Genomic DNA, 837,142 nt, shown 5'->3' with positions numbered 1-837,142 from the left:
TAAGTTAATACAAGTAATACTATGATCTGTGACATCTTAAAAAATGTTACCTAAGCGATTTCTCAACTGTTTTATTGGTATGTATGGTGTATTTACCTTTTCAGATACTGTTGGTCGTCTATTTTTTAAAATTTGTTTATGCGTCAATACAAGACATTATGATTTATGTGTATGCCAGTGTCCAATATTTTATTGCCTGTAGAGTTATATAATACCTTTTTCCAAAAAATGTCTGTAAGTATCAAATTGCTATCATGTTTTTACACCGGGAGTATTTCGCAAGAAAAATTTTTTTTTTTTTTTTCTACGAACGTAGGCTAACAGTTAACTGCATTGTTCGCCATCTTATTTTCACCCTAAAATCCGGCATTGGCAAAACTGAATCGTCGGTTAATCGAATGTCAAAAAAAATTATGCGCTTTATATTTAAGCTTCATTGCTTGTAATAATCGAGTTGTAAGTCCAAAAATTTGATCTATACTGAAAAAACATTAAAATTAATCTCTTATCTGTGTCAGTCTGTCACCTAACCTCCAATGCATGGCAGATACTCCTAATGTGTTAAGCGACAGTATCTTATGCATCCAAGATTTAACACTTGATAAATATTAATAAAGAAAATTTTCGATTTTTTTTCAGTAAATTTTTCATAAATTGTTTCATGGTGAGGACATTCTGACGTTGAAATCTACATTTAATCTTTAAATAAAATAGAATCATAAATAAAATTAATCTAACATCCACGTGAAGAAGGCAATGCTGATAATTAAAATCAGCGTCAAATCCGTAAAAAGAAAAAATTGAGTTTATTTGGATCTAATGTGGAAAGTATCAGAATATTATTGGACAGCAAAAGTACCCATGATATTCTTTTTTAAAAATGCTTGGAATTTTTTAGTTTTTTGTTGAACAGTTGCGAAATTATCTATTTTTTAGGATGCGTACACATGCATTATGTATAGTATATGTAATAATGAACTAATACTTAAGGTTATTATCGTGACCCATCCATTACAAGATTGCCAAGGCAACTCGATTTTTTCAGTTAAAACTACGATTTGTAGAAAAATTGTCATTCGTAGCAATTGAAAAAAAGTGCCACCTTGACCAGGATTTGAACCTGGAACTCTTTTTTTGCCAGGAAAGTGCGTTACCAGTTTTGCCATCGAGGTCTCAGTGACTTTCTTCTCAATTGCTACATTTTTATATTTTCGGCGATTTTTCAGTCTATGCCTTGCTCATATGGTATACAAATATATTAGAAATTAATTTAATTAAATCGATGGGTAAGTATAAATGCAAATAATTGAATTTATCGACATTTCCCATCCGTTACAAAATTGCCAAGGCAACTCGATTTTTTTAGTTGAAACAACGATTTGTAGAAAAATTTTCATACGTAGCAATTACTCGGATTAATACTAACCCATCAATAAAATTAAATTAATTTCTAATATTATTGCAAAGTATAAGTATAACTTTTGTTTTGCTAAATTTTTTTGATAAATAGCTGTCAAAAAATTAAGTCAAAAATTTTGTTAACATTATTACTAGACTCCTTTGATAATTTTACTCTGAAAAGAGTTAATCTAGTTCTTTTCCACATATTGTAAATTATTATTTTTATATAAGATTTTTTTTTTTCAATTTATGACGTAAAATAACTTTCGTATCTGATTTTCTGATTTATAAAAATGTTACATAAAAATTAAAATTAATAAAATGGCCACTCAAAACTATTTTTACTAAATTGCTAAAAAAATTTAGGAAGTTATTACATTTGTGTTTGCCATGCGATAACTGTTGTTGTGCATTTATTTTATAAAAAGTTACGGTTTTACTTAACTTTTATCTTACTTATACATTACTGTTACACTTATACTTACCTATGACTTTGAATATTCGTGCCTTACGTAATATCAGCTTTCACACGTACTTTTACTATCAATACTCTTCTAACTGTAACCTTCAAATGTTCTCAGTAGTTTTAGGATCTCACTTATATCTAATTTACTTTTAACGTGCTTTTCTGAATCATATTTTTTAAATATATTTAGAGTATAAGCTGAATCTATTGATTCATTTAGAATTGAGATCAAGTAAGTAATCTGTCAAAGGAGAGGCTAAAAATCAAATAAATATTTTCTTAATTTTCTTTACACATTTTTGGTATTTTTCTGACTATTTTTGCCAATATTATCGAGCTAATAACAAAGTCATAGTCTTGGAGTTGAATCATGTACAAACGTAAAACTAGAGCATTACAGAAATGATTTTATTTTTATATTGTATACGCAAATCATTCAAAATATATTGCATGTATATGTTAAAACTATTTGTGAGAGTTTGAATTATCTCAATGAAAAATAGCAACGTAAAAACAATTATAGACGATGATATTGTTACTACTATAGTTAACGGAAAATGAATTAAAAACATTTAAATAAAATAAGACTTTCAAGTTTTTCCAATGATAAAAGCTGTACCTGATGTAGTAAAAGTACATCTTTTCCCTTATTTTTACTATTCTTGTCTTAGTCTAAATAGATTGTTTGGGAAATGAGTATTTCGTAATAGACTTGCTCTCCATTAAAGGGTTTTGTGTTAACCCAATTGAATGCATGACTATGATTAAGGCAAGTTATATTTAATGTAAATTTCTGTGACTTGCTTTGTTTTATCTACGTAGGACTTAAAACAGTTTCGCTTTAATAAGAAAAGGAGTAACTTAAATTAGGAATATCCCATTTATACACATTACCCTATTTTGGGCATGAATTCAGTTAGCATCACAGAAAAATCATTGATTGAAAACTAGTTTATAATAAAAGACTAATTTTTAAAAGATTTCATACAAAATCAAACAAGAATAATATTACTAAGATAGAGGATGTACTATTACTGCACAATGTATATTAAACGTTATAAAAAATGTCCAATGCCTCTAATTTATTTTGGTTTTCTATTATCCAAGCAGCAACTTTGTAATCTGTTACTATTATATTATTTTTATTCAGCATGTGACTTAATGCTCTCACAAACCGTTTTTTTTATTCGTAAGTAATATACACATAAAATAACCTTCTTACGTACAGTGAAGAAAATTGAAAATACATTTAGGTATGCACACCTCACCCCAAACGAATTATGTATTGTTTAAACATTCTAAATTTTTTATGCTTCAATTTTAAAGCTAACTTTATGACTCAAAATGTGTTGCTATATCAAATTTAATACAATACATACATACATATTTTTCGTTTTGTAAGTGTAGGTACATTATACGTCATACTAGTCAACCTATCTTTGGTACAGTATAGTAGTATACCGCCAGCACTCGCTCTGCTCACTACTGTAGTACTTCTCCTCTTTAATTAAACTAAATTAAACAGCTAGTGTTGATACCTATTTATTTATCCTTTAACTGCCTCAGTAAGTCTACACATTATAATTTCTCCAACAAATGGTTATGGGCCCAGGCACCAAAAGTGTAGTCATAGAATATTGGTGAAGTCTAGAAGGTTCAACAAAGGAGACTAGTGAGCACAGACAAGATGGCGAACCGAGGTAGCGGCAGTAGTGCTCTTCCTTTTATAGAGCGTCTAACAGGCAGAGACAACTATCATACTTGGTCGATTATGATGGAAGCTTACTTGCAGTGTGAGGACTTATGGGAAACTATAGAGGTTCCTCAGGGGCAGGAACTATCGACAGATGCGAAAAAAATTCAGAAGGCTCGTGCCAAAATTATTCTCGCTGTTGATCTGGTGATACACTCACACATAAGCCAAGAGAAGACGGCAAAAGCGGCCTGGGAAAAGTTACGTAATACTTTTGACTACAAAGGATTGTTGTGCCGTGTAACCTTATTATGTACACTCACAACCACAAAGCTTGAAAGCTGTGCGTCCGTAGGTGAGTATGTGGATAAAGTGATAACAACGTCTCATAAATTACACTCCGTTGGAATGTTAATTCCAGATGAATTGCTTGGAGCAATCTTATGAGCAGGACTTCCAAATAGATACGAGCCAATGATAATGGCATTAGGCAGTTCAGGTCAAAAAATAACGGCCAACTTAGTTAAATAAAAAATTATGCAAGATCTACAATGGGACCAACCCCTTCCGCATGATGATTCAAATACTTTTTTCACGCCGAAAACTTTTCAAAAAAAGGGTCAGAAAAATGACTTCAAAAGTAAGGTTAGGTGTTTCTCGTGCAACAAATATGGCCACGTAGCAAAATTTTGCCCTGAACAAAAGTCATCAAGGCCTAAAGCCTGGAACGTGGAAACTCGAAGCAACATATCAAGTGATGATGAAGATACAGATCAAAGTGAGGTTGTATGTGCCTTTTATGGATTGATTGCCACCGATGACAATAAAAGTAAGTGGATAGTAGATTCTGGTGCCTGAAAGCACATGTGCAATAGTAAAAATAAAATGATTGATTTTAAAACCAGCGAAACAAAAAGTATAGTGGTAGCAAATAAAAACAGGTTAAAAGTTTGTGGACAAGGTGACATTATTTTAATTATTAAAAATATAAAAATCAAACTAATCAATGTGTTTTTTATCCCTGAACTAGCACCAAACTTAATTTCAGTAAGTCGTATTACTAAATCTGGCTGCTCAGTATCTTTTGAAACAAATTTTTGTCGGGTGCTAAACAAAGACAAAAAAGTAATTTTTACAGCACATTCTTTAACAATTGGACGATATAGATTAGATCAAGTCCAAATGTCAAATAGTATCTCTAATACAAGCGTAGTGGCTCTATCGGCGCAAGCAGACGTTTACACTTGGCACCGCCGTTTGGCTCATTTAAATCCAGAGTACATGAGACAACTACAAAATCATGCAGCAACAGGAATTAAAATTACAGGTAATATTGAAATACCACCCTGTGTAAGCTGTGTTAAAGGGAAGATGTCAAAAAGCCCTTTCAAAGCCACTCAAGTTCGTGCATCAAAAAAGTTAGAACTTATACACTCTGATATATGTCAAATGAATTCTCCTTCCATAGGTGGAGCAAAATATTTCCTAACTTTTTTGGATGACTTTAGTCGAAAGATTTTTGTATACTTTTTATCAAGTAAGGATCAAGTGACAAAGTGTTTTTCACAGTTTCTTAAGTATGTTTAAAATGAATCTGATGCAAAAATCAAAATTTTACGTAGTGATAATGGTCGTGAGTTCAAAAACCAGGAAATAAAGAAAATCTTAGATGATGCAGGGATTCAACATCAAACGACTGTTCCATACAATCCTCAACAGAATTGGCGAGCCGAACTTTCAAAATAAAGTACTGTTGGACAAGGCTAGGTCAATGCTTATTGACTCCAATATGGATCAGAAGTTTTGGGCAGAAGCCATTGCAACAGCGGCATATCTATCAAACGTTTTTCCAAAAAGAGCCCCAGGAGGAAAGACCCCATGTGAATTATGGACTGGACATAAACCCAATTTATCACGCCTAAGGATTTTTGGTTGTAAGGCTCTTGACTACGTACCAAATCATAGTCGTCAAAAACTCGACTCTTAGGCCAAAGAATGTCTTATGCTTGGATACGCCAAAAATCAAAAAGGTTACCACTTATGGGACATTCAGTCTAACCAAGCAATTGTCAGCAGTGACGTGAGATTTCTTGAAGACAAACTTGTTAAAGAACAGAAAAGTTTTTTTTCCAGTTGAAGATACTCAAGAAGTTATGGGACAGGATGTTTCTATTCAAGAAAATCAAATGTTAGAAAAACGTACGCAAGAAGAAGATCTGATAGAAAATAGTCAAGATGATGTTAAAAGAAGTAGCAGACAGTGAACACAACCAAACTTTCTTGATGATTACGTACTCTTCACTGAAATTCGAAATGTTAACGAGCCTGCCTCCTACTCAGAAGCTGTTAAAGGACCAGAAGCCCAAGCATGGTTACAAGCCATGAAACAAGAAATTGACTCAATAAATAAGAACAATACGTGGAACTTAGTTGATATACCATCAGATCAAATCCCGATTGGAAGCAAGTGGGTTTAAAAAAAAAACAGAGCAGGATCAAAAAGTTAGATATAAGTCTAGGTTAGTTGCTAAAGGTTATGCTCAACAAAAAGGTGTGAACTATGATGACACCTACTCACCTGTTGTACGTTTCACATCCTCGCGTTTATTATTTGCGATGGCTGTAAAAATCCCACTAAAGATTTCTCATTATGATGTTGAAACAGCGTTCCTTCATGGTGATAGGAAACAGTTTATCTGCAACAACCAGAAGGATTTACACAGGAAGGAAGTGAAAACAAAGTGTATAAACTTAACAAAGCCTTATATGGACTAAAGCAAGAAAGTCGATTATGGAACCAGAAACTAGATGCCTTTCTGAAAAGCATGAAATTTTTTCAGAGTCCAGATGATCCTTGTGTATATATCATCACAAAAGATCAAAAAATTCTGATCTTGGCCATATTTGTGGATGATATCTTCGTTTTTTATAATTGTTCTAAGTTTAAAAGCTATATGGATAAAAAGCTTTCTTCTGCCTTTCCAGTGAAGGATCTTGGAGTTGCCAAAAAGTGTCTTGGTTTAAATATAGTTCATGACCTAAAAAAGGGATTGATAACAATCGATCAGACTGACTATATTATAAACCTTTTGAAAAGGTTTAACATGGAGGATTGTAAAAGTGTTTCATCACCCATGCAAAAATCGCCAGGACATAATATTCCTTCACCCGAAAAGGATGACACACTAAACGGTCCTTACCAAAACGCAATTGGAGCAATACTGTATCTAGCTCAGCTGACCAGACCTGATTTGGCTTACTCAGTCAGCAACTTAAGCAGATTCAACAACAACTTCACCCAAAAACATTGGAAAAGTGTAAAAAGATTGCTGAGATATTTATAAAGGAGTAAAGACTTAAAACTAACATACTACAACAAAGGGAACGAGGACTTAAAGGCGTACTGTGATGCAAGCTATGCGCCTGACCCAGATGATCCACGTCAATTAGTTGTTACATTTTTATGCTTCAGGGAGGATTAGTGAGTTGGCTCAGTAAAAGACAACCAAAGGTTTCATCTTCCAGTACTGAAGCTGAGTATTACTCTCTCTACACTGCTGTTCAAGAAACATGCTGGCTGCGAAGACTCACTCAAACCATTCGCCTCCAAGGATTAAAACCAACTGTAGTCTACTGTGACAACAAAGATGCCATAAGTCTTGGAGTAAATACAAATTACAGTCATGCCACTAAACATATAAGTGTAACAAACTCCATTGTAACAGGAAGAATAGAATCCAAGGATATTCAGATTGAGTACATATCTTCAAGTGATATGTTAGCAGATACTCTCACCAAACCAGCAGCAAGTGATAAGATTAAGAAGTTTATTGAATATATTGGTCTAAAGTGTTGAAAGCAAATTTTTTTTCCTTGTAAAAGTTTATTGTATTTCTTTTGAGAGGGCGTGTTGCTATATCAAATTCAATACAATACATACATATATATATTTTTCGTTTTGTAAGTGTTAGGTACATTATACGTCATACTAGTCAACCTATCTTCGGTACAGTATAGTAGTATACCGCCAGCACTCGCTCTGCTCACTACTGTAGTACTTCTCCTCTTTAATTAAACCGAATTAAACAGCTAGTGTTGATACCTATTTATTTATCCCTTAACTTCCTCAATAAGTCTACACATTATAATTTCTCCAACAGAATGTATAATCTACACTTTTTTTTTGTTCTTACGCAATATGGATTTGGTATCTGACTCATTTGATCCATAATAATTTGTTGATTCTATATTACCGTAACTGAACATTGCCATTATGCTGGAAGAATATTACTATCTTTTTTACCCCTATCTATGTATTAAAATTGTTTTTTGGTATTTTAAGTCCTTTCATGTTATTGTTATGATTAAAATTCATTATACCATGACATATTTTTTATTTTTTTATTTTGCTTTTTCCTTAGATTATTCTTTTTGGTAAATTTTTATCATTATATTCTACTTCTTTGCCATAGTACTTAACCATACAATTCACGATTAGTCTGATATAAATAAGTTTATATTATTATTGATACTTTCATTTGTTAACTTCTGAATTTCTTCATATTATGTAACTCTGTCGTCCAACATCTAGTTACAAAATATACCCGTAGTAATCAGGTTCAATTTGTTTTAGCTTCTGATTTTTCTTTATGTAGTGTTTCCCTCTTCAATTATTACAGTACTTTCTCTTTTTAACTCTCTCTATATTTATTAGTTGCAGTAATGCCGTTTTTTCTATTAGTAAACGACTAAATTTTGCTTTTTTTCTAAATATATATGTAACGTTAGTAGCTCCACTAACAACCATATTCAAACTATTTTTGTTAGTTTAATGAGTACGTAATAAATACGATGCATTATGCTTGTAACATTAAACTACTAAGATCCATTCGTCACTACATATTGACAACATAAACTACAAATTCGCTGAATTTAAAGAATTAAACTGTTGTTTTATCAGTTTAAAGTCAAGGCTACAAAAACGTCTCGTTAATAAGAATGATTATCAAAATATCATTCATTTAGCAATTTCATACGTCTTACAGCTTTTTCATTTCTAAGACCAGTAATGTCGGAAAAAGTGTTTTCTGGTTTTGCATTAAAATAAAAAAGAGGCAAAATTACTGTCACCAGTAAGTGCAATAATAGTAAGCTTTCAAAAACATTTTTTTTCACACATTTATTAAAATGCATGAGATCTAGAAATTTATTTACATTGCGTGCAAACCTTAACTCAAAATTAAAAAACATAAAATAAAACTATGTAAAATTATAGAGAACTGTGTTTTATTTTTTTAACGTTTTTAATATACATTAATTACTTAAGAATGTGTTAGAGAAAATTTTATAAATATAACAAGTTTTCTTACTCAATGCTAATGCTGATTTGTGTCCATCTAAATACTTTTATATGTATATTACACACACACATGTTTTCCCATATTACATAGTGATTTTGAAGGATCATTCCACACATCTTCCCTCAGCTCTCCTCGGCCCCCGTCTAGATGAGGTTAAATTCTATTGATTTTACCCTTTTTATTAAGTTTAATTTTTGGTAAACCCCCTTCTCCCTTTGTCAGTTACCCTGTTCAATATTGAAGAGTTGCCCCAGCCACTTTCATTCAGCCCCCTTTTGAATAAGGTAAAATTATGTCGGTGTTTAGCTTTTCATTAAGTTAAATTTTTGTTTAGTTCTTCTGAGCTCCTTCAGCCTCCCTTAAAATCATATAACCTAATTACCAGAGAACCCAATAATCCCCCCCTCTTGTTTTAAAGAACTTTTTTCACCTACCCTTTAGCTGCATTTCTAAATGAGGTAATGTTAAATCGATTATAATGTTATTTTCAGTTAATTTTTTTTTGCACCCCCCCCCTCACAGCTTTCTTTACACTTTTTTAAGGAACTCCTCAGCCCCCTCAAAATTTCCAAGCACATTGTCTGAGTAACGCTCTAATATTTTTTCTAGCCCTCTTCAGCCAATTTCTACGACTCCCTTAATCATTACTTTATCTGTATGATTTGTAAACACATTTTCTCATCACCTATCATGTAGTGCTATGGCACCCTGGTTGTTTTTTTATCCCTAACTCTTGATAAAAGAATTATTTGTATTATTTCGTATCAACATAACAATTGCTCTAGTTTCTTAATTAAGCTGACGTGGAGATAAGTCTTCACAATTATTGTATACAAATTCAATTAGAAAATTTAATCAAATATCACTATTAGATTTATCAATACCATTGTAAAAAAAAATGATCTATGCAGTAATTTGTTTCTATTTTTTTACATGATTTAGAATTTTATTATTGAAAAAGTAAGTATCTTTATAATAAGTAGTAACTATAACGTTATCTATTGAGAAGTTAATACCTCCACTAAAAATATTGTAACAAACTTCAAACGTTTTTCATTTATTTTGGACTAGCAATAATTTTAATTTTTCCTTCTTTGATATCTATTAGAAATTTAAAACATAGTTTCTCAATAGAACGTCTATTCATATTAAGTTTAAGAATACGAACTAATTACCAAATGATTAATGAGTCAATACTTGTTTGATACTTTCTGTGTAATCATTCTCGTATGACTATTTTTCTAAACTGGAGGTATTCGTCTAAAATCTCGTCCTAAAACAAGTCAATTACTATGAAAACAGATATTTGTACTATATAAATCACGTAATGTTCTTGCAACTATTTCTAAGGCTTTTTTTAAAATTTTTTGGAGTTTTCTTCAAATTTGAAAATTGAATTTCACTGTAAAAAAGCATAATTTTTTTCTTTCTTTTTTGAATTAAAAAAAAAAAAATTGCTTTAAATTTTTCCATAATTTTTTGCTTCAAATACCTTCAAACATTTAAAACCACGTAAAAATTCTATTTATCGGCATGCCAGCATAACGTTAAATGCTTCCTAAAAAATATTACGAATTTAGGAATCGTGTTCCATTAGATCTAAAGCAATAGCAGCATCTTTGAGTCTACTGTAAAGCATTCAGTCAGCTGTTACTAACATTTCAAAAGATTCTGCTCTATTAATGTGATTTAAGATAAATTTAAAAAAAATGCTGAACTCCTTAGAAGACCCTATGTTAAGTCGACCTATTGTTAAATTTTTTGAAACCTTTTCCCGTTTCACCCAAAATTTTTGTTTTTGAATTAAAACAGTAGTATTCCGGAATCTTAACATAGCGAGTTTTGTTGTGCAAAATTTTGGCAAAGTGAAAAACTAAAATTCAATTCTTGTAAAGGTGAAAGATTATTTTCACCTGCTTCAAGTCTATATAATAGTAAGTTAAAGCAACTATTAAAACGATAATGATTTAAGATATGTAATTCAATATTACAAAATTCTTTTCCCTTTTGCGTTTTTAGTGCCGTAAGTAAAAAAAAAAACTATAAATAACTAATAATTCAAAGTCAAGTTTATCAGATGACACCTAAATCTCTTATCATTAATCCTAATGATACTTTTTACAGTCAATTATACATGTATGGTGACTTAACTTCTGTAGAAAAACAAATAAAGTAATTGCATTTTATGGCATACTGTCAAAAAGTTCATTCTTGATCCAAAGTGTGTACAACGTTTCGGTTGTATATTGACAACCCTTTTCAAGCAAACTAAACCAATAGAAAATAAAAAACAACTTACTTACAAATCACATAAATCATACACAAGTCAAGAAAACGATATCAATGGTTGACTCTCAAAACTTACAAGTAACCAACGTCGAATATTTACTTCGAAATAAATATAACAAAAGTTATATTTTGTTAACTTAAAAATTAACGATGTAGCTCTGCTTACTATACAACGTGTACTGATGGTCATATCACATGTGTACAATGACTGCAACGTAATAAAATACATTCCTAGTAACGAACAAGTGTTAAAAAGGAGCAGTATTTAAATAGTGGCAATTAATAATGAAAGTAACAATTAATGAAATGAAATAAATAAAACAAAAATTATATAACATGCAAATAATAAAATGTTGTAAAACGGAAAAATGGTTATCAGCTTATAAAACTATCAATGTATTTTTTAAAAAACGAACTTCAGTTTTGTGTGTCACTGTTTCTATTATTGTTATTTTTTCGTTTTGCAATGTGAATCATTTCTGAAACTAAGCGTTTATTATAGTTATTTTCTTGGTCTAAATTTTTTATTGCATCCCGATCAAAAATAAAAAAATGTCCTGTATTGAGAGTATGGGCAAATCAAGCTGATTATTCACTCTTGTTCTTTTTACAAACATCACAATATTAATCAGGCTTACACGTTTTACATTTTTTATGAATTTTTTTTATGTTTGTTCGTTCTCGTTTCTAAACTTCTACTAATCTGACCTACATTGCCACATGGACCACCTAAACACTGTATCTCATAAACGTTGTGGGGAGAACGTATGAGAGGATGGCTATCTCTGTATTTACTTCAAATGAATTGCTTGAAATCCGTACAAGAACGCTTTACATCAACGTGATGCTAGTATTGAGGTACATACAACTTTTATATGGATTTGACCTACGACACGACGTTCAAGATATGTATTATTGGATGAAAGAACTGTGTATAAACAGAAGATAATGCAAGTTTCCCTTCGTTGTAAATTTCATGATGTACTGCCCCAACATATTGAGCATGGTTTTAACACTTTAGATAATTTATATTGACACAGTAAGTTTTTCAGCAATGGGATTGAAAAATTTTTAAAAACCATGAAACTAATTATTTTCAAGTGCTAAATAACCGATATAAATATTTATCACAAACAAATTAGTCAAAACTTGAAAAAACTTGTAAGAACTATCATTTCAAAGACTGGTATATCGGTATAACATGCAATTGAAAATTATTTTCTTATCAAAACAAAACTGTTTGGTGAAAAATTTGAAAAGAATTTACGATCAAAATTTGCTCATATCTATTATAAAAAATATATAATTCAAAATAACATTGTAAATTTAGATGAATTTTCGAAACCAAAGAACTTAACTCATACATAGGATAAGAATATTGCTGACTTAAAAGGAAAACGGATTAACATCCTTACTGCTCTAAAATTGCCAGATTGTGTCCCTGCCATTTTAAATTTAGGTAGAAATTTTAATTTTACTTATAACACAAAAAATTTTATTCGTTTGCAATAGTTCAAAAGTTTGCATAAGACATTAAAATTGAATGAAAAAGATATCAATACTTTCAAAGATCAGATTTCAAACTGATAATAATATAAATGATAAAAATGATAATTTTAAACAACATAAATAATAATTTTAAAAATCTCAATGTAAATGATGGATTGATTCGCCAATAATTAATAAAGTTTAAAGAGTTTTCGAAAAATAATAACACTATTATTATTGGTAAAGCTAATAAAGGAGGTGCATTTGTAATTTTAGAAAAATCTGATTACGTAAAAAAAGTTACACCGAGTTTCAAAGACACGAAACTGTATAAAATTTGCAAAAAGGATCCTTTAAAACAATTACAAGATAAGATAGATAACATGTTACGTCAATTAAATCATTATGACTTGAATGGCACAGGCAAAAAGCTTTTCCAAATCACCAAAAATTAAACACTGTTGTCTAGATGTTACGGATTAGTTAGAGAACACCAAAAGGACTACCCAGTTAAAATTATCATCTCTGCTTTAAGTTCTCCCACTTATCAGCTATCTGAATGGTTTAGTAATTTTTTAATAAAAAATATCCCTAAATCTGACTGTGTTGTTAAACATAGTTTACAGACAAAAGAAAAATTGGCTTTTTTTAAAGCCCTTAAAGACTATATTATAGTAAGTTTTGATGTTGTAGCTCTGTTTAATAACGTACATTGGGATGCTGTAAAATTAGCCATTAACAGGAAATGGAATTTCTTTGCCACAACAAAAAGTTACCATTTCAAGAATTTTTTAAAGTAATACAGTTCATCTTAGATAATAACTATTTCAATTTTAATAAAAGTTTTTACCGTCAAGTTTTTGGCAGTGCCATGGGTAGCCCGATTAGACCAATTTTAGCAGACTTAGTATTAGGTGATTTGGAAAAAAACAGTATTATAACTAATCCGATAAATGTCCTTTAGTGATATAGATATCTCGATGACGTTTTAACGTGTATCCCGACGGATAAAGTAAGTGTTTTTTAAACCACTAAAATGACTATGATCTAAATATACAATTCACAGTTAAAATACCAGTCAATAATACTGTTGGTTTCTTAGACATTTAAATAAAGAAGCTAAAAGATAGTTCACTGATAACAAAGTGGTTGAAGAAGCCCACACATGCAGGCTTATATGTAAATTTTTACTCTTACTCCCCATTGTCTCAAATAATTTTTATTATTTATGGTCTAGTTGATAGCTCTGTAAAGTTGTCTAATAAACGGTTTCGAAATGACAATTTGTGCTACGTACGCTCTGTATTGATTGCAAATAATTTTCCTCTACATTTTATAAATAAATACGTTGATTTAAGATTAAATAAAATACATAATCAAAATAATAATAACAATCGTTTTTGCAAAAATTTACCTTTCAATGATACAAAAGTGTTTTATTACATAAAATCGATAGAATTAAAAATTAAAAAGACTGCAAATAAACATGAAGTGATAGTAGTTGACAGATCCACCAATAAATACAAATAATTTAACAACTTGTATAAAGATAAAATAAATGAGACTGAAAAATGCAATATCAATTATATGGTACAGTGATTAGGTGGTCCATGTGGCAATGTAGGTCAGATTAGTAGAAGTTTAGAAACGAGAACGAACAAACATAAAAAAAATTCATAAAAAATGTAAAACGTGTAAGCCTGATTAATATTGTGATGTTCGTAAAAAGAAAAAGAGTGAATAATCGGCTTGATTTGCCCATACTCTCAATACAGGACATTTTTTTATTTTTGATCGGGATGCAATAAAAAATTTAGACCAAGAAAATAACTATAATAAACGCTTAGTTTCAGAAATGATTCACATTGCAAAACGAAAAAATAACGATAATAGAAACAGTGACACACAAAACTGAAGTTCGTTTTTTAAAAAATACATTGATAGTTTTATAAGCTGATAACCACTTTTCCGTTTTACAACATTTTGTTATTTGCATGTTATATAATTTTTGTTTTATTTATTTTATTTCATTAATTATTACTTTCATTATTAATTGCCACTATTTAAATACTGCACCTTTTTAACACTTGTTCGTTACTAGGAATGTATTTTATTACGTTGCAGTCATTGTACACATGTGATATGACCATCAGTACACGTTGCATAGTAAGCAGAACTACATCGTTAATTTTTAAGTCAACAAAATATAACTTTTGTTATATTTATTTTGAAGTAAATATTCGACGTTGCTTACTTGTAACTTTTGAGAGTCAACCATTGATATCGTTTTCTTGACTTGTGTATGATTTATGTGATTTGTAAGTAAGTTGTTTTTTATTTCCTATGGTTTTAGTTTGCTTGGAAAGGGTTGTCAATAAACAACCGAAACGTTGTACACACTTTGGATCAAGAATGAACTTTTTGGCAGTATGCCATAAAATTCATTTACTTTATTTGTTTTTCTACAGAAGTTAAGTCACCATACATGTATGATTGACTGTAAAAAGTATCATTAGAATTAATGATAAGAGATTTAGGTGTCATCTGATAAACTTGACCTTGAATTATTAGTTATCTATAGCTTGTTTTCTTTACTTACGGCACTAAATAATGCAAAAGGGAAAAGAATTTTGTAATATTGAATTACATATCTTAAATCATTATCGTTTTAATAGTTGCTTTAACCTACTATTATATAGACTTGAAGCAGGTGAAAATAATCTTTCACCTTTACAAGAATTGAATTTTTGTCTTTCACTTTGCCAAAATTTCGCACAACAAAACTCGCTATGTTAAGATTCCTAGAAATGTTGCTTATTACGTTGTAGCCATTGTATACATGTGATATGACCATCAGTACACGTTGTGTAGTAAGCAGAACTACATCGTTAATTTTTAAGTTGACAAAATATAACTTTTGTTACATTTTTTTTCGAGTAAATATTCGACGTTGCTTACTTGTAAGTTTTGAGAGTCAACCATTGTTATCGTTTTCTTGACTTGTGTATGATTTATGTAATTTATATACAACTAAAACGTTGTAGACAATTTGGATCAAGAATAAACTTTTCGACAGTATGCCATAAAATTTATTTACTTTATATCATAATTTATGTTCATAGTTTTTTTTTTAGTTTTTCAATTCTTAAATATAATTATTACAAAAATATTAATTTCAACCAAAATTTTTAATTGAACTTCTGTTCCAAAAAAAAAAAAAACAAATTAAAAGAAACAGACCAGGGGGTAAAAATGGGTCATAGGACCCACGGTAAGAACAAAGTTCTTTAAACATTACATGAGTTTAAAGACACACTACTTCTTAGGTAACAAGGGATTCGCCAGACCCATAGAAAGAACGAAGCTCTATAGAAATAAGTGCTGCATTCATGTAGTTCACTGAAACAAAAACTTGAAAAACAAATAAAAAATATAAGAAAATTTAGTTCAGTATTCCCGATAGTTGAATTTCACGAGTACGTCATGCATAAATACAGTACTTACGAAGTTTAACTATCGTGAGTACTGAACTAAATTTTCTTATTTTTTTTATTAGTTTTTGTTTCAGTGAACTACATGAATGCAGCACTTATTTCTATAGAGCTTTGTTCTTTCTATGGGTCTGGTGACCCCCTTGTTACCTGAGAAATTGTGTGTCTTTATACTTATGTCATATTTAAAGAACTTCATCCTTACCGTAGGTTCCGTGACCCATTTATACCCCCTGGTTTGTTTCTTTCAATTTGTTTTTTTTTTTTCATTTTTTTTTTTTTTTAATTTCTTGTTTTATTTTTTTTTTTAATTTTATTTGTTTTTTTTTTCATATTTCATATTTTATTTCATAATTTTTGTTTTATTTTTTTATTTTTTTTCATTTCTTGTTTTATTTTTTTTTCATATTTTATTTATTTTTTCTCATTTCATTGTATTTATTCACGTCTGTTTTAATTTTATTTTATTTCATTTTTGTATTTTATTTCATAAATTTTGTTTTTGTTTTTTTTTCTCACTTATTTTGTTGCAATTGTATAGCCAATTAATACAATTTTTGTGTTATCTTTATATAATTACTTTTAGACATTTTGCCATTATTTGTTTATCAAATTTAAAATAAGCGCCCTTAATATCCATTGAAATGATATATAACTCGAAATATCTATATCTAATGATCTTACATAATTTATTTATTAATAATTTAATAATTTACTATATTTATATAATTATGTGACATTGTAACATAATTTGTTTGTTGAATTCCAAATAAGTGACCTTAAAAACCATTTATTTTAATAATTTATTTATTTATTACATAACTTATTTATAACAGTAATTATTAGCATTATTTTAATGCCAAAAAACATCAGGTTTCAAAAAAATCGGTTGGCATTTTATACATCAAATGCATCAAATGCGTAAAATACTAATATTAAATGCGTAAAAACGCGCCTTATTCCATTTAATCCACATAAACTACAAATGTATTATTTAGAAAAATAATTTTTTTTTTTAGAAGCAACAGACTTCTAGTAAGCGACTTCCGTTTTATAGAAATCGGTCGTTTTTAAAATCTCAGCCCCACAAGCACGTGACATAAAGAACTTTGTTTTAAAAAATAATTAAATAAATAATTTATCATTATTTGAATGTATTATCAGTGGATGCATATGAAAATAAAGTTACGAACCACACGATAAGTATAAAAAACCGAATTTCTATAGTCGGCAACGCTCGTAGCAGAATGGGTAAAGTACCCGACTCGTATGCAGGGGACGAGGGTTCAAATCTCTTAATTGGAAAGTGTTCTTTTTTTTTTTTTTTTTTTAGAATTGTGAAAGAAAAAAATTAAAAGTCAAATAAAAATTATTGTAGGAAAATAACATTAAAACTCGTTTAAAAACTAATTGTTTGGAAGTGTGAGGGGGAATGGTGGGCTAAGGTGTGTAGGAGAGTAGGGCGGTATGGTTAGAAGATATAGGGTGGTGTGTAGGGGACTGATGGTGAGGGCGATGGCGTAAGGGGGAAACTTAGGAGGAAGAGACTTCCGGTAAGCCACTTCCGTTTCATCAAATCTGTCGGTTTTAAAATTCGAACCCCCCGAATACGCGACATAAAGAACTTCGTTCTAAAATCTTATTTTTTGTCATGTAAATATTTATATGCAATATACATAACTTTCTAAAGTACGAAATTACAAAACTTATAATTTAAAAGTGAAAATAAAGTAGTTATATTAAACCACACAATTCTTATTTTGAGATAGAGTGTGAAAGGGTTCGTGCGCGAAGCGTGCTGAAAGCAAAGCCTCACTAGTATATAGAATAATTACTTTGCAAGTACTAAATTTGATATAAAAATTATGATGATTGATTTGGTTAATTGATGTATTTATTCTGTTTTGTATGCGTTATCGTGTAGTTATATTTTACGTACAAAAGACAGAAAAATGGCATGCTGGGATTCGAATTTAACATGAGCAAAATTAACAGTTCCTTCGAAAAGTACTTAATAAATGGTTACAGAAGGTTTGAGTTAAGTGTAAGGGAGAAGCTAGAATAACGAAGTAAGATAGGGTCTTTTAGTGAGAATTAATTTAAGCGGTATGATGTGGTGCTGGCAAATAAATATGAAGCTCCCAAGCGCATGCGTGACATAATAGTACCATCTTATTCTCTTGTATGTCTTGATACTACCTAGTCATGACTTATTTCGCTGTTGTCTTTACTCTCGTTTATTCTACATAATTTAGCAGCTATTTTACCATGCGCTCACTCCTGTTCGCACTCTATTTGCCCAGTTTCGTGTTATCTTGGAACTTATATTGATAATTATGATTAGGAGTTTGAAAGTCTTTTAAGTACGTACTATATGAATTCGTGGTACTTATACGAAGGCCCTGAAAAGAACATTTTCAGGATATCAAAAATCGGTAGTACTAACTAAAATTGAGTTAAACCAACCTCTTGATACCGCATGTTAGTTTATTGATGCTTATTTCATGACAAAATTCAAGTTTTTTTATTGGTCTCAAATCAATTTAGTAGTTTCTGCGAAAATTGCAAAGCACTGCTGTTTTGGCCGCTTTGTAAAAAATGTATAACTCTGGTTCCTTTGCATATCAATCTGAAGGATTGAAATTTTGAAACCGTTTTTCTCTAGTAAGACTTAAGGTATGCTGAAAATCTTGGGTTGATTTAATTTTTAGTTTTTCTAAACCATCGTTTTTAGCAAAAAAGGTCTTCTTGAAAAATGGCTAAATTAAAGTTTTGAGACCACACAGGTCAATTATTCAAAAGCGCTTTTATTGCTTGAGAGTTACTGTATCACTTATCTAAATTTTGTACTTCTTACTTTTTAGCAGGCCATGGAAACGTTAATTTAATAAGACAGTTATTGCCGCTAGAGCTCGGCAGTGCGCCAGAGCAGTGGGTGCTCAGCAAGGAAGTAGTTGTGGCCTATTTCGGTGGCTAACACTATCACGCACTGCTGTGGAGCTCTGCTGAGCGTGAACGAAAATATCAATTTTTGTAAATACCACATACAGTAACGCCTTGGGATGCTGAAATTTTACTCTGCATTCATCGTACGAAATGTTTTATTCTGGCTGAAAGTACTTTTCCGCAAAGTAATTAGCGCATACATATTGTGGAAGAAAAATGTTGTTCACAATACAGGAACAAACGCACAGCAGCCGTGACCTTCAACATGTTTGTTATACTTTGCGCCCATACTTTTATAACTACTGCTATTTTAAAATACGTTGAATGTTTACTGTCTACAACGGTTTAAGATGAAAATACATCACATTTAAAAAATGTGTTGGAACGGACGCTCGCACGAGTGTGTGTGTGTGTGTGTGTGTAATCTGTCATAATCTTTGAATCTGTATTCGGTCACACGAGGCTTATAATTTTGATTTATTTGATTATTTATAATTTCAACGATTTGTTTGTATAATTTTGATAAGAAATATTTAATGTCATTGTTGAAATAATACTGCCTCATTTGGCATCGGAAATCTTTTTTTTTTATTCTAAATCGTCGTTATCAATTATTAATTTTTGTATCATCAAAGTACTAACATTTTTCGATGCAATACTGGAATGTTTTTTTTTAACTAATCATATCTTAGTATCCCGTTAACAGATTTTACTAATTTAAGGATTCAAATATTCTTATAAGTTATGGCAGCTAAGAGATGTTAGAGTTTTTGTCGTGGACAAGGATCTTAAAACAACTTTTAAATTTAAAAAATGGTTTTCAGCCTTTTTTGAGTAAAAAATTTTAAACTTGACTTTTGAGACCATTTTATGTCATATAACAAAAAATAGCTTAACTTTGTACTCCAATTTACTTCCGTGGGTAATTTTTTTGTGTTATTATTATTATTATTATTATTATTATTATTATTATTATTATTATTATTATTATTATTATTATTATTATTAGTAGTAGTTGTAGTAGAAGTAGTAGATTTAAAAGTAAATACTTCAAATTAAATTGAAAACTATAAAACTATTTAGTATTTTACATTTTTTGTGTTTTTGCGCAAATATTTATCGTTAATTATGATGTGTGACATTACGCAACGTAAACATTTTTAGTTGCTGTAAGAGCTATTTACTACATGTTATGATTACATGGTTGTGAGAAAAAAGTAATTAGTGTTACAATCATTTCTTCTGGTTTTAAATAAACACGATTCGAATAAAAAGAAAAAAATGTAGTATGGAGTAGAAAAAACAAAAATCTATTTATAAAAAAGAAACAACAGGCAAGTTCGTTGTGCCCACACTTTACTGTTGATTGTTTTATACCCATATAGTTACTTCTCTACTTACGATGTCACAACGTAGTGTTGTATTAAAATATTTTAATCAGTTACAAAATGTACAAATTTTAAGTGTACGGTTTTGTACTAATAAAAAGTTCCAAAAAATAAATTATTACAAGGATCAGAATGGCAAAGACCACGATGCAAAATTTTGAAAATATTTTACGTAAGACTTTACTTCACCCTAACATATAGCATTTATTTTTAATCCAAACGTATATTATAGCTACATTTAAATTGTAGAAAAATCTGTCAACATGGTTATAAACTAGATAGATGTTTCGTACTCACTATAAGATGATAACAATATCTTCAAAAATTGGTGTATTGCTATCAACAATTGCTGTACTTCATCAAAAGTTATGAAAATACTCCTCAAAACCTCAAAAAGTCAAAACACTAACACACAGGCGCAATATACATATCTTCCTATATTCTATAGTGATTTTAGAGGGTCATTTCACACACTTCCCCTCCACTCCTCCGCTGCCTACCCCCAGTCCTCCTCGAAATAAAGTAAAATTCTAATAGTTTTTACGTAATTTTCATTGAGTTGAACTATTGATCAGCCCCCCATCCACCTCTCTTCAACCACCCTCAGCGCCCCGCTTAATTTTAATGACCCCCTTGCAGCTCGTTCTTCACACCCCCTCAGCCGCCCTCTAAGTAAAGTAAAATTCTATATTTAGACTTAATCTTGGTAATTTGGAGCATGACTATTTATTCATAATTAAATTACATAATTCAATATTTCGCTGTCCTTCGGACAACCTCTTCAGGATTAATATTCATTCAGATGCTAAGACAGCACGCATCATCGACACCTATGGCGCTTGTTACTACGTTTACATATTACAACACTTTACTTAGGTCTAATAACAATCACGTTCTTAAAAATTAAGTTAGGAACATAAAATTCTATCTTGGAAAAGACATACTCAGACCGCGCTGACCAGAAGAATACAAAAAAACATTTTTCTACTCCTTGTTTTTTCACATATCCTCAGTATGTGTCTATGGTCCTCTTCTTCTTCCTGACACAGTCTACACATCTTTTCATTCTCTTCTTACCAGTATTCTTTCCCTTTACACTCATTTCCGCATCTAAATCTTGCCACCAGTCTCCTATCTGTATTTGTCACATCCTTTTTTCGGTATTCTGTTTCTTCCTCTGTTTTGATGTATCTATATATCTTGTTCTATCTTGAATTTTCTATCTTCTTCATTCTTTTTTCTTTTTCTTTCTGTTCTTTGCTAGCCACTATTTTTTCTCTTATTTCATCCTTAAATTCTACTCCTTTCATGTATCTTGTTTCATTTACCTTTTCTTCTTTTAGAATTTTTAGTCTCTTCTTTGATCCTCTTCCTATAATCATTCTTACTTTGTTCTTATCATATTCTCTTATACCTTCTTTCACTAATTTTATATTTGATTTTCTGATTTTTTTTTTCAAACATCAGGGCTCTTAATGCTTTTATTTTTAGCTTCTCCATTTTACACTCTTCTTCCATTATGTAATTTGTAGTGTTACTGTCTAATCCTAGTATCTACTTAAGGTATCTTCTTTACACACTTTCCAGCTTTCATCTTCTTTCCATCTTCATTTCTCTGCCCCAAATAGAGCTACACTTTCCACATTTGCTGTAAAAAGTTTCTTCCTCCTGTTATAACTGTTCTTAGATATTTTCTCACCTATACTCTATGCATTCTTCATAGCAATTATTGTTCTTTTCTTCCTCTCTTCCATGTATCTTTCACTGGTGCTATTTTTCTGTAGAATAAATCCAAGATATCTTATTTTGCCTACTTCTTCTAAATCTTTTGCTCCCCACTTCCATCTTTTTCTTCTTTCTTTTTTCAAACACTAGAATTTTAGTTTTTGTATTACTAAAGATCAGTTTCTTCTTTTCAATGTACTTTTTAAATCTTTATAATATTTTCTTTCATTCCTCTTTGCTGTCAGCTATTAGCACAATGTCATCTGCATACAAGAGGCACCACACTTTTTCATTCCCTACACTGCATCCTCCTACTTACCTTTTTCTTAGGTCTCTTTCCAGGTCTGCCAAGTATACATAAAACGAAGTTGGGCTCAAGGAACGTCCCTGCCTCACTACTTCTTTAGTCCAAAATTCTTCTGATACTCCTTCATCTACTTTAATTACATAACTTGATTTTTTATAAATATTCATAGTTCCATTTTTTGAACTTTCACTCACCTCTATCTCTACTAGTCTTTCTTCTAGTACGTCCCTATCAACACGATCAAAAGCTTCTTTCAGATCTATAAAACAAGCAAAAACCTTTCCTTTTAGTTTGCTCAGCCTATCCTTTACTATATGATTTAGCTTGTAAATTGCTTCTATTACTCCTCTCCCTTTTTTAAATCTGAACTAAGTTTCTAGTAACTTCTTTTAATTTTTTTCTTTAACAATCCATTTAGTATTGTAGCGTATATCTTATATGCCGTGAAAGTAAGTGTTACTCCTTTGTAATTATCCGGCTTATTCTTATCTTCTTTTTCATACATTGGACAAATTACTCTAGTTTTTTATTGATCTGGTATTTCTCCTTCTTTCCTTACTTTTTTCATCAAATCTCATACGGCTGTCTCTAGCTCTTGGAGCATATATTTCCAGACCTCATTTTCTAGCTTATCTTCTCCTGGTGATTTCCTCAGTTTCAACTTGTTGATCTGTATTTCAAATTCTCCTTCATTGAATTCTTCTTGCTTTTCTGTGCTTACACTTGAACGCCCCTCTTCTTTTCTTGATTTCCTAGTAACATTACCTTTTCGTTATTACCATCCAACTTTTCTATCAATATCATCTCCAATCCTGCATTTTTATACTCTTATTTATTTCTTCTTTTCTTTTTCTGAATCTGTTTATATGCTTTCACACTTCTCCTTCCGCTGTTGCTTTTCTCAATTTTTCCTCTTCATTTCTTTGCAGACTTATCTTTTTTGTTTCGCACCAATTTGTGTATTCTCTTTTTTTGGTTATGAAGTATGATCTTTTTAACTTCTGTTTTCTCCATAGTTTCATCGTCTTTCTTAACTACTTCTTCTTAGCTTTCCATTTTTCGTCATACCATCTCCTCTCTCCTAATTTCCATGTTTTTATCTGTTTTTTAACCTAAGGCACTGATATTTCCACCATTCCTTTTATTTCACTCCATCTTTCGTTTAATTCTTTTCCGTTTATCTTCCAATCCTCTCATCTTTCTTGAAACTGATCAATTAGTTCTTGAGACCATTCTCTCAGTGCTTCTCTTTTTTCATCCTTTTCCTCTTCTGTAGTTTCTATTTCTTTCACTAAATATACTTTCATCGGTAGGTGATCCAACTCCGTTCTTGATCCGATTCTTATCAGTTCAATTTAATCCGATACCTCTTGATTTACTTAAACATAATTAATTACAGTTTTATCTCTACTGCCAACATATGTGAAATCTCCTTCTTTCCTTTTTTGTTCATCCACTATTTCCCATTCTTCATCTGTAATTTTTTTAATCAACCTTTTTCCTTTCTCATTTATTGTTTCATCCTTGGATTCTTTATTTCTACTTCGTTACTTTTCCAGTCTGTTTCGTTAACCCATTCTCCTTTTCTTCCTATGTCTGCGTTCCAATCTCCTACTAAAAATACTCTTCCATCATCTTGCTTTCTAATATTTTTTTTTAAATTTCCATCGTTTCTACTACCTTTTGACTGTATACTCCAATTCTGGTTCTCTACATTTAATCTCTTGCATTTTTATATTTTTATTCCATACTTCGAATTTCTTGCTCTCCATTTTTTTGTTTAGTCCTATTAATATTCCTTCTTTTACTCTCCTTTTCTTATGTTTTCTTACCGCTCATACAAAATTCTTTTCCAACCACGTTTTTACTAACACTATTATGTCGAAGTCATTTAGTTGATTCCACACCCCACTGTCCTTATTTAATACACCTGCTATACTCCAAACACATACACTTATGTTACATCTACTTTTTCCCTCCACCTGTTTCTTTTTTTGCGCCCATCATTTTTGTGACTTTTTCATTTTATTTTCTTGAATCTTCTTCCTATCGTGCGTAAATTCGCCGCTCCACTTGTTGTATCTTAACCATTGCTCGTTAATCATTATTTTTATGTAACTTTTTTTTGGGATTTTTCCTTTGTTTCTCTTCTCTTTGGATTTATTAAGTATCATTCTTTTGATTTTCCTTTCTTTCCTAGTCAAATCATTTTTAATGTATATCCCTTTTTCCAGCTTCTTCTTTTTTGCCATGCGCCTATCCTTTATTTTCTTGTTTTCTAGTTCTACTATTACTAATTTTCTCTCTCTTCTTCCTTTATTAATAACAGTGTTATTTGCCTTTTCTACCTCTACCTTGGCGTTTATTTTCTGTCCAATATATTTTTCCACTTTCTTTTATTGATTGTCTTATTTAATAGATGCCCCTTTTATCACTATATTCTTCTTTCTTTTAACTCTTTTACATTTTTCTTTTTCCCATTCCAATCTACTAAGGCTGCAGTCACATGGAGTTCAATAGAGTGGGCAGGATAGAATTCTCCCTATAAACGACTGTGTTAAATCTATTGCGCTGCGCAATAGGGCTATCCTGCAGCGCAATAAAATTGACTCATTAGCTTATGGGGACAATTATATGCTGCACGCTCTATTGCGCTTCATGTGACTGCAGCCTAACTCTCTTTTCTAGCGATTTCCTCGTTTTGTCCATTTCTGTTTCTCTTTATCCGATTTGGTTCTATCTCCTCTCCATTCTTCTTCTCTACTTTCTAATCTGACTGATACTTTGAATATGCTTTCTAACCGCTTTTCCATTCTGCTTAACCTGTCATCATTCTCTTTCATGTCACCGTCTTTCTGGAAATTCAGGGTAGTGTGTGCATTACTCTTCGTGTTTACACTTATTCTTGCCTTTGGCGATATTTTTAGGGTTTTTTGTCCTGTTGGTATCACATAAAATCTGTTTCATCGACACTACTGTTGATAAAGCAGGGCCATATCTACCGATCACAGTTAGTTTAGTTATCTTCCTTTCCAACTTATTTCTGAGGTAATCTCTTTCGTTGTATGTTCCTCTTCACTATGTTTTCATTTATCTTCTTAAATTATCCACTGTTGTGCACGTAGAGGTCTCCCGTATTCACTGCGCAGCTTCTTTATCTACCTGTCTTTAAGGCATGATCTCTTTTCTTCTTTCTCTCATTTCTAACCTCATGTTTTCACCTGTTCACTGTTTTTTCGATTTTTTCACTTTTATAGTCACTTTCTAAATTTTGTACTTCTTTTAATTTTTGCTTCTTACTTACTTGCAGCTCTTCAAAGAAGTTTTTTACTATCGTCCACCGCCTCGCTGCACGCGTTTTCACACACTTCTGTTCTAACTTTCAATTACTAATCTCACTCCATCCATTTACTTCACTTTAACTTCTCTTTTATTTCCTCTTACACTATTCATGCTTCCTGTCTACAACTCTGTGCACCATTATTTAATTAATCATCACTTATTTATTCTTTATTTTTCATTTTTCTTCGCCGCTCTTCTTCGACCAAACGAAAATTCCTCATTCTTATGACTTCTTTGAATATTCTTATCTATACCTAATATTAGGCCTAATAAGAATATAAGATGTTAAAGTAAAGTGAAAAAAACCTGTTAGTCTTTTTTTCCGGGAACACTATATAATTAATATAAAATGATTAATGTTTTTGAAATTTTATCTCTTTAGATAGTGACTACGATTCGAAACGAGGCAAAAAAAAGTGTCAAAAAGTAATAAACAACTATTTATTAAATTGACACTAATTTTGTTGTAACTTTTGAATTACTAAACAGAATTTTTTTCTTTTTTTAACTTCAAAAATCAAACTGAAAAGATAAAGTGTTTAAGGGATTCAAAAAGTGGGTGGTTGGTGTGTGAAGTTTGGAGGAGGGCGAAGCCCCACTACTATATAAATTGCTATATTATATAGATGTGAGGCCGGTGTTCTCCATACAACCCCCTTCCCTGCGCCGCCCCGCGGTCCCCCCACAACCCTTCGCAAAATAAGGAAAAATTCGTATACTGTCAATGATATTTTAACCCAACAAAATAATAGCCGAAGATCCACGGAGCCCCCCACGATCCCTTAAAACCCTCCGACCCATTAAATAACTCCTTTAGTTTTCAATGAGCCCCCCCGCCACCCCCTGCACGATTTTAAGACCCCCCGCGCCGTCCCTCCGCAGCCCCCTCCCACTATATGTTATGTAAGCTGTAGCTAACAATCGCAAGCCACAGCTCATACAACTTACGGTAAACGATCTCTTAGCTATATATAATTATCTATTTTTCCACACCGCCCAGGAGGCAAACAGATCGATTTTGTACTTATCAACAAGAAGTTCAAAAAACACTAAGTGTAAGCTGTAGCTAGCAATAGCAAGCCGCAGCTCCTACAACTTACGGTAAACGATCTCTTAGCTATATAAAGTTATCTACTTTTTCCACAACGCCCAGGAGGCAAATAGATCGATTTTGTACTTATCAACAACGAGTTCCAAAAACACCAAGTGTAGTTATTAGTTTATATTAAAATAAATAGGTATAAAATCTGAGGCACGTTGACTTTTTTGTTTGTATTATTTCTTTCTTACATTGAGTTTTGAATACATACGTGCAATCGTCAATGTAACATGATATGATCACACATATTCATTGAAACTCAAGTAGTAAAAAAATTAAAAAAACCGTAGTCATCGCCAGTAGCCCTATAAAACCACAAAGAGACAGAAGTTTCCGATGCTCAATTTACAGAAAAAAAAAAAAAAAACTATTAATAGACATAGCAATTGAATAAAACTCTATTCGCATTTCCATTTATATGCATGCTTCAATTTTTTTTCTTCAAAAATCCGTCTGTTTCAAACTTGTTCTTTTCATGTTTACGAATCAAAAAACAACTGTATAATATGTAAAAATAATTATTTTATACATAATTACAGTTTTTATAAGAAAAAATTGTTAGTACAGAATCTTAAAATTTCATTCTTCTAAATTATTGTTTTTTAATATGTATACGAAAAGATCACAAAAACAAACCAATTTTGCTTGAGAAAATTGTCAGAATGATCTTATTTAAAAAAGTCTTATAAATATCCTGATCGTGAATTAATAAATTAAATAAATTATTTTATAAACTATTTAACTTTAATGATTTTAACAAAATTGTAACACAACAAAATATTAACATACCTACTATACAACATGTCAAATGCTATTACTCAAAAATGTTGTTTTTATTTATGTGATAACTTTTAATTCGTAAATATATTTTTTTTTTTCATAAAATGTACTTTGTGTAATCGAAAATTTCTTCCCAAACAACATTTTCTAATTCCGAATTATTTTAACGTTCCATTTGCATAAATATTCCTTTTCTAGTTTTGTATCTTGATAACGATACGTATAGTTGTCCATAAAAAAATTAAAGGCTTTTTTTAAGTATGTAACGACTTTATCGAAACTTTGCCCTTGAGATTTGTTGATTGCCATAGCGAATGCCAAAACCAAAGGAATTTGCTTTCTGTAAAGCATGAAAGGTAACGACGAGATATTACCTGTATTTAAAGTAATTTTTGGTATGAATACTTTATTTCCAAGTTTTTCTCCAGTTATAATTTCAGCTTCAATTTTATATTTAAATAATTTTCTAATCTTTAATCGTGTGCTGTTGCACAAACGGTCTGCTCTACACAAATCTCTTAGTAACACAACTATTGCTCTAACTTATCAATTCAGCTCATGCGGTGGCAAATCTTCACGAACATTATTTATTATTTCAATAAGGAAATTTATATAAATGTTATCTTCTTATTTATCAACACCTTTTTACATGGCATGATCTATGCTATAATCAGTTGTCGTACTTCCTTTTATCAGATTTAAAATTTTATTACTTGAAAAAATAGTGTATTGATTATAAGAAGTGAAAATAACACTATTTATTAAAGATTTTTATTTTTACTAAATATTTTAAAACATCCATCGTTGACTTTCCATTTTAGAAATAATCAGTGATTTTATTTTTCCCTCTCCAATTTCTAAAAGTAATTTAGAAAAATTTTCATCGACCGAGCGAATGTTTATATTTAATTTTAAAATGTAGAAAGAACTCCAAAGAAATGATGACTTAATAGTTTTAGATATAATCATACTTCTATTACCATTTTTTATAACAGGAAGTGTTTGACGGAAATCTCCTCCTAAAATTATTAATTTATTTCTGAAATGTATGTGTGTACTGCATATATCATACAAAGTTCTGTCTACTATCTCTAAAGCTTTTATCGGAACCGTAGAAGCCTTATCCTCAACTATCATATCGATTTCACGTAATTTTTTTTTTCAGATTCAAATACTAAAAATGCAGTTGTAATATCGTTTAAATCCAAAGGTAAGCGAAAAGTTCTATGACTAGTCATACCTTTTGGTAGTAGTACTAACGCAATGCCAGTCCATGCCCTTGACAAAATTTTTCTTCTTTGTGATATAAAGTAATAAATTAATGTTTTATATAAAAAGGTTTTTTCTGATTATCTTCTTTACGTTTTAAGATACAATTTTAAAAATATTTTTTTGTTCATTGTTTATCTTAGCACACATCGATCAAACATATGTTTACAGAATGCAACTTCCTCTGCGCCATTATTATTTTGTCATTCAATTTTAATCGGTGCAGGTAAATTAAATGATTCACAAGATTTGTCTTCAAGCTTAAAAATTTCCTTGATGTGCTGAAGAGCATAATTTTCTTTATTACAATCGAAATCTTCACCAAAATAGTTTTTATACTTATTCCAAATTTTATATAAGTAATTACTAGTTTATGAAACAAATTTTTTGTTGTCTATGCTTCTTAAACTAAACCTTTTTTTTCAGTACTATTATCATATTTTGTAAATTTTTTTTAAACATTTTTTCACGTTCAAATTTTAACCTTGTTTATTCTCTGATATTAAAAACCATGCAAAATATTTTCTTAATTCATTAGGAAGCATAACAGCACTAGCTTCTTGGAAAATATCAGCAATCTGAAAATCATACTCGATGAAACTCATGAAAATTGCTGAATCTTAAAATGTTGTATACTTCGTATTTTTTAATGTTTTTAAATCTTTAAATGAAGTTGCTCAATTTTTTTTTTAATATTAACTTTAAAAGAATCATTTACGATTTTTTGGTTATACTGTATTCAATCTATCTATTACAGTATTTTTCATTTTTCTTGTTTTTTTTTACCAAAATTTTTAGTTGGTTATTAAAAATACAGTTTTCTGGGATCTTAACATACTTTAAAGATTTTGCAAAATTATCGGTTTTGTTTAACTCAAAACAAGCTGTTAGATGTGTCTGCCATTCCTTTATTATCTTTTCAATTTTATTTTCGTCGGAAATTAATTTTTGTTTATTCTCAGAGTGCACAGCTAGACTTACAACTTTGTGACTCCTACTGGAAATTGGATACTCTTGTAATCTTCATGCTGCTTCCATGAGACTGAACAATCTACCATCAACATAATTTTTTTATTTTATCTAGATGTCCATCATTAGAATTATTTAATCTTTTAATTCCAATAAAAGCTCTATCACCACCTTCATGAATGTAGTCGTATATGTATGTTATACTTTGAATAAATGCACAATATTCAACATTAATGTGTCATCTATATTTCATTAATAAAATTTTATAATACGGTACAACCATTAAATTGTCAACTGTAATCTTATGCATATTTTTAGTCTGATGAATATGATTACTCAAAACATTTTTTTTCTGATATATTCAGAATAACCATTTTTTTAAACAATGTTATATCAGAAAATGGTTTTGGGAAATTTTTGATACAACATAAGTTTGATAGTTTTGTTAAATGAAACCAAATTAAAGTAGAATGATTAACCTCTGAATAAATAAGTGGAAACCAAGCACTTCTAACTAAGCAATTTACTGCTGATGGGGGGTTGGTGCGTTTATCGCGCAGGGGGGCGTCAGTCTCACTAGTATGTATCATTGTAATAAGAAGGTAATTTTACCTCATTTGGAAGGGGGTTGCAGAGGATTAGGGTAAGTGGGGCTGCTGGGGGCGAGGGGAGAAAATGTGGAAAAGCCCTACCTATATATACGCGCGTGCGCGTGTTTGTGTGAGTGTGTATGTGTAATGTCGGAGCTTTTCACATTTTTCCCCCTTAATCCCCGCAGCCGCACCAACCCCAATCCTCCACAACACCCTGCCAAACAAGGTGAAATTATGTGACTGTCAATGTTTTAACCCAATAAAATAATTCCTCTATATATATATATATATATATATATATATATATACATATCATAGTGTATATGTATGTAGGCATTATTTTGTTGGGTTAAGATATTGATAGTAATCTAACTTTACTTTATTATTACTATAATACACACACACTAACACACATACACACACACACACACACATATATATATATATATATATATATATATATATATATATATATATATAGCGGGACTTTCCACACTCCCCCCGCAGTCTACCCACAAAATAAAGAGAAATTGGATTGCTGCCGATGATATTTTAACCCAACAAAATAATAGCCTCAGACCCCCTGAGCCCTCCTTGGTCTCCCGCACGCATTTTAAAGCCTTTCACGACCTCCTTGCAGTCCCCCTGTAGCCTTCTCTTGAAATAAGGGATGATTCCGTTCATTCCACTTTAATTTCGATCTATTAGAAATCTTGCTTATTTTTATGTAAGCCCTTCCTCCTATGCTTCTCTGCAACCTCTCACGTTTTTAAGTACCACCCGCCGCCCCTCCATCGCAGCTCGCAGCCTCCCCACTATATGTTACCGATCTAGCATCCTTTGCAATATAAGGAATAATTTTACAGACTTGTAGCAGCTCAGTCTTCTTTACATCAATAGGCTTTTATCCACGCAAACTGTACATGGGCTGAAATTAGCTGTAATCAATAATCGCAAGCAGCAGCTTCTACAGCTTACAGTAAACGATCTCTTAGCTTTATATAGTTATCTATTTTTTTATATCGCACAGGAGGAAATAAATCGATCTTATACTTATAAATAACGAGTACAAAAAATATCAAATTAAGTTACTACTTCATACAAATATTGATAAGTGTAACATCGGTGTATCCACGTTGATTTTTTTCCCCTTACTTCAAAACTTTCCGTGACGATTTTAGAACACTAAACGCAGGGGCCAATGTGCATCCGAAAAAAGGTGAATCACCTACAAGACTGCTTGTAGCTAAGGCACTACGACCATGCATGACTCACATACATGCACGCTGGCCCATGCTGACCGGAAAAGAAATCAAATGAAATACTTTTCAAAGCGTAAAATAATAAAATAACTTTCAAGAACGTACAGATGCAAAAGGTTAACTAGGGACAGTTGCGGTGGTAGATAAAAACGAAGACAAGTAGACTAAGATAGAATTAATGTATAGTTCATAAGCAACCACAATATAAGTAATAATGTTAACTACTGTAAACCTAAAAAAGCGGCATTATTAGTTTTCGCTCGTTTTTGATACATGAGTTGTTAAGCTACCCTCTTGAACCATAGAATTTTCATACCATTCGCAAAAACCTAATTTTTGTAATCCGGACAAATGTTGCTACTTTTCAATATGTAAAGGAAAGCGGGAAAGTTGAGCCGATAGTCAACAATAGCTCCTTTCCCTTTTCCTGACTCAGATATGTCAACAGAGTGTTTGTGCGACCGAGCCAATGTAAGTAACGGAATTTTCAAATCCCCAGGGCACCAGGTGCCAACATCCTCTCCAAAGAGTAAGCAAAATGAGAATCGATCCCTTTACTAACATTTCAAAATATATTCGTAGCTAACAATAAATTAAAATGACCGACAAGCTTGGTTAAGTTAATAAACAATGGGTCACGACGAACATCTAATTTTGTATTTGGACCACAACTACAGATACTTCAGAGATAAGTGGTTGGACCGCTGTTAACAATTACTCTTTCCGATTATCAACTTGTTCGATTAATGTATCTGGCAACTCTAGCATCTATTATAGTTATTAATGTGTAAAAATTATTATTACAAACCCTACTATTAATATAACAACGCAGTGAACGATTATTCAGTCAACACCTACATAAAATATTGGGCGATTTTCACCTCTCTTGTTGCAATAAATTTGCTTGAATAAACGAACAATGCTTAGTCTAAGTAAATTTTAGCAATATGTCATCCTAATGTTAATATTTAATAACATGGAATATCTGTAAAATCTTGATGTAAAAGAGAAAGGAAGGGTGCAAGTGAGTGAATCACCTTCCCCTCTCTTGATGCTTGTAGGAAAGCTAGCCAGAGGTGGGAAGTGCCAATTTTAAGTGGCTAAACTAGAGCTACTCCAGCCAATTAGATCTTCGGCTATTGTCTTTTCCCCCAAAATTTTCGGTGGCAAGCTTTCCTGCGTCGTTTTTAATACGTTAAAAATGTTATTTTATAAATAACTTCAATTTTCATAAAATAAAATTTTTAGTATAGAATCTTGAAATTTAATTCTATAAAATTATTGTTTTTTAATCCGTATACGAAATAATCACAAAAATAAACCAACTTTGTTAAAGAAAATTGAAAGAAGAGTCTTATTAAAAGCAATGTCATCAATAGTTGTTCTAAATCAAAATTTTAACTTTAATGATTTTTAACAAAAAAGTAACAATAAAATATTGCCATATCATGTCATAAGTTACTACTAAAAAATGTTGTTTTTATTTATGTGATAACTTTCAAGTAGTTAATTTTTTTTCTTTTTAAAAAGTGTACTTTCTTATAATGGAAAACTTTTTGCCAAACAACATTTTCTAATTTCTAATTATTTTCACTTTAAATTTGCATAAATATCCCTTCTTTAGTTATGCATCTTGATAACGATACTTATAGTTGTCCATGAGAAAATAACGGCTTTTTAAAGTATATACCGACTTTATCGAATATTTGCCCTTGAGATTTGTTATTTGTCATAGCAAAAGCCAAGACTAAAAGAATTTATTTTCTGTAAAGAATGAAAGGTAGCAACGAGATATTACCTGTATTTAAAGTAGTTTTCGGTATGAATACTCTATTTCCAAGTTTTTCTCCTGTTATAATTTCGGCTTCAATTTTATATTTAAATCATTTTTCAATCCTCAATCGTGTGCCATTGCACAAACCGTCTGCTGTACACAAATTTCTTATTAACATAACTATTGTTCCAACTTTGAAATTTATTTTTACTGAATATATTCAAACATACATCATTGACTTTTTACTTTTCAGGAATGATTAGTGATTTTATTTTTCCTCTCCAATTTCTCAAAGGAATTTAGAAAAATCTTTACTAACCGAACGAAGTTTGTAATCATTTTCAAATATTAAAAGAACTCCAAAGAAATGATGACTTTGTAGTTTTCGATATAACCATGCTTCTATTACCATTTTTCATAACAGAAAGTGTTTGACAGAAATCTCCCATAATCATTAATTTAATTCTTAAATGTATGTACTGCATATATCATGCAAAGTTCTGACTACTGTGACGTACAGTCTCTAGAACCTTTGTAAGTTCGCGCCCAAGACTCACCTCTCACGGCGCATGAGCAGCGGATACAGAGTATGATGATCACCCTTCGGCAGCGGGCCCGAGCGTTATCAGCTCTCCCGCGCTCTCTCTCTCTCTCTGATCAGCCTCTGAACCCAACGCCACGCACGTGACTGCTCTCGCTTTGAGACTCTAATAAACGAACATATACTTTCTTCCACGTGTATTCAATTCCCTTACACCCCGAAACTCCACAATTCCCACGTAACAGGAGGTTGTAGATAACCCGACCCCTAATTTTTGGCGCTCGACGAGTGGTGAGTTGTGTACGACAAAGTGATAAAAAATTTTTTTTTGGTGTTCTTTCGTCGTCGGGAAGCACCCACAGTGCAGTGTAAGTGGAAATAAAAAGAATTATCGTGAAAAGAAAAGTGAAATAAAAAAAAAAAAATAAACAAAAATAATTTAAAGAAGAAACAGTGAATAGTAACAAAAAAAGAAAAAAATACAGCGTTAAGAAGACACATGCGGCGAGACACGTGAGAAACGAGCAGGTGTCAAGTACCAGTGTGGGCGCACAGCAGCCATCCAGGAGGCCGGCACCGTCAGGAAATAAGACAAGGGAGAGACAAAACACGAAACTACACCACACCACGCACCCTCTGGTAGCAATATTTTTCTTTGGAAACTTTGTTTACGGACACGGAAATGCTTTGGATCGTACTGCTTACAATACTGCCCAGGTAGACAAAATTTGTATAAACGGTAAATAATATTACTGCTGAGCGATAAGTTTTATCAAATAGACCCATAACAAACAAATACAACCAAATAAACAAAAAAAAAACAACCAAGCAAAATAAAACAAAATGCAGTTGGGAAAAATTGATAACGTTGTAGGTGGGGCGGTGGACCGCTTAGCAGACGTGGAGGTCGTAACAGATGACGGTTTATAGTTACAATTTTGCCACGATCCCGAAGCGGTCAAAGAGTTAGAAAAGTCGAACAAAAAAACAAAAGACTTAATGGGAAAAATTTTTAAGGACATGAAAACGGTCGTGCTAAGAGATAAGAAAAAAGAGGGCCCTAAGCAAATAATTGGAGGATACGAAGCCTCAGAATCATATATAGAGCCCCTGCGTAGTGATGATAGTAGAGAGGAAGGGGATGAGTCAGATAGGGGGCCCGCTAGGAATCAGCTTGGCAATCGGAGAAGGGAGACATAGTTTCTCCGGAGATGGCCAGAAAAAGAGGGGGGAGAAAATGAAAGAGAATTCCACAACAGAGATAGAAGGAAAGCTAGACCGATGCGGGAGTTCGAAAATTTTAAAAATAATTAGGAGAGGTGGGAGCAAACAGGTGGATCTACACACAGATCGCCGCATCACCGGGAGTATGAGAGGAATATAAATTACTCAATTAAAGAATTGAGCACAATAATCCCCACAATACAAATATTTACAGGGGATCCAATAAATCTATCGGCGTTCACAAGAGTAGTAAGGGCAATAGGCCGGCAGGTGGACGACAGAGACGTCCTATATTTTTTAGCAACGCTGTCCAGCAGGCTAAAAGGTCGAGCGGCAGCACATTTAAATGATAGAATCACACAGTTTGAGTCTATAAGAGAATTTCTCGAAGAGGTTACGAAAAGGTATGGGACCATCAGTAGCACAGAGACAGTGATGGCAAAAATTAGGTCGGAACGACAAAGGGATAGGGAATCTGTAGAAGAATACTCAGATCGCATGCAAAAGTTGTTTAACAGGGCCATGGGGCTTCAAGAAGCAAACCTTGACGTTTCTGAAATGTTAAGGCAGAAATTCAAGAAAAATATTCAAAAAGAATTAGTGACCCAATATATATTAGGCCTTAATCCCCCGTACAACCACAAAGTTTCAATGCATATGCCCATAACGCTAACAAAAGCCATTACATTGGCATTGAAAGTCGAGGATATGATGGCTATGAAATCACCTCGAATAGACAGCAATAAATATGAGAAATGGGAAAAAGAATTTAATAAAAAGGAAGACGAGGTAAACAAGTGTAACTATTGTGGCCGAATTGGGCACAAAGCAGAAGAGTGTCGTTCATTGTGGCACGACATAGAAAAAGGGCTGCTAGTGAAGAAAGGTCGCGGTAAGGAGACCAGAGCACCGTACTATACAAGGTACCAGGAGAGGGGTGAAGAAAGAAGAAGTGGAAGATCATATAATAATAGTGGAAGAAGACCCGGAGACTACAGACATAATAATATGGCTCAAGCAGAGAATAAATACAACTACGGCAGATATGGGAGAGATTTTCAAAAAGGGTATGCTTATCGCGAAAATTATAACAATAACAATAGTAATAACAGATATTATGAGCCGAATGGCAGAAATTACGGCCAAAGAGGCAGTGGTAGGGACGATAGCCGAAATAATTATGATTGGAAAAGTAACGAGCGTTATGAGCCTAGACACACAAACGGGACACAAGACGCAAGAAAGGCTGAACCTAGACGGGGTGATATCTCTAGTGAACAGAAGCCGAATTTTTAGAACGATGCTCGAAGTACTCCCCCAACATCGAGCATCGGGAAAAAGTGGCTACGTATTGTAAAAGACCAAAAGTAAACGATGTCAAAATTGGAGAGAAAGAAGAAAAACCCATACAGTCGGAGGTGTGGGGAAAGGAGGTAAACGAAAACAAAATTAATACTCGTCAACAAATCGAACCAAATTTAAAAAAAAATCTAAATGATAAAAATATATCGATGGGAAAAGAGGACAAGAAAGAAGTCACGACGGTACTAATTAACTATGCAGCTGTAGGACGCAGACCGCCAACAGTAACGCTGGAGAGTGAAGATTTCCGAAATAAAAGATCAGATTTCTATGCTGACACGGGTGCTGAGATCTCGATACTAAAAGAAGATAATATAAAAGAAAATTTGCCATTGGATGAGAATGTAAAAGTAAAAATAATTGGAGTAACTCATGGAAAACCTGAAACAAAAGGCACGGTGGACACAATGATCCATGGTATGAAGTGCACTTATTATGTAGTCCCGCAGGATCTTCCGATCAAAGTAGTCGGAATCCTTGGATGGGATATGTTTAAAAAATACAATTGCGAGGTGAGCGCAAAAACAAATACACTTAGCCTAGGTGGTGTGGAAACCCCACTGGAGACGGCAGAATATTTCGAGATAGCAGCGAGATCCAGGCAGGTAATATATGCAAGAGTCAAGAAAGAATTTGGAAAGATTCAAGTTGGATTTGTGCCACTTCAAGATGTGGGAGAACATGTGTATTTTGGAGACTTTTACGGCACTAATAATAAAGGTAAAATATATGCGAAATGCGTGAATTTTTCAAACAAAAAAAGGAGAATTACAGTACCGGAAGTGGATCTGATAGAGTGCGAAGAAGTGAAGAAAATGGAAATAACTGGCAACGTGGAGGACGGCGGCAGAGAAGAAGAGACTGCATTTGTAGGCTTGCTCGAGGAAGTCAAATTGGAAGAAAAAGAAATAGAAAAAAAATACAGATTGAGATGTAAAAGCGTAGATAGAGATAAAAAAATCGACACGTACGCGGAAAAAGACTGTGATATAAAAAGTGTCAAAGAAAGAATTGAAAAAATTATGACACTGATCGACACTGAGGGCTATAATGAAGAAGAGTTACAACACGTAAGAAAATTAATATCGATGAATCCGTTTGTGTTTGGGTTGGACGGAGAACCGTTAAAAACAACTCATTTAATTAAACACAAAATAAGGACTACAACAAATAAGCCAGTAGTGGTCAGAAGATATAGATACCCGCCCACGGTAAAGGAAAACATCAGAAGAGAAATTCAAAAATTGATATATTTGGATATAATAGAACCGTCAACGTCCTCATATAACTCAAATATATGGATAGTGCCTAAACCGCCAGGACAAAACGGCGAGTAAAGGTGGCGGCTGGTCACAGATTTCAAACAGCTGAACGAAATAACTGTTGGAAGCTGTTACCCACTACCTTTTCAAAGCGACATATTGGAGAACTTAGCGGCCGCTAAGTACATCACAGTAGTTGATTTGAAGAGTGGATTCCACCAGATTAAAATTCAAGAAGAGGACGCGCATAAAACTGCATTCTCGGGACCCGACGGGCACTATCAATATAAACGTATGCCAATGGGGTGCTCAGAGTCACCAAATACATTCCTGAGGGCGATAACGTTAGCTCTAGCCGATCTACAAGGGCGAGAAATTGAAGTATACATGGATGACATCATGGTGTTCGCAGCAACTCTCGAAGAATATGAAAAACGCTTCAAAAAATTGATAGAAAGACTGGTAAAAGCAAACATGACCATAGAGCCAAAAAAATGTCAATTTTTAAGAAAGATGCAAAAGTCCTTGGTCACGTGGTTGGAAATGGTAAGATAAAGACAGACCTGAAGAATATCGAAGCCGCAAAAGAATATCCAAGACCGACAAATACAAGGAAAATTAAGCAGTTTCTTGTATTCGCGGGATATTACAGGAAATTCATAAAAGATTATGCAAAGATAGCGCGACCACTCTCTACAATGACAAAGAAGAATACGGAGTTTAAATGGGGCGAAAAAGAGGAAGAGGCCTTTAAAAAACTAGTGGATGCGCTATGTTCGGAACCTGTATTAACAGCACCGGACTTAAGTAAACCGTTCATTGTTACAACAGATGCGTCGGATTATGCCATCGGGGCAATCCTTAGTCAGGGAGAGATAGGTAAGGATAGACCATGTGAATATGCGTCACGGTGCCTCAAGGGTAGTGAACTTAGATATCTAACGTATGATAAGGAGTTGCTAGCAGTAGTTTTTGCAAAGGAACAGTTTAGACCTTATCTGTATGGCAGGAAGTTCACGGTGGTTACGGATCACGTGCCGTTGAAACATTTTAACACGTCCAAAAAACCCGAGATTCGGTTCAACAGATTAAAGGCAGAGGTTGCGTGGTTACGATTTCGATATAATTTATCGCCCAGGTATCTCAAACAACGCACCAGATGCTCTTTCAAGAAATCCAGTTGTAAAAGAGGGCGAAAAGAACCCAGAACTACCGCGAATAGAACTGTATCAAATGGCAGATGAACAAGAGAAGGAAGATGGTGTAGTAAGTGATGGTCCACCAGCAAGTATATTCAAAATTAGGGCAAAATCAAAAATACGGATCGACGGTAAGCTAAAGAAGGTAGTATTGAAATCAGATTCAGATTTATCACATAAAAAACCCAGGAGGAAAAAGACTGAAGTAGAATTGTGTTCAAAGGAAGAAGCTGAGGAGAAACATCAAATTAAAGAGAAAATCTTATCCCAGGGGCTACTAAAAAATAAATTGGAGCACCTGAAGAAAGAGAAGGGCTGGATAAAAGGGGTACAAAAAACGAGCTCACCTTATGTCATCATAGACCATTAAACAAGGCAAAAGCAAAGGAAGAAAAAACAAAGGCAGCTCGACACTCTGAACAGAATTAGACAGAATTTTCCTGTTACTCCTGTAAAAAACACACAGACTGAAGAAAATGTAATAGTGAATTGGAAAAAAAGACCAGAAGTTAAACACAATAATTTGGAGGAAATTGAAATAGGCTTGAACGGATCAGAGCATGGGAAAGAGAGAGACGACAGTAGGGAGAGAAGCTTTAAAAGTCGTAGTACTTTGAAGGATCGAACGTCCGGGGAAGAAAAAAAATCAGGAAATCCACGACGAGAAAGGCAAAAAGAGTCTAACTATTTTGCAAAAAAGGATCCAAAAACACTTAACGACCTTACCAGCATCTTACAAGAAAAGACAGATAGACTCAAAAAAAAAGTTTTTGTCGACATCAGAGAAAGAGAGGTAGAGGGAAAACCAGGAGTTAGAATAGATGTATGGGAGGTAGAAGATAGCAGCAGGGATTTAAGTAAAAAAGGTGATCGAAACAAAGAAAAAGTGGGAACAGTAAGTACGGAAGATAAAAGTGAAGAAGAAAGAAGTAAAGGCAAGACCAGCAGCGAAGGAGCAAATCTTTCGTGGGATAATCAGGGAGAAAGGCTATCCTTAAATCATGGTGAGACGTCTGGGGCATTCGATAATTTGAATGATGAAGAATCAAGCAAAAAGAACCAATTGATTTCAAACGATGCACTTAATGAGCAAAAACGTGGACCAGACGGAAATTGTGCAGAGCCATGGAAAGAGTGGGATTCAGTAGATGTAAAGGGCGATGGTAGATGCCTGTTTTATAGTCTTATTGTACTGTTCAATCTGGGCTTGACAGCAAAGTAGCTAAGAAAAATCTTACTGCATTCGGAACATATTAAAAACTGCGTCGACCCGGTAAACACTAAGAGAATTTTGAGGAAGGATTACGAGTTTGGGGATGGAGAGTGCATTTTTGTCTTTTCTCAGGAGTTCAAAAAGAACATATGTGTGCACCACGTAAATGGAGATGGACCTCCAATGTGTCATCACTACACAGGAATAAAAGGAGATGAATATGAGCACATGCGGTATGAGCCGGAGCACTATCAGGCGCTCTGCGAAAAAGGACAAAAACGCTATAAATCAATGGATGAATTATACAAAAATTCAAGTGATGAAGACAGTAAGATAGTACGAGGGGCGAGACGAGCAACATTAAGGAAAAAGAATGAAAACAAGTTCCCATATACGAGACAGAAAATCAAGGGTAAAGTTAATGAGAAAACAAAGGAAGACAACAAAACAGATCACGAGATGAGTGATGAGTCAGATTCTGGATCAAAAGAAAAACGAATACCAAAGAAGTGCGATCTGCCACCACCTCCACCGGAACCACTGGATGAGCCTAGCCCAATAGCGGAACAAGAAACACCAAAAATATCAGATGACGACGTAAACAATGAAAGTCACGAAAAAGAAGTTAGCGATAATGAAAATGGAAAGGAGTTACTTAATGCGAACATGAAGGCAGATGATAATGCCGAAAGCACAGATGATGGCAAAATCAATATAAGTGTACCAGGTTTAGATAGGTACAGAGCTTGCCGGACACGACTACCAGTACAAAAACCACCCTGGAAGCCAGAGGAAGATAAGGATATACCACCATTCCAAAGGCTTAAGAAAATAAACGAACACCTATTTAGATACATCGACAACTTAGCCTTCTGTACAATAACAGAAAACATACCGGACACAGAAGCCATAGACGCGCTTTACGAGAGAGGTTACATAAATCCAACAGCCATGAATAAAGAATATAGGAGGGTTGGAGAGGTCTTCCTATCTAGAGCAAGAAAAGTATCAGTAATGCAGTTATACGTGAAAGAGCACTTTGACAGTGCGGGATTAAAATCGGATATTAAGAAATGCATATCGTCTTTAAAACAGCTCATGTTGTTTAACAAGTTGACGTCAGTAGGTATTATACGAGATCTAGCAATACTAAGCGTATCACAGTGGGACTATTTCGCAGAGCAATTTGAAAACACCTTCGAAAACACAAAAATATCGGCAGTGTTGTACTTGAACAATTTAGTAGTACCACCAGTGGAGCATTGATTTAATGTACTCAAAGAATACCACGAGTCATTAGTAGGAGGCCACAGAGGTATGAACCAGACTTACAAGAAAATTGCGAAAGACTATTACTGGCGAAATATGCGACCGGACGTACGTCAGTTCGTGTTAGGTTGTGAATCATGCCAATCTAAGAAACTTGTTAGAGTAAGAACAAAACAGGCTCTAGTTGTAACAGATACACCAGCTAGGCCATTTGAAAAAATATCAATTGATTTTTATGGCCCGATAAACAAACCATCGGCTCATGGCAATAGTCACATATTGTCAATTCAGGACTGGCTCAAGAAATATATAATTCTCGTACCAGTAAAAAGAGTGACGGCGTTAGAAACAGCAAAAGCACTTTAAAACAGAGTAATTGCATACTTTGGCGCCCCAGAGAAAATGCTGTCAGACAGAGGTGCACATTTCCACAACAAACTGTTGGAAGAGTTCGCAAGAGTATTCAAAATAGACAAAATGGGAACAACAGCCTTCTATCCACAGAGTAACGGCGCAATAGAACGAATGCATCATACATTAACGGAATATTTAAAGGTGTACGTAAATAAAGATGACTTTTGGGACGATCATTTGGGCATGTGCATGTGCGCTTACAATTCGACAAAACACTCAGCAATGGGGATAGCGCCTCAAGAAGTATTGCTGGGCTACCCAGCCAGAATTCCATCTAGCTTTAAGAAAAAAAGGAATGAACAAACGTATGATGAATATGTAGAAGACGCAATAAAAACAATGACGTGGCTAAGGACAATAGCAGCCATGAATCAAGTTTAAGCGAAGTACAGGTCCAAATATTATTACGACAAAAAATTGAACACAGGATTTTTCTTGGAAGGGGAAATGGTCTATGTTCTTAAAGAGCCGAGAAAGGAATATGAGGATCACTACGAAGGACCATACGAAATTGTAGGAATAAATTACCAAAACCACAATATAAAACTGAAACGTGGCAATGAAACAAGAATTACACACGTGGACAAAATCAAGAAAGCATGCGTTATAAAAACCCAATTACTAGATAATAGGGAACTCGGGGAATAAAGCAGGATAACAAAAACAAATCGCATGAGAGTAAGAAGCAATAAAAAAAAAAAAAAAAAAAAAAAAAAAAAACGAGATATCAGAAACAACAAGACCAAAATAGTATACTTCTCTCGTAAGCGTGGCCTTCGGACGACTTACGAGATCAGCAATCAAAACGGTATGAACAAAAAAATACAAATCTTGTGTTTCAGGGCTGAAACCATGCCGGTGACACAGCAACCTGGAGAGATAGAGGAAATTGAAAGAAACCCTGGAATATTGGTGAAGAGTTTGGGCCCAATCCAAGTAGTCGCATCAACTTGGAAAATGATATGGTTTGATAATGATTACAGGCGGACTGGAGAGGAACCGCGGAAACACCAACTGAGTACTACAAGACTTGTCAACCCAGAGGGCCATGGTTGATGCACGAGAGGTACAAGTGCTACTGGGCGAGCGGGTAAAATCAGAAGGCAGAAGACTACCAGCTCAGTTAACAACCAATCCGCGATGATCATTGAGATCGACGATGTAATAAAAAGGGTTATACATAAGATGTGTACAGATTAAAAAAAAAAAAAAATAAAAAAAAAATAAATTAAAAAAAAAAAATACTAAGAATAATTAAATAAATAATAACTATACAAAGAATATAATTATACAAAAATAATGTAAAGAGAGCAGCGCAAACGAGAACAATTATGTATACACAAATAATTCACAGACAACATAACACAAATATACTCGCACACACAAACCAGTATGGCCATCGAGGACGATGACCGCGTGGCCTCGGACGTGTGACGTACAGTTTTTAGAACCTTTGTAAGTTCGCGCCCAAGACTCACCTCTCACGGCGCATGAGCAGCGGATACAGAGTATGATGATCACCTTTCAGCGGCGGGCCCGAGCGTTATCAGCTCTCCCGCGCTCTCTCTCTCTCTCCGATCAGCCTCCGAACCTAACGCCACGCACGCGACTGCTCTTGCTTTGAGACTCTAATAAACGAACATATACTTTCTTCCACGTGTATTCAATCCCCTTACACCCCGAAACTCCACAATTCCCACGTAACCCTACTATCTACACAGCTTTTTCTGGTATTGTAGAAGCCTCATCCCAAGTTATTAAATCGATCGCATGTAATTTTTACTTTTTAAGATTCGAATTCTAAAAACGCCGCCTCAATATTATTTATATCCAATGGTAAGCAAAAAGTTTTATGGCTGATCATACCTCATGATAGTAGTACCGACGCAATGCCAGTCGATGCCATTGACAAAATTTTTCTTCTTTATGATATGAAGTAATAAATTAATGATTTATACAAAAATATTTTTTCTAATTTTTCAGGGTCATCTATAAAACAAATCCCCTTAACGTTTTGAAATACAATTTTAAAAATATTTTTTCGTTTATTGCTTAGCTTGTCATGGATTGAATCGACCATATGTTTACAGAATGCAACTTTCTCTGCGTTATTATTATTTTGTTTGTCAATTCTATTCGGTGCAGGTGAATTAAATGATTCACAAGATTTGTCTTCAAATTCAAAAACTTCGTTGATGTGCTGAGAAGCACAATTTTCTTTATTACAATCGAAATCTTCACCAAAATAGTTTTTATACTTATTCCAAATTTTATATAAGTGATTACTAGTTTATAAAACTAACTTTTTGTTGTCTGTGCTTCTTAAACTAAACTCTTTTTTTATTATTATTTTCATGTTTTGTAAATTTTTTTGAAACTTTTTTTTTTGTCTTTTTTGATAATATATATGTTCAATTTTTCAATTTTTTTTGAATATTAAGATTTTCAAAAGAAATTTTAATATACGATTTTGAATTTATGTATCCAGAAAAAAGTATAGATATTTTCAAAATACTGGAAAAATTTCCAAAACTTAAAATTTCATTCGATTTTTCAAATACATTATTTACTCGTAAATTCCATATTTTGACAGAGCTTCAAATTTCAATGTAAGTCCTATAGGCTTCTTCTATTAACAGTGACTTCTTTCAGTCATTTTTTTTTTACATTAATGTAATAACTATTTCCAACAATGAAATTCTATGATGATTTTGAGCTCTCTATTCTCTTTGTAATTTTTTCACGCTAATGTACGGAAATTAAGCTGATCCCAAATATTTACGCCACGTTTTATTCCATGTGCCTTCACTCTGAAAGTTCCACCCCCTATCAAGTGCAGGATCGTGTCTTTCAGAATCTATCTGGCACATTACGTCCTTCGAGCCAAATCTAACACGGAGAAGCAAACAGAGCCGCGTGCCATCCATCGTTGTGTGCTTCCAGCAGACATAAATCGCTTATGCTAAGGTATACTATCTATTAATTTAACAATATTCTATCCTTTGTTTTGTACACAAAATTTTAATAAATAAGTAAATATATTTAGCTCTTTACATTCACTTATTGCTCTAGAATTTTAGCTAGTAAAAGGTTAGTCCTTTAAAAAAAATGTTTTTAAACTCACCTATGATCTTGTCATTAAGAGTCAGCGCACTTAGCGCGCAGGAGGGTGAAATAGGAAAGCTGTATGATTTTAAATGTGCTTAGCTCATCCTAAGTAAATTTTTCTGTTTTACCAGTTATATTAAACTAAATTAAAATATGCTAACTTACCTCTAAATAAATAAGTAACAACACAAACATTTCTAACTGAGCAATTAACTGGATGTACAGTAGGCAATGCAAATGGACATCAAGAGAGTACAAGAATAAGAGTCCTAGCATACCTTCACAAACTAGTTCAGTCACAATACTGCATTAAACTTGACATGAAAAATAACCGTGGAACGATTTCCACTAACAATCAGAAATAAACTATATTTTATAGTATATTCTGAGAAAACAAAAAATAACAGAGTTGGATTTATTTAATTTGTTTTTTAACTTGATGAATTATCACACTAATTAACTTACTAATAAGAAAGTACTGTGAGGTGAAACTGCGAATACAAAATTGCACCTGTTTGGATGTTACAAAAGACTGAAAGGGTACGTTTTAATTTAATCTTGGAGGCAGCGCGTGGTAATATTATTTTATAGAATCGTCAGGAGTAGTAGAGCTCTGATGCATGGAAGAAGATTTTGGTTTGAACTTGGAATCAGGCTGGAAGCTGGGAGTCAGCTTCCGTTTTGTCGACTCCAACGTATCCCAACGTATCCAGCGTGATGATTTGAGAGGTAATAAATTCACGCAAACGAGCTGGCGTAGGAGGTTCATCACTACCACCCAAGTGTTTGTAACAATCTCTGTTAGCAATGTGATCAAACCTACTGATGTTGAGGGTAATGAGGACGTCTTCACTCCCGTTTTCTCTACCCAAAGTTACGAGAAAATCTTAGTGGCCAAGCATCTATCTGATAGTCGTTTCATTTCCATGCAGGAATTTGACATCATACTAAGGCAATTGAGAATCGTGCTTGTGTATAAGTGATTAGGCATCACTTATTATCATAAGACTTTACGAGAGCTTTCCAAGCCTGAGTACAGTTATCACCTGAAAGGAGAATATTTTTCATAGTTTGGGGCACGTCTCCGTTCATATGAGTTCGCAGGTGCTGGTACTGAATCACAGTCAAAAGTTTGGTTTTTAGATGAACTGAGGCTTTTAAGACGGCGCGAAAAATTTTCCACTCCTCAAATTTTTCCGAAAAAATTGGAATATTAACAGTTGCTAATTAAGACAAATTATGTAGAGTAAAAGTTGAAGCAGAATCCGGGATTGTGGTTGGCGGGGTCATGGGGTTTAAACAGGACGCAAAGCCTTCAAAGTCACCCACCATCAAGCAATAGGTCTCTTCGAATACATAAATCAAACTCTTTTTGAAGTACTCATACTTTGGAGATCCTCATCAAGATTTAGAATTTGATTATGAACCGATAGAATTTGGTCGTATAAATCGTTGACTACTTTTATCCGTGACTTGTGCAGACGCAAAGTCAGTTTTGTTTTGCCTAATTTTTTGAAAGTCTCGAAAGCATTTTTTATCGTCTCGTAAAGCGCTAAGCGTAAAGATTATCCATATCAGAAGTTAAGGGAAATCTGAATAAATAGATACAAGATCGAATTAGTTAGCACGCACAATGCAAAGAGATCAATACTAGCACTCCTACAACACGTAAATTAATCTAATATCTTTCAAATAGTAGTCGGACTGCAACTGACTAAAATTGGCTCTGACTCCTAACGATGAAAGTGCAAAATCAAGACGTGTTTAAAAGCCAGTATGGTATTAAAATAAAATAAAACACTTCGCACAAACGCAATCATGGGTAAAAGGAGAGGACCCGTGGCAGCAGCGGCCAGCAGGCGCATGGTCCTTGTCAGCAGCAAGCGTCGGCATGCAGCATGGACACGCGCAGCTATTGGGTGATCCGTAGAGCTGTGGGATTGGTAACCTTAGCAACGGAAGGGTCAAGGGTGAGCTGGAAGATTGGCAAATCTCGATAATGGTGGTGCGGCCAAGAGCTAGTGGAGCTCGGCAACCTCGGCGGCAGCAACAGCGTGTGCGACGACGATGACCCGCTGCACCGTGTACAGGGCAGGCATGGCGACAACTTTTACTGTGCTGCAGCAACAATAGCGTGTGTGGTGACGTGTGCTGGAAGCACACAACGATGGACGGCACGCGGCTCTGTCTGCTTCTCCATGTTAGATTTGGATCGAAAGAGGTAATGTGCCAGATAGATCCTGAAAGACACGATCCTGCTCTTGATAGGGGGTGGAAGGCACATGGAATAAAACGTGACGAAACTATTTGGGATCAGCTTAATTTCCTTACATTAGCGTAAAAAATTACAAAGAGAATAAAGAGCTCAGCGTGAAATGACTGACTCTCGCTCTCATAGTCAACGGACTTCCCGTGGCTGCGCGAGGCACAGAGCTTAGACCCACACTCTCTGTCTCGCTGTAGGGCGTTTCACGCACTTCTCATACGCGTAGAGCACTCAGTTCAAACCGTTTCCGACATACACACATATACGCATACATGACATGTAGTGTCTGATGTCATTCATACATTTTTCAATAATTTTTGTTAATAAACACATCTTGATGACGACTTGTTCATAAAGAAATTACCTTTACAATAACACTAATAAAAATTCGTTGAATACTTTCTTCTTCAATAAAAAATAATTGTGTTTAGGGTTGAAAAATTTCATTTTGTACTTTAAATATGTGGGGTAAAAATCTGTAACTCTAAGACTTTCAGACAGTGCTGCTCATAATTATCTGAAAATGTTATCATAATTTCTACTACAACCTTTTTCAAGCCTAATGATCGGTTTGCAATACATTATGAAAATCTCCCTCTATAGTGTGTATTCATGGACCTTGATTGGCTAAAGACAGATAAGAGTAAGGTCGTACCGAGTTTTTCCCAAGTCATTCGCTTCAAGATTTCCCGACGCTACGGCTGGTACCCCCACTTTGGTGCCGCAGTATTAAACTTAATTGTTTTTAAGATCAAATGAAATTGATCTCTAATCCATGGGTTAGGATCTTTTTGAAGGAAAAAAGTTTTTTATTTCAAAAGGGTGTTTATTGGTCATTTTTTAACTATTCGTTTTTTAGAGCAGTTTTAAGTAATGGTACCGTGCAATACCTTGATGTTTAAATTAAATAATGGGATTCTTTAAGTCACGTAAAGAAAAGTAATTTAATAAATTTTTAGGAAGACTGTTAGAGCAATTTTATTTAAAAATTTCAGTAGGTTATTTAATAAAATATTTTTTTTAATTTTTGCTCCCATTAAGTTAAAAATTGATTTGTCTAAAATTTTTATTACTATTTTAAATAATTATAAGCATTAATTTCTGGAATTTTTAGGCTTTTAGATATTTTTGTTCTCAAAATGTTTGTTAATGGAAAGGAAATACTTTTTTCTACTTTGGACAAATTTTGTTGGCAAACTAAAATCTTTAGCTACTTGAAACCAGCGCCATTTTGTAGATGATTACATAGAAAGCGAGAAATTATTTGTCAACATCATGTACCACATTATACACGTTTGTTTACTTATGTAAGATAAAGGTGAAGAAGGAAGTCTCTTTGTAAGACCTAATGTTAAATTCGTTGTATTCTAGCTTAATTTTCTTAAATCAATACATTACTACTTTCTGTGAATTTCATCATTGTTATGTGTATTAAAAACTTTAAGTTTACATTCCTAAATATCAAAATCAATATTTCAAACTTCTTGAAGATTTCATATTTAAAGTATTAATTGTCATTGTCAAAAATTACTGCTGCTGTTGGTGGACTTGTCGCAGTTGTGAAGGATAAAAACCGTGAAGCAGAAAATAACGTATGTTTGATAAAAAAAATGTTAAAAGATACTTCGGATCCATTTAATCTTGACGCAGAATACTTCTGTAAACATTATCGGTAAGTGAAAAATTCTGAGATTTTATTATGAGTTCCTAATTAAAACGTAATTCTAAACAATCATTTTTCATAAATAAAAATGATAAAACAAGTATTTATTTACCTTGCTTAAAGTAAGGGGCCATATTTGGAGACGACAAATTAAATTTATATCATGAGAGGAATGTTCAAAATGCAGAATCCTGATAAAAAAGATATATGCTTATTTTGAGCACATAATCAGTGATTAAAAATATTCTTAGATTTCTTATAATATAAATTTTAGGTGAAGCCACCTAGATTGTTAAAAAAATGCATTAAATAATCTTGTTGTCAGAATTAATAAAAAGTATAATCGAAATAAATCGAATTTTTTACAAAATAGAATAGAGAAAAAAAATTTTTGAAGAAAGCTTATGCATTAGGAAATTAGTAATTACCTTGATAGGAAAATCAAACATGCTTGGTCATGTATTAAGTATATCGCAAACAAATTAATTACCAAGGCTTCAGTGGGACATGGCATACAGTGAAGTTATGTCTTTTTGAATTTTTAATTTACTTTTAGTCATGGTATGGTATAAAATCAAGTCATATTTAGCCACTTTTTTAAATAAAATAAACACAATTGAAGTTGTTCTGTGGAATATGTCTCTCAATATGACCCGTTATTTACATACTTTTAAAAACGCATTTCCAACTTTCATTAACTTTGATTTAGACTGACAAAGCCTTTAGTCAGAGAGCTGATTAACTTGCTGCAGAGCCATTTTCCTGTTCATCGTAGTTCTCCCATTCCTGTACATCTGGAAGTTCTTGAAGTTTTGAGATTCTTGGCTGAAGGAGGGTTTCAAAAGGGCGTAGCAAATGGTTAAAGTCATCCAATGTGTCAAGCCTCCATGAGTCGTTATATTGATCTCATAGTAAATGCTATTTTGAAACTGAAAAATCAGTTGATGAAATTCCCTCGAACCAGAGAAGAAAGAGAAGAATTGTCTAACACACAAATAATATAACAAAAATATTCATTTTTACGTTATACATACTTTTTATTGTAGTTTTAGACAACACATATGGATACCTGGGGTCATAAGACTTATTGATTGTTTCTTGGTAACGTATAGACGGCCAGTGGTTAATAAAGAAGCATTCGTCAACTACAATATCGGACATTCGGTTATTGTGCAAGTAGTGAGTGTGATATCGAACTATTACCATAAAAGAGTACAACGGTGATTTATAGGAATTCTTTTTTTATTAATGCTTACATGAATAGTAATCAGGAGTAATTAGAGTATAAATAGTAATTAAATAAAGAATTTTTGCAGCAGTGCTCATGCGCATGTTAAATTGTTTTACAAATACTTATTTCATTGTTTTCAAAAGAAGCTGAAAAGTCTGATAATAATCTATGCAGTTTAAAAGATGGCAACGTTAGCAGTTTATAAAAAAAATTATTTACGGTATGATTATTAAAAAATTTTTGACGCTGTTGTATCTAACTTACGAAAGTAATCATAATAATGTTTATCTTGTTTTGTTACAAAAGTCAAAATATGCTGCTGTAGTCATAACCACAAATTTTATAATTTCAACCAGAATTATAATTTATATTGATTATGATTTATTTGAATATGATTTTTAAGGTTGCAGATACGAATTATATTATACATAATATATGCATCTGCCCTGGACGGAATAACGACAGGTTTGTTTGGAATCATAGTTATATGAAGATCTACATGGAATCGTTGCGAAATAGTATTAAAATAGTGAAGAAGGTCCCTACTACTTTCTTGGTAAAGCTAATTAATTTTGATTCGGACGAATAAATATAACTAAATAAATCAGTAATGTAAAAATAAAAGTAAATTCATTCTCAGGAGACAGTGGATACACTCCATCTTCTATATTACTTACACCTATTATAAACGCTCCTGAAGGATCAGTAGAAGCTGTATACAGTAATGATCACAAAAGTTGTCGTTGTAAAGTAGAGCAATCACTTGGTATTCTGACAAATACATTTTTTGCGATTAGTTTAGTTAGGAAATTGTACTATAATCCTGAAAAGGTGACCAAAATAATCAGTGCTTGTGCAATCTTGCACAATTTTTGACGGTTAAACAAGTAAATAATATAATTAATACCTTCATTTTCAAAATAAAGAAAAGAAATACATTGTTTTTTACTGTTATTTATTATAGTTTTTATGCTATTTATAGAATTATTGAGAATTTAATATACGTTTTACCGTTGTATACAATTTGCTAAATCTAAAAAAATATTTATGAAGACCATAAAAATGACCGTAAATTAACTATACATTGTCACATTTTTACAAAATGAGCGTCGTTTTAATAATAAATTTCTTATACATTTTTTTTTTCATATAATTATTTTATGTACTGGTGCTGTACTAAATTATGTAACTAATCAATCGACGTAATATATTTTTCAGGGTAATTGATGAAAACATCATTATTAACAATGACGTTATCACAAATAATCATAACCAAGGTGGCTGTATTGCAGGTATAGCAGAAAGGAACCGTATAATTAATTACTGACAATAAGGTATTTTCTATGTTTTATGAGGTATTAAGTTGAAGTGATAATTATTCAACAATGAGAATAGTTATGGCTCGCGAAATTTTTATGCAGACTTAAGAATAGTTACAATAAAAAATTCAGTGAAACAAAAAACAAGTATTGTAAATTTACGTGTAGTATGCAACCTTGCAACCTCCTTAAATTATGTTAAGTAATAGTAAAGGAAGCGGTAGCTAAACGTAAACTTAATGGTACATTGTAACTTTGGCATGTAGATTGTCGAAGGCGTTTAAAATTTTAGTCATTGTTAGAGAACGATGACTAAAATACTTCGTTCATTTTATTTTTCTGCTTTCATTTCGTGTATAAAGATTCTTAAAGTGAGCGTATTACTGTTAACGCCGAGCGTATATTGATAACGCTACGCGTAATCGATAAAATATGCGCTAAATTTTATTACTCTTGCGTAATAATGGGATAATGCGCACCTTAAGCATTCGTTACATTTACTGAATAAGGTCCCTGCTAGGATAGCATATTACGTACCTAGTGAGTAAATTTAAGAATGTCTTAGATTTTACGTAAATAAATTCGAAATATAATGCATTTTTTAACCTCCGAACGCGTTGCGTATACTATTTTTCTGAATGTGCTCGTTGAAAGACCGAATTATCTGGTTTGTAGGAGAGTAGGTTACACAGCACTTTCGGTGAGTGTATGCAAAAGAAATGCAGAAAAATCAGAAAATTAACTAATAATAGCTCACTCTCCCTTTTTTTTACCTATTAGTTTCTTAATAACTTCTTAAAAATCTTTCATAACAGTTTTGCAGAAAATCATAGTTATAAATTAAATGTGTAGTTGCTGTTTTGTGTGCGCTCGCTTTGATCCTGTACATTGGCTACACGCTTGACGTACATAATTGCTTAACTGAGGCCTCACCAGGTGCATGTACGCTGCGCTTGTCTTTGAAGTCTTTGTCTCGACCCACCTGCATGTGTTTCGCAGGATTGTCGGTGCCTCAGCAGCTGCTTTGCCCGCATTTTTATATGACCTCATGCTGCATGCCAAAGGTTTGGCCATTTTTGAAGCCACGCGCTGGTCGCTATAACATCAGCCATGTTACCGCTGGAACTTATTTGCTACCTGCACATTTATATCTACCAACGAGCGTACTACGTCACGTACATTTATATAGATTTTTAAGGTAAGGTTAAGCGTTTTGGGTTAATTGTCGAGTAAAAGTTCATTATATAGACTATTACCAGATGGTATTGTTAGGAATAATGAAAGTTAGTGTTGAAAATATAATATACATTAAGAAATAAACTTATTTTCTTGTGATATACATCGTTTAAGAAATAAAGTTATTGTCTTACACATCGTGACCTCAACAGCTACAAAGCGACCACTTGCAAAAAAATCTGGGGCTTGACTCACCGTATCGCTTGGCACTGTGTATACAAATCGTCATTGTCATTTGCATGTTTATGTGCGTTCAAGCTAGACGGTACTAATTTACTTACATTGCAAGAGGTAACTTCCTTCATTTAATAAATTACATAAATCGAGAAAATATTTTTACCACTTCAGTCATATCTGTGGGTTTCTGTATAATAGATATCAGGAATGACAGTCGATTTCCTGTTTTAATTTTGATTAGGTAATTCCTAAACTTTATATCGAAATTTCTGTTTTATTCCCCGTCTCTTTTGCTTCAATTTATATGAATAACAGACTATTAGCTTATTTAGTGGGAACTTGCTGCTACCTTTGTGCGGGGATACTGCCTGATCCTGTTATGGTTACTGCGTTTCTAATATATTTGTTTATTAAATAAACAAAAGAGCAGACAGTGACATGTCTTGGGTACCTACCAATAATTAAATTTGAATTAAACTTAATCAATACATTTAAAAATGTGCAGACTGAGCGTTTTGAGTTACTGGAATTAGCTTTTTATGCACGCATGCTTTTCCATAGTTAATAATTCATGAATAAATAAATACTTTTGTCTAACTAAGTAAGAAAAAAAAGTGACTTTGAGTCTTGAACTCACAACCTTTGGGTCCAAAACAAAATTTGTATCCACTTGAGCTAACACACAACACAACCTGTATTACCAAAACTTACATATATTCAAAGTATGTACCGAAGCTTAACCTTTACTTAGGTGTACTTTTGTTTATTAAATTTTATTTTAAATTAAGCATAAGTTGTATTCACTCGGATCCTTTACTTTTTTTTAATTTACAAAGAAGAGCTCTTAAGTGTGCAGAGTCGTTACGATTCTATAAGCTCAGCCTTCTTTATCTATATTTTTGTATTCAATAAAATCGATTTGATAGCATATCTACATACTGCATAGACGTGCCATGCGGAATAATAAATACAGGTATGTGATCGTTTTGAGTCACTGGAGATTGGATGCTTGAAATTTTGTTTATTTAAGAATTCTACAAAAGTGCAGACTAGCGAGTGCATTGGACCATTGAAGAATAGTTGCTTAGAATTTTATTTATTTAGCAAATAAACTAAAGTGCAGACCAACGAATGCATTGGGTCATTAAGGATTAGTTGCTTGGAATTTCGTTTCAGTTATTAAAAAAACTGCAGACAAGGAAGCGCACTGGGTCATTGAGGATTAGGTGCTTAGAATTTTGTTCACTTAGAAAGTTAACAAAAATAGAAACAAGTGAGCTCATTAGGTCATTAGAGATTAGCTGCTTGAGATTTTGTTAATTTATTAAATAGGTAGAATGTTATTTAAATACAGTCATATTATTGGGTTAACCGAGATTCATTACTTAAGATTAGTTACAGAGCGTATTTTATACTAAATAGCATGAAAAAACCTATAAGCACATTGGGTTTTTAGGGATTCAATTTTTGGGTTTAATATTTTTAGATCTTTCAGCTCTGTGTCTCCATGTTTCTGACGTTTGAACGACGTGTAGATGCTTGGCAAATCAGAAACCTTCTGTGTAGAAGTGTGCGCGACTTCTTAGTTTGATATTGGAGCACGAGATTTATTTAGGCTTTCACGACTAATAATTATTGGCTTAAGGTTTGAAATATATGAAATGTACATATATCATTGATTCGACTTTATCTAAATAATAAGCAAACATATAAATATTAGTTGTTTCATATTTAGTGGTCGATTGCAATAGATTAGTCATGCAAGTTAAATTTTTCTTCTGAAAATTGAATTATTGGGACTTCAACTTTAGAAGAAAAGTTAACGTGAAAATCTCTGTTTAACACTGTAAAAATCTTAGTGTAATCTTTTTCAAGTATTGCAAAACCTTCGTCGATGTACATTGATAGTTGTTCATAAATAAATTTTATTATTTTGCTAATACGTATTGGGTAATACGTAAATAGCTACAATAATGATCTCTTTGGGCCTTCGCACGCAAATGCCTTAAGAATGAGGAAAAAGAAAATAACGATAATAAGAGGAAGAATAGCGGGAATAAGCGAAATAAGTAGAATAAGGTATTGACGGACTATACTTTTCTGTTGCATCAATGACATGGTCTGACGGATCTTTACAAAAAAGTATAGTGTATAAATACATTATTCTCCTTATTTCACATATATTCGCTGTTATTCCTCTTATTCTTGTTCATTTCTCATTTGCGTAAAAAGGCTGTTTGTCTTAAAGCATTGACATTAACGAATTTCTTCTACTAAAACCTCACTTACATTAGCTTTATTATATTTGGAATACGTAAATTCATGTATTTACTGACAATGTTCGAAGTATTATTATTATTATTATTATTATTATTATTATTATTATTATTATTATTATATAGTTCAACTTCATCAGTTATTACATTTGTACGTTTAAATTAAGCTATACAATAAAAAATAGGTATAAAAGAGCGGCGTTAGCTCAGTAGTAAGCGTGCTTGGTACTGATACACTGCAGTTCTAGGGGTCGTGGGTTCGATTCCCGGTGAATGCAGATTTTTTCAAAAACCGTTTTCATCGGGAAAAGTTCCTATGTAATCCCGGCTGTTTCGAAGCGGGTTTTTCCGTGGAATTTTTCTTCAGAGTAATTCCAGAGTTTTTTCCTTGCCCCACAGGTTTTTGGGCCTGGGTAAATGTGAAACAGTGTTAAGGCTATAGGTAGGGATTAGCGGACCCGATGTCAGGCGTCGGGCAGGGATCGCCGGCCTTACTGGCGAGGAGTGGCCCCTGAAACACGGGGCTTCTCTGGGGATGCTAATTATCCTGGATACGATGCTTCGGCAGAGAGTGCCAGCTTAACCGGCGAGAAGTAGACATCTTGAAATAATGGAGTCTTCTCCGGGGAAAGGCTACACAGTGGTGAGTGGACCCGATGCACGATCGGTGCAGAGAGTGTCATCTTAACTGGCAAGGTGTTCCACTGGAGATACTCACACTGTGCCCATGGATTCAGGTAGGATCCGAGGAAAAAGGTTTAGAGATGGGTGTGGCAATACACCCCCACACATAGGCGGTGAGTGGGTGGCCCCCGCGACTAGACCAAGTAGGCTGTCGTGGTAACCCGGTATAAAAAAAAAAGAAAAATAATAATAAAAAAAAAAAAAACAGATATTTCAATGTGGTCAGCATCGCTTAGCCATGTTTCTGTTCGTAATATTTTCTTTGTATATCAATAAAAGTTTATCGCTCGTACTTTTTTTCGGCCCATTTTTCATTTTTTTTTTTTAACTATCATTAGAGTTCTTGGACGTTCTACATTACCAAGAAAATTCTTTTAATTTCTCTTTAAAATTTTTGTGTTATTCGGTAACGTCATGTTTGGACATATTTTTACGATATTTTACTAGCTTATATGTTATCTAAATCAATATCAGTAACTCTGAAAATTTAAATATTACTAGCAAATGAAAAGAAAACTTCGACTCCAAAATCAAACCTTTAAATTATACCTCATGAAAATACCCAGCTTTTTTCCACGCAGAATTATAGTATAAGTTTCATTAGGAAATAGTTTATACAAAGCATTAGGAAATTTAATATACATTTTGTAAACATTTACATTTATTGATGAATTTAACTGAGTTTAATAAATTTTTAGTTGAAATAACATGACGGAAATCCGAAAGGTTTTTAGTTTTTTTTTAGGTTTGTATATTTGTTTGCATTAATATTATGTTACTCTGTACATTCGTATTACAACTAGCATACGTTTCAAAATTGTATACAAAAATATACCTACAAATCTTAAAAAATTATCATTTTCAACAAGCGAATGTGGTAATGGATAAACCTGTGTACGTTTGTGTAAGGGCAATAGATACTTTATCAGTTTGTAAAATATAAATTTGTCTTTTCTCTCACTTTACTAAGGTAAGAAGCCACTATTTACTATTTTTTTCTTCGTATGAAATTCATTAAAATCGTGAAGATAAAAAAACATTCCTTCTTTTATAAGTAGTTTTTTTATTTAAATTTAAACATTTAACTTATTTTAGGTTATATGCACTCTGTAACATTTAATTAATACAGTCCGTACTAGTATATGAACAGTGTTAAGCTTATCTCCCAGTAGACTGTATGTGTGTGAGCAGGCTTGGACTTGGGATTAACTAATGATAAACAGGAAAACTTTAGCAGAAAGCAAGGGAAAGAAAAAAAAACACTCTATTTTGCTGCTGTAAGAGAGCTCCCAAGGTGAACTGACTGCACAGACACTGCTCGTCTTCTTTCTTGCTCTCTTACTCGGACCTTATTGGCCAACTGCGTACCCGCTTGGAAACTTACAATTAGTTTTTTAAAGGAGTATAATTTCATTTGATTGGTGTTAAAATGAAAGCCAGACTTTGTGTCATAGTCCCAGTCCACCACAGACGCTTGCATATTTACAATAAGTGTAAACCTAAACTCAATCTATACATTAATTTAAAACAAACGGAGAATTAGATGACAACTATTAAAAGCGTAATATTCTGGAACATTAACACGTTTAATAATTGTTTTGAAGCCTTTTTTCATTTAACGTATACTGTGTACATACAGAGCTACATCTTTAAAAAATGATATACTAAACAATCATCATAACTTTTTTCATTTTTTTGTGTTGGTATGGGAACTTAGTCCTCTAAATATGTAATAAAGTTACCTTGTTACCCCTGTTATTATAAGTTCTTAAATGTAAAGATGTTAAAAATTATTGAGTTTATAGGGTATTTATCAACTCCACTTCCACATATAATACTATAAGCATGCATGTATATAACACTTTATCGCACATATGTATTACTAGCGGCCCCCCCGTCTCGGCTTCGCCCGAGACTTACGAAATGGAACAACGTAATGTGTTGAAATTCAATGTGAAACGTTTTCAGTTAGAAATTTTATATTTATTTCTAACACTTCTCAGAACAAAAATCTTCTTATTAAAAACATATTTGTTCAGGATCCGTACAGTTTATTTAATCCAGTAAAAAACTGTAAAAAGTACAAAAATATAGTTATGCTGAAAAATACTGTGCTTATGCCATAAAATAATCGTTGGCCTTAAAAGGCCATTAGTTTGCAGTTTCTTCCATGTAATTTTGACAAGGTCTATTTTTTAAAGCTGTTAAGATTTAAAACTCCTAAAAAATCTGTATTAAAAAAAAAAAATTTTACTCTCTTATATTAATACTTTACTACCAGAGCAACAAATTCTTGGAGCCTAATCTCTACTTTTTTTATCGCCACAAAAATACAGATACATTTTCTCCTAATTTAAAAATCTGAAAGATTTAAGAGATTACTGTGAGGGTACATTGGAAATCTGATCTCTCACGTAATAGATTTTTTATTTGTTGATTTTGACGCTGCTGTTCCAATCTCGATAAATTTTCTGCGTCAGTTTCTTGACGCCTAAAATTGTATTCATTAGATGCATTTGAAGTTTTCCTTCCAATTCACCCTCTTGTGACTTTTGGCATGCTTCAGACTTCTAATATATTTTTTGGCAAGGTAGTTTGACGTTCGATGGCCCTAAAAAAGACCGGTGAGCTTCTTAAGTGAATTCTTTCTCCACTGAAGTTTACAGTAATTGTGACTGCCTGGATACCTCAAGGTGATCTTGTCTGCCCTGCTATCAAAGCCCCATACTGATCGGGATGAAAATAACAAAGTCTAAAGCTTTGGAGCTAGTTGTAGAGATCTTTCCCATCGACTCCTGGTATAACGTCAAAGACGTTGGTGTTTAAAGCACCTTTTTTTTTTACAAACTCAGTTGTTTTAGTTATCTAAGATGGGGAGATTGGTTCGTGATGCTTGCCCGTTGGAGACTGTTCCGTTGGCTTAAGTTTTTTTTCCCTTCATAAATGTTCGGTCCGCCCATCGCAGACCTTGGAGAGGATTGATGATTCTTGGTTAAATCCTTAGAGTCAAGAGGGTAAAATAGGGTTCACAGTCACTGGAGTTCCCAATCTTTCGAAGAATAACTCCTCTCGTGACGACTGTCAGTGAATGACTAACTTGGTTGACTAGTGGCCGTCTTTAGTTAACATAGTCTTTTAGTCGACGAATTGCTTTAAGAAATGGTAGTAAAAATGTATTTATAGGCAAAGTAGTTTCAACTTAGGTGGCCCTTAAAAGAACCGATGAGATTGATTGTTAAGTAGGGAACGTAATCACTTACAACGGCCCTGAAAAAGGCCAGTGGTGAAACTTCCAACTATTCCTGATGATTATTCTTGATGATGAAGAACTGGCTGTGGGTAGCTTGACTCTTACCCTTGAAGTCTCTGTGTACGGAGACCGTGATGGAGGCAGGTATGCCAGTGACCAAAGGATATCTCGCCTTCAGGTCGTTCCCCGGATATCAAACCGCACATTGTTAGTCGGGAAAGTGGGCCTAGAGAATACCTTCTCTGTGGGTATGCCATTCGTACAACTCCTTAGCAGGAAGCCGTTGTAGCTGCCTGTGCTCCTTAGGGCTGTCTTCCCTGGCTTAAATTTGTAGTAAAAAATTCTCTGATGGCACCAGGCTGGATGGTAGAACGGCCACATATCTTTAGTGTTAGAGCAGGTTATGCTCTGGCTAGACATATCTCCTGGTATTCCGCCGGAGACGTTATCGGTTTGAATAATTTTTGAATGGTGGCACTCGTCAATCCCGGAGGTTCAGGGTGCAAGGAGACCTAAGTCACTTGCCCGCTGGAGAAGAGAGTCGTCGGTAACCGGGATACCCAGTTGCACGACTATTATCTACATTCTCAATGCAGCTCACTGAACTGCCAATAAACAACTGTAGAAATTTTCGAGATGCTTCGGCAAATTATAACCACACTTATTTACTTATGTTGCAGGTAGCTTCGATTTTGTGTGGACGCCACCTAGCGAATCCTGCTAAACTAAAGTAAGAAACTGACGTGTTTTTGCTAAACTTAGATCTTATTTATGACTATTGTTATTAAAATTTTCAAAATAAAAACTTTACTAAAACCACCTAGGAAAAGTCAAAAATCGGTATGCAAAATTTCAGCAAAATTGGTTTAGTAGTTTTCGTGGTTAGCGATTACGACGGTTTTAGTGACTTTGCTTTTTATATTAGCAAGATAAAATAAGGAAAAAAGAAGGAATTAAAGAAACGGGATTAAATTTGTTTTTTTTCGACTTCTAGCTGAACTCATGAGCAGAGATTAGTAGAGAGATTGTTGACTGTAATGCTACGGCGCGAGTTCACTTTTGGCCACTGTTTCGAGCTCCCTGTCGCGGCCAAGTGGTCGAAACAGGCGCACATATTTTTTTAATTATTTGAGAAGCGTGGAGGGGATATACCAAGTGTGTGTCTACGGATTCGTGTGGAAATGGACATGAAGACACATACTTTGGAGATTCACGCTGAGTGTGCGCGTACCAAGTCATGTGAAAATGGGCATGTAGGCACACATTATGAAGACGCATGGAAGGGGTATGACGATATAGTGAGCCTGTAAAGAGGACAGAAGTGTTTCTTCACTTCTGACTGTTACTACATATAAGTATATTTGTATAATGCAGCTTAGCGAAACGAATGTGAACGATGAGCGAGGTGATCAGTGTATTTTTATGCTAGTATCGTATTCTAGTACATCGATACGCTTTAACCTGATATAATAAATATGGATGCTTTTTTCCTTTTCAGATTTTTATGCTAACACGTCGTAATAACAATTAACTATAGCCTAAGCTTTGGAGGTTCTTTATGAATATATGCCACTTCTAAACTATGGTAGGCATGTTGCATCGATAGCCGAGGTATCTAATGCTCTTGTCCCGACGAGTATCATATTTTGGTCCTCGATTCAATTCCTGGCATTTTTTTTTCCTGCAATTCAACGGATGTTCGTTGCATTATTATTAAATTTTTTTTTACATTCTTTCAATATTTATTAATATAACATACCTCATGCTACTTCATAAAAGGTAAGTACAAAGACAATTTCACCTAGGTAATTTCATTCAATAATCTTAAAATAATCAGCCATACCTTTAGTTTCCATGCAAATTATATAAAGATCGTCCCATACCTTCTCGATCGTTTTAAAACGATTTTACGCCAATCGCTTATGGCGGAAACTCATGTTCAGAGTTCTAGATCGTATAGCTAAAAATCTAGAACGAATACGCTACTGAAAATTATGCATATATTCCAGTAAATAATTCAGAGAGGGTAGAAAAATGGGAAAACACAACTGATTTGAATGGGACCTTTTGCATTGTGTTCCCAGAACCTTCAGTAATATTCCTTATCCTTAACCTATTCTGGCAAATAGAAATTTAAAAAACTAGGGTAGTTTCAACCCCCTGTAGGCACCTCAAAAAAGTGACGTGGTGAAAAATTTTGTAAACTTGATATTCAGCCGCCAAAATGGTCTCTCGGGGTTTTTTTTGAGTTGCTGAACACAATTATGACGACAGCGATAATCTCTGAGGTACCTGGTGCCCAGGGTGGAGAGTATCAACGTCATCTTTTGGACTTTTATGGAAATTTGTAACGTAGACAGTTGAGACTTGTTACTTGGGAGTTATTTGGGTTGCTGAACACAAATGTAAGGTCGAAATAAAAAATTTTCTTGTCCCTGTACCTATCATAGAACAATTGTTTGTTGAAAACTCTTATATTTCGGGGTAAAATTGGATAATTAATGTTTTGCCGCGAAAATGGTATCTAAGAATTTTTTTTTGGATCCTACAGAAAAACATTTTAATCGAAAAAAAATTTTTAATGATTTGAAAAAAAAATTTTTAATAAAAAGTTTAGATGTACATGTTAATAATAGTTTAATTTATTTATTTTGTAAAATCACAATCACAACATTTCAAAATTTTAAAACATTTCAACAATATTAAAGGATAATGAGTGCGTCGTCAGACTTATCGAGAAAATTTATTGCTTTTATATTTATCTGTAAAATGACTCGTTGAAATGAAAAGAAATCTTTGTTTGTTTCGAATTTATTATCTTGAATGCAAAACTAGAAAAGTAAATTTTGAGAATAAATTGACAGCAGTTTAACACATTCTATTTGTTTTCTGTACGAAAATAACGCAAAATATTGTTTGCATACTTAGGTAACAACAATCTTTTACGTTGGACGGCATCTTTATTACGGATCTGCAGGGTTGTGTGCAAATCAATTTTCAAAGGATGATTTCGTACAAAATATCCAAGGACGAATTCGCTTGCGTGCCACCGCTGTTCCAATTAATTGGCAATCGGCAGAACCTCAGATTATTCCACAAATATCGGATTCCACAGCAAACAAGGAACTACAAGAAAGCCATCATCAAGAAAAACCAATTGAAGCCAATGGACCAGATCAACCAATGGAAATTGATTTTGGAGGACAGCAAGAAATCACAGGTAACGATAGCGTACTGGTTAAAACTACCACCGAAAAAAGTAATGAAGCGTCTTACAATGTTCTTGAAAACAATGAATCGTTTAGTGTAACGAAACATTTGAATGATTCATTGTACCTTTCTGGAAAAAATATATTCTTAAATATTAATGAAAGTGAATCAAACTAAGTTTATTTGAATTATAAAATGGTGGATGTCAGTAAAAGTATGGATGATGGCATGCCTAATTTAGTTGTACCTTAAAAAAAATCCTGCGTCTGAGCGAAATAAAAATGAGTAACAAAAAAAAAAAAAAAAAAAAAGAAGAAAATTTTGTTCAGTAAAGTGTGAGCAGTATACCCGATCTCTAAAGAGTCGGATAAAATTATTAGAAGAAAAAGTGAAGTCTTTGAAAAAAATTCAAAAAAATTAAATTAAATATCAAAACTTTCGACTAAAACGGCGCGCATGTGTCAAGCAACAGATGTAAACGATTTGATTAAAGACACAGATTTTAGTGAATCACGGAAAACTTTGATAGTAATGCAATTTAAGCTGAAGAATAGACAAAAGTTCACATGTGAAGAACAAAATTTAAAATCATGTACTATCATTCAGCTGCTGGTTACAACCAGTTAGTAAAATTAGGGATTAGGTTAGCTAGAGAATCCGCTGTAAGAAGTTGGATAGCCCAATTAGATCTTAAGCCTGGTTTAAATGAAAATATTTTGAGTAAAATTGAGCAAAAGTTGAGTAAACTACCAGTAAATGAACAGATGTGTGCATTGAAATTTGATAAGATGAGCATTAAAAGTATGGAAGAATATTCTGCAAAATACGACGAGATTGAGGGTCTTGAAGATTTGAGTGGTAGTTTTAGAAATTCAAACGTTGCTAAAAATGCCCTATTGTTTTGTTTAGATAGCATAAATACCATAAATCCCTGGCGTCAACTTTTATGTTTCGGATTCAATGAAAATGGTGATAGTGCTGAACAACTGCTAGTACTTTTGCGTGATATTAACAGCATTATTCAAAATAGGAGCAATTGTTAAAATCATTGTTTGTGACCATGTTCGAAATAATTAATGAAAGTTAGTATTGATGAACCTTTTTTTGACATGAGGGCAAGAAATTTTTTGCTGCTTTTGATTTGCCGCATCTCATCAAACGTTTGCTGTATCAGTTGAGAGCACATAAATAGATTTTCATACATAAGAAGATTATAATGTCGTATAATGACTTAGTTAAAACTTATGAAATAGACAATTCAAACGTTACTTCGAATTTATTAGCATTTTTAAGTGATACTCATTTCAACCCAAATAACTTTGACTGTATGAAAAAGAGTTTAGGTTTCAACTTTTAAGTAGGCGAATGGCTGCAGCGATAATAACTGCTGGCGAAGCTACCAGGAAAGGCGATGTGAACGGATTGGTGTCTGATACGTGGGAGCAATCGGCTGAGTTCGTGAAAAAAATAGATGTTGTGATTGATAACTGTAATTGCTATAGATTGCGCAATGTTGAAGAGCAAAAGCGACCGCTGTCACATCGTAACCCAGAGATTGAAGAATGTTTGATTAATTTTGTAGAATGGTCTAGATAATGGAAGACACACGCAATTCGTGTGAGTTTACGCGGAAAATCCGAGCGAGTGAGTAGGCCACCTTGTTTTATTGGTTTGTCCTTGACTACCAACTGTTTGTTGCAGCTGTTTAATTATATAAAAAAAGAATTAAACGATCTGGACTTCGAATTAGCGACTGGTCTTTGTAACCAAGATAGCGTAGAACATACTCATTTGAGGTGCCGAGGAAGGGGTGGTTTTAATCCAAATCCAACTTGCCGTATGCATCGCCTTACTTTTAGGTATATTATTTCTACTGATTTTATAGATACTCGTCAACAAAGTAACGTCAAAATTTAAGAAACTCATTCCTTGGTAAATTCGAATCAAAATGGCTTAAGTAATAAAACTGTGGATTCATTGGCAGCTGTTGCAAATAATTTACCTGATCAATTAAAAGTAGCAGAAATGCGAGAAATGGAAGATCTTTTGCAAGCAGCTGAAATTATGGAAACATTTTTGCCTATAGTTTCAGAAGGAATAGTAGACTTTGATACCAAAGGCTTGTATAAAAAAAACGCCATTACTTACTTAAGCGGATGTACAGCCAAAAGTGCTTTAAAAAAAAATAAATGTTTTAATTGTAAGGATATATTTATGAAAAATTCTGAGCAACGAGTTACCGATGACGAGTTTTATACAAAATGTAGAGAATATAAGTATACTGATGAAACACTTCCAGAAATAGCGTATTCGTCGAGACCCTCTGAATTTTTTTCTAAAATCATTTCTTGTCAATTGCAAGGTTTTCAAAAACATTATAAAAGTCTTTGGCATCAAAGAAAACTAATTACTTCTTTAACAAATGTAGTGGAAAAAATAACTAACGAGCACTTTCCTCAGTGGTTTGATAAGAATAATACGTGTTATGAACATCGAATAGAAGCCTTAAAAATTTTGTTGAGAGTGAAAGTTTTCAAAACTACTCGGGAGGACAATCAAAAACGGAAAGCAGAGGCGAAAAAACACATAAAAACTAACAACCGTAAAATGCTTATAGTAACAAACATTAAAATTATTATTTTTTTGGAAGTTATATAAATGTACAGCGTGAAATATATCCCTGGTGATGTTACTTTGGCATAAAGCTATTTTAAGATGTATTAAATGTATATTTATAGGGGTAGATAGTCCTATTATCGAGTCTGTCTCTATTACGACCATTTGAGTTACAATAATATAAGTATTAAAGATGTTGTAGTTTGTGAGCGCCAATTATTTTTAATCATTGATATATCAAAACCCTCAGTAACCCATTTAATGTACCATTAAAATTTCTCAAACTTGAATCGTTATATTCGGTAACTTACGTAGTATTCAAAGAAACATTAATTAGAGCTTTTATTCCTTGTTTTATCAAGAAACAAAATACGTCTTCAATTAACTTGTGATTTACTTAAATACATGAATTTATGAAAAGTGTTATTAATGTTAATAAAGAACTTATGTGAGATTTAGTTTATAAACATATTACTTGCATATTTTTATACCGCACTATTTAAAGTTGTGATGATTGATTAGAAGAAAATTAGTCTCGATAAAGGGATTGTTTATGGCATCAGGTGGCGTTAGTGTACCCATGTAAGATTTCATATTGAATGGATTTCAATTGGATTTCATGCAATATATAGGTATACTCCTATGGAAATCTTACATGAGCACACTAGCGCCACCTAACGCTAGAAACAAGCCCATTACGGTTGAATATACAGACATGTCTTGATAATATGGACTGATCAAAGATTCAGGCCCTTAGAACAAAGTCAAAAAAATTTGTTTTTCTATTTTCAGATAATGATTTATAATTCTTAGCTCTTAAATGTATCAAATTTACTATAGAAATTTCTATTACTAGGCGCTCTTTTCGTTTACCATGTATTACGAGTATATAAGGTAAATTATAAAAAATTTTTTAATATAACTTTCATTATGTAAAAAATGTAAGAAAGTAATTAAGAATCAATGTATATGTATGTATATTATTGTACATATAATGTAAATGTTTTTAATGAATTTAAATTTAAGTTGTATTAGTATTTTAATAAAGTAAGTTTTTTTAAGCCCTTGGCTTTTTTTCTCACGTACATCTTGTTGTTATTTTTTCATAAACCATGTTTTGACCCACGAATTTCTTAAGCAGGCTAATATTTTCATAGTTTTAAAGAAATTTAAAAAACATCAATGAAAAAGAAAAATTGTTGTTTAAATAGCATCATATACACATATTTTCAAAATAATCTCTGACAAATCTTACTATCAAATCAATAGCTTGTTTTGTCCTACATCACTCTCCGACCTCCTGAATTATTTATTCGCTGGTACTGAGCTTATAATATTTTATTTTATTCATTATCTTCTTCATTAATAGTCTTGTAAACTAAAAAGCTCATTCTACGGAGGTGGCACTGTTTATTATTTAATTTTTAATATTTGATATTCTTAACAGTCGCTTGATCTCAATACTATACGTAAATTTCAATTACTAAGCATGTACACACACTGTACATTTATGTAAGTTACTTTATTACATACAATTCTTTATAACTTATAACTTAGTTATTTTTATAACATAACTATTATACTACGCTGTTGTACATTTGTTTATGTGCTGCACTCAGCAACACACTGTTATTTGATTGGTATTGGGCCCACGGCCCATAAATTCTATAAATAAGTAAATAAATAAATCACAGCTTTTGTACCAAGAGTGCTCCGTATGACTGTCATGACTTGGCCTGACATTATTACTTTTAATTTATCGATCACAATATTGGGAGATCAAGTGCTAGTGTACGAGCAAGAGTCACAAAATGTTGCTTAATTATTCTCATCAAGTTTTGTAATGCATTATTGTACCGAATTTCTGAAAAATGACTGCTACTTTGTTACAAGGTCATACTCCTTGTGGATTAGACAAAAAAATATTGCAAAATGAAACGGCTGATATAGCACGCATTAATATTTTATCTATTAATGTTTAGAGAGCCCTTATTTTCATACAACCTAATATTGCGTTGTCTTGAATTCTTATTTCGACCATTTCAAGATCTCGCAATAAACTATAATAAACGTAATGTTTCATCAGCCTTATGAATCATTGAACAAAATCAAAAGGGATGTAAATTTACAGAAAATTGAAATTGTTTGATCCCTCTAGAGTAATTAAAATAGTGAAACCCTTACACACTAGATCATTACATTTGGCTGACGGAAACTAAAGGTATGGCTGATTATTTTAAGATTGTTGAATGAAAATACCTAGGTGAAATTGTCTTTGTACTTACCTTTTAGGAAGTAGCATAAGGTATGTTATAATAATAAATATTGAATGAATGTAAAAAAAAAAAATTTTATTACAATGCAACAAACATCTGTTGAATTACAGGAAAAAAAAAAATGCCAGGAATTGAATCGAGGACCAAAATATGGTACTCGTCGGTACGAGAGCATTAGATACCTCGGCTATCGATGCAACACGCCTACCATAGTTTAGAAGTGGCATATGTTCATAGAGAACCTTCAAAGCTTAGGCTATAGTTAATTGTTATTACGACGTGTTAACATAAAAATCTGAAAAGGAAAAAAGCATCCATATTTATTATATCAGGTTAAAGCGTATCGATGTACTAGAATACGATACTAGCATAAAAATACACTGATCACCTCGCTCATCGTTCACATTCGTTCCACTCAGCTGCATTATACAAATATACTTATATGTAGTAACAGTCAGAAGTGAAGAAACACTTCTGTCCTCTTTACAGGCTCACTATATCGTCATACCCCTTCCATGCGTCTTCATAATGTGTGCCTACATGCCCATTTTCACGTGATTTGGTGAGCGCACACTCAGCGTGAATCTCCGAAGTATTTGCCTACAAACCCATTTCCACACGAATCCGTAGGCACACACTCAATATATCTCCTCCACGCTTCTCAAATTAATAAAAAAATATGTGCGCCTGGTTCGACCACTTGGCCGCGACAGGGAGCTCGAAACAGTGGCCAAAAGTGAACTCGCGCCGTAGCATTACAGTCAGCAATCTTTCTACTTATCTCTGTCATGAGTACGGTGTGCTAGTAATCTTAGCCGTAGATAAACACGACTTATATTTGCTCTTTATGTGCCTACTTATCATACGGCTGCAAGATTAATACAGTGTGTTGGGAGTAGATATAAGAGAAGGAAAATTATTTTTAAAACCTTTGATATTAATTTTATATTTTAGTATTTTCAAATTATATTATCTTTCATTTAAACTTTTAAAAATTAGGAGTAAGAATAAGAAAATTTTTTTTCAATTTTTTCATTACCAATTTGCCCATTTAAAAATGTTTAAAATTAAGTATTTGAAAAATAATTTGTCTTGTTACTTTTTTTTCAATATTAATTTCAATGTTATTTTTCTGTAGGATTTTTTCTCCAGCTTATAAATTTTTTAGGGACATTTCTTTTTTATCTAATATTTTTGTAGATGCTTTATCTTGTATTTTAATATGGATATTTTTTTGCCTGTGATTTAAAATTTGTATTGTATATATATATATATATATGTATATATTTATATATATATATATACATATGCATTTTCATTATTAATATTATTATTATTATTATTATTATTATTATTTTTAACTTTATATTATATAAAGATAGTTATATTATAAATTTAAATTTTTGGTAAATTTCATGCATACCTCATTTAATATAATCTATTCGGAAAAATTTGTAATGTAGTTATGCTATATGTTGCATTAAATTAAACATGAGTCATTATTACTCAGAATTAATTTTTTTATTTTATAAGATTTTTCCGTTTCTCTTGATTCAGTAGTTACACTTAGTGTAATGTTTTCAATTCACCCGACAACATTTCTTTTGATAATGAAAAAAATGTTTTGTTTGTTATTTGTTTACACGACAAAATTTTTGTTTATACTCAACTCCAATTTCAATTTTGTTTTTCAAAAATTCTGAAGAAGTGTACAGTAAATTTAAAATACTAAATTTATTTCTTTTATTACTTGCAGTATTTTGATTATTTTCTTTTTTGGATTAAAGATACTTTATTTTCACGTATAAAAGTGTTAAACGAGTTTTTATTACATAATTATTAATGCAAATTATTTTTTTCCCCCTTTTTTTTTATAAACATAAATTTTATATGGGTATGCCCCTCGTAATAGACACATATAAGGTTGGCCATGAGTAAACAAATTTGGTTTCAAGTATATTTCTTCTTTATCAAAATTTATTAACGGCAGTTGCAAATTCCAATCTACTAGGAAGTTGTTTCCGATATACAAAGAAAAATAAAGATGTGGGTTCTCCCAAATTTATCGTAATTCTTCGTATAAAAACAAAATTTTCTTTTTGATCTCTTTTTATTACTTCCTTTATGATTTTATAATTATGTTATTCTAAAGTTTTTTATCTTATTTCGTTACATAGAACGTTATTTATACTAATACACGGAGGATTATTGTCCAAATAAAAGTCGATTCTTAAAATAGCGTCCTCGTTAATTAATGTGTTGTAACCAAAAAGTACGATGTATAACACAAACATTTCAAGTGCATGCAGCATCATAAAATTAAGGTGTATGTAAACGGTTATATTGCGTGCATACACTGCTAATCTCGATGTCACAATACATACACCAAAGTTTTCAGTGAACGCTCTTGCATTCACTGAAATTTCCAGTGTACGTTGAAGCGTTCACTGAAATTTCCAGTGTACGTTGAAGCGGTCACCCAAGTTGAGATTTTGTATCCATATACCATGATACAATGATACGTCAATAAAGTTATTAATACAAGGGAAGTTTTTAGAAAGGGTTTGACTTTTCAATAAGTTGCAAGGTACAAAGTTTTAATGATGCGTTTGTGTAACCAGGAACGTTTGATACTCACGACCATATGATACGAGCCACATAACCTGTAATGTGTCAACTTATAAATATCCTACACGGCACCTTAAGTTTCACCGAGATTTTGGATGCATCCTGCGTCGTACATCGAAAATCTCGGTGTACGCTGTGTCGTACATCGAGAATTTCGATGTACGATATATTTACACGCAAAGTGACCGTGCACACGCACCTTAATTTTTTGTTATCAGTGTACCTTAAAAATAACGTGTCATACATCATACTTTATTGTTCATACATGCTTATTGATGATGCTCTTTTATTTTCATCGAAGTTTTCAGTGCTTGCATGTGAGAATAGTGATTGTTTAGGACAATAATCCTCCGTGTATTTCTAATTAACATGAGTAGACTTCCAATTTTTAATTTCAATTTATGAATCGAAAATCTGGAATAATTGAGAGAATGTAAGTATCTGATTCGATATAATACTTAAATATCTTCTTGAGATTGATATATTTCTTTTAATTTTGCACAATTAATACTGTAATAAATTTTTTCTTTTGATTTTTATCAGTTGAAAATGGTATTATTATTGTAGCGTACATTTTTATAAAGACTTGATAATTTAATTTTAGCTAAAAAAACATCATTTTCTTGAACACAATCTCCTTAAATATTTTTACAAGCGTCTTATGATTTTTATTGATGATATTTTTTCTATGTTTAACAATAATTTCGAATAACCTTCTTTTGATGGTATGCTTTTACGTAATTACAAAATTTTGAAGTGTTGCCATAAGTACGAATATCTTTTACAATTATTATTAAGTATTGTAGTTCTGTATCCATGTCTAACTTTTGGTAAAATTTGTCGGTAGACTCCACCTAAAATAATTAATTTTCTAGCAAAAGGAATAGAATTCTTATTACAACAATCTTGTAAGGTTTTATCCACGATTTCTAATGTTTTTTTTTCATGAATCATTGAAGCTTTATCCTAAATAACATCGACAGTTTCTGTTAGCTTTTGCTTATCTGATTTTAGTTTCAAAAAAAAGTTTAAATAATCAATGAACCTAATTGTGATCTAAAAGTTTCATGACTTGTCATTCCATTTGGGAATATAATTTTTTTTTTTTTTTCTAAATAATAATGTTTCAACATTTTATCCAAAAACGTTTTCTTCTTACCACCTGGACCATCAATAAAAACTACATAATTATTTGTTGTTGTTATGTAATCAAATATAAATATCTTATGACTATTTAACAAAACTATAATTATTTCAAATTGTGATGGATGACTACTCTTAACAAATTTTTATTCGTATTAAGGTATTCTTTATTTTTATTTTCTGGTAAAACTATTCAAAAATCTTGACATCTATCATTTTCCAAAATTAAAATTTTATTAACTTCTTACGATGCTTTATATTTTTAATTACATTTAAAATCTTTGCAAAAATATGGGTTAAATTTTTACCAAGTTACTACTAAAAAACGGGGATTTTCTGCTGTCAGATAATAAGCAAAAAATTTTCCTAATTCTAAGGACAAATTGATTCTATTGCATTATCAACCTCTTTATGAGTTTTATTAACTACATCATCAAAAGTCCTGAATTCTTCAATAAATTTTACTCTCGTTGTACGATTTAAAATCAGATTAGAGTAAAATTTTTCTATATTTTTGTTCCTGGTCGTAACTTAACTCCCTAATGATTTTGTGAAGACTTTTCATCTTACTCATTTTTTTTTGTTTGAATTAAAAATATAATATTCGGTATGTAAGAATACTTAATTTTTTTGCGTTTTTATCCTGTTGATTTCATTCAAACTATGCTGTTGATGTTGTGTTATTGGTTTTGAGTGAGGCATCAGTTTTTCATTTTCTTCAAAAAGTATCTGTTTTGGTGATTGTCAGTATATACAGCTAATCGAAATAATGTGTGTCATACACCTCATTAATAAAAATTTTAATATCTGCCATGCTGATTTTATAGAACTAAAATATTTTGCATTCATATAATTTGATATTTTACAAAATATTTCTTTTTCTAATGTTTTGTTATCACAGTTATATATGCTTTATCACAAGCTTCATGTAAATATTTATATACATTTTTTTTTTTATGACAGAACTAGATGTTTTAACGTTAATGTGACATTTATATTTTTTCAAGAGATAAGAATTGTAAGGAACTTCCATAAAATTAGCAACATTAATGAATTGATCATTCACTATTTTATTACATTAATAATTCTCTTTTCTATTTCGTCGTTTAAATTTTGAAAATAAATTTTTACTGAAGAAGGTGCTCTCGCAAAAGTCTTAAAGGAATTTTTCAGAACAAGTATTTTGTTGTATAAAATAACGAATTGTATTTTTAGTGTAAGGGCCCTGTAATATATGTTTTTTTACTAATTCTCAGAATCCAATATCACCTTCTGGAATTTTTGTACTAACATATCCATCTATGCTCTTAGGATTTAATAATTTTTCATAGTTTAAAACAAATAATAAATGGACATGTAAAAGTCCTCTTTTCCACAATTTAAATAGTATAAATAAGGATCAAAATGTGTCTAAAAATTTCCTTTTAAAATATTATGAATAATAGCTTCCGACATCTTTATAAAAAACTCTTGCAACAATAGTTGCAATATCAGCGCATGTTGTCCTCGAAGGAAAATTTATTAATATCCTTTCCACTTCTGGCCAGTTTGGATTACATGTCACAGTTATGAAACTGTGTGGCTTAACAGTTTTACAATTAATTGTCATTGCGTCGCTATATAATTGATGCATATATGTCATGGACTTCCAACATACGATGGAGGTTGAACAAATACATTTTTTAACCTTTCTTAATTTTCAAAGTTTATTGAATTGTTAGAAACATTACAACCTATATTGTCGAATAATCCTTGATAAAATTCAGTTCTTAATTTTTTTTATTATGTCTTAAAAAACTAAGTCATATCTTCAATGATGTATGCGTGATTACCAATAAGAATAATATTGAACTGCACTTCATCTCTTCTCACTTGCTGATTTTAAAAAAAATTTGGTTACCCCTCCTCCCCAAACTACAAAATGAAAAAAAATTAGATACATGATTAGATCTGAATGACATAATAGTTTATTAAAAAAATCATATGGCTTACTATGATAAATTGGATGACTTGGGTTATTGGACACATAAATCAAAAGTAGGAACTGATATAGATTTCGAAACTATTAATAATACGCATTCTACCTTTTTCGGTGCATCATACATGTTTTACTGAGTTGCTGTATAATTACCAGAGACATATAATATACCTACTCCAACCTCTTCATTATTTAGTGAGATAATTGTACTGAGGTAAGTGTGATAAACTTGTCCTTGAATTTTTTAATTTTAAATACCACTGTTTTTATCATTTACCACTTTTCCATTGAATCTTGCAAATGCATATTTAATTTTATCATACCGAATTAGTGGTCTGAATTTGATGTTATCACAAGAAGTTATTTCAATTCTACATTATTATTTATCTATTCAGGGGTTGAAATTTAATTTTTTGGTACAACGACAATTATTTTTTGTTGATTCTGTCTTCTAGAAAAAAGCAGAACAATTTGAACGAATAAAGTTTGGTGACTTAGCTTAGCTGTGTAAAAAGAGCTCGAGCAAATCAGGCCACTGTAGACTCGCCTAAGAAGTAAATCAAAGAGAAACATGAAAGATAGGACCGTCGACTTGGGTTCCGACGTTTAAAGCAGCAGCCTAATTATTGTCATCACCAAGAGTAGTCTCGTATAGAATTAGGATCGTCTTTGCGGTCAACCTTGTAAGACCTTGTGACTGCGTACACACAAGCGGTGGCTAACTAACGATCATAGAAGTAATTTAAGTTGTGTTGCGGATTGACTTGTGTGTCAATTAAGTGGACTGTATAATTTAAATTGTAGCCGAACTTGTAGCGAAAGGAGAGAGAAAGATGGAAGTTGCAGGTGCGCAGCACATGGAAGGAACTTCTCGTAATAACAAAACACTACACTTTTAACTATTAAAGAACTATATTATAATAAAGAAAAGAGGAAAACATTAATAATGAATTTAACAAAGAAATGAAAAGTTAATGCGGAGTCCCATCGCATGGGTACTTTACAAAGTCAAATTAACTTTAAGCGTTTTAACTATAAGCGGTTTAACTATTAGCGTTTCAACTATAAGCGGTTCAACTATAAGCAGTGTAACTATTAGCGTTTTAACTGTAAGCGGTGTAACTATTAGCGTTTTAACTATAAGCGGTTTAACTATTAGCGTTTTAACTATAAGCGGTTTAACTATAAGCGGTGTAACTATTAGCGTTTTAACTATAAGCGGTTTAACTATAAGCGTTGCGACTACTTGAGCGGACAGACGTGGACTAGCGGCTCGGCGCTACACAAAGGGCCGGAATAGTCGCACGCACACACGCATACATACTCTCTCTCACTCGTACAGTAGTCAGCAGACAACTGTACAACGCCGGGTTGGCAAGAGCCTTCGAGAATTTTCTCGAATCCTTAACAAGTTGATTAAAACAATACATTGTCAAATCATTGTAAATGCGAATCTGAAACTTTACAACTTATATTACTTGTAAAATAAATTATTTCCGACTTTACAAAAGCTATTCATTATCAGATAGATGAAATTTGGTTGTTAATTGAATTTATTTTCTTTATAAAAACATTCCAATTATTTAATCATATGAAATATTCTAACATTAAAGATTCTAACTGATAGAAACATAATTCTTACTTTGATAAATAAATTAAATATTAAAGAGAATTTAAATAGTTATCGTATGACACAGACTTTCACAAGGAGGTGAGATAAAAAAAGACGAATAAGATACGCTACTACTGTACTACATAAGATATAAATTTAAATAGTAAGTCAACGCCAGCTCGTGTATGACACACTAACACTACTGCACGTATACCATTCGATGAAACCTAACACCTCAACGTCGAGTCAACGATTTAAAAGAAATGTATACTGTGAGAGCAAGTATGGCCTTTGGGCCAACGGCTGGTTCCTAACGAACAAAAATTAGATTGATTTGTTTCTAAAACGAATCTACGAGTTCCACCCTTCACTTATAGAAGTTTGAACTTAACACCTTAATCAGAGTAGACTATTTTAATGAAGCAAACTTTATTTATTTTTTCATTAATTCTTTGTTTTATTACTCTAACTTTCGGTATACATTTAACAATATTTTTCTTCCACTTTTTTTCAAATCTTTCGTAATCCATACTTTCCATGATATTCTTCAGCTTTTTTTCTAATCTTTGTTGATTTCAATTTCTTACTTAATTCAAAGTCCTATTTATTATGTGATTTAATATTATTTAATTTGTTTGTTTGTCTTCTGTTATTGATTTCATTTTTATTTTGTTTGTAACAAATTTTCCTATAATTATTTCTAAAATTTTCTGTAAAAATTGATTTTTATTCTTAAGTACATTATAATGTCCTTTATTTATACTTCCTAATAAAAGTTAGCTGAATTGTTTTTATTTTTTATATTTCCGTACTCTGTTATTGGTTATACTTCATGAGTTTTTTCAAATCAATATTGTAAATTTATTAAACAACATAATTTCGACTTTTTCTTCAAAAACTTCATTCGCTGTCATATAATTTCTATCTGCTTATATTATTATTCTGGGAACTATGAGATTCATCTCCTATAACAAAAGCTTCAAAACATAGCTAATTTTTAACTACATGATTTACTAACTTTAATCTAATTCGTCGATGTTTGTCTTGATTATTATTTGATAAAATAGGAAAAATATTGAAAGAAAGACCTTCTATCTCTTTTAGTTAACACTATGATTCTATCATTTTTTCCATGATAGTTAATATTTGCCTACAAATACTTAAAAATCAATTTAATAAAGTTGATTAAAAAAATTTGTCAGAGATAAAAGAGAAGTCACAAATACATATTTGTATGCCTTTATACATTTTCACTAAAAACGTGTTCATGATTAATAATACCTAATTAATTTTAGCACCAACACATCAAACAGTGATTTCCTGGAACTGCTGTAGTATACTATTTTATAGATAATGAGCTAATCAAGAAAAAATAGTAACGACAAAAAGAAGGAAATTATTTATTATAAGATTGATAAGTGCATTATACGCTTCTATTCTAAAATTCAATCCAATATATCGCACATTCCACGTCAATCTGACCACCTGAATGGCCAAAATTTACCGCAATCTAGAAAATTTGTTTTTAGCTTCAATTGTTCCTATGATTATAGGCTGTTGAATGTTATATGGTCTTTAAAAAAATTCAAAATGGTGAATCCAATGTGGTAGCCAAATTTCGAAAAATTAATGGATTTTATTTTAAAAAACCACTATCGTACACTACTCAATTCTAAGTAAGAAATCTCTTGCAAATTTTTGTTTAGATTTCCCATTTTCCAGAAAAAAATCACGAATATTAAAAAAATTTTTAGCTTGACACAAACGCATGTTTTGGTCCTACATAGAAAGAGATCGCCTTACTGGAGAAGTTTGTGAAATACGTTAATATTAGAGGTCACTGACTACGAATCCAAGGTCAGGAGTACATGAATGGAAAATGGCGGATCCAAATTGGCGTTGAAAAGGATAAAAAAACTCCAAATAATTAAATTGGATTATTGGTAAAGTCATGCTTATCATTCAATAGACGTGTATAATACATTTTAGTAGCATGTAATAAAATTATAAATGTGGAACTTAAATTTTCTGTGACTTAACCTCAAAGATTTTTCTACTAAAAAAAAACACGTATGTTTTAATAACGTAAATCACACTTGTCCCGAAAGTCAGAGTAAAAAGAAAAAAAATCACAAAAAAACTTTTATTTAAATAATATTTTAAAAAAAATGAAGTATTAAAATTAAGAAAAATAATTAAATAAAAAATACTTTTATTTATATAACACATTAAAAAAAAAAATTTTTTTTTAATTTAAAAATAACTGACTTAAATGTTATTTACAAGTACATTAACCTTACAACCTAATGACATTAGTCACACTTGTTTTGTAAATCACGCATGTATCTAATTGTTATTTTCTGCAATTCGTATACACAAGTACCTTTAGTGACTATCGTTATCATCTTGTCTTGCATGTGAAGGTGAAAAAAAGGCAGGACAAAAGAAAAGAGCCCGAAGGCATGTACTACTTACAAAAAGACCACAACATATAAAAGAGCTAAGATGAGAGAGGAGCACCTATTGATTATTTATGCTTGCATGTACTATTAGAGAAGAATTATGGCATTTCTAAGTAATGCACGCTCATATACAATCGCGAAAAATAGAATCTATATTTAAAATGGTTAGAGTTAACTCGTGCATAAACTTACCGAACACTTTTCCAAGGCCTTTTCGATCAGCAATGTGTAATTATCGTCTAAATGGCTTTTAGCAAATATTTCAAAATTTTCTCGATCAGTAACTTTTTATTTACGTCTGATTAATTTTTCTTAAATAATTTTTAATAATCTTACATCATTGAACTCATCGTCATATTCTTTTGTCATTCTTTGAAGAAAATTTATTCTTTCTCTTTTCGAAGACTTTTAAACAAGTAAAACTTATTATTAAAATTTTTAAAATTCAAATGTCAACCATTCACAACAAACCATACCAAATACAAAACAAAATTTTAATAAAAATTTTGCAAGAATTAATTGCTATATAGTTCATTTATACAGCAAACTTCATTACAACATTGATTTCTGTGTTACATAGTCGATTTTGGTATACGGTGGTGGTGGCAAAAAAATAATGTATGTATATTATAGAATAGAAAGACTAATTGTGATCAGTATAAAATATTCCTGAGTGAGGGCCTCACATGTGTGCAATGGAACATTAATAATTTATGAAGTCAAACATTTATAAGGGTGAAGCGGTAAAAGACTATTCGGTTGACTTCGACCAACCTTGGGAATATTCGGATAAGTGTGGGGACGTAAAGGTTCCGTGTGTCTGGCAATCCCCCTTCCCCTTCACCCCAAAAAATTTTACATGGCGGTGGTGGTGTCAGTGGTAAAGGTAAACTAACTTTACAATATATGTAACATGTATAATATATAATATCTAGATATATAACATAGAGATATATAATATAGTCGTAAGGAGAGTAATTAAGACGACTCCAACTAGCCCCCTTACGGCCCCCTTATATTAATTTATGTAAATGTTTTTTACCATTATTTAAGCCCCTCTTGCATTCCTTTGCACCACTTACGATTTCATGTAGCCCCTCGCCACCACTCCCCACTGTTTGAGTCATGAAAACATAATTTAATTACTGTAATAATTGCTCGTAATCGACAAGTAAGTAACTAAACGTGTGTTAAAATTGTAAAGTCAATAATTTTATTTATTATTTTGTAGTTTAATAGGCATTTTAAGAATTTCAGAAAGAAAATACAAGTTAGGATATTTATAACGAAGATACAAAATACATTCATGGTAGACATTCAAGTTTCATAGAAGTTGCATGGGAATTACAAGAATTTTCAGTATGTGATAAAAATGACGAAGTTATTAATCTACCAGTCCATTTTAAAATACTTAACAAGTTACTTTTGGACATAACAAAATTGGATGAATCCATAATTAACTGGAAAACTCCTTTAACAGCTTAGTTTAAATTTATTAAAGTTGAAAATTTACAAAAAAGTATAAATATTTCCGAGTGTTACATTTTTGTAACAAACTAAAAAGATAGAAAAGACAACAAGATAGAAAAACTATGATTGTTTTGTCGAAATTTCTTCCCTACGAATTTATCTCATAATTTATAGTTATACCTCGCAATTATAATTTATTAAATAAATAAAATAATAAGACTATTCTGCGGAATGTGATAATAACAAATAATTAAACGTTGAAGTAAATAATTGGCAACTTTTAACTAAATGTCCAGTAACAAACAAAGTTTATAGTGCATTATCTTAAATACGATTGGCAACAAACAAAGAGATCTTGTATTGTTTCAAAATAAGCATTGCACTGTCTTATCTTATCTTACTGCCCGTAACCACTCTGACCGTGCCATTATTATTTCCTCGATGTACCTCCACTACTTATTTTAACCACGACTGTTTACATGGTTCCATTTTTTCTGCTTCCGCTATTTCGTCAGATATTCGATTTTCTGGTGTTGCCACAAATCCTCTTTTGCTTTCAGATATGTGTTGCCAAGAGGACAGGCAATTACTTGGAGTAAAAAACAAATTATTTTTTGGCAGCACCGTAAGTGGTTAAAAAGTGTGCTGGTGTTAAAGGTGACTCCCAAATTGACATTACTCATTTTAATTGGCAATTTAAAGGTGATCTGTATTTCTAAGTTACATTTTTTATAATGAATTTCGCACTCGTGGCTTTCAGAAGTTACATTTTGGTTTGAATCTTTATCGTTAATTTCTAAAAAATTTCCGACCATCGTTTTTAATTCGTCAAAATCTCTCAAAACCCTGTTTATTTTTTCGTGATTCAGAGTGCCACTGGCTACCACCCATCCAAATTGCGTCTTTTGTAGAATAACCATCTTTTTTTGAATCAATTTAACAGACTGGGAGTAAATATAGTGTTGTTACGGATCCTATTAAGAGATCAACTTCTTGGGGTAAGTGAAATTGAAGATCTGATAATTTTGTTAATATTTTTTTTTCAGAATAGTTAGTGTCTTGCGAGGAAAGCATTTGTTAGGGACTTAATCTGTTGTTTCTAGCATTACTAAAAAAGTGAATTGTCAGTCGTAATTACTATTTATTAAATAAATCGTACTTTTAACTATTTTGTTGAAGTTGTATTTAAATTTTCAAGGACAGTTATTGCAATCGAATAACGACGTGCCTCATGTCCAAGCTTATCGACGAGTTTTTGTATAATAACGTGAACTGTAGCACATGTATCTAGCAAATCATGACAAACAATAAATTCACCTTTTATATTTCTTATTCCAACTAGTTTGGTTAGTATTAATTTGGACTAAATAGTACATGGTGCAAGATCGTTCATTTTTGTTACTACATCTAGTCAAGTGTTTTTAAATCTTAGTATGATTAGTTTCGTCAATTTTTTTTAGGATTGATTAGGTTTCTTATGCAAAAGCGTGAACATTTCTTACATTTCGGAAAAGTATGTTCACCCTTGTGATTATCTAGACAAATTTTTCACAGAGAGGACTTTTAACGATGTTCCAGAGCTACTTAACATTCGATTTGGTTGGTTCTTTGGTCGCTTTTCAATGTTTTGCTCTCTACTGGTAAAAGAGTGCTTATTAAAATTATCTTCATTTTTTGGACACAGTGTATTTTATTTGGTAGTAAACAGCCTGTAAGCTGTATCCGAAATAAATTTATTTAATTTATATAATAGTGGTATGCTATCTTGCGCGAGTGTTTCTTCCCGCTCAGTACCTATTTTGTTTGATAAAGTGCGCTCTAAGACATGTACTAATAAATTTTCTTCCGGAACGATATTTGGATTTGCAAAGCATATTAATATGTTGACACGTTTTGTCCACCAATTTTTTCAAACCAATCTTGTATATAGTTTCTTTTACTCTAGCCATTTCAAAAATTGCAAGAAGTTGTTTTACAATTAAGATTCGTTTCTTATCGTTAGATTCTACCAGTATTTTCCATGCATTTTTGCAATTTTCTTCACTTACAATAAGTATTGAAATTTTTTCAAGTGCGTCGTCGATGAAACAATTTCGTAAATACATGAATTTTTGTAAATCACAAACATCAGTAGTTCCGACCATCGCGTTAAAAGTGTTTTTAAATAGTAGCCATTTTGTTACATGGCTGTCAAACTTCAGCCATTAGAAATTCGGCAACAGGCAATTTTAAGTGGTGTGTATTGTTACTGGAAATAACTAAAGTTATGTCTAAGTTAGCACCATTTGCATGGTAAGGGGGATACAAACTTTGTGATTCACATATACGCACACGTGGGTCACACAACAACAACGCACATACAATCAAAATTATGTTATAGGTTAGCGATGCTGTAGAACTATCTGATTTGCATATTAGAATTTTTTTGAAGTATGTGAACTGACAAAACTACAAATAATAATAACAGGATAAAGCGACAGAAAGTATACTCTATTCACTACTTGACGTCTTGACAATAGGGCGATGGGAACGAGGGTGGTAAGATGACGGGAAATTAATGAGGATGAACGGTCATGGACGATTACTCGTGGCCGAGGCTCTGCTAAATGCGATGTAGTGAAAACGATGAACCAAGCTTTCCTGGTCTCGGCACCTAATTGTTTCATCGAAACTTCTTCTTTGCAAAGTCATTTCGTCATTCATAAATATAACTTGTAATTGTACTTCGTTAAATAAAGATAATATTTATTTAATCAGAAAAACGACTTAAGAAATGCATTTTATTTTAAATCAATTACTTTTAGCAATGAATGCATGGTCAATCGAGAACATGTTGGAACTTCACGTGGGAAATAGTCAATTGAGACTATAAATTTGCTTATTTTTTATGTAACCTTTCATTATCGCAGAGAGCTAGTTCTGCTTTGAGAGCCACTGTTCTTTTTGTTGATAAACCAGCAAGAAATTCCTTCAAGTTCTAGAGATTTAAAAATATATGAAAAAATGTTGCATAAAAATTTGGAAGATACTACTATTAGTATGGGTTCAATAGACTATAGTTTTTAAATTTGTAAAATTTTTGATGAAGCAGTTATTGTTACGAGGCTATTTCAATTACAAAAGTTTTTTGCATGGTTTTTACTTTCGGAAAGTATTGTAGATAATAAAATTTGAAATACATACAAAAACTTCTATTCAGAAGATTTCTTGAGTGATAAATAAAATAATATACTAATTTAGTGAAACAAAAAATTTTACTTATCACTTTTTAGACAAACAAATTTAATTTAATTTGATATATTTTTTCATACAAAGTCATCCTTATTAAGATGCAAAACTAAAGAAGGGATATTTATGCAAATTAATCTCAAAAATCATTTGAACATAGAAAATCTTGTTTGATAAGAAATTTTCAATTGATAGGACGTACACATATTCGAAAGAAAAAAAAATGAATTGGAAGTAATCATGGTAGTTATAACAACGTTATTGAATATAAGTAAATCACATATGTCGATATTTCATTATGTTACAATTCTGTTCAAAATAATTTAGTGTTAAAATGGTATCATATCAATATCATTTTTTCATATTATATCATTCATTCAATTTTTAGTAATATTTGCTTTCATTTGTGATAATTTTGTACATGTATTAAAAACCAACAATTAACCAGAAGAAGATTTTTAAATTTTGTACTGATTATCGTATCTCTTTAAAATTGAAGTTGTGTATAATGTCCACTTTTACATATTCAATAGTTAATTTTTAGTGCGTATACATTAAAATGTAAAGGTTAGAGACAGGTGGATTTAGAAAAAAAAAGCAAATACAACGCAGTTATAATTTAGTGAAATAATTATACGTGAATAAATTATTATATTGATTGATTCTTGTTTTTTTCTCAGAATCAGGTATCGGGATGCTTTGATTATTCGTGGTTGTGGAGAGCCACTGGTGCTGATTCGAGTTTTAATAAATATTTATGATCATATCACGTCTTCCAATTATACGTAAGTAGTAAAACTTGACGAATGAAAAAAAAAATAACTAGAAAAAACTAATGCACCTCAAAATTGATACTTTTTAAAGCTTATGTCAAATAATAAATATAGTAAAATGAATGGATTACGAGACAAAGCTTAAGACGACAGTGGTTTTACACATACTATGGAAGGTGGGATAAAAACATACAAAACAAAGTTGTTTTGTTGAAATAATGGACATATCTATTAAATTATCTCAACAATTGCGGGGGTGCTAGAGCATTGACGTCTGTTTCGAATATAGTCAGGTGGGCTGCAAGTGATGACGGAGAGCACTTAAAAATGATATTTTTATAAGGTTAAAATAACGGTCAAATCTACGGAATTAACGCTTATTTCTTTAGGGGCAGCAGGGAGCCGCGTGTGAGGCTCCGAAAATTGTGTGAGGTGCTGTGGGGAAGGAGGCTTGGCAGGGTCTAGACGTATCAGTTCTTCATAGTACCTGACCTTTTACCTTTTTCCCCACAGGGTCCCCTTGGATCTGTACAAAATAAGAAAAATTCGATGGATGAACCTAATAAAATTCCTAATAATATAGCTTATGATATGTAAAGAACTTATCATTTATAAAAAATATATACGGAATACTAATAAAATTCAATAAAAATAATGAAAAAAAATTTTTTTTTATCAATTTTTTCACACCGCTTGGAAGGCAAATGGATAGGCGTAATGCATACTTATAGGAAAGAAAAAAATTAATAATTATTATAAGGGGTTCTGCTACTTTCTTATTATTTTTTATTACTTGGTGTTTCAGTTGTTTTTAATCGTATTTTGTATTTTATTAGTACGTATTAAGTTCTTGATGTGTTAATCTATTTCTTCCTTAATACTATTATACAATTACGTGAAATTGTAGTATGTTATATGTATTTTCATGATCTAAAAAAATTACATGTATTATTTAAGATTTTACATACTCATGAAATAATAGACATCATGGAAGTGTTACCCTATAAACATGGTTTATGTCTATGAGCCATCTTAAAGAGCCCTAAAAATCAACCAAGAAACACTTCCTTTCTTTTTTTTGTTTTAATTAGAAAAATAATATAAAATTAATTTCTTAAATTGAAAGAACCCAACTGTGTCTTATCTAATTGTTTGCAGTGTATGTACTGTAAAGTAATCATTTACATCCATACGAAGTACAAAATTTCTATTTTTTAAGATTAATTTTAAAGTATGCTACAAAGCATATTTTGAATTAAATGTGTAAACATTTTAATATTATTTTATTACTTGCATAACAAGTAAACGTATTGAAACTAGGTTATTAAAAAAAAGTATTTATTATAAATGTTTAACATTAATTTGTAATTTAAACATTTCTAATAAAATATATTTATCATAAAATAATAACACATCATGTAATGTGTGGTTATTAAAAAATTAATGCACTATGTGACAAGCAAACTTCAAAGAACTGAATCATTTGTAATATAACACAAAAATAAGTTGCAAAACAGATTCAGCAAGCCCTTTACTTTCCAGTGTAGAGTTGAGGACTTCTAGTGATGCGGTCTTTATATCCTTAATGTTTGCAAATCCTTGTTCTTTAATAGGTCTCTTCAGTTTTTATAACAAGTCATATGGGGCCAAATCTCATATATATATAGTGGATAAGGCATGATCGTTGTGTTGTTTTTGGCTAAAACATTTATCACTAGCAAAGATAAGTGAGCAGGAGCATTTTTGTGCTGCAAAAGCTATAAATCATTTTTCCACAATTTCAGACATTTTCTTCGTATCTCTCTTCGCAAGTAGCAAATAACTTTAAGATAATACCCTTCATTAACCCTACGAATATATGGTTAGAACTGCTGATGCACTACGTGACGGTAATCGAAGAAAACAGTGAGAAAAATTTTGACATTGAATTAAATTTGGCCTGTCTTTTTAGTCCTTACTTATCTGGCCTCTTCTATTAGGACAATTAGGCTTCAACGGGTGCCATTAGAGCAGCCTTGGATGTGCATGCACCTATCACAACAAGGCTGTTGCGGCGGAAGCCGGCGCCCTGGTTTAATGCCGAGTTACGGGCCAAATGCCATGAGCGGGACCGGTTGTAAAGGCTTGCGCAGAGAACGGGCTGTTTGTCTATGTTGTCGCGTTACAGGGATCTGAGGTGAGTCGTCAGGATCGAGATCAGACTATCAAAAGAAGTGTACTTACGGGACTCATTGTGGCTCGCTCGCGGACCCTCGGAGACTTGGAGTATTCTTCGTCGGTATGGAATGGTTGGTCATGATAGGTCTGCGCCCATTAGTGCTGATAAGCTCGATGACGTAGCAAAGCTACTTACTGCAAGGCACTTCTCGCAGATATCCAGTGTACACGTGGCCTGTACAGATTTAGATCTGGAAAGCATGATAGTGGAGTCGCCTGCCTGCGCCCAACGCTGTACTCTGTACCCGTGTACAGAAAGTGAAATCAGTGAGGCCTATGTTGCTTGTCTGGAGAGCTCGCGGGGCCGCAGTCTGGATGGGCTTGCACTTCTCTATTTTAAATTCATGCTTAGCGTTATTGTACCGTATTTAACCAAAATTTTTAATTTGTCCCTCAAGAGTGGTATCCATCCGACCGAGTGGAAACAGTCAATTATTATTTCTCTGCCCAAGGTGGCGAACCCTCAGGCACCGGGTGACTTACGGCCGGTCGCTAACATCATTCACTTTGCTAAGGTGTTCGATAAGGTGATAGCAAAAAGAATTGCTGATTATTTGGAAAGCAACAGTTTGCTCTCACCTTTACAGTCCGGATTTAGAAGACATAGAGGGACGCAGTCGACGCTGCTCAAGCTAACGAATAATGTTCGTGGAGGGATTGAGGCAGGAAGGGTAACCATACTTGTTCTTTTCGACTTCCGCAGGGCATTCGATTCCATCAATCACACGGTACTCTTACGAAAGATGAGCTGCTTGGGCTTTGCCGGGAGCACTTTGCGGTGGTTTCATAGTTACCTTACGGGTCGTTCTCAGGCTGTGAGTGGGTCTAACGATGGGCAGTCTGCTTTTCTTCCTGTGACCTCAGGTATACCGCAGGGCTTGTCCACTGGACCACTGCTTTTTTTAATATTTATTGATGGGATACTTTCTGTGTTGCGTGGTGCGTCTGGGGTCTTGTTTGCCAACGACCTGCAGTTGTACCTGTCGTAGAAGCCATCGGAATTGGCAGTTACCATCGGGCGATTTAATGGAGACATCGAAAGAATCGTTCAGCGGGCGGAAACTTGCCGGCTTGAGTTTAATTACGGCAAACTGTACGCAATTCTGATGGGCACTTGCCAGAGGCTAATGCGCCTGGACAAAACAGCTTTTCCTCCACTTGTTACAGGGGGTCGGGTAAATACCATTCGTCGATAGGGTTAAGACGCTCGGTGTCCTGCTCGCTGAAAATCTAAGTTGGAACGCGCATGTAGCAGCCTTATGTTCGAGAGTACACTGGGCGATTCATCGACTGTGTTACCGAGCGAGGCTTTTGTTGTCCTCTTTTAAGGTGATGCTCGCGTTTGCCCTTGTTATTCCTTATATAGACTACGCATGCCTAGTCTACGGGACGTTATCGGGGTACCTGTCAGTCAAACTTGATAGGCTCTGCAACACAGTTGTGAGATTCATATTCAACCTTAGACGCGATACATCGCTTGGAAAATATTACGAGAGACTCGGCTGGTTACGACCTAATGTAAGGTGAATACTTCCTAGGTGTCACAACATACAAAATTTTTACTACGCATAAGCCAGAGTACCTATATGATCTTTTTCCACCTGCAAACCAGGACTTGCGTAGGTCTGAGCGTTTCCCACACTCTGATTTTCGTATGCAGCGTGCCTCTTTGAATGTATACGCACTATCCTTTTCTCAGCGAGCAATGAAACTATGGGACAAAACTCCAGTATTCATCAGAATGAGGGTTTCGCTCGACGCGTATTACTATGATTGTACCTACTGCTTAATACTATTGTGCTATTACTTGTATTTGCGAAAGAAAAGTTTTTTCGAATGCGTTTATGATGTAATAATTTGCGATATCTTATGTATAAGCCATTATTGTATCTCATTTTTATTTTATTTTGTAAAGCAATGTAATTTATGCTTCAGCCATACGGGTGATAAACAACGGCACCTTCTTACTTGCTGAAATTTTGTTGGCTAAACAATATTGTTCCAGTCTCTCGAGCCAGCTTGACCAGTCTTATGTCATCGTAAACTCTGACATGGAGCCTATCGTGCCGTGGGTGACACGCTGTCTTGCCGGGCCCGCAATCGATAGTAGGCTTCTTGCCGCTTCCAGGTCGCTGTTGTCCCGGGTCAGTTACTCCTCTCTGCGCTGGATTTATTCCATTATTTGGAACGTCTAAACGTCTCCTGCGCTTAGTCGCTCGTCTCTTCCTTCGTCAAAGCCTCGAGGGACTTACCTTTGAATATCATTTTACTATTGCTTTTGCGTATAGCCTCTCTTCGTGACTCTTCCCGGCTGCCGTATTGACCCTCGTCGCCAATGTAATGTATATTCAGACAAGGAGTAACACAAGCACTTGTACTACGTTCGGTTACTATCGTTTATTCAGTAATAAGTACACATTGGTAATAAATACACATTGCTTATATAGTACGCTCTCGCTCGTACGAGGCTTCGCTCTTCTCTGGCTCGCTGGCCGTCGTCATGCTCTACCGTCGCGCGTCGGGGCCGCAGTTGCCGCCATCGCACACCACATGCACACACACACATACATCACACCTTCTATGTTGATACTAGTGGACGTATATTAGTTACGAGTGGAACGTACAGCAATTGCAGAGTATTGACTCTTGAGTGTGTGGTTAGTGCTGTGTCGATTTTTTGTTTTTATATTTTATAATTATACTTTGGGTATTTTTCGTTCAATATTTTTAAGAATTACATTAAATAATGATAAAATAAGTATGACTTTGTATAATAAAATTACTAGATGTAAGCAACTAGAAAATAGGCGTGTTATATCCTCAGCATGTAATCAAAGTTGTGAGTCTAGTGATATTTATTGTAATTAATTTTAAAAGGTACATCTTAAACTTCATATTAAAAACAACTAGACATCGTGCATTTTACTTATCACTTATACTATATGAAACTATAACCTCTTATATTACCAACACTGTTTGTCAGTAACAACTTTACCTACATGTATTCAATATATCAACATCCATTTTATACTACGACAAATTATCATAAGTTTTTTCATTGTGTCTGTATTTGTATCATTTTGTACGTCACTATGAATAAATTTTTTCCACCTCACTTCAAACGACCTTATTATTTTCACCTCTCTTAATCTCACCTATTCCCCAAGACTCCCCAGACAAAAATTCCCAGCTAGAGATCCCTATCCCTCTTTTCCTCCGACGTGCACCCCTCCTCCAACTGCATGCCTGACTAAACACTCACCCCGGGCCCCAGCCACCTGCACCGGTTCCAGATAATAACGTCAGAGGTGTCTGGAAATTACTCACCCTTACTACTACCGGCGATTCGAGACCTAACTGCTTTTAAGTATTATTGTTTTTTAGAATCAGCGTTTTTGTGTAACATTTATGAATGAATTTTTTCCTTAGGCGAGCAAACATCAGCGTTAAAAAACCTTTTTATTTTTAGTATCAGTAATTTATAAAATGTGCCCTTAGGCAAGTTAGCATCAGCAATGTAAAATCCATCTGTTTTTTCGTATTACTTATTAATAAATTTTCTTCCTAGACGAAGAAGCATCAATGATTACAAACCCATTAAATTTTCAGTATTATTTATTATTGAGTTTTTTCCTTGGATAAATATGCATCCGTGATTATAAACACGACTGTACTGAAAATTATTTACTGATAGATTTTGGCAACTGTTTATTAGCATTGCTCCCTGATAACATGTGCTCTTAGACAAACAAGCATCGGCGATTAAAAACCCATCTGTTTTTATTAATAAAATGTGTACTAAGGCGAGCAGGTATCAATGATTTAAAACATGATTTTATTTAGTGTTATTAATTGATAAATTTATCGTTAGGCAAACAAGCATCGGCGATAGAAAACTTAACCATTTTTTTGTATTATTGATAAATAAATTTCTCTTAAGGTTTGGCGATCCCAAATGTTTTTAAGTATTACTTATGATTAACATGTCTCCTAAGGCAAGCAAGCATCGATACTTTAGAACCTCACTGTTTGTAAGTTGTGTTAATTAATAAATTTTTTCTTAGGTGAAAAGCATTGGCGATCATAAATTTCACTGTTTTTCAGTATTATTTATCAATAAATTTTTTTCTTCGGCCAATATGCAGTAGAAATGAGAAATCCAACTGATTACAAGTATTAATAGTTAATTAATTTTTCTTTAGGCAAGCCAGCATCGGTGATGAGAAACCAAACCATTTTTTCATTTTATTGATAACTAAATTTTTTTCGTAAGCAAGCAAGCATTGGCGATTACAAATCTAACTTTTTTTAAATATTATTCATCATTAAGTTTCTCTTGATACAAAAAGTCATCGGCGATTACAAACCCTTATATTTTATAGAACGGTTTAGTGATACGATTTCCACTTAGCCGTGCAAGCGTTTGTGACCCGCAATCTAACTGTTTTCAAGTATTATTTATTAATGAAATTGTTCCTAAGCCAAGCAAGCATCGGCGATGAAAAATCTTACTGTTTAATAGTATTATTTTAAAATAAAATGTTCTCTTAGCTGAGCAATCATTAGCAAATAGAAAATTAACGGAGTTTTAGTATTATTTATTAGTAAATTTTTACCTTAGGCCAGAAAACATTGGTGATTAGAAACCTAACTGTATTTCTGTATTGCTTATAGATAAATATTTTTTATGCAAGCAAGCATTGGTGATTATAAACCCAACCGATTATTAGCATTAGTAACGTATGCAATTTGCCCGTAAGCAAGCGAGCTTTCCTGATTACAAATCCTACTGTTGTTTTCATAAGTTTTGAATGAATGTTTTTCTAAGGCGAGCAAGTACAGGTGGTTTTAAACCTTACCGTTTTTTAGTATTATTGATTAATAAATTTTTCCGTAGGTAAGCAAGCATCAGTGTTGAGAAACCTAATTTTTTGGTAATAATTATTTATAAAATGTGCCCTCAAGCGAATACTCATCTTTTTTTGTATAACTAATGAAAAAATTTTTTTTAGGCAAGCAATCATTGACAATTAAAAACCGAACCGTTTTTTGGTGATATTAATTACTAAATTTTACTTCAGATAAGCAAGTATTGGCGAAAAGAAACCCTACCGCTTTTTAGTATCAAAAATTTATAAAATAGGTGATAAAGAATCGGCGATACGAAATCTAACCGTTTTTTAGTATTATTAACTAAACTAGTGGACAGTAGGTGTTTGGGTAACAATTACCAATTCAAAACAATGACCTACTGCCTACGCTGATAACATCTGTAACTGTAACGTCACGCTTACATTCATCACATAGGCTCACACACTTATTCCTAGTCCATATTTAATGTCCAAAATATAATAGTATCTCAAAAATTAAAACAAACCATTCTGTAGTACCGCTTTCTTTAATAGCATATTAGTACATGTCAGTAAATTTCCCTTCAGGACGTTCATCACACATAGGGTTTTTTGACAGATATTATTCAAGCATCAAAAGTATACTCAAAATACCATAAGAAATACTCAAAAAAATTGCACATCCTTCAACTGTACCTTCCTTCACATGTTTAATTTAAAAAATTTGCAATTTAACATGTAACCTTAAGAAAAAATCACCTGAAATTACATTTATAATACCTGTATAAGACCCAAAATTTTTGTTTGTATAAAAGAGTATTTTTAGAGCTACCGGTTTTATTTTTAGATCGATTTATAATTTTTTTTTCTTTTTTTTTTTTTTTTTTAATAACACAAAAAAAAAGGAGTGAAGTATGCGTAAAAGCATGTATGCAAGTTCATTCATGTAAACAAAATAATTTTTAGCGTTGCTGCATATACTTACGCTTCTCCCACCTCTTTCAATTTTGTTCTCATTCTCAAAAGAAAAATTGTGACTGAAGAAAACGCAGTAAAAATCAATCGTTGCATTTATACAGTACGGAAATTTTTTTTTTTTTTTTAATTATGAAAATTCTGAAAAAATGTGAAAAACTGTATAAATAATAATTTATTTATTTGTTTAAAAGTAAGAAATTAATGATACATAAATAAATGTTCCAAATTAAAAAAAAAACACATGTACTAAAAAAATATATTTTACTAAATAACTCATTTATTTAATGTACAATGAAATCAAATAAATAAATATTTACATTGAAAATAAGTTACGAACTGTAAGATAAACTGAAGTAATCGGTTTTCTAATTGGGCCCACTTATAGCAGAGTGGGTACGGGCCGTGGCCAGTATGCAAGAGGTTGGGGGTTTAAATCTCGTTGGAAACTGTTTCTTTTTTTTTTAATTGGTTAAAAGAAATCAAATTTGTAAAATTTAAAATGTGTGGCGTGTGGTGTGGTGATGTAATGAGGCGTCAAGCAGAATCCACTTCCGTCACACTTTTGCTCAAGGTCAAAATCTGAAATCGTTGGTTTACCCTCACGCATAACGTGCCTATAGAAGTATTACTTCAAAAATTGTTTTTCATATAAGCTAGCATCAGCAATGATAAATCTATCTGTTTCTTCGTATTATTGATTATTAAATTTGTTCCTTAGGTGAGCAAGAATCGGTGATTAAAAACTTACTGTTCTTTAGTAGTATTGAGGCAAACAAGCATGCGCGTTGAGAAACCCAACTGTTTTCTAGCATGACTAAGAAGTGAATTTTTCTGTAGGTTAGTAAGCAGTGGTGATGAGAAACCTATTTGTTTTTTTGCATTGTTGATTGTTAAATTTTTTCCCTACGCAATCATGTAATGGAAATTATTTATATAACTATTTCTTAGTATTATTTATTAATCGTTTTTTTTAGGCAAACACGCATAGGCGGAGAGAAACAAAAATAATTTTGAGTATTGATGATAAATTTTTTCTTCCGTGAACAAGCATTATTGATAAAAAACCTCAATGTTAGTTCGTATTTTTTATTAAATAATTTTTTCCTTAGGCAAATAAGCATCGGCAATTAGAAATCCAACCGTTCGTTGGTATTATTAATTGATAAGTTTTTCCTTAAGCAAGCAAGTATAGACGATGGGAAAACCAAATATTATTTTGTATTATTGATTGATAAACTTTTAAAATGAAGTTCTTTATGTCACGTGCTTGGGGGGGCTGGAATTTCAAAAACGATTGATTTACATGAATCGTAAGTGGCTTATCAGAAGTCTCTTCCTCCTAATTTATTTTCCCCCTTACCACGCCACCCTTACCATCAGACCCCTACACATTTCCCCTCACTTTGTCTCTTCCAACCGTGCTGCGCTAGTCTCCTGCACACCTCCTCTCATCACTCCCCGTTTTGCCGCGCCCCGCCATTCCCCTTCACACTACACCATTAAAGCACACACACCAAGCAGTTAATGTTTCATTAAATCAGAATTTTTTTACCTCACAATAATTTTTATTTAACTTGAAATTTTTTTCTTCTACAGTTAAAAAAAAATTTCCAACGAGATTTGAACCATCGATCTTCTGCATGCTGGTTATAGCCCTTACCTACTCTGCTATGAACGTGCCTGACCAAGGAAATAACTTATTTAATAAAATTTATTTTTTAGGTACATGTTTCGAAAATTTTTCAATTAGTATATATTAGCAAAGCAGCTTTCATATTATGTAATGATAAACATTTCTTTACTTATCATTAATTTGTTACTTTTAAAATAAATAAATAATTGTTTACACAATTTTTCATAAAAATTTTCAAAAATTAAAAAAAAAATTTTTTTTCTACTATACAAATACAATAATTAATTTTTATTGTGTTTTATTCTTTTACAATATTTTCATCCACGATTAATGTGATTATTTGATTAAAGGACGTTCTTCACATAGTTAGCGGGGGAAAAGTTCGGAGGAGTAAGAGGAACGCTAATGTGTGCAGTAAAGCTAACAATTGTTTTTCTCATGTGAATATACTTATGTATATGCTTCTACGCACCCCTCATTTAAAAACCAACTTGTGGGTCTTTTGGAAAATTCGATAGGTTTATTTGAAAGATATCTTTTATGCCCAAGAAATTGGGAGATACCTACAAATCATATAAATGCCATTCAACGTTATTTTTTCACAAGGTGACATATTCAATATCGATTTTTTTAAATGTAACATATAGAAAATAATGGCAAAGTCAAACGAGCTGCAATTTTTGTGTATATTTGTAATTTTATTTCAATATACGTTTGCCGTTTGAATAATATTTGTCAAAAAAACACATGTGTGATGAACGTCCTGAAGGGACATTCACTGGCATGTATTACTACTCCATTTAAGAAAACTATACTACAGAATGGTTTTTCTTAATTTTCTGTAGACAATGATTTTTTGGGTGATAAATACAGACGAGGAATAAATGTTGAATCGTATGTGATGGATGTGAGCGTGACTTTGCAGATGTAATCACCGTAGACAGTAGGAAGTATACTCTTTCCAACGATAGTTGCACCATTTCCGTACGCAATATCGTTCCATAGAAAGTAAATTTATATTTATGATAATATTATCTGCCGTCTAATTTTACAGAAGTATATGTTTTTATATGGATATACCTATACATGCCCTTTTATAAATACTTGACCCTTTCTTTCTTATTTTATTTAAAAAATTAAATGAAAAAAATTTAACAGAAAGGAATGATAAACAATTAAAAATAAAGATAAAAAGTAAAGTATTAAAAAAAATTAAAAAACGAAATGAAAAAAAAAGAAATAAATAAATATGAAATGATAAGAAAAATGAAATAGAAAATAATATGAAAAAAAAAAAAAAATTAAATCAAAAAGAGGAAATGAAATCAAAAAAGGTATTAAAAAATAAAATGAAATGATAAAAAAATTGAAAAAAGGATTGAAATAAAGATAAAGGAAGCAAAATTTTTAAAAAATGAAAAAAATTAATGAAATGAAAAAATGGAAATCAATTTAAAAAAAAATTAAAGCACAAGAAGTAATGAAATCAAAAATGAAAAATAATATATCAATGAAATTTAAACAGACATGAAAAAATACAATGGAATGAACAAAAAAATGAATTAAAAAAAGAAATAAAAAAAAAAAATTAAATAAAAAAAACAAAATTTATAAAATGTAGGAAATTGAAAAAAAATGTAAAAAAATGAAAGAAACGAACCAGGGGGTATAAATGGGTCATGGGACCCATGGTAAGAATGAAGTTCTTCAAACATGAGATGAGTGCCGAAAAATAATTAAACATGAAATGTGTGTCGAAAAACATCATAATGTAAAGAAACACAATTTCTCAGGTAACAAGAGGGTCGCAAGACCTATAGGAAGAACAAAGCTCTATGAAGAATAGAATAAGTACTGTATTCATGTAGTTCAGTTAAACAAAAACTTGAAAAACGAATAACGTAAAAAAAACAGTACTCACGAAGTTCAACCATCGTCAGTACTAAACTAATTTTTATTTTTTTATTTTTTTTTATTTTATTCGTTTTTCAAGTTTTTATTTTACTGAATTACATGAATACAGTACTTATTCTTATAGAGCTTCGTTCTTCCTATGGGTCTCGGGACGCCCTTGTTACCTGAGAAATTTTGTTTCTTTATTTTATAATTTTTTTCGACACACATTTCATGTTTAATTATTTTTCGGCACTCATCTCATGTTTGAAGAACTTTGTTCTTACCGTGGGTCCCATGACCCATCTATACCCCCTGGTTTGTTTCTTTTAATTTTTTTCATTTTTTTTGAATTTCCTTTATTTCACTTTTTTTCCTTAGGCAAGCAAGCATTGGTGATTAGAAGTCCGACTGTTTTCAAGTATAACTTATTTATGTCATGTGCCCTTAGGCGAGCAAGCATTGGTGATTTAACACACGACTATATTTAGTATGACTTATTGATAAATTTTTTTCTTAGGTGAACTAGCATCAGCGATTACAAATCCAACAAACTTCTAGTATTATGAATTAAGAAATTTTTTCCCAGGCTAACCAGCATCGGTGATTAGAAATCTTATCCCGTTTTAGTATCACAATTAATAAATTGTTTCCGTATATGAGCAATCATCGGTGATTAGAAACATAACCGCGTTGTAATTTTAGTAAATGATAAAAAGTACCCTTAGTCGAGAAAGTATTGGCGATGAAAAAACTAACCGTTCATTAGTTTTATTAATTTATAAAATGTGCCCTTAAGCGAGTGGGCATTGGCGATGAAACATCCAACTTCTTTTTAGGTTTATTTATTCGTACAATTTTCTCTCAGAAAAATAATAATCACTGACAATAAACCCAATAAATCTATAGTATACTTTATTGGCAATTTTTTTTACTCTAGCAAGCATTGCTGATGAGAAACCTAACGGCTTTTTCGTATTACCTAATGATGAATTTTTTTTAGGCAAGCAGGTAGACCGAATTAAAATGTAGTTGTTTTTTAGTATTATTGATTATTAAACTCCTCCTTAGATGAGCAAGCATCGGCTGTTAGAAACTCAACCGATTGTTAGTATTGTTGATTTATAAAAAGTGCCCTTAGGCAAGAAAGCACTGGCGATGACAAACTTAACCACTTGTAATCATTATTAATAAATAAATTTGTCCTTAGTTAATCATATACGGGCGATTATAAACCTAATTAATTTTAAGAATTTGTTAGTTAATAAATATTTTCCTTAGGCTAGCAAAGGTCAGCAATAAGAAACCTAAGCGTTCTCAAGGTTGTTTTGCCTAGAATTATGACGTTTTGCCTAGTTACAATTTTTGTGCAAGCTATCAAACCTTATAAGCATTTTTCATAGAATATTGCCAAACTGCTTATTTTTACAGTAAACATAAGAAATAATACTTTCGATGTTATCTTCTACGAGACGTTATCTTTTTTATGTTCATTTTCCACGAACCAAAACGTTTCTTAAATAGTTATCATGTTTCTGTACTCACATTTATAGTTTCGCATTTGCAACATGCAATGTTAAATACAATCAAAAATTTCTTTTCCTGATAAGATTCTAATTGTCAATGAGTCTTATTATAGTTTTTTTATTACTTAAAGTATTTAAAACAGTATTGTATTAAAAGTTTCTTTTCTATTGAGTAGCATAGCATTTCAATGTTCATACTACGCTATCAAATATATTAGTATTTTCGTTTATTATACTTCTACTGATTATAAGAAAGTTAAGTGTGTCATACTGTGGGCAAAAGCAAAAATAGAAAAAAAGACATTCTTTACACAATTGTTGTGGACGTAGAGCACAATATAGTTATTTTTTTTTTTTTATATTATAGTGCTCTACGTCCGGCTCCTTTAATAAGGGCACTACTATGGGCTCTTAGCACTTGGGAAAGGGACAAGGAAAGGGATGGGAGGCCTTCCATTACTGGGAAGGGGGTAGGGGGAAATTAGGCAATTATGCTGCGAAGAGGTCGCCTAAACCCTCCTCGAGGAGCATTGCGTGGTGAAAAAGCACATGTGAAAAATCACAGAGGTCTTTGCCCGAAAAAGTCGCATATGGCCGGGAATCGAACCACGGTCTCCGACGTGCCAATCCACGACTTAGCCGACCGAGCCACCGCGCGCTCTGCACAACATAGTTAATACGTTATCAAATGGGATAGACTGACAAATCAAATATTTACCATCGAAATAAGTTTAACTACTCAAAACTCATTTTAACAGTAACTCAATAATATATCATCACATGTGGCATGTAGAGAGCATATAAAAACCTAAGTCATCTTTGTCTGCATCATTTTATGTAACATACTGTTTTTCGGGACCAATCTCAAAAAAAACTAAACGCCTAAAATTTGATGCTTGTGGAATAGAATATGCATTGACAAAAGAAATTTCTATGATTTCATCATAGTAACGTAAAAAAAATTTACCTTCCAATGGGGGTTATACAAAATTCAGACAAGTTTTAGTTTCTTTGTGAGAAGCACGTGTTGAGAAAAAATTTATAATCGACATCTGAGTTTTTATCATTAGTTTCTCCCAGCTTTGAAAATATTGTCTTTTTACTTAACTCAATTCAAGTATCGTTTATAAATTGGGAAGCCCTAAACACTCGTCTAGCGTTCAATCTAATTTTTATATTATTTGTGTGATTTTATAAAATATTGTTTCCTACTCTATAGTACACATTTTTTATTTTTTATGAAGGATAAGGTCAATTCGTTTTATCACAGGTGTTAACAATTTACTGCACAATTATCTATTAAAAATAAAAATAGGAGTCGAATCAAGCCACACACTGAAAGAAGGATTTGTTAGTAATTAACTTCATTTTAATTTTCGTTTGATTACTGTTAACTCTTAACTTACGTATAATACGTATCCCACGTGGTGCCATCTAACGCAGCGCAGGTTCAACGTTATTACGGCATATTAACTATTAACATGCCGTCTGTATCAGTTAAAATTTATGAAGTTATGAAGAGCATGAAAACTAATTTTTTGTCAACATACTTGTACGTTGAAAGTAAATAAATCCTCCTCTCAGTGCATTAATATCTTTAACTAATAAACGTATCATTAGATAAGTTACTACATACTTGTAAATACTATTAATATGACGGATCATTATTACGTTACTTTTTGTACGGTACTTTTTCCTGTCTTATAGTTGTATAAAGTTAGTCTACAACTGTATTGTTATTAATTTTTTTAAGATAAAAAATACTCTAAAACCGTCTAGGATGTGTCAAGAATCAGTGTGCAAAATTTAAGCAAGATTGGTTAAGTAGTATTGGTGGTGCACAACTACAACGGTTTTCACGACATTGCTTTACAAATTTGTAAGATGTACACTTAAACAAGCAGGCATCGGTGATAAAAAACCCAATAGTTTCCTTGTATCATTATGATCAGCTATTAGAGACCCAACATTTTCTTAGTATTATTAATAAATAAAATAAGCTATTAAACGTGCATGCAGCGGCACTGAGAAACAGTTTTTCCTTGTATTTATCTATCAAATACGCTCTTCGGCGAGAAAGCATTGGCGATAAGCGACTTCACTATATTTCAGTACTGTTTATTACGAAAGTTTCGTTTTTAGGTGAGCAAGTATTATTGATAAGAAAGCCAACTGTTTTTTTGTATTATTTAAAAATGAAAAATTTTTTAGTTGATTAGGCTGGTATAACTAGCGCCTTAGAAGGCTGATCTTGGATGAAATTCCTGACAGTATCTCACGTGGCTTATCCAAATTATTGGGTGATAAGGAACACATCTTTAAAAAAGTGCGTATTCAAATTGTGTGTATAATTTTTTTATCAACGATTTTATGCAAAAAAAAAAGCTAAAAAATCGTGTTTTTTAGTTATATCTTTAAGCTAGTCGATAAAAGCTATATTTTGTGATTTGTCATTTGTAGGTATTATTAAAACGAACAGTTTGCGACGGAAATTTTTAAAATCGATTTATAGTTGTTTAAGACAATCGGCACATAACGTTGGAAAAATCGAAAATTTTGTTAATTTTTTACTCCGTCAAAAAATTTTTAGTAGCTCTGGAACTCAGTAAAATGTGTCTTGTATTATCATAAAACTACTCAAAGTTTTCAGTTTCGTTTAGACAGTTTCAATAAATATTTAAATAAGCCAACATTAAGAAAAAAAATACAGGATATGAAAATTCAAGTATTCAACTATCTACCGTCTAAATTTCAAACATCTGTGTTATTAAATAAACAAATGGCGTAAGAAACAATTAAAAAACTTTTGAACATTTTACAACAACAAATTATTTTTGAATTCGTAAAAAAATTCCAGCTTACAAAATATGCCAATATGTTAATTTGTTAATGAGATATTCCAAAAAAACCATTTGTAAGGAAGTCGCACTTTTGTAAAGACCCTTTTGTTAAAGAAAAATTGCAAAAGTCGTTATACCATTAGTAGGCTCTTTAACTAGACGTTGCAAAGAAAAAATTTCGGTCGCGAAACGTCCATTTTAATAAAACCTACAAATGTCATACCACAAAATTTGGCTTTTATTAATTGGCTTAAATATATAATTATAAAACACGATTTTTCATCATTGTTTTGCATAAAATCATTAATGAAAAAATGATGCCCGCATTTTGAATGGGCCCTTTTTAAAGATGTGTTCCTCACCACCCAATACTTCGAATAAACCAGGTGAGATACTGTAAGGAATTCTATCCCGTGAATTTGCTAACTCTATCAGCCTAGATCTACCCTTTCTAAAGTATCAATATTGATTTATTGTTGAAATCAACATTAATTCAATATTAAAATCAACGTTGAATCGACGTTGATCAATATTGAATCAACGTTGATTTTAACATTGAAATCAATGATGAAACGCCACGCTGATCAACGTTGATCAACGTTGATCTGTGGATTACAATCAGTGTTGATTCAACTTTGAAAACTATCCTCATTTAATTATTTATTGCTTAGTGAAAATTATTTTATAAATTATCCGCGTTACGTAATAGAGTAAAATAACATTTGTGGTAAATAATTTGAAACTTTGTAAGTTCAGTAAGTAATTTCATTCACTTTTATTTTTTTCTGATCAAATTCTTATTCAACATCAATAAAGTCAATTTTATAACTCGTTTCACGAATTACTCTTGAGAGAGTTTTTAAAATTATTTTTAATGATATAAATAAATGCAGTTACACGTATACGTTTCCAGACTCTTCTTGATTGTACAACAAAATACAAAACTATACTTATGCGATAAGCAATTACAGATATAATAACTAAAAATACATTTAAAAAAAGGTTAAGAAACATATTAATTTAATTTTTGTTACGTTTTGTCTAACTATTTAATTTTGTAGACAGTTTTTTTTTGGAATAATATTTTATTTTCTTCGGCATCAATGTCATGAATAAAAGTTTCTCTTAAAAGAAATAATAGTTTTTTACGATATAATATGATTAACGTAATTACATACATACTCACAAATTTCTCTTTTTTTCTTTAACACCGAAGTTGTAATCAGCGTTGATCAACGTTGCGTTTTATCATTGATTTTAATATGAAACTCAACGTTGATTCAATGTTGATGCAACGTAGATTTTAACATTGAATTGATGTTGATTTTAACGATGAATCAATATTGATACTTTAGATAGGGTAGTATTATGGGTCAGTGACCTAGTTGATTTTTTACAGATATTTAATACGAAAATCGTGTCTCAAGCAAGTAAGCATTAGTGATTAGCAATCTGAATGTTTTTCAGGGTAGTTTGGTAGTTAATGAAATGTAACTTTCTGCAAGCAAGTATTGGCGATTAGTAACCCATTTATTTTTTAGTATAGTTTATGAATAAATTGATTCCTAGGAAAGCCCTGAGATTTTTTTGTCAGGCTTTTTCGATAAGGTAAGTAGCCAGGATGATAAAACGGCTTATTCGATTTTGAAAACAAATAGTCACTTTTTCTGGTGACGTGTGGACTTCTTCAGGCTTTCTTTATGAAGGAAAGCCAACACCTAGCCTACTTATCGGGAAAAGTCACTGTTGGTTATAAAAAGTTCGGTACAGCAAATTTGATGGTTTACTGGAAAATAGCTCGCCATCAAACTTAATAATATCTGAGGTATGCTTAGGACAATCACTGCGCCCTGTAAACACAGGGTTCCCACAAATCTGGAAAACCTGGAAAACTCAGGGAATACCATTTTATCTCCTGGAATCATGGAAATATCATGGAATTTCATATTGATTCTGGAAATTTTTTTACTTTTAAGATTTGCTTCACGAGCCTATGTGCGGAATCGTGGACGAGCGCGGAGAAGCACTCATTTTAGGTTCATCTATCTGTATAGACTTATGCGTACCGTGTGATATGTATACCTATATATTATTTGCATATAGATATACATATCGTACGGTGTGCACTGCTGTTAAGCTATTTGTATTTTTTTTTAATTCGCCCTTGCCAATCACAAAATTTTGCAGCGACTGCAGACTGGTCTAATTGGCTTGTAGCGATTTCCGTGTATCAAAAGATCGAATTCAGAACTTGGCAGCGCGGGCCATTCTGCAATTGCTGTAATGCCCCAGCGCAGCGCAGGGTCAGAACAGTTGTAAAGTAGCCCTCTGAAGACTGCCCACTAGCACATTATGAGGAAATTAGTGAGAGTGATACTCGATTGCTGATTGAAAAGCAGATACAACGATGGGTGCCAGGTAAAGCAAATGGATAAGCGCGTGTATTAAACCAGGTGTGGGTCTCGGGACCCACGACAGATGTGAAACATTAAAGCATATGTTATTGAACTCGGTAGTATTGGATTGTCTATGATAAAAATAGTAGTTTTCGTTAGGTAAGTAACACTGTCTCCAGGGCTATTTTGCGACCTGAGGGACCTGCGAAACAAGGAGCGAGGGACGTAAGACAGACCCGGAGCAATGTCGCTTATGTGGCGAATCCTATTTTTTCTACCGATCGCAAACCAGCCTCTCAAAAACGCGTGAGGTAGAAAAAGTATTTATTTTTTAACTTTGAATAATCTTAATTTCATATTTTATTTTAAAAAGACAGTTTATTTATAAATATGTATTTTTATCAGTGGATCTTATAGACTAGGAAAAAGTAAATTATGTTTATATTTTTTTGTTCATTAACATAAAAATAACGAGAACAAGAGAGTTGATACGAGAATTTCCCCTTGCCCACATAAAAAAGAGAAAATATCAGACTGGCATCTGGTATACTCTAGATGCAAAACTTTTAAAATTTTTAAAAAATATTTAAATAAAATTTTCTTAATGATTGAGTTAAGTTAATTTTTTATTTTATATCTTGCCTACAATAAAAAAATTTTACGTACCAATTTAGCTTCTCGCACGCGACATCATATAGAAACAAAGAATAGCATTTCTTTTTTTTTTCAATTTTGAATGTGTTTCCAGATGTAGAATATTAGAAGATCTAAGTGAGTAACACTTAAACAGATATAATATGTGTGACTGGTCATCTCCTCACATTTATAGAAAAAAAATTTATTTGAAACCAGAAAGATTATCAGATAGAACAAAATCCATGTAAGTTTGAAAAAATTAAATTATTATTAAGAAAATTTTTCAATTTTATATATATATATATATATATATATATATATATATATATGTGTGTGTGTGTGTGTGTGTATATATATGTATTTACACTAGTGGGGCTCACGCCCCCCTGCAAGCACTGCCCGCCAATCCCTCAACTTTTGAATATCTTATGAGAAAAAAATTTTTAGAATTTTTGTGTATTAATTCTTATTTATTCTTAACTTTTTTATTTTTCAAATTTAAAAAACTTATTTTAAATAAATTACATAAGCCTTTATCGTTTGAAGACGTTAAAAAACATAATGGAATAGCATATAAAAATTTTAGGGATACTGCAATTGCAATGGGTTTAATAGAACATGATTCTGAAACCGACAATATTTTTGAAGAAGCCATAACAATTATGTTTCCATACCAGTTAAGACAATTTTTTGCTTGGTTTTTGATTTCAGAAAACATTCAAGGAGATAAAATATGGAATAAATATAAAAAATATTTTACGGAAGACTTCGATAATGATAATAAAAATTGTGCTGTTCTACATATTAATCCAATTTTGGTATCGGAAGGTAAATCATGTGAGTCTTTTAGTTTACCGACACCAACCAATAGCAACTATATAAATAATTGTAATATTGAGGAAATATCTTTCAGTAAAAAAATGTTTGATATAATGTACACAAATTTAAATGAAGATCAAAGAAAAATTTTTAAAACTATTTGTCAACAAGATGAAAAAGTATATTTCATAGATGGCCTTGGTTGATCCGGAAAAACCTACTTATATAAGACACTCATTTATTATTTTATTTCTAGAGGTAAAAATATTTTGTCAATGGCTTGGACAGAAATTTCATCTGTATTACTACCAAAAGGTATGACCAGTCATAGAACTTTTCATTTACCTCTAGACTTAGATAATATTGACAGTGTATTTTTGGAATTTGAAACTGAAAAAAAAAATAAGGGAAGTTGATTTAATAATATGGGACGAGGCTTCTATGATTCCGAAAAAAGCTCTAGAAATCGTTGATAGAACTTTGAGAGACTTGTGTAATACAAAACTTTGCTTTGGTGATAAATTAATAGTATTAAGAGGAGATTTTTCGACAAATCCTTCCAGTTATAAAAAACGGTTATAGAACTATAATAATAGGAGAAACTATTAAATCATCATTTTTATGGAACTTCTTCAAAACTTTAAGATTACAAAATAATATCCGTTCTAGTAATAACGAATTTTTAAAATTATTGATAAGAATTGGAAAAGGGGACATAGAAACATTTAACATTTCTAAATCCTGGATAACAGATGATGTCTGTACCAAAATATTTGGTAATTACAGCAACTCTTTTGACAATAACGTGATACTAACTTCATATAATGAATATACGTTTTTTTAAACAATTAGATTTTAAGTAAATTACATGGGGAAACTAAAACTTATTACAGCATCGATACTGCAACATATAAAGGTGTTGATAAATCAGATGATTATATTTATATAAATTTTCCCGTAGAAATGTTAAACAACATTCGTGAAGGCTTGCCGCCTCATTAACTTAACTTAAAAATAGGTACAATAGTAATGTTAATTCGAAATTTAAGTATATCAGACGGATTATGTAACGGTACACGATTGTTAATTACTAAATTACTGAAGTATAATGTAGAAGGCGAAATAGTAACGGGAAAAAAAATTGGTAATAAAGTTTTCATTCCAAGAATTACATTAAATACTGGAAATACTTCATCATTACCTTTTATTTTATGTAGAAAACAATTCCCATTAGTTGTAACATTTGGTATGACTATAAATAAGTCTCAAGGTCAAAGTTTTGATAATGTGGGATTATACATTAAAAAATCTTCATTTTCTCATGGTCAATTATACGTGGCTTTATCAAGATGCAAAAATAAAAATGGAATTTTTGTTCAAGTCGATAGAGAAAACAGTTTAGAGATTGAAAATACAGTTAGGAAAGAAATTTTTGAATATAATAATGTATCTAATTTTCGTAACATGATTTAATTATTATTTTTTTACGTATAGGTAAAATTTATTAATTAATAATACATATCATGAATGTATATCGTGTTCATCTATTGTACCAATTTCAGCATTAATTTAAAACAGAATAGAAATGGACGTAAGTCTTCGTGGTTTAATCAGGCCTTAGAAGATGACTTAAAAAATGATGCGAAACTTTCATTGTTTATCAAGTGGCGCGGTAGCGCCACATGCAAGTTTGAGTAGCAGACGGCTTTTCTGATGCTAAACTATGATTTGAAAAAAAAATCCTGACCAGAAAAGCTTTTTTAATTCTTTTGTGATATATACGTTCTTGAAAAGTGCTGATTTCATTTCAAGAATTTTTACGTTCAGACCAAAAAGTTCCGACTCTTAAGTTAGCCGCGGACGAGCTTTAGTAGTATATATCGAGCTAGTGTTCAGTTCGATGTGAAGTTAGTCGCGCTAAGAGTATTTACTTTATTTATATCATTATACATATATATATATGTATATGTGGGTGTGTATATTATGATAATAATAAATTCAAAATACCGAAACAATCAATATATCAGATCTCATCTCATCTCATCTCAGAAAAGTATACAATAATTTCAATGATGAGCATCACATCGATAAATTTTCTTGATGCCCTGGTCATTTTTAAACACACACAGTGGCGCTGTAGTAGCATTTCTTGATTCCCTTGTCACAGTAGGCTGTGGACGCGCAGTACGTTGCGAAGTTCATGTGGTCGTTACGAACGAGTCGTATCGACGCCGGTGTCAGAATCAACACAATCATGTAATTCGTTGCCAAGACTGTGATGGGCAAATAACTACGGAACAGCTTGATTATATTGTCAGGTTACAATTACTTGAATCGACAACAAAATCTTATAGACTACAAAAAATTATAGATGACAATATAGGAGATTGGATGACTTCTACAATTGATTGCGGTAATGGCTGTAAACGGAAAATAATAGAAAAGACTGATATAACTGTAAGCAATAGTGTAATTCTAGTAGAATTAGAACTATTTTCTGTGACCGAATATGGTACTTATGAAGTCAATACTGTCAATGTTCAACCCAATAATGCTATTAATAAAATAGTTGGTCTTAAGATTAATGAAATACCACAATCAAAAATAAAAATAGGGAAAAGAATATATAAGGCTATTAGTGGTATATTTCATCGTGGCACAACTTCTAGTGGGCATTATACTAATACGCTCCGTCAAGGAAATCAATGGATATAAGTGGATAATGAAAACGTTCAGAAAAGACGTTGGCCAAGATGTGCTAAATATCTTTACATTTTGATCTTAAAACAAATCCCTTAAGAAATCGTAAGGAAAGAATTTTATATCAGAAAAGTTATGAAATCTATAAAAAAAATACCTTTAAAAATAAGTATAAAGTTCTGCAAGTTTGAGGTTATTGTCTCTGAAGGTATACTTAATCAAATATATTTATTAATTTTTAGAAAAAATAATTAATTTTAATTGTTCAACAAATCCGTTAAGAAATTCTAAGAAATAAATTTTTTATCAGAAAAATTATGAAATCTATAAAAAAACTACCTTTAAAAAAAAGTATAAAGTTATGCAAGTTTGAGGTTACTGTCTCTGAAGGTAGTCATGTTCAATTATAATAAGGCATTTTTGGGAAAGAAGAATTTTGATCATACCACCAATCTCCTGAGAAATTCTAAGAAATGAATTTTTATCAGAAAAGTTATGAAATCTATAATAAAAACTGCCTTTAGAAAAAAGTATAAAATTATGCAAGTTTGAGGTTATTGTCTCTGAAGGTATTTATAATCAATTATAAAAAATTAATTGCAAAAGAAAACATAATTAATTATAATATTAATTTTAAAAAATCATAACACCTATAAGGCAAGAACGAATTCTGTTTTTTCAATTTAAATAAAGAAATTTTTAATATCATCTTAGGCATGAGAAAGCAGTGAAATCTAAAATTAATAGACAAATTTGAAGATAAATCAAATTAAAATATTTCAGTATGTAACAAAATAACTATCACATAATTGATTTTTTAGTAAAAAAACTTTCTTCACGAAAAAAACTAAAAAGATTAAAGACAGCAAAAAAAATTTTTTAAGTAAATTGTATTTTTTGTTTTTAAACAAAATGATGAAATGGGAGAAACATTTTTTAAACGTATATTTTATATTTTTCTAAGACCGAAAACCATATTATTTGTATACATTCTGTACACTAATAATGCAGTTTTTGGTCTTAGGAAGTAATGAAATCAACAAAAAAATTCAAGTTTTTCTTTTGTAATTAGTAGTAATGTAATTGAATATAATACAATCATAAAAAATTTATTTCCGAGATAAAAAATAATTGATTATAATATATATTTGAAAAATTATAAATCCCATAAATCGAGAATGAATTCAGTTTTTTCAATTGCAATACAGATATTTTTAATAGCATCTTTGGCATTAGAAAGCAGTGAAATCCAAAATTAATAGACAAATTTGAAGATAAATCAAATTCAAATATTTCAGAATATAACAAAATAATATATTTTTTAACAAAAAAAATTTCTTCACGAATAACTGAACAGATTAAAGAAAGCAAAACATTTTTTACGTACATTGTATTTCCGTTTTTAATTGAAATGATGAAATGCGAAAATCTTTTTTTGCATACATACATTCCGTATACTAATAGTACAGTTTTTGGTCTTGGGAAGTAATGAAATCAACAAAAAAATTCAAGTTTTTCTTTTGTAACTAGTAGTAATTTAATTGAATATAATCAACCACTGAAATAACACGGTTACATCTAACATTACTCGTGAAGGATATTATATCGAATAATATAGTACGTATGACATAACTGGCCGGGACTGATTTTTGAGTTTTTTGATGAACAATCAATACTAAGTTCTCACGGATAAAAGAATGTATAAAACAATTTTTTCGTATATTTCTAATTAGTTGATTATAAAGTCAATAGTTAATCACCAACCAAGAAAAAAATATTTTATTTAAATGTTATAATAAGTTATTTCAATTTGCTCCTCAAGCTTGCGTTTCGTTGAATGTACAGAAGAACAAATTCCTTGTAAAAAAACAAATAGAAAAATAAAAATTCAATTTGTACCCTGGTAGACAGTTGACCATTTTGTGAGCATTTATAAAACGTTTTTACTAGCCTTTTTCCAGAATTTTATATTTTGACAAAATAGCTGTAAAATGCTGGAAAAAGATTGGAAAAAACATTGTATAAATTTTGAAAAAATGGTCGATTTCTACCAGGGTACGGACTTTTTTTTTGTTCATTTATTTTACGAATCATTGATTGACTTATAAGCACCATTGAAATGTTATTTAAAATTTCTTTTAAAATTATTATGATTTAGCAAAAAAATTATTAATCAACGATATTATACTAAATGCACACTTAAAGGTACTTTATAAGATTAACAAACTAATTAATGATTAATTGTTATACAAAGAATTATCTATTACTGTTAATATGTAACATCTAGAACTCGAAAATCAGTCCCGGCAAGTTATGTAGCCAAGGAATCCAATTCATTAGTTATGGAAACCAAGGGATCCAATAAATTGAAATACAATTAATTGTATTTAAGTTTAGCTGATCATAGTATTGTGCACTAATCTGTAACTATTTGATTAAATATTAAAACATACAATGTTATTATCTCATGAAGCCATACGTGGTTGAACCCTCTGGCTTGAATAAAGACTTATACTATACTTCTCTACTATACATGTAATATTTTGTGGGGGGTCGGTGGGGGGCCATGAAAAAATGCGTGGGTGTCGGTGGGGGGGCTGTGGGGGGGTTGGTGTGGGGCTGTGTGTGGTCGGTGGGGGGCTGTGGGGGTTTATTAGAAAAACTACGATATGTCAAAATAAGCAAGACAATAACGGATTTTTACCGTATTCTGTGGGGGGTTGGTAAGGGGCGAATGGGGGGCGGTGGGGGATTTGTGTGGAATGCCCCACTGAGTTAACTATACAATATAGGAAGATATATATATATATATATGTATGTATATATTGTGATGTGTCGTGCCTTGCTCACCTTGCAGTCAGCAGCAAGACACGGCACATATAAAATTATTCTTTATTATGACTTACTATAGAGCTAAGTGGATAGGAGAGATAGCTGGCAATCAGTATACATACATGGGTGAGGTTAACATTTAAGCATTTATTTGCACTTATTAATAACTCAAAACTTTTTATTATTTCTATACAATGTTGACTGTGCCCGACTATCCGACTTGGCCTGACTCTATACAACCTTAGCCCTGCAGGTGCAGGTTCGGCAGTTGCTGCTCGGCACAATGCTTGTCTACGGTAGGGACGGGATAAATATGAAATAGGCCTACCGTTCTTTTGTTACAGCAGGGGTCTCTCTGTAGCACTATCCTCGGGCACCGGGAGGTCTGACGAGCAGGGGTTGGCACTCGAACCCAGTAGTCCTTGACAGCGTGTGTGTGAAGGTCGTTGTGGCAGTCCGGGTAGCCAACAGGTAGCCGTTGTTGTGCGCCTCCGGTGGCCGCTCGGTACCGCACACAGTCGTATCTCGCACACACATCCGTAGAACTATATAACGCTGCGAAGCCCTCGGATTATACGTCCCGGCGGGAAACAGACAAGACGGAGAGTGCCTTTCTTGTTGCCCTGACGATTCGTGCTCCCTGATACTGTAGCTACCCGCCTGTGTATGTGTCGGTGCGCACACACACCCGCCGCTGCGCACAGTCAAGGGCTGGCAGTGCTGCCTATAGTAGGGATAAGTGTACTACGACATACGTTCCTACCGTGACGTCGGCTTACCACGTCACAATATATGTAGAGAGCGCACGGTGGCTCAGTTGGCTAGATCGTGGATTGGCACGCGGGAGACTGTGGTTCGATTCCCGGCCAGTGCGACTTTTTAGGCAAGTACCTCTGTGATTTTTCACATGTGCTTTTTCACCATGCAATGCTCCACGAGGAGGGTTTAGGCGACCTTCTTGCAGTAAAGTAGCCTAATTATCCCCCTACCCCCTCGTTTTATGGGAAGCCTCCCCATCCCTCTTACCTTACTTCTCCCAAGTGCTAAGTGCCCTCAGTAGTACCCTTTATAGGAGCCGGACGTAAAGAGCTATATATATATAGCCCCCCCTCAGCCCACCGCTCGATTTTGAATATCCTTCATCAGCCCCTTGCCACCCCCCTCAGCCGCCTTTCTTAGGCTGCGCTTACATGGAGTCTGAAGTACAGTGTAGGCCGTTTAATTCGTTGAGCGGGAAGTATAAAATTGACTAATGAAAGAGGTTATGTGATCGAATCAGCCAATGGGAATTAAATGTTTTAATTTTCCGCTCAACGAAATAAACGGCTTCCACTGTTTATAAGATTGTGGGTAAGCTCTACGGTGGGTAGTTTTGAAATTATTTCTATGAGAATTGCAAGGCAAAGAAAAACTCATGGATATGCGGAATAGTTAGTGATTATTAATAAATAACAAAGTTGAATATCTTCAGATAAAATTGAGTAAAGATCTAGTTTATGATGACGTAAGTCAATACAATCATAGCATAACATAACATAACCTCATTTTTAATGTTTTATAAATGTAATTGTAATGTAACATTTATTTATTTGAGCTTTTGATATGTCGTAATTGTCAAGATTTTATAAATCCCGAGTTCGATGTATGGACTCATGAGTGTTTCAGAGCATATGATGTTAACGAATATGCTGTAGTATCTGATATGAATAATTGCATCTTTGCAGGTAAATATTGTTTATTTGTATGTTTTATACCTCATACTTATCACTGTGTATACAATTTTTCTAGTTCCGAAAAATCAGGTTTCTGCACAGCCCAACTCTGTTTCTAAGCAAAACTGTACGAATTAAAAAGCTAATGCTATTACGAATTTAGTTAATTCAGCAAGTCAAGATAAAAAGCTTGAAGCTTTGATTCTGGCTGTAAAAGACCGTCCAGCACTGTACGACAATAAAAATGTCCCTCCAAAAGCCAGAACTCGTTATAAAAAAAGTTTATTGTGGTTGGAAGTGTGTAAAGAAGTCAACGATTATGATCAGGCATCACTGGTTAAAATTTGGGACTACTTGCGAAACAGATTTTCATGAAAAGAAGTTTTAGCATACAAGCCTAGTGGTTCTGCTGCAAAAAAAAGGATCCATCGACATCCTTCAAATTTTACGAGTCAATGTTATTTCTAAAAGATTCTATTGATCCAGTGACGTTAGTAATTATTGTTTAATAGAACTGGCTAAGTTATAAAAGTGTTGTTGTAATATTTTTGTTTCCTTATCAAAGACCCACTTCTTCTCTGGAAAACCGTGCAGACAAACCATCCTGACAAATCTTACCCGAGATCTCATCTGAGATCTCATTCCAAATTCTCATCTGAGATCTCAGGTGAGATTTCTGAAAGAAAAATAAATAAAAAAAATTTTTTGCAACAATTATAATTTGTACATTAATAGAATGATTACCTAAAATATCAACAGTTATAGGAAAAAAAAAAAAATTCGGCTAATATGGGACACGACTTTGAGCCCCCAGTTAACCAGGCAAGCATCTTACCGCTTGGCCAGAGTGAATGAGATACTAGTCCGACAATTTATGTCTATATGGAGTGTAAGTACCATGTGTTATTGTTTTTCTTATTCACTACTGAATCATACCATCATTAATAGATATAATTTTTCTCAATCTTAATTCTAATAGTTAACTAACTAGATAATTTTCAGGAACATTATTTTCTTCACAAACAATATTTTCTCTCTTGAAGTTACTCTTGAGGGGGCTTTAGATCCAAGTAAGGCATAAGTTTTTAATAATTATTATAAATGTTTATTTAAATGTAATAATAAAGAAAAACTACAATATAAAATAGGGGGACTTGATGTGTTGTGAATAAATTATTTACAAAAAATCTAAATTGCTTGCGTGTATATTATCTTATTTTGAAAAAACACTTATAAAAATTGGAAATCCTTGAAGTTATTCATGTAATTCCAACTTTTTAAACTTAATATACTCCTTGAAGAATGTTAAATAGAATAATTACTATCAATTTTTTGATACAATACATTAAGAGAGAAAATACTGTTTGTGAAGGAAATAATGTTCCTGAATATTATCTAGTTGGTTAACTATCAGAATGAAGACTAGGAAAAATTATATCTTTTAATAATTGTATGATTCAGTTGTGAATAAGAAAAACAATAACACATGGTACTTACACTTTATATAGACGTAAATTGTCGGACTAGTATCTCATTCACTCTGGCCAAGCGGTAAGATGCTTACCTGGTTAACTGGGGGCTCAAGGTCGTGTCCCATATTAGCCGAATTTTTTTTTTTTTTTCCTATAACTGTTGATATTTTAGGTAATCATTCTATTAATGTATAAATTATAGCTGTTGCAAAAAATTTTTTTTATTTATTTTTCTTTGAGAACTCTCGCTTGAGATCTCAGATGAGAATTTGGAATGAGATCTCAGGTGAGATCTCTCGTGAGATTTGTCAGAAGGGAAATAACATATGTCTCTTTCTAGGAGCATGGTTGGGGCTGTATCTGACGAAGAGCCGAGTATGCCAGAATTTTATAGCAAAGATTCGCGTAAGCGTCTGCTTATGCATGCCTATGATTATGCATGTAAAACATAAAACCAATAAATTGTAATACTCATGACGGTATTGTAGGTCAAAAAACTAAGAAATGTGCCGGAGAGTCATTCGATACTTACGTTTTCTAAGCCCTCAAAGAGAAAAACAAGCTATTAGATGGAGTCTTGTTACAGATCGGTGCAATAATGAGAACATTACCAAAAGAATCAAAATTGGCAATCCAAATTGGAGTCTTATCATTTATGTTCGAGAAGAAGAATGAGTTAAATTTATTATAAACTATATACCATGAGAGCTTCCTACGCCACACATCACCAAAACTGTACGTTTAACTACTTAGTTGAATGTACAGGAGATGGAGTGCTGGTAAAGCTTCACTGTATTTCCATTTTTTCTCCGTACAAGTTACCGTCAAGTGTTCTGTCTTGTGATACACTACTAAGATTAATATAAACATTGGTTTTGTGATTACAAGATTAACTTTAAAATAAGATGACAAAGGTACATGTGTACGTATAGATAACTAAAAGTTAATATTTATACCTGACTACTTTGATACTACAAGTGTAACTGGCAATACAAAAATTATTTTTTTTTTGTAATGTGATTCGTTAACGGTTATTTTTAAGTACTTGTTATCTAATTAATTAGACGATACATTCATACAAAACAGACATTAAGTTAATTATGTGTCTTAAGTAGTACATGAACGATATGAAATTACTAAAAATCATTATTCATAGCTTTTCTCCACTGAAAATCGACGGCTCCTTGATTCATAAAATAACCAGAAAAGCCATATTCGCTCTCAACTTGATCTCGTTCTTCATCAATTACTGATTGAAAGTTAGAATCGAAGTAGCCTCTTTGACCACGTTCATGCATAATCAAAAAATATGCAGACAAACTAAAGCTTTAGTTACTTCAATCATTCATGGCAATGATATTTTCATACTATCTTTAAAAACTTGCCATACTGAGGCAAGTCCACCAAATGCTGCCTCTACAATACGTCTCGCTCTTGATTGACAATAATTAAAGACTCTTTGTCTCAGATTTAAGAGTGAACCTCTAGGATAAGGAGTGATAAAAAAATTACTGAGACCAAAGGCTTCATCTCCCAAACATACAAAAGGTAGTCCAGTGCCACCAGGTACCAATGGTTTCGCTAGTGGAATGTGCAGCTGGTTGTTACTGATAGCTTGGCCAGTTTCGCTATTTTAAAAAACTCCACCGTCACTTTGCCTGCCAGCTGCTTCAATTTCTATCAGTATAAATTGTTGATGAGCATCAACGTAGGCTTGCAAATGTATACTGTGATGGCCCTTGTAGTCATAAAAAAAGAGTTGCTGTGAGGTGGTGCCTACAATATCGACGATTATTTTTACAAGACTTATATATGTAATGACAAATGCTTCACAGTTGTACTTTTATTAATAAATAAATAATACCTTCATGGTAATTACTTTTCTATCCACGCACCCAATACAATGTGAAAAGTTCCAGTATTCTTCAAAGTCTGCTGCAACATTTTTCCAGAATTTTTCTGTTAATTTTGTTGGAAACACTTTAAACTTTAGACAGTTCAAAATTTCTTCACAGGTTTCTTCAACGATTTTAAAAATCGTACTGTCACTAACTCTAAACAAGTAAGCTAAAGACTTCAGGTTATCGCCAGTTGCCAAGAATCTCAATGTCACCTGCAACCGTATAGTAGCCGATATGGGTGAGCGCACAGCAACTTGTTTAGCGATTTTTGGACAGAATATTGCCAGAAACTCATCAAATAGCGAAGGTGACATTCTAAAAAAATTGTGGAATGCGCCTGTGTCGTGCCTTCTTAATGAAAGTACCAAGTTATCACTACCCGTAACAAAATTTATGCACGATATCGTGCAAGAAATCCTACACGATATCTTACAAGATATACTACACGAAATCCTTTAGGATATCGTGTAAGACTTCTTGCACGATAGTCTACAAGATATCCTACACGATATTAAGCAAGATTTTCGGCAACTTAAAAATAAAAAAGTATAAGTTGTAACCCATGTAATATTAAATTTTTTCTGCTTAAAAGCTGTTAGAAAAGCTAATATAAGTAGTAAAAAAAAAAGCATCTCTTTGCTCCAGGTAGGGAATTTGAACCTGGTCTGGAGGACTCGTAGTCGAGTGTCTTACCCACTCGGCCAGAATGGATTAGACACTCGAAAAATATTTTACGTTCTTATGAGGTACATCTGAAACTTATGTTTATTATTTCATCATTTCTTGAATACCGTGTACCATCTTGGTTACCTAATTGATAATTAAGATTTTATAAATGTACATTTTATATTGTTTCGTGTCTCTTAACACGTTCGTCAACAATAAATCTAGTAATTGATTTTACAACGACTTTTCATTCACGGATTTTACTTATACTTAACATCATATACTTTTTATTCCAAGGGAAAATTATTCCATATTTAAAAGCGCCCTAACGGAAAAAAATAATGTAAGAAAACTTAACGAACCGTAACTTTCTGTGATATAATGTAAGGTTTCGTTGGATTTTGTACCGCAGTTACAGTTTGTTACGTTTGGTTACATTTACTTACAGTCGACTACAACTTAATATATTACCTCATGACTCGTTACGTTTACTATTATGGTTCTAAAAAGGCACTCGAATCTCATGAAAAAGAAACTGTAATAAACTCTATTAAAACGTAAGGAAATGTTGTCATGTGTAATATTTTATAACAGCTTACGGTTTTTGGCAGTTTATCAAACTGTTTTATGTTTTGTTGTTATTCATAACTTTTAGACACATTTTCTTAAATTTTTTAATAAAAATTAGTTTTAACGAAAAAAAGTTCAGTAATTATTATGAAAAATTATTAGCGTAACAGTATGTGGTAACTCATATCAAAACGTAACGAAAATATAAGAAAACGTAACACAACATAATAAAATGTAAAAAACATTCCAGGAGGATAATAGTTCCTTACATCTTCGTGCGTTTTCTTTCAAGTCACCGCATATTATTACACATGTTTACTTTTGCTTCCATTTTGTTACGATTGCAAATTCCCGCTAGAGTCTAATAAATTTATTGTTGTTATCACAACAAAGTTGTAAATAACCATTTCCTCTTTAACACGTTAATCTGGGTTTCGAATACTAGCAGGAAAGATAATATTTTTCATTTATTTATACTGTACTCAGATAAATTACATAAATTCTTACAACACAAGTTTATACATAAAGCAAAGTTTTTTTAAAAACTACCAGATTCAAACAAAAATTAAGAAAATTTTTTCTCAACTCGAATAGGAGACTGTAAAAAAGCATTATATAGATTTTTTAATTTATTGTATTTTTATAATATTAATAATGATAATAATAATTCATTATTCATCGTTTTGTTTCAGAAAGAAATTGCGAAATATGGTGAAAAAGTACCATATAGGGTTAACTTTGCATTCATATTAATGCATGTTAAATTAAAATAGCAAAACAAAACAGTTAAAAATATTCATGTAAGGTTTATTTAGTTCTATACTTTTGAAAACACAAAACTTATTCTTACGATAAAAAAATCGTCAACAAACAATGCTTCTCAATTATTTATATTATTTAAAAATTGTGTAAGTTGTTTCACTTTAGTATGCTAAAATGTAATGGGATGGAGATCTTTTTAATACTACTACACGAAGTAAATACATACATATTTTTACACATATTTAACAATTTTTAAGGTACTGTTCACGAAGATACAAGACTCATGACAGCGACAACAATAATTTTCAAGAAGCATCGATCAAATACGGTGTTTTTGTTCTCAGACTCAAATTTTTAAATTGTTTTTATTAAAACCATTATAGGTACCTGCTTTATTACTCTCTTTATTTATACCTATATGTATAATCATAAAAATTGATTTTATTAATGAAAACGGTGAATACTTATTTGTAGGAAGCGCAAGCGGTAAAAGTTGCGTAATGTATAATATATTTATTGAAGATAGTTTGCGCATCACTATTCTGCCCTAAAAATGTTGTTAATATACTGCTTGTAATAAGAATCAAAATCAAAATTTCTTATCACATAAATTTTTAGATTCTTAAAGAAAATGGTATTCCTGTTTTATTTTAAATAATCTCACATTCATGAATTTTCCTTGAAAAAGCAGAGAAATGATATTTTCACCTTATGTACACCTTTTTAAGCCATCATACATTAAACAAAAATTTTTCAGTCTATTATAGATGCATAAAATGTTCCAAGAAATAGAATTAAACAATTGAATAAGTCAAATAATTAGAAAAAAAGATTATTGAAATATCTGTGTCTAAAATCCGATAAATCTGGGTCTAAAACTAATGGTCTAGCTGACGGTACTAGAAATTGTGATCTTATAGCGTTAGCATAAAAAGTTCCGTACACTCTTTATATTTTTTAATTATTTGAGGTTGATTATTTAACTTTTATAGTCAATAGTATCATACATTATAAGTGAAATTAACACTTTTGTTTGACACACATAATATAAACGTATTGAAATCTAATCTTTAGTACTAAAGCTGTAAATTATTCGCTTTTTGCAGTGCAGCAAAACTGGAGCACTAAATAAACTTACATAATTATTTAAAAAACTTTTTGTTATGCTGTTAAAACTTAATCTTTATTATTAAAAATGTAAAACAAAATGAATATGATCTTTCTTTACAATTTTAATAATTTAATTTTTATAAACCACGTAAACAGAATTATAATGATTAAATTTATGAAAAATAAAATCATATTTAAATTGAGTTTTACATGAAACAAAATTTAATAAAGTTTCTATGTTCTTGCGAAATAATTTTGAGAGGATTTCTGAATAGTTACAAAAATATCAATTTTCTTGTATAAATGGAACAATTTTTAGAACAAATTTTTAATAAATTCGACAAAACTACAAAAAACAACGTTTGATGATGTTATTATGTCTTGAAGATAATGCTTTTTTACAGTCTCCTATTCGAGTTGAGAAAAAATTTTCCTAATTTTTGTTTGAATCTGGTAGTTTTTAAAAAAACTTTATTTTATGTATAAACTTGTGTTGTAAGAATTTATGTAATTTATCTGAGTACAGTATAAATAAATGAAAAATATTATCTTTCCTGCTAGTATTTGAAACCCAGATTAAAGTATTAAAGAGGTAAAGGTAATCTACAACTTTGTTGTGACAATTACAATAAATTTATTACACTTTTAAATATGATTAATTTTTCCTTGGAATGAAAAGTATATGTAAAGTATAAGTAAAATCTGTGAACGAAAAGCAGTTGTAAAATCAATTACTAGATTCATTGTTGCCGAACGTGTTAAGAGACATGAAACAACATAAAATGTAAATTATCTTCCGAGTGTCTAATCAACCCTGCGCAAGTGGGTAAGACACTCGACTACGAGTCATCCAAACCAGGTTCAAATTCCCTACCTGGAGCAAAGAGATGTTTTTTTTTTTACTACTTACATTAGCTTTTCTAACAGCTTTTTAAGCAGATAAAATTTAATATTACATGGGTTACAACTTATAATTTTTATTTTTTAGTTGCCGAAAATCTTGCTTAATATCGCGTAGGATATCTTGTAGACTATCGTGCAAGAAGTCTTACACGATATCTTATAAGATTTCGTGTAGGATATCTTGTAAAGTATCGTGTAGGATATGTTGCATGGTCTGCTGTAATAAAAGTAATTTACTTAATTATTAAATAGTATTATACATATTTTGCAGAATAATAGAGATCTCTCAAAGCGAGAACTCAGTAGGGTTTGGTTACCGTTGTTTACAAATCTGGCTTCTCTATCTAACGCCACTTCTAATTTATCAAGCAAAAATAATGTGCGATGTTGCCGTTCAGGGCAAGTGACGAGAAAAAATCACATTCACTCAGGTGTACAAGCTAGAGATTATTTTCCACAGAACATTTATCTTTTACATACGAACTGTAAATAGTTACCGAAATTGATGAAAAATGTAGTATCATGGTACTATCTAACCAACGTGAACGGCTAACTTGTGTGCATATACTATACTATTAATAGGTAAAGCTTTATTGGAAAATCATCGATCATAGTCTTTTTTAAACAGTGATGTGGACCAAAACATTGCATAATATTTTTTGCTCCAATTATTTTGTCAAAATCGCTCGATTATCATGCGATTGTTACGTGAGAAATCTGTACAATTTCTCACGCGAGTATCGCGAGTCAATCGCGTAATAATCGCAAGATTATCGTGCGGCAATCGCGCGATGATCGCGTAATTGCTGTAAACAGAGCCCTTTCACGCCCCTCGCAATTTTATAACACAATAACTAGATAACCCAATAAGCCCCCTTCACAATTTTAAAGATCTTCGTTCAGCCACTTTTCAGTCAGATCTCTTAATAAGGTAAAATTATATCAATTATTATGTCACTTTTATTTAAATGACTTTTTGCATCCCCTCCACCTAACTCTTAGCTTTTCTTACACTTTTTAAGAAACCCCCCTCATCCCCATCACGATTTCTAAACACACTGTCTGAGCAATGCTCTAATATTTATTCTACTCCTCTTTAGCCACATTCCACTACTTTTTTTTTTCAATTTTCCAATTTTCGAAAGCTCATCCAGGCATGTCTTGAAAAATTTTGTTTAGAAACTAAATTAAAAAATTTATATAATTATTACTATCGGATTTATCAACACCCGTGTAAGAAGCATGATCTATGCTGTAATGTTTTTAATTCTCCTTTTACGTAATTAAGATCTTATTTCTAAAAAATTAAATATATTTGTTATGAGAAGTGAATAAAATTTCATTTATCAAAAAGTCAATATCTTAACTAAAAATATCGGAACATACATAAGCTGTTTTCTGTTTATTTGGCACGAGAAATGATTTTAATTTTCTTTCTCTGATATCTATTAATAATTTAAAAAAAAGTCAATTAAACGAATATTATAATAAGTTTAAAAATACGAAACAATAACTAAAGATATAATGATTTCAATACTTTTTAGTATAATCGTGCATTTATTACTATTTTTTTTTAACTGAAAGATCTGTTTGAAATATTCTAAAATAATTAATTTATAACCAAAATAGATATTTGTATCACATTAATAATGTGATGTTTTTTAAATTATTTTTAAGGCTTTTTTTGAAATTTTTGGAGTAGCTTTCTTTAAATTTCAAAACTGACTGTAGCTGTAATGAAGAATTATTCTTTTTAGCTTTTTTTTAAAGCTTTAATAAAAAATTATTAAAATTTTTTTCAAAAATTTTTGCCTGAAATATGTGCAGACATAAAATACCATACGAAAAATTTTATTAATTGGTATGTCAGCATAACGTTACATGCTTTCTCAATAATATTTACGAATCTAGGAATTTAGTTCCACTAAACATAATGCAATAGCAGCATCTTCAAACGTACTTTAAAGTATCCCGTCAACTGTTCTTAACATATCAAAAGATTTTGTTGCATTAATGCAATTTGAAGCTAGCATAAAAAAAATTATCTGAGTCCTTAGGAGACACTACTTTAAGTCTACCAATTGTTGAACTATTTAATTATCTTTTCCATTTTACCTAAGTTTTTGTTATTTAATTAAAACAGTAATATTCAGGAATCTTAACATAGCGAATTTTATAGTTCAAAGTTTTGGCAAAGTGAAAGACGAAAATTTAATTGTTATAAAAGTGAAAGAGTTTTTTTACCTGTATCAAGTCTGTATGATAATAAGTTAAAGCAACTGTTTCGTAACGATAATAATTTCAGATATTTTATTCGATATTGCAATAGTCTTTTCTCTTTTGTATGTTAATGTCTTGGGTTATGAGATGTAATTTAAAAATTCAAGGTTTACTTTGTCACATGGCACCTAAATCTCTTATAATTAATTCTAATAGTACTTTTTAAAGTCAATTTCACACACAAATACATAGATGATATTACTTCACTTTTGTAGAAAAACGTTAGCCAAAATACTTTGTTTTTATAAATTTTTGTGTGTAACATTTTGAATTTGTATTTGTTCTATTTGTCGACACACTTTTTATCCATACGATAATTTTTTGATCTTATTTTACTATTTGTGACACCACAATTTTTTTGTTTTTTTTGTCAAAAATTGTAATATTTATATTATCTTCTTTAATTTCTTTATTTAAAACTATAGTTATTTTTAGTATATAAGACTATTAGAAATTAATCTAATTTTATCGATGGGTAAGTATTAGTGCGAGTAATTAAATTTATCGACATTTCCCATCTAGCTCGAGATTGCCAAGGCAACTCGATTTTTTCAGTTACAACTACAGATTTGTAGAAAAATTGTCACATGTAGCAATTGTGAAAAGAGTGCCACCTCGACCAGGATTAGAACCTGGAACTCTTTTCCTGCCGGGAAAGCACGTAACCAATCTCGCCATCGAGGTCTCGACGACTCCTCTCCTCAATTAATACATTTCATAGTTTTTCGGCGATTTTTCTGTCAATGCCTGCTCATATGGTATATAAGAATATTATAAATTAATCTAATTTTATTGATGGGTAAGTATTATTGCGAGTAATTGAATTTATTGACATTTCCCATCCAGTTTGAATTTGCCAAGGCAACTCGATTTTTTCAGTTAAAACTACAGATTTGTAGAAAAGTTGTCATACGTTATTATCAATTGCTACATTTTATAGTTTTTCGGCGACGAGCAGGCGTTGACAGAAAAATCGCCGAAAAACTATAAAATGTAGCAATTAAGGAGAGGAGTCGCCGAGACTTCGATCGCGAAATTGGTAATGCGTTTTCCTGGCAAGAAAAGAGTTCCAGGTTCAAATCCTGGTCGAGATGGCACTTTTTTTTAATTTGAAGATGCTGCCATTAAAAACTTTTTGGCGTTTTCAACAAGCTTATCAAATAAAATTGTAAGTTCCTTAAATAATACAGCATTCTTCAGTTGTAACCCAACATAATTCTCTTTACCTTCTCTAGCTGTACACCAGGATCCACATTTATCGTGCCTATCAAATGCATGATAAGGTATATTTTTAATGGCAGCCATAATTCGGTCCAGATCACCAACATTTTGTGAAACAGCGTAACTGAAATATTTTTTAAAAGTTTTTATTGTGTCGTGCTGCAATTCACGATCTGGATCTTTGTTGACTTTGCAATTGATGTTGTAAAGAGCATTGCTAACTCCTTTTTTGGAATAATTCATGTCTGATTGCTTACTAACAAAGTGACTAGATTTACTTTGTATTGCACTGATACTGCAACTATCATTGTCGGCAATAAATACGCCTATTTCAACATGAGAATTTTTAAAAAGCTCGTTTTCAGTTACCAGCTTACGCGCACCTTCGACCTCCATACCCTTAGCACTACCATAAAAGTTTAAGCGACAATCATGCTCTATAAGAACATTCCTTTTTTCATTAGAGTCGCACTGACGACATTTTCTATTAAAAGTTATATATGCTAGGACCATTCCACTAAGCTCCCCAATCAGAACACCATATCCATTCAGATTGTCGTAGGCGTAACCATTTGCGCGTTGAGTCCATCCAAAATCAAATTTAGCAAACAGTCTCACAAACGTAATTTCTTCACCATTTACACATTTCCTATGGACGAGGAAATCATCTGGGGTCCCTGGAGGCCTAAATTGAAGGAGGAAAGAGGAGGACATGTATAATGTGAAACGATATGTTATTATTTTGATAGAAGGTAAATAACATTGTTCATTGATTTATAATTTGTATATATGTATATATCAATGTGTAATAAAAAAAAATTTACATTCATTAACTGTTGTATAATTTTAATAATGTAATTGACAACATACTGGCAATTACAATCTTACAAAAGTAATTTTTTGGTAATATTTACATAAAAACAACGGTTTTTGTGTATACCTCAAATACAATAACGTTGTAAGAATCAAATTTTTGCATGATTACATTTAAAAATTGCAAGATTAACTCATTGTAAGTGTAAAAATCAGTTCATGTAAACTTTAAATTGATTGAATAAAGTATTTGACTTGAATACTAATACCTTATAATAAACAGCAATCCAGGTAACTGGTCAAGACGAAAAGATCCAGGGCAACGTCCTTAATTGAAAAAATCGAGTTGCCTTGGCAATCTCGAACTGGATGGGAAATGTCGATAAATTTAATTTCTTGTTACAATTATTTTTGTTTATTATTTGCTTCAGTTGTTCGCGGATTCCGATATTATTATGTTCTAATAAGTTAAAATGCCAACTGTCATTATAAGTAGAAGAAAGGTGTTAACTTAAAATTACTTTAGTTATTTTAAATACTGTAAGTAAAATTGAGATTTTTGTACCTTACTATTACAATAATATAATAATTTTTGACAAAACTTCCTAATTTATCTTTTGTTTAAAAAATTGTGTATCTTATCATGGAAATATTTACATACAATATACATTATACTTGAAAATATAAAATAGCTTGACTCAAAATTCAAGACTAAAAATGAAGTAGTCATACTTAATCAAACAACTTTTATTTTGAGATAGAGTATCGGATGGTCCTCCTGTGAAGCTTGCAGGGAGGCGAAGCCTTACTAGTGAAAATCAAAAGACTTATGCAGACAGAAAAATTGAAGGGATCCTTAATGTATTGACAATACTGAAATTTGACTGACATTTCATTATATTTCATTTCCGCAAAGAGTTTTATGGGTACGTAAGAAATACTCCATTTATAATTATACGAATATTGCTGTTACTTTTGTCTACTTAGTTATGTTAGTAAAACCCAACTATCAATTGTAAGTGACGTCACTAGCACTATTGACAAAGAAACCTACTGCTAGACCCATTCCAAAACACACAACTGAAACTACGAGAATTAAAAAACATTAAACAAAGTGAAATTAGAACTTTTTAAATAATTTATTATTTTTAAACATTAGAGATGTTAAATTCACTGTGAAAATAAGTAATTATACGCTAACAAATACGCTTTACTAGATTTCATTACCATTTACGACATACGATAAGGCAGAAATTATGTAAATTTTTTGTTACACGATTGGGCTTCCTCGCAGAACACCTTAGCCGCAGAACATTTTTTTGACTTCTCCTTCAATAAATATAGAAAAAAATTCTTTCGTTCTTTCTTTTTGTGTTATAGTTTTAGTACCTTATTATATTCTTAAAATATTTTTAAAAAATTTCATTCGCTACTTTAATAACCATGTATTTTTTTGGTCTATTGCTATAGGACAACATTGATGTATTGCTATGTAACGATTTTTTTATTTCTGATGGGCTTATCACATGTTTTATAAGACATCAATAAGAAAATTATATGGTAAAATTATACTTAATCAATAAATAAGCTTACGGAATCTTTATACAGTGGAACCTCTAGAATTCCTATTTACCACGTAGAGACAAAAATCCTCTTTCCTTATTTATTGAAACATTATTGTTACGTTATTTAAATTCAACCCTTTGTATTTAATATAAGATTTCTAACCTATCATAAAAAAAGGTAAGACTAACGATCATTGTTTTCCCTACAAAATAAATTGTAATGACGATGCATTTTTGTATTAATGGTCATTTATTATCAAAAAAAATTATGTCATTACTTTTTATTTGTATATAATTTTTAATTAATTGAATAAAATAAACTTGTAAAATTAATCAGTAAAAAAAAAGCTTACTAAAATCATTAAGTAAAATATACGTGATATTTTTTTTTTTTTAATAGTGGTTTGTTTATTTTAGTTATTCAATACCGAACTTTATAGTTATATCTTATCTCAAGGATTAGGATTAATTAATTATTCATATTTTAGCACAATAATTTCTCCAATTTGCTTGCTTTAAAAGCAAATATAAAAATTAAGTTCTAGGATACAAAAATAAAACTAACAAAATGGTTATTTCAAAGTTTCTTTCATGATTTAGCTACGGTTATTCCTTCTTAAAACGAAAAGTATTTAACAAAAAATCCCTTATTAAACTACTTATTGTTTCTTAAGAAAATTTCCATATAAATAGATCACGTGAGACCTTTCTTATACTTTCAATGCTTTTTTTGTGAAATCATACAATCCTATTACATCCAGGGGTGGCTAAAGGGTGGGGCAAACTGGGCACTTGCCCAGGGCGCCAGAATGGCAAGAGCGCCAAGTAAACGACAACGCAGAACACTGTTGCATTGTAAAAACCATTTTTTCGAGGTAAAAATAAAAACTGTTAATATAAAGCTTAAACCATAATAATAAACTAATTCACCACTTACATTTTCAAATTTAGTTTACCATATTTTCCTTGGAATCAGTGATACTTGATTATCAATAATAAACGATTATTAAATGAATATGATTAATATTCTACTGAAGTGTCACACGGTATAACTCAATTCGTCAATTAGTATCTTTCCCAATAAAAATGTGTTGCGCAACAGTTGATTAAGACAAAGACTTTTTCACAACAAAATTTAATTAGATGACTACTTTTTGGAATTCTTTATTTCTACGTAATTACATACACACATATACGTACACAGACATACTTATAAGCAAATTTGTGCGTGGGACATTTCACGTGAACTGAAACAGAAAAAATTTTTTCTTTTAACTTTAGTTGGTAGTACTCCATAAGAACGCTATAATATTATATTTTTAGATTTTTTACCAACTTTTTCATCGTTAGCCATGGTTACTAATGTTAAATTTTTTACTTTGACCGCAACCTTGCAAATTTTAGGGGGAAAATTATGCGGGTCAGAAAAAAAGAAGAAATACGTTTTCGTTAACGTTTTTTTCGTAAAATACGATAAAATTATTTTAAAATTTTGTAGGTTGGATTTTCAGCACATTACGGTAGTTTTTCACATTGTAATCAAAGATTAGGAAAGTATGAAAGCTTTATAATTTATTTTTTCTCGTTTTTTTCAAACGCAAATACTTCAGGCCCCCAGTTTTACTGTTATCATACGGATAATACCAACTGTACTGATCGATATATGTTGAAAAAATATGATTTTAAACTAATTTTTATTTATTATTTGTTAAAAATTTACAGCTGTAGTTTATAGCTATATTTATAGCTGAATTTTATACATTATTATAGCTGTTTTATAGGTAATTATAGCTATCTTTACAGCTATAAATTATTGGCATATTAATAGCTCTAAATTTTTGACTGAGCAAACGTACAACAATTGCACCCTTCGGGCGCGCAAATTCTACTTGCTGCCCTAGGTGAGAAATACACTATTCGATATTTAAAGTCGCTGTTATATGCTGATAACACAACCTAAAAATTTTAAAATAATTTTATTGTATTCTACAGTTTGCACACTGAGAAAAAATGTATTAGAAAAAGTATTACAACTATCATAAGAATTACTGTATTGTATAGGGAAGCTGAGACATACTTGCCATATTACAAAAATAACCATGCCACACAGTAAAACCAGATTATATTAAGACTTATAATTTGACATAGTAATTTTCACTTCGTGCAGAAATTATTTGAATATTAAAGTAACATAAGGAATATATACGTACATATATATGTTTTACACTAAGTGTATATATATATATATAACAGAAGATATACCAGTGTATATGTATATATATATTTCTACTTTCAGAATACATATACCTACTAAAGTGTTTTAAAAATATTTTACTCTAAAAAAGATCTCCACTAACTGGGAATTCAACCTTCGTCGTTTGTAGATTTTCTGTAGACAACACTGTTCATAACGAATAATCAGTTAATTCCAAAGTATTTGTCTGCAGGTATCCATTTTTAACCATTATAAATTGAAAAATATATTTCTTGTCATGATTACATTAATACATCCTTCAATTTGAAAATCAATAGGCGTGTATACCTATAGATGTTGTACAAACTTACTTTCGCTCATAGTAATTTTTACTATACTGAATAGTGTTACGTGGGAAAACCGAAAGGTAAGGAGGTGCTTCGCGAGAACGATCAAAACCTTGGAACCTTAAGGACTTTTATTCAAGATACTTATTTATAAGGCAAAGACGCGTGTGTGTTCCCGATTAATTGCCCGATCTCTCCGAGTGTTCTCTTCGTTCTCCCCGGTCTGTGCGAGTCTTCCCTTCGTTCTGCCTGTCTGCCCGAGTATTCCCTTCGTTCTCTCGATTTTGAAGCTTGCCGGGCCTTATATTACCTCGTTTCCCTCCCGTCGGTACCCTCTTGATAAGGTAGCTTCGTGGTCACCAGAGGGAGTTAGTATGATATGCCTAGCATATCGTACGTAACACGTCCGAGGCCGCGACGTCGTCGCCCTCGACGACGCTGGCTTTCCGATGTTGACGGTACTGAGCCTGTGGATTTGTTGCGAGTGTGCGTGTGTGTGCTGTTTTGTATTCTGTTGTTCGTGTTGTTAATGTAGTTTAGTATCCTACACTCATTCTTCCATTCTTTTAGAGAACCACTGTTCCCTTTACATTAATATTTTTTCTCTCACAATCATTCAGTCTCCTTTCATCGTGTGCTAAGTGTATAACAATATTGTTTTTGTATGCGCTTTGCCTTACATTACAATTATATATGAAATTGCCGCGAAGCGGGCTTTTGTTTACGACTACTTTACATTAAGTGTGGTTTTACAATGTGGTTTTTTTTTTTTTTTTTTTTTTTGTATACTTTTACTTGCGCTTATTTATCAAAAGAGAGAGAAAAAAAATTTCGTACAACCTTATCATCAAAAGAAAAAAAATTTTATTGTCCTACGGACTGTGCCCTTCGGTATAGCCGAGCGACTCCCGGCGCTCATTCTCATTTTTTCATTGTTAAAATGGTATTTGTTGTTATTATACTTATAACATTATTATTATTATTATTATTATTATTATTATTGTTATCGCTACAACTACCAGTTTTTTTTTTTTTTTTTTTTTTGACTTACAGTGATTTTTTCGACACTACATACTTAAAAAAAAAATTCTTTCCTAGTTTAATAGTTTCATCCTTCGGACTGCGCCCTCCGATATAGTCGAGCGACTCCCGGCGCTCATCCCCGAGGCTCACGAATTCTAATTTTGGTCACTGACAATTCTAGTATCCGTCTAGAGGATCGCAGTCACCTTTCTGCTGTGAGTTCTACTGTCAGTGTGGTTTGAATTACTGCCAATTCTCGTGCTTCTTCTTGAACCTTTTGTTTTCCTGTGAACATTCTATAACATACCAGTAGTAGAGCCCCCCCGATGGAGAAGGCACTTGTACATAAGAAAAAGAAGCCCCATGCCGAATTCATTAATCCTGTAATATATAAAGCTGTTAGCTATTAGTTACCAACCCTAATTTCTCTGGTAAATACTTGTCCTAACACTACTTATACTTCATCTATAGGTATTTATTTAAATGTATTACCGTATGTACCTTACCCTTTCTCTTATGTTTCCCCTTTATTTGGTTAGCGTTGAGCTGCGAGTGTGGCTCTCTCCTCACATATGAAGTATATAATAATAAACGTTCATCTTCTAATTCTCTTTCTTTACTTTTTTTGTACAATTATTGTAATTTATTTTAGTGTCTTTGTCAATGTGGGTATTTTTCTCCTAGTTAAAAAAATTCTCCATCGTAAATATGTTTCATGACGTTATCTTTTATTTCGCATCGGCTCTACGTGCGCATATAAGTCGCTTATTGAGTTTGTGAATAGTCGGATATAATATAATGTGCTCCATTTTGCCTGAGGGGTCATATAACATATTCAAGAACACTGTAGAGTCAAATAGTTTGACGATTGGTTGCCTTACATTCCACTAGTATATTTTTTTGGTCGAGACAAGCTTGGAGGTATGAATTAAAAAAAAATCATTTTCTGGCAGTGAAGTTTTGACCCGTATCGTACATATTTCTAATACTTTTCACCCATACATTTTTAATATAATGTTTCCCTCATACTCCTCTAATCTCTTTTCTTATGTGGTCAGATTTAGGAAAGGATTTATAAGGGTATTTTTTTGTCAACAACCACTCTTGACGCCGTAGACGTATTTGCTGAGTTAGTTCGCTGCTTTTTCGATATTCTTTTTTTTTTTTTTTTCTTACAACAACAAAGCTTTCATTTTTTCTCTCTAATGTCTAGAGAAAGTGTACTTTTTAAGATGTTTGCATGGCGACTTAATTCTCAAAGCTGAGCTTCAACTCTACTTGCGTCACAGCGTGATTTTTTTTTTTTTTGTGCCAGTAGAATCTCTGTGTGTAGTCCTTATGGATGCAATTTAATTTTTTTCTTTCTTGCAAAAGCAGGAGCAGCTCGTGTACACTGCTGCGCAATGTCGTTATGTAAGTGACAGCTTATGTGATTGCAAGCGTCTTTTATTTTTTTTCAGTTAAGCATGTGGGTTGTAGATTCGTATGCCTTCTCTCCAATATCGACGACCCTGTTTGAATGAGGTTGGCCAAGTAGCGTTGTCCTTCGATGGCTAAGTTCTCAGAATCACTGCCGCACATTGGGTGTGGTTGATTATTCCTCTCGATCGTCGAGCGGTCATCTGGGTGCATTATTTTTAGTCTCCCTTACATGAACGATTAAGTACTGGTCCATGTAGTTTTTTGCGAAATTATGCTAACTTTGAAGTGGACAGTTTGACGAACGGGCTATTCGTTAATTTAGACATGGTAGTCAATTCTATATCCCGTTACGAATATGTGTGGCGTTTCAGGTGTTGTGGTTATCAGTATATCATGATGGTAGGAGTGGGATTGTTTCTAATGGAGAACGATAGCAGGAAGTAAGAAGAGGAGGTTTAATCTCTCATACTCGACGTAAGTTCGTGGGCCTTTTTAAAGAATAGTTTTATTTTTTCTTAAATTGTTTTATTTAATTTTTTATCATTCCTCCATGCTCCTCTCTACCTAATAATGATTGCTAAAATTTTTTTTTTTTTTTTTTTTTTTTTATATATATATATATTTTTTTTTTTTTTACAATAATGAAGTCAATCGGGTAATCAAGAATAAAATTATTTTAATTTACAAGTACATGTCAGCTTATACGTCTGTTTTTTCCTTTTTATTTGTCTTTACTATGCGTAATTTGTACATTTGGCCTGTGAGTTAATTCTATTCCTATTGAATACGTCTACTCACTAGAGTGCCACACGCGCTCCTCATTCGCTTTGCTTTTTTTCCATTCACATTACATCAAATTACAATTGATTAATATTATTAATGCTTTGTTCATGCGTACCTATCCTATATAGTTGTGGTTTTTTTATTGCAAATCTAAGTCTAACGTATGTGAATATCTAGTTTGCGGCGCGTCCGGGGCCACGAAAAAAGTTTTATCGTAAACCTAATTAATCCCACTCTTTCCCTGAAATATTTTCGCGCCGCATCCGGGGGCCGCGAAAATTTAAGTAAAGTCAAATGTTTAATTCCGAACTTCCGTGTTCTTCACCCTGTTCGCATTTTCTGGCGGTGCCTTTACCATGCATGCTTTTTTGATCTTATCTACATGCGATACTCTTATTTCGTCACCTCTCTGTAATTTTACGTTTTTGTTAATATAATTGATACCTGTAATTTCATACGGGCCCTCGTATAGCGAATCGTATTTGCCTTTCGATGGCTCTTTTAATATGTACGCCATTTCTCCTTCCATAAAAAATTTGGTGTTAAGTTTTCTGTCGTAGTAATATTTGGATCTATACTTGCTTTGTACCTGTTTCAGCGCTGCAATTGTTCGCATTTGTGTGAGGGTATCTGTGATTTGCTCAAAGTATTTGCTATACGTTTGATCTGTTTTTACCCTTTTAAAGCTCGAGGGGATACGTGCTCTCTGTCCGAAGAGTAACTCGTACGGACTGTACCCCGTGCTCTCATGCTCGGATGTATTATATGCGAGCATGCATAAAGGTATTAATTCATCCCATTTTTCGTTTTTGTCGACGTACGCCTTGAAATACTCGCATAGCACATGGTGCATTCTTTCTATTACTCCATTACTCTGTGGGTGGAATGCTGTGCTGCCGATTTTATCGATTTTGAACAATCTTGCGAACTCTTCCATTGTTCTGTTCATAAAGTGTGTCCCCGTGTCTGATAATAATTTTTCTGGGGCTCCAAAATATGCCATAAAGTAGTTTAAGAGAGCTTTTACCGTTTCTTGCGCCGTTGCTCGCTGTACCGGCGCTAATACTATGTATTTTGTCAGCCAGTCCTGGATTGACAATATATGCGTATTACCATGGTTTGAAGGCTTATTTATTGGTCCATAAAAATCTATTGAAATTTTCTCAAATGGTCTGCTCGGTGTGTCAGTAATAACCATCGCCTGTTTGGTTTTTACTCTTACCAGTTTTTTCATTTGGCACGATTCGCATCCCGCCACAAATTGCCTAACTTCGGGTCTCATGTTTCTCCAGTAAAAATCCTTTGCTATCCTATTATAAGTTTTGTTGATCCCTCTATGTCCTCCCACCGTTGACTCATGGTACTCTTTAATAACTTTGAATCGTTAATCTACCGGTGGCACAACAAGCGTGTTTGTGTACAAAGTAATTATAATATTCATTTCCTTGAAAATTTCTTCTAGCTGCTCGATCAAATACAACCATTGGTTTATGTCTAGAATCGCGAGGCCCCTTAGTATTCCAATGTTTTTTAAACTATTGCTTTTCACTAATCTCTGGGGTGCTTTTAAGCATATCTTGATGTCTGTCCGTAGCGCCCTGTCATCGAAGTGTTTTTTCACGTATATGCGTATGACCGATACTTTTATTTTTCTCGAAAGCATGGCGTTTCCGACCGCCCTCACTTCGTGATTCATCATTATTGGATCAATGTATCCCCGCTCGTAGAGCGCGTCAATTGTCTCTGTATCCGGGACGTTTTCCACTACTGTACAGAAGGCTAGATTGTCTAGGTATCTGAAGGGGTGATCTTTTACTTTCTTTACTTTTTGAAATGGAGGGGGGTCTGATCCATCGCCTGGGACCCATGGTGGCTTATCACGCGGTAGTCGGGTTCTGCATACCCTATATTTATCTAGCGCGCTAAAGTTCTTGAGATTACTCCCCTCCTTTTGATCGCTTTTGCTTTCTTCGACTAGAGCTTGGTTGAGTCCCCAGCTCTCTTCTTCGCTTCCCGAGGCTATTGTCGATGTGCTATCGGAATCAGGTGGTGGTGGAGGGTCGGGTGGTGGTGTATCCCTGTCCTCGTGCACCTTCTCTGTTGCGCTCTCTCCCCCTTTGGTGCGAAATTTTCACTGCTCGTCTGTCTCTCTCCTTTTCCTGACTCATCATTGAAGCTCTCCCCGTTGCTCATACGTCTTACATCACTATCTCCTGTTTCGTGTCCTTCTTCGCAATTGCCCTGCTCACTGGTGCTGACTCTAGTATCGTTCAAATCTTTCCCGCCAGCTGAGCCCTTTTCACTATTTTCTCCGTGGTCTGTTGTCAGATGGCTGCCTTCATCGTATTCTATCAAAGCCTGATAATGATCATTCTTGAGGCGTATGTGTTTAAATGTTTCCCCTTTTTTCCCTATAAAATGTTGAAAGATTGTTCTTTCTCTTGATAATTGAAAGTGGATGCATATGTTTACTTTATGTATTTGAGAAAATACAAAGGCGCATTCTTCGTCCCCAAACGCGTGGCTCCCCTTTAAGATATTTTTTGTGCCCTCTGGGTCTTTACATTTATTTATCCATTCCGAGCTAAGGAGCGTTTTTCTCAGTATGTCCTGTGACATTTCCAATCCAAATAAAAGTATGAGGCAATGAAAGAGACAGCTTCCGTCCCGGGGTACGTCGACTAACGTGAGCCTTTTATTCGGCTCTGCGCAAGAATCTCCACATTCACGAGTCTCCCTATCTTCTCCTTCGCTCATTTCGACCGACGTTGCATAATTTTCCCTTAACTCATTTGTTGGTAGCGAATCGTTCCTAATTCTCGTGTTCTCATTTATTTTTTGGTTTTTACTGTCCATTGAACCTTCTAATTTTTCTACTCGGTCATTTTCATCTTTCCATAGGTCTATTCTTAATCCTTGTTTACCTTCAACCGCTCGTTTTTTAACGTCAATTAGGACTTTTGCCCGAAATCCGCCACCAAGGCCGTCTATTAGGTCGTAAAGGTGTGCGTCGTGTCGGATTGCGCCGTTTATACGTTCAGTATTATTATATATGTTGGTGCCGTTGGTGAGCAAGCTATTCATCGTATGCTCATCCCGTGCTAGCTCCTCTTCGCTCTCTTTTTCCTTTGGTTCGCTTCGTGCTTGGTCGGCTTTCTCCATCACTTCGACCTCCTTGCTTTTGAAAACGCCTTTCTCCGTGATCTCGGTCTTTTTTGCTGTTTCGTCTATTTCCGTCAGCTTTCGGATATCGCTTGCTTCTTCTTTGTCTCTCTTTTTCTCCGCCGCTTTGGCTGCTAGGCTTGCTTGTATCAGCTGCCAACCCCAATCATCAAGTTTTGGACTATGGTTTTCTGAATCATCATTTGTTATTATTGCTGTCCCGCAGTTTGCAATTATAATCTCTCTTGACGGACTTTCGTTGTGTTCTGTGATAGAGAATGGTGCTTGCTTCCTCGTAAGTGTGTCTAATTGACGCATACGAGTTTTCCGTTCTTTTGGTCCGATTTCATTTTTCTCGATTGCTGGTGTGCTTGTAGCAGTTATCCCTTTTCGAAAGCCCGGTTCTTTCTTAATGTAGCCTAATTTTCTGTCTGCTGGCTCCTGTGAAATAAATTCCCCTTTTTCTGTAACATCGCGTATTTTCAAATCGTTTTGATTCCGTAGTGCTTGCAGCAGCGGCGAATACCTTTTGCTAGGCTCCTCTGATTCGGAGTCCGCATCGCCGTTTTCTTGACCTTCTGTTCCCATATCTGAATTTTTTTCAATATTTTCACTCTGATATCGTTTCTTTTTCTGTATTACGACGTTCGAGTTTTCTGAGTCGGTGCAGCGGACTTTTATTTTCTTCGAATTACCTTGAATTCTTTTCTTAAGAGTTGCCCGTATTTTATATATGCGCGCCGGTGGTCCGCTGCTATCGGCCAGTTCTTCATTCTCTTGTTCGTCCGCTAGCTGATATAGCTCTTGGCGTGGCCGTTCGGGATTCACTTCCTTTTCTTGTAATATTGGGTTTCGTGATAATGCGTCGGGTGGTCTGTTGTTTATGCCTGGGCGGTATATGACTTTGAACTCATACCCTCTTAATTCCGCTTTGAGCCTATTGAAACGAATGTCTGGTTTTTTAGATGAATGAAAGTGTTTAAGGGGCTCGTGGTCTGTAACTACCGTAAATTTCCGTCCGTATAGGTATGGCCTAAATTGCTCTTTTGCGAATACAATTGCCAAAAGTTCTTTGTCGTACGTCGGGTAGCGGAGTTCGCTCCCTTTGAGACAGCGAGACCCGTACTCACACGGTCTATCTTTTCCAATCTCTCCTTGACTCAAAATTGCTCCAATCGCATAATCCGATGCATCATTCGTAACGATAAAAGATTTTTCTAAATCCGGGGCGATGAGTACAGGTCCGCTGCACAATGTATCCACAAGAGTTTTAAATGCCTGCTCCTGCTGATCGCCCCATTTTAATTTCGTGCCCGTTTTTAGGAGATTTGATAGGGGTTTGGCAATTCGTGCATAATTCTTGATGAATCGTCTGTAATAGCCTACAAATCCTAGAAATTGTTTTATCTTTTTTGCATTTGTTGGTTGAGGGTAATTTCTAGCTGCCTCAAGTTTCTTTGGGTCAGTCATTATCTGTCCATTGCCTACATTATGACCGAGCACTTTCGCCTCTCTTTTTAAGAATTGACATTTCTTGGGCTCTATCGTGAGGTTGGCGGCTGCCAGCCGTTTTAGCAATTTCGTAAATCGTTTCCCGTGTTCCTCAAGGTCAGGGGCAAATACCATTATGTCGTCGAGATAAACTTATATTTCATGGCCTTGTAATCCTGCTAGTGCTAGTGCGATAGCCCTTAGAAATGTGTTTGGTGAGTCCTTGCACCCCATAGGCATCCTTTTGTATTGGTAGTGCCCGTCTGGGCCTGAAAATGCGGTTTTATGTGCATCATCTTCGTGTATTTTTACCTGAAAAAATCCTGATTTGAGGTCCACTGCCGTGATGTAACGTGCTGATGCTAGATTCTCTAAAATGTCACTCTGAAATGGTAGCGGGTAACATGACCCTACTGTGACTTCGTTTAGTAGCCGAAAGTCTGTGACTACTCTTACTCTTTTTTCATTGTTTGGCCCCGCTTGTTTTGCCACTATCCATTTATTTGAGTTATACGGGGAGGTGGAGGGTTCAATTATCCCTTGTTAAAGCATTTTTTTAATTTCGACTTTCATTTGATCCCTTATTGCTGGTGGATATCTGAATCTTTTCGCTACGATTGGTTTATCCGACGTCGTTATAATTCGGTGTTTTATCAGTTGTGTTGCCTTGAGAGGCTCACCGTCGAGGCCAAATACATAAGGGTTTGACTCGATCAGTCTTCTCACATGTTCTATTTCTTCCTTGTTGCAACCAGCTGTGTCTACGAGTTGCATTATTTTGTCTACCCGTTTTTGTTTCTCTAGCTCCCCTTCGTTTTTTGTAAAAATTTCAATTTTTTCCTCGTCATCTCTATTTCCTTTATTAAATAATCTTATCATTGCTTCCCCCAAGCTTTCGACGTCGTCCCCTTTGACGTCTTCTGAGCGCTTCCGGTAAATTTCCCCATATTCTAGCAACTCTACTTTCGAAACAGGCACGTATTTTATTTCGTTACTTGTATAAATGCACTCTGCGACTATTTTACCATTAACATTCCTGGCTATAAAGTTCCCGAACAATATTCCTTCCTCCATTTCTTGGAGGGGTATCCAGCCATTTTCTGAATTATTTTCGCTTTTTCTTATTCACGCATAAATTACTTGCCTCGATCTTGCAGGTATTTTAAAACACTCCGGCCTTACCAGTGGTATCTCTACGCTATCCAATTTAATCGTATTCTCGGCGGCGCTTATTTGGCTCCGGTATCGCTTAAAAATATCCCACCCTATGATTCCTTCCGCGTCAATTGGGAAGTCATGGGGGACTACATGTAATGTGCACTCTGATCCGTGCAACTGGGCCTGTACTGTGCCCAACGTTTTGCGTGCTCCGTGAGTCACGCTGATATTAGCTACTCGATACCTACTATCTATTAGCATGTCTGCGCTTAGAAAATTAACCTTTACAATCGAAATCTCTGCGCCTGTATCCGCATAAAAAGTCGCCTTTCCATTCTTTAACTGTGGTCCCTGTAACTGGACCGATGGTGGCCTATGCCCTGTTCTCGCGAGTTTTATAGTTATCTTGAGAGGCTGCTCTATTTCTTCGTCGCGCTCTTAAAGCTTGGGTACATCATTATCTACATGTGTGTCCGGTGCCTTTGTCCGATTACTTTTCTTGCGGGCTTTCCTGCCTTTTCTTGTGTGTTTTCCGCTCCGTTTTATCGGAGTGGTATCCTGCTGTGCCGTATTACTTTCTATTTTTTCTTGCACTGTGTAAGTACTTGGACTGTCGTTGTGCATCTTCTTCTCTACTATCTCTTTCTCCGTCTTTTGCGGCCTCTCTCTCTCACACATTCTTCCTTACTGGACACACTTTTCTCTATCTCTTTCTCTAGTTAATGCCCGACGTTTGGGGAGCACGCCGAACATCTTGCGAGTTTAAAGCTGCCAGTACGTCCCTCCTATTGTCATGGCCGTATGCGTTGTTTTCTCGATGCTGTGGGCCCCTATCCCGTGGCGGCTCTTGCCTAATTAGGTCTCTATTATAGCCGTCCCTACTGTCTTGATTTTTATAGTCGTTCCCATAACGGTGGAATGATTCCCTGTTGTTGTTATTATACTGGTCACTGTAGCCGCGGTTAGTGTAATAATTGCTCCCTGTAGGGTTGTAGTTATAATACCTGTTATTGTAATAATCTCTGTCACAGTAGTTGTTATTTTTATTATTGTAATCGTTATTTCTATTATTGTAGTTATTATTTCTATGATTGTAATTATTATTCCTATAATTGTAATTATTATTCCTGTTATATTGTTCCGCTGGGCCATTATTATAGCCCCTGTTGTAATTATTGTTATTAAAGTTATCATTTTTTCCCCTATAATCATGGGCATTTCTGTTGGTATGGGTATTATTCACGGGTTGGTTATTTCCCTCGTTTCGCCGTCTTTCCTCTTCCTCTATGTCTTGCATACGTAAACGACAGTCTCTCGCGTAGTGTCCTGGTCTCTGAGAATAACTGCAATTTCCTTTTGACTCTCTTCCGTTGTCTCGCGATGTTTTTCTGTCATTGATTACTGCTAGTAATTTTCGGCATTCCTCGACTGAATGCCCGGTTCGGCCGTCGCAATATATACAGCGTTTTACGTTTGCTGCGGTCCCTTGTGCCCCGTTAGTGATTTCTGTTGTGTTATCCTCTTTACTTGCTAGGTTTACTAGTGGCCCTCGCTCGGTTGTTGCCTTATTGTATGCAGGCAGTGCACTTACTGGTAATGTGTGCCGTAGACTGAGGTTACTCTCTATTTTTAATGCCTCCATGATTGCTTCACAGAGAGTCCTCGGATTTAAGCTTGTGATTTTGCACCTGTAAGTTGGGTGCAACCCATATGTGAATTGTTTGACTGCTTCTGCCTCCACGCCTTCCTTTAGGACCTGCTTTTGAATGGGCAGTAAGCTTGGATTTGAATCGTGCAGCATCGTGAGCCTGTTATATAATCGTTGTACCCTTCCGCCGTAATCTTTTATCGATTCTCGATTTTGCTGCCTGATTATCTTCAATTGTGCCATTAAAGTGTCCGAATTATTTATACTCCCATATCTGTTCGAAAGTTCCCGAAGAAATTCCTGGACCGTGCTGAATAAAGCCAATCTAGGCGCGAAATGCTCAGCTGCTTTTCCCTTTAGTCTACTTGCAATGGTTCCAAGGAAAAATAATTCATATTCTGAACCGATCATTTGAGCAGTCATTCTTACCATTCTTTCGAATAGCGGCAGATTGATTGGGTCGCCGTCGAAAAACGGGATGCTATTTGCCATGTGGCTGAGCGTGGGTAGAATGTTTTATTGTAAATTCTGCGGTCTGCGTGGATGGTTGTGATTACCCGTAGCTTGCATATTTTCTGTATATAGGCCCATGGTTGGTGCTATATTGTTCCTATCCCTATGTTCATTGAAATCGGTCCAGTTTGTGTAATTATTAGTCAACGGTGGTTCTGCTACCATAGATACGAATTCCTTTATTTTTCCAGGTTCTTTGTTCATATCCCTTACATAATCCGTCCTACAGCTGTTGAGCATGTAAGTCTCTTGTCCCGGAGTTTCTTGTGCCTTGATATTCGTAACGGGGTGTAACGTGAATCGGCCGCTCTTGTTTCACTGGCATGCTCCATTGTGTTGATAACCTATTTGTTTTATTTATTCGAGTTCCACGTATTTCTTCAGTTTCTCTTAAGCTTCGCCCGAAGACTCGTTCGCCAGAAAGAGGGTCCATTTCTTAATTTATACGTCCTGTGTTTGCGTTTGTGTCACACAATATGTCCCTTTGATCCCTTATCGTCGGTGACAGATTTCGGCTGGTCTCAGTGTTTGACTCATGTGGCACGTTCACTTCCTCTGCTCTTTTTAGTTTTGCTTTTATCTTTGAAAATAAACTTATGACTATCGCTTTTGTTTCTTCGTCCAGGGCGTCTAGTTTCTCGCACCCCTCGGGTTCCAGCTCCAATTCCAACATTCGTTCCGTCATATTTTCCCTTTTTTGTTTACTATTGGGCTCTGGCCAGTACAAGTCTGCCGTCATATTATTACTTGGGCCTTCGCTATCACTCTCTGACTCATGGATAGTGTCGCGTAGATGAATAATATTTTTTTCTTTTATTTTATTTTTCTTTTTTTTCCTCTTTTATATATGTATTTCTATGTGTTGTATCCTCCTTTTTGGTTCTGATAAGGTGTATTTATTCTCCTAGCAACGGGGCTGCATTAAATTACCTGTGTCACAGCTTAACAATAATCAGGTGGAAAGAGTAGTGACAGGCGAGATAAGAAAATCAAAGAGCAGCGTTCGTCTTTTACTAGCTCTCTTTAATTTTGACCCTTTCTTTGTTTAGTGATAACTAGGAAGAAATGTTATTTTGGGAATATCTGCAATCTGTTTTGTTAATAAGAATTATAATAATGAAATTAGTGGTGTATATGGGTGCCGGTTATTGTTACTATATTATTATTTTCAGATATTTCCTATATCTGTGGAACCCTACTTATAAATTCCCTCTGTTTTATGTTTGATATGCCCAAATTTTCCTAATCTGCTGTTTGTTTAAGTCTGTTGTCTCGCTCGATTTCTCTTTGGGTTCTAAGAGTGAGAAAAAAAAACGCCAAACACGGGGAGCGGACGTGATAATAAGTATAAATCCAGAAACAAAAATTTTCTACGACCTTATTTTCGCCTAATAAGTGCCTTCCCTCTTTTTCCCGGGGAGTAAAGTATAAAATTAATTTTGTTATAAATGGACTTACGTTCTCGTTGATATGCACACCAGTAGAAATAAGATTTTGAAAATCATCTCTTTTCAGCGCTCGCCGCTTGTCTCCTTGATTCTTGATCCTGTGATTATCGGCAATTGGTGTCCTAGTCCTGTTTTCCTGCGGGTTGATGTCACCGTCGCTTGCAGAATATGACTGCTCCTGTCCTTTTTGATCGGCTTCTTGGCTCCTCGATTTTTAATCGTTGTACTCTCGCGACACTGCACTATGTGTGCTTCTCGGCGTGCAAAAAAAAATTTTGACTCTTACCAAACCCCACAATTAGCACCAAAACTGTTACGTGGGAAACCGAAATGTAAGGAGGTGCTTCGCGAGAACGATCAAAACCTTGGAACCTTAAGGACTTTTATTCAAGATACTTATTTATAAGGCAAAGACGCGTGTGTGTTCCCGATTAATTGCCCGATCTCTCCGAGTGTTCTCTTCGTTCTCCCCGGTCTGTGTGAGTCTTCCCTTCGTTCTGCCTGTCTGCCTGAGTATTCCCTTCGTTCTCTCGATTTTGAAGCTTGCCGGGCCTTTTATTACCTCGTTCCCCTCCCGTCGGTACCCTCTTGATAAGGTAGCTTCGTGGTCACCAGGGGGAGTTAGTATGATACGCCTAGCATATCGTACGTAACAATAGCAATGCAGTGTAATGAGATATTTTACTATGTCTATGAAAAACATAGAAATTTTGAGTACAGCTATTATCCTTTTTCAAAACCACTTTCATCAGTGCGGTCAAATTAAAAAATTCTAAATTTGTGACCGTTACTAATGGCGAAGATGATTGTCAAAAAATCAGACAAAATTACTAAATAGTTTTGTCATGGAATACTACTTATCTCCAAAGTTTAAAGGGCCATATAGGGTGCCAAACTGGTCAGTTGCCCAGGGTATCAGAATGTCTTAAGCCGCCCCTGATTACATTCAATAATATCCATTTCTTCTTACTTTTTTTTATATTAATGCTTTTAAAACAGTTTTACTCTTCGTTAAATCTGAATCTGAAAAGAAGTTTTATTGTGGTCACACCTTTCGAAAGTCAAAAAGATCCAATGGTAGTCTAAGCCATGGACATACTTTTTTCTGGAAAAATAAAATGATACTGAAAGGTTTTTATAAAAATAATTTTGCCTGATCATTCAGGACCGTTTATAGTTAAAACTATGACATTTTGTTAACATAATATTTTAAAAATTTGTTTTTGTTATTATTTCATTTAATAAACAATGTACAAGAAATTTATCGGTAGAAAATCACTGTTATGTTGTTTTCTGTTGCTAATAAGGATCTATTTCGGCTATTAATACGTTAAATTTGTGACAAAGTTTATTTTTTAACTAAGCGATTTTATTTGTACAAAAAAGTGTACTATTTTACAATTATCTATATCAAAACCTTCGGAAAATGAAATCCTAATTTTACGAACTAAAAACAGACAAAAAATTATTTTAACTAAAAACAAAATGGTTATGGGACCATTCTCTTCAAAAATATTATCGAACCAAGAAGTTATTTCTTCGAAATCCACAAATATAAAATTTTTTAAGGGTTTTGCAACTTTTATTGTTATGCGTTTTTTAACTTTAAAGTAATGTTGCTCCTCGTACTTAAGATAATATAAATTGGAAAAACAACGATTGAAATTATTTTTGGATAAAATTTTTCTTATTTTTTTTACAAACTTAAAAAAAATGTGTGATGACATATTGAAAAAAAAATTTATTTATTATTCAAAGTGATGATTTTCAACTGCAATTGTGTTTAACTTGTAAGTTTTAAGTGTCACAGTAAAAATTATTTTGTTAATTTTCATTAATATGTAAAACTCGTATGATGTAATAAAGATGCCGTAATTTTAATAAAACATTTTGTAACATACTCAATCATTATTTTATAGTTATTACTTATATTTAATCATTATTTTGTGGTTAGGAATAAGAGCGTGGAGCAGGTAGGGGTGTCAAGTCCCCTTTTTTATATAGATCTACTTTGACTGCACATAGTTGTTTGTGGTAGGCATTCCACACGAACTACTTATAGCCCCTTCTCACGTACCATCATTAGCCCTCAACCACCCCTAACTGACTAAGGTAAAGTCCTATCATTTTTTCCCTTATTTCGGTTTAGTTTACTTCTGATATAGGCCCCCCCTACCGCTTTTCATAGCTTAATGCCCCTCCTGCAATACCCCCAAACGTCACCTTGCAGTACTTTAATTACCACCCACAACCCCCTATACCTTTTTTGTGGAATCTAACAGACACTCTACTAACTTTCACGGACTTTGACACCTGTCCACATACATCCATGAATGCATACAATTCTATCTTAAAATTGAATTTATTAGGAAATCATGATAAGATATGAACTTTACAAATAAATTAATATACATATGCATACATTTAGATGGATATTATTTGCTAGTAACATGTATATCAATAAGATGCTAAATGTATGCGAAATATCGTTTCCATCATTCTACCTTACATTAGTTTTCATTTAGATATGCCACGGCCCTTTACAAATCTCATACATGATAATATACTTTGAAATACATATTTTCAAATATTTTTTCACGTTCCCCAGTGGACAAGTAGATATAGACTTCATATATGTGGATAATGAATAAGACATTTATTTATATAACAAAGAGTAAAATCATTAATGAATTTATATTAATTCTATTTTAATTTATGAGTAAGTATAAAGTTTTTTGCGCGCTAAGCTTCTTTTTTGGTAATATTGGTGATACAATATGTCAATATTCTAATTTTTTATATGTATTTGTATGATATGATACTGATACATACATACATTTTAACGTCACTTATTTATAGAGTAATACAAACCGAGTAAGTATTGCCCTAGAAGGCTCACTGTTATGAATTTACTAACAAAACCAAGTCGGAAGGGAAGTCAGGGGAGCGGGTGGAGCAGAGTTTGATCAACTAAATTTTTATTGAGTTATATTTCACAGGTCAAATAGAGAAAATTTACATCATTAAAGGGAGGGAAGGAGGCAGCTATCCAGATGTGGCCTTCAAACCTCATAACTATATAATATAAGAAGATACACATGTACATATACTAGTGAGGCCTTGCCCCTGTCAGTTTTTCTCGCCAACCTCCTAATTTTAATTGTTTTTTTTTTTTTTTTTTTTTTTGAAGATTATGGCTATTCTCCATTTTTATATTGTACACAACTTTTATTTAGTCTGTAAAATTATACATAAGACTGTAAGAAACGAATATATATAAAAAAACAATACTCTGTTCAGAACGTAAATAAAATGTTTCTATAGATAGATATTTGTCTTCGAAAATATAGTTTAACTACATTTTATTATGTGTCATGCATGTAATACATTTTATTTATGTGTTTACTCACTTATTTTCAACTTTCTTTCAATTAATTGTACTTGATTTTCTGGTAAATTTAAAACAGCTATTCATATTTGAAAATTTCTTATAAATGCATTTTGAAATCAGTCATATATGGGCAACAAATAAAAATTTTAGTATTGAATACCAAGTTATTTAAACTTAAAACCTATATTTCAATTGTATAACCACAATTTTTATTGAAACCTATGGAATTTATTATAAAATTACTAAAATAAACAATTCCCATGGTAAAAAAAACATCATAACATTTATTTGACATTAAATTTTTTACTAATAACAAATAGTACTAAGAAATAAAAATTTCTTTTTACTATTTAAAAACATAATATCAGATTTTAAAAAAATTTTTATTTAACGATTAAAATTAAAATAGGTTTAATAAAATGTCAAAAAAATGAAGTGCCAGTAAATCTAGTTTTCAGACAGTAAAAAAAAAAGTATTTTCTTTACATTTTCTGAATTACTTGAATTCAAATTTAAAAAAGGAGCTATATCTGCGCAAGTTATTCCTGTTTAAATTACGGTTAGAATTGAATGAAAGCTCATTTTTAGAATTTGGGGTAAGATAAAAAGAAATTAAGGCAAGTTGATTTAATATATGGGACAAAGCTTCCATCATTCAGAATCAAGCTTTAAAAATAGTTCATAATACCTTGAGAGATTTATGTAACGATGATACACGTTGCGGAAACAAATCAGTTGTTCAAGGTAGAAATTTCAGTCGAATATTTCCAGTCATTAAAAATAGTAATAGAAGTATTTTAATTATTAAAACGATAAAATCATTATAATTACAGAGATTATTTTAAATTCTTAAATGACTCACTGATATTCGATCAATCGATGAACTTTTTTCTCAAAATTGTTGTTGTTATAAACTTTGAGAATGGAACGAATCGATTGAAAATATTTTTAAACTATTTTCAAACTAATATTAATAGTGTAATATTAACCACTAATCATGAATACACTTTTTTTTTAATAATAAAAACTTAAATTATATGAAAAGAAATATAATAACGTACTACGGTATTTGCAAGGCCACACATAAGGGAATTAACAAATCTGCTAATTAAATTTATATCAATTTTACAATGAATGTTTTAAATAACATCAGAGAGGGTTTTTTTTCCCTCAGGAACTCAATTTAAAAGTGGGCACTATAGTTATGTTGATAGAAAATTATAATATTAGTGATGGATTTTGTAACGATACACGATAAAGATAACAGAACTGTATGAATTCTACACTGAAGTTGAAACTATTACTGGCGATAAAATTAAAACTAAAGATTTCACACCCTGAATCACATTATGTTTTTCAAGTGATTCTTTTTTTTCCTTTAATTTACATAGAAATCAGTTCTCCGTAGTATTAATAATCTCGATGACCGTATGTATGCGTGTGTGTGTCGGAAGTAGTTTTTGAGCCGAGTGCTCCACGCGTGTACCGAGTATAAAGGGTGTATGCGCTACGATAGAGCGAGTCAGAGAGTGTGGGTCTGAACTTCGTTTCTCACTGCTCGCGCAGCTATAAGCAGTCTATCTACGATGAGTGCGAGATCCAGTCTTCCCTCGCTGAGCTCTTCATTATCTCTCTTGTAACTATGTACGCCAAGAAAATAGAGCTAATCCAAAATAGTTACAGTCAAGTTTGTTCATTTGCGTTTATTTTTTAACCCTACGCCTTTATACTATAAGTTCCAGCCTCTATCCAGTGCAGGATCGTGCCAACCAAGACCTATACGGCACTTCATAAATGAACTCAAGGACAATTTTTTGATTGAATTCGTATTTACTGTAATAAGCCTTTATTTTCTCGTGGACAATTATATGTAGTATTGTCCGAATGCAAAAGTTCAAAAAATATACTAATCCAGTTACAGTCAAATTATAAAAATACTATTTAGAACATTATTTAGGAATAAGTTTCGACCGATTATAATTAAATATTCATTTAATTTGATGTAAAATTTTTATTTAGAATATTTAAATCTATATGAAAAAGTGGAGTAAGCCTTTTTTTTTTTTTTATCAATCAAGTACTATGATTTTAGTAAGTTTTGTTATATAAAAACTAAGATTACTTTTAGATAACATATTGCTTATATTACTGAGGCAAAAAAAAAACTACTCGAAGAAAAGTGCTCATTAATTATTACTGCAAGCTGAAGTAAGAAAATCATTAAAAACATTTAACACTAAAACTATGAGTTTTTTGTAAACGTATTGATAAAAAATAAACATCAATAAGAAATTTAAGAATTTAAGGAAGGCTGACTGAAACCTAAGAAATTTTCAAATATATTAGGGGTAGTCAAGAGATGCAGAGGGGGGCATGGAAATTTTAGAAAAATTATTTATTCCGTGGAATTTAAGAAAAACCCATTAAATTTTTGTGGGGTGACGAGGCGGTGGTGCGGAACATAAAAAATTGTGTCCTTACAACTATATATATATATATATATATATATATATATATATATATATATATATATATATATATATATATATATATATATAATAGTGGGGCTCCACCCCCCTGCGCGCTCCGCGCGCCGACCCCCCTTTTGTTGTGTTATAAGTCTAATTTTTTCAAAATATGGTTTGCATTAATATTTTGTAAAGCCTTAAAAAATGATAAAATTTATTGTTAGTATGAAAATTATGTGTTAAAGTATATTTTACAGAATTCGGAAGACTGTTGCATTTTTCGAAAATATTCGGAAATAAATTTTCTACGCTGGGGACTGATTACTGTGCTGCTTTTAAGGAAATACGAAGAACAAGCTGCTAATTTCACATAAAATTCATTGAAGATTGTAAAGATGATTAAAAGAAAGCTCTTTTACATTTAAAAGAAATTTTTAATTCTGAAAATATGTCTTGTAAAGATTTCAGTTTACCAGAGCCAACAGAAACGATAAAAAAAAATCAATACTGACAATGATGAAAGAATATTTTGTAAACATAAATTCCATGAAAGATTTTCACAACTCAGTCACAATCAACATCAAATTTTTCAAGAAATAATGAAATTAAAAAAAAAAAATTTTTTCATCGATGGTCCTGGTGGATCTGGAAAAACTTTTCTATACAAAAAACTAATTTATTATTTCATAGTAATTATAAAAAAATCTAACAATGGCTTTGACAGGTATTGCTTCTATTTTGCTCCCAAAGGGAATGACCACTCACAGAACTTTCAGACTTCCTTGAGACTTAAGCACTATAGAAAGTGCATTCTTTCAGATAGAGTCAGATAGACATAAATTACGTAATGTAAAAGTAATTATTTAGGATGAAGCTTCTATGATACCGAAAAAAGCGTTAGAAATCGTTGATAGGACTTTAAAAGATTTATCTAGTGGAAATAAGCCTTTTGGAAATAAAATAATAATTTTAGGTGGAGACTTTCGTCAAATTCTTCCAGTAGTAAAAAACGGAAGCAAAATTACTATTTTTCAAAAAACCATAAAATTTTTCAATTTTCGGCCTTTATTTTATATTTTTTATTTAAAAAATAATATACGTTCAATTGACAAAAAATGTTCTTCATTACTACTGGATATAAGAGAAGGCAAAATTAAAACTTTTAGAATTTCTCAGATATGGAAAACAAATGATTTTTGTTCTAAAATTTTTAATAATGATGATGATTCTTTTATAAGTAAAGCTATATTAACTTCTCACAATGAATACTCTCATTTTTTTAACAAAAAATTTTAAATAATATGGTAGAAGCATTAGTAGCGTACTATAGTATTTATAAAGCAACTCACAAACGAGTAGATAAATCAGACGATAATATTTATTAATTTCCCTACAGAATATTAAAATAGTATTAAAGAAGGTCTTCCTCCACATGAATTGAATTTAAAAATTAACGCTATTGTTATGTTAATACGAAACTTAAACATACCTGAAGGACTTTGCAATGGTACAAGATTACGAATTACAAAATTATTTAAATACAACATTGAAGCTGAAATAATCACAGGTGAAAAAAAAAGGAAATAAAGTCGTGGAATTCACGAATAACACTACAAACAAACAATTCTTCTTCACTACCATTTATATTGTACAGAAAACAATTTCCATCTATGACTATCAATAAATCTCAAGGTCAAAGTTTTGATTCCTTAAGATAATACCTTAGAAAACCATTGTTTTCTCATGGGCAATTATATGTTGCATTGTCTAGATGTAGAAAACCCAAAAAAAAATTTTATTTAAATTGAATCGGAAACAAATTTGAAATTAAAAATATTGTTTAGAATGAAATTTTAGAGTAATAAAAAAACTATTCCATAGTTCATTACTATTTTTATACTTTCTTGCAAATTTTTTTTTTCTTAAAAAAAGCAAATTTCAGTACGAAGATTTATGTAATTATAAGCAATCCGTTTTTTGTAATATGTTTTTAGATACGTCATCATGGATGCAAAATTTTATGAGTGTGACAAATGTAACTCAAAATTTTCAAATCAAGAGTATCTATTATCGCACGAAAAAATTCACAAAAAAAAATTTTTTGTGTATGTAATTTGTGTAGTATTATAATATTAGAGATTTGCGTCACACAAAGGAATGCCAAAATATTAAAAAAAGTTTTAAGTGTATTTAAATACAAAATGCGAATTTAAATATTTAATGCGAAAAAAGTTTCAAAAGAAATTATTACTTACAGAGACATTTGTAAAGTCATGAAAAAAACGTTCAAAAAAATATTTGTCAAAATTGTGGAAAAGGTTATGTAAGAGTAGAGCACCTAAAAAGACATTTTAGAGTATGTAATCAAAATAAACATCGTACGTAAGATAATTGTAAAAAAATTTTTTGTTATGGTCAAATAAAATTATATGTGAAAATTAGACTATGTGTAACAGTTAATAAATAAGGCTTTACAAATTTATTCACACAATGTATGGGGAAGCGGGGGGGGAGCTGGGGGGGATCGGGAGGGTAGCGGGGGGGTGGGGGGAGAGCTAGCAAAAAAGTAGGATTACTCGAAAAATGCAAGAAAATGGAAGAATACTTATCTTATTTGTGGTGGGGAGCGGGGGGGGGGAGCAAAACCTCGCTCTAACTCTTACGACTATATAATATAGGAAGATATTTATATATATATTGATATCTGCTACCCTGCTCAATTCAGACGCCAAACTCCTTAGATTAGATGAGTGTCAATTGTGTGCAAATGTTAAATTTTATTTTTTTTTTATAATTGTTACCATATTTTTAAGATTAATTCATCTATGTATAACTTTTGTAAATATTATTGCAAAAACAATTCATATTTTTTAGTATTAAAACTTCGATATACATTAATCAACACAAATTTTAAAATCTAAAGTAACCTTTAAAATTATGAGTTGTCCTTTTCTTTAACAAAAATATTTATTAGGATGTATGTAGAGTATATTTTTTACCTAGGGCAGAAAGTACAACTTGTACGCCTGAAGACCGCTGTTGTTGTATGTTTGTGCCTGAGATGAGAACGACATTTTTGTATCGAATGCGGAAAGTGTAACTTAACGCCCGTGGGTACACTTTTAACCAGCCAATTACTTTTTGCCTTAAGGTAGGAACAAACTTTCACCGCGGCAGGGCCATAATATTCCTTACTGCCCGTGGGCGAAAAATTATTAGTGGGCGCAAAGTATGCTCTAGGGCGTAAAACTCGCCTGAGAGACGAAATAGTATATTACGTACGAGTTTGCAAAGGCTTTAATTTACGAACCGAGAGGTTTATGGCACGAGCCGAAGGGGATGGTCGTAACGAGTTTCGTAAAGAAGCCTTTTCGAACGAGTTTTGTATACTATTTTTTCGCCTGAGAACCCAAAATCGAGCGGCGAAGGTGCTATTTTGAGGTTAGAACGCGGAAATAGTAGTTTTTGTCGGATAAGTGCCATCGTCTCTGGGGCTATTTGGGGCTTGAAAGATGTGACGTAGCCACAGAGCGATAGCGCTTATGTGGCGAATACTATTTTTTCTACCGAGGGCACAGCTGACCATCAAAAACGCCCGAGGTCCGAACAACAATTTTTCATATTTTTTTGTTCTTAAAAGTTCTGAAGATTTGAAAAAAAAAAAATTTTATTAATTTTATTTTAGAACGTTTAAAAATACCAAAGTCAGTAGCACATAACTCAGTTAACATTCCCAAAATGTTACACTTATTTTTTCTCCGCAGTGCCTTCCTGTGTTACTCAGATACTACACTCAGACACTCTTTAACACACCAGTTACTGTCTCTGAGACCGTGCACTGATATGCACCCACGGCTCCCGATGTGTTACTAAGCTATTGCAGTCGGAAACTCTTGAATATGTTAGTCGACTTTCTTTAAGCAGCCTACTGAAATTTACCTGCTGTAACCCTTGAAAAACTATAAGTTTTTGCAGAGACCAAAAAAAAAGATAAGCATCCTTTAAGAGGGGTGAGGTAACACTGGAAATAATTAAAGTTTTTTAAGTGGTAGGGGTATGAGGGGCTGGAAAGGGGGTCAGGAGGGAGCACTAAAATTAAAAAAAAAAGTTTTCTTATTTAAATTATACGGTAAGATTATTGGAGTCATCGGTTGAAGGGTCAAAGGTTGGGATTAGAGAGGTCTCAACCAACTACAAATAAGACGAAACCCTCAAAGCTGTAACGAATTCACACTTCAATTAAGGGACGTAGACGTACTGGTAAGGATGGGCTGATAACTCTCTGTTCTCAAAAAGTATCTACCTATGTTATAAATTTGTTTGTGTGGATCATTTACAAAAAACACCCAAAATTCTCAGAGACGGTCGTTAACCACAACCCTCTACCGATTCTAAAGCCCTCCTAATAAATTAAGGTCAGCTTAACTTAGTTTTTGTCCAGATCTGCTCTAACCCCTCGAAACCACCCGCATACTCCCAACCACGACCTGCTTAATTTTTTCTTGACTCCACTGCCTATCACATCCCTCACACCATTTTGGTATAATATAACTGAAACCCTACCTACCACATTACCCTGTTAGCACAATCATACGCACTGGCAGTGCGTAAGTCTGCACCTGGTCTGCTTCCGGGATCTTGTGTAATTCTGATGCATGACAAGTGCATAAGACGCTTTGCGGCAGATTTGCGCAAGATTTGCGTGCATGCAGAGTGCGCAAGACTCTTGCGTAAGAAGTGCACAAATCTGACCATCAGTCGAGTGCGTTATTCGTCTTGACTCGACGCACTTCTGATTGCGGCAGATTTGCGCAAGATTTGCGTGCACGTAAGTGCGCAAAACTCTTGAGTATGAAGTGCACAAATCTGACGATTAGTCGAGTGCGTTATCATTCTGACTTGATGCACTTCCACTTACGGCAGATTTGCGCAAGATTTGCGTGCAGGCAAGTGCGCAAGACTCTTGCGTAAGAAGTGCACAAATCTGACGGTCAATTGAGTGCGTTATTATTTTTATTCAATGCTCTCCTCCTTGTTGCCGAATTTTGCAGAATTCTTGGAAGACAATAATTGACACAAGCTGTTTTAACTTTGGTTTCGACTTATTTTGCTTGTAATAACATATTTCTTACGTTTTTGCTGGTGTATAGAAATTGTGAAGAAATTTCTGAAGTGAGATTTTAACATCAGAAATTTCTTGATATTTTTTAACAGGGTTATGAAAGACATTTATTTTTGTGCACTCACATTTTTTAATGTACAATTGGCACCAAAAGATCACAAATTACCTTTACATAGAAAAAAATTAGGAAAATACTATGAATTTACTAATTTTGCTGACTCATTAAGAAAATTTTATTGTATCGGCGAAAAAAAATTTTTCTGAAATTCAGTTCCCAATGTTTTTTTATATTGTTAAGAATGAAAATAGTTCATAATTTAAAAATGTATGTATATGTGTACTTATGTATGTATGTGTATTTGTATGTGATCTGTCGTGTCTCAGAGCCCTGTGGTCAAATTTTAATAATTTCGGGTTCAAACTTATCATTTTTGCATACTTCTACCGGCTCGAAAAAGAAATTTTAGTTTCGCACCGTATCAAGGTTGATGCTGTTCATTTTTAATTATTGATACGGTTTTTAAAAACATTTGTTTTTGCTTTTAAAATTATTTTTATTTATTGAGTATAGAATCAACACTATTTTATATTTTTAATCCTTTTAAAAGGTTTTTTTTTTACTTCGAATGTATATAATACTTAAATTTCAAGATTTGTTAATGTGTCAGAAAAACAACTATAGATAACATAACAAAAATTTTTACACTTTTCTCTGATAAAATTTGGATCAAAAGGATGGAAATAATAAAGTGGCACGACAAAAATAGATATATTAGATTGTAAACATAAATAAAATATATACTATAATGAAATTACTAGTTAACAAATTGATTTAAATTTATTGCAAATTAAAATATTTAGCAGGTATCATGGCAGAAGTATGAGGTGCAAATATAAATATTTAGGGTGGGGGTATAAGTGCTTCTCATAACGAATACTTCCTATAAAGTTATTGAAAAAAACAAGCAAATTGTTCCTTACTTGGCAGTGTGGTTGGAAAGGTCAAGATATCGTGACAGAGGGGGGTTGAAATAACCAGCCAAGAAAACTGTATCATTAAATAGAGAAACAGATATGCGTGTATACAATGACAGTTACGAGAGCTTAGGATTTTTAATAATTTACCAAAACAAACAGTACATTTTTCACTAAACACTAACAGTATGTTTGTCGCTAACAATTTCTTCTGATTTATATAAGAAAAATTATTATCAATAAAAATTATACCTGTGGCTTTTATCTTTTATAATGATATTGCAAATAAGTGTTAAGCTACAAAGTGCAGAAAAAGAATAGGAAGTCGAAAAATACTGTTATATATTTTTTTATAGGAAAAAAGTACAAACCCATGATTTGTGCACTTCTTACGCAAGGATCTTGGGTTAAAAAGCCTTGGGTTATAGTTTCAAGCAGTCATTATTCAACATACTCCTTATTCATGATAAAAATGACTGGAGTTTTGAATGCAGGTTATCCCCCAGGCTGTAACTGTTTTTACGCCTTTTATTCTTCTTGATTAACTAATCACACATTACATCTATACACTGGATTCACATAAATTTAAACTAATTTATATAAATTTAAACTTATTCATATAAATTTAAACTAATATATGCTACTTGACCATCACTTTCTTTAATTTTGTTTTGGTTTTTCTGTTTTTTTTGTTTATATATAACTTATATTTAATTCTGTTCCTTCAGTTTTAATTCAACTTCTATTTTTTATACATTATTTTTATTTATTAATGAATTTTTCTCTTAATTTCAAATGTAAATATATTTTTGTTAACTAATTTGAAACTTTTGCGCATTTTATGTTATACTCTGTAAAATTAGAATTTGAGACCAAACGTGGTTATACCCCATGGTCTTATAAACGTTACTTACTTACTTACTTACTTACTTACTTACTCACTCACTCACTCACTCACTCACTCACTCACTCACTCACTCACTCACTCACTCACTCACTCACTCACTTACTTACTTACTTACTTACTTACTTACTTACTTACTTACTTACTTACTTACTTTCTTACTTACTTACTTGTGTACTCACCTGCACGAAAATTTTGTTCAAATCTGCCGCAATCAGGAGTGCGTCGAGTCAAGACAAAAAACGCACTCGACTCATCGTCAGATTTGTGCACTTCTTGCGCAAGGATTTTGTGCACTCGCCTGCACGCTAATCTTGCGCAAATCTGCTGCAAGCGGAACTGCCTGAAATCAAAATAATAACGCACTTGACTGACCATCAGATTTGCGCACTTCTTACGCAAGAGTCTTGCGCACTCGCCTGCACCCAAATCTTGCGCAAATTTGCCACAATCAGAAGTGCGTCAAATCAAGATAAATAACGCACTCGACTGATCGTCAGATTTGTCCACTTCTTACGCAAGAGTCTTGCTCACCTGTCGTGCATCAGAATTACGTTAGATCTTGGAAGCAGACTAAAACCCATTCATAAACTCGTAGTTTACTAATAAAATTAATTAAAAAATAGAATAATATGTATACAAACATCTCTATATGTATAAATTTGGTGAATGTATGCTAACATAGTTTGCTTTATTTTGACTTGCACTATTTTGTATCTATTCACCCTCCTGCCGTCTACCAATGTCATTCATATACTTTAATATTAACTTTTTGATACTTATTTCAATCTATTTCCCCAAACCACCCAGGGGACAAAAAGATAAACTCCTTACAACCAAACAATTACTTATCAATTAATTTTTTTAATAATAGTAAGATTACTATTCAATTTGTATCAAGATAGTCTGCATTTATGTAAAACTTTCTTAACATATACATCTCAGTTAAAAATGTATAGCTATAATTATACCTATAAATTATAACTATAATCATAGCTATAACTACCTATAAAACAGCTATAATAATGTATAAAATTCAGCTGTAAATATAGCTATAAATTACAGCTGTGATCTTTTCACAAATTTTAAATAAAAATTAGTTTAAAATCAGATTTTTTTAACATATATTGATCAGTATAGACGGTATCATCCGTATGATAACAGTAAATTTGAAAGCCTAAGATATAAAAATACTCCAGGCCCCCAGTTTTACTGTTATCATACGGATGATACCATCTGTACTGATCGATATATGTTGAAAAAATATGATTTTAAACTAATTTTTATTTATTACTTGTGAAAAATTTACAGCTGTAGTTTATAGCTATATTTATAGCTTAATTGTATACATTATTATAGCTGTTTTATAGGTAGTTATAGCTATAATTATAGCTATAAATTATAGGCATATTAATAGCTATAAATTTTTGACTGAGATACCGCCTGGCGTTAGCCAGCAAAGGCTTTCTTACACAATTGTCGTTACCCAAACGGCGTACCAACTTCGCCCCACCTGTCATCATTGGGTTTCCATCCTTTGATTTTACTCTCCAATATTTGCCAGTACCTCTCACAATTAAGTTTAAAACTAATTTAAATTGGTCAAGTATTAAGTGACGCTGCTATCAATATTTTTAAGTATCAAAAAGCAAAAACGATAATATTCAGTCTAGAAAAATATCTATAAAGATTTTTTTATTGTATATAAATAAGCATATGGTAGCATACCTATATATCTACATTTCAACATGAGTTTCTTCCTCAAAAATTGGCGGCATCTTGAAAGCAGACAAACTCATCAATCATAACAGTAGAGCGTACTTTATTTATACATATATTAACGTATTTAAACTATGAAACCTATTAATTATTAATTTTCTAATTCAAACTGTTCACAGTTATTCAAGAATAACTATATTTTCTACCAAGCGTTTCTCTGTACTCAATGTTGAAATTTTTTACATAAATTTTGTTTTTCACACTCAGCATCTTTGTTCACAAATTTTTAGTACATTCTAACATTGTGATGTATTATGATTTCAGCAGTGCCCAAGAAGGCAAGAACTAATAAATGTATTCCAGGAGAAGCTTTTGTTTTAACCAGGGCAAAAATTCTGCTACCACCGTAATCAACATAAAATGAGTCTTGGTTGTAAAACAATTTCTACATAAGTGTAATTCCAGTTTTATAAATGTACTATCGGCCCTCCTGTCCAGCTTCGCCCAAGACTCACTGAATAGAACACAGAAGTGCCTTGACACGTGATGTAAAACGTTTTCAGTTAAAAAATTTACATCTCTTCCTGACACTTCCCAAACCAAAAATCTTCTTATGAGAAACATATTTATTTGGAACCCATGCAATTTATTTTGTCAAACTATAAATTGTAAAAAGTGAAAAAAATATAATTATGCTGAGAAGTACCGTGCGTTCCTTTTGTCATAAAATAATTGCTGTCCATACAGTGCTGTTGGTTTGCACTTTCCCACGATATAATAAATGAAAAGGGCTATTTGTTAAAAACATAAACATTTGAAACTGACAAAAAATGTGTAGTTAAAAAATTGTTTTTTTCAACCTTATAACTTTGTTAATAGAGCAACAAAGTCCTGGAGCTTAATCTCTCCATTTTTTATTGCCAGAATAAATACGAATACTCATTATTCTACCTATTTAAAAATATGGGAGATATAAATAATTAATGTCAGGTTACAAGAGAAACCTGATCTCTCACGTAATAGATTCTTGGTTTGTCCAATTTGACTCTGCGGTTTTAACGTTGATGAATGTTTTGCATCAGTTTCTTGACGCCAAAAATTTTGAACACTTAAAGTACTTGGAGTTTTTCTCCCAATTTGCCCGCTTGCAACTGTAGGCATAGTTAAAACTTTTGTGAGCTCTAAAGGCTGTTTTTTGTCAACTTTTTTACGTTGTAATGTATTTGTTGGCAAAATAGTTTGAAATCCAATAGCCCTAAAGAGGACTGGTGAGCTAAACTCTTTCTTGACTGAAGTTTCCAGCGACTGCCTGCATTCCTTAGGGTAATCTTCTCTGGCCTGCTGTTGTAGCACCAGACTGATCGTGAGAAAAACTATAAAGTCTGAAGCGTTAGAGATATTTGCAGAGCTCTTTTTTAACGTCTCCTGGTGTTACTCCGGTGACGTTGGTGTCTAAAGCATCTTCATTTTTGCAGAGCTCAGTTGTTTTGTGATCTAAGGTGAGGAGATTGGTTCGTAATGCTTGCTCATTGGAGACTGTCCCGTTTGCTAAAGTTTATTTTTCCTTCATAGCTGTTAGGTTCGCCCAGTGCAGACCTTGGAGAGCATCGGAAATTCCCGGTTAAATGCTTTGAGTGGAGAGGGTAATTTAGGGTTATCGGTTACTGGGGTTCCCAGCCTTGTGACGAACAATTCTGCTCGTAATGTTTGCTAGAGAATGACTGATTTGGTTTAATAGTGGCTGGCTTTACATAGTCTTTTGGTCGACAAATCGTTGCCGGAAGTAGTAGTAAATATGTATTCGTTAGCAAGGTTGTTTAACGTTAGGGAGCCTTAAAAAGAACCGATGTATTGATGGTTAAGTGTAGGAAACGTCAATACTTATGATGGCCCTGAAAAGGACCAGTAGTGATACTTCTAGCCGTCCCTTATTATTATTCTTGACGATGGAGAGCTGCCTGTGCGGTTAGCTTGACTCTAACCCTTGGAGTCCCTGCATATGGAGATCGTGCTGTAGGGAGGTACGCCACTCGCCAAAGAATATCTCGTCTTCGGGTTGTTCCCCAGATAATCAACTGCTCATCAATAGTCGGGAAAGTGGGCCTGGAGAATACCTTCTCTGTGGACATGCCATTCTTACGAACCATTGAGGAGACTGTTGTGGTAGCCCGAACTCAGGGTTGTTCTCCCTTGCTTGCTGTTATAATATAATCTGCTTCGGTAGCAGCACCAGATCGGTTTAAAAAATGGCCATTATACCCAAAATTGCTAAAGCAGAGTGTGCTGTGGCTAGATGTCTCCTGGTATTTTGTCGAAGACATTAGCATTCAGAACGTCTCAGTATAAGTGGTACTCATCAGTTATAGTAAATCAGGATGGAGTTCGACGTAAAATACTTGTCGATTAGAATACAGTGAGGTTGGTAGCTGGGATACCCAGCTGCACGACTCCCAGTTCTAGGCTTCATGCACTGCCGGTGAATGGCTGTGTATTAGATATATTAGTCGGGCCTATCATAATCACATTTATTTGATTCAATTGCAGGTTGTTTTGATTTTTCTCCGACGCCACCTAGCAGATTTAGCTGAACTAAAGCGCAAAGCAAGCGTATTTTTGCAAAACTTTGAGATTATTTATTACTTTTGCTATTAATTTTTTCAAGATAAAAACTATACTAAAACCATTCAGGAAGTGTCAAGAATCGGTAAGCAACGTTTCAGCAAAGTCAGTTGAGTAGTTTTCGCGGGTAGCGATTACAATTATTTTAGTGGCTTTTTATTATATATAAGTAAGATTTAGATTATTTTCTCATAAATAACGTTAGCTCTTTATTGACATCTTTATATTCATTATCAGAAAGAAAAACTAGTTTTTGTCTTATTTTTATTCAATGTAGTATTTATTCATGTTTTTCGCTCTAAAAACGTAACATCTTTTTTTTTAAATGCCTTTGGATAATGTTGGATTGATTCTTAATATACGCATAGTTTTCAAGTTTCCATATTGAAGCAGATAATCTACATTTTTATGTATTCGAAGAAATATTTTCAGACAGTCCATATATTATTAGTAAAATTTTCTTAGTCTTATGTATCTTTTTTTTTCACTGTATGTCTTTAATAAGAAAAAAGCCCAACTTTTCAGATACAAAATATTTATTCTTCTTATTCAAATTTAATTAAAACTCAACTTCTTATTCAACGATTTTCAGAACATCACAGTAGTAAGTACTACAGTAACATTAGACTTTCAACAAATGTTGCTTTTCATCATTTAGATTCACTTTTACATTAGGAATTTAATTTGTTTGCCATTCAAAAACATAATGAGCTTTTTGAAAATGACAATCCATTAGTTATAAGAGCCTTACTTTTAAGACTAATTAAGATAACTAGCTTAAATAAGTATTTGATAAGAAAAAAATTTGAGTAAACTTGAAATGCAATTTACGCTGGATGAAATCCAGAACGTGCATGTTTTATTACTCTGCCAATCATTCGTAGTTTTATTAACAAATATTAATCACATGGTTTTCATGATTCTCTTGAAGAATCTAGTATATATTCTTGACCTTCCGTTTTTTTATACTATTTACTCAATTTGATACAACTATCGTTTTGAAAGCATGAATATAAGAAGTAAGTATTAACAATAAATAAAAATTACTAAGCTGTAGCAATTAAAAACCTAATAGTTTTTTCAGTATTATTTATTATTGAATTTTGTTCTTAGGCAAGTAAGCATCGGTATTTAGAAGCCCAACTATTTCCTGGTATTATTTTTCAATAACATTTTTTCTTAGGCGAACATGCATCGGAAATTACGAACCAAACTAAATTTTAGTATTATTAATAAAGACAACTTTTTTCTGAGGCAAACTAGCATCGGCAATTCAAGACCCATCTGTTTTATAGTATTATTAATAATTAAAATTTTCTTGTAAAAACAGGCATCGGCAAGTAGAAACCTAACTGTTTCAAAGTATAGTTGTTATATTTTCTGCCCTCCATACTAATGCAATTAAGTAATTTTTGGTTGATTTTTAGGGGCAAACTTACAAATAAAAAACCCACGCAACACGTTCTTCATATTGTGACGTTTCGTCGACTCAAGCATCGACTTTTTTAGGCTTTACGAACAAATTTAACAGTATAGCAATACAAAAACTAAAAAATTACAGACATAAGCGCTAGCACTCAGATTAGTTTTTACAATAGTAATCAAAATTAATAGATGTGGTCAGTAACATACATATTAAAAAAAAACTTATATGAGTGAGACTCAATGCGTGTAGGTCCTCTTTCTTATTTATATTATTATCGTCTAACATCATCCCATGAACAATACGATTGTTTTAAATTTGATTTGTAATTATTTTCATGTTCTCGTCTCCTCTCTTTAAGTGCTCTTTTTGTTTTGCCTGTACATTTTTCAGGACAGTTGTTGCATGAAATTTCATATACCACGTTGGTGCTTTCTCACTTATTTGTTTTATGTTTTTGTAATTGTACAATACGATTCAGTTTTTTCGTTATTTTAGAAATAGTGTCGATTTGTAATTTTTCAAAATATTGTTTTGTTTTTGCATGCTTCAAATGTACGGTTTAAAGATTTTTTAGTTTTTATTTTCATAAGTCTTTTCTTTATATATTTATTAATGTAATGTGTCTGATGTTTGTATTCGTGCAACATCTGTCTTATAATCTTCATATTAATACTATGGAACGAACGATCTGACAATTTCATGGCTCTGTCCACTGAGTTATGTATAGTATTTATCTTCTGTTGTTTTGTACAAGCTGACGTAAAATTTTGAAGTTCATTTCCAGATGTTTCTTTGTGGACTTAATTTGTTTTTTTTAACTATTATTTTGTTTAAATTGGTTTTCATTTTATGAGTTAATTTTCAATGTTTGTTATAGTTATTAAAGGTTTGAAAAACAATTTGAGTAGTATCTTTTCTTATGTAAGCTGTTATGTCATCAACAGACGTAAAAAAAAGCGGCTCTACAACGTATTTATTTTTTAAAACTCTCTAACAAAAACCGATACAATCGTCGATCACCAAATTCGCAAAAAGAGAAGAGATCGGTAATCCTATGGGTGCGCCATATGTCTGATAGTAAATTTTATTGTCGAAGGTGAAAAACGTATTTGTAAACAAGAATTTCGTTATGTTGATGATTTTTGTTAAAGAAATTTTTGAGCCTTGAAGAATATGGTGTGCACGTCTTTCAAGATCCTCAGTTACAAGGTCGTACGGAACATTCGTGAATAAGGACACAACATTTAACGACACCAACAAATTATCATCAGAAATTTTAATTATTTTAGTTCTATTAATCAAATCTGCACTTTTGTTTAAATTGTCTTTTGATTTTGGTATACAGTGTTTTAAATTATTGTAAAGTATTCTGGCAAAACATAATGTTGGTCTATTGGTTAAAGTGATAATTCGTCTTAATGAAATCCCCTATTTATGCATTTTTGGATGGCCATAAGCTGAGTCATTTTACAAGTATATTCTTGTCTCTTCATACATACAGAGACCTTACCTGAATCTGCGCTTAATACGATCAATTGTTGGTTATCTTTAAAAAACTGACTTGTCTGTTTTATTTTATTGTTTATAACCTTACTTTTTTTTGTGTATAATTCTTATTACGTACAGGAGACGACAATATTGTAATAACAGTTTTTCTAATAGATTCCGTCAAATTTTCAGTTATTTTTGTATTTTGTAGGTTAAATTTTAAATCTTTCACAAATTTTATAGCATCTTATTGGTAAAAATTTAACATTGTTTCATTAAAGTCTGGTCCGAGTGATAATATTTCAGTAACATCTATTGGTATTCGTGTTTGTGTTAGATTAGCAATGTTCTTTTTTCTTTTGGAGTCATTTGTTTGGCGAGCTTAGTGCACAGTCTTGTGAATTAACTTTTAAATAAATTTTTTACTGTATTTTTAGTCTTGACACATCTTTTATCTATATTTACAAAAAATTCAATTAGTTGAGATTCGTCGATTTTTGAATTCTTTATACATTCTTTTTAGTTCTCAACTGCGTTCTTGAAAAATTTTGTATGCAAAAAAGTTCTTTAATTTCAAGATTAGGAACCCGCACACAAATTCTCTTAAAAATGGTTGATTAGTGTACTGCACAAATTACTTCTAAAAGTTAAGTTAGAAAATTCGCATTCTTTATTCGCGCTGAGACAACTTTCTTTCATTAGTAAATATATTTAAAAAAAAAATTATAAGAATGAAAACTAAAAAATCTTTAAACCGTACATTTGAAACATGCTAAAACAACAATATTATTAGTTTGCTATATTTTCCTAACATTTTCGAAAATATAAAACAATATTTTTACAACAAATAAAACAAAAAAGTTAGAAAGCACCAATGTGGTATATAAAATTTCGTGCAACAACTCTCCTGAAAATATACAGACAAAACAAAATAGCACTTAAAGAGAGGAGGAGAGAACATAAAAATAATTTCACAACTAAATCTGTGGTATTTGTACATAAAATTTTAAACAGTTATGTTTTTAAATAAGATGATATTAGAATATTAGACAATGAGCCAACATTTAAAAAACGACTAATTTATGAAATGCTGCATATAGTGCCAAACGACAATAATATACATAAGAAAGAGGACCTACACGCATTGAGGCTCACTTATACAGGTTTTTTCAAATACATAAGTTACTGACCACATCTATTAATTTTAATACATTGACTTCATGATGTTACTGTGTAAAAATTGTGCCAGAAATGGACAACTTCGTGCAATGTTAATACTTTTGCTTGTTTCACTTGCGCTCGAACGAACGTCGTTACGTTCAATAACTCCCTTCAGCGTTTGTAATAAATTAATCAGAGCACTTGCGTTTATGTCTGTAATTTGACGGTTTTTGTATTGATTTACTCTTAAATTTGTTAATAAAGCGTGAAAAGATTGAAGCTCCAGTTGATGAAACGTCACTGAAAAAATACGTGTCGTGTGGGCTTTTTATTTGAAAGTTTTCCCCAAAAGTTTAACCGAATACAACTAAATTATCTTAGAATTATTATCGATAAATTTTTTTGTTAGGTCAACAAGCATAGGCGACTATAAACCTTACTGTATTAAGTATTGTTTATAAATCAACTGTTTTCAGGCAAACAAACATCATCAATTATACATCCAACTGATTTGTAGTATAATTAATTAATCAATTTTTTCTTGGGCGTTCAAGCTTTAGAGATTGGAATTTGAACTGTTTTTTAGTATTGCTTTAGATTCACACGTTCCCTTAGGCGAGCAAGCATTGGCAATGAAAAACCTAACCCTTTTTTAGTACTATTAATTTATAAAATATAACCTTAGGCGAGCAAGCTTTGGCGATAAGGAATCCAACTGTTTTTCAGTATTATTTGTTATTGAATGATTTCCCAAGGTAAATAATCATGGGTTATTATAAACACCACTGTACTCGGTATTATTTATAGGTGAACTTTTTCTCAGTTGAATAAGCATCGGTGATTGTAAACACGACTGAATTTGGTATTAAATTTTGATTTTTTTTTTCGATGAACAAACATGGGTTATTACAAATCAAACTAATTAATCAATGTTAATTTAGGGGAGGAAGTACTGGCAATTAAGAACCTATTTATATTTCAGTATTATCAATTGATAAGTGTTTCTTCAGGCTAGTGAGCGTAGGTGATTAAAAAAGTAATTGTTATTTGTATAACGTGCAAATAAATTTTTTTCTTAAACAAACAAGCATTGGTGATAAGTAACCCAATTGTTTTTTAATATTATAATTCAATAAATTTTTCCTTAAGCGAAGAAACATCGGTGATAAAAAATCTAACCATTTTTTAGTAAAATTTATTAATAAATTTTTTTGTCAGGCAAGAAAACATCAGCAATAAGAAACTTTACTGTTTTTTCGTATCATTTATTAATAAATTTTCTGTTGAGAATATGTGTTAAATTTATAGTTTGTTAATTTGTATTTTGAAGGCTTCAAGAATATTTGAATTTGAAATTAGTCGGTAACTCGTACTGTTTTTTAACTTAAATTATCATATCGAGATAGCCCTTGAGCTTTTCTACTACAGAAAGAATATTCAACAAAATGACTTAAGACTAATCTCATGTGCATAACTAACAAGTCGCGTTTCTATCCTTTGTAAAATCAAATCTTGATAATCAAAGTTGATATTAAAAGAGTCTTTACTATTCTATAAATTTATTGTGTTATTTAAAATTCCTATCATTATTGAACCTAAGATCCTAATATTTTCTTTTTAGGCGATGAAGTGCCATCGATTAGAATCCTAATTAATTTTTAGTATCATTAATTAACGAATTTTCTCCTTAGGTAAACGAGCATCGACGATTATAAATACAACTGTATTCAACATTATTTATTGATTAATTTTTTTTAGCCAACAAGCATCGGCAATTTCAAACCAACTGATATTTAGTACTATCAATTAACAATTTTTTTTGAACAGGCAAGCATTGGAGATTAAAATTCCAAATATGAGTAAACTTTGGCTATTAATAACGTGTTCTCTTAGGTGAACAGACACCAGCGTTATTTACTTATTAATAACAAGTGATTTGAGGCAAGCAAGCGTATATCAGTGATTAGAAACACGACTGTTTTTAGTATTATTCACTACCAAAGTTTTTCTTACGAAAAAAAAGTAACGGTAATAAGAAAACCAATCGTTTTAGTATTAATAATTATTTAAATTTTTCCTAGATGAACTCGCATTAGTGATTAGAAATCTAACTGTTTTTAAGTACTACTAATTCATAAATTGTTCTCTTAATAGAATAAACTATTTTTTATTATTATTTGTTAATTAATTTATCCTCTAATTGGACACGCTTTGGCGATTTGACTGTATTCAATATTCCTTATTGATGAATTTTTGCATTCGATAAAAAAACACAGGCGATTACAAACCTTACTGATATCAAGTAATTTTAATTTAAAAACTTTTTTTAGGTGAGCAGGCGTCGGTGATACAAATGTTTAAAGTTTTTTAGTTTTATTTATTAATAAATGTTTTCTTAGGCAAATAATCGTCAGCAATAATAGCCTAATTACTCAATATTTTTAGTATTTTTTACCATCTGAATATTGCTTTAGGTGAACAAGCATTGGTGGTTATCAACCCAATTAATTTTTAAGATCATTTGTACTCATATAGTATCAGTATAAGTATTAAAATTCTTTGTATATATATTGACATGTTTCCACGTATCCCGTGTCTCTAATCTTTACCTTTCTTGTTCTTGTTCCGTAATTACTATCTTTTTCCCCAAGTATGCGGGTCTTTTGTGCGGGACCCTTGCCAGGTACCTCTCATGACGACTTGGTCATTCATCCTACTGGGTACGTGGGTACTGTTTCGGGATTCCCACGAATTTTTCATTTTATAATTCCCTGAATTTTCCAGGTGTTCCAGAAGTTATTTTCATGACAAATTTTTTACTATTCTATGTATAAAAACTTGTTATGGTAAGGGATTGTTTGCAAAAAAAATTGAGAGGAACTTGTTTTTCTTTTTTTTTAAAAGTTTTTTAAATAATCAGAAACATTACCAAATCACTACCCATCATATAAGATAGACGTAAAATATTTATAAATAATAAATTTATACATCAAAATGAACATGAGAAAAGGAAAAATTAGTTTTTTGGTATTTGTTTTTGGAAATTAAATACATTTTTGTTCAAGTTTTCGAATATTATTAGTATCACTATTATGAATACTAGTGTATTATTCAACTAATACTTAACAAAAAATTAAAGACACTTTCCCTTTCTGATAAAAATTTTATTTTACATATAATATCAAATTAATTTTCAAACACAATATTGTAGCAGTTATGTTAATATTGTATTGTCAAATATTATCAACTAATATTGTTTCTTTAACAGTAAACTTTCAGTATTTATGATTTCCAATTTGTTCTTGTGATCTGCAAGTAGTTTCCTTTTTTTCTTCTTTAAATAATTAATTTGTTGTAATTTTCGTTTCTTTTTATTTACTTCTGATGCTTCCGATTTTTTTCGTTTTTTTTTTACTTTTTTAGATCTTCTTCATACAGACTTATAAAATTCCAAACAGCTTGGATCATTATTTTTATTTAAATCTATATTTTTTATATCTCCAGAATCGTGAACTGCATGCCACATGTGTCTTATAGCTACAAGAGGTTTTTCTTTCTAATTATCAAATAAACACTCCTTACTTATAGAGAATCCTCTTTTCGCGCTGGTATTACATGAAAGAGTATAAAAATATCATTTGTAAAAAAAAATTTAAGTCTTCAGAATTTTTGTAGTTATTAATAGATTATATCCAAAAAGTATACAGTCGTATTTTATGCCGATCATAGATTTTGCATCGTGCAAAAAGTCGGAATTTTTACGTTTACATACGTTTAATCTCAACTGTTTGTTTCTTATTATCAATTGTGGATCACAAAAAGTTAGATATCGAACAAGTGAATCATTTAGTGGAGATTTTTGTAATATTTTTTTAACTATAGCACTTAAAATTAATTGATAATCTCTTTGGAATTTTTGATGACCGTCCTAAACAATTCTTTAACTGAGATAAGGCATAAATTGTTATATGCCCTAAATTCATTTTTCTAAAAAGCAGAAAACTATACTCTTTTTTAACATCAATTTTACAAAAGTTAGTCTCAGTTTTGATAATATTAGGTTTTATAAACCTTTCTAATAAACTAATAACAACTTTATTAAATTTTTTAAATCATTTTCTGTTTTTTCAGCTACTGCAACATTTTCTACCCATCATGTTGAACAAACTTTTTTTGATACATACTCAGATCCAGTAAATTTAATATAATTGCCTTTTCTGGCAGGGGATTTGTTTAATAAATAATAAATGGCTGAAAAAAATTCATTTAACTCCCAATCACGAGATTTGAACCCACTTTTTTTCACTGTGTGCGAACCGCATGATCCAAATTCAAATAATTTAAAGTCGTCACTGATATTTTCCATAGCATTTCTTTTGAAATCATTAAAAAATTTAATACTAACATTAGGATCGTCCATAGATATTTAAATCATTTTGCTAATATCCAAGCAATTGAGCTGATTTTTAAATTCGAATTATAAATTGCTTGCTCTTGCGTGAGTAAGGAACGTGGAGCCTAAATATTGAGTTTCTGCTTGGCATGTTATAGTATTCCAAAAATGAATATACAAATCCATCTACTCTTTTTTTGAAACTTTGTTAAAAGATTCCTCAAATGAAATACTAAAAGCCTTGCAGTTTGATGCTTTTTCTTGGGTTACAGTTCGAAAATATGGTCCTAAGCCATACGTTACTACATACTCCATTTTAGTTGATCCTAGGTTTATTGTGTTAAACGCAGTATCATTAAAAAGGTTCAACATTAATTTAATGGATTCAGTGCATTTGGCACCAACATTTAGTGATAAGTGATAATATACACTTGTACGAATCTAAATAATTTCTGCTTTTGTTAATTTATCTTTTGTCTAATAAGAAGTAATACTTGAAGAATTTGGTCTGACTAGCTTTTTTTCTGTTTCGGCTTTGAAGAAAGATTTGGATTGGACGGATTCGGTTGTTTTCGACTCAATTTCTTGATTTTCATCATTACGCGAGTAGGTTTCAAAATATGAGGCGACGCTTTTACTACAACTTTTAGCAGCTATGTTTTTTGTATGTTTTGCATCTTTAGCATGACCGGCAACCGCTTGTATACTTAATTAGAGAAAACGTAGAATTACAAGATTCACAGTTTCCACTGTACTTTTATCGTTCGAACATGGTCTAAGCCAAGGCTTGTATTCAGACTTTTCCATCCAACTTGGATTAAACTAAACTCTACAATTTCCTGACATTTTGTTAATTCCTATTATTTTATCACTATGTTATGCGTAATAAGAGTTTTATGGATGAGCTTTGGTTAATCATCTGTGTAGTAAAAGATTTTTGATAGGAATCACATTCTTATTTCTAACGGAAATCCACAACTACCTATAAGAGTGATTTTACTTCTTTTAATTTCAAATGCATATATGTATATATATTTTGAGCGCTGGTGGCTCGTTTGGCTCGGTTGCGGGTCAGCACATGGGAGATCGTGAATTGATTTCCAGCCAGTGCGACTCTTTCGAGCAAGTACCCCTGTCAATTTTCACATGTGCTTCTTTACGACGCAATACTCTTCATGAGGGGGGTGGGCGATCTTCTTGTAGCAAAATTGCCTTTCACATAGATCTTTCGCTCTTGAGGTGGTCTATGTAAAATCATCACCACACTAACGAAGAATAGACTGTATTCAATAATGTACAAATGTGTAACCAGTAATTTAACATTTAATCAACACTTTAAAATGTAACTAAAAATATAACAATGTGCCTTACTAAAACGTGGCTATACGTATATACTCGTTTACAATACTCACTATAATGGCTCAAACGACAGTAGGATTAATAGAATGATTAAATAAATCGAATGGTATACTGTCCGAACAAATTTTGTTTAATGAGTTACGTTTCAACTCTCTATTTAGAGTCCTTTTTAAACTATAACAATTATACATGTACAATTCAATATTACTTGAATAATAATTGCACGCTCAACAAAAAAAAACGCTCTTCTTAAAACTTCACAAGTACAATTCCCATACTAATATTGTAATAACTCAGCAATTATTTAAAAACGAATTTTGTCAAGAGCAAACTTTTTAACACAGTTTGTTTTAATTGATTTAAAACGTTTAACTGACATAAAACAGCAGACAAAAGTATCCACAATACCTGTACAGTTATCGCAATGCAGGCTGAAAGTACGTTTACATTGGTGGAACTTAGCAACAATTAATAGGTGATAATACCCTCATGGTTTAACTTAAAAATTTACTGCTGGTACCTTTTTTTTGTACATCAACAACATTTTTTGAACTATAAGGAGAATACTTCAGATCTCCAAAAATCATGAGATTTTTAAATTTTTATGAGAGGTGAATACTATTTTTGCTTTTCGCAACCTTTGAGCTAAGGAACCCCTTGCTGGCAACGTTAGAAAATAATACTCTATGAAAGTCTCGATACTGTTACTGTGCAAGAGTTCAAGAGATAACGACTGATCGGCTACATTACGTCAAATACTCTTTTTTTAAAAGCAATATTTAGTTACCCTACTTATAATAAGCAGTTACATAGGAATTCGAGAGACTAGTTGTGGAAGATTACATCCGGCATTCGAGTAGCCCCTGGGCTAGTTCCTCTAAGAAACTATTCCTCTCTAAGAAAAAAGACGGTACCTGGCGTATCTGTGGCAACTATCGTGGCCTTATTAGCGTCATAGAACCAGATAAATATCCACTGCCTTATCTCCATGATTTTTCTATCGTTTTTCAGGGAAGATCTCATTTTTTTTAAATGGATCTCTTTAAGGCTATCCACCATATCTCTGTAGTTCCTGAAGATATACCGAAAACTACGTCGTTACCCCGCCAAGAAGAACACCATGAACATCTAAATATTGTACTTGAGCGTCTTTAGCAGTTGGGCCTTCGTCTAAATCCCTCCAAGTGTGAATTTTTATAATCTGAACTGAAATTTCTTCGCAAAAAAAGTTGAAGCGGTACCAGACCTCCCAAAACCCAAAACGGTCGTTCAGCTGCGTCGTTTTTTAGGCTTCGTTAATACTCACTAACGGTACAGGTCTCATGCATGTAGCGTCTACCCAAACTGTTATCCACGAGTTGATTCAGAGAGCAGTGAAAAATGACAAGCACGAGATCATGTGGTCACACGAAACTGAGTCAGCGTTTGTAAAAGTTAAAACTGATCTAGCAAACGCCGCTCTTATCATCTACTCTTCTACAGAAGCGCCAACTTATTTGGTTACCGACGCATCCGATCTCAGAGCAACTTCTGAAGGTCTTTGGAAACCGTTAGGATTCTTTTCACGAAAGTTTTTCCCACGCAAACGAGGTATTGTCCGTACGATCGCGAGCTAACAGCCGTGTTTGAAGTCGTTAAGTACTTCAGCTACTTCTTAGAGGGTTGAGATTTAGTCATCCACACTGATCACAAGCCCTTAATCTACGATTTTCGTTAAAAAACTGAGAAAACTTTTCCCCGACAGGCTCGCTAACCATCGTACATTTCTCAGTTTTCTACCAGAATTGAACACATAGTTGGCATGAAGAACATAGTCGCAAACACACTGTCTTGAGTCGACTTGATCCCCCTATCAAAAACTTCAATGCTGAATCAATGCTGAATCAACGTTGATTTTAGCGTTGAATCAACGCTGAACTAACGTTAAATCAACCTCGATTCAACGTTGATTCCATGAATGACGGAACACTGAAATCAGTCGTAATTTACATTGTAGATTCAACACTGATTCAACGTTGAATCAGCGTTGATTCAGCGTTGATCAAAACGTTAAAATTAAATTTTAAAAAATTACAAAGTAGTATAATAACATTTGGAGCAGATATATTGACGGTTATGGAGGTACTATCCGTATGGTAACACCAAAACAGGGGTTTTTAGTTATTTGATGTTAAACTGTATTGAATACGCATGATATTTTTCTATTATTAAATTAACGTTTATATCAACGCTGATTCAACGCTGATTCAACGTTGAATCAGTGTTCATTCAACGTTGAATCATTGTTGAACCAACAATGTAAATTACGACTGATTTCAGTGTTCCGTCATTCATGGAATCAACGTTGATTCAACGTTGGTTTAGTATTGATTTACCGCTAAAATCAACGTTGATTCAGCATTGAAGTTTTTGATTGGGGCCGCCTCCCAGTGTAGCCTCCTGGACCTGCTTAGAAATCCAGCCTCCCGTCTTGCAGTTAGTTGGAGCCAAAGACAGTTCGGATCACTTCGGCATGCAGCCTAGGTATCGCTTTTCTTCCTATGATCTCCATTTGGCAGCTCTAATAAATCATCCAACTCAGTGTATTGATTTTTTTAACCAATAGTGACCTTTACCCGATGAGCTAGCCAGGTTCTGGATTTCCTTGGGTATGGAAGCCCCTAGAGGTCCAGACATTACCAAAAAAAATTCACTTTCTGCTTTTAACAATTGAATAAGTGAAATTCCGGTATCCTGAGCACTGAGTTCATAGAAAAAAAAGCCCGAGAAACAAATGTTGATAATTTCCAACGGGATTCGAACCCGCGAGCATTCAAGTTTTTTCGGCTAGAAGGCTAGCACGCGAACCACTAAGCCATTCAAACTTGTTCTTATTATTTAAGCAGTCATACTTTTCATGGAATATTATATACGAGCAAGTATTATATTTAATTACCAAACTTTGAGCTCAGCTTTACATTACAACTTTTTTATACCCTTCTAATGTCGGAAAAATTCTACTAAATGGGACTTTTGTCTTTAACAAGAAAAAATTTATAAATTTTTTGAACTGTCTCAGTTTTTTAATGATTTAGTCCTCAGAAAACACATAAAAAGTAGTTAAATTCATAACTTAAGGACACGAATCATATATTTTTCAAACTGTTTTAAACAAAATATTTTATTTCTTGTTCTTACAGATTTTAAATTTTTACTCAACTATACAAAGAAATCATAAAATATGTACTGATCAAACTTATTTAAGTAAAATTTCTTTAAAAATTCTAGAAAATGATGAAATTAGCGCTTCGGTAGGGGCAAAGGAGAAAATAAAAACATTACAACGGTGTATTTTTTTCAGTTTTTACTTAGCAACGTTTCACGTACTGGCTATGTGTACCAGTTTTATTAGGCTCAGTGTCGCACGTTGTTAAATCACATAAATGTGTAAACGTTAATATTTGTAAGTATCGTGCTCACTCGTCAAAGAAAAACAATGAAAAATGATCATTTCACTGTTTGTGTTGGACGAGTGAGCACTTTGTGCGATTGTCACTTTCTGTGTTGGCAATCATACAAAGTCTACGCGATTGAAAGTTTTAAATATTATACTTTAAAAAAGGAAAATGGACCTTAGAAAGAATCAAAATAACCAAAAGAAAAGAATAAAAAATTGTCAATTTAATTAAAATTTCGTTTCAAAGCAATGTTAGGTTTTCAAGAATAGAAAAAAATTTAAAGTTTTATTAAAATAAAACAATGCAATCCTGAAAAAATAGTTTTTTATACATGACTCCCCCACGTACTTTTTTGTTTAATTTATCATACATCAAAACATTATTTCGTAGAAAATTTTATAAAAACAAGGAATCCCTGAGATATGAAAAACTATTAACGTTTTATAATGTTCACTCATGCACACCGGTACATATTTTTGTACACTGTCATTCCATGAATTCTGTTCAGATCATTTTTGCATTTTTGTGTGAGTTTCAACTTTGCGCCAATTTTATCTGACATTGCGCACGATTAAAGCTAGAGCGCGCTACGTAACAGCGATTCGGAATCTTGTTTTACCGTACAAGCGAAAGTGTGAGGCAGAGTGACTCGAGCAGGCATAGCGAGAGCATCTAAGTAGTAGCCTTTGAGACCGGACGTTATTGAATAGTTCAGAAGCAGAGGGTTTGATCGAGTGCCGTCAGTCTTTTTCACGATTGACCAACACAGATTTTCTAGTCAAGAAAGTAGAGATACCTAACATATGAATGAGCATTTCACTGCCGGCACGTGTGTGGGTACACTGGAGACCGTGAACATCTATTGCGAAAATTGTACCGTTCTTTGAGTGAAAAAAAGTGTAGAATATCGTGACTTTATTTTATCTTGGTGACCTTGTGTGAAGGTGCGAGGCATCACGCGCGTGTAGCGAGGTCATCCACCATGGTGTATGTGATTGATTTACTAGGCCTTAACCTAAACCTCCGTTACATCGAGGCTGCGCTCGACGTATTTTTTTTTTTCCTCTTCTCCTCTTCTTATCCTCCTCGCGTAAAGCCGCGTTTTCGTATCAACCTAAGCGACATACACTCACACATATACCAAGTACCGGAGCTAAGGCTTCGTGACACACGTATAAGGAGAGACCGAGTAAGCCAAAGATACAAGAACTAGTCTTCATCTCCCTCCCTCCTTGTGTGTCGACATCGCCTGATAAAACTTGATAATTATTTTCTATCCTTTTCCTCTTTTATGTCTTAACCATTCGTTAATAAGCCGACGCTCGAGCTAGGATATTGATCCACACATCGGGCAGCGTTCATGCAACGAGACTTGACAACAGCATGCTACACTTCTATCACTTTCTTTCCCTAACACTTACAATACCCAGAGACGCCAAGCCAAAAAATAACGTGAACTGTAATACGATCTAATTTCGATAAGCAAACACTGGTACCAGTATCGTTACCATACTATATTTTTTAGCGAGTAAGCGTCACCCCGAAACCGAAACAGCATATGTGAAGGAAGACGGAAAGCATATAGGAAATCTTTCCCTCTTCCTGCCATGAGATGATGCAGACTAATTCTAAGAATATATGTGCGTCTCGTCGTCTCTGGCCATAGTGGCAATGATAAAAAGGCAAGATCTTTGGCTATATAAGCCCATGGCCTCCTTCACGAGCAGCTCAGTCTCAAAAAATTCGTTCAACGGTCAGGCCAGCTTTGGTGTATACCTAGAGCAGTAGCCAGACTAAAGGCATACGATTTGGAGAACCCGATCGATGCATTCAATATGGTCAGGCCAGCTTGGTAAAATACCGAGAGCAGTCGCCAGACTAGTAAACACGACCTGGAGAATCCGGTCGAAGTCTATTCGTGACCTGAAGAATCCGGTCCACCATTTCGATTTAAATTATATCCAGTCCCCCGGATCTTGCCTCGAGAGCCACTTGTACTCCCCTTTTTCTTCTTTTTAATAAAAGTAAGTAATAATACTTTTAAACTTTATTCTTATACATCCCCCAATAGTTGTTTTTCTTTTCGCGTAAGACCCACTCTTGCGTACTGTTCAATTCGGATATTAATGGCCAAGCAGGTGGTGAAAGAAAAATTTTAATTCGCGAAAATATTTTAAAGGAAGCAACGCTAAGTTGTGTGCTGATTAGTGCAAATGCCGATGGCCAAACAACTAGCCTCTATTTAAAAAAAATCAAGTACCTCTAAGTTGTGTGCCGTTTGGTGTAAATGCCGACGGCCAAGCAACTAGCCCCTAAGTAAAAAATCAAGTTGTGTGCCGGTTGGTGTAAATGCCGATGGCCAAACAGCTAGCTCTTAGCTAGCCAACCCAATTTTTAAAAACCATACGTCGTGCGTCGCTAGTAAAATACCGGCAACCAGACGACTATAGACTCCTAAAAAGGAACAAACTTACCATTCCCAAATAAATGACCAATTACGTGCCGTGGGTGTAAATACCGATAGCCAAGTAGCTAGCTAACCCTTCTACAATCATCTACCCTGTTCCTACCCTAGTGCTCCGTCTTTAACCCTTACTGTTGTGTCCCCAGGCTATTGAGCGAAAGCTTAGGCCTAAATACAAAATTTACTCCTACGCAGTCTTTAACGTACACCTCCATCGCTCGGGTTCCATAATCAGCGGCTTGTAGAAGCGACTAGGGCGAAAGGAGATTGTGCTCGTTTTCTACAGCGTGGCAAGCTGATTAGGAAACGACGGTTGGTTGAGTTGATACCTTCCTGCGACGTGTTTAGTTTATCACCGATGACTTGCGAGATTTAAGGTAAGAGAGCTCTCTTGGCGCTAAATAAAAGGATCCTCGCGACGTCACGTGTGCGAAAGATATATGTAATATACATGTAATTTTTATTTCTCCCTCTAAAATCACTATTTCACAATTTGTCTCTTCTTAGAAGCACTTTCTTGTCTGTGTACTATTTCCTTTCCTTGTGAAAATAAATTGCCAGCTTGCCCAGGCTTTCTCTCCAGTTCCGTGAAGTTTTTTATGCTAAGGCAAGTTTAGTCTTTTTTTCCCGTGAATAAGTGTTTTTTTTATTTCATATAACCAAATTTACTCATCCATTCACCTAGTTGTAAATTGTCATCACACGAGTGTAGCGAACTCACTGAACTCATAACCAAATTCTGTATATTTACAGCTCTACTATAATAACTCTTTTCATAAACAATATTATAACGTTAGAAAGTACAAATCAACAGCTATTTTCATGAACAACACCTAATTTATGGCGTAAGGAACGCACATTGCTTTTCAGCATTGTTGTATTTATTTGACTTTTTTACAGCTCATTATTCGACAAAATTATACGGATTCCAAACAAAAAATTTTTTTTTTTAACTTTTTTCAATTTCAAGAAGTGCAAAATTAAAAACTGAAATCGTTCTAAGGTGGTCCCCTCAGTAAATTTCGAACGAAACTAAGACCCACTAGTACTTTAAGATTGAAAATACTTAGTTTTTTTTACATTGAAATTTAATAATTTCTATAATAAACATTATTAGCGTTCAACGAAAATGGTACATGACATCACTACGGCACAAAGTACAGACAGGAGCCCCCGATGGGCGCGATTGTTGTATGTTGGTGTCTGAGTTGCGTATAATGTTTTTCTTACCGAGGGCGCAAAGTGCAATTTTGCGCCCATGGGCACACTTTGCGCCTGATAAATCTCTTGGGGCACTAGAGCAGAAAAGTACTTTGGGTCCGGAGGGCGTAAAAAACTTTTCTGTCCATGGGCCCAAAGTGATTTCAAGGGCGGAAAGTATGGCCCGAGGGCGCAAAGCGGCAGTTGCACTTTGGGCCCATGGTAAGAAATAGTAGTTTTCTTACGAGTTTTAAAAGTCTTTGTTTGCGAACCGAGAGGTTTGCGGCCCGAGCCGAAGGCGAGGTCCGTAACGAGGGTCGTAAAGGGAGACTTTTCGAACGAGTTTCTATTGAGCGAAAGCTTAGGCCTAAATACAAAATTTACTCCTACGCAGTCTTTAACGTACACCTCCATCGCTCGGGTTCCATAATCAGCGGCTTGTAGAAGCGACTAGGGCGAAAGGAGATTGTGCTCGTTTTCTACAGCGTGGCAAGCTGATTGGGAAACGACGGTTGGTTGAGTTGATACCTTCCTGCGACGTGTTTAGTTTATCACCGACGACTTGCGAGATTTAAGGTAAGAGAGCTCTCTTGGCGCTAAATAAAAGGATCCTCGCGACGTCACGTGTGCGAAAGATATATGTAATATACATGTAATTTTTATTTCTCCCTCTAAAATCACTATTTCACAATTTGTCTCTTCTTAGAAGCACTTTCTTGTCTTTGTACTATTTCCTTTCCTTGTGAAAATAAATTGCCAGCTTGCCCAGGCTTTCTCTCCAGTTCCGTGAAGTTTTTTACGCTTAGGCAAGTTTAGTCTTTTTTTCCCGTGAATAAGTGTGTTTTTATTTCATATAACCAAATTTACTCATCCATTCACCTGGTTGTAAATTGTCATCACATGAGTGTAGTGAACTCACTGAACTCATAACCAAATTCTGTATATATACGTATTTTTAGTAGTGACCTCTAAAGTAGCATTGCTTGCTCTCTATGAATTAATGTATGAAATAGTTGCTGTCATTTGTATTTAAATATAGCTATCTGAAAAACTTCAAAGCATTTTTAACAACTTCAGAAAGTATAACACAGCATAATCTGTCATTTTACCCACTTGCTATCTTACTAAAATATAAAGCAGAGTCCCAAAAAACATTATAATCGCTAACCACGATAACTACTCAACTAATGATTTTGATTAGATTTTGCATACTGATTTTTGACACTTTCTAGATGTTTTCCGTATAGTTTTTTTTCTCAAATCAGTTCAGTAGAATTCGCTAGGTGGTGTCAAAGTAAACTCGAAGCCTCCAGCAATCGAAGTCAGTGAATCTGGTTATAATAACCCCGAGAAATCAGCCTAATATTATCGTCGGTCACCATCAGTGAAATAAGAATTGAGTTGTAAGTTGTGCACCTGACCAGAGCACAACTAGCTTCAACGCGTAAGGGTGTCCAGGCCATTTTTTCAACCAAACTGATGTCTCCAAATCACCTCTTGATACAACAGCCAGCCAGGAAGAACAACCTTGAGGATCTTAGGCTACCACGGGGGTAGTGGACGACCTGTAGTGAGTGTGGATAACTCCCCACCTGGCATACCGAGTCGTGTGAAAATTTTACACCGGACAGCAGCTCCTACATTTTAACATTTTATGATTTTGACAAAAATTTTTGTAACTAGTAATTTTAAATCTTGTAAAAAATAAAAATAAATATTGGAGTGCAGGCACGAGATCATTATCACAACATCTATATTATGGGTTTTTGACATTTTTTACTCCATTTACTTTTTTCGAGGCTCACTAGTAGTTGGTTTACTTATTATGTCTGTCGTTCTTTCATTATGATGGTATGTTACATTCGTAGTATATGATGTATACAAGAAATCTCGGAATTCAATTTTAAATTTGAATTTACGCCATGGCTCTTGGCAACTTTAATGGATATCAATTAGGCTAAGAATAAAATTGACAAGTTTTTAGTTGAAAAGTGAGGAGAAGTTGGTGAGAAAATTGGTCGTAAAATAGAACCGTCTACATTTCCTGAAAAACGAGCTAAACATTCAGATGATTCGCTAGAAAAGCGAGTTAAGTAGCCAGATGATTAATCATCATCATGTACGCACTAGCAACAAGTATCAATTCTAACCTCAAAGATCGCAAATAGTGAAAGCGTTTTCCAAAGTATAGAAATATATGTCTCCCAAGTTGTTTTATTAAATGAAAAGTCACTTGCATCTATTACTGAGTAGTGTTTTACTTATTTTTTATGATTTAAATTATGTGTTTATGTTCATTGTAAATTTATTCTTTATGAATTATTTTTTATTTTTTACTTTGAAAGATCTGTCACCTCTAAACGCATTTAAAAATTAAAAACTTAATATACTTGGCTTAAATCGATAAATACAAACAGTAAATGTGAAGACGTAAGTGATGTAGTTAAATTTTATAAAACAAGTTTTTTGGCAGAAAATCTAATTAACGCTCGAGATTCGATTCTAGAGATAGTGTGTCGAAAAGAAAAAAAAGTAGATAATTTGAGTGACACTAGTTGTTTCCTGCGAGAAAAAAAGTGGTATCGAGAAATTGTTGCAGAATATGTTAGATTTGTATGTTTATTATTAACCGCTTAAGCTTCTTCACGCACAAATAAAAGAAGTTTTTCTCTGCTTAAGCGGCTAAAGAGTTGTACTCGTTCTATAGTGCTACAAAATAGATTAAATAATATCGCTATTTTACATATATATAAGTAAGTTGACTATATTGATATTAAAAAACTTACGAACAAATTTATCAGACGCAATTCTAAGCGAATAAATGTATTGGCATTTTCTGATGCAAAAATATAATTTGTAACAATGTTAAATTTTAAAATCATACCAACAATTGACAATATATAATATTATATAATACATAAATACTTGTTTTAATTGTTGCCTTAAACTTATTATTACTAGACTTCTCTTTCTAAGTTTTAGAGATTAGCTACTTGATTAAGATCCCCTAGGGAGCGCTCTCTATTCAAATTTCTATGAAAAATTCACACCTGGTTGTGATCTATTCCATCACCCCTGGGCTGCCACATATATGCTGAAAATATTATTATATTAGCTTCTGACTGAAATCATTACTTAAGGGCCGGTACAATCTTGACGTTTACCATTCACTAACCACCATCAATCTCATTGGTCTTTTTTTAAGGGTATTTAACGTCAATTTGGATTCCATCGCCAACAAACATCTTTGTACAGCTATTTGCAACAAATATTTTAAAGCAAATTTCGACAACATTTGTCCTCTAATAAACTTCATAAAGCCATCCACTTTTAAACCAAATCAGTTTTTCACTGGCAGGCGTCACGAACGGAGTAGTTATTCGTCGAGAGGCTGGGAACTCCAGTCACCTATAACTCTGAATTATCCTCTCAACTCTAAGTATCCAACCAAAAATTACTGATTTTTTCCAAGGTCTGCGCTCGAAGAACCTAATATATAATAGTAAAGCTACACAGGAAAAAGAAATTTAAGCAAACTGATCGTCTTTAATACGCAAGTGTCATGAACCAATATCCGTATCTTGGATCAACAAAACGACTGAACTCTGCGAAAAAAAAGGTTTTTTTTATGTCAACGTCTCCAGCGCCTTACAAAGTTTTGGCTCACAAAAGTTTTATAATGCCTAGAGTTGCAGGAGAGCAACTAGGAAGGAAAACTTTGAATGCTTTCAATGTCTACAATTTTAGGCGTCAAGAAACTGACGTAGAACATTAAATCAAGATTGGAACAGAAGCGTCAAAATCGACGAATAAATAGTCTATAATTGAAAAAAAAAATTTTATCAGTTTTAAATTTAACAACTTCAACAAATAGTTCTTTTCATAAACAATATTATTAAGTTAGAAAGTACAAATCAACAGCTATTTTCATGAACAACACCTAATTTATGGCGTAAGGAACGCACATTGCTTTTCAGCATTGTTGTATTTATTTGACTTTTTTACAGCTCATTATTCGACAAAATTATACGGATTCCAAACAAAAAATTTTTTTTTTTAACTTTTTTCAATTTCAAGAAGTGCAAAATTAAAAACTAAAATCGTTTTAAGGTGGTCCCCTCAGTAAATTTCGAACGAAACTAAGACCCACTAGTACTTTAAGATTGAAAATACTTAGTTTTTTTTACATTGAAATTTAATAATTTCTATAATAAACATTATTAGCGTTCAACGAAAATGGTACATGACATCACTACGGCACAAAGTACAGACAGGAGCCCCCGATGGGCGCGATTGTTGTATGTTGGTGTCTGAGTTGCGTATAATGTTTTTCTTACCGAGGGCGCAAAGTGCAATTTTGCGCCCATGGGCACACTTTGCGCCTGATAAATCTCTTGGGGCACTAGAGCAGAAAAGTACTTTGGGTCCGGAGGGCGTAAAAAACTTTTCTGTCCGTGGGCCCAAAGTGATTTCAAGGGCGAAAAGTATGGCCCGAGGGCGCAAAGCAGCAGTTGCACTTTGGGCCCATGGTAAGAAATAGTAGTTTTCTTACGAGTTTGAAAAGTCTTTGTTTGCGAACCGAGAGGTTTGCGGCCCGAGCCGAAGGCGAGGTCCGTAACGAGGGTCGTAAAGGGAGACTTTTCGAACGAGTTTCGGAAAACTGCTTTTTCGCCCGAGGAAGTACCAGCCTCTCCAAACCACCCGAAGGCGGAAATAGTAGTTTTCGTCGGATAAGTGCCGTCACCGTCGTCTCTGGGGTTATTTTGCAGCCCGAGGGACGTAAGGTAGTCGAGGGGTTGTGGGCTCGAATCCCGTCGAAAATTATCGAGATTTTTTCTCGATCTTTTCCGATGGGATGAGTGTCCAGGATGCCAAATCACTACTTATCCGAATTTTAAAACGAATAATGGATTTTTTCCGGTGATGTCTGGACCTTCAGGGGCTTTATTTGCGAAGGAAAGCCAACACCTGGCCAGCTCATCAGATGAAGTTACTGTTGGTTATAAAAAGGTTGGACAATTCTGCAGTACTAGGACAAGTTGGAAAGCAGTACTTGAACATGACTAATTTAAACGATTTTACAGTTGCATAAATCATGATAAGGCGCAAATACTTATTAAAACTAAAGTATGTATTTAGATAAATACCTTCTAACGAAAAAAGGTTAATGAAGGTGATAAACAATAACAAATTTATTACGTTAAGTGCGTAAATAAAATTTTTAATTTTTTTTCAAAAAACAATTTATTAAATACAAGATAAATCCCTCAGGGTGCATTTTGATTTTCAACATTGATTGTTCTATCAGTGAGATAGTGTAAAATCAATTTTACTGTTTTTTTTAGTTTTGTTATTTAAGATTTATTTTTTATAATTATTAATTATTAGAAATAATTCTTAAATAACAAAACTAAAATGAAAATTGATGATTATAATTTTCCTTACTTTTCTTTTTTGTTTTTGTTGTATGACCTCCACTTTTGTTCTTTTTCATTCTTTTATATTTAAAAAAAAATATTTTTCCTCTTTTCAGAACCCGTTCTTCATCTGTATTTACAGTGAATTGGAGGTTAAGTTTTCAACATGTTAAAAAAACAATTTTCTTAAAGCGGTGCACCCCTTAACAACAAAACTGATTAGTACAGTGTTTTTTTTTCTATCAAGTACTTCACTTTTTATACACTTTTGTTTAAAAAATTCGCGTAAAAGATTAACTACGTTAAAAGGTAAACAACTTTGATTGTATGTCCATGTACTATCTACGACGTTTCTGCTGTCCAAGTATCGGTCTGAATTTCAGTTTTGTCCAAGTATTGGGTGTTTTACCTTACATTTACTTTTAAGGGGGCTCTAGCGGGAGGAGTTAGGAGGTCACAGGTAGCCTCATTGATAGATAAAAACACGCTGATTTCTACAGTGTCCTTATATACCCCTCTAACCCTGGAAAATTTTGAGATATTTGCTCTCAAAGTTCGTACATTATAGGGGTAAACGGTACAGTTGTTGACCCCCCGATAGTGATTGACCGCCACATGCATTTTTAAATGGAGCCTTTATATATAGATATACAAATTATACAGGGGACAATCACTACCTTAAGGTGTCAATAACTGTACCGTTTACCCCTACATAGCCTCTCATGGAGCAACGTGAAAACATCGGTATTTTTTAACAATAATCGAAAAGTTACATATCAGGACTGTAACTGTTTTATAGAAAAACATCTCAGCTTTCAGATGGTACCTTCAAAAATATAGGTCAGCCTGGAAATATTTGAGATATTTCGTAAAGTACAGATCAAGTCATTAAATTAGCAGGGTCATGATGGGATGCCATCTTGTTTTTCGTAAGGCACGCGCTTTTGAATATTTCAGAATTACACTGCAAGTACTTGCATAGGATTCATGTCATTTGTAACTCTTTTTTAATCGTGTTCTCCTATGGATTACTTAAACTTTTTGTTTTTTAATAAAATAGAACATTAAAAATTTTTAACTGCAATTATTTTTTATTTTATCACAAATTGCGTTAATAATTTTAATATTGAAGTAACTCTCACTTTATTATTTACACTCATAGATAATAATAAGGTGATACCATTTGTAGGATCTTTTTTATATGCATCTACTAATACTTCTGTTAATATCTATTCTTTGGCCATTTTATAAATTATCTCATTATAAATAATATTTTTTAATACACTTAATATTTGTTTGTTATCATCAATTACTTTTTTATTTTTTTTTTGCTGTTGCAAAATCATTTCAGCATCCTGCAAGTCTTGATGACTCTTACAGTGATGAATGATTTCTTTCATTTTTTATAACACAAAAAAACTAATTCTAAATAAAACACTCTGTACGTGACAGAAGCTGCTGTTTGTTTACCATAGGTACGGATACATCATATACATAGATTTTTTTTTTATATTATAGTGCTCTACGTCCGGTTCCTTTGATAAGGGCACTACTATGGGCACTTAGCACTTGGGAAAAGGACAATGAAAGGGATGGGAGGCCTCCCATTACAGGAGGGGGGTAGGGGAAAATTAGGCAACTTTGCTGCGAGAAGGTCGCCTAAACCCTCCTCGAGGAGCATAGCGTGGTGAAAAAGCACACGTGAAAAATCATAGAGGTCTTTGCCCGAAAAGTCACACTGGCCGGGAATCGAACCACGGTCTCCCGCTTGCCAATCCACGACCTAGCCGACTGAGCCACCGCGCGCTCTGTCATATATATAGATGATGGTGCTCGCCTGCTCGCATACATATACACGTATGTATAGATATATACTCATAGCAGTGATACCAACTAACCGAATAGTTTTCGGGTTGGTACCAGTGCTCGCTGGAGCCCCCTTAAATTTTCTGCGGGATTTATGACGGTCAAGCTCGATTTCTATTGAGCTATCGAAGAGCTCGATTAGACATACAGGTGGTTCCATGTAAGATGTACGCATAATTTTTGTGAAACATTTGTGCTGTTTCCTTTAAGTTTCAGCAGACAGCGAACGAGAGTAAAATACCACATAAAGTTATACTACTAGTGCCATAGACTTATTAGCGTTTTGGGTTAGGCGTATTCAATATTGGAACTTTTTTCCTAGATCGTATAACTATATATACGTGTTCCGCCAAGCAGACAGCAGGAAAGGGGCATTATCAAAGACGGTACCCACAACGCATAAAAATTAAAAATTGTAATATTTATAACACACGGAGAAGGAATCCATGGGTTTAACTCAGGGAGGTTACCTGGCTTTCAGTGCATGCGGTCTTCCTTGCGTTGAAAACACGAAGCTGTAGCACTGAACGCCAGCAGGTGCTCGCATTTGGGCCATAAGGTATAATATGCGATCAAACCAACGAGCACACGGCTACGAGGCAAGAGCCACGGTAGCCTAAACGCCTAGACTATACCTAAGCTGAAAACGCAAGGAGCGTGACGGGTTTGACGTGCAGAGTCTCTTGCGTTTAGTGCATCAGCTGACGATTAGAGCGAGCGCCTGCTATACATCTTAGTATATGTATATATGTACCTTATTTTCAGCCTTTGTCTTTATTTTTTTTTGATAGTGAGTGCATCAGTTTTTCGTGTACATTGTAGGACGTATAAGTACATTGTAAGTGTGCATCAGCTGAACTCTGCATTCTGTAATTAACTTAGATACATGTGTATAAGTCGAATTTTATTATTGGTTAGGTACACCAAAACATTAAAAAATCCATACGTATACGTATACGTCGACTTACCTAATGTCATTTATACCACAGTGATGAGATTTACTAATTACAGAATGCAGAGTTTAGCTGATGCACACTTACAATGTACTTAAACGTTCCACAATGTACACGAAAAATTGATGCCCTCACTATCCAAAAAAAATAAGGACAAATGCTGAAAATGATGTATATATATATATATATATATATATATATATATATATATATATATATATATATATATATATATATATATATATATATATATATATACTAATATGTATAGCAGGCGCTCGCGCTAATCGTCAACTGATGCACGAAACGCAAGAGACTCTGCACGTCAAACCAGTCACGCTTTTTGCGTTTTCAGCTCAGGTATAGTCTAGGCTTCTATGCTACCGTGGCTCTTGCCTCGCAGCTGTGTGCTCGTTGTTTTGATCCAGCGTTGGGTTAGGCGAATTCAGTATCGGAACTTATTCTCTAAATCGTATACATAGCTATACGATCTAGGAAGAATGTTCCGTCGAGCAGACAGCACAGCAGGAAAGGGCATTGCCAAAGATGCGCGTAAATTTAAAATTGTAATATTATAACACAAGTGCCTATCACCCGATGACCAAGGGTGCTTACTGACCACTCTGTTAAATAATAAAATATTAATTATTAACACAATTAACACAAGCGCCTTTCACCCGATGACCCAGGGCGCTTACTGGCCTCTCTATTAAATAATAAAATATTAATTATTAGCACAAGCGCCTATTACCCAATGACCCAGGGCGCTAACTGGCTACACAATTATATGATAAAATATTAATTATTAACACAAGCGCCTATCACCCGATGACCTGGGGCGCTCACTGGTCGCTTTATTAAACGATATATTATTGATTAAAAACACAAGCGCCTGTCATACAATGGCCCAGGGTGCTTAATTGCTACTGTATAAATTAATAAAAGGTTAATTAATAACCCAAGGGCCTATCACGAAGTGACCCAGGGCACTTGCTAGTCGCTTTATTAAACGATATATATTATTGATTCATAGCACAAGCACCTTTTACCCGATGACCCAGGGCGATTACTGGCCCTTCTACTAGATAATAAAATATTAATTAACAGGGACTTCTGTTGTAGACACGTAGGAGAGTGGACGTGTAAAAGTGAGCTCCTGAATAAAGCAATAAATAGAAGAAAGAGCAAGGGTAGATAGCTGTAATAAAGTCTTTAAAAAGTGGTGAAATACATGAGGACATAATAAAAAGTGATAAAAAGTGAAAAAGAAAGTGAAACAGGAGATTTATAAAGGATTAAAAAACAGGTAGGACAGAGAACGTGAGAGACGAACAAGACGCCGATGCAAGTCGCAAAAGAATAGTGCAATCGGATAAACAAAGAAAAAAGTTGTATACGAAGGAAAAGGGAGAAAAAAAAAAGTGATAATAATTGAGGAAAAGTGAACAGTGAATAGTGAAAAAGTAGACAAACAGGGGTATAAAAAAAAGTGAGGTTAGGAAACCTAGCAAGAAGGAAGGGCACGGGCAGGGAAAGGTGATTTCTTTTTATCGGTTACTGACAGAGAAAGTAGATAAGGAAGATACCAGAATTTTCCAACAGTAGTTACGTGGTCAATAAAGAAGGAACCCTAAAAAAAAAACAAAATTTTTTTTAAAAGAAAAAGGATATTTTTATAGAGACAGTAGATAAAGACATTTTTGACAACCTAGTTACTGGCAGTAGATAAAAAGAATTCCTGAATTACCGGGATTGTCAGAGTCGGTAAGGAAGATATCTGTAGAGTCGGTAAAAAATTTGAAAATGACAGGAAAGAACGCAAATATTAACACGAGAAGTAATACAAACACAAATCCAAAAATCAAAGAACAATCCACCCTGAATGTCCAGAGAGAAAAAGGATGAAAGTCAGGATGTTAAAGAACAAAATGATAAGATGAGTAGGATAGAAAAGAGATTAGATAGTATGTTTGAGTTGATGGAAAGATTAGAAAAAAGATAAGAAGAATGGAGAGGGGAAAGTAGTAGGTGGTTAAAAGAAAGACTAGAGTGGATAGAAAAGAAGAAAGCTATCGAAGAAAGGATCAACAGATTAAAATGGGAATTAGAAAAAAATGAAACGGAGAAGAGAAGACAGAACATTGTCATTAAAGGTGCGATTATAGAAAAAGTAAGTATAAAAAAGAAGGTGGAAGAGTTTGTGGAACAGAAAATCAATGTCAATGTAAAGGTGAAAAATGCTACTGAAATAGTGGTAAAGAAAGGAAAAAGTGATATGAACATGGTAGTAGTCGAATTGGAAAGCAAGGAAATGAAAGACAGTATCATGATGAACAAGAAGAAGCTTGTAAAAGGAATATATATTGAAAATGATTTGACACGAAAAGAAAGAGAAATACAAAGATTGATATTAGATAAATCAAAGGAACAAAGAAACGAAGGAAAAACCACAAAAATTGGCTATATGAAATTGATGATTGATGAGTGGTATAGATACAACGAATGGAAGGGAAATTTCCTAGAAGAAAGAAGAAGGATACAGGGAAAGATAACAGGAAGATCGCAAGAATGAAAAGGACAAGAAGGAAATGAGGAGAGGGAGTTGGAGGAGGAGAAAAAAAAAAGTGTAAATATATGCGTTTGGAACATAGCAGGAGTGTTAAATAAGGACGTGGAAGTATGGGAATGTTTAAATAATTTTGATATTATAATGTTAGTAGAAACATGGTTAGAGAAAAATGAATGGGAAGATATAGAAAGTAAGATGTCAAAAAAGTATGAATGGAAATTTGTTGCAGCAAAAAGAGAACATAAAAAAGGTAGAGCAAAAGGAGGAATAATTACAGAAATTAATAAGAAGTTAGAAATCAAAAATTACGAGGAATTGAGTGGTAACATAGTAAAACAAGAGATTAAATATGGCGAACAAGAGTGGACATTTGTAGGAGTATACTGCCAAGACGTGGCAAAGACAATGGAAATTATGAAAGAAAAAATAGGAACGCAGGAAAAAGGTGGTATTATACTGGCAGGAGATTGGAATGCGAGGACTGGCAGGGAAGGTGGATGGGTCAGTGAGATGGAGATTGGAAGCAAGGAAGTTAGTAACAGTAAATCAAAAGATGAAACAATCAACGAGGAAGGAAGAAGGTTAATTAAGGAAATAACAGAAGAAGGATGGGGTATAGTTAACGAACAAAAAGGAGAAGAAGGAAACTACACGCACATTGGCAGCAGAGGTGAGTCAGTAATAGAGTATGTTATAAGTAATCAAGAAGCGTTAGATCAGATAAAAGAATTAAGAATAGGACAAAGAACAGAGTCAGATCACATGCCATTAGAAATATACTTAGAAAATGAGATAGAGATGAAAGAAGATAGGGGAAAGGAAGAAAAGGAAATTTCAAGAAGAGAATGGACGCAAGAATTGATAGACCAATACCAGGAGAGGTGCGAAGGATGGAATTGGAAAGAGATACAAGTAGAAAGAAGATGGGAAGAAATAAAAGAAGCAATAGAAGCAGTGGTACCAAAAACTAAAAAACAGTCTAAGGTATGGGGGTTGGGAGAAAGAAAGTGGTATGACAAAGAATGGAAAACAAAAAAGGAGCTGAGAAAAATAATGAAGCTATGGAGAAAAAAGAAAGTGGGTAGAAACTATCTAATTAACAAAAAGAGAGAGTATAGGTATCGATGCGAGGCGAAAAGAAAAAGGTATGAAATAACGGAGGAAAGAAATGTAAAGGTCGCAAAATCAGAAAGGGAAATTTGGAATTATATAAATAGATATAGAAAGAAGAAAGCAGGCGTTAATAATAAGACAGAAATTGAAGAATGGAGAAGACATTTTATGAAGAAACTAGGCGGTAAGGATAAAAAAACTATGATGATAGAAAAAGGGGGAAGAAGAGAATGCAAGAATAGAGAAAAGTACACAGAACCAAGAAGAATTAAGCAAAAAAGAGTTCAAGAGGTTAATAAATAGGTTAAAACCGAGGAAGGCACCAGGAGATGACAAACTAGAAAACGAAATATGGAAATATATGCCAAAAGAGGTTGATGCAGCGCTATGGGAATTAATGAAGAAAGTATGGTAAGAAGGAAGGATTCCAGTACAATGGAGAAGAGGAGTGATATGCACAATTTATAAAGGAGGTGATAAAGAGGAGCTGGATAATTTCAGAGGGGTAACTTTGACATGCACGGCATATAAAATATACGCGAGTATGTTAAATGAATTATTAAAAAAAGAGATTGAAAAAAAATAAGCAGAAAGTCAATTTGGATTTAGAGAAGGAAGAGGAGTGATGAAAGCAATTTATACGCTGAAGCACATAGTGGAAGACAAATTAAGTAAACCAAAAGGAAAAATATTCGCATGCTTCATTGATCTAAAAGAGGCATTTGACAGAGTAGATAGAACGGTTTTAAAGGAAAGATTGCAAGATATGAAGGTGAGTAAAATATTGATAAGTAGAATTGTGGATATATACAAAGAAACTATAAATATAGTGAAGGTAGGAGATGAAATATCAGATGAATTTTGGACAGAGAGAGGAGTAAGGCAAGGGTGTCAATTGAGCCCAACATTATTTAATGTGTACCTAGCGGATCTAGAAGAGGAAATGAGAAAAGGGCAAGTAGGAGGATGCAGAATAGGAAATGAAAAAATATGGAGTTTATCCTACGCTGATGACATAGTTTTAATAGCAGACAGAGAAGAAGAGCTAAAAGATATGTTAAAAAGGTTTAAAAAGTACATTGAGAAAAAGAAAGTGATTTTGAGCGAAAGAAAAACAAAAATTTTAGTATTCGAAAAAAGAGCAAGATAGAGTATGGAAATGGGAAGAAAATGAACTAGAAGAAGTGACAGAAATTAGATATCTGGGATATATTTTACAAAAAAATGGTAGTAATGAAAGGCATTTGGAAGAAAGGAAGAGAAAGGCTATAATGGCAATGAAAAGCGCTTGGAGTATAGGTGAGAGGATATTTAAGTATAGTTATCAAAGAAGGAAGAAGTTATTTGTGGCATTAGTGGAGAGTATAGCGTTATTCGGAGCAGAAGTATGGGGCTGGGAAGAAGATGAGAGATTGGAAAGTATACGAAGAAAATATATTAAGTGGTTATTGGGATTAGACAGGAATACACCAAATCATTTAGTGGAAGAAGAATGTTAATTGGAATGCATGAAAATGAAGGCGCTAAGAAGAGCAATAAAATTTGAAGAAAAGATTAGGGACTTAAAAATTAAATTAGCAAAAGAAGGCATAAGAGCAAAAGATAAAGATAAAGAAAGAGAAAACATAGGAAGAGTAGCAAAAAAGAGAATGGAAATATTAATGGAAGAAGAAGTAACAGAAACAAGATACATGAGAGGGACAGAATTCAAAGAGCAAGTAAGATTTAAGATAATACAGAATAGAAGAAGAAAGGAAAAAGAAAAAAGATTAGAAAAGATAAAAAACTCAAGATATAATAAGATATACAAGAACATTATAACAGAGGATGAACCAGAATATCTGAAGATGGAAATACCAATAAAAGATAGAAAATTAATGGCAAGATTTAGATGTGGTAATGAATGTAAAAGCAGAGAACATTGGAAGGAAGAAGAAGAAAGGAAATGTAGATTATGCAAGGAAGAGGAGGAAAATTATACACACATACTGAAGAGATGCGAAAAAACAAGGAGCGAAAAAATAAAAGAAGATATACTTGATAAGAGCGCAAAGGAAATAGAAATATTGAGAAGAGTAGTTAGGAAAAAAAAAGAAGGGGAGAGTTCCTGAGAGTGCCAAGAGAAATAGGATCAAGAAATCAAGAAGGAAGAAGGGAAGGATATGAGAAGAGAGAAGAAAGAAGAGAAAGGATCAAGAAAAACAGTGTAAAGTGTAAAGTGAAGTGTAAAAATACTTTAAAAAAGACTGTAGTACTTAAGATTTAATTTATTTAATTGTAGTGGTTATATGACAGTATATTTTTTTTTTTTTTTTAAAGTTTCTAATATTATATAATAGAAAAAGTGACTAATTGTTTCAGTATTATTAATAGATTTCATTTTATTTCTTTTTTAGTTAAATTTAAACATAAATATTCATATGAATTTTAAATTAGTAGCAAATTATCTTTGAAAAGTTTTTTTTTTAATTTTATTATATGTTTTTGTTTACTTACTAATAAGAATAAGTTATGTAACTTGAAAATCATGAATAAAAATGTAAAACATATGTAAAAGTAATGTGCAAACATAACGATAAGAAATGTTACGGAAGCCCTCCAAACCCGAAAGGGACGGAGTATGAAATGAATATAAATAAAAATATATAAATATTAATTAACAGCACAAGCTTCTATCACCTGATGACCGTTGTGCTATTAATTAATAATATATATCGTTCAATAAAGCGACCAGTAAGCGCTTCAGGTCATCGGGTGATAGGCGCTTTGGTTAATAATTAATACTTTATTATTTAACAGAGGGGCCACTAAGCACCCCGGATCATCGGGTGATAGGCATTTGTGTTAATGATTAATATTTTGTTATTTAATAGAGTGGCCAGTAAGCAACCCGGGTCATCGGGTTATAGGCGCTTGTGCTATTGAATAATAGGAAATTCAAAGTGATCAGTGATCCGTTGGTGGTGAAATGTGAGAAAATAAATAAATACAAGTTAAGTGTATTCAAATTTTCTTGCGTTGATTTATTGATGCGCAACGTTTCGCTGACAATATGCGTCAGCCTCATCAGGCTACAAAATTAAAATTGAAAACACACAATGAGTGATCTGGAAGGCTTAAACACAAAAATACAATAAATTTTTATGTTAATTGTTACCGCAGGTACGCGAGAATTCGTAAGTTTGGTTGACTTACTCGTCACCTGTCGTGCTGTCGACTGACAATAAATTACAACAACAAGCCAGCGCTTATATAGGTAATAAAGAGGCAAGTAAGTGCCCCAGATCATCGAGTGATAGGCAATTGTGTTATAAGTTAATAATTTATTATTCAACACAGTGGCCAGTAAGCGCTTCAGGTCATTAGGTTATAGGCGCTTGTGTTATTGATGTAACGTTTTATTAATAAATAAAGTAGCTAGTAAGCGCCCCGGGGCCTTGGATAATATAGGCGCTTGTGTTAGTAGTTAATAATTTATTATTCCACAGAGTAGCCAGTAAGGGCTTCAGGTGAGCGGGTGATAGGGGCTGGTGTTATTAGTTAATAATTTATTATTTAACAGAGTGGCCAGCTAGCGTCAGATCATCAGGTAGTAGGCGCTTGTATTATTAGCTAATAAATAGTTATTTATTTAATAGAGTGCCCAGTAAGTGCCCCGGGTTATTTAGTGATGGGCGCTAGTGTTGCCTTTGGCAAACAGCACGTTTAAAACGTTTTTAACGCGATACAACTTTTATACAAGATCTAGTACCATCCTTGGAGTGCAGGCTGCAGGCAGGAGTATGCACCACTGCTTATGTTCCACCCTTCTGTCTGTCCTGTAATACCCCACTCCGTAAGTGTGCGAGAGAGACAAACTTACTGCCCTCGTCTTTTCTTTCTTTCTACGCGAGTCTTACTGCCCCAGCTGCTACTAAGCGGTCTATTTTTTATGTGTCTATGGGCAATAGGACCACCTGTATTTCTTACACAGGTAAATGAGCGAATGAAACTATATAACTCAACTGTATGGTCGGTGCATGCGCAGCAATGTGTATTATTGTGATGAATAAAAAAAATCGCACATTCGACGAAAATAATTATTTTACCAGTTATACTTACATAAAAATATGACAATTTACAATTGTTCAACATAAAGGACAATCAAATTGCAAACGACTGATAACAATTTTTTGAGTATTAACACACTTCAAAGGGTGACGGAGATACTTTTCATGTCCATCCCACGACGGCATCAAATTAATTTTTTTCTGTGAAAGTGATTGATACCCTACAGTTTTTTACAAAGCGTTTGCAAACGTTGCTAGCAGTTTTACAGTTTTGGGTATTTTTTCGAGTTGAAATTAGCAAGTTGTTCGCGGAGTCCGCAGAGCTGTTGTAGAGGAAAACGGAAGTACGTCATGGGCGGCGAGGGGAATAGGAAGAATCAAGCAAAATCCACTTCTGCCACGCTTTTTCCGAAGGTAAAAATCTGAAACCGTTGATTTACCCTCGCGTATAACACGTCGATAGAAGTATAACTTCAAAAATCAAGAAAATATAGCATGAACACTATTTATACTTTGATTGTGTAAGTTAAGTCCTGCATAAGACGCATGGATTCATACAGTAACACTGAGTTTAAATGTCGACTGTGTAAGATAAGACAAAGCGAGTATATAATCTTATGCTTGCTTACACAGTATAAGCATCATAGGCGTAGCGCGTGGACCCCGTGCGCAAAATTTTTTATGTGTAACTATGTACTAATACTGACTTTTGGTTCAAGCCATGCAGGTCAGATACAGATTCTTGAGGAATTCTACATGATTCATTGCGTTGGCATTTTTAGTAATCTTGGAAAGAATGTGTTATATATGTAGAATATAAGTAAATTTGCAATTACGCACGCGACGCTAGGGTGCTAAGGCATTGAGCATGCGTAGAAGCTCTCGAGTTCTGTGATTGATACATGTTTGATGACGATACGTATATTGAGTGTATAGATAACCGTTGCTGAAGAAAGATGCCTCATGTAATACACGGAGTATTAATATTAATAAGTTTAAGTCTATTATAGAAGATGTTATCAAGTACTTATTTTTCCAGGCTCATTTATTTGTAACAGTATCTAATTTCATTTTTGGAGTGAAAACATCTTCAGGCGTGTTGGGCATTTTTTGGATGAGTAAAATATTGTCAACCCATGACTCTTGAAAAAAAAAAAAAAAAAAAATTTTTTAATCAATGTTCAAAATTGGAAAAAAATTATAGTACGACTAGAAAATTATTTCACATCTCGAATCTACTTCTAAATCATTTTACTACAATTTAACCTCAAAAAATAAAAAAAACGCGATATTTCGAATGGAAAAAGCAAGGTACGCCAAAAATCACAATTTGTTCGTCGAAGCTACTAAAACGATCACCGATATAATTTTAGAATATTGTGGATTAATACAATCCTTTAAACACAATTAAGTAAATAGTTATATGTAAATTGAAAATAAATATATGAATATAATTATTTATTGAATCAACAAGAAAAATAACAAAAGAATTGAATTAAATTAGAATATAGTTTATTAATGCCAAGAATAAAATATACGAATGGCAAAAGAGAAGGATAAGTAGAGAGAATGAGATCCTGGCATGTAAATGATTAATTATATCAAGCCTACGTACGAGAGGGACTTCGTTTCCAAAGCGACATGTTTATTTCTTATTCTTACCATTATCATTATAATATAGCGCTATAAATCTGTCTCCTTCTAAGAGCAGTGCAAGCCCCCAACGCGTCAAAAGTATTTCCGACAAAAAATATTTCCTTACCATTCAAAAATGTCCACGTTATTGTTAGAGTTTTCACTTCTGTCGGCCCTCTCGCAGTGCCAGTTTTTTTTGTGTAGATTTGAAAAAAATTAATGAAATAAGAAATTTTTGCGAATAATACAAACTATTTACGTCTATAAATTAGAAAAATTAAAAAATTTTTTAAGTTTACCCTAACGTTCATGTAACGAAAGTTTTATTGAAATTGAGAATAAATATTGAGGTAGATTTTTACATTTTATTAAGTCGTCACGAAAGCACCAATGTACATCTTACACGATGCAATGCCATTTTATAAGCTTCAACTTATTAAAGTAACTTCATAAAATTAATTACGGAAGCAACAGAAAAGCAAATTGCTCTTGCAAAGGTATCTAACAGTTTTTTTTGTAAGTAACTTGTCCACTAAATTTATTGCTATTTTAATACGCTTTGACACAGAAGAACTTATAATTAAACTCCTGTAAAAATTTGAGACCAACTGGTACAGTAGGTTTTGAGATATTTGCAAACCAACAAATGTTTTTTTTTTTTTTTTTTAATATTGGTAAAATTATCTTTTATTTTTTTCAACTTTGAATTTCAAAAAACGACAAAAATTAGAAAAAAATTTGTTTCTGAAAAAAAGAAGTTTTTCAAATCAAAGATAGCAAAATTAAAAAAATTTTAATTAATAAAATTACAACTTAAAAAAAAACACTTCTTTTAAACACCTATAAACTTAAAAAAGGTGAAGAGTTGATAAGATCGGTTAAGGGGATCATAAGATATACTTAATTACAAATGTACACTAACGTACACCCATGTATATTTTTATGGATAGTAAAATTAATATTTAAAAAAAAAAATTTAATTTTTTTTTTTAATTATTAGGCATGACATATTCTCAAATAAAAAGAAAAAGCAATCAATCAAATCAAATTAGTTTTTTAAAGAGTTTTAAATTTTTTTAAAACCTATAAATCAAAATAATCCAAAAGTCAAAATAAAAAAATTACCATTTGATTAAAAAAAAAACTATTTTTTCCAGCGACAATAGGTACTTAGAAACAAAAAAGTAGGCTAAGAATCATCAAAACTAGTCGAGAAAAACCTGACACACACACATACACACGCACATTAAAATACGCAGGTACGCACACACAGAAATTCACACAGCGAGAAGAGAGAGAGAGAGAGAGAGAGACATAGACATCACAGCAAAATCAATTTATTCTTGTTTGAAACTTTAAGAAACACATTGACATCACGTTGTTTCAATACGTCGTTATTCGTCCCTTACAAAGATTCCTCTATTACTTAAAAATTCATAAAATAATTACCTTTTTGCTGCAAATTATTTCTGGTAAAACAAGCTAATCAAAATTCTATAAGATAATTTCAAACTAAAAGCAATGAAAGCATTATACATTTTTTTTAACAGTTTTATAAATAATTTTTTTTATTAGACTTTTTTAATGTATGGACGAAGTAACTGTAAAAATATGCTCTCTGTGAACAAAATTTGAATTTATTTCATAGCAACGAACACTTTATTCATTAAGAAATTATGCTTATTTACAACATTACAATTGAAATTATCAAACATATTGTATAGTAATAATTTGGTAAGTGAAGTCTCTAAACATGAGTTACAAAAAATTTTGTACCAAAACTTTGTTGAATAAGAAATTTAAAGATATTGCTAGCAACTGTCTCAATTTACTTGAAAAATACTTTGTATTTTTTTAAGACCTCAATACATGGTGATAATTTGAACATATTGCATCCTAATAGTATATTTTAATTGATTTCAAACAAAGCCATTAATAACTGATCGCAATTCTTGTTGGGCATAATCTTCTGGTAATGGTAATTGTGAAACAAATTGGATAAAAAAATTACTTTTATCTTCTTCACTAGATGACATCAGTAGTCCTTTAGCAAGTTGTAAGGTTCTCTTTGACATTTCTGCTTGGCATAATCTAAAATCCAGTAAGACAATAGAGTAATGACATTAAAATACAGTTGCGAAAAAAGATTTCTTCCAAAAAAAAATATTGCAATGTACAATAAAAATATAATAAATGTTTTTTATTCAAGAATAATCAATGGTATTAATTTTTATCGTTAGAATGCTCTTTTTAAGAGATGTAATTTCTACTTAAAAGAAAGTGTTTGTCGCGCACCTCAACAACAAATTGAAGTGTGCTTTATGAAAGCTAGAAAATTATTTCTTTAGTTTTATTCATAAAAGAAAGTGTAAATACTACGAAAATCAACTGGAAAGGCTTTGCACATCGACTTTATTTCTTTCTCTGTTTGTTGACTGCTAACAAGTTATTGCGTAATAAATTAAGTGCATCATATTACATCACTCATTTCGCACTGTAAGGCATAGTATACCTAGTAATTAATTATGTAACATTATACAGTTTAAATTACGTAAGATTTTCGACTGACAAATAAGGTGGTAGCGTAAGATGTACATGTATATTTGGTATACATAACTTAGTATATCACTGGCACAGAATAAAAAAAGCATCTCTACATTCTGTAAAAAACAAATAACATGTATTACCATTCGTAAACAAAGAAGTAACACTTTCTTATTCTAGAGAAAAGGAACAACACTCAGGCGAAATGAATCAAATCCACACTCGCTAGATTCTCGTCAAAGACATGAATCTTATGTCACTAAATTATACAAAGAAATAATTACTCGAATACAAAAAATATATATATTTTGTAACCAACATTTCTTTATTTACATTAAATTTATTACAGGTTGCTGTCATAGATATCTTTGAGACAGTTTTTGAGTGCCTTTTTATAGATAAATTAAACCATTTCCAGCCAGATATTTAGTCTGTAAATACATTTGTTTTGTCAACATAGACAAAAATGTTTTTCACTCTTTAAATTAAGTCAAACTTAAAGACAAGGAAACCTTTTTTGGACGCCTTCAAAAATCCAGTCTTTCAACTAATTAATTATCTTGCTAGATGAGAACATGACAAACTCCTAGATTCCACAAATCTCCCCTCTATTCTACAAATACTTCCTCAAAATATTGTCTCTGCAAGTACTTTAAACGTATGCCATACCGAGCTTAAATTGTGTTCATAGTCTCTGCTCCTATCTTGATCTCATCTAAACTTTGCACAACATATCTTACTCATAATTAATTTTTTTTTTATTTATTTTTTTTATTGGGTTACCGCGACAGCCTACTGGCCTAGTCACCGGGGCCACCCACTTACGACCTATATGTGGGGGTGTATTGCCACACCCATTTTCCAACCCTTTCACTGATGTTATACTTAATCCATGGGCACAGAGAGAGTATCTCCAGTGATACACCTTGCCAGCTAAGCTGACACTCTCTGCACCAATGGTGCATCGGATCCACTCACCACTGTGTAGCCTTTCCCCGGAGAGCACTCCATATTTCAGGACGTCTACTCCTCACCGGTTAAGCCCGCGCTTTCTACCGAAGCATCGAATCCAGGCTAACTAGCATCCCCAGAGAAGTTTATCATTCGCCCAGGCTTGAAGACTTGTGGGGCAAGGAAAAGACCCTGGAAATTACTGTGATGGAAAATTCCACGGAAAAACTAGCCCCAAAACAGCTGGGGTTACATAGGAACTTTTCCTGATGAAAATATTTTTTGACAAAACCTGCATTCAGCGGGAATCGAACCCACGACCCCTAAAACAGCGTTGTATCAGTAACAAGCACACTTACTAATGAGCCAATGCCGCTCCTATTATTATTATTATTTTTTTATTTTTTTTATAGTTTTGTTAAAACTACTTTTAACTTGCACATTCGATTCTTGTTTTTTTTTTTTAATTGAGATTTTTTATTTTTTTTTGTTTCTTACAATTTTTTTGTAATTTGTATCACAGATAACATGATCAACATGAAATTGTAAGCAAAAATAAGGTCGAAAAGTATCGAGATTATAGCCGAATCCGTCATCAGGCGATGAATGGAGCGCGGTTATAAGAACAGCAGTATGGGAAAAAGGAAACACTTTTGGTTTCATTTTTTCATTATAAGATGACTTTTATAAGCACTGACTACTTAAAAAATTTTGTAAGCTTTTTAAAGTACCACAACAATAATTTATATTTTAATAAGTCAATATTCAGTCAACAACACCAATAATTATATTAAAGCAAATGTACAAGTTCACAGCTGATGATCTATGAACCTCTACAGTTGTATTGTGTATAGTATCGTAATTCATGGTAAGTACATAGTATAAATATATGGTAACCCAAGATTCACATCATTATAAATGGTAAACATACTGTTAAGAATTACGAAAATAGTAAGTAAAATGTGCAACGATGATATGATTTAGGAAATGCTCATATGGTTGATTTGTAAAATAGATTCAGATTTTGTCAAACAACTAATTAGTTAGTGTAAAATTTAATTCGTAATTGTACAGGTATGTAAAACTATTAATTATTAATAAAATTTGTCTGTCTTTTGTTCCTATTTCCAAAGTAGAAGATTTGTGTTGATCTAGGTTACCAGACAATCCCGAAATCGTGATCCCGATGCCATGCTGCTCCAACACTATCGCGACCGCCCACCGTATTTTGCTTTCGGCCTACTCTCAGAATCTCTCTGTGATGTGCAATGCTATGTGTAATATATTAGTATTGGTACTCGTTTGTACTAGTGTTTAAGTATATGTGCATGTGTATGTACGACTGGCGAAGATGAAGCTAAGCGATAAAAACAGCAGAGCTATGTTGGCCATGAACAAGAGCACACGCATATATACGGGCCGCTTTCTGAGTTGTTATCACTGTTGTGCCGTTTTCTACTTACATACACTTTGTATACATTTCCTATAATAATGTTCAATATATATATATAAAGTTATTTATTAATACACACACACACGCGCACACACACACACACACACACACACACATATATATATATATATATATATATATATTAATAAATAACTTTATTGGTGTCATTTAATATATACCTATACATATCACTATGCCATCAATAAAACCCGTTAGCTTAACCCCCAAAGACATTTCAAGGCTCAGAAGTTCATCATAGATAAGATTCTAGAAGTCGGGGCCAAGGGAAAATCCTTAGACAGAGATGCTCCTCGTCTTATAAGAGGGTTTCCATGCCTCCTTAACCGACTCAAAAACCTCAGCCATAACTATGACTATCGAATACCCCTTTCAGAACCCGTACTGATTGTCCGGGAGGCTGACCTCTTCTCTCAAGTGAGTTGTTATCAGCCTCTTGAACATTGTCCCCGAATTGCCTAACATACCTAAGGGTCGGAATAACGCGCAGGCACGCATTGAACATGTCCAACAAAGCATATAGCTTTTCTATAGCTATGATCTTAAGCACTTCGGACGGCACCTCGTTTTTGCTTCCCTGTACGCGGTAACAGCTACCACGCCGTGTTCCGGGACTTGCCAGTCAGAATTCCGCGCTGCCATTTGTAAAGACAACAGTGCAAGATAAATGATAGTTCTCTGGTTAACAGGCCGTTTTAATATTACTGAACCACCAGAATTCATGACGATTAGATCTAGCCTCGCGGCCATCTCCAGCACCACCCACCCTCTGGAGTCGGTTCTCGGCTCCTAAGCGATGACCTTGGAATTGAAGTCGCCGAAAGGGACTACGCAACCACTCTTTCGTGCACGCGAACGGAGTCCTCGAGTTCGGCAAGCTGCTCTCTGAAGATGCCAATCACAATGTTGAGGGATATGTAGTAACTTATGTAGATCACGCGTCCATACCTGATCCATACGAACCCCACTTTGTCTCCGTTGTTGGAAACAGAAAACCTATCGCTGTGGATGAGGATGGCCGCACACCCGATCCTGTTGCTGTACCAGCCACGATCCGGTAACATGCGGGACGAGTATAATATTATTTACGTTGTCTACTTTTTTGATACTTTTTGATTTTTAGTGAGAAATCGTTTGGTGGTAATCATTATTAAGGTAACCTAATATTCTCAAACTCTAAAAAATATCTGAAAGTGGTTCAGCAATGCTTGAGAAGTCAATAATGAATTGACGGTAATAATCTGCTCGTCCTAAAAATTGTCTCATGTATTTTACTATTTGAAGAACACGAAAGTCTTTGACACACCGCCCCTTTTTGGTAAGTTTCGACTTCTCATTGACTTACAACGTGCCTTAAAAAGATAACCTCTTTTAGCAGAAATTTGACCTTATACGGCTGATCTGAATCCATCGAAGAGCAATCTAATTTTGTATACATTGATATCATCTCTCGATATTATTCTGACTCAATCTATTAATCGTTGAAAAGTAGCTGGTGCATTTTTTTAACGTTCTGCTATACGACAATATTGGTGGTATCCATGGGGTTTAGTAAATGCTATTATTTGTTTCACACTGGGTCATAGGATTTCATTAAAATTTAATAACTAGATTAAGAACTAAAAACTACACAGATCCACCTAATTTATTCATAATACTAGCTGTGTTAAGCAATGGGTATACATTAACAAAGGATTTTTTATTAAGATTTTCGAAATCGATATTTACTCTCAGTCCTTGGTTCCCATGCATGATTTTTTAAATTCAATCTGAAGTAGTGAACTATATGGTTATGACAAGTTTTATAATTCTATTACTTTTTTTGTTGTATGTTCTTCGAATCTTGAGTAATTATTGGAATATTTGCTTTTAATCTCTATCGATATTTTGTGTGCCATAAAATTAGTGCATCGTAATTTATCTCCTGTAGTATGATTCAATTAGTTTTTCGACCCTGAAAATTCTGACGGGCTCGAAAAAGAATAAGGTAGTAGTTTCAATGAAGGGTAACAAATGGATGCAGGATTTAACAAGTAGAAATGTTAGCAAAGGCCCCAAAAAATGGCAAAAATGGCCAAAACATGTTTTTCACGTTTAGAAAAAAAAAATAAGAATCGCCTATGTGCCTTGTCAAAAAGATGTGCGATTTTCATGCAAACAAAATTAATTACGTTGGGTTCAAATTGGAACAGGCGTTTTTTCGCAAATCGCAAAAAACTGCTATTTAAAGTCATTTTTTCGAAACTTAATAACTCACATTCTACAAAACATTTTGAGTTAAAATTTAGTCACAAGGTAGATATTATAGTCCTTAATATACATACATAATATCAGCTTCATCGGTTTTAAACTTTCACGAACGGCAGCAAAAACCGAAATAAGGTCTTCTCCGAAAATGGACATAAAAAAACTGTTAGCTAACATAGGTACATTTTTCAAACGCGTTTCTCTTTGTTTATATTTATTCTACAACTACCTTTGACGCCTTAAAAATCGATTGCAAAAAACGGCTTTTTCCTCTCCGGTCAGAGGGAATCAAAGGCTTGGTAAGCCACCGTTGGAAGCCATGCCTACTTCCAGTATGCATGATCCGGAGGTTTTGAGTGAGCGCATTCGAAATGAAAAGGTACTTTTTTTCGTAATCGATTTTCGAGATACTTTAAATCAGTAAAAACAAACGCGTTAAAGGTACTTGTAGAGTAAATATAAACGAAGAGAAATACGTTTGAAAACTGTACCTATGTTGGCTTACAACTTTTTTTAAGTCCATTTTTGCAGAGGACTTTATTTCGGTATTTGCTGCAGTTTGCCAAAAGTTTAAAACCGATAAAGCTAATATTTTGTATGTATATTAAGGACAATAATATCTACTTTGTGACTAAATTTAAACTTTAAATATTGAATAAATTGGGAGTTTTTGGGTCTCGAGAAAATGGCTTAAAATGGCTAATTTTTGCGATTTACAAAAAAAACGGCTTCAACCCATCACAGCTCATTTTGTTTGTATTAGAATTGTGCATATTTATTACTTCACTTTTTTAGGTGTAGTTTTTAGGTTTTCTTTTGAAAGTAAAAAAAATGTTTTGAACTTTCAGAAAATCGATATGATTTTTAGCTAATTCTACTATACTACTAGCAATGAAAAAGTATCTGTAAATTCATTTATAAGTTTAGAGCGCGCGGTGGCTCAGTTGGCTAGGTCGTGGATCGGCACGCGGGAAACCGTGGTTCGATTCCCGGCCAGTGCAACATTTTTGGGTGTAGCAGTACCTCTGTGTATTTGCACATGTGTTTTTTTACCACGCAATGCTCCTCGAGGAGGGTTTTAGGCGACCTCCTCACAGCATAATTGCCTAATTTCCCCCTACCCCCCTCCCAGTAATGGGAGGCCTCCCATCCCTCTTCCCTTCCTTCTCCCAAGTGCCAAGTGCCCTCAGTAGTGCCCTTTACAGGAGCCGGACGTAAAGCACTATAATATGTTACCGTCAGGGGTATTATTTTAATAATTATTATATATTTAAATAACTATTTTCCTTAAATTCGATCGTTTAACATAAATTTGAATTTTGAACTTTCGCGCGCAGCACCGACTTCCAACTAGTACTTGATAGTACCACCTATCGCTCGCCAGGTGGCGACCAAAATCGCAAGTAAGAAAGCGAAGTAAAGTATATAAGAAGGACTGTGCGACGACTGATTGGATCGATCCGAGTTATGCAAATACGTGTAATGCATACCTCTTAAGCCACTCAATTACTTAAAGTGCATATTCAATAAATATCACTGTACCAATACAAAACACTTGTCTACACCCTTTTTTTTTCTTTCCTCTCAAAAAAAAAAAAATAACAACAACAAACACCCACCGGTCAACCTGGCGACCAACCCATCGAGGCCCCTACGCATCACTGCTCAAACGCCACATCTCTACGATGAGTTGGATTCCGAGGAATGAAACGAAACCACTACGCCAACAACATCAGACATAGTACCACCATCGTTGTTTAACCTAAAGGGAAGGCTTGTGACACTTGAGAGTGACTCCAATCTCTTCCAACTACACCCCCCTTGTTCAAAGTCGCCCACCCCCAAAGGCCACTTTTAACAATTTGGCGCTCGACGTGGGGCCTCCTCTAAGGAATTCTCTACTGCTGCAGGGAGGTATCTGCGAGCCTCAGAGTCAATCATCACCGCCGACTGACACACGCCTATCAGCAACCAACAACACTCCTTCTAGGTGGGGAGAAACACCTAGTGGCGCTTGACACATCTAACCTACAAACCCAGCATCAAGCACGGGGAGGATATGGACCCGAAGGACCAACCAACTCAGAAACTAGTGAGCACCAGTTACACAGCAGGTTCTTACGTCTTGCAACGAGCCTCCGTAGAAGATGGAAACGGGTATCAGCCTTTGTAGTAATCGGTGGTAACATTGACACTGAAGTCTCTCGGGCCCAACTTAGGTTGGAAGGCAACTTCTTGACTCAAAAAGCAGAGAGTCGACAGAGGGCATGGTCATCCTTTAAGAAATAGGCAGAGGCCATTATCCGCCCAGGTCAACGAACTTTTCAGACACTTCGGTCCACAAGCCGAACTGACTCAAAACTACACCACCTCTACGTAAGCTTGTCCGAATAGAGGTCGCCGTTTATGCTCGAACACCCGCTTCGACATCACGCCGATGCTTCTCTACGGGCCTCACGCTCCAACACCACCTTGGACGTTCCACCATCCGAGCTCGCCCAAACAGAGGAAACTGATCGTCGTCCACGCTCGAACACCACTATTCGACACACCGGCCTCAGTGCTTCGTATCACACCGAAGCTCCTCTACGAGTCTCTCGCTCCAACTCCACCTCGGATGTTACACTACATAAGCTTGCCCAGAGGAAACTGATCGCCGTTGATGCTCAATCCCCCGCTTCAACACACCGACATCAGTACTTTGCATCACACCGATGCTCCTCTACGAGTCTCTCGCTCCAACTGCACGTCGGATGTGACACCATCCATGCTCACCTTAACGAAGGAGGCTGATCGCCATCCGCGCTCAACATCCGCTTCGACATACCGGCATCAGCGCTTCGCATCACGCCGAAGCTCCTCTTCGGGCCTTACGCTCCATCTCCACCTCGGACGACACACCACCTAGGTGTGCCCGAAACAGAGGAGACTGATCGACGTCCATCCTCGAACAGCTACTTCGACACACCGGCCCCAGTACTACGTATCACGTCGATACTCCTCTTCGGGATTTAAGCTCCAACCACACGTCAGACGCTACACCGCCACGGCAAGCCAGGACTGAAGAGATTGATCGCTGTCCATGCTCGAACCCTGTTTCGACACACTGGCATCAGTACTTCGCATCACGCTGATGCTTCTCTTCGGGCTCCACACCCCAACCGCATGTCGGACGTTACACCATCCACGCTCGATCGAACTGAGAAGACTGACCGCCATCGACGCTTAAACACCTGCCTCGACCCCGGCATCAATACTTCGCATCATGCTGGTGCTCTTCTTCAGGACACATGCTGGAGACCAACACCATCTAAGCTCGCCCACACAGAGGAAACTGATCGCCGTCCACGCTCGAACACCCGCTTCGACTCACCGGCATTAGTGCTTCGCGCCACGTCGATGCTCCTTTTCAGGACTTTCGCAGCAACTCCACGCATATGAGGCACCACCCAAGCTCGCCCGAACAGAGAAGATGGATCGTCGTCTGTGCTCAAACACCCAACTCGTCACACCAGTATCAGTGCTTCGCATCACGCCGATGCTCCTCTTCGAGACACACGTTTCAACTACACGCCAGACGTCATGTCACTTAAGCTTGCCCACTCGGAGGAGACTGATCGCCGTCCGTGCTCGAACACCCGCTTCGACTCACCGGCATCAATGTCTCGCATCACCCCGATGCTCCTCTTCGGGATTCGCACTCCCATTTCACGTTAGATTATAGTACAAAAAAAAAAAAAAAAAAAAAAAAAAATTAGACTAGATTAGAAGATTAAGTCCACCATTACGCAATCATCAGAACGCTGCTACCAGGGTATCTCCGGCTCAACTGCTGTTGGGTCACAATACCTCTCAACCAAGGGAATGGAGAACCCATAGCCGGCAACTCAACTGCTACCGAAGGAATACTTTCAGGTTCTGGATCATCAAGCACGATGCCAGGAACAACACCACTCGACTGGTCAACCCAGCCCTACCTACCTACCAACCTCCACGGGCCGAGGTACCACGAAAACTCTACGTTTCCAAACTCGCCCACGCGGAGGCTATCGATCGCCGCTGACGTCCGAATGCACACTTCGACCTGCCGGCATCGACAACTCCACAGCACACCGCAGGCCCAGAGCCTTCTACAAGGTCCGATCAGAAGATCGTGACAACCGATGCTAGTGAAATAAGCAGAGCGGATAAGTCCACTAGACCATTCCGAAACAATTCAGAAGAATTAGGTGACGTCTTAGTACCACCACCCAGAGGTCCTGATGGGCCAAGCCAATGTTATAATTTGCGACCACGAAATAATAAGTGAAGTGAAGGGAAACATGTGTACAGACATTAAATAAAGTAGTATGAGTGTGAGTGTGCAGGAAACCGCGGACCTTTGTCAATCGAGAATGGATGAATGAATGACCGTGAACATTTATATCGAGAGTGATAACTTCTCCGACTCCTGTAGCTCTGCCACTGCTTTCTCAAATTTATTATAAACTCTTTAAAACGGGGGGGTTTGTTACCGTCAGGGGTATTATTTTAATAATTATTATATATTTAAATAACTATTTTCCTTAAATTCGATCGTTTAACATAAATTTGAATTTTGAACTTTCAAGCGCAGCACCGACTTCCAACTAGTACTTGATAGTACCACCTATCGCTCGCCAGGTGGCGACCAAAATCGCAAGTAAGAAAGCGAAGTAAAGTATACAAGAAGGACTGTGCGACGACTGATTGGATCGATCCGAGTTATGCAAATACGTGTAATGCATACCTCTTAAGCCACTCAATTACTTAGAGTACATATTCAATAAATATCACTGTACCAATACAAAACACTTGTCTACACCCTTTTTTTTTCTTTCCTCTCAAAAAAAAAAAAATAACAACAACAAACACCCACCGGTCAACCTGGCGACCAACCCATCGAGGCCTCTACGCATCACTGCTCAAACGCCACATCTCTACGATGAGTTGGATTCCGAGGAATGAAACGAAACCACTACGCCAACAACATCGGACATAGTATTACCATCGTTGTTTAACCTAGAGGGAAGGCTTGTGACACTTGAGAGTGACTCCAATCTCGTCCAACTACACCCCCCTTGTTCAAAGTCGCTCACCCCCAAAGGCCACTTTTAACAAATATAAAAAAAACATATATAAAAAAAACTTATAAGTTTATACATTTTCCCAAATTTTTGTGATTCAAACAACATGTACGAATTAGTTCCTTTAGTTTATCTATTAACTACAACTTGTTTTGTAGAACTATTAGTATCTATGTCAATCTCAGGTACTATAAATTTGAACATTAAACTTTGTTACCGTTTAGGGTATTATTTATTAATTATAAATTATTAAAATAACTACTTCCGATTAAATTCAATCGTTTTACATAAATTTAATTTTTAAATGTCGCACGCAGCTCTGATTTCAAAACTTTACACCTGATAGTACCACCTACTGCCCGCTAGGTGGCAACTACTAGTTTCTACCAAACATCGTAAGTAAAAAAGTAGTTCATAGTATATAAGAAGAGCTGCGCTACGTCTTTCAATCATCCACCCGGATTACCCGATCTATACCAATCCTAGGTTCTCGCTCACCGAGATCTACGCTACGGCAGTGGCTAGAATACCAATTTATTTGAATAAAATACTTATGTTTAATGACACGTTAAATTTAGTGTTTTGACCCTTATCCTACCCCCTCTCGCCATTATTATCTGCACTACGTGGTACTATTTTCCAACTATTGAGAGAATCACACGAATTATCGAAGCTCTTTGGCGCTAGTAATCGCATCTCATGGATACGGATTCGTCTTGACCACTGTGAGTCACCGCTCAACCATTCACCAGCAACACTAGCTCCAGCGGCGGCATCGAAATCCAGCAGCAGCATTGCCTCTCCACACCTGTAATCTCCAGCATAGGGCGTTTACTGCTGCTCGATACTGACGGCCAAACTACCCATCAGCGACACCAACTTCAGCTGGGGTATTGGAATCTAGTAGAAGCTCTACCTCAGTACACCTAGAGTCTTTAACCCAGGGTTCTCACCGTTGATTCATCTCTACGGCCTATTCGATATCCTCGGAGAGAATTATCACCCACTTCGACTCTCCTTCGCTGTTCTAAGTCATCTACAGCCAAAAGGCCGCTCATAACATTTGGCGCTCGACGTGGGGCAATGTGCACCACCTTTTCACGCATAGAGTCTCTAACTTTTTGGAGGACACGGTGCTTATTGCTGCTCGATCTCGACTGCTGATCGATATCCTCGAAGATGACTCCAGCCACCCTCAACTCTCCCGCTCTGTTTAAAGCCGCCTACCCCCCAAACGGTCGCTTATAACAACTTTCTATTGTGTGTACTTCGAGAGAAAAATTTTTATTTTTGGTATAAATAGCCACGGCATTACGTTTTCCATTTTCATTTTTTACGATTCCTTTTTCTAAATAAGAATCATCGGGTCCTAGATTTATAAGTTTCAAGTATACATAAGCAAACAACTTTAAAAAACATCCTCTTTAAGTAAAAATTAAAAAAATTTAAAAAAACTTATAAAAATTTTGTTATTCAACTTCATCCAAACAATATCTAAATTTTTTGATTGTACTAGAAGTAGTTGCCAGTATTTTATTTTTGAGGGCATGCTTCATAAGGCGTAAAATAGCATGTTTTTTTTGTTTTGTTGATGTTTATCTTCTAACACTGTATTATCGTAATAATGTAATAGTGTAACTCGATTTTTTGTGTAAAACTTTCAGTTAAATTACCCACTATCTTTGATTAAAAATTGATTAGGAACAACAATGTTGTTAACAGAGATTCTAGATTTTTATTTAATAGTTATGTGTATTGTTTTATTCGTAAGGACTAGTTTTATTACTGTTAAATTAGTTGCACTACAGGAATTAACTGAACGTTTTCGATCTTATTAACTTATTTTTATTTCATATGTTGAAGCACTACTACCAAGCACAAAAGTAATATATTTATTTCTACTTTTAGAAACAAATAATTTCTTGATTGTTAGTTCAACATCTATTACAAGTTTTTGACATGCACTAGTGTGAAAGGCATTGATTTTGTCAGAATTTATACTATTTGCACAAATGCATTTAGTAAAGGTCTTGACGGCGAGCCACTTGCGAATTTAAATGACGCGGCGACTGATTGTCTTTCAGCTGTTACTAATTTTAAAAATTTTACTTTTGGTAATGAGATTTAAAATCTTTTCAATTATAATTGCCACAGTTATTGTTTCAAGGCTACCTGTTACAACGTTTTTTTCTGCTATGATAGTTTTGATTGATTCTAGAATAAAAATTAGAGTTGCATTGAGAATAATGGCCATGGGGATTCGAACTACAACAGGTACTTCATATATTTTGCAGATAATTGTTATTTTGTAATTAATTTTGATATTGGCCTCGTTATTCGTTATTTCTATAGTTTTATCAAAAATGATAGTGATGATTTTATCGTCTAACATCATTCGTAGTTCCAAGTATTATTGGCTTGTTTGCCATACTTTTTTCCTATGTGGTGTCCGACTAATGGTTGACAATAATATTGACTTTAACAGTTATTGTTGTTTTTAATTTGGAAACCACTACGAGGTAGTTTTTAATATCGAATGCATGGTATGATATCAGCTTTTATTCGACTATATAGTTTTCAGGCATAATCGAAGGTATCTGCTAAAATACCAAGCTCTTTTTGCATAAGCGTGTGTGCTCATTATGGATGCAAACCATTTTATAAATGTATCTTATGGCATGCCTTTTGTAAGTACTACTACAAAAGCATTATACTCCATACTTTTTCATAAAAGCTTTTTCGATGACCCCAAGCAACAGCTATAGTTGCTATTATCATAATATTTAACTACCGTTTCTCCTAGCCTTTCGCATACTTTTTATAACTCTGCTTAATAATATGTTATAGTTTTTCTTGTCACGTGTATTTTTTTAAAATAAGTAACTAACTCATTGACATTGTTAAAATACTGATCATTGGCGCTAATGCGTTAAGCTTCATGCAGATTTGAAGCACTGTCTATTTCTATTAATATTTTTTATCATCTCAAGCTCAACGTTCGCCATTTCGTATATCTTGTAGAAAATCCTTGTTGGTTGTCATCGAATATGGACATTGATTTAATTGCGTGTTCAAAAGAGAAATTCGCATTAAATTACATTTTTGTAATACTTGAATGCACTTTAAATACTTCAGAATACACACCAAAGAGTCTTTCGTCGCTTAACTTGCTTTTTATTGATTAATATTTAGAGTATTTAATTTTGTTTATGTTAAAATTCGATATTGTTCTTTAATACACTATCGTTAGTCTTTAATATAGAATTCAAATTATTGTAGAAGTTTCAAAGAACGCGATAAGACTACAATCAGTTAACGTAAGAATTAAAAAACATGCCAAAGCATATGCGAGCGCCCCCACACGAACCCACCCACACACTCCTATACACATATATTTCTGGAATCAATATCAAACAAATCAATGTTAAATATGTAAGTGTACTTTTTTTGCTGAAAAAAAAATAAATCATCATAAAATAAAAACTTAATAACATTATTAAAAATGAACAAAATGGATATAGATAAATAAATAGTATTTAATTGGACATAGTATAGTAGTATATACAATGTATAGACATAATAGATATGAATATATATTCTAATATCAACTGATAAATAATAAAATTTTTTTTTCAGTATTGTAATAAAAACTACAGAGTACGTTTGTCACTGTTTAAAGTACTTTGGCTCTTTTTCGATTCGCATTTAGACTGGTTCTAACTATAGTTTAACACTCTTGTATATTTGTATAATCATCTTATTTGAAATATAAAAATAAAGGTTTATGATAACTGAAATATGATATGTATACTTTCGATGTAATGTTATCTTAAAGTCTTGCAAAAACTGCATCAATAGTTATCCCTAATCGAGCTGTAGAAATCTACGGATCTATGATTAATCTTATTTGAAATTTATCAAACTGTGTGAGTGTGCATTGCTCTCACACACACACACACACACACACACACAAGTAAACAATGTACTTGCAACTTGCAGCCACATAAGTATACAGTACGACGTAGTTAAAAGAATATGAAGTCGGTGAGAGATCAGAGAAGGCCTTCGAGACGGCAAAACTTGACCGCTTCCGAGCTCGTACGACGTACAACCAACTCCGAATACTACAGCAGTAGCAGCAGCAGTAGTAGCAGCCATATATATATATATTGTGAGGTGTCGCGTCTTGCTCGCCTTGCAGTCAGCAGCAAGACGCTGTTCACCTTATATTTATTAATAATTATCCTTAAGGGCCGGTAGGATAGGTGGGTAACTGGCATTCAAATACCTACTATTAAAGAAAACACATCTATTTATCTACAAAGATGATATGTTTATTATAGCAATGACTATGTATTACCCACAAAAAAATGTCAGCGTCCAGCCATCCGACAAGACCTATCAACTAACAATTCGGCCCTGTGGGTCCGGCAGTTGCTGTTCGGCACAGTGCTCTCACGGTAGGGACAGGATTAAGGGACACAGGCCTACCGTTAACACTCCTATGGCGAGGTACACCGCAACTTGACCACGGGCACTGGGAGATCCGTCTGGCAGGTATCAGCACTCGGATGGCACGAGTCCCAGCAGAAGCCGCGTGTATACGCCTGCAACCGGTCGGGTCAGCAACAGGTAGCCGTGGCTGCGTCTCCTGTTGTCACCTGATACCGAGCTCGCCTCACTAGCTTACGCAAAACTCAACCGACGTATATCAGAGTACGACTTTACGGTGAGCAGACAAAAGAGAGAGTGTCTCTCCTCCCGGCCCGCTGATCCGTGCTGCCTTGGCACCTCAGCCACTTACACAGGTGTGTGTTGCGTTGTTACACACACACACACACCAGGTGTTACCCACAGTCGGAAATCGGTTGTGTTGCCCATAGTAGGGATGGATACCTATGTATGGGTTTGGGATAAGGTAGGGGTAGTGCGCACTGTACCGCCTCTCCTCCTGTCTGCTATCACAAAACCGGTATTCTGACTGTGACGGTGACTCGTCACGTCACAAATCCCCCTTCGCAAACCCTGGTTTCACCCTGATTTTTATGTCCTATAAGGTGTGCGTTCGAATCTAGCTAATTGCCCTATCCGGACGGATGTGTAGGATGACGTAGAGTATTTGTTTGCGTATAGTGTAGCAGATCGTCTACTTCTTCAGGATTCAGCAGGAAATACTGGTCGGCCTTAATTAACGGCCTTGTTGGTGTGACGAGCGGTGTACTGTCACGGTATTGTGTGTGGTGTCAGTGTAAACACTAGTTATTAGCATTCCCTACTGTCGGATGGCAGGGTGCAGGTGCACTCGCCTGTGCTTACAATTGAACTTAAAAGTAGTTTACGACAACCAGTATCGATATATTCCTGGGTGTCGGATATAAAAACAAATAAAAGAAACTGACTGCAGCAATAGATAACAGTGCCTTAACTCAATCAAATTATAAATCAAACAACACCAAAAAAAAACTTTTTTTTTTTTTTTTTTTTTTGAAACAGGAAATTAAGAATGCAGTGAAAATTGCGCGATATTATAATCAACAAAAAAAACTACGTGCCTATCCGGTGGGGCAGGATTATCTGTTCATCTCATCATGTAGATGTGTCACAAAAATTAAATTAATAAAAACTTTACTTTTTTTATATCCATAACTCAAAAAAAAAATGACTTCGTCCTTTTTGATTGGACAGAGCCGTAAGGGCTCTTTCCTGCTCCCACCGTCAGTGCTCTAGTGCTATTCGCACTTTACAATTTCACTTACCTGCCCTTCGGTACCTCCCCGTGCCCAAACTCAGCCAATACCTTAGCTGGTAACATAAAAAACGGGGAAATAGAGGAAAACAAAAAAATTTTCAACTGGCAGTGGCAGGAAAGTAAAGAAACAGGTAGGCAAACGTAAGGGAACAGAAAGATTTCTTGCTATACTAGGTAAGGAAGCCAATGTTGTATGCCGCTGTCTGTTCCAATCAAAATAATTAGACATAAATTCGTTGCGTGATACCGTGCTACTCAGTGCGCTTAAAAAATAATATTAAAATTTACATAAAATAAAGTTTTATTGTTCGTTCATTTACTTCCGTGTGGATAAATAAATTGTGAAGCCTTTATTTTCAGGTTAAAGGACTATATTTAGAGAAAAAATACAGAATAATACTAATAATAAAAATGATAGCAATTCGTAGAAGTAATATAAAATAAATCCTCCATTTGGGATTGGAATCGAAACAAAAAGAATAAGAAAGAAGAGAAAAAAAAAAAAATATATTCTCTGTAGGGATAATCAATGTACGCTCCTCAGCGTGGCATGTTGGTGCCTGCCTGCCTTGCGAAATAGGCTCGCCTTTCTGCTGCCCAGAGGTCACGACAATGTGGACAGTTTGTGATGCTCACCCCTTTTTTTCCACATTTGTGGCAAAACTTTGTCGCTGGGTCGCGCGTCGTACACTGTGCGTAACGATGCCCCAGATTCCCGCAATTCCAACATCCCAGATTCGGAACAGATATGGCCTCCGGAGTCGGCATCGTCTCCTCTCCCAGGAGGTCCGCTTCTGGGGTGAACGGTGGGGGTCCAGGCATTCCCCTTGGCCAAGTTACCCGCATGTCCATGAGTCGTGGAATCCTTGCCGTTTCCGGAATCACCTGCAGGGATGGTGGTACTGCTCGTCGGGGTGGGCAGGCCGGCGCCGATGCTGTCAGGGGCACGTATCCTCGTTGTGCTAGGTGGATCTGCCTGAGCACCGACTGGATCGTCTCCATGTCCTCTACTGGCCAAGGTCCCTCCGCCGGGGTGTCGGCAATCTCCAAGAGCTGCTCCAGCATCCTGGGGCTCAGTCTGCCTACCGGCTCCGGGTCGGGGCGGATCTGGCGTGCAGTGATTCTGGTGGGCGCCGGAGTCGGGATCGGTGGTGGCAAGTCATACCCTGGGGGGGGAGGAACCACATCTACCTCCCTTGGTGTGGGTGGCCCCTCGGCTCTGGGACCTGGTAACTGGCCGTCGGTCGGGATCGGTGCCCTGGGCTGTGGTCTCCTCTCCGTAGGTGGCCCTGATTGGATGACCAATCGTGTTTGGGGAATGACTCTGCCTGGTTGCCTCATCTTTTCTCCACTTGGCTCGCGGTACAGGTCGTCGAGCCGCGGATCCCGTCCTCGCCTCGATGTGTCTGCCCATGCCTTGCGTCCAGTTGGTTGGCGCCGGATTCGTTGTCCTCTCATGATTGGGGTCTGTAGGGATATAGCTCACTTCAGATTCATTGTCCAATGAATGGCGTGGGGGTGTGTACCGCTTGAGGTCATTAATATAAGTTTTTACTACTTTTCCTGTCGCGGTGTCCCTTACTTCCACTACTACGTCCGAGAGCAATTGAGTTACTATACAGGGACCCACAAATTTGGGTGCGAGTTTCGCGGCAAATCCCTGGGTTCCTGAGGATAGTACGTGATTTCTCCGCATCACACTGTCCCCCAATGCAAATGATTCTGCCCTTCGCCCCCGATTATAATATTTCGCCTGCTTCTCTCGCGCTAACTCAAGGTGCTTCCCTACCAAATCCCTAATCATTTTTAAGTGGCTTACCCTATCGGCCCATAAGGAGGTATTTGTTAGGTCTAATGGTGCAGTTGGTGTGTCGCGTTTCGGAAGAGCTACAGGTGGAGGATTTCGGCCAAAGTTCAGGAACGCCGGGGTGAGTTTCGTGGACGCTTGCTCCATCGTGTTCATTGCAAATGCAAACTCTTGTAGGTGTATATCCCACAGCCGGTGATCCTTATCCAAAAACGAGTTTATCATCGGGTTCAAGGTGCGAATGACACGCTCTGCCGGGTTGGCTTGTGCGTGGTATGGTGGGATGGTTGAGTGTTCAATGCCATAATTTTTACACATTTCTTTCAGTTCCCGGTTGACAAATTCGGTGCCGTTATCTGTTAAGATGTATTTCGGTTTTCCCCACCTGTTCAATACTAGCTCCTCTACCGCTTTCCTGATGCTTTTTCCGTCTGCCTTCCGGAGTGCTTTTAACTCTACATATTTCGTAAATAGGTCCTGGATGATCAAGATATATCGGTGCCCATTCTTCGATGGAGGTTTTGGTCCTGAAATATCCATAGCTATAGCCATCCATGGTTGCTCAGTGATTCTTTCCCCCATGAATCCGACAGGAGCTTTCTGTAGGACTTTTTGCTGTTGACACTCTTGACATTCCCGGACATACTGAACCACATCTTGGAAATAACCCGGCCAATAATAATAGTTGGCGAGACGAGCATAGGTCTTCTCCACTCCTAGGTGACCTGCCTGGGGGGCATCGTGGGCATCGTATAGTGCCTGGACGCGGTGTTCCTTTGGTAGGACGATTTTCCATTCGTCGAGGTCCTCCATCGTTGAACTAACGATAGGGTTTGGTTTGTGGAAGAATAGGGCTCTATTCTCATATTTCCAGTTTGCAAATTTCTGTGGAGCAGCCTGCACCCCCTTGACTCGCTTCAAGAACCATTCATCGCGTACTTGCTCGGCATCGGGAGTAATTACTGCGACTGAATTTTCTTGGGCACGGGATAGGGCATCTGGAACTTGATGTAGTTTACCTTTTCTATGGACAAACTCCAAGTCGTATGCCTGCAACGCAGTGTTCCATCGAGCCAATCTCCCTACTGGGTCCTTCAATCTATTGAGCCATAACAGGCTGCTGTGGTCCGTAATTACTGTTACCCGTTCCCCTTGCAAATATCCCCTTAATCGATCTACAGCCCACAGCACAGCCAAACATTCCTTCTCAGTTACGGTGTAATTACGTTCCGGTTTGCTTAGTGTGCGGCTGACATAAAATATCGGGTGTTCTTCACCTTCAAGGGTTTGGGTTAACACTGCGGCTACAGCATAGTCACTGGCGCCAGTTTGTAGGACGAACGGTTGCGTAAAGTCGGGGCTCGATAGGACAGGGGCTTCGGTTAGAGCTTGTTTGAGGCTCTCAAATGCTGACTGCTGCTCCTCAGCCCATTGCCATTTCATGTCTTTGGACATTAGCTTCGTTAAGGGCGATTTCTTTTCGGCGAGATCGGGGATAAACCTGGAATACCATCCAATCATTCCTATAAATCTCTTAAGTTGTTTGAGGTTGGTAGGTGCGGGATATTCTAAGATTGGCCGGACTTTGTCAACATCTGTCCTAAGTCCCTTCCCGTCCACCACGTATCCAAGGTACTTAACTTCTCCACACCCGAATTCTGATTTTTCTCGGTTAATCACGAGATTCGCCTCCCTTAATGCCTTTAAAACAATTCTCAGCCACTTGACGTGATCTTTGAACGTTTCTGTGACGATGATAATGTCGTCCATGTATGTGTATACGTATGGTTCCCACTCCGGTTTAATAATTTGGTCCATGATGGTCTGGAATGTAGCTGGGGCGTTGGTCAGTCCATAGGGCATGCGCACGTATTGATATAACCCTCTACCGGGTACAGCAAAGGCTGTGTATTCCTTGCTGTTCTCATCCAAGAGGATTTGATGATAGGCCTCACTGAGGTCGATTTTTGATATATACCTCGCCCGGCACAATTTGTCCAGAATATCATCCATAAGTCGCATGGGGTACGCGTTTTTTCGCGTAATTTCATTAAGTTTCCGGTAATCTATACAAAACCGAAACTTTCCGTTGGCTTTTGGCGCCAAAAGCGGACAGCTGCACCACGCGCTTTCCGATTCCTCGATGATATTTTCATGCAACAAACGGTCTATCTCATCGTACGCAATCTGCAGGACTTTAGGCGCATACCGTCGGGGACGTTGTTTAATTGGGGGGTGACCTTGTACGTCAATACTATGTTTAGCTACGGTAGTTATGCCGAGCTTGTCTGGTCGAGGGATTATCAATTCATCTAGGATTTTCTCTAGCTCGTGCTCCTCAGTAGAGGTCATCGTTACCAATCCCCCCGCAGCAGCAATCGCTGCTGAACGTATTTGATCACCATCCTTACCCTTAAATTCTTGCCAGGGACTTGTGGGGGTACGCCATATATCCTTACCATAATCGATGGTAACTTTGAAAGTTCGTAGGAAATCTATCCCAAAAATGGCTTCGTACTCTAATTCGTCAACTAACCCCAACGTTAACGTCTCGGTAGTTCGCCCGATGGTTAACGGAACGCTTACAGTGCCTTGAACAGCCAATACTTTGCCGTTTGCAACAGAAATTGTTGCACGGCAGGGTTGAAAATTTCTCACTCGCCTAGTGATCCCTTTTCCCAGGTAACAGTGCACTGCGCCACTATCCACGAGGGCGTGCATTTTAATACCTGCGACATCAAGCGGTAAATAGTAACGAGGGTCCTCAGCAAGTGCCAAAACTTCTATTGCCCTTTCAGTTCCATATGTCCCCCACCCAAGTCCTCGACTCGTGGCGGACACCTTATCTACGGTCGACGATAGGAAGCTCGGCCATTGCCGCTCCTTCTGTCCTTTGCTTCGGAGATGGGTGTTTTTAAACTCCCAACTTCCTAGGCCCCATTTGTACATACTGTTGGCTATGGAACTGATTCTATTCATTGCTTCGTTTGTCCAGTATATTATCGTTGTTATAACTTTGGCCCCGTAACATATGAAACCCAACAGAGTCATTTGGAGAAATTCTCCCAGTCGATAAACCTGCCGATTACTACACCTCTGTACATCGCCTAGTTTCCCTACTAGCCATGTCATAAATGTCAGTACCGCAAGTCCTATTGCTGAAGAAATTTTCGGAGTCTCCTGTTGGTCTGTATGGTTAGCTGCCTTAATTACTACTATTTCTGGTTCATTTGGAGTCGCGTATTGTTCCGGCGGGGCGGCTCCGACTCCTACTGCCCCCCTCCTCTGGCGTTTCCCGTCCTTTCCGTGTTACATTTGGGGCACTTGTAGCGCTTGTCCCCTATCTTGCCGCATTTGGTACAATATTCTCGGTAGGGGCAATCATTACGCCAGTGTCCCACATTTCGGCAAATGAAGCACGATCGGTCCCTGTTATCTGTAGTGGTATTTTCACCAGGGGTTTTCGCGTTATTGCCAGTTGACTTCTTCTCTTTAAAAGCTGAAGCCTGCGCATTCTGGCGCCGTTCAGCTACCTCTTGTCTTTCTAGCATCATACCTTTCAACGGAGCTAGCATTTCTTCAAGCTGCTGTTGCACAGTTTTATGCTGCTTCTCTGTCTTATCCTCCCCGCTCAGTGGGGTGTTGGTTGTTGGCGTTGACGTTTTTATATCCTCGACGTTAGGGGTGAGGGTACTTGATACTGCCGCTATCTTCTTTGGTGTATTCTGTTTTCGGGGAATGAAAGATGTTGCCGGGAACAAACTATCCTCAGGTAGCGGGGGTGGGCGGTATTCTCTATCCTGTTGCTGGGTTAATTCAACATTTTTGCCCAACAGCAAAAAATCGTTAAAGTTGTTTATCTGTGCCCTTGAAATTCTACCGCGATAATAAGGATGAAGATTCCTGTATGCCCGATTAATTTGTTCGTAGAGCGGCAGGGGTGGGTAAATTTTATCTAATAGGGTTCGCAGATTGGATAGGTAACTTGCTATATCCTCATGCGGCGCCTGTGTGCGTCTTTCAGCTTCTTTATTCACCCTACCCTGTAAATCACATATCCCATATTGTAGTTGGAAAGCGGTTATGAATTCGCCTATAGAACGCCAGTTGTATTTTTCCCGTCGGAACCAGTTGTTTGTTTCTGCGTCAAACACTGCCGGTAACACCCTTAATAATTCCTCTAGTGACAAGTTGTACGTCGTCACGCATTCCCATAGTCGGGTCAAAAAATCCTCAGGATCATCTTTAGCACGTCCGCGAAATTCAACATTCCAGCGGGTCAACAAATCTAGCGTGTACCTTTCGCACCTAATTTGTGATTCGCGCTGTTGTGCTGATATTCCCACGCCTGCCAAAGTTAAATTATGTTGATTATACCCTGCGTTAGTGCTGGGAATATCTCCATAAATGCCTCTGCTTTGTCCACCTTGGTTAGCTGAGGTCGAATTGCAGTGATCTTGAGGCCCTGTGGTAAATCGATGTTCGTGAGGAAAATTATCTGGGCTATGACTTTGTATCTCTACACGTGGATGACTGATGCTGCCAGTTGTTGGTAACTGCATACTCGCGTAATTAAGGAACGAATGTAAAGGTACATTTTGCGTTTGGGCTAAGGGTGTTCGAGTCTGCGGGGGCAGCGAGTGTACCGTTGAGTGCGCTCAGGGCACGTTTGACATATCGTGGGGTACGTGTTGTTGTGTGTGGCTACTCGTTTTACGCCTTGCATCCGTGTACCCAATTTGTGCGCTCGTGTTGTGATTCTGAGATGCCAAGCCTTCATAGTTATGGTCGGTAGGGTGTCCGTCTGACCACTTTACCCGACGGTCGTTTGCAGCACTACCCTCTCTATCCCCCGATGCCAAAGCTGTTTGACGGTTATTACCACTGAGTGCCATAGATGTATGTTCGCCCATGGTTAGACCTGTCCTTTGTTCCTTGTTTACAGTCCCTATGTTTTCTCCGGCAGCTCTATTTGCCCCCAAGTTACGTACAGGACCTGCTGCTAATACTCGTGACGGTCTTCTCGTAGGTTCCTGAAGTATCTCTTGCAGGGGCCACTCATACGACCCTCTGTAGGGTTGTGTTGCTCCGTGTGTATTGGATGGTACGTTTTGTTTATCTCGTACTACCGATTCCATATTTAATTGGTCACTTTGCTCCCTCACATTATTAAGATCGCGACGTACTTGCCCGCTTACAACTTCACGGAATTGTTGATTTGCAGGTGACGATGTGGTGGCTCGATTCTCTCGTGTGACACTTGCGTCTGCCTCCGACGATTCGTCGTATCTGAATTGTGTTTCACGGCGTCCCGGCCTATACTCCATGTCTGAAAAGTCTATAGTCGAACTATTTTTCTCTACTCGAGTGACTTCATCTATTTCCTTAGTCCATATTGCAGCTGTTGGTCCTATATATTTTCTGCTCAAGAAACGTTGTAATCTATCTCTAGCTTCCGGCGTGGTTCCATTACTTTTTAACCCTAGCAATATTAAATACTGGAATATTTCCCCGTCCGTGTATAGTTTAATTGTGTCCTCGATTACTTTATTTATTGTCTCATGGCTCAGCGCTTGGAGTTCGTCCCCCCCTGTTACGCTTGCGCTGAAGGAGAATTCCAAATCCTCTAGTGAGACTGTCATATTTTGTATGTAGAACGCTAGGGGTCACGAAATAAACAAAGCCAAATAGTCGAGTATACACGATAAGGTCTTATTATATCGCTTGTATGGGTTGATGTTATACTGTGTATTTACAAGTAGCTTGAAATTATTAAGCTACTGTAGGGATTATGCCGAACAAATTCTTTACCACATAATATATTGGTGTTGGTACGCTGCTAACTAAATGTAAACACTACCGTCTTCAACTTTCCCTTGTTATTAAATTTTCGATTCGTATTTCATATACAATCTACACTACACAGTAGTTAATCCTGTACAAGGTCGCACTTGAGAAATAAAAGAAAACACCTTGTTTTTATTTCACTACACGCTAGCAAAGGTAAACGGTAGGGAAAAATGAACGATCAACTTTTAATTTGATATATACACAACTTATTATCAAGTAATAAGTACTGTTAAAATTTAAACTTCGTTAAAGGAGTAGCACGCACCAACAGCACAAATAATGCGCCGGCAACTAAGTTACAACATAACCATTATAATGTGCAAAAAAAACAAATTTAGCATGAAAATAATATCCAATACACAGCGTGCACACAAAACGGCCGTAAGAGAGCACCGTGCCGGACAATTGCCTAAACAACTAATCGAGCGCCATGTGAGGTGTCGCGTCTTGCTCGCCTTGCAGTCAGCAGCAAGACGCTGTTCACCTTATATTTATTAATAATTATCCTTAAGGGCCGGTAGGATAGGTGGGTAACTGGCATTCAAATACCTACTATTAAAGAAAACACATCTATTTATCTACAAAGATGATATGTTTATTATAGCAATGACTATGTATTACCCACAAAAAAATGTCAGCGTCCAGCCATCCGACAAGACCTATCAACTAACAATTCGGCCCTGTGGGTCCAGCAGTTGCTGTTCGGCACAGTGCTCTCACGGTAGGGACAGGATTAAGGGACACAGGCCTACCGTTAACACTCCTATGGCGAGGTACACCGCAACTTGACCACGGGCACTGGGAGATCCGTCTGGCAGGTATCAGCACTCGGATGGCACGAGTCCCAGCAGAAGCCGCGTGTATACGCCTGCAACCGGTCGGGTCAGCAACAGGTAGCCGTGGCTGCGTCTCCTGTTGTCACCTGATACCGAGCTCGCCTCACTAGCTTACGCAAAACTCAACCGACGTATATCAGAGTACGACTTTACGGTGAGCAGACAAAAGAGAGAGTGTCTCTCCTCCCGGCCCGCTGATCCGTGCTGCCTTGGCACCTCAGCCACTTACACAGGTGTGTGTTGCGTTGTTACACACACACACACACCAGGTGTTACCCACAGTCGGAAATCGGTTGTGCTGCCCATAGTAGGGATGGATACCTATGTATGGGTTTGGGATAAGGTAGGGGTAGTGCGCACTGTACCGCCTCTCCTCCTGTCTGCTATCGCAAAACCGGTATTCTGACTGTGACGGTGACTCGTCACGTCACAATATATATATATATATATATATATATATATGTTTACACACGTCTCGCTATTGCGGTACTGAGCGGAGTGGGGGAAACATGTCGGTCGTTTTCAATCTGTTACTTTTTTCCAGCTCACTCCCAGCCCCAGAACGCCCCATAAGAAGCTACGCTTCAAAAAAGATTAGGAAATTTACTTGATCTATTGAGACAAATATTTCAGTTCTTACAAAATCCTCTTTTTGCAATACTCGTTTAACTTAAAACAATTACTTTGGTCAATATACACTAAGCTTATAACTCTTTTTCAAAACTGCATTAAATCTTAACAAACACTAACTTCATTTTCAATACCACAATGTAAACAATCAAAACAGGTAAACTACTTGTCTGGTGCATGCGTGGTAGCTATATTATTTAGGGTATTAACACAGTATGTGAGTATATATATATATATATATATATATATATATATATATATGAGTCATTCCAACTGTTTTTTTAAAAAGTGTGCGCAGTGGGTTCACGGACTTGGCTTAAATTGAAGTACGTTATAGTACCTTATAAAGTATGACATTGACCAAAATTTGAGCACTCCAAATATTTACGAAGCTAAGATATCACTCTTTTAAGTCATAAAAATGGTGTTTTTTTCTGGTGTTTTTTTTTGCTATTAAAAAATGTGCTAAAAAACGAGGAATGAAGATACAACTTCTGATTTGGACGTATCTTTGTCGTCTTCATTGAAGCTTTGAAACACGCTAATACATGGTAGGGTTTTCTTGCGATTCTTTCCAGTAGAGCATGTTTTTTTTAGATTTTAGCTTGTTTCGAACGTTCATAATTTTGTTCTCCAAAAAGTTTTAAAACTCTTATAAACTCATCTTTTTCGTTATAATATTTTGGAGAGTTCTTTTTAAGTGCAAATAAAAGCTCAAGAATAATAATCTGATTTCTGAAAATAACTGATCCGACTTAAAGGTTTGGATCTTAAGTTGTTTGGTGACTTAAATTGAGGGTTAAAAGTAAGGGATTTATACAAGAATATACATCGTACCTCAATTTTGGCAATAGTTCAACAAATTAACCATAGTAATTTGGCACTGAATAGAAATACATCTTATTCTTTTAACTAATATATCACGCATACGATTTCAGTTCTCTGTCAAGAACATATTAATTTTTTAGTTATCTCTCTAAACTAATTTTTTTTAATGCACTATGAGTCTGTTATGTTATAATGAACGCTAGTTCTTACGTTTCTGCATCGAAATCATCGTAAGAAGTCAGTAAAAAAACCGAAAGCTCAAAGCAAGCACGGTGGATTATTTAAAAAATTATAAAACCACCACACACTGTGGCAAATTGCAATAAAGCTGGCTAAAATTTAATTTTTTCAGTTTTAATTAAAAAAAATTTAAGCTTATGGTTATTTATTTCTGATATATCACAGCAAATGAATTGATAAAAATGTGCTGAAATCACTTATTTTAAAGCTGCGAAAGATTTAGAAAACTTTTTTTAGTATTGATACCTAACTATTTATTTACTGTTATATATCAAGAATAAATAACTATGACCTTGAACTTTTTTTAATTGAAACAAAGGAAATTAAATTTTGGCTGGTTTTTTTGCAATTCACCCCAGTATAATTTACTGTGCTTGCTTTGTACTTTTAATTTTTGACTTCTTACTTTACTTTCGATGCAGAAACGTAACAACTAGCGTTCATTATAACATAGCAGACTCACAGTGCACTAAAGAAAAACAGTACGCTACAATAAGATTAATTTTAATACGATATTTATAGTGGTCTCATACAGGCTGTATGGTAGGCCAGTAATCATGCTCGAATTTGAACGATCAGTCAATGTTTAAAAAAACGCGTGTCGTATTTTTATCTTCATCTATTTCGCGCTAAAAAAAACATCAGGACTTGTTAAACGTGTGACAATTTCTTCGATTTGACTTTTCAGCGTCTTCTTTATCATCTCTGCAACGTCTTTAGAAAAGATGAAACAAGATTGCTGATTACATTTCTGAATCGTCTCCCTGCGAGACGCCAATTGTTTCCTGGCGATAAAAATGAGGTTCTTCCTGGCAAGCAGACCCGAGAAAGCTAAGCATGTGCTTCTATTAAAGCTCTTCCCCTGTGATTATTTACCAATTTAATGTACTTTTTTTATTTTGGTTCACTACAAAAATATATGTATACTGACAAAGGTGATCACTACATCGATTTTTTGAAAATGGATTGCATCATATTCTTGTAAATTATTGTGAATAAAACAAGTTTTTTTGTCAAAGGCTTTTTTCTAGTACAAGTAATCTTTCATTAATTTAATTTTTGTATTTTAATGACGAACCTTTGCTATTATCATTTGTCTATTTTAATAATTCTTATAACATTAATCTTAAGAACATTTCATCCCTGAGGTCTTGCTGCCTTCACGACGTATGAATTTAATTTCATTAAGTCGTCTTCGTTACAGTGCTTGCACCACAAACCTATTTTTAGTTTTTATAAACTGGTGCATTTTTGAAGTGCATAGAGCGACAAAAATTATAAATGTGTAAATATTTTTTTGCCTAATTGGATCCTTATATAATATCCAAAAACGAATCATAATTACAAGTATCATCAAATAAAGAATTTTGCTACTTGAGGCGTTTTTATCAAACTTTGGATGTTTACTGCATCCTAGGCAAGAGAAATTTCGCACCTAGTGTGGCATCAATCAGGAAACGCTCAAGGATTCCTTAAGCCTGATGCTTTGCTTGGGTTCATGCAGCACCAGGTAAAAAAAATTCTATTTATCAACAATATAAGGATTTTGACAATTTTATACTAATTAAAATAATGCAGAAATTAAAAAATTTTTAAGACATTTTTACACAAATTAATTTTTTTTCTTTGTTGAATGAAAAAAAAAGAAAAGTTAATTCAAGAGCAATCAAGTTTTTGTATTTCATTTTTTTTTATTTATTTCATACTCCGTCCCTTTCAGGTTTGGAGGGCTTTCGTTAAAGTTCTCACAACTTTGCATCTTTTATACTATTAATACTATTCAATGTTCATCTTATCTCTTTAATCTTTTTATAAACAAAATAAAATGTAATAAATTTTTAATTATATACAAGCTTTAATTAAATTAAGCAATCAAAATTCGTAGGGTATCATAAACAAAACTAAAAACACATTTTTTTTTTTTTTCTAAACAAGACTATATTTAATAACACTATTTGAATTGTCTGTTTCAGTCATATTTTTACCACCTTTTCCAACTTTTCACTTTTCACCACTTTTCACTTTCTTCTCTCTCCTCTCTTTTCTTCTTGCTTTTTCTTCTTCTCAATGTTCCAATAATTTTCTGGAGTCTTCTTTTAATTTACTTCATAATCTATCGCTCCTCTTTGGTATTCACCTTTAAATCACCCAACCTTAGAATTTCTTTTTTTAGTCTAACCACACTTCTTAAAACTACTATTTCTTTTGCATCTTGGCTTAAAACTTCTTCTATTTCTTTTCCACTTTTCGTTTCTCCACATATCCTCAGCAAGTGTCTATGGTTCTCTTCTTCCACTTGACACAGTCTACACATTTCTTCTTTCTCTTCTTTGCAGTATTCTTTTCCTTTACATTCATTTCCGCATCTAAATCTTGCCATCAGCCTCCTATCTTTACTTGTCACATCCTTTTTAAGCTACTCTGGTTCTTCCTCTGTTTTGATGTATCTATATAACTTGTTTTTTCCCTTATTTCATCCTTAAATTCTACTCCTTTTGTGTATCTTGTTTTTTTTTACCTCTTCTTTATTCAGAATATTTATTCTCTTCTTTGATCCTCTTCCTAAGTTCATTCTTACCTTGTCTTTGTCTTTTTTTCTTGTACCTTCTTTCACTAATTTAATATTTGAGTCCTTGATTTTTTCTTTAAACTTGAGCGCTTTTCTTAATGCTTTTATTTTTAGCTTCTCTACTTTACACTCTTCTTCCACTATGTAATTTGGGGTATTACTATCTAATCCTAATATCCACTTTACGTATCTTGTTTGCACACTTTCTAGCCTCTCATCTTATTTCCACCCACATATCTCTACTCCAAATAGTGCTACGCTCTTCACAAGTGCTGTAAAAAATTTCTTCCTTCTGTTATAACTGTTATTAAATATTCTCTCACCTTTACTCCATGCACTCTTCATAGCAATTATTGCTTTCCTCTTTCTCTCTTCCATATATCTTTCACTGATGCCATTCTTCTGTAGAATATATCCAAGATATCTTATTTTTTCCACTTTTTTCAAATGTTTTTTTCCTGATTTACATACTCTGTTTTTCTTCTTTCTATTTTTAAAGACCATGATTTTTGTTTTTGTATCACTTAAGATCATTTTCTTCTTTTCAATATACTTTTTAAATCTTTTTAACATATCCTTTAATTCCTCTTCCCTATCCGCTATTATCACAATGTCATCTGCATACGAGAGGCACCACACTTTTTAATTTCCTATACTACATTCTCCTACTTGCCCTTTTCTCAGCTTTTCTGGTCAATCATTTCTTGAGACCGTTTTCTTGAGGCTTCTCTTTCCTCTTTTTTTTTTCCTGTCGTTTCTATTTTTTCCTCTAAATACGCTTTCATCAGTAGGTGGTCTAACTCCGTTTTTTGTCCGATTTTGATCAGTTTAATTTGATCAAAAGCCTCTTGATTCTCTATAACATAATCAATTACGGTTTCGCCTCTACTGCCAACATATGTGAAATCTCCTTCTTCTACTTTTTGTCCATTATTTATTTTCTACCCTTCTTCTGTAGTTTCTTTAATAATTCTTTTTCCTTCCTCATTTATTGTTTCATTCTTGGAATTCCTTATTTCTACTTCTTTACTTTTCTAGTCCGTTTCGTTAATCCATCTTCCTTTTCTTCCTGTTCTCGCGTTTTAGTCTCCTACTAAAAATACACTTCCCGCAGTTTGCTCGTCAGTATTCTCTTTTATACTTTCCATTGTTTTTGTTACATTTTGACTGTATACTCCAATAATTTTCCACTTCTATTCTCTATGTTTATTCTCTTGCATTATTACATTTTCATTCCATACTTTGAATTCTCCCTTTTTAATGTTCTCTTACCGCTGATACAAAATTCCATTCGAACTTTCTCGACATCTTACTTTTTAGATCCAACGATACATTCTTTTCCAGCCACCTTTCTACTAACACTATCACGTCAAAGTCATTTAGATAAGTCCACACCTCACTGTCCTTATTTTATACACCTGCTATATTCCAAATACATACCAACGCCCCGGACGAAGACATGCCCTTTCGACGTCCCGGGCGAAGACTATGCCCTTTTTTCTAGACCGGACGAAAACTATGCCGTGTTTTGATCCCCGACAAAGACTATACCTTTTTTTTGAGTCCGGGCAAAGACTATGCCGTTTTCTCGCGCCCGGACGAAGACTATGCCCTTTTTTCTAGTCCAGACGAAAACTATGCCATTTTTTCTGAGTCTGGGTTGAAAATGTGTCTTTTTTGCGCGTCAACACAAAAATTAAATTAAAAAACACCCCAATATTATTTACTAACCACTTTACTAGCTACTAGTACGCTGTAAGAAGCTCACGAATACGAAGCTTCTGAAAACGACTTAACATTGTCAGATTTCTCGATACTTGTGTATATATTTATGTCGAAATAAGTTTTATCTTTACATTGAGATTTACATGTACGTAAATCTACAGACGCCTTTGTAAAAAAACAACACATAATCATTATTCTTAGCAGGTCTAACGGCTTAAGTATTTGGAGTTTTGGTAAGTGTTTGAAAAAAAAGGGGTTTTTGATCTTTTTTTTTTAGGATTCCGTAAACTGTTTTTAACAATAACTGTAATTAATTAAAACTTGCTAATTTATTCATGTGCTAAAAAATACTTTGTAATTTTAGTATTCATGTCTTAAAAATATTAATTGATAAAAAAAAGTTTACTTTTTTCTCAATTTTCTTATGAATATTATATTTTTTTATTAAATCACGAATTGTATAAATTTTATCAATTTTTCAACTTAAAGTTACAATAATTATACAAGTTACTTATTGTAACCAACAAAAATGTAGAAAAAATAATGAATTTGGAAATAAAACATAAAAGAGTCTTTCATATTCATTAATTACAAATTACCATGCTTATGAAAACATTCCTAAGTTTGTATTATTATTTTATAATAGTATATTATTATTTACAATTATTTATATAAATGTAAACAACAACCACTATATAAGTGTATTTGATTATATATCTAATTACAAACACAAATGTAAGGTAAGCTTAAATGAATTGTACTTTATTCGGGCTCCAAAAAAAGTCAACATCTTCGTGCAGACTCGGAAAAAATATAATAGTCTTCACACGGACTAGAAAAAAAGGGCATAGTTTTCGTCCGGACTCGAGAAAAGGGCATAGTCTTCGTCCGAACTTCGAAAAAAGGCATAGTCTTCGTCCAGGACTCCAAGAGGGCATAGTTTTTATCTAGAACATACAGAAGGGCATAATTTTCGTCCAGACTCCAGAAAAAGGCATAGTCTTCGTCTGGCATCCTACAAGGGCATAGTTTTCGTCTGGAACAGACAAAAGAGCATAGTTTTTGTCCGGACTGCGAAAAAAGGCATAGTCTAAGTCCAGGATTTGAAGCAGGGCATAGTCTTCGCCCGGAGCGTCGACACACTTATACTGCACCTACTCCTTCCCTTCACCTGTTTTTCTTTTTGCACCCATCATTCTTGTGACTTTTTTGTTGTTTTTTCTTGAATCTTTTTTCTATCTTCTGTAAATTCGCTGCTCCACTCGTTACGTCTAAACCATTGCTCGTTGATTATTATTTCTATGCAACCCACTTTTGTGATTTTTCTTTTAATTCTCTCTTCATTGTATTTGTCTAGTATCATTTTCTGAATTTCCCTTTCTTTTTCAGTCAGATTATTTCTAATATATTTATCCTCTTTTTCAGCTTCTTTTTGTTCGCTATGACTCTATCCTTCATTTTTTTGTTTTCTAGTTCTACTTTCACTAATTTTCTCTCTCCTCTCCCGTTATTAATAACTATTTTATTAGCCTCCTTTACCTCTACCATGACACTCATTTTCTGTGCAATATATACTTCCACTTTCTTTTCTAAATTGTCTTTTTCAATCAATGCCCCTTTAATCACTACACTCTTTTTTTTTTCTCTCTCACCTTTTTCTTTTTCCTATTCTAATCTACTGACTCTCTTTTCTAGCGACTACTTCTGTTCCACCTATTCCTGTTTTTCTGTATCTCATTTGTTTCTTTCTTCTGTCCATTCTTCTTTTTTTTTCTCTAATCTGACGAACACTTTAAGTGTGCTTTCTAACCGTTTTTCCATTCTGCTTAACCTGTCATTATTCTCTTTTCCTCTACCGTCTTTCTAAAAATTCAGGGTAGTTTGTGCGTTACTTCTTGTGTTTAAACTTATTCCCACCTCTGTGGACATTTTCAGTGTTTTCTGCTTTGTCGGTAATATGAAATCTTTTTTATCTACAATGCTGTTGGTAAATCACAGCCCCCTTTACCGATCCCAGTTAATTCAAGCATCTTCCTTTTTAACTGTCTAATACAACAAAAATTACTTTATTAGATACCTCTATTTTATAGGTTTATTCCCTTTGCTATACGATCCTCTCCACTATTTTTTATATAGCCTTAAAATATTTACTGTTGTTCACGTAGAGGTTTTCCTTATTCACTGCAAAACTTCTTTATCCACTTATCTACACGACGTGACCTCTTCTTCTCTTTTTTGACGTGACCTTTCACTTCTTTTAGTTTTTGCTTCTTACTTACTTGCACTTCTTCAAAGACAAATCTTCTTAATTTTACTGCCTCCCTGAACGCGTTTTCACATACTCCTGTCTTAACTTTCAATTACTAATCTCACTCCATTTATTTACTTTACTTTAATTTCTCTTCAATTTTCCACTATTTTTCTTCCTTACTATCCACAACTCTATGCAGCTTAAATTAATTCTTTATTATTCACTTTTTTTGCCACTCTAGCACGGACTCGTCTTCTCTCCACGCGTACTATACGGAAGTCCAAGATTTTTTATATTATTTATGTAGCCATTTTCTAAAATTTATAGCAACATAGGATTAATGTTCTTTAATCAGAACATCAAGTGTTGATTATTTTTATCCATTTGTTCCTGAGTGTTATTTTTTTTCTTTCCAGTCATGAAAGTGTTGCTTCTTTTTCATGGACCATATTAGTAAAGTAAGTACTAATTATTCTCTTGGAAGCGTTGTGTTGCTAGTTAGGTTCAGAGTGGTAACAGGGTATTGTTTTTTCTTTCTTGGATGGCAACGTTAGAGGATAGCGAGTGTTGATTTGCTTCTTTTCTCAGACTGAAGAAATTGTTTCTCTTCTTCAGTTGAGATTCAACATAAGGTTTTCAGAATTATTGTAGATAAAAAGGACTACAAAACAGTGTTTATGTACACTAAATGATAAACTATGGAAAAGATAATCAATTTAAAGAGTCGTTAGAAAAAAATTATTCATAAGTAGTTTGAAGAGTATATTTCTTATGATCCAACTATTTGTTGCATTACTAGAACTTATACAGGGACGTGTCAGGAGATCCACACTCATAAAATATACATGACGTATAGCTCTTAAAGAATCCTAGTTAATAGTTAGTAAAAATAAGTATAAACCATAAATTAAAGAATAATGGTAAACAACAGAATCAAGATAAGGTATACCAGAGAGTGAAACAATACCATTGGAAAAAAATACGGAAATTTATTTTAAAAGCTACAAGTGAAGAAAGCAAGTAGAAATATCATGCAGTGAAGATGACAAACAGTTACTCAAGGAAAACGACTGCAAAATAAAGCAATAAAACAAAATAAATAAAACAGAAAAAGGTTAATCGAAAAAAAGAGATCCTAATGTGATGACAGAGAGAACACTAATGATGAAAAATATCCAGTGCATTCAAAATTAATTTGATTGAACGAAAAATGAAAGGAGTGCACTTACTTATGAAAGAATAGAGAAAAAGAGTGACATGCAAGGACCATGATAAGGTGAGTGACAGACCAGAGTAGAGCCGAAACTGTTGTAACAGGAAAAAGTCGTTTTAAGAAAAGCCATCTTGAAAATGTTCTACGGATAACGAGTGTTACATCTTCAATTTAAAGCGAGGTAACAGTAAGAAAAAGAAAAAAATAAATAAAGCGGGTAGTGTAATGACCTTAACAAAGGGTGAGGGAAGAATACAAGCACAATAAGTCGTTAATTTTGAGTTAAGAGTGTAAGGATATGAAAAAAATAATAATTTCCAAAATGAATAATAATCTTTAATGTTATCGTACCGTAAGAAACTGAGGAAAAGAAAAAATAGGTACAAGAACCTAGAAGATCAGGTGGTAAAGAAAGACTTTGCGTTGACGAAGTCAAGAGTTTTTGTAATCAAAAACTTACTTGATTTTTAAACCCCTGACCTGAAAACAGACATTAGGTTAATTAGGTTAGGTTAACAGACATTAATTATTTTAAGTTTTTTAGCTCTATATCTTAAAACTTATTATTAAATGAGCAATTAATATCATTTATTAGAAAATACAGACATTTTTCGGACTTTTTTCTGTCAAACATAACCTTACACTAACAGTAATAAATTTAAAGCAACGTGAAGAAAGCATAAAGAGCTTGCACTTACAAGTTATACACACACAAAACTCTAAGTATACATGTATATACACACATCTACCTATATTACACAGTTGTTTGGGTGGGGCAACCCACATGAAACCTCCACAGCTCCCAGCATCTCCTCCACAACCACTAACCACCCTCACAGCCCCCCACCTATATATAAGGTAAAATTTGACTGCTTTCAACATTAATTTGACATATATGTTGTTTTTGGAAAACCACATACAGCCTTCCACAATCCCTTTACAGCCCCTACGTTATTTATCTTGTTCCTGTACAACCCCCCTCATAATAAGTATAAACAATTTATACTTAACTTAAAAGATAATTTTTTTTATCTATTTATTTACACTGCTAAAAGGGCAAATAGATAGACCTTATACACATTAATGAAATATAAAATTAGTGTTTATTTATGTTATATTATTAGTAAATAACATATTGAAAATCGTAAATTAATTGTTACAAAATTGTATTTAATAATTAATATTTAATAATTACTTAATGTTCTTATTTAAACATGTAATTGTATCGTGTAATAGAAATATATGGGGTAAATAAGGAATGTGACATTGTTTTACAATAATAGTTACGCAAAAAAATTGAATACACTGAGAACTTTATGCTTTTAATGAATCATTCATCCTGATTAAGAGAACCCGTGTGTCTTTTACCTGTTTCCTTAATATTATGTTACAATACAATTTGTTAAAATTTGGAGATTTCTTATTCTAAAAAATTCAGGATCGAAATTTTTTTACCAAGTGTTGACAAAAAAAACACATTATGTTATGCATTATTATTAAATAATGAAGTATTAATAAGGATACTAAGTTTTAATTAAATCCTATAAGTTTCATCGTTTAACTCCAAAATTATTAAGTGAAGTCAATTATTAACGTAAAAATTTCTTTCCTAACAACATTTTTAATTTCCATAATTTTTTTCTTTCTACTTAAATAAGTAAATAATTTCAATTTTTGCGTTTTGATAAAGCCATATATAATTAACCATGAGAAAATAAAGGTTTTCTTGAATATAAACCATGATAATCAAAACTTTGATCTTGAAATTTGTTTATTTTCATAGCAAATGTCACAACGATTCATTACAAAATAAAAGGTAATGTTAAGATGTTTTCTGTGTTAACAGTAACAATTAGAATGAAGACTCTATTTCAAGTTTTTTCTTGAGTCTCGTTAAAAAATTATTTATATCTACTTTGTATTTTTTCACCCTAAAGGTTTCTAACATTAGAAACCAGGCAAAAAATTGTTTTAATTGATATAGAAATATGACAGTAATTGTTTCTTAAAAAATGTCGTTGTTGTAAAATAATGTAGTAATAGTAAGTAAGATAATCAAAAACCAAAAAAAGAAACTATCTGAAACAGTTTTTAACAAGTTACAATCTGTTTAGGTGGAGGTTGGCGCGCGAAGCGCACAGGGGTGCAAAACCCTACTTGTACATATGTATATCTCCCTATATTATATAATTGTATTGACGAAAGTGAGTCTCAGCCCCCCCCCGCTCCCCCTCGCTACCCCTCTACCTCCCACCCTAAGACTACTTATTTATAGAATGTTTTACTATCATAAATGTTAAAAAATATACGTCATTTAATAACCAAGACATACCTCATTTTTAGGGTTTTTTAAGTCAATGATCATAGGTCTCCCTCTGTCTATTCGCTCCACCTTACTTACTATATGTCTCTGAAGGACCATTATTTGTTTAACTTCATTGAATTCTTACGTTTTAAATCTATTTCTGGTCCATGTGTACTTCACCCAAATATAAAATTCTTAATTACCTGAGAACTTTATTAACAAAAAGACAGAATTCAGGAGGATGTATAATTAAATAGACAAACACAACTAAGCTTTTAAAACAATAATTCATTCTGTTAGCTTAATGTTGTGACATTTCATGTGTCGTTTTAACCCATTTGTTCTTTTAAAACCCTTTCCACATTTTCACATATTTGTTTTTCGTGGTTTTTATGAAGACGTATGTCTGTTTAAATGTGACGATCTTTAAAGTTACATATTTTTGAATTACTGAAAAATTTCTTGCTCAACAATATTTTTTAGTTTCTGATTTATTTTCGAATTCAATTTGAATAAAAATTATTTTCGGATTCTTACATCCTAATAAAGCAACGTATAATTAGCGGTAAGAAAATAAAGGTTTTTTAATATACAATCCTAAGGAATCAAAACTTTGTCCATGTAATTTGTTGATAAACATAGAACATGATAATACAAAGGGAAACTGTTTCCTACAGAAGACAAAAGGTAATGATGATTAGGTGCCAGTACTCAATGTTATTCTAGGAATATAAACCTTGCTTTCTTTTTTTTCTCCCGTTATTATTTCTGCTTCTCTGTTGTGAACTAATTATCAGCCTGCATTGTTAAAAACACTAGTAATGTCGTTATTTTGTCTACTCAATCTGTTAGTAGGGGGTTGGCGCGCGGAGCGCGCAGGGGGGCGTTAGCCCCACTAATGTATATATATAAGTGTGTGTGTGTTTACTGAGGGACATTTAGGCAAATCTAACGTACTTTTGAGATGTATGTTATTAACAAGGTAGAGTTATGCAGACATCCGCATCATGCTTTAATTTTTTCGTATAACTACCCCCTCTCTACACACATATAATTGTCCGCATAAGTTACATTTGATGACCATACATTTATATACAAATATTTTTTGACCAGAGGTGACTAATGCAGACAATAATATTTATGGGAAAGTGGGATTAACTTACAAGGATAAAATAGGAGTTATGCTAGTGTCCATGTAAACCCAGTGTCAGCATAAGTCACTTTCACTAAATATCATATGTATAGTAGACATTATGAACGTGTTAGTCTTGTATAAACGTGTCTAGAGCAAGTAGGACTCGTGAACTATACAATAAAGTTGGACCTAAAAAAGTTTTTCCAATGACCTTTAGCTCGATACAACTTTTGATGGAGAGTCACTGCCTGACTTGATAACTTTTTTCAGTTAACAAATTTTATTAACAAATAAGAAAGTTTTATTTTTGGCACATACAAGATTTTTGTTATTGGCTTATTGTAAACAAAAAGTTATACATGAAGTATATTCATAGTGATCAATTTTTTTCCGCACAAAAATTGTAATGTTTTAAAAACGCGTTTCATATTTTTCATAACACAAAGCTCGGCTTATTGATTTGTATCCAAAGCCACTTTTCTTTAGGTACTAGTGGAAACCATCAAACTGCATCCTAATACTTCACTATTACTTAATCAATGTTTTAAAGTCTGTCTTCACTCTAAACAATGTTTTTTTCCAGTATTCATTACACACTACTTCATTGACATTTACTTTTTACATACATAACTTGATAGCGATTTCCTAAACCTCAGAAATAAATAATTTCCACATTTCTGAAGTGCTTTTTAAATTATTCACGATAATTTCCGTGCATTGCATGATGTTCATGAACTGGCTTGTTTTTTTCTGGTTCCACAATAATTGCATTATTTTTTTATAGTTTCTTTTTTTGCCTCTCCCATCATACCTTTTCAACTTTTCGACCTTATTTGATTCGGAGCGTTACTTTTAATTCCAAAATATAATTTTCATTACTTCTATTTAATCTAATAATTAGATTAAGTACAGAGTGACAATTTCTTCTCATAACCGGATTTTGTTACAAAATTACTGTTTTTTTTATAAATTAAAAATTATACCTGATGTTTGAGCTAATTTTGAAAACAAAAATAATGCATTAAGTGTAGTTGTAAAATTTATACTTAACAAAGAAAAAAGAAAAACTCAGTGGGTAGTGGGTGCCTGGGTACTTAAATATGAAGTTATACTCTTATGACATTCTATGGCAAAAAATATACGAACATAAATATAGCTTCTATGAAACGATATTGTGTACGACAGTAGTGCAATTATTGTTAAAATGAGAGTATATCCGTAAGTTAGGCATGGTTTCAATAAATATTTTAATATTGAATAAATAAACAACTATAAGCAATGTATTACGAAGATAAGAAAATTTTGAGTCAAAGCCAGAGTACGATTTGACGCTAGAGTGGCCATTACAAGATAGTGAGCTTTTAACGAATCTTGCAATAATATCAAAAAACTTCCTACCTTCTATGTTAATTACATCTCTAAAGTTACGCTGACATCTGTCGCATACGCCCACACACTTATTTCTAGTCCATATTTAATACCCACAATATATTTATGTCTAAAAGGTTAAAAAAACATCTCGCAGTACCACTTTATCTTCAATAGGGCAGTACTATATCCCAGTACATGTTGCTTTAGCACGTTTGTTTTATACATAGGATTTTTTGATCATAATCATACATTTGATTCAAACATCGAACGTATATTCGAAATAACTTAAAAAAAATACCCACAAAAAATTTCAGATCGTTTAACCGTACTTTTTTTTGAAGTTATACTTTTATAAGCACGTAATGCATGAGAGTAAATCAACAATTTCAGATTGGGAGCCTTGAGAAAATGTTTAACGGAAGTATATTTTGCATGTTACTCTCCCTTCGCCCCACGTCCATTACCATACTGCTTTGCTAAGGTCCCCTCATCACAAAAATAAAAAAAAACTTCTAACTGGATTTGAAGCTCCGGCCTTTTACACCCAAACCGAGTTCTTTACCCACTTTTCTAATCGGTACCGATATTGAAAATTTGATTACATCTTGTTATTATACGGTTCGTAACTTATTTCGAATGTAAGTGTTTGTTTACTGTATATTAAATAATTTGGTTTAATTATAAATTACATTAATAAATAAATTATTTATATAATAAGCTAATTTTTTGAGTAATAAATTTTTATTTTATTACAATTTTTCCATTCGTGTCTAAGGTGATTTTTTGGCTTGAAGATGTTCACTACAGTTTGCCAGGAAAAGTTCAGAGACGTGAGAGGAATACCAATACATACAGTAATGCTGGAAATTGTTTTTCTTATGCTGTACTTACATACATTCACCACATACACTACCCTTCCTTTACTGTGTTATAAAAAAAATTAACGCGTGGATCTATTTAAAAATTTTATAGGTTTATCTAAAACTAATTTCGTTTCGCAAACAAAGACTTTTTAAACTCGTAGGAAAAACTACTATATCGCAAAAGTGTGCGGAAAGTAGGTGTTTTTCGCACTGATATTAGTTTGGAAAATCGATTTTCCCGCATAATGTGTGGCAAAGGTTTTTTCGCACAGTATGCGGAAAAGGTGTGCAACAAAAACCGTTTCCACAAAAACTTATTTCTAATTTTTTTTATAACACAGTAAAAGAAGGGTAGAGTATGCGGAAAAGGTGTGTGACAAAAACTTTTTCCACACACATTTTTACCACACACTATGTGGAAAAATCGATTTTCCACACTAATATTAGTGCGGAAAACACCTATTTTTCGCACACTTATTGTGAAAAAACTTATACGCAACTCATGTGGGACGATTTCCCGCACTCGTGTGACAGACTCACACTCGTGGCCGGTGACGGCAACTCGTGCCGTGCGATCACACTCGTGCGGGAAATCGTCTTTTCTGCACTTGTTACGTAAATAACTATTATGTTGTAATGTGCCGTAATATATTGTTTGAAATGGTTCCTTTAAAAAATACTAAAATATTGTTTGAAATCTTACCAAATGAACGTAGGTATACTTATTCCAACGATAATTGAACCACCTTTGTACTCCATATCGTGTTATAGAAGGTATACTTACTTCATAATTATATTTGTCTGCCATATGATTTTACAGAAGTACAACTGACTACTCGGGTACCTAAGCACTCAACAACTTTTAGTTTTATATGTTTAATTTACAAAAATCTCAATTTAACATGTAACCTTGTGGAAGAATCTCGTAAAGTTGTATTCATATAATGTGTAAAAATCTCTTAATTTTTTTTGTAAGATCGATTAATTTCAGATAATTCTATTTAATTTTAAATAGATTTTAAAGTTTTTCTTTTTAATGAAATAAGAAAGAAGGGGTCAGGTATGTGTTAAAGTGTATATTTAAGTATGGCAGAGTGAATAAGATACGGTTTATGTGTAGAATCACTGGTTTAAATTTTGAGGAAAGTGTTTTTTTGGGGGGGGGAGAGATTAGTGATTAAATAAGGAATAAAATTTAATAAAACTCAAAATGTATGCTGTGCTGTGGGGGTGAGGTGTAAACGTGATCAGCGGGGGGTCAAGGGAGAGTAAAATAAAACAACCACTTCCATAAAATATTCTCTCAAAGCCAGAATCCTGAAAATTTTAATTCACTCTAGCGTAGAACGCACATATGAAAGTAGAAAAAAGAAGGTTTGAACAATGCACTTTTTACTATGTTTTTTTTTATCTTTAATATTAAAAAGCTGGCCTTCACTTTCCTGCGATTTTTTGATCAGGACATACGTGCTTTAAATTTTTAGTCTCGATTTTTTTCTTACAACAAGCCTTTACATCCAGCCTACAAGAACGCGACCTTATTTTCTAGCCACTTGTATTAACGTCTTTTAATGAGACTCTGCAGCTTTCGTGTTGACGAACATCAACGTCTTTTAGAGAGATTCTGCAAACTTTCGTGTTAACGTTGTTTCGTGTTGTTTTTTGTTATTTTCCTGTTTCGTGTTCAAGTTATTTTTGGAACAAGTATATTCAAAGTTCTGATTTTGTACGTAATTTTACAGCAACGATAGTACTCGACATGGTAACCCAATGCAAAAAAACTCTAGAGTTGTACAAGAATGTCTGGCATGTGCAAACAGTGTCTTTGGCACTTACAGTAAATCTAACACTTCGCTAATTATGCTACAGTTCTGCTTCTGTTATACCTGATCTGTGTGTTGTTGAAATTAAATACCCTAAAAATTGGTTAAGCACAGACTGTGAGTGAGGTAGTTCTGAATTTATCTTACACGTGCTTCAATTATACAAGGGATGTTAGGTAAAGAAGAAAATAATAATCATAAAAAAAAGAAAAATAACAAACGTTATTGTCAGGTTTGGCGAGGAATGACTCTGGCTAAATTAGAATACTGTCATTTAGTAATCAACAGCTCGTTTAGTCATACTTGTTTTATTGTTAAGTTCTATTATAATAAAAAAACGGTCCTTGAAGGCTCTTTTATATTTAAAGGAAAGTATTCTTTATATATTTTATACAGATTATGGTTCAAAATAATTTTTAACAGAATATTAATAATAATTGCATTAATAATCCATCTACGAGAGAAAAAAACTAATTTTTGACGTATGAAACAGTAGTTTGAAACGAAGAAAGATGATTAACTACGGTAGTACAATTAGAAAATAACGTTACTTTGTCAGTTTTACAAGTATAAAGGTTAAAATGTGTATTTTAATTATAATGATGAAAGATATTTAAAAATGAAACTGGCACATTATGCACTATTTATTAAAAAACTAAAAAATGTGATAAAGGACAGTAAAAAAAAGTAATAAAAACTATTACTAAAAAAAAAACTCATCACGTTAAATCACTTTTGTGCTACACAATCAACATTTATTTGTAATTGTTTGTGTGCTTAAGAAAAATCGTTACTTTAAATTAAATGTTGATGAATAGAAATACCATTTACAAATTGTATTACTTCATGTATGTATGGCCATATTTTTGGCAAAATTTCATTTTTTAATGTATTGAAAAGTTTTTTTTAGACAGTTTGTTCAATGTATACTCGTCTACAAGCAACTAAAATTGTATTATGTACATCAGCTTTATCAAGCTATATTTTTGGTCAACTTTAAAGACATATATAGGTCAACGTTAGCCAATGCACACTCTTTCTCAATCAAAAGCCTTTCTTTATTCTTTATCCTTTCTTTATTTTTTATCCTTTTTTTATTCTTAATATAGCATCACTAGTGGACCCGAATTTTTTTAAGGTCGTTAGCTATTTAAAAGCTGCCTTAGCAGAGGTATGTCTACCATATGGCTTGCTAATGTACATTATAAAACCTGTAAATGTAACTTCTACGAAAAGAATCTTAGTCTCGAATCTTTTGTTGTAAGAATACATGCAAAGTCTACACCTTGAGTATTGTGGCTTTGATATAGCGATTTCAGTGGAGTCTAAAATATTCCAAATTTTTTTCGAAGTTGTAAAAGCATTTTGACAAACTCTGCAGCGTCTCAGTTTTTCATGGCCAATAGATTGCATGATTGAGAATGTATGACAGAGGGTGAAAAGTTATAAAAAATACGACTGAAAATTTGTGTTGTCAGATGAAACAGAATAGATAAACACTTAAAAGCCAAATTTAATTTTAATTCGATTAAACACAGCAGTATTTTTGTGTTCACTGAACACTTCCATTTTGTGGCTCTAGTCTTGCATTGCATTAAAACCCCACTCAAATTATTAAGCGACGTATAAGTTGTTTTGTTGAATAATTTAAGTGATTATCCGTATTTAGAAAATGCATGATAGATAAATCATTAGTACTAGCACATTTATTTGTTTCCTTAGAGTTATTTTTATGGACACAAATAGTCATTATTATGTCTATTGTGTCAATATATCATTGTCTACGATGAAGTCTTAGAAAAACTTGACTTTCTTAAATCAAGTAATATTTTCGCTTGTTCATTAGTTCATTTCTTTCTTCAGTTCTTTTTTAAAATTTTAAATTTTCTGTTTGTCATTTAACATTGTTACAAGGAAAAAATATGAATTTAACACTACATTATAGCTTCATTTTAACCTAGTTTGCTGTTACTGAGTGTTTACGTATTTTTTACTTCCACTTTATTCTTCCTTTGTCAAATAGCTTCTTTTTGCTTACTGGATAAAATTGTATTCAAAAGTCTCACAGATAAATTAACTACTATTAATAACTTTTTTGTAAAAAACTATCATTGCTGTGTATTTTTTACATTATGCATTCTTACATTGATTGAAATTTTTTTAAATGTTCTCATGTCAGTGAAAAATGACTTTTTCTAAGATAAGCATTGCACTTTTTTCAATTTTTTTAAACATAGCCTTATTCGCAAGCATGTATCTACATATTTTTAATTTTTTCTACGTTTTGGCAATGTATTAAGAGAGATGCTAGCTTTTTGTTTGCACTGAAGAAAACTGTAACAGTATTTATTTTTTCTAAAGTGTTCTCTCTTTTTTTACATCCTTTTTTATTATTTTAAGCACAATGTTTTATTCTACCTGATAATCTCCGTACCAAGCCATAATAGTATCTAGTGTTGAGCTTATTCAGCAAGATGAATTGGGTCTTGATCTACGAAAGTAAGATTTACTAATTCGAACTAAAAAAAATTGCTGGTAAATATCTTTACTAGAACAACTAAAAATTTTATAGAGGATATTTTTGGTACAACTGGAGCGACCAAGTTAATAGAAAAATCCAAATTAATAAAAGGTTGAATTGAAAAATTCGCTAAGTTTTCAGCTACGATCATAAGCTAGTCACATACACCACTGAAAGTGATGTTTCCTTGTTCATTTTTTAAATCCAATAACACAACAAGACCTCTGGGCGCTAATTACCTTCGGAAGCAGGAATGCTATGATTATAATTTTTTGTCTCGAAACATGTAGGCTAGCAGAAACTTACAAAACTAATTGGTAACTAGATCGAACTTGTATTGCGAGTACAGTCTCTTTATTTGCTAAGTATTTTAATCGATAATAAACTCTCTCAATCGACTCATTTTCACCATTATCTCCATGCAACAGTATTACATTTTTCATTACGTACCAAAAAATTATAAAGCGCATTCATAATTGAATTTCATAATTAAATGTTCTTGATAATAACAAGGACGTAATATTCCTGTAGCAGTTAGACGAGACGACAAAGTCAAATGTATATATTTTTTGGATTAAAAGTCATAGGCTTGTTTATCGGTTTATTGGTTTTATTCAGATTTCTTTAAACTCGCTTTTAATATGGAATCAACATAATTTTTTTACTTATCTTTTTTCATTATACTAATAATTTACAAACGTATTTCACATATGAGTATCATTTTCCGAAGTTAACGGAAAATTTTTAATTAAATCAACCACATCTTCTTTTACTTGACTTTACAGAAAAAAAAAAATTCGAGTATTAATGATGAATCAGATTTGTAGTAATTAAATAAGCAAAAAACATTCCTAAAGTTTTTCTAATCAGCAGTGATCCCAGAAAGGCTTTGAGTACTACTGTAATTACGGTTGCGTCTCTATTAACATCCATTCTATTCGCATTTAGCGTTAACGTTGTTTAATTATTTCCAAATTTACCACAGAAAATATAATAACAATTAACATCTCTTGAAAAAAACGCTTTTGTAAAATATTCATATTTATCACTTAGCTTCAAAGTTTAACGTATTGCAGAGTCATTTTCTTTAAACGTACTAAAATTACTATCATTAATTGATTATTATCATTAATTTCATTTTAAATTCTAATCTTAATTTACTCAGTCAGACCTACAAAATTAATCGGATCTCAATTAGATTTTTGTTGGCTTTGCGTATCTTAACTTAAAATTTTAGATGATATTGGTTACTGATAAAACTTATGTTTGTTTTCAGGTTTTCTTAACAGTAGAACTAAAAAGAATATAAACAATGATTTCTTTTTTCTTACGACGTCGACGATGTTGTGCTGTAGTCCTAGATGCTACAAAAATTTTCATGCTCAACGTTATGTACAGCTGAGCAGACTGCGAACTGTTAAGATAAAAATTTTATGTACCTACCTAAACGAAGGCAGAGAGTAGCAAGTTTCACGCAAACGATGCTTTGGGCTTCGTTGATTGTTTCTGATAATTTGACTGAAGTAGATGTAGGTCAACTTTATTACCAATCGATTTTACCGAAAGTCTTCTTGAAACTAGAAAATCCTAAATATTTTGACTGTGTTTGTTACATGAATTGCCTAAATTAAGCAGTTTTTATTTACTAGTAGGGCTTCTCGGTCTAGTGCTTGAGAAGCGCAATAGGATTGCTGTACTTGAAAAAGTTTCTTAAACTATAAAAGCTTACGAGAAAGCTGAGCTTAGTATCAGACTTTATGGTTTGTTCGTAGAACTAGCCAGCAACCAAGTAAGGTTGGATTTTTCTCACATTAAAAAATTGTAGATTCTATGGATAAGAAGGTTATTGCTTTGTTCTTCAAAATCGATAACTGTCATCCAATTTTGTCCAGTTGGCGATCAACAAGAAAATTGTTGTCACGTTTCTGCAAATAAAGTATTGAAAGAGGTTTCCGATTTTTAATCACGTAGAAATATTATTATGCAAAAACAAGATAGAAACGTCTCTATTTTTTGACAAGAAGATTTGACGTTTGTCATGTCTTGACAAGTTAGCGAGCAGCAAAAAAATTATGTTACACCTTGGTAAACGATAGAACGAAGTGGGAATAAGTCTAACTCCCGATTAAGGCTCGAAGGACTTTTAATATTTTTGGACGGACTGCTTGATTTTATAACAGAGAGCCCACCGAAACCATTCATATAAAATGAGAAGGCTTCAGGTAAATCATACTTTTAAGGTTAGTTAATCGAGAATTAAAGAGCAAGAGGTTTTTAATTTTTCGCAAGCAAACGTAAGAAAACTTTAAATTAATTCAGTCTTTTAAATGATAATCTATAGCTTTGCCGACAAATATAATGAAATGTGTTAATTTCAAAATGCTCAAATCAACATTTTTCCAGGCCAAACTTTTTCTATGTATGGTTGCGACAGCCACGTTCTTGAAATCAAACGTTGGTTTTTAAACATTAAGACTTAAGGTCGGTATTAAAGTTGAGGTTATCGATAATCAAATTTATTATCAGCAATACGAGTACAATAAATAATTATGTTTTAACAGTGGAAATCGGTTCGATTATTTCTATGGTCTTTGAAGGTAGTAAAACAATTTTAACTGTAGAAAACATGTAAGTTTGACGACTTCTCAAACTTGGCCGCCTATACGCGTACGTCTTGTGACCGTTAGCGACAGTCAGCTGAGAGCCCGTTAAAGGTGATAGGCTGAGATCAGTTAGTCGCTGTTGGACTATGCTGCGATATAGTCAGATTCACTGTTTATCAGTTTAATATATACACGTTTGTAAATCACTTAATTCCGATAATTTGTGTTGATTCAGGTAGGTTGCTACAAACAACCTACATAGCACTTGTATTAGTTGTACTTATGTTTATCTGATGTTTATCGATATTAATTACAGTTATATTTACTGCAACAACAAGTGTTGGTTGATTTATTGCTTCTCATAACTCAATTTATTAAATCTCTAAATTCGAGATCTACAAACGTTTGATTTTTAATAAGGATAAAGTATAAATAAGTTAGTATGAGCAATCCAAAGGTAATCAAAATTTTCTGTATTTACAATTACATACTTTTTATTATTTAGCTAGTTAATCCAGATTATCAGAAAATTTTTAATTTTAATTTTCAGACCCCCCTTGATAACAATCTGTAGACCCAAATAAACTCAACAACCTAGGTCATTAATCACCATACATAAGTGATTAATAACTTCAGTAGTGGTAATTATTAAGAAACTGTTACATCAAAATACAAGGAACTTGCACACCGCTTCGACGAATTTTGTAAGCAAAAAGTAATAATTGATGTCATAAATTACGTTTAATGATGTACTAAGTAAATAAATTTTATTTGGAATATTTGGACTTTGTTAATAAAAAAAAAAATAACGATGATAAAAGCAGTCAAATGAATAATAAATTGGGGTATTCAAATGAGAACAGTTACATACACTTACTTATTTCTAACAACCAATATAACTTTCTTTAAAGTTAAGTATTACATCTAAACCAAACAATACTTTATTGCAGCATTATAGTAAACGAGAAAATTTTTTCATAAAAAGTACTTATAGTTTGTAAATAAGAGGGGATCAAAAAGAAATCAAGTTTGTAATCCAACTCTCTAGTCTCCAATACACTATTTATACCATAACTATTTAATTTTCTTAAAATTAATATTATTTCTGCAAATTATTGTAATAACGAAAACTCAAAAAATCGTTCTTGTATTATTAGGCCCACAAAAAGAAATCTATCTCAGAAGTCAAGATAAGTATACTACGGAATATTGTGTTTGGTGAATCAAACGTTATGCGGTCCCTTTATTATACACTTATAACACAACTTGACAGGATTTTTTTTAATTTTCATGTAAACTAGTAATTTCAACTTTCGAATGTTCGACACGAAATTAAAAATAGAGCCAGGTAAGTTATGTCATAAGTATATAATAAAGCTACCACATTTCGTTTGATCTACCATACATAATACTTTGCAGTATACTTTTATATTTACTTATCTCTATTGAGTATATTGTACATTTATACCAACGATTATATATGTATAAGTATGAGAGATGGAATAGGGGCGCTATCTCTGGTCGATTGCAGTTGTATGATATTTGCAGATGCTTGGCGCTCAAACGCGGGCGCAAGATAGATCTCGTCTGTTCGTTGAAGCATGGGGTCATGCATGCAAGGAGCCGTTTGTCGTTGGATGTAATGTGTATCGGTCTTATGATTATATTCTTTCTCTATTTAATATTATTAACTATTACAAGGTGTGGTTGCTCATTTCCCGATCCACAGAATAAATCCCTCAATATATTAACATGGTAGCAGCTCGGTGGTTACGTGTGATTAAAGTGTAAATCCAATACTGAAAATCGAGAAAAAGTTCTTGTGAAAGTATACCATTGTTATTCACGTGTTCCGTTCAAGTTTTAAAAATTGAAGAGATTATATGCAAGCGATCACAGATAAAAAAGTGTCAATCCAACACTGATAAGTTTAAGAAATATTTTGGCAAACGTGATCAAAAACATGTTGGTGTTGAAAGAGTATATTTTCAAGGAGAAAAAAGAATCGAAAAAACTAGAAGATTTAAGAGAGGAAATGAGCAATTCCAAAATGGTGGAAATTCCGATACCTGTGTTTGGTGGATAAAGAAATGTGTAACGGTGATAGAAAGAGAAAAAGTATCGACGGACAAAGAAGACGAATGGGCCGAGAACGACTTGAAGGTCACGAATTATATTTACAGTGATATTTTGAATAAGCAGCTGGAATTTTTCAGTGATTTGGACACGGCATTCAAAATCATGAAAAAATTTGATTTTATGTATTTTGTTACGTGGGAAAACCGAAAGGTAAGGAGGTGCTTCGCGAGAACGATCAAAACCTTGGAACCTTAAAGACTTTTATTTAAGATACTTATTTATAAGGCAAAGACGCGTGTGTGTTCCCGATTAATTGCCTGATCTCTCCGAGTGTTCTCTTCGTTCTCCTCCCTGTCCCAGTCTTCTCTTCATTCTCCCGATTTTGAAGCTTGCCGGGCCTTATATTACCTCGTTCCCCTCCCATCGGTACCCTCTTGATAAGGTAGCTTCGTGGTCACCAGGGGGAGTTAGTATGATATGCCTAGCATATCGTACGTAACACGTCCGAGACCGCGACGTCGTCGCCCTCGACGACGCTGGCTTTCTGATGTGTATGGTACTGAGCCTGTGGATTTGTTGCGAGTGTGCGTGTGTGTGCTGTATTGTATTCTGTTGTTTGTGTTGTTGATGTAGTTTAGTATTCTACACTCATTCTTCCATTCTTTTAGAGAACCGCTGTTCCCTTTACATTAATATTTTTGCTCTCACAATCATTCAGTCTCCTCTCATCGTGTGCTGAGTGTATAACAATATTGTTTTTGTATGCGCTTTGCCTTACATTACAATTATATATGAAATTGCCGCGAAGCGGGCTTCTGTTAACGAATACTTTACATTAAGTGTGGTTTTACAATGTGTTTTTTTTTTTTTTTTTTTTTTTTTATACTTTCTCTTGCGCTTATTTATCAAAAAAGAGAGAAAAAAAAATTTAGTGCAACCTTATCATCAAAAGAAAAAAAAATGTTATTGTCCTACGGACTGCGCCCCTCGGTATAGCCGAGCAACTCCCGGCGCTCATTCTCATTTTTTGATTGTTAAAATGGTATTTGTGGTTATTATTATTATTATTATTTTTTTTTATAATATTACTATTACCTTAGTGTCTCTATAATTATACAGTATTATTATTTCATAATTTTAATTATTATTGTTATTATTATTATAACAATGCTTTTTCCTTGTATTTTACTTGTTATTCCGTATCCCTTAATTTTTTTTATTTTCTCTTTTTTTTGTGGTAGTAGGAATCACTGGTCACGTTGTATGTTTTATGTGGGCCCAAGACCCGTGGAGGATGCTCCCGTGATGGTTACCGGGATGTTAGCTAGGTATCTCGGTGTCCTTTTTTGCATTTCGAGGGATGTCGGCTGAGGCGCTGAGGGACTCGTCGCTGCAGTCCCTTCCCTTCCTGCGTTGTCTCTGCGTTGTCTACCTGCGAACATTCTAGCCAGATTTAATATCAAGGGGCCCCCCCATTTTAGGAATCCGAATGACCCTGCCACTAAGCCTAAAGTTATTTCTGCTGCCGCCCACGCGTACTCCTTCCAATCGGATAATTCGCTTTGTGTCTGCAAGAGTTCGCGCACGCGTTGGACTATGTCCATTAATTTTGTGCCAGTTTTTAAGTTTCCCTCAGCCCCGTGCTCTTGATTGCCAAGGTCCTGTAACCCATCCCTTTTTATTATTATACTCATTAGCTCTTGTAACTTGCCCCCTTTTATCCCTTTTATACCCTGTATTATTTTCCCTATATTCAAGTTCGAGTTATTAAACTTCATTATTTGACTCTTGCCCTCTTCTGATCCCGGACTCAGTCTTGTTTCTGATGCTTGAGCCGTGCAATCCTCTGATAAATTTATCACTCCTGCGTCTGTAACTTTTAACGTTTTATGCTCCGTATGCTTGCATTGCACATGTATTTTCTCCTCTTCCGTAGTGCTGAAAGCATGCTGGTTCTTTGCATGTAGGCGTGTCCAATAAGTACCTCTTAATTTGGCCAATATTATTGGGCATTCCTCTGGATATTTTATTGGATAATCCAGGATTAATTTTATTTCGAACGGGTGGTCTTCTTCTATCTCATGTGCCGGTTCCAACAGTGTGCAAATGCGTTTTCGTCCAATTTTTTTGCATTTTTAAACAGTTTCTGGCGACACTGGTGCGAAACTCTTTGCACTTGTGCTGATTGCCACATATTCGTATGTTGGCTGTAAGTGTGCCACGATGTCTGTTGCATTAAACCACTCCTGTTCTACCGGTAACGGAGATATTCTGAGGAGATAGAAATCCCCTTTTGTCACCAAGGGTATCTCTATATAATATATAATTTTTCTATTAAATACTATGGTTGCTGCCTCCACAGTTTCCCCGATTTTTTCCTCTGTTGTAGCGCTTTCCTCCCCCGGAAACTTGAGGTCCGATCTTAACTGTCCCGCCAAAATTTTGGCCTCCGATATAGCTATTAATGTTTCCTCCGGTAGGTGTATTACGCCACGGCTCGCTAAATATACTATATCAGCTGCCTTTCTAAATTTTGTTGCGAGTTCTTTGGCTATTTTTTCAAATTCTTTTACCATATTTGATACTTTGTCCATTCCTGTTATCCAGCCCGCAACTATTGTTAGTCCTTCTTCCTTTATTTTCCCTACTTCTTCTTCGAATTTTCTCATTTTCTGTATTTCTTTTTCGTAATCCCCAAACGTAGAGATCGTTATGTGTTCCGTTAAATATTTATTTGTGTCTATTGTAGTAAGAGGTTTTGAAATTATTAATTCTTGTATTTTCTCCTTTTCCGCACCTGTTAATTGTCCTTGAATTATTTGCACATCTGTGGTGTGACTATATATTCCTTGGCCCACTACTGCTCTGTAGGCTTCTTGCACTTTTTCCCTTGTTTGCAGAACTTCCTCAGTGGCCCGATTTATTTGCTCCGTACATTCGTCCTTCTTTCTTAATGTTACTGTGAATTTCCAGCTCGCCTGCCTCTGCGCTCGTAAAAATTGTCTCGCCTCCTCGATCAGCTGGCTCCAATCTACGTACCATATAACTTTCCACGTTGCTGTGGCCAACTGGACTGGACCCAGGTTTTCCACTATTATTCCTGGATTTTTTAAAATTAATTCTACTTCTCCTATTTGTTTTTTTCCTTGTGCGGCTTCCGCCCTAAAACAAAAAAGGGTGGGTACTTCTCTTTTTTGGTTCTTGTGATTCCCCTTTTTTTTTGGATAACTAAAAAGAGTTTAGTTATGAGTGGCACCCGTATGTGGTTCCTAATTTCCCTTGTGAAGCCTAACGTTTTGTACAGGCAATGACAAAAGCCTAAGCTATAATCTTATTACGTGAGCGAGTTGTATATTGCGGGTCAAGTTGGGAGTATAGCTCTACCTTTACATATCGTGGTGTGTTTGCGCAGCTTAAAAAAAAAAAAAAAAAACACATACTGCATAGCGAAGTAATTATTACATTGTTATACGGTTGGGAACGGTAAACAAGTATTCGTTAATTCGAGTTATATGAGGCTGTTTGTCCCAACATTTTTACAATACTTTTGCTTAAAAAAAAGGGGGAAAAAGGTTTTTTTTTTGGTTCGTTGAAATGTTTTGAACACTTCTTTCTTAATGTTAAATAGCTGCGATTCTTAGTAAACTCATAAAATACAAGCCTAGACGTCCTTTCCTAAAGAAAGTTAACCGTACAACATTACTGCACACGTGTTCGGAGCGAGAGAAAGCATGTATTGACATTTATAGTTGACGCGAGCCGATTATTGTGCCCTGTTCGCTCAGTCGTATTCTATGACTCTGGGTGTTGTTTATAACAGAAAGACGCCCTTATTGCATTGAGTCCTCCGGACTTTTCCTCAGTGCTCTCTGGATCTTTCGCCCGAAAAGTCCTCGTCGTCCGCCGGTTTCAATTTTTGCTTATTTCATTCGACTCATTCTTTCTTACCTATAATGTCATCTTTTTATTGCGATTTGACGGGTTTTATGAGCCGGCTTCGGGATTTTGCGAGTTTGAATCGTGATAGTTTGCGCCAGCCCGGGTTTAAGGCTACCGATGAGAGTTTGTGTGCCATCCTGGATGGGGCCACATTGGAGGAGGCGTTGATGTGCCTCCAGTGTAATCATGTAAGTGTCTCTTTTTATTTCTTTTGGTCCAATGACCTTGTGCGTGACCGTATGTAACTTCCTTGTTTTTATCCTTTAGTCGGTGGTGTTGTATATTTGCCGACGGGTGCCGTCCGTCGGGCGCGTCCGCGGGGCCCAGCTCGTGGTGGTTGAGGGGCAAACGCAGTTGATCTTCCTGATTTTCTCTCATTTTTGTATTGCAGTTGGGGATGCGGCTGGTCGTGGACCCCTTCGAGTTCTTCGGCGTCCCTCGTCCTTTGCGTCAGTCCGGGTAGCCGACCCACGCTGTACCTGTGCCAGTGCAGAGGTACAAGTATCGTGGGGGAGTCGCTGTTGCGACGTATACTGTCCTTCCGGGCAGTTGTTCGTCGCAGTTTTCCAGGACTGTCCCCAGGGTCCACTTTTGCTTATCCCCGGTCGAATAGTCCGTACCCTCTGTGACGTCCTGGAGTCAGGGGCGTCTTATGCCACGGCCTTGGGTTGTACGTGCCATGGGACTTTCCTCGTGTTGGTGATTAATGTGGTGGCGGACGATCCCGGGGGATTTCCCCTGGAAGGGCGGCCCTACATACGCGTGAGTGTTGTCTTCTTGTATGTTATTAATTATTAATTTCTTATCGGCATACAATGACTTTTTTTTTCTTTTTTTTTCTTTTTTTTTTTTTTTATAGGTCCAGCCTGCTGACGGTGGGCTCTTTGTTGTAAGTAGGGAGGCTGTGGCACCCCCTTCATGCGCGAGCTGCCGCAGCATTCTCGGTGCAGTGCCGACGCCGGGACCCGCAAATCCAATAGCTCTACGGCGTCGGTCCCGTGGGCGGGGACGGAGACGGGAGGATGCTTGAATGGTTCCGTAAAAAAAAAATAAAATAGAAATAAAATAAAATAGAAAGTAAGAAAATAAAAGATTTATTAAAACTAATGGCCTCAGAGTTTTATTGTATTGCCAATCTGTTTTTGTTTTTTTTTTTAAGTCGTTCTGTTATACAACTTTTCTTTTAGTTGTGAAAAAAAATTCAGTTTTGTTTTCATTTTTGGTTCGTAATGATTCATACCTTAATTTTAACGAAACACGCACATTAGTTTATTAGCATTCTTCATCATTCATGATGTACAAGTTTTTATATTCACACATCTATATATGTCTTATGCATTCGATTTTCAATAGCGTGCATAGTTGGTAAGAAACAATTCCATTCATTACTTTATTGAAATACTCGCTTTAGTTTAATACAATTTGTTTTTTTTTTTTGCTTCTACATTGTTTTTTTTTTTTTTTTTTTTTTTTTTTTTTTTTTTTTTTTACTCCGTATTTATTACGTTAGTCATCGCTTTTTTCCTTGTGATTAACAAATTATTTTTATGAGGTAGCACCATACGCCCTACTTTTGTTCAGCTTGCGTAATTAGGCACATTGATGCCCTACACTATTTATTTATCGATTCCTCAATGGTGTTGCTTGTATCATTGCCTGTATATTTGTTGATCTAACCCCTGCATTTCCTTTTTTTTTTTTTTTAATACTTCCCTTCTCTTTCCTATTTCCCACTTATATTTTTGGGCGCGTTTAATGGCCGCTAAAGCTTTATCGTAAGCCTACTTAATCCCTTTTTCCCTGAAATATTTTCGCACCACGTCCGGGGGCCGCGAAAATTTAAGCGAAGTCAAATGTTGAATTCCGAACTTCCGTGTTCTTCACCCTGTTCGCATATTTTGGCGGTGCCTTTACCATGCATGCTTTTTTGATCTTATCTACATGCGATACTCTTATTTCGTCACCTTTCCGTAGTTTTACGTTTTTTTTAATATAATTGATACCTGTAATTTCATACGGGCCCTCGTATAGCGAATCGTATTTGCCTTTCGATGGCTCTTTTAATATGTACGCCATTTCTCCTTCCATAAAAAATTTGGTGTTAAGTTTTCTGTCGTAGTAATATTTGGATCTATACTTGCTTTGTACCTGTTTCAGCGCTGCAATTGTTCGCATTTGTGTGAGGGTATCTGTGATTTGCTCAAAGTATTTGCTATACGTTTGATCTGTTTTTACCCTTTTAAAGCTCGAGGGGATACGTGCTCTCTGTCCGAAGAGTAACTCGTACGGAGTGTACCCCGTGCTCTCATGCTCGGATGTATTATATGCGAGCATGCATAAAGGTATTAATTCATCCCATTTTTCGTTTTTGTCGACGTACGCCTTGAGATACTCGCATAGCACATGGTGCATTCTTTCTATTACTCCATTACTCTGTGGGTAGAATGCTGTGCTGCCGATTTTATCGATTTTGAACAATCTTGCGAACTCTTCCATTGTTCTGTTCATAAAGTGTGTCCCCGTGTCTGATAATAATTTTTCTGGGGCTCCAAAATATGCCATAAAGTAGTTTAAGAGAGCTTTTACCGTCTCTTGCGCCGTTGCTCGCTCTACCGGCGCTAATACTATGTATTTTGTCAGCCAGTCCTGGATTGACAATATATGCGTATTACCATGGTCTGAAGGCTTATTTATTGGTCCATAAAAATCTATTGAAATTTTCTCAAATGGTCTGCTCGGTGTGTCAGTAATAAGCATCGCCTGTTTGGTTTTTACTCTTACCAGTTTTTTCGTTTGGCACGATTCGCATCCCGCCACAAATTGCCTCACTTCAGGTCTCATGTTTCTCCAGTAAAAATCCTTTGCTATCCTATTATAAGTTTTGTTGATCCCTCTATGTCCTCCCACCGTTGACTCATGGTACTCTTTAATTACTTTGAATCGTTGATCTACCGGTGGCACAACAAGCGTGTTTGTGTACAAAGTAATTATAATATTCATTTCCTTGAAAATTTCTTCTAGCTGCTCGATCAAATACATCCATTGGTTCATGTCTAGAATCGCGAGGTCCCTTATTATTCCAATGTTTTTTAAACTATTGCTTTTCACTAATCCCTGGAGTGATTTTAAGCATATCTTGATGTCTGTCCATAACGCCCTGTCATCGAAGTGTTTTTTCACGTACATGCGCATGACCGATACTTTCCTTTTTCTAGAAAGCATGGCATTTCCGACCGCCCTCACTTCGTGATTCATCATTATTGGATCAATGTATCCCGGCTCGTAGAGCGCGTCAATTGTCTCTGTATCCGGGACGTTTTCCACCACTGTACAGAAGGCTAGATTGTCTAGGTGTCTGAAGGGGTGATCTTCTACTTTCTTTACTTTTTGAAATGGAGGGGGGTCTGATCCATCGCCTGGGACCCATGGTGGCTTATCACGCGGTAGTCGGGTTCTCCATAACCTATATTTATCTAGCGCGCTGAAGTTCTTGAGATCACTCCCCTCCTTTGATCGCTTTCGCTTTCTTCGATTAGAGCTTAGTTGAGTCCCCTGCTCTCTTCTTCGCTTCCCGAGGCTATTGTCGATGTGCTATCGGAATCAGGTGGTGGTGGAGGGTCGGGTGGTGGTGTATCCCTGTCTTCGTGCACCTTCTCTGTTGCGCTCTCTCCCTCTTTTTGTGCGAAATTTATACTGCTCGTCTGTCTCTCTCCTTTTCTTGACTCATCATTGGAGCTCTCCCCGTTGCTCATACGTCTTACATCACTATCTCCTGTTTTGTGTCCTTCTTCGCTATTGCCCTGCTCACTGGTGCTGACTCTAGTATCGTTTAGATCTTTCCCGCCAGCTGAGCCCTTTTCACTATTTTCTCCGTGGTCTGTTGTCAGATGGCTGCCTCCATCGTATTCTATCAAAGCCTGATAATGATCATTTTTGAGGCGTATGTGTTTAAATGTTTTCCCTTTTTTCCCTATAAAATGTTGAAAGATTGTTCTTTCTCTTGATAATTGAAAGTGGATGCATATGTTTACTTTGTGTATTTAAGAAAATACAAAGGCGCATTCCCCGTCCCCAAACGCGTGGCTCTCCTTTAAGATATTTTTTGTGCCCTCTGGGTCTTTACATTTATTTATCCATTTCGAGCTAAGGAGCGTTTTTCTCAGTCTGTCCTGTGACATTTCCAATCCATATAAAAGTATGAGGCAATGAAAGAGACGACCTTATTTTCGCCTAATAAGTGCCTTCCCTCTTTTTTCCGGGGAGTAAAGTATAAAATTAATTTTATTATAAATGGACTTACGTTCTCGTTGAAATGCACACCAGTAGAAATAAGATTTTGAAAATCATCTCTTTTCAGCGCTCGCCGCTTGTCTCCTTGATCCTTGATCCTGTGATTATCGGCAATTGGTGTCCTAGTCCTGTTTTCCTGCGGGTTGATGTCACCGTCGCTTGCAGAATATGAGTGCCCCTGTCCTTTTTGATCGGCTTCTCGGCTCCTCGATTTTTAATCGTTGTATTCTCACGGCACTGCACTATGTGTGCTTCTCGGCGTGCAAAAAAAATTTTGACTCTTACTAAACCCCACACTTAGCACCAAAACTGTTACGTGGGAAACCGAAAGGTTAGGAGGTGCTTCGCGAGAACGATCAAAACCTTGGAACCTTAAAGACTTTTATTTAAGATACTTATTTATAAGGCAAAGACACGTGTGTGTTTCCGATTAATTGCCCGATCTCTCCGAGTGTTCTCTTCGTTCTCCTCCCTGTCCCAGTCTTCTCTTCGTTCTCCCGATTTTGAAGCTTGCCGGGCCTTATATTACCTCGTTCCCTTTCCGTCGGTACCCTCTTGATAAGGTAGCTTCGTGGTCACCCGGGGGAGTTAGTATGATATGCCTAGAATATCGTACGTAACAATTTAAAGGAATCAACAGCTTTGCAGATAATATACCGGAATAAGCTGGAGGAAATCAGGTTAAAGGATTTTCAAAAATCATCAGTTTTTATTAGTGAATTTGAAAAATCAGTGAACGAGCTGAAAGCAGCTGGTGCTACAGTAAGTGAAAACGAAAAGTTCAATTATTTATTGAGAACATTACCAGAATCACATAGGTATATTGGCGATTTAATAGACATGTTAAAACCGGAGGATGAAACAATTAGTTATGTGGTCGATAAAATAAAAATGTTGGAAATTCAAAATAAAAGTAAAAATGATAGTGTAAGCGTAAAATCGAATGCTTTCGTGTCAAAATCGAAATGTCACGAGAAACAAAAAAGAAAACAAGAAAGAGCCTGTTACGGCTGTGGTAAAATTTGACATTCCAAGAAAGATTGATGAATGTAAGCAATGCTGGCTATGGAGGCCAAGCACAGAGGGGCAGACGCTAACAATTTCGTGGAAACAACATGCAACAAGATGTATCAAGAGGCAGAGGCAGAAGCTACGCGTCGCAACAAGAAATGTGTCAGCAAGGCAACAGCTCGTTCGGCGCCATTTCTGCGAAGATCGTCGAGTCTACTGCGATGCATAGCGAAATGCAAGGTACAATAAGGTTAACGTATTGACTGGCTTTTAGATAGCGGTTGTACTGATCATGTGGTAAATCGAGATGAGGTTTTCGTAAATTGTATTGAATAAAAAAATCCAGTAAACGTAAACATAGGAGACGGTAGAAGTTTAAAAGCGACTAAAATAGAAAAAATTTCAAGTTATTTCAAAGTGTACAATAAATGAGTAAGAATTGAAATGTCTAATGTGTACTATGTTAAAGAAATGAAAGAAAAGTTATTAAGTTTATTAAAAGTTACAGATAGAAATACAGTTGTTGCTCAAAATAATACGACGAAAATTTATAACAGTGAAGGTGCACTTTTAGCTACTGCGCATAAAACATATAAATTGTACAGAATGCAAAGTGAAATTCGAAATGATCATAAAATTACCGTTAGTACTATGAGTACCGAGAATAATGATAAAATTACTTTGAAGGAAAAATGGCATCGTATTTTGGGACATGTAAATTTTAAATATTTGAATGTTTTATGTAAAAATGAATTAGCGGAAGGTCTGCCAAAAGAAATTGAGAGTGATTATATAAAATGCGCTATTTGTAAGGAAAATAAAATGCTCAATTTACTATTTGAAAATAATAGACAAAAGGCTAAGGAAATAAAGTTTTAGAAATAGTACATACTGATTTAAATGGGCCTCATAATACTACCGGATTAAATAGAGAAGAATATTTTTTAACTATTATTCACAACTATTATAAAATAGCCAGAGTATACGCAATTAAATCAAAAGATCAAGTCTATAATTATTTTGTGTCATGTATTAATGAAGTTTGAAAATATTACCGGAAAAAGTATAAAAAAAATTAAGGTGTGATAACGGTAAGGAATATAAGAATAAAAGAATTTTTGATTTAGTAAAAGAAAAAAGAATAAGTCTAGATGCATGTCCACCGTATGTGCACAAATTAAAAGGTACTGTCGAAAGATATAATAGGAGCATTATGGAAATTGCTAGATGTTTGTTATCTGAAGCTAAAATAAATAGAAGATTTTGGCCGGAAGTTGTATGCACGGCAGCATATTTAAATAATAGGACACTTGCAAATACTGCTAATTTAAAAACTCCTTTTGAGTTGTTCTTTGGTGTAAAATCTAATGTTAAACATTCAAAAATGTATGGAAGCAGGGTATTTGTACGTGTGCCTGTACAGAGAAGGCGGTTAAAATGGGATAGAAAAGCAGATTTAGGAATTCTTGTAGGTTATAAAAATGTAGGATATCGAATTCTGATTAATAATAGAGTTATCGTAGCAAGACATGTAGATGTCATTGAAAAAGATGAATATTGTATTGGATTAAGGGATAACGATGATGATGAATTGAAAAATAAAAATGAAATTGTAGATGGCAAATCCGAGTCTAGCGACGAATTTGAAGATGCTGAGTATGAAAGCGACAATGATATTTCTGAGAGAGAGAATAAATGTCAAAATCAAAAAGAGAACAATGTTAACAGTAGACCGAAAAGAAACTTAAAGCGTTCACAAAAATATAATGTTTAATACGTGTGAATTATTGTAGTGCAGAAAATTCGAAAAGTTTTGACGAAGTGAGGGAAAGTTTTGAATCTGATAATTGAAAAAATGCGACGGAAAGAGAAATTGATTGTTTAAATAAAAATTAGACGTAGATATTAGTTAATATGCCAAAAGATAAGTAAGTTTTAGATGTTAAATGGGTTTATTCAAAAAAGGATGAAAACAAATTTAAAGCTAGGTTAGTAGTTAGAGGGTTTCAACAAAAGAAAATTATTGAAGTTATTTTTTCTCCTGTAGCTAAGATGTAAACTTTCAAAATTCTGTTACTGTATTATTGCCAAGAAGGTTTAATTATTGATCAGATGTTAGAACTGCGTTTTTAAATGGGCAAGTGAAAGAGGTATATGTCAAATAACCGCAAGGTTTTGACTTTGACAACAATTCTAATAAAGTATGTAAATTGCAAAAAGCATTGTATAGTTTGAGAGAAAGTCCTAGAGCTTGGTTTGAATGTTTTGATGAATTTATAAAAAACTTAGGATTTAAAAATAGTAAAGTAGACAATTGTTTATATTATTTGAGCAATCGGAAAGATGAAGCTAACATTATTTCATTTGTTGATAATATATCAATTTGTTGTCAAAGTCAAAAGACTATGGATGAGATTAAGGGAAAAACGTAAAAAGATTTTGCATGAAGGATTTGGGAAAAGTAAAGAATTATTTGGGAATAAATATTAATTACAATGTAAAGAAAAATGTAATGTTTTTGAGCCAGATAAGTTATATTGAATCTTTAGCAAACAAGTATAAACTAGAAAATGCTAAATTACATGATACACCAATCGAAATTAATTCAAAGCTAGAACAAGCAAAAGAAGTTAGAAATGATTTGAAGTATAGAAATTTGATTGGCAAACTTTGTACATTAGTTCAGGCACGAAACCTGATATAAGTTATAGTGTTAGTTATTTATTTAAGTCAATTTCAAAATTGTTATAATGAAATGAATTTTAAGTACGCGATGAGGATTTTGAAATACGTGTACCTAACAAGAGTTTTTAACCTAAGGTACAAGAAAAATGATAATGCAGATATAGTCGATTGTTTTGTTGATTCAGACTGGGCAGGTGACAGTCTTGATGGAAAATCTACATCAAGTTATGTAATAAAATGTTTAGGTAATGTGGTTTATTGGAAAACGCGAAAACAAAATAGTGTTACAACGTCTTTGACTTCAGCTGAGTATGTTGTTTTGCAGGAGGCTGTAAGTAAATTAAAGTTAATGAAAGATTTGATAGACATTTTTAAGTTAAAATTGAATGAACCGATAAAAATTTATGAAGATAATTCAGGAGCTTTAAGCATTGCGAAATTTTAAAATTTTGCAAAAAATTTAAAATATATTAGGAAAATATAGAGGTACATTATCATTATATTAATGAAAGTTACTTAGAAGGAATTGTTGTTATAGTAAAAGTAGAATCAGAAAGTAATATTGTAGATATTTTTACGAAGTCTCTTGGAACGTTGAAATTTGAAAAGTTTAGAAGTATGTTAAATTTGGTTAAACGAATAAGTCGTAATGGTATGAATGTACGGAAGCATATTGAGTATATTGTACATTAATACCAATGTTTATATATATATGAGTATGAGAGATGGACTAGGGGCGCCATCTCTGGCAGATTGCAGTTATATGATATTTGCGGACGCTTGGCCTCGAAAGCGGGCGCAAGATAGATCTCGTCTGTCAATCGAAGCATGAGGTGACGCATGCAAACAGCCTGTAATGTGTATCGTTCTTATAATTATATTATTTCTCTATTGAATCTTATGAATTATTAGGTGTGTTTGCTCATTTTTCGATCCACGGAATAAATCCCTCAATATATTAACAATTTCAACTTGTAAGATCGATTTTTCCTTATCAACCTCATAATACGAGAACGATTTTTTGTGTTTGTAATAATCACAATCATTTGCAGAAGTGATGTTTAGTTAAAAAAAATAGTTGTAATCTAATCAATTTGTTAAAAGAGTTATCTGCTATGCATAACCACCTACGCTGATGTTCTCGTAGTCACCTGCAGAAATGACTTAATGCATGTAAACAAAAGCCAAGTCATATTGCAGAGGTAGGAACAAAATCATTTGAATGAAATTATTTATTGTGTATTCATATAAGAGCAATTAAATTGATATAACTATAAAGGAAATTGTATGTTCAATGAAAAAGAAGTGTAATTTTGCTCATTCGTATCTTATTATTAAGATAAAAATGAATGTTCCTGAGATTGTATGCTTTTAGGTCTAAGCTGAACTATATGGAAATGACCTGAATGATGTAAGAAATGCCAAAAAATGACTTTTTGCATCTGCATATAAGCTTTATTAACATCATTATGGTAATCTATATTGTATTCGGCTGATCACTAAAAGTATACAATCAAAAAAAAAAGGAAATTTTTTTTTTTTTATCCTGATTATAAGATACGATTGAGCAGAACTATACTTCTTTTCCATTAAACATGCAAAATTTCCTTTACAGTAATATCAATTAAATCGCTCTTATACAAAAACACAATAATTGATTTTATTTTAATGATTTTGCGTAACCTCTATAATACGACTTGGCTTCGTTTACATACATTCAGTCATTTCTGCAAGTGGCTACGAGGGCGGCAGGACAGGCGGTTATACATAGTGAATAGATTATTCCAAAGGTTTTTGTACATAAAACTATACTATAATATAAAAAACTTGACTTTCCGGTATTACTAACTAATACGAGAAGTTGTGTCTTACTAATAATACTAATATACAAAGTAAAGTCCCAAGAATGTTCCTTAAGGCTCACAAAAGTTTTTAACAATTTCTAGAGTTGCAAAAGGGCCAATTGGAAGAAAAACTTTAAATGCTTAAAATGTATACAATTTTAGACGTCAAAAAACAAACTCATACCATTCATCGAGATTATAATAGCAGCGTCAAAATTGACAATTCAATTAATCATTTAGTGATTGATCAGTTTTCCTTTATAACCCTGACATTGATTGCTCAAATCTTGCAGCTATTTGAATACGTGGAAAAATATGTATTGGTATTTGTTGTGGCACTAAAAAACAAAAAGATGAGGACTTTGTTGTTCTGGTAATGAAGTTTTCTGATTGCAATAAGAATTTTTAATTACATATTTTTCATCAGCTTCGAATCCTTACAGCTTTAACGAATGACCCTTTTCATAAATTAGAACGTGAAAAAACGTAAATAAACAGCTTTTTTTTAGGGTCAACAACTATTTAAGGGCGTAAAGAATGCACTATTCTTTCCAGTATCGTTATATTTTTCACTTTACTTACAGCTTATCATACGATCAAAACTGCAGGTATTCCAAACGAAAATTATTTTACAAAATAAATATGACTCTAGTGGGTATACAAGCAATAGATATGTTTATCGTAGTATCAATTGGTGCAAATGTAGATGGCAGCACTACTTTTTATGTAAGCACTTTCAAAACCGTCCATGCCTTTTTCGATAACAAAATATACTAAAGATTCATAATCTCGGACGAAGTCGAGACGGGAGGCCACTAGTATAAAATGTAAAAAAAAGGACATCGTGATTTGGCATTCAAAATTTGTCAACCATTTGTAATTTATTTAACAATTTATTCTGTACAAAGATTAGATTTGATATATAAGTATAGTTATAATTATTTTTCAAAGGCAACACAAGGATAGACGTATAATTAAAGTAAAAACGTATGTTATTTTTTTTCTGCTTTCACTGTGTAATTGTGCAACGTTACAACGCAATTTCTATTAGTTACCACTAGTTAAAATTAGTAGTGCACGTCATCAATTGTGGCATGTCTACATTGAAGTTAGATTATCTATTTTCATAACTGGCCCAAAAAAAACTTTTAAAAAATGCTTTCAAATCTTTGATGTTGGAAAGGTCTTGCCACTTATATGTGTTGAATATGAAAAAAGATCTATTTGAATTGATACACTTAATATTCAAAAAACAAAATGTAGCTTTATGTTAGAGCCATTGAAAACAGTTCTTGCTTTTAATCTGTATAAAAACACTTAATTGTATAATGTTAAATGTATTGGTTTTTTTTTTTTATTAAATTGCTAAGTCCAAACGATAGTAAAACCAGAAGTCAGTGGGTGCTTGTGTACGCAAAGAAGAAGTTATACTTCTTTGGTAAGCAACATTTAAATGTACATGTATCTTTAATAAAACGACATTTTAAATAAATCACTGCAATGTATTAAAGTAACGCAGTTATCTTTAAAATGTTTAATAATAACAGAGCATACCAATGGAATTGCTAGGTTTACCAGTACGAAACTAATTGCTTTTATTGAACCTTTCGATTATTCTGGTAACATTTCTAACGTCACGCTCGCACCTGTCATATACGCTTTCATTTTCATTCCATGTCACGTGAATATATGATCCTCACAGCATACATCTAAAAAATGGCTTGGAAAAAAAAATTATGTAGGACCGCTTCAGCTTTCATAGGGTTGGATTACATGTCAATAAATGTAGGTTTACTTCGAAAATTAATTTATTAACGAATAAAAACATTTTTAAAGAATAAGACACAATGGAAATCGAATCAGTTGTTTATGGAACCTTGCATGAATACTCTAATAATAAACAAAAGATAAAAATAACGAAGACGTTCATTAAAAAGTTTAAAAAAAACTATACATTCATTTGAACAACTTATTAATGTATCCAATATATTAAAAAAAAGGTATTTACCAAATAGTAATTGAATATTTAAATAAAAAAATTTTTCAACTACAATACTCAAGAAAGTAAGATGTAACCAAATCTTAAAGAGAGCTCGAGGTTTGAAAATATAGAGTTTTTTTACAGGAGTAAATATTAAAAATTGACTTTAGTAACATACTTTTTGGGAGTGATAATAGGTATAACATGCCTATAGAAGTATAACTTTAAAAAGTATCATAAGGAGCAGAATTATTAGCTTCGAGACTTCAGGAAAGAAATTTGCTGCCCAGAGGACAAAAGTTGAACTTTATAATAATAAAAAATACGCTGAATATAATTGCCAAACTCGTGGCAATCTCAAGATCCTTACAACGATTTTGAGACAGTAATCCGAGTTTACAAAATTTCCATACTTTCTATGCTTGTGAGACCATTGAGATCACTGTTATTATTACAAAACAAAAAAAAGTACATTAAGAAGTCATTAAAAACTAATTCTGACAATGTCATGAGTAAGCTCTTGGTTGAACAATCAAAGATTTTACTTTATCCTTGGTACATAAACTCGATTTTATAAAACAACTTGTAAAAGCATTCGATACAGAAGGGCAATATTAAGCTTTTTTAGTCAAATTATTTCTAGCTTTATTTAGTGCAAACGTGATAAAGGGTATCTTTCGTCAGCCTCATTTAACTTTTGAGTTGTAAAAAGACAAATTATTCGTTGATACTAGGAGCAAAAAAAAAACGAATTGCATGGCTCACCTTTATAGTCAGGGTGCTAGAGCAAAAAAATCGATAAAAGTGGTGGTCTTCCATAACAATGCCATATTTAGCTTAAAATCCGAAGAAAAATACGTTGAATAAGACCCTAAATCGTTGACGTCGATGTTAAACCGGGTCATGGTTTTTTATCGCAAAATAACTTAAATGCTATCAAAAGGGTTATTTTCAATTTTTATTAAATGTCTCAAAAAATTTTGGTTTCGAAGCAAAATGATAGGTACAAAAGTTGTTTATCTAATCGTTCTACACAAAAAGTAAATGATAAAAGAAATTAGAAAGTTTTTTTTACTGTTTAAACAAGCAAGAAAACCGGAAAGCGCAAAAAAATTGAGATGCTTGAAAATACATGTTGCAATTTTTAAAATTAAATAAAAATCGAACGTTTTATAGACATAAGTATGTTTTTGTTGTACGTTAAATCCGATCAAGAAATTTCAAAATGGCGGTCTACTGTAAAATTGTTAATTAAAAATTTCGATTGATTACACAATATGTTATAGGCATGTCATCGACATCTAACTTTTTAAAACTAATGAGGAAAAACATTATCTTTATTATTATGAAAACTGAACTTTTTAAATAAACAAATAAAAAAGTAATTAACAAAAAACAAAAAATACAAGGCTGCATTTTCTGTGATTTTCAACTTGCAGAAAAACAACTTAGTGCAATTAATTACGCTTATTTTTACATAAATTAAAAAAAAAAGTTTTTGTAGGACCAGTAGAAGCCGAGATACAACACTTTCAGTTTTTTACGCAATCTGTCCGTTATGTTTGATTTTGAGATTTATAGTACCACTAGCGGCCCCCATCTCGGTTTCGCCCGATACTTAATAAACGAAACACCGTAGTGTGTTGACATGTTATGTAAAATGTTTTTAGTTAGAAATTTTGTACATATTCCTGACACATCTCAGAACACAAATCTTCTTATTAAAAACATATTTTTTCGGAATCCATTTAGTTCATTTGGTCAAATAATAAGCTTTAAAAATAAAAAAATAAATAATTATGCTGAAAACTACCGTGCGTTCTTTATGCCATAAAAAAATCGTTGGCCATAAAGAGCCGTTGATTTGCAGTTTCTCTCATATAATTCACAAAAAGGGCTATTTTTTACAGCTGTTAAAATTTTAAGCTCCAAAAAAATACATATTAAAAAAAAATTCATTTTCTCTTATATAACAACTTTATTACCAGAGCAACAAAGTCCTGGACCTTAAACCCTACATTTTTTATTGCCACAAAAACACAAATACATTTTTTACTTATTTAAAATTCTGAATTTGGATCTTTCAAGATTTCAGAGATTGCTGTGAGGGTACAATGAAAAGCTGATTTCTCACGTAATGGATTCTTTATTCGTCGACTTTGACGCTGCGGATCCAATCTCGATGAATTTTCTGCGTCAGTTTCTTGACGCCTGAAATTGTATTTATTAGATGCATTTGAAGTTTTTCTCCCAATTCTCCCTCTAGCGACTTTTGGGATGCTTAAAATTTTTGTGACCCCTAAAGACTGTTTTCAGTCAACTGTGTTAAGTTCCAATATATTTGTTGGCAAGGTAGTTCGACGTCCGATGGCCCTAAAAAAGACCGGTGAGCTTATTAAGTAAAGTAAACTCTTTCTTGACTTCGAAGTCCGAAGCTTTGGAGCCAGTTGTAAAGATCTGTCCCAACGTCTCCCGGTATAACGTCGAAGACGTTAGTGTCTAAAGCACCTTTTTTATTTGCAGATTCAGTTGTTTTGATGATGCTAGATAGGGAGATTGGTTCATGATGCTTGACCGATGGAGACTGTTTTGTTGGCTCAAATTTTGTTTCCCTTTATAGCTGTTAGGTTCGCCCAGCACAGACCTTGGAGAGGATCGGTGATTCCTGGTTGAATGCTTAGAGTCGAGAGGATAATACAGGGTCGTGGGTCACCGGGATTCCCAGCCTCGCGAAGAACAACTCCGGTTGTGACGACTACCAGTGAATGGCTGACTTGGTTTAACAGTGGCCGTCTTTAGTTAATATAGTCTTTTAGTCGACGAATCGCTTCCGGAAATGATAGTAAAAATGTATTTGTTTGCAAGGTAGTTTACACTTAGGTGGCCCCTAAAAAGAACCGATGAGGTTGTTGGTTAAGTAGGGAACGTAAATACTTATAATGGCCCTAAAAAGCGCCAGTGGTAAAACTTCCAGCTATTCGTCATTCCTGATGATGAAGAGCTGGCTATGGGTAGATTGACTCTTACCCTGAAAGTCTCTATGTACGGAGACTCTGATGGAGGGAGGTACGCCACTGACCAAAGAATATCTCGTCTTCGGGTCGTTCCCCAGATAACCAACCGCTCATCGTCAGACGGTAACATGTGGGTACGCGCGTTGGGGATACGACCACTAAGAAGGTAGCCGTTGTGGCTGCCCGTGCCCTCAGAGCTGTTTTCCCTGGCTTACATTCGTAGCCCAAAATTCTCTGAGTGCACCAGGCGGGATGGTGGGACTGCCATACAACTCTGAAGAGTTAAAGCAGGTTGTGCTCTAGCTAGATATGTCTCCTGTTATTACGTCAGAGACGTCATCGGTTAGAATAATTTTTTATAGGTGGCACTCATCGAGATTCAGGGTGAATGTAGACCTAGGTCCCTTCCTCCTTAGAAAAGAGTGTCGTCCGTAACCAGAATATCCAGCTGCACGACTATTATCTACATTCTCTATGCAGCTTGATGAAATACCAGAGGACGGCTGCATCATTTTTCTGGACGCTCCGGCGTATTATAACAACACTTATTTGATTCTGTTGCAGGTAGCTTTGATTTTATGTCGATACCACCTAGTGGATTGTACTGAACTAAAGTGAAAAGCTGGCGTATCTATGCGAAACTTTGAGCTTATTCATTGCTATTGTTATTAGGTTTTTTAAGATAAAAACTATACTAAAACCATCTAGGAAGTGTCATGAATCAGTGAGCAAAATTTCAGCAAAATCGGTTCAGTAGTTTTCACGGTTAGCGATTACATCGGTTTTAGCAACTTTGCTTTATATATTAGTAAGATACAACATTTGTTCCTGATAGATTTGGTGAATCTTTTTGCATGTAACGATTAATAAAAATAGTGAAAAAAAGTTGTAACCAGCGATGCATCCGGCATGCGCAGTCGCTCGAAAAGCGCTTCAGCAGAGGCTTTCGGCATTGTGCCTGGATTATTAGTTACATAATTAACGCTATTCGAGCTATTGCGCATGTGCGACGCACCACTGGCTACAGCTCCTCAAGTACCGCAGCTCAAGCGCTATTTTTCACTGTTTTAATCACTCAATACATGCAAAAAGATTGGCTAAATCTGTAAGGAAAAAATTTTGCATGGTACAATAAACTTTGGCAAAAAAATCGTACCAGTCTGAAATCTAAAAATCAAATATAACGGCCAGACTGCGTAAAAAACTGAAAGTGTTGTATCTCGGCTTCTATTGGTCCTACAGAAATTTTTTTTTGAAATTTATATAAAAATAAGCGTAATAAATTGCACCAAGTTGTTTTTCTCTAAGTTGAAAATCACAGAAAATGCAGCCTTGTATTTTTTTTTTGTTAATTACTTTTTTATTTGTTTATTTAAAAAGTTCAGTTTTCATAATAATAAAGATAATGTTTTTTCTCATTAGTTTTAAAAAGTTAGATGTCGATGACATGCCTATAACATATTTTTTAATCAATCGAAATTTTTAATTAACAATTTTACACTAGACCGCCATTTTGAAATTTCTTGATCGGATTTAACGTGCAACAAAAACACACTTATGTCTATTAAACGTTCGATTTTTATTTAATTTTAAAAATTGCAACATGTATTTTCATGCATCTCAATTTTTTTGCGCTTTTCAGCTTTCTTGCTTGTTTAAATAATAGAAAAAACTTTCTAATTTTCTAACACTGACTTTTAGTGTAAAATCATCAGATTAACAACTTTTGTATGTAACATTCTGCTTTAAAACCAAAATTTTCAAAGATATTTAATAAAAACTGAAAATAAGCTTTTCTATAAGTCATTTTGTGATATAAAACAATGACGCGTTTCTCCATCGAAGTCAACGATTTAGGGTCTTATTCAACGTATTTTCCTTCGAATTTTAAGATAAATATCGTATTGTTATAATGGACCACCACCTTCGAATGCTCTGGTGCCCTGACTATTATTAGAGTGATTGAAAACTTTTCGAGCAACCACTTGTAGGTCTTTTTATTGGGGGATTTTAAGATTATAAAGTTTGGTGGTTGTGGGACCAAGGAATCACATGATTGTGGAATTATGAGGGTGAGAGATTTACGAACAATAAAAACATGTCGGGAATGTATTTTTTCTGGGACCGTAGCCAACATGCTTTAACTATCATATTAAAGTGTATTGGAAACTTTCCGAAATGATAGAGTTGTCATAAAATTAATGGTAATAACATATGAAGGTAATTAAGTACGCAAAGTGAAAATATTACATTTACTATCATTGATTGATTGTTTCGTGCTAATGTTTAACTTTGAACGAATAATTCTGAGATGAAACATTATACGAAATATATTCAAGATTGAGATTCGATTGTTTAGATGAATACCAGAGTATTTTCCAAATTGGCAAAAGGGAAAATTAAACATGAAGCAGCCAATGTCATTCATTAAATGATCTAAGTAGTTAAAATCTCTAATGTGTGTCCGTTTCTTATGCATACTAAAATGCATAAAAATAATCAACCGATTATTATAACACTCAATTTTTTACTAGAAGGAATTTTTACAAACATAATTGAAATAAACTGTTTAACTGTTCATTTAAACACAACGTTACGTATCTAATTAATCAGTGATAACGTCATAACATTGTTTTACCCCAGTAAAACTTACACTTAGTTCTATGCAATACGAAGATTGTAGAATGCGTACTTAATCTCAAATAATACTTCGCACTCGACTGACCGATTTTATAGGGTTTTATCTGAACAATGGGTGCTTCATAGTCATGCTGTAAAAATAAAAAAAAATAGAAGTAAAACATTCAACCATAAAAAAGTAACCGAACCGTGACAATTTAATACTCTAAATATTTATGTTTTAAATAGTATTATGAAATAATATCTAATTTTACCTATTTTTTGAAGAGTTGCTCGGAAACATTTTGATGTTAGTGCAAAGGGAAATTAATTGTGGACGTAGTAATTCTAAGCTATACATCACATCAAGATTGCTTTTGTTTTTTAATAATTCATTTATTTCTGTTATAATTGTGATGTAATCTAAAATAAGCTGTCCTTGATAAGCCCAACCACTAACAGAAGTGTAGCAGTCAGTCGATATGAATAAACGTAACAAAGTCTTTAAATACTCATGATCTCCTGAAAATAAAAAATAAAAATATCAGTACTACTACAATCAAAAATAACTATTTGTGACATAATTTTCTTCTTTGTAATATACTTGGAAAGTGGTTCAAAGTTTTCTGCTATAAATTATTTATCTAACACTTTTTACAAGAGACAAACATTTGTTAAACACATATTTTTAATCTTATCCAGATATAGATAAAAAAATCAAATAACATATCAACTAGAGTAGCATCTAAAAATAATGAAAAAACCAACAATATTGTGTGGGAGGAAATATTCAAGTAATATGAAATTTCCTTTTATATATTACAAGATCAATAAAATTGAAAACTTTGATATAATTAAAATATAATGTAAGCAATTTTTTGACTGCACAATTAATTCAAACTCTGTTTTTGTATATTATTAGGAATAACATAGCTTTTTATAATAATTAGTGAACATACACAATTTAAAACGTTTTAAATCAAGTTTTTAAAATAAAGGTTGCAGTATAAGGTGCTTTGCACTCGCGCACAGAAAAGAAGTTTGAGTTTCTTTGGGTCCAAAGTATTTTATCATCCTGGGGCGTAAAGGGCTTTTTGGATAAATTCTGGAACAAAAGTACACCAATACATTCTTTGGCCGCTGAAGTTGTGCTTTTCTTTCATGGTACGCGAACTACTATTAATTTAAACTGTGGCTGATATTATTTCTTTAGTCTGCACGAAGTTCTTATTGCGTTAGTTATTTTTTTTCTTAATATTTTAATGAAAATGAGTAAAACTACCAATTTCTTACATGTATTCGCAGGACATAATATTATAACGTATTTTAACTATAACTTAACAAAGCTGTATGAAAATTATTAATATATAATATTATTATAGTTATTATAATACAATAAATACTAATAAGAGCAGAATTATGTATAAAGCTCAAAAACCCGGCTACTTATTAACTGTTTGCATTAGATAAAAAAATTATACAAACGTGCACACGCACATACGCAAGTACGCAACTAAACAATAGTAGGACTGTCCGCTTTTTTTCTACATCTTCCACCCAGAATGATAAAATAATAAACTAAAATATTGAATACAAAATTTTAATGTGAAACGATTTAAAAAAGTAATTGAAAATCATGTACAAAGGGAATTATCAGTTCTAATTTTTTTTTTTTTATAAAAAAAAGTTAATAAAATGCTAAATTCAAACTTTCAATCTTACAGTGCAAGCAAGGCGAACAAATATTGCAAACGTTTTTTGCAATCAATTACGAAAATCTAGAATGTCTTTTATGGGCTGTGAAATATAAAAAAAAATTAACTTTTTTTGTTTGCTGTTGAGAATTCATACTAATTAAGATACTTAAAAATGTCCAAAACAACACAAATAACAATTTAACTTTTAAGTGATTGCAGTGGGAATAAACGGAACCTATTAAGATGAGTATGTAAATTTTTAAGAAACAGTACTGTACCAATTAAGTAAGTGCATAATATTATCTGAGTATAATGTTTTGGTAATTTAAAAAAAAAAAAAAAAAATTTTAAATGTGATGCGTTTGGTACGAACATAATATTACTTTATTTTGCTATGAACCAACACCTATTTAAGGAGAGCTCTTGCGACCTGCTACTACCTATTCTCAAATAATTGGTTCAATCCATTGAAATAATCAAGTAGCAGACAACAGCCTGTTTTTTAAAATTGCATTTACTATAAGGACTCTTGCAGCTACATACTTCTAGTTCAAATATCTTGATTTTTTCCACAACTACCTACAATTTACCAGAAAAAAATCTGAAAGATGAAGAATTTTTCTTCAAAATATTTATTTTATCGTTGTTCAGGGAGTATGCTGTTACTGCTGAATTACAGCCAATGAATAACATCTCGACGCACAGCTCTTTGACATCGAATATCGCGAAATTTTCCACTATGACGGATGAAAATGTTTATGCTGTTAGATTCATCACATTTTTTTCTATAAAAAAAAATCATTTGCAGTTGTGCAAGACCCATACAAGAACCTTCCTCAATATTGTAGGCATATTAAATAAAACTGAAGTAAAGTATAGTAAAAATTCTAAGTATACTCGTTTGTGGGATTTTGACATATTCCAATATCCCTAAACTCTGACATATTGGTTCTATTTTCCCTAGTAACCTTATTTTATCTTAAAAACCGCAAGTATTTCGTGCAGGCCCTTTGCAGGTACCGCTCTTTTTTCTAATAATCTGGTCAAGTATTATAATAAGGAGCCTATAAAGGTTCAGACATCATCAGAAAAATTCGTAAATCGTTTAAAAAATCAGATAAGTAATTTTTCGAATTCTAGGTGCTCATCCCTTCCAAAAAGAGGAAACACTACTTAGCCATTGAAGCTCTTAAATTAAACTATATTTTACATCTTAACAAATTTAATGCCTGAACTTGCTCCTGTCTACCCTATTTTATAAGGATATTCACAGATAAAAAACTATGGTAATATATAAATTTCTGTATTAAAGCAATAAAAGTAGCTGTAGCATAATTATATCTAAATTAAAAAAAAAACATTCGCTACAATTCTTTAAAGTGCATGTGTACTAGGGTGTGTTAGGGCGTATACTGTATACGTGTGTGGACATAGTGTACACTGCCTTATTGGATATAGTGCACAGTGTAAGATATAAAAAGTGGTTTCATTGTCTATATTACCTACAATAAATTTTTGTGAACATTTTGTGTCATTTCAGGTTTCTCGTACCAGGTGTTGCATTAGAAACGAGGACCGAGAAGACGAGCACCTGGAGCCAGTAAAAATTTCAAAGACTGAAAGAAAAATAATAAATAAAATTGTAAAATTATATTTAACTTTGTATTGATTAATTTGAATATAAAACAATTAAAACGGGCAAAAAGTTTTGTGTAAAAGACTAAAAGTGGCTCAACATTGTTTAGTGTGCCAAAAAATGACGAAAGTCTGTGTACATTATACAGCGAGGTTATTTAAGTGGCTTGTGATGTAATTCTAAAAAGAAATAGTTATATTTGAGGTAAAAATTTCCCTGAGAACGACATTTATAATATAAATATCATTAAAACCGTATTTGGTAAAATTACTTTCTAAGGAAAGTAATCATTTAATCCTTTATTGTATTTAAAAATATATTCTTACTGCTAAATTTATATAATTCTGAATTTCCAATGGCAGAAATGATAAACATAAGAAAATCGTGCAGGACTTATACATGTCAATAACAATTTATATGATTTACTGCAAAATACAGTACAGTATTTTGTTGAACACATGAAAAATAGGGTCGGAAAAGGTACAACAAAAGTCGATTTTCGACTTTGAATTCGACTTGAAATTTTTCGACTTTAAAAGCCGACTATTCATATATAAAAGTCGACTTTTTGACTTAAATTGACTTGTAAGAAATTCAAAAACTTATGCATAACAAATGTAAGATAGTTTGCGTATTTATTATTATATTAGGTCCTTATAAATATAAGTACTGTTTTAAACTATTTATAAAAAAATGTTTATTAAGTTATTGTGCCTGGTAAGATATTAAGGATTAAACTCAACTCTAAGAATTTAAATTTTATTTAAACCACATATTTTTATCTACTGACCGTAAAAATATCAACTCATTCAAATGCTGAGGGGACAAGAGGCTCCTCAACTGGTCAGCAATAAGACCAGCATGCGAAAACAACCTTTTACAATGTACAGACGTTGCTACTACGGATAAAAACCTTTTGGAAACACTCCACAAGTGTGGATATTAGTATTTAATAGATTTCCATGATTTGAATGGACTAGGATTTTGTATTCGATTAAGAGCTGGGCGTGATAGATACTGCCGTAATTGTATTGGGAGTCCCCCAGCTTCATCTGAATCTGCTTGAGAGTAACTACTAGCGACAGCTTCATCAATGTAGCACCATATATAATCAGATTTTTCCAAATTTTGACTTTGTATAGTACATGAAAACGTTTCTTTTTGAGTTAATGCTAAGCTTCTTTCTATCCTAACAAGGTCATCTTATCAGGATAAATTAAATGAAAGAAAAAAATTTAGTTTTATAAATATAAAGTAAAATATACAAAGATAATTTATACCTTAAGCACTGGGAGGCGCGAGGGACAAGGGTAGCAAAGCTAAAGGAGACGTCGGTTAGTTTGCAAGAAATTTATTCGTCTTGAACCTATACAACTTGACAAGATAGGAGGGCGGTGCAGACTAACTCTCACAGTCTTAGTCACAACTCACATTTTTAAGGTTTGCAATTAAAGAAATACATTTACCTAAAGTAATACACATTTCCGAGAAAACTTCGAAGGGAACTTGCGAAAGGGGTTTTTAAATTTCAGAAACTTTTATCAAGTCATCAATTTCACCTCCAGTGATCATATTAGGTGGTTTAGCTCTTAAAGATTTGTTTATTTTAACTTTCAGGAGTACCTTACTGATATGGTCAGCAAGGGTGATAAAACGGTAAATCATTTCGAAGCAGGAGTTCCATCTAGTCTTGACCTCTGGAATTAAACCAAGACGAGATTGTTTATGGAGGTCTTGTTGCTAATTACTCAGTTGTTGCTTTTTCACTATGAGAAAAAAAAGAAACGATTTTTTTCACTTTTGATACAAGCTCACGCAACGTTAATAGCTCGCCGGTGGTGAATACATTTAAATCATCAAAATCATCAATGGTATCTTCTTGTTCAAGAGGCAACTCGATTACTTTATCTTCATCAGACTCAGATGCCGGTGGTGTTATATTTATTTCGACAAGTCTCTGTCCGATATTATTAATGATATGTCCAAAACATGAAATGGTTTTTCCAAACCAAATTCTTCTTTTATAGCTCCCTTGATATTAGAGCTTCCATCTGAAACGAATGCTGCAATTTTTATTATCATATATTCCCCATTCATTGCAGATTTCTCTTAACTTAGAGCTCAAGTTCGGGATAGTTTTTCGTTCTTCTATGTGGTAAGCACCCAGCTCTACAGTTTTCATTTCAATTTCTAATAAATATAATAAATATATTAGAGAAAGAAGATATTTAGGTTAAAAGGAAATAAAACATATCATAAATTTTTTTTTTTTTTTATAATCAACGACTAACCTTTCAAATAGTGAACTGTTAGACCAAGATAGCTTTTCATCGTATGGTGACGAACACAGATATCTGTAGTCAGGAAAACTGACTCCGCTTGTTGGAGCTCAACTTTTATAAGATTTGATAATTCCTGGTATTTGCCCGTCGTTGCTGAAGTCACAGTCGGCTCACACGATAAAAGATATAGCGGTTGTATTTTTTTTAACGAAAGTCTTAAATACAGCTCTTTCAGGGGTAGATAGAGGTACATTATCTACTGCAATCATTCAAATAAGGGCAGTTGTTACTTGATCATGTCGATACCCACCAGCTAAAAAATAAAACAAAACATTTTTTTTAATGTAATAGTTTATAAGCTAATCTTTTTAGTTATAACTTTGCTGCAGCACCGTGTTTTGCTTCGCCCAACTTGCCCGAGTAACCGTAAGTTAACCTAACGGTAATTGACTAGTTGAATGGTGCCGATGACACGAGCCTACAAACACCTTTACGTACACTACCTACGTGTTCCAAGTTTCAAATGACGGTGCAGTGTTGACCAGTTCCATAGTCCTATTACAACCAACGGTATTACTTACACTTATGTCGCACGTGACCGTTGACACTAATGAGTTGCATGGTTGCATCAGTCAAAGCACTAACTGTTGCCTAGGTGTATAAATTTAAAAGTAACGACTTATAATAAGTTTCGTCGAGCCGTCATTTAAAAGTACAAGTCGATTCTAGTCGACTGCAAGTGACATCAGCTCAATTTTAAAAAGTCGATTCAATTAGTCGATGACAAGATCAATTAGTCTTTATTCTCACAGCTACATCATGAATTGATAAGAAATCGTACAATTCACTGTCCGAGTTGACAGTCTAACATTAAAAGAAGTTACAAAGCGTTACGGGTTCTTAAGAAAAAAAGGAGCGTTAGGGGGTCCCCGATTTCCAATTTCGTTGAAAAATCCGTATTGTGATGCACCAAATAAAAATTAAACTTCACCCTTGCACTTTTATTGCGTACAAAACAGCTATATTTTAACCTAGCACGTTTCCAATGGATCAACAAACGCTTTGTGAAAATGTACTAGATTCTTTAGTGTTACGGATTTTGTGAAAAAGCAGCGTCACAAGCTTCTATGAATTCGTTGAAAAATCCATATCGTGGCTCACTCAATAAAAGTTAGGCTTTACCACTCCCCTTATGTTATATACCAAACGGCTGTATTTTAATCCACAACTTTTCAAGTGAATAACTAAAACCTTCAAAGTAATACGTAACACTTTTTAATGTTGCGTGCTCTCAGTTTAAATTTTTATGAGACTAAATTTACAAATTTGCGAGCCTATAAAATTGGCTCATTGAAATGGAAAAATCAGAAAAATTTCTGCAGTGTCCTCAACCTCCATCAGGTACAAAACAACTAAATTGAAACGCTAAAATTTAATTGTAGGCATTTTAGAGAGTATTTTTCGTCAAAACCTTAAGTTTGTCAGATTTCGGTCACGCAACATAAATACCAGTGAAGCTTGGATACTATGTTTTGGTTCTGTCAAATAAATGAAAATGCTGCTTATATTAATAGCTTATAAATTATATGTCGTTAAAAAAAAAAAAAATTAATTTTGCTTTCATTTATAATGAAAACTTTAATTTTTGAGTGAAACACGAGCACGTAACGCTAATTCAGCCCCTTTTTTAGATTTTAAACTGAAGGAATGCTAATTGATAACTTGAATTCTGTGAAATCTTCAGCAAAAAATATCCTTTGATTATTTACTTTAAAAACTTTCAGATCGATATCTCCTTACACGATTATGTAATCGCCTGCGACATGAAATATACCATATAACTATACTAAATTAATAAATAAATATACCAAATTAATTTTGAATTTGCCAAAAAAGGTCCACAAATCTCACATGAACCGTAGCCATATACATACATACTAGTGGGCTTTGACACTCTGCGCACTCTGGGTACCAACCCCCCAATTTTCAAATATCAGTTAAATAATTTATTTTTCTAGTTTGCCTTTCAAAGTTGAATGAATACAAAAATCGTACACTCTTAGACATAAATAAAATTTTACAATTAAAAGACAAATCATGAGAAAATTGTAATTCACCTACACTGACAAAAGTTTATGTAAAAGACATCAGTACCATAAAAGAAATTGTTTTTTTTTACTTAATGTTTGATTCAATGTATGATAAATTAAATGAAAATCAAATCACGATTTTAAACTTATATATGATTGAAAAGATAAGTCATTTTTATTGATGGCCCAAGAGGTTCAGGAAAAACATTTCTATATGAAACGTTAATTCATTATTTCATTTCTAGTCGAAAAAATTTTACTTACAACATGGAGTGGTATAGCATCAATATCCTTTCTGAAAAGAATGACCAGTCATAGAACATTTCGTTTAACAATAGACTTAAGCAATATAGAAAGTTTGTTCTTTGAGTCTGAATCAGAAAAAAAAATTTGAGAGAAGTAGATTTGATTCTATGGGACAAGGCTTCTATGATCCCAAAAAAAGCCTTAGAAAAAAATTAAAGAACATTAGCTGATTTATGTAATACAAATATTCATTTTGGTGATAAATGAATGATTTTAGGAGGAGATTTCAGACAGATTATTCCAGTTTTTAAAAATAATTAAAGAAGCATGATTATACAAGAAAGTATTGAATCACCATATCTTTGAACATTATTTTGTATTCTTAAACGTAATACCAATATTCGTTAAATTGACAGAACATTTTCTAACTCATCATGACCTTTTATTTTATACTGAAAACCATTGCCTTTAGTCTTAGCATTTTCCACGACTATAAATAAATCTGAAGGTCAAAGTTTTAATAATATTGGATTATATTTCAGAAAACCACTGTTTTTGCATGGTCAATTTTACGTCGCGTTACTAAGATGCAAAAATGAAAATAGAATTTATATGCAAATACAAGTACAACGAGACAATAATTTGGAAATGAAAAATAGCGTTTACAAAGAAATTTTTGACGCTAACTAATCTGAAGTAGATAAAAAAATTAAATTTTCAGAAATTTGCAAAAGTATAATATTGTTCGTAAAACTATTGCACAGTTTATTTCAATAGTAAATGAATGTGTAAAACTAGTAAAATTGTTATTTAATTTTTATTTTATAACTATTTGTGACGACACATTTCAAGAAATGTAAACAGAGATTCTAAAGCTGCTGTTGATCATGAGAGTGTATGACCGAATTAAAAAAATATTGATTGATGTCACATCCATGAACTAGCCTTCAAACTTACATGTACATTATTAACCTATAGCAAGTAAAATTTCGGCTATACTGGCATTTCTCGATCACAGGCACCAGAAGTTAGGGTTTGTCAATTGAGCAGATCAATTTCTAAGCAAAGCATTATCGCGTCGTTGATGAACTTTTGCAACTTCTAATGTCAAATTTATTGAGACACAGATTTCTCTAAAATTGTTTGATTCTTTTACTGTCTTTTCACATTTTTATATTGATTTTTATTTCTTTCTCAAACAAGCAAGCAAGCACACATATTTTGTTATATTGTAAGGTTTATTTTTATTGTTATCCTTTCTTGTTAATAAATTAGATTCAATCATTTTAAAGTTAGAGTAAACGAGGGCGTGTTTTGTTTTTACTCTCAAGTTTCTTATGAGATTTTGTCAAGCCTTTGTTGAATTGTTTTTAGCGCTGCAAAGATAGAAATTTTGTTGAGGCGGCACAAACGCCTATATTGCGATACACCGTTAGCTATTTATCAAAAAATGTATAGTGGGTATCAATGCGAAAATAAACATGGTAGCAAAGCGTGGTTGCTTTCACTTGTGCAAAACATTGACTCGAGTTTGAGTGTTTAGGAAAAGCTCACAATATTTTCACAGATTTTGTACACCGTCAGTATCGGCTGGACAAATCACACCCTTGAACTAGAGAGATTAAGATGCAGAGGCCTGAGTGATTTAATAAAAAATTGGTCTTCAAATGACATTAAACGCTTTACGTTTAAGCTAATGATTTTTTAAATAAAATTTCAACGTTTCTTAGCACAATTATCCTTGAAAGCGTTTGATCGCAAACGGCAACTCGGGTAGTGTAAGTGATAACTTAGGAAAAAAAGTATAGTTCCGTTGAAAAATAATAAAATTTAAAGGCAGTAGTTTCATGTACCTGATAAAATAAGATAAACGTATATTCCTTTTTCTATAAATATGAATAGAATAGGAGAAATCGAGTTTTGTTGAAGAGGGGGCATTTTAGTCTTTTTATTTTATTTTTTTTTTTTTAATTTAATTTTTTGTATTGCATAAGAAGTTCAATAATGCTACAGTTCAACATTGTTCAATGTTATTCTTCTGCTCTAATGTTGTTTCGTCAACTCTCTGAAAAATTAAATTATTTTTATTTTTTATGAAAAACAAGTATACAAGGGTACATTATTCAATGTCGCTGACACAGGAGTTTTAGAAGGACGTAGCTCAAAGGATCACATACTCTAATTATTTAAGTTGGTAAATGGTTAAAATTATTGAAACTTTTTTCCAAACAACTAATTATTGAAGTGTTATAGAGTTGCGAGTAACAAGAGTCCTTACAGTCACGACTTAGGAACATAAGTACAACAAGCTAAGACGTCTAAAAGAATTTTAAGCTTTTTCTAAATGTGGGGCATCAGAGACAATTTTTTTATATTTTATAAGTTAACTTTAAAGGACAAAATACAGAAAGTATTGGATCATCGTCTTTTTCACTAAGATTTAATAAGTTCTAATTAACAGGGGTCTCTGTAGCGACAACTTTGGTATGGGGGTATTTGCAACTTGGGTTTTATGAGCGTGTCACATGAGATCCGAGTCTTTTTTATCACATCAGTTGACTACATATAACAACATACAGAGAACATCAGATTATCGTCTTTTTTACTAAGATTCCATGAGTTTTAAGCAACAAGGGGCTCTGTAGCGGCAACTTGGGTATAGGGGTCTTAGCGTTCAAAATACATTAATGTTTCGATATTCGTGTGACATGTTAGAAGGATATCTTACGACTCATCAGTTAGCAATCTATAACAAAATAGAGACAAATAATAAGATAACATTTTTTAAGATTAGGTTTGTAGTATGCAACTAGGGTCCCTGAAAAATTAACTTGGGTATAGGGGTATTTGCAATCAGGGTTTTATAACCATGTGACATAAAAGGGTTTTATAAGAGTGTGACATGAGAGACGAGACTTTTCTATTAAATTAGTTAACTATAATCCACAAAATACAGAGAGTATTGGATTACTGTCTTTTTTACTAAGATTTAATTAATTAGAAGCAACTAGGGTCTCTGTTGCGACAACTTAGGTATAAAAGTATTATAACCGTGTGACATGTAAAAATAATTACTAACGTCTTATCAGTAAAATAATTATTACAAAATACGAAGAAAATTCATAAGATAATTTTTTTTTAAAGATTTTAATTGTTACATGCAACAAGGGTCCCTGTCGCATCAACTTGGGTATAGGCGTATCTGCAACTAGGGTTCGAGAAAGATAGAGTTTCAAGGACTTAAGTCTTTAATTCTTTGAGTTCGTTAATGCTTAGAGTTATAAGAACATTTGTCTAAACAAGTAATAATAAAATGTTAGGAAATTGTAAGCAACAAGTGTCCTAACAGCAATAAATAAGAAACATTGATAAAATAGTCTGGAAAATGTCTGAAAAAATAAAACAAAATAGATATACATATTTATCTATACTTATTAAATTATAGCAGAAAAGCTGCAAGTAGTAACGAATCGATCATAGGCATTTGAGTTTTTTTAACTTCTCTTAAGTATTACGTATTATTTAAAAACCATTATATTGCGACGTTCTTGCATCAATAAGAGCACACCTTTTTTGTTAATGTTTTTAATATATAGGCGTTTCAGGAATGCAAGTATTCATGGATTAATAACCATAAGAATACAGGGAAATAGCGTCTGATAATGTTACCACGTAGGTCCTTATCTCTTATTAATGAATATTAAAAAGAAAAGTATTTAGTCAACTATCTAAAAGTGAATATTACGTCAATTAAATGTTATATACATAAGTGATCGGCAATTTCTTATTAAAAAATAAATGTTAACATGCGACAAGGGTTTTACAAGCGTGTCAAATGAGATCGGAGTCCTTCCCATCTTATCAGTTAACTCCAATCTACAAAATACAGAAAAAATTGGATCATCGTCTTTTTCACTAAGATTTAATAAGTTTTAAGCATTAAGTAGTGACAACTTGGGTATGGGGGTTTTAGCGTTCGAAATGAATTATCAGTTTGATATTTGTGTGACATAAGAGAAGAATCTATAACGACTTATCAGTTAGTTATTTGACAAATTACAGGGACAATTTAATAAATAACTTTATTTTCAAGATTTAGTTTGTAGTATGAAACAAGGGTCCCTGTAGTATAAGCTTGGGTATGAGGGTATCTACAACCAGGGTATGATAACCGGGTGACATGAAAAAAAAATTTCTCACGTCTTATCAATTAGCAATCTATCACAAAGAACAAAAAAAATTAATAAAATAATTTTTTCACCAAGATTTAGTTTGTTATATGCAACTGGGGTCCCTGTAGCATTAACTTGGGTATGGGGGTATCTGCAACTAGGGTTTTATAAGCGTGTCACATGAGATCCGAGGCTTTTTTATCACATCAGTTGACTTCAAATTACAACATACAGAGAACATCAAATCATTGTCTTTTTTACTAAGATTCAATAAGTTTTAAGCATTAAGGGGCACTGTAGCGGCAACTTGGTTATAGGGGTTTTAGCGTTTGAAACAAATTAATAATTTGATATCCGTGTGACATGTTAGAAAAATATCTGACGACTCATTAGTTAGCAATCTATTACAAAATACAGAGCCAAATAATTAGATAACAATTTTCAAGATTTAGTTTGTAGTATGCAACTAGGGTCCCTAAAGGATCAACTTGGGTATGGGGGTATTTGCAATCAGGGTTTTATAACCGTGTGACATAAAAGGGTTTTATAAGCGTGTGACATGAGAGACGAGTCTTTTCTATTTATTAAGTTAACTATAAATCACAAAATACAGAGAGTATTGGATTGATGTCTTTTTTCCTGAGATTTAATTAATTATAAGCAACAAGGGTCTCTGTAGCGAGAACTTTGGTATAGGGGTATGATAACCGTGTGACATGTATAAATAATTACTAACGTCTTATCAGTGAGATAATTATTACAAAAAACGAAGAAAATTCATAAAACAATTTTTATTCTAAGATTTTTATTGTTACATGCAACAAGAGTTTCTGTCGCATCAACTTGGGTATAAGCGTATCTGCAACTAGGGTTCAAGAAAGATAGAGCTTAAAGAACTTAAGTCTCTAATTATTCAAGTTGGTAAATGCTCTTAGTTATAAGAACATTTGCCTAAACAAGTAATAATAAAATGTTAGGAGATTGTAAGCAACAAGGGTCCTAACAGCAATAAATAAGAAACATTGATAGAATCGTCTGAAAATTGTCGGAAAAAATTTAACAAAATAGATATACATATATATCTATACTTATTAAATTATAGCAAAGTAGCTGCAAGTAGTAACAAATCGATCAGACGCATTTGAGTTTTTTTTTTTTTCCTTTTAAGTATTACGTATTATTTAAAAACCATTATATTGCGACGTTCTTGCATTAATAAGAGCACACCTTTTTTGTTAATGTTTTTAATATATAGGCGTTTAAGGAATGTAAGTAATAATGGATTATTAACCATGAGAATACAGGGAAATAGCGTCTGATAATGTTACCACGTAGGTCCTTATCTCTTATTAATGAATATTAAAAAGAAAAGTATTTAGTCAACTATCTAAAAGTTAATATTACGTCAATTAAATGTTATATACATAAGTGATCGGCAATTTCTTATTAAAAAATACATGTTAACATGCGACAAGGGTTTTACAAGAGTGTCACATAAGATCTTAATCCATTACATTTTATCAGTTAACTCCAATCTACAAAATACAGAGAAAATTGGATCATCGTTTTTTTCACTAAGATTTAATAAGTTTTGAGCAACAAGTAGCGACAAATTGGGTATTGCGGTGTCTGCAACTAGGGTTTTATAAGCTTCACATGAGATCTGAGTCTTTTTCATCTTATCAGTTGACTCCAAATTACGAAATACAGAGAAAATTGGATTATCGTCTTTTTCACTAAGATTTAATAAGTTTTGAGCATCAAGTAGTGACAACTTGGGTATGGGGTTTTAGCGTTTGAAATGAATTATCAGTTCGATATTTGTGTGACATGAAAGAAGAATTTAGAACGACTTATCAGTTAGTAATTTATAACAAATTACAGAGACAATTAATTGAATAACTTTTTTTTCAAGATTCAGTTTGTAGTGTGCAACTAGGGCCCCTGTAGTATAAGAACGGGTATGAGGGTATCTACAACTAGGGTTTTATAAGCGTGTGACATGCGATCTGAGTCTTTTTTATCTTATAAAATGACTCTAAATTACAAAATACAGAGAAAATTAGATCATTGTCTTTTTGACTAAGATTAAATTAGTTTTAAGCAACAAGGGGCTCTGTAGCGACAACTTGGGTATAGGGGTCTAAGCGTTCGAAATGAATTATCAGTTCGATATTCGTGTGACATAAAAGAAGAATCTAGAACGACTTCTCAGTTAGTAATTTACTACAAATTACAGAGACAATTAATTGAATAACCTTTTTTCCAAGATTTAGTTTGTAGTATGCAACTAGGGTCCTTGTAGTATAAGCTTGGGTATGAGGGTATCTACAACCAGGGTATGATAACCGTGTGACATGAGAAAAAAATTTCTCACGTCTAATCAGTTAGCAATCTATCACAAAAAACAGAGAAAATTAATGAAATAATTTTTTCACCAAGATTCAGTTTGTTATATGCAACTCGGGTCTCTGTAGCATTAACTTGGGTATGGGGGTGTCTGCAACTAGGGTTTTATAAGCGTGTGACATGAAAGACAAGTCTTTTCTATTTAATTAGTCGACTATAAATCACAAAATACAGAGAGTATTAGATTGTAATCTTTTTTACTAAGATTTAATTAGTTATAAGCAACAAGGGTCTTTGTAGCGACAACTCAAGTATGAGGGTATGATGACCGTGTGACATGTAAAAATAAGTACTAACGTCTAATGAGTAAGATAATCATTACGAAAAACGAAGAAACATCTTAAAATAATTTTTTTTCTAAGATTTTAATTGTTGCATGCAACAAGGGTCCCTGTCGCATCAACTTAGGTATAGGCTTATCTGCAGCTAGGGTTCAAGAAAGATAGAGCTTAAAAAACTTAGGTCTCCAATTCTTCAAGTTGGTAAATGCTCTAAGTTATAAGAACATTTGCCTAAACAAGTAATAATAAAATGTTAAAAAATTGTAAGCAACAAGGGTCCTAACAGCAATAAATAAGAAACATTGATAGAATAGTCTGAAAAATGTTAGAAAAAGTAAAACAAAATAGATATACATATTTATCTATACTTATTAAATTATAGCAAAGAAGCTGCAAGTAGTAACAAATCAATCAGAGGCATTTGAGTTTTTTTTTTTTTCTTTCAAGTATTACGTTTTATTTAAAAACCATTATATTGCGACGTTCTTGCATCAATAAGAGCACACCTTTTTTGTTAATGTTTTTAATATATAGGCGTTTAAGGAATGTAAGTATTCATCGATTATTAACCATAAGAATACAAGGAAATAGCGTCTGATAATGTTTCCACGTAGGTCCTTATCTCTTATTAATGAATATAAAAAAAAAAGTATTTAGTCAACTATCCTAAATTAAATATTACGTCAATTAAATATTATAAACATGAGTGATCGGCAATTGCTCATTAAAAAATAAATGTTAACATGCGACAAGGGTTTTACAAGCGTGTCACATGAGATCTGAGTCCTTTTCATCTTATCAGTTAACTCCAATCTACAAAATACAGAGAAAATTGAATTATCGTCTTTTTCACCAAGATTTAATAAGTTTTGAGCATTAAGTAGGGACAACTTGGGTATGGGGGTTTTAGCGTTCGAAATGAATTATCAGTTTGATATTTGTGTGACATAAGAGAAGAATCTATAACGACTTATCAGTTAGTTATTTATAACAAATTACAGGGACAATTTAATAAATAACTTTATTTTTAAGATTTAGTTTGTAGTATGAAACAAGGGTCCCTGTAGTATAAGCTTGGGTATGAGGGTATCTACAACCAGGGTATGATAACCGGGTGACATGAAAAAAAAATTTCTCACGTCTTATCAGTTAGCAATCTATCACAAAGAACAAAAAAAATTAATAAAATAATTTTTTCACCAAGATTTAGTTTGTTATATGCAACTGGGGTCCCTGTAGCATTAACTTGGGTATGGGGGTATCTGCAACTAGGGTTTTATAAGCGTGTCACATGAGATCCGAGGCTTTTTTATCACATCAGTCGACTTCAAATTACAACATACAGAGAACATCAAATCATTGTCTTTTTTACTAAGATTCAATAAGTTTTGAGCATTAAGGGGCACTGTAGCGGCAACTTGGTTATAGGGGTTTTAGCGTTTGAAACAAATTAATAATTTGATATCCGTGTGACATGTTAGAAAAATATCTGACGACTCATTAGTTAGCAATCTATTACAAAATACAGAGCCAAATAATTAGATAACAATTTTCAAGATTTAGTTTGTAGTATGCAACTAGGGTCCCTAAAGGATCAACTTGGGTATGGGGGTATTTGCAATCAGGGTTATATAAGCGTGTGACATGAGATCTGAGTATTTTTTATCTTATTAAATGACTCTAAATTACAAAATAAAGAGAAAATTGAATCATTGTCTTTCTGACTAAGATTCAATAAGTTTTAAGCAACAAGGGGCTCTGTAGCGACAACTTGGGTATAGGGGTCTAAGCGTTCGAAATGAATTATCAGATCAATATTTGTGTAATATGAAAGAAGAATTTGTCACGACTTATCAGTCAGTAATTTACTACAAATTACGAAGACAATTAATTGAATAACCTTTTTTCCAAGATTTAGTTTGTAGTATGCAACTAGGGTCCCTGTAGTATAAGCTTAGGTATGAGAGTATCTACAACCAGGGTATGATAACCGTGTGACATGTAAAAATGATTACTAACGTCTAATCAGTAAGATAATTATTACAAAAAACGAAGAAAATTCATAAAACAATTTTTATTCTAAGATTTTTATTGTTACATGCAACAAGAGTTTCTGTCGCATCAACTTAGGTATAGGCGTATCTGCAACTAGGGTTCAAGAAAGATAGAGTTTAAAGGACTTTAGTCTTTAATTCTTTGAGTTGGTGAATGCTCAAAGTTATAAGAACATTTGTCTAAACAAGGGTTATTGGGTTTTATGAGCGTGTCACATGAGATCCGAGTCTTTTTTATCACATCAGTTGACTACATATAACAACATACAAAGAACATCGGATTATCGTCTTTTTTAAAAAGATTCCATGAGTTTTAAGCAACAAGGGGCTCTGTAGCGGCAATTTGGGTATAGGGGTCTTAGCGTTTAAAATAAATTAATGTTTCGATATTCGTGTGACATGTTAGAAGGATATCTTACGACTCATCAGTTAGCAATTTATTATAAAATACAGAGACAAATAATAAGATAACGTTTTTTAAGATTTTGTTTGTAGTATGCAACTAGGGTCCCTAAAGGATTAACTTGGGTATGGGGGTATTTGCAATCAGGGTTTTATAACAACGTGACATAAAAGAGTTTTATAAGAGTGTGACATGAGAGACGAGTCTTTTCTATTGAATTATTCAACTATAATCCACAAAATACAGAGAGTATTGGATTATTGTCTTTTTCACTAAGATTTAATTAATTAGAAGCAACTAGGGTCTCTGTAGCGACAACTTAGGTATAAACGTATTATAACCGTGTGACATATAAAAATAATAAGTAACGTCTTATCAGTAAGATAATTATTACAAAAAATGAAGAAAATTTATAAAATAATTTTTTTTATAAGATTTTAATTGTTACATGCAATAAGGGTCCCTGTCGCATCAACTTGGGTATAGGCGTATCTGCAACTAGGGTTCAAGAAAGATAGAGCTCAAAGGACTTAAGTCTTCTTATTTTTCGAGTAAGTGAATGCTTCAAGTTATAAGAACATTTGCCTAAACAAGTAATAATTAAAATGTTAGAGAATTGTGAGCAACAAGGGTCCTAACAGCAAAAAATGAGAAACATGGGTAAAATAGTCTGAGAAATGTCTAAAATAATTAAACAAAATAGATGGATATATGAATCTATACTTATTAAATCATAGCAAAGAAGCTGCAAGTAGTAACAAATCAATCAGAGGCATTTGAGTTTTTTTTTTTTCTTTCAAGTATTACGTTTTATTTCAAAACCATTATATTGCGACGTTCTTGCATCAATGAGAGCACACCTTTTTTGTTAATGTTTTTAATATATAGGCGTTTAAGGAATGTAAGTATTCATGGATTATTAACCATGAGAATACAGGGAAATAGCGTCTGATAATGTTTCCACGTAGGTCCTTATCTCTCATTAATGAATATAAAAAAAAAAAGTATTTAGTCAAGCATCTAAAAGTAAGTTATACGTGTAATAAATGTTATATACATGAGTAATCGGCAATTTTTTTTTTTTAAATAAATGTTAACATGCGACAAGGGTCCCCTGCGTTATAACATGGGCAGTAGAATGCGTAGGCCTTAGTGATTTAATAAAAAATTGATCTTCAAACGACATCAAACGCTTCACGTTTAAGCAAATGATTTTTTAAAGAAAATTATCACGTTTTTAAGCACAATTATTTTTGAAAGCGTTTGCTCGCAAATGGCCACTCGGGTAGCGTGAGTAGAGAAATAGTTATCGTCAACAGGCAATAACCAGGCATAGGTGCTCATTATTTCAAGGCTTCCTTGTTCATCGGCTAATACAACTCAGTTTAACCAGCGTATCTTAAGTAGTTTTTGATAAGCTGGAGTTGATGGGAGAGGTCAGTGTTGTTATATGTTGTATCGGCTAAGGTACAGCACCTCTTCGCTCTCTTTCTATCGCTCCTTTTTTTTCAAAAGATTTCGCACTCGTGGTTTTCAAGGCCAAATAAGTCAGCTATCTATTTAGATTCCAAAGGTTTTTGAAGCAAAGCTTCTAATGTAGGGCCCTTACTTGACAAAAATAAGGAAAAGCGCCACACTTTTTGTTGTCCCCTCCATTTCTGTTCGCATCCCCCCCCGTTCTCCACCACTGCATGATCTCTCGACAGCAAGAATAGTATACATACTGGTAGTACACTGGCAGCAGGTGCTTGTTTTCTCTCGGCATCACCAAAAGGTGCGAAAGTTTGGAACTTAAGTTATACAACAAACTCAAAAATGAAACATAAAAAGTACAAATTTTTAAGATAACGTCTGGGCCAGAAACCATCGAAAAACTTCGATCGGAATTCTCTACGTGTTTATCATAAGCTCTCATGATACGGCTGCTGAATTACAATTAAAAACTATGATAGAAACAATGCATGACAACAAAACTTACAGGACTAATAAAAAGCTATTCAAGGAGTAATCGTGCGAGGTTTTAATCCATGTTATAATAGTTTTTACAGATTTAAACATAAAAATGATAAAAATCTTTTTAAAAATCACTCATTAGATTAGTATTCTGCTATGCTTATCTATTTTATTCAAGGCATCGATAATGTAGTTACCTACAAAAACACGTCAACTAAGGACGTTGTGTTGTTTGTGCAAATAATAACAAAACAACTTGCAAATTCAAAGTATAGCAGATTAGACTATGCTGCAGTTAGTTCAAGATGACAAATTTTTGTTTTAGTTTCAATTTGTGATTTTATGTGTTTTTCCATTCGTCATTACACATGGCATGACCAATCCAAAACCCCTTCTGTAAGGCTATTTGTAAAACGACATGAAATGCAAGGAGCGGCGTTGGCTCAGTGGTAAGCGTGCTTGCTACTGATACAATGCTGTTCTAAGGGTCGTGGGTTCGATTCCCGGTGAGTGCAGATTTTTTCAAAAAACTGTTTTCACCGGAAAAAAGTTCCTATGTAACCCCAGCTGTTTCGGGGCGGGTTTTTCCGTGGAATTTTCCTTCAGAGTAATTCCAGGGTTTTTTCCTTGCTCCACAGGTCTTCGGGCCTGGGTGAATGCGAAACAGTGTTAGGGCCTAGTAGGTAGGGATTAGCCGGCCCAATGCCAGGCAGGGATCGCCGGCCTTACCGGCGAGGAGTGGCCCCTGTAACATGGGGCTTCTCCGGGGATGCTAATTAGCCTGGATCCGATGCTTCGGACCCAGGCTACACAGTGGCGAGTTGACCCGATGCACTTCCCCCCGGTGCAGAGAGTGTCAGCTTAACTGACAAGGTGTTTTACACCGGAGATACTTCCACTGTGCCCATGGTATGATTTGTATGGTATCAATTAAAAAAGAGAGGATTTAATGGGTGTGGCAATACACCCCCACACATAGGTGGTGAGTGGGTGGCCCCGGCGACTGGGCCAATAGGCTGTCGCGGTAACCCGATATAAAAAAAAAAAAAAAAAAAAAAAAAAAAAAAAAACTACATGAAATGCAGTTTGACTTTTTCGAACATATTTTACGTGGAATTCTGTCATCTATTTTTCAGGTGGTTAGCCTAATTGAAAATCGGGAATATGTGTAAATGTGACGTTCCCAAACGGCACTGAAATCTGAAAGTAGGTTATATATATAAGACAAGACAACAAAAGTACGTACGATAAAATTATATAAATATAACATAATGAATGAGCATTCATAAATTTTGTAATTCTTAAATGAAATAATGTTCAATCGTCATAAAATTATATAATTGAAAAAAATAGCTTATACGTATTTAAAAATCGAATTGTTAAACGTGTTGAGAATTTAAGAGAAAAAAAAACCGGCGCGGTATAACACTACTTTAAGAGTTATAGTGAGAATGTGTTAACAAATTGTATGGATAAAATAATTAATAAGATAGTGGTGAAAGATGTCTGAAGAGGACTGGAACAACGATTGGAGCGTTGCTTAGACTATGCTATTAAAGAATTATAATGCTTAACATAGGCTTTGAGGTAGGAGGCCAAAGGTTTCTCTTTAAATCCAATACTTTATCTCAAAATAAGAGTTGCTTGATTTAATATAACTACATTATTTTTAGTCCTAAATTATGACTCACGTGATTCCGTACATAAAAAAATAACCTATATTAGATATAAATATTTTCATGAAAAAAAATGGAACTTGCAGATTAGAAGTCCAATTAAAAAATCTAGTTGAAATTTATGAAATTTTTGTTACAATTAAATATAGAAATTTACATTTCACTCATAGTATTGCAAATAATTTGAGTAATTTGAATTTTACATTTTTTTCTAGTAATAATAATAGGAAGCATTATGAATTATTACAACATAATAATGTCTGTATTGAGAAAAAATTAAAGGAAACTATAAAAAAAATAATTATAATTTCAAAAAAAGAACGTTGCAAGATAATTTCAACACTTCAATTTCTAATGAAAGAAAAAAAATTTGTAACGTCACCAATAAAATAAAATCAAAAAATAATATTTCGGGAAAAAAATAAGTCAACAAATGGAACATTATAAATAAAAATGTTGTACACACAAAAAAAACTATGAAAACAAGCTATCATTCCAAACCTCTTTTTACAGCAGTGAAGTCATCATATATATATATATATATATATAAAATTTACGGTCGAAAGGATTTTTAGAATTCTTTATAAGAGATTTAGGTGTCATATGATAAACTTGACCTTGAATTTTAAAGTTATGAAATGTTAAGGCCGTTGCCGTTCAAACGCTAACATCGAGTTAAATGAAAATCTATCAGTATTATGAGTTATCTCCCACACTGGGAGCTGGTTTAAGCCAACAGCCTTTTTGGAGGGTATGACGTGTCTAACACACAGACTTCTTCGGCAGCTTACCTGGATGAGATGACTCCCCCAGAGTGGCTTCGGCCTACCACACAGCGTTTACACTTTACTTCAGTTGTATTCTGGAACATAAATGTATTCTCTTAACTGCGAAGTTCCTCAAACGTAGATCTTGTTGAAATGCTTAAAACTCGTGCAATGCTCTGCTTTTCCGGTACGTGGATGGACGACAAAATCAAATGTCTTCTAGTTTTGTTTTCTAAATTCACCGTTGTTGATCACCCAGCAATGAGGACTTATGCTATAGGCAGAGCTAGCAGGGTCCTGGCGATCTTCAGTAGAAAGGACTCGCATGGTCTCTTCCATCTGCTAGTGGCTTCTGACATGTTCATGGCTATTAGCTGTAACTAGCAGAAATAACTATGTCATAGTCAGTGTATACATGAGGCCAGCAATCTTCGAGACCCTCAAAGCTATTGGTTTGTGTTAAGCGGCTTAAGCTGCGAGGTTCGACTCTCTGCCAGCTGCGAAAAAACGTGATGGAAAACTTTTACTAAGCAAATCTATTCCCAGAGAAACGTTACGTTGGTAAACTTCAACGACTGCTTTTTGAGATCTACTTTTAGATACTAAAATAGATCTCTATGAAGTAAAGAGTGATAATGAACGTAAAAACGAAAATCTTTACCTTCATCCTAGCTAACACACTATCTCGCTGGTGTCACCAATGTGACGTCCTTTCAGAGTGTCAGGTGGGTTTTAGAAAAAACTATTCATGTGACTACAATATTTTTATACGGCAAGATAAAGTTACCAAGCCCTTATCTAGACTAGATGAGGCACTCGAGTGAAGCTAAACTCTGAATCCAAATCAGATAAGATTAAAATCATTGAAATGGATGTGCTGCAAGGGGACACTCTGAGCCCCCCTCTGTTCATACTGCTCCTACATGACATCCTGGACTTTTTAAAGAGGTGGGGCATACACTAATCGATGAAAATTCTGAAATCTCAATATTCGCTAATGATATTATGGTAACAGTAACTAGCCTCTCCGTCCTGTAAAGCAACTTAACAAATTGGCCCTATTTTATCCATATAAAAGTCTTACTGTCAATGCGAAAAAAAAATAGAATACTAATTTTAAAGAACTCAGGCAGAAAGGAGAAGTCATTCGAGTTAATGGAGAAACAGTTGAAAGTGGTCAAGGAATTTACATATTCGGGTGTAACACTCTCATTTTCTGACTACATTGCACCAAATACTCTTGGAATGCTAACCAAAGAAAGGACTGCGCTTAGCTCTGTTTGGCAAATTATGTGCCTAAGACACAACAGCTGAATGGCAAGTAGGAAACTTTGATACTATTGTCACTTCTACTACACTGTACAGATCTGGTACCTGGGGACTATTCCAGGCCAAGGAGGGAGAGCGCACTTATGTGTTATTCCTAAAAAGGATACTGCTGCTCCTAAACATCCAGTCAGGTTACGCCTTGAGCCTGGAAACAGGCAGTATCAGCCTCGAGTAAAAAATAATGAAAAGAGTCTAGACGCTTTGGCCAAAAATTCTCGCATCTGGCCTTACAAGTGTATTTCTAAGAATATGCTAGTTTTTTTTTATTTCACTGCAATTTTTTAATCATTCCTACATATGAAATATACCGTTTTGGGTAAATTGACTCATGTATATATACATACAGATGTCATAAAATACCTGGAAAATCCACGAAAACCACGCTTTTTTTAAGAGAAGTTTTTACGCTGCACCAACTTCTAAATGTAATAATTATTAAATCAATTTTACGAGATAATGATTTAGACACTACGTAGTCGTCACCTTAAAATGCAGAAAGTTTCTAAGAAATACTAAGATTTCTGACTCAAGAAAAACGTTATTATGATGATTTTGTATTTTTGATTGTAATTATAAAAACACTTTCAGCGATTTCTAATTTTTTTATTCTAGAAAATAAAATATGTATATGGAATGGTTTATGTCAAAAACGTTCTATTTAAACAATTTTCATTCTAATAACCAATTTCTAATCAGTGATCTCAAAAAACTCCTCAGAAGACTTGGGGAATTCTACTGTCCAAGGTGTGTATTAATTAGGCAGTTTCTGTAACTGGGGGAAGACTTAGCTTACTTAGCAAATACAAGATCGGATATTTTCTATTGTGAAAAAGTGTATTACGCAGACATTACGTTTTTCCAATGAAAGATGATTAAAAGATGGTAAAAAAAGTGTTTCGTGAACTGAAATACACAAGTAAGTTGGTTCTGGTATTCAGAAGTCTTGAATATGGACTAAAGGGTTTTTTTGATAACGGACTGATTAAGAGGGATAAATAACAATAGTTCAGTAGTATCTTATCATATATTATAGAGAAACAGTCACCGAACAAGACGAGAAAACAAAATTATATGGCAACGTCTAGTTATGAATCAAAGTATGTAGCAATGTGTAACAAGTCCATAGATCTGGAGCACTTTACCAATCTGATATATTCCATACACCGTTTCCTGCGTTTATGTGGCATAATGTGATAACAAAGCTAATGGAGCTAGTACAAAAATAGACGGTCGTAAAAAACTAAGACACATTATTGAAATTCAAGCATACCATGATGAAGAATAACAAACTAAAAAAAAGATAACCATAAAATACTATTTACAAAACTACTGCTATCTGACCTGTATGAGAGACTAATCCAAAAAAATTTTGAATCAGATTGAATGATTAAATATTTGATATTAATCCGTAATACTTCACCAAAAAACATAAGAACTAGACTTTACTAGAAAGAAAATAAAAATAAAAATGAAAATAGTAATGATAACTCAAGAAACTTAAATGGACACAATCAAATCAAAATCTTTTATTTACACAACCCATTATTTTTCAAAAATTATTTTAATTATGTACGAAAGTGATATATATAGGTACATCCTGGTGTACGCAAAAAATTAGTTGATATATTAGTTATAAGTCAAAACGAGATGATTAAACTTGATCAGAAAATGTATTTGGTTCTAGTCTAATAAATGTTCAATAAAAAATTAGCATAAAAATAGTAAAAGTACAGATCTAGTTGTCGATTTACACATGAGAGAATACAATGAAACATTCCATTTTCAAAATTAAAAAGTTTTATATAAGTTCAATATGGAAACTAATATAATAAAAAGGTTTTTTTTAGAAATACTGCACATTTATTCTACGATACCCTTCTGTTTACACGCCAACACACAGGCACGCACACACTCGCGCGCACACATGCACACAATCTATAGAAAAAAAATTATCTGGCTCTCAATAATATTTACAAAGCTCTTAAGGCCGGAGTGACGTAATAAAATTTCTCTTCTATTAAATGTTGCGACGGTGTTTATAGTCGTTTCTCTATATCAACTTCGATACGTATTCATGTCAGTCTTAGTCAAGTGTATACATTGTTTTTATTTTTGTACATTTCAAAAAAGGGAGCCTGACAAGGTTGGCATTTAAATTAACAAAATGTTGCATCGAATTTTAAACATCTTAAGGTTTTTATTATGATCGTTCCTTAGCTTTCAACAGATTGTGTGTCTATGCATCAAAATCAACAACTAATTTAAAGTAACAAGCAAAATGAATAATTCAACCAATAGAAGTAGTAAAATTTTACAGAAAACTAATGTATAAAATCGTGAATTAACAGTTCTTATCACACATCACTCTCACGTTATTCTATTTGCCTTACATATAACGTAAAAGAATAGAAATTGTTTACATTTTCATTTAAAACCTATTTATTTGATGATTAAAAAAATAAATAAATTGTAAAGGTTTTCGAAGAGCTAAGGTAAAATAGAGTATAGTGGGACAACGCGGAAATTACAGGGTATAGTGGGACAGGAGGAGAAAATCATGACTGGTAAATTTATTTGTCAAAAAATTTCTATAAAACAACTTCCTAATATTCCTCCATCTTTTAGCTAGATAAGACTCCCAAAATTGATTGTGGTAAACGTTCAAGGGAGAATCAAAAAAATATTTTATCAAGCTGTCGAAGTACTCGTTTGATGCATACGTCTGAAACGAGAAATTTCGCCCATTTTAGATGTGACACTAAAGTTGACTATCAAGATGATATACCGAAAATAAATTTTTTTTCGTACATTCAAACTATTTGTACGTAATAATATGACACTAAAGAACAAGATTTATTAATTAGATCTTAAAAATAATTACTTCGTCATAAAATATAGCCTGTCCTAGTATACCTTTATTTTCTCCAAACACCATGTAGAAGTGGGACGAGGCTTATCATTGCTGTCCCACTACTGCATCCTTTTTTTTAAAAACTAAGTAGTAGTGGGACAAGTACTTGACAAGACCAAATTCTACTTTTAACGACTGTGATTTCATGCTTTTTACTACAATAATCGTGCGAGTGCTATCAGTCTAATCTTTACTAGTAAAATTAAATTCAAATATATTTGTAGGATTAGTAGTTAAGTGAATGAGAGCATTGTTACCTGGTAAATAGACATAATCTCAAAACTAACCTCAATGCAATCTGTATTAATTCATCCTACCCAATGTAAAAAAATTAACTTTGCAGAAAATGATACATATTTTCAATAATTAATTTTCAGCATACTAATATTAAAAAAAAACTGAAAAAAATCAACACCTCTGAAAATTGTCAACAGAAAAATACAGGTATTAGTTTACTCACATTATATTTTCATTTGGTATTTCAGCCTTTAAAATTTGCTTCTTATCTCCACAGAAGAATCAAATACTTCTCCTTTAAAAAATGTATTTTCTGTAACCAATCTTAATTTTAGGATCAAGAAGGAAGCAGCAAAAGAAAACCAACAAGAAGTTTCAAGAGAGTAAAAAAACTGTTAGTAACAAAAAAAGAAATTAACTTGAAAATTAAACATTAAAAAACAATTTTTAAATAAGAGAAGCAGAATGCGAATAATGACTCAATAGTACAGGAAATAAAAAAATGTTTATGTCAACTAGAAGACAATAAAAAAGCATTAAGTGCGTGTGAAGTTCATTTATTTCAGAGCAAAATAAAAAGAAAAAAAGAAAAATTTTAAGACCTTCGAAATTAATATTTATTTTAAACTTGTGTTCACTATTATTTTCGTAGTTTGTATGATTAATAATTATATTATTTAGTTTATGTTCTATTAGACAATATTTTTTCCTTTATTGTTAACGGACATAGTAAGTAGGGATTTTGTAATATTTTTGAAAAAAATATGTATATAAAAGAGAAATCCCTATTAATCTATTATTTTTAATATTTATATACTCCCAAAAGTGATTATTCACTTCTTATAAATAAAAAATTGTGTTTTTATACATGCAAACAACATTGTCATATACTGTCCCACTACTACCACATACAGTGTCCTACTACTGCCGTAATCCTGAAAGACTACGTCCCACTACTGCATATTTCACGACTTATTTGAAAAATTATTTAATTAAACGGATAATGATAAGCACAGTCAATAAATATTGTTTCCTTAAGTAAAAACCTATATTTTTAATTTAAAAAAAAATTTAAGTGAATTAGCATTGGTGGAACTTCAAAAATAAAGAATAAATATTTTTTGCTTAAAAAAGTGTCCCAGTATACCTCATTTTACCTTATGAGGGACTCTGAAAATAAAATACTCGATACCATCGGAAGGTTAAAACAAAATTTATTATTGGTATTAATCACGGTAAAAAATAAACGATTAATTTTTTACATGGAGGCTGTTTAGCGGTTGTCAAGGGGTGTGGAAGTACTTGGGTACCTATCGGAAAATTGTGGTAAACGTTATCTAAATTACTACACAGTTTAGGAAAAAACGTATGCATATTCTAATCTTATTGTTTTTAGATTAAGTTTTTCTAGACCTCCCCCACTACACCACACTGTAGAGTCACGCAACTACCTAGTGAAAGTATGAAAAATTTTTGTAATTCCTTTTTTCCTTTTATGGGTTGGAAGAAAAATATGAGTCCTACTAAAAAATTTATGGTAAAAATAGTATCATTTGTTCTACTTATAAGAAGTTTATCGTATTACCAAGGCCTTTATCAAGCCTATCAGGCTCTAAAAAGTTTTGGAAGGCCTGTGTATGTTAATATATTTAGTCTCATATAGCTGTTTTGGGACTGATACCTACTAGCATAGGAAATTTGTTTAATTTTATTGTAAATATTAAATGCGAGAATACTTAAAAAACAATCTTTTTTAAAAATAATTAATATACAAGAATAGCAGCGTTATCATAACGACTTGCGCTTGATACTTTTGAAATATTAATACAGTTTGCGATGAAGTCGCAGCATCGAGCACAGGCACGACAGTGCTGCAGCGCCCGGCTGTGGTAGATTTTTTATGTTTTAGGTGTACGTGCCTGTGTGTGTGCTCAGCGGGCTCAGGTAATGTTTCTCAAGCCATGGGTCGTACACGTGCGCTTAATGAGCGGCACTGGCGTGACAGAAACATGAGAGGTGCGGCTTATTGGTCAGTGGTGGGTAGATTGCTTATAAACGGTACAATTTTTTGGTCAAATCATTATGCTGATAAGGGTTAAGAAACGGTCAAATAAAAAAAAGAGGACGCTAGTGCATGACTAGCCAATCAAAAATCGCTGATTGACGGTAGCCGATCGATCAAGGCTTGTACGTAATGATTTTTACAAAGTATTGAGCGAGAAAATGGAGCCAGAGTGGAGAAGTTGAGTTGGATTATTCATTTTGAGTAGGCTTTTCTTTCTGAGCAAACAGGAAATTCTGAACATTATTAAAAACGTTTTGTGTGGCTCGCAATTGTCTAGGTTTTCTCCCGAGGCAGCTGAGTAGGTTGTGAGGAGATACGTGACTAGCGGACTCGGATCGCGATGCGCACTTCTAGCCCTCCTCGAGTGAACCAGATAATAGTTACGGGTACGTGGGTAGTGGCTTTGGAGTACGCAGATTAGTAGCTGTTGAGGGGCACTATTAGTGGCTCCTTGGGGGGTATTATAATGGCTCGTCAGAGGCGAGCCAATAGTAGTAGTGGAAAAATGATTAACTGTTCGGTTTTCCACAAATCTAACATCAGATTTGTAATCAGTGGCTTTAAAAACCTCTATCTACAAATTTTTTGTAAAATCAGGGTACTCGAAACGTGGATTTATTGATTTTTATTTAAGGCATTCTTTAAAAGAAAAAGTTATGATAATGTTGAAACATGTCGACTGGTTTTTGAAACTTCGGATCGAAAATAATTTTTTTTTTTTTTCAATTGTTGTATAATTTTTTCATTAGACAATTATGATAAAAAAAGCAGTTTTTACTCCTAAAACGTAGAAGATGCAATCTCTTCAGGCTAAAATCGCTCGAGATTATGTATTTTTTGTTCGAGGAATTATCTTTAATCTATTTTATTTAAAAAAAAATTTAATTTAAGTCGGGAAATTTAGGAAAAATATTTTTTGAGATATCAACCAAAGAGGTGATTTATAATTTTTAATCTGTCCGCCTAGAAGGTCAAATGACGGATCCATACAGGGTGTGAACCGCTACAGTAAGGGGAGACGTATTTGCATTGATTAAAGCATGTATACGCGTGTTCCAATACATTATTTGATCGTTTAAAATCAAGTTTTGAATATTGGAGTACTATATAACTACAAAGATAGCGTTAGGTGGAGTAAACGTATGTTCTACATTAAACTAAGTTCTCGATTAATGAGTATATGTAATTCGTTTATGAATTCTACTTGCAGTGCATTTTGATAGAAAATTTTGTTGTGACTCTATGTCAGTGTACAAAAATTATTGATTGGGAGTTAATTTATCAAGAAAATAGCATCTTTCAATTTATTTGCTGTAGTACCATTGGTAAGTGAATCTCATAGTTCGTGTTTTATTATCCAAACAGGGTGTATACATACACGCCCATAAGTCATTGCAATAAGAAAATGAAGGGTACATTATTAACAAAACCTATCAAAAACATAAGTGTTTAGATAATAGTTGAGTTCTTAGTAGGAGTGCCATTCTTAAGATTTGCTATAAGTCCATCGTTTACTAATACTTTATTTAACCACTCGTATACGTGATATTGATTACGTTACAGTCCTACAAAGCTCAGATGTACTTAGGGATACGCAGTACTACTTGTCATGATCGAAAGTAAGCGTAACTAATCAAGTTACCGAGTGAACATTGTTCTCGGCCTTGCTTTTCATTAAAAGTGATATTTTAATGCTACTAGCAACTTAAAACTAACGAAATTTTCTGCAGAAACTCACAACTTGTAATGTGAGTTATTTTAAATAAATTTTTCGTTTTCTGTGTCATACCTAAGGTTTGAATTTCCAAATATTAAGACTTAATGTAACATTAATCAAAGTGGACCTACGTTTACAGTTGAAAGCTATTGTGTAGTCAATACAAAATATTTATGATAATTAACTTTTCTTATCTGTCGATCGTCTAATTTCTCTACTTACAACATCAGTACCCTTATCATTATTTGGACGCCAAATGTCCTTACTTAGATGGTTAAATTAATGGTCTAATCCAAAAATTGAACAATCGTCGATTAAATAAGGTCAGTTAGGGCACCTTGCTCTATCCCAACGCACACTACTTTTAAACCACAAAAAGTATTTATTCTTGTGCTTATAGGCTCCAGTTACTATTTGGTATACATCGTAACTCGTGAACTTGCTTAACGTAACTTTAACAAACCTTAATACTGATATAAATTTTGATGGTTATTTTGTTTAAAAAGCTTAAATCATATTTCAATAATTAAGAAATTAAAAAAAGCCTTAATCAAAAGTTCCATCATGATTTAGTTAACTATTAAATATGCATTAACAGGTAGGAACATTTTAACTGCACGACAATAAAAACTAGGGACTTGTACTCGCTAAATAAATAATTTATATTATTGCTTAAGGTGTTTTATTAGTTAATCAAGTTGTAAGATGATAGCTCAACTATCGTACGTGGACAACACGTAGTTTGAACGTACAGGTAAGCTTAGTTAGTTACTCTGGTTACATAAGAAAGTTAAAAATAGGCATCATTTTCTTCACATAATTTTTTAGATAATGTAATGTACAACCAAACTATTTTCATGGTGTAAACAATGGGACACATTTAAGAAGTTAATTTGTAATTTATTTAACGTATTTGCATTATAACGTTATTTTTCGAATTTAAAAAGTCCAACATTTTAAGTAACATTTCTTGAATAATTCCACAACATTGGTTATTACAAATTATGTTACCACTACAGGGCAATAAAAAATCTAACACAACAACAAAACATCTAAAAGCAGCTATCAAGACTTTAAACACGCTAGCAACGCAGAGTATAGGTGAATAGTCTAACTATACCGGGAGATGGTTACTATTACGCTGCAGCTAAGTTTAAGCCAGATTGTTTAATTAGCAGGGCTTAGTGGTAGGATATGCCAAAACAGCAGGACTGTCATGCAATAGCCACAAGATGGCATTGTTAGTTTCTCATTGCAACTATTTCGGTAGTACCGTACGATTGAGAACACTCTACATATTTTAGTGTACAGAAGGTTAAGTATACCGCAACAGGTGTACTAAAGTTTAGTTAAATTAAACTTAACTAGAACTTATATACCGTTTGTAGTTTGCTAGTTAACGTTTATTTCATGACGGGTTTCTATCAACACCAAATCAATCGACTACTAACGTTTTTTTTTCCGTATAACAACTGAATCTTTTCTATTTTTATCTTCTATGCCATGCAATTCAAAAACTTTTTGTAAACTTGATAAATTTTATTGCTTTTTCTTAATTATTTTAAGTAACATTAGTTTCTTAGTTTTTCCTACTTTCTTTTTATTCCCCTATTGTCAGACACTCTGAAAACGCGAGAAATACACATTTTTCAAAGTTGATCTTGACAATTATTACATATAAAATAATTGTCGTAAAGTAACTGCACACGATCACTGACGTTCAAATTAGTATTACAGCTTATGATAAGTTTACTGCAGATTTATTATGGAAGGCCTGATGAAATTTTTAATAATAAAGAAAGAAATGTCATGTAGAAATAAAGTAAAAATAATAGGGATAAATATACAGCTATGTTATTAAACTTAATGGCATCACTGCTGTTATCAAGACTGATATTTTAGTTATTCATCATTGTAGACTATGTACATTCTCACAAAATAACAGACCTGTCTAAATTTTACTGCAGTCTTAAGAGCCGTAAGTTGACCAAAGCCAAGTTTCTTGACATAAGGAAGGTGATGGATAATAAACAATACTGGAAAAATGGGGTGTAAGTAAAGACAATAAATGTATGGTCCTAAATCGAGTTACCCACTTAAGATACTCACGGACTACTAAGAAATCTAGCTAAGTATAGTTTTTAGATAAATCATCAGCTCTGAACTCAAACTTGATCTTCATTTATAATATGAGGGATAACGGGCTCTTGCTTGAGAGCGGATATTAAAATAAATTCTTTGGCTATACTATCGAAATTAATTAACTGATATTTTATACTAATTTTTCACTTCCTACTTTAGCTACGTAACGGTGCTAATAACTGAGATAAAGTGTAGGTAGGTAGAGTTCCGTTGTGCATGCGAGAGAGTGCGGACGTGTTGAGAGAGCGCTCCGTAGGAAAGAGTAATTAAAAAGTAATTAAAGTAAAAATTAAAAGAAATAAAAGTACGAGGAAGTGTAAAAAGTAAAGAAGCAGCAGAGAAAAAAGTGTAAAGTGAATACTTATGAAAGTTTAAAAGGATGAAGTGAGATTAGTGTGGTAGTGTCAGGGTAAAGAGAACACGTGTAAGGCAAGTAAGGAGTGGGTAGTACGAATAGGGGATAATAAAGAAAGGTATTAGTGAGCGGAAAAACGAGAGACAAGAGGACAGGAAAACAGTGTTAACGTGGTGATAGTAAAAGAAAAAGTGCAGTGAAGTTCGAAAGAAAGTGAGGTTAGAAAAGATATTACAGGAAGAAAGAAGCGGCAATTGGAGAAAGAGGTCGATAAAAGGGGTAATCTGAGGGGTAGATAAAAAAGGTCCCTGAAAAAAGCAATAGTGAGGTCGGTAAGGAAGATCACTACTTTGTCGAGTAAGGCTGACAAATAGAATTTCTGACAGATAGTAGTGGTTGTCAGTAAAGTAGAAAACTGCATTACCGGCAAAATTTAAAAATGGCAGGAAAGCCGCCTGCGACAAGTATGAATACAAGAAATAATACAAATACAAAATTAAAGAAACAGACTCTATTGAATTTTACAAAAGAAAATCAGGAGAATAAAGAATTAAACGATAAGATGAGCAGGTTGGAAAGGAAGTTGGACATCATGATTAGTAGTCTAGAAAGAAGAGAAGAAGATTGGAAAGAGAAAAAACAGATGTGGATAAATGAAAGGCAACAGTGGAGAGAAGAAAAGAAGGCGTTAGAAGAAAAAATAAGCAAGATGGAATGGGAAACAGAAAAAGCTGAGAGAGAGAAAAGGAGACCGAACATTGTTATAAAAGGAGCAAATATTGAAGGAAAGAATCTGGAGAAGAAGGTTAAAGAGTATATTGAACAAAAGATAAAAATAAAAGTCAAGATAGAGAAGGCTAAAGTGATAAGTGTAAACGCTGGGCAAAATGTGAGGAAGTTGGTGGTAGTAAGGCTGGCAAGTAAAGAAATGAAAGAAGAAGTAATGAGAAATGAAAAACATCTGGAGAGAGAAGTTTACATAGAAAGCGATCTAACAGAGAGAGAAAGAGAGATCCAAAGATTTATTTTGAACAAGTCGAAAGAGCAGAGGAACAAAGGAAAAAATACAAAAGTTGGATATATGAAGATTTTGATCGATGGTAAATGGCTTAGATTTGATGAAAGGAAAGGAGATTTTACAGAGGAAAGAAGAAGGAGCCAAGAATGAAGAGAACAAGAAGATGTAGAGGAGGAGGGAGTGAGAAGAAGAAATGTTAGTGTTTGTGCGTGGAACATTGCGGGAGTGCTAAATAAGGACAGTGAAGTGTGGAAGTATTTAAGTGAGTTTGATGTGATAATGTTAGTAGAGACATGGTTGGAAAAGGACAAGTGGACTAATGTAGAAAGTGAGTTGCCAAAAAGCTATGAGTGGAAGTGTATAGCAGCGACTAGAGAGCATAAAAAAAGTAGAGCGAAAGGAGGAGTAATATTAGGAATAAGCAAAAAATTGGAGAGTATAAATCCTGAAGTATGGAGCGATAATATAGTAATGCAGTATATTAAACACGGAAATCAGAACTGGTAGATCATAGAAGTATATAGTCAAAATGTAGCAGAGACGATGGGAATTATAAAGGAAAAAGTAAAAACGAAGGAAAGTGGATGCGTACTTATACTAGGAGACTGGAATGCAAGAACTGGGAGAGAAGGAGGTTGGATTAATGAAAGTGATAGTGAGAGTGATAGTGACGACAAGGACGTAAGGTTAAGAAAGTCGAAAGACGATAAGATCAATGAGGAAGGTAGAAGACTAATAAAAGAAATAACAGAAGAAGGATGGTGTAAAGTAAATGGGCAAAAAGGAGAAGAAGGAGAATTCACATACGTTGGTAGCAGAGGAGAGTCGGTAATAGATTACGCAATAGGATGTCAAGAAACGTTAGATCAGATTAAGGAAATGAAGATAGGACAAAGAACGGAATCAGATCATATGCCGCTAGAAGTATACCTAGAAAAGGAAGTAGAGGTAGAAATTGTAGAGAAAGAAGAGAGAACAAAGGCAAGGAGGGATTGGACTCAAGAATTGATTGATCAGTGTGGAGAACGGTGTAAAAACTGGGAGAGAAAGGTAAAAGAGATTGAAGAAAGATGGAGTGAATTGAAAGAAAAAATAGATAGTGCAGTACCTAAGGTGGAAAAACAGTGTAGAGTGTGGAAGATGGGGAATAAAAAATGGCACGATAAAGAATGGAAGGAGAAGAAGAAGGATTTAAGAAGAATAATGAAAAGATGGAGGAAAAAGAAAATAGAAAGAAGTTATTACATAGAAAAAAAAGAGAGTATAGGAACTGGTGTGAGGCAAAAAGAAAAAGGTTTGAAAGATTAGAAGAAGAAGAGATAAAAAATGCAACATCGGAAGGCGAAGTGTGGAAATATATAAGCAAGTACAGGAAAAAACGAAGGAGAGGAATATCTAAAAAGTTCACAGTAGAAGAGTGGAGAAGGTATTTTATGTAAAAGTTAGATGGGAAGAATGAAGAAGGCATTCTGAGGGAAGAGACAAGAAAGGATGAGGCAAGAACAAATGCAGAGGATCAGGAAGAAATGGGCAAGAAAGAGTTCGAGAGGCAGATAGCCAGATGAAAAGTAGGAAAAGCACCAGAAGAAGATAAGCTGGAAAATGAAGTATGGAAGTACATGCCGGGAGAAGTGGATGCAGCTCTGTGGGAATTGCTGAAAAAAGGATGGGAAAAAGAAGAATTACCGGATCAGTGGAGACGAGGTACGATTTGTTTGATTCACAAAAAAGGTGATAAAGATATGTTAGAAAATTATAGAGGAGTTACATTGACATGTACAGCATATAAGATTTATGCGAGCATGTTAAATGAGATGTTAAAAAAGGAAATCGAAGGTAAATTATCAGGAAGTCAGTTTGGTTTTAGAGAAAAGAGAGGAGTAATAGAAGCTATATATACATTGAAACACATTGTTGAGGAAAAATTGAGCAAAGAAAGAGGAAAATTATTTACATGTTTTATTGATTTAAAGGAAGCATTTGATCGAGTGGATAGGAAAGTTTTAAAAGAAAGATTAATAGAAATGGAAGTGAGTGAAAAGCTAAGAAATAGGATTATGGATATTTATAAAGAAACGAGAAATGTAGTTAAAGTTGGAGAAGAGGAATCCAAGGAATTTTGGACAGAGAAAGGTTTAAGGCAAGGCTGCCCACTGAGCCCGACGCTGTTTAACGTGTACTTAGCGGATCTGGAGCAGGAATTAAAGAAAGGGCAGGTGGAAGGATGCAGAGTTGGTAATGAAAAAGTATGGAGTCTATCTTACGCGGATAATATAGTATTATTAGCAGATAGAAAAGAAGAATTGAAAGAGATGTTAAAAAGATTCAAAAAGTACACAAATAAAAAGATGATTTTAAGTGAGGAAAAAACGAAAATTTCAGTGTTCGAAAAAAAAAAGAGGAATGATAGAAGATGGAAGTGGGGGAGTAAGGAATTAGAAGAAGTAAATGAAATAAGATATTTAGGATATATACTACAGAAAAATGGGAGAAACGATAGGCATATAGAAGAAAGGAAAAGAAAAGCAGTGATAGCTATGAAAAATGCATGGAGCATAGGAGAAAGGATATTTAAGAATAGCTATAAAAAAAGAAGAAAATTATTTACAGCCCTAGTAGAAAGTATAGCGCTATTTGGTGCGGAAGTGTGGGGCTGGGAAGAAGAAGAAAGACTAGAAAGTATACAGAGAAGATATATGAAATGGATATTAGGATTAAACAGCAATACACCAAATTATATAGAGGAGGAGGAGTGTAGATTAGAAAGGATGAGTATAAAAGCGTTAAGGAGAGCGTTAAAGTTTGAAGAGAAAATTAGGAAGTCAGACATAAAATTAGTAAATGAATGCATAAGAGAAAAGGACAAGGACAAGGAAAGAGAGAGAATAGGAAAGGATTCAAAAAAGAGAGCTGAATTACTACGGGAAGAGAAAGTAAAAGAAACAAGATTTATGAAAGGAGTAGAATTTAGGGAGGAAGTAAGAGAAAAAATATTAATGAACAAGGAAAGAAAAGAAAAAGAAAAGATAATGGAAAAGATAGAGAATTCACGGTACAACAGAACATATAAAGGTATAAGAACAGAAGCTGAACCAGAATACTTGAAAAAGGATATGCCATTAAAGGATAGAAAGTTAGTAGCAAGGTTTAGATGCGGAAATGAATGCAGAAGTAGAGAATACTGGAAAGGAGAGGAGGATAAGAAGTGTAGATTATGCAAGGAGGAGGAAGAAGATCTTAGACACATATTAAAGATTTGCGGAGATACGAGAAATGAAGAAGAAGACAAAGTAAAATAAGGTATTTTCACTTGTGACGTTATTTCAAGATGGCGCGATCACTGGGTTTTTTCTTCAAATTTGCACCAAATATGCAAAACCAGCTGTGAAATTCACGAGGACGTCCCAACTAATGATAATGCGTTTAAAAACTTCAGGTTTTAATAAGCTATCGAATGAGCACTAAATTTTTTACATCTTCACTTGGTAAGCAATGCAAAAAAATGAATGAAATTATCGCGGGCATAAAGTTGATTAGAAAAACATTTTATTTTTTGTGCTTACCATGATCTAGTTATAACGAATTTGAAATATAGTCAATAGCGATTCCCGATGCATTAGAGGAAATTTTTCGTTTGTTTGCCAAAAGTGTAGTTTTAATGAAAATCAGTACAGAAAAAAAAGTACTGCAATCAAGCGGATTGTACCCGTCTACTATACATATATATATGGTTGCAAGCTTTCTCGCCTCCGCGATCATAACAAAGTCCCATAACCTCTGACGAGCTGTTAAAATTGAAGCAGTGTGTGGCAAAAACATGAATAAAAGTTGTTGTATAAGTGGTTGTCACGATAAATCTGCGAAATCTTTTTTTCGTATTCCATCTGTGATTTCTCCGGACAATAAAAAATACATAAGTATCAGTGCAGAGGAACGAAATGAAATTATTTCTTTATCTATGAAAAGACAACATTATTTCGCAGATTTATCGTGACAACCACTTATACAACAACTTTTATTCATGTTTTTGCCACACACTGCTTCAATTTTAACAGCTCGTCAGAGGTTATGGGACTTTGTTATGATCGCGGAGGCGAGAAAGCTTGCAACCATATATATATGTATAGTAGACGGGTACAATCCGCCTGATTGCAGTACTTTTTTTTCTGTACTGATTTTCATTAAAACTACACTTTTGGCAAACAAACGAAAAATTTCCTCTAATGCATCGGGAATCGCTATTGACTATATTTCAAATTCATTATAACTGGATCATGGTAAGCACAAAAAATAAAATGTTTTTCTAATCAACTTTATGCCCGCGATAATTTCATTCATTTTTTTGCATTGCTTACCAAGTGAAGATGTAAAAAATTTAGTGCTCATTCGATAGCTTATTAAAACCTGAAGTTTTTAAACGCATTATCATTAGTTGGGACGTCCTCGTGAATTTCACAGCTGGTTTTGCACATTTGGTGCAAATTTGAAAAAAAAACCCAGTGATCGCGCCATCTTGGAATGACGTCACAAGTGAAAATACCTTATATTAAGAACAGTTAAAGTAAAAATGAATATATTATATAGCGTAGATTAAGTATATATTAAATGTACAAAATGTTACGGAACCCCTCCAAACCCGTAAGGGACGGAGTATAAAATAAATAAATAAATAAATAAATAAACAAAGTGTAGGTAGAGAAACGACGAGTAAAATTAAGTACAATAATCAATAATTTGTATCGTGATAATGACAATAATAATAATAATAATAATAATAATAATAATAATAATAATAATAATAATAATAGTCAACCTAATAATAACAATAATAATTTTAATAATAACAATAACTATAATAATAATTTTAATAATAATAACTATAATAATAATAGTAATATTAATAATAATATAAAATAATAATAATGTAACAAAGAAGAAACTGTTTTCTAAAGATTTTCTAGCGTTTAAAGTACCATTTATGTAGTCACTTTGCCCATCAGAAAGATTGTGTATTGTATTTAAAGTCGTTTTTCTTACCGTTTAATTTTTTATAATAGTGGTACCATATATATTTAAGTTATTTTATGGGTTTGATGAATGAATGATAATTTTAATATGTTTACAGGAGTTAAACGCCTGTAACAGAAACACACGAAGCAATAGTAAAAGCATAATTTTATTTTGTGCGAGAATAATCAGAGCAAAACTTTGCATGCAAGGTCATAAGGTTTTTGCCTGCTTGCATAAGGTATTCATACTTATTCTTTGTTATTATTGAAAAATTAAATTTTTTTTCCTTTTTTAGTGCCCAAAAAATCATGACCTACTTACACATTTGAGCAAAAGAAAAACAAGGCAAAAATAACGATACTCTATCTAATCTTTAATTATATATTATATTCCATAATAACTTTTAATGTCAGCGCAAGCAAGTAGTAGCACACGCATGAGCTAACACCAAGATCAAGGCCAACAGAAAAGTGGGACATCATACGGTGTTTTCCTTAATACTACTCTAACACGATACCTATTGATCAAAAAGAAATGACATGAGCCACGACCAGGGAACGAAAAAAAAATCCAGGACATGACAGTATATATCTGGAGATCGTTAAGCTTAAATAGAAATATGTAGAGAAGTGTAAGGCAAATTCTAATATACGTAGCATATGACACACTTAATAATTTATCTTAAATAATTTGATTAATTAATCTAAAGCTTTGTTGTGAGTAAAAGCATAAGAAAACTACAACAGATCAGAACACTGATGATAAAAGTCTAATTTATAAGTAACTTTTTTGACTACGCTTTTGATTGTTCATTTTCAACTTTAATTGTTTTGTTTCACTACAATTACGCAATCAAAGTATATAGTAAAAATATGCCTTGCAAGATCATAAAGCTTTATGTGTTCAAAGCAAAAAACAATTGTTTTAAAATGTTTAAGGTTTTAATTTGTCAATTAAATGATTCATAACAATATTAAATATTTCGCGAATAAAACTCTAATGGCATTATATCTTACCATATTACTACTTTATCTTAAAATAAATACTGATAAAACAACACCTGGTAAACAGAACAAGACTTTTCTTACCATGAGCACAAAGTGCAAACTGCTGTTTTGCGCCTTCATGTCACACTTTGCGCCATTGTAATTACTTTAGACCCACGTCCACGGGTAGAAAAGTTTTTTGGGCCCTCCGGGCGCTTAGTGATTTACTAGGCACACAGTGTGCTCTCGGGCGGAACATTGCACCTTGCGCTCTCGGTAAGAAGAACAATATACGTGACATGGGCACAGACATAAAACAACCACAACCTTCGGGCGCTCATGTTTGTACTTTGTGCCCTAGTGACGTATATCCTGTTTCGTATTACAGTTGAATAAGGGTGGTTTATTATTATTTGATATATCATTAATAACGTATGGATATTAGAAAAATACAAAATCTTGACTCATTATTTTATAAGTTCAAATATTTTTTTAATTAACAAAAATTATTATTTGATGCCTTTAACTACATAGAGTACAGATTTCGTGTTAAGGAGAGGTTGAACTAGCTGACGAATTGTAGTTGGATAGTGCACGTTTATATTATATGTATGGATCGTTTGCTAGTGTATCTATGAAAATTCTTGCACTAAATAATTTCCATCTACAAGTATCAGAGTCATTTATGATACTAAAGATAAATAATTTTTTATAAATTTTTAATTATGAGCTTACCATTAATGATGGCATCGATAGCAATGTGTCTTATAATAATTTCATGAGCCTCATTCCATTTTTCTGCAGCAATATAATACCAAGCAGCTTCTTCATACCTAAAAAAAAAACAAAAAAACAACACAAGTACAATAAATAGCTTTCGAATTCATTTAAACTTTTTTTTCAGCTGTGAACAATGAAAAAAAACATTAGATCATTGTTTGAAAATACAAATATGTATGAAGATGTATTATTATGACATTTTAAATGTATAAAATAAGAGACGAAAAGATTGAAATGTTTTTTATCTATTTACAAAGGATGCTATTTCAGATGTGTGTATTTCAAAAGTTATTAAAGTATAATTTAATTGACACAATAAATAAGACAACTATAACAGAACGTAATGCAAAAACACTTACAGTGACAGCCCGCAAAAGCACTGCTAGATGGCAAAGTCTTAAATACAAATTTAAATAACCTCGCAAGCCCGAGCCACTATATAGGTTTGAGCCACTATGAGTACGCACATTTTAGTGTAACTTGTAACGACTGAGAGGTATGTAACGTATTTAATTTCTTAAGTTTATTAAAAAAATTTTCTACTGTTACCATTCAGGGTATTATTTGATTGATTATTAATTATTAGAATAATTATTTTTTTATAAATTCAATCGTTTTACATAAATTTGATTTTCAAACGTCACGCGCAGCTCCGATTTCAAACTTTGCGTTTGATAGTACCTCTAGGTAGAAACTACTAGTATTTATAAATGAGGGGATAAAGCATTGCGTAAAATAACGATAACAAATACGAGCGATAAAAAAAAAAAAATCCAGAAATTTTTTTTGAAATATTAGAGTATATAGATGGCCGCTATTTAAGCCACAAAAATTTTTATTTAAGATCTAAAAGACGATAAGCAAAACATTAATTTTATTACATTTGAATAAAATCTTCAAATTTAAAACATCATCATATAAAGATTATGGATTACCATAACGAAATGAAACAGTAAAATCTTAAAATATTGGAAATTCAAAGTGATCAGTGATCCGTTGGGGGCGAAATGTAAGAAAATAAATAAATACAAGTAAAGTGTATTTAAATTTTCTGCGTTGATTTATTGATGCGCAACGTTTCGCTGACAATATGCGTCAGCCTCATCAGGCTACAAAATTAAAATTAAAAACACACAATGAGTGATCTGGAAGGCTCAAACACAAAAATACAATAAATTTTTTTGTAAATTGTTACCGCAGGTACGCGAAAATTCGTAAGTTTGGTTGACTTACTCGTCACCTGTCGTGCTGTCGACTGACAATAAATTACAACCACAAGCCAGCGCTTACATAGGCGGAGCCACAAAGGTAGACGGTAAAGGGCGATGAACTCGATCGGGACATTTAAACTTTCGTAGTAAAGGAAGGTATGCTCTATTAAAGGAAAGCACATCCTCCTTTCTATTGATGTTGTGTTTGTCGAGTTTTATATAAAGCATTTCGGAAATAATTCTTTTTTTATAATTGGATTCTTTGTCAAGGATTTTAAAGTTATCCCAATCGAATTCATGGTCAAAATTGATTTGGTGTGCACAAACAACGGAATCGGAGTTTTTACTTTTCATATGTTCACTGATGCGGACCTCCGCCGCTCGCTTTGTTTCACCCACATATGACGCAGGAAAATTTTTACAGTAAAACTTATATACTACATTTGTCTGTTTATGTTTATTCGTTGTATCTTTTCCTAAGCGGACGATATGCTGCAGTTTATTGTTAATAAGAGGGTAAGTGTGAATATTGTAGGGTTTTAACATGGTTGAAATTTTTTCAAAATTATTGTCAATATATGGTATGCCAATTTTGCAGAGAGGGTAGGTGTTTGTAGTGCTTCTGTTATGATTACTATATTTGTGTCTTTTTAATCTGACCTTTATGTTTTTATTAATAAAGTTAAAAGGGCAATTGTTTTTTATCAACAGGTTTTTCACCCTAGCAATATTCACACCGTGAAAACGTGTACTGGCAAGTAAGATCGCCCTATCAACCAAATTAAAAACAATATTTCTCTTATAGCTAACTGGATGACCAGAAAAATAATGTAAGATTCGTCCGGAAGAAGTAGGTTTTTCAAACCAGTCAAAATTAAAATAATTAGAATTTCTTATTATCGTCAAGTCTAAAAAGTTGAGTTTCTTGTCAATCTCCATTTCATATGTAAATTGTAGTTTGGGATGATATGAATTAAAAATATTTAAGATTTGGTCAATATGGTCAACATTAATAAAAAGTAATACATCATCCACGTAACGAAAATAAAAAGATGGAATAATATTATCGTTATTTTTTAAGATGGAGAGACAATCATTTTCCAATCATTGAGATAACTTTAAAATCCTTGACAAAAAATCCAATTATAAAAAAAGAATTATTTCCAAAATGCTTTATATAAAACTCGACAAACACAACATCAATAGAAAGGAGGATGTGCTTTCCTTTAATAGAGCATACCATCCTTTACTACGAAAGTTTAAATGTCCCGATCGAGTTCATCGCCCTTTACCGTCTACCTTTGCGGCTCCGCCTATATAAGCGCTGGCTTGTGGTTGTAATTTATTGTCAGTCGACAGCACGACAGGTGACGAGTAAGTCAACCAAACTTACGAATTTTCGCGTACCTGCGGTAACAATTTACAAAAAAATTTATTGTATTTTTGTGTTTGAGCCTTCCAGATCACTCATTGTGTGTTTTTAATTTTAATTTTGTAGCCTGATGAGGCTGACGCATATTGTCAGCGAAACGTTGCGCATCAATAAATCAACGCAGAAAATTTAAATACACTTTACTTGTATTTATTTATTTTCTTACATTTCGCCCCCAACGGATCACTGATCACTTTGAATTTCCAAATTCACCGGAGGGCACTGATATATACTAACAAATCATCTTAAAATATTAATTTAGTAACAAATTGTAAGTATTCACTTGGTAACCTCAATAGTAATCAGAAAATAATTTTCAATGGAATTATTAACAGTGATACAAAACTGTATTTTATCAATAGTCCAGGAGGTTCTGTAATAACATTTTCATACAAAACATTTATTTTGTATTTTTTGTTTAAAAAAAAAAAATGGTTACATCTATGACTGAGACAGGAATTGCTCCAATTTTATTACCTATAGGAATAAAAAGTCATAGAACGTTTTGATTGTCATCAGATTTAAATAACATTGAAAGTTTTTTTTTAAAACACAAACCTAATACAAAAAATTACGAGAAGTAAATGTAATTATTTGGGACGAAGCTTCAATGATCCCTAAAAAAGTTTCGGAAATAGTGGATAAGACTTTAAAGGGCTTATGTGATAATAATATGCTATTTAGTAAAAAACTTTTTATTTTAGGAGGCGATTTCAGACAAATACTTTTAGTGATAAAACATGAGTGTAAGTTTAATAAAGTTTAATAATAAATGTGATGTTTGTAAACAAATTTATGGAGATGGTATAAAAAACTGCCTAAACAAAGTAATTCTAACAACTCATAACGAACTTTTATACGTTTTAAATAATAAAATTTTTAATTTTATTAAGGAAGTATCCCCCTTATATATAATAACGTCAAGATTTTTATAACATTTAAAATGTAGGTAAATAATTGCAAGATAAAGCTCCAGTTTAAATTTCAAGACGGTTCACAGCTTTGGAAGCGAGTAACTCATAAAAATTTATCTTCCAGTTTAACATGGCATCTAATGGGTGTACATATTTTTTGCCCCTTTATCTGTTGATATCTCAATAAATAACGTCAAGATTGAGGTAATATTGTATTATAAGAAGAAGAATATATTTAAGGATCATATTACTGTTCTTTAAATAACCATTCAGTGAATATAAATTTACTAATAAATGAAAAAACCAGCAAAAAACTAGGTTAAAACTCATTTATACATGTAGACAACACATTGAAAATTATGCCAGTACTATAGTTTTCTACAGTGAATCTAGTCACTAAAGGACATACTCATTTAAATGAAAAGATTATACTTACTACAGCACAGGTTAAGCAAAATATTAAGGTAGTGAATGTTTCTAATAGTCCTAGTTTTTTTCAATCAGTAAATCGTCAGGTAAAATTTTTGATAGATTAGGATTTTACTACAAAAGAACTTCATTTTCTCATGGTTAACTATACGTATTAGTATTAAGATATAAAAATCCCGAGAATATATTTATACAAAATAATTTGAAGAACCAAGCGAACATTAAAAACATTGTATGGCAAAAAATTGCTGAACGGTCAACAATTTTATAACTTATTTGTCAAATTTTATTAAGACACTGTTCTTTTAAGTTCTCACATCAAAAAAAAAAATTAAAATGCTCATATTATTATAAAATTTTTCATGCATATTATGACTTCGACATTTATCTTGAAAGTTTTGAATTTTGGTAAAGAATTAATTTTACAAAATTAAAGAACAGGAGAGCCTTTAATTTCATACTAGAAATTTTATAATTACAAAAATCGTCGCACATTTTTAAACGCTGATTTCATAATCGTAAAAATTTAACACTTCCATTTTTCGTATCAAATACCATATCACTGCTATGTAATAATAACATTAAACATTGATCAGTATATATTTTAATTCATACGATTATATTGATAGGTATATCTTTTTTTTACAAAAAAGCCTTAATGATAAAATTTTTATCTCTAAATACTTTAATTCCAAATGTAAGTTGTATTCATCAAATAATAAAATATTGTGATACGAAACAAAATGTTTTATGTATATTTCAAGTATATTGGAATATTAGAAACATTAAGAAAAGTAAAAAAACTTAGTAACAATTAATTATTCATCTAACAAGAGCATCATTTTGAAGATATTCAATTTAAATCATATGTAGCTATTGAATTTTCAAGTTTTAAACATTTTTTGGGGGGTTGGTGCGCGAACTGCGCAGGGGGGCGAAGCCAGTTGTTTTAGCGAATTCTTAATTTACTTGGAGCTTGTGTATTTGGTAACAGCCTTGGTTCCCTTAGAGACGGCGTGTGTAGCCAGCTCACCAGGGAGTAATAGCCTGACTGCAGTTTGGATTTCCCGAGAAGTGATGGTAGATCGCTTGTTGTAATGAGCCAAACGGGAAGCTTTGAAGGCAATGCGTTCGAAGATGCCATTGACGAAGTTGTTCATAATGCTCATCGCTTTGGAAGAGACACCAGTGTTCGGATAGACTTGCTTCAGAACCTTGTAGATGTAAACGGCTTTGCGTGATGCTCAAATTGTATCAGATTCCAATGGTGAAAGTCAGAGACAGTATATATATATATATATATATATATATATATATATATATATATATACATGTATGTAACGGGGATGATGAAGACGAAAGTGTTATTAATATATTTTCTAGAAGCACGTGAAGACTACATAAGTCATTTTCTATGGACGCACATACGCGCGCGCGCGCGGACGCACGCACGCACACATATACACACGGCGATCAAAAAGTACTTTAACAGCGTAATACAACGTATGACGTGAATTTTCCCAAATCTAACGTTATTTTTTTGCATAATTTTTAATGCAGTATTCAATAAACCACAAGCATTACAATTTAGGGGATGTTTACCCCCTTTCGAACGCTATTTATCATGGCGCGGACAATCATGAGAAGCGGCGTTGCCACGCGGTAGAGAAGCTCAGTCGATAAGCAAACTGATTACTACTTATTTTTGCAATGGTAGATGTCACACACGCATGTTTTGTCATGCAGCGTAGCGTCTGTTATAACTCCTATAACTGTGCAGTACCACGACACGGAATAAAACGTGCAAGATGAGGTAATCCCTATAAGTTTATGTATTTAGTATATCCTGCTGCTGCAAGGAATAACTCTAGGACGTTCAGCTGCAAATATTTACTATGACATAACCAAGCGATTACAAGATTACTTATTATCTTGTTTTAACATGGTTATTAGACCTGGAATTAGACCTACTTCTGATACAAAAGGTTCTAAATTTCTGTCCTGATACTTGACGGGCACTTGGCGGAAACTTGCCAGACACGTGGCGGGCACCTGGTAGGCACTTGGCAGGTACTATGCGGGCACTTGGGGGGTACAAAAATTTTTATTTTGACTTACAAATTAAATCAATCAAATTTTATAAATATAAATTTTTTAAGTTATGTCGCTTTATCACGTAGATAGCTAAAATATTATCATATACGAATCATAGATACACTAATCCTATTTTTGGCTTGTGTGGGTGTAACACAATTTCATAAATATTTTAACATTTATACGAACGATATTAGATTCTCTGAAAAAAAAATTATACTCTGATGAGTAACATCACAATTCTTTTACGTTTTTTTTTAATTTTAAATTATTTGATGTTAAATATTTCTCTCCTTGAATTAATTTTCTTGAATTTTGTTTCGACAGCGTTATTGGTATTAATAAAAAAGTTTTAAAAGTTAAATGATAAAAGAAACTTTAAGTTGAGCATTTTAGTTTCCATTTTTACGTACATGTTTTTTTATTAAAAATTATTAAATATTCGATATTTGTCTTATAATATTAATCATTTTAACTGATGTGTTGACAGCTCTCAAAACCATAATTTAAAGTTTTTAAATTTATATTATGTAAATGAACTTTAAGTTGAGCTCTTCAGTTTCATAAACGTTTATAAATCAAATTTTTTTTAGTGTACGTTATGCGCTATCTGGGTTAAAGACAGTGTAGTTAGACAGTAGATTTTTCTTAATACAAATGACAAACGTATTAAAGATTTTAAAAAAATTGATCTAACCCATTGTAGCAAAACCTTAAGGGGAAAAAAATTTGTTAAGATTTGGTATTCATGTAGATTTTTTATGTTATACCCTAGAAAATTCAATACAGTAAAAATATCTTGAAAGTAAATGTAAATTAGGAGACATACACTCACAAATTTATTTTGACAGATACTTAAATAAAGATTTAAATAGTAAATTTTCGGGTGAATTTTGTTTTCTGCGTTTATTTTTCCAGTTACCACCGGATTGGTCGAATTACATAATATAAAGTATGATGAAATTATCATGTTATTTTTTCTAGAAAATGTAAATTAATTTAGTTATAAAAAAACTTTTAAAAAATGAAGGAGTAAGGTGTTGAAAGACTTCAAAATCACTATATCAAGACAAACAAATTCGACCTTATTAGTTTACACGATTATGATACAATTGAATGGGGTAGCAAGGGGGTGTAAAAAATTGCAAGGGCGGTTTGAAGGGGGATTGTCATTCAAAATTTTTTTTTGTTAAAAAAGTTGAGAAGCAAAGCGAATATTTACTTACTGGGGGATGGGGGGAGGGGGTGAGAGAAAAAATTTTGACTGGCAGTGTGAAGGGGGATCGCATGACCCTCCAAAATCACTTTATTACATGGAAAAATGTATTTTCCCATATTATTTAGTTCTTTGGGTGAAGTCACAATTTACCTTTTCCCGTTGCCTCTTGCTTCCACCGCCTAATCTCGCAGCCCCTTTGGCTCCTCATGAAAAAGTAGTTATTTTGTAGTTTTTTCCGTAACTTTAACAAAATTACATTACACTATTTCAACCATCGCCTAATCTCACTCCCTTACGCTTCCCCCCAGCTCTTTCTCAGCTTTGTTTTCACAATTTTCCAGCAATTGTATTAACTTTTCATAATAAACCACCTAATAACGTTAATAAGCACGTATTTACGATACTTTCTCGATCAGAATCTGAAAACGTCTAAAAAATATAATTCGGCCATAAACTGCTGTATGCATAAAATAAAAGACAGTGGTGATGTATTTCCAGTGCTGAGAGTTATATTTTGTCTGAAATTTCCTTATAATGGAACAAATATTTTAAGTTAATCCTAAAATATGGAATTAATTCTAAAGAATCTAAAAGTTAATAGTAAAAAAGGTTTGATTCTGCGGAGCTTAATGGTAATACCTGTCAGTGCTTAAATCACATGAAAAATTTTAAATTTATAAATACATAAGCTAGCTTAACTCATACATTGTGTTAATAAGCTTTAAATAAGCTCTGAACATACAAGATACCATGATAACAGATGCAGCCGCTTTATTTCACTGTTAACGTCAACATTATCTATGTAATAACTATTGTTCAGTTTGCGATAATTATAGTCTTTCTTTCTGATAAAGTACCTACCTAACTTTTACATTGGGTCAAAAGTAATACTTTTATACAAGTAAAAGTTAGTTTTACATAAAGTTAAAATTACTCGAAGATACGCACGTGTGACCAGTTAGCTTAATATGTCGATCATAAGATCTCGCGTTTTTGCTCGTTTCATGATCGGCCATAAATCGGCAGTAGGCTGATCTTTCAGCGACAAATTATCGCGCAAATTTCCTGGAGCTATCTGTTACCTAATCGAAGGTACGCACGTGTGGCCAGCTAGCTTGATATGCTGATCAAAAGAAATCGCGTTTTCGTGCGTTTCAAGATCCACAACATTATCAGCAATAGGCTCATCTTTCAGCGACAAATTAGCGACAATTTATCGCGCAAATCCCGAAATGCTGCCGCATCGCGCATCGCCAAAATCCCGAACTCTTGTGCAAATCGATAGAGAAAACATTTCAGATATTGTAAACATAGTTTGGAAAGACATTTGCGATAATAAGTAATAATGTATCAAACAATAACAACATGATTTTAATATTCTTATTTGAATCGACAAAATTTATTACCTAATAATACATCCTATGGAGTTCCGTTGTGCATGCGAGAGAGTGCGGACGTGTCGAGAGAGCGCTCCGTAGGTAAGAGTAATTAAAAAGTAAGGAAAGTGAAAATTAAAAAAAATAAAAGTACGAGGAAGTGTAAAAAGTGAAGAAGCAGCAGAGAAAAAAGTGTAAAGTGAATAATTATGAAAGTTTGAAAGGATGAAGTGAGATTAGTGTGGTAGTGTCTGGGTAAAGAGAACACGTGTAAGGCAAGTAAGGAGTGGGTAGTAAGAATAGGGGATAATAAAGAAAGGTATTAGTGAGCGGAAAAACGAGAGACAAGAGAACAGGAAAACAGGTGAAAGTGGTGATAGTAAAAGAAAAAGTGCAGTGAAGTTCGAAAGAAAGTGAGGTTAGAAAAGATATTACAGGAAGAAAAAAGCGGCAATTGGAGAAAGAGGTCGTTAGAAGGGGTAATCTGAGAGGTAGATAAGGAAGGTCCCTAAAAAAAAAACAAAAAAACCAATTGTGAGGTCGGTAAGGAAGATCACTACTTTGTCGAGTAAGGCCGGTAAATAGAATTTTTGACAGATAGAAGTGGTTGTCAGTAAAGAAGAAAACTGCATTATCGGCAAAATTTAAAAATGACAGGAAAGCCGCCTGCAGCAAGTATGAATACAAGGAATAATACAAGTACAAAATTAAAGGAACAGACTCTATTGAATTTTACAAAAGAAAATCAGGAGAATAAAGAATTAAACGAGAAGATGAGCAGGTTGGAAAGGAAGTTGGACAGCATGATTAGTAGTCTAGAAAGAAGAGAAGAAGATTGGAAAGAGGAAAAACAGATGTGGATAAAAGAAAGGCAACAGTGGATAGAAGAAAAGAAGGCGTTAGAAGAAAGAATAAGCAAGTTGGAATGGGAAACAGAAAAAGCTGAGAGAGAAAAAAGGAGACCGAACATTGTTATAAAAGGAGCAAATATTGAAGGAGAGAATCTGGAGAAGAAGGTCGAAGAGTATATTGAACAAAAGATAAAAATAAAAGTCAAGATAGAGAAGGCCAAAGTGATAAGTGTAAACGCTGGGCAAAATGTGAGGAAGTTGGTGGTAGTAAGGCTGGCAAGTAAAGAAATGAAAGAAGAAGTAATGAGAAATAAAAAACATCTGGAGAGAGGAGTTTACATAGAAAGCGATTTAACAGAGAGAGAAAGAGAGACCCAAAGATTTATTTTAAACGAGTCAAAAGAGCAGAGGAACAAAGGAAAAAATACAAAAGTTGGATATATGAAGATTTTGATCGATGGTAAATGGCTTAGATTTGATGAAAGGAAAGGAGATTTTACAGAGGAAAGAAGAAGGAGCCAAGAATGAAGAGAACAAGAAGATGTAGAGGAGGAGGAAGTGAAAAGAAGAAATGTTAGTGTTTGTGCGTGGAACATTGCGGGAGTGCTAAATAAGGACAGTGAAGTGTGGAAGTATTTAAGTGAGTTTGATGTGATAATGTTAGTAGAGACATGGTTGGAAAAGGACAAGTGGACTAATGTAGAAAGTGAGTTGCCAAAAAGCTATGAGTGGAAGTGTATAGCAGCGACTAGAGAGCTTAAAAAAGGTAGAGCGAAAGGAGGAGTAATATTAGGAATAAGCAAAAAATTGGAGAGTAGAAATCATGAAGTATGGAGCGATAATATAGTAATGCAGGAGATTAAACACGGAAATCAGAACTGGAAGATCATAGGAGTATATAGTCAAAATGTAGCAGAGACGATGGGAATTATAAAGGAAAAAGTAAAAACGAAGGAAAGTGGATGCGTACTTATACTAGGAGACTGGAATGCAAGAACTGGGAGAGAAGGAGGTTGGTTTAATGAAAGTGATAGTGAGAGTGATAGTGACGACAAGGACGTAAGGTTAAGAAAGTCGAAAGACGAAAAGATCAATAAGGAAGGTAGAAGATTAATAAAAGAAATAACAGAAGAAGGATGGTGTATAGTAAATGGGCAAAAAGGAGAAGAAGGAGAATTCACATACGTTGGTAGCAGAGGAGAGTCGGTAATAGATTACGCAATAGGATGTCAAGAAGCGTTAGATCAGATTAAGGAAATGAAGATAGGACAAAGAACGGAATCAGATCATATGCCGCTAGAAGTATACCTAGAAAAGGAAGTAGAGGTAGGAATTGTAGAGAAAGAAGAGAGAACAAAGGCAAGGAGGGATTGGACTCAAGAATTGATTGATCAGTATGGAGAGCGGTGTTAAGACTGGGAGAGAAAGGGAAAAGAGATTGAAGAAAGATGGAGTGAATTGAAAGAAAAAATAGATAGTGCAGTACCTAAGGTGGAAAAACAGTGTAGAGTGTGGAAGATGGGGGATAAAAAATGGCACGATAAAGAATGGAAGGAGAAGAAGAAGGATTTAAGAAGAATAATGAAAAGGTGGAGGAAAAAGAAAATAGAAAGAAGTTATTACATAGATAAAAAAAGAGAGTATAGAAACTGGTGTGAGGCAAAAAGGAAAAGGTTTGAAAGATTAGAAGAAGAAGAGATAAAAAAGGCAACATCGGAAGGCGAAGTGTGGAAATATATAAACAAGTACAGGAAAAAACGAAGGAGAGAAATATCCAAAAAGTTCACAGTAGAAGAGTGGAGAAGGTATTTTATGGAAAAGTTAGATGGGAAGAATGAAGAAGGAATTGTGAGGAAAGAGACAAGAAAGGATGAGGCAAGAACAAATGCAGAGGATCAGGAAGAAATGAGCAAGGAAGAGTTCGAGAGGCAGATAGCCAGATTAAAAGTAGGAAAAGCACCAGGAGAAGATAAGCTGGAAAATGAAGTATGGAAGTACATGCCAGGAGAAGTGGATGCAGCTCTGTGGGAATTGCTGAAAAAAGTATGGGAAAAAGGAGAATTACCGGATCAGTGGAGACAAGGTACGATTTGTTTGATTCACAAAAAAGGTGATAAAGATATGTTAGAAAATTATAGAGGAGTTACATTGACATGTACAGCTTATAAGATTTATGCGAATATGTTAAATGAGATGTTAAAAAAGGAAATCGAAGGTAAATTATCAGAAAGTCAGTTTGGTTTTAGAGAAAAGAGAGGAGTAATAGAAGCTATATATACATTGAAACACATTGTTGAGGAAAAATTAAGCAAAAAAAGAGGAAAATTATTTACATGTTTTATTGATTTAAAGGAAGCATTTGATCGAGTGGATAGGAAAGTTTTAAAAGAAAGATTAATAGAAATGGAAGTGAGTGAAAAGCTAAGAAATAGGATTATGGATATTTATAAAGAAACGAGAAATCTAGTTAAAGTTGGAGAAGAGGAATCCAAGGAATTTTGGACAGAGAAAGGTGTGAGGCAAGGCTGCCCACTGAGCCCGACGCTGTTTAACGTGTACTTAGCGGATCTGGAGCAGGAATTAAAGAAAGGGCAGGTGGGAGGATGCAGAGTTGGTAATGAAAAAGTATGGAGTCTATCTTACGCGGATGATATAGTATTAATAGCAGATAGAGAAGAAGAATTGAAAGAGATGTTAAAAAGATTCAAAAAGTACACAAATAAAAAGAAGATGATTTTAAGTGAGGAAAAAACGAAAATTTTAGTGTTCGAAAAAAGAAAGAGGAACGATAGAAGATGGAAGTGGGGGAGTAAGGAATTAGAAGAAGTAAATGAAATAAGATATTTAGGATATATACTACAGAAAAATGGGAGAAACGATAGGCATATAGAAGAAAGGAAAAGAAAAGCAGTGATAGCTATGAAAAATGCATGGAGCATAGGAGAAAGAATATTTAAGAATAGCTACAAAAGAAGAAGAAAATTATTTACAGCCCTAGTAGAAAGTATAGCGCTATTTGGTGCGGAAGTGTGGGGCTGGGAAGAAGAAGAAAGACTAGAAAGTATACAGAGAAGATATATGAAATGGATATTAGGATTAGACAGCAATACACCAAATTATATAGTGGAAGAGGAGTGCAGATTAGAAAGGATGAGTATAAAAGCGTTAAGGAGAGCGTTAAAGTTTGAAGAGAAAATTAGGGAGTCAGACATAAAATTAGTAAAAGAATGCATTAGAGAAAAGGACAAGGACAAGGAAAGAGAGAGAATAGGAAAGGATTCAAAAAAGAGAGCTGAATTACTACGGGAAGAGAAAGTAAAAGAAACAAGATTTATGAAAGGAGTAGAATTTAGGGAGGAAGTAAGAGAAAAAATATTAATGAACAAGGAAAGAAAAGAAAAAGAGAAGAGAATGGAAAAGATAGAGAATTCACGGTACAACAGAACATATAAAGGTATAAGAACAGAAGAGGAACCAGAATACTTGAAAAAGGATATGCCATTAAAGGATAGAAAGTTAGTAGCAAGGTTTAGATGCGGAAATGAATGCAGAAGTAGAGAATACTGGAAAGGAGAGGAGGATAAAAAGTGTAGATTATGCAAGGAGGAGGAAGAAGATCTTAAACACATACTAAATATTTGCGGAGATACGAGAAATGAAGAAGAAATGGAAAAAATACTAAGCCACGATGCAAAAGAGATAGAAGTGCTAAGAAAAGTAATCAGAAAAAGGAAGGAGTCAGAAAAGATCTAAAAGATAAAAGAAAGTATGCAGAAAGTTAAGGTAGTAAAGAGAGAAGAAGGATTAGTAGGACAAGAAAGAAGAGAGAAAAAGAAATGCAAGGAAGAATGAAGAATACAAAAAATATATGGACAATTTAAAGAAAAGAGTTGTTAATTTTTGAAATTTTTGATAGTTAAGTAGTATTAGAAAATTTGTTTACTGAATTAAATATAGGAAATTTTGATAATTTTTGATAATGTAAGTTGTAAATTGTTGAATTTTTGATAGGCATGTGTTTAATTTTGAAGTTTGAGAATTGAGTTTTGTAGAATTGGAACTGTAGTGATATTAAATTTGTTTTATTTCAATTTTATTATAAAAAAGACAAAGTAGATATTAAGAACAGTTAAAGTAAAAATGAATGCAGTATACAGCGTAGATTAAGTATATATTAAATGTACAAAATGTTACGGAACCCCTCCAAACCCGTAAGGGACGGAGTATGAAATAAATAAAAAAATAAAAATAAAAAAAATAATACATCCTATGAATGTATATTGTGTTCATCTGTTGTATCGATTTTAACATTAATTTAAAAACAAAATAGGAGTTATATCTAAATCTTCGTGATTTGATAAGGCTTTATAAGTTGATTCATAAAATGATTCATCTTAATGCGAAAATACCACGGTTTGTATTAATAATAAACTAATAACAGTTTTAATTTATGTACGTATTGGTATTATTAACACTGATATTAAATAATATGATACATACACATAAGAATTAACATTTTGCACGTAGTTTATTATACATGCTAACAAAAAAATGCTTAACGCACCAAGAACTTTATACTTATATATATATATATATATATATATATATATATATATATATATATATATATATGTATATGTATATATATATATTTATCTTTATCAATGGTGACTTATGCGGACATTATTGGGTAAAAAAATTTATTACTAGGACAAAATCGTAATAATGCGGACGGTTCACATAACTTTTTAATGTTATTAGTATTTATTCTAAGAACACGTGGTGTCCACATAAGTCACCTTATATGTATATATATATATATATATATATATATATATATATATATGTATAATTACACGAGCTACACGCACACTCGCACACATAAACACACACCTAAACAATAAAAACCACAAAAATGTCTGACTGCGTCAATCTTCCTGTGTAGTCTTGGACTATTTTGACACCCTAACGAAAACAAGAAACATTTGTTTTTCCCCTATGTTAATTCAAAAGTAAAATTCTGATCGCTGCTAGTTTTTGCAGAAGGCGTTGATATGTTTGATATCACCGTAATATAACAGCATTAGGTAGATACGTACTTGACCACATCTTCTTGAAAAGTGAAAAATCCGTGGACTTATATCTTCATTTTAACTAGAGATACGATATTTTGCTGTTTTTGAGCGACAAGAAAGCGTCAAATTTAGCAAATCCCTTGGAGCTATCTGCTTCATAGTCAAAGATGCGCACGTGTGGACAGCTAGCTTGATATGCCGATCGACAGAAATCATGTTTTCGCTTGTTTCAAGATCGGCAACAAAATCAGCAATAGACTGATCTTTCAGCCATAAGTAGCGACAAATTATTGCGTAAACTCCATGGAGCTATCTGCCTCCTAGTCAGAGATACGCACGTGTTGCCAGCTAGCTTGATATGACGATCGTTTTTGCTCTTTTTGAAATCGGCAACAAAATCGGCAATAGGCTGATTTTTCAGCTACAAATTATGTGGGGCCAGCTAGCTTGATATTAAGCTAACGTTTGCATCATTATTTAAAAATGGCAATGAGCGACAAAATCGATTTTGACGTAACAAATCAGCAACAAATTAGCGACGAATTGTAGACCTCATGCCCAGTGTGGCATGAGATTTTGGCCAGCTAGCTTGATGTACCTTAATAACAGTGTGTCTTACGATAGTGCATGCATTGATAAATTGGCTAAAAGATGTGAAAATGGTTACAGTAATTATGAGTAAAGACGTCAAAAAAAAATTAAAAAACAGAAAACACAAGACTAAACGTTCTACTAAAGTACCGATAAAAAAATCAAGAAAATACGATCTTTGTACACCTGATACCAGTGTGGCAAGCAGCGACAGTGAAATTGATGACGCAGATAGTTTTGTTACAAAATCAATTGACGAAAAAAACCAGGGGACCGAGGAATCTAAAGATATTAGTTCGACTGCATTAGACATTCATGCAAGTGAGAAATATTCCAATGGCTTAATAAAAAATTATGAGTATTACTGCAAGTGTTAACGTGTTAACGTAGTAGTAAGCCGCTACTATACTAACAAATCTTTAACCATTAAACAGATTGAGTTGACGGGTATCGAGTTTAGTACTTTGTACAGCACTCGGTGGTTAAATGGATTAGTAATAGATTTTTACATAGCTTTACAGATCATTAATTGGAAAGGTGTATCATTTATACCCACATAAGATACAGTAACCATTCTAGGTAACTTGGCAGCAGAAGAAGCACATCCATCTGGACTGTATAATATTAGCGATCCAATGAAAAATATTCTGATAATGTGCTACTTGTGTCGTTATCACTGGTGATTATTAAAAGTTGATAATAAAAACTGAACCTTGACCATGCTAGATCCGTATGGTGATACTTTGGACGAAGGTCGAGATATCCGAGTATTTTAAAATATCATAAAAAAGTGTACCCCTGGATCAGCGTTTTATTAGCTTCATGAAATAACATGGAAAACTTGTAGAAACGTTAAACGCCCATTACAAAAGCATGACGATTATCACAGCTGCGGACCTATTATATTGCATTATGCAGACTGTATTGGAAGCGAAAAAGATTTCAATTTAGAACTTAATACTTTAGAGTATACAAAACACGTAATACAAGAGTTGCTATTAAAATCTCTGAATGTGAATGACTTATACTTTAACTGTGCAAAACCAGCAGAAAAACCATACACCAAATGCATAACATGTAGTCGAAGGTCCCATAAAAAGTGTGAATTTTATTCAGTTATTGACGACAATATTGTAAAAAACTCAGAGAGATTTACGGAATTACGGAAGATGAAAGTTGTACCTGAAGAATTTAACTGTAAGTTGTGCTAGACACATGATATATCCAAAATTTGTTGAACAACTTAATGAATCTGCAATTTCTATGTGTAAATAAAGGTCATAATAATAATGAGTACAAGATAAAATTATATGCACAATTACGAATTATGGCTACTCATATATTAGCACAAAGCTCATAATACTTATTACTTAATAATCATTAATAACGTGATGGGGTATTGGTATAATGTCCACTCATTGTTTGAGCTGCGTAAATTCATGATTACGCTCATAAAATTAATGTAAAATATTTCATACCGATAAAAAACGGAGAAAACCAAAAGGTACATAGTCGATACCACGGTATATTATGTTAATTCTTTCTGTAAACTGTGTAAATGCATGATTACACTACTAAATGTAATAAACGATGTTTCATACCAGTAAAAATAGCAGTGAAAACCTTAAAAATAATTAAGTTATATCATGCGATATTACGTTTATTTTTTTTGTAAACTGCGTGAATGCATGGTTACGCTCGTAATAGTAATAAATAATGTTTTGTACTGTTAAAAAAAACGGTGGAAACCAAACCAGTACATAGTTTGTATTATGCGATATTACGTTTACTCTTTCTGTAAACTGTGTGAATGCATTATTACGCTATTAAATGTAATAAACAATGTTTCATACCGTTAAAAAAACAGTGGAAACCAAAAAGGCACATAGTGGGTGCCACGCGATATTACGTTTATTTTTTTTGTAAACTGCGTGAATGCATCATTACGCTATTCAATTTAGTAAATAATGCTTTATACCGTTAAAAAAAAAAGTGGAAATCAAAAAGGCACATAGTGGGTATCAAGCGATATTACGTTTATTTTTTTTGTAAACTGCGTAAATTCATACTAACACTCTAAAAATTCGCAAAAGAAGATTCCTACCGGTACAAAGAACAAGAAAGAAAAGTAATAAATGCATTCCGTACAGCAAGATGTGATAAAGATTCTCGTTCAGTGTATACATGCATAAGTACGCACGAAATACTGGAACTAGAAACACTTCAAATATCAATTAATGACAAAATTAAAAAAAAAAATTTCTGAAAAGATTGCGCGTAACAATATGACGACTGATATAAGTGTCAAGTGTACATAGCATAAAAAGTTAAAGTTTTAATTCAAGTACAGAAATTTCGTAAAACAATGATTAACAATGCCTCAATATAACAAACCAGTTACAAAGCTACGTTTTTCAAGTATGTTATAATGCTTAAGCACGATGATAAATAGTAGCTTTTGATGTAGCCGTATCATAGGTACGACGGTCTCAAGCCCAAACGAATGCAGAGAGAATCAATATTAATGGCAATGTTGTAGTACTAAACTGGGTAAAACAGTAAATGTCTCAGATGCGCGAAATAAAAGTCAACGCAAACAGAATATATTTAAAAATGAGAATACATCTCCCATCCTCTTGATTCTATTCTAGTTTCAAGTTTTATTAAAATTATTTGGATATTTGTAAACAATGTCTATTACTATAAGCGGGGCCTTCGGCCTGCACAATGACTTATAAAACATAAAAATTACGTTTTCTATCTCCACAAGATAAGCGTATTAAAAAAAAGACGAGATGCACCCAGCCCCTGAAATTTGTGACAATTTAAAAATTCTTAGTACATTGCTTGTATAATAATAAAGAATGTCTATCAATTTCAGAAAGGTCTTCAGCATATATAAAAACTTATGATTACTAGAAGTCGAAATTTTGGTCCTAGCTTAATAAACGTATGATGGAAAATTTATGATCCTCTGAATTTTATTCTAGTTTTCGATTGTAAGTACATTGTTTATGTGAAAATATACAATATCTATTAATTTCGGGGGGCCTTCGGCCTGTAGAAAAAGTTATGATCAATACAAATCGCTTTTTAGGTTCTTGCTTGATAAGCGTATGCTGGAAAATTGAACGAAAATTGCTTGTCCTCCCAACTTTATTCTAGTTCTTGATTCTGAGTCCATTATATATATGATAATATACGTTGTCTTTAAATTTTACCAGGGCCTTCAGCCTATAAAAAAAGTTATAATCAATAGAAATCACGATTCCGATCTTTGCTTGATAAGCGTATGACGGAAATATGTAGGAAAATTTCTTGTCCTAACACTTTTATTCTAGTTTTCGATGTTAAGTACATTGTTTATGTAAAAATAAACAATGTGTATCAATTTCAGCAGGCATTCGGACTGTATAACATGTTATACTGAATAGAAGTCGCGTTTTCAGTCCTTGCGTGCTAACCGTATGATAGAGGAATCGAGCAAAATTTACTTTTCTCCCAAATTTATTTAAGTTTTCGATTCTGAGTCCATTATTAATGTAAAAATAAACAATGTCTACTAATTTCAGCAAGGCCTTCACCCTGGATGAAAAGTTATAATCAATACGAGTCGCGTTTTCGGTCCTTGCTTGATAAGCGTATATGGAAAATAACTTGTCATCCCAATTTCATTCTAATTTTTGATTTTAAGGTGGTTCTTCACCTAACCCATTTACTTAAACTTACAGGGAAACTTGGAGGGATTGTTATTAAAGTTATAAGGCATCTTCTCTTAAAATTTCAAGTCCCTTCATCAGGCAAATTTTTGAAAACAAGTCAGTCAAAAAGTGCACTTTTAATATGTATTCTTACGTAGGTTACTTTTCCATACTACGATATCATGTAATATCTCGTAAAGTAGACTTAAGATCGTAATAGAAAAAGTTTGTAGTGAAAGAAGAACTTTTCAGCTTTCTAATAAAATAAAAAAAGTATGGGCTAATCAGGGAAATAGTATACGATATTTAATCGTAAACGTAATCAGTTATCGATCATGCAGAAATCGGCGGCAACGTCTGCTTGAGTAGGAGCGTACATGCCATTTTTAGAACCTTGCGTCAAAAAAAATTTTTTTCATAACTCTTACTCTGACTTTATTAGCATGTTTATTTGTATGTAAATGCAATGACATTATAGTCAAGTACTAGTACAACATATTTTATGTTGCAAATAATACGCTAATCGAAAATTAGAAAACCACAGGGTCCCGTGTCGCTTTGATACGGCACCATCGTGAAGAACCACCTTAAGTACATTGTTTCTGTAAAAAATAAACAATGCCTAAGTATTTCAGTTGGAGCCTTCAGCGTGCATAACAAGTTATAATCAATAGAAGCCTTATTTTAGGTACTTACGTTTCAAGCGTAAGATGGAAAATGAAGAAATATTTCTTGTCCTGACAAAGTTATTTCAATTTTCAATTTTCATAATGCTTATGTGAAAATAAATCAACTCTATTATTTTTAGCAGGGCCATCGGTCTGTATAAAAAATTTTGATTAATACAAGACGCGTTTTTAATCCTTGCTTGATAAGCGTATGATGGAGAATTGGAGGACAATTTCTTCACCTCACAATTTTATTCTAGTTTTCGATTTTTTAACTATTGTATGTATAATAGAAAACATTGCATATTAATTTCTTAGTGGTCTTCGGCCTACTGAAAAGTTATAATCAATAGAAATTACGTTTCCAACATTTGCTTGATGAGCGTATGCTAGAAAATGGGAGGAAAATTACTTGTCTTCCCAATTTTATTTTAGTTTTTGATTTCAAGTGCATTGTTTGTGTAAAAATAAACAATGCCCATCAATATCAGCGGGGCCTCAGACCTGTATACAACGTTATACTGATTAGAAGTCGCGTTTTTGATCCTTGCATGATAAGCGTATGATGGAAAATTGGAGAAAAAATGTTTGTCCTCCCAATTATGATTTAGTTTTAGATATTAAGTACATTGTTTATGTAAAAATAAAAAAATTTTAATAATTTCAACGGGGTTTCGGCATATTTAAAAATAATAATCAATAGAAGTCAGAATTTTATTCCTTGCTTAACAGGCGTGTGCTAGAAAATAGGAGGAAAATTACTAGTCCTGCTAATTTTATTCTGATTTTTGATTTCTCGTACATGATTTACGCTAAAATAAATAATGTCTCTTAATTTTAGCGGGAGCTTCGGCCTGTATACACAGTTATAATCAATATAAGTCGCGTTTTCGGTTGTTACGTTTTGAACGTATGCTGGAAATTGGAGGAAAATTACTTGTCCCCCAAATTAAATTCAGTTTTACAATTTTAAGTGCAATATTTATGTAAAAAAAAAAAACCAATTCTATTAAACTTGGCGGGTCTTTAGCCCTGTATAACAAGTCATAATGAATAGAAGTCCAGTTCTCGGTACTTACGTTACAAGGGTTTGACAGAAATTGGAGGAAAATTACTCTTCCTTCCAGTTGCATGCTTATATTTGTTGATTAGTTTATTGTTAATGTAAAAATAATAAATGTCTGTTAATTTTTGTGGGGCCTTTGGCCTGTAGTAAAAGTTATGATTAATACAAATCACATTTCTTGTTCTGGCTTAGTAAGCTTATGATGAAAAATTGGAGGAAAATTTTTTGTTTTTCTAATTTTATTCCAGTTTCCGACTTTAAATACATTGTTTATGTAAAAATAAATAAATCCCTCTACTTTTAGTAAAGTCTTTGGCATGTATAAAAAGTTATAATCAATACAAGTCGCGTTTTTCGTCCTTGCTTGTTAAGCATATGATGGAAAACTGGAGAAAATGTTCTTGTCCTCCCAATTTTTTTATAGTTTTTGATTTTTAGTTCATTGTTTATGTGAATAAAAAAACAATGTTCACTATTTTTAGTGGGGCTTTCGGCCTGTATGACAAGTTATAATCAATAGAAGTCGCGTTTTCGGTACTTAAGCGCATGATAGATATTAGGGGAAAATCACTCATTACCCTAATATTATTCTTGTTTATAATTTTAAGTGAATTTTTTACATAAAAATCAACAGTGTCTATTTATTTTAGCAGGGCCCTCGGTCTGTATTAAAAGTTATAATTAATAGAAGTCGCATTTTCGGCACTTACGTTTTAAGCGTATGATAGAAATTGGAGGAAAATTACGCATCCTCGCAATTGCATTCTACTTTTTGTTGACTAGTTTATTGTTTGTGTAAAAATAAACAACGTCTATCAAATTCAGTGGGTCCTTCGGCCTATAAAAAAAGTTGTAATGAATGGAAATAGCATTTCCGATCTTTGCTTAATAAGTGTACGCTGGAAAGCAGAAGGACAATTACTTGTTCTCTGAATTTATTTTAGTTTTCGATTTTTAGTACATCATTCATGTAAAAGTAAACAATATCTATCAATTTTAGTTGGGCCTACGTCATGTATAAAAAATTATCATCAAGGGAAGCCGCTTTTTCGTCCCTTGCGTTTTAAGCGTATGATGGAAAATCGGAGGAAAATGTCTTGTCCTTTTAATTTTATTGAAGTTTTTGATTTTTAGTACAACATCTATATTACAATAAACAATGTATATTAGTTTCAGTGGGGCCTTTGCAGTATTTTGGCATGTGTTTACCTATACGCGTAGCAGCTCGTACGGTTGTTCTGTTATTTTTCAGATCATTCGGGTTTTAAAATAGCTGCAATATTGTTTTCTAAGCCTTTACTGCAATGTTAGAGATCGTTTACATTGTTTTTACCTGTTTTTTGACATATTTAGTTGCTAAAAAACTGTTTATTTAACTTTCATAATTTTGTTAACGGAACGATTCGAACTTTAGTATCATGACAACGTACGTGCCTTTAGCCAGAAAGCAAATCTTCTTTTAATTCTAATACTTTAACTTTTACCTAAAGAACGTCTCTGTTTACCTGTCTTTATAAATGCTGTTAAAACTATTCTGTTGTGCGATATGTTTACTATTAAATAGAAATCACACACTAAAGGAAATTTTGAGCAGTAGCTCCACTACACGGAATAGCAGCTGTTATGATATGTGTACAAAGTGACTATTATAGTAAGCCGTCTGATAGAAAAACTACTGTGCAAAATTTTTTTTCAATGCACCTCTACTTGAACACTGTAAGTTTTATAATGTGCATGACACTGTAGGAAATGAAATTAATTTTTTTTTTATTTTTCAAAGAAAATAACGTAGAATCTTGAAAAACTTTACATAGTTAATATTTTTCAAGCTTTAGAAATAATTGCTAAAATGTTATGATCAAAGTATATTTTGAAAATAACACACAGGCTCATAAAATTCTTTTAATTCTAAAAATATTTTAGAGTTTAGGATTATCCTGGTGAAACAGTAGCTGAACCGTCCAACGTTTGGTAAGGACAAGTAATAACAAAGATGGCACTGAAACTAAGAAGGGCTTATAAGTCATAATTTATCGTTTTCAAATACACATAATCTATTTTAAATACACATTTCTATTTTCTTAATTGCTATAAAATTCAATCAAGTTGTAAGAATCACTATTGGAGATGTAAAAATAAAAAAAATTATGAGCTCAGAGAAAAAATAATCTGTTGTTTTACATAGAAACAAACCTTTTTATAGTTGATGCTTTGACTGCTTTAGCTTCATTGATCCATTTTGGAGATATTTTCAAACTTTTTATCAAAAAGTTCTCTTTTTCTTCATAGTCTGATGTATTATCTAACTCTACATGTCGGAAAAGTAAATCCATTACTGCTCTTTTTCTTTCATGACAATTTTTATGATTTAAAACTATGAAAATAGACCAGTTCCAAAGATCGTAAGTTTCTAATTGAGCTGCAAAACTCGAATAAACTATTGTAGTCACGTGATCTGGCACATGTGTATATCCCAGGCCAATCAGTGTTTGATGCAACATATAACTAAAAAATTGGATTTATTAATATAAGATTATTGAATGTGATTTGTATAATCATAAAATAAGCGTGGAAATATATACCTCATTCTGTAGTCAAACATATTCCCCGTGTAACTTTCTGGATTCAACAACACTTCAATAGGATAACTTCTAGAACAATACAGTTTTATAAGATGATAACATAGATCAATTGGAGCTCGGGCAGTATACATAGCCGTTTTTGAATCGTTATTGAAATATTCAGGTCGTGGTATAAGATGACTTTTATCGGCTGTTATTGAAGAGTCATAAACATCTAAAACATCCGTTATCGAGGCAGTTGAAGGAGCTAAATACCTGCATAGATTTAACTATTGTTAATATGTATGGATACGAATATACATGTATATATATATATATATATATATATATATATATATATATATATATAACTTTTATACAAAAAGGCAGCGTTTGTTTGTGTGTACGCAAAAATCTCAAAAACTACTAAACCAATCGATCCCAAATTTTGACACAAATTCAATTACAACTTCTAATGTATCATAGGCTATTAATATGAACGATAACTTTAACAAAAATGTGTGTATGCTACTTTGAAAACCAACTGCTAAACAGCTCTGAAAGGGAGTTTTAACCTACGACCTTTACAAGGATGTGATTATTGTTTTTAATGTTACTTTACATTGACTAAGCCACTTGAGTAATCAATTTTGTGAAGTTACTTTAACAAGTGAAAGTTCGTAGTAGCCTACAGTGACGTGTAACACGCACATCAGCACATAGTCGATGTTGAGCGATAAAGCATCTCATGGAATATTGATCGTTCTTGAGCGTATATGAGGTGAAAAAAACCTTTAGTCTTACTTATATATTAAACCAAAAGTCACTAAAACCGTTGTTATCGCTAACGGCGAAAACTACTTAACCGATTGAGCTGAAATTTCGCATACTAATTCTTGAAACTACCTACAGAGATTAGTAGGCAGATCGCTGACTGCCATGCCATGGAGTGTGCCCACTTTTTTCCAGTGGTTCTAGCACCCCACCACGACCAAGCGGCCAAACCAGGTGCACATTTTTTTTTATTTGAGAAGCACGGTAGAGGTATGAGAGTAGATTCGCGTGGAAATGTCCATATAGGCGCACATCTTGAAGACGCATAGAAGGGGTATACCGAATGTGCGCCTACGAGGAGAGGCGTGAAAATGTCGGTTATTTAGCTGTATAGCTGAGCACACAGCCAAAGCAAGCGACGACACGAGTTTTTCTCTTTTGAGTCTGCAATATGAATCTGCAACTGAGAATATGCTATGTGCATTTAACTGACTTGCTCTCGCTCTGGCTTCAATGTTATTTGTAAATCTTATTTAATTGAATCGTGGAACTAAATGCTCATTAATTATATGCACAGACTTTTGATTTCAATACATTATTTCTTAACCCTCCCGTACTCTTAACATTCCCAAATCCATTTATGTTTTTAAAAAATGTATAGCTTCAAGAATTTTTTAAGGTTTTCAGTACAGCTTTAACCACTAATTTATTAATTTTACACATCCTAACTGCTTTGAACTGTAGAACAAGCTCCGGAGGATGTCAATAAAAATATGTGATTTCGAAAGAGATTTCACGTGTTCTTTGGATAGATAAGATGCTTAAGGCTTATACCGCTTCGTGGATTGCTTTGCACTTAAGGGTTTAAATCTACTTCATGATAGAATTTTTTTTTTTCTTCATTCAATTTATCATTTTGTCTTCTTTTTTTTAATTTATATTTCTATGTTTCGTTAAAATATATATACATATGTCGTTAAAATTTTTTTTGATACATTAAAGTAAATATTGTTACATTGATACTTCTTGTGAGCAAGGCAATCTCATAATTTTATAATACTAAAACAACTTCTAAGGATTTTAACATAATGTGTGCATTTTAAAACTCCTAAGAAATTATGAATATCCTATTTATGACAAAATAAGCCGCCCGTCTACTGCTATCCACTTAATGTTGAAGTTTTTATCAGTAAATGAATTTGATGAGCACAATAGAAAATAGTTTTGTAAAAATTTTAAAATTGTTTGCAAATCTCTAATAAGGTGTGCTACTTTTATTCACTTTTTGACTGCCGGAAGAATAATAATGAATGAAATAATTCGACTTAGTCAAAAATTTATAGCTATTAATGTGCCTCTAATTTATAGCTATAATTATAGCTATAATTACCTATAAAACAGCTATAATATTGTATAAAATTCAGCTATAAATATAGCTATAAACTACAGCTGTAAATTTTCAACAAATAATAAATAAAAATTAGTTTAAAATCAGATTTTTTCAACATGTATCGATCATTACAGATAGTATCATCCGTATAATAACAGTTAAACTGGGGGCCTGAAATATTTTTGAATAAGTAGAAAAAAAAACAAGAAATCATATACAATTTCAAGTTTTTTAAAAATTGTTTAAAAATACTTTAGGTCCTCAGTTTTACTGTTATTTTACGGATGATACCGGCTATATTGATCAATATATGTTGAAAAAATCTGATTTTAAACTAATTTTTATTCAAAATTTGTGAAAAAATTACAGCTGTAATTTATAGCTATGTTTATAGCTGAATTTTATACATTATTGTAGCTGTTTTATAGGTAGTTATAGCTATAATTATAGCTATAATTCATAGGTATAATTATAGCTATAAATTTTTAACTGAGGATGAATAAGTAATAAAAATTATTCGGCAAGAGTCTGAGACATAATAATTTTTATAATCCCGCAGTATTTTGTTTAAAAAAAAAAAAATAAAAAAAAATGAATCACCTTTACGGGTAATGATTAAAATACAGATATTTTTAGGATGTAGATTATTAAGGAAGTTTAATCATTCATATTAAATGTAGAAAAAACATCGTAATACTTTAAACAATGATACCATCGGGTAAGTGCAAGAAAGAGTCTATTTAGAGTAAAAGTCAAAAAAGAGCCTTTTTAAATTTTCGGGCAAAAGAAAGTCTTCTAAAAATAAATGAAAAAGCCTTTTTATACAGAGGTACACTCGCACTGAGGTGTATTAGGCCAGCGTCGATTGGTATAATTAAGTCCACCGAAATGTCACTCAAGATTGTTCTTCGACATTTTTGAGTTCTTATTTGCTCCCTACCCAGCTCTCGATTGGTCATGTAACTCTGTACGAATCGACACATTTGTTCTATACCGGACAGAAAAATGAGAAGTTCAACAACAAGATATAAATGCCTTTTAAAACAATTTGTTTACTTCTATTTTGAGGAAGTAATGTATATATTTTTATCGATCAATCATATATACACACATAAATGTAGTACCAACTTAAAATCGAAGAAATAAAAATTAAAGGCTCTTTCTTATATTTAGTTTTCAAAGGCTCTTTTACGCCTATTACTCTAGAAAGACTCTTTATAATGCTAACCTTACAAATTATTTAGAGTCAGGAATTGTAAAAACTAAAAAAATTTTTTAACTCCAAATTTATATATTAATAAAAACCGAGTCTGGGTCTATTTCTGCTAGCAAAAACTTCGATTAAGAGTTAAGGGAGATGTTGTAATATTTTATTGTTTTAAGAAATTTCTGGAAAAATTTGCATAGGTATGTTTCAGTATCATAAATAACATATTAAAATTTCAAAAAGCCTCGATTCACCGTTTTTATCATGAAATAAAATCGCGAAGTTTGCCACTTATGTACATGCTCTTAAGAAGGACTTGCCGGAAAATGCACGTTTTTACTCATAACTCTTGGAACTTTTTTAAGAATCTTTTAAAAAACCAATATGTTAGGGTTTACTAAAGTTTAAATAAGTATGCTAAAATTAGGGAAGCCTGGCGTTACCGTTTTTTAAATACAACAGTTTAAAGTCTAGTTATAACGTTACTAGAATACCTATGAAGTGGTACAGTTCGAGACGAAAGTTAGATTAATTTGTTGTTTTAACGTTTTTGTGTACTTTCCTGGGCATTTTTCTGTTCCATACATCTAATTTTCAAATTATTTACCTGTTTTGTTAAGAATAATTACAACAAAGACATTTTTAATACGAAAGTTCAATGTTGAAATTGACTGTACCACGACAACCTTCTTAAAATAGTATCAACATATACATTTGTAGTGCAAAATCTTTAAAAAATCTACAGTTTTCTAAAAAAATCGACAAATTATTCATCCTAGTTTTCCATTTTTTTTTTAAAATCATGAAGTATTCAAACTATTATTTCCTGTATTTAAGTGCATACTTCTTTATGATAAATTAATTAAGCTATGATTTTCAAAAATTAATATGTAGAACTAAAAAAAGGCATTTTAACGATTTCAAAGTTAAGCTACTCGTCGTGAGAGTTTCGCTAGCTTTTTAATAAAAGTAATCTGTGTCACGCGGTTGAAGATTTCGATCATACGACTATGTTATAACTACAAAAAAAAAAAAGCTGCCATTGCATTGTATGGCTAGAGGTGTTTTTTAATGATCTATCTTATCAACTACAAACAATCGAATAAATTAATGCAAATCATTATGTGTTGCATGAAATGTAAAATTAATTGACCGATTGCGATAATTAGAAGTGCAATTTGAATTGTAATATTATAATATTTTGTATAGTTATTAATCTATAAAAATACATATAGTGCCACCTTCAAAACAGAGGAATAAAAATTTTTGTCAACTGTGTATGATTTACGCACTGTCAAAGAATTTTGGTAACTATTACTGAAAAATTACAATAACAGTTTACTGTAGGTAAAAAGGTTAATTGTTTATACACAACACAACTTTTTTTTTTAAATCCATACTCCAAGTTACAAGTGGTTGAAACTAATATGTCTTGAATTAAAAAAGCTTTGTTCAGTCCCTATGAGACTCTTAAATCTAAAATACACATTATTTATAAAGACTTGAGAATCTGATTTCATGTTTGTACATATGTAGTACGAATTTTGTAAATGCAATAACCACATTAAGGTATTAATAAGGTGTTCAGTTTTGTACCTGAATATTTGCCGACAAACCTTTTCTAAATTTAAATTGCGTCACGTTCGTTATCCTTATATTAAAGTTAAAGTAATTTTCTGATCATACGCCTTTATCATCGCGTACATTTGCAATGCCCAAGAGACCGTTTTACCTTTACTCTTGTACCTTTATTTATCAATGTACTAGAAGTTTCTACTTTAACTTTTATCTCTATAAATATTGCTCTGCGAGCATAGTAAGTTAGTTAGCGCGCTGCGGCGGCAGAGAAAGCTTCTCTCCGCTTGCCTTTACTTGAGCACATTTTCATAATTTAAGCACTGTAAATATATTGTATAAATTTTTATTGCACATTTGCGTTACATTTATTTTTCGCCATAAACCACTTCCACCTCTACACGACTGAACTGGATTGGGAGCAGCATAAAACCCCTTCCCTCGTGAACATTTTAGTAGCAGAGCGTGGTTCCAGGGACCGACGGTCAGTGCAGGAGTGGATATGTGCTAGTGCTCAGTGAAGCCTTGAATTTTGCCTTGACCATTTGATGCCGTGTAGGTGAACGCGCTCTCGCGAAGCTGCAGTAGTGAGTCATTCAAGGAATCAGAGTGTGTGCATGCTCTCCGTGCTTGAATTTGCCAAGGCGAGCGGTCGTTAGCTGCCAACACTCAGCCCTATTATCAAGCGCTTCATCGCGACATCGACTGCTTCATGGCAGACGTCAAGGAACTCAAAATTTTATTTAAGCGTCAACAGGAGTTGTACAAAAGAATCAGCAATGCTTACGAAAACCTCAAGAACCGCGGCAAGGATAAGTTCACTCGTGTAATCATCGAGAGCCGTATACAGCAACTACGAAGAAACTGGGATGACTTCAAGGACACTCATCTCAGGATTCTCAACATTGCTCCAGACAATACTAAGGACATCGGCTATTTCAATGAAAACAGCTACGAAATCGCCGAAGAAGCTTACCTCGATTCGGCAGCTAATTTGGCTGAACAGCTTGAAAAACTTCCTGCATCGCCCGCATCAGACCCAGCTCCTGTTCCACCAGCTAACTCTCGCAACCTGCCGTCCATTGCTGTGCCCACATTTTCCAGACATTTCAACGACTGGCTCGAGTTTAAGGAGCTGTCTTCTGCGATTATAGTCAACGATTCTCGACTTTCCAACGTCGAGAAGCTTCAGCACCTCAAGACGCATGTGCAAGGCGAGGCGGCTGAATTGTTGAGGACGATCCAGGTAATCGACGCCAACTTCGAGGCTGCATGGAAAAGGTTGGAGGATCATTATGCAAACAAGCGGCGCTTGGTTGCCGTGCTAACTCGCGATTTGCTAGCCACGCCGGCTGTAAGCAACGAACTCAAGGCATTGCTCAGTGGTACTGTAAATGCCTTGGCTGGACTTAAACAGCTTAAGCGTCCGACGGACCAGTGGGATGACTTAGTGGTCGCTGTTACAGCTCGGAAACTCAACGCTCGAACTTTCCGAGAATGGGAGTCATCGCTCAGCAGTACCCACGAGCCTCCTGCACTTGAAACGCTCGTTCGTTTCATTGAACAACGCATCTCGATGCTCAAGATCGTCACGTCTTCTACAGAGAAGGCAACACAGAAGAAGGACAAGATGGCGTCTTCTACTTCGCACGCATATGCCGCTTTTACGGAGAAATAACGCTTTTGCCAAGGTGAGCATTTCATACTACGCTGTGCCGATTTTAAAGCAAAATCGCCACACGAACGCAAACAGTTTGTTGAGGCCAAGAACATGTGCTATAATTGCCTTGGTGCTCACAAACTCGCAAGCTGCAAATCAAGCAAACGATGCCTAACTTGCAACGGGCATCACCATACGCTGCTGCACGAAAATCCTGACACTACAGTGCATCTTGCATCTTCTGCATGGCCTGCTACACTTACGAAAGGGAGTCGCGTATCCTGTCATTGGATGGCATCGCCAGACTCTCCAAATACTACGCTGTTGCCTACTGCGCTCGTCCGAACTCAAGGCCCGGACGGACGCACACTCATCGCTCGTGCCATGCTCGACAACGGCTCTCAGCGATCCTTTGTTGCAAAGAGCCTGCTAAGTAAACTTCGCCAGGAATATAAAGAGGCCAGCATGGAGGTCAGTGGCATCGGTGGCATCAAGACTCCGCGAGTTCATGGAAAAACTTACCTTACTCTCGCCTCCATGGTTAGCGAGGGGAAGCTCACGTGCGAAGCTCTAGTGCTCTCGCTCATATCCAGCTACAGGTCAGGAAACTTTAAGCTTCCAGGCGACTGGAAGTATCTACAGGGTTTGGAGCTTGCAAACGACTTTCGAGCCGATCTGACGAAAATCGAGTTGCTGCTAGGAGCTGATGTGCTTCCACGAGTTCTTTAAGAGGGCTTACGCATCGGACTACCTGGGACACCCATGGCCCAGCACACCATATTCGGCTGGACGCTTTCCGGTCCATTACATTATTGACATTTCAAAATACAGACTCTAAGTTTGTTTTACATAAGTGCAGTGCTAATTGTTAATACTCCGTTTACCCCGAACCGAAGTATGGCGGGCGGTATGTTCAGTTTTGTACCTGAATATTTGCCGACAAACCTTTTCTAAATTTAAATTGCGTCACGTTCGTTATCCTTACATTAAAGTTGACGTAATTTTCCAATCATACGCCTTTATCATCGCGTACATTTGCAATGCCCAAGAGACCGTTTTACCTTTACTCTTGTACCTTTATTTATCAATGTACTAGAAGTTTCTACTTTAACTTTTGTCTCTATAAATATTGCTCTGCGAGCATAGTAAGTTAGTTAGCGCGCCGCGGCGGCAGAGAAAGCTTCTCTCCGCTTGCCTTCACTTGAGCACATTTTCATAATTTAAGCACTGTAAATATATTGTATAAATTTTTATTACACATTTGCGTTACATTTATTTTCCGCCGTAAACCACTTCCACCTCTACAAGACTGAACTGGATTGGAAGCAGCATAAAACCCCTTCCCTCGTGAACAGATAAGGAATGTAAATATAAGCAAAACCATACAATAAATGTATGTACATAAAAATTCACGAATAGTTGGATGTAAGTTGTACTTTACTGGTAATAATCATGTTTGATATAATCGTAGTAAAAGTATAAGTTTTTTTCTGCCTTCGGCTTTTTTTTGTCGAAAATAGGATGTTCATAATTTCTTAGAAGTTTTAATATGCAGAAATTATATTAAAATCCTCAGAAGTTGTTTTAGTTTTATAAAATTATGGGATTGCCTTGCTAACTAGAAGTATTAAAGTAACAATATTTACTTTGATGGATCCGAAAAAAATGTTATATATATATATATATATATATATATATATATATATATATATATATATGTATATATATATGTTTCAACGAAACATAGAAACATAAATAAAAAAAGAAAAACAAAATGATAAATTAAATAAAATAAAAAATTCTACCATAAAGAGGATTTAAACCTATGAGTGCAAAACAATCCACGAAGCGGCATAAGCCTTATCCATCTTAGCTATCCGAAGAACACGTTAAGTCTCTTTCGAAATCACATATGTTCATGGATATCCTCCGGAGCTTGTCCTACAGTTCAAAGCAGTTAGGATGTGCAAAATTAATAAATTAGTGGTTAAAGCTGTACTGAAAACCTTAAAAAATTCTTGAAGCTATACATTTTTTAAAAACATAAATGGATTTGGGAATGTTGAGAGTATGGGAGGGTTAAAAAATAATGTATTGAAATCAAAAGTCTGTGCATATAATTAATGAGCATTTAGTTCCACGATTCAATTAAATAAGATTTACAAATAACATTGAAGCCAGAGCGAGAGCAAGTCAGTTAAATGCACATAGCATATTCTCAGTTGCAGATTCATATTGCAGACTCAAAAGAGAAAAACTCGTGTCGTCGCTTGCTTTGGCTGTGTGCTCAGCTATACAGCTAAATAACCGACATTTCCACGCCTCTCCTCGTAGGCGCACATTCGGTATACCCCTTCTATGCGTCTCCAAGATGTGCGCCTATTTGGACATTTCCACGCGAATCTACTCCTCTCATACCTCTACCGTGCTTCTCGAATAAAAAAAAAAATGTGCACCTGGTTTGGCCGCTCGGCCGCGGCAGGGCGCTCGAACCACTGGAAAAAAGTGGGCACACTCCATAGCATGGCAGTCATCGATCTGCCTAATAATTTCTGCAACCTAGATAATTTTAGTAAACTTTTAATCTTAAAATATCATCAACGAAAGCAGTAAATGAGCTCAAAAGTTTGCAAAAACAAGCTACCCACAATAGAAGAGATTACGTAAAAGATTGGCTTTTTAATATAACGCTGATGACAGTAATCGCTTACATTTTCCAGAATTTTGAATAGGTAGGATAATAGGTATTCTTATTCTGTAGGGTAAAAATTGAAAAGTTTGAGCTCCAGAACTTTGTTGCTCTGATCATTGGCAAAGGTAATGGCAAATAAAATGCGTGGATTCTGAACATTAAAAATTTTATCAAGACGTTTTTGTTCTGAAAAGACGATGTAAAAGAAGTAGACGTAAAATTTTTAACTGAAAACGTTTTACATGATATGTCAACACACTACGGTGTTCCATTTGGTGAGTCTCGGGCGAAGCTAAGACGTAAGGGCCACTAGTGTATACGCGCGCGCGTACACACACACACACTCATCCGTATGTATATAGAGTAAATCATGATATTATTAAAGTTTTTGTCGAATGTCGCTGTGTATAAAGCTAAAATCTGCAGCAGTCCTTAATTTTCAAGCTAAATAATTCATTGTCTAATGATTTATAAAAAAAAATGAAAAAATAGTTGCAAGTAACCATGTTTGTAGCAGCCTTAATTGAACGAAATATTTTGCACGTAAAAAAAACAGTATAGAAATTATTTAATATACCATGAAGTTATGTACTACAACAATGTGAGGTTGATTTTTTAAAATACTATTAACTAACGTAAGCTAAATTAATTTTTTTCATCTGCAATCAGTGCTTTGATATCAAACTGGAACTCGCGCACACTTGAGCGAAGGAGGTCCGTCGTTGGCCAAGCACTTGCACGTCGTTTAAACAACTCAAACTTAAAGACCAAGCGCGCAAAGCAAGAAAACGTTAACCCAAACACTTAAAACCCAATGAGCTCGAGTGCTCACCACAAGCGTGCTAGTTTACTTAAACAAATAATAATTCGAGCAGCTTAACCCAATGACCCAGCGGGCTTACTGCCAGCGGACTTGGTTTTTTAATAAATTATCAACTCGGGCAGCAAAACTCAATGACCCAACGCACTAACTGCCAGCGCGCTTGGTTTTTTAAATAAATTAGTAACTCAGGCAGCAAAACTAAATAACCTCACGCACTTACTACTAGCACGCTTAGTTTTTTAAATGAATTATTAAATCGGGCAGCAAAACTCAGTGACCCCAGCACGCTACTTTATTTTAATAATAATTACTCGATCAGCTTAACCCAATGACTCAGCGCGCTTACTGCCAGTGCATTGATATTTTAAACAAATTATTAACTCTAGCAGCAAAACTGGATGACCCAGCGCACTTACTGATGGCGCGCTTGGTTTTTTAAATGAATGAGTAACTCAGGCAGAAAAACTAAATAACTTAGCGCGCTCACTGCCACCGCGCTTGGTTTTTTAGATGAATAATTGACTCATGCAGCAAAACTGTATAACCTCCCGCGCTACTTTAGTTATATGAATAATAACTTAAGCAAATTCACTCAATGGCCCAGCGCGCTCACCGCTTTATTTATATAAATGATAACTCAAGCAGCTTCACCCAATGATCGGTGCGCTTACTGCTAGCGCGCTACTTTATTTAGATGAATAATAACTCCAGCAGCTTAACCTAATAACTCAGTGCGCTTACTGCCAGCTGGCTTGGTTTTTTAAATAAAATATCAACTTGGGCAGCAAAACTTAACGACCTATTGCGCTTACTGCTAGCGCGCTTGGTTTTTGAAATAAATTATAAACTCGGGCAGCAAAACTCACGACCAGATTTCTGAATACCTGGCTAATGGAGGACTTCTTGATCCCCTGCAGACGGGCTTCAGACAACATAACTCTACGCAGACTGCACTCTTGAAGCTGACATATGACGTAAGACTGAATATTGAAAAGAAACACATGACGCTACTGTTACAGTTCGACTTCAGTAGGGCATTTGACACTGTCTCACCCACTTATCTTCTTGAGAGGTTGAGCCGGACGGGATTCTCCAGAGCTGCGCTCTCATGGGTCACGTCATATCTCTCTAATAGACAGCAGCGCGTGAAATCTTGAGCTAATGGTAGCTCGTCGTGGATCGGCACAAATCTTGGTATCCCGCAGGGCTCAGTTCTGGGTCCCTTGTTGTTCTGCCTTCACGTCAACGACATACGATACGTACTTTCTCCGATTGGCGTCAAGTACATCATGTACGCTGACGACCTGCAGGTTTATACCGCGGTGCCCGGGGGGGGGGCACTGGGTGAGGGGGTGGGAAGGCTGGAGCGAGCGGCAAGGGCGGTCGTGTGCTGTGTGAAGGGCATCTGCCTCCGGCTCAATGCTGGAGCGACCCATGCTATCTCATGTAGCAGCAATCGTAACATCAATGAGCTTATAGCTCAAGGTCTCCATAGTGTTGGTCTGGGAGCGGGGGTGTCTGTCCCGCTCTCAGAGACCATCACGAGCCTAGGTGTCATTATTGACTCAAAGCTCACGTGGCAGCCGCATGTCACTGTCGTGACTAAAAAGGTCAACTATGCGCTTTACACCCTCCGATATTTATAGCAGTACACCACTAGGGCGCTGCGTGAGAGGCTCACTTCTGCTTTGATCATTCCACTCCTTAAATATTGCGCGTTCGTGTGCCTTGACGCCTCTCTGGAGCAGAGGAAGAGACTGCAGATGCTACAGAACGCCTGCGTTAGATACGTTGTGGGTGTTGGGAGGGATGAGCACATCACCCCCACACAGGAGAGAGCTGGGCTGGCTCCGGGTAGACACGTGCAGAGACTACTACATGAGTTTGATTATTTATAAAATTTTGCATTTGCGCGACTCGGGCTACCTTGTGCCTCTCTTCAAAAAGTCCACCTACCGAGAACCTGTGAGGGGTGAGAGGGCCCGGGAGCTGAGCCTTCCGTTTGCGAGGACTGAGCGGGGACGGAAATCGTTCGGTGTTGCTGGGGCCAGATTCTGGAACTACCTTCCCCTTGAGATTCGAAATCTCCCTAGCCTGGCATGGTTCAAGCGAGCAGTAAAACAATATCTGTCAAGCTTGGGCTGATCTCATTTAACTAATCTGATCGTGACGTTCCATATACACACGATCGCCAATGTATTTTGTATTCGTCTTTTTATATTGGTGTATGCGTGTAAACGTGTGTATAAGCGTTCATTTTATGCGTTTATTTTATGTGTTATTTTTAAGTATTCATTTGTACATTTTATACATTTTATAATTGACCGATAAATAAGCCTAGCGCGAAACCTTGTATTAAGAACTTGTATCGTTAATGCGGGATATCGCTATAATATATGTAATTGACCTTTGCTGAACTGCTAGCGCGCTTGGTTTTTAAAATAAATTATAAACTCGGACAGCAAAACTCAATCACCCAGCGAGCTACTTTGTTTTAATGAATAATAGCTCGAGCAGCTTCACCCAATAACCCAGCGTAATTACTGCCAGCGGACGTGGTTTTTTAACACATTATTATCTCGGGCAGAAACTCAATGACCCAGTGCACTTACTGACAGCACGCTACTTTATACAAATAAATAATAACTCGAGCAACTTAACCCAATGACCTAGCCCGCTTACTGCCAGCGCGCTACTTCAGTTAAGTAAATAATAACTCGAGCAGCCTTACCCTATGATCCAGCACACTTACTGATAGCACGCTTGATTTTTTAAATAAAGGATTAACTCGGGCAGCAAAACTCAATGATCTGGCGCGCTGACTGCCAGAGCGCTTGGTTTTTTATGTAAATCAATTACTCGAGCAGCAAAACTCAGTGACCCGGCGCGTTTTTTGTTAGCGTGCTTGTTTTTCTTAATAAGTTTACATCTTGAGCAGCTATTTAAATAATTTTGTCAGCTGCTTATTACCAATTTTCTGACTCGCTCTTGAATAGGTATTAATTTACGACACTGTTTCTATTGTCCACGTATACGACTGTATATTTGTTCTACAGAATGTACTGCCATATTCTGTGAGATCGTATTGGTGCGATATTTAACAGGTCATGGATATAAAATTTTTATGCTTTGATTTTAGGGATAAGTACTTTTTTTGTATATTTAAAACATTGCTGCGATTAGACTGTGCTGTTTGTCATTTCTTTTTTTCGTATATTTGTATAATGTGCGCGAAAACAAACAAATGCTCTTGCTCAAACTTAGTGGCGTTAACAGGTTTGCCTAGCAAACAGCTACGTATATCCATGTATCTGTCAACGAAGTCCTTGGGGAACGTGCTGTTTTTTTGTATATCATGGATTTTAATGAGTTACGTAGTTTATTTTTATCTAAAAAAGTGTTTGGCACGTTTGAATCGTGAGTAACTACGTTACATTCTTGTTTTTGTTTGTATTTCAGCGTTAGCCTGAATTATTGTACTGTTGATACATCATTTTGGTATCGGTCGTAGGGAGTGTCAGTGGTTTGTTTACATTTTTTTTGGAGAATTTCAAAAACTGGTCTTGCCCTTAGTTATTTTTCTTGTAATTTGTACCATTTTTCTAACAATCGCATTTTTTTTAGTACACTAATGTCTAACCTTGATAGCTCACCTCAAAACAAGAAACGACCGAACAGTAGTGCAAATCGGAATAAAACAAGAAATCGGTTGGCAGTCTCTTTCCAAGAGGATTGGTTGCGCGATCCGGTGTTGAAAGATTGGCTAGCAAAGCACGTTACTGATAACTGGAAAGCTTATTGTAAGGCGAGCAAAAAAGACTTCAAATTTTTCGGTAAAAGTTATTTAGTATCTTATAGTTCAACTGCTACTCACAATGAAAATTTTAGTGCTACAATCGATTCAAGTTCTCTTGTTATCGTGGTGAATGAGGGTCTGTCATTTCAAAAGAAAAGTCATGTACCTGAAATGCGTACGAGCTTGTTTATCACACAAAACAATGTCAGTATTTAAGTAGTTAATAATTTAGTTCTGTGATTCTAATGCTTGTTGGTAAATTAGAAATTCATACGACCAATGGTTTGCAAGCGAATGTTGATACATCTAAATCATTGTATCAAGAGGTGCATATGCATAGATGGCGGCACTTTCAATCCTTCACACATGCCCTTTTTTTCAATATCCAATATACTTACTTTAAAACTCATAATATCAAACCACATTAATTCTTCTTCAAGAAAATTTTCTTAACAAATAAATAAGAATGAGAAAAATATCCTCCCCAGGTGCGGATCGAACACACTTTACTAGACAGTTGCTCTACCACTTGAGCTACTGAGGAGCCGTAGATTTACTCGCACCGAAAGTTTAGATAAGTCTCTTATTCTTAATTTTCAGAACTATCTTTTCATCGACGCCCGGTAAATTAGTTGTGTGATTCTAATGCTTTTCGGTAAATTAGCTTGTCGGTCGTATGAATTTCTAATTTACTTAAGAAAATTTTCTTGAAGAAGAATTAATGTGGTTTGATAGTATGAGTTTTAAAGTAAGTATATTGGATATTGAAAAAAAGGGCATGTGTGGAAGATATAAAGTGCTTGTGTTGAAAATGCCGCCATCTATGCATATGCACCTCTTGATACAATGATTTAGATGTATCAACATTCGCTTGTATACCATTGGTCGTATGAATTTCTAGTTAATAATGTAGTTCCGTACGTGAAATCAGTCGTCCAAGATGTAGAAGCGGCCAAAAATATGCAAATGAAATCCGATAAATGTTTTGAAGTAATTAAAAACGTTTTATACCCTTACTAGTTTTCAAAGCTTAAAGAAATTTTGAACGGTACATTTTTTTCAGTTGTGGTAGATGTAAGCATAGACATAGGTAACAATAAATTGCTTTTATTTGTGTTCAGTATTATTTGCGTGAAAAAGAGTCTCTTATTTAACATCTTTTGCAATTGTTAGAAATTGATGCAAGATATGATAGTGCTCAGGACTTATTCAACGATTTTAAGACATTTTTTGACGACCACTCAATTAATATGAAGAATATAGTAGCTTCATCTTGCGATAACGCAAGTGTAATGATAAGGAAAAAAAAGCATTTCAAAAATAACGGACTTGAGAAATAAGGCAGGAGAATGTGTTTTTCCCGCGGTAACATCCTTAGTTGAGAGAATTTTTTCTGTACCTCACTCGAAAGCGTTACCAGAAAGAGTTTTTTTCGTGGTAAATGAGCTGAAAGATAAAAAGGCTAATACAACGGGTATTTCGTTATTAAATGCTAGATGTTTTTTGAGATTATACGGTAAAGTATACGATATAAATTGTAGCAACATGGATATTAACAAAGAACATTTGCAAAGCTTTAATAGTAGCATGCACAAAAAATTAACTACTTTTCAAGTATTTAAGTAGTTATTTAATTTTTCACAGCTCTATGTCAGTCAAATTACTCATTGTATTATTATTAAGTAAAAATGATCCTGTAAAAAATTTTTTGAGGTTTTTATGGCTTCAACGCTACTTGGATTAAAAAATTCCTTGCACTTTAAATTCGGATAAGGCATTAGCTACAGCTCTTCGTACAGGAAATTTTACTATTATTACTGTAAAATAAAAAAAAAATTAGCTACAACACCAAGAAGCCTCGTGGCGATGGGTATCTACTAAAAAAACTATTAAAATAAACATAGTGTGAGTAGTTTATAAATAAATATGAAATTATACATGTGGAATTTAACTACGGAGATAACAAACATCATTTTTTGTGGATTAAGAAAACTAAAATTCGATAGTTTAAAAAATCCAATGCAACATGGGCAGTACCTGAGTGGTGGTGTGAAAATTTTCCTACTATATAATAATAATTAGATTTTTATTATTAATGTTACGAACGCGATGGAAGCAAATAAGGATTTAAATATACTAAAAAAACCAAGCGTGCTGGCGCTAGGTCATTAGGTTAAGCTGCTCAAGTTATTATTTATTTTAAAAAAGTAGCACACTGGCAGTAAGTGCGCTGGGTCATTTAGTTTTACTGCCCAAGTTAATAATTTACTTAAATAAAGTAGCGCGCTGGCAGTAAGCACGCTGGGTCATTGAGTTTTGATGCCCAAGTTAACAATTTACTTAAATAAAGTAGCGCGCTGGCAGTAAACACACTATGTCAATAAGTTTTGCTTCCCAAGTTAATAATTTGTTTAAAAAACCGAGAGCGCTGGCAGTAAGTGCACTGGGTCATTGGGTTAAGCTGCTCGAGTTTTTATTCATTTAAATAAAGTAGCGCGCTGGCAGTATGCGCTGGGTCATTAAGTTTTGCTGTCCGAGTTAATAATTTGTTAAAAAAACGAAGCGCACTGGCAGTAAGCGCACTGGGTCATTAAATTTTGCTGCCTTAGTTAATAATTTACTTAAATAAAGTAGCACGCTGGCAGTAAGGGCGGGGTCATTGAGTTTGGCTGCCCGAGATAATAATTTGTTTAAAAAACTGGGAGCGCTGGCAGTAAGCGCACTAGGTCATAGGGTTGAGCTGCTCGAGTTATTATTTAGTTAAATAAAGTAGCACACTGGCAGTAAGCGCGCCGGGTCATTGAGTTTTGCTGCCCAAGATATAAGAACGAAGTTCTTTAAGTCGCGTACTAGGAGGGAGGGGGCTGGAATTTTAAAGCGATAGACTGTATGAAACGAAAGTCGTTTACCGGAAGTCTCTTCCTCCTTAGTTTCCCCCGATACCCCGTTGCCCTCATCATCGGTTCCCTACACACTTCCTCTCACCCTATGTCTTTCAACCGTGCTGCACTAGCCTCTTTCTTCGCACCTCCGCTCACCATTTCTCTTCACACTCCCAAGCGATTAATTTCTGAACAAATTTCAATTTTCTTTTCTCACAATAACTTTTAACTTTGAATGTTTTTTCTTCTAAAAAAAAAAAAAAATAAAAAAAAAAAATAAAAAAAACCACTTTTCAATGAAAACATTGGAACCCTCGATCTCCTGAATACGAGTCGAGTACCTTACCCACTCTGCTACGAGCGCTGCCGACCATGGGATATCGTTTTCTTGTACTTATTGCGTGGTTCGTAACTTATTTCTTATTTTTATATGCTTTCACTGATAATACATTTAATTCATGATAAATTATATATTTAATTTTTAAATAATACATCTCAAAAAAAAAAAAAAAAGGGAATGAAAAATGTAAGATTAAAAATAAAAAAAAAAAAAAATGAAATAAAGGAAATACAAAAGAATGAAAAAAAAAGTAATGAAATTAAATATGAAAAAAAAGAAATGAAACATGAAAAATGAAAAAAAAAAATTATGAAATAAATTGAAATATGAACTAATAAAATGTTATATTAAAAAATAATGAAATAAAATGAAATATGTAAAAAAAACGAGAAATGACAAAAACAAAAAAAAAGAAATAAAAAATACAAGATTAAATAGAAAAATAAACAAAGAAATGAAATAAAGAAAATACCAAAGAATGAAAATAAATAGAAAAAAAAAATCTTTATCTTTATACTCATCTCATGTGTAAAGAACTTTGTTCTTACTATTTGTACCCTCTGGTTTTTTTTAAAAATTTTTTTTTTTTTCTCATTTCTTGTTATATTTTATTTCATATTTCATATTATTATTTTTTCATGTTTTATTTCATAACTATTTTTTTCATTTTTATTTATATAAATCAAGTAGCACGCTGGCAGTAAGCGCGCTGGGTCATTTAGTTTTGCTGCCCGAGTTAATAATTTGTTTAAAAAACCAAGTGCGCTGGAAGTAAACGTGCCGGGTCATTGAGTTTTGCTGCCCAAGTTGATAATTTGTTCAAAAAACCAAGTGCGCTGGCAGTAAGCGCACTGGGTCATTGAGTTTTGCTGCCCGAGTTAATAATTTGTTTTAAAAACCAAGTGCGCTGGCAGTAAGCGCACTGGGTCATTGGGTTAATCTGCTCAAGTTATTATTTATTCAAATAAAGTAGCGCACTGGCAGTAAGCGCGCTATGTCATTGGGTTTATCTGCTCGAATTATTATTTATTTAAATAAACTAGCGAGCTGGCAAAATGCACGCCGGGTCATTGGGTTTTAAGGACTTGGGTTGATGTTTTCGGGCTTTGCGCGCCTGGTCTTTAACTTTGAGGTGTTTAAACAACGCGTAAGTGCTCGGCCAATTAAGAATCTCCTGCGCACAAGTGTGCGCGAGTTCTCAGTTTAATATCGGAGCATTGCCTGCAATAGAAATTTTTTAAGGTATGCTGCAGAATCGAGACATTATTCTAGCAGAAACTGTTCAATAACCATTCCATTTGCTTTGTTTTTGTATTTTAGATATTAATTTTTAGATTTGCTCTAAAAACAAAAGAATTTTAAAATTATTCTTCCAAATTAAAAATAAGAAAGTAACTAAAATTTTTTAAATAAGCTTTATGTATAACGTTAGGTAATTATTTACTAAAATTAACGATTCCCTATACTGAATACAAAGAACAAAATCATGACGTCTATTTTACCTGAAGTTTTTACTAACTACAAATTCTGTCTTAAATCAAAATTATTTTTTACTATTAAATCATACGCTTTTATTTTTTATTCTTAATAAATTAGACAGTGTACACAGAATATCATGAGAACAATAGTTTTTAAACCATAAATTATTACAAATACAAAAAATGAATTTTTATTACTTCTTATTTTTTACAGAAAACAATTTAAATTAGTCTTAGTGTTTTCTAAGCTTTTTAACAAATCTCAAATTCAAAACTAAAAGTTAAACCTAATTAAAGTAACTTTTATATTTAAATAAAAAGGGAAAAAAGATTTTTGTCCTTACGTCGTGAGAAGAGAGACTTGCAAGGTCCACTGCATAAAGATTCTGTAAGATCATTTATTGTTTTTTAACTGAGTAGTATACAACCATATTATTTTATTTATATTTAATAGTACAGTCGATAAACTCATTAAAGATACAGAAAAATCAGCGTTGTATAGCAATACCTGAACGATGGTTTGAAAATTTGCTAAGAAATTATACACGAAATAATTTTGTAATAAATTTTAACCTAAACTAAATTGAAACTAAATAAAATCAAGTAAGAAAAGTATATAATTATTTAATTACTGGAAGTAAAAATAAAGTTTTTTTGATATTATAAAAAAATAAAACGGTCCTTTATTTCTTAAATCAAACGGACTAACAAAAGAATTTTTTTTTGTACTCATCCAAGTAAAAGTCAACAAGAAGTTATGAAACCACGAGGACCAAACAGAAGATTCAACGGAATAAAACAACAAACTAACTGTAATAGTTAAACATTACAGTAAATGTGGCTGAGCGGATCTAAGTAGTTGTTGAAAAGCATTCAACTGTAGGGGTTGAAGTAAACATTTTACTGGATTAAATAACGGATAAACTACAATAGTTAATACCAATATTAAAGGGGTGCTAGCGGGTGCTGAGTGTCGTTACAAAAATGAAAATAAAATGCACAAATCAACAGTAACAAAAATAGTAAGCCCCCACCTACGATTTTGAATAGCTACAATCGACGGTAAATAGCTTTTACCTGTATATATTGTTGGGTACATGGTTAAAAAGCCGTGAAACGTATAAGTTGCCACGCAATCAAAAATGCTGCTATGTATAGTTAAATGTGGTTGTTATAAATAAATAATATTAGTTTAGTAGACAGTATAACCTTGAGCTGATCATTTCTGTTCTTTTCTGTTAAGGTACGAGTACCGGTTAGAATTTCGAAAAAATTAATTTTTTTTAATATATTTTATGGATCCTTTTATCTTTTAAAATTACCTCCAAAAATCTGATGTTCTCCAGTAGTCTTTAAAAAAAAGAAAGATGGTTCTACAAGAGTTTGTGTTGACTTCCAGGAAGTAAATGCAGCAACAATTAAAGATTCATATCCTTTAGCAAGATCTGATGATACACTGAATGAATCATCGGAAAAATCGTGGTTCTTTACACTCAATTCAAAGAGTGGCTACTGGCAAATGAAAATCAAGAACAAATATAGAGAAGTCACAGCTTTCCATGTTAAACAAGGGTTGTGGCAGTTCAAAGTCATGCCATTTGAATTGTGTAACGGACAACCGACTTTTGAACAGCGTATGGAAAAAGTACGTATAGGTGTGTCATACAAAAACTGCTGAGTTTATTCAGATGACATCATAATATTGGCAGATTCGTTTGAAGAAAAGTTAGTGAATCTAAAGAAGGTGTTTTTTAGATTTCGAAAAGCTACTCTTCAAATAAGTAAAAAAAAGTGTCATTTCTTAAAAAAAAAAAAAAAAATACAATTTCTTGGTCACATTGTATTACAAGGAAGAAAGAAGACAGATCTAGAAAAGATTAAGACTGCTTTAAAATAGCCGATTCCAAGAACGAAAAAGAACATGCGTCAGTTTCTAAGATTTTGCTCGTACTGTAGAGGATTTATCAGAGACTTTTCAGATATTGCTGAATCTTTTTATAGATTTACATAAAAAATGAGCACATTAAATGGTCTTCAACAAGTCAGAAAGCATTTCGAAAATTAAAGAGCGTTTTTATATCTCTGCAAATTTTGGATTTTTCCAGGTTAGATTATGTATTCAACTAAGATATCAACGCATCAGATTACGACGTTAGTTCAGTTTTGTCTCAGAATCAAGAAGGTGAGGAAAGGGTTATGGGTTAAAAGTCATAGCTTATTATAGTTGAAATTACAGTCTGTTGGAAAAGAATCATTGTGGAACTCGTCAGAAGTTATAAGCGGCTTTTGAGTCAGTAAAACAATATTGTTGTTACCTATACAGAGAGAAGTTTTGAATTAGAACAAGTCATTCCGGCTTACGTTTATCGTTACCATTCAAATAGTTAGATAAGTAGATGGGTAGGATTATTAAATCAGTACAAGTTTGATATGTCCTATAGAAGTGAAACAATTTACGGAATCATAGACAGATTATCTAGACAACCATTTGAAAATAAATTCTGCAAGTACTGCTATCGATTTAAAAAAAAGTTTAAAGCAGAGAATAAAACTATTGGTCAAATCACTCTTGTTAAAGGAACATGATTATACTGGCAGATACATTAGACGGAACCAGGGGCCATAAGGATGTTGATTGGCAATAAGAGAACTAACAATCAACCAGATTGGCAGAAAATTGCACCAAAGGATGAATTTATCAAAGTATACTGTGGTCAATGAGACTTATTTGTTATTAAAGAAAGAGTTTATATAAAAAATGTATTTCATGGAACCTAAAGACCAAGATTATACATTTAGTCGTTCCAAGAAAGATAATAGTTCAAGTTTTACGAGAAGCACACAGTTCCCTAATGAATGACACTTCGGAATTAACAAGACACTGAACAACATTAGAAAGAGGTTCTACGAGACTACTTGTAAAAAGAATGTTAAGAATTTGTGTCATACGAATATAACTCGTGTTTAAAAAAGAGCTCCTTCACATAAAGGAATGAGTGGAATAAAACGTTATAACCCAGGAGTACCCTATGAGAGACTTAAGATACATATTTAAGGTATATTCTTAACTTTTTTCTAGGCAAGGAATACTTCCTTGTCATGATATATAGTTTTACCAAATAGGTAGAAGCTTTTCTCTTCAAATACAAATACAATTACAAAAATAATAACTCAAATTTTTATTAATGAAGTTGTTTGTCGTCATGGTGTACCCTTAGAAGTGCATACTGATAAGCGTCCGAATTTTAATTTCTGTCTGGTAAAAGAATTAGCAGAAATTTTAGGAATCAGACGGACACGAACTACATCTTTACACCCACAATAAATGGTCAGGTGAAACGGTAACATCAAACGATTCTTAATTATTAATTTTAATTCGTAAGCAAAAATTGAAAAGATTGCAATTTTTGGATCTCACTATTTTTATTAGCTTAAAGGAGAATTACGTATAAAATCTAAGGAAGAAGATGGCAGAAATCCATGACTTGACAAGAACCACCATAGCTGTAACATATGCAAGATTAAGACCCACTACAAAAAACGAGCGAGAAAAGTCAATTCTTCGGAAAAACAAAAAGTTTGGATCCATAATCCGTAAAGAACCAAAAGAAAGAGTCCCACATTGTAGAGTTACTGGGACAGTCCGTTTAATATAGTCAAGAAGATCGACATTGTGAATTCCATTAAAAAATCACTAAAACACAAGATGAAGATAATACATGCGAACAGAATTGCCATTTTATAAGAAAGAAAATCATCTAAATTACTGAGCTTCGGTTTTATTTTGCATGGTTAATTCTTTCAAGGCCATGGGAAAAATGCTAGAGTAGAGACGTAAAATGGGATTCACAAGATGTGATTCCTGTAAAAGAATGGAATTCCAATGTGTAAAAAAAAATCTGGTTGTAGTTGGATTTACAATTGGATGTAATGTACTTAATAACTTGGACAAGGAGTCTAGTAGAGTCATCCTATATCTTAGGGCTATTTTGATATTCTGTAGCTGTAACAAAAAAAAACAAAGGTGATACTTAGAGTACTGTATTGTTTTTGGTTTTGTGATTGTCGGGACGAAAATTTAAAAACGGAGGGGGTAATGCTGGATATACAGTGAAAAAGTCATGAAACGAATGAGTTGCCACGCGTTCAAAAATATTGCTATGCGTTGCTAGGTGTGTTTGTTGTTGATAAAAAATAGTATTTTAGTCAAGGTTTTAACATCAAGCTAATAACTTCTGTTTGTTTATGTTAATAAAGTTTGGTTTCGTTTTTATAAATTAACGTGCTTTAGTTGTCACTTAAAAACGTGAGAATATGTACACAGCTTAGTTATGGACACAACGATTTTTGAAATTACCGTGCCTCTTTGTATCCCACGTAAATGCTTATTCGTGGCCTTTGAGAACAAATTTTTAGAACGAAGTTTTTTATGTCGCGTACTGGGAGGGCAGGAAATTTAAAACCAACAGATTTAATAAAACGGAAGTGGCTTACCAGAAGTCACTTCCTCGTAAGTTTCCCCCTTACCCCGTCGCCCTCACTATCAGTTACCTACACACTTCCCCACACCCCACCATATATCTTTCATATACCGTGCCGCACTGCTCTCCTGCACACCTTTGTCCACCATTCCCTTTCACACTTCCAAGCAATAAAATTTTTAAACAGATTTCATTGTTATTTTTCCACAATAATTGTTATTTAACTTCAAAATTTTTTCTTCCACAATTTAAAAAAAAAAAAAAAAAAAAAAAAACACTTTCCAGCAAAAAGATTTGAACCCTCGACCTCCTACATACGAGTCGGGCACCTTATCGACTCTGCTACGAGCGCTGCTGTCTATGGAAATTCGGTTTCTTGTACTTACCGTGTAGTTCGTAACTTATTTTTCATTTTCATATGCATTCACTGATAATACATTCAACTAATGATACATTATTTATTTGTCTTCTAAATAATAAATTTGAAAAAAACAAAAACTTTCCATATCATGAGTGTGGTTATGTAGATGAAATCGAATAAGGCGCGTTCTTACGCAATAAATATTAGTATTTTATGCATTTGATGCAGAAAATACCGACTAATTTTTTTAAACCTGATTTTTTTGGCATTAAAATAATGGTAATAGTTACTGTTATAAATAAATTATTTTATCAATAAATAAATTATTGAAATAAACATATACAGTAGAGTTGCAAAACATATCAATGGTTTTTGAGGGCGCTTATTTCAGATTTAACAAACAAGTTATGTTACAATGTCACATAATTGTATAAGTATAAAAATGAAAACAAAAAGATTGAATAGAAAAATAAAAAAAAACAAAATAAAGGAAACACAAAAAAATAAAAAAAAAACAATTAAATTAAATATGGAATAACAACAAAATAAAATATGAAAAAACAAGAAATGAAACACAAATAAAGAAAATTAAATGAAAAAAATAGTTATGGAATCAAATATGAAAAAATAGTATTGAAATTAAATATGAAAAAACAACGAAATAAAATATGAAAAAAAATAAAACAAGAAATGAAAACAAAAAATAAAATAAATTTTCAACAAGTCATAAAATGAAATATAAAAAGATAATAATATGAAGTATGAATTATAATAAAACAAAAAATAAAAAAAAAAAAAAAAAATAAAAGAAACAAACCAGGGGGTATAAATGGATCATGGGACCCACGGTAAGAACGAAGTTCTTTAAACATTAGATGAGTATAAAGACACACAATTTCTCAGGTAACAAGGGGGTCACGAGACCCACAGGAAGAACGAAGCTCTATAAAAATGAGTACTGCATTCATGTAGTTCACTACAACAAAAACTTGAAGAACGAAAGAAAAAAAAATTTTTTAAATTGAGTTCAGTACTCACGGTGGTTGAACTTCGTGAGTTCTGTATTTATGAATGACGTACTCACGAAGTTCAACCATCGAGAGTACTAAACTCAATTTTTTAATTTTTTTAATTGTTCTTCAAGTTTTTTATTTAGTGAACTACATGAATGCAGTACTAATTTTTATAGAGCTTCGTTCTTTCTATGGGTCTCGCGACCCCTTTGTTACCGGAGAAATTGTGTGTCTTTATACTGATCTGATGTTTAAAGAACTTCGTTTTTACTGTGGGTCCTATGACCCATTTATACCCCCTGGTTTCTTTCAATTTTTTTTTTTTTTTTTTCATTTAATTATAGCTCATCAACATTAATCGAATAGAAAAACTAAAAAAAAAAATTAAAGCTCAAAAGCTAAGTTCCTAAATACTATCAATCAGAATTATGTAAGCTAGTTAGAGTAAATTTTCTAATCAGTTAAAAATTTATTTTTGTGGTGATTGTGAAGTACATAGGAGTAAATTATCTCACAGAAGTCTAAAGAGATTTTTTCCTTGTAAATTTGTTGTGAGAGGGAAACTATGGATGCTATTAATGCATACTGAACAGAAATCAACCTAAAATACATGCTTATTTTCTAGATATTTACGAGCCCATCTCAGCCGCTGTACCCATTCCATCCAACATTCTTCTTGAAGGTATGTAATCTATAAGAATTTTTGTTGTAAGAACTAAAAATAATGTACGACATAATTGAAATAGATCAACTAAATAACTTACTAATGAATAAATTAAAACGTGTCTCTCAAATCATTGAATTCAAAAATGTTTTATTTGTAAGTAACGGAGTTCACACATAGTGATATCCCAATGAATTACTTGTGGGTAAAAAGCTTAGATAAAATTCTTATTTGTGAGTACCTTTCATATAGTTATAGTAAGTGAGATTTGGGCTTGGTCCAAGCAGGTTGGTTTTGGGCCAGTAAGCTACTAAAAAGAACCAACCTCTACTACCTATTAGTTTTCTCAAGTAAAAATGATTTGTTTTGTTACACATGCACTGCTTTATAACTTTCACTAAACATTTGTATTTCCCGGTTGTGAAACTACTGCTACTCTACTTAAAGTTTCATTTCTTTAGATGTTTAAATCCATGTACTAGCTGAGGCATTGTCTATGTTTAGGCATCAGGAGCTTGCGTAGACAGGTAAGTAAAAAGTAGCTAAGTGTAAGTGACGACCTCTTTCCACATCTTAGAAATGTCTTAAACAAGATGAAACAATTTTTTTTACACCGACAATTGTCAGTTTATTAGTTGTTTTCTCGACTATGGTCACTCTAAATATATATTTCAACTAGATTTCTTAAACTTGGTATTATTTTTTACTTCTATTATTTAATAACTATTTTTTGTCTACGCTTACAATAGTTAAATTAAAGCTATGTAACTTTCCTGTTTTAAGTAAATAATTTTTTCATGTTTTTTACTGACACACTCCGAGCATATTCAAACTTTTTTTTTACTGAACAAAATTCAAACAAGATTTATTTTTAATATTTGATAATTTTATTTTATTTCTTTTTTTTTACTACGCTAACACTAGAAAAATTTTGTCCTTCTTCTTTATTTTACTTTTTTATGAAAAAAGTCCATCGTTATCTTTACTTGACGTAAAATGGATGTAACCGAGCAGCATGGATAAACTTTTTCATACATATTCACTAACATTACCAAAGCGTGGCTATTAATTTTTTCTGCTAACGAAAGCTGCATATTACTGGAAACACATATTCTGCCTAGATCACAGGCAATAAAGAAAGTTTTAAAATAGTTTTAAAATCACACCAGTGTCACACACTAAGTTAATGAATCTAGTTACATTACTACTAACAGTTCATTCATAAGATAATGTCTTAAGTACGTTGCAATTGACATCGTAAAAAAAAGATTATTAATACGCCAAGATGTGCCATGATAGTATGTAAACAAGCACCAAACAAAGAGATCACATTTACATGTGCATGAGAAAGCTCTATAGTCTAGTGAAAGCCTTCCATTTGCAGCGCATGCATACTACCAACCAGTGTTTTTAACAACCAAGAGTTCTAGCGCATGCGCACAACGGTTTTACTCTCTCTCCGACCAGGCTGGCAGTGGAGGGAGAGCTCCCCCTATCTTAACATTTAACCCAAGCTCCCCTCGCTCTAACCCCTTAAATATAATCTTATATCTAAAAGGGGTAAACTCGTCGTTGGTCGAGCGGGCTTCGCCTTTTGCCCGCGTATAGAATCTGACCAATATGCCATCGATTCTTCATCAGTGCATTTTTTTTTTTTTTTTTTTACTTTCATCATTCATTCAAGCGTCTTTTTTTACAATAGTCATTTTATTTATTAAATACTTTTTTGAAAAGCATCACATTTTTTGTTAAAAAATAATCTTTAGGTCCCTTTGAATTTGATTTATAATTTAAATAATGCAATGTTAAACACGAAATATTTTTTAGTATGTTTATAATCATATTTTTGACTTGTTTATAAACTTTCTCTTCAAGTAAAAAAACTTTTTTATCATGTATTTACATGCTTGTGCAGCAAATAATATTTTTTCCATACCACCTTGCGGTAAGTATCTTGGTGAGTTGTTTTTTAAAGAAAAAAATTAAAATTCCGCAACAATACTTAGTTTAAAAAAAAACTAGATAATGTGACATAGAATTTATTAAAATTCAATAAAAAATACCTTTAGCACTGTAATTATCTTTGCTGATTTATTTTTTCTTCAAGTGGTTTCCTACGCCTAATTCCACTCGTAATTATTATTTTATATAATAAATATTTTTGTTACTAAAGGAGACTAGTTGAGAGTTATATTATTTAAAAAGTTTTCAAGTTTACTATGAATGGTAAAAATTGAAAAAAAAGCTACTTTAGTAGTGCTAATCATAACTTTAAAAAAATTTTTACTAAATTCTATGTCACATTATCTAGTTTTTTTTAAAATCAAGTATTGTTGTGAAATTTTAATTTTTTCTTTAAAAAACAACGCACCAAGATACTTACCGCAAGGTGGTATGGAAAAAATATATTTGCTGGACAAGCATGTAAATACATGATAAAAAAGTTTTTTTACTTGAAGAAAAAGTTTATAAAAAAGTTAAAAATATGATTATAAACATACCAAAAAATATTTCGTGTTTAACATTACATTATTTAAATTATAAATCGAATTCAAAGGGACCTAACGATTATTTTTTAACAAAAAATGTAATGCTTTTCGAAAAAGTATTTAATAAATAAAATGACTATTGTAAAAAAAGACGCTTGAATGAATGATAAAAGTAAAAAAAAAAAAAAAAAATGCATTGATGAAGAGTCGATGGCACATTGGTCAGATTCTATACGCGGGCAAAAGGCGAAGCCCGCTCGACCAACGACGAGTATACCCCTCTAAGATATAAGATTGTATTTAAGTGTTAGAGCGAGGGGAGCTTGAGTGAAATGTAAAGGTCGGAGAGGGAGAGTAAAACCGTTGTGTGCATGCGCGAGAACTCTTGGTTGTTAGAAACACTGCTACCAACACTGCTAACAGTGGCAGTAGCTGGCTCCATTAGGTGCTTAATACTTCGCCAGACAAGAATGAAAATATGTGTAAGCTGACGTGTTGTACACAGTAATATGTCTGTCGTGCAGTCAATAATCAAGTGCTACTTGATATTTAGCGAGGTACATCAATCATAACATTGCTGGTCCATTCTTAAAAAATTGTTGGAACAAAGCAAAAAGGATAGTCTCTTTAAATGATTCGTTAAAACTCCAATTATTGTTTCCGTGGAAAACTTTTCTGTCAAAAAAAATTTTTTATCCTATCCAAAAACTAGTAAAGTATTAGTTACATGATAACATGAATACCACAACCGGCATTCTCAAAACTCTTCTTAGAAAGTTTTTCGTATTCCCCATACCCTCTAAAATACTAGAAAAATCGTGTACTTAGACAAAATTTAATGTTATTAAAAAAAATTTTTTTTTTTAATTAGTGGTCTGACAAGAAATCCTTGTAAGGTGCCAACGTCCAATTGTTATGAACTGGGGAAAACATCTTTTTGAAATCACCCCTCAAAAGGAACTTTTAATACCTGTAAAAAAAGAAACTGAATGTTAATATCACTCTAACGCCAAGTTGTTTGTTATAAAATAGCATATCTACGATGATTGTTTGAACCCTTAAGAATTGCAACCCCTAATTTCTTTGAGTACACTTTTTTTTTTTTTTTTTAACACTAAACTTTTAAAACTGTCTTTTTAAAAAAAATTTTTTTGAAGAACATAAGTTTTCTTATATTTAAGAGGGTATGAAGAAGACAAAAAACGTGGTTCCGTGACTGTAAAAATTTTTCATGTCACTTAAGCGGTTTTTTTGTAAAATTGCTTATCCAGACGTCAAGTAAAAGCTGACAAAAATACTAATATACTAATCTCCAAAAAATGTTTTACGTTTTTCTCAATGAGTTAGGATATGAACGGGATATTAAATACTTTTTCTAATAAGACTAAATGTATATTTTCTATCTGGGGTGTTTTTAAGAAGCTGGTGAGCCCCTGGTAGGAAAAATAGGACTCACCACATAAGCAACATTGTACTGGGAGACAATGGCACTTATCCAACGAAAACTATTATTTAAGTCGGTTCATGTAATGTCATTTGTAATATTGACAAGATACCAACCATAGGTGAACAGCAAAAGCTCTTTTCCAATCTAAATCTTCACACACGTTTACAGTTTCACTTTTTTTGGATAATTTCTTGACACCTGCTATAAGCATAATTAGTTTTAATCGACTTAATGAAAAATAATCGTCCGCTTCAGCATCTTGCCATAGTTCAATTTGATGTTCTATCAGTTCACGTACCATGGAGCTTCCGTCTAATTGAGATAAGAGAAGAGCAAGACAATAATCTCCAGATTCTAATGCTATGTTGCAAGCTTCTTCTACTTTGTTAGCTGAAACAAAATTTATTAACGTTTGAATGTACTGTACAACATTAAAAAATTTAGTATAAATTACAAATTTTGTCACAAAAGTGAAAAAAAACTATTTTAAGTAGTTAATTTTCGGCAAAAACGAGGGTTATAGTCTAAATAGTATGATAATTGTTCGGTATGCTATTTTTCAACACTGAGATTGCCAAAACTTTAACCATCATCAACTTTTTAAGCGTTTGTATATGAATATACGAGAGCCAAGTGATAACTTCGCGCAATAGATGCAGGAAGACTACCTCACACACACAATTAGGTATTCAAGACTTTTCGTGTAGAATCAATAATCTAAAAACTGTACTTTAAGTGATATTAAAATTTATAACGCTATGTTTATTTTATAAGTAAAAAATCCTATGAGGGATATATATTAGTGACAGAGATATAATCATACGATTAATGACTAAGCTTTGAGAAAAAAGGATTATGAGTCACACGACAACAAGTACACAAGTCACTAAATTTACAGCTCAGAACACAGAAAAATCCAAAAACTATGGGTCCTGGGACCTATGAAAGGAGTGAAGCTTTATTGAGGTTTTTTTGTAAAGCATCTCGTTATTTAAATTGTATATATTTTTGGCAATTGTTTATTGAGAATATCTTACTTAAAAAATACAAAATTTATTTATGCTTATTTATCATTACATCCTGTTATTGACCCTGAAAACTTATTTTGGCCTTTGGGCTTTCGGTCCGAAAAATATAAAATACAAATCAATGATTCGACTTTATCTAAATAACGAGCAAGGACGGTATCATTGACTGTTTCATATTTAGTGGTCGATTACAATGGGTTAGTCATCATATTTAAGTTATATTTTAATTCTAAAATTTGAATTAATGGTACCACAGCTTCGGAAAAAAGTTAACATTAGAATCTCCGCTTTCCACTATAGAAATCTTACAATCTTTTTTAAATATTGTAGAACCCTCGTCTGTACATATTAGTAGTTGTTTATGAATGCATTCAATTATTTTGTTAACAGAAGTATTAGGTGATGTATAAATAGCTGCAATAATTATTTCTTTGTCACTTTGCACCAGGCATTTACATTGACAAGTTTTTCTTATTAAACTCTCATCAACATTAGCATTTGTTATATTTGAAATGCGTCAATTTTACAACTACTCAAATTTCCGCGTCATTTAGTAACGCATAACACGGTTACATATATTTTTTCGACATTTTATCTTGAAAATTTCTTTTTGACCCGTTTAATTTAAGAGTTTCTTGAGTCTTATTTTACTTTCAAATTTTGAAGCCCATTCAGCGACGTCACTCGATTTATAATAATTTTCCGATTGGAAATTGAAATCAGGGAGTGGTAAGGCCCAAGCCACAGTTTATGCAGTTGGGATACTGAATGCGGAATTATTGTACACCAAAATCACCGCTGGCCCCATACTGTTGATAGGATAACTTTCCGGGATCGTTTTAATAGGTAGCCATGTTCTTGATAGAATGAAGTCCATATGTATGGAGTCGAGAACTTGGTACACGTTTTTAGACAGAGTACCGCAACTGTGTGATTTGTATCCAAGCTTGACTGCCAAGATCTCAATGTGGGTCCACACTAATACAAGAATACGGCTGAGTTAGCGTGGCTGCACTGCGGCTCTAGCCGTAGCAGCCCAAGCAGGTAACTAAAGGCTAGGTCTTCTTGACAGCCAAGCAGTATTTTGCTTGGCACTGCAAAGCTAATGTGACGCGTCACAAACGTAGTGAAATGGGCTTCGTCTAATAAAGATGACAGCAGGTTATAGTGTATTTTTTTAGTGGTCCTGTCTTTATGAATTTCTATACAAAGGATGACATGAAGACAGGGTCACTAAAATGTTGAATAACCAGTTGTTAACTTTATTATACGAAGCCTATTTTACTTCGTTTGTGACGCGTCGCATTAGCTTTATAGCACCAAGCAGAATATGCATGGTAGTCAAGCAAACATAGCCTTTATTTACCTGCTTGGGCCGCTACGGCTAGTGCAGCAGTGCAGTCAAGCTAACTCTGCCGTATTCTTGTATCAGTGCAAGCTTGACAGTGAAACAGCGCCTTGATCAGGGCACGACTTGGCCTGACTGGTCCCAAGTAATTGCCGGAATTCGTTTGTATGTGTATATCATGTGTAGGTATACTCGGAAAAATTATTGCTAGGCATGCGCAGACATTGTTTTCGACATTTTCGTGCAGCATACATATACACATTAAAAACATACGCAGACGAAGATTGGCAATGGCTTGGGAGCAGTCAAGCTAAGTCAGGCCAAGTCAGGCCAAGTCGCGCCCTGACCAGTGCGCATTTTCACAGCCAAGCTTGGACCAATTTTGGTTATAGCCACGGAGCAAGACAGAGAAAGCCTCTATTTTCGCATCAGACGGTGGCCATTGTCGATGCATGTGCGAGTATGTGTCCATACCTTGCACCTATGTGTGTGCTTTACAGGTGCTTTGCATGCAATCATGTGAGTGGCATTGAATCTGGTACAGCAGTGGCAGAGGATGAAGAAAGGGTCCGTAGAACTCTCGGGAGAGCCACCCAAGGTTTTTTCTCGATATCAACTTGTCGCACTAACGCTTTCTCTTCGTTAACACCTTGCATAACAACTCGTATCACGGAGACGTATTCTGCTACCTATGAGACTCTTGATGTTGACCACGCATTTCAGGAGAGTTTGTGGCACGCCAAATTAGGGTCACAATATATATCTCCCTATAATATAGAGTTGTACGGCCAAAAGTGAGTCACAGCTTGGCCCCACTTCCTACACGATTCCTCTCGCACAGCAGCAGCTATCCCTCTATCTCTACTAATCAACCACTTTCTTTATTTCTCATGTATCAACTCAGAAGTCTTTGAGTTTTGCGAGATCCAGCACAATTACCACAACTTATTTGTATGTAAATATCTACCTATAGTTTTTAATTTATTAATTATTAACCAATAGCTAATAGTGATCAAAGAAGACCGTTTCAAATATAATCCACGTATTTCAGCATATTGCTGATTAAAAAAAGGTCTATAATCAGACTAAATTTTTTCCAGACTTTTGAATTCCTAAATATTTATACTGTGCAATGACTGATGAAGATAAATATTCATTCAAAATTTACATAAAAATTTAATGTGATATATTCACTGCAATGAATGTCAGAGAAAAATACAAAATAAACGAAAAAGAACAAAACAATATTCATATAGAAGAACATACTACCTATCAATTATAATTCAAAAGCTAAACACATTTTCATCGACATGTTGTATCTCATAATAATAAAAGGAGCTGTATTTATAAACATAAAAAATCTGTTTTTAAAATATAAAAATAAACTTTTAACAAAGATGTAATAAAATTTACTAGGAAGCAGTTCTCACGATTTGTTCTACTTTGATTACCATGCAAATTTCCTAAAATTACAAACAAAGCCAAAAATCGTTTAAATAAAAGAGGCAAAAACTACCCCTATGAGGAACTTCCGTTGTGGACACGTAGCAGAGTGGACGTGTAAAAGTGAGCTCCTGAATAAAGCAATAAATAGAAGAAAGATCAAGGGTAGATAGCTGTAATAAAGTCTTTAAAAAGTGATGAAATACATGAGGACATAATAAACAGTGACAAAGAGTGAAAAAAAAAGTGAAACAGGAGGATTATAAAGGATTAAAAAACAGGTAGGACAGAGAACGAGAAAGACGAACAAGACGCCGATGCAAGTCGCAAAAGAATAGTGCAATCGGATGAACATAAAAAGAAGTTGTATACGAAGGAAAAGGGAGAAAGAAAGAAGTGATAATAATTAAAGAAAAGTGAACAGTAAATAGTGATAAAGTGGACAAACAGAGGAATAGAAAAAAGTGAGGTTAGGAAACCCAGCAAGAAGGAAGGGCACGGGCAGGGAAAGGTGATTTTTTTTTATCGGTTTCTGACAAAGAAAGTAGATAAGGATGATACCAAAATTTTCCAACAGTAGTTACGTGGTCAATAAAGAAGAAACCTTAAAAAAAAAAAAAAAATTTTTTTAAAAAGAAAAAGGATATTTTTATAGAGACAGTAGATATAGAAATTTTTGACAACCTGGTTACTGGCAGTAGATAAAAAGAATTCCTAAATTATCAGGATTGACAGAGTCGGTAAGAGGAATATCTGTAGAGTCGGTAAAAATTTTAAAAATGACAGGAAAAAACGCAAATATTAACACGAGAAGTAATACAAACACAAATCCAAAAATCAAAGAACAATCCACCCTGAATGTCCGGAGAGAAAAAGAATAAAAGTCAGGATGTTAAAGAACAAAATGATAAGATGAGTAGGATAGAAAAGAGATTAGAAAGTATGTTTGAGTTGATAAAAAGATTAGAAAAAAGAGAAGAAAAATGGAGAGGGGAAAGAAGTAGGTGGTTAAAAGAAAGACTAGAGTGGATAGAAAAGAAGAAAGCTATTGAAGAAAGGATGAACAGATAAGAATGGGAATTAGAAAAAAATGAAAGGGAGAAGAGGAGACAGAACATTGTCATTAAAGGTGCAATTATAGAAAAAGAAAATATAAAAAAGAAGGTAGAAGAGTTTGTGGAACAGAAAATCAATGTCAATGTAAAGGTGAAAAATGCTACTGAAATAGTGGTAAAGACAGAAAAAAGTGATATGAAAATGGTAGTAGTAGAATTGGAAAGCAAGGAAATGAAAGACAGCATCATGATGAACAAGAAGAAGCTTGAAAAACGAATATACATTAAAAATGATTTGACACGAAAAGAAAGAGAAATACAAAGATTCATATTAGATAAATTAAAGGAACAAAGTAACGAAGGAAAAACCACAAAAATTGGCTATATGAAATTTATGATAGATGATAAGTGGTATAGATACAACGAATGGAAGGGAAATTTCCTAGAAGAAAGAAGAAGGATACAGGGGAAGATAACAGGAAAATCGCAAGAATGAAGAGGACAAGAAGGGAATGAGGAGAGGGAGTTGGAGGAGGAGAAAAAAAAAGTGTAAATATATGCGTTTGGAACATAGCAGGAGTGTTAAATAAGGACGTGGAAGTATGGGAATATTTAAATAATTTTGATATTATAATGTTAGTAGAAACATGGTAAGAGAAAAATGAATGGGAAGATATAGAAAGTAAGATGTCAAAAAAGTATGAATGGAAATTTGTTGCAGCAAAAAGAGAACATAAAAAACGTAGAGCGAAAGAAGGAATAATTACAGGAATTGATAAGAAGTTAGAAATTAAAAATTACGAGGAATTGAGTGGTAACATAGTAAAACAAGAGATTAAATATGGCGAACAAGAGTGGACATTTGTAGGAGTATACTGCCAAGACGTGGCAAAGACAATGGAAATTATAAAAGAATAAATAGGAACGCAGGAAAAAGGTGGTATTATACTGGCAGGAGATTGGAATGCGAGGACTGGCAGGGAAGGTGGATGGGTCAGTGAGATGGAGATTGGAAGCAAGGAAGTTAGTAACAGGAAATCAAAAGATGAAACAATTAACGAGGAAGGAAGGAGGTTAATTAAGGAAATAACAGAAGAAGAATGGGGTATAGTTAACGAACAAAAAGGAGAAGAAGAAAACTACACGCACATTGGCAGCAGAGGTAAGTCAGTAATAGAGTATGTTATAAGTAATCAAGAAGCGTTAGATCAGATAAAAGAATTAAAAATAGGACAAAGAACAGAGTCAGATCACATGCCGTTAGAAATATACTTAGAAAATGAAATAGAGATGGTAGAAGATAGGGGAAAGGAAGAAAAGGAAATTTCAAGAAGAGAATGGACGCAAGAATTGGTAGACCAATACCAGGAGAGGTGCGAAGGATGGAATTGGAAAGAGATACAAGTAGAAAGAAGTTGGAAAGAAATAAAAGAAGCAATAGAAGCAGCGGTACCAAAAACTAAAAAACAGTCTAAGGTATGGAGGTTGGGAGAAAGAAAGTGGTATGACAAAGAATGGAAAACAAAAAAGAAGGAGCTGAGAAAAATAATGAAGCTATGGAGAAAAAAGAAAGTGGGTAGAAACTATCTAATTAACAAAAAGAGAGAGTATAGAAATCGATGCGAGGCGAAAAGAAAAAGGTATGAAATAACGGAGGAAAGAAATATAAAGGTCGCAAAATCAGAAAGGGAAATTTGGAATTATATAAATAGATATAGAAAGAAGAAAGCAGGCGTTAATAATAAGACAGAAATTGAAGAATGGAGAAGGCATTTTATGAAGAAACTAGGCGGTAAGGATAAAAAAGCTATGATGATAGAAAAGGTGGAAGAAGAGAATGCAAGAATAGAGAAAAGTACACAGGACCAAGAAGAATTAAGCAAAGAAGAGTTCAAGAGGTTAATAAATAGGTTGAAACCCAGGAAGGCACCAGGAGATGACAAACTAGAAAACGAAATATGGAAATATATGCCAAAAGAGGTTGATGCAGCGCTATGGGAATTGATGAAGAAAGTATGGGAAGAAGGAAGGATTCCAGTACAATGGAGAAGAGGAGTGATATGCACAATTTATAAAGGAGGTGATAAAGAGGAGCTGGATAATTTCAGAGGGGTAACTTTGACATGCACGGCATATAAAATATACGCGAGTATGTTAAATGAATTATTAAAAAAAGAGATTGAACAAAAATAAGCAGAAAGTCAATTTGGATTCAGAGAAGGAAGAGGAGTGATGAAAGCAATCTATACGCTGAAGCACATAGTGGAAGACAAATTAAGTAAACCAAAAGGAAAAATATTAGCATGCTTCATTGATCTAAAAGAGGCATTTGACAGAGTAGATAGAACGGTTTTAAAGGAAAGATTGCAAGATATGAAGGTGAGTAAAATATTGATAAGTAGAATTATGGATATATACAAAGAAACTATAAATATGGTGAAGGTAGGAGATGAAATATCAGATGAATTTTGGACAGAGAGAGGAGTAAGGCAAGGGTGTCGATTGAGCCCAACATTATTTAATGTGTACCTAGCGGATCTAGAAGAGGAAATGAGAAAAGGGCAAGTAGGAGGATGCAGAATAGGAAATGAAAAAATATGGAGTTTATCCTACGCTGATGACATAGTTTTAATAGCAGACAGATAAGAAGAGCTAAAAGATATGTTAAAAAGGTTCAAAAAGTACATTGAGAAAAAGAAAGTGATTTTGAGCGAAAGAAAAACAAAAATTTAAGTGTTCGAAAAAAGAGCAAGATAGAGTATGGAAATGGGGAGAAAATGAACTAGAAGAAGTGACAGAAATTAGATATCTGGGATATATTTTACAAAAAAATGGTAGTAATGAAAGGCATTTGGAAGAAAGGAAGAGAAAGGCTATAATGGCAATGAAAAGCGCTTGGAGTATAGGTGAGAGGATATTTAAGTATATTTATTAAAGAAGGAAAAAGTTATTTGTGGCATTAGTGGAGAGTGTAGCGTTATTCGGAGCAGAAGTATGGGGCTGGGAAGAAGATGAGAGATTGGAAAGTATACAAAGAAAATATATTAAGTGGTTATTAGGATTAGACAGGAATACACCAAATTATTTAGTGGAGGAAGAATGTAAATTGGAAAGCATGAAAATGAAGGCGCTAAGAAGAGCAATTAAATTTGAAGAAAAGATTAGGGACTTAAAAATTAAATTAGCAAAAGGAGGCATAAGAGAGAAAGATAAAGATAAAGAAAGAGAAAACATAGGAAAAGTAGCAAAAAAGAGAATGGAAATATTAAAGGAAAAAGAAGTAACAGAAACAAGATACATGAGAGGGACAGAATTCAAAGAGCAAGTAAGATTTAAGATAATAGAGAGTAGAAGAAGAAAGGAAAAAGAAAAAAGATTAGAAAAGATAAAAAACTCAAGATATAATAAGATATACAAGAACATTATAACAGAGGATGAACCAGAATATCTGAAGATGGAAATACCAATAAAAGATAGAAAATTAATGGCAAGATTTAGATGTGGTAATGAATTTAAAAGCAGAGAACATTGGAAGGAAGAAGAAGAAAGGAAATGTAGATTATGCAAGGAAGAGGAGGAAAATCATACACACATACTGAAGAGATGCGAAAAAACAAGGAGCGAAAAAATAATAGAAGATATACTTGATAAGAGCGCACAGGAAATAGAAATATTGAGAAGAGTAGTTAGGAAAAGAAAAGAAGGGGAGAGTTCCTGAGAGTGCCAAGAGAAATAGGATCAAGAAATCAAGAAGGAAGAAGGGAAGGATATGAGAAGAGAGAAGAAAGAAGAGAAAGGATCAAGAAAAACAGTGTAAAGTGTAAAGTGAAGTGTAAAAATACTTTCAAAAAGACTGTAGTACTTAAGATTTAATTTATTTTATTGTAGTGGTTATATAAACAGTATATTTTTTTGTTTTTTTTTTAAGTTTATAATATTATATAAAAGAAAAAGTGACTAATTGTTTCAGTATCATTAATAGATTTCATTTTATTTCATTTCTAGTTAAATTAAAACATAAATATTAATATGAATTTCAAATAAGTAGCAAATTATCTTTGAAAAGTTTTAGGTTCATAATATTATCTAAAAGAAAAAGTGACTAATTATTTCAGTATTATTATTAGATCTCATTTTATTTCATTTATAGTTAAATTTTGATATAAATTTTAATATGAATTTTAAATTAGATTCAAATTATCTTTGAAAATTTTTTTTTTTAATTTATTATATGTTTTTGTTTACTTACTAATAAGAATAAGTTATGTAACTTGAAAATCATGAATGAAAATGTAAAACATGTGTAAAAGTAATGTGCAAAGATAACAATAAGAAATGTAACGGAAGCCCTCCAAACCTGAAAGGGACGGAGTATGAAATAAATAAAAAAAAAAATAACTACCCCTATGCAAACAAAACACCTGCTAGCCATCATCATTACTACGAGGCTTGGACAAAGTCGTATTCATTATTTGAAAACAAGATATTATTTTACTTAAAAAAAAAAAAGCTGTTATGATAATGAAATAAAATTTTTTTCAAAATTAAGTAACAACTTCTCAAAATTTTAGTTAAAATATTTGGAATTATTTGAATAAATATTAGTAGTGTTTTCACTACAACAATTAAAAATACACTTCACAAAAATTTAAAAATCGAAATACTTTCTTTCATACACAACATTTCAAATAAAATGTTTTAAGTACAAATAACTTGAATTACAATTGTATTTGGTCGATAAATTTCAAATGATATCTTTGAAGTGAAAATGCCTTTAATAGAAGTATTTTAACCGAGTACAATTTTTTTTGATTATTTACTCTATGTACAATTGTATATAACGTAGGTAAACTAAAAATTATTAATAATTTTTTATCTACTCATTCCCTAAGAATGTTGTTGTGAAAGCACTTGAACAAGGCCGACGTTCTTCTGAAAAAAGGTGAATCACCTGCAAGGTACTCGTACCTGCAGTACAATGATGATTCTTGTACATCCACGCAGGCCTATGCTGATCAGAAATGAAAAACAAAATATTTTTCGACAACCGTAGATGCAAAAGTTTGACTGGGAACAGTTACACTGTAATATTAAAGGCAAATATAATTTTAGATTAGGATCAAATAAGATTAAGTTTAATATTAGGATAGCTTAGAGTTAATACATATAAATAAGCGAAAATATTAGTAACAACCAGAATCGTCACAAACAACCAGTACACACTATACCACTAGCAAACAACTACATTACACATTAATCATGACAAGCCTAGTAAATAGCAGTATTAACTTTTAAGGGATTACCTGATTTTCACCATTCAAGTTTTCAAGCTCATGGTTTACAGAGTGACCCTTTTCACATCGCATTAATGATTTCATAAGCACACTGCAATAGTCTAATTTGTAATCTAGTTGATTGCTTCTACTTTTTCCCAAATGTAAAGGAAAACCTTCCTTTAAAGTTAATCCTTCCCCTTTTCTTGACTCCAGGAGAGAGTCTGTACGCCTGCCTCCACTAGGGGTAACAGAGTTTCTGATTCTCTAGGGTACCAAGAGACGACTCTCTCTCCTACGACTGGCAGCAGAAAAACATGTTGACTAAAATTCTACCAAAATTCCGCATTATTCTTGCAACATTATGAACATTTAGAACTACCGATAAACCTAATTATGATAACTTGTGACAGGCAAATCAATATTATTCTTATCATCATTCTAACAACTGCTATTTTTATTATTATTATTATCGTTATTATTATTTTTTTTTATTTTTTATTTTTTTTTTTCCAAGGTCATCCAGAATGCCTATATGCACGATAGAAGGGTGTACGAACCCTCCCCTGTGTGGGACTCAATATAACTATACCAGGAAATTTAGGCCACCGAGGTACAGCCGCTCATCGGCAAGTAGGTGAAATAGCGAAGCGGTCCACAGGAGCCAGCCTGTATTCAAGCACCCACGCAAGCCCCCATACTGCGCACCAACCACTCCACAGCCATACCCTGGAAGCTCAGCTTCGAAAATAGAAAAAAAAAAAAAAAAAAAAAAAAAAAAAAGGGCAAAGCACCTGAGAGCATGGGGCACCAAGCCATAGCCACTTATCGGCAGGAAGATGATAGAGCGAAGCAGTTTAAGGGAGTCTCCACGCGCTTCAGCACCCATGCAGGCCCCCATTCCGCACACCGACCGCTCCGCGGCCACGCCCTGGCGGCCCCACCCACCCCAAGCCCAGCTACCACCCCCCCGAATATCTCGAGCGCCGCAGCAAAAATACTACCCCACGCCCTCACGGTGGCACCGGATCCACGTGAGCACCATCTCCACTCAGTCATCCAGAAAACCGTCCTCCCTTTTGGCCCGGAGAACTGTATGTATGCATTGGGCTACTGCAGTCCATCTTTTTTTGTTGCCACTTGGTGCAGTCAAAGAACGAATATTCTGCGTCATCTTTGTTGTAGCTGCAGTATTTGTAAGCAGCTATCTGTGTGTTCCGCATATTGTTGAGGTACGAGCGGAAATACCCTTGATTTGAGAGGAATTGGGTAAGGTAGTAATCTACTTCCCCGTGTTTTTACTCAGTCCATTCCTTGACATCTTTTATCAGGCGAACCGTCCATCTACCTCTAGTTGCCATCTATGTTGCTAGCGTTCCCAGGTAATTTCCCAGGCGTTTTTCTTGGCCTCCATTTTTCCTAAGTCCTGCTCCGTAAGGTGCTTTAATCGTCTTTCTCTCGCAAGGAGGTCAATGGGGATTACGCCTGCTATCACCATTATTGCAGACTACGAGACTGTGCGATAGGCGCAGGCTATCCTTAAGGCTCCAATTTTTTGAACTTGAGTGATTTTGACTCTCTTAAAGAAAAAAAAATTCTATACAAATAAAATTGTTTTGATTTTTATTTTGTTTCATTACGTAAAACTGTCATACTATTTGCTATGCGCTTATGTCAGGTGGCACCGTTGAGTGAGAAAAATTGGCCCTTGCCAAGATCACCAGAATGCACGGAGAAAAATTTTTTAGTATATTAAAAAAAAGTTATTAATAGTGAATTGTCCCAATGAATCAATGATTTGAGTGTGTACTATGTTGGTGTACAGTAATCAATTTTGTTTGGTGTTGTCATGCGTACTACAAGATTGGAAAAAATAAAAACATAGATTGTGACTATGATAGCATAGCATATATAAGTGCATGATACATGCTTTAACTTGTGTAAAGCTTAAAGAATACAGGTAATCCATGGAAATGTAATGTAAATGTATAAAAGTTAACCTAACCTGTCATTAGTATTTGCGTTTATTTAACACAGTGTTGTGAGAAATAGATAAATGTGAGCAATACCTATGTTTCTGAAGCTCCACACAAGTAAAAGCTTGTATATGCACTCATATATGCTGCTATTACGTTCGCAACCCATGTTTTTATTTTTTTCAATCTTGTAGTACACATGACAACACTAAAAAAAATGTATTACTGTACACTAACATCATACACAATCAAATTTCTTATTCATTTGGTCAATCCACTCTTAATAACCTTTTTTTTAACTTATTAAGAAAATTTTCTGTAAGGCTGCATGCATTATGGCGATATTAGCGAGGGACAATTTCTCCCATTTGACGGCGCCACCTGACAGGCGCATAGCGAATATGTATGTGGTATTTTCAAATAAAAGTCTTTAAGTAATAATTCTGTTTGTACATTTTTAAAATAAGCAAAAATTATTATGGAAAGGTAATAAAATTAAGAACACGATTAAATAGCAAACACGGTAGACAGCTCAGTGTAAGTTTTAAAAAATCGATGATTTTGCGGATCTCCAAGGTACGTGCATGTTGCAGGAGACTGTATTTTTAATGATAATTTGAAGACTTAGAAAAAAAAAAAAACGTTTAAAAAAATGCAGCAATAGCAAATTAAATGTTATATTTCTCTAAAATTATAAACAATTTTTTTAAAGTTATTATTCAATAAAAAGAATTATTAAAAGACAAGCAATATTATTCAAGGAATCTAGAATTTATAACAACAGTAAATAAAAAACGTTTATGAATACAACGATCACTGTATTTGATTGGTAACTAAAATCAACAAATTTTTTAATAAAGCTAGAACATTTGTACTGTCTGTTCAAGTACAAATTTTTTTCCAGTTTTCAATTGTAGAAAATATTAATGGCGATAACTCATATGAAAAATATATAAGTTATTTTACCTAAGATTTTGTTGACAATAAAAAAAGTAGTTTGCTGCTATACGTCTATAAAACTTTTAAATATGAAAATGCATTATGGTTATCGTTTTTTATAAGTATCTCCAAAAAAAATTACTCAAACTAAACCGACATCACTAAAGTATTTGCATTTTCTAATACATGATCTATTTAAACGATCTTTCATTAAATAATGATTAGAAAGATTTAAAAAAACTTTTTTCTGCTAAACATCAATTACTATCCGTATTTCATCAAGTAAACAAAATTGTGAATTGTATATCTATATAAATTTAAGGTGATAATAACGGTTACGTTTAATTATGAGAAGTGTGCAAAGGTCTTCCACGTTCCACATTCTTTATGTGTGTGACGCGTACATTTTCTGTAGGACTTTGAGTCAGTTGTGGCTAGCTTGGCCAAGGGTACAGACGCACTTGGTACGGATAATTATAAAATGCCTAAATTACTAATCGGTGTCTTATCCTTATTTCCTCTTTTCACACGCAAATACAAAAAAAGTGTCAAAAAAGATGATTAACACAGAGTAACCCAGTGCTAAATGAAGAAACGCATTAAACCAAGCAACAATGCTGGACAAGAATGACAAGATACCTGCCAGACTATTGCAAGCGATGGCTACCATGCTCACATGCTCGGGATGAGCGCCGCTGATTCGGAGAATTTATTACGAAGCAACGGGACATTTGGCAACCGAATTAAGTCCCTACGTCTTACATGCAAGGAGTTTTGTTTTGACTGTCAGAGGATACAGCTGTGTAGAAGTCTCTTCGATCGCTCATGACAGTTAACTTAAGTTTTAGAAGATCAGTATGCTAAGTAAACACTAGTATTTATAAGCACAGAGTTAAACGACAGGCTCAATTTTCTTATCCCTCCACGCCCACCAGATGAGTTGACGTATAACAGAAAGTGTAAAATTCTGCTTGATTACACAGCAACAAAGTGGAACTGTAGCCAACTTTGCTCTGTACTTGGAGCAAGGAACCAAATATTGCTAACATAGAGAGTTTTTTAGAGAGCGATTTTTGCACGGGTTGGTAAGTCATGAGATGTGTGACGAAATTTCTGAAACAGAACAGGAAAATTTCAAGAAGGCATTCGAAATCGCGCAGATGCTAGAGGCGATGTGCTGCATAGCGGATGCTGTCAAAAGTAACAGCCAGGCCACTACAATTAAACTAACGCATGCACTTATCGCTACCACATTAGGGACAAGGTAAGGACAATGCAAGCCTAACCGTCAGTAATTTTTTCGCAGGCAAATATGTCATGTGTAATGCAACAATAATTTGAGTGAGCAAAGAGAAAAATCGAACAAGACTAATTTTTACAATGGATGTGGTGGGTTGCACTTGCAAAGTGAGTGTCAATTCTGAGACTTCGAATGTCACGAGTGCAGAAAAAAGGGGCACATCGCTCGTGTATGCATGTCTATCAAAACAATAACAAATTATAACCTCGTAGCATTGCCAGCCTCAGCAGAACAATGTGACAATGTAATGTACTTAAAAAGCCTTGTAGACATTAATGCTGTTGGTTCTAGGCACAAAAAAATGCCTAATGTACAGATTAATAGATAGGATTTAAAAATTGAGATAAATACCAGATCACCTACATGCACTGTGAGCAGAAAGACATTGCAAGCAGCTGATTTGAATGGCGAGCGGTTATATCTAGCCAACAGACAATTCATTAGCTTTTTGCGACACCTTGCAAAGTGCCTCGGCCGTCTTCGAAAATAACGTGGCGCTTCAAAAGATGACCCATTAGCTGTATATCTATGTTGTCGACAGAGAGTTCGACTTGCTCTTTGATCTTGACTGGATTAGCCAATTTGTTAAGAAAATAGATTGGATTAAAATTTTCAGTCTGGATGCAGTCCACAGCATCGGGACCTTTCCTCTACGCCTTTCTACTGATGGTGACGCTGAAATTAAATAACTTTTAGCTAAATTTAACCTTGTTTTTAGTGAAACAGTTAGAAAACTTACAGGCCCTCTTGCTCGAATGCACTTGAAACCAAGAGATAGCTCAGAATATTTATTTACAGAACTAACTGGCAGCAAGCCTAATTACAAATTGAATATCAGGGATGTGTTGCCAAGCGCAACACGTACAACACTGTTTCTAAGGCTGTAGGCTCAAATCAATTATGTAAGTATAAATATTTATGAGTAACAAAATAATAAAAATAAATGTATTAAAGCAAATAAATGAATTGTAATAAAAACTGTACGAAAATAAATAGATCAGGTGACTGTTAATAAAAAGTGTAGTTTTTGATGTGTTAGCTAGTTGACTAGTGTATGGATGTAAAAACAGAAATGTGGGAATGTGGTAGAATAAGATGAAACCAACTATTGCTTTGGGAGTAAGATTTGATGGAGATTATTCTTGAACACATGTATATCTGTTCCAGACCAAGTTTGGATATTAATGTTAAATAAACATCTCAGGCGGGGTATAGGGAAGTAGAAAAAATAGTGTGTAGTATAGGTTTGTTTTGTAATGTATCTGATATTTCTGAGGTCATGTTGGCTACTTCTAACAGAGAAAAGTGCAAGCAGATCAGGGCATTTGATAGAGTTATGGTTAAGTCGAAAACTAAATAGTGCACAGTAGTAAATATGTAAATTCAACTGGTAAGAACTAAGTAATTAGATGGATAAGGAAAATAATTGTAGTTAGTGTATGCTACAAGTGAATTTGGTTTGTAAAAGTGCAGTGAAGTATACTGTCAACTTAAAAACATTTTGATGAGTGTATAAGGACCAGATGATAATCAATGAACAATATAATGTGGAAGCATTTAAGACTTCAACGAGAGAATGATGGTCCTTGCTAATATGATATCACGCCTCGTTTTTTGTATGAAGCCCAGAAGTTTTTAACATTTGGAAATGGCTTTACTGATGTGGTCTTTAAAGGACCATGAGGAGTCAAGAGTTACACCCAGATCCTTATACTTATCTTCATGAACCGAAAATCCACTGTTGGAGCACCCAAGGACCGCATTTAACAGATCAAACTGTAAAAGTAGAAAGTCTGCCAGTAAAGAAACACATGTATAGCTAACAATTTTATTTAAAAAATCAGAATTCTTACAAAAATGTTGAGAGCCAGAGAGAATGAAAAGTATACGAAAGACGCGAACAGAATTCAAATATAGGGAATGTATATACACATTTTCGTAAGATTTCAAGAAAATTGTGTGTTTGCCTCAAATTTAACCAGGGGAATAATATTTATAGGTACTTAATCACAACGGGCAAAAAAGAGGTCGGCCACTTACATCGAGAACGTAACGACGAAAACGCCCGTTATATGACCCTAAAACAGTATTCTAGCACCGAATCGAAAACTGATTCACATAACGATGACGGTAGTAGTAGTGAAAGGCGTGGAGAACGCATAAGTGAGCCAGAACTAGACAAAAGAATAGAACAGCGTAAGTAGGGAAGGAATAACAGAAATCAATCAAGAATGTAGCAAGACCCCAACAAAAGAGGGACATGCATTGACATGCGTATAGAAAAAGGGAAAGGAGACGAACAGCTAACTAGCAGCTATAAAGAGAAATCTGAAATTACAGTAGAGGGAGAAGTAGAGCAGATAAATGAGTTGAATAACACGTAATGCAAAACAGAGAGGGAGAATGAAACTAACAGAGTTATCCACTTACCATCGATGAAAAAATATACTGTGTGCAGAACAAGCCTGCCAAATAAGAGACCACTATGGTCACCAAAAGAGGGGGATGACCCACCACTCTGCCAAAAGCTAAACCAGATTAAAAACCGTCCTTTGAGGTATCTCAAAAACCTGGAGTTTATGACGATAACAAAAGTGGTAGCCAATACAGAAGTGGTAGATCCCTTACATAAAAGAGGGTACATAAATCTAATACGCATGAGAAACAAGGAGAAAGTCGTAAGTGAAGCTAAAAGTACTAAAATGAGAAAGATAACGATTATACACACGGATGTATAGAAGCATAATAATAAAACGGTGCTTCAATCGAACATTAAAAAATGTATCAAGGCTATCAAAGAAATAATAGTAGCAAACAGCATTAAGACAATCGAAATTATCACAGATCTAACGATTCTTAATCATACACAATGAAGGTACTTTGTCGGAATTTTATAGAAAGTTTTGAAGGACAGTAGATAAGCTGCAGTGCTGTACACCAACACTTTGATAATTCCACTAACAAATCAAAGATTGAAAATCTCAGCTAAAAATTTTTTTGTCATTTGCATAGATTAGGAAAGATGATTCAGTCAAGAGTGCTAAAGGAAGGCTTATTATGGCCAATGTAAGTAATAGCAGACCAATGTCCGAGACCTGTGGACTCCCAGAGTTGGCTACACACTCATCTAATAAGGTACCAAGAAGGCCAATTTCTTCAGTTTAGCCTGTAAGAAACAAGGTAATTTGTATAGAGTATCGCCAAAACCGAAAGAGTAGGCCCAAAAGACATACGTCACGGAGAACGCTTCCGTTACATCCCGAGTTGATACGACTTATATTATAACTAAAAGCTATTCATCCGTCAAATTCAGATAAGACGTATTGTGAATATAAAGCAAGCTCATATGACAAGAGGAGCTCGTACGTAGCTTACGTGTGCGCGTGTGGGTATTAGCTTTAAGGTGAATGTTTCATTATATGCTGACATGGAAAACGGCCAGCCTCGTTGTCAAAATGCATGTATGTATGAATGAATAGTTACTTGCTCAATAATTGTTTAATTCTAATAAAGTATACTAATTTAAAATTTGTAATTCACACATTACTTTATTATATTCAAACATTAAAAGCAAAGGCCTCTTTTAATCGCTCTGATGCTATAAAAACGCACCATCAAGAGGAAAAATCGTTCTCTTTACGTCTGTCACCTGTCCTCTAAAGTTTTAGTCAACTCTTTACTTTCACGACTCGTCAGTACCTTATACACGTAAGGCATAACGTGTTGGCTGAGGAAACTTGAGTGTGTATCGAGAATATCAATAGTATCGGTCTATGCTCAGGAGCGAGGTACAGCAAAGGAGGCCCGTCAAAAGTAGTTCCGGCGATAGCAGAGAAAGCAGAAATCGCAACATTTTACCGGCCACGAACTCATTCGTGTATTTTAAGGTAACGCTGAAGGTTATCGCACGAAGCAGTAGGGAACTCTGAAGCAGCAGTAACAACAATCAGTCATAAATGTAAGTTATTCATCAGTACTAAAACTAACGCTGAACCATGTTAAAGTGACCCGATTAAATTGTATTTAAACGAACAAATTATTATTAAATTGCTTTAATAAAGAAATACTTCAATTAAAATTACCCATATTATTTAAATAAAGATTATTATTCAATACAAAAACAACAAATAAAGCTCACGAGCCGAATCCTAAGAGACCCACGAATGACACTTAAATAAAACAGTTAAGACCATACTCTAAACAAGTCCGGTCATAACACTATCAAAAGCTTTAGCCAGATTCAAGAAAATAATGCTAACTTGTGCACCTAATTTAAGTACAGATGAAATAAATTAGCTAAGAGTTAATAGGTTTGTAATAGTTGAGCGACCCTTAGTAAACCCGTGCTGTTGTTGTGAGATACATGATGAAAGAATAGCAGAAAGTATGTTTTATAATAGGCGATCAAACAGTTTTAATAGAGGACTTGGAAGAACGATAGGTCTGTAGTTGTTAGCCAGTTGTAGGTTTTCAGATTTGTAGATGTGAAATATGAATGCCAGTTTCCAAGTACTTGCGAAGACGCCTTCAGCCAAAGATTTCAAAAAAAAGGTAAGTGGGTGACAGATACTTAAAGAACAATTAATGATGAAAAAGGCTCGAATTACGTCTAGGCCTCATTAGTTTGAATTTTTTAATTGTGAGATGTCAGCAAGAACATTTGAAGAGATGGAAGAAACGTCAATGTCTTTTAAGCCCTAGATGGTTGGAGTACGAGTAGAGGAGGAATGCCTATAAAATGAAGAGAAATAAATAAATAACGCTTAAAATTTGGAAATAGAGTGTGACTGAATTTCAATAATAATCTACAAAAGCTAATATTTCGACATCCTACAGATGTCCTCTTCAGGGCTACATGGTAATAAAATGTATACATATTTAAAGAAAATGTAGGTAAAAACAATTGTAGCATAAAATTAAAAAATATACAATACCAATAAAAGTGCGAGGATACGTCGCGCGAAGCGCACAAACAAAAATTAGTCACACATGGCTAATGGATAATGACACGCCAAACAACAGAACAACATAATTTAGACATACATTAATTTTTTAAAAAATTCTAATTTTGGGTCAGGGAAAGACAAAAACATACAGAAAAAAACTATAGAGGATTAATACTAGGTAAGGGATTACAGAGAGAGGATGTACAGAAACATGAAAAAAGATAAGATATACATGTAATACACGAAAAATCAAATAAACAAAATCAAATTATGCAATAGTAACTAACAACAAAAACGCTTACATAAATTTGTATTTGAAATCAAGCAAGAACTTCTTATATACACGACTTAACTTTTTTGTATCAAGCTGTCGATTATTTATCATTATTGTAGTGAATTGTAATATAGTTCATTTTAGAGAATTCCCTCCTAAATGTATTCTTCTCTCATTTCAAAATTCTAACTTTATCAAAATTAAAAAAGTGCTGAAATTTATTAGAATGTAAGGCTTTTGCAGATCTAGGATGATGTTTCTAAACTGATCTAACGTGTTTATTCATGCTAATATTCAGTTGTTTTTTGCTTTGGCCAATATAACAGGTTCCACACTTACAAAATGCAATAAAAACAATGCCACTAATCTGCTCCTTTCGTGTTCTGTCTTCACCTAGTCTAAATATATCGGTTAACTTAGAAGTGTTAGGAAAAATGACTTAAATATTGTGTCTGGAAAAATTTTTTATGAAGATAATGCTCTAATGGTTCAAAAAATGGAAGTAATCTGTAGGAAAGTTTATGAGAACGGTACTCTGTGCATAAAGTCTGAGAATCTGCCTTGTGATTCCTATTATTGGAACGTTTAGAAGTTCTATAGAGCATGCTTATCTAAGCTTTAATATACTTTTCCATAAAAAAAGAATGATAAGCATTTAAAGCTAAGATTCTCCTAACCTCCAGAATGTTTTTTGTTCTAAAGTAAGAGTCAGCAAGTTAAAATACTTTGTCAATCATAAAAACAATTATAGCTCTCTTTTGTGCCACCAGCTTATGAGAGAAAAAATTTAGACATCTACAAAAGGCAGATGGTTTACGATTTAAGTCAATTATACATGCAGCTTTAGGAACTCTGGTAATCAGAGTATCTAAAAAGGGTATTGATTTATTATTTTATTGTTCAATTATGAACTAAATAAACGGATTAAAGCTACTAAAGAGTTCCAGTACCTGTTGAATTTCATTATTATTAATAATTAGAAAGCAATCATCTACATATCTTGTATAAGAAAGAATAGACTGGCCACACCTCAGAATGATGGACATCTCAAGAGACTCAAGTACTATTTCAGCAATCCACAGGGAGCAACAACCTCCCATAGGTGTGCCAGAAGTCTGGCAGTATACTATATGATTAAACGTAAAATAATTCGAATTATTTATTGTAATTACAATTAATTAAAAAGGCAAAACAATCCAAAAATTCTTCCTTATCTATAGCCAAAAGGTTCTTATGAGAGCCCAACTTGCTGCTTACACAACCTCTGATGAGTGAAAAAGGCAAATTAGTATAAACTGATACCACATCAAACGAAACTAAGGAAAACTACAAGGCACAACAAGTTGAAGAAGTCGCTGACGTCCTTCATTGAAATTCTTAACTGAATACTGTGATCTTAACAAAAATTTGTAAAAAAATGTTCAGAACCACTTATCGAAGCCATACGTGGGTAATCCAAGAGAAGAAACTATCAATCTTACAGGCATACCACTCTTATAGATTTTGACAGTACCGTAAGTCTTCGACACAGAACAGTAATTGATTTCATTTAAGTTCGGCCCTATAATTTTAGCGTCAAAAAATACATCTCCATGGGACCAAAGATCTACGATCTTCTGAACACACTTAAAAAGAGATAAAAGGATTCTTTTTCTTTTTATTTCATTAACTGTTTCATAATACGTGGGGTCTGACAAAACTGACTCGACCTCGTTAATGTAGTCTGCTCTGTAGATGACAGCTGTAAAACTACCCTTATCTGCACCCGTAAAAAAACAACATCTTGTGATAAAACAACTCCTAAAAAACTGTCTTATGCGACCCAGACAACTGTTGATAATTTTATCAAAATATATAAACTTCTAATTACTGACAATAGCACCTTTAAATGTCAAAAAACAAAAACCTCTAATCTTTGGAGTAATAGAATTATTAAAAGAATTCGACACTAGTGTGGGTTCAATAGGTTTAATAAAATTAAAAATCATACTCGAATTCAAAATGAGGAGAAATGTTTAGCGAGTCAATTGCATTTAAGGATAGAAGTAGAAGCATGGATTATGTTAAGACTTAGAGTATCTGGAAATTGATTGTGTTTAAAGCAAGCTTTGATGAGCTTCTGAAATTGCCAAATATCAGATCCTCATTCCGATTTCACTATGAATTCTTTATATAATGTTCGAAAAAGCTTTAGGCATTTAGTTTTAAGTCTCTTGTATTAATAAAATCTGTAAACCCTGTAAGGTTGTGTGTGATGTGCCATGTGCCCTGTGCGGAGAGGGGGGTGGGGGCCGATAGCGAACCCCCATGTATTATTAGAGCTACCGATAGTGACTTGACAGAGTGGCCGCGTGGGTTTGGCCTGTTGCTCGCGGACTGCGAATGAAGGAGCATCGAAGAGGGCTTATACGATATCTCGACACCGTTCATATAGACTGGGCACCGACGGCTGAGTTCTGCCACGTTGTCCGGTGTATCGTCTGGAACACCACATTGTCTCGAGATACCCTTTTTCATCGGACTGAGCACCGACGGCTGAGTCCTGCTCTGTCATCAGGTGTATCATTCTGAGGAATAGAGGATCCAGACTGCAGCATCCAGCGAACTACTCGGCCACTTCGCAGCCACGAGCTTCACCTTCCGACCTTCAACGCTACAAACTCATCTACCCCGAGCGCAGCAAGCCACGCACACCCGCACATCACAAGCTAAGTAAGAATAATCTTTCGGTTTCAGTAAATGTCGCCATAACTCGTCACTGCCATTGTATATCACTTTGATACGAGAACGCCGCGTGCGGCCCGATCTAATTGTTTATATTTTCAAGTTCCGTGGCAGAATTATTATTGCGTCAAAATAGCGTAGCGATTTAATTTTTCAATTAGATGTAAGTTAAATGTGTACAATATATCACTGATTTAACTATTTTTTGTTCTGAGTATTATTTCCATGCACGGTCGGCCTTCCATAGTCACCCACGTCCGATCCCGCTTGAAACTCACTCTGAGTATCGCACCCTTAACATAAACAAATATTATTTACAACCCATTGGTATGCTTCTAAACTTGATGAGCACGTCTTTTCTGATGGATACAGTCAAGCAATCTATGTGTAAACCATACGGTCGACCCGATATGTATGACACGATGAACAGGAACGAAATTGTCGATAAATCCGTATAAAATGTAAAATAACTGTACAAATTCCGTAATATATCTTTCTTGGATCAGTTGTGAACAAATCACTTTATCATGTTCCACACAAATCATTTGGTAATCAAAGTTTTTGAAGTCCCTGTAGCTTGTAGTTGGGTTAGTTGATAAAGTATCGCGAGCTTAGTAGATGTACAATATGCTGGGTGATTGAAGCTGATCAGGTGGAATAATCGTATCACTGAATTCAGTGGTAGTAACAAGACTGTCAGATGCAAACAGGGGATCTAATGTGTAATCATGACCAGAAACAGGATTAAAAATTTGCTGAAGGATCAGAGTGTTACGAATGTTGAGAATAAGGGAAGTAGCATGAAGTCGGTCCGATGGCATCCGATAACTAGCTGAAGAACATTTGGCCAGATTGAGGTCACTAGGTATCAAAAATTTACAGACAGGATATAAGTTAATGAGTAATTCAACATGTATCCCGTCTGAAGATCATGTCGTTAGGTAGAGGCAGCTCAAAGTCAAAAGTATGTGGTTTCAGCTAAGTCTCTATGAAGATTATTATGCTTAGTATTGTAGTAAGTACAGGTGAAGTTGATTTTTTTGTAGAGAGTTTTTTGTACAGAGATTTGACGTATTAAAAGTAAACGAATCTATTGTCACTGTTACCACTATTGAGTACCTCTTTACCATATCCATCAGTTGGGAAAGATGAGCTTGTTGCACCCCAGTTTTATCGGAGACGACACTGATACCCCGATGCAACTCAAGGCGTTGAAAGATCAAATGCATTAATTGATTAATTATTATTGGTATCAGTATTTTAATTTCTAGGACTCACTTCAGCTTTTGCCGTATGAGACACTTTTTTTTGCTTTCAACTTTTTTGCCCTAACCGCACAGTGTGCGATTCTTTCGTGCGGGATTCTTGCAAAGTTCTCTCCTGATGACTCGGTCTTCTATCCTATTGGGTACTATTTACAGGGCACAGCGTTTGTCTTAAGTACACCCCACGTACTATCGAGTTCAATGGGAAGATATTTTTCAATAAATGATTTAAGTAGCTGTACAGACATTTTCATAACCAACAGAGACTTCACTTGGTGAGCTGGCCAGGTGTTGGCTTTCTTTAGAAAAGGAAAGCCCCTGGAGGTTCAAACATTAAAAGAAAAACGGAATATTAGTTTTAAAAATCAGATAAGTGGTGTTTCGGCATCCTGGGTATTCATGTCATCAAAAAAGCCCGAGAAAAATGTCTCAAAAATTTCCGACAGGATTCGAACCCACGATCCCTCGAGTATCTATGGCTAGGAGGCTAGCATGTTAACCATTAAGCCATCATAGCTTTCAATCAATTACTAAATGAAATTGAAAAAAGTTGAAATAGCGCCACCTTCAGGGAAAAATATTTTGATACTAACAAGAATACACAGCCTGATATGAAGAATAATCTGTTACATGCGTTTACATCAACAATAATGTATTTTTACCTAAAGGATATTTTTTGGACGTAGAGTATACTTTTTTATTATTGCTATTAACACAGTGTTTGGGATTCAAAAAACTCATTTTAGTGTAAGTCTGGGCCAGCTCAGACTATATCAGCGCGCTAGGCGACGCTCTGATTCGTTGGGATTCCAGCGTGTCGTGCGTTGCCTGTGTAGCTGCGATCAGTCGAAGCTGCGCCGCCAAACAGCTCACACGACTCGTTGTATACAGTATCGGTACTTATTGTTAATTCAGGTAGTCTACAACTCTAACGGTTGCCAACGTATATGTTTATGTACATGTACCTATACCATACCTAAATAGAATTACAGTGATAACTGCATCAGCAGCCACACATTATTGCCAGGGATATTTCACCCCTTCTGCAAGTCTTGAGAGCAGACTTATAAGTTGTTTAAGATACATGATTGTTAAAATAAATACTTGTAATAGATTATATTCTTGTCCACAAGGGGCTGTGTATTCTTGCCCTTTAGTATCAACTTTTTTTCCCTTGCAGATGACGTAATGTCGAATGCTGTCGTTAAAACTATGTGTATCTATACATATATCGACGGTCTAGACGAAAAAAGATCAACTCAGATTTCTTAGTGTTATTTCAGTTGGCAAAATCTGAGTTGCCCTTTTTTTCGTCCAACCCGTCTATATATATATATATATATATATATATATATATATATATCACCTTCTAAAACAAGATGAGAGTTAATTGTATGCAAATGTTGAATTACATGCAATTGTAACAATTGTTACTGTATGTATGAGATTAAACTATCTTAAATTATAATATATTATCACCGAAAAATATTTATAACATAAAATGATAACCACTTTGACATGTAACGACACCTTGAACGAAGAAAAGCAAAACTAATAATTTCCAACGTTATTGATAATGAGAACACCTTAGTTGATATACACTTTGTTGATAACGTCCATTGACTAAATAATACATTATTTTTAAATCTTTAGAGATTTCGAGAAAATTTGTTGTGTGTTTCTTATTCCAAATGCTAGCCTGTGTCTTATTCAACCCTTTGACTTATTTGATCCATGCAGCAATTTAAAACAACTCTACCTGTAGAGGAAAATAAGGGCGATCTAATTTAAGTGTTTATTTTAACAAGACTTTATCTTTGACTACTAAAACAAGTTTTCAGAATTTTTAAGAATGAAGTTCAGATAGAATATTAATTTGTGTGAGATTTATTACATTGAAAATATTTTTTTGTTAAATGCATAAAACATCTACATTTATAGAAATAATTTTGTATACCGGAAAATGTATTAAAAATCAGTTAATTGAATATTTTAGTTTAACAGAACTATTGTTATTTATGTTGAAAACACTGTAAAGAAATTGTGTCTAGATTCCGAAAGTAATTTGTAATACAAAAAGTTCATATGTTAGCATGTTCTATTCTTTGCTACATTAAATTACTCGACTTCTAGTTTCTATGCAATATCGTATTACACTTTTCTTGCGTTTGCCGAATAGTCATGTAGCAGATAATTTGAATGAGTATGATGCAATTACTGATAATGTGTGTGATATTTTTACTATTACTATAATCGTCATCAGCGTCGTCGTTATTGTGGTTGTTATTATTATTATTATTATTATTATTATTATTATTACTATTGTTATTACTATGATTGTTTATATAAATGCTAATGATAGCGACTATTTTACTTCTCTTACTAAGTGCCTTGATTTAACACATTAAGCAGATTTGTTTTTGAAATGTCAGTTTTTTGTATGACAATAAACTTTAACAACTCAGATTAATTAAGGCAGTTGTTTCTCAATATATAGGTCAATCGTATATATAGATGTACAATATACATATATCATCCCGTGTTTAAAATATCAGACTGAAATGTGAATGTTTTTTCGTGTACTTGTACATACATAAACATATACATCTATCTACTTGTATTCATGTGACAATACGACGTTGCCACATACGCAATACTTACTTGGTTATCTTCCAAAATCAAATAAAGACCACTTTTTTAATTACTATTACTTTGAAACTATGTCATAAAAAATTCTCAAAAAAAAGTATGTGTTTCTTTACTGTCTAAGGTAGTTTTCAGTAGTTATTCAATTATTTATAGATGTGCAGTAAGTTACACTTTTTAAAATAGTGGAGCTATGAAGTGTTTGCACCATTGCTCCAATGTTGAAACAGTGATTTTTTGACGATGATATTTTAATAACTACGTGGTAAATCGGTCTAAAATTTTTTTTAAATATTTCTCGACGCTTATATTAGTTTTGCTGACAATTTCGTACCTTTTTAGATACTTTTGATTTAGGAAACAATGGCTTTAATAGTTATGGATTGAATTATGTTTATTTCTTAATAATAGAGATGACGCTACCATTTCTTCAATACCTTTTAGTGGTAACTTATATTCCTGAATACAAACAAATATTTTTCATTTATGTAGGATTTCAACAAAAAAAAAAATATTTTTTTATTCGAAATATGATCGAAAGAAAATCTGATTTCATACTAAATTTTTAACTTATAAAATATCTACTTAATCTATTTGTATGAAAAAGTTATTGCGATTCTATTATCAAGAAAAAGCAAGAATAAAGTTTCCGAGTAGAGGTAAAAATTTATTTAAGGAAAAAAAAAAAAAATTATGCCAATTTCTAAAAGATACTTTGAATAAAGTGTTATGCGAAGTGTACACGATTTTTCCAATAATTGACAAGCCATAATTTATGCTTACATATTGTATTTCAATAATTTTGTAAATTTTAATTTAATTTAATTATAAAATTTATCTACTACGCTTAAAAACTCTATCTTCACTTAAAAAAGACAGTTTTTTCTTGACTGAAATTTGAAATTTAATTGTTTCGTTCTTTATTAAAAAAAATATAAGTATTCGTTGCGTATTGTTAAAATTACACTCTTTTAATTTGAATCTTCCTCCACTAAATACAGTTATTCATCATTATTTTTTTACCATACTCTTGGAAAGTTGAATAATTTAACTATTCCATTGTATTTTTTTTTTAAGAAAGTTTAAAAATTTAGCGTCGTTTAAAATTTACAAAAAAAGAAGAAAAAAATTACAATTTTAATAAAATAGTTTAAATGAAGACTATGAATATGAGTGTTTGTTGATTTTTAATATTAATCTTTTTTTTTTCAAGAGATTTATTATTGCATAAATCTTAAAAAGTTTGATGAACTTCCTCTTAAGTGTTCTTTCAGTATCTTTAAAGCTTTATCGTTAATAATTAAATCACTTGCCCACATTTTTTGGTTTTAAATTGTACTTCCAAGAATGAAAGTTAAACATCAACTAAATGTATTGGTTATTCAAAATTGTTGAAACTTTCCATTCTCTTAAGTATAAATATTAAGGCAATGCCAGTCCATGCCATAAACAAATCTTTTTTTCAGTTGTAATACAATAAAAAATGATAGTTTTACACAAAAATGTATTATTTAAACAATCTTAATAATAACTATAAATGATTTTTTGTTAATTCTGACATATGTGATAAAATGGTACACTACATCACTAGCACAAAGTACAAACATGAGCGCCCGAAGGGCGCGATTGTTGTATGTTGGTGCCTGAGTCACGTATAATGTTTTTTTTACCGAGGGTCCGTGGGCACACTTGGCGCCCGGTAAATCACTTCGGGCCCTAGGGCAGAGAAGTACTTTGGGCCCGGAGGGCACAAAAAACTTTTCTGTCCGTGGGCCTAAGTGATTCTGAGGGCGCAAAGTGTAACCTAAGGGCGCAAAGCGGCATTTGCACTTTGAGCTCATGGTAAGAAAATAATGTTCAAACGTTTAATATTTTTTTTGTAAAATTGTCAACTTTATTATATTAAACAAAGAAATTAAAAGAGTACTAATGTACAAATTCATTCAATTCAGTAACTTCGAAAATAGTTTGTTGTCACTTTCTGGTAGATTCGTAACATTTTGACTACTATTATACATTCAAAATTATTGTAATATTTTTACAGCTTCTTTTAGACTTTAATCTTACTAATACATAAAGCAAAGTCATTACATAACACAACACTGAACCACCAAACTTACTGAATGTCATGAAAAAATAGGCTTTCTGAATGCCAACGACTCTGGCGTAACACCAGGAGAGCCAGAGCACATGTGCTTTAAAACTTTGAGGATTTCGTGGCCGTTCTTCCAACCAACCTAGTGCTACCAGAGCAGATTTTGCTGTAACAGCAATCCAGGTATAATAGCCCTGAAGAGTTCAAGGAGCCACATAGGTTGGAAATTTTATCATCCTCCTTCTCAGTGGTTCGTCCACAAAAACGCATTTTTTTCAAACCAGCAGCTTTTTTGACATCTTAATGGAAATAAAATTAATCAATAACATACTGCTTCATGCTCCATTGATTTTTAGAGTGGCGCAATGAGAAAATCGGTCCCCTTTTGAGAAATGGTTAATTTTTAATGTATTATATTTATTTTAAAATTAACACGATAAATTATAAAAACACACTAATATTTTTTTCTTTTTTTCCAATTCTTTTTCGCATAAGGTAAAAGTACGTATTATGGATACAAATTTCGATTGTTACGTTTTATCGACCAATATTAAATAAACAAATAGTCATATGTCCATAATTTTTGGTTTTAATAGAAGCGCTATGCTCTTCTGAACAAATTGACATTTTTGAAATGAAATTTAGATGTAAAAAAATAATTTTATAAGCAAATATTGACACGATCAAAATGTCCATAACTATGGAATAGCTAAAAAGTTGTGTCCATTTTTATGAGACACAAGTCCCAATTATGAAATTTACATGTTAATTAAATGGGCTCGTGCGTTTCATAAATAGGAACATCACATATTGCAGGTTATGTTTCAAACTGTCCGTATTACGAAAACCGGATTCGTAATAATATATTTTTCAATATAATAATGTTTGAAATTGTTTACTATTTTTGTTAATTTGATACGGTAGTATTATAGAGATTCTTCAGTATATTTTATTTTTATTATTAGAATTTTCATGATTATTTAATCTTGAGTTTTCATAATAGGGACATGTTTCACGAATAGGTACTTTTACCTTACACGTGTATAGGTATTAATGGAAACCTCAGTGAAATTTTATAGCTTCACAAACTCATAGGAATAAAGTGAGAAACTTATAAAAATGTATTTTATTTAATTTTTAAGTGGCACAATAGATCTTTTAAAAGTTGCAAATTATTTTTACTATTTTTTTATATATATATTGATAGAAAATTCACAATTTTTCAAGCCTGGGGCCCTTCACAGCTTAAAAAACTTCTAGGATTTATGTGTAAGGCTTTGGAAAATGTATTCTATTCGTTTCTAACTCATTGTTTTCCAAGCCTGGCGGCCTTTTACCGCTTGAAAAACTTATTGGTTTTAAAGAGGCAAAATAGATCTCTAAAAAATTGAATCTTTTTTCTCTTATTTTTCCGTATGTATGTGTAGACATGTCGACGAAAAACTTAGTATTTTCCAAGCCTGGCGGACTTATACAGCTCAAAAAACTTATAAAAATTGCGCGCAAGACTAACAGGAATGTATTCTACTTGAATTTAAAGTGTTACAATCGTTTTTAAAAAGTTACAAGATTTTTCCCATTTTTTTCATGTACGCAAGTATTCAGACTATGCAACAGTTTGAAAGAGCGCCACCACTGGCGGTAGTGAGAGTCACTGAAGCGGAAATAATGCTCGGAAGTAAGTGACAATTCCTCTTTATTAAATTAATCTCACAAATCTATCGAGTAAGAAGACATTTATACAAGTAATAATGAATTTTCCATTATCTAATTTACTGTTTTTTTTCCATACGCTTTGAGGTTATATATTTTTTGTGATATTTGTTTTTAGAAAAATGGATAAGGTTATCACAGACAATGGAAAATTTATAACTACTTGTATAAACGTCCTGTAACTCGATGAATTTGTAAGATTAAATTATTAATGAGAAATTGTTACTTATTTTTATGCATTCTCTCCAATCCAGTGACTCCTACTGTCGCCAGTGGTGGCGCTCTATCAAACTCTTGCACGGTTTAAATACGTATCGACGGAAAACTCAGTATTATTCAAGTCTGATGATCTTCCATGACTTCAAATGACTTATCGAAGTAGTGCGTGGGGAAATGGCAATTATATATATACGTTTATCAAGAGGTAACTTATGCGGACAATCACATGTATGTAAGGGTTATTATGACAAAAGTGGAATTATGTGGACTTCCGCATAATTCTACCATGTTACTAATATGTATGTTCGAAGCACGTGAAGTCCGCATCAGTCACTATATATAAACATATGTATGTACATATATATATATATATATATATATATATATATGTGTGTGTGTGTGTGTGTATATATTGTTTCTTGACTTGAATAAGTCAACAAAAAAATTTCAAGCCTCAGGGTCCGTTAGGATCGATTAGTTTCTAGTAAGGCTACTTCGTCGTGGGGCTAGTTTTAGCTTAATATTACTAAGTCAGTCATTCACTGGCAGATGTCAAGAGCAGAGTTTTTCGCTGCAAAACTGGACACCCTGGCTACCAATAACTTTGCATTATCCCTTTAACTGTAAGCATTCAACCAGGAATCACTGATCCTCTTTGAGGTCTGCGCTGGGCAAACCTAACAGTAAAGCTATAAAGGAAAAATAAACTTAAGCAAACGGGACAGTCTCGAACAGCCAAGCATCACGAACATAACAGATCTCCTTACCTTATAATACTTAAACGACTGAGCTCTACAAAAAAAGGAAGTGCTTTGAACACCACGTGTCCAGCGTAATACCATGAGACGTTAGGAAAGAGCTCTTCAACTGGTTCTGATGCTTCAGACGTTGTTGTTTTCTTTCCAATCAGTCTGGTGCTACAACAACAGGCCAGAGAATATAATCCTGAGGTATCCAGGCAGTCACGTTTGCTGGAAACGTCAGTCAAGAAAGAGTTAAGCTCACTGGTCCTTATTTGGTAAATCGAAAGTCAAACTACTTTGTCAACAAATACATTATGACTTGAAAAAGTTACTAAAAACAGCCTTTAGGGCTCACAAAAATTTTAGACATATCTATTGTCACAAGAGAGCGCATTGAAAGAAAAATTCCAAATGTTTAAAATTGTAGGCGTCAGGAAACTGACGCTGACATTTATCGAGATTGAAACAACAGCATCAAAATCAACAAATAAAGAATCCATTACGCGAGAAATCAACTTTTCATTATAACCCTGATAACAGTAATCACGTAAATCCTCCAGATTTTTGAATAGGTAGAATAATATTTATTCGTATTTATTGTGGCAATAAAAAAAAAGGAGGTTAAGCTCCAGGACTTTGCTGCTCTGGTAATTGGCGATGGTAATGGCAAATAAACTGCATGGATGCCAAACAAAAATATTTTAAATAGACGTTTTTTGTTCTGAGAAATGTCAATAATACATGTAAAATTTTGAACTGAAAACCTTTACAAAACGTGTCAACACACTTGGTGTTCCATTCAGTGAGTCTCTGATGAAGACGGAAAGGCTGTTAGTATCTACTATCTATTTACTTTGTAACTTTGTCACGCATATTCTGACGTGTATTTTCTATCTGAAACTTAGGAAATGCGCTTGTATTTTCTTTATACTTATAATCAAAAATATATTTTTTACTCTTTGCTAATGCACAGCCATCAATATTTACAGCACCTTTTTTAAGTAAATTAAAACTTGTTATCCTGTACGCAGGTATTGGACTAAAGCATTTTTCACTGTAAATAAAAGTACACCGAATGACAGAATAATGCAGATGTAAATGGGACAGAAAGTTTTAGAGGTAGTAAAAAGCCAAAGTCACTGCTTCATATGCAGCGATCTGTAGGAGCTTCTCCCTCTCCCTACCAGTATCGCCAAGAGTCTAGCGGTTGAGCCCGGTAAAGCAGAGTAAGACCAGCACGCGATATAAAGTTAGCAGTATTTTGATCAGAAACAATATTTAATCTTTTATATTCAAGATAACCTGTTTATCTTTAGTGAAAGCTTTCATTTTTCACGGTCAATGCTATTAAGCCTTATTAAATTGCAAAAATAAAAGTAGTATATTTAGTCAAGAATGCTGTGGGAACTTTGGCGGACAAAATATAGTGCAGGGACTGTCTAAGAGGGGGGGCATAGAGCAGTGGTGGGGAAATTAATTGCAAAATGAAATGGTTTTAAATAAGGATTTTTTTATAAAATTTTCACTTATTTTGTAGGATGCTCCGTTTAGGGCTATGGGTTTTAGAAAGTGGCGAAGGACGGTGAAGGGTTTTTGTGGAGTGGCCAAGACAAATAACTTGATAATATGGAGTAATATAGTTAAAAATTGTTTTTTTCTTGAATAAGCTTTATAACAAGAAAAAATTACAATTGGCAAATGCAGTTATATTTTCATTTACTAAATCTAAGAAGAAAAGAATGATTAAAGTTTTATTAAAATTTTTACTTCACATATTCAATACAAAAATTATGAATCAAAAAGATCTGCAAATCAGTCCGCATTATACAACGCACATACTTGTTTATTTCCTAATATTTCTCTTCCAGTGTTAAGAAATACTTATAAATAAAAAAATAAACTTTACAATTTTTTAAATACATAGCTTGTAAATTACCATCATGAGTCAATATATTATTCGCATTACACTTAAAATGGATTTTAAAATGGGTAAAAAAATGTATTGAAAGAAACACAACGTAAACATCAGTTACATACCAGTTAAAAGCAAAAATATCTTTTGATCCTTAGGCTCTGTAGCTTGGATTCCGCCTTTAATAATTGCTGCTGTAATTTGCTGAAACCATTTAGTCAATGCTTCTTTTCTGAGCACTTCTATTTCATGGATATGCGAATCTGTAATGAAAAATAAAATGAATATGTATTGAATTTAGACGATTGTGTTATGGTGTATGATTATTTTGAATACCTTGTATTTTTACTAAAACTAAACTTAAAAAGTTTAAGTAACACCTTCTCGTTATAATAAACATTATTCATACATCCTTAAAAGATAAGAAATAAACCTTTTACATTTTAAATAGAACCATGACAAACTAATTACGTATACTTTTTTTAACATTAATATAAAATTTATATTGCATTACGGACTTATTTTTTTTTTTACATAATTCGTAATACAGAATTTTTGTACTGTTTTCTTCAATGCATTTATATACGTACTCGAATATATATATATATATATATATTAACATTTGTGTATCTGAGATCTTACAATATTAAATTACAGTAACAATAAGACAAATTTTTTTAAATTCATTTTTTCAAAGTTATTGGCCGACACTCTTACTTTTTAAAGTTTTTTTTTGTTTTAAACTCTACCTTCTGCCTTTTTCGTCCATCATTTTTTGATGATAAAGAAATGTATATTTGACTACCGAAGAATAAAGGGACTGAAGTATTGTCTACATCCACAAAATTTTTCAATGTTATAAAATAAAACTAATTCACTTTTTTTGTTAGTTTTTGTTGGATTAATCTGTTTTAAAAAACCTTACGATGTACCTGGATTAACATTTAACAAATAAATAGGCTTGAACACTAGCCTATTTATTGTGAATACAAAACTTTCAATTACAGAATATAACAAGTAACGGATTGTTTCGATTGTATTATCAAAAAATATGAGCGTAAGTCGAATACCTTATGATAAGCGTAATAAGTGTCACGCGCGAGAAAGACTAAAATAAAAATATAATTTGCGACTGCAAAAAAAAAATGTACCGAATGTAATATATATTTATGAATGTTTTTTTATTTTTTATCGTTAGTATTAGGATTGCAAAAGATGATAGATGGGTATCACTGCAAAGAAGCGGAGGCGTCAAAAGAAAAAAACAAATAGCTTCAAGGAGCAATATGAATGTTCAAATGAGGCAAATCTCACGGACAAAGCATAAAGTAAATCATATATCAAAGTTGAAGAGATATTGAAGAAATGAATAAATAAATAATATGTATACAAAAGAAATTAAAACTAAAAAAAAAAAAAAAAAAATGTTGATAGTTTTGTAAAGTAGTAAGAATAAGTTATGTGCGTTCTGCAGAAAGAAGATGTAAATAGTAAGTTAAGGCCACTATTAAGAAGCAGTCAGTTGTGAAGCTAGAAAAGTCTAATACAAATTGAATACTATCGTATGAAATAATGGATATTTGTACTATCTATAAAGAAAACTGGAATCTGGAAGTAAGTAAACGAAATCTTTATTTTAATGCTAAAAATGTCAGTTTTGCTAGGGAGGAAGGGGGGTTAATAAAACGGAATTGTCCGTTTCAAATTTCAGGATTAAAAGTAGAAGAATTGAACTTGATTTTCTTCTTTGTTTTACAAATATTGTTAACAAATAATTTTATTTTTTTAAAGCTATGGAAGTTTACAAAGTAAAGGTCTTTAGTTTCTAGGAAACAGTTTAGCAAATGTTAGGTATTCTCTTTTTCAACTTTAAATAATTCGCATACTTTGTATTATTTCTCATGTAATATTAATTAGAAAAAGTAATATTGCATATAATACTGCAAATTATAAACAACCATTTAAATAAATATATTTTTGTTCTCTGCAACGTACATTAATCAGACTATTTTTTTTCCTTTTTATGACTTTTAATCAAAATTAAGCTTTTGCTATCTATCTAATTTAATCTTCTATGTAAAACTTTCTTCATCGACAAAATACCTAAGCATACTTAAATCTGCTCAACTCATCTAAGATTATCAAAACTTATAGCTTAAGATTTGTTAACAGTCAAGAAAAACGCTAAAACTTAACAAAATTGTAATCTGTAAAAAATAAAAGTTAATAACGATGTGCTTTTTGTATTCGAAGTCACATTTAAAATACGATGAAATGTAAAAAACAATTAAACGAAATAATTAAGAGATGAATAACTATTTGAATTTTTAAAAAAGATTAGTGGAAAGTAGAAATTCGCGTTTTCTTTTTTTATTATAGAGTAGAAATTAAAAAATATGTAATTAATTAGGTTTACATAAAATGCATAAAATAAACATTTAATTTTAACTATCTGAGATAATAACACAGCCCCACAAAAAAAATATTATTTCAATAGACTTGACCCCTAAAACTGTATGTTATTCGGGTCACTGAATCTGAATCTGAGGTCCGTATGATCCTGTCACGTCAAGAATGCAGTTATTTCCAAGTTAAATTCAGGGATTTGCTAAAACAGAGTTATAGTCATGTCAATATTTTTTGGAAGTCGTGGATCGCAAATACACTCTTGTGATTGATCAACTCACGCATAGTTTAGTACTATTTACCACACCTTTTTTCCAGACATCTGATTGGCTGTCAAGCTACTGGCATCATTTATTCAAATTTTCGTTGTTCGATGAGGTTGGGCAAAAAATAATTAGGATTTCGCGTGAGGAGCGCCATCATATTCTAGTGAGTAAAAAGTGTATATCTGACTTAAGAATATTTTACCACCATCGCAGGGTATATTAATTTATTTACAGCCTAGGATTTGAAGGAAACCGTGTTTCGGTAAAATAAGAATTTTTATGGTGTTGTGTTATATAAGGCTCATATAGAGGCCTTGCATCAGGCTGTTACATGGTTTTTCATAATTTGACCTTAAATGAACTATGAACTTAATCCAATTAAGTATTAATGACCCCAGATTTGCGTCCCACAACTTCAAAAACATATAAGTATGACTATAAGTCTGTTTTAGGGAATTTCCTGAATTTAATCTTGAAATGACTACAATCTTGACCTGATAGGGTCAAACAAACCCCGAATTAAGGTTCAGAAATCCCAAAAACATTTGGTTCTAATAGTCAAGTCCGTTGGAATAATTTTTTTTAGGTGGGGCTGTGTTAAAAAAAGAAATAATTTGACAAAACTTTTTTGCAAATTTACGTAACCAATAAAATGTAAATACTGTTTTACGACTCATAAATACTAATTTTTGTAGATATTGATGTTATTAATCGATGGGTAAGTATTATGTCAAATTATTAAACATTTACGTCTTTCCATCTAAATTGCGCTATGTATATTTTTTATAGAAACGTCACGCTTATTTTTAGAGTAAAAATCGCTAGAGTGCGGAGAACTTTGTCAATTAAAAATTACAAAGCAGTGAAAAAAGTTATCCGCTTCGGCCAGGAGTCGAGTCTGGGCCTCCTTCTTACCAGAAAGGTGCGTTGACCAACTTCGCCACCGAAGCCTCGGCGGACACCCTCCTTCAATGCTCTGCTTAGGCCTGTCTTTAGGTCGAACGCCGATATTATAGATATATATATATACAAATCTGACCTTCTAACTGTCATACAGATTTTTGTACTTCTTGAGTAGAATTTCTCTGCCCCTTTCAAAAATTTCTCTGATTTTCAAAAAATTCTTTTTCCCCGTTCGCTTTTTTCATAAGATCTTACGCTGCCTCATCTCCTACTTTTTCGACTGCTACATTAACTTCAATACCTTATTTTCTCAAATTTTTATTTATTATTTCACTTATTTTCTTTATGAAGCATGTATGTGACCATCTGCTTTTTTCCATCCTTGAGATGAGCATCAAATTTTTTTAGCTCTTTTGCTGATGTCTACTTCTATGCCCACTTCTTCTGCTTTGATTTTCATATGTATCTTGGTGAGTACGCATTGAATTCCGTCATTATTATTGTGAATTTACCCTCTATCTTTTTCACTTCATCCTTTCTACCCCATCCTCGTGTCCCTGCACTGCTTACGCAGCCTGCATTTATTATTGAAAGTGCAAGAAATAATCTTCGACTCAGACTGCTCACTTGAGCTCTTTTGCTTGAATCCCAAACTGCATTAACTGCCTTTTGAATTCTACCAACCGTTTTTTTTCCCTCATCTTATAAAACTAAGTTTGATGTATACCAGACTCCTAGATATTCACAATCATGAATCAAATGTAGTGATATCCCTTTAAATTAAAACGTGTTTATTCCTATTCTTCCTCTATTCATAAAAATTACAACTTCAATTTTTTTCATACTCAGTTTCAGCTTATTTTTCGTACCGTATTTCATTAAGGGCATTATTGTTTGTTTTATACCATCTGGTACTCTGCGCGTAGTACTATATCAGTAAACAAAGGCATTCCCGTTTCCTTGTTTTTCCATTAAAGTTTTTATTTTTGAATCGCTATCTAAGACTCATTTAAATTTGCTGTTTTCTACTTTGCCTTTTTTCTTATTTCTTTATTTAAATTTTGTCTTTTTTTCTATTTCTTAGCCATTTTTCAAGTTTTCCTGTAATCTTTTTTTTTTTTGCTCAACTATTCTCTGCTCAAACCCCGCTTTTTAATTCTGCCTCGCTTACGCTCTTTAGATCATATCTTTTTCCATTTTTTGCAGTCTTTTTGATAATCCAACAAACCTGCCATATCTTTCTGAGCTATTTATTTTAATCATGTTAATTATTCTATCCCAATACTCTTATGTTATTTTTTAAATCTTCTTTTAAACCCAATCCTTTTATTTCTCTTTTATACAAGTATTTTTTTCTAGTCGTCTCCCTCTGCAGTTTCTTCTTATCTCTTGTATAATATTACCCACAATTTTAGAGGTCACCAGTAGATTATCCAATTCACTACTGGTCACCACTTCTAAAGCTTCAATAACTCTATAACCTTCCATATATAATTCCAGTGCTAGATCAAAGACCGATTCCTTCTTTTTTCCTACGTAAGTTACGTTCCATATGCACGTTATTCACGAAAGTAAATAAACAATAACAGAATTCTGGCCTTAATAAAGTATATAACAGAAGTTAATTTTTTATATCACTTCCTCTTCACCCCACCACCCTCACCATACCACCACGCACCCCTCCACACAACAAAACACCACACCATATTACACTACGATACCACGGCACACATTTTTAATTTTTCTAACTTCTATTTCTTATTTTTAAGCCAATTTTTTATTTAAAAAAAAAATAAAAAAATACTTAAGACTTTCCTTTTCGAAATTTAAGACTTAAACCTACCATTCCCTGTATACAAAATAAGGCACTTACCAGCAATACCAGACATGACAGCATTCCCCGCAAAGCAGAGTTCAGTACTCTAGAGACTCTTGAGCTATAGGCTGGCGCTACTAGAGTACACCTTAAAAAAGACTCCACCCCAGTTCCCCTACTTCTACTTACCCTCTCCATGTGATATATGTACAGTTAATCCAAGCCCGCTTCACAGCCTATAAATTACATCTATACCCCCTTTCATCATAATACGCCATAACCGAGTGGTTTGCATAATTTCCGTTTTTGCCTGTTATACTTTTGAATTGGATCTGAGTTTTTTTTCCTTTACAGCTGTTGTAATAGTATATTTATTATAATATATTTATGTTTATAAAAACTGTATTAACAATTTTCCATTAAATTTTATGAATTGACAGCTCCAAAGAAAAAAAGCATGAGTTTACTGTGTCCCTAAAAACCTAACAAACCAAGCTGCGTTCTAGTTAAAACTAAGAACACCTTTAACTGAAAATCAATAATTCTTATTAAGCTCTAATAAATAGTAACAAGAGACGCAGTTCTTTTTTTTTTACTAAATCATAATATTGACTAAGCATGTGTGTATTGGTTATAACTAATTTTTGGTGTTAGATAATAAGCAAATATCTTTAACCCAAAAACTTAGAGTACTCCATTCCTTTTATTTTTAATAAACAACAGCGTTATTTCGACAAGTAGCTCTAGTTTTTTTATCTTAATTAAATTAAATTGTCAACTAATGAACAAGCACCTTTGAAAGAATAATTAAGTCCACCCAAGTCTTTTCGATTTTAGTTTATTATGATGTTAATAATAAAACAAGCGCTTATAACAAACTGACTCGGGAGATTCTGGTTTTTTCATCTTAAATAAACTAAAATGTCGATAAATAAACAAACACCGTTAACGTAATAGTCTAGTGCACTCTTATCTGTTTATCTTAAATAAAGTAACTTGTTAATCAATAAACGATTACTTCTCATTGAATAATAGAGTCTGGTTTAATCGCTTCATCTTCAATAAATTAAAATGTAAATTAATAAACAAGTACTTTGAATGAAATAATTCAGTGCACTCCTACCTACTCTATTTTAACCAATTACGACATAAGTTAATAAGCAAGTGCTTGTAACTAAATAATCTTGTACACTCTTGTCTTCTTGTTTGTAATGAATTAAATGTTAATTATTAATCACACATATTAACAGCATAATCATGTACACTTGAGTCTTTTTTTGTACATCATAAATAATAATGCTTATCAATGACTAAGGATTTCGATTAAACTATGCAGTGTGTCATGCTTATTTAAATTTCTTAACATGGGCACAAAGTGCAACTGCCGCCACACCCTCTTGAAATACCTGAAAAGTTCTGTCTGGACTCTTTTGATGTTGTGTCTCTGAATACCAATCTACCCCACGATCTCATCATTAAAGGTGCCTCGGATCACGCTTTGGGCCCTAGTAATCACTTTGGACCCACGCGTAGAAGAGTTTTTTGCACCCTTTGGGCCTCAAGTACTTTTTTGCCCTAGGTCCCAAAGCGATTTAATGGGCGCAGAGAGTGCCAACGGGCAAAAATTGCACTTTGCACCCTCGGAAAGAAAAACATTGTATGCGACTCGGGCACCAACATACAACAACTGCGCGCTTCATGCGCTCATACTTGAACTTTGTGCACTAGTGACGTAATGTACCATAAGATTATTATTTGCATGTTATATGAATAAATTGTCACATTAATACCGTAAGTCATTAACGTCTCGATGTTCTGAATAATCAGTAATGTTCATCTATAATCAAATGCCTTTTTTTATAACGCTGAGCACATAATTATTTTCGTTGGTAAATATTATAACTAATTAGTATTCAAGACGTATAGAAAATTAAAGAATACTAATGATACACATTTGTCTTAATAAGAAAATTTTCTGTCTTTTCTTTGTCAATAAGAAATAATGCAAATTAATAAATAGGAGCCATGACTAATTAATAATTTATAACTGATATTTTGTAGTAACCAAGCAAAATTTATTACATAATGCCGATAACTTGACTTTATTTTTGTTACGAAATTTATTATTGATTTCTATTTATAACTTTGATATTAAACAAGAGTTTTAAACTACTCATCACCCTGCCCCTAAGTTTTTACTGTTTGATGGTTGAAACTGTTATTTATAATTAAAATAGTACTCTTAACAACTTAGGGCAGTGCACTTAAATATTTTAATCATATATTTATTTCTTAACTCACTATTTATTTTATTTATTATTATAACCAACGGAAATAATTGAATTTTCAGCATCAATTGTTTAAAAAAAGGCGTTTAGTTATTAATAAATATTACTATTAGACTTCAAAACATGAAGATGAGAATAACTCATATTATTTATGTGATAACATATCTATGCAACAAAAATCAAAAGCACGATAGAAATGCATTGTTAAATCGCAATCCTTTATTCATGAATTAGCGTTATTTTAAATAAAGGGAAAGACTAGAGCACATTGGATTATCCCTTCAACAGGCTTGATTATCAATTAACTTATAATTTATTAAAAATTAGAGAACTGAAGCTCACTAGGTCATTAAGTTATAAGAACTTGTTAATTAACTAACCTCATAATATATTTTAATGTAAAAGACTTTGCTGTACTGGATTTCTCTATTTAAGGTGCTTTATTACTAATTGATATTTTGTCGTATTTTAGATAAGAAGACTAGAGCACATCAGATTGTTCTGTTCAAGGTGATTGATTATTCGTTAATTCACATTGAATTTGCTCAAGATAAGGACATTTTAGCATCCTTGATCATTTTTTGTTTATTATTTAACAAAAAAATAAATTAAAAATGGAGAAAAATTGGACATTATTTGTTATTCCACTAAAGGTGTATATTTATCAAGACAATTAATTTAAGATGAATAACGTGATAATTAACATACATTTATATTTATTTAAGATATAAAAAAACAAGATTATAGTTGTTCATTTTTGTTATAAGCACTTGTCTATTCATGAATGTGATAACAAATTAAAATCGAGATTACTAGAACGAACGCTTAGGAACGACGTTTATTGTTTAATATTTTTATTTATTCAAGATGAGATTAAACCAGAATAGATTATTGGGTTAAAATTGCTCGTTTAATAATTAAAAAATTCGATTATTTCAAATAAAACGATAAGAGCGCACAAGATTATAAGATTAACGGTGTTCCTTTATTAATTAACATTTTAGTTCATTTAAGATTGCTCCTGCACCTGCAAAGAAAAGGGAGGGGAGGTACTGAAAAGTGGACGCTTCTTATCTTGTACGTCTACTTTATTCCTTGTCCTCTGGATTCGGCTTCTAAAATAAGAGGGATTTGTGCGAAATTTCTCTCTTTCTAAGAAAATAAGTAAATAGGGAAAACACAATAACTTTTGAGGAAATTATGTATTGAAATCTCCACAAATTTTACATTACGTCACCTCGATGGCAACACGAAGTTCCGCCTCACTGCGCAAACTTCAAGCGTGCGTCGCGGATCCTATGGCCAGAAACGGCCTCCACCCTGTCACACGCCTGACCACTTGTCGCTCACACACACACATACACGCTTACCCTCACACGCACATCCCTCTTCTGACCAGTACTACACTACTTTATTCTCTCTCTCAATTCATTTCTCTACCCGGCCCAATATTTCGTCCTACTCTGCGCGCTCTCACTTTTCCGTCTACCTTGGTCTCTCTCTTTCTTTCTCTTGACGTATCCCCACACTTATCCAACGTTCCAGCTCTTACACAACTCCTTTCTCTCTCTCTCTCTCTCTCTCTCTCTCTCTGTAATCCTCTCGACTATGTTTTTCCATCCTCACTTATCCTTTACACCCTAAACGAAAACGCGCGACCACTATTAAAGCAACACTCTCGAGTATGCACCCACGATGATTTGTACCTTTGTTTGTCTCTCTCTCTCTCTCTCTCTCTCCCTCTCATTCTCTTGCACGGATACACATAACACACGCCTTGTTTTCTTATCCCTATTCTCTACTCCAGACTGGTGTCCAGGTGTCCCACCAGTGCTCACGAGCCCTAGCACAACGCAAGAAAATGGAGAACGACACGCTACCTCTTAGTTCACAAGTATTGACAGCAGATGTCAGGCGTCCTGCTGAAACGCAGGCTGCCTAGTGGTCCTTGGAGTGTTAGCCCTCCGTCGACATGACCTTCCAAGAATCGGCGCACACCAAAAAAAAAGAAAATGGCGAAGCGCGCGATCTTCTCTTTTCTCTTCCACGAAAACTAACATCCTCTCGCTGTCTCTCTACAACTAAACCTCTCTCTACTCTCCACACGTAATGGCTCTCGGCTCGAGATTACTCAACGGGCCTCTCAGCTCTTCGAAACCTACATCACCTATCTCTGCAGCCATTTTTCTCACTCTCTCTCCCTCATACCCACAGGCAGCCACCACTGTCTAAACAGAGTTGCGCACGCATTCACTCCAGCTCTCTATTCACTGTTGCAGCTGTTTCTGACGTCACGTCTTTGTTCGTGTCGTCCTCTTATCCTTATCTGGGGAGCCACATACAAACAAACAAACAAAAAGGGAATATAAGCATTTGCCGGTATGATGTCGTACACGTTGCATCAGATAGAGCAGAGCGAGCCTAAAGGCCAGATTTTCCTTGTTACAGGATGAAGAAACTAAAATCTAGAGGGTTAGTTTTTAATAAGCGCTTGTTTACTTATTGACATCATAATATCAATCATTCATCGTTGTTTAGTAAGAATTATTGATATTTATTTGAAAATTTTGTTAGTGTTAACTAGAATGCAACTTGTGTCGTTTTTCAGGAACAAAATTAACTCAGGTTTTTTTGGAGCCGGTAATTTAGGAGACGTAATTAAAAATTAACTGTCTATGCAGTTTTCATGAACATAAATTTATTTTAATAAATTTACAAACACAGCAGCTGTAAAAAAATCCGTAGATGCGATTTGAAGGTATGACCAGTAAAAACGAATATGATCCAAACAGCTCGGCTACGGCGTAATACGAACAATAGAGTATAGGTGTAATACATAAGTTGTAAAGCAGAATTGGGTTAGCTTTACATATATTACATGGAAAAAGAACGTAGAAGTAGAGATACTGGGGTAGAGACTCTTGCAATCTGTACTCTCGTAGTAATAGCCTATAGCTTACGTGTCTTTAGAGTACTAAACTCTGCTTAGAAGAAATTATTGTCCCATCTCGCATCACTGGCCCTTACTCACTCTTTTATGAGCGGTCCCGATATTAGAAACTTGATTACTTCGTGTTATGGTATGGTTCGAAACTTTTTTTTAATAAACATGTTTACTAACTATTTATTAATCAACATGGTTTGATTCATAAATAAATCATTAATTTATAAGCTGATTTTTTTAGGTAAATTTTTTTTTTTCAACTTATAAATTAGTACATTTCAGTAAAGCAGTTTTTCTCTGCAAGTATAAATACTTATTTATTTATTATCAATCTTCTATTTATACAATAAGCAAACGATTATTCATAAGACTTTTTCTTTCTTTTTTATGAATCTTCAAAAATTAAAAAAATTGTATTTTTGTATTCCATAAATAAATTTTTTGGTTCTTATTACATTTTATTGTTTTAAAATTTTTCTACTCGTCATTAAAGTGATTTTTTGACTTAAAGACATTCATCACAGTTAACGAGGGGAAATTTTAACGAGGTGAGAGAAGCGCAAACATATGCAGCAACAGTGGCAACTATTTTTCTTGTACGCATGTACTTACATACACACTTTGAAGCATACTTAATCTTTTTTTTGCGTTATTAAAGTTAATAGACAGTAGGTGCTTATGAATCCAAGTATGAAGTTATGGTTATGTAAAATTATACGTAAGATAATATAATTCTGAATATGAATATATCTTCGACGTAACGATATTGTATACTTAAGTGGTGCAATTATCGTTGAAATCAGTATACTTACGTTAGTAGGGTGTGGTTTCAATCAATATGATAATATTTAATAACTGAACAACTGTAAACAATATATAATGGAACAATACAATACAAACATTATGTAGGCTGGCCAGAATAAGACTATGCAGTTTCATCGAATCGTCCGATGAATTAAAAACTTTTCATCACCTACGCTAATTACATCTCTAATGTCACGCTCACATCTATCAGATACACTCACACATTTATTCTTACTCCATACTTAACATCAAAAATGTAATTGTATCTAAAAGTTAAAGACAAACCACCTTGTAGTACCACTTTCTTCAATAGCACAGTATTACATGCCAGTGAATGTCCCTTCAGGACGTTCATCACAAATAGATTTTTGTGACAGATATTATTCGAGCATCAAATAATAATATATAATAAACATACTCAGCATAGCATAAGAAATACCAAAAAAAAAAAAAATTTCAGAACGTTTAACTGTACCCTTATTGACATATTTAATTTAAAAAACTTGCAATTTAACGCGTAACCTTTCGGAAAGTTATAATCTCTCAGTTTTTGTACGTATTAAAGGTTATTTCGAGATAAAGTTGTTTTATTTTCAAACAGATCTATAATTTCTTTTTGAATATCACAAAAAATGGGTCAAGAATGCGTATAAGCGTGTATGTTGGTACATCCATATGAGAAAAATGATTTTCAGCGTTGCTACATATACTTGAGCTCGTCCCTCCTCTCTGAACTTTAAGCTGCACTTTTCCCTTACAAACTATGTGATAAACGTCCATAAGTAAAAAAATTACTATAATTATGAAGGTAAACATGTGAAAGAAGAAAACGCAATAAAAAACAATTCTTGTATTTAGACATCTAAAAAAAATGTTTTCCTAATTTTTGGGAATTTCTCAAAAATAAAACAGTAAGAAGTAAATGACACATTAAAAAACATTTATTAATATTCAGGAAAGCTGTTCTATTAAAATATACTAATTTCTAGGTTGTCGGAAAAACGTTCAACGAAACGAAAGATTAGTTCATTGAAGACATTATTTACCTATTATTTTCGATTATAATCAAGCCAAATTAATTTATAAACAGTAAATATAATTTTAAACTTGAAATAAGTAATGAACCACAAGATGCAAAGAAGTAATTGAATTTTGTTTATCGGGACCGATCATACCAGAGTGGGTAAGGTTCTCGGCTTGTGGGCAGAAGATCGGGGGTTAAAATCTTAATGAGAATTTGGTAAAGAATAAGAATATAAAAAAAAAAGTGAAAAATCAAAATATGTAGTGTAGTGTAGTGTGGAGGAGATGGAACTGGTGCGAAACAGTGGGGCAGGGTGCAGTGCGGGGAGGTGCTGCTGGTGTAGCACTACTGTAGCACTGCAGCATGATGAGACAGGGCGACGTACAGGGAACTGGCAGGACAACATGAAGGGAAAGAAAAAATGAGAAATTCACTATCGTTACACATTCTCTAAAGGTTACCAATCTGAAATCATTCATTTACTCGGTAGTGCAGAATGTGTCTAAAAAACCATAACTAAAAAAAAAAACTTTTTAGATACACTAATATTTTGGGTTTTAAATATGGACAAAGAATAAGAGTGTGAGCGTATATGACAGATATGAGCGTGACGTTAGGGATGTAATCAGCATAAGCAGAAGGATAATGGTCTGAAATCATCGAAAGATTTGATGAGACCCAAACATCTTGTACTGGCCAGCCTACATATTGTTTATATTGTATAATGCTATTATAATTTCACTACCTCTATAGACAATAGTTAGATGGAAGGTATATTTATATTTATAATTATACTTCAATATTTTGCTGTACAATGGTATAAAAATTCTACTCTATACTTGGGTACCCACTGTCCACCTCTTTAGTTTGCTCCTTATTTTTTGCAAGCTATTGTTGTTGTTGTACACTATAAGTATACTCGAGTTATTAACTGTGTTAAAATTTTCGTATACGTATACCGTATTTCTATTTCTTAATTTGTAATTCAAAATTTTTTTTACTAATTCTTAATAAAGCATCCTCTTTTCTCTCTACCCTTTTTAATTTTCTTTAACTGCAGCTTTTCCTGTCCCAACAAAATTTTAACTTAGTTTATTTATGTGTTGGTTTTCTTTTTTTTTTCCTTTGACCCCGGCTTTCTGACTGAGCACTACTTAAAATTTTTTGATAAAACTAAATTTTCAAATCATGCTTTATTCCAGAATACAATTTTGATCATATATACCCTCCCCACTCACCTATACCTATATCTCATAAAAGGTCCTTTTGCTGATGCCGTACCTCATCCTCTTCATTCACTACCCCACTTGTGTATAGTTTTAATTTTCCCCTGCACTTGTGCCAGCTGTACCACTTCCTCCACTATGACTCTAGTATATTCCAACTCAACTGACAGTTTATTTCTTACTTCCCCGTCGTGCAAGCTTGTCTGCAAGTCTATTACTTCCTTCTTTCAATTTATGAAACCAATTTCCACACTAATGCTCATACTTTACAGTACCTGTTTCCTTTGTTAAAGTATTATTTTACTTTCCATAGCTTTTAATTTTAGTAGAACTCCTACTCCTATCACTCAAACCTCTTTTACACAAATCAGTGTCCTTTTGGTCATCCACGTTATTTCCTGTTTTACTTCTTAATAGACTTTTTCGTTTTCTTTACTTCCTTTATTACACTTTTTTTCTTATTCTCCTGACCTTTTTTTAAAAATCTCGTTTTATTACTGCCATTTTCTCTGGCATGTTATTCATGTACGCCTTATTTTGTAGTGCCTTGCTACTGGTTCCCAGCACTCTACATCATTTCCTTTATCTACCTCCTGTTGACTTCTGTTCCTCCTACCTCCACTATTTAGATTTCTAGCTCCAGCGCACTGTTTATTTAATATACACCCTGTCACTTCAGTATTAACCTGTTTAGATTTTTTTCTTTGGCTAATCCCGTAGCACTCATCTTTTGAAATTTATCGCTCTATTGCTATCAGTCTGTTTTTAAGACTTTTAACTTTCTTTGTCATTTCCTTCTCATTTTTTATGTTGAAACATACAATCTCTCACTATCCTTGGCTACTTTAGCTAACTTTCCAAGCATCTCTTGATTTTTTGCCTCAGCCGACAATATCTCCTCCTTCATTATTTTTACCATTTCTTCTCGCACTCTTAATAGTTTTAATGCTATCCTTTCCAACCGTTCCACTCTTTCCATGCCTGTTTCACCCACCAACTTACTTATTCCCTTTTTTTCTTAACTGCACCTTTCAAGTTCCAGGATCTTTTTACTTTTTTCGGGATCTTGGTTTCTTCGCTTTACTGTTTCAGTTGCCTTACTAACCTTCCCGCTTCTATCTAAGCCTAAAATTCGTATGTGCACTAGTGCTCTAACATTCTTACCGATCACTGTCTTTTTCCTCTTAGCTACGCTGTCAGAATCTAGCTCCTCAGAGAAAATCCATTCAACTCTTTACCTCTCTCTTTCCTACCAAGCTCTCCCATAGCATGCATGCAGAGTTCTGACGTCCACCTATCGGAGCATGCTCTATCTCACCTGAGCCATCTCCTTCACCACCACCAGCACAGAGCTAATGTATGACCATAAATACTGATTCGACACTCTTTATCGGCGGAAATAGTTCTCCTCTTGCAAGCTTCGATGGGTTAGTGGTTAGCGTGGTAGTCTCCTCACCGAAGATACTCGAGAGGTCGGGGGCTCGAATCCCATCGAAAATTATCGAGATTTTTTCTCGGACTTTTTCAATGGAATGAGTATCCAGGATGCCAAAACACCACTAATGTGTTTTTGAAACAAATAGTCGACTTTTCTGGTGATTTCTGGACCTCCAGAGGCTTTTTTCGTAGGAATACCAACATTAGGTCAACTTATCAGGTAAAGTCACTGTTAGTTATAAAAAGGTCGGTACAGTGAGTTAAATGGTTTATTGGAAAATTTCATTAACTTTATAATAGCTGGGGTGTGCTTCAGACAATCACTGTACCCTGTTAATAGTATCCAGTAGTATGTATGACTGAGTTGTCTAAGAGGAACTTTGCAAGAGGTCCGCACGAAAGACTCGCATACTTAAAATCTTCACTCAAAACAATATAAATATAGTTTCGCTCTTGCTACCATTCGTCTCTGAAGGTATCGGTTCATCCACTCAGCCTCTATACTGACTGCGCCCACTTTTGCGCCTTCCACTTTTTCTCACCCTTGCTTTTGCAGTCTTCCTCTCTTTTTTTACTTATTTTTTCCTTGTTATCGATGTTTTTCTAACTTTCCCTTGAATTGACCACTCTCTCCAGCTCTGTGCTTACTACTTTTCTTCGGTCTTAGTCTTATTTTTCAATTACACCTATCTTTTTGGTTTCACGCGTACACTAGCCACTGGATAAGATTGCCTAATAAACCTTTTTTCCAGTCCTTTGATTTTTACTAATTTTTCCCTCTTTATTTTGCTGATAACTTTTTTTTAAATGGTCAGTATTTAACAAAAGCCTCTATCTTCAGCTATTTATTTGTTCTTAAAGATAAATTTCGTATAACATAGATGCACCGAGGTATTGTTTACTATTTTTAAAGCTATTTAATGAAATTATAGAGGCATTATCTCATTTAATTTAGTCTACTTTTTAAAATTTTTTTTCTGATTCTAATCCATATAAAATGATTTTACTATTATTTAAATCAAAAGAGAAGCAATGGATAAATATTTTTCTGACAAATAAAATGATAAATTTACGATACATATAAAAATGTTTTTCCTTATTAAGTAGGACCACCCATCATTGATATTTTACCATTTTGTTTAAATGTAAATTAAAAAATATTTTTTTAGTCACTACTGAACTAAAGAAACATGACACAAGAAGGGAATTTATAGAATATCATTTTAATTTGGTATGAAAGTTGCCGCAAAGAATTATTTTTTAGCATTAATACATTAAATGGGTGACAAAATAAATCTTCTGATTGAAGAAGGTACCGCACCAAGACGTTAATCAAGGTGAGTGCACAAGAGAGCAATCTAACTTTTAGACACTTTAAGAATAACAGTGCAAACTCATGCCCTATTTTTAACATTAGAGTAATGTTAGCGCTTAAGAACTTTTATTAATTGTTCTTCAAAAACCCAACTAATGGTTTTTTTTTTATTTATGTTTTAATTAAGAATGAATCCAGGTATGTAGTTGCGTTGGATAACTGGAGATTAGCTACTTGGGATTTAGTTTATTTAGGTTATAAACAAAAGTACGGACAAGTGAGCACGTTGGATCTTTGATGATACGTCACTTGGGATTTTGTTTATTTGTGAAATAAACAAAACTGCAAAGAAGTGACGTAGTAAACAAATGAGAAAAAGCTGCTTACGATCAAAGTAACTATAGGTAGAACGTTATTTAAATACCATTAACTTTATTTGGTTAATTGAGATCATTTCCTTGGAAATAGTTACAACTCATATTTTATACTAAATAGCATGAAAAAAATCTCTAGCGCACTGGGTTATCGGGGATTAAGTATTTGGATTTGAAGTTTTCAGGCTTTGTGCGCTGTGTCTTTCAGCTTTGGACGTTCAACTGACACGCAAACGCTTGGCCAATCAGAAGTTGGCTGGACACAAGCGTGCACGAGTTCTCAACACGGTCTTGGCACACAGGGTCGCACACATATGATTATGTATTAACAGAATCCTTACACAAGGTTATATAACTTATACGCATTTAACTGCCCAATTCACGGAGCTTCTGTACGATACCGAAAAAATTTCTTGATGAGCACAGGATGACTAGGCAAAAGAGAATCACGCAAATATTGTCACTACACTGTACCAATGAACAGATGGCGTAACAGAGATTGTGTGGTACAGTACTAAGTAAACGGTGCATGTTGGTCGTATTATTACTGAGTTACTGACTTAACTGATTTTTAATGTGAATTTCAGACTATTATTACTTTTGTTTGAAAAAATATAAAATAAGTAAGTAACCAAGTCATACTTAGATTGGAGAGCCATATAATAATACCTTGTTGTTCTCTTTATGTAAAAGGCAGAACTCGTAAATTCGTTCTACAGACAAATAAATTTCATTTATATAAGTCTGAAACGAACCGTCAACCCAAAGGTCTCATTTGCTCTTACTCACAGTGTACTTATATTTTTAATCGTTAACTCAGCGATAGGGTGTTAGGAATAACCAAATGGTATGTATACAGTGGCGTAAGTGTGTCGCACGCTGAACGAACGTTGACGTCATGATCTCTTTATATCACGTCTTTGTAACAGACTTTGTCGTGCGTTAGTCTGTTTAATTTTGCTTAGTATTCAAAAAATTCGTTATAGCTGAAATTTCAAGTTTTTTTTACTTGACTTACTTGTATGATCGCCCGTTAGCCATTGAATGTGCGTACGCGGTTGTCATATCTTACAAAGTAAACCGCCATCATGACTCTAATCCTACACGAGAGTACTCGTGACAATGATGATAATTTGGCAGCTGCTTTTAACGTTAGAACACAAGTCGACGGTCCTTTCTTTTTTGTTCTTCCTTGATTCACTCGTTAGGCAAGTCTACAGTGGCCTGATTTTCTCGAGCTTAATTTACACATCTTAATCACCATATTAATTTTTACATTCACTTGACAGGCGCCATCACTACAAAACTCACTCTCTAACCTTTACAGTTACTTCTTAGTACTAAATGGAAGAAAAAAGGCAAATGTTGGTATGTGCACGGAGTTGTTATACTCCTGAGTTCAAGGAGGACACGTCCAGTCAAGGATCCGTATGACCGATTAGAGCTCAATTTAATGACTCTCGATTGACACAAGCACTATCATGGTGCAATAATTATACAGAGATTGATGGTCAAAAACGCTGATCAGTCAAATTTTACATTTTGCTACACATTGGTGTCGGAATCGTGTACGATATTCTTTGTGGGTCGTACGCAGTAATGGATGTTAACATTTTTTGCATTTTTGCATGTATTAATTCGAATTGATGTTGTAAGATGATCACTTAAGGAATTGTTTGGATGATGCACGCATAGCTCAAGTTTTACGATGGTAGCTCATTTTGAAAAGAAGTAAGTTATATGTCACGCGATTGCAAAAGTAGATATAGAGCTTAATGTTTGAAAAACCGCAGAGTGCTTGATTTTCACAATTTTAAAATAAAGCTGAATGTTTCAAAGTAATTGTTATAATGTTAATATTACATGGTTTTACCACTTTGCCATCTACCATTGCGAGATGCAAAACATGTGTGATTGTAAATTTCTTACCTGTCTTTTTAACTATTACAGGCGACATAGATTTGATCTGATTTTTGGTAATGCTGACCTCTGCATTAATTTTTTGTTTAGTTTCTTGTACGCATCCAAAACTGATCACTCGGCAATATCTTGTTGACCCAAATTGGGGATTTTCCCTTATCATGTAACAATTTTCGTTGTGTTTTATTTCTACAGTTAATGATACTATTATTATTATTGTAATATAAGTAAATTGGTACAGTTCACGTGTAGTCCAAGCGCACACACGCATGTAAATGACAATTACCAATTATACGCGCAGCACCAAGCGATACAGTCAGTCGAGCCCTAGCTCTTGTCATAAGCGGTCTTTCTTAACTCGTTAAGAAGACAATGTAAATAAGACAAGTTCGTTTCTTAATATGTATTATTGTACTTAAATTATTTTTTCTCAATATTCCTAACATGGTAGCAGTTCGTGGTTAGGACTCTTTTTTTTTTTTTTTTTTTTTTGGAACGAAGTTCTTTATGTCGCGTACTCGGGATGATGGAGTTTTAAAACCCACAGATGTTTTGGAACAGAAGTGGTTTACCCGAAGTCTCTTCCTCTCAAGTTTCCCCCCTTACCCCGTCCCCCTCACCAACTGTTCTCTACACACTTCCCCTCCCCCCACTGTATATGTATATCTGCCAACCGTGCCGTGTTACTCTTCTGCACACCTTTATCCACCTTCTCTCCTCACACTCCCAAGCAATTAATTTTTGAACAAATTTTAATTTTATTTTCTCACAATAATTTTTCTTTCCCTCCGAAATTTTTTCTTTTACAATTCTTTGAAAAAAAAAAAAAAAAAAAAAAAAAAAAACACTTTCCACTTCAGAGATTTGAACCCTCGACCTCCTGCATATGAGTCCAGTACCTCACCGACTCTGCTACGAGCGCTGCCGACTATAAAAACTCGGTTTCTTGTACTTATCGTGTGGTTCGTAACTACAATATGCCATTTTTGCATTTTTGTATGCATTCACTGATAATACGTTCAATTCATGATAAATTATGTATTTGTTTTTTAAATAATACATCTAAAAAAAAAAAATAAAAAAAAATAAAAAAAAAAAAGGAATGAAAAAAGAAGATAAAATAGAACAATAAAAAAAGAAATGAAATAAAGGAAACACAAAAGAATGAAAATAAATAGAAAAAAAAAAAATGAAGTAAAGGAAATACAAAAGAATAAAACAAAAAGTAATGAAATTAAATATGAAAAAAAAGAAGTGAAATATGAAGAAAAAGAAATGACAAAAAAAAAAATTAAATGAAATAAAATTAAACAAGAAATGAAAACAAAAAATTAAATAAATGAATAAAATATAAAGGGAATTCAAACAACAAACCAGGGGGGATAAATGGGTCATAGGACCCACGGTAAGAACGAAGTTCTTTCAACACGACATGAGTATAAAAACACAATTTCTCAGGTAACAAGGGGGTCACCAGACCCGTAGGAAGAACGGAGCTCTATAAACGTTAGTACTGCATTTATGTAGTTCACTAAACAAAAACTTGAAAAACGAATAAAAAAAAGAAATAGACAAAGTATGTAATTAAGTATCTAGTAATTCAGTACTGAAAATTAAGTGCAAAACCCAACCCAGTTTATTCCATAAAAAAATGAAAAGACAGTGTTATAAATAAGGACATTTTGGATGTATAGCAAGAGGATGTTAGAGAAAATAGCAGAGGCAGAGGCTACAGCAACATAACGAGCGAAGAATGGCAACAACAACAGAAAGACTTGTTAGGAGCGTAGAACGTGCAAATCGAGCACGAAAAGAAATAAACAAATAACTGTTCAACAGGTAAAGAAATATTAGTAATTAAATAGTGTTAGTACTGACCATATTGTAAACACGGTTAAATTCTTTAGCTAATATATTAATTTGAACAAACCACTAGAAGTAAAATTAATGATTTAATTTTATATTCTGTTCGGAAATTGCATCGAAGTATCAGTGATATTAACCTATAAAGATGGGAAGACTTTATTATCTAATAAGTTTACAGAAGAAAGTTGTTTATGCATGTATATCAACCTCTTATTAATCGTAGGGGTTGACGCGTGAGCCGTGCTAGGGCACGGAGTCTCATTAGAATGTATATATATATATATATATATATATATATATACACGTGGGTGCACGTACAAGTGCATGTGCGTAAGTATATCAGGGTCTGCAAAGGTTTGTAGACGGTTTAACACAAACTGTGTTAGTGAAGGAACAGTCAAAGGTCGAGTAAAATTGTGTGGAAAATCATAGACGTCTGAACAAAAATGGAATAAGTCAATGTAACAGCGGGAAAAACGGGTGTTTTTTAATTCTGTAGGAAATCTCTTTTCGGCTATTTTTTACCTGATAAGCCTGAAAGAAAAGAAAAATTATGTAGACAAATCTTAGGTGTTAAAAGGTATGTGTATAAAAAGAACTGAATATACTAATATTTAAAAAAAAAAAATTATTTTTACACTAATCATAAGTAGTCTTTGATACTCGCACAGCCTACACGGAGAGAAATTTCGAAGGCTTACGCTTCAAACTTTTACGAAAAGAAGGACTGAGAGCTTCGAGGCACTACTATTTAATCATAGAGATGTATTCGCTCTTCAAACAAAATACAGCATTTCGGAATACTTCAGGTGCTTTCATTCAACGTTGGGCGAAAAAGTGCTTAACTACGAAGGCTGTGACAATTGAGTACTTTCAGGCTTAACTATTGTAGCGCATGCATTCGAGAGGGCTTGAGCCCTTAGTCTTCGTAGTTGGGCGATTTTTCGCCCAGCGTCGAAGATAGGCGCTTCGATCTTGACACAGCTCTTCAATCGGAGTCCTTACGAAGTCAAATACTTCTAACTTTGCGAGACAGGGCTTCTATTTTCTAATCAAAGCACCTCGAACTATTCCGAAGTAAAGATAGTCGAAGATTGAGTTCGTACGCATCTAAATTGGGGCTTTCTATTTTTGATGAATTCTTGAGAGCCTCCAGTTCATAAGATTTAAAGCGTGAGGCTTCGAAATTTCTCTCCGTGTATGCATAATGGCACTTAGACACAGGATAATAAAGTGTTTGGTGATAGTACGATGCTGTCTTGACCAACATGAAGTTGAAAAACAAATACTTTTTAATTATCTCACTAATATACACAGCTAAGTCTCAAAAAACTTTGTAATCAATAATCGCGAAAACTACTTAAAGGAGTTGTATCGGTTACAGAATGAACAATGAGAAATCGACGGAAATGAATTTACAAATCAATAAAGTGATGGAAGTTTTGTCAAAATTTGAAGGCACGAGGGTCCCTATAAGCCAAGTAAGAAATATTCATACTGAGCTAATTTTTACACATAAGCTTATAGGCTGTCGTCCTTTTAAGCGCTTCTATGAATTTACCTTGTTTATTAAAAATGAACTTTTGATAAAAATTTTACCAATGATGAAAAATATCTAATAATCATATATAATTATATTGAAAATCTCGAGGGTCCTTGTAAGAGAATAAATTTCTTAATAAGCGTGGTAAAAACTACAAAACGTTAGGTTTTCCCATGAGAGTGAGAAAAACCGATGACATACCAAACTGTAGAGAGCGTCGCATGGACTATTGCGAAGGATTGAACCTCCTCAACCAACTTTGCTAAAATTTTGCGAACCAATTTTTGATACTTTCTAGATGATTTTTGTCAAGTTTTTATTTTAAAAAAGTAAATAAAAATAGCAATGAATAAGCTTGAAGTTTTGCAAATGAGCTAGCTTTTTGAATTAGTGTAGTAGGACTCGCTAGCTGGCGTCGAAGTAAAATCAAAGCCACCTCCAGTAGATGTAAGTGGGTCTAGTTATAATATCCCCGCGCAAATTGTCTATTATTATAGTTGTTTACTAGCACTACATCAAGAACAGAGTTGTTAGTCGTGCAGCTGGGTATCACGACTACCAACGACACACTTTTTCAATAGACAAATAGACAAGCGACGTACGTTGCATTCCATCCTTTACCACCAAGATTACTAAGAGCTATAAAAAAATAGGGATTCTAAGCGCTAACGTCTCCAACGTAATACCATACGACATCCATCAAGACCACTATCTGTTGTAATACTTAAGGATTTCATGGCTATTCTTCTAATTGACCTGGTGCTACCAGAACATGCTTTGTTACACCAACAAGCCAAGGGACACAACCCTGAGAAGTTCGGACAGCCACATCAGTTGTATATTTTATCAGCCTTCTCCTCAGTCGTTAGTCCCAACGGGATACCCACGGTAGAGGTATTCTCCAGGCCCACTTTCACGCAGCGGTAAGCGGTTGATTATTTAGGGAACTACCTTAAGTTAAGATATTCGTCAGCCAATGGCGTACCTCTTTTTAGCATCGTCTCTCTCCTCTCACTATGTTTGTAAGCAGAGACTTTAAGGTTAAAAGTTAAACTATCCACAGATAGCTCTACATCATTGATAATAATAATAAAGAACGACGGGAAGTATTACCACGGGACTTTGTCACGAACATTATAAATTGTCACATTCTCTCATTAATTATTAATATAATTGGTTCTTTTTAGAGCTATCAAACATTAAACTACATTTCCAACTAAAATTTACGACAACAATTCATCCATTAAAGGATTATATAAAGCTAGACACTATTGAATCAAATCAGATGACTCTTTTTGGACCTTGAAGCTCAAACACCCTAGAGTGTAGGAAAAGTGGTCCAAAGTGAAAAAAAATTTAGAGGTTAAAAACTACCTATAAACGCACCTCTAATCACTGTATCTTTATAGTTTAATAATCATTCAATCAGACAAATACACATTTCTTAAAAAATCTATATAACTATAGATTTTTTGGGTCGCTGATAACGAATGTGACGTCAGAATTTCGAAATTCAAAATGACAGATCCAATACGGCAGCCGAAAACGTCAAAACGCTTTAAAAATTTGGGAAAATGTGGCCACAGTGGTTTTCAAGGTTGCTTGACACGAATCTGGTATCAAAATATTGAAATTCAAAATGGTGGATCCAATACGGCGGGCAGCAAACTGATACTTGTTAAAAACCAACAAGTTCTCGGCTATAAGAGTTTTTTAGGTCGCTGAACACGCACCTGGCATTAAAATTGTATTATAATTATACAATGTAAAATGGTAGATTCAATATGGCGTCCAAAAAAGTTGACACGTGTTCAAAACATACAGAATATCAACCTTGGTGGTTTCTTAGGTTGCTGAACACGAATTTGGCATCAAAACTGCGTCATAATTACAAAATTCAAAATGGCAGATCCTATATGGCAGCCAAAACAGTTTAAACTTGTCAAGAAGTAAAAAAATCTAGCGTTATAGATTCTACAATACGAGTTTAGCATTAGAAATACTAAATTTCAATCAGCCCAGCCAACGTAGCGGTGAAAAACGTTAAGACAAAGGTTTTTTCTGTCACTGATCGCAAATTTAATATTACAATTACGACATTGACTGGCCATTACATTAATGCACTTTTTAAAGTTTATTTCACGTTTATTGCACTCGATGGGTATGATTCGGATCCCCCTATATCATGTATTAAGTTCTTTTCACACCAAAAACATAAGGATTTAGTCATAGTTACACTTTTTTCTCTGGCGATCCTACCTAGTATTATCAGGTGAGATCTCAGATGATTTATCGTGTCAAAATCTCCCCTGAGATATTTTTTTAAGATTTATGTTTTTTCAGAATTTTTCGGTCTTTTTAAGCATGATAAATAGATAAAATAGATAAAATTTCAGACTTAAAAAATTTTCCAAATTTTTCGACTTAAATTTTCTTACAATTAGACAACAAATTTTCTGAGTTTAAAATACGACACTTTTGCTAAAACATATTAAAAATACAGGAAAAACAACTATATCCGAAAAAATTTCTCAGGTGAGATTTTCAAATGAGAAATCACCTGAGATCTCACCTGAGATTACTAAGTAGGGAAAAATATAAGGCACTTTCGTGGAACAGTTGTGCCTAAAAGTAACTTTTAAGAATCTTAGCAGAGTCGTGAGTCATAGTAGAGACACTTGACTCTGTGCGGTAACTAGATGTTGACGAAAGCAGAAAAATTCTTAGTGTAAATTTAAGTTTTTTTTAATGATATATAGTATATGTATATATAGTTAAAAATATCTGAGTCCAACCATTTGCAAAACTTACAAAAAAAAAAAAGAGAATTTTTAAATTCGAATGCTACTATCATGCGATCAAAATGAAATTATGCATACCTTAAAGTGATGGACAATCTAACAAAACTGTTACTATGAGAAAAATAAATTCTGCTTTACCTTAAGTTTGCAAGATCCTTTCAAAAATATGACTCCAAAACTACCTTAAGTTATTCATTACAAATTGAAGATGTACACCTACTTACTTGCTGTAACGTTTGTTTTATTTTAATGCCAATACTAACTAATAGTTTTATTTTTGGAATCCATGAGGAAATTCACTTTATTTACCTTAGTGACAAATTCAGAAATTGCAAAAAAAATTTCTAAAACACAACGTTTTGAGCTAATGAGTTATTTATTTTACTCTATCACATATATCACTTAATATGGCGATAATCTTTGGCTGTAGAGAGAATTCCAATTACCATGAGATAGAAGACGAGTTAGCAGAAGCTGAAAATGACTACGAGGAAATTTAGTGAACGAAAATTAGTCTTTAAACATTAATCTAAACATGTGACTGTTATTTAGTTAAAGAAAAAAAAAACCATCCATTGAAGCCAAAGAGTGGAAGCTAACTTTGTAAGAAATGTATCTTATGACGTAGCTGTAAACAATTAGGAGAGACCAGGGTACGCAGGGCACTCTAACTTTATTGAGCTGTATTTCTTAAAGGAATGAGGATTAGAGTAGCGAAAAAATTGTGTTGTAAGAGTATACTTGTGAACCTAGCCTATACGCTAAAAAATTATTGTGCAACATTTTAAATTCAAAATAAAAAAAATTGCTCGTTCTCAACAAGCTCTACTATGCCCCATGGGTGGGGCATGGTGTAGTATGGGCTGGGGCATTCGTAGCGTGAGGGATATATAATAGTTTAAAAGTGTAAGCTATAGGAAAAAAAGTTAGGTAATTTGTTTTTTTTTTCGAATCTTTTTTTACATTGTAAGTGAACTTATTACACTCAATCATAAATACATTAAATTTCTGTAATAACATTCTTTGGCTTTTGAATATGTTATTCACCGCATTAAATCAAAGTAAATTATTAAATAAATTTTGTTTCTCTGGAAGGTCAGTAGCAAAAAGGATTGGGCAGTCTAGAATCGATATATTATTCCGATTGCAAATAGTAGAATTCGCACTCTGATGTTCATTTAATTGTACTATTTTGTTAAAATTTAAAGCTTTCAGTGAACTTTTTCACATGTTTTTTGTAGTCTTAACAAGTAAACTACCTATTGTTTACATTGTTCTACAAAAAACTTAACCTAAAAATCAGCTGTGTAACGCTCCCGCCAGCGCTCGCACTGCCGCGGCCGGGTTACGCTCTGCCCCAGCCAGATGCTACGCTGTGCCCTACATTACACGCTTGCTTGTTTTTGTTATACTTTTGTTGTTACTTATTTTCTGAAAAATCAAGAAAAGGAAATTGTAGCTAACGAGTCCGGCTTTCAATTAAGCCCAATTGTAAAAATATTGCTGTAATAGGCTATATTTAAACAGCTGTTGAAAATGATTATCCGGTCGATATAATACTACAAATATAAAACTTTTTTTTAAATGAATAAATATTTATTATGATGCCCAAAAATATTTAAGGAAATTTAAGGGACATCAGTATAGGTGTTAAAAAAAAGAACCTGAAAATTATCATTAATTTTCTTTTTATTTAAATGCCACGCAGACCCAGACTGCCACGATTACCCTGGTCTCCCCTAGAACTTACTGCTAAAAATCAGAATTTTTGAATCTTATGTAAATATATATACATGTATAATTAGAATATTTAAGTGAAAATTTTACACAGATCTGCTTTTGACACAGATCTGCTACAAATCTATGCTTTTACATTCTAAACTTGTAGAGTTGCTTAGCTAATCCGTAATCTAGTTTTAACAAGCAGTATTTGTTAGAAAACAAATACATAGGTATGTAGGTAATTGTTCTTATTTAATAGTAGAAAATGTTTTCGCGGTAATTAATTTAGTCTTAGGCTTACGAGCATCGAGCAACAATAATTGCTATGATTTTTTCCGAAATTTGTCGATATTGTTTTATCACGTAATGGACTCGATGTAAATTTTGATTAATATATTGATAATCATATGAAATCCTGTATTCTTTCGTTCAACAATAAAATTCCAGATTCGTGTTCAGGAACCTCAAAAATTTTACATTTCAACGTTTTTTTTTTTCAACCAAGATATGGTTCCGCCATTTTTAATGTAAATATTAGTCCACATTCGTGTTTAGCAACCTTTCAAACCACCAGTGCTAATATTCTGTTGGTTTTGAACAGGTGTCAACTTTTTTGGACGCCATATTGAATCCACCATTTTAAATTTTATAATTATAATACAATTCTTATGCCAGATGCGTGTTTAACGATCAAAAAAACTCCTATAGCCGAGAACTCGTTAGTTTTTAACACGTATCAGTTCGCTGGCCGCCATATTGGATCCGCCAATTTGAAATATGTAATTTTGATACCAGATTCGTGTTAAGCGACGTAACACACCTCTATGGCAAAATTTTCTTAAATTTTTAAAGCATTTTGACTTTATCGGCCACCATATTGGATCTACCACTTTGAATTTCGTTATTTTGATACCAGATTCGTGTTAAGCAACCTAAAAAACCCTGAGGGCCACATTGTCCCAAATTTTAAAAGCGTTTTGACGTTTTTGGCCGCCATATTTGATCCACTATTTTGAATTTCGTCATTTTTATACCAGATTCGTCTTAAGCAACCTAAAAAACTTCTGTGGCCACATTTTCCAAAATTTTTAAAAAATTTTAAAGCGTTTTGACGTTTTCGGCCCCCATATTGGATCTGCCATTTTGAATTTTGAAATTTCGACGTCATTTTTGTTATCAGCAGCCCAAAAAATTTATTAGTATATAATATTTTTGTAAGAAATGTGTCTGTCTGATTTAGTGATTATGATATTATAAAGATATAGTGATTAGGGGTGCAATTAGGGGTAGTTTTTAACCTCTAAATTTTTTTTTCCACTTCGGACTACTTTTTCTATATTCTAGAGTGTTTGAGCTTCAAGCTCCCAAAAAAACTTATCTTGATTAGCCTATCACAGCGGCCGCTATTTTATTTCGACACAAAAAACGGCATTTTTGCCTACTGTGCGGCGTAACTCGAGGAGACGTTGTCAAAGAGCACTACAACTAGTTTCAATGCTTTAGAGCGTTGTGGTTTTCCTTCCAATCAGCCTTGTGCGACAACAGCAGGCTAGAGAAGACCACCCAGAGTTATTAAGTTTACTAAAAACTTCAGTCAAGAAAGAGTGTAGTTCACCGATCCTTTTTAGGTCTATCAGACGTCGAAGTACCTTGCCAGCAGATAAACAACAAGGTAACAAGTTAACAAAAACAACCCTTAGGGCTTTAATATAGACACAAGATGGCTAATTAGAAAGAAAACTTCGAATGCTTGAAATGTATTCAATTGTATGGGTTAAGAAACAGACGCAAAAAATTTATTCAACTGTAACAGCAGCATCAAAATCGACAAATGAAGAATTCATTAAATGAGAGATTAGCCCTGCACCCATTATAACCTTAACCTTGATTACTCAAATCTTCTGGCTATTTGAATAGATGGAATAGTATGCTCATATATTTATTGTAGCAAGCGATGATGCTTCAGGATATTTTTTGCTCTGGTGGTTTAGTATTGTAATTAAAAAAAAATATATATATATATATATTTAATTAAAAATTTGTTGTCGGCTTAAAATCTTTACAGTTTTAACAAATAGCCATTTTTATTTATCAAAATGTTAAAAAGTGCAAATTAATGGCACTTTAGGGCCAACAACTATTTTATGGCGTATGAAAGTCACGGTACTTGTTAGTATTATTATAATTTTTTTTAACTTTCTTGCAGCTGATTATTATTATTCAATCAAAACTGCAGGGATTTTGAACAAAATTTGTTATAACTAGTGTAAAAATACATCAGCACACCACGTTGCTCTATTCAGTGAATCTTGACCGAAGCTAAAGAAAAAATATGTACGAACTACAATACTTGTACAGTATAAGAAAGAAAATTTTCTTTTATCTTTGTGTCAACACTCGAAACCGAATCAAATTATCATATTAACTGTTTAACTTTGCAGCTCATTGGACTCAATATACAGAGAAACTACATTATTACAGAAAAGGATGATTTGTTATGAATTAGGAAAACTTCACTAGAATCAACATGAAAGTTTCAACATCAGCGCTACAAAGATTTTACTACCAAATTATTGTATATTAGTGACTTATTCAAGGTACAAGTTGATAAAAGTTATTACTACGGCATGCTCAATACTCTACTTTACGTTCGAGTAACTAATAGGCTTCATCTATACTTGAGCACTTTGCACAGTCAATTTTTTACCACGTTATTTTAAGTAAAATTCTATGTGAAAATATATAAGATTTTCTACATGTAGTTTTTATGCAGTATTTACTTTTTAGTAAAAATTATGCCGTACATTTTAAAGTAGATATTACTGAATAAATGCAGATGCAACCAAAGGTATCACAAAATTTGTCGCAGAAGCTCCAGGTAAAACAAAATCAAAGTCAAATTCCTATTAACGTTGATAAGTTGAAATAATTTTTAAAGTAAAAGAAGTAGTAACAACACGATGGTTACAGGAAGTAAGGCTGTAAAAAATTAGACTTCAACATTGAAAAAACTAAAGTTTCTAAATTATTTAATAAAAATATTATTATAAGTTATTAAAAAATATTTTTAAACAAAGAAAATAAAGTTTTGAGATATGTTTGTAAAATAACACGAACTGAAACCTCAATGAGTATTTTTTTTAGGGTTGAACAATATGTTAAATTATTGAGTAGAATAATTATTTCAAGACTACTAATTTATTGCAGAAAGCATCAAGCGTAAGGAGTTAATAGAAAACAACTTTTTATCTCAATAAGATGTTGGTGAACTATTTCGTCCTCGTACGTAGAATTATAAGTAAAAGAAACTAATAAACCTTTTCTTAATCGTTTACTTGGATGTGCATAATTAACATATTCTATTTTTACCCAACTTTATCGGGTATTTGTAATATTTTTTATTTAAAATCGATATTTTAATGTTTGACCTTCTTTAATGTATGTAGCAAGATTTTATGAGGATTTACGTTAGCCCGAGTTAATATTTAAAACTTTATTTTTGTTTATCATGAATAATAATAAATTGTAGAATAGTCATAATCAAGTCAGGGATGTTGGATCAGCCATTATTTCGTACGTGCACCTTTTGTAAAGTAATATCCAGAATAGAAAACACGTTTTAATATAAATTTAAAAATATTGCAAATAACCATTAACTAAGTCGTAGAAATTATTACGTGACTCAATTAGCTATAAGATTAAAAAATAATGGGCCTGGAATCTTGTCTTAAGACTAAGGATTTTCATTTGAAAAAAAGCAAGTTTATCCATTGTACGCTGTACGTGCACTACACTGTTTTAGTTCGTCCATCAGCACAACGGCATTGGAATGAACAATTGAGCTCGTGTTTGGGTGTTTGTAAAGAAGCTCTTGCAGTACTGAATAATTTTTTAATCTTTTAATTAATTTTACAATATATTATGTTAAACTTAGTTCCATAACATACACTAAATTGTACTTTATTCTTCTTTCTGTTTAGTAAATTGTAGATAAGTTCTACAATTGCGTCAATTTAAAAAAAAAATTTAGTAAGCTCTTGAAGAACGTCACAAGAGGGGTTAAATGGCACAATTTGCTTTGGGGTAAAAAAACGGTTTTTTAAAAGTTAATGCAGACTGAAGCGCTGTTCAACAGCTCATACTTCACGACAAATAAGCTTATATGAGTGATACAAATGTAAGATTCATTGCAACCAACACCACAGATACACAGAAAAATTGGGACTAGAATGATTGAAAAGCCAAAGCAAATTTCATTTTGATAATCGGCCTGGCTGTTCCAAAATTGCAGAATGTTAGAGGCTGTAGAACATCAACAAGTTTGCGGAAAAAGCTGCAAAGGATACAGGCTTTGAAAAAACTAGTGAAAAACGTTGTACCATTAAAAAAGCAGATACTTCAAAATATGTAAAAGGGTAATGACGTTTAAAAGCTCTCAATGACATTATTTTATCGATTAATGGACATAACAACAAGGAACAAACATTTATAATGATTTGCTAATCATTTATCTGCTATATAGTCCACTAAATTCTTATGAGGTTCCCGATATGCAACAGAAAGAATAAATAAATTATCGAAGTCGGAAGTATAAAATGTTAAAATACTTGATAAAAATGAATCTTGAAAGCGAATAAAGCGAATCTTAAAAAACTTTGTTATACGAATTTTTATGAATTATGATTATGAAAATGCAATATGGTTACGCCTATCGCGTCAGTGTCTTGTAAACAATGTTCTCACTGTTGTAAATAATATCTATTTGAAAGTAGAATATTGAAAATTAAATTAGATAAAGCATAATCCAAACATAACCAATCAAAAAAGAAGGTTTGCATACGGCTGGGTACTTTTTTTAATACAGAAGAAGAATTCAACAGTATTATAATAAAATTAAATATTCATCATGATAATCAATACTTCTGGCTATAGCCATTGCATATCAAGTAAAATTGTTTTCATAGGAATACTTGCAACATTAATTTTAACTTATTGGCATTATTTTAAATAAAATAAATAATAACAATTTAGTAAAAGTTGTGAAAATATAGCTGACACTATAAACCTAAAAATGTAGTCACATTAGATTTTGTTTAAAACTAATTGATAGTAGTACAGTGAATGCCTCGATTTAGATATAAAAATTTGATATTTTAATAGAATCAAAAGATAATAAAATTTTTTTGCAGCTCATACCGGAAAAAGGCAAAATATGTTTGGAAAATATTGTCTAACCTTCGAAGTAGCCAAGGATCGAAAAACGATATAACATTGGACAGAATTAGAAAAAATAGTCAAAAAACAGTAATAGGGTTTTTTTTATGAATAAATCTTTTTTTTTTTAATTCTCAATTCATATCGAAGAACATTGGCAGGGTAAGAAAATTTTTAGCTTGATATGACCATGTATTTTTTCTTCTAATCAAAGCTAGAACTAATATCATTGTTAAAAGAAACAAAATTTAGAATTGTACGGGGCTCACTCATGATGGTGAGTCAAATGGAGTTTCTGTGTAACTTCTGTACACAATATCGATAAAATTATACTAAAAATTTTAAAAATGCGACGAAAAAGTTATTTTTACAGATACCAATTAATTAAAGAACTTTTTTCAATTGAGTGAAGATACATCCGAAAATAACCAAAAAGTGGTTGATTGCATGAGATTGAATTAGGACAGTCAAACTTATCAAAGTGCCGCAACTCAGTGATTCAGCCCATCTAAAATTGCAAACAAATTAATACAAAATATTAGAACATTAAGATGTTAGAGGAATTTGTAAAATTAAAAAGTTACAGATTTTAAAAATTTGTCATGCATCGTAGTTAAGATAAATATTTACCAAGAACCAGTATTTTTGTGCAAATATTCGTATATAATGTGATGCATACAATAGATTACAACCAAGCTCACATGTTACACAGTCACAGAACAACTCAACACATTTTATGCCAGTAGTGTCAGTTTCAGTACATACGTTCTTTGAACATTACTTGCACAGCAATCAAAAATAACTGTAGTTTTTTAATTGCCATGTAACTTCTAAGTTTCAACTTTAGTTCTACTAAAATATTTAGTTATGCGTAGTGATTTACAAAGTCTTTTATTTTTAATGTTATCTGCAGAAGACGTAAGTGAATTAGAGGGGGAACACAAGCAAGATTTCACCACGACGCAACTACTCCTGGTGTATAGGGGTGAAAAAAGTGTGTTATTCGCTGTATCTGGCAAACCCATTGTTTAATAGTATGTTCCAGTAAGCGTCAAAGAATCATGAAGAACTAAGAAAAGAAGTTAGTTAAAAATTTATACTATTTACAGTAAAACTACACTTTTAATTATATTAGAATTATGAAAAAACAGAAGGTGAAGCTGAATTTTAGATGAACCGATGTTTATTATACTGCATAAAAGATTCTCAAAAACTAGTTTAATGTTTCAGTATGTATTGTAAATACTTTAATGCTGAATGGAGTGTGCAAAGAACATTCAACAACACTAGTAAAATTCACAAGTGAGGATAAAATAATAGTAACAGAAAAAAAAACAAAAAAACTTGTACAAAGACATTTTTATAGAAAACGGCGTAATTAGAATAAAAAAAGGATACAAAAAAATTATAGAATAATCTTAAAAATTTAATCGAACAAAAACAGAAATCTGAAAATTGTGAGTAAATGTCTATATTTTGACGCTGCATATTATAGAACAAACACAGGATAAAAGAGAAATTCTGCAAAGTGAGCACTGAGATAACTGATAAAGAGAAAGATGTTAAAAATAAAAATGATGAAGGTCAGACTGGATAGTGTAAGGTGTGCCTGAGTTTAAAGGTCACAAACATTAACAAGCTATACGTTACAAGAGAAGTGCAGCACGTAAAAAGTAAGTGTCAAGTTATTGTCTGCTTTTTGCGTGTATAGTCCAGGTTAGAAAACAATGATAAATATAAGAAGGAAAAGTAGAGACTGCGAATAAAGCAATCACCGAATTAAGTAAAATATCGTTTTTGAGAATCAATTATAAACTGTTTAATTTACCAAAAAATGTCGAAACCTTTGCAAAAATTTGTATTTGTTTTTACAAACAATAGCGATATAATTGCTATTTTTAGTTAAAGAAATACCTCCCATACAAGAGGTTGACAGAGAATTGTGCATACATATCTCGAGATAATAGAAAATCCAATAGCGTAGTATGAATATTTAAAAACATTGAATTATCAAAAAATATCCATAAATACAATAAATGTAAAATCCGCCCTTCAATACAAACAATTAAGGAAACTTCCGTTGGATCATGAGGATTGTTTGACGCCAAAAATAAAGAATAATACAAATTTAAAAGATTATAATAGATAATGAGAAAATGGTTATAAAAAGTATGTAAAATAAATATAGATGAAGCAAATTATATAGCAATTCAAATCAACATAAATTACGACAAATAATTCAATCTGTCTCATATATAACCATTCTCTCACAAAACGTCCATTATAAAGAAACGAAAAAAAAAGAATCAAGAATTACAGTAATCGGCGTTCCAAATAATAATAAAATTCTTACTTTCGCAAGTAAAGCAGCAAAATTCAACAAACAAAATCTCTAATAAAAACAATTTGGTATCGCTAAAACTAAAAAAAATAACTTTGATTTTTAACTAAATCAAAATGCGTTTTGAAAAACGGATAGAAACAAAATGACAGAAATTTTTCTATAAACATTAAACAACAGAAAAATTATAAAATCTACTTTTAGATTTAATTATTCCATGCATCGGGAATTCACGCTATCATAATTGACACTTTTATGAATAAAGCATGAAAAATAACATTAACAAAGAAAAATCAAGGAGGAAGAGTGAGATCAACTTTAGTAAGGCTAAACTTCGTTTTAAGGCACAATAACTTATCATAAAAAACTCAAGAACAATAACACACATAAAAGTTCCTTCTAAACAAGAACAAAAAGGATTCCAATCACTAACATTTAGGCATCAAATTATTTAAGATTCGGATCTGGCTGGTCTAGAATCACCTTTTGGTTGATAATAAAACAACAAGTACATTTATGTTTTTATCCTTAAGGGTCCGGCAACCCGAGGCCCTTTTTATGAAAGAAAACTAACTCCTTCAATCCACTGAGCTTGGAAAAAAAGACGTTCTAATTTTTATCCACAACGAATACTGCACTTTTTCTGTGGCCTCTGCTAGCTCATCCCTTCGATTCTTTTCTCTATTTCTCAAGACGCTGAATAGTTAATAGCGCAAATAATATAAACGAAAACTTTGCGTGGATAAGCCTTTTGTAAGACAATTTTCGCATATCAAAGAGCTTAATCCCGAAAGAATGAACCTCTCTATTTCTTACTCCTGGGACTCTAAAATTAGTTATGTATGGGAAAATTCCATGATCCTAGACGCTTCTTGTTTAGATTGATTGCACCTTGAGAGCAATGAATTTCCTAACTTCGATCAACAAAAGTTTGATAGAATTTTTGATAATCTAACTTTTTAAAATATAACACTATTTGTTTTAGTTTGAAAAATATAAATATAAAATTTTAGATCACAGTATACAGTAAAATAAATTTGAGAAGTAATTTTAAATAAACATGTCTTACAACAGGTTGAATTTCTTAGGCTTTTACATCACACTTTTGTGATGACCTATCCTTGAGACATAGCACTGTATAAAGTTCTATTCTCGTCAGAATGAAATGAATTATGTTTTAATCACTTATTTATTACCTTACTTTTTTTTTTTTTTTTTAACTTGCGTAGGAAAGTATACGGCTCATAAAGAATACATGTAGTCCTGAATTTTTACTATACATTGAAAAAAAAAAAAAAAAAAAAAAAAAAAAAAAAAAAAAAAAAAAAAAAAAAAAAAAACATGAAATAAGCAATGAAATCATTACAAATAAGTAATCATTTTTATGCTAGCTTTTTAGGGTCCCATATTCCGAGGATAGTTTAAAGGATATTAACAAAACGTGAAAAATCCTCAAAAACTGTTATTATGATGTGACGCATTTCAAAAATCATTCCTCAAATGTTTTCTTTGATAGATCATGATCTCAAATTTTTAATGCACATTTAATAGACATGAAAAAATAATGTAATATTGTAGAAGCTCAAATAATCGGAAATTTGCAACACACTTTTGTTGATTGAAGTTAAGAAATTCGTAACTTTCATAATTGCAAGTAATTTTTGAATACCTTCAACATCTAAGAGTCATAGAAATAAATGGACTGTAACACAGTACTTTAAGTAGCTAAGCGCCACACAGGCACGGCCAATAGTGTCTATAACAACCTCAAGTAAGCATTGATCTGAGAATGCATGGACAGTATGGGAACATAAAAAGTGCAATTTTCTTTGTCTGATTTGACGTTACTTTACTGTTTTAATTTTAAGACAGTTTGGTTAGAATTTTAATTTCCTCTATTGTACACAGTATACTGCACTGCATGAGAAAAAAAAAAAAAAAAAAAAAAAAAAAACAATAAAACTTGAAAGTTTTTTTCTAAGTTAAAACATAATTTTAAATCTACGTTTAACATTAACAAGCATTAGGCTGGCACGTAATAAAGTATAAATTTTTATACTTTTTATTTATTCATTTCAGGAGCCTTAGGCGATTTTGAATTAAATGCTGGCTAGGTCTGAAATTCAGAGATTATATGGATAAAGTTTGCTAGATTTTTTTAGGAAAACAAAATAGGTCAACACATTTATTTTCGAGAAAATCGCTTGTGAAAATTCGTCATTTTAACACGCAACCTTACGGAACCCGAAATTCAATAGACTACCGTACCGCAATAAAAAGCTGTGGGCCCACACATTAAATTGGTACATGTACTTGAAAGTATAAAGAATCTATTATTTAAAAAAAAGAATAGGATCAACACGTTAAATTTTGAGAAAATAGCGAGGAAAACATCGAATGTGAGAATTGTTTTGTTCAGGTACTGTAAGTGCGCATGCGCTGTACATTCATAAACATACAAGCATGAAAATTTAAGTCTAACACAAGTATAGGTATATAATAGCAGATGAGAGCAAGAGAGTACAGTGTTGTCAGCTTTATCGTAGCAGGGCCATCATCTTTACACAAGGTACATTGGGAAAACTAATAAATTTTTTAATATCGATTTTCCCAATGACTTTTCCGCGTATTATTGCTATTTTGTTCACACATGTGTATAATAAAAATGATTATAAAAAAAATATTACAAAAAATCATTTGTATGACAGGTACCCCACAGGGGCCCCTCAATAGATACGACACCAAACGCCCAAGCCTCATTCAGTACTCCCTGAAGAGATACCAAAAAGGCATAGAATGCACAGCTGGTGATGATTAAAGTATTAATTCGCAGTTATTTTCTTTATCCCATAAGTGTGTTTAGTGCGAGTAAAGGACAAGTAGCTTAGATATTTAATTGTAAATTTAATGTCTTTCAAATTGTCTTTCAATTCCAAAAACTGCAGTAGGACACATTTTTAGGAAATTGCATCTAAATAATATTATTATATTAATAATTTATACACTTTCCAGATATACAAACATACTATTGAAGAAATTTAGCTAATAGTGAGTTAAATTTTGTTAAAATCGACGATGTTTAAGTAAACTAACTGTTAAATTAGACATTGAACGTAAAAGTGTGTATAATACTGCATTTAATATAGCAGATGTTACAGCTGACAAGAAAGTGTACTGTTAACCACTAAAGAGAAGTGTGACATACTCTTATGATTTTTTTATGACTTTTTATTTTAACTTTAAAATCAACATAAATAACATACCGAAAAAAGTTACCACCAATGTACCCCACAAAGATTCGATCAAGTGCCATACATTTTGAAAATAAATGGTTGATAAATCTTTATTAGACAAGTAATTTTTTTCAGCTGATAATACTGCATGCTCATGGATGGCATCTTTATTTGATGGCACTGATATCGGTGAGATGCTTGGACTGCTGTTTGTAACTTCTATATGCAAATATTTAAGTTGAACGTTCAGATGTTGCTCTACGCTATCCTATTAAAAAATGAAAGCATTATATTTCTCAAAAAAAAGGTATAATCATTAATAAACGGTAATAAAATATCAATACTAACTTTAAATTTTTTGATTATTTCCGTTTCAAATTCATAAGTGACTCTACGAGACAACTCTATGAAATATTTGAAGTCACTGCAAAAACAATCCTTTATTTTTACAAATGAGACCGAATTGCTTACACCATGACCAGTATTGTTGTTACAAGACAGTAAAGTTAATTTAGGAGACCACTTTAACTTGTATTGTTTTTTCTTCTGAAGTCCTAAACATATAAGTGACAATATTAACATTTGTGTATACTTACGGACTCTCTAGAGTAAATATACGTTCTGGCATATAATATGAATATTTATACATGTATAATTCTTAGCATGAGTGTTAAGTTATATATCACGTACTTTAAGAAAATATCAGTAAGCTTTGTGAGCTCCTAATGAATTGAATACAAAGGACAGCAAAGTTACATACATTAGAAAAAAAACATAGATACTTGTGCATACAAATGTAATCCACTGGGAATTAAAAAGATCTGCAGACTAAGAATAGATTTTTAGAAATTTTAAAAAGTTGCATGTTTTGGTATTCTATTATTATTCATACAAACTAAATTTTTTATATCTTATTCCTACCTAAACTAATTTTTTCCTTTTTTTTTCTTTACGTACTTTGTCCCTTAAATATGCAAGTTTTCCGAGCGTGCTTACAGCATAAAAATCCCCTTCTATGGCACGGGCATCGATCATACTGGGTATAACTTGCAGGGTGCAGCAATTATTTTCAATACACCTCACTTATCATCTTTTTTGCAATGAACGTAATTTTTTTTTTTCAAGGGTAGAGTAATGCAATATTTAAAAATCTTGGTTACGTTTGAAAACTATTTTTTACAATAAAAAGAAAAAATGAAAATGAACGCTACGATTAAAAAAATAAGTAGGAAAAGGTTTTATTTTCGGTTACATCAACTTTCCAAAAGTTAAATTAAAGTAAGGGAACAGAGAAGATCAAAAGGGTTAGCTGAGAAAAAAGAAGGATTACTACTTAGTTGCATCTTTATTTAATGGCACTGATATCAGTGAGATGCAAAGGACAAAAAGGAAGCCTGTCGAGTATAGGCACTAACGACACCAAGGACAGCAACGTGTCAGCATTTAGCAACCAGACCCGGGAGGAGCTTACCTCTTTAGAAGAAACTGTCACTATGCTTAGAGTAAAGCGACAGAACGATGCTGATAAAGTCAAATCAGCAACAAAAGACATTACAGAGGCGCTACAAATGATTAACGATAAGTACGGCAACACAGCGAACGCTGTGAAAAATGGGCTCGAAGCGGCGCTCAAGTATCTTCAAGAGGCAGAGGTGCTAAGAAAAGGCTGTCTTACTAAAGAAGATGTGTATGTCAATGCTTCGAAGTCGTCATTAAAATCCCTGCAGTGGAGGGAACAAAGGCGAGATAATTTTTGACGGCATGTACAAAAAAAAACCCTGAATACTACCCTAAGAGAAATATAACAAAATTAAAGAAACAGGAACCCATCGGACAGCCCTGAGAAACGCCAGCAGACGACGTCTTGAAAAAAAAAGAAAACAGGTAGTGGCAAACAAGAAGAAATTTCCCTGAATGACAAAACAAGCCAGAAGAAAAAAGTGGACGCCACAATAACAGTAGTAGTGAAGATGGCTGAAGGACAGACCTTTGCAACGGTGCTAAAGACGATGAAGGCGAACTTTGACCCCGATAAGGCTAACGTGGCAGTCCAAAGTGTTGTCAATACAAAAAAAGGAGACATACTTATTAAGGCCAAAGGTGTAGAAAATGCTACTGCATTCTCACAGCAAATTGAAAAGTCGGTAGCCGGACAGGGTACTGTCAAAATGAGCAACAGAAAAAAAACATTAGAGGACCGAGACCTGGATGCCATTGTAGAGGAAGATAAGGTCAAAGAGGCTTTCGCTAGGACTTTTGGACTAAAGAGCCAGGAGCCATAAGTAGCTCTCTTAAAGCCAAATGCTAGAGGACAAAAGCTGGTGTCGATAAAGGTGGACGAAGCAACTGCCAGACGAGTAGTAAAGAAAGGCAGGTTACGAGTTGGCTTTGTAAGCTGCCGAATTCGAAGAAGAATTGAAGTAACAAGATGTTACAAATGCCTGGGATATGGACACGCCTCAGGCAACTGTAGAGAAGGAAACAGATCAAAGCTTTGCTTCCGGTGTGGAAGCTCAAACAACCGGAAGAAAGAGTGTCCCGGCCCAGCACGGTGCTTTTTTTGTCCAACAACGGACAACCAGTACGAAGCAGGTAGTGGGAGCTGCCCTTTATTAAGAAGAGCCCTAGAAGAGGCTAGAGATGGGGCCCAAGCAGGACAAAAATAAGGCAAGAAGGCCTTGAGTTAAAAGGCAGGCTAATGTGGACCCACGCTGCGCTGGATGCAAGGAGAAGTATCAAGCTTATAGTGGTGCTTGCTAGGTAGGTGGCCGTCTATGGAGCGCTAGACAGCGTGCTGATTCTCAGGGATCTCGAGTCCTTTTTTTCAGGATCCGTGAGGATCAGCACCCCTAGCAAATGGTGGCGAGTTAGCTATCAGCACCCCTAGCAAATGGTGGCGAGTTAGCTCGTTAATGCTGTGAGACGCGATGGTCTCCCTGGTGGCTCCACCCTAAAGTAATACTAACGCAGTTCCAGGGTGGACCAAAAGCCACGCAGCACAAGGGGGGGGGGGGGGGGTTTAGTGGGTATAGGTGGTCTAAATAAAAAAATCAACCGAGTCCCACACTACGGCTGTTCCTGCGATGTGCCTCAAATCATTTTCCTTTCCTCCACAAAAAAAACAACAAAAAAAACTGCTACTGCCACTGCTCCTACTGCTACTGCTACTGCTACTGCTACTGCTACTGTTACTCATCCTGCTACTGCTACTGCTTCTGCTACTGCTACTGATACTGCTACTGCTATAGCTACTGCCAATGCCACTGCCACTGCCACTGCTACTGTCACTGTCATTGCCACTGCCACTGCCGCTGCTACTGCCACTACCACTACCACTACTACCACTACCACCACTACCACTACTACCCCCGGGTGGGGTTTTCGCTAGTTTTTTTTATACCGGGCGCTTCCCCGGGTGGCAGATAGGGGCATCCTCTTAAAATAGGAGGTGACAATGGGCAGCTAGGGTGGGTCTCTGTGGTGGTGGTCGGGGGCGTGGATCGGGGGGCGTGTGTGGCGTTGGCGTGTGTATCTGCGGCGATGTGGACAGGGGACTAGTGCCCTTTGCCTCCATCGGTGTAGATGCATGGGCCAGCTCTGCTTGTGCTCCTTGTTCTTCGCTTTTTGCTGCTTCCGTAGGTGGCACTCGATTGCTTGATGCGGGCCAACAAAAACTAGCACCCGTCGCGTATAGAAGTAAGCGACGGTTAAAACATTCTTCTTAGATACATGCATCACACACTCTCACTAAACAAACACAGGGACACTTACGGATTGTTCTGGGTTGCGTGTGGCGGGTCCTTTTTCCGGGCTTGCGTTGGGGGCCCGGCGACGGGTGAAGCCAGATGATGAGGCCCGGGTAAGTCTGGGTAACCACATCTGATATGGCTGTACGCCTCATGAACAAAAAAGACGTGGTGGGCCGACTAATCTAGGCTTACTACCACTGAGGAGGCTATATGGCGGCACCTTAGTGCCTCACGCCAGCCCGTTTGGTTGGGTTGTCTGCGCGGTCTCGGGACTGTACACCTGCCGCTCGTCTCGCTGGGATGACCGTTGTGTACCAACAAATACATACATTACACACGAACACCATTCTTACACTTGTTACTCAACGCCAGGGTAGTCTCCGCGGGTGGGACTGAGGGAGAGTGGCGACTCCCGGCCGGCCCGAGCAAGTAGCGGTTTTTTCTGGTAACAGAGAGGGCTGCCGCCCTGGTTTTAACCCTTTCCAAATACTTATTTCTAGAAAAAAAGGGTAGTGCTGGCCTTCGCAGGTCAGTACGATATTAAAAAAGATGCCAATATGAAAAACGTCGATGCAAAACAAGTACCCCAGGCAGTAACCTCTCTGAGGAAATCCGCCGGCGATTCCGATCCGGTGAAAGCCCGGGTGACAGATGCAGGCCCCACGGATTCTGGGGGGGGGGGGGCCACAAAGACGTGTCTCATGGCCAACAGGGAGTGCTAAATGTTCCATGGCCTTTCCTTACAGACAAAGGACAAAGAGGAAGCCTGTCGAGTATAGGCACTAACGACACCGAGGTTAGCAACGTGTCGGTATTTAGCCACTAGACCCAGAAAGAGCTTGCCTTTTTAGAAGAAAGTGTCACTAGGCTCGGAGTTAAGCGACAGCAAGTTGCTGATAAAGTCCAATCAGCAACGAATGACATTACAGAGACGCTACAACTGATTAATGATGAGTACGGCAACACAGCGAACGCTGTTAAAAATGGGCTTAAAGCGGCGCTTAAGCATCGTCAAAAGCCAGAGGTGCTAAAAAAAGGCTGTCTTATCAAAGAAGATTCCTATAATGACGCTTGGAAGTCGTCATTTGAATCCCTGCAGTGGAAAGAAAAAAGGCGAGATAATTTCCGACGGAATGTACAGAAACGAACCCTGAACACTGCCTTAAAGAAAATAGAACAAAGTACGAGAAACAGGAGCCCATCGGACAGCCCTGAGGAACGCCAGCAGGCTATGTCTTAAAAAAAAAAAAGAGAAAACAGGCAGTGGAAAACAAGAAGAAATTTCACTGAATGACAAAACAAGCCGGAAGAAAAGAGTGGACGCCACAACAACAGTAGTAGTGAAGATGGCTGAAGGACAGTCCTTAGCAACGGTGCTGAAGACTATAAAGGCGAACTTTGACCATGATAAGGCTAAAGTGGCAGTCCAAAATGTTGTCACTACAAAAAAAGGAGACATACTTATTAAAGCCAAAGGTGTAGAGAATGCTACTGCATTCTCACAGCAAATTGAAAAGTCGGTAGCTGGACAGGGTACTGTCAAAATGAGCGACAGAAAAGTGACATTAGAGGTCCGAGTTCTGGATGCCATTGTAGAGGAAGATGAGGTCAAAGAGGCTTTTGCTAGGACTTTCGGACATCAAAGCCAGGAGCCAGAAGTTGCTCTCTTAAAGCTAAATGCCAGAGGACAGAGGCGGGCTTTAATGAAGATGGACGAAGCATCTGTCAGACAAGTAGAAAAGGATGGCAGGTTACGAGTTGGCTTTGTAAGCTGCCGAATTCGAAGAAGAATCGAAGTAACAAGATGTTACAAATGCCTGGGATTTGGACACGTCTCAGGCAACTGTAGAGAAGAAAACAGATCAAAGCTGTGCTTCTGGTGTGGAAGCTCAAACCATCGAAAGAAAGAGTGTCTAGGCCCAGCACGGTGCTTCCTTTGCCCAACAACGGACAACGAGCACGAAGCAGGCAGCGGGAGCTGCCCTTTATTCAGGAGAGCCCTGAAAGAGGCCAGGGATAAGCCCTAAGCAGGATCAGAACAAGGCAAAAAGGCCTTGAGTTGAAAGAAAGGCTTATGTGGACCCACGCTGCGCTGGGTACTTTTTACCTATCAGCAAGGGAAAGCATTAAGCTTATAGTGGTGCTGGCTGAGTAGGCGGCCTACTATGAAGCGCTAGACAAGGTGCTGGTCCTCAGGGACCCTGAGTCCTTTTCAGGACTCGAGAGCATCAGCAACTCTAGCAAATGGTGGCGACTTAGCTCGTTAATGCTGTGAGACGCGATGGTCTCCCTGGTGGCTCCACCCTGAAGTAATGCTAACGCGGTTCCGGGGTAGATCAAAAGCCACGCGGCATGGGGGGGGGGGTTTTAGTGGATATCGGTGGTCTAATAAAAAAATCCACTGAGTTCAACACTACGGCTGTCCCTGCGGTGTTCCTTAATGCATTTCCGCTTCCTCCACAAAAAAAAAAAAAAAAAAAAAAAAACTACTACTACTACTACACACCCTCTAGGGGCTGCTAGACCTCGTCGTTGGTGAGGGTGCCTGGCTTGGAATGGGGTAGGCTCTAAAGAAATAGGTGAGCAGCCGTCCGAATGTGTGAGAGACTAGGCTCTTCTAAAAACAAAAGAAAAAACAAAAAAGAGGGAACTTAAAACAGTGTCTGAAAGTATGAATGTTTGTATGCGTGAGGGGACCGGAGCTCGAAGGGAGTTGTCTAGGCAGGTTTCCCCAAGAAATTTTAAAATTCCAAAAAATTAAAGAGATTAAATATCTGTTGCTTTTATATAAAGAAATCATATAAAAGCAGACCATTAATAAAACAATGAAAAACAAAGTAGCAATAAAAATTTTAAGAACAAAAAACAGTTTACGTGTTGATGTTACTTAGAGCATTGTTATTATTTTTTTCTCTAGTGGTTAATAAGCTTTTTTTTCTATACTGAAAAATTAGATTGAAAAACAAATCACTCACGATTTGATTTTATTGAAAATGTATCCTGAATAAATGATAAAATGGTGATTTCTCACTTTTTTGCATGATAATACAAAATTTTGAGGTTAAACTGACAAATGGTAAGCACAAAAGTTGTAGATATTTCAATTATCTACAACTTTTACGTTCAACTTAGTTTGATACGAGGTACAAATATTATTTTCTACTCAAAAAACAGTATTTTTTACCATTACGCGCTACATAAATTAATATTACAACAATAACAATTGAGAAGTCTACATATTTTAAAAACATGATTTGAATGGAAAATTTGACGCAGAATACGATGGTAATAATAAAAACTCGATGCATTTTGGGAGCAATTGTTAAAAATTGATTCAAAAAATTAAATTGTTAATAACAATATCAATTTGTTGATAATTTTTTTTTCAGTTTTAACTCTTTAGCTGCAAAAGTGCTATTGGTAAAAATTTTGTAACTCTTAAGGATTCAGAGATATACATTGTTTAAAATGAGTCTTCAATCACTATTATTAAATTTGTTATAACTTATAAAATCGAAAATAGGCGATAAAAAAAATTCCTTGGACACGTATCTCTTATTCTTCAATATAAAAACTGGAATAAAAATTTTAGCCGAATCGGAAAAGTGACGATTAATTTTTAGGAAAATCCGTTGGGTTTGTAAAAGAATGACCCGTATCGCAGTATTATGATGTCTGATACTAAATGTATAATACGTATGATAATATAAAAACTGTGTTAAATTATTCTTATCTCTAACAATACTTGCTTATAAATTGTAGTTATACAAATTTCGAAAATTTTTATAAAATTTAAAATACCTACAGTGTGACTTAGTTCATTTTCACTCAATTAGTACAAAAGGACAATTTGCGAGATTAATTTGTGCCCGTCGAAGCAATATTCTTACTGTGTTTAATAGAATACTTATTATATTGCACATCATCGCCCGTCAAAGCAATATACTTACTGTATTTAATTAAATACTTATTATATTGCACATTATCGCTCTCCACGTCTCCAAGATTTCGAATGTCTCTCTCTCTTTCTCTCTCTCCGCGTCTCTCTCTATTTCTCTCTTTCTGCGAGATTTAGATTTCGCATGTTCTCCCCTCCACTCGACAGTTTTTTTATATTCCTGATACTGCAGGAGAGTATCGTCGTTCTCTTTTTAGATCTCTTTTTAGATCTCTTTGCTAATTATACACAGCCAAATGGAATGAGGCCGTTTTTTACACAGCAGAATTTTTGTCAAATATCTGATACAGAGGGCTGCAATCTATGTATCGGCTAGGAGCGAACAGCCAACAGTAGTCAGCTATCACAACAGCACTCCATCTTGCTGGATATCAATTTTCAGTCACCTTTTTCTTTGGGGATCATATTTTTTTTATTTTTTTTTATCGGTGCATAATAGTCTGATTTGAAGTCTGATAAAAATTACTGCCTTTATTTTTGCATCACTTAGACTTTGAAAATTTTTTGCTCAAATATTGGAAGCACACGCCTGATTTATCAAGTGTTTTAACGTAGTGTTTTATAAGCCTCAAGTTGATGTGCAAAGGAGGCAAAGTAATTTTCTCGTGTCGAGTAACGATTTATTCACAATTTTCATTGATCTAGGCATCAGGTGCTGTATTTCAGGCCAGCCCTTTTTTATTCCATGCTCGTTCTCAGCTTAACCATCCTATTCGCAGAAAAAAACATAAATACATGGTGTAACCAGGTTGCTGACTAAGAGGAATCGATACAACTTTGAAATTAGAGCACATAAACCAATTATGATTTTTGTCATTAATTTTTTTCAAACGCAGTTTTGTAATCTGATATGTTTTATCTAGTGTTTTTGACCACCCGAAGGGAACTGATGCATATGAAATTGCACAATAGAAAACAACTGCTTCTAAACCACGAGTTGAAGAATCAATAAAAAGTCTTCATTGATTAGAATTGATAAGAAATCTACGGCTGAACCCATTTTAAAATAAATAAGTGCAATTGAAATTGAATAAATACATCTTCATTTTAAAACTACAGACGGTAAAGCAGCATTTACGTAGATATATTTTAATATAATTTGAATCTCTCGCAGCATATCCCTTTAGGGTTTTTCTCCTAAGTAATTCAGGGAAATCTCGAAGTCTTTTGAATTTGGTTGGATACACTTAAAAATGCTTTTTTGCGCACTTAACAATTAATTATACCATTTTACAAGGCTTCGTAAATAGAAATCCAAAACTTTTTTAAAAAGATTGTAGTTATAGCATATCCGTAAGCGCTTCGTGCGCAATATGCTATAACTATAATCTTTTTAAAACAGTTTTGCATTTCTATTTACTAAACCTTGTAAAATAGTATAATTAATTGTTAATTAAGCAAGAAAACATTCTAGTGTATCTGGCCAAATTCAAAAGACTTCGGAATTTCTTTGAAATCTATAAATGTATAATCCCAAATAAAAACTTATCTTTGTTAATCATTCGGGCCAAATACGGTACCAAAGATGCCACTGTCGGTCCATCTTTTTGTTCTAAGCGAACCTAGATTCTACTAGCACCATTAGCTTAACCATCGGCTAAGTCAATGTTATACGTATGAATGTAAGATTTATTCAACATGAAAGTTATTTCATATGAAATTTCTTAAGTGTAAATTGAACACATTTAATGAAGTTTCTATTGAACAAAAATTTCTTACTCATTGTTGTAACATCAGGTAAATACGTCAAGAGCTGTTAATATTATTTTGTCTTCACACGTTTGTAAGACATGATTATTATGATAAGAAACATAATTATTCTCATTAAATAAACGTATGCAGTGAGGAAAAAGCCTGTCAGCATCTTCTATAGTAAGAAATCTTCTTTCAATCAGTAAAATATCATTATCACAAAGAACCTTACCATTACCTATTTAAGTAAATTGTTTGTTTACTTGTCTCATTACTTGAGTTTATTCATGATGTTTCAATCCACACTATAAAACTAGTCCGATCATACGTTACTTTAACTGTTTCTATACATCAGTACTTTGAACTGGAGGTAATTGACGAAAGTCACCGATCAAAATTATGTCTTATCAACCAGAATTAGTATTAAAGTTATCTGCTATTTTCTTGAAATCTATTGTCGATTTAATTAAATAGTTCAACTCTAATCGTACTGATTTTTTCAACATATTTAAATAATGTTCTGTATTTGGAAATTCAAAGTGATCAGTGATCCGTTGGGGGCGAAATGTGAGAAAATAAATAAATACAAGTAAAGTGTATTTAAATTTTCTTGCGTTGATTTATTAATGCGCAACGTTTCGCTGACAATATGCGTCAGCCTCACCAGGCTACAAAAATAAAATTAAAAACACACAATGAGTGATCTGGCAGGCTCAAACACAAAGTACAATAAATTTTGATGTAAATTGTTATCGCAGGTACGCGAGAATTCGTACGTTTGGTTGACTTACTCGTCACCAATTAATTTTAATTTTGTAGCCTGATGAGGTTGACGCATATTGTCAGCGAAACGTTGCGCATTAATAAATCAACGCAAGAAAATTTAAATACACTTTACTTGTATTTATTTATTTTCTCACATTTCGCCCCCAACGGATCACTGATCACTTTGAATTTTCAAATTCACCGGAGGGCACTGATATATACTAACAAACCAATGTTCTGTATTGTTAGACAAATTTTGTTGATAGTGAAAGAAGTTTTAATATAGAAATTTTTAATACTGTGCAAACATTTGTACCATCTATGACAACAGCAGTTTTTCTAGTTAAAGCACATGTGATATATGCATTGCAGTAAGCATATATGTCACCGCATTAATTGTACATTTTTATGATCAATTTAATAGCAAAGGTCCTTTCACAGCTAGCTGGTCCAGTAAAAATATATGAAAAGGTCAATTATTACCCACCAAGACATAATTTGCAACTTCTATTAATGTATTTTTTTTTTTTTTTTTTTTTTATCAGCGCGTCTTATCAATACACAAAAGGTATCAAGTTCCGTAATGTTTTTTTTTCTGTTTGCAATAATAGCCAATTCATTTGAAGTAACAATACGCAAATCCAAACTTGAATCTGCGTTTGGACTATTGTTCTATTCTTAGAATGGATTAGGAGCCTCAATATTTTCAGCTATGTCCATCATGTCATCTCCATTGAGATCCTCATTTTTGACACATCTAGCGACATATCTTTATTGTTCTACCAATATCTAAATTCGATTCAAATGCGTCTTACTTATTTAGAATAAGATCTTCATTTTTATTGTAAGCTTTCACAAATTATAAGTTATGCGTAATATCATTATCCTCATTTCAAAGTGGCATATGTAAAGGGACCGTTTATCTTTGATAATCATTATAATCATTACCCATAACGTAAGTTCTATATCTGATAACTCTCGGTTTATTTCTTTAAATATATAGTCTTCTTTTAATTTTGTTATATTCGAAAACAAATTTTACAAGTGTAACGTCATTCAATTTATCAGCTTATTTTTTATATGTTTTAAGAAAATCTTCTTTTCAAATATAAGTTGAATTAGCATCGATTTTGTGAATTTCTTTAAGCAATTTTCTAATTATTTGTCGCTTGATGAGCCATACAGTGTTGATATAAATAAAAACAACAGAACATTTAGACATACGCTCTCGTAGTATATATTAAGCTGCTTCTTGACTTGTTATTCCAACACAGTTTAACGTATTAACACTCGTTTTTCAAGAAATTTCAACAATATCAAACTCTAGATGTTCATTCATAATTTTTATAATTTTTCGTTACAAACGACTAATGGTAGTTTTATTGACGTATTCAACAATATAGGTCGAACAGGAGTATTCTTTAAGAATAATTTGAAAATCCATATTTGATCTCATTATACTGAGAGCAAAAGGATTGAATGTATTATTTCTAAGTATCATAGTCAAAGTTATCTACATTTATTCTTATTTCGGAATATCGGGTAGCATACTTTTTAAATCTCGCTTCTTTTTTGGTGTAGTAATAAATATAACAGTTTATCAAGAAGGCGTCAATAATGACTCAAATCTGCATATCTGTGATTTATTAGCAATTACTCTTTCGTAGTACGTAAAAATGTTTTTATTTTTTTGAAACGCTATTTTTACAGACGCCTCAGATTCAAAGACAGAGATCCAAGTATCAATTATATAGATAGTTTAAACTTGATTTCCATCACTAAGGAGATTTTTAGAGCACTTTCCATCCAAAGTAAAATAGACACATGTCGGCTTCCACGATGTGGAAATTCAATGCTTTTAAAATAGTGGGAAACTGTATACGGACCAAGTGGAAAAAATTTGTTTGACTTTAAAATGTTTATAATAATATCAACTAATTTATTAAAGTAAACTGTGCAGGTCACAGCATTATTATTGATTAATGCACTTTTTGAAAAGAATTTTAACTTTAACAAGGCTTCTGATGTAATTAGTTATCTATTTATTAGTAATTTATATAAAGTCAGTAATACATTAGTCCATCTCAGTTGATTGGCACTTGATGTCGTAAATGCTGTTGGTCTACCTAATTGTCTCATCATAGCAACCAAATCTTTCTTTTAGCAAGATTATCTTCTATGCAGCTGCATTCTTTAGATTAAGATCATATTTTATGTTTGGTAACGTTCATAATATATCTTAAAGGCTTAAACCCAACCATGAGACAATCTCTGACTCTCAATCGCATAATTTTTATTGCAAGATATAATAAAAACCGTAGTTAGCTTTCATCGATCAGAACCTCTTCATTAAAAAATTTTTGATTTATAGTCATATTATAAAAAAGATATGAAGGTGATCGTGATGAATAGTTTAACCAAAGTTTAATCGTTCTTTCATCAATCAAGCCATGTACGTAGCTTAATTAGGGTATTTATTTTCGATGAATGTGCACGTAAAAGCTGTGATCGTCATTAATATTTCTCGGCAAAAAAGTTACTATAGTGTTAACAGACATGGGGACGTTTGACTGAAAATATCTCACTGCCATTCTACGTGACGTCATCTTCGTATTTGCATGAACGGTATCTTAGGTGAAATTAATCTTTTAGATACAAGCTGAAGTTAAGTTGAACACTGTGATATTTTCGGTTATCGGAAACCACTATAAACAGCCATTGAAAGATTTTTGTTCTTACTGAGAAAAGATTTGCCGGTAGAACATAAATCAATTGATTTTACAGGGATAAAATGATGTGAAAATTATAAATTTTTGTACGACAAACGAATGATGAAGAAAAATTTATAAATAAAACAAAAGAATTATTCTAAGCTATAATTTGTAAAATTTCTGTATGACAAGCTAAAGCCATTATTAAATCTCCTTAAAACTATTAAGGATCATAAACAGAGCATCAAAAACCAAAATAGTTTGTAAAAGTTTTATAAAACTGTCGTATAGTTATATTATTCCTACAACTTATGGCATTTTTATCTTAAGGTAGTATATCATCTTTAAAGTTATCATATGGAATATCTCTGTAAAAGTTTTTATTATATGATTATAAAAAGTGTATAGAACAGCTGTCGCAAGATTTCAATTAATTTTATGAAAAATACCGTTATTCATCATCACTCCCTGAAATATCGTATTCTTCATTTTTCTGAATTTTTTTGTAAATTGAAAGTTCCAAAATTACCAAATTATTCGAGTAATGCTACTTTTTTTTTGTTCTTCTAAAAATTTATTAATCAATGCAATCGTAATAAATACTCAGAAGACAGTAAATCCGTTTAAAAATGTTCAATTTAAATTAGATGAAAAAAAAAAAAAAAACCATTGAAACGATATTGAGATCGTCCCAACCCTCGTAACCGCGGCGACAGGTACAGTCGCTGTGCAGGGTAGTTTACATATTTCGAATGCTCAGATTGTGACGCTATGTGTATTGGACAAACATGATGCGCCCTGTCTAAACGTATTGAAGAACATGTAAATTTTTTCACAATAATAAGGGCTCGACTCGTTTTAGTGAACATCGTAGCTTACATGCACATTTCCCAGATTTAAATAATATAAAATTGTCACGTAATGTACCTAAAAGCCAAAAATTAGATTCATTAAAAACAACAGAGATTGTAAAAGCACAGAGACAAAACAAATTTATAATTAACGAAATAGCTGTCAGCCATCCTTAGAGTAAGGAATAAATTGTGAAACAAAGAAAAAGTTTTCAATTATTATTAACAAACCCAGTTAATAATAACATTTTGATTTAAAATGTTTCACCAACGTCCAATCAAGAACTCAATTGATCTAATACAATTTTTTTTTTTTTACAAATATGACTTTAAAAACTCTGTACAATCAAAATTAGTTGATCAAATTATAAATGATAAATAATCGACTGTAAAAGTAAATAAAAATGAAGCTACGTATACCAAAAATTATTTTTCTTTTATGTTTTCAAGAATACTCTTAATTTCTTTATTATTTTTTTGATATCAAAAAACGATACTGAATAGAAAAATCTTAAGCCTTGTATATTTTTTAACTCATAATTTAAATAGAACAAGATAACAACGAAAAAATCAAGTTTACAAGAAAAATTGGTTTCTTAAATACGAAAAATTAAAATTTTTAATCACACAAAGACTTTAACTATTTTTTTTTTACTTATTGGTTATAAGCATTTAGAAAAAAAAAAAAAATTTTGTTTGATCAATATTCCATATCGTTTTAAGCATCTATGAGATGTCGCTACTTGTATACGTAAACAGAAACATACACTAACACAAAATTTGTATTTTTCAATGAATTATGTAATAAGAAAACAATCAGAAATTCTGAACTAAAAGTGTTTTTACTATTTATCAAGTGATATAGCAGGGTTATTTCATTGAGGGAGTAAAAACTCAAAATATATAGAATTTATTACATACGTAGGAAGCTGTACTTTTCTAAAGTCGAAAAGCAACTGTCCCAATATATTAGTATAAGTGTTTGCCTGGATCTGGTATAGAAAGACACACAGGAGAATTTATATTATCATGCTGTTAAAAACTTCAGCATTGTCCATACTACAAAAATATGGGTTTTTATTACAAGTGAAATTAAGTAACCGTTAGAGCAACAAATTAAAACGGCAATAACTAAAATTTCAGTTTTTTTCTGCACTTCGTTATAAATAGTGTGGATAGCTCTCTCATAAATATTATTAAAATTATTTAGTTAAATATGTAATGACTCTTCCCATAATAGTTTATTAAGACCTTTTTGTGAACTCTTAGAAATAATACTAAAGTATATATATGGTGTTCTCAAATCCGAAATAAAAAACACTCTTTTTTGCGCTGTATAAGGTAATATAATTTTAACTCGCGGTATATAACACACAGGATGCAGAATACAGATTATACAACTTGAAGATTTTTTCAAAGTTATCCCGTAAAATAGGATATCATCTTTTCAATGAAAGATTATTAAGGCCTTTTCATAAAATATTGTTTTAATATTCAGAAATACATTTGCTAAAGCAAAATAAAATGTGTTTCGTTAATAGCATCATCCCACATGACGCTCTAGATTGCTCTATCAACAGCACAAAACATATTACTAATTAGTATTCTGTATTTGTAGGTAGTATTATTTTGCCTTCAAAATCTACTAACTAATATTGAATAGGACACAAGTTTACTTAAAAGTTGATAAAACCGCAATCAAAAGTTCTTTTAACAGATAAGAAAAATGCAATTGGTGATTTTCACAATATTACCATACCACTAATAGATGGTGTTGCAATCTGCCTAAAGCATCGTTTATCTTTTCAGTCTACCCCCAAGGTCTTAAAAATTTCAGCTGTTATTATTTGATTTTTGAAGCACTTATGAGACCTGTCTTTAACTCGTTAGGGTAGAACAACTGTTATGATTTTACATGTGTTACATAAATAATGGAGTATATAATCTACAACCCCTAAGAAAATATCTTTTCCTGTTCGTATGCTAAAAACTTTAAGATTGTTATAATGATATTATTTGGTTCAACGATTAGTAACAGTGATTTTAAACGCCATACTAAGAGATGATGATACAGGCAGCTAAATGAAACTACATTATTTTTATACTACAAACGAATAGGCATGTGGTCTATTATTAACTACGATTTTTCTTCAAGAGATAAAGACGTCATTTGTTTTTGCAGACAATTTATTGAACTTCCGTTAACTCGAAAACCGTCTGGATCATCTTGAGAATATTGACTATATTTTATTAATAAAGCAAAGGTAAGGAAGCTGCAATGAGAGACCAATTTTACAATTTTTTATAAGTCTTTTTTATAGTCAAATAATGGGTAAAAAAAAGTTAAGTGTTAGTGTTTAGCACTTTAAAGTCACATAAATGATGTTCTCTGCATTTGAATTTTATTGCATTGTTTGATTGACTTCGTTTTTTGCATGGAAAAATATTTAATAGTTTAATGATTTATTTATTATTTACGGAACATAGCTTGTTTTATTAAACAGGACTACGCAAACAAAAGAATAAGTCTGAAAAACGCTGTAGCCTGTCAATTAACTAAAAAAAATAATATCATCATAGAAAAATGAGCAGAAACATCTATACCGTAATGCTGTTGAAAACTTTAGCAATATCCATTCCAGAAACAAATATTTTCCTGCGAAAAGTGAAGTTAAGCGACAGTTATATCAACAAATAAAATTGATATAACAAGTTTATTAATGCCTTCTTATAAAATTTTAGCGATAATATTTAGAAATTCATTTGGTGTTTTACAGTAATTGCTGTTTTATTAAATGTCATATTTTATTTCCTGTATCGGCAGAAATACAAAACATTATCGTAGTTATTTTTGTTATGTGAAGGCAATATTGTTGTGACTTGCAGGATACAAAATACAGGAAATTCAACTTATGGATTTTACTAAAGTTATCCCATAACATAGATGATTATCTCTAGAATAAAAGATTTTTAAAGCCTTCTTATGAATTCTTGTCATGATATTTAGAAATATATTGGCTAAAGTAAAATAAAATATTTTTTGTTTATTGTGTGATTTTACATAATATTTCTGTACTACTGTATCAACAGAGTAATAAACATGATTTTAATGATCAAGATTGATATAAGAGTGTTATCATTTTGACTTTTATAATACGTAAAAAAGAACCTTTCGTGTCTTTATATTAGTATAACATTGAATTTACCACTATTCTTAAATTAAGAAAATTTGTAACACTCTTTGTATCGCAATGCAAATTATTTCACATTTTTAAACAAAGATTTTCGCTTTAAACGTGAGATGTTAGGAATTTCACATTTTGTGAGCTCAGAAAAATCGATTAATTAAATTTTGTAAGTTGTGAATTAATATTACGTTAAAGAGTACAAGATGGTTCTTATAAAAATTTTTTGGTTTTTTTGATTCTATTAAATAGTATTTTTATTATAAATTAACAACTCATGACACTTGCCTAAGAACTATTTCTGTTACTTATTAAGGCTTACACACTGCAATAAAATTTATCGCACTGATGAAGTGTATATATAACAAAGACTTAAAAGGCAATGCATAAATGCATCCTAAATCAACAGACTCATTATTAATATTTTATTAACAGTAAACAATAAGTCTACTTATAATACTTCTGAATAATTTTGACTGTACAAAGATCTAAAGCGTAGTTCATGAATTGCAAAAACAATGACGTCATTATCCGTCGAAAAGAATCGTAGCCTATAGACATACTACAGGAAGTAATGCGGCGTCAGTAATCTGCATTTTTTTTATTTAATAGTAGCTAAAAAAAAGTTTATAAATAATAATGAAGAATCATACAAATGATGAGCTAGAATTAGATAAAGCGTTATTTTATAAACAGTTTTATTTTATAGGTATTTTTACACCAAAAAATGAGAGTACATTTATTTTGTACATTGTACACTCCCTGCCTCACAAATTTTTTTTAGCAGAACATAGAAAACTTTTGAAGCATTAACCATCAATTTTTATCCACAAAAAAGTACTAGATTAGGGTTTTGTTATTTTAAAAACTTCATCTTTTATATTTGATACAAACAAAACTCAACCTGAAGATTAACTATACGACTACTGGCTTTGGTTAAAGTTCTGACCAAATACTAATAAATATTTCAACGTTTAGCAATATCAAAGCATATTTATAAGGTATTATTTAGCTTAATATGAAGATGACTATTAATAATTCAATGTTAAAGTATATTTTTATTCTTGTTGGAACGTTTTTTGTTAGTTTTTATAATGGTTACCTAACTTTACTTTCCATGAGAAAGCCATTCGATTGTGGTATGGTATTAACGAAGTTCTGAACAGCATTACTGGATAAAAGTTCCTGTACGTTTTGCTACAGTGGTATTATTTATTTTCGTCAACACGCTACAGCACCAGATAACAAGGGGCAAAGGCAGACTAAAATTTTTGTTATATCGATTTTATTTGCTTTTATAATGGTTACTCGACTTTACTTCTAATCAAAGCCATATGTTTGTGGTATGAACATTGCTGAAGTTTTCACTAACATTACTGTATGGTTGTTCCTGTGCTTTTTGCTACAAAGATATTATCGTTTTTAGTAGACAGCCTACATCATAGTTATGAATTATTCTGTCGGCTGCGTAATCAAGTTTTATAAAAGTGTTTCTTAGGTCAAGAGTAAATCATCATGCTAAATTATATTTTGACAAGTAACAAAAAAACTTGATTCAACAAGAATTAATTAAAACTTAAAAAACACTATTCATATTACTAAAAAGCGCCTAGAATTAACAATTAACTTGTTTGCAGTAGTAAATTCACTGTCAAAAAGGATTTAGATGTATTCGTAATGTCTTCAATTTTTAGTCTGTTTACATTTCTTCTGTCAACAAAATACAGCAAACCTATTAAATATGCTTTGGAAGAGTGTTATGTTATGTTATTTTATGTTATATTGTTATGTTAACAAAGGTACAAAGAATGGTCTATGTATTATAAAAACGTTGACGTTTTCATCTGTAAAAAATATATCAAAAATTCGAGGTGGAAGAAATTTCTGGACTTCGGGTCTTCGTTTCTTGGTCTACTATAACTATCTGAAGTATAGAACTTTTACTTGCCTATAAATAAGTTGACGTATTATTGTATCAAAAGATGATAAGACATTTTGAATAAAGAGTCAATTTTTAAAAAGCAAAAAAATTTGAATTACATTTAAATGACATGTTTGACACAAGTAGACATAATTATATTATGTATGCATTTAATGTTTAATGAGATTAGTATTTGTGGAGTTTAAACATTAAATTTATTTCAATGTTACAGATTGGTATGCTATTTATTCAACATACACACGAAACACGTACTTAATGGGTTAGTTTTTTTTTTTTTTTTAATTTAAGGTACTGTAAATTACGTTTTTATGTATCCCTGATTTATTAAAGTAAATGTATATCATATTCTATGTTTAATTTATTGTGGTTTTATAAACATTTACATTATTTTGAGTGTATTGATAAGAAAATCATTGAATATTTCTGCAACATTCTACCACGTGTATTAAATTGAATTTTTTATTCATGCAAGGCATAAAAACTTGTTTTCAGTAGCTGTTAAATTAAATAAAGTTTACAGTCTTGTTACGTACAATTATACTATATTTTATTGCACTAAAATTTCATACTATTGAAATTTTTTAAATATTTCATAAAGTTGAGATCAAATTTGTTTATTTGAATCAAAATTATTTATCGTCAAAAAATATGGAAAAGTGACTAAAATTTCAGAAAATTACATAAAACTCGTTTAGAAACGAAAAACTATTTAGTAATAAACATAATTAAATTTGTGTTATTTTGAAAAATATTTGGTATATAATTTATGTCATGCTTACATAAAATTTGACACGTAAACTTGGATAATTGTTTTTGTTTACTACTGATGAAGTTTGGCCGAATAATTGTCCAACTGTCTATTTCTGACGCTGTAAAATTAAATTCTATTCTTTTCTTATAATTTAATCTAGAAGAACATACAATGAGCTTTAATTTTTAATAAATTTATTGTAGAATTGACGTATTATTGTGATTTCTTTTATGATTAAGTTAGTGAAGAGTACTAATTTGTGAAATTTCTATCAATTTACATAACATTTTGTTTTAATACTCAAAATTTATACACGAAATTATATCATTTCTACATTAAACTGTATTTATGGGCAAAAAAATTTAATAATTTTGAGGATTATATATTAAATTTACATAAAATTTCAGGTTATTTTTATAGTGATATGTTTCATTGATCATATGAAGTATGTGCAGCTAAGAACTTTATTTGTACCATAGTAAGAACAGATCTAATGAGTATTATTAAAACCTTACAGATAGAACTGTAATTTATAGAAGAGCATGCGATACTTGATTTTTCGGCTACTTTGTCCGTAGACTAAATATATGAACCATACGTATCAGGACTTATGTCCAGTTGACTTGTCTGGAAGTATTAAAAAAACTTAATAATAATAGGTATGTCTGGTTCCGTAGAATATGATGTGTTTTGTTTATACTACGACTTCATACTAGTGATGCTAACAACCATGAGTTCTCGTGCAAGTGCACAACGATTGCTCTCTCCAAGTCAGGCAGGGACTGCCAGGCAGTGGAGGAAGAGCTCCCCCTACCGTACCTTTAACCTAAGCCCTGCCTACTTTCACAGCTTCAATACAATCTTATGCTTTGATGGACCGTAGCTGTCATAGTCAAGTTGACTAACGCTTTTGTCTGCGCGTTGAATCTAAAAAAATTCAGGACACGCTGCTGAGCAAGTTTTGAAGTGAAAACTTCTTATGGCGCGTTGGGCACTTTTGTGGGTGAGCATTTTCAGCCGTTCTCGCGACAGATGAGATTTCACACAGATAAACTCCGCGTGTATTCTTATAATATATGTATACTATACGCGCTCTTTGTATGGGCATTCGTTCGTGCTCTCGCGACAGACGAGATTACATACCTGTATGTATATTCAGAGTGTATAGGTATGCGAGAGCGCTGCCTGCTATACGCAGCAGCGTTGGGCTGAGCATTATTCCACACTCACAGTTTATGCTTGATCGCACATAGCGCCGCTGCCTGGATCTCACCGCGAACTACTTGGCGCGAGAATTCAAATTCAAAATCGTATGATTTTTTCAGCAGACAGTAGGCACAGAAATTCAAATTCGAAAGAAATCTTTGTATGTATTGGCTAATTAATGCCTAATAATATTGGATAATGTTGTATGATTACATACATAAATAGTATACCAAGAATTCTTTCGAATTTGAATTCCCGCGCCTACTGTCTGTTGAAGAAATCATACGGTTTTGAATTCGAATTCTCGCGCGAAGTAGTTCTCGGTGGGATCCAGTCAGCGGCTCTATGTGCGATCAAGCATGAACTGTGAGCGTGGAATAATGCTCAGACCAACGCTGATACGCAGTCTTTGCATGGGCATTAGTTCGTGCCTTCGCGACAGACGAGATTGAGAGTTTTTTATATTTATTTTATAAATGAATATTAAACGGAAAATTTATTTATTTAAATGTTCAATTTGACTTGTGTTGCTGCTATGGTATTGTGTTAAAAAAATTGATAAATTTTGTATTTACTATTTACTAATATTTACTCATTTAAATAAAACCACTTCCTTCGAATATAGTTTATATATTATTATACTTCATGTCCATTCAAAAAGTGCCCACATTGCTTTGATAAACTTGATTTTTTTTGTACAATTTCTCATGTCGCGAGCGCACCTAAAAATGCTCACCCAAAAAAGTGCCCAACGCGCCATAAGTTCAAGTTTTCACTTCTGCCTGCACTCACGGAGTGCTTAGTTTATTTTTTCTTGTTACTACTTATATGTTATTATTATAATTACTAGGTAGTTTAAGAGGAATAAATTATATTGGATTAATATTTTAAAGAAATGTTCATGATTTTATGACTACTCTGGCTCTTAATTTTTTCTTCGAATGATTTCCCACGTAGGCATACTTCAATCGTTATTATACCTGTATCAATTTAGAAAGTAGTAAATTAATGGTAAAAAAACGTTGAACGCAACAAATGAAATACTGATGTAGTGACGAATATAACCCTTATTATTACATGCACAAAAAGCAAACAAAAAAGCTAAAAGCAGATGTGAGTTGCAATAATTACAAGATTATTTACTTGTAAGATTTATGTTTCGTAGTGATATCAATTTTATGTTCATCCCTTTTTGAATTGAATGAATCAAGATAATTTTTTTTTTTTTTTTAAATGTAATGCAGTTAAACCAAGGATGGAAAAACAAGACCGAATAAAATTAATTTCATCCAGTGAATACGTTTTTATTTTATTCATTTTTTTTTTGCTTGAAATCGGTAACAATTAAAATAAACTCTTTCAGGCTAAGCATTAGAGTGTGGCAAAGGTAGAATAGCTTGGACAACTATTCTGAAATTTGGAAATAATAAAATACTGTTTTCAGAACGCATGTTAATAATTTTACTTAAAAAAAAAAAATTGACTCCTAATTTACACAATTGTGATCCATCGTTAATAAAATCTGACGATATTATTTTTTTATAATTCCTAGTTGACATCGCTGTACGGAAAAGATCTTTTAAGATCTTGAGCTACATTTAGGTTTTCATTTCAAAACGAACAACTCGCCACCAGTTATTACAAGTGGTGGTGGTTTATGTTCAAAAATACTCAAGAAAAAAAAGACCAAAACGGAGTAGTCAACTAATAACATTTCTTTCTCCTAATTCCAATGTTCTGTATTTCTTTTCAACTTAGTAATAATTTTTATAGGAAAATTTGATCATGACATGACTGAATCCTCATTCTTTGTTGTGTAATTAGCGACGACTGGTCACAAAATTTTTTCGGTAGGGTTTGTAAAAAAGATAATTAGTACAATGGTAACAATATATTTAAAAAATGGTAGAGAAAAATAGTTGTTGATTATTTTAATACTAAAAAAAATCACCTGCAAAAAATTCGAGCTGGTTTTTAGTTGATATTAAATTAAATTGTAGGACACGGTAGCTATACGATAGTAGAGTCTGTAACATAGATCGTAAGAAGCGCATTCAATACCATTTTATTAAGTTTTTTAAGAAATTTTTAAGAATAAATTAAAAAAAAAAAAAAAAGTTAAATTGAGTTAATTTTTTTCGTTTTATACATAAGCAATAATACAACCTGTGAGTCATAATTTTTTATTTATTTGCAGCGTTGAAATGAAGCGAAAAATAATCTTAAGTTTAACAAGAACAAAAAAAAATTGCTTCACAGCATGTCTTGAACTTGAGTTTTTCAGATTCAACGCGCAGGCAAAAGAGTTAGTCAACTCGACGATGACAGCTACGATCCGTGAAAGAATTAGATTGTATTCAAGCTTTGGAAGTGGGCGTGGCTTAGATGAAAGGAGGTAGGAGAAGCTCGCCTTCCACTGCCTGGCAGTGCCTGCCTGACGTGGAGACAGTTACATCGTTGTGCGCTCGCACGAGAACTCTTGGTTGTTAGCATCACTGCCTCATACAATATTTCTTGAATAGGTATTAACAGAGAAAAATTATAATCTTTATCGTTTCTTTAATTTTACGTTAAAAAAAAAGTATGTTGGGTATTTTTCATGACACTATTACTTACTTCAGAAATTTTGTCAAACTTTTTATATTGAAACGCGAATTAGTCATCATTTTTTAGCAAACTTGTACTATGGTAATTATTGCAAACTTGTTAATTGTTTGTGTTTCTTCAATTTTTAGCCTAATAATAAAAATTTCAAGTATTTTGATGAATTTTAAATTAATGTTACGTAAAAGAGTACGGAACGATTTTATTTCATAAAATTTTTTAATTACTTATTAAAAAATATTATTGATTTTAAAATTAAAGATCTTTCATTTACAATATAGACATTTTCGAAACTCTAAAAAATACCTTAGCTAGTTTTGACTAAGCAAGTCTTAAAAATAAAATTAAAAACTACTACTAATTTTTACATGACAGTTCCGAATCGTATCGGCTGTACTACAAGTTTGAAGTATTTTGTTTATTGTATAAATGAATGATTCAATACTTTGAAATGAAAAGTTGTAACTGGACGTGGATTATATCTTTCTCAATAATATCAACACATTTTTTTGTAAACAAGAACAGTAGCTAAACCAAAACATAGACTACGTGAAAACCGTTATTCATAATGTACAATGATCACGAAGCACATGAATAAAGAGTCAACATTATTGTTTCTGCCTTTCTATTACTATCAAAATGAGTTTAGATAAGTTGCTAATTGCCTAGAGAATTTATTTAAAAAATTTTCTTATTCTTCTTTTTTTTTTAACCGGGTTACCAAGACAGCCTACTTGGCCTAGTCGCGGGGGCCAGCCACTCACCACTTATGTGTGGGGGTGTATTACCACACTCATTTCTAAACCTTTTTCCTCACACCCTACCTGAATCCATGGGCACAGTGTGAGTATCTCCGGTGGAACACACCTTGCCAGTTAAGCTGACATTCTCTGCACCGATGGTGCATCGGGTCCACTCACCACTGCGTAGCCTTTCCCTGGAGAAGACTCCATTATTCCAGGACGTCCACTCCTCGCCGGATAAGCCGGCGCTCTCTGCCGAAGCATCGGATCCAGGCTAATTAGCATCCCCGGAAAAGCCTGGTGTTTCAGGGGCCACTCCTCGCCGGTAAGTTCAGCGATCCCTGCCCGAAGCCTGGCATCGGGTCCGCTAATCCCTACCTATAGCCCTAACACTGTTTCGCATTCACCCAGGCCCGAAAACCTGTGGGGCAAGGAAAAAATCCTGGAATTACTCTGAAAGAAAATTCCACGGAAAAACCCACCCCGAAACAGCCGGGGTTACATAGGAACTTTTCCCGATGAAAACAGTTTTTGAAAAAATCTGCATTCACCGGGAATCGAATCCACGACCCCTAGAACTGCGTTGTATCAGTAGCAAGCACACTTACCACTGAGCCAACGCCGCTTTCTTTTCTTATTCTTCATATAAAAATAAAACAATTCAATATAAATTATCTGTTAAATTATGTTTTAACAGGATTTTGACCGAATGGAACAGAAAAATAAACTGTTATTTCGTTTATAGGCTGTAAATTACTGTTGGGAAAAAATTAATTTCCAATTTACTTCGATATTTTGGGGGGGGGGAGTAGGCATCATTAGAACTTAAATTAAAATTTTTTTAGTGGTTATGACTTTGTATCTGGAGTATCTTTAGAATAATATTTTGGCAGAACAAACATAATAAACAAAAAATGTTATTTCTGTCAATATAAGAACCTATACAACTATTATTTTTTATAAGCATAAGACCAATATATTCAAAACTCTTCATAAGTTAGCATCCAACTGACATAAAAATTATTATTGATTTTGCAGTATAATGCCATGCCTAATTTTTATCAGTCAACGTAAGACAACCTTGACTGTATGTAAGTGAGCATAAATACTCTACTAATAAAGGAAGTACTAACATAATTCTTATGTTTTTAAAAATGGCTTTAAGTAAAAAATATATTGACTGGTCAACATAAGTCTGATTAAGTTTTCAAGTTAATCATAATTATTCAGACAAATAATAACTAATTATGTTGTTACTATACATCCACTAAAAAGTACTTAATCTACCGTTACATAAAAAAAAATTTTTTTTCTTACAAATTAATGGGTCACATTATGCATAAAAAATTATTACATTTAAACTTAAATCCTCATCTTCAATAGAAAAACATTTAGTTAATTTTATTTCACCCTACTTCATACAAATTACGTATTTAATATACTAATTAACTTCGTCATTATTTGTATTATTTTTTATTCTTTTTGTGTTAAAGCTTTTGCTCACATCTTTAAGCAAATGTATACAGAAACGTATACAAATTTTTTATTTGAAATGCCAGAACGACAATTATTTTCGAGACGTCAACATTAAATCCATATCATTATTATAATTCATTTGTTTGCATAAAACTAAAATAAAAAATATGTTTTATTTTTCAACATAAAAACACATACAACAACTGTAATTTTTAAGTCAGCATAAAACCAACATAATTTATTTTGAATGAGTTGGTACACTTCCTTTGTATGTTTGTCAGCGTAAACAGTGTACTTCTAAAAAGTAATTGTCTACATAACTTTAATAATTCCTGAATTGGATGTAAGTAAAAAATATATGGACTAGTTAACGTAAGTCTAAATAAGCTTGAAGTTTTTCAATGAACTTGAATATTTAAAACAAATTTTTGCCAATTATAATTTGATTATGTGTTTACGCAAAAGTGCTTAATCGCCAATTATTAAGTGATAAACCGATACAAAAGCCATGTAACTCTTCTCTCGAACTCTTCTTTCACTACGAAAACCCGCAAAAATCACCAAAACTTTCGCTGCTCACACTTAGGCGCTCAGCTCGAGACTTTTCTCGAGACTAACTTGCGATCTCTCACTTGAGCAATGGCCGCCACCGCTGCTGCTGACACATATCTTCCTTCGCAGTCACTTTTGACATAGCCGCTACTGTGTGTCCAGGTAGTCACCTACGCACTTTTTTTTCCATTCTCGTTGGCACTACTGTGTCTCTGCAGCTCAGCTAGTTGTATGTTTGCGTCCTCTTCGCCTCCTCTTGGCGTATATACATCTCCCAGGAATCAAACTAATTCGGAGAAGCTTCATATTAATACTTCATGTATGTATTGCATTAGCGAGAGAATTTTTGGACGTGGAAACCATTTTTGCATCGTTACAGCTACAATTAATTTGACGGCATAAAGCTGTACAAATTTTATATTAGTCAGTATTAGACTACTTTGACTGTATTCTAGGCTGCGTAAACATTGTTCTACTAAAAACTAATTTCCAACATAATTCTTCTTATTTTAAAGTTGGCTTTAGGTGAACAATATTATGACAGATCACCATAAGTCTTAGTAGGCTTACAGGACTTAAATAAACTAGGAACTAAGAACAAATAACAAACATGATATAAAAATGTGTTAATCATTCAAAATTCATATAATGATGTGGTAATAACAACCGTGGAAGTCATTGCTAATCAGTCTCGGGCAAAATTTTTAAAAAGGTTATTTGAAAGAAAATACTAAAACGTATGGCATTTACGTTCTTCTATTCATTGTACTTATATTTTTACTACATATGTACATATGTAGATAAAATCAATCCTACTACATATTTGCCCATCATTATTGTTACTATATGTACACATTTGTATATATTTTTCTACATTACATAGATGTTTTTAGGTCCATGCCTGCTAGCCACATCGCGGCACCCCTCGCCCCCTTCCCCCGAGCCACCCCACAGAGATGTAGGCCCTGTCGTAGGCAGACATGTTAAAAATGCCTATAATACTTGGGTCTGATTAGTCTGGTAAGCCTTTTAGACATTCCAGACGTGTAATATAGACTTACAAGACCTCTGCCTAATAAGTTTAGTAAGTCTGTTGAAAAGCCATTTGTAATAGCTGTTAAGCTCAGATATAATATTTTTACCAAAATATAATTGAGTGTTGAATTGGCTGTTAACAGCATTAAGTGCTTTAAATTTGATATTTTAGGTACAAGAAAAAATGGTTTTTCTTATTTATCACTCTGCATGTTAAGATACTAGTTATGAGGAAAATGAATTATTAAAATTTTTAACTTTTTTCATAAAATTGCAAACGGAATCAGTAAAAATATTCGGTGTTAACAGTGAAGTAGTATTTTTATAAATTTTGGACAATTTTTCATGTTTAAAAATTTTTTACTATTTTACTTTATACAAAACTTATTAAGAAAAGATAATACTAATAGGATTATCTGTTAGGGAGGGAAGCATGATGCGTGGAGCCTTACCTTACCCCATGCCACCCCACGCTGCTCCGTATTACTCCGCAGCTATTCACTGAATTGAGAGTCTTATTACTTGAAATCTTTAATGCAAACAAGATTTTTCAAACTGACCAACTTATTGCTATTCAGAGAAAGAAAATTATAGTACTCGAAACTCTTATTTGCTCTACATCGGTAAACATTAATTCTGCATTTCTTAGTAAATTCGTGCACGACCTAGAAGGTATTACTGCAGTGCGTTGAGTTTTTTTTCAAATAGAACCCTTTACTATATTCAGAGAAAAAAGGTATGTCAAGCTTTGCTAATTTCGAAAACTTTCTATTAATCCGAATGTAAGTAAAAAAAACCTTTTTTTTTGTTTTGTGTTGAATATTCATACCGCCATAAAATACCAAGTAATTTCATTAATAAGAATCATCATTATATGTTACAATATCTTTTAAACGCATAATAACACTTAAAACGTAATAAAGTTTTTAATAAACTAGAAAATCCTAACAATAACATTGTGTTTCTAAGAAAAATAGTCAGAGAATACAATTTTTTCTCTAAAATAGCCATAGAAACCTTTATAGTTTTACCACTTTACAAATTTAACTAAAAAATTAGCATTTAAATAAATATAAAAATTTAATATTATTGACATTTAAAATAGAGAAGATTTATGATGATTTTTGTATGAATTAAATGTTTCTTTTTAAACAACATTTTGGATTTTAAATGTGTAATCTGATTCATTTTGAATAAAAATATTGTTCAGATTTACAACTCTTAAAGAAGCTACATATGCTTGACCGTGTACAAAACGATTTTTTAAAATACATCCTAACGTTATTAATACTTTGACCCTGAACCTTATTTTTTTCATGGAAAATTCGATTATCAAAGGAAATTTTTTCGTTTAAGTACAAATGGTAGAGAAGAAGAATTACCAGTTAAATGTTTAAAGTTATTTTTAGGATAAAAACTTTATCTCCTATTGTCTCTCCTGTTATTATTTCTGCTTCAATGTTGTATTTAAATAGTTCATTGATACATAGTCTTGTACTATTGCATAAACGATCTGATGTACTTACATTTTGGACTAACCAAACGATTGCTTTAACTTTTAACTTGCGTTCGTGGGGTTGAAGCCCTTCATTTATATTATTCAAAATTTCTACTGAAAAATTCAAATATATATTAACATCTGTTTGATCTACATCTTTATGAGTAGCATTATCCATACTATTATACGTTACTGAAATACCAGGCATTTTGTTCTAAATTTTACTATTTTAATTTTACAAATGGTTCTATTTCATATTACTCAACTAGAAGATTTTTTTTTTAGTAAGAGAAGGGGAAGTTGGCGCACGGTGCGCTCACGAAGGCGGAGCACTAGATATGTATGATGTAAGAAATACAGGTGTGCTCAATCCCAAACTTCTTTTTCGTTTCTCATGTGCACGTCTCACTTTCTGTTATATTGTAAAACCAGATGATCACTGTTTGATTTTAACATGCCAGTTTGCAGTGTCAAAGGATGCAAAAATCATAATCAAAAAACTAAAAATGTTAAATCCTGTAGCTTTCCTAAGGGACCTGATTTTATTGCTCAACTGGTGGTGGCTTGCAGCAATGAAAAACTTAGTTTTAAAACACGTAATTATCTTATCAACCCTCATATTGTGAACAATGTAAAATGCACCAAAAAGCAATTTTATGGTAATGATATGAAATATTTAATGTAATAGTTAGGTTTGCATAATAAATTAGTATACTGTAAAAAAATGAACGTTACCGTTAACAAATGTTTACAGCTTATGTCTGCTTGATTCATTTTACTTTTAATTGTTTGGTTAAACAACTAGAACACTTAAGTGTCCCTGGTGATGTTAAACATTATATATAATAGATAATAAAAATATGATAAACATTCATAGGCTATCAAAAACAGCAATTCCAACTTTAAATTCGCACCTTAATGATTCCACAAAGACGAAAAATAGTCCATCTACAAGCAAAATGTAAGTTAAATCGATACAATAAACAAGTAAATAAACTGACGAGTATAAAGATTTTAGAAAGTAGATCTTAAACTTGGTCTTACACAGACTTACAGAAAGTTGCTCAATAATAACAGTTCTATAACAGGATAAAAAGTACTGAAACGCCTACGTACGTAGACAAGTTCATTTCATCTGTTTGAGCTAAGAAAACTCAACATAATACTACAGCAAGTAATTCAAATGATAGGATTTCTCTGACTGATGCTAGTAACAGGTACAAAAAGAATTTAGTTATTCAGAAAAATAGATTGTAATTATGTTTATCATGTTTACTTGAAGTTTTATTCTTAGCGAGTTATTTATAGCAATAAGACAGTGAAACACATTGGAAGTTCTCACTTGCAAAGGCCAAGGTCTGATTTATAAGAACAAAGTAACAAGAAGCATAAAGAAAACGATCTTTTAAGATCATTACATAGTATTTAACAAAAAAATTATCGTAGTTCAAAAGCTACTGTACTGAAGATCAGTCAAAGATTAAAAATTCAACTTAAAACAGTATGAAAAAAGTAGAACAAAAAGTGTATGACATATTAAAATCAGTGTTTATACAAGGTCAAGTAAGTTACTTGTTGACTAAGAAGAAATATATAAAATGGTCTGATGAAAATTTCGCCTCAGCTATTCCTCAGAGCCGATGATTAGAGGCCTTTTTCGGAATTGGAAACAATTTATTTTTTATGCGTTTGACACAGAAATGACGAACGAGATAGTGAATGAAACAATTACACAGTTGTACGATGTTGACTATACTGTTGTGGCATTTGTATGTGATCTTGAAGATACCAATAGTACTGTATAAAGTTAATTTAAAATTAGAATTGAAAACAGTGACCGATGATTTTTTTCACACTCTCAGAATTCCAATCTCAAAGTATTTTCGTTTGCTGATATACCCTACTTATCAAAACTACTAAGAAATCATTGAATTGATAATAGTATTTACATTAATAATTTTTTTTGACAGCACTTGTCTTACAAAAATTCTTGACCTGTTTATAAAAGATTTTAAGATTCCCTACAAGTTAAAACAAAAACGTTTTGATGTGACTAGGGTTCAAAGACAGAAGGTATCCTTAGCTGCTCAAGTACTTCCAATACAACAGCGTAAGCCATGCTCTGGTTTAGCTTGAATAATTTTTTGAAGTCTAAGAATTTGAAAAAATGTGGCTACCTTACGTCCCTCAGGCTTCGCAGGTCTCTCGGACGGCAAAATAGCCCCAGAGACGATGGCACTTATCCGACGAAAACTACTATTTCTTTTTGATTATTTTCTGACAATGTTTGCATTAGAAATTTTTTAAATGTTTTTTTTCGTTTTTCTCTAGCTAACTTCATGTCCACATATTAACAAACAATGTTAACAAAAAGTTATTAATAACTGGATTTATTAATTATAATTGAAAACTTCTGTTTCGTTTTACAACTTATTTTTTACTATAAGTAAGACTTACTATAACTAAGCCTTACTTATAGTAAGAAATAAATTGTGAAACAAAGCGAAAGTTCTTAATAGTTGATAGGAAACCTAGTTATTAATAATTTTTTGATTCAAAATGTTTCTTTAAAGCCCAAGCGAGAACTCAGTTGATTAAATATTGACAATTCTTTTTAATGCAATTAATTCTTTAATAACACGTTGAAATTAGAGAAATTTAATGTTATTCACAAAATTTCAATATTAAAATAAAATAATTTTGTTTACAAAATTTTAATGTAAAATTTAAAAAATTACTATCAAATTATGAACAGTACACACACACACACACACACACACACACACACACACACGCACGCGCATATGTAGGCTTGTATATGTACGACATACTTAACTACTAATAGTAATATTTTCTTTAAGTAATCTTTCTTTTTATGCGTACATTGCAAGCAGGGCGAACATCATCTTCAAATTAGAAGTTCCTTTATAATTGTTTATCATATATTAATTATGAGATAGGTTTTGACTACTATACGTTTTAATTCGTTTGTCAATTATTCTCACGAGGAATAGTAAAGCAGCTCTTAGAGCAGAATACAGGTTAGGGAACAAAGAAATGAAGAAAACGATATAATATTAGAAAGAATTAAGTTTTCATTAAGAAGTTGATCATTTAATAACTTATGAATTTGTGTTGATTTCGTTAATAATGATGTAAACACTTTAAATGTAACTGTTGACATGAGCAACGGAAGTCTCGAAGCACTTGTATTAAGCTTGTTAGCATTACATTTTTGTTAGATAAAATACATGGCATGACTAAAAGCATTTACATGTGTACTATAATTTTTGTAGATATAATTATCATACACTTTTAGAGTCAATGAAAGAAGAAACTATTAATACCGAAGCAGACAAGAAAGAAAGGTTGAATTATTGTTTGTTCATAAAAGTTGGCTTATTTTCTATTTACAAAATTTTTCTAACAGTGACATTGAAACCAACAGGTGCATTCAATCTTTTAATTATGCAAAGATCAAAGATTCCAAAATTACAAAAGAAAGAGAGAGAATATTAACTAATTTATTAGCGAAAGCTCAAAACGAAATTAAGTTAATGCGAAGAAGGAATAGAATATAACGAAACAAAATCAATAGATTAAACAAAAAAGTTACAGACTGTATATCTCTCATATTGAGAACAAAAATTTTATCGACGAAGGAGTTTTACAGTATAGTAAATTGAATGTTTAATTTTTTTGTCTGCCTCTTAATTTTTTCTGCTTTACTACTAATTGTTTACCAAAAAAAGAAAACACAGCTCATACAGAGGCCCACAAAATGTATATGCAATGCTCGATATCTTTTGGGTCTGCCATGACATAAATTAATTTGTACAAAAAAATAATAATAACCAGGGAGGTGTTAATTTAAGTATAAAATAAATAAGGAGAATACAGATTTTTTTATGTTTAGTTTTTGAAATCGAAGATAAATAATTTTATAAAAATTTATAATAGAATCATTTTTATAAATTAAGCAAGTACTGATTTTTAATCGTTGAGATCTATAAACAAAAGTAAAAAATGCAACAAAATTCACTTAAACCGCAGATTACTGTATGATTATAAAATTTATTAGCAATATTGTCTAACACAAATAAATAACAAAAAATGATATTGCATTGAAAACGATGAGTGTTGATGTTTACTTTTTTTCCTTGTACTTAACAGGCTAAATCATACTATATGCATTCAAGAATTAATAAAAAACTGTGACTTTTACATTTTATTTTATTGAAGGACTGTTCGGCAGATAAAGCGCATAGTATTTTATCAAGGATATTACAAAAAAGTACAAATAAATCTCAAATGTCACCTAAAGTATAATCTTTTGCTAGCACTTTACATTTTTATTCGACAGAAGGGTACAATTATGTCAGAAATACTTTCGTAAAATACTTGCTGCACCCCGTTACTATAAATAAATGGTCAAAAAATTCAAGGCTCTTCTAGTATAAATAGACAGTGCTTGGAGACAATTAAACTAAAAGTCAAATTAGAAAACATAGTAATAGCAAATAAAGTATTTTACGTAACTTGGCAAAGAATAAATTGAAAATAAGAAACTAGTTGACCTAGTTAATGGAAAAGAATACGGATGTATAGTTTTTAAAATAGGATTGAATTTTGATTCCATGCCAGAGGCTGGATATGTTTTTATTTTAATAGTGGTTGCAATCAACAGTAATTGGAAGATACTTGCATCTTTCTACTTCATGAATTGATTAAATCGTCAAGAAAAAGCTGATATGTTCAAAAAAATCTTGTAGCGTTAAAAGATACTGGTATCATAATTACATCAATGACTTTTGATAACCTTCAATCTAATTTGAGAATGTGTCAAGAGCTGGAAGTAAGAAATGATCCAGCTCATCCATATACACAATTTTTTAATCACCCAAGAACGAACGAAACAGTTTCTATAACTTTTAATGGCTGTCATGTTTTGAAGGTAATAAGGAATACATTTGCGTCAAGTGATGTTTGTAATAGTAAAAAAAATCTTATAAAGTGGGATAATATTAAAAATCTAGTTCATTTCACATTTCAGGAAAATCAAGGCGATCATTCTGGGACGAAAGTAAGGAAGCAGCTTAGTGATTTTGAACAAAATAAAATAAATGTCAAATTAGCTGCACACACATCAAGTGAAAATGTGTCTGTAGCTCTACGTTACCCACAAGCAGAGAAAATGTTTAGTTTTGAAAAATCTGAAGACACAGCAAATTTTCACTCAGTAATAAATAAGAATTCCAATATCCATAATTCACAAGTTTTATATAAGTACAATTAAACGCATGGGATAACTTGTGAAAATATTGACCGTACAATAGATCGAATTCATTTTATTAGCAATTACATATGTGTTCTTGAATTTGCTAATGGCCAGCCAGTTATTTGCTCCAGAAGAAAGGCATGATTTATTGAAATAACTGTTTCTTTGAATTCTGTAGCTAATATCTTCGAACATTATGTAAAACCAAAAGGTGACCGTAAAGGAATCAGAAAAAGCTAATTGCTTCAGATTGGATGATACAGAACTTTTACATATTCTGGAGAATAATAAAAATGATACAACTTATAATAATAATTTAATTTCATCGTCAGATTGTTAGGGAGAATGTATAAATTTCGATGCACGTAATTTTTATGGTCAAGACTTCAATAAACAATGTGTATACAATATTGTCACTTAATTGGCTAGATTTGTAGTTCGATCTATTTTGAAAAAAGGGAAGTGCTACCAGTGCCCAATCATTCTAACGTCTTAAAATAGTCAACCGGCTTTGAAAGACATAAAAAACTAGGGGAAATTACTGCTAGCCTCGATAAAAGTGATAAAAATTTGTAAACTTTCCCATAAAATTTTTAGAATAAATTACAATAGAAAAACTAGAATATTCATACAGTTTTTTAAAACTAGCTTAAAAAAAGTTCCTTATTACATTTTTGAAGTTTATCATATAAATTTTCCAACAAAAGAACTTTCTGCTAAGAACTATTGAAAAAAATTGTTTTTACATATTTACGCATAAAAATTAATTATTTTGAATCTCGAAAGGCACATAATGTAAGAAAAGTAAGAACAGTCTATACAAAATTAATTTTATTAAAAAACTAACGAATAATCGATGATTAAAAAATAATATGACTCCATGTCAGGAGTTTCTATTAAGTAAGACGTAACTGATTCTGTATACTTATTAATTGTGTAATTTCTGTATACATAATAAATACCTTCAGAAAAGAGTGAAATTTTTCTCCTATTAGTTGATGGTACCAAGAACATATGAAATATTAATGTTACTGAGTATTTTAATGTTTAAAACTTATAATAAAATGAAATATTAAGATACGACATCGGTTTATCTTGTTGATTTGTAGGTATATAAACAGAAAAAAAAGGTTTTTACGGAAATACGAAAAAATTTGTCTTTAAATCACGAAGGAAAATATTTACCAACTGCATCACAAGTCTTTTGTTTTTTACGTCTTATTTCTATTAATAGGTTAATTATTCGATTTAATGACATAACTTATTATACTGAATCAAGATATAAATTTAATAAATTATTCTTTCGTTTATCGTCAAATTTTAGTCTGATTTAACGTTAAATCTCACCCTACATGCAATGTATGCTTAAAAAAAAAAAAAAAGTAACTTTCAGCCTTTGCTATTATGCTGTACCATATGTTGAATGTACATATAAATGCCTACATACGTGCGAGTTTTCCCTCCTAGCCTACCCAACGGGTTAGGTTGGGCCAATCATAAGCTGCTAGAAAGAGATAGAGAGAGAGAGAGAGAGAGAGATATTATTTCCTTACACTGTAATGCTCTCTCTCTCTCTCTCTCACACCTCGCCTCGTGCCGCTAGCATTTCGTACAACCTCCACGTATACATGTTTTAAGGGTATAGTTTTGTATAGTGTGGTTTCTTACAAGGTTGTATAATTTTAAGGCATTAACAAGCTTTCCCTTAAGGTGGCTCCTCACTATAAATCCCACAAGAAGAGTAAGCATACTGCAACACAGCTTTTCATTGGCTGTGGAGGTTCTTGACTAAAAATGGATAGGTATCTATAGTCCCTTCAAAAAAAGTTTAGTCACATCTACACCGTTGACCTATATCGTACAATACAGTGACTCGAGCAGACGTATATATACAAATCTGACAACATAACCCTTGTATGTAAATAATAATAAGCTGACGATAAGTACCTAATAATAAGCCACGGGTGACCAAAGACAAAAAAACTTTAGAAAAAATCTACAAGTTATTTATTAGTGACGAGTAAATACAACCGTGTCCTAACTTTATCGTGATATATTCTATTAATTTTATCTATTAGTCAAAAATGTACATAAGTCAGCCCCGCATTAAATTATTTTCTTAGTTCAGCGTCTCATTTATTTTTATTATAATTATGATTTCCCACAACTCCTATTCATTTTACGTACAACTTTCTGACCAATTCAAACTACGCGGGCTACCGCTCTTCGGTGTAGCAGACGCCCCACACTTTTCATCTGTTCCAGGACTTGCACAGTTATCTACTATTTTCACAAAATATCCTATAAAACCCATGGTAATGTCCAAGTACCTGAATGTCGTTGGAAAGATTCTGATTTCTTCTATCTGCTACATAGTTTTCTATTAAGAACTACAGTATCTTTGCTGAGATATCATACAACCTGCGCCACCAATTTGACGACCCTCCATAAGAGGCTATGTTATAGAGTCTATTTTCCAGTTAGTTTTTTTCAACAATTTTGGTGGTGACGAGGTCTAAAATTTTGGGAAAAGACTCCTTGCACCTTCAAGAATCATTCTTTAAAATATCATTTAATACTCCAGTGTTTTGATTTAGTGAGGAGCCACCTTAAGTAAGATGATTTTTGTTTCTTCACAGATGAAATTCAATCCATTTAAAATAGTTAATTTAGTTATTAAATAGTGGTATTGGTTCAGTGGTGAGCGTGCTTGATCCTTACACAAAACCGTTCTCGGAGTGATGAGTTTGATTTTCGATCAATGTATTTTTTTAAAAACTTTTTTCGTGAAACATAAGGCCTTTTTAGGGATGCTAATTACTTAGATCCAATGATTTAGCAGAGAGCACTGTCTTAACTGGCAAGGAGTAGACGGTCCTGAGATATGGAGTCTTCTCCAGGGGAAAGCTGTGCAGTGGCGAGTGGATTCGATGGACCATTGGTGCAGTGAGTGCCAGTTTAACTCAAGGTATTCTCACTATGCCCATGGTACGATGGGTACGGTATCAGTATGGTAATTTATAAATGGGTGTGGCAATGAGCATCACACATGGATGACAAGTAGGTGATCCCAGTGACTAGGCAAGAACGCTATCACCGTAACCATTAGGTAAAAAAAAGAGTTCAATCATCCTCGCATTAGTAAGTGGCGACAATGTCATCTTTAATCAAGAAAGTTGCTGCAAGTATCATATTATACAGCAATAATTAAATTGAAACTTGAAGTTAGACTTAAAAGAAGTTCATACTGCGATTCAAACCTTAAAAAAAACATTATAATCCTTAAATGTAAATAATGTTAAATGCAGTATAAAGATCACTGATAATTAAACACAGATGCACTTTATCAAATTTTATTCCCATGGACACATACACCACGGCTGCGATCACGTGAATATATTGTAACACAGCTTAACCCATATGCAGCCGAAAATCACGGCTAAAAGAAAATAAGATGTGTTCACTCAAACAATAAATTTTAGAAATGTCTACAAACATATAAAGATGGACTGCTAATTTTAAGCAAAAGGCTAAAGGTAGGGGTACTGAAGTTTATCTTAATAGAGAAAGAAGTCGAGGGCAGATCTTTTTTTCTAGGTAAATTTTACTACCTATATCTGAAATAGAAGTTTTATTTTCTATACATGTTACTCAGAGCAGAATTGTAATTTTTGACCAGCCCACTCTCAGATTATGACTTCGTGAGCATTTTCAAGAAATGTCGTGGTTCTCCAAACCTGGTCAAATCCACTTTAGAATATTTTTTATCAGCTAAACAATTATTCATATAATTCTTTAAAGCTTATTAAAATGAAAATAATAAGAGTTTTAGCAGAGCCTTACTAGTATTTACATATGGGATATTTCATGTAAGCAGAGACAAAAAAATAATTTTTCTCTCTAAACTTAAGCTATAGACAGCACTACGTGGTCAAATAATACACTAATTATTTTAGATTGTTTAACACACATATGAGATGTCAATGGGGGTCAGAAAATTCATATTCTTCCTCAGACCGCTGCCAAGTTAATTTTTCTGTAAAATCAATGTAAGACATTCAGAGCCATAAAAATACTTCTATTATAGAATCTTTTTCGTATAGCACGATTAGCATATTTAAAAAAAACTTCAGGTTATGATTTACCTTTTCTTCGGCATTTTGTAAAAAATTCTGTAAGTTATATATTATATTCCAGTATATTAAATCCACCATTTTGTTTTTTGGCTTTTTGAACATAGATTCGTATCAAGTGACCCAAGAAATGATGCAATTTGTCTTTCTATTGAAACTTACGATTTTTGAGAGTCAGACATAACGAAAAATCTTAGCTTGTTTACTTTGGGCTCATTTTTGGGCTAGTTGTCGGTCGATTACCATTATGCAACCAATTTTGTTTTCAGTAAAATAACAAAGGGCAAAAAATAATCATGTCTATCATTAAATAATTTTAGATGATAAGTTAAAAATGCCGAAACAATGGTAAAACATAATCTGAAATTTTTTTTTAACATGTCAATCATGTTCTACGAAAAAAATCCTGTAAAATAAGAATTTTTAAGATTTTTTCTTTTTCACATTTGTTTTACAACAAAATTGACAAAGTGGCGATCCAAGGAAAAATTTTAATTTTCTGATTGTCACTATCAGCCTGTATGTAAATTGAAAAATCTAAAAAAATGATGGTATTCTTTGCTCACGTAATGCTGTATATAGCCATAGTTTGGGGTATAAACATTTTTTTGTCTCCGTTTCCAACCTTCGGCCAATCTTTTAATACTGTGACTCAAAAGAAAAGTCTTTCCATTTAATATATGAAATGAAAACGTATGTAAAATTAAAATTTTAGATTTTTACACCCAACAATTTGAGATTGGGGACCTCGAGAACATACGTAACAAAAGTAAACTTTTCATTCTATTTCGCCGATCTCATCACGCTATACGACAGCACCAATGCGCATTTGCAAAAAAAGAAAAGTTAAAAATTTTTGTTCTTTATGCTGCACGTATTTTTCTAAAAAATACTCATACACACGCGCGCGCACACACACACACACACACACACACACTTTTCTTAAGAATCAAACCAGTGTGCTTCTGCACACTAGCCAAGTACCCTATCCAATCTACGACGAGCAATCTCAATTATAAATTTAACGCTTTTTTCTTGTTACAGTGTCATTCGTGACTTATCTCAAACTTTGATATTAATTTACTGTTTAATAATAAATATTGAATAAGGTTCCATTATACATTACATCAATTAGTGAATTATGCATTAAATGAACTTTTTTTTAAGTAATTAAATAACTACTTTCAAAACTACGAAATAAATATCTTTTAAGAGCTGCTTTTCTATACATCAATAAATATTTATTTAATTTTAATTCATTTGGTACTTTCAAAATAAATAATTGCATTAAGGACGTTCATTACAGTTGGCAGAGCGAATGTTTAGAGAGGTAAGAAAAGCACATCTGTGCAGCAACCCTGGCAATTACTTTCGTTGTATGGATTTACCTATATATAAGGCGTTTCATGTCAACTGTCCAAGCACGTCGCGTAAGTGCAAAATAATCATACTTTTGAGCTCACTACTATGGTTTTTAAGTAATTTTTTTACAAAAAGTTAAAATGTGTTTCGATGTATCTTTTTCTCATTTTTTAGATGCATTATTTAATGTAAAAAAAAGAACATAACCTCCAAAATAACAAAAGAAGAAAAAAAAGCACAATATGTTAAAAACTCCATTTTTAATTTTCTTTTTAATTGTATAGATCAAAATAAGTGGTCCTTTTACGTCAGTGTAGCGATTTTAAGCGATTTCAAAGAGTACTTTTTTTTTGGAAATAAAAAAAAAGAAAGTAAAGTATCACGCGTTAGTTTGAGCTCTACAATTCGTAAAGGCCGCGCTGCGGTTTTATGTAGCGTACCCGTGCCTATAAGCAGCAAACGCAGATGTTGTCTGCTGTGTTTTTGAAATCATATTGTCCGTCACAAAAAAATAATACAAGTTATTTTTGTCTTACTACTGTGCATCTTACACTAAAGGTTATTATTATCGTATTAAATAAATAAAGCAAACGGAAAAATTAATTTGAACAGCTAAGATAGATAATCTGTATTTTTACTACTGTAATATTGTGAGTTTGTAACTGTTTGAATAACAATCGCTCTTTCAATATCCATTACTAAATTGAGTATTATTTATTTTATTATAATAGGCATTGTAATTATTAGTATCACTATAGGCATTCTTGTAATTACTTGTTTTTAAAGCATTAAGAACTAGAACTCTTTCGATAAGAATAAAATATATTCATGATACCATATTTTTTGTCATTCACAAAAATAAATGAGAGCATGGGAAGTTTAATAAATAAAAATAACGAAACTATATATTTATTATTTATTAAAATATATTTTGCAGTATACAATTAAGAGATTCAAAATCAAGTCATAAAAAGTATTCAAGCTAAGCTAAGAAAAACGCGCGATGCTTAATTTTTTCAATTGGTCAGAAGAAAAAAAAACGCTCTTCCTAAAACCACTATACCGACGTAAAAAGACCAGTTTTTTCTTAACTACTTAAAAAAAATGAAAAATGAATTTTTTAAGACGCTTTTTTTGCAAATTAAGAAGTTATGTTGACGATTTTTCAGAAAACTACTTAATTTACTTAAAAAAAGAGAAAAAAATACATTGAAAACATATTTCAACTATTTATAAAATAAAATAAAATTATATTTGTAGCATAGCAGCGAACTAAAAAATATGTTTATTTTGCACTCGCGCTACGCACTTGGAGAGTTGACGTAAAATGCTTTATTCACTTTTTCATGCATACTAGATCCCTTCTTTTTAATTTAATAAAAGTAACCATTTATAGATCCATTTGAATTTAATTAGTGTACCTCATAGTAATAGTAATCTATCATACAAAACTTAATAAAACGTAATTTTGTTATACAACAACAAATGTAAGTTAAATATTTCAATAAGATCTATCAAAAACCTGTATGTGATGAAAATCTTAAAGCGATATTTACCGGTATGTAATACTATTCTATTTAAAATAAAACGGTACTAAAGGATGATTTTTCTAAGACTTTATACATCCTTATAAATTCTCCCATTTATATTGTATGAAAAGACTTAACAGAATTAAGTATCATAGGCATTTCTACCAACTATAGGGCATACATCTCTTTTTATTGGCAACCATCACTGCGAGGTGGTTATGGGACAGCAAGAGATGGTTTTCATTCAATTTAATTTCTTTATAAATCATGCAGAAACAAGCAGAATTTTACGTGATTTCGTGTGATTAGCTGGTGAAACATCGCGGGGCGGCACTATTTTGTAATAGGGAAAGATTTATCTAAGCCCAACTCTTTGTTACAATTAATTTACAACATGTGATGCTGTAGCTTACGTTTCTTATAGGGAAATCAAAATATTGTATAAGTGAGAGTAGAGCTGAAACTAAATTAACACCTGAAACTCACAGATTAATTTAATATTCTTCACTCAACGTGAAAGTGTAAGATGCAAACAATGGAAAAAAGACAAAGCGTGCTTACTTAAAAATAAATTTTAAAAAAGTCTACAGATATATAACGGATAGACTACTTATTTCAAACTAAAGGCCAGTGGCAGAGATACTTAAGTTTACCTCAATAGAAAAAGTAGTTAAGAGCAGATCTTTTTTTTCTACGTGAGTTTTACCACCTATATCTGGAAAAGAAATTCTATTCCTTACATGTCCTTAAAAGCAGAATTGTAATTTCCCACCAGCTTCCCTCTCAGATCGTGTCTTCGTGAGCTTTTCCAAGAAATCTCGTAGCTCTCTGAATCTGAACAGATCAACTTTAATACATTTTTTACCTACTAAACAATTATTAATATAATTTTTCAAGGCTTAGTAAATATATAAGTGAGACTTTTGGAGGAGCCTTACAAGGATATATTGACACCTTTTGCAAAGATTAACGCTCCTCGGACTATACTATTTGGGTTAGCATAGGAAGGTCTGAGCTCTGTTAGTCTTCGTAAGAGACGTCGATATAATAGTTCGGCGTCGCCCCCCTCCCTTCGATGCACGCTTCGTGCACCAACCCTTAATATTCTATTCCGAAATAAGAAATGTGTAATGTAATATAACTACTTTATTTTTTACTTTAAATTATGAGTCATGTGATTTTATTCTCAAAATGTAACATATATTGCATGTAAATATTTTGATAGCAAGAAATAGAATTTTCGGAATAGATGTTGAATTAAAAGATTTTGTTGAAATTCATGATAATTTTGTAACAATTAAATATGAAAATTTAAATTTGACTTATACTATAGGAAATAATTCAAGTAATGTGAATTTTACAATACATTTTTGGTGATAGTAACAGTAAGCGTTATAACTTATAACAACATAATAATGTCAAAATTAAGGAAAAACTGGAGATTATTAGCATAACATTATTATAATTTCAAAAATAAAAGAAAGTTGTAAGACGATTTGAAAAGTACAATTTCTAATAAAAAATTTTAGTAACAGATATAATTGAATAAGATAAGAAGACAATATTAAAGGGGAGAAAGTGTGTCAACACACGGTAGGAATAAAAAAACAAATGTACATAAAAAAAAAAATTTATAATAAGAGTCTATTTTGGCAAACGTTTTTTTTTACAGAAGTGAAGTCATTATATATGTGTATATACATATATATTCCTATATTACGTAGTCAAATGTGTAGGGCATTTCACATAATCCTCTACTGCCCCCTATCGCCCTCAAAAAACCATCACCGTCCCCCCACTGCTCGGCCACCGCCTCCTCACAAATTAAGGTAAAATTCGTCTTATTTCTACGTTATTATTACCCAACAAATATTATATCAAGCTCACTAACTGCTCCATCACCACCCCTCCTTAAGAAAAGCTTAATATCAGGCCTATAGAATTGGCAAAATTAGTAACTAAACCCAATTGTATCATAGCGTATGAGAATTAAATTCAATCTTACCAATATCTGCCACATATTTGAGATAACACTCATTGCTATCAAAGATTTCCAAATCCGTAGAATATTGATATTCTGAATTAAATACTTTTGGCTGAAATTCTAGTGTCGAATTCTTTACGAGTTTACTGAAATTCCTTAATACTTCTACGTCACATATGGATTTATTTGTATAAGCTGATTGGTTTCTCAACAAGTTGACACTAGACAAAGGAGCTAACTCATCTAAAGAATTTCGTGTTTTTTTTTGTTGAAGTCCAGTACCAGCTTCAACGAATGATAGGTGTCTTTGGTCAATGGATTCATCATTTTGAAAATACTCTATCATCATGTATAAAAATGAGCATATGTTTTTTAATAATTAATAATATTTGTGTGTACAGTAATTTACCTTCAGGAAAAGATAGGTTACCTAACTCAAAAAAACTTGCTTTCATTAACTGTAGAGTATGAGATTTAGTACCCGCAAGATGAGCATTAACAGCAGAAGAACTTTGAATTGTATTTGTCGAAAGAATTTTTCCTGAATCATCTGAATTGATAATGACATGAGAAAAAAATTATTTTGGAAAATTGCATCATTCAACTTACTTTTTTTTTGCTGTGTTTCTAGTTTATTTGACTCTTCTTCATCATAGTCTTCGGTTGAGTAAAAGGAGTGTACGAAACATGTTTTCTTGGTAAAAAGTTTTTTGTCTACAAGACTTTCAGAAAACTTTTGAATTTCCGTAGCTTTCATTATTTCTTTCTTAGATTTTTCGTTAACTACAGCCTCTTCATCATCTGAATCGCTTAATCCATACTTAGAAAAATGGTCTACTTTAAACACCCATGACCCTGTTTCTGGTCTGTATTCTAAAAATCTTGTATCGTGTTTTGCAGAAACCCTCCTTAATTTTCCTTCATAATCCATCTCAATTAATCGCTTTGGATCAGTGATTGGTTCATGACTGCACTTATCATGAGGCCATACACGATCAAGTGTCACTTGTGCCTTACGATTTAAACCTTCCCCAACAGGAGGCTTAGTGTGGTCATCTGGATAAATAATAACTTCCTTATGCCTGAAATGAACTGTAAAAAAGTATATTTTAATAAAAAAACTACATCTATTAAATTAGTTTAAAAAATTCAAATCATGATAATAGTATTACTCGAATTGATAAGGTAAAAGATACGGCATTTAATATTGAAACAATATCAGCAGTTGTTTAAAAAATAAATTGTGAGTAGTGTAATGATAGATTTGAAGAACATCGAATTTTCCAACAGTTAAAGAAATAGTCTACAGTATTTAAATAAAAATTTTATCATTCAGTATCATTCTTCTTGGCAATGTAAAAAATAAAAAATAATAATTCACATGTTTAAAAAATTTGACTTGGACGAAATTACGTAGTATTACATTAGGACTTCTGAATTGTCTACGGTCTAGTTGGTATAAACAGCTATGCAAGTATCAAAACTAACCTTTTAATTGCTTTAATTTGCAGAAAAATCGTATTCAAATATAGTGAAATAAAGTCTCAACTTGGAATTTTATGCCACGCAACTGGTTTTAGGGATAAAATCCAGCAGCATACTTTTGATTCCAGCAATATATTTTTCAAGACAACTGCTACATCTCCATTTATAACGTTTTTTCGTTATTACGCTTATAATAATTAATATTTTGAATTATTTAAAAGTTGTGTTGTTTTCTAGCTTAAGCAAAAAATTAGTTTTTGAAAAAATAGATAATGTTAATTATAATTCTTCGTAACACAACCACATAGTACAACTTATAAAACAAAAACAAATACATTGTAAAACTTGTCTCAGTGCATGTTTAACTTCATTACTTAGCAAGAAACAGTCAACTACACATACTTACTTTTCTCTAATATTTTTATTTGATTCCACAGTTTTTCAAAGTTATTAAATAGAACGCCTACATAATTTATTGATGTTTAACAGATTAAAAGTTACGAGAAACCGTTTTTCACGCTGTTTCCATATACTATTTGTCACCATTGGTTTAAAGTTAAGTAGGACCTTTGTCTCAACAACAAAAATAATGTCATTAGCCATTTAAGTATAAACGTAGACCAAAAAAGTATTTAGGCGCTTGTTTTTGTAGTAATAGTCGTGTTAGCTGAAGAGTTGAAACTGTTTAAGGAGTTAGCACATAATAAGACGAGATAATTGAAAAATTCAGAAAAATCTTTATCCAAGCCAGCTGAATTCGAAGAAATATGAACATTTATTGCTTCAACTAGTCCTAAAACAACTTTAACATTCAAAAGTATCAATAAATATTAAACCAATTTTTTGAAGTAACTTTTGTGAGAAGTTATTTTACAAAAAGTTATAAACATGATAACAGACCTCACGTTTACACATTTCTTATAGAAGAGAAAAGTTAAATTATTAAATGCTACTGAATCAATAAATAGTAGCACTTAATTTTCAGTTAGATTATATCAAAAGCGATAGCAAAAATAAAACTAAAGCCTTTTTTAGTCACGATAACACAAAAATAGCGTACAATGCAAGACAAATCCTTTGTGGCACTTTTGAAATGGTCTACAACTTGCTTTTAGTATTTTAGAAATAAGTTGTAAGGAACAAACCGTAAGCCCAAAAATTCGGTTGTGTGTCCACTTCAATATAAATTAGCATGCAGAAACAGTAAAATTACTTAGATTACTTGAATTTTGAGATTATTGGAAAAAAAACACGTACAATTAGCCTATAATCAGCCTATAAACAAATAAGTACTTGAAGCGCTACTTAAAAAAGTAAAATATGATCTATAGATTCGATACTATTTTTTATTTACTTATTGAATTAGTTTCGTGGGTTTGGTATGTATTGCAAAATGACTAACGTAATAAAGTAATAGTATAATTGTAAAAAATTAAAGATCAAGATTCAAAGTTACATCTTAATATTTTTAATGTAGATATTCACGTAAGCAATCACTAACACTAAGAACTAAAACGAAAATTAAAAAAAAAGTTATACATTGATGATCAGGTGCCCACATTTCAGGATTTCTGTTTCGAAGAAAACAATAGTTTTCGTTTGCAGAGAATCTGGTAAGGCACTCTAATTGCTACCGTGCCTCTATTTACGGCTCTGTGAACATCGGCTTCGAAGGAGCCTGATTGTAAAAATACTACTCCTAGGTAAGAGAATTCTTTTATCTGTTGGAGAGAAATACCATTAAATTTTAGAGATCTTGATATTTTGGTTCTGCTACCTTTTTGAAAAACTACAATCTCAGTCTGGATAGTATTCTCTTCTACATCTTTGCAGTCACAGTATTTTACTCACGTGTCAAGTTTGCTCTACAGGTATACGGGGTTTCTTGCCAACAGTGTGAGGTCATCAGCGAAAAAAAACATTTCTGTGGAGATGACGATGTTAGTAGGTAAACAGAGCGGCTACGAGCCTACCTCTCCCCTTCCATACCCACACGTAAACAAGCACAGTCCCCCTATCTCGCCTGTACTCGTTTTCGCGTGGCTATGAGCACTAGCTGTACCCATGGCGCCCATGGCTGTCATATCTATATCGTATCCACCCGTGTGCTCGTCCCGCTTTTATGCCTTTATGCCCATGGCTGCCACATAAGTGCCCAACCGTTTTGAATGGACAAGCGTTTTAGTGTCCTGTTCTCATAACACTTCTGTGGCCAGCCTACCAAGGACCTTGTTGATTTTAAATAACTCTAATCAAATTTAAATGAGCGTGCGCACGTTTTACATTATGTTAAGATAAGAAAAAATTTTTAAGTATTAAAACTTTTTTGCCCTCAATGGAATTTGAACTTCAGCCTCCAGTATAATAGGCAACTGTGCTACCAAAGAGATGGTAAGTACTGATGCTAATATAGGGTATAGATGGTGCTTGTAGCGTCCTCTTCTGGTGTTTATTTGTAGTACATAAGTTTACAGACTTGTGAGAGTCGTAAGTGCGGGTGCCTACATTTTCGTCCTTTCTTGGTGCTCGTTTCCTGCTGTCTCATTATCATCGTCATCGTTGCCGTAATCATTATCATTGTGGCATACATATCTACGACCTATTAATGCTGAACGCAGCTACGTGCATGTGTACACACGCGTTTGAGTGCTGTTTTCTTATCTACTCGTCATTGCTTTTCATCTGCTAAACTCTAATGGATTACGTAAATATTGTCCTCATCATAATTTTTTAAATCTTCACTTCAAAAGCAACAGTGCCCAATACCAAGTGCTGCTGAATTACTATTGTTAACTGATAAAGCCGTTACACCGACTGAAATAAGAGAAAACAAACAGAACTCAAAATGAAACAATTTGGATTTTTAAAATCTTTTAGTATTAAACAAATCTTCTTTTAAAAGCCATGTTGAAAATGAGCAGTGAGCTGTCAATTAATCTGAATACAAAGATGGACAAACAGAATGCAAGTGTGACAATTTTAAAAGACCGCCAATATTACGTCCGTTAGAAGGTAAATATTCTCTGTAAAATTATTTGATGAGTTTTTTTGAGATTATTTGCAAACTTGACATCAGAAATCTCCCAAAATCTCTTAGCAAACATAAGCTTTCTCTATGCAACAGCCTAAAGCTCTCTCTACGCAACCACAAGCTTTCTCTGTGCAGCAGCAGATACAAGCTCTCTCTACGCAGCCACAAGCTCTCTGTGTGCAGCAGGAAGTACAAGCTCTTTCTGCACAGTAATCACAAGCTCTTTTTCTGCAAATGCAAACTCAAGTTCGCTCTATGCAGCTACAAGCTCTATCTGTTCAGCAGATACAAGTTTTGTCTGCCAAAAAATCTCTGTGCAATATAAATATAACTATTGTTACTATTTAATTTTGTTGCTATTTAATTTCCACCTGTTAAATTATTCATTTGCAAACTTTATTTTGTACCTTGTAGGGTAAAAAAAGTTTTAAAAAAAGAACATGTTCTGCTTATATAATTCCCAGTATTGTAAGTGCTACATCTGCTACTGCTAAAGTTAGTGTTACAGCTGCTTATACTTCAGCTTCGATAGAAACAACTATTGGAACTACTAGAACGAAATTTTTTATTGTGACTACAGGGGTATTAATACTACAAACTTTTTTTACAGTTTATTATAAATATTTGCAAGTTAAAAGTTAAATTTAAAATTAATATCAAAACCTTCATGTATGATTGCAGGTATCGCAAGAACGGCAAATAAAAGAGCGAGTAAGTCTAATACGAAAGAAAATAAAAAAAACTAAAACCATTATAATCGACGCTTAAGATGTAAGCAAGTACAAAAAAAAAAGAAAATTTGAATCGTGTGTTATTTAAAAAACTGAATTAAAAATAATATTTCTACTTTTTTTCACTCATTGTGTAAGTGTATAAAAACGATACCAACTTCCTCACTGATTTAAATGTGATATTGAGTCCTATAACTTTATTTTGATGAAAATTTTTGTCAACACCAGCATTCTGTTTTAACTTTAAGAATTCACCTAAAAATGAAAAAAGCGTTATATCTCGAAATAAAGCAAGATAACCCAAAACATTTTACCAGTTTATTAAAGAAAGAAGCAATTTCAAGGTGCGAAAATAGAGAGGTATTAATATGACAGAATAATATCTATTTTGTTTTTTCTTACTAATATATAATAAAGTCGCTAAATCCGTTTTAATCGCTAACCACTAAAACTACTAAACCGATTTTGCTGAAATTTTGCATACTGATTCTTAACGCTTCCGAGATGGTTTTCACATATTTTTTTTTCTTAAAAAAGTTAATAGTAGTAGCGGTAAATAAGCTTAAAGTTTTGCTGAAATAAGCTAGCCTTGCGTTTTATTTTAGTAGGATTCGCTAGGTAGCATCGAGGTAAAATTTAAGCCATCCACAATAAAACATAGTGAAGAGTGGTTATAAGATGCCCCATCAAGGTGTCGATAATCGTAGTTGTTCATCGGCAATACACCAAGAATAAAGTTGTCAGTCGTTAATCTGAGCATCCTGGATACTTATAAACACCCTTCTATCATGGACAAGCAAAATAAATTGGATTTTACCCCAGATCGCCAAGACAACCGAGTGCCACAGAAAAATAGGCGTCCGGAACGTCAGCGTCTCCAGTGGTATACCAGGAGACGTGTCTAGCCAGAGCACAGAGTGCTCCAACACTTCAGAGTTTTGTGGTCGTTCAACCATCCAGCCTAGTGCCATCAGAGAATTTTCTACTTCAAATCAAAGCCAGGCAAGATAGCCCTGAAGAGTACGAGCAGCAACAACGGCCTCTTACTTAGTGGTCGTCCCAACGGCATACCTATAGAGAACGTACTCTCCAGGCTCACTTTCCCGACTAATGATAAGCGGTTGGTAATCTGGGGAACAACTTGAAGACAAGATAATATTCTCTGGCTACCAGTGTATCTCCCTCCAGTACAGTCTCCATACACAGAGACTCCAAGAGTAAGAGTCAAGCTACCTATAAGAAATAACTGGAAATTTCACCACAAGCCCTTTTCAGGGCCATTATAAGTATTTACGTTACCTAATTAACCAGTAATCTCATCAGCCCTTTTAAAGACCACCTAACTTTTAACTACTTCGGCAACAAATATATTTTCACTATCATTTCCGGAAACAATTTTCCGATTAACCGACTATGCAAAACCGGCCACTATTAAATCAAGTCAGTCATTCACTGGCAGACGTCACGAGCGGAGTTGTTCGTCACAAGGCTGGGAACCTGGTGACCGACGACCCTAAATTACCTTTCCGACTTTATGCTTATGCATTCAATCAGGAATCATCGATCTTCTCCAAGGTCTATGCTGGGAGATCCTAACAGCTACGAAGAAAAATAAAGTTAAGCCAACGGGACAGTCTCCAACGGGCAAGCATCACGAACCTATCTCTCCACCCTGGATCACCAAAGCAACTGAGTCTGCAAAAAAAGTGCTTTAGACACTAACATCTTCGTTATTATACCAGAAGACGTTGGGAAAGAGCTCTACAACAAGTTTCAAAGCTTCAAACGTTGTACTTTTCCTCCCAATCAGTGTGGCGCTATAATCACAGGCCCGAGAAGATCACCCTGAGTTGAAGAGGCAATCACGTTTTCTGGAAACTTAAGTCAAGAAAGAGTTTACTTAAGATGCTCACCGGTCCTTTTCAGCGTCATGGGACGTCGAACTACCTTGCTAACAAATACATTACAACCTTATGAAGTTGAAAAAAATAGCCTTTAGTCTGAAAAATTAAAAACATTACTTTAAGGATTATAGTGAAAAGCTTATTTCTCACTTAATAAATTCTTTATTTATCGGTTTTAATGCTGCTTTACTCTCGATAAATATTCAGCGTCGTTTTCTTGACGCCTAAGATTATAGTCATTAGATGCATTTGAAGTTTTCCTTCCAATTCGACTTCTTGCTACTTCTGTAATGAATACAATTTTAGGCGTCAATAAAACGACGCTGAATATTTATCGAGAGTAAAGCAGCATTGAAATCGATAAATAAAGAATTTATTAAGTAAGAAATAAGATTTTCAGTATAACCCTCTTAGTAATCTTTTTAATTTTTCAGATTTTTAAATGGGTAAAATATGTATTTGTGTTTTTGTGGAAATAAAAATTGTTGATATTAAGCTTTAGGACTTTGTTGCTGTGGAAATAAAGTTGTGAGAAAAGAGAAATTTTTTTTTCTCAGTTACATATTTTTTGTGAGTTTTAAATCTTTACAGCTGTAAAAGATAGCCCTGTTTAAATATTATACAAGAGAAACTGCAAATCAACGGCGTGTTAGGGCCAACGATTATTTTGTGGCATAAGAAGTGCACGGTACTTTTTAGCATAATTATATTTTGTCACTTTTTACAGCTTTTTACTTAACCAAATAAACTGTATAAATTCCGAACAAATTTGTTTTCAACAAGAAGATATTTGTTCTCGGAAGGGTAAGAAATAGATATAAAATTTTAAACTGAAAACGTTTCACATTACATGTCAACACACTACGGTGTTCCATTCAGTGAGTCTTGGGCGAAGCTGAGACGGGGGGGGGCGATAGTTAGCTATATTTTCATAAAATCAACGTATAACATTTAAAAAAATTTACAAAAGTACACCACCCTATTGCACCTCAACCAATGTATGCTTTTCATAAAATAAATACTTTCTTGTTCGTAAATACATTTACCAGATTCTATTTATATTTTAGTTAAATACTTGAACGATTATGTAAGAAGAAAGCGGTAGAAGGCTTATACTGCCCCGGCCAGTGGAGAAAAATCATGTATTTTTTCTTAGCCATTCCCTTAAAGCAGAGAAATTTTTACAGCACAAACAGGTTTTGAGCATAAATGATAAACAGAGCATGCTTTATACTTTTTATTTGTTGCACTGACAGTGGGTCGACCCAAGCCTTCAGTACTGCAGATGTGTGGAACATAGTAGAATTAAGATTTTTTGAAAAATTGTCAATTATTGCTCGAAGTACTTACTTCTCCAACAATATTTCTTTTAGCCGATTTTTTTCCATGCCTTGTAGCAAATGATGTTGGCGTCTTTTAAGAAATATCAAAAAATGAATATAACTCTAGAGAAAGATGTACATTTTAAGTTTCATGGTATCTCATGAAAGTCTATTTCCAGCCAACTATTAATAGTGCATTTCTTATGTAGAAGCTTACACCATTTACATGTAAGGCTGGCGTAAAAAATTTTCTTGCTGAGCATCAGCCTTCAGGGGTAAAGTAACCAGCACGTTGGAAATAAAAATATTCTTGGACCTTTTAAGGCCCTGAATTTCCACAATATAGTCAATGATCACGCAGGTCTGATCTCTTGACAAACTCGTTGTCAACTCACCTCGCCAGCTTCAGCATGCTCCTTACATTTACTGATTACCCACTTTTCTTAAGTTTCCCCTACTCTTCATCCCAATTACCTATACAGGGTAATGGTATGAGAGCTGGAGGGTTAAGTCGCTGTCTTACACGTGCGCGACATACACGACTCGAGGCCTGGACTGGTAGGTCCAACTTCTCAACCAACTTGCGGTCGACTGACCTTTTCGCCTCCTTTCAAGCTCTTAATATATCCTCCAATCCCCAGCGTAGAGTACTCGACCCTCTGGTATTATTCCCTATCTTCTCTCTCTCACTCTCTCCCTCTCTTTCTCTCTTTCTGGTTATCTCTCACAAGCTTTCGAACGTATATAACAGGCCCATAAAATCAGTTAGAAGCATCATTCCTAATTTTGCTTAGTCAAGAGTAAGTTAATCGCGTAAGTTCTAGCTTGACATTTGCTGTTGAGAATTATGTATGAACATCTTAATTTTTATATTTAAATTTATATTTCACTTTGATTTTTATAATCTATTACCATGACAACGACGACGACGACGACGACGACGACGACGACGACGACGATTTCTGAAAAGCACGCTAACAGGCAATCAAAACAGGGGGTCAGAAGCTCTGAAGGAGACTCCTAATTGCTCTTCTAAAAAAGGGAAAAAGACCCAGAAAAATTAAGAGTTTACCCTCAAGATAAGTCATGGCAGTGATAGTGGCAAACGAAATAATGCCAAAAAAAAGGAGGAAAAAATTCTCGATAAATTCGTCGTAGAAGAGAAGAGTTTTGTTGAGGTCCTAAAGAAGATGAGAACTGATTTTAATCCAGAAAAGGACGAAACCACAGTCAAAGGAGTCAATACGACTAAAAAGAGACCTTCTTCTTAAAGTTAATAGAGTAAAGGACAGAGAAGCTCTGGTTAGCAGTATATCGCTAGCCAAGACCATTAGAGAGGGCTAGGATCCGTTAAAGCAGACAAGAAAAGGGTTACGCTTACAATCTGGGATCTGGATTCAATCACCAAGAAGGCTGACGTCAAACTTACATTGAGTGAAATCCCTGGTTGTTCACCACAGATGAGAACAGTGACGCTGCTAGGAGCGAATAGGATAGGGAAAAGAGTAACTTTGGTGAACGCTTGAAAGACTGTTGAATTCCTCAGATGCTACCGGTATCTGGGGTATGTACACATAGCCCGAAACTGCATGAAAGAGGACTTATCAGAGCTATGCTACTAATGTAGCACCTGCTATCACCACAAGGAAGATTAAAAGGAAAAGGCTCGAAGTTTCGCTTGCGGAACAGAACGTAACAAACACGGAACAGGTAGCAGTAGCTGTCCAGCATTTAGAAAGGTACTAGAAGAGGGGATAAAAGCTAGATGACCATTGCAGATCCAAACAGTGCCGACTTACTTTAGCCATCAGCAAGAAAAACCAACGGGAATCGATGTTCCCGCAAAATAGCGGACGACCAGACGGAATACAGAGACGGTAATATCAAGACGTTGACGACCATCTTATGGAAGGCCACGTCAATGGTCAACACTCGGTGACTTCAACTCAAACTATTGATGTGATAGCGGGTTCCAAGCCAGGTGTCACAGAAGATAGGTTTTGCCAGTTTGGTGAGTATTTAGTCAGAATCGCTAAGAACATCGTATAAAGACATAAGCATTTCTAGAATGACTGCGAGTTTCACACAAGGAAGGGGTTGGTACCCTCTTTTATTGTGCATTAAGGTATTCTCAACGACCTCAGATAACTAAAGAAAAATAAAAAAAAATAAAAAAAAATAATAATAATAAGGATATTAATATCAATAACGATGATAAAGAGGAGAAGCAGAAAAAACTGTGATGTTTACCGGCTTGAATTTTATAAAACTAAAATTCTAAACATTCCAAGAACAAAATTTTAAAATTAGAATAATTACTTTAAAACTACGCAAATTTGTTACAAAGTAGATAAAAATAGTATTAAAATCCGGCAATAACTCACATCAGTCGAATGACCTTTAATTATCCTCGATTATATCCCAAACCCAAAATCTCATGAGAACCTATGCTAGCATTCGTACTCGTTCTTATTTCTGGCTTTCATAACTAAAATACCAGATCTAAGGCTTATCTAATAATAATATACATCGATTATTATTATGTCAGCAATGTATGAAAATTTGAACATCTCAGAAAGTACGAAGAGGTGGATCATTTTACAGCGATTGCCTGCCACTCGCTTGAGGCAACAACATTCAAGTTTAAGCTTCTAGCTTTTATAGATAAGAATCCAAAACGAAGGCTCCGCAAAAAATAACTACATTGTCTATTATCATATCATAAATATATAAGAATTAAAATATCTGAGAAAAAACAAAGAAGCAGGACATATTACGCCATTTTTCAACCACTCACTTGGGGCACAAACAATCAAGTTCCGACTTCTGGCTTTTACAGCTAAAAATCCAGAACGAAGGCTTTAGAAGAAAGGTATTTATAGTTTATTATTATATAAACAATACATCAAAAACAAAATATTCAGAAATGAACTAAGGGGTACGTCATTTTACGGTGACTTTATGCCATTTGTTTGAGGCAACAACATCCCAGTTCATACTTCTTGCTTTTATAGCTAAAAAGTTAGAACGAAGCCCCTGCTGGAAATGATACTTATTGTATATAATTATAAAAATAACATATTATAATTAAAATATACCCAAAAAAAAGAGCAGGTCATTTTACGTCAATTTTCTGCCGCTCGCTTAAGGCAAAAACATTTAAGTTAAGACTTCAGGCTCTCACAACTAAAAAATATAAAATAAAGGCTTTGCCAAAGAAAATGTTTATTAGTTATTATTATACAAATAATACATCAAAATGAAAACATTTAAGAACAAACTAAAGGGTGGGTTATTTTAAGGCAATTTTCTGCCACTCGCTTGAGGCTTGAATATTCAAGCTCACACTGCTTACTTTTGTAGGTGAAAATTTAGAACGAAGGCCCCACTGTGAAGAAAACGTATTGTTAGTCATTATGTAAACAATATATTAAAATATAAAATATCCAAAAAAAGGGACAGGTCATTTTACTTCGATATTCTGCCACTCACTTGACGCAAAAACATTCAAGTTAAGACTTCTGGCTTTTATAGCTAAGAATCTAGAATGAAGGCCCCGCTAAAAATAACTTAAATTTTAAATCATAATATAAATAATACATCAAAATAAGAATATCAAAGAATACACAAAGGGGCACGTCATTTTACGGCGATTTTCAGCCCGTTGCTTGAGATAAAAACATCTAAGTTCTAAATTCTGGCTTGAATGGCTGGAAATTCAGAACAAAGGCCCAGCTAAATATAATACAGTTGTTTATTATTACATAAATGGAATATTCAAATTAAAATTTTCAAGCAAAAACGAAGGAGCAGAGCATTTCCTAGAAACATAGATAATGAGTCTATTATATTTTGCAACCGTTAAAAATAATTTATTAGAATTATTAAGGGATATTATTTAAAATAAAGAACATATGTGTTAACCATTAAAAAAGTAGTTAAAAAGACTTTTGTGTTACCATGTAAACAAAAAAGACCACGTTAAAAAAAATCAAAATAAGAGAAAAACGTTAGTTACAAGAAAAAAAAAAAAACAAAAAAAAAACGATATTTATCTACAAACAAATTTACGGATAAATGTGGCCTATTGCAGATTAATGTAATTAGTAGATTCTTGAAGATTAATAAATCGGTAATGTTAAAGAAAAAATTGTAGTTTAATCTAAATTGTCAAAAAAAAAAAAGGAAATTAAAATTTCGATTAATAAGTCACTCAGCTATAATCCTTTAATGACCTCATGAATACCCTTATACTCCTCCCCTACAAATAAAATCAACGGAAAAAATAAATGGTTAATTGTTTAACTTAAAAAATCGTCTGCCCTGCAATTACAGAGAAAATGTTATGTTAACGTAATCGATCGTGATATTAAACTGAACAGTGATTGACAAATAACAACTACTTAGATTTCTAGAAAAAATTCGTTTTATGCGATGAGACTGGAATGAATTGAAACAAAAACATACATGTACGCATACCTACACATCTGTATGGAAAAGAAACAGTACTTGAGAAAATAGTACATATGTCGTATAAACAAAATCAGATAATTCTAAGCACAGAGACACTTGCAGTAAAATTCCGAAAAAACAGTAGCAACAATACATAAGCTATAAATCGCCCGAATAATTTAGTGAACCTACCAATGAAACAACAAACAGCATCGTCAGCGAATATCAGTCAGTTTTTGCTGTTTGCACATTTTTTCATCACCTACTGATACATGTACTCAAAGTTCTAGTTGGCAACTAGCTCTCAACAAGTTAATGCTTAAGCCTGATTTTTAGCTAGCCATCAAATATTTAACATTTAATCTTACTTTAGTTTTTATCATGCACTGATTTTTTTTGTTAAAACTCAGTTAATTAATTTATTCAACATATATTTCATACCAGTATTAACAACATACTGTTCAACTTGATATACTCTTAAAGTAAGTTTGATACAAAAACTGCTAATGTAACAAACATGTTGAAAGGTTAATTTAACCTATTAATCACAAAAGGACTTATAATACAGTAGGTAAGGCTTAATGCAACCATCTATGTTTCATTTCTGCCTTTATTGCAACAGTGTTTTAATCAAGTTCACATTTACCCAGGCCCGAAGACTGTGGAGCAAGAAAAAAATCCTGGAATTTCTCTGAAGGTGCATTCACCGGGAATCGAACCCACGACCCATAGAACAGCGTTGTATCAGTAACAAGCACGCTCCCCACTGAGTCAACGCCGCTCTTGTATATGACTAGTTCTTGAAAGTTGTATGTAATATTAAGATCAAGCGACTGTTAATAATATTGTATATTTAATATTTAAAATTGAATAGTACAACTTTAGTTGAGTGAGCCGGCTACTTGATAAGAATATTAATAATGAAGATAATAAATAAGTTTAAGTATTATAAATTCAGTAGCAGGTTAGGGCATTTGATAAAGTTATGGATGAGCCTGTAGATAAATAGTGCGTCATGGTATCTATATCAATTTCCACAGGTTAAGAGTAAGTAATTAGATAAATAAGAAGAATATATGTGATTCGTGTATGCTAGAGGAGAATCTGTTTTATAGTAGAGAAGTCTAAGAGTGCGATGTAGTACACTGTCAAGTTGAGGAAAACTTTACTAAGTGTAAGGAGGCCAAATAACCGAGGCAAAAGTTATCTGTAGAACCATTGAAAACTTAAATAAGCGTATGATGGACTCTGGTAGTGGGAAATCACGTGTGGTTCGCTGTTAGAAGGCCAGAAAGTTAAAGCATACAGAAATGAGTTTACTGATTCGGTATTTGAAGGATCAATAGGAATCGAGAGTAACACCCAGATTACTTAGAGACTTTACCTATTTCAATTGACTGCCATTAATTGAGTAATTGTACAGTAATGTGATTCGGGTTTTGTAAGCCGATAGAACCCTGCACTTATTTTCATGGACCGTGAATTCACTATCGGAGCATTACAAGGCCGCATTAGAGAGATCTGACTGTAACAGTAGAGTATCTGTGCGTGATTGAATGCGTTCATAGATTTTTATGTCATCTGCATTGATAAAGCAAGATAATTTAGCCAAGAGTGCTGATGGAAGACTGTTTAGACCTAGTTTAAATAGTAGTGGACCCATGTGAGCGCCCTATGGTATCCTAGAGGTGGCAACGAATGTATCCAACAAGACGCCAAGGAGGCCGACTCTCAGTGTTTTGTCTGTGAGAAGGGAGGCAAGCCATCTATATTGTGCACCACCTATACCGAAAATGCTAGCCTGAGTAAGTAGTATGTTATGGGAAATGCTGTAAAGATCTTTAGCCACATTTAGGAAGATAATATCAACCTGTACGCTTGTTTCAAATGAAGATGAGACATAGTGGCTTAGCGTCAAAAGATTTCAAACTGTAGAGTGGCCCTCAATAAATCCGTGCTGATGTTGCGAGATAAATGGTAAGAGAGGTGCAAAAAGTTTTTCGTAAATTAGTTAACCGAACAGCTTTGGTATAATACTCGGCAGAAGGACAGGTCTGTGATTAATGACCTGTTGTAAATTTCCAGATTTATATGCAGAAAATGTGTAAGACAGTTTTCAAGAATTTGGAAAGACGCCCTTAGCAAAAGATTTAGTGAAAAAGAGCACAAGAAGATGACAGAGTCCTGAAGACCGATCGATAATAAAGGAGGATGGAATTAAGTCTGGCCAGGATGATTGGCTTTTTTAAATAGCGAGATAGCAGTAAGTATAGTAAGTATAGTCAACGGGGAGAAAGTGAGATCTATGTCTAAGGAATACTGGATGGTTGGGGCCAAGATAAAGAAGGAATATTTGTATACAGAGAAAAAGTTTTTGGCGAGCAAGTTGCACTTTTCGATAGGAGTAAAAGCGAGGTCCGAGTTTAGACCTAGCACATCCAGAAACTGATCGTGTTTTGAGCAAGCCTTAATAAGTTCCAAAATTACCCAATGCAAGTCGTCAGTCCCAACTCCGACCTCACTGTGAATCCTTTGTATAGTGTTTTGTAAAATTCTTAGGCATTTAGCTCTGAGTCTCTTAAATGTAATTAAGTCCAACAGTATTCCAGTGTGCTTCCAGACCCGATGAGAACATATTTGCTTGTGGATCAGGTTAAACAGTTTTTGGGTGAACCAAACAGGCGATCTGAAATGTGTCGCCCGACGAATAGGAACGCATTTGTCGATGAGATTATATAAAAAGTTGAAAAATAGCTGTAAGTACAGAGAAACAAACAGTGGCCTAGGTTTAGCTGCAGAGGGAAATTTGCTTAGATGAACTAACTGGTTAATGTCGATGATTCCAATAGTTGAAAGCATATTTTTTGCAGCCATCTCATTTGCTGTACTCTGACTAGATCCAGTTAATGGCTCCGGAACATTGTAAAAAATGTCATTTGGAGACCTCTTGAGCCTGTCCTCCATCTCTGTCACAAAGCTACCTAGAGCTAACTCATTGGGATAAGAAGATTACGACTACAACAAGTTTGTCTTAGACCTTTTTGAGAGTCTGAGAAATAAGTGAAGATTGTTTTAAGGTCTCAAGCCTTTTATTTATGTCCAACATAGAGGCTAGTAAGAATTGTAACGTTTTCATGCTTTCATCTAGATAATCAACTTGAGCTATGATAAAGGTTTTACTTGCATTATCTGCAGAATTGCAAATGTCTGCAGAAGTAGATAAATTGTCAGTGGAGGATCTCTGGGAATCAGAGAACTGTTTTTCTGACTGCTGAAGGATAGAAGGTGATTCGTCAGTGGGAAGGCAGATATCTCCGTAGCAACGTATATTACCTGAAAATCAGTCACAGAGCGAGCCGTAAAAGAAACGTGATGGGCTCTGTTAAATTTGCAACAGCGGGACCAAGTGCTAACCAACTTCTTGCAGGAGCCATCAATCATCTACGCTCATGCGGCAGGACACAGCTCAAAAGAATTTTCGAGGTTAGGAGTTGACACTATGCAGTTCGAGCAACAAAACTTTTCTAAAGGATGAAAGCACCGTTCACCCACAGGCACAAAGAATCAGAAACACACCATGAACACTACAAGACAAACCAAAAGAATCTAGTTATAAGATCATTAATATAAGATAACAGGCAGAGCAGAGAAAATGTGTCGAAAACACACTTTTTTTCTTGTACTCATACAAAACGAAATTAGTAATTAAAACAGATTATTCCGCTTAAACTTGGTTGTTATCATTTAACGAGCTGGATAGCCAGTTAACTAGATGGGTTGCATGATGAGGGCAGTACAATTTTAAGATTTTTCTTATGAGAGGAACAATAAACGGAAATGCAGATGGATTATGCAAACGACGATATAAAGATAAATTCCGCGAATACTGCTATCGGATAAAAGAAAAATATAAAGCAGAGAATAAAACAAACGGTCGAATCATTTTTGTTAAAGAAACAGGATCAAACTGGCAAAATCATCAAATGGAAGATGAGGCAACAAAAATAATTATTGTCAATAAGAAAACTAGAAGCTTCGATGGCGTTATAGTTAGCATGCTAGACTCCTAGCCAGAGATACTCGAGGGGTTTTGGGTTCGGATCCTGTGAAAAATTTTTGAGATATTTTTTCGGGCTTTTACAATGGAGGAGTATACAGGATGCCAAGAAATCACTCATCCTATTTTTATTACTAATAGTCAGTTTTTATAGTAGTCTGGACCTCCAGGGAATTCCTTTTAGAAGGAAAGCCAACATCTAGCCAGCTTATGAGGTAAAGTCACAGTTAATTATAAAAAGATCGGTACAGCGAGTGAGATCGTTTATTGGAAAAGTATTTTTCTGTTAAACTTGATAATAGTTGCAGTGTGCTTGAGACAATCGCTGCACCTTGTAAATAGTACCCAGTAGGCTGAATGACAGAGTTGTCTAAGGGGAGCTTTGCAACGGGCCTGCACGAAAAACTGGCACATCGTTCGGTTAGGGCAAAAAATTGAAAGCTGAACAGATCTCTGATATGGCAAAAGCTAAAAAGAGTCCTAAAAACTAAAATACCAATACCAATACCAACAACACAACTAACACTTCACCATGTAGGCTGCAAATCGCATCGAAAGACCAATTTACAAAAGTATACTGTAGTCAATGGGACTCAGTCTTTATTGGGGATGAAGTTTTATATAAAGAATGGATTTCACCAAAAAGACCAAGACTTTACAATCAAGATCGTTTCAAGGAAGAAGATGGATGAAGTTCTACGAAAAGCATACGCTTGACCTACATGAGAACACTTTGAAATTAGTAAGACACTTAACATAATTAGGAAAATACTTTATTCGATCATTTGCTAGAAGGATGTTGAGAATTGGTGTCATACATGTATAATTTGTGTTGCAAAGAGGGGTCCATCAAATAAAAAAAGTTAGTGTACTGGATGTTAATAATTCGGGAGTACCTTCTGACAGACTTCAGTTGGATATTTTGGGTTCATTCCCAACTTCTTCGTTCAGCAAGAAATATCTCCTTGTTGTGATAAATAATTATAATTTTACCAAATAGGTAAAATATTTTCCCTTATCAAACATGAAAACAAAAACAATAACTTAAATTTTTGTTATTGAAGTGGTTTGTCATCATGGTGTGCCCTTAGAAGATCATGCTAAGCAGAGTACGAATTTCAATTTTCTTCTAGTAAAAGAAATAGCAGAACTTTCAGAAATCAAGAAAACGCGTACTACACCTATAAAAACCCACAATTAAATGGTCAAGTAGAACGCCAATATCAGACGACTTTTAATTATTTATTTAAATTGGTAAGCGAAAATCAAAAAGATTAAAGTTCTTGGATTTCACTATTTTTGTTAGCTTACAGATCTTTCAAACAAACAACGACTGGGTTCTCTCCAGCTGAGATCTGCACTGGTAATGATCTTCCACTGAATCTGATGAGAGGACCTCCTCCAGATGATCGTGTTGAAGTTTCGTCACCAAAGAATTATGTACAAAAGCTGAGAAAGAAGATGGCAGAAATCCATGACTTGAAAAGAACCACCAAAGATGTAACAGCTAGCTAGATTAGGACCTATTACGATAAACAAGCAAGAAAAGTCGATTTTTCGGGAGGGCTTAAAGTTTTGTTCTATAATCCACAAAGAACCAAAGAAAAGAGTCTTGAAGTGCAGAGTAACTAAGACGGTCCATTTGAAGTTCTCAAGAAGATTGATAACGTTGTCTGCGCCATAGAAAAGTCACCAAAATACAAGACAAAGATAATACATGCGAACATAATTGTAATTTTCCACGAAAGAAAATTATTCTAGCAGACGTTTTTTTAGTTTTATTTTGCGTAGTTTACTTTTTTGAAGACGTTAGGAAAATGCTATAGTAGGGACGTAAAATAGGATATATGGAACGTGATTCCTCATTCTATGTCCAAGGATTTAACCGTGCACATACCCCTCACATTACTCTGAAAAATGAGACGTCGTGAAATGAAATAGATATAATAGGTTTAAAGATGCTCGATAACTTGACACTAGAGTCAAGGTATAAATTTCAAGTCCTGCAGCTGTCAAAAGAAGATGTGTATGTAATGGAAGAAGATGAAAGAGATTTGCTGGAGAGTTGTATTATGTTTAGTTTATAATGTTCGGAACGATCATCTGAAAGTGCAGGGAATGATGTTGGACACACTATTAAAAAATCGTGGAACGTATACGTTGCCACGCGATCAAAAATGATGCAGACGTCATTAATCAGAAGACATTTAATACTAAAAATGCTGAAGTTTCAAAGCCAACTAAAATCAACGAGGACAAATGGTTCGATTTAAACTTAAAGTAACCTATCATGCATCGGATAAAAGAATTTAAAGAGAGATATTCTGATTGGCCACTTTAATAAATAATTAGCATGACAGTCAATATAATCAAGTGTAAGCCTGTAAGAGTGAGCTCATGTATTCTATTGCCAGATAATATAAGGGAGAAAGAAGCATGTGTTAATGTGCAAAATAATGATGACCAGTGTTTCAAGTAGCCCGTTTTATCTGGCTTGCGCCCTATTAATCAAAATTTACAACGTGTTAATCATTATAAGCCATACGAAAGTGAATTTAATTTTAAAAATGTAACATTCCCAATTTTTGTAAGAAAACTGATAAATTTAAGAAGCACAATTCTGTTTCTATCAACATTTATATATTAAGTAAATAAGGTCATTAGCACGCAGTTTGATCTTCTCACATAACCTCAATAAAGAAAGGAAGTCATGTTAAATTACTTTTGCTACAAAGTTTCAACAATGATGAAGATAATAAAGAAGAAGAAGATCAGAATGTTTCAAAACTGAAAAATCACTATGAATGGATAAAGAATCTGTCAATATTAGTGGCAGACCAGATATCACTAAAATACGTAAAGTGTTAGGCTGTGATGGATATTTACATTTTTTCTATAACAAAGGTAAGCTTAAGAATCATGAAACGAACTTTGCTAATGTAGAAAAGTGATGTATTAAGCTGCCAATGGAAGGAAAAGATATCTTCAAGATTTAAAACTATAACTCTGCTAAATAAGTTCCTTACGTCATCCATGCAAACATTGAGTATTTACTAGAGCCTGTGAAAAATGACGTGTGTGCATTTTAAAAGCATGATGCCTACAGAATGCCTATATTACGTGGAATACATATATTATGAGAGTTATCGAAGATAAGACGACTACATGGAAACTCGAGCAAAGCGGTTAACTCAAGAACTAAAAGCTATTGCAGAACACCTGCAACTGTTGAATGAAAATCCAAAACCAACCAACTTAAATCATTTAGAAGGGGATGAATTTAAAAAGCTCAGATTTGACTTATTTACGGTAAGTCATTAAAAAAAATCAAAAGAAAATTCAGAGGTGCTGCTCACAAAAGATGCGACATAAATTACCAAAATACAAAATTCATTCCAGTGATATACCATAAATTGACAGGTTACGACTCACACTTTATCTTTAAAAAGTTGGCCACTAGTAAAGATTTTGAGGAAAAAGTTAACCTTATTGCTTAAAATAAGAAAAAGTACATTTCTTTTAAGAAGCACATAATGGGTAGTGACATAAATTTTTAATTTATCGATTTGTTCTGATTCATGCCCTCCTCCTTGAAAAAATAAGCATGATACCTGGATAAGTGTGATATCACTAGCGATTAATTCCAAAGTGTATAAATGGAGGAGCAGACGAGACTTTTGGTAAGAAAGGGCATATTACTTTACGACCATGCAAGTTTTATTAAGAAACTAAGAGAAATAGCCCTGCCATTCGAAGTGGAATCTCACGGTAACTTAAACGATCGTAAAATTTTCGATGCAGACTATAAGCATGCGTAGAATGTTTGGATAACATTTGGAATTCAAACGCTAAAAAAATACACTGATTTGTACTTAACTACCGATGTTTTGCTGTTGGCAGACGTCTTTGAAAACTTTCGCTCCATATATTTTAGAGCATACGAGTAAGATCCTACACATTATTACACTACGCCTGGTCTAAGGTGGGATGCTACAATAGAGCTCAAAGAAGTTGAGTTAGAGATACTGACTAATATAGATATGGGTGATTTTGCCATAAGTCGCGCAAAATGACTTCAAGTATCGTTAAAAAAAACGCTTAAAAAATTTATTTTACATAGTAGTTCTACCTTAAATACTACCCACAACAAATATTCAAAGCGATTCTACTACAAAGTTATTGGATAAACAGATTAACGGTATTTTGTATAAGTCGATTTTAGTCAATTTAAAAAAAACGTCTGCTTTTCAAACGTGTAGCTCATAGTAATAGAGTTCTGACCGAAATAAAATAAAAGTTAGGATTAGACCTTATCGATTAAAAAAAATTAAGTTCTATTTAGTGTCTCTGGTTAAAAGTTGTAGCTATTTCAAACGGAGTAACGGAAATCACGGAAAGCGAGATTTCGTAGATTTTTGCAGGAAATTCGTAATTTAAAAAAAAAATCCTTATAACTTTTGATTGGTTGCACCAAATACAAAAAAAATGTTTTCAATCAATAAAGCTTCTTTTCAGCAAACATTTGAGCATATTTTAAAGTACCTAAGGTAGTGTAATCTTTCACTGCTAGTATTAAAAGTAAAATCGATATTCATTGATGTTTTTCTGCGAAAAAAGGCTAACTAGACCAAACACCAAGATACGTGTCTCATGTTTTAGCCCAACAATGCTGAAAACAAATTTTCGTTAAGTTCTGATGTACGAAAGCTAGATAAAGAGACACTTTTACGATTGAGGGGTATGGAAGTGACAAGGATGGAAGTGACATTTTAAGCTTTGGAGTACTATTGCGGCTCCTAGACTTAACATGAACCGTTTTTCACTGACAAAACATCTGTCGTCAATAAATAGTACAAGAAAAAAATTCCTTACCTGTATGGGTACTAAAGTGGTGGATGTAGGGGGGGACGTACACATGAAAATTGAAAATTAAAATATTTGTCAATTAAGAATATTAGAATTCCTGACAGCTTTGGCTTGTGTGTTTGTTCTATTATGATGTGAGACTAAAAAAGTAACTATTAAAAGGTGTACGAAATGCAACAGTGTGGTTTTCAATGTGATAGCGGATATGATTGCCATTTCAGTTCAAATCGTAAGACATTTAGTATTTGATTAAAACTCTTGCATTTGGATTGAAAATTAAAGTTATTACGAAATAAATATAACCTACGACGTCTATACTTGTCAATGTATGTGTGAGGATATAGCAGAAAAGCTTTCTTTTATGTAGGAGCTTTAAGGTGCAAAATTGAAACTAAAACAGGGTACGGAAGTGACATTTTGACTATATTCTGTGAATAATCTCATTGAAGAGTCAACCTATTAGCTTGAAAGTTTTTTCCAAGAAAGTTCAACACATTAAACATAACCTAACACATCTTGATCATTCAATTTTAGTTTCTTGTAGTAGCATGAGCTCAGGACACGACATTAGCCACTTACGGTAGAATTACCCATACGCTTTAATTTGTGGAAAATGGCATTAGATGATCTAGTCGATTTGCTTGTTCATCCATATGAAGAGGTTTAAAAAGAGAGGGAAATGGTGGAAGAAGGAATGAAGAGAGAGGAGCTACAAATAAAGCCACAACTTCCAGTAGAGCTTATTCTGTCACTTGACGAGCTAGAGAGCTTATTCGCTGGGAGTATACAACTCCAAGCAAGAAAGTACGAATTTAACTCTTTGAGATAAATTACCATGTTCTTACTCATATGCGGTACATTAATTTTTTTTCTATTTCAGTAAAATTGACTTTGCTGCACTAAACCGTATCACCAACAATAACTACCTCTCAACAATGAGGTAGTCACAGCTGGAGAAGAAGCATAAATACATGGTGACCAAGCTTCAGAAGGTCAATACTAGCTTTTGATGAACTGCAGTTATAACCATAGATGACGAATTTCAAGCCTTCATTCCAGATCGTGTTTCAAAAGCAATAGAAGCTAATGATAGTTTATACAATAAAATGAGAGAAAAAGTTTAAAAATATGCTTTACTTATTGAATTTCATGGTGATAATAAGTTTTACTTTGTAATATTGTCAATAAATGAAAAAAAATGTTCACAGAGACGGACATGTATGAAAGGCTGGTAATCACAGGACAAGGTGCTAGACTAAGCCCCCTCCACCTTTTTTCTTTCTCTGAAATACCTGATATGTCAATCCAACTATTATGAGACCTAATAAACCCCAACTGTTTAACATAAAACATATGATCATATTTTTTCAATAATTTTTCCACCAGATACATATCTGGATATTTAGATTTTAAAAGCTATTGCCTGTAAAAGCCACCAGAGACCAAGCTTACCCTTATAATCTTTTAAATGATAAGTAACTGGATTAGTTTTTGATACTTTATGAACGGTAGATATTTCAGTTGATCAATTTGGCGTTTAGCCTTTTTCAAATGTACTGTTATTTTAACTTGCACGCACTTCATTATTCAGTTTGAATTTCGGCCTTTTCATCATTTTTTCGTAAGCCGTGGATTTTTGTAAAAATTGAGCTTGATGGCCGGCTGTTACACCGGCAGGCTTCATACCAATTTTTCGATGCTTGCGAGCGTTGTAAGCTGCAATTAGATCAAAAAGAATACCTAGCCACTTGTTATTCCTGAGAAGACTGAGCTTTGGCCACATTTTGTTTTTAAAGTGCGATTGGATCGTTTATATGTCGAACGCAATAATCTTAATGTGAGACGTGCGTAGAGTGCCAAAAGGCTAAAGTCACGCGTCATGTCAAAAAGAGTCCTAGTGACTTTGTGGCCCCTGACACACGTTTCAAACATGTACATCTCGACATCGTTAGCCCGCTTCCTAACAACGATAGCTATACATACCTTTTAACAATGATAGATAGGTTCTCAAGGTGGCCGGAGGCGATTCCATTAAAGGACATCACAGCCACGACTGTGTCGAGAGCCTTTTTCGATAGTTGGGTGTCGCGTTTCAGTCCTCTAGAATTTCTGACAACGGATCAAGGCTCGCAATTCAAGTCTCAAATGTTCCAAGCTCTCCTGTCGCTCATAGGCACTAAACGAAATCGTACCACGGCTTACCACCTAGCGGCGAACGGCCTTATCGAGCGTTGGCATAGAGATATAAAAGCTGCCTTTATGTATCATAGTAATGGCAAAGACTGAACCCGATTGTTATCTACTGTTTTGCTGGGCTTAAGAACTCATGTACGCTTAGACTCCAGTGCATCCCCAGCGGAATTTTTGTACGGTAAAACTTTGCATGTGCCTGGAGAATTTTGTCTTGAAGACGATTTTGCGCCTAACCCACAAGCATTTTTAGAAAAATACCGCGAACACATGCGTACTATAAAAACGGTTCTAGTTAAACACCGCTGTAAGTCGCGTGCGTTCTTTTTCAAAGATTTACGCACTTGTTTTCATGTATTCCTAAAGGTAATGGCGAAAAAATCTCTCGAAAACCCCTACTCAGGTCCTCACAAAGTGTTGGAGCGGGTGTCCGATTTAATTTATAAAATAGAGGTTAACATATCTCCCCCTGTAGTGTCCACGGAATTGTTGAAGCCTGCACATTTTATCCTGGAGGACCTGAAGCCACCAGCTTCTACTGGAACTTTTCCGATTCCTATTCTGCGTAAAGATCCTCCTCGGATGTTCTTAAAAACCTATACAGCAAGAAAGGTAACCTTCCACTCTGACACTTCGTGACCAAATATATTTAATATTGTATTTATTTCCTTCTTTTTCTACCTTCATGCTAAATTTTTGTAGGTGTCGATTAAAATCATGTAATTTGTGTTCAAAAACAAAAAAGTCATTCTAAAGCGATTCTCAAGATTTCAAGACTGATTAACGATTACAAATAGTCATTTAAATGTATCAAACTTTATTTTTTTTATACTGAAATAGTTTATCATAACTGCAGACAGCATACAACTAATTCGTTTATAAGTTGTATGAAGTTATTTGCATAACTGGGGGGAGTCCTGTAGGGTATATCCCTAGCATATAGGCAGAAGTCTCTAGCGCTATAGTCACTGCGCCTCTGCAGTTAGTTGATCTGCGTCTGCCACACCGTACAGTCGTTGTACTTTCATAGTAACTGAATAAGGACACGTCAACCACGTACTAAAGTCTCTCGTTACTTTCCAGTACCCAGATCCTCATCTCCAAGGGACATTTCCCTATATTATTCAATTTACGAGCACCATCTAGCAGTCAATAGGTGAACAAAATGTTTTTTTTGCTACGCTTGTTTTGGAGAAATAAAATTCAATGGTTGCACATCACAGATAAGAGCGTTTAGTTCAGGCCACGGTGTAAGATATGGAAAAGGTGATTCCACAAAGGCATAATTTTTGTGAAAAATTTTTCCTGTTTCATTCAAGTTCCAACAGATAGAGCATAGAAGTCAAAGACCGTATATACAGATAAACTAGCAAAAGTTATAGTAAGTCGTTTACTTCAAAATAATTTATTTTCATAAAATATCATAATATGCTGTATAATAAGATAATTAAAATGAAATATGGAAATAGTAACTAATAAACTAAGTTTTTCATGATTTTTATAGTTTCTTGTGTTTTTTGATTTGTTTTAAAATGTCGTTTTTCAATACTTTTACCCACTGCCTTAATCTCATAAAAATGTAATCATGTAAGATTTCCACAATCATTTGCTATTTATGTTCATTATGAGGGAACTTGAAATTGTAATTTCGTATGATCCTTTTAGTAGTTGCTCTATATACATTATGTTTATCATTTTTCGTGCGCTCAACAGAAGACGTTTGTGTACTTTGCAGTAAATCATATAAATCGCTATGGACATATACAAGTCTTTTACGGTTTTTTACGTGTACCAGTTCTGCCAATGGCAACTAACAATTTTATGAATTTAGCAGTAACAATGCGTTTCGAATAAACAAATATTATATAAAAGTTTATGTCAAATACAGAAATAAATGGTTATTTCACTTGGAGAGTAATTTTGCCAGATATGTCTTCAATGACATTAATGCCATTAATGTCGTTTTTGATAAAGTGTTTATCAAAAATATAACTTTGTCTTACTAAAATGACTTCACAAGCCATCAAATAACCTCGCTTCATGCTGTATACAGACATTCGTCATTTTTTTGTGCACTAAATAATATTAAGTTACTTTAACAGTCTTTCACAAAACATTTTTTGTCTATTTTATTTAATTTATATTTAAATCAATTAATACAACTTTTAACATAGTTTTTACAATTACTTTTATTATTTTTATTTCTCTCTTTTGGAGTGTTCACTGGCTCCAGGCACTCGTCTGCTTGGTCTTCGACACTTATGCGACACCTGATGCGAGAAAGCGAAAACGAAACAAAATGTTCACAAAAATTTCTGCAAATAATATAAACAATGAGACTACCTATATATCCTATACAGTAGTTGCATCTCTTACCAAGCACGCTACTAAATTCACATCATAAATAACGTGAAAAATTTTGTTAAACGGCCTAATGGGTGAAAGAGAGTTATTTTCAAGTTACTTGTAAGTTATTTTCGAATCATTTTTTGTCATCTGAAAGCTAAAGTAAGACAATTTTAGAATCATCCTCAAGTTATCTTCAAGACATTTTGTGTAGCACACACTGTTGATAAGAGATTTTACAAACATATTAGTAAGGGTACATACCAACTTTTACTGACATGAATGTGTCCTACAAATTTTGAAATGTCTCGAATTAGTATTGAAAAAAGAAGGACACTCAGCGAGTCATCTTGTAGGACTCTCATCGAAACTTCAATGTTGTTAGTGTTTGAGTAGTCAGGTAACCAAATCTTTATATTAACTTGTTGGTGAAAATTTTGTGAAACCTCAATTAGTTTAGTGCTAACTTTGGCCTTGTTAAGAGATTTCCACAGCACAACATGACTGATTCAACAGAAGGCTCGTTTGAATTCAATGAAAGCTGTTTACAGTTACCCTTCAGGTTTGGAGAGCTCGACAGCAACTTTAGCTTAAAGACAGAAAATATTGTCGTAGCATGATCTGTTGCAATGAAATCCCGACTGGCACTTGGGGGCTCTCTATAAGTAGGTTTATTTATAGAAGCCCTCAACTAACTTTTTCGTGAGAGGGCACAGGGTTATTCTGCGAGCTCTGAGCTTTCTGTTCGTTATCCAGAGGGTCATTCGATGGTCGCATGCATTTTCAAGCTCCACCTACCCTTAGCTCATACAATTTTTATTTTACTTATTTTACAGCTTCTTGTTGTCTTTTATGAGTTTATGTAGGGTATCCCAAGAAATTCAGTCCCTTGGTTTATCCATCCGTAGTAATTTTTTCGCTGAGATTTGCATGCATTTGTATAATTGCTGTTAAGATTTTCTATGGAGATAGCTGGTTTAAGCCAACTCTCGGGCCATATTACTAATGTAGTTTAATAATGCTTCACATTTCAAATTTGCGCTATCAGAAAAAGTAGGGTCCACTTCTTGGAGCGTTGATAAAAAAAGTATTTGCTGTTCCTCGAAATTATTTTATCAAAGTCATCTTTTTTATTCGTTTGGGGAGAAATTTGGAAAAAGGGCCGATATTCAGCAAAGTTTTACTTACTTTAAGGTAAACTGTTAGAATCACCCATGATCAACTACAAGAAGTCTAAGTTGATTAAAACTTTCTTGTAACCTTCTTTAATTTCTGGACCTTTCGCTTTCTCTCCGACAGCATTTTGTTTAACTTGTACTGCACATTTCTCTCTTTCTGTATGTAGTCACTGGAGATGTTAATATTTGCCTCTGTTAATTCAGTCTGGTTTGGTAGCACACGATGTTTATTTTTTTTTCTTTTTACACCAGTTGAGGTATAACAATCATATTTACTTTTTATGTGGCAATCACCCATAGTTGATCTATTCCAGGAGCAGATTTTACCGCATATCTAAACTTATGAAGCTTCTTCTAAAATGAAGATAGTTTGTTATTCTTTGATTTGGAATTTTCACGGTTCAACCGTGAGCAACTTATCTTTTAGATTGCGTCTCAGAGGTGAGTAGAGACAGACGTGTCTATTTCTGCTCCTGTTGTTAGTCCTGTAATAAACACCATACTCACGCTCGTTTCGTGCGACCTCTTGGAGGCTTTCAACTGTTATAGGTACCCTGACTCCTGCTGGCTCTAGTTGTGAGAGAGATATACCATTGGCTCTCCTTTTTGAGCCGGGGAGTTGGTAGTTATCTGCTTTTAAATTTGTATGCTTGACGATGGCCCTATTGTGTGACTGATGGTTCTCCCGTGCTGCCACTCGTGAGGACGACCATCTGCATCGTCGTTTCCCCGATCGTCTCCTGGATGTTGGTGAAAGTGCTGAATTAATCTGTATCCTCATCGTGCCTCAATCGCCAATTCATCATTCTTTACACGGTATGATGACTAGATCCTTGGATTGACGATTTCTTGTACCGGAGCTACTCCTTTCATAGTGAGTGTTATATATATAGAAGGAGTTTTTAGTCCTGACTGATTTTTACTGACACTTTATATACATCAATATAATCAATCTATTTTTTTTACCCGGTATATCGTACTATTTATTCTGTTGTTTAAATACGGCTTTTAATAAAATGACCGTTTAAATTTGAAACATGTTTTGAAAAGTTTCCATCACACTCTATTGCTTTCTGTACCTGTTTCTTATCTCAATCTTTCGTACATTGTTATCATTTCTTCCGTGTTTTCGTATATTATCGGTTTGGTCTATTCCACTGCCTATTGCTGAAAGTATTGATGTGTTTGTGTCAGTCTTATTTGTGTTAGTGGTGTGTATATATTTTAATCAGTTTCGTTTCTTCATTGGAACACTTGTCTATTTATGCTTTCATTTTCTCTTTGTTGACTTTGTGCTCTGTAGTGTCCTGTCTCTTTGATAGTATACGTTGGGTTTGAATGGTGTAGTGTGTATTTTTGCGGTAGGTCAGCATATTGGCTGCTTGTGTATGAATCGTAAATCTTGTGTTACTTGTAGACGGGCTGATTACTTTAAAGTTGGTGATCGGTCATCTGTTCGATGCTCAGCGTGTTCTAGGCCTTTTCATCTTAAATGCACCAATACGCGTTGATTCACGAATATTGAGGTGCTTAGATTTGTTTGTTGTTCCCCAATAACTCTTGCCTGCCTGCCTTTTACACGTACACCTGCCATTATTACTCCTGAATCTTTTAGTAACCTTCGTAAACGCTCTTTGCCGCTCTCAGATTCGGAAGGAGTACAGGATTGCAAGTTGCTACGTCTTGACGTTTCTTATGAGCATTGCCCGTATAAAAACTATATTATGGCATCAAATGATAGCGAGCCAACCCCTCTATATTTTCAAAAATTTGTCCATCATTTTGCCTCATCACAGGATACATTAAAAGCTAAAATTAGGTCGTCTCAGGATGATCTCAAGGCTGAATTTATGAATGTGCAGAGTGAGAGTCGTGGCGACGTAAATAGAATTGACTCCGCTGTATCTTCCCTGTTTGAGTCACTGAGTGAGCGTATGAACCTTTGGACACTGCTGTGAGAGTGCAAACTGAAGTGGTGTCTTAACAGATTAGTGCCATGCAATCTCGTTCTCTCATGTATGACTCGGGCGAGCTTCTTATCACAAATATTCCTATGTCTGTGGTATTATCTAACTCTGATATCGTCAAGAGCATTTTTACCTTTTTGGGTTGCCCCAAGTTTTCAATACATACTCTCTCATTGCGTGATTGGGGGGTCTTGAGGGGTAACTCAAATGCGTCATCGAATCGACCGACCACCCGGGCTATCGTTGCGCACCTTGTTTCTCCGAATGTGCGTGATGAAATTCTCAATAGATCAAAGAAACTTGCGAAGGTAAAGGTCGATAATTATATTGGTACTGGTGGAAACTCGTTCATTTACATACATCCGCTTTTACCACCAAATACTTATCAGCTGTGGCGCAAAGCAATTAAGGCCCATAAATCCATGAGCTTCTTGTTTCCGATACTTAAAAATCCTACTGTTTTCATGCAAAAATCACGAGACACTGAAATTATCCCAATTTTCACTGAGGCAGATTTAAACAAGGTGGTTTCAGACAATCGGCAGATGAATGACTGACACAAAGCCTTTACCAATCCTTAATACCAGACTTTTTATGATAGTTTCTTGCTACCCTTTCAGCTTATAGCGGGCTCTCCAGACCCTGCACCTTTGTTCAATTCATGTCCTGCGTACTGTGTGCCAAATTTATCGCAATCACATAACTCTGATACACAGTTCTCGGGTTCAGCTCATTCAATCAAAATAGGTCATATTAATGCAAATCGGCTTAAATCACATTTCCATGAGATTGAAGTTCAGTGTCTGGACGATGACCTTGATGTACTGGCAATTACTGAAACATTTCTTAACGCGTCACATGATGACTCAGTGCTAAAAATGCATGGTTATAACTTCATTCGTCATGACCGAGTTGGTAAGGAGGGCGGTGGCGTGGGTGTGTATGTTCGTGATTTTTTCAGAGTCAAAATTTTGTGTCATTCTGACCCAAACTTTAATAACTCCCCGCAGTATATTATACTACAGCTCACTTGGGATAACCATACACTCTTGTTTGCTGTCTTATACCGGCGCCCAAAGGCTGCTTATCCAATTAATTTCTTTGCTGACCTTGCAACCCATGCAACGCGATATAGGTTTGTGGTCATAACTGGAGATTTCAATATTAATATGCTTGGCAGCGGACATGATGCAGCATTTTTGCGTTCGTCCCTTGAGGCCCACTCGCTACAACTTATTAAACCGAGCGCTACGCATCATGCAGTCTGTCGTGATCGTCTGTCACACACTTGAATTGATCTTTTCCTCGTAAATGATTCATCATTCGTCTCCAGCTATATCTCGCTTGATCTCGAGTTGGGAATGCCACCCACAATGCACAAAACTGTTCTTTCGCGGAATTTTCGGAACTTGAATACAGGCAACTAGAACTTGGAAGCAGCAGCTGCTCTCAGTGCTTTTCGTTTGTCCTGCTCCTCGGATTCTCTCGATGCTCTGGCCGAGGGATTCTCCCAGGTATTGCTTTCTACTTTTAATAGGTTGATTCCTCTCAAAAAGGTGCGCCTTAAGTCTATTGGTAAGCCTTAGGTGTCCTCCAAAATTAAAGCAAGTATGAGGCTCAGGGATGCTGCGTACAGATGTGCCAAGCGCTCGTCTCTTCCTGCTGATTTGGAGAGATATAAGCGGCTTCGTCGTGAGGTTCGGAACTCATTGGATACTTTAAAGAATAAAATATTTGGCTAATATGCTTGACACTGCGGGTACTCCGAGTGCGGTCTGGGCCTCCATGCGTAGGATGGGACTCACTGGATCTTCTCTCCCGTCTCCTCTGAATACGTTTTTGCCCAATGATCTTATAAGACATTACACTGATGCCTCAAGTGCCGTTGCGTCGTTGTCTGACGCTGATTTGTGTGATGTTATCTCCATGCCAGTTGATTCTCTCAGGCCAATTTTTGGCTTTCGTCTTGTTACATCACGTGAGGTGGGGCAAGCTCTTTGCAGTGCGAACTCCAGGTCCTGTGGGGTGGATGGCTTGTCTGGCCGAATGTTGAAGTTGGCTGGTGAGGCGGTTGTATCTTCGATTGCATCAGTGATCAATAAGTCATTTAATGTTTCCTTGTTTCCATCAAGTTGGAAAAAAGCCCTCATTACTCCGTTGGCCAAGACTAGGGTCCTGTCATCTGTGGAATATACTAGGCATATTTATAAGTTGCCTGAGGTCTCAAAAATCATCGAACGCTTGGCGCACAAGCAAACAAGCAGTTTTCTTGAAGAAAATTCACTTCTTGATCAGAGACAATCTGGTTTTCGCCGAGGACACAGTACTTAGACTGCGGTCCTCAGTGTGCTTGATGATGTTCAAGAGGCTGTTGACTCTGTAAAGCTTACGATTTTGGTTTTCTTGGATTTTTCGAAGGCGTTCGATACAATTTTGCATGCACCTTTACTGAAAAAGCTGCGAAAATTAAATTTTGATGACGTTAGTGTTACTTGGATGTTTAATTATCTTCGTGGGCGCTCGCAAGCCATTTTCCGGGATGGTCGGGCGGTTTCTGATTGGCTCCACCCCTCGGCTGGGGTGCCACAGGGAAGCGTGCTTGGACCACTTCTTTTCTTGATATTCGTCAATGATCTTCATATGATTTTGCAGCACTGCTCTCATGTCGCCTATGCAGATGATTTTCAGTTGTATCATACTTTCCATTTCAGTGACTTGCATGAGGGGTTGCTGAGGGTCACTCGTGACATGAAGGTTATCTTTCGTTGGGCATCTAATAATTTCCTACGTCTTAATCTTATTAAAACTAAAGTTATGATTCTGGGCAGCCACAGCTTTATTTATCGCTTGGATTTGTCACAGTTACCTCATATCACAGGAAATAATATGCCTCTTGATTATGTCACTGAGTTTAGAAACCTTGGCCTATGGTTGACACCGATGCTTAGTTGGGAGAGACATGCACGTCATATATCAGGCCGAGTCTTCAGATCCTTGTATTCTTTACAATATTGTCGTCGTGCTCTTTCTCTCCCATTGAGAGAGCGTTTTATTGAGTCACTTATTTTCTCGCATTTTGATTACATGGCAGCGGCTTACCACTCGATTGCTGGTGCCTCAAATATTAAGCTCCATCGAGCCCTTAATACCTGTGTGCGCTTTGTATGTGGTAGCATAGGCCATCGTGACAGGGTGACTCCTTATCGCCTGGCTTTGGGTTGGTTGTCGGTAATTAAGTGTCGTAAATTTCTTCTACGCTCACTTGCTTACTCGATCTACTGTCTTGGCTGCCCTTGGTACCTTTTCTCTCGGTTTCTCTCACTTTGTGACCATGACATCAGCTCAGCTACCTGCACGTTTGTTTCGTCCCCCTCGTGTCCGCACCGAGGCCTACCAACGCTCTTTTTTGATACAGGCTATTAATTTCTTAAACTTATGTGAGTTCAATGATTTGAATGAGTATTGCTCGTTGAGGTTTAAAAAGACTCTCTTTAGAAGTCTGTTAGATGATGAACTAGCTAATTGGAGGTGTGACAGTCCTGCTCAGCTTCCTAATCCGTTTTTATGATATTGTGACATTTATTATAATAATTATTACAAGATTTTTATTTTAAAACTTTTAACTACCGTCTGCGTTTTATTTTTTTATTTATTTTAATATTTATTTATTCTTTATATTATCATGATTGTATTACTTACTCATTGTATTACTGTCTACTTTATAAAGCTAGGGTATATATATTGATCATCTATCTACTCGTTGTGTTATGTTATGTGTTTTTGTATTACTTGAGTCAATGGAATTTGTCAAATGCTGCATTGTTGTTTTTGTTTTTATTATTATCGTTGTATATGTATTCATCTTAAAGTGCCAGACGTGCTTTATCACAAGGCTTAAATAAAGCAAATTCTAATTCTAATACTAATTCTTTTACAGAGTATCATCTTCGTAGACTATGGTCTTAACCTAAACCTAGATATTTGACATTTTGTGCCGCACCTCCAACATATCTTTGTCACGATGACCAAGGATATGTTAGAGGTAAAAAAAATGTCAAATAACACTATTTTCAATTCACAGAGAATTTTGTCTAAGGTAAAATGTTATTCACGAGAAGCCTTCTGAGTTTGCGAGACTGCATGCTTAACCCACTGTCCTTGTTTGTGCAGGAAAATAGTGAATTATTTTCGAGCTAGAAATAACCCCAGTTTCACGTTTCGTGACGAGCGTCGTCTGGATGACTCTGAGTCTTAGGTCGTTGGCTTCCTTTTAAAAACAGTTAATGATTATAACATTGGTATCTCTTAATGTAATTTCGTGTTTTTCACTTGATAGTCTCATACACAGATATATTGAGTTCGATAGTACGTATTTTTGAAACTTTACTTTCTCAAAAAAAGCTCTGTAATGTACACAAAATAACGTTAAAAAAATGAGAATAATGTATTTCACAAAGTTGAAAATTAGAATGAACTCTACCTTAGGTGCCTGTCTGTTTTTTCTCTCTCTCTCCATTAGTGTGTATGTGGGAGGGGGGGGGGTTAAGTTATGTACATTATCAGTTATATCTCAGGACTCCCTTAACTAACTTGAAAATTCTTCACTTCATTCTTTTTTCATTTCTGGGTATCTATTAACGCTGAAAAATGTTTCGATTCTGTCGATCAGTTTTTATAGATAAAATCAATTGGCAATATATTCGATATTCGGAAAAAAATGTATAAATTTATACGTACATAATTTATTATGTATCAGGATTCGCTTGATACCTGTAAATACTGATGAAAAATTATTATTTTTGCCGGCTAGTTTTTTGGTATTTATTTATTTTTTTTTTATTTTGCTTTTGGTGCATAGTTTCCAAAACATTATTTAAATTTATTAATTTTCCTATTTGAGGTGGCCAGTTTCAAAAAAATTAAAGTAACAAAAATTCATCAATTTTTTTCTCTCTATATGATGATGTGTTATGCTGTAGAATTCAAAGTATTATTTGATTTTCTACAAGTGTTGTTAACATAATACAAAGCAATACATGCATTAGTCTATGAGTGTATGGATACACCTGTAGAAAGCTTATAACATTTAACGATTTTCTTTACTAACTTTGGAATAAATTTTAGAAAATTTTTAATAGGATTTTTACCATTCAAAATAGCAGAGCTTTTAAAATAAGAATGCACATAAAATTTAGTAATTTTTCCGACGTGTTATAATTTTGACAATTTTAAAAAACTATTTTTCGTCCCAACCACGGGGGCACGAAACATAAAATATAACCCACGGACGAAAGAAGCCTCGGATCGTCCGTTTAACTTCCTTAGAATTTAATTGTATCATAGTTGTATGTTTATAAAAATGGTGAGCCTCAAAAAAAATTCTAGCTCATTTACTACAGAAACATAAACAAGCTAACATAACCTAATGATAACTCGATTTCTTAATAATAATCTGCTTCATGTAAATATAAAAATTAAACTTATAAGAAACGTTTTCCAGTGATGTTTTGCTGAAAAAAAGAGCATTTTGTGGAGCACATTTAATTACTAAGAACGTAATTTCATTGCTAAGTAGCGTATCTACATTTCATGATTCCTTCACAAAAACTTTGCGCATATTTTTTAAATACGCCAAAGGCAGGCTGTTAAAAAAAATATCCAAGCTTTGATGATAAGTGTATGAGTACAGTTATTCAAAATTGTAATATTCTTTTACTTCTTGAATAATTTCTTTGCAATATTTTTGTGAATTGCTGCAATTACTCATTATGGAGCACAATTTCCAAAAAAAAAAAAAAAAAAAAAAAAAAAAAGACACAAATAGGGGCTATAGAAAAAAAGATATACACGTTTGAGGATTTTTTTCCGCAATATTTTTAGAAATATAGGGGACTGAAAATTTACAACTCCGGTTCTATTAGAGCTACAAACTTTTTTTTACTCTGAAGCTAAAAAATGTAATTTACAAAAAAAATACTTTAATAGAAACTAATGACAAATATATTGCGGAGTCACGATATGGGAAGACCATAAAGAGCATAAGTAAAGCACGCATAGGATTACGACCAAATGCGAGGAAATGCGAAAACCAACGAAGAAAATTGGCGGTTTCAGCAGCTTTGAGTAATTAAGGGGAGATGGCGTGATGAAAAGAAATGGGGCGTGGAGAACTCGGACACTTCGTCAAGGAGCTTGACTACAAGGAGTACTTCTTTCTTTTCTTGGCAGCAGCAGTCTCGCACCTAGTGGTATCTCTTTCCTCGTGGGCAGTTGTCGTCCGGTTCCAAGTTTAGTTGATTGGTAACCGTAAGTAAGAATGAGTAGTTTCTGAGGGTCAACTCAAGCTCGCGATTTGTTGCTGATGATTCCTTGTCGTAAAAGCAGTTTAAGTCTTTGAGGTTGCTTCGTAGACATGCTTTACTTCGTAACAGAGAGTTCCACTTGATCTCATAAATTTATTAATTCTGATACCTCGTAGTTTATAAGCCGATAAACCGTTGAATCTTGTGTCGTGCTCCAATTTCGATACTTTATTTTGCGATTTTTCTATCAAGTTCTATTCTAATCAAGAATCTATTTTACAGTTTGATCTCGGTGTACGAGTGCTGTACTATGCAAATTGATTAAATTAGTCACGAAAAGATTTCTTAATTCTATAATAATTAGCTTACGATATATTCCTCACTTACTATAGAATTATCAAGATATTTCATTGTTATAAAAATTAAATGATGACATTTATTATTTGTTCGTTGTGTGATTATCTTTTTGCGAATTATTAAAAAAGCTAGTTACTCCACAAAAATTGTTACAAAAAAAGTAAAGGTGGTTTTCCATCCAAAAAGTGACTATTAAGTTTTATACAACTCGCATTAAACAGTCTTAAGTGTCATTTACGGAAAGATTAGAATTTTTCTTCTACTTAACGCTCAACTTTCGAAAAAATGGATCCATGGTTGGTTTTCAAGTAGAAGACAAATTTTAATCTTGCCACAAAACAAAACTTCACAATTCAATTTTTTATTTCCTATCCGTTGGTCAAAAAACCACTTAGTTTGTAAATCGACCACATGGCACTACTTTAATTACCGCATAACTCTTTACGAGAATTAAATATGACAAAAATTTTTAGGATCCCCACGAATCATGTTTTTTTAACTTTAGGGAGGGGGGGGTCGTGGCTGGTTTAAATTTTCGACCACCCTCGGGCCTCATCTTTTGGTCTACATAGGTACTTGCGAGGTTATGGATCCACGAGCAGGCATATTCCGCTCTCACCGTAAAAAGTCTTTTCCATGCTAATTCGTATTTTTTGTGGTTTAAAAAATAAAGCGTACTTGGTTCTTTAAAAGGGCGAATTTTATTAAAATAAGAATTTTTAGTTTCTCCTTTTAAAAAGAGTAATTCAAGCTTCTTACCCTTTTCAAGAGAGTAATGTTCAAAAATCTCTCTTTTAAAAAGAGGAAATTCAAGTTAGCTCTTTTAAAAAGAGTAATTCTGACTTTTTACTTTTTCCAAAAGAGGAGGTTTAAGATTGCTCTTTTAAAAAGAGTGATTTTGGCTTTTCACTTTGTTTAAATGAATAAAATTTGAATATTACTCTTTTAAAAAGAGAACATTTTCAAAACTACCATTTATAGGCTTGGAGTGTGAGTTCTTTTTTTTCTTTATTTTATTTTTTGCTTTGAATTATTTTCAAGCTTATTCGATGCACATTGAAAGTTATATTTGAAAGAGATAGTAGAAAAAGTAAAACGATTATCGCACGGAAATTTTGTTAAAGTTATTCTTGCTTTTCATTCTTGTATATTGTGTAAATTAACAACATTTGATCTAAAATATCATTTTCTTTCTCACATCGAGGAAAAACTTTTTTTGTATGTTCGTAAGAATATTATTCAACTATTTTTGTTCGTTATTGACTTAGCAAGTTCGTATTCAAGTTCATTCTTTGGAAGTTAAGCTATTAAATATTTTTATTTATTAGCCTTTACCTCTCCTTGTCCAACAAACACCACACAATATATTGTCATAAGCAATTAGGATGTTAAAATCGATGTTAATTCATTATCCCACTTTTTTAAGTGAGTTTTAAATGTTACTATCGTATTTTACATCAAATTTTCTATTGAAAATGTATTTTTCATTGATATAGAAATCATTTTTACAATGAAGAATAATTTAGTTAATCCAGCGATGTCGACGTACGATTTTTGTTGTTTTCGAAGGAATAATGATAAAGTAATGATACATCCTTTTCCAATTTACTATAAAGATAATCAAAATGAATTACAAGTGAACAGTTTTGTTTCCATTTCTGAATATTTACATAATAATACTATTGCTATTAACGTGTAACAAAATCAACAAATAGAACTCATAAAAACTAATTTAAAAAGTATAAATTAAATAATGTATCTTTTAGAAAGTGCAAACGCCCAGTACAAAAATAAACTGAATATAATTAACATCACACATAACTTGAAAGATTTTGAAATAGCGGGTGACTGGATTTTTTTCCCCACATCTCGCGGCAAGGGACCGTGTGAGGAAAATAGGTAGGACTTTGAAACGACTTGCTGCTAGAGCAAGTCTTCAAAGAATAAATAATCCTATTCGCACTCTGAAATAGTTATTTACTTGTAGAACAGAAGCTCTTCCTAATGAAATGTGTTACTATTTGACAAATGATCAGTATAACAATGAAGAAAAATAGTAATCAGCAAGTTTTCAAAAAGCTATAACGATGTCATGTCGGTAGACTAAAATTACAAACAAATTCTTTTTTCCCTGCCCATTCCCTAAACATGTTGTTTTGAAGGCACTTGAGCAAAGACCAACGTGCATTTGAAAAGGGGTGAATCACCTGCAAGTAACTTATACCTGCAGTACAATGATGATTTATGTACATGCACGCTGGCCTACGCTGACCGGAAACGAAAAACAAATTATTTTTCGACAACCATAGATACAAAAGTTTAACTGGTAACAGTTAAACTAAAATATTAAAGAAAAATATAATTTTAGATAAGGATTAAATAACATAAAGTTAAACATTAGGATAGCTCAGAATTAATACATAGAAGTAAGCGAAAACATTAGTAAAAGCCTAGTTATTATTACAAATATTATTATTATTACTATTTTTATTATTATTATTACTATTATTTTTATTATTTTTATTATTATTATTATTATTGTTATTATTATTATTATTATTATTATTATTACTACTATGATTATTATAACTATCACTACTTATATCATAATTATAAGTTTTTAGTTGAAAAAACGACCGGTGTTTAGCATTAGTAAATATTAATAATATTCTATCTTAATGTTAATGTTAAATCATATTAAAATCCTGTCAAATTTGTATGTAAAAGGGAAAGAAAGGGCATAAGGAAGAAAATCTCCGTCCCTTTTCTTAGCGCAAAGAGGAGAGTGAACCGGATGCGGAAAGTGCTAAACTAGAGCAGTTCTAGCCAATTGGATTTTCAGCTATTGTCATTTTTTCCAGTTTTTCCCCCGGCAAGCTTTCCTGCGTTGTTATTGAACCAGCGCGTGACCGAGGTACGCTACTCCTTATAAAGAGGCCTGGAGGCCCCAGAAAAGACAGTTAATTTTGTTTTGCACCCTCGAACGGTCAACTAAATAGTTAGAGTCCGCCTCTACTATCACTCAGTCCTCCACGAGCACGTAACATTTCAAATACTTCACTCGCCTCGGCTCGCACTAGTTCGCCGTGTACTTCTCTTTTATATTTATATAAAAGTTAGTGTTAAAGTTTATATGACAAATTTTTGGTATCCCCTCTTTTCTAGTTCTTACTCTTTTGCGGCCGGGTCAATTACTAAGTTTGTTTTACGCGCACACAACTATCCACCACGGTAGTGGTACTCGTGGATCATCGGGAATTATTAAGTTTGTTTTACGTGCACACCACTATCCACCACGGTATTGGTACCCGTGGATCATCGAGGATTATTAAGTTTGTTTTACGCGCACACCACTATCCACCACGGTATTGGTACCCGTGGATCATCGAGGATTATTAAGTTTGTTTTACGCGAACACCATTATCCGCCACGGTATTGGTACCCGTGGATCATCGATAATTATTAAGTTTGTTTCACGCGTACACATTATCCACCACGGTAGAGGTACCATCGGAGCAACAACTAATCGGATTAAAGCGAAAATCAGTACTCGCAACGGTATTAGTAAAACCGAGTCAGGTCACGAGTCAAATTACCATTTACCCCCATGTAACCTCTAGAAACGATACCTTGTCCTGAAACCGCGACAGTATCATCTAGATCGCGGACGGGATACCCTTCGGTACGACCCTCCCGGTAGAGTCAACCAATCTTAAACGAGCCGCGAGCAAGTGCATCGGAATATTACACAGAAGTCCATTCTAGTCGGGTGAAACAGTCGTAGCTCTTTTGCAAATATGGTGTCGTTAGTGAGAACTACCACTTTAGCCCCGTGTCCCATTTACGTGCCCAGCATGTGTCCCGAGGTATTAAGCGAACCCTTAAACTCGAATAGTATGTCGCGCTGACGTGACAACGACAAAAGACCCTTTACAGTTTCATAGTATGATTTTAATTTCTTCTTAGACATTAAAAGCTGATAAATTTTTAATATGATAATAAAACAGTAGTAAAAGTCTTTTACCGGCTAATAGCCAGAAAGTGACTACTTACTGTCCTTTACGTAGACAGAAGAAGTCACTTTCTAGCTACGAGCTTGCAAAATCGTATACGCGCCACGTTCAATAAAATAAAGAAGTCTCAGATCACCCCGATACCATCCTTGGCTTCACCTGGGGCAATAATATTCGGGCGATGTTATGACTTCTTTACTTTTTTGGCTTAGGCACGTAATATACCATAAATTTGTTATGTAATTTCTAAAATATTTTTTTAAAATCATTTATACAACCATATTCGTTTGTAAGTATTTTTAATTTATCAAACAAATAAAAACTATAGAATGAATTTTAATAATACTAAGATAACAATATGGGGTTAGAGAGTGCGTATGGCGTGCAAAGGAACCCGCGCGCCGCTGCTGCCAGTGCGACGCATATGGCTAGAATAATTAAGTTATCTTTAATAGTAAAAATAATTTCTCCATTTATAAAAAAAGTTTTTTATAGGAAATTTGACGTAGAATACGATTGAAATATGTACAACTCGCTAGGAGAGTGGGGCAATATTTACAAACTGATTTAAATATTTTTAGTAGCTTAGAATATAAATTTTAAAATGAATTTTTTTACATGGGTCTTCACACCAAAAACCATTAATATCTCAAATTTTCAATACCCTACAATTCCAAAAATATTGAGAAAGACGTATACCTTTTTTTGCAATATAGAACCAATAAAAAATTTCAGCTAAATGAAAAACATGTTTTTATTTTTTTTCCAAAATCTGTCCGGTTTGTAAAAAAATGACCCTAGTATGTAAATTCAAATATTTTCACTTGTACGTACCAATTTCATCTAAGTTCAGTCCATATACGTCAAAAGAATCTGCAAAATAAACGTTTCCATAGCCATGGCGACCAATTGTAAAATGAGGAACAAAACACGTTTTATCTGTTACATATTCGTCTAATTTATTTAAAGGTGGTATTGTGTAGTAGCCATGACGTTGTAATTGAATATTAGTTTTGATGTTTGAATTATAAGATTGTTTTTGTTGAGCTGTCATTTGAAAAGGATTACTTGGCAAAGGACTATCTTCTAACTCAGAGTTTGTAGAATGTTCTTCAATTGGAATTTCAAAGTCTCTTCGTTCTATTAAATCTTTTTTAGTATTTGATAGTGTGCAAATCTGAGAACTGCCACGTGATTGAAATTCTTCTACAGTGTTGTTCAAATTTTCTACCATTGACGATGAGTTTACAGATTTTGAACAATTACTTGAATTGGCTTGATACTTTTCATTCAAATTTGTATTTATTCGAGGAATATTCGATTTCAACCAAGAGGTAGATTGTCCTGAATTCAACTGTTGGTCATTATTTTGTAAATCATTTTCTTTTTCAGGATCTGCATAATCTGTCTCTGCTGAGCTAAGGTTACATTGTTCAGCTGAATTGATTTCATCTATTATATTGGTAACGACTAATTTTGGTTTTAAAACTAAACGCTTTGCATGAAGTCGAGGTTGAAATGCTTCAACTAATGGACTCTCCTCTTCAAGACCATCAAATAAATTTTTCTGAAAAAACATATAATGACGTACATTCAAAAAAAGGCATTTTATTTGATTAATAAACGTTATTTTACATTTTAATTAAACCAAGACATATAAAGCATTCTCCGTAAAAACTTCAGACAGCACATAAGTAATAAAATGCTTATCTTATACAATTAGTGCAAAATAAGTGAAATTACATCATTACTAAGTCAATAATATAGGGCAGCTTAGAATAAACATATCACATGCAAGATTTCCGTTGCAGTTTACGACCTTTTTGTTTATCGTCAAGGGTTATTAACAACTATTTTGGTGGAAACTTAAAAAATTGTTCTGTCGTAAAAATCAAGTAGTACATAAAATAGTTGATAAATTACTTTGATTTTCACGTAAAAACAAGATTTGGCAATTAGTCCATCAAAAAAAAGTCTAGATATTTGTTCCTTGTTTTTATTCATAAATGGACTTTTGTCTCGGTCATGAGGAAAATTTTATCGAATGTGTATAAAAAATATTCTCTGTACATATAGAAGATGATTGAAATACGACACTTTGGAAAAATATTAACTAATGCGTGTGTAATTAGTCGTATCTTAGACAAATTTTGACAAATTTTCGTCATCTAGAGCTATGAAATTTCATGTTACATCTTTAGAGTAGTTAAAAAATATTAATGTACTTATGTATCTTGTTATTGTTATTACACAAGTTTTTTTATTCTTTTGAGCATGAATTTTCATAATTTTTAGGGTAAAATTCTGTAAATTTAGTTATTAAAATAATTCTGTGATATGAGTAATAAAAAACTGCTTTCTTTTAAACCTCTAGTTATTCTTATCTGGTGTGTTAGATTGGGATGACTAAAATTTTTATTATTTCAAAAGAAAAGTCTATTTATTAAAGCAATACTTGAATGTTTACATAAAATTTTCATTAATTTTTTATTTTGTATTTATTATATTTACTTGTAATATAACTATAAGTTCGATTTCTGTTAATATTTAAATACAAAGACATTCACTGCCACGTACAATACGCGTCTATGCATGCATCTGGACTCACTATAGCGGAATAGTGCGAAAGCGAAACACTCTTTGAAAGAAACACAGGTTGAAAGCAGGATATGTAGAAAAAGTAGGTATCTACAGAACAATTGTGAAGGAGTACAATTTAAGTCAAGAGGCGACTGTACTTTTTCCCACAATCTTTCCCCAAACGATTGTTTAATAAAGAACTAAGTATAATATTTACTGTAATTTTTTGGGAGCGCCTTAAAGTTTTCGTTTTGACATACAAGTTAATTGAAAATATTAAATAATTAATTCTATAGAACGTCACGAGGCAAAAAAGTAACACAAACCCGTCTGCGTGTCCTTTGACGATGAACGTGGCTTAGGATGTAGTACTTCTTGGAGAAGAGATGAATACGATATTTCTTTACACCGAGCGGGAAGTTCACCATCCTCAAATGGTTATTTATTATGATAGTTACGTGAATTTAATTTAAAAAATTGTGTCGTTTGCTGTGTTTTCGACTGCAGTCGTTAAGTCGTTCATCAGCGTGAATGCATTTTAATTTAGGTATTTTATATTTAATATGAAAGAGACTGAAAGAGAGAGAGAGAGAGAGAGAGAGAGAGAGAGAGAGAGTTGAGTTGAGTTGAGTTGAATTTATTTCATCGACAATGGACTCAAGGTCCTACAACGCCGAGGCATAGTGTATATATAATAAAAAGAAACAAAATGACTGAGCTAATACAATGGCATCGGCCTAACAAAATTCGCATTAATAAATCATAATAAAAAAAAAAAAGGTATAACAAAAATAAAGAAGTAAACTATAAGGAAAGAAAATATAAATATATACACATACATACGCACATAACCATGCATACGCATGCATACACATATATATTCAAAAAGAAAATATATACATATATATATATATGAGAGAAGGAAACAAAAACAAAAAAAAAAAAAATCAAATATAAAAACATAACAATTTAGTAAATAGTAATGTGCTATGAGCAGAACACTTGCAAACTAAAGGCGACCAAACGTCTTATCAACAAAGTAACTGTAAAGGAGCACCCTGAAACAGGGCCGATCATAGCGTCGGCGTAGATCATGCGGAAGAGTATTCCATAGTCGCGGACCAGCTACGCGGAACGAATTTTGGTAGTAAGAGGTGCTAGCATATGGGATCACCAAATCAAATTGGGAGCGACGAAGGGAGCCACAATCTCCAAGAGGCTTAAACTGGAGTTGATTAGCAATGTACTCAGGTAGACCATTCCGCAAGATCGAGACCAAGAGGCACAACGAGAGGTACACTCGTCGCTCAGTAAAAGGCAATATACGAAGTGCTCTGTATACGGGGGTGATGTGTTCGGAACGACCAACATCGGTGACAAATCTTAAAGCAGCATTTCTGCAACGAGACAACTTAGTAACCAAAACACCTGATAGGTCCAATGCAATGCCGGAACAGAAATCAAAATAGGGGAACACGAGGGCATTCACTATATTCAGGCGAATTGAACGGGGCAAGGCGTCGCGGCATCTCCGAAGACGAGCGAGGGCAGCATAACTCTTTCGAGAGGTTTCCGCTGCAAAAGGGCCCCAAGAAAGGGTAGAGTCAAGAGTGACACCAAGCAGCTTAACTGTATCGCTGATCTGGAGCAGTTGGCCATCAAGGGTAGGGGCATGGTCAGCCTCACTGAGAATGGTGGCCAAATTTCTTCTAGAGGCAAACCATGCGGCAAAAGATTTGCGCCAGTTAGGATAAAGACAATTGTCATGACCCCAACCCAAAACATGATCCAGATCATCGTTCACGACCGCAACAATACGACGGATCTGGCTAACTGGGCCGGAGAATTTTAGTACAAAGTCGTCAGCGTAGAGGTGGCACGAGCAAGATGTAAGAGCTGAGGGCAAATCATTGATATATAAAGAAAATAATAGCGGTCCACATAGAGTACCCTGAGGAACACCCGAACAACGATCAAGCCAACCAGAGGTCAAACCGCCCCGCATCTTAACCGCCTGTGAACGCCCAGAAAGAAAAGACTTGATCCAGCCGCAAGCAGAATCGGAAAAACCAAGAGAAAGGAGCTTTATTACTAGCACATCAATGTTAAGCTCATCGAAAGCGCGCCGAAAGTCCACGGACACTAGTAACGTGACGTGACCTACATCCATGGACGCCCTAATTTCATCAACAAGATTGATCAGTGCAGTATGAATACTGTGGTGCTTACGGAAACCCGACTGCTGGGGGCACAGCAGTCTGTTAGACTCCACGAAAGCTGACATCTGCCTGAGTGCCACCGCCTCGAGAAGCTTCGATGGCGCGCATGTCACGCTAATGGGCCGAAAATGATTTAACTCAGAGGGTTGTTTCACCTTAGGTAGAGGGGTCACAAGTGCTTTCTTCCAAACAGTCGGGAATATACCCGACTGAAGGGAACAATCAAATATGTTTAAAAGGATGGGCGTAATGAAAGGCATGGCGAGCTTCAACATCTGTAACGTGATCCCATCTACTCCACAGGCATTGGTCTTTGATCCACTAAAAGCCTCAAGCAAACTCAACTCATTAATATGGCCGAAAAAAAATCTATCCTCAAATGGCACATCACATGATCGGCCAGCAAAGGAACCGGTAACCAACGGAGCACCCACAAAATGTCGATTAAGGGCGTCACCATCGAATGCGATAGCAGGTGATGCACTCGCACTCGACGATGCTCCAATATCACGAAGACATTTCCACATGTCCGCAGGACGCCTACAGGACAAAAGCCTATCTTTATTATAAGCGTAAAGCGCATTTCTGGAAAGCACCTGCACCCTGTTACGCAGACGGCGAAAAGCTACTCCATGTGTATCACGCCTGGTTCTCTTATACAACCTCCACTCCCTATTACGCTCTCGAATGAGAGAATGAATCTCATCCGTCATCCATGGGCAAGGGCGGCGTCGAGGAAAGGTAGTCGAGGTAGAGAGAGAGAGAGATATTGTTTAGTTTACGCCAAGGCCCTGAGTCCATATGGCGAACATCAATGGGTACATTTCTAACGTTATTATAGTAAAAAATAATAAGAAATGTATAAAATTATTTAGTTACAAGATTTACCGCTTACAATTTTTGGAATTTTTAAACGCTCAATGCTTATTGCTTAGTGCTCGCTCGTCGTACATTCACTTAGAGAGAGAGAGAGAGAGAGAGAGAGAGAGAGAGAGAGAGAGAGAGAGAGAGAGAGAGAGAGAGTAAGAAAGGGAGACAAGAAGAGTAGCTAATGTTGCTAACGTGAATGACAGTTAGATACCACATAGCCCAGCTGTCTTGAAATATAACATTAAAGTGATATTGATGTGATTCCAATAGTTATACAAGCAAATATTGATGTATTGATTATTACATCAGTTGGCATGTATGTATGTATGTATGTATGTATATATATATATATATATATATATATATATATATATGTTAGGAGTTAAACACGTACAAGCCTGGAACAGCACTGAACAGAGATGAGTAGAGAGATTGCTAATGCCAACGCTACGATGTGAGACGACTTTTTGGCACTGATCGGAGCGCCCCGCCGCGGTCAGCCGTCGAACCGGGTGCACATCTTACTACTAGAATCGGACAGCGTGCACCTACGAGAAGAGAAGTGGATTCGCGTGGAAATGGTCATATAGGTGCACATTTTGGAAAGACGTAGAAGGGGTATACCGAATGTGTGTCTATAAGGAGAGGAGTAGAAATGTTGACTATAGCTATATATCTGAGCGCACAGCCAAAGCAAGCGACGACACGAGTTTTTCTCTTTTGACTGCAACCAAGTACATCGTATGTATATTAAACTGATTTTTGCTCTCGCTCTTTTTTCATTTACCCCTACTATTTATACTAATTTCAAAATTCAGTATTTTAAAAAAATGTTCAGCTATTTTTTCAAGGATGGCAGTTCAGTTATAATCCCTAATTTTTTATTTTCCTCATAATTGTTATGAACTGTAGGACAAGCTCCGAAGGTTATTGATAAATATAAATGGCTTTGAGATTCCTAAGGACCAAAGTTTCGGTAGCTAAATCAGCCCGTAAATTATCAGTTAAATACTGTAAACTTATTGTCACTTGAGAATAATAAAAGAACAGGAAAGTATTATGATAGGATAAAACCAACTATAACTTTGTAAGTGAAATTCGACGGAGATCGGTCTTGAACACTGGTATGCTATCTGTTGAATTTAGAAAAATTTTGAATGGCGGTACTGAATAAATGTTTAGAGCGTTTTCTCTAAAATATCGGGCCTTTTTAAGGTTGTATTAAGTATTTATATTAGAAAAAAATGCAAGCGGATCAAGGTATTAAGATAAAAATGAGGGTATCTACTGAAAAAATAAAATAACCATCTAACTCGCTATAATAACCTCTCTCTTTATATTGTGCAATCACAGAAACCCCAATATAACAATTGGGCGCTAGGGAAATAATTACAAAAAAAGCAACCGACTGAGTAATAGTCACAGAAAAATCAGTAGCTAGAAGAGAGAAACCTGTTAAGCACGAGAAAAGACAATTGCAATCTTACTAATATATGAAGCAAAGTGGCTAAAACCGTTGTAATTACTAACCGCAAAAATTACAGAACCGAAATTGCTGAAATTTTGCGTACTGATTCTTAATAATCCTGAGAAGGATTTTACATAGTTTTTTTTTTTTTTTTTTTTTTTTTTTTTTTTTTTTTTTTTTGTAATAATAAAAGCGATGATTAAGCTCATAGTTTTGCTACAATAAGCAAGCTTTGCACTTTAGTCTAGTAAGATCTGATAGGTAGCATCGAGGCAAAATTGAAGCAACCCACAAGCAAAGATAGTGAAGAATAGTCATGAGATGCCCCATCTATTTGTCGATTATCGTAGTCGTTCATCAGCAGTATACCAAGAACAGAAATGTTAGTCATGCAGCTGGGCATTCTGGCTACCGATGACACTCTTCTTTCATAGAAAAGCGAAATAATTCGGTTCTTACCCCGAATGGCCAAAATAACCGAAAGCCATAGAAAAATAGGCGTTCGGAATGTTACTGTCTCCAGCGGAACTCCAGGAGACGTGTCTAGCTGAAGCATAGCCTGCTCTAACACTTCAGAGTTCTGTGGCCGTTCAACCATCTAGCCTGGTATCGTCAGATAATTTCTACTTTAAATACAAGCCAGGAAAGATAGCCCTGAAGAGTACGAGCAGCCTCAACAGCCTCCTTCTTAGTAGTCATCCCAACGACATACATACAGAGAAGATATTTTCCAGGCTCACTTTCCCGGATAACGATGAGCGGTTGGTTATCCAAGGAACGACCTCAAGACAAGATATTCTTTGGTTAGCAACGTACCTCCCTCCAGTATGGTCTCTGTACACAGAGACTTTAAGAATAAGAGTCAAGCTACCTACAGCTTGCTCTCCATTATCAAGGATTATGATGAGGAATAACTAGAAATTTCACCAGTGGCCCTTTTCAGGGCCATTATAAGTATTCACGGTCCCTACTTAACCATCAATCTCATCGGTTTTTTAAGGGCCCCTAAGTTTAAACTATCTTGCCAACAAATACATTTATACTACCATTTCCGGAAACAATTCAGTGACTAGAAGACTATGTGAAGCTGGCCACCATTAAACCAAGTCAGTTATTCACTGGCAGACGTCTCAAACGGAGTTATTTGTCGCAAGGCTGGAAACCCCGATGACCGACGACACTATATTACCCTCTTGACTCTTAGCATTCAACCAGGAATCACCGATCCTCTCCAAGATCTGCACTGTGAGAGCCTAACAGCTATAAAGGAAAAGTAAACTCAAGCCAACGGGACAGTCTCCAACGAGCAAGCATCACGAACCAATGTTTTTACTTGAGATCACCAAAACAGCTGAGTCGGCAAAAAAAGGTGTTTTAGACAACAACGTCTTTGACGTTGTACCATACGACTAGCTCTAAAGCTTTGAATAATGTAGTTTTCCTCCCGATCAGTGTGGCGCTACAATAACAGGCCCGAGAAGATCACCCTGAGTTATAGAGGTAATCACCTTTACTGGAAACTTAAGTTAAGAAAGAGATTACTTAAGAAGCTCACCAGTCTTTTCCAGGGTCATGGGACATTGAATTACCTTGCCAACAAATACATTACAACCTTATAAAGTTGAAAAAAATAGCCTTCAGGGCTTACAAAAGTGGCAAGAAGTCAAATTGGAAGGAAAACTTCAAATGTATCTAATAAATGCAATCGTTAGCGTAAAGAAAACGACGCTGAACATTTATTGACATTAAAGCAGCATCGAAATCGATAAGTATAAAATTTATTAAGTAAGAGATCAGCTTTTTACTATAACCCTTATGGTAATCTCTTGAATTTTTCAAATTTTCAAATAGGTAGAATATGTATTTGTATTTTTTTGGCGATCAAAAATGTAGAGATTAAGCTACAGGACTTTGTTGCTGTGGTGATAAAGTTGTCAGATAAAAGAAGAAAACTTTTTTAAATGACATATATTTTGTGAGTTTTAAATCTTTATAGCTTTAAAAAATAGCCCTATTTATATATTATACGGAAGAAACTGCAAATCAACGGCCCTTTAGGGCTAAAAATCATTTAAAGTCATAAGGAACGCACGGTACTTTTCCACATAATTATACTTATTTTTTTTTTAGCAGCTTTTTAGTTTACCAAATATACTGTATGGATTTCCAACAAATATGTTTTTAAGAAGAATAAAAAGATTTTTAATTTGAGAAGTGTCAGGAGTAGATGTAAAATTGTGATTTGAAAACGTTTCACATTACATGTCAACACACTACGGTGTTTCATTTAGTGAGTCTCAGGCGAAGGTGAGACGGGGGGCCGCTAGTAGTAAATAGTAAGGACGGAAAAAAATGATGAAGATAACTATTAGTGAGAAAAAAGTTAAGGCAGAAAATTATAAAGTTTAACAGAAGATTTACGCACCTTGATTATTTTATTCTTTTTTTAGACACCTGTAAAGCTATTTTAAATTGATAACAATATGAATATGTATTCACATTGAAATATATATTTACATTAGGAGATGTAGCAGTCGATAAATAGCGCAGAAAGTTTATTAAATACTATATAGAACTTCCTTACATACGTTTACGAAGGGATCATGTGTCTTTTGAGATTTGAAGGATAAAAAAGATAAAACTCCTATGATATTGGCTGATAAAGAGAAAGTGAAACATCAAGTATCTAATTACGAATCGTTTCTTTGCTGAACTAGAAACTTAGTTGAGTTAAAATTTCCTATGATGTAATATTTAGACAGGGCACTATTCCCTAAGTGTGTCAGCGTCCAGCATTTGATGTGACAAATACATAGCTAAAAGGGCCTTTGAATCAGTCAAAACTGACAGTATAGGTCTAGTATCAGCTGTGTGACCTTCTTAAACAGCTGCAAAATCTGGCTCCAGCAAAACATATATCAGTAGGGGGAGGTTATACAGCATCATATACAAAGATCTGTACAAAAGAGAATAAAAAAAAGCCAGGCATTGTGCTACTTCTATATCTGCATTGGGTCGATAACTTAACAACTTCAAGATTAAATCAGAGATAGTAAAACAATACATACACTTATGGTTCTAGTTTAACAAAGAAACATTGTTCAATTCAACACAAACAGAGTAATAAAAAAGACACAAAAATGATAAATATGCATATCTACAAAATTATAGACTTGTTAGTAACATAATCAAGTATTATCAAGTGTTACTCAGTTTGTTCTACTTTTGTTAATGATGTTTCTATTATTTCAATACACTTAAATAATATACGACTTATAGTTTTGTATGACAATATTTCATTACATAAACATATATACCACATGGAATTAAAGTATTCAGAGATCAAAATTTTAATGTCGAGGATTTTTTTTAAGAGAAAAATATACGTATCTGTATAAGAGTATGGATTCAAATATTCATGGATCAATTTTAAATGTTATTAGTACGTATCAGCAATATGGTGTTTGGCACGTAAAATAAGATTATAAAATTTTATAATTAAGAAATTGGCATTTGAAAATATACGACGATTTTCATCATCACAAACTTTCAAGTACGAAATTAAAGGCTGTACTGTTCTTCAATTTTGTGAAATCGATACTTCACAAAAATTCACGATTTTCAAGATAAGGGTGCAAATTACATTATGCATGAAAAATTTTGTAATGTGAGTATGACTATTTTTTCTAATATTTTAAAATACAGTATCATAATAAACACTGCTGCTGCTGCTGCTGCTGCTACAATTACTGCTACTACTACTACTACTACTGCTGCTGTTGCTGTTTCTGCTGCTGCTACTGCTACTAATACTGCTACTATAAGTGGCGGGCGCTGGCGGCGTAATGACCCTTGCCCCGCGCTTTACAAACAAGATTAGAGACGTTGACCCTACGGTGACAGAGAAGGACGTGCAGGCTTCACTTAGGCGCTGCTTTGAGCAAGAAAGGGCCCCTGTCATGATGGTGCAGCTGTCGTCTGGTTTTGTCAGAGGGAAATAAATTGTCTACATTAAATCGGATCTGACAGGACCAGGGCGTGCTGGAGGTGTGGTGAAAGGAGCCATGTGGAACGTAACTGCTCGAAAAAAGAAGTGAGCCGTTACCAGTGGAAATGCGTCGTCCCGAAACCGGACACCGGAAACGTCGCTGGGACTGCTGGGTTTCAAGCGATGCGGGTGTTTACAGGAGAAGCTCAGTGAAAATGGCGGTGATCTTGCAGGTAAACCTTGATATGACCGTACTCGCACACGATCTACTGGACCAGCTTGCACGTGCCCGGATAGTGGACTTGCTCTTTACAAATGAGCCATCCCGTATGTTCCCGAGCCGAGGCTAGTACTGCGACAGGACGAAATTCACTGCCATCCTGATCCACAGCGACAGGCTCTCCATATACGATACTAAAGGCGGAAACGGTTTCGGGTGGATCTGGTGTGGGAGTGTATACTATGTTAGTTGCTATATTTTCCCTAACATTCCGATTGGGGTTTATAGAGGGTAGCTTGCCGAACTCAAGGATGCTGTGAGCGTGTTGGCCAACGACCTTAACTCCAAGGCCATCGCTTGGGGAAAGTCAAGAACCGACTCCAGGGGCGGGCGGTGCTAGAGATGGCCGCAAGGCTAGATCTCATCGTCATGAACTCTGGTAGTCCAGCAACGTTCAAGCAGCCGATTAACCAAGGCACGATCATCGATCTTACGCTGGTGTCGTCACAAATGGCGGCGCGGGTGTCTGACTGGCAAGTCCTAGAGAACTACACGTCTAGTTGTCACCAGTGTGTCAGCTTCATGTTGAATGAGAACTGTGGAAAAAGGTCGGGGGAAGTAATCCGCAGGCGAATTACCGGGTTAAATGTGGCAAAACTTAATCGAGATTTGCTGCAGAAAGCCATGGTAAGTGCACCCCCTCCTGTTGATTTGAGCAAAATCACTAATACAGCTGAAGTCAAGAAACTCATGAGCGGCACTATGACACGGGTCAAGGAATGGTGGGATGCGTGTATGCCCAAAAGGTCTGCCAGACACGGTCGACGTTCGTATTACTGGTGAACCGAAGAAATCAAAAACTTGCGCGAGAAAGCGCAGCACCTACGATTTCTTGCACATCGACACAGAACTTGCGAAGACGCCAAGGTAGCTGTTGCCATGTACAGGAACGCAAAAAAGCCTTGGTGAGGGCGATCAAGGTGAGCAAGAATCAATGCTGGCGCGAACTCAACGCTGAAGTGGATAGAGATACCTGGGGCCTGGGCTACAAGATCGCGATAAAAAGACTGCAGGCATCGCGTTAAAAAGATCCAACGCCGCCGAAGAAACCTTTCTTTTCAGAGAGGGTGGTCTTTTGCCTCTTTTCGATGCATACCTATAGGAGGCATGAGGACACAAATACAGGCCAAGCGCCTCTCTTTACCCTTGATGAATTGAGGTTGGTGGCATCGGTAACGCCGAGGCGAAAGGCCCCTGTCCCGGACGGGGTGCCATCCCGAGTCCTTAAAGTCATAGCTGTGGAGAAACCGGACGTTTAGCTGGACATGTTCAATCCGTGCCTGCGCGCTAGACTGTTCAGCAAGCGTTGAGAGATTCAAAGGCTTGTTCTTTAGGACAAGGGCAAACCTCCCCTCTGGTCCCGTCGTCATTCTAATCCTTAGGTATGTTGGACAATTGCGGAAAAATGCTCGAGAGGCTGATAAGAACTCGCTTAAGAGAAGAAGTCAGCCTCTCGAAAAATCAGTGCGAATCCCGAAAGGGGCGTTCGACGGGTATGGCTGTAGCCGAGGTTCTTGAGTCGGTTAAGGAGGCATGGAAGCCCTCTCATAAGACGAGAAGCGTCTGTATCCTGGCAACTCTCGACTTCAGGAATGCCTTTAACTCGGCCAAACGGTCTGACATCATGACGGCCTTAAGACGCCAGAATGAACCAGACTACTTTAGAAAGATACTGGATAGCTATTTCCAGGATCGTATACTCCGGTACGACACGAAGGATGGACGAAGACAGAGGCGCCTGACGTCGGGAGTCGCACAGGGCTCTGCCCTCGGGCCTGACTTATGAAACCTGGTCTATGACGGACTTCTGCACCTTAAAATGCTTCCGGGGGTCAAGCTGACGGGTTTTGCTAATGACATAGCACTGCACGTCATAGCGAGATCCCAAAGGAGGCCGAGCGTAAAATTCGGTGGGCGGTCGCGGTAGTGTCAGAGTGGCTGCGGGATCACAGTTTTAAGCTTGCGATTGAAAAGACAGAGATGGTCGTTCCCACCAGGCAGAGATGGTTCAGGGGAGACTTCTGCCTGAACGTTGCGGGTAAGGTTATCTGCACGAGTCCGGTGGCGCGCTACCTAGGAGTATGGATCGATTCACGGCTCACCTTCTGGAAGCACAACAGGAGAACAGCCAACAAAGCCGCTAGGGTTTCCAGGGCGCTTTCACGGTTAATGCCAAACGTTGGGGGCCCGCAAAAGGCCAAAAGACGGCTTCTGGCGTCGGTCTCCAGCTCGATACTAATGTACGACGTGGAGGTATGGGTGGACGCGCTAGCGAAAAGGGATATCCAGGAGCCCCTTAACTCGGTGCAGCGCATCGGATCGCTGAGGATCGCTTTCACCTACCGCACGGTTTCCTCTGCTGCTGTTATGGTGATAGCACGAACGATTCCCGTCATATTGCTTACGCTGGAGAGAAAGAAATTACTGGGCTCCGGTGATGAAAGTGATGGCAACAGGCGGGCGGAAACGTTGACGACGTGGCAACAGGAGTGGGACCAGGCTAGTGAGGATAGATAGGGACGCACCGACTGCTCCCAAACGTGCGACCATTGGTCGAAAGAAGGCACAGAAAAGTGAATTATTACCTCGCTCAGTTCCTTTCTGGGCATGGTCAGTTCGATGCCTATCTCCATCGCGTGGCGGTGAAAGCATCCTGCCGATGTGCTTACTGCCCCGCGGTAGGTTATACCGTCAAACACACGTTTTTTGTGTGCGAGAGATGGCACCGTGAGCACCAGCAACTAGTGGACAGGCTCGGCGTGACACGTACTTCCAAAAACATCATCTCTGAAATGCTTCGCACAGAAGAGATTGATGGGCAGTGGACGATTACGTCGGGTTAGTAGTCCGTCGCAAAAAGGAAGAGGAAACAGACGCCACGCGGGAAGCCGAGGCTGCCCTTTAGGCGGCAGCATGGGAAAACAACAAATGTTGTAGCACTAAAAAACGGGTGCCAATCTTCCAGGACCCCGAGTCCTTCTCAGTACTCGAGAGAACTGGCACCTCTAGCAAATGGTTGCAAGTTAGCTTGTTAATGCTAAGAGACGCGATGGTCTCCCTGGTGGCTCCACCCCGAAGTAACACTAACGCGGTTTCGGGGAGAAACTCAATGGGGGGATTTTAGTAGGTATGGGTGATCTAATGCAAAAAATCGACCAAATCCCAAACTACCGCTGTCTCTGCGGTGTTCCTCCATGCATTCCCTTTTCCTCCACAAAAAAAAAAAAAAAAAAAAAAAAAAACTACTCCCGGGTGAGGTTTTGCTAGTTTTTCTATACTGAGCGCTTTCCCGGGTGGCGAATAGGGGCATCCTCTTAAGATGTTAGATGACGACAAGCGGTTGGGGAGCTCTCTGTGGTGGTAGTCGTGGGCAGCAATTAAGAGGCATGTGCGGCGTTGGCGTGTGTATCTGTAGCGGTGTGGACGGGGGACTTGTGCCCTCTGTCTTCATCGATGTGGATGCATGGGCCGGCTCTGCTTATGCTCCTTCTTCTTCGCTTTTTGCTGCTTCCGTGGATGGCACTCCATTGCTTGATGCAGGCCAACAAAAACTAGCACCCGTCGTGTATAAAAGTAAGCGGCAGTTAAAACGTTCTTCTCAGATACATGCATCACACACTCTCACTAAACAAACACAGGGACACTTACGGATTGTTCTGGGTTGCGTGTGGCGGGTCCTTTTCCGGGCTTGCGTTGGAGGCCTGGCGGTGGGTGAAGTCGGACGATGCGGCATTAATGGGTCTGGGTAACAACATCTGATATAGCTGGTCGCCTCATGAACAAAAAAGACGTGGTGGGCTGACTAATCTAGGCTTAGTACCACTAAGGAGGCTATATGGCGGCATCTTAGTGCCGTACGCCAGCTCGTTTTGTCAGGTTGTCTATGCGGTCGTCGGACTGTACACTTACCGCTCGTCTAGCTGGGATGACTGTAGTTAACCAACATATACATACAATACATACGAACACCATTCTTACACTTGTTACTCAATGCCAGGGTAGTCTCCGCAGGTAGGACTGAGGGACAGTGGCGACTCCCGGCCAGCCCGAGCAAGTAGCGGTTCTTTCTGGTAACAGAGAGGGCCGCTACCCTGGTTTTAAGCCTTTCTAAATATTCATTTTTGAAAAAAAGGGTAGTGCTGGCCTTCACGGGTGAGTACCACATTAAAAAAGATGCCAACATGAAAATCGTCAATGCAAAACTTGTACCCCAGGCGGTAACCTCTCTGAGGGAATCCGCCGGCAGTTCCGATACGGTGAAAGCCCGCGTGACTGTTGCAGGCCCTACGGATTCTGGGAGGGCCTCAAAGACGTGTCTTATGGCCAACCGGTACTGTTTAAGTTTCATGGCCCTTTCTCACAGACAAAGGACGAAGAGGAAGCCTGTCGAGCATAGGCACCAACGACACCAAGGACAGCACCGTAATAGTATTTAGCCACCAGACCTAGGAGGAGCTTGCCTCTTTAGAAGTAACTGGTGCTAAGCTCAGAGTTACAAGCATTTACATCAGATTACAACCATTGAAAAGCTTCCTAATTATAAAATGTATTTTTTCCGAACAAATGATCATCAAAAACAATGATGTGATAAACCGTTAACGGCAGAATGTGGTGCAGTTATTGTTTCGGACTCAGATTTACCGAAAAAAATTGATCTAGGCATGTATCCTAAAAAGGTACGAGACAATAATTCAAAAGAAACATATTTAAATAAATTGTCGCATTTCGTTAATACAATGGTATTTCCTTAAATAACCAAAAACGATTGAGAATAGAATGCCATGAAGGATTATTGGATGCAATTGTTAATAGTGCTTCGAACATGTCAAAAAATTTTGAAAAAAAGAGAAAATTTGCTATCGTTTTATCTTATCATCAGCATGTATAAGCAGTCCCAGGTACATGCAACAACGTTACCAAGATGCTATGGCCATTATGAGAAAATGTGGTGGACCAGACTTGTTTATAACAATTACACACAATCAAAAATGGAAATAAAGGAAACTAATTTAATCCAAATTTTCAAAAAAAACTACTCCTAAATGAATGAAAAATTTTCTAAGTCAAAATAAAAGGAACGACGTCAGCACACTTTCCACAAATTTATACATACGCACATGTATGTTTACATATTTTGTTTATGACTTTCTTTTATTAGTTAACTACGATGAGTGTGTCTGCAGGTGTCGAAGTTTAAGATTGTTGGTAAGGTTTCAGTTAAATCCCAAAAAAATGATTTGAGAGGATGAAGGAAGCGATAAGGGGTAAAAAAATTCTGTGGGGAGGAAGCGGAGGTATGCGGGAGGTCAGGGCAATAGAGTGTTGTGAGGGGGTGGTGGGGGGTCTGTACAAAAAGTAAACTTAGCCAAAACTAAAGAAAAAATGACAGAATTTTACCTTATTTTGTAGCGGGGGGGGGCGTGAGGTCGGTGAGGGGGCTGTGGACGGTTTGTTTGAAATGCCCCTCACAAACAACTGTATAATTAAAGAAGATATCAGTAGTATAATAAAAGTAGATATGTGTAGGTTTGACAATATCTACAGAATATGCAAAACGATGTGCACCACCCACAGATAAACCTTTTCAAAGTGTTTTATGTACTCTTACTTTATCAATGAATTTTTTATCTTCTGCAATGATGGATTTGCTTTTATGGTTTATAATACACAAATATAATACATTTTCATAAATGACTAGATACAGACTATTTTTATGTGCAGAACTAACTCAGGTGGATTATATGACATACACATACACACTCTCTCTTCCATAATACACACGCACAGACAATTGCACTTTGCATGCTTTAAAATAAGTAATAACAGTTGGTTGCCTATTTGAATGATGGATTATGATATAGATATTTTGTGTGCAAGAGCAAAGTTAAATAATCATTAAGTTAATCATAATATTGAGTTTTCAACGATTTTGTTAGAGCCCGTAACGCTCCTCTTTTTCGATAAGAGTTCCAACGCTATCGAGTAACGCTTTGCATTTTCCTTTGATGTTGGATTATTGACTTGAATAGTGACAACGCTGTTATATCAGTTGTGATAGGATTTTTAAGAGCCCCGAAAGCATCTATTTTTTTAAAATAAAATGAAAGACACATCGTTAAAATGTTTCTCATGCACGCACAGTGAGAAAGACCCAAAAAATGTTGTGTTACTTTGGTCACAGGCAATGTGAAAACCACAGTTGAACGATTAAAAATCCATTTTAAGTGTCTGTACGAGAATAGGCCTTTGAAATGTGCCAGTTTCGGTAGAATGATTCGTTAATAATACACGTGTGTATAAGGATCGTTCCATGACAAAGCAGTTATTTTTATCCATGTTATAATTTGTACTTGATTAACAAGATATTATAAACAATATTAAAACTTATAAAAAAGTAAATTGACAAGAGAAAGAAAAAGAAGATAAAAAAATAAATAGAAATTAAGTTAATGACATGATTGTAGTGTAGCATAGCCAAATAAATACGAATAGAAACCTGTTTTCTTAAACATGAATAATTTACTATCTATAACAACAGATTTTGTAATAGCAAAAATACAGCTTATCATATTATAAAATTATAAAAAAAAGTGTATTAAAATTTTTTTCAACAAATGGAGTAATTTTTTAAATTTGTTAAGAAATTGTTGTTAAAAATATATAGCCCTATTTTTACTTACGATGGTTAAACTTTCCTTGATTTATTACGTTAATTATAAAGGTTCTATTAAGGTTTCCTCGCGTTGGTGCTCTCTCATTCCCTCTCTACCATCTCGTTTGGTTTCACACTTTTAATTGTACATACGAAATTTTTGTGTGTAAAAAAAACGGAATTTTTTTGAATTATGCTCCGGTTAATTTTTCTGTTAATTTCATGTTTGTGCATTCCAAGATATTGATGGGAATGCCATTGGTGACCGATTTCAACAAAGAACTCTTATATCACGTCAAAACTGAAATCTGTATATTTAACTGCTCCAGTACCTAGACTACTAAGAATATGTACTTAAAAAATGGATAGATAAGTAAATAAAAAGTAAATGTTTGCTACTCCTTTTTTGCTTTTCGGCCTTTTAGCTAAAATCAAAGTGTCAGCTCACAAGATCTCCCACGCAAAGGGCACAATCCCAAAATCGCTAGTGTAGTGTGCAAAAACAAAAGACTTCCTGTGTCAGTAATACAAACTGATCTAGTGCTTCACAGGGGGATCCGCGGAAAAAAGTGGTAGCTAAAAGAAAATATTAAAATAGCAGATAATCACTTAGTTGCTTGTGGAGGAAGGGAAAATGCATAAACGCATACCGTAGGGACTATGGTAGTGCGGGAGTCCATGCATTTTTTTTATTAAACCCTAATACCCATTAAAATTCCTTATGCCCCTTGGCTTTAGTTGCACCCTGAAAAAATGTTAGCATACCTTTAGGGTGGAGCTCACCGGGAGATAATTACCTGGTAGTATAATAGCAACCATTTTAACCAAGAAAAACAGACCGAAAAAAAAAAAGAAAAATATTAAAGAGTAACGCAGAGATAAAAAGGGTGGGATACAAGATAGGGTGTTAAAGCTAAGAGAAGAAAATAGAAGTAGAAACAGGAAGAAAAAAAGCTAAGTATAGTAATAAAAGGCTGTTAACAAGAAAAGATTATTAAGCAAAACAAGAGGATTCTAAAACAACAAATATGGACACACATTAAAATGCTCAAAGCCACTCTTATCTACAACAAGAATAAACAAATGAAAAAATAGTACACTAGCTACACTACCAAGATAAGAGGAAAAATCTAAGGTAATATCCACGAAAAGTAGCCCAAAAAACGGTAAACATATTTCTTGCTGTACTAGATGGTGATTAAGATGGGGCTTACCACAATTTCCTTCACAGCCATCCTACGACCCTTGAATACCCGTCCAGTCACCCCATGCTTCCTTATAGCCCCGCACAAAATTAGAAAAATTTGCTTGTTTCTCCACTATTTTCACAGGCTCGTATTTCAATAAACCCCCCCCCCATGCCCCCAGCATACTACTCTCACAGTCTTGCCACCATAGTGATAATTATGTTTTTACACTGCTCATGATACATACTGATGAAATTTATATTTTTAAATAATGCTATGTAACTTCTTTTACATAAATATACAGTTTCTAAAAAATAAAAATTGTGTCAAAAATATGATTTGACGCTGTTTTTAATAAAAAGTATTCTAGAACGTTATAATTTCTTTTAGATAATACTATTGCTATATTAATATCTAAAATTTGTTAACACATCTTGTAAAATATACTATATCTATGTGTAATATTAGAATTGTTTTACCTGGGGCACTTTTGGGAATCAGGTGTGATGCGCCACTAGGTACGAAAACTACTACTGAACATTCTGATTAAATAATAATAAGCGTTGTGATTGTAGCGAATAGCTTTGCACAACTATAAAAGTTTAACTTCTTTGTATCTAACTTTAAAAAACACAATAAAAATTTATACATTTATAGATTAACTAGCAGCCCCCTGTCTCGACTTCGCCCGAGACTCGCTGAATGAAACACATGTGTGTTGACAAATAATATAGGACGTTTTCAGTTAAAAAACTTCACATCTATTTTTGACACTTTTTGGAACAAATAACTTCTTATTGAAAATATCAAAAAAAGGAAAAAAATGATGGTAAAAAGTATCGTGGATTTTTTACGTCATAAAATAGGTATTGGCTCTGAAAAGGGCCGTTGATTTTTACATGTTAACGTTATGATATAACAAAGAGTTATTTGTTAAAGCTGGAAAGATACAAATATATAATTTAAAATAATTTTTTTATTCACAAAATTTCAGTATACGTGACATTTTTAGTTTTATTTCCAGAAGGAATTAAAAAAATCTGATGATGTGGATCACCAGTTCTTGAAAGCCCGACATACAATTGTCTATGTGAAAAGCAGTTTGAACGTAAATCTACCCCCACAAAATTATAAGTTGGTCCTTGCGACTTGTTAATTGTCATCGCAAAAGAAACTTTGGCAGAAAACTGTAATCACTTGAACTGAAAAGGTAAATCAGTTGGAATTATCCGAATTCTTGGAATAAAAGCTATTTGTCCTGATGCTGGACCTATTAAACTAGTAGCTTCTATAAGATTATTTCGCAGAGTTTTTATTTGCAGTCTGGTTCCATTATACAGGTTCGGGGGTTGAAGATTACGTAGTAGCATAATTGGAGCTCCAACTTTCTAACTCAACTTATGGGGTGGAAGTCCTGATGGAGTTAGGGAGTTTGAAAACTCCTGAGGATAATTAACAACATCTTCAGATGCGATGACTGAATCAATAGAGAGGTACTCTCGAGACTCAGCTACAAACTTTTGAAGAATAATGTTGTTAATTTTCTCTGCTGTAGAATTTCTCGGTGAAATTATCGCTCTCTTATATAACCATTGGTATGATTTGTTTGATAAATTTTCAATGTCAAATTTTTCAAGTTCTTCAAACTTCAAAAATAAGATTATCGACAGTTATAACCAGTTTTCCAATGGATTGATCTAGGGTGAAAAAACCGTTTTCATTTTCCATCGTGCCATCGCCAATTTTTAATAGCTGTGTTGGAAATTCCGTGTTACTTCCGCAGAGATGTTCTCTCATATTAGTACGTAAATGAAGAGACTCTACATGATGCCAGAGAAATAATGATTTTAAACAGGCATGAATAATATCAGCTCTAGTTCCTCTCGGAATTACTGGTAACGTCTGCCTAAAATTACCAGCAAAAACAAATGTAATGCCACCCATTAAATTCTGGTTTGATCTTGAATCTTGCAATGTTCTATTAATTGCTTCAATGTGAGCTCTGTGACTCATTGTGCACTCATGCCATACAATAAATGTTGTATCTTGAAGAATTTTTGCAAGTGGGCCATTTTTGCGTATCGGGCACGTGTAATCTTCCTTGGAAAAAACACATAATGGAAGTTTAAAAGTGGAGTGAGCTGTTCTACCTCCACTCAAGGAAGTGGCAGCAATGCCAGAAGATGCAACAGCAAGGGACAGTTTTCCAGCCGATCTTGCTTGGGCCAACATAAAATTAATTAGGAATGTTTTTCCAGTGCCTACAGGAGCATCCAGGAAAAAGACTTTTCCACTACTATTTAAGACACTATCAATTATACTATCGAAAGCTTGTCGTTGGTCTGGAACTAACTTAGGAAGATTTTGCTCAACGTAGTTGTATAAATAGTTATGATCATAACCATGTCTGATAGAATGTTCCAAAGGATCATTAGTACAGAGTTCATCTCGAACCGGTAAGTTTCGCCCAAATGCAGTCAAATTTTTTTCTGAAAGAGAGATGATCTTGTCTTCTACTTCAATTAAACCTCTGTTGAACACTTCTTCAGAAAATTCAACTTCAAAATCATTGAGTTGAATTCGTCGAGAGTGAAGAATATCTTTGCGTAATTGTTGTTTAAACATATCCCACAAAATTTGAGGTTGCGATGGCTCACAAAAAACTAAAATAATAGCAAATAAGTCACGTAATTTAGATGGATTCTCAGACAAAGCAGCATCTGCGAGTGTGTTTTTCCATTGATCATCATTTTCAAATAAACCAAGTGCGTGACAGGCAGCTTTGAAAGTTGCGTAAGTAACACCATCAACGGTTTTTAAGTACTCAAATGAAGTTGGGCCTCGAACATATTGAAGTAACATTCGAAGATGGAAGCATTCCGACTGGGTGGAATGAATCGTATAAACTCTACCTATAGCTGAATCTTTTTTTACTCCTGGCCAGCCTGGAACATCTTTACCCTGTTTTCTGTTCACAAACGTATTGCTGTCCCATCGGTAATAGGCGGCAACTTCGGAATACAAAAGAGTTTTAGCAAAATCATCTATTACGCAAAGTTCAAAAAACGCCATCAACGTTGTTTTTCTCGGATTTTCGAGAATCTGTTGAATGTTTTGCTGATTTATGTAAACTCTTTGATAATTTTCAAGGTGAACATCTAAATGTAAGACTGGAGGATACGCCAATTTGAATTAATGGAAGATTTAAGTAATCAATGTCAGGATTGTAACAGAAAGCGGACCTGTCACTTAAATAGTTGTTTAATCGTCGATTTTGCCGTTGCTGTTCTACTCTCGATGAATGTTCTGCATCAGTTTCTCGACTCCCAAAGTTGTGAACATTTAAAGCACTAGAAGTTCTCCTCCCGATTTGCCCTCTTGCGATTCGAGGCATTGTTAAAAAATTTTGCGCGCCTTAAAAAGTGCTGTGTTTGTTATACTTTGTCAATTACAATATATACTTTAGGAGGTGTTCAACGTTTAATGGCCCTGAAAAGGGCCAATGAGACTGACCAAGTTAGCTGAACGCTAATCTTGGAGGAAAAGTAATTTCTGGCCTATGTAATTCGAGTGTAGAAAATCGTCGGTGGCCGGGGTTCCCAGACTCACGACAAACAGCTCTGCTCTCGATGTCTGTCAGTAAATAACTGACTTAGTTTTGGAATCAGCTGTCTTTAAATAGATCTTTGTTGGAAGAATCGCTGCAATTCGCTTAAAGACATTTGTCCAAAAGTACAAATAAGATTATTTTCGGCAAAGTGGTTCAACGTTTAATGGCCCTAAAAAGGGCCAATGAGATTGACCAAGTAAGCTGAACGCTAATCTTGGAGGAAAAGTAATTTCTGGCCTATGTAATTCGAGTGTAGAAAGTCGTCGGTGGCCGGGGTTCCTAGACTCACGACAAACAGCTCTGCTCTTAATGTCTGCCAGCAAAGAGCAGATCCTTGATTAGCTTTATGTTTCTGTAATACATTACTCTGAAACAGCAGTCTTAATAAATATACATTTTTTTGGAAAAGTAGTTCAACGTTGAATGGCTCTTAAAAAGACCGATGAGATTGAAGGCAGTTACTTTACGGTAAAATTTATTGATGGCCCTAAAAAGGGCCAGTTTTTATCTTCATTTTTTTTTTTCCTAACGATGGAGAGCTGGTGAGGGTCGATTATTTGTCATGCTTTATCAGGCGTTCGATAAACGGCGAATATTTGCCGCTTAACTCTGCTCAGTCGACGGGGATCGCGGAGCTCGGGTATCTAGAGCCGTTGTTACTTCGTCCTTGCCCTTGGAGTCTCTGCAAAAGGTAAACGCGCTAGAGGAAGGTATGTAGCTGGCTGAACAAAATCTCGTTTCCGGGTCGTTCCCCGGATCACTATCTGCTGACTGTTAGTCAGGGTAGTGGGCCTGAAGAATATTTTCTTCGAGAAGTTCCTCTCGCGACCAACTCTTGAGGAGGAGGCTGGTAAACCTTCCAGCCGATATGTCTGCTCACGCTCCTCATGGTTGTTCTGCTTGTCTTGCTCTTCTAGGACCAGGTTGGATGGAAGAAGGGCTTCCAAACCTTGTAGTGTTGATGAAACAGGTTGAGCTCTGGCTGGACATCTCCTGGTATTTCACCTGAGACGTTGATGCTTCGAACGCCTATTTTTCCGTGGCAATCGGTTATTTTGGCGATTCGGGGTAAAAGCCGATGTATTTCGCTTGCTCATGAACGAAGCGTGTCAGCGGTAGCCGGGATGCCCAGCTTTACGACAAACACCTTTGTTCTTAGTGGACTGCCGAAAAACGACTACAGAAATCGTTGTCTCGGCGGGGCAACTTATAACCACTCGTCACTATCATTGATTGCGGGTGGCTTCAATTTTACCTCGACGCCACCTAACGGATCCTGCTGAACTAAAGTGAAAAGCAGGCGTATTGTTGCAAAACTTTTAGCTTGTTTATTGCTATTGTTATTAAATTTTTCAAGATAAAAACCATACTAAAACCATCTAGGAAGTGTCAAGAATCGGAATGCAAAATTTCAGCAAAATCGGTTCAGTAGTTTTCGCGGTTAGCGATTACAACGGTTTTAGCGACTTTGCTTTATATATTAGTAAGATAAGTATTTTTTGATATCAATTTGTTCAACGGTTTTTGTACAGGACATAAACCAATAATAAATATTTTTTATTCAAGTTTTAACTAAAAATCACTTTCTACACTAGATTTTTTATTTCGTAATTACTATTTACTTTAAGTTTAAGAAAACATATTATTTTTAACTCTGCATTGTGATAATGCTACAGAGAACTGTCTGAAGGAAAATAAAGATTTTCTCAAATATAAGCCAATATTGTTAAAACTTTGTCCTTTTAACTTAATACTTGTCATGGCAAATGCTGGAACTGAAAGAATCGCTCTCTTCAAAGTATGAAAGGTAATAATTATAAATTATCGGTATGAAAAATTATTTTTGTTATAAAAAACTCGTTTCACGGTTTTCATCCAGTTTTTGTGTGAGTTTTATATGATTTCTGAATGATGTGGTTATTTACAATCGTATACCATTGCAAGGATCGCCACATATATTTAAATTTCTTATAAACACAACTATTGCTCTAACTCTTGAATAACGTTTATACGGCAGGGGATCTCTGTAAATACTATTTAAAACTTGGGTAGAACAAGTTACATGAAAATTACTGTTAGTATTATCATTCCTTTTGTGAGATACACGGCATAATATAGTATGTATTTAAGAAATAAGTTGACTAGTAATTAGAGTATGGTATGAGCGGCGTTGGCTCAGTGGTAAGTGTCCTTGTTACTTATACAACGCAGTTCTAGAGGTCATGGATTCAATTCCCGGTGAATGCAGATTTTTTCAAAAACTGTTTTCATCGGGAAAAGTTCCTATGTAACCCCGGCTGTTTCGGGGCGGATTTTTCCGTGGAATTTTCCTTCAGAGTAATTCCAGGGTTTTTTTCTTGCCCCACAGGTTTTCAGGCCTGGGTAAATGCGAAACAGTGTTAGGGCTATAGGTAGGGATTAGCGGACCCGATGCCAGGCGTCGGGCAGGGATCGCTGGCCTTACCGGCGAGAAGAGGCCCCTGAAACACGAGGCTTCTCCGGGATGACACTGAAGTTCGGAACATTCCGGGAACGAAATTTGAAAACTGAATTAATCACTTTAAAATAGAGCGAAAATGAAACAGAACAACTAAAAACAGCATAAGACACTGCCAATCATATATATAAATCGTAAAAATAATAATTTTCCATGATTATACCCGGACCAAAAAATATCATATATGTGCCTATGCTAACTTCCAACTCATTCAAACTTCTAAATTTCATAACTCGAAATCCAGAACGAAGGCCTCGCCAAAAATTATGCACATTGTTTATTATTACATAAACAATGTATGAAAATTTTAAAAGCGGAAAAAAAACGAAGGGGCGGGTAGGTTTTCAGCGATTTTCCGGCTCATGCGCATATCGAGAACGGCCAAAGTGTGGCTTCTGGATTTCATAACTCGAAATCCAGAACGAAGGCCCCGCCAAAAATGATGCACATTGTTTATTATTACATAAACAACACATCAAAATATTAATTTCAGGAAAAAAACGAAGGGGCATGTAAGTTTTCGGCGATTTTCCACCTCACGCGTATATCGCGAACAACCAAAGTGCGACTTCTGGATTTTCTAACTCAAAATCCAGAACGAAGGCCCCGCCAAAAATAATACACATTGTTTATTATTACATAAACAACGTATAAAAATTTTAATTTCAGGAAAAAAACGAAGGGGTGGGTAAGTTTTCATAGATTTTCACCCTCACGCACATATCGAGAACGGCCAAAGTGCGGCTTCTGAAATTCATAACTCGAAATCCAGAACGAAGGCCCCGCCAAAAATTATACACATTGTTTATTATTACATAAACAACGTTTAAAAATTTTAATTTCAGGAAAAAAACGAAGGGGCGGGTAGGTTTTCAGCGATTTTCCACCTCACGCGCATATCGCGAACGGCCAAAGTGCGGCTTCTGGAATTCAGAACTCGAAATCCAGAACGAAGGCCCAGCCAAAAATTATACACATTGTTTATTATTACATAAACAACGTTTAAAAATTTTAATTTTATGAAAAAAACGAAGGGGCGGGTAGGTTTTCAGCGATTTTCCACCTTACGCGCATATCGCGAACGGCCAAAGTGTGGCTTCTGGATTTTATAACTCGAAATCTAGAACGAAGGCCCCGCTAAAAATGATGTACATTGTTTATTATTGCATAAACAACAATCAAAATTTAAATATCAGAAAAAAAAACGAAGTGGCGGGTAGGTTTTCAGCGATTTTCCACCTCACGCGCATATCGCGAACGGCCAAAGTGCTGCTTCTGGAATTCATAACTCGAAATCCAGAAGTCGCACTTTGGCCGTTCTCGATATGCGCATGAGCCGGAAAATCGCTGAAAACCTACCCGCCACTTCGTTTTTTTTTCGCTATTAAAATTTTCATACATTGTTTATGTTATTATAAATAATGTGTATCATTTTTGGCAGGGCCTTCGTTCTGGATTTCGAGTTATAAGATCCATGAGTCGCACTTTGGCCGTTCGCGATATGCGCGTGAGGTGGAAAATCGCTGAAAACCTACCCGCCCCTTCGTTTTTTTTTTGATATTAAAATTTTCATACATTGTTTATGTAATTATTAATAATGTGTATCATTTTTGGCGGGGCCTTCGTTTTGGATTTCGAGTTATGAAATCCAGAAGCCGCACTTTGGCCGTTCTCGATGTATTCGTGAGGTGGAAAATCGCAGAAAACCTACCCGCCCCTTCGTTTTTTTCCTGAAATTAAAATTTTTATACGTTTTTTATGTAATAATAAACAATGTGTATCATTTTTGGCGGGGCCTTCGTTCTGGATTTCGAGTTATGAAATCCAGAAGTCGCACTTTGGCCGTTCGCGATATGCGCGTGAGGTGGAAAATCGCTGAAAACCTACCCGCCCCTTCGTTTTTTTTTTGATATTAAAATTTTCATACATTGTTTATGTTATTATAAATAATGTGTATTATTTTTGGCGGGGCCTTCGTTCTGGATTTCGAGTTATGAAATCCAGAAGTCGCACTTTGGCCGTTCTCGATATGTGCTTGAGGTGGAAAATCTCTGAAAACTTACCCGCCCCTTCGTTTTTTTTTTGATATTAAAATTTTGATGTGTTGTTTATGTAATCATAAATAATGTGTATCATTTTTGGCGTATATTGGCGTATTTTGGATAATATTTATATAATTTTTTCCGTACAAATTCTGAGCAATGTCCATAGAGGCTTACCACTTCATAAATTAAATATACAATATAAAAAACATAGTTATGTTAAAAATAATCGGAAGCATATGAGATAAATTTGTTATTTGTGCACGCTTACATATAATCTCATTCTACACGCAAATATGTACTCAGCAACATAGACGGGGTAACGCTACATAGTCACTAGTGGTGTACCCCTCCACTGCCTTACACCATTTATAGCTACACCGTGCCTGACCGTGTACTTGTACAGGCTATACGGCGTGTAAACGAGCCGCGCCGTCCTCAATTGTGCAAGAGAGAGAACGATAGTCAACTAAATCCATTTCAGTATTTCTTTTTAACACCGCTGCATCCATCCAATACATCGTCAGTATTTTAACGCTTTTAAATGTTATTTTTGTGAAATAAACATAATTTTAGTTAATTTCACTACTAATAATATTACATTTGTGTAATAATCGCTGCTTCATGCCAACTGCTGCAGTATTGGAGTACAATGTATAAAGGCAAGAGTAAAAACAGTTTTAAGTGTTAGGAATTATTTCTATACACTCAGAATATACAAAAATTTTTTACTGCGTTTCATGGCAAAGTTTTTTTAAATTTACTTGATATGACATGTAAGGTTTCATTACAATGTTGTGTATAAAAGATGCTGGTAAACTGACCATAAAATTTTTCAAATAGTTTAAGCGACTACCGTTTTCTCTCTTGCACAATTTGGGACGGCGCGGCTCGTTTACACACCGTATAGACGTTCACACGCCGTATAGCCGTGTACACTGCCAGGCACGGTGTAGCTGTACATGCTGTAAGGCAGTGGAGGGGTACACCACTGGTGACTGTGTAGCGTTACCCCGTCTATGCTGCTGAGTGCACATTAGCGTGTACAAGTACAATATATAAAGTGAAATAATAAATAGAGAAAAATTCTTAAGAAAAATTTCATTCCTAGAATAACTCCAAACAATGGCAATACTTTTTTACTCCTGTTTTTTCTATATTGAACTTTTTTTTTTGAGTTTTAGTTTTTGCTACGACCATTCATTAATTTAAGGTGAAATTTAATAATATAAATCTCAACTTAATAAAACTTTTGTTTTTTATTACACAATGTTATGTTGTATTATCGAGATGCAATAATAATTAGGGTATTCTTTTAAATAAAAACAGAGAGTAATTCAAGTAGGAAAACTAACGGGAAAGAGACTTTACAACAATACTTTTGTAACAGAATTTTTAATAAATTTTTAGTTCTTTTTAAAGTTTAGATTTAAATAACATTTTTATGACGACTAAGGTAATACACGGACGGATAAAGCGGGAGTTAGGGTAATGGCATATCAAAATATGTACTTATTCCTCATATTGCTTTGCTTATTAAGAAAAGTGTAGTACAAAAAATAATTTATGTGGTTTAATAGGGCTTTACAAGATGGCTTGAAAAAGCAAGTTATATTGATACAGCGAATTTTTCCAACTATTTATTATTTTATAACTATGTGAAATTTAGGTACTTAAATGTATGAGAATATTAACAAAAAAAAAGATTAACGTGCTAAAATTTCAATTGCTACTGCATGATACAAATATGAAGTAAATCTTGTAAAACAATGTAAAAATCTCTTAGAAGTAAATATAAAGTCATGAACTTTTATGTATATTATTTTTATACAACCCTATTATCGTCTGTGAGTAACATACTAAGAAAGCTTGTTTTTAATAGCAAATTTTTAAAAATAAAGAATCAGTGGAGTGCAAGAAGAAAATCGTGTGCGAGGGCAATGAGAAAGAGGTGATTAAGGCAAAAAAAACCGTGGAGGAAACATTAGTGAGTTTTTTTTGAAATTATACATTTTATAAATCGTCACGGATTCATGTCCAAAAAATAAATTATATTGAGTTTTCAACAATAAGTATGAATTTTGGATATCTTCAACTTATCCTTGCAGTTGCTACAATCTTGAATTACTGAGTAACCGTTATTATGTATTACATACACGGGTGAAATATGTTTAAAGATTTTTTGAATCAACGGAATAACTTTTTTCCCTACTAGATTTTCCATATGCAATTAATTAACCCATTATAGCTGAATAAAAAGTTATTTGGATATTTACACCTTAAGAAGCTGCGTATGATTTCTACAGACAATTAAACTTTTTTAAGAAGAAAACAAAAAGTAAACACGATTAATAATATTTTAATGGGGTGATTATACATATACGTATATTTCACATCTCAATTATTATCACGCGTTGTTTTTGCTTTAATATCATAACCGAACGATTCTATTATTCTCAATTTCGTAACGTTAAGTAACCCTACTTTTTAACCCTACATCTACTTTACTAATTAACATTACTGCTATTTTGATTTTCACATATTATTTTTACGGTGAAAGACGCTAAAAACGATATTTAAGATTTAATAAAATAAATTTTATAATAACATTAATTTAATCAAAATCATTTGTTGTTTTATGCTCACCATGATGAGTAAGGACCAATCGAATACAAATTTAATTTGATTTAACAGTTTCTGTATTTATTGCGTGTTGTGAAAATTGCTTTATATGAATTTAACTCCGTCTCATTTTTAAATATTTGTCAACGTGCATCATTATTGGTACACATTACATTACACGCATCAGCAGCAGACGTAATTTTTCGAAAATTGACTACAATTGATTTATACAAAATACTGTCTATTTTTTGACCCAAAAAATTTGTACTATAACCGCTTCCGATACTTGCTGTTGGTGGTAGTTGAGGTACAACTACTATGAAAAAAAATTTTTTCAGCCATAATTTTCTTTATCGAATATTTAAAGCACTTTAAGTCACTTACGGTAGATTTATGTACATGCACATATCGACGCCCCGGGCGAAGACTATCCCCTAATTGGCCCTAGACGAAAACTATGCCCTTTCAACATCCCAGGCGAAGACTATGCCCTTTTTTGGTCCCCGACGAAGACTGTGCCCGTTTTTTTCGAGCCCGGGCGAAGACTATGCCTTTTTCTCAAGCTCGGACCAAGACTATGCCCTTTTTTCTAGTCCGGACGAAGACTATGCCCTTTTTTCTAGTCCGGACAAGAACTATGCCCTTTTTTCTGAGTCTGGGCTCGGAATATATCTTTTTCTCGCGTCCAGACGAAAACTAAATTAAAAAACACCCTAATATTATTTACTAACCCCTCTACTAGCTACTAGTACGCTGTAAGAAGCTCACGAATACGAAGCTTCTAAAAACGATTTAATATTTTCAGATTTCTCGATACTTGGGTGTATATTTATATCGATATAAGCTTTATCTTCACATCGAGATTTACATGTACGTGAATCTACAGACGCCTTTGTAAAAAATCAGCATGTTATTATTTTTAGCAGGTCTAATGGCCTAAGTATTTGGAGTTTTTGTAAGTGTTTGAAAAAAAGGGGGTTTGTGGCTTTTTTTAAAAAGATTCCGTAAATTGTATGTAACAATAACTGTAATTAATTTAAACTTGCTAATTTATTCTTGTGTTAAAAAATACTTTGTTATCTAAATATGCATGTCTTGCAAACATTAATTAATAAAAAAAAGTTTACTTTTTTCTCAATTTTCTTACGAATATTATATTTTATTATATCACGAATTGTACAAATTGTATTAATTTTTTAACTTCAAGTTACAATAATTATATTATTTATTTATTATAATCAACAAAAATGCAGAAAAAAAATTAAATTTAAAAATAAAACATAAAAGAGTCTTTTATATTAATTAATTGCAAATTACCATGCTTATAAAACGATTCCTGAGTTTGTATTATTATTTACAATTATTTATGTAAATGTAAACAACAACCACTATATAAGTATATTTGACTATATATCTAATTACAGACACAAATGTACGGTAGCTAAAATGATTTGTACTTCATCCCGGCTCCAGAAAAAGTCAATATTTTCGTCCAGACTCGGAAAAAATGTAATAGTCTTCACACGGACTAGAAAAAACGGGTATAGTGTTTTTATCCAGACTCGAAAAAAGGGCATAGTCTTCGTCCGAACTCCGGAAAAGGGCATAGTCTTCGTCCGGGACTCCAAAAGGGCATAGTTTTCGTCCAGATTAGGAAAAAGGGCATAGTCTTCGTCCGAACTCCGGAAAAAGGCATAGTCTTCGTCCAGGATCCTAAAAGGGCATAGTTTTCGTCTGGAACAGACAAAAGGGCATAGTTTTTGTCCGGAATCCAGAAAAGGGCATAGTCTTCGTCCAGGCTTCGAAGCAGGGCATAGTCTTCGCCCGGGGCGTCGATATGTGTGTATGAATGTTTCACGTACGAACCTTTTTTTAAGTATTTTCTCTGTTAATATTTTTATTTTTCAATCATTATTCAAAATCCAAAAGGATCTAGAAAAACACTGATAAATGAAACGTAAATAAATCATTATATTTAAGCAATCAGAAACGTTATATAAATGGTATGGACAGGTATCGCGTCAATTCTTTTTCCAAAAGATATGACAAGTCATCAAAATTGTAAATTACGGTTGGAATTGAACAATATTGAAAACTCATTTTTAGAATTTGGATAAACGGAAAAAAATTAAGACACATTAATTGAATTATATAGGAAGGAGCTTGCATGATTCCGAAGAAGGCTTTAAAAACAGTAAATAAGACTTCAAGATAATTATGTTACGATGACACATTTTTTAGAAACAAATTAATTGTTTTAGGTAGAGATTTCACTCCAATTTAACATCATTAAAAATAGTAATAGAAGTATTTTATTCAAACGATAAAATTGTCATATTGATAGAGATTATTTCAAATTCTTGAACTACACACTAATATTTGATCAATTAATGAAATTTTTCTTAAACTTCTTGTGGAACTTTGGTAACGGAACAATCAAAACATATTAACCACTCATAATGAATACTTTTTTTTTTAATAATAAAGGTTTACATTGAATGGAAGGAAATGCAGTAACTTATTACAGTATTGACAAGGACATATACAAAGGAGTCGATAGATCTGATGATACATACATTAATTTTTCAGTGGAAGTTTTAAATAATATTAGAGAAGGTCTATCTCTACATCAACAAAATTTAAAAGGAGGAGCCATTGTTATGTTCTTAAGAAACTCAAGTATTAGTAATAATTGTTGTAAAGGTACACAATTTAAAAAAAAAAAAAAACCATTTAAGTTTAACATTCAAGTTTAAATTACTAATCAAAAAATTGTAACTGAAGTTTTTATGCTTCAAATCATACTATCTTCTTCAAATGATTCTTTTTTACCTTTTGATTTACATAAAAACCTGTAACCGATAGTATTAATATTGTCAATACCCATAAATAAATTTTAAAGACAAAGCTTTGATATAATTAGTTTTTACTGTAAGAAACCGTAATTTTTTTCTGGACAATTATATGTAGCATTCTCCAGATGCAAAAGTCCAAAGAATGTGTTCGTTCAGTTACAGTCAAGTGATAAAAATACTATTCAAATAATAGTTTCGAAAAAATTTTTACGGATAACAATTAAATACTTACTTGTTTTTATGTAAAATTATATTTTTTATGACTGAATCAATATGAAAACATTTTTTTTCGGTGTTAGCAGTAGAAAGTAAAGTAGGCTTTTTTTTTGGTCTTAAAAAAGTAGTTAAGTAACTGTTGTTATAATATACCTAAGGATACTTTTAGCTATAATACTAGTTACGGTATCAAGGCAAATAGGGAAACCTCTCTAAAAAAATGTCTTTAACGATTTCCTAAAGGTAGAGTGTAAAAATCATTAAAATTATTTATTTAATTTTTTTACCGCTCACTTGATTTGCTTTTTGTATAATATTAAAAGTAGTTGCTGATTTAAATGTTAAGAATTTACTAGTATTTAAGTATGGAGGTAAGGGAGAAAGAGAATAACATTCAAGAGAAAATTTTTATTGATAAAGTTTGTATATTAAATTAATTATGAAAGACGATCTACAATATAAAAAAAGGAATAAAAAATTAAGAAAAATTTTAATTAAAATATGAATTTTGAAATATCTCATCCTATCAAAAATAAATTATTGTATTTGCTTTGTAGGTTTGTCTGAAGGTGATAATAAAATCGATTGAAGCGTCTATGATGGCAATAAGATTGTTAGTCCTCAGAATACTAATCCTAAATTGTAAATACGATCGACCTTTTTTGCCTAGATTTCGCAATATGTGGCTTTTGATACGTGATCCAAGAACATTGCGCTCCAGAGAAAAAAAAATTTTATTGGTCTATGTATTGTAAATAACTATTAACATCACAAGTTACTTTTTTAGGGTACATTAAAGTAAAAAAAATTACTTTTTTTTGAATCAAATTTTGAATCATTTAAAGTAAGAAACAAAAAAGTGAATGAATGAAATAAAGAAAGAATTTTAAAACAAGCTTTTATTAATTAAACCAAAAAATGGAAAATAATTTTTTTACTTTAAGTTACCTGTATCTGACTATAAATAAAAGCTTGGAAAGCCCAAATAAGTATATTATAATTGAACTTATGTTCTTATACCTGAAATTTGATGTATCGAACTAATTTGGATTCTAAATACTGTTCAGTAAAAGTATATTTTATTTTTAATGTTCTTACATAGCTTACTGTATTCAACTCTTCATGCTCTTTAATTTAATACCCATATCAAGAAGGTTGTAAGAGAAAAGGTAATCCTCAATTCCGTGTCGGTCCGTATTCTAAATTTCTTATAACATAAAATAGATTATTGTATTCTACTCGTCGTACGCTTTCTTTTGATAGCCGTTTCGAGAGACTTGTAGGAAAAATGTAATTCACTACTTTTTATGGCCACCATATTGGATCAACAATAATGTTAAATGAATAGTTTTGCATTGTCTTCAGAAACAAGGGTGTGTACAAAATTTCAACCAGGTCGGATGTCGAGAAGTGATCAAACATTGATTGCAAGATTTGTCTCGGACATACAGATGGGAAACCAAGTTAAATCAAAGCTTGCGAAATCACTTATTGCTTCACTTTAACCACCTTGAATGATTAGTCTACCAAATAAAATGGCTTTCATTAGAAACTTTTACTTTTTCAAAGTTAGAATAAGACTACTTAAAGTCTGATCAAACGTAATGTCAAATTTTTCGCAGCAATAATAATTTCTTGAATTACATCTCATACTTTATTTTGAAGTAGTCTAAAACGACTGCAAGCAACATGAAAATGCTATTACGAGGAAAAATTATAAGGCTAGAAATAAAACGTTGTGTTTAGTTAAAGTAAATGTCCTAATTTAATTTGAACAACGAACAATTTATAAAAGTTTCCTTATATGCCATCATTACGTTGTATATAAAGACTATTGCATCTAAAAAGCTCTTATGGAGGGGTTTTTGAAGTTAGGGACAGGATGTTGTAAGATTATATAAAAATAATGTTTAATTGTTGTTAAGTAATTAACGTTTAGTTGAAAAAATTTTGGGTTTACTACCAAACTAATGTAAATGATCGAAAATGAGAAAACGCTATTTCAAAGCATATTTTTAGGTTAGGTACCAATAGTTGTAGTTTAAGCAATAAAAAAGATTATATTTGTATCCGGCAATAAGAAATTAGTTGCATTGGCTTTTTAAAACATTTTTTTTATACCTTGAAAACATATAAATTGAGTAAAAGTGCTGTTTTTGAGTTGCGTTTACCACTTTCAACCGCCATATTAGATTATCATATTCTGCCACTCGGCATAAAAAACTAGATGTTTCAAGCTAAATTTTTCGATCTTAAACAACTTCAAAAACCTCAACAAATTTTGGCCAATATAGCGTCTCACGTCCACAAAAAATGCCCCATGTATATTTATATTCATACGTGATTTAGAAATCACAGAACTGATAATTTGTTAAAAAAATTATTTATTGTGAATTAAATTGATTAACTTAATTTTGTGATAGTTGAAAATATTCCAATTTTATCATTTTCGCGAGCTTCCCCAACGAAAAAAGATTGTACGACTAAAAGTTGTTTAGATAATGCGTTATTTTTTGGTTGATGTGGTTTTTAAGGCCGGAGACCAAAACCAACGAGCACGGCCAATGATGTTATCTTACATTAATTATCGACCACGAGCGCAAAAACGTTGCTATTTTTAAAGTTAGTAAAAAAATGTTTCAAAAAGTTACCATCATGGTTTGCACAGTTGTTAAATAATTAATTGACTGCGCAAATTTGGTAGAAAAGTATTGTTTTTTGATAAAACAACGGTCAATTAATAAAAAAATTTCTTTGCTCCCAAGTTACCCAGAGTAACTATTTTCTTTAATTTGTAAAAAATTTGCAGCTTTACAATAAACCTAGTCACGAAGCTACCCACAAAAGAAATGACAGCCTATGAGCAAAGAGACCTTTCAACAAATAATTTAGTTTTTGCGAAATATAAGGGCGATTGATTTTAAATTTAAAGAGTTTATTAACATTGTAAAAAATCTTATCATACGGTTGGTTTTGCAACATTTGGATAAAAGGGTTATTAGTTACTTACAGTTGAAAAAATGCTCTATTGATAGGATTCTGTTACGTACGGCATGCTAGGCATATCATACTAACTCCCCCTGGTGACCACGAAGCTACCTTATCAAGAGGGTACCGACGGGAGGGGAACGAGGTAATATAAGGCCCGGCAAGCTTCAAAATCGGCAGAACGAAGGGAATACTCGGGCAGACAGAGAGAACGAAGGGAATACTCGGACAGACAGGGAGAACGAAGGGAAAACTCGGGCAGACAGAGAGAACGAAGAGAAGACTCGCACAGACCGGGAGAACGAAGAGAACACTCGGAGAGATCGGGCAATTAATCGGGAACACACACACGTCTTTGCCTTATGAATAAGTATCTTGAATAAAAGTCTTTAAGGTTCCAAGGTTTTGATCGTTCTCGTGAAGCACCTCCTTACCTTTCGGTTTACCCACGTAACAATTCTTTTAAACTTGTGGATAAGCAAATTATCCGAGTTTAATATTTCTGGTGACATTTTGTAGGTGTTTTTACCAGTTACATTTTTTATGTTCAGCGTTTTTCATAAAATCTGTAGTTTTGAACTATTATTAAAAAATTAATTTCTTAACAGCAGCAATTTTTTAACAACGTTTTATTAATAAGTGGCTGTTGCTTAAGATGGTTTTTTTTATTTTTTGGCCATACGAAGATTTTTTTTCTACTATTTTTGAGTTTTGCTCTATTATTTCAAGCATACTAACAAATAATTTTTAAAACAATTTCCTTACTATCAGAAAATTTTATAGCTGCGTCCTATTTATTAGTGTTTTCAGATACTTGATTTGGCATACCAACCTGTAATCCCAGTTCATCTTGGAATAATTATTTTTTTCTTTTTTTTTTTTTTTTAATGGTCAGGCATAAGGTGTATGTCTTTTGAAATCTGTACAAATTTTTTTTATTTGGTATATTATTTTTATTATTTGTAATCTTTCAAGTTCTCATGCTAAAAGATTGTTGTTGAACATATTAGTTAGAAATAGACATTTTTTTGCAAACGCTTTTACTTTTCAGATTTTTAATCTTATTCGGTATATGAAGTGCCAACATCAATTTTATAAAGCGTATGTATGCATAAAGAACTGAAAAACCCCTATGAAAGTGCTTTAACATTAACTTCTCTCATTACCATACTTTGTAAATTGTTCATAGTGAAAATCCTAGCTTGGCAAACACAGCACTTTTGACTGAATGTACCATTTTAAAAATTAAAAATCCGACAATATATAGTTTCAATTCATGTTAATATACTTTTAAGACATTGTCTAATTTAAAAAAATTAAAACAGAACTTGATAAAATTTTAGGGTAATAATGTTAGGAGTGTCCTAAATCTAATACTTAGCATTGAGAAATCCAACAATATTAACGTCATTTTCAAGATTAGTTCTTGTAGATTAGCTACTAAATCATCAGTTAATAAGACGATAGAATTGATTGAGATTGATTGAACCAAGAGACTCGACAAAAAAAAGGTCTGAGTCGTGCCCCTATTTTAATATTCTGTACAGAATCGTAATGAAAAACATAATATCTTGAGTGAATAACCATAGCTTAAAAGAAAGTACTTCAAAAATTTTGAAACTTTTTTTTTTATAAAAGGATGTAGCTGATTAAGAAGCAAAAGTGGTTATTTTGCCTTTGCGTTTTTAGTACCTTTTGAGCCTTAAATTAAATTCAAAAAGTTCTTTTAGACAATTTTTATGACTCATTCAGGTGTGGCTTTTCAAAAAACGATTATCACTACCTGTATTTCAAAATCATTGTAAATACTTTTTTACCCAGCTGTTAATATTACTTATACATTTTAGATGTAGATACATTAATACCCACGTACGGTTTTGTCAGCCAAGTAATTTATCATGAGAAAAAAATGAAGCTATCATTGCTTCTAATGGAACTATTTTTAATTTATAATTTCAAGGTACAATAACACGAAAAGAAATTTTAGTGATGTTTTACCAAATTGAAACATTCCACTTTTTAATGCTTTAATAAACACTCGTTTATAGTGGCCATTTCTTTAAAAAAGAATAAGTACACAAGAATATATATATATATAACCTTTTCAACCTTTTCGTCTAACATCGTCAAGAGAACTGTTGAGTTATTCGAGTTTTAAAGTTGTTTTCATCGCGTGTGCGAGCTCCACCGTAAGAGTACGTGTTAGAAAGCGCTACATTAAGTTAATAATATCTCGAAATTTCGCAGGGTGAGCAATATAAATAATCATTTTATTGGATTTAGAAGATTTTTAACTATTAAATTCATCTGGTCTTGGTTCGGGAACTTTCACGAGGGAGCCTCTTTAAATGTATTTTCATTTTTGCCATTAAATTCGATTTTACAAGTTAATTTGAATTTTGTGCCCCTTTTCTCTTTTAATCTTTAATCTAATAATGAGTACAATCTTGATATGGTGTAACAGATTTACAAAAGGTACTTCCACTTTTTTTTCCGTTACTACTAAGTTTTCTGGATATTATTGTTTGTGGCCCTAATTATCTACAGAAAACTATGCAATTTCAAGTTAAAAACACAATTTTTAAAGCATTTCGTATATCATTGATTGAAGTAGTATATTATGTAACAAGGGTGTAAAATACGATTTATTTTCTAAATATTTAAATACCTCACCATAAGGAAAAAAATCGTTCCTATACTCTATTGCTGATCATCTTGTGAGATTATATAAGGTCTTTATTTCATTTGCTTCGATCAATAAAGTTAATGTGTTTTTAAAAGACGTTTTTGGAGATTTACGTGTATAACTCAAAACTCATGATCTACTTTCATTTCTTTTTTTTTGCAACAGCCTAAATCGTATGTGAATCTAAATTTTAAAAAAAATTATACTATATTTTATACTGAGCTTTGTTATGTAATTAACTGTAACTAAGAGGTAGTCTTCCACTTTTTTTCTAAAATGAACGTACAATATATATTTAATTTAAACATTATCTTGACAAAGTGAGGTACTTATGTTTTTGTACATAGAGAGAAAAGTTACAGTAATTTTTACTGTAAAAGTTGCGGTAAAATTTGTACATAAGTTTTGTTACTATATTCATTATAAAAAGGTTACGTAATTTTTACTGTAATTCATGATAATTTTGATAATAATAGTAATATTTGTCTTGTATTACGTATAACTTTTTCACTTAGCTAAAATTATTTTTACTGTTTGCTACAATAATTTTTACTGTTTGCTACAATAATTTTTACTGTTTGCTGCAATAGTTTTTACTCTTGGCTACGGAAATATTTCCCTGATAAAAATCATAAGACGATATCGGAGGTAGGTAGTACAAAAAAACTACTACGCAAACAAATCTAAATTTTATTGTAAAAGTTAACGAAGCCTAGAGTAAGATTTATATATATTTCAAAACATATTACCATTATTATGAGTCTTACCTCGGACAACAATAAAATTTACTTAACCCATGTATAAAAGTTAGAGTTAGTAGACTAGTACCCTAACATCACCGTAGCTTTTACAGTAAAAACTACTGTAGTTCTCTCCATCTAAAAACATAAAATCACTATTTTAAGATTTTTTCTGTTTTAACGAAAAAATCATTAATAATAAGAGGAATATTTTATCATTCTATGAACATCACCGTAGAATATATCATTTTAACTAATAAAAGCAAATTAACTTATGTAAATTGAGAACATACAGACCATGATGAGTATATTTTAGGAATTGTGACTAAGGTGCCACATAGGGAGAAAAAACAAAATTTTTTTTAACAATAGTTAATCTCCAAAACAGATGTACTTAAAGCCATTAAAATTAATAAAACTGAAGATAGTTTTGCAATACTGGAAAAATGTCATGATATATGTCAAAGGGTTTCATAACTAAAAATAATGTAAAATCCTTGAGAAATCAGCGTTTTTCCATGACTAATGGTACATCTCCAAAAGAAAGATAAATGAAATCATAAAACTTTGTAGGGACTTTTGCTGTTGACAGTCTCGTTATATAAAAATATTTTCTAGGGGCAAAAAACTTAGCCTAACTGACAAAAACGGTTATAGCATGGAAAAGTCAGCATTATTCAAGTGAAAACAGTTAACAACTCGTATGTTTCTTGTTTTTATTCAGCAAAGTTTTGCTGACTATTTGTGTCAGCCTCATCAGGCTAAAAGAGATTTTAATATGGTTACATACGCTTAAGGAAACGATGTTCAATATAATTTATAATATGCCACAATAACCTCAGGTACGCGAGAGTATGAGAGTTACGACTCACTTGTCACTGGTCGAACGATAGAGTAAGTTACATGATAAGGCTTCGCAGCGCGTACATAGCTGAAGCGACAAAAGTAGATGGCCAAGGGCATTACCCTCACTTGGGACATTTAAACTTCCGTAATAAAGAAAGGCATGATTTATTTAAGTATAGTACGTGTGCCTTCTTGTTGATGTTATTACTGTCTGACTTTATAGAGAGCATTTTGAAAGTGATTCGTTTACTATAGTTAGCATCATTGTCTTGTATTTTTGTATTATTCTGATTAAACTCATGGTTGTATGTATTGAAATTCTAACCTTTTTTTCATATTTACAATACATATCAAAACGAATTAGAAATGGAAAATGGCAGTCTTTCTATCTTAAACAATATTTATAACATTAACCTTGTATTTTGTTTTCACTATGTCTTTGTTATTTTACTTTTTGTCAATAAATACCACATTGACCAAATAATAAGTGTTTTCAATTTATATCATTCTAACCTAAAGTTTACACATAAAATTGAGATTAACTAAAAATTTAAATTTTTACATTTGACCATAATCAGAAATTCAGAACATCTAACTTTTGACTAGATCAAAAAACCTACGTTTTCAAAATTTATTTCAAATTATTTTTCAGATCTTTTAACTAGTTATAATAAAAACATCGTATTTAATTTGATTGATAGAGCAATCTTACGTGATAGCAAAATATATCACAGAGTAAATAAGGTAAAGGTGAAAAACCTTCTGAAAAGAAACAATAATTCTTTGCATTTTAGTAACCAAAATGTAAACGTTAGATTACAAAGATAAAAATACGTCAGCCATAGTAAAATCACCCCGAATGTTTTTCCTATATGTAAAATTGGTAAACCAAATACAGGTAGCAATTGAAAAAGCTTCGATGGCTTAGTGGTAAATATGCTGTCCTCCTAGCCAGAGATACTCGAAGGGCCGTGAGTTTGAATCCTGTCAAATGTTTTCGAGATATTTTTTTCGAGCTCTTACAATCAGATGAGTACCCAGAATGTCGAAACACCACTTATCCGATTTTTAAAACTAAAATTCAATTTTTCTGGTGATGTCTGGACCTCCAAGGGCTTCCTTTTCGAAGGAAAGCCAACACCTGGCCATCTCACCGGGTAAAGTCTCTGTTGGTTGTGAAAAGGTCATTAGAGCAAATTAGATGTTTTTTTAAAAATTATCTTTTTATTTTACTTGATAATAACTGGGGCCTGCTTTACACGATCACGGCTCCTTATAAATAGTACCCAGCAGGATGGATTACGGAGTCATCTGAGGGAAATTTTGCAAGAGGCCCGCACGAAAGACTCGCACACCGTGCAGTTAGGATAAAAATAGTTAAAAGCAAAAAAGGTCGCTTGCATGGAAAAAAACGAAAGGGAGTCCCAGAAATTAAAATACCGGAACCAACACCAATACTAACAGAAATTTTGATAAAATATCTAACATACTAAAATCTAACAACATTCATACATACCCTCTTGTACCTAATAAGCTTAACGGCGTCATTCGTTTGGAAACAAAACGGACAATCTCAAAGAGACCAGCGTTGTTTCAAAATTATGCTGTTAAAAATATCCAGCAACTTATGTCAGTGAAACACAGCGAACGACTTAAATACGCATCAATGAACACAGAAAAACAAAAATCTGACTCTGTCGTTCTTGCACATCAGATTACATATAACCACAAGTTTGATTGGAATAATGCAAAAATACTTGACAATGATGCTAACTATATTAGAAGAATTATTTCTAAAAATTTCTTTGTAAAGTCAGACAGTAATAACATCAACAAGACGGCAAATGTAGTATACTTAAATAAATCATACCTTCCTATATTACGGAAGTTTAAATGTCACGAGCGAGGGTAATGCCCTTGGCCACCTACTTTTGTCACACCAGCTATGTAAGCGCCGCGAAGCCTTATCATATAACTTAGTCCATCGTTCGATCAGTAACAAGTAAGTCGTAAACACTCATACTCTCGCTTACCTGATGTTATTGTGACATATTGTAAATTATATTGAGCATTATGTCGTTGTGCGTATGTAACCATATTAAAATCTCTTGATGAGGCTGGTATAAATAGTCAGCGAAACGTTGCTGTACTAAAATAAGAAATACAAGAACTCTAGGTGTTATAATTTCTTGAATCTCAAATCCAATGGATCACCGATCACCTTACTTCCTTATTTATTGGAGGGCAATGATATAACTTGCACAACTATCATAAAATTTAAATATAGTTAGAGATAAAATCCATACTAAATACGCAACGGTAATTTAAATGTTTAGGATAAGGTCTATACCGTATCAAAAGAATTTTAAAATCAGCAAACAGGACTTAGCGTGATCTATGCAATAAAAATATACAGTTTGGAAACAACGTGACTGTTTTGGCAGAAGATTTTCGCCATATCCCTTTTGATTTCTGAAATATTACTAGAATTACGGTAATAGCTTGAACTATTTAATCATTATTTTTTAAAAAACTACGTTACATATTAAAGTAAAAGATGTGTATCTCTGACAGATATAAATTTTTCGAATTTTTCTGGGAGATGGATGAAGAAAAAGCCAAAACAATTAAAATTTAAAGAAATCAGAAAACGAATAATATATATTTCAAAACATTAGGAAAATTTAATAAGTATTCGATTAGAAGGGTCGTTCTGACCCTTAATAATAAATGGACTAACACGCAACTTACAAAGGTGCTGACAATACAAATAATAAAACTTGTGTAAAATTTCCAGTTCAAACATCAAGTAGTGTTACTTAAAGTTATCTATCCTATAAACTGTGTTTAGAAGTAAAAGTAACGTTATTGGGTAGTTATAGTTAAAGTAAAAATTATTTTAATAAAAAATTAAAGTCTAGGTAAAGCATAAGCATGTACTATATGCGTGCAATCTTATACGATTACAAAATACTAAATTGTTTAAGTATAAAATAAAAGCAAAAATCATAACCAGAGAAAAAATGGGAAACAGAGTTTTTTTTATTACGTCTAGCTTAAAATATAGATCATTTAATACTATCATTTTTAGTATCGAACAGCAAGCATTGTTCTTTAGATTTAGCGTTTACTATACTAATTATTTAATTGTAAGGACAAAGTTTTTACAGTCAAGTCAGATGATCGAAAAAAGTTTTTAGTCGCAACTTATGTCAATTGATAATTCTCTGTAAAAAATTTAACTTTTTAACTGCACTTTTTAGATTCTTGATTTAGACTATAGCTGATAGAGATGGTCACATGTTCAAAGTTTTTTTTCAGTGTTTCTTAATAACGTCTTTAAGACATTTTCCAGAAGTTTTCAGTGTATTTTACTCTTTATTTTAAGAGAGGGAAAACCAGAATCCAAAAAAATTTTCATTAATAGGAAACCATATAATCTTTTACCACTTATTGTAAACTTCAAATTTCATGATCTTTTTATACGCGATCCTTCAAGTAGTGGACTTGCTGCATAAACAGGTATTACGTGCCTTCAAATCTAACTAATATATAAAGCAAAGTCACTAAAACCGTTGTAATCACTAACTACGAAAACTACTGAACCCATTCTGCTCAAATTTTGAACACTGATTCATGATACTTCCTAGATAGTTTTAGTATAGTTTTTATCTAAAAAAATGTAATAACAATAGCAATAAATTAGCTCAAAGCTTTGCAAAAATACGCCAGCTTTTCACTTTAGTTTAGTTAAATCCGCTAGGTGGCGTGGACATTTAATAGAGTCTACCTGCAACAGAATTAATTAAGTGTGGTTACAATACGCCGGAGCGTCTAGACATCTAATGCAGTCGTACTACGACAGTTCAACGAGCTGCTTAGAGAATGTAGATGATAGTCTTGCAGCTGTATATTCCGGTTACGGACGACACTCTTTTCTGGGGGGAAAGGGACCTAGGTCTCCAATCACACTGAATCTCGACGAGTGCGATAAAAGAAAGTCATTCTAACCGATGACGCTTCTGACATAATACCAGAAGACATATCTAGCCAGAGCACCACCTGTTCCAACTCTTCAGAGTTATGTGGCAGCCCCACCATCCCGCCTGGTGCTGTCAGAGGATTTTTGGCTACAAATATGAGCCAGGGAAAACAGCTCTGAGGGGCACGGGCAGCCACAATGGCTACCATCTTAGTCGTCGCGTCCCCAACGCGCTTACCCACATGTTCCCATCTAACGCTGAGCAGTTTGTTATCCGGCGAACGACCCGAAGACGATATATTCTTTGGTCAGCGGCATACCTCCCTTCATCACAGTCTCCGTACATAGAGACTCCCAGGGTAAGAATCAAGCTACCCGTAGCTAGCTCTTCATCATCAGGAATAACGAATAGCTGGAAGTTTTACCACTGGCGCTTTTTAGGGCCATTATAAGTATTTACGTTCCCTACTTAACCAACAACCTCATCGGTTCTTTTTAGGGGCCACCCAAGTGTAAACTACCTTGCCAACAAATACATTTTTACTACCATTTCCGAAAGCGATTCGTCGACTCAGAGACTATAAGACTAAATATATACTAAATATCAATATAAAAGGCTAAATATTAAAATAATAACTGAAGACGGGCACTATTAAAGCAAGTCAGCCATTCACTGGCAGACGTCACCTGTGGAGTTGTTCTTCGCAATGCTGGAAAACCCGGGGACCGACGACCCTATATGTATTACCCTCTCGACTCTAAGCATTTAACCAGGAATCACCGATCCTCTCCAAGGTCTGCGCTGGGCAAACCTATAACAGCTATGAAGGAAAAAAAACTTGAGCCAACAAGATATATAGCCTCGACTGGACAAGTATCACTAACCAATCTCCCCATCTAAGATCACCAAAACAACTGAATCTGCACATAAAAAGGTGCTTAAGACACCAACGTCTTCGACGTTATACCGGGAGACGTTGGGAAAGAGCACTACAACTAGCCCCAAAGCTTCGGACTTTGTAATTTTTCTCCCAATCAGTCTGGGTCTTCAACAGCAAGCCAGAGAAGATCACCCTGAGGTATCCAGGCAGTCATTATTGCTGTTAACTGAAGTCAAGAAAGAGTTTACTTAATAAGCTCACCGGTCTTTTTTAGGGCCATCGGACGTCGAACTACCTTGCCAACAAACATATTAGATTTTAACAAAGTTGATAGAAAACAGCCTTCAGGGGTCACACAAATTTTAAGCGTGCCAAAAGTCGCAAGAGGGTGAATTGGATGAAAAACTTTAAGTGTATCTATTAAATACAATTTTACTTAGGCGTCAAGAAACTGACGCAGAAAATTCATCGAGATTGAAACAGCAGCGTCAAAATCGACAACTAAAAAGTTCATTACGTAAAAGATCAGCTTTTCATTGTACCCTCACGGCCTCATAGCAATCTCTGAAATCCTTAAAGATCCTACTTCAGATTTTTTAATGAGTAGAAAATGTATTTATGTTTTTGTGGCAATAAAAATGTAGAGTTTAAGGTCCAGGACTTTGTTGCTCTGGTCCAGGACTTTGTGAAATATGAGAAAAAAAATTTTTTTTTAACATGAATTTTTTGGGAGTTTAAAATCTCAACAGCTTTAAAAAATAGCCCTTTTCGTGAATTACACGGGTGAAACTGCAAATCAACGGCTCCTCATGGCCACCGATTATTTTATGGCATAAAGAACGCACGGTACTTTTCAGCATAATTATATTTTTTGAATTTTTACACCTTATTATTTGACCAAATAAACTATATGGATTCCGAAAAAATATGTTTTTAATAAGAAGATTTTTGCTCTGAGATGTGTCGGGAATATGTGTAAAATTTTTAACTGAAAACGTTTCACATTACATGTCAACACACTACGGTGTTTTATTTAGTAAGTCTCGGGCGAAGCCGAGACGGGGGGCTGCTAGTGTTGAAATATCCGTGAAACCTAAGGTAAACAATCTTAAATTTGGCTAATTTGAAATTGAATGTCACCTAACATTTGTTTTTACGGCAAGTTTCCTACGTAAAAATCATATGGGTAGAATTAGGGGTGCAGTTAAAGAAAAATTAAGAAAAAATTGTGTCTTTTCTTCTATAAATTGTCTTCTTACTATGAGCACAAAGTGCAACGGCTGTTATGACCCTCCTGTAAGAAAAAGAATATACGCGACTCGGACACAAACAAACAAGAAATGAACCCTTTGGCACATGATGTAGTATTATTCTGGAGACCTTAAAAAAGGTGCTTCATAATCTGAATGATTAAAAAAAATATTTTGAAACGGTAATGCGTTAAAAATTTTAAAAACTTACAGCTCTAGTAGTTAATTTTTTTTTGTTCTTTTATAGTTTTTTTTTTTTTCTTATATATAAGGAAGAAAATTTTTAAAAATGTATAAAAAAAAAACTCCTGACTATTACTGATGGCTTGACTAGTCAAGAAACCTGAAAAAGTGAGGGTATAGTTTTTTCATTAAGAATAATTAATCAGCATAGATTTTGACAAAAAAACTTTTTGGACCGTCTGTCCCTAAGTGGAGTAGCATTTTTTTAAAAAGTATCAATAGGAGAAATTGCAAAATAACAGTTCTTATGCATATGTGTATATTATAATTAAAAATAGCTTAAAAATACTGCATTTTTAACATTTTGAGTTATACATGACCCTATTTTTGTTTTTCAGTAGTGTCAGTTTTTCCTTTCTAGGTAGAAAAATTTAGCTGTATGGATAGTAAGTATTAAAAAACTCACCTTTGATAATGGAACCGGTGTCATAATTTTCGGTTTGTTCATAGTAGTCTTATCACGAGAAAAGATCTTATGATGAGAATTACTATTTCCTTTAGATAAAGAGTTACATGGTTTTAAAAACTCTTCACTTTTACCAGACGCCTGAAAAATTTATGCTCTTTAAATTTACTTTAGATTTATTTGTAATTATTTAAGAGTACACGATATCAATAGCAGCAGATTAAAAATTATTGTAGCTACAAAAATTGATAAAAGAAGACAGGTAAGAAAGTAGTACTTCGTTTAATTACGGGTAGTTGAACTGACTAAGTGTATATTTCGTTCAACAAAATTCATATCAAGTTTTCAATATTCGATGTGAACAAGAAATACTATGTTATCTAAAATAAGATAGGAACGTGAAATTATAAAACACAAAAAGTAAAATTAATAAGGAGCTTAAGCCTCCTAAGAAATTTTAAAAAATAATTGACGTATTGTATAGCCTACATAATAAGGGGGCTAGGAGTTATTGTAAATTGCCACTCAGCCATAAAAAGAAAGAAGCTGCTTTCTGTATACCAGATTTTTTGCCCAAATCACACTTATTTCTATGGGTACTCTGTCGTTTAAAAAAAAAAATATATATATATTCTCTTGGTCCAAAGTTGTGTTACACATTTATTTTTACAACTGTGTATACCAGTAAAATAAGGAAAACAGTATTGGTAGTTTTTTTGAACGATGACACATGCACATAAACTAGAAAATAAATTACTATATTACTAAAAATTGCTAAAATTAAATAAATTATGAATAAAAATACTACAATTACACCTAAATTCAAGTAAACAGAAATGTTTAAGAGTGCATAATTTGTTCCTGAACTTGGTTATATTATGTACTATGGATTAGACGTTTATTGATAACACGTGGGACAGAGTAAGTGTCCGAGAGACTGGCTAGGGTAACTGAGGGTATTACTGGAACTTTTTTGACTTAGGCTACTTAAATGTATAGTATGAAAAAAAAAATTTTTAATCTAATACATTTTTTTTATTATTGACTTTATTTAATAAAAATCAATAAATGATTTTTCAATAGACATAAAAAAGATCATATTGTTGATAATAAATATTTTTGTGAATAGTCAACATGCTCCTATTACTGACACCATGTAAGTATTACTGGCCCCCCAAAGCTGTCTCAATTTGAATTACTGACCGTGTAATACTGGCAAATATAATTTTTAACCCTTTTTCCGTAAAATCACAATAAAATCTACCTAATCTAATACAATCCATGATAATTGAAAAAAAATAATAAAATTTAGCTATCAATGTGTTTTAATTTTGTTTGCAATTCACTTATTTGGTTTTTCAAATCTTTTTCTAATGATATCTTCACTAAAATTTCTTCTTGGGATTTTTTTTTTGTTCAATTTTATTAATTATTTTTTGGTGTGCAACAAGTTTGGCTTTTTTTTTTTCAATTTTAGTTTGTTGTTTTATAAATTTTTTTTCTTGCTTGATTAATTTGTCATTTTCTCTTTTTATTTACAACATTTTCGTTTTCTCTGATCTCACTTTCTTTTAGCTGCTGTTTCCAATTTAACAACTTTATCTTTTTTTTTCTTCACTGATTTTTTGCCACAGAGGACCTGATATAACTGATGGACTTTTAGTTATACTCATTTTTTTGTTTACTGATTGAAAAATATCTTCAGAAGGCCAAGACAATCACTGCCAGTAATTCAACAGTAGCGACAAACATTGTACCAAATACTGGCATCAAAAATTAAAAAAGAAAAGACATTCAAAATTTATTTTCACTGCATTTATCAAAAAATTGAGGTTTTCTTTAATTCAATAAATTGTTTCTTGTGTGATTTTGCCATATTTATTAATAAAAATACCACTGAAAGCAAGTCGCTTTTTGCTGTGAAATTTAATTTTTTAAGAGGGAATCACACACCTGTCTGTGTTATCACTTATAAAATGATTAAAATTTATGTTTCGTACTGATACGCGATTGAATAATATTTGTGCAGTTATTTACTTCACGACAAAATTTTTTTTGCATATTAATCATTATTAAATAATTTTGTATGTATTTATTTCTATTGCCTGCCAGTAATTGGAGCAGTGCTAATAATACCCATAGTTACCCCATCGGAAAAATTAATAAGAAACAAAATAAGTACATAGAATAAAAAGTATGTTACAAAAAGTTTCAGAATAAATGAAAACGTAACATTAGTAAATTAAAGCAAGAAGAAACAGAAAAAAAATGGAAGGGGTAGTGCAAAGGTAAGAAAGCATATGTGGGTGTCAAAAAGCTAGTGAGATAAGCATGATGTGTAGAGGATGATTAAGGAAGTAAAACATAAACAAAAATTAAACTAAACTAAGAAAGAACGTGACAACAACATAAAATCGGAAGTTGTGTAATAAGAAGAAACATAATGTTGTAGTTCGAAGTGAAAACAAAGGAAAAAAAACATTTAAGAGCAAATAGAGAATGCTGCAAGCTAAACAATAGTGCAAAACCGATTTTAAAAAGTCCAAGAGATTTGACTTCGACAGTGAATGTAGAGACATGAAAAAAGATTGAGACAAAGACAAAAAATAAATAAAAAGGCACCAGTTCATTTGTTTCTAAGAACACAAAGGTCTAAAAAGTAGGAAAATACATACTGTTACGTGTACAAAAAACAATTGAAGCACATGACTGTATGAAAACGAAACTAAACTGTATTAACAGAGGCGGACAGAAGTAACTAGCTATGGATTACAATATTGACTAGACTACTATGTTTTACCAACAAAAACTACACCTTGCCACGCACAGCAACATCTTTGATCACACGTTAACTCATACGTTGCACGATTATTTAACCATGTACCTAACATTTCTCTTTCCTCTTTCAAATGGTAATCCCGACAATCACATAACGAAACACAATACACCACTCCAAATTTTAACCTTTATCTTCTTTTATTGTAGCTACAGGATATCAATACAGCTCTGCGATATAGAATAACCTTAATTGACCCCTTTTTCTAAGTTTCCAAATACATTTAATTTCACTGTAAATCCGACAACAACTGGATTTTTTTTTACAGCTGCAGGACTGGTAATGGAGCGGTCCAATAGATATAAGTGTATTTAACAACTAGCATTAGCCACAAGTTAAAGGCAGCCATTAAACGCTAAAGTGCTACCTGACTTATCGTATCGAAAACACAGTGAAAGTCCTAGTAGTCTACAAGTGTAACAACATCCTAAAAAGAATAATCCTGGTGAATACAGATTAAGTACTATGCTAGTGTCAAAAGCCAGACTGAAGTGATGAAAGGAAAAATTTTTCTTCTTAGTACACATTTATTTATTTGACCAGCACATGATCAAGTGTTTTATCAAATAAAAAAAATGTTAACAACTGAGTTCATTTTATTAGCATCTTAGGGTTCCAACACCGTAAAAAAGTTTCCTATAGGAGCAAGTTCCTTATTTGAAGGTGAACACATGTGACCAGAGACAAATTTTAAAAATATATCAAATACGGGCTCACCTGATTGACGATTACGGTTGTTCAAATTAAAATATATATGTAGCGACGTGGACTAAGACACATGACTCTTGCGGCAGAGCAAGTGTTAACCTCTTCCGTGAGGTGTCTGACAGGAGCCAACACCGACAAACGTGATGAGTAAAAGTACCGAGTGCTGGTATAATGTTAGGTTTTGTTTCACGTGTATGCGCTCTTATCACCACGTGAGTGTCCCCCCGCTCCTAGCGCACGGCGCCTCGTTGGGACCAGAGCTCAAGTCCACGTCTCGCATAGTACCTACTGAAAAATTTACAAGTATCGTTTCAATTTGCTTATTCTACTGCGATTATAACCTTATCCAATAAATCGACTTGAATCTTTACTGTCACGAGAAAACTCTTCCGTTGTTATTCAGTAGAGTTTTTTTTATTATTTCGATCTCGTCCATTGAATTAGTATCGCATCGCAGTGTCTTTCCTTGCGATAGCGATTAAAATTAGTGTACGATTATTAAGTTTAATAAATTTATTAAGTACATTATTCAAAGTAATTCTACATGTCAATGTTTTATTTCGTCGTAATAACTCGGAATTTTGATTTGTTGTTGAATTCTGTTTAATTTTCGAAACGTCAATTTGCAACAAAGGAAATAATATAGTTGCGCGCATGATTCGAGGCTCAATTAGCTTTTAATCTTGCTGATTGAGCAAGTCATAGAAAAAAAATTAACGGTACTCAACTTTGTTCGTAAGGTGTCAGTTAGTGCGTTGTTGCAAATGGCACCAAGTAAAGCAAACACTTAAAAATCGGACGACAAAGATAAATAATTAAATAATAATTATGCTCAAATAGATGTACGTTGAAGTCACCGGCTATTATGATACCTGGATTATTAAGAGCGTGTTTATTGAATGTCTTAAGAAAAGATGCAAGGACTAGCGTTTTTGATCGCCTTTAAACCATCCTAACCGTTTTAAGAATGTTAATCTTTAAACTAGATTAAGAACAAAGCACTACAACACCTCCTTACTGAAATGAGCATACATACTTTGTTAGTCCTAGATAATAAACCACAGCCCCTTTAAATAAGAATATCTTAGTACATAAGAAGTAAGGAAAAATAGGTTGATTCAAACTTAGTTTCACACATGCATAACACATTAACTCTGTTGTCAATGAAAAAGTAATTGATAGCATCATTGTAGTTAGCCACTGAGTTGGGATTTACGGTATGGAACTCTTATGTTTTGACGAATGGCACAGTCAACATTTGCCTTAGGTCAGCATCGGTATTATTCTTCAATCTCTCTGGCCTGCTCTCCTTACACACATCAATAATACCCTACCTTATTGTACTAAGAATAGCTTAAAAACTATGTATTTAGTATCACATGATTACAATGGATAAGGCAGTTCAAAAGAGCAAAGTAAGCAAGCAAGCGAAGCGTCAATAGACAGTTGATTGTGAGTGGTCAGGTTTACATTCTGTTGCCTTCTTTTTTCTATGACTGCCAAACTTAAGCTAATTACGGGCTGCTATTGTTTGTTTGATTTTGGTAATGAAATCAATGTACCAAAGACAGCTGTACTCTAAAATATGTATTTTTATTCACAACACCTCATTCTTTCCTAATAATCTTCTGTAGCATAATATTAACACAAAGAATACACACTACTGAAGAGAGACACACTCGAAGGACGAGATCAGCCGTCAAAAATAGCAAACAAGTATTACTCCTCAATGTATGTAAATTTCCTTGCCGAGACGATTTTTGTGTGAGTTCTAGTAATACGAACACTAAAAGAGTCTCTCTTTCATCTCAACTCTCTCTTGATCATCTTATTTTAATCTATAAATGCTATAAATCATCTATAAAAAACACTTACTATCTTTAAAACTTTACATAGTATTTCATAAAAATGCACAGTAGAGTTGAGATGATATTCGGTAGAAGAGCACTTAATTTTATTACTTCATTTTTTTGTGCCGATTAAAGAATGTAAAATTTCTTGATATTGTTAAAATTTAAAATAATTGTTGCGTTACAGAGTAATATCTGATATACACAAACCCATTAGAGAAATTGAGTTTTATGTTTTCTTAAAAATTTGTACGAAATTAATAAAGGAAAAAACTGGTTTTTATAAACCATTTCGCATTTTTTCACATAGATTCCATGAAAATTTCCTTTCCATAAGTATACTTAGCTATATTTACTATTTAGTTTTTAATTATCCCGTAAAAAAAAGGCAGTAGAGTTTGTTTGAAATATGTTACCTAATCCTGTATTTTTCTTACGCCCTGTTCATAGTGAGTGCAGCAACTAAAAGCAGCTAAAAGCAAAAGTCAGCAAAGGTTAGGCAAACGTAGGCAATCAGCGTCACTAGCTGTTGCTAACGTTTCCTTACTTTTGGTTCACGTTCCTAGCAAATGATATCCCTTGTTGATACTACTTTGTATACCTGTATACAAAAGAGTAACAGCTATCAACATAAATCAAAAGTAAGGAAACGCAAGCAACAGCTAGTGGTGCTAATTGCCTACCTTTTTCTAACCTTTCCCTACCTTTGCCGACCTTTGCCGTCGGCTGCTGCACTTACTGTAAATGGGACCTAACAAAACTAAAAACGATCACCAGTCATACCTTTCTCAATACTCAATAATATGACTATCAGACCAGTTTTTTCGTGTAATAGTTTATTATCGTGCAAATTCTCATACAAATTATCAAAAAAATGAATGAAACTAATTACATCTCACAGGAAATTCATAACCACAAATATGAAATTCAATAGAAATTATAAACAGTGTAAAAACTCTACGACTCCTAAATATTTAACTTCAATTTCATTTAATGTTAAAAATCTCTTCGTAAATGTTTCTATCCACGAAGTAGAGAACATTACAACAAACCTTTACAAAAATTTTATGTGAATGAAAGTAGTTTTAAGAGTAATATTATAATAACTAGAAGTTTGTTAAAAAAAAATATTTCCTAATTTTAAATAAAATAGTTTTTTTTTGATTGACTAACTTGATTAGCCTACTCCTAAGAGAGATTTTTACTAATTACTTGAAAAAAGAAATAATAAAATATACGCTTAGTTATAACTCATTCTTTTAGAATTGTTACATCGATAATGTGATTTTTCTGTTGGACTAGTATAAAAAAATAACTAGACCTACTTTCCAAAAACATTAATACATTCTAAGAAAATATATAATTTACAATACGACAAGAAGTCAATAAAAAGAATTTATTTCTTAGATGTAACAACACACACAGTACACGATAAATAAGAATATAGTATTTTCCATCAACCTACCCACACAGATATTGCAATTCATAACAATTTGTACATCATTTTAGACATAAAATGTCCACATACTATGACTATGTAATATAGCTATGTATAACTAAATCTTTTTTTATATACGTCTAAAAAATTACTGTGATAATAGAAAAATTATGTTTTTATAACGAACGTAGAGATTGACAGTAAATTAGTCTACTTATAGTTTAATTAATGTTGCATGGAACTTTATCAAATATTGACTAATAGTATTAAATTACTTGGTACCTGACAGATAATAAGTCGATAATTATCAAACATGAACGAATTCAAAATAGTTATGATTTTAGCGAAAACCGATAAAAGGGCGTAAGCTTACTTATCTGGTACGCCCATGGCAATGATCTTAGGCATAAGCGAAACGTTGTACTGTTTTTGAAGCTCCTATATTTCTTCACACATTTTACTCTATTTAATCACAAGAATGGTGGGACTCTGCTGTATCGTTGTTAAGGTAGAAGTCTCTTGGACTTTATTATTCTATGTCTCTAAGTACTAGAAAGGTGATGCAAAAAGTTGAGTATTATCAAAGTGAAGCCACCCTTAGAGTATACTAATCTGACACGAACCATTACTTCAAGTCAATATATACATTGAAAGTCCCAGTTACAAGCTTTTGCATTAGTGAGAAAGAGAATGAGAGAGACATAATGGGTAACAAAATAAAAAGAGAGACAGAGAGAGAGAGAGATATATATAATTATAAATAGTGTAAAAACCTAGACGTACCGGCAAGTGGTACTCATAAAATATCGCCTTGATCATTGACACGATTTTCCAGATTGAAAACATTATAAGTTGGTAAGAAAAAATTATTACTCAGTGAACACTAAAAAAATCTGGATAGCACTACAAACACGCATCGGAAGCATAACGATTAGATTATGCTTAACTTTTAGACAGAGAATGACGACTTAAGACTGATGAAATACAACAGATGTTTAAAAGTACATATAAGATTAAAAATTACACATGTTAATAGAAATGTATTTAGTAGTTAAGGTAAGAATAACAAAAAAAAGGATGAAAGAGAAAAACAAAAAAACAAAGAGAAAAATGATTTTGTTATTTTACAATTGGAATAATAAAACTGTACAAAGAAAGAGAGTACAAAAAATTTCTTGCCTAAAAAAGGGTTATAAGACTGTTGAACGATAAAAAGAACAAAATTTGAAAGATTGAAAGAGAAAAACTGAAGAAACAAAATATCAAAGAGCAGTTCAAAATTATATGGTATGAAATAAAAAATAGCTATGTATGAAGAATCAAGAAAAAAATCAGCAATACTCGTCAGATGCATAAAACATCAAGAAAAATCGAACCAAAGAGAATTAAAAAGACATCTTATCATAATTACTATACATACAGTTGATAGCAATTCAATATTCAATTTTTATAAAAGAGATCACAGATAATAATCACTATTTTACAATGTAGACATTTAAATACTAGCTGGGCTCTACCCTCCTGCGCGCTTCACGCGCTAATCACCCATTTCCACTATTTAAGACTGATTAGAAAAATACCAGTGACATAATTTTTTTTTCTTACATGCTTGGAACAAAACGTAAGCTCATCAAAAATTTTTCTAAAAATAATTAGATAAAACAATACCATTTACTCGAAATAACAATAACTAAAGACAAATATGCACTCATACTGATGTTATCTACATATGTACATATATTGCTAATATATAGGTACAATAAATAGTAAAACGTAAATACCATACTTTTTAGTATTTTTCTTTTAATGGCTTTTTAGAAAACTGTGCACCAGAGTGATTAGCGATGACTTTTAAATTATTAAACATATGTATATAACAAATAGTCATGCTCCACAATACCAAGTTTATTTTTTAAGATTAAATATGTGTAAATAATATCGCACCCTTATGTACATTATATAGAAAAATGTATATACTAATATATAAATAATTACAACAGAAAGTCATCACGCCTGTTTATTTGCCTCATGGGCGGTGTGGCAACTAAACAAAGAAGTATTTCAGTTTCTTTTTTTTTTAATTATTATATAAAGGTAAATAATAATCTAAAAAATAATATATATAAGATCATACCATTTCGGAAGACGTCAGAAGGAAAGAAAAATTAAAGGTGGCAAGAGCAACTATGACACTGAAGTTCGGAACGTTCCGGGAACGAAATTTGATAACTGAACTAATCACTTTAAAATAGAGCGAAAATGAAACAAAACAACTAAAAGTAGTATAAGACACTGCCAATCATATATATAAGTCGTAAAAATAATAATTTTCCATGATTATACCCGGACCAAAAAAATATCATATATGTGCCTATGCTAACTTCCAACTCATTCAAACTTCTAAATTTCATAACTCAAAATCCAGAACGAAGGCCCCGCCAAAAATGATACACATTGTTAATTATTACATAAACAACGTATAAAAATTTTAATTTCAGGAAAAAAACGAAGGGGCGGGTAAGTTTTCATAGTTTTACCACCTCACGCACATATCGAGAACGGCCAAAGTGCGGCTTCTGGAGTTCATAACTCGAAATCCAGAACGAAGGCCCCACCAAAAATGATACACATTGTTTATTATTACATAAACAACGTATAAAAAATTTTATATTACGAAAAAAACGAAGAGACGGGTAAGTTTTCATAGATTTTCCACCTCACGCACATATCGAGAACGGCCAAAGTGCGGCTTCTGGAGTTCATAACTCGAAATCCAGAACGAAGGCCCCGCCAAAAATGATACACATTATTTATAATTACATAAACAATGTATGAGAATTTTAATATCAAAAAAAAAACGAAGGGGCGGGTAGGTTTTCAGCGATTTTCCACCTCACGCACATATCGAAAACGGCCAAAGTGCGGCTTCTTGAAATCATAACTCGAAATCCAGAACGAAGGCCCCGCCAAAAATGATACACATTGTTTATTATTACATTAACAACGTATAAAAATTTTAATATCAAAAAAAAAACGAAGGGGCGGGTAAGTTTTCATAGATTTTCCACCTCACGCACATATCGAGAACGGCCAAAGTGCGGCTTTTGGAATTTATAACTCGAAATCCAGAACGAAAGCCCCGCCAAAAATGATACACATTGTTTATTATTACATAAACAACGTATAAAAAATTTTATATTACGAAAAAAACGAAGGGGCGGGTAAGTTTTCATAGATTTTCCACCTCACGCACATATCGAGAACGGCCAAAGTGCGGCTTCTGGAAATCATAACTCGAAATCCAGAACGGAGGCCCCGCCAAAAATGATACACATTGTTTATTATTACATAAACAACGTATAAAAATTTTAATATCAGAAAAAAAACGAAGGGGCGGGTAGGTTTTCAGCGATTTTCCACCTCACGCGCAAATCGAGAACGGCCAAAGTGCGACTTCTGGAATTCATAACTCGAAATCCAGAACGAAGGCCCCGCCAAAAATGATACACATTGTTTATTATTACCTAAACAACGTATAAAAATTTTAAAATCAGAAAAAAAACGAAGGGGCGGGTAAGTTTTCACAGATTCTCCACCTTACGCACATATCCAGAACGGCCAAAGTGCGGCTTCTGGAGTTCATAACTCGAAATCCAGAACGAAGGCCCCGCCAAAAATGATACACATTATTTATAATTACATAAACAATGTATGAAAATTTTAATATCAAAAAAAAAACAAAGGGGCGGGTAGGTTTTCAGCGATTTTCCACCTCACGCACATATCGAAGACGGCCAAAGTGCGGCTTCTTGAGTTCATAACTCGAAATCCAGAACGAAGGCCGCGCCAAAAATGATACACATTGTTAATTATTACATAAACAACGTATATAAATTTTAATTTCAGGAAAAAAACGAAGGGGCGGGTAAGTTTTCATAGTTTTACCACCTCACGCACATATCGAGAACGGCGAAAGTGCGGCTTCTGGAGTTCATAACTCGAAATCCAGAACGAAGGCCCCACCAAAAATGATACACATTGTTTATTATTACATAAACAACGTATAAAAATTTTAATTTCAGAAAAAAAACGAAGGGGCGGGTAAGTTTTCATAGTTTTACCACCTCACGCACATATCGAGAACGGCCAAAGTGCGGCTTCTGGAGTTCATAACTCGAAATCCAGAACGAAGGCCCCGCCCAAAATAATACACATTGTTTATTATTACATAAACAACGTATGAAAATTTTAATATCAAAAAAAAAACGAAGGGGCGGGTAAGTTTTCAGCAATTTTCCACCTCACGCACATATCGAGAACGGCCAAAGTGCGGCTTCTGGAGTTCATAACTCAAAATCCAGAACGAAGGCCCCGCCAAAAATGATACACATTATTTAAAATTACATAAACAATGTATGAGAATTTTAATATCGAAAAAAAAACGAAGGGGCGGGTAGGTTTTCAGCGATTTTCCACCTCACGCACATATCGAGAACGGCCAAAGTGCGGCTTCTGGAGTTCATAACTCGAAATCCAGAACGAAGGCCCCGCCGAAAATGATACACATTGTTAATTATTACATAAACAACGTATAAAAGTCTTGCTTTCAGGAAAAAAACGAAGGGGCGGGTAAGTTTTCATAGTTTTACCACCTCACGTACATATCAAGAACGGCCAAAGTGCGGCTTCTGGAGTTCATAACTCGAAATCCAGAACGAAGGCCCCGCCAAAAATGATACACATTGTTTATTATTACATAAACAACGTATAAAAGTTTTAATATCAAAAAAAAAACGAAGGGGCGGGTAAGTTTTCAGCGATTTTCCACCTCACGCACATATCGAGAACGGCCAAAGTGCGGCTTCTGGAATTCATAACTCGAAATCAAGAACGAAGGCCCCACCAAAAATGATACACATTGTTTGTTATTACATAAACAACGTATAAAAATTTTAATTTCAGAAAAAAAACGAAGGGGCGGGTAGGTTTTCAGCGATTTTCCACCTCACGCGCAAATCGAGAACGGCCGAAGTGCGACTTCTGGAATTCATAACTCGAAATCCAGAACGAAGGCCCCGCCAAAAATGATACACATTGTTAATTATTACATAAACAACGTATAAAAATTTTAATTTCACAAAAAAAACGAAGGGGCGGGTAAGTTTTCATAGATTTTCCACCTCACGCACATATCGAGAACGGCCAAAGTGCGGCTTTTGGAATTCATAACTCGAAATCCAGAACGAAGGCCCCGCCAAAATGGATACACATTGTTTATTATTACATAAACAACGTATAAAGAATTTTATAGTACGAAAAAAACGAAGGGGCGGGTAAGTTTCCATAGATTTTCCACCTCACGCACATATCGAGAACGGCCAAAGTGCGGCTTCTGGAGTTCATAACTCGAAATCCAGAATGAAGGCCCCGCCAAAAATGATACACATTGTTTATTTTTACATAAACAACGTATAAAAATTTTAATATCAGAAAAAAAACGAAGGGGCGGGTAGGTTTTCAGCGATTTTCCACCTCACGCGCAAATCGAGAACGGCCAAAGTGCGACTTCTGGAATTCATAACTCGAAATCCAGAACGAAGGCCCCGCCAAAAATGATACACATTGTTAATTATTACATAAACAACGTATAAAAATTTTAATTTTACAAAAAAAACGAAGGGGCGGGTAAGTTTTCATAGATTTTCCACCTCACGCACACATCGAGAACGGCCAAAGTGCGACTTCTGGAATTCATCACTCGAAATCCAGAACGAAGGCCCCGCCAAAAATGATACACATTGTTGATTATTACATAAACAACGTACAAAAATTTTAATTTCACAAAAAAAACGAAGGGGCGGGTAAGTTTTCATAGATTTTCCACCTCACGCACATATCGAGAACGGCCAAAGTGCGGCTTCTGGAGTTCATAACTTGAAATCCAGAACGAAGGCCCCGCCAAAAATGATACACATTGTTTATTATTACATAAACAACGTATTAAAATTTTAATTTCAGAAAAAAAACGAAGGGGCGGGTAAGTTTTCAGCGATTTTCCACCTCACGCACATATCGAGAACGGCCAAAGTGCGGCTTCTGGAATTCTTAACTCGAAATTAAGAACGAAGGCCTCGCCAAAAATGATACACATTGTTAATTATTACATAAACAACGTATAAAAGTCTTAATTTCAGGAAAAAAACGAAGGGGCGGGTAAGTTTTCATAGTTTTACCACCTCACGCACATATCGAGAACGGCCAAAGTGCGGCTTCTGGAGTTCATAACTCGACATCCAGAACGACGGCCCCGCCAAAAATGATACACATTTTTTCTTATTACATAAACAACGTATAAAAATTTTAAATTCAGAAAAAAAACGAAGGGGCGGGTAGGTTTTCAGCGATTTTCCACCTCACGCGCAAATCGAGAACGGCCAAAGTGCGACTTCTGGAATTCATAACTCGAAATCCAGAACGAAGGCCGCGCCAAAAATGATACACATTGTTATTTATTACATAAACAACGTATAAAAATTTTAATTTCACAAAAAAAACGAAGGGGCGGGTAAGTTTTCATAGATTTTCCACCTCACGCACATATCGAGAACGGCCAAAGGGCGGCTTCTGGAGTTCATAACTCGAAATCCAGAACGAAGGCCCCGCCGAAAATGATACACATTGTTAATTATTACATAAACAACGTATAAAAGTCTTAAATTCAGGAAAAAAACGAAGGGGCGGGTAAGTTTTCATAGTTTTACCACCTCACGTACATATCAAGAACGGCCAAAGTGCGGCTTCTGGAGTTCATAACTCGAAATCCAGAACGAAGGCCCTGCCAAAAATGATACACATTGTTTATTATTACATAAACAACGTATAAAAATTTTAATATCAGAAAAAAAACAAAGGGGCGGGTAGGTTTTCAGCGATTTTCCACCTTACGCGCAAATCGAGAACGGCCAAAGTGCGACTTCTGGAACTCATAACTCGAAATCCAGAACGAAGGCCCCGCCAAAAATGATACACATTGTTAATTATTACATAAACAACGTATAAAAATTTTAATTTCACAAAAAAAACGAAGGGGCGGGTAAGTTTTCATATATTTTCCACCTCACGCACATATCGAGAACGGCCAAAGTGCGGCTTTTGGAATTCATAACTCGAAATCCAGAACAAAGGCCCCGCCAAAAATGATACACATTGTTTATTATTACATAAACAACGTATAAAAAATTTTATATTACGAAAAAAACGAAGGGGCGGGTAAGTTTTCATAGATTTTCCACCTCACGCACATATCGAGAACGGCCAAAGTGCGGCTTCTGGAGTTCATAACTCGAAATCCAGAACGAGGGCTCCGCCAAAAATGATACACATTGTTTATTATTACATAAACAACGTATAAAAATTTTAATATCAGAAAAAAAACAAAGGGGCGGGTAGGTTTTCAGCGATTTTCCACCTCACGCGCAAATCGAGAACGGCCAAAGTGCGACTTCTGGAATTCATAACTCGAAATCCAGAACGAAGGCCCCGCCAAAAATGATACACATTGTTTATTATTACCTAAACAACGTATAAAAATTTTAAAATCAGAAAAAAAACGAAGGGGCGGGTAAGTTTTCACAGATTCTCCACCTTACGCACATATCCAGAACGGCCAAAGTGCGGCTTCTGGAGTTCATAACTCGAAATCCAGAACGAAGGCCCCGCCAAAAATGATACACATTATTTATAATTACATAAACAATGTATAAGAATTTTAATATCAAAAAAAAAACGAAGGGGCGGGTAGGTTTTCAGCGATTTTCCACCTCACGCACATATCGAAAACGGCCAAAGTGCGGCTTCTTGAGTTTATAACTCGAAATCCAGAACGAAGGCCCCGCCAAAAATGATACACATTGTTTATTATTACATAAACAACGTATAAAAATTTAAATTTCAGGAAAAAAACGAAGGGGCGGGTAAGTTTTCATAGTTTTACCACCTCACGCACATATCGAGAACGGCCAAAGTGCGGCTTCTGGAGTTCATAACTCGGAATCCAGAACGAAGGCCCCGCCAAAAATGATACACATTGTTTATTATTACATAAACAACGTATAAAAATTTTAATTTCAGAAAAAAAACGAAGGGGCGGGTAAGTTTTCATAGTTTTACCACCTCACGCACATATCGAGAACGGCCAAAGTGCGGCTTCTGGAGTTCATAACTCGAAATCCAGAACGAAGGCCCCGCCAAAAATGATACACATTGTTTATTATTACATAAACAACGTATAAAAATTTTAATATCAAAAAAAAAACGAAGGGGCGGGTAAGTTTTCAGCGATTTTCCACCTCACGCACATATCGAGAACGGCCAAAGTGCGGCTTCTGGAGTTCATAACTCGAAATCCAGAACGAAGGCCCCGCCAAAAATGATACACATTGTTTATTATTACATAAACAACGTAAAAAAATTTTAATTTCAGAAAAAAAACGAAGGGGCGGGTAAGTTTTCACAGATTCTCCACCTTACGCACATATCGAGAACGGCCAAAGTGCGGCTTCTGGAGTTCATAACTCGAAATCCAGAACGAAGGCCCCGCCAAAAATAATACACATTGTTTATCATTACATAAACAACGTATGAAAATCTTAATTTCAGGAAAAAAACGAAGGGGCGGGTAAGTTTTCATAGGGTTATTGGGTTATTGGGCAAAAGCCGCACTTTGGCCGTTCTCGATATGTGCGTGAGGTCGAAAATCTATGAAAACTTACCCGCCCCTTCGTTTTTTTTCTGATTTCAAAATTTTTATACGTTGTTTAGGTAATAATAAACAATTTGTATCATTTTGGGCGGGGCCTTCGTTCTTGATTTCGAGTTATGAATTCCAGAAGCCGCACTTTGGCCGTTCTCGATATGTGCGTGAGGTGGAAAATCTATGAAAACTTACCCGCCCCTTCGTTTTTTTTTTTAAATTAAAATTTTTATACGTTGTTTATGTAATAATAAACAATGTGTATCATTTTTGGCGGGGCCTTGGTTCTGGATTTCGAGTTATGAACTCAAGAAGCCGCACTTTGGCCGTTCTCGATATGTGCGTGAGGTGGAAAATCTATGAAAACTTACCCGCCCCTTCGTTTTTTTTCTGAAATTAAAATTTTTATACGTTGTTTATGTAATAATGAACAATGTGTATCATTTTTGGCGGGGCCTTCGTTCTGGATTTCGAGTTATGAACTCCAGAAGCCGCACTTTGGCCGTTCTCGATGTGTGCGTGAGGTGGAAAATCGCTGAAAACTTACCCGCCCCTTTCTTTTTTTTTTTGATATTAAAATTTTTATACGTTGTTTATGTAATAATAAACAATGTGTATCATTTTTGGCGGGGCCTTCGTTCTGGATTTCGAGTTATGAACTCCAGAAGCCGCACTTTGGCCGTTCTCGATATGTGCGTGAGGTGGTAAAACTATGAAAACTTACCCGCCCCTTCGTTTTTTTTCTGAAATTTAAATTTCTATACGTTGTTTATGTAATAATAAACAATGTGTATCATTTTTGGCGGGGCTTTCGTTCTGGATTTCGAGTTATGAACTCAAGAAGCCGCACTTTAGCCGTTTTCGATATGTGCGTGAGGTGGAAAATCGCTGAAAACCTACCCGCCCCTTCGTTTTTTTTTTGATATTAAAATTCTCATACATTGTTTATGTACTTATAAATAATGTGTATTATTTTTTGCGGGGCCTTCGTTCTGGATTTCGAGTTATGAACTCCAGAAGCCGCACTTTGGCCGTTCTCGATATGTGCGTGAGGTGGAAAATCGCTGAAAACTTACCCGCCCCTTAGTTTTTTTTTTGATATTAAAATTTTTATACGTTGTTTATGTAATACTTAACAATGTGTATTATTTTTGGCGGGGCCTACGTTCTGGATTTCGAGTTATGAATTCCAGAAGCCGCACTTTGGCCGTTCTCGATATGCGCGTGAGGCGGAAAATCGCAGAAAACCTACCCGCCCCTTCGTTTTTTTCTTGAAATTAAAATTTTTATACGTTGTTTATGTAATAATAAACAATGTGTATCATTTTTGGCGGGGCTTTCGTTCTGGATTTCGAGTTATGAATTCCGGAAGCCGCACTTTGGCCGTTCTCGATATGTGCTTGAGGTGGAAAATCTCTGAGAACTTACCCGCCCCTTCGTTTTTTTCCTGAAATTAAAAATTTTATACGTTGTTCATGTAATAATTAACAATGTGCATCATTTTTGGCGGGGCCTTCGTTCTGGATTTTGAGTTATGAATTCCGGAAGCCGCACTCTGGCCGTTCTCGATATGTGCTTGAGGTGGAAAATCTCTGAAAACTTACCTGCCCCTTCGTTTTTTTTCTGATATTAAAATTTTGATTTGTTGTTTATTTAATAATAAACAATGTGCACTATTTTTGGCGGGGCCTTCGTTCTGGATTTCGAGTTATGAAATCCAGAAGTCGCACTTTGGCCGTTCTCGATATGCGCGTGAGGTGGACAATCGCTGAAAACCTACCCGCCCCTTCGTTTTTTTCCTGAAATTAAAATTTTCATACGTTGTTTATGTAATAATTAACAATGTGCATCATTTTTGGCGGGGCCTTCGTTCTGGATTTCGAGTTATGAACTCCAGGAGCCGCACTTTGGCCGTTCTCGATATGCGCGTGAGGTGGAAAATCGCTGAAAACCTACCCGCCCCTTCGTTTTTTTTTTATATTAAAATTTTTATACATTGTTTATGTAATTATAAATAATTTGTATCATTTTTGGCGGGGCCTTCGTTCTGGATTTCGAGTTATGAATTCCAGAAGCCGCACTTTGGCCGTTCTCGATATGCGCGTGAGGTGGAAAATCGCTGAAAACCTACCCGCCCCTTCGTTTTTTTTCTGATATTAAAATTTTTATACATTTTTTATGTAATTACAAATAATGTGTATCATTTTTGGCGGGGCCTTCGTTCTGGATTTTGAGTTATGAAATTTAGAAGTTTGAATGAGTTGGAAGTTAGCATAGGCACATATATGATATTTTTTGGTCCGGGTATAATCATGGAAAATTATTATTTTTACGACTTATATATATGATTGGCAGTGTCTTATGCTGTTTTTAGTTGTTCTGTTTCATTTTCGCTCTATTTTAAAGTGATTAATTTAGTTATCAAATTTCGTTCCCGGAACGTTCCGAACTTCAGTGTCATGAGCAACTCACAGTCAACATTTTGTCAAAAAGCGACTAAAAATAAAAATTAAATATAGGCTGAACAAGAAATTCGAAGGATAAAGAGTAGGTCAAAGTTAAGGAAAAGACAGTCAACATATTTGCGGTTACAAATAATCAAGAAAGTAAGAGAATAGAACAAGTGGCTATTGGTTACGTAGTATAAGGATAGTAGTGAATAAAATAAACACAAAGTAAAGTGAGAAATAAAGTAAAACGTGGTAAAAGAAAAGAGCGATAGCAAGGCAAGCAGATAAAAACAAGCACGCAATCAAGTGTACAGAGTAGTACAATATGTTTATAAAGAATTTCAAATTTGCTAACAGCAGTGAAAAAGAATAAAGTCGATAAGGAAAACTACCAGAGGCAGTGAGTAAGAAGTAAATTTATTTCATAGATATGAAATGAATTCACAATAAGTTTAAAATTGTAAAAAGTTTATAAAATATACAAATAACTTGTGCTAGAAAGGAGAATATCTCATTTTTTTGTTAATAATAAACAATATATCAACAGCACCAATAACAAATGAAATTTTAACAGAATACAAATCAAAACAGTGATAGAATTTATATCAATGTAAAAATCAATGTGACGAAAAACAACTCAACATTAAAAACTGTAACGCTAAACAATTCTACAGAAATACATACAAACACAATTAGGAATGTCAAAAAACTAGGAAAAGAATAGGCACAATAAAAAAAATTTGGGGGAAGAATCATGGAAAACTTAGAAAAAAAAGGAGTAGATAGAGGGGAAATTCCGAATAAAAACAGCGGGCACAATAGAAAAAGCCATCGAATATAGTCACGGAAATATAGTAGAAAAGAGAAAAAAACAAAACAGATGAAACAAGATTAAACATTATCCTTAGAACAGCAAATATTTAGAAGAAGAACCTTGAGAAAAATGTTGAAACAATTGTTGCACAGAAATTCAAGATGCAAGTCAAAGCGAACGAAGCAGTGGAGATGAAAATTTTAAGAGTAGGATGTGAAAAAACACGTTTTGATATTATGTTTGAACGTAGAAGAATAGAAAAAAAAGTTATGAAAATCGAAAGCGAGGTCAATTCTGGAGTACACATATACAAAATTGGATACGAAAAAAAATAAAAAACAGAAATGTATTTATAGTTAATGAAAAAAAAAAAAAAAATTAAAAAAAAATAAAGTAAGAAACATGAAAATTGGCTTAATAAAGTTAATTATTAACAACCGATGATTTAAGTACAAGGTATAGGCAGGACAAATGTTGGAAGAGAACAAGAAAGCATCTAAAAAAAACAAGAATACAGTATAAAAAAATCATAATACGGAAGGAATAAAGCTACAAAACTCAAGAATGTGTGTCTAAAATATAAAAGGAGTTTTAAGTATAGACAAAAAAGTATGAAAGTATTTACGAGTATTTACGCAAGAATCTCTCGTCATAGATAGCAACTTTACAGTGCAAGTGAAAACACAGGTAGAAGGGGACAAATGGCAAAATTTACAAAGTGATTCATCGAAAATGTTTTGAATACAAATGTTTCCCACTAATAAAAAAACGTAAAGAAAGAAAAGCAAAAGCATAAATATTCATAGCAAGCTGGAAGAACACGGAAATGAGGATAATTGAAAAACGGAGAAGCATGTGCTGATAAAAAAATATGACAAAAAGATCAGATATCGAAAGATAAAGGTGCTACAGCTAAGGCATCAGAGACAGTAAAATTTTAACGTCAAAGATATAAGCACAAGTAAGCGGAAGCATAACGCTAGAAAGATATTGGAAAGCACGGACAGGCAAAGAAAGTGGAAAAAAACGAAATAAATACTATGGAAGACGGTACACAACTAATGGAAGAAATGTTTACAAAAAATGTGTTTAGTGAATGGACAATAAGAAGAACAAGAAAAAAAGAGGGAGAGTTTACGTATGTCAACAGCAGCAAGAAAAATATAAACAGATTATGTAATAGAGAATCAAAAAATGTTTGACCAGATAAAAGAGATAAAAATAGGACAGAATCAGAATCTTATCATATGATACTAGCAGCATACGTAGTAAAAAAAAAGAAACAACGGAGAAGAAAATAATGAAACAGAAAGAAAAACGATAAGAGAATCAACACAACAAGTTATCTATGAATTTTAAAAAAAAGACAAATGATAACAATTTTAGGAAACTCAGTACATACGGATGAATATTAGAGGCTTAGAATACTATACATAGATTGAAAAGAATAAAGAAAAGAATAACTAACAATACTGGAATAAAAGATTTCACAACTTGATATAAAAACTGGAAAGCAAAAATAATCAAGAAATTGTAATAGAAGATTTCAAAAGAAAAATGCAAGAAATTATAAGAAGATATACAGAGGATCAAGACGAGTGAAGCAAGAGAGAATTAAAAAAATAGATCACAAGATTGAAAGTAGAAAAATCGCCAGAAGACGACAAATTAAAACAGCACTGTAATAGATAACAAACAAGCTGTTGACTGATTTTTTTAGTTAGTATCATAATAACTTTATTTTCTTAAATCATTTATTGTACTTATTGGAAGTCCTTTAAACCTAAAAAACAGTAAAAAATGTGAAAAAAATATCAAACTAATAAAATAATATTATTATACATACTTCTATGACGCGTATTTAAATGAATTACGTTACTCTAGTAAATGACGTTTCTGTATTAATTAGCATTAAACAGTTGCATATGTACATAATAAAAAGTCATTGTAGTGATGAGAGTATGGATTTACTTATACATTTTCAATAACAATGTAGTCGGCTCTTGTGTCTGTCTTGTAATTAAGGACGTTTATGCTAAAAACGATTTTTTTACAAAAATATTGAAATTTAAATTGAAGTTATGACCATCAAAGTTACTCTAAAGCTTTGGAATCTTTCCTTTGGTTCATTGTGAATTATAGAACCAAATTTTTTGTCTTATTGAAAAATCGACTTTTCTTGCCCGCTTATCGTAATGACTCCTGACCTTGCTAGATGTTACAGCTATAGTGGTTTTTGTCAAGTCATGGATATCTACCATCCTCTTTCTCAGCTATTGTACATAATTCTTAGGTGACAAAACTTTAACAAGATCATCAAGAACAGGTCCTATCATCAAACCCAGTGGAAGTCGGAGATCACCAAAAGTGTGCATCGTAGCTGGAGATAACGCGGTCGGCGTATGTTTGGAAGATCTGTGAGCTAAAAAAATTGTGATATCCAACATTTTGATCTTGGAATTGGCCATTAAAAAACAGTCTTTACCTTTCTGGATCAGTCTTCCTTTTTCCTTTTGACACAATGTGACCAAAAATTTGATTTTTTTTTTTTTAAAGTTACTGTTCTTTTTGTTCATTTGAAAATTAGCTTTTTGATATCAAAAATTACCTTCTCTAGATTCACTTAGATTTCTCTAAACGAATCTGCTAATACTGTGATGTCATCTAAATAAACTCGACAGATTTTATGCAACAATCCTTTAAGTACTTCTATAACAAGTGGTTCTAAAGTCACTAGTGCATTGCATAATTCAAATGGCATGAATTTGAATTACTACAATCCTTGTCCAACAGAAAAAACTGTGATTTTTCTATCTTCATTTTTAATTTTGATTTGCCAGTAGCCACTCTTTAAATCTAATCTAAAAAACAACGATTTTTCTGATAATTTATCTAATGTATTTTCAGATTGTGGTAAAGGAAAATAATCTTTAATCGTTGTTGCATTTACTTGACAGAAACCAATACGAGCTATTGTAGAACTATCTTTCTTTTTCTTGAGGACGACTGGAGGACACTAGGAATTTAATGATCTTCCAATAACTCCATGTTTCTCCATGTTAGTTATCAGAGTGTCAAGTTCTTTTTGTTTGTGAATGAGGACTCTTCTTAGTGGCTGTTTAGTTGGTCTTATTCTCTTCTCTAAGTGTATCTCGTGCTTGACCAAATCACATTTTCCTACGACACTGTTATCTTCAAAAATATCTGTATAATCAATTAGCAAATCGACAAAACTTTAATTTCTTGTGATACTCCAACTGTTCAGAACTTTGCTGAAAAATACTCAGTGAATTATATGGAACGATGTCCTGTAGGTTCATAATTCGTCAAAAAGGGTATTATCTTTCTCTTGCAAATCTATTTTTTTGAATATCAAACTATGAATTTGTTCGGTTAAACCTATTCTATCAAAGAAATTACTTCCGAGAACACAATTATTAACCATATCCGCTACATACACGATCATTTTTACCTTGTATTTTCCTAGAACTACAAATGCTTTAAGATTAAACTTTACAAGAAAATTCTTACCTGCTGGATACTTTAATGTTGCAGAATTAATGGAAATTTTTATATTCACTCAATTTAAAAATTTTTTAATTTAGAATAGTTACGTCCGAACCAGAATCTGATACAAAATTACAAATTTTGTTATTCAATGTACCTTTAAACATTAATTTACTGGAAATTCCATTAATCCTTCAGTTATTCAAGACTAAATATAAAGGTGATAAACTTACTGTAAAACTCACTCCTGGAAGTTCAGCAAAACTTTGTTTTGCCGACTGAACGTTTGCAGTTGAGGACAACTGTACTTAATATATGTTCCATCTTTCCTCGATTCCAGCACTAAACATTGATGACATTCAAGGGTTTTCTTTCCTGACTTATTTCTGGATTGAAATTCTTCTTCCTATGTACGTGGAAGAGAAAGCTTACTTCCCTCCCTAGTTATGCATACGATTTTCTCTTATATACAGAGAAAAAGATGCACAACATATTTTTGAATGAAACTTTTTAATCAAGAAAGTTATCAAAACAAAAAAATGCTGTCACCCTATCGCTCTGTCTTCTGCTTCGAGGGTACATGCACGTCCATCACATATGGATAAGTAATAGGTACTATCCGTAAAAGTTATCAACGCTGTATTCTATAGATAGTACATTCCGTGTGCAACTTAATCAACTATTTGATAAAAAACAAACTTAGCTAGACACGATTGGTTCGTTATTTACGAGTAGCTCGTTAAGTACTGAAGGCTAAGACTGTTCGTCATTTTGCACGAACACAAGTAAGAAAAAGTGATAGAGTAGAGTTGCCAACTGTAACAATTGTGCTTAATATTTAAAATAACTACATTAACTAATTCAATATTTATTTTTTGCTAAGATTAATATATCATACCACCACATTAAATAATATGTAAAAAATATAATTAAATATTTTTGTGATATTCTAAGAAATAAAATAACCCAAATTATTAAATCTGCAAACACACACGTTATTGTATACCTTTATCAGTATGCGAAATAAAAAAAAAAAAAGATTTTTTTTCTCGTAAAAAATAGAAAAAAAGGCGTCTTTTGCTCTTAAACGTGAGAAAAATTATAATGTAACACGTAACTTTATGGAAATATTACTTAAAACTGCATTCAAAAAATCGGTATAAGTCTCTCATTTTTTAGTATAAAAACTCCTTTAGACCAACCTGTTTTATTTTTTCAATAAATCCATTACTTTTTAATTTTTTTTTTTGATAACGCAAGAAGGAAAAGGGTCAAATATGCCTAAAAGCGTGAATGTAAGAACATCTACATAAAAAAATTAATATTCAGCATTACTGCATATATTTGCGCTCCTCCTACTCCCCTGAACTTTCAACGACTAACTATGTAATAAACGTTCTTAAGAAACTTGTGAAAAAGCAGTGGACAGTAGGTACTTGGGTACCCAAGTGTGAAGTTATACTCCTATAAAATTATGACAAACAATATAATTTTAAGTATAAAAATACCTTCTATAAAACAATATTGTGTACGAAGGTGGTGCAATTATCGTGGGAGTGATTACATTACATCTCGAGTTGATACAGACGAATCATATTGTAAGTAAAAACGCGATTCCTCCGTAAAATTCATACAAGGCGTATTGTGTATATAAAGTAAGCTTAAATGACTAGTGGAGCTTATACGTCACTTAAATACATGGGTGTGTATTAGCTTTAAGGTGAATGTTTCATGATATGCTGACATATAATACGGCCAGCCTCATTGTAAGAATGCATGTATGAAATGATATTGTACGTAACATGTATAAATGCATAAGTCGTATTGTGTGCATGAATAAATAGTTGACTTGCGCATTCATTGTTAATTTCTAATAATGTATACCAATTTAGAAATTTAATTAACACATTACTTCATTATACTTGAACTTTTATTTGACGTTCTTTTATTGCTGATGCTAGCTTTCATCATCACTGATCCAAAAAACTCAATCGCACTGATCGCAAAAATGCGATTAGTACTGTTGTATTGTTATTTCCTAATATATAAAGCCATAACATGGTGCAAGCCTACTGTTTTGCTGTCAACCCAGTCTGAAAGAACATCGATCATTGGTTGACCTAATTCAACCAAAGGCCTCTTTTACTCACTCTAACGCTATAAAAACTCACCACCAAGAGAAAAAATCGCTCTTTTTACGTCTGCCGCCTGTCCTCTAAGGTTTTAATCTACTCTTGACTCACGTCACTCACGAGTACCTTAAACGCGTGAGGCATAATGTATTGGCTACGGACACTCGGGTGCAGTTCAAGAGCATTAATAGTGAATAACTACGCTAAGGAGCAAGATACAACAAAGGAGGCCCGCCGAAAGGGGTTTCGACGATGGCAGAGAAAGCAGAAACCGCAACATCTTACCAGTCACAAACACATTCGTGTAGATTAAGGAACCACTGAAAATTACGGCACGAAGCATTAGGGAGCTCTGAAGCAGCAGTAACAACAATAAGTGATAGATGTAAGTTGTTTATCAGTAATATAATGAATACCGAAACTTTGTTAAAGTAATCTGAATGGATTGTATTTCAAAGAATAACTGTTTTAAATAGTTTTAATAAAAGTAAAAATTAAACATTAATTAATTAAAATCATTAATATTATTTAAATAAATATTTTTACTTAACTAAAAAAAACAAATAAAGCTCACGAGCTAAATTCTAAGAGATCCACGAATGACACTAAAAGAAAACGGTTAGGACCATACTCTAAACAAGTCTGATCATAACAATTCTACCTAAGTTAATTGGGTATGATTTTAATTAATGTTTAATGAGTTACAGATTATAAACAATATATTACGGCACAACACAATGAAAATAATATGTAGGATGGCCAGTAAAAGACTGTGCGCTTTCATCGAATTTCAGAACAACTTCCTACTGCCTCCGCTGATTACACCTGTAACATCACGCTCACATTCATCACATACGTTCCAACACTTATTTCTCGTCCATATTTAATACCAAAGATATAACTGTATACAGAAAAGTAAGAAAAACTATCCTGTAGTATAGCTTTCTTCAATGGGGTAGTATTACATGTCAGTGAATGTCCCTTCAGGACGTTCATCACACATACATATTTTTTTGACAGATATTATTTAAACTGCAAACGTATATTGAAATAGCATAAAAAATACCCACAAAAATTGCAGCTCGTTTGAATGTGCCATTATTTTATGTATGTTACTATTAAATTATACTATTACTATTATACATATGTTACTATTATAATATTATATTGTTTCAAAAAATCGATATTTAACATGTAACCTTATCAAAAATAACGTTAAAAAACATTTGTGTGATTTGTAGGAATCTGCTAATTTTTTGGGTACAAAAAATTACGTTTAGATGAACCTATCAAATTTTTAAATAGACCCACAAGTTGGTTTTCAAACGAATTTAGAAAAAGAGAATGAAGTGTGCGTAAAAGCATATATATGTGAGTACATCCACATAAATGTAAAAAAATAAAAAACAATGAAAATTAATTATTGTATTTGTGCAGTACAAAAAGTTTTTTTTTTAATTTTTAAAAATTTTTAAAAAATAAAAAAAATCGTGTAAGCAATTATTTATTTATCTTAAAAGTAATAAATGAATGATGCGCAAGTAAATGTTTATTATTACATACTATATAATATGAAAGCGGTTCTGCTAATATATACTGATTTCGAAATTTTTGAAACATGTACCTAAAAAATATGTTTCATTAAATAAATTAAGTATTTATTTAATGTATAACCAAACCACATTAATTAATACACAATAAATAAAAATTTACATCAAAAATAAGCAACAAACTGTATGATTAAACGAAGTAATCGAATTTCGCATACCGGGCACGCTCATAACAAAGTTGGTAAGGACCTCAGTCAGCATGTAAGTCGAGGATTCAAATCTCTTTGGAAACTGTTTTTTTTTCTTCTCTTTTATGTAGAATTAGTTAAAAGAAAAATAAAAAAAAAATAAATTAATAAAGTTCTAAAAGTCTGGCGTCGTAATGTCATGTGGTGTAGAGGAAACCAGAAGTACGTCACGGATGTCAAGGTGACGGGGGAGAATCAAGCAAAATCCACTTCCATCACACTCTTTCATAAGGCCAAAATCTGAAATCTTTGATTTACCCTCACGCATAACGCGATATAAATCAATTCTAGCACCTATTGCCTAAATCTCCGTTTCATGTTGAAGAACAACTCTCAACGATTTAAATCTCCTTAATTGAAGCACTTCGTTAACAGAATCACCAGTAATTCTAATAGTAAATTGTGAAGTAGCAAATTTATCTGTAATAGATAACGGCCAATTAGGGTAAACTACTAAAATTAGCTCTTAATAAGTAAATCAGCAGCTAAACTTAAAAAAATCTTCATCGAGCTTTTGTTTTTTATTCCGTATTTGAAAATAACACGTTGCTGCCAAATACTTTTTCCCAAAACCAACCCCAATTTATAAAGTTAAACCCAGCAGTCCCCCTGACTCTGAAAAATTATTAAGCTCCTATCTCGACTTTTCTTGTAAACAAGACTTTAGACAAACCATTTTCCTGTTATCATATCTCAACTATTCAACTTGGCAATCAGGCTAAACTGATTGGAGAAATTTCCAACTAGATAGCTACCGTAATAATATACAATCTGGACATTAAAAGCTGGGAATGAGCCTGTCACTAAACCATTTGAAAAAGATTGCCTTAAAGATGCATGTTAAGTCGGTTACGATTGTGTTGATTATGATGTCCGTGTCAGCTGTGAAAATTGTGGTGGTTCTAAAGGAAGATTTTGTGCAAAACTTATCAGGTTTGTGCCCCGGATTTGTTGACCCCTAAAAGTCGTATAGATCCACGATCATTTCGCGAGTATCAGCAATAATTGACTTTAACTGCTAGAGTGTCCTTTCATGAACCTTCTGTTGTTTGCGCGGTGTGTTATTTATTTCCTGCTGTACGTCATCAAGCTGAACCTGTGAATGAGTACGATTTTTCTGAAGCTGAACCAGTATACTTTCAAATTTCACTATTGTTTCATCAAGAATTTTCACAGTTTCCCTTGTATTTTTAGCTGGTTTTTTAATTTCAGACATAGCTGTTTGGATTCTTCTAACTGCCGCTTTATTGTTTCTGACTCTTTCATCAGGGTTTTTTCAACCTCGAAAATCTTGACATTTGGATTCCGTACGAGCCCATAAAACTGTTATGCCTACCAGTAACAATTAAAACACGTGACTTTATAAGACGAAACTAAACTTTTACTTTATTACTTTATTAACAGAAGTTAACAGAAGTAATAAGCTTGTGGTTACAATCTCTTTAAACTACTATTTTTTTTATTAACAACTACACCTAGAAACGCATAGCAATATTTTTGCTCGCGCGGTAACTCATACGTTTCACGACTCTTCAACCATGTTAAATTAACTACGACTAATGTTAACTGTAGGATTGGAAATAATAAAGCAGTGGAAGCAACTCCGAAAATTTAACGAAACAGATTTCATTTTAATATAAAGAAAATATTTACAAACATATTTGCAGAGCTTTTGCGGAGGGCTTAAAAAAATGTCTGTTGATTGCAATCAAGTAGCGGTTCATCGATAAGACATCTGGACAAAACAGTATGAAATTTACCTTGCAGAGTCTGAGTAAAAAAAATTGATAAGAGCCTTTGGGAGCCAGGCAGGGCATTCGTCCAACTGATACAAGCCAAAATAAGTCGATTCAAGCAAAGAAACCAATATGATAAACTGTAGTGCTCTAGCCCGATTCAAAGGTACAATCGTTTGAACAAGAGGCCTAGAGGGACGTTTACGGCTCCCAGGATGGCGGGCGAAGAAGGATTTTTCCATACAGTCGCGAACGGCAACCTGGCAGTTGTCGGCCCCACACAAGGAAGGGGGAGAGACTGACGTCAGCTCCTGCAGCAAGAGAGCAGCTCAAAAACTACAAACAGTACTATTCGTCAGTCTCAAACCCTAAAAGACAACACCCAGCCCTGACGGAAAACTCAATTATAACTTTAACAAACCGTGTACCCAAAAATATAGAAAAAAATTTCCTTTACAACTGAATTTTTCTTAATCAATAAATAAATCACAAGGTAAGAGTTTGAATAAATTAGGGTGTTATTTGTAAAATCCTTCATTTCTTTACGATCAATATTATGTTACATTATCTAGATGTAAGAATCAGAAATATACTTTTTTTAGGATCAGTTAGTCAATTATAGTAAAATACGAAACGTAGTATGCGATAAAGTTTTTAAAACATAATGTTAAGAATTGATACAATTTTTTTGACTAAACGTAAAACAATCATAGCTTTACGATACCGATATATTTTACAGATACAAAAATGAATTTTTTATAGATAGAAGGGGACGAAAACTTTTTCAAAAAGGTAAGAAACAACAAAATTTTCTGAGTTTGGTAAATAGGCCGCAGGAAAACTGAGTCGGGTGTGCAGATCTTGAGAAAAACAATATCATCATGCGAGCAGATTAAGAAAATATGGGGATTGTGGGAAGTTTTAGACAGGGCAGTGAAGGCTGTAGAAGGACAATGTAAATTATGGTGGACTTCAGGAGCCTGGAGGAATATGTTAACAAGGTAAACAAGAGAAAATTACCTTATTTTGTAAGGGACGTGAAAGGCTGTGGGGAAACCCAAAAAAGTATGTGGGCGTAGGGGGACTGATCTACAAACTCAAACATATTTTTACTTTACTTTATAAGGGTTTTCTAGATAGTATTTAACATAATGTAAGGAGACATGGGATCAAGGAGAGCTTAAACTCCCACTCCACACGAAGTAAATGTTTAATGTAGAAAGATGTATATATACTTTCATATATTATACAGTTCTCTTGGTAGGGCTTTTCACACTCTCACACCACCGAATTTTGTAGGTCCCTACGATCCCTCGCAAAATAATAGGAAATTCTGTCACTGCCTATATTATATGTCAAGACTTTATTTGTTTTGGAGCCTCACGAATCCCTCCAACAATTATTAAGAACCCACTACACCCCTTCGCCGCACCTGCACTTTATTTCATGAAAAATCCTGCCACCAATCACATCAGTTACTATTAGCCGTCCCCTAAAACAACTTTCTTTATTTAAATTTAACTGTTAAAATTTTCTTTAAAATCCTTGTTCATCTCTATTACATTTTTTTCAGGAAACCTACATCATTCGAAGAGTCAGAATAGGCGTATTCAATTTTTTTGCTACTCTTAAATTATTATAACATGCAATTGATACTTGATATTACAGTTGACAGATTTTTTTACTCCTTTACTTCCTCCAGCTTATATCAAGTATTTATATGCTGTAAGGAAACACTGCATAGAATTAGTAATAAATTTAATCAAGATCGCAGTTACAAATTATTTTAAGAAATTCATGAAGTTCCTTTTTTTTCGTTGTCTTTAACATAAGCTAAAATTTAAGTAGTCAAAAAAGGTTTTGAAAAATACCTATTACGCTGGACGTAATAAATATTTTGAAAAACAGTTGTTATTTATGATCATTTCATTGATACTCATGCAAGGTTTTAACAAAATTGCGTCTGCAGTTGTACAGATATTTTCAAAATCATAAACAAATTTGCTTGTGGCTCGTATGCTACATTTATGCTTTTCACGTTGCACGATGGCTTTTCAGAAAATCACTTCTAGGAGTCACTCTACTTAAAATTATTAACCAAAACTTGGTATAGCCTTTCATGAGACTTTGTACTTTAATGCTACGCCATTTAAATCTCTAATCCCAAAAATTCATATCACACTTTTATCGAAAGAAGATCAGATTAACTATGCCGTTCACAGTTTATTTTTTCATCTCCAACATAAAAAAAATTTTTACTATTTTACTTATACTGTAAGAAACTAGGTGCATTAGAGAATATTCTGTAATATTATTAAAGCATATAATAAATACGCTAGAAAGAACTGGCTAGATAAACACAAATACATTTTTCGTAATTAAGAGAGTGGGTGTTTTTGGGCTAGGTTAGTACAACAGACTTTACCACAACTTCATCACACATTTTTTTCTGATTCTATCTCAAAAAATACACTTTCTGTATTGTTCAAGTCCAAGAATAAATGGAATATTCCATAACTGGTTTTTATTACATTACTGGTAAAAAATTGTCGTGATTGCATAGGCAGCATAATTGTGCTTACTTTGCTAGAATTTTTTTCGACTAGAGCATTATTCTTAATTCAACCCATAGCAGTTGCAGTATCTTCAAGAGCTTTCTACGTACTATTGCTGTAGATTTTTAAATTTTTGAATGATGTTTTTCATTTATCAATCCTCAATATTTAAGAACTTCTATAAAAATTGTTTATCATTTTCTGTGGATATTATATTCAATCTGCTAGTTTATAGAACATTAAAACCATCCTATAAGTACGGAAGTGTCGATCAGTTGATTTCAGCTCCTGTTTTTCTTACTTGCAAACACAATGAAAAAACAAAAATAAATGATCAAAAGCTACTGGAATTGTGAAACGATTAAAATTGTTGTATGAATAATTTGTCTGGTTACAAATCTGGAAACATGTTAATGCAAAGATTGGTATGATTATTTTAAGTAAACTTTTATTAGGGTTTCACAACATTTTTTAATATACACTTCAAGAACTTCAACCACTTTATCAATTAACTGTCTCAGAATGTCAGTCACTACTTTTTTGCAGGAGTTTTTAATAAAGATAACAAAGTTAAAGGTCAAGGATAAATAATACTCAACTGTAGAGATGTTATACACATCAGCCAGATCTACATATATTAAGCCCTTTTTCAAAGAAAAAACTGTAACATTTTTTTGGCTGTTCCATATTTTTTTCTCCAGTTTTTGATATATTTACTACAAACGTTACTATTAGCAAGCTCAGGAAGTACTTGAGGTGGCTTGGGCGATTTTTATCGGCTTGAGCGAAACCTCTGAAATTCTGTAATTGTGTAAATGAAGTATGCCAAATTCATTTGCGATAAAAAAATACTGGGGTCAACGACTCAATTTTTTCGCAAATCGCTACTGAAAATTCACCAATTAAACATGCAGTCTTATGGGAATTGTCACTAAAACGGGTATAACTCTAGAAGTACTTGATTAATCTCAAAAACTTAAAATAGTTCTCGTGTATTTTTTTACAAAGAATCTTTAAATTCTTGAAAATATAGGGTCAACGACTTAACGCAAGAGAAAATCAGAAAAAAAGTATGAAATAATCATCTGGCTTGCCTCGCAACCTTTACCTCCCAATTTTTACAGTTATAATTTTACGGTACTTTTCTGTCAATTACTTGATCTTATACTTTAGTTTCATCGAAATAACTATATTTATTAAAAAATTTACCGTCAAAAAGTGTTAATTTTTTTGGGGCCCTTACGGCACCGTACTCTAGGTACGGTACTAACCGCCCAAGCCACCTTAATACTTAATTTTGCAGTAACGGTCCCTTAATTATTAAGAAAATTAATTACAGCTAGGTGTTCACAATTTTCAGCGGCCCTAGCTACATATTGCAATAAGCTTAAATCGTCTCTTTAAATGAACAATTTTTTAACAATCATAAAAAGAAGTCTAAAAATTAAATAATAATAATGAAACTGAATTCTTACCGGCAAAAGGTTTTTCAAAAGCGGTGAGTCTCCAAACGGCGTCGATACCAATGCTAATATTTGTTGATGTACTGGTATGATACCACTGCTGTTCTGATGACTACTTGCACTTATTCTAATGATAAAATTTTAAATTTTTTATGATAAAATCAAATGAGACATGTAAATGTTTTATTTACCCTGATCCAAACAAACTCGAACCAAGTAAAGGTATTGTGGTTGAAACAGATCCAAAGGAAGGTACTGAACCAAACGATGCAGCAGTGTTGAAAGTTGAAGTGCTAGGATGGCTAAAAATATTGGGTTTTGTTGTAGCATTAAATATTGATGCTGCTGGAGAACCTAAAAGAAACAACATTTTTAAATATTATATAAACGTTATAAAGAAGTAATGACAAAATATTTAAAAAATGTGATGTTACACAACAAGACTTTAAATTGTACTTCTTGATTGAGCTCTTTACATCATGTTATTTTATTATTAAACATATATACTACAAAAAAAAATCCTCGTAATTTTACCATTAAGTTTAGAGGTTTTTTAAACATTTTAATAAAGTCAGGATTAAGAAATTACAAGATATTGGAATGGAACATTAAAAAAGCAGTACTGGTAGATTATAACAGTTGCATACGATGTGTTAATTCAAGTTGAGATTTAAAAAACTGTGAAAATATGTTAGTAAATAAAAAGTAATTTACTCCTTACACTTTCAAAGAACTCTGTACTCCCAATAAAATTATTTTATACACCCCTTTCTCTGTTTCCCTTACACTTCAAAAATAATCCCCTTCAGCCCCTTCACAATATTTTAACATATTGTCACACCACCCTTAAGGCAGTGGTATGGCGCGCTGATTTTTTTACCTTTAATTCTGAATAACTTCGCTGATTGCATTATCTCGTATCAACATAACAATTTTTTTCATTTGAAATTAAGCTCATGCAGAGATGAGCCTTCACAAATATTGTTTCGAAATTGATTTGAAAAATTTATATGAATATAACTATTAGATTTATTAACACCCTAGAACGTATCATGATCTATGCTGTAATATGTTATTTTTTCGTTACATGATTTAGAGTTTTATTATTCAAAAAGTAAGTATTTTTGTTGAAAGAAGTAAGCATAACGTTATTTATCAAAGAATTAATGTATTTACCAAAAATATCGATCAGTTGACTTTCATTTATTTAGCACTTGAAATTATTTATTTTTTTTTTTTGCTTAATTTCTAGTAGTAATTTAAAAATTTTTTTTGTAAATTAAATGAAAATATATATTTTTAGAATTAATAACGTTATGTGAAGGTGTAAAAAAACTATCTTTCTTCTTTTTGTTAATTATACGTAACTAAAAAATTAATATTCAACGTATCTAAAGAGTAGTTCATAAGTATTTATAATAATTAGTACTTCGAGTCTGAGGATCGATCAATATTTCTCTACTATCAGAATTTAAGCAGTACATGTACGAGTTTAACTTTTTGGATAGAATATTAAAATTAACTTAAATCAAAACAAAAAAAATAGTTAAGTCACCTTCCAAAAGATGTTAAATAATGTCTAATAATTTTTCATTGAATTATATACCGGCTCTTTTTTTTAATATTGCTGTCTCATCGTACGTACATTTCAGCGAGTCATGTCCCTACCTATGGTACAGTAAGTAGTCTGTCCCATGAGTGGGGTACATGTTGTACGTTGTTATTAGACACACGCGTGAGTGTAATAAATATTATCGTTTTAACGTTTAAATAAACAAAATCAGTTGGTCACAATTGTCTTGAATGCAGCTCTGAAGCGCGTTGAATAAAGTTTATTTATTGTATCTCAAAAATAATAAGGTAATTAAATGTTATTTATTGTAACGTATAATATAACCTAAAAAGTTCAGTGTTTTTTGTTTAGTATAGCATATTTATTAAGTTTTATTAGAATATTTAATTATTTTAGGTGATTTTCGAAATAAAAATGAAAACTAAGCGTAGTAACAAGTCAAAAGGTACAGATAATAAATTTAAAAAAAAGAATACTGCTAAAAAACCAGTAGATCAAAATGTTAAAATTAAATCAAAATCTATTCATAGTAACACAGCTAAAACAAAATTGAAAAGAAAACAGTATACTGAATTAAATTTAAAAAATGCTTTATCAGCTGTAAAATTAGGTGTATCACTTAGAAAAGCTTCTCATGCTTTTGGTGTCCCATCATCAACACTTTCCAGAAAAAACAATTCAAAAATACAACAGTCAACTAAACCATATGCTGGACCAGGTACTGTTTTATCAGAAGCAGAAGAATTGAAAATTTTCAACTGGATTGTAACCAAAGCAAGGCTAGGACACCCTGTAAGCAAAACCGAACTTCCAGACTGTGTGCAAAATTATGTGGTGAAAGAAAAAAAAGGAGAACCCCTTTACTGATAACAGACCGGGAAGACATTAGTATGAGTCTTTTAGAAAAAGACATTCAGCACTTACAATAAGAACTGCTCAGCAGTTAAGTCATACCAGAGCTGCGGTGACTCAAGAAGTGTTACAGGAGTGGTTTAGTGAACAACAAGATTGTTTGGAGTCAAAAGCTTTGCTTCACATTTCTCCAACCAGAATTTTCAACTGTGATGAATCAAGTCTTTTGTTGTCTCCTGATGGAGAAAAAGTACTGACAGAGAAAGGGAGTAAATCAGTTTATCAGATTAGCGATGCTGGTAAAGAGTGTCAGACAGTGTTGTTTATGTACAGTGCTGCTGGTGCTCGAGCCCCACCCCTGTTGATGTATGCTTACAAAAGTAGTCTCCCAAAAGATATCATTCGAAATGTGCCTCAGGGCTGGGGTATTGGCATCTCGGACAATGGCTGGATGACAGCTGAAAGTTTCTATGAATATCTAACAAATGTTTTTTACCCCTGGTTGCTAGAAAGTAAAATTAAATTTCCTATTATCATTTATATGGATAATCATTCCTCGCACTTTACTATTCCAGTTGTGCAGTTTTGTAGAGATAGACAAATAGAAGTAATAGGACTTCCACCAAATTCTAGCCATATAACCCAGCCCTTGGACGTTTCTTTCTTCCACCCATTTAAAGAAAACTGGAAAAAAGTTGTGCCTCAATTTAAAAACGAAAATCAAGTTCAAAAAATTAAAAAAGACACTTTTCCCCTAGTTCTGAAAAAAACCTTGGATTCAGTGAAGAATAAAAAGGAAATAGTTCAAAGTGGGTTTAAAAAATGTGGATTAGTTCCTTGGAATCCCCAAGAAGTCGATTATAATGTTCTGCAGAAAACGAAGAAAGATGATAAAACTTCAGATGATATAAGAATGCAGGCAGAATCAAAGGATAATTGTTTTTTAAACGACAAAGATAGTACTCATTTGCAAAATTTTGAAAAAAATTTGGATTCTAAAATTCTACAAAAATTTCAGGATTCTCTTTTTAACAAGTCAACAATAATTAATCAGAAGATTTGTCATTATACAAGTATTGGCTTAAAATCACGGGATATCCCATTGGTAACTTTTAATATAAATATAAAAAACACTTATTTTAAAGACTAATTTTTTATTGACTAGATTTTTAAATGACTAAACTTTAATAATGACTAGATTTTTCTTTTAGATATTTTTAATGATAATTGATTTACTTATGTAAAATCTGTTTTTTTTTTTACTTTTATAGATGATGCTACGCATAATGATTCTATCATTAAAATTTCTAAAAATTCATTAGATTTAAACTTAGAAGTAGTTAATCCTAATAGTTAATCATCCCTTCCTCAAACAATCCCAACTTCATTAGTTGAAGAAGTGGGCCAACCTGAAACTCAAGAAAATGTACTACTTGAACTTGTATAAGATGCAAGTCACAGTGATGATGGAACTAGTGTACAAAATTTTCATATCATAGCATCAAGTAATGGTAAAATTAGTATTAAAGATAATTCAGTATTTGAAATTGGTTCTTCTCAAGTTTCTCTCTCAAAAACTAGTATTGCTGACAACTTTTTCAATTCACTAGATACTAATTCGATTGATTATGGTATGTATACAATAATACAATCAATTCTTATGTAAAATTTAATAATCAATGTCAATAGTTTAATGTTAAAATATGTGATTATAATACTTTCAGCTAGTGACTCAAATAAATCAAGCACACTTGATGCTAGTGACTCGAATAAATCAAGCACACTTGATGCTAGTGACTCGAATAAATCAAGCACACTTGATGTTACTCGAAGCTCCACTCCAATTGATAATTACAAAGAAAGCTGTAATGAGAAAGAAAGTGACCAAGAAAATAAATCTACTGAAGGTATCTAGTCTTGAATAATAATAACATTTACTACTTTAAAACTGTTAACATAACATAATCAAAATATTTACTTAAATACAAATAGATTCAAGTACATTCAACCATGTGTTTACAATGCCCGTTAAGTATTTATCAAAAAAGAAAAAAGCCCAAATAGAAAAATCTGGGAAAATGAAAAAACCATCAGCAGGAACTTCGGATAAGTGGTGGGCTCAAGAGATAGCTAAGCAAAAAGAAAAGCAACAAAAGGAAGAAAAAATTGAGAAAGCTAAACAACTTAGAGAAAAGAAGAAAAAATTAGCTGAAGAGAAAAAGAAATTACAAGAGCAAATGGATGCTATACAAAAACAAATTAAACAAAAATCCATGAGTGCTGTACAAAAAAAAATTAAACAAGAAGCTTTGTCATGATATGTCATTTCAATTGCATGATTTACTTTTTAAGATTAGCGAATTTTTTTTTTTTCACATATTTTATGTAATTTATTATAAACAATTGTTTATTTAGTAAACTGTAATAAATATGATATTTTTATATTAACAGTGTTAAATAAATTAAAAAAAAACCTTTTAAATTCTTTGAATCTTGAGTTTCTACAGCTGTCCCATAAGGGGGGACATAAAGTATGAGACACTGGTACATGGGATAAATTCTGTGTCTCATAGTACTGACATGTAGATAACTTCAATTTTTTATCATATATTTTTTAATTTTACGCTTACAGTAATAAAAAAAAAAAATTTTCAAGTAAAAACCCTAAATTAGTGGATAATATAAAAAAATTATTTACAAACACCTTCATATATTTATAAATTAATTCAAATAATGAGGCACCACTCGTAAGCTGTCTCATGGATGGGCCCTTTACCTTAATAAACCATAATTTTTTTTAGCTTTTTACAATCTTTAATTAAAAATTTGTAAATTTTTCCCGTAAATCTTTGTCACAAATATCTTTTATCACAGATATCAGACATTAGAAACCATTCAAAAAATTTTCTCAATTGGCATGGTAGCATAACGTTACATGCTTTTTTAAAAATATTATAAATTTGGGAATCACGGTCCCTAAACCAAAACCATTAGCAGCATCTTTAAATGAACTGTTTCTCTTTTTGTCGAATTCTTCATGTCTTTATGAAGATAAAGCTACGAACTGAATCTATACAGGTTTTCTACTGTGAAATTAAAAATTTACTCAACATTTTATAGATAATTATATGCTGGTTACTACTTGAGGCCCAATGCTAAAATTGCAATGCTGAAATGCACTGGATGCAACAGGCATCAAATCTTGGATTATTTTACCATGATTTGTACCCTACTTTTCCAAAACCATTCTAGCAAAAGCAGGGAGCACGGTTACTTGATCTCGGCATTGCAGAATTTCCTCCATCAAATCGGCCCTATTGATTATGTCATCCACTTATTGTTGATGTTATAGAATAGTAATAGTTTTAGGAAACTGATGAGCTCCATCTTTAGCAAGTTGCTTCGTTACACAAAGCGCCAGGAAAAGAGCAGCAGCTGTGCCTCAAGTTACCGTGACGCATCTGTTATCCTGCATTGGTTGACTGAAGTCTTTGCGCCACAACACTTTCTGCCAGTCCACGTCCTTACCATGCACCATTATCTGCCAAAACATCTTTTCTACGTCTGCAATACAAGCAAACTCACAACAACGCCAGTTTGTCAGAAGCATCGAAATGTCAGCTTAAAGTTTTAGCCCAGAGAATAAAATATTGTTAAGAGACCACTTGTTTGTAGTTTGTTGCGGAGCATTGATAACAACTTGAATTTCACTAGGCTTTTTTGGTTAAACAATGGCATGATGGGGTAAATACGTACAAAGGTGTGAAAGCTGAACTATGGAGACTAGCTCCATATGCTTGAGATCAAGATACTCCTGTATAAATTTTGTGTATGCTCCAAAAAGCTGTTTATTTCGCAGTGAACGTCTTTCAGCAGATTAAAGACAAGCCTTGGAAACACCTCTTGAATTGCCGAGAGCTGGTGTATTCGAGATAGTCAGACGAACTATAAATCTACCCTCGTTGTCCCACGAGTGAGTATGAGTAAATAATTGTTCGCACGATTCTCCGTCTTGTAAACAGGGAGGTTCGCGGTGGATATCCTCAAGCTCCCATATTTTACTGACTATCACTATGATGAAATTTTGCGCAATAGGTGTTTCAGTCACTCCCTCAATCAAGAACTGTAAAATCACTGCAGGGTAAGGGTCGGATCCCAATAAGCAATCAACCCGAGCCAGGGACGCAAACTGAGAGTCCGCAAGTAGCAGATTTTTAATGCGAGTCCAATATTCTTACATTCATTCTATTTTGGGGTAGGAGTCGTGTAAGTGCGTTTAGAACGATTGCTGAAATCCTAATAAAAAACCTTTGATCTTGATTTGACTTTACAATATAGCTCATCTTCATAATAGCCTTTGCCGTTGACTCAGCTCTAATGCCAAGTATTGATAGTGACATGCGTTTGAACTTTAACTTCGATTGTGAAGCTACGCGTTGAGTTACAAGACTCCACTCAGAAGCAAGGTCTATAAGCGCATAAATCATAAGAGGTTACCTTTCAACAGTTAAAATCGAAATTTACACCATAGCTAGTAAAATGTAGGTTTCCGCTAAAGTGAAGTGCGAGATTACTGTAGGTTAATTGTTTTTTTGATTATGTGACGACCCTGAACCGTTACTAGGATTCTCGTTCTGCTTAGAAGCACTCGATCGAAGATTTCGCTGATTCTTTGAATTATCTTAGTCAAAGTGCAACTTTGTATGGAGCTGGTCATGATAGGTAAAGCATCGCAACATTGAAGGGCGTTTGTTGGCGAAGTTAAATGTATGCAAGCAGTTTAAACATAGCTTCTCTTTTTTTAAAAACTCAAGTCTGAGCTTTCGACATAGCAATAAATTTAAAACAATGATGTAACCAGTGATTACATTAGCATAAATCGCACACTGTAACCTGTCTTGAGTTCAATGATTTCGCATTGTTAGCTAATCTACGACAAGACTGCATGATTACTGTACGATTTTTAATGCCCTTTTAGTGATCACCTACCTATATACGTACCCTTTAACTATGTAAGACAGTAAAAATAATGATTCTCACAACATTGGCACTTCTCCAATCGGCTGTTTTTTTAAATTTTAATGAGAGAGGCAATAGAAAATCAGAAACGAGTAGCTTTTTTCTTAGACCATCAGTTTCTTTCAGTTTTTCGATTTTATCTAGTTGTCCAAAAATGGTGTTAACGGCGCCACCAGAGGTAGTAGTAAAGTTTTTTTAAACGTATTTCAAAGTTAAAAATTTTGTTATATTTTTTTCTACACTGCCCAGGAGGCAAATAGATAAGCTTCATTTTTAGTGATGATTTCTAATTTGTGTTATTTTAACCATGTATTCTGTTTCCTCAAATTAATGTTACTAACAATGGATATGACTACTTAAATTATAACATATATAAGGATAATAATGTTTTAATAATACGAAAAATATTTTAATTTATTAGTGAGTATCAAGCTCTCAGTTCATTGAACTTTTTTTGGATAACATTATGTAACAATATTCCGTTTATAATTTATTACATGTATTCATATGACATGATAAAAGTACAAATTTAAATAAAAACCTTACATTATTATTAAACAATACAAACAGTGGAAGCGCTTACAAGAATTGTCATGTAAACAAATTTAATTTATAAATATACAATGCAATGTTCACTTGAATACATTAATCTTCCTGGTCATTTGAATATTTTAGAAATTGTTTGTAAATCAAGTATTAATTAATATTCTTCTAAATTATTTGTCTTTAAATTTTGAAAAGTCCATACCAACAAGATTCTGCGATTTTTAGAAAGTATATATTAATAGTTTCCAAAATCTATCAATTCTAACATAATTAGAGTAAGTACATGTGAATTTTGATTATTTGTTAACTAGGTTAAATGTTACGTTATCTACGTCTTACGTTATGAGTTGCACTTATGAATTGTTATTAAATAGTTATTACAGTAAGAGTAAGTTACTCTTAAATATGTGCACTGCTGCGCTCTTGTATTTTACAATTTGGGTGGTGTACCAATTAGTTTTGTATACTGCAAATCTCAGGTCAGAGGGTGCCAGGAGCCGCCAATCCTAGAAAAGTATGTATCCGTATGTACGTGGGAGCACCGTGTATGAATACTGTATACGTACAAATAAAGCCATAATGTAGATCGACTTTCACATGCGCTTCTCTACTCTCACAGATCAACAGACGTTGACATACATTTCTAGTTAAAATTCATAGCCTACAAAAATCTTTATTCCAGATTATATTTGAGAAGTTGTATTTTTTTATTTATCAGCAAGAAGTATTTACTTAAGTATAAATCGAGCACTGATGTTATTGGACTTAACAGAAATTCGACGAGTGTGGTTGACCAGTTGTAAATCTCGCACTGAGGTACACACCTCACTTACTACTCACAAATGTATAATCTTTATCCTCATACTCAAGGCTATCCTAACCTTTAACAAGCTTAACTTCAATACCACAACCAAAAACAATATCGAAATTATAATCAAGAACGACACCGAGACTTTTGCCTTCACTCCCTAAAAAACGAGAACAAGACTCGCCATTTGGACACGACTTCAAAATTAAATCCAATCACGCGTCCAAAATCAGTAACAAAAATGGAATCTACAGAGCCTTTTGAGCAAGAACAATACGAAATTCGTCTGTGATTAAGTTACTTTGCGAAACATTTCGGAAAAATTCGGATATTTTTATATAAGATTCAGGCACAGAAGCAAATGTCATTATTTACAACGCATTAAAGAACGGCACAGAAATTAATTGTGATATACGATTGAATGAAAACGAATAGCTTCACAGTGTATATACACTATAGGGACTGTTACGATAAACTTATTCAATACAGATCACGAATTTTACGTTATGAGTCCAGAATCACCAATAAAGAATATATGATTTTTAAAAGGTTCGTTTTTTACGCAAGAAAATGCTAGAACCGATTACGGATAAAATAAATTTATAGTAGGAAGAAGACCAATTAAACCTATATACTTTTCCTTTATCGAGATAGTAAAATTAACTCTATAAAATTAATTAAAAAACAAGAAAAACCTTTGAGACTGAAAACTAAACAAAATTTTGAATTAATTTTTGAAAAATTTATTTTCCATTTCTCGACGAAGGCCAAATACCAACAGCCCTACGTGATACTAATGATTATAATCCCAAGGAGTTAAAGTAAATAAAAACAGAAGTTTGAATTAACCAGCCAGAACAAAAGTAGCTATGTAATTACTGACTAAAAACAAGATTACCGACCATGATTATCTGCGTAGAATCACTACCGTACCCGAAGTGTACATAGGCGAGGCGGTAGTAGATTGCAAAGAAGGTCACTGTTATATAATACCTATAAACACATGAAATAAGCCTACAAAAATAAAAATCTCTGCACAAGAACTTGAGCCTTTTGATGTCATCAATTGTACTAAATTCTTACAAAACATTTGTCAGTGCAGCAGAAAACATGTCACAAGGACACCTACACCCGCTAATGATACAAAACGAACAACTGTCGCAAATTTGTAACAAAATTAATTCATACAAAAAAGAGCATACGCTACCTTGGGACGATTTAACCGTAACTATCGAACGCCAGCACGCACTGTCCAAAACAAACGCAGTAGTAATAGAAGGTAGATTAGCAGTTACGCTCAGTTTCCCACCAACAGGTGAAGAACACTTCAGTACCTATGCTATGCACTCGATTTTAGTTCCGAGGAATTTACATTTAAAAGAATATGTTAGCAAAGAGCCCCGAAATATTAACCTGATCGTGAGCAATACTCTTCAAAACTATTTTTGTTCAGTTTAATGTAGGCTTGTACTAAAAAATGTGCCGCAAAATTTATTGTTCTAATTGCCATGCGAAATTGCTAGTGCTGTTGAATTTACTTACTTTTTTTCATACACTTCGTTATTTGGATTAAAACACTATTTTAGAGAATGTATTATATTTATATATTTATACTTTTAAGGAGATTGATCCTTTATAATCCATTCAAAAATTGTTACCTGCGGAGACTAAATGTACTTTTATTTAATTTGATATGACTTAAAGCTAAATCTTTTCGAAGATTCGCATAAAAGTTTGTATACATAAACACGTAGCACATTTAGTCTAAGCAAGTGCCGCTGCTGATCTGAATGTTTCACTCAGTCAGCACATGTGTATACCATTTAATTATACATAAATGCCGCTTTAAAGTTGAACTTTTGAATATCTCGTTTATCCTTTTACAAAATCTGCTTTTAACGTGCTCAGGGTGCTTAGCTCGCAATGGAAACGTCCTTTCCACTAAAAATTTTTTTGCTGACGAAAAATTCTTGAATGATGGCATTAAGGAGGCTCCTTTGTGACAGTTCCCGAACCAAGACCAAATGAATTTAATAGTTAAAAATCTACTAAATCTAATGATAAAATTATATATATATAGCTTACCAAGCAGAATTTTGAGATATTATCAACTTGATGTAGCACTTTTAGAAACGTATTCTTGTAGTAGAGCTCGCACAAACGATGGAAACAATTAAAAAACTCGAATAAATCAACAGTTCTCGTAAAAAAAACGCAAACGTTTTGTAGAAAAAAACCTCCTCTTTCAAATGACGCCTAGCAAAGTAAGTGTTACCCTGGAAAATTTCGAGATATTCTATTAAAAATTGATCAAGTCATTGTATTTCCACAGGTTAGCCTATGTTTTCTTGCGTCAGTAATGCCAACTATACTTGCATTTGCGATAAAATTTGTGACCTACGACGTGGGTTGGCATTTCTGCACGAGGGAGCCTCCTTAAAGAAAAGAAGATTGAACATTGCCAATCAGATATGTCTACTTTTAAAAATAATATATATGGGACAAAACGCGTTAACCGGATCACTGGTGCCCTCAAACTTCCATTTTACCTTTAAACACTTTTGTGGTCTCAAATTGAGAGTTAACAAGTATACTTCACTTTGCCGTGTGCGCTTTTTAAAAAATCCAAAATGGCGTATCAGTATGGTGGCAATAATCTGTGTAAGCTACCATGACTAATCGATTTCATAATTATTTAAGTTCTCAAATCATCGTAACATGTAGAAAAAGACATTATTTTAACATCTGCCCTATTTCTAGGTAAAAATATAAGCTACTTTTTCTTTCTGTAAGCAGAGGTACGTCCATAACCTTGAAAAACTGTAGAAAAGTTGATTTTTTGGTTTATAGTAGCTGAAAATGCTTGAAAATTAAGATGTACGGCTTATTACTGATGATTATTTGTTGTTTCATGCAAATACGTCCTGCTCTGTATGCATGTACACACTAGCATACCCCTAACCTCAAAAAAATCCAAAGAATCAGTTTCATGTATTTTGTAGTCACTAAGAGATCTTAAGAAAGATAGAATAAATTTATTTGAACGTTTTACAGGTCTACGGATACAAGTGTCACCTAACTTTGCCTAAGAACACAGTTTTGAATCTTTAATTAAAAAAAAACTTCTTTGTAAAAAAATTATACATAACATACAGTAACTTGGGGCAGCAAAAAATCATGGCATAAGATAAAAAGCTCATGTTTTCTAGTACTGAAAAAAAAAAATTCTATTTGTATTTATTTATTAAAAATTTATTTCTCATTAATTCATAATGGTTCACAATTTACTTATCTAAAACAAAAGTGTAATGGTTTATAACGACCAGTACGGTATAATTATTTTCATTATATCATTAATTACTTATCTTTCATTCAAAGACTTTTTTAAATATACGATGCTAGTTCTAAATAATAGTTTGTCTCTTTTAATTATGTAGTTTTTTCAAGGTTAGGGGTGTGCTGGTGTGTACATGCATACAGAGCAGGACGTATTTGCATAAAAAAAAAAATAATCATTAGTAATAAGCCGTACATTTCAATTTTCAAGCATTTTCAGCTACTATAAACCGAAAAATCAACTTTTCTACAGTTTATCAAGGTTATGGACATACCTCTGCTCACAGAAAGAAAAAGTAGCTTATCTTTTTACCTATAAATAGGGCAGATGTTGGAATAATGTCTTTTTCTGCATGTTACGATGATTTGAGCCCTTAAATAATTATGAAATCGATTAGTCATGGTGGCTTACACAAATTATTGCCACCATACTAATACGCCGTTTTGGATTTTTTTAAAAGCGCACACGGCAAAATGAAGTATACTTGTAAACCTTCAATTTAAGACCACAAAACTGTTTAACGGTAAAATAGAATTTTGAGGGCACGAATGATCCGGTTGACACGTTTGTCCCATATATATATAATACTAATATATAAAGCAAAAGCGCTAAAACGGTTGTAATCGCTAACCGCGAAAACTACGGAACCGATTTTGTTGAAATTTTGCACACTGATTCATGATACTTCCTAGATGGTTTTAGTATTGTTTTAATCCTAAAAAATTTAATAACAATAGCAATAAATGAGCTCAAAGTTTTGCAAAAATACGCCAGCTTTTCACTTTAGTTCAGTAAAATCCGCTAGGTGGCATCAACATAAAATCTAAGCTACCTGCGACATAATTAAATAAGTGTGGTTATAATACGATGGAGCGTCTCCATAGCGTTGTAGTCGAGCTTCGGCAATTAAACGAGCTGTATAGAGAATGCTAATAACAGTCTTGCAGCTGGGTATCCCGGTTATGGACGACACTCTTCTCTGAGGGGGAAGGGACGTAGGTGTTCATTCACTCTGAATCTCGACGAGTGCGATCAAAAATAAAAATTAATTCCAACCAATGCCGTCTCTGCCACAATACCAGGAGACATATCTAGCCAGAGCACAATCTGCTCCTACTCATCAGAGTTGTGTGGTAGTCTCACCATCCCGCCTGGTACACTCAGAGAATTTGTGGCTACAAATGTAAGCAAGGGAAGAAAACAGCTCTGAGCTCTGAGGGGCATGGGCAGCCACAACGGCTACCTTCTTGGTCGTCGCGTCCCCAATGCGCTTACCCACATGTTCCCGTCTAACGATGAGCGGTTGGTTATCCGGGGAACGACCCGAGACGAGATATTCTTTGGTCAGCAACGTACCTCCCTCCATCACAGTCTCCGTACATAGAGACTCCCAGGGTAAGAATCAAGCAACCCGTAGCCAGCTCTTCATTATCAGGAATAAAAATAGCCTGGAAGTTTTACCACTGGCGCTTACTAGGGCCATTATAAGTATTTACGTTCTCTACTTAACAATCAATTTCATCGGTTCTTTTTTGGATCCACCTAAGTGTAAACTACCTTGCCAACAAATACATTTTTATTACCATTTCCGAAAGCGATTCGTTGACTAAAGGACTATATTAACTAAAGACGGGCATTATTAAACCAAGTCAGCCATTCACTAGCAGACGTCACCTGCAGAGTTGTTCTTCGCAAGGCTGGAAAACCCGGTGACCGACAACCCTATACTACCCTCTCGACTCTCAGCATTGAACCAGGAATTACTGATCCTCTCCAAGGTCTGCGTTGGGCAAACCTATAACAGCTATGAAGAAAAAAAAACTTGAGCCAACGGGACAGCCTCCACTGGACAAGTATTACTAACCAATCTCCCCACCTAAGATCACCAAAACAACTGAATCTGCAAATAAAAAAGGTGCTTTAGACACCAACGTCTTCGACGTTATACCGGGAGACGTTGGGAAAGAGCACTACAACTAGCCCCAAAGCTTCGGACTTTGTAATTTTTCTCCCAATCAGTCTGGGTCTTCAACAGCAAGCCAGAGAAAATCACCCTGAGGTATCCAGGTAGTCATTATTGCTGTTAACTAAAGTAAAGAAAGAGTTTACTTAATAAGCTCACCGGTCTTTTTTAGGGCCATCGGACGTCAAACTACCTTGCCAACAAATATATTAGAACTTAACAAAGTCGACAGAAAACAGCCTTTAGGGGTCACACAAATTTTAAGCATGCCAAAAGTCGCAAGAGGGTGAATTGGAAGAAAAACTTCAAGTGTATCTATTAAATACAATTTCACTTAGGCGTCAAGAAACTGACGCAGAAAATCTATCGAGATTGAAACAGCAGCGTCAAAATCGACAACTAAAGAGTCCATTACGTGAGAGATTAGCTTTTCATTGTACCCTCACGGCCTCACAGCAATCTCTGAAATCTTTAAAGATCCTACTTCAGATTTTTTAATGAGTAGAAAATGTATTTGTGTTTTTGTGGCAATAAAAATGTAGGGTTTAAGGTCCAGAACTTTGTTGCTCTGGTAATAAAGTTGTGAGATATGAGAAAAAAAATTTTTTTTTAATATAAATTTTTTGGGGGTTTAAAATCATAACAGCTTTAAAAAATAGTCATTTTCGTGAATTACACGGGAGAAACTGTAAATCAACGGCTTCTTATGGCCACCAATTATTTTATGGCATAAAGAACGCACGGTACTTTTTAGCATAATTATTTTTTTGAATTTTTACACCTTATTATTTGACCAAATAAACTATATGGATTCCGAAAAAATACGTTTTTAATAAGAAGATTTTTGTTCTGAGATGTATCAGGAATATGTGTAAAATTTCTAACTGAAAATGTTTCACATTACATGTCAACACACTGCGGTGTTTTATTTAGTAAGTCTCGGGCGAAGCCGAGACCTGGGGCTGCTAGTATATACATATGTCAGTATGTATATACATGTAACCCTCGCAAATTCTTATTATTTATAAACCCATTAACAGAAGCATTGACAACTTCAACCGAAATTTATTGGACAAGACTTAAAACCATCGAATAATGGTTATACTTAACACAAAATACTACCACGATACAAGTAGCATGCGGACATAATCCTTCAACCATACAATCAACTGAAATAAATTAAAAGGTACGGAATTATTAACAATCAATGGTAATTGTATAGCTCATGCTCCTGATCATACCCTGTATGGAGTAAAAACACTGGAATTGACAGAGATTTACTACTGTGGATCAGAGTTTTTTTACAGTTGAGCAAATTTATTGAACGTGCCCGATATCAAAACAATCAAAATCAGCAATAATAATCTCACTCGTGACCTACAAAAGAAAGAAAAAACCGAAATGAATTAATGGGCCGAATTAAATGATGCAATTGTGTTAACTAGAATGGAGAGAACCTTAGAAGACATTGGAATAAAAAAACAAGTATGTCTTGCGATGCTCCGTTATTTCTCACAAGCATCCAAAACGTGCTAGTGCCTCACCATGTATCCAGCCAGGAATTTAGTCAGAGACGGATAAAGAACAACCTATGAGCTGGTAAGCACGAAACAAAAAAAAATTTAACAAAAATATGCAAACAAGTAGATAAATAAGCCTAAACTAGACAAGTTGATGTCAACATACAGATAAGACAGACAATACCGTTAAAATAATGTACATGTTGAAAGTCAAATAGATCTTGAAGATAGACACATTAATAACAATAAAAAAACTGTACACCAAGCCCACAACGGATAAAATAACCAATTGTAAGCAATTCAGCACACGTAGGCTGGTTCACTATTATACAATAATGACTACACTTATCTATATTAAACCGGTTTGAGATGGTAACGGCATCTAATACTGTATGTCGAATGCGTTCTAAACTAGCAGCGTTAATCATGAGATATTTAAGTTCTCCTGTATAGCCATAATGTACAAATGTATAACTTAAAAAAAAAATTCAACCAAGAATAAAAATAAAAATGCATCAGATAAGAGCATTGGATAACATATATGGCTACCTCTATACAAAACTAAATAGCAAAAACGCAAGATTCTGCGGTAAAAATAACGTCTTTAACTATGCCTCAATAATTGCTCTCACTCGAATAATTACTGGTACAACACTCAAGTGGTACAACATAAAGCAGATACCTTACCTTCTATTTTCTTTTTAGTTCTAACCATCAGCTAGTACGCAGCGTAAGTAGTAACTTAATTACTATTTCAGCATTCGCACGCTATGATAACCATAGACAACATCAACAAAAACATTGGTGGCTAATGGTGAAGCCGGCCTCTACCGTAGTGAGTGAGAACTCTATTGCTACTGGACAAGCCAAGGCAATCTTTCGAATTCAGTTACAAGCGTGACGTTAAATATGATATTTGCGTATATTAAGTTGTTTCGAAATAATAGGAAGAGTCAACGAATGCAGACAGTCTCTTACTAGCAAGCTTGGCAGGATGTTGCTCGTCTTTTAACTTTTTGTTATTATTTGCTAATTTAGTATTAAAATATGTATTGAAACCACATTTAATTCTTAAATATACAGATTTCAATGATAATTGCAGCACTTCAGCTACATAGATCACAAAGGTTTGGTTAAAGTAATCATTTTGTTAAAAGTGTGTCTGTACTCTGATATTGACTATCACAGAAGCATAACTCCAGACTTAGATACCCAAATACCCACAAACCAATGATTTGTGTAACCTAGAGATAACAGGATATTCAATATATTTTCGTAGTGGATACGAATAAAGACATGTTTAAGAAATGATGTCGAGTGCAAAAATACAGTATGTTTTGAAAAATAATAGGAATAAAACTAAAGCTGTGAAAATTTTTATAAAAAAACAAAATAAATAATTCAGAGAATATCTCTGAAAGCAGTAAATGTAAAAGCAAAGATGCAACATTTAAATTCGAAATTTGACACAGAATATCAGTTGCCCAGTTTTTAATTTATATAACATTATGAAAACCGTCGAAATAAGTGTTTATAAGTACAGAGTTACTGATAATGTGTCTACCAGTTTTACTTATGAACATAGCACTGAGTGTCAGGATACACAATATTGTAAATAAACTGCATCGTAGCTCCACTTCCTTCTGAGATCCCAACATCTCACGACTTCGTTTATTTTTGTCAGTCTTTGTTCAAGGGTGAAAACAGTAAATACATTCAAATATTACTTGTTAACCTAACAAATAAACAAAATACTCGAGGCACGACTAATATTTTATGCATAATTATTAGTTTACATACTAATTTTTATACACTGCTACAGCAACTAAGAAACTTACATAATCACATGTTTCACTCAACAAATAGATCAAATGAAATCACGAAGTATCTTGGTGATAATATTAATATTGGTGGTTGAATAACAATTAGCAAAAATAACAAGCAGAAAAAACGTACAATTGATGTAAGATTAAGATAACAACAGTAAAAATACTGAGGATTAAAAAATGTAAGTGTTGACTATTTAGGTCTGCATATGGCTACACTGAATTGAAATACGGATCACTTTTTACAGAGGTTTTTAAACATATATATTTAGATTTCTCCCCCTCCCCCCACTATATCCCGCTTTTTCAGCCTTTCCTTGATCCCTCGCAATACTAGAAATAATAAGTTATGTTTGTTTTCGATTTCCCTGAATTGAATTTTGTGAAGAACCCACCTAAACAATCACATATTTAAATAATACCCCTTGCCACCCCTCAGCGCTCTTTAATTTTTAAAATGACATACAACCCCTTGGACTACCTTCATTTGTCTGATACTTATCTGACACAATTCCTTTCCTCTGATGCTCTCTGAACTACAAAATCAGCTTTAGCCACCTTTGATATAAGGTAAAATGACTACTATAGGTTTGTTATTTCACGTGGTTAAATTTTCTGTTACATCCTTTTAGCACAACAACTCTTCTTTGATTTCTACTTAAATAAATATGAACAAAATTCTTACGTTATTTTGATTTGTTAAACAAGTTCAATACATTTAGTTTTTTTTAAATATGAAATCAACATTTTATTCTTAATAGCATTATTTCGATAACTAAGTTTTTTGATCAAATTGATTTAATTTTAGCGTTAAAATTTATTACAATATTATTTAATGCATAATTTCGAAGCGAATTTTCAAACGAACTTTTAGATATTACTACGAAATTTTAATTTTATTTCTTAACTCCCCATGAGGTTGTCCATTGTGTTATTGAACGTATATTAAAATATCATACTCAGTCAAAAAACAATTAATAGATTACGGAATGATCAGACAGTGGACCCTGCCATTACCCCTAATTACCAGGTGAACACACTCTCCCTCTTCAGTGAAATATGAAGGTCTTTTCATCAAGTTTGACATTTGTTATCAACTTAAGTTTTCTTCCAAGACTAAAAAAATGTTTTTTCTGTATATAATAAAATTAAATTTAGATGCATTTCTTGCATTTATAATCACTCGTGACTTGAAAATTTTGTTTTAATTTTTTTTATTAGTATTTTTTAATGCACTAAAAAAAAATTGGATAATAATCAAGTAGAAAATAATTTTAATTTAAAGAGAAAATTTGTGATTGATAAAAATCTGCATGCAAAATAAACGTACTAATATTTTTTTTGTTGGTATTTTTTATTGGGTTAAAAAAATTACTGATTCAAGTACTTAAGAACGTATTTTATAATTAATGCTCATCTAAAAGATTGTGATTTTCTTATTACTTTAACGTTGGAATGTAATTTTTCAATTTGTTTGTTTTTAAGTCAAATTTTAAGATTCGATCGTACAATACAAAAAAAAGATATTAACGAAATGGTGATTAAAAGTTTTTTTCAATCATGCTTTAATTCTTAAAGCAGAAAGTATTCAGTAGACTTGTCTTATATTTTGAAATCTTCTTTGTAAAATCAGAGGCCTCATTTCATATACTTAAATTCACTTATTACTTTTTTCAATTCTTACATTTTTAAAACGGTTACACTATTCGTGAAATCTAAAGCTAAACAAAGAGCTTCATTTTTCGTTGCACTTTTTAGAAGTTAAGAAAATGCCATGCCAGTTTAAGCCATGAACATGTTATTTTATATTGAAACATAAAATAATTATTTTAAGTTTTCTATAAAAATATTTTTGCCTGATCGTGTAGCTCCGTCTATAAGTTTCATTTTGCTCAGATATAGTTTAAAGAATATTTTTCTTATAACTGTATTGTTCAATAAATAATTAGTGAAAGATTTATTCAGACAATGTAATTTCTACAGTATCTTTATGTTGCTGTGAAGTATCCATTCTGAGAATCAATAAAAAAGTGACAAAATTTATTTTTTAATTCAAGAGCTTTATTTATATGAAAAAAATTACGACTTTCATCATTTGTATAAAAATTTATTGTAAGTGTTACGTGGGAATTGTGGAGTTTCGGGGTGTAAGCGGATTGAATACACGTGGAAGAAAGTATATGTTCGTTTATTAGAGTCTCAAAGCGAGAGCAGTCACGTGCGTGGCGTTAGGTTCAGAGGCTGATCTGAGAGAGAGAGCGGGAGAGCTGATAACGCTCTGGCCCGCCGCCGAAAGGTGATCATCATACTCTGTATCCGCTGCTCATGCGCCGTGAGAGGTGAGTCTTGGGCGCGAACTTACAAAGGTTCTAGATACTGTACGTCACATAAAACAATTTTTTTTATTTTTTTAACTGAAAAAAGCATCTAGACACTAGCCTTTAAAAAAATAGATAATATTATGCGTTTACTATCTTTTGAATGATATTTTTTCTTATATCAAGTTTTCAAGAAATCGAAAAAGAGAAGATGAGTATGATTATTTAATAAAATAATTTATTTCATCACATTAAATATAAATTTTTTCTATGTAATCACAACCTAGTGGTGGAAAGTTAGCGGATGAAGCGCTCAGAGAGGAAAAACCCCGTTGTATGTAAATACATTCCTATCTTACAAAGTTGTTTGTGTAAGGTGTTCCACACAACCTCTTCCCGACACAACCAACCTATACTTCCTCCACGATATCTGTCTACAAAATAAGGAAAAATTCAGTTAGACATTTCTTGCTCTGACCACCCTATGATACTGATAACTGACTCCCCCAGCCCCTGACAAGGCCTCCACGAGATTTTAGTGGAATCCTCGTCGACCCTACTCAATCTCTACAGACTAATATTTTTATAAACGCTAACTTTTCTACTTTTTGGATCTTAAAGATATTTATATATTAGGGTGTCCCTTATTTACCAATATCTTTTTTTTGCCGTGCCGCCTCCTAAAACCATCTATTTGGTGAAAAAATGACCCCTGAATTTTTCAGATTTTTAAAAAGATTTAACCGTGCCTATTTTAAAATTTAGTTTTTAGTTCACGTATGCTTATTATGCTTGATATAATATGCTCTCTCAAATGAGTTTGCTTAAAATTGACCTTTAACAATTTGGAAGACAAATATTTTTCATGTAAAATTTGTCGTAGAATCCGAATTTTCACTTATTTTCAACTTGAGAGTGCATCAGATAGCGTAAAAAGGGCTTTTACGTCGTTAAACGGCCTTTTTTTAACGATTTTTCATAGAAAAGGGCCGTGTGAGGTCGTTTTCACTCTCGTAAATGAACAAAGATAGTATTCTTTCAGTAAAATTTATCATTGTTCTCAAATTTTCACTTATTTTCAACCTTTATTCACATCAAATACCGTGAAAAGGTCTTTGATTTTGATAAACGGCCGTTTTTCAATGATTTTTCGCATTAAAGCTCGATAAAACTTTCGTAACTAAATAAAAGCAGCGAGTTTAAAGTGAAATTCAACGTAGAATCTAATTTTCTACTCATTTCTAACCTACAGTTCGATTACATATAGTGTTAAAAGGTCTTCAACGGCCATTACCGGCTTACAATGATTTTGCAGAGAAAAGGGATTTGAAAGAACTGGCAAGCTCAAAAATGGATAAAAAGTAGTATACGTTACTTGTAATTTACAGGTGAAATATCTGTTTATGTAAGAAAAAAATTTGATACTTGAAAAATAAAAAATTAATTGTAACTATAATTTTTGCATTAGTACTAACAATTTTCACTGGTATTGTTTTTTTTACCTTTTAATAAAGAAAAAAAAAAATACCGTTCAGTAATAGATAATAGAAAAGGAAAAAAGCAAATAAGAGGCACTGAGCAAATCTACAAGAATAATCATTACGGAGGAACAATTTACTTATTAAAAATACAATTTTATAATTTAACATTTGTCAAGTTTCAATTTTTTTTTTTTTTTTAGTTTTTTTACTATTCTTTCCTTTTTTGAATTATCAAATTCTCTACGAAATTTGCTTACATTTTAAGCCAAAAATAAATTTTGATTTTCATTCTTCGTGATATTCATATTATCTTGAGCCAGTTTGACTGCTCTTTCAGCTGCATCATTAACGACTCGTAAATTTTTTACGATTTCTAAACCTTTTAAATAATCAATGTTATTAGACCAAGTTTTACAGTCAGTTTTCAAAAAGTTTCTATTTATATCAAATCTGTCAAAAAAACGTAATGATTGCCAATTAAGAAAGTGATCTAATTCCACATTTTTCAAATTTTCTAAATCTATATCAGAATAGATTATATATTTTTTCAAAATAAAATCGTCATTCCCTACATCTTATTCTAATGCTAAAATCATTCGAACTTTTATTTCAAAAGATGTATCCTTATCAAAAAATGAAATGGCACTTGTTCCATGGATATATACCATAAGTGCCTTGTGATTTTTTGCAAGGCAGTATTGGATACCAAAGGATCGACTGCAGCATAATTATGGAGCTTTTTAATAAAATCCAAATCATGTTTCAGAGCTTGCACCGCATTTGGAGCTAAAAACCAGGCTTTTACATAGATGAAAACGATAAATATACAGACATTATATAATTTTTTTTAAATTCTGAAGCATTGAATTTGAAAGTTTTACGAAATAAAAATATTTTTAACGAGTAAATCGCTTTCGACATCCACCTAGCATGATGGTATGCTCTCGGTTTACGAATTTCGAATGATTGAGGTTCTCCTAAGAAGATCAAACATAGTTCAAGCAGCTGCTTATAATCATCTCTAGGTTGATGCTCTTTCAAACAGCTTTAAAGAAAAATAATTATTTCGTTTTTTTGTGAAAGTAATGATGAATCTTCAAGTTCATCAGTAATATCAAATTGTGTTGGATCTAAATCGAGCTACTGATCATAAAATATTTTAAATAATGGAACATCTGGACCTTTAGTTCCAGGCAATTTTAGTTGAAAGACGGATGCCAAGATGACTTCGTAAATATGATGTCGACAAGGTAGATACAACAAATTTCTGTCAAGAAAATGCTCAAGAATAATTGCAGCGCCATTTACATTACCCAAATTTGCATTCGTGGCATCACAGCATAAAGCCTTCACTTTGCCTAATAGACCTTAATCATTTAAAGTTTCATAAATAGCATTAGCTTGTGTAGAACCTTTTCCATCAGGAAGAACTGGTATATTCAAAATCTTTTCCGATTCACCATGTGTAACAAGAATAGGTAAGCGGTCAACTTTTTTATTAGTCCAAGCGTCAGGTATTATTTTTCCATCCCAGTAAATAACAGCTGCTTCTAAATTTGAATCGAATGCGTCTTTTAACTTCTCTGCTTTCTTTTGCCTAACATCGAGTCAAGATTGATTAAATGAAATTAAATTAAATTTTAATCAAAATTAGAGTTTGAGCATCAATGTCTAAAGTATTAGCAACTATTCCAATCAATAAAACAGAATGTCTATAGGATATTCTACAAGCATCCAAAACGGATACAACATCTTCTGTCATTATGTCAATACTACCTCGAACACTTTTTTTCGTAATAACGACTTTTCAAGATCAATTTTGAAGCAGTGCTTTGTTGTGAATTTGGTTCACTTGATGAATTTAACGAAGATTGTTGAAAGCTCTGAGCTAATTCATCTGATTCTAAAAAATATTGATAATTAATTGTATATGTAGTTTTTACATAGGGATTTCAAGTTATATGTAATTCAAGTATTTAATATGTGATTTAAGTATATATCATTTAATTTTTCAAATTTAGTATATAATTCAAGCCTTGAAAAATACAAATAATAATGATACTTTCCAATATTTAAAATTGTATTAGCTTTTTGAATTTGAAAGATTCATTAGCTATCAATTTTTTGTTTGAATAACAAGTTGAAAAAAAAGACAAATATTTGAGTAATACATCCTTAAAAACAAAAATACTACTAAAATATTGGAAACAAAAAATGTTATCAAAAAATATTTAACCATGTTTATCAGTCATCTCATCAAAAATCAACTTTTCAAGAACTACCGTCGGATTTAAGTTTGTTCGCTGTAAACCATAAAGCTTATTACTATCAGGCATATTATCAAAAGGCACTTTAAGACTAGGAGAGAGTATATTGCTCACAATATTTGAAAAGTAATGATATTTGAAATAAAATTAAAATAGTTAACTAATTTAATTTATTTTAAAACTTTACTGTACCCTCAACTGTGTCTAAACTTATATCATAAATAAAATCTCCTATGTATAATTTTGGTTCTATTGATCTTTGATCTTGGAGAAATGCTTTCTGCCTATCACTTATATTATCTAAAATATCTCCATGGGCTACATCAAATAACATGTTCAATTTCATAGTAAAATTATTTTCATGAACTAAACTGCTTGGTGCTTTCAGATTTTTTTGAATCTTTCTATACTCTTCATATAAATTGCTTAACTTCTTACAGCATCTGTCAAACTTCTGGGTTGGAATATTAGCTTTCTCCCAAAAAATCAGAGCTTCTTTGACTACTAAATCTACACTATCCTTAACGGTTAAATTAACGTCTCTTGTATTGAAGAAAAAAACTTTTAATAATTGCCTCTTTGTTAGTAGCTTATTACCAATAATTTGTGGCATATCATCACCAATCAAAAAAATATTGTTGAATCTGCTAGTGGAAGACATTTTTTATATTTTTATGAAAAATGACCGGAAAATTGTTTTTTATAAGTTTACTATGAATAAATAAGATATTGGAATTATATAAAATTCTCATTTTTCAAAAATACAGTCAATAATATATTCATTGATAAAATAAATAAAAATATAGTAAAAAGTATATAATATACCTTTGTAGTGAAAAATTAGAAGTTATTATTATATTATCATCCAAATAATACGGCCTTTAATTTTAAAACTGATACTTGGTACATAAATTTTTCAATATTTTTGTCATTATTTCAAAATTTCAAACAAGCTTTCATAACATTACAACAGTACTATCATAGAGATACTTTATGAGTAATGTGACAGATGAGCCTAAGGATCGGATCACGAAAAAAAAAACAGATAACAAGTAATCCTTTGACCAGGGATGTTAGGCTGCGATCACATGAGCCCAGACTGCCAGGAATAGAATAGAGCATAGAATGCGATTGGTCCTTCCCGTTCAAACAACAAATCACGTTCTATGATTTTATCTATTCCTGGCCCATGTGATAGCGGCTTTAATGTAAGTTTAGTTTTGGAAGTCGTACTTATGTAAGTTATACAAGTCAGCCTCGTACAAATAGAAAAGTGACAGATTAGTAGTAGTAACTTGTATGTATTTGTTTTCTGACAAGGTTTACTAGGCTGAATTATGTAACTTATGTAACTTGTATAACTTGTATAACTTGTATAACTTCTAAAACTAAAACTCCATTTACATCAACATCCTTGTCTTTGACACGTGATTCAAGACACAAGCAAAGCCATAGCTATTCCATTAATCAAGATGAACCGAACGGAGTACTTGCAAGTGCATCAGATTTATTCTCAAATTAAAAAAAAAAGTAAATTAATACCGGATACAATCTTTAACAACTCACTTCGATTATTTGGGGCGTCACCGTCTCGCATCTTTGCCGGGATATAAAGAAATGATAGGAAAAATTTCACATTAAATTTAGATCAAAATGCAAGAAAATTAAGATTTTTTGTCAATATATCAATTTTTATTCATTGTTGAGCTTGCCAGCTCTTGCAAATTCCTTTTCTCTGCAAAATCCATGTAAACTGGCCAGTAATGGCCGTTAAAGACCTTTTAACACTATTTGATGTGAATGAAGGTTAAAAATAAGTGAAAATTCGAGAACAATGATAAATTTTACATACAACAAGGCAGCATCTACAAAAATATATTGTAACCTAATTTCACCCATGAACAGCACGTAAACCAGGGTTAAAAGATTTAAGGTATGCTGACAAAAAAGTTGTTGGAATGGCCATTAAAATATTAAAGGTGGACTCTGTTGATTGCATCCAGGGGGCCTCTGATGCTGAAACTCATTTTAAAAAAGAGAAGGCAGATCTTTTTCGATTTTTGATTTTTTCATGACGTTATGGTGATTTTCATATCTCTTACATAGGCTGTGAAGGTCATGTATGTATTGTATGAAGTCAAAGTATCTTGGACAAAGGCAAAGCTTAGCAGTGGTATAATATGTTCTTAAAGAGTCGAAAAGATGCAAACAACGAAGAGCGTACCAAACACTCGAGCATGTCAACAATAGAAAAAAACGTTGATTAAGAGAAGAAAATAGTATTGGCCAATCGTCAGATTACCGTTAACTAAGCTCTTGAGAAACTGAAAATATCAATTAGCTCGCATCATTTAATTTTAATCAATGATTTAAGCATGGTCCCGCTGAATCTGTGCCAAATTTGCTCAATTTGGCTAAACAGCAATGCGTTAAAATTGCGTAGGCTATTTTGGACTCAGCCCATAAAGATGAAATTTTGCTTCAGAGGGTAATAACTCAAGTCAAATTATGGGATTATAATTACCACGTGTAAACTGAAGAGCGATCATCCCAATTAAAGCTGCCACAAGTAATGTAGAGGCTAGAGGGACTCCACCACCGTCAAGCTCGTTTGGAACACTATGGTTTTCTGAACGTATTTTGACCTTCGGAATCCAAATCCGTAAGGTTTTTGCCTGTATTGGGTGCTGCTCAATCATTGTAATTAGATTTAATGTTCAAAACGCTATAAAAAATTGAACAACAATCGCAGAAAGATTAAAATCAAGTCTAATTATAACATTGGCATACATAAGTACTTTAATTCTAAAAAAAAAAATTAACATTAAAAAAAATTGCATATTTAGTGGAAAAATTGAGCTTCAATGCCTATCGTGCTCCTTATTTCTTATCAAAATTTGTTTTAAATCGATATTTCAAGTTGAAAAACCTGTTATTTTAAGGAGTACAGTCTAACCAAGATTTAAATATCATGAACAGTAATTGAATGAAACCTATTTCATTTTTAAATGGGATTAAATACCAAAAACTTTATTGAATAACCGACTAGTAATCGATTTATAAGTGGATACTTTTTTTGTGTACGAGGTGATAAATAATTGAATCATTGTAAATTATACTGTTTTACACAAAATGTTCTTGTTTTTGCAGAATTGAAAATTACAGATTAAAAAAACAGTTATTTTCAAATCATCCGGATGATCCATCACGTGGTTACAGGTGGGTGCCTTACTTTGAAATACGTACTCACAATTCGTAAGAAAATTGGCAGTTTTATTTTAAATGAAAATTTCGTCACGATTTTCATAAACAATATAATGAGCAACAATTAAAAAATATGCATAAAATTATACTAAGAGAAAACTTATATTTGAAATTTTGAAGGTTGTAGAATTAAAAGATAATTATTCAAAGCTAGGCAAAGGTTATTGGCAGTGGAAAGTACGTTATTCAAGGTGTGGAATGTTAAAGCCACGCGATGCATCATTCGGATAGTTGTGCAAAAACGTTTCTTTCTTATTCGTACTATTTAATCCCGTAACAACTGTCGTAAAATGTAAAGAAGATACTATGAATAATAATGACTTTAACGTTTTTTACTCCATTCAAAAAAATGTGCCAACTTATTAACAAATTCCTGATCGCTTACTCTTCAAAGTTTTGGGCATTTTCGCGTATTGAAAAACGAAATGTGTTACTTTAATATACTGTGTAGTAGTTTAATTACTCTGTAGGATGACAGGTTTTGTAACTAAAAATATTGATTTTGGGCAAAGTTATAATGGACATAAGGAGAACGATATACACAAAAGCTAGATTTTACTGCCAAATAACGATTACTTTTTTCTTATGAAAGTATTTCATGTTTAAAAAACTGACAAAATTATTCATGACAATCTAACAGTTTAGTTTGGTTCAGATTTTTCTAATAATGTAGGTTAATTTTTTATAGCGTTTTGAACATTTAATTTGGTAATTATCATTAGGCAACAACCAATACGGACTAAGTCATTGCTAATTAAAATCAAAAAGGTCCATTATTTTTATAAAACCTTGATGTTGCAGGTTTTTACCTTAAACGGCAGAAAAACCGCTCTGAACCCAATACTAAATGCCAAGACCAAAAAACGCGCTAAGTTCGGTAAAATGAAAAGGTTTTAACTAAAGTTTTTCTTGACTGGAGAGGCATGGTGCATTATAAGTTCTTGCCACAGAAAAGTACGGTTAATAAAAAATATTTTTTAAGCAATGCACCAGGAATATCCGAATTCTTGGGATGATAAAAATTAGCTTTTGCTACTTGATAAGGCCTATGCTCATACATTATTGCTTGTGCAAAAATTGTAGATAAAAAATCAATACACTATTACTGCCTCAGTCACCATAAATTTCAGAAATGGAACTTAGTGACTATTCTTGATCCCAAAATTAAAGATCCATTAAAGGATGACACTACGTCATGTCACGATTAAGGTAATAAAAAAATCATCGAAGAGAAAGATGAATCTAATTATACAAAAAAAGATTTGTTAAAGCGCTCCGAAGATTGAAAAAAACGATAGATATTAACGTTTGAATATGAGTATTAATCAAAGAATTATTTTAAAAAAATTAGACATAGATATTCATAAATTAATAAAATCTATTTATAATAAATAGGTAGCTTACATTGAAGACTTGGCCGGATGAAGACAAGATTTCCATGGCTGTATGGTTCCAAGGCACTGCGGCGGTTAAAGCTTGTAACCGCGGGTAGTTGAAATAAAATAAAATAATTTCTGTGGACCAAAACGCCGCCTGATTCGAACAGCTCGTAAAAAATCTAGGGTAGGTTCCCGAATAAAACCAATAATCGGTGACGATAAATAAAACTTAGTACCCTAAGCAGTAATCTCTCTAAAGGAATTCGCCGATAGATCTAACCTAGTAAAAGCCCGGGTAACGGGTGTTGGCCTCACGGATTCCGGGGAAAGCCACAAAGGCGTCCAGAACAAAAGCGAGGAGACAACCTCTGATAAGAAACACTCACAAAAGAGCTTTATATACCTGCCCAGCCATGGAGGAGACAGGCTGCTAAGCACTGGAAGCGGAACGAGTGATGTCAGTACTGCCACCTTTTTATGCACTAACACCGAGAAGGATCTTGAATATACCAAGAACTTAGGAACAGAACTTACTATGGAGCAGACAAAGGAGAACACTATGTTCACAGAATTCGAGAAAATAATCAAAGATATAGTGAAAGCAGAAACAACAACGCACACAAAAACAGCGTTGCCGATAAAAGAAGGTATGAAAGTGGCGTTGAACCTTCTTCTGCATAAGTTTAAGGATAGCCGTGAAGAAACTAAGAAAAAGATGGAAAACCTCCTAGAACAAGCCGATGATAATCTGACGCGAAAGACGTACAGATCAGAAAAAAGAGAGAGAATCACACGCTGTTTACAATCAAGATTCGTAAAAAGTGTGCTCACAGGCAAGCGGAACAGGAGTCCAGAAACTCAGAAGAAGACCCCTAACCCCATTCTGAAAAGGAAAAACGGCCCGGAAAAATCAACAGCTTATCCCAAAGATAATTGATAATTAAGATAAGAATTAACAGAAGTGACAGCGGCAAACGTATTAATGTCAGAAAAAAGGAGGAAGAATTCTCGTTAAGGTCGCGGAAGGACAGAGCTTTGCCGAGGTCCTAAAGAAGATGAGGACCGATTTGAAGCCGGAACAGGATGAGATTACAGTCAAAAGAGTCACTACGACTAATAAAGGAGACCTTCTTCTTAAAGTTAAAGGAGTAAGGACAGAAAGGCCCTGGTTAACAGTATAGCTAAGACCGTTAAAGGTCTAGGATCAGTTAAAACAGATAAGAAAAGGGTAACGCTCGAAATCCGGGATCTGGATACAATTACCGAGAAAGCTGACGTCAAACTCGCATTGAGTAGAATCCCTGGTTGCTCGCCACAGATAAGAACAGTGACGCTACTAGGAGCGAATAAGATAGGGCAAAGAGTAGCTTTGGTAAATACTGGAGAGACTGATGCCAGATGTATAGAAGAAACAAAGAGGCTGTTAATAGGCTTCATAAGCTGCCACGTGAGAAAAAGGGTTGATGTCCTCAGATGCTATCGGTATCTGGGGTATGAACACATAGCCCGGAACTGCAACAAGGAATACTGGCCGAAGCTATGCTTTCGATAAGACAGCTGCAATTTCCTTAAAAAGATTGCCAGGAGGAGGCCCGATGATTTGCTTGCAAAAGAGAAGGTGCAAAACACGGAGCAGGTAGTGGCAGCTTCCCAGCATTTAAAAAGGCACAAGAGGCCAAAAGTAAGGTGCCTACTAGACGCAGATAGAATTTAATAGGATGGAAGCTAGATGACCGTTGCAGACCCAAGCTGCGCTGACTAACCCAAGCCATCAGAAAGGAGAAGCAATGGAAATCGATGTTTCCGCAAAACTGCAGATGGAAGGATCTGATGGAAGGCCACGTCAATGGTCAACACTCCTTGGCCCTGGCTCGAAGTATTAATGTGAAAGCAGATTCCGAGCCAGGTATCCCAGAAGATAGGTCTTGCCAGTTTTGTGATTATTCAGTCATTATAACGAATACCGTATTTACGAACACCATAGCGAGAAAAAAACATTCATAGGCTTACTGCGAGTCCTACCCAATGAAGAGGTTTGTACCCCTTTTTAGCGCACATCAAGCAGCCTGGACGACCTCGGATGAACAAAAAATAAAGATAAAAAAATAAAAGAAAATGAAATAATAATAATAATAATAATAATAATAATAATAATAATGATAATAATAATAATAATAATTATAATGACAATAATAATAATAATAATAATAAGAATAATAATAATAATAATAATAATGACTGCTGTTTTCAATATCGAAACCTAAATCGACGGTCTTTCCTACTTGTTTCTCTTTATTTCGCTTTTAGGCAAGTCTACAGTAGCCTAAGTTTCTCGCAGCTTGATCAACGAATTAAGTCTCACATTTGCTGTAAAGAACGAGCCAAACTTACCCTTTTGCGGAGAGTAGGTCCATGGATAGAGAACCACGGGCTCAAAGTTGCAATAAGGAAAACGGAGATGGTACTGTTAACGAGAAAGGCGTTTTTTGTGAATATAAACAAAGCTCAAATAAAAAACAAAAGGTTTAACTTACTTAAAACAACCTTTTATACTTCGATAAAAAAGAAAACAGGATTTTTGTCTTTACGTGGTAATTAGTGATACTAGTAAGTCCACTAAATAAACATTCAGTAAGCTTCCTCATCGATTTTTTACGGCGTATGACATTACATGTTATATTTTTAAACATGCTTAATACTAGAACTAATAAATTTGTTAGCAAAAAAGCATGCCATAGTCATAAATCAATTATGGTTTGGAATTTTGCTAAAAAATTTCACAAAAAATTATGTTACAAATTTCAACATTAAAATAAAATTGACTAAAACAATTTAAACGGCTATTAAAGTACTATAAATAAAAATTCAAATTTGTTTCGATGTTTAAAAAAAGTTAAGAGGTACTATGTCTTAAAGTTGACCTATTAAATAAGGCAAAAGAATAAAAAAATTTTTTATTTACTTCAGTAGAAATTAAAAAAGAGTTTAGAGTTTTAGGATAAGAAGATTAAATAGAAAATTTAACTTAATTAAAAACAAACCCACTGTAATAGTTGAACCTTGTAGTACAGATTGCTAAAGCGTGGCTCAGAGGATATCAGAGATTATTAGGAGGTAGGAGTTGTGTTGAAAGTAATATGGACGAACTAAAATATTTTTCACTAATATTGAAGGAGACTAAAAGGCGATAAGGGGCATTATAAAAATGAGGAGAGTAAATGGGTAAAATATAAATAAGGGGGTCGGAGAGATATTATCAAAATCAGGAGTGGCCGAGGAAATTGGAGGAGGTTTCTTCGAAAAATTCGACTAAATTATATCACAAAAAAGGGGGCTGAGGTGAGGAGATGATGAGGGGACTGAAGAGGCAGAGGAGAAAATTAAATATTGAACCTATTTAGAATAACGGAGAAATTTAAAGGATTTAACCTTATTTTAAGGAAAGTGGAATGAAGTCAGAGAAAGGGTGAATGACCCAAAATTATTATATTATAAATATAGATGAATATACGCGAGTGTAGCTTTTTTTCTGCATCATCCATGGGTCAACTTTTTTATAAAGAGTAGCACACCTTAGTATAAAATTATTCTTGCTTAGAACTACCAATTATCGAGGATAACATGCTTATGGTATTGTTTAGTTAGTTTATTAAACATCGCTAAAGTTATTACACTAGATAAAATTACTGCCAAAATGATTGTTAGGATGTGAAATAGTGTACTCATTCAATTAAGTGTACATAGTTAAAAATATTGGGCGACTGAGGATTGTTGCCTCCTGTCAGTATAAAAGCAGACTCTTAAATTTTGCAGTCAGCATTTAGCATCAAAAATAGATAGTAGTGACCACTACGAACTTCATTATTATATTTTAGAAATTTTATATGCCTTTCTATAAGTACATACATTTCGCTGAAATTGTTTTACGTAATCAAGTTAGGGCGTACTGTATAGTGTCATTCATTATTTGTTGAGTATGAGTTGAAAGAATTTATTTTAATGTAAAGATCATACAGTGTATTCTATTATAACTGATTAAATGTATACGATTAAATAAAATAAATGATTGATTTAAGCAGTAAGTTCATTGCAATTATGTCGAGGAAGAATAATTAAGAAATGTCTTGAAATGTTAAGTCTGTGCACATAATTATGAGCATTTAGTTTCATGATTTAATTAAACAAGATTGATAGATAAGAGTGAAGCAAGAGCGACAGCCAGTTGAAGAGCAAATAGGGTAGATGTGGGTATTAATGGCGTTTTTTTTCAGTTCACTTTAATGTTCTAATAAAAGAAGAAAAATGAATTAACTCAATTTTTTTAATTCTTAAGTTTATTAATCAACGAACATTAATTCATCTTCAACTGAATTAAATGCATTTAAATTTAAATTAAAACAAACATTTTTACCAATAGGCAATATGCATCTAATACTGGCAGCATGCTTCTATTACTCGACATCGATCACTGGCACGTTTCAATCACTGGCCCCCTAACACTGTCAAATTTTATTCTAACTAAAATATCACATTTGATCACAGTCATCAAATATTTTGATTAAATTAATAATAAATGAAAAAAAAAAAAAAAAAAATGACTATAAACTAATCCTTTTTTCTAAGTCAGCTTCTAAATCAGTAATCTTGGTATGCAAATCTTCTCCTTTTTTATTTTTAGTAAAAATCCTTCTTTCAACTTATTTTTCGGTTCATTCTCGCGTGTTTTTTTGTTGTTGTAAAATAAGTTTTTTTTTTTTTTTTTTCAATTCCTACTCTTTTTGATAAACTTGTTGTTGCTTTTGCAGTTTATTATTTTTTTTTTGCATACGAATTTTATTCTGCTTTTCTACTCTTAGCTGTTTTTCTACTTCCGTTTCCTCATCCTTAATACGTTCTTCTTGATTCATTTTTGCCACAAAGGACCTAATAGGACTGAGAAAGTTTTAAACTTAACTCTCTTCATTTATTGCTTAATTTTAAGGCATCTTGAGAATGTCAATGAAGGTAATCAGCAAGAGATTTTCACGGTGGATTAGTTTTTGGTTTTGTCCGACCTTGCCATAAGTTTTGAGCTTCTGGCAGTGGGCTTTTATTTATTAACGGAAAAACATTAAACTCGTTTATATTAAGTAAGGCGGGATCTTTTTTGAGGTACATAGCGTCAAGATTGAGAGATAAAATGTTATAAATAATGTGGTGTAACTAATATCGAGAGGTTATGTTAGATTTGCCCGTAACTGAAGCAGCATCAGTAATACCCACATCTACTCTACTCGGTTACAGTATAAGAAAGAAAAACTCGTCACTTGCTTTGTCTGTGCACTTAGCTGTATAGCTATAGTCGGCATTTTTACTTCTCGCTTTGTAGACACACATTTGTAATACCCCTTCCACGTGTCTCCAAAATATGCACCTGTGTACCCATTTCCATGGGATTCCACTCCTCTTCTCGTAGGCGCATGCTCTTCGGTACGAACCACACACTTAAAAAAAAATGTGCATTTTGTTCCACGGCTGTCCACGGATATGTTCTTCTGGCTCATGCTTCATAAAAAAAGGTCTTATTATTAACTTAGCTGCGAGACAAATTTTTCTAGTACTTATGGTGTGGATGGATGTGTTCTTAAAATAAAGCAGTGCTGTCAACAGCGTCTGATGTTGGCTACAAGTATTTTTCAAGTTTAAGAAGACAGCACGCAGCGTCGGGAGCTCTTAGTAGCTAAGTAGTAGAGCGCTCTAGATGCCACGAATTCAAGATTCAAGACTCCGTTTTATCACTTTCTCCTGGTTATCTGTGGGGTTTTTTATATGGCCTTATCACTGCAATGTATTATAACCACCTGATCTTTAATGCTTTTATTGTATATTTCTATTTACTTGCATATATTACATATAACATGTTTATTTATACAGTACCATACTGATAATAAGGAATAACGAGACAGTAATGTTAGGGTGGATGACTTTCTCATAGTAAAATAGCCCCATAAATAAGTAATCAGTAATACAAATTATAAAGTATGTGGAAAATCGAAGTGGTGTATATATCTCTCCACAATTATTAAGGGCGATAATTACTCTTAACGTTTTTTATAGAATTTTTTTATCATATTCTAAATGTTAGGTAGTTTTCCAACACCGTTTTCATATACATATTGAATATTTAAGAAACTGTAATTTAACACGTAACCTTATAAAGGAGTCACATAAAGATGGTATTTATAAAAAAAAGGTCTGTAGAATTAAGTTCACATTTAGCAACAAAATGTTGGAGCTAAAGGAGAAAAACAAAATGACAGCCGATTGAAACATAACCTAACTTTCCGTTTTTCTGACAGTGTGTCATGAGACATAAGTCAAATACGCAATTAATAAATTAAGTGATTTATGCACATACTGTCAAACAAAATAGCTACTTACATGAGTCATGCAACACAGCTTTAACAGTATAAAAATTATCTGATCGATTGAACCGATAGGTAGAACGCTGTTACTATCTTCCGGAGTGCCCTTGATAACAAGCTGTGAACCTAAGCCTTCTTCAGCTTAGTAATTTTTGTAATTATTAGTTATTCATAATTAATCAATTTTTCCAGTAGTAGTAAAATATATAATTGTTAATCAAAACTACTGTTTAAGTAACTTGTATGTACATCGCTTTGACGGCTTAAGTACGTAATAAATAATTTTTTTTTTGTAAAAAAATGCTAGGTTATTAAACAATTGTCATTTATAATATTTGTAATCCATCAGTTCATAAAAAGATATACTCAATATTGAAAACTGTTAAAAGAGATGAGGCATTTAAGTTTTTGATAAGTTTAATTACGAAGTGTGTTATTATTAAAATTTTTTCAGAAAAAATGATTCAATAAATATAATCAGCTTAAAAAAAAAACAGCTGAAAATTACACTACAAAGTAGTTTAATATGAGGGAAAAAAAGAAGTGTTAAGTTTTTAAACTAAATATGATAATTGATATTTTCCTTGAAAGTTATGATTACCTTATAAAAATATCTTCTATTAAAATTAAAAGTTTAGATAAGTTTCATGTGTTGAATAGTTGTTTTTTAGGAAATTTTTGAAGCCTGTATACACTGGCAATAAATAGTATTCTTTTAATGTAATAAAATTTATTTTCACCCCATTCATATTTTCAGAAATCGTTACTAGCAAATATGAAACTAAATTAGGTAGATAAAAGTATTTAAAACTAAATATTCTGTACTAAAACGTTTAAAATTTGTCAGGACATGGCTTAATAAATGTCAAAAGTGTCCAAAACAAGTTTTTTGTCCCGAAAACAGAAGCATTAGTAGATAGAAAAAAAGTCTTTCGAAAAAAGATGCGCAATGAGAAGCCTGACAAAACTTGCCATGTAACTCTTAAATCAGTTTAGTAGTTTTTTTTACAAATTTTTAGATACCGCTATTTTGACCGTTGCTTAGGAAATTTATAACATTGTTTCCTCTGCATATTAAGGGTAAAACCACTTTCATTCCTCGGAAGTAACTCCAACACCTATCCAAGTTTCGTACTTCTAACTTGCTAGCAGGTTCTGCAAATGTTATACAAAACAGACAATTATTTTAGTTCGCACTCAGCAGCATACCACGGCAGCGAAAGATAGGGAAAGCCACCAAATTAGGTCACACTTATTCTCTCACTAAGCGTCTACTGACATGGCAAACCGCCTGCGAGGAGTGATCCTTGAAACATGGGGCTTCTCCAGGATTGTTAATTAGCCTGGATCCAATGCTTCAGCTGCGAGCACTGGCTTAATTGATGAGATATCCATTAACGGTTCTGAAATATGGAGTCTTCTCTAGGAAAAGGCTATACAGCGACGGGCGGACCCAATGCACCATTGGTACAAAAAGTGCCAGCTCAACTGGCAAGGTGTTCCACGTCAGATATTTCTACTGTGCCCATGGTATGATAAATTAATTAGTTGCGTGATTGGTAAATGGGTGTGGCAATACACCCCCACATAAAAGTGGTAAAACGGAGGCTATAGCGACTAGAATAGTAGGCTGTCACGGTTGCCTGGTAAAAAAAAATAATTTTATAATGAGTCAGTATTTCAACTGAATATCATTTAATTTTTATGTTTTAGGAATGTTTAATAATTTTTTTTATTGTACGGCAATTTTAAACACGAAATTTTGAAAAAAAATTTTATTCACCAAACGATGCTTCTATATAATTTGAGATTAAACCAAGATCTTAAAGTAAATAGTAACAATAGTAACTTGATGGTTTAATACTATCATACTTATATTATTGCTTTCTATATTAAGAAGCGATTGATGAAAACATTTTTTTTTATTTTGCTTGCTGGAAATAAATGTGTATATTACACAGATCACGTAAATTCCTGTCTACTATCTCTAAAGCTTTTTTTTCTTATTATAAAAGCCATATCCTAAATAAGGAAATCGACTTTACGTGATTTTTTTTCAGATTCAAATGTTCAAAATAAACAATTAAAATTATTCAAATCACAAAGTAAGTTGAATGTTCTATGACTTGCCTTTCATTACGAGAAAAGTACTGGCGCAATGCCAGTCTCAGCCACTGTCATTTCTTATTACTTCGTGATATAAAGTGATTAATTAATGTCGTAAACAAACAAGTTTTTCCTAATCCTCCGGGACCATCTGTTACATAAATTTTATGAACGGTTTTACACGTAATTTTCAAACATATTTTAAAGAATATAATATCTTTAGTATTATGATTGTCTTGCAAGTCATTTTGATTTGGTGTTGATGAATCAGATGATTTACGTGATTTTGTTTCCAATCAAAAATTTTCGTTAATGAGTAGAAGAGCAAAAATTATTAATAAAACCTTCAGTAAATTAATTTTTGTACATATTTTATATTTCATTTGTATATATTTTTTTTGCCTAAATTTTGAGTTAGTTATTAAAAATATAGTTTTTTGGAATTTAAGTACACTTGAGTAGTTTTGCAAAATTATCCGTTTTGTTTAATCCGAACCAAGCTGTGAGATGTGTCTACTATTTATCTACTGTCTTTAAGTATTTATATTCTTATAAAATTAATTTTTATTTATTTTTGAAGTAGTACACAGCAAGATTCGCAGCTTTGTGAGTTCTTCCAAGGTTTATTTAATCAATTACAGAACTTTATTAATAATTAAAAAAATTAATAAAGATCGGCGTTGGCTCAGTGCTGAGCGTGCTACTTACTAATGCAACGCTGTTCTAGGGGTCGTGGGTTCGATTCCCGATGAATGCAGATTTTTTACAAAAAACTGTTTTCATCGGAAAAAGTTCCTTTGTAACCCCGGCTGTTTCGGGGCGAGTTTTACCGTGGAATTTTCCTTCAGAGTAACTCCAGAGTTTTTTCCTTGCCCCACAGGTTTTCGGGCCTGGGTGAATGCGAAAAAGTGTTAGGGCTGTAAGTAGGGATTAGCAGATCTGATGCCAGGCGTCGGGCAGGGATCGCCGGCTTTACCGGCGAAGAAGTGGTCCCTGAAATATTAGGCTTCTCCGAAGATGCTAATTAGCCTGGATCCGATGCTTCGGCAGAGAGCGCCGGCTTAACCAGTGAGGAGTAGACGTCCTGAAATATGGAGTCCTCTCCGGGGAAAGACTATACAGTGGCAATTGGACCCGATGCACTGTTCGTGCAGAGAGTGTCAGCTTAATTGGCAAGGTGTGTCACCAGAGATACTCGCACTGTGCCCATGGATTAGGTATGACATCCGTAAAAGGGTTGGAAAATGGGTGCGGTAATGCACCCCCACACATTAGTGGTGAGTGGGTGGCTTCGGCGACTTGGCGTAAGAGCTGTCGCGGTAACCAGATAAACAAAAAATAAATAAATAAACAAATAAAAAAAACATGTTAGGCTCTTAACTATCATATATTGCACTTAATGATTGATGTTTCGTCGATCTTGTGATACAAGAGCATTGTGTGACGTGGTAGCTTAAGCTATTACATCGCTATATACCTACATTTTTGGGCAAGCTATCGGTGGATACCGAGTCCTATAATAGGTATATATTTGCTATACATACAATTTTTTGACATTATTTAATATGTGTTCTTGTTACCACTGACTACGAGCCAAGTAGAGAGAGAAGGACCAAAGGCAATGAGAGAAGTTAAATGTATGTGAGGTAAGGTTGAGTGAGTGTATGTGTAAGAGAAAGAAAGGGAGATGGTTAAGCTCGCGACTTGTCGAGAATAAGCTGAGGGCCAGTTCATCGCGTCAAGGACTTAGTTTTGAAACCTCCAACGATTTACCGATTTTTAGAGGCGTTAGAGGTTTGCAGATGCAAAGGAAGGGGTGAGTGCACCTTTGCAGACTTACTGCATAGCATAAGCAGTATGGTACGAGGAATCAGAGAGAGCAGAGCGTAGAGATCAGAGTTGAGAATTACAGGGAAAGAGACAGGTGATACAGGGGAGAACAGCAGAGTGAGAGAGAAAAATAAATTAGGAGAGTATCCAGCTAGACGAGAGGACCGCTGCCATAAAGAGAATCACTAGAAGACGCTGTGTAACCGAGCCAGGACTAGGGCGAGCTCCAGGTAGCGCACCGTGATCGTGAGGATTTGACAGAGGTAGGTGTACTGTGCCTAGTACATTAGAATTAGGTACGGAGATAGGGATATCCAGGTGATCCGAGCGAACGAATGATCAAGGGCGTGTGGGGGAAAGGTGGACGTTAGGAAAATGTTAAAGTGAGCGAGACTTTTCAGGGTATTGACACGCGCGAGGACAGTGACCGTTGTGAGGTGTGCATGACATGGTGCGTCTAGATGTATGCGTATGTATGTTAAGTAGGTGCGGGCCTTCGACAGCCGAGCCAAGGAGAAGTTAGACAGGGAGAACGACCAGAACACATACATCGATTAACATACTGACCTGGAAGGCACCATGTATAAATGCTGATATTTATAGTGAACAGAGAAAGAGAGAGAGGGAGAGAGAGAGAGAGAGAGGGAGAAAGTGAATTTTTGTGACAGGATCCGGGCGGCTGTTTATCGGCTGAAAAATTCTCGTCACAATAGTCAATGTGGAAACAGCGATTTCTGTTAAAAATTTTTAAAATGAAGATAAAAAGAGCAATAAAAAAAGTAATCTACTTTAGTTAGGAACACTTTATGACCTCAAACTAGTAAGTAACATATCTACTATACATTTCTCCTAAATTAATGTATAATGCCTAAAAATACTAATATTTAAAGTAAATACTGATCAACTTTTAATACACTAATTTTTTCAGACTAATCTAACGTTCAATTTTACACATTTTATTTAACTAACATCGAAACTATAATTTTCCAATATATTAGTTATTTAAGTTGACTTAAGTATTGTATGGTGTGGAAATGTGTGAAAATCTAGAACAGTCACATAAGGGTCTAAAACTTAATGAAATAATGATATTTTGACATTAGCTGTTGTCATAATATATATAGGTAGATATATGACATAGAGTTATCATTTCATACACTTCTATCGTCTACAGATAATATATAAACTGTACAGTATTGACAGTTAATCAACAGTTTACTAAGAAAATTTCATGGTATTTTATTATTAAGTACTACAATGATATAGTACCAAAATAAACTTTTAATATTGGTTTACAGATTATAATACCCCACGTATTTTTATGACCTACGATTTGATAGAAGGAGTTGTAAAAAAAAAAATCATCCATCAATTTAATTCAGCCACGACATTAGATTTTTAATGGACTACAGCTTATTGTGTCCAAATTGTTGTGCCGTTTTAGATGATATCCATGTTAGGGGAGTTATAAAAAAAGTAGTCAGATGTTTGTTTCGGCCACAATCTTCCAATCTTCAATTTTCAACAATAACACGAAGTTCATTGCACCCTACTTAGTGTATCCCAATATTTGATGGTTATTCGCAACTATGTTTTAGCAACTATATTAAGAGTAATATAGTGTCTCATATAGTTTATTGTACTGTCCTTAAAACGTAGGACCTATGCTATAATTTAGCTGCGTCAGATGCCAGCAAGTAGCAAAAACAAACTTTTTATTTTTTAAAGTGCATGGATTAGTATAAATTATGAGCCGTAATATATGAACTCAAAATATGTTGCCATACACCTAAAGAAATCTGATTCTTATAGATTATAGTTACACCAACGTACTAAGCCAAAAATGTTACGAATTGGCTATAAATAAAAGCAAAATTTTAAGAAAATTTAAGGCTATGCGGCTCATTATGCCCCGTTGGAATTTACGCTAAATCACTCTAGCATGACTTGCTAGAACAAAGGCCTCTTTAAGACTAATAGCAATTTACTAGAGCCATTTTTTCCAGCCTTTTTTTCGGTATTTTAGAATTGTAATGATAATAGTATAAGTGGTAATAAAGGCCTTGTAGTAACAGTGGTGGTAGTGGTAGTGGTTAAGATTGTGATAGTAGTAGTGGTAGTGGTGGTTGAAGGTAGTTGTTTCCAATACATAGAAAAATCTTATATATGTGTCAAATTATTGTGTATTGACCTCTTCCATCTAAATTGCGCTATCTATATTTTTTTCACTTTATAGAAACGTCGCGCTTATTTTTATAATGAAAATCGCTAGAGTGAGAAAAACTTTGTCAATTAAAATTACAAAGCAGTGAAAAAAGTTATCCGCTTCGGCCACGACGTTTCTATGAAGTAAAAAAATATAGATAGCGCAATTTAGATGGAAGAGGTCGATATAAAATAATTTGATATAATACTTACCCATCGATTAATAATATCAATATCTATGATATCGGCGTTCGACCTAAGACACGCCTAAACAGAGTAGTGGAGAAAGGTGTCCACCGAGGCTTCGGTGGCGAAGTTGGTTAACGCGCTTTCCCGGCAAGAAAGAGGTCCAGGTTCGACTCCTGGCCGAGGCGGATAACTTTTTTTCACTGCTTTGTAACTTTAATTGACAAAGTTTTTCGCACTCCAGCGATTTTCACTATAAAAATAAGCGCGACGTTTCTATTAAGTAAAAAAATATAGATAGCGCAATTTAGATGGAAGAGGTCAATAATATATAATAATTTAACATAATACTTACCCATCGATTAATAACATCAATATCTAATGTTATACATGGGTATACAATATACATATTTTATCCATATTCAAAATACCAGAATGAAATGAGAATGTCTGTGAGTATACCTATACATACATACATAAACATTTACATCTTTCTACTTTTATCCATGTGACAAAGCAACGTTGTCACATACACCATACTTGCTTGGTTATTTTCCAAAATCAAACCAAAAGCACTTTTTCGATTACTATTACTTTACAAGTATGTGGTATGAAATTCTCAAAAAAATGTATATGTTTTTTTACTGTCTCAGGTAGTTTTCAATAGTTTTTTAATTGTCATTGATATACGGTAAGTTACACTTTTCAAAATAATGAGGCTATGTATGTAGTGTTTGCATCATTGCTCTAATGCTAAAAGGGTGATTTTTTGACGAGGATATTTCAATAATGACGTGGTAAATCGGTCTCAAATTTCTTACACATATTTCTCGACGCTTATATTAGTTTTGCTAACAATTTCCTACTTTTTTAGATACTTTTGGTTTAGGAAACAACCACCTTAAAGATAGTAATGATGGCGGCGATAATGTTGACAATAACAGTATTGATGTTAGTAAAAAACAGCATTAGTGTTAGTAGTAGTATTCGCCAAAGAAGCAGTAGCAGTACTAATTATACTAGTAGTAGTAAAAATGGTAGTAGCACTGGCAGTGGTAGTATTATTAGCACCAATCGTAGCAATAGTGATTTTTCTTAGACGAGTAATCAACCAATCCTACAAGGTAAAATTTGTACAGCGCAAAAAGTGTCTTGAGCACGTCCTAGGTGATAGTCGATTAAATAAAAAAAAATCTCTTTTATTGACTATCTAAATAAGTATACAAACGTTTTAAAAGCTTTTAGCTTTTTTAGAAAATAAGCTTTCGGAGGGCCAGTCATTATAAAAAAAAAATTTACTTGTATGAGGAAGTTTGACTTGCAAGTTCAAAGCAGATGTCACCGGGGTAAACCAGCTCTGTCATGGCGACCCGCGGGGAAATTCTAAATATACTGTTTAAAGAAAAAAAATTTTTTTTAAGAACTACTGTCAAAAATATATTACACTGTATTTAATAAGAATTAGTAAGCAATTAAAAAATATGAAATATTTTTTTCTTATATTTTGTGTAGAATTATTAAATCGATGAAACATCTATGAAGCTCATCTGTACACATCAACAGAGATGTATCGTTAGAGTAGGCAAGTATGTTTATAACCTATAAGTAAACAGTACAACATTGAATTAAAGAATGAAGTTCAGTGTTTTGAATTGTAAAAAGCGAGTAAAATTTAGATTTCCGTTAAATCAGAGTACTAAAAATTCTAGAACTTTTCCTGTTATATTAAAGCTAACATTAACTTCATATTGTACGTGTTTCTTAAGTTCAGCCTTACAATTAGCTCTTATAAAATAAATATCATCTAAAAAATAACGTTTATGTCACATATAATGCATTGTGATAATCATTTACACTAGCATATAATGAAGATTGTACTTTAGAAAGAATATCTTATGAACTGTAAAATACATTACCTTTAATTGTTTAATTGTCATCCTACCATACATACTTTGCCCATCCATTTCAAAACTCTCAAAAACGCATTCACAACTTCTGAGCTTCTGGACAAGCTGTTATGATAATGCATGCATGTAAAATGCATGTATAGATCTAAACTTGATAGCCATTTAATTAATGTATTAACTTCTTTATTCATATTTCTGTGCATTTCTCAGATTTATATGACTAATTATTGTTATTTCCAATAGTAGGTCTTAAAAAAAATTTTTTTAAAAAACAATACATTTTTTCTCATACCCCCGCCAAAAGTAAAACTTTAGTCACTGATTTTAGGGAGCAAAGTGCCACTTTTCTATCGAGTAAGAAACTGCATGTACTGTTCATGGGAAAAGTTTTGTGACATCCTGTAAGTGGATACCGAGCTCGCAGAGGATGCCAAATTACTATACCTAATAAGCAATAACTGCGACTTTTACCCGAGAGGTTATGTTGCACTTTTCTCCCTCAAATCAGGAAAAAATGTTATATTTTTAACGGAGGAAGAGAAAAAATCGTATACGGGCCTTGGGAACAAAGTACGGCAATTACACACCCAGAAGGGAATGCCGCACTTTGCTCCCTTGGTGCGTAATATACTATTTAATTCTCCCAGGGGTCGGCATGACAGAGCTGGTTCACCATGACGCCATCTGCTTTGAGCTTGCAAGGCAAACTTCCTCATACTTAAAACTTGAATACATAATTTTGGTGCTTGCCAGGTGTAAATGCTATTATAGAAATGTGAGTAAAAAATCCCAACATTTTAAAGGACATTGAACCTACGGTACACACTGCGGTCGACAGCCAAGCATCTGGCAAAAAATAAAATCATTATTTTTCTGATTTTAGTGTGTAATGTATTTTATAAAAATATTGTATTATGACAAAAAAAACAATGAAAAACTAAAACCTAATCGATAATACATTAGACATCGATAGACGTTTGTAATTAAATGAAAACTTTTTTTTGTAAACTTAAAAAAATAGAATCAGACAAGAATAGTAAAGACACTATACAGTCAAAAAGCAACAAGAACGTTGTTGAAAGATGATGGTTATTTCTACTTAAATCAAACAAAATTGAATAAAAATTTGCGTTATATAAAATCATAGTATTATGCTTGTTTAAAATATTCTTGAAAGTAGAAATTCAGAATGGTTACTACGAAAGAAATAAAAAATTAAAAAATTCTTATAATAAAAGAAGTGTGAACAAGTGATTACAGCAGTAAAAAATATCTGAAAAATATTTGTAGTTGAAATCTAAAACTAATTAGTAGTCACTCGTCTGAGTAAAAAGATCCTTTTCTATATGGACATTATTCAAAAATAACCACCGACTATTTTTGCTTAAAATTATCAAAAAATGTAAATTACAAATTGCAAATGCAGAAGTACATAGAGTATATAATAATTGTACATGCCTTAACTCAGCAAAATGTCTTTCTATTAAATAAATAAGCTAAACACGGCTACAACAGTTTCATATTGTCATTCAATAAATCACTATAAGTAATATAGTGAGACGGTGAGGAATCATATCTTACTAAGATATAAAGCTAAGTCGCTAAAACCGTTGCAATCGCTAACCGCGAAAACTACTGAACCAATTTTGTTGAAATTTTGCATACCCATTTTTGGAACTTCCTAGATGGTTTTAGTATATATATATTTTTTTAGTATATATATAGTTTTTATCGTAAAAAATTTATTAACAATAGCGATAAATAAGCTTAACGTTTTGCAAAAGTACGCCAGCTTTTTACTTTAGTTCAGCAGGATCCACTAGGTGGCATCGACTTAAAATCGAAGCTACCTAAAATAAAAATTGAATAAGTGTGGTTATAATAGGCCAGAACGTCTCGAAAATTTCTGCAGTCGTCTACCGGCAGTTTATCGAGCTGCATCGATAATATAGATGATAGTCATGCAGCTGGAAATAATAATAAGGAATAGCTGAAAGTTTCACGAGTGGCCCTTTTCAGCGCCATTTCAAGTATTTACGTTTCCTACTTAACCATTAACCTCATCGGTATTTTGAGGGCCACTTAAGTTTAAACTACCTTGCTAACAAATACATTTTTACCACCGTTTACGGAAGCAATTACTTCGACTGAAAGACTATGTTAACTAAAGACGGCCACTATTAAACCAAGTCAGTCATTCACTGGCAATCGTCACGAGCGGAGTTTTTCTTCGCCAGGCTGGAAACCCCAGTGACCGACGACTCTATATTACCCTCTCGACTCTAAGCATTCAACCAGGAATCATCGATCCTCTTCAAGGTCTGCGCTGGGTAAACTTAACAGCTATGAAGGGAAAAAAAACTTGAGATAACGGGACAGTCTCCAACTTACAAGCATCACGAACCAATCTCCCTATCTTAGATAACCAAAACAACTGAGTCTGCAAAAAAAGAAGGTGCTTTAGAAACCAACGTCTTCGACGTTATACCAGGAGATGTTGGGAAAGATCTCTACAACTAGCTCCAAAGCTTCGGACTTTAGTTTTCCTCCCGATCAGTCTGGGACTTCGACAGCAGGCCAGATAAGATTACCCTGAGGTATCCAGGCAGTCATAATTGCTGTAAACTTCAGTGAATGAACCATTCAGCAAATTTTTCTACGGGGGTTTGAATACACTATTGAGAACAAGAAATCGGAGAATAATGGCAACGCATGTGGACTATCAAAAGTTTCTGAAAGACACCTTCAGTATTAAAGCGGCTCTTAATATATAAAAGGAATTACATGAAGACTGAAAACCATCCGACAAGATCACCCTATCCTAAGCAATCGCTAGGTCTTCACTAGCTTAACAAAACGTACGCAAAGACAGTGGCGAGGGCATTTTAGTGAAACGTCAGAGATGCATCTGCGTTGCTATCATTCTCCGATTTCTTGTACTCAATAGTGTATTTAAAACCACGTAGAAAAATTGCGTAATGGTTGATTTTCTCATTGCGCTGTAACGAGGCCATTCTTTACTTTTTTGCAAAAATTTGTGTAAGTGGTCTGAGAACCGTAATTAATGGAAATTTGGTTCCGTAGAGGTATTAGTAAAACTTTTTAAAAGTATTAACAATGGCATACGCTTCTTTATTCATCCCACTATATTTCCTTCGTGTTGTATTTAAAGTTTGTGAAATGTATTGTATCAGCGTTTCGGTCTCATCAGGGAAGCGATACAATAACACTGCTTTAACGACGTATGGGCTCGCATCCGTTGGCAGTATGAGAGCTAGGTTTAGATCATAATACGTTAAGCATTGCTCACTGACAAAAGCTTTCTTAGCTTCAAGAAATTCTTTTTCCTGGCGGTTTGACCACGTAAATTTATTTTATATGCATAAAAATTCATACAAAGGTTCTAAAATTAAACTTACGTTATTGATTAATCTACCGTAATAATTAACAAATCTGACGAAAGCTCGTTACTCTGAAATATTTGTTGGTTTTTTTATTTGTTCAATTGCTTCTAATTTTTGTGTATCTTTTTGTAATCCGTTTTTATCTATTATGTAACCGTAGTAGTATATTTTAGAAGCAAAAAATTTACATTTTTCTCGATTTATTTTTATGTTGTATCTATACAGTACTTTTAAAAGTTCTTTTAACTTTAACAAAAGCTCTGTGCAATCATTAGCTGCTACTCGAATATCGTCTCGAGAAACTTTAACGCCCTTAATACCGCGAAGTATGTTTTTCATTTTCTCTGGCCAAATTGCTGGTGCTGGGGCTACACTATACATAAGTCGATTACTTTTAAATAATATCTGATGAGTATTAATCGTTAGTAAGTCAACACTCTTATCTTTGACTTATTATTCTAAATAAGCTCATGTAAAATCTGATTTTGCAAATGCAGTACAACCTGCCATTTCTGAAAAAAGTTCTTCTACCGTAGGTAGCAGGTATTTATTAACTGTTTATTGTTGTATAATTGAAACGCTATAGTCTTCACAAATTTTTACTTAGTTATTTTTCTTAAGCCCAGGTACACAGAAGTTGCAAAGTCTGAAGTGTCAACTTTTTCTACAACACCTTTCTTAAAAAGTCTTATTCCTCATCTACCAAAGGTATTAATTTGAACGATACGGCCCTAGCTTCAGAAAAAAAGGTTTAACGTCTTCTTTTATTATTAATGACGCTTTAATGTTGTGTATTGCGCTTTTATTCTCGATCGTAATTATTTTGTATTTATTTAATGATTTCTTGATTAACATATTCTTCAGCACTTCTGAAATTTCTACTTGTAAAATTGATTCGAATAAAGTATTTGTTCCGTTTTCTCTCATAATTTTTTTAATCCATTCACGCCCCATCAGTGGCAATCGTTCAATATTCGTAATGTGTAAATTTCATGTACTATGAAAATTTTCGCACTTAAAACCTACTGTAATGTATCCTATAACATTCATTTTTTGCTTACAGTACATATTCAGCTATAGATCTGTTTGTAGAACTGGTGCTCCTGGAAAAAGTTGTTTTGCCTGCTCTATTTCTATGAGCGTGACTGCTGCCCCCGTGTCAACTTTAATGTTAACTCGTTTTCCATTGACCTTAAGTGTTTAAAAAAATTTTTTTCGTGCGTCTTCTGTTGTGATACCCAGTACATCTATGCAATCCATATTTACTGCTGACTCTTCTTCTTCCATTGCATATAGCAAATTTTTATTCTTGAAGAATACTTTTGCTATATGTCCTTGTTTACCAGAGAAATGGCACGTGATAGTCACTGGTAACTCACACGTATTAGCTTTGTGATCGGAACTGCACTAATAACATTTGAAATTCTTTGAGTTTGAATCGCTACTTGTAGTTTTGTTGTTGCGAGTGTAAACTTGCTTGCCCTTTGAATCATGGCTTTAACTCGACTTTAGCTGTAATGTACGCTGCTTGTCATTACGTGTACTTGTGTTAGTGTAGTTAACTTGTACCGTATTTTGATGTAACGTATTTGCCTCATTTACGGAAAGTTCTATTGATGATACTATTTATAAAGCGTTTACAAAGAGTACCTCTTTCGTTTCTAAAAGTCGGCCTAGAATCCGGTAATTTAAAATACTGTTAACAAACTAATTTTGTAAAGCAGTTTCTTAAAAACTTCCAAAATTGTATGTAAGACTCATCTTTGTAAGAGTGTTCGCGTAACTTTGTGTATCTTTTCCCGATAACTGTATCGTGCTTGTAAATTTGAAATTTTTTGCGATCTTGAGCATTGCTGAGGTGTATAACTTCTTTAACTTTTTCTTCAGAGTGTCGTGTAATTTTTCGTTAGGATTTCCCGCACCTATATTGTTCCACAAGTTATTGAATGTGATTTTATCTATGTCACGTAGTAGGTGCGGAACCTTTTTTTCTAGTATCAGCTTTATAATTGTGAAAACTTTTTCCCGTCTCTATAGTCATCTGCACCATTCTAAAGTTATTGGGACGAAAGGCTCCACATGTAATGATAAGGAATGCATCTACGTAATAGTAGTTTGCTGCTAGTAAATTACTACATTAGCTGGCTAGAAACTCGTTAACGTGCATGAGTAAATGGGCTTATAACATGTTGACGAGTTTTTAGCCAGTTTATGTAGTAACGTTTCTACCAAGGTTGTAGTCGTATTTGTAGGTATTGTTCATTGTCCCATTGTACTCATTTTGGCTCACAAGACGAGGAATTTAAATTACACCAACAGAAAATAGAATAAAATGACAAACCGTGCTACCCAAAGACGCCCAGCATGCCACAAGAGGTTAACCGCACTATGTCAGCACATTGTGATACCACGACACTTTACTCAAGATTTTGCGCACTTAAAAAGAATGCCGTCCTTATCACCATTCTTTGTGTATTTGTAGTTAGGGATCAAATAAAGGAGTACCCTGAAGATGTAACTTAACAATCCATTTATTCAATACTCCTAATTACATGTGTCCGCTAGTTAGCAGTTACCTACGGACTCACTTGCTGGTCGCTTGTTTTACATTTTCGTACTAAAGACCTATCCTGTTCACACTTCTACGCCGTACATACACATACCCGCAAGCACATACTCCTTCGCGTTGGCTCATATGTGTGCATAAGCATCGATTATCACCTAACAAGTGCTTCTAAGTGTTATGGAACATTGTTACTCCTCACTTCGGAGTAGCTGCTGTGCCATTTATGTAGCTTTTACACCGCAATGGCGGTCTTGAAACTCCAATTATTGCGTAGCAAGTAGATGTTATCTCATATAGGTACAACGAGGAACCTAAGATTGTATTCGCTCAAGTGAATGTTGTAATTGTATTAGGGAGACGTTATCGTCAATGATGTGTTTTAGTATTTGTCTGTAGCCCAAAGCATGTCATTTAAAAATAGCATACCTCCAAACAATATTGTGCGTGAATTTTAAACGGTATTTACGTAACCAAAGGGCTTAAGTACTGTTTGCGTACGTGCACACATTTAAGACCGACTTGTAACTTTGTTCCTGCAGGTGGTTCATGCGAAAATTAAAGACTGGACCGTCAAAGAAAAACTTGAAAAAGTTGTTAATAAATCTTTTATATACCTTTCTGCAAAATTGCAGATAGGCTTATCGGATAAAATCACGAGAACAAGTCGTTTAAAAATCGCTGTTAAGCACTTGTGTAGCACGGGCTCTCATAGACGTACACAATCTTGACACCGAAAGTCATGCGATTTCTTTCCGTAAAACTGAGTCTGGATGGGAAAAAACTATATCAAAAGCATAAGCGAGAGATGACAGCCAATTGTTTGAGGTTAATCGCACTCATACATAATAGTTTTAAGAAGCTTTTGTATTCACAATTGTGATCTATAATGTAACATGATTTTTTCATTTTCGTTCAGTAGAGTATTTAATAATATCTTTATGAATATTTACAACTTTAACAGAAATTATCTATTCAGTGGCACATTTGACTCGAAAGTAGTGCATAAACCACCTTGAAGCAAAAAAATACTTCTTTTATTTGTAAGAGTAAAGCAATAAAATAAGAACTAAAAATTTTCCGTATTCATTTCAAATGTAGCTAAAATATAAAACTTAGAACAGTAATTATAATAGTTGTATCAATCGTAATAATAATACATAGTTATAGTGAAAATAATGATAAATTTTGTACTTAGACATAATTAAAGGTCTACAAACCAGTTGCTGCAGAAGGAGTGCTAGATGCATTACCAAACGTGAAGCCACTTGATGGTATAGCTGGTTTAAAAGAGTTGTTGAATAATGATGCATTTGTGTTTGGTGCTGATCCAAAACCTGTATTACTAGGCTGAAATGTAGCTTGTGAATTTCCCCCAAATCCGGTATTAAAACCTGTTTCTCCAGGTTTTAAATTAAATAAGGTATTACTATTTGATGTGGAAGGTTGGCCAAATACAAAAGAGTTTGTTGAACTAGACGGTACACTAAATGTTGTCTTATTTGGAGGAAAAAGGCTGATATTCTAAAATAGTATTAAATAACAGTAATGTATTTAAATATTTTAAAGTTGCACTATTATTAAATAATCATTTTTGTAACACACTTGAGTTGATTGTCCAGTATTAAAATTTGTGCCAAATCCTGACGTTTGCGTGTTTGAACTACCAAAAACATTTCCTGGAGTAACAGTTGTCCCACTCGATGAAAATAATGGAGTGGAAGAAGTAGAGCCAAAAGGTTTGGTTTGTGTACTAAAAAGATTAGAAGATGGCGTATTAAAGGCAAAAGTACTTGATGTTGTCACAGGTGCACAAAATCCAGGAACAGATTTTGAAAACAAATTTGTTGCATTGGATGCTCCAAACCCTGCAGTTAGACCTCCAAATCCTAGAATATCATAAGTGATTAATTACATTTATTAAATTGAGGATTTCTTTTATAACTTTATATCAGTTCCAGAACATTACAATCATTGTATGTGTTTAAGATGTAACAGAAAAAATGTATGTAACTTGTTCCTTTTTTTTTTTTTTTTTTTTTTTTTTTCTTTTGTTTTTTAACCAAAGAAAGTGCATAAATGGTATAAACCTGTAATATGGTCAAGCATTATTCCAAAAACTTAAGATCAGACATTTATACTCTTTTATTCATTACTAAGATGAACATGATATTTCCAACACAGGAGGAAAGTTGTAACAAAAGTTATAAACAAATTAAAACAGACAACATTTCAATTTTCTGTGAAGAATCGAAAGTGAACTGTAACTTGACCTAGTACGATCTCAGACACTAAAAATTGAACACGTATTTTTTTTTATTGAAAAGTCATGCGGACATGTTGTTGCAAACATGGCCAAAAAGTTATTAAAAAAGTTATAAATAAATTAAATGAGCAAAATTTTGATTATCTATTAAAAATTGGCTATAACTTGGCCCAGCGTAATCGCAGATACTTAGAACTATAGATATATACTTTACAATACTTAGTCATTAGCACATGTTATAGTTAACACGAGTGAAAAGTTAGTTAAAATGTTACAAACGAATGATTCATGAAAAATATCGATTTTCTGTAAAAAATTGATCATAACACGGCCCAGCATAATCTCAGATGCTCCAAAATTAAGCGTGAATACTCTAACAACTGTTACATTTTAGCACATGGTATTATTAACACGAGTAACAAATAATTACAGTAGTTATAAACTAATTGAGTAGGCAAAATATAGATTTTCCGTAAAAAATCGACTACAACTCAACCTCACATGATTCCAGATACTTTAAGTTATAGTCAATAACATGATGTAAAAATACAAGGTGTGGCATTCCGAGGTTTCATTTTCGTGCCATTCTGCGCCTTCCATTGCGATACCATATTTAATGGAGATGTGACTACTACAGCACCGAAGAGCCTATACAATGAAACGAAGTGCCTAAAGTTGAAACTGAAACCTATCCCCCGGATCCACCTCGAAGTGAGACATATATATACATACGTATGAATATACATGTACGTCAACTGATGAATGATCACCTATTTAGTCAGTTTTTTCTGTGTAAATATTCACGAATCGTACATTTGGTCACTGAAACAACTAGAATGAAAATATTGAAATAAGAAATATATATTTTTTCACGAGTTTCTTGATGTTAATATGCTTTATAATTTAAAAGCTTTTGAAATTCGCAGACAGACATGGCGGCGCGATGGAAGCGTTCATGGTTGGTCAATCAAAATCGATGCGCAACGCCACACCTTGTATTTTTACATTATGGTCAATATGGTTGATAAGTTATTAAAAAAGTTGTAATTAAATAAAATAAAAGAAAAATTGAATTTCTGTAAAAAATTAACTGTAACATCCTAGCGTGACCCCAAATACGTGAAATAAAACATACATACTCTTTTATTAGTTAATCATTGACACATGTTACTGCTAACAGAAGTAAATAGTTATATGAAAAAATACATTACGGAAGACTTTTCATCAATTAATGGATTTGTTAAGCCAGGTCACGTGATTCATGAAACCGTTTGGTAAAGTCATGAAAAACTGAATTGTGAAACTATTTAAAATAAAATGTTGTTTTACTACGTGATTGATAAATAGTTATCCTATTTTATAGTTTTATCTTTGTGAAAAAAACAACTAGACAAAAATTCTGTTTAACTAAATTTTCAACAAAATAAAAAATTTCGTAATATGTATTTTGTATACATTTAATATGATCCTAAAATGCGACGTATGTTGTTTAGAGAAAACATTGCAAAAGTATAAATGACTTAACAACATGGTAGTGTTGACATTACAAATTGTTTGGAAAGCGCAAAGGAAGAACACAAGCACGAGGGTCATTCTTTAACAAAACACTTCTTGACCAACACATCTTCAACTTGGCTGAAATTTTTTTTACGGATTTTACTTTTGAAAAAAAAAAATAAAAGCCAGTTTTTTTAGCTTGGAGACTAATTTTCAAAAATTTATAACTCCAGTTTTATTGGAGTTCAAAACTTGATTTTTTTTTTCATTCGAAACGTGAATTTAAAGAAAAAAAAATTTTACAATAAATTTCATATTGTTATAAACAATTTCAATGTTTAAATCAATTTTTAACAATGAGATCCACCACTTAGCGTATTATAAGTACGACCATCGTATTTTACGGCCAATTTTTCATCGAAAATGATTTTTTTATAAATAGAGAAACAACTACTACTTTAGCAAAGAAATCAAATAAACTGACGCGGTACCTGACATCAGCGCCCCAAGTTACTAAGTACAAAGTGTTCTCTGGATTATACTATAAAATATACTATGTAATGTGTAGAAATGGTGTATAGTGTAGTTGTTATTTTATTGTTATTTAATTAGATAATATCGTTTATTAATGAAAATTTTAAAAAAATTTAAAAGTATTTATCATAAAATATTTGTCGTTTAATAAAAGAAAATCTTCGTTTTAAAACTTGAATCTTTCAGCCAATAATCATCAACTGTTGGTTATACTGAGTTTTTACAACTCGTTCAAAGGCTACATCTATTCTGTACTTCAGCTATTGCAGCAGTTGTGCCTGGCCTACCTGCCAATCCATGTGACAGTGTCTTCGTGCTATATAGTGATTTTTTTAATTAAGTGGCTTGAAGCATTTTCTGTTTATTTTTTCGTCTTTAGTGTCACAGTTTTTGTTATAATTATCGGTAATTAACTTATTAACCTTCACTGTGCACCAGTGTTCTCGTAAGTGGTACCTAACTGAACATCTTAAACACCTTTCTTACTACCAAGTTTCCCGCTAAGTAGAGAAAAGGTATCGCTTATAAGATCACTGCTGTGCATGCTAATTCTTTGAGGTTCGTTATATAATTACTGCAACTTTTGGCACCGATTGAGTACGGTGTTTACAGGTTAAAGTGTCTATCAGGAAGAAGCCAACAATAAGCAAAACAATGCCTGCAAAACGCTCAAAAGGCGGTATTCGTAATGATGCTTGTTTTAATCCATTAAAATTAGCGAAACATTCAAGAAAAAAAAACACTTAAATTAAGAGAAGTGAATGCAAATCAACTGAATTGAAAAAGAATACCGGTAACTAATGAATCGCTAAAACAAAAAAATCTGTGATTAGTGCCACCTGCGCATCAGTAAAATGAAAGAAGAAAATGATCTAGTTAAAATGGTATGTAGCAGTAATGAATAAAATTCTAAATTTACTCGATACACTTTACATATTCTTCAGGACCTTCTCGTGAAAGTGCTACAATACAGACCGGTCGTATTAAACACTTAAATGTAAGGTATTCAAAGGAAAAAGTTTAAAAAATCGCAGAACTTATTAAAAAAAAGTTTTTAATACTAGCAACGTTGGTCCAGACAATGATAGCGATAATGACGACGATGATTTGACAATTTTAACGACATTTATCGGAGGTATGAGATGGATGGGCAGGGCACAAGGTTAAATGAATACTTACAGAAAAGAGTATTAACTCATTAACTCTATTTATTAAATACAAGATAAATACAAACCTCTAAATTAACCGCCCAACTCAATCGATTTAATCCAAATTTATGATTTTGTCTCTAAGGGCTCTATGTGCCTCTAATGGAAATGGTTTAGTCGTAATATCAGCAACATTCTCTTTTGTGTGTATCCAAAGGACTTTCACCTTTCCTCGATCCACACATTGCTTCATATAGTCTCCATGCGATACTGACATATGTACTTCAACTCTTGATTTTTCTCTCTTTAGTAGGTTATTCGTTATTTCCTCTTAATCCTCTTCAAAAGTCTTAAGTTTATGATAATCGTCCATTATAGTACACTTGAAAGCCGACATATTGTAACACTACATTATAACAGGTATCAGAGTTTTTCCTAATATGTATTTTATTGACTTGTTTAGTGATGTTAACTCCTGACAAGAATCGCTCATCGCCAAGTACTCGGCTTGACAAGTAGACAATGTGACGTACTTCTGCTTATGACTTCTCCATGCAATTCTATTTTAAAATAGCCTAATTATATAGCCTCCCGTGGAGGTAGAGTCTTGACAATCTCTAAAACTTACATCTGTCAACGCTTCTAGTAATCCAGCTCTGCCTCTAAAAAATTATGCCTGTACTTGAACTTCCTCTTAAATACCTAAAAATTCTCTTTACCTCCAGCCAATCCTCTTCTAATGGATTCAGTTGACTTCGAGATAAATAGTTTACTGCAAAAGCTATGTCTGGTCGTGCAGCATTAGCTAAATACATGAGACTCCCTAAAGCTTGTCTATATGGTACTCTTAAGTTCTTTTTCTTTCAGTTTATATCTCTTGGATCTGTTACTTACTTTTCTAGTCACCATGGGTGTATCAGTGTTTTTTTAGTTCTATTTATCTCTATACTCATACCAAGAAAAATTTTAGGTACACCTTAATTTTTCATGTCGAACGCTTTGCTCAAACTCTTTATGATTTCGTCTATTTTGTCTCGAGCATTCCCTGCTACCAGCAAATTATCTACGTAAAGTATTACAAAAATAAATTTTCCTTATTTCCTCCAGGAGAACATACATGGTTCATGAAGATCATTCTCTCAGCGTAACTTGAGCATCTCTGCACTAAATGTTTTGTTCCATCTCATTGGACTTATTATTAATCTACATAGAGCTTTCTTTATTTGCAAACTTTTCTCAATTTAATGTTTTCGTCTACGTGTAAACCGTCAGGGATCTTCATATATATTTCTTCTTCAATTTCTTCGTTTAAGAAAGCGGTTTTTACGTCCATTTGAATAACGCCTAAGTCGTATTTGTTCACAATTGCTAAAACTGTCTGTGAGTGTGACTTAAGTCGATTATGTTGAGTTTTCCCTTATTGATTCCAGCCTTTGGTATTTCTACCGGATCCCACACTTCGTTTGCCTTCATTGACTCTAACTCTTTTTCAATTGCTCTCGTCCAGTTTTTTCTCTCACTAGTTTTAATGGCCTCTTCATATGGTATGGGATCTCTGTTAAGGGATGCGAGAAAAACATATCTCAAGTCTTATCCCTATAAGTCTTTTTTATGACTTGTATTAACAAATCTCGAAAAACCTATGTCCTCTACATGCTTTACAGCATTTACTCTTGGTGTCTGCTCTTGAGTTTCAATCTTTCTTTTGGATTCACTTCTAGTAACTATACTCATATTTTGTTTCAGAGGCTCTATTTTCATTTGCATGCTCTTCATTTCTTCTAATTTCTGCTTTGTTGATCTTCTTTTTTTCTTATTTTTTTACACGGTTTTTTTCTTTACTTTTTTTTCTTCCTCCTCTTCCAAATTTTTCAATCAGTTCCATTCGATTTTCTCGATTTTACTTTGTTTTTCTTTGTACACATCTTTGTAGACTATTTTTTCATTGAATTTTACATGTTGGGACTCTAACAACTTTCTAGAATTTAGATGCCAGAGAACGTACGACGTTGATTGGTATCTAACTAGAACAGCTTTAATTACTCTCGCTCCGAATTTTGTAGATGGTTTTGGTAGTTATACATACGCTATACATCCAAACCTTTTTATTTCATTGTAATGGACTCTTGCTTCTGGGGCTAATTTTCTCAATGGTGTTTCAAACTATATTCCTCTGTATAGTGATCTGTTTTATGCATATACAGTGGCTTTTACGGCTAACTCCCATATACTTTTGGGTGGGTCTGAATCAAATATTAATTCTCTAGTTTTCCTTTGTAATATATTATTAAATCTCTCTGCTCAACTATAAAGCTCCAGTGTGTGATGTGGTTAAAACTCTAATTCTATGTCCTCCTTTTTAAGAATCTCTAGAAATTTACCTCTAGGGTACTCTGTACCTTGATTTGATTTAATAAAGCATACTTTTTCATTTTTACCTAGTGTATCTCTTCCAGACATAAAAAAGTTCTTAAGTGCACTTCCTGACTCCTTTTTAGTTTTAATAGGATAAGTTCTATATAGTCTCGGATATTTGTCCACAAATATAATAATAAATCTTTTATTACCGAGGTATGAGGTTTCTTAATGGGTCCTATGATATTTGTGTGTATAATTTGGAAAGGTCTTTGTGCCCTTGCTCTTAGTTTATTAATCGAGAGTTTATTCATTTTTGTCATTATGCAAACCTCATAATCCAGTATAGATTCATCAAACTTCACATTTTCTAACTCTTTCTCGTAATTTTGGAGTTTTCTTAAATAACTTAGAGATGCGTGACCTAACCTAACATGCCATAGCATACCCTCTGTGTATTTGTTTTTCTCTCAATTACTATTCTCTAACTTATCCTGACTGATCATGCTCTCTATCGATTCTAATTTAGCTCATGATTTCTATCGATTCTAATTAATCTATGTTCGTAGTATGCCTAGTCATCAGATTCGTGTCACAATCGATGGGAGTCTCTTTTGATTCCTCTGCAGTTTCAGTTGATTCCAATTCAATGAGTTTTTCTCTCTCCCTCCCAATTGTAGATGGATTTTGCCTTAAAGTAAGTGTCTCTCTCTTTGGATTTGACAATCCTATATTTGTGCTGTCCAACTGCAATTATTGAAAGGACTCATTGTTGGGACATATTTGAGCTCTACAACAGTAATTTATATTTTTCTCTGCTCTTTCGATTTTGATTGTTTTTATCATAGATTTTGAATCTTAACGTCAAATTGGGTTTTTTATAATCCCCTTTTAAGATTGTTTTATTTGAGTTTTTATAACATACTTTAAATATCTCATCATCTAAGTAGATTCCAAACTCGGCATCTGCTAACCTTCCAAGTGATAATAGATTCTCTGAAATGTCTTTAGCCGCAAAAACTTCTGTTAATTTAAAGACGTTATTCTCTAAATTTTCTGTTTCGAGAATTAGATTACCTGTACCATCTTTTCTTATGTCAGCAAATTCGTTTTCATTTGCACTTTTAATTACATTGTTTTCGCACTTCTTAAAATTTGATAGAATCACTGTTTTATTAACTATGTGACCAGTTGCACCCGAATCAGCAATAAAATCTATGTATGAAATATTCTTACCTTGGTTCATTTTTCCAGTTTCTTCTTTGCCCTAAGACGACTGAGTGGCTTCGTTTTTAAGTTTTTTCTGATTTCTCTTATTGTTATTGTTTTTGCTTACTCTACCTCTTATAACCTCATTGAGTTCATCTTTATTGTTTTCCGAATTTTGAGCATTCTTTTCTTCATCAATCGCATATTTATTAAAATTATAATTATTAGAATTGTTATTACTCTTACCTCTAGCTTGAGGACAGTCCATGCCTATGTGGTTTCGTACTGCCTGGCAATAGTAGCAAAATCACAAATTTTTGGGACGTAGAGGGCAGTCATTAGCTCAGTGATCATCGTTGTTGCAACGGTAGCAACGGTCCTCTAAAACTCCAGCTCCCTGTTGGGCGAACGCTCTACGGACTTAAGGATTATCATATCTCTGTCCTCTAATTATCTTTTCTTTCTTTGTTGCTTCTAGCTAAAACAAAAACGATTTTATTAATTTCCTCTAGGCTCAATTCATTAAAAGTTTGTCTTCTAATAAGATCAACATTTCTGACTTCAGGGACGGTTTGAACTACCGCCTGATAGAAGGCTACTCTTTTTTTTTACTCTGTTAGAGGATTAGCCTTTTTGCACATTTCGTACTCTCTAATTATGGATTTAAAGCGTACACAGAAATCATCTACTTTTTCTCCTCTTTTTATCTTAATTTGATATAATTTATCTCTAACAGACGCACGAGTCACGTTCAATTCCGTTGTTTCAAACGAACTTAATTTTTCTATGTTTTCTTTTGGTTCTTGAACGTCCAGGATCCTTTTGTAATAAAATTTATCAAGGTTATTAATGACTTTGTTTCCTACTTAATTCTTTCTTTTATTTATGGCCTCCTCAGTTAAATTTTTCGGACCATTGTGATTCAAGTCAACAACGTCGTACAAATCATTATTTATCAGCTCGGATTTCAAATAATCAATCCAAATATTCAAGTTTAATTCAAGTGTAAGCTTGTAATCTCATTTAAATGTTATTTTTGGGGTTTTGAGATCATCGATTTAAACTCCATCCATGCTCAATTTTTCGATACTTTTCTCAACTTCTCAATCAACAATTTTATTAGGATTATCTCTAAAATTTTTAATTACCTCTAGTATTCTTATGCGCAGCCTTCCAGCCTCTCAGTTATTTCTTGATGCCTCTAGCACCTTGTCGATCACCTCTTCCATAGTCTGAGCCGTGGCCACTTGACTCTTACTCACTTTTTTGAGTCCCTCGAAATGGTTAGCCAAGGGAGACTCTAAACTCTTCATCGAGTCTGCAAGTTTATACGTGGTCGGGAGGTGCACGATATTCGTCACCTTCGGAATGGTCTCGCTGATTAGTGATGACGGGGCGTGCAAACCCCTAGACCGTGGGAAATCAGCAGCAAAGGTGTCAGTTAATGGCCTCCTTCATGGCTAACTCGCTCTCTACCTTGAAGGAGTCGTAATCTCTGTCCTTTTTGACGATGTGCAACAGCTTCTCCATCTGTCACGCGATTGTACAAATGACTCAGACTTATGTTAATTAAATGCTCTCACCACAGTTTCAAAACCTAGTTAGCCACTGTGATTATCAATTTACAATTGAATTTTGCGATATTCTCAAATATTTTAAGCCTGCATTCTAAAAAATATTGTGAAACTAACTCTCTTACTCTAGGTTACCATGTATTCTAATTTCAATCTGGAATTTTACAGTAGTTCTGAATTTCCTGGACTCTTATAGACTAGACAAACTCGAACCTCAAAAACATTAAAATATTTTGTAGTATTCTGACAGGTAACCTCTAGTAAATTAAAGAGTCATTTGAGTGGTTCTTAACCAAGAGAAACGAACGTCAATTTCTCGAAACAGAAAACGGGATTTCCCGGCCGAGCCAAACGCGTGTTTGCACCCAGTTACCAAGTCAGAATTTCATGCACGGCAATAAAATTGTTCGGAGGTAGGTGGATCATGTGCTTGCACGGGGCTCGAACGGGTTCACACAGTTTTTTTAGTAGTCACCAGATTCCAGCGGCACAGCACGCTTTCCACTGATCACAACCCTGAGACGTACCACTGAGTCTATAAGATGGATTTTATAAGTGTGCATGCAAGTAAAAAAATTTTGCTCAGCGTTTTCAGGAGAATGGAGACAAACTTGCAGCGAAGTAGCGCGCCGTTGCATACATGCATGTACGTGTGTAATTTCACTGAAGTACCGAAACGAGAATGTATATGGATATGCTTCACGTGTTTTTTATTTCTATTTAAAGTAAAATGCACCACATACAACTGTCCAAGGTAAAAGTGCTCGAAAATAATCATGAACAGAACACCTGCCCTCACTGCAGTGTCTCATACAACACAACGCACGAAAATAATCCAAGAGATTTTACTCTCAGCCTGTATGCCTGTATGCATCTACGGGTGCGAGCGTGAACATCTCTGCTATCCCTCCCTCACGGATAAGAATTTACTCGAAGTTAGTTATCTCTATTTTCTATTTCTCTCACTTTGTCAAGTTAAAACAAAAGACAAAAGTGCGCCCGCCATCGCTGACGAACACGGCCATTGCAGACCACGCTTCAACAGAAGAGGAGGGGAGGACGGAAAAACACTCACGTGGGAACAAAACTCTTTCTTGGAAAAACAAAAATTCGCGCAGGACGCTCTCTCTCGTCTTAACGTAACGCAAATACGTTTACTCTCGAACAACTTAAAAGTGTTATTTAAATTATTTAAAGAGACGTACTTAGCTGTAAAATGTAGTTTTTCAAAGTTTGCCAGTTTGCGACCAAAACATTGCATATAAGAAGGCACCAGTGGTACTCATTCTGTTTGTGTCTGCCCAGTACATAAAAATGTTAAATTATTGATACATGGAGCGAATTTCAAATTAATTACAGCTGAATCGCAAGAACCAATATCAAATAATTATGACTGCGTGAATTGTATATTGTGTAAAGTTTAATCTGTAAATTGTTTTTTGGGATTTTGTAACGAGTGCCCTGGAGTGACTAATATTATTAAGCAACTGAAAAAAAAAATTTCGAAGTGAGATTAATTAAAACTATCGACTACAAAAGATAGCAATTGAAAGAACTTCATTACAAACGTTGGAGTCTCGTGTAGATGAATTTTTGAGAATCTTTGAGTAGTAGTTTAAGTAAATTGTTCTAAAATCTTTTTTAGTAAAGAAACAAGAGGGGTTTATGAATATAAAGAAAAAAAATTTGATGAAAAATGAATGTATTGTAATTTGTGACTTTTCTAAAAATTACGCATTCGTGATACAAAATTCTGTTTAAGGTATACACTGGAATAACGATCAAGCAAAAATACATCTATTTTCTATTAATTTCAAAAATAATAATGACAAATTACAAATTAAAAGTTCTGTTTTTATGTCTGAGTGCTTACGTCATGATACTGTTGATGTTGATTTATTTTAAGGGCAACTTATACAATTTAAAAAAAAAATTAAAAACCCATTAATAAAATAATGTATTTTTCGGACGAGGCAAGTGAACAGTACAAAAACAAAAAATTTTATAAATCTTTCGCACCACGCAGAAGATTTTAAAATGGCAGCCGAGTGGCACTTTTTCCCCATATCACATGGCAAAGCACCATGTGACGAAGTAGGTGGAACTTCAAAAAGACTTGCTGCTAGAGCAAGTCTTTAAAGAGTAAATAATCCTATCCGTACACCAAGGAAGTGACTTGACTGGGCTACAGAAGCTCTACCAAATATAACATGTTGTTATTTAACCAATCACGAGTACAAAAAAGAAAAGAAACAACTGTCAGCACGTTTTGAAAAAGCTGCAATGATAGAAGGAACCTTAAAATATCATTGTATGATTTTAATCTCTCTCAAAAAGTTGGAAGCAAAGCCATTCTCTTTGTACGGAAAAAAACATTGTAAAAGTTGTCAAGTAAAATCTTAGCACTACAGTAATAAATTTTTACACCAACTTTTTATTAAGTTAAAAAAATGTACACGCAAAATACTATTGAATTGAAATCTTAATGCATGACTTGTTTCTCTGAAATAATGTAATTGTTCATTTGTTTTTTCCAACTTTTTAGAAAACTTAAATTAATAATAAATAATATCGTTCAATTAAAAATGTAAAACATATTATATGCACTATTTGTAATATAGAACAGAGATAAATGGTAAGAGGCGGAAATGGGAGGTGTACTTTGCAACTTGGGGCGCTGACGTCACGTACCGCGCCAATTTATTTGATTTTTTTGCTTAAGTAATAATCGTTTCTCCATTTATGAAAAAAGCAGTTTCGATGGAAAATTGGTCGTAGAATACGATAGTCATTTTTAAAACACGGCAAGTGGTGAGTTTCATTGTTAAAAATTGATTTAAACATTTTAATTGTTTATAACGATATAAAATTTATTGTCAATTTTTTTTACATACTTTTTACTTAAAATTGACGTATTTAGCTTTAAAATGAAGAAAAAATCAAATTTTGAGCTCCAATAGAACCGGAGTTATGAATTTTCGAAAACTAGTCTTAAAGCCAAAAGAACTCGCTTTTATTAAATTTTCGATCGCTTGTATTACCTAAAATACATTTTAAAAAAACCTCGTGCTTGTATTTTTTTTTTAAAGTAGAATCTGTAAAAAAAAATTCAACCAAACCAGAGATGTGTCAGTCAAGTGTTCAGTTTATAAAAAAATGACTCATGTAAGAAATAAGGAAGCAATACAATCTTCTAGACTAGTTACTAATAATGAATAGTATGAATAATAGTACATGAAAATTGCAAGCGTAAATAAATTTTAATAGAATTAAATTAATTACAAGTGCGGCTTGTGTTATACCCAGACTGCACTTCAGACGTTATGCCAAGGGTTATTTATCTTTTTGGGCCAAAAACACCAAAAGTCGACTCGGTACACATATTAATGCTCATGGCTTGTTTTAATGCACCAAATTAGTTTGTTTGTCTTTATTTATGTTTTATACGAGAAAGGAGAAGACGATGTCAGAGAAATACAGCTGGTGAGATGAGCAAAGAGAGGAGACAAAGAGTAAAAAGCTAGAATGAGAAGAAATGTGTACTTTATGAACTTTAAGTGATAATAATAACATTACTGTGTGCACTGGTATAAGTGTATATTTTAGGGTAAATCTATAAGCTAATGAGAATACATCTGTATTCTCGAACTACAGCAATTATTGGAAATGTTTGTTGTATTTTTGCTGTGTCTTTAACACATTGTAATCCACGGAAACATGTATGTAATATGATTGGAAAAAGATAGAGACAAAAAAATAGTATCCGACGTCCCACCTATTCTAGGAACTACTTTCCTATTTTCTAATGAGCAACATAGAATTTGAAGGCATTAGTTGTGTGCATTTTATCACTTGCTTAGTTATAAAGAGCAACTAGGCTTTTCAAACATTTAGGCTGATGCCTATACTTTTTAGAAAAAAAAAAAAAAAGCAGACAAGGGCCAGGTAGAAAATGTTACTAAGGCTCAAACTTTAAAACATGCAAAATGGTAAAATAGAGATGCAATTTAGGGGTTGAAAAATTTTAAAAATCTAAATTTTTTGTACAAAAACTTTTCGACACAACCTCAAATAACCGTCAAAATGGCGAAAAACGTGAAAGTATATCTTTTTTTATCTTAAATAAGTATGATTATTTTTCAGTTAAGAATACGACTATTTTCGGAGGTATGTACATTTTTTGAAAAAAAAAACCCTTATTTTTCACGAACAATTGTCTTGATGTTTTTTTGCATTTTAAAGTTATATGAGTGGTTATTTTTATCTTTGAAATGTCTACTTTAAAATGGTTTATGTCAGATGGTGGTTTATTTATCGTTAAACTGCTTAAAATTGCGAAAAACCGAAAAAACGTCTTTCTCAATCATGATTTTCTCAATATTTTTTAATAATTTTTTATTTCTTTATTATTTTTATAATATAAACTGGTTAAGACCTAATGATTTACAATTAAATATTTGAAGTACATAATTACTCTAAAAACTTGATTTATTTATACCATTTTTTTTATTTTTTGCAACTAGTTGTTCTGTTTTCAAACGTATACCCACGCCATTTTACAAAAATTTAGAAAAAATAAAATTCTAATTAAGTTTAAATTTTTTGCGTCGATGTTGTTCTTCTCCTTCGTCAATCACAGTTGGAATTTCAGAAGCATCTTCAAAATCGTCGACATCCTTGGGGTCTTCAATTTCCATGTTGCGATGTCGGGAAATTTGTAAAATGGATCTTCGGTAAAATCTGCTTTACTTTGATTGATCGAAAACTGACCCTCATTTTTATTACTTTTTATGTACTGTATAAAATATGCCATAAAATCTTTTGTATTCTGACAAATTTTCTTCACAAATTTTTATTTAAATAAAATCATTCTTACGCGAGAAAAAAATTAAATACTAAGAAAATTGGTTTTTCACCATTTTGACGGTTAATTTAAGGCTATGTCAAAAAGTTTCTGGTACAAAAGTTTTTACATTTTTTACCATCTACAACTTTTGTGTGAAACAATTTCCGCTCAGTGGTCACGTTTTGCCGTAAATCGCAGAAAACCATTTTCAAGTCCTAAATTGCATCCCCATTTTACGATTTGGAATATTTTCGTGTTTACATATTTTTTTTCCTTAAAATTGGAGCCTTAATAACATTTTTTCACCTGGTCCTTGCCTGCGATTCTTCTTCTTTTTTTTTTTTTTTGCGTTAAAAATTCGTTTTGGCACCAGCCTAATTAAGGTATCGGAAATTTTTTCTGCGAGAGAGTACAATATTGTAGCATCAGCAAACAGTGGACATTGGTGAAACGATCATTCATTGTTAGTATAAATAATAAATGGCGAAGTGGCCCTCGTAGAACTCTATAATACTCCACTATTCATGACATTCTACAAAATCTTTAACTGCCTGTATGCAATTCGAGAGGTAACGTGTTAACCAATAAAGAAGATTCCCATAAACAATGAACATCTACAGTTTGGTAAGTTGGCGCCAATGGCTTAAGAAACCAAGACGCAAGAAGAATTTATGTAAATGCGCATATAGAACTCAGGTACATATACAGCACGTGAGTTTTCATACTGCTCGAGTTCGCGAACTGTGTAGTCTAAAAAAGTATCAGAAGTGTTGAGTAGAATTTCTGACGATGTAATACTTGTGTACAGATGTTCCGTACTAATTAAGTAGATATCATGTAATAAAGGAACTGGAGCTCTGTAGTGCAGGGCAAGAAAGAAGAGCCTCCCGTTTACAATGGAAAATATATTTGCATATATCCCTTCTAAACGTGGTACTGCATACACAAACACACTTTCTGAACTGAAATGCTCTAATCCCACGGTCTTTTAACAATAAGAATATTACTTTTTAAATTGTTATATAAGTATTACAGGATTAATATGTTTTAGTCTTTTTCTACAGTCACCATATTTCGACCAGACTACTCTATACGCTAAATTATATAGGAAAATCCAAACACGAACTGTTTAACAGTGGAAGAATATAAAATAATAACATACGCTTGTCAATATAAACACAATGAGATTTCATACGTTAGCTCTTACAAACATCTTTTTAGGCGAGCAACTGTTAAGTATTCTTAACAAAAAAAGGAGTAAGAAAAATTAATTGAGTTTTAATAGTATAGTAACATCTTTATAGAAAAAGAGTCTTGATTCGCGGATGGTTGTATTATGAGCACTCTGTACCAAGCTAAAACGCAGCGATAATAGTATGGCGTATACTCTGCTCAGCACTTTGTAAAAATTTTTTTCAACATGATTTGCTCTCCTCCATTCCTTGGTATCGAATACGGATGTCAACTTCGTTCCAGCACTAAAATGGAACTTCGTACGCCACCAAATTGAAGGTCAAAAAAAAGTATAACTGATACACTTTGATATTCTCTAATTTCGACCTTATAATGATAACAAGCAAAGCAACAGTGATTTAACATAAAAATTCGCTCTCATTAATCGTACGGCAATTTTTTCAGTTAAATCAACTTCTTAACAGTTAATTAAGCTAAAAATAATAATAAGTGTGGAAAAATCACGTGTCATCGGAATAGACATCGTTTATAACAGACATAATAAAAATTTTTTTTGTACGAATCAAATAGTGTAGGACCTATTTCAGAGAGTCTATCGGTCCATTTGCCTACTACCTCTATTTATTTTATTTTACATGAAAGTAGATTTTGCACATCTTATAACAATTACAAAAATACCTGTTCAACAAATCAAATCTCATAATTTTTTTTTGCATTTTGTAACGCTACTATTGGTAATAACCTGACTTTTCTTTTAAAAGTTGACTATTAATCAAGCTATAACTTTTACACTCAACATGCTGCGATACGACTTACAGCTTCTCTAAAATTTTGGAAAAAATGATGACGATCATGTTTTTTCAACTAATTTGTCAATAACAAACAACGCCAAGCTTATTTATTACTTATTGTCAAGAAGATTGGAAAATTCCGTTAAAAGTGTTTAAAAAAAGGGAATAGATGGTTGGCCAACAAGTTAGAGAACTAATGATGAAAGAAAACACGAAAAAATAACAACGCTTTAAATAGGAGCGGTGTTGGCTTAGTGTCAAGCATGCTAGTAACTGATACAACGCCATTCTAAGAATCGTGGGTTCGATTCCCGTTGAGTGCAGATTTTTTCAAAAACTGTAATCACCGGAAAAGGTTACTATGCAACTCCAGCTATTTCGGGGCGGGTTTTTCTGTGGAATTTTCTATCAGAGTAATCCAGGGTTTTTTCCTTGACCCACAGGTCTTCGAGCCTGGGTGAATACAAAACAGTATCAGGGCTATAGGTGGGGATTAGCAGATCCAATGCCAGGCGTTGGGCAGGGATGCCCGGCCTTACCGACGAGGAGTGGTCCCTGAAAGATGGGGCTTCTCAGGGGATACTGATTGGCTTGGATCCCATGCCTCGGCAGAAAGCACCAGTTTAACCAGCGAGGAGTGGACCTCCTGGAATACGAAGTCTTCTCGAGGGAAAGGCTACACAGTGGCAAGTGGACTCAATGCACCATTGGTGCCTAGAGTGTCAGCTTAATTGGCAAGGTGTTTCACCAGAGATACTCGAACTGTGCCCATAAAATGTAAGGCATGATATCAGTAAAAATTTTGGAAATGGGTGAGGCAATACACCCCCACACGTAGGTGTTTAGTGGGTGGCCCCGGCGACTAGGTTAATAGACTGTCTTGGTAATCCGGAATAAAAAAAAAAAAAAAACCGTCTAAGTAATATTAAATGAAAATTAAAGAAACGCTAGTCCTAATCTGACAAGAATACTATTAAAATTACTATTTGAATAAAACTACAAAGATCATAAAAATGTTAACATTAACGAGATATGATAAAGTACGTGCTCTAACGTAAACCAGATCTGTAAAAGTTCTGCATGGTTTTAGATAAAAATGTCAGGATTCGAACAGTGACAAGGTACTTATATACATATTTATGTACATCTACAGAATTTTTAAGCATTATGTTGAATCCTAAGCTCATTTCTTTGAACGTACTCAAACAATTTTTTTGGGAAAATATAAACATGCTCTGCATCTAAATATGTGTAACGTTTTCAGCCATTATAATAAGACTTGTTCTTTATTGATCCCTATGGGAGAGCATCTTTGAGTATTGTGTGATGACACGCTATATTGTTTTTTTAGATCAGTTATATTTAATAATGCCTTAGAAATAAAATTTAGTAAGAATTTTTTATTTCACAAAATATTTTATATTTTTGAGCGTAAAAATAACCTGAATCCCTTGAAGCAAATTTTTCTTGTGATAACATTCATTTCGTATATTCAATATTAGTAACAACTAAGCTTGATGAGAACTGCTAAGACTATTTAAATAGTTTGTGCTCACAACTCTTAAGTCAGGATAGTAAAAAGACTTTATTCTTTTAGCTATGTTAACATAATTTAATTTTTTCCATAAATTAATTTACAATTTAAAATGTTAAATAAATAAATGTGCATTGGAACGTTGACCAACCAAGACGTTTTTTAAAATTATTTTAACAAAAAAAAGTCCTATTTCAAAGTTGATATTTCAATTGAATTTAGTTCAATGCTTATTTCCGAAATTCGTTTAATTCAAAGATAAAATAAACAACTAACAAAACCACATGGATAAATATCTTCCATTCAGTATATAAACTTCTCAGCCAAATGTCCTTATAATCCCTACAATATTCACACAATATTAATCTATATTAGTACTAGCTTTACTAATGTAATATTCATACTAGTGAGGATCAATATTTTGTGCTAACACCCACAATTTTTTTTTTTTTTTCCCCCGTGGTTCTCCATGTAATGAAATAAATGTTTACATAAAAAATGTAATTTTGCGATTTATTTGAATTTTATCATTTTCGATGTTAGTTGCATTAGAATAACTGGTATTCATATTCTTATCAAATTGGTATGAAAATAATTCAATAGGAAAAATTAGGTTGCCATTGAATAATCTTCAACATTTATTAATATGCACGTATGGATAATCTTCTCCTTTGTGAGTTGACTCATACTAATAGGGCGATGCTTTAACCTTTTAAATTATGATACAACTAAGTACAATTTCAATATAAAGATGTATCAGTATCATGCCATACAAATACATACGAGAAATTAAAATATTTTACCCAGTTTATAACAAAAATTTACAAAAACAGATTGACACACAAGAATTACATACTCAAATGTAAATTAACATAATTCATAAGAACTAGCTATTCACTTTACACTTAAAGGTATGAGTACAACAACTATCAACTGTACATACATCTTAAGTCAATCCGTCTGTCTCCTAAAAAATGTAGAAAGTTTTGAATGTAAGTTAGTATGAGTATTACCCAAAGAGATTGGCGCACCAAGAATTTCATGTTAACAAATAAATTAATCACAATTAATTTAAATTAATTTTTACTCTTATTTGTACAAATGCAACAATTATAAATTATTTATACATTTAACATCTATTAATCCTTGGCAGTTTAAATAAAAATAAATTAATAATAAGAAGTTTTCAAAAGTAAAAAAAAAATTAAATTCAAGTATGTATACGCTCGATCAGAAGGAGAGGGGTGTGTTGATATAAAAAGTACTGAGTTTAAATAACAAAAAAAAACCAAATCATTTCTTATTTTCTTAATCCTGCTTATGATAAAAAGTTACTGCATATGTATTCCTATACATATCATAAATTTTGAATTTGTAAAAATCTTAACTAGTGCCTCCACTCTAGACGGCAACTTTTTATAAGCCAAGTGAAAAAACCTTGACTTAATAGGTTAAAACTTTTTTATTAATAAATATGTAAACAGTACAAAACATATTTATGATACATAAAACTATATTACTGTCTAAAACTTTTTAATTTAATTTTTATGATCTTTTTGAAAACAGTGATAAAAAGTTATGTCTGACTGTAGTTTGATAAAAAAGTTAATTTCAAAATACAATTAACCGTATTCTTATGTGGGTGAGACAAAGCTTGCAAAGGTTGGTGGAGTCTCAGTACGGTTCTCCCAAAATGGTTAGAGGGTGGCGGGAGTCCAGAAAAGAAGAGTAAGGGTCCGCAAGGGGCAACTGGGTGTCTGTGGGGGTCTGCGGGCGTTCCAGGAGGCCGTGTAGGGCTTAGACAAAAATGTTTATGTACCAAAATAACGAAGAAAAAGACGGAATTTTACCTTATTTTGTAGACAGAAGTGGGGTTACCTGGAAGTGAGTGAAGGTTTGTGTGTAATTCTCCACACAATGAATTATACAATGTAGAAAGATAGATGCATATACATATCTATGTAAATTACATAGTTGTTGTGGGTCCATATCTCCACCATATACATCCATGCTCTACAAACTCACGTAAAGATCTGCTTGTTTCTGCGTAGTTCTAAAAAAAAGGAAATTAGCCACCTCACCTCTCCTTGCCCTGCTCCGTGCCACTTATTGCCGCACCACTAAATTATGACTCATATCTTTTAAAATCTCTGATGCTCCTTTATTTCTTAACGATTCAATTACGGATCAACAACTAAAATTTTTCCACTGAAACAACTATGTTACTGTCAAGATTAGCAACTAAGATTTCCAAAATTATTAATCGTATTGCTGTCACAAAGAAAAATTTAGAATATTAAACTGTTATTTGGTCTACATTGTAATCATTAGTTATTCATTTTTAGGTGATTTTTACACCACCCAGAAGGTACAACTGAGGTGCACTGAAAGTTTTTTTTATACAATCCTTCACTACGTTGGGAGAAACATTTATTTAAAACGGTTCAATCGATGTAAAAATTGGTCAGGATAGTCATAATCCTTGCATTGAAATTGACAATTTCACATTAATCATATCGACAACTTTAAGAGGTACATATTTTTTTCTCTAAACTAGGCATGCAGACCATAGAAATTTGACTATTTCATGAATTTAACTAAAATTAATATTTGAAGAAAGAAAATAATTGTACGCGATTTACATTAAATGTAAGGAATGGATTTATTATTATTTGTTTATAAATTAAAGACCTTTTTTGAAACTACATTTTTAATTTTTATATTATTTTTTAGTTTATTTTAAGTAACAATATTGTTTAGATTTTGAACTATTGAAAAAACTATCTATAATAAGCATTAAAAAAAAATTTATTTGAATACATCCCGAAGTTATGAAAACTTTGACCCTAAGACATTTATCTCCACAGAAAATGCAGCTATTAAAGAGAATTTGTGCTTACCACAATTCTAAAAGACATCGAGAAATCTCACAATTTGAGAAAATCTAACATATTTTCGTCATATTTTATTTTGGTGAAAAGTTTCGTTGGTATTAAAAAAGTGCCATGTGGTACAGAATACCAGCCACAATCTAATCCGATATTTACTATTGAAAGTTAAATTAAAATATGTGATCAAACAACCTGACGGAATAACCTTCACCTATACAAATCTCTATGCAATTAGACAATCTGATAATCTTAGATGACAAAGGGTGCTGCAGCACAAGGATGCTAAATACAATATGGATGTTACAGTTAATAAGAACATGTATTAGACAAAGAGCTGAGTCCTAAGGGTGGTGAGAAGATTAAAACAAGCCACGACTCTTACAGCAATTGAAAAATCGCATTATTTTGAAAGATCATAAACATTTGTCATATTGTATTTTGATAAGAGGTTTTGTTAGTATTAAAAAGTGCCAGTTTAGCAATACTATATACCATCTGCAACTTAAGCAACTCTAGTAAATAAATAGAAAATAGGAAATCATCTCCATAAAGTGCTATTTACAGCAATATTAGAATCAACTACCAGAGAATCAACCTTTAAAGAAATAGACACCCCCGTCCAAAACATTATCTGCCACAACTATTCTAATCGTTTTTTTACAATAATTTTTAACGGTAACCAGAGTTTCGACAATATTTACATTCAATAATGGGGGAGAACAACCATTTTTTGTTAGAATGTAAAAGCTACATAGCTTATTAAACACTTATCTTGTCCATAAATATTTATCTAAGATTAAATACGAGGCATTATAGATAAAATCAAAGATAAAATAATGGTGTTTAATTTTTTGGAGCTCCATATTCGGGTTGTTAACAGATTCTTATCTTGCCAAAAATAACACCCATTTTTGACAACTTTTTATTCTTCATATATTGGCTTAAATTGCAGCTAGTATAAACTATTGCCTGAATGGACCTTCTAAATTAACAACAAAATGTTTTACCAGAATAGAATGTTACAAATACTTAGAATCTTCACCAGTCATGAGATTTTTAACTCCTTAATCACTATAAATTTCACAGGTCCACATAAAATTTTTTTTCTGCACCATCAATGCAGTTGCAATTAATAAATAATGTATTGTAATAAAATTGTCAAATTTGTTTTGATTTATCACTAAGCATAAGGTTCTCGGTGCATTCAACTTTTTTGTGTTACTATTATTTTAGAAATATGTAACACTCATTATTTCTTGCATGTACATGTATGACACGATACAAATACATATGCAAATTAAAACGTTACATAATTATAAAACAATAATAACTGTGAAAGTATCAACTTATTTAAAGAAGTTAAGTTAATAATATATGAAATTCAGCTATATCATAACCACGAAGAGACAGAACTCCCCGTACCCAATTTTAAATTAGGAAAATAACTGACAAGATTTATAAATATTATCAATTCATACATGTATCAATAATAATTTAATAAATAATATATTTTTCATAACATGTACACCAAGCTACTATATTACAATCAATTTTGTTATAAAAATTACATTCTTTATTCAGAAAAATTAAAGATTAAATTTTTTTAACAAAAAAGTATCATCATGAGAAAAGAATACATCATGTCGTGTATTATTGTTAAACGATGATATATTCATAACTATAATAAATTTTTATTTATTGCCATAAATTTTGTCAATTCATTAGAAATTATTATTTATCTGTGAGAATTGTCGAGTAAAGTCAATTAATTATGTAAAATTTCTTTCTAAACAATGTTGTCTATTTCTGTATTTCTTTCTCTTTCTACTTATATAAATAAATGATTTTAATTTTGGCATCTTGATAAAGCCACGTATAATTGACCATGAGAAAAAAAGGATTTTTTAAATACAAAACTTTGAGGTTGAGATTTGTTTAGTGTCATAGTAAATGCCACCACGATTGGAAATTATTAACGATACAACGTAAAGGGTAATGTTGAGGTAATTCCTGTGACTAAAGTTATTTTTGGAATAAAGGCTCTATTTTCAATTTTTTCTCGTGTTATTATTTCTCATTTTATATTATACTGTAATAATACCGTGATTCGTAAGCGTGTTCCATTACACAGTTCATCTGATATACTTAAATTTCTGACTAACATCACTAACGTACCAATTTTTAAAGTTCATGAGGAGTAATCCTTTACGAATATTGTTCAACATTTTCACCGGAAAATTTGCATAAATACTATCGTTCGATTAATCAACTCCTTTATAAGTTGCGTTATCTATACTATAGTAAGTTTTAATTTCTCTAGTTAATTTAAAAAAAATTTTATTATCTAAATAAAAGCTGTACTTATTATGTAATATAAGTATGGCACTATTTATCGAACAATTATAAATATAAGAAAATATTTGAGAACATACATCATTTGATATCTAATTTTTAGGACTGTTAAAAGTTTTTATTTCTCCTCCCCCAATTTCCAATGATAATTTTAAAAATTCTTTATCGTTTGAACGAATATTGATTTCTTGTCTTAAAATTTGAAATGAGTTTCATAAAAATAAAGATTTAATAGTTTGTTTGATTATAATTCTTCTATTACTGTTTATTATCACTGGAAGAATCTGACAAAAATCACTTCCTAAGATAATTAATTCATTTCGATAATATTTTTCAGTATTACATAAATCCCTTAACGTTCTGTCTACTATTTCCAATGCTATTTTTTGAATCATTGAAGCCTCATCTTAAGTAATTAAATCAACTTCTCTCAATTTTTTTTACATCGGATTCAAATTCTAAAAAGGCACTTCCTATATTATTAAGATCTAAAGAAAGTCTAAGAGTTCTATGACTTGTCATCCCCTTTGGAAGCAAAATTGATGTTATGCCAGGCCATGCCATTGACAAAATTTTTTTATTTTGAGAAATGAAAAAATAAATTAACGCTTTACATAAATAAGTTTTTCACGACCCTCCAGAATCATCTATAGAAAAAATATTTTTTTGTTCACCAATAATATGAAATTTTTTTTTTTTTTGGTCATTATTTAAACTTTTATACATCGAGTTAAACATTTTCTTACTGAAATGTATTTCTTTATTTATGTCTTCTTTTTTATTCTTTATTTTTTTTGGTGTAGGTAAATTAAAGCATTTACATGATTCATTTTCTGATTCCCAAATTTGTTCAATATGAAAAAAGCTATGTTATCTTCATTGTTGTTGTATGCTGTTAATAAATTTTCAAGTTTCAAATATTTTTGGGGGGTCGGCACGGACGTCCGCATAATTTCACTTTTGTCCTTATAATTACCCTTACATACATGTGAGTGTCCGCATAAGGCTTAATCCCCCTAAGCGCTCCGCGCACTAACCTTCCTAATAGTGTTATTATAATAATTTTTTTCGAAATAAGCTTTGAATTGATGTTTTGTAAAGCTTAAAGAAGTGCTATGATCAATTGATAGTAGGAAAAAGAACATGGTAGACGGAATTTGGAAGACTACGGCATTTTTCAAAAATACTCGGGAATAGATGTTCTACGCTGGGGAAATATTACTGAGCTGCTTTTAAAGAAATATAAAGAACATGCTGCTAATTCCAAATAAAAGTGGTAAAGCTTATGTAGGAAGACAGATATGCCCTCGACTTTTTTGTTTTGTGAGCTTTAGTATTTCTTATAGTGGCCCCTTTTTGAAATGAGCATTATATCCTGTATGTGCTATTAAATATTTCTAAAATTTATTAATCCAGCACTCCTTATTTTCATTAAACTGTAGCTGACGTGCTGTCCGTGGGTCAAAGTATGTTACGATAAATTCAGCATCTTTACTGTTTTAAGTCAAAGTATATTTTTTTAGATTTAATTATACTTCGTTTTTTATTTTTTTTTTTTCAAGTCTGACTTGTAGTTTCAGTTTTCATATTTTGAAATTGGACAAGCATTGTGTTGTTTAGTTAATAAAGCTGCTGTCTTCACTTGCTAATTTTAGTTGAGTTCTACTGATATAAATAAGCATACGAAAATAACAAGATTACTTGTACAATTATTAATGCAGGCTGAGAGTGCGTTTACATTATCGAAATAAAACAATAATTAAAAAGAGGTGATTCAAGCACCTTCTGAATTGAGTAATTTACTGTTGGTAGCGTTTTTACTTAACAAACGTATTTATATACTAACAAAACTCTTCGTGGAAATAAAATATAATACAATATTAGCATATATATATATAAAGATGTCCATACTGTTAGAGGCGAAATACAGAGCAGCAAATATATTTAGAATCCCCATTAACAATTTAATATAGTTTTATGTAGGTTTTCCGTACATTTATTTCTAAGAATAATGTTGATTCAAATACCTATGTATGTAACTATAACACATTTAAATATGAAATAGTATGCATATTTCGAACGCAAAAAAATTGTACTTCTATAAAAACGACCATATTTTAAGTTTCAACGGAACATAAAGTTTTTTAATGGATGGTTATGCATCAATACTTTCTTGTATTTATTTAATAACGCTTTTTAGGGACAGGTTATAGACAAGCTATGATAAATGTAAAATTTGAAGATCAATATAACATGGAAAGAAGGTCGTTTACCTACTGTTTTTACATGCCATCTATTTTTAATCACACAATCCAATGTAAATGTATAAAATGACATGACAATAATTTTTTTTTTAGTTTTTGTAACTTGTTTTTATTGTTTGTTGTACTAATTTACACTATTATTTATACTGCACATACAACATGAAGAAAAAAGTTTTAAAAAACACAAAATAAATGTCTTTTTAACATTCTTAATATAATATTACTAGTTGTTTGGGATTGAAAACCCAATGATTGTGGACTGTATGATTTGATTTACCGGTTGCGAGGGAAAAGAGTGGGAGCCAAATTGCTTGGTTTTGTTGAAAGATTAACACTCACACCTTTTATATATAACAAAATAATAAAGTATATTAAGAGCGGAAATTACAACACTTGATGAGAAAAAAAATTGAAAAACTGTGGTAAATAACAAAATTACGTTTTATGTGCGCTAGTTTAAGGATATTGAACAAAATTAAAGAACAGTTATTAAAGAAGACATTTTCTCTTTCTATTTAAAATGATTTACTCAAGAAAATGTCTGCTTGGTTAGTGTACACAGTGATCACACTGTGGTTCACTGGACGAGCGATCGGTGCGGACTGACTAAATGCTCACAGGCGAGCAGTCGTGAGCAGCCAAAGTAACTTAAATGTGGAGCGCTATGATTGGTGGTCACACAGGACCATCGTACGCACGCTATTGGTTACAAAATACTAAAGTTAATTGCTAGCGCGCGAAGATATAAATTCTATATAGTTGATGTTTGGAATACTAATTTGATGTTAAACACTAGTATTGATGTAGCAGTTCTGAAAAATGATGTCTTACAGTAATTTAAATCTATGTATTTAATTAGGAAAATGTATTAAAGCGAACAAAAATTTTTTTTAAGACTAGTTTTTTTTGACAATTAACAATGAGATCTCAAGAAAACCTTACATTTTATGGTTAATATTCTTACATAAACTTTTATTTTCAATTATGTTAATATATCTCATGAATGTACTTTCGTAACCTTAAATCACTGAATTATTTTTGTAAGTATCAAATCATTAAAAGTTCAAACGATTAGAAATTTACAAGCATGAAAGATAATAATTATGATGAACAAATAAACTACTCTGTCGTATCCATCTCAATCTTGCTCAAATAGTTTTTGATTCAATTAACTTTTACACATCCACAAAATGAAATTAGCATAGCAAAAAATAGCATTTTACGCTAAATGTTACAAATTTACTTTAGTGCATACTCTGTTTAATATTTAAGTTTTTCAACCAAAAAATAAGATCCTAGTGTCAGTTCGAATCCCTGTAGATGGGCCTATTACATTCACCTTATGGGTAGTGTAAAAAATAGACACTACATAAATTAAAAAAAAAATGAGTGACAACCCTAGAAGGTATTTGAAACAGACTTGTATAATAAAATTGACAACTTATAACTTGGTCTATTACAGTGTTATAAGGATATTGAATAACATTGTTATAAGGTTATGTTGCAGATTTCTTCTAACATAAAAAAAAAAATTTTTATTGATACCTAGATACTAAAATTCTTAATTGTAACAAATTATTTTTACTTATCACTTGCTTATGTCACTACTTATCATAATGAGTAATTTCTATTAGATCAAAAAAAAAATGTAGTATGAAAATTGAAAAGAATACCCGGAAGGTACCCACTAGGTGTCCACCTGTCTACAGTTCGATAAATACACACCACGGGTCCAAGAAGTACCTGATTACACGCAGCACTGAGGAAGTACACGCCATCGCATGTTTACCATGAACCCTTTCAATTGTCTAGCGTCCGCCTAATGCCCGAGAAGCTTTTGCAACGTAATCAGGAAGTATTATCCAAGTTGCTTCTACGTAGTTACCAAGTGCCTAGGAAGAGCCCAGGAAATGCTTGCTTCCCTGATTTTTTTTGTGTCTCTCAATAGACAAAAAAAAAAAAAATTAATTCTTTAACTTTGCCTGATTTTTTCATGATAGATGTTGTACTTCTATATTTAATTTGTTTTTATTGTTTCCTTAATTTAATTTATTTTTTGTATGGTGCAAAGGATTTCCTATTTTCTCAGTACCAATTTAAATTGATAGTTATTAATTGAATAAAGAAGTACATCAGCCATACATTGTATTGCCATGACATATTTACGTTATTGTTCGATACACTGTCAAGCATACGAATATTTTTAATACATGTTCTATAAATTTTTATGAAATCATTAGATAGTCGTTACAGAAGTTCTAAACGTATTATTTTTAAATATGTAAGTTGGTATGATAAATAAATAATTTTATGTTATATGAGCAATGTGAACTGTAATATACTCTGATTATTTCAATGCATATTTACAATAAGTTACCAATTATTTGTTTTTTTTTATTCAAAAACAACAAAACGTAAAATATGGCGAAATTGTCATCTACCGGAGTGGCAGATTTTTTTTATTAGCTTACAGTCTTTATAATTTCGAAACTCCTTTATTGTTGCACTGCTTGTTATTTTTAATATACAACTGATTTTTGTCACTATTATATTGGCAACAGCAGGCTCTGCAGAAAAATTACGATTAACTTCTTATCACATCGTTCAACAATCTTCGACACATGAAGTTTACAAACCACACAAGAGACAAGCCCATTTTTTTTTTAATTTGCTTATCAAAGGGTATAACCAGTTCATGACTCCTGTTTCACTATCCACTCAGAAGTTTTCCTTTTAATTATACACATTAGAGGTGTGACACATAGGTGACAGTACGAATGTCATTAATTCACTGGTTATAATTTGATTAAATGACGAGCAAATACATTTCAGCCTCTTGAGATGGAATACGCTATTTTATCTTTTTATAGAGCACATTATAGTTACGTTCAGCAAGAGCGTACATACATATTTTGTGCTAGTCTTTGCTTGATGTATAAACAATTATTACAACCTTAACTTTACAAGCAGTAACAAGACGCTCTTGCGTGCGCATGGATATACCCATAAATACAGTTCTCACTTATTACCAACCAATCTCCATGAAAATGTGGCAACGCAACGCGTTAATGCAGGCACGCCATAGCCCCATTCTAACTCCATTTAGGGGAAGTTAGGACCGTATTTTTAATTGCCTTCCATTTAAAAGCTATTTGCCCTAAAAAATTAACTTAAACGAGGTTAGCTCAAAACAAACGTCGCTTTACACATTGTTCTCGGGAAATGCCACCTTTATATATCAGCCTATAGATATATTAGGGATGAGCAAAAAAAGTTGTTGAAAAACAGGGTTTACAGTGTCGCTGAGTATACGGAGCGGCAAATCTTGGGCTTTACGCGCGGGGTTTTTTGTGCGAATAGCCTATGACAACCTTTCTTGGCTACATAGCACGGGCGGCGGTTGTGCGCCGAACTCAAGCGGTCCCTGCATTAATCGTGCGACACTTCAGCATGAACAAATCTCAAGGCGGTCGTAGTTTCCAGACCATGGCCGCTCTAGCGTTAAGCATCAAGGAGTGGGGGAAGGGCATAAATTGTGTATACATTCTATGCATAGCTATAAAAAATTCTTATAACTATCAACCTATGCTGGTCTACTACAATGTAATACCTTTTCTACCATCACACAAGTATAATAGGTAAATAATAAATACGATATATATACAATGAATGCCTCTATTCCTTGATGCCAAACGCAACAGGAGCCGTGGTCTAGAGACCACGGCAACCTTGCAATTTTTCCATGATGAACTGTCGCACGATGAACGCACGGAACGCTCGAGTTCGGCGCAAAACTTCCGTGTTACAAAGCCAAGAAAGATTGTTCTAGTCTATTTTCACGACGAACTCCGAGCATAAAGCCTAATATTTTCCTTTCCGGGTACAAAACATTTTCGCTATTGTCTTCGATATAAAAATCAAGAAGGGAAAAAACTCAAAGAAGCCTTTTGATCATTAAATAAAGTTTTTAATGATAGTATGGTAACATATTCAACAGTTTCGATGTAAACGAAATAGTCGTCTACAAAAGTGTTGAGGCGATAATTTGCAAGCGTTGTTTAAAGAAGATTCATGTCAGACTTGACAACAATTGACAATCATTTAAAAGCGATAAAAAAATTGCAAAGGCAGGAGAATGGGTTCCACACCAGTTAACTAAAGATATTTTCTGAAAAATCATAACACAAGATGTAAACTGGGCTTACTTCAATAATCCGAAGTGGAAAAAATTATATGTTGTTCCTGGAATACCTCTACGTCGATTTTAAAATGCAGAACTTTGGCGTTGAAAGGAATGCTATGTGTTAGCTGAAATTTAGAAAAAATTTCATAATATGAGCTACTAGAACCGGAGACAATCGTTACAGCGAAACGTCAAGTTAACCATTTAGATGAAATAGTATACGAAAAAAAATCTGTTTAATTAACACCAACTACATTCCGTAAAATTGTTGCATAATAACGCTGGACCACACATTGCAAAACCTGTCAGTCAAAATATCTTTTAGCTGGGAAATATTGCGGCCTCCGGCATACTCTGAAGATCTCGCAACTAATAGATTATAATTTTTCCAGATCTGGTAATAATGCACTTCAAGGTGTACACTTTTAAACATTTGGAAAAGTGCAAAAGTGGGTGAATAATTTTTTTTACATCAAATAGCCCAGAAATCTTTTAAGAATAAATCCATCAACTACTGATTTGGAACTGTTAAACAGTAACGATTGATATTTTAACAAGCAAACGTATACAGTCTTCTTTGTATAGAGCTGAAAAATAAAAAAAATTCATTATTTTTATATTATCCTGATATATATATATATATATATATATATATATATATATATATATATATATATATCATCGACGCTCCAGACGAAGACTATGCCCAGATTGGCCCTGGACGAGAACTATGCCTTTTCGACGTCCTGGGTTAAGATTATGCCCTATTTTCTATTCCAGACGAAAAATATGCTCTTTTTTCTAGTCCAGACGAAAACTATGCCCTTTTTTTGGTCCCAGACAAAGACTATGCCTTTTTTTCGAGTCCGGACGAAGACTATGCCCTTTTCTCGCGTCCGGACAAAAACTATGCCATTTTTCCGAGTCTGGGCTAAAACTATGCCCGTATCTAGACAGAAACTAAGTTAAAAAATGTTTAAGTATTATTTACTAACCTCTCTTATGTTGTACTTTCCCAAAAATTAGAAAAAAATCCTCCAGATTTGCTGATTCATGATTTTAGCGGCTACCAGCCACTAGTAAGCTAAAAGAAGCTCACGAAAACGAAGCTCCTAAAAACGATTTAACATTTTATACAAAGGTTTCGGGTACTTATATCCATGTATCTACCAATGCCTTTGTAAAAAAAACAGCACGTATTCATTATTCTTATCAGGTCTAGTAGCTTCAAAGTGTTTGAAATAAAAGAGAATAAGCTTTTTTAAAAGATTTCGTAAAGTGAATATTGTAAAAACTGTAGGCAACAACCACTAATAAATATATTTGACTATATATCTAATTACAAACACAAGTGTGGAATGAGCTTAAATGAATTTCACTTCATCCAGACTCCAGAAAAGGTTAACATCTTAGTCCAGACTCGGACAAAATCGAATAATCTTATTCCGGATTAGAAAAAAAGGGCATAGTTTTCGCCCAGACTACACAAAAGCGCATGGTTTTCGTCAAAACTCCGGAAAAGGGCATAGTCTTCGTCCGGAATCCTAAAAGGGCATAGTTTTCGTCCAGACTTGGGAAAAGAGCATAGTTTTCGTCCAGGCTTCAAAGTAGAGCATAGTCTTCGTCCAGGGCGTCATATGGCAACGTCCAAAAACCACTTATTATCACTAACGGCGAATAACACACTTTAATAAATTTGATTCTTTACTTACTTGTATAAATAATTTGGTTTATAATTAAATAAAAAAATACCTTACAAAATTTATGAAATACGGAAATACCCTCAAAAATTATATTTTTAATAACAAACTCTTCATTGGTAAAAAAATGCACAAAAATTGAACTGCTACAGAAAAAGTAAATGTTGATTTTAATCAAAAATCAATGACGTTTTATTAGAAATAAATACTAAATAAAGTGCACAACACAACGTTATTTGAAAGTTTGAAAATGCATCACAGTATTACTAATAGAACATTAAACAAACTGCTTATATATTCAACAGTTTTGGTCGTCAATTGATAAAGCTTCAACTCCATTTTTAAATAAATGAAGAACAAGTTTATAAGTCAATCTCAACAATTTATTAATAAATACGGGTGTTACAATTGTTTTGGTACACTATACCTTCCTCAGACACAGAGGTTTATTAACTGTGTTACTATAAGTTTAGCTCTTAGGGTCGTTAGCAGAGCTCTGCTGAAAAACTTATTTTTCAGTGTTAATCGCATAGAATAAGTCCATTAAACAATTTCTGTCAAGAAACTTTGACGTTGAACTCCGAGTCTTGCATTCATCGAAGATTCCCGCACAGGAAACTTAGGTTGTAGCCCATGAGTCTATCTTTCTAGGGTCATCGGCAGAGCTCTGCTGAATATGTATTTTTCGAATCATTCATGTTACACAAGTTTTGATAGTGCCAAAAGATTTTCCACTCATTCTTACTTACTTGGTACCAGTTTCAATTTACTTCATGAGTTAATGACAAGTTAAAGGGTATGTAAAATGTCAAATAGTCACTTCGAATATTATTTGGTATTGCTACAGGGAAACTTATACGAATTTTATTGTCTCATTTATCAAAACCTTTGTAAGTTAGTTGATCTGTGTTACAACACAACTTTGGCTCTCCTTTTAATATTATCATAATTGTATCGATGGAAAAAAGTGTAGCTATGAAGTAAAGGTGAAATAACATTATATATTCAGCAATGCTTTTGTTTAAATATTTTTGTACAGACATCGTCAGTAATGCATGTTTTTAAAATATTAAACGATTCTCTTTCTCTATCTCTAAGTATAAACTAATTATAAGAGTAATTTATTTTTTCACTTTTAAACCTTTTGCCTCCTACTTCAAGGCCTATGATGATTATGTAAGGGATGAAAATTCATTTTCAGGAGGTTAGCACGAGAAGCCTCACTAGTATATAGATATTTCTCCCTATATTATATAGTTGTATTGACGAAAGTGAGTCTCAGCCCCCTCCCCTCACCCACGCTCCCCCTTAATTTACGTAGTTATTTGCTTGTTTTAACGTAATTTTTAATCAAATTATATTTTAATGAGCTCCCCCCGCTCCCCTTCCACCCCCCCCCAATAAAAAACTTATTTATCTAATGTTTTACGATCACATACGTTAAAAAATAGACGCAATTTAGTACCTGAGTCGTACCTCGTTTTTAGGGTTTTTTTAAGTCACTGATCATAGGTCTCCCTCTGTCTATTCGCTTCCCCTTACTCACTATGTGTCTCTGAAGTACCATTATTTGTTTAACTTGATTAAACTTTTTCATTTCAAATCTCTTTCTGGTCCATGTCTACTTTACAAAAAAATAAAATTCTTAATTACTTAAAGACTTTATTAAGTAAAAGACAGAATTCAGAAGGAGGTATAATTAAATAGACAAACGCAATTAAGCTTTTAAAACAATAATTCATTCTGTTAGCTTCATGTTGTGACATTTTATGTGTCATTTAAACCCATCTGTTCTTTTAAAACCCTTTCCACATTTTTCACATATTTGTTTTTCATGGTTTTTATGAATTAACATACGTCTGTTTTAATGTAACGATCTTTAAAGTTACATATTTTTGATTTACTAAAAAATTTTTTGCTAAACAATATTTTTTAGTTTCTGATTTATTCTCCGATGAAATTTGAATAAAAATTCTTTTTGGATTCTTACATCTTAATAAAGCAACGTATAATTGTCCATAAGAGAATAAAGATTTTTTTCATATACAATCCTAAAGAATCAAAACTCTGTTTTTCTGATTTTTTATTAAATATAGAACATGCTAATACGAAGAGTAACTATTTTCTATAGAAGATAAAAGGTAGTAATAATAAGGTGCCAGTATTTAATGTTATTCTAGAAATATAACCTTTGTTTTTTTTTTCTTCCATAATTATTTCTGCTTCTATATTACACTGAAATAATTTTGTTATTTTTAATCTTGTGCCTCTACAGAGACCGTCTGACATACTTAAAGTTCTTATTGACACTACTATAGCATTTATTTTTAATTTCAATTCGTGAGGTGGAAGACCCTCTCTAATATTATTACAAAATACTAATGGAAAATTAATAATTATGTAATCATATATTTTATCAACTCCTTTGTGAGTCACGTATTCTGCTGTTGTAAAAAAATTTTCAGCCTGCATTGATAAATACACGAGTAATGTCGTTATTTTGTCTACTCAATCTGTTAGTGGGGGGTTGGCGCGCGGAGAGCGCAGGGGAGTGTTAGCCCTACTAGTATATATATATATATATATATATATATGTATACACACATCCCTATATTATATAGTTGTATTAACGAAAGTGAGTCTCAGCTCCCCTTCGCTCTCCCCAGCACCCTCTCGCTGCCCATTTACCTACCCCCAAAAAATACTTTTTTAAGAAATAATAGAAAAATATAACACAGTACTTGCAAAAGACAAATATGACGTAGGAACAGTGATAGATTAGGAAGCTAGAATAAATCTAGTACTATTTATTGTTTATTTTATTCATTTACTTGTTTCATACTCCGCCCTTTTCGGATTTGGAGGGGTTCCATTACACATTTAACATTTTTTTTACATAATAATTTAATAATTTTCATTTTATCTTATATTATCTTTATTTCTATTTGCTTATACTTTAAAATCTGTTTTACCTTTATATTATATAATCATTCATAAAAATTAAACAAGATCAATTTTTAACCTTCAAAAATTCAAAAAACAAAAATCAAAAAAAACAAACAATTCAGAAAAAAAAGAAATTTTAAATTTAAAAATTGAATTATGAATCTCTTTTCTTTAATTTGTCCTTTTAATTTCTTTTCTTCTTCTTTCTTCACTGCACTCTCTTTTTCTTGTCTTCTTCCTTGTTCTGCAATTTATCCATTTCTCTTCTTTACTTTAAACTTTCTTTATTCTTCTTGTCTTATATTTATTTTCTGCTTTCTTTTTTTTCGAATAAAACATCTTAGTGACTCTATCTCTTTTGCATCATGCCTTAGTACTTTCTCTATTTCTTCCTTATTTCCCGTATCTCTACAATTCTTAAATATGTGTCTGGTCACTTGCAAGTGACCTTTACCGTGTGCGTTTTTTACCACCCGCTCACCTTAATCCACTCGAAAACGAGTTGAATGGCTTCGTGGCTCAGACGGGATGTCTAATTACACTCAATCAAGAAATTTGAAGCGTGATGTCGGAAAAGTATCCAAGGTGCCTTAGATTACTGGGGAGACCTTGCTGTTTTCTCCCGTAATTAAAAACTACCTTTTTAATTTACTTCATCCAACTTATCACCTCAGTACCCCCAGATACCTGAATTTCGCGGCTTTATCCCCCAAACTCTATTGCGCAAAATCCCAATGTGTTAACTTTGCGTCGAGCCGCCCGAGTTAGATTCCCCTGTAATCATTTTCCGAAGATAAACAAAGTAAAGGTGATACAATATGTATGTATATAGCTTTTTCAGAATATACCCATGAGCGAAGCCTCGCAAGGAATATATCATTTCATCTAGTGTTGGACTTCTATAAATCTTCCTTATCGACCTATATCTTTGTTAACCTCTCTTCTTTATTTACCGCTATTTTATTTGGCCAGGGACCATCCTTATCTACCTCTCAGCTTGACCCTTTTTATCGACCTCTCTTAAGTTGCCGCTTCCTCTTTCCTATACTTTATTAACCTCACTTTTTTCTCGCACTTCACTGCACTTTTTTACTTTTTTACAACTTACCACCACTACTTTAACACTGTTTTCCTGTCTTCTTGTCACTCATATTTCCGCTCACTATCACCCTCTTTTATTATCTACCTTCTTCTCTACTCGCTACTCTTTATCTTTCACGTGTACCGTCCCCTTTCCACTGACACGACCTCACTAATCTCACTTTATCTTTACAATTTCTTATATTTGTTCACTTTACACTTTCTCCTCTGCTATTTCTCCACTTTCTACACTAATTCGTACTTTTCTGTTCTTTTACTTTTGTTTTAATGCCTTCTCCATATTCTATTCTCCGGAGCGCTCACTCGACACGTCCGCTCTCTCTCGCATCCACAACGGAACTCCTAGACCTAGTAATAAATAAATATTGTAAAAAAAGACCGTATGGATGTTCAATCGCAGATAAGAAAAAATATAAAACCAGGTAGCAAAATTATTAGCGAAAAATTAAATTGAAAAATCCTATAGCCCATTAGCTGCATCAGTAACTCTGGTATACAAAAAAGACAAAAAGAAACTTTTCTTTCATTAGCAATTAAAACAAACTTATTTTGTTAATTTATTTAAACAAACTCTGTAGAAATATTTAACAGTATCAGAAAAGATTTCCTATCCTATGAGTTAAATTTGAAAGTAGGTACGATAACAATGAGGATAAGAAATTCGAGTACAACTGATGGTCTATGTGATGGAACAAGTCTATAAATTACAAATTCATTCAATTACAATAAGGAAGCAGAAATAATTACTTGAGAAAAAAGTGAAAATAAAGTTTATATGCCTAGAATAACTTTAAATTTGAAATCACGTCTTCTTTGCCATTTATTTGAAACGAAAAGCAATTTTTATTGGTTCTGGCACTTTGAATAACAATAAATAAATCACATGATCCAAGTTTTAATTAAGTTAGTTCACACTAAAAAAAACTATTGCTTGCTTATGGTCGGTTGAGTGAAGCTTTTTCTCGAAGTGAGGATCCAAAATACATATCAATTTAAATGTATATAAAAATTGCTGAAAAATTAAGATGGTTGTCTAAGTCTAAGAAAAAGTATTTGAAATATAATTTATGTACCGTATTATTTATTAGTAGGGGCACCATGGGGAAGCTGAGGCGGAACAATAGGAAAGCGTGGAGAAGCAGGAAACAGCAGAGAAAAGCGAGGGAAGTGTGAGGGAGCAGGGGGAGCATGAAGAAGAAAATGGACAGCCCCACTTAATACAACTATATAAGAAGATATATCTTTCTATTACATAGTTGTATGAAACTGAATCATCATTCGACTTTTCCCCGTTCCTATTCAACTAATGTAATTTTTCAATAGTTATTTAGTGATTTTTAAGCTATTAAATTAAGTTAATTCTTTTTTTTCGCTCATCTTTTTCTTTCTTCTTAGCTCCTCCAAAAAAAATATATACAAGCAAATCTCTGGAACCTTCAATTTTGAGGTAAAAAAAAAATTAGAATCTCAAAATCTCAGAGTATACTCGTAGATCTATGTGTGAAGTATTTTTATTCACTCTAGAAGTAATTAAGACTATGTTTCTTATTTTGTAAGGCACGCTCCTGAAATTCTTAACTATTAACAATAACAAATAAAAAAGTTATCGAATATCGGTTGAAACAATTTTGTTTCTTGTTAATTGGCAAATTTTTTTACTAAAAAAATTCCTCAAGTTTTAAAAAATGCGTTTTTCCTGATTTTTAGAGCATTGAGAAAGTATGAAAATAAATTATTTTTGCAAAGCATACAACGTAAACAATAACTTTTCACCTTACTTTACAATCTCCAAAAAAGAAAATTTTGATAAATTTTGATAAAGGCAACTTTGCTCGTATTTTTCAATAAACGTTTAGAGTGTTTTAGCACGCAGTCTGGTGCGAGTGTATACCTATATATCCGTGCTTACAATTCGTAACTCAGCATGTCGTAAACATACATATATAGGTATACACCTATAGGTGTACACTTGCACTGGATCAAGCCCTAAACTACCCTGAACGTATATTGCAAAATACAATGTTGCCTTTCAAATCATCGAAATTTTCTTTTTTGGAGATTTTAGAGAAAGGTTAAAAGTTATTCTTCACGTGGTATGCCTTGCTAGAATGATTTATTTTTATACTTTACAAAGGCTCTGAAAATCAGAAAAAAACTTATTTTTCTAAACTTTGGGACTTTTTTTACTCGAAAACTGTAGGGTTTGTATAAATACATTCCAATTAGTATTTTGTTCCGAATATGCCGAAAAATATAATAATATTTTTTTAGACCAAAAATACAACTTTGACGAAATTGTTTGAACCAATTGTGACCACATATTAATCTGAAAACATGCACTTTTAGGTACAGTAGCACATTCCTAACAATAGGGCATCAAAAATTTTCGTCCGAATACTTTTTTTCCGGAGAATATCTGACCAGCTGCTGATTGCGATAATTTATTTTTAACAAAACTTATTGACGGTTAAATATTTATTACGATCAATTTTCAATATAGACTGTTGTTTGAACTTATAAAAAAAATTTATTTGTTGATTTGTATCAGTAAACAAATTTTCCATGTATTAACAATAATAAAAAAATAGTATTATACTTGAACATCCTAACGTCCTATACCGTTATCCGAATGATGAGTTGCATACGTTTGAGACCGAGGACTAGGGTACAGATAAAGCAAAAACTAACACATGCAGACAATACTACAAAAATTGAGAAACCTTACATTTCGTAATTATCTTTAGTGTTTTCGCAATATAGTCTCGCTTTGAGTTACATCAGCATGTGTGAAGTAAAAAAAAAAATTCCAAGTTGAAAAAACAGTTGAAATCCAAAAAATTGTAATAGACATAAAAATATTAAAAACTTTTATGAAACTTTGAGGTAGTAGTTGACCGACGGTAACGCATGCACAATAGAGGTTACATGGACAGAAAAATTCTTAGCACGTGTACGTACTTACATATGCACAAGTGCGGTATGCGAGTAGGTCAAAAAATATCTGGCATTGTTGCATCTTGATCCAGAAGAAGTGTAAATATTGAGTGTAATGTTGATAATTATAAAAGAAACAAAATAAATCAGTTACGAGAGTCAAATGGTAGGTTTACCAAAACATCTAAGCTGCTGCAAAAAAGATGAGCTTCCGTTATTCAAGAGAACATAAAAAAGCGAAACCTGGCAGTAGAAAGCGAGACTGTAGAAGAAAAAAAGTTTGAGCGCGAAGGATGGCGACTAGTAAATGTGGGAAAAAAACTCAAAGTGTAGTGAATACAACGAGCTGTTGGATGGTGAACGAGTGAGTAAAGAACATCAATGTGGCTTAGATAGTACTTTTATCGTCAATTGTGATAAATGTCACAAATCAAACTTAATCAAATTTGGAACGGTGACAAATATGTAAAATCAGAAGTACCATGATGCAAACAGTATGGCAGTACTTGGTAAGTATTTTATGATTTTACCAAAACGTCCAGTATCATTAGTATTTTTTGAATTACTGTTGAAAATGGCTGTGTTATTGTTTTAAATTACCTAACCTCTAATTCCTGTTATTGTTGTTTGCAGGTGCTGTCCACTCGGGCATAGGCTGTACTGCCTTGAAAAAATTGTTTGCTTGCTTGGATATGCCAGCTATTAAAAAAAAAACACGTACAGAAGATATAAAGATTTAGTCGGCAAATGTATCGAGAACGTAGCCAAAGATTTTCGTAGAGAAGCCGCTGAAGAAGAACGATTTTTAGTTGTTAAAAATATAGAACTGATTTGTGAAAAGCTGTAAGCCAAATTCCTTATCTTTTTTAAATTTTCAGTAGATTTTTATTTTTATTTAAAGCTATTTTTATAGTCAAGTTGCAACTTTATTATTGTAACTTTTTAATTACAAATGATTTTTGATTTTGTTTTTTTTTATTGTCAAATCATGTTTTTATAATTTGAAGCTAATCTTATAGTGAACTCACGATTTTTTTTTTTTTTTTTTTTTTAAATCATTTTTTTATATTATAAATCGATAGAACCCGTAGTGCTTTAATTGTATTGATTAGGAACATTTTTAAATTAAAAATGTTTGTATTACTATTCCTAGAAAGTGTGAATATACCCGTATTACATTTATGCTGTGTAAAATATTCACTCTGATGCTGATATAATACTTATTTTACTTTTTTTTAATACAAAAAATTATGTTTGCTTATTTATGCATATACTTATCCTCTTTCTTCTTCCTAAGCCTCCAGAAATTATTGATGATGTACACCCAAACCTAGATATTCTTCGAGAATGTGCTGCAGAAATAGCTTCATCATCAGGAACTTGCAGCGCTGAGGATAATTTGAAAAGGTTTGATGAAAAATAGGGAAGTGTTATAAATATAGTTATTTTCTATGACATGGGGTGGAGCAAACGCGGGAATGGTCGTAGTCATGATAGTCTAAATGGATATGGTACTATCATCGGATTTTTAAGTAGAAAAATTTTGAACAACACTACATGTAACCGAAAGTGATATGCCTGCGACCTTGGCCGTGACAAAAACGACCATGTATGTCGAGAAAACTTCAAGTGTAAAGGCCATGGAAGCATTTGATGGAGCTGCAATAATAAATATAGGTACTATTTTGAAAGACGCTAGATAATCTGTTCGGGTAGTAATGGGTGACAAAGATAGTACGACTATGGCTGCTGTGCAAAAGGAGAATCCTAAAAAAAGTTTATAAAGTTTGCGATTCAAATCATTTAATCAAAAACTTCGGAAAACAGTTACATGGTATGAAAAATAATTTCTCTGAATTGAAAAGCGGGGCCAGAGTTATTGTGAGCATACCAAAGTTATTTTCATACGCTATATCTCAGAATACTGGTGTCGAGATCACGAAAGTATTACTTAGTATTCCGGATCACTTATTTGATAGTCACGAGAACTGCGAAAACTGGTGTCATTGTTTGGAAAATTGTGAAGGACAGACGATAAAATTAAAAGATCAAGGTCTTCATAACGAAGTGCGAAATTTATTTAATAATCATGCGAATAGCTCGAGTAAGTTTCCTGTAAGAGCTTTTCGTCAAGGTAACGAAAGCGTTAATAATATGATTGCACACAAGGCACCTAATAACATTTGCTACAGCCAAACTGCATCGGCAGATTATAGAGTCGCAAGTGCAGTTTGTTGTAAAAACATGGGAGAAAGTTTTTTGATAAGTATTAAAAAAAAATTACAACTTACAGGTGGCACAAACACAGTCGCATATGCTTGTAGATATGATGCAGCAAGAAAAAACAAAGCTCTTAAAGCTAAAAGTAGGGAGAAAAAGAGAAAACGACTTGAATTAAAGAAAAGAGAGAATTATTAAGAAAAAGTGAAGAACGTTTTGAGAGAGTTACTTATAAAAGTATTGATTTTGAGATCAAACCCCAATCAGAAACAAATGTAAAAGAATGTAACTATTCTATTGTTTATTTTGATCTTGAGACAGGGGGATTACCAATGACCGATGATGTACTGCAAAGTGCAGCAAAATGTAATGACCAAGAGTTTGACATTTACGTAACTCCTACCCAAAATATTTCTCTAAATGCATCTAAGGTAACAAGATTAACAAACGTATCGGGAGAACTCTTTTTAAACAACAAAAAAATATTAACAGTAAATGTAAAAGGAACTTCGATTATATTTAATAATTTCTTAAATGAATCAAATGTTATGAATTTATTAGTCGCTTACAAAGCAATATTTGACATTCCTCGATTGTTGTAAGTTATTGTAGGTAATAATTTGAGTAAAGAAATCAACACTATTCTTGGATTTGTTGATACTCTGCCTATATTTAGTAGACACTTCTGTGATGATAGTGACAAAAAAAGTCCAGGAAAAATAAAACTTCAAGTGTTAGCTCGTGATTTACTTAAAAATGAATCTAATTCTTATTTTCATGAAGCACTGTACGACGTAAAAGTATTAGAAAAACTAATCAACCACATTGATAAAATGTTTTAAGTCATATGAACAACGTTTAATGAATTTAAAACAAAATGTAACCTTCGCTAATTTTTCTGATCGGTTAGGTCCTCTCAAATCTGTTCTTTCTCGTAGTTTATTACTTAAATTATCCAAGTACAATATGAGTTACCAATACTTAAAAGAGATTTATAAAGAAGGAGGTGAGGTAGAAGTTAATAGAACACTTTCTGAAAAACTTGTCAATGGAAAATCAAAAATAAAAAAAAATAAAAATCGTTGAAAAAAATTGTTAAAGAGTTAAAATTAAGTTATGGTTGTTTAAATAACATTTCTCGCTCAAACTCATTTCCCACACTTAATTACAAAAAAACATTCCATTTGATTAAAAAAATTAATTTTTTCAATGAAATTAATGAATACTGATATGTTATACTATTACATTCAAATTTACCGCGTCAAGTAGAACTGCGGCGTTGCCGATCACCTGATACGGCGTTTGCTACGAGAGCCCACCTGTCGTCATTCACTGAAAATTTTTATCTTTCGATCAAGATTATTCAACAACCATACGGGTAAGCATATTCATTTTAGGATATGTGCTGTACTTTATTATTTTACGTCATACGTTAGTTTTTAGTAATGATTCTTCGTTTTTTGACTGAGTAATCAGTGTTTACGCTGCTCTTTGAGTAACTTTTCCTATACCACACGTACTGAAACTCTGAACTTCGGGAAGCAATATTTTAGTCTCGGCACCGCTAAGCCTTCTGAAATTTCTACACAAGATCAAAAATAGTTCAGAGAATACACGTTTAAAATTTGGAGACATTTCGTCATTTCATCATTTCACTAACTACTACCTTAATTAATTTTTTCATATATTTTACACAGTTTCTGTAGTCTTTGTGTGATTTAACTATACAAATGTATTTATCATTCATATTCTAGTTATTATTTTTTTTCACTCTCAAAGGTAAAAAGAGGCTAACCTTTCTCCTTTAAATTCATGTTAATGGTACTTCAGGTATTTACATTTGTATTTATTTTCTTAGTGATTCTTATTGCTTCATAATAGATGTATCAGAATTTTTCCTTACTAACTGTTAACCGTTCTTAACTAAATAATCTTTATTATTAGTGGTATGCCTACGTCATCAACAGTCAGTTAATCTATGTAGTCACCTTATCTGCCATAGGAACTTTACAAAATTTTCTTCGTTCCTCATGTCTCCTCTCTTTTACTTTTCTTCAAACCATTATGAAAACATTATAAACAATTCAATAAATAGAGAGCTACTGAAATGGCTTTTTACAACTTATAATTCTTCAATCTGTTTCATCTACTCTGCATCTCCTTTTCATCATTGTCTCATTCTTTTTTTCTCTTCTTGTAAACCAAAAAGTGACTCATGCAAACTCTACGTACTTATAAAATAAACATCTTCTGTATTATATAGTGGCATTGTGTAGGACAGTCAGTTTTCTCTTTCATAATCCCCCACATTCCTCCACGCTCCTCTACGCCACCCAAACAGCTCCTCCACAAAACAGGGCCAAATTTATTAAATTTTTACTTGATTCGATTAAAAAAATTTTTTGGTCCTCCTCTATGCTCTTCCATGCTCCGCCTCTTGTCTCACGCAAAATTCAAGCCACTCCCCCCCCCCAACCATCTTTCTCACGTGCCACTCTACTTGATATTTTTAAAAAAGCAAACAAAAAATTATGTTAAATCTTACTTTGATATACAGTCGTACTGAGTGAGAAAGTCAGTTTACTCCCCCACGCTATACCACGAAATTTATATCATGAATTTGTGTCCATTGTAAAATTAACTTACAGGTTAACAAGAAGTAGCTTTTACGTAACAACAATAATAGTAAAAATTGCTAGAATAAAATTAATGTATACATACGACAATAATACCTTGTTATGTTAAGTTATAATAATTATAAGTACATGTAAAAATGAACTAATATTAATCAAATAATTACATTCAGTTAAATCTTTGACATTTTAATTCGATTGATTGTTCAATATATACAAAAAAATTACTTATACCATGAACATTTTGTTTCACACAATATTTTATACTTCTCATTATTTTCAAATCGTATTTAAATTGATTTGTCATTTAGATTTTGGCATCAAGTTAAGGCTACGTACAGTTGACCATGAGAAAACAATGGTTTTTTAAAAATATAAACCAACTTTCCCGAAACACTAATCGTGTGATTTATTTATAGTTATTTAAAATTCCAAGACAAGAGGACGTTTTTTCTTCTATAACATAAACAGGAAAGGAGGTTTTTTTTTCTGTATTTAAAGTTATTCTTGGAATAAAAAGTAAATTCCTAATTATTTCTCCAGTTACGATAAACGTTACATATGCACCTACTTTGAAATTAAGCTCATGTGGTGAGAGACCTTCTATATGGTACTATTTAGAATTCTCACATCAAAGTTTCATAAAATGTTTTTGTACATTTTATCTATTTTTTCGTAAGTGACAAAATTGATACAATTATAAGCACTCTTTGTTCTAAACATCTGATTTAGTATGTTATTATTCAAAAAATACTTACTGTGGGATGTTGAAGTAACGTTATTCATCCAAAAAATTTTGATAGTTACCGAACGTATTAGAACAATTATCCTGGGTTCTACATTTCTTTAAAATTTTGAAATAATGTATTTGTCCAGCTGATTTCAGCAGTAATGATGAAAATATTTTATAAACAAAACAAATGCTTACATTTAATATTTAAATTTGAAACAATGGCTAAAGAACTGCTAATTTTATTGTATGATCTATAATAACACTTCTTTTATAATTTTTATTAACTAAAAAAATTTGACAAAAATCACCTTCTAATTCTAAACTAAAGTAACAAAACTCTTTAAAAATCAAAACTATAGTTTGGTACCACATTTTTAATTTTTTTTTTATGACAAATTTAAATGATTGTTTACTGAAATGCAAACGTTAAAAACCTTAAATAAAAGTTTGTATACAATTTCAGTAAATAAAAAGACTACCTATCGTTAAATGTTACTATTATTAATTAACAATTAGGGTAACAAATTCCTTAGCTAATTGAAAATTTGGTTTTTGAAGAGATAGGAAAAATTATGCAAATGAATTTTTTTTATGTCTTATTTCATTTACTAACTTCCTGCGCGTGAAGCACCAATCTTTGTAACAAAAATATTGTGAATTATACAATTATTGAATGTATCCAGTATCCATAAGTATTATTTCCACAACAACTATTTTGAATATGATTTACTTCTCAAAATATAATTTGAATAGACCAAATAGATAAATGTTGGTGTAACTTATAAGAAGTTGTCCCACGGAGCGCACAGGGGGCAAAGCTCTACTAGTATGTATTGACGCCTCAGACGAAAACCAGCCCAGTTCAAATTTTCCCATTTAAAATAACATTTAAAAATCTGAACTCGGCTGGTTTTCGTACGAGGCGTAGGTATACACATACACCAACACTATTGGAATGTAATGTCTGCATAGGAGTAATTCTTTTACAAACCGAACAGATTGAGGCAAAATCTGACCAACATATTTTTTAATTAGCTGAAAATTTTTTGATGGGTTGTATATTGAAAAAAATACACCTATTCGAGGATTTTTTTTCCTAAGATAGAGGTAGTTAAAAATTTAATAGTTTTGTGATTTTTGCTTTAGAGACTTATTTTCAAACACTTGTAACTCCGGTTTTTTTTAGGCTAAAATAATTTCTTTTCTCATTTTAAAGATAATAAAGTAAATTTAAAGATAAAAATATTTGGAACAAAATTCATAAGCTATTTCATATTGTCATTAAAAATTTTAATGTTCAAATTGATTGTCAATTATGATCCCCAAAATAAAAAGATTATTTGATACAACCAGCGTATTCTACGTTAAACTTTCTATAAAAAAAAGTTATTAATTAATGGAGAAATTATTATCACTGTGAGAAATACATTAATTTGCGTAGCACGACATATTGTATCAGAGCGCGGGTACCTTTGCGCGCCTATTTTTCTAACCCTAAATTTTTGTTCTCAATAACATTAACAGTTATAAAAATAATTACATGTTAGTAAATGAAAAAATATATTTATTTTTATTTTGAAACATGAAATAATTAACTTGATGTCTATCTAAAGATTTTTACTATTGCTGTTTTGTCATTGAAAGAAAATATTTCTGCTTCTAGTCTCTGAAGATAGATCGGTATCATGCCATGGAATTGTTAAAGCTTTTTGAAATCGTTCTGACAATATTTGTTCTTTCTTATCATACTTATCATTAGTTCAATAACGACACGCTATGCTTTGCAAAGCTCCTGTTGCTCAAGTGAATAATTCGTAGGATGTTCGAACAGGATCATTTACCCTTTGAAGATTATCTCCGGCAGCCTATCGGTACGATTTTGTCCATATAATTACCATTGCAATTTTTTTGTTTTCTCAAGTTTCTACAGTAGTCATCTGGTTTTAAAATGCACCAACACACACACACACACACACACACACACACACATATATTAAATTATATGAATCAAACTGTTAGAAAAAGGCAAAAAGTGAAATAATCAAACAGTGACGCACATTTTTTAAATAGAAAGTGTGATGAGATTTAACGATGTAAATAAACTAGATGTATGGTTTATATTTTAATCAAGATCCGAATTTATCTGCAAGAAAAAAGCTTTTAAAAAAAACGGTGTAACGTATGTGGAGTTAACGATTCATTCGAAAAGACATTACGTTTTTATCGTGGAATAATAAAAAAATACATGGTGCATGATTTATCAATCAAATTTTAAAATGAATACCACTTAATATCGCGGTAATCCTAAGAACATTGCATGTTGAAAATATTACGTCATTATTCAGGTGTAAAATATCAATTAAAATTAAGCTATGTATTTTAATACAACTTTAAAAATACCTGAAGTTGTATTGCCACTATTAGTTACTCCACTACCAAATGGTACCCCTTGTGATGTGGAGCCAAACAGAGATGAAGATTGTCCTGCGAATAAATTTTAATGCAATTAAAAATGTATGTAAGAGAAAAAAATATTTAATTAACAAATACACTAAAAAATCTTTTGTTAAATAACTGTTGTCTTAGATACCAAGTTTTTTTGATATGGGTCTGATATTGAAGGTAAAAAAAACAAACAAAAAATCGCGAGTTTCTTTTACAATACTAATATAAATAAAGTATGCTAAATTTATTGACTGTTAAGAAATATCTAGGTTGACAAGGCTATTTTCAAGGGAATCAGCACTGAAAACTTGCCACTACAGCACATAGTCTTATGGAAACTATTAAAATAAGGGATATAACTTTGAAAGTAATGATAAACCTAATAAAGTTGTTAGAAGCGATGTGTATATAAATTTTTTTAAGTTTTGTTTAAGGTTCCAAAAACATACGTTTCAACACTTTCATTAAAAAAAATTAAGAGAAAAGTACAAAATAATAATAATTATGATATTTCTTCCTCCTGCCTAAATTACTAATATAGCTGCGCTTGCGCCCAGAACATACTTTTTACACAAAAAGTCTACAAGTATCTATTAATTTTTGCAATTCTTATACTCTGGCCCTCTTAATTAGTTATTTAATCTTATGCTTCTGTTGTAATCGGTATATGTATAAATAAAACAACTGTCGAAAAAAATCATCTTTTATGGCGCACAATTGATTTATTAACTGTGATAATTTTCAAGAAAAATATTAATTTTTAAAATATATGCAATGAAAAAAAATCAACTTATTTTAACTTGTAAGTTATTTAGAGCAAACTTTTTTTTCATTTTGTAGAAAAACAGCAACTACAATGTGCACCTAGTCGCAACGTCGTACGAATTAAAATGTTTAAGCTATTCCATTTATTCATACCGTTAAAACCTACCTGTTTTTCAAACGTGTTTTCAAACGATACAATTTGCGAAAATCGACGATAAAAATTTTGTAATTATTAAAAATAACTCTTAAAAAATCTAATCAATATCCACAGTGTAAGTTGTTTTATGAAAAATTAACTGCGATTTTACGAAAGCACCTTCGTTATATACAAATTACTTTTTGAAAAAACGAATAATTACATCGATATGAAATTTCAAGAGTTTATTAAAATCATTATAACACACAATTCTCACTTACTTCGGAAATATTTGGTTTAAGACGATATTTGTTATTAACAATTGAAAAAATTCTATTTTCAGTAGTTTTTCTTTAACTCAACGGAAAAATTAACTGATTATAATTTTTTTTGTTTTGCAGATCTTTCTAAGTGCTACATTTCTTACGGTAACTCATTTTGTGTATGTGCTATTATATTTAAGCAGTAGTAATACGATAATAAAATTTTTTCAACTTTAAAAATGTTCTTAACAACGTTCTTAAAAATGGGTATTAATAAGCTAGGTTCTACTATACAGAAATATTGTTTTCATTACAATATCTGTGAATTTTTATCAAATCAACAAATAGGGGGAGCGATTTGAGATGCACTTAGTGTTATCTTTATTGACAATTTGAAAATAGGACATATGATTACTAGACAATAATATGCATTATTATTGGGTCAGCTAAAGAAAAAAACAATAAAGGTCGCCCTTACTTGGAGAAAAATGTCCTTTCTCTACAGAATAATACACAAGTTTAGAAGTGCCCAGTTGCACTGGCTCAAATTGAGGAATTAAAGTTGAAATAGATAGATCATCAATCGTATTTATTAGACATGGCCTTAAGTTAGAGATATGACTAATTTATGTATTTAAATTTTTCAAAAATCGTTCGGCAGACAACTATTTACATCAAATGAGGAAATCATCACTAACACTAATGCTTATTCTAAGGAATTACCACAATTACACTCATCTGGAAGTTTCAAAAAATTGGAGGCCCGTCTATTGAAGTATACTGTAGTAAAAGAAGATTAGGTTGAAAAAGAAATAAAAATGTTTTTCTTTTTTTTCTTCGAAATTATAAAATTATCCTGGTTCACAAATGTGGAAGCAAAATATCAAGTAAGCTCTTTTTCACCTCTTTTTATACCACCACATAGAAGTCACATGTCTATTTGCTCAAGTTTCATAGATTTTGTACGGCAAAAATTATTTTAAGTCTCTTGTATGTTTTATTTCTAAATTTGTTATTTTTTTTGCATTTTTGTTGACTATAATAAGTAACTAATATAATTATTGTAACTTGAAGTTAAAAAATGAATAAAATTCGTACAATACGTGATGTAATAAAATATAATATTCGTAAGAAAATTGAGAAAAAAGTAAGCTTTTTTTTATTAATTAATGTTTGTAAGACATGCTTATTTTGATTACAAAGTGTTTTTTAACACATAAATGAATTAGAAAGTTTAAATTAATTACAGTTATTGTTATATACAATTTACGGCATCTTTCAAAAACCTCAAAACCGCTCGAAAACCTCTTTTTTTGAACACTTACCAAAACTCCAAATTCTTAAGCTGTTAGACCTGCTAAGAATAATGATTACATGTTGTTTTTTTACAAAGGCGTCTGTAGATTTACGTACATGTGAATCTCGATGTGAAGATAAAACTTATATCAATATAAATATATACAGCGGCATCGAGAAATCTGAAAGTGTTAAATCGTTTTCAGAAGCTTCGTATTCGTGAGCTTCTTCCAGCATCCTAGTAGCTAGTAGAGGGCTTAGTAAATAATATTGGGGTGTTTTTTAATTTAGTTTTTGTCTGGAAGCGAGAAAAAGACATATTTTTAGCCCAGACTCAGAAAAAATGACATAGTTTTCGTCCTGACTAGAAAAAGGGCATATTCTTTGTCCGGGTGCGAAAAAAGGGCATGGTCTTCGTCCAGGAGCGAAAAAAGGGCATAGCCTTCGTCCGGACTCAAAAAAAAGGGTATAGTCTTCGCCCGGGACCAAAAAAAGGATATAGTTTTCGTCCGGGCTTGAGAAAAGGGCATAGTTTTCACCCGGACTCGAAAAGACGGGCATAGTCTTCGTCGGGGGCCAAAAAGGGCATAGTTTTCGTCCGGACTAGAAAAAAGGGTATAGTCTTCGCCTAGGACGTCTAAAGGGCATAGTTTTCGTCCAGGGCCAATTAGGGCATAGTCTTCGTCCGGGGCGTCAATATAACGCTTGGGTCATTGTACTGTGCAGCTTTGTGTATGTTTATACGTCTGGATATTCAATTGATGAACAGTGTAATGCTGACACATTTTTTAGTTTGACCTGCACGGGATTAATTTATTTCATAGGAAAGATTATTCTTTGATAGTATAAAAATGGTACTTAATCTGTCCATGTGCATTATACATATATTTCTTGTAGAGATAGTCTTTATGATATTTATTTATTTATAACGGCAGTTTATGCGTAAAATACAAAAAAAAATTTGATAAAATACAAGGATTATGATCATTGAAAGCGTTAAAAAAAATGAAAATGATAATGCAGAAGGTTAAAATAATACGGTAAAAAGGTTATAAGGTCTATTATTTGAATTAATAGCAAAATTGGAAAAAATCGTAAGAATGATTTTGAAAATTGAAAATAGTGAAAAGATTATAGATGTCGAAATTTTCCTTTATTTTTGAAACATGCAGAAAAATAAGATTTAAAAAAATTGAAGATTTGGGATGAAAGATTTAGTAAATAAAAGAAGGTTAAAGAAAGTCCACCACCATTTAAAATAAATAATTGAAAAAAAATTTATTTGTACAAGCTTAATATTAAGTTCTTAAATAGCACTTAATGTAGTGAATAGACAACTGCTCTTAGGCAAAGAAAAAAAAAAGAAAAAGAAAGATGCTAAAAATTACAGGAGTAATCGAAAGACAAGATTATTTTTTTTGTCTTATTAAATATCTGAGTCTCAAAAAAATAGATAAAGAAGAATAAAGAAATAAGGAGGATATGGAAAAAAATTAATTTAACTGTCACTTAAAGTTTGAAGAACACGTAGTGGTGAAACATAAAAGCTGTTTGGATAGCTATAGGTTTAGTAAGAAACGTTAAAGTGTATTTAGAGAATTAATTTGCGAAGAGAAAAAAGAGAATGAAACATAAAAAAGCAGAAAATATGTGGCTAAAATGATTCAAAGAGTAAACATAGGCAGATAATCGATTGTTTGAAAGTAGCACTCCGAGCAATAGTACACAAAAATTTAATAGCGTAGGCCAAAATATTAATGTAACTACGAAAAAAATTGGTGATTAATAGACTAACAACTAAATGAAGTTTAAAAAGTAAAGCAAATAGAGAAAAGCTGTAGTCTTAACACGGTAATTAAAATTGAAAAGACAAACATTTAAAATAGAATAAAAAATAAGGGATCCAAATATCATCCGAAAAAAAAATAGAAGAAAAGAATTATTAGAAAAAGCCTGATAAAGCCATAAAAAATGATGGCCTGTGGTTGAGAAAAAGATGTAACAGTTAGAATCATCGAAGCTGTAAATTTCAGGAGCGGTTAAAGAAAAAAATACTGACAGCGACAGTTTTTTATAATTGGGTACATTTAAGGATTAAGTAAAAATGTCCCTAGATTTCAAAAGCTCCTTCTTATTGAATTTGATAAACGAATACATATTTTTTAACACTTACACATTTTTTTGTCTGTTATAGAAAAGTATGTTTAATATGAGTTTAAATTTAAAGGGCTAGAAAATAAGATTTGGTGCGATTTGATTTCTTTTTTCTTTTTGTTTAAATTTCAAAAAGCTGAAAAAAACTAATAATTATCAAATAATTTTTCAAATAAACAATTATAAACGTAGGCTTACCAAAAGTTGAGTAATTATAGGCTTTAATGTCTTTTAAATCAAGTTTTTTTGTTTCATTAAATATTCTGTTGCGTTGCTTTAGTAGGAGCTGTTCATTTGCTGAAAGAGCACTTTCTGCAACTTAATTATTATAGCTTTAGAAAGCCAAACAGTTATACATAAGAGCACATTTTTTTTAGTTGTCATGAATACTTACAGCTAATCGATTTTTTTAAAGGGACAAACAAATTATTAGTTAATAGATTATAAATTCTTTCAAGAATGTTGGTTGACGATGTCATCTTAGAAATAGCCTCTTTACGATGTCTGCAATAAAGTAAAAAAAAAAAAAAATTTCGTCACATACATTACATCTAAAGTTATCTTCTACTTTCCTTATACATTATAAACCACATTTGCACAAAGTGGAGCAGAAAATATTAATTTTTCTACATATTCCGGGATTTAAAACAGAAATAGTCAAATATTTTATAAAAAACAAAATAGTATTATCTATACCACATCTGTGAATGTAGTTCACGGAAGATAGGGCAGAATAAAAAGCAACTTGACATTGTTCCAACTAAGAATAAGCGAATTTTTGAAAACGAAGATTTTAAGTCCACAGTTAGTTTTCATTGACTTAAATCTGTATATTAGTTAAATTATGTGAGAACTACAACTTTAAATAAGGAATATAATAACCCGAGTATGTCATTTAATATCAAAAAATTAAATAAAATTACTCATTAAACTCTGCAATGAACAAGTAGGGGTAATATATGAACATAGCAAGAGGAGGTATTTCATTTTCACTAATTTATCGGTAAAAATTACATCCAGATCGAACAAAAGTGGATAGTCATAAGTGAAGTACACTATTTTGGAATACTGCGAGAAGATGTCAGAACAATAATTACGAGATTATGAAGTCCTTTAACACTGATCACAAATTTTCTTAACGAATACTTTATGTTCAAACTAATCTGAAACTTAAGATTAAGAATATATAAGCACAAAACCTACATTTTGTAATAGTTAAATACAATAACAAATAATGAAAACATCAAATGATAGTAATTTACATACCTTGGCCACGAATTAAATATTCATCAGCATGAACTAATGCATGTATGGATGACAAAGTTATAAAATCCAAAAACACTTAACGGGTTTAAAAAACTTCGATAAGAACAAAATTCCTAAGGCACATAACGGGAAATAAAATATAGAATGACGAAGTAAATATTATGCCATAGCACTGAGCATGGTTCTGATAAATTAATCATTACGGAAACTTGTCTAAATCATCATTTCTGACCAATTGTGCTTTTTCCGTGAGTTATAGAATTATCCTTGTATTTTAAAAATCATGTTGTCATAAAATCTTTTCAAAATAATATGTACACTTCTTCTTCGTTCTTCTGAATATATTACGATTATTTTGTAAATTGTTCCCCTAATTTTATCGAAATCCATGCGAAGAACATAAAAATAAGGTGAAATTGTTACGTGATTCAAACCTTTTAGTTTTTTCTTGCCTCTTTACCTTCAAACATCACTGAAAATCTTATCAATATTCTTATTTTCAAGCCAATTCTGCGTTATGTGTGAGATGTACTGATTTTTAGTTTTTCAACAGCTAAGATTACATAAAATTGTTTCTAAAGGATCTTCACATTTATATCAATAATATGAACGTGATCTCATTTTAAGATGAATTTCACCATACTGTCACCAAAATTGAATTTAAAAAAAATAAAAAATTTAAGTTATATTGTTTTGTTTATAAGCACTCCTTTATTAGTAAAACTTAATTATTATTTTCCTCTTAAGGATTTTTCACAAACTGGCTATTCAAAATTGTTTCGTTGACCCTTCGAGATGTACGATTTTTTATCATTTTTAGGTTATGTTTTTTTTAAAGTCAATTTTTAGTTAACTGGTAATGTCTTCATACATTTCCTACAAAAGCAGAATTTTTTTTTAAACTATTGAATTTGATTTTACGAAGATACAATCGTTATGGAAAAACATGATTATGCTGTTGTGACCAATACCTTATTTTATGTGCAGTTTAATGCTTCCCTTCTTTATAAAAGCTTGAAGGTTGTTTTAAGCTTTGCTTAATACAAACTTTAATGCAGTTTTTTATTTAATACACGATAATTTTTTTCTTCGAAACTGTAATCTGGGTAATGTTCCACATGTAAATATATGTCTGTATGTACGTTGAGTTTTTAGTTTTTTCCCACTAATGTACTGATTTAATTACGCTTGCGCAATCATCAAGGCTCTATACTAATAAGACAAAGGCTGACATAAATGTTGTATAGACGTGTAGTCCAAAATAAACTCTCGTCAAATAACATCCAATTGTAGACTAGCTATACGCATAAATTTCAATTCTTTTTACAGGTTTGATACTCAGTATTGTAGAATGACTTGTTAAATACAAATTTTTAATGTTCATAGAAAAAAGACTTGGAAGCGACTTAACGCAAAGATACGGGTTAAAGTTCCATAGTACTCTTGTACAAACTGAATAGCATGTACAGTTTGTGCCTGAGAAAGTGCCTAAGAAAGTCTTAAAAAAATACCAAAAAAACTTCTAGAAAAAGTCCCTCAAAAAGTAGCAGAAACTATCTCGCATGCAGTACCAAAAAAAGTACATAAAAAACTCCAGGAAAAAGGACCAGAAAAAGTCCCACAAAAAGTACTGGAAAAGGTTCCACAAAAAGTATCGAAAAAAGTCCCAAAAAAAGTCCTGCAAAAAATACCGGAGAAAGTACCGGCGAAAATCTCGGACTAAGTACCTGAAAAAAGCCCACAAAAGGAACCGGGAAAAGTCTCGGAAACAAAACCGCTAGAAGTCCCAGAAAAAGTCTCGCAAAAAGTACTGGAGAAAATCCCACAAAAACTACATGAGGAAGTCCCGCAAAAAAAACCACAGAAAGTACCAGGGAAAGTCTCGGCAGAAGTTCCCAAAAAAATCCCGAAAAATGTACCAGAGAAAGTCTCAGAAACAGTACCGTCAAAGTACCGAAGAAGGTCCCAGGAAAAGTACTTGAAAAAGTCCCGATAAAAGTACCAGAAAAAGTCTCGGAATCAGTACCGCAAAAAGTACCGCAAATAGTACATGAGAAATTTCTGCAAATAGTACCGAAGAAAGTGCAGCAAAAGTACATAATGAAGTCCCACAAAAAGTACAGGAGAAAGTTTCAGCAAAAGATACTCGAGAAAATCCCGTAAAAAGTACCAGAGTATGTCCCAAAAAAAATACCAGAGACAATCCCGAAAAAAGTACCAGAGATAGTCCTGCATTAAGTACCGTAAAAACTCCCACAACAAGTACTGGCAATGGTTTCGCCAACAGTACATGTTCAATATTAAGGACCTAAGATTTAAGATTACGTACTCGGTCGTTGAGCAAGGTGCACGCACCTTTGCATGAGCACACACATACTACTCTTTTCAAAGTTTTACACGCGCACTTTAACGATCAATTTACTGCCGTTCTTTATAACTCGATTACTTCTATTACTTCTCGTTTCGATTATTCCGAATCTTTACCTCAGAATAGTAAAGTGTTTGTATCAATATTATTAATTCGGTGTTTCTATTCAATAAATACGTTTAAGAGTTTTAAATATAAATCAGTCTTATTTACTTAACATAGAAACACACTCCCGCTCCGATACTCAACAGTACAGAAAAAAACCTCGGAATTAGTACCGCAAAAAGTTCCAGAAAAAGTACCGCAAATAGTACATCAGAAATTTCCGCAAATAGTACCGAAGAAAGTGCAGCAAAAGTACATAAGGAAGTCTCACAGAAAGTACAGAAGGAAGTCTCGGCAAAAGTACTCGAGAAATCCCGTAAAAAGTACCAGAATATGTCGAAACAAAAATACCAGAGACAATACCGAAAAAAGTACCGGAGATACTCCTGCATAAAGTACCTTAAAAACTCCTACAATAAGTACTAGAAATGGTTCCGCAAACAGTACAGAAAAATATCTCGGAAAAACAACCGCAAAAAGTACCGGAGAAAGTTCTAAGTAATAAACGACTTCTTACAGTGAAAATATCGTCCCTGTCAAAGTTATCAATTACGTAGCAACTAAAAATTATCGACTGTCTACACCAATCGATACTGAAGGAAACTTAGGAGGACTTCAGGGGATTGAAGGGTATACAAGGGGACTTTAGGGGACTTGAGAGGTCTTGAGGGGGCTTTGGAGCACTTGAGAGGACTTGAAGGGACCTCGGTGGACTAAAGAGAGCTCTGGGGGCTCTAGAGGACTTAAGGGGACTTCAGGAGACTTTGAGAGACTCAAAGGAACTCAAGGGGATTTGACGGTACACGAAGAGTTTTTGGGGGGACTTTGAGGAATTGAGGGGACTTCAAGGGTCTAAAAGGGACTTCCGGAGACTTAGGTGAATTTAAGGCAACTTCGGTGGACTTTAAAAAATTAAAGAGAATTCTAAGGAACTTAAGAAGACCTAACAAGATTTAAAAAGAATAAGGGAGCCCTGGGAAACTCTAAGGGACTTAAGGGGATTTTAAGGGACTAAAGAAATCTCTAGGGAGCGTTAGGAGACTTTAAGAGTTTCAAGGGAACGCAAGGGGAATGAAGGATACACAAGGGGACTTTGGGGGGCTTTGGAGGACTTGAGAGGACTTGAAGGGACTTCAGTGGACTAATGAGAGCTCTGGGAGATCTAGAGGACTTAAGGGGACTGAAAGGGGCTTTAAGAGACTGAAGAGACTTTAAGAGGACTTCAGGGGAGTGAAGGGTACACGATGAGACTTTGGAGGACTTGAGGGGACTTCAGAAGACTTTAGAGGACTAAGAGGAACTTCGGGAGACTTGGATGAATTTAAGGCGACTTCAGTGGACTTTGAAAGACTGAAGGGGACTTTAGGTGACTTAAGAGGACTCAAGAAAAAATCTGAGGACTGCAGAGGATTATAGAGAGCTCTGGGAGCTCTAGAGAACTTAAGGATCTTCAGGGGACTTATAGGTACACGAAGGGACTTTGGGGGACTTTGAGGACTTGAGGAGACTTCAGAGGATCTGAGAGGCCTAAAAGGGGCTTCTGGAGACTTTGGTGGATTTAAGGCAACTTCGATGGACTTTAAAAACTTACAGTGATTTTTGGGGAACTTAAGAGGACTCAAGGTGATTTTAAAGGACTTATAAGAAATAAGAGAGCTCTGGTGGACTCTAATGGACTTTAGGAGACTTCAAAGGACCTAAAGAAATCTCTGGGGGACTTATGGGGGCCTTAAGAGAATTAAGGGATTTTACGAGGACTGGAGGGTACACAAGGGGACTCTAGGGGACTGTAGAGATCTTGAGAGAGCTTTGGAGGACTTAAAAGGACTTAAAGGGACTTGGGTGGACTTAAGTGGACTTTGGGTGAAATGAGAGGACTCAAGAAGAATCCAGAGGACTTAAGAGGACTAAAAAGACTTTGTAGAGACTTGGCAGTGACTTTACGCAAAAGGTACGGGAAAAAATTTCAAAGTACTCTTGTACAAACTCAATATCATGTACAAATTGTGCCTGAGAAAGTCTTGCAAAAAATACCAGAAAAACTTTTGGAAAAAGTCCCGCAAAAAATACCGGAAAATATCCTGCGTAAAGTACCGAAAAAGCACTTAAAGAAGTCCATCGAATAGAACCAGAAAAAGTCCACAAAAAGTACTGGAAAAGGTTCCGCAAGAAATACCAAAGAAAGTTTCGGAAAAAGTACAGCAAAAAATACCGGAGAAAATACTGGCAAAAATATTGGATTGAGTACCTGAGAAAGTCCTGCAAACAGCACCAGAAGAAGCCTCGGGAACGAAACCGCTAGAAACCCGGGAAAAAGTACCGCTGAAAGTCCCAGAAATAGTCCTGCAACAAATACCGAAGAAAGGACCAAAAAAAAAACATAAGCAAGTCCAGCAAAAGGTATCGGAAAAAGTTTCGCAAAAAGTACTCATGAAAGTCCCACAAAAAGTACCGCAAAAAATAAATGAGGAAGTCCCGCAGAAAGGCTCGGAAGAAGTACCCCAGCAAGTCCTGCAAAATGTATAGGAAAGTTTCGGACCAGTACCTCCAAAAGTCCTGGAAAAGGTACTGCAAAAAGGACTTGACGAATTCCCGCAAGAAGTACCGAAGAAAGTCCTACAGAAAGTGCCACAAGAGTACATAAGGAAGTCCAGCAAAAAGTACCGCAGAAAGAACCGTAGATAGTCTCGGCAGAAGTACCCGAGAAAATCCCGTAAAAAGTACCAGAAAATGTCCCACAAAAAGTACCAGACACAGTCTCGTGAAAAGTACCGAAGATAGTCCCGCATGAAGTACCGTAAAAACTCCCAAAAAAACTGGAAAAGGTTTCGCAGAAAGTACCAAAGAAAATTCCGGAAAAAGTACCGCAAAAAGTACCTACGAATATCCCAGACTAAGTACCAGAGAAAGTCCCAAAAAAAGTACTGCAGAAAGTACCGGAGAATATCTCGACAGAAGTACCCAAGAAAGTTCCGCAAAATATAGTAGAAAAAGTCTCGGGAACAGTACCTCAAAGAGTCCTGGAAAAGGTACCGATAAAAGTACATGAGAAATTCCCGCAAAAAAAATTGGAGAAAGTACCACAAAAAGTACCGGAGAAGGTCCCGGAAAAAGTACCCGAAAAAGTCCCGCAAATAGTGCCGGAAAAAGTCTCGGAATAAGTACCGCAAAAAGTCCCGGAAGAAGTACCGTAAAAAGCACTAGAAAAAGTACCGGCGAGAATACTGGACTAAGTAACTGAGAAAATCCCGTAAAAAGTACCGGATAGAGTCCAGTAAACAGTACCGCAGAAAGTACCGAAGAAAGTTTTGACAGATGTACCAATTGAAAAGATACCGACAAAAGTACATGAGAAATTTCCACCAAAAGTTCTGGAAAAAGTCCCAGAAAAATTACCCAAAAAAGTCCTGCAAAATGTACCGAAATCAGTACCGCAAAAAGTCCCGGAAAAAGTACCGCAAAAAATACACGAAAAAGTCCCGCAAAAACCACAAAAAAGTCCCGGAAAAAGTACCTCAAAAAATACATGAGAAAGTCCCACAAAAAGTACCACAGAAAATGTATGAGGAAGTACGGCAGAAAGTACCAAAAAAAATTTTGGCAGAAGTGCTAAAGAAATTTCCGCAAAATGTACCAGAGAAAGTCTTGGGAACAGTACCCCAAAGAGTCAGTACCAACACACAGTAACTGTTCAAATCAAAAAACTTAAGTTGCAATTGCTTTGGGGAGATGCGAGAGAGCGCTGCGATGTTTCCGTTGAGTACGCATGGTAAGCGCGAGCGCACCCTACCTTTTTACTTTGCGGTCTTATTTACTCTAGCAAATATTTGTTTTCTTCCTGCTCTGTGTTGAATTATTTTCCACGCATGTGCGGTTTGTGGCTGATTTTCTTGATGAAATAAAGAATCCTGACGCGCAACGAGTCTCGGGCTAGTGCGACACGTAAGTTCATAGTCGAAAAACGGATACTTGGTGTCTACATGCTGGGAGCTTAGTGAATACTTGGCGAACTCTTGGCAAGCGCTTGAAGGAAACTTTCTGGGCACTTGTTTGAGTTTTTGCAAAAATAAAAATCAAAATTATTCTCAACGTCAGTCACATTTCAAACTTATATTTGGTCCCAAGATACGTCGAATAATAAGTATCTAAATAAGTCGGAACACAAGTTTCAAAAACGATTTTAGAATTGCATTGGATGTCAAAATTGCGCAGCTTGGCACGCTAGGACCCTCGGGCAGGCGTGACAAAAAAGGTACTCGTAGACAAATAATATACACGAACTGCGCGTAGGCATTTTCCATGAAAACAGTGCGCATGCGAGATGAAAATTACGAAAAATGACATATCAAACTCAGAAGAGGTCACAGAATAAGTATGAAAGTCAGCTTCAAATAAGTATCAAAATTATTCTCAATGTCAGTTACATTTTAAACTCATATTTAGTATTAGGATACGTCTAATACTCAGTCTCTAAATAAGCTGGAACACAAGTCTTAAAAACGATGTTAAAATTTCATTGGATGTAAAAATTGCGCAGCTCGGTGCGCTAGGACCCTTGGGCAGGCGTGACCAAAAAGGTACTCTTAGATAAATAATATACATGTACTGCGCGTAGGCATTTTCCATGAGTACAGTGCTCATTCCAGATAAAAATGACGAAAAATGACATATCAAACTCAGAACAGGTCACGGAATAAGTATAGAAGTCAGCCTAAAAATAAGTCGCAAAAATAAGTATTAAATTTATTCTCAATGTCAGTCACATTTCAAACTTATATTTGGTCTCGAAATAAGTTTTACAATTAGTCTCTAAATGAGTCGCAACACAAGTCTCAAAATCGATATTAAAATTGCGGTGGATTTTAAAATTCCGGAGCTAATTATATTTTCTTACTTCTCTTATCGAGGCTGCGTGGGATGCTTGATTAGGCATGTTTATATTTTTTTTAAATAAAAAATTATTTTTGGAAGGCTACCTATGATTGCTTGCTTTGATTTATTTATTTGTAAAAAATGTAAATGTTTATTTATAAATGAAGCAATCACAATCAATTTCACACTTTACAAATTTACTAACAAAAAGAGAAGAGAATAAAAAAAACGATGAATTTTTTTCTAATTAACTTCAACTGAAAGAAAAGATTTATTTTTTAATATCTTTTATAACGTTTATATTATATTTATGTATACGTAAAATAACTTTGATCTTCCTAGAGCTAATTGTACGATAATAATGAAGAAGGCTGATCCATTCTTATTCGGCAGACGGGATACACATACAAACATGCTGGTAGCTCCCAACACTCCTAATGACAAAAATCCTCTATACGTGGAACTTCTTGAGGTTCCTAAGAAAACAATACATATAATTACAATTAAATTACTTCACACACACACACACTCATACAAAATTTTGGATATTACACTCATACACGTACAATTTTACAAATACAATTACACATTCGTACAAGTACTTACACTTACTTAAGTGCAGTTACACAAGCATACAGAGACAAACGCATATCCACAGATACACACACCCACTTATAAATTTACACACACACGTACAGTTACATAGAGGCACACACGAATACAGTTACGCACAAGTGCACAGATACGCACATACATAAGTACTCATACAGACGTACATACATATATTTTATGGAATTAATTAATTTGCTGACTAACTTACCTGCATTTTTTCCTCTTCCAGCCCCTCGTCATCTTCCACTATCATCTCCATCGAATCATTATCAACAGCTCCAAGAGATTGCCTTATCACTATTTTTTTTGGTACAACTGGAGGTGTTGACTTAAAAAAACATCTACTGCAAATGGTACATTCTCCACGATGTCACATAAAATACGGCGGCTCCACTTCTTTTGCTAATTTTGATTTTTTTTAACGGTTACTAAGTAGAAGTTAATTAAAGCTATTATTAAGACTGTGGAACTTCTTAAACTAGTAGTTTTCGTCAGATAAGTGCCATCGTCTCTGGGGCTATTTTGCGGCCCGAGGGCCGTAAGGTAGCTACAGAGCGATGGCACTGGTGTGGCGAATCCTATTTTTCCTAGCGAGGGAACACTCAACCCTCAAAAACGCCTGATGTCGCTTTATTAAATTTATAATTTAAATAAAAAGCAGCTTTTCAGGGCTAGAAGAGATTGCTTGATTTGGTTAATTCAGTTATTTGTTGAATAGAAAGAAAAGCATTTTTTCTGAGCAATTTTTACATTCTCGATAAATGAATATTCTGTTTGTAAATAAAGTTTATTTAACTTTTAAAGAATAATAAATAGCATTAATTGTTAAAATTTGCATTTTTACGTAACGTTTGAAACGCAATTTCTATAAAATTTAGAAATTTATGTTTGCGATGGGTTGCTTTCTTTGGCAAAAACTTTGTTTATTTATTTCTTTTTTTTTTTTTTACGACAATGCATTCAAGTGGTTCTACAGGAACTCTCTAGTCAATTAAGGGAGCGAAAAAAATTATTTCGTAATCACTACAAGATGACAGTAAAATACGTCTTAAAAACAGTTTTATGAATTATAATTTAGTTTACTATCATATTTTGCTATTAAATGTCATATTATCAATTATTAAACAATTTTTATTTTCAACTTGAATCGAGATTTGTCAGTTAGAAAGTGCCTGCAACAGCTGTCTCTATAATTTCACCACTTGCGGAGATCCGTCCCAACTGTTTGTCTCTGTATGCTTGTGCAACTGCACTTCAGTAAGTGTAAATACTTGTACGAATGTGTAATTGTATTTGTGAAATTGTACGTGTATGAGTGTAATATACAAAATTTTGTGTGTGTGTGTGTGAAGTAACTTAACTGCAATTATATGTATTGTTTTCTTAGGAACCTGAAGAAGTTCTACATATAGAGGATTTTTGTCATTAGGAGTGTTGGGAGCTACCAGCATGTGTGTATGTGTATCCCGTCTGCCGAATAAGAATGGATCAGCCTTCTACATTATTATCGTACGATTAGTTCTAGGAAGATAAAAGTTATTTTACGTATACATAAATATAATATAATATAAACGTTATAAAAAATTTAAAAAAATAAATCTTTTATTTCAGTTGCAGTTAGTTAGAAAACAATTCATCGTTTTTTTTTATTCTCTTCTCTTTTTGTTAGTAAATTTATAAAGTGTGAAATTAATTGTGATTGCTTGATTTATAAATAAAGACAAATAAACAAATCAAAGCAAGCAATCATTGGTAGCCTTCCAAAAATAATCTTTTGTTTAAAAAAATACAAACATGCCTAATCAAGCATCCCACGCAGCCTCGATAAGAGAAGTAAGAAAGTATAATTAGCTGCGGAATTTCAAAATCCAGAGAAATTTTAATATCGATTTTAAGACTTGTGTTGCGACTCATTGAGAGACTAATTGTAAAGCGTACTTCGATTCCAAATGTTAGTTTGAAATGTGACTGACACTGAGAATACATTTAAGGTAGTTCATCCACACAAGTGTCTCTCATTCTTTTCATGTGGCTCCCCGCATGAGAACATTCATAACCGAAAATCTAAACTTTGAGCACCACTGGCTATCACATAGGTTAAGATGTGTGCATGTGTACACTAACATAGTCTCATAAGAAGTACTGGAATGGTTTGGCAACATTGTAAGTATGCCCGTATATTGAGTAATACTACTATCCTAAAGTAGACGTCTAAAAGGTTATGTTTTTGTAAACACGCGAAAAATGCCGAAGCCTCGGTGTGAGCAGTTTATTGTCAACGGGAGATTCGCGAAAAAGAATTCTGTCGAAGGTAAAAAAAAAAGACTCGTAAATCTTCGAGTGAAAAAGAAGTTAAGTGAAAAGCTGAATGATGGAAATTTAAGCATTGCAAAAAGTATTTTAGATGGTTGCCGAGTAATCGACATTAAGGAATTTGCCAAAAACTTGAAATGTTATCATTGCAATAGTTTGTTGGATTTAAAAAAAGCAGTAAAAGAAATACACTGTGGCTTATCTAGTACTTTCAAAATTGTGTGTGATTATTTTAAAGTAATGAATAAAGTTAAGACAAGCAAAACACACGAGTACCAAGACAAACCTTGTAGTAACATCAACACAGCAGTTGTACTTGGTAAGTAATATAAAATGAGTATAATAATAATAAAATAATAAAGTCAGTGACTCGTAACTGACAATTGACTGAAATATTCTCTATTCATTTTAAGAGATAATTTTTTTTTTAGATGCTGTCCACTCTGGCACTGGTCACAATGCCTTGCAAAAAATTTTTGCTTGCTTAAATATGCCAGGGATGACGTCTAAGATGTATAAAGCTTACGAGCAAGAAGTTTGAGAATCTATAGAGCAGGCAGCTAAAGAAAGTTGCAAGCAAGCTGCGTACGAAGAAAGACAATTGGTAATAGAAAACATTGAAAAAATTACTGCTCTCCTGTAAGGTTCCTTAAGTTACTATAATTATTTTCATTGATTTTTACTAATTTGATCAACTTATAGGTCAAATTATGAAATGCATTAATACATGTGCATATAAACAGTTGATGAATTTACTTTGTTACATAAATTCTAATCGTGAAGCAATTGATTTTTAAAATTTTTTATTATACAGTACTTAATTAATCTAAAATTTTATTTTATTTTGGTTTTGATCATACATTCAGTATTATTGCATTTTTTAAAAGAATTTTTTTCTTACCTTGTAATTTACTTATTATTATACTATGTATGTTTGAATTGCTTTTGTATACACACATATATATGTATATACTTTTATTTTAATAAATAATAAATCATACAGTATTACTTTATTATCCGTAGACCTCCTTCCATTGCCCAAGATCTGTATCCCAACATAAACTTACTTCAATCATCCTCGCATGAAATGACTCCTGCATGCACATTTGATTCAACGTTGGGAGAAGTTGTTAATATTATTGTTTCCTACAACATGGGATGGAGCAAAAGAGGAACAGGTCGAAATTATGATAGCCTTAATGGGTATGCCACTATCATTAGATTTTTGAGTGGTAAAGTTATGAGTTACACAACAAGAAATCGAAAATGCATCAAATGTGAACTAGGTCATGATCGAGAGAAACACGACTGTCACAAAAACTACTCTGGAAGCGCCAAATCTATGGAAGCAGATGCTGGGATGCAGCTTGTGAATAAAAATCCAATTTTAGAGGCAACAAAAGTAAATGTTCGTGTTGTTGTTGGCGATGAAGATAGCAGCACAATTGCTGCTATAAGAAAAAACAAAGTAATGACTGTACATAAGTTGTCAGATAAAAATTATCTAGTTAAAAACTTTGGAAAAGAGTTATACGTGTTGGCAAACAATTTTAAAGAATTAAAAAAAATGGTGTTATAAAACATATTAAAAAATGTTTTTCCTATAGTATAGCTCAAAACAAAGGTAACTCTGACGAACTTGCCTCTGTACTTCGTTGTATTCCTGACTATCTGTATGGAAGGCACGAAAACTGTCAAAGTTGGTGCAAAAGACGAAACGATAGTCTGCATCAGACCGTGACATTACAAGATAATGAACTGTTTGAGAAATTACAATTGATGATGAATAAATATGCAAAGAATGCGTTTAAATTTTGTGTTTCAGCATCAAGCCAATCTAACGAAAGTGTTAATAACATTATCGCGCACAAGGCTCCTAAAAACATTTGTTATAGTAGAAGTGCAGCTGCCGATTATCGAGTAGCAAGTGCAGTCTGTGGTAAAAACGACGGGGAAAGAAGCCTAATATCTGTACAAAATAAATTAAATATATTGTCTGGTAAATATACAGAAGCTCATGCCTCACAGTGTGATATTAAAAAAAAAGAACGGTCTTGAAGAGCATGCGAGAAAACAAAAAAAAATACAAGACATGAGCTAATTCGAGAAAGAGAACAATTACGGAAAAAAAATGAAAAAGCTGAAGGGAAAACGTATGAATCTAATTTAGATATAAATAGAGAAATAGAATCGAATAATTTTGATTATGACTTGGTATATTTTGATTTGGAAACAGCAGAATTTAATATGCAAGATGAAATTTTACAAATTGGAGCTTAATATAATGATCATAGTTTTAGCGTATACATAACACCAACCAAAAGAATTTTTCACTCAGCAACGAAGGTAAACAATCTGCACTACGAAGCAGGAAGCCTGTATTTTAATAAAGAAAAATTAATTTCTTATGATGTGAAAGATGCACTCATGTCATTTAAAGAATTTTTATCGTTTGCAAAAAAACCAATATTATTAATTGCTCATAACGCAGTTTTCGACGCTCGTAGATTAGTCCAAGCTATTGAAAAAAATAATCTAGGGAAGGAATTAAATTGCATTCGTGGATTCGCTGACACCTTATGTATTTTACGAAGAAAATTTCCTGATCGAAAAGGACCGGGTGCCTTGAAATTGAATTCTTTAGCGCAAGATTTGTTAGGGCCACAAGAATCAGAAAATTTTCATAATGCTTTATATGATGTGGAAGTGCTTCAAAAGTTAGTATAAAATGTAAACGTGGAAAACGAGTGTATAAATATTTATAAGACCTATGAATATTATTTATCAGAAGTGACATGGCTTACTATTTTGCCTGAACTTGGAAAGTTTAAAGGAATTATATCTAGGGAAATAATTAAAAGAATGACTAAATTAAGTCATACATACAATAAGTTACAAGAATTGTATAATGCCAAAGGCAAAGATGCAATAATTGATCTTCTATCAGAACAGTCCTTTAATTGTAAGCTAAAAGTCACCAAAGACAAAAAAGTACTGAAAAAAATTATTGCAGCATTGTAAATGTGTTATTTATTAATAAATGTTCTATTTATAATTATTTGTAAATGTAGTATTCATTGTATATATCACAATAAAAATTGTATGTACCAAACAGAAAGTAAATTCGAGCTCGATAACATAGGTCACAGCTGCAGGGAAATTATCGACATAGTGCGCTGTTGCCGCTCTCACATTATTTATTTCAGCTTATTATGTATTTCATACAAAATTAATTACTTTGCTTTATGATTACTCAAAAACGGTACGTCAGATTTGAAAATTCTTGGTTTTATTTTGATCGGCAAGACATTGCCTTCTGAATGAATATAAGTTTTCAATATTCTATCGATAGAATTTTTTTTAATCAGTAGGAGAGTTTGTTTACCTATAATACACGTACTAAAAAAGATACTTTTGAAGCAGTACAGTTAAAAAACGGTACATCAGAAATAAATAAAATTTTAGCTACGTATTAAGTCAATTATTAAGTACCATTTAAGCATAAATTTAAATTTTTCTATCGACATCGCGTTTTTTGATGAACTACCTTAATACTTATATTTGCGACTTATTTTAAGGCTGACTTCAATACTTATTCTGCGACCTATTCTGAGTTTGATAAGTCATTTTTCGTCATTTTTATCTCGAATGAGCACTGTTTTCATTGAAAGTGCCTACACGTAGTTAAAGTATATTATTTGCTTAAGAGTACCTTTTTTGTCACGCCTGCCCGAAGGTCCTAGCGCGCCAAGCTGCGCAATTTTAACATCCAATAAAATTTTAACATCGTTATCAAGACTTGTGTTCCAGCGTATATTAAGTATTATTAGACGTATCTTAAGACTAAATATAAGTTTGAAATGTTACTGACTTAAAGAAAAATTTTGATACTCATTTTCGCAACTTATTTGAAGCTGACGTTTATACTTTTTCTGTGACCTGTTCTGAGTTTGATATCTCATTTTTTGTAATTTTTATCCCGCATGTGTACTGTACTCATGAAAAATGCCTATGCGCAGTTCATGTATTTTATTTGTCTAAGAGTACCTTTTTTGTTACGCCTGCCCGAGGGTCCTAGAGCGCCAAGCTGCGTAATTTTGACACCTAATGCAATTTTAAAATCATTTTAAAGACTCGTGTTCCAGCTAATTCAAATAATAATTGTCAGACGTATCTTAATATTTAATATAAGTTTGAAATGTGACTGACATTGAAAATAATTTTCATACTTATTTTTGCAACTTATTTGAAGCTGACTTCTATATTTATTCTGTGACCTGTTCGAAGTTTGATATGTCATTTATCGTAATTTCTATCTCGCATGCGCACTGTTCTTATGGACAATGCCCCCGCACAGTTCATGTATATTATTTGTCTAAGAGTACCTTTTTTTGTCACGCCTGCCCGAGCGTCTTAGCGCGCTAAGCTGCGCAATTTTGACATTCAATGCAATTTTAACATTGTTTTAAGGCCTTGTGTTCCAGCTAATATAAAGAATAATTATTAGACGTATCTTAAGACTAAATATAAGTTCTAAATGAGGCCTACATTAAGAAAAATTTTTATTCTTTGTGCGTAGATAATAACTAAGTTTAGAGCAGGAAGTGAATTTTCCGACAAGTACCTTTTTTGTCGCGCCAGCCCGAGGCTCATTGCGTGTTGAGCTGCCTTATTCCGTCAAGTAAATCAGCCAAAAACTGCATATGCGTGGAAAATACCTTAACGCAGAGCGGGAGGAAAATTTCCCGACGAGTACCTTTTTTGAAATTTCATAATTTATTCCACGACTAAGATACCTATTAAGATGTTAACTACCATAACGAATAAATAGTAAGTTTTTAATGAAATCTTTTATTTTATTTTCGCGTTATTGGATACTTGCACCACTGCCAACTTCGTTACAGAAAACTTGGTGCAGCGCCTCGGCTTAGCGATAAAGAGCCACGAAATGTCAAATAGCGCAATCGAAGGAGTACAAGTGAAGTCGAGGGGAAGTGTCGAATTAACCCTTTAATCTAGGATTAATAAATTTCAAAGGGTTCTAACCTTGTTGGTGGTCAACGTCATCGCAGACAAGGTCCCAAATGAGATTTTCCCACGTGAAACCTTACATATTCCGCCCAAAGTTCGGTTGGCCGATCCCAATTTTTACAGCCCAGGCCCCATAGATCTAATAATTGCTTCTGGTACTACCTTATCCTTGTTCTCAATGGGTCAAATTAATTTGACGAGAGAAAATTGCGACCTATAATTGCAAAAGACACTATTAGGGTAGATAATCGCGGGCGGCATTAATCTTAATGTACAGAAATCAGAAACGTGCAATTTATTGGATCTTAATGGGCAATTAACTAAATTTTGGGAGATAGAGGAAATTGGGTAAAAAAAAAATTAAATCTCAGGAAGAAATAGACTGTGAAGCACACTACGTTGCAAATGTTCGACGCAACAACGAGAGACGGTACGTGGTCCAACTGCCATTCATACAACCAAAAATTTATAAGTAATTCAAGAAAATAAAAAAATAGCTGTGTATTACAAAATAAAAGTACAAATCTTTGTATTGTTAACTGTTTACGATCAATTTTTTTCTTACCTTCTAACTCTTGTTGATATTTTTTAACAGTTCTTTGAACTCTGCCTTCATTCTAGTCTCCCTTTACCAGAATACACTGAAACGATGAATGGTTTATTAAAATTTGTGGTTGTATACACTTTGCACAAGATGTGCGATAATTCAGTCTTACTCGACTTAGATGAAGAGACTCCATCCACGTTATACTGTAATTGAACAACTTTATCAATGTGAAATTTAGGATTAACTGGAGTGATTTTCTGTAACTAGTTTGCTGTACATCAGCCTATGCTACAACATAAACTCACACGGTGAAAATAAGTTACGGAATACCACCCCTGACTTTTCCAAAGCTTCAGAAAAACCAAAATATACATATTAAGATGTGTCTTTAGGATCTTCAGTATTAAATTTTTACGCAACAACGAGGGACGGTACGTGGTCAAACTGCCATTCATACAACCAAAAACGGACCTTGATAATTTCCAGTCCAAGGCATTTCAACGCTTTAAGGCTTTAGAACGAAAATTTAGGATGGACCATGGTTGTTGCGACGAATATACAGCTGTCATGCAGGATTATTTGAATTAGGGACATATGACATTAGTCAGAGAAAATCCGTCTGGAGGCTATTTTTTACCCATCAGGGTCATTATACTTTCGAGATTAACCACTAATCTACACGATATTGATATTTGCTCGCACGTGCAAATGTAACACGCATCAGCCCAACAGGTTCAATCAGTAATTGTGCAATGGACCGTCGTCCTCGCAATTATCATTCATCCGTTCTCGCAGGTAAAAATTTACCCTTCATTCTTATTAATCTGCACCTTAATTATTTCCGACACCTCAATATGTTAAAAAAAGTGGATATCAGTGATAATAAGTTCAAAATTTCGATTTGTAAGATAAATGCGAATTTGTATTTGTGTTAAGATTTTATCAACGAATAAAATCAAGGTTGCCTTTACATTTTTTCAGTTTATTTTTTACTCCTTATATTAATTATTTAAAAGAGAATGAGTGTCAATAAATTATGCTGATTAATAAGTAGTAATCCAAACTGTAATATGACCTAAGGTAAATTGTCTTGTAATTTTAAAGTAGTTGAACATCTAATAAATTATTCCCAAGTTAACCACAAGGGTTCACTAGGAATTAAACGAAACACTATTTTTAATAAACGCAGAGCAAGAAGAAAATTTTCCGACGAGTACCTTTTTTGAAATTTCATAATTTTCTCCACGACTAAGATGCCTATTAAGGTGTTAAATAACCATAAGGAATAAATAGTCAGTTTTTGATGAAATTAAGTACAATTCTACGAATGAATTATCATAATTCATATAAGATCTTTTGTTGGTTCAGAGATGAGTTATAAATAAAACGAATTCTCGTACTTTAACAGGAGCTCTTACGGAGAATTGTCAAAAATCACTCTTATGATTGAAAACTTAACTAGAATGAACAGACAATGTTTAATGAAATTCCTACAAACCATAAAATAGTAACTTAGGAATCGTAATATACACAGTTCAAGTCAGTTGGTTCGCTGTGAAAAACAATATTAATAAATATTTGCTAGAGTAATTAAGACCACAATGTAAAAAGGTAGGGTGTGCGCGCCCATACCATGCGTACATAACGTAAAACATCGCACCTCTCTCTCTCGCACCCCCCTCAAAGCCTTGAAAAAAGCAATTGCGTTTCAAGTTTTTTTTTATTTTAACAGTTCAACTTGATATTAAAATTAATTATACGCGGCGACAATGCAAACAATTGCGGAGAAGGCATAACCTTAGAAATACCCGTACAAACATACTGACAACACATCGTTCTACATCTTCGAGCGAAGTTTGCAACTGAGATTAAAGAACGCTAAGTCCAAGTACTCAAGTACTTTTCAAATTATTAATTATTTTAATTACAGTTATCTTAATCAAGTAATTATGATTTCATCGAGAGATGGTACTAATCAACGTAAAAAGTGATGGAGATTACGATTATGTCATCAAATCTAACCAATAATTTTTTTTTCAGTTGAAATTGAAAATTTATCTTTAAAACGAGGAAACTTACCCTAATTCTGAAAACACCACGAGAATCCTCGTAAATTTTTACCAACTAGATGCGTCCGACAACTCGTTTCGTCAATAAACAAAAATTTTAAAGGGGGGGGCAACATAAAAATGGTCACTTTGTATATGCAAGTATAAACACACACGCAAAATAACAAGCATAAAACTCTTTCATACTCTCTTCCCCTCATGTACTCTCTTTTTCTAGCTCCACATCTCGCTGCCCTGAGAATCTTTCAAGTTCTTATCTGCCCCTGCACCTGCATAGGAAAACAGCAAATTCATGCTACGCATTTTAATTTTTCCAGTTAACTCCCCAGTAAAACATGCCATAACGAACTTGTTTTGAAAAAAAAAAAACCAATTTTGTCTAAAATAAACACAACTAGTAACACACTACCACCTGTCACTTCTTGTAGTGTTTACTAACAACCCAATAAGCAAATTATTTTGATTGTTCTGAGTCTTACTAATCTAAAAAGAATATTAAAAATATGGATGTCGATTTTTATAGTCTTTTTTACAGATGCTTTTGTACGATATATATGGCTTCTTATATGATGTAGTTAAATTACGTGGGGCAGTCAGTTTACTCCACCATGCTTCCTCACGCTCCTTTACACTACCCGACGCTCTTTCACGCTCACTCCCTTGTCACGTACCAAATTCAAGCCACTCCACTTCCGTCTTCCTCACGTATTCCTCTACTTGGTGTTTTAAAAAAGCAGTAGAAACATTGTGTTAATACGTGTGTGTGTAGTAAGCCTCTTTAAATCTGACACTGATATGTACTTGGAGAGTAAATATACAGTACTTAACATTAAAATAATATAACCTAATAGTAGAAGAAGACTAACGTATTTGAGTGTAGGTTTTAAGTAGACCTGGTACGGGAAAAATCCTTACCAAGCTTTGACAAACACATAACTTCATGTGGTAGAGGATTTTTAGTGAGACAATAGAAAGAAAATACCGTACCTAGAATTAACATAATCTTACTTGCCAGTAGAAGACTTTACATGTCTAACATTTTCGAGCGTAGGTTTTAGACGGACCTGGTACAGGAAAAAACCTTACCAAGCTATTAAAAACTCGTAACTGAATGTAATAGGTGATTTTCAATGAAAAAGGTCTTTCCGTGTGGTGTGAAAATGTGTTAACAAATTATATTGACAAAATAATTTCGAAGAAAGTGGTGAAAAATGTCTAAAGAGGACTAGACCTAACATTGGAGCGTTGCTCAGAAAATTTGTTTAAAAATTGTGACAAGGCTGAGATGGGTTTTTTGATAAGTGTAGAAAAATTTGAAAGGGTGGGTAATAAAATTAGTTTAACCAAAAATGACATAATAAACCATATACTTTTATTTTACTTAGAGATGCAGCTGAAGGGTGACTGGAGATAGTTCTTTAAAAAAGTGAGGAAAGCTTACTGGGTTATACGGTTGTAGGATTATATTTAACAGTCAGAGGGGCTGAAGGAAGGGTAGTGGAGGCCTAACAAAAATTTAATCTTATAAAAATAATGTCATAATCAATAGAATTTCACCTTATTAAAGCGGGAAACTAAGGAAGGGCTAAGAGAGCTAGAAAGTGGCAGAGGGTTGAGTTAAACGACTTTTTTGAAATCACTATATGATATAGAAAGATAAATATATTTACATCTATAAATTTTTTTCATTATAGTGTAGTTATCTAATATGGGATATTGACGCTACATAAATAAATAAATAGTTATATATATAGATAAGTATAAAACTTGTCAACTACGCATCAGTAATCTAAAAATATTATGGTAACTACTGGAAAGTTATCTACAACTTTTTTATTATGTGTGGGTCATTCTACCGAAAACGTTTTTTTTTGTGTAACAGTAGATTATAAAGTGAAAAATCGTTAAAAAATGTTTAACAAAAGGTTTTAATCGTTAACAAAAGGAAATGTACCCAAGCCTTAGATGCTAATTAAATTACGGGACAGAAAATTGACCAATTTAAGATTTTTACGAAAAATGCTCTTGCAACTGCACGTAACTGAATTTGGGTGTTACAGTTCAGGCATTGATATTCTACGAAGGTCAAGGATGTTGCAAAAGTTTTTTCTTATTTTAATAAGCCAGAGCTACAGGTTCACTAATTCGTAAATTTGGTATCTCCAAAATGAAAACTAAAAGCCCGTAACGCTTAAGAATGTCATATATCTTTGCAAGACGATAGATTATTGACTCAAACAATGATAGATTAAATTACAGATGATTTGTACACAACGGAAGTGCAAAGACAAAGTTAAATATTCGTTTAATGCGTTACCATCTCGATTTTTTAGCAAATTTATAAATGCTCGTCACGCTTCTTTTTTCGCTAAGAGCCTGCAACGCTATCCTGTAACGCTTTGTAACTCGGAAAGTGACTTAAACAAATTTTAATCATAAGTACACGATAAAAATGCTAAAATAAAGTCTATTTTCTGTTGTCAGCGCTATTACCTTGATTAAAATCGTTTTTTTAAAGCGTATAACGCTTTTATTTAAAAAAAAATCAGGTGTGACTCTCGGGACCCTTGGCATAAGTTAAACTTCTAACTTAAATGTTATTAAACTCAGTATAACAGTAACTAAGAGAATTAGATTACACCTAATTTTAATGGGTCTTTAAGAATCTAGTATTGTAATAGTAAAAATGTCATTATTATTACGTATTCAAGCACGCGAGTGCAAAAAAATCTATGCTTATACATACAACTTATGTTACACGTGATTCACGCATTCTAAGTACTTCCTTGTTTGCCATGATATATGTATTTAATACATGCACGAATTGTTGGTCATATAATGCAGAACGAAACAAAAACTTGAACCTTACTGTAACGAAAAAAGGTACTTTTGTCCAGTTACACTAGACAAAAACTCTTTTTATTTAAAATTACTATTTGTGCATTTGATATAACATACATATATGTACAATCAATTTTTGTTATAATCGTCGTATACGACGAATAAAATTTTTGTTCAATTTTAGCTGCCATGAAATTAAAATAATCCACTCTATTCGATAAAGATTAGGAAAACAATAGACATATAACTATTTTCCATAGTAAAGTTGTAACTTGTAATTCAATTCGTTTTCTGTAATTATTTAGAATTAAATATTGAAATTTACCCTTGCTTATAACTAAATTCTACTAATCTTAAAATTAATGATAAGAATATAGGTTTTAGTCACAAGAGGATTATTTTATGTTACATGATAGAGAATAGAAAATTAATCAACTTATAACCAGAATATGTAGGATGTAGCTTTGCCTTTAATATCTGACTTATTATTTTTAGAATTGCTACGATTATTTGTATGAATCCGTGCAATGTATATTTTTTCACCTGAATAACTGTATTTTATACGTGGAATTATATGATTCAAGATTTGACCTGTTTTTTTAATTTTGAGAGGTTATGTTGTAACAAACATTCTTCGAAGATTTTGTCAACATGCACATCAATATTTCAAACATGCTAGACTGAATAAGAAAATTTTCTTGACTTGTTTTTTTCAAGATACAGTCAAAAAAGTAAATTAAGGTAATGTTTGTGCATATTCTAATCCCCTTCTAATTTCGTGCGTCGTTCGTGTAGTTCGCATTTAGAAAATTTGTAAAAATAATTACCTTGGGTCTATATTACCTGTCTCCCTTTTCGAGGTATGGTTAATTTTCAAACTTCGAGGTATTATTTTGTACCAAAAATTTTTCGAAGATTTTCTCAATGTCCATATTGATTGTTCAAACGCGGCATAGAAAAGAAAATATTTTTTTACTTGCTCTTTTCAAAACACAGTCGAAAAAAAAGGAAACGGAGGTTATGTTTGTGCATAGTCTAACTTCTCTATATTTGTGCACCTCGATCATGTAGTTGCCGTTTGGGAAATTCAAAAAATTGTTAACTTTATCCAATTTTGATTCCCTTTCGAGATACAGCTTTTTATTGTTTGTTTTCAAAAGTTAGGTTGTCCTATTAAACATGTTTAATACTTTATGCACATTTTTTTACATACATGTATACGTATAAACATGTATGTCATAACCAGGACATGTAACATGTATATATGTATACAATGTACATACGTATACTTTGCCTCTAGTATAGATATGTGCAGCTGTTTTTCTCTTGCTTTATTTTTTCTCTATATCTATACGGCCTATGCCCAAGCTTGAGCTTTAGTCGTAGCGTAGGAACATACATACCACATAACTATAATATCTAGTATACATATAGGTATAGTAGAAGCGTGAGGGGAAGGGAGCACGCGGCGTACATGCGAGGGATAGAGAGGAAGCGGGAGGAACTATGTGAGAGGAGATTGAGGAGATGGCTTGGGCTCAAGGTGCGTAGCTTTGTTTTTTAGTAACGCATTTTTCCTCACGCAACTGTTTACGACCCAACATAAGAAGTTTTACTTTAAAAATAAAATTAAAAAGTTGTTAAAGTTTTTCTGGCGCAGATCGGTTAGGGCCAAAAGAATTTTAGCTTGTTTTGGTTACGGACAGTAAAAAAAAAAAATTTAACAATGAAAAATCCATTATTAGTATTCATTCCAGCCTTTAAAGTATACCGGTTTTTCGCAGAATGGCTCATGTAATTTAGTAAAAAATATTTCATGTTCTTTGAAAGAGTGGCAAGATATTAATGTCTTAATCATGCAAAGGCAGATCAAATTTGCAAAGCTATTTAATTACATTTACTTAGTAGTAACAGTTTTCGAGTTATTATTTTGTCATGTATAGACGTTTATTACTTACAAAGCTAAAAGGTTTACAAAATTTTCCTATTCCATACCTAACTTTTTACCAGTGATTTAAACATGAAAAATCTGTTAATAACTCGTTAAAACGATTTAATTCATTCTAAGTACATTAATTTTTTTCTTAATAAAATGAGTTTTAGACATTACGTGACAAATTCATGCTAAAAGTTTTGGATGTATAATGTTGTACACATAATGTATACTGATACAAAGTGGGACCTTAATTCTATGAAAATTAATGTCTTTTATTAACGTTATCTAATCGATTACATCGTTCTAGAACACGATTCCTTTTATGCAGCATCCTATGAATAAAACCTTAGTTTCAATAGATAACGCTGGTTAATTTTATAGGGGGAGTCCATCGCATCTTTATCGTTTTTCTAGTTGTTAATTCAGTGGACCATTAGGCACCAAGGTTATCGATACGTCTCACTAAGTTATTTGACAAAACTAAGAAAATATGTGTAGCAACAGATCAAATATTCATAGAATTGTTCACAGTTCAGAGTATGACATGTTACATTTGATAAAAGATAGTAATAATACCTATCTATAGGATACAAGTGGAAACAAAAACTCTTCAGTCAAAAAAATACTAAATTTGTAATTTTCCATTGTGCTTATTTTCAAAATAGTCTAGTAGCTATTCAAGTTAAAGTTGATTGCTCAAATTTTGTTTTTTAGTTAAGATCCTTCATATTCTTTGCCTATCAAGCTTTATAATTTTGCCATGTATGGAACAACCAGGCCATTATTAAAATCATAAATTTTTTCACGGTATTTATTGTTTGTAATGTTTTTAAAGATGGTAATTTTAAAGTACTTACTCGATGCTTAGCACTTATCCTATCAATAAAAGTTCAGTGTGTCCACCATAGACAATTTAACTCTGGAAAAGTTGTTTTTGCACCAAGGCACTTACTTTTTATTATACAACATTAAAACTTAATAAATAAAAGAGTATAACGATTACAGGAAAAGCACATGAATGAAACATCGAAATACTTGTAACCTACATTAATTTCTTGAGTAAATATTTTATCAAGTTACATAACAAACTCTTTTAGAAATAAGTCAACTTATTTTAATTTTTTATTACCAACACGAGCTATAACCAAAACAGGCTCATGAGAACTTGAATAAGGGTGAAGAAATATTAGCCAGAAGTGACACCCTAATATAAAAGACTTAATTTAGGCGGTAAAAAGACAAAAACAGTAGACTTCTACTTTTCAAAAACTAAATTACGGAATTTATACTAAATTAAGACAAAACGATATAATTCATTCTTTTTTAAAGACAAAACTTTATAGTTTATACTCTACAAAAAAATAAATATCAATGTAGTCTTAGTTAAAATTTATTTCAGATGACTTGTAAGTTAAAATTGACAAAAATAACCAACTTAGTCTTCCTAAAGATAAAACTTTGTTTTTTATACTTTACCAAATAATAGAAGTCAATTTTATTCTTTTAAAAATATAATGTCGGTTTTCGACCCACATGGGGTTTAAGTCAAAAAATTTAAAAAAAAATCCTGTTATATCTACTGATAAACTAAGTCAATTATACCCTAAATTAATCATTTCCGACCCTTCCTAATTCTCCCAAACCATCCCTAAAAATAATGAAAATACCATCACTTAATAAAGGAATATTCAAGATGTATGCCTATTTCTAAGTTACTGTGGTTGCTAAAACCGAATATGTATGTACATTATAATTTCATTGGAGTCACTGACAACCCCCTAACCATCCCTCGTAAAACTTTTAATTTTCGTGTAAAATCAAGAAGTATGTGTTTTTTTAATTTTTTTATGGTCACTGAAAACAAATGAGACTTTTCAAAATTTATGTCTACCTATTCAATTACCCTTTAGCATTGAATTCCCTCACAATTATTAGAAAAAATACAGCAAGATCCAAATTATAGTTATCCATCGGTAAATTGCGCTGATGCTCTTGAAAGACAAGAGGACAACCAAACTTTCCTTCAGTACAAAGCTCCGCATTTTAACCATCTAAAATAAAATCCCCGTTTATAGTACCTATCTCATAAATATCAACGTAGGTCAACGTAACTGTAATTTGGTACTACTCTTGGCGTCACCCAGGGACAACGGCGTGAACGTGGTAGATCTCTGTTCTCTTCGGGGTGCTTGATTTTCGTGAGTCTCCTTTCCTCTCACGATTTGGGTGCTTGAATAGCATGAGTCCCCTTGCCTCTCACGATTATTGCTCACTTCAGTGCATATTCAATCTTTCTTTTTACTCTTCCTCTATGTCTTCTTTTCTTTCTACATTTTTGTTTCTTATTCTAAATTCTTTTTCTACCTCCTCTTTATCAGAAACTTCCAAGTCAGCTGCATCAAGTAGAAATCAAGATAATTACTATAATATTGATGAAAAAGATTAAAGTGTCTGTAATTTCCTAAATACCGAAAAACGGACGCTATATGAGCACAGCAGTCAACAACTTTATCTCCATTTTTTCACTGGCAGTGCCAACTATTAATTGGATTGAAGCCTTCAGTTTCATAGTAAATCTAAAGTTGGTACTGTTTTGAAGTTGTATGTCAGGACTGCATAAGAATCTTACTATATTTTCCTTAAAATATTTTCTGGTTCTGTATGCACCTGAAAGATGTAATTCCTTACCTAATGGTGCTAGAGGTGGAACGGTCAATTTGAATGTTTTCTAAAAGTTATGTTCTTTCCCAGTGACCCTCAAAACATAAAAATACACATACTCCTTGATTTTATACGAAAATTGAGAATTCTACTAGGGATGGTTAGGGGGTGCTAGAGAAGGAATAGTCAATTTAAACAATTTTTGATAGTCATATTCGTTGTCAGTGACCTGAAAAACATACAAATACATGTACATCTTGGTTTTGTACGAAAATTGAAATTTCACTAGGGATGGATAGGGGGTGCTAGAGGTGGAATGGTCAATTTAAATAATTTCTGATAGTTATATTTGTTGTCAGTGACTCCAAAAAACTGGAATGCACATACATATTCGGTTTCAGCGACCACAGTTATCTAGAAGTACGCATACACCTTAAATATTTTTTTACTGAGAGACGGCATTTTCATTATTTTTAGGGATGGTTTGGGAAAATCAGGAAGGGTCGGAAATGATTCATTCAGAGTGGAATTGACTTAGTTTATCAGAAGATACAACAGATTTTTTTTTTTTAATTTTACACCCAAATCATATTTGGGTCGAAAACCGGCCTTATCGACCATCCCCCTTGTGTGTTATTAGAGGTTTCAAAAGAAAGAATATACATAGATTCGTATACGAATCCGTGAATTCTGAAAGATAGAATTTGATCTTGTAATCGGTACAACTAGGGCAATGCAATTTAGTCGTTATGGAAGATGATATTGTTTATTTATAAGTATGTAGGTGAGTATTTACGTTTGATAATGATACTTTTAATAACAAAATAATCGTTTGCGATGTGAATAACATATTTTATAGTGTATATATAAGTGGAGTATTTTATGCTTTTAAAAAGGAGAAAAAATTTATGAAAAAACACTGTTTCAAAAAGAGTTACTTTGATATTTCGCAATGATTACAAAAATGTTTTTACTCTGACAATTAAAATTCGATTTATAGCAACTATAGTCGTAATACGATTGAAATTAGTTAATAGAACCAAATAATTTTTATATAATTGCTCTTCTAGATAGGATAAAAAGTAAAATGAAGAATTCAAATTTTGTACACTTCATGCTTCATGAACTTGGAGTACACTGTTAAATTTGTATTGCCTTTGGTTGTTTACTTAAAGAGAAAATGTCAACATGCATCATTGTAGAAAACGATGAGATTTTGTACATTTTTATAAATATCTTTAAATTTAACAAACGAATCTACAAATCTGGAAGGATAGAAATTATGAAGATGTAAATCAACATACGAGGAAAATTGAAGTATCAGAATTAGTTATTTAACACATTTCTGAATTAAAAGATAAATTAATATTAATTAGTTTCCATTGGATAAAAAATACTTTTCAACAAAGAAGAAAATGGTAGAGAAGTATAGTTACAGTTTTTTAATAACATTTTTTAAGACAGTTTCAAATTGATTTTCTATAGCTTAGGTACCTTCTTAAATTTGAAAGTTTTTGAGATTTGCTCATGTGGATAATAATGTAGCAGCTTTTTTTTGGACAGTGTTTTTTGTTAGAGGTCGATCAGATATTTACCAGGAAAAATTTTTCGAATAAAATTCTTTAAGGCCATTCCATTAAAAATTGTGCCACTGTACTTCAAAGGGTATGTTGCCAGACCAAAATGTGGTCAGATATTGTTGAAACAAATTAGTAGAAGTTGTTTTTTAGTCTAGAATAAATATTTTTATATTTTTTAGGACATCTCAAACGAACAGCTCAGTTGGATGTAAATACCATATTGTATTCTTTCGACCGTGAAAAGCTCGTTTTTCTACCACCAAAATTCAGTTTTTTCTTTCTTTTTTTTCATATGTATAGAGCGGAGGTAAGGTTGAAATAAGTAAAGGTTAAACAAACTTTGTTAAATTTTAATCCTGACATTGCATTCTCATGTTACTCTGGTTAAATAACTGTGTTTAAGTGGTTTTTTATTTTCATGTCAGAAAATTTGAGTTTATCACTATTGTTTGCATAGTCAGAATTTGAAAATTTAACTTTAGTATTTTTCTTAGATTAAAGCAATGTTTTGTGTTAAGAAAGAAAATATAAGTTTACTACTATTTTTTTTTTTTTTTTTTTTTTTAGAAATATATACGTGCGCATCAGGTAGTTTAAACTGTTATGTGTGTTTTTTTTGAACTCATAAAATTTCACCATCACTGCGCTTACTATTTATATTACGACTAAAACTAGTAAAACTCACATTTTTCTGAATTTGTAATAACTGTTGTTTAGACAACCAGCTTTAATATTAATTACACTTTTATTAATGATAAAAAAAACTCATTAAATTTTTTGCATTAGTTTATAACTTTAGTTAGCATATTCTTTCATCCCTTAGACTTATTATTAAAATCAAATTTAGTCATGGTTTTGGACAAGATTATATTGTAGAAATCAAAAAAGGTAAGTAGGGTGTTGAGTTTATCAATTACGAATTTGAAGTCGAAATATGAAAATGTTTAAATTCAAGATGTCGGATTCAAAACGGGGCGTAAAAGTTTTTAAAAAACATTGACAAAATTGAAATATTTTTTTAGTTTCTGTTATCTTATAACTTATGTTGATATGTAAATGTTATATAGTAGTTCATATTTATGTAGGTTTCATGAGATAAAATTTGATCTTAAGCTTGACATTCACGGCCATCTCAAGGTCAACGTTTTTCTAATATATAGAGTTCCGCAGGAACAATGATACAGGTACTTTTGATACTCTATACAGTGGTAGAACCCAAAATTTAAATACAAGATAGATATTATATATTGTTCTTACCATACTTTTTATCTCTACTTTACATGTTTCGTGAACCACAGCAATAAACGAAAAGAGTTGTCAGTTAACTCAGAAACATTTTTTAAACGTTCTTCTCTTTTTCTATACTAACTCAACGAATACCTATAACGTCATTTTTCCTTACTTAATAGAAGTATCTTAAACATTAATTGTAAAAATGGTCTTCTTGCTATGTGGCCACTGGAATGGGTGGCTCTGTGAGCCGCCCCTCGCGCTGCCGCTAGAGGCCACGCCCACTTCCCCAATTTTTGCTTCGAAAGTTTCGTGTGAGTGAATTTAATTTGAAAAGGCGCATAAAAACTAACAATATCTTGGGACCGGATAAAATAAACTTATGTTTTTTTTTTAAATTGTGGTACCTCTTAATAATATTATTGCACTAATTTATAACTTTCAGTGAACACGCCTTTTATAAGTTAAACGGATGCAATTCTAGTCAAAGCTATTATTACAATTTTTTTTAACAAACGAATGTTTTTATTATCAAGTGTTTTGCCTGATACTTTAAGACTGTCTACATTATAAATTTGGTAATTTTGTGCGCTAATGGTTTTCATAATATTGTTTCGGTCCTTTACTAGTTCAATAATCAATACATCAAACGTTTATCTGTAAAATGAAGTTTTCTACGTGTTGCTGTAAAGCATCTATTTTTGTCATTGGTGAATAAATAAAATGACAAGATTTATCTACCTATTTAGGAATTTCATTCGTATATAGAAGTGCAATGTTATGTTCTTTACGTTGGATGTTTCGTTAAAAAAAAATTTTTTTTTGTTTTAATTTTTTTACCTCGAATATTTCCTAAAAAAGAAAACCAAGTGATAAATTGCCTCAATTAATAAAGTAGCATGATTTTACAAGCCTCTTCAAAAATATCATCAGTTTAAGAATCATTTTTTACCACCAATGGTGATCGAAGTTTCTGCAAATATGTTGTGTGTAATATTGTTACGCGTTCTCATACTACAAACATATGTTTCTCCTTGTAATGTATTTAATATTCATTTAAATAAAAACGTTTATGATCTTTAAGAGGAAAAATGTTTTATCTTCTTACAGTCTACGAGCTTATCTCAGATTGCTCCTTAAATGCTGGAGCTTAGTGACAAATTTTCCAGCATAAAAACACTCGGCCTCACGGGAATTGTTCTGTTTGAATTTATTTTGACTTTTTTTTGGGGGGGGGGGTGGAACTGTGATTTTTTACAAGACATTCAAATAGTGTATAAAATAAAATACATTTTGGAGTGGTAACTTCATTGACTTGGATACGTAGTCAAAACTAAGGGACTGTCCATTATTTACGTAAACACATTTTTTTTACTTCCCCCTCGTAAGCTACAGTAATATTTTAAGAACCCCCTTCCTTCCCTTTTAGTAAACATAATCCATAGTAATGGTAAAAATGATTTCATTAAAAAAAAAAATATTAAAAAGTATTGAAATTATTGAAAAAGATAAAATTAGAATTAAGATATAATTGTCTTTGTTAAATTTATTTGCTACGTGTATTATATTGCATTTTTATAAATATATTTGAATACATAACAACAATTTAATACTAAAAAAATGCTATTCAAATCATAGTAAATAAAAAATTAGCTTACGCGTCTCCTGTATCACGCTCCTATCAGAAGAAACCACTTACGTTAGTCGTCTAACAGATCTGCAGTGTCGATAAAAATTAGATCGACTACTTGTCGGGTGTCAAGTATAAGAAAGTATGAAAGAAGGGAAAGATGAAATTTTTCATATTAGATGTTAAATTGGATTACGTTATATTTAAATGTTCCTCGCCCCCCCACACGTTATCAATAGTAAATAAATAATATAACCCCCTCCCCCAAGGTGTTTACATAATTAATGGACAGTCCCTAATTTCTTACTAGCCAACCAAGAGTAGCAGCTTATCAGGTGTGTTATGTATATTGTTATATCTCATACGTGCTGTTTACCTGACTAGCTCCATAACTCGTCTTTTCTTATTCTTCTGCTCATTTGCTTTCTCTTAAATCATTTTTTCCCAATAAATTATTTCAGTATGTGGTAAAAAGTACTGGTTTCATAAATAAGCTCATAAAAAGAGAATTGTAATTAATCGAAATAGAACAATTCCAAGTTGTGGTTAATAACAGTAGTTTACGCCAATTATTTTTTTTTTCGTGAAAATTTTAAGGTTGTTATTAAAAAGTAACTCTCTAAAAATCTTACGTATTTAATTGATTTTATTAGTTTTTTTTTTTATGAAATTCGGGCGATGCTCCTAGTGCGTGAAGAATAAATTATTAGGAGTGTTTAGTACGTAATGAGAATGATAAAATTTCATACTATTACTTTTAAAAAAATGTAATAAAGGAAATTACCTTATGTTTCAGCATTTGTAATATAGATAAATAATATTCAAAAATTTTCATACAAAAAAAAAAATCATTTGTACAAAAATCATGCATACAAATTCGAGTAATAGTTAAATTTGTTGACGTTGTGTTTATCGCATTTTATGTGTATTATCTCTAAAATAACCCTTTTTTGGTAGTTTGATTCTTTGTCAGGTATTATTATTATTATGCCATCACCATATCGAAAGTAAAAATTAGGTGTACAGTTGAGTTTCTCTTCTAGTCTTATTAAATAGTCACTCTCTAGGTCATCCATTACAAGATCCGCAAACAAAGGAGAAATCAGAGAGTCTGTGAGGGTACCAAAGACTTGTTTGTAATAATTATAGTCAAAGGTAAAATAGGTATTGTCAAATAAAAACCGTATGCAGTCACTAGTTTTTACTATGGGTATGTCCGATTTTGTAAAAAGGTTTGAGTCCGTCTATTGATACTATTTAGAATAATATCTAAAGTAATACTGATGAAAGAGCTAACATGTAGAGGAACTAGTCTATAGTTGTTGTCAATTAAAATGTTTTTTTAATTTATTTTCCAGTTCAGAGCTGTTGTTAATGTGAGATCTGGGAGTAGTTATGCAGTGTTTTATTTCTTTATGGATTTTTGAGAGTGTACATTTAGGGCTATTGATCAGAGAGGCTATTGGTCGTAAAAGAGTGTTTTGTATGTGAATCTTTAGGGGCCCGTAGCATTTGGTTAGCATTATGTCTGCTAAAGTCATAGCATTGTTGTGGTAAGCTTTTTTAAACCGTTAATATTTAATTCTTTAAAAATGAAACTCGTTTTTTTTCTAAAGACTACAATGGATTTTTAGTAACTAGTGTGTATGTATTTTTGTCTTCTGAGAGGGTTTTCATTTTTAAACAGTAATCAGTTTTGCTCATATAAACAGTAGTGTAGCTTTTTTCGGTGGAAGTGAAGAATATTTGTGAGTTATTTTTTAAATCTCTTTTGGTGGTTTCTAATTTTTGTACGTATTTTTATCTGTGTTCGAAATTTGGGATTAACTCTGATATGAAGTGCGTAGATGCTCGGTAATTTTTATTCGTATTTTATTTTTATTGTCTTTCTAAATTTAGTACGGATAGGTTTGATTCTAAATTTTCTATTACCGTAAATGTATCATGGTTATCAAAAGAAGACGATATGTTAAAGTTTGGATCGAGTGACACTATGTCCAAAACTTCTGGGGGGATCGTAATTTTTGCTATATTGTATATGGATTGTTTTGTAGCGTTTTTAGTACGAATGTTGGTTGGAATGATTTTTTGTAATTTTTTGTGTGGACGTTGTTCATGATTTTTCATTACGGAATTCTGTTTCTGATGCATAAAATTAAAAAATCTTTCGAAAGTTGAAATATTCAAGCATGATTGAGTGGTTTTGGTTTGTAAAAATGCTATACAATTTTGGATGAACGAGATGTGTATATTTATGTCGTTGATTTCCTATTTCAAAAGTTTTTTTACAAAAATACTTCCAAAAATTATTGAATTTTGAACGAATTGTGAAACTGCAAAAAGCTTTCTTCTTGAATTTCTTTTTAAAAGTGTTATGTGATTTGAAAGAACACCAGCATACCTGCATTTCAGTTAAAACCTGCGTTACAATTTACATTTTGCTAATTCTGTGTGTAGATCCTTACAACGTTGTTAGTGATTTGAAATAGAAGAGCCATACTTATGTGTGATGTACTTGAAGAAGTGTTGTCTGATGTGCGAGTCGTTTTCCGATTAGATATTCAGAGTATCAATACAATCGAAAGAATCAGTGCCTATTATCATTAAATGTAGATAGGATGGAATCAGTAATCAGTTAGAGGCAAATTATGTACACAATATATACAATACAAAAATACTAGACAGATAATTTAACTATCAAAAAAGGCTTATTTCAAAAATAATACACATGAAACGCGTTCAACACAACATCAACAAGAAAAAGATACAACTTCCTTAATCGTAAATTTTTTCCGTTACTACAAACGTTCAATCATCCATAACCGTTTTTCTTTAAAATTTCGTATACCCTGTGACATATATTTTGATCACTCTGATCCTTGGCCTTTCACACATACATTTCACGTCTCGATCAATAGTACTTCACTGTTAGCCAACGCGTGAGCACACGATCCTCGCAATAAATATATGTTCATATTTTACCATTTTTGCTATAAAATATTTTTGTACAACTTAGATATTGAGGTAAAAACTAATTCATCATAGTTGTTTGTGCTGTTTCTGTAATTGCGTGTTGTGGAAAAATTCTTATAATAAAATTCATTACATGTAATATGTATTTGTAGCTTGATGAGGTTGGCATAATAGCTAATGAAACGTTGGAAAAGAAATAACACCAAACAAAAAAAATAATTTATGATTTATTTTTTCAACTTGCCCCCAACTGATTGCTGATTCTATCCTATCTATATAATTTCATTTTGTCATAATTTTGACCTTGAGATTTATTCCTAGTCATGGCAAATTTTCTAAATAATAGAATCTGTTTTATCTGTATTTCTTTTTGCTGTATAATTCTTTATTAAGCGTAAACAACATTAACGATACATCTATATCAATTAGACCGTGGGTTCAGGCAATTATGAAAACGGCGAGAATATATTGACACCTTTACGAAGACTACCACAACTTAGCATTTTTGTATGTCATTTAGAGAAAAAATTTTGTGTTGTGGTACTATTTATTAAAGGTGTTGATAAAAGAAGTAAAGTCTGTTATTTCAAGGACAGATATTTTTTTAATATATCGTTTGGTTACGTACTCTCGTCTATTATGTTTTCTTTTTAAATTTTCTTCTCTCTGCTTTATGTTTCTGTTTTTGCTTAGAGATAGGCGATATCACAAAATTTTACAATAATAGATTGTACCCCGTTGCCTAGATCTCTTTCGAAAGGTCCGCACGGAATCCATATAGTTTTTACGCGGAATCCCTACGTACCAATTTACGGCAGGCTTAATAGCAGATCGACAACTAACAAAAAGTTTATATCCAAATATTTAAAACATAGTACCTTAGAAGTTCATAGATAAATTATTCGATGATCAACTTATCAAGTGTTATATCTAAATACAGTGAGTTTATTTGAGTGTCTATTGTGAAAAACTAGATATTTTACATAAATTACAGTACTGTTACAAATTTTAGAGTGGAAAATCGTACAAGTATACTTAAATAGCAAAGCAATGTTTTGTTAATGCATGTAAATTTTTATCCATACCAATGTATAGATCGATTACGAAAAAAAATGTTATTAAATCAATTGAACAACACACGAAGTAATAAACTTTTATCATTTAAAAAACATAAAAGGAGGTAATACAAAATTAATATAATATAAGATAATGTAAAATTAGATATTATGAAAAACAAAAAAAGGGAGAGAGACAGAGAGATAAAAAGAGAGAGAGAAAAAAAGTGGAAGTTATAGTAAAAAGTGAAGTAGAGCAGAAATGAAAATCAACAGTCAGAGTAGAAAACCAAAAAAACTAAAAAAAAGGAAACGAGCTCAAAGCAAACTATCTTAGTAGAAAGATCTTAAGTCATCATAAAATACGAACTGTAGGAAATAAGTTTTTTCCACAGTTTTGGATTCGTTCTATAAGAGGCCACGTAGATAGTGAAGTCTGTTACTATGTCGTCTTCTTGTGTATTTTTGAAATTGTTCTTTTAAAAGAAAAGTTTCACATGGTTGCTCTGTTGAAAATGAGCTGTTGTATTGAAATTAAAGTAATGATGTCGAGACGACTACCGTATAATAAAAAAGTTAAGCATCAACAGTTGATTATTGTTAGTAGTTCTGTGGTGTTGAATGACAGCAAGTGAACAACGGTTCTGTGAATTATATTATTAAAAATAAAGATAAAAATTTAGTATCTTTGAATAATACAGTACACCCTACCTAAAAAGAAATTTTCAAAAGAAAATAACCAGTAGAAAATGTCTGTCTCGAAGTTTTGAATGCAAATGATTATGACATTAATGCGACACATCTCGTAATTTGAAATTGGCGTAATGTGGTAAAAAAAAAATCTTGATTAAACTCTGCGACTCTACTCTAAGTAAAGAAAAAAAGTAGTACGTAAATACGACTGAAGAAAAAACCCAAAAAAATTTCCATGTTTCCTGTACATAACTTCAAAAGTAACCAAATACGCTATTTTTTATGTACATAATCTTAAAAATCTTAAAATTCTGACGCAATGGGTCGATTCTGACTCCAGATTTGAAATCCACGCAAAAAATTACTGCGGAAATGACCCTCAACTTTCCAGCAACAAAACAATGCTGGCCTGTGTAATTTTTGCCATTTTTAGGGGGACTTTGCTTACATTTGTAAATGCTCAATTCTGTATGAGTTTGGCTTATCAACATATTTCTAAATCGTTCATTATTAGTTCCAACTACGTCTTTGTTAAATGTATCTCCAATATTTTCTTGTAAATCATATTTTACACGCTACAAGCTGAGCTTCTGTTGATGATTTTGTAACACGATTGTTTTCTGGATTTCCAATAAATTATATTTCCACACTTGCTTGTTACATAGCCTCTCACAGATTTTCGATTAATTACATCACCAGACCAATCAACATCGACAAAGTAACGTATATGTATATATAATACCAATTGACCGCAACAGCCTATTGGCCCAGTCGCTAAAACTCTTTATTCGACTGAGTCTCTGAAACGATCTGATCAATCAAATGTCAAGCATGTGAGTAATCAGCCACAGTCACGTTTTAATGATCTACGGTCTAAGAAATTGGAAGTTACCACATATGTTGTTACACAACCAGAGTCGTATCCCATTTGCGAAGATAATCATAAAATTTTTATTTCTTCTTCATTCAAGGATATTACTGTGACTGAGCGTTATAATAATGTACGTTCACATCATTTATATTAACTGTCTAACACAAGGGTACAAGTCAAAATCTTATTCGAGCTGGGAAACTTGTCAACAGTACCAACAAAAGCATCATACCATGCTACACAGAGATTCATTAAGTGTGAATAGTTCTAATAATTCAAAGTCCACGCCAGGGGTCAAATGCATTCAGTTGAAACTTCTATGTAAACTTGTATCGCGGTACAACCTTTTAGGTCGATTAGTATTATTTTAGATACCGCAACTGTACACATTGCATCCAATAAAAATTGTGAAATAAAAGTCCGTGCTTTACTAGATCAAGACTTTATATGGTCCTTTGTATCTGGCAAAGTAACCAATGCACTATGGTCCTCCTTCATGAAAGTATCAGCATCAATGACAGGATTGGGTAGATCGCTTGCCGATAGCACTTCTAATACTCTGGAAATTCGTTTGTTTAATCAGGCTGACCAGCGGGTGTGTCACACTCAAACATTGGTGCTACCTAAAATTACCTCGTTTCAACCCCAAGTAATTAATTCAGTAAATAGATGGAAGCATCTGAAAGGACTAACACTTGCAGATGATTTTTTATGTGATGATGAAACTTAACTGTTAATTGAAGCTGATTTATACGGATCCATTCTTCTCGGTTAAGTTATAAAAAGAAAACCGTATGAACCTGTTGCACAGCAAACAATGTTCTGGTGGGTTGTGTTGGATCCCTGTTATAATGCGAATCAAGTGCAAGATCCAGTGGTTCCCGTGCACCACTTAGTAACAGTAGATAGTGTAGATTATTTAATTCAACGATTCCGGAATGTAGACAACATTTATTTAAAATATATGGATTCTCCTACAGATGTATAGTGTAAAAAGGACTTTCTAGAAATTCATTCACGAACTCAAGATGGACCATACGTAGTTCGTATTCCGTTCAAATCCTGTGACATGCCAGAAGTTGGGCAATCAAGACACATCGCTAAAAACCTACTTAAAAAAGTAGGAAGACGTCTCACTCGTAATCCAGAGCATCAAGCTCCATACTCTGGATTTATGCAAGAATATCAGTCGTTAGGTCGCACGACTCCCATAGAAAGTCGTCAATTAAGTAATAATCCAGTTTTAAACCTCCCTCACCATCAAAGTCAAAACTCTAAGCCAAAGGCAGTTTTCAATGCTTCATGTAAGACCTCAAATGATGTCTCTATAAATGATTGTATGTTAACGGATTTAAAACTTTAATCTAAGCTCTTTATTATCTTGTCTCAATGGCACTTATACCCATTAGTGTTAGTAGCAGACATAACAAAAATGTATCGTCAAATTCTGATGCATACTGGTGAAAGGGACTTTCAGCACATCCTATGGCACCCACCTCCTAAGTGTCCTACAATTGATTACGAGTTGAATACTGTAACATATGGAACTCTTTCAGCCCCGTATCTTGCGTTTCGAGTAATTTAACAGTTAGTTATAGATGCAGGCCATCGATTCCTACTTGCTACTATTGTCTTAAATCAAGATACATTTGTTGATGATTTACCATTTGGGGCATATGATCCTGGAAGTGCCATTGAAAATCGAAATCAAGTCATAGCATTGTTGACTGAAGTTCAACTTGAGTTGCGTAAAGGGGCTAGCAATGATAAAAATTTGGTGACTTATGTTGACCCGGCTAATCATGGACTAGCGTGGCACTCTCTTTCACATGAGCAAAGTGGCGTAAAGGTTCTGGAGCTTCAGTGGCATTCTTCCACTGATACATTCATGTTTTCAGTAAAATTAGACCTACCTCGTACGTTCTCAAAAAGACAAGCCCTATCATTCTTATCACAGCTTTTAAATCCTCCCAACTAGATGTCACCAATTATCATCAAGGGTGAAATAATGATGCAAAGTTATGGCTCATAAAAACACAATGGGATGAAATTCTAACTTCTTCAGTATCTGAATAAGTTGCTTATTTCCAATCACTGACTTCTCTTTCTCAGATTAAAATTTTTCGTTGGAATGGGTCTCATATGAATAATCAGTCAAGTGAACTCCATGGGTTTTCTAACGCATCCAACGAGGCCTATGGAGTAGCTATATATATTTTTAAACTGTTGATGAGTCCGGTCAACTTAAAGTATCACTTCTCATAAGTAAAACTAGAGTAGCCTCACCAAAGCAGGTGTCAGTTAATCGGTTAGAACTTTAAGCAGCCTAGCTGTAAACCTAACTGTATAATGCCTTGCTTGAAGTGCGAGCATTTTCAGAACTTACTATTTAATGTTCGACATATTCTAGTATTACCCTAGCATGGCTCAGCAAACATGTTAGCACATGAAAATTATTTGCATCAAACCACGTAGCTGAGAGTTACGAGTTGCTTTCAAACTATCATTGGTGACATGTTTTAACTCTATTGAGTCCTGCAGAGTTAGCATCTTGGGGATGCACTCTTCACAATCTTGTCAATAATACTCTATGGTGGAATGAACCTAGTTGGCTAGAGCATTTACCTGCAGCTTTGCCAAACTGGTCTCCAGATCCTATATCAGAAGCTTCCACTGAAGCAAAAATCATGTCTCACATAGTTGATGAGTCTAACTCTTCATTGTATATAGTAGCTCATTAATTTTCATCATGAATCAAGGCTGCGGGAGTCACAGCATACTAAGTACGTTACAAAAATCAGTTGAAAATTAAAGCTCAAAAACGGAAGTTTTATACCAGCAATCTAGTTTCAAATGATTACTTATCATCAAATTAATAAAATCAAGCAAAAACTCTCTTGTATTAGTCTTGCAAAGTCAAATGTTTGCTTCTAGGCGTCAAGGGTTAAAAAATAATAGGTGTAACACATTAAAGTAAACTTGCATTACTTTATCTATTTCTTGATAAGGAAACTGTTTTGTGGATCAGTAGAAACAGTTGAGTCTTTTAGACGCGTTGATTTTTTGTTATAAGCTACATTCAGACTGTGAAAAAAGGTTAGTTAAAAATTTGTGTGTACCCTCTCGTTCTTTTTTTTTTTTTTTTGAGACGTTTAAGCTGACTTACCTGTCTCTCCTAACCCACAAAAAAAAGCTTAATTGTTGTAACCTTTACATTTTGCGAATTTTTGGTTGCCCACGGCGCCTCAAAAACGTTCATTCCTAGACGCAACATTTTCGTGACAACGGAAACGCGGATCTGCCTGGCCAGCAATCTCTAATTTTAGAGCAACGGCTCGCCTTGATCGACCTTCCCCCTTGGGAAAGAGTTTGATTTACAACCCAACCAAAAGGTATTCTTAAATAACTTACGCATCATTTTACTCATTCTCTTTTATCACATACTATTAAAGTTTATCACTATTATTATTTATAATCAAAATGTAATTTCTTTCACTCAAATAAACCAGGTTTTTTGCCAAAAGGCTTTTTCCTGTTCATGCTGTTTTCCATTAACTTGATAGCCGTAAGAGTTTTTTAACTTGAATTACGTAAGTGACAATTAAGAGAGCGACGCCTAGCCCCTGGGGTCTTACTCTCTTTGCGACACAAATATACATTATCATTTAATATTATTATTATTTAATGCCTTTTTTTAGAAACTTCAGAGTTTAAAACCGTCGCATACGCAACACAGTCCATATAGCTTAGAAACCTTTATGCTTAAATCAAAGATGTTATCTTAAGGTGTGTTACCTGCGCGAAAAATTCATGCTAAATCAGTATGTAGATTAATGGCTAATTAACCTGAATCAAGAGTGACTCAGTCACCACGGGCATTCACTCATTGTCGTATCGATTACGCAGGTCTACTAGTTCGAATGCCGGGCGGCATAGGCAACCGATCTCAACAGTGTTACATCGCAGTTTTCGTGTCTTTCGACTAAAGCTATCTACTGAGAAATAGTTTCAGACTATTCTTCCTTTACCTTTATTGCTCCATACAACGGTTAGCTTCTCGTCATGGAATTCCTACAAGCATGCACAGTGATCAAGGTGCTACATTTCAGGGAGCTGATCGGTTGCTCCATGAAGAAGATGTCAAAGCTATCTCTAGCGCTGAGTTTCAAGTGTGTGTAGCACAAGACGGTGTGCAGTGCAAGGCCAGAACTTTTTCTTTAGTGGCCGTGGGGCAGAACAAAAAATGAGGCCACCTTTATGAATTTTTTTCAATGCTTAGAAGGAAAAGAATAATACTTTTAAATTGAAATTCATTCAAACATTTATTTGTGATGTACAATGTTTAGAATCTTATTTAAACTACATTTTCAAGTACCAATATTAACTTTTAAAATACAATTGAAAACCTTTTCACTTTACAAGATTTGTATAACCAAATTACTTATTTATAGCTTTAGGTAACATTGGCCTTATTAAAATTATGCATTAACACCTTTCTATTCATTTTTTTAGTATCAAAGTCACAAAACATTTAATACTAGAAAATCTTTTTTCTTGATTTCACTGAAGCGAATTATTCTACTACTTCGTTAAAATCAATTTTTCGTGCTTTCTGATTTTCAAGTAATAATAATGACAAGTTGCTCAGTCTTTTTTGTACCATCGTGCTTCGTAAGTAGTTTTTAATCAGTTTCAATTTCGAAAAAGTTTGCTCAGCTTTTGCCATGGCAACGTAAATTGTTAGAAACATGAGAAGAGCCGTGCAAACATCTGCATAGCTCGAATAAAATGAAGCATGTTGAATAATAAAATGATAAGCTAACTCTTTCACATCATTCGTGTGAATTATTTCTTTTTGAAATGTAGATCTAAGAGACAGCAATTGGGAGGTAAATGAAGATATCCTGTAATTTGAAATTTTTTGATAGAACTTGTCAGCTTTTTGCTCTAAGTCGTTAATAGATGAATTTGCCAGGAACTGTGGTTGCAAGACTCGATAATCATCCAAAATATCTTTTATTCCAACAAACCTATTTTCAAGTTGCGATATTATGGTATCAATCATTGGATGAAAAATAGTCACTCGGGACCAGTGTTGCGATATACCCAAGACTTCTCTTGGGTGCTCTCGGCTAGTAGCGCAAGCGCAGAAGAACCATGCTCTCTCTCTCTCACCAGACAGGTAGGAGTAGGGGAGCCCCCTACCTAGTCTTCAACTTAAGCTGTTTTGCCAACGCATGACTCGTAGTCGGGTAATCTTCGATTCCCGACTATGGCACTTTTTTTTTCTTTTTTAATATTATAATTATTATTATTATTATTATTATTATTATTATTATAATTATTTTATCAATATTATTAATATGAAATATCAGGAATATGATTAAATGTGCAATAAAAATACTAAAATTAGGAGATACTATTTCCTTACCACCTTGCGGTAAGTATCGGGGCACGTTTTTTTTTTTGAAAGAAAAAATTAAGAAATAATTTTATTACTAAGAAAGGAGTGATGAGGCTACGACTCAAACGAAAAATACGTTGAAAAAATTTAGTAATTATCAAAAGATTTATTAATTAATGAGCAGTTTTTTTTTCAATAAAATTTGGAGTAACTCTGATTCAGTCATGGGCAATTTATGCTCTGGTGCATTACAATTCTTGGCAAGATTTATATGTTCATCGACAACAATATATATCTGTCAAGAGTTAAGAATCCTCAAAAGCAGAGCAGTCATCATCAACTACTACAGGGCATGAGAAAAAGAAGCGCGCCAACAGGCAGCGTAAAAACAAAAGCTGCGCGTAAAAATCGCGGCTTACTCCAAGCCTTCGTGAAGGTTGTTTGTTTTGATTTCGCGAGTAAGTATACATATATGCGATTTTATCTTTTCCACATTCCAACGCCGAAGCGGAAAGAATTTTTTCGATTGTTACAGATACAAAACCTAAAAAACGGAACAAAATGGAAATTAGTTTACTTAACGCGATTTGTTTTATTCGATCTTATTTTCCAATTCAAAGTATTAATGCAATTAATTTCAAAATCTCAAAAGAACATCTTGAATTATTCAACTCAAAAATGTATAAACGCGATTCAGCAGTCAATCCAGAAATCAAAATTCAAGGCAACTTGTAATCAGTTCAGTGTTTTTTAATTTTTTTTAACTTCTAAATAATTTAGTTTCAAATGTGTTTAATAATTTATGTATTTCATGCAAAATCAATTATTAGCTGTTTTCATGATAACGTGGAAGATTTTATATTTTTTTGTTTATTTTTAAAGCTATATATTAAATAGTTAGAAGTGGTGTAATTACTGCTTTGTTTTGTGTTCATTGTAAATTAAATTTAAAAAGTCATATTTAGATAAGAAATTACTTTTATTAAAATCATATGTAAAAAATTTCATTAATTTATTTATTTACTTAGTTTTACACTATCAGTGTATTGTGAAAAATTTGAATTAGTCATTAGATTTAAATCACTTTACAGTATTAATTAAAAATCTAAGTTTTTTTTTTCATCCAAAGAAGTTTACTAAAGTGAAGTTTCATTAAATAATGTATTATTAGTGTTCGTACGAAATAGTTGATGCTTATAAGAGTAACGTTGATAGTCACTTAAAAAAGACTGCTTAGTAATAAAGTAATTTATTTATTTAATAAAATTATTAATTTGATATTTATTTACAGTATCCAAGTAGATTTCTGAATCGATGATTGCTTTGAAGTAGGTTATAACTTTTTAATTTTAAAATTAAGTTTCATTATTCTGTTCTCGTTTTTTTTTAAATTAATTGCTTTTTTAAGATATCGATTCAGACATCATTATTAGTGGAATAGGCCTATAGGGGATACCACTAAAAGAAAAAATTACAGTTATAATTGATATTTTTTTCATTAGTCCAGTTTATTTAACGTATTTTATTTTTTTCGTATAATTAGTTTACTCAGAAAAATTGCTCATAAATTAATAAATCTTTTTTATAATTACTAAATTTTTTCAACCTATTTTTCGTTTGAGTCGTAGCCTTATCACTCCTTTCTTAGTAATGAAATTATTTCTTAATTTTTTCTTTCAAAAAAGAAAACGCGCCCCGATACTTACCGCAAGGTGGTGAGGAAATACTATCTCCTAATTTTAGTATTTTTATTGCACATTTAATCATATTCCTGATGTTTCATATTAATAATATTGATAAAATAATTATAATAATAATAATAATAATAATAATAATAATAATAATATTAAAAAAGAAAAAAAAAGTGTCATAGTCGGGAATCGAAGATTACCCGACTACGAGTCATGCGTTGGCAAAACAGCTAGCCCACTCGACCATCGAGAACCATAGGGACCTAGAGTCAAAAGTAATATTTAAGTCGTGAGAAGTGGGCGGAGCTTAAGTTGAAGACTAGGTAGGGGGCTCCCCTTCTCCTACCTGTCTGGTGAGAGAGAGAGAGCATGGTTCTTCTGCGCTTGCGCTACTAGCCGAGAGCACCCAAGAGAAGTCTTGGGTATATCGCAACACTGCTCGGGACCGCTGCTCAGCATCGTTGAATTTTTTATCTTGGGACAGATCATCAAAGAGAATCTTAATCGTACGTGATCTTTTGTCCAAAAACTTCCTCTCTATGTTCCACTTATCGCATACATCCAAAACATCCTTAAGTATTTAATCAAACCCATTTCTCAACTTTCTCATACTCAGCAATGCATTTTCTAACTGATCATGAACCATAAAAAGATCCGTTTTTTGTGACTGCGATTGCTCGGCAGATAAATTAGAGATTCGTGATATTTCTTCTTGAAAAACAAAAAGAAACATAAAATCAAAATTTTTGATTTTTTTCAATTCCTAACGCGGTATCTCTTGCCTTGGATTTTTTGGTTTTCAATATTATCTGGCTTAAAAATTTGAGAACATCACAAAATCTTTTTCTTAAAGCATGAACTACCTCATGCCTTCCAGAAAAGTGAGTCGGATTCAAGGTTTTTAAAGTTGGTACGCATTTTTCGTGAACACTGCAGCTTTTCCCATCGACTAATACAATAACCGAAAAACTCATACACAGCATGGATAGTTTCAAAGAATTCTTTGACCTTCCTCTTGCAAGACACAGCGTCTTTCAAAACAAGATTCAAATTATGACTAGCGCATTAAGCAAAATGTGCATAAGGAACTAAATTTTTAACTCTACGTTGCAGACCTGTATGGCACCGCTCATAATTGATGCACCGTTATATGCTTGACCTCGACATTTTTGAAGATCAAGTCCTTTTTTATCTATGGAAGTTATGACAAGTTCTTCTAAATCTAAAGCCGATTGTGTGATTTACTAACAGTATTATTAAAAACTAATAGGAATACCATATGTCTATTTCAAACTTAATTCAAACATGGTTTTTTTTGCTACTTCTACAATTGCAAGAATTTAATGTGCAGACATTTACAGTATTTTATAATAAGTGACAATGTCTGATGACTGAATAGCTTAAGGATAATACTTGCTAAAAATAATAAAAACACAGCGCACACGTTTCTCAGATTAAGAAAAATATGATATAATTAAAAATAAGTACTGACATGACTATCTTGAACAAATTTTTTCAGTCGAGTGCATAAGCCGCAATATAGGTGCAACAAAAGTCTATCTTTTAGGTTTCCGCTTGCAACTTCTTTATTTATATTTGAGAAAACCTCAAGCATTTTAAAAAGTCGAGTTAAGCTGCTAGAGCCAATAAGAAATTTGACGAAGTTATTTTCTAAAAACAAAAAATATGTTAACATAGAAAATTGTAATACAGAACACAAACTTTTTTTTTTTTTTTTTCTCATTTTCATTTATCGCTGACCTCCAAAATTCGCAGAAGTCATTGAACTGGTGTTTTATTTTGTAAAATAAAGGTCAACATAAAATCTAAAAAAAAAAACTGAGTAAAAAAGTTTTAGGTCTCCAAAAAACTGTACAGTAGGTGCTCGATGCATTGAAAGCGTAGATTCCGGAAAAACCAAAAAAATATAGCGTTTTCTTTATTTTTTATAGTTTTTTTTTCACGGCAATAAAAATGTTGTTTTTTTTTTGAGTCTTTAATGCGAGCTAGATACGATCTACGTTAGAGCGAGGATCAGATAAGAAGATACAAGTATTAATACATGCCAACTGAATGGAACTATGTACAATCCATTGTTTACATGACTAAAGACTTACGCGCTGGTAAAGAAGAGTTATATCCAGCCACCCTGAGCTGATTAGTCTATGTTGTGCAGGGCAATATATACATTTGACATTTTGTGCGAGAGTTCTAGAGTATTTACATAATCAATAATAAGGTTAAAACATTTAATAATGTATAAATAAAGCAAGGTCTGTAGAACATTGATTTTGATTGTAGAACGAGCAAAGAGCAGATAACGAAGTATAAGACATAGCTAAGTAATTTACTAACGAGTAAAAAGTAAAATTCCAATACGTAACTGTTATTTAGGTATTGTAGTAATTTTACACAGCACTGAGAAAAATAAGAAGCAATTCACGGGCCCATTCATCAAGTTATCAAGTAAAATTATTTAAGTTTAAAATATTAAAATAATAAATTGTTTGTGATAAATCGACAAAAGTTACGCTTTTGTTTGACGAGAGTAAAAAATTTTAAAAACTGAAAAATTCAAGTTTTCCGAAATAAAGCTTTATCATATTTACAATCATGACTATCTTAATATTATCATAGGGCCACTTTTAAAAGCAGAATCTCTTCTCCTCAACTTGTACGACCGTAAAAATTTTATACAAAATAGTCATTCAAAACTACTACTAATTTTTCAGTTTTTCCGTTATTTCTACTAGTTGATTATACCTTGGAATACTACTAACAGCAAACTACAGTTTAAATTTCTCTACGAATTAACATAGACAAGATGCGTATCTTCGAACCAAGTAAGCAAAGATAGCTTTTTCTTTCAAAAATTTCTGAAGCAATTATAATTACAGAAAACTTTTAACACTTTAACAGATTGTTATTGATTTTTTTTCTATAATAAACCAGTGGACAGTACGTTGTTCATTGTTTGTTGACAGTGGACATTTCTTGTTTAACTGTATTTTTTTTTTTTTTTTATGTTTTCTTTTATTTCTGAAGAATCTCAATTTTACATACAGTAGTATTATGAAAGAATCATGTAGAAGTAGCATTTTTTGGCATGTAAGATTAATTTTAGATAATTCTATCAATGTTTAAATCAATCTACAAGTTTTTTTTTTAATAATACAAGAAAAAAGGGGATCAAGTATGCGCAAAAGCGTGTATGTAAGTACATCCATAATTGACAGTGGGAAACATAATTGACAGTATTACTACATATATTTGCACTTCTCTCACCTCTCTTAACTTTTTCCTCGCTAACTGCAATGAACGTCCTTAAGTCAAAGAATCATCTTTATCACGAATGGAAAAATCGTGAAAGAATGAAACACAATAAAAATTAATTAATGTATTTATAGAATACTCAAAGTTTTGAAAATTTAAAAAAAAAAGAAAAAACTGTATTAACAATTATTTATTCATAGTAAAAGTAAAAAAAAAAATAAATAAATATTCATTCATACATAGAAAAGCTGCTTTGAAAAAAAAATACTTATTTTTAAGTTGAAAAAATTATGGAACAAAAAAAAATTAAATGAATAATCTATTTAATAATGCGATTCATAATAAAACCAAATTTATTGACAGACAATGAATGAAAATTGACATTCAAAATAAGTTATGAACCGTACCATAATTAGAAGTAGTTGAATTCTTATTATCGGGACCACTCATAGCAGAGTGATTAAGGGCCTTGGCTTGTGTGCAAGAGATCGCACGTTTAAATCTCTTCAAAAGTATTTTTTTTTTTTTAGAATTGGTAAAAGAAATAAAATTCAGTAAACTTATGTGTGCTGTGTACTATGGTGGTGTGGTGTGGCGAGAGCCAGCGCGGGGCGGGAGTATCATGGAAAATGTACTTTCGTTACACTTTTTCTTAAGATCACTAATCTGAAATCGTTGATTTACTCTCACACATAACACGCCTATAGAAGTACAACTTAAAAAAGTTACAGAAAATTATGTGACACGTATCAGTTACCCTGCATACCTGTATAGCTAGTATCTTGTTATTTCTGAGGCCCTCCAGAAATATTAGAAACACGTTTTAATTGGTTATTTAGCTTATAAGAAGGATTAACAGTTTTTGTGGGATAAGTGAAGACAAAGGCTGGGTTACATAGTTCAAGAGAAAGTTATACATGCCAAATTCAGATAGTAAATTGTAAGTAATACAAACAACAGAAAAAAATACCCTTGCTCTCCACCAATTGTTTTAAAAAACTGTTCTATTTATGTAGTACACAGTAAAAAAAAAATTTTACTGACTTAAAGATTCAATTATCAAGCACACATGGTGATAAAATAATTGAGTAAAAGTGGGATTGTCGCAAAACATAAATTAATATCATTGTTCTGCCTTTTCCTGCTGTTTGACTAATTAACTGTTTCTTACCATTACTGATAGCGTAACGCACGAACGATGTATACGCAGTGTCTGATAGTAATTCAAAATAGTCGTGCAAGTAATAGCGTCTCATGGATGAAAGCGAAGTGTGTATGCCTATCAAAGGCAATCAAATTATAAATATTGCAAACATGGCTAAGTTTTGGATAAATTAATGTCTGTTATTATTTCTAAATGAATTTTGTGCACACACGTATTTATACTTATATAATGTTTTAAGAGATACGCATCTAAATAAAGTTTTTGAGCACTATCGACTTACCTTGCTTTTTAGAAACAACTTACAAAACTCATCAAAAATTGGATTTACGCAACGTCTTTGAACAAAAATATTCATTTTATTAACTTTTAACGCTTGAATATTTGGAAGCACTAAATGACTGAAATTTTAAATTAATAACTATTTGACCATAAAATAATTTTCAATAAACTATCTATGTAGATTCAATCAATTTCTTTTGTTGTGTGTACTATTAACTATTGTTTTACAAAGAATTTATTTACGTGTAATTATTCTGACCTACGATGGCACTTACTAACTTTTGTACGTATTAAATTTTTTTTTGTTTTTGTTCAATTTAAGATGTTGGTATTAGTTTTCTATGGTGTTTTGAGATTTATTATTCAGTATTTTTTGTATCTTATGCTTGTAATTTGTCTCAATATCATTTTTTAAAATTCTTAAGTCCCACATAATTGCGACAAAGTATTGTGTAAGCGGACTTCTCTAAAAAAGATGCAGTAGCGCAGAAACGCTGCAAGGCAAGTTTAAGAAACCTTAAGAAACCGACTAAACCTCGAAAAACACGCTATTGCTTACTTTTGATTTGCATACTCAAATTTTTAAGAGTAAGAATAATTATTTTTTCGGAATGCTTTATATAATTAATTGAGCCTCGTTAATCCTACTCTATAGCTTTACCGACAATTATGGTACAGAAAATCGTTTGAATAATGAGAATGAAACATATGTATTTCAAAGTAATTAAAACTAGATTCCTCCAGGCCTTGATTGTGATCTTAGCTCCAAGACAAATTTCTCTGTTATGGTCAAGATAAGCGTGTTTCTAAAATTAAGCAGAGCTGTCAACAGTAAATGACGTTGACTAGCGCTCAAGATCCCAATTCACCACTTTTCCGAAGGTATCCACGTGGTGTTTTTTATATGATAATTACTGTGACAGCAAACAGTTTACTAAATTTAATTTTTTCCCACAAAATACTTATTTTACAAGTCTCGTCGAGTTTATATATTTATACTTTTATACAAACAGCAATCGCAGCCGCATGATAATTTTTTAGGTTGCATCCTCTAATTAGCTACTGATAAAATTGGTCTCTACATCCTGACAGCTCAGGTACCCAACTCATTCAGTCTCAATGCTCTCACTCTTTCTCTGATAATTACTTTCTGATGGTACTTAACAAAGACTCGTCAAACGAGAATGGCTTCTTTTAGACACAGGTTTCTGTTGAATCCTATCTTTAACGATTAATTGTCACGTGACTAAAGATTATTTGTTTATTAGGTGATTGGTTGAACAGGTTGAGGATTTTGTTTGGCAGGATTTTCTTGAGATTAATTGCGTTAAATTGCAAAAAAAACTACATAAAAAAAATTTACTGCATGGATTTAATCAATAGCATCTCTACTTGATTCTTGTATGTATTAATAAGAATATTTAGACAAAAATTTCAATTTAATCAAACGTCAAGAGAAATAAAATAACACGTAATTTTTGAATGCAGTTAAAACTAATTATACTGTGTCGCATAAATATTTATTAGGAAATGGTAGTCTTTGTCACAAAAGTACCATTGCCTCTAGGGCTATTTCGAGACCTATAAGACCGTAAGGTAGCTCTGGATAAATGGTACTTGTATGCCAAACACTATTTTTCCTATCAAAGGCGCACCAGACCCTCAAAAACGGCTAAAGTAGGAAATAAAAGTTTTTGTTAGATAAGTGCCATCGCTATCAGGGCTATTTTCGGACGAAAGATAGTCCTCGTCCGATGGCGCTTATGAAGCAAACACTATTTTTCTTACCAAGGACACACTCGAACCTTTTAAAAGCACAAGATAGGAAAGATACTTTTAAATTATTACCTTAATAATTATACGACGATATGGCTTTCAAACCATAAGTTGTCTCAAAAAAAGAAATTGTGTGATTAGTGGCAACATAAATGTTGCAAGAGTGAGATTTAGACTGATTACCTACGTGTTGAAAAAAAAATTAAAAAACGAGAAAAATGTGTTGTTCATTTGTCATGTAGTTACAATGAGTCATATTGTGCACAGCACGTTTAAAATAACTAGTTTTATTCAATTTCTAAAAACGGTAACCTTTTTTTACAAAAATGAGGCGATAATACGATAATCATAGCAATAAAAGCATGCAATTTGAAAGAAATAGATTTGAGACAACTTATTTTAATGTTTTGTGTTCAAATAAACTGCGTTAATAATATTTTACAGAAAGTACTATAAAAGAGTTCAAAAATTAATTTTCACAGGAATGTCGATAAAATTTACGGAAAAAATTACCTTGAATAATACCTTTTCGACCAGCAGAATAATCTTCTAAACGTAATTCTTCAAGGGATTTTGATTCATATTCTTTCATGCACGTTATACAGTGATGACGTGTTGAAATGGTTTGTGTTACTCCGTTTTTCATAATATTATCAGAACCAGTGACAGGATTAAACTTGACAACCGTTCCAGAAATGTTATTTGTTGAGGTAGAAGCACCAAAACCTAAACAAAAGCTTACATTAACCAGTGTTGTTATACATCGAATCGTTTATACATCAATAGGGACAAAAAGGAAACGAATTGTTTTATCAACATAAACATTGCTTAAAAATTAGTACGAATCCATTAAATTATTATAAAAAATAAAATTTTCATACTTTGTCTGTTAATGCGACCTTATAATTATAATAAATTAAACCGTTTCTATAATGTATTTCGCACATAAATGTCAAAACAATATTTTGCATCTTGATCAACTTGTCTTAAAGAAAATATTTTGTATCATAGTACATGTAAAATTAATTAGAAGAGAAGGTCTAAGAAAACTATACTGTAGTAAGAGATGAAACTTAAAAAAATAACACATATCTGACAAATAGCAACTGTACTGTAGACGGCATGCTTTCGTAGGATATAGTAATCTTTTTATGAGTCCCACTTTATTAGGGGAACGTGCGGCGGAAGTGGGCACCTTTTTTTCATTATTTCACTGTGACAACAATTTTGGGTATTTTATTATTGTCCAAGCGTTATTGACACGGTAAGAACCTTAACTTTACCGTGCCATACTTTGCTAAACTTTAATCTATACATATTTATTTTTTTTATGCTGAAGAACGAGAACATCCAAAACTGCTCACTCGTGCCTCACCATAGGGTACGGGTGAGCAGGGGGTGGGGCGCGGATGGGCACGGATAAATAATGCACCCAGTATGAAAGTGTGTAGGTTATGAAACTGATCTTAAATCTAAGTTTATTTTGCAGTACTTACAGTATTCGTATTAAAAATATTGTAACAAATAATATAATATACATAATTTTTAAGTATTAATTTCTTCTAATTTTAAATCACATTTTAATCACAATATTATCGCATTTCTTTGGATTGATTCATGCTAATACAACACTCAAAAGTAATATAATTTGAAAAATAATCAAAATAAAGAATTAAATATCGTTTTGAAAAATAATTGGTATATTTTCAATCGAGATGCAATCTTTCTCAATGCAAATATTTGAGTTAAGTACACTATCGATTGTCGTTTCAATCGTATCATGTGTTGTAGGTATATCGACTTGGTTGGATTGTAATTTTAATTTTTTTTTATTAATTTTTATAGGCTTCGTCACCTTCATGTTCGATATCACTTTTGGCTTCGATACTTTTTTTTCCAGAGTCTCTTTTTTAATATTTTTAACTTTCTCAGCAAGTATTTGCTGAAAGTAATCATCCGATGTAATAACGGCACTCTTTCCCTTCCTAGATTTCAATACCCTTGTTTGATTTTTATTAGTTTGTCTAATATTATTATTGCACTGATTCGTCACATCGCCTAATGGACTATCTGATAAGGCCTGAACAGGCTGTACGAAGCTGTCTTCAACCAGACAACTCCTTGTCGTTAACTCTAAAGAGGAACTCTCCGTAGGACTAGGTGCGCAAACTGGCTTGTTTATTTCGTGGTTGGATAGAATTTGCATGCTTTGATGGTCAAGTAACTGATTATAGTTTAGGTTGTTTGAATTATTGTCTTCATTTTGCGTCATATCACACATGTCACTTATTATATTCTGACTAGACGTATTTTCTGCTTGACTAGTATGACATAATTTTATTTCGTAACCAGGAGGCAGCGAAGAATTCTTTAAAAATGAACATTCAAAGTTAACAATAATTAATTTAATTAATTTTTTGTCACTAGGTATTTTTTACCAGATATTTGATCAAAGGAGTAAGAGGTATTAAGATATTATCTGTAAATGACGTGACCGGCTCATTTTCTTGGTTGCTCTGTAATTTACTTTGGGATTTCTTATTAAGATCACGTACATCACCAACTAAATTTTGTAGAACTTGTGAGTACTGTGATACAGATCCATTGACATCTGTAAAACAAGGACTCAGCGAAAATTTAAATATTCAGCGTTTTTTAATTATTTTGCACTTAAAAGCAGGAAAAGAAATAATATACCTTCGTTGCCTGTAGCTGATTCCTCAGAGTTAAGTTGACTATTTGTCTGAGGTAGGTCAGCAAAGTCTGATGGAGAAAAAACACACGGGTTACATGGATATATTCCAGTTTTTCGAAAAGAGTTTATGGCAGTCTCCATTCTTCCTGCTTTAATAAATGCTGCTCCAAATAAACGAAAAATATTTTTCATTTTTGGTACACCACCTTCTCGCTGATAAGCATTGACTTCATCGGTGTAATTTTTGCTTAACGGTTTCATGAAGCCTACGTCTAAGGGTTGTAAGCGGTGCGTGCAGTGCGGCGGAAAGCAAATAATTACAACTCCGTTATCTCGTGCTAGATATAATACATCTAGATTTTTAATATGCGATGCATGACCATCAAGAAGAAGGAGCACGGGATTATCTTTTGATGCATGAGAGAAATCAATAAATTTTTTAAACCACCGAGTAAATATTTCAAACTGCATCCATCCACTTTTATGGAATTCTGCCCAAGCACCATCAGGCTTCCCCTCTAAGAACTGAGTATTTTCATTGACTCTAGGGAAAATCAACATTGGTGGCATAAATACCCCTGCAGCTGACATACAAATTTCAGCTGTCACGGTTTCACCTCTCTCTGCAGCAACTAATCCTCCAACTTGCCGCATTCCTTTTGGAGACACCACCTTCGACGAGGATTTAGGAACGACAGAAATTCCTGTTTCGTCCACATTGTATATATTTTGAGGTTCAAAATTATACAAGTTCATGGTTTCTTGGAGAATCGAAAAAAATTCATGGACTGCTTGCTGGTTGAAACCATGAGCTCTAGCCACTGAAGTATGCTCAGTTTTTCGCAATGATAATTGGTTTCTTTCCATAAAATTTCTAAACCACTCAATGCCAGCAAGACCTATAAATATTAATTGTTTTCTATATGAATACAGAGAACATTCTTCATAGTCTTTATAAACAAAAAATGCACATAGGTAGGTAATCTTGGACCTAAACATGTAGATAAACACACATTATTGTACGTATTACCTGCAGCACGATCAAATTTGTTAGGTACTTGTAGATGAGTGGCAAAATCGAAAGCCAGTTTCCTAACATCGTACGATGAGAGGCCCATTATCCTTCGTTGCATATCACAAATGTGTTCTTTTAAAGCTGTCTCTTGCTCAGCAGAAAAAACAGTTGTGAATCTAGTCACTGCTGTACAAATATAAGTTTCAATTCACCTCTGTGTATTTATTATTTTTTAAATAAACTATTTACTTTTAACATTGGAAGAGGGCTTAGATGACTCTTGGTACTTTCTTTGCAAAGTGCTTCTGGGAATTCCAAGTTCAGCTGCACAACTTTTAATGGATTTTCCATTTTTGATACGTTTAATGGCAATTTCCACATCACCATCAGTCCAAGAACGCTTTGTGCTCTTTGAACAATAGTTTCGAACCACCACTCTTACTTTATAAACTATTTGAAAAATTACATAAAAAAATCAACAAAAATAAAAATAAATAGCCTAACCTATAAAGTGTGACAGCTGACAGCTAACCACATACAACTGGTATACCTATACCTACAAATAGCAGACGCTCGATGCGGAACTGCTTTTTTGCTCGGGCCCATTTGCGCCCCACCTCGGTGCCCATTCCCACCCTCGCAACACATATTTTTTATTTATTAATAACTCTTTTATTACAAGTAAAAAAAAAATAAAAAAAATAGCCTGTCAAAGTTAAAGATCTAAGCTTTCGAATAATATCATGGATAATTATGTAGGTCATATATAATAAATTTGCCAAGTGATTAAACATTTTTTTTTTGTAGGTTATTTTCGACTAAGAATTAAATTAGCTCGTAGTAAAAAAAAAGCGTTTAGTCCGGTAAATTTGTTTGGATAGAGAAATTATTGATGTTGTATATGTATATTAAAGAGGATTCAGCTAAAAATATGTTGTTATTTTTAAATATTTGCATGCCCATTTTATCGGCTATGCCCACCTCCGCCTCACGTTCCCCTATATATACTTTTAAGGATTAATTTGATACTTCAGAACTTTCGCAACTCGCTCTTGCTTGTATAAAAACTTTTTATATGTAACCTTAAATATTTCGTTTCCTTAGAAAAATCATACATTTATATTTTTTGTTGTACTTGGACATTGTAACTTTCATGCCACATAGTTGCCACTTCATGTCTACCACCTTATTGTATACATTTTTCATTCCATAAATTTTTTAGTTTCCCTATCTAAAACATCTATCCGATTGAGATTAGGGAAACAATAGTTATATAGCTATTTTTCATTGTAAAGTTGTAACTTGTCATTCAGTTCGTTTTCAATGATTATTTAGAAATTAATATTGAATATTACCCGTGCTTATAACTAATTTCTACTAATATTGAAATATTAATAAGAATATAGGTTTTAGTTACGAGACAATTATTTTTATGATACATGATAGAGAATAGAAGATTCATCAATTTATAGCTATAATATGTAAATGTAGCTTTGCCTTCAAGATGACATTGTTTTTAGAATTATGACGATTGTTTGTATGAATCCATGTAATATATATATTTGCACCTGAATAATTGTATTCTATGTGTGAAATTATTTTTGGCCTTCTGGCTTCCCTTTCACGATACGACTGTTTTTCTAATTTTGAGAGTTTATGCTGTAACAAACATTCTTTGAAGATTTTGTCAACATTTGTAATAATGTTTACAACATGCTATACTGAATTAAAAATTTTTCTTGACTTATTCTTTTCAAGATACAGTCAAAAAACGAGTGAATTGAGATTGTTTGTGCATAGTACAACTTCCTTCTATTTCCGCGCGTGGATCATGTAGTTTGCCTGTAAAAAATCCGTAAAAAAAATTATGTTGGGTCTATCTAGATCTTTTTTCGAGATATAACTATTTTTTAAATTTCGAGAGGTTGTAATGTGCCAAAATTTTTTAGAAGATCCTCTTCATGTCCATATTAATTTTTAAAATACGACATAGAAAACATTTTTTTTCATGCTCTTTCCAAGATACAGTCAAAAACGGAAATAAGTGAGGTTATGTTTCTGCACAGTCTAACCTCTCTTTATTTGTTTACCTTGATCATGTAGTTGCTTTTTAGGACACTCGAAAAATCGATAAATTTTATCAAATTTTTTTTCCCTTTTGAGATACAGCGGTTTTTTTTGTTTTTAAAGGTTAGGTTGTCGCATTAAACATGCTCAATGATTTATGCACGTTTTTTACATGCATGTTTACATATGAAAATATAAATAGGAAAGGAGAACAATTTTCACTATATTTTTTTGAAGAGTTTAAAGAGATCAAGCACTATTACACTATTCTGTATACAATCAGTACGCAACAGCAAAGCGTGGACCGGGACGTGTAACACACACACACACACACTCACACACAAACATACACAGTATACGTACATATACTTTGCCTATGGTACAGGTACAGCTGTTGTTTTTCTGTTTCTCTTTTCTCCATACCTATAGATATATATACCTCAGCTTGATTAAGCGCGTCGGTTCAGTCGTAGTGTAGAAACATACAAACCTATTGTATACCTATTATGTGTATAAAGATGTGGCAATTCTTTCAATTAAGAAATCTGGTCATTGAAGAGCAATGAGAAGAGCACTTATAGTTCATATCAGCTAGTACTCTTTCGCACGACCATAGTTTGTAAGGTGGTTATTGTCTTGTCCTGGCTCGTGGTCATGACACAGGAAAACCGTACATCTACACTGTAACAGTATTTTATCACCTAGTTTACTATTTCTGAGAACTCCTAATGAATGATCCCTAGTCAAGAGCAGAAAGTTGGCCATGTTAGCTGTATGGTGCAACCCGTAAGTGACCCAAGGGCGATTCTGGGCATCAAGGATACCTAGGCTACATGCCGAAATGACCCAAACTGTCTTTGGCTCCTACTGACTGCAAGACGGGAGGCTGGATTCATAATCAATTCCAATTAATCGGCTAACACTAAGGGAGCCACGTAGTTTAGGGTTGAATTAATTGTGCTGATTCAGTGATTTTGCTGGGTGGGCGGGGGCATGCGCGACTGGGCCAGCTTAGGGACTGAGCAAAAATTGCTCGACTCTTGTACCTGCTCGGTCTGGCATGCGTTCGCTTGGTTCGACGTTGTTGCTTGTGTGGCGTTGCTGGTTCTCTCTGGCTGCAGGACTTCTTCAGTGTGGTGAGTGCGTTCTGACACGTGATGTCTGCCGAAAACTCTTTGGAGAGTCGATCGCTTCTTAGTTGGAGTATGGAGCTCGAGGAAGTGGAGGTGGAATAGTGTGACAGATCATGCTGTATCTCAGAGTCTTGTGCCTGGTCCGGTGCCGCTTTTCAGAAATGTGTTGAAAGCGGCAACGGCAGGCTGAGGGATCAAGATGAGTCGGTAGAGCTGCTAGTACAGATATTCTTATTAGCAGGAATGGCTTAACAAACCTTAACCACGGGAAGGGCAAAGAAAAACAAAGAGCTAAAGTGGGCCGACTTTTACATGGAGTCATTTTCTTCTGGTGACACTAGAGCGGGCAACCCTAACCGAGAGGCCCAACTTTACGAGAATGCAGACGCTACGTTAGACACTTTTATCGAGGCGGTGTAGCAACTAGGAGCGCTTGTGACGAATCACACCCATAAAGGACAACGTCGGGTTGGCGGCTATAGGCGCCCTCCAGCGTTTTTGGGAAGCTCCATGAGACAAATGAACTCCCTCCTTACGCAACGTCACCAGGTGTGGGATAAAAGGTTAAGAGAAAACGGGGACAGAGGAAGAGACCTCGAGTCCAAAGACGACGCCAGAGAAGATAAGAATGCGAGAAGAAGACGAGAGGACCTGCTTCTCAGACACGTGCAGAAGGTGCTACGGCTGACATTCAAGTCAAAAGTAAAGGGTGGACGAACGTCCAGAAAAAAGAGAAGAAGAAAAAGACAGGAAAAAACGAACCTTTCGAAGGCACAGGATGACCAGCTAATGTTGCCAGGAAGTCACATCGGAGGGAGAGGCCTGAGGCAAACTTGGTCAGACCAAGGGCAAAAAGTATGCCAAGGTGCTGGCCCTGATGAAAAGGGTCGCTGCAGTCAGGATCGGGGCGAGTGTGAGGTTTATCAGGGATACGAGAAACGTAGGTGTTCAACTCAAACTAAAAAAAATTAAGCCTGAGCGTCACAACGCGTTCACGGAGGTACTAAAAAATGCCATGGCGGACGCTAGCGGCGTTAGGACTTTCGCTTCGAACCTGACCTAAGATATAAGAGACGTCGATCCTACGGTAACGAAGCAAGATGTCGGAGCCACACTGACTGGCTGTTTCGGAGAAGGGGGTCCCTTCAACATGGTTTTACGGCTTCCTCCGGCATCATCAGGGGAAATCGTAGAGCTCACGTCGAGGCACCTGTGATGGCTGCTTTAATTCTTGACAAGAGGGACCACGTAAGGATGGGCTGGGTAAACAGCAGGATGCGGCCAAAGTCCAGAGCTGAGCGCTGCTTCAGGTGCCTGGGCTTTGGCCACATTGCAAGTCAGTGTCACGGACCTGACAGGAACGGGGTGGCTTGGAAATGTGGTAAAGAGGGCCCGTGGCACGAAACTGCCCAAAAAAAGTTAGCTTTTACCAGTGCGAGGGTGTGGTCCCGAAGCTAGACACCAGAAACGTCGGTGGAACTGCCGGAAATCAAACGCCTCAGGCGTCTACAGGGGCAGCTCAACGGAAATGGTGGTGATTATGCAGGTAAACCTTGTTAGGACCGTACTTGCGCATGATTTTCTGGACCAGTTTTTTCGTGCCCAAGGTGTGGACGTCCTCTTTATAAATGAACCTTCCTGCATGTTACCAGGTCAGGTCTGGTACTGCGATGGAACTCAATGCGCGGCCATCCTGAACTACAACGACAGGTTCTCTGTGACCGACACCAAAAGTGGAGATGGGTTCGTGTGGATTAAGCGTAGATGTGTATTCATGTATGTCAGTTGTTACATATCCCTTAACATTTTGATTGGTGTCTTTAGAAGGCGGCTTGCCGAACTTGAGGGCGCTGTTCGTGTGTGGCGAGAATGGCAACGTCGTCCTGGCCAGTAACTTTAACTTCCCGAAACAATCAAGATCTCAGTTCAAGTAATTGAAGGAGCTATTAAAAAGCTCTGCTTTATTAATAATGCACTCAAGGTACAAACCATTCACGTTTAGCCCTCTCCAAAACAACTTAAAGTATCCATACAGTCTGGAAGTGAAATTGTTCCTTATTAATATAACAGCTCATTAGATGCATAGCCAATCAGAGACTTTCCAATTGACTAATATCTTACGGAGTAAAACCTGCAGAAAGGTGCACTCTTTGCAACTTTAAAAAAGTGAATTACTCAGACACGTCCCGTTGGAATGCGTCATCTACGCCAGCTTAAGTATACAACTACAGTCTAACTCGAAGTAATACACATAAGTGTGAGGAAAGAACACCTTTTTAATCTGTATTATTCCTTGTCTAAAGTAAGCAAAATATCTTCAGTTTTAGAAGATTAAAGTATAAAGTGTCCGATGTTGTAATGTACGTACAGTTATGGTGGTTTTAACGCAAGTATGATGTCATTTAGTGCCTAACTGCTGTATCTCTTGCATTTTTGTTTGTAGTTGTTTGACATTGACTTTAGTAGAATGTATTGCGGTTTGTGTGGCTGAGCTTTAACAGCTCGGGACAGTGATTTCAGATATGGTCAGTGAAAAACTGCTCTTTGTGCAGCCGAAAGTATACGAAACAGCGGTAGCAAAAGAGGACACAAACCTTTAACTATGTAAGAGAGTAACAAACTACTTATTTACAGACTATAATACAAATGCTCAAGTGCGGTTGAATATGAAAGGCGTCGAGCGTCGAGCTTCCTTACATATAACGAAATGTGTACAGTTCAGACTGATACGATACTATTTCGCAGAGCAGCGTACAACAGGAAGTATACATGTGTATTGAGAGAACTAAATATATTTGTGTGATATTAATACAATGCAATCTAAAAATTGAAAAGGGAACTTAAGAAAAGATAGACATTGCCGTTAACATTATAAAAAGTCACTGTTTACATTTTGCATAGTATTGTTCGCAGAACACGTAACTAAAATAATGACACAAAGATAAGAATGTCGTGATCAGTAATAAGAATTTGAAAGTGTATAGTAAAATGAAAAAATGTGACTAAAATCAACTGGATTCCTAAACAGTAGTGACTATTCCTATACTATTAGTGATAGATTTTAAACATTGCAATGGGTGTTTTCCTTACACAATTTACTGAATAAACAATAACACAAAGAACAACAATGACAACAACATTAATAAAAATAACGTGAATGAACACAGACCCTAGACACCATAAGTGGTGGTGAGTACTAATACCTACTACAATATTAAGATCAGACGTTACCTGATTTGAGCGAGTAGTCATAGTTTTCGACTGAAATAACAAAATCGGCTCAGTATTCAACAAAATATTCAAATCAACATAATTTTCTATCGAGGGGTCGGTATTAAGGTGTTTGGTGTTGATAGACCATTGGCTTAAATGGTTAAAAAAAGTTTTAAACAGGTATACATCATACTAATGCTTTGATTGTTTAATATATTGAACTGAGTTCATAATTTCATTGTTTAGAACTTATTTTTCTCATGTTTTTTTTTGTTCAGCACTGAGATATTCATGAAATTAGTTAATTATACTGTCTAAAATCAGATTGACTCTTTTACCATTTTTGTATCGAGTGACTTTGGATCTATACAGAAAAACGTTGAAAAATTGCTACATGAGCTTTAATGGCAATCCGTATTTTTCTACACCTACGCAATAACCCACACATACCTTAAAGTATAGTATTCGATTCGTGCAACAATTTAAAATAGCGCCATCTACAGGGAAAAGGATGTCGATGCTAACTAACAAGAATACACAGCATCAGATAGACAATGATAGATTACAAGTAATTATTTTAACAATAATAAATATTCAACAACTAAAGTAAGTTTTTTTAGTCCTAAGTAGCATATTATTAGCAAATAATACTTTTTTTTTAATTTCATGAAAAAAAAAGTTAACTTCTAGTATAAAATGGGTATAATGTATGAGTGAGCATAAAAAATATTACTTTTCAAAGTGCTGATTTAATAGTACTTTACTAAATAAATAGATCTTCGAAAGAAATAGCAAAACTTCTTAACAAAATGCAACTATGAAAGGAGAAAAAATTTTTTTTTTAATAAGGTACTGTTAAATAAGTATTTTTCAGCTTAAAAGTAGAAATTTTATATGATATACGGAATGCCCTTAAGCTCATACTTATTGCGCATTTTGTAAATTTTACCTGCGAAGTATCGATTCCTCAAGAGAAAATTTTGCAAATATAAATATTTTGGTTAAAAAATGTACCAATTTTATCATTGACAGACGAAAACTATGACGACTCGATAAACTCGGGTAATGTCTAATCTTAATACTGTACTAGGTATTAGTACGTACTTCTGTCCTTCACGTTACGTTACAATCACAAATTAGCTTTTTTAGTAAAAAAAATCTAGCAGAATGATAATTGATTAAACGATTAAAATTTACAGCGATTAGGACGTGTTAGTAAAAACTTTTTAAATAAATTTTTTATTACAACTAAAAATACAATAATTGGTTAAACAATTTTATTGTTCGAAGCTCACTTAATCAAATAGTAATGTTTGGATTTTCTTAATGAGTGACGAATATTTTTTTTTGTATCTTACTTACCTCATTTAGTACGAAATATTTGTAAAAACTTTAATTTAGTATTAAAACATTACACACGTACGTGTATAACAACATAAACATGGCATTATATTTTGTGTATACTCTGATTTAAATAAGAAAAAATGAGCATATTTTTAATTAAAAAGTAACTTATTATGAGGCTAAATTAATATTATGCTTAATTATCACATATTACAGGTAGCTAAGAATGAATGTAAAAAATACAAAAATAAAAAAAAATAAAAACCACTTTTTCTAAACAGGAATAAATTTATTAAAATTGAGTTAATTACAAAAAAAAAAAATATCCGCGGGATTCTCAAGCTGGCATGTTTGGATGAAGCAAAGACTTAACCCACCCAGCTATCGTCGATCGCACCTGAGGGGTACAGGATTTTATATTCAAGTTGTCAGAATTGAGTGCAGCTTAGGTTAAAGGTCTAGATATGGGAACTCTCCGACTTAATGTGTGGAGAAAAGGTGATTACGCACTGCGCATGCAGCAAACTCCCAAAAACCTAAGAGCCTTCGCTAGTAATGCCAAATGGTACAGTAGTCATCTTAAAGCAGAGCTTAGTACTGTTAAGATTCGTAAGCTTTTAGATCACGCAACTAGAGTACGGCTTAAAAGTGTCTCTACCTCAGTGTTCCCTTATTCCAACTTTCTTTTATCATGTTATCTATACATGTTTGACGGTCAAGGTATCAGTCGTTTCGGCTGCTATTTTTGTAGCTTGGGGGCTTGGTAACGAATGCTCCCAAGTTCAAGACCCAGCCTTTACTCACTTAGCTCGCACCTTTGAGAATCTACTTTCTCATGTGCGAATTCCAACTGTGGTCTAATGGTTCGGAAGCTATATAAAATAATATCTCCTTTGCTGTGTAACTTATTAATGTCACCATTAAATCCAAGGCAGTTTTTTACTATACTAATGATAATGGCATATATATGCATAGTAACACAGCATTACAGAGCCCAATGGGCACAGTTCTCAGAAATGGCTGTAAAATAAAAAAAATCTAAACATATTTAGTACAAATTCCCCTGACAGCTTATGGCTCACATCTACACTGCGTTCATCAGCATAGTGGAATAAGCAACTTAGGGTTTAGCTGTCCCTACCTTCAAATTGCAGGTGTGGCTTCTTTAAAGCTCTTGTTTTAGTAAAATTATTGGAATAGAAAAGTGGTTAAAAAAATTTGCGTTGGCAATTTTTAGGTTAAAAGCAGTAATTTTTACGTATATGTTATTAAGGTCTGCAAAAGCTGCTGCCAATAAATTTGATTAGCGAGAAACTTTCTTCAGTGTAAGAGTTGCTACAAAGTAGAAATAAACAAATATTATAAGTCTAGGATAAATAAAATATGTCAATGGGCATCTGATGTATGTTGAGGATTTCGAATAAAAAAAAGGATTTGATAAATTTTAGCAAAAACTAACGATGGCTAAGATTTGCCTACCAATAACCTGATTTTAAAAAGTTGGGTCAAGCTATGATAACCAGAGGTCAGGGCAATTCTAGACTTTAAAAGCTTTCCAATTGTTTTGACTAGTGTAAGCGTTAGAATCCCTACCAGCCGATCATGATTATTCTAAGAAAAATCAGTTCAACGTCCTTAAAGATTGCTATGGTGCCCTGGGTTATTTGGATGATTTTGTTCTTTCACTTTTAGACCATGGTAATCCAAGATTATATTTTACTTTTGGCAATAATTTAAGTTCATGTCTTCTTGCCATTGATTTTCTCTTTCTTCCCGAAGAGTTCCAGAATGAAGATTGTAATGCATGCGCGCCCCGCAACGAGAGCTAGTGGTGAGTGCGTGCGTGAGAGTGCCGCTGAGGCAAGTGCCTGATCGCTGTGATATAGCATAGCTCGAGTCTGCGGAAGCGAGTTAAGCAAGCTAGATGCCCTGTCTTGCCAAGCTCACACTAATTCCATAATCTTCACACGTGTATCCTTACAATAAAATACCATTACTATTTACTTTAAAGCCTACCGTTTACTCACTAAGCTACCCGACCCTGCATGACATGAGATCCACATATATAACCAAAATCAAAAAATACCAGTCTATTTGCACACATCTAAAGAGCGAAGCTTCGGATTCAATTAAAAATATTCTTTTATCTAAGGATAATTATACTACAGTTTGCAAGATGATTTAACATTATTATAACAATAAACGTTGCCTTATTGATTCTTACACCTTGACTATATTTACTTGTTCCCCTAAAGTAACTTATGTTCTGATGTAAAGCTACTATCTATGGAGTGTATAGGTTCCTTGGACTTTCTTCTTTAAGTTAATTGTCAGATTAAAGATGAAGATCTTTTTATAGCCCTAGTTGCAGAAAAATTTACCTTTTACTTCATCAAAGATAGACAGAAGTTGTTATGTAGTAGCTTAGATCTCCCCTTGCTTGAATCAATCGCAAGTATATATTAACTTACCAGCAATTACGCTTGAATCATTTAAGAGTAGAACTGCTAATCATAAGGCCTCTATCTAACGTTTTGAGGAAAACAAAAAGGGCCAGTCAACTTGGTTAACTATTTATCAAACAGTGCCCTCGAACCTAAGCGAATGTTTTTCTTATTAGGGGGTGCATAAGTTGACTTTTTATGATGCTTTTAAGTATCTGCATAGGAAGGAGTAAGTTTTATCACGGTATTATCAGCTATGCCTTAACTTTTTTGGTCACACAAGCACAAAGAGTTATAAAACATTTCGTCATACGGACGACCCTAATATTGTCAGTTAGAAGACATAAGCTCTAGTGAGAACTTGGTTTTGCCAATCCAGAGTACTACAGTTTGGGTAATATTGCTGTTCTTCAAGATGTTTCAGCTCACACTGTAATTATCGGTGGTTAAGTCCATGAGATTTCTCTAAATATACCCATAGCTTCAACATCTCAACTTGGTTGGTTGATTTCAGAATTATATCCTTTACCCTTGAATAAGGAATCACTGATTATAAAAATACAAGGGGGATTTAACTTAATAATTGAGTATTCTGGTCTTTTGAGGAACTTTTATCGTTGATACAAAAGCTGAGTAATGATGAACAAGCGTATGAGAAGTTCTTTGTTGGTCCTCTTTCCTAGGATTCTAGAAGCAAATAATGGTTAAATTACCATTTAAAACTGATCCTTACAACTACGTCTTTCGGAAAGTAGCCAGTGATTATGCTGATTTTCATCTGATGGTGGCTCAAGCTTTTTTGCAGGAATTTAACGTAGATAAATGCCTATCCGATGATCAATTGCTTGAGGATGCTAAAGCCAAATACATTCAGCTCTCTGATCTAGTGAGTTCAAGAGGCTTTCCTTTGCGCAAGTGGCACTCAAATTTTGCTGATATATTAAGGGGTCTCCATGCTGAATATTCAACTTATCAGCTTAAGTACTCTAACTACGATGATAAGCTCATCTTTGTCTCACGACTACATTGGAACCTTAAGCAACATACCATTTAATTTCAACTGCGTGTGTCTAACTCTTTGCGTCCTTGGACTAAACGTCTGCTTCCAGCTTAATTGTAAAAGTAATTTGATTCCTGAAGTTGGGTCACTTCTGTTATAATTTCTGCTAAAAGATTTTCCAGTTCATGTGGCTGAAGGAATTGTCTTGAGATGATGCACTATCAACTTCAGTGACAGACTCATGGTCTCGTCAGTTAGCTGGGATGTTTCTGCTTAACTAGCTGTGTTTTACAAAATATAATCATTTCATGATTTCTAGTGAATCTTTTAAAATTTACGGGTTTACTGATATGTCCGAGGAAGCCTATACTACTGCAGTGTATCTTTGAGTTCAGCAACATAAAAATATTTATGTATGTCTTTAGTTGGCTAAAACTAAGGTTACCCCGATCAAGGGTTTTGAGAATAATGCGGTGGGACTTTGTGCTGCTCACTCATTATCTTAAGTGGTACAACACTTTTTTTGAAGTTACATAGCTGAGCCCTGTGTCAGTACATTTTCAGTCCAATTCGAAAAATGTATTATTTTGGCTTAATAGTCTTTCTTTCTGTCAGACTACGCATATTGCTAATCCATACTTCGATATTCAATTCAGTAAAATGGCACTATATCTCAACGAAGCTGAATTCCGTTGATGTGACCTCTCGAGACATGCTTGCTAGCCAGCTTCTTAATTATCAGCTTTGGCTTCAGAAATCAAAGTTCTTACGTGAGTCCAAAATTTCTCTTGCATCATAATAATTTTATTTCCTAAGTAACTCTATTATTGTAAATTTGATCAAGAGTGGTCAAAAATACAATCTTATCACATGCAAATGTAAACAGTTCTGATGCAATTTAAATTTTTTATATTTTAAATATTTTATTAGGAGAAATTAGTTTGAATGACGGCTTAGTGTCTTAGATTTTTTTTAACAACTATCAGCTCAAAATTAAATCTAAGAAGGGTAGCGGTAATTCTATCAATAAGAATTACACTAAAATATCTTCGGGATCCCCTGTTCAAATTCGTCCGCCACTTATTCACATTTTGGCTTACTTGAATCAGATCACACTAAAATTTTTACTTTGCAATTAGAGAAGGCTCATCTTTTCATATGGCTCTTTGTCAGCAGCATCGCTTTTCTGCTGGTTTTAACGTGATATCAAAAAAGAACAAACTCTTTTCACAAGACTCGTTGTGATTATCTGACTCCAGTCAACTAAGGAGCCTCAGACCGATTTTAAAGCTAATAAACGCAATTCTAATGCAAAACAATGTATTAGTTGGAGTGATAAGAATCACCTAATGTACCTTATTATTGATTATATTATCGTAGGTTGACTTCTCACAAAGCAACTCGTCTTACTTTGATCACTCTTCATCGCAGTTTTTTTTATTCTGAGAAATTGACAAGTCTTTCAGTCCGAAATCTCTTATTGTATCAGATGCAAAAAATTTGCTGCAAAAACCAATAACCCATTCAATGATAGTCTATGGCCCGAAGGATTTTTTAATCTTACATTTTTCAGTAGAAAAAAAAATTGATCATTAAGGAAATGTAAGGAACAGAATTTCTCCAGGAATAAGGAAAAAAAAATTTTATCCAAAACAAAAGTCGACTTCATTAAACTATTTAACCATTAATGAAAAAATGCCAATTATTTTTTTAGTTTTTGCTAATACCTACGATTCCGTCGCTCTTAGAGAAATTTTTTAACCACTGATCTCTTCATCATCAAGTTTTTTATAAAGTTCACACTTTTGCAAATTTATTATTAATTGTTAATAACATTTTAATGGCAAAAAATGCGGAAAAAATTTTTTATACTAAAAAGCTTTAGATCGATGTAAAAAACTATAATGTTAATTTGAACATAACCGTGAGAAAATATAAATATTGAGTTGCATAACAAATAGCTATTTGGAAAATTTTTAAACAATTGTTAGTTTCTTGTTAATTGATTATTTCAAGTGGAATTTTAAAATGATATTACAAACTTTACGGTTGATTTAAGGTAAAGGCACTGATGCTGAAACGATTTTTGGTGAAATTTTGTTTTAAAATTCATGTAAAATCACATGTGGGAGATAACATGAGCATTTAAATTGTTGTTGATATATTTTGAGTTATCGATTACGAATAGCAAGTCGAACCACATACCACAGTGCATAACTGCAGCCCTTTGATAAAATTTGTTACAATATAATTTAATCATTAAAGTCATTGACACCGGAAAAATTCAAACACTCATTTGGGCTATTTGGCACACTAGGGTATTTTGTTCAAAGCACCACGTGGTTATTAGTAAGTATTTTTTATAAAAAAAACCGTATAAAGGAAGAGTACTAGGTCATTTACTAAAAAGCTTTTGTTTTTGTTATTGTTTGCACAATGATTAATGATCAATCGTAAAAAATGATTTATTTACAATGAATGTACATTTGTTAACAACATAAAATAGCAAAAACACAAATTTTTAAACAATCGGAAGGGACTAAATCAATAAAAGAATTCCATCACTAACAATTTTCTTACCATACTTTATTTTAATCAGACTAATAAGAAAGGAGTTACAAGCTTAAATGTAAAAAAATTGATTACTGGTAAAAAATTAATAATAAAATAAACTTTTGAAAATACAGGTTTTTTTTATATCGCACCATTGAATGTTGAGATTTTTAAGAAAAATAAACAAAATTTGGACTAAGGCTTTGAATTAAAAGACTTGAAGAAGAATTTTTATAAAAAAGTTTGAGCTTCAATGTGCTAACTGAAGAAAATGTCTACTTTTCTTTTGTGCATTGAGAATATAAGCACCTCTTGGTTATATTTATATTTACAAATTTTTTTTTGTAGTGCTTTATAAAGGCATATTTTTTCATAAGCATTTTTTAAATCTCTAACTTATAATATATCATGAAAGCTTCGCGATAGATACTAAAACGATTTTTCTACAGAAATATCGTTATAATTTACTAACTATTACCAAAGATTGTGACTAATTTTTCTCACGAGAGCTTGAATCAATTTTTAAAAAATTTATAAACTAAATAATATGTCTAAAAAATTTGTTTAAATTAAAACAAATTTTTTAAGAATTTCTCAATTTTTTTTAAAGTTTAAAAGTTTTTTAATAAGTCTCAACGAACCATTTTTAGCACATAGAAACGAGTCTTGTCTTTCGAAGAATTTCATTTAACTTTTGAGATAATTACTCATACAAGTATATCTGCTCTTATTCAAGCTTGAATGTAGGCAACTGCATTTTAGTATGCCCACCATATTAGAGATGAATTTATACATACATATTTATACGTATTAACTATTAATAAGATATCAACTAATAGAGATCACTTTTTTTTCATTTTCAGCGTATAATAAGCATGCAAATCTCGAAATGCGTATACAAAAGAATATAATAAAATCCATAATACATTTCAAAGATGGTAAAATAAAGAGAAAGTAACAAGAAAACAAGTAAATGTAAATTTTTTATAAAATTAGGATTGCTGAATTTTTGGACTTTCCAGAAAAAATAACATGAGGAGAGTATTAACAGTGATTATTTAAAGTTTCTCACCCGAAGAACTTCCAAAAAGACCACCAGTGTTTGTAGATACTATTTGTCCAAATGGCAATGCTTGTTGGGTGTTTTGTTGTTGCGTTTGTCCAAAAATACTTGAATTACTAGGCTGACCAAAACCAAATGAAGCGGGTTTACTAGTTTGTCCAAATGTCGAAGGCGAAGAACTACTTCCAAAGAGATTGTTGTTTGCATTCTGTTGTGTGCCAAACAATGTACCTGCATTAGCATTACTAAATCCTACAGCAACAAAAATTATTTAAAATGTTATAAGCAGTTTAAAGTGATGTAAATATAACATATAAATAATATAAAATAAATTTAAAAATCTAATAGATACAAATTTTCTCAAAACATGATGTTTAAGACGTGCTGATGATAGTATATTCTAAATAAAAATGTGTCATTTGAGATGGTACCAAAATAAGGGGCATACTGTCACTATTACCCGCTTTATGTCAAAAAAGATACACAGCCACACAAAAAAGAAATTTCATGGTTAGGTGATCAGACCATAGTAACTATATATTTTTGGGGTCACTGAATCAGAATTTGGGATCAGAATAATTCCATCGGGTTAGAGTTTTCCATAACCTCGAAAAAACCTATTTTTTACTTATGTAACTATAAATCATTTATATAAAACCTCTTAAACCCTTAAAACCATAAAACATTAATTCTATGTTACCTTGAAACCGTAACTCTATAATACTATGACCCCAAAACCTTTAAACCCCATAACCTCTTTGCTGCTAAAAGAAATCTGTTTATTTTTGGCATTCTGTTTTAATATTCTGTCATGGATATTCAGAATATTGATGAGCAGCGGAATCAAAGGTTATAAATCCATAACACTATTTAACAATGATAGAACCGTCGGCATTAGTGGTACTCGATGTAAACCGCGGGAAAATTGCACGATCTGATTTTGTACATCATGTAGCCCTTTTTATAAGACTTTTTATGACATGACTACAGTAAAAAAAGGAAAACTAGAACAAAATACAAGTGACTTAAATGAAAAGCGAATGACTGTAATAAAAATTAATTGACTAAAATGAAAACTAAATGACTAGGATAAAAAATGAATAACTGGTATAAAAAATAAATGACGAAAATAAAAACTAAAGGACAAAAATGAAAACGGCTGACTAAAAAAAGAAAGAATGACTAGATTAAAAAACGAGTGACTTGTATAAAAAACAAATAATTACAATGCGTAAGTATAAAATATAAAATATATCATTTTGTTTTGCTATTGTAGCGAGATCTTTTTTTATTAAACGATCTAGGTAATGATTTTCTCTTTCCATCACTGTTTAGTGTATCTCGTTTTATACTCCAATAGGAGTCAGCCATGATATTGACATTCCAACGTCCCTGATAACAATTTTCCATAACTTTTATTTCTTGATGACAGCGTTCTCCTTGTTCTTTACTAAAATCTGCAAGATTCTCTGCGAATTTATCAAGATGTGCATCCAAGAAGTGTAATTTCACATTTATTAAGCATCCCGAATTTTTGAAGTTTTCAACCATCTTGGCAACAATTTGTTGATACTTTTGACTCTTATTATTACCTAAAAAGTTGTAACACACATCATTAAAACTCAACCCAGCTACTCTTTCAAGTTTATTCATTTTTTCAATAAAGCCTTTGTTTCTGAACATTTTACGAATCTGTGGTCCATCAAACACTCCTGCTTTTAACTTGGCATCAGAGAGTTTAGGAAATTTTGAAGATAAATATATAAAGGTTCCCCCTGTTTTGTAGAAGGCTTTCACGAATTGTTTCAGAAGATCAAGTTTTATAGGCAGAGGAAGAATGAGTATTTTTGATAGATCAACAAGAGATTTATTGATATTGTTTGAACCAGGTTTAAAGGATGATCTCTCAGGCCACTGTTTCAATTTGATATAATGATTTTGTCTGTCTCAGCTATCCCACAAACACAAATAGCAAGGATATTTTGTGAAGCTAGATTGTTGTCCAAGAAGAAACGTTATTATTTTCAAATCACCACTAATCTGCTTTAAGTGTTTATGGTACTGAATTTTTTGTCAAAGTATTTTAATACTCTCGTACTTTTTGTCCATTACGGTTAAATGAGCGATTGGTATGGGTACGAATCCATTTGTACTATGCAGCAGAATAGCTTTAATACTTAGTTTTGAAGAGTCGATGGAAAGTTGCAATGGTAAAAATTGGTAATCATTTGGTTGGAACACATTTATCAAACCTTTAATATTCTTACAAGACACTAAAGATGACTTTTTATCTTGGTCGAAATACTTTCGGAATTGAAAATCACGATTGCGATAAAATGAAACTTTTGTTGTAGGTTCCCGTGTCAAACCCCCCGTGCTCACCCACTACACACTGACGGACCCCTTGCAAATTTAATGGCCTCCTACATCTTCCCACAAAAACTTAGTATATTTCTAGAAAAACGTTATAATTACCTGTTTTCTGACAAACTCCATACTCCCATGCCCCCCCCCTCTCACATAATAAGAGAAAATTCTCTACATTTCTGCGTGATTTTGACTTAACAATAAATATGAATAACTCCCCTCATACCCCTGCCCCACACACATGTCCGAATTTGAGATGTCTTTTTGACGCTCCCCTCCCCCTAACAAAAACTTAGTTTTTTTTTTTTAAATATGTTATAGAAGGGTACATATGGGGTAATGTCCTTCTTCCTCCGGAGCCCCCACATGCCGCCACAAAAAGTGAGAATCTGTTGTAAAGATACTTTAACATAGGGTCAATATGGGTTAGTTACCTCCTCAGCCCCACAAACCACTCTTCCACATTAACTTAAAATTTTTTGAGAGATTACTTCATTATGGGATCAAGAAAGGCTAATTCTTTAATCTACTTCATGAAAAAATTAGCATTTTTATTAGATACCTGTTATTTTTATATTTGTCTACACCTCATCTCCAGTATTCAATAACTTCAATATGTGTTTTTTCCGTTTCATTAGATACTGTTTCAATAACAATAAATTTGATTATACATAAAAAGGTAAATGAAAATAAGAGGTGAAAAGTCTCGATGGTAAGTAGAATTATTTTACTTTTAAATTTTGCTCTAACTTATTTTGGTACGTATGTATACACATTTCCCACAGCCTCTTCTGAAAAAGGCCTGTTATACTGTTTTTTGATGCCCACCATTGCATACGTGAGAAATACAATAGTATGTTACGTTCATTCTTTTGTATATTAGAGAACTCCACTTCAACATAACTATACCTTTTTTTTTGTCACTTTACGTCTTTCCAAATTGTATAGTCTTATATATATATACATGTGTTGTTACTTACAACTTAATAATTTATAGTAACCTCCAAGAAATTAAAAAAAAAAAACTGAAAAACTTGATTCTCTACTTTTTCCACACAGTCTATTAGGCAATCAGATGAGCGAGCTGACTTTTTTTTATTGTGAAGTATGCGACATGTTATACCATATGTTTAATAATTCAAAATGTATATAACAATATAATAATAACAACCGTGGAAGTCATTGCTAATCAGTCATGTGCACAGTCTTTAAAACGGCCATTTGAAAAAAAATACTATAACATATAGCATTCATGTTTTTCTATTTATTGTACCTATGTATTTACTTTATATGTTTATATGTAGATACAATAAATATTAGTTGTTCATGCCGTTTAAAATCGCTGCTTGGTAAAGCGTAATGTTTGCACGCTCTAGGCCAAGCACCAGCCAGAGGATAGGAGTTAGCGGGTGGGCAAATCACTGGCACACAAACATGAGTTATCTGGATAGGTTTGCACTTTATTTATCCTTTTCCTAAATAGCTTAACTCGGCGGACGCAGCGTTTCGAGAGCTGGTGCAAATAACGCCACAGGCGCGAGTTGGCAAATCGCGGCAAACACAAAAGAGGTGCACACAAGCAAAAGGGCCTATTAAGAACATGATCATTTTTGATAAATTTTGCGATGAGCTTACGTTTTTTTGAATTGTAAAAAAAAAAAAAAATGATAATAGTAATAATAAAATAAATAAAAATGAGAAACTTTTTCATTTTTTTAATTAATTTTAAATACTGGAAAAAAGGCGTTGGCAAGCGAAGTGCGCAGGACGGCAGAGACCTACTATATATGTGTATATATATACACACACATTAGTGGGGCTCTAACCCCTTCGCGCTCGGCTCGGCAACCCCCCAATTTTTGAATATCAGTTTGATACTTCATTTTTTAAGTTTGCCTTTTAAAGTTAAGAAAACTACAAAAATCTTAGTAACGTAGATGAAAAATCAAAACTGAGATACAATAGCGTAAATTTCAAAAACACTTCTTTATAAAATCATGAGACTTATGTTTGCTTGATTGTTAAGAATCCCTCTCAGGTGTAAGTTGCTACCAAAACCGGGGCGAGGTCAGCGGAGCACTCTTGAGTTGATACCATACTTTTCCCTTAAATTACGTATACTTGTTTTACCTCTCTTGTGCTGAAAATACGACTTGTTTCTTTAGTTTTAAAGTTAAGAATGCACCATTATCTCCTAGATCAAATCGTATTTACTGCTTATAAGGAATGTATTTTAATATATTTAAATAGAGCTACTACCAGCAAGGTCTATGGTTTACATATTCTATAAGATTATTCGTTGTTTTTTAATTTAGTATGAAATTATAATGTTATGCTTTTCTATATATATTCAATAGTGCAACTAATTAATGTATTGATAATTCAAGAGGGAAAAAAACCAGCGTGGTAAAGCACTACTTAAATGGTAGTATAAAAATGTGTAAACGAATTGTATGGATGAAATAATTGTTAAGGAAGTAGTGGAAAATGTCTAAGGAAGGTTAAGATTATATGTTAGATTAAATATTGGAGCAATGTTCAGACTATGCTGATAATGTATGCATCTTTATTTCTTTTCAACCAAATTGTCCAGCGATGGCATAACATTATAATTTCATACTAAATAAAAAAAACGAATAATCTCATAGAATGTGTAAACCACAGACCTCGCTGGAAGCGCTATTTACCACGAAAAAGTCAAAATTATTTGTTTCTCTATAAGAAAGTTTGTTTAATATTTATAATAAGTTTACTATTTTTTCTCCAACCAAAACAATGCGCAACGTTGAAAGGAAAAAAAATATGTACAATAAAAACTCTACATTACTTAAAAACTTTATGTACATATTTTTGTAATACATATGTATTCATGTTTCAATTAAATGTTCTAATGTTACGAATGAAATTTTTCAATATAAATTAGTCATTAAATTAAAAATTTTGTTTCATTAAAAGTATACAATAAAAGAAAACAGCATACGAAAACGTAATACCTGCGTATAATAATACAGTATAATTTTTTTTTGTAAAAAAGTAAGCAGTACGTAATAATTATTGAAATTTACTTTAACATGTAATAAATTGAGATTCAAATAATAATTTCATTGATTACAACATTTATTCCTCGTTCATGTTAATATATATATTGAGGGATTTATTCCGTGGATCGAGAAATGAGCAAACACACCTTGTAATAGTTAACAAGATTTACTAGAGAAAGAACATAATTGTAAGAATAATACACATTACAGCCAACGACAAACGGCTACTTGCATGCATGACCGCATGCTTCGACGGGCAGACGAGATCTATCTCGCGCCGTGTTCGAGCGCAAGCGTCCGCAAATATTATACAACTGCAATCCTCGAAAGATGGCGCCCATAGTCCATCTCTCATACTTATACATATATAAATGTTGGTGAAAATGTACAATATACTCAACAGTTTAAATGAACTGTGAAATAGTATGACGTACAATTCTATGCGTTTGCAAATGTATCAAAATTATATATCTTTATCTACCTTAGAACAGTTAATGTCAAAAGTTTCTTATCGAACAAATTTTTTATTTATTTCCAAATTATTATCTCGCTTTATTTCATTATAAATTCTATTTCTGTTTTTGCATTTTGATAACGTAACATATAATTGACTATGCGAAACCAGTGGTTTTCTCAATTGTAATGCAATACTATTAAAACTTTGACCTTGAGATTTGTTTACAGTCGTACAAAATGCTTGGACTTTAGAAAATTGTTTTCTGTAAAAAATAAAAGGTAATAAAAATGAATTACAAAACGTTCAGTCAATTAAGCGAGTATTGATATTAGGTTTTAAAATACGAAACAATGTTTGAAAATATAATAATTTAATACTGTTTAGTACAATCATACTTTTATTGCCAGTTTTTGAAATGAAAGAATTTTTGTGAAATCTAATCCTAAAACAATTAATTTATCACCAAAATTAACATTATTATTATGTAAATCACGTAATGTTCTTTCAACTATGTCTAAGGTTTTTTGGGGATCATATGTATACATTTTATTTTATTTTTTTCTACTTCAGTATCTTACTTCGATAAGACTAAAAAAATTTTTTTTTACTTAATCAAATTAAATTTATTATATTCAATTGATATACAAGTTTTAAAAATAAAACAAGGAAAAGTAAATACAATCTTATAATTTGTAGATCCCGATGCCTTTTCAACCTTACTGCCCCTTTCTACAGCCTCCCCACACCATTTCTAGAGAACCTGTTCAAGACCCTCCCAATCTCCACATACCTCGATATGTTAACATACGTGTGTGTGTCGTGTATGTATGTGCACATGTATGTGTATACATAATATTTACATGTGTATACATTTTATCATTTTTTATTCCACTCAGAAATATATACATTTGTCTATATTACATAATTGTTTGTGTAAGTAATTCCACACCAACCCCCCAAAACCTAAAACAGCTCTATTATGAGATACATCGTGTAGATTGAATTGAAAAAAAAAAAAAAAAACTATAATCTTATCAACGAGCCTATTCAAATTCTGCTGAAAATTAGAAAGAGAAATCGAATAGCCCAAAAATACAACATTTACATTGAATGAATTACATACGTTAACAAAACTACCAAATTTTAAAATGATTTTTTTACAAAAAAATGGCCACAAAAACCATAAAATCAATAAACTATTAACCGCAGCATGTGTGAATACTATGGTTTCAAACTGAAGACTTATAAAAAAATTTTGTTTTTGCGTATACCCTAAGGAGTTACCAGATAAATATCTTAAGAAAATATTTTTAAGTAAAATCCCCTATTTTATTGATTGACTAGTAAGTTTGTTATTTTTTCCTCTAGAAGATTTCAACTGGAGTACTGGTCACATTAAAAATTATTGAACAAAAAATAGAAAACTTACTATGTTGCAATATTATGGATACAAACAGTGCTACAGATCAGATGACGAGAATTTGAATCCATTATGATATGGAGGCATATCGACTTGACATTTTGTTACAAATTTTTACATCGCAGTTAAACATATTCATTTGAATGATTTGAGATACGATGGGAAAAGTTTAAGATTTTAATTATATAAGTTATTAGATGCAGTCACTAATAAAGCATCTACTATTTCTAAAAATTTTAGTACGAAGGGAAAAAACTGGAAATCTCTCCATAATGCTATTTATATGTATCGGAAATTCAAAATATATGCAGAGGCACTATCATGATAAAAAAGCTATAATAAGAAAATGTAATAAACCAGAATTTTTTGTAATAGCAATATATTATAAATGAAAAAAATTAAAGTATGTTTTATCTAAATATTAAAAAATATGACACTAAATTATATTCTCAATATTACAGATAAATCGTTTGATTTTAAGTTACTACTGATTTCAGAAAGATTATGTTTTTCAGTAAAGTGTTGGCGTATGTTTATACAATTGAATTTCATGAACGTGGTCTATTTTATGCACACATTTAAATAAGTCTACATCCTGTTAAAAAATATATCACTCTGAACAAATTAATACACGTATTAATGCTGAAATTTCTTTTGGTAATGTGGAACTTGAAAAATTGGTCATTTAACCTACGCAGAGTCTATTCGCACGTACATCCACGTAATTCCGTGGATATAAGCATGCGCCTCGCTCGCTTCGCTCGCTCAGAAAAGAAAATGAACTTGGACCTTATAAGTAGCGACAGTAGAACTGCCAACCGCGCATGCGTGTATCTTCTTGTATTCACGTAATTACGTGGATATACGTGCGAATAGACACTGCGTTTAACCTGTGCCTTACAGGCCCCATACAGAACACAGTTTTCGTATGGTTTATTCTCATTAAAAGTGTACAAAAATTTTTCCAAAACCTTCTTTAAACGTACTATATTTTGAACTACATTTTAAACAAAATTTTACCAGTAATTAAAAAGAACAAATAACATATCTAACGAACATGTTTACAAAACTTGGACAAAAGATAACATTTTAGTAAATAGTTAAGTAGTTTAACGTTGTTACAAATTTTATTAATGAAGGATAAATGTTACACTACCGTTAGATGTTGTGCATTAGTGTACATACCATTACGGGTTAGTACACTTTAATATAAAAAAAAAAAAGAAATGTTGTGCATCAATCCAAAGCATAAAATATTTTGATAAATACATCCATAGACGTACTGTCAGAGCAGATATTAAAATTTAAAGACCAGGGAACAGAAAAATTTAATGGAATAAGTAGTTATATTGATGCTAGATACGTGGGTCTGATAAAAGCTGCTTAGGGAGTACAAGAAATTTCAATTTGTTCTTAAAGTCATACAGTTATAAATTTAGCTGACTACCTTGGAAATAAACAAAAACTTGTATTTGATAAAAATAACTATGAAAATAGTAAAAAATATCAAACAACAAGCAGCTTCATTGTAATTGAATAGACATTCCAATTCCAAAAAATATTTTAAGTAATAAAATACAAAATAAATATAAAAAAATACTACAGACAGTTTCGTTTATAATAAAGACATTCCCACTCTTCTATATACTAACTAAATTTCAGAATTAAGAAATAAACATATATTTATATACCTATATACATATTCGTATATTATAGTACTTCCCATATTCCTAGTAATAAGTAAATACATACACACAAAGTACAAAGTATGTTCGAGTAATTTTAACGAACATTAATAAATAAGTGTACTTATCTTAAATGTTAAATCTTTGTACTTCCGTAAAAAATTATAATAACAATATATTTTTGTCGTTATAATTGTTCAGGTATATTTGAAATGTACTGACTAGGAACCGAACAGTAACTCTCATATTTTTGTTATGTTAAAATGAAATTTTTACACACCTAAAGTGCATAAAATATGCATTACTGTATATTTTTTGTCTTGTAAAGTTTAAAATTTACTGCTACTGAGATGTCAATAGTAAAAGAAAATGTAACTACTCTGCCAAGCGTCTAAAGACGTTCGAGCTAATTTCCAAACAAACCTATTACATCTATACTAAAAGCCTCGATAACATGGGGCGGAAAAAGCCAGCGTCACAGTGTCGCGATATGTATGGAGTGGTGTATGCCCAGTTGGCGTTGACCTACTGTTCAAGTTTATTTCTTATGTCATACGGTAGTAGCGTACACTATTCTTTTTATCTCACGTCCTTGTAAAGGTCTTTGTCACACGTTGTCTATTTAATTTTTCTTCGATATTCAATTTATTCATCAAGGTAAGATATGTGTCAATCTATTAGAATATTGAAACTTGAAATGTTTCATATAATTTAGTAATTGGAATGTTTTCGAATTAAAAAAATTAATTCAATCAACAACCAAGTTATGTCTTATCTGATGATTTAATAGATTTAGAAAAGCCGAAAAAAGTTTATTTTACAAATAGTATAAATAATAAAGTATCAGATTCACATTTACAATGTTAATACAACTTATAGTTTCCTTAACATAACTTACTTCTATGATCTTTGGTTAGCCGCTACATGCGCGCACGCAGTCACAAGATCTTACAAGGTTGACGGCAACGATGTTCCTAATCCTACACAAGAGTACTCATGGCAATAACAATAATTAGGCTTCTGCTTTTAACATCGGAACCCAAGTCGACGGTCCTTTCTTTCTTGTTTCTCCTTGATTCACTTTTGAGGCAAGTTTACAGTGACCTGGTTTGCTCGAGGTTTTCTCACACAGCGTAGTCACCGAACTAAGTCTTTCAGATTTTATATTAAGCACGAGTTGCTGTCGGGATTGTGTATTATATTTCAAACAACGGTTATGAATTGTTCGTTCACGATTTTTAAAATGAAGGTTTTGCGTTGTCTATTAACAATATATGTCTTTTACAACGTTAGTCATTTGTCAAGAAATTTTTTGTATTGTTTTTGATAATGGCTAAAGAGGTTAAAGCCTCAGAAAACGAAATGTGGAGAATACAACGCAACTAGTATTTATTATTTTGTTTGCTCTAGAAGATTAAAAAAATTAAGTTATATACATTAATAACATAATTAATCTAATTTTATGAAGACGATACTTATCGAAACAAATTGACTGCAAGACAGTAAAAACCTAAACTTAACTCTTACAGTTTTAACTCTGATTAACAGAATCCTTAAAATTGAAAACTATGGATAAGTTATTAAGCTAGTAAAAGTTCTAAATTCTATAATTATAAGTTTGAACTACTTAAGACTAAAAAAGCCTAGAAAAAAATTAGAACTAATTTCTCTACAACAAGGAAAACAATTATAAACTAAAAAAAATTTATTAATCAGAGTGAAGGGTTGCGTTTCAATTCATAAAATCAATACTAACTTAAGAGGTTCGTACTATTTTTTTCATCTTATTAACTGTACTACATAAATAAAGTAATATGAATTTGTGTTGATTCGATTTTTCTTCTGCTTTTGTAATTTTGAATTTTTTTAAATTCTATATATAATCAATTGATTGAATCCATACAAAGATTGAAGCAGCTAATAATAATCATGAAAAAAGTGAGAATGACTCGGAATTTCCTTGAACTTATCAGAGGTTAAATCCAGCTAGTTACGCCATAAAGTGTACATCGCATTATAATTTACTTTATTAGTCTTCAAGTTAGCATGCTAACCTCTTACCCTCAGAAACTTGAAGAATCGTGTGATTAAACTCCGTCGACAGTTTTTCTCAAAATTTTTGAATATGATAAATACCTACAATGCTATTAAATTACATATACGGAGTATAAAACAAATAATAAAACAGTGCATTTTTTCAGATGATATCGAAACTTTAAGGTGCTTCCTTTCTGAGGAAAAGCAATACCTTGTCTGCTCATCAGCATCAGATTTAAAGATCGTTAAGACGAGTTACATGGTTATTACAAGAAATCCATCTATTAAATCTGATAATGGGCGAAACGTGCTTGAGACAATCGTGCGCCTTGAAAATAGTAGCTAGTTACATAGATAACCAAGTCGTCTGAGAAAATTTGCACTAAAGGGCCACACAAAAGATTTGTATGTTTGGAGAATGATGAAAAGGATGAGGGGAGAAAAAATCAAGATACTAGGGATAGGGATTAAAAGACACGTAAAAATTCTGCGTAGGTATCAGTGATATCACATGTAGTAGCGTATGACATCAGACCATAGAGATACAAGAATAGAGTGCGCCAAGCCCACATAACCCTGTTCTACGATGTTCTCATTAGTGCTAGAGAGACCAGTGCAAAGATTATGTGTGTGTCACTTTCCAATCACAGGATTCAGATAGAGACAAGCAAGGAATATTAGCAGCGTTCTCTCTCACACCGTAGGACGCAGCTTAGTACAGGGTTGTAGGGGTTTAACGCACGCTATTCGTATATCTCTATGCATCAGACACTCTATGTCATGTGTGCGTGCGTGTGTATGTGTGGGTGTCGGAAGCGGTTTGAGCTGAGTGCTCCACGCACGTGTATCATTTGTGAGAAGCGCATGCACCGCGCTAGAGCGAGTCAGACAGTGCTGGCTAAACTCCGTACCTCACGCAGCCAACGGTGAGTACGAGAGCCAGTTGTTCCACGCTGAGCTTTTTACTTCCTTTTTGTAAATCTGTACGCCAAAGAAATAAAGCTAATTCTAAATAGTAAAAGTCACGCTCAATTTATTGCATTCACATTTTTTTATTCCTTGCACCGTCACCCTTAAAGTTCCAGCCCCTATCCAGTGCTGGATAGTGCCTCCCAGGACCTATCCAGCACAAGTAGGGACATTTAAAAGTACTTTAATAGCAGTAACTGGCGTGTAGAGCAACGTATTTCATATACAAATCCGTCATGAAAAATTTATTCAACAATTTGTTTTAAATAAAGCCCAATACAAGATTCTTTGATTTCTATTGTTATTTATAAGGCAATTTGAGACAGCTTCAAAGAAGTTGTTTGCTAAAAATTATGGTTATAGATAACAAAAATGCTAAAAAACATTAGGCCACAAATAACCTATACTTTTCCGAAAATTTACTTGTAGAGTAATTTGGGTAAGAATTAAACAGAAACAACATAGTACTGAAGGATTACATAGCAAATGCTTAGTTAGCTCTTCATGGGTATTAGCAAAGCATTTCCTTAAGTTGTGACAACCATCGTCAAGTTGCCAAATAAATTAGCACATACAAACACCTCTACATATCAAATTATTTTAAAATTCTCAATTTTTGTTTGCTATATTGGATCAGACATTTTTAATTTAGAAAAAACTAATCTCAGAAACGTAATCAGCGGCAGACTATACCAAGTGCACGCAAGGATTGTGCACCAATTTTTGTGCACAAGCTAATTAATTACGGTCACAAAGTTTTTTATCAACATTTTTTCGTGCACAGTATTTGTGCTAAAATTAAAGGAGTTTTGCTTACAGACAATATTTAATCTTGATGCGATGTGCACAAAATGTACGTTGATTTAAGCACATGAAAATATTGTGCGCATGAAAATAATCATAAAATATTTTGTGGTCTTTATTCGTAAGCTTATAAGCATAAATGCAAGATAGTTTGAGTACAAAAATTTGAGCACAACAAAAACGTGCACAATACATGAGTGCATTGGACATAGTCTGCCTAATTAGCGACCTCAGAAACCTAAAGACATTTTAAGAAATATGTATAGAAAACCAAAATTTTATAAAGAATTTTTCTTTGTTTTTCTAGTAATTGTTTTTTTGTTACTGATAAATTATAATTGTTTATAACAATATGACGGGGTTGCCTATAGTTTTTCTTTATACTTCATCTAAGTATCCGTAAGAGAAAGAAATATCATGGTAATATCTTTATCCTGCATCGAGATTTACGATTTTGATAAAAAAAAAGCTAATTCGCCTACTGTGCAACCGTTACCGCTGTTAAAGTACTTTTTAATATTTCTGTGTTTTACTAATTTACGTACATTAGCTAATTTATCTTTAGGATATCTTTAATCTTTTTACTAACATACGTCGGATAATATGAAGATGATGTAAACCATTGTTTCTAATACTTGATCCTAACTGATAACTTCTAATATGTAGTGGTAATGTATATGTGTTTGTAAAGAATATATTATACTCAGCACAAAAAACTTTAAGGATTTTAAAAAGTTAGTAAATATGGTATCAATGTAAATATGAAAGTAAGAAATAATGTAAAACCTCCAAATGACTGTGATGATGTGCTGGTCCCAAAAGTGGAAGTACTTGTGCTACTTCCAAATAAGCTTGGATTTGTACCAACGGTTTTTGCATTAAATAGAGATGAGTTGTTTCCAAAAACTGGAGGAGTGCTGGTTCCAAAATTTGTATTAGAAACACTTTTACTAAATGCTGACTGTCCAAAAGGGCCACTTTGGGAAGATGTGTTAAAACCTAAAAAAGATTTGTATAATAATCATAATTGATAATTAACAGTATGATCATATTATGATTGTATAAGAAGAATCATACCAAAACTGCTATTGCTTGGTTGACCAAACATTGTACAGAGTTAAGCAGCTTTTTTTTCTAAAAATAAAAAATTATTTTATGTAGAAAATCTTTTGTATTCACAATGGGATTTACACTAGGTTAACTTATGCATATTTGTTAAAAAAACTTTTCTATCTTCATAAAATTAAATAGTAAGGTTTTCTCTTAAAGTATTAACAAAAGTAGTCATGAACGTACATTTTTAATGGGTGCATTGCGTTACTAACACAATGATGAATCATTTATTATTGAAGTTTTAGCAGCAACTAGACGGGTTAAAAGGAAATGTCAATTTTGCAACAACAATTAATACACTTTTTATGCAAACAAACGAAGATTTAAAAATACTAACAATTAATTGTTTGCACACTTTGTAAGAAACTATTGGAATACTTCTGTATGGTATGTTTCTTATGATATTCAAATTTTAATGTTAGTTTTGTAGTTTACTGATCGATATAGTACTGCAAGCGCAGAATGTCTAAAGTAGTAATTCACTAGCTAGCTACGCTTAAAGATAAAGATGTATTTATTTTAACTACTGTTTACTTCCTGAAATAACAATGTATTGATGTTTCTCTATACTCCAACCCCATCAGCTTACGTCATGACGAGACTCTAATACTTTTACCGCTGACAAATGATGTACTGCATAAGAAATCATGATTTTTTTTCACATGTTGTTTTTTACCCTAACTGAAATTGAATTTGATTAAGTGTAATTACAAAATAAGAACCATATTCATATAGAGGCATGCAATCCAAATTAAATATATAATTTTTTTTAAACTTTATAGACTTGCGTGGTTTCAAATATTGGAAAAAATATATGAAATAATTTTTTGAAGGAAAAAAAAATATACTGCCTGTTTTAATTGGTTTTAGTAAGAAGTTGCAAAACCAGAAAGTATTAAACTTTTTTTATTGTTTCGTCTGTTACATAACTAAAAATATTTTATTTTGTAAAATTTTTTGTAGTGGCTTGACAAAACTAACATTTTTTTGGGATGCGAAGTTTTCAGAATTTTCTGAACAAATGGTGTTGATAAAATACTTATTGTTAGACTGGAAATTATCGTGTAAGAAACTTTTCAAATCTTTTTTCGTCTTGACTGGCACTATTATGCAAGTTAAAAAGGAAATAAAATTTCTTATTTTCCATAACAAAAATGGCTTAAAAAAAATTTAATTTTTTAATTTAATTCATACAATTTTTTAAAATAGTTTACTACATGTTGCAATTTAACAAGGTTATGTCAATGGTTGGCATTAATAATATTTAGCTGTTGGTTATTTTTTTAGCACTTCAAAAATTTTAGGTATATGTTAAGATCACTTGCATAGCCAACAACTTTTTCACTCACGTAATTAGCTTTACCAACGGGATTTGTACAACAATGGCTGGTGCAACTGTAGATTCAAAGTATTGTGTCCTATAGCAATAGGCATTATATTTTTATTTCGCGGACACTCTCTCAAAGGAACTCAATTATTTTTAAAATGGCGTTAGGTACTTACGCTTCATCCATATAACTAAATTACAATGTGTGATTTAGAGTTTACCAGAAAATGTAGCATCAATCTCATACCCAGCCATTTTTATAGTTGTACGTACGTCCTAAAAGCTTTTTCTTTAGACCAATTTTCAATTTGTTTTATAATAACATTGGTTAGAAAATTATACCTTACCTCCAGTAGCGCTACCCTCCCAATAATTTGACATTTTGTAATTACCGTCCTTTCTTTTGTACGAGGGATATATTCTTGCTTTTTTTCATCCATTCGCATTTTTTGTTTTGATAAACTTTTTATTTTGATTCCTGCCATGTCCACTTTTTAATCTAATAGTAGTTCTTTCAATAATCCTATTATAATAATCTACTCTGGCTCCCTTTATAATACTTGTTTTTTAAGCGCACTGACTACTTCTAATTATTTTGCTTGTGCGTTAAATTCTTCCCCTTTCCCTATTTCGTCATTCTCTACTTATGTCTTTTCGTATTCACTTCGTGCAAGTCGTTAGAGGAAAGAGCTGGTTTTACTTGTCATTTTAACACGCACTCTTACGGAAAAGTCCTAAAACTACGTCCACAGCACACGCTTAAACTAATTTTACACTATGAGATTTAACGTGGAACGTCTTAAAAATAAGGGCAGCACCGAACTTGCACGAAGCGAATATTGAGTATGTATCTTTGTTTTCCGTATTATTAAATACCGTATCAGATAATTGATTCAAATGTTCCATCCATTTTTCTTTCCTAATACTTTTTAGTTTTGATACTTTTCTTGGCGTAAAAGTTCTTATGGCACTCTAGAATTTGCTTGTTCCTTCACTTTTTCTTAATTGTTTCCATACTATATATATTTTTTTTTTCTTATTTCAGTTTCATTATTGGATGCCTATTTTTTTGTTTTTTCCTCTTTCTATTTTGAACTCATCTGTAGGTAGTCCAAATCAATTTTCATCACCACATTTAAATGAAATACATCACTTTTTTCAAATTCATCAATTTCTAATAAAATATCAAATACAGCGTCGCACCCTCCCCTATATAGGTAGCTTTTTTTCCTATCTCCCTTAGTTGTTGCACTTTTTACATTAAAGCCATATTAATAACAGAAATTTATCAACTTTTTGCCTTTATTATTTGTAATTTTATCTTCTGATTTTCTACTTCCTCTAATGCTGTATACACTGTTACCCTGTAAATTACCTATTCTCACATCAAAATCTTCTACAAATACATTTATCATGTATTAAAGTGAATGAATGAACATGCTAGTTTAAGGCTCAGGTTTAGTGTTACTTACAACCAATACTGATAGGTGCAGAGTGACAATGAGACGACTACGCCTGGATTTACGTAGAGTAATACTCAAAATTCAAAAGAACTTGCGCTTGTTTAATTGTTATGGAATCAACGCTTACTATTGCCGCTGCATGGTGCTACTTTCATACACTACAACAATATTTTTATTCAGTATATTATCTTCAAAAATCTTTCCAAACTTTTTTGAAAATATTTTTCTTCACAATAAGAAGAATCTAATACTTATTATTTTTTAATTAATGTTAACCTTTCCGAGAACGATTCCAATTTCCCCTTCTTTGATTCCTGCTCCTTTTATACGATTATTCATCCCTACTATTAATTCTCACTTGGAATCCTGCCTTTTGTATTATTTTTTTTTCGCTGCAGCCTTACATAATTAATTGTAATTACTGTCTAATTTATCTATAACAGACTTTCTCTTGTCTTTTTCTGACTAAGTCTCTTGTAATACTACTGTATTAAATTTTTTATAATAAGTTTCTCAGTTCTCTTGTATTTTTTCACCCCCACTAAATTCAATGTAACTTCATACCTATCATTCAATATTCCGATTATTAAAGGCCCTCGGTAACTTAGGTAAGATGTCAATCCACTTACAGTTGCCACGAAAGCTAAACTTTTTCCACATATTATGCTTTCAAGTACGATTGAATCGCTTGTATACAGACGCCTTAAAGTTATTATACGTGTAGTATAACATTAATTTGTTTTTTTGCATGAGACTTCGAAAATTATAAAATTCTTTGCCACGATCTGTTTGCAAATTAGTTGAAACTCTTCCCTCTAGTAATATCAACTTTACAGCTACAATGACATCGTTACCGGTTTTCTTATTGACGGGCACAGCCAATGAATAATACATCCATACTGTAAGCAAATATCTATAACCTTCATTTTCACAAGTATAAAATATTACCTCCACATGATCAGCTTGCCATGTTTTATCCAAGCCTAGAACATGTTTTCATCGGGAAAAGTTCCTATGTAACCCCCCTGTTTCGGAGCGGAATTTTCCATAGAATTTTCTTTCAGAGTAATTCCAGGGTTTCTTCCTTTCGCCACAGGTTTTCGGGCCTGGGTGAATGCGAAACAGTATTAGGGCTGTAGGTAGGGGTATTAAGCTGAAACTGGCCGCTTCTCCCAGCCGTTTGACGGTCACAATTCAGCAAAAAAAATCAAAGTGTTCAAAGGTCAACTAAAAGACTTATTACGTAATTGAACCCGATGCCAGGCGACGGGCAGGGATCGCCGGCCTTACCGGCGAGGAGTGGTCCCTGAAACATGGGGCTTCTCGTGGAATGCTCATTAGCCTGGATCCGATGCTTCGGCAGAGAGCGCCAGCTTAACCGTCAAGTGGACGTCCTGAAATTTGGAGTCCTCTCCAGGGAAAAGCTACACAGTGGCGATTGGACCTGATGCACCATCGGTGCAGAGAGTGTCAGCTTAACTGACAAGGTGTTTCACTGGAGATACTCGCACTGTGCCCGTGGATTAGGTATAACATTAATAAAAGGGTTCGAAATAGGTGCAGGGATACACCTCCTCACATAGGTGTTGAGTCGGTGGCCCCGGAGACTAGGCCAGTAGGCTGTCACGGTAAGGCGGTAAAAAAAAAAAAAAAAAAAAAAAAAAAAAAAAAATTACTAAGCTCTAACTATGATATAAGCTTTATGAAGCTCTTCGACGATCAAATTTATTTTCATTCAAGAAAACGTACTTAATTGATATGTTTAGCAGTGGTGAATAAGTATGCAGAGAGGCCCTAAGCAAACCTTTGGTTAAGGCCTAGGGGGAGCCATTTTGAAATTATTTAATTACATACTATCATATTTAAAAACTAGCAATACTTTATATAAATTTTTAAACACATATAAGCTTAATTGGTTTAACATTATGGCTATGTGACTTATGTAAAACAACAGTAAAAAAAAATAAATTTTTAGTAAAATATATTTTTATGAAAAGATTCAGCATGTCTCCACTTATTAAAAAATAATCTATATTTTTGTTACAAACTGACATTAATGTTTTTAGATTCATGATGATACCTTTCACGATTTTCTTTTAGCAAATTTTTCTATGAAGTCATAAATGATTACTTTCAGCAAATTTGACTGAATACTCATGAGTGACAACTTATTAAGCTGATCTTGATTAATGGATGATCTAAAACGACGAGAGTTAAAACACAAGCTGCTTATCTCAATGCAAAATTTAAATAAAAAATTTAATTTTAAATATAAGAAAAAATCTTCAAAGATCTTTAAAAGTATTAGTGTGGAGGAATATTTTTATTGAACAGAAATAGTTTTCAAACATTATACTTGGAAAATATATTAAATTGTTTCAACAAAAATTTTATTCTTCATTTTTCTTAACCAAATTATTCTATTAGCTCATCAAAATTTAATGCATTAAGTGTAATTCAGATTGAACCATCAATGTCGCTAAAGAAGATGAACGATTTTCAAGCATAACTGATTAAAACATATTTTTAATAAGTTTTAAAACTGAAAAAGATCTTTCAGCTTCACAGTTAGCAATTGGAATTGTTGCATTCAAACGATAAGAAATAAAAATATTTAGAAACATTTTAACTGTATTATTTTCTAAAATCCAATTCAAAATTTCTAAAGGACGTACTTCAAAATCTTTATCTTTTTAATTAGAAAAAGTGCTTTTAGGCTGACATTTTATCGATGGAATAAATTATTATAATTTAATAATCAATCTGTCATTTAACTCTTCGTGATAAATATTACCTCGTTTTATTGCATTACATTGCATTTTTTCATTAAAAATTGTAAGCAATTTGGTTAAAAAACCAAATAAACTTGTTATATATGTGTATGCTTCTATTCGTTAAGTTAATTTGATTACTAATTTATCAAAGAAAAAAGAATATTTTTAAAATTTTCAGAATAAGTTAAAATCGAAATTTTGGTCTCGCTGCTATTTTATTTTTTAGTTATTTTTGATTTAGCAGATCTGGAATATTTTTGTTTAACGTAACAGCTGAGGGATTTTTATTTTTTTTAATATCCAAAAATTAATCACGCAAATTTTTTAACAAATTTTTCTAATGAAATCGACATACTTACAGCTATTGTTAGATGTAACTTAACTCTTTGAATAAATTTACCTACAGTATCGAAGCGATCAAGAACTGAATTCCAAAATATAACGTCACCTAAAATATAATATCTATTTGCTGTGAGAATGAAGACCAGCAGCGCTCCAGCGGATTTTCTTAAGACCTGAACGTGTTGAGAGCCAACTGTTGTGCCATGATACATACGGACTTGGCGACATAAATATTTATTGCAACTAATTGAGAGCTCGTGGCACTCTGCACTTTCAATATATGAAAGTTAGTGCAATACGTTATTCATGAAAAATTTAATAATTGGCTGACAGTAACTCTAGTATGTCTTTACTTTAGTAACAAAAAGCAAAGTGTACACTGCGTACAGTCATCGCCGTCGTCAGCACAGCGGCTGCAGTCGACAACTACATACAGAGAAACACATACGTGTTTACACATGTATATGCCCATAACCTTTTTGTGTCATTTGCATCTTCGCCCTTCATATTTCTTAGTGATACACAGCGCTGTGATAGGTTAAAAAAATTTTTATGGATAACTTATTACAAAAACTTTTATTTATTACAAGTGCAGAGTACCACGAGCTCTTAATTTATTGCAATGAATATTTATGTCACCGAATCCGTATGAATCACGGCACAAAAATCTGCTCACGACACGTTCAGGTCTTGGAAAAAAACCACTGGAGCACTGCTGGTCTTCACTCTCACAGAGAACATGTGGAATCGCTAAAAAACATGTATAATTGCTGAAAGAAACTGAAAAAGTTCATTGCATAGATACATTTATCCATAGAATGTACTCCGACTAAATTGAGAGAATGGCTTACGGTATCGTACATGAAATGCTAACTGATTATGTTCTCTTATAAACGCTTGTAAACCAGCATATTTTCCAGATATATTGCTAGCATTGTCGTAAGTTTGGGGACGGCAGTCAAAAATATTTATACCATGTTCAGTCAGTAAATGTAAGATATCAAAGCTAACAGGTTCACTTTTATGGCTTTTAATAAGCAAAAATATTTCTAGCTCAATCTTAGACTTTTTCATTTCATCTTTTGTGAGCAACAAAAAAAAAACTTGTCAAGCTAATAGTGTGGCAGAGTTAGCAAAAAATTCCTGTAAAATTACGAAAATTCCTTTCGATCTTAAATAATTTATAACGCTAGTTTTTTAGATGTGTAATAAGTTACAATAATTTTTAACCCCTGAAAACTTCAGCAAACGTCCAGAACGGCCAGAACGTGTTTTTTGCATCCAGAAGATAACCAAAAAATCGTAGATAAAAAAGCGTGTCGTAAAAAAAATGTGCAATTTCAATACGAACAAAATGAGCCACGTTGGTTTCAAATCAGTTGGACCATTTTTTTGCCGATCGCAAAAAACGGCCCTTTTTGGCGATTTTTTAAAAATTCAATAACTCCCATTCTGATGAATATGAAAAGCTGAAATTTTTATTAAAGGAAGGTATCGTAGCCTGTAACAAACAATCTAAATTTCAGCTTGATCAAGTGTAAACTTTTTGTGAACCACAGCAAATACTTGAAAAAGATCCTATCGTAAAATGGCTCTAAAAAAGTTTCTAGATGTAGAGACTTTTATACCTTTTATTCTCTTTCTTCAATTCCTCTCTACAATACGTGTCAAAATGCTGTTTATTTCGTCGTAGTAAGTATGTCAAAATTGGATTGCCAGAAACGGCTTTTGGACTCTCGGGTCAGTTGGATCGGCGCACAGTGAGACAAAATGGACAAAATTCAGCCTTCACTTCATTTGTTAATAAATTAACTCGAAATTTTATGGAAGTACAAAAAATGGAACTTTAATGCCTAACTGCTACTTCACTAAAATTCAAATTGATGATGTAAAGACTTTATATCAGGTGACCAGCAGCTGAAAATCATGTAATATACATGTAAAAATCAGGTGCATATCAACTAAATATTGTGTCAACACACCAGACAATAATCAGCTAATTATCATCCTATACTTAAAAAGCGGGTTTGTAAATATTTTATTGACTATCAGCGAAAAATATGCTGTATGGAGAGGTCATATGCTCTTTGTTGTCAAATTTATTTATCAATTAACATAGGCACTAAGATATTTGCTTAAATTAATGTGCTCTTTATAGGCTGTAGTCTTAAATGTACCAATAAAGAGCATGCTTAAAATCTTCTTAGTAGAAATAAATTCTCTAAAAATGTAGCTGCATCTTTTGAGCGACTTTGTCTTGAAAATCAAGTGGAGCAATATCTGCAAGGCATTTGGTGGATGTTTTTTGGCTCTTACAAAGACCATTGGCCCAATAAATCCTAAGATCTAGGTTTCACGCCAATTGAGCAAATAAACGACATCAACAATATGATTTTCATCAGTCATTAAATTCTGATCCCCATAATTTTTTAGACGCCATATTGAAGATGTTGTGTCGATTCATGCGAGTAGTAATTGAATCCACTATTTTGAATTTTGCAAAACTGCTAATAAATTTGTAATCAGTGACCCGTAAAACCTCTTATGACGTTTTCTTAAGCGAAATTCCAAATTTTGGTGTTTTCTGGAGGCTATATTGGATTCGTCTTTTTGAATTTTAAAAAAGTAGCAGTTAGGGATTTAAGTTCATACCATTATATGTACTTCCATAACATTTCAAGTTAATTCGTTAAAAAATAAAGTGTAGGCTGAATTTTGTCCGTTTCGTCCTACTGTGCGGCAGTTCAACGAGCCGCCGTAATAGGCCACGCCTACTTTCCGCATGCACACTTCGGAACTTTTAAGCGAGCACGTTCAAAACGAAAAAGCCGTTTTTGGCAATTCAATTTTGACGTACTTCTACAACGACGAAATGAACGACACTTTGATGAAGTATAGAGAAGAATTGAAGAAAGAGAGTTGAAGGTTTAAGAAGTCTTTATGTAGTCTAGAAACTATTTTAGAGCCAATTTATTAAAGGGCCTTTTTCAAGTATTTTCTGCGGTCCACAAAAAGTTTACACTTGATCAAGCTGAAACTTTGATTGTTTGTTAAGGGCTACCTTCAGTAAAAATTTCAGCTTTTCACATTTATCAAAAAGCGAATTATTGAATTTTTATAAAAAATAGCTAAAAATGGTGTTTTTTGCGATCTGCAAAAAACGGCCCAACTGATTTGAAACCAAAGTGGCTCATTTTCTTCTTATTCAAGTTGCACTTCCTTTTTACAACACACTTTTTTATCTACAACTCTTCGGTTTTCTTCTAGATGCAAAAAACACGTTCTCGGCATTCTACTATTTTTTGGGACGTTTGCGGAAGTTTTCAGGTATTAAAAATTAGAAACCAACGTGGCATATTTCGTTCGTTTTTTAATTGCACTTCTTTTTTACGACACACTTTTCTATCTACAATTCTCCGGTTTTCTTCTAGATGCAAAAAACACGTTCTGGCCATTTTGACTACTTTTTTGGGACGTTTGCAAAAGTTTTCAGGTATTAAAATTATTTTAACTTATTACGTATCTATAAATTAGTATTATCAATTTTTTAGGATTAAATGGAATTTTCTCGTCTGAAAAACTAATTCTGCCATACTATAATATTTGAATAAATTCCTCGCAAATTGTTTTTGATACATAGGACATGTTTTCTCATCATTTTTTTGCGTATGTGTCAATATGTTTTCGTAGGAAAAGATCAAACTTAGCCATCAATTGTAAAATACCTAAATAATCACCATTCCTTTTGGATTTAAGCTTTTCATCTGTACCCGGAAAGGCAAGTCCACTTTCAAATACAAATTTGTTAACGGCAACAGTGCTTTTTAGTACATTTGTCAAGTATTTTAGATTCGATTCTGAATTTTTAAACACTAGTTTATCGATTCTTCTGCTCTGCTGCACAAAATTTAACCAATCAATCATAATTTTACTGATCTTTATTATTTTTATGGATAGTGATCACTTGCTTACACTCCTTACAGAATCAAAACATCTATAATCCAAAAATTACAAAATTCACCACTAACGAAAACATCTTGGATACTCGAAAAAATTTGCAAGCGTAGCGAAAAGAATTTCCAGTAGATTCCGAAAACATCAGTCACATTCGTTCGTATGGTTCATATACTTTCAATTCTTTTTAAAATTTTTTTGAAAAAAATATCTAATTTGACTTTTATACTCACGCTTAAACGTTATAGGCCAGTAACAATAAGAAAAAAAGTTGGAGAAAATAATTTATTTCAGCAATCTAACGCCAGGATATTGTAGAATAACGTATTCTAAAAGAAAGAAAAGTAAGTGGAATAGTCAGCCGCTATGTGGGGTGAAATGGGGTGGCTTTTTAGGGGTCGAAATCAGCTTTTTGCAATTTTTAGCTGAGCGGTGCATTTCATAGTAAAAAGTTGAATGTAAAAGTTAATTAGAAAAATAATCTACAACTTTTGTATCAACCATATTTATCCTTACATCGACATTTTTTGAAAAAAAATGCTAAAAACCTTTTTTTTTTATGTAAATTTTTTTCTTAGAGATAAAGACATCAATTTAGCCTAAACATTGACAAAAGATACTTTGTGGTATTGATAAGATGAAGTAATTTTTTTGAAAGGAAATATGTTAACATTTTTTTTAAATTACATTTTTCCGAAAAAAATGAAATTTTTAACGAAAATCCTATCTAAAATTACGAAGCCTACTGAGTTCAAATTAAGAATACTTACTCGTTGTTACGCTTTCTTTTAATTAGTAGTAAAAAAAAAATAAACTGCAATAGATAAAATGACGGGAAAATCGAGAAAACGACTTTTTTTTGTGGTATTTAGCAAATGCATTGTAGAAAAATCTTAATTTTTTATTAATATTCTAATTTTCATGTTTAATCTTCAATTATTGTACAGCAATAGTTTTAAAACAATAAAAAAATTTACATACAATCATAATAATCATACAATAGGTGATTTAGTAGATCTAAAACGGTATATGTGATTTTTGCAGATAAGATTGGTTTCAAATTATAAGACAGTATAGACATGATTGCAAAGAACTTGTTTATATTTTACACACATACACACACTTGCGCGCACGTGACAAAAAAAAACTTTGTTTCTTCAAACTCTGGCGATTGAGAGTACTGTGACGTACAGTATCTAGAACCTTTGTAAGTTCGCGCTCAAGACTCACCTCTCACGGCGCATGAGCAGCGGATACAGAGTATGATGATCACCTTTCGGTGGCGGGCCCGAGCGTTATCAGCTCTCTCGTTCTCTCTCTCTCCGATCAGCCTCCGAACCTAACGCCACGCACACGACTGCTTTCGCTTTGAGACTTCAATAAACGAACATGTACTTTCTTCTACGTGTATTTCATCCCCTCACACCCCGAAACTCCACAATTCCCACGTAACAGTACTTTATGAGAAAAAGTTAGTAATTTTTTCAGATTTTTCGACCATTACCCCTGCCGTCAGTGACTGTCACAAATTTAGAGTTTTTCATGAAAAGGAAAGATTCTTTATTTTGTAGACGATTTGCTGTGTATCAAAAACAAAAAAAAGCTTTTGTTAGCATTTTTCTCGTTAAATACGATAAAAATATTTAAAAAATTTGTGAGGTTAGGATTCTTTCTGTCTTAAAGATTTTGATTTTTAAAATCAATTTTTCAGAAAGGATGACGGTTTGAAAAAAAAATTTTTTTTTTCTAAAGTTAGCTTAAAATGTGTATTTTCAAAAAAATTTTGTCTTACGTTGGTTGTAGAAACAGTGTAAGCACTAGAGGGCGCTGAATGTTAAATACAGAGTTTTTTCATAACATCTTATTGCATAAGACAAAAAAGTATGTGTAAAGAACTAATTATAACACTACTACAGGGTTTTTATACGATTCCTCTGTCAAATTCCTTGAATTCAAAATGGCGGATCCAATAAGGCGGTCAATATTTTTAAAATAGCGGAATTTCCCAAAGTAACAAATACTACCATATTCTAGGTAAAATTTTAAGTTGAAAGTGTCTTTTGCAAAATTTTTGGAAATGGCATTGATTTCGAGAAACGAATTAATAAACATTCGACAAATTTTTTCGCCGGATTAACTGGAATAATATTTATAAAACCTTGCAATTGTATACCTCTGAGGTATTTTAAAGTTACTCTGGTGGCCAATCACGGATCGAGTTACAGATTAAGTAAATTCAAAATGGTGGATTCGAAGTGGTGGTCAACAGTTTTAATATTTAATAATTTTTATAGAAGTAAATTTTTATGAACTGTCATAATCGTAAGTTTTTCTTTATAGTTATTTTCGTGTAGGTTTAAATAAAATGATGTCATTTTTTAATTAAATTTATTTATGTGAAGAATTATAAAAAACTCATACTTATATTGCAAAATTTGAAAATCTTCATAAGTAGAAGATAGCAAATATGTCCTCGCTCTAATCTTTCCGTTTTTTAAAGGAATTTAACAATGTTTTGTCTGAATTTTTTGTATTATAGAGCTTCTACTAAATTTTTTTTGCAGTTTTTTCTGATTAAGATCAATTGATTTAGAATAACAGTATTTAAAGTCAATACTTGGCTAACAGTCAGTTGATTCAAGACGTGCATAAATACTAAGGCCCATCCGATTAACATGGTGATAATCCATTAACGTGCTATTGCTTTGAATATTAGTAGACGCAGTATAGTAACTTTCTTTAGGGCACTGTTCCACGTTACGCAACAGAGCTCCACAATAGACTGTCCGCAACGAAAAGAGCCAATCGCAGCTTTTGCGGAGTCTTACATATTTCGTATGTTATTTTGCTACTAGTATAGATCCATTTTAGTCACTGCCATCGTAAATTAAAGTTAACAAAACAAAAAATTTTCAAAACTTTGTGCAAAATACAACTTACTACCCTAGCATTAAATCATAAGAAAAAACTTACTTAAAGATAAGTAACAAAAAAAAAAATATAAACCTGAATTTTATATTTCGAACAACTTTAATTCGCTATGGCCACATGTGCAGAAAAAATCGATGCGCAACTAATTTGAGACCATGCGTACGAGTAAGAGATACGTGGTACTTTCTTCTCTCTTGCTTCTATGAGCTCTAATACGTTGCGCAGTGGTCTATCCTGCACATATGAACATAACGAACTTGCCTCTCCAAAACAAAGGAATCTGCAATACCTCTGATTGGTTTTTTTTATTGCAGACGGTCTATTGCAGAGCTCTATTGCATACCATGAGACTACGCCCTTACTGCGTTTGCTCCAGCATCAACCAAACGTAAAATGGCTCTTAAGCAAATAACGTTGGCTGCTATACTAGTGTTAATCCCCATTCTACCGTACTGCCTTTGCTGGAGCAGCACATCTGTATATGGGGGAATCTGGTATTGATTGGCCGCCATTTTGAATCTGCCATTTTGAATTTACTTTATCAGTAACTCGATCCGTGATCGGCCACCGTAGTAACTTTAAAATACCTAAAAGTTATACAATAGCAAGATTTTATAAATATTATTCCAGTTAATCAGGCGAAAAAAATTGTTAAATGTTTGTTAATTCGTTTCTCGAAATCTACGCCATTTCCAAAAATTTTGCAAAAGACATTTTCAACTTAAAATTTTACCTAGAATATGGTAGTATTTGTTACTTTGGGAAATTCCGCCATTTTAAAAATATTGACCACCTTATTGGATCCGCCATTTTGAATTCAACGAATTTGACAGAGGAATCGTATGAAAATCCTGTAGTTGTGTCATAATTAGTTCTTTATACATACTTTTTTGTCTTATGGAATAAGATGTTATGAAAAAACTGTGTTTTTCAACATTCAGCGCCCTCTAGCGCTGACACTGTTTCGACTTTTTGACAGTCACTGACGGCAGGGGTAAGAGTCAAAAAATCTAAAAAAATTACAGTAACTTTTTCTCATAAAGTACTTTCAATCGCCAGAGTTTGAACGATCAAAATTTCTTTTTGTCTATTTCAAGTGGAATGCCATATATACATAATTCTAACAACAATAATGTGTGTATACATATATATATATATACACACACACAAAATTTTATCAATAGTACATTTTATTGAATGATCGAAGCAAATTTTATTTTTAGCACATTAATATTACTAACATGAAATTAATCACTGTGGTAAAAACAATTTAATGTTCTTATGAACATTCTGAAAAACCTGTATAAATTGAAAAATGTACAAATTCCCTCTTAGAGACTGATCTCTAATCTTGACGTTTGGCAGAGGGTTGTCTTTCTCCTTTGCCCGATTCAACGAAACTGAACTATTCTTTGGGGTTTTCGACAGTTTTATCGAGCACTGATTCATTGACCGTACATTAATCTGTTTTTATTTCTTCCAAGCCACTTTTGTCAATCGAAATTTCTGAATGTTTAGTATTTGAACTATTTTTCAAGTTAAAACAATCTATACATAAGTTGGTACATTTAAGACCATGTTTTCTGCAACCGCATTTTATGAAAGAGCAACATTTTTCACAGTTGCAGCAAATAGCTTTCAGGAGATGATCGGGTATTAATTTCTCATCTGTGGCATTCCGCAGTTTTTTTCCAACCCTAATCGGTTGTGATCAGTTTATTGACAAGCCACGTTTGAAGCTGGTTATACTCTCTAAAATAATGCTGTTTTACTGCCCCCGCTGTTGGAGGTAGTTTTTATAATTTGAAAGTTGATTTGAACGTGCCTATTTTGCACATTTTAAACAGTAAATCGTTCAGCGTTATATCTTGCTTTTCACTGTACATCCATGCAATTAATTTACTGCCATTTTCTTTTATCATCTTTTTCTTAGCAATATTTTAGTAAAAAATATCAGCCATTCCAGATAAATCCTTACTTTGTAAAAGTGTTGTTATTGACATTACTTTTCCTTTTCCTGCAAATCCCGAGGTAGTGTCACATACAGCAAAACAATGTAGGAATAATAAATATTTTCGTTGAGATGGATCTGTAAAGCTATTAGATGTATAAAAAGAATTGCGAACATTATTCGTCGATGGTTTATAAAAGAATATATCCAAATTTTTCTAATTTAACTGATTTAAAAGTATAAGAAGATCGATGGTCTGCCAAATGATTAATACTATTTTGTTCTCTGTAGCCACTTCTATTGCTGTATTTGTTATAAATGTATCGGCATCCTCTTCTGTTTGTTTACACTGAAATCCTGCTGCTTTGAGCTCTTGGCATAATAGTTGTATTAATTTATATTTATTACATTCATTGGATAACAATTTTTCTTGCAAATATAGATAATAGTGTGATCATGAAAATCGTTAATATCCGGTACCATTTTTGATTTTTGTCGTCGCATATGTTCTATCGTTTTCGTGGCAATAAAAGTGGCTGTCCCTGTATTATTAACTTTCGGGTATGCATCAAAAATGATGTAGCTATTCGCAGCATAAGGACCACGTACATACTGGAGGCATTTTTTTAAATGACTGTAACTGTATTGTTGTTTTGCAACACCACTTTATGTAATAGAAAACCCCCGTCGACAGCATACACTACTATTTTATTGTACATCGGCAACTCATGAGCACGCGAGAATAATTCATGCAGATCTGATTTAACACTTTTTTTAAACCCGTTTTCCGTAAACAGTAAAAGTGAGAATGGAGCAAGCTCATATTTCAGGTGATCCTTCATATCATTTTTGTCGCTGACCTGCTCTAAAATTCTAGTATACACCAGCTCGACATCTCATTGGCTTAGAGGACCTCTAGGTGCGTTCTCATGCTATATTTAGCTCGAAACTTACTCTTTAATTTTCTCTTATTCGTATTCCGCAACTACAAACACACAAGTGTAGTGGAAACAATTTACTGTTTTAGACGTGCGTTATATCACATATAACTCGCGCTGGACAATACTCAAAAATTAATATTATAATTTCTATAAACATATAAGAATTATGATTATTTAATTAATGAATAACGATGGTTTGACGACGTGTCTACCAAATACCACTAAAAAGTCATTTTTTCGTTTTTTTCGATTTTCCCGCCATATTTTTCGTTGCAGTATACATTTTTCACTACTACTCAAAAGTAAACGAAACAACAAGTATGCGAAATTTAAACTCTGTATATTGCGTAAGTTTAAGTAGGATTTTCGTTGAAAATTTAATTTTTTTTTTTCGAAAAAATAGAGACTTATAAAACCTTAAAATATTTCCTTTCAAAAAAATTTACTTGATCTGTATAATACCAAAAGGTATCTATTGGCAATTTTTAGGCTCAATTGAATTTTTTTCTCAAAGAAAAAAATTGAGAACTAAAAAATCGGTTTTTTGCATTTTTTTTCGAAAAATTTCAAGGTTAGAGTAAAAATGGTTAATACAACAGGTGTAGATTTTTTATTATTTACAACTTTAACATTACACTTTTTTCGCAAAAAACTGATTTCAACCCCTAACAAGCCTCCCCATTCCACCCACGACAGTAGCAGTATGTTTAATTTATTTTTGCCTCTTTTAGAATATCTTATTCTACAACATTCTGGTGTCAGATTGCTGTAACGAATTTTTTTGTTGTTTGATGTTCGAACCCTATTATGACTGGCCTATTACGAAAGATAAATTTTTATTTTGAAAAAATGTGTGATCTGTGAAGAAGTACTTATTACGTTCTTAATAATTATGATACAAATGTAAAGGCCATTCGGCGGAATTTTTATGCAAAATATCTGAAAAAAAAAAAATTTATATAATTAATTAAATTCAGTCTACATAATTATTGAATATAGTAATTACAAATGCCAGAAAATAAGTGCTGTGATGAAGGCGGATCATCGAGGTATGATTGCAAACGTTGAAAAAAGAACTGAAAATCTTGTCTCAGTTAGACACAAATATTTTCTTTGTTAAATGTTAAAAAAATCTGATTCGATGTTTTCGGGGAGAAGGCTCTCAGCATTTTCACTTGTTAGCTTTTGTTCATCTCCAACAATAATGTTTTTATCAGACCCAAATTAAAGGGGTGAAAGCTAAAAACAAATTTCTTGCGACAGGCTTAGAAAAAATATGTGTTTGCTTTCATTATGTTAACTACATATTAAAATATCCGTACCCGTAGCGTCACAGTTTTTGACAAAAAATGTCAAATTAGGATCTTATACACAGGTTCATCCGAGAATGTCGTTGCGGAATTTACATTTTCGCCAACGACTTGGAAAATATTTTTACATTCCTTTTAAAAACTAGTATCTTATTGTAAATAACAATTAGAATAACATAAATTTTGAGAAAGCCTGCCGTCACGGTTTGAGAAGTATTTCAATTGAAAGTTTGAACAAAATGCTGTTGTTATATCTATATACAGTAATAAACCCCCTGAATCTGTATTTTCCAGTACTTGGATGGGTGACCGTCTGATGACCATTCAAGTCTCGCCGTTTCGCCTGTGCTCTTGATTCTCGAGGGTCGATTAACTGTTTTTCTTTTGCTTTGACATCGTGATCATAGGTGTGACCATAAGTTGGTCCAGATATTTACATGCGTATAAACATCTGGTCATGACTCAGATGCACCGATGACTGAAAAACACTATTCTTGTGTAAAAAAAGCCACATCTGAGCCTACGGGCGATGATGAACAATAAAAAAAAATCTACATTTTCAATATTTTTCTCTTGATTCTTATACTTAGCAAATAAATTTTAATTTTTTTTGTACTCGGATAATTCAACAAAAAAAGTATTGGGTTTAAAAAGTTTTTCAAAGTTCTCTTTTTTCAAATTTCTTTTACAGGCTCCACTTTTAAACCTTTTTATTTTAATAATCATAATAATAAAGTGATAAGGATGAGGTCGTTAGGTTAGACGTCAGATTCGTGTTTATGCACGTTTGTCGTGCAGACGATATGGACACTATGCTCTTAACTGCATCAGAATACCAAATTCTTGACCGTCAAAATACCGCCACTGAAACTAACGCCCACTTTAAAGGGAACACATTTCCGACGGCGAATTCAAATATACTAAAACTAATTTAGTTACAAGCTATCAAGGTGGTTCTTTCATGACTTCCAAGTCAAAGGTGCGACTGTCCAGTTAATATTTATTAATGCTTCTTAAATTTTAAACGATTGTTTGTTAATACTGTTTATTGAGGCAAATTAAATACTGATTCAAAATTTTTTAATAGATGATATATGATGTAAAAGTTTCGTAGGAATGATTATCTAAAATTCGCGCTTAACCTCAAATGATCAGCAGTGGATGTTTACATATGCTTTCAACATAGGAAACGAAAATGTATGCCTGTGTTTCTTTTAATGTCTTTTGATTAAGTCCGTGATCACATGTATTTCGAGATAGCAGTATATTTGGAATTGCATAAGCTTTATTGTGTCAGTTTTTTACTTAATTACGTTCAGTAAATAAATAACTAGGCTTCACCTTTCAGTAAACAAGTGCTTAGTTGCCATAAGAGCACATGTTTAGAATTTTATTTTCATTTATCATTTTCTTGCGTTTATATTCGTCAGCCTACTTTGAAATTTTTAGGGGTGGTGTATTGTAACTCAATAAATGATTCCTTAAGATTTCATGCCATTCATGTTTATGATCGTTTCATGAAAAAACCACCTGAATCACAATAACCCTATACCCTGTAATGTGAACTCAATCACTTTGTACTCATAACCTCCAAAAACTATTTTATCAAGGGGCCTAGATCCAGTAAGTCAGACCCGGGCCGCGAAAATCTTTTATCCAGCCCTATCTCCAGTGGAATTAATTTTTATCAAAACAAGATAAATTTTTAATACAGTATGCAATTAGGAAAAACATCTATCAACTTTTTTCAGCGATTAATTCGAACATTTTTAGCTCATAACTCAGATTGTCTCTACTATCTTTGTCAGAATCATCAATAAAATCTGTAGCGAATTCTTTAAATTGTTATAACTCAGTTACTAAGTTACTCTCTAAGTCATTTTCGTAGAACTTGAGTAATTTTAAAGCATGCTCTTCGATTTGTTCAGTAGGGGTGACCAGGGAATTACGGACACCTTTTCTTCAACAGCTAATTACAGCTTTAATTTTAAAGTACGATTAACCGAAAAAATCGATTATTAAAGAAAAGAGAATATAGTTATCACAACACAAGCAAATTTTATAAAAATAATAAAACTTTTTGTTTAAGAACGGCACAAACCAAACCTCTGAAAAATGCTAGTAGTGTCCCATAGTGAGGTACTTCTAGCAGGGGGTGGGGTACCACTAGTCTGATAAATCACGATGATTTTTTAGGGTAACTCGTAAAATGAATTATGAACAAGAAGTTTTTTTTTTATTGAGTACACATAAAATTAAAATTAAAAAATGACGAAAGCATGTATGCATGTATGCATATTACAAATATTTTAAATTACATTGAAGGTTTAACTTTGGAATTATAGTTTTGATTTTATTATTTTTTTATAGTGACGCACCATTTGTAAAATTTGCTTAACAATAAACATCTTAAAAACTTAATCACCTTGTGTATCACAATGTATCACTGTGTATCACAATGTTTACACGTCTGGATAAGGTTAGGGAATCTGTTTACGGTCAGAGCTCACCGATAATATAAAGAACTCCCGTGCTAATAGCGCCCCGCCCTAAGGTGCCAGTCATTTCTCATTCAGAGCACTTAATTATTTTTTAAATAACTTTTTTTCCATGCCTCCTAGAGCAAATTAAAAAAAACATGTTGAAGCTCAAGGTTTAATCTACAAACTAGACATCAGTATACAGTTTAAAACAGGTTCGTTTGTATCGAGTGTGTGTGATTAAAAATGCGAGAGCAGGCACTCTATGAGATAAAATTGTACATGTTTTCATTAAACTTACGCTGCATTGTTTAGTGTTTTACTTGGAGAAGAAAAAAGTTATCACATTAGGAATTGTTATGTACAAGGTTTGAATTATAAGTATTTTATCATTCGGGAGAAACTGAGGTGCTAGAGTTACCTAGTAAGCTTGTCATTCCCCGGTCTCTCCTAGTGCTTGGAATTGATATTACTAAGTTAGATTGAACTTAAATTTACTAACACTTAAGCACACAAACGTGTGAGCAGAAATTAACAATTCATGTTTAAAAATGTACTAATAGAACCATGAGAGTAGTTTGTTCTAAAGTTCGCAGTTCAGATCGTAGGCTTTCTTAATTAATCTGGACTGTATCTGTAAGTAAAGTAATTGTAAACTTACTAGCGAGTAAGTCAGCAGCCAATCGTAAGGCTGTAAAACGTTCGTGTCGAACGCGAGATAAAGTTAAGCCCCGATTCCGTTAGCCCGCCTCAGGAGCTCGCTTGCTCAAGCAGCCTACACTTTATGCTAATATACATGAGTATGTCCCTTTTATTTTCTCTTTTGTTCTTTATCTCGACTCGCCATAGGTCGGGCATGTAGAGAAAATATCAGTTTCAGTTTCTTCAAGTTTATTACTGATCCAATGGTTATGCACCAAAAAAAGGTGCGTATTTTTCCATTTGATTCCACCTGAAAAAAAAATCGATGGGATTGTATCTGCATGAAATTACTTCTATAATAGCTTAAGGAAAATCATGCGGCATAACGTATAGTTTTACTTATGGCATAACATAAGGGGTTTTAGCTGGGTGATGCTATACGTAACTCCATATGGAACAATTGGAAAAAGTAATTGAAACAAGAAAAAAATTTTGTCATCTAGAAGTAACAACGAAATACCGGAATGCGTCGGTTGCGGTAGAAAATTTGGGTTATCATACGTATGATGACTCCAAAACATAAGGATATAAGTAATATTTTAGAAATTAAAATTTTTTTTCAATTTTGAAACTTCATTTTTCGTATGTAGAAGTAAAATTAGCTGAACCCCTTTGTTTTGGAGTTATTATCGAGATAGTAATACTAATTGATAAACGAAAATAACTTATAACGGTATTTTGCAATTATTTAATTATAGACAACTAAGTTTTTTTTCCAATAAGTAATTCTATGTGTCTTACCACATGGCATCACCAAACTAAAGCCCTTTTATGCAATGTCATATGGCTTTCTTGAAGGTATTACAGAAGTAATTCCACGTAGGATTTTCCACACAATAAAATATAGTACATGAATAAAAAAAATTTTGATTCATCATTCTCCAAATCCCAAAGAGCTACAAAATTTTCACCCATGGCACTTTTATAGCTAAAGAGTTTAACTTTAAGAAAAAAAAATTGAAAAAAAAATTGTCAACAAATTAATATTGTTATTAAAAATTTAATTGTCTTCATCGATTATTAACAATTTCCCCAAAAATAAATCGATTTTTTATTATTACCATCGTATTCTGCGTCAAATTTTACGTAAAAATCATATTTTTAAAACATGGATACTTTTCAATTGTTATTGTTAAAATATTAATTTATGTAGCGCATAATGGTAAAAAAAACTGTTTTCTGAATATAAAATAATATATGTACCTAGTATCAAAAAAAAATATATGTAGAAAGTGTAGATAATTGAAAGATCTACAACTTTTATTTTTACCGTTTGTCAGTATAACCTCAAAATTTTGTATTATCATGCAAAAAAACGAGAAATCACCATTTTATCACTTATTTAATATACATTTCCATTAAAATTAAATCATGAGTGATTAGTATTTTAATCTAATCTCCTGAATGATGAAAAACTAATTTTCATTAAAGACAAAAAAAAGATGATTACCCACTAGACAAAAAAAAAATTTTTCATTCCTACTTCGTTTTTTATTGTTTCATTAATTGTCTGCTTTTAAATAAAAAATTTATTTTTTAATCTCTTTGATTTTTTCGAATTTTAAAATTTCGCAGGAAAACCTGCCTACAGTACGATCTATGATTCGAAGTGTTACCCACGCTACTCGCGTACATTTCCTGTACTACAAGTTCGATGACACTGAAGTTCGGAACGTTTCGGGAACGAGATTTAAAAATTAAATTAATCACTTTTAAACGAAGCGAACAAGTTACAGAACAACTAAGAATAGCATTAAAGACTACCAATGATATATAAAAGTCGTAAAAAGGATAATTTTTCATAATTATATCCGAACCCAAAAATATCATGCATGTGCCTATGCTAACTTCCTACTCATTCCGACTTCTGGCTTTCATAACTTGAAATCCAGAACGAAGGCTCCACTGAAAATAATGCACATTGTTTATTATAATATTAACAATGTAAAAAAATTTAAATATCCAAGAAAAACGAAGGGGCAGGAAATTTTCTTGCGATTTTCCATCATACGCGTAAATCGATAACGACTAAATTGCGACTTCTGGCTTTTGTAACTCAAAAACCAAACCAAAGACTCCACTAAAAATAATACACATGGTTTATTATTACATAAACAATGTATAAAAATTTTAATATCCAAGAAAAAACAAAAAGGTGGAAAATTTTTTAGCGATTTTCCACAATACGCGTTTATCAAAAATGGCCAAATTGCGACTTCTGTTTTTTGTAACTCAAAAACGAAATCGAAGATCCCGCTAAAAATAGTACACACTGTTTATTTTTACATTAACAATATATACAAATTTTAATATCCAAGAAAAAATGAATGAGCAGGTAAGTTTTTAGCGACTTTCCACCTTACGCGTATATGGAAAACAGGCAAAATGCGACTTCTAGGTTTTGTAACTTAATTTCAGAACCAAGGCCCTGTTGAAAATGATACACGTTGTTTATAATTATACAAAAAAGAAGTAATAATTAAGAAATCCGAGAAAAAATGAAGGGGCGGGTAAGTTTTCAGCGATTTTCCACCATACGCTTAACTCAAAAATGGCCAAATTTCGACATCTGTTTATTTGTAACTCAAAAACTAAATCTAAAGACCCGCTTAAAATGATACACATTAATTATTATTGCATAAACAATATATGAAAATTTAAGTACCTAAGAAAAAACAAAGGGGTGCGAAAGTTTTTAGCGATTTTCCACTGTACGCGTCAATAGAAAGCGGCCATTGCGACTTCTGCCTTACATAACTCGAAATCCAGATCGAAGGCCCCGCTGAAAATGATACACATTGTTCATTATTACATAAACAATGTATACAAATTTCACTATCCAAGAAAAAACGAAAGGGCAGGTAAGTTTTTAGCAATTTTCCAACTCACGTATGTATCAAAAACGGTCAAATTTCGAATTCTAGATTTTGTCACATGAAATCCAGAACGAAGGCCCCACTGAAAATGATACATATTGTTAATTATTATATGAACTATAAATAATAATTAAAAAATCCGAGAAAAAACTAAGGGGCGGGTAAGTTTTCCGTGATTTTCCACCATACCCGGATATCGAAAACGGCTAAATTGCGACTTCTGGCTTTCATAACTTAAAATCTAGATCGAAGGCCCCGCTTAAAATTATATACATTGTCTATTATTATATATATGTTAATTATATAATAATAAACAATGTATATTATTTCCAGCGGGGCCTTGGTTCTGGAATTAAGTTATAAAACCTAGAAGTCGCAATTTTTCCGTTTTTCATTTACGCGTAAGGTGGAAAATCGCTGAAAACTTACCCACCATTCGTTTTTCCCCGGATTTTAAAATTATTATTGTTTGTTTATATAATAATAAACTATGTGTATCATTTTCAGCAGGGCCTTCACTGTAGATTTCAAGTTATAAAAGCCAGAAGTCGCAATTACGCCCTTTTTTGATATACGCGTAAGGTGGAATATCGCTAAAAACTTACTCACCCATTCGTTGTTTCTTTTATATTACAATTTTTATACATTACTTTTGTAGTAGTAAACAGTGTGTATTATTTCCAGCGGAGTTTTTGTTTCGGAATTTGAGTTACAAAAGGCAGAAGTCGCAATTTGGCCGTTTTCGGTATAGGGATATGGTGGTAAATTGCTGAAAACTTACCTGCCCCTTCAATTTTTCTCAGATTTTTACACAATCATTTATTTTTTATATAATAATAAACAATGGGCTTAATTTTCAGCGGGGCCTTTGTTCTGGATTTCGAGTTATGAAAGCCAGAAGTCGACATTTGGCCCATTTTCGATATAAGCGTATGGTGGAAAATCCCCGCCTCTTCGTTTTTTCTCATATTTTTAAATTATCATTTATTGTTTATTTAATAATAAACAATGTGTATAATTTTCAGCGGGGCCTTTGTTCTGGACTTCGAGTTATGAAAGCCAGAAGTCGCAATTTAGTCGTTCTTGATGTACGCGTATGATGGAAAAGTTTATTACTCGCCCCTTCGTTTTTTCTTAGATATTAAAATTTTTATACATTGTATATGTAATAATAAATAATGTGTTTTATTTTCAGCGGGGCTTTCGTTTTGGATTTGGAGTTATGAAAGCCAGAATTTGGAATGAGTAGGAAGTTAGAATAGGCACATATTATATGATATTTTTGGGTTCAGGTATAATTGTGGAAACTTATCCTTTTTACGACTGATATATATCATTGGTAGTCTCTAATGCTGCTCTTAGTTATTCTGTAACTGATTCGCTTCGTTTAAAAGTGATTAATTTCATTTTTAAATCTCGTTCCCCAAACGTTCCGAACCTCAGTGTCATTCTTTTCTCATCAAGACTAAGAGAACAACACCCCACTTACGGTACCATGTATGCGACAGCATGGGATAGTATTTCACTTAACTGCTAGAAGGTACTGACAGAATTGCTGTAAAACTGCAGGTGTAGCAAAGATAACTAATGCGGACAACAACATATAGAGAACTCCTCTCCTGCATTGAACCAAGTCATTTAAAGATAAGGAAATTGCCATGCTTTCACCACATTCTTTAATCGGGTAACAAATCAAAAGTAATCCAGATGGAATCGAGAACACATAAATCTGGGTCACGTATATAATGTATGATAGCACGAATTTACGCTCATAGCTAAGATGCATTAGACTCACAAGTTTGACTTACACTCGTTCTGCAAAAAGACATTAGAAAGAGTCAAAAAGTTACCTGTCTGATAAAAGATCCAAATGAGTAGTTAAGTAAATCAACATGTTACAGCGAGTTTATATTACTTGGAAGCAATTTTTATATTTAATTCCTAAGCGCTGCCTCTTCGCGCAGTTGTTAATCGAAAGTTTCGCTGGTGTCGTTTCGTTAAAATTACAAGGCACAACGCTTACAAACACTCAGTATATCTGCACACCCCTTTCTGTCTGACAATTTTCAGTTAAGAAACAGATAAGTAATACACAAAGAACCAAGTTGCTTCAAGCACATGCGTTCTACTTACAACTAACCAACTGCACAAATGCCAAACACCACGCTGAAAGCACGCCACTAGAGTACACGAAAGCAAGTCACCACTTGTTAAACGATCACGCACGCACACACGCAAACTTATAGGGATCGTGTACAGTAGTGATAGAAACGTATTATATCAATTTCCAAGATGGCACAAGAGCCCAAAAAAAAGTTATAAATTTTTTTCTGATTTTTTTGTATACGCGTATTTGCGTATCGGCGGAAAACTTATCATTTTACCAGCCTGGCGGCCTTTCACGGCTTGAAAAACTAATTGGGATCGTGTATAGTAGTGATAAAAACATATATTATTAATTTCCAAGGTGGCACAAGAACCCAAAAAAAAGTTATGAATTTTTTTCCGATTTTTTCGTGTACACATATTTGCGTATCGGCGGAAAACTCATCATTTTCCAAGCCTGGCGGCCTTACAAGGCTTGGCAAACTTATTGGGATCGTTTACAGAAGTGAAAGAAACATATTTTATCAATTTTCAAGGTGGCACAAGAGCCTAAAAATAAGTTATAAATTTTTTTCCGATTTTTTCGCATACACCTATTTGCCCATCGGCGGAAAACTCACTGTTTACCAAGCCTGGCGGCCTTTCACGGCTTGGAAAACTTGAAGGTATCGTGTATAGAAGTGATAGAAACATATTTTATCAATTTCTAAGGTGGCACAAGAGCCAAAAAATAAGTTATAAATTTTTATTTTGTTTTTTTTCGTATACGCGTATGTACGTATCTACGGAAAACTCTTCGTTTTCCCAGCCTGACGACTTTTTACGGCTTTAAAAAGTCGCAGGGATTGCGAATGGGAGAATCGCAACTATATGTAGCGTTTTTCGAATGGATCAGGACAAAAAAAAAAAATTTTAGCCCCGGGGCCCCTCAGGTTTGATTCGTCCCTGCACTCAGAGAGCTATTCACAACGGAGACGAGTGATGCGCAGTACGCATACAGCGGAGTACTCGAAACCACGTAAGATGGCGTGACGCCAGCTTTTGTATCGTTGCTGCCCCCTCTCGTGTGCTGTGATATAGTCTCCCAACGCATAGAGTAGCTGTCCTACCGTATAGCAGTGGAGGCATGTTTTTTCAACGGTTCTGTCACTGCTATACGCCGTGACAAGTTATAACTGTGCAGCAAGGTGCTTTGTACTAAGTATATCGCACGTATTTCTTTTGTATTCGTTGCATTGTAATATACTTTTATATAACTGTACATTACGTTACTTTAATTCTAAAAACTGCCATATTTTCTCATAGGTAAATACTGTATTTGCTATATTCATGTATGTAAATAGTCTGGTAGGCCATAAAAAAAATTTAATAGTGACGAAAGTTACTTAATAATGACTAAATGTATACTATTAAGTATAATTATAATATAACAATGCTTTCTTTTTTTTGAGAACACGTTATTTTAGAGGATCGCCAACGTTGAGAGAGCAGATGGTTAAAATATTATACTTCGAGTACTTAGTACAAAGCACCTTGCTGCACAGTTATAACTTGTCACGGCGTATATCAGTGACAGAACCGTTGAAAAAACATGCCTCCACTGCTATACGGTAGGACAGCTACTCTATGCGTTGGGAGACTATATCACAGCACACGAGAGGGGCAGCAACGATACAAAAGCTGGCGTCACGCTATCTTACGTGGTTTCGAGTACTCTGCTGTATGCGTACTGCGCATCACTCGTCTTCGTTGTGAATAGCTCTCTGAGTGTGGTGAGGCTGCTCCGGCGTGGGGCTAGTTTCAGCTCCATGCCTATGCAGGCCTGATATTCGCTCCATGCAGCAATCTAAAACAGAGCCACTTGCATGGGTAAAAACGGCAGTTGGCGGTACTTACTCATAAGAATAACATAGCCTTGTATGGGCCATGACGCTGCAAATATTTTTTTTAGGCATTAAAGGATCTCTTTATAACTAAGTTGAGTATTTTTAGTGTTGTTAACAAGTTTCGAGCAAACAGTAATTTTTTCACTGCTTCATGCAGAAAAAAAATTTTTTCCATAAGATGTACATGTGCTTTAATAAGTATGAAAAATTTTTTCCGTTAAGGGTGTAGTGTCACAAAATTAAAAAATTTAGGAACACATTGAAAAAATTTGTTTAAGCTAACAATTAAATGTATAATATCATACTTAAATTTTAAATACCCTCGCTTCACCGTTTTTGAGAAATAAATTACCTATCTAACACGGACTCTTATCGGAAAAACAACGCATATCAACGTAGCACATCCACTCGCGAACCCCATGATAAGAACTTATAGGAAATTTGTAGCTAATTTGTAGTAAATTTGTAGTGCGAGAATTGATTTTGTAGGGCCTAAATAACGCCCCAAACGCTCGGATGTGCCAACTCGATATCAAGCTACCACATCTTACCGCGATGCGGGGCATTCAGGGGGATGGAAAAAACGATATATTTTGTAGCTAATTTGTAGCTTTCAGATGCATATCACAGATCTAGTCTAGAAAGCACCCTTGCGATAATAGGGGGTGTCACTGAACTCTGAGATCGGCCAAATTTTGCCAGTGCAGTATCGAGCGATCTAGATCGGTCTATAATTAGTAGCTAATTTGTAGTAAATTTGTAGTGCGAGAATTGATTTTGTAGGGCCTAAATAACGCCCCATACGCTCGGATGTGCCAACTCGATATCAAGCTACCACATCTTACCGCGATGCGGAGCATTCAGGGGGATGGAAAAAACGATATATTTTGTAGCTAATTTGTAGCTTTCAGATGTATATCACAGATCTAGTCTAGAAAGCACCCTTGCGATAATAGGGGGTGTCACTGAACTCTGAGATCGGCCAAATTTTGCCAGTGCAGTATCGAGCGATCTAGATCGGTAGCTGATTTGTAGTGAATTCGTTTAGCAAGAGTTAATTCAAATCAAGTTGGCTTGAAAATACTAGTTTTTTCATTTACATTCGTATAAGTGTATCTTTACTAACGACTAGAACAAACAATAAATTTGCAGGTGAACAGATTGGACTATGCACATATTGTTTTAAAATGTGTACTTAAAAAAAAAAAAATTAGTTGATTTACACAGAATAGAGCTCAAAGGTTACTACTTAAGACGTTTACTGCGTCCTGAGTAAGAAAAATAGAGTTCGCACCTGGTGCACATCAAATCGGGGAAACCACAAGGGGTGAGTGGTGTTTAATTCTATGGGAGCCAATTTAACACGCCATGCTTTTGTATACCTATCTGTATTTTATTTAGCATATTTAAGCTACTACTTTAGAGCCCTCCAAGAGTACTTCCTTGTTGTTAAGAAAGCTGATCAGGAGCGGCCAGTAGAAGTGCATTCTATCTCTCTCTAGCCAAGTCCTGATTGGTCTAGCTAACGGAACAGTAGTTTAATAAGAAAGCGATTTGTATACAGTTAGATTAGCACAGTAAATTTTTTTCTAATTATATAAATAAACAAATACTTAAATTTAAAATTCAGAACAAAATTGGATCTCTAATTACAAACTTATGAATAAAGGACAAGGGTACTCTCTAAATATCATCCAGTGAAATTCCACCGAAATGGGGTAGTGAAAATCATTCCACTAGAGTTCAGTGAAATTTCACTGATTCAAGTAGTGAAATATTCACTATTTCAATTCAGTAGAACTTTCACCGATGACTTACTGAATGAACAGTGTAAATTTTCACTGAATCAACAGTGAGAAATCCATGAATCTTTTCCTAAAAATAATATTGAAAATTCAATAGTAATTACACACAATATTTAAAAAAAATGTATTTCAGAATACTATATTCGAATATGAATGAATAATAATTTATATTGTATAACATATTGTTGAATAATTGAAACATAGTAATCAATACAAATTTACTTACAAATATGATTTATAATAGAAAAGTACTTCTAAAAAGTTTTGGCACACCAGGTAATTGAGCCCCCAACTTGCGGCACTCTAGTCAGATGTCTCACCACTTTGGCCATAAGACTAGGGTCTCAAAAATACAAAAAACGTATACTTACCGTGCCAGAACGAATTTAAATACAAGGTCTGATGAATCCAATCAATTAAGACCACATAACTTTTTAAAATGATTTTTGTGGTTAAATTCATCTACTGTTAATATACACATGTCTCCTGTAATACATGTTATCCTGCAAGCCTCGTGTAAACTTATAAGTTTAAACTCACTGCTTAAATCAGTAACGTTTCCACTAGTTTTTCAGTGGGATGAATAAGGCCTTAAAAGATCAGTGGATTTTTCACTAATTCTTCAGTGAAATTTTTTCAACTGGATCAAATAGTGAAATTTCCACTGGATGATATTTACAGAGTAAGCTAATGAATTTATATAACTATTTAACTTGTTTGATCGTTTACTTATCTATAAAGTGCAGTTTCTAATATTAGTAATTTTTGATTCAGCGATCCCCGGATCAGGCCAGCGTGTACATGAAATTTTTTTTTTCTCAATAATGAATTAGGATCATTTGCGGATTATTAAAGGTATTTTAAATTGCAATTTAAATGCAACATTTATATTCGTAATGAAATTTTCGACTTTTTTAATAGTTCAATATTTTATACATACTTTATGATTATATTACTATACTTTAAAGTTTTATTTATTCACACGGCAATGAAACAGATGTGCTTTAATTGGCTGGAAATTTGTATAAGGAAGGGTGGTGAGGATGACCAAGAAAAACATAATGATACGAGACGATGTATCAAACAACGATCAGTAAATTAGCTTAAAAAATATTCAGTATCAGTTGCTGTATGTGAATATCTGAACAAGTATTACCGAATTACTTTATGATATAAAAGATTAACTATGATATATAGCAATAAAGAGGATTTAACCCAATAAAAAAAAAACTTATCTATATGTACAATTTACATAGATATACTTTTACGCGGATGTAGAGTCATGAAACAAAATTGATTTCGATCCATATGGATTTTTTTTATTGGGAACATTGCTTTTTATGCAAGATGATGTTAAAAACTACAGATTCATCGCGTCACAAATATTTTAATTGTTGGGTAGTTAAGAGATTTATTCGAGAACTTTGAATGAAGCGCTCACGGCATTTTAGTAGTATTGAAATGTATATATATATATATATATATATATGCGCCAGTAATTGTCCTGAGCAGTTTTAAGTTGTCTTCTTAAATAAAACTAAAGGCAAAAACAAAGGCCTTAAAACAGAAAGAGAGAAAATAGCGCGACATGGCAGAAAAAGTATGAACAATTTTTTTTTAATTTGCTCGAATACTTAGATTCGGATTGTACACTAAGTCTCTTTTTTGTTTTAAGGCCTTCAATTACAGTTTTCTTTATTCCAAAATTCGATTTACTTTTGACAGCGCACAAACCTCAATATCAGGAAATTTCTTTCTGGCAGGTTTCTTAACACGAAAGTAATGAGGAAAATAGTAGAAATCAAGGCTTTCCGTAAAAAAATTTTATATAATAGTCGATTATACAATGTCGATGCTCCAGATGAAGACTATGCCGTTTCGTCGTCCCAGGCAAAGACTATGCTCTTTTTCGTAGTCTAGACGAAAACTATGCTCTTTTTGGTCCTAGACGGACGAATACTATGCCTTTTTCTCGAGCCCTGACGGAAACTAAGCCCGTTTTTCTAGTTTATACGAAAACTATACCCTTTTTTTGGTCCTAGACGAAAACTATGCCTTTTTTTTCGAATCCAGGCGACAACTATGCCATTTTCTTGTGTTCTGACGAAATATGTGGTCTTTTTTTTAGCTTGGACGATAATTATATTTTTTTTTCTTGGTATGAATTATTTTTTCTGTTCCAAAACGATTACTCAAATATTTTGCGATAAACTAAAGTATTCTAATTACAAACCTAAATGCAAGGTGAGCTTAGCTACTAACAGCTATTTTATTATGGTAACTCTTCGTAAATCATGCTAGTATTCGTTCGAACTCCGAAAAAAAGGCGTAGTCTTCGTCCAAACTATAGAGTAAAATGCATAGTTTTTGTCTGAGCCTAGTAAAAAGGCATCGTCTTCGTCCAGGCTTCGAAGCAGGGCACAATCTTCATCTGGGGCGTCGGTATCTTACTAATATATAAAGCAGAAGCGCTAAAACCGTTGTAATCGCTAACCGCGAAAACTACTGAACTGATTTTGTTGAAATTTTGCACACTGATTCATGATACTTCCTAGATGGTTTTAGTATAGTTTTTATCTTAACAAATTTAATAAAATTAGCATGAAATGAGCTCAAAGTTTTGCAAAAATATGCCAGCTTTTCACTTTAGTTCAGTAAAATCTGCTAGGTGGCGTCGACATAAAATCGAAGCTACCTGCAACATAATTAAATAAGTGTGGTTATAATACGCTGGAGCGTCTCCATAGTGTTGTAGTCGAGCTTTGGCAACTCAACGAACTGTATTAAGAATGCTGATAATAGTCTTGCAGCTGGGTATCCCGGTTACGGGCGACACTCTTCTCTAAGGGGGAAGGGACTTAAGTGTCCATTCACCCTGAATCTCGACAAGTGCGATCAAAAAAAAAAATTAATTCCAACCGATGCCGTCTCTGCCACAATACCAGGTGATATATCTATCCAGAGCACAATCTGCTCCAACTCATCAGAGTTGTGAGGGAGTTCCACCATCCCACTTGGTGCAGTTAGAGAATTTGTGGCTACAAATGTAAGCAAGGGAAGAAAACAGCTCTGAGCTCTGAGGGGCATGGGCAGCCACAACGGCTACCTTCTTGGTCGTCGCGTCCCCAATGCGCTTACCCACATGTTCCCGTCTAACGATGAGCGGTTGGTTATCCGGGGAACGACCCGAGACGAGATATTCTTTGGTCAGCAGCGTATCTCCCTCTATCACAGTCTCCGTATATCGAGACTCCTAGGGTAAGAATCAAGCAACCGTAGCCAGCTCTTCATCATCAGGAATAATAATAAAGAATAGCCTGGAAGTTTCACCACTGGCGCTTTTTAGGGCCATTGTAAGTATTTACGTTTCCTACTTAACCATCAATTTCATCGGTTCTTTTTAGCATCCACCTAAGTGTAAACTACCTTGCCAACAAATACATTTTTATTACCATTTCTGGAAGCGATTCGTCGACTAAAAGACTATATTAACTAAAGACCGGCACTATTAAACCAAGTCAGCCATTCACTAGCAGACGTCACCTGCGGAGTTGTTCTTCGCAAGGCTGGAAAACCCGGTGACCGACAACCCTATATTACCCTCTCGACTCTAAGAATTCAACCAGGAATCACTGATCCTCTCCAAAGTCTGCGTTGGGCAAACCTATAACAACTATGAAGGAAAAAAAACTTGAGCCAACAAGATATATAGCCTCGACTGGACAAGTATCACTAACCAATCTCCCCATCTAAGATCACCAAAACAACTGAATCTGCAAATAAAAAGGTGCTTTAGACACCAACGTCTTCGACATTATACCGGGAGACGTTGGGAAAGAGCACTACAACTAGCCCCAAAGCATCGGACTTAGTAATTTTTCTCCCGATCAGTCTGGGTTTTCAACAGCAGGCCAGAGAAGATCACCCTGAGGTATCCAGGCAGTCACAATTGCTGTTAACTGCAGTCAAAAAAGAGTTAACTTAAGAAGCTCACCGGTCTTTTTTAGGGCCATCGGACGTCGCACTACCTTGCCAACAAATATATTAGAACTTATCAAAGTTGACAGAAAACAGCCTTTAAGGGTCACACAAATTTTAAGCATGCCAAAAGTCGCAAGAGGGTGAATCGGAAGAAAAACTTCAAGTGTATCTAATAAATACAATTTTACTTAGGCGTCAAGAAACTGACGCAGAAAATTTATTGAGATAACAGCAGCGTCGAAATTAACAACTAAAGAGTCCATTACGTGAAAGATCAGCTTTTCATTGTACCCTCACAGCAATCTCTGAAATCTTTAAAGATCCTACTTCAGATTTTTAAATAAGTAGAAAATGTTTTTGTGTTTTTGTGGCAATAAAACTGTAGGGTTTAAGGTCCAGGACTTTGTTGCTCTGGTAATAAAGTTGTGAGATATGAGAAAAAAAATTTTTTTTTAATATAAATTTTTTGGGGATTTAAAATCTTAACAGCTTTAAAAAATAGCCGTTTTCGTGAATTACACGGGAGAAACTGTAAATCAACGGCTTTTTATGGCCACTGATTATTTTATGGCATAAAGAACGCACGGTACTTTATGGCATAATAATTTTTTTGAATTTTTACACCTCATTATTTAACCAAATAAACTATATGGATTCCGAAAAAATATGTTTTTAATAAGAAGATTTTTGTTCTTAGATGTATCAGGAATATGTGTAAAATTTCTAACTGAAAATGTTTCACATTACATGTCAACACACTACGGTGTTTTATTTAGTAAGTCTCGGGCGAAGCCGAGACGGGGGGCTGCTAGTATATTATATGTAAGAGATAATATCTATATTGTATAGACAATAGATAATAATGGACTGTGATTCAGCAAAACTCATTTTTTTTTTAAAGTTATACTTTTTTAAATTTTTTTTTCAATTTTTTTTTAGAGTATTATTAAAAAAAAAAACAAATAACGGTTTCTCGAATTTTTTTGGTTTTTCTTTGAATATCTTCTGACAAACTGACTCTAACGCCTCGGTCAAAGAAAGTGCTAATTCAAAATTACCTGGAAAGAAGCGCTCACTAAAAATTTACTCTAAAAAAGAGCTAACTTAAAATTGCCTGAAAGAAAATGCTAACTAAAAATAGGGTTAGGGAAGGCACTCAGAGAGATTTATTCCGTAATAAAGATTGAAAAGGCACAGAGTTTGAATCATCTTATCAATTTTGCAGTTCTTGAAATGGCCCTTAAAAGCTATTATCTTTAGAATTTAGTGAGCTTTCACACGATCACTTATGACTATTATTTCTTACATGTTTTTTGTACAAAATATATATTGCTCTTCAACCCAAGAATAAAAAATAACTTTCTTTAAGTCAATTTTTTTGTTAATGCTTTCTTTGTCCAAGGTGCCGATTTGATCCAAAACAATTATACCCGCTTCCTACTATTTTCTTATTATTACGTAAGGAAACATGGCAGGAAGAATTGTCTCAGGGGAACACTACACAACATATACTACACGGTGTAATTCATTGAAGATATTTACATTCAATGAAAATTAAAGTATTGAATTAATACAGAAATAATAACAGTAATTGACAAAACTAGTATTATTCATATAATACATGTTTGTTTAAGGAGACTTTATCGTCTTTGATGTATTCAACCAAGAAGAGGAGAACCATGCAGTTACACTAGACCAACTGTATAAATGTATAAAAAACCCCTTAAATGGAAAAGAAGAAATTTTTCTTGTTGGGGTTGTCGGTTTTAAAGAAATTGGAGGATTAAGACGCCGTAGTAATGATAACTGTACGACAAATCATTATGTGTCATACATTTACCGTCGTGGAAATACCTCTTGGATGGAGGTAGATGATTTAAAAAAATCGTCGAGTTTTCGAGCGCGTAATTACAAAGTTGTGCCACGGCTGTTACTATATGTAAAAAAAATATAGTTTTTCTATTTTCTTATTTATTTACTGTATTTTATTCAATTTACTTTTAACTGTCGTTAGTTATTATAACTCTTTCAGTTTACACTTACATCAGTAAATATATAATTTCAAAGTATAAATTCTGTTACATGCACAGTGTATCCAAATTTTATGAGTACCTGCTTCGCATACAGATGTATCTATACACTAATACGTAAAAAATCTCGAAATTAAAGATCTCAAACACTCGACGTCTAGAAATAATATACAATAGAACACTGGCGACATTTGGCCGATCTCAAAGTTCAGTGACACCCCCTATTATCGCAAGGGTGCTTTCTAGACTAGATCTGTGATATACATTTGAAAGCTACAAATTAGCTACAAAATATATCGTTTTTTCCATCCCCCTGAATGCCCCGCATCGCGGTAAGATGTGGTAGCTTGATATCGAGTTGGCACATCCGAGTGTATGGGGCGTTATTTAGGCCCTACAAAATCAATTCTCACACTACAAATTTACTACAAATTAGCTACAAATTCCCTATAAGTTCTTATCATGGGGTTCGCGAGTAAATGTGCTACGTTGATATACGTGGAAAAACAGTATTTTACAGATTGCGATTTAAAAAAATTTCAGACTTTGCTGAAATTGAAATATAGTGTAAAATAGTATGTTTTAAACATCATATTTTAAGAACAGCACCCGTAGCTTCACCATTGTTTGGTTATAACAAATTAAAAGTGTGTATTTGAAGATCCGTGAAGATATTGCAACGGAGATTGTACCACCAACTCAATGTTGACGTACAATATAACCTCCGAACGTATCTATACTTATATTATAGATATACAGAGGATTCTCGCCTCATGCGACGTTGCCACATTTATTTTCACTTGCCTGTTTTGGAGCACGTAATGTATTTCAGAACACGCATTGACTATACATTGTGACACTACCCCCTTAATGGCGCTAGTTCAAAAATTAGGGCGCGATTAGATGCCCGAGACCAGCCATTGGCATTATGCCTTTACCACGTGACCTCAGTATATATGACTAATGTAGAGGGAAAATAACTCAGGTCTTATGGGAGGAATCTTGTTTTTATTTTTTTTCGCACTTAAAAAGATATTGAGCTTAAAAATGTTGTTAATTCTATGTTACTGACATAATGAGAATTACGTAGTTATTTTTTTCCTTTGATGAATTCGTTCATGAAGGTTGAAACAGCGTTTTGAACGTATACGGAGTGCCGTTTAACCCTACTTTGAGCTGTTTGTTTATCTCTGAGCATCAGCAGCAGTAGCGCAGCAGCAGCAACAGCTGAAACAAACAGCTCAAAGTAGAGTTAAACGGCACTCCGTATACGTTCAAAACGCTGTTTCAACCTTCATGAACGAATTCATCAAAGGAAAAAAATAACTACGTAACTCTCATTATGTCAGTAACATGGAATTAACAACCTTTTTAAGCTCAATATCTTTTTAAGTGCGAAAAAAAATAAAAACAAGATTCCTCCCATAAGACCTGTGTTATTTCCCCTCTACATTAGTCATATATATACTGAGGTCACGTGGTAGAGGCATAATCCCAATATCCAGACTAGCAGATGAAGCCTTGGCGGGTGATTCAGTTTAAAGTGATAAAGAGTATTCTTGATCAATTCCTCCTTACACAGTGAGGCGTGCATTTTTTTAAAAATAATTATAACAACGGAATTAGGACAAGGGAATTTTATTGATGATATTTCAAGTGAATTGTAACACTTGAAATCTCTTTTGACTCTAGTAAACGAAATAACTCAATTTACAAGCAGACTGAGTATTAATCGATTAGTATAACTTTCTTTGCTTTAATATTTTATTGAAAACCCAACATGTAGATGCGTTTAAAAATTTTATGTTTATCTAATAGTATTCTGCTGGACAAAAAAAATTTTAACATTTCTGCGTATTATATGGTTATAAATGCAATTTTACGTGATTCTTCCACAAGGTTACGTATTCAATTGAGACGTTTCCAACATAAACGTTCAAAAAACCTACAAATAATTTGATTTTTAATTATTTATTCTCTGTACGCATTATCATTCTGTTTGCATTATATTTTATTGACAATATGTTAATCATTTAATTTACATAATTAAACAAACATTCATTATTGAAAACAATTTCTTATTAAGTCTAGCCATTCTTTCAGGTGTTTGAACAAAATGCTGTTGGTATATCTATATACAGCAGACGGAAAATAAAAGAGTGCACAGAAATCCAATTTTCAAGTATCATTTTTTTCTTTTCTCACCTATTAATAATCTTCTGCGGAACGATATGGAATAGCTCGCGTAATTCATTAAGAATAACGATAAAAACACTGACTTTTAATTTAAATTAACTTTTGAGGCTGACTGTACCGCTTTAGCCCCCTTCAGTGACAGGTAAGAGTGAAACGATAGAAATATGATCAGCCTAAAAAGTTGTTTACATTTACAAGAAGTATATCTACTCTCATTTACTATCTGCAACAGAAATATACTTGGATACCAAAGTACTCACTGAACACGGGTTTTATGCTAATTTATATACTTAATCACCCTCCCAATAACAAAAGTGTTTGATTTTAAATAACTTTCAGCAACAAGTTAAGTACCAAGTAAGCCTGCAATTTTATCCCCCTGAATGTTTGAGTATAACAAAATTGTCGTACCACAATATGAAAGTATAGCTAACACATGCATGTTCATCCTGTATAACCGGGACTCTATAAATTATCAAATTTAAGCTATAAATTTCTATTTCCTTTAAAGTGTCGCATTTGCAAATCAATGAGCTATGTAGATCTAAAATCATTTTCTCTCTCTTATTTAGGGACACTACAGTTTGAGTCAGTGTGAATAAAATTCAAGAAAATCAAGACTTAAGTTTGCTTCTATAAATCAGGTAGGGATGTGAAATATGGACAAAACTAACTCTTACCCTGAGAGAACTACTGTGTAACGGATGTAGACTACATTGTCGATCAAAATACACACATAAGAATTACATTATTTTCCATTGCTATCAAAAAAAAAAAATTACTTAGCTTTTCGGTAGGGCAACAATTGGTTCACTAAATACTTTAGTTGAAAAATCTCGTTTGGCAACATGTCTCTGACTAAGAATCTGTTCAAATAGAACAAAAAATTGCTAATAAGAAGCTTGGATGAATTTTTCGATTACAACGAATCAAAATTATAGAAAGTAACTTCTGTAAAAAGAAGCGTAGTTGATCAAGCTAGGACCAACACTTTACGTAAAATTAAAATTGTAATACTCCTAATCCATAGAAAAGTTAATTTTATTAATACTTTTTTTCACTGATAAACAGTTACGCATAAGATTTTATACTTACTTCAGTGCGACATTGAATACGTTGCAAGCACCTTAACTTAGCTAAAGAGCAAAATTATATTTATAAAGTAATATTAAACTACGATCGAAAAATGTTGCTTCACAACTCCAAACTAAAGTCTCACGGTACTCGAGCAATAAACCTAAGGTCTTTGTACTGTAATGAAACTAAATAATACAACATCAAGACTTTTTCACTTTAGACATATCAAGGGATGGCCCGCTGTCCGTTGTAAAGTTGTGAGTTGTGAGCAAAAAACTGAATCATAAAAACACAACGCGCTTATTCCATAGAGATATTAGAAATAGAGTAGGCAAGCAACAGTTTCTTCGGTAAGGGAAGCGTTGGAGCTATTCACATAGACATTTTTTGCTTATTTTATTGTGAACGTTCATATTGAAAAAGGGGTTCCACTGTTCCACAAAACTCAAAGTGAGTGAACAGACTGAACAGACGTATACCTCTTTTTCCATCAGGCAACAAAGCCTATGGTCGCAACTATGTTGACTGACAGGGGCCGTACCATATAACTATTTTTCTGTTCATCGGCCTATGTTATAACATAGACTGATGTACAGAAAAATAGTTACATGGTACGGCCCCAGAGAACACAGCATAGGTCTGCTCAGTCTGTTCACTCAATTTGAGTTTAGCGGAACAGTGGAACCCCCTTTTCAATATGAACGTTCACATTGAATTAAGCAAAAAATGTCTATGTAAACAGCTCCGTTAACACGACAAAAGAGATGCAACATCAAGCTACCTTTTTATCTGTGCTCGCTATGTTGATTGTCTATGCCTACATATACGTAAAACATCTATAACACGTGGGTCCTTGTCCTTGCTCAAATTGCTTCCAAATCTACATGGAGATTTCCTTACGAATGAGCGTGAAAAAAAAATTATTGGTAGTTTTTAATTCACCGACATAACATTATGATTAAAACGTTATTTTTGGTAAAAAAAAATTTTTTTTTTGATACATTATTGTTTATTATAAAAACGCATTACTCTTTATAATACAAAAATGTATGGATTTACTCTTTGCACGGAGAAATTCAAATAAGTTCTAAATAAGTTCGAGTTAATGTTGTCACCTACTGAACACCAAAAATTTCCTTTTGTAAACCACTTTTGTACGTAATGCATGTGACGTAATTGTTAATCTTGAACGCGATCACGCTTATTGAAGATTAAAATTAGACCCTATAATATATTTATCCACATTTCAATCTACATAGAAATGTACACAAGAACGACGCTATACTTTTTTTATAAACTTTTGCTTCTGCAAGCAGGACTTGAGTATAATGGGCATGTTAATTTATCTCCATCTACTAAGTAGGTACTTGCGACAGTTAGGTCAATTAGTATACAGGGTGTAATCCGCAATCGCTGCCAGCAGTTGCATATGTAAGACGTGACAACGTTGCGTAGTTGGGGGCGCTACTGTCAATTTACTGGTAATGTGATCCGCAATCCCGCCAGCAGTAAAGCAGACAACGTCTACTTGCTCTGTTTCGTGACATCTTCTAATTGTAAGCAAAGCATATTGTGCTAGATGTAAAGAAACACGCAGACCAAAAAAAATAGTTTTAAGTGCCAAAAATAAAAATGAAAATAACATCTTTACTGCTAGCGGGATTGCGCGGGATTACAGCAAAAATGTCACGAAAAAGAGAAAGTATAGACCGACGTTGTCTGCTTTACTGCTAGAGAGATTGCGCATCACATCACCAGTAACTCGACAGTAGCGCCCTCAACCACGCAACGTTGTCACGTCTTGCGTATGTAACTGCTGTCGGTGATTGCGGATTACCCCCACAGGTGTACTGAAAAATATCTTCCGATTCCGACAAACAGAGCAGAACGCGTCAACGCTGCAGCGTTTCTCACGTTCCTGCACCATGTGTCCATGCTTTTTAGAATTAGAAGTTTTAAAAGTTTTAAAACTTTTAAAAGTTCTGTTTTGTTTGCTACAATCTATAAAGCTGTAGCGATAAGTCATAGGGTCCATAGAGTATAGAGGTAATGCGTGTTGTGCTCTCCTACTGTAACTAGTGTACGAACCCTTATTCTTTTTTGTCAATCAGTTGATGGCATCTCAGAAGCGATATAATAACTTGGCGGGAAATTCAAATGGACTATGTGGGGCATGACGCAGAAACCCAGATAACACTTTTAGGCATAATAAATTAATAAAATAAACTTAAGCTATTCAACCAAATGACCCGGGGTGACTACTAGCAAATATTTCAAATAATAAATTGTTAAATTTAATAACAAAAGCGCCTTTCACTTAATGACCCGGGGCGCTTACTGGCGAATGAATTTAATAATTAATTGCTAAATTTAATAACAAAAGCGCCTTTCACACAATGACCCAATGCGCTTACTGGCAAATGTATTGAATAATTAACTGTTAAATTTATTAACAGAAGCGCCTTTCTTCTAATGACTTGGGGCGCTTACTGGCAAACGTATTGAATAATTCATTTTTTAATTTATTAACAAAAGCACCTTTCACCCAATGACCCGGGGCGCTTACTGGCAAATGTATTAAATAATTAACTGTTAAATTTATTAACAGAAGCGCCTTTCTTCTAATGACTTGGGGCGCTTACTGGCAAACGTATTGAATAATTCATTTTTTAATTTATTAACAAAAGCACCTTTCACCCAATGACCCGGGGCGCTTACTGGCAAATGTATTAAATAATTAATTGTTAAATTTATTAACAAAAGCACCTTTTACCCAATGACCCGGGGCGCTTACTGGCAAATGTATTAAAGAATTAATTGCTCAAATTAATAACAAAAGCGCCTTTCACCCAATGACCCAGGGCACTTACTGGCAAATGTATTAAATAATTAATTGCTAAATTTAATAACAAAAGCAGCTTTCACCCAATGATCTGGGGCGCTTACTGGCAAATGTATTAAATGATAAATTGTAAAACACAAGTGCTTATTACCTGATGACCTCAGGCGCTTACTGTCGACTTTAATGATTAATATATTAAAAAATTTATACAATTGTATTATTGATTAACAATTTATTATTTAATAAATTTTCCAGTAAGCACCCCGGACCCCGGGTCATCGGGTGATAGGAGCCTGTGTTATTAAATTTCACAAATTTCTATTTAATATATTTGACAGTAAGCATCCCGGGTCATTGGGTAAAAGGCGCTTATGTTAATAAATTTAACAATTAATTATTTAATACATTTGCCAGTAAGCGCCCCGGGTCATTGAGTGAAAGGTGCTTTTGTTAATAAATTTAAAAATGAAATATTCAATACGTTTGCCAGTAAGCGCCCCAAGTCATTAGAAGAAAGGCGCTTCTGTCAATAAATTTAACAGTTAATTATTTAATACATTTGCCAGTAAGCGCCCCGGGTCATTGGGTGAAAGGCGCTTTTGTTATCAAATTTAGCAATTAATTATTCAATACATTTGCCAGTAAGCACATAGGGTCATTGTGTAAAAGGCGCTTTAGTTATTAAATTTAGCAATTAATTATTAAATTCATTCGCCAGTAAGCGCCCCGGGTCATTAAGTGAAAGGCGCTTTTGTTATTAAATTTAACAATTTATTATTTGAAATATTTGCTAGTAGTCACCCCGGGTCATTGGGTTGAATAGCTTGAGTTTATTTTATTAATTTATTATGCCTAAAAGTGTTATCTGGGTTTCTGCGTCATGCCCCACATAGTCCATTTGAATTTCCCGCCAAGTTATTATATCGCTTCTGAGATGCCATCAACTGATTAACGAAAAAGAATAAGGGTTCGTACACTAGTTAGAGTAGGAAAGCTCAAAACGCATTACCTCTATACTCTATAGACCCTATTTCTTATAGCTACAGCTGTATAGATTGTAGCAAACAAAACAGAACTTTGTAAAGTTTTAAAACTTTAAAAAATTCTAATTCTAGAAAGCGACTTTCATTAAAAACCCTGCCGCAGTCCAAAAGTTGCCCCATTGATGACTACTATGACTAGTTGCCGAAGCATGAAATTATGTCGCCAAACTCCAGGGTCCAGAGGCTTTTCAAAGTCACCCAATTAGTGACAAGTGGCACTGGGTCTTAAGGTGATAGATGCTCGTGTTATTTTCTTATAATTATTGATCCAACAGGTCAGCCAGTAAGTGCCCCGGGTTATTGGGTGATAGGCGCTTGTGTTATTTATCAATGATTATTTATCCAACAGGTCAGCCAGTAAGTGCACCGGGTTATTGTGTAAAGGGCGCTTGTGTTTTTTATCAATAATTATTCATTTAACAAAGTGGCCAGTAAGTGTCCCGGGTCCTTAGGAGATAGGCGCTTGTGTTATTTATTAATAATTACTCATTTTACAGAGTGGCCAGTAAGCGTCACGGGTCATGAGGTGATAGGTGCTTTTGTAAATTTAATAATTATTTATTTAACAGCGTGTCTAGTAAGCGCCTCGTGTCATTGAGTGATAAGCGCTTGTGTTATTTCAATAATTATATATATAACAGAGTGGCCAATAAGCCCCCCGGGTCATTGGGTGATGGGCGCTTGTGTTATTAGTAATTATTTATTTAATAGAGTAGCTAGTAAGCACAATGGGTCATCAGGTGATGGATGCTTGTGTTATTGGCCCTTATTTAAAGCTTGCGCGTCACCTGCGGTACTATTTTTTTCTTTGATCCAGGGATTTTCCATGTCAGATAGGGTTGGTCCTAGAGAATTCCCAATTCTGGCCAGAAATATATCCTAACACTGGCAGCAATGGGATATAGTTCTGGCCAGATTTAAGAATTCTCTAGGACCCAACATCTCAGACGTGGGAAATCACTAAATCAAAAAAAAAATAGTACCAAAGTGACTCGCGAGAATCAAATAAGCTCCAATACAATAAGAATCTATCACCCAGTGACCCAGGGCGCTTACTGTTCACTCTGTTGGATAATTAATTATTAATAAATAACACATGCAACTATCATCTAATGACAAAGGGGCGCCTAGTGGCCACTCTGTTCAATAAATAATTAATAATAACACAAGCGCTTATTACATAATGATCCAGGGCACCTACTAGCAACTCTTTCAAATAAATAAATATAAATAAATAACACAAGCACCTATCACGTCATGACATGGGGGGCTTTCTGGTCACTATGTTAAAAAAAAAATTATTAACAATTAACACAAGCGCATATCACCTAATGACCCAGGGCACTTACTGGCTGCCCTGTTAAATAAATAATTATTAATAACACAAGCGCCTATCACCTTATGACCCTGGGCGCCTACTAGCTACTCTTTTATATAGATAATAATTGAAAAATAACAGAAGCGCCTATCAACTGATAACCCAGTGTGCTAACTGGCCACTCTGTTATTTAAATAACTAATAATAAACAACACAAGCGCCTATCACCGTATCACCTGAAGCACTTATTGCTAATTCACTAAATAAATAATTATTACTGAATATGTTGAGCTTTTTTTTCGTGATGATTTAGGACACTTATTTGCAAAACTATTAGATAACAAAAATTTGATTAATAACATAAATTAACATGTTGTGTTTTTGATTGCTTATCTAGAACGTCAAAGATCTTTTCAATTTATGCGCTTGTAATAACTTGATAATTTATTATTCAATAGTAGACAGTTAGTACCCCTGGGTCATTCGGTGAAAGGTGCTTATGTTATTAATAATTATCTATTTAACAGAGTTGCTAGTAAGCGCCCTCAGTTACTGATTGATGGGTGCTTGTGTTATTTATGAATAATTATTTATTTAACAGGTCAGCCAGTAAGTGCCCTGGGATATATAATGATCGGCGCTTGTGTTATTTATTACTTATTATTTATTTAATACAGTGGCCAGTATGTGTCCTGGGTCATTCGGTGATAGGCGCTTGTGTTATTAATAATTATTCATCTAACAGGTCAGCCAGTAAGTGCCTCGGGTTATGAGGTGATAGGCGCTTGTGAGATTCGTAATTATTTATTTAACAGAGTGGCAAGTAAGCACACTAAGTCATCAGGTAATGGATGCTCGTGTTATTGAAACTCATTTAAATCTTGCGCATAGCCTGCGGTACTATTTTTTTTTGATCTAGTGATTTCCCATGTCAGGTGGGGTTGGTCCTAGAGAATTCCCAAGTCTGGCCGGAACTATATCCCAACACTAGCAGCGATGGGATATAGTTCCGGCCAGATTTGGAAATTCTCTAGGACCCAACATCTCTGACGTGGAAAATCACTAGATCCAAAAAATAATAGTACCGAAGGATATGCGTGAGATGCAAAGCAGCTCTAATAAAATAAGCATCTATCACTTAATGACCCGGGGCGCTTACCGTTCACTCTGTAAAATAAATAATTATTAAACAATAACAAAGCAACTATCATCTGGTAACTAAGGGGCTCTTAGGGGCCAGTTTGTTAAATAAATAATTATTATAAAATAACACAAATGCCTATCATCGAATGACTTGGAACGCTTACTGGCTGCTCTGTTGAATAAATAATTATTAATAACACAAGCTTCTATTACCTAATGACCCAAGTTGCCTCGTAGCCACTCTTTTAAATGAATAATTATCAATAAATAACACAAGCACCTGTCACCTGAGGACCTGGGCCATATACTGGCCATTCTGTTCAATAAGTTATTATTAGTGAATAACACAAGCACCTATCATCTGATGATCCGGGTCGCTTACTGGCTGCTCTGTTAGATAAATATTTATTAAAAAATAACACAAGCGCTCATCACCCAATAATCTGGGGCATTTACTGGCTGACCTCTTAAATAAATAATTATTCATAAATAACACAAGCGTCTATCACTCAATAATCTGGCGTACTTACTGGCCGACCTGTTAGAAAAATAAATATTAATAAATAACACAAGCGCCTATTACCTAATGACCCGGAAACCTTACTGGCCACTCTGTTCGATCAATAATTATTAATAACACAAGCGCCTATTACCCCATAACCCGAGGTGCCTACTAGCTACTCTTGTTTATAAATAATGATTAATAGATAACACAAGTGCCTATCACCTGATGACCTGGGGTGCTTACTGGCCACTCTTTTATATAAATAATTAATAATAAATAACACAAGCGCATATCACTTAATGACCCGGGGCGCTTACTGGCTGCCCTGTTTAATAAATAATTATTAATAACACAAGCGCCTATCACCTTATGACCCTAAGCGCCTACTAGCTACTCTTTTATATAAATAATAATGAAAAATAACAGAAGCGCCTATCAACTGATAATCCAGGGTGCTAACTGGCCACTCTGTTATTTAAATAACTAATAATAAATAACACAAGCGCCTATCACCGTATCACCTGAGGAACTAATTGCAAATCCAGTAAATAAAGAAGAATTACTGAATATTTTAAGTTTTTTTTTCGTGATGATTCAGGACACTTATTTGCAAAACTATTAGATAATAAAAAGTAAATTGATAACATAAGTTAACATAACGTGTTTTTGATTGCTTATCTAGAACGTCAAAGATCTTTTCAATTTATGCGCTTGTAATAACTTGATAATTTATTATTCAATAGTAGCCAGTTAGTACCCCTGGGTCATTCGGTGAAAGGTGCTTATGTTATTAATAATTATTTATTTAACAGAGTTGCTAGTAAGCGCCCTCAGTTACTGATTGATGGGTGCTTGTGTTATTTATTAATAATTATTTATTTAACAGGTCAGCCAGTAAGTGCCCTGGGTTATATGGTGATCGGCGCTTGTGTTATTAATAATTATTTATTTAACAGATCAGCCAGTAAGTGACCCGAATTAATAGGTGATAGGTGCTTGTGTTAATTTTTAATAATTATTTATCTAACAGGTCAGCCAGTAAGTGCCCCGGGTTATTGGGTGAGAGGTACTTGTGTTATTTATTCATAATTATTTATTCAACAGAGTGGCACGTAAGTGTCCCTGGTCATTGGGTGATAGGGGCTGGTGTTATTTATTAATAATTTTTTATTCAACAGAGTGGCCAGTAAGCGTCCTAGGTCATAAGGTGATAGGCGCTTGTGTTGTTTATCAACAATTATTTATTTGACAGAGTGGCCAGTAAGTGTCCCGGGTCATGAGATGTTAAAAGCGTGTGTTATTTTTTTATAATTATTTATTTAACAGAGTTGCTAGTAAGCACCCTCAGTCACTGAGTAATGGGTGCTTGTGTTATTTATGAATAGTTATTTGTCTAACAGGTCAGCCTGTAAGTGCCCCGGGTTATTGAATGATAGGCACTTTTGTTATTTTTCAATAAATATTTATCTTACAGGTCAGCCAGTAAATGCCCCTGGTTATTGGGTGATAGGCGCTTGTGTTATTTATTATTAATTATTTATTTAACAGGTCAGCCAGTAACTGCCCTGGGTTATTGGTTGATAGGCGCTTGTAGTACTTATTAATAATTAATTAATTTATACAGTGGCCGGTAAGCGCCCAGGGTCATTGGGTGATAAATTCTGATTTTATTTAAGCTTATTTAAATTTCGATCATCACCTTTGGTACTATTTGCTTTTTGATTTAGTGATTTCCCACGTTAGAGATGTTGGGTCCTAGAGAATTTCCAAATCTGGTTAGAACTATATCCCATTGCTGCCAATGTTGGGATATATTTCCGGCTAGACTTGGGAATTCTCTAGAACCAACCCTATCTAAAGTGGATAATCCCTAGATCAAAGAAATAAATAGTACCGTAGGCGACACGCAAGTTTTAAATAAGGGCCCATAACACAAGCATGAATCACCTGATGACCCAGTCTGCTTACTGGCCACTATATTAAATAAATAAATACTAATAACACAAGCGCCCATCACCCAATGACCCGGGGCGCTTATTGGCTACTCTGTAATATATATAATTATTAAAATAACACAAGCGCTTATCACTCAATGACACGAGGCGCTTACAAGACACGCTGTTAAACAAATAATTATGAAAATAACAAAAGCACCTATCACCTAATAACCCGGGGCGCTTACTGGCTGCCCTGTTTAATAAATAATTATTAATAACACAAGTGCCTATCACCTTATGACCCTAAGCGCCTACTAGCTACTCTTTTATATAAATAATAATAAAAAATATCAGAAGCGCCTATCAACTGATAATCCAGGGTGCTAACTGGCCACTCTGTTATTTAAATAACTAATAATAAATAACACAAGCGCCTATCACCGTATCACCTGAGGAACTAATTGCAAATCCAGTAAATAAAGAAGAATTACTAAATTTTTAAGTTTTTTTTTCGTGATGATTCAGGACACTTATTTGCAAAACTATTAGATAATAAAAAGTAAATTGATAACATAAGTTAACATAACGTGTTTTTGATTGCTTATCTAGCACGTCAAAGATCTTTTTAACTGGTGCGCTTGTAATTACTTGATGATTTATTATTCGATTGTAGCCAGTAAGTACCCCTGGGTTATTTGGTGATAGGAGCTTGTGTTATTAATAATTATTTACTTAACAGATCAGCCAGTAAGTGACCCGAATTAATAGGTGATAAGTGCTTGTGTTAATTTTTAATAATTATTTATCTAACAGGTCAGCCAGTAAGTGCCTTGGGTTATTGGGTGAGAGGTACTTGTGTTATTTATTCATAATTATTTATTCAACAGAGTGGCACGTAAGTGTCCCTGGTCATTAGGTGATAGGGGCTTGTGTTATTTATTAATAATTTTTTATTCAACAGAGTGGCCAGCAAGCGTCCGAGGTCATAAGGTGATAAGCGCTCGATTTTAAAATAATTATTTATTAAAAAATAGGGCCAGTAAGCGCTCCGGGTCATAAGGTGATAGGCGCTTGTGTTGTTTATCAACAATTATTTATTTGACAGAGTGGCTAGTAAGTGTCCCGGGTCATGAGATTTTAAAAGCGTGTGTTATTTTTTTATAATTATTTATTTAACAGAGTTGCTAGTAAGCACCCTCAGTCACTGAGTAATGGGTGCTTGTGTTATTTATGAATAGTTATTTGTCTAACAGGTCAGCCTGTAAGTGCTTCGGGTTATTGGGTGATAGGCACTTTTGTTATTTTTCAATAAATATTTATCTTACAGGTCAGCCAGTAAATGCCCCTGGTTATTGGGTGATAGGCGCTTGTGTTATTTATTATTAATTATTTATTTAACAGGTCAGCCAGTAACTGCCCTGAGTTATTGGTTGATAGGCGCTTGTGTTACTTATTAATAATTAATTAATTTATACAGTGGCCAGTATGTGTCCTGGGTCATTCGGTGATAGGCGCTTGTGTGTTTAATAATTATTCATCTAACAGATCAGCCAGTTAGTGCCCTTGGTTATTGGGTGATAGGCGCTTGTGTTATTTATTAATAATTAATTATTTAATACAGTGGCCAGTATGTGTCCTGGGTCATTCGGTGATAGGCGCTTGTGTTATTAATAAATATTTATCTTACAGGTCAGCCAGTAAGTGCCCCTGGTTATTTGGTGATAGGCGCTTGTGGTATTTATTATTAATTATTTATTTAACAGGTCGGCCAGTAAGTGCCCTGGGTTATTAGGTGATAGGCGCTTGTGTTATTTTTCAATAATTATTTATTTAATACAGTGGCCAGGGAATGTCCCGGGTTATTGGGTGTTAGGCGCTTGTGTTATTAGTAATTATTCTTTTAACAGCGTGGCCAGTAAGCACACTGAGTCATCAGATGAGTGATGCTCGTGTTATTGAAACTCGTTTAAATCTAGCGCGTCGCCAGCGGTAATATTTTTTTTTGATCCAGTGATTTCCCACGTCAGATGGGGTTGGTCCTAAAGAATTCCCAAGTCTAGCCGGAACTGTATCCCAACACTAGCAGTGATGTAATATATTTCCGGCCCGATTTGGAAATTTTCTAGGACCCAACATCTCTGACGTGGAAAATCACTAGATCAAAAAAATAATAGTACCGACGGTGATGCGCGAGATGCAAATCAGCTCAAATAAAATAAGCATCTATCAATTAATGCTGCGGGGCGCTTACTCTTTACTCTGTAAAATAATTAATTATTATTAAATAACACAAGCAACTATCATCTGATGACCAAGAGGCTCTTAGTGGCCAGTCTGTTAAATAAATAATTATTGTTAAATAACACAAGTGCCTATCATCAAATGACCCAGGACGCTTACTAGCTGCTCTGTTACATAAATAATTAATAATAACACAAGCTTCAATCACCTAATACCCAGGTTGCCTCCTAGCCACTCTTTTAATTACATAATTATCAATTCATAACACAAGCACCTGTCACCTGAGGACCTAGGGCATATACTGGCCACTCTGTTTAATAAGTTATTATTAGTTAATAAAACAAGCACCTATTATCTGATAATCCGAAGCGCTTACTGGCTGCTCTGATAGATAAATATTTATTAAAAAATAACACAAGCGCCTACCACCCAATAATTTGGGGCACTTACTGGCTGACCTCCTAGATAAATAATTATTAAAAAATAACACAAGCGCCTATCAACCAATTACCCGGGGCACTTACTGGCTGACCTATTGGATAATTTGTTATTAATAAATAACACTAGCGCCTATTACCTTATGACCCATGAACCTTACTTGCCACTTTTTTAAATAAAAAATTATTAATAAATAACACAAGCACCAGTCACCTTAGGACCCGGGGCGCTTACTGTCTACTCGGTTACATAAATAAGTATTAATAATCAAAACAAATGCCTATCATCTGATGACCCGTAACACTTACTAGCTACCCTGTTAAATAAATAATTATTGATAACACAAGCGCCTATCACCGTATCACCTCGGGCACTAATTGCAAATTTAGTAAATAAATAATTATTACTTAAAATGTTGAGCTTCTTTTTCATAATAGTCCAGGACTATTCTTTGCAAAACTATTAGATAATAAAAAGTTAATCGATAACATAAGTTAACATATTGTAATTTTGATTGCTTATCTAGTACGTCAAAGATCTTTTTAATTGGTGCACTTGTTATTACTTGATAATTTATTATTTAATGGTAGCTAGTAAGTACCACTGGGTCATTCGGTGACAGGCGCTTGTGTTATTAATAATTATTTATTTAACAGAGTTGCTAGTAAGCGCCCTCAGTCACTGGGTGATGGGTGCTTCTGTTATTTATCAATAATTATTTAATTGACAGAGTGGCCAGTAAGTGTCCAGGGTCATTTGGTGATAGGCGCTTGTGTGTTTAATAATTATTTATCTAACAGGTCAGCCAGTAAGTGCCCCTGGTTATTGGGTGGTAGGCGCTTGTGTTATTTATTAATAATTTTTTATTCAACAGAGTGGCCAGTGAGCGTTCTTGGTCATAAGTTGATAAGCGCTTGTGTTTTAAATAATTATTTATTAAAAAATGGAGCCAGTAAGCACTCTGGGTTATTAGGTTATAGGCGCTTGTGTTATTTATTGATAATTTTTTATTTAACAGAGTGGCCAGTAAGTGTCCCTGGTCATTAGGTGATAGGGGCTTGTTTTATTTATTAATAATTTTTTATTCAACAGAGTGGCCAGTAAGCGTCCTAGGTCATAAGGTGATAAGCGCTTGAGTTTTAAATAATTATTTATTAAAAAATAGGTCTAGTGAGCGCTCCGGGTCATTAGGTTATAGGCGCTTGTGTTATTTATTAATAATTTTTTATTTAACAGAGTGGCCAGTAAGTGTCCCTGGTCATTAGGTGATAGGGGCTTGTGTTATTTATTAACAATTTTTTATTCAACAGAGTGGCCAGTAAGCGTCCTAGGTCATAAGGTGATAAGCGCTTGAGTTTCAAATAATTATTTATTAAAAAATAGGGCCAGTAAGCGCTCCGGGTCATTAGGTGATAGGCGCTTGTGTTATTTATTAATAAATATTTATTTAAAAGAGTGGCCAGTAAGTGTTCTGGATCATTAGGTGATAGGAGCTTGTGTTATTTATTAATAAATATTTATTTAACAGAGTGGCCAGTAATTGTTCCGGATAATCAGGTGATAGGAGATTGTGTTATTTATTAATAATTATTGATTTAACAGAGTTGCTAGTAAGCACCCTCAGTCACTGAGTAATAGGTGCTTGTGTTATTTATGAATAGTTATTTGTCTAACAGGTCAGCCTGTAGGTGCTCCGGGTTATTGGAAGATAGGCACTTTTGTTATTTTTAATAAATATTTATCTTAAAGGTCAGCCAGTAAGTGCCCCTGGTTATTGGGTGAAAGGCGCTTGTGTTATATATTATTAATTATTTATTTAACAGGTCAGCCAGTAAGTGCCCTGGGTTATTGGGTGATAGGTGCTTGTATTATTTATTAATAATTAATTATTTAATACAGTGGCCAGTATGTGTCCTGGGTCATTTGGTAATAGGCGTTTGTGTTATTAATAATTATTTAATTTACAGGTTGGCCAGTTAGTGCCCCGGGTCATTCGATGATAGGCACTTGTGTTATTTAATAATAATTATTTATTTAACAGAGTGGCCACTAGGAGCCCCTTGGTCATCAGATGATAGTTGCTTGTGTTATTTATTAATAATTATTTATTTTACAGAGTGAACAGTAAGCGCCCCGGGTCATTAAGTGATAGATGCTTATTTTATTGAAGCTGATTTGCATCTCGCGCATCACTATCGGTACTATTATTTTTTTGATCTAGTGATTTCCCACGTGAAAGATGTTGGGTCCTAGAGAATTCTCAAATCTGGCCGAAACTATATCCCATCGCTGCCAGTGTTGAAATATAGTACTGGCCAGACTTAACAATTCTCTAGGACTAACCCTATCTGACGTGGGAAATCACTAGTTAAAAAAAAAATAGTACCGCAGGCTACGCGCAAGATTCAAATAAGTTCCAATAACACGAGCATCCATCACATCATGACCCAGTGTGCTAACTGGCTACTCTGTTAAAAAAATATTTACGGATAACACAAGCGCCTATCACCGAATGACCAAGGACACTTACTGGCTACTCTTTTGAATAAATAATTATAAAAAAAGAAACACCTTCGCCTATTACCTGATGACCCAGGACACTTACTTGCCACTCTGTAAAATAAATAATTATTGATAAATAATACAAGCATCTATCACCCAATGACCCGGGGCGCTTACTGGCCTCTCTGTTAAATAAATAATTATTGATTAATGACACAAACGCCTATCACTTAATGTCTCGGGACACTTACTGGCAACTCTGTTAAATAAATAATTAATAATAAATAACACGAGCGCCTATCACCCAATGACCAGGGGCACTTACTGGTTGACCTGTCAGATAAATAATAATAAAAAAATAACACTAGCGCCTATAAGCTATTGACCTGGGACACTCACGGGCCACTCTGGTAATTAAATAATTGTTAAAAAATATCACAAGCGCCTATTACCCAATAACCCGAGGAACTTACTAGCTAACCTGTTAGACAAATAACTATTCATAAATAACACAAGCACCCATTACTCAGTGACTGGGGGGTGCTTACTAGCAACTGTGTTAAGTAAATAATTATAAAAAAATAACACAAGCTTTTATCACCTCATGACCCGGGACACTTACTGGCCACTCTGTGAAATAAATAATTATTAATAAATAACACAAGCCCCTATAACCTAATGACCCGGAGCGCTTACTGCCCTATTTTTTAATAAATAATTATTTAAAACACAAGCGCTTATCACCTTATGACCTAGGACGCTTACTGACCACTCTGTTGAATAAAAAATTATTAATAAATAACACAAGCCCCTATAACCTAATGACCAGGGACACTTACTGGCCACTCTGTTGAATAAATAGTTATGAATAAATAACACAACTACCTCTCACCCGATAACCCGGGGCACTTACTGGCTGACCTGTTAGATAAATAATTATTGAAAATTAACACAAGCGCCTATCACCTAATAATCTGGGTCACTTACTGGCTTATCTGTTAAATAAATAATTACTAATAACACAAGCTCCTATCACCAAATGACCTAGGGGTACTTACTGGCTACAATTGAATAATAAATTATCAAGTTATTACACGCGCACTAGTTAAAAAGATTTTTGACGTACTAGATAAGCAATTAAAAACACGTTATGTTAACTTATTTTATCAATCAACTTTTTACTATCTAATAGTTTTGCAAATAAGTGCCCTGAATCATCACGAAAAAAAAGCTTAAAATAATTAGTAATAATTATTTACTTACTGAATTTGCAATTAGTTCCTGAAGTGATATGGTGATAGGCACTTGTGTTATTTGTTATTAGTTATTTAAATAACAAAGAGGCCAGTTAGCAACCTGGATTACCGGTTGATAGGCGCTTCTGTTATTTTTTAATTATTATTTATATAAAAGAGTAGCTAGTAGGCGCCCAGGGTCATGAGGTGATAGGTGCTTGTGTTATTAATAATTATTTATTTAACAGAGTGGCCAGAAAGCACCCGGGGTCATTACGTGATAGGGGCTTGTGTTATTTAATAATATTGATTTATTTGAAAGAGTTGCTAGTAGGTGCCCTGGGTCATTATGTTATAGGCACTTGTGTTATTAATAATTATTTATTTAACAAAGTGGCTCCTAAGCGCTCTTCGGTCATCAGATAATAGTTGCATGTGTTATTTATTAATAATTAATTATTTAACACAGTGAACAGTAAGCGCCCTGGGTCATTTGGTGAGAAATTCTGATTTTATTTGAGCTTATTCAAATCTCGCGCATGACCTTTGGTACTATTTTCTTTTTAATTTAGTAATTTCCTACGTCAGAGATGTTGGGTCCTAGAGAATTCCCAAATCTGGCTAGAACTATATCTCATTGCTGCCAATGTAAGGATATATTTCCGGCTAGACTTGGGAATTCTCTAGAACCAACCCTATCTGACGTGGAAAATCCCTAGATCAAAGAAAAAAATAGTACCGCAGGCGACACGCAAGTTTTAAATAAGGGCCAATAACACAAGCATTAATCACCTGATAACCCAGTCTGCTTACTGACCACTATATTAAATGAATAATTACTAATAACACAAGCGTCCATCACCCAATGACCCGGGGTGCTTATTGGCTACTCTGTAATATATATAATTATTAAAATAACACAAGCGCTTATCACTTAATGACACGAGGCGCTCACAAGACACGCTGTTGATTAAATAATTATTAAAATAACAAAAGCACCTATCACCTAATAACCCGGAGCGCTTACTGTTCACTCTGTTAAATAAATAATTATTAATAACACAAGCGCCTATTACATAATGACCCAGAGCGCCTCCTAGCAACTCTTTCAAATAAATAAATATTAATAAATGACACAACCCTCAATCAGGTAAAGACCCGTGGTGCTTTCTGGCCACTCTGTTAAAAAAATAATTATTTATAATTAACACAAGCGCATAAAACCTAATGACCCGGGGCGCTCACTGGCTGCCTTGTTTAATAAATAATTATTAATAACACAAGCGCCTATCACCTTATGACCCTGGGCACCTACTAGCTACTATTTTATATAAATAATAATTGTAAAATAAAAGAAGCGCCTATCAACTGATAATCCAGGGTGCTAACTGGCTACTTTGTAATTTAAATAACTAATAATAAATAACACAAGCGCCTATCACCGTATCACCCGAGGCACTAATTGCAAATTCAGTAAATAATAAATATAACTAAATATTTTGAGTTTTATTTTCGTGAAGATTCAGGACACTTATTTGCAAAACTATTAAATAATAAAAAGTTAATTGATAACATAAGTTAACATAACGTGTTTTTTAATGCTTATCTAGGACGTCAAAGATCTTTTTAACTGGTGCGCTTGTAATCACTTGATAATTTATTATTCAATTGTAGGCAGTAAGTACCCCTGGGTTATTTGGTGATAGGAGCTTGTGTTATGAATAATTATTTATTTAACAGATCAGCCAGTAAGTGACCCGGATTAATAGGTGATAGGCACTTGTGTTAATTTTTAATAATTATTTATTCAACAGAGTGGCACGTAAGTGTCCCTGGTCATTAGGTGATAGGGGCTTGTGTTATTTATTAATAATTATTTATTTAACAGAGTGGCCAGTAAGTGTCCCGGATCATTAGGTGATAGGCGCTTGTGTTGTTTATCAATAATTATTTATTTGACAAAGTGGCCAGTAAGTGTCCCGGCTCATGAGATGATAAAAGCGAGTGTTATTTTTTTATAATTATTTATTTAACAGAGTTGCTAGTAAGCACCCTCAGTCACTGAGTAATGGGTGCTTGTGTTATTTATGAATAGTTATTTGTCTAACAGGTCAGCCTGTAAGTGCCCCGGGTTATTGGGTGATAGGCGCTTGTGTTATTTTTTAATTATTATTTATTTAATACAGTGGCCAGAAAATCTCCCGGGTTATTGGGTGTTAGGCGCTTGTGTTATTATAAATTATTCATTTAACAGAGTGGCCAGTAATCACACTGAGTCATCAGATGAGTAAAGCTCGTGTTATTGAAACTCATTTAAATCTAGCGCGTCGCCTGCGGTACTATTTTTTTTCTGATCTAGTGATTTCCCACGTCAGATGGGGTTGGTCCTAGAGAATTCCCAAGTCTATCCGGAACTGTATCCCAACACTGGCGGTGATGAAATATATTTCCGGCCCGATTTGGAAATTCTCTAGGACCCAACATCTCTGACGTGGGAAATCACTAGATCAAAAAAATAATAGTACCGACGGTGATGCGCGAGATGCAAATCAGCTCTAATAAAATAAGCATCTATCACTTAATGAAGCGGGGCGCTCACTGTTTTCTCTGTGAAATGAATAATTATTAATAAACAACACAAGCAACTATAATCTGATGACCAAGGGGCTCTTAGTGGCTAGTCTGTTAAATAAATAATTATTATTAAATAACACGAGTGCCTATCATTAAATGACTAAGGACGCTTACTAGCTGCTCTGTTAAATAAATAATTATTAATAACACAAGCTTTCATCACCTAATACCCAGGTTGCCTCCTAGCCACTCTTTCAAATAAATAATTATCAATAAATAACACAAGCACCTGTCACCTGAGGACCTGGGGCATATACTGGCCACTCTGTTAAATAAGTTATTATTAGTCAATAATACAAGCATCTATTATCTGATAATCTGAAGCGCTTACTGGATGCTCTGATAGATAATTATTTATTAAAAAATAACACAAGCGCCTACCACCCAATAATTTGGGGCACTTACTGGCTGACCTCTTAGATAAATAATTATTAAAAAATAACACAAGCGCCTATCACCCAATTACCCGGGGCACTTACTGGCTGACCAATTGGATGAATTGTTATTAATAAATAACACTAGCGCCTATCACCCAATAAACCGGCGCACTTACTGGCCGACCTGTTAGAAAAATAAATATTAATAAAAAACACAAGCGCCTATCACCTTATGACCCACAAACCTTACTGGCCACTCTTCTAAATAAATAATTATTAATAAATAACACAAGCACCTGTCACCTTAGGACCCGGGGCGCTTACTGTCTACTCGGTTACATAAATAATTATTAATAATCAAAACAAGCGCCTATCATCTGATTACCCGTAACGCTTACTAGCTGCCCTGTTAAATAAATAATTATTAATAACACAAGCGCCTATCACCGTATCACCTCGGGCACTAATTACAAATTCAGTAAATAAATAATTATTACTTAAAATGTTTAGCTTCTTTTACATAATAATCCAGGACCATTCTTTGCAAAACTATTAGATAATAAAAAGTTGATCGATAACATAAGTTAAAATATCGTAATTTTGATTGCTTATCTAGTACGTCAAAGATCTATTTAATTCGTGCACTTGTTATTACTTGATAATTTATTATTTAATAGTAGCTAGTAAGTACCACTAGGACATTCGGTGATAGGCGCTTGTGTTATTAATAATTATTTGTTTAACAGAGTTGCTAGTGACCGCCCTCAGTCACTGGGTGATGGTTGCTTCTGTTATTTATCAATAATTATTTATTTGACAGAGTGGCAAGTAAGTGTCCAGGGTCATTTGGTGATAGGCGCTTGTGTGTTTAATAATTATTCATCTAACAGGTCAGCCAGTAAGTGCCCCTGGTTATTGGGTGATAGGCGCTTGTGTTATTTATTAATAATTTTTTATTCAACAGAGTGGCCAGTAAGCGTCCTAGGTCATAAGGTGATAAGCGCTTGTGTTTTAAATAATTATTTATTAAAAAATAGGGCCAGTAAGCGCTCTGGGTCATTAGGTTATAGGCGCTTGTGTTATTTCTTAATAATTTTTTATTTAACAGAGTGGCCAGTAAGTGTCCCTGGTCATTAGGTGATAGGGGCTTGTGTTATTTATTAATAATTTTTTATTCAACAGAGTGGCCAGTAAGCGTCCTAGGTCATAAGGTGATAAGCGCTTGAGTTTCAAATAATTATTTATTAAAAAATAGGGCCAGTAAGCGCTTCGGGTCATTAGGTGATAGGCGCTTGTGTTAATTATTAATAATTATCTATTTAACAGAGTGGCTAGTAAGAGTCCTGGATCATTAGGTGATAGGCGCTTGTGTTATTTATTAATAATTATTTATTTGACAGAGTGGCCAATAAGTGTCTCGGGTCATGAGATGATAAAAGCGTGTGTTATTTTTTTATAATTATTTATTTAACAGAGTTGCTAGTAAGCACCCTCTGTCACTGAGTAATAGGTGCTTGTGTTATTTATGAATAGTTATTTGTCTAACAGGTCAGCCTGTAAGTGCCCCGGGTTATTGGGTGATAGGCACTTTTGTTATTTTTTAAAAAATATTTATCTTACAGGTCAGCCAGTAAGTGCCCCTAGTTATTGGGTGATAGGCGCTTGTGTTATTTATTATTAATTATTTATTTAACAGGTCAGCCAGTAAGTGCCCTAGGTTATTGGGTGATAGGCGCTCGTGTTATTTATTAATAATTAATTATTTAATACAGTGGCCAGTATGTGTCCTGGGTCATTCGGTGATAGGCGCTTGTGTTATTAATAATTATTCAATTAACAAATTGGTCAGTTAGTGCCCCGGGTTATTAGGTGATAGGCGCTTGTGTTATTTTTCAATAATTATTTATTCAATACAGTGGCCAGAAAATGTCCTGGGTTATTGGGTGTTAGGCGTTTGTGTTATTAGTAAATATTTATTTAACAGAGTGGCCAGTAAGCACACTGAGTCATCAGATGAGTGATGCTCGTGTTATTGAAACTCATTTAATTTAGCGCGTCGCCTGCGGTACTATTTCTTTTTTGATCTAGTGATTTTCCACGTCAGATGGGGTTGGTCCTAGAGAATTCCCAAGTCTGGCCGGAACTGTATCCCAACACTGGCAGTGTTGGGATATATTTCCGGCCCGATTTGAAATTTCTCTAGGACCCAACATCTCTGACGTGGGAAATCACTAGATCAAAAAGAAATTAGTACCAAAGGTGATGCGCGAGATTTGAATAAGCTCAAATAAAATCAGAATTTCTCACCCAATGACCCAGGGCGCTTACTGTTCACTGTGTTGAATAATTAATTGTTAATAAATAACACATGCAACTATAATCTGATGACCAAGGGGCGCTTAGGGGCCACTCTGTTAAATAAATAATTATTATTAAATAACACAAGTGCCTATCATTAAATGACCCGGGACGCTTACTAGCTGCTCTGTTAAATAAATAATAATTATTAACACAAGCTTTCAATACCTAATACCCAGGTTGCCTTCTAGCCACTTTTTTTAATAAATAATTATCAATAAATAACACAAGCACCTGTTACCTGAGGACCTGGGGCATATACAAGCCACTCTGTTAAATAAGTTATTATTAGTCAATAATACAAGCACCTATTATCTGATAATCCGAAGTGCTTACTGGCTGCTCTGATAGATAAATATTTATTAAAAAATAACACAAGTGCCTACCACCCAATAATTTGGGGCACTTACTGGCTGACCACTTAGATAAATGATTATTAAAAAATAACACAAGCGCCTATCACCCAATTACCCGGGGCATTTACTGGCTGACCTATTGGATAAATTGTTATTAATAAATAACACTAGTTATTTATTAATAATTATTTATTTAATAGAGTGGCCAGTTAGTGTTCCCGCTTATTCAGTAATAGGCACTTGTGTTATTAATAATTAGTCATTCAACAGAGTGGCCAGTAAGCACACTGGGTCATTAGGTGATGGATGCTCGTGTTATTAAAACTTATTTGAATCTTGCGCGTAGCCTGCGGTACTTTTTTTTTTTTTAACTACTGATTTCCCACATTAGATAGGGTTGGTCCTAGAGAATTGTTAAGTCTGGCCGGAACTATATTCCAACACTGGCAGCGGTAAGGTTCACGGGTCATAAGGTAATAGGCGCTTGTGTTATTTTTGAATAATTATTTGTCTAACAGGTCAGCCAGTAAGTGCCCCGGATTATTGGGTGATAGGCACTTGTGTTATTTTTCAATATTTATTTATTCAACAGGTCAGCCAGTAAGTGCCCCGAGTTTTTGGGTGATAGGCGCTTGCGTTATTTATTAATAATTATTTATTTAATAGAGTGGCCAGTCAGTGTCCCCGGTTATTCAGTGATAGTCGCTTGTGTTATTAATAATTATTTATTTAACAGAGTGGCCAGTAAGCACATTGGGTCATTAGGTGATGGATGCTTGTGTTATTTGAACTTATTTGAATCTTGCACGTCGCCTGCGGTACTATTTTATTTTTAATCTAGGGATTTCCCACGTCAGATAGGGTTGGTCCCAAAGTATTGTTAAGTCTGGCTGGAACTGTATCCCAACACTGGCAGCGATGGGATATAGTTTCAGCCAGATTTTGGAATTCTCTAGGACTCAACGTCTCTGACTCGGAAAATCACTAGATCAAAAAAATAATAGTACCGATGGTGAAGCGCGAGATGCAAATCAGCTCCAATAAAATAAGCAACTATCACTTAATGACCCGGGACGCTTACTGTTCACTCTGTAAATTAAATAATTATTAATAAATAACACAAGCAACTATCATCTGATGACCAAGGGGCTCTTAGTGGCTAGTCTGTTAAATAAATAATTATTACTAAATAACACGAGTGCCTATCATCAAATGACTAAGGACGCTTACTAGCTGCTCTGTTAAATAAATAATTATTGATAACACAAGCTTTCATCACCTAATACATAGGTTGCCTCCTAGCCACTCTTTCAAATAAATAATTATCAATAAATAACACAAGCACCTGTCACCTGAGGACCTGGGGCATATACTGGCCACTCTGTTAAATAAGTTATTATTAGTCAATAATACAAGCACCTATTATCTGATAATCCGAAGTGCTTACTGGCTGCTCTGATAGATAAATATTTATTAAAAAATAACACAAGTGCCTACCACCCAATAATTTGGGGCACTTACTGGCCGACCTCTTAGATAAATAATTATTAAAAAATAACACAAGCGCCTATCACCCAATTACCCGGGGCACTTACTGGCTGACCAATTGGATAAATTGTTATTAATAAATAACACTAGCGCCTATCACCCAATAAACCGGCGCACTTACTGGCCGACCTGTTAGAAAAATAAATATTAATAAAAAACACAAGCGCCTATCACCTTATGACCCATGAACCTTACTGGCCACTCTTCTAAATAAATAATTATTAATAAATAACACAAGCACCTGTCACCTTAGGACCCGGGGCGCTTACTGTCTACTCGGTTACATAAATAATTATTAATAATCAAAACAAGCGCCTATCATCTGATTACCCGTAACGCTTACTAGCTGCCCTGTTAAATAAATAATTATTAATAACACAAGCGCCTATCACCGTATCACCTCGGGCACTAATTGCAAATTCAGTAAATAAATAATTATTACTTAAAATGTTTAGCTTCTTTTACATAATGATCCAGGACCATTCTTTGCAAAACTATTAGATAATAAAAAGTTGATCGATAACATGAGTTAACATATCGTAATTTTGATTGCTTATCTAGTACGTCAAAGATCTATTTAATTCGTGCACTTGTTATTACTTGATAATTTATTATTTAATAGTAGCTAGTAAGTACCACTGGGACATTCGGTGATAGGCGCTTTTGTTATTAATAATTATTTGTTTAACAGAGTTGCTAGTGAGCGCCCTCAGTCACTGGGTGATGGGTGCTTCTGTTATTTATCAATAATTATTTATTTGACACAGTGGCCAGTAAGTGTCCAGGGTCATTTGGTGATAATCGCTTGTGTGTTTAATAATTATTCATCTAACATGTCAGCCAGTAAGTGCCCCTGGTTATTGGGTGATAGGCGCTTGTGTTATTCCTTAATAATTTTTTATTTAACAGAGTGGCCAGTAAGTGTCCCTGGTCATTAGGTGATAGGGGCTTGTGTTATTTATTAATAATTTTTTATTTAACAGACTGGCCAGTAAGCGTCCTAGGTCATAAGGTGATAAGCGCTTGAGTTTTAAATAATTATTTATTAAAAAATAGGGCCAGTAAGCGCTTCGGGTCTCTAGGTGATAGGCGCTTGTGTTATTTATTGATAATTATTTATTTGACAGAGTGGCCAATAAGTGTCTCGGGTCATGAGATGATAAAAGTGTGTGTTATTTTTTTATAATTATTTATTTAACAGAGTTGCTAGTAAGCACCCTCTGTCACTGAGTAATAGGTGCTTGTGTTATTTATGAATAATTATTTGTCTAACAGGTCAGCCTGTAAGTGCCCCAGGTTATTGGGTGATAGGCACTTTTGTTATTTTTTAATAAATATTTATCTTACAGTTCAGCCAGTAAGTGCCCCTGGTTATTGGGTGATAGGCGCTTGTGTTATTCATTATTAATTATTTATTTAACAGGTCAGCCAGTAAGTGCCCTAGGTTATTGGGTGATAGGCGCTTGTGTTATTTTTCAATAATTATTTATTCAATACAGTGGCCAGAAAATGTCCTGGGTTATTGGGTGTTAGGCGTTTGTGTTATTAGTAAATATTTATTTAACAGAGTGGCCAGTAAGCACACTGAGTCATCAGATGAGTGATGCTCGTGTTATTGAAACTCATTTAATTTAGCGCGTCGCCTGCGGTACTATTTCTTTTTTGATCTAGTGATTTCCCACGTCAGATGGGGTTGGTCCTAGAGAATTCCCAAGTCTGGCCGGAACTGTATCCCAACACTGGCAGTGATGGGATATATTTCCGGCCCGATTTGAAATTTCTCTAGGACCCAACATCTCTGACGTGGAAAATCACTAGATCAAAAAGAAATTAGTACCAAAGGTGATGCGCGAGATTTGAATAAGCTCAAATAAAATCAGAATTTCTCACCCAATGACCCAGGGCGCTTACTGTTCACTGTGTTGAATAATTAATTATTAATAAATAACACATGCAACTATAATCTGATGACCAAGGGGCGCTTAGGGGCCACTCTGTTAAATAAATAATTATTATTAAATAACACAAGTGCCTATCATCAAATGACCCGGGACGCTTACTAGCTGCTCTGTTAAATAAATAATAATTATTAACACAAGCTTTCAATACCTAATACCCAGGTTGCCTTCTAGCCACTTTTTTAAATAAATAATTATCAATAGATAACACAAGCACCTGTCACCTGAGGACCTGGGGCATTTACTGCCTGACCTATTGGATAAATTGTTATTAATAAATAACACTAGTTATTTATTAATAATTATTTATTTAATAGAGTGGCCAGTTAGTGTCTCCGCTTATTCAGTGATAGGCACTTGTGTTATTAATAATTATTCATTCAACAGAGTGGCCAGTAAGCACACTGGGTCATTAGGTGATGGATGCTCGTGTTATTAAAACTTATTTGAATCTTGCGCGTAGCCTGCCGTACTATTTTTTTTTTTTAATTACTGATTTCCCACATTAGAGAGGGTTGGTCCTAGAGAATTGTTGAGTCTGGCCGGAACTATATTCCAACACTGGCAGCGGTAAGGTTCAGTGGTCATAAGGTGATAGGCGCTTGTGTTATTTTTGAATAATTATTTGTCTAACAGGTCAGCCAGTAAGTGCCCCGGATTATTGGTTGATAGGCACTTGTGTTATTTTTCAATAGTTATTTATTCAACAGGTCAGCCAGTAAGTGCCCCGAGTTTTTGGGTGATAGGCGCTTGCGTTATTTATTAATAATTATTTATTTAATAGAGTGGCCAGTCAGTGTCCCCGGTTATTCAGTGATAGTCGCTTGTGTTATTAATAATTATTTATTTAACAGAGTGGCCAGTAAGCACATTGGGTCATCAGGTGATGGATGCTTGTGTTATTTGAACTTATTTGTATCTTGCACGTCGCCTGCGGTACTATTTAATTTTTAATCTAGGGATTTTCCACGTCAGATAGGGTTGGTCCCAAAGTATTGTTAAGTCTGGCTGGAACTATATTCCAACACTGGCAGCGATGGGATATAATTTTAGCCAGATTTTGGAATTTTCTAGGACCCAACATCTCTGACTCGGGAAATCACTAGATCAAAAAAATAATAGTACCGATGGTGAAGCGCGAGATGCAAATCAGCTCCAATAAAATAAGCAACTATCACTTAATGACCCGGGACGCTTACTGTTCACTCTGTAAATTAAATAATTATTAATAAATAACACAAGCAACTATTATCTGATGACCAAGGGGCTCTTAGTGGCCACTCTGTTGAATAAATAATTATTATTAAATAACACAAGTGCCTATCATCGAATGACCTGGGACGCTTACTGGCTACTCTGTTAAATAAGTTATTATTAGTCAATAACACAAGCACCTATCATCTGACGATCTGGGGCGCTTACTGGCTGCTCTGTTAGATAAATAATTATTAAAAAATAACACAAGCGCCTATCACCCAATAACTTTAGGACTTACTGGCTGATCTCTTAGATGAATAATTATTAAAAAATAACACAAGCACCTACCACCAAATAACCCGGGGCACTTACTGGCTGTTCTGTTGGATAAATAATTATTAATAAATAACACAAGCGCCTATCACCTAATAATCTGGCGCACTTACTGGCTGACCTGTTAGAAAAATAAATATTAATAAATAACACAAGCGCCTATCAACTTATGACCCGGGAACCTTACTAGCCACTCTGTTGAATCGGTAATTATAAATAACACAAGCACCTAATACCTAATGACCCGGGGCGCCTACTAGCCACTCTTTTATACAAATAATGATTAATAAATAACACAAGTGCCTATCACCTGATGACCTGGATCGCTTACTAGCCACTCTGTTAAATAAATAATTATTAATAAATAACACAAGCCTCCATTACCTAATGACCCGGGGCACTTTCCGGCCACTCTGTTAAAAAAATTATTATTAATAATTAACAGAAGAGCATATTACCTAATGACCTGGGGCGCTTACTGGCCACTCTTTTAAATGAATAATTATCAGTAAATAACACAAGCACCTGTCACCTAATGACCCGGGGCGCCTACTAGCCACTTTTTTATATAAATAATGATCAATAAATAACACAAGTGCCTATCACCTACTGATCAGGGTCGCTTACCAGCCACTCTGTTAAATAAATAATTATTAATAAATAACACAAGCACCTATCATCTGATGACCCGGACCGTTTACTGGCAACTCTGTTAAATGAATAATTAATAATAAATAACACATGCACCGAACACCGTATTACCTGGGGCACTAATTGTAAATCCAGTAAATGAATAATTATTACTTAATAGATTCAGCTTTTTTTTCGTGATAATCCAGGACATTTATTTGCAAAACTATTAGATAATAAAAAGTTAATCGATAACATAAGTTAACATATCGTAATTTTGATTGCTTATCTAGTACGTCAAAAATCTTTTTAATTGATGCACTTTTTATTACTTGATAATGTATTATTTAATAGTAGCCAGTAAATACTCATGGGTCATTCGAAGATAGGCGCTTGTGTTATTAATAATTATTTATTTAACAGAATTGCTAGTAAGCGCCCTCATTCACTGAGTGATGGGTGCTTGTGTTATTTATGAATAATTATTTGTCTAACAGGTCAGCCAATAAGTGCCCCGGATTATTGGGTGATAGGCACTTGTGTTATTTTTCAATAATTATTCATTCAACAGGTCAGCCAGTAAGTGCCCCGAGTTTTTGGGTGATAGGCGCTTGCGTTATTTATTAATAATTATGTATTTAACAGTGTGGCCAGTAAGTGTCCCGGGTCAATAGGTGATAGGCGCTCGTGTTATTTATTAATAATTATTTATTTAACAGAATGGCCAATAAGCGTCCCGGGTCATTAGGTAATAGGCGCTTGTGTTATTAATAATTATTTATTTCAAAGAGTGGCCAGTAAGCGCACTAAGTCATTAGGTGATAGGTGCTTGTTTTATTTATTAATAATTATTTAATTAATAGAGTGGCCAGTAAGTGTGTCAGGTCATTAGGTGATAGGCGCTTGTGTTATTTATTAATTATTATTTTTCTATTAGGTCAGCCAGTAAGTGCCCCGGATTATTGGGTGATAGGCGCTTGAGTTATTTATTAATAATTATTTATTTAACAGGTTAGCCAGTAAGTGCCCCGGGTTATTGGGTGATAGGCGCTTGTGATATTTATTAATGATTATTTATTTAACAGAGTGGCCAGTAAGTGTGTCGGGTCATTAGGTGATAGGCGCTTGTGTTATTTATTGATAATTATTGTTCTATTAGTTTAGCCAGTAAGTGCCCTGGATTATTGGGTGATAGGCGCTTGTGTTATTTATTAATAATTATTTATTTAACAGGTCAGCCAGTAAGTGCCCCGGGTTATTGGGTGATAGGCGCTTGTGTTATTATTAATAATTATTTATTTAACAGAGTGGCCAGAAACGCCCCGGGTGATTAGGTGATAGGGGTTTGTGTTATTTATTAATAATTATTTATTTAACAGAGTTGCTAGTTAGTGCCCTAAGTCACTGAGTTAAGGGTGCTTGTGTTATTCATTAATAATCATTTATCTAACAGGTTAGCCAGTAAGTGCTCCGGATTATTGGGTGATAGGCGCTTGTGTTATTAATTAATAATTATTTATCTCACAGGTTAGCCAGTATGTGTACCGGTATATTGGTTGATAGGCGCTTGTGTTATTTATTATTAATTATTTATTCAACAGAGTGGCCAGTAAGCGTCCCGGGTTATTAGGTGATCGGCGCTTGTGTTATTAATAATTATTTATTTAAAAGAGTGGCCAGTAAGCACCCTGGGTCATTAGGTGATAGGCGCTTGTGTTATTTATTAATAATTATTTATTTATCAGAGTTGCTTGTAAGCGCCCTAAGTCACTGAGTGATGGGTGCTTGCATTATTTATTAATAATTATTTATTTAAAAG

At 33.4% G+C, this 837,142-nt stretch overlaps 2 protein-coding genes and 1 non-coding gene across 8 annotated transcripts; 1 reads left to right on the top strand and 2 right to left on the bottom strand.

Moving 5' to 3' along the window:
- Positions 1-191,602: 191,602 nt before the first annotated feature.
- On the bottom strand, positions 191,603-808,965 carry Nup98-96 (nuclear pore complex protein Nup98-96). 6 transcript variants are annotated; one of them, XM_089589262.1, is made up of 24 exons: positions 808,747-808,965; positions 770,561-770,617; positions 770,270-770,482; positions 756,713-756,955; positions 738,690-738,902; positions 683,277-683,360; positions 637,577-637,860; positions 637,192-637,495; positions 587,405-587,567; positions 587,226-587,340; positions 555,175-555,315; positions 508,901-509,633; positions 468,475-468,957; positions 468,296-468,415; positions 467,887-468,204; positions 425,210-425,415; positions 424,892-425,129; positions 387,544-387,681; positions 354,633-354,909; positions 325,469-325,723; positions 325,080-325,391; positions 302,215-302,312; positions 262,319-262,565; positions 191,603-192,035 (listed from the first exon to the last, which is right to left on the bottom strand). In XM_089589262.1, exons 2-24 carry the CDS (start codon positions 770,589-770,591, stop codon positions 191,864-191,866), a joined length of 5,388 nt encoding a protein of 1,795 aa, XP_089445388.1. In that variant the 5' UTR covers positions 770,592-770,617; positions 808,747-808,965; the 3' UTR covers positions 191,603-191,863. The 6 variants fall into 6 exon arrangements, with proteins under 6 accessions (XP_089445388.1, XP_089445387.1, XP_089445384.1 ...); XM_089589261.1 differs by having other exon boundaries at positions 468,275-468,415; positions 738,702-738,902; XM_089589258.1 differs by having other exon boundaries at positions 468,275-468,415; positions 808,747-808,964.
- Positions 307,211-309,040, bottom strand: LOC149375300 (histone H2B-like). The gene is made up of 2 exons (XM_089589269.1): positions 309,037-309,040; positions 307,211-307,476 (listed from the first exon to the last, which is right to left on the bottom strand). Exons 1-2 carry the CDS (start codon positions 309,038-309,040, stop codon positions 307,211-307,213), a joined length of 270 nt encoding a protein of 89 aa, XP_089445395.1.
- Positions 628,213-628,285, top strand: TRNAA-GGC (transfer RNA alanine (anticodon GGC)). Its single transcript has one exon. It is a non-coding gene; the product is annotated as a tRNA-Ala (tRNA).
- Positions 808,966-837,142: the final 28,177 nt, after the last annotated feature.

This window comes from Copidosoma floridanum, unplaced genomic scaffold (genome assembly GCF_036245765.1).
Source record: "Copidosoma floridanum isolate Cflo_tuat_1 unplaced genomic scaffold, Cflo_Japanese_pri ptg000008l, whole genome shotgun sequence".
Classification (NCBI taxonomy): Eukaryota; Metazoa; Arthropoda; class Insecta; order Hymenoptera; family Encyrtidae; genus Copidosoma; species Copidosoma floridanum.
The sequence above is the reverse complement of the archived record's forward strand: the minus strand, read 5'-3'. Positions and strand labels throughout refer to the sequence as shown.

Bases quoted from the DNA above. Each gene is read 5' to 3' on its own strand.
- Nup98-96 (XM_089589258.1), bottom strand. From the start codon at position 770,591: ATGTTTGGTCAACCAAGCAATAGCAGTTTTG. The intron at 425,416-467,886 runs GTAAGATTGAAT...TTATATGTTTAG, and splicing joins CAAATATGTGGCAGATATTG to GACTTCAGAAGAAAAAACAA. The intron at 302,313-325,079 runs GTTTGTTTCTAT...TTTTTTTTTTAG, and splicing joins AAAGCATCAACTATAAAAAG to GTATGAAGAAGCTGCTTGGT.